The sequence below is a fragment of the Pezoporus occidentalis genome, unplaced genomic scaffold, assembly GCF_034315485.1.
Source record: "Pezoporus occidentalis ecotype Australia unplaced genomic scaffold, CSIRO_AGI_Poc_V1 ctg21, whole genome shotgun sequence".
Taxonomy (NCBI): Eukaryota; Metazoa; Chordata; class Aves; order Psittaciformes; family Psittacidae; genus Pezoporus; species Pezoporus occidentalis.
In genome coordinates this window covers 208,644-1,333,885 of record NW_026913964.1, presented here as the reverse complement: position 1 = coordinate 1,333,885, position 1,125,242 = coordinate 208,644, and the positions used below count along the sequence as shown (strand labels likewise).

The 1,125,242-nt window shown below is 42.9% G+C and overlaps 15 protein-coding genes, 5 long non-coding RNA genes and 1 other non-coding gene across 58 annotated transcripts; 13 read left to right on the top strand and 8 right to left on the bottom strand.

Annotated features, from left to right (window-relative positions):
* The first annotated feature begins 37,943 nt into the window (after positions 1 to 37,943).
* On the top strand, positions 37,944 to 56,127 carry RASSF7 (Ras association domain family member 7). Of its 4 annotated transcripts, none has more exons than XM_062619132.1 (6): positions 37,945 to 38,054; positions 51,439 to 51,592; positions 51,762 to 52,660; positions 53,488 to 53,656; positions 54,344 to 54,454; positions 55,156 to 56,127. In XM_062619132.1, exons 2-6 carry the CDS (start codon positions 51,490 to 51,492, stop codon positions 55,185 to 55,187), a joined length of 1,314 nt encoding a protein of 437 aa, XP_062475116.1. In that variant the 5' UTR covers positions 37,945 to 38,054; positions 51,439 to 51,489; the 3' UTR covers positions 55,188 to 56,127. The 4 variants fall into 4 exon arrangements, with proteins under 4 accessions (XP_062475120.1, XP_062475119.1, XP_062475116.1 ...); XM_062619134.1 differs by lacking the exon at positions 37,945 to 38,054 and adding an exon at positions 49,448 to 49,688; XM_062619136.1 differs by lacking the exon at positions 53,488 to 53,656 and having other exon boundaries at positions 37,944 to 38,054; positions 55,156 to 55,264.
* Positions 56,128 to 65,685: 9,558 nt separating this feature from the next.
* On the top strand, positions 65,686 to 94,887 carry PHRF1 (PHD and ring finger domains 1). The gene is made up of 18 exons (XM_062619131.1): positions 65,686 to 65,705; positions 72,066 to 72,180; positions 72,514 to 72,638; positions 74,075 to 74,302; positions 75,254 to 75,337; positions 76,293 to 76,414; positions 79,611 to 79,708; positions 80,218 to 80,390; positions 81,789 to 82,023; positions 82,387 to 82,526; positions 83,344 to 83,531; positions 84,247 to 84,366; positions 85,984 to 86,144; positions 86,992 to 89,799; positions 90,509 to 90,660; positions 91,189 to 91,449; positions 92,574 to 92,702; positions 93,893 to 94,887. The coding sequence occupies exons 2-18, from the start codon at positions 72,090 to 72,092 to the stop codon at positions 94,058 to 94,060; spliced, it is 5,283 nt and encodes a 1,760-aa protein (XP_062475115.1). The 5' UTR covers positions 65,686 to 65,705; positions 72,066 to 72,089; the 3' UTR covers positions 94,061 to 94,887.
* A 3,531-nt stretch (positions 94,888 to 98,418) lies between these two features.
* On the top strand, positions 98,419 to 105,240 carry LOC134164037 (malignant fibrous histiocytoma-amplified sequence 1 homolog). The gene is given in 11 exon segments (XM_062619396.1): positions 98,419 to 99,308; positions 99,981 to 100,272; positions 100,694 to 100,848; positions 100,850 to 100,878; positions 101,909 to 101,989; positions 101,992 to 102,098; positions 102,202 to 102,677; positions 103,840 to 104,097; positions 104,631 to 104,860; positions 104,975 to 105,065; positions 105,067 to 105,240. Coding segments are annotated over 11 exon segments (2,697 nt in total). The 3' UTR covers positions 105,155 to 105,240.
* A 190-nt stretch (positions 105,241 to 105,430) lies between these two features.
* IRF7 (interferon regulatory factor 7) lies at positions 105,431 to 109,251 on the bottom strand. The gene is made up of 11 exons (XM_062619128.1): positions 109,128 to 109,251; positions 108,883 to 109,045; positions 108,486 to 108,648; positions 108,333 to 108,412; positions 108,111 to 108,156; positions 107,872 to 107,985; positions 107,628 to 107,783; positions 107,357 to 107,476; positions 106,843 to 107,223; positions 106,591 to 106,709; positions 105,431 to 106,076 (listed from the first exon to the last, which is right to left on the bottom strand). The coding sequence occupies exons 1-11, from the start codon at positions 109,139 to 109,141 to the stop codon at positions 105,930 to 105,932; spliced, it is 1,503 nt and encodes a 500-aa protein (XP_062475112.1). The 5' UTR covers positions 109,142 to 109,251; the 3' UTR covers positions 105,431 to 105,929.
* A 5,344-nt stretch (positions 109,252 to 114,595) lies between these two features.
* On the bottom strand, positions 114,596 to 169,714 carry SLC25A22 (solute carrier family 25 member 22). Its single transcript, XM_062619129.1, has 10 exons — positions 169,563 to 169,714; positions 149,688 to 149,788; positions 145,437 to 145,562; positions 142,395 to 142,450; positions 136,566 to 136,656; positions 126,630 to 126,748; positions 124,808 to 124,979; positions 123,539 to 123,693; positions 116,344 to 116,419; positions 114,596 to 115,468 (listed from the first exon to the last, which is right to left on the bottom strand). The coding sequence occupies exons 2-10, from the start codon at positions 149,705 to 149,707 to the stop codon at positions 115,315 to 115,317; spliced, it is 969 nt and encodes a 322-aa protein (XP_062475113.1). The 5' UTR covers positions 149,708 to 149,788; positions 169,563 to 169,714; the 3' UTR covers positions 114,596 to 115,314.
* Positions 169,715 to 176,429: 6,715 nt separating this feature from the next.
* PIDD1 (p53-induced death domain protein 1) lies at positions 176,430 to 198,812 on the bottom strand. 7 transcript variants are annotated; one of them, XM_062619118.1, is made up of 16 exons: positions 198,490 to 198,812; positions 196,406 to 196,777; positions 194,322 to 194,735; positions 193,417 to 193,620; positions 192,506 to 192,560; positions 192,108 to 192,309; positions 191,306 to 191,434; positions 190,814 to 190,993; positions 190,069 to 190,216; positions 188,922 to 189,057; positions 188,532 to 188,682; positions 186,846 to 186,969; positions 182,004 to 182,122; positions 181,470 to 181,577; positions 180,333 to 180,538; positions 176,430 to 179,568 (listed from the first exon to the last, which is right to left on the bottom strand). In XM_062619118.1, the coding sequence occupies exons 2-16, from the start codon at positions 196,668 to 196,670 to the stop codon at positions 179,331 to 179,333; spliced, it is 2,679 nt and encodes an 892-aa protein (XP_062475102.1). In that variant the 5' UTR covers positions 196,671 to 196,777; positions 198,490 to 198,812; the 3' UTR covers positions 176,430 to 179,330. The 7 variants fall into 7 exon arrangements, with proteins under 7 accessions (XP_062475102.1, XP_062475101.1, XP_062475097.1 ...); XM_062619117.1 differs by having other exon boundaries at positions 198,510 to 198,643; XM_062619113.1 differs by having other exon boundaries at positions 198,480 to 198,615.
* A 1,235-nt stretch (positions 198,813 to 200,047) lies between these two features.
* RPLP2 (ribosomal protein lateral stalk subunit P2) lies at positions 200,048 to 205,398 on the top strand. Its single transcript, XM_062619130.1, has 5 exons — positions 200,048 to 200,181; positions 200,730 to 200,853; positions 202,596 to 202,644; positions 204,424 to 204,522; positions 204,945 to 205,398. The coding sequence occupies exons 2-5, from the start codon at positions 200,731 to 200,733 to the stop codon at positions 205,019 to 205,021; spliced, it is 348 nt and encodes a 115-aa protein (XP_062475114.1). The 5' UTR covers positions 200,048 to 200,181; position 200,730; the 3' UTR covers positions 205,022 to 205,398.
* On the top strand, positions 202,804 to 202,936 carry LOC134164040 (small nucleolar RNA SNORA52). Its single transcript, XR_009964976.1, has one exon. It is a non-coding gene; the product is annotated as a small nucleolar RNA SNORA52 (small nucleolar RNA).
* A 5,360-nt stretch (positions 205,399 to 210,758) lies between the features above and the next one.
* Positions 210,759 to 240,982, top strand: PNPLA2 (patatin like phospholipase domain containing 2). Its single transcript, XM_062619127.1, has 9 exons — positions 210,759 to 211,160; positions 226,745 to 226,977; positions 227,176 to 227,241; positions 230,349 to 230,558; positions 231,473 to 231,533; positions 232,446 to 232,613; positions 233,637 to 233,769; positions 234,592 to 234,714; positions 235,530 to 240,982. The coding sequence occupies exons 1-9, from the start codon at positions 210,974 to 210,976 to the stop codon at positions 235,792 to 235,794; spliced, it is 1,446 nt and encodes a 481-aa protein (XP_062475111.1). The 5' UTR covers positions 210,759 to 210,973; the 3' UTR covers positions 235,795 to 240,982.
* A 954-nt stretch (positions 240,983 to 241,936) lies between these two features.
* CRACR2B (calcium release activated channel regulator 2B) lies at positions 241,937 to 288,765 on the top strand. Of its 9 annotated transcripts, none has more exons than XM_062619125.1 (18): positions 241,937 to 242,062; positions 260,669 to 260,924; positions 262,389 to 262,500; positions 264,649 to 264,820; positions 266,960 to 267,106; positions 267,410 to 267,500; positions 267,628 to 267,720; positions 270,599 to 270,786; positions 271,451 to 271,522; positions 271,929 to 271,983; positions 276,006 to 276,085; positions 278,665 to 278,959; positions 279,137 to 279,278; positions 279,506 to 279,587; positions 282,083 to 282,197; positions 284,420 to 284,527; positions 285,252 to 285,374; positions 286,304 to 288,765. In XM_062619125.1, exons 2-18 carry the CDS (start codon positions 260,712 to 260,714, stop codon positions 286,535 to 286,537), a joined length of 2,322 nt encoding a protein of 773 aa, XP_062475109.1. In that variant the 5' UTR covers positions 241,937 to 242,062; positions 260,669 to 260,711; the 3' UTR covers positions 286,538 to 288,765. The 9 variants fall into 9 exon arrangements, 7 of the variants coding, with proteins under 7 accessions (XP_062475109.1, XP_062475108.1, XP_062475106.1 ...); XM_062619122.1 differs by lacking the exon at positions 241,937 to 242,062 and adding an exon at positions 247,722 to 247,745; XM_062619120.1 differs by lacking the exon at positions 241,937 to 242,062 and adding an exon at positions 248,579 to 248,778.
* A 3,627-nt stretch (positions 288,766 to 292,392) lies between these two features.
* Positions 292,393 to 325,684, top strand: CD151 (CD151 molecule (Raph blood group)). Of its 2 annotated transcripts, none has more exons than XM_062619108.1 (9): positions 292,393 to 292,492; positions 307,249 to 307,368; positions 312,388 to 312,491; positions 313,618 to 313,809; positions 318,434 to 318,508; positions 320,937 to 321,041; positions 321,902 to 322,057; positions 322,674 to 322,760; positions 323,546 to 325,684. In XM_062619108.1, exons 3-9 carry the CDS (start codon positions 312,408 to 312,410, stop codon positions 323,603 to 323,605), a joined length of 759 nt encoding a protein of 252 aa, XP_062475092.1. In that variant the 5' UTR covers positions 292,393 to 292,492; positions 307,249 to 307,368; positions 312,388 to 312,407; the 3' UTR covers positions 323,606 to 325,684. The 2 variants fall into 2 exon arrangements, with proteins under 2 accessions (XP_062475092.1, XP_062475093.1); XM_062619109.1 differs by having other exon boundaries at positions 292,408 to 292,467.
* A 3,929-nt stretch (positions 325,685 to 329,613) lies between these two features.
* On the top strand, positions 329,614 to 339,182 carry LOC134163898 (uncharacterized). Its single transcript, XR_009964899.1, has 2 exons — positions 329,614 to 333,067; positions 336,914 to 339,182. It is a non-coding gene; the product is annotated as an uncharacterized LOC134163898 (long non-coding RNA).
* A 2,486-nt stretch (positions 339,183 to 341,668) lies between these two features.
* Positions 341,669 to 346,070, bottom strand: POLR2L (RNA polymerase II, I and III subunit L). The gene is made up of 2 exons (XM_062619110.1): positions 345,740 to 346,070; positions 341,669 to 342,161 (listed from the first exon to the last, which is right to left on the bottom strand). The coding sequence occupies exons 1-2, from the start codon at positions 345,832 to 345,834 to the stop codon at positions 342,053 to 342,055; spliced, it is 204 nt and encodes a 67-aa protein (XP_062475094.1). The 5' UTR covers positions 345,835 to 346,070; the 3' UTR covers positions 341,669 to 342,052.
* Positions 346,071 to 346,621: 551 nt separating this feature from the next.
* TSPAN4 (tetraspanin 4) lies at positions 346,622 to 815,069 on the top strand. 10 transcript variants are annotated; one of them, XM_062619104.1, is made up of 11 exons: positions 346,639 to 346,761; positions 365,848 to 365,966; positions 422,402 to 422,493; positions 508,154 to 508,235; positions 600,097 to 600,176; positions 739,623 to 739,814; positions 756,618 to 756,692; positions 800,183 to 800,284; positions 809,298 to 809,429; positions 811,152 to 811,235; positions 814,072 to 815,069. In XM_062619104.1, the coding sequence occupies exons 5-11, from the start codon at positions 600,114 to 600,116 to the stop codon at positions 814,138 to 814,140; spliced, it is 717 nt and encodes a 238-aa protein (XP_062475088.1). In that variant the 5' UTR covers positions 346,639 to 346,761; positions 365,848 to 365,966; positions 422,402 to 422,493; positions 508,154 to 508,235; positions 600,097 to 600,113; the 3' UTR covers positions 814,141 to 815,069. The 10 variants fall into 10 exon arrangements, with proteins under 10 accessions (XP_062475087.1, XP_062475084.1, XP_062475088.1 ...); XM_062619101.1 differs by lacking the exon at positions 600,097 to 600,176 and adding an exon at positions 422,589 to 423,489; XM_062619103.1 differs by lacking the exon at positions 365,848 to 365,966 and having other exon boundaries at positions 346,622 to 346,761.
* Positions 688,374 to 690,784, top strand: LOC134164038 (uncharacterized). Its single transcript, XR_009964973.1, has 2 exons — positions 688,374 to 688,477; positions 690,643 to 690,784. It is a non-coding gene; the product is annotated as an uncharacterized LOC134164038 (long non-coding RNA).
* Positions 776,789 to 792,695, bottom strand: LOC134163889 (uncharacterized). Its single transcript, XR_009964896.1, has 4 exons — positions 792,507 to 792,695; positions 790,010 to 790,095; positions 777,666 to 777,744; positions 776,789 to 777,166 (listed from the first exon to the last, which is right to left on the bottom strand). It is a non-coding gene; the product is annotated as an uncharacterized LOC134163889 (long non-coding RNA).
* On the bottom strand, positions 814,224 to 828,816 carry LOC134163900 (uncharacterized). Its single transcript, XR_009964904.1, has 2 exons — positions 825,064 to 828,816; positions 814,224 to 818,690 (listed from the first exon to the last, which is right to left on the bottom strand). It is a non-coding gene; the product is annotated as an uncharacterized LOC134163900 (long non-coding RNA).
* Positions 828,817 to 836,014: 7,198 nt separating this feature from the next.
* Positions 836,015 to 961,556, bottom strand: CHID1 (chitinase domain containing 1). 5 transcript variants are annotated; one of them, XM_062619094.1, is made up of 13 exons: positions 961,417 to 961,556; positions 957,925 to 958,067; positions 954,868 to 955,017; positions 953,906 to 954,038; positions 952,852 to 952,896; positions 951,465 to 951,583; positions 949,956 to 950,017; positions 941,866 to 941,958; positions 918,694 to 918,795; positions 916,255 to 916,410; positions 844,454 to 844,534; positions 838,905 to 838,947; positions 836,015 to 836,280 (listed from the first exon to the last, which is right to left on the bottom strand). In XM_062619094.1, the coding sequence occupies exons 2-13, from the start codon at positions 958,048 to 958,050 to the stop codon at positions 836,182 to 836,184; spliced, it is 1,209 nt and encodes a 402-aa protein (XP_062475078.1). In that variant the 5' UTR covers positions 958,051 to 958,067; positions 961,417 to 961,556; the 3' UTR covers positions 836,015 to 836,181. The 5 variants fall into 5 exon arrangements, with proteins under 5 accessions (XP_062475078.1, XP_062475076.1, XP_062475077.1 ...); XM_062619092.1 differs by lacking the exon at positions 961,417 to 961,556 and having other exon boundaries at positions 957,925 to 958,139; XM_062619093.1 differs by lacking the exon at positions 961,417 to 961,556 and having other exon boundaries at positions 951,465 to 951,571; positions 957,925 to 958,135.
* A 5,644-nt stretch (positions 961,557 to 967,200) lies between these two features.
* On the top strand, positions 967,201 to 1,015,976 carry AP2A2 (adaptor related protein complex 2 subunit alpha 2). 4 transcript variants are annotated; one of them, XM_062619089.1, is made up of 23 exons: positions 967,201 to 967,398; positions 983,627 to 983,695; positions 993,401 to 993,543; positions 994,061 to 994,254; positions 996,665 to 996,794; positions 997,663 to 997,764; positions 998,529 to 998,637; positions 999,130 to 999,277; positions 999,715 to 999,883; positions 1,001,004 to 1,001,141; positions 1,002,327 to 1,002,509; positions 1,003,672 to 1,003,769; positions 1,003,944 to 1,004,175; positions 1,004,958 to 1,005,131; positions 1,007,664 to 1,007,827; positions 1,009,553 to 1,009,630; positions 1,010,504 to 1,010,586; positions 1,011,369 to 1,011,448; positions 1,012,206 to 1,012,339; positions 1,013,119 to 1,013,235; positions 1,013,429 to 1,013,498; positions 1,014,120 to 1,014,254; positions 1,015,071 to 1,015,976. In XM_062619089.1, the coding sequence occupies exons 1-23, from the start codon at positions 967,332 to 967,334 to the stop codon at positions 1,015,146 to 1,015,148; spliced, it is 2,895 nt and encodes a 964-aa protein (XP_062475073.1). In that variant the 5' UTR covers positions 967,201 to 967,331; the 3' UTR covers positions 1,015,149 to 1,015,976. The 4 variants fall into 4 exon arrangements, with proteins under 4 accessions (XP_062475073.1, XP_062475072.1, XP_062475075.1 ...); XM_062619088.1 differs by having other exon boundaries at positions 999,127 to 999,277; XM_062619091.1 differs by lacking the exon at positions 1,009,553 to 1,009,630 and having other exon boundaries at positions 967,203 to 967,398.
* A 2,990-nt stretch (positions 1,015,977 to 1,018,966) lies between these two features.
* On the bottom strand, positions 1,018,967 to 1,070,934 carry MUC6 (mucin 6, oligomeric mucus/gel-forming). The gene is given in 43 exon segments (XM_062619111.1): positions 1,018,967 to 1,019,197; positions 1,020,551 to 1,020,653; positions 1,021,851 to 1,022,450; positions 1,022,916 to 1,023,356; positions 1,023,905 to 1,024,342; positions 1,025,244 to 1,025,669; positions 1,026,212 to 1,026,652; positions 1,027,217 to 1,027,654; positions 1,028,325 to 1,028,765; positions 1,029,720 to 1,030,154; positions 1,030,603 to 1,030,650; positions 1,031,378 to 1,031,620; positions 1,032,014 to 1,032,035; positions 1,032,037 to 1,032,062; positions 1,034,193 to 1,034,375; positions 1,036,483 to 1,036,530; positions 1,037,530 to 1,037,592; positions 1,038,102 to 1,038,245; positions 1,038,966 to 1,039,122; positions 1,040,077 to 1,040,316; positions 1,040,774 to 1,040,959; positions 1,042,066 to 1,042,176; positions 1,042,628 to 1,042,769; positions 1,043,517 to 1,043,668; positions 1,044,420 to 1,044,529; positions 1,044,635 to 1,044,687; positions 1,045,804 to 1,046,053; positions 1,046,948 to 1,047,080; positions 1,047,703 to 1,047,797; positions 1,048,733 to 1,048,894; positions 1,049,682 to 1,049,819; positions 1,050,087 to 1,050,159; positions 1,050,506 to 1,050,610; positions 1,050,774 to 1,050,912; positions 1,051,788 to 1,051,908; positions 1,054,265 to 1,054,387; positions 1,055,544 to 1,055,751; positions 1,057,523 to 1,057,632; positions 1,058,746 to 1,058,833; positions 1,060,003 to 1,060,129; positions 1,061,710 to 1,061,950; positions 1,065,041 to 1,065,103; positions 1,070,883 to 1,070,934. Coding segments are annotated over 43 exon segments (8,097 nt in total). The 3' UTR covers positions 1,018,967 to 1,019,019.
* Positions 1,025,912 to 1,067,307, top strand: LOC134163899 (uncharacterized). 4 transcript variants are annotated; one of them, XR_009964901.1, is made up of 4 exons: positions 1,025,912 to 1,026,322; positions 1,031,874 to 1,031,963; positions 1,064,393 to 1,064,520; positions 1,066,874 to 1,067,307. It is a non-coding gene; the product is annotated as an uncharacterized LOC134163899 (long non-coding RNA). The 4 variants fall into 4 exon arrangements; XR_009964900.1 differs by having other exon boundaries at positions 1,064,373 to 1,064,520; XR_009964902.1 differs by lacking the exon at positions 1,025,912 to 1,026,322 and adding an exon at positions 1,026,556 to 1,027,327 and having other exon boundaries at positions 1,064,373 to 1,064,520.
* Positions 1,070,935 to 1,125,242: the final 54,308 nt, after the last annotated feature.

Genomic DNA, 1,125,242 nt, shown 5'->3' with positions numbered 1-1,125,242 from the left:
TGCCTTTAGTGTCAAGCATCCCACTCTAGCTTTGTTAGACCAAATAGACTTTCTAATTTCATATGACTGAATAATTTTAAGTAATGCTGCCACAAAGACAAGGCAGGGAAGTAAGGGGAAAAACCTTTTTTTTTTTTCAATAGGGCATTTGTTTTACATTTGGGTGAGATTCAAACCATTGGTTTGAGTGACGGCAGACTTGAGATGCTGATCCAAATGACTGTGCCTTAAAACTTCATTGATGTTGCAGTCTGAAACCATGCATCATTGCATTTTTCCAGTTTAAATTACTATGTTAGAGATATATTTTTAAATTGGTTGATAAACACTGATTAAATGATAGGTTAATGAATTGGTTTATGTTTTCTTTCTGCTGGTCAGCTTAAAGTAGAGGAGCAGAATAATACAGAAAACACCAAAACTTTGTCTCATCGTGGTTATACTTGTACCACTTTTTCCTACAAAATAGTCTGGAGCTTTAAGCTAATTTGTCCAGTTTTGGCAAGTCCTAGAGGAATTAATCCATCAAAAATCATTAAAACCTATGAGGTATGTGTTTCTGTGCAATACTATGGGCACAGGCAGGATTTCCCATCAGGTGTTGCCCAACACCAGTGCCTGTGTCCCTAAACAGGCTCCTAAAATGCACTTTTTGCCAGTGCTGCTGACCACGACCACCAAAACAAAATTCTGGCATAGGGAATGGGGGAAGACTTACTAGTTCTAAGCACATGAAACCTTAGCAGGTAGCAGAGCCAAGCATTGGTGGACAGCTCTGTTTGAGGCTCGAGTTTTTGCGTACCACCTTTGTTGTGTCCCTTCTGGGTGATCTGGCCTGCTGAGTAGTATGTGCAAGAGTATGTGCTCTGAAGCTAAACGCATAACATGACTCAGCGCCAGGCTGTCAAGCTTAGAGCAGCAGGGAGGCTTGTTAAGAGAGCAAGCTTGTGATCACAGACAGACCTGATGGCTAGAAGGGCTGGTTGCCTCCTCTGCCAGTAGTGGGTGCACCTCAGGGCTGCCGCGCTGTTGTCTGTTGCAGTTTCCAGGACAAGCAAAATAAATAAGGCTGTTGCAGATCAGATCTGCACAGTTGTAACAGATCCACAGAGGAAATTGTTCTCTGGTTTTAGCCTCTGTTCATCCACCTTCCATCTTTGTCATCTAGAAAATGTAAAAGCCAGCCAGGGCTTTATGTGCTTACTACAAAATGTCAGGCATGACGTGCTACCCAGAAATTCTGTTCTTTCATCCCAAAAGGGAAATATATGGGGAGTTTGAGTTTTCTTGTCACTGATTCCTCTGCTAAAATTCTGTGTTGATCTATTGAATATGGACAAAATTCTTTAATGAATGAGCTTATTCCTATCCCTGCCTTTGTAAACTCTATTAATATTTATCTCAGTAGGATCCTTCCTTTCGGTTGGATGCAGCTAGTTTCATATGTACATTACTGGCGTCCATCCCCTCATTCTTGTGAGGAGTTGCTGATGGCTTTAAGTATCTCACTGCCTTAATGGGATTTGCTGCCAGCTGCCAAATTGATATCTAGAGTGTAAGCAGGAGAGAGGGGTGAGAACTACTCCCCCCCCCAAGCTATTAATAAATCAGCACCACAGGGAAGTGCTTTCTGCTGGGAGCTTGAGTCCCATCAGCACATGCTGCTGACAGAGGGGGTGGTTAGCTGGGGCAGCTGCCCTGCAGGGAGTAGGGCTAGCAGCAAAGGGATGTGGTCCAAAGTGACACTGCTGTGGCACAGTCCACCCAGGAGGCCTCTCAGCCTCTCAGCTAGTGTCCTGTGAGCCCCTCTGCTGGAGTGGCTGGTAATGCCCGGCATACTGAAAGGCTCTGCTCAGCCAGAGCTTTAGAAAATAATTGAGAAAGAAGTGTGGACTGCATTCCAGACAGCCAGTTACTGCAGTGTGTAACAGCCCTTCTTCATCCTGAAGGGAGCATGGCTGAGACAGCATCCCACCCAAACAGGCTCTGACCCGTCCACCAAACAAAGCATTCACCACTGACACATCCTCTCCCCATTGCCATCACGAGCCTTGCTGTGCCTGCACATCCCCAGCTAGAGCTCTGCCTGATTGTGCTAAAATTAAGGGAGTAATTGAGATGATTTTTTAAGCATGTCGGGGGGTGATGGCCTTGCAACAGGATCCTCCCGCATGGCACAGTGTAAACCAGAAAATGAAATGTTGGACTCCTGGGTGGAGATCTGCAGTATCATTTATAATGTAAAACCTGTGCCTGTGGAGGAGAATGGCTGCGCGTGCAATCAGGCGAGCAACCGCTTTGCTTGGATTTGAAAAGCGAGAAGAACGTCTTGAAATGGACGCTAGAGGGAATAAGAGAGTCTCACAAGTGTAACTTTCAAAAGACTCGAAAACCAACCACAAACAGCTCCAGAGCGTTTGGGAGGTGTTCGGCACTCCCTGGGCTCAGCGTTTTCTCTCTTACCTTCTCCAGCATCCAGTGTTCTGGCCCTGTATGACGCTCCTGAATGCACCATGCTGTATCACATACGATTTTGATTTATTTGGAAATACTTCCTTAGGAAACCTGCAGTGCCCACAAAATGCAATGGAGAATATCCTGGGCCCTCCCTCGGCATGGAAAAGCCATGGTGCTATAGAGCATTCATGGTGCTACAGGGCGTCCGATGATGCTATGTGCAGCCCTTCATGTCTTAAAGAGATGATTTTTGTCACAGGCCATAGCTGCAAACAGGCTCTAGACTGCATGGTTTGATCTCAAGCTGTATCCCCATGCTGCCTCTTGCCATGCCCAGCTGAACTGAGGTGTTCTGGGGAGGGGAAGGGGGTTATCCACACAAGACCTGGCTGCTCCTACAGTTGCAGCAGAAGCGTTGTTGTACCCGCAGCTCAGCAGCCAGCCTGGCCTGGCCACCTCGGCTCCCAGGCTCTGGTGGACAATGCTCCGGGAACACTACACAGTGTCAGGCTGTGCTGCGCTGTGTCCCCTCCTGGGGAGATGCGTCTGTGTGTCCAGGCTCTGGAGCACGGGGCACATGGGATGCCTGCATGGAATGCTGCCAGGCCTGAGCCGGAGGGGCCGCACTGCCCACACAGATGGGCAGGGATGGAGAGGGGCTGTGGTGTCATGCTGGCATTTGGGATGGTGGCCAAAAGTGCCAGAGGGGGACTTTGTGTATGCGCATGTGTGTGAGGCTGTGTGTGTACGTGCGACTGCTCCCTGCCAGGTATTGAGCCCTGATGAGAACAGCTCTGGCATCACTGCCACCGTGCCCTCAGCCAAGAGCAGAGGGCATGGGAGGTTGAACCAGGGCGGCAGTGGGGTTCAGGCTGCAGTAGGGCTTACCCAGTAGGAGGCTGATTATTCTGAGTCAGCCATTGCCAATCCGGGGCCAACGTGGAAATAGCAAAGAGCTGCAAAAGCGCTTCTCCTCCATTTGCAGGTCTTGGCAGGATTTGTGTCTCCCACTGCATGCTTCAGCCAGCACAGTCCCCCAGGGAGACCCTGGCAGAAGGACTCTGTGAGAATCCTTTCATGTGAGATGCCCCAAGAGGTGTCCTACCCCAGGGCACAGTCCCCGTCTGCCCTGCTTCAGCCCTTCCCTGCCCCTGGGTCACCGTAGATGGAGGAGGTGAGGACCAAGCAGCTCTGCAAGTCCCAGCCTCACTGCTTCCCTCTCTTTTGAGGTGTCAGTCAGTGGGGAGCACCTCCAGGGTCAGTGGTGTAGTTGGGTCATCCCAACATCTTCAGTGGTCAAGCAGCATTTCAGCCTCACAGGAAGGCAGCAGGAGTCCTTTTCTCCTACCCGTGGCCAAGGTAAGTTCTTGAGTTGCACCCTAGGGTGCATGGGGTTGGGGTCAGTCTTTCTGGTTTACAAAGCCTCAGGCCAGATTCCCAGCTGCTGCAAGCTAATGTTGTCTCCCCGATTTTAACCCAGGCCACATTATATGTGCTAGCTGCAGAGCTGGTCCTTCCTTCTCTAAGCACTGTGCCCATCTCAGCAAGGATCCTGGCAGGCTGGCAGGGTTTGACTGGTTTATTTGATGGGCACTGGGGCTGTTGCTGCCACGTGCAATTCATTCCTGTTCTGGATCATGGAGCTTGAACCATCTTTCCTATTTTCAGTGTTCCTGCCATGGCTTCATTTGCAGCATCATCACTGTTCAGCAGCTGCCTGTGCTGCATGTCCAAGTAGGGTACCAGAGCTCAAGGGCAACTCCTGGACTCCCATGGGACCAGCAGGTGCTCAGCAGACACCCACATCTGTGTCCTGCCCACCTCCAGGAAGCATTGCTCAAAGCTTGTAGCTTCAGTCCAGGAGCAGTGTGCTTTGGTCCTGGAATGTTGTTGATCCAGTAGGTCCAGGGACCCCTGTCTGCTCAGGCTTTTCATGGAGGCAACCAGCTTTTTGTGATGGGATCAGGTTGGCTTGGGATGAGAGACCCAGGGACATGCTGGTGCTGATCTAGGTGAGGAGGCAGGTGCCAATTCACCGGTTCTGAGGATATTCATGATGCTGTCAGGGAGGAGGCAGCAGACAGAAAACAAAAACAGGTCAGACGCAGGAGAGAGGTGAATATAAGGAACCACAAGAATACCTCTGCAGAGTAAATCCTAACCCCCTAAGCCCTCACCCCTGGCCCTGTGTCGTCTCCAACTGTAGCAAGTAGCAGATGCCCAGAGAAAAGCCATCAGAGCATTGGAACAGGACAAGTAATTTCTCCTCCTTTTCTTGCCCCATCTCTCAGCTAAATGCCTGTTGCACAGGACAAATGAACACCAAAATGGGCCCAAAATGCTCTCCCAGCCTCCAGCAATCTGTGAATTTAAATCTTTGCATTTAATACATGGCATTGGTTAGATATTGTTAGATTGGGCTGGTTTTGGGGGGGCGCATCCTTCCACAGTTCCTTGTCCCCATGCCACAGCCTGAGGGTGGGATGCAGCTGGCATGACTGCCGGTGGCTCCAGATTTCCAAAGACTTGGTGTCGTTTTGTCTTTTTCTGAATAACAGAAGCCCAGAATAGCAGCCAGGAGGGGATTGATGTGTGTTTGCCAAGAGGAATAGGAATCCAGAGAGGCTGCCATTGCTCCTCATTCTCAGACTGTTAATCACCTCCAAGTCTCCCCACTCCCCTCAGCACTGCCGCATGCCACCTCTCCCCTGCTCCATGACTTCCCTGAGCAGGCTGTCCCGTGTAGGACCCACTTCTGAGGCTTTCCCCTTTTTGCTCTGCTTTGGCTTGCTGGGGCTCATTGGCGCATCCTGCCAGTTTGCTATGGCTCCACGCACCCCTGCCTTGTCTTGCAGGGGCTGGTGTGAGCAGCAATGCTTCATGCTGCCATCACTGTCACCCTGTGCAGCATCCCTAGGTGAGAAATTTGTGTGCTCTCCCTTCAAACTGTGGTGTGCAGGCACTTTGTGCTCCGGCGTTATCACTGGCTGCCTGCAGCCCCACTGCCCAACTCGTGCACAGTAGCTGGTATCTCCTGCCAAACTGCAGAGCAAGCAGCAGAATCATGCATGGGAGAAGGGAAAAGCACGCCAGGCTCCATCCCTCTGTAACATCCCAGCCAGTGTCACGCTCTCCCTGGCATGCCTATGCCCCTGCATGGGCAGCGGGCACCATTTCTGATAGGTGAGTACCTAGGACTGTGGGTGCAAATACATGCATCCAAACTCCTGCCAGTGCTGCAGAGGGGAAGAGCTGTCCCAGCCACATCCCCTGATGACCTTGTCACCCAGCGGGGACCTACCACGGTGCCAAGTGCTGCTCTTCCCCATGGCTCAACCCTGCAGCATCCTGCCTTTTCCTTATTTGTTTTTCTCCCCTTGAGAGCTATTCTTTCCCTCCCATATGCTGTAATAATTACAAGTGATAACTCAGCAGCTGCTCTGCTATTCCAGGCTCAGCAGAGCCACGCGCCTCCGCCTTCCCTCCCTCCCACGGCTCCAGGTCAGTGTCTTGGCTCCAGCAATCAGGGATTCCTGTGATTTCTGCCACCTGGGAGGATCTGCACCCTTCTCTCCTCTGTTGCCATCTGGCTGCTGCCCGCCCACCCCAGCATCACCAAGGGGAATGGGGCTGCAACATCTATCTGTTACCATGGAGAAAGCTAAGCCAGCAAAAGGATGTGCCCCACATCCTGGGTGAAGGCCAGTGGGGGGGGGGTGTCAAAAGGGATTTTCTTGTGTATTTGTTTTATTGTCATGTATTGGGTGTCACTCGTGAGATCTGCTCCAGATGACAATCACCACCATTGCTCATGATGGATAGTACCTCCTAAGACCTTTCGCTGGAAGAAGTAATGGTCTTAGATATGGTGTGGCAGCTGCCACCGTCATAGCTGGTGGACCAGTTCCCCATCCCTCAGACGAATGCAGTGCCTCCCGTGCAGCACTGGCAGTGCAAAAGCGATTACAGGAAAAAACAGCTTCTTGGGTTCAGCTGCTTTGGTAGCAGCCCACCACTGCAGGCTGCAGCCAACTGAGCTAAAAATGGTGCAGAGATGGAGAGCAGAGCAGGGCCAAGAAGGCCAAGCGCAGCTCTTTGGTGGTGAGCAATAGCAGTTGCAAAACTAGACTCATGTAATTAAAGGTTGCATCTTGTGTTGGCCTGGGCTGACCCCAGAGATGCCTTCACTACAGAGATAAGAGAAGATCAAGGAGCCTCCCTATTGCCTGGAGGTCCTCTTCACTGTCCTGTGCCACATGCTGCTCCAGCTGCATTGACACGTGCACACACAGCCCATAGCCCCCCCTGGGCATGCCATGCTATCCTCAGCACTGCACCACATCACATCCCGTCCTGTCAGACTCCCAAGGAGGTGATTGCCCCCAGTGCAGCACCCCTGGGGCCCACCGTAGCATCCAGCCCTCCCACTCAGGGTGTGAAAGGGGTTTTCTTCTCCCTTTACAAGAGACTTCTGCCTATGGTCTACCTGATTGCTGAGAGCTCAGTGTGAAAGCACGGCAGAAAGAGGTATTTCTGCCTGCTCCCCTCCCCAAAGAAAGCTCTGCCTCTCTGACAACCCCAGCCTCCCCCGGTCAGTCAGGCTGCCGAGGCCAGAAGCTCATCTCCAGCACAGATGAAGCTTCCCAGAGATGTGTCAAGACAGCCTGATCTGTGCCAATGGCAGCAAGACTTGAGAGTCTGCTTTGCACTCACCCAGCCCATGGAAGGCTGCGCTCCACTCCCCAGGTGGTGCAAATCCAGTGTCTGCTTGATCCTCTACCTGCTGCTTCCCATCTCCCAAAGGTGGCATTCCCAGCTCAGTTGCAGTGGGCCTGGGACAGTGGCAAAGCCCCATGGCAACGTGAGGAAAACGTCTGCAGCGTGGCCAGCACCTGAATTCACTTTTGGGAAGCTGGGCTGCAGGCAAGCTGCCTGTTCTTCCTTTCTCTTGTGTGCTTCTCTTTACTGAGATAGCAAAATGCTGGGGGTTAAAGACAGTGTTTTACTTAGGCATGGGATTTGCTACAGCCACCAGCTCACAGTGGTCCTGGCTCTTCTCACCTTGATTCCACATGGAGACATATACCACAGCAGTGACATCAGCCAGCCTGTCCCTGCAGGCAGAGGATCTTGCAGGATGCATGGGGCAGGTCTCTCTAAAGGACAGGGGTGGATGCTCTTTCTCACGGTCCTCCTAAAGCTGTAAGTGGGAGTCTGCAAGGAGGAGGGTCTTCCCAGGAGTTTAGCTTCCCAAGTTGGGAACGCTGCTGCTGGCACCACTTCAGTGTGGTGGTGGGCGAGGGCAGGGTCTGTGGCTGAGGATTTTGTGCCACAGAGGTGCAAAGGTAACCATGAAAACTGCATCCCTCTGCTTTTGGGCCAGCAGCTGCAATGCTCTGCCTTGCATTCCTCTCCACCCAGAGGGCACTTGGAAGAGGTGACGTGGTGCTTATCTGAGCTGGCTTTGATGCTTCACACGCTGCGAGACCCAAGCACAGGCTTCAGTGCCGGCTCTGGTGGCACTGGGACGTGCTGGAGGACCACTCACCGGGGAAGCAGCACGTGCCTCGGTTACACCTCCCACACGGGAGTAGGCAGCCCCAGGAAGAGGCAGCTTGAGCAGCCTGTGCCATCTCGTACAGGCGAGCTGGCAGCTCCATCTGGCTCCGCTTCGGTGGAGGGAGCTGCCGAGGGCGGCCAGCGGGGGCTGTGGGTGGCGTGCCGGGAGCGGGCGAGGAGGAGGAGAAAGAGGAGGAGGAGGAGGGGTACACGTGCCCCACACTGCCAGATTCCTCTTGGCGGGCCGTAACCCCCCATGAAATCACCTGTTCTGCCCCATAGGAGGGGTGATGGGTTTAGGGGCCCATTTACGGTGGGTTGCTGGAGCTCAGCTGGACAGGAAGGTGCTATAGAGGCTGCAGCTGGCCCATACACAGTGACCCAGGGCTGGGCTTCTCGCCCAGGAGCTCCAGCTGCTGCGTGCATTGGCCATGCGGGGAAGTCTCTTTGAGGCTCTGCTCACCTTCATGGGTCTCGCACTTTGCTTTTACTCTCCCAAAAGGCTGTGAAGTTTTTGCTTGAAGCTGGAGATGTGAGAGCAGGCGCCTCACTGAAACAGAGGAGCTGGGGCATTGATTAGGATAAAAACACGTGGGTTAGCGCTGCACACCCTGCCTTTCTGAGCCCAGGCTAATTCACAGCAAAACTACAGCCCTTATCTCCATCCAAGCTTTGCAGCAGGGTAACTGCAGCCACTTGGTTATTGGTTTCTTCATTTCAATCTCTTTGATCATGTGCCATGATTAATCTGATCTCCACGAGGCGGGATGAGTAGGAGTCAGAAGAGAAATTGCAATCGTGTGTGCCTTTGGAATGCCAGAATGGAATAATTCCCTAGTCTCATCTCCACACTGGTAGCTCTAGGAAAAGCCCCATCACTTTAATGGCCAGGAACACTGGGCAAGGCTGAGAGACACTGATATAAAAGGAAATACTCAACCCATCTAATTGTGCAGGTCCCTTCAAGGGTTTCTTACCTCTCCTGAAAAGCATCACCAGCGCAGAGCAGAGATGACCATGCCTCTTTTACACCGACCACCATGATGTGATTAACCCATATCACGGATTATGATCCAAAGCTTATTCTGTACAGAAATTCTTTCTCTCATCCTGTATTTATCCAACTGATTATTCCAGCTAGGACAACTCTGTCCACCTTCCATTTGTCCAACCGATTATCCCGTCTCACCTCACCCTCACTTCTGTTGAATTATGTTCTGTGGGGTTTTTTTCCAGCTTCTTTCTCTGATTTCTCAAGACCATTTTGCATCATAATTCCTTTCTCAGGTGTGCTGGCCATTCCTTCTGTTGCTGTTATATCCAAACTGAATACCTGAATGGGTTAAGTATCTTGGGCCCTCTCTGTTTTGACCTGAGCAACCAGTATTCACTCTGTGCACTCCCTGTATAGTATTTTTCACCTCTGTAACCATTCCCCAGTCTTACCTATGAGAATCCATACATACATACATTGTTACATACGTACAATCCATCCATCCACACATACATTGTTATCCATAACAATGCCTAAACTTTTACAGCAAAATACATTGTCTCCTGCTTTTCCTCCCTGCAAAGCTGGTGGGTCCACAGTAGGAGGACATTGGGTAAGTCTGACACATCTCACCTTCAACAAATCCCTGTTGGTGATGGCAGGGGATAGTCTACACTTGCTCAGTTGCTGGAGCAAAAGCAAGAATCAGGTGGAACACATGAGCAATGGGGGCTGCTGTTCATCCAGTGCTTCACTGTATGGTCTTGGTTGCGTTGAAGAGTAGCCCAGCATGTCATGCCTGTTCTGACCAGCCTTGCTAATGGGGCATGATAATAAGGTCTGCTGCGGATTTCATGTCCTCACAGTCTCCCATGCACTTCACTGCCACACCAGCACTCCCCTGCTGGGCAGATGGTGCATGGTCTCAAAACCAAGTGTATCCCAGGGGAAGAGTGAAAATAATGGCTGTCCTGTCCCTCTGAACCTGTCCCCCAGTGTCTCTGTGGTGCCTCTTGCCAGTTGCTGCCTATCATTCCTGGTTACCGATAACCCTCATCTCCCACTCTGCCCCCAGAACCAGCTCTTCTGGGGAACAGCCAGTACATTTCATGTTGGTACATTTTCCTGGAGCAAAACCTGGCTCGGTGTCAGCCCCCTCAGTGTTCCCCACATGGAGCAGACCTTCTTTGCAAAGCAGTTTTAGAAGGAAGCCCACTGAGAAGCAGCTTAGGCTGAGAACCCCAAATGGGCCCTTACGAAAACACCTTCAGAGGACAATTTTCATGAAGACCCTGACTCTCACCTGGGACTTACCTAAGACCAGAAGAAAATAAAGAGGAAGAGGCTGTTAATGCAGGTTTATGGGCAGAGGGGTGGCTCACAAGTCCCTGCAGCCTCTTGTGTGGATCAGGCTGGGCTCAGCCCCCCTCCTGGCTGTTCTCTGCCCTCAGCCTGCCCAAAGACTGATGAACGGGGCTGGCGCTGGCTGCTCCTGCGCCCAGCTCTGCTGTGGGATGATGGGCTGGAGCTGAGCAGAGCCATGCTTCCTCCTCTCTGGCATTGTGGGACACAGATGTCGATTGCTCCCTTCCTGTTTCTGGCTGACCTGGGGTGCCCAAATATCCCAAGCTGATGATGGACAACTACCTAGTGATTGGCAAGGTACAATTTTGGGATCTGTATCTGCTGTGTGCAGTAAACTCCAGCACTGGGCACATGCATAACGTTAATATGCACCCATGCGTTCTGAAAAAGCTTTGAGAACTGATCCCTGTGGTTCTGGGTCCCTGTGGGGATGGAGTGTGGGCTCCCCCCCACACACAGCCTTAGAAGTAAGCAGTTCCCTTCCTAAGCCCTGTCAGAGGACAACAGGGACCAGGGAGGTGGGAAGATGTTGAGACTGGAGGGACCAAAAGGGCCATTTCTCTGCTCAAGCAGTTGCACTTCTGTTTGCAGCACCAGGGCTGAAGAAAAGACTTGGGTATGTCACCACTGCCCCAGGTCCTCCTCACAGAACAGAGGATTTCTTGGCTGCCCGGGGAACTCCCAGGTGATCCTGTTCTGCTGTGGTTATGACAGGCAATATAAAATCAGCTGAGAGTTGTACTGGCAGCGTTATTTGGAACATAATGGACTAATGCTCCCTTTTAGCTTGATTAAGGGTTTGTTTATTTTTTAATGAATTAAAAGTTAACCTGCATTAAGAGTGTTCATTCAGAATTTCAGATGAGAGTCAAAAAAAGACTTACTATGGTTCCACTAACGCAAATTTGCAATCTTATTTATCTTGGATTCATTTTCCAGCATTTTTATTGGTATAAAACACCAGTCACACATGCTACCAGTACTTTGAAAGTGAAACATTTTTTGTCTTTTAAGGGGTGCAAAGCTTGATATAAACCTCTCTTCTAAACATCTTGTACCAGTCCCTCCTTCCCAGGCAAAATAAGCTATGCTAATGTAAAGGGTGCTGGTTTAGTTTTACAGGGAGATAGATACCTATGTGCACAAAGAAATGACTGAGAAAGTTGTTCCACTTTAACTACTCCAGTAGCTGTAAATCAATGCAACTTATGAGCTCTAACAAGGCTTGAAGCAGTGGCCAGAAGACAACGGCAGAAGTATCTGTGGTAGTTTATGATCTGTTTTAACTCCTGTTCCCTTCCCTTTCCCTCTTCTCCAAGCTGCTCGGTACTCTTCTGACTGCTTGGGATCGATGCATCTGAAGCAGAGATGGTGGGAAGGGCTGGGGAACTTTTTCTCATCTCCATTACACGCTTAGCTGGGTTTAGCTTAGACAGCCCTGCTCCCCTCTGAAGCTCGCCCAGTGTCCAGCTGGATCCTGTTAGGAAGCAGGCCCCACAAGTGACTTTTCTACACAGGGAAAGCTGCCTCAAAGCCCCCCATCCAGAGCAGCTGCTGGGTCAGCACTTCACAAGGTGCACGGTAATTGTGTTCATCAAACTCCACTTTGCAAAGAAGAGCTTTATAAGGTACCATGTTCTGCTCTACTGTCCTTAGCACTGATGATGAGACTGGGTGGGTTTGGGTGCAGGCCGGGGCAGTCCACATCCCTCTGCACAGCAGCTCCAGGAGAAGCACTGCACTGGTTGTGTTTGAGCTGCAGTACCGCCCCGGTGATCAAACAGGAACCACTGCTCCGCAGGGGACGTCACCATCTTGGCATGCAGCACCTGGGTGGCGTGGGGATGGGTGGTGACCTTTGCTTTGGAGAAGAGGCACCAGAGCCTGGTACAAGGAAGTGTGCAGGTGGCTGAGTCAGTCCGCAAGCAGCCTGCCAGGCATCATCACCATGGCATCAGCTGCGCGCTCAGGAGCTGCAGTCTGCTCTTCCCAGCACAGCTCAGGTGCCTGCAGACACTTGCAGGCACGTAGGAGTGAGCTCTTCCTGGGAAAGAGACCCATGAACTTCAGATGGGAGAAGAGCCGTGGCTTCCCAGCACTCCCACATCCTGCCAGCCTATGGCAAAGCAGTGTCTTTCAAACCCAAAGCAGCTCATCTGCAGGAAAGGGAAAAGGACAGAAAGAAAGGAGAGCTGCCAGAAAGTGCTGGCTCTGAGTGACCCCCCTGCCTCAGGGTCTTGGGGCTGAAAGGCAGATAAAAAGGGCTTGTTGACCTGATGTTAACCTTCAGCTGTCAGCCATTCAGCTCCCTGGTCCTCACATGCCGCTGCTTAATCCAGGAGGAAAAAAGTACAAAGCCTGCCCAGAGTCTGTGCCATCTCATTAACATTTGGCTTAAGTGTGATTTCTATGCTGCACTGCGAGTGCAGCAGCTCCAGCTTAAGGAGTGTTTTCCTCTGCCTTTGGCTTCCCAGGCTGTCCTAGCAGCATAGAGGTTTGTCACAGCTTCTGCAGCACCACACGTCAGGGATGGGGTCCCTGAGGTGAACAGTGGATAGTGAAATGTAAGCCACGTGGACGCACTGGAATCTTTTGGCTTCATGAAAACTTGCAAAGAGCTCTCCGTGAGGTTGCATCATCCTTCTTTTGGCCAAGATGAGGTGGCTCCCAGCAGCCACAAGACACAGATCAAATGGATTTGGCTGTTGCCTGGTACCTTTTGTTGGGGGTCGTGATTCCACAAAGCCATAAAAGCGAAACCGCAATGTCTGGCTTGCCTTCATGTCCCTCATCGTGTGTATCCAGAGGAAGGGAAGGTCAGAGGGGTGGTCAAGGAAGACATCACACGGGAGAGACAACAAGGACCACATGAGCATGTTGAGCTTCAGTCAGCTGTCTCCTGCCCCCACACCTGTGCAGATTTCATTAAATTTTAAAGTTCTGCAGCTGTCTGAGCTAGCAAGTATTACATGTGGTTCAACGCTCGTGAAGCTGGCAGGGGCACCTGCTGCCCTGCAGGTTGGCATGGGGCTGGCAAAGGTTCCCTTTGCTCAGCTGGGAGCTAGCGCTGCTGAGAGTGCTCCCATCTGAGAAGCAGGTTGGAGGAAGGAGGCTTTATGCTGTCTAACACGAGCAGTGTGCTATTGGTGATGGAGGAACACAGCCACGCGCTGAATAAGGTTGCATGAGCCTGAACATGGAGCTTCAACCCTATAAAGATGGATGGCTTTCTGTAGGCTTGATGGACTTCTTCAGTGGAAGGACCTCTGTTTCTGTTGAGTATAACGCATCTCCTACAGCAATAAGTCTTTTGGGGCTGAAGCTTAGTTTCTTTGGTGTAGGTTAGTCCTACATCAAAGCCTAGCTGAGGATGCATACTACATGGAGAAATCACTTGCTGTCAGGCTGTCCTGGTCATCAGCTGTAAAACAGCTCTGAACCTGGGAAACCTAATGGGACAAGACTGGGATCCACGCTGCTGCTTAGCCATGAGTAAGGAGAAGCCCCTGTACCATGTCAGACCAAGGATCTGAATTGCTGAGTGTCCCAGGGAGCCTTCAGGGAGCAGTAGGTGCTCCCAAGGGCATGTTCCTCAGCACTCCCTTGATTCCACCCTTTGTCACCTCCTCCAGGAGTGAGGCCTGTATGTCCCCTCACCATTATTTACTAACACAGGTCAAGAGCAAAGCCCCCATGCTTCCTAAACAGCATTTGCCTGTGTTTATTAACCCGGGTGATTCTTTATTCCCCACCAATTTGTCCAGTCTCATCTTGAACCCATGTAAATGCTCACAGCTCATGACATCCTTGAGCAAGGAGTTCCCAGGTCTGTCCCTCACTACACGGGGACCTGAGTGCTTTGAAAGCAGCCTCAGTTTTGTGCTGGGGAGAGGCAGCAAGGCCAATCCCTATGAGCCTTCTTTGGGCCATGCATGATTTTGTGGCCCTCTGCCATAACACCTTCAGTCATGTCTTCTTTAGACTGTACAGGTCCTTGCTTGCACGGGAGCTCCTTCAGACCTTTGATCCTCTTTCATCCCCTTCTCCATGTTCCCCTGTTGTATTTTGGGTCTGAGGCAGCAAAGAGGAGCCTTTTGGGGCACAGGTCAATGCAGTGGCTTGGCAAGCATGCCTGCTCTGCAGCACACGCGCCAGGTGCTGCTGTTTCTTGGCTGCAGGCTGTGCCAGCTCCTGTGATCCCATTTGCTGAAGCAATTTGCACCACACACCATGCATAACCTGCTTGTTGTGATATATAGAGAGAAAGTCTCTTTTTTTGGTATCCAGGACTCTTTCTCCTCTGAAGGGTAGAGGTGACATCTCTGAGGTGGTTTTATGTGCATTGGGCTGCCTCCTGACTGCAAAGTCATCCTGCCAGTGCTAAATCTCCTTTGTTTTCCTGCAGAGACCCCATGGTGCGTAAGGACCATAGGTGAGAGCCTGGTGTTGCCCAAGAGCTGAGAGGAGCATGTTTAGTGCTGTACCAGCTTCTTCCCTTTGCTTTTATCCCAGGTAAAACATGTTTACAAGACAACACAGAAAAGAAAAGCAAGCAAACAAACCTCACTGTGGTGAATTATCTCCTGGTTTATTTCATGCTGATAAGTCAACTGGAACTTCAAACTTCTTTGAAGGCATTCAAACTATTATAAAAGCAAGAACACAGTTTAGGTCCTGAGATGAACTTTGCTGCAGGTAAGGCTGTAATGCAATCCTGTCTTAAGGAACGATAACATTTTTCCCCCCAATGATTTTTCCTTCCTCTTGGCCCCACCACAGATTCGCTCTCACCACTCGGCTCTAATCTTTTCTTTGGCAGCTGAAGCTATTATCTTTATTATTTTGGGGCTTGGCTTCTTCCTGTTAGATCTCCTAATTGGATTTTTACTCTCCGGTCCATTTAATCTCCTCTTTGCATTCAGTAAAACCCTTTAACCCTTTGGCTACCCTCCACCTTGTTAACTGGTTACCCTTGAAGGTGCTGTTCTCCTCATGCCACTCTGATTCACCTTATCTCCCTGATTTGCATGGGTTCAGCTTTCCCAAACAACAGCTGCCATCTCCGGTCTCACTGTCAATAGGCAGCGTGCTTCATCACCATCTACTTCACTCTTTGCAGGCTGCAAAGGCTTCTTGGGTTTTAACCAATACAAAGCAAAACAACCCACTTCACCCTTTAAAAGAAGGTTTGAGGTCACTGAAGGGTCAAAATCATTCAGAAACTGCCATTTTAGCAGTGGCTAGCAAAAACTACTGATCCATCTGGTTGCCAAAAAAAAAAGCTGTGGTTGCCCCATCCCTGGCAGTGTTCGAAGCAAGGTTGGATAGGGCTTGGAGCAACATGGTCTAGTGGAAGATGTCCCTGTCCGTGGCAGGGGGTTGGAACTGGATGAGCCCATTTCAACCCTGAAACTGTGATTTGCCTCCCACCTCAGTGGAAAGCCCAGTCCATCAAGACCAGATGTCAGTTCTGTGTCTCTGGCTGTGTCTTAAAGTACCGGCAGCCACAAGAGAGGTGATAGAGCAGGGGGGCTGCAGCTGCTTCTGGCTCTGGCATGGGCATCTGGGCTGACTGTGGGCAGGTTGCCTAACCCTTCCACTTCTCTATGTCCTCTCTGGAAAATGCAGATCATACAACATGCTTTCTTCCACCTCCTATCAATCTTCCTCCTTCAGCTCTCAAGCTCTGCAGGATGGGGTCTTGTCTATGCAGGGCCTCACATAATGGTGTCAGGGTCTTCACTGGAGGATTTGAGCATGCCAAGAATGATCCAATTGGTGCTTTCTGTACAGCTGCAATGATCTCAGTCCTCCATACCAGCAATTTGTTCTCTCCATGGGTAAATTGATGCAAACACAGGAAAATGTGCTCTGATTTATCCAGGCAGAAGGAATGCTCAAAGCTATCCTATGAGCACAGGTGAGATGGTGATGGGGTCTGGCATAGACAGGACTTGGGTACCCCATATCCAAAGAAGGAGATGTTTAATTTCGTAGCCTGAGCTATGCAGTTCAGCTCACAGGAGGAGAATGGAGCTGAGACAATAGCGTCATGCCACTGGTCTGCTTTTAATGTCAGGGCACACGGTGATGTTGTGCTGTGATTTTCAAGCAGCCAGGATATTCACTTGTAACATATCTTGTTTACAACCCAGGGCACAGTGGAGCAAGCTCTACCCCAAGTCATTCAAGCCTAATGATGGAATAAAACCTCTGCTTAGCAAAATGCTGAGATGTAAGTACAAAGAGAGGAAAAGGAGGGAGAAGGGATACCAACGTCCCTACTACCTGGCTGCTTAACCCAGGTCCAGGTGTCTGGCTTCTGACAAGCCTTGAGGGACCTGGTCCATCTCCTCCTTTCATGCTTTTTTTCCAGCTTTTTAACAATCTCAGTGCCTTTGTTTTTGTAATGTTGGTTGCCATGGTTAAAGCTGTTATTCACAGGAGGGTTTGCATCTTACCCATGAGACAGATACAGAGATGGAGATGTGCATGAATACATGTTTATCCTCATCCCAGTTCCCCCTGGACATGTGGAAAAACAAATCTGATGGGGAAGGAAAACTCTTCAGGGGAATGGAGAGAGAGGGAGAGTGTGTCCAATTGGAGGACAAGGAGGAGTGTGTCCAATTAAGACATAGACTAAACCAAAAGTGTAGTAAGAGATATCACCTGAGAGCAGGGGATGTGGGGGGGGCAGAGGTGGGCTTAGTTTTGTTGGAGGTATTATTGGGTAGGGAAAAAACACAACTTCAAGTCTATTCTAAGGGTGCAGCACCCATGTGGAAAAGTGGGGATCATGGTTACCTTCCTGTACACCATTCCCCCATCTGGCAGAGCCAACATGATTTTCCTCCTCATCCCCAGCATTTTCCTGGTTGCTCCAAATGCTAAAGGGGTTCGCAAGGCTTTCTTTGTCTTTTTCTCAAACGTGCTTGTCAAATACATATATTCTTAATTTCACTTTATTATTATTCTTCTTCTATAATATTAACTATCCAAGGAAAGGGGGAGAAGTGGAATTGGGTTTTGGGCGCATTCACGTAGGGTATTCTTCTCCAGAGAAAAGCAATAGCAAAAGCTTGGGCTTTTAGACTTTGAGGGGGTTTGGCTTTGGTGTATCAGGCCGAGATCATCTTATTGTTCTAACTTAGGGATTAATTCAGAAGAATGTATCTGCTAGGAAAGACGGACAAAGTTCCTGAGTTTCATGGCTAATGTTGTTGCACAAGTCTGAATTGATGGGACAGTTCTGAATTGCTTCACTCAAACATGCAGCAAATGAAGAACTGCATCAATAACTGCTGGTCCTTCTTCCGGCCCCTCCAGAAACAGCTGATTTATTTCTCTACTTTCACCAGCCCACCAGCTCTGGTGTTGTCTAGAGATCTAGGGATTTTTGGGTAGCTCCCAAAGGAATAACCGCTTGTAGGGAATTCACACTTCGCTGCTACATCCAGATACAGTCTTATGCCATCATGCCACTGCATCAGTGTGTGTCCCATCCACAGCCATTGATGCTAGTGAGCATCTGCACAGATAACAGGCAGAGAAGATCTGGCTTGGAGAAGCAAGAAGGGCAAAACTGAGCCACTGGACCCTGGAAAAGACTACCTGCTTGCTGGCCTGGATGGTAAACTGGCTGAGTTCTCTCTGCCCTAAGTTAGTTTAGCACATTTCATCGCTATCTTTTAGCTTTGTCATGGTTTCTGCTGGGACCCTTTTCCTTTGTAACCCTTTCAAAGGGACCATGCTCAAATGACCCATCTTTCCTGATGGATGTCTGTTGTCCAGCAGCACAATAGCTATGCTGACAGCTCAGCTGTGGGAGAGCTGTGCAAAAGGGGATTTTACTCTCCCTCCTGCGCTGGCAGCAGCATCAGCATTGTCTTCAGCTCTGGAAGTTGCTGGTGAGTCCTGGAGGAGGGAGCTGAACTCACTCACCCAATTCACCAATGATGCCAGTGCCTGGACAACATAGAATCATAGAATAGTTAGGGTTGGAAAGGACCTTAAGATCATCTAGTTCCAGCTCCCATGCGTGGGGCTGGTCCATGCTAGCTCCTAGGTAAGAAGTGAGCCCAGGTCCTCTGGGGTATTTTGGTATCTCATATCCTTTGACTTTGCCTAGAGGCAGGACTTGTCTCCCATGTAACATGAGGCACTTGACTATGCCTGGTTATCCCTGGCTCCTGCCTACCCAGAGGAGGGAGATGGCATCCTTAGGGGCTGAGTCAGCCACATAACAGACAAGTCACTCTCAAGTGTGTTTTTATCATTGACTAAAAATCTCCCCAGGAGACTGGAACCCAAGATTAGCTGCTGACATTAAAATCTGAGACAAGAGATCCTGAGTTGAGGGCCTGGAAATTCACTCCTGGCTTGGTTGGGGACAGGTGGGTAGAGGATAAAGGGGACCACTTCTAAATCCTATGCAAGAAGTGCAGAAATGGCTCCTCCTCCACCAGAGCAATGCTGGTACAACCCCAGCTCAGCAATTTTGACAGCCTCAGCCTTATGTCCAACTGCTGGCCAGGGCTGGCTTTTGGCTTTTGATTGGGCACAACATTGCAGCTCACTGCCATGTGTTTCTACACCCCAGCAATGCCCAGCCAGGTCTTAGTGCTTTGCAATTTTGTCCAGCCCTCATAACCTGCTGCTGCAAGCACTGACAGCACTGGTGAGGATGCTGTCCAGACTCACCTGGCTCCATGCTGATAGGCACCTGCTGTCTTACCACGCTGTCTGTTCCCTTTGGGAAGGCCCCCAGAAATGTTGTTTCCTCACCCTCCTGCACTGTGCGTGCCAGTGGGGCTGCAGCCCTGTCTGACAGCTGCCACCGTCCCCAAGCTTTGTAATTGGGGTGAGGGAGTGAAATCCGTCCCATCACTTTCTGTGATTGTTTTCTCCCTTCTCCTCCATTAGGGCAATGGAGAAATCTGATATCTGAGCCAAACAAGGGATGTCTGTAACCATGGTCCTACCAGCATGGATGGAACCTGATGCCAAGGAAGAGCAGAGCAACCCCAGAGCTACATGGAAACCTTCCTGTGCTTTTGTCTTCTCCATAAAGTCACCACAAATTAACTGCAGGTATATCCTGAAAATGAATGAGTTGAAGTCCTTTACAGCCTCACATGGGCCATCATCTGCAGAGCATGTCCTTAATTCAATCCTACTTCATTCCTGAGGTGCTGTATTGAGCCTGATGGCAGGAAAGCAGTCTGATTGCCTGGTGCTGTACAAGCAACACGCAGGTCCATTGGGAAAAGCCTGCTACAGCTCTTGTGCATCCTCCTGTGGGGCAGAGCAGGGTGAGGAGCCAGCCTGGATTCATTAATTGTTGTCAGAACTGGGTGACAAACAGACCAGTCCAAGTGCCAACCACAGGATTAGATAGCACCTCAGCAGTGTAGCTAGTTAACAAAGTGAAATGAGTGTTTGGGAGATGGTATAGTGGAGACGTGACTCAGGCACAGCACCACACATAGCTGATCCTGTGGTTCCTTCCTCCAGCATGCTCTTCTCTTGGGAGCTGACAAAACCTCAGTTGTCTTCTTCTGGGGAGAATCAGTGGTAGGCAGCAGGGTTAGCAGAGGCTCAGCATCCCAGAGGCTCAGCATCTGCTTTGGGCATGGAGGATGCTACCCTGCAACTTTCTCCCATGAGCAGGAAGGAGATCCACATAGATTCCTGGGTTGGATGGTTTAAATGGCTCGAGGGGAGGAACTCTATCAGGATACCTGTCTCCCTGTTGTCATCCCTGCTGTCCATCCCCCTACCAGCACCACCAAGGTGATGTGGAGAGCTCTCTTCAGTATCAGCTCAGTCACCTGGACCTACCCTACCTTGGGAAGAAGCCTGGTGGGTCTAACACTCTCCAGCTGTGGGCAACCAAAATGGCACTGAAGGAGCAAAGACAATGCTGCTTCTTTCACCCACTTGTGCACCTTGGCAGCAGCTGAAGAGCAGGGAAGACATCACCAAGGACGGTCTGTCTGCATTATGCACCTGAGTCCCTTGTGTTCATCAGGGGCTTAGGGCTCCTGTTCTGTCCTCTATACAAAATTATCTTGTAGGGCCTGACTGGGAGAAAAAGTGGCCTTACGACTGCATCTGAGCTCGAAAGCAGCCCTGGAGCTGTGAGTCTGTGGGTCCGGGTCCATGCCCATGCTCCGTGGTCTGGAGCAGAGCTACGCAGATGGAAGCGGCTGCACTGGGGGCATAAGGAGCCCCCTGCCAGCGCTGAGGAAGCTCCATTGCTCCTGGCCAGAAATGATGCGGGTGCTGCTTCTCCCGGGTGAGGTGACCGCCAGGGTCTGGGCTGGAGCTGGAGAAAGAGCACATGCAAAGCGCTCTTTTCCCTTCCCTTTGCCGCCGCTCTTTTGTTTTGCACAGCCTGGCAGAAGAGGCTTCCAGCAAGCGGCCGGGGCGGGGGCAGCCCGGCCCGCACAAAGGCAGCTCCCCACGGGCTGTGTGACCGCTGTCACGCTTTTTCGCTCCGATAAACGCCGGTGGCGGATGACGTGGGGCTGGTGCTCCCCAGCCCCGGGGCTGATTGGTCCCAGCTCAGGTTTGAACGCCAAGGTGTCCTGGCAACGAGAAGCAGAGGAGCCACACTTCCCCGTCCCCGCTGCCCGTGCTGGGGAACGGCAGCCTCTGCGGAGCGAGGAGCGGCACACGGGCCACCCCCAGGTACTCCCTGCGCGGTCCCGGCCCATGCCCCATTCCCACTCCTGGAGTCGGGGTGAGTTTCTCCCGGCGTGGGTGCCGCCAGCAGTGACTTTGCAGGTAGCTCAGCCGGCACCTGCACACCCTCACAGCAGAGAAGCTTGTTTTAAGTGGGAGAAGGGCAGGGGACATCACTGGGGCTTTGGGGGTCTTGAAAGTGGGGCATGCGGGAGGGATGCTCTGGGAGAAGCTGTGTGGGCAGAGAGGAGTTGAGGAACCTTCAGACAGTTGTGGGATCAGCTCTCTCGCTCCAAGAAGGCGGCACAAGTGATTTTGGGTAGGTTTGGCTTTGCTTGATTAATCAAACTCAAGAAAGCTCTGCAGGGCACCTAGAGCTAAGAGCTATGCTAGAAGAAGCTGGCTTTAAATTAAACCTAAATTAATGAGGTTTTCCTGCTGATAGAGAGCTGCTCTGCTTTTGCTTCAGTGAGAGATGCCTGCATGTCTGTTCCCTGGAGCCAGGGGGATGAAGGGAGAAGGGGCCCCATGGCTCAGCTGTGTGCAGGGAAGCAAGGGGCATTTTTAGGGGCTGTGCTATAAAGAAAAGGGATTTTCCTCCATTTCAAAGATGGGAACAGAGGTGCAAGGAGCTGGCAGGGGATGGATGCTTGCCTGCATGGGGAGGCAGTGCTCAGCACAGTGCATTTTGCACCCATCGCAACTGCGCCAGCTGTTACTGATGGGGTAGGTCCGAGCTGTCCAAGATGAGAAACCCCCTCCACAGGGTAACATCCATCCTGGAGGAGCCTCCTGGCCCGGTTGCAGGTCATGAGCTTCAGAAGGGCTGGTATCCTGCATGGATGATGCAGCAGCACCTGTTGAAAAGCAGAGCCACAACTCAGAAAAGTCTTGGTGCCACAAGTGGGGGACAGAGAGGTCTGGCAACGCCAAATCCTTCTGGCTTACAGCATATGGTATTTACCAGGGCACAGGGCTGCGGACTGCCTGAACAAGCCTTTCCCATAGACCGGAAGGCACAAGGAGACTTGAAGATCCCTCCTAACGTCATGTTTGTAGCAGAAGAGCAGTTTTTTCGCACCCTGGTGGCAGGGGAAGGCAGAGGCACACCACGAAATGAGCAGAGAGGGTTTTGCTGACAAGTGTGACGAGCAGAGCTGGAATAGGAGGGGAGGATCCTGGGGCTGAGGGGGCAATATTTGATTTGAATCATAGAATCATAGCATACTTAGGGTTGGAAAGGACCTTAAGATCATCTAGTTCCAACTCCCTGCCATGGGCACGACACCTCACACTAAACCATGTCACCCAAGGCTTCATCCAACCTGGCCTTGAACACTGCCAGGGGTGGAGCATTTGCTCGTCCCTGAAACAGCATTTGGAGGCTTTGTCCAGAGATCCCCTGGGACCACACCTGGCACAGAGCACATGCTTTGGCAAAGTGACTGCAGCCATAGATCTGTTTCCCTCCAGCCAGATGACAGCTGTACCTGTCCCTGGAGCGGGGTGATGGAATATAGAAGCCGTCCCAGACCATTTTCCATACAGAGGCACAGGGCTTTGGGAGCAGGAACCAGCAAGGTCTCCTCTGGCAAAGGAATTCCCAAACCAGTGTTGCAATCACCAAGTAGCCTTGTGATGGGGAGCAAACTGCCGATTATCACTGACCTGGATTTGCACTGGTGACCTGGAGGTGTAAGATTGGCACAGCCAGCCCATCCCAGGGCTGTGGGGGGAATTAGAGAGAGGGAAAGTGTTATGCCAGCTACATAGATAATTTTTCACTGTTTCAATGGGAATACGTAGCACAGGTTATCAGTTAAAACATAAATAAATCCTGCAGCATGCAGTGCTCCCAAAGTTTAGTTTTAGGCAGAGCTTTAAAGCAGGATATGCTTTGTCTAGAAGACCCAGTTACTGGATCTGTGAGAATCAATGATGCCTTTTGTATCTCCATGAAATCTAAGGAAAAACACCTGTCCGTGTTAGTTAGAGGAGGTTTGACCTGGGTGAACCTGGACATTCAGAAGCCTAAAGGTGAATGAAATGAGTTGGGTATTTTAATTTATTATTTTTCAACAATCGTGTTTTCAGAGATGAATTTTAGAGTTCAATGACTTCCACTTGGACCAACAGCTCTCCCTGCTCCAGTTACTTCAAACGAGCCTTGTTTCTTTGAAGGGCTAAGATAAGCACATTCTTTAGGCTTTATTAAACCTATGAACAGTAATGTCAGTCTGAAACCCGAGAGAGAGGAAAACATACCCACACCTTGTAGGCCATAAACAGAAGCAAATTCAGCTTTCACTGTATCCCCCCAGCAGTTCTGTTGAGGCAGTTTATGAACTGGGAGCAGTAGCCCCAGCGAAGCAGGACTTTCCCAGATAGTCATTAAATAACTTGTCTTTCCTGGTGTTTTATGGAATAAACACTGCCTGTTGCTTGCTAATAGCATCTGCTACGAGTGTGATCGTATTTTATAACAATCCTTCTGCTCAGTTTGCATGTTTGCAGTGACCCCAGCAAGTAATCACTCCTTGGCTGGTTGTAAACTCACTCCCAGATGTTTAATGATAGTATTTACTGTCAACTGTAGGAGCTACCAGTTTTAGGGCTGTAGTGATGATGTAGCTATTCAGGTGAGTTGATGGGACACAAGGCAGTTGGGTAATTGCTAGCGATGAGCTAGTGAACTCCCAGGTAATTGCACCTTACCTGGAGAGGTGTGTTGTTATGAGTGGTGTTTTAAAGGCAAAGCTGTGAGGTGTATAAAGGACAGTCACTGATTCCATATGACAGCGCTGAATCATTACCAGGAAATTATCCCTTCTCCTTACCAAGAAAAATAACACTTGATCTGTTTTCTTTCCTCTTGCTTTATTGACAAAAGAGACACTCATGGCAAGACTCATGTCCCTGTCAGTCTGTGCCCCTTCCTTTTCATCATACCCTTGAAACGTTGTTGAGAAGTAGAGATGCCTGTGGCTGGAGATCTGAAAGTCCCCCAGAAATGGGTCTTCAGGGGAGAAAACAGAAACACAAACTCACTCACTGCCCCTAGGAAGACCCAGCACAGACCCAACCTGTTTTGGACACCACAAAGTCCTTGTAGCAGAGGGACCCCGGCAAGGCTCACTCATTAGAAGGTTTCAGCATAAGCTCAGATCTTCTCCATAAACACAAGCCCCAAGCAAAACTTGTTCCTAGGAGAGCAGACATCATTAATGAGGTTATTAAGGAGAGACATCTGTTTTACGTTTAATGAATATGGGATCTGCAGGAGTTTGTGCGGTCACTCACTAGAGCCCTGCTGGCCTTGGGCAAGATTTCCCAACTCCCAACCATCCCCGTGCACATTTGAGCTCCTAGGGATATTACTCAGCCTGAGCAAACCCAACGCTGAACTAGTGCTAGTGTCTGGGGCTGCCTCCAGCTCTGCATCACACCAGCACCTGTGGTCTCCAGCCCTGGCACACTGTGTTCGCTCACCTTGTGTAGCCATCAGTGGAGAAGCCAAAATTGCTTTGACCTCCCTGTTTATGGAGGAGAGGGCTGAGATACTCAATTCTTATAATTGCCACCTTCTCCTACCCCAGAAAGGAGTAACCCCCTAAGCAATGGTGACACTGAGGTCCTCTAATGCTTCTGGAGTCTTCATCAGCAAGTCCTGGAGGGCTTTGGGAAAGGCACTGTATGCATTATATATGTTCTACAGCTGAGAGAATGGAAGTGGGGGGCAGAGCCTTGACACACACTGCCAGGAGAAGAGAAAATGGGAGGTTGGGGGGGGGCTCTCACCAGTAGTCATTTTGCCTCATGATTAAGAGACAAAGACAGAGAGTGTGTCTCTTCTCTCCATTTTAGTGAACTTACCCCTCCCTCTGTGGTAACTGAGAAAAATTGCAGCAAAACCAGCAAAACAATCTTCAGTACAAGGTTGTTCCAGTGATGGGGAGAAAATAAGTAGTTTATGAGCCCAGGACCACCCAGGAGAGGCTGCTCTTGGCCCGACAATGATATAATAGGTCAGGAATACCAACAGTAAAGCTGTTGCAGGGTTATCAATATATTACCAGTTTTGGGCAACTGGACCAGATATTTCCAGGTGCAGGCTGATACAAATGACAGTGCTGGTCTGGGTGTCTGGGTAGCTATAGCTCCATTGACATGACTGGAGCTGCTCTACTGCTATGGTTAGCAATGGGAAAAGTGTTTTAAACTGTTCTCATCCCCCAGCCTGGTGCAAGCACTCGCTCCTCTACCTTCTCCTTTGTTGGCATCAGCATTTCCTGACCGCCTGGTGCAGATCAGCATTGTCTGACCAAATAAAAATTAACTATTTTCTCCCCTGGAGTTTTTCTACAGATGGACCAGTCTTTGATTCGGTCCTCTGCGGAGTAGTGCCGGTGTGATGGAGGCGGCAGCGCAGGCTGCCGGGCCACCACCACCTGCTTTAACCAGTCCAAAATATCAGCTGGAATGGGAGGTCACAAATGGATCATTTCCCTTCTCTTTTCTGTGGTGCTGTTAAGGGAAACATTTGCTGATCGTGTTTGCTCTGTCCAATACTAGATTTTTGAAATTATTTAGTCTGATCACCAGTCCAGTGTCTGTGACCACAGGAGTGCTGAGCAGAAGCAAATCCCTTGAGATCTGTTCCTTGGTGCCAAGATGAGCACCAGGCTTCCCAACACTATTTTCAAACCTGAAGATAGTGACGTACAGGCAAAGATAGGAGCATGAGCTTCAAAGGCAGGCTCTTCTGAGTGTTGATCCTGGCTCTACTGATGACTCTTTTTGTCCTGAGGCAAATTATTTAGCTTTCCTTTGCCCTAACCCCCCGCCCCCATCCCCTTTCCAAAAACCTTTGTCACATGGGAGTTAGGGAGAAGTGTGCAAAACATCTTCTGAAGTGCTTTGAAGATGGAAAGCAGTATGCACAAATGGTAAGTTGCACAGGCAACATAAACAAACCTGGTTATATATCTCCTAGGCTAAATGAGGAAGGAGGAGAGATTAACTGGTGGGTGGCATCCACCTCCTAATTACAAGGCTTGTCTCTGGATCCCTTCAGTGTGAAGCATCCTCTTGGCTGAAAAACAGCTGACACGGTCACACATGAGCAGAAGTAGGGGATGAAAAACTTGTCCTACGAGTGAACCGGAGTGGCCGGAAATTTCCTTTGGGAGGAAGTGGGGGAGCAGTGGGTGCTGGCAGTGGGTTGGAGATGGTGTCCTGGACCACCTCCAGACCTACTGGCTCTGTTGTATCTCCTCTTCCTGCTTGTCTGGTGAATTTTTCCAAGTGGTTGCTATATGGTTCTGAGAGTCCCATAGGATTTAGGAAAGACCCTCCTGTAGCTGCCATTAGACTCCTTCTGACACCTGATACGGGGGGGGGGGGGGGGGGGGGGGATGGACGGACGACGACGGGACGGGGACACCCACACCTCCGGTATTTCAGTACTCTGTTGGTCCCACATCAGTCTGGCAACTTAGAAAGCCACCACTGAAGTGTAAGATTTGAGAAGTTATGGGTATGCTTTGCTTTCTGAACTTTGGCAGCGTTTCTAGGTCACACTTCTAATGTGTCTTCACAACAGTGAGTTAAACCTGATGGTGCTTGTATATGTGCTAAGAAAAGTGAGATATCCATGTAATCAGCTACTGTTGGAGTGACAAGAAGCACAGCAGATGCCATGAGGGCTGCTGGATCTTCGGAGATCAGCCCCAGCCAGGTGCTTTGGTCCTCTTCCACAGTGCCTGTGGCGCTCTGCTCACCGCGGCTGCTTGCATTTCACACCTGCTTATGACCTTGCTAAATCCAAGTTATTCTTATAGGCGTAGCACCTTCTGAAGAGCACCTAGGATAGGTTTGCAGGTCTGGCCCTTTTTTTGTCTGAGTGCAGCAGCAGTTTTCTGCACAGGCAGGGAAGTGCAGGTTGAGCAGCCTGGGACCAGGAAAAGCAGTTGCAATTTGTGTCTCTGCCTTTGATGCTTTGTAGCTTAGGCAAAAATCAGCCAGGATTTGTGTGAAGACAGGTAAGTACCTAAAAGTGCAGATTGATGTCTACGTACTGGTTATTTTGTTTCTAAACTGAATCTGAGAATTTTATCCTCTGTTTGGGAAATAGGAAGAAGTATCTTTTCTCTCCCTGTTTATTAGTCTTCTCCAGCCTGGAAGCTTCTGGGCTGGGACATGTCCCAGTAAGTGTGCAAGTGCATGTTGCCAGCCCTGATCTCAGCTGCAGACACAAAACCAGCTCTGGAGCTGAGCAGCCCGAGGTGTACTTTAAGCCTCACAGAACTGCATGCAGTTGAGGGTATTTTTTTCCCTGCTGTTTGATTCCTGAAGCACTATGGGAGGAAGGGGATATCTGCACCACTTGGGTGTTCCTCCATCACTCACTGGGGCAGAGCTTTGCATTCACAATGGCTGCTTCACCTTGGACACCCCTGAGGGGGTGCCAAATCTATCTTCTGCCTAATTTCTCTCTTAGTCTGCATATAATAGCCTGGGAGATTATTGCCCCCACCCATCCTACTTTCCAGACAGATGTTAAGAGACAGTGATGGATCTATTTGTTCTCAGATTAAAAAGCTGTTTAGAATGCATCCCCAGCCAGCTGTGGCCCTCTGCCCTGTTAGCTTTCAAGTGCTCTCTTGAAGAAATCCTCCTTTTTTAACTCAGCCCTACCCTTTCCTACAGTATTCTGCTGCTTTCTGCCTGGCAAAGCCCCAGTAGCAGCCCCCGAGCAACGTGGCACGTGTGGTGGAAATGACTTTGACTGGGATGATTTTGCAGGGAGCCCAGGTGCTGCACACAGTACAGTGGGGAGGAAAAGACGCCTCCAGATGGAAGTTAGAGATCCTCTCCTCCCTTTTTCCTCCTGGATCCAGCAATTCAGTGGTTGTGTCAGCATAACTCAGCAGTGTGGAGATAGGGAGGAGCTGGAGCTTCCATCGCATCAAATAAAAACCTCACTTTGCTCTCAGTTGCCTATTGCAGGCACCTATTTATGCCTCCTGATTATAGTGGGAGAAAAGGAGCCGCATGGGGAGGACACATTAGGACAACTCCTTTATGGGGAAGGTAGACTCTTTCTCCCCTGCATAGAGGGAAAGATATTCCAGCTTGCCCTGCCCCGGTGTGTCTACATAGGCAAGATCTCCCTTGGTATGGATTTTCCTGCCTTTCCCCAGCGACCCTGAGAGCTGGTCATCCCTGGGCTGCCTTTCCAGGGCTTTTCATCCTGTCAGAGACTGTAACAGCATGGGCTGTGGTGCAGGTCTCGTTTCTTCCTTCAATTTGCTCACCCACATCAGCAGCAAGGACTTGCTGGTCCATGCAGTCAAGCCAAGGGCTGGTAGGCTGCCCTTTTGCCGAGGTGGATTTAAAGGTCTAAGAGCAACAATCCTAAAAAAAAAAAAAAAATACCTTCTCCCTTGATAGGAGATCTGGGTAAGAAATTCTGGCTGGGGTTGATGCTGTGTTGGGACAGGGGTGCTGGGATGGCAGCGTTAGTGGGGGGTGACTCATGGGGGGTGAGGGAAAATCCTTAACCTGGAAAAGAAACATGTAAATTAGATGTGTTTTATAGATAGATAAAGTATGATTTCCATCACTACTGTAAATTCAGCCATTTCTCCCTACCTCTTCCCGGATTTTACCAGGCTAAACCGGAATTTTCTGTGCAATATTTATTTTCCCTAGTAACCCTTGAAGGAATTACATTTTCAAGCAGCCAGGGATTTTTTGATTTTTTTATTTTCTAAATCTCGATTTTCCCTCAGAGCACCTGTCTCTTGGAAAACCAGGCCCCTTTAAGATTATTCTATGTCTCAGGCTGCTTTGAATCACTAATTGCTTCTGAATAGGCAGGCCAAATGTTTTATCACTTCAAACTCCCATAGCAATGCAAATCTATACAGCTGAGAAGCCTCTTTCCATGCAAGGGGGTGATGGGTATAGATAAGGATTAAAAATGGAAACAAATTCAGCCCGGGGGTCCTCTTTGTTCCTCCCTGCCTTGAAGGGGTTGCCAGGGCTACATTTGTTCCCCTGCATCTTTTTTGGATGGGATCCAGACACCCTTGAATGCAAAGGCAAGAGGTACAGTGGCTGGAGAGGGTTGGATGAGGTCCTAGGTACATACATATTTCATTGCCTGTGCCAGGCTCTGTATTGACTTCTCTCTCTGGTTTCACAAAGGTGGTGTTTTCTAAAACTCCCCCTTGTTGGGGGTGACTGGGTCCAAGCTTCATCCTGTCTAAAGTTTCTGGCTGTTCAGTTGTTTTCCACCTTCTCTGAATGCCAGCCAGGCATATTTCCCATGCCTGGTGGGAAAAGGGGGGGATGCTTAGTGGGAAAAGCAGGACCTGCCAGAGAGCCATTTGGAGGTGGCAACACCTGCCATGGCAAGTCCTTCTCAGTGTTGTTGCATGTGTTTTGAGGCTATGCTGGTTCGTGCAAGGTATGGGAGATAAGCAACAATTTGCAGAGCCTCGTGGGTGCTGGGTTGCCCTGACCCTGAAGGCAAATCTTGACCATTAAGAGGTGGAAAATATCGGTGAGCAAGGGCAGTCTAAATCCTCCTTTCTGCTTAGATTGCCTGTTATTAGAGCTGCCTGCCATGTGCTGAGTATGGCTGCACTCAAAAATTGTCAAGAGCTCAGCATTATGGAAGCAAAAGCCAATTTACTGACTTTCCGATAGAAAGGAAGATACATGCTGAATATGCATCTGTTGGATGATATTTCTATTTCAGGCATGCTGCTAGCATACAAATGGTAAGGCAACTTTGTTGGCATTATTTATTTATGTAGTTACTAGAAAACCTTGGGTGCAGAATACAGCAATACTTTGTAGGCATTGGGTACTATTTATTTTTAGCATAGTAGGTAATAAATCTGTTTTCTCTTTGGCTTTCCAAATGAATTCCAGTTGACTGAGATACATTACCTAACCTAAATCATGTACACTGGATGTGGAGAGCAAATAAAGTATCCTGAAAAACAGCATCTTCACGTAAAATCCATAGCTAGTAAGAAGTTAGTCCCTTGAAGATAATAACAATTTACTCTTAAAATCAAAAGAAAAAATGCAAAATTTTGACAAAGAGGAAAAAACCCCACTTTGCTCCTCTTTATTTAGGTGTTATTCTTTCTGTGTTTCAGGTGCATATAGGATCCACTTAGGACTTGAAATAACTAAGGGCAACTATTGTTATCTTCAATGTACTTATACAAGAGACAGCTGCTTGGGTGTTTTCCCAGCAGATTGGGATTTCCAGGGAGGCACAGCTGAAGTGAGAGGATGTGCCAATCACCTCTCCCTGGAGCAACTTTAGGCCTCCATTCATCCTTGTTCACTGAAGGGCTTTGACTCAACAGGACTGAAACCCATGCTTCAATCCTGCAGGGGTTTAAGTCTTTGATGTGTTCCAGCCAAGGCATAACTGTCTTGCTGAACTAGGGTCTTCCTACATAACCCTGGGCTTTCTAGCTGGAAAAAAAAAAAACCACAACATAAAATAGCACGAGTATAAAAGTAATACAGGGCAAGTAGAAACTAGAGAACTTGCCTGTCTTTTGCAGGTTTGGTGTCTAGAAGTGGTCTTGGATGTCCAGGTTAGTACCCAAAGCAATTTGGGCTTGGGACTCTCCCCATTTCTGTCCAAGGTCCCCACTTGGGTGCCCCCAAGAGACAGGCCTGATGCAGGACTGTGCTGTGTTTTAATGCCTGGCACCAGCAACCACAGCAGAGTGAGGCTGTGGGAGAGGACCTGGTTTAGGTGGCATGAGAGAGGACTGTGAGGCTGGAGATGTGGGGCTGGCCATGTGTAACATGGAGTTTTCTGAAAACACAGGCTGGCAGGTGACTTCTGAAGCATGGTGGTGGAAAAGCAATCTGGGACCAATGGGAATGGCACAAGTAGAGAGCAGGAAAAGGTGTCCCAAAGGAGGGAAGCCAGGCTCCTCCTAGGCTCGGGTGCCCTCCCAGTGTGAAATTAGGAGCCCAGGCAAGGGAGGAGGGGCAAAGTCTGCAGTGAGAACCAGAAAAACCTGCTCATACCAGCCCGGGATTCACATTACTCACAGTGGTTTAAAACAGGTCAGGCTCTCTGGTTTCAAGGCAGAGATGGCCAAACTGCCTGAAGATTCTTTTCAGCCCAGCTTAGAGCTCCTGCGTGCCTGTTTGCTGTGTCACTGACCCCATGCTCTCCTAACCCATCACCAGTGCAAGGTCTTACAGAGAATTTAAGCCTTTCTAAAAAAAGGCTGGGCTAGGGGCATTCACACGTGCATGTTCACCAGCCCATCTGAGGGGTGGTGACCATGAGCACTGGGATCACATCTGGGCACTCACACCTCCTGACCTGCAGTGGGCTTCGAAGAAGCGCAGCCAGCAAGCTTGCTGTTTGAAGCTGGATAAGAGTCAGCTTCTCGGAATGCTCCCCATTGCAAAAGAAGAGTGGTCTGCCTCCACCAGATGCCATTACAGGTGAGAAGCTCATGGCGGTGGTGAAAGTTGAAGCTGCTCTACTGCAGGTCTCATTTACGCTATCACTGAGGTTGGCTGCATCATCCTTCTTTCCACCAGAAGATGGGAGAGATGGGTCAGACCCGTATGATTTATTGGGTTATTATATTCAACTGGGTGAGAGTAGCAGGATGAAACCACGCTCTTGTGGGGAAGGAGATGAAAAGAAGCTAACAGAATTAGAAATCAGATTGACCAAGGCTAATGTCTGTATCTGCTTATTAAGTAGCAATAACAATAATTTACCTTTGAATCGCAATAATTCATCATAATACTTTGCACCTACCTCATGAATCCTTTCTGCTTATCTCACCTTTCTTATTCACAGATCTGAAAGCACTTCATAAACATTAATTAAACCATCTTCCACACCCCTGCAAGCAAAGTAAACATTATCCCCATTTTGCAGCTAGGGAAGCTGAGCTCACCTAAGGAGATAATAACTGAGCAGGAATTCAGGAGCCCAGAGAGCAGGTCCCTACCCCAGCTTCTACCACAAGCACCTTTCTGCAGAAAGCTCTGCAGCATGGATGCTGGGGACATAAACCAGGGCAACTGAGACCCTCACCCGTGCATGTTTCTGCGCTTACCACCGGTTTCAGATGGCAGGACAGTTGTACAAAGGGTGAGAGCTGCTCCTGCCCTGGAGATGTCTGCAGGAAGGAGCTCATTGCTATCTCACCACCTTCAAGCCTCCACCACAGGGACCAGGCACCTGCTAGCGTGAAGCGCCTGTCATTATTCACAGCAGGACTCTCCCTTTTTTTTTAATTACAGCGTTAATGACCCTCATCTGTTGGTGTGAATGTGGTTAATCCCAAAGCTCTAGGGACTGGCAATTCAGAAACTTTTTCTCTCCCACTTCCTCACACCTCATTTTGCATCCTAACTTAATGCTTTATCACTGGATTCAGCTGGTGGGACTTGTGCAAAGCAGAAGGCACTGACCCCTGTCCTGGCTTTGAAATCAGGCTGCTGTGAGTAAATATGCAGGATCCAACAGTAATGAATCAGGCCTAGCTTCTCAGCTAGGGGATGTGCAATGCGCAGTGTTACCCTGAAACAAGACTCTTCAAGTTAAACCTCTGCTCAAGTGCTTTTCTGATGTTGGTCCTTGAGGAAGAGGAGTCTGGCACCATGGATGCAGTGTGTGACAGAGATATAAATTAAGGGGAGGATGTCCTCTGAAAATAATGAGTCTTGACAGTGGAGGGGAGGATGAGACACCACAGGTCCATGCGAGCCCAGCGGTAGCCTGTTGGAAGGGGGTTTATACATATATTTTTCTTTAGAAACCAACAGTTGGCTTTTGAAAGCCAAATGGATGCCAGCATCGGAGCAGGAGAAGGGTCATGTTTCATAGACAAGTCACGGTGGATTAAATGTAAATGAATCTGCAGCTTGATGGACAAATGGGATCAGTGCCGGGAACCTCAGCTCCTGGTGGGGGATGGATTAGTAACGGGTACCAGTGCGTTTGCATACAGGGAGGGAATGAATGGCAAGGCAGGGAGGTTTCCAGCATTGCACTGCCTATAGCACTGCAAGAAAGAGACATCTCTGGGCTCAGAGAAGAGAGGTCAAGCCTTGATAAACACCAGCTTGGTCCCCCATCAGAGAATCACTGAGGCATGAAGAAAAACTTTAACAGCTGCAATGCTGCTTTTGAACCTCCTAGTAAAAGGGAAGGTCAGAAGGTCAAAACTTTCAATGCCTCTGGGAAGGAGAAGACTTTTTCCGGCAAGCCTTTGAAAAACCTGAACTAAATTAGCATGACCGCACTGCTAAATGCTTGGGAAACCCGGACAGCTCGGGTCACAGGCTCCCCCAGCAGCAGAGCGGCAAAAAGCTGCTGCATTCCCATACTCAACAGCCATAATTAATGGGGCTATTTCCTAGGTGAAAGGCAGATCTTGCGAATCCTACACAGCACATGTACAGGAAACATGTTTTGCGGGATGTGTCCTGGGAATTTTTTCTCCTCCTGACACTGTTGCCCTTTTCGCTTTCTATTTCTCCTCTCTATTTTCATCCATGTTTCTCTTCATTTTCATCCACTGTTGTTTTGGCTGTTTCTTCCTCCCCTGTTGTCACACAGCTGAGCTGCTGTTGAAGTGGGGAACGGCAATGAAGGTGTACTAACCCAGCCATACTCTCCCCTGGGGACCCTGGACAGGAATGCAGGAGCTCCAAACCAATTATATCCTTCCTTTTTTTTCTTTTTCTACTTTTTTGCTCAAAGTTGTAAGTGGGAGCCCGGCTCCACATTTTGAGCTATTCCACTTTAAAGGTAGGTTTTGCTGATTTTTGCTAGAATGGCAAAAGCCATTCTATCAAAGGGGAGGCAATGCCGGTTTCTGGAGGATATAGGTTCCTAAGATTTCTGTGTCTGACCCCATCATGGTTTTTTACAATGCTGCCTTTCTACTTGGCTCTCATTTGTCTGCACTGTGAGTTTCCTGGGGACCACTATTCACAAGACCCTTTACAGGTCATCACTCTTCACAGCTCCCACCACCATCAGTGTGGAAAGCAGACAGACACACACTGCTGTTATTGTTTCCAGAAAACTGCTGTATACCTATGAGGTGCAATCCAAATACATAAGAAAACCAGTGTAGCCAAAAAGTTTGCTGTCTGGGGCTGCAATCCCACAGGATGCTGTTGAACATCGTGGTTCCTACTGCAGCTGCAGGGCACAAGTGCTCAGCAACTTTTGCAGGCTTGCTGCAGAAGCGGAATGAATACTTCATTGAATAAAGGAGGAGGACAGGAAATAACCGTTTCATAGTCCACAAGGCTTGCCCTTGAAGGAGAATGGCTAGCCTTCCCACCAGACCAAGATTTTCCCACCAGACCATGGTTTCTCCTTCCTCCAAGTTCTAACCCAAGCAAGCCTGCAGGTGGGAATGGTGGGGTGCAGACCATGGTACACTGGCAGTCAGCTGCAGTGGCTTTGCAGTGCTGAGCCCAATTCAGCTTTCCTGTGATGCTGCAGCATCCTTTTCTCTTGTGTCTCTTGTTGTCCTAGAAACAGAGGAAAAAATTCTTCCAGACAAGCCCTTTTGTTACACTCAAGGCAGCATCTTCTGTTTCTTGGTAGAGCAGTGTGTGGTTGCATAATAAAACCCTTGCCAGGAAAACAACGGTGGGTTCAAGGCCTTCCAAAGAAACCTGTAAAGACTTCACATCCTCCAAACTTTCCTGAAGTTCTAAGACTGCTGCAAGGGTCAACAGGCACTTCCCAACCCTGTTACAAGTATATGTTGAGCAACAAGAGGAAGTCCTTCCCTGGAAATGCTGGGATTTGCGAGGCAACTGCTTCAATTTGAGAGGGAAGCTCATCTTTTGGAGGAAATGAGAGCCCTTCTGTGTGCTGACTCAGGCAGGGGTTATTTCTCTGTGGCATATGAAACATCATGGATGTGTTGGGAAGGGGTGATGACTGACAAGTTTCCTGAGGTTCACAGGGTCTGGAGGCAGATTCCCAAGGTTTCAAGGAACCCATGGCAAGGGGAGAAGAAAGTACAGTGGGAACCATGCAGCCCTTGTCCCCCAGGAGGAAGGGGACTGCAACTCCTGCCTCCAGCAGTGCCTGGTGGGAGATGGCGAAAGAATAGATGACCTTCAGGCCAGCAGGAAGGTTTGATATCCTGATAGCTGGGTGATGCTGACCACATTCAGCTCCTGTGGACACCAGTGGATGTGGAGCACCTCTGAAAACCTGAATTCTGACTTTCTCCTTTTTGCAAAATTAACTTTCCTCCACTCTCCCGTCCCTGCCTCAGCTCAGGTAGTTTTGGATTTCAGCTCAAAAGCTAAAACCCAGCATCCCTGCAGATTCTGATGCCTCAATTACATGTTTTCACTTTATTGCCGCTGACTATTCAGTGCTACGTTGTGTCAGGGGCTAACACTGCTGCGCTTGAGCTGGCTTGGGTGGCCCTCTCCATGGAGGTATGCTTGGTTAAGAGAGGAGACAGCTGGTCACCGAATGATTACCTGCTGCTAGCACACAGTACGTTTGTACTCATGAGAGGGGTTTTTGTGCAAACAAATTATGCATGTTAAGGAGCATCAGAACAAGGAGTCTTCTTGTTGCACTGCTGAGTACATCAGCAAGACAGCATCACCTTCTTTGGGGAAACTCAGATAGGGTTACTATCTCACCTGCAACAGGGAGGCTGCTGGAGAGACCAAAGGACCTGCTTGGTTATAATTCAACTGCTCAAGATGCTGAGATAGCTCCACTCTCCTCCTGAAAGCAGCTTGGCTGCTCAGTGTACAACAAGGACCTTCAGAAAAGCCAGCGAGGAGCCAGTGAGCACAAGTCAGAAATCAGTTCAGTTGCTACTCCTGGGTCAGTCCCTGAGGATGGCCTTGGCATCACAGGAGCTTCGGGAATAAATCTGGAGGTTGGGCTGAGACACTGCAAGTGCTGGAGAAGGTGGTCCATGAGTAGCTGGCCTGGAATGGCTCACCAGTATGTGAGCCCTGTACCCTGGACACTTTCATCCATCTCAGCCAATGGAAGGTGTAGAGAACTCTTGGTAGGGTTGGGGATCAAGGGTTCATATACACACACAGGTGCAGTTTGAAGTTTATTTTAGAGTAATAGCTTTACTTTTACAAGTGAAAAGAGATTTCAAATCTTTTTACAAGCTGCTAAAGGTAGAAAGATTTAAAACTCAGAATCTTTTTATTAAAGGCAGACAACATACCTCACTAGTGGCAAATGAACCTCTGCTCAATTTGTGTCCGATTAGGATCTCAGAAGAGTATCCAAGCTAATAAATAAGATATGTATCTCCTGAGAACAGCTTTTGTTGTTTTCTTATAGAGATCTTTATTTCTCCTGTGCTGTAAGGTCTCCAGGGCATGGCCCGTGTTACGGAGCGCCAGATGCATTATCTGATTTAGGAGATCATAATTATGAGGAATACATCAGGACAACAGAAAACTTCATTTAAAAACCCAATTAAAGCTGCCGAGTGACAGCTACATACTCGTGTGTTGCATCACCTCTTAATCCCAGAAGCTTGGATGTGGAGAAACAAGTAGCTAAGGATGTCATAAATATGGTGAGAAGTAGCTGAGGATATCATAAATATGGTGAGGTCCACGTGAGATGGGGATTTTTCTGACTATACGTAAAAATTAACACACATTTCATGATGGAGCAGCAGTTTTGAAATCCCTTTTAGAACAGCCACCTCGGGACTAGTGGTCTGATGGATAGGTTATTCTTTCTCATGAGTGGTAGGACATTTCACAAGAGTTTCTGGATAAAGAAATATACAGGTAACTGTGTGTCTGTCCCACTGAAGGAAATGCTTGGCACTGGGGTTGCACCTGCACAGGCAATGACTGAAGCACCTTTGCTGGGGAGACATCACCATCACAGCCACCCTCATTGCTTGGTGGGCCACGGAGGAAGGGCATTGTCATGCAAGGCATGAGGAGCTTTTGGGTGGGTTTCTGGGGAGCTAGGATGGGAAAAGCAGGTGGAGGGAGGAGGTGAGGAGTTTCCAAAGCCTCAGGCAGGGCAGCAGGCACCTGCTTCTTCCTAGACCGGCTGAACCGGTCTCCCTCCCATCTCCTCTCTGCAGTTTTAGGACGTTCAAAGCCCCTGGACAGCTGAAGGGCACTGGGTGCAGGAGCTATGCCCACCTCCTGGATCAGGCCTAGCTCTCCTTCTGTGAAAAGGGGTTGCCTCCTGCTGGGGCAGGTGGAGTCCTGGGCCCTGCCACCGGACAGGCACTGGCTTTTAGGTACAACTGAGCGCTTCCAGAAGGAAATTAGTCCGTCTGCATGGCCCTGCGGGGCTTTGGTTGGTTTTCTTACTAAAAAAAAGAGAATTTGAGACGTCTTTTAAAAATACATAATAATGATTTAAGTCTTTTTATTATTATTTTTAAGAGAATTTATGACCTCTTTTTTAAATGGAAGGAGAATTTAATGCATTATTTTTTTTTAAAAGTGAGGATTTTTAAAAGGAGAATTTAAGCCTTTGGGGGGGGGGGAAGGAGAATTTAAGAGTTCTTTTTGGTAAAAAGATGGGAGCATTCAAGACTTTAAAAAATATAAGAATTTAAGAAGGTTTTTATTAAAAAAATAAGAATTTTATACTTTTTTTGTTACAAGGAAAAGAGAGTCAGCGATTTCCTTTCCCAGCATCCAGGATCCTGCAGGACTTGGGGTGCTGGGAGCGGGGGAGGGGGGGACCGGGCTCACCTGCCTGGGGGGCGTGGCGTGAGGAGGGGGCGTGTCTCACCTGGCGGGGGCGGGGCTGGGGGCCGGGCGCGGGGCGGGAAGGGCTGTGGTGGCGGAGCTGCGGGTTGCTGCGGCTCCGCGCTGCGGAGCGGAGGGGCCAGGCTGGGCCGGAGGGGAGCGGCCGCCTCAGAAGAGCGGAACTGCAAACGCGTAGCCGTAGCTGGACCCGCGGCAGGTGAGTGCGCACCGGTGCGGTGGGGCCTGGTCGGGCCTCCCGGCGAGGGGCCGCCGCCGCTTTGCGGTACCTGGACGCGGCGAGGCCCTGTCCGCAGCCGGGCCGGCACCCCGGGGAGCAGCCCCGGGAAGGGTGGCTGCTGCGGCGGAGGGGCCCCTCGTACCGAGCCACCCCCCCTCCCCCCGCCACGGGGACAGCAGGCGCGTCGCCCGCCTGGTAGGACCCACCGTCGTCGGTGATAGCCCCATCCTGTGGGGGCTGTGAAGCGCCACGATGTGCCCGCGTGTACGGAGCGGGGCAGCGGTGGCGAGGAGGTGACTTCGGGGCAGAGTACCCCTGCAGAAACCCAAAATCCATTAACGAGAGCCCGGGCTGGGATGACTGGGAGCAGCGTTCAGCATTACAAGACCTCGAGTGCTTGTGCTACCTGCCCAGTGCTGTGCTGGTTGTGTCCGAGTCGGTCGAGCACTGAATGGTTTTGCACCGGGAGCTTTGCCACCGATATGGCCCACCCAAGCCCCACTTGAAGGAGCAGCATCACGGTCCCTCTTAGCACTGAAAATGCTTGCCAGAGCCCACGGTGGAAGAGCAGCCGAAGTGGTGTCATGTCTCAGCTACCCGTGCCAGGAGCCTCCTCTTGTAGTCTGCATCCACAGGGTAAAGCTGTTCATCCTCCGCCCATTCAGAGACGTCTCCAGCTCCCTGAGGAGAGGGGTTAAATTCCTCGATAAGAGCCTGGCTCCTCACTGCATACTTCTGATACCTTCTGTGAACTCTGCCAGCAGGTTGTTTCGTAACTCTGCTCGTGGCCTGCTGCTGGTGGGAGAGCAAGCTCCTCTCCCTGTTTTTTTTCCTGCCCTGTAACAGCACTTTGTAATTGCATGTTAAAATCCCAATGGCAGGTTAAAAACCCAAATGTGGGTTTGAGGGTGGCATTACATGGAGAAAGGGGGCATGCACCTTGCACTCAGAGCTGCTGCCTCCAGCAAAGCCCATGGCACTTACCTCTGGATGGCTGATTTCAGGAGAAATGAGGAAAAGGCAGGTGAAAATGGATGAGAAATGATCCAAGGAGGTGAGATGGGAGCTGTGGGTGCTCGTCGCAGTAAGCCGGGGCCGGTTCCCAGGGGTGCCGGTGCTAACGGCGCATTTGCGGGCCCTGGCTTGGTGCTCTGCTGAGACTTGCCGGGCAGGCACTGAGCCCCGGAACATGTGGCAGCATGAATATCAGAGCTCGGCTGTCAAATGGTGGGGCACTGGATCCAGCCAGGATGGGACATGGATGCTACATGCAGTTGTCAGCTCGTCTTGCAGCGTAGCTGTGTGGGGCCGTGCTTCTTGTGCAGCAAGAACTGCAGCTCTTCCTAGGGAGAAGAGAGCAAATGCATGTGTGCACATGCTCGCTCTGTAGTGGTTATGAGCAAGGAGCATATCTCAATGCTGCTTGCCTTCCTTACTGGGCAGTGCTGGCAGTCTCTGCTTGGGAAGGGGTTTCGGGGAAGGGGGGCTTGCTCTTACTTTCTGCTGGTGCGGCTGGAATGCCAGGAATCCTCCCACTTCTTGGTTATGTACCAGTTATCTGTTGGGAAAGCCTGAGAACAGTGCCTGGTCTCCCTCTCACCATAGCTCTGCTGGCTTCTCTATACCCTCTCAAAAGAAATAGCATGGAAATCAAGAAGCACCCCCCACCCACCCCCAGGTGCCTGCACCTTCCTAAAACCTTTCTTCCACCTTTTCACAGGCCAGGGAGCACTACAACTTGCAGAGCCTGCAGGTGCCCAGCACCCCACAGCATTGAGCACTGGGAGTCCAGGGGTTCTGCACTCTTGAAATCTCCTAGCAAGTGTGTGCCAGTTGTTCTCAAAATTAAGACTCTTTGCGAATGAGTGCAAGAGAGATGTGGGAGTTAGCTTTATGCAAGGCTTGAAGGGGGGGGGATCTGTTCAACAGTCTGACCATGAGATAATAGACCAGCTTAAGAATTAAGCCTGATTTATTTTAAATACCTTATCCTTATGCTTAAGAAAAAGTTAGAGCTGTGTTCAGGTGCCCTGCAGCTTTGGGTACCTGCAGGCCCCAGTGAGCATGCTGGGGAGCTCGCCAGGCTTGACCAAACCTTTTGGCAGCAAGTGGTGGCTGGCCAAAGCCATGTGGCAGTGGCTGGTCTGAGTCATCCCAGGGTGCTCCTGTGCCTGCTCTTTGAAACATGACTTGCCCCAAAGAGGTAGTGTGGTGTAATTGCTGAAGATGCACGATTTACTGCACCTAGGCAAATAGAGGAGCATCTGTGATGAAGTATTTTGGGGACTGAAGGTAAAATGGGAGCTGGTGTGCTTTGTCCACCTCTATAGTGGAGACGTGTCGTGGTTGCCTTCACCATTGCCATGCGCTGCAGACAAGTATTGCCCTACTGGTTCATCTCATCCATGTTTTAAAGATCTCTCTGCCCTGTCCTGTGTGTGTTCTGTGCTATGGAATAAACCTCCAGTGGTGGCTTGCAAGTGACCCGAGCCATTCTGCTGTATGCTTTGGGACCAAATTCAGACAAGTGGTTAATCCTCCCTGACTGGGAGGCCATGGTGTGCATGCCAAGGTTTCAGAGCAGAGTCTGTGATGTCGGGTGCTGTGGTGAGCTAGGAAGAAGTCCAGGTGCTGCTTGGAGATGGGTTGCACCGTGCCCGAGTTTAAATAAAGGCGTGAGGGATGTTTTAAGTATTAGCTCTGTTTGTATGCATTGTTTCTAAGAGCATCTTTTTAAGGGATATTCTGTGATCTGTCCCAGCTTGTCTATGCCCTTGTAGTCAAATTAAGGCATAAGCGTGTCTCCATGGAAAGATTTTAACAAAATCCTATTATTGTAAATGATTGCTAACAATTTCATGCCCTTCCATTTTTCAGATGCCAAGCTCATGAGTGTCTAAAAGCAGCTGATTATCTGCCTTTTTGTGGACTGGAGTCAGCACTTTCTTGAGGGCTGAGGTGCTTCCAGATGCCCCAGGCTAGTCATCTACAATAAGACAAAAAAAACAAAAAGGCGGGGGGGGGGGGGGGGAGGAATGCCACAACACTTCTTACCTGAAGACATGGGTGGGTCAGCCCTGAGCTGGGGCAGCTGAGCACTGCTCAGTTTGGGAAGGCTTCCTCTGCTCTGCTTTGTAACCCTGTGCAGCAGAGGACCTGTTAGAGCTCTTGGTCTTAAAAGCCACATGCTCAAACCTTCCTATGTCTCCCAAATGCCTTCTGCATAACTGGCAGGGTATGCCACCATGTATTAGGGTCCCCTTGGAGGTCCCTCATGTTGTTAGACCTAGCACTGTGCTCCTGAGCACAGGGACTTTAGAGGCACCTATAGCATCCTATAGATGAGTAGCTGTGTCAGCAGAGAATCCTGATGAGAGGCAGCCTCCCCTTTGCTCCCTGCTCTTCCTGCCATCATGGGGAAGCCATTGGCAAGGGGTGGAAGCTCTTGCTTGTTTAATGATTCCTGCTGGGAATATTGCCTTCCCTGGGAGGTGTGAGCATGCAGCAGGGAGCTGGTCTCTACCTCTGGATACTTGCCTGAGGCAGTTGGTGGTGTGCAGGGTGTTGAGTGAACACCACAGACATATCTAGATAAGAATAAAAATGGGTTGGGTTGGTTTTGTTGGAGTTGCTGAGGTTGCTGTTTTCACTTGCTGATTTTTACTTTTTTCCTCAAGTTCTGGCAGTTTTGGGAGGTGGCAGTGCTCCTCTCTGCAAAGAGCCAAGCATACCTGCTGTGGGAAAGCTGGGTGGACCAGGCTTTTTCCTCATAGCATGTTGTGATTGGTGCTGGCTGGTTCCTGCAATGTGATGCACCCCTTGCTTCTCTGAGGGAAAACTTGAGCTTAATTGTCAGGAAGTAGCTTTTGGTCTCCTTGACCAGTATGCCCAGGTCTTTGATTAATGGTTTGTGAATGTAGAAAGTCAGGTATTTCCTAGGCTTGCTCCAGGTCCCTTCCTTCTCTCCTCCTTGGCCTCATTCCTCTGGGACAGAGCTTTCCCGGGGCAACTTGTCGTGTCCTCAGGGTCCCATCCCAAAGGGGTGGCTCGGTGAGGCTTTCACAGGGCTAACCCACTCTGGGCACCAAGTTGTGCCACATCCTACCTGGTCCAAGGTATTCCCATCTGCACTACCATTGGTGGGGAAGCTGTGTCTCACAGGGATTTGTACTGTGTAAAGGATTCCTGTAGGGTTTATTTGTTTGGCTTTTTTTGTGGTTGTGGGTTTTTGTTCTTCTCCTGTTGCTCTTTCTAATCTCTTAAGAGTTTTGCAAAATCAGGATCTCACATTGTGAAAGGATGTTTGCTCTCCCACTCTGGCAGGGAAATATCCCTGGGATTCAGAATTAGATGTGCTAGAAACAACATAGCTTTGCATCTTCAAGATGCTTCATGCTGAGGATTAGTTGTCCCTCAAATCTACTCCACCTTAAGTAATTATTGGAGTGTTTTAATGCAGTTTGAGGATTGCCTAGGATGTGACATTGGACTTGGTGTTGTCCTATTTGAATTCATTTGGCTTTTTAATGACCTGCTGGGAGCTTAAAGAAGTTGGGCTAGGAGGTTCAAAAGGCTGAATTTCCCCAAAGCAACCCCAGGTGAGCATGAGTTGCATGAGGATTAAGCTCCTCAATCCTTCTGGAAAACACAAGATATTTTTATAGCATCTCCCTCTCCATGCAGGCAAGAGGGCCAGTGCAGTTCCTGGCACCAGTTTCTATCCCATCTTGGTCTTCCAGGTAACACCAAGTGCCAGTGGAGCCCTTGACCACCAGCATTTGTAAGGAGGACACCTATGTGTGGAGCAGGAGATGGAGACCTTTGCCAGCATCAAAACCCTTTCAGCCAGAGGTTTGCCACCTCCCAGCAAGGTGATTTCAGGGGTTAAAGTTTGTCATGCAGCCATGATATCCATCACTTATTGAAGGACAGTGACTTGTACCACTCTCCCGGATAGATGGCTCCTTGTATTTTAGTGCCAGATAGGGGATTGAGTTGCTTCTCCAGAGATATGCCTCCATTTTAGTGCTTTAAAGGGCTTATTATCTCTGGGTGGGTTCAGGCGGGGATTGATAGCACCTCTGCCTAATTAATCATGTGCCAGGTAGCGTGAAAGCAGAGATCTCTAAAATACCCAAGTGTCTTATCAAAGGTTTCAGCTTGGATTAATTCTGGGTCTCTTCTTTATTTGACTCTGCCTCTGTGTGTGAGAGAAAGGAGTGATTTCAGCTCTTGGCAAAGGGTCATTAAAGGCTTTTTTAATCCTACAAAGTTATAAATAAATATCTGCGGCAGCATGTACCTGCATATTCATCAGTGAATCCTCTTTTCTGGAGACCCAGCAGTGTGTGTGACCACTTTCCAAGGCGGGGTAGGAACCTGAAAGCTATTCTGGAAATGGAAAACAAAATCCGTAAGGTTTATCCCCAGTTTTGCACTTGCTAAATTGTTAATTACCCTCTCCCCTAGGGTGAGAATTGGAGTGGAAAGAGGTTTGCTGCTGGCTGATGACAGCTGTTCTGAAGGAGGCTGGAAAGCAGGTTAAGGAGGAGAATACTTGTGGGCCCTTTGGCTTTTTCTGGTTCTACTCAGAGGAGAGGTGCAGAGCCTGAAATTTCCTGTAATCCTATGGAAATAAAATCCTTGATCGCTTTGAGATGAGACAGGGAGAGCAGCAGGTCAGTGTTTGTCTCTGCTTGGCTTGTAGGTGGCCAAGGTGCACCCCATCCTCTGGGCTGGACCAGGCAAGCATCACAAGCTGCATTTTGAGGGTCATTTCTGGCTTTTTGGAGGCACTGAGAAAAATAGATCATTGTTTGAGTTTTCCCCATTTTGTCCTCACCCTTGGATTGGGGAAGTGGAAATTTGCAGAAAGTTGAAATGATTCCCATCTTTGGCTGGGGAGGAGAAAGCAGGTACTCTGGGTATTTCAGACTGCTTCCGAGGCTTGAACAGGCTCTTGCATCTCCAGATCTGCAGCATTTCTCCTGTGTGATGAGAAAAATAAGCTGTTTTCTGATTTAGGGAATGGGCTGTTTATAATAACGGGAGAATAATCACAAACTGCACCATGCTTTCCCTGATGACTGCTGTGGAAGATGAATGCTACAGAGATGCTGGACCTGCTGGCAGATGTGTGGAGGGGTTGTGTTTGCATGCGGATGGTCTGGCAAATACCCCTCAGAGCCTGGCTTTTAGAAGCTGGATTGTGAGTCTTCCACTGAAGACTATGAGCATTTGGGCATCCCAGCGCTGCTCTGCTGGGGCTCGCAGCTGGGCCGTGGCTGCTCAGTGCAGCAGTGCCTTGAACTATGAGGCGATAGTTTTATGGAAAAATTGTGGGGTGGACTCAACTCTGAAAGGTTTTCAAGTACAAGCCCTAATCCTCAAGCCTAATCTAGGTCAGCCTAGAGCCCAAAGGTACACTCAGCCTGTGTACCTACAGCTTGCCCCTGTGCTGGGAGCTGGGCACCCAAACACTTCCCCAGCCCTTCCTGGGCAGGTTCAGTTGCACAAGAAAAAAGGAGAGTGGTAGTGCAAAAGCCTTTCCTCTTTCCCCTCTAAGATAAACATTGCTAATTTTGCTTCACCCCATTGAGAAGAAACTATGAATTTACTCTCGGCTGTTTCCATGAAGTTGCTCTTCTCTCACGCATCTATGGTTGATGGAAATGATTACAGCAACAGCAGGTGCTGCTGATGTGTCCCTTGCAAACCTTCATCTTTACAGCAGACTGTACTAGCCAGCCTTGCCAGCTCTACTCCCACTGTGGACAGTAGTGCTTCAAGGGAGAAATACAATGCAATAAGGTGAGGAAGATGATCCTTCCCCTTCCAGGCTGGAAAGCTGTAACATGAGTGTGTGCAGTAGGTGAAGGGTTTGTTTTGTTTTGGTTTTTTTTTGCTTCTTTTAATTTATAATGAGCTTTTAGTTGGTTGCTCATTTGTGGAGTGGACTGGCTAGTAAACATCCCTGACATGTCACTGCTGCCCACAATCCTTGATGTTTCAACATGGCTCTCGGTAGTTGCCTGCCATGGTCACCAACTGTGGCTTAAGACAGGGGAAAAAGGTCCCCTAGCTCCTTCCCAGTGCTGTTTCTGAAGCCTTTATATAGGTCTAATGCTGTAGCAGAGCCAAAAGCCTGGGTGGAAAAAATTGTGAGAGAAGTCTCTGCAGGCAGAGCCGGGATGGGGTGAGCTGCTTCTGCATTAGCTGGGTTATGAACCTCCCTGCCCTAAATCCCTGTGAAAGGCCATCACCCCAAGGCCAGTCACCATCCTGCATCATAGTGCAGGGCAGGATTAGGATTTGTCTCTGGCTCTTCCCACCCTGCTCAGCATTGGCCAGGTTTGCCTGTATACCCTGGGCATGTTAACATGGGTCTGTAATTTTGGGGAGGAAGTGGAGCAGAAAATACCTAGCCCTCCAATTTGCTCTTAATGGGGGGTTGCTGGCATAGTGCTTATGGCTCTCCAGAAATCTGCCTCTTCAGGCATTTCCTGCAAGATCCTAATGCATGGGAGATGTCTGCCTTGGGATGCCAGGGGACTTTGACAGTGATCCGTGGCTTCAAGCTCAAGGGATGTTTCTTGGCAATGCAAGTGCCACAGGATGTTGTTTTTCTGGTCTTGGCCATTCAATCTCCTTTGGCTTCAAAAAGCCTTTGAAACATGAATGTAACTTCTGGAGATGCCAAGTGTGTGTTATGCATCGTAAGATGCTTCCAGCAGAAACTGCTTGCTATCAAAGTGCAACAGAGCCTGGGGGTGCATGTGGGTTGGGATCTATCTGCACCTTTCTGGTAAAGCTGCACCTTCAGGGTACATTTGCAGTGGTAATCCCTGTCCCAAGCTGGGGCTTCTCCAGCAGAAGGAGGAGAAAAAAAGTGGAGTTCTCAAAGTCCTTGTGGTTTTAAAATTACCGATTTCAGTACTTGCTGATTTTTAGGACTTGCTGTCAGGCATGCTGTCGCAGATCAGGGAACTGGATGGGACATGATGGGTGGACCACGGATGCAGGGATTATTATGGCTACCCCTAAATAAGACATTTGGGTGTGAATTAGAGCCCTGTGCCTGCTGCTTCCTTGCTCCTGGGTGCTTGTGGCCACCTTGCATAGGCCTGTGGGGTGAGTAACACTTGCACGCCCTCCCTGTGACAGGATGCTGCCTCTCTGGGCTGTGACTGCTCTGGTAGGACTTGTTTGTCACCTCTTGAGCTTGTTTAACCCCTGTCAACTCTTTGCATGTGAATAAAGTAACCCATTTGCTGCCCCAGGCTGGAGCCCTGTGCCTGTGTCCTGTGTGCACCCTCATGGCCTCCACACAGCAGATGATGATGACCTCTTTTTGGCTGCTTTGCACTTAGGCTATTGAGATGGTGTCTGCTTGGGATTCCAGGGCCAGCATCCTCAGGATGAACATGGCACTGTGGAAAGGTCCTGCACCACAATGCTGCAGGCAGGGCTCTGCCAGGTGCTCCCTGCTGCAGTGGCAGCAACCATCAGTGGTAGCCAGATTCTGCTGCACAGAGCTGTGGATGATCGTCTCTACCCAGCGTGGGACCTGCCAGACCAGGAGGAGCCACAGTGTCAAGCTTTGCTGTGGCTGATCTTTGCCCAGCATTGAACCTGCCAGTGGTGTCAACCCTTGGTGATGGCCTCAAGCTTTGACTCTGGTCACCTTCTGGCCTGGAATGGACATGGTCTAGAAAGCTCAGCAGAGCTGCTCTATCCCTGCAACAGCCCAGCCAAGGGCAGGTGATGCCACTCCAAAAGACGGACCTAAGAGGGGAGGACACTGTCAATGGGCTGGAGGAGACCCTGGATGAAGACCCATCACCTCCAACCTGCTGCAGGATGAGCACCATCAGGGGGATCTTCTTGATGTTGGGTCACCTCTCCACACCTGAGTAATGGCAAGGCTCCTGTCCCACTTGAAGGTTTCAGCATGTGGGCAAGTACCATCTCTTCCCTTTGGTGTCTGTGCTTGGGGCAGGGAGAGACCTCAGGAAGCATTAAATAGCTGTTGGATGCATCACCACAGCAGCTGATCCCAGGCGGTGAGTCAGAGCCAGTCTGCAGGATGGTGGCACGAGTGACTCCTCCCCTCATCACTTGCTGTTTACTCATGTATTGGGGTTTTTTCTTTACCTATGTGTCTGCATACAGCTGGGATGAGCATACCCCCAGCACAGGGCAGGAGAGGAGTGAGAGGGTCAGGTTCAAAGCAGGAATGAAATGACCAAGAGTACCCCAGCATCTGCCTGGAGCACATCCAAAGGGATGGACTGCTGCTGGCCCCGTAGACACCTTCGTCCTCTTTGGATGGTGAGCTCATCATAGCCTGCTCTCAAGTACAAATACATCTTTATTTATTAGTTATGAGTCCTTATTACCCCAGCCCAAACCCTGGCATGAAAGGATTCTAGTCTTCTGGATTTTGCAGTTTTAATTAGGCTTGCTGGGAAGCTCTTACTGTGCTTCCTGCCTGCCCAGTGTTGTACCCAGCCCTCTGCCAGGGTGGACATACCAAGTGAACCCCCCAAAATGGGTGAAACCTCAGCACTGGTGGGATGCTTGGCTCAAAACCTGCACGCTGGTACCAGACAGTACTTGTTAGGAGGTCTGTTAGAGATGTTTGGGATGCAGCCGAGAGGCATTTGGGATGCTTTGGGATTTGGGTTGCAGCTGGCTATGCTGTTGCGTGCAAAACTGGTAGGTTTTTTTCCTCCTAAGCAAATATGATTCTTTTTTCTTCTGAGTGTTTGTGAAGTGTTTGCAATCCTTGGCTGGAAGGTGCTCTCTCAGCTTCTCAGAATTCCTGTGTAGGATGTTGGGGGAGTCCCTGCAAACTTGTGGTCCTCACTTGTGTGAGGAGGATGGCTAGTCAGTTTTCTGAGCTGGCCATATATTATTTCAGGTTCTGGGATATCACCAAACCCTTGTGAGTCCTGGCAGCCATTAGGGTGGTGGTTTGCAGGAGCTGTGCACAATGTGCATCCCCCTCCTGCACATGCAGGAATGCTCCTTCAGCTCCTCTTTAGCCCGACAGCTTCAGGGAGATTGGGAGACGGCAGTGCCAGGAAAGAGAATAAAGCTGCAGGATCTGAGATTGTTAATTAAAAAGCACTAACAACAACAAAAAAAAACAGCAAACAAAAAAAAAAACCTTTGCCCCCCCCCCCCCCCGCCAGTGTCAGCATTTGAAATTTCCAATTCCCAGTTAGGAAATTTGGTGTAATTGTGGAATCATCCTTACCCTCAATTTTAGGACCCATTGCATGGGGAAGGGAGCAGAAAGTCACTTTGTTAATCTGTTTCCAATAAAGTTATTTATAAATCTACGGAGGGGGGTTATAAGAATAAAATGAGAGCAGCTTTTGGCATGCTTCCTGATGCCTACAGCCACCTGCTTACTTCCCTGTGCTGTTTCTGGGACAGCCAGCAGGACCCGGCAGCTGCCTGCACTTCTGGTTCATGGTCAAAGTGACCTCCTAGGGCAGCTACAAACAGAGGCAGCTGGAAATTGTCCTCCTGCTGAGAAGTGCTGCTTCCTGCAGAAAAGTGTTTCTTGTACAAAAACCAAGAGCCCATTTTGCTACCTGGTGATGTAACAAAAACACTTGGTAATTAAAGCAGGGGGTCGGCAGTAAAGCTTGGAGAGAGGAGGGTCATATTTGCAAGTGGAGGAACAGTGCCCCCCAGCTGCTTATTATTTTAGAAGTGATGGTAAAGAGCTGAGTGGGGCTACAGCGGAGGTGATGCTGGTGTGGTAGGTTACTGGAGACAAGATGCTGCATGTAGGTTGTGATGTGTTCAGGGCGCATTGCTATCCTCCCAGATGAGGATGAGCTTTCATCCCATCAGCTCCTCCATGAGGGCCAGGCCTTTGAGGGAAGAGGGGCAGCCAGGCTGGGTTTAGGTGGGCTGGGGGGAGCAGATCCTTAAATTTTTCATGACGAGGGTGGTGACAACCTGGCACAGGGTGCCCAGAGAAGCTGTGGCTGCCCCATCCCTGACAGTGTTCAGGGCTAGGTTGGACAGGGCTTTGAGCACTCTGGTCTAGTGGAAGGTGTCCCTGCCTGTGGCAGGGGGGTTGGAACGGGATGATTTTTAAGGTCTCTTCCAACCCAAACCATTCTATGATCCTGCCCTGGAAGGGGTGAGGAGGGCAGGCTGAAGAGGCAGCAGCTCCCAGCCATATTTACCACACCCTTGCAAGGGGGCAGGTAACATCTCCTATCTGGCTATGAGCTGGGGACAGCAACCCCCAAGGAAAACTTGGGTTATGGTGAGCAATTGGTTAACAGGGCTGTCCTGTGCTTGCTAGGATTTAAGGACATAGTAATAAAAACGACTGGATTTTCAGGTGCCCGGGGATGTGTCTGGGAGAGGTGCACCAGCCGCTTTTTGGGTGCTTTCCCCTGTATCAGGACAGAAACTGCTGCTCCCAGCTCTTTGGCAGCGGTGCTGCTGGTAAATGATCGTCAAGGTGGGGCCGGAGGTTGGTGCCGGGTTTGAACCCAGGCAGGTGCCTGGGACTGGTGTGCCAGCAGGCATCCTGCTCCCACACCCGGCAGCGTACAGCAGCCTCTGGAACTTCCAGGCTAGGTAAGGCTGTGCCACACCTGGGTTATTGCTTTCTTATTTCTTTCCAAGCTCCTGGCCTCCCCCTGGGGTCGGGGCAGGAAAAGCTGGGTTTGATGCTGACAGGGTCCCTGACTGGGGTGGGGGTGCTGTTCACCAGTATGCTTTGCCACCCCAGATTTGGCATTAGCATGCTGTGTTGGGAGGAACCAGTGGCTTCAGGGTGAGCTGGGTGGTGCCATGGAGGTGCTTGGACTTTGCTCTGCACCAGGGTCCACTTGTGGCTTTGAATGCGCAGGGTGTGGGGAGTGGTGACAAAGCCCAGCTTTGGGATGAAATTGGGCTGAACCTTGCAAATCTGAGGGGGTTTGGGCTCACAGGGAGAGCAGCTGAGCACACGGTGCCCTTCACCCCCACCGGTTTTCCCCAGCCACCCAGCCAAGGCAAACATGAACTCAGCACCAAGGTATTTGTGGCAGCCACTCCGTGCCCACCTTCCAGAGGTGAGCAGGGGGGGTGGCATCTATGGGCAGTGGCCTCAACAAGTGGCGTCTTCCCTGGTTTCTCCTTGTTTTCTCATGTTATGGCTAAACTCCCTCATCGCTGGGAATGAGACCCTTCAAGCCCTCCCTTCGGTTACTCAAGCAGGCAGCAAGCAAGAAGTGGTGTTTAACCTGAGGCCAAATTTCCTTGCAGCCTGACTACAAACTTGGGAGAGCTGCAGCTGAGGGATGGAGAGGCTGCAACCAGCCGGGATAGGTTGGGAAAGTGGTTTGGGACCCTCCAAACAGAGGGCCTGAGAATCTCCTGTATACAGCCCTCTGCTTATGGCTTTCAGATGAGCCCAATGCTAGAAAAAGAGTTATAGGGGGAGGAAATGTACATCTTTGTTTGCACAGTGTTTGAAAACACCATAAGCTTAAATATCTGAGTCCTTTACAGTTTCTGCTTTTTTTTTTTATTAGGGGCTTTTTGTTTTTTTTTTTTTTTTTTTAAGGCTTTTGCAGTTGTTTTGCTGCTGGAAGAGGCAGGAGTTGGGTGCACCTGGGCTAACACAGGACAAGTAACTGCTGGGTGGCAGTCAGGCTGGGCACCAGCGCTGGTAGAGCATCCCCTGGGATCCCGGGCTTTGCCTGGCTCCCTCTCCCAAACACTACCTCTGGTTTTGTGCAGAAAGAGGCTTTATTTTAATCTCTTAATCAATTAATCTCAATCAATGTCTTAATTAAACTCTCTGATAAATTGAGATGGATATAAATAGTTTAAAATGTGCACTGCCTGCACCTTCTCTCAATATCCCATTGCGAGCGTGTGCAGCCAGTGGTTTCTCTGCCTTTTCTACTATTGTTTGGTGCTGTGCTGTTAAATTGTAAGAGAAATCACAGTGAAAGTCCAACAAACCTGTTAAAGATCTGTGCTTGCAGCTGAAATAACCTGGGCATCTTCTTCTGGGCACCATGCAGGAACACAAACCCCATCATTTTCCACCGCAGGAAGATTTGAACCCCTTGCTTAGGCATGAGAAGAAAAAAATCAAACAACTTTCTCTTTTGTTGCAGGTAAACACCAGTGTTCTAATAAAATCAACAAATGTGCAGTCTGTGTGCAGGGTGAGCTGCAGACTGAAGGAGGGCAGCAGCGAGCAACTGCTTGGTCTAGAATGCACCTTAAGGGATGCTGGTGTTAAAAGATGATCACTGACGTTGCTCGTAAAGCTTCTCATGTTCCTCATTAGCAGCTTGGGATGGAAACCTGGTTTCTTTTTTCCCTACAGACCACCCATCCTGCAATGACCTAGTGCACCTGAGACCCGGCAGCCGTGGGGATGGAGCTGAAGGTCTGGGTGGATGGGATCCAGAGGGTTGTCTGTGGTGTCTCGGAGCAAACCACCTGCCAAGAAGTGGTTATCGCCTTGGCGCGGGCCATAGGTGAGCCATGTCCATCTGCTGGGCGAGGAGGGATGACCTTTTGCAGGTGCTTCCTGGGAAGAGGAGACCTTGGGTGGGTAGGGGTCCTGATCTGGGGGTGTCAGAAGCCTCAGTACATCACTGCTGGCCATGGCTTTCCCAGTCTGACGTGCTCACCTCCTCCCGGCAGGTCAGACGGGCCGCTATGTGCTGGTACAGAAGCTGCGGGAGAAGGAGCGGCAGCTGCTGCCACTGGAGTGCCCCTTGGAGTCGCTGGCCAAATGTGGGCAGTATGCCAACGATGTGCAGTTTGTGCTGCGTCGGACAGGCCCCAGCATGGCTGAGCGGCCCTCCTCAGAGGGTGCTCCCCAAGCCCCCGAGAGGACGTTCATCCGGGCCAGCTTGCCCATCAAGCCCAGGCCTGCCAGCACGGATGCACCCCGTTCCCGGGAGCCAAAAAAATCCATGACCTTCAACTTGGGTCCTGCAGGTGACCCATTTGCCATGAGCCGCTGGAGGCACCAAGCACGGGAAAGGATGGATTTGGAGGGCGGTGGGGTCCTCCAACCCTCCAAGGAGGAGCTGTTTAGGAGGGTGCTGCGGCAGCAGGAGCAGCTGCATTCCTTGGAGGCCCATGGGGACACCCTGGAGATGGACCTACGGCTCTGGGAGCGTGGCCGATTCACGGGTCAGGAGGATGAGATCCTCTACCTAGAGCACCTGGTGCGGAGGAATGAGACAGAGCTGGGTGAGGAGGAGTTTTGGCAAACTGAGCTCCGGCTGGAAAAGGAGTGCGAGCGGGAGCGGCAGGAGCGCGTTAGGAGCCTCCGGGCCAGTCTGGAGGAGTACACCCAGAGGATCTATGAGCTGAGTGCCCGGACTGAAGCCCTGCAGCAGGAGATCCAGTGGGAGATGGCAGAGAGAGCCAAGAGGGGGAAGGAGATCCCTGTGCCCAGCCCCACAGAGCTGGAGGACATGGCTGCCAAGATGAAAAGGGACCTAGAGGCCAAGGTCAAGCAAGGAACCCAGCTGGAGAGCAACCTGGCCAGTGTGGAGAAAGCCCTGGAGGAAGCTGAAAGGAATCTGCAGGTAGATAGGACCAGGTCAAGGAGCCCCATGGGGTGGTATGACCTTTGGGAGGTGATGGGACCAGCCTTCCAGCAGCCTGGGGGCTGATGGGTTGTGTGGGGTTGGTCTTGCCACACCTGGCTGATGAGCGTGGGGCTGGGTGCGTGGAGGTGGCTCAGTGGCAGTAACCACTGTCAGGGGGACACCACTGCTCTTACCCAGCCAGCACAGGGTCCCACACAAATGCAGCTTGACCTTGTGCAAGCTGCATCTGGGCTGGGACTCCTCCTGGCTGGTGCACAGGAAGCACAGCATCACCCCACTACCGCACAGACAATGGTGCCAGAGCAAATGGTCCATGTGCAGGGTCAGTGGCGTTGGCATAAGGGTTAATATCTTGGATAAAGGAGTCGCAGTGGGGAATAGGACAATGTAGGTCCCATGGTGGCTGTGCATGAAACCTTTTGACCATGCAGACTGTGCAAGGGCCTGCGCAGTGTGACGATGGCAGCTGTGGGGCTGAGCTTCCAGTATCTTGTCTTGAGCATTTCATTTGTGTCTGGCACCTCCCAGCACCGCATCGGCCACAGTTTGATGGCTGCTCACACCCTCTTGTGGAGATGCAGCAAAGCAGGGCCCTTCCCAAAACAATGCCTTCCTCATCCCTTCTTTCCACAGGCCCTCAGAGAGGGGTGGCTGAGTCATGCTACCCCCGAGGTCTCTGCTAGCTCTGGCAGGGTAAGCCCCAGCTAGGGGAAGCAGCCCCGGGGTGGGTATGCCAGCTGGTTTTGGGGCATGGGAGGGACATGCAGCTCACCCTGTCCTCCCCCTCGGTGTGTGTTTTGCAGGCCCAGACCCAAGAGCTGGAGGAGTTAAATAAGGAGCTGAGGCAGTGTAATTTGCAGCAGTTTATTCAGCAGACGGGGGCCACGGTGACTGTCCTGCAGGCCAGGTCCGAGGAGGATGCCCAGCCGGAGCCGAGCCAGTGCGAGCTGCCAGCCTACCGGAGAAACGGAGGTCAGCACGCTGCTGCCGGCTCGGCCGTGGGGGCTGCTCCGGGGGACTCCTGCCCGCTCCCAGCCTCCCCCTCCAAAGGGGTCAGCACCCCCTCCAAGGGTTCAGCCCCAAAGCTGGCCAGTTCTGCCCTGGGCACTGCTGTTAGGCAGCAGGAATGGAGTTTTGGTGCTGGCACAGCACTCACTCCCCACCCCAGGGGTCTCTGAGGTTTGCCAGCCCTGGGACTCCTTCCTCCTCCCCACTGAAGCCTTGGGGTTGTTTGTAGCCACGCTCAGTGCTCAGATCCTGCATTGCTGTTTTGGGGGCTGGGGCAGCTGCAGGGATCTTTCCTTCACAGCATTGTTGCATGCTGCTGCCACAGCAGTGGCAAAAAGGTTGCTGAGGGCCAGTGTCATCCCCCATTGGCTGTGGCTGGTGGGGATGGGCTCCAGCCACCGATGACCTCTTTGTGTTGGGGATGGGTGAGCATGGTGCCTGGGGCCACGTCCACATCCTCACAAGGGTGAAAGGAGATGGTGGGGGGGCTCCTGTGGAAAGTGACATGGAAAAACAGGGACCTGGTCACTTCTCCTCTGGAGTACCCAGAGAGGATGATGTGGCTGCCCCATAGCACTGCAGCAGCTGTGCCCAGCAAGCACGGGGGAGGTGCAAGCCCAGCCTGAGCCAGGCATTTTTCCCCATCTGTAGGTTTTCCTCCCACTACCGGCACAGACTCGCCTCCCCAGGCCAGCACCAAACAGCACCTCAGCCATCCCAGGACCCTGCCAGAGCCACTGGTGTCCAGCCTGAGCCCTGAGGGTGCGTATGTCCCAGCGGGTGCCCAGGAGCACAAGCTGGGATGGGGAAGGATGCGTGGGAAGGAGGGGAAAAGGCTTTTGCTGCCCAAAATGGGCTGCAGAGAGCAAGCGTGTGCTGGGAGCAGGAGGCCAGAGCTATTTATAGATGCTATTAGGAAGAGCAAAGCTTACACCCTGGCAGCCTTTGCTCTGCTGCCAGGGGCTCTCATGCTGGAGGTCCAGCTCTCTGCCCTGCCAGGAGCTGCGGAGAATGTTCTGCATCCCCTCTCCTGCCACCCTGCATCCCCCAGGGCTAAGACCTTGCTAGGGTTAGGATGGGGATGATTTGGCGCCCATCTTATACAGGAGTCACTTTTGCTCCATCATGGGGACCAGTTTCCTCCAAAACTCCTCCCACCTACTGTGATCCTAATCCTAGCCCTGTACCACAAAAGAGCAACCTATGATGTTCCTGCCTGCCATGGCAATGGTGGCTGCATGCTGGTATGCCATTCCCACCCACACCACCATCCGCTCAGCAAGACCCTACTGCCGTCCTCCTCACAGCCCAAAACCTCCACCCCTGTCTCAGGAGATGCGCTGGCATCTGCATATCCATCTCCCAGCCTAGGCTTTGCCCTCACGTGCGTCCTGTTTTCCATTCCCCTTTTTGCTTGCCCGCTGTGATGGGGTTGCTCAGGTGGTTTTTGTCTTGTCTTGCAGTTGTATCAACCAGGCAGAGCATCTGGAGGTAGAAGGGCCTGGCCAGTGGAGGATCAATTGCCTTGCAAGTGTAACTGTATAAATAAACCATATTTTATATATATATATTTTATTTTTTTTTTTTACTGCTTTATATTGTGAATGGATGTGGACGGCCAGAGTATTTTTACAGACTGTAAAATAAAACCAGAGACCAACAACACAAAGCAACCCTCCTCCCTGTGGATGGAAACAACCTCATTCTATTTTTATTTTTTAAGAGCTTTCTATTTTCAACAGAAAACAGCAGTGCTCTCTTTCCACACAGCTTCCTCAAAAGACCCATCGTCCATTTGGAAAAGTCCTTGCTCTTTTGACTAGGGGAGCAAAGCTGCAGTGGAGACCTGCCTGGAGACTCACCTGGATGGAGCAAGTTAACAGATTTTACAGCACCTCTCCGCAGGAAATGGGGCCATGACAAACAACCTCTTCATGGGCTACAGGAGATGCACAAGAGCAGCTCTAAGACAAATTTTTGCTCCTCCCTTTTATAAGAAATCTCTAGTAGAAACCCCTTTATCACGGTGCCATGGACCAGGCTTTAGGGGAGCAGGGAGCACACAGCAGGGGCTTGTTTTTCTTAAATCCCCTTAATTTTTCAACTTGTTTCTAAAATACAGTCCTTGAACGAGCCCTTTCCCAGTGGCAGTGCAGGTGGGGAGCAGGACCAAAGTGCACTTGGTCACATTTCACTGATTTATATTTTGGTTTTCTACTTGATGGCCAGTAGTTACTCTCGGGTGTTGTTCATCTGTCCCAGTGGGTCGCCTTGTATTTTAATTGCAAAACCAAAGTGGTCTGGGGAGGGGATGGGTTTGTCGAGAAGGTTTTCAACACAAAAACTGCAAAAACTGTGACTCAGGCACCCCACTTTCCCTTACGAATGTAACCCGGTGTGCCGCGGTTTCCATCTTCAATAAATCTTTGGGAAAGGATTTGAGCAAAGTGAGTGTGCGCGTGCTGTTGTGGGCCTGGGAGAGCCCTCTCTGATGGCTTCTGGTCAGGTGCCCCATGGGCACATCGCAGCCTGTGGCCACCTCTTTCATTTCCAAGCCATCTCTTCCCCTTTGCTGAATTGAAGCTGCAAGTATTTTATGACTGAATGCATCTCATGCACATGCTGCTCTTTTTCTTTGTTCTTATTTATTTCATTTTTATTTTATTTTAAATCACAAAGTGCTTTACAACCAGCAGATGAAGCTTGTCTCTGGTGAGAGGCCAGCCGTCTCTGGGATGAAGCATGGCAGCATTTTAATAATGCACAGCAGCAGCGTGGAGCATTTTAGGACAGGAGGCGAAGGGGATAGCGCTTGGCTGCAGATAAGAGCAGGTAAGGGGGGAACCTCTCATTCACCTTCAAGCCCCTCTGTCTACCCCTGGATAACTGCAAGCAAGAATGTCTGCTCTTGCTCTCCATCAGTGTCTCCCCTGAGACTGCTGGGCTCTGGGCCCTGGGGATGTGCCCCTCTCAAAGCTGATTTTTTGAGGTGCCACTGCAGCCCAGCAGGTTGGCCAAGTGATATTGAAGGATTAAAGTATGCTTTGTTGGGAGAGTGCTGGTACAACCAGTTACGACGGAAGAGCTGCTGCAGTGAGGAGATGCAATTTCAGAGTTGTCTTTTTTGAATCATGGGGTTTGGGGCTTTTGGGTTGGTTGGTTTGTTTGTTAGTTTTTTTTCTTCCTCCTCCTTAAATCACATGTGTCAGGGAAAATGAGGTAAAACTGTTTGCTCTGTGCAGCCGCATCTAGGAGTTTCTCTCCTGTTTGCTTCCTTTTGGGGCTTCTTGCGGTCAGCTTTTTCGACTCTTGCTTTTAAAAGTGAGACTCCATCTTGACAGGAAGAGCAGCAGAGGGTGATGGAGGTTGTAAAGAGCATTTCAGTGCTGCTTGGGGGGAAAACACCCAAAAACCAGGTTCAGAAAATCCACTTGCCTTGGACATGGCCAGATTTGGGATGTTGCGCAAAGTCCTCTGTGTGCCCTGAAATGCTGACCTCCACAGGTTAAAAACTGGATCTTCTGGTTTGGGGGCTAAACCTGTAGCTTTGCCTTCTGCAAAGTAGATGGGAATAAAGACCAAAGGGTCACTGCTTATGGCACCTCCTACTGGGAAAAACAGGGCAGAAAACTAATCTGAACCTCTGATTTTGCATAGGATTTTTGCCCTGCGCTTCTGCTTATATATTTGATGATGTTTTTTTGTGGGTCACTTCCACTCAGCCGTGATCTGACAGGTCAAACCAGCATCAGTCTGCCTTGAGGCGGGGGAATAGTAGGGGAAATACGGGTTTAAAAAATATGCATCACTGCAGATTTTGGCCCTGAGTACTGGGATGCAGGATTCGGAACTGATGGGTGGGATGGGGGACAGCGTGACGTGGCTGTGTCTCTCAGAGGTTTAACACATGGGGTTAGGGTGAGTGCCATGGCTCGGGGGTATCTCTGCTTTTCCAGCGCAAAGCTGTGGCATTTTGTGTCCCATAAACCATCACCCAGCTGCTGCAAAGGGAGCTGTGTTTTCTAAGGTGATAAATTACTTTGATTAACGCTTCTCTCCCTGCTGTGGTGCACGCCAGTGTGGGGAGAGGCATTAATCAAACTCATTTATTACCTTGGGAAACTCCCACCCGCGGGTGACCTATATTCCCCCTGGTACTGGGGGTGTGCAATGGCATGGTGAGCGTGCAGGTCCCCACGTGTTATTTCACCCAGTGAGGTTCAATACCTGCTCTGGCTCCCCTGCCTTTCTCTGCTCCAAAGGCTGTGTCAATAATACATTTCTGCCATTGAATATTTTATTGATGGCTTGACTTTTTTTGCTGCTTGCAATTCCCATTTCAAGGCTGCGTGATTGTTCCTAATTAAAATTTTATGCCCTGGGAGAAGCCTTCTTGCTACAGTGGAGATGATGCTGTCCTTTTCTAGGCCACTACAGAGTGCTAGGAAGGAATTACTCATTGTTATGAGATTAAAACAAAGCAAATGAATTATTGTTTTTTCCCTTAAAAACAAAAACACAAACCAAAAGCCCAGCACACGATGTGTACTGGAGAGGGAACAACCAGCTGCTTGTGGCTGAGGCAGGGATCCAAGCATACCAGGTGCCTCGAGGATGCTGTGCTTGGGTGAATGGAGGACAGCCATGTCCCCATGTCCCTCAGGAGCTGTGGACCAGCTTCTTCTTTCCCTGTGGCAGGCAGGAATGGGCTTCAGGGCTTCTCCCTCCTCGCATGCTTCTCACCATCACCTCCAGTGGTACCCAGCAATCACAATGCAAAGGACATACCTGTTTTTTCACTGGTGAGCAGCCCCAGCATCCTTTTGAGTTTTTATTTTCAATTAGCTCTGCAGCCTCTCAGGCCAAGGCACCACTGAGGAGAGCAGTTCGGCCACCCAGCCCCCTGGGCCTCTTCTCCTTGCTGTGCTACACAATTACTATAATTTTTTTTTGATATTGCATAAGCATATAAAATGGCTCCCAGCTCCTCACCCATCTACCCTGGGCTGTGCCAGCTCTTTGGGTCAGGCATCATCCACAGATGGTGCTGCCCCAGACCAGTACAGTTCCTCAAGGGCAGCACAGCTGCGTACATCTGAAAGACACCCAGTTTGCAGTCATGGGTTTGTACAAGTTCCTCAGTGTCTGAGTTTAGGTTTTCCCCTCCCCTTAAATCTCACCTAGAGTGCTAGAAGCAAGCATTCGTGCTGCCTCCCAGCCCCTGGACTTGGCAAGCAGCTTCTAAAGTACACGCTTCAGCACCAGTTACATAAGGAAAGGTGTGAATGACTGGAGGAGAAAATGCCTGTTGGTTTTGCTCCCCAAGCTGTGTACAGATGCTCTGCTGCTTGCTCCTGGGCATACAGTTCCTATGAGGGTAGTTCACTGCAGAGGGAGAAGAGAAACTCCTTGAACTGGCATGTGTGTTTGTGCAGGGAGCAATGTCTGCTCTCCCTATGATGTTTTCCCTTTCCCTGTCTCAGGGTAAAGACTGAGTGCATTCTACCTTGCCCTGAGAAAAAAACAAGCAAACAAACAAACAAACAAACAAACAAAAAAAAAAATTAAAAAAAACATAAAACACTAGAGGAAGCCGGGAAATTTCCTTGTTTATGGATGAGCAAGTTTGTCTCCCAATGGAACCTTCTGCCAGCAGAAATTTTATTCCTTTTTTTTTTTTTTTAGGATATATTATGTAAGTCCATGCTTGCATCTAATTGACTGACTCCCGCTTAAACAATTCATGTACTCCTTCTATCCCTCACAGGCCAGCTTACTCCTTCAGTGAGGCTCACCACCGACCTGCTACTGGCACACGTTACAGACAGAACAGGGTAGGCACTTCCTAGCACAGTGCTTGAAGCATTAGGCCTGCTCACCTCCCTCTGCAAAGAGCTGAAATAAGAGAACAAAATATGTGAGAACAGAGAAGTTCCTTCAGTGTAATGGGCCTGACAGTCAAGCATCTTCCCCTCCTGCAAAGTACACTCCTGCCTCTCCCCAGAAATCTTACAGCATCAGTTCTGAGCAAGAGCTTTTAGCAACGACTATTCTTGTTGCCAGGCTAAGCATGTCCTTACCAATCTGCTTGTTAGCTACCAAAAACCATGAAGTTAAGGGTATCTTAGCCCTGGTGCTGGGCTTTCTGCTTGAGAGACAACCAGGTAGCACCCCTTCTGCTCTCCTTTTCAAGCCACCTTCACTGGCTGCAGAGGTAAAAGGAGGCACGGGGCATGCAATGCACATCAGACATGTCACTGAGAAGGTACAGCTTTCCTCTTCACCTGGTCTAGCACCCAGTAATACAGTAATAAGCACTCAAACGCTGGTTTTGCACTATTTATTGAAGACTTCAGGTGTCAGCACAGGAGCTTAGTTTTGAATCTTGCCACAAGGATGCTAAAACCAGGAATTAAACTGTATACTTACCACCACTTACTGGAGAGAGACACAAAATAAAAGCAAACCCAAACTTCAATTCAACCCCTTGCCTTCGCTTACTGGAACTGAGCAGGATGGTTCCATAGGTAGTGGGAAATTCATACCACAGTGCTGCTCACAGGAACTGGGACAAGCCTTGCTAGGCAACCCACAGAGTTGCTTCGGCCAGTGGCATTTCCAGCAGTTAGTCATTGGGCAGCACAGTCCCAGACACAGGGATATTTCTTCAAAAAGAAACAAAGCACCTTAATTTTCAGATGCAGGTTTGTTACATGCACAGTTACACATCCCAGTAAAACGGGGTGGTAGGGGACCACCGGGCTTCAGTTTGTGCTCACAGACATGCTCATACACAGGTGCATCTTGCACCAGGTTTCCCTCTCCCTGCTCTCCACGTGGCTACGCTGTGCTCCTGTCTACTCGGCACTAGCAGAGGGGAGATACTGTAAGTGTAGCTAGGGAGGAGGAAAGCCGCCTGCGGCTGTGGAAGCTGTGAACTTATCTGACCCCCCAGTCAAAAAAGGCCCATCTGGCTTCTGAAAAAAGTGAGAAAGCAGCTTTGGTGAATTCAGATGGTTTTCCTCTCTTTTCACCCTGTTTGAGCACCGTGGACTCACCCAGTCTGTGTGGGGCACAGAGGGAGCTGATTTTTTTCTTCCAGAAGAGCAGATGCTCATCCAGGACCCAAAGGGAGACACAACAAACGAGTGCATGCAGGAGAGATGGGGACAGGCAAAATTGCTCCGTGACAGTCTCTATCAGGGCAGAGGACGTTGCTCTGCCTTCTGAGGAATTAACTACTTACTGACCAGAGCACTGCTGACTCTTCCAGATCAAGCCTTTACAACAAGTCCAGGGCTACATGTGAGCAACAAGGAGAAGACCTGAGCCCTTTCAGGAAACCTCAGCAGGCTGTGGTGAATCCTGGCTGGTTATTACGAGTTTAAGCTGCTGGTAAAGCTGCTCTGTGCTTTAAAAAAGGTAAGTTTCAACTACCCAGCTTCTTCACCAGTCTAAAACTGCAAGAGAGAACTTTGTAGAAGAAGCAATTTGCTTCGTCACTTCCTCCGTTTCTAGTGACAGCCACTCTGGGCGGTTGGAGGAGTCCCTGCCTGGCTTGCCTTCCTGCTCCTCAGGTCCATGAAGTCAGAGTCCCTTGCGTGACATCACGGTGTGATGGTGCAAGGCAGCTCTGCCAGAACCCAGCCAAAGGCTGGGGACCCAATAGAGCCCTGGCGCAAGGAGAGGAAAGCTGGGTGCAAGGGTGGGGGGCTGAATGGGAAACAAAACAGCCACAGAAAAGCAAAGTGAAGCTCATTTCTGTTGTTCATTTAACAGACTAGACAGTCTCTCTTTAAAGGTGACTCATCCGGGGCAATACCAGGCAGTTTCTTCTGTTAACACACCCTTGGCAATAGCACTTCAGTTAGTCACTGACTGGGTATCAAGACGTCACTGGCTGGGATGAAGCACCTCTTTAACTTGGTACGGAGTCCACTAGCACTTACTGACTTTGGAGAAGAGCAGGGAAGGAGAGAGGAGGGCACAGCATCCCTCCGGCGCAACTTTACCACGGGCTTCTAGCACCCGCACGCTGCCACGGCCCGTTCCACTCATCTCCGTTGGCGCTGGACACACCGAGCCCGGCTGCACGAAACCTTAAATCTTTTCACACTCCACCACGCCGTGTGGCTAACTGCAAGGCGCTGTCTCTGCATGTCAGGGGTCTGCCGCGCCAAGGATGGGAAGCTGCTGGAGGCAGGACAGTGGCGTTTCACGGGGCGGGGGGACGGACGACGACGACTCCTTCTCACGCCGAAGCCCCTCACTTGGGTGGCACGGAGGGGACGCAGGCGTCGCGGCATGGGTCCGTGGAGGTGAGGCGGCCGCACAGCGGTGTCCGAGGAGCAGGTTAGCCGCTGTCACACGCACAGTGGAGTCGCCGAGAGCACAATGTGCGTTAGTCAGTGGCTCACCTGCTCCTGGAGGATGACGGGGAGCGGCAGAGCCCGCAAGCAGCACAGGAGACAGCGCGAAGGACGGGTCGGGAGCGGAGGGGGGTCGCGCCGTGCCCGGGCTCCGTGGCGCATCCCGGCACGGAGGGTCGCAGCTCATCGCACGCACCCGCAGGACAGGCCCCCCCCCGCACCACCCCGGGGCAGAAGCGCCTTCTCCCGCCCGGCCGCCGCTCACCTGCGCTCCGCGCTCCCCCCTCCGCCGGCAACTTCTCGCTCTGGCCCGGCCCGGCCCACGCCGCGCGCCGCGGCCCCTCGCCCCTCCCACCGCGCCTCGTCTGCCAATAGCGAAGCCGCCCGCCAGCCCGCCGGCCCCGCCTCCGCGCCGCAGGGCCCAATGGCGGCTCCGTCACCGCCCGGCGGCAGCACTTCTCCTCCGTCCCTTTCCCGCCCCCGCCGCAGCCCGGCCCATGGTACGGTCCGCCGGGGCCGTGCCATCAGGGCAGTGTCGGGGCGCACGTACGCGGGGAGGGGGGGTGTTCTGCGGCCGTGTCCCCCCTGCTGCCGCTCTGCACGTCGTGGTGGTGGATTTCACCTCGTTGCATTCATTTGTTATATAGTTGTTCCCGTTGCTCCTCTCTAGGTTGGAAAACCTGGCCGCAGAATGCTGCTCCAGGGGTCCCGCAGCCTGAAGCCCCCACTGAACCCTGGGGTCAGGGACCGGATGACTCGGGCGTCTTCTTCCAGTAGCGTCTTCCCCCCCCCCCCCCCCCCCCAAAAAAAAAAAAAAAAAAAAAAAACAACACTTTTTTGTGAGAACTCACTCTTGGTCATCAACCTACAAGCTGTCAGCCAAACAAACGGCTGAAACGCTGACAACGTTGGGGTGCCCCAGCGAGGGTTTTCTCAGCGCCAAAGGTAGTGCTGGATGGACGTAGCACTGTCCTGCGGAGGTGAAGAGCCTTGGTGCACACACACACGAGAGTCGGGTGTGTGGCTGGCTCCCGTCTGCCCAAAGACACACACCTTCCCCAAACAGACCAGAAACTAGAGCGTGTTTGGGGACCCCCACTTCATTCACACTGCTGGTGTTCAAGAGAAAGGACACTTTGGGTACAAAAATGGTTGCTGACCAAACGGGCCAGACACCATATCCCTGCTGAACTGGTAACACACGCTGTCTAGCAGAAGGCACTGGTTCTGCATCCCTTGAGGAAACTGTCGCGGCTCTGACGGGCGTTCTGCTACCTGGTGCTCTTCCTGCAAGGTGTGGTGCAAGACTTGGAAGCAAAACCTAGTGCGGGCTCCCCGACAGCCGGCGGTGATCACCGACCTCAAAGGATTTCCCTATATGTTTTGCTGGAGCGTGTACCAGCCATCCGTGGCTCTGCTCTCCCGCTGCCGGTGGGCAAGGGGGATGGGGACAGCCCCTCTCCTGCGTGACAGTCCGCACAATGACAGCCTCTGTTGTCATTTCGTGCGCGTGTTGTGTGGGACTTTTTTGTTTTCACCCAGTAGCCGTAAGGGAAAAAGTCACGTATTTTAACGTCTTCCCCAGCACAGGGCTGGCGCTCAGATTGGAGCAAAATCAGCCACGGAGCACACGGGCCCCTGAACCAACACCGTAAGTGAGGCATGACCGTGGAAATTGTCACTTTGTTTAAAACCAGCTATTTTGTGTGGAGCAACGTGGCTGGGTGCTGCCCGGACACCTCCTTGCCGGGCTGCTCCGTGGGGCACGCGTGCCGTGGGCTGCCATCTCTTCTTCCAGGCGATGCCTGACATTTCATGTTTGGTTTTAAAGTAAATAAATAAATACGTTAAATCCTTCCTCCCCCTGCAGCGAGCAGACAGGGAAGGAGTGTGTTTCGCAGCGGTGCTTGCACAGCTGTCTGTCGGCACGTTGCTCGGACCTCCCTGCGCGCCGTATTAAACCGTCCAGCGCGGCGCGGGTCTGGCTGGGGTCCAGCCGAGCACGGCCGGCGCGGCTGTGGCGGGCGAACCGCTCTCCTGCTGCCCGAGCGAAGGGTGAGATGGGCTGTTGTGTGTTCCAGCGAACAGCAAGAACCCGCAGGGCTTGGAGGAGGAGGCCTGCCATTGCCCTGGAGAGGCTCCGGGCTGGGGTGCTTTGCCCCTGCTCCCCCGACAGCTCCGAACGAGCTCGTGGCTCAGCGTTTAATCTCCGGGATGAAATTTCCTGCTGACACGGCCGGTGCTTCCCTGGGAAGAGCCCCCACTTATTCCAGCCCTGCGGCTCTTCCGTTTGTTCCCAACTGTCCGCTGTGAGCGGTGACAGTGAACCGCTCCCGCTGGCTGCGGGAAGCGCCGCGGACCGCCCGGCAGCCCCCGGCCCTCATCGCTTGTGCCGTCGTGCAGCGGGGATTGAGCCCGCGGGCTCGGGGAGGAAGCCAAAAGGGGAAACATGCCCCCGAGGCCCAGCAACCGCTGTGACCATTACCGTGCAATTAAAAAGCTGCCCCCCTGACAGCGCAGGTCTCGTCTTCTCAAACCTAAGGCGGTCTGTGTTCAGTGGCAACGGCTTCGGCAGGATGCTCACCCTCAACCCCGCCACGCCCCACTCCCGAAGCCCTGAGCGGGCAGACAGCAGCACGGCCGGAGCAGGGGTTGCTCCGCTCTGTGCGGTCACGAAAAGGCCCTTGCTTTCAACCCTGGCCCCCATCTGATTCCTGACAATGGCCCGAGTGTCTGCGAGTACGTGCGCGTTAGCGCTGGGTCACGTCCGAGCAGACAGGGCTGCGCTCCCCGCCCGGCGGAGACCGGGGTCTTGGGCAGAACACCACGGCTGGTGGGACACTGCGAGAGGGGGAACAACCCTTCCTCCGGTACGTGCGTGCGATCACCCAGCAGAACGGGAACATTTGGGCTGGGATCAGCCACGCGTACTTAAGAGGGGAAAAAAAAAGAACAGCCGCGATCTGCATCGCCTGACAGAGGTACTTAAGGCTGATGCGCGCCCGCACGGACCACACGCCTTCCTCCTCCGAGAACAGCGTGTCTCGGGCGCAGCCTGCCGGGGTGGCAAAGTGCTCTCCACCGGCCTTCCCTACGGCTTCTCTGGGGACCGTAGCCCCGACCCCGATGCTCAGGTCTGGCTGTCAGGGTGCGGCAAGGGAAGGCAGCACCCGGGCCCGGCCTCACAGCCTCAACACCGCAAGCCTGGGGACACCGACCAAAGGGGCAGCAAGCACCCCGGGGATGGCGGGGGGGTGCCCCTGTCCGCCCGGCTCCTGTAGGGCAGTCCAGCTCCGCAGTCCCGCTGCCCAGTGCTGCCCACGGGGACTCAGCTCCTTCCCCTCAGGGCGCTGCGGTGGTATAGCCCGGTGCACCTCTGCTCCTATGGTTCAGTCCCGCGGCCGTTCTGCTCCCCCCTTCCCTCGAATGGTTCACCCTGTCGCTTCACTTCTTTCCCTCTCCCCCTCCCGCAAGCAGTGGTTCAGTCCCGCTCCTCCAGGCGGCGGCACCGCCGTGGCCCGGATGCGTTCCCGCAACACTTCCGAGGTGGGGGGGGCGGTGTGTTCCTGCGGTGCAGCTCACGGTGGTGACGCGTCCTGGCCCTGGCCGGCCCGGTGACGTGAGCGTTGGAGCCTTCTCCTCGTGTGAGTGCCCGGGCACGGGGCGGTAGCTCTGGGGCTGGCCTGGGCCGAGGGGAGGGCGGCGGGGCCAGGACGGGCCTCGCCGTGGGCCGCAGTTGCGCGAGCCGCCGTCCTCCGCCGCGGGGTGCTGCCAGCTCCTGAGGGGACAGCAGCCGCGCGCCCGGGCTGTTTATGTGTGTTTAATTCAGTCCCTATAGAGGTACTTGCGTAGCGATTTACTCTGAGCAACCGCTGGCGGCCGGCGGAAGATGCGGCTGAGCGGGTCCGCTGCGGGGGGGCTGCCGCGGCCTTCCGCGCGGCTGCTTCCGCTCTGTCCGCAGCCGCCTTTATCCCGGAAACTGTCCCAAGGGGTGGGAAGAGTCGAGCAAGCGGCGGCATCCATCTGCGCGGGGAGGGCCTGCGCGACGGCGGCTCCGTGCTGGGGAGCGATCCGGTGCCGCGCAGCAGCTTTATCTAATGCTGCGAAGACCTACCGCATACAGCCGAGTGTTTCTGGCATCTCTCTCGCTTTCCTTCCCGTTGTTTGTGCTGCACGTGTGAGTGTGCTTGAAAAAGTTGTAAGCTATTTCAGCCCTCTACAAGGAAGTCAGTGCGTCCCTGGCTAAAACGCAGAAATAAGGCTTTATGTGCGAGCGTTTTTTTTTTACAGATTAACTTACTGCAAAGCGTGTTTGGGCTTAAAGGTGTAGCCTAGAGGGATCTGTGCTTACTGACAGGTTTTAAAGCTGTGTAACCGGTGCCCCTCATGGTGCGCCCCTTGTTCAGTAACAGTTAAGTGTGGGACTTTTTGTAGGCTTGGTTGCTGTTCTTCCTGCTGGTTGTAACATAGATGCATTGCTGATGTGTTGCAGAGGTGTTTGCTGTGTTATTTCCTTTCTTGAAGGTCAGTAGGTCTTGAGACCTTTTGTTAATGCGAATGCACAAAAAAACCCCACCCCAGCACATAAAAGTCCAGTGTTTTGTTTTGCCTTTACCCACAGCCCATAAACAGCAGGGAAAGCTGTAGTTAAAGGTGGGAATGGTGCAAAAGACTGATGCTGAAAAAGAACTCGCCAGTAAGGGTGACTCTTTGTAAGAAAAGAAGCCTGCTAAGAAAGAGGAGGATGTGCAGCTTTGGAGAGTGTTTGATTCCCAGCTGGAAATTGAGCCAGTGGCTTCAGGGAGTTGCAGGCTGGGAACTGTGTACATCTTGGCTGCTGCTTTGAATACAGAGGTACAAAACATCCAGCTGCTCCTCTGGGTAAAATGCTGCACTTCAAAAGTGCCTTTGCAAAGCCTGTGCTTTGTTTGCATTACAAACATATGTACATGCCTGAAGAGTGGGGAGCGCATGTCAGCTCCTGGGGGGAGCTTTGATGGACAGTTTCGATCTTGGAATTTGGGGTGGCTAAATTTTAGGGCAGGACCAGGATGGGGGAAAGATAGGTGCTTACTTACCTACCCCAGGATTAATTTTCTGTGCCTTATCTGCTAGGTTCTTAGGTACATCCCTTATTTAAATTGTTGCATGGGCAATTCTAATAGTGGTTTTTAAGAGATAATCCTTTTGTGACTTAAACAGGGGAAAGTCAGCTCTAAATTTAGATTTAGAGGGCTTTTTGAAAGCTCCCAGCACATGAGAGGTTGGCACTGTATGGCTCTAATTGGTAAGAGACTTGTTAGTCTGAATACTTTCCCTGCTGAGTTCCTCTTACCTTTGGAATGTGGTGGTGGCAGATACTAGTCACACCATATCCAGATGTTTTCCAGCCAGGTACAGCTGTGATTTTTACAACATTCTTTCAGTGTAGCCTATGAAGTTGGAAACAAAGCCAGATGCTTTCTGATGTGTGACAGTGGTTTTCCAGAGGGGCCAAACCAACAAATAAAGCAGATGTGTTAACAAGAACTGAAAGCTCAGGTGTCTGAACATTTAGTAGATTTAAATTTAGTTATAGCTGCTCTTTGTAACACGACTGCTCAGTAACTGCACATTAGATCAGTGTTCAAAACTACTCTGGGAGAAAGTCCATCTGGCTTGCTTCTTTGCCTGTGTATAATCCTAAACATTATCAAAGCAGATGAAAGTAAATGTCTTGTCTAGCAGCTCTTCCATTTCTAAAAACTAGACACTACTGTAAGAAGTTGGAAATGGAGGCAAGGAGTTGGTGCTAGAAAGGAAGGTACACGTGACTGGAAGAATCGCTCAGTGTTGTAGGCGGCTCCGTCGGCTTCGTGTCAGAGTGACACAGAACTTGAGTGTGTTTTGCAGGCCATGGCTCCTCTTATGGTTAGAAACCTGCACTTACCTTCTAGCTGGAACATACTCAAAGTATGTTAAAATACTGATTTGTGGTAAAAGGTTTGTAGTTCAAAAACTGAATGTTTCCTCCAGAACAAGCATTTATCAAACAAGCACTTCAGTAAACAATCTTCTTTGTTCTTAAAGCCAACAGAAAACCCTGTTGCTAATACAGCTTGAAGAAGGTATTTGCAATTGCTGTTTGATTGTACAATTAAAATGGCTTAAGACAGCTTGATGTAAAAATGTAATCTGTCTTAATAGCAAAGCCCAAGCTTATGATGTATATGGCTGCAGAGCCCATGCTGCAGGAGGCACACACTGCTCAGTGCACATGCCACAGGCCTGAGAGAGGTTGTGCCTTTGTGAAGGGAACCTAGAGCTGGGGGAAAGCGCTGGTGCATCAGACACCAGCGATCAAACACCTGCCATGCACTCACTGTGTTTTTGCAGTTTAATGTTTGATTAAGATATTGTGAGGCTCTTCTAAATGAGGATCTGAAAACGAGGATGTTAAGGAGGAGTACAGTATCTGCCTTTAGCAGATGTAGTGTGCAACCTGTAATTCAAACACTGGGTGTTCTGTGTGCACACTACACACTTGTGAATGATACACCTGCCCAGAGAATTGAAATAGATTTTGCTGTAAGTGGTGATGTCTTGCGTTAGTAGTATTGAGCCCAAAGACAAGGGATCTCTGGCCAAGTTATCCTGCATCTGTGTTTGCGAGCTGCCTGCTGTGAGTGCATCCTAAATTACCCTGAATAGGGTCTTCAAAGTGGCAACCTCTCAGGTGAGAGGACCAGCGGATGTGAGAGCCTCCGCTGCTGAAGGGCTTCATGCAGAGTACTGCACACTTTGGATTTTCCAAGTGACCAAGCAGCAAGGTGTTGGGTACAGCAGTGAAGGCAGTTCCTTGGTACCCCGCAAACTGAAAGCAGCTATAATTGCCTCTGTCAAATGGCCTTCAGGGATAACCGGCTGCTTTTTAGCAGTCTAGGCTTTTGTGTTACAGAAGTGCATAGTTAAGTTTTGCCTCAGAGGAATGACTACAGTCTCCTCCTTAACCAAACTTCTTGGTTTAAATAATAATAATAAAATGCCTCCTATGTATTTTGTATCTCCTGGTCCCAGCTCTGTGGGGGTTGGAAGAATTCTGATGCGTAAGTGCTGGAACAAAAGCTGGGCTTTTGTACAGGTGGGTGAGCTCTCTGAAGTATATCATGAGTGTGTTTCATAGTGGTAATTTGTCTGAAATGTCTCTCCATAAGAAAAAAAAAAAAAAAACCACAGAAAACAACACTTGGAAGTACTGCTTATAGTCCTTCAAAAATAGGAGAACAAGCTCTCATTTTAGGTGTATAGTCTTGGGTTTCCTTCTTCGTTTTTTTTTCTTTAGAGCAGCTGTCCAGTTTGGAAAAGGTTATTTGTAACATAAGATCTGTGATGTTCTTAAAATCTCAAATTTACTTCATCTCTCTTGGTTTCTTTTTGTCTACTCCCAACTATCCACAAACCAGACTTTTTCTTTACTGACAAGATTTGAAGACTTGATTGCTTACTGCAATACCAGTATTTTCCTTAACTCAGAGTTTTGCCTCCGAGCAAGGTACAAGCTTACATTTGCAGCATAAATATGTCAGCTTAGATTGTCAAGTCACAAGTGCTGATTTGTTTGTCTCTGCGCTTAAAGGATATCTTTCCATGGGGCAGCAGGGCAAAAATAACTTGGGTAGTTGTTTTTTTTATTCCACAGCAGTGAAGAAATGCATGCTGTTTGGCAGTTAAGCGTATGTTGGTCAGAACTGTAGTTTGTGGGAATCACTTTTAAAAATAAAAAGGTCCTTTCCTCACTGTGCTGATTGCTTTGCTTTAAGGAGACCTAGGGAGCTGGGAAATGAAGGTCATTGTGGTAGTGAAGTGAAGGCTCATCCACGGTTTTACCACAGTGGCTTTGGGTTGGTCTGTGTTGTCCTCCATGGCTCAGGCAGTGATGGGTCAGCAGGAACCCGCTCTGATTCCACAGCAGGTCAATGAGAAAGTGGTACAGGCAGAGGTTCTGCATAAAATCCAAATACACAGTGTAAATTCACACATAGCAAACATGCCTGCTGCTGCCCTGCTGTGGAACTGGTGCTGACAGACTGCCCTTGTGGTGGTGTTGCAGCTGGGATTCATGAGTTTTGCGCTGCTGTGGCTAGCTTAGCTTTTCAGAGGGTGTTACATAATCGAGTTTGAATAATTCATATGTATGCATTACTGAAACTTGAAAAATTCACAATGTTTCTGTCAATTTTTTAAATTTATTTATTAAGTTACATCATGGAGTCCCTGGCTTTTGATGAGTCTGCGTGTTTTCAGCCAGCATAAACTGTTTTTAAGCACACTCCTATTAACAGTCACAAATTCAGCTAAAAGTTTAAGCCTCTTAGGCAAGATTTTTCCTGAAGTTACAAGAGATCTTTACCAGGAAGTTTTTTGTGTTGAAGTTCGATCTTTTCTTCTTTTTAGCTTTTTATTTTTTTTTTCTCTGAGCATCAAAGACTCCATTTGCAGTTCAGTCTGATGTAGCAAAGTCTGCATTTTATGGCTCTTAAGTGTAGAGCTGTGCTACGTGGCTCAAAAAGGGAGTATGCAAGTAAAGATACAGATCAAGAGCACTTGAATAAAACATAAGATTTTGTTCCAAAGTTCTCTTAATATGCAAGATGTGTAATGTTGAGTGAGAAGAACACCTGATTGAAACTTCTGTGCTGTGCTTGTTGGAGAATCCAGGCTTGTTTTTTTCTTGTATTGAGATCTGATATCTAACTTTGTAAGTGTCAGCTAGTTATATTTTTTCCATTACTTGCTTATAGAAGCTTGCAGGGATGTGTCTGTTTGAACACTTTGTAGTGTTATGTATTAAAAGCTCTGGTTTAATTGTCATCATGAATTTAGATCATGAAGCATCTCTCAGTATTTGTCAGTTTTATTGCCAGTCTGCTAATGCACAGCAATTAATGTGATTGCATTAATATGCACCAAATCAAGTCTTTTCCTTTCTGTGGGATGATGGTTGTGAGATCTGAGACTTCTCTGTTTCATGACAGCTGTGAAAAGGCCCTTTTAAAAAAAAAGATCTAAAATATGTAATCTTTCATAGAATCACAGAATGTTTTGGGTTGGAAGGGACCTTAAAAATCATCCAGTTCCAACCCCCCTGCCATGGGCAGGGACACCTTCCACTAGACCAGGTTGCTCAAAGCCTCATCCAGTCTGGCCTTGAACACTGCCAGGGATGGAGCAGCCACAGCTTCTCTGGGCAACCTGTGCCAGTGTCTCACCACCCTCACAGGAAAGAACTCCTTCCTAATCTAAGTCTACTCTCTGTCAGTTTAAAACCATTCCCCCTTGTCCTTTTCCTGCAGGCCCATGTCACAAGTCCTTCTCCAGCTTTCTTGTCAGCCCCTTTAGGTACTGTAAGGCTGCTCTGTGGTCTTCCTGGAGAATTCTCCAGGCTGTACAACCCCAGCTTTTTCAGCCTGTCTCCATAGAAGTGGTGCTTCAGCCCCCAAATCATTTTTGTGGCCTCCTCTGGACATGAACCAACAGGTCCAAGTCTTCCTTATGGTGGGGCCCCTGAGCTGAACATAGTTCTTCTTGTTTCTTTTCAATAGGGTAAGAAAGTATTTTGATTTGACGCACATGTTGTCATCTTGTTAGGGCCTCTGATCCTTCTCAGTTCTGTGTTTTGTTGGTAGTCCACAGGATAGATGGTTTTGGTGTTTGCAGGTTTTCTATTCCTATTTCTATTCTATTCCAGGAGCCCAAGATAAAGCTGAATCTTGTACCTGAATTTCATAAGCAGGTGGCTTCTTCTATCTCAGTAGGGGTGTGAAACTTCATGTAATGATAAATGCTTACTGATAGCAACTTGAAACTGGGAAAACTGATCAGTGGTGTGAAGAGCCTTTGCTGTAGAGCAGTGTCCCCTCTACCATTCACGTCTCTGCAGATGCATTGGGTGCTCTTTGCTGGGCTGATGCCTGGTCTGCTTGTGTAGGTGATGCACTGCCTCACTGAAGTCTGCCTTCTTGCAGAGAGCCAGTTTCCAATGTCCTGCCATGGATGATGACAGCCAGGATGAACTGATAAATAAGAATGCTGCACTGGGCAAGAGCAAAAGACAGAGTCTTGCACTCCTCAGTGAAACAGGTAAATGCAGCCTCTCTACACGTGCACATTTCTAGTTTTAGGTTGGAGAACCTATTTGGCTTAAGCTCCAAAGAGAAATAAAGATATATTAGTGACCATTTATTTATTTTTCCCTGAGAATTGTTTTGATTTGCTTCCTAAATTCTGTATCTCAAACTGTTGGCATGCTTCCCTTGAGTTCCTCAGAACAGTCAGCCTTGATACTAGTCAGAAAATTGGGGTTTCACTTCATATATAAAATCCTGAGCAGGAGTTCTGGTGTGACCTTCACTGTTCTGTCTGTCTGTCTGCATCGAATAGGTATTTCCTCTCTTCTTCTCTTTTCTTTTTAAGAAAGCAATGGTGGAAATAGCGATGATTCAGAAGATGATACTGGAAGTGAAGAAGATGACCCTGAGGAAGAGGGAGGTGAGGAGGACAAGGAAGAAAGTGAAGATGAAGAACTAGAAGGTGGGTCTGTTAATGCACATTAACAGCCTTTTTTTTTTAATAACTGGAGGAAGAGTGGTAGGAAAACTTTTCCTCCAGAAATTAACCATTAAATATAAATCCGCAGATGCTGCTGTGTCAGGCTGATGCTTAAAGCCTGCAGTAGTAAACAAGTAATATTCCCCAGTTTCTAAATTCTTAAAGCATTTTTCTATTTGAAGACTATCTTCTAGCCAAAGCGATGTAGTTATAGTCAGTAGGCGTGAACTCTGTCCCAGCAGGAGTAGAAAAAAAAAAAAAGCCAGAATTGCAGCAATGGCTGATGCTGTTTTTTCACTTATGAAAATCTGGTTTGTTTGCTTTGGCATGGGGCTTTAAAGTGAATGTTGTGATGGGGAGTTTTGGAAATAAACTGGTTTTGCTTTAAGCCTAGGGAGGGCGGAAGAAGACTTGACTAAGTTTTTTTTGAAAAAGGGGTGTAGATGTTACCTGGATTTGTTAGTTTTACTGAAAATGTACTTTCTAGATGATGTACTTCTGGGACTGCTGCACTCAAATTATTATTTGAATCGACAAAAATAGTTTTTTATCACGTCTTAAAGCTTGATGGGAAGGCAAGAGCACAGTTTTCCAAGTTCCTAGTTAGACTGATTTGAACACAGACTAAAAACTGGATGCCAGGTGCCAAAAAGCTTTATTAATCCTTCATTTAGAGTATTTTCTGCTATGTCCAAACAGGAGAAGACAAAAGACAAAAAAGATAAAATCTGCACCCCTCAAAAAAGAATGTTTGTTTGTTTGTTTGTTTTTAGGTAACTTCACTGTTTCTTGAAAATGTCGAATAAATTCATAGGTTTTAGGGAACGACTAACAGACATATCTGTATTTTGCACTGCAAGTATGAGCACCTTTCGGCAATGTGTGCTGAGTGCTTAAAATTAACTATATTCAAACCCAGGTTTCTTTAAGCAGTCTCCACCTAGGCCCCCAGATCTCTTGATTTACTGGTGATATCTCAAATCTGTTTTTCTGCAGATGAGTGTATTGCTGCTGCTTCTCCTCTGGAGTGCATTTAAAAAAAAAAAAACCACCAAAAATTGCATATATGATAACTTTATTACTTTTATTTTTTTAGTGTTTAGTGGTAGCCTGACATATCCTACTCTCCTGTTTTTCTGCTGTCTGTCCTTCTAATCTCTTGCAAGACTAGTCATGTTATCAGGCTTTATTTTCCACCAGAGTAATCCATTGTTTTTTAGTGAAGGGATTTAGGAAAAAAGAAAACAGCAAACATTATTGCCTCAAACTTGGGAAGCTGTGCTTTGTCCTTGTAGCCCTATAAAATAAGCTTACTTGGAATTTTCTGTGAACTGGTACCTGCCTACCCCCTCTGCCCTCGCTGCTGAAGCCTGGCAGCAACGAGAGCTGTTTCTCATCTCTAACTTTTTAAGATTGTGAAGTTGAGGATGATGATGATGATGAAGAGGAAGAGGAGGAAGAAACTGCGGCCAGTGGGGAGGGAACGACCGATGCTCTGAAAGCAGAGCCACGCATAAATGGAGCAAGCGTTTCTTCTGATGAGGATGGTGAACACTGCCCCATTTGCCTCAACACATTTAGGGATCAGGTTGTTGGGACTCCTGAGAGCTGTTCCCATTACTTCTGCTTGGACTGTATTGTGGAGTGGTCTAAGGTGAGCTGTTTTGTCCCTGACGTCCTGTGACCTTCCAGTGTGCTCTTCTCTTTCCCCTCTGATCATGCTGTTTTGCTGTAATGAGAACAAAACACTGTAATATTTATATTTGCTTTCTTAAACTTCTTTACACAGACTTGGGTTACTGCTCCATTTGGCAGGTTTCACGTTTGTGAAGTGTGGATCTGTTTTGTACCCATACTGATCTGTTGGCTTTTCTGAAAGCTGTAATGTCATAAGCAAGTGTGTTTCTAGGCCATGTAAAATTATTTTTTCAAGTCAAAACATAAGTAATACTTTTTTTCTGTGTATTTCTCTGTGTATCTCTTGTTGAATTCTATGGTTTGACTCTTGGATTGGGGGGGGTCTGTTGCGACAGTGAATATTTAAACATAGGAAAGACGTAAGAGAATACTAAATCAGCAGTTTGCTCTGAATTCAGTTGTCACCTATAGTTCCTTGCAACCTAACTGTGTAATTCCTGTAATCATAAACCAGTGTGAGATTTACAACAAAATTTCCTGTGCACACACCAGTACCAGTGGAAATTAATTACCTAAATAAACAAAAAAGTCACTGTTAATGAGTATATTTGTAAGCCATTCCCACTTGCTCATTTGTCCAAAAGAAAGAAAATGCCCTAATTACATGAGCAGTATTTCTAGGCAATATCTAGAAGAACTTCAGTGTTACTCTGGCAATTGAATAATAATTAAATGACTTTGGTATTATAAATGCTTTTCTGAAAATGCATGTTTTCTCTGATGCAATGGGTTGATTGTAAAACAGATAAGTTGGATTTAAGTACTTAAAATGTCAAGCCCAGTAGCTGTTAAAATGAGTACTACATTAATGTTTATTGCATTAATAATTGAAGATGTCCTTTTAAAAATTGAATCAAGAGATGTGCTTATTAACTGTATAGGGATTTGTTTTTTTTAATCTTTCTAGAATGCAAACTCCTGTCCAGTGGATCGGATCCTCTTTATGAACATTAACATTCGGGCACATTTTGGTGGTGAAATCTTAAAAAAGGTAAGCTTTCTGCTGTAGCAAACAACAAAGTCAGTTGCTATGAAATATCTATTTAAAGGTTTAAATTTCTAGCATGTTTATCTGATATTTGCTATCTGGATGTATTTTATTTCTTTCCTATTTTGAGATTGCCTTTTAAGGAGCTGTTACAATTTTTCTTCTTCCCTAAACACATTTCCTGCAGTGCTGCTTGTGGATCAAAGTGTGGCATCATGTCTGATGACAGAAAGGGTGGTTTTCATAGCTGCCTCTTTTGCATAATGGGCATTTGACTCTAAGCTGTTACACGTTGATAATCCTGTCTCTGGGGAAAATGCCCTCTATACTGCAAGTGCTGCTGTAATATGAATAGGAATAATTAAGGTTATGCATGATCTTTTTCTTATGTCTTGCTGCCAGCTATACTGTGTATCATTTGGGCTTGTAAGGGGAAAGAGACAGAAGGCAATAGGAGAGCTCTTAAAGGCACAGGTTGAGTGTGCTAATAGTCTCTCACAAATGAATATTGCAGAGCCGTTAATGCTCTTAGTATCGGAAACATGTTGGTTTTCAAGGGACATTTATGAACTTTTTGCTCTGTTTTCATGAAGTGGTGGTTTATTATTGTGTTTTAACAGGGGTGCAAATTAATATTTAAATCATACGTTTAAAGAGGAAAAAAGCTAAGCTTGCTGTCTTTCGTCTTGTTTTTAGTTTGACTACTTTTGATATCAGGAACTTTGTTTTTTGCCTGTTCTTGAAATGCAGTTGGTGTCTGACAGTAAACAAGTTCAGATAGATGTTTTCAAGCATTTGATTGTGTCCTACGTAGGTTGAATGAACTAAATGAAGGTTTGAGTACGTACCAGCCATTTTGGTTCATTCACTTTTAGATTTTGCTGCAGGTACCAATAATGTGACTATGTTTTAAAAAGTTGTACATTCTGCATAAAATGTGAATCCCTCTTTTATTTAGATTCCTGTTGAGAACACAGTTATTCAGGGTAATTATGGAGAGGATGACCCAACCTTCTGTGAGGTGTGTGGCAGAAGTGACCGCGAAGATCGCCTGCTGCTGTGTGATGGCTGTGATGCAGGGTAAGAAAAGTTGAAACGAATGTAGCACCTGCATGATTGCAGATGGCACTGCAGGGCTGGCTGGTGTTTGGTCTGCAGGTACTGTCTGGGATGTAGGCTGTCCCTTGCTGGTTTCTCAAAGCTCTTCATGTGGCCTGACTTGTATCCATATGCTTATAGTGCAAACATCCTCATGATATGATGGATCCTTTTCTGGTCATCTAGCAGCATACGTGTGGAGGAGAGTCCTGCACACATCAGGCCACTGAAACAGGTGACCGTACCTTCAAGTGATGAAGATGTTGCATGGATGAACACAAAAATCTGTGTGCCTGGAGGGTAAAAACATGTATCCTTTATGCCTTTTTGAAAGGGTGCATGATTCATTCCAGCTGATTGGGCTTTAGCACTGTGCAGTAGAAGTGCTTAAGATTCACAGTGTCATGAAATTTTAAGGTCTTTTGTTTATAGCCGTAGTTATTAAATGACATCCTTACTCTTGCTTCCTTCTGTCTCTGACAAACATGTTTTTTTCCCCTCCTTGATAAGTAAAATAAATATTTAAGTAGAAGCATCAAGATACTTGAATGCAACTTCAGGCCTACAGTCTTCTGCTAGAATATCAAGGTCTTATACTGTTTAATCACGATTGCAGCATTGTCAGTTTCATGATGTCAAAAGTTACCCATTGAACAAAGAAAGATACTTGCTTGCAAGGAACACAGAGTAATTTTTAAAAAATACTTCTATCAAACTAACTAGACATTTGGTAAGTCTAGTTCTGTCCTTGTATTCCTTAGAGTCCATATACTCTGCTTCACCTTTGGGAGAAGAGGCAAAATCAGGAATGCTAAATATTGTTAGGCATGTCATGAGAACATTGAATTTAAAATACTTAACCAAAACCAGTGTTTCATAGGTGTTATCTGAAGTCATGTCTTTCTGAACATTCATAAGCCTTATTTCAACCCAAGGTATTGCTTCAGATACAGTAGTTCCCCTGTTCCTTCCTGGAAGCATCTGTTTATGACTTAAAGGTACAAGAAAAGTTTGAAATCCATTGGACTTCATTGCCAGTCACAGAGCCCAAGAGACGTTTTGAGGATTTGATAGCCAGTGTCACTTGCCGCCACAAATAATCCTGGCCAGACCACTTAGTTACACAGTCTTTGTGCTTCCAAATGGTTGAGTGCACGAGCACAAGTAAATGAACCTGAGGGAATGAGTGTGAGTAAAATCAGTTTACTTCGAGTGTTGTTTTTTTTGGTTTTGTTTTTTTTTTTTTAAACCAAACAAAAAAACCCCAAAACTGAACAAAACAACCAACAAACAAGTATCACCTTATCCTTCCATAAGATCTGGCACTGAGTTTTGTTAGGATGATTTTCTGTGTGATGGGGTTCCTTTGCTGTGCACAGAACTCTAGATAGCTGTTGCAATAGGTTCTCCAGTGTCCAGAGTTTTAGGGCTGAAAGTCCTTGCTTGTCAAGTGGGCCATAATGTAACATCAGAACTCCCAGAGGTCATTTGAAAAGTACATGATCAAGTTGTTTCTACAAGCATCTTTATTATGTCTTTGGCCTGAATCTAACAATATTCCTTGTCAAAACACTACTGTGGAGAAATGATGTCATTCCTGGTAGCTGGCAGTTGGAGAATAAACTCTCTTTGCCCAGAGAAGGAAAATACTTTACTACCCTAATTTTAAAGTAATGATCTTTGCAAACATAATTTTTCAACCTCATTTCAAGTCTCTGAAAGAGTATAAAACCTAATCTGCATATCTTCATGTGAGAAGAACATGATACTCCATTTTTTTATATTGACAATCTATTTTAGTATAACATAAACTCAATTTTGTCACAACATGGTTGGGAACAGGTTTGGAAGACAATCTGAAGTTGGGGTGATGGTTGGAAAGTAGGTTAACAGCTGTAGTCTCTGTGTGGGTTTTTCTTTTGTATTGCTGTAAGATTGTATTAGAGTGTCAGATGGATGTTCCTTCCCTTTCTTTACTCTGCGGCCAGCACTGGGATATATTATCAGACAGTGGATTTTGGCATGTGAAATGGAGAGCTTTACTGTTTTTTCCTTATATCGGCGTTAAATACTGTACTACATCAGAAATAACAGTAGGGTTTCCTTTTTTAGAAAAAAAAAGTTGGTCACAGAAAAGGTTGCTAATTTGAAGCTGAAATTCTTACTTAAGGCTGTGGTCTCTGTGTTCCTTGCCTTGGAAACTTGGTCTGAGCACTTGGTTTTCATCTCATTGACTTGAAGAATCTGTTTTAATTCTTTTTAGCAGGAACATGAGTTGTTTTAAAACTTCTGTGCTACTAATACATAATGCTTTGGCTAGGCTTTGATTGCTGAAAACGAATTACAGCACTGAAGTCAGGTAATGTTGAGAGGCTTTTGTAGGTAGCTTCTCTGTAAGTGGTTGGTGAGACTGTTAGTCTAGCTGCTTAGCTTTTTGGGTAGAAAACACTGCAAAGGGCCTGCCTCAGGGAGCATCATACCATCTTCTTTCCCTTTGAGGTGTGATAAGGACAAGCACATATCTCAGGTGGTGTTTGGAAGTCAGTGTGGTTAGTCTTCAGTCCTGCAAGCAGCTGTATGAAGCCAGTGTCTGACTAAAGCTCTACAACCTGGCTTGTGCAGTTACACAGATGTCCTTATCACCAGTTGTCTTCATTATGCCAGGTGTATGTGTGATACAGTGCATTTATTCAATGTAACAAGGCTTTGCACTTGACCTGTGTCTAGTCATGCAAAATAAAATGTTCATAAGTACCAGTGAGGTTAATGCTATGTTGGTTTGCAGGAGCTGATGTTGTTTCCTGATTTTCTGTCTCCCCAGCACCTCAATACATGTCTCCTTTCTCTTTGTCACCATCAGTTTTGTCTCTGCATGTTTCTTGCAGCTTGGGTTCAAATGGCAAGCGATACACCAAACAGCGAGGGGAAATATGCTCACTTTTCTGAGCTTTATTGATCAAAATATCACCCAGAATTGAAGATATTTATATAAATATCGGGTAGCATCGTTTCTCTGGAGGTTGGTAGAAGCAGATAGGTAGACCATAGTTTCAAACTTCAGAAAATATGGCTGCCTTATGCAGTGTGTGGATAGAAGTAAAAGGCTCTCTTCCCTTGGAAAGGAGCACATTCTCTGATTTTTATTTTACTTTTGTGTTGTTTTTTTTCCCCCCTTGAGGTATCACATGGAATGCCTTAATCCACCTCTGAGTGAAATTCCTGTAGATGAATGGTTCTGTCCAGCCTGTGCCCCCATGGGTGTCAGTGCTGCTGCAGGTAAGGGTTTTGTGATATCCGGTCAAAGTAAATATTTTTGTCCCGAGTTAGATGAGTTGAAGCATGTACTGTTTTGAAGACGTGCTTAACCTGTGGGTTTATCTGTTTTAAATAATTGTTTTGATAGGTATTCTCTGTTTAGGTTCAAAAGTTGACTTGAACTCTTGACTGATAAGAGGATCTTGTTTATTGAAATTTTCATTTGCGGTTACAATCTGTGAAGCGTATGCATTCTTTAACCTTCATGAGGCAACCCCAGCACCTTAGTGCAACTGCATTGTATTACATTGGAAAGACTTTGTTAGTATCCTCACCTCAGATTGTCAAGGTAGCAGCAATTTCTGTCACCTAGAAAATTGTCTTTCTCTCTCTGCAACAGTCTTAAGCAGCGGTGTCTGTGCTCGTTTCCCTTTGAGAGGATAATGGCTGCCTTTGGAGGTGACTGGTTTAAGAAAAGGAATACTGCTTGATTCTTGAAAGACAAGTGACATGGCATCTTTTCTTTCAAGACACAGATCATGTCAGTGATGACGAGGTTGCTGCCATCATGGCTGATGTTACTCCTACCACCAGCAGGCTACGCCCCCAGGCCCGAACCCGAGCTATCGCTAGAACTCGGCAGAGTGAACGAGTTAGGGCAACAGTGAACAGAAACCGGATAACAACGGCCCAGCAAATTCAGGTATTCTGGAAGAACCTTGAAATGAGTCCCCTCGTAAGTAGCTCAGCTGTCTGTGTTGTGCAAAGCACAATAGGTAGTAGTTGCAGAGTTCTTTTAAACTGAAATGTAGAACATGTGCAAGTTGAGTGCAGCACATGACCAGAACTCTTTATTTTAAAATCTGCAGTAGCTTCCTCTTAATCTGCATTTTTATCACCTCGGGTGTGAGCAAAATTGTATTTTTATTCCAGTGGCTGTTATGCACAGTTTGTGCACCACTTCTGGGTTTTTTTAGCATGTTTGTTTTTGTGGAGACAGGGCATGTTTATTTGACTTCTGTGCATTGGCTTGTTTGTTGTCCTGCCCCCTTTCCCGTAGCAGTAGAACCTGTTGACCATCACTAGCCAAACTGAAGAAAAAAATGTCAGTGTTTTTAAGGTTTCTGTGTTTGTGAAAATCAGCCTGTTACTGAAGAGAAAAAGCCCAGATGTTAGTGTCCTCAGTGGTGTCACAGTGTGAGTTCAACCACATTAATAGGCTCCAGAGAATATATGCAAGAAATTACCCCAATTACCCAAGGTCCCTCAAATCCTTTACTACTTGATTTCACTGAAAATTTCTGCAGCTGTTTCTGGATGTTTCTTTTGGCAGGGATAATTACAGTCCTTTAGGTAACTAGTATACTACAAGCAGTTTCAAACTTTGGGATCTCCAGCCTGCTGTGCCCTCTGTCTTTAGCCAAAGCACTCTACTCATCACTTGCATAAATATAAAAGGCTTTAAATTGCAGAGGAGCACATGATGATTTAGTGTGGAAGCAGAGCCTGTAAATAACCTTCATGTGACTAGTAGTGTTGATTGGTTCTTTATTCATGCTGCTATTGAATTTGGTAGAAACATGTGAAACTCTACAACTTTTGAAAGGAAGAGTAGGATCTGACTTAAGGAAAATTCTAGAAAATTCCTTCTAGAAAACAGTCACAGTATCCTAGAATGATTCAGGTTGGAGAGGACCTTAAGATCATCTAGTTTCAGCTCCCCTTCCATGGGCAGTGACACCTCCCGCTAGACCAGATTGCTCAAGGCTCTGTTCAACCTGGCCTTGAACACTGCCAGGGATGGAGCATTCACAACCTCCTTGGGCGGTTCCAGTGCCTTACTACTCTCAGAGTAAAGAATTTCTTTCTTATATTTAACCTAAATTGCCCCTGTTTAAATCTGAGCCCATGTTGTCTGTAATATTGTAGTCAATAGGTGAGAAAGGTGACATAATTGCTTAACTGGCAGCTTGGTGGCAAAAGTGCTTCTCATTTGAATCTCAAATCCTTTTTTTATTTTTTTTTCATTGAATGCTTTTATGACTAACTTGTTGCTGACCTTTAAATACCTGTATCATATAACTTCCAATCCCCCACGCAGAATGTGCCAGCGTACCTCATGCCCTCTCTTCTGGATGAAACAATTGAAGCAGTTATTTCAGGCATAAACACAGCCATGTATGAGCGTCCTGTTACACCGCTCCCTCCACCGGTTCCTGATCCACTCCCTGCACCATTCTCTACACTGATTCCTGTACTGGCTCCTGCACCGGCTCCTGCATCAGCTCCTGCACCGGCTCCTACACCAACCTCTACTAGGCAGAAAAGAAAAACAGGTAAGGGCATTGGACACCTTCTGGGATTCCCATCTGCAGTAATAAAATCTTTGGGTAGATGAGCTTGAATCACACAAAATACTCTAGATGAGCTGTATACTGCCAGACCTCTGCAGCTACAGACGTATACCACATGTATTTTCTTCTTTCTCATCCCACGTCTTCCCAGAAGTGTCTTGATGGTTGCTTTTGGGTAAATCGTAATGATTTCACTTTTTCTGGTCTGCTGTTTTAAACTATTGCAACACACTGTAGGACTCTGTGAGCTGCTTTGAATGCCATGGGAAGGTGAAAAGAGGAATACAGGGTAAAAATGCAGTGCCAGCACTTAGCCAGGTACTTGGTTGTCTTTTGTCCCATCAGGTAGGAGGAAGAGAGTAAGAGGCAAAAAAAGAACTCAGACAAAATCTTCTGCTGGGAAGAAGAGTTCAGGGGCACAGCTGAAGAGACGCAAGATTCCCATAAAGAAGAGAAGGGGGAAAAAGATGAGAATAAGATCACGTGTGAGTTTCTGCCAATGTCAGCATCTGCCATTTTTCAACTATCTGTAAAAACACTATAATGGGGGATTCAGTGGAAAAAAATAATTGGTTTGTAATGGTAGCTGCTAACTGGTGGGGAGTATGTGCAGGACGTGTCCAGTGTGCTGGAGAAAGGTGCTGTACATGGAAGTGAATTGCAACTTCAGGCAGGCCTGCTGAGTTTGCTGACAAATCTTGTTACCTGCAAGGATCACACTGTAAAAGCACATCCTGCAGGCTTTGTATTATGCCTTGCCATTCAGCTATAGTGTTTACTTGGTACTGATGCAAGCTAAATTAGCATTGCCACCACCTCTTCTTTTCAATAGGCTGTGGATGTTTGTGTTGTTGCAAACCCAGTTAATCGACTGTAAGGGCTTTCAAAATCTCTTTCAGTTGTGGATAATGTTCTTGCATGAACTATACTGAATGCTCTGCACCAGCTTTGCTTTTGTCCTCCGCTACCTTAATTAGAGTTTACATCCTACAGCCAGAATTGTCCCTCCAGTTTTTAATAAGGAGTTAACAATTTTGAATTACATTATTAAAGATTTTTTTAGAAGCTTACCTGGTCACTTAAACAGAGACGTGCAGTCTCTGTTTGAAGTGACATACAGGCCATAGTTAGAAGTTTCATAAATGCTTTAAAACAAATATAGACAGTAAATGCACACTGCTGCTGCTACCAACGGTAGTAACCTGATGACTGTATTTGCCTTAAGTGAAGAATCTGGGGCTTTAATAACAGGGTACATACCTGCTTGAGCATGCAAATAACCTGATCTTTTTATCTGTGCAGGTGAAAAATGAGGTTACTACTCGCTCCCGTATTGCAAGAACTCTTGGTCTTAGTAAACCTGTGCGTGGGGCCTCACTTCCTTCCATGTCCAAACCAGCAGAGCCCTCACTTGGCCTGATGAGAGCAGATATCGGTGCAGCTTCTCTATCTGTGTTTGGGGATCCATACGAACTGGATCCTTATGAAAGGTAAGATACCTCTGGATTATGGTTGGGGACCTAATATTTCACAAATGTTGGGTTGTTTGTACACATGACTTTCTGCAGAGTGTAGATCTTGCATCTGAAGACAGCTTTGGATACACAGCTCATAGCAACATGTTGTCCTGTTCTTTTCTTCTTGGCTGAGTTTCTGAGCTTTTAAAGAATCAGCTGCCTTTAAAGAGGTTTGCCGAAATAATAATCCTCTTGAAAACCTTTAACAAGATCTGTGGGGTTATTCAAAGGCTAGAATTTAAAGGAGTCAGATCCTAATTGGTCAGTTTCTATTTATTTATTTTAAATGAACATAGCTAGTGTATTTGGTATACAATAAAAAGTGACTTCACATAGAATTAAATGGACCTGTGGAATCCTCCACGTTTCTCCTTTTCTCGTCTTCACTTTTCCAGACGGTTTAAATTCAGGAGGAATCTTACTATACCATAGTTTGTGTCATCCTTAAGCTTTGGGTTTTAGGGGACAGGGGGTAGGGTGGAGGGGAGGGTGCATGGACATCTGAAATTATTGTTGGTGAAATTTAGTTTTCCACAGAAAATAAATATATTGCACAAATATTTTCTAATGATAATAGATGACAATCTCTAACTTCATATCTGAAGTAATAGTATTATCTACTTCATCCATTTGGCATGAAAAACATTCAGACAGTTTCAGAGTTTGTGTGTGTGTATCTTGCCCACAGTAATGAAGAGGCTCCAGCAAATCCAGATTCACCATTGAGTGCCAAAAGGAGAGTTCTCTCCCAGTCAGCACTGAGGTCTCACCGTCCTGTAGCTAGACCTATTTCAGTGGGACTTCCCAGGTAAAAATCCAGCAAGTTACTTATTTTATTTTCCTTAATTAAGTAATTACTCTAACAAAAGGGCAAGCTGTTTGATCATCCTGGTTTAACTCTTTTCTTATTTTGAGTATTTTGAAAAGAGTGTGTGTGCATATGTGCATGCTCATGCATGGATAAATAACCACAGCATTTTTTTTATGTTGAAGGACACATGCTCTGTCTTTCATAATAGCTCTAACTACTGTACTGCAATTTCAAATTGGCATTTCTGCCCTAACCTGACTTTTCTTGCTTTCTGTTTTGGGATTGTTTAGTAATCCCAAAGTAATTGGGATTGTTTAGTAATCCCATTAGTATGCTTTAAACCTCAGTCTCATTAACCTTTAAAAACCTTCTTGCTTATTTAAGAGGGCTACAAATCTAATTGCATATTCAGAGGAGGAGATGTAGGATATACCCACCTCAGCCAATTCCTCTGCCATTTGTTGGAAATGTCAGAAAACTGAGAGAAACAATTTGTTTGATCCTGCAATTTAACAGTTACTTTGCTGTGCTGGGAAGGGAGCATTGCTGGGTGCCTCCCACTGACAGCCACAGTGGGTTTTCAGGAATGGGGTGAAGTATGCAGGGCAGAGGGGTAGGACACAGGGAGCAAGAGCATGATGGGAAGAAGAGAGATGGGGAAAATGGCTGAGGCAGGTACCACTCAAATCAGAAAACTGCAAGGCTGAGGGAATTAAAGACTAGGAGAAATAGGGGGAGCTCATCTTAAATGGTTAAAGATGTGAGAGTTTTACATGACTGCTCTCTAATGCGTCTAATTTATGGCCAAGGTTGGTTTCTCAGGATTAAGATAGTATTATCTGAGTACTACATTGTGTAGAAGGTAGAACTGTTTAGCTGAAATGCAGCTTTTCTATAGGCTTGGTTTGCCTGCTTTACAGTGAGTTTCCTGGCCTGGGCTGGGCAGCCAGTTCTTTTAGCATTCTCATTTGCCTTTCTGTTGTATCTTGTGACAGGTTTTTGGTGTACATTGTTTGGAAATTTGGCTTTGCTGTCATACAGTAATGAAATGCAGCTCCTTCAGAGAGCTGGGGCTCTTGGTCCTTTTTGAAGTTTTGGGGTATTTTTGTTTTTTTTTAAACCCAAACAAACCAACCCCCAAAATCCCAACAAAAAAAAAACAAAACAAAACAGCCACACCCCAACACCATGTGTTTGTGTTGTCCTGTGTGGGAGCATTGCTGTTGTTTTTCAGTGTAACTCCTCCTATGCCATGCTCTTAGCTGGCCTACCAGTAGTCACCTATGTGTATTCTGACTAGTGCTAAACACTGGTTTAAGCTGCATCAGTTGTTTTTAGATAGTGGTGTAAGCCTGAGGAATACACTTGTTATTGTGATTTGGTAGGGGTAAGAGGGGCAGCTGGGACAGAAATATCTCTGAAGTGATGAACAGCGGTTTACGCTTCAGAAATGCATCTTAAATGCACTGGAAAGTTAACCTTGATACACAATGCCATCAGCACCACTCTTATATATGTTTATGCCCTTGATTTTGGTTTCTTTTGAATGTAATGTGTGTGAATAGATCAAGTGCTGTAAGAGTAAAGGAAATATAACCCCTCTGAAACATGCAGAAACAGTGTCCCTGCTGTGAGTCCTGAACAAAGAGAAGAAGAAGCTGCCCCTGTGCCTGATTTGTTGGGAAGTATCCTGTCTGGACAGAGCCTTCTCATGATGAGTAGTTCAGATGTGGTCATCAACAGAGATGGTTCACTGACAGCGAAGAAGGCGGCAGGTAAGGGTTTGGCACCTCGTAGTGCAATTGGCCTCTCTGTTTCATCTGTGTCTGCCCTGGTCCTAGAGGCTGCATAGTTTCAAACATAAGGATGCTTTTATTTGAATATGTAGGATAGATTCAGTGGTTGTCAGCAGTAATCCAGCTAATAAGATTCTAAGGTATGCTCTGAAACAGTGTTACTTGTCCCTTACTTGCAGAGCCGAGATGTTACTGGATGATTTTGGCTTTAATAGATAGTGTAGTTCTTTTGAAAGAAGAAAACTACAGATTTATGCTTTATTATAAAAAATGGAGGACTGGGTAGAACAGAGGTATCTTAGTACCCAATTTTTGTGGTGTTTGTCATGCGTTACTGCCATGCCAGTGAACTGTACTTTGATATGAAAAACAGTCATGAGGACCTTGGCATGAAGTTTCTTTGCAAAATTAGAGCTCTAGAATATGTGCTAGTATCTCCAGCTTCCAAGCTTCCCTTGGCATGCTATTGTTTGGAAAGAATCTCTTCAAATTGAAACTTAGAGCTTTATTCTTAAAATAAATACCTGTAACAGCATCTGTTGCAGTCATTTTTATCAATCAGCGACTACAGGATAATAAACACAAATCTGGTGATAGCTACAGAACAATTTATTTCCAAAATATTAATGTTTACCTCAAAGATGAGGTGGTCTGGCATTAAACCTTGAACATCTGACTGAAAGAACTGTTGGACTGACTTATTACTGTGGTATGTCTGCAAACTAAAATGGAACTTAAAATAGTTAGCTCAGTATTTCTTTTAATGTTGGTGGGAAAATGTTCAGTTACATACTGAAAAGCTTAATTATTTGCTTGTATGTCATAGCTCCACTTCGTAGAAAATCGGCGAATGACTTGAGAGCAGATGATAGTTCAGGACATAGCACCCAACCAAGTACAGTGCATTCAGGGACCACAGCAAGCAGCTCCACTCCTGGACCTTCAGTTTCCTCAGGGCTGAGTACTCAGACCAGACCTTCCTCCTCTTCCTCCTCCTCAAGCTTGTTTTCATTGCCTTCACCCTCACTGAGCAGGATTGAGCCTGCAGCAAACTCGGCACAGGCCACATCAGAAAAGGCAGCTGTAAAATCAGAATATTCAATGACACCCAGATCTGTTCAGACTCAAAACATAGCTGCTCTGAGCAGGCATGGCTCCAGGCTAGATGAAATGCCCAGATGTAATGGAAACTCTAAAAGCTTTGCAGCCAGTAACTCATCATCTTCAGAGCCCCTGAGCTGTAATTTGAATTCTGCCTCAAAAGCTGTAACTGTGAGGCAGCCACTAAAGCCACCTTCCAAGAGAATTGACATCTTTGAGCTTCCCAGGATACCAAAGATTAAAAAGGAAACCAGCAGCAAGCAGGTGGAGGCAGAACCTGCAGGAAGCCAAAGCTGTGACATCCCCAGCTCCTGTATAACCCAGCTGACTGGCAAAGAGAGCACTAATCAGCCAGGAAAGGGTAGCAAGGTGGAAATTCAGAAGTCAACTGCCAAGGAATATCATCAACAAACGCGTACAAGTGGGTTTTCTTTTTGTACCAATACAGGTACTCATACTCATGGTAGTTCATTGCTGCTGGGCACTTCAAGGAGCAAAGGCCCAAGCTCTTTTGAGAGTTTTAAAATCAATATTCCTGGAAACGCAGGGCATCCCAGCAGACTTTCTAACCCAGGATTTTGTAACACATTCCGTCCTGTGGATGACAAAGTGCAACAGAAAGAGAATCCTTTGCATCTTTTCTCAGTTAAGAAAAAGCAGGTCAAAAGTGAGATATATGATCCCTTTGAGCCAACAGGATCAGACTCGAGTTCAGCAAGCAGCAGTCCTGAAAGGCTTGGCTCAGGGATTCCACTAACTAATATTACCAGGACTATTTCTATTGAAAATCCCAAAGTTCAAACGTTTCAAACTGTCCGTCGTTTCACCCCTTACATGGTAGAAAATGTGTTTGGATCCGGGGCTGACTTTGATGTACCATCTAGTAACACAGAGTCTCATGATGACGTGACAGCAGAAAGCAGGATTGTAGAACCGATCTCTGATACAGAGGAGCGGGACAGTATGGATGAGGAAGACTTTCTAAGCAGTCCTTGCACTTCGTCTGCTCTTAAGCAAATTTCTAATGCAGAGTGTTTGAAAGGGGAAAGGAGAGAGGGCCCTAATGTATTCTTTAATGCTGAAGAATTGGTTAGACCTAATATTAATGTGAAAGTAGAACCAGATAGTCCCTCAAAGAATGATGAGCAACAGAATGTCCAAAAGGTAGAACAGACAGAGAGGCGGTCACGTTCCAGATCCTGTTCAAATTCCAGCTCCCAAAGCAAGAAGAAGTTAAAAAGGAAAAAGGCACTTGTCAAAGAGCGTAGGAGATCCCAATCAGGGTCTAGGGATAGGGCACACTCAAGGGACCGAAGCTCCAGATCTGCCTCTTGGTCAGGTGGAGAAGAGTGCAGCAAAACACAAACACCAAAACCCAAGAGCAGGAGGTCTTCTACGGACCGTTCTAGCAGTCACGAACGATCTAAGAAAAAGAAAATGAAGGATAAAACCAAGGATAAAAAGGCAAAAACTTCTTGGTCTAGGGAAAGAAGAAAATCTAGGTCACGTTCAGGTAGTCCTGGAAGTACTTCTGAGTTTCATGAAAATAGGAAAAAGAAAAGACGGTCTCGATCAAGATCAAGACGGAGGGAACGTTCCCGATCGAATAGCATTGAGAGGCCTAAAAGGCGGAAACACAGAAGAGACAAAAGCCATGAGAGGTATGATAAAGATAGTAGCATGAGGTCAAGGGACAGAAAGAGATCAAGATCCAGGTCTCGGGAGAGGAGAAAATGGAGGTCTCGGTCTACATCTCGATCTCGGGAGCACAAAAGCAGCAAATCAAAGGAAAAAAGACCACGATCAAGATCACATTCCAAAGAGAGAAAACACAAATCAAAAGAGACATCACTTCCTCCTCCACCAGAAAAGGATCAAAAACCTCCAGTTGAAAATGTGTCCAGGTGTCTGGAGCAACCCCATTCCTTCAAACAAGAGCCAAAGGAGGAGCTAGTACTGGAAGAGCTTTCCATAACCATCCAACCAAATGTCAAACTTGAGGAAGTACAAGCTGAGACCCCAGTTCAACTCAGAGAGGTCCAAGAAATTATAAAGGTAGAGCCCATCTGTCAGGAAGTGACCCATGAAACTGCATTCCCTGTGCCAGAGATCACAAACATTTGTGTTCCAGTTGGCAATGTGGATTCTTTTGCTGAAACAGAATTAATGAGTAGCAGTGATCCAGGAGTACTTGGTAGCTGTAACAATGCAAACCTTGAGATTACAGTTAAAATAGAAAATACTGCATTATGTCCATCTCTGATGGAACCACCCCCAAAGAAGGAAGTTATCATACATGCTCCAGCTGAGGCTGCACCAATTCAAAGCCCGTCCAAAAGCAAACTAACAGATTGTGTGAGGGAGCTTAAAGATGAGTGCCTTGTGTCAAATGAGAAAACTGGTAATTTCACTAAGCCTGAATTGGAAGTGGTGCCTCAGGGTCCTGCATTGAAATCAAAAGCACCAGTGAAAAGAGTTACCTGGAATCTTCAAGAGGAAGAAGGCAGCACGTTGTCTGCTGGAAAAGCTCCAAGTAAGTCTCTCATTAGGAAAACAAACAGCAGCTGAAGTTGAAGGGTTTCAGTGCCTTAAGTTTCCTAGCTAAACCTGGTTGTAGTGTAACAGCTCTGTCATGTGAGCTTAGGTGTTCCTGTGGTTTCCAGTCTCAAGAGCTAGCATTTTGCACTTGCTGAAATCATGAGGTGAGTTGTGTTAGTGAATTGGAGAGGTCATGCAGTCAGCACATCTCAGTGAGCCAACAGCAGCTTGTTTGGCTATGTGCCTATTGCAGCCAGATCTCTGAAGTGGCAGCCCATGTTCCACCCTTTCTGCAGGTAACTGGAGTGGTGGTTTTGCCTTCAGAATTTATGAAGGTTTCTGGGAACTGAGGAACATGACAGATCTCTGTAGCTTGCTCCTCTGAGCTCTGCTAAACCAAAGCTGCAAGAAACAGCTTGTCTTGGGACCCTCTGCTACATACGCTGACAGAAATGCTTTTGTGTTTCTCATTGGTTACTTATACAGAAACCCAGGAAAAAGCAATTGCCTCAAGAATGACAAGTCCTCTGTTGGAAGCTTTAAAACATTGATGAGTGCTAAACAAAACCCTTCTATAGCTAGCTTTGTTGTTAGATCCTTTTTATTTTAATTGTTTAAAATATAAGTGGCTTTAAATATTTGACCTGTTTATTTTATTCTTAGATGTTCTCAAATGTTTTCCTTTCCTTCTCTTGGGAACCTAGGGATGCCATTTTACAAACTTCAGCGAGCAAAAGAAGGGGCCTGGAAAGCAGAGGACTTGAACCAAACATTAAATCAGGTGCAGTTAAATGAGCCTCCTCCAACCAATTATATGATTCCTGAGCCTATGTTTCCTGATCTAGATTCCTCTCAGGTTGGTTCCTATTCCAGCACCCAAGCGTCATGGAAGGCATCCCACCTCATCTGTGCCCTCGTTGTGCAACACCCTCCTCTCATGGCAGAGTTCGCCTTCCTCTGCATGTGGTACATTTCATATAGCCCATACACCTCAGCCATCATTCAGTCTCTCAGGTGGTCCTTACTGTTGAATAAGCACATTTTATTTAATTCTGCAGTATACATGCAGCTTCTGTTTTCACTGGTAACTTGTGAAAAGGTGGTGCTGTTTGAGAGGCTGTGAGCTTCTCCCTGAATTGTGATCAGGCTGTAAAAATTGGCCTGGTGGCATTGGTCCTTGCCATCAGACTGTGCTGTCCACAAGGTGTAAAAGGTGAGTGGGGCTGGTGTTAGCTCCTGGTGCACAGAGACCTAGGATGTTAGCCTCCCTGATTTAAGCTAGTAATTACTTATCTCAGTGGATAAAAGGTGCTCTGAAAATCATGGTCTCATGATGCTCTGTCTTGTAAGTACAAGCATTTACAGAATTATATCTGTTTCACAGGTGTACTGTCAGAATACACCTTTGACTCCACCTCTGCCCTCCAGCCTTCCCCCTTATGCCCCTGTCAGCCAGCCCACAGTTCAATTTATCATGCAAGGTAGTCTCCCAGCGCTTGTCTGCATGGCGGGACAGAGCCTGACTCCAGAGCCAGGCAGCCTAGCAACTGCATCTGAACCAGGAATCCAAGCTGCTTCTGTTGGAAATGCAGAAGAAGATATCAACGCACCCAAACCTCCAGTGGATAAAACAAAAAATGAGGAAGTGAGTGAATGCTACCAAGTGGCAAATGCATAGCATTAATGAGCTGTTTGTTTGAGCTTTTAAAGTTGGGGGGGGGGGGTGTGTTAGCTTTTTTTTTGTGTTCTGTTTTCCGAGAACCTCTCGTCACCGTTGGTTTTGGTGACTGACTGCTAACCCAGTAGTTGCAGGCAATCCTTTCTTTGATTTCTTTTGGGATTTATTCCATTTGATGATTCCACTTTCTACTGCTTCATCACAATAAGACAGAGAGGGATTAAAGCATCTAAAATTCAGAAAGTTCAGAAACTTTCTTGCATGAATGTTTGGAAGGGACATTTCCAGAAGTCAGAATGTCCAGATTTTTCTCAGACACCTGGTTTTCTCCTTTCCCTTCCAGCTTTGAAATTACTGTGAATTCTCAAAACAGTCCTACAGGGAGGTAGGACTGTATCTTGCTACTTATCAGCACTGAAAGTGTAACTATAGTAAAATACTTTGGAGACTTTGCAGTAGTAGTCACTTGCTGCTAAGTTTTGGGTTTGCTGTAGAGAGCATCTGCTTAAGCATAGTGGATGTTAACACAAAACCAAAAACTTTCTTGGCCAACTACTTTACTTTCTACCAGAAAACAGTAAGATACTTTTCCCACTGAACCTCCATTTATGAGCAGCAGTTTTTATGAACTTCTCTTGGTGGAATATGTTCTGATGTCATCTGTAATCCTTAATTTATAGGCAACTCTGTAGTTTTCAGGATGCTTTTAGAGCTACCTGCATCTTTATATTCTCAGCTATGTCTTGCTGCTTTTAGAATCTGATGCCTCTTGATGGATATATGTTTACTTCACAGCTATTGGAAGGGAAGGAGGAGACCAAAATTAGTAAGTGGGCGCTGTAGTCACTTTAAAGCACATTCTCTAAGGCATGGAATAAATGTTACGTAAAACAAGGGTTCCTTGTAGCATGAATTAATACTTGTTTCAAGACTGCAATTTGCAGGAAGGGAAATCATTTGAGGCTAGCTCTTACTTGGGTCATTGAAACCGTGAAATGAGTATTTCCACTGTTGGAGCATTTCTAAGAAAAATAAGTTCAGAAACCATTCCCAAGGTAGCACAAGTTAATAAACTTCTCTTTACTGTGCAGTATATGAAGAAGCTTCACATGCAGGAAAGGGCTGTGGAGGAAGTGAAACTTGCTATTAAACCTTTTTACCAGAAGAGGGAGATTACAAAGGAGGAGTACAAGAGCATTCTTCGAAAAGCAGTACAAAAGGTAAGGTGACCGTGAAATGGAGAGGAGGAGCTGTGCAGATCGTTCAATAAACGCACTTAAAATTGCATTTGCCAGTTTCAACAATAAAATGCTGTAACTGAGTAGCACATCTTTGGACTCATACTCTGCAGTCTTGTGGTAATGCGATAGTTGCTTTTTAGCGGGGCTGAATAGTGCTATTGATCAGAGCTGTCAGACTCTTCCTTTTTAGAAGATCGTGTTTTCAGTGGTCTGGAATGTTGCTAAGCTTAAACTGGCCGAGCTGAAATGTTAAATGGTACGTTCCTTGGGTGAGAATGGTCAGATCTCTCTCATTAAGAACTTAGGTCAGTATCATCAAGCTGTTTTGATAAAGTGAGAAAATACTATGTGCATTAATTCCTTGAACGTGTGTTGTGTCCCTGAACTTTGGAAGAGGGCCTTGTGATTTGGCTGATGTTGACTTTTGTCTCAAATCTTAGTGCTGACCAGATCGTGGCTAAAAAGAACCTGATCAGCAGGTAAATGTTGTCTTGTGAGAGCAAGTAATGCTGCTGTGGCCAAGGCAGTTAAATGATACGCTGCTGTGCATTTCTGCTATCACTGAGAAATTCCATCATAAATCAAAATTACTGAGATAGTGGCTGCAATTTTGCATCTTCTACATGACCCATATGAGCTTCAAATGTGGTTTGTAGGAGAGCTGTGCAACACCAATTGCTGCTGAAGTCACTGTGAACTTATTTCTGAACACTGGTTAAGTTCTCTGTAGGGTCTGTTCTCTTTCCCCCGTATCTCAAAATGAGCCCTTAAAACTGACAGATTCTTTTAATCTAAGCATCACTTCCTCAAAACCATCAGACAAGTTGAAAATCAACACTTCCTTGGTTTCCATGGATTGTGTAAAACTGGCTGGGCAGAAGAGCTTGTAGTAAAAATAAATCTCCTTTCAGAGATGCTGCTTCATTCATTCAGTTGGTGCTCAGTAGATAAACTGGGCCATATTTTGAATGCTTAAAGTCAAATACTACTCTTACCCTCATCAAGTTTTTTGCTTTGTGTATTCTGCCATGAGACTTGAGGGCCCATGCAGGAATCGATTCCCCTCGGAAGCTTAGGGCTTCTCTATCATTTGTCTGTTGCCTGCCTGAACTGCTGTAATGCTGTATTACTGCCCTAATTGACCTAGTGCCTTTTCTGATCCCTCGTAGATCTGCCACAGCAAAAGTGGAGAGATCAACCCTATGAAGGTGGCTAACCTGGTGAAGGCATATGTGGAAAAATACAAACATATGAGGAAACATAAGAAATCTGATGGTGACGATACACAGGATGTGGAAAACTTAGAGCAAGCCACAGCCAGCACAAGCTTGGACTGAAGTTACTCTGGCTGCGAACACTATGCCAGAGAGCATAATAGCTCTGCAGTTGCATCTCATTGAAAACAAAGTGCAGAGAAGCAAGATCATAATAAGACTTACTTGTGGAACCTTCTTCTGAATTGTTTCCATGTGGGAATGAACTCGGGTTTGGGGTTGGGTTTTTTGTTGTTTTTTTTTTTTCTTGATTACCTACAGTTGTAGAACTAAGTAACAATCAAATGTCTCAGACCAGCAAGAGTAATTCCAGGGGGAACACAGAAGAGATTAATGTTTGGGACTCCTGGATTGCTACAGTTTTCAGGGTTACTTTGATCACATTTTTAGGCTGTGTACCTGTCTTGCTAGAAGTTTGAATCTGGACACCACTTTTCATATACAGTATATTGAGAGCTGTATACTGTTTCCTTGTGTTTATTTATCGAAATACGGATTGTCTTTAGAAACTTCTGATTTAATACTTGAAATGTTGTATTTTTAGCCCTGTTTGATGGTGAGCGAAGCTTTACTCGCTCTGTCACTTGGGGATTGCGGAAATGAGTTAACCTTTATAAACTGACTTCAGAAACACTGCTCAAGCCGTGGTGTTTATTTACGTTCTGTTGGAAGCATCTTGTTAGTGAAAAGTTGAGTTTCGGGGTGGGAGACTGCATTGCACTTCTGTAAATAATGCACTGATGGCTGGTTTTGTGTATGCCTTTCAGGAGAAAAATAAACAGCAAGCATTGTGAATTTTCAGTAGCAGGCTGAAGGGATGAGGTTGAACTGATGTACAAAGCAGAAATGTGAGAGAATTTATAAAGTTATTTTGAATGGTTTTAGTCCTATAGCGGGTGTCATTTTTTTTGTCTTACAGCTGCCTCTTGCCATGGCTACTCTGTATAAACTGCCACACTTGGCTCTTGCATGAGGAGTACCGTGTTTCTAGAAGAGGATTGAACGGGATAAGTAGCTGTTCCTCCTCCCCTGCAGGAGGACTGGTTTTCTTGTCAAGAAGCAAAGGAGTCCAGCAGACACATACTGACCTCATCTTGCTTGCTTTAAAATCACTCCTTGTCTATAGGTACTGCAGAGCAATCAGTCTTTAAGTGATCTGTGTACATGACTGAAATAGCGACACCCCCTGCACCTGACAAAAAGCATCATTCTGTATCTGTGTTAGGGAGAAGACATTTAATGGGGAAGCTGAAGCGAGAAACAGTAACTTACAAATTGGAAACTAGTTCTCTATTCAGTGAGAAATGTATGTGACCTGTTGGACCAGGTGGCAGCAGCATAGGTTATGTGAGTGCACTTGGAAACTGCTCACTTTGAGGATATCTTGCTGCTTCTTTTCAAAGAAAACAGGCTCTCTGGAATAAGTTTTATAAATCAAATAACTGCAGGTTTGGGGGTTTCTTTTTTTTTCCCTGCTGAGTGTAGGAAAACTCACAGATAGCAGGACGTGTAGACCTTTGTTACTGTGACTCAGAACCATGCAGCTGCTCACTGACTTCCCCCCTTCTTGCTCCCCCTACTCCCCAGGGAGGAGAATTGAAAGAATGTAACTCCCACGGGTTGAGATAAGAACAGTCCAGTAACTAAGGTATAACAGAAATCACTGCTGCTGCCACCAATAATAATAATGTTAAGGGAAATAACAAGGGGGGAGAATATGAAGTTGAAAGAGGAAAAGTAAACAATAACCGGCAGTGATGCACAATGTAATTGCTCACCCAGTCTGACCTGAGCAGTGATCTGGCCTTCTGGCAGAGCATGAGAGACTGAAAAGTCCTTGATTGGGGTAAGCACCACTGAGCAACAACTAAAAACATCGGTATGTTATCAGCATTGTTCCCAGGCTGAAAGTGAAAAACACAGCACTGCACCAGCTACCAGGAAGGAGAAAAATGACTGCTACTGCTGGGCCCAGGACAGGCTTTGGTCCCTTGTTGGCACTCCAGACTTTTCAGTGAACTTTTATTTCAATCACAAGATTTTTTGGTCTCATACTGTAATTTTGGTTGTGGTTCCAAGTAGCTGATGACTGTCTTTTGAAACAAACCAAACTCATATGCCAGTACTGTCTGGATTGGCAAAGGACTCCCATCATTCACCATCCTCCAGAAGCATTTATGGATGAGCCCTGAGCATCCTCAGCTCTATTTTGCTTCTTGTATGAAAGTGCAGCCTGTAGGGACTTCAAGGGATTGATAACTTCGGGCTTTCTCAGAAGATTTTGGAGCAAAGGCTCACTAAGACTGCAAAAGAAGTTGGGAGAGAAGCTTTAAAGCTAAACTTGTAGCTGGAGTATATACCTAGTAAATGGGTGGGGGGTTGTGGATACAAACACTGCTGACAGACTCCTTGACAAAATGAAGTTCAGAAACTCTACTGCACTGGTGGCACAAGAATAAGAGAATGTGATCTATCCATGAATGCACGTGATCTGAAGTGGGACACCTTTGCATGCATCAGGGCAGCAGTTCTGGAGTAAGCTGCCTTTGTTGAGTGTAGGTGATGTGACAAAGCTTGACCAAATAATAGAAGCAACTACACTGTTCACCAGGAAGACAGTGTCTGTCTGTTCTGTTCCTAAGGCTGATTCACTGCTTTAAACTCTTGAGTTAGTAATAAACATAAGAGGTAGCTATATTATATATCTGATACATATCTATAATCTGTTGCCAGAAAGAAGTGCATGTACTGTATGGACTGTTCAGTTACCTGGAAAAGCAGTGAAGCTGAAAACTGCCTTCTGCACGTGCTTTTGCCTCAAGTTACAAGAACACTGGTTCTTCCACTCGGCCTACCATTAAAAACAAATCCATCAAATTGCCTTTCCCAAGGGGCAGATTACAATGAGAAACTGCCTAAAATACCTAAGTAAAATACCTAAAATACCTAAAGAGAATACCTAAAAATGCTTCTTTCACTATGTTCTGTAAACCATTTTTTTTCTAGTATACTGTATACTTGCATTCTGGCTTTTGTTTTTTTTCTTTCTGGTTGACCCTCTTGGATCATGTGCTGCCACTGATTGAAGGGAAGAAATCTTACTTATTCAACACATGCAGTAGTTCAGCAGTAGCATAACCTCCTGTCAGTCTCCTTTCCCTCCTCAGCAACAGTGGTAACACCAAAATCTCCTTTAGCAAAAGCAGGGACGCTGCTGTAAGAAGTTAACTTGGGAGCTACTCTGCCACCATCTTTGTCTTGACCTCCAGAGCTGCTTCTGGGACATACCCATGGCCCTGGTATCTGGCCAGAGGTGCTTGGGGTGTTGGAAGCTGCTCTGAGGATGGATGGAGAAAAGAGGGGGTGGGGTTCCTGGGTAGAGCTTGGGGAGGTGGGGAACAAAATGAGATGATGAATGGGGAAGGCTGAGGGACCTGGAAGATCCAGCTGCAGGGCCATGACCCAGCCCAGAGCCTGTAGCTGCCCCAGCTCTTTGCTATTCTGGTTCAGAGCAGTGGTGGGAGCCCTTGGGCTTGGTTTTGGTGGTGCTGGAGGAGAGACGGGGTGTTTGGGAGAGGGTGAAAGCTTAATTCCTGCTGGGCTCATTGCATGAACCAGGTTTGGGTGGTGATGCTGAGAACTAGTGACAAGTGGGTCCTGAGCCAGCTGCCTTGCACAAGGCGATGCCATGATCTGGTGAGGAAGTGAAACTAGTGAGAGGAAAGCAAAGCTGACCATGTTTTGTCCTAGTACCGTCTGATCCACATCCCTCCGTCACTTTTCTCTCTTGCAAACCTCTCTACTCTAAACACCCTCCTTTTTGGGGATGCCCTTAGCCATCACTGGGTCCCTTCTTGTGCACCCCATCCTGTGGGGGCATGCTGTCCTGTGTTACTCCCCTGGTCTCCTGGGGCCGGGAGCATCTCTGTGGGGAATTGCAGCATGCATCTGGAGCAGGAAGAGGATGTGAGAGAGGAAGTGTGTGAAATCACTATCCCTGGCCTCAACTCCTCTCCCTGGCTGTGGTGAAGAGCAGAGGGCAGGCTGGAGGAGTTATCTGGAGAGCAGCTCTCCTCCTGACGTCAGCTCGTCCCGTGCTGGCATCGGAAACCTGCTGGGTTTGGGGTACACGCGTCTGTGGCTGGAGCTCTTGTGCTGCTTTACTGAGAGCAAAGCTGTTAACCTGACACTTTGTTTGGTGGGTGCTGTTTCTCCCTGGGTCTTCAGGCCCAGCCAAGATTCTTGTGCCTTGGCTTTGGATCCCCTCTTGAGAGGACACAGGAGCTGCTCAAGCAGCTCCTCTGTTTTGTCTCTGCTTTTTCTTGCTGGCCAAAACAATCCCAATGTTGCACAGAGCTCAAGGGAAAAATCAGTCTGCAATCCAAAGGGTGAAAGTCTCTCCTAACCACCTTTCCTGTCCCATGCATCCAGCTCAGGAGAAGGAGGATGGTTTGCCTAAAATGACTCTCTCTACCCAGAGGCTGCGTGTGCCACCTCCAGCAGTACTGAGCAATCCCATCCTGGAGAGTCTTTACCTCAGCAGGAACAAGCTCAGGAGCATCACCAGCACTTCTAAGCTTTGCAACCTGAAGAAGCTGATACTGTCCAGCAATGAGACTGTGGACTTTCCCAATGAAATCCAGAGCCTGCTCTGTTTAGGGAAGCTCGAGCTGAATCAGAACCAAACCCGGCTCATCCCAGAGGAGGTTTTCTCCCATCCCCCCAGGCTTAAACACTTGCGGCTCAACAACAGCTGTCTCAGTGCCCTCCCCAGGGACCTGGCAGCTTGTCAAGGCAGCCTCCTGTACCCCAACATCTCCAACAACTTGTCCCGGACCTTCCCCCAGCCTGTCCTGCAGCTGGCACACTTACAGGAGCTCCACGTGCAGGGTAATGCCCTTCACCCGCTCCCCAAGGAGCTCTTCCAGGGGTGATCCCTGAAAACATTCAAGGCCAACGGGAATCCTCCCTGGGAGCTGTCCAGTGAAGTGTGGGCTGGTGGCATACAGCAGATCCAGAACTACTTTAACCAGCTTCAACACTGTTTGGAGCAGGAGGACAAGAGAGTCAAGACCATGTTGCTGAGGGCCTCGCTGGCGGGGAAGTCCACCATCTGCAGAAGCCTGAAGCAGGGGCAAACCAAACTGGTGCCCTGGGAAGAACAAACAGTTGGGACAGAGATCAGCGAGTTCCGGATTGAGGACTTCATGTTTCTCTTCTGGGACCTTGCTGGCCAGCTGGAGTACTACATGGCTCACCACATGTTCATCACCCCACAGGCACTTGTCATCCTTGTCATCAGTCTCCATATGTAAGTGCTGAGCTGGTTTGGATTCAAAGTGGAGCAGGAGAAGAAAAAAGGGGCTGGGGAAGTTTTCCCCTGTATGAGTTCACACCACTTACATTGGACCTCTGTGCTGGTCTTCTCACTGCTGGAGTAGCCAGCTCTCCCTTCCCTTTCTGCAGATCACTCTTTCAATTAAGCCACTAGCTGTGTCATCACCTTACTGAAGTCCTCTGTTTTGAGAAGTTAGATGAGCATTAAGTCCTTATGTGACAATTGATCCTCATCTAAATGGCTTTGCTTTCTGCCTTGGAAATACCTCTACAAGCCATAGAATCACAGAATCACAGAATAGTTAGGGTTGGAAAGGACCTTAAGATCATCTGGTTCCAACCCCCTGCCATCTTATATCTTGTGGTGCTCCCTGAATGTGGAGGGAGTTATCAGGCTTGGGCTTTGTGCTACAGTAGGATGCTCCTATCCATAGCAGGGACAGACTCTGCTGCACCCATAGCTTTAACTGCCTTAGCTTATTGATGGGAAACTTAAGGATGAGCTTGCATACGGCTTAGGAGGTCTGAGCTCTTCTCCAGTAAGCCTTCTGGGGCAGCACAGGGTGCCTGGTCAGGCTTGTGCCTGGTGGATGCTGGTTGGAGGTGCAGAGGGTTAGACGTGAATTGCCTCTCTCTTCCTCCCCAGATACCAAACTAACGACAAGGCTTTCAAGGAGCTTGTTGGTTTCTGGATCAACAACCTGTCCATGCGCATCCCAAACTTGGTGGTGCTTCCTGTGGGAGCCCATGTGGACTGCTGCCGGGAGGAAGAGGTGGAGGAGAAGAGGCGCAACGTCATGGCCAAGATTGCAGCGATGCAGGCAGAGGGAAAAAGCAGCCTCGCTCACTTCATCAAACACCTGGAGGGCAGTGAGGAGCCCGAGTTTTACGTGGAACAGTGGGAGAGGCTGAAGGAGATGGAAAGCTGCATGCTAACCGTAGGGCTGAGATTATGGTGGCTCCTTGCTTTCTGTTGTCTCTGGCAGCCAGTGTGTTACTGGTGATAGTGACCCAGTGCTAATGCATCAGACTGCTACTGCAGCCACTCCCTGGGGCTGGGGTGGACATGGTAACTCTTGGCTGTGACCTGCTGGATGCTTACCCTTACTTGGTGATGGGCATCTTCTCCTGTGGCTTGTAACAAGTGCCTGAGGAGGAGTATGAGGGGTATTTACCACCCCCAGGTGGTTTTCTGGGAACTGCTGCAGAGCAAAGGTGTGAAGGAAGCACCCTCCAAAGCTGAGCCAGCAGTGTGTTCATCCTTGGTGACCTCCTTTGCAATTGGTCCCTCCGTCAGCTCACAGGCTAAAAGACTCCTCTGGATGTGCTTTTGGCAGATACGCGCTTTCTCTCTTCCAGATGTTGAATCTAGTGGCTGTCAACTGCACAGATCACCATGATACCGAAAAGCTCGAGGCCACTGTTCTGGACCATACGAAGAATGAGAAGGTCTTCCCCGAGGTCGTCCGAGTGCTGCTGCCCATCTACGAGCAGGTGGAAGCTGCCATTGTAGATACTGCACTGCGAGGAGATGGCAGACCAAGGTGAGTGGTCCATCAGCACACTGCAACCTTCCTGCACCTGCTGTCCTGCGTCAGGGACAGGGTCCCCAGTGCTTGCTGCACCCTCTGGCCCAGCTCATGTGGGATTGGGTCACTCCTGAAGACCTTGCAGTGTTATTGCTGGGCCATTAATTGCTACTTGTCTCTGTCATTCCAAGCATCTGCCCCCAAGGCAGGGGAAAAGCATAGGAAAAGGCCAAGTGTGTCTTCACCAGGAGGATCTGCCAACATCTACCAGCCTGCAGCTGGAGGCATCCTGAGCTGGACACATTGCCTGGGTTGCCTGTTTCCAGTAACATTCTTTTTCCCCTGTGCCCTGTATAAGCAATTAAAAAAATGGCAGGAAGGAGCTCCATGGCTTTAATGCTTCTGAGTGGTTCCCAAACCTACATCCTGCCAGCTTTATTTAATGGCCCCTGCCTCTTTCTAGCTCCTTCCCCATGTCCCCTGTGGCTTAGCAAGTCTAGCAGACAGCCCCAGCTCCTTGCTTATGTACCTAAAGCGGGTATGAATATCACCAGTGCCTTGTGTCATCTCTGGCTCCCCTGGCCACTGTATGATTAGAGGAAGGGGAGCAAATAGTTTTCTGTTGAGGAGATAAGCCAGGGTTTGTTGCCTGTCTCACTGCATGACTGAATGACAATCTGAGGTTTTTCCAGCTGGAAACAAACCTGCCCTCCCAAATAATGAAACAACCACTACTAGCCTCATTTTTCAGATGCTCTATTGAGGTCCTTGCAGGCTGCTGGCACCACTGAGGTAAGGCAAGACCATGGCAGCTGCAGGGTGGCAGTGACACAGCTGAGGATGCGGCAGTGACACAGCTGAGGATGTGGCAGTGATACAGCTGAGGATAGGCAAAGCATCATAGACTACAGCACTGGTCCCAGATGCTTCCTGGGCTGGCATGTGTGATGCTGGGTACCACGGGTGTTTGTTGGCTCTCTAAAGCATCTGCCTTGGAATGCTGGTACTCAAGAGATGTGTGCTGAGCTGCCACATCTCCCTCTAGGCATGATGGACCTCCAGTACCTGCTCAGCAGACTCTAGCAGTGCGAACACCTGGCCAACCTGGGCAGAGAGCTCCTCTAGGACTCTTGAGGTTCCTCCACTGCATCGGGCTTGTTGTGTGGTTTGAGCAAATCCAGCACCTGGAAAGCACTGTTTTTCTCCAGCCCACCTTCCTAATAACTATGTTCAAAGTGAGTGTGGGGATCAGGCCCATCTTCTTTGCAGGGCCCATGCTCTGCACCTCTGCTGGGCTCCTCTCATTGCTGCCTCTTCTCTCCTTCTCTTCCCACCCAGCTCCTTGTGAGGTACTGCCTTGTCCAGCAGCTCAAGAGCATCTCCACGGACACACTGACTGGGGAACAGGCCACCGTCAGAGACAGGTCCAGCTGGGTGTGGAACTTCAAGTCAAAGGCGATGCTGTGCCACCGGGCCGTGTGTGCTTTGGTGAGGCACCAGCTCTGTTTGGAAGGGATGCAGGACGTCTTTGAGGAAATCATGGGACACAGGCCCCACAGAGGGAGGAGGAAGATCTTCAGCCTCCTGGAGCACTTCGGGCTCTGCCTGGAAGTGAGGCACAGTGAGGTGCTCAACCCACAAGCCAGTGAGTTTGTACCCGGGAAGCCATGGGGCCAAGGCGAGTCCTGGTACTTGTTCCCGACCTATCTGAACCAGACCGAAGAGGTCTCTGAGGTCTGGGGAGGAGATGGCCGCGAGGACCTCCACATCCGTGCCTACTTCTCACCCGAAATACGTGAGGGTTTCTTCCAGAGGTAAGCAGTGGTTTCCAGCCCTCTGCGAGGTTGCATGGGTCAGGGTTTGCTCAGCACAGCGCCAGTAGGATTGTCAGCAAGCCCTTGGCTGTTGAGACTGCATCAGCTGAGGAATGAGGCTGGAACCCAGGAGACCAGGGCAGCTTCTCAGCTCTGCCATGACGTGTGACGCCCTCAGTGAACCATTTCAATATTCACTGCCTGAATGTGAACAAGGACCACGCTCCTTCTGGTTCACCTTTCATCTGGAGTGGGTTTGGCTGGTCTGTGCCCACCCAGCAAGTCAGAGGTCTCCCAGACCCACCCGCTCCAGTTCCTGCATGTGCTGAGACAGTTTCTGGAAGGTCTCCTGTTCTTGTGTGGTTCTTGACTTGTGCCCAGGGTTTTATCTGGTGGGGTCGAGGTTTAACCCCAGCTGGGTATTGAGCACTGCACAGCTGCTCAGTCACTTCCCCCCACAGGGATGGGGGAGATGATCGCAGGGGTGAAAGTAAGTAAACTCGAGGGCTGAGATAAGAACAGTTTAATAATGGAAGTAAAATTTGAAACAACCCAAATGTAACAAAAAGGAAAATAACACAAAGAGAGACAAATGAAACCCAAGTGATGCAAACGATTGATAAACCATATCTCACCACCCACCAACCGATGCCCAGCCTGTTCCCAGGCAGCAGCTCCCCAGCCAGCTTTCCCCCTAGTGTATATGCTGAACATCACTTTCTGTGGTAGAAAATATCCCTTTGGCCAGTCCGGGTCAGCTGTCCTGTCCCTTCCCAGCTTCTTGTGCACCCCCAGCCCCCCCGGTGGCAGGGTGGTGTGAGGAGCGGAAAAGGCCCTGGTTAGGGCAAGCACTGCTCAGCAACAGCTAAAACACTGGTGGTGTATCGACATTATTCTCAGGCTAAAGCCAAAGCATGGCACTGTACTCGCTACCAGGCAGAACTTCAGCTCTGTCCCAGACATAACCATGACAGAAGGAAGCAGCTCGTGGCTTAAGAGGCTGTTCCTGCTGCTCGAGCTTTTGGTGGGGCATTTGGTGTCTGCCCCTGTCTTTGCTGACACTGGGTTTACATTTTCAAGCCCACATTGAAAGCCGCGCTTTCTCCCAGTGTGAGAGAAGCAGGGAGGAGGCTGGTGAAAGCTGTGGGCAATCTCCTTGTAGGTTCCAGGTGAAAGCTTGCTCCTACTCCACACGCTGGGTGGCCAAGGCAACCTGCCTGCTTGTGTGCAATAGCAAACCTCTGCTGATCAAAGAGAAGAACCAGAGAGCCTGCAGCTGCCTGGCACTTCGGTGCAGAAAGCCAGCAGGAAGGGTAGGTAAGGATCCTTATTTCATGACTCCCAAATGCATGCACCCCCGCAGCTCCCCGCTGCCACCTCCATCTCTCTGGACAGAGTGTCCCAGAAAGCCCTGCCACACGTCCTAATCCAGCCAGGGCCCACCAGCAGTTTAAGGAAAGATTTATTTGTTCTCCATGCAACCTGGTCAGATTCCTCTCAAAGTATCACAGGGAAGTGGAAAGTCAAGTTTTCAGTCTTCTTTTGCAGCAAATCAGTCACCCTTCCCCATGAGCTCCCAGCAGTCCCAGGCTGGGTCTGCAAGTGGTCAGCAAAAGGGGCCATCCGAGCTGGGGAGCTCTTACAGCGTGGCTTTGACTTCATGCTGCGTCTTTGACTGGCACACTGTGTCCCACCAAGGGGCCGGGTGGTTGCTACCGCAGTGCTGCTGGGGCTGGTCAGCTTCTAAAAGCCACATTGTGAAATCAGCCGTGAAATCAACTGGGCACGACGGTGCCCTTGTCCTGACCACAGAAGTTCATGTCCAATTTGGTGTGAGCAAACACTTGTGTGGGCAATTTGAGCATGGAAGGGAAGGGGAAAACCTCGAGACTGGGGCTCAGGCGCAACATGACAGCTCTGGCTAGGTGCCCACATGTCTCCTGGCTCATGAAGAACTGAAGGAGCTCAGGTGGCAGCTGTCCCCAAAAATGGTGGGACCACCAGTCAGGGCAGAAAGAGGGAAGCCTCTTCCATTGCCTGGCATTGTCTTCCATGGGCAGTGCTGAGGGCAGCTCCTGCTGCTCCTTCCTCTCAGGGCCTTTTCCTCCATAGGGTGAAGGAAGATGTAAAATCCTGTGGGACATGTGGGAACTGCTTTGGCGCAGAGCTGCCCTTGCCTAAAGGTGAGCCCAATGGCCCTGGCTTTGCATCACAACAGTGCTCAGGACATGGTGGGATGAAGGCTGTGGGTTTGATGGACCTGAGGTGTTGGTCATGTCCCCCCCCCATTCCCACAGTGCCCAGGCAGCTGGAGCAGCCCCCAGTGCAGCCCTCTGCTCACTATTTTGTGACAAGCTACAGGACCACCACCTTCGGGAACAGCAGCATCCAACCATCAGGTAAGAAGGCTGCCACCTCCCCTTGACCAGGCTCCAACACTGATGGCCAGACTCGTCCTCCCTTCCCTCCTGAAATGAGGGCGTGCAGCCGCTTCCAGCCCGGGCAGGGGACACCCCCTCTTTTGGCAGTGCTCTGGTTACCACACTCCTCCTTGAGGTACCACCACCTCTGCGCCTCAGAGCCGAGCTCTGGGTGCTTCACGCTGTAGTTACTGCCTTGTTGTTCCAGAACATCTCAAGTGAGTAGCTCTGGGCCAGCAGGGAGGAACTTGGTCAAGACCTATTCTTGTTTAGCCACGCTGTCGTCAACACACTTCGCCTCCAAGTCAGATTTGCAGCCTTAATGCAGGGAAATAAATGCATCGATAAATGCATCCCTTCATGTGTGGGAAGACACCTCATTTACACAAATGTAAGGGGGAGAAGCTGGTGAGGAGCACTCTGGTACAAGTCCACTGGCAACAGGGGCTTTGCTGGGATAAGGCTGGCCACAGAGCCCATGGTTTTGGGGGTGGGAGTGTGAAGGTCTCAGAGTGACAGTGAGGGCACATGTCCAGGCAACATCAGCAAGCAGGAAGCACTGCTATACATATTTATATTTAAACTTAGAAAAGTTAAGAAAATAAACCTGAAAATGACCACTCTCCACAAACACACGCATTGGCAACTGATGGAGGGGAACAGCAAGGTGTCCTGCAGCTCCAGGACTGGCCACTGAAGCCGCCCTTGGGGTGCGGGATGCAGAGGAGGAAAGGTCCCCACCATAAGCATTCCGCTGTGGTGTTCCAGGGGGGATGCCGGTTTGTGCTGCCCGTGATGCGACAGGCTCCGGCTGGCGCCTGTCCCTGGTGGGTCAGTCCAGCTGCATGTTGTACTGCTCGATGAGCTCAAAGAGGCTGAAGGAGTCGGAGAGCTGCAGGCTGACTGTGCCACTGTCCAGGGAGGACGCACCCTCCCGCAGGACCTGCTCGTACCAGTATTCACAGAACTTGGGCACCAGCTGTGGCAGCAAAACAACCATCAGGGAGAGGGGCAGCTGCCCAACGGTGCTGCAAAGCCCTGCACAGCCTCGGTGCACGGCACTCTGCGTCTCCCCCAGCCCCTGAGGTCCCCATCCCTGCCCAGCTCCCTCCTGACCCATCCTGCTGCCCCCGTCTAGCGTGGCACTCCCTGGTCTACCCCTCCCCAGGCAACTGGCACTCCCGTATGTCCCTTGCTTCCCAAAGGTTCCCCTCCCTGGCATGCAACCACCCCCTCCCCCCAGTCCCGAGTGCCCAAGGGTCCTGCTCCTTGGCGCCCCTGCCCCTGTCACTCAGTTTCCCCATCCCATCTCTCCCAGTCCCCGAGGTACCCCCTCCTTGAGTACCCACATCCCCGCATGTCCCAGACCCCCAGGGTCTCTTTCCTCAAGCACCCAGTCCCCCATCTCCCCTGGCCCCTAGGAAGTCTCCCCCCCTCCCCCTCCCCCTTCCCCCAGGCAGCAGTGGGGCAGTGGTGAGTGTTGGTCCCTGCACCTTGACCAGGATGAGCTTGGACTTCTTGGGCTTGGCCACAGACAAAGACTGCCCAAAGCAGAGGTAGATGGTGAAGTCAGGGGACTGCTTCCTTCTGTCAGTGCGGAACTCCCTCAGCTCTGCAAAGAGAGGCAGGGCTCAGTTTTGGGGTGCACAGAGGGGCTGTGAAGGGTTCAGATGCTTGTGACATCCTGGCGCTGGCTCCCATGAGCCCCAAAGTCAGGACAGACCCACCCGGGCACCCCTGCCCACCTGTGCAAAACTCGGTGAAGTCAAAGATGGGGGTTTCCTGGTTCCGGATGAGGGGGTTGGCCGGGAGGTCCCCAATGCCCTCAAGCTGCCGGGACAGGGCCCAGAAGACCCTGGACTTCTTGAGGCGGGTGGCGAAGAGCTTGTGGCCGCGATGCTCCAGCTGCAGCCCGGCGCCGCGCAGCAGCTCCTCGGTGAACCACAGCTGCTTCCTGTCGGGCAGCGTGGCGGGGCTGGGGAAATGCACCAGGCTGCCGGGGCGCCCGGCCACCGCCGGATCACAGCTCTGGTACACCAGCAGGCACCGGCTGCCTGCCACCTCCTCCTGGTGGACGAGCTTCCCCCGGTAGTAGATGCTGACATCCAGGTCGGGGATGAAGCCGCCTGCACGGGATAACGATCAGCAACCACATTCCCCCAAACCCAAACGCCCCCCGTCCAACATTAACATTATACAATATTTATTATTAATAGATGTAATACTTATTTGCATCTATTAATAATTAACAAGCCTCACCTGTGTTATCCTCCACCAGTGGCACAGGGGCGGTAGCGGTAGCAGTGAGGAGCATCACTTCCTGTGCAGTTGGCACAGGGACAGGGACCTCTGGCTGGTGGCATGGCACTGTCATGGCCCCTGCAGCCGAGACAGACAGCACTGACATTTGGGATGCAGCAGGGTGGAAGGGTTGCTTCAGTGTGGGGTGTACAGGGCAGCTCCCCAGCCCCTTCCCACCCCAATACGGTGTTTCTATGCCTGGGGCTGGATCCTCCCCCCCAGTACCTACCTTGCTGCTCCAGCAGCATAGGGTCTGGAGGGCTGTAGGCACCCAAGGGGGGCTGCTCCACTGGAGGCACCCACTGCTGAGGGGGAGGCTGGAGGCAGTTGTTTTGGCTGAGGTCTGGATGAGGCTGGAGGAGGATGTTCTGCTGGGGCGCATCCCCTGCAGAGAAATCACCAGTGGGAGGCGGCCAGCGTCACCCACCCATTGTATCACCCACCCTGCACCCTGTAAGTGGGGCTGAACTCACCTGCAGGTGCCCAGGATGGGGTTTGGGGGCCAAGGTCGCGGGTGGAGATGCCACACTGCTGCAGCACCAACTGCAGCTCCTCCAGCAGTGATGGCTGTAGAGGGTCAGCACAGCCTGGTAGGGGATGGGGTAGGAATGGGGAGACAGTGGGTGGGAAGTCGCACAATCTCAAAAACACCCCAGCTATATCTACTGGAATGCTCCCCCCCCAAAAAAAATCCTGGGGGACCAGCACATACCTGGGGGAGCAATTTCTGGGGCCACGTCTTGGGGGTCGAACTGCAGCTGTGGAGGGAAGTGGGATGGGGTCTTACTGCTGTGGATGGGGGCACCCAGCCTCCCCCCACCCCATGCTTCAGTCAGGTGCTGGGCTCCAGCTCAGGAGCACCCCAAGGACATGGGGGTGCAACACCTGTCAGCAGCACAGGGGACTCTCCAGCCCGCCATGCCCACCCTGTTACCTGCAACTGCTGGTGCAGCGGCTGCTGGTCCGCCGCAGGGTTGGGGCTGCTGAAATCTCCTGCATTGCCATGCCATAAGTCTGGAAGGAGAACAGCATGAGTGGGGAGGTCTGAAATCGCCCCAGCAAGGCCTCCCCATGGGGCCAGGCTCACCTGGCTTAACGGCAAACACCTTGTGTGGGTCATCACCACACTTGGAGTGGTCCTCCAGCTCCACGAACATTTGGGTGCTCTTCAGGGCGCAACGGAAGTTGGTCTTCCACTTGACCGGGTTCTCAGGGCACTCCTCATACCGTCCGCCCACCTTTGCCCATTCCTGGGGGTGAGGGGAGGTGCACACGGGCACCATGGCTCCATAAGCATAGAGGTTTCAGGGATACCCAGTCACCAATTCCCACATCCTACCCATCCTAAAGACCTTGAGGTAGCTGCAGGCCACTCCTCCCATCCCACCCATTTTGAATACCTTGAGCTTGCTGCTGGTCACCCCCTCACCCGACCCACCCTGAGCACCTGGGGGTTGCTTCTGGTGAGCCCCCATCCCACCCACCTTGAAGATCTCCCAGTCACTGCTAGTGACATCCTTCCTGGAGTTGTGCTTCCAGGGGACGCGGAAGGCGCCGCGGTACGGGTCCGTCCAGCAGAGCCCCTGGTAGATCCCGCTGGTCACGGCGTTCAGCAGCCAGGGCACGAACCGCAGCTTCGCGGCGTCCCTGAGGATGCGGGGCCGTCACCGGCAGGACCGGAGCCACGGGGGCCGGTGACCGGGGCAGGGGGCGCTGGGGCGTTGCTTACCCATCGCTCGCCATGGTGCCGCGGCGCGCCCGCTGCTCGGTCCGAGGAGGGAGCCCTCGGCCGCCTCCCGCCCGGCCCTTTTGTAGGCCGGGTTCCTGGAAAACACGTCACCATCTCGAAAGTGACTCGGGACCTTTTCGAAAGCGAAAGTGTGGCGGCCGCGGGGCTGGGGGAGGGGAGTGTGTGAGTGTGTGAGTGTGTGAGTGCGTGCGTGTGCGTGTCTCTGTGTGTGCGTGTCTCTGTGTGTGCGTGTCTCTGTGTGTGCGTGTCTCTGTGTGTGCGTGTCTGTGTGTGCTTGTCTCTGTGTGTGCGTGTCTCTGTGTGTGCTTGTCTCTGTGTGTGCGTGTCTCTGTGTGTGCTTGTCTCTGTCTCTGTGTCTCTGTGTGTGCTTGTCTCTGTGTGTGCTTGTCTCCGTGTGTGCGTGTCTCTGTGTGTGCGTGTCTCTGTGTGTGCGTGTCTCTGTGTGTGCGTGTCTCTGTGTGTGCGTGTCTCTGTGTGTGCGTGTCTCTGTGTGTGCGTGTCTCTGTGTGTGCGTGTCTCTGTGTGTGCTTGTCTCTGTGTGTGCGTGTCTCTGTGTGTGCTTGTCTCTGTGTGTGCGTGTCTCTGTGTGTGCTCTGTGTGAGCGTGTCTCTGTGTGTGCGTGTCTCTGTGTGCGAGTCTCTGTGTGTGCTTGTCTCTGAGTGTGCGTGTGCTTGTCTCTGTGTGTGCGTGTCTCTGTGTGTGCGTGTCTCTGTGTGTGCTTGTCTCCGTGTGTGCGTGTCTCTGTGTGCGTGTCTCTGTGTGTGCGTGTCTCTGTGTGTGCGTGTCTCTGTGTGTGCGTGTCTCTGTGTGCGCGTGTCTCTGTGTGTGCGTGTCTCTGTGTGTGCGTGTCTCTGTGTGTGCTTGTCTCTGTGTGTGCTTGTCTCTGTGTGTGCGTGTCTCTGTGTGTGCGTGTCTCTGTGTGTGCTTGTCTCTGTGTGTGCGTGTGTCACGTTCCCTTGCCATCCCGGGGGATGCCGCAGGCTCAGCCTGGTCCCACATCCCCCGCGCTCCTGGCTGCATGAACTGTGTTCAGCTGGAGGAGAGGGGGCGCCGGGAGACCCTACGGACACTTCAAGTGCCTAAAGGGGCCGACAGGAAAGCTGGGGCGGGGCTTTAGACGTAGGCCTGTAGGGACAGGACAAGGCGAACGGCTTTAAGCTGAGAGAGGGGAGATTTAGATTAGACACTAGGAAGAAGTTCTTCACTGTGAGGGTGCTGAGGCACTGGCACAGGGTGCCCAGAGAAGCTGTGGCTGCCCCGTCCCTGGCAGCGGTCAAGACCAGGTTGGACGGGGCTTGGAGCAACATTCTCTAGTGGAAGGTGTCCCTGCCCATGGCAGGGGGTTGGAACTGGATGAGCTTTAAGATCCCTTCCAACCCAAACCATCCTGTGTATCCTGTTCACTGCTCGGGTCAGGCTGGGTATCGGTCGACAGGTGGTGAGTGGTTGTATTGTGCATCACTGCTGGTTATTGTATTCTTTTTGCCCTTTTAGTTTTATATTCTCTGCTCCCCAGCAGGACATCCTGCTCCAGCCTTATCCAGCCACACAAAGAACTGTTTAACTCCAGCCGGTAACTCGGAACCATGAAAGCACTTGCTCACTTATCCCCTTCTTCCTGCCCCTGCTCCCAGAGGGATGGGGAAGAGAATCGAAATAATGTAACTCCCATGGGTTGAGATAAGAACAGTCCAGTAACTAAGGTATAACAGAAATCACTGCTGCTGCTACCAATAATAATAATAAGGGAAATAACAAGGGAAGAGAATACAACCGCTCACCACCTGCTGACCAATACCCAGCCCAATCTGAGCAGTGATCAGGACACAAAGAATGGTTTGAGTTGGAAATTCAAAATCCCTGCACAGCCCTGGGACACAGCAGTGGGAGCAGGCCCCAGGCTGAGGGAAGAAGCTCCCAGAGCCCCATGCTGTGGCCCCAAAAGTGCTGCTGCAGGATGGCTGCATCCCAAAACCAAACCACACTGGTTTGCAAGGAGCACAGGGCAGGCAGGCACTGGGGATGTGCTCGGGCTTAGCACGAAGGCAGCTGCGCCCGCCGCCGGGGTTTCCCAGGGTGCATCCAGCAGCACAGCCCGAGGAGCGCAGGGCTGGCCTCTGGCCTGGAAACTCCCACGCCTGCATTAAACGTCATAAATAAGAAACTATTTTAATGTTTCTCTCAGGCTGCCTTGGTTTGCAGTCTCAGGGCATGTGGTAAAACAATGGGAAACGAAAGCAAACCCCAGGAGGGTAGGGCTCCCTGCCCAGGAGCCAGTTTTCCAGGCACTCCCTTTCCCTGTGAAGCTGGGATGCTCCTGGCATCGTGCCTGCTCCCGATGCACCTAGTGCCACAGGCCCAACAGCCATGAAGGCGAAGGTGGCTCCATAGATCTATGCAAACAAAAAGAAAGGGAAAAAAGAAGGAAAATCAACCCTGGGATCCTGCATCAGCCCCACGTGTGTGTGTCGGTGCTGCAAAGGATGCTTTTCACATCCTTGCAAAAGGATGAGAGCCCTATGGGGGTCCCCACCAGCCATGCCAGGCCTCAAAAGCAAGGAAGGGGCAGGCACAGAGGCCTTTGGTTGGGCAGAGAAGAGATTCAGAGCACCCCTGAAGAGGACTTGAGGGTGTTGGTCAATGAGAAAATGAACATGAGCCGGCAGTGTGCACTTGTAGCCCAGAAAGTCAACTGTATCCTGGGCTGCATCAAAAGGAGCATGACCAGCAGGTCGAAGGAGGTGATCCTGCCCCTCTACTCTGCTCTTGTGAGACCTCACCTGGAGTACTGTGTACAGTTCTGGTGTCCTCAACATAAAAAGGACATGGAACTGTTGGAACAAGTCCAGAGGAGGGCCACGAGGATGATCAGGGGACTGGAGCACCTCCTGTATGAAGACAGGCTGAGGAAGTTGGGGCTGTTCAGCCTGGAGAAGAGAAGGCTGCATGGAGACCTCATTGCAGCCTTCCAGTATCTGAAGGGGGCCTATAGGGATGCTGGGGAGGGACTCTTCATTAGAGACTGTAGTGATAGGACAAGGGGTAACAGGTTAAAACTTAAAACAGGGGAAGTTTAGATTGGATATAAGGAAGAAATTCTTTACTGTGAGGGTGGTGAGGCACTGGAATGAGTTGCCCAGGGAAGTTGTGAGTGCTCCATCCCCGGCAGTGTTCAAAGCCAGGCCAGAAGGAGCGTTGGGTGATACGGTTTAGTGTGAGGTGTCCCTGCCCATGGAAGTGGAGTTGGAACTAGATGATCTTAAGGTCTTTCCCAACCCTAACTATTCTGTGATTCTATGATTCTATGATTCTGGGAATTCCCCTACTGGTTGCCAGGAAGTTCCCCTGTGCTTTGTAGGAAATTCCCCTCAGGGATTTAGGAATTCTTCTCATTGTGTTGCAGGTAATTTCACCATCCCCAACTGACCCACCTGCCTAAACCTACGACAGGGTGTACAGCACCTCCACCAAACTGTATTTAAGAGTAGTAAACAGCACAAACCCAAACACAAGATCATGGTCAGGGCAGCAGCAAGGGACAGGGTTGACATGGGACAAGGTATGACTGCAAAGAGCCTGGGCTCAGTGGACTTTTGCCAGAGGGCTGGGGACAGGGTAGGATACACAAGGAGCTGAGCCTATGCTGGTTGTTGTTCCTTGCCCCAGGGAAAAATGGCACCCACAGAGAGTGGAGCAGAGATGAGTTTTTCCACGTGTATTTAGCTACTTTTATTCCTCAGTACTGCAAACAATGCTTAGAGGTTTCTGTTAATCCAGAATTAAGTTCACAGATATTCTCCCAGTTTAAATTAAACTCCTGCCTGCCTGCGGGGCTCCCTTGGGGCACAGTAACTATCCCCTGACACAGCGCCATGTCTTCCGGGATCACAGGCACATCCAAGCTAAAAAATCAGCCCCTTTCAGGTCACCAGCTCCAACGTGGAGGATGAGAGAAGTTTCTAAAAGCATCCAAAAGGACAAGAGCTTTCCCTGGACCTCAGATCTTCACTACATCAAGTTTTCCTCTGAATATAACCCCACAATACAAACCTGCACTCCACACACCCCTCTGCAGTCACATGGCACTCAGCTTCAGGGGAAGTCCTTGCAGGCAGAAGGGCAAGCAGAAACTCCACTACTTTTATGAGCCAGGATTTTGTGTAAATCACCAAGCAGCAAGGATCAGAGCACCTAAAAAACTCCAAACCATCGCCCCCCCCAAATCCCTTTCTCTTCTAATCCACCCAAGGGAAATGCAGAGCAAGAGCAGCATCACAGCACTAAGCACAACACAGGCATTTATCACAGTCTCCGCACAGATACCTTCCCAGATACACAAAGCCATTAAGAAACAAAGAAAGAAAAAGAAAATGATTCACATATGCAAACCAACAACTAACAAATCAGCCACAGAACAACTTATTTGAAGAGAAAAAGGATGCATTAGGGAAGAAGACCTTCAACATGGAGGTCCTGCAAAAACCTAACCCAAGAACATGGAAACACAGGTGGGTTTTTTTTAAACATTAAAAACAGGGATTTCTTTTCTTTTTAATTAATTTAAATATACATTTGAAACACAAATACCAAGCAAGTGCCTGGAGAACAAGGTGAAAAGAAGGAATGAAAAGTTAATTCAACCAGTTTAATTTAAACACCAAAGTCAGGTCAATTGCACCAAATCAAATAAATAATGGAGAAGATCACACTGGGTTGGTAGATCTCACAATATCATTTAAGCTAGAATTAATTACACAGCTCTAGAGTACTGAAACGAGGAAGTCCTCTGGCAAGTGATGCTAGCTGAGGCAGTGTCCCTTTGACACATCGGGTTGTAGGTGTGGATTTGCCCTCAGCCACAAAACAACAATCACCACCCAGAGGCAAACACAATGATAGTTTTTATGATGCAGAGGACTCGACCCAGGAATCACGTACATGCAAACAGCTCCTTGCTTGGGTGCATGAACCCTCTGCCTCTTCAGCACCAGTTGGCTCCAAACACACCCACGTCAAACATCAAAGCACAACCAGACCTTGTGTTTTAACCCTGCAAGGTGCACAGCATTTCTTGCACTGCTCCCTGAGGTCGGGCACCGCAGAAGAGGAGCAGGCACCTCCTTTCACACACCTGGGGCCAGGCTGGAGAAAAAAACAGACCCAAAGTCTGCTAATCTACACTTGCAGCCACGGCTGAAGGAATGTAAGTGGTTTCTTCGTTTGGTTTTGCCACCCCACAACCCCTGCATTAAAAAAAAAAACAAACACCCAACCCACCCCCCTTCCCTGAACAAAAATAACTTGATCCCAAGTTCCTCTCTACCCCCTGCCTGTAGCCAAGCAGGGAAGCACCTTCAGACTTTCGCGTGATCCCACTGATGTGTTCCCTATGGAGCAGACATCTCATCTCTGTACCTCACCTGGATGTGCCTGTGACACTTTGTTAGGAGGAACATCCCTTTGCTTTAAACCAAAATAATTACAAAGTCAATAGTAACGATGCCCTTTACCTTCCTCTGATCTAGAACATTTAAGTCCAACTCATTTTTGAGAAAGGGAGAAATGAGGAGTGAAGGTTTCCAGACAAAGGAACTTGCCAGATCCAGCACCTCACCCCATGGTGCCCCTGGCTGAGGTGAGATGAGCCCCTTCTGCACAGGGCCGGTTCTCCCCTCTGAGGCCAACAGAGCTGAGGAGGGCCTTAGGGGAAAGGACACAGCTGCTCCTCCAGCTCCTCATCAGATAGCTGGCAACTCTAGGAAGAAAGAGGGGAACCAAGTAGATGAGAATTCAGACTATTTCTTTCCCATCCCTCTTCCTCCCCAGGGCTGGGAGGAGAATTCTGGGTCTGCAAGCCCAGCCTGTGCTTACCAGTGCCCTTGAGAATAACAATTAAAAAAAAAAAAAAAAGGAAAGGAGAAGAATAAAAGACAATGCATAATTAGGTATTGTCCGTGGAAGGAGCAGGAGGGGGCAGGTTCCAGACTGAGACAGAAAAGGGACTGTATCTCCCTCACTGCATTTGCTCATCTGGAGAACACATTCCCTCAGCATCCCTGTGCGAACCCTTTGTGCTGTTGCTCTGACATCAGTTGACATGGATGATGAACATGGGGATGAATTCAGCGCTGCAGAGGGCAGGAGGGCACAGAGAGGTGTGCTGGGGCTAGGCCCGGTGCTTGGGGAGCATGTCGAGCAGGAACTCTGCGATGCCGATGAAGTAGACAACTTGTGCAATGCCGAAGAGAGGAGCAATGACCAGGGCTCGGCAGTATGCCCCTTTCAAGAAGGCCATGGGACCTTCCTTCTGCCAGATCTTCCTGGGGAGAAATGGCACACACAGGTCAGTGTCCATCCCACCACACCAGCAGAACTTCTGGCCATGCCCTGGCTTTTTTGCCTCCTTCCAGAGACTAAACCCAGGCAAACACTGTCACCTGGCACTGCCTCCACAGTAGATCATCCACCATCCCCAAGTGCTCTGCAAAAGACTGTGCAAGAACATGCTCCATCCCTACAGCTGGCCAGGAGCAAGAGTGTCTGCCTGGGTCTGGATGTACAGCTAAGACAACCCCATGCTTGCATCAAGAGGTCCCCCTGTTCAAAAGGTGGGGCCAACTCCAATCCTCAGTATGGGGGACAGTCAGATCGCAAGAGATTCTGCCAACAGCAGCAATACACAGAAGCTGTATTGAGCACTTGTGTTTTGAAACTCCCTTCATGTTCTGAAGTAGTCAGACCACAGTTTTGCAAAGGGTCAGAGAAGAGTGCAGCTGGGGACAGTCCACTCAGACAGCCCTCCTGCAGCTGCTGTTCGGAGTCATCCCAGCAGGAATACGGACTTAATGCTGTAGGATTTCCAGGCAACAGGGCCTTAGGAGAGACAATCACTTGCCTCCCTCTGCAAAAATAAAATCTCACTGTTATGACTGCTGGGATTTGGATAGAAGCATTTAAATATAAATGCTGTATTTACCTTGTTCAAAATAGGAAAAAAATACATGAACAGTATATATATGGTCATATATATATATATACATCTATCCATATAGATAGATAAAAGCACGTGTTCAGAGGGAAATCAAAACAGAGAAGCTGCTGCATGGGGGTCTAGAAGCTGCACTGACTGCTTGGCAGCAGGCAGCAGCAGATGCCATACATCTGGTACAGTAGCCGGCTTCACAAGGAGGCTTACTTGGTGCAGTCCAGGATTCCTGAGTAGGTGTCCTCGTTCACTCCCCTCTGCAAGGACTGCAACCGTGTTTTGATCACTGGGAAAAAAAAGAGAAGAGAGACAGGAGTGAGCACTGGGAATGTAGCATGCTCTTCAGCAGGGAAGAGCCACCCTGAGACCAATGTCTTTGAAACACAGTCAAAACCAAATCACCAAAACCACAGACCATTTTCATATATTTATCAGCACAAAAAAGTGAAACCAAAACATTTCTTTACAAACTGATAAAAGAAAAACACAGCCACCCAAACCCCAACCACGTCCTCTCACTGTGACCAAGGTTTCCAAGGCTGACTTAAGCTTTAAACACTTCCAAATTCAGATATCCTTCTGCAAAGTGGGAACTGATCTTCAAATACCCAGTTTCTTCTCAAGAAGTATCTAAAATATATGATGCTGCTCTTACACTTCTTCACACCTTGGAGCGTGTGCAATGCTGCAGAGAGGATTTACTTTCTGATGTTTTTCACATCAGAGAAACCAAGGTGGCAGCTTAAGGCAAATGCTGTGTGTCCTGGGTTCAGCAGTAGCAGTCATTTTTCTTCTTCGTGGTAGCTGGTGCAGTGCTGTGTTTTGACTTCCAGCCTGGGAACAGTGCTGGTGATACCGATGTTTTCGGTTGTTGCTAAGTGATGTTTGCTTGGCCTATGCTTACAGGGCCTTGTTCAACACTATCCAGCACCTTCAAAAGGAAAAGAAGGTAGGCGGATCTGAGGGCAAAGCAACAGTCAGTGCAGCTACTCCAGCTCTAGGCACAGCAGCTACACCACCCCCAGCGACAAGTACAGTCGCTACTCAAACTTTGGCTGCAATGAACAGCGCAGCTACCCCAGTGGCAAGTACAGCAGCTGCTCAGACTTCAACTGCAACAGACAGCGTGGTTACCCCAGCTCCAAGCACAGCAGCTGCACCACCCCCAGCAACAAGTACAGTTGCTACTCAAACCACAGTGATAATTACTGCAGCCAAACCAGAGGACCAATTCGTACCAATATCGGTTGCCCCTGTACGCAAGAGAACAAGCAAAAAAGAGGCAAGAAGGGTGAAGCGAGATGAAGAAACAATGAATTCACCACCCGGTCCAGAATCTGATCAGGAGTCATCATCACATGACGAAGAAGAAGAAGAAGAGGTAACTTCTTGACCTCGGACCTCAACCAAGCTGCGGAATATGCGAAAAGATTTTACCCGTCAACCAGGGGAGCACATCATCACCTGGTTACTCTGATGCTGGGACAATGGGGCCGATGGTCATGAACTAGAAGGTACAGAAGCCAAGCAGCTGGGATCACTTGCTACAGAAGGGGGAATCGACAAAGCAATTGCAAGAGAGAAAAAGTCCCTCAGCCTTTGGAGGCGGCTCTTGGCAGCTGTGAAAGAAAGGTTTCCGTACAAGGACGATGTTACGAGTCGTTTGGCCAAGTGGACTACTATAGACAAAGGCATCCAGTCTCTGAGGGAATCGGCCATCGTAGAGATGCTCTATCACATCAAGCCGAATAACGGGGATACACCTATAGATCCAGATGAAGTTGAATGTACACGACCCACGTGGCGAAAACTTACACGGAATGCACCGTCATCATATGCCCATTCATTGGCAACAGTAACCTGGAATGACATAGTACCACTAACAGTGGATGAAATGGTTCATAAACTCCGAGAGTTTGAAGACAATCTCACCCCTTCCATCATCTCAGCTGTGGAAAAACTGTCCCAGAAACTCAAACAATTGAGGGTCGATCTATCTGATTTATCCAGCTCCTCACGTGTACCAACACACGCCTCAGCTATTAACAAAAGGTGTCCTATTGTTCCAGAGAGAAGATACAGGAGGTATACGCCACGGGGTACCCTATGGTTTTACCTGCTGGATCACGGAGAAGGCATGACAAAGTGGGATGGAAAACCTACTTCAGCTTTGGAGGAACGGGTGAGTGAATTGAAGAGAGGAGCAAGGGCCAAGACTGATCGTCCCATGAGAGCTACGGCTTCAAGTCTCTGGTGAGCAGTTTCCCAGATGGAGTGGAAGAGCTGATTTTACTCCAGCTCCTGTGATAATGAAGAATAATCTCTTTTACCCCGACTTAAGTGTCCAATGCTGTGATGACCATTAGAGGGGCCCTGCCTCCAGCCAGGTGGAGGTAGGGGACAATTGGATTTACTGGACTGGGTGGATCAGGTGGCCTGGCACATCAGTCCCACAGAAGTATAAGGCTCTAGTAGATACCGGTGCACAGTGTACCCTGATGCCATCAAGCTGTCAAGGGGTGGAACCCATCTATATTTCTGGAGTGACAGGAGGATCCCAAGAATTGACTGTGCTGGAGGCTGAAATCAGCCTGACTGGGAGGGAATGGCAAAAGCACCCTATTGTGACTGGTCCAGAGGCTCCATGCATCCTCGGCATAGACTACCTCAAGAGGGTACTTCAAAGACCCAAAAGGGTACCGGTGGGCTTTTGGTATTGCTGCTTTGGAGACTGAGGAAATTGAGCAGCTGTCCACCTTGCCTGGCCTCTCAGAAGATCCTTCTGTTGTGGGGTTGCTGAAAGTTGAAGAACAACAAGTGCCAATTGCGACCACAACAGTGCACCGGCGGCAAGATCGCACCAACCGAGACTCCCTGATTCCCATCCATCAGCTGATCTGTAGACTGGAGAGTCAGGGGGTGATCAGCAGGACCCGCTCGCCCTTTAATAGCCCCATATGGCCAGTGCGAAAGTCTAATGGAGAATGGAGACTAACAGTAGACTATCGTGGCCTGAATGAAGTCACACCACCATTGAGTGCTGCCGTACCGGACATGCTAGAACTTCAGTATGAACTAGAGTCAAAGGCAGCCAAGTGGTATGCCACGATTGATATTGCCAATGCATTTTTCTCAATTCCTTTGGCAGCAGAGTGCAGGCCACAGTTTGCTTTTACTTGGAGGGGTGTCCAGTTCACTTGGAACCGACTGCCCCAGGGGTGGAAACACAGCCCTACCATTTGCCACGGACTGATCCAGACTGCACTGGAACAGGGGCAAGCTCCAGAACACCTGCAATACATTGATGACATTGTTGTGTGGGGCGATACAGCGGAAGAAGTCTTTGAGAAAGGGAGGAAAATAATCCAAATCCTGCTGAAAGCCGGTTTCGCCATAAACTGGAGTAAGGTCAAGGGACCTGCACAGGAGATTCAGTTTTGGGGAATAAAATGGCAAGATGGACGTAGACAGATCCCCACACATGTGATCAACAAGATAACAGCAATGTCTCCACCAACTAATAAGAAAGAAACGCAAGCTTTCTTGGGTGCTGTGGGGTTCTGGAGAATGCACATCCCAAATTACAGTTCCATTGTAAGCCCTCTCTATCATGTGACCCGGAAGAAGAATGATTTTAAATGGGGCCATGAGCAACAACAAGCCTTTGAGCAAATTAAACGCGAGATAGTTCATGCAGTAGCCCTTGGACCAGTCTTGACCGGGCCAGATGTAAAAAATGTGCTGTACACTGCAGCTGGGGAGAACGGTCCTACCTGGAGCCTCTGGCAGAAAGCTCCAGGGGAGACTCCAGGTCGACCCCTCGGCTTTTGGAGTCGGGGATACAAAGGATCTGAGGCCAGCTATACCCCAACTGAGAAGGAGATACTGGCAGCCTATGAAGGGGTTCGAGCTGCTTCGGAAGTGATTGGCACTGAAGCACAGCCCTTCCTGGCACCCCGGTTGCCCACGCTGGGCTGAATGCTCAAAGGCAGGGTCTCCTCTACACATCATGCAACCGATGCTACATGGAGTAAATGGGCTGCACTAATTACACAACAAACTCGAATAGGAAATCTCAGTCGTCCAGGCATTCTAGAAGTCATCATGGACTGGCCAGAGGGCAAAGATTTTGGAATGTCACCAAAGGAGGAGGTGATGCGCGCTGAAGAGGCCCCACCATATAATAAACTGTCAGAAAGTGAAAAGCAGTATGCCTTGTTTACTGATGGGTCTTGCCGTATTGTGGGAAAGCATCGGAGATGGAAGGCAGCTGTATGGAGTCCTGGACGACAAGTTGCAGAAACTGCTGAAGGAGAGGGTGAATCGCGTCAGTTTGCCGAGGTGAAAGCCATCCAGCTGGCCCTGGACACTGCTGAACAAGAAGAGTGGCCAGTACTTTATCTCTATACTGACTCATGGATGGTGGCAAATGCCCTGTGGGGGTGGTTGAAGCAATGGAAGCAGAGCAACTGGCAATGTAGAGGTAAACCCATCTGGGCTGCTGCACTGTGGCAAGATATTGCTGCCCGGGTGCAGAACCTGGTGGTGAAGGTACATCATGTAGATGCCCATGTACCCAAGAGTTGGGCCACTGAGGAACACCGGAACAACCATCAAGTGGATAAAGCGGCTAAGATTGAAGTGGCTCAGATGGACTTAGATTGGCAACATAAAGGTGAGTTATTTTTGGGCCAGTGGGCCCATGACACTTGAGGCCATCAGGGCAGAGATGTAACATGTAGTTGGGCTCGTGATCGAGGGGTGGACTTAACAATGGACACTATTGCCCAGGTTATTCATGAGTGTGAAACATGTGCTGCCATTAAACAAGCCAAGCGGTTAAAGCCTCTTTGGTATGGAGGACGATGGTTGAAGTATAAATATGGGGAGGCCTGGCAGATTGACTATATCACACTGCCACCAACCCGCCAAGGCAAGCGCCATGTGCTTACCATGGTGGAAGCAACCACCGGGTGGCTGGAAACATACACTGTGCCCCATGCCACTGCCCGGAACACCATCCTGGGCCTTGAGAAACAGATTTTGTGGCGACACGGGACCCCAGAGAGAATTGAGTCAGACAATGGGACTCATTTCCAGAATAACCTTATAGATATTTGAGCCAAAGAGCATGGCATTGAGTGGGTATATCACATCCCCTACCATGCACCAGCCTCTGGGAAAATCGAACGGTACAATGGGCTGTTAAAAACTACACTGAGAGCAATGGGTGGGGGAACTTTCAAGCATTGGGATACACACTTACCGAAGGCTACCTGGTTGGTCAACACCAGAGGATCTGCCAACAGGGCTGGCCCGGCCCAGTCAGAACTTTTACATATTGTAGAGGGGGACAAAGTTCCCGTGGTGCATATGAAGAATTTGCTGGGGAAGACAGTCTGGGCTATTTCTGCTTCAGGTAAAGGCAAACCCACTCGTGGGACTGCTTTTGCTCAGGGATCTGGATATACTTGGTGGGTAATGCGGGAAGATGGGGAAGTCCGATGTATACCTCAAGGGGATTTGATTTTAGGGGAAAACGGCCAGTGAACTCAACTGTATGCTGTTGCCTGCTGTGTAATACTTTTATAGCCCATCAACTAGATGTCTCCAGGTCACCAGCGACTGGCCCTGACTTCCCTCCAACCATCATCCCAACAGAGAATGAACTTTGATAGAACCGGATGAGTTCCTCAGTAAAGGAATGACCAGCATCAGCAGGCAACGATCCAATACTGCACACAGCCTCTCCTGCCCTGAAAGATTGTTACAAGAGATGGAACCTGACATTATGGACCGAATGGACTCGGCAGCATTATAGGGATTGGTCCAGGCACTAAGAAAATGACCTTTTTCTCTTGGTCTGTATGTATATAGATGTATACATGTGGGAGAGTGATGGTGTATTGAAAATGTGGGATCTGAGCATGACGTGAATGGTATGGAATAAGGGGTGGATAATGTCCTGGGTTCAGCAGTAGCAGTCATGTTTCTCCTTCGTGGTAGCTGGTGCAGTGCTGTGTTTTGACTTCCAGACTGGGAACAGTGCTGGTGATACCGATGTTTTTGGTTGTTGCTAAGTGATGTTTACCCTGACCAAGGACTTTGTGAGGCTCATGCTCTGCCAGGGAGGAGGGGAAGCCGGGAGGAAGCAGAGACGGGGTGCCTGACCCAGGCTAGCCAAAGAGGTATTCCATATTACAGCACGTCATGCCCGGGGATGGGAGGTAACTGGGAGCTACCCGGAAGACACGGGCTTCGGGGTTGGACTCGTTTCTTGGCCGGTGGTATTGTATTCTCTTCCCTTGTTATTTTCTCTTATCATTGTTGTCATTGGTGGTAGTGGTGGTGATTTGTGCTGTACATTGGTTGCTGGACTGCTCTTGTCTCAACCCGTACGAGTTGCACCCTTTCAATCCTCCTCCCCGTTCCTCCGGGAGCGGGGAAGGGGAGAGCCCCGGTGGGGGGGCTTGATTGTTGTCAGGCCGGCACCACTCACTGGGAGTGAGTGAACAAGTTACCTGACTGGGTTTAAACCATGACACTGTGGAGCAGGAGAAAAGGCCACATATCTGAGGTCTGACCTGGTTGCCCGTGATTCTTATTTGCATATTATCATTGCACGTGGAAATGTGCCTTTTCAGGGGCATGTTCGCAGCCATTCCTGTGAAGAATGTTGGAACAAGTCCAGAGGAGGGCCACAAGGATGACAAGGGAACTGGAGCACCTCCCGTATGAAGACGGGCTGAGAAAGTTAGGGCTGTTCAGCCTGGAGAAGAGAAGGCTGTGTGGAGACCTCATAGCAGCCTTCCAGTTTCTGAAGGGAGCCTACAAGGGTGCTAGAGAGGGACTATTCATTAGGGACTGTAGTGATAGGACAAGGGGTAACAGGTTAAAACTTAAACAGGGGAAGTTTAGATTGGATATAAGGAAGAAGTTCTTTACTGTGAGGGTGGTGAGGCACTGGAATGGGTTGCCCAGGGAAGTTGTGAGTGCTCCATCCCCGGCAGTGTTCAAGGCTAGGCTGGACAGAGCCTTGGGTGGCATGGTTTAGTGGCAGGTGTCCCTGCCCGTGGCAGGGGGGTTGGAACTTGATGATCTTAAGGTCCTTTCCAACCCAAACTATTCTATGATTCTGTGAATAACTGAAATGGATGACACCCTTTTCCTGACTTACCTAGTGAGTACTGCAAATCTCTGTGTAAGCTGTGGCCAAAGGTATAGCTCAGCTGAAGAAACCACCATCTGAGCTGGAGGCAGCTCAGACAGCAGAGGTCTTCATCTGCACCTCCCTGTGTGCTCATGCTGCGAAGAGGCTGGTACAATCACTCTCCTCCTCACCTAGTCTGCTTCTGCCTCCTGGCACCTGGCACCAGATCACCAGCACAGGCTCCTCAGGACTCACCATCACAAGGATTGACAGCCACCGCAGCTGTACTGCCAGCCACACATCCGGAAAGGAAGGACACATAGAATGGAGCCTTGACATTGGGGTCTTTCTGGCCCAGCTTGTTCAGGTTTGCAAACAGTGGGAAGTAAACAATGGAGAACGGGACATCCCTGTGGTGGGGAGTGAAGAAGGAAAAAAAGAGTAAGGATGAGCAAAGTCAGAGTGAGACACCAACAAACTGAACATCAAATGAAGGGCTGCAAGCATCATGCATTGGCAGCACCAGCCACAAGCGCAACACAGACAAAGCAGCTCTTCAATTGCAATGCAAATAGCAGCCAAAACCCAACAGGGGCAAAACTGACTGCAAAAATACAACAGGCCCATGGGAGGGACAGAGTCCTGTTGAGTCAATGGCCTCTCCCTGATTTTCAATACTCAAACCATGGCATATTCAGAATTGTTTGTCCATTTCTGTTATATCAAGAGGATTGCATCCTGCCCCATCCACTGAGCCTTGCTTTAGCTCTGCCTTTAGTAAGAGGAAAGTCACTCTATGAAAGGGTAAAGAGTGTCAGAGCAGATACAGATCCTTGCATTCAACATGCTCCATGGGCCAGAACATGTTTTGCACTCTGGAGACTCAGGCTGACAGTTCTGATTCAATAGCTCACAAGGACTTCTCTACATTGTTAAAATACGGGCCATGTGGGAATAAAATAAAACCTTCCAAAGAAAGAAGCAGAATTAAATCTTCCTGGAACAAAAAGGTAGCCTCCCTCGCTTCCCTGACCTTCCCTTCATTAGTATGCAAAACCTGCACACTGAAACTAAACCAAATCAAACCCACACCCATGAAGCAAAGCCCCTTTGCAGGCTCTTCCCCTGGATGGCTGGTGCTTCAGGTTCAAGACGGGGAACACTGCTGCACTCAAACCCACGCCATCCTTCCAGTATCTGAAGGGGGCCTACAAGGATGTCGGGGAAGGACTCTTCATTAGGGACTGTAGTGACAGTACAAGGGGTAATGGGTTAAAACTTAAACAGGGGAAGTTTAGATTGGATGTAAGGAGTAAGTTCTTTACTGTGAGGGTGGTGAGGCACTGGAATGGGTTGCCCAGGGAAGTTGTGAATGCTACATCCCTGGAGGGGTTCAAGGCTAGGTTGGACAGAGCCTTGGGTGACATGGTTTAGTGTGGGGTATCCCTGCCCATGGCAGGGGGGGTGAAACTGGATGATCTTAAGGTACTTTCCAACCCTAACTATTCTATGATTCTATCCTACCTTAGCAGTGTGGCTCCCAGGCCTTTGTAGAGTCCTGCGATGCCTTTGCTCCGCAGCAGCTCCCTTGTTATCTGTGTTGCTGTGGTGCGTGTTTCCACCACTGGCTCTGCCACCCTCGTCGCAGAGGAAGAAGAGAGTTGGGCCTGCGCTGCCATCAGCTTCTTCTGTGCCGCTGGGGAGGAACAGAGAGAGAAGTGGTCTGCAAGATGCTCAACAACAGTCTCTTGCTGCCCGGTGCCATGGGATGAGGAGGAAGAGGCAGACTGGCACATCAAGCATGCAGACTGAGGCCAGCCAGGTGCCCTGAAAACTTTTGCTCCCACTCAGCCCATCTCCCTCAGCCTGTCCCAGTGTGGGAGCTAGCTGCTGCCACACAACACTGCCCACTGTACTCTGCTACTGGTTGGTTTTACCTAAGCAGGAGCAGCCTGTCACACACGACTTCCACAGTGCAGAGAAAAGGAAATGCCATGAGCAGGCAGAGGATGGTAGCTGCTTCCAACTACGTCCCCGAGCCCCCAGTAGGACAAACTAAAGATATTCATAAACAAGAGAGGTTCAACAGTTTTGCTCTTTGCTTCCTTCTCTTGAAAGCAATCATTAACCCGGGAGCTCCCCAGCCACGTTTATAAACTCAATCTGGTTTCCCCAGCCTTTTCACACTGATGCATTTCTGCCCTTTGGCCAGAAGATGGAGAGCACATCAACCTGCAGGCAAACCGCTGGCTACCACCAGCACACCACAGGCCTCTTGCCGCATAGGGAACAGGCTGTTCACAGCAGCAAAAACCTCTTCTGAACCCTGAAACCACAGCTTAATTCCTTCGAACATTTTAAAATAATACACACAAAGAGGATAAGGTCTGCATTAAAAACAGCAAAGACAGAAAAAATAAATCCGTGATTATTCAGGAATGCCACATCAAAGAGAGATTAAAGGACAAATTCGCCCATTTTCCAGGAAGGGCCACAAACATGGTATCTGATGGTGTCACACAGGGACTCCTGGGGAACAAGGCAATACCCCACCCAGCTGACCTCTGGAAAGGTGACAGCAAACAGCCCTTTGCTCCAGAGACCCCATGTCAGACTCTTGTTTCCATTCTCACCAGAAATGCCCCCCAGCTTCAGACAAAAGGCTCACACTCCCTCCTGTCTCTGGCTGCCAGCTCCTGTCCACAGCCCCCACAGCCTGACCCTAAACGTCTTCCAAATCCAGTGCGCTGGGAGAATTTTATTTACTCTTGTATTTATTTACAAAATCTGCTGCTTTTGTCAGGAAGAGGAAAAAAAAAAGAGTAAGAGGGGAGACAAGTAATTTGGAAAGGACACATCCCATTGGGAAGCTGTTAGGGAGGTGCTACAAGGAGGCACAAGAGAGAACAGACATCAGAAAACATGGAGATGGAGGAACTGCCACAGGAAAAGCACTGGAAGATGCTAATCCCCTCTTGGATGCACAGTAACTAACAAGTTTCAAACACCTGCAAGCTGATCACCCAGTCATCTCTCCTGTCTCTTTCCATCCACCTCAGTATTTACTGTTTCACTTGCCAAAGCTACTGTTTTGACCAAAAAAAAAAAATCATCACCTTTTACAACTATAAGGGCTTCTGCAAAGCCAGATGAACAAAGGGTGGGGGAAAGTAAGGTGGGAAGAGGAGGAGAAACTTCTACTACAGCCTGAGATACCTTTGACTTAGGAGAGCAGGTGCAAGGCAAAGGGTTTTCTCCACTCATTACCTCCCCTTCTGCCTTGAGAGTCCAGTCCCAGCCCTTTTCCCAAAGCTGCTCAGCACCCAGGGAAGAGAAGCCCACGTACCAATTCGCCCTGCATCCTGCAGCTGGATTTTGAGCATCTCCATGGGAGTGGTGACAATCACCTGGCAGGTACCTGCGCCGCAGCCCGCCAGCATCTCCCTCAGCAGTGTCAGCTTCTTCCTGCCCCAAGAAAAGAGAGAAAGAGTCAGTCAGAGGAGGTGGCCTGGAACAACACTGCAGCAGCTCCCCTAGCAGGGGCTCAGGCACATCTCTGACCCTGGGGGTTATAGGAGAGGCAGCTCAGGGGAAAGGAGAACCTTCTAGGCTTGACAGGTCAGCATAGCCCAGACCTGGAATCTCTGCCACCATCACCTGTTCTGGAAGAAGAGATCCATTTTGTCACCAGAAACAGAACACTGAGAAAAAGCCACAAGCCCAGCTGGAACAGCCCCAGAAGGGAACACACAACCCTCTCCATGCCCAGTGAGAGAACTGCAGCTCTCTTCCAGGACAGCATTGCCCCGGTCAGGGCATAGCCTTTAGAAACTGCATCACTTCAAGGGGCTGCAGAGGACCTGAGAATTAGGAGGGATAAGCAGCTTTCCTTCTGCCAGCCTAGTCCTCTAAACATTGTCAACATCCCCCAAAACAAACAAACAAATTAAATGGCAAGAAGGGAAAATACCCGAGTTGCTGCTTTGGAGTTCTTTGACAAAAGCAAAATAAATAAACAGCAAACATGAGAGTCAGGGAGGCAGCTCCCCTGTGTTTAGGACCTTCTTTACCTCATCAGCCTTCCCAAACATGAAAAAGTAGCTTTTGTATTAAACTGGTCCTGCCCGAGGGATGAGGGATGGGATGGACCCCCATCACTGCAGCTTTGTGCATCCTCTGTGCTAGAGAGCAGCGATTATCAGCAACATGTTCTTGCCTAACAAAATGCAGCATTTCATAGCTCCCTCCATATCAAAGCCATGGAACAGCCTGGCTAAGACTACAGAGTGGAATTTAGGATGTAAATGCTCAGAAAGCTTCAATTTTTAGAAACTGATGAGTTTTCACCCTGTTAAAAAAAATCTCACCTCTTGGCACCAGAAAACACAGACTTGATTAAAAAAAGTGCCTCTGACCTGCTCTTTTCTAAAAAGGGAGGAAAAAGCAGCATATATAGATCACACAGGCAGAGGGAAACAGCCTCCTCTTCTTCTGTTTTAAATGCAAGTACTATTTTTACTCCCTCCAGCCCCGCTCCTGCAGCAATACCTCATCTTAACCTACTCAAAGCAAGTCCCATGCTATGGCAGAAACAGTCCCACAATGGTATACTCTGTTCCCTTGCAAAAGGAATAGGGTCAAGTCATACTACCTTACCAGGGGTTTCATATGCACACACAGCACAGCTGTGGCACTGTGGGCCAGCAGAGAAGTTTCAAAGCCAGCCCTATAGGAAAGGGAGGGGAGATGCACTGTAATCCTGCTGACCCAACCACATCAGCCAGACCAATTTCTGCACTTCTCATCTTTTCCAGGGAGGATATTGGAGTAGGGGATTAGAGGCACAGAGCCACATCAGAGATTACCAGGGACTAAATATAGAGCTCTTCTGTGATGCTGAAGGGAGAAACATTTCACAGTCTCCCATTTCCAAATCACCCCATAGATGAGAAGCTGCAAAGAACAACCCCTCCCTTGGAGTTATCCATGGGGCCACTGAAGTGTGTGCAGCAATCTCTCCTGGAGGGTATGCAAGGGTGTGCAAATCCAGACGTCCTGGAGGTGGCCAAGACCAAAGGAGCCAGCTGCCAGTCTCCCTCTACAGCACAGCAGGGCAACTTCCACTTCAGCAAGAGCTGTGGAGCATCCTAGCTTTCATCTGGGGCAACTGCTTTGATACACAGTTCATAAGATCAGGAAGATTTGCCCTATGTGTTCATCTGTGGACCATTATGCCAACCAACAAAAGTCAGCCTGCCTTGACTGAACTCTATTAAGCTATGGCAGTGTGACCCAGAAAAGGATTTATGTGCATGGGTGTATTATAGAGATGTCAAACAGGTACATCAAAAGCATCTAGAACAAGGGCTTGCAGCTTTTGGTTTGCATATCCTGGGAACTGCAAGGAATCCAATTAAAAAAAACAGCCCAAAGTAAGCACATCTTTTCTCACCCATTGCCATACAAGGGTCAAACTCCCTTTGCAAAACACCACCAGTCTGCACATAAAACAAGTTTGAAAATGGTTCATCTCTAGATAACAAAGGGGGTTAAATATTTAAGGCATCGCAGGTCTTGTCCTTAGTAGTTTAAAAATTGGCGCATCTCAACTAACTTCAAAAGCTGCAACAACAGAAGAAGCTGGCCCTACAAATGCAGAAACCATCTTTTACCATAGCAAGAGGGTGTTAAATACAACATACACACAATACCCCCAAATTGCACACTGGCAAAAATCAGTTGTTCCACTTTTTAAACTAACACGTAATAATTAGTGACAAATTAACAATGTCAAGGGGTAGAAGATTCATGCTTGATCTAAATGAGAATTTCAAACTACAGCTGAAAAATAATAAAGTCAAAAAGCAGGAACTACAGGCTTATAAAAGTTTTTCAAGAGCAACACATCACTCCAAAGTCAGGATTTCTGAAATCATTGGAACATTGATGTCACATGGAAATAAATCAGGATTTTTTTTGAGTTTCTGAAAAATGTTGTCTGTGTATGAGTTCACTGGACCATTTCCATAAACCAGCCATTCAAGAATAAGGCTGACAAGATTTCCAAAGACAGGAAATCCCTGACCTAAGGAAACATCCACACAAAGCCATATGTTTTTATCTGCTACCGAAGAGGCTACTGCCCCCAGCTTCCTCACTCACAAAATTGCATCTCCTTCTGGTCTCTTGTGCTGGCTCTGGCTGGGATAGAGTTAATTTTCCCCACAGTAGCTCCTATGGGGTGATGTTTTGGATTTGTGCAGAAAAAAAATGTTGATAATACAGGGAAGTTTTAGTTACTGCTGAGCAGTACTTACACAGAGCTAAGGCTTTTCTGCTCCTCACACCACCCCACCAGTGAGTAGGCTGGGGGTGCACAAGGAGTTGGGAGGGGGCACAGCTGGGACAGCTGACCCCAACTGACCAAAGGGATATGCCTGACTATGTGGTGTCATGATCAGCATCTAAAGCTGTAGGAAGACGAGGGGAAATATCCAGAATGATGGTGTTTGTCTCCTCAGGCAACCATTACGTGTGATGCAGCCCCAATTTCCTGGAGATGGCTGAACACCTGCCTGTTGATGGCAAGCGGTGAACGGATTCCTTGGTTTGTTTTGCTTGTGTGCAGCTCTTACTTTACGTATTAGAAGTAATTATATCTGTCTTATCTCAACCCACGAGTTGTCTCACTTTTCTGATTCTCGCCCCATCCCACTGTGTGGCAGAAGTGGGCGAGGGGCTGCATGAGGCCAAGCTGTCAACTGGGTTAAACCACAACATCTGTCAACCCAACAGATCGTAGAAGCTCCCCAAAAGTTTCAAACCAGAGAGAGCAAGGTGCTTTCAAACAATTTAAACAGTGGGTCTTTGGTATGGATTAGGGGACCAACACACGGGAGGTGTCCTTCAAAGGGAGGGCAATCTGTCAGCAAAACATGCCTCAGACAAACAAAACAAAGCACTGATGTGGGACAGATCCACCTCAAAGTAATGCCACCAGCTCTGGCAGATGTTTCTCCAGGTATGGTACAACCTACCTCTGGCTGCTCTGTGTTGTCATTTGGACTAAGCCAAGAGGAAGGTGACTTTGTGCCTGCACCCGTTAGATCAGGTTTGCTCTGGCAGGAGATCCCAAGTGTTTTGTTCCAATACAAATGTCTGTGGAAGTGAACAATGGACAGGGCAACACAACTGGGGCATGCTGAACATGGATATAACCCGTGTTTTGTCCCAAGACATGCACCTGGAATGGAGACAAGAGCAATGCTCCTTTCATGGGTGTATTCTGCGATCAAACAGCCCATCTCTAGCTCCCTCTAGATTAACAGTTATAAATGCATTTACTTTCTGGCTTTGATGACCTTTGATATCTACAACTTCAACCCACTGCAATTCCCTGAACTTGTACACTAAAGTCCCACACACCCCTAGTAGCTATCCCTGAATAGTCATAATGAGATTATCAGCTCTGAACTGGCTCTTTCTCTAGGGGAAGGGCTGGATTCCCCCACCTAAAGTCCCAGTGGGTTGGATGAAGGTTATCTGCGTTAAGAAATGCCCATACATCCAGTGGGTAACTACAAGAGAGGCTGCCTTAGCTCACAAGGGTTCCTGCCCAGGGAAAGACCTAAGCACAGTGTCTGCAAGGTAACACAGCAGCTCAGCACCAGGACAAGCAGCATGCTCCCTCCTTCCTATAGAGAGCCTCACTTTATAGCCTGAGTATTCAGCAACTCAAGGATCAACCAGGCTGTGCAATGGCTACCTAAATACATGATGGGCTGAATTTTTTTTCAGAGAGGCTGAAAGAGGAGCAGATGAAGGAAGGAGCTCTGGGGAGATGCATCAGCTGTGAAGACAATAGAGAACAAGCTCCAGTCTCCCCATCTGCATGGGAAAAGTGCCTTCATTGTCTCAGGATTACAGTTGGCTATTTCTTATCTCTACAAAAAGCTACAAGGCAGGGGGAAACAGAAAGTAAGAAAATCCGCTGGCATCAGCAAAGACACCATTAACACAACTGTCCTGGTCTTCCTAGGAATCTGAGCTGCTAAGTCAGCAGATTTCCAGCCTTTACTGCAGAACAGCAAACAAAGTGAAGGTCAAAACTGAAGAGGACAGGAGATATAAGGGTATAACAAGCCTTGGAGAAGAGCAGCAGCAAACTTATCCAGGGACACTTGAGAGTTTTTATGAGCAAGAAATTGCTTTTATAAGGAACCATGAGACACTTTTTACCACAGCCAATGCCAAGTACTTAACCGAGAACCTGAAAAATGCCCACAAAACCTGGAACACATGCCAAACACAACAACTGTCTGGCATCCACACTTTGGAAATAAACATGAAATCTTGTAGGACACTTTAAAGGAATTCGTTTTTATCAAGTGTTTAGCACCCAAATTCAAATGAGGACACAGAAAGTAGTCAATACTTACATCGGTCAACGAGGCCTCACAAACTGAGCACCCAAAACTCAACAAATGCACGCTGGTGTACTACTGATTTGAATTGCTTTGTTAGCTTTATACCTAAGTGCTTCACCTACCCCTAGTGACTCCTTACGTCCTCTGCTCTGGACAACAAAGCTGCTGCTATTTTAACAGTAATTGTGAGATTTTGGGTCTCTCAACACATTCAGCTTCAGAAATCTAGAGAAAAGAAAAAAATCCCATCTGTTTCCAGCTGCCTAAAGGTTTGAAGTTTCCTCTTCTCTTATATCCTGCCTTCCCCAGCCATGCGGCCTATCCAGCACAGAGCACCACAAGAACCAGGACTTGGCTGAAGACTTTTCTGTGGGTCACCTCTTCTACTTCTCTTGGGAATCGCAGAGGCCCTCAGGCCAAAGTCATTACAGGATAATATTTGACCTTTATTGCCTTTCTCAATCAGGATCATGGGGTGCCCTTCATGTTTTTCAGTATTTTGTTTTTCCTCCTTTTCTCCAAGGCATAGCAAGGGGGTTTCCTGCACTCATACAACTTGCTCATGCCTCCCTTGTTCCTAAATGATCAGGACAGCTTGGGAGGACCAACACAGTCTTGTTTCCTCATAAAAGAAGAAGCTGTAGAAGTAAGTTGTCATAATGGTCTTGACATCAAAACAGAAACAGGTAAAGAAGCAGAAACCCACTCCCCTAGCCTGTGAGCACATTCTTCCTGCACCAGAAAGAGAGGAAAAGCATTGCATGAGCAGAAATGCTCCCCCAAGCTGGTCCCAGGATAGAGAGAGCTGCAGGAATACACATCTTCAGACTGAGAGATTGGTGCACCAAAAGGGCACGAAGTCCCATGTGAGGTCCTACTGCCCCACTACTCTACCTCTAGCAGCATCCTAGAGCATGGCCAGGGAAAAAAGAATCTAGCACACACCTGTTGTGATAGATAGAATCATCCCCAAGATACTCTTCCAGCAATTTGCAGCCAGGAGCTTCCTACGCCACAGATGTTGTTTTCAGTCTGGCCTTTTGAAAACACACTTTATGCCACTTCTTTTTTTTCCTAACAGTTTAAAAGCAAGTTCATTTCAACTCGTAAGTTTTAAAAAGGATTAAAAAAATGCACACTAGAAGTTGTTGTGTAACTTGAGGCTATTTTGGGTTATGCTGTACTTACCACACTCTCTGGTCCTTCTTCCACTTGCACATGCAGGACATACTCAGCATATTTTAATTAGCAAATACTGATAAAACATGCATGTTTTATCAGACAAGGATCTCCAATCCAGGCAACACATTTCAAGGAAATCAAGTGCTAGAAGCTTAGCTTCAAAGGCATTCAATGTCAGAATGTCTAGAAGCCTTTTGCAGCTCTGAGTCAGAAAAGCACCAGAGCATCCTTTGGGATGCTGGCCTAAGAGCACAGCATACAGTGAATGTATAGCAGATAGTCTGTCTTGTGCAAACAGCACTTTAGTGGAGCTATTTGTGGAGCTACCAAAATCTTGGTAGCTCAGCATGAAAAAAAAAAGACCCCAGCCTTACACTGAGCTTAACTCCGTCAGCTGCACTTTACACCATATAACACCCTCACTGTTGCAATTACACATCCAGAAATTAAACCACATTGACATGCCAGGCAGCTTGAATCTTCACCTTTCTAACCCTGCACTCTTTTGTTATTCATACCTAGGCTTTGACTGGAGTTGCGAAATAGGTGGCCCAGCCTTGTGATGTGCTAGCAGGTATGTACCCAGTTTTGCCCTGGCTAGGAGATGAGTTTGGATTCCAGCACTGCTAATCCTGCCCCGTCTTACAGAGACGACTGAGGAGGAGGGGACAGAAGCATCTCAAGGGAGAAACTGGCAGACTGCAAACAGCTTGGAAAGAGGGTAAAAACAAGGCAAACCCTTAGGGGGGACACAGCTTCGTGTGTCAATTAAATGGCCCCTCGCCATCACTTCTATTTGTCATGTGCAACAATAGAAGATCTTGTGAACTGCCAAAGGCAGCATGCAATGACTGCAGCATGGTCAGGCACAACCCTTCCAGCAGGTTACATTCTCCATCTCCAGGCCTGCGATTTCCCTAGCACAAAGAAAAATGATTCAAAAATAAGCAGCTGCCCTACAGTTTCTAAGGGCACCTATCCTCACTGGTAATGTCATGGCCTTTTCCATCACCCCCTGCTCCCAATGTACTAAGCAAGGTCACAACATGCACCAAAACTTCCAGCTAGATCATAGGTTCACAGCCTATGCCAGCCACAGCCAGCCTGCAAGGCGTTTTCTTTTGCATCACATCTTGGACTGACATTTCTACTCAGAAACACCTCAAACCATCTTTCACAGCAGTACCACAGAGAGGCTCTGCCTCTCTGTCCAGCTCATGCTGTCTACCCTCATAAGCAGAGCTGACAAGATTTCATTCATCTGAGCCCCTCATAGTAGATGAATCAGATGAGTGACTGACTCCACATGCTGTATAGCTTTTGTCATCTAACCGTGGCCCAACCTTTCTTTTCCCTAAAGGAGTAAAGAATGCTTAATGCTTAATGTCCTGACTACCTGAGTGGTATCACGCTCCTGCTCCAGGTCACTGTAGTGCCAGTCCCATCAGTGCATGTTTTAGGAGAACAGCGTGTCTTAGTCTTGCCAAAATTCTTTCTCCCCTTTATTCTGAATCGAGCACAGCACATCATCTACGTCATGTGTGGATCAGCCAGGAACCAAGAAGTCAAACTGGAAGATGCCTGGGTGAAGACCTCAGCTGCTTGAGGCAACAGCTGCATCCCACTTACCCAAACACTTGCTCAAAGCCTGTCTCAGCACTGAGAGGCCAACACACACATTTGTTCCATGAGGAAGTCTGTATGTCTCATGGAGCAGAACATGTCATGTTTTAATGGCTGAAACATCACAGCAGTAATTGTTCTCACATAACACAAATACATTGTCATGGTGGTCTGCTCTCTTTCATGGGCCACTCTCTCAGTGGTGGTACAAGGAGAGGCAGCTTTGTCTTTCCAGTACCATCAACTAAGCTTTGTCTTTCCAGTACCATCTCACCTTATATGTGGTGGCAAAGGGCTAGCTGTGCTCCTGTTTACTGCAGTATGCCAAGGCCCACCATGTTGTCTGCTGCAGGGATCACACCCACCACTTGGTAGAAGTGAGGCGTAATGAGGACATTGTTACCTCCCACTGTCTGAGCAGAGCACAGAACAGACACTATTTGAAGAGACAGAAAAATCACAAGCAGCTGCAAGCTGATGAGTCACACAGACATATGGTAGCTGCTACTTTAAAAGACTCCAGAACAAAAAAAGTTAGGTACATGAAAAAAATAGATCCCCAACCTGTGTCAGTCCACAATCTCCACTGAAGTTGTTCAGCCACTCATCTCCAGCAGTGGAGACTGATGTGGTACGTTATGGGAAGCTGTTAAATCAAGTAATTGCGGCAGAGCTCAGTGTTTTCAGTGAGTCAGGATCATATCCTAAGCAGGCTGTTTTCCAACTACTGTCACTGAGAACTGGAGACAGTGCCATTCACCGGCTGTCTCTGCAGAGAAGTCTCTGTCTGAAGGGAGACACAAGTGTTCTCCAAATTGCAGAGAAAATGTCTTGGTGAAAATAACATTAAACATTCAGGGTCTATCTCCTCTCAGCTGCTCAGTTAGAGTCATTTACTCTGTTGTGGTTTAAACCCAGTCAACAACTAAGCACCACACAGCCACTTGCTCACCCCACAAGTGCAACAGGGAGGAGAATCAGAAGGTGGCAAAACCCCACAGGTTGAGGTAAGAACAATCCAATAATTGAAATAATGTGAAACATAGTAAGAATAGAAATAATAACAATGAGTAACAATAATAATAGGAAAAAAGAAGAAGAGGAATAAAACTTGGGAAACACAAGTGATGCACAAAACAACTAACTGACGCTCAGCCAATCTACCGAGCAGAGATCGGCCCCTCCTGGCTAACTCCCTCCAGTTTATATACCGAGCATGATGTGCTGTGGTATGAATATCTCTTTGGCTAGTTTGGGTCAGGGGTCCTGCCTCTGCTCCCTCCTGGCTTCCTGTGTCCCTCCTCACTGGCAGAGCATGAGAGACTGAAAAGTCCTGGATGTAGGGTAGGCACTACTTAGCAAAAACTAAAACATCAGTGTGATGTCAACATTATTCTCACACTAAAGCACTGTACAAGCTACTAGGTAGACAATTTACTCTATACCAGATGAAACCAGGATATACTCACATTTTCACATTTAATTCATATGAACTAACCACTACTTGCAAGCTAAGCAGATAATTTTATTCCTTCAGCATTTATTTGCAGGTCAGCTGCTGGGCAACACTGCAAGTGCCCTTTATCAATTCAGGTTCACTACTTCTCTAAAATTGTTTTCAAGCTACAAAAGGACAAGAAAGACACTAAGTTTGGGGTCTACAGAACTTGACCTTGCCATCTGTTCAAGCCAGAAAGAGCGTAACAGAATCCAATAGGATGCTGAAAATAAGGGTCCTCCCACCAGCTGTTTCAGTGATCAGTGCCAGTGGGCTCCTCTCAAGTATTTTGCCTACAAATTCTGGACCTGCTAGCCTTGGCTTAGATCTGAGACTATTTTTAGAAGCTTGAATAAAAAGCAGTCATCCAGTGGAATGCTTTTCACTTCCCATTTTAGACATTACATCCTTAGCCCAAATGGAATCACCAGCTGAGCCATTCAAGGTTCACTCGTATTTCAGTTGTCACATCACCCCATTTGACCTTTGCCCTGACACCTTCATCAGACTAGTCTTTTAAGTTGAACATGAAGGGTCTGCACCCCCTACTCACCCGTCCTTGGAGAGGTGGTGCCGGAAGAAGTCATTGGCTGCCAGTTTGATGGCCTTTTCTGGTGTAACCAGAGTCAGGTTCACTGCAGCCCCTGAGCAAGGAAAAGAGGAAAAGGCCATTGGAGAACAAGAATAAAAGAACCATTAACTGGATCTTTCAAGAATGCTTGTAACTCCAGCTCAAAACCAAGGACTTAGGAAGGAGAGCTCCCAAAGCACCAAAGGGGTTAGGAAGCATGAAACACCCCTGGAAATTAATAGCATTTCTGCCTCCCCACACCTTGGGTTTTTCAAAACATCCTCTGATGTGTTTCTACTCCATTTGCAATGCTTTTTGTAATTTCTTTAGCTTCAGTACTACCTCTCCACCATGCAAACATGCATCCTCTTCTCTCATCCAAGTATGCATTCCTAAGAATCCAGAAGGATGCAGATCAGACCTTCAGGAAAGGAGTGTAAGTTGGTTTAATGACCATTCCCAACTCCCTTACAAATATTTTGCGGCCGAGAAGTGAAAGCCCCACAGCCCATGTTTTTGCTAGTGCTCCTGCACCACTACCACCAAAAGCAGATCAATTTGCTTACCGGGTAGCCAAGAAAAGGCAGAGCCACTGAAAGACCTAGAGGCTGGTTAGTCAGCTGGCTCATCTGCATGGAAGTCAGCCAGCTCTAGATCAACCCTTGTATATCACCACTGGGTGTCACCCTCAGAACAGCCACAGCTGAAAAGTGGCTTTTTGTCCACCACAAACTGAAGGGTGCAGAAATTCCCCTCTGAGCACCATGGCAAGGCTTGCTGGGGGACCTGGAGTGTAGACAAGCCTTGGCTTCACCACCAGCTCCCGCTGGGTTGTCCCTTTGTCAGGAGTAAATTCCTGTATTGTGCCTGCCACAATGAAAGGTCTGCGTGGCCTGGCAGGCTGCTGTGGGCCATGGACACCAGTATTAGTGCAACACAGTGGCTGGGAGGCAGCTTTCAAGCTGTCCTCAAAAACACGTGGTGAGGAGAGGGTCAGTCCCTTCTGAACATACTAGGTTTTGCAGCACTGTATTAACACACTCCAGAATCTTCTCCTTCCTTTAGATCTTATAGCGCAAAAGGTCCTCCAGTGGATGACTGCAAGCTCTCTTTGCCTGCACTGAAGCATTCCGAGTTCTAATGCCCCCAAAGCAGCTTTACTGGAGACTTCCTAATGGCCTATGAATATCTTTGCAAGGACAAACAGAAAAGCTAGCATATACCTTTTGCCATTATGCTTATGGTAGAGATTTAAACAACTTGCCCCAAACCTCTGTTTTCCAAAAAGAAGCAGGGAAGCCTGCACTTCCACTAGGCTTTGAACACTTGGGATTAATCTTCAGAAGCTCTGAACCTGAGTTGACAGGAGCTGTGCGGGCTCAACACACCTAAAGAAAGGCAACTCAGTCTTCTGATCCTCAGGATGGACTCCCCTCCCCCCCAAAAAAATGTTAAAGAACTCCTAAATTAGACATGGAAATACAACGGGTTTGGGAGAACTTTCCTCAGATTAGGTAGCAAAACTGCAGCTGGGACTTCTGGGACCAGTACAACTGGGACCAAGACATGAGAAACCTTGGCTCCACATCCTCTCCTCAAAGGACACATCTCCAACATGTGGGAAATAGCACAAGAAAACAGACAACTTTGCCGTGCAGGGCTGTGCAGCCCAACACATCTCCCCCTCTTCCAACTGCCATGTTCAGATTTCACAGAAAACAGAGTAACCCTGCCTCGCAGCAAATCAAATCAGTGCATTCATTCCACACTGGCCATGACACCCAGCAAATGCCATCATCTTCTACAGGAGCCAAATTACCTACCCAGGGAGCAGGGTAGCCCTCTCATACTCCAGAGTTTTTGCAGACTTCAAAGTGTACCAGTGGCTGCACTGCTTCAGTTTGATGTGCTTCCTACACATCATATGCCCCTGCCAAGACTCTTGCATGTGATGAGAAGCCACACAGACATGACCCACATGCTCTATCTCCACTTTTAATGTCAATCACATCAGCATCTACAAAGCAAATCCATGAAGCCCGATTTTTATGTGGAAGTGGCTACCCATGAAGTGTTTCCTGGAAATGCACTTGAAGACAGCTTCAACCCCACTCCTAACGGCTAGGAGGTAAAACACCGGTATATTACTGCCATGCAGCATGAATAACCATTTCCTTGGCAAAACAAGGAGAAAAAGAGAGAAGAATAAACCTGCTAATCTAACACCAGTGCAAACGGTTCACTGAAAGAAAAAACAAACTCCAAAACATCAAGGAAGAAAGGTAAGCAAGAGGTACGCTTCCATGTGCTGACCTCCTCCAGGAGCCAAGAGGCTTTCACAGTAGTTCCTCCTTCAACTGCAAATAATATAGAGGGCAATAACACCCAACATACAGAGGAAAGTTAATGAACCTGGGTTTTCTCCTACATCTTTGATATTTTCAGTAAACTCCTTAGCAGAGAATGGATAATCCCTGTCCTCAATAATCTGTAACAGCTTCAATTCACTGGAGGAGGAGAAATCAGATACTCCGGCTGCTGGCTATATGCTTTCCATGGCATTTTCTACCTTTTTTATAAATCTCCTAGCTCTTCAATTCTCACTATGCCAATGACTATTTCCCTAACTAAAGCTAACCTTGGCCTATAGGCAACATTACAGGTACCAGAAGCAATGACACACAAACAGATCGCAAAAGTAAATTACTACCATTAAAAAACAGAAAATATTTTGCAAAGAAGTACAGAAGTACTACAAAGAATAAAATAAAATACAGTCAAAACCAGCTGTTTGCCAACTGAACTCGTTAAGTGCCCTCTTCTCACCAAGCCTTGGGTTCTGTTATTAACACACATTTCTCATAAAAGGCATATATGCCACCAGCAACCTCCACAACAGCAGGACTGATTCATACCCAGCATGGCACTGGTGCAATATGGAAGGTATTATTAGCAGAGGCTGGGGAAGGCTGCCACACTACGGTAGCTGAACTGTAGCTACCCTCCAAATGTCACCAACAGCAAAGGGCATTTCCCCAGCCTCATTTAGGCCTTTGACTTGCCAGCTAGACTAAACAGCTGGTCTGCAAATAGCAGTGGGACTTCCAGGATGCCTGCTGGGACCTGTAAGTGGCTTCTGCATGGACTGTAGCAGGAAACAGTGGACCTCTCCAACGTACCCTTCCACTGATGTCCACATGGTCCAGGAGCCCACAGGCACCATGGATTCACTTGCTTGGCATCATGCCTGAAGGCAGCATGCTGTTGTCCCCTGAGCACAGACAGGGCTAGACAGCACCACTCAGCTTTGCGGCACTGTTGCTACCTAAATGTTATGGAAAAAAAAAACACGAGAAAAACACTATTTTTCCTCCACCAAGCAAATGTAAGAATTCCTGTAGCTTGGGAGAAATATTGGGACTGCCTTACGCATCACACAATTCACTACGGCTACTCATAGAGAGCAAGGACTGTCTGCCTACATACCCCCACTTAAGAAATGATTTGCAAAAAAGTATCCTACTAGCTCAAGCCTCTCCTCTATACTGAGGAGCTTTGATTGACAGGTGAGGGAGACCGGGAATCACACAGTGGGAATGGCTGCACCCAAGCAGACCCTTTCTGTCCTCCAACAGAGGCCAAGCACCCTGTGGGGAAGACTGACGCAGTTGTGACTCCTCCATGGGGCATGGCAGGTGGCACTTCAGCACATTAACATATAATCCTCCCAGTTTCAGCTTAAAGGCTGCAAATAAGAGCTTATGAGTCACCCCTAGCTTCTGCTGGGGAAATGGGACAGACTGAGGGAGCAGGAATCAATCCACAGTCTTGATTTTCATCTTCCCCTGCCTGCAAGTCTGAGCTGTCTCTTTACCTTCTTCCAAGAAGATTACTCACACATTCTTCATGAATATTGGATGTATTTTATTCACCTATCCTCTCCCCAGGAGGGAGGGAAGGGCTGCTAATGTCAGCTCACAGAACTGAGGCATAGAACTGGGACTGCTGTACTTGGAGGACTCACCTTTGCACCCTGGCCACTGTGAGACATCTATGAATTTCTGGAGGTATTGACAGAAGCCCTTTCCAAAAACCAGCTCCCCATTTAATCCTAGAAGGTGACAGGTAAATCCAAGCCACTCTCAGCTCCCTGAACAGAGAGGTACAAAGTTAGTGGGACATGGACCAAGCTGACCAGACTCATTATGGCTTGGAAAAGCAATAGCTATGCAAAACCCACTGCACCCTTTGAGACTTCCGCTTGGGAGTGAAAAGTGGCCTGGAGATACACATTTCCTCCAGCACCCTACACCTTACAGGACTGATCTGTCTCTCCCAAGTACCCTGTACCCAAGTACCTACAGTCTCATCTGTGAGTTTCCAAGACCCGCTTTTTCCTTCTGCTCCCCGCCAATCAGCCTGCCACTGCATATTTACACCCAAAGTTAATGTAGGCTCTGTTCCCAGCTAGGAACAGAGGCAGCCAGCTTCTGGGAAAAATCAAAGGGGAGCATGTCACTGCTAGCACTGAAGAAAGACCTTGCCAGGGTTCCTCGGGGTTATTTGTCTTGTTTCCTGCTCCCACGAAAGCTGGAATGAAGCAGCCAATCCATCCCCAGCATCCACTGCACTCCCCCAAAACGCCCACCAGCAAGTTGGGCAAGAAACACTGCCTCAACAGCCAGCACCAGCTCCCAGGCTGGCTGGCTGCAGCGGCTGTGGCTCCTGAGGAGCTATGGAAGAAGTGGCAAGAGATGCCAACAGCAAGGTACCAGCATCTCTGGACTCCCACTTGAAATAACAAAGAGCAGGGACTCGGTTAATCGAAGCACTACTTTAATCAGGCTTTACAAGCGAATGGGTGCCACAAAGAATGCTATCAGAATGCCTCAGAGGAAAAGAAAAAAAGGCATATGCAGGCAATTGAATAAGAGTATATAAAATGAACCAGAGCTCAGTGCTGATTAAGCCAGTTGGACTGTGCCAAAAGCCAAGAAAATATTCCACATTTTCCTGTCCTATGAGTAAAGTCAGAATTTGGCCTGCTGTTCCCCTCTCCTCAAAATCTTCAAAAACTTTCAATGACTTTGTGTTTAAACTCGAAAAGGTACAATGTCAGCTGAGGAACTCACTCCTGCAACAGACAGTCTAAGCCACAGAGCCAGGAGATTGGTTGTTGTATGCTAACCTGCTAGCAAACACCTGAAGCTCTACCATGAGCAAACCTCTGATTTTCTTATCACCCCAAGGGAGTTTCTTTCTGGGGAAAGGTTAACTTTTTTTAATTGCATCTTATCTATCTTAATACTTGAACAAAGCACTCAGGCGTGCTTGAGAGACAGCTAGTTTTGGAGATACCTTGTCAATGAGATGGGACAGCAGGCCTGACCATGTTAGTGGTGGGCTTTGACATAAATTGAATCACCAACCACAAACAAAGACACTTCAAAAGGGTTGCTACTGCCCCTCTGACAAAAGTTACTATGCCCAAACTGGAAAACACACACACACACAGAGTCCTGAAACAAAGCCCAGCAGCTTCACTTAAACTGCTCGTAAAGATTAACTTCAGTAAATGGTAAGGTTTAACACCAAAACAGCCATGGGGAGGACTCAAGTACTCAATGGTGGAGAGCTCAGCAGACAGCTAGCATGAAGGAGTTTATTTTCAGAAACAGATGCACCTTTCAACATCTTCTGATATTGCTAGGTTATTGCTTTGTAAGCCTGAGAACATGCGCTTTTCCTCCCACTTATGCACAAGTGCTTCAACCACAAAATATGCGCCATGCCTGACTCAGCTTTACTTACCTCTGTACATGCCAAAGTAGCCTTCCGACCTAATTGTTTTAATGAGGCAGTCAGACCTGCGGACAAAACAGAGATAGATAAACTACAGGGGCTCAAAGGTGGTTGACAGCAGAGAAAAACAAAACAAATCTCTTGGAGTGATTTTCATTTCTGACCTGTCAGCAAAACCCTGAGCTGAGAAAAGAACGACGTCAGCCTCTGAATGCACTATTGTTCAGGCCCCAGTCAAACTTTAGCCCCTAATTCACTGGGGCTTTGAAACCCCCGCCTCACCCTGCATGCGCTGTCTGCTTTCTAGAAACACAAAGGGAAAACTGTCACTGCAAGGGCTGTCTATCCAGGGTCCCCTGTGGCAAATGTGCACGAGATGCTTCAACAAGCAGATCCCCATGCACATGATTTTAAAGCCAGTTCTGGAAGGGAAAAAAGGGGAGGAGGGGGGCAAAACCCCCAGTGCCCAGTGCTGACTTTCTTGATTTACTCTGTGAAATTTGACACAAGCACTAGATGACCCAAACACTCAGTCATCTGTGATCTCCCATGAAGATTAAAGCACTTACTTTTAATACATCAGGTCCCACAGCAGGCAGAGAGCACTCAAGCTCTTGTCCTGGGGAGAGTGAGGCAGAGTGCCGTGGAGGTGCATTCCAAGGGGAAAACTGTTGCTTTGTTTCAACTACATTTGCTGCAACTGGGAAAACTGAAGACTTTTCAAAATCACAGACACACACCTAACAAGTCTAGAGGCACAGTTCAGGAAGGCAGTGGAGACCCCCTGGCAGTGTTTCCCTCTCTAGACCACAGCTGCAGAGGTTTGGGAACACAAGGAGTAAACTTTATCTCTGCTTTGTAATAGTGCTGACATGAGGGAGAAAGAAATAAGAGTTCCATTGAGGGCATTATGGCCTACTTGGGTCAAGGCTGTTCTAGGGTACCGCAAGTTATCTGGGCTACAGAACTGACGGATATGGGCAGAGCATGGTCTACCTGGACTTGTGCAAAGTGTCTGACACTGTCCTCCTGCATGCCATCCTTGTGTCTACATTGGAGAGACATGGATTTAATGGACAGACCACTCGATGGATAAAGAAGTGGCTGGATGGCTGCAGGCAGAGAGTTGCAGTCAATGGCTCAATTGCCAAATGGAGTAATGAGTGGTGTCCCTCAGGGTTGGTGTTGAGACTGATCCTGTTCAACATCTTTGTGAGCAACAAGGACAGCAGGATTGAGCGCACCCTCAGCAAGTTTGCTGGTGACACCAAGCTGTGTGGTTCGGCTGATAGGCTGGAGGGAAGGAATGCCATCCAGAGGGACCTTGACACGCTTGAAAGGTGGCCAATGCCAACCTCATGAAGTTCAACCAACCCAAGTGCAAGGTCCTACATCTGGGTCAGGGGAATGCCAGGCACAGCTACAGGTTGGCAGAGAAGAGATTTAGAGCAGCCCTGAAGAAGACTTGGGGGTGCTGGTCGATGAGAAAATGAACATGAACTGGCCTCAGTGTGCACTCACAGCCCAGAAACCAACCGTATCCTGGGCTGCATCTAAAGGAGCATGACCAGCAGGTCGAAGGAGGTGATCCTGTCCCTCTACTCTGCTCTCGTGAGACCCCATTTGGAGCACTGTGTGTAGTTCTGGTGTCCTCAACATAAGAAGAACATGGAACTGTTGCAGCAAGTCCAGAGGAGAGCCATGAGGTTGATAAGGGGGCTAGAGCATTCATATCCAAGCTTTGTTGCAGATTCTCAGGAGGAGCCAGCTCAAATATACAAGTTAAATCCTGTGTATTCCTTAATGGCACCTCATACCACAACAACTCCTGGCTAGGGACCAGATCTGCACTTGACTCCTGGAGGTTAAAAGCCTCTCCCCTACTGAGTCCCCCTCCAGAGAGAAGGATCCTGGCATGCCCTCCTAAGGAGACCCCACATCCTGCCCAAACTCCTGTTGCTGTTGCCAGTGAGAGAAGTGATCCTCAGGGAGGAGAGGCAATCTGCAGCTGCAGCAGGCACAGGACAAAACAAAAAGGAGAGGCAAGGCAAGACAGGGGGCTGCATTCTGCCAGCATGCCTGTACACAGTGCAGGGAGCAGAGAGGGCTGTAACTGTCAAGGGAAACAACAGTCACCGTGACATGCCAGAGCCTACAGCCTAAGATCATGCATAATTGCATGTTGTCAGCCACAGCAAGGAGGCACGGAGACTCAAACCATCAACATACAGAGCATTTCCTTCCTATTCCCAGCCTGCCTAAAATTCTTCTGGGCAGGAAAGAGGAAAATACTGGTAACACTACTTTCAAACACAGTGGCAGGAGGACGAGACAAAACTTGTCAGGCCCAGTCCCTTCTCCCCCCCTCAGTGATACCAGTACTTTTGGAAAACTAAGGCCTGACTCTGGTTCCTATAATAAAGCATCTTGTGCTGAGTGTGGTTCACATTCCCACAGCAGACACAAAGCCCTAGGCATCCCACACAAATCCCAGGTGAATTTGGCAGGCTGTATATATTTATGCCTTCTTCTCCCACTGCACTTGATCATTTTGGACTCAGGACTGCTGGATAACTACAGCATGTGTCAACCTTTGAGCCTTCAAAAGCTCTGTATGCAGTGCTCTAAACTGGGAACAAGTGACTGCTTCCTCTTTTTAAAACTGACACAGCAAATGAAGGACCTGCAATAAGAAAGTGATGGAAACAGAAGAGAGGTAGAAATTCCCTCATGCACTCAACTATGGCCCAGCAGAGAAACAAATCGTCTCCTTGTGTTTTGGTCCTGTGCCCTGACAGCAATGATCATGCCATCCCTAAAGCAAGGGATAGAGATGTGCCCACTGCAGAGATCTCACCTGATGGGGTCTACAGCTTGAACAACTGCTTTATTTGCTTTATCTGCCCTAGCAGAGCTTGGTTCAAGATTGTCCCGTCTTTTCTGAGGAGAGCCCAGTTCCTAGAAATGCTGAACTCACTTGAAAGAGGTAACAAAGTGGAAAGCCTCCCTGCTGGAAGCCCCAAGGGATGCTGCCCGTGCAGGGGTACTCACATGCTGGTGTACAGACGCTGGCCATTCTGCTGGTTCTGCAGGCGAGTTTTTGCCAGGTCAATGGGAAATACACAGGTGACCCCGATCAGCCCAGCTATCCCTCCATTGATCAGCTTGGCAGGTAAACTGTAAGGGGATGAGACATAGAGAAACAGATTTCTTAGCACTGGGATAATGTCAGAGGAGGGAAAGAGGAAAGAATGGAGCTCTTCTGGATGACAAGAGTTAACACATCTCTGTGTGACAAGGCTATCCTCCTCCCATAGCACGAAGGGAGCTCTCAAGGCAAAGCTTGGCTCCTGCTGTACACAGGTGGGAAGATGGGAAAGCAGCATTTAGCATCAGGACAAACCACTGAGTAGTGGAGTGGAGGCAAACAGCTAAGCTACACATCACTAAAAACATGAAAAAACCCTGTTCGCCAGGACCCAAGGGTTTCTGTTGTTCCTAGAGGAGAAAAGAAGACTGCTGAACCATCTTACAACATAAACCGACTTGAGTTAGGGCCTGACGGCACCCAACACAGAAGGTTTACTTGCAAATGCTTTTTAGCACCACAATCAGATATGCATCTAATGAGAGGTTCATGACATATCAGCTGCTACCATCATGTGGGAGTGAGCCCAGAAGCGCCCAGCTGGCAGCTGAGGAGCAGACGGCTGCAGCTCCAGGAAACCGTTTCCAGACCCACCGCCCAAGGCCAGGGGAACACACACAAACCAACAGCACAACAAAACCACCAGACCAGCAGCCTGCATGGCTGCAGACACAGAGACATGAGCTCATACCTCTCAGGGAAGTCAAAACCTGGCTGGCTCCCTGTGCTTCCAAAATGGGGGGTCTTTTCTGCTCGCCTTTGTGTTCCCACAGGGAATTCCTGCAAGTGGTGCTGACTGAAAGCCAGATCACCTAAATATGGGTTTCCAGCAAATTCTATTACAAAGAGTGTCCAGCACTTTTATGCTTGACAAACCACTACACACAGACAGAGGAAGCCTGTTTTGACTCAGCTCCCTCCAATAAAGCAGAGGATATGGCTCCTTGAACACAGGACGTGTCGGATATTAAACTGATGGCAGTCCTAGATTGCAGCTGGGAGTCAGCAAGGCTGAGGCCCCCCATGGCAGGAAGTGGCATGCTGCCTTTCATGACAGTGACATGATGCTTTGGATGGGGACACAGACTGCATTACCCATCGGAAGCAGCAGTGGCAAGGCCGGCCATGGCATAGTGGGGTGAAGCTCTGCAAACACATTCCAGCCAGCAGCACTGCCGAAAGGATCAATAAGCAGCCATACTGAAAGAGCTGCCCCTCAGCTCCAGGCAAGGGGGGTTGGAACTTGATGATCTTAAGGTCCTGTCCAACCCTAACTATTCTATGATTCTGTGACTCAGGGTTTCAACTTGAGGTCTCCCTGCAGAAAGCAAACAAAAGAGGGGTAGGAAAAGAAAAAAAAGTCTTAGGCCACAAGTGCATGACCTTGACACCCCAGGAAACTCTGTTCAGCCTCTGCTCTCTGCAGCCAGAGCTCTTTCCTCCTCAACACCTGCACCAATATAGCATGCACACATGGCCCCAGGGCTGGCACAGCTGGAAGAAGAGGTGCCAAAGACAGACAGACAAACCTGAGCTCAGCCCACACCCCCAAACAAGACTGTGCTGAGATTAAATCAAGCACAGTACATTAGGAAGGCAGGCCCAAATCAGTGCATGAGCTCAACACAGGGCCAGACTGCAAGATCTCACCAGCTCGAGACTCTGTTGCCTCAGGGATCTCTGCACCACAGTCTGAGAAAGGAACAGATTTGCCTGCAAACTCCTATGCTCAGCTTCTCAGGACATGGGAAAATTCCAAACAGTGAGCTTCATATCATGGCAGTCTCCTTACTTAACCCACAGTCATACTGAAAGAGGAGGTTAGAGACCAGATAAAAGCATGTCAAGATGGAGACACCTCTGGGAAGGAGGGTGTCTCAAGACAGGATCACATCAGCATCCCCAAATTCAGCTCTCAAGTCACTGCTGGCAGGTCACAGACTTCAAAGCACAGTCAGTGCCCCATTCCAGCCTCAGCACTGTCTTCTCTTCTCTAAGTGTCCCTGAAACACCTGGGCCCACAGACACCTGCCTCTTTCAAACCTGTTCCAACAGTGAAATCATCACAGGGTTTGTATCAGGTGGGAACAAGGCAGAGACACTTGGCAAACATCTTGTCTGCTGGCACCATAAGTGCCAAAGATTCCTCAATTTCAGCACAGACCCCAGAAAATGACGAAATAACCTGGTGTGCCCAGGCAAACCAAACATTTGGGCAATGGGAGCTGCAGAAAGCCTTTCACTCTGCAGGTGAGAAACCCTTGCTCAACACCCATATCACACCTAAAACCAACTATCCAGGCTCCCCCAAGCACACTGTAGAGGGAGACCATCATAAACGGACTGTGCAGCAGTGTCTGGTGAGACGCTGAGATCAAGTTCCACATGCACTGCTGCTGAAATGCAGTGCCCTTGATCTTACCTTGCAGCAAACTGCTGCTGTGGATTTTAGTCTTTTGGTATCAGTCTCATCTTGCTAAGGGGTGACAGATGCATGCTGCAAGGGAACAGGGGTTCAGTAGATCCTCCAACCTTAAACACATCTCCTTGGCTCAGCTGCCTGTGACCACTGTAGACTTGTAGTCACCTAGATGGAAGAGATAACCTAAGCGGGAGAACTACAGGATTTTGGGCACAAAGAATCTGCAATAGAGGGCACTGTACCTGAATCAAAAGCTTCTTCCCTTGTGACTAAGTCATCCCACTTTTCATGTCAGTGTTCCCTGCTCTCTCATGAGGCAAGAATCCACTGTGCTTTGTCTCTCTGTCCTATTTAGCTTCTGCACAGCTGTTGCCTCTCGCTACCAAGGTGCACAGGGCTTAGTGTAGCAGGGACAACACAGGCGAGCATACAAATAAAGCTGTTTTCTCAGTTTAATACAAGAAGGCATCCCAGTTCTAGTGCTCCTCCTCAGCCCGTTTACCTAGTCCCTGTAGCCAGCAAGCTCCTGTTTACACTGCTGAGAGCATATTGGAGGGGATGGGGGAGATCTTGGAGGACGTGTCTTCCCTTCCTTCAAAATACTAAGCTTCAAATGGCCATGGACAGGTGGTCCTTTTAGTCTTCCAGGGCTGTCGGGGACATACACTCATCAGGCTCCATGGAGGTGAATCTCAGCATGCCCTTCATGGGTGTATGAGAAGTGTGTCAAGTACTCTCTAGACTGGGCAGCATGATGAGCAAATAAACACTCCACAATGCTGTCTTGTTATCAGCACAGCTCAGGATTGCTTTCATTTGCAGAAGGCAGGCATGCAGAAAGATATCCTTATCATAGTAAGCACTAAGAAGGGGCAGCCCTCTTGCCTGCAGGATTCAGGCATTGCCAAGTCCTGGCCATCTGTCACCAGATTTCATTCACCCACTGACCACTTTCTGTCCTGAGCTGGTAACCTGGAAAAGTAGATATTAGAAGAGGACCACAAAAAACCCCCACAAGAATCCCACAGCATGTAAGAGTCATTTAACTAAAGCAGCTACTCAAGCAGCAGAAAGCTAAACCACATGCAGGACTGTGCAGATCAACCTAACACAGCTCTTAAGAACCTAAGGGTACAACTCTGTCTTTCCAGAAAATGCATCCCAATTCATCTCCAGGAAGGACTTATATCCTGCCTTTGCATATGCAAGGACCAATGCTCTTAAGTTCCTGCTGCACACTTAAGTGTTGATAATTATTGTTGGTACTTCATGATCCTGCGATCACTCAAGCATTGACTGGCTTTAGAAGAGGGGCAAAAGGCTGCACCTATGTGGACTTTGTCATTACAAGCACTGCATCCTCGCTGGTCAGGGAGCTGGCTTTGCTCCCCTGACATCAGCAAACTGAAGTCAGCAGGTCAAACTGACCTTTGAAAGAGGAAGCAAAACCGAACAGACTTGTGCAGGGTAAAGGGAGAGGGTAGAAAGAAAAAGGCAGTGAGAAAAGAGACCTGAATAAAGCAGAGATGTGACAACATGGCAAAGACAGAAAAATAAGAGAAGGTTACAAAAAAGCAGGTACGAAAGGAGCAGAGAAGAAATCAGAACTGTTTAAGGTCAGAAGAAATGAACAGGTGATCTCCTCCAACCTCCTGTATCACAAAGGCGATTGAAAGATTTTAAAAGAAAAATGCAAATCACAACCACCAACCCAAACATTTTTTAAAATTACCTGATCTGTTTATCAGCCATTTAATTCAAACTTGATCTTGTTAAGAAATGAATCTGTTCCTTCAAATCGTTCCTCAACTTCTTTTTCACTTCAGTTTCTTCCTGGGAAAGGAGAGAAAGACACCAAGGAGACGAAGTTGAGACACTTACTCTTCCAGAAGCTCAGGTCCTACTGGGCAGCTGCAGGATGAAGCCAGCTGAGGAACAAGTGACTTAAGGAAGCACCTGCTCTCTTGGAGAGGAGACATAGCTTCCCAGCAAGCCTTATAAATATGTGTGTGTGTATAAATATAGAAGCACATAGGAAGGAAAGAGTTGCCGGAGTCATCAGGCTCCACCAGCACATGAGGAAGGGCAGCAGCCAGGCAGTGCACGAGCTCTGTCCAGCATCCAGCACAGCAGTACCCATCTCTCCAACTCCAGGGAGCATTTCAAACTGCACTGCACGGATCAACAGCCTTCTGTAGGTCCACCCAGCCATCCCAAGATAATTACATGCTATTGCAAGGCCTGTTCACAACTTCCCTCCAACACATGTGCTGGCACCAGAGAACAATCTTCAAAAACCTGCTCCTCCAGTGGTTACAATCCTTCCTTTACTTTCCAGCCCGAAACGACAGCCCATCCTCAGTCTTGTGCCAACACTGTCTTTAAGCAGAGCCTCACCCTCCCGAGGCTATTGAACTTTGACCTTTGGACCATTCCTTTCAGCTCAGTGCCTACTGGCACAGCACTGAAGTTCCAAGTCAGCAAAAAACCATCCTAAGACTCCTATTTGCTACTGTTTATCAAGAGCTGGTAGAAGTCACCATACAAAGAAATCCGGATGCTGGAGAAAATTTCAGAAGCAGACACAACCTTCAGATTTGTGGAGGCATCTTTGTCTCCTCTTCACCTCCAACCTGGGAATCAGCTGCCCCATGCTTTCTTCAGGCATCTCAGCAGCACCCAGCCACTCTCCTCCTTCTCCCCTTCCAGATGACATCTGGGTGGTGAGCCAGAAGCAGGAGATACATTTGCCCTTTCCCTCTGGAATGCAATTTGCCCCTTAGTTGCAGATTTCCTAAGCCACACAGGATCTCACATCCAGCAGTGCGGCTCCCAGGCTGACACTTCTGCTCTGGAGATGCAACCTGGGGCCAGAGGCATTCCTGAGAATGTAAGTGTAAAAAGCTGGTGATGGTACAAACAGGTATGGGAAGGAGAGCAGATGAATTTACACACAGTCCAGCAACGGCCTGCTCCCCTCCCTGTTACGTTAAGTGCCAAGAACAGGGCAGCATGAAAGCATTTGTGCAGTCCAACACTTGGACAATGCGAGACTAAAACTGCCTTTTCTGGAGTCCTATGTTTAGCTAAAGCTATGAGAGACCAGAACATGAAGCTTACTAAGGAAAGGAGCTTCTCTCCAAAACACTGCACACAAACCTCATCCACTGCACTACTACACCTTCCATCCCTTCTGTGACCACCAGGGAAGGGATGCTCCTGCTGCAGCTGCACAGCAGGAAGGGGAAAAAACAGTCTTCCTGGGTTTAAAATCAAACAGGCTGCCTGTGTGGCCAGCAAATGCCATCTCCCCAAACACAAGTGACTCAACTCATGGACAAGTGAGGGGAAGTGAATGATGTGATCATTTTACAGCAGACACCAGCAATTGATAACTGTTTATACAGCATCTGGCACAGCAAAGGCCTGAATGTGTCCATGACCAGGGGATTTTAATGCACTAAGGGATTTTAATGCACTGAAGTGGAAAGTTTATTTGAACTGTTTGTTTAAACAGAGCTCCAGCAAATGACCAAAATTTGTTTTGCTCCAGCAAAACAAATTCAAGTCACTGCAAACTCCATCTGAACACTTTGCTGCGATCTACAGAACTCCCCAAGTCCCTTAAAAGATGGTGAATGCTGAAGCCTCCAGCACCCTGGGAAGAGCTGGACCCCAGAGTCTCCCAGGGCAGGAAAACAGCTGCTGCAATCCTGTAGCCTTGAAAGGAGGAAAAACACATGCCGGGAAGAGCATGGCATTAATTTTGTAGGATATTCAAAAAGCAAATCAAGAACAAATCCATTTAACCTAGAAAGGAAAGAGATTAAGTAAAGAACTGAGTATATCTCCCAAGGAACACGATGCTCTTGGGAGCCAGAAAATGCAAGCAAAATCAAGAGTTTCTCCAGCCAAGCAGCAGTGTTGTCCAGGGCTTCCCATCTGAGCAGGGTCAGGGAGCAGGGCTTGCATCTTCCCAGGAAACCTCCCATCAGCATATGCACTTGTCTGCACAAGCCAGCAGTACCAGAAAGGTGCTGATGCCTCTTCATATGGTTAAACTTCACAGCCAGGCAGACAACAGCACTGCTGGAACTGGGAACCTGAATGGCACAAGGAGCAGAGGAACTGGGAGGAAACTGGTAGTAGCTGGGCAAGGGGAAACAAGAGCTGCCAGAGATCCACCTCAAAGCTGAAGAGGCTGAGCAGCCTGCACAGAAGGAGGGTCTTGAATCGAACATGTAGTAATTAAGAGAGTGACAGCTGCACAGGCAATGAATTATGTGGCATTAATTCCTTCCTAGAGGGCTGTTAACACAGCTAGGCACAGATTAATGCCCCATTACTTGCGCACCAGGATATCCCTTCTACACTTATTAAAATGATCAAGCAAATTTAGTTTCAGAGTGATGCACACGCTGCAGCACGGGGAATTGCCTTCGTGCAAGGCAGAGAAGCAGTATAAACACCCCAAAGCTCACTCTGCTGCACACTGGTACCCCAGGACTCCTCTATTCAGCCTCTCCCTTTTCACAGCTCACAAAATCCAGCTCCAGAGAGTAACAGAGCAGCCAGACTGGATGTACCACAATGCAACCCAAGCCAGCTTTGGATGGTCCTTCAAAGCCTCTGCCACTGCCAAAATGGTGCTGTTTTGCTTCCCTGCCTTGCCAGGCACCACACACACTCATCCACCTACGCTACCCAGATAGCAAGATCTTCTTCAGGATGACCAACCTTTGCAGACTGCAGACCTGCTGCACTCCTGATCAGCCCAGGGCACAGGGATGGACTTCTAAACTTCAGTTCTCACCTTATCACCTGAAGGAAAAGTGCTTACTGGAGAATCACAGACAGCCTGGGGCACGGAGGAGACAACATGTGGAGGAGACTTGATACGTGTGCTGATGGCAAGCTTGGATGGAGATAGATGCACACATCTCCACAAGCACAGACATCACAGGAGAAGGAACAGATTAAGCTTACCCACACTTCTTTGACCACACTGATCGCATCTATAGTAACTGCACAGTTCTGTGGCTGTAGGTTGCCACCTCTACCTCCAGATACCATTGCTCTGCCCACAGTCTGACCCTAGGGCCCCCACAGCTCAGAACCTTCCTTCTTGTCCCACTTTCCCTCTACCAGGCTGCCAAAGCCACCACCAGCATCCTCTAAGTGAAGCCAGCCCACCATCTCCCCCAGTCCTGCCAATAGCCCCCACAAAAAGGCCAGCTCTATGCTTCTGCCCTCTGCCCACCCTCCCATTTCCAGACTTCCCCCTCCCAGCAGCCCAACGCTGCAGCTGAGCACAGCCTCTCAGGCACATGCTGTCAGACATGCCGATTTATCTGGGTGCACACAGGCTGACATTTTGACAGACCTTTAGCCAACTGGTGCTGCGGCCGAAGGAAGCAATCCCGTCCTCTCCCTACACCCAACCATGTGTTCCCATCCTGGCTGTCATGCCAGCACAAACATTTGTGCAGAGCGGTCAGGCAGGGATGAGACGGAGCTGGAAGCCAGCACATGCTGGAGCCATCACTGAAAGCAAACATTCAAACCACAACCTTGACTTGAAAATAAACAGCAGAAGGGGAAGACAGGACTCCCTTCCACATATTTCCATTTGCTTTGAGAAAAGACAAACTCAGTGCCCAGCCAGAGAAGCAGACATCAAGATGCCAGGCTCAAAGGGTGAGAAGGAGGGAGAAAAGCTGTGCCAGCATTCACTATGTCGAGAGGACACAGCCATGCAACCGCTCACAATGCAGGGGGCCAACAATCAGCAACTAGTACCTGCTGGGAGAGGGAAAACCCTCTGGGACCAGCACACTGTTTTCCTTCACAGACAAAGGCATGTGAAGGTGCAGACAGCCTGCCAAGTTTTCCGAATGACTGAAGCAAAGCAGCCGTTGCAACAGTAATGTTTAAGGAGTACAAAGTATTTCTTGAGAGAAGCTACTTCATTTACCTTCGCATAACAGCAGTCAAAAAAACCAAAACTGGCCTTGGAAATGCAGCTACCTCCACCAGTCATCAATAAGGGAGAGGGCTCAGCACTCAACAGCTTCTTTTGAGCTGGGCCAACCAATCCTCCCATCTCAGGGACATCAAAAGCTGCATCATGTACTGGAGACAGCTCACTCTTTCACTCCAGATTTGCCTGCTGGCCTCAGTCACTGCAAAAGAGTTATCAAAGACATCAGACAGGACACTTTACTACACCTAGCAACAGTCCCTCTGCCCGCCTCAGCCACACTGGGAAAAGCCAGCCCACCTGCTGCCTCCAAAGTAAGGATCAGAGTGAGTGGAGGAGCAGGTATTACTTGAAAGGAAGGGCACAAAAGAGCAGAGAAGGAAGTGGGGATCCTCCTGCCTCTGAGCAGTAGAAGCAGGAGGAACACATCCAGTTCTCTCAGTCTTCCTGTGAGCTCTCCATACTGCTGGAAGCTATAGCTTGGCCCCTGCTCCCAGTACAGTACTTCCCCTACTTTGCTGAGAAACCTTAAGCAGTAAGTCAAGACAATAAGCATCTCCTGTTACTTCCATGAGAGCTAAGGCTTGGAGGAAGGCCTCTAAAAGGCACTGTGAGCAGCAAGAAAAGCACCTTCCTGACCTAGAAAGCTTCTCAAGGCAAAACAACGAGCAACTAATCTCTCAGATTAGTGCAGAAGCTGTCTGCCCTATTGCTTAACAGGAGGAGTCCCGTAGAGGCCTCTCCTTGCATCAACATGATACTTCTCCCAGACAAGTCTTCTACCCCTCAGTTCTACTCCAGCACAGCTCAGGAAACAGAGACCAGTTCATAGGTCATAACACCAGATCACGCTTCAGTTACTAGAGCACATCCTACTTTGGCTGGGCAGAAAGGTTTGCAAAGGGCAATTGCTCAATGCCAAGCCATCTGCATTCAAGTCAGATAGAAAGACTTGAGCGAGCCTGTGCCAAACTACAACAAATGCCAGATAATGCCCTTTGACTCTGCATGTCTTGGGAAACTGTCCTGGATCAAGAGCCAGAAAGCTGATGTTCACCTTGAAGCTGGGCTCGGGTATCAGCACTGCAGCACTGCAAGAGACCCCAGTGCAGATCTGGGACCCATTTCTTTAAGGGCTGGTCTTTCAGTCAAGAACAATCCCCATCCTGGAGGTTTTGCAGCTGAGCTGCACGATGGGATGAGTGAAGACAGACGTTAAAAGTGACTCACACAGGGCTCACGCAGCAAGTTTTGCTGTCAAAGACATCAGGGCTGCCAAGTGGAAAGAATCAGAGAGATTTCAGAAGGACAAATGAGTGTGCAATCACCTCACTGAGAACACATAGCAGAGTCCTGTTCCATAGGAGGGCACATGTTAAAACACTCTCATAAAGCAGTAACTGTGGTATCTTCCCTCATAGGAGAGAGCAGGACAATGGGTCTAAGAGTGCTCACAGCACCCCTGGCAAGACTGAGGGGAGCAAAGGGAAACCATGGGAGCTGTTGGCACTCTTCCCATCTGAACCTGCCTCCTCTCCAAGTTCTCAAAAAAGCAACGGTCTAGTGAATGAGACCTCAAGAGACCTGGCTCTTCGGCTCTCCACAAATGCCACATAAAGCATGCTACAGCCCTGCTCTCCTCATTCGTCTGAAACACTTGTAACACAAGTAACAAGCCTCTAAACTATGGACAACTATTCATGCTCAAAGACAAACTCAGTCTTGCCTCTCTATGGCTTCTACAGAAATATGGACCAAGAGGCACAGGAGCCAGAGGGCCAAAAACCCTTTACCATGCATCTCTTATCATAAAATCTTCAGGGATGTGGTGATACGAGGTCAGAGCATGGCCACAGCAGAAATTCAGGCCCAGCATTTTACTTGAAAATAGTGTTGTGCTCCAGCCTATGGTCTGTTGGGACCTGCAAATCCCTGCACTATTTCAAAGGGATCTGTAAGAAGTAGCTACAGAACAACTAATCCATATGCAGACAAAATGAACTACATATATGTGGCAAGTTCTAAGGAAAAATTATTGTTTAAATTAAGTTGATAGTGGTCTATGTTGTTTTACAGCTGAAGATCCAACAGTGGAAGAACAAGCTAACTGACAGATAGTAAAACTGCCTGCACATGATCATGCTGGTGTTCAAGCTGCAAACTCGCTTGTACATCTTTGGATGACATAAGTGGGTGCTTATTGCCAGTGATGCCCCTTTCCAAGTGCCACTTGAGAAATCATGTAGTCACACATCGACCTGGTGTGATTCAAACTATTTTTAAACCCACCTTCCTCTGGATCAATTCTCCATACTAATTTTCATGAAACTACAGATTCAGAGATATGCAGCATTAGCTGGACAAAGAAGACAGCTTTGCTGAGAAGCTGGAGTCTAGCAGATGGGAGACAGAGCTGGGAAAGCAAACAAGAACTTATATACAGCATTTCCTCTTAATAATCAGTAGTGGTCAAGAAAAGGCAGAGCCAACCGAAGGTAACAGACAGACAGACCTGTCTTTGAGCTAAAAGGACCGACCAACCCTTTGATCCAGAAGGACTAATCACAGAGAAACTAAATGGTGCAAACCGCTCACAAGACGGGCAGAGTAGAAAAAAAGGTTTCCCCCTCCCAGTTTAAAATAATTACCATGTAAACAGCAGTAATTAAAAACAACCAACCAGGAAGCCCAAGGGAAAGTGAGGGTTGGATTTTGGATGACTCTCTAGAAATGAGGCAGAGCTCTGAGCTGAGATCCTGGGGTGCAAGACTATTCATTCCCCATCAGCAACCAAACCAGCGATCCTGGCTCTCAGCAGAACCCTTTCTTCTGAATGAAAGGGGCACCAGTGGCCTTGCTGGGCATCTTTTTTTGGCCGAATTGCAGCACTACTTCATTAGAGCAACACTCAAACACCCACAGAGCTGTTCCCGTTAGATGCATCCTCCTGGGTTAGTGCTGGCTCATTGCAGTCAAACCCAAGGCTGCAGAGGGGAAGGGCTGACAGTGCAGGTCAGTGCTGTGGCCACTGAAGAGCTCCTGCTGAGAGCTAAGAGCTGGTGCTTCTGCCTTGGGGCTAGTACAGGGCATACAGAATGGATAGGATGCAATTCAAAGCCTCTGGGAGCATAGCACATGCAGGATGGACATGATGCAGATCAAGGCCTCTGGAACCCTGATGATGGCCCTCAAGTCAAACAGCTTGGCAGCAGCTATGTCAACTAAATGTTAAGGATGACCACCATCTTCATGACACAAGATGAGTATGGTTTTTCTCAGAACACTGCATGCAAACCCGGAAAAGGCTTTTTCTTCTTGAAGGGGGGTGGGGGTGTTGGAATAAAAAAATTCTTCCTCATTTGGGAAGAAGGAAAACCAACCAAAAAAATCCAAGTTTGCTTCCCCTGCACTGTATTCCTGCAGGCAGATATTGAACAAGACACAAGCCAAAAATAGGCCCAGCTTCAGCTACTCCAGGGCCATAAATTAACCTCCATCCCTTCCAGCCCAGCAGCCAGCAAGGGGCCTGCTAAGCCGACCCTGACATATGGCTGCTCCCACAGTGCAGTGAGAGGGACGGCCAATGAAGTCACTGGGTTAAATTTCAGGGCAAGGCTTCTCTCCTTCCTTCTCCAAACTCATCCAAGTCAGTGAGCAGACAGAGTAAAGAGAGAGGGGAACACAACTCCTCACTGGCTGAAAACGCTGCCCTGGAAAATGCCCTCTGCCTTGGTGTGCGCCAAGCAGCCCACAGATCTGAGCCAGTGGGCTGCTGTGATCCTGCACAGAAAGCCTCTACCCACCAAGCCAAGCAGTGTCCCTACCTGCCCCTGAAAAAAAAGGCAGGGGGAAAGGAAGCACCACCTCCAACCAGCATCTGAGTTACCCACCAACCACTTCTCCTCTTGCAGACTTTCAGTTTTTTTCATCTTTTATTATCTCCCCCCAAGCCCCACAATGCACCCTGTAGGAGCTGCACATGGAGGACACCTCTGTACCACCAGTACAATGTAGACTATCACAGCTCCTCATCCCACTAACCACTGACAGTACCTTCATCTAAGCATTGGGATGATGTGGGAACAGGCTCTGAGGAAGAAGAAATAAATGTATCTGCTTCAACCTACTGCAGACAGATTTGGGTGCAACCCTTATCACCCCACTGAGACTTTTATTTTCCTACTATCCCTCCCAGGAGGGCCAGGTCTTCAGCAGATGGAAGCCAGAAGAGCAAGTTGTCTCTGCTGGAGTCTAGGAGCTTGATCCTCCATCAGCTGCAGTGAAGAGGGCACATTATTACATACACCATTCTGTCCAGTTTCATGGGATTTCCTTGCCTGTGTGTAACAGCCTCATCTTCTCAATGATGCTCCTGCACAAGCTCACAACGACCTGGAACAGTTCAGAGCTTTACAGCACAAGATTACTCGGCAAGGGGGTGAAACAGCAAATGAGGAAAGTAAAAAAAGGGAGCAGGAACAGGCAGGATACCTGCATCTCACCCCAACAGGTACTTGCAGAAAACCTGACCACAGCTGTGCAAGCACATCAGCTGCTTTTCAGCAGATTCTTCCTACACACAATCACCATGAAGAGCATGACCTGTGACTGTTGCAGGGAGGAGGAGAAGAAATGCAGGAAGCCTCCTTTGTACGCATAGTGATCTTGGCTGAAAAGAGCCCCCAAAATGCTTAACTCACTAGTTTTAGAAGCAGTACAGGACCTCATTATCCCACATGTGGGGCTACAAGAACATTAGACACATGTCACCATCCTGGACTTGTAGGCTGCATGATTCCACGGTGGTGGAGCACAAACTGTCATTCACCCCCATAACTTGCATCTTCTGAGAGGAAAAAACCCAAACAACAAAAGACACACACACACAAAATAAACAAAAAAACCCCTAACTAACAAAACAAGCAAACAAAACTACCTGGTGGCAAGCATCCCATGGGACCTGGCTAAGCTCTGTATGTGGCAAGACCCAGAGCAGCAAAAGGGACAGAGCACTGCAGAGAATGAAATTGCTTACAACTACTTTTGTTTTTCAAAGAACTTTGCCCTTTCACAGTCTCACTTATGAGTAGCACCAGAATACACCAGCTACCTCCCCTGCGCCAGGATTCATCGAGGGGAAAGAGGTTAGACAATGTAGCAAAATTACTATCAGTACCTAATTCATAAATTGATTGGAGCAGAGTTCAAGCACAGTTTGCCAAAGTTTATTTCTGTACATTTCCACCTCGCAGCTTGTGTCATATCATGCTGATTCATTATATAGACCCTTTTCTACAGGCACTGTAGAGCACAGGAAATATTCAGGGCCGGCTGGCTGGCAAACCTCACTGAAGGCTTCCTTCCGTCTACTGTGTCTCCTGCTAATTCCCTTCACAGCTCTGCTCATTAATAAAAATACAACACAATAAAAGAGAACCACACACACATACAACTTGTCCAAATTCCCTCCATACTGGCTGATCCTGAGTCACCACCAGCGATGAACTGTTGCCATGTGCTGAGGAGGACACGGTTATTAAATTAATAGGGGCTGCTTAACCTGGCTACAAATATACATGAGCTCTTTGTGCCTTAGTGAGCTAATAAGGCATGTGCTAATTACATTAATTCAAACAAGCCCAGTGTGCCCTTAGGGCAAAGTGAGAGAAGGGCACAGCAAACCCAAGCTCTTCTATAATAGCTGTTGGAGAGTGGAAAGTACTTGCCTTGACAGAGCTTTCAGAAGAGAAGCATTGGAGCACTGCAGCTTGCACCCTACAGTTCACTCAGCCCAGCTGCCTGGCTCATGTGAAAAAGCCTTGCTCATTCACCCCTCTCCAAAGTGCCAGCCAGCTTGTTCCCTCCTACCTCTGTGGCCCAGAGCACATCACAAGGCTTGGGATGAGAACCCGCTGCTTTGGGACTGTGAGCCTGGCACCCTGCAGGCAGCCCCTTTCCCACAGGCACCATGTGGCATGAGCAGTCTCCTGCCATGGAGCAGCACCAGGGGCTGCAAGCCACCCAGCATCCTGCCACGTGCCACTCCTCACACTGACCCATCTCCTCCATGACCCTAGAGTCAGCCATGGGCAGCTTGGTGGGACAGGCTGCAGTGCAAGCTCAACCAAGTTAGGTGATCACAGTCTGGCTTCCTAAACTCATCTGCACTGGGGACTGGTTGGACCATGTGCACCTCCCATGCCAAAACAGGAACAAAGACTTCAGAAACAGGAGGGAGAAGGAACAGACTGTGGCAGGAAGGAGCAAAAGGACAGCAAGAAAGACACACGCTGCTCCAGCAAGGTTCAGACATGCTCAGAGAGGAGCCTCCAGTCCCAAGGGTACCCAGTTCCCTCACCTCTGCCACCCCTGGCAATGAGCCTGCCTCAGCATCAGCTGTGCTAACAGTAGGGGTGCCCGCTAGGCACTGCCACCACTGCACGCAAGGGAGGGAGAGGAAGAGGAGAGGAAGTCGGTCGTATTTCTTTGCATCTCCAAGAACATGCGCTAAGCACTTTTTAAAGCATGCACTTGTTTCTGTGAACACTAGGGGACTGTGCCACAGCAAAGCAAAGACGGTTTTTTCCCCTCTCTGCTCCCACTTCCTCCACGCACCTGGCGGTACACGGGGCCATCCCCAGGAGGCCTGGAAAAAGCAACCACCTTTCTCTGCAAGAACTACGCCATGCAAATTGCAGTGTTTTAAAGACACAATGCTGACTCTTCCCCTCAAAGAGAGAATCTACAATCAGGCACCAGGCAAGACCCAGGGCTGTGAAGGGGTAATACAACACGGTTTGTCCTGCACAGACACTGGTTCAGACTCGATGCAGTCTTGACAGCGTAGTGGCAGAGAAGATGCAAATATTTGCATGAAGGAAATCCTACTAGGGATTTTTAGCCCCTGGAAAGTGGATCTCTCTCAAACCATGTGATGCTTTCTTCCCAGCAAAGACTGTGCTTACTCAACCACTAGTCCAGCATAACTTCAGGCTACTTCCAAAGAGTAGGGTACTCTTCCTTCCCCCAGCAACCAGAGGAACTCATTTCAGACCAGGCCTATTCCCAGGTCAGTGCATAGCTGTGAACACACAAATGCTTGTGCCAGCACAAGAAGAGAGAGGCAGGAGTGAGCAGCAGGGCTGCCCCTCCAGCAGCAGCCTCCAGCCTGACTGTTGTGCGTACTGGAAAAACTAAAATTAAACCAATAAACAACAACAAAATAGAACAAGAACCCCTCCAAGGAAGCCTGGGATATAAGGGCTTCGGGAGGACCGAACAGAATTCAGAGCCCTGCGAGGCTGTATGTCAACCGATAGCTGTCCCTTGGAGTCTTGAAGAGGGACTGCACGAGCCTGGCTGGAACAGCAATGAATCCAGCAAACCTTCCACCCTGCCCCTGCAGCAAAGCCACAGTGCACTGACAGCACCAGCCACCAAGGTGGGCGCCAATGCCAAAATACTGTAGATTAATGAAACAGGACCCCAGGGTCTGGAAGGACATAAACCCTCCTGTGTCACCTCCAACTCTGGAGTTAGGAGCTGGGCTACACCTAAGGCAATGTGACAGAAAAGCATCAAGTAAGAACTACCATGTAAGCATACAACCACTGCTGTACAGGTTGCAAGCTCAGCTGCTTGCTAGAGCCAAGTCTGTATTTCAGGTGCCTTTTGTACAAACGACCGGAAATGGAGAGTAGACAGGATAACAAAAAGACATCTCCCAGCCTCCCAAACACTGCAACAGTAGGTAGACACCTTCCAGAGGAAGGAAGCTTATCTCATTACTAACCACTGAAGGCAGAATTCGACTAATGCTCCCAGTATACTAGAAGAATGTCAGTTAAATGTCATGTTAATCAATATTCCTTGCCTCTCAGCCACATGAAGAGCAATACAGGACACTGCTGCTGCCAGTTCCTTTGCTGCAGGGATACACATGAGTGTACCTGCTCTGCTCCTGCATCACAAACAGCAATTCTCTCCTCCCACCTGAGTTTGCTTACGCCAAAGCTGTTCAGATCACAGCAAAATGGTTCCTTGCTAAATGCACGTCAGCAGCCCCACACTGATGTTTTTGTTGCTCCTAAAGAGGTTAGCAGCTCTTCCAGGGAAAGTCATACATGCTCTGTGACAAGCACAGGAATTGTCTGCAAGGGGACTGCAGCCACCACCTGACAGCTCAGGAGTCATGATGCATTTACCAGCTCTCTGTTCACCCAGACTGCTGTGAACCAGCAGGAAGGCACGCAAGGAAAAGAAAGAGAATGACAGGTAAAAAGTGAAATAAGTCAAACCTTGACAGTCATTCTCTGGACATTAAATGTCTTACTTGGCTACCCTGCATGTGTTGTGCAATGCTGTTACCTGCCAGATGTACCCACAAGAATTTACCTGACACAGTAAGCATCGTCAGTAAAGCAATTCATTTTGCACTGCTCAAGAATTAGACCTATTTTCAGAAAGTTTCCAAAAACCTTACCTGACAGCCTTGCTCTACCTACCAACCAACAGCGTCTAACCAAAGAGTGCACAGCAGGAACAGCAAATAGCATTAGACATAACAAAATTGTGCCAGCGAGCAATGCAACAAGCACATTGTGTGGGGAGACTAACAATGGTTTGGCAATGCAGGAACCAGACACACTGCTCTGCTCCAGAGGTCCTTGGACAAGGATTTCTAAGCTCTAATCCATGACCCACACCAGAGACAGCTGTGGCTACTGGCATGGGAACCCGACTACCCCATAGCAGAGCCTACAGAAGAGGTGGCACAACCCACTGCTGCTGCCAAAGTCAGGTCTGCTACTAGCTGAGGAAATCATGTTCTCCTTCCCCTGCATGATCAGAACCTCATCAGGAGAGAGGAGGTTACCCACAGCAGCCAGCTCTGCTGTTGTTCTTTAGAGTCCCTGGCCATGACCATGTAAAGCCTCTCTCATTTCATGCCCTCTCAGGCTAACAGCAAGTTTGTCAGCTCATATACATGCATAGGTGTGTCCAAATAGCCCTTTGCCACAGCTGATCCGTTTGCTTCCACCTCCAGATCACCTCAATTTACACTGTCACAGGTGATGAGGTAGAGGTGTCAGCGCAAGAGACCACCTGATTGCCTGAAGACCACAGTGTGATCTGAAACCTTACCCAGTGTCTCTGCAAAAGTAACCACAGCTCACCTCCACAAGAGCAGCCCAGTAAGCCAAACCTCCCCACAGCAGAAACAGGAGCTTGCTCAACACCAGGGACCTGGCAGGAGCCACAGAGACTGAGTCAGCCTCCTGAGCAGGCAGGGGCTGCAGGAGCAGCCTGCTCAGCCTCCCCAGGAGCATGCAGGCAAGCAACACACTGCACAGTGCACACAGGCATGCACCCACACACAGTGCAGCAGCGGCCTGGCATTTCTTCCCTCCTTTCCAGAGCCAAATTCAGACCATCTGTTGAGGTATTTCTGCAAATCATCCCTCTTTCAGGAAGGGCTGGAGGCTGAGTTTAGTTGTTTATATAGTGTCTGGCATTTCTGTAGCGCTTATCACTTCAGTATCCAAGCTATTTTCTTCAGGCTCTCCATTAGTTTTGAAGAACCAGAGCAGGGCACCAATGTATCTGGATTGTAAGTTTCTGGAAAGGAAAAAACAAACAAAAGCAGGACAGTTCAGCGAAAGGGTCAGGCCAACACAAGGTAGTTTATGTCCTTTAAAAGAACTACCACCCTTAGAAAATAGCTATAAGAAATAATTCATAAACAACAGCTGCTCCCAAAGGATGAGATGAACCAACAAGTGTTCTTGTTGCTTTACAGAGAAGGGCTCAGATTACCCAGGTCATGGAAAATGAAGCTACCCCCTTCTTCGAGAAGCCAACACAAAATGAAAAAGGAAAACGAAGCACCCAGAAGAGACCACTTACGACATCAGATCGTATCTTCTGCAACAGCTTGCACTGCTTTTGCTTACAAGCAGCAAAACCCTGGAAGTGCTGCTGTCCCTATTCAATTGTAGGGGTAGGTCAGAGACAGACATTTTACCGCTTATTCAAGGTCATGCCCTGGATCTGTGGCAAAGGTGAACACTGTACCCAAATTCACAGTTAGCCCTGACATATCCTGTCCCTAAAATATGCTTCCTTCTTTTTTCTTTTATAAATCCCTGCCTATGACAGATCACAGCACTGAACAGGACACCAAACACACCCCCAGTCTGCATGTAGCCTTGGCGAAGGTGTTTCCATCCCACTCTACCCTGCAGGCAACAGGGAACTGCCCTCATCTCCCCGGCCAAGGTATGCAGACAGCACACTCATTAAAGGAAGGAAGGGGTCAGACACCACAGTCGAAAGGACCGAGTAATCAGCAGCAACAGAAACAACAGACTAAGCACACCACATGCTACCACTTCCTTCCACACATTTATCCATGCAAAGCCAGCACTTGCTGGGCACAGCACAGACCCTCGATGGAACAAAAAGGTTTCACTATAAACTGCAACTGAATGCAGAAATGAAGGATCACGGCCACTGGATTGCCTTCTGGGTTGATGTGAACGAAGAGCTCACTTGCACAGCATCTCTCTCCCACTAAAGTGACTTGCTGAAAGTCCTGTATCTCCATGTTCTAACCAAAAAAGAAAAGCACATATCTCTCTTGCCAAAGGCCTCTTCCAAGCCAGTTAGTCACTCAGTGCAGCAGCACTGCTGCTCTGTATATGAGAGGAAGTTTTCCTTCTGCTTCCCTCCCCCCACTTTGTCCATGAAGCTGGGACAGCCTTTCAATCAAGAGTGTGAGCCCCAATCATGGAGTCAAACTCCAGGTGGGGCAGGCAGCATCTCTGGTGGGACTTCAGTCATCTACAGCTGCTTGAATTCATGCCATTCTGTGAAACACAGCTGAATCAAAGGAAAAATAATAAATCCAGACAGCTCTCCTGATACACCACACACCAGCATCAGCGCTAAAAGGAAAGAGCGGGGCACAGGGTGGTTTGACAAGGCATAGCCACCCACCCACAACAGCACCACCAAACCGAGAGCAAGAACCAGTTATCAAAAAATTTAACAAAAGAAGTGTACGAGTCCATTGCTGTGAGCAGCTCACCACAGGCTGCATTAAATCAACAGAGACCCCACAAATTAAATAAATGGTATCCCATCACATTTATCCTGACACAGAATAAGCATTGCAGGCCAGGTGCCTTTCCCTTCTCCAGGCACATAATCTCCATGTAGGCGGCACTCCTAAAACAGCAAATACTCAAAGCTTTTATATTTGCATACGTGTAAGAGGAAACTGCCAAACAGAAATCCAAACCGCCCAGAGTGACAAGGTCTTTTCATGGGGCTGTCTGGGATTTTGCCTTGTTTTCCACAGCTTTTGTACTCCCTGTTACTTTATCTTCACAATTGGAACTACCAATCAAAACTGCGAGGTTAAAGCAACATCCAGTTTCGCATTGGACAGCTCAATCCACCTCCTCCTTCCTGCTATGTTTGCGCTGGAAGGCAAACAGAAGAGGACAGGAAAGTTATTTATCTGCTGTTGGGATTAACTTGAGCAACACAGCATTAGCTCCAGCAACCCGCCATGCTATTAGCTGGATATGGCCAAATGATGGTCCTCACTCCAATCAGGCACAGGCCAGAAGACTCAACCTTGCAGCAGAAAGGCAGCTTCATCAAATCACAGCACTAGGGAACAACACCACACTGTCCTGTTAAACTGCAGGCACCTCTTCAGCAGGGGAAGGGATGCACTTGCAGTCATGTCCCGCTGTCCCACTGCACATAGACAAGCTAAAGTCCACAAGAGAAACTGTGCATTTATGAGAAATGCATCATGAAACACACACACTGTGTATGACATGTTCAATAGTAAGAAATGAAAACAATGCACTGTCTCACACAGGCAGTATCCATAGCTCATTGGCCATGAAAGCAATTGGTAATTCCAACTGTCCAAAATTCCTAGTAGTGCAGGAAAATGTGCAAACATAGGCATTAAAGCAGTCTTTTGCATTTCCAAAAGACATGGTTAAGAATTTAGGTGAACATATATATGGACGTAAAAGGAAAAATAACTAATCTTTATGTACCTGCAGCAGCAGAAGGCAGGATGCTGGGACCAGGCAGATTCTTCCCCATCCTGCACTGTCGCTGTTGAAGGAGCAGCACAGGTACTTGTCCTTACGCAGTACTGCAGATTTAAACAGGGGAGCAGAAGCAGCTGGAAGAGAAGTGTGTCCAACTGGAAGCCTAATGGGACATTTAGCAAACCTGTAAATGACAGGTTAAACAGGCTGAGTGCCCAGGCACTTCCTGTAGCTCGAGGGCATCTCATGACACCCCAACCTCAGCGGCTGCAAACCAGATTTACTCTGCTGCCTCTACCAGAGCAACATCAACTTACTCCAATCACAGGTGAAAGTGCACAGCTCTGGGACACTGCTGAACTACCAGCAGCTGTGTAGAACAACGAAAAAAATCCAAAGCAAACACTCTGAAAAAGGATAACCAAGAAGGCATTAGGCAGAAATACCTCTCTGTTCTGAAACAGCCTAGAAAAGGGGAGATTGCAGAAACTCCCTTGTAGGACATGAGCATCCTATCATAATGTACATGAACTACAGTACTCTCGATCATAATGAAACTCATTTGTCCCAGCCATTCCAAACCCAGTTTGGTTACATGTCATCTCCTCTGCACAGGATCTCCTAACAACTGAACAAAAATATTTTCCATTTTTCCACCTCTTTTCCTTCTCCCTTGGTGTCTAGTTCAATGACTTTTTGTGTCATTCTGGCAGGAGAATTTGATTTGACACAGGTAGGAACAGCCCATTAAGAGACAGGGCATCTTACTGGCACTGGAAAATTGGCAGTGCAAAAGATTTGCCATTCCCTGCCCCCAAGTGAGCCCAAGGATCAAGTGACAAAAGAAAGCATCACACTGGAACAGCCATCACCAAGGGATACAACTCAGCCACATTCAACACTGCTAACCTTTTTTGGCCACAAACTTCACAAGGACATACCACCTTCCAGCAGCTACTGTGAATATGGCAACAGCCCTCTCAAGAGTGTTTTATTTCCACAGTGGGCTGAAAGAGACTCCAGAGGCTATAAAACAACTAAACCCCCGTCAAGCAACAAACCAAAAGCCTGGCCCTTTGGAGGACCAGAGACAGATCACACAGCCTACACCACACCTATGCTTCTTGCTGTGGGACAAGGAGCAACTCACAGCTCCTGCCTCTTAAAGCCTCCTGGCTGCAGATTATTCAGATAAAACCCTAAGTGCCAGAGATAATTAACTACTTTTACAGCACTGCATGGTCATCACACATCCTGTAACAAGAGTGTTCCTTAAATCAGTCTTTACACCTCATGGAAAAGCTGTTCTTAGGGGAATCTGCAAAACTGCTACCCCTGACTGGGACGTTGACTCCAAGTGTCTTTAGCTAAACACAGCACAACATTTTCTCACCTAAAAATGCTGCTGCCCTACTCCAGGAAATGTCTCCCTCTTACTATTTCACAATTCTCAGCATGACAACAGTTACACAAGAACAACTGTATAAGCACACGAAATGCTTACAGCTCCTAAGCAAGACTTTCCCCATTATAACACCCTCATCAGAGAACAGCTCCAAATCCTCACAGCTCCCAGACTTTGAGGCACACCAAGTTCCAGCCACTGTGTCTCAGTACCTCACACCTCTGCCCTGCCAGAGACCAGAAACACAAAACACAACACAGAAACGAGCAGGGGGGCTGCTTCCACATGAACATGCTACCGTCACTCTGGCCAGCCAGGCAGGTATTTTCCCTGGTCTTGCCCACCAATTTAAATCTTAGCAGGCAAGAGGGAGCAAATGGCCCTGTCAGGCTGTCAGCGATTTCTACCTTCTAGTAACTTAATACAGCACATTCCTACTTCTTAAAATGACATCAGGAGGATCTGCTAGGGCCCTGGCAACTTAGTAAGACATTAACAAGATTCCTGGGCATCAAACAAGGCTGAAGACTTTCCTTTAGAGCAGTGCCAGGCTCAAATTTATGACACAGATTTGCTCCTTACTCCTACTTGGCTCTGCCACAGATCACCCTTGCCCTCAAAACATCACGTTCCTTACTATGATGGCACGGTGAACAAATGAGCCCAAGGGCACAGCACCAGGAGAAAAACTTTATCTGTGTGAATGACAAGAAGCAGTAGTAGTGCAGTTAAAAATCTTACATGTAAGACATTCAAAAGGGTAAATCCTCATTAAGTACTGGTGTTTATTTTCTGGTGAAGAGGTAAGAGAAACTCCTCCTGTTAGACCTCATCTATACTGTTTATAACAGCCTAAAAAGCATAACGCAAGCCGAGGACAAGAAGATGACCACCAGCCAAGCTCCACATGATACACCGTTATCAGCCAAGCACCACTCTAGTTCAATTGCATTTTGCTTGCCATTGCCAAGAAGCAAGTTCTTGAGAAGCAAAGCCACAGTGACTTGCAGTGATTAAAATCACTGCAGATACCATCCCAACAGCAGCAGCCACACCACAAGAGGTCAGATCCTAACAGCAGTGAGACTAACGGAGATGAACGCACTGTGGTAAGAACAACCAACCTTTAACTGTGAACACCTAATACATATTAGGCTAAATAAATACAGCTGAGATTGTGCCCTGATGTTTGTTACTCTGACAACCTGGCGAGGTGAGAAAAACAAAACCTGAGAAGACCTGCAGGACAGAGGCCCTCAGCATTGGAAAATCCCATTTCCACAACTGCACCCTCACCCACCAGCAGCCTAGCTCTTTGGGGGGTGCAGAGAGGAGAGGATGCTTGGGGTCCAGTTTCCAGGGTGACCTTGAGGAAATCCCACAGCCTATCCACATTTTCACATTCCCCATCCACAGGAGGAAGAGCACATTAACCTTGACCTACCTCAGAAAATCACAGATCTGCCTTAGGAGGGCCTGGATGGAGCTCAGAGGGGCTTAGATGCAGGATCCCGACCTGTGACCAGGGTAGCCATAGGCTCTGAAACCCCGCAGAAACGTGCAAATCGCTTACAATATAAAAAGCGGGAGCTCCGAGGCACTAAAGGGCACGGCTGGGACCACACACGTGTCACCCGCAGTCTCCCCGGCGCGGCAAGGGGGAGGACGGGCAACGCCGCTACAGCCCCCCAACACCAGGCAAGGACAGTCACGGGAAGCACGGAGCAGTCTCCCCCGGGCTCGGCGCTGACACACGCGGACCTGCGCCCCAAATCCAGGCAGACGGACCCCCACCCGCTGGGACCGTCGGGGGGGGAGATCGGCACTTCCCAGGGTGAGGGGAGCAAGTGGAGGGCTTACAACCCTCGGGATAAGGGAGGGGAAGTGGGATCCAGGGGAGCCTGCATCCCCCCGGAGTGGGGAGGGTACACGGGGGCCAGGGAGCCCGCAGCCCCCGGGGCGAAGGGCCGGTCCCCCCAGGGACCAGGGATGCAGGAAGGGGGCTCGGCACAGCCCCGAGGCGAGGGGCGGTGCAGCAGGATCCAGGCCGGGGGAAGCGAGCTGCAGCCCGGTGGCAGGAGAGGTGCCGGGACACCCAGCGGCACCACCCGAGGGCCGGGGAAAGGCCGCGCCCGCACTTACCGGTCCGGGGCGGCGGCGGCGGCGGGCTCCCGCCGGGGCCGGAGACCGGTGCGGCGCGGGGTGCGGAGCGGCTCGGCGCGGCGCGGCCCTGCCCGGCTCAGCTCTGCCCCCTCTGGCAGCACTTGGCGCAGGAAAAGCCGCCGCCGCCGGGCCCTCCCCGCCGGGGCGGCCGCCGCGTCGCCACGGCAACGCGGGCCGGGGCGGCCGGGCCTGGCCGCGGCCTCCCTCGGGGCAGGCTCTTCCCGGGGTGCCGCGTCCGCAGGCTTCGGCAGCCGCGGGGTGCCCCGCCGTGCCTGTCGCCTTCCCCCCCGGCAGCAGACACCCCTCGCCCCACCGCAGGGCGAGGTGCGCTCCCTCAGCTCACCCGTCAGCCATCTTGCAGCCACCTGGAGAGGCGGCCCGCGGGTGGAACAACGGGACAAGCGAAAATGGGGGTGGTGCGGGTGGCGGTGGTGGTAATAAATGTCACTACCTTCACAATAAAGACCCTTCAAAATAAAGACCAAGTTGGCTGTGGTCAGTTGGGTCACAGTGCTTACTGCGTGCTGTCCCGCTGGACAGCCTCCAGGCCACAGGTGGCCATGGCTTTCGGGTTTAATAGGCTCTGTCATGGTTTTGGGAGCATAATGGGTCTTTGCACAAAAACATCCACAGAGACCATTTTAGTGGCTTTGGAAACTAAGCAAGAAGGTGAGGAGCACAGCAGCAGCCAGCCAGTTCTCTGTGCCTCTCGGGATGATGTCCCCGTGTGTGACAGCCCCAAGGAAAGAGGGGAAGATGTCCAGGGGAAGGCTTCTGAAGAACATCCCTCACTGTTCACATGCATCAGGCACAGCGAGCCTGGGGTTACCAGCTCTCTAGCAAAGGCTCACAGTAGCCAGCAGGGCGCTAACACAGGGTTAGCCTGTGCAACAAATTGGAGATGATCAGAGAAGACGGTGGACAGGGAGCAGGGATGGAGGACTGCATCAGGCTAATGAGGACATCGTGTACATAGGAAAAGCCACAAGTATAGGAAGTCACAATGAACAGCCCAGAAACATCAGAGATGTGCATACACCTGAAAAAGAGAGGAGCTTGTTATTCACACTTAGGGACCTGTAACCCAAGGGGTGAAGATGTTCACCAGGCATTGGCAAAGCATCAGGGACCAGTGCTAATGAGTTGGATGTAGGTGAGAAAGGGAGCAGCATATGCACTTTTCAACCTGGACTGGGCAAAGCATGAGAAGATAGAGCATAGGAGGTGGAAAGCTCACTCCAGAAAGGTGGTGCCTGACCAAGTAAGAAGACCTGTGCACCATGGCCATTGTTTTGGCATGTACTGGATGAGCACCCATCATAGGATGAAAATTTAAGTGCTGTGGGCAGGGAGCCACTGGCACAGTCTGCCCAACCCCACAGCCTTGTCTCCACCATGTCCTTGGGGAAGCAGGCAGCAAGGCACGGGTTGCAAGCAGGCTGCTGCGGCAAGCACTGACATAGGGCTCCCCCAGTTTGAGGAACAGTGAAACAGTGCATGGGAGCTGCAGTCACCCCTTCTCATTCCCCAGCTGTAACAATCCTTCCCAGCCCCTTCTTTGGTGGTGGCAGGTCCCCACTGCCCTGTTTTGCAAAGGCATCAGCGGGTTTCAGTGTGCTGTACCAACTTGGACAAAAGCTGAACTGAACTCAGGGTGAATTGAGGTGCATAGATGTTACCATTTATCATAATGTGCCATCCCATAGATGTGCAGGTAGGACAGCACTTTCCCCTGGCAAAGAAGAGGTTATCACTGTCCAGCTTTCTGCTGAGTTTTAAGAGGACTGCAATCACCGGTCTTTATTTTTGGTTCTGCAAAAAAAGCAACTGCTCTTTATAACCTTCGTGGCACAAAGGAGCCGTTTCTTCCTGCAGCCTTTAAGAGATGGGTTAGAAAAAAGCAGAAGAAAGTTCTCATTCAGCGAGTGCCAGGTTGTCAAGGTTTCCTCTGCTCTCAAACACACATTTTTTTTCATCTGGCAGACACAAGAGATATTTAAAACTGTTTAGTACAAAATAGAGCTTCAAAAGCAGCAATGTCTGTGGCAGACACAAGATGAAGAACAGAGCTCAGGACCTTCTGTATGAGGCAATGTTATCGTCATCATGGCTCACACAGGAGCATGATACCAAGTTTGTGCTCGGCTTGCCACAAAGCTCCCCTTGCACGAGTCTCCAAATCCTGTGCTGCATTCAGCCCAGCTGCCGGAGAGGCTGTGGGCTGGTTTAGCCCTGCCAAGGACATGGGTCAAGTTCAGTCTGCTGGCAAAGAAAGAGGCTTTCACGAAGTTGCATTTTCCAGCTTCCTTCCCCATTTACATTGCTTTCTATTTTAATAAACTGTGGCGTGATAGTGAAATCCCCTCGTGCCTGATGAGTGTGGATATTAAACCAACAATTAACAAAGCCAAACTGGGCGAGATTGGTCACTGCTTTCTTGTCCCAGTGGCCATCCTGCAGGGGATTACCAGTGCACTGATAGACAATTCAACTGATAAAGATTGAAGAGGCAGTAACATATAATTAGCATCGTCAACATTGTTTTCTGGAAAAATCAATCTCAGCCAAGCCTGATCTTGTTCTCCATTGGGAGCACAGGATGGGTTACCAAAGGTAACAGCACAGAGGTGAAAGGGGAGGCATCCAGCATGCAACTGCTGAGAATACAGCCAAACAGGATTAATAAAACGAGCAGATTCACATTTTAAAAGCTGAGAATCACCCAGACACCACTGACCCAGTAGGTCTGGTTTCATTTTCTGTGCAGACACTTGACCTTACAGAAGTGAGAGGGGATGTGGATGCAGCTGGAGAGTGAAGGGGGTGCACGAAGCGGATAGCTCCACTTCAAGCTTGGCTCTGCTGTCTCTGAGGGCTCAAGGCTGGAAGACCATGCATGGGGAACCAGCATACGTGGTTTGGCTGTCCCCTCTGGCCATCTTTCCTTGGAAGGAGGCTGTGGATGTGTTCTTAGTAGCTATGTGATTTAAATGCCTAACAACTAGTTGGGGGGAAGTCTCTGATGCTCAAGGCACACCAGTGTTTACCGCATTGCAAACCACCAGTCACATCCCTCTGAGACTGGTCATTCAGCCAGTTCTCAATCCACATCACTGTCCACTCACGCAGCCCACACCTGCCTGATGTTGTATGAGACAGTGTCAAAAACCTCACTGAAGTCCATGTAGACAACTGGTAGAGAGCAAATGAAAGCTCAGCAATATTAGTCTCTGAAAAAAAAAAAAAACAAAACAAGAAAAAAGCTTTCAGGCTTCCATCATTAACCATAAACAAGCTAAAAAGGCAACATGTCCCGCAGGGCTGGCAACCTCCAGTAAGCACCAGCATCTCACCGTGCCTAGCATCCATAGGGCTTCAGCCTCAGGGCTGCCTGACACCCAGCAGCCCTGGTTCCTGTGAGCCCTGGCTTCTTTGGCACCCAGCGCAGGCTCCCACACTCAGCACAGAGAACACAAGGGAAAGCAGTTCTATGCCCTGCATGCTTATCTCCTGGGTAAACCAGCAAGGCACTTTTGTTTATTGAGTGCCGATGAATGGCCACTGTCTTGGCTGTGAGATCGGTGTCCAGATCCCACTCTGGGCACAGCTGCTGGCAGGGAGCCCACAGCTGAGGCCACCTATTGCCGCAGGAGCCCTGCAGCAGAGTTTACCCCTTCATTCCAGGGAGAAATAGCTTCACAGCATCCCACCATCTGCATCTGCCCCTGTGCAGAGGTTGCACCAGGTTTATAGGGCACTGCAAGACAGGGAACATCACTGTCTTTCCTTGGGGTGTGTGGCCAAGCGACACCAAATGGTGCCATTTGCTCCAGGATTTTATGGTGCTCCCCACTCTCCACAGCGTATTTGTTCATCTGCTCTTCCAGCACTGGCAAACAACTAAGGGAAACCTGTGGCTGCACTAAGCTGCTTTTGGGGCCAGAAAGTTGAGATGGCTCCATGCCACCAGGCTGGAGGGTGAAGTGGACACTGAGGACGCTGTCATCTGCCTTGGGTCAAAATGAAATGGCCTGACCTGCAGGGAGAGTCATGGCATCTTGGGCTCACAGCCTTACAAAAAGCTGCCACAGGCTTCCTTCAGGGCCATGTTATTTTGGGCCCCCAAGAAACTGATGGATCCATTTGTGACTGCCTCTGCCCTCCAGCCATCACTGATGCACAACAGTTGTCACAAATAGCATGTTTCATCAGGAAAAAAAAAAGTTTTCTGCATTGGGAACAGAGAGAACTCAACATTTTCTGAAGCTATTTGTGTTTTTATTAGATATACCAAGGTTTACCCTTGGTTCAAGCAGAGAGCTGACAGGGTGGTGAAAGCCTGGAAATTTACAGCAGCTCAAGGAACTAAAAGATGAGGAATTAGCTTCCTGTTTTCCCAAGTCACTCACTCAATGTCTGCAGACAGCATCCCTCAAGTTCTCATGTCCCATGAGCTGAATCAGACCTACTCAACTCCTCCATGTGAGGCTGTCCTGTATCCCTTGTCATCAACCTGTAATCCCTTGTGGCCTCCTGTGACCCAGCATTTGATGGCCACGTAGGACCTGTGTGGTTCCACCTGGTGACCCAGTGCATGGGAGCAGAGACAAAGTGCTTGGGACTTGGTGTGCCCACAGGCCTCTGATGAGAGGCAGTGAAAACAAGGCAGAGTAGTTGTTTTCAAACTTACCATGTGTAGGGTCTATCTCTCCCTTTGGGCAGTGATGTCTGGTTTGTTATGGGTCACCACTGAAATTGTCAATCCAGGAGCAAAGCTCAGCCACATGGGGTCTTAGGCAACAGCCACCTCTGACCCATGCAGGCCTGGTCTCCCCTTACCCATAGGGCAGCTTCAGCTTCAATGGAAGCAAGTTTGTTTTGCTTTCCTAGAGAAAGCAAGTAGAGATGTCTGATCTGCCTCCTCTGCCTGCTTTGTTTCTCCACATACTCTGTTGCTGCTGTCTTACTTATCTCCTTCCTGAGAAAGGCAGCCCCACTCTCTTGTTCTCTCCATGTAGGAATGCATTCAGCTTTCTGTAGTCATTTGCTTTTTAGAGGATCCTTTTCCCACCAATTTAACCAATTTCTTTCTGAACACAACATTTATATTTTGCTCTCAAACATGTCACAGCAATGAGTCAGCACTACAAATATGCACAGTGGGGGAAAGATGTATCTCCTCTTGCTTATTTGCAGGTGATGTTGAAGTATTTCATTCAGTGCCACCTAGTCGAGAAACGGTGGACAGCAAACAGTCTATTCACAGTCTTCATCCTTTCCCAGGAGATGTAACACTGCTGTAAAAGTTCCAAAAACTCTGTAGTACTTGTGTCTTGGCATCCTTCCTGCCCCTTGCACACTTTCCAGTTCCACTATTTCCTATCTGGGAAGGACAAGAACTGCACTGGTGTTCAATGAGCAAACCAAGCAAAAGGATCTTTGTCCCAGCCTCCTAAAGCAGCCTTCTGCGCGGGTTCAAGCTACAGACCTCCAGTGAGGCAGGAAGAGTAGAGCCTAAATTTTCCATCATCATGAAGCCAACCTGGTTTCTGCATTACCCAGTCACCAAGTTCCTTCAAGGCAGCTGAGCAGTGAAATGAGCATCAGACTTTCCCTGTGAATTTTCAAATCACACCAGTTTACAGAAGAATCATGCTTTAAGGACATACAGTTTATTTCTGTGAAGTTCAGGAAATAGACACATGCTTAATTGTAGCAAAGGCTATTTTCTTCATTTAACAACATCAAACTGATAAGCATGGTGGGTTCACTTCAAGACAGCCCTTTGCTGGGGCTCTGATGCACCAGTAGCTGAAAACCAGCCCCACACCTTTCCCAGTGAAAGCAATTCTTGTCTTTAAAGGTTCAAAACATGCTGTGATCCTCCTTTTGAGGGAAAGAAGTGAATTTAAGGACCATCAGATTTTCCTTTCAATAGCAACAGCAGCATGATACTGTCAAGTATGGACACTGTAGGGTTCCAAACAGCAGGAAATCTTATACATTGGCAGGTTATCTCATAACGCTCCCTCAGGTTTGTCTCAAGCTTAGTAGGGTCATGGCTGAAGCATCCAGCCCTCATTACACCACACGTATCTCCTTCTCCTTATCAGAGCAATCCTATGGATGTGCTGAATTTTACAGTATTGTCTGGCCACAGCAAGCAGACAAACTGAACACAGCCCCTGTGGGTTCCCTCCCACTTTCGTATTTCCTTCAGGTCACTTAGTGGGAATTGTACATGTTTTACTGCTGGGATCATGTAAACAGTGTAACCTCCTGCAGGATACCATCAGGCTTTGCCTTCCTCTTTTTGTTTTATAGGATTAACACACTGATTTGAGCTTTGCCTGGCCTTTAATTTTTCAGCAATTTCTTTTACTGGTCTGTGCAGGGCCTGGAAGACCCTTACCTGAATCTGTCTCCGGGCAGCTAGAGGACTGTCATGGTTAGCAGAACCTGGAAGTGGAGAGTGGTGTGGGGGAAACACACTATGCACCTCCCAGGGCTACCTGGTCATTCTACCAGACATCTGCAAGTTTATGAAGTAGTAAAGGGCTTAACTATGAGAGTTAGAGTGGTACAGATGTTACAGTCAAAAAAGGAGGAGGGAAAAATGTTCCCACTCCCAAACAATTTCTCCTTTTTTTTTTTTTAATTTATTTTGTAAGGAGGCTTTTCCTGTTTGAAATTTAGTTGGGGAAAATTCAAATGCATCAGGATCATGCACAGTAAAAAACACAAAATCTACCAGATCATCAGGTAGGACAGTGCAAGGTGCTTAAAAGGCACCAGTAAAAGCCAGGTAGCTGGCTGGTATGTGATGAATTCATGAAAGAAGCCAGGAAGGAAATCAATCTTTTGATTCCAAAGAATATATGACACATCCAAGGGGAGGGACGGTTTGCTGCTTCAACCATCTACTGCAACTGTAATCAGTATTTCCTGGCCATAGCAACTACAGGCTTATGAAGGAGTCACTGTGCCTCAAAGAGATTATTGACAAAGATAACATCTGAAAATAACATGCTTTCCTTTGACTTTCATCCAGCTCAAATATTTGCTGCCAAGTCAGCTGAAGGAAAGAGCAGTTGTGCGGTTGCTCTGATTTCCCTCTAGCACCTCTGTATCCTCAGCTGGGTGCTTGCTTCAGTGTTACTGCAAGAAGAAACCCAGATGACAGCAAGGTCGCCCAGCCCAAGGGGTGCCACTCAGCAGTGAAAGACTGGAGATAACAATACTTGTCTGGGGTAGTTACTTACCTTTCCTTAAGTTACTGGCCCAAAACCTGACTACTGATGATACTGCCCAGGGTTTCGTAGCCCCTGTCACTTGGCCTGGTTGCAGCAGATACTCAAAGCAACCTAAACACCTAGCAGTAACCTCCCTCTCTCCCAGCCTGATCTGTTACCTGAAGAGGGGTAGCTCTGCCGATTCAGAGAGTCCAGGCTATACATCCCTTATTTTGGCACTGGCTAACTCAGCTGTTGCCTGGCCATCACAAATGGAAATCTAAGTGCAGCCTAGCTTCATCCATGTGGATGCTACCTTATGCTACCTGTAGAATTCCTCAGCCTAGCTTTGCCTAGCCAGAAGCCTCCCACACCTTCACCGGAGGCCAGGCTAAGCCTGTGCACCATCCCCTCTAGGCTAGCCTTGTTGCTCCCTACACTTGCACCACCTGAGCCCTAGTCATACACCCAGCTAGCCAAACCCATGCCCTGAATGTTCTGTTTCCTGTCTTATCCCTACTGCAGCAAGGCCTAGCTACAAGGATACCATTAATTCAGCTGCAGTCTGTCCTGCGTTTTTCAAGCAACAGTACCTCAGAGCTCTTCTCCCATTTCTGTGCAGCACAGCCAAGCTCACCCATGTCTTTCTGTCAACAGGTTTGTCTAATACCTCAAGGCATTTATGGGTTAGCAGACCACGCTGTGAAACAGTTAAGTCCTTGTTTTATTCCCAGTGAAAGCAACATGCCCAAATGCATCTCTCCAAAACTGGAGGAAAGAACAAATACCTATTGGTATACACCAAAATTACAGACAAGAACACATAACACAGACTACCAGAGAAAACAGACATACAAATGAGACCGGCTGACTTGAACCCAACATGAGACTTGAAGGGCAGCATGACCTAAGAAATCAGATCTGAGGGAGTCCTTACACCCGAGACGACAACTCAAGTCTGCACGTCCAGTGCTCCAGACTGGACTGTAAACACTCCATGGGCTAAGACATTAGAATGGCCTAAAAAACCCCAAACAAACCCAAACCCAAATCAAAACAATCAACCAACCAAAGAAAACCCTAACCCCAAAAGCAGAACAATTTTATGCCTCTCAACTTTCCTGATGGTAGGTCTGAAATACAGCATCAGGGAATTCACCAGTGATTCTTCATAGGGATAAGAAAACACCAAGACTTCTCAGACCTGCAGCTCTGGGTGTTGCAACCTGGTATTTTTATGCAGTCTTCTGTTATTCAGACTGAGAACAGCCCTTTAAACATTGCTTAGAGAGCTACGCTGCATCCAAATCTACCTTGAAAGAGCTGAGGTTACTTAGATTACAGTAGTCTTTCAAAAAGCTTGCATGACATTTCCCATTAGTCATTAGTTGAGGTTCATTACGATATGGGAAACAGGAACAGACAGGCATGTTAGTAGTCAATGACTGAGCAGTTAAAAAGCAATAAATACTTCCAGCCTCATACAGATTGTTCAGACTGCAGAACTGCGAGATTAGCTCCGCACTGTTAAAGCCAACCCAACAACAGTGCCTATTCCCAGCTGGCCAGTTTATGAAATGCAAACTTAAGTCATGCTTTCCACCAATCTTCACTACTACACCGGCGTAGTTCACTGGGAGGATGTGAGGAATATCCCTTTGAAGCTGCAAGAGAAATTTTTCTTTCACCTTAATTAGAGTCTGTCTCAGAACAGCAGAGTGATGGATTTTTACTTATTTGTAGAATAAAACTGGAACTCTCTCACAGACCAGCAGCATGTAGGTCTCATCTAAAAAGCCTGGCAGGTGCAGCAACCTAGAGACATTGAGAAGTTTTATTTGTTCCAAAATATCTTTTGGAAAAAGAGAAAAAAAACAAAAGCGATTCTGCTAGAAATTTGTTTCTTCTCTTTTCCCCACTAATACTTTGGGCTTGGTTGAGGATTGAGGGAACTGGAAGAGATTTGGCAGAAAACAGAAAACGGGTTCATGATGAATACAGTTCATTTTCATGTGAGCAAAACATATCATTAACAGAAATAGATGAACAGTCTCCACTGCACCACAACCTACATCAGGACTGCACCTCCAGTTTCCCACAAAGTACTGGTGCACAAACAGACCCCAATGCTCCCATGCAGTGTTTCTGGCAGAACGGAGTTTCAGGAATAAGTTACACATAGATATATATAACATGAGTATTAATTCATTAATGGCTACTTCAGCCACTACTCAGCTGACAGACACTTCAGTCTCTGAATTTCTCCATGTTTCTGAGATCTAAAACTCGGTGTCAAGAAATGGAATTGAAGTCTCATAAATGCCCTGTAAACTGCCTGGGACTGGCCAAAGTGGCATGTGAGTATAGACTCAAGAAAGCTCAGTAGTCTGTTCACAAGTAAATCCATGTCCAGCTCCCCAGGAAGACGCTGACCCTTGAGGTGGAAAGAGCCTCAAGACATTGTCTCTTCAGCTACACAGAGGGATATACGACACCCAGTTCCTTGTGCTTGGTGCTACACCATAGCTATTGCAGAGTCCTCAGTGCTGCTGTCCTGCTCCAAGCCCACCCTGCGGATGGACTCCCTGTATTTCTGACGGCCCAGCTCAATGATGGTTTCAACCTCATCGGCAATGTCCTGGCGGCCACTCTCTTTTATGGCTGTAATCAGCTTGCTCACACAGTCAGGATCCTCTGAGTTTTGCTGAGCCCAAGAGAAAAGCATGTCCAGGATCTGCTTGTCAAGGTCCTCTCTGAAGAAATGGAGAAACACAGAAGTAACCAACACACTCTCCTGACTAGCAACCCAAAGAGGCCTTACTTAAGTCCTAACCCATGACTGAAGGCCCAAAGAAGCCATCCAAGCCATCCAGACATACAAAACACTCAGTGGGCCTCCTTTTCCCCCACCTATACAGGAGCTGCAGTTCCTGCACTAAAATCTCTCTATAAAATGTTTTCCTAATGGAAATACCAAATTAAAGCATTCTGCTTTTGAACGTAAATTCCCCACAGGAACAGTACTTTGGTCATAAGTCTAATACTCTCCTACTGCTCTGGCTTTTTGGTCAGACTGCATGTCCCATGACGTACTGCAAGCTCTTTTTGAATAAAGACGATATTCACAATTAATGCCATAGACTGCTGCTCATTGTCAGAGATGGAGTCTGGCCAGGAATCCAGATCACAGAACAAAACAGGAATGTGATTCATCTGAACTACAAAACTCATCAGGTTTGTTATTTCCCAATTTTGTTTTTCAAACATGCAGCTTTGTTTTATAATGGCAAGATAATCAGTTTTCCATTTAAAAAAAAATAAAAGGTAATGTTTTGAGAAGAACCATTAGTCAACCCATCTTTTATCCAGTGAAACAATTCCAGTGGAAAAACTTTGAACCAACCAAGCACTAATTTATACTGATAGATAGATAGATAGATAGATAGATAGATAGATAGATAGATAGATAGATAGATAGATAGAATGGATCACTGTTTGTCTCTGTGTCCTATCTTACCTGTGATTGTATCTTATGCGCTCAATCTGCTGATAGGTCAAGCCCAGGTTCAGGCCGATGGTCTGCCAGTCAGCTCCCACGCGCCTGGCAATGCTCAGCAGGTTGGCTTGTGTCAGGTAGCCAGTCTCAGCATTGCCCAGGTTCAAGGGAGGGAAGGAGAACCCATTCAGGGCACCAGGGTTCTCACCCCAGCGGGGCTTCAATCGCTGTGTCATGGAGAAGAGGGAGAGAGAATATGCTTAAGCAAATTGTTTCTGTAGAGGACAGTGTCTGGCCATTCAGTCTCCTACTAGGGAGGAAGGAAGATTTGGGGCTGAAGAGTCAGGCAGTTAAGAAGCAAGGAGCACTCACACTGGCAATGACCAGCAATGCTTACTGCCTCTGAAAAACATGAGATCATAGTGTTCATGGTCATAGCTTACACTGGAAATTTCCTTTCTTGTCTTGGCAGAGCATTTTTCAATGAACCATCTCCCCAGAGCATATTTGTCTAAGTGGTAAGAAACAGTCTAGATTTGTAGCTGAGGTTGCATGTGTCAGATGTGAGATCATGGCACATGATATGAAGGGAAGCATTCAGCCTACAAAGGTACTTAGTGTTTAAAGCTTCTCAAAAATCAATTAAATTCCATAAGCAAAAGTTGTATTTCTCACTGTAACATACAGCCTAGCCTTTAAAGCCGGATGGCTCACAACAGAATACTTACACTCAACACCTATATTCAAATCCAGCCTACCTACCTCACTCTAGACCTTTCTTTTTCTCCTGTTGCATGAGCTGTGTGACTAAGAAGTTTAGAAACAAAATAGACACTTCCCTTAATTACAGCGAGCTTCCTCCTGTTGTACATCCCTCATTCATTCAAAGGATCCACCCTCTCTGACAACCTACCCAACAAGCCTGTGGCTGACAGGCAAGATGAGCAGGACAGGTGGAGACCACTCCCAACTACTCATGTTTCTCTTTTCAGAAGAGCTCATGGAGACTGGGAAATCACCATGACATGGCTGGGCAGCCATTTCTCACAGTCATTCATTGCATCTCTTCTCATGGTAGAAGACAAAATTAGCTGAGCAGAAAGGCCATGCTCTTACCCCATCTAGATTATTGTTTCTGTAGGAGACAAAACAACTCACAGGCAGTTTGATGGGCAAAGTAACGAGCCAGAGGGAGTCTGGTCCTCTCCTCCTCCTGCTGGCCTCTTCAGGGATGTTCTCAGGAACTGCCCCTCGGTAGAAAGAGACCTTCGCAAAGAGAAAGCATGCAGTTAGGCTCAGATTCAAGCACAGTGGCCAAGCCTGTTTGCACCATGTCTTTTCTGTCTGGGAAAGAATGAATTCAGCATTTCTCACCTATCCTCAGTCCACAGATATGGCCTCCCAATTAAGTACAACTGGGAGGAGCACTGGGGTTCTGCCATAAAGGCTGGATTTACTGCCAACACCCCAAAAGTTAATGGCAGGAATGTAACTCAGAGTTAAGTGATGAGTTCAAGACTACTATTCTTGCTTATTCAGGGTTTAGTTGGTGATACACAAAGCCAAGGGAAAGAGGAGAGGAAAAGAGTAATTCCTGGCACTCAGAGATTGTTATGAGGAGCATTGTAAAAGCAATGATGATGATGATGATGATGATGAAGGAGGAAACAAAGAGTCAATGTAACTGCTCACCTGTCCTTTTACAGCTTGGTCCTTCCTGTCCACAGGGGAAGTCACATAGATTTCCTTCATGTTCTTTAAGTGGGAGTAAAAAGTAAACGAGAGACGTCCATCCACGCAGTCAGGGCGATCTGTGCAGAGGAGCAGCAAACGCTCAAGTTATGCAGAAAAATATGCAGCTTTTCAAGCCTGACCAACGCCCATCATCCACTAACAGCCTCCATACTACTATCTACTGCTTCTACTCATCCCTGAACGAATTGTAAACGCCGACCCCCTTCCTCGCTGGGTAACACCAGAAAGCAGAAAACACGCTGCGGAAAAAGCATGTCCTACAGGTGAAAAAGGAGAATGGCCACAAGGTGGAGATCGAGTTCAGGAATGGAAAGCAAGGCCAAGCAAAACATTCAGATGGGAGTCAAGTCCATCCAACTTCCCTCCCATCCTTGGTCCATTCTGTCCTTTGGAGGGTAGAATCAGCAGCAATAGCATCCTGTAATGCATAGAAATAGGTGGGTGCAGAAATAAGAATAGAGGTAAAGGGAAAAAATATAATCAGGTACAACATTCATGTATGCAATAGAAATAACTTAAGAGTCCAGCCTAAATCAGGGCAGATGGACAGACTCTGGCCTCATGGCCTCATGAACTGAAAGACCAGTGCATTTTATTATTCTTTAAAGAGTTGTGCTTAGTTTACTGCAGTGAAACTTAGCTATACGTTCAGGTTTTGCAGAGAAGGCCACATAGGAAAAGGCGGTCGACTTTGCACCTCAAGACTGCCTCTGATAAGAAAGATAGAAGGGTCACTGTAGTAGGGGATTCCCTTCTGAGAGGAACAGAGGGCCCGATACGCAGAGTTGACCCTCATCATAGGGAAGTATGTAGTCTGCCTGGAGCCCGGATCAGGGATATCACTAGGGCACTCCCCAACCTGGTGCACCCAACAGACTGCTACCCGCTGCTGATCAGACAGGTGAGGGGGAAGCTGCTTCCCGCAGTCTGAGGGGGATGAAGAAAGACTACAGGGCCTTAGGGCGGATGGTGAAAGAGTCTGGGGCTCAAGTGATCTTCTCCTCACTCCTTCCATCTTCCACTGATGATGTGGGAAGGAATGGGAAGATTCAGTCCATAAACGATTGGCTTCGAGACTGGTGCTGCAGGCAGGGCTTTGGATTCTTTGATAACAGCTGGTTTTATAGGGCACCAGTCTGGACAATGACAAGTGGGAAAGGTTTATCTCACAGAGGCAAAAGGATGCTGGGGCACGAATTAGCGGGGCTCATTTGGAGAGCTTTAAACTAGATTCTAAGGGGGATGGGGTTGTAGCTGGGCTTGCCCCAGTGGGGCAGCACTCCAGAATTGATGAAGACTGGGAGGCCTCCTATAATCCTAGGGTGAAATCGGTGTGCTCAGCTCGCTCCCTGGAATGTCTGTTCACCAATGCGCGCAGCATGGGAAATAAACAGGAGTTGGAAACCTATGTTAGGTCAGGAGACTATGATCTGGTGGCAATTACAGAGACGTGGTGGGACAGCTCACATGACTGGAATATAGTCATGGAGGACTATGTCCTTTTCAGGAAAGACAGGCCAGCCAGAAAGGGTGGTGGGGTTGCTCTTTATGTGCGGGAGCAACTACAGTGCACCGAGTTCTGTCCAGGGACAGATGACGAGCGAGTTGAGAGTCTGTGGGTGAGAATTAAGGGGCAGGCTGGCAGGGGGGATACTGTTGTGGGTGTCTGTTACAGACCCCCAGATCAGGGTGAGGAAGTTGACGAGGCCTTCTACAGGCAGCTGAGAGCGGCCTCACAGTCACAGGCTGTGGTCGTCGTGGGGGATTTTAACTTCCCTGATGTTTGCTGGAAGGACCACTCAGCAACCCAGCCACAGTCCAGGAGGTTCCTCCAGTGTATGGATAAGAGGTTCCTCCAGTGTATGGATGATAACTTCCTCCTGCAAATGGTGGATGAGCCAACCAGGAGAGGAGCGCTGCTGGATCTCATCCTCACTAACAAGGAGGGTCTGGTTGAAGCAGTAAGGGTTGAGGGCTGCCTTGGTTGCAGTGACCACGAGATGGTGGAATTCAGGATCTTGTGTGGTAGGACTAGTAGAATAGCAAGTAGAATTGCAACCCTGGACTTTAGCAGGGCAAACTTTGGCCTTTTCAAGCAATTGCTAGGGCAAATCCCATGGGCAAGGCTGTTTGAAGGTAAAGGGGCCCAAGATAGTTGGTTGGCATTCAAGGATTGCTTTTTCTGAGCTCAAGATCGGAGCATCCCGACATGTAGGAAGTCAAGGAAGAGGGCCAGGAGACCTGCGTGGCTAAATAGGGAATTGCTGGGTATGCTCAAGTGGAAGAGGAGAGTTTACAGGTCATGGAAGGAGGGGCTGGCCACTTGGGAGGAATATAAGGCTGCTGCTAGAGGATGTAGGAAGGCAGCTAGGAAGACTAAGGCATCCTTAGAATTAAACCTGGCAAGAAGGGTCAAGGACAGCAAAAAGAGCTTTTTCAAATACATGGCAGACAAAACTAACACCAGAGGCAATGTAGGCCCACTGATGAACGGGATGGGTGCCCTGGTGACAGAAGATACAGAGATGGCAGAGTTACTGAATGCCTTCTTTGTCTCTGTCTACTCTGCTGCAGGCAGTCCTGAAGAGCCCTGTACCCCTGAGACCTTAGATGAAGTCAGGTCGATGGAGCGGTTTGCCTTAGTCGATGAGGAATGGGTTAGAGACCAGTTGAGCAATCTGGACATCCATAAATCCATGGGTCCAGATGGGATGCACCCGCGGGTGCTGAGGGAACTGGTGGAAGTCATTGCTGGACCACTCTCCATCATCTTTACCAAGTCTTGGGAAACGGGAGAGGTGCCTGAGGACTGGAGGAAAGCAAATGTCACTCCAGTCTTCAAAAAGGGCAAGAAGGAGGACCTGGGTAACTATAGACCGGTCAGCCTCACCTCCATCCCTGGGAAAGTGATGGAACACCTTATCCTTGGTGCCATCTTAAGGCATATCAAGGATAAGAGGGTTATGAGGGGCAGTCAACATGGCTTCACCAAGGGGAAATCATGCTTGACCAATCTCTTAGCCTTTTATGAGGAAATAACACGGTGGATGGATGATGGCAGAGCGGTGGATGTGGTCTACCTTGATTTCAGCAAAGTATTTGACACAGTCTCCCACAGCATCCTCACGGCTAAATTGAGGAAGTGTGGTCTGGATGATCAGGTAGTGAGGTGGACTGTGAACTAGCTGAAGGAGAGAAGCCAGAGAGTTGTGGTCTATGGGGCTGAGTCTAGTTGGAGGCCTGTAACTAGTGGAGTGCCTCAAGGGTCAGTACTGGGACCAATATTATTTAATATATTCATCAATGATTTAGATGAGGGAATTGAGTGTACTATCAGCAAGTTTGCTGATGACACTAAGCTGGGAGGAGTGGCTGACATGGCAGAAGGCTGTGCTGCCATCCAGCGAGACCGGGACAGGCTGGAGAGTTGGGCAGGGAATAACTTGATGAAATATAACAAGGGAAAGTGTAGAGTCCTGCATCTGGGCAGGAACAACCCCAGGTTCCAGTATAGGTTGGGGAACGACCTGTTAGAGAGCAGTGTAGGGGAGAGGGACCTGGGGGTCCTAGTGGATGACAGGATGACCATGAGCCAACACTGTGCCCTTGTGGCCAAGAAGGCCAATGGCATCCTGGGGTGTATTAGAAGGGTGGTGGTTAGTAGGTCGAGAGAGGTCCTCCTTCCCCTCTACTCTGGCTTGGTGAGACCCCATCTGGAATATTGTGTCCAGTTCTGGGCCCCTCAGTTCAAGAAGGACAGGGACCTGCTGGAGAGAGTTCAGCGCAGGGCAACGAAGATGATTAAGGGAGTGGAGCATCTCCCTTATGAGGAAAGACTGAGGGAGCTGGGTCTCTATAGTTTGGAGAAGAGGAGACTGAGGGGTGACCTTATTAGTGTATATAAATATATAAAGGGGGAGTGTCACGAGGATGGAGCCAGGCTCTACTCAGTGGCAAACAATGATAGGACAAGGGGTAATGGGTGCAAACTGGAACACAAGAGGTTCCACTTAAACTTGAGAAGAAACTTCTTCTCAGTGAGGGTGACGGAACACTGGAACAGGCTGCCCAGGGAGGTTGTGGAGTCTCCTTCCCTGGAGACATTCAAAACCCGCCTGGACACATTCCTGTGTAACATTATCTAGGTGTTCCTGCTCCGGCAGGGGGACTGGACTAGATGATCTTTTGAGGTCCCTTCCAATCTCTAGCATACTGTGATACTGTGTGATACTGTGAAAATGGTTCAGTTTGCAGCTGTAACAGGTCTAGACACACTGGGGGCATAAAACACCACCTTGAGTTTTGGTCCTGCTCCATCTTCCCTTCTCTTCTAGTGCCTCCATTACAGTGAATTCTTTACTCTGGATTATTTCAGAAGTACCTTCTCAAAAAAAGATAAATCTTAAAGTGCTCTCTCAGAAATGGATGACATTTAATTGGATCACTATGTGCGTTCCATTGTGGTGTCTAAGATGCCAGGAAAAGGGCAAAGCTGGCTGCAGAAGTGGATCTGTCATAAAATAAACACACTTGGCTATTGCCCTCTGCAGGCTACAACATGAGAGGAAATGAAAGCCTGCAAATGGCACTTTCATAGAAAAAAGTAGACACAAAAGCTGGCTGACTAGAGAATATGACAAGTTCAGTGTTTATGGGCTGGCTGCTGTGAGCTGTGGGCAAGCTGGAGACAGAGAGGAATGCTATGGGAGAAAGGAGTACAGCCCCCAACAGAAGCACACACAAAAGGCAGGAGCGGAAAGAAGCCCACTAGTACCATACCCATATCAATGCTGATGCCTCCCTCAAAAGCTGCAAAAAACTGCTCTCCCTCAAACATCTCCACCATGTCGGATGGCTCAGGTCCTCGATAGCGATCCTGCAGCTTCTTCAGCACTGGGTCAACCTGACAAGGATGACAACACAGGACCCTGTGTATGATCTGAGGCATGTCTGTCCGCTGACCAATGTCTCTATGCCCATGATGTTCCCCTCACCTTCAGCAGGGGAGGTCCATTTTACATGGAAAGGATGTGAACAAATGAACAAACACCCACCCCCTCCTATCCCAGGTATATTCACTACACAGACAAGGAAGTGGTGCTCTGAGTTTTGTGGCTTCCATATTTCTCTTCTCAAGCAAAAAGCGGAAAAACTTAGGTGGACAAACAAAGTTAGGCCATACCAAAGCTGCCATTCAAAAAGCATTTTCAGCAATGTCTCTATCTTTTCAACAGGACAGTAACCTTCAAAGACAGGGAGGGATTTACTTGCTACCTTATCCCCCTCACAGTATGCCATTAAAGATATTTTCTCTGCAAAAAGGACCTGCTACAATAGCACAGAGCTGAGAAAACCAGAAAAATAATTTTGGCTTTGCAGCCTGTGATCACACTGGCAGACCTGGGGTCTCAGAGGCAGTGCAAGGGTCAGCCTATAGCCAAGGTGTCTTTTCTTCTTGCTATTTGTATCAATAAATCTTCTTTCTCACCCCATGACCATCCCTGGCAGGAATACAGACACCCCCAAACCCTGATCTCATTGTGAGTGCCATTGCTGCCTTCTCTGGAAACAAGTTTAGCCCAGAACACAACATAAAAAGAATCCTTACAGGTGTCTTTGCCCACAGGTAATTTCAATATAGGAGAACGAAAAAAGAAAGGAAGTAACCAGACCAGAGGATTATGCAGAGTCGGGTACACAGCCAAGTTCCAGCAGTCTGATAAAATAACCCTCATCTCCCTGAGCTGCACTGTTTGCCAAGTTCTACATGCACACATGAACACTTTGGTCAAAGAAGTTGCTAACAGTTGCTAACATCTGAAGCAACACCACTGAGGGCAGATACCGCTAGAGCAGAGGTGGCAAAAGAGAATGCATGAGCACTTCCCATTTCCTTCCCATCTTTCATACAAAATCAGCCAGATTAGCTCAAACTAGTAGCATTAAACTAACCTGGTGTCTCACTGAAGCAGATTAAGGAGGGGTCATATGTTCTGTTCCTCTGCTTGAACTGTAAACAGCAAGGAACGTTGGGAAGAGTACCATTTCTAACCACTCCAGCTGAAACCAAAGCAGTGCTGCTGCCCCCACTACTAGTCCATGACAGACAAGTGATACGTTAACTTTGATCTCTGGCTGAAGTTTAAGCCAACATGTTTTGCCTCATGTTCACTGGATGCTAACAGCACACACATGGCCATTTACTGTGGCTCAGCTGGTTTTAGCAGCCCAGTCCTCAGGGTTTGCATGGGAGGAAATCACTGTGTGCCACGCACAGCTAAGTAGAATGAACTTTCCTTCTTCTCCCAGATCCCAGTGACCCGGTATCGCGCTATCAACACATCGTGGTGACAGCATACCCCAGCCATGACCCTGGGGCAGTGAACAGGACCCACTGCTGCCCTTACATCCTACAAAGGGAGGCCCAAGAAGCTCAGAAGCAAGGCAATGCAACCTAGACCAGACCTTGTGTTTGGGGACACACTGTAGCAGGACTTGCTCGGGGTCCTTCTTCCTCTGCAGAGCAATGAAGTTAACCTGGTACATACGCAGACGCTCATAGACTTTCTTGGCAATGCCTCCAATGTAGGTCTTGGTGGTGTACCACAGCCAATACCTGGCAGAGAAGGAATTAAGAAAAAGGAGGGATCCTGCCTAGGAAGAGAATCCAGTGTCACACCTATGAGACTGTAAAGAATGACGGGCAGAGACAAAGAGCTAACCTAGGCCTGAATTGCAAAGGGAAAAGGGAACAGGTAGGGTAAATAGCATGAACTATGAATTAGAAGTCACGGTATGGAAAAAGCAAGACTGATGAAAATCCCATCTTTTCCTCGGGACTAGTCCTACACTTACCAGGAGAAGTGGGTGACTTCAAACACTGCATAAATATGGGTAAATTCCAGTACCATCTGACTGCTAATGTCATCCCAGGTTTGGCCCTCCAGGTCACCATGAAGAAGATGCAGCCTTGACTGATCCAAATTTATGCCTAAAGACAATGACAATCAAGAGACAGATGCAGCAGAAGCCTTTATTCATGGCTTTACAAACCCAGCCACACTTTTGGGTGACTCACTTTGTAAAAGCACCAAATTAAGGCTCATGGCCTTCTCTTCAGCCATTCAGGGCTGAACTTTGGTCAAAGAAGAGCAGCAATAAAAGGATAAGGTTACTCCAATGCTTCCAAGATATTCTGGCAGAATATGCAGACTTGAACTGACAGTGTGCTGATTTCCACCAACAGATTCATTAGATAATCCGTATCACCAATATCTAGGGCTATTAAGTTTTCTCTTTCTAAACACTCATTTGACAGACTTTTCAATGCTGATGCGCTTCAGGCATAAATACTAGGTAGTGTTACAATCAAGGCCAACCTGTACCCAGAAAAATTTTACATCTTCACAGGAGAGCCAGGAAAGGTCAAATAAAATAGGATTTAGGAGACACAGGGTATTCAGCATGCAAAGAGAGGAATCCCTGGGAAGGGAATGTGTCTGTTTGCTGTTTATAGCAGTATTCAGAGTGGGAAATACACTTCCAACAGCAGTGGCTTGGCAACTGATTCATGAGCAAGAAAGTAAGAGAGAAGGCAGACCCCTGAAGGCAACACCTTCATCACCTTCAAGCTATTCCCAACCATGAATCAAAGCCCTTTAACAAAGCATCTCCTCTGTTGGCAGGAATGCCTCTTCAATGTATCATATCAAACCCAGCAGTCTAAATACACTTGCAGTTCAGCAGAGCAATCCATATGCCAATCCATTCTCCCAGCCTGTGCTGGTGGTTTGTAAAGCCCAGTGCTGATCTTCTGGATCTGAACTACCTTCGGCTGCCACCACCCTGCACCACCACTCACTCAGCAGACACACCTTGCTGTTCTCACAGGAAAAGCGGCAAGCCTTATTATTGACAGGACAGGCAAACAAAATTCCCAGTTTGCCACTCACGGTTTTCCACATGCAGCACTTCTCTTTGCCAATTTTGGGAATAAACTGACCTGTGACCCCTGGTGGGAGGGGCAGCTGAATTCTTACTGGCCTGAGAAAGTCCACGAGGGAGTCCTGGGAGAGGCAGAGCAGGGGACTGGCTCTGCACCCTGCATCACCTGTGATTTCCTCTAGCTCTCCTGCAGACACTGGCAGCACCTGGATGTGGAAGACAGCACACTGAGCTGAGGAGACTGGCACCCAAATTTCCACATCACTTACCCAGGTCCCCATTACCCAGATTGCAAATGCTGCTCTTGGCTCAGGGTGCAGTGAAAAATGGAAACACAGTGAACTCTGGCTGAAGTCTGCTCTGGTGTCAACCAGGCAAGCTGGGACAGATCAAGGAACTACAGTAGCATTTAGCACTATCTAGCAACTCTACAGAAGTTCGCTTTAGTGGGGTAGCTTTAGAATTAGACCCACATGAATAACCCCCCACCCCAGTCTCATTCATTAAGCTGTTCTTCCACTCACAGTATGTTTTGCAAGAGAAGAATAGGCAATATATCCTTGTGTTTCCTTCACAGCAGCTACATGCTTATCTGCCAAAGATCCCTTTCCCACACAGGGCAGCTTGGAGCACAGCCCATTTTGCAGGCAAGGAAGCTAAAGCAGAAGGTGATCTGAGATGGGTCAGCCCATGTCAGACACAAACTACCCTAGGGCAGACATCTCACCTTCAGCCCTGCTACTTCGCATAGGATAACACCTGCACTACAGCTTACCAAAGTTTGTTTTTTAAAGTGTGCATACCTGCATCTTGACAGTGCGAGTTTGTTCAGTGACTCCAGGAGGAAAGGTCACTTTGATGTTTGGATCCACACTAGAAAAGAGCAGTGTCCCCTCTGTTGGCACTTTGCATTCATTTTGCACAAGTCGAGATATAACAAGGAACCAGGAGAAGTGAAGGACACTGCAGTGAGCCACATGCTTCTGTAACAGAAGACAGGGAAGAAAAGAAAACATATAGACATATGAAATAATACAATAAAGGTAAGAAAATAAGTACCAGTAGCAGCTGAGCAGATGAAAGCACTAGAACAGGGATGATGCATGGTGGAGTGCAAATCATCGTCTTCAGGAAACACACCTCCATGAGAGGAATCCTGGAGCTAAAATCCACATTTTATAGCAGTTGGTCAAAACACAGCTCATGAGATGTTTCAAATGGGCTCACTCATGGCTGGGAAAAACCAAAGAGGGGAACAGAAACATGTGTGTCACTGGTTGTTCCAAATTGCTTACCTTTGATTTTCTCTTCTGCTCCACTCTTGTTCTCAGATCACTCCAGCTCTGCCCACTGAAGGTCCGCACTACCACCTCGCGCTGGTGAAGGGTTTGAGGGGAAGCATATGGCATCGAGATCTGCACCTCCTGGCAAAAAAGCATTCCTGTGAGACACCAGGAGAAAAGGATAAAACCAAGCCCAGCTCTGCTGTGTGGCATCCTGTGCAGATGAAAAGGTGGAGGACAAAGCACGTCCTGTATGCAGGGAGTGAAGAAGGAGATAGGAACCTGCTCTGACCTGCAGCTGCCAGGGAGGTGACATGAGAGATCAGGCCCACTATGTAGTGTGATGGGAGGAAAAGTTCTGTAGCTTGTGGACAGTAAGGGCAAAGCAACTTTTGCAGTGAGTTGCTGTCAGCCATGATGGAGCTGGTGGTATAAGTGCTCACCAGCTTGAATGAAAACCACACAATCAGACTTTTAGAGAAGGATGTGAACTGTTCTCCTTGCAGGCTAAGATCAAATGCTGGAAAAGCACTTATCTTCTGGCACAGGAGGTGAGTGAGGAAGATTATAGCTCAGCTCAAGCAGGAACAGTGGGGAAGGCAAAGGAGTCAGACCAGCACAGTGCCAGAGAAGCTGGCTGTGTCATTTCTGAGTTTTTGCAGTGGGGCTTCTTTGAAAGGCAGTCCTGCAGCTACTTAAAAGCAGTAGTGATGGGAACAGTGCTCTCAAAAAGTCCCAAAACACTCTCTCAGAAGATTCTGCCAAGCTACTGCAGAGGCAAATTGATAAGGAGGAGGCCTGGATGCATCCTCACCTGCTGGAATTTGACCCCATGAGGCTGCAGCTCCAGGACTCTACTCAGCAGGACATCATGGTGTCGCAGCCTTACACACTGAGGGTCCGGTGAGAGAGTTCGGAAGTAGATCTGCAGAGGGTCAGAGGCAGCCCCCGGTGGAAAGTAGAAATGGATGCCACAGGCCAGGACCACTTTGCAGCCTTCAGGGGTGACAGTAAAGCTTCCAGAAAAAATGCATGAATGTATGCAATGACTTCAGCCCTCCAAAAATCAACACAAGAATCTCAAACCTTTTATTTGACTGGCCTACTGAGGCCATAAGCTACTACATGTACGTGCAATACCCACCATGCACCAATCATGTCTGGGCTGTTGTTACATGACTGTTATAAAAGTTCTTGGTAGCAGAGTCTTACCTGTCCTCTCCTGATGCAAGGAAGAGTCTTCGTAGTCTTCCAGCACTGGATTCATCTGCAGCAATAAGAAGGTTTGGGTAGAGGGAGGACACAGATGTTACTTAGATCAGGGTAGACAAGAAAGGTTTAACTTGTATTTCAGCTTTGGCTTAACTCTAACCTGACAGAAGTAATTAAAGGAACCTTGTTCACACTGCAGTGGGCTTCAGATCAAGCAGCAGGATATGAACAGGCCTAAGGGTTCCAAGACACACTGGAAATGCTGACTCTCCCCCAGGAAAACTCAGAACCCAGAAGCTGGGGGAATTAGAAAATATTTCAATCCACCACCCCTGCAGCTCTCAGGGCAATGTTTGACTGCCTGGCGCCACCCCTGGGAATCTGTGCTTGCTCTTGTGAATATGAGCACCGTTAGGAAACCCTGCCCAGATTCCTGCTCATTCATTACCTGCATCTTGGACAAGGAGCTGCTCCTCTGCAGCCTTGGAAAGCAGGAGGTAACTACACAGCAGGATGACCTCTTATTGCTCTCTGTGCTTCTAGCATGAGCCACCACCTTAGGGCCATGCAGCAAGTCCAAGAACTGGTGCTTGCCTTCTCTAAAAGGGCTGGACACCTTTAAGGGCCTCCCCTGATCCACCTCCTGTGAATCCCATTTTCACTTCCACTGTAAAAACATTCCGAGCAAGACTAATTCCAGGGACCACTGAGCCCTTCTGGCTAGGCTTGGGCTAGTAAAAAGAGAACTAGTATCGTCTGTATCCTTACAACCTAATTATTATTCCAGACAAATAAATACTGATCTGATTCCCCCCTGCTTGTGTTCTCTAATCCAAACCCATCTACACCATGCTGGGCTGACTGAGGGAACAGCTGGTCAGAACCCAGAGCAACAGAAGGCTTGCAATTACCAGCCTGTGGGGATGGCTCAGTTTCTCCTAAGGGATTGCCACGGAGGTGCACGAATGGCAAGGTCTGGATCTCAGGGGGGACAGCACTGAGGCAATTATTCTGCAGATCAAGTCTGGACAAGTTGGGCAGGCTGGCAAGCGAGGCAGGGACAGTCACCAGGAGATTGCTGTGGAGGTGCAGCCGCCGCAGACACTTCAAATTGGCTGCAGGTTAGAACAAGAAGTGACCCCCCATCCATGCTGCTAATTGCATTGCACATAAGTTCTAACACCCTCCACCCCTATTCTCCTCATGACATGTACACAGACACACAATAAAAACCAAGCACACGAGCCCAAACATCTCTTTAGCTCACAAAATAAAGGGGTGCAGGGAATTAGCTAAGAGGCAAGGCAGCCTCCTCCATCCTCTGCTTTTCAAGTATTGATGTGAGATGCTTCTGTAACAGCACTAATGACAACCCCAGGCACTGAGTAATACAGGACCCAAGAGCCATGAAGCTGGGCAGCAGAAACCAGAGCCCGGTTCTGTGGACTGGTCCACACTAGACAGCATGATTTCAAGCCCAAATTTGCACCCCATGAAACTCCAACTCTTCTGTTTCCAGACTTGTGTGCTACCCAAAACCAGCCTGGCCAGATCCTCAGTTACTGTAAATTGTATTGAAATCTTACCAGTCTTGCTGATGCATAGAAGCAGAAAGCATGGTCCAGAGGGATTTAATGCTCAAAGGGACTGACTGAACCAAGCATGCTTCTTCTGGATATCCTTCCCATTTGGCTCTAACATAACAGATGTTTTGTGCTAATAACTCTGGGGACAGAGACCAAGGGCCTCAGGGGTCCCAGACTGTATCAAAAGCTAGGCAAGCCCATGTCCTTCTTTTCACCTAGAAAATACATACCTAAGGAGTCTGGGATGCTTGATAAGCAATTCCCAGAAAGATCTAGCTCTGTGCAGTTATGCAGATTCCCCACTTCTTCAGGGATGAATTCCAAAGCATTTTCAGAGAGATCCAGGTCCTGCAGCACTGCTAGGTCCCCAATGCTCCGAGGTAAGTCCTTCAGCTGATTTTTCATAGCAGAGAAGAAAGTCAGCTTGCTCAGAGAGCCAAAGTCCTCAGGGAGTTCCACAAGTCTGTTGTGGCTCACCAGGAGCACACGAAGGCTGGAGAGATGAAGGATGCAGCTGGGCAAGGTGGACAGGCTGTTGAAAGTGAGATCCAGGTGGGTGAGACACCTCAGGTTCCCCATGTCTGCTGGTAAGCTTGTCAGAGAGCCATGCTGACATGAACCAAACTCATCCCTGGCATGGCCACCTGGGTGTGGAGGGAAGTGGAGGAAGAGGTCAATATGCTACAGGGATACCTCAACAGCCTCACGTGAGACTCCTTAGCACACAGACATAGAAGATGCGGAGCTACTGATCCCAGTGAGCAGCACTGATTACAAAGTACTCATACAGAAATCGGGTTTCTGCCCCTTGCCTCTGTTTCCTGATCAGTGAAAGGGGTATAATGGTGAAGACCTGTTATGAAATCAAGAGACGCCACAGTCAACAAGTAGAGCTCTGCTAAACACATCTGGAGCCGAAGCTCAGAAAGAGCAAGGCCACTCCACACATCTACCACCCCTCAGCAGGGCGACTCATTCCTCCAAGCCTCCTACTCACCTTCCCCACCTGCATCAGTGCCCTCCATCCCTCACCAATACTGTTGAGCGACAAACAGCCCTGAGGACTGAGAGCTGCCCTTGCAAGACTGGAGACACGAGGAAAGCAGTGAAAATGTGGGGGAAAAAAACAGGTAATTCAGTATTGCATAGGCCAGACAGGGCCGAGAGGAAAGGACATAAGTTCCCACCCCAGCCTGTGACACTCAGGCTGGAGAAGGGCTGCAGCCATGGAAAATAAGTCAAGTGAACAAAAGGAAAATTTCCAAAACATTCCACTTCATCATACCCCCTCCATTGCTGTCTATCTGTATACACATACAGCAGAGGGCACCAAACATTTTTTATGCTGCATCACGGTAAAAATTGAGAACAATATCAAGCTAACGGGCACATTGCACTTTGTACATAAGGAAATCTTAGCAAACTATTTTATTGCCCTTCAGGATGCTCAGGGTGTGTGTACATGTCACAAAACAAGCCTGATAAAAGGTACTGCTGTTACCCTCACCTTACTAAAAGGGGAAAGACAAATGAAATCATTAACATGAAAAATCTGTGACAGATACAGAAACAAACCTCAATCTTTTCAGTTTTCACATAAAACCCTAAAATCTGGCCACAAATTCCCTGCTTTTCTCTCATTTTTATTTTTTTCTTTTTAAAATTCCACCTCCCAAAGAGCAAATGATTCAGTCTGGTACAGAAATTATACCACTTGTATTGACATCCTTCTATAATAAAGAGATGAGAAAGTCAAAGAATGATCTAATATTTATAGTTATTACACCTCGCCAAATTATGTGCACACCCTGAGTCATACTTTTGATAAAATGTTGAGCAGCCTTTTTTGGTCTGTCTTGAACTCTGTTAAACCTACATCCACTGAGACTAAGCAACGATTAAGCTAGGATTGATTCAGATGGAAATGCAGCAAAGACAGCTCGTTATACTCCCAAAATTAAAGAGAGGCTGAACATTTACCAAAATATCCAACACCTTTCAATGCCCCTCTCCTTGCATAACTGTGCAAAAAATGCTCTTCTTCTAGAGGATGACTTAAGAAAATGTTGCAGCATCAACCCAACCAGACTCCAAAACCAGCTTCTCAGGCAGCTGTAGAAACAAAGGAAGGAAATAAGAGTCTAGAAGCTGTACCTTATTGAAATCTGCACACAAATCTGGGCAAGGGTAAGAGCCAAAGCTGTAGTAAGGGGCACTAGAACAAAACAATTCCAAGGGCAGTTTGTCCTGTAGATGTGCAGAGGAGGTTTAAAATAAGAAAAAGCTGAGCCTAGAAAAGTTGGATGGAATTTACCTTTGATCACCAGGGATTTCAGGTGCTTCAGATGAGGGAGGATGTCTAGTGTGGTGCCAAGGAGACGATCATTGCTGCTGAGTCGGAGGAACTCCACCTGGAGCACCTCTCCCTGTCGCCCCTCAAACAGCTGGAGGAACCTGCTGCAGCCGTCAAGATATACATCCAGGTTCAGCTTGTTGTCTGCAAGGCAGGAGGCAGCAAGTGCAGGAGCTCCCAAAGCCCCCTCCCTGCACTCGTCTCTGAGCCCCAGCAGCTCTGCCATCTTCTGCAGCTGGTTCACAGGGTCCGGACATGCTCTGACTTGCCAGGCAGGCAGGCACCAGCGGCACCACAATGCAGCTGGGACAAGGAGGAGGAGGAAAGATGGTTCTGAAAGGAACGTAAGTGCACAATGAAGGCCTCCTGCCCCAATCCAGGGCATCTGAAAACAGCTGATAATTACAGCAAGAGGAGAGGAAGGATTATTGAAAGCTTTGTGGGCACAGAAATGCAGGGTGACAGATGCCACAGAGGTTTCTCCTCCAAGGAGAAACTCTATGAGCTCTCCCACCCAGTATCTCAGCAGGGAATGGAGCAATTACCCACCATCAAAATAAATAGCAATATTAACCTTAAAAGATATAAATGTAAATGCCTATGCCTTATGCAGATTTCAAAGTGCATCAGTGGGAATCTTTATAAGTGTAGGGGGGAAATAGGGACAGGGAGAGCTGAGCCAAGAGGAGAGCCCAGAGGCTGCTCGCAGGCTGTGATGGGTCCTCATTGAACCCGGTTGTGAAACTGGATGTCAATGGGATAAAAGTGAGCATAGATGAAAACGGGCAAAGGGCAGCAGAGCAAATATGGCAGGGCCAAGGAGGGGGTTAGATAAGGCATATCAGTGGCACAGGAGCACTGGACTGTCAGTGGGACTGGGGCTCTTGCAGATTTGCCTCCGCAGGGATACTCTAATGCAGCAAACGGGGCACAACACCATGGCAGGCTAGTTACCAGCTAGTCTTTGTTTCCTCTTCTCACAGCACCCTCCAGGTATAAAGAGAAAGGGGAAAAATAGATAACACATAGTGCATGCTAAGAAGGTTTTGAACCTTAAGGAGCAGAAGTATGGAATTTGAATAAATTAATTATTCCTCTGCCTTCTTAGTGTAAAGAAGCTTTCATCCACCTTGGACTTTCAAAATCAGCCACTACCATCACAGTACACTGTAATGCAAAGATAAGCAGAGGCACCACACTTGTTTTTATACCAGTACTCACAAACTTCCAAGTCCACTGATCTTCACACCTCCTTCATCTTTTGCAGCTCCTCCTGAGCTTGGCAATTAAACTAGCTAATGGTGTGAATATCAGGAGGTCTTGTTAAAGAACTTTGGATCAAATATGCAAATAGCTGTTTCTTTTGAGTGAGTGATTCAGAACTACAAAAACTTCTAATGGCTTTACCATCCAAGGCCAGCAGAAGCAAGCTAATGTCCCTGCAAAACCCTGAGGAGCAGGGCTTTCTACTGGGAACCTGTGGGACATGGCTGCACTGATGCTCCCAGGGCACTTGCCTGGGGGGAGGCATTTCACCTGATTCCCTGAAAGAGCAGAAACCTTATGGACACATAAGGACAGGAAGCACAGCTAAATGGAAACTACTGCTTTAGTAAAAAGCTAAGTATTTCTTACAAAAAGGCTGTACACAACACATACACAGTGCTCCTACAGATATGGGTAAGCAAACAGACCATCTGCTATAGCTTTGTAAAGCCATTGATGGTGAAGGAACCAGACAGCTCTGGTCTGCTCAACTGGCCAGGCTGGAGAGGCCCAGAGTCCACCAATGCAGCCTTAGGCATGCGGACGGGACACGGGCAGTCACCCTTGTGCACACACACACACACACACACACACACGTGCACACGCTCCAACACGCACTCACCCCGACTGTCCTCACCTGCCCCCGTTACCCCGCACCCCGCCGGGCCCCTGAGCCGAGGCTCAGCCCCGGGGACCCCCAGCAGGAGCTACAGCAGAGCCGCCAGGCACACGCCCTGTGCCCCGCGGAGCATGGCCACGCTTGTCTCACCCCTCCGCACCCGGTCCCTGGCACACAAACCCTGAGTCCCGGCAGCCCGGCCGTGCTCGGTTTGGCTCGGCCCGGCTCAGCCCGGGCACTTCCTGCAAAGTTTGCCGTTGATCCGCGCTGCCGGGGCGGGACGAGCCGGAGGAGGTGCCGGATGCAGCGGGACAAGGGGCAGGCGGGTCTGGGCAGCCAGGCACTGGCGTCCCGCTGTCACAGAATGTCACAAAATGAGATGTCTCCAACCCGCCATGGCCTTGGTACCGCGGCTGGTCCCGGTGCAGTCCCCCCGGGCTCAGGCATGAGTTCAGCCTGCAGGAACGGGGGCCACGGGCAGCTCGTGGTGGTGTGCTCCAATTTTCCTGCGCTTGAACAACGATGTTTCCGATAAGCCAGTGTCTGCCAAAGGCAATACGTTGTGCAGGTCACATCTGGCATCTCTTCCTATAGACTGCTGTCATTGTCCTTGGAAGTCCTGAGCTTTTTGCTTCACAAGTTCTCCTTTCGAACAGAGCATTATTTGTTGCCAGCTATGATTAGAGGTGTCTGTTCTACTTGTGTTTCTCTTAACTGTGTTGTATTTATCTTATCAAACGTTTCCTTCTTGTAAGGAAGAAACAACCCAAGTTCTTCCTGAGTTGCATCCATGACTGTCTGTGATTATTTCCCAATTTTTTTTTCTTGCTTTATGTTCACTTCCCACTTTTATTTGTTACCACCTTGGATAAGAGGCAGGATAGCAGGAGCAGGGGCTGTGAGATGCACACCACTGTGTGCTCTTGGCCTGCCCAGAGCCACGAGGCTCTGCCACTGCTAATCTGCTGCCCTGTGCACTCCGATGGGTGTCTGACTCCAGCCTTGGAGTGAGGGACAGCGTTTGGTCTAACACTGCATCCTGGTGAGGCCCTGCAGCATTTGCGCTGCTCTCCATTTCACTGAGAGGGGCAAAGCCCCTTTTCCATAGCAGCGAGTTTCCAGCTGGTGCCTCAGTGCTATGGCACAGTGATCCCCTGGGAAAAGCGCCTCTTGCTCAAAGCTGAACACAAGCTGCAGTGCCCTGAGGGAAATTGCTCTTCCCATGGGGAGAAGACAGTAACTGCTGAAAACTGTTTCTCTGAAGCACCTACTTTTATAACTCTGAAGTATAGAACTGGGAGCATGCTTGTCTTCTAGAGGCACTAGAGAGCACTCTCACCCACACCTGAGCTTTTTGTGCAGCCTACAGGGCCGCAAGGCAGGGGCAGCCAAAGCCTCCTCAGAGCCCTATTGCTGCAGCACTTCTGGTTTATTTGGGTCCAGTGGATTTTGGCACTCACTAACTTTACACTTTCATTCCTTTCCCTAATCCAGAAAGAAATAACTCTTGTCATTGCCCCTCTATCCTGCTCTGGTGAGACCCCCCATGGAGTACTGCATCCTCAGTACATTGAAGAGCAAGCTGCACTAGACGACCTCTGGAGGTCCCTTCCAACCCAAACTGTTCTACGATTAGCTATGACGGCACACAGACACTACTACTGAAGGGATGTGCTTTACACAGTGAAGTCTGTTTGGTCCTCGGCTCTATGGCAGACCTTTGACAGCGTCCGTTGTTGTGGGGTGACGGGAAGAAGTCGTTGCCGAAGCACCGCCCTTTCCTTTTCGCTGCCGTGCTGCCATCCCGAGCGCACGTCCCAGGCCTGTCTCTTGTGCCGCCGCCGCCAACCAAGTAAGTGCGCGGCTGCCACTTCCCCTTCCCACCGCCCCCCCCCCCCCCCAGGAATGGTCGCTCGTGGCCCTCCAGCTCGCGGCCGCCAGTGGAGCTCTGGCGAGACCACTTGGTGCGGGAGGGTGTGCGGCAAATGGCGGCCATGTGCTCTCCCTGGCCGAGCCTGCGGAGGGAGGCAACAGGGCAGGCTCAGGCGGAAGCCGCGGTGAGCCGTGGTGACGGAGAGGTGTTCGGAAGGACGTGGTGCCGCTTTCCTTAGGGAGAGGCATGGGGCACCGGCGGGGTTAGACCGAGCAGGCCGTTGAGGGATCAGTGCCCCGGAGCCCGGCGCGGGGCGGGAGCCACCGCGGCTTTGCGGCGTTAGGTGCTGTTGTGCCCTGGGTGGAGGCTGGTACGCGGCCTCGCGTGCCGTGGGGTTTCCTTTAGAAGCAGAGCAAAGCAGTTGTATGGGGAAAGTGAGGTTTGCTTCCCTGCGGTGAGAAGGTAAACTTCGTCCGAACATGGAACCGGTTCATTGGCACTGAAGATCCAGCTCTGTTGTTTTCCAGGATGCGTTACGTCGCAGCTTACCTTCTAGCAGTCCTCGGTGGCAACGAGTCTCCCACGTCAAAGGACTTGAAAAAGATCCTCGATAGCGTCGGCATTGAGACAGACGATGAACGCATGAACAAGGTGGCGTTGCCTCTTAATTCCAGATGATCATGGCCCAGTCGGCATCAGACATTGGAGCTGTTACTTTGACTTCGGTGTTTCTGTAGTTGGTTTGGTGTTGAACTAGTTTTGTTCAGACGTTCACTAATCATTGCATGTATGATTCCTAAAACACTGCCTAACTAAGAACTATTTTTGCAACGTGTTTGTGGAAGTCTGGCTTTCTTATTTAACACCTGTTCTCTGCAAAGATTCCGTCTGTTGTTGACTTCTGACCATTCAGTCTAATAATTTTCAAGGGTATAGTGGCTAACAGAGATAAATATGTATTGAAAATAAGTTCTGTTCAGTACTTAACATTTAATGTTTTGGCTTTTGGTCGGTACTGAGTAAAAGCTAGTGCTTTTGAAGGGCTGATATTCAGTAATAAGTTTTTACTTAGTGTACTACAAGGAAACATCTGTTTCTTCATCAAGAAACAAGCAAATTATGGACATTTAAGGTAGTAATAGTACGTAGGAAGATTTTGGAAATGAGTGCTGAAATGGTTGTGCTGCAAAACGGGCATTTTAAGAAGAGAATATCTTGATTAGAATGTGTCTTATGATAGAATTGACTTTCAGTCTTGTGGACTTGAAATAAATGGCCATTGGCGGGGGGTGGGGAAAAAACAATAAATGGTCTTCTCAACTGCCCCATACTTGTACAGGGAGTGTTTCCAGAGAGGTGGAGGCAAAACCAGGTTACTTTCCCAGTTGGAGACAGTGTTTTATCGTAAGCCTGACCAAATGATGGATTAACTGAGCTGATAGCGTCCATATTATGGTTTGGGATGTTGGTTTGAACTGGTGGTGCTCATGTTTAATGCCAGGTCTTTTGGCTTTGGCTTGTTTGTGTTTGTCAACAAATTAGTTGTTTTCCCTGATCCTCCAGTATCCAGAAGGCTTCTTTGGAATTTGTTTTGGTCATAATTAATCCTCTCTTGTTTGGGCTGGCTGTATCTTATACCAGTGTAAATCTAATGAAGTCCTAAAACTGCCTTCTTTCTGCATGAAGCAAGCACCCCAGCCAGTTGCTCTGTGTAAGCAGGAGATGCCTGTTAGAAAGTTCTTGGTTAAAGTCTTTTGGCGACCCCGCAGTGTTCAGCACTGACTCATGGTAGCAGGGACTTACCAGTAAGGTCTGTGGCATTTCTTTTTTATTTTTTTTTTAAGTGCTTCTTGCTTTAGCAATTTCTGTTGTGTTTTGCCTTCCTCAACACTGGTTATACAGCAAAGGTAGTAAAATTGAAGTTAGGACCGCCCGTTCCAGTGCAAGGATACAATAGCCAGCTCAGCTGTAACATTTGGTAAGGCTAGGAATAGAACCTTGAGGTTTTTGGTCTAGCACCCCGTGCTTCAGAGCCTCCCTGTGGGAATTAAGCAAGAGATGTTGACAGTCCCTCAGTGATTTACGGACTGTCAGTGGGGTTTCCTGATTGGCTCCCCAACATCTGTGTATCCTTCTTTCTGCAAGGTCCTTGGATTCGTTATAATTTCATGGTAATAGATTTAATGAAAAAGCTTTCACAGAAAGGTATAAAAGACTTAGCTGAAGTTTTAGTTCCAACATACCATTCCTTCCACTGAGAAACAAGGAATGTTGTGGCTGTATCAGCAGCAGGATGGAGGCATTTCACATGATGATTAATCAGTACCTGTTTAAATGTAGCTTATACTCACACTGGTTTGAAACTATTAACATTCTAAACTTAATTTACACAGGTTATTAGTGAGCTGAATGGAAAAAATATCGAGGATGTCATTGCTCAGGGTAAGTACAGTCTCTTGAGTGTCACAGATAGTTACCTCTACTACTTTGGTAACTTAGACCTGAGAACACAAAATTGCTGCCAGGTCCCTGATTATTCATCAGTTTAGCTCTGTGGTTGAGGACTTCCATTCTGGATCTCGGCTGAAATGCCTGAAATCCAGGTCCATTCTAATTCCCTGCAGGTCAGTGCCAGTACCTGCTGGGTTTCGCTTGTGGACCACATTAAACTGGAGAACTTAAGCATGCATGAGCTGACTGGTAGTCTGCTCATGATGTAGTTTTCTGGACATAGAATCATAGAATAGCTTGGGTTGGAAGGGACCTTCAGAGGTCATCTAGTCCAACCCCCTGCAATGAGCAGGGACAACTTCAACTAGGTGTTGATCAAAGAAAGAATTTGCTGTCCTTCAGATTTTCTGGGAGGTTTCTTTGTGTTTACCCATTTCTAGGCATCAGTTATGTAAAACAGGAAGTACAGACTGTTAAGTAAGCGTCAGCTTCCATTAAGGTTACAGTTACACCCTCTGTGGTTAACATAAGCCTCTCCAGTACACATCTCTTCTAGAGCTTTCCCAAATCTGGTGCATCCTTTTTTCTAAAGCAGGACTCTGCTGACTTGTGTAGAAGCTTGTGCTCTTACTTGCTGGCTTTTGCCAAAGCTGGAAATTTTAACATTGAGTATTAGGGCTAAAACAGAGATGAGGTGGTGCAAAGGTTTCTGATTAATGAATTTCTCTCTTTTTTTTTTTTTTTTGTAATGCGAGGGCATAGGCACAAGGGCATGTATTTATGTATTTGCCTAAAGGTGGTCAGGACTTGGCCTGGCCTTGCTGTTATGAGCAGTAACTGGATACTGCTATGCATGTGGTCTCAAGACCTCAGAGAGCCATTATATGTGCTTACAACACACTTAGGCTATCGCTTTCTGTAATACTTTAAATAAATAGTTTTCCTAGAACATACTGACATGCATATGAAATGTGTTTGTTTACTTGGCTAGTTTATTAGAGCTTGAAGTAATGGAATTATTTAGAAACTGATTCTCAGAAATTGGGATACAGGCAAACATACTGCGTACGTGACCTCTGAGTGCCAAGGGACCTTTGGTATGTGAAAGGCAGATGGCTGAGAATTAGCTAGCTTTCCAAAGACAAGCATAAATCAGAAGGCAGTTTGTTAATCTCAAAGGAGATGCAGTAGGGTTCATAGGATGCTGGAGAATTTGGTGAAAATACTGTCCTCTTTGCCATAAATAAATCTTTTCCTCTGTCCCTTCCTCTCCTGTCATGCCCTCACAGTTCTCTATACACTTAAAAAAATTGGGGAAGGAGGGGTGGAGTGGGAAGCCAGTGCTGCCTATATGTTATTTTTGAGGTATATTGAAATTATAAATTTCTGGGCTATTATGCTGTATTCAGAAAACATGCAGCTTTTTCTGTATGCTTAAAATTGGATGTGTTTGACACTATTTTTATACAATAGGTTTGGGGAAAAAAAACTGGGGCCTTTGTACAGCAGTAAGCTCACTAATAATAATAATAAAATAATGGTTTTGGTGTTCTTAGGCTAAACCTTTGTGAATCTTAAATCCTTTTTTTTTCACAGAACAGTTTATATTTTCTTACCATGGGTGCAGTCTCTTGTTCCTTTCAGCTAATAGTGACAGGTTCAGTCCATGAGTCACGGTATCTTTTTTCTACACTCTCGTGTCTCTTGCTTTCCACCTTACCTCTGTGATTGTGATGAGTATTTAAATACTTTCTTCTCTGACCCTCTCAGGTAATGGAAAACTTGCCAGCATGCCGGCTGGGGGAGCTGTGGCAGTGTCTGCTGGAGGGGGCTCTGCTGCTCCTGCTGCAGCTGCTGCCCCTGCTGCCGGTGAGTATTTGTGGAGAGGCATTGTTACATGCAGCTCCAGTTTTCTCTATAAAAATCTTACTGAGTCCAAATTTCAAAGCTTTCCACTTTGGCAGTTAACTATATGATTGAAGTGTAAGCTGAGGAGTTACTTCTCTTTGGGTAGTTGGAAGCATTTGCTCTTTATCCATCCTAAGATTGGTCTGGCTTAGAAGCAAGAATCAGACTTCACTGTGTAAAGTGCATCTCTTCAATAGTAGTGTCCATGTCTCCTTAATGTTTGTATTTGGCTATTGAAAGAGAATGAGATGAGCCATGGAGGCTAAAATACCAATAGTATGGAAGCTGAGAATGCCAAAACCTTTGTTTTTTCTGAAAGAAAAAATCTGTGGTGCAGAAAATTTAAATACTGACCATTGGCTTGGTCTTTTGTTTTCTTTCAGCTGAGGAGAAGAAAGAAGAGAAGAAGGAGGAATCTGAAGAATCTGATGATGACATGGGATTCGGCCTATTTGATTAATTATTTGTTACAGAGAAAATATTAAAATTCTTTGTTAAAAAAGGTGGGGTTTTTTTTAGTTTATATTATAACTATACAAGTGCTATTAGAGTCAGACAGCTGTTTGTAAGATAGCTCTGACACAGCTTTGATTTTTGTCTGAAACAGGTATATGAATTTTATGACAAGCCATGGGAGTCAACTGTTTTGAAAGTCCTTACGAAATGGCTATGCTTGTGTGAACCTGGGTGCTTGTTTTGAGACTGCTATATCTTAAACATTATGTGGAAGCTGAATCTACCTGGTGTTAACTGAAGTTCATCTCCATAGTATTTTGCCATCTTGATTACACAGGAAAGAGTCTCATCTATGGAGCAATAAAAGGACTTTATTTTTCAGGATCTGTTTAATCAATTCAGAAACATGTGAAACTGAATGGACAGCAGGTCTGAATTAGTCTTGTAATGTTATAATTTCAGAACTAGTTATAGTAATTAGTTTTTGTAAATATCTAAAAGTACTGATTCCATTGCTGTGTCAGATTTCCAAGATCTAGGGGCACCACTAATGAAATGCTTGACTATGCTTGCATATCATATTACATCTGCATGCTTACCATAGAATCTGTAACAAGAAAAAGGAAAACCTGCATTCTGCTCTTCATGGGCCACTGAGATGAATGCAGAGGTGCTCTTTATAATGAGTGGCTCTTCTGGGATAGCTGAACTATCAGGACATGAATCACCTTGATCTGAAAAAAACCTGTTTTGAGGAGAACGGTGTTTTGGTTTTTTTTCCAAGAACTGCAGGTGTGCTCAGAGGAGCACCATCAGCTTAAGAGGACAGTAAATTTTGCTTTATTTATGAGGTGTCTTCTGCTAGGAGGTGATGTACTGTGACTTCTACAGCATTTTTTGGCTGTCACCATACATAGGTAGAGTACAGATAGCACATGCGATGAGATTCCCATGCCAAGACTGCACACATGGTGTCAAGAAGAGACATCCTGGAGCAGTCTGTGCTGTGGACCTCTTCTAATATAGTTGTGGGGTTTTACTGGGGGGAAGAAGGAGAAAGCACAGATAGAGCTGGGTTGGTTAAGAGTCACTGGACAAAGCATGACAAGAGCTTCTGAGGGCAGATGGGTGAAATTCAAGTAGGAAAAACTTTCCCTATGGTGTACTGAGAGAAAATGCCTGTTACATCACAGAAGCCAAGGAAGGGAGCAGTTGAAGTATAGCTCCTCGGACCTCAAAAAGCAACTAACCCTTGCTGCCTTTAGGTGCCTGCTGCAAGAAAGAGTTACAGGAGGTAACACTGCCAGTACCTTTGATCTGCTTTGTCTCCTAAGTTCTAGTATGGTGATGTCTGTGGGAGTAAGGAAACTGCTCCTTGTTCACACTAATGCTCTGAGTTGTAGCAGCTGTGGTTTGGCACTGGAAGGGGTGCAGGTATACCTGTGTTTCTTCCTTTGCTGATATATCCATTTCACATCCCTGAAAAAGAGTGGTTCCTGGATGTGGTTTTACTGGGAGGTAACCCTCCCACCTACTCTGATACTGCCTTGTTTAGCTGCTGCAAGAGCAGAGTCAGTGTTTTCACAGGAAAGAACTGCCCTGGTGCACCACTCAGCAGGATTTTTCCATGCACAAAGGGATTTGTTTCAGTAGCATTGAGCTATTTCATGAGCTTTGCTGTGCCCAGGCCTGTGGGATGAGGCTGAAACCTGTGGTGCCAGCTGATGGCTTACTATGATGAGAGGAGGACTACATCCAGATAAACTTCCCCCTGTTCTTCGCTTCTTCCTATGACCTGTTAAGTCTTGAGTTATGGACCTGATACTGTGCTGGGTGTCCTCTTAGCACCTTTAAATTCCTTTCTGAAGTGCATAATTTTAATAAAAATATTACTCAATAAGCTTTGAGAAAGACAGCTCATTTGGTAAACTGTTTAGAGAAGAAACTTTCTGGGGCAGCTCTTTGTGAAAGCACTGAAAATACAGCACTTGTTGCACTGCCATGGGGAGCCAGTGTATTTTACATAAGCATCCTGTAGGTGTTCCTTGTGAAGGTGGTCAGGGGACAGGTCTACTCCAAGATTTCACATGCATTTTACAGAATTTGCCAAAACCTCTGCATGATGAACATTTCTTCTAAATGCAAAATCAAGGTATTTTAAGCTTTTTTTCCCTATATGTACCTCTACATAACAGTTGTCACCTGATAGCTTTGTACATGAGCAGTGATGTGCCTGGAAGTCTGTTGCAGACCTGTTCAGTGCTCTGGATGGAGTTCATCACTCTTCTGATCTTAGTGACCTTCAGCTATGAAAGATTTGGGATTCCTGCTCTGTGGACAATGTTCTGAATTTTTAAGTGTCACTGATGTCTTTTCAGACTTAGCAATAATTTCCAAAGGCAAGGGTAATGGTGGGGTGGATGTGTTGTGTTCAGTGATGCTCTCGGAGAAAGCTAGGGCCTATAAACACTTGGAGTGGTGGCCTAGTCCATCCCCTTGCAGAACCAGTATTAGCTAGGATAGATTTTTCCTGATTTTTATAAAGGCTCAAAGGTACTGAAGACAAAGGAAATGATAGCCTTGTGTCTGCGGGTTATGCTGCTAACTGATGTTAGGGGAGAGAGATTTATTTAGTGACGAGTTTGATGTTGGAACATGTGAGCTTCCCTCACTAGGGCACAAATGCTGTGCCATCTTGAATTGGCTATGACTGAAAATCATTCCTTACAAACAGCATGGGGCAGGGAAAGTGACATGACATCTTCACTACTTGGAAAGCAGGAAGAACACCCTGGACACTACTGGAAAGCAATAAAAAAAGTTCCCTGGGGGCACTGCTAAATTAACTGGTTTCACTCTTACTACTGAGGCCCAATTTTGCAAGCTGCTACATGGAGGCAACCCTGTTGAACTCAGTAGGTTTGACTTACATAGGGCAGAGGTATCTGTAGTAGCTTTCCTAGAAGTAACATTCAGTCCCAAGTGAGCAGGACAAGGGGACTGCTGCATTGCCTCAGAAGATGCTACTATGAAGCAAGTCCCAAGTATTTGCCATGGAATTGTCTGAATATGCAAACATCACAGATAAGAAAAAGATGTCAAAGTCAGGCTTTCCAGTGATGTTAACAGCATTCAAGTTGGGCCTCATGGCCAGTGCCCTGCCTTGCTGACCACAGGCAGCAATAAAGTAACGTACTGACGACAATAGTATAACGGACTGCCTCTCAGCTTCTCTTTAATTCTTGTTGGCCACCAACAACCTAAAAAAGAGATTGTTTGCTTGTACATTATTATTTTGTATGTACTATCCGCTGATCATTCACTAGACTGAAAGACAAGTGCAACCAATGGAGATTGCTTGAGAAACTGTCTCTGGCATCACAACATACAAGGGCATGTGTGAACTTGTAGTGTTCTGTTACATGTGAAAAACTGCCATGTAAATCTTGCTGACCTGGCTTACTGCAGAATTAGAAGCCATTGCAGGATTGTGGCAGCACTTTCTCAATAAGAAGATTAGTTTTTTGGGGTAATTGATTTTTGAGAAAAACCTGTTTGTTCCAGCCTGTTAGTGCCAGTACCGAGGCAGCACTCTGCAAGAGATTATAGTTCATGTGGTTTATTTCATTAACCTGTTTCAATAGGGCAGCATTAACCTCCTCAAATAAGGAACACCGAAGGCCAAGACAGAGCGATGAGGGTGATGTAAACAACACAGGACAAGATCGCTGTTGAGAAATCAAGTGAAACTAACCCCAGCATTGTTGGAGCATTGTTGTTTCTATTTTCCAGACACAGTGGGAGTCTTAAGGTTTGTGAAATGCTGAAAGAAGAGGAAGCAGTGCTGGCTCAAGAATTAATCTGTTATTGCGGTTACAAGTGTTAGGGAGGTATCTGCAAACAAGGTTCAATATTCAGTTTTGCCACAGATTTCTGCTAAAGTCACAGCCCATCAATTAGTTCTTCTGCAGCACAATCCCTGTTCTGGAAAATGAAAGACACAATGTTTTATTTGGTTTTGGCTACATGGAAATACCCTTGTGCGTCACCAGAAGCATGGGGTGAAAGCACTATGATTGTCTCAGTGTCAAGGGTCTTTAAGGGGGTCAAGGCTCAGGTGTGCCAATGCTCACTTCTTCAAGTGGAGGAGATGAGGGCTGACAAGGGTTATGCAATCACATCAAACAAAGGAATGAAGGAAATTATAAAAGCAGAGGTATGACAGGAAGAGAAAGAAGGGTGGGTATAGGGCAAAAACAGAGGACTTGAGGTAAACAGGGTTAATTGGTTAGTTGCTGCAGGACGGGGTGAATATGTATCAAAGGTAGGTGAGGTTGTGGGCTCCAGGGTAGGACCTGGAGGGAAGGTAAGGCTGGACTCCCCTCTGTCTGATGGAGGGAAAGAGCTAATATTTAATTAAAAAGTACTCTGTCTGGAGAGGCTGGAGTACAAGGCCTCAACTGAGCTCAAATATTGGATTTATACAAGGGTTACTTGCTAAATTGGGTTGATTTGATCAGCTGACTGTGAGGCAGTAGAGAGCTATTCTTACAACCTCTATGGAGTGGGTACCAGCCTTTGGGGTGCTGGTCCTTTGAAAGGACACATGGAAAGAACAGGAGATGGGCTACTTGGATGACCTCTGCTGACGTTAAGTCGTGAAATTCCTGAGGGGAGGAAGGCTGAGCTTTGATTAGTCTGAGAGCTGTTAAAGACAAGTGTCCCAAAAGAGAAACTTCTAACCAGTTATAAGAAAACTAATGCAAATAGATTTATGACAAGATGAATTAAGGTTTGTTTGGTTTTGGTTGTCTTTTTTTTTTAACTTTGGTAGAAAGTGCTTTTACCACATGTTGATTCTATTAAAAAAAAAAAAAACAAAACCCTATTGCTTTTTGGTTTGTCCCCCTCCAAACCTCCTTCCTGCTGATCTTGCTTCCTTGCTTTGAGTTGAACAGCTGCTTCTCTTGCTGTGCTGATCCTACTGATGTCCCTGTAAATTTTCACACTTCTGATCGTTTGAATGACTATAGTCTGCACTGTTTATGACAAGGGTATCTTTCCAGCTTCTGCAATCTATTTTGATCTCCTAATAGCACTGGCCTCTCACTCAGTGCTGCTCTGTGGGGAGCTGATATGCTTGTGCAGAAGCACTACTGGAAATTGCAGTTGCCTTGACCGAAGGGTAAGTGTTTTGGTGTGCTCAGAGCATGTGAAGAAAAATAAGAGGTTAGCAAAGATAAGTTTTGGTGAGTTTAGAGACAGAGAAAGCTGTGAAGAGAGAGGGGCCGCCTCTCTCTCTTTCTTGTGCTGTGGCGAGCCATGCCCCCCTCTGGCTCCTCAGCTTTTTATGAAAGAGGAAAGCTTTTACCTTCCCTTCATGTTTCTTCCCCGTCTCCCGAAAAACAAAGGGCTGGGGGAAACTCCAACTTGGAGTAAAAGCTGCCAAGAAACAGTATGTTTTGCGAGGGGAAGACAGCCCCAGTACACAACGAGGTTTGGGGTGCTGCGAGGACCCTTAATCCTCCTTTCCCCTTTCTCCTCCAAGGAGCCTCTGACACTGCAGTGTGGCGCTGGTACGGCTGCTGCGCTTGAACGGCCAGCGAACAGCCGCAATGCCCACGGGGGCCGCGGCTGCGACCGGAGTTCACCGGAGGAAGGGTTGGAAGGAGGAGCCAGCTGCTTCCCGCCCAGGGCCGGGGCCTGCGGAGCTGAGAGGCAGAGCCGCCCCGCCCGCCGCGCCGTCTCATATAAGCTGGGCAGCCGCTGCCGGCAGCCCCGCGGGAAACTTCGCTGTGCCGGTGACCGTCTTGTTTGGCAGCAGCGCTTCCCGGCTCTCGCCCTCCGTCCCGCCCGCCCAGGGGCCGTGCGACTCGAGGAGAGCCCCGCGGCTTTCCGTCGCGGCTGCTTCTTCCCCTTTCGGCCCCCCTCCCGCCTACAGCGGGGCGCGGAGGCCATGTTCCCCCCGGACTCCACCTGGAATATCTCCTTCGCCGGCTGCGGCTTTCTGGGGGTCTACCACGTCGGGGTAGCCAGCTGCCTGCAGGAACATGCCCCCTTCCTCGTCGCCAACGCCAGGAAGATCTACGGCGCATCAGCCGGGGCGCTCACCGCCACCGCCCTCGTCAGCGGCGCTTGCCTCGGTAAGCAGTACACCTTGTTGTTACTAATTTATTAATTACCACAGCGGCGGGGAGGAGTGGGGTGGTGGAAATAGCGCTCCGCCCCCCTCCTCCCCCTTCCGACATGCGAGCGGCGCTTTGTTTGTAAGGCCTTACCTCAGTGTTCCTACTTCTCAGTGTCTCTGCGCGCCTCAGGCTGAGGTCCGAGGGTGATGCAGGAAGGTAAAGTAGAGATACAGGGGTCCTAACCGGGCACCTGGCCTCCCTGAGATGGAGGGAGGGAGCCGCTGCCCTCCTCAGAGCAGGCGTCAGGAGGTCAGCAGTGGTTTTGACCCCCACCGTAATAAAAAGTGGACTTGTGGGGCTTAGTTCGTGAATTTGAGCTGTTGGTGAGGAGGTGACCTGTTACCCTGTAGTAACCTGCTCTTAGTGTCTGTGAGCAAGAGGGAAGCAGCTGAGGATGGAGATGTTGAGCAGTGTGTTGCATGTGTGGATTAGAGTTGAACAGCATCTCCAAGAAGCCAGGAAATCTATCTTTAGCCTTTCTTAGCATCTTTATTTCTAGAAGAGGGTTATGCCTCAGGATGTAGGGCGTTAGGGAATTTTCCTGCCCTCTGCAACAGCTAGATCTCCAGTTTAGCTAGATGTTACTTCTGTTTTCAAGTTACAGAAGAAGCTTTTTAAAAGTTAACCTCTGAAGCAGGCACATGGCATAGTCTGTCCCTGCTTAGGGCATGTCTAGAGAGCAGCTGAAGAGAGTGGTGTGTGGTGTTTTGTGTGCTGGGGGAGAAATCACGAAGCATGCTAGAGGCTGTACTTGGAAGCTTTTGAGAATAATCAATTCAGAAAAGTATCTTGAAAGGGGAATGTGGTGTGAGAGAATCAGGCATATCTGTTTAGTCTCAGAATTAAGAGCTTCTCCTAGAGCTGAGTGAAACCAGAGCTGTTTACTACTTGAACTCCTCTTGCCTTCATCACAGGTGTCTTTCTGCAGCAGTCCCAGCTCTCTGGGGACACGTAGAGTTTTGAGATGTAGCCTTCATGCAGCAGAAGCATTTTCTGTGTAGTTAGGTTTGAAGTTTATCTCTCCTTAGCATTTTGTTTACAGAAATGTCCGATGAAGTGTAACTGCTGCTCCTGGAGCTTGATGGGAAGCTGTTCAAACCCCAGGCTGGGATCTCAAAAGCTGTAGTTATGCCATGGTGGAAGCATGCTTGCTTTTATCATGGACAAGGGAAAAGGCCTCCTCTAGTCCGTTCTCATGCAGGGATCCATTTGTTGGTAGCTGCTGGGGGGTTAGTTGCTTTACTTGCTGTTCCTTATGTTAAAGAGGTGGCTACCAATCAGTTCCTTAACTGGGTGGTCCCTGTGCTAGTCAGGGGTATGGCATGAACATGAGACAGGCTGGCAGTAGTGCCCAAATCCTTTGCCTTGCTCAGAAGCCATTACTGTGCTGACCAAGTCTGTTGTTATGTCTGTGTTCTTGCTGTTGTACGTCCAGAGCACCCATGGTGTGCTGAGCGTTGCCCTTGGGGAGTTAGCCTGATAGAGAGCATTCTGCGAATCCAGGTTAGAACAGGTTTTTCCTACTCCCTGTGAGATACAAGGGGAGGTATGATAAAGAGGACAGAGTTAGGGGTCACCTAGGCAGCATTTGCCTCCTTCCTGAAAGAGAGCAAACCATGCTGTTTAAAGCCAGCCAAATCTTGGATCTTGGGTGTTCAGTTTCTGGTTTAAGTTCGGCTTCTCTGTGATAGTTTTCTTTTGACTCTGCCTGTGTGGTTGGCATATATCTTGGGTAGAGAGCAGCTCTAAGCAACAGAGCTCACTTCTGAAAGTAAAAGCAAATGAGGTGCTTCGTTGTGGCATGGGATCACTGTACCTTGTCCCTGTTGTAAATCCTCCTGACAGGGCAAATTCCAGCCTGAGGTCCAGGGATTAGAGTGAAATCATAGGGAAGAAGAGAATGATTAGGCAGAAGGTACTGCTGCAGCCTGTGCTAGGAGAGCGGTTCATCCTAGTACAGGCTGTTGTAGGATCCTGAGTATGCGTGTTTGCTGTGCAGCTGGTTCTGCCTGAGAGTAAGCATTATAGCCTGTGGGCTTTGAAACTTACGGCAACTGCTACTCCACACTGTCTCTTGCCCTGTCCCTCAAAGTGGAATGCTGAATAGTGTCTCTTGGTGCATGACAAGTAGAGGGGAGTTTTGTGGAAGCATTGCTTATTTGTGTGCATGTAGATGGATTTGGTTGCATCTGTACTTTGCTCTGATTTCAGTGAGACTATACTGTGCAAAGATAAATACTTCCTGGGGAGGTGTCAACAAACATCTTCCTTTGGGTTTTTTCTTTGGTTCTGATCCTTTGAGACCCTGATTAGGGAGAACAGAAATTTTCCTGGACTTCAGTGTGCAAGATCCCACCTAGTGGTTTCGTTTCCAGCTTTTTTTCTTCTTGCTTTTGCATCTCTTCAGCTGGCTTCTGAGCTAATTCTGCCTTCTCTCTGAATTAAGGCCACACTGTCATTTTTTGTATATGGCAGTAAGGCTTTGCTATGGGCTAACACTGAACTGAAAGCCCTGACCAAATGATCTTCAGCCTTGAGAACTCACTATGGGCTTGAAAGGCTGATTTTGGAATACCAAATAAAACATTTTTAGGCATACATGCTAGCTAGGCAGAGGATATTATTTCTAAATTAGAGGCCAGGAGGTATTTATGGTCTGATATGACCACACCTAGCTCTTGTTAAACACTTTACCATTAAGCCGTAGTGATCTTGGATTTATTCTCTGAGGCTGGAACAGTGGTATTGTCCCACATCTGAAGTACTCTCTCCAGCCTTGAGATTCTTCTTTTCACTGGCATGAAAAAGCATTGCTATTTTTCCACTGGAATAATTTCTGTGGCTGTTGAAGTGCACCTGGCAAAGTCTCGTGTGTTTGTATAGGAGTTGCTTGATTTTGCATACTGCAGTGTTGGAGTATGAATCACTTATTGTCCTGAGGGTTTTCTGGAAAATGGCCTTCTGTCATGCCTGTGCGTTCTCTTGTGGCTGTTGGAGTCTAGCACACCAAGAAATGCACCTCTGTATGCTAAGCAAGTGAAAAAGTCCTTTTGTGCTTACTTTGTGTTCTCTTCCTTATGCACGCCTCAAATCCTGCAGCTTCTCACAAACTCTAGGCTTGGAGCTCTGAGGATATTTACCTATATGGAAAAAAAAAACCCTTAAGGCACTGGCCTGGATGAGTAAAACTGGCTTATGTGACATGACAAGACTGTCCATTTTCAGTCATGAGCAATGTTAGTTAAAATGCAGTCACTGTTGGACTTTTAAGTCTTTAATACAGAATAGGGGATGTGTTTTTTTTAAGGATCTTGAATCACCTCACTCTAGTGAGCTGCATGGGATTTGGTGTGCCTGGTTTTGAAGTGCAGCAGCCTGGATGAATGATGGGATATGAACATTTAATCACTGAAAATCTGATTTAGAGTTGATGTGAAGGTCCTGGACTGTGCTTCCTACTCGCAGTTAACCAAGAGCATCTGAATTGTCTGTGTAGCATGTAAATATTGTCCTATACAGCCCTCATCTTGAGGGTGGGTTGGAACTGCTGAAATGCTGCTTTTTGGGGGGAAGAGGTAGGTTCTGCTGTCAGAGGCAGAGCTGGCCATGAAACCTGCATCTGTGGGAGCTAGCTGTTCTCCTTCAGCATGACAGTTTCAGCAGAAAATGATAAAGCAAGATGAGGGAATGTTTCAAGCACTAAGAATACAGAAAGGAGTCTGTCTGCTGGATTGAGCAGTGTTGTGTAGGGTATTCTCTGGAGAGCTCTTCCTGGGTTGCTGACAGGATTTCTTATTTTTTAAACTGGTGTCTTAGCCAGGACTTGTGTTGGGTTCAACCTGGGATGAAGTAATAGTTATTTGACATTCAGGTTTGCTTGTCAGCTGTCACCATGTGACCACCAGGAAATAACGCTGCTGAACTCCAAACTTTTTCCATTAAGTAGCAGGAGGGGGAGAGCTAAAAAAAAAACAAACAAAAACAGCCAAAAAAAAAACCCCAACCACCAAACCCCGTTTTATCTTTTGAAATTGAGACAATGAATGATAGTAGTATCTTAAATGTTGTGCTCCTGAAATTTGATTATGTGCATGCAGATGCTTAAGGACTAGCCATGGAGAGTATTTTCTCAATGTGTGTGGACTCCTAACACCAAATCACAGACTGATAGAGGGAAATAAGTCTCTATGGAGTCCTCAGAGCAATGCCAGTTTATGCTGTCCAAAGTGTGACTCATGAAGCTTGATATGTAGTGCTGTCTCGCATGGCTGCGTGAGGAGATCCATAGGTCTCCCCAGGTACGTGAGGGAAAGCTTTATTGCTCAAATCCTTCCCTGCGCATGAGGTTGCTGCTTGCATCTCTTCCAGAGGCCCTAGCTGGGGCAAAAGTTGTTGAGCTCAGCAGCTCCAGCACTGTCAGTGAAAGTAGAAGCACCTTTATGTACATACATGGAGATGTGGATGTGATTCATGGGAAGCCTTCTGGTGCTCCCTGGAAGCGGTAAAGCTGCTGCTTCTTTCTGTGGTGGAAAATAGAGGTGCATGGATGTTCCATGCTGACATAGTTGGAAATGTCCATTGGCTTGGTGGAGAAGCTGCTGTGCCTGGATGGGTGCCATCAGTGGTCACAGGGCTGCAGGCTCGGGTGTCCAGGTGAGTAAGATGGTATCCAGCGTACTGTGCAGTACCTTTTTCTGGGAGGGAAAGAGCTTGTTCCCACTGCCTCCTGGCTCTTTCCCATGAGGAAAGGTGCTCTTGCAGGTACCTTGTTGGATGAGCGCAAGGGAAGCCAAGCAGCTGCTTTCAGTGAAATGCATATTCATAGCAGTGCATGTGATTATTCTTTTGTCACCCCACACAGAGAGGAGGTGTGCAGAGCAGCTTGGTGCCCAGCCTTGCTCCATCAGCCACAGCAGCAGCTCTGCAAACAGCACAAGCCATCTTTGTGTGGTTGCTCTTCTGACCCATCATTTCAGCATCTCTCGAACCTGTAGCCTCTCCAGGCTATTCCACTTTTTTCTACCTCTTATTTCCCAGACTCTTCAAGGTACCTGCAAGTACTCCCTATAAAATATGAGAAACTTTTGAGTGTACTTCAGAGTCCTATGTCCAGTTTTGATTATGTTTGGAAGATAAGGTTAATCCTGATAAATCAAAAAAACATCCTCAGGTTCCTTACTCTGTCTTAGTTTCAAACTCCCATTGCTGCAGTGGCTACACTTCAGTTGCCCATACTCTGCCTTGTTCTTTCTGCTAAGTGTGTCTGGGACTTGAGGTGAATGTTAGGATGTGCTGTCAAGAATCTAGGGGTGAAGGGAACCCCTGTGTATGTATTTGTCTTGGGCTGTCTTTTCTTGTCAAGCAGGCATAAGGCACTAGAGAGGGTGAGAGCTGGTGAAAAGCAGGGGTAGGGGAAATGACTTCATGTAGAAGGTCCTAAATAAATGTGTCCTTGGGAAAAGGCAAAACGTGTCCTGGAAGTGATAAGGTCTGGGGCAGTAAAACATCCTTTTCAGGGAGCATGTAAAAGGGAGGGAACTGATGAGCCTTGTAGTGTAGGAAAGATGCTAGAGGTTGTTATAGTTGTACCTGTTGTAGCTATAAAGACAAGAGAAAAGGAGGAGAGAGTTTGGCATTTCTGATACAATAGCTACTTGTGACAGGCCTGATCCTGTCCCACGGGTTGTGCTGCTCTGTGTACAGTGTGTCTGGGAGAGCTGCCTTCAGTGTTCCTGGAGTCCACGACTCTCCTCAGCTGAAAGGCTCAGAACAAGCCAAGCTCCATGTGATCCCAAAGGCGACGGGTCCGTGCAGGTGATGTGCACTTTTGTCCTTGGTGCTTGGGATATGTCAGGCGTGGAAGCTGCTAGTTTTAGTAGAACCCAGGGCTTTGTGCTGCCCTCTGGCACCTGCCCAAGCCTGAAGCTGTAGTGCTTTCTCATACAGATAAAGGCCAAATCTACATTGATGGTTTCTGCCTGACAAATCCTCTGGAATCTGCAAGCTTTGTGAAGTGTCTTTATGCAGCTGTTTCCCAGGCTTCTGGCTATGCTATCGCTGCAGAACTTCTGAGAATGAGCCATTCTCTTCTTCATACACTATAGTTTGTTTGGATAGATACTGGTTTTGGAAGCCTTTGGGTTAGGATTTAGTAGGATTTAGTGGACCAAGTACCAGTTGAGCACTGGAGGCTATGCTGGTGTCTGAGCTGCCACTCCGGTGGATTATCTAGTTTAGCATCCTGAAGTACAGGAGATGGCATCTGAGGGTGTAGATGGATCGGGAGCCCTTTACATATGTTAATTACAAGAGCTGCTCTTGCCAGCTTCACTGAATGCTGATGATTCAGGGCTAGGCCTAGAAAAATTATTATTCCAGTGTATCGTGGAGGAAGGGTGTGGATTCAGGATGCTGTGGTTATGCCATGCATGGAGAAAGTTAGAGCCCTGTTTCAGAGTGGACTGGCCACACAAGAAGAAATTGCACTGATTTATTTAGCCCAGTGTTCTTATTCAGTAAGATTGGTAAAAACTCTTTTATAGGAACACAGTAACCATTTAGCTACCAGCCGTACTTCTGCACACAGAAGTGTTAATTCTGTGTGTGTGAACTTCAGCTGGACACTGCTATGTCTGCCTTGCTGCTTTCCTTGCTTGTGTACTGCAGGAAGGGTTGCACAGAGGTTCTTGCCTTGCAGGGGTCTGTGCAACCTCTGTGAGTCCTACTTTTGGTTGTTTTTGGAATCTGAGTCATCTTGATTACCTGGGAGTTGTGGCTGGGGGACCACTGCTGATATCCATAGGAGAAAGGTAACATCAGTTTCCAGATATTCTTGCGTCAAGGCTCCCAAGCAATGCAGCCTGTCTTGCGGTCTGCCAGAAGATGTTTCCCAGTTAAGCTACTTCTAGATTCCTTCTAGAACAAAATACCCGTGCCCCTCTTCTGAGAACTGCTTTGGAACAAAGCTTCTCATTCTCACTTCCTTGCTGAAGCCTGCTCCTCTCATGCTGTGGCTAGTGAGAAGAGTTCAGGCGTGTAAGGTGACGCTTCACATGCCCATGTGAGATGGAAGAAGGGCAAAGCAGGCACGGCAAGCAGCATGCTCACATGTGCCTGGGGAGGTGCATGGCATGGGTTGGAGCAGTTGGCTAGCTGTGCAAGCATGAGGGAGCTGGGCACGGTGCAAGCTAAAGGCCAGTGGAGTGTTTCAGGGCTATTTCCTTTCATTGTGTGCCAGGCCTTTAGCAGCCACACAAGTGTATAGTGGGAAAGGACAGAGAAAAAGGAGACAGGGTGCTCCTCATGAGCGAGCCAGCTGTATTTCTGGTAACATCTCTGATCACACTGCCTGTAAGTGTGCAGTAGAGCGTTCAGCAGGAGTTAGACTGTAAGGCAGTAAAAGCTGTGTGTGGGCCTTGCTTTGGTGTTGGTGAAGGTAGTGATTAGTGTGTGATAAAGCCGAAGGGGTGCTGGAGTGGCAGCTATTTCATTGGGCTCTAGACATACAGATGATGACTGCTCACTCCACTTTTTCCTCTTTGTGGATCTGTAGTGCAGGTGCCTGCCAATGTATCTACTGCCCTGTAGCACTGATCTCTTTTTATCCAAAACATCTTGCCTCTAGTGATACCTCTCCTGTGAAGTGGGACCAGCACACTCTTTCTCTGGGTGCATGGTGCTGTCCTGCAAACTGGCTCTGAGAAGCGAGTATGGAGTGTGTGTATAACATTGTGCTTTGTATTGGTGATTTTCACTTGAATGTATAAAGCAAGAGTTGGATGTGATTCCACTTATGCTGCTGTGCAGTGCAGAGGAGAAGGGCAATTTTGCATTAACTTTTGTTACTCTGTACCTTCTGTAACTGTGAATGCCCTTTTCGTGTCTCCCCATGCTATTTGAGTTGCAATATGGCATTGACAGGATTGATGAGTGAATGAGGACAGGACATGGTTTTCAGTATCGTTTGCCTGGGGTCCTGAACAACTTTTCCTTTTCATGCGCTGTTATACTATTTAATTTCTAACGCAGTGAACAGAAATGCAGCATTAAGCCTCGTATTAAGGAATTACAGTGGAGAAAGATTAGGCTAGTGGGGATTGTTGTGGTTGTGGCAGAGAATGATCCTGGCAGGCTGCCTGAACTGAGCTGCCTCTTGGCCTTCCTACTGATTGTTTTGTAATAGCAGCTGCACTATGTTCTGATTTATGTTGCAAAAATAAATGCTCCTGTCCTGACCACAGAAACAAAGCAGGCCTCAGCCTGCAGACACCAGTCACCAGGTGAGGCTTTGGTGTACCAACACTACGTTAAGTCTGGTGCAGCTTAGAGACGTAATCAAGCATGGCAGCTCTTGTGCCTGTTTTCCTGAAGGCTTTCTGCTTCTGTACAAAACAGCAACCTGCCTTAAGGTGAGATGAGGTACGAATTGTGCATCTGTGCATTTGGCTTGTGTGAGGGTTCTATCCTGTAGGTACCAGTGAGTGGACAGGCAGGCAACTATCACTGTGGGCTCTCTGGTGAGCTGCACTCTGCAAGAGGAAAAAACTTGGGCAACTTGAAAGCTGGTCTTTATGCTCCCCATATCCAGGACATGGCAGTAGTTCTGGTTCATGTATTAACTGGTATCTAGACCACAGAAAATAACCATCTTTTTGTCTCTAAGGGGAAAATTCCTCCTTTTGGTTTGGCTTTATTTAAACAGAGAGTGACCAACAGTGTTTTGGAGTGTTTTACCCAAATTTTACTTGAAACAGAAAAGCAAACATCCTGGGGACAAACACGTTAACCAGAGGGAGTCTTCAGGCTCTGAAGCAGTTGCAGGTGATTGCATTTACTTAACCCTACTGCTGCAGGTTGCATTGTGGCATGGTTTGTGTCTAGACTTTGCGGTGCTGAGCCCTGAGAATCTGAACCAGAAAGAGTTGTGGGCAGAGCCCTTCCTTCCGCATGTGCATCTGGCTGTGAGAGCTGGCCCTACTTGAAAAGCTGTCACTTCCTCTTGGTGTGTCCTACCTGCCCCACCTGTAAGGTGCTTACCACAGTCTGATAGGGTTATTCTTACAGGGTACGTATCAGTGCCCCTCACCCTTGAACAAAAGGTGGGAAAGGCCATTATTTACACTTGGTGGCCAGGCTTCCTGAGGTATCCCCTTGGCAATATCATTTGCTTGATTAGCTCTGGCGTTAAGTCCCTGCATAGAGCCCCTGATGGGAAGGGTTACCTGCCACAGAGAACAAGCAGTAGGGCTGTCTGTAGGCTCAGTGAGTGTATGTTATAAGTTGTGTTTGCTAGATGTGTATTGCCAGAAGAGGTACAGGAAGGAAGCTTTTCTTATTTGAAGCCAAGTCAGCTGGGCTGTTTCTTATCTGATGGCAAAATAGTCAGAGTGAGACTGAGTGAAAACCTCAAAACAAATATACCTCAGAACAACAAAAAATGGGGAAGTCACAGAGGAACAGCTTGTTCTGGTACATGATGTTTCTCAATATTACTGGCTTACATGAATGTAAATGTGCAGATGTAAAAAATATTGGTGCCGTTAAAGTCTCCACTGCTGGCTTCCACCCCTCTGCCTCAAACATTTAAAAATGGTCAGTTTTATTGTGTTAAATAGTAGTGGTTATACTGCTTCTGGAACGTGAGGGGTAAATATCCTTTCTATATCAATGCTTTTAGGCATCCATCCAGGATTTCATGCAGAAATTAAAGAGCTGTCACAAGCTATGGGATACACCTGTCACCTGAAAATGTCTTACTAGGGCAGATCATAAGGCATTACTCTCGCTGTATTTCCTGCTGGTATGAATTTTGCCTTGGACCTCCCTTTGACATCCATCCAGCCTCACTTAGAGGCTGTTGGAGAATATCTTGGGTCAGGTTTCCTTAGGGACGAGTCAGCTTTTGTCTAGCTTAGCTCAGCTGAAGGTCTGTCTGGTTCTTGCTCTCCTGGGACAATGTGTGGAAAGCAGGTTGCTTCAGCATGAGCGTGGGAAGAGGAGCAGAAGGCCAGCCAAGCAGCGGGATCTTTCATAGACTGAAGGCACTGCCCACAAGAACAGGGGCTGTCCTTTGGTCAGTGCTTTGCACTGCTCCTAGGGGTGAGCGAATGGGCCCTTTCTGGTGGTCTGAGCTCCCTGTGAGGAAACATCCAGTGAAGTTCTCTGTTAATTATTGTCTAGATGTTGGCTTGCAAACTTTCGTTTCGGTGGCTCTCGTTTACAGCTTTACATTTTTGGGCTGGTGACAGGACTGTGTTATAATTAGGACTGTATCATCCAGGAGAGGCCAGGCCAGAAAAGCATGCATGTTGCTGACTCTCAGTACTTAGAGAAGGGGCAGGTGCAGGAGCTGCGTGTGCTTAGCTGGAGCAGCTTGGGGATTTGTGCCCAGGAAGAACAAATCTCCTGAAACTTGTGCTCATCATTGGAAACTAACTTTTAGATGAGGTACAGGAATACCTGAAATAGTGAGGGACAGGCAGCCAAGTTAAATTAACCTTGGAGGAGATGATGCTGGTGAATTCCTTCTGACTCAGCCTATTCCTAAATTCACATCTGGACTGAGATTTACCAGTGAGCAACATGAGAGCTCCAGTGATGCTCAGCAACTATCTGAGTTGAAAGTGGAATGTAAAGCTTGTAGCTGTAGACTTTTGCAGGGAACATCTGTGCCGAGTAAGGCAGAAACGTAACCTGAACAAATAGCTAAGCAGAATTTACCAGGGGCCTCATTCTGGGGCTTGCTTATGCTACAGAGGAGCTGTCTCTTGTCCTGAAGATCTTGCAGTCAAAATAGCTTGGTCATGGCATCCCAAGCTAACAGGCATTGAGCGCTCAGAGTGCAGAAGGAATGCCAGAAGCACCTGCACCTCCTACAGCTAGCTGGCTGCTTTTCAAACCTTTTGGTATTGGTGTGTCTGGCCAGTCTGGAGCCATAGCTGAGTAATGGGACTGAGGAGAGAGGAGTGGTGCCACGTTGCTGAGGTGTAGGAAGGAGTCTGTTTGGATTCTTGCTGGCGTTGAATGAGAAACAGGTTTAGTGAGGATCTGCTTGGTTTCCTTCCTGCCCCACTAGTCCAGGTAAGGTATGGCAACTGCAGCTGGGGGTGTGACCTCTCAGACTGTGCTTCCTACCATCAGGGACAGAAGATGCTTTTCCTGCGTTCATCAGCTGTCTGTGCTGTTCTCTTCTCTTCTCTATCCCTTTTGAGAGCCTTTCCTTTAAGCTTGCATCATGTTTACTGCAACGCTAGCCGGGGGCAGGAATGTCCCTGGCACAGAGTATGATCTTTGTGCTGATGTGGAGCTCTCCCAGAGAGAGCTGCAGTGTCATGGCTGAGTTGCAGTCACAGGACCTGCTGGGTGGAATGAATGTCCACAGTGCCCCTCTCTCTCTTCAGCCTGTTCTGCTCCTATTTTTGGTTGTGCCTTAGGCTTTTTTTAAAACTTGTAATGCTTCATGGGTCAGCTGTCCTTTTGCTGGCTGGCAAATGGCAATCAGTGTGGTCTAATGTCAACAGGAGAGCATCATAGTGCCCTTGGTGCGAAAGCCCTGCTGCGGAATATGCAGGTCCGGAGGGGCCCTTCTTTCCCCTCTTGTCACCCCTTCTGCTGTGGGGTGTTTAACCTTTGGAATGGTTCTCATCCTTATGCATTGCACAGGCTTGAAGTTGTTTCATCTCTGAGCTCTTAGCTGCGTATAAGGGTCTTCCCAGCAGCCTGGCTAACATCAGTTTTAGGTGGTTGATCTTCAGTTCTTCTTTGCCAGAGGCAGAGTAGCAACATGCTGCTGAGGCTGGAGGTGTTTGTATGCAGTTATAAATAGTATGTGCTGCTTGAATGCTTTTCAGGTTAGAGAAGGGTAGTTTAAGGAGGACGCAAGGCAGTAGAGACTGAGATACTGGGTTATTTTGGAGCTGAGCATGACTGGTGGTGAAAACCAGTCCTTTAAAGGAATGACCTTGCTCTGTCAATAAGCATAGCATATAATAATATGAAGCTGGCTTCACATAGCTTAAAAATGAAATGCCGGTTAGCACTGCCTTCAGGTGTTTTCCCCATGGGTAATGGTAACTTGCCTCTTGTAGCTGCTGCATAAAAATCACAGGATGAACCAGCAGAGGTGGAGCAGCTGGCTTCCTTTGTCTAGAAAGGGACACATTGGGATGTTTCAGGACATAACTGCCTGATGTTCCTTTGTGTCATCACAACTGAAATTTGGATAAGGACAATGGCAGTATTCAAATTTATATATAACACCACCCCCTGGGGCAGGATAGAAGGGGGGATATGGCTTGACTAATGCAACTGGAATATTCCACATATTAATATGATTTTTAGAGAAACATTGGCTTAGTAAATCTGTATAAGAAAAAGTGTCAAATTAATTGGTTGGTGAGAGAACAAAATGTTTTCCCAGCAAGCAATACCAGCTATTATGTGTTGTCTCTGCCTCTTGGTATGTACTTCAATAAAGGAAGAGAAACTTAATTTAGCTTTTTCACATGTTCCAATGTCCTGAATCACCAGATCCCTCAAAAATCATGGAGGACTTTTCTGTGGGCTGAAACTGGCACTGGACTAGTAGTAATTGACATCTTGTGGATGACCCCTGTAGGACTCTTCTGTTGACCACCTCTCATTCAGCTGCTCTCTCTGGCAGGCTGTGAGTAGAATTTGAGCTGGTATTCCTAGAATAGCATTTCTGGTAGTAATGGGATTAAAAACTCTTACCGCTTCTGTCTCCTCCCAAATGTATTTTCAGGAGGGCTTGTCATCTGTCATGGATCTAGCTACATAAACTTGACTCCTTTGGCTGAACCCTCAGCTAGCCTTATTTCCAGGAAGGCTGGTGGTGCTGCTGCAGATCATCCTGTGCCTGTCTCTTCCTGCAGTTCTGCACTCAGCTTGCATAGAATGGGTTGGGTTGGAAAGGACTTTGAAGATCATCTAGAGATCCAACCCCCCTGCCATTTACAGGGACACCTGCCATGAGACCAGGTCGGTCGAAGCCCTGTCCAACCTGGCCTTGAACACTGCCAGGGATGGGGTATCCACAGGTTCTCTGGGCAACCTGTGCCAGTGCCTCACTACCCTCATCACCTTGCTTTGGTGCAAGTGAAACAGCAAGTCCGACAGAATCACAGGTGCCCTTAAACTGAAATACCTTAGAAGCTCCTGTGTGTGCATGTGTGCAGGCATGTACTAAAAAGAACCTAAACCAATGAACACCCAGAAAGTATTCAAATAATGCAATTGCTAGAATAAGTAATAATTCTTATTTTGTTCTCTTGGCTGTGCAGTGTGATAGAGCAGGTAGCTGCAACTCCAGTCTCCCCTCAAATGCTGTGAGACAGCCTGTTTCCTCACATAGTCAGGACTTTGCTATTTTGTTTTTCTTAAATGAACAAAACCTTCCAGCTCACATTTCAGCTCAAGCAGGCAGTCATAATTTGTAATTGTGATTGTTTCCAGTATTGCTATCAAATCTTCCTGTACAGTGAGATGCCAAGTGTGAAAGCATCATTCCATAAGCATCATCTCCTGAGTGACACACACACCTCCACACTCTCACCACCAGAGCTCTCTGTGCATGCAGGCTGTCTCCCTGCAGCTGTGTGCTCAACACCCAGCCTCCCACTGGGTTTTTCAGCAAAGCCAGCAGCTCCATGCAATGCACTCAGTGCAGTGGAGTTTCTTGGGGTCATGCGGCCAAGGAGCTGGGCTGGGATTCCCTCAGGCTTTCACTCTGTTGCTGCTTCTTCATGTGCATTTCCTCCCCTTGTCAGATGTTAAGGTGTCTTGGGGAGCGTTATGAGTGGTAATGTCATGGTGCTGATAAAATGTAATTCCCGCAAGGCTTGCTCCATATTGGAAAGGGTGTTGAACCATGTGGCTACTATCTGGAACAGGTTGGGCTCAATGGCTTACTGCTAATTGAGTAAGTAAGATCAGAATTAGACTGCTAAACATTGCTCTAGGACAGAGCAAAAGACTGGGATTACAGTGCTAAAAATTGCTGCAGGGGGGAACTTTGGATTTTCTGCTAAGTTGCTTCCTCACAGTGCCTAAAATCCTCATCCAGAGTCTCTGGTCACGTTCAAGATTGAAGTTCTGTGCATGCTTGAGCTGCTGGTGCTGATGGGTTTCCAAAGCACAGAATTGCATTGCCAGGCTGTGTTGTTGGAAAACGTTGCTGGCGCGCATGCATTGTGAAAGGGTGGGATGTGTCAACATAGTATTGAGGCTGTTAACTGCTCCTATCTCCATTTTATTTACTAACCTGCATCTAACTTTGGTTCTTTCATTCTGCTGCCTCCTTTCTGCAATTGCAAGTCTGTGTGGGAGAGCAAGATGGAGGGATTTCCAGCTGGCTTGAACTGGTAGTCTTTCATCTTTCTTCACAAACTGAACTTCAGTGTGATTGAAGTCTTAATGTGTGAAAGCATGTATTTCTTTTTTTCCTGGTTTCTTTTATTCCACACCATCACCATCATCCCCCCCCCCCCCGGATGATATTCTCATATGTATTCCTGATGCCCCTGGGAGTGAAGTGATTGGCTGGTTCTTAGAGGAGCTGTTGTCTTGTATCTCACCATGGCTAGATGTCTGTGGCAGTAACAGTCAGTGTGTGCAAAGGGCAGCATGCTGGCTGCTGGGAGTTTGGCTTGGGTTGATGTTTTTGCTTTGTTTTCTGCCATCCCTCCTTTCCCAGTGGAGAGCTCTGATGCTGTTGCCAGATTGGGCTCCTAGTGACCATGAGATAATGGGCTTAGCAGATGCCTTCCCTTTTGTGCAGATGGGATGTCTCCTCTCCTCCAAACTCAGCTGGGTCACTGTGTGAAAGGATAAAGCAGGCATGGCTTCATGAGTTCTACTTGCTATAAAGGCCTTGTTTAGTGCTGCGGAACTGGATGGGATGGGACCCAAAGACTGCAGGAGGCATTAAGTCACTCATTCCCTAATGGAGCATAGTGTCTATCTTGTTCACCTGAGTGGTGGCTGATATTTGCAGTTGAACTGGGATCATTTAGCTCTAAAGTACAGACATTCCTGTTTACTGGCACTTTTGCTTACAGGCAGATGACTTTTTCATGTCAGAAAAAAGATGCTTACTAGAAAAGTGTTAGCGGAAGATGTTTTGAAGTGGATTTAGCCATAAGCTCAAAGCTCTTAAAGCATCTCACTTGTTTTCTTTGCTAGTCTGTGTTTTCACTAGCCCTGCACTGACCAGTAAGACAGGATCTAAGAAAAAGTGTGAGGCTTTAGCCAGATGCTAAGGTCTTCCTTGACTTTATAAAACGTATGTCAGATGAGGGTAGCTGTCTGCAATGGGGGAGTGTGAGGGCCAAGAGAGCAAACTTCAATGACTCCTGTAACACTGCCAGTAATAGCCTCTTGTCTTGAGTTATATATCAGCCGGTGGGGATAAACCTCTGAGTAAAACTGTGAATGAGGCTTTTTTTTTGTGCCTTATTCTGTAAAGGAGGAGGCTGTATTTTCTAGGATTTCATGGTGCATTTTTCTTTCTCTTGTTGCAGGTGAGGCTGGTGCCAGCATTATTAGAGTGTCAAAAGAAGCCCGGAAGAGGTTCTTGGGACCTCTCCACCCATCTTTCAACTTGGTGAAGATCATTCGGATCTGCCTGTCCAAGACCGTGCCAGAGAATGGGCACGAGGTTGCAGCAGGACGCTTGGGTATTTCCCTGACACGGGTCTCTGATGGAGAAAATGTAATACTGTCAGACTTCCATTCCAAGGAGGAGCTGATCCAGGTAAATGGAAACTTATTGCAGAGGGCTAGGCAGGAACTGCATGCTAGTTTGTTTTCCCTTGGTCTCCAAATGTCCTTAGTATTGGAGTATAATTGCCAGCACATGCCAGTGTGATGTTCTGAGAAGAGTAATCAATCAATCAATGGGTTAAATAGGTTTTGATCTGCTGCTTACATTCTGGATCTCTTTCTCCCTCAGGCCTGTGTCTGCAGTGCCTTTATCCCTGTCTACTGTGGGCTGATACCTCCAACCTTGCGTGGAGTGGTAAGTAAGACTCTAGATGATCCTTCATTAAATCGTGTGCTAATGAGTAAGAAGGCAGAAATGTTAGTACTCTATTTTGCCTGTCTGCTGTCAGCAATTAGCCTGAGGAAGCACAAGAAATTCCCAAATGAACAGCTTCAACAGTGGGTGTGCTTTCTTTCCACTGCTGCCTACTGGCTATAGTGTCCTGAAAACTAGAGGATTTAACATGATAGTAATATATTGTAATCTGGGCAGGTACTGACAGACTTAGCTGCTTGGTACAATGCTGTCCATCACTGAGGCTCCAACCCTCTGCATGTGGAAAGAACTTGGTTCCAGGGTAGAAACCATGAGTGTGGTCCCTCTCCCATGAGCCTGTCACTTTCTGTTGGGTTTTAACTAGTGGTGTTGATACCAGGCCTTTATTCCATGGAGTTCTTCCTGTCCTTTCTCTGAAAATAATGTTCTGCTGCCTGATGGAGCTTCTTCAACGTCCTGTCCAAGGCTGTCCAGTGTCTACCTTCTGTGTTTGCATGTTGGAAATGAAAACATTTGAAAGCTCTGTGGAGCTGGAGCATCTCTGAATATTGCAGTTATGCTTAAGGGCCTCACTTGAGCTTGGACTCCCCTTGTGCTACATAGGTTAATGCAGACATTAAAAGGAAAGTTTGTTTGAAAACTAGGTAGTCAAAAGGGAGAGGGAGAACTGCTATTAATGTATGTGTGCCCTGGTTTCCTGTAAGTGACCTGACCAAGGTGCCTCAGTCTGTCAGAGCATAGCATCAAATCTGATCCCACTGCTACCTGTGTCCAAAAAGTGAGGTCAGTTTTGCTCCTGTCTAATATATAGCTTGGCTGTCTTTGTCCTGTGCAAGCATTTTGGGCAGGAAAATCACCTAGAAATGTCCAATCTGCAGGCAGGTTTTTTGTCCCACAGCTGGTAGCTCTTGCCCGACACTTCTCTGGGGCTAGTCGAGGTCAATGTGGATTAGGCAAAATCTCAAAATTCCAAAACATCAGGGTTTCTGGAATGTGCAGCTGCCCTGGCACACCAAGGGGTGACTTCTCATGTTGAGATTCCCCATGGGGAAAGGTGGGGAGGGAATATATGAGATGAGGAAATTAATTCCTACCTCTTCCCCCAAAAAATCATTGTTCTTTGTGTCTCTCAGGGGGGAGGGTGGTGAGAACAGAGGTTAAATTAGGTTGGGTATGAGCCTGTGAAAAGTTTTTGACATGGGACTGCATGGTTCCTAGCATGCCTGTGATGACTGTGACTGTATTTGCCACAGGACAGACTGACAGGCCTGGCATGAGGACAAGTTTTGAAGGCAGTGTGATCGTGTGAAAAGTGTAAAATCTGTATTCTGCCTTCCTCCTAATTTTTTTCCAGTGTTCGCTCTCTGAGCTCTGGTAGCCCCATGGGGTGGATAATGAAGATAGGTGGAGGGAAGGAAAAACAGTGAATTCTCAAATACTGGGAAATGGAAGGGTCAGTAACTGACTTGTCAACACACACTTTAGCCATGAACAAGTTCATGTACCATGTGGATCAGATGAACACCTAACAAGGATCAGAAAGCCAGGTGTCAGTTCATGTGAGTGAGGGGCCCTGTAAAAAAAAAAAAAAAAAAGAGGACATGATAAGGGAATGGAACTGGGCAGCCCAGAAATTACCCCAGTCTGAGAACCATCCCCCAAAACTGCTGCTGCTCATGCCTGGAGCCAGCTGGTGACTCCAGCCTGTGGCTCCGTGCAATTAGGCTTTGCAAGGGGTTGGAGAGTGGTTAGGCTTGGGTTGCTGGAGGTTCAGGCAAATGCAAAGAACTGGCAGCTGATCTTGAGTCAGGAATGGTAATTGGCACTACTTGGGGAATGGTGGACTGGAGAGCAGGGTCTGCGTGTATATTCCTGGATTTCCATGCAGTGAGAAGGCTTTGCCTGTCGGCTTTTTAGTTAAGCCTTTTTTCTAATGTCATCCGTGCACTCATGCTGCCACCCTGAGGGAAACGTATGTTTCTGCATCCTTACCGCAAAATTAGTGTCGTGTGAGACAAGGCAAAGCATGATGCAGAATGGAGCACCTCCTCTTCTGATCAGCATTTCCGTGCTCTGCTGGATTCAGCCTCAGCCAGCTTAGCTCCTCACCCAGCAGAGAGCTGAACGATGGCACAGCTGCTACTATGGGGCTGTGTAGTTCCTACATGATGGTTTGCATTTGAACCTGTCTGAAGGGACAGGTTCCTGTCTGGCAGGATCAACCTTGACACAAAATCAACAGGACTCTTCTGTAACCAAGGTTCTTAAGAGCTTGAATTGTTGCTCTGCAAAGGTTTCACACTTCCTGCTCCTTTGGCTTGACCAAGGCCCTCTCCCTTTATCTTCTGCATGTTGTTTACACTGCCAAAGGCCTGTGATAGCAGTTGTCTTGCTCAGCTCCTTGTGCAATTATGGTACACCAATGAATACTCTGAATTGAGTACATGCTACTGGGATTGTCTTTCCTGCAAGGGTAACGCAAATGTGTTTATGGTGTGTAAGTACAGAACATTCTCTGACAAGAGAGTGCCTGATAAGTGCAAAACGCTGGTCCCCTGTGCTCTGTTACCACACCACAGAAAGTAGATTCCAAAGGTGTATACATGTGTTGGAATTGCTGCTTGATAAGCCTGCTAGCAATAAATCAGCTCTTAGGTAACGAACCTGCCAGTGGGAAATTGTGTTTGAGCTTATTCATTTTAAACACAAGTGAAAAATGGCACAATGTCACAGTGTGACAGCTTAGATCAGTGCTAATTTGCACTGTAGGTGGTGGTTGTTGTGTCATTTTATTTAATTGGAGAGCTGTCAAAACCCATAGGAGATTTAAGTCAGCAGTCACACAAGTAAATATGCCTTTCTTGTGGAATGCTTGTGTCCAACATGCGTAACCATAGAAAGAGAGGCACATAGCAAAAGGAGATTATAGACAACACAGCTGTGCTATCACTGGTTTTGACTCCTTCTGTGCTGGTGGGTGTACTCCGATCTCTTCCCGAGTTGTTGGCACAAATATGAATACAGTAAAAAAGCTGCTTGATCAGTTATGAGAATTGAGAGTGCTTCATTTGTCTTGATTTTTTTAGAGATACGTTGATGGAGGGATTTCTGACAACTTGCCACGATATGAGCTGAAGAACACCATCACAGTGTCTCCATTCTCAGGAGAAAGTGATATCTGTCCACGAGACGGTTCCACAAACATGCATGAGCTGAGAGTCACCAATACAAGCATCCAGTTCAACCTTCGCAACCTTTACCGCCTCTCAAAGGCCCTGTTTCCTCCGGAGGCGCATGTGAGTTTCCTGGCAATATCAGAACTTGGACAGTAGATAGGCACTGGCTATACTGGGCACTTTAGCAGAGGAGGACTTCAGACACTGTTAGTTTTGTATCTCTTGTTTGTTTTTTAACCTTGACGTTATTAACCCAATGACTTGGCAAACCTTGACCATTTGCACAAGGTTGTATAAGTGGCTTGGTTTTCTTTTGCTTCTGGGAGATCCGGAATTTAGGTTGGAAAGTATTTTCACGTTGCTCTCTGGAGTAGTTTGCCAGGAAGTCAGGCTCACTTGTAAACAAGGGTGTATCAGCCATCAGAACCCATGTGCTTTTGAGTGTTTTATTGTCAGGTTGGACCTAGTAGCCTGCAGCCAGTGACTGTCTCTTAAAAAGTGCCAGTGGAGCAGGTGTCGCTTTGACCAGCTTTGTGTACTGTGAGCAAATGCAGCCTCAGATAGCCTTGGTATTTCAGCATAATAAGTGTGCTTGCATGTGCTGAATTATTTGGACAGGCTTTTTCCTCCCCCTCTCTAGTCTTGCTGACTTTATCTGCAAATGCAGTGGCCCTTCCTGGCATCTGCTGAGAAGTATTCTGGTCTGCTTGTCAGAGTGACTTGCTGAAGGCTGCACACAGTAGCATCAGCTCTAGATGTGGAAATTGAGTTGACACAAGTCTAAGCTCATTCTTGGGTAGGATCCCAGGTGTCCCTTCCAATCTTGAATTATCATGTGATCCCCATGTTCACTGTATTTATGTTACACCCACCATATCTGCTCAAAGGCTGGGAAGAGCTGACAAAGATGAGACTTGTTTTTGGGATAGCGCAGGAATCAGGAAAATTCCTCTAAAGCCAGCATTGAGCTGATGTTTGCTCTGCTCAGCCAGGCAGTCTCCAAATGACTTGCTCTTGCCTTCCTCTGCCCTCAGGTGCTGCGGGATATGTGCAAGCAGGGCTATCAGGATGCACTGCACTTTCTGAAGAAGAACGGTAAGGCTCTGTGTTTGCAGGATACACTGATTTGCTTCGTCTGTGACAGGCTTGGTATCTTGGCTTTGAGAATAGTCAGTGGTGTATATGAAAAGTGGAAGGGCAGAATTGAGCTGTGCTTCAGGAACTGGAATATGGGATTTATATTAAGTCTATTTTAGCACTGCAGGATGCAGAAGTGAACACCTTTCTAGTGCAATGCAGGAGGATTCTAACCATTCTTATACCAGAGTGGTGGTTTTGGCACATCTAAGTTTTGAAATTACTTAGCATGTACTCTGTGCTACACCAGCACAGCTGTTAGGCACCGGTGCCATTTGGACTTTCTGCAGATATCCTGCTGCTCCTTCTTATGTGCAGCTAGGGTATGTCTAATGTAGCACAGCAGTGCAGAGCACAGGCATGCCTTCAGAAGCCCCCCCGCACTTGGCAGTTTGACACTGCTGTTTCACTGTCTTTTATGTGAAAGCCCCGGACTTCGTAGACTCTGTTGTAGCAGGTTAAGCGTGTGTTTGATGCCACCTAGTGTCAATTTACAGCAGATCGAGCACATCGAGCACATCTCGAGCATATGTTGACTCTGTGTTGCATACCTCACTGGGATAAGAGCTGTCAATACAGCCGTGTTTGTGGATTAAGCTGCAGGAGGGAAACCTTGCCTGCAAGATGGGTGACTGGCAGCTTATAGCAACAAAACACTGCCAAACAGCACCCTGCAGTACTTAAAGGGGAAAAGGCAGAATTTCTAGCAGCGATGTTTCTAACTCATTGTGGTAAGAATTACAATAGATGTAAGCTAAAGAGGCTGGGTATGACGCCTGTCTGAGGCGTGTTAGGGTGAAGAATAACACTAAAGGTCAGGGAAGGCAGGGCAGCTAGTTTAAATCAGCCTATGGTATTTCTTTTCCTCAGGTCTCCTTAATCGTCCAAGTCCTGCCCGCCCTCTCCTTGCCATAGAAGCCCCCCCAGGAGAGAAGAAAGAAGAAGAAATGGAAGCTGAGGACCAAATAGAGGACAATACTGAACTTGCTGAAGTTGAAGAGCATATCATGGAACACTTGCCTCCCAGACTGAACCAAGGTATGACCCAAAGGGAGAGATACCAGGCAATCTCCCTGTGCTGCCTGGTCCACTTCAGAGGATTACTGGGGATGGGTTGGGTATTGCTTGTGGATGGGCTTGGCCATACCTAAGGATTTAACTGACACCCACTGATGATGAGATGGAGTCGTGGCCTCTTAGATAAAATTGTGGATTGCCCTTTAGAGGCTATTGGGAGAGGTTGACTCATTTGACATTGCTCTGAATAGTAAGGAGAGGAGGGGATCTTGTTGCTCACTTCTCTGGGAGTCTGATAAAGCTAAAACCTGCTGTTTTCGGCTGCACTGGGACAATTACTACCCTGAGCAAGACTGCCTTAAGAAGTGGAATGTGCAGAGGGGAGTCCTCAGGCTAGATAACTTCTGGGGTATGGCAATGTCGTGATTTAAACCCAGTCAGGTAATTCGTTCGCTCACTTCCCCCCCTTTTCTTGCCCTCCCCCTGCTCTCGGAGGGACGGAGAGGAGAATCAAAAAGAATGCAACTCCCACGGGTTGAGATAAGAACAGTTTAGTAACTAAGGTATAACACAAATCACTACTGCTACCACCAGTAATAATAATGATAAAGGAAATAACAAGGGAAGAGAATACAACACCTCAGCACCAGCCGACCGATAACTTGCCCCCCCTCAGCCCGACCAAGCACCGACCAATACCTCCTCCAACCCTGCCGTCTCCCAGCCCTTCCAGCTAACTCCCAGTTGCATCCTGGGCATGACGGGCTGTGGTATGGAATACCTCTTTGGTCAGTTTGGGTCAGGTGTCCTGTCTCTGCTTCCTCCTGGCTCCCCCTCCTCCCTGGCAGAGCATGAGGCTCACAAAGTCCTTGGCCAAACCAAAACATCCTTGTTATCAGCTCTGTTCCCAAGCTGAAAGTCAAAACACTGCACTGCACCAGCTACCAAGAAGGGGAAAAATGACTGCTACTGCTGAACCCAGGACAGGCAAGGAAAGAGATAGTCCCACTGAGGGGATTCAACCATATTCTCTTCTGCCTCCAGCTCTTCTGGAGGCTTGTGCTGAAAGAAGAAGTTTCTTTACTGGCATTGCCAACATGCTGCCTATACGTGTGGCCACAGCAATGATGGTGCCCTATATGCTGCCTCTGGAGTCTGCAGTTTCCTTCACTGTCAGGTAAGCCATTGGCTGGTTCCCTTAGTGGTGTTCTTCCTAGTTCAGTGAAGTTTTGATGTAGTGAAACATAAACAGCCAGAGACTCTGCATGGCCTCTCTGACTCTGCAGTGACCAAATACTTGGAGAAAGAGTTCCTGCCACTTACCAGCCATATTAAAAAAAAATTAAAATAAAAGTCCTCCCCCCACCACCCCCACCCCCCCCCCCCAAAAAAAAGAGGCAAAAGAAAGCACCCCAACAAACACCTCTTCCAACCTTCATATGTCATTTAGCTACAGCAAATACTTCCAGCTTGAAGGCAGATGGCTGTGGGCTGGAACTTGTCTTAGAAAATGGTGAGAAATTTTGGAGCCTGAGGAGAAACTTGTGAGCTAAGAGCACAGGGATGAAAGTGGGAACCAAATGAGGGGATGTTCCCCTCTGCAGTGAGGAGAAGAGAATTCCCAGCCATTTCCAGTTCTACACTTAATGGGTTAAGAAGACAAGTCTGTCAGACTTGTTCTTTGTACAAAGTACTCTATAAAAAGTTTCTGGAAGGAAATAGCTTGTGGTAGAAAAGCTTAGAGAAAAACACTTTCCAAATCTGAAAATCGATGAAAAAATATGGAAAGTGCAGACACAAAACATAAAGAATAAGTTCCTGGGCTGTTTCCAACCTTCATAGCTTCTCCCTATTAATTCTGTGAATGGTAGTATAAATTGCTCTTTATACATTTGTAATTAAAAATAATGAGTGACCATTGATAGGATGCAAAACTGGTGTCCTTCTCATCCTGCCGTTTGTGTGGCCCAACTAATGGTTGTCTTCTGTCTCCTCCCAGGTTGCTGGAATGGCTCCCAGATATTCCTGAGGATATTAGATGGATGAGGGAGCAGATGACTGAAATCTGCAACTATCTTGTGAAGAAAGCCAAGAAGAAACTTGGCAGCCATCTTTCAGCCAGGTATGGCTGCTTTCCTCCACAGCACTATTCTGGAGCAGCCCTCCATTTCCCCTTTCACCTTTGACTTCTACAGACTCTGCTCCAATGGAGCTGATTAAGAACATCACAAATTGACCAGAAATTGATCTGGTCCATGGTATCTTGGCTTCCTTAACTGTTGGATAGACTCAGCACATGGTCTTCTTCCTTCTTCTCATTACAGGGTAGACCCTGTAGTGAAACTGTTAATACGGTGGTAGGGCAGAAGACATAGGTTTAACTAAAATAGTATGCTAGCTTATTCCATCTTCCCTGTAGAAGACATAGGTGCTGTCTTTGTGGCATTTTCTGGCCCAAAGTCCCATAAAAATTCCTTCCTAGAGGTCCCTTTTCTGCCATGAGATCTTGGCCTGGTTTAGGGTGGGGAAGCACTAGGGTGGCCAAAAACCACCAGAAGGTTTCCAAATGAGGCAGAGTACTTACGTGTGTGTTTGTGCCTGAGCTTCTGAACTGAACTCCCTGCCGCAGTCCATGGCTTGAGGCTGAGGCAAGACTGTGTTGTGTGGATGAGGATAGCTGAGTATTAATAGGCAGAGGGTTCCAGCTGTGATTCGGATCCTAGTATAAAAGGGTGATTCTTACCCACAAGCGCTCATGGTCTTGAATAATCAAGAGATGTGAGGGGGCGAAAATAGGTGCACACTGAGACTTCTAACTCTGCATAAGATTATGCAGTTAGTGGTAGAACAAAATAGCTCTATGGTTCTGGAGCTCTGTTCTGGTGACCTGCTCAAGTCTTCCAGTGTACTAATTCTTTGCATGTGTTTATCTTTCAGGCTTTACTATCACCTCGAGCTTGGACAGCCTCAGAGCCTGCCAATTTCTTCTGCATCAGCTTGTGGTGAAGCATTGCCTGTGTGGATGAGAAGCAACCGTTCTCTCTCTGATGCCATGATGAAGTGGGAGGAGTACCAGCGCCAGCTCATGCTGGGCTTACTCTGCATCAACATGGACATGCAGGCTTCTCTCTTCCCTCGGGAAGGGCTTCAGCTAAAGCTTCCACCCTTAGACTGTGCGAAAGAGTGCCTGCCACTCTTCTGAGCCTGCTGGCCTGAGGGGATGAGGGTGGGTGGAAGGGGAGCGCATGTAGGGTGGGACCAGTCTCATCCTTCAGCAGCAGGCTGCCCTGTGCTCATCAATATGCTGCAAAGGGGATTTCCCCAGGATGGAGACTGGTAGAATTGACTCTAGTCATTTTTTGCCCACTGGGCCAGGCAAGGGATCTCTGTGATCAAAGACACACATAGGCTGATACCTTGCTCTAGGTTTGTGTTGAGGCCTGGCCATTGCTCATGGCCAGGCTGATGCTGACCCAGCTGGGCTTTCCCAGATAGTGCACTTTGAATTGCCTTTGGCTTTTTACTGCCAAATAATCAGGATGTAGATGATGCTCTCAAATTCTTACAATTTTTAGCCTCCTTTGTTTTTAGAGAATGAGTCTTGCTTTTGCTTAAATCATTTGACATCCTTTAGGTCTTTGTGCTACTGAAAGATGAAGTAGCCTCTTGCTAAACCAGTTTTTCTTGTGGCTTCCAAATCTTCTTTTGACTCCTTTGCTGAAATCACATCTTTTCCTCTGTCCCTGAACTGCATCCCCACTGGAAGCCAGAGCTGGCCCTGCTGCAGGCTGCACCGGGACTGCAGAAAGGTAGAAAAATCAGTTATTTACTCAGATTTATGTTGTTGTGGTCTCTCCTTTTTGTTTTTTGTCCTCATGGAACTGAGCTCTGAGTGTTACTAAGTTATTGAGCTTATTTGAAGAAGTAATTTAGACGGAATTTTTTCCAGAGAAACATGTTGAATTAGAGGCCCCATTCCTGTCACTGTGAATGGAATTGGTGTGGGGTTGCTCTGGGAAAGCTCGGCCTGACCATTTCAGGATCAGCTTAACAGCTGAAGCAATACTAAGTGCTTGTAGGAAGGTGAGATTGTGCAGGGCATGTTATTTTTGAGTGGCTGTGGTGGAGTGTCACAGCAAGTGCTGAGGAACGGCTGCCTCTGACAGGGCTTGGGCTTTGTTCCTGAAGGAACTGTACAACTGTTCCTTAAGGGGGGAGGAAATTCCAAGCGGATGATACAGAAGGGATCTCCTGCCAAACTGGATGCTTGGCTTTATCAATTTTTTATTAGTTTTTTTTTCCTCAAAGAGTCCGAATGTTGAGGCTTTAGAGTGAGAAGGATTTAGGCTTGTAGCTATACCAGCCCCGCAGCTTGCCTGTCTCCTGTTTTGGATCATGGGTACAGCTCTGCAGGTAGCAATAAGAGGAGCATGTGAAGTGGAAGTGAAGTTAGGACTGTTGGTGCACGTGCAATCTGCTTGGAATGGACTACTTGTGTTGTCCCTTGAAAGACCGCAGCTAGTAGGTCTGTAGCAGGGCAGGACTGTGCCTTCTTTAACGTATTCCTTTTTCAGTGGTGGTCTGGTTGTTACTTGCTGTGCAGAAACATGAACTCTGTTCTTCACAGGGTGAGACATGGCTTCCCGTGGGGATTTTATGTATTTAAGCTTAAATCCTTGCACTATGACACAAAATCAGCTCCTGGTATCTTTTTTTCCCTCTTTTATTCTGCAGCTCGTCTAGCTACATGAGGCATCTTCTACCTCTCCTAGCACAAACAGTATGCAATTGGCCAAAGCAAACGTATGCTGTCCTTGCTGGGGAGCAGGACAGGGTATCTGAAGCCAACTACATAGCTTATACAATAGAGTAGTGATTTATAATAGACTCTTTTGCACCTTTTGATTTAGAAAGGGAAAATAATCCCAGAAGTTCTACTAACAGCTGGAGAAGGCAGTGAATCTGCTCAATCACATCTGCATGCGCAGTGTGGGTGATATGGGGGGTGCTGTTTCCTACCAGCACAATTGTACTGGTAGGATGTTTGTGGTGGAGACTGTGATAAACATCAGGACTTTTCTGTAGTGGCCATTGCAAGCTGTGAGTCAATAGACTGGGCAGCTGTGGTGCTAACCAACTGTCCAGGAGATGCTGGTGCATGGATGAACTTGTGACCTGGAGTATCACTCCACTGCCCTTCCTGGATGTAACCTACCTATGTAACACAAGGGCCTGCTCCCTTATGAAGTTGGCCTGCACTTGGCAGTCAGATTTAGCCTTAAGCTTTGCATAGTTAAGGCACTTAGGGAACAGAAAAGTCATTACAGGAAAAGAGCAAATTGGAGGATTCTGAATCCAGAGTAGGAATATTGGGTTATAAAACAAGTCAATCTTACGATTGTCTAAAGCTCACAGAAAAAGCTTACTGCTAGATCTATATAACTCCAATTGAAGTGAACTAGCAACAAGCTACTGTCAGTTACGGAGAGCAGGATGAATTTGATGAAAACTGGAAGTAAGAAAAGGTGTTTATTTTGTGGTTTGGTGTGGGATTTCTTTTCTCCCACTTCTCTCTGGGCTACCTTTTCTGAGGGAAAGGCACATGCACAGCTGCTTCATTTGCCAAATGCATTTCTCTTGTCTGTTATGCACACAGAGTAAGTGGCAAGAACCTATAAATGCTTAGTGGCAAGAAATGAAGGCGTTTCATCCAGAAGCAAAACATCTGTGAGGGCCAGAGCTGGAAAAGGAAAGTCTTGTGCTTAGAAGCGGCTGCCCTTTTGACTCTGCCTTGTTTGTGTTAATATATGGGTGGAGAAAATGATGCAACTATTTTTTTTATCCCTTCTTCCTGGACTGGTAAAACCACTGAGTGATTATGTAAACCACTAAACTATGAAACAAAATTCTCCTGGCAACAGAGCATGCTAAGGAATTGCAGCTTGGCACCCTTATCTGCTGGATCTTTTCTGTGCTCCTTTGGCATCAGAACTGAGTGGGCTGGTGCCACTGTCTTCCTGTGCTCTGACTCGGAAGGCTTGCTGGTTTTGGTCCATGCATTTCAAGAGATGAACCCCTGTGCCTGGTAAAAGGCCTGAGTTTCTTTGTTTCGCCTCATTTGTTATTTAGTTAATTGTATTAACCTCTCAAAGAGAAGCTTTTGCACACTTTAAACTGTAACCACAAACTAAAGCCTGGCTTTAAATATAAAGGCCTAACTCTTCAGGGAGGAAACTTCTGTTTTCCCTATGCTGATTTGCAGGGTGTGAACAGATACTGGGAAAGCACCACATTGTATTAACCCTTTCTTTGTGTTTATTCCCCAAGTCATGCAATGGCTATTGTATGATACTTGTTGGCTTTATAGATGCAAGCTCTGATGAAGAAACTGCAGATCTGTTGAAAATACCTCAAACCTACCCTCCTCTTTCTTAAGAAAGATTTCATGCATTTGCTTGAAATCCTTCCTGCTCATTTATCACAGATTGCAAAGGATCTTGCCTGCTGATACAGAAAAAGGATGAGGCTGCTTTGGAGAGCAGCTTTTTGCTATGCAGTTCTGCCTCCTCTAGATCAGGTCTCACTTCTTTGAAATCCCTGGAAACCTCATGATAGGCTCTGGATTGGATATGGAGGGCTTTATTGTGATAACTGGAATTCTTTGAGCCCTTGCTCCACATGTACATCATGACATGTATTATCTTTGGGCAGGAGCTGCTGATTAACCTCCAGTTGTAAAGTTCATAGGAACGAGGTAATCATCTGTAGCAGTTGGCCCCTTCTTCAGCAAAACATGTGGCTGGGCAGCCCAGCGGGTAGTTGCCAGGGCCTGTCTGCTCTCCAGAATATGGTGGTTGAGAGGTAAGGTTCCAGGACCAACGGTTCAGCTTGCAGTCAATGTCCAGTTGTCCTTACAGCATTCACTTGAACTCTGCAAGAGTCCCAACCCTTGCAAGGGTCTTGCATTCAGGAATCCACTTTCTTTTTCTCCTCTCCTTCCTGTGGTACTGCTTGCTGCTTTTAACAAGGCTAACGGTGAACTTAATCATCTAACTAACCCCTGACCTGAACAACACTGTAGAGTTGTTTTATGTTGCTTACAATGGTCCATATCTATGGCATGCTCTGTAAGCCATAGGTGTGTGTGTGGTGTATTGGGTTTGGTTTGCTGCCTGCCCTACTGCTAATATTGTTGCAAGCTGATTTTCAAGGGGTAGGAGAACATGCTTCACTTCTGACCACTATCTATAGGACCTAGGAGGCATTTTCTCGTGGCTTTCTGGAAGCATGTGTACCTGCAACACCCAGCTCAGATGATAAAAGATAATCTGCTGTCTGCCAGCACTGGGGTGTCCCTAGAACTTGCTGTGTATTCACCAGTGGTTTTGTCCACTTTTAAAAATGAATCTAGTAATTAACTCATTTCTCAGAGAGAAGAGCTCTCACTTGCCAGAGTGGTGGTGGGAGAAATACCAGAAGCTCAGTGTGTGTGTTTCCCTTAGGGGTCCGTTTCTGCTAAACACACGCTAAATGTGGTGGGTAGCAGGGCTGAGTGTTGCCAAAGTCAGAGAGGGCCTTGCCAACGGTTTTCTCAAGCTTTGTTGCCATCTTCTCCTTAACTCAATGAGGGAACAGACCACCTCACTTGGCTGCCACATCAGCTGGGTTGCTTGTGCCAAACACCCTGTGCCTTCACAGTGGACTCTGGCCTGCCTGCCCTCTGTGTCCCTGTGGCAGCTGCCCCTCGAACTGCAGCACTGCTTGCTCCTCTCTCTCCTTCCCCTTGCATGTACCAATGGGACATTGCTCTGGTTCCAGTCTGCAGGCAGCTCCACCAGGACAGTCTCTTAACTGCATCCATCTCACTATGTAAATCCACATCAGCCCTTCTGCACAGGGAGGGGAAACCTCTAGTTCCAAACAGAAGACTCATAAAAGTAACTTTGAAATAAATACCTCTTCCTTCTGTGGTTTTTTCTTGCTCTTGAAACCAGCATCTAAAGCAGCTCTTTGAGCTCAGTGTGTCCTGAGGCTCCACTGCTGTCACTGAGCGTGAGAAGACCCTTAAGCACACAATGCATATAGAGATCCTGTGGAGATTACTGATGTCAGAGCAGCAGCTAGACCAGCAATAGCATACACAAGTTTTGTATTTACTCAGCACCATCATTAAGTAGTGTTCACAGTCACTTTAAAAGTTCAGTATTAAATTGATGCTTTTTTTTTTTCCTTTTTTTTCCCTTCTTTTTCTAATGTTTTGCTGAAGAAAATGTACCTATTTATTTTGGCAGAAATATAACTTCTAATAAAAACTTCCTCAATTTATTTACCTGGCTGTGGTAGGTTGCTTGTCTTGCTATTTAAAGGCTTATTAAATATTTTTGAATGCACTTTATGCTGTGGGTTTGTGTTGCTGGGCCCTGCCCCATTCTAAGTCCTTTTAGGGTAAACATGCATCCGCCTGTGATGAATGGGGCATCATCTAGAGGTGAAAAATGGTGCGTTTTGGCTCAGTTCTTAAGCCAAAATGTCTCTGTTTTATTGGAGCTTCTGGGCAGACCCTGGTTTCCAAGAGGAACTGAGCACCATCTTGTGTCAATTGCAGGTGCTTGGCACCTGTTAGTAAGAAGTTAATCACAAAGTTGAAACTTCCCCGATTCCATGGCATCTTCTGGGGGAAGCTGAACCCTGTCACTTATGCCCCTGTTTGTCACTAGGTGAAATGCATCTTACTGGCTGTCATCTGCCTATTTCAGCTGGATGCCAAGGTTGCCCTGATTAATTTCCAGCTGGGCACATGGAAACCACCAGCCCTTGGCTCTGGGATGTCTGGGGGCTTTCCTTGGTGTGAGTCCCTGGCACTGCTGGCCGGGCTGCGGAGCAGGGACACCCAGGCCAGGGACAGTAGCCCCACACAAGCTGGGGTTTGCTGCTGCAGGTGCCCAACAGGCGCCGCAGGACTCGGGCTCTTTTCCCAGTCTGTTGGCAGCAGTGAAGTGTAGAAGCCCACTTTGTTATGTGCCATCACAGGACAGGTGCAAGTGCTGTAAGTACTGTAGCACGCAGCTGCTACCGCAAGCAGCTTTTGCACCTCTGCTACTAGCAAAGGACGAGCATCCCCGCTCGGTGCCGGCAGCCGTTGAAGTTGCTCTTTCTCCCGTCAGTAGGGCTGTGCTCTGCCGGCGGAGCGGCAGCGGGCAGGGCTGGGTGCGCACGCCGCAGCCCGCGGGCTCCCTGCCTTTTGGGGGCAGTTTGAGGCCGGGCCGGGCTCTGTCGGTGTCGCTGCTCGGCCCGGCCCGGTGCACCCGGGCTGTGCGGCGGGTTCTCCTCTCGCTCGCCCGCCCGCCCGCCCGCGGCACCGCTCATTTCCGGGTCGGGGCCGCATCCAGCTCTAGCGGCGGCTCCGCTCGCCCGCTGCCCTGCGCAGGGCGGCCGCAGGTGACCGCTCCGCTCTCCCCTGGCCGGACCAGGTAAGCGGCGCGAGGGACTCCCCGGGGCGGGCGGGCTGAGGGCTCACTGCCCCTGGGCGCGGGTCCCCTCACCGCCCCCTCGCCATTTTGTGCGGCCGCTGGCGTCCGCGCCGCCGGGCAGGATCCCCTCAGGAGCCGGCAGGCGAGGTGTTGGGGAGCGGCCGCCGCAGCGAAGGACCCCGGCCGGGCCTTCACGCGCGCCTTGGCAGCCTCCGCGGTCCCTCCGTGCCCCTGTGGGGTGAGGGGAGTGGAGGGCTGGGGTCCTTGCCTGTCCGGGGTGACATACCTGCCTCGGCACCAGCTGTCGGTGCCCGCTGGCTGCTGGCTGGGGAAGGACCGGTGTGTCCCGCCGCACACTGCTCCTGGGCCGTAGCTGTCACCGTGGCCATGGGATGGAGCGCTCTGCCATGGTGGGGTCTGGGCTTGGGAAGCTGCCGTGACTCTTAAGTCCGCAGGCTCCTTTGTGATGAGGTCTTGTGTGCTGGACCTGAATGGAGAGCTTTTATTTTCCTGTTCATTTTTCAGCATCCTCTGCTCAAGGAATGTTCTTCCTTACCACAATGCAGGTGCAGATGACACTGCACAGTAAAGATGCATCCCTATGGCAGCTGCATTAGTGCTGCTTCTCCTTCTCCTTGGAAGGAAAAAAGAGCAGAGATTTCCTTCTCCTAAGACGGCAGTGTCTTTCTCTTTAACATACCATGCGCATCGGATGCACTTTGGTGAACTTTTGTGTTGAACCTCAGGTCCTTCCTGTAGGACTTCCTGAAAACAGCCAAGGGGAAAAGAGGCCAGCGATCGTCAGCCTCTGATACAGGGAGATGGCCGTGTCTGGAGGAGGCGGGATAATCCCAACATAATGTGTTAAGACATGACCCGCTGAGTCCCTGCTTATTCTGACAGAGATGATGGCTGTTGTGCATCAAGGGGCCCTTGGAAAACTGGCAGCTTGTATGTAACCTTGCTTTACCCAGGTTCGGGGGCAATGGCATCTTATTCTTCATATTCTAGAGCTGTGTTTATTTCTGAGGATTTGTATGTACCTGTATAAGCAGGTACATACAAATGAATATATATATATATACTTACAAATCTGAGGGCCACTGAAATTGCTTGCCTAGATCAAACTGATAACAAGTCTAGTCTGTACTGTCACTGGCCAATTTAGGTGGTTCAGAGGAGATTCCAATATGGGCTGGAGTGGAAGAAACCTCTCTTTGCCAGGGCCTCCTGCTGCACAGAGACTGATACGAGGCCTGAGGCATAAAATGTTAGGATCCTTCATAAGACAGTATAAAATCTCTCTGAAGCTACCTTGCTGAGCGAACAATGTTGTTCTTATTCTCCACAGCGTCACTCTTCTCTTGGTCTCTCTGCTGTGGCAAGCTAATCTGGATAGTATGAACTGTCTGATTGGAAAGCCTGCTTGGCTATTTTGTCACCATCAGATAGGAACATTTCTCCTCCCATGGCAATTTAATGCATCTAATGAATCAAGACCCTACCATCTACTGATCTAAAGATTGTACTGCAAAGGAGGGCTCCATGTGGGGCTGACTTTGGCAGTACACAGGCAGTGCTGAGGGACTGCTGTTAACTTGTGATTTTGCCAGGCAGCATCAGAGAATAAACTAATGGGATGAGGACAGTTGGCAGTAACACAAATCATATGGGCACAGCTCCATGCACAGTGTTTGTCATGGTCAGAGAGCTTGCAGATATTGATCCTTATGTGCGATACACGAGGTTTGGTTTCCATAATATAGCCCACATGCTATTCACTGCCTGAATCTTTTTTGGTTTGATAAGGCTGCTCTGGGGACTGAATCCTCCCACCTCTCCTAGCTGCTTGTAGGAGCTCATCTTGGATTTAAAGACAGTGACAAGAAACTTCAGCTGTGGCAAGTGTGTTGTCTTCCATGAAACAGGGCAGTCTCTTCCCTGTTCCTGCCAGGCTCCTTTGCCTGCTGTCCATATAAAGTCAGAGGTGGAAATACTTGGTTTACTTTGAAGGACTGGATCTTGAACAGTCTGTGTTTTTGTCACAATGAAAGAGCAGAATTGCAACAACTAGTAGGGCTTCTGTCCTTTGCCAGTGTGTATCCTTTGAGGTAGGGATAGGCCAGCTGCTTGAAAGTGAGATGCTATCCATGCTCTGGTCACTTAATATTTTTCTGGCAGTGTTCTCTTTTCCTCATCCTGCATCCTAAAGCTTTAATTTCTTGGCTGATGCTGAGGAGGATTTCCCTGTGCATGGACCTAATAGCACATTTCACTAAGCAAACCTGACCTCTGCTGCTGTGCGTGGACCACTGGAGTGGATCCACTAAGTATTCCCTGCGTGCTCCTGCTGAGGCAGGGAGCACAGTGTGCTCTTCTCAGGCCATATGCTGGAAAGGTTTGCAGCACGTAAGTGTCTTTTCATTAAAAACAAATAAAACCACACAAAAAAATAATGAACTGATGTTATTAATTTGTTTTCTCGTGCTGATTTCTGATTGTCTTGGAGTTTTCTGCATGTCTGTATAAGCTGCCAGGAATGCTTGAACCTCAGTATTTCACTTGGCTGCAGCAACTAGGGCCTCAAGTGGAATAACAAACACTGTGAGCTTTGACCTAAAACCTCAGGTTAATAGCTGGTGTGGGTTGTGTGGAGGTTGTGGCACCATGAACTTCCAAATGAAGTCTGGAGCCATGGTGGGTTTGCCCATGCTTTGTTCAGGTTGTGGTATTGTGACCGGGAAGTCCTGTGGACTTTTCAACCAAGTGTTTTCCTCATAACCATGTGTTGCAGAGCACTGAAACTGGAACAAATACTGTCTTGTGCTCTTAGAGACTGTGACTTTAATCATAGGTTTGTTTGGGAAGACATGGGGTATGGTATGATGCTCTGGAAGGGTACAGTGCTATCATCTGGTTGGCATAACTGGAGGAAAATCTGTGAAGTAATAAGATTGAGAGCAAAGAGGCTTGTAAAATCCTGCTTTCTATCTAATGAAATGTGTGATTGCAGTGAATTTAACAGAGGTGAGGTCTGAAGGAGGAGCTGTTGTTCCTGCTTCTGTAATTCTGATTCTTGTGCTAGTATCACTTTTCTGCACCAGTTAATGGCCCCATCCATGTAGAAGCCACTACCTGGTTTGCAAGGGTAAAAACGTGACTGGCAGCTATGAACGTACTGGTATCTATTGTGGTGGTCCAGCACTGCCTGGGCATGGGGCTGGCTGGTGGTTCTGGTGAGACCCTGGCAGATGCAGAGATGTTGCTATTCACAGCAGACTGTATATCATAGGCTGAGGCAGCCTGTATTTCTAAAGAGGACATGGGAATAGGAATAAGGGGAGAGCTCTAAGACATCTTCTACAGCTTGTTGAAAGAATTAGCCTCTGTCATGTGTGCTGGATGAAGGCTAAAGCAATGCAGTGAAGGCTTGAAAAATGTCAATTGCAGCTGTGCAATCGAGGTAACAGTGTCTGGCTGTTTATTGCTTCCTATCTCAAGCTCTTCAAAAGAATAACAAGCAGGATATCTGCAAACCTTTGGGGGAGTAGCACTGGCAGCTGTGTAGTGTTAAAAATAAGATTGTGGAATGTCTAGGTATGTTATTTAGGCTATGGAAAGCAAACCTCTTGGGAAACATCCAACTGTGTCTGGGCACAGTGAGGTGAGTCCAGCCCCTGGAAAAGGAGGGTTAGAAGCAGACCGCAGGCTAGCTGCAAGCAGTAGAATGGGTGTAGAGGGAGCCTGGGAGAGGTGCAGGTGCAGGGAGGCAGATCTAATGTGTAATACAGGAAAACTCAGTGGCCCTCACTGCTGTAGAAGCCAAACACCTCTCCATCTTATTCACAAAATCATCTCTGTGTAAGAGTAGTGCTTTTATCTGCCTCAGTTTCCACTTTGTAAAATCAAGAGGAGGAAAGCAAGCTCATCTCCAGCTGGGAATTTAAGCTGTAGGTAACCTGTATGTCAAAAGCATGCTTGGTGTTGAAGTTTTCTCTCTGGACAAATGGACTGACCCTCTGTAAAAGAAAACTGACCAGCTTATCTATTGGCAAGGACTAGCATGGCCATGCAGTGGCTAGGGAAGGTGAGCTGTACGCCCATGCAGGCAGCTGAGGTGAAGATGAGTTGTGTAAATATTGCTGAGCCTTATTTTTGCCATAGCTCTTGCTTGTGGCTCCAGTACAAATGCAGAACCCCCTTCGATTTAATGTATTTCCTATGGCACAAGAAGAGTCTTTTGCTTCCCATGCAAATCTGTTTGCTCACTCAAAGCTGCTAAATGCAAATGTACCACTTGTAGCTGTTCTCTATGGGAAGAGTAATGTGGGCTTTATGTAAAGCATGAAGATAAGACCTCAGGAGCGTGGAGAGCAGAGCAATAAGCAGATTTGCACTGGAGAAAGGTCAGCATGGCTGTAGTTCATTCACAGCCTGTTTCCAGACTCGTGAAGGGGGATATTTCAAGCTGTCAGTACCAAATAAATAAGCATTTAATAGAAATGGATTAACATTTACGAATTCCGGGGGCATGGGGGCTGGTCAATTGTTCTCTCCCCACTCTTCTTACCAGCTCCCTGCTGCACCAAAGTGCAGAATTCATGGTGACTGATACTTGGTGACTCAACCTGTTCTGATGCCTGGATCCCTTTCCTCTATTCAGGTTGGGCAAATAATGTTCAGTCTGTAACCATGTTTGAGAGCTCTTGCTGTTGCCCTGGATATTGATACTTAGGTTGGCTTAATCCAATTCGATCTGAAAATCTGCTTCTCTGAACAATGCATGTGAGGGGTGGTATTCAAGTGTCTTTACTAAATCAAAAACCTTTTTGGCATCAGTGGTTGAAGCCTTTTTCTTTGTGTACTGCTAAAGGCGCAGGATGTGTAGTATGGTTGAATTAGCATTACTATGGGAACTGTAACTTTTCATATTTCCTGACCTTTATCCATGTAATTTCATTATTTCATTTCATTAAGATAGCTCCAAAATGCTATTTATTTTGTTCTGGTCAGTACTAAGGGAAGCTTTATAAAGGAGCCCAGGCAGAGATTAGAGACAGGGCAGGCTGAAAGGTGCAGAAGAGAGGTTTGCTCTGGGTTTTGTGCTGTTCTGGTAGCATCCCAGCTGAGACCACGGTTCAGTGTAAGCATTGCCTCTGCAGCAACAGTAAACAAAATGGTGAGTAAACTCTTCTGCTCAGGGACAGGTACCTGGTATGGGTGGGTCTGGGTTTTTTTGTTGTCTCAGCTACACTGTTAGAGCCTCCCCCAAAGGATGTGTGGTCCTGGGGCTGAGGCAAGGCTGAACCCTTGAGGACTGGAGAGGAGCAGAGATGCCGTCCAGCAGCACAGAGCCCTCAGCTGGCCTGGGGAAGCTCACTAGCCTTGTTATACCTGCATTAAAGACAAATGTGACAGTTTGTAGTAGTCTTCATGTGCATGTTTTTAGTCTGGTTTTTGAAATAATTTAAAAATCTTTGAAATTGGGAAGGACCCACCTTCACATTTGCTTTCTGCAGGCCCCATCATTGCTTGCTGCTGGGAGGATGGGGCTATTTGGAGCTCCTCTGTTTGCAGGATGATGAGGTCTCTGCTGTTCAGACACCAGGAATCTCAATGGGAATCAGTGGAAAAGTGGGTTGCTCTCTGTAGAGGCTAGGCTTGCCTGCTCATGAATTGTATGGTATGGCAAAGCTTGTTTGCTGGGCAAATATTATCCTTCAGGGCTGACACAAAGAGGCATTTGGGGCAGGGGTGAGCAGAGGGGACTCTACCCCTGCTAACCATACTGCTCTTCGTACTAGGTGATGAAGAGCCAGCCTGCCAGGGTCTCAACATGCTCTTTTTTCTTTGTCACCATCCAAGAAGTCCTCAGGTTTAACTAGTGGGAGCTGACACAGCTCAGGGGAAGCTTCATGCTGCCTGGAAGCCCTGGAGCTGCCACTGGGTGTAAAATCCCCATCATCATCTCCAACTGTCATCAGGCAGGGGTGGCTTTACTTCCTGTTGATGGTGCTGTGGGATAGAGGGGCGCTCTGGTCAGTGGCAGGATAGAGGGTGACATCTCTGGCTGCTTTAGTGAGGAAGTCCTGGGGTCTGCACCCCATCGCAGGGTATGTTTTACTGTGCATTAGAAAGACGCTCCTTGTGCTGTCATCTTGCACTTTGCCTTTCTTTTTTCCTATGCTCTCTGTGTTTCACTTTGTGAAACAGATTGCCAGCTATGTAGATGTTGAAGCAAACTTGAGACAGGATTCACGGGTAGTTTCCAGCTCTGTCCCTGTTGACATCAGGGAGATAGGCAGCTAGCTACTTACAAGAGAGGGTAGCTGCAGCTACAGCTAGAGTTTCTCAGGGAAGGTAAGGTCAGTGTGAGATGAGGGATTATCTACTTTCTTACCTCTTCTTTCCCTCCTGCCTAAGGCAGCTCAGAAACCAGCCCTTCTCCTTTACAGCTGCATTCAAGACAGGGTTACAAGGAATTTACCTTGGGAGCTTAGTGGCAAATTTTCTTGCGCTGCTTTCTGAACCCATGGCTGCTAGCCTACATTGGAAGGGGGATGAGATGCGCAGGGAGCATTGCAAACCACACCTCCTAGCTTGGACCTGCTCTGATACTCTATTTACAGTGGCAGTGTTTGTTCTCCACCAGTTTTCTGCTGCGGAATATACTGCTGGTTCCAGGGAAGGGAAGCAATACTGTTCTACTGCTCCAGGTACCTGGGGACATCTGCAGAGAGAGCAAATGGGGTGGAGGGGAGGGGAGGGAAGAAAGCCTCTCTGATTTGGGCAAGGAATTACTTGAGAAGGAGGTCTGGACAGCTTTGTAAGTTACTGTGTCTCAGCACAGTTTCTCCCTAGGAACTTTCTGCTCCGACTTCCTGCTTTTGCTTTAAAGCAGCAGAGTAAACCTCAGTGCAGTGTCACTGTACACTACTGCACAGAAAAAAATGGTCATTATTCCCACGATGGAGGAAGGAAAATTTATGGATTGGTTTTCAGGAGCTGGAGGTGCTTAATTAACAGAGGGTTCATGCTTCAGCCCGGATCACCCAAGGTCTTTGCAAAAGTGGAACTGAAGGAACTTGCTCTCAGTTCTGATATGGTTCTGCAGGTGGCTTAACTAATTCTATTGACTCATTGATTTGGGGAACTGCTGTTTTAGAGTAATAGCTGCAATGATTACATTGCAGTGTAAGGATTACTCAAAAGTAGAGGGGGAAAATAAGGGCTTATAATATGTGGGGTTATAATGTTTTCTTATGAAACGGATTTCTTGAGCTGCCTAGAGTGAAAACTAAGGATTTTCTGCTGCATACTTTGTGAAGACTTAGAAAATTTTCTTTTAAAACATTTGTCAGGAATTTCTCCACTGTCTCTCATAAGCACACCTATGTCTCCCCCCCCGCCCCTTAATCCTGTATCAGTGTTTCTGCTGTGATCTTCTGACTCAGTGTAAGCTTTTGTCAAAGAGGGGAATATTCCCAGAACAGTTGCACAAGTTGAACAAAAGCACTTCTCAGACAGTGTCTGCTTCTGAGTTTGCTTCAAATTCTATTCCTTAATTTTGACTGCTCTTTGCCCTAAGCTGTTCCTGGTATGCAGGAAACATGTGCCTTCCAGTTGTTATCCCACTTTGTGGAAGAGCAGCTCAGGGCTTGTGGCTGCTTAGAACATTCTGTAGTTTTCTGTCTTGTAGAAATCTGAGAATTCAGTATTTTGGTGTGATTGTCCCCCCTGAATGGGAGAGGGTGTTTCTGGTATCTTGTATGAGATCTTGGAATTCTTGTACATTAAGACCAATCCCCTATTCTTTTGGGAGAAAGAGTGGGAATGTTGAGTTCACCTGTGGTGCCCTCAGAGGTTTGACAGCCAAGAGGTGTCTCTATTCACGGCATGGATTTCATCCTTTTCCAGTGCACAGATTACACTGGCGTTTCAGGAAAGGCGTTTTGCCTAGCACAGCCAACATCTCCTCAGCTCACAGGAAGGGGCAAATCTTTACCTGTATACCCACTGTTGTCAGGGTAGATCCTTAGCTCAGAGATAACCAAGTGTCGCACACCTATGCTTATGGCTATTTTCATCTCTGTGAGGCAGAGTGGGTTAAGCATCTTCTTGGAAATAGGCTTCACCCAGCTGCCTCTGCTCTGTTTGTTGTTTTAATAGCATTTGCAGAAAGGTCAAACTGTCTATGGATCTCACACATCGCTCCTGGGCAAAACCAATGCAGCACCAGCCATGCAGAGGCTTCTCCAGGGAGTTGAGGTGCCTAGAAATCCTCTCCATAGTCATTCCTACTCGTTAATCTTTGCAAACCACATTTGTCCTTTAAGTGCATCTTGCAGATTCAGAGTAGTGATGTAAAGCTTGTCCTCCTGGTCCCAGTGCTAACATACAGCCTAGAAAAGGTCATGGGGGTGAGATCACTGTGTCCAGTTCTCAAGATATTGGAGGTGAATTTCCTGGGATGAAGAAAAGATGCCTGAACTTCATACTTTATGCATCCCCCTGCAGTTGTGGCCCTCTGGTTAAGGAGGTTTCAAGTGCTGCAGAGAACTTGCCAGCTCCACTGGAGAAGAAATCATTGTCTCTCACTTGTATTCAGTAAGCAGTGTGAGTGGGTGCTTCTCCAAAAAGAAGTTTCTCCTTTGAAAAGGGGCTGGGTGGTCTGGTGTTCTGGTTTGGTATTTCATCTATGCGTGTGTATGATGGGGGAGCTATTTGAGGATAACATAAGGCTATGATTATTTTGTTTGTATGAGGCTGATTTCAAGACCAGGGATCTTGATCAACAAAGGTAAGGCTCTTGCTCAGTTCTGTGGTACTTCAGCTGAGATAGGATTGTCACAGGATTTTTAGCCTTTGCACAAAGAGGACAATAAAGTGGCTGAGGAAAACTTGCAGCTGGCCAGAAGGGGCTTGAGCTCAGGACAGTGGGTGGGTGTTAAAAAATTTAATGAAGAAGTGACAGACAAGACCGGGAGCTAATTAGGGGCAGCAGTCAACCTTTCTTGTTCAGCACCCCCAAGGCTGGGTGGCAGAAAGATCATCCTCCGTGAATCCAACACCACTTGTATCCCTCTCTTACAACAGAGGTGAAAACTAGTGACAAGATGCCTAGAGAGGGCGATTGACTTACATGATTGTGCTGGATGAGTGTGCACAGGTAACAGCAGCCCAGAAGGGTTCCTGTTGAGGTTAGACAAAGTGTCATAAAGAGATTCAGCTTCTTGCTGGAAAGGAAAATCTTTGTTCTAGTATTGCATAGCTAGAATCTGAGAACTCCAAGGGGGGAGTCTGAGTTGAGTTTGGCATCCAAGTTATGGGTTTGATGGCAGTGATAGTTGTGGGAAGAAGCCTGACCTTTGGCTGATGGAGCACCATATCCAGTTCATAGGACTGTCCTTAGTGAAAATGTAGCAAATGCTGTGGTCCTTTTAGTGGAAGACTTTGAGCGTGGCTCCTGCTGATGAGGAAGGAGCTTCTATTCATGCTGGGGAACAGCCAGGCTGAACCAGCACTGTGTCTCCAACAGTAGCCAATGGCAAATACCCTCATCTTCCTAGCATGAATGTATAATGATGCTTTCCCAGTACACTTTTCTGTCTGTTTGTGGCTCGGACCAAACAGTTGCAGTCCTTTATGGACAAACTTGGGGAATAAGAAACCCAGTCACTTCTGCAGCCCATGAACTCCTGTGACAGCCTCAGCATCCCATGTCAGCAAGCCCCATGTTTTAACGGTTTGCAGAGTAGTGCCTCCTCCTGCTTGATGTGCAACTGCCACCACCTATTTTATCTGACGCTCCTGGGTTCTTTTCTTAAAGATGATAATGACTGAGAACAATTCTTCATCATCTCTGCCATTCAGGAACTGGATACATAGGCAACTCACAAAAACCAAGCTTTTGCATTTGAAGTTTTGTGTATCCAACAGAACCTTTTATCTATTTGTTCGACAAAAGGCTGTTTCTGTGTAGTATAATTTTGCCCTTGAAGTGTTTCAAGGACGCTGGCAGAGTGTCTAACTCACCACCAGCACAGGACTGAAGTGTGCTCCTTTCAGCCTGAATTTTCTCTGCAGGACACCAAGTGTGGTTGCATTCTTGAGAGTTGGGGGAGAGCCTCATATACCTGTGCCTCTGCTGCTCTCGGGGTGTGAAAGGAGTCTCCGCAGCAGCATTTCTGCTGATGTGTCCTTGCTGAGCTGTAGCAGCCAAGGTGTTGCTTGTCATGGGTGGAGTTTTCCTGAATGACATCTTAGCTGTTCAATAACTAGTGGCATGAGCCCAGCAGAAGACTCCTGGTTGTTGTCTCTGGTACAACCTGCTCTGCACCCAAGGGCTCCCTTTGCTAAAGGCGCAGGTAAGGCAGGAGGAAGTTGCCAGCAATGTTGAATTAAACAGGCTGAGGAGCTGCTCCAGAATTACGTAATTTCCTGTAAAGACTATTTGAAGAGCTTTGAAATGCCAGCTTAGGTCTGGAGCTTGTCTTCCTTCTGGGGCCTTCCTGCCTGCCACACCATCCCTTGGAAAAGGAGGGTTCCCAGTCCTCAGTTTTCACTTTGATTCAAAAATCATCCAGTGTGTCTGATGTCAAGAGCCAAGCTCTTTGTCTTTTCCCACATCTCGGCTGGCAAAGAAAGTTTGTTTGGCTCCTGCCTGCCTGGCCTGTAGGTATCACCAGCAGAGCAGAGCACTTATTCTGCGGTCAACATGCTTGGTGTTACACAGGTGTAATCTTCCTACTTGCAGCATCTAACTCCAACTTCATAACACTGTTCCGCTGATGTGAATCAAGACTGTATTATCTCTTCACACTAAAATATCTGTCTTTCTCAATTGTGTTCTAGAGCTGATTGTTCTCTAACAACCACATATTTGTGGTAGAACATTAACAGCAGTGGCATCAGCAGGAAACTCAATACTGCTCAGAGGCTTTTCCACTTCACTAAGTGAATGATGTTTACTTACAGCTGGCTAACCGTGTCCTTTGTGGCTGTGCAGCACGATCTCCAGCCTATGAAAATACAATGAATTCTTCTTGATGCCAAAGGTTTTTCCATTCCTCTGCTGCTTTGGTATATTAGATGAATCCTTACATTGTGTTGTATGAGATGTTGCAATGTTCTGTTCTGTCTCTTAAGAAACTTGTAAGCTGTTATAAAGTGAAGGAATTTGCAAAAATTAGTTGTTTTTAACCTAGCTGTTGCTATTTGTCATGTCTGATTGCAGACATGCTCTTTATTTTCTCAAAAATCAGCTGTGTGCTAGTTGTATTGACAGATCCCAGGCCATTAGCTGTTTATGGAAAAAATATGGTTAGGATTTTGCTTTTAATTGCTGAGATTTAACTCTTGGCCCAAATACTGTTAGAGGAAAAACTGATGCTTTCTCTCTCCACCCCCCAAGCAAAACAATCCAACAAAGCCAAAACCCCAATTAGTAGGAGCGGTTCCAGTGCAAACACACACCCTCAAGGTTTGCAAGTGCTGCCACACTGCCAGTGTGAGAGAGCTGACAAGTGTCACTGGCTTGCGATGGGCATAGCTGGAGAACAACATGTGTGTGTGATGGAGGACTTGGGGCAGGTTCTGGGGGAAAGAGTGTTGGTTTGGTATGTTGCAGTTACCTATCTGAGTTGAAGACCTTACATTAATGGTCCTTGGCATGTGTTGGTGCTTTCTGTTGTGCTGTTGAATTGGGAAGTATCAGTAAATGCAGTTTTAAGAAGTTTATTTGTTCATCTCTTGAAATAAGAACAGAATTGTCACCAGTCTCAAGGTGTTTGCAGATAGGAGCATAGTCTGCATCAAACAAGTGCCTCTGTGGCAAGTGTTTTTAGCAAAGATCAAGAAGTTGGTATGATAAGCTCCTCTTTGCTGAACTTCAGTGAGGGAAATGGTGAACTGCAGCAGAGCACCTTTCTTTAAGATGCTAGTTGGAATGACCGAGCTGCTTGCAGCTGCCTATGTTTCTGGGATATACCTCTGTATTGTACTGGCATATCTCATAATGCAGTCATCCATCGATATTGCAGCAGGGGTTAGCTCAGGGCTATCAAGCTGGGCTAAACTCCTGATGAGTAAACAACACAAAGGTTCCTGGATTCATTCCCGTTTCCTTAAAGAGTACAATGAAGTGCAGGCAATTAAAAGAGAAAAAAAGTGAGTGAAGTGTAGCTCTAGATATTACACCTGATTTCAGGCTCTCTGCCCAGGGTGTGCATAGGTTTCTTAGGTTTTTTTAAAAAAAAGAAAAAAAACCACAACCCCATAAAACAATTGATGTTTTTCTTTTTTTTTTTTTTTCACTGTATTTCTTTTCCTGCTGTTCCCTTTGGGAAGGGAGAACCCAACAACCACCCAAACAAATTCCAAACAACGGAAACAAATTTCCTAGAGAAAGGAAAGAAAAAAATAGTTTTGAGCAAAGTACACTGTGGAATAACTCTGCTCTGCTCCCAGCCTTGTAAGGCACTGCGCAGAGCCTGTTAAAACAATTTTCACCTAATGGGTGCCCTGTTTCTTTGAGCAGCTTTTGGAAATTCAGCCTGTGTGGAAGCCAGTGTGACATGGGGGTCAGTGCCATTCCTTGGCAAGACTTCTGCTCCTCAGCTGGTCAGATTTGTATGTCTGTGATTTTGTCAATGCATTTAGAGTATGTACTTTTGCACGCAACTAGGATAGTAATTGTAAATACATGTATTTGATCGCTGAATCTCACAGGACTATAAAATCTGGGATGTGTAGATGTGACTGTGTCCTACAACCAATACTTTTTATAGTAATTATTTGCTTTCAAAACACTGGGAGGGAAAGGAAGGTAGAACAAGCAGAGCAAATGGCGTATGTTTGATATAAAATGGTATAAGGGCCTGTGAAGCTTTTATTGCTCTTTTCTCTTAAAACATACTTGTTACTCAGCTGCTCCTGAGTGACACTCCCATTCCATGATCAAGCAACAGATGCTTTGTAGTACCACGTCTTGGCATGCTTTTGCAGTGCATTTGTAATTTGCTGAAGCAACAGGCTTCTGCTGCAGGGATCCCTTACCCTAGCCCTTCATCTCCTTCTCTTTGTGTCATGTCTTCTCATGCATGGGGTCAAACCTGTCTCCTGCAGCTATGCATCAAGAGCTGGTAAATGCACACATAATCACCTGGTGAATTCCTTCCTTTAAAGTTGTAAGACACTTTTTCTGCACTAGGACTAGAAAGGAAAGGGGGAGGAGGGGGAAGTTCTTCTGATCTGTTTAAATAAATGGCTTAAATATTTAGCTTTAGTATGGGGGTGGTTTTGTTGTTTCTAATAATATTGTCTTGGGCAGAGATACAGGAAGATGTCTTCTGGGAAACTTCCTGGCAAGTATTTGAGCAGTTTAGTTTGTGGTATACCTTAGACACTTACTATATACCTATAATGATTCTTCCTTAATATTCCTTTCTACCAACATGTCACCATAAATTCAGTGGTACAGGAAAGCAAAAACGTGCTTTCCCTTACAGCTCTTCAGGATCCAAATGCTGGAATTGCTCTGTAATCCTGGGTAAGCCACTTAGCCAGTTGTGCTTGGTTTTTTCTGCCTTGGTTAACTGTTGCTTCATTGTCTTGCCCTGGGGCACAACTGCTAGGAATGCTGTGTGTTCAGCGTGTCTACAGTGCCCTGCGGTGACTGGGGTCATCTAAGGACCAACTGTGGAAAATCTGGCAGCACTCCCCACTTTCCTTTCCTTGTCATTGAGTTGCAGAAAAAAACTTCAGACAAATGAAGTTGTCATGTGCACATGGTGGTGACAGTCGTCACCTAGATAAGGGCTTGGCTGTTGATAGCATTTTAGCCATGACTTTTCTGTACCTGTTTGACACTGCTTACTGCTACAAGAAGCAGATTTCTGAGACAGTAAATTGGTACTTTGAAAGTAGAATCTTCACTTTTCAGGAAAAGCACCTTGGGTCAGTTCCTCTGTGTGTTGAAATTTGCAGTTTCTTCAAGCTCTGTGTTCAAGTTTTTAGTTCTTCAGTTTTGAGGCTTTGAAACTATTTTGATGCTTGAGTTTCTTATGTAATTATCAGTCTCCAGGAACTGAGTCTTAAAATAAAGTGCCAGCTGTCACAAGCATCAGAACCAAAGGAGGAGCTGACAATCTATAAGCATAGGCAGGTGATGCGACTTACCCAGGGCCATACGGCAAGCTGAATCAGGATTAGAATTCAGGTCTTATGGTTCCCCAAAGAATACCATTCCCATGGGATCCAGCTGACTTTCTGGCACAGTTTTGCACAGGATACTGCAGTTTATGCCTCAGGTGGTTAAAACACACGTTTAAAACTGGTCTTAGTTACCTCTGTGTAGAAATACAAGACCTGTTGTTAGCTGTCTTTACTGGCAGTTGCATTTCTTATTATGTGCTGTGTCTGAGAAGATCCGCTTTCCAGGCTCTGGGAGAATTGTCTTGCAGGAGCAGGTCAATTGCTGGCCCCAGCACACACTGTGGCAGGAGATACCTGGTGTAATCCACAGGTCCTGAAGACTGGCTTTCTCTCAAGCTCTGTATCAGGTTGTTCAGATGTTGGACACTGCCCATATCTTGCCTGTGCAATGTCAGAGCTGACCTTGAGCACAGGCAACCAAACCTCTGGGTGTGTGGAAAGGGGACTGCAGAAAAACATTACACTCTGAGGCTGACCAGGGCAACTGGAGCCCATTGGCACCCCCATGGCGCTTCCATCTTCCTGGTAGAGGAGTTTTTGGTCTGTGGCATGGTTTTGAGCTGTGAAGGTGGCAAGAAACATTTGTTTGAGTTGAAGCTGGGACTCTCATGGAGTGGGTGCTGGTCAAACCGTGTACCCAAACATTTGGAATAGTCCTATGAATCTTTGTCAGTACCCGCTGATTGCAGCAGGCACCCCATGTCTATCAGTGTGTTCATTTGAACAGTGGATGTTTTCATACAGATTCAAAGGGAGGCTGGGCAAGTGTCTTGGAGGATGACAGAGGAACCCTGTGGCTCTGGAACTGGCCCAGGCTGACAGTGGTTAGAAGCTGGCAGATCTCTTCAGGGAAGCCTCTGAGCCTCTGTGCTTGCCCTGCTGTAATTTTTATCTTATCAGCCATTCATGGCCATTGTTGAAGGCAAAACGCTGGGCTAGATGAGCTCATGACCCATTGTGGATGTTCTTATGATGGAAATTAACAGTCCAAGATACAGAGATTGTCCTGACTCCAGGCTAGTGTAGAAATGAATTCACAGCTGGTGCTGACTCAATGACTACCTTGTCCTGCCACAAGAGACCTTGAAAAATGCATCCTGTCAGGAAGTTTTGTTAACAACCCCTGGCTTTGTCACTGGAGGAGGCTTGGCTGCATCTCACTGGGGAAGCCTTAGCAGGCTTGCCTGACCAAAAGCATTAGCTGTCCATACCTATCTTTGCCTTCTCCACTTGTCCAGCAAGAGTGGCTCTTCCCAAGCTATCTTTTTGCACCCAAGCCAGCTCTGCTGGCCTCACTTTTGGTACCAGTCTACAGTTTTAGCATTCTACTGACCTCAGCCTCTTTCAAAGTTGTCTTTCAGTGATGTCCTGAATCTTGCTGATGAAGCTGCTTCCCCAGTAGTTTGCAGTCATGATCTGTGACTGGGGAAGGTATGACAGTGATTATTAGCCTGAGATCTGCTTTGTGTCATACCTGCATTTATATTCTGCAGTGCCCTTACAAACAGGGATGGAGATGAAGAGCTTCTCAGTAAAAGACCTCTGGGAGAGAAGCCCATCAGAGCTGCAGTCTGTTTTGGTTACTGGGGATCTCTCTTATTTGATGTTTTGTTCCTCTTCTAATGCTGCCTCACCATTGAAAAAGCCACATCTGGCTTGAGGCCACTTAAAGCAGCTTGAACAAGTGACTCTGTCCTCCAACTGTTCAATTAATGGGCTTGATCTTTCCTATGCTAGTGAAATCTTTTCAGACTCTTGTCCTGTCAGGCTCCTAGCTCTTCCAATTCAGAGGCTTTTAGCTTAGCCAACATTTGGGAGCTACAGCTGGGCTTCTGATAAAATGAGGGGATGCTAGAGGCAGGGATGTAATGGGTCTGATTTCAGCTTGCAAATATGTCTTGGAGAGAACAGAACGCCCTCCTTGTACAATCTCTTGTTTGCTGCAGCAGAGCTAGGAGACATCAACTGCATGGGCTGCTCTGGCTTTTGAAATAGAAATGATGAAGCTAATAATAAGAAAGTAAAATTATCTCTACTTCTGTCTCTTGGGCACCCAGAGGGATGTTTCAGAAAACATGTCTTACTTGTGCTTTCTCTTATTCTGGCTGTTTTCTGCAACGCTGTCGTGGCTCTCGCTTTGAACTCCTGTTTCATTTCCTCCTTTGCTGCTGCCTGCACTCACCATCTGGTACAGGAGCTGCTTGTGCTGCAACTGTGGCTTTGCAGAAGGAATGGATCTAGCAAAAAGCTTCATCGAGGTGGCCTGTAGCAGCCAATAATTATCATTCACTGGTGTGGTCATGTGGTTCCTCACTGTAATCACCTGTAAAATCTAAGCAGCAGAAGGTATTTGGGTTTTTATTTTTAATTTCAAGTCCAGTTTTGCAACTTTTACTTGAATGTGAAAAGGAAGCTGGGGTTCTTTTGGACTTACCATGAGAAGCATGCTGACCGTTCATCTAATGGATAGAATCAAGCTTTAGTCTCCAAATTTTGCTTCAGTGGCTCCATAACACATAAAAAAAAAAGCTTGGTAGGAGGGTTTGTTTGAGAAAGAGCAAAAGAGACACCCGCTGCCTTCTTTCTGGTTTTGCTTTCTTCCCTCCTTTCCTCTACAGCATTCCCCAAGACTTGAGCCCAGCTGTGTCCATTTCTTGCCAGGGATGTCTACTTCACTAGGAACACATAATAGTACCCATTTATTGGTAGTCTTCTGCAGAGTTTCACATAAATATCTTCTCAAGTGACAGTAAATGGAGGTGCCCTGAAAAAACACTAATTTGAAAGGGGGAGCAGAGTGTTCTGCTTGTTATCTGAAGCAAAGCCACTCTCTGGCTCACAGACCAGCAGTAATAAATGGAGTCAAATAGCTCAGTACATAATTGCCTTCGCCTTTTGTGTCAGCTTCATATAGTTCTTGCATGTGACATTCTTCCTGGCGGCCATCATGCTCTTTGTCCTCCCATTGTACTAAGAGTGCAAACAGAATTACCTTGTTTGTTATCACAGCATCTGTACGTGGCTTTTAATTTCTTAGAGATTAAAAAAAAACAAGCCCACAACCCTCAAGCCCTCTTTGGCTGTCAGTTTAAATGTGCTCTCAGCCTGCTTGCACAGCTCACTTCTGCCCTGCAATGCAGAACACAGATCTGCAGAAGAAGTCTAAAGCAGTCAGTGCATTGAGGTTTAAGGAATGTGGTGGTGTTCCTGAAGAAAAGCTGTCTGGAGGGTGTTACGTGGCCTCAGTAAATTGGTAGTTGGGTTCGGGCAGGGAAGTGTTCTGTGCATCTTCTCAATGACAGTGCTGTGCTTAAAGGGGTGCTCTTGTTCCTAGGCTTTTTGTTTTAGGTACTTGTAAGAATGGGAATTATTTTATTTGGCCTCTGAAATCTCTCTCCGTAGTTTTGTGGTTTCCTTCCTATAAAGGTGAACATTTCAGATTAAAATTCTATTTGGCAGCTTACAAGCACTCAAAACAGAGGCTGGAAGGCAAGGGGGGGCAGGAGTGCCCAGCTTATTAAATTTTTCCCAGTGGAGACATTGCCTGGCCTTTCTTTGTGCTGTAAAAACATGAAGGGATATGAAGTTTCTATTTGGGGAGTGTTAACAAGAAAATGTCAGAGGGAAAAGGCAAGCCAGGGGATCTGGGTGGGAAAGGGCTGGGAGAGACATTCCTTCTCTTTCCTCCATCACTTGCACAGATCTTTCTCCTATCTGCCTTTGTCCTGCTCTGGGTTCTTGTAGTTGTGAGGAAGATTTGGTCTTCAAAGGTGGTACAGAAAAGCAGCAGGAGGAGGAAAAGCACATGTTATTGCCAGAGGAACCAAGACACGAGAGAACCATCCTGGTCAGGGCATTCAGGGAGCTGTGCAATAGCTGAGAGCAGGCCCTGCTCATGGTGTTCTAGGCCCCTGTCTCATCCCTTCTCCCATGCAGATTTACCTGCGGGCTTTAATATTCCCCTCTTATCCTCTTGTATCAGCTGAAGCCTTCCCTTGGCACCTGGCTTTCACCACCAGAGAACTTGAACTGCCCTGTAGGTCTGAGCCAGAGGAGGAAAGATGGCAAAAGAGCATCCTTGCTCCATGCATGGTCTGGAGGCCATCAGTATGGAGGATAACAGCTGTGTGGTAGGCTTGGTGACATCCATGTTGTGTACAGTGTGTACCTATGTGTGGTATGTACCTCTGACACAAGTTCCACACACCCCCGGTAAACAGACCATAGAATCACAGAACAGTTTGGTTTGGAAGGGACCTTTAAAGATCATCTAGTCCAGATACAGATGCTGAATATCGTTCTTTCAAACTAAAAAGCATGTAACCAAATGATGCATGGGGTGGAAGTGGAAGGTCACGTTTGACTGGGGTTTCTCTGTTTCCTGCCCTGCAGCTCTTCTGTTTGCTCTTGCCCTGGGAAAAAAGACTTTGAGAAGATGGAGAACCAGAGTGGAGCGCTCTTGGGATATGTCCGATGGGAAGGAGAAGAGGAAGGGGATGAGGAGGATGGGGTGGCTCCTGGTGCTTCTCCTTCCAGGCAGATGAGCAAACTGGAAGATGTGCAGGTGGAGATGCTCGAGAAGGCAAGGGAGCTCTTCCAGCTGTGTGACAAGGATGAGAAGGGTTTTATCACCAAGGTGGACATGCAGGTGAGGGAAAAAATCCTTCCTGTATCCTGGGAGGAGCTGTAAAGGCAGGGGTGGCAGAAGCGGGGAGAATGTTGTGTATCTTTACTTTTGACAAGGGTGCAGGTGGGCTGTGTCTCATTCAGGTTTCTGGGAGCAAAACTCTGCCACGGCCAGCTGCTAGGAGCCAAAAATCCCAGTAGGGCCTTGGACCTGCAGGGAATTCCTGGGATAAGTGGGACAGCAATTCCAAATTTTTAAGGAATGCATAAAATTAAAAAAAAATTGCAACAGTTCCTATGAGCATTAAGCAAGCAGTGGATGGGAGTTCTGGGGAGGGGAAAGCTTTGGTTTAATTTGAAAAACCGAAACAACAACCTCCGAAATCCCCCCCACAATCAACAAGGGGAAGAAAACCCACCAACCTCTTAAAAAAAGCTGTATATCTTCTTTGTTTCAATCATATCTAAAGCCTGAGCTCAGAAACTCACTTTAGGCCTGACCTGTAACTTTGCTGTAAAATGATGTTTTGCTGGTTCCTGTTAAGAACAGTATTTGTTAACAGAATCACTGTAGTTCTTTCTTAGTTTTGTTTTAATGGGTTATCAGGAAGGTTACATGTGGATTGTTTTTCTCCTGTCCCATCTTTCCCACCATCTATAATAAATACTTGGCAGGCCCATGCTGGTTTAATTACTGCCTCACTTTGGTTTGGGTTGTGTGATACCTAATTTTGTGTGGTTACATTAATAAATATTTACTAAGCTTTCACCTAAAGCTGCATATTTAACAGACAATAAGGAGGTTTTAGCCTACCCATCTTATTGTCTGGAAGCTTTTTTAGGTGCCACTTCGCATTATGTGTTCTGCACATGTATTATGAAGGGAAATCTCTCTCTGCTCCTTGTCTGTGTTGTGGGAATAATGATATGGTCCTAACAGGCAGAAGATGACAAAAGAAAGCTATTTCTCTGTTATGGACTGAACATTTTGATTATGATTTGCAAGATTTCCTGCAAGAGCTGGGAACTAAATCCAGACACCCACAAGTCTGTTCTTCCTCTATGGCCAAAGAGATGGAGCTGGTACCTGATGTGTCCAAAGAGAGCTCTCTTGGTAGCAGCAGTGGTCACAGGAGGCTGGCAATACCCCAGGGAGCAGCAACCTTTGGGTAGGGGTGGAAGGAGGCAGGCAGTGAGCTACAGGCAGTGGCTGTGAATTGCAGGAGGAAGAGGGTTGAGCTCCCTCCAACGAAAATAACCCAAAGTTCCCTCTCTGCAGTCCTGCTTGGATCACCAGTAATGGAAAGTGTCGCCGTATCAGTGGGTATTTGCGTCATCACTTGGTTTTACTGGCAGACTTACCGCATCCTGCCCAGGATGCAGTGCTGAAAGGGCACATCACTGTGGGCCAGAGCTGAGGATGGCAGGGACAGGAGCTATTCATAGGGATGACTTGAGTCTTTTGTTCGTTCTTTTGTCTTTGCAGCGGCTCCAGAGTGAACTTCCCCTAACCCTTGAGCAACTGGAGACTGTTTTTCACAGCTTGGAACAGAACAATAAGGGATACCTGACACCTGTGGAGTTCAGCTTGGGGCTAGGTAAGGACTGCACAGAGGCAGAGGAAGGAAAATGTACACCTGTGACATGATATTTTATGTTCTGCTGAAGCTGTACTAGCTATGCAGGGCAATGTTCCATGCTTATGTGAATATCATTGGAGAAGATGTGTGTGCAATACTGTTATCCCCCTTTCTGAGGCTTTGTGTTGCCTTCTTCCACAACTGTTACCTGCCTACCTGGTAGAGCCAGCTTCCAAACACCTCCTACTGGAGATGGTACATGCTTCAGCCTGTATCTGGCTGTATGATCTGCAGTTGTTCATCTCAGTAAGGACCTTTGCTGGATGAGAGGACAGAAATATGCCTTTTGGTAACTGTCTCCAGCTGGTAGCAGTGCTGTTCAAGGATAGTAGGAGTCCTATTAGTAGGCTCTCTGTGTTCCCAAATCTCATCATCTGGCACATTTGTCCCATATATAGCCATAGATGGACATCATGAGGGTACCTGCCTCAGTGCCATTGCTGGTAGAGATAGGCAAGATTTCTCTTTGTGTCAGTCCCCAGTTGTCAGGTACCACCTGTGTTGGCATCCTGGCTCCATGGGACTTGCTTCAGTCTAGGTAAAACACTTCATTATTGCATTCATTTGTGGTAATTTTTCTGTGTCTGGCTTCATTGAAGTCCTTTTCAGACTTTGCCCCTAACTCAAGATTTTGGCTTACATATTGCTGTCTTCCTTCTGGAGTGTCTGGGGACAGAAATCAAGGGAAGCTGCAATCAAGTCTATTTCTTGAGAGGGCTTCTTATATGGACTCTGAGAGGTTACAGGGTACATCTGCACTTCTGACAAAAGAGCATGCATTTAAATTGTTCAGTTTAAAGCGATCTGAAATCTTTCTAGGATGTCAAAATAATCTTCAGGCCATTCTCTACCTCAATTTTCTGAACTGTAAAAGAGATAATGAGATGTGACTCTTTCTTTAAAGCAGACACCCAAAATGCCTAATCTAAGCCTATCTCCTTAATTAACTATCTGAGCCTCAGGCTTACTCTGAGCTGAGTAGGGCTTTGTATCTCCACATAGCAGGTTTTTTCTAGCAACACATTTCAAGAGTGGGAGAGAAGCGGCTAAATCCTGGACATACAGAACTAAGAGCCATAGAACTGTAGAATAGTTTGGGTTGGAAGGGACCTTAAAGATCATCTAATTTCAACCCCCTGCCATGGGCAGGGATGAGAGTGCAAGATCACCCTCAGTAAAATATATCTATAAATTACACTTTGAGGTACACAAATAGTGAATATTTTTTTTCCCTTAGAGCAGCTTCCTGTTCTCATCTGTGCTCTGAACATCCTTGGCTCTTCGCCTCGTAGTCAAGATGTCATTTATGCCTTTTGAACCAAGCAGATCTGTTTTGGAAAGGAAAAGTAGCTGCTGATGGAGGTCTGACCTCTGTATGCAGGAAGGGGGCCTGCATTTTGAGTAGGATTGCTTGATTTGTTTCTTTGAGAATTTGTTCCCAGCACCAGTATTTGTCACGTGCCTTGCATAGCATGAAGTTCTCATGCCATTAGTGTCTCAGCATGAAACAGGATCCAGATAGCTGCAAGCCATCCATACATGGGATGGGGCAGGAGGGAGTGCTCAGGGAGGAAGTTCATTTTGCTCAGACACTATACACAATCCTAGCAAGAGGCAGTCCTTGTCCTGCAGCATTTGAATCAGAACAGATGTAGCACATGAGAAGGGAGGGGTAATGATCTCCTCACTTTTTTAAGCTGGGGACCTGAGGCATGGTGTTATTCTGTGCTGGGCTTGCAGCCACAGAAGCAGCTTGTGGGACCATTAACAACTGAACCCTCAGTGCTGCTACATGTCAATGAAGTGACCTAATGCTGCATACTTCATATGCAAGGGTGGTAGATCATCTTCACACAGATGTGAGCAGAGCCCTAACAGCCTGGTTTTGGGTTGGGAGCCAGTTTCAATCCCAGCATTGCAGACTGGACACTGACATCACCCAGGATGTCAGAACAGAGGCTCCTTACTGACCAGGAGCTGTATGCTACACCAGCAGCGCGCAGGCAGCTTCTCATGGAGCTCTGTCGAGCTGCCATATAAATAGCTTATTAAATGACATCCAATTTGACATTCTTTATTCTCCTTCTTCCCTCCTTCTTCCATTAGGAAAGTTAATAGGGATTGAATTGTGTCAAGGGGCAGGGAGAATGGACCGCTCCAGACATGAGGAGACCTTTGAATCAGGCTGGTCAGATGACTTGGACCCGGCAGATGATGATGAAGAGAAACGATTCTGTTCCATGATGGAGCAGCTCGGCACAGTCCAGATGTTTGAAGAGTAAGTAGAGGAGTCACATGGCATGACTTCTAACATGTTTTGATCTTGCAATACTAAAACTTCGAAGTGCCAGCAAAGACCAAAGAGGTGAACTTAGTTGATTGCTCTCTGAAGCACTTCTTGGGATTTCTGTACTGCTATCTTGGGTTTTCATATGCTTGGTAACAAATGCAGTGAAGTCTGGGTTTTCTCATCAGTTATCAATTACTTTTAGTGCAGTGATTTTTGCAGAGTTTCCCAAACTAGAATTCATACCACAGATGTAAAATGTAACAATGGCATGGAAGCCCATCTGCACACAACAAATGAAAAGGATCATGTGAGGGTTAGACGAGGTAAGGAGGATTAAGTGTGCTGTCTGTTCCAAAATGGTGTGTGACTGTTCACATATGTTCAGACAATCTTAGCTCTGAAAGTCTCTGTGAAGGATCTGTGTTCAAAGCACTGCTTGTGACTGGGTTGATCTTGAAGAGTGTGGAAGGCTAAACTGGGCAATGGATGCTCACCTGAGCCCTGAAACTTGATATTAATGCTCTTGCATGTGGCCCCAGTAAAGTCTTCGGGCCCCGGTTTCATCCACCTTTTTTTTAGGGCTTTCCCAAGTGAAGTATAACTGGTTCTTACTGATGCATGTCTGCTGGGGCTGGGGTGCCCAACTGCATCTGTGGGAGCCCTTTGTTTCAGATATCATAGTCTGACAGTGTTGTCAGTTTGCAGGGAGCAGCCCAGGTAGGGCAGGAGACAGACAGGACTGGAGACAGAAGCTGGGAGTGGAGGAGTTCGCTGCTTACAGAGCTGCAGCTGTCATAAAACAAATTTTATTTTTTGTCTCGTTTGCAGTGTGATGCAAAGCATCTACATGTGTCTGTTAATGCTAAACAACTTCTGTCCTGAAGAATTCTGTAAAGCCGCTATGCCTCAGATAATGAGATGACACTGTGAAAAGCCATGTTATTGTTCTGGAGAAAGAGTCTGCTGTTTATGACTGCTTTGAGAAGCATCAGGTCTTAGAGTGGAATTATCCTGTGGTTTTTTTAGACCACTTACTTGCAATTTTATGCAATGAGTTCAGTAGCTACTTCATGTCATGCCTTTGTGCCAAGCCAGCTGTTGTAAAGAAGTAATATAAAACAGAAGCTAATTGGGGTCAGAGCAGGAGTCTAAACTATCTTCACTGGTTTTGCTAGAAATAAATTGTTTTGTTTATTAACAGGATTAAAACTGTTCTTTTATCTAAACCATGAAGTTTTTATGAACTGCTATTTCAATTTGGGACAGAAAAAGAAGGCTATCTTGCAGTGGTGGCAGGGGGCATCAACAGCTTTTTGGTTGGGATTTTTGTTTGCTTTTTCATAGAGAGTATTACAGGAGACACCTAGACAAAGAGAAACATCTCTATGTATAATTATTCTGTGTATTTCAAGATATATTTCAGTTCCTCCAAAGTACTCAATGGATTTAATAAATAAATAAATAAGCTCTTCCCTGAAAAGAAGCATGAAGTGATGTCTGCAGGCTTATAAGACTCTCTAGGAAAGAGTAAGTTTGTAAGTGCTGTGTTTGAGTTGCAATGAATTAATTGCCAAAACAGTGTTGTTACTTCATGTTCAGAAAAGAAGACTTTGGGTTTCCAGGGCTTCCTCTATTGTTATCCTGATGAGACACCTAGGAAAACTTGCTTCTTTTGTTTTTGTGCCCCAGTTTCCATACTTGTAAAATAAAATAATACAGTCCTGAGAAAAAACACCTATGTGATATGTGCTAAAAGTTGAGCTGTAACAGTTTGCTGCTTGACCATAGCTCACAGCAGATTTGCTCAATGTTCTTCTCCAAGTCTTGGTTTAGACACCAAATGCGTTATTGCTGAATACTTAGAAAAATAATAATTCCAGGTTTGCTTCCTAGGTTTCTTTCTTTGTAGTCTTCTTTCAGATGACTTTCTTTATTTTAACCTTACAGTAGATCTCACTTCACATGCATGCTCCATCACTGTCCAACTTCCCTCTTTGCTAGGTGATGTAATGGAGGGTGTCACAGGAGAAGAGCAGTTTGTCCTGAGTGCATGTTGGAGTTGGAATAACAGTCCATAAGAGGACACAAACTCATTTGCTTTCCTTCTCTCCCACATGCTTGCACCAGTCCACGAGAGATTCGGGAGCTCTGGGCTCGGCTACGAAAAGAGCGTCCGGAGCTGTTATCCAATTTTGAAGAGTTTCTGTTGCGTGTTTCATCATACATAAGGGAGGTGAATCATGAGAAGGAATCTATGGAACAGGCACTGAAGCGGTAAGAACATCATGACCATTTGCTGTCAGGAACCAGCTGATGCTTGGATGCTGCGTCAAATGCAAGTTGAGGCTGGGTTAGAGGACACAGAGATTTTTCTTGCTTTAATAAAATGACTCTTTACCTTGATCTGGTTCCCACAGGTTTGTTTTGCATCAGTGTCCACTCATAACATTTGGTCTGGTTGAAATCCTACTCAATGCTACACAGCTGTTAGTGGGAATCTGTTCCCACCCTCCTCTCCTGTTTTCTTTCTGTATTCTTTTTCTCTCTCCTGACCTGTGGGCCCCATACCTTTTGTAGGAAGGAGACAGACCATGACCGAGAAGTCAGGTGCCTTTATGAAGAAATGGAGCAACAGATCAAAGCAGAAAGGGAGAGGCTGATCTGCCAGGTACCTCATCTCTCTTGGCTGAAGTCAAACTTTCTCTGTTCTGAAGCAGACGTGATGGCCTATTTGGCCAAGAACAACTCTTACTGTGCTGGTTGTTGTATGCACAGCTGTATCTTTACGTCTGCAGGAAGCACTGAGACATGACAGGAGTAACCTGCTCCAGAAGGAACTGCACAGCAAAGAGCAGGAGCTGGAGAAAATCCTTTACTGCCAAAAGAAGGTAACAAGACCTAAATCCTTTCTAAAGAAGCACATCCCCTTCTGCTATCTTCCTGCTAAGGTCTCTCCTGACTGAGAATGGTTTTCATCTGCTGAGGGTTTGTACAAGCTAAACTGCTGCTAGCTAGTCTAGTTCTCTCTGTCTCTGAAGGAGGAGTTGAAGTCGTTTGTCAAGTGATTGGTTTGTCCTCTACTGTAATGTCTTAGCGTGAATGTTTTGATCACACGTTTTCTTATCTGCTTTGTTTTCTCTTGACACAATCCTCCTGTCAGTTGTGCAATAACCATTTGGCAAGGAAGACAGGGTTTTTACACATACATTTGGAAGTTATGAGTTTGGAGCCTTTTGTGGTGAGTAAGAAAGTTGTGTATGGATATACAAGAGCCAAATTTCTCTAGTTTGTGTTTTCTGTCTGCTCCAGAATACACCAGAGTGAACAGTTCTGTGATGCTTGAGCTGTATAATACCATATGTTTGCATTGCAGCACCTAATGACTTACTGATTAATCAGTCATGGAGAAGATCAAAGCAGAAACTTCCCTTTATCCATTCCTGGCATGGATACTTGTATGGGATGGTCCATTCTGGAGGTCTTTCTCCTTTTGGTCTGAAGAACTAAGACATGACCCCCACAAAAACAAGTCATGGGAGGTACCTGTAAGATGCTGGTGACTGGGGGTTTCCAAGTTGGATACCTAGCTGTGATGTGGATGAAATGGCACTTCTCTGAAATAATCAACTCACTGTGTAGCAGCTGGAAAAGCCAGCAAAACTTAAGTGCCATCAGGAAAGACAATGAGAATAAGATAGAGGCCAGAATTTTCCTGCTACCTACACCCTTGATGTACCTCATTTGGTATGTGCAGTTCTAGTTTCCTCTGGCTCCATTGTGTCCTTCTTGAGTATGAAGGTACAGAGAACTAATATGAATAAGGAAATGGGCATCTGCATTAGGAAGAGAAAGTAGGAAAGCTTAGACTTGATTTTGAAGAGGAGACTGGGGGAAGATATGAGTGAACTTTATAGACTTGGGAAGGTGGTGGATAAGGTTCATATAGAACTGTTACTTCCTAAATCCTGCAATAGGGGAGGTTAGGGACACTCAGTGAGATTAATACGAATTTGATTTAGAAGAACATATTTCTTTACACAGAGATTGGTGCTGGATTTTTTTTCCACAGGATGCAGGCAATGTCAGCATTTAAAAAAGAATGGACAAAAAATATGGAGAACAGGCTCATAAGTATTCATCAAAAGAAGGAACAGTCATGGATGTGGCCTCTAATGTCCCCAGTCCAGGGACCATAGATGCTGGGGCTGTATCAGGAGGAATGGGTCTTAGGCATGCTCTTCCTAGGTAGCACCTCTTCTTGCTATGGGTCAAGGCAGAGTACTAGGCTACTAGACTACAGTCTTATTAGAATGGTCATTTCTGATTCTCTTAACTCTGAGACTTTCACTAAGCTATGCAGATAATCAGGTTCCTCTTGTGGCGTAAGACCAGTACTGTGATCGTGCTGCTCCACAGTATCGCTTCCAAGTACAGACAACATAAACGGGAGGCTCATGTGTAATAGAGGTTTCTTGGGGAGGAGCAGGTGTGCTTTACTTAAAACCTGTCCCCTGGCTTATTGAAAGATCCAAAGGCTTTGGGCAGGGGTTGCTGTTTCTTAGTCTCAACTTCACTGCCCATCGTTATGTGGTCATGTTGATGTCCAAAGGACTGGAAGTCTTTAGGCAAAGATGGGTGCAACTTATGCTTGTAGCCTCAGTGGGGAGAGATGTGGGGCTTGTGTTTCAAGGAACCTAGGAAATGTCAGCTTGGTTCACTCCTGCTCACAACCATTGTATCTGTGTGCTGGCAGAGAGCAGAAAGCAAGAAAAAAGCACTTTATTTTGTGCTACAGTGTGCTGCTTCACTTTCCCTTTGAGAGGGGGAGAAGGTACACTGAGAGAAAAAGCAAGTTGGAGGTATAAACGTGGAGGCTGACTCTGCCACCTACTACACTGGTCAGAACTGGTGCCTGGTGTTTCTCTCTGTTTGCAAGCATGGGCTGTATAATTTTATTTTGGGAATTTGTAAATTCTTGGATGGGTACCACCATTTCTGCATAGCACCAGCTTCAGCAGATGGCCCTGGTTAGCTGGTGTGGCTGAATTGCCAGTATGATTCTTCTTGTGATGCCCTACTTGTCATATGAGATGGATGGGTTTGGCTGCTGCATGGCTTTGACTCTTTCCCAGACTATGCCAGTCATTTGTGAGGAGTCACATCACTGGTTGAGTACATTACAACAGGCTTTGAACTTCCCAAATCAGGCTTGTTAGTTGTGCTAGGGTCTTGTGCTGCCTAGAGTGTAGCTGTGCCACAGTGGCATTTAAACAATATCTCTAGGCAAAGGGCCTGTGTCCAGCCACCCAATCACTTGACTTTCCAGGTGTAGTGTGAGCTATGCCTGGCACCTCAATGTATCCCCCTTTCAGCTGCGATGGGCTCAGGAAGGCCCCAAACAGTTCAGCAGCTGTGCTTAACAAGTCCTGATGGATACACCCCTTCTTCCACCCAAAATTTCCCAGTCTTCCTTTGACCCTTATTTGTACTCTGATTTCTACAGTGCCTGACAGAAGAAGCTTCTCATACTGCCTGAAGCACTTCCTCTGCTATGCTTAATAATTGCATTGCTTGCTCCCCAGGGCTGGCATGATGAGAAATAATTGCTTCCAATTCACCCTCTCAATGCCACTGGTGGTCCTGTAGACCTAAGTTGTGTTTACCTCCCTTCTGCCTCATTAGTTACATCTGCTTTTTCAGCCAGTTTTTACTGGCATGATGGTAGCACAAAAACCCTGTGTTTAAGCAGCCGTTCTCCCATTGCAGCTGGAACATCAGCTACAGTCGCTGAACTCAGAGCAGCTGGAGACCCGTGTGCAGAATGAAAGGCTCCGGCACCTGAATGAAAACCTGCTGGAAGAGCTGGAGAAAAGCAAATGGGAGCTGGAGGCAGTGAAGGGGCAATTACAGAAGCTCCAGAAAGAGGCTCAGCTTGAGCAAGAGCAGAAGGACAGGTAAGAATGGGCAGGGAAGGGGGTGTCAGGACAGGAACTCAGGGAAAGAACGAAGGGTGTGCAAGTAGTTAAAGAATAAGGATCTCTAATTAGAGGCCTTGGCCTCATCAGAGGATTTCCTGTTTCTTCTTGAGGAAAAGTAGTAACATCCCAGTGGTCTTATGGGCCTCAAGAGGGAGTGATAGTGCTAACTCCCACCTGCCTATAGCGGGAGATGATTATGTTTATTACTATTTGGCTAGTAAAGCAGTGTAAAAAATACAGATGATCATCAACCTAAAGGAGGCTTCTCCTCCATGTATTTTCTAGTTCATTATTGCCTCCATAAAGTTCCTACAGATCCTCTTCTCATCAGTTGTGTTCCTGTTTCTGGGCTTAATCTAACAATGGGTAGCTAAACACTGGGCTGTTTCAGATCCAGATGGTAGTAAGCATCCTTCCCATCTCCAGCAGCTGAGGAAACTGGAGTGTGAAAAGAGAGCAGGAGGGCTAGCATACAACCCAGCCATCCCAGCTTCCACAGCAGTGCTGCTTCCTCTGAACCCTCCTAGCATAGGGCAGGCCCTTATCTTTAAGAATATCCCACCAGTGTCTCCAAGAAAGAGATCTTTGTATTTCCTCTCCCATTATCTTACTTCCCCTTTTATAATCCTCTTTGTCCTAGGGATGTGTTTAGAGTCTCCAAGAACATGCAGAAAGAGAAACAAAGCCTCCTTCGGCAGCTGGAGCTCCTCAGGTAAGAACAGGGCTGGGGGAAAATGCTGAGCCCTTGTGTGTGCAAGGGGCTGAACTTTCAGCACTGTGTTTGTTTCTCCCACAGAAAGCTATGTAAGTGTATTCAAGCAGTGCTCAGACACTGCTTGTTTTTCTAGGTCCAGAGTTGCACAATCTGGCCAGTTCTGGCATACTACAGGCTGTGTAATCCCTCCACTGGAGAAGTTTAGTCTTTCCTGATGGCTAAGGGACTATGTGGAGCCTATTACCTGAGCTGAGATACATGGAAAATCCAGTATGTCAGGCAGTAAATAACATCTGTGTTTGTTTCCCAAGTTTCCTTTCTGTTCTTGCTTTCAAATGTTGGTCTTTACTCCATTGCTGATGAGTGCTTCATTGTGTCTCTCCTGTGTCTTCCTTTGGAGCAGAGAGATGAACAAGAAACTTCGAGATGAGCGAGATGCTTTTGAAGCCAAGAAGCTGGTTAGTCTAAGAACGAAAACCCTAATTCCCAACCACCCTCCTTTCACCTGCTGCTGTTGCTTTCACCACTCAGGGGCCTGTCATTTCCACGGGGGACAATGACCTGAGCTCAACTTTGCAGCACCTCTCTGAGGGTGCTAGGGACAAGCTCTGCAGGTTGCTCTTGCAAACCACCCGGGTTTAACCCAAGGTGTATTAGCTTGTGACTGTCACACAGCCCCGTGCAGGGCTGCAGTGGGTGCTGCCTGCTGCACACAGGGGGTCTGTATGTTGTAACAGCATGGGGCATATGCAAGAAGGGGAGTGAAGCTGGATGCATCCCTGGACCTGAATGGTGAAGAAGATTATGGATTCCCATATGTGCTGCCAGCTGACTAGGGGTAGAGGAGCACGGGAAGGTTTTAGAGTTTCTGTGACCCCTTGAGGTAGTAACAGATGTTTGCAGATGTTTCTCTGGGGCAGCTCCCCATTCCTATGAACTCTGCTGGGGTGGAGGTGCAGCAGTAAGCCTTGTGTCAGAGGGCTAGGAGAAAGTGGGGGGCCTCTAACATCTGGAACAGTCAACTCCATCTCTGGTCTTTCCCAGTCTCCAAGATAAATATGAATATGTCATCTATTTTAATTCTTTTTTTTTATGAAAAAGTCTCTGTGTTCCCAAATGTCTCTGACAAGGCTGCCCTGTGCTCTTTTTGGACCCATTCCTGCCACCATGTGTCTTTTCCTGCTCTGCCACCATGCCCCACTTGAAGATCTGGAAGTGTCTTGCAGTGAGGACAGGCAGTGGTAGGCTGTGAGATACTTTCTGGTTGGTGTGTAAAGAAACATTTAAGGAAGCACAGGGATTGTGCCCAGATAAGGGACAAGATGTCCTGCTGGGGGGGATGCTGGAGTTCTTCTCCAAGTGAAGCAGCAGCTATATAAAATAATTTCAGTAACTGTTTTGGATGGGGGGGGTATGGGGGGGGTGCCTTTGTGTGTGTTTCTGAAATCTGAAAGATTATTTTTTCTTTATTTTTTTTTCTTTATTTTTTAAGCTGCTAAATATGTGTATGTACACCAGGGCTTCCTGCTTCCTCTTGGAGAAGTAATAAACACAGTCACTGTGTAGCAGAATCCAGTGCAAGCAGGCAACGAAAATAGTTTGTTCTCCTCTTCCCATGCATACTGCTTCATCAGCTTCTGGGTTCCTGTGGGTGGGGTGGGCGGCCCATGGAGACCACAGCTGAGGTATGTACCTCTGTGTATGCAAAGCTTGTCTGCTCCTCCTCTGTTCTCCTCTCTTTTTCATCTGCTAGGACCTGCTCAGGCCTGCTCTGAAACATAACAGTTGCAAGGAGACCTAAGAGGGAGCCTAGCAGGGAGAGTCTGGGTACAAAGGAGCTGCTTTCTCCCTGTGCTGATAGTAGGGATGGGCAGCAGGGTGAACTCCTCCTACCACCATTGCTCATCTGGCAAGGCTGTGTTGTGCTGGGCAGATGAAGTCTGTTTTTTTTCTTTATCAGCCAGGACTATCTTGTTGGCCACTCTCGTTTCAGTCCGCAAGAAAACAGGACTCCAAGGGATTACAGAGATGCTGCTATTGCCATACACCTGCAGAAGATCTGCTGTCCAGGCTGTCCCACTGCAAGGGGGCAAGAAAACAGCAGTAGTTCCCTACAGCAGCAAAAAGGAGACTCCAGATTTCTGATGGAGTGTGTGGCACACTCTTTGCCAGAGCCTATTAATGTTTTTACTGGCTAAAAAGAAACCCAAGGCCTTAATTCCCTCTGTTAGTGCTGGGAGGAGTTGTGTTATTTCTGTGAAATGAAGGTGTGATGAACAGCGGTTCATTTATAGAAAAGATTTTGAAGTGGTTGCATGTCTGAGTTGGGCTATATACGAGGCTGACAGTAACCCAGTCACTGCTCCTTTGCACTTCTCAGTGTCCAGCTTAATACCTTGCTCTTCGTAAGAGTTTCTGGCCTTGCCAGGGTAGGCAGACCCTGGCCCCACAGCACCATGGGGCACTGTTTTGCCCCAGTGGCTAGGTCACAGGTAGCAATGTGTGGCTATTTAGGTCTGTGTACAAACCACTGTGGGGTTCAGTTTCACAGCTGTGACCCATCTGGCTATGGAGTTATGCTTGCATGCTCCATGTGACAGAACAAATTTCATGTCTACTCATCATGAAGAGTGTTTTGGGACTTTGACTATATTGGACACATATTTGTATTTCACTGATAAACCAGAATCTTTCCCATACAAATGCTTGTACACGTGCTGTTGTTGGGGAATCCTTGCCCTCGTGTGTTGTACAGCTGTGATGTCATGTCTGTCTCCTTACCATTCTGGCAAAAAGCCACGTGTTACACAAACCTGGCAGGCCAATAAAGCATGGCAGAACCAATGCAAAACATGCCCCATTGTTTCTCCTTTCTTACCCAGGTACGTACTCCGCAGGCTGTTTCCTCTTCAAGTAGTGTCATGCCATAGCAGATTGCCTGGGATCCCCTTTGCTCCACAGGTGACTTGAAGGCTCTGACTTGGCTCCAGGGGGCTGTAACACAAGTTCCTTGTTTCTGTGTGTCTAGAGGATGCCCCTGAGTGAACATGCTCAAACTCTTTCAGGGGTTCCTCCTCCATCCACACTGGTTGGCTGAACCATAGCCTGATACTAGTGTGACTCCCAAGTGCAGTCTCTCTGCACTTGGGAGTCCTCTGTCTTGGAGGATACATATTCCACATTTGTAACTCTCCATGCTGGTTGGTTGTGTAGCTGGAACTTCTCCTGAACATCACTTTTATGTGTAAAAAACATTTGGAACTTTTCCCCTCAAAATTCCTGGTTGGTTGAGGCCCTCTGTGCAGTCCAGAATGTCTCCTTTTGTTGGCCTGCATTGTGGTAAAGGTGTTCTGGGAGTTTTGGCCAGCAGAGCAGCTTCTTAATCTTTTGCTTTTTAAGATAAGCCAGGGGTTATTGAAGAAATAATCTTCGTAGTCCTCCCCCAGGCTGCGAGCAGCCCAAAGTCCTGCCTGTCCAAAGCTGCCTGCAGGTGTTTGGTCAGTTCAAAACTGCTACCAGAGGCAGATCTGGCAGGCTGCAAACTCTTCTTTCACCATTACCCCCAGAAATAACTTGTGAGGACTTGTCAGAAATCTCCAGACTTACAGAGCAAGTACATCTTCCTTTCCCCCAGTGCTGAGGTGATGCCACGCTGTCTCTCACTTTGTGTTCAGTGTGTGTAGCCAGAGCAGTTACCCAGTCTGTTTGGGACTGAACGGGAGGTTAGGCTTTAGCATAGCCTTTGGAGGAGATGGCAGGTCAATCCTCTCTCTGCCACATGCTTTCTGTGTGATCTCAGGCAAGATCTTCATCTTTGACTCTGATGGGGATGACAAATCTGCTGTATAGGGGGAAGATGGTTGCAAGAGGAGCTGTCCTGCTTTCTCCTTCTCTGGGGAGCTGGTAAACACTGGCTGCAGGAAGTGTGTAGTCCTGCAGCCTGGAGAGGAACGTTAGTGTATGGCAGAGTATGTGCATTGCCCTTTACAGAGTGGTCTTCCTTTCCTATGGTGCACGTGCAGCTCTGGGTGAGTACTGATGGAGAAGGGGTACTTAGTGCCTTCTGAGGAAGGGGCAATTGGTGGGTCCCACAAAACATCAGCATAATAGAAAGGCAGGAGGGGAAATAAAAGATTCAGGTGTGAGACAAAGTGGAGAACAAGCCACAGAAACAAAAGCTCTGGCTGGAGTTCGGTTTGGGGCACCATTGTTTTTGATGGATTTTGTTGCAAAGGGGAAAGCAGCGACAGTGTAACGCCTTCTTGCATGAGTTACATGAGCTGAACTGAGAAAGGCAAGCCCTGTGCTCGCCTCTGTTCAAGCCTGCTGGCAGGGCACTACCACTGAATGGTGTAGGGCTACAAGGACTCCAGCTCCACCTCCCTGAAGTGGCCTGCAGAGGTGGCAAGTGGTTAACTGGCGTTTATCAGGTTCTTGGGTCCTAATCACATTCTTCATCCCTTTTCTTTTCACCTTCCAGGCACCTCAGAGCAAAAAGCCCCTGTTGAAGAAAGGGTCAGTGGTAGGCAGTTACCTGCTGGACGACAAGCCGGTCAAACGGTTAGATGGCATTTGTGTTGTGTTTGTGGTGTCAGTCTGTGCCTGCTGGAGTACCCTGTCAGTCAAGCTGTGTCCTGTGTCAAGTTCTCCCACCTTGGTGCTGGCTGGTTTGGGGAGCATGGGGGGGTGCATCTCGACTGTGGCTGTAGCTCCCTCTTGGCATCAGGTGGTGGTGGCTCAGCATGAAGCTGAGGATGCTGTTAACTAATTTCTATGGGGGGTGGGAGGGTGGCCCCCCTCTGGGCTGCTTCTATATGCAGCAATGGGGGAGCAAACCTAAGTGCCATCAGAAGCTATGGGAGTGTGCATGGGATGGAAGTCACAAAGGCTGCCTCTCACTGAATCAGGCTGGATTGTCTCCGAAGTGTGCCAGTTCCTTCCCAGGCAGAAATCCTGTCCACTGGCACCTTATGCCAGAGCCCATATCCCCCGGGGCATGAGAGAGGGCAGGAGTTGCACAAGACTTGTGTTCTCTCTGGCAGCTGAAAGCCTTGAGGAAAGGGCCCAGCTCCAGGTGGGTTCATTCTGCCCATCTCCCTCCACACCTATGCAGATGCTCACCTGGCACACCAGGTCTCTGCAAAAGGTTCCACTGCTTCCCAGTTTCTGTTGGTACAAACCAGAGACATAGGTCTAGGCTGAGTTTCTTCGAGTTTTGACTCACCCTTAATACTTGCAAATCTGGTAATGGCATTTAGGAATTAAGTTTCAGGGTCCTGGGCTTGTGGATTGATGGAAAACCAGGTGCACTGTGGAGCAGGGCTGATTCTTGAGCCCAGCTGGGAAGCTGGATAGCTCTGAGGCAGAGGTCTTCCATGGCTGTGTGACTGGCAGATACGCTGTCCATGGGATCAGATAATCAAGTTCTCCCATCTTCTTCCCCAGCTATTTCTTGCAAAAAATGTTTCTAGCTGCTGCTGGCATAAACCCACCAGAAAGACTTAACAGGTAGAGAAGTCCAACAGTGAGGGTGATGTGAGAGGGGGGAAGCATTTGTTAGTTCCATCTCTGTCCAAGTGCTGTGTCACACCACATCGCTTGAGAAACATGGGTAAAATCCATTAGATCTGGAGTTACTGTTCAGAAAGTTTTGTGTTTGTCACTTTTTTCCCTCCCTGAAGAAGAGGCTTCTGAGTCTCAGCCCCTCATTGTTGTGATTCCTTCCAGCCCTGGGAGATGGGTCTTTTCCCCAGATCCTGAGCCTGGGAGGATGTGTCTATTTGCAACAAGAGCAGTTCCAGTTGGCCTGGCTCTGGGCTGGCATGTGGGACAGATGTAGGGAGGACATCCCAGAGCATGAGCTACCTGTCATGGAAAAAGTGCAGGCATGGCAGCAAGTGAATTTTGCAGTCCTGGTGAGGTGTACTCGTAGCAGTGAGGGAAGAGAGTCATTGCCTTGATTTCTGCACTAGTAGCAAGATAAAAATGTTGCGGAGAGACGGGATGTGCTGCCTCTGAAGAGACTGACTGTAGTAGCCTCTGGTCTCTCTAATTTGCTTCCAAATGCAATCTGTTGGCCCCTTAAGGCAACAGAGGGTGGATAAAGCCCTTCAATTGAGTCCTAAGCCTTCTCACTCCCTTTGTCTTGTTCTTGAACCGTGGAAAGCCAAGGCAGAGCTAAGATGCTGCCTTGCTCCTCAGCAGTGATTCCAGTAGTTTAAATTGGTTATTCCAGCTGCTTTTTTGGAAGATTGTTCACTGGGGGTAGAGCTGATGTGGTAAGTGAAGGAACAAAGTGCATCAGCCTGCTCTTGTGCTGCACAGTCAGTGCACCTGTTTCCTTGCTGCCACAGCTTGGGCAGGGGTCCTGGGAATTTCTTGCTGTTGAGAGCACAGTGGGGCTGGTTCGTGGAAGCATCAAAAGATAATCATCTTTCATGTCCAGGCTCTCTTACCTCGGCCAGGTGTGGATACAGGCCGGAGCAGAGCCAGTGCCAGGCAAAGTGACCCTGGTGTGAGCACGTTTACTGCAATTTGCAAGCCTGTGGCAGGCTTCTGCTGCCTGAACTCAGGACTCCGCTGCCGCAGTGCTTGGGAGTGAAGGGCTGGTTTCCTGAAGCATGGCTGTGTGCGTTCAGCAGAGGGCAGTACCATGTCTGCACACTGCATGCAGCCTCCCAAGGGTGGTCAGCCCTTTTCACTAACCTCAAAACCTTTGTTAGTTCTTTTTGTGTTGTATTGGATACAAAAAATAGAGGAGGTGTTGTTGCTTCTTTAAGAAAGAAAAAAAAAGTTTTTCCTTTTGCCACCTTTGTGTGCTTTGCCTTATTTTTTCAGTACTGGGAGGAGTGGGAGGCAAAGGAAGCTTGAAAAATCCAGAAGGTCGGAATTTTTATTCAAATTAATAAACTATATGAATACAGCACAGCTCAGGTGAGCTGCCTCTCTTTCCCTATGGGGTGCTGTTGATGCCTTAGTCACAGGGAGTATGGGAGTGTACATATTAAGTAGAGTTCCTGCAGCTGCTGCATATGCACTAATTGGATTGCATTGGTTGTTTTGGGAATGTGCAACCTCCTCCTCTTCCCCTCACCCCCTCCCCTCCCACCCTATTGTGGTGCCTGTGGTCTTTAATACAGACAACTGGCCTCTGAGGACCCTCCTTTCACCTTCCCGGTGGATGTGGCAGTGGAAGAACCCAACAGAAAGAACTGTAAATACTTCCCAGGCAACAGGATGTGGTTGAAAACAGGAGAAGGAGGCAGCACAAACTTTGGAGAGAACAGCAGAGACAAGGAGAGATGGTCACTGGCAGCAGATGTTGAGTGGCTCAAGATGACTTTGAAGGGTGATGCTGACTGTCGAAAACACGCAGATGGATTAGATGATGCTCCCTTGCCTCCTAGAGAACAGCCTGTTGGCACCGAAACCAGGGTGAGTAATTACTTGGGTTGTTCCTCAGATACCTGCCATCAGGGACTTCGGGTCTTTCTGACTCTCATCCCATCTAACTTCAGCTCCATGGATTTGTAGTGGAGGGGTCCAATGCCTAAATCAAAGCACAGTCTGTAGCCAGGCTTTTCAAAACTGCATCCCTTTCTTCCATTGTAGCTCCAGGCACGGGAAGCAGCTAGCTGTTCCCCAGACCGCATCTTTAAAGTGGTGTTTGTAGGGAATTCCGGTGTTGGGAAGAGTTCCTTCATCCACCGTTTCTGCTATGACAGGTTTTTGCCTGAACTCAATGCAACCATTGGTAAGTACTAGTGTTCCTGACTCATCTGGCTAAGAAGGGTGGAAAGGTCAGCTGGACACGTGTGTTTTGCCTGTAATTTATCCCACCTAAAGGTAAAGGTGATCCCTTTCCTAATTTCAAATAAATCTTGCAATATCCCTTAACTAAATAGCATTGAGCTTGGACATTGCAATGGCAAGCTGCTCTCTCCCCATCCCATCTTATGATCATTGCTATCTCCTTGACAGGGATCGATTACCAGGTGAAGAGTCTGGTGGTGGATAATACCCAGGTTGCCCTACAGCTGTGGGATACAGCTGGACAAGAAAGGTAAGCAATTTCTGTGAGGCTGCCCTACTGCCAGGCTCAGTGCAGGAAACAGGAGGAAGGAGTGCATGCACTTCTTCTGTTTCTGGGAAAATTGTTAGCTTGAGAAGGACCAGAGAGGTTGCAGCAGATATTCCAGTGATGAACCTGCAGCAAAGGTCTCTTTCAGAGATTTCTAGAAGCTGTAGCTTCTGGGGCCTGGGGAGATTGCCCTAAGGACTGATGGAGAAGTACTTTTCCATAAGTCTGACCTGCATGTTGTGGCTTTGGGCAGTCTATCATAAATCATGGTATGGTGTGAGGTTCAAAGCCCCTCTAGCCCTCAAAGCTCTTCTGCATCAGCCTGCTTTTGGAAAAGCTGTAGGAAAGGGCTGCAGATGAGGACAGAAAAGAAGGCTCTGGATAGACATCCTATTCTCAGATTCAGTTGTACTCCTGCTGTCTCCAGCTGCTCACCACCACTTGCTATTCAGAGGGTGGAAAGAAGTGCATGAAACTTTCCAGGTCTGATTCAGACAAAGCCAGCTTGACCTGTGGGGAAGGTGACTTGAACTACCCTGCTGTACTCTGTCACTGAGGTTACTGGCACCTTCCACTGCCCCTTCTGCTGAAAGACTGGTGGAAGTAATAATCCTTGGTGGAGGGACAGCTTGGCTTTTTGTGACAGTGAATGCAGGTTCCCCATTTGAAGGCCTCTAGTTTCAAAAGCAAAGGCCATCATTAGGTGTTATCAGCACTGTTGGTGAGGGCCAGAGTAGTGAAGAGCAAAGTAGTAAAGGACGCACTTGACCCTTATCTGCTATCAGAGATGAAGGCCCACCACTACCTTCATGTAAATTAGAATTTATTTAGGCTGAAGATGAAAAGCTATTTCAAGGGGGCCATTAACCTCAAGAGCCTGGCAAAAATAAGTACTGGATATTTGGGGCTAAATTTGTTATGTGGGCAGGCCTTCAGGAGCCAGCTAAGGTCATGGGAATATTATAACCTTAAACTGTGCCAACAGAGTAATGATGCTGTCAGCTAGACCATGCAGACCTGGTGGGAATGTACTGAGAATCTGCTGAAAAGCAAACATTTCTTCCAAAATCAAGCTTCATGCTAAAGAAATTATTTTTGAAATAATGTGGTTATTTCAGTGCTGAAGCTGAGCAGTAAGGGGAGTTGTTAAAACTTGAAATGTGACATTTTACTGAGGCCAGACTGTATCAGAGGCCGAATTCAAGATATTGCCCCTGCAGAAGGACCTTTAGTGTAGGCCCCTGCAGCATTAGCAGGTCTTAGACATGTACTTGCAAGACATGGCTCACTGCTGATGCTGAGTAGGAGACCTGAGAAAGAAGCAAAAGGCTTTCTTATTTCTAGAGAAATACCAATTACTTCCAACTGGAAGTGTCCAAATACGAATATCCTGTGGAAGAAACAGAGGAACTCCTTGAAGCATGCAAGGTGAACTCTTTGGTGACTTCCCTAGGACCACTGCATGCTACATTTGATGTTTCTTCTAGAGTACCTAGCCTGTCCTGTAGCTCCAGAGGTGCACCTTGCCTGCCAAAGATAGAGCCTGTGCTTTCTCAGTTGGGTAGTTGTCAGAATGTTATTGTAGTGAGAAAGAACAGGCTTCAGGTAATCATCTGAAGAGTTCAGGAGGGTCACTACTTGCTGTAGGTCTTCTTGGCTCTTAACAGAATAGGACAGCTTGTTATCCCATGCACGGCTGAAATACAGAGCTCTTCAGTGGGATCTCAGTACTTGTGTGGCATTTAATCCCACCAGTTTGCAATCAGTGTGATTATATCGTGGCCCTGTCACAAGCTGCTTACAAATTTTAAGGTTTGAGGGTGGTTTTTGGTAGGCTGTTTCTGGGATTCTTTACATTTATTCCCAAAATACAAGTCTGTGGTTCTCATTGGTACCCATGGGTCAAAGCAGATGTCTGGGAACTTCTCCTGGAAATTGTGTCTAACTGCTGATTTTAAGTATGATGGCATTGCTTTATAGATTCAAAACTGGAAACAGACTGTATTGATATTGAGATCTTAATTGCTGTTTTGGCAGCACCAAGGCAGACATTATGCACATCTAGTTTATACTGTAGTGCAGCTTAGTCTGCAGATTCTTCCAGACTCTAGAGAAAGGTCTTGTTTTTTTTCTCCATCTATTTCCCTTTTCATAGGCAATTACCTCTTCCTGTCCCACCTAAGCAAATTCTTGTTTCTTTCCTTCTGACCTGCAAAGGTCTTCCTTCCTGCTTTCTCAGCACCATACATTTGGAAAGATTCCTGCCTTACCCATGGCTGCCCAGCATGCCTCAGAGGTGCAAGGATCTGGCCTGTCTGTCACCAGTCTGCACACATCAGCCCCAGGGTGTACATCTCACACACAGGGTCTGCCGGGCCTTGCAGAGAGCATGCACTAAATGACAGTCCCATCCTGTTTCTTTTCATTAATTACACAGCCCTGGTTTTGAGGGTGCCTTTGGTTTTGTTTGGGCTCAGGTTTCGGAGCATTACCAAGCAGTATTTCCGGAAGGCGGATGGGATTCTGGTGATGTACGACATTACAGCCGAGTGCTCCTTCATGGCAGTGCGGAACTGGATGAGCAGTGTCCAGGTGAGAGCAGGGCCTTGGCTTTCTAATGCTGGTGGTGCTGCTGCTGTCTTGCTCCAGACCAGCTCCAACAATATGTCTGGTAGTGATGTCCTCTGATGCCCCAAGAGGTCCTGTTAACCTTGAGAAGAATTATCAAAACACATGTGATGGGTACTGCCTGTGGTAGTCAGTCTGGGACCAGGGTTGTCTTGTTGAAGATAACAAAGCCAGTGACAGTCCCTTAAATGAGAGTGGGCTGTATCTATGGCAGAAGGTGGTGGGATTGGCCAAAACAGTAGTGTGTGTTGGTAAGCAGCCCATGTGTATTGGCAGCATCTCCTAAATGTGGTCATGTCAGACCTGTACTCAGGCAAGGAGATCTCCTGGTGTCCAGCTTATTGTCGTGGTTTAAGCCCAGCCGGCAACCCAGAACCACGCAGCCGCTTGCTCACTCGCTCCCTTTCCGGCCCCCACTCCCGGAGGGATGGGGAGGAGAATCAAAAGAATGTAACTCCCATGGGTTAAGAACAGTCCAGTAACTAAGGTATAACACAAAAAAAACTACTGCTACCACCAATAATAATAAAGGAAATAACAAAGGAAGGGAATACAACCGCTCACCACCCACCAACAAACACCCAGCCTGACACAAGCAGTGATCTAGCCCTTCCGGGTAACTGCCCCTAGTTTATATACTGGGCATGACGTGCTGTGTTATGGAATACCTCTTTGGCTAGTTTGGGTCAGGTGTCCTGTCTCTGCTTCCTCCCAGCTTCCCCTCCTCCCTGGCAGAACATGAGACTCACAAAGTCCTTGGTCAGATTAAACATTACTGAGCAACAATAAAAACATCGCTGTTATCAGCATTGTTCCCAGGCTGAAAGTTGAAAACACAGCACTGCACCAAGCTACTAAGAAGAAGACTGCTACTGCTGAACCCAGGACACTTATGCACGGGAAGGGAGAAGGCCCTGATGCGTTTAGGCTCAGACCTGCAGTATGCATGCACAGTGCTTTGCATGATCACATCCTAACTCTGCTTTGAGATGGATTTCTAGATGAGACTGAAATATCAGTGATAGCTTATTTTTCTCCTTCATTTGCTTCAACTTTCAGATTTGATTTATTTTTCCTTTTTTTTTTTAATTTTGTAACTGTGTATTAATACTGCAGTCTTCCCCCCTGCATTTATTTCCAAACTCTTAATAAAAGCATTCATCTGGGGCTTGTATCTGCTTGGGGAGACAAAAATGCCTGTCTGTGTAATTTCAGTAAGTTGTGTGTAGGTGGCTCAGAGCTGAAGGAAAATTGTCAAGGTTGATTTTGTTTTGACTGTGCTGAGTCTCAAAACCCAAGATCTGAGGAAAATGAATAAGCATAAATTGGAGGTTTCTAATATTATTAACATCTGCAGCCCTGCTCAGGAGGTGGGAGGGAATCCCAACAACAATTTAGCAATTTCTTTGGACTCTAAAAGATCAAAGGTTCAGATTTTCAGAACTGCCCAGCCTCTGAAAATCGGGCTCCTTTCAGGAGCACGCAGAAAATCAAGGCACCCCAAATCTGTAACTTTCAGTTATCTCTCTTCCTTTCCCAATCTTAGTAATTATCTTGCTTCAAAGCTGTTCACGTACTGTAAGTCATCCAGGGCAGTCAAGTCTGGACATAACTTCAAGCCCTGTTCTGCAGTCTGATGATGTTCTAGTGAGCCATTGGAGCTAGAGAGTTTTACCAAAGGTAATGGGCTCCAGGAATCCCCTAGGAATAACAGTTCCTGCAGAGACCCTATACAAGACTTGTAGGTTATTCAGCTTACTTGGCCAGTGGATTTTCAGCAAGGGATCCTTGAAATTAGGACAGCACATCAGACAAATAGTACCACATATACCTACAAAAATTACTGGACTTATTAAGAAGCTCTGCCTGAACTTAAAGTCCCAAGAGCCTATGGGAAAAACTGCTTTTCTTTAGGCTTGTTATTTTCCAGAGAGGAACTTATGTCCTATCTCCACTCTCTCAGCATCCCAGCAGTACATAGCAAATATTTGGAATACATTCCCATAGTTTAAGCTTCCTTCCACAAATCCCTGGGGCTATTTGAGGAATGGTCCTTTAATGAGCTAAAGGGCCTTATCCTGCTGCCACTGCAGGTCTTGTTTGCATCAGCTGGAACAGGCACAGATCCAAGACAGTTCCCTCCCTCAGCTGAGTCTGTAGGGTTCTTTAGTCTGTCTCTTTCGCAGGAAGGTATCGAGGATGGAGCTGTGGTCTTTCTGCTTGGAAATAAAACGGATGCTGCGCAGAGAGAGACTTGGAGTGTGCCCAAGATGGAAGGCGAAAGGCTGGCAAAGGTGTGACTGTGTGCTCTGCTGCTCAACATGCTCTGCAGCCTCCCTTCTGCCTGGCTGACAGGAAACCTTTCTTGGAGCCATTTCCCAGTATGGTACCTTACCTCTCCCCTTCCACCCCATTTCTCCAATGTAAACATGTACTGAAGTTCCTCTGGTACCAGGGAGGATGAGGTGGTGCCCACTATGTGGCCCTTGAGGCAGGCTCATGTATCTCTCTTGATGCTTGGTGCCTCCTTACAGTGATGCTCAGTCTTTCTGAGGGGAGTACGCATGGCTGTTTTCCTGTTTGAGGACTCCCCTAATGCATGTTCTGCAAAGTCATCCTCCCTCCTTCCTCACTGCCGGTGTCTGCATGCCCATTGCTACCTTAGCCCCTGGGTGGGAGCAGGCAGGGTTTCAGAGGTGTTCCCCATCTTCTGGACTCCACCACAGAAAGCTAAGGGAACCCAAGACCCTGGGCATATATTTGCTTTCCCCAAATAACCCAGTGTTATTCTCTTCTCCCAGTGTTTCCTTTTGGATACTCTGGCTGGGCCCCCAGTGCTGAAAAAGCATTTCCTTTACCTGGGTTGGTGAGCACTGTGTGTGCCCCAGGAGGGTGGTAATAGCCACCCTCCTGGCCTCAATTGCTCTCAGCCGAGTTCCCGGTGGTGAGCGTGGACCAGCTCCCAGGGCTGGGGGAGAGCTGGTAACCAGCATGGGTGCTTGCTGTGCTCTCTGGCAGGAATACAAGGCTGTCTTCTATGAGTGCAGCGCAATGACTGGCTATAACATCATGGAGCCCATGTTACACATGGCCAGGTCAGTGAACAGCAACGGTCACCCTGTGATATTTCCCCAGCTGTTGGTGAGTGGTGTGGGCTCTCCTGGGGAGTGGGCAAGAAGGTGTTGCCAGACACGTCATAAAAAACACTTGGAGCAATGTGCTCTTCCCCCTGACTTCCATGCCTGGAGAGTGCCAAGTGTAGGCTGGACATCATCACATGCAAAGCTTTGTCTGGCAGAGCTGACTGTTGAAAGATTGGGAATTAAATTTGAGTACTTTATCACAAAACCCATGTGTAGTATCCCAGATTTTAAGTAGGCGTTTTCAGTTTGAAGTCTGCATGCATTTCTGAGGGTTTTTTCTTCCTTATCTTATTAAGCATGTGATATTTTGGTAGCCATATTTTAAAGGGAGATAAGACACTTTGTAAGGCTGAAAGAAGTGTGCTCTAAGATTTTTATTTTTTTTTTTAAAAAGGCAAATAGTTTTGAAAAAGCTCTTTGAAATCTTGCAAGAAATTATCCTTTTGCTTTCTTTTATCCTTTCACCTGCTGCATCATCTCTAAGCTCACAACAGGACTCAGCCGTTCATTAACTGGGATAATTTACTTACAAGCTAGGTAAATCATGTCTCCCACAGTATGTGCCTTCAGCGTGCTTTAGTATGGTACTGCTGCCTGAGATGGCCCACAGAGGTGAAACGAACAGCCAGGGATTCTGTCATTAGCATGGCAGTTTGGGAATAAGGCACAGACCACTCACCCTTGTCTGGTGCTCTGACTACTAAGCCATGCTGTCCCTTCTTGTATGGGTCCAGTTTCTTTCCCTGTTCCCTGGAAATTCATGCTCATTTTCTAGTGTGGTTTATCTAGCCAAACTCCAAGGAAGCCCAGTCTTTGGGCCAGTCACTTTTCACAATCCTAGATGTCCCTGGCTGACTGGGAGCAGTTGCCTTGGCAGGAAGAGCTCAGTAACCAGGTTGTGGTCTTGATCTGTGCTGCTTGTTCCAGATTGCTGACAGCACAAGAAGACAGGCAGAGGGAGAATGCCCTGCAGCTGGAAGATGTCAGCAGGAGGAAAGGGTGCTGCACATAAGGCACATCAGTGTGTCAGCAAGCAACGTGTGCCAACACTGTTTCATGAAGCTGGGGTTCCTTTCAAGCAAGCCAAACCTAATGGTATCAGCTCTGCAGAGACTTGGGGAAGCTGAAACTTTTCCCCATCTGGGAATTTCAAGGCACTAAATGAGACAAAATGTGCAAATGATTTGCACTGTTCCATTTCCCAGCTCTGCATGCAGCCCTGGTCTCTGGAGGCCCCTGCTTCTTTGAGGGAATTTGGCTGGTCTTGGCTAATAGCACAAACTGGGCCTTCTGTCTTGAGAGGCCACTTTCCTGTAAAAGGATGAGGTTTCTTTCCGGCAAAGAAATGACTTAGCAGCAAAGAGTGGAGGACACAGTGGGTGCTGTGTTAAATAGAATTTTAGTGTAAGAGTACAGAAATTACATTAAATTTGGGCTCATTCTAGGTAGTGACCCATCGTCTCAAAGAGCAGCATCTCCTCTTGGTCCTCTTAACAGCAGAGCCCAGCTGAAAGCCTGCTGTGGTAAGCAGGAAAACATCCTCTCCTGTTAAGAGCTGGATCAGCCACTGTACTTACTGCAAAATTTGGTTTGACTGGCCAATATTGTAGTTAACTGAGTCCATATGTGGATATAGTATGAACTGATAAGTGAGTCATCCCAAAGGCTTTCTTCACTTTGTTACCCTAATGGAATGTTACTGCCCCTCTCATACTGTTTACAGAACACACAGCAGTTGCCCTGGGACTCGCAGGCGCTGGCATGTGCTGCTGATTCATAACCTGTTTCAGGAGCTGTGCTGTACATACTGGGGCAGGGTCATATACAGCCTGTTTTAAGGCTTAATGCTGCCGGTTTCCTCCCATTCTCTTACAATTTCCTGAAGAAACCTCCAGCAATTAGGAACTGACTTATCTGAGGTACTGCAAGATCCCACACTTGACCACAGTGCTTTCAAATGTATCGGGGTTGGAAGCACAAGGCAGTTAGATGACTGTGTGAAATGTACCTAGCGAAGCTTTTTCTCTTGCAGTGACTCTGTGCAATAACCTCACTTTCTTGGTGAAGTGCCTGAGAAAGAGCAGAACAAACTGTTCCTGTTGGGAAGGGGCCTTCTAGTCGTTAAGGAGTGGGGCAAAGCAGAGTGAGGGGAGGTGCAGGCTGAGTTAGGAGCTGGCCTCAAGTGTGCACCTCTCAGCATAGCTACCGCATTGCCTGGGCATGAAGCCCCTGGTGTTCTCTGGGGGTGCTGCTTTCTGTTCTGTAGTTCAGTTTCTCTTAAAGCCTTGAGGGATTAAGTGAGCTTTTTTGTAATGCCCTCTTGCCTTCCTTCTTTGAGCCTGTTTCTGATGGTGACTTTGACATTTTAGGTGCAAGATGTGATACTGTAGCTGTCACGCAGCCCCCCCAGCCTTGCAGCATAAGGAAAGCCTATATTTATCCACTGTCTTTCCTCTCTTGGGATAATGTTTGAATGTTCTTCTACTGAACAGATTTCTCTGGGAACATCCCATGCAGGAAAAGTGCTCTGAGTCACCTACAGCTCATCAGTGCTACAAAGAATTTCCATGGTTCCTCCCAGCGCCCATTATTCCTGATAGGAAAGAGGAAGTCCTTCTCCAGAAGAGCAGGACTCCTGACTAAAAGTAATAGCTAAAAGTAATAAGCTCCTGCTCAGCCCCTACTGCCAGCTGGCTGTGTTTCATGCTGTGTTTAACTACAGTAATGCCTTTCAGAGACTGATTATCAGAAAGCTAGAAGAGGTCCAGAAGGAACCAGGGCAGCTGTGCTGCCAGTGGTATTGCTTCTATTTGCAAGAAATTATGTTTGGGAAGGGAAGTCCTCTGTTTTTGGAAAACACCTGTAATCTGAAAATAGACATGACTTTTTGGCTCTACTGTAGCCAATGTGGGTGTACAGGAACACAGCCTTTATCACCTGCTGAATAGGTTAAACCCACTCCCTGAGTTGGGGGATCTCCTGTCAATGATTCCCCCTGCATCATGCTCCAGTTTCAGGTTAATAAGTAGTGGCGCTAACTAAAAAATGGCATCTTTGGTCAGGGCACACCAGTAATGCTAACATTTACCCACCTGCAGCAGAAGGATTTGCGAAGTTGCTGCAGAAGGAAGAGAACAGTACCCAGTCTGTTAACGTGGTCTGAACACACACCTCCCACACTACATAAAGAGCACCTGAAAGACAAAGGTGTGAAATACAGCTGACACACAAATACAGGCCAGGCTGTGTGTTACCTTTGTCATCAGTGCTTTCATATTGCATTGGCAAGAACTACCACATGTTGTGTTTTTTTTCTAATGTACAACCTTAAGGATGTTTTCTTAGTGTGCAAGCAGACTATGGGCAATAAAGAAACGCTGTCTTACAAATAGTTGTGTGGAGAGATTTTTTTCCCAGGCACTGCAGGAGATTCAGCCTCTCTTCAGTTGCTGGTTATGGCATGACCTCCCCTTCTTTCTGCTCAGGAAGTGCTGAGAAGCCTGTCCCTCATGGTGGTACCAGTGGGAGATTTGTAAGCGTTATAAAAACCTAGCCAATCTGTTTTAATTGATTTTTATTATAATTAATATCGAGAGACAATAAGCAAGCAGCACTGGGTGCACCAGGGAGTCTCCACTCTGCCCGAGACGCACACGGGGAACTTCTTGGGATAGTCTCTTATACTTTTTGGCTTCCTGGGCTTCTTCAGCCAATCCTGTTGTTGGGGTCTTGTCTCCGGGTGAAGAAATATGTCTATCACAAGTCTGACTGCCATTTTAGCCCCCATAAATTCCACTCCTTATGTGTTTATTTGTTCAGGACACAGATTTCACAACGTTCTGTAACAGGACATATCTCTAAGTTACCTATCGCCCCCTTTTCTAAGAACATTCATGCAATTTAAACAATGAACAAAACATTTCTTTGCACAATATTGCGGTTGACGCAGGGGAATTATTCCCTTGTTTCTTCTTCCTCCTCACTGTGGTATTGACAGGGACACTTATCATACCCTTTGCGCATAGCACAATGATCACAAGGGATTCCATCTCCACACAAAGTGCAATGATCACTAGGGCCCGAGTTGCTGACACAAATCACTCTGATGTAACTCACATAAGTAGGAAAGAAGAGTGTTGATCAGGAACCCATGTCTTGGAGGCAGCACAGGAGCAATTCTTCTCCAGTCTTATCTTTTTTACCTCTTTCAAGCAGCTAGAATCCAGCTGACCATGGAATACAGAACAGGGAGGAGAAAAAGAGGAGATGTCTATAGTGTTTTCAGAGGGGGCATGCTCTCACCTTGTACTTATTTTTACTGAACTAAACATCTATTTTAATAATGCCCCCTGCAACCTTTTCACTAGAGTTAGGAATCTGGTTGTTTTAAACCCTTGTGTCCTGGAATGGCTCCAGCTGGATGTTTGTGCATTACAGAACTAATTTTTTTTGGTACAGAACAGTTTTTTTTTCTTTTTTTTTTTAGCAGGAATAAGATGGACTCCTGTTTCAACCATGTCAAAGTGACACGGACTTTGAGCAGGTTGCACTTGGGACAACAGTAAGCACCAGGGTGGGTTTCACTGCTAGAGGTTCTGTTGTTATCTCTCTGCACAGTATTTAAATGTCCTGTTGGAAGACTCAGGCACAGCCTAGAGGGGCATGTTGTTAGTTTCTAAACTTGTCTGATACCAGACCCGAACAAGACCAAACTTTCTGTAATACATTCCCCTGTTTTTGCCAGAATCTCTCCTGCCTCTGAATGGAAGCCCTGGGAGCAGCACCCTTTGCTGCTGGAAACTGCAGCATAAACACAAAGCAAACAATGGGGATATCCTGAGGTCGCCTGAGATAAGGGAGGACACAAAATAGACTCTGCTTGGGGGGCTTATTCCTGTGCCTGTTGGCTGCAGTATCTTAATGGACAGGTGACTTTTTGCACACAATTTGTAAGGTATTTTGGTATCACAAGAAAGTTTTCTTCCTATAGCCTGGGAAGCCTTAACTTGGCACATGCAACAGTACAGCTGCGTATACAATCAGATCTAGGGGCAAAGGCAAGCAAACCAGCTGCTCTGATAAGCAGCCACAGTCCCACAAAGCTCTGCAGGCAGGCAAAGGGACCCCACTCTGCCTTGTGTTTCACTTACCTCTTTCATGTTAATGTGCTAAGGATAAGCATAAGAGGATTAGCCTGACAGCACCTCTTTTAAAAGCCAAAAGAGGGCTGAAGAGAGATCATTAAGCCATAGTGTTAAGTTTAAAGCTTTCCCACAGAATAAATGCAGGAATTGCAGAAGTTTGCAATATTGTCATCTTCTGCCGTTTTTATTCCAGCAGCCTGAACTCCAAGGGACAGTTTGCATTTACACACATTCAATCAGTTCCTGCTATGGGGATCATGCAGTCTCTCACACATCGTTTTCAGTCCTGTCACCTTCTTCTGTTTGTATCTATTCATGCTTTTCATTTGTTAATTGCTTAGGGCATATATATATATATATATATATAGACCAAGTACTTTAACTCACAAGTACAAAATGTATCTCATAGCTCATACTATACACCTTTAATTGCTCTGTTTGGAGATCTCCTCAGCACCAACAGACCCACAGTTCCACGGCTGAGAGCTTCACTAGCTCTCTGAGCCTCGTCAGTCTGCTCATTACTTACCTGGCTGCTTATGAGTCACTCAGAAATTTCAGTTGGCGCAGCTACAGCAATCTGGCTCCAGTCTCTTCAGGCCTGCAAGGCATGTTTTATATGCATATCAAGCCATGTGGTTTAATAAGGCCCTGATCCTGCAAACACAAGTGTAGCTGTGCACTTCTCAAATGACAAGTCCATGGGAGACCTGACCAGGTAAAATTATTTTTTTCAAGGTAAACACAGACATCCAGTAAATATGTATTACTCCAGCTGAGGATTGGAAGGTGGGGGGACCTGTGGTGCAGCTCACCTTTACCTGCAGGCTTTCCCAAGCACATGGCTGCCACACAGGCAGCAGTTGTGCCTAACCATGCCCACCTGCTGACCCAAATCTGACAAAGCAGGGAGGTTACGTTCTTTCCTGTTTGTATGTGAAACCTCTGGACACAAGAAGGCAGCAGCTCAGTGTGGCTGGCTACCCAGGATTCTGCCAAGGAGGCCTGAGGCCTGGGGTTGGCATGTTTTTGCCTCCTAGCTCTGCCACAAACTCCCTGCAGGAAAACTCTCAGTGTCCAAGCGTGAGCTGGTCCCCTAAGGCTCTATTTAACCATTTGGCTCTCCAGGTGGTCTAAGCTACAGCAGAGGTAGGATCCCCATGGGCTGAGTGAGGAGGAAGGTATTGGTTTCTTAAGTTGGAAGGGTGATTTGTGAGTTGGGCACAAGGGCAGGAGAGATTAAGTGTCCCCGTTGAGGTGAACACCCAGGAGGGCCTTTTCCCTCCCTCCATGCTCACATCTCCTCTCTTCCCACCCATCCCTAAAAAAACATTCCGCCAACGGGAGCAGAGTCGAGTCCTCTGAGACCAGCCCCTGTGCAGGGCTGTTGCTTTGCACGGATGTATTTGGGCTGAAGTTGAAATGAGGTAATGGAAAGATGAGGCAATGTGCCAGTCGGGGCTTGATCTTGATTTACTGGAAAACTCTTTTAACAAGCAGGTCTGACGCCTAAAAAAACAGCCAGAAAGAAGCTGCAGCTCGAGTTCGCAGTTATGTGTTGCCCGCAGCAATGGAAACGCCAGTGTGAGGCCTAGGTTAGCGGGGGCTGCCCCACCAGAGGCACGTTTGGCTGCCTCACACAGCATGAGCAACGCCAAGCGCTGAGCCGCAGGCCGCGGAACCCTCCACATTTCGGGGCGCTCTGTTTTTCGGGGAGCAAAAAGAAGCGCAACGGCCCCGACCGAGCTGCGCGGGAGGGTTACGCTGCTGCAGGGAGGTGCCCCCGGCGAGGCACCGCCCCGCGACGTCTGGGGGTGGTCCCCGCTGGGTTTCCCGGGCTGGGCTGGGCGGGGCTCTCCGCTCCGCTCCGCCTTCCCTCTGCCGGTACCTTCCCTCCTTCCCTCCCAGCGAGGCAGGTCGGGGCGTGAGGCGGCGCGGAGCGCTCTGGTGTGGCGGAGCTCGCCGCGGAGGGGTGAGGCGTGAGCCCCGAAATGGCGGCCTCCCGGGGGGGCGGGTGGCCAGGCGGGTAGCCCTTGGTGAGGCAGCGGGTCCCGCCGTGGGGAAGCGGGGTGGGAGAAGGGGCTGGGTGGCGGCAGCCGTTCCCGGCCTGGGAGGAAGAGGGGAGGCGAAGCGCTGCCCGTGGGCCCCGTTGATAGCAGCGGGCTCTGGCGCTCTCCTGCCCGCCTCTCGCTCCTGGCTGCGCCGCCGTGGCCCGCCTGTACCTGGCCGCGCTCACCAGAGGCCAGCTCTGATGTAGCACTGCTTTGCTTCCCTGTCGGCGCCCAGTGGCATTGTACAACTTCACAGGGGCTTGGCATTGGCTTCTTTCATTTTTCTTTTTACCCTTCAGAAGTTTGTTAACCTGTTGCGGGAGGGGAGGTGTTTGCTGGTGTCAGAAGCTTTACACAGACCAAGCATTAGGAAAGCTGTTCTGAATGTTGCCTTCGTCTTGTGAAACGGTATTTATCTCCCCCTGCCTTTTGTTTAGTTGAGTCTCACTGCTGTAAGAGTTGTCATTTATGTTGGGCTCATAGGACTGTTGGAGGTGGAGGAGGGGGTGAACGAGCCCTTGTTTACCACGCAGTCTAGGCGATGTTCCATTGCTTTTATTTTGTGGAAGCTGAGTCAGATAGGAAGCTGTTGGCGATGGATTATTGTTGCTTGCCATGAGGGCTTTCCCAGTAGTCTTTGCCCAATGTCATGTCATGAAGAATGTAAACTACTGTTAATTCGGAAACATCCTGGCTCTTCCTGAGGGCTTTTTTTAATTAACCTGCTGCAGTATCCTGTTGAATTCTAGCAATGACATATTTTTATTTCAGGCTATTCTACAGCGTTCCTTAAGTTGTGCTGTTTCACTTCGTCTCCCTGCAGCACTTTCTGGCTTGCTCTGAGAATTCTCCTGGTGTCTGCGAGAACAAGGGTTGATTAAAATGGCATCACCCATCAGAGGTAATGCCCAGTGGTGGCCATTTTGTTGAAACAGTTTTGAAACGAGTCTCTTTTGCCAGAATGTGTTTCGTTTGCGATCTGCGAGGCCATTCGTTGCCTAGCTTCCTAGGGAAGCTTTTGATATGATGGCATATCCACCACCTGGTATTGTTGAGGCTGGAGAGCCTCTTGGCATGTCACCAGTCAGACAAAGGTCCATCCCAGTCCTCCTGCTACCAAAGATGACTGCCTGTGTTGGAGAGAACAGAGCATCTGTCTCTTCAGAGCTGCTGCTGAGCTCAACAGAAACTAGAAAAGCTGATGCAAAAATTTCGGTTTATTTAGATCCTCTGAAGGAGTTTGTGTGCCTAGGACAGGCAGTTCCCAATCAGCAAACTGTTGGAAACTGGGCACTGTTTGGGGCAGCATCACTTACGCTTTACCTGAAGTATCTGCTGGCAGGTCCCTGTCAAAGGTGTAATGTTGGTTTGCATATTTGAGTCTAGGCTCTGTTTTGCTACAGCTGCTCTTGGGTGCCAGTATGTTGACTCAGATGTCCTTGCGGAAAGCTTGGGCTGTGAGTCGGAGGAGTTGGCAGCTTTTGAGCTCTTCCATGTAACTGTTCTGAGATCACATCCTTGCTCTGTAGTTTGCTGATGATGGCCACGTACCTGACCCAGATGTATTTCTGTCCATCTGCTGTATTTCTGCAAAAAAAATGTTGTATTCCAAACTGCCACGTATATTGGATGGCCTGTGGCTTATTTAAATAATGGTTTACCTTTGCGTGGAGTCTTTCTGTAGTGGGGGAGAATGACACCCCGAGTTGCCTGGTAAAAGTCCTTGGCAGTCCCTGCTGTATTTTGATTGCAGTAAACAATAAGAACATGCCTTTTCTGTGTGCTTGAGATGATGTCCCATCTCTGACATCTCGTTTTACTTGGGAGCTGAGGTGGTTATATTTTGTGGGAGCTTAACACTGAAGTCTTCTTTCTGCTGTCTCAAGGCAGGTGTAGAGCAGAGCACTAACAGGAACTTCAACAGCCCAGATGGGGCTGTGCCTTTCCTTTTGGATCTAATATGAAAGTCATCTTCTGAATAAGCAAGGATACCAGCCCAAGAAGGTTTTTTTCTCAAATGATTTAGCTTCCCAGGCCTCTTGTGCAGTCTTATGCCTGTCTGGGAGCAGGCAGGACTTGGAGGCTTCTCTTCAAGCTCAGTAAGGCACACACAGCCGAAATCTTGGCTCTGTGGAGGATGTTTTTCAGTGCAGCCTCTGAAAGTTTGTGTTGATGGGTGTGAAAGATTCTTCAGCAAGGGGGTGGAAGAAATCTGCTTGTATTCCCTTGTCAAGCAAAATTGCTAGGTGGGAGTGGCTGATGGAGTGCTATTTATCCCTGTTAGGAAGTTTCCAGCAGGCGTATTGTGTTATTCCCAGCTAGTAAAAGTTGTAGCACAACTCTAGCTGTTCCAATTGCGCATACACAGACCAGGCAATGACTCCTTTGCTCTTGAGACAGCCCTGAAGGGGTTGACTGATGAGCTGTGTCTCCTCTAGTTGGGTCATCCCACAGGTAAATTCCCTTGTTGCTTCTATGAAGTTTGGCTTCTACTCTAAGGAATGTGGTGGGCTACTTGTTATGCAGAAGAGAAAATATGTATTTACATAGAATCATAGAATACATAGGGTTGGAAGGGACCTTAAAATCCTTACGATCATGTAGTTCCAACCCCTCTGCCATGGGCAGGGACGCCTCGCATTAGACCATGTTGCCAAGCCTCTGTCCAGCCTGGCCTTGAACACTGCCGGGAGTGGATCATTCATTACTTTGGGCAACCTGTTTCTGTGCCTCACCATCCTCACGGCATTTGTACATGTAACATCTTTGTCACCATGTGTACCTGTATGTGGCAAACTATCCTGCCTGATGTTTCCAGGTGATTTGGTCACTTATCAAGTAATCATGCTGTCTGTCTGCTTTTCTTGTACCTTCTGTTTAAGGCAGAAGTTTAGAAAGATAAAAGTGGATGGACTGACTCTGAAAGACAAAGGAGCAGCTTTGCTTTTTCATTTCTTAGTCTACTACTGCTATCCTCAGAGGCATTATCAGTCTTGCTCTTGAAACGTCCTGAGAAAATGCTCTCCTACTCCCCATCTCTACTCTCTGCTTCTGGGCTCAACAATGGGCTATCTCCCGCTGTCCTTGAGCATGAGAAACCGACAGCTGAAGTCATAGAAAGCCTGAGGGAGGGTGACTCCTGGAAGTTAAAGCTTGTGTCAATTTCCCTGGCTGTGAGGGACAGACAAAAACCTTTCACATCCTGAAGGTGAAGACCAGGTCTCCTTCTGTCTCAGTTGTTCATCCTGCCTTTCAGATACTGGACATGATTTTCCTTTTGCCACAGTAAAGCCGAAATGAACAGTGTCACTGTAAAGTCGCCCCATTTCCCCATTCTTTTTTTGCATGTGCCTTTTGGCAGTGTTCACGTAGGACAGTGACCATCTTCCCAATCTATAAGATAGGTGCTTTTCTTTGCCACCCCATGCCTGAAGACAGGGTGTGGAAGAAGTGGGGAACGTCAGAGCTGCGGGATGGAGTTGAGGTGTTTTGTCAGTTCTGCCGGGGAGCACTTCGTAATAGCCCTCCCCATGGCACAAATCCCATTCACTGCCAGGCCTTCTTGGCAAGGATCAGCACTGTAATAGCAGCACTGCTGAGGGGCATCTCTCTTGCCAGTGCTCTGCTCTGTCCTGCCTGCCAGACTCTTCTGCTTGTGATCTCAGCAGCCTGGCATCCTGGGGAATGAATTCAGTGAGTCCTATTAGTCCTGCATCCTGGCTGCTGCGCAGTAATAAAACTCTTGACAGAATGATCAGGATAATGACTATTTTGCACTCCTGGCCTTGCATGGCAGAGCAAGAGGTGTGGTTTGGGGTCTGGGCCACATTTTGATATAATCAGCATGGTCTGTGTCTCTAAGTTAAGTTCTCTTGCTGGTTGGGTGGTCAGGGCTCTCCGGTCTGAGGCTGGAGAAGTGCTGTACAGCTCTGTAAGTGCATTTCAGGCAGTAGTGCAATAGGCTCAACACGGGCCTCAAAGTGTAGCCAACTCCTTAGAGGGATGCAGTCATGAGTAGCTGCTATGACATGCCAGCTGAGGTCTTCATGGAGTTATTGAGATATATATATATTATTTATGTGTGTGGTTTATGCATGGTTTTGATGCCAGCAGTGCTGGGCACTGTTGGAGGCAGGATACCGGTCTAGTGGGATAAGAAAGGACATCGGGAATTATGTTCTGTGGAGGTTAAGTGAGGTACTTGGCAACTGTTTAAATTCATTTGAGTTTTGACCCACAGTCAGCAGGGTACAGCCAAGCAAATGCAGTTTTAATCATGCAGGGAGTTGCACAGTGTGTATTGCCTGAATCCATGTAGGCTGCCATGTAGTCACTTTTTCTGCCTGCTAAGCATGGGTGTAATAGGTGAATGCATCTGAGTGAGGGAGCATGGAGGATGTTGGATGTGGCAGGGCCTCTTAAGAGAAGTGGAAATGAGACATTTGGGAGGTGCAAGAGGGAATGTTGCTCAGAGCCACAGGTTGTTCGTGACAGTAGTAATGAGGTTTCATAAGCTAAAACTGCCGGAAATGGGTGACATAAAATGTTTAGCACTTACTGTTGTTTCTTATCTATTTCTAGCACCAGATCTGAATGCAAAAGGAGCAAAGTTCACTTTTCCAGCACAGGTTCTCTTTCCTTTTATAGGAAAGAGAACAGAGCAGCAGGGAGCTGTTTTTATATAGAGCAATAGAGAGCTCTGGCAGTGGAAAGTTATGTGGCTCTAAGTGCCTGTGCTTCAGTGGAGTTTGTCCCTGAACTGCAGAGCGGAAGATGCATGCTTCTAAGAAGCTGTGGAGTTGGGCTGATATCTGCAGCATGTTTCCCCATGTCTTTGCCCCTGTAGGAGAGGGACAGGTTGAGAGGAAGAAACCCATTCAGGAGATGCTGTGAGAGAAAAATCTGGCTGTGGCCAACTGCACAAATGGGTAAGGTGAAAGCATGTCTGATACCTTGCTCTGGAGCACAGCTGCCCCAGCTGGGGAGAAGCAGACATGGGAAAGACTAAGCACATAATGACTGTTATGTACTCCCGGCATTGCATGGCAGAGCAAGAGATGTAGTTTTGGGTCTGGGCCACATTTGGGTATGACCAGCTTGGTCCATGTCTCTAAGCTAAGTTCTCTTGCTGATTGGGTGGTCAGGGCTCTCCAGCCTGAGCTGGAAAAGTGCTGTACAGCTCTGCAGGTGTATTTCAGGCAGTAGTGCAATAAGCTCAACATGGGTGTGAAAGTGTAGCCAGCCTCTCTGTAAAAGGTTGTAAGCATGAGTAGCTGCTACTGGGGGCAAGGTACTAGTCTAGTGGGGGAAGGAGGGGCAATTGGGAGTTAGCTCTGTAGAGGTTAATGGAGGTTTCATTGGCAACTCTTTAAATTCAAGGGTGTGATTTACCAGTATGGCTGGAGTACGAACAACAAATTTTGTGGCTCCTTCACGAATGAAATCCAGTTAAAATTAGGAGCAGGAGTGGTTTGAGGTAGGAGCTTCTGGGGGAGAGGTTTTGTTTTATGTGAAGTGGCTCATGTTTGAGCATTGCTGACCTGTTATCTGCCAGAGCAGCAGTCATCATGCCTGCATGGTTTTCAGCGAGCACTCTGATCATCAGTGATCACCACACTGTAACAGTAAAGGAGATAAAAAGGAAGGATGATTTTGGTCAAATTTATACACTAACAAAGCCACCTGGCAGATGCCAGCTATGCTGGCATTTCTGGCATGACAACTAGTGAGCTGGACTTCTAGAGCCCTGGATCAAGGCAGTTATGACTCACGGCTTGTGAATGTCAGTATTTCTTCCTAGCTTTGGTAGAATCCAGAAGGGAGGAATTCATATCCCATATATCCCCCAGCCATTGCCCTGGAAACAAAGGTGACTTGTTATATTCCTCCATGGCTCCACACAGAGCAGGGATGTGATGAGGACCAGTGTGTGCAGTCCAGAAGCATACGGCAAGCATAGAAGCTGGGTACACAGACGTGTGTGGCAAGCACTGTCCTGGAGCTGCCATCTCTGGAGCAGGAATGGATCTTGTGGTTTATGTGTCAAGTGCTGTGCACAAGGAACATGTGTATGGGAAAGTGTTGGTCTTCAAGGTTGTGGGTTTGGCTATTGTAGCATAGAAGGGATGAGTCCAGTCCCGTGTGGAAGTACAACTTGCTGAGTTAAGCTCCCAGCAAGCTGGAAGCTCTGATTAGTTGCAGGTCCCCAGTGGCTATATAGACTAGCACTCTTCCATCTTTGTTGGGAGACTTTGCATAGATGAGAGGTCTGCTGGAGGTGAGAGAAGAAATTTGATGTGGTCTCTGATTTACCTTTCCCACTGCGAGGGGTTCTGGAAGAACAGATTTCCAGTTACTGGGAGGACTTGTTTCTATATTTGGGGAGGAGGAGCTGTCAGTCTGGTTTCTGTGCCTTGGAGTCCCAATTTGCTGTTTTTTCTCTCCTCCCAAGCAGGGAAAGAGTACAAGCATCCTATCAAGCTCCTCTGCTGTAAGTTGGGAATGAAGCTGTGCTCAGCCTCAGGAATGGGCTCTGGAGAGCCTAACAAAAGCCTGCTCTGTCTGTTGTGTGCTCATATGCCACTGCAGTGAGGAGTTTTCCAAGTGGCAGGAAGGTAGCCCTGAGTGGTTAGGGCTACCTTCATTTGAGGTCCGTAATAGGAAGATTATTTTCTGTGCCTGAATTACCCTGGTTACTTCCAGCATGCATTTTAGAGTTTTATCTAAATTTCTCAAAGCATGAAGTGACTTCTATTTTCTGGGTTCCTGTATCCCTTGATATACTACAGGGACCTAATTTTCACAGAGGGAATGTAGTACTGGCCAAAACTCAGGTCAAAGTGAAGGTAGTTACCCACTTTCTCCAGAATTTTTGCTGTGTTGCTCCTAGATTTTCTCTGAGTATATTTTGCTTTTAATGTTTAAGGACTTACTTAAGTGTCTTTAAAAACCTACAATTGAGCCATGCTGTGGACTGCTTTTCTCCTCCTGCTTACTAATGGCATGGGCTGCATTGAGAGGTGGATAATAAGTCTGCCCAATGTCGGATGTTTTCCATGTTGCTGCCTCTACAGTCAGGAGGAAAATGCTCTGCTGCTTTCTGCTGAGCTCAAAGAAGTACTCTGAATGCTGAGTATGTGCCAGTAACATTTGGGGAGGCTCTAAGGGAACAAAGTATGTAGTTTCTCCCATTTCCTGAAGTCTTCCTGAGTATTCCTGGTATTTGAAGGTTAATCCAGGGTGTCCCAGAGTTGTAGAATGGAGTACTTTTAGCCTTGAAAATTTTAACCTTTAAAATAACAGGCCATCAGATGAATTGATACGGTCTTGGCTTGCAAACTGACCTGTAAATCAGGTGGAGGGGGAATTAAGTTTCAAACTCCTTTTAAGCTTTCCTTTAATGAAGCTTCTTCATATAGGGTTATGGTAACCTGAGGGTGGGTTGGTAGAGAAATCCCCTGCAGGATTTCCTGGCTTTGTTTGAAGTCCAGATGGTTTGTGGTGGCATCTGTTAGAGGAACCCTTTTCCAATTACTTGTGCCTGCCAGCTCTGAACGAAGTGAATGATATGCTGAGGCAGCCTTGCCAAAGTTCCTGTGCTGATTATAGCCCTGTACCCTTCATGGAGAGCTGCCCTTTGCCTGTGTGTTCATTTGAAGTCATGGGGACGAGCCAAGCAAGCCCCGCTCCTGGTGCAGGTCTGTGTACAAACCAGCAGGGCGAGGTGTCTCAGAGAAGTGGTTGATGGCTTGGGGCTGGGGGATTTCTTCAGAGCTTGTTGGCATGTACTCTGGGGTCAGGGGCTTCTTTTTGTCTGCCTGCCCCCTGTCTTGGAGAAGGGCCAGGAAGTAATTGCCTGGAGGACAGCCCTGGCCTCCTCCTTGTTTATTCACATGCTGGTGCCCCCCTGTCAAGTTTGCAGCCTGGTCTAAAACCAGCCGCATAAATGGTTTTGGTGAAGTCATTAAAACCTGCTGCACAAGAGTGGGGCGGAAGGGGGAAGAATGTTTTATTTTTGGCTGGGGGTTAACTTTTACTGGAAGAATGGGCTTTTTCAAGGCATCCTTAATCAGCATGGATTGAGCATTGTCTGCAGTGTTGCGCCTATCACAGAATCACAGAATCCTAAGGGTTGGAAGGGACCTCAAAAGATCATCTAGTCCAACCCTCCTGCAAGAGCAGGGTAACCTAGAGTACATCACACAGGAACTTGTCCAGGTGGGCCTTGAATATCTCCAATGTAGAAGACTCCACAACCCCCCTGGGCAGCCTGTTCCAGTGATCTGTCACTCTCACAGTAAAGAAATTTTTCCTGGTGTTCACATGGAACCTCCTGTGCTCCAGTTTACACCCATTGCCCCTTGTCCTGTCGCTGGACATCACTGAAAAAAACCTAGCTCCATCATCCTGACACTCACCCTTCACATATTTGTAAACGTTGATGAGGTCACCCCTCAGTCTCCTCTTCTCCAAGCTAAGGAGTCCCAGCTCCCTCAGCCTCTCCTCATAAGGGAGATGTTCCACTCCCTTAATCATCTTTGTGGCTCTGCGCTGGGCTCTTTCAAGCAATTCCCTGTCCTTCTTGAACTGTGGGGCCCAGAACTGGACACAATATTCCAGATGCGGCCTCACCAAGGCAGAGTAGAGGGGGAGGAGAACCTCTCTTGACCTACTAACCACACCCTTTCTAATGCACCCTAGGATGCCATTGGCCTTCTTGGCCACAAGGGCACATTGCTGGCTCATGGTCACCCTCCTCTCCACCAGGACCCCCATGGCCCCTTTCCCCTTCACTACTGTCCAGCAGGTCAGCCCCCAACCTGTACTGGTACATGGGGTTGTTCTTCCCCAGATGCAGGACTCTACACTTGCCCTTGTTGAATTTCATCAAGTTCCTCTCCGCCCAACTCTCCAGCCTGTCCAGGTCTCGCTGAATGGCAACACAGCCTTCTGATGTGTCAGCCACTCCTCCCAGTTTAGTATCATCAGCAAACTAGCAACAGGAAAGAGACAGCTCCTATGAACTTGGACTTACAGATCTGGGAAATGAAATGTCATTTAATTTGCCCTTGACTTTGCTTGATATTTGATCTGAGGCTAGTAAAGTGTTTTTAGCTCTGGAGAGAAATATAGCTCCTCAAAGCATTCAGTGATTGCTCCAAAACACCCTAGGAGACATGGATATATGAGGACCAATGGTCAGAAGAGACTTCTTGGCCATTCCTAGCGCTGCTGTTAGCAAAGTGGGTAATTCCAGGTGGGAGAGTGTTTCTGCATGAGATGGCTGTCCTGGATAGGAAGGGAGGCTCTGGAGGATGCTACTGGTATCTCTCTAATTGCCATGCTGGGGTGAGAGCTGCTGTCACCCCATCCTGTGGCTGCATAATGTTCTCTTTTCTTCAGTGCACTGGGGTGCAGCAGAGTATGTTGCCCTGTTCCTATGGCTGCAGGTTCTGACTGACACAGAGAGATTTTCTCTGGCACAGCTGGGACCAGTCCTGAGCTAATCAGCAAGGTACCTGAAGTGATAACACTGTTACCCTTAGTTTCCACTCTTAAATCCCTTCTCAGTTGCTTTAAAATATGATCTTTGTGAAGTTGAAGCAGAAGCAGGCTACCTGAGAGAGATTTGTGGGCTAGCTCTGGGGTCTTTTGCTTTGCTTGTTTACACCACAGAAAGTGTGAACAGGAGCAGACTACTCAAAGTAAAACAAGTTTTGTATGAAAGCTAAAGCTGGTGACAGCTTGCTGGGCACTTCCTGCTTTGTGCTGTCTGCAGTCAAGTGTCTCAGGCACAGCAGGGCAGTGCTAACAAGTAGCTTGAAAATTGCGTTTTACAGCTTTGTGCTCTGCAATGTCTTCCAGAGGACAGAACAGCTTGGCAGATGAAGGATGGATGTTGAGATGTGAGGAGAGCAAATCTACCCCTTTTCTCTGCTGGAAGAGTCATATGGTTTCTCTCTGCTCCTATTATAACATGCCACTTTTTTTTTCTTCCTTGGGATGCTCTGTGGAGGCAAAGGGTCTTTCAGGCAGTGAGATTATAGAGCATTGTGTCTTTGGGAGGCTAGAAATGTACCCTGTGGTGACAAACCAGCTGCCTGCCTTCTCTTCCACTACTGCTGCATGTATTTGTTTGAGAGGGGGATTTCAAGTCCCATGATTCATTTGTGAGCTTGGTGAGGTGAAGGTGATGGCCTGCCATGCGATGTGCATCTGATGCTGTGGATAGGTAGGAAATCTGCCCACTTTCAGCTTGTCACTTTTTCACTGCAGAGACTTGGATGAAACAGAAAGTACCTCTGCAGTGATACTGCAGTGATACTGCAGCCAAATTTTGAGTGACTGTGCACTTAACTACAGCACAGCTTGTGTTCTTAGGTTAGTGTTTGCCCTGAGCTCAAACTACTGTGTAAAAACCCAGCTATTTGTAGAGAGTGAGCAAATGGTTATCATGGCTGTGTTATTTGGGGAGTACTTTAAATTCATGTGACAGAATTGCCTGAATAGGCTTTGGCAGAGCTGGGAGGATTTTTAGTGCTTGTTGGCTTAGTCCTAGTACTGGCGTGGCTATGGGGCAGGGAGGTTTTGTGAGCACTCCCTGAAAACACTGAGGGCCCAGCAGCTTTGCTGAGAATGAATGTAATGATTAGGAAGGGATCAGGCAGGAAGCTGATTCTGCCCAAATTGTTTTGTTTAGAAATATGGATGAATGCTACTGGTAAGTTCTCCAGGGCAGACAAAGCCCTGTGTAAAAAAAAAAAAAAACAAACAAAATCCACAACAAACCAACCCCACACAAAAACACAAATGAAACAAAAATGCCCACAGACCCCATGGTGCCCCTGAACAGAGATGAGAAAATAGAATTTAAACTGCCAATGGAAGGCTGCAGTGAAGTTTGTCTTGTCTGAGGGCTAACCCTGACCTCTCTAAACTATTGTTCCTCTCCATGGCAAACCCTCATTGCTATGAGCTCTCTGCAAACACACACCAGGCACTGATTTCTTGTGGTTTGAGTGAGAGAAAAAGAGACAGTTATTGTTCCTCTCCTCGGTTCAATGACTAGTGAAGTGCCTCCTGTATATAAATACTGTAAAGTGCTTTGGGATCCTTCATGATAAAGGAGGCCTTATGAGATACAAGAGGATGTTGTTTGACACAGAAAGAGTTCCTGTTGGTTGCACAGTGCATGCCCATCTCTGGCCTGCTTTCCACTTCTGATGAAGACTGGGTGCTTGGAAAGGCCGCTTACTTCCCTGTTTATCAACTTCTGGGAGCAGCAGACAGGGGCTTTCTGCTCTCTGGATGTGTATGTTTTGTGTGGACCAGAAAGCCCTATGAAGGGTTTGCTTTGTAGTGGAACAGTGCTGGAGGACAAACACATGCAGTCCCAGGCATGCTTGATAACTCTTTTCTCTCTCATGCTTTCTTTTTCTGAATGGTTGTGAAATTTACACTAAGGTCCCTTTTATCCCCAAGGATCCTGAGGCCAGCCATCACCTTGCCCAGGTTTGCCTAACCTCCTCTGAAAACATCTAGTTCACAGGTAAATGTCCAGTAAATCCTTGCTGAGTTTGAAATGTATATTTGCTGTTATTTATGCTTCAGTAAGTCCCTCCCTTGAGGAGTAAATAGTCTTGAAAAGCATGAGTGGAAGTGCTAAGTGCTCTTCTCCTGAGAGACAGGTTTTATCTTGAAGAGCAGGTGGCTCCTGAGGTGTTAGGCACACAGTGCTGGATACCTGACTCATCAAAATTAGCGGGAGTTAAGGGTCTTCGTGTCTCTTGAGGGGTCTATTCAAAACACAGCAGCTCAAACCAGGGTAGAAGAAAGGAGGGATTTGGCAAGTGTCTTGAGGGGTGACAGCAGGACTGTAATGCTCCTGTGAGGTGATGCCTAGACCAAGAGAATGTTGAGGCAAGATCTTCCCAAATTCCCAGGCTATGATCTTGCTTACCCTGAGTTCTTCAGGAAGGTGCTATCCCAGTTGAGACATAGAGCCAAGTGGGGTCTGCTAAAGATCTTGGAGATCTTACTACTTCTTGAATGTAGCTGGCTTTCCAGGTTGTCTCCACCTCTCCCAGAACCACTGTGCACATTGCTAGTAGGAGCAGGTGATGTTGCTCTAAAGTGTTGCTTTGTATTTCTCACTTCTCAGCAGCCCCTAAAAGGCTCAGGGTGAGATCCTTTTGTGCTAGGCGCTGGGCAGTCAAGGAAGATGACTCCATGCCCTCAGGAGCATGTAATCAGTTTAGACAACAGGCAGGAGATAAAAGCAGTTTCCAAACTGTGGTCTGGGAAATCTCATTCAGCAGTGCCAAATGAGTTCAGCTTCCATGTGGAGGTCAGGGAGAAGGGTTTTGGACAAAAATCTCTTCTGTGTGCCTGCCACAACACAACTATAAATGACAGTTCCTGAGAAGGAGCTTCTTTGCCTCACTGAATGTCTGACTTGTGTTCTGCCTTCTCCCCAGCCCTAGAAGCACAAGTAATTTGACTTTCCAGCACATTCCAGCATGCTGAGATGGAAAGCAAAGTGTTCACCTTTGCATCCTGGGTGGGTTTTCTCTTCTGGAAGGACAGGAGTGTGGGAGCAGCATGAAGCAGATGACTAAATGGGAGGGTACAGGGGCTGCTCAAGAAGAGTCTGGGCCCAGCCTTGGTGCTGAAGGTGCTTCAGACCTATTGTGTGCTTTGCAGGTGACCGCACTGCCTGTGCCTTCCCTCCTCTTCCCAGTTTCTCAGAAACCTCCCTTGTCTGATCTTTAATTAATGATTCCAGGATTGTGTTTAGCCTGTTTCTCAGTGGCTCAGGTGCTGGGATTTCCACTGTTTTCTCTCAAGAGATGTTTTTGTGGAGTGGAGGTTGCATAGTATGTGAATCAACAAGTTTCTAGCTCTTTTCACAGAGAATGGAAGCAGGGGTAATCCAAGCTGATTATAAATGAAGGTGTATCTCCCATACTATGCTCCGTAAAGGCCTGTAGGAACCTCCCTTTGAAAGTAATAGGAAGTTAATGAATTCATGAAGTATGTTAAATTTGATCTGCTAATTAAAAGTAACTTCCTGGTGCAATACCTCATTATCCCACGCAGGCAAGTCAGGAAGTATTACTGCTTCCATACCCTGCTATGGGCAATAGATAAGAAAGTAAGTTAGTGTCAGGATATAGCTCAAAGGATCATTAAATTCTGTATCCAAACAAGTTAGGGAGGAAGAATGCTTTTCTCTTACCCTTTGCATCCTGCTGCCCACAACACCAATGGAAGCATTGCAGGGAAAATTGAACCTGCCTGCTGTGGGATGAGGGTGGGATGGCTGAGGATGTGGTGGTACAAATGATTGCAAAACATTTGGGACCCTCTATTGTAGAAAAGCAGGGGACAGAGGGGATGCTAGAGGCCATTTTCCCATACAGCAGCCTTATGCAGCATAGTTGCCTCCACAGAAATGCCTGGATTGAGATCAGTGATGAATGGTGTCTCAGTGGTCCATACTTGTCCATCAGTGACATGGACAGGGGGATCAAGCACACCCTCAGGAATTTTGCAGATGACACCAAGCTAAGTGGTGTGGCTGACACGTCTGAGGGCCTCTCTGTTCTGCTCTGGTGAGACTACACCTGAAGCACTGCATCCGACTATGAAGTCCTCAGTACAAGAAAGACATGGACCTGTTTGAGCAGGTCCAGAGGAGGGCCATGAAAATGATCAGAGAGAGGGAACACCTCTCTCAGGAGTAATGGCTGAGAGAGTTGGGGTTGTTCAGCCTGGAGAAGAGAAGGGTCCAGAGAGATCTTATTGTGCCCTTTCAATAATTGGAAGGGACTTCTAAGAAAGATGGTGACAGACATTTTAGCAGGGCCTGTAGCGACAGGAAAAAAGGTAATGGATTTAAACTAAAAGAGGGCAGATTCATACTAGATTTAAGGAAGAAGTTTTTACAATGAGGGTGATGAAACATGAACAAGTTGCCCATAGAGGTGGTAGATGCCACATCCCTGGAAACATTCAAGGTCAGGCTAGACAGGACTCTGAGCAACCTGATGTAGTTGAAGATGTCTGTGCTCATTGCAGAGGGTCAGACTGGATAATTTTCAGAGGTCCCCTCCAACCCAAACCATTCTAAGACTCTTGTGATAAATGTAATAAGGCTGTAGAGAAATAACTCCAGTTCCAACTCACTTTGCTGTGGCTTTTTGCTTATCTGAGGGAGGTACTGTGCGTTTACACTGGGAAGTTGAAGCTTGCTCTAGAGGGGGTGGCAGTGGCAGGTGAATTCAGGAAGCTGTTTACCAGCAGTGCCTGCCATGGTGCTTAAGACCTGTGTCTTGATTATGCTTGAGCAGGGATAGAGCCTGAAGAAAACGATGGCTTCCTAGTGTGCTTTTTCTTTGCAGGTGCTCTGTGTTTACAGAATGCAGCAGCGAATATAAACCTGTTCTGATAGCTTCCTACCATCAGAATGACTTCATGCTCCTAGTGCCACGGTTTGGCTCTTCTCCCCACTTATCCAGTGCACACACTGTAGTTTAATCAAATGCTTTCATAAGGTGTATTCTGTACTCATGTACTTCATTAAAAGGAGAAAATTACGGCAAAATGTGTTATCAAATATTGATTCACAAAATAATTTTTTACATAGTTAATGTATTTCTGCATATCTTTTTTTCAGCTTTCTGCTTTCCTGAATCCAGCAGAGGATCAAGGCCAGCAAGAAGAGAGGGGTGGAAGAAGGCACTTACAGAAGATACCACATTTGCACTGGTGCTGTGAGCTGCTTTAGTGGTGAGAGGTCAGTGCAAGACCTTTGACCCATGTCTGCTATTGGCTTGGGGTGGATACTTGCGCTCAGTAGTTGTGTTGGAGCTTTCCAACAGTAAAATTTAGAATTCCTTTCCTGGGAAGGCTTTACTGAATCACATTCTGAGCTGTGTGAGATGAGCTGGCAAGGTGATAAGCAGCTGGAGGCCTTTTCTGAAAATGTTCAGTGGGGTAGGTAAGTGGTGGTCATGGTAATATTTTGCTCTTACAGGAAGGGAACTTAGATCACGTTTTCAAAGGCTGGAAAGGTTGGAGTTGCCTTACTGGGGAATGAGGTCTTCACTCAGTTTGCTGAAGATAATAGGTTATTGGCCCACACCTACATTGCATATACCCAGGGAAGGGTGTCTGCCTTATTTGCAAAGACCTACCTTAGGGCCAGGATTATCCAGCATAGCTGAGCCTTGCCCTCTAGGCCATCAGCATACCCACTGGGTGTGTGAGGTGGCTTTATTAGCAGGGGACTGACAATGTTGGGTTTGCAGCCCTTTGGAACTGTACTTTCATATCTGTGTAGGTGCAGCAAGATTTCCTGCAGCAAGTCTTTCTTGTGTGTGTTGGCAAAGATGTTAGAAGTTACCTGACTTCTGGCATACAAGTTATCTGTGAGGTAGACATCACTGATGCAGTGGATACCAATTTTCTTGCTATCATTCAAAAATCAATGCTTAAAAGCAATGATGCTTTTAATGGCCTGGGAGCTATTTCATTTGTTTTGGCATTGTTTCTTCCCCATCCATCAAATGCTGCCTTAAGGCAGGTTGTACAGAAAAAGCCTGCAGGCCTGACTTTCTTTGCTGTTTAATTAAGTACTGTTACTATGCAAGTTGAGACAAATGTACCAAGCAGTGCCTGTGATGACTAAACGATTGTCTATCCAGCAGGAGCATGCATGTGTACAGGCCATGTGCATTCTGAGCTGGGATGTGGGTATGTGCCTGTAGGCCTGCAAATAAAAATACTGTTTTGGTCAGTGCAAGACTGTGGTCTGATTTGGGACAGTGGTCTGATGTGGGATAACCAGAGCTAGCCTTGGCATTGAGATTTTAGATGGCTCAGCACAACAAAACAGCTGTTAGCACAGTGCTTGTGTTCCCAGGTGCTCAGCATCCAAAACTGAAACTGAATTGCTCAACTTCTGGTGCATTCATGTTGTCTGGTTTGACATAAGGGTTCAGTGCAGTAGGATGAGAGCCCAGGAAAATCAGGCTATAGAATGGTTTAACTTTTGAATTGACCCCTGCCTTGCCTGGCAGTCATGTGTTGTGTGTTCTTACACACCTGCAAGGTTGTGGCTTGCAGTCAGACAGGGCAGAATGAGTGTGAATTTTACTAACCCCAGAAGATGTTGCTCCAGTTGACTGGCTAAAGTAGCCTATACTGACAAGCACTTTTGAGGCAGTTGAAATTGTGTTGCTGGTAGGGCTCTTGCCAATACACCAACAACCTGGAGCTTGTCATGCCTTGCAGCTGGCATTATTCTGTCGCCAGGGGTTCTCTATGCAGATCCTTGTAACATCACTGGGTTTAGGGAAAGTTGAGGGTCCTGCTGGGAAGACAGAGCAGAGGCAAGGGACACACTAAGGGACTTGCCTGAGTTCATGCAGAAAATCAGTGTCAGAGTGGAGATTTGGATTCATGTGCAAGTTCTGTCACACTGAGTTTGTCGTTGTTTTTTTTTTTCCTCTTTGTGCATTTAGAGTATGATTTCTCCTTGTTACTTACATTGCAACTAGGGGGGAATAGTAGTAGCCTGTTGTTAATTACTGGTGAATTAGGTAGGAATACTCTCCATTCTGTAGCACAATTTCACAGCCTGTATCCAATGACCGCTTGCTTAAATATAACTTGCCCATGAGGCTACTGTCTATTGGACTGGACCAAGTGAACTTCATTACAGAAGTACTTTTGGTCTTCTAACTACTTTTTCAGTTAGCAAAGCACTTCCCATTATGAAGCTCATGTATAATTAATATGTTGTTATGCATTTGTAAATACACCCATGTGGCATATCTTGCCATTTTCTGTCTACTGGAGAGATAATTTGTAATTATCAATGTGATTCAGAATAGACCTTTGCCTCAGTGTTTTAAAATAGAGCATAAGCATGTGCGTTACTTAATGTTGCTGCTTCTTGTCTGGTTTCACAAGTGGCTTGTTTCATTTATGGAGGTCTGTTATAAAGATGACTCAAGCCAAGAGAACCTGGTCATGTCACTGAATTCAGGATGAGGCCCCACATATTCATCTTGGTGCTGTGGCACAGATCAACACCTCTGTGCTTTTTGGGACCATGAGGCTCAGAGCCCCAGGTCACCCTTAGCCTGTTGTGGCTCTCCCCTCCACAGCCTGGGCTCTCTGGGAGAGACATTTCACCAGGGTCTCCTGCTCTCACTTGCTTTCCCTGAAGACCGGTGTAGCTCCCTAAAGCCAGAGCCTGTCTTTGCAGGTGAGGGGAGGCAGCCCCACCCTGTGGGAGGCGAGAAGCACAAACACATGACCTCCAAAAAGAGGGTCTAGAGAGAGCTGCCTTTCCCTGAATAGCTCACTGGATGAGTCATTAAGCATGCAGAGGCAGCCAGTGCCACCAGCTCTGCTCGTGGCTAGGAAGGATAGATCAAAGAGGAGACAGCCGTGATTGCTTTCTGATTCATGGCCTGCCATCCCTGTGTGAATCACTGTGCTTTATAAACCTGCAGCTGTTGCCTGCCAGCTTTCTGGAAACAGACATATCCTCTCGTCCTGGCAGTGAAGCCAAGCTGGCCTGAAAGACCAGTATGTGGTGCTCAGTGGAGCAGGACCTGCAGTCTTGACGGGAATCTCAGACTTTTTGCTATCTGAATGCAAGTACAGTCTCAGCTGTGTGTCTGCCCATCCCTCGCCCAGCATAAGATGCAGCTGTCTCGGTCTGGGATTTCTGAGCAGATCAGAAAGGGGGACAAGTTAGCATCCCTCGCTATGGCCTGGCACCTGCTCTGTGCTTATACGTGGAAATAACTGTGGTGGCTTCTTTATTTTTGTTTTGTTTTTTTTTTTGTGTGTGTTTTTTGTTGTTGTTGTTTTTTCTGTTGTTGTTTTTGTTTTGCTTTGTTTTATGGTAGAGGATGTAATTTGAGGGGAAGGAGGAAAAAGGTTCCTGAAATCTTCTGCAGCAAGAGGGTAGCCAGGCCAAGCACAGTGAACATTGTTACTATCCCCTGGCTGTCGGTGATCTGAACCAGGGTCAGTTTCAGCAAACCTGTGGTGCATTTCCCTCTAAATGCAGCCCTGATGTTAGAAGGGGTGGGCAAAAAGCCAAGTACAGTCCTTAAAGGGTGTTACTGGAAGGCATCTCTCTGCTCTGGGCAGATGTACCTCTTCTAGGTTGTGCAGGCATTTGTGGCTGCAGGAGCCTGCCTTGCTGCTGCCGTGCCTGTTCTGTGGCTAAATGAAGCCTCTGGGAGCTGTAAATCTGTCGCCTTCCGTGAGCGCTGCATTCACAGGGTGTCTTCTCATTGAGAATTTACAAGTCTCTTCAGTGCACACAGTACCACCAGCATCCAGCCCTCCCCACTGCCCTGGGCCTTTTTGTGCTGCAGCATGGTAATTCATTTGAGCATTGCTGGAGGTTCTGATCTCTTCTGAAGATAACTTTGAAGGGTTATTCTCCTTGATATATGCCACCATCTCAGAGCTGCCCCTTTGGCAGTGAAATAGCCTTCTGCTGCCAACTGTTGTTGCCAGATGTTCTTCTAGAGAAAATGTTTTCTTGCAGAGTGGTGACTGGGAACGGGCATGGGTGGGACTGAAGCCTGTTCTCAGCCTTGTTTTCCCTGTTAGCTTCATTTATTAATTTCTGAAGCACAGGCATGGCTGAGGTTTTTGAGTGGTCTGGCATGAAGCAAAAGGAAACAGTTCCCTGCAAATAAAATACATCTATGCTGCAGAGTGGGTAGCTGCTGTTCCCAGCCTTATCCACCTGGCTCTAAAGCCAGATGTTAGCACTGTAGCAGCAAAGATAATATTGCCTGACCTAGCCTGATAGCCACTAGATGTACAGCCTGTGACATGGGTTGCACTAGATGTACAGCCTGTGACATAGGGCTGCACTTGTTGCAGCCCTAGTGCTGAGAAACCTGCTCAAGAGTGTAGCAGGTCTGGTATGCTGCATGGGGACTGACCCACAATGAATTACCATTTGTTATGTATGTGCAGGAGAAATAAGCAAAGTGAAAAAGAAAATTAATGACTCCAACACATTGTTGGGGTTCAGAAAGTATAGGGCATTTGAGTGGATAACAAAAACATTCCCAGTTACGGTTGTAAAGATTAAAAATACCCAAAATGTATAGAGGGATCTATTTAAGGCAGTTGTAACTAATGCCAGTGAGGAAAGTGTATTCTTTGGAGACAGATTATTCCATAAATGTTAAGGACAGAGGTTTCTGTTGCTGTCTTCAGAAACAGCAGTTACGGGCTGCAGTTAGGAGCCAGATACTTGGATTTTCTGGATGACAGGTCTGGGATTTCATTTGTTTCAGTTCAAATAGGGAGGGGTCAGCATTAACTATGCTGATGTTTCCTTACCATAACATGGATCATAATTCTTGGTTTTGACTTGACCACTCAAATGACAGTAGGTCTGATTCATTCACTGCAAGTATTGATCTGAAGTGAAATGAGTCTCCAGAAATGACAGCAGGATAGGGAGAGAAAAGGAGGATGAAGGCAGTACAGGAAGGCCACATGCTGGTGCCATCTGTCTTCCTTTCATATGTGTGGGGTCTCGCACTGTGTAGGTCACTCCCATGGATACAAGAGATTTTTATCTAAGCACGCACTGTCTAGCACTCCTGAAGTTAATTGAATGCCTTGCTCACTGTCTTACTTCAGGAAAAGGTCAGAAGTGTTAGTTCTTGCAGGAAGAGAGCAGTAATGCTGACCTTTTGGGAGAAGGGGTGTGATGAGTGATTCAGGCTTTTCTGATTTTTTTTTTTTTTTTTTTTTTCAGGAACTCGCTGATCCAGGAAGATGCGTGAATATACGGAAAAGAAGGAAACATGCGGAACCATCTGTCTCAAATACCTGCTCTTCATCTTCAACTTCTTTTTCTGGGTAAGAAAATTCAGTCTATATTAGACACATGGAGATGGCACTTCAGTTTTGGTGTTGGGGCACAGAAATCTTGGGCTTGATGAAGTCCTTGGCAAAAAGAGGTTTCATCGTGTGGGGTGAAACCCCATCCCTTGGGCTTACCTGCCCAGCCTGCAGAAGTTATGGTGTAACATGGTAGTCTCTGTTGTTTCCAGGTCATGTTGCCAAGTATAGAAAATAACAGGGAACCTAAAAGCATGCTTTGTTTATTCACCTGGATTGCTTTTTTAGGGAGCCTGAGGACTCCACTGACTTGCCATTCCTCCTCACAAAATGGCAGAGGGAGTCCTGGCAGTGGAGTAGAACACCTAGAGCAAGGATAACAAACACCTTCTTGCAGCTGGGTCCACACTAGAACTTCCCAGAGTTGTCCTTTCCACCAGAAAGTTACCAGTAACAGAGAATTGTTTTTTCCTTTGCTTCCTGGGCCAGAGCTTCCAGGTCAGACCTTTAAGGAAAACTAACTGAATTTACTAGAAGCTGCATAAAACTCTCCAGAAACACCAGGCTTGCAAGGAGAGAAGGGACCTCCAGGGGTCTGGTTGGCTTCTTCTCCATGTTCATTTTCTGCAAGGGTTAGAGTTTAACTGGCCAGGATGGCTGCTTGACTGCTTTCTCCCCAGATGTGCACTCTAGGAAGCAGATGTAGGGCATGGCTGTCATTGATCGGTAGCATTGCTCCCTCACATTCAGTACGTTGAAAGCCTGCTGATGTGAAGCTGTTTCCCCTATAGCACCCCAGTAGATTTGATACTTTCTTCATAAGTTGCCCAGATAACAGCGTCACTACATTTGGGAAGGCTCAGGTGTGAATTGCTGTACACAGATAGATGTTTCAGATGACTTGTATCTAAGGCTGCCTGGGGTGCTAAGCTGGCTGCCTTGAAGCCCAGTCCCTCACAGTGTACTGGGGCCTTCTCCCATTCTGGTGAGACCTCTGGGAGTCCTTCCTTCAGTGTAGATAATCTCTGGCTCATTTTACGGAGCTGAAGCACATCGTGGCATCCCAGTCCAGTTGCTCTGGGAGATTAGGAAACTGAAGCATCAGATGTCCTTCATTTGGTTGCTTCTTTCTCTCTCTGCCCAGCTGGCTGGTGGGGCTGTGATGGCAGTAGGTGCCTGGACCCTAGCTGAGAAGAGTGACTACATCAGCCTGCTTTCCTCCAGCACGTATTCTGCAACGGCTTATATTCTGGTGGTGGCTGGGGTGGTTGTGATGGTTACTGGCATCCTTGGTTGCTGTGCCACCTTCAAAGAGCGTCGGAATTTGCTAAGAGTGGTAAGTTTCACTTGGTTGTTTTATTTTGGGGAGAATTCACCCCATTTTCTCTTGAAACATGCTGAGAGGGAGGGAAACATCTTGGTTGTGTTCTGTGCCAACCTTATTTGTCCTAGAGCAAATACCAGTAAGGCCTCCAGCTCCTAACAGCAGTACTGTCTGTGTCCTGGGGGACAGGCAGAGTATTTCCTTTCATCCACATAAAGAATGTGCTTACCACTGCATGGTTCGGAAGCACAAATTATAGTCATAATACTGGTATCTTGTGTAAGAATGTCTGTTTGAAACTATTCAAAACAAAATCTTGTGCCTTTTCTTTCTTCCTTCTTCCCTGTCCATCCCACATTCTCTTTGGGAAGAGCTGTAGCAAAACTGTCTGTTAATGACAGTGCGTTCAAGCCAAATGAACACACTTTTCCACTTGGCTGTCAAAAAGCAGAGTATTTCCCATGAGTATTTTCTTTAGTTGCACAAAAACCCCCAAAACAACTTAGTTTTGCTTCCACAAAAAAGCCACACTGTTTTGCTAATCTGTTGCTGCTTTTATGCCATTCCCTGTGTTACTTCCTGGGCAAACTGCTTGCCCACCTACACTGAAGATTTTGACCAGCCCTAGGATTTCCTTTCTGCTTCCTCCCTCTAAATCTCCCTTTAAATCTCAGTGTAGCAGCAGATATTTTTAGTTTCGGGGCTAAAGTGAGCGCAGTGACTGAAGTAACTATCAGTGGCTCTTTACTTTCACAGTTAGAGAAAAAGGTACTTCAGTAACTCTTGATCAGCTCCTTCCTTTGGAAGTGTTCATTCACCCGAATGTCCCATTTCCCCTCTTTGGTTTGGATAGAGGAGCAGAAATAGGAGTCATGAGCAAGCTTGATGCTTGTACCACTGCTTTGAAAGCCTGGTAATCCATATGAAAGGAACAGTATAGCCAAGAAGGGAAAATAAAACACAGAGGAGGATGCAGTGGGTGTACTGCTGTTGCTTGTTCATTAGACTCCTGGTCTGTAGTGGTCTGTTTTGGCCTTGTTTCACTTACTCTCCATGCCAAAGAGATCTCCCTTTGTCTTTTTGCCTCAGCCAGAAGCTACAGATGAAAATCTGGTGGGGTTTTCTTTGCTACTCTGCCACACAAAATCAATAATTGTCTCTTGGGAAGAAAAGGTCATTTTGTCTCCTTACACCATGCATCCTTTTAGAGTGGCTGGTTGTGACAGGCCTATTGTCTTTTCTTGCTTGTGCTCTGCTTTGGCTGCTGGTGAGTAATCTGCACAAAAGGGCTGTGCTTGCCAGGGCTGGGTGAGACTGGGTGGGGGCCTTTGCCAGCTCTGAGCTCAGACAGTAATGTGACAGTTTCACAGTCAGTGCCTCAGGGTCTGTGTCAGCCTTCTCCAGTTTCAATCTGTACCAGAGGCCGACATAAATATGGGGGGGAACTCTGTAAGCAGCACTCTCTGCTCTCCCCAGTGCCTTTTTGGTGACAGCTTTGGGTGCTGTTTGTAAAATGTATACCTGGTTTTTAGTTTGTTTTTCTGTTGAAGACTTGGGAAGCTGTGAATTTTTTTGCTGCCTTTCTGAGTTTTATAGGCCCACTTCAAGGCTTTTAATAGTATTTAATGGCTCATCACTCACAGCTGTGCTACTTTTTGTGTCATTGCTTATTTGCCTTCCCTGTCCCTCCTTAGCCAGGTCATGTGCTGAGGCTTGGGCAGTGAATGTGGAGTTTCTCTGGCTCTGTGAGCAGGCATGGCAGTGTATCTGCAGCCTGGCTGGCTGTGATGCTGCAGTCCAGTTCTTTACAAACACACAAACTACTATTATATTGCGCTTCAGTCAAGGTTCATGTTTTCATACACAGAAGTATGCAAGCAAGAGTCTTTGGGAAAGGACCCATCAAATAAAGACCTTGCACATAAAGAAAGAAGGTGACTTTCTTCAGGCTTGGCCTTTATGCTGCCACTTCTAGTTAGCTGCTAGCTTAGACAGGGAGAAGGGAACATCCATTGGTTATGATTTCTGTTCTGGCTGCATTTCAGCCTGGAGCCATCTCACTGGAGTGAAATTGCTGACCTATGAGTATAGGTGCTACATGTCTCTTCTTCAGGCAGTAGAAAGAGCACTCCAGAGAGTGATTTGGATAGTAGGTGGGTTGAAGCATTTTTGGGTTAATCACAGAAAACAAAGCTTGGTGCTTTACTCAAACTCTTGAAGGTGGATGGAAGAAACCTGAGCTATGCAGATCTTTAGGAGACATCAGATTGCCCTGACTCTGCCTGGGATCCAGAGTAAGAGTGAATTTTGCTCAGAACCCGCCCAAGCATATGTCTGCTACAGGCCTTTGGGTGATCCCACATTTCTGACTTGTTCCGCAGCCTCTTGGGAAGTGAGTGGAGCATGTCCCTGCAGCTCCATGTCAGAGCAGGCCTACTCCTCCCAGAGCAAACCTCTAAGAAAGCCCTGCAACTCCTGATGAAGAGCAAGGGAAGCAGCCCTGTGCTCTGTGTGTGTCCAGAGTGAAAGCCTCTGCTTCCCAATATCAGCACGATACTTGGAAGTAGCCCTGAGGGAGTGATGAGACAGAGATAAGGTTAATGATGCAGTGTATCAGCAGAGACGGATTAGATTCATGGGTGGCAGAGGCACTAACCTCCCTTAGAAAATTTCACAAGGGCCTTGTGACTCAAATTTGTTAAGGTCTGCTTGGTACGTTTGTTTTCATCCACTGTAAGCCAGCACAATGAGCTGAGCTGTGTCACCACAGCTCAGCTCTACCTGAATGCCCCTGACATGATGACACAGAGCAGGGAAAAATAAAGTTTCCAGTTCATTGGTTGTTGTCAGCAACCTGCCACCCTCCTGCCCCCTCCTTGGCAGAGGAATGATGTCAGAGCAGTTAGGGTATAACTAGGTCCCAACAAAAGAAAGCCAGCCTTTGTGTCAAGGCATGCTGATCATGCCCCCTTTCAACCTCCTGTGAGTGTGAGTGTTGGGACCAGCCTTCAGCTATCCCACACTCCACTGGGTGACTCATTCCCCTGGTATGAATGGGTACCTTGTACAGGCATCTGCAGAGATGGTCAGTGTTTGGCTGCGGGGGAGAGTGTGGGGTTGGGAGTAAATGCCTGAGATTGTGTGCTTAGATTAAAGCCCAGTCTGCAGATAAAACCCAGCTGTCCATCCTTAGCAGCTGCTGAATCCCAGCAGGGTGAAAGAGGAAGCCTGAGTGTTTGTGTCGTTTTACTTCTGCAAAAGGGCTTGGAAACACCTAGTGAAGGAGGATTCATAGTAGGAGCGTTACTGTTGTGCAACAGAAGGCGTCTGTGCTGTGTAGGTCAGCTTGCTGTATCCAGGCCTTTGCTGTCCTTCTTTGTGCCAAGGAGAGACAGTTTGATGTCCACTTACATTTGCAGGGATCTGTTTGCTTCATTCCTTGGGAACAGCTCTTTCGTAAAGTTGAGGTAAAAGAGAAAATGGAACTATTCTGTTTATTCTGTCCTGGGGAGGTCACCTCTTACAGGAACTTAACATGAGGTTCTTGTTACGGCTGGGACTGATGTCTCTTCAGCTTTATCTGCAGAGAGATCAGTTTTACACCAGTCATAAAACAGCCTGGATCTGTAAAGCAACTGTCCATTGCTGATGAAGAGCAAGGCAGGGGCTGTGTTTCAGGACAGCAGTTCTCCCTAAAAATCTCTTTTACCCTAAGGAGGAAGTGCTGCATCACCCTCTGTCTTCAGGCCTGCCCAGTCCTTGAAATCTAGCACCCGTGGTTTGGCTTTCCTCCCTATTTGTGTGTAGGAACAATACTCCCAAACAGTTTTCTGTACTGTCCATTTGATTTTCCTTCTGGTAAGCAGGGTACATGGCTTTTCATTTCACTGCCATTAAGCCCTTTTAAGAATTAGTCATGTTCTCCTCTTAATTCTCTAAGAGTTCTTCTTACATTGCTCTGAGATGCTGAGCTTTTCCCCCTAGATCCTAGTTCAGCAGAACATATAGTCACAGTCCCGAGTGTGTTAAAGTCCATCCACTTTGATAGTGCCCTTCAGCCTGTGGTTGAGCCCCACAGAAGTCTCTGGGAACATAAGTCTATGGCTTATGCTTAGCTATATCCTTGCTATGTCCTTGGTGAAATGGGACCTTTGTTGCTTCAAATCATCATTATAATATACATTGCTTCTTAATAAATAGGTGAAATGCCTAAAAAATATCAAAACAAGCAAAAGTGTAATTTTTTTAAAAACATATTGATGTCAGAGTCAGATGTTTTCTATGATATTGAGTATAGTCATCAGGTTATCCAACAACCACTTTCTTTTGTCCAGTGATCTTATCTCAATTCCCTGCACTTTTCCATTTTCTACATTGCTCTGGCTCTGTGAGTTAAACTTAAGCTTGCTGCTGCTTGTCTTCAGTTATCCTGTGGTTAGTTTGTTTTTTTTTTTTTAACCTGTGGAATTGCTCCTTTCTTAGCTGTTGAGGTCTTAATCCCAGCCCCTGCCTTTGAATACTGCTGCAGAAAAGCATCAATGAGGACAATCATGCATTTTGCCAGTTAAGGAAAAGCTGGTTCTCAGCATCTCCTTATATCCTGTTTTAATGTTCTGATTTTCCCATTATTTTACAGTACTTCATATTGTTGCTGTGCATCTTCCTCCTGGAGATCATTGCTGGAATTCTGGCCTATATCTACTACCAACAGGTGAGTGGACTTAGACTCAAATCAGGGACAGAAGACAGCTGATTATCATCCCATTTCTTGAGCCAGAATTGGGCTTGGAGGCCTGGGACCAAGGGTTTGGTTGTGGTTCACCTTTTCTCCTGTTTGTACTCACTCCCCTCCTCATACAGAAGACCTTGGATTATTTACTGGTTTTGACAAAGTGGTGGTGGTTGCTGTAGAGAGGCTGCTCAGCTCTTTTCTGTGGTTCACCTTTGTGTCTGCTTTTCTGATGCTTTTCTGCAGAGCCTTATACAAGACAATTTTTGACACTGTGTCAATTTAGGAACTCTCCTAAGGCCCTTCAAGGCATACTGCAAGCAGCTGAAATTATGTTAGTGCCACTTAGTATATTCAGGACATAGGAACAGTTCCTGCTGCATCCAGCAAACAAGATACTGTACTTTTGAACTGGCAGAGATAATGAATGGTCCAGCTGAGAGCTCCTTTGAGGTCAAGAAGTTTTCAAGATCTTTATTTAGTAGGCCAGCTGAGGGACTGGAGGACAGCACAGGCTCCCAGCAGCTGCAATTCTAGTTCAGCACTTTTTGCAGTTGCAGAGACTTAAGTCATTGCTTTGTTTTTGAAGGGAATTTAACCACCAAGGCACAGACAACCTGCAGTGTCTGGAAACTGACTGGGAATGGTAATGACTTTGTGAAAAGCAGCTGGACATCCCATCTTGATGGCTTCAGTGCTGGGATTCTTTGCTGTTCCTTTTTCTTTTGGGCCTTCTGTGCTTGGCCTCTCTAAGATGGGCACTGGCAGTTTGTGAGGAGCCAAAGAGCTGTGCTGACTCCTGCCAGAAGGGATCAGTGATAGGGTGTGTGCCTATTTAACAGGGAAAGACCAATCCTGCCAGGCATGGTGAGAAACCAGGGTCTGTCCATCCATCTGTGCAAAGGCAAGAGGTTCATACATGACAGTGGATGAAGATAAGCTGATCCTTAGGTTGAAATAAGGGACAGCATATTTACAGCTGTACCCTTGAGTGCTTTAGATCACTTGGGGGCATCTCTGATCAATAACTGCACTTCCCTTTGCTCTCTTGCTGATGAATCCCCCTTCTGTCTTGGTTGCAGGCTGCTTGCTCTATTTGCCTCCATTTTTATTTCCGTCCTTGCTTTGGCCTCTAAGGCTTATGCATGTGTATCTAAACTATTTTTTATGTTATCTCTGTGCCATGCTGCAGTTCTTCCCTGTGAGCCCGCAGGTAATGGCTTTTCTCCCAAGTAACAATTCTGCTAATGGACTCTCCTCTTTGTTTGCCTGTGCCTTCCAGCTGCTGAACCTTTTCCTTTCTTTTTATTACACTAAGTCATTTGCACTTCTGTAGAGCTTCCCAGTCCAGAATCTCAAAGCACTTTGCAAATATTACTAAATGAAGCCTCATGTCATCTCTGTGAGGTAGGTGTTGTCCCCATTTGACACATGGGGTTGGAAAAAACAGTGTTTTAAAGGGAGAATAAACTGCAGACTGTATTCTGCACAGTTCAGCATAACCAGGTGCTTGACTTCTCTCATTTACTACTTTGTAGAATAAAAGGTAGAGGCTACACGCCTGTTCCAGTCATTGGCCCCGTCTAAAATGCATATTGATGTTACTTACTGGTATAGAAAACTTAGAATTTCACAGGTGTTGGACTAAAGCAGTATTGCTGTATGAACCAGGATGACAAAACAGATGTGGCTCTTTGGCACTTTTTGGCTGTCACCAGGATGGGTGAGAAGAATTCAGCTACGTTAAAAGAGCGTACACAGGAATAAATGTCTGAATCCAGTCACCTGAACATGCCAGTGGTTTATGATGATGTTTTCAGAAATTTTGTACTTGCAAAATCAGACTTTGTCTCTCTTATCAAGAAAGGCCTTGCAGTAGTTTTGCAATTGCACACTTGATTCCCTCCTGTAGCGTCCTTTTTGATGCTGATACAAGAGCTATTCAGACTGTAGAGCTTCAGTCCAGCATGCCCAGGACTTCTTCCTGCTTCTGGACAGAGTCATTTGGTTTTTAGTATTCTGTCACACAGGCTTCAGAGAGTGAAGACTGCACATGGTCTCATAGGCATATTCATATTTAAGCAGGCAGTTTTGTACTCTGTTTTGATGCAGGCATGGTTTGGCAATCTTATATATTCAAGGTTAAGAACCACATGGTGATGTGTAATATAGGCTGAAATTTGTCCTGAGGCACTTCCTTCCAGTTATTAAAATGGAGGCATAATCTGTAATCGCTTGGGAATAAGCCTGTCCAGTACAACCTTGGAGGATGATCTTGTAGGAAGCTGTAGCTTCCACTAGGCTCTGCTTTCCTGTTGGAGCAAAGGCAACAAAATGTATGCAGGGCTCTGGGTTGCTGTGAGGGGCGAGTTTGCCTTGTGATTTTATCCCACTTATCTCTTCCATTCAGCTGAGCATGGAACTGAAGCAAAATTTGAAGAACACCATGACCCAGAAGTACCGGAAGGAGGGAGAAGAAAGTGTTACCAGTGCAGTAGACAAATTGCAGCAGGAAGTAGGTATCTTTAGAAGCAGGGAGAATTAATTGCAGGGCTTAAAATCAAACATGCAAAAGGCATTGTGGACTCTTGACATCCAACATACAAGCATTTCTTCTGTATGCTGCTGCTTCTGACCCAAACAAGATTGGGTGGGTGCAAGGCTTGGGCCATGCAACTGACAGAATTGCATGGTGTGATCTCTGAATTTTGATGCTCAGTAGCACTGAGGAAACAACATCTGAATTGCTCCCAGAGTGAGCTGGAGCTGCCAAGACACTTTGACAGCTGTTTCTCCTTCCCACTTCAAACCTTAGAGAAATTGCTGACATTTTTCATTAAGCTACTCAGTACCCTAGAGACCAAGATGTAATGAAAGAAGAGCATTCCTGCTGTTGCTAATTTGCCTGGTTCACATTAGGGCTGTTGCAGTTCTGACAGGCTTTCCCACAGTAGTGCACAGGCACTTTCAAAGCATGGGGCCTACTATACACATACTGCCATAGCAGGTGCATTTGTACTGGATCTACTCATTAGTTGTAATACTAACTGGTAATTAAAATTGCCCTGTTACCACCATTAACACTCTCCAGTCCAGTGGTTAAAAACTGAGGCAGCTGCAGGTGTGCTCTGATCACAGTTAATCCCAGCAGTAACCAAAAGTCAACAGCTGCTGAAAAATGGATGAAGATGGTATTTAGTGGCCACTTTGGGACTCTTTAAAAGTCACTAATAATTATAGTAGCCTAAAAAAAAAGCCCATGAGATTGCTGGAGTCTCTCTGTGAATGAAGGTGAATACCAGGGCTTGGTGTGGGAGGCTGGAGTGAGGAGGTTGCAGTGCTTGCAGGCTCAGCATTTGCTCTGTTTACCTGCAGTTCAAGTGCTGTGGGAGCAACAATTACACAGACTGGGCTGACAGCCTGTGGATCAGATCTCCAGAGGCCAGTGGACGGAAAGTCCCAGACAGCTGCTGTAAGACGATAACTGACCTGTGTGGCCGAAGAGACCATCCTTCCAACATCTACAAGGAGGTAAGGAGCAAAAGGGCTTCAGAGCTGCCTGTCACAAAGTATGTAAAGGAGGTGGGCAGGGGGTGACGGTGTTAGGTTATTGCTGCAAACTGTCAGTAGGTTTCAGAGTCAGTAGGATTGCCTGGAAAGCAGAGTTCATTTCTCTAGTTGAGCATTCAGCCATCTGGGCTATTAAATGTTGATATAGAGAAAAAGAATAAGTTGTATTTGTTACTCCAGAGTATGCTGGTGATAGGGGGAAACTTAGCTGCATTTCTGTGGCCTTTTGGCCTGATGAGAATAAATACCCTCTCCAGGCATGTGCTGGACAGTGAATGAGGGAACCTTTCTCCACATATCTCAGAGGGGAAAATGACACGCTCTCTGTGTGTGTTGTGACCAGTTCTGCATTTCTCCTGCTCAGCTAGCAGCTGTCTTGGGTTTGTTCAACAGCTCCTGAGCTGTAGGTCCAGAGCAATACAAAACATGATGCAGCTTTTCCAGTGATGTCAGGGGAAGAGCCTGCTCACAGGCGGCTTTTTGCAGCATTGCTTTCAAGGGTTGCAACCATTGGATTAAAGTGAACAAGAGGTTAAAATGAGACTGATTTTTCCATGTCCCTCCTTTCACCCTGCAGAGCGGTTGCATTACCAAGCTGGAAAACTTCATTCAAGAGCATCTGAAAATTATCGGGGCAGTGGGGATCAGCATTGCTTGCGTGCAGGTAAAAAGGCTGAGTGGAGTTTCGGGGGTGCCGGGCAGAAGTTAAAGGAACCCTGAAACTCAGGGATGGAAAAGAAAGAGATTTTAGGCTCTTCCCTGCGTGGCAAGAAAAAGTTGCCAAGAACTTCGGTACCCGAGGACTCACTGGCTTCAAAGCAAAAGCCTCTTCTGCCGGTCTGTAAAATTTGCTTCTGATGACAGAGTGCAGCTGGGCAAGGGGGAGAGACTTCTACTCCAGGGCTGTGGGAAGGGCAGCGCTGCCCATGGCAGGTGGTTTGGCAGCCTGAGGGAGACCTCTTGTGGGGATTTGCCGTGATTGCCCACGCACTGAAAAGCCAGTCTGGAGTTCCCTAACCTGGCCATTAGGATTATTTTAAGCCATCCAGAATTTCTCCCTTGGCTGTGTCATGTTGAAGAATAGCATTGTGCTTCTGCAAAGGATTTGGGAGAGGATGACAAATAAAGAGGTAGGATATGGATGTCTCTCCCTCCCATTTTAGAAGGCAAGGCACAGGATATTCTTTTATTCCAAATGCAGATGTCTCTCTGGGAGTTCCTCATCTTCCCCTTTGTTCTGGCAAGTAGCCACATTACACCCCAGAGAAGCTGCTGGTGATTGATTTTGAGGATTGGCACATACTGTGTTATCTCCAGCTATTTATTGCAAACTGGAATGCGGTATCCCCAGGCAGGAGCTAGTTGCTGGGTCCAGACTGTTAGTTTGCAAGCTCCAGTGCATCCATTCTGTTTTTTCATGCATTTCTCTCTTCTCTTTACACCCCATAGATCTTTGGGATGATTTTCACCTGCTGCTTGTACAAGAGTTTAAAGTCAGAACCATATTAGTAGCTGCGGGAACTCTGTTGCTTCCCCTCTGCCTCTTCCCTTAGTGCCTGCCAACCTGACCACTCTCCTCCACCACCACCACAGAAGTGTCTGTAAACCTGAGGACTGGCTCTGTAATTAAATGCCTTTCAAACCACGCAGCGCCTTACATGCCCCTTTGGGGGAAGGTTACTCTCCTTGTTATGTAGAAGGCAGCTAGGAGTTCAGCTGGTCCTCTTCACTATCAAGAAACAAAAGAGCTGTGGATCTTCTGCTAGAAGCTTTAGCGAAACAGTGCCTTGATACAACTATGAAGCAAGATTTATCCAGGGCCATTTCTCTTGAGGTTTTTTGTGAGTCAGCATGAAGGTATCAGGATGCTATACAACAACCATGGTTTTCTCTCTGAGAAGTGGCTCAGCAGCACCAGCCATTGACTGTGAGGACAGATGATGTTTCTGTGCTGAGCTGGAGCCAGAGCTGAGTGTCTCATACATGGAAGATTTCTCTCCCTCCTCCCAAGCATGCACCAATGTCCTTGGCTGTTCTCCACCTGAGAAGATGCCTGCCTGGTTGCCTGGGGCAGGAGCTACTCTTCCTCCTGACTGGGAGCACAACTTGGTGCAGTTGAAATCTTGTCATGACTGGTGTTGCCAAGATGTGGGTGCCTTAGGACTTCTCAGCAATCCTTCCTCCTCTTCCTTGAAGCTTCCCCCAGCACAGTGCCATTAAGAGCCATGAGAAGTCTTTTGCCTCCTAGTGATTCTGGAGCTAAGATGATGGACTATTGTCTAATTCTTATGGGTCTAGTCTGTTTTACTGAGTGGCTTCCAGTATGAGTGAGAGAACTTCTCTTTCCTCCTACCTATCCCCTGCTGAGGTTTGGTGAAGAACTGGTCTGTTTCGGGAGCTGGCATGTATTGCTACCCTTTGGCCTGTTCAGTTAGTGGAAACGCATTCTCGTATCTCTTAAATGCTGAGAGATGCCCTTGGCTTGATTTTTCTAATTAAAACTTCCAGGCTTGTCTCTCTTGTGCAGGAAATTAATATATACAAATGTTTCATCAGCCTCCAAAGAGCTCATTAATCAGTTGAGGGTCTTCTGGCTTTAATGGGATCTGGAAGCCCACTTGACTGGTCACTGCTGACAAGGTAGGAGAGTTGACATCAGCCACTTGCCCCAGTGCACTTGGTAAATTTGCAGTGCTGGGTTAACTGTCTGTTAATAGATTTTAATTAATTATTCTCTCTGTACTGGGATTCTGGATACCTACAGGACATAGACATCACCACTGCCGTGGACTTTGTGCCATCATGATGCCAACAGGGTCTTAGCATGTCACAGGATCTTGTGTGCCTCTTGTCTTGCCCTCACCTTTGTTTTAGCCCATGAAGCAGAAAGAGCTGTGGGGCTTTGGTGTTTCTAAGCCGTGAAGACAAGCCCTTTTATAAATGGCCTGGCCTTTTAGTGGTGCTGGCTGAGCCCTGACTCTTGGCAGCCGGCAGCTAACATGAGCAAAATCATCCAGAAGCCTAAAGGGTCTTGCAGTATTGTGGGGTTTTTAGTTCACAGAGCAGAGATCTTGAACTAACACTAAAGGGTGACAAGTTAAAATTCAGAGCAGATCAATCTGAAACTCCCCCATCATCAGCCCCATGAAAGAATCCTTAACAAATGCAGAAAGAGAGGGGGAAGAACTGATGCGTATCCTTGGTTCCACAGCAGAAGGAAAGAGGAGAAAGAAATCTAAATTATTGTATAATGATCTAAAGGAGAAAACTCTATTTCTTGTTTTATAATCAAGTTCCTGATAAGTATTGACTACTAACTAAGAGGAAAACATTGAGCATGTTGCTTGAGGCAATATTTCTAGTTTCTTAAGCATATCTTCACAGCTGCCTTTGCCCATTCCCTTCACATACATTGTACAGGGTTGGGAGAGGCCAGAAAGAATGAGATATGAACAGTTAAGCTGGCTTGTGTCCATTGAGTTGTTTTATACTTTTTCTCTGTGTAATAATATTCACTGCTTTTTTTTTTTTTTTAACCAGTTTATGTTGCTGGCCAATAGAAAAATAAAGCTTAAGATTCTGTACTTACTCTGTGTACCAAAAGTGAAGGGGTACTGTGAGCTGGGTGGGTTATATGGATTCCTCAGATCCTGGTCTGAAGGACCAGGCTGAGAAGAAAGTTGGGGAAGAACCTTGTTCTGTGTCACTGATCTTGCCAGCCTGGTTGTGGTGTGCTGCAGGAGGGTGCTGCAGACTGCTCCTGCCTGTGGCACCCTGAGAGCTGAAGTTGCAGAACTTCAGGTTACCAGGTACTGTATGTCAGCTGTGGTCTGTGCGTGGAGGTGTGTGCTCCCAGCACTGCTTCAGGGTCTGTGGTACACCTCGCTGCACCCACTGGGATGATTAGTGACCTTTCTTAGCTTTGCCAGACAGGCTGCACTTTCTCATCACTTGCAAAGTGCTGGGGCAAACAGAGCAAGGCCTTTGCCACCAGGTAACTTGCATTCACCTTGCTCACCCAGCTGCTGCCTCATTACCAGTCAGGCCTGCTTAAGAAGATCAGCTGGAGGTATAAATTGGCTCAGAGCTTTTCTGTGCTCTCCTGTATCTGCTTCCACTTACCCCGAAGGTAGTGGAAATCTTTCCCCTTTCTGCCTTGCCTATAAAGACAGAGGTGGGCTACTGCAGTGGTGTGGGATATTTCTTCCATGTGCTGTAGAGTAGGTTGTGTCTTACATCACAGACATGTCAAAAAGAAAGCACGTGTGTCCCCTTTTTCTTACCCTGTAGGATTTAGGGTTGAAAGTTACACGTTACCAGTTTCAAACACGCCTGTATCTGGCCATGTGAAAACGTTTGCTTGCACCTAAACGTTTGCTTGCCGCTCGGTGGCTCTCAGGGCTCAGCACAGTGCGCTGTGACTTCAACTCTTGTAATTTAAGTGAATCTAATTCAAGCTGCTTGGCTCTGTGGGCAGTGGGGCCATGGAGTCACCAAGCCCCAGGGAAGTGCAGTACAAGACGCTCTGGTGTTCCCTTGCCTAGAAAGGAAGGTCTCTCCTTCCAGCCCCAGCAACATGCCTGATTTTCATGCTGCAGCAAGGCACTGGTTGTGCAAGACTGAAGCTGAGGGCTTGACCTTGGCTCAGAGCAGGGACTTCAGCTAAAAATGCCACAGATATGGGCATATACCAAGGAGATAGGCCTGGGTGGCTCAGTAGCAGTTTGATGAGCCAGTGCCACTGCTAAGGTGGGGAGGGCAGATGCACTCCTGGGATGCACTGGGTAAGACAGGGATGGGGTGGTGCCCATTTATGAGGCCTGGTCCTCAGACCTATGTGTGCCTCTGGCTGCTCTATTTCAGGAGATGTGAGTTGAAGTTGGAACATGAATTAAGCCAGGAGGGCTCATCCTGGAGGGGTATTCAGCAAGGTAGGACTGGAGGCGTGGGGTGGGCTGGGGTTCCGTGCTTGCAGCAAGAGCACAGAAGGTGGCACAGGCGGTTCTGTTAACAGGGTGTTTTAAACAGCTGTTGTGCCACCACAGTTGTTTTGCCACGTCATAAAGAGAAATGCCCACAACTCCTCATGCCTCATCCCATTCCACTTTGTGTCATGAGGGGTGCTGAGTGACTCCAGTCACCCTTTCCCACTCCTAAAAGGAAATTAGTTCCCCTTATGCAAGACTATCATGAGGTGGTGTCTGTGCAGTCTGTAGCACAGTGTCTTTCAGAATGAAGCAATTGCTTAGAAGCTGTTTCTCTTGTTTTAATTTGTTGCTTCTGCAGTGTCTGTGATTAGGGTACAATTACTGCCTTACAGCATCCCCATGGGCCACACAGCCTCAGCCTCTGGGTGGTGCTGCTGCCTTTCTCAGGCAAGAGTGCAGATTTCTTCCACTCTGCGCCTGGAGATGTGGGGTGTGCTAATTGCTCTTTGCAGCAATTAGCTCCGCTGGTGGTCTGCTCTCTTGGAGTGCTTGGGTGGTCAGTGCAATTTGACCAGGAATAAAAGGGAAAACTGATGTAGCAGTAAATAGTATCTTCAAGGGGTGGTCATCTTGTTGCTGCAGTTTCAAACAAGAGACAACACGTCCCCTACACGATGACTTTTAACCCAAACCAGTTCACAAACATGCCCTTTCTGCTCCTCCTGCCGTTTAATTGGGAGGAATTTTCCCCTTATGGAGGGCCTAGTGCCTCTTTCTTTCACCATTTATAAAATCTCCCTTCAGTGGTGGTTGTAATGTCCTGGTTTTCCTGCTGTGCTGGGACTGGGTGGGGCTGCAGCAATGGAGAGAGAAAGACAAGGAGCAGACAGTGATACTCTCCTCCCTGGCAAGATATGACTAATACACTGTGCTTAGGAAATGGCCAAGGTGAACGCTCTCTCCTTTCCTGCCATGAAACCTCTGCAGGGTTCCATGTGTACGTGTGTGTGTGTGTGCACCCCTGGGAGAAGATGCCAGGTGCTCTGTGCTGCTTGTTGCCACTCTGCACCAAGCAGCGACAAGAGATGCCTTGGGGAGTGCTGGTGCTGAACTGAGGCACAGGTGCATGTGAGCTGAGACCAACAGCTTCTCCTGGTGTGGCAGGTTTTGCTGTAGGGTCTCGGGCTGGCTCCTATGCTATTAAAGAGCTGCTCTTAGGGCTGCTGGCCGCATGAGCTGCTACTGCCAGAGGTGCATGTCTGCCTGCTGCTGCTCTGTGCTAAATAAAGCCTTGTCAGGAGGAGAGGTGGTGTTTGTGCCATGGGCACTGCTCAGCTGGCCAAGGAGACAACAGGAAGCGGATTCGTGTGGTGCGTCTAGAAATGGCAAATTCCTTGGTGGGAGAGGGCATGATGCTCTCAAATGAGCTATAATCACAGGAACAGCAGAGATGCTCATGCCCACCAAATTCATACAGTGACTCATTCCATCATAGCAGATCATGAGACACACTGGGGTTTTGAAGTCCTCTTACTCCCTGAGCAGGAAGATGTTCCTATTGCTTTCTTGGCTGCCTGCATTAGCAAAAGGATATTACACACTCTGAGGCCATCAGGATCAGCAGCTTTCTGTCTTCTGATTACTGCTCCTGCCTGCAGAAAAAGAGCTGCTGAGCATCAGGCATTTCCAGGCTTCATTTTTTTAAGTAGCAAACTGACAAGGGGAAAGCAGTTTCTGCCTACGCAGAGTGTAGAGAGAGCCCGGTGTCCCAGAAGGGCCTGGTCCTGCCAATGGCTGCTGTGTCCCCCTGTTGGACAGCAAAATTTAACCCTCCCCCTTGCAGTCCCGGAGGTGGCTCGGATGGCTGTAGCACGTTTACAGCAGCTGCATGGGAGCATGAGGGTCACGCTGAGCTGCTTACACCCCTCTGTGGTTAGAGGCCAGCCCAAACCAGTCATTGACCCTGGGGTGCAGGGGGTGTGGAGTGACTCTTCATGACTTTGGCCATAGGTGTGTGTGTGCATTTAACTGTATCTGTGTTGTGTCTCTTCCTGACATGCTGGAGGGTTTCCACTGCCTGCAGGAACTTTTACAGGTTAAGTTTGTATTTCTTACGGTGCTGAGAAATGATGGAACCCCTTTACTCCAGAAACCTGCCACCACAGAAATGTGCTCTTCCTTCCAGAGTTAAAAGTCCCCTCTCTCTTCCCAGGCAAAGATCGTCCTCTCCCTTTGTAGGGAGTCAGGGGTGCTCCCCCCCCCCCAGAAGTCACAACTTCAGTCTCCCCTCTTCTAAAGGGCTTCTCAGCCCTGGATTAATGAGGAGCCAAGGGGAATTGTTTTACCAAACAGCAAATGGCTTTCTCTTGAACATAGCAGTGCCCCCTTAACATTCAGCTGTGTGTCCTACCTGCCACTGGCTGTAAATAAATAGACTTATGTCTAATGGCACCTCACTGATGCAGGCAGGAAGCAGGTGCCCGCATCAGTGCACAGCATCTCCCTCTGGGGAACGGAGGGCAGTACCAAAAAGCTTAAGCTTAAGCCTCTTGCTTTGTTTTGCAGGAGAAACTGAGGCAACTGTTTCATGGCAAGGATGTGATGAGTGCTGGGGGACTCCTGGTGTGAGGTGTCCTTGCAGAGAGCTGCCTGCACTGCTCATGTGCTCATAGAGCATATTTTAATTACAGTCAAAGCCTCCCCTTTCCTGGAGAATAGGGACGTTCCTGGGACAGCTGCCTGTTTAATCACCTTTTAAGCCTCCCAAGCAGTCCTAACTGACAAGTTGTTTTCCCAGGATGTTTTAGACACCGGTATAAAACAGGTTGGTTGATTTCTTGCTGCCCATTCTGGGATGCAGTGTTAACCAGTGATGGCCTGAGATGTGAGGCACCAGGCTCTGGTTTTGGGATTAGGACTGCAACTGCTATCTCCACTCCCAGAGGATGCCAGCTCAGTTCCCCCCGGCCAAAATAACCGCTAATACCACTACAAAATGATACCTGAAAGCATGTCCCTCCACACCCATCTCTTACAGCTCCTCTTGCATGTTATTCCTCTCTTACATGCTGAGCATTGTCAGGTACCATTTTATATTTATCTAAATTAAATCTTGTCCTGTTTAAATGTGCCCAACTTTCTGAGATATCCCAGGCTAATTCACATTTTGTCCTTCCTTGCATTTTCCATGCCTCCTTCATCGATCCACAGACGTGATTGAGGTTATAATTTATTTCCTTTTCCTTCTTCCTCCCTCTCCTGCTGCTCTCTTCCAGGACTTTAATGAAAGGTTTTAATAGCAGTCAGTTGAAGGATGACCTGTTCTTTCATTCCTTGAGTGCCTTGTGCTCTGCGAATGGGCTCATGAATGATTCAGTTCTTTGGGCTCTAGCTTGGCAGCCTGTGGCAGTTACTCAAAGGAAACATTTCTGAGGTTTGTCCACACTTCCAAATGAAACAGTCCTGAACCCCAAAACAGGAAGTGGAGCCCTAACTCATAGAACAACTGCAAAGGTGGCTGCATACGTATTTTTTCAACCAAAAAAAAACCCCTCAACCCCAAATGTAAAGCATAGTTCACTTACCATAGTGAATGGCACTGGATGGGGCTATTAAAATCAGAGTCTCATCAAATGTGGGCTCTTGGTGTCCTTTTCATCAAAAAACAACGCTACCTTCAACTGGAAGTAAATTGAATTTAAACAAACGTGGGTGAGAAGCAGCAGTATTTCCCAGGCAGAGCCGTGGGTCCCTGGGATGTGGTTAAGGTGCTGACTGGGAATACAGGAGCCTGGTGTTGTGTCCCCAGTTTGCCAGGAGGTTTGAGGACAGCTCTTGCATCAGGGTTTTTGGCAGAGCTCAGTGACCCGTTTAGTGAAGCGATGGGATACTCAGAGATTCCTGGTGCTGGTGCTGGTGCTGGATGTCAGTGGATGAGCACGAAGCACTGCAGAAGTCCATCCTGTGCCTGCCTGAGTGAGAGCGAAGCTTCCCTGCACCTGAGAGCTGCTGCTCAAGGCTGCTAAGCATGGCGACAAATTAATTCCTATCAGTGTTTCTTTCTTCCCTCCAATCATACTTCCTTTTCCTTGTCCCCTTAGATTGAAAACTTCCTTTTAGTGTCTGTACAAGCTGTGCTAAGCTCCATGTGGTCCTGATGGCACCACTTAAATTCTGCCCATAATCTGAATAACAATAAAAATACTGCTTCAAAGGAGTTACGACCTTATAAAATTGCTGAACTCTAGTGCACTCCTCTCCTGAAACCAACAATAGGAAACACAAATCGGTACCAAACTGCAGCCTCTGATTTAGCATCAGCAATTCTTTTTTCTAGCCTGGAGCTTTGGGTAAACTTGGTTCTGCTCTTGCAGCAGAGGTTTCTGGAACATGAATGCAAATAACTTCTGCTCTCCACGCACCACTGGAGAGATGCTCTTGTTTCACTGCTTTAAGATTCAGAGTCCTTCCAGGAGACAGGAACCAAGGATGCCTGTCATCTCCCAAGGGGGGAAAGTGCTGCCAGCCTGTGGGTTAAGTAGAAGCAGGGACTAGCCTAAAGTAGAGAGGGGGTTTGGAGAGAGGGAGGCAATTCCTGAATCACCTGCTTAGAGCCAGCTCAGGGGAACAGGTTCACTTTTCTGGCCTGGATTTTAATGCAACTTTTGTCCAGGAAGGTGTCCTGGAGGGAGGAGACAGGAGCCACAGCACCCTCAGGCACTTCCACCTACCCTGTGCAGGGAGCTTGCAGGCAGGGGCAGCCCCGCTGACACCATCTTCTGGGCAGAAAACCAGGCTATAATTATGGCAATTATGCCTTTATACATAAGTTTTGCCTTTATTTACATAAATGAGCTAATGGATTTTTTTTTCAGACTACATCTCTCCTGGATAACCTATAAGCCAAGCTCTGAGCTCCCTGTCAGGGCTTGTAGGAAGCAAATGTTCACTCCTTGTCTCCTCCAGTTAATTAAATCCTGTCCGTTCCCTCCCCCCCCCCAGTCCACTGGAGGTGGCAGGAGATGCCCCAGTTTGCTCTTAATGAAACCACTTGGTGCCATGAGGGGAGTTATTTGAAGGCCAGAAGCAGCTCCCAGGCGGCTCTTTGCAGGGTTGGGTCTTCCCTCTGCACCTCTAGCCCAGGAAAGGGGATTTGGCACCAGTCAAAACAGAACGGGTTGTGGTCGAGCCCAGTGACACTGTCCTAAGCACAGTGGCTGAGCTGCAGGCAGAGATGTGCTTTGAGACAAAAGCAGTCCAGACCAAGAATAGAGCTGTGTGCTGAAAGAAAGGCTGCAGGGTGGGAGAAATGAAGCTGTTTTGTTCTCATTGTAGCCCATCCTGCACTGCTGCAGTGCTTATAGAAAGCCAGAGATGTCCTTGACATGCTACCACCATCAGCTGGCTTATTTGGCTGAGGGCAGGAGTAGCCCCTGGTGCCCTGCTCTGGTGAGATGCATGTCTGGCCCAGTCTGTCACATCCCAACCCTTGCAGCATCCCTGTCCCTACATGGGGGAAAAGCAGCAACTGCCACAGCCCTTTTTGGGGTGGATTTCGGTTTTGGAGGCTGCAACACTGCAGGTAGCCTGGCTGCTGTAGGAACGAAGCCTTGAGATACGTGGTGAAGGGATTAACAAGGTGTGGTCGTTGCAACATCCTGATGGGGATGATAAGGGTATCAGGTGGAGGCCTGAGCACCCTTACTGCTCCCACCTCAGCCAGGTGGAAGAGGGAGAGATGTGATTCACCCTTCCGTTCTGCCCTTGCACAAGACCCAGGACCCTTGAGCAGCCTGACAGAAGGCAATTGAAACTCTCCCTCATTTACATATTAAAAATGCATCACAGTGAGAAAGTGTCTGCCCCCCCCAACACCTGTGACAGCAGCAGCAGGTAATTTGACTACAGTCTCATCTCCACTTCTCTCAAAATGATAAATTTGGTATTTGAACCCCTCCAGATGGGCAGAGGATGAGAGTATGACTCTACAGACAAGTTGATGGGCTTGCTCCTCTCTCCTCCCCAGAGCAGGGATTCCCCTTTAGTAAGATTTGCATCTCTGACTACGTTGGAAGATACTTGGGTGGAACTAAGCTTAATGAATTACCAATCATTGGCTAGCTTTGGATTTTAGTGCTGCTGCAGTAAGTGAATTTATCAATGGCAGTGTTGTATAGCAGCGGCAATACACACTCTGAATCTGTGTTTCCGTTGCTTCAATGAACCGCACTATTTGCGAATCTGTAATTGTGAAAGTTCTTACTAATTGTGACTGACTAAATGTACAGTGGCAGGTTGGTTGTAATCGGAAGCTAAGCCCAGCTGCACCCTGCCCTCTGATCTCTGAGGACTGCCTGGAACACAAGGGGGTTATTTTCTGCCAAATCTCTATACTCTCAACATGACAGAGCTGTCAGGCTCAACTTGGGCTGCTGTTTGCTGCATTGGTGAAGCTAAAGCTGAGGATTCACCTCTAAGTGAGGTCCACCCTAGATCTGGTGCTCGCAGCTCTGAGCAATTTGCGGTGGCCCTGAGCTTGTGAGGATGCCGGCTTCTTCCCGCTGGTGAGCTGATGGTGGCTTCCCTTTCTTGCAAGCCTACTTGCACCAGTTGCAATGGCAGCTTGTTGGTGGCCTACTGGGAGGTTCCTGCCTAAGGCTGGGGGGTGAGTGGCAGAGCCAACATCAGGCACATGGCATCTGGTCCAGCACCCTGTTGCTGTGCTGTCCCTGTTTGTCACCAAGGAGCACCGTGTCCCTTGCAGGCAGCTTGCAAAAGCATCTCACTGCTTTCTAGGCATCCAGCCCCATTCATCTGGTGGGAGTAAATCCAGCCTGTATCACATCTGCCTAAAAGTTTCCAGGGGACCTGGGGCTCAGCTGCTCCCTGGAGTAGCATCTCACATTTCCTCTGTAACTCAGGCACCAACATGACTTTAATACAACTTTTTAAAGTATGCATTTGTATCTAGTAAGCCCTTGAGTATTGCAGAGTCCCTTTTATATTGAAATTCAGGCTCCTCAATAACATTCTATTATGAGGCTTGCTATTTTTGGAATTGCTGTTACTCTGTTATGAGCAAGGCACCTAACATCCTTCAATATGAAATCATTAAAGGCACAGCAGAGTTCATTACAGGGGCATTTCTCTGGATTAAGAACAAATCAATACCACGTACTAATATCACAGCCTGGTACCTGGCTTCGGTTGCAAATAGCACATCCAAAGGCAGGTACTCTTCTTTTGGCCTCTTGTGCTCTTCTTCCAATATCTTATTTACTGTTTCCCCCCCAAGCTGTTGTGATGGATTTATGAACAGACAAAATCCGGAGGTTGTTTTTTCCTTCAGGTACCTGAATATTGTAGCTTTTAAAATAAAGAAGAAACAAATAACCAGCTTAAGTTTGTGATATTGCAGTAACCTCACATGCAGTGTGACTTCTCCGCTTCTGCTGGAGGAGCCCCCTGGAAGCAGACGTGCAGAAGGGAGCAAAAGCCTGAAGCTCTCTCTAGTTACGTTTAGCTGATCACATTCAGAGTTTAGAGTAAGTTTCAGTTGTTCATTTGGTTCAGTAGCAGCTCGGGTAGCTGATGTGAAAGCCACTAAGGCCAGTAGTGTTTCTCTTTATTTAGTAGAAGTAATTATTCATCAGTGGAATTTAATTATTACTTTTTTGCCTTTTTGAAATATTGCTTAATGGAGGGAAGCAGCCATTTGTCGGGGCTGCATTTAGTGCTGAGTGGATCCAAAGGGGGTTTTCTTCATGCTGTTTTGACAATTATAATTAAAAAAAGCAATCAAGTTGATGACGTGTGGAGCCGTTTCTGTAATGATGTGAAGCACTCAAGCCCTTATTAACTTTATGCTTCCATTTGCTAGTCTGCTCCTGGAAGAAGACCTCCCAGTCAAACTGCTACTGCTTCTTTAAAAAACTGAAGTTAGTAGTTGCTTCGGCTGCACATCTCATTATGAGGAAAGGCCTACAGCTGGGAGCAGCACTCATTTTTGGTTTTATAATTTTTTAGGGGGGAATATAGCAAAATGTCTTGCTATACCTCCAGCCCAACCTTTAGCTATTCCGTTGCTGCATTAGAATTTATTAACTCAATTATGAAAGTTCTACATTTCTACAGAAATGGAAGGCTTGAGGGCTTGGCTTTATCACAAACCATTACTGCATTGATGAAGAGCTGCGCAGAGCCTATCTGCTGGTGGGTAGTGGCTGATCAGTGTAGGTAGGAGCACGTAAGTGCAGCCTTTAACACTGAGTAGTTGACACTGCTCTGATTACTGCTTATTCCTTATTCCATTAAGTGGACATTGTCCCTTCCATCTCCTAGCACTGTCTGGAAAGGAGCACGCTTTCATACATGCTACCATAGGGAAGACTTAGTTAAAAAGAAAAAAGGAGGGGAGAGGAAGCACTTCAAGGCAGCTTTGAGTAGCTGGAGATAATTGGGCTTTAGCTGTGTTCTCATACCTTACAGATTGCCAAGAACAGTGATGCTGCTGATCTCTCAATTGCTGCACAAGCTCAGGGCAGCAGCTTTCCATCAGCAGTTCCTGCACTGGGCTCTGCTCCCTGGCTGGGAGAAGCTGTGTGGAAATGGACCTGGGGGTCCTAGTAGACAAGCAGCTTAATATGAGTGAACAGTGTGCAGCTGCCACAAAGAAAGCTAACAGGATGCTGGCTTTTCATTTTCCCATTCAGTGCTTGTATGGCTACATCTGAAGTAGCATGTTCAGTTTTGGTCCCCACTATACAAAAAAATGTGGACAGGCTGGAGAGGGTCCAGGAAAGGGCAGCAAAGAAAGATGATCCAAGGATTGGGAAGCTGTTTGAGAAAAGGCTGAGAGAACTGCATTTGCTTAGCCTTGAGAAAAGAATCTTATGATCTTACGGGGAGACCTTATCACCATGTTCCAGTATGTAAAGGATGATTGCAAAGAAGAGACACTCTTCAGAAGGAGTCACATGGAAAAGATGAGGGGTAATGAGTACCAGTTACTCCCTGGCGAGTAGGAGAGGAGAGGAGACTTTTTCCCAATGAGAAGAACCAGCCATTGGAATAATCTCCCCAGGAAAGTGGTGGATTTCCCAACAGTGGACACTTTTAAGATTTGGCTGGAGAGGGTGCTGGGTCATCTTGTCTAGACTGTGTTTTTGCCAGGAAGGTTGAACCAGATGATCCTTGAGGTCCATTCCAACCTGTATTCTATGATCCACAGTGAAAAAGTACTTAAAAAAAACTCTATTTAAAGATATTCCATTAGGATTTGAGGGAGTATATGATGGAGGTCCTTGATAAGAGAGAGGCAAGAAAACACCAGGGGTTGGGTGAGGTTAGGCTTTTCCTTGTTGCCCCGATGGTTTCTAAAGAGTGGTATGAGTGCCATCTCATAAGTACCGGCAGGGAAACTGAGGCACCACACTGGTGGCTTGCCCAAGGCTTGTGTAGTGAGTCTATTTGTTCTGTCAAGGCCTGTCTCTAAATACGCACCTTAAGGTGAAGAATTTTTCTGTCTTTGAAAGACATAAGCAATAATGTTACATGGAGATGAGCAAAGGGAGTCTCCTTTGCTCATGTGGCTGGCCTGGAGAAAGCAAAGAGAGGGTGGAATGGAATGGGCCCAAAGTACACCAGAGCAGAAGGAAAGATTCCCATTGAGCTTCATGCCCTTGGATCAGGTGTCTGGAGAGATGTTGGTAAGGACAGTGACATTTATGTTAATCTCTGAAGTAATTCAAAGCTTGTAGATACCACTGTGGTGATCCACTAGAAAATGTGCAAAGCAGCAGCCTAAGAAAAGGTTAGCAGCTGAAGGTGGGTGCTGAGCACAGCTGTCCTACTCGTGGCAGTGATTTGTTTCGTACTTTTATTAAAGCAGTTCATCCCTTGGATTGCTGCAAGTAGACCTGCTTTTAAAAGAAGGAGGTCTGATTCCCAAAGAACAGGTATTCAGTATTCATTCTTCCTAGCTCCAAATCCAGCCTGGGGTGTGTGGGTTAATTCAACATCATCAGTGCCTGTGGAAGGTTTTGACCACAGCCTTTGCTGCTTGCTATGAAGTTTGCTTTAACTGTCAGTTTCTTGTGCTCCCCAAAGCATACAGGCTTTTAGCTTTTTGTCTGCTGTTCCATGCCTGTCTTTGATCACTATTTGTTCAGCTTCTGAAAGCAGGAAATACTGAACCACTTTTATTACCACACTTCCTTTGTATTTGGGAGGGAAAAGTGAAGGACTTTCCTGCATTAATTTTCTAGCTTGGCTGTTACAAGACACAATGTTTGCTATGGGAGCAGATGCATCAGGAAGGAACTTACGGGGAAACCCGTGTGATGCCTGGGAGGTCCGTGTCTTCACCCCAGCCATGTGTTACCTACAAGCACAAGACAAGATGTAGGTCACCAGAACGGGTGACTGACAAAGTCTGAAAGACCTGCTTTTGTGAAGGAGAAATAAGATCAGGGGTTAGGCGAAAGCTAATGCTCTCTGTGAGTCTTGGCTCTATATCACCTACGTTATTTCTGTAAGGGAGTGTCGAGGAGAAAGAGATGGGGGCTTAAATGAGACTAAGTCCCATGTAAATACTGTATTGCTTCCAAGCACTAGCCCAAGGTGAAATCAGTTGCTTTGCAGCTCCCCTCAGCTGGAGTTACTGAAGCCAAAGATAACTTCTTGCCTGTTTTTATGGCCTTATGTGCATGAGGTGCACGCAGCTTATGCTACCAGGCCATTTTAAGTCACATTGAGGTTAATGAAGACTCCCACAGACTTCAGTGGGCAATACATCAAACTGTGCAGCTCAGCAAAGCCGAAGTCTCAGCCACAAGCTTCCTGTCCTTGGTTTTCAAACATCTCTATTGTGCTGTCCCTATTGAACAATCAAAAACGCTTTCCTTTCTGGAGGAATTGAATAAAAATTGGATCTGAAAACAAAGCTACAATGTAAATCATGGCAGAAATGCACTGAAGGGGAAATCAAAGCTGTGCTCATCATCTGGGCAGTAAGGGACAGGTGGAAATAACATTATTTTGGAGATGTCTCAACTGAAAAGTTCCAGGAGTAAGAAAATCTCACTGGCTAACTATGATTAAATGGATGTACATGAATCTGTTCAGAGAGGGGACTAAGTAGAAGTGCTACTTTCTTACTTGGATTGGTATTGAAGTTAGAAACTACTTTGGAATGCTTTTAGAGGCAAATGGGCTATTTGGTTTTGCTGGTGGTGTTGGTTTTTGTTTTTGTTTTTTGCAGGGAAGGCCAAATTGTATTTTCCTTTAGAGCTATTTGCAGGTAAAGAGGTAGCTCATGTTCTGGATCCTCATAGTTCATTACCAGAGAAATCTGGATTTGTAGTCGGAGGGCTAGTTAGGCATTTCAATGGAAACATACAGCTATGGGTTTGTGCACTGGTTGCAATCAGGACTTTCGGAGTTCCGTTTTACTTCATATAGACAAGAAGTCAGAGTTCAGTATCCAGTTGCAGGCTGCATTTAGGTAGAGGATACAGGAAGACAAAAACCCAGCACAGATCTCTCAGTAAATCACCCTGGGGTGCGACGCTCACAAGGGGTGATTTTTTGGAGCTAAGCTTTCGAAATATAAGGCTTGAGGCTCATTACAGATAGGCATGAAAGCACTTCCCTTCCTTCCTGCATATGGACTCAGAATTGTGAGCAAGAGGTTTGTTTCTTATTTTGGTTAAAACTGTCAAGAAATGTAAAGCTTTCCAGACACACACATACCTGGGTGCTGATGCTCCAGGTAGAAGCCCGCCTTTGGACTTCACGAGCAGATTCCTCTCTACTTTCATGACCTCAACTCCCATCACATGCTTCTCAGGCACTACTTCATTATTTTTATATGATAGTGGGGTGTGAAAGTCCTGCCTGATGCTGTCCTGGCCTGGGAGGCTGCAGCCTGGGCACTGGGGGCTCTTCCGTTATACTTCCAGTGGTGCTTGCTTCTCCAGTAGCAGGTGTGAGCCCTGCAACAGTCTTTCAAAACAGACTTGAAAAATTCACAAAATGCTTTATATATGAAGTGACTGAATGACTACGGAGCACTGGTGGGATTTTGTTGGGTTTTTCTTTCAGCAAGCTTCCAGTTGACAGGTTTCCACATGTAATTAAAGGCTGCATATTCAGTACAATTTCTCTCTTTGCCACTTCTGCCTGTCTGTTGATTCTGCTAAGGGCTCCTTTTTATTAGGACTCAGTGAAAACCAAGGCTTTTTCTGTGTGTGTGTGCATGCGTGTATACACGTGTCTTTCACATTGGCTTTAAACAATTTGGTGGTTGTGAGCATATTTAATGGTTCTTCTCTAAGAGATCTGGCAGGTCAAGAAGCAGATCCAATGCACTTACGTTATTAACAGCTGCAGAAGCAAGCACAGGAGAAATGACAGCAGACAGGGAATTACTTTCTTACTTACCAGTGAGCAGGGGTGAAAGCTGGGATTTATAGAAATGCACTGAAAAATTCACTGTCTCTTTACAGAACAGAATTTAAGCTCTGCTGCTGTCCCTAACCCTCCCAAGGACAAAACTCTTGAGACAACCTTTCACATGAACATGATAAACCATTTGCTTCTCCACATTATAGAAATGTTTTTTTTTGGTCAATGCTGCATGTGCAAACTCCCAAGGAAAGGCTGTGATGCAGAGAGGTAGCCATGTACTGCAGGAGGTAGTATTACTGCCTGCTGTGGCTTAGTCTCGCTGCTCAGGTTTTTTTCCTGCTCTTTTTGTAACGTCTGTCTGACAAAGTGATACCAGACTGCCACCGTCTTCTTCTGCACCATGTTTTCTGTCTGAGAAATAGTAATGAGAGCAACCAAGGCAGATTTTATTTTTCCTTCAATTTTTTGAATGAGGCCTGCTGTGTTTTTGCAAATTGCATCTTCATTGTAAGTGTTTAAGAGCCATAGCTTTTCATATTGGACAACGGCATCAGCTTTGAGAAGAAACATGTAATTCTGAAGCAGAAAACTAGATTAGAAAATTGCTTTTGCAGATAGAAGCACAGTCCTGTCAGATCGTCTAATCCAGTTCTTTGGCACCGATGCAGGACAGCTTTCCACACGGCATAACGCGCAGCTGCCTCTGCCAGATGTACCAGCCTGGGCTGCTGCACTTTCTCGGTACAGCTCACGAGTGAGTGCTGGGCCTGGCATTCTGATCTTTCTGTGAGCAACCTGGCACGTATCTCCATGTAACGCTCCACTGGAACACGGACAAATGTCCTACAGGAGTTCAGTTTGGAAAGGTCATCCTATATTTTACAGTGTCCCTTTTATAAAACAGCTTGAAAGAGAAATTTTGTTTAAGTGCATTTAACTAGCTAATACAGCAGGCATGCTGAACATGAGCTATCCAGTCAACTATGAAACGAATACCAGATTTAATTGCTTAATTCTCTTTGCATTAGGATAAAGCATATGGTTTTAAAACATCTTCAGTGAACAACTGCTGAATTTGGGAAACATCTACTATTGCCCTGTACTAAATTGAAAAGCAAGTTCAAGTGTGAAGATTGGTGGGGTGATAGCCAAAGGCAAGCTGACCTGCAACTTATTTTGTGAGACAATCTAGTTTCAAGGTTTGTGTGTACATGTTTGACCTGGAAACCCAGGTTTTGTTCAACTTCTCTGTGGTTCTTCAACTATGGAAAAAAAAAAAAAAAAAAAAAAAAAATCGAGATACTTCTTACCCAGCAGCCAATACGTGAATGCCAAAAGTTTTACTGTACCAAGGAATAACAGGCTGCAAGCTCAGGGATCATCATCTGTTCTAGCCTGTTTTCTAAAGGCTGCTGTAACGATGATTTGTCCTACATTTGCATATGGGCTAATGCTGCATTTGAACAGAATCCTGAGCGTTCACAGATATAGGAATTGGCCTCCTTCATTTTCAGGTAAGGTGCGTGTGTCTACCTCTGCACACCACCTGAATTATGCATTTTCTGGATGTTGGAGAACAGCATGAAACACCCTCAACTTTCAAGTCGACAGCACAACAGGAAGGTGAGACCTTTTGGAAGGGTCAGTGCCTGTCTCCCCATGTAGGTAACTTTCACAAGCCTTGTATGTACAGCTGACCTCTCTGTGTTTGGTTCTACCAGGACAGCCTCCATTTGACCAGGCAGTACTACACCACCTGCACAGCACAACATGAAGCCAGTGAAATGACAAGCAAGTGGAAAGCTTGCATGTGTACCAGCTACAGGGAGGTACAGGTGCTTGGCAAGATCAAAACTTTGCTCCTGTTCACACCACCATGCGTAAATTCTCACATCAAGTGCTTTCCATAGAACACTCATGCATGTTTTACCTAACTGAAGGGCACTGCACCATCTGATGCCCTGCTCTTTATAATACAGCAGCTGCAGTGTTTCGTAAGAACTGGGATAGAGACCACACATTGACTTTAACTGCAGTGAGAAGTACGCTCTGCTAGCTCCAGCAGTAATGCCTCATTCTTACCAAATTTACCCACTTCCCTGTTGCTGGAACACTGAGCTTCAGTCCCATGTTTCTAATCCCTCTGCCTGCCTAGTGCAAAGCACCAGACTTAATAGTACTCCTAACCTCAAAGAAACCAGCACAAGCAAATGGCAAGATCCAAGCACACACTCTGTCCAGAAACTGTAGGAAGTCTACAGGGGAGGACCTCCTTTAACATTTTAATGAAATATAGTAATCTCTCTATATGAATAAACAATTATTTTTGCTGGCAGCTGCATCTAAAAGTTCACAAAACAACTCCAAACACAGATTTAAAAAAAAGAAGCATCCAAACATTTAACTTCATCTCCAAATCTTGGTCAAATGGACTTCATCTTTCCTTTGTTTCCTTGAAAGAGGTTAGTGTGTTGGGGCAGTATTTTCTCCAGAAGGTGAGCATCTCTCAATGGCTACATTACAGGTGGCTTTCATCTTTTACTACCTGAAGTCCACTTTCAAGTTCAGCATTAGCAATCAATTTCATGTAGTTTGCAGTGTGGTGCTTTGTTCATCTATCTCATTTCTCCAGGGGTGCATAATTCAAAAGCTTCTCAATCAGATCCACATGGGCCAGGAGCATTCTGCGGCAGCAGTATCTCTTCAAACCAAGGGCATCCAGGGCATCTCTATTAATGAACAGCAACAAAAAAAACATAATGGATGAAGTGTGTCAGAACCACTTGTAAGTGTTCCTAAGCAACATACTGATTACTTTGAGCTTAGTCATAAAGGGAAACTTGTATGCAGTTCAAACTAAGGAACAGAAATTTAGCATGTGCTGTTAATGTTCAATTTACTGCTGTTGACAGGGTGTTTGCCCATTCTCTGGCCTGCAAGAGCACATGATCTCTGTCGAAGCCAGCATCTAGCTGACACAGCTACCAAACTTCCAGAGGTAAGTCTGCAGAACTCCCATAGGAACAGAACCAGAACAGACTTAACTCTTACAGATTTCTTCTTCTGAGCCATCCCACTCATGAGAGCATATTTGTTCATGAAACAGCAAGGTTAAGTAAGATGCACATACTTTGATTTTTGGAAATAAAATTTTAGTCTTCAGAGCTGGAAAGAGAGTTGAAATACGGTACATTTGTAAACTCAATTATTTAGTTACAGTAACTTAGTCTTCCTTTTACAAACACCAGTCTGCAGAGAAGAGAGGAGCTGATCTGGTTAAAATCAGGATTGATCAAGACATGTGAGGGTTTCAGCACACAGTTCTGAAACATGGGAAGTCATTTCCACTCTTTAACTGTGGTCTGTCTAGGATTTTACCTGCACTGGTTACAGCTCCTGCTAGCTGCATGGTAGAACACAGCACGAAGGCACTAGACAGTATCCTGACACAGGAATAAGGAATAGCATCTCTGAGCATCATTATCCATGCTGTTGTTAGTATCTCTAAGTACTGTTAACACTTTTCTGTAAAGTAAGGATGATACTTGACTACCTCATGAGATAAATTTGTGATCTAAGCCATGTTAAAAGGGTGAGAGATAGAGAACTAAAATAACTCAAAATGCAAACCAGCCCACATATGGATGGGATGTTAACTCTGTGGAAGGCAAAAATCCTTTCCAGTTCCCATATAAGAAGGCATTCTGTGTTACAACCTGTTCCCCACAAATACACAAATAAGGATGTGCAGACTGCTCAATACAGTCTTTCCACTTAATTCCTTCTGAGTTACTGCTTGAGACTCTTATGGTTGGGTAGTGAAAATGAGTCATCCTAGCCTGAACAACTGTATGTGTCTTCAACGGCCATTGCTATCAGACCTCTTAAAGATAAGTGACATTTTCCATGCTCTTTAGCTCCAACCTATTAACCATAAAGCCAGTCTGATACTCCTTCAGAATCTGACATTCACGAAATATGACTCGTCTTTAGATCTGTATGATGCAGTGCAAAAATCCAGCATTTGCTTAAAACCAGTATAACTTCCTGAAGCCTGCAATTCTGCTATAGGAAGAAACTGACAGTTCTAAGTACAAATGACTGAAAAGAAGGCTCTGCATAAGCTGGGCCATGGAAGAGGTTGTTCGGCTTCAAGCAGCTTCTCTGATGACATCAATTAGTTCTTGTACCTTTCAACGGTTCTTCAAGGGCTTAAAGAGCAGGGCTATTCGTTTTAGGACTAGCACGTGCAAAAGTTATTTAAGAAGTATATGAACAGTGTATTTTTAGAAAAGATTTTTTATAAATAATATCTAAATGTTCCAAACCACTTGAGAACGAAAGCATCTGATGTCTGTTGAGATGTAAGTTTTTAAGAGGTATCTGGTAAATACTGAACTTTCAAATGCAGTTATCAGAGATGCAGAATACTGACAGTAATCACATCTTTAGAATTCATACTATATACACATTTCGGCTAAAACAACTTCAGTTGTGTTTCCCGTTCCCTTCTAGCTTCTTTTCTAGCTTTTCCCTTCTAGCTTTTCCTTTTTCTTCTAGAGCTTTTGGAAGAAGAGCAATTTTAAGGGACAAATGGAAAGGTGTGGGTCTTTTTTAACCACAAATTACTTAGACATGGTTATTTTTTCCATTTTGCCTGTCCATTTCTTAGTCACAATTAATAGGGATGCTGACACTGCACTACAAGTTTTTAAACTGTTCAATATCTGTAAACTCTGCTTCTGATCTTACAATCTCATAAATGCATTAGTTTGAACAGGCATCCCAGAATCACACCAGTGACTATAGCAATAGTTCTCAAGTGAGCACTCATCAGTAACAATGTACATCTTCCTGTCCCACACAAAAGCAGAGAAATAATGAAGACAGGAAAAATATTAAAATGTAATACTTGGAAAATAAATCAAAAGTGATGCCAAAATAGTTCTGATCACTTTCAGTATTAGTGAGAAATGATTCGCTTCCCACACTATTTTAATGCTTTTAACTCCATGAATGAAAAGAAAAATAAATTTTTTCAGTAGGACTTTCCAAATACCTTTAGTTTAGCCACTGCAATCTTCTACTCAGCTAGGTTTGACAGGTTCTGGGATGTAAATGCACTCTAAAAAGACACCCATAGAAGTAATGACATTTAGGAGAACTACTGAATGGTATTTCACTGGACAGTTTTTAATGAAACTTCTTTCCGCTGCAAACTCCACATCAAGCAATAAGCACGGAGAATAATCACACCTTCCTACAAGTTTAGATTAGGCTCAAAAAACTACGCTTTGTTCTGTGCTCCCGTGTTTAACATTTGACAAAACAGTATCCTAAACCACAAGAATGTTTTCAGATTTACTTTGGAAAAAAGGCAGTGAAATTTGTATTAGACACTCTTCTGAAAGTTCATAGATATCAGTCTGTTTAAAAACCTATTACTAACCCTAACCATTTGAATGCAAAGCAAATACTCCCTTCTATTTAACAGTTTCAACATCACTTCAGGAGGTTTACTCAAATTTCTAACACTTTCTTTTTCCATTCCTTTGAATTACAAACATCTGTGTTTTCTTTCCTACTTAAACTCAATGACAGTGTAAAGATTTCTCAAGAGTTACTTTGTGAAACCTTTCTGAAGTAGTCCCATCATAGCTAGGCCCTCCTTGAACTATTATGACTTAAAGACATGGTAGACTATGCCACTAGCATGAGCTCTGGCCAGCACAGATTAAAAGTCTGGCTATGCAAAGCCCAGACTACTGAAAACACAGTTGCTGGGAGTATCAGTCAGGCATCTGAAGCAGCTGAACTTCTCCTTCCCCCATCTGCAAACCAGCGCTTTCAAGTAAGGTCTGCAGTTCTGCATAGCAAACACAAAATGCTTTAAAGAAAACCTAAAAGGTGTATATATTTTTAACAGTGCTACTTCTTACACTTGTGACTCCTTTCTCCCACCTTTAAAAAAAAAACCAAAACATACCGGTGTCATAGTTGGCTATACTGCTTGTTACTTTCCTTCCTGTTCCATACAGAGTTAAGTATTTGAGACTGGTTTGAGTGTAAAAGTTATGACTTGGCAAATTCCACCCTACTACAGAGAAAGATTCAGTAGGGAAACAAGTGCTTTCTCACCGATTATAATGTCTATCCATTGGTTAAATCATTAGCTTCAGAACTTACCAGTAGTTTTTAGCCTCTTTACAGCTACTTCATAATGCCATGACCCTGCACTTAGGTATCTTATGCGCTGTGCGATCTCATCTAACACCTGACTCAAAGAACATAGAGAAATAATACCCACCCTTCTGTATACTCTGCTTGCAGAAGGCCAAGATAGGCTTCCCACTTGTTTCCAACTATTTTTCCGCATGTGAAACATCTGACTGGGATGATCATTCTTGCAGTGTAGCTGTAACATTAAAAAAAAAAACGGTTTCACACCTCTGCAAAATGACTACTAGTTAATATTCAAACATAAGAAAAGAAACACGGGACTTGTCGACGCCTCCATCACCAGCTCAAGGCCCTACGTGACAGAGAGAGGACAGCCTGCAGTACGGACGTGCCGAATTACAACGGTGCAACGCCATCAGGCTGCGCTTCACCACCGCGGCCAGGCCCGCATCGCTCCTGCGGCAGGCAGAGCCGGCCAGGGCGGCTTGGGCTAGACAACACGCACCCTGCGACCAGGAGAGCAGCGGCCAGGCCCGAGCCCGGCCGCGCGTTACGCCTGCCCCGCGGCGGCGGAAACAGGCCCGGGGAGGGGTGTACGGGTGTAGGGCCAGGGGAGGCCGGTACTGGTTCGCCACGATCACCACCCCATGGGGGCGAGGAAGCTCCCGTTCTCAAGCACCAACAGAACCGTAGCCCTACGAAGCGGCTCTTACCGTACCCCAACAACTCTTCCGCGCTCCCGTAACGCCTGCCCGGGCAGTACCAGTGCGGCGAGGCGGGGGCAGACGCTCCGCTTCAGGGCTGGCCGACACAGCGGCGGGGCGGGAGGCGGGCCGGCAGGCGGGCCGGTGCACCCCTCTTTCTGCGCAGGGCGGGCAGATGGTAGCGGCCTGGAGTACGGCGTCCCGGGCAGCTCAAGAGAGTTGGCGCGCGGGGCGGGCTTGTTTTCGCGTTTCGCGTGTGGCGCCCTGAGCGGCAGCTGGGGCGCAAGGGGCGCGGAGCGGCGGCACCGGCGGCGAGAGCTACCGAGTGAGGGAGCGCGGCGCCCGCCCCGGCTCCTCCTCTTTCCCGTCCCCGGTCGGGTGGGCACTTGTTGCATTGCGAAACGGCTTTTGCAGCGGCGAGACTTCTCATCCCATCCTGGCTGAGGTACCGGAGCCGTCCGGGGCGGGAAGCGCAACTGGTGGCTGTAGCCCGGCACCCGCCAGCGCTCTCTGACGAAGGGGGAGAGCATGAGGAGAACCCTGGCGGGCAGGGCTGTGGGACTGGGCACCACGCCGGGGTCCGCTCTCTCACGGGCAGGGGCGGCGGTGCCCGCCATGGCTCCGCGGCTGGAGAGCCTGTCCTTCCCCAGGCAGAGCCCGCTGGGGGGGTGGGTGCCGTGATGGGATCCGGTCGGGACGTCCCCAGTGTTCGGCAGGCGGCTGCCTTGTCGCCGCGTCGCGCCTGTGGGAGGGAGCACAGTGCTCCTTTGGGGCTGTTTCTTCTCAGGCGGGAGGAGGCAGGAGCGCCTGTGTGCGACCCGCTCCGCTCTCCCTCCTCCCGTCCCAAGGGCTGTTGGGTGTCCTGCACAGCCCGGACAGCGTTTGCTTCTTTGAAGGCAAACTCGTCCTCGAGTCCCGGTCGAGCTGTGGGCGCTGTCGTGGCTGCTGGTTTGCTGGGAGTTCTTAACTCTGGGGTCAGATTGGGCTCGACGCTGTCCCGTTTAACTTTTGAGTGTTGCTCCGTCTCGCTGTACCCTGTGCACGGCTAAAACTAAAATGAACTGTTCAGCAGAGGTAACTGTGCCCTCGGGGCATCGCTGCTGCTCAGGGCAGTGCCACAGGCGCAGCCTGCGCCAAGAGGAGCGTTTCCCCCCTACCTGAGGAGCAAGGAAGTTCCCCTTGCTCGGGAGGCAACGGCCGGTTGCAGGCAAAGCAACCGGTTTTATTTGGCACCCCAAGCAGGAGAGGTTTGGTAGCAGAGGATAATGCATCTTGAAACTGTTTACTTGTATTTCATTAATCTAAGGATTGGGGAAGCATTAGGCGTCAGGAGGCTGTGTGTGCTTAGCGCACATAGGGAAGCATGCTGCGGTGGCTGGAAACTTCAGGGACAGACGCTGCTGTTCTGGAGGCTCTGGGATAAAGCATTAGCCTGAATGCCATCAGTCCTTATTGCTCTCTCGTTACAGCGTTAGCGTTATGTTAATTTCCTTGGGCAGAGCAGAAATTCTCCAAAAGCGTTTTATTTTCCTGCGAAAGTGTCTGTGAGTTGGTAGAGTGCACAGCGCAGAGCCATTACTGCCAGGCGTATAAATAATTGTGTCTTAATGCACAGCTTATGTTAATACGTCTTTCGTGACTATTTTTTGAATGACTGGATTATTGACCCTCTGCACAGAAATGCCAGACCTAACTTGAACTGTAAAAGAGCACATAGTTTGATTCTAACAAATAAGGGTTCGAAGTTGTTTGAAAGCATTTTTACAGTTGTGATTGCTACTGAAAAGACTAATTTTTGCAGTCCCAGGAACAATTACAAGCAGTTGTGAATGGAGAGAATTTACTTGGCATGGAGGGTAGATGAAACCTCCTGCGATCTCTAGATTATTATAATTATTGTTATTGTAGGCCAGAGGGAGCCAAACTGTCTTTTCTTTTTCTCCTTTGATTTATTTATTTATTTATTTGGGGGGAGGGTGGATTTTGGAGATTGTTCTTTGGTGCATTTTCAGCACTAGGTCTCCAAAGGAATTTTCTTACTGAACTCTGCAGTGAAAGATGTTTGTGTTTGGAGATGGGAATTTGCAAGTGGGAGTGAGAAAGAGGGGCTGTCATGGAGGCTTGGGGGCAGAGCCACATCGTGAGATGTAGAATAGTGTGTTATTGGCCGCCTTGTAGAAATGTGGTTGCTTATTTCTTGAAAACAACTGGATTTTAACTTTCAGACCTAGTTCTTGTATCTGTCTTTGCTTTGCATCCTTTTCAAAGAAAAATTTATTCAGCTTGTTCTCACAGTAATACTATGACTTTGTTACTTCTTTCCCGGATAACCTGCTTTGGCTGGGTAATGGGCTTAATGAACTAATAGGTCTTTTATGGCTGTAGCGTCTTTGATCCCAGAAAATGTAAGGATTTTTATGATGTATGACCTGGAGAGACTGCTAGATACTGAGAATATTCTCTGCTCAACTTCGTGTACCCTCTGCTTAATCTGACCTTTTGCCAAACCACAGAAGTCTGTTTAAAATACTTGCTGGGAGAGGATGTGCATGCATGTGACTATCAGGAATCAGAGTCTTACAGACTGTAGCTAACAGTGATTAGGGTGCCTGCAGAGTGACACTCAGCTGTTGCAGTTTAGTATTTAGTCAAATACTAAATATACAGAAGTATCTAGACTCTTCAGCCATCCTTCTGAAGAGGGATGAGGACTGGAAGAATTGGAGAATTAGGTCTCTTTAAACATTCTTTGAAGAACTGCAGGAATCGGAGTCCTATCTCCTAGAACTGCAGCTACAACTGCATAGGTCTTTCTCAGAGGAAATTTTAGTTCCATTTCTGGTCTCTTGCCATCTTCAATAAGCAACAGTCCCTGAACTGCTGATTCTTTGTGCCTTCAGGCAGCCTGCTGCTCAGGAAACCCATCAGAGTGCTCCTCCGCATTGAGCAGAAAAGGCTTCCTTAGAACTAACCAAATAGAAGTATGTTTGAGAACAATGGACTACTTTTCTGATACACTTCTGGAACAGCTTCTGTCATGTGAAGCTTTGTGGTGGGGCATTGCAGATAATATATCCCACTTATTGGTTAATGCAGTACAGGACTTCTTACTGTGATCTGAACAACTTTTGAAGGCTGATAATGTTTTGTCCCACCGTCACTGTTGGGTTGAGACTTGGCATTTCTTGGTGGATTTAGATCCACAAAAGTCATCGAGGCATGACCACTTTGTGGCATTGTTAGTGATGAGTACTGACATCCTACACTGGTGACTAAGGAGTAGGTCCTGCTTCCTCTCCCATCCATAAAATGTAAGGGAAAATATTGCTACATGTTTAAAACTGAACAAAAAGTCAGTTAAATGACCTGACTTACTGAACTACTCTTAAAATACTTTAATAGCTTGAGTGGCCATATGACCTCCTGCAGCTCATGTTGGCAGATTGTGTCTTTTGTAACTTTGTCTCTGTAATTAGGGCTGTAGGAAGGAGTCGTGGGATCTCTGCACTTGTACTGGTAGCGTGAGAAACCAGTGGCTGAGAAACGTATTTATTTATTTACTTCATGGGTTGCTGTAGGTCAAATTTTGGTGTACATCCCCGTGAGTCTGGAGGCTCTTCACCTTTCACTGCTTTTCACCTTCCGTAGTTGTTCCCCTTCTACTGACTTTGCTTGTTTCTGCATACATGTAGATTATCACAACTTAAGACTTGAGGCTTTTAAGATCTGATTTGCCAGTTAGGTAGCAGTTGTGTTCAGAGGTAGTGAAATGTTATTTAAATTCAGGGCTTTTTAGTAGAGGTTTTCAGTGAAGGATTGTTTTGGTACTATTGATCATGTCTTGCAACCTTCTATAAACCTGTGGATAGCTCTGCTGGCTCTGACTGACACCTCAGAATCCTGTACAGGATGGTAAGTTCCTGGCACCATGTTCAGTGTGATACTCCTCACATCTCAACAAAGCCAGGGAGAAAAACCCTAAGAGGAGGACATGCAATGTGACATGGAAAAACTAACAAATAAATATGTAGCAGCAGAGAGACAGTGAGAGGGGAAGATAAAAAAAGGCAAGACAAAGCTTGGCGGCTCTTTTGTCAGGTACATTCTACACTCCAAGTCTACCAAATCCTGCAGATTTACTGTTGAGCCTTCTCTAGTCCCAGCTAACTACTCAGAAGTGTCATTCATTGCATTCCACAAAACAAAAAGAAAGCTGGCTCCTTCTGGAGCTACCTAGCATGCTAGGCAGCACACATGAATTAGGAAGGACTTCCCTCCTTTCCCTCAAAAGCTTGCAGGCTCAAGGACCAAAGACTAAGCTTGTTTTGTTTCCCCCTTGATGTTTTTGAGTGGGTTGCTCTCTACTTCAGTTATGTGCCCTCCTGGTTGTATATAGCTGCTGGGAGGAAGGTGGAGAACACCAAGAGGGGAGAGGCAGGGATGATGAAAGGAGGAAAGTTGTGTCTACTCTGTAGAGCTGTGTGTTGTTTAGTTGTCCTGCAGGTTGTTTAATAGCTGCCTAGGCCCCTGGATTTAGTGAAATGAATACAGAAGCTGCTAAGCAAGTAGAAATGAAGAGAAACCTCTCTAAGCTGGGGATGTGGCTGCAGCTTCACTGTAATACCAGACAAGCCTGATGCTGCTGATTTCATTAAAAGCAACATTTGGAGCCTCAAAGCAGGTTTTAATACTTGCTGTATATTTTTTTTTTAAATATGCTGACCTTATCTGGTAAGCCTGTAATATTCATTGCAATGAAGAGCAGCTGCTGCATAAATACATATATAATATCAGTTGCCAATTCTGAGAGCTGTGCTGCAACTGTGACTTGTTTGAAGTGGGGTTGCTATTAAAAGGCAGGTGGCAGGATGTTTATTTTACACCTTGTTAATTGCTTGTTTTTCCTGCTGTAATTGGCTTCCTAATGGGGGCAGAATGCACTTGGTTTTGCACACAAAGCTTCATTAGTGACAACTGATGGAAAGGATTCAGAGAGTGAAATTTATATGAAATATATATATTGGAGTAACAGATGTGTCTGCTAAATAGAGTGTATGAAGAAATCCCACAGATGCATCCAAAATTCAAATGTTTTTTCCATAAACCGATTCATAAGGTGTCCTTGTGTCAGATATAAAGATAACTTCTTATTACTTGGAAAGGCAAAGAGACTTTATCTTGCTATTTTTGTGGGACAGAGACTTTGTTCTGCCTCACTAGACAGGAGTTAGGATGCTGGGATGATGCTCTGTACCAGAGACTCTGACAGTGTAAATATATTCATAAAGATATCTTCAATCATCTCTGTGGCATAGAATCCTAGAATGTTTTTGGTTGGAAGGGATGTTAATGATTACTTAGTTCCAATTCCCTGCCATGGGCAGGGACACCTTCCACTAGGCCAGGTTGCTCAAAGCTCTGTCCGACCTGGCCTTGAATGCTGCCGGAGATGGGGCAGCCACAGCTTCTCTGCCAACCTGTGCCAGTGTCTCACCACCCTCACAGTGAATAACTTCTTCCTAATGTATAATCTACATCTACCCTCTTTCAGTTTAAAGCCATTCCCCCTTGTCCTATCCCTGCATGCCTTTGTAAGAAGCCCCTCAACAGCTTTCTTGTAGGCCCCCTTTAAGTACTGGAAGGCATCCATAAGGTCTCCCCAAAGCCTTCCGTTCTCCAGGCTGAACAATTCAGCTCTCTCAGCCTTTCCTCATAGGAGAGGTGGTCCAGCCCTTGGAGCATCTTTATGGGCCCTCTTCTTGATTCAGTCTCACATGTTCACTTCTTTCTTATGTTGGAGGCCCTGGAGCTGAGCGCAGTACTTAGAAACATAGAATAGTTAGGGTTGGAAAGAACCTTAAGATCATCTAGTTCCAACCCCCTGCCATGGGCAAGGACGCCTCACGATAAATCATATCACCCAAGGCCTCGTCCAGCCTGGTCTTGAACACCGCCAGGGATGGAGCATTCACAACCTCCCTGGGCAACCTATTCCAGTGCCTCACCACCCTAACAGGAAAGAATTTCCTTCTTATATCCAACCTAAACTTCCCCTTTTTAAGTTTTAACCCGTTACCCCTTGTCCTATCCCTACAGTCCCTAGTGAAGAGTCCCTCCCCAGCATCCCTATAGGCCCCCTTCAGATACTGGAAGGCTGCAATGAGGTCTCCACGCAGCCTTCTCTTCTCCAGGCTGAACAGCCCCAACTTCCTCAGCCCGTCTTCATACGGGAGGTGCTCCAGTCCCCTGATCATCCTTGTGGCCCTCCTCTGGACTTGTTCCAACAGTTCCATGTCCTTTTTATGTTGAGGACACCAGAACTGCACACAATACTCCAGGTGAGGTTTCCCAAGAGCAGAGTAGAGGGGCAGGATCACCTCCTTTGACCTGCTGGTCACGCTGCTTTTGATGCAGTCCAGGATACGGTTGGCTTTCTGGGCTGCAAGCGCACACTGAAGCCAGCTCCTGTTCATTTTCTCATCAACCAACACCCCCAAGTCCTTCTCCACAGGTTCGCTCTGAATCTTTTCTCTGCCCAACCTGTAGCTGTGCCTGGGATTGCTCCGACCCAGGTGTAGGACCTTGCATTTGGCATGGTTAAAGTCGTGTCTCACAAGAGTAGAGTGGAAGGGGCGAATCCCCTCCCTCAGCCTGCTGGTCACGCTCCTTTTGATGCAGCCCAGAACACAGTTGGCTTTCTGGGCTGCAGGTGCATGCTGCCGGCTCATGTTGAGCTTCTTGTCCACCAACACCTTTAAACCTCTCTCCTCAGGGCTGCTCTTAGTCTAGCATATCTAGTGATTGCTTCTGCTAATGAGCTAGAAGGAGATGCTGAGCAGTGGTGGTGTTTGTGGTGATGTTTAGTAGCTTTCTGAGATTTATGGAGCCTTCCCTGCTTCTTGTGTACGTTAATGCTATTTCAAGTCTCTTCCCATTTGCGCTGGGCCCATGGAGGCAGCGCACTGTTGTGGAGAAGCATAGCTATTCCATTTATATTTTCAGGGTCGTCCCAGTTGTGCTTAGAAGTTAGAGGTGAGGTGTTCTTCTGGCTAGAGATGGGTGTTCCACAAAGGCAGTCCTTATTTTAATAATGACCTTTTTTAATGTGGTGTAAGGTTCCTTAGTGTAAGAGACTAGTCTAAGGACCGTCTGTTGATGTTCATCATAATGATCGTGAGATACGGTTGCATCTGATACCATGTGCTGTCAGGTCTAATATGTTATACCTGTAGAGGCTGCTGCAGGCGGCAGATGAGTGTAGTTGTGATACAGGTAAGCATATATGTACGTGTATATAAAATGAATACTGAAAAGGCAAGAAAGCCCATCATGGAAAAGGTTTATTATGCTTAACTTGCCCTATTGCCTCACTTTTTTCTTTTCTAAAGCACTGATACAGGATTGGAAAAAAAAGGCCCTCTACTCCCTCATTCTCTGCTTCCTCAGATTGGTTTTATCTGTCGTGTTTGTTCTCAGTAAGGTCACTTCAAGGCAAAAGTAAAATGTTTGTCAGTCTTGGATTGACATTTTATAAGAAAAAGCCTTTATTACATGAATGTATCACAGCCTAATTGTCTGTTTCATGTTGGGTGGTGGGGGAGAGTAATATCCTGAGGCAGCAGTTTAATCAGAAAGATCGCAGGAGCTGCCCATCAGCTCTGCTCTTCCATGCAAGTGTCCTCAGGTGACAAAATAATCCCCTTTCTTGGGATAATGTTTTTCATTTCTGCAGAATCTTTCCTTCCATAGTAAAGGATGGATTGTGAAGTTGAGGTGAGACCAGGACACATCAATTATTAATGCTTGAAGGGAGGAGCCCCAAGGTGGTGTTCTTCCATGGTGAAAATACTATGTGCATTCCCATTTTGCTCATGGAGGTACTTCTGTTTTTTGACTGGGAACTTTTTTCTTGGATATATGAGCAAGTCCTCTCCCATCAAGATTTATCTCTATTTAAAAAAGACTGCAGCAAACCAGTCCTCATGTACTTGTTTGTCCTGGCATCTATGAGTCTCTGAGCTTCAATAAAAAGGAATGGGGGAATTTTCTAACTTTTTTTTTTTTTTAAAGTATTATCTTTGAGGCTCTTGTAAGCAATGATGGATGTATTTGGAACAAAGAATTAAAAATCAGGCTCTGCTAAATGCTTTGGTCCTTCAGGGATGCTCATATCTGTATTTAGACTTGATGCTTTGGCTTTTCCTGCTGTCTTCTGACCAGTCTTGTGTCTTGCAAGCCTCCATTAGGGTGGGAATAAGAAACTGTTGTCATAAGTAGGAGCAAAGATCCCTTCTTCTGAGTACCTTGTCTCTGGCAGTGGCTAGTAGTGGCTACTTATGGAAGCAGGTAAGCTTGAAGCAAGTTTGTGATAGCTGTACAGTGTGATGCTTTCATTTTAGGTTTCATGAAAGTCTGTAACTGTAGTTTTTTTTTTCCCAGAACTAACCAGGTAGGGAAGAAAATGAAGCTTTTCTCATTGAAACTGTGTCCAGGTTGAGCTGCTGTATGGAGCCTGGATGTCCTAAGCCAGCTCCAAAGCTGCCCCTGCTACGCGCTACATCATGATGAAAGGTGGCTATTTCTGGAAAAGCCCCTGTTGGTGTGCAGAGCTTGAGACCTCCTAGTGTACAGGGCTTCTTCCAGTGTGGATGTGGGGAGGAGGGCAGAGTTGATGCACAGGGTATCATGTTATCACTCAGATGAGTAGGCTGCTGTGCACCTATCATTGTGCCATCCACAGGGAACGTTCCATTTCTTTGTTTATTGAGCTGCTGTTTTTAAAATTAAAAACAGCCAAATGTTTCATAAAATATTAAGAGGCACTGCTTTAGTGTCTCTCATCAGATTAAGTATGTCACTTTTTGTGTCCTTCGGGTGATGAAGCCAATCAGCTTGGTCGTTCTCTCACCTTAAGGATGCATTAAGGTGACATGCTTCATCTCACAAGGGATGCTGAAGCTATCACGCTGCAGAACTCATGACTGTAGGGGTCCTGCACTTTCACTGTGGATTCTCAAATGAAATTTTGCAGAAGCAATACAGTTTGCTTTGTACAAGTGAATTCTTTTTTGTTAGAGAAGCGTTTCTTGGAAAAAAAATACTGAGGTAATACAGTGGTAGACAGATGCACAGTGACTGCTCTGCAGGAAAGAAATTACAGCAGGTCTTATATGAAAGACCAAGAACAGTTACGTTTCAGTGGGTAAAGGGGGAGCAGCCTCCACAGTCCTCAAACATTCTTTATGAATAGGGATTTAGAAGCTGTTTTGCTTGCAAGTGAATTTCTTTTTCATTCAAGAGCCAGTTCCAGCGTTTTAATCGCAACACACGAGTGCTGGAGTAACAGAGGGCTGGGAAACTGTGGGGTGTGTAATCCCAGGACTAGAAAGATGGGGGAGGGTCTCTAGCCTGCTGCAGAGAAACCCTGAAGCCTGCATGCTGGTGAAACACAGTATTTCAGAGTTGGGACCAAGCTGTGGAGAGCTAGCTTTCACTGAGTTTTCCATTATCTCTTGCCTAGGAGTACTCTAGTACTCTTAAGTATGCATATAATACTTGGGAATGCTGCAACATACAGGTGAAGTTGTTAAGTTTTAACAAGATACAAGACCAACTTGATTCTGAATGTCCTGGTTGTTTTTGACTGTGCTGGCTTTTTAAAATCGGTAAGTAATGGCACATGTAGCACGTTACTCTTGAATTCCTGCTGCACACAGCTAAATGAAACGTGCACATAAGGGAGCAGTTATTCAGGAGCCTGTTCTGAAGGGCAGCAGTTTCTTTGTCCGATCTGATAACGCTGCTGCTGCTTTGCTTGGTGGTATGAGGGAATAATAAAGTAAAGCCTTCAGTCATTTGACCTGATCAGTGAGGGTTGTCTGTCGTGATTGATAAGTCCTCTTAGAACAATAGGCTGCTTGAGCTGTTCCCAGGGACTGATGGGTTTGGGTGGTGTTATGCATTCGTTGTTGGCCTAAGTAACAGTGAGACCAAGGCTGCAGTTTTGTTTGCAGTTTACCTTCAGATCCCTGCCTGATCTAAAATGGTACTTAACTCTATATACCTCTGCTCTCCCCAAGGCTATTTGAAGAGCACTTTTCCCATGTCCTTTAGGATATGCTGAGTATTTTGAGGACCCCAAATTATTTTGATTCCTTAAATTGGCTTTCTTCCTAGTAGGCATAAAACAAAGACATATTTCCTCTCCTAATGAATTGTGCAGTGATTTATCTGTAATGTGGATGAATGTTAGCCATGTGCAGTGTTACACAAAGGATGCCACCTGTCTGCATCTGGGCTGGAGGTGCATTTGGATGTATTTACATTTCTGCAAAGGAGATGCATATTCCTGCTTCTCTGTTAAGCTACATCCCCAGTATGTACGGTAGTTTAAAGCAGAGATGTTCTATCTTGAAATGCATGCTGAACAAATACACTCTCCCTTCTATCCTGAGTCCAAAATGGTTTGTGGGTGAAAGAATGGCTTTTCCCCCAGCACCTATGCAGCTACTTTATGAATCAAAGAACAGTTTGTGGAGCACAGATGAGCTTATTGCTGCTGTAGGGAAGTGCTAGTTCGATGCCCTCTTTCAAGCATTCCTAGCTTCAGCCACAGTGGTAGTGGGCTACAGCTGTGCTGCAATAGCTATACCTGCACTCTGTTGCTGCTTGGGCATTCTGCTTGTGTCAGAGTGAATCAGGACATCTGAAGGGAAGGTGGGATGTCTGTGAGTTTTGTCACACACACAGGAAAATTTCTTGTTTGGAGAATGGATAATAGAATGCCTTCATACCAGAAAGCAAGAACTGCCCAGGAGATCCTGCTCCTCTCCTAGAGGTGAGGACAGAGAGAGCTATGCTCAGAAGAGTTTTCTTCATCTTTATGCAGTGATAGGCTTGAGAAGCATTTGTTTTCTGGAAGTTGTCTTGTTATGTCTTACTGTTCTATTTTGGATTTAAGTTTATTGGCTCTCTCTGTCAGTAAATGACCATTTCATTTTGGCAGTGCCCTATTGGTTAAATTATGGTTACGGCTAGTTTATTGTGGACCTGTTTAGCGTCAGTTTTATTGCTTGCCTTCATTCCTGCTCTGCTGTAGGATTGTCATTGCAGTGCCTTTTGGGCATTTTATTTACTGTCAACTGGCCCAACTCCTGGGGCTTGAGAAGCTGTTTGGGGATTCCTCTGGAAGCCTAAGGGAGTTATTGGAAAGACATAAAATTCTCGTAAGTTCCTAAGAAAGCTGTCATAAGCCTTGTGGCTGCTGGGGTATTGCAAAGTCCTTTGTTCATGGGACCCATGATGAGCCATTGCTAGACAATAACGGTTTCAGGTTCCTTTGTGCTTTACTTTGAAAGGAGAACCAGTTCTGGGCTGTTGTTTTGGCAGGTGTAAGAACACGCAACATACTCTGTATCAAAGCATTTACAACTTTATTGTTTTCTGCCTTCCCCCCCCCCCCCCCCTTTTTCCTCCCAGGGTTCTTTCTCCATGCACCCAGTTCACCTGTTCCAGTTTCAGTCCTGGCAATGATTCATCCAAAGTCAGACTGCTTTTCTACCCTGTGGCTTTTGGCAACTGGAAGCCCCATTTACCATCCACAGCACTGATGCTGAGGCAGGTGCTGCTGTAGGTGAGCCAGCCGTCCTTTACTGCTGCCCAAGATATTTGTTACAGTGAGGAAAAAGGTTTTGATGAACCCTCATGGTAGTTCCTCTGTGTATGTATAACTACATGTGTGCATACAGCATGTATGTGTTCACCCTGCCTTTGCCTGTTGCTGGCTTGTTCTGACCGCGGGCTTTGCTCTGTCCCTGCATATTTGCCCCATATCCTCAAGGCATTTAGCAGTTTGTTCCTTTTATCTGCCTCTGCAGTAAAAGGTTAAACTAGCTTATTTGCCTCAAGGAGATCACCTTTTGCTGCTGGCTCATGGCTTTGTCCTGCTTTGTGGTGTACAGTGTTTGCTACAACTGAATTTTGAGTAGATAGCAATGAAGTTTTCGTTTCCCATGGGAAGGGTGTACTCCACCCAAACAGCTTTCATCCTCTGGATGTCTGTCTTGGAGCAATCTTCTGTTTTTACTTTAGTCCAATTGCCTTACACTCTTACCACTGAGCAAAAAATGGGTGGGTTAAAAAGCTATCCAGAATAGTATTGAAACATCAGGAATGTGCAAAGTCATTTCAAATACTCAAATTTAAAATGAAATGTGTTGGAGCATTGAAATTGTTTGATACATCTCTCTGTTTGGGACTGAGCTGGGATAGAATCCAAACCAAACCATGCGAGATCCCTGGAGGGAAAAGTGCAATGCAAATTGGAGGTAGGAAAGTCAGACTGAGCTTTGGTTTGGCTTTAGCTTTGCAGTCTCTGAGTGTGTGCCAGCTATGGATGAACAGCAGTAGGACAAATATTTAGGCGCTGCTGTACAGCCTATCAAAGCTTTTATTCAGTGGCGTGCATTATGGATTTCATACCAGATCTGAAAAATAGTGTTTATGCAAGAAGCCACACCACTTAATTTCAGCAGAATGGGCTGCCAGCCCTGAAACATGTCTGCATTTGCTTGCAGAGAGCTTGCTCAGATGCAGGGCTTGGTTCCATCTATTTCTCCCTTTTCTTGGCTTGCTTTCTGTAGATATAATAATAGTAATAATAAAAAAAAAAACAGAAAAATCCTCTCCAAAATGTTGCTATTGCAGCTGATGTAGATGACTGCTAAAGTCATCAATATATTTTTTTGTGTGGTGGTGTTTACTACTGTTTGTTTGTGTTATTTAATTCGGAACTCTTCATTTCAATTTCAAATAATTGAAAACTTAACCATGATAGCATTATAATACCTAAGCATTTGGTCAGCTGCATGGATATCGGCAAACAAGTCAGGAGATGTGTTTCAGAGCCAGCCTGGAAGAGCTGGGGTGTAAGGGACTGACTGGGGAAAAAGAAGCTTTTCTGAAATGTGGTATGCCAAGCTGCCTTAGTGTTTATTAAGTCTGAAGAGTCAGAGTGGGCACAACAGAGGGACTGGGAGGGGGAAGAAGTCACAGAGGATGCAAAAAGCCAGCCTGGTATTTAGCACTTGTGAGTGTAAGAGCATGTGTGTGCAGATGAGTGCAGAGTGTGATTTAGTAGTTTCTAGATTCACTGTGAAACAGTTTGTATCACCACTGATGCACAGAAAGTTGCTGCTCACTAGTTTGGCCTTGACTTGCAATAGCTGCCTATGAGCCTTAATGTCATCATGGGTCCCTGGAGTGCGATGGATCTAGTACTGTTTGCCCAGGACTCAGGCTGCAGCTTGTGCTAGGTGGCATGGACTGGACTGGGTGTAGCAAGGAGGAGATGATGTCAACAGGGTGGGAAAATCCTCTTGTGATTTTCATAGGGCAGACTGCTGTTGAAATATGAGGGAATGTGGAGTTGATAGTCATGAAGGAACTCAAAACAGGGTGTTACTTTGATGTAGCAGCATGTGGATGATGGGAAATGAAAGCTGAAGGCTCTGTCGATGCTTCAGTTTATCTTCAGAAGTCAAAGGCCTCTCTTGAAAGGTTTCCTTCTAAGACAGAATGTGCATAATGTGGTATGACTGTGCGATGTACACATGTAAAATTGCCTTTCAGTGTCCTGCTGCTGCAGAGTGAATCTAACGTTCTCTTTTTCTGCTTGTGCCAATGAAAATAAATTGCCCCGTCATAACTTGAGGAAAAGAGTCTTCTGTAATCCTGTGTATAAGGCCACTGGCCAATGGTGTTTAAAACAAAGCCAGCCCTTCCTGTGGTGTTAGATGCTGCTTCTAAGCAGGTTGGAAAGCCAGCTGGGCAGGGAGGCAGCGAAGCTGTCACTTCTGCAACTTTCTCACTCATAGCTGCTGAAAAGGGCTCTTCTCTGAACTCTGGACAATGTGTTCTTGCTCCTTTCCCCTCCCATCTCTCAATTACTATGACAGTCCTTTTGCTCTGTCAGAGAAGGTGCTGTTTTCTTTTGTGGCTCACAGAACAGGAGAAGAGGCATTGCACATGACATTTTGTCCCAAACATTCTTTACACCCTTCCCATTTCATTTCAGATCTGTTTTCTCTTTTTAAAAGCTTTGCAGAGAAAAGATGAGGCTCTAATGATGAAAGAGGAGAGAGAAGGAACCTTCCCTCTTAATTTTTTTGCTACTTACGTGTGTCACTGATGAAGTAGAAAATGGTGTATCAGTGTCTCTGTACGCACAGTGATGTGGAGCAAGTGCCTCAAATTTGACTCGTGGGGAATAGCTGAAAGGGGATTGCATGGGCAGGGCTCAAGAAGAGTGGCAAATACTGGAAGCTGGAGGTCTGAGTCCCTTACCTGTTTCTTTTCTGCCAATTCTGATCAAGCACAAGAGCAGATAGAGTGTGATTTAGGGGGGCTAGCGGGATCCTCTGCTTGTGAGAAGACCTCAAGCCTTTCTACCTTGCTTGTGCTCTCTCGTTTCACACCAGTCATGTGATGTTCTTGGTGATCAGCCTTGCGGGCTGTCTGTTCTCTCAGACAGCTTCTCTGTCTGTTTTTTTCCTGCAATACTCAGGATGTTTTCCTCACTTCCTCTCTGTGTTCATTATGAGTACTAAGCTCAGGGGTGTCAGAACATGCAATCTCAGACTGTCATCAGTGTGCAATGATCAGCTTATATAGGGAACACCTACTGGTTACCAGTAATGTTCATGTGTACATCAAACTTCTGCTAAAAGAGGGCTTATTTTATGGGGTGTGAGAAGTGAGGCAGCAAGTAAGGTGCCCATCAAGTCAGTGAAAGGAGCTATGGCTCAAGTCCAGCTTGTGCTGCCACATTGCATCCCTGAGCATCTGAGTTGATACTTGGTTGAGCATAAGTCACTAAAGTGTTTCTGGGTTACTGGTGCTGCTGCAGTTCTGAGCTTTCTGTCAGGGAATGAAACTATTCTGAATTTTCTTATGGTAGAATAATCACAGTAAGGTCACCTCTGCATGCACTTGACCTATTACTTTTCCCTGATGTTTGGGCCATGCTATGATTTAGTTGCTATTTCCAAAAAGCACTGTTTCTTTAAAAAAATGACAATTCAATTCTAAAACCCCAGAGTTGTCTTTGCTGGAATTTGGCTGAAGGTTGCATTTGCCTTTGCATGCGGTATGGGTTGTAAACAAAGTTTGCCCTGCTGTTTTTCAGAAGGAGCTACAAAGAAGCTTAAAATATGCATTTCTGTGTCTCCCTGGAGATTACTGTGCTTTCACCATTTACTTTCATCTGAATTGAGTATTGCTATTCAGATTTAACAATAGCATAGACCAAGTAAAGGAGCATAATATTAATCCTGTTTAGCTGGTCGTGTGTAATCCAGCTGTTCCTAACACCCTGTCTTGGATTCATGCCACTTGATGCATCTAAAATAAGAAGTGGAGAGGTGCTTATGTCTAGATGATGACTTCTATCTTGGTGGGAAGAGGTGTCCATCTCTCTCCATTGACCTTAGAGGAAGCTGACTGTGATGATCAGCTTAACTTGGGTGCTTTGTGAGTTCCTAAGGGTGGCTCAGGTAGTCAAGCCTCGTGTTGGAGAACCCATGCAACACGTAGGAGACCCATTGCATGTGTCACCTTTTGCAGCTTTACTGCTACTTGGGTTAAAGGAAATTCTGCTTATACTTTTGTAGAGCTGCTAAAAGCTTGTTTCAAGTTGGTTCTGTTTTGTGTTTTTAGTAGAGTCTCGTCCTATGCTGCTAGTAATGGGAAGGGTGATGCCTTTTGATTTGCACATGCATCTGGACTAGTAGTGGTTAGTAGTCAGTTTCCTTTAAGCCAGGAGGCGTAGCTGCTGCTGGCAACTCAGGCTACTGTAGCAGCTCAACAAGGGGCGTTTGGCTGCCGTTTAACCTTCAGTGGTCATAGTGCTTGCCCACTATCTCAGACTGCAGCTTTGGTATCTTTCCCTAACTATTTGGCTTTTTTATTTTTCCCTTAGCTATGACAAGCTTACTTGTGCATACACACTCAAGTAGATAATTAATCTGTCTCTCAACAGGCTCTGCTAGCCATAGTATTTTATTCAATTCCATGAAAGGAGTTACTTTTTCATTATGATGCTGGAAGGGTAAAAGGCAGCTTATTCTCTACTTTAAAAGTGCCATGATAGAACATAAAGCTTTCATTAAACATGCCTGGGTGAATTTATACGCTTAAGAATCTGAGCTGTGTCTAAAATTTTTTTGGAAAGAGAAGGAAATAACACAGCTCTGATAGCCAGTGTTTTGGGTTTGGATGGTTAATCAGTAATATAGAAAAAATGGTTAATTCCTTCATAGTTTTAGGCCAGGAAAAATAAAAAAACAAACAGAATGTCTGTTGCTGTAGGGTAGTTCTCCCCTTCTTGCCATCTTACAGCCTTTTAGGAGTGTTGGCATCTCAGTGGTTCACAGGTGATTGTATCCACATTGCAGTTCTTTTTGCTGGTATTAGCTAACTTGATAGAAGATTTGAAGTGTAATAGCTGGTGAAGGTGAAACAGCCGATTTCTACCAGGAGCTCTTTCATGCCGACTTGGCTTTGAGTGGGTACCTGGTTATGCTGCATAGTGTTTTGTCCTCAAATAGGTGAACTTGCCAGCAACTGGACATGTTTTGTCCCTTCTCTTGCATGTGTGATTGTCACAGACTTCAGTGCTAATGTTCAGCCCATTGTTTGTCACAGACTTCAGTGTACCTTTCAGGTGCATACGTGGACTCAAGCTGAGTATTGAGCCTACCTGAGGTGGTAAGTTTTGGAGGGTGGTCACAATATTACTTAGTGTTTTGCTAAGGGATGTCTGGTGGAACAAGCCCTGCTCCTGGGATTAACTGATTTTATAGATTTCCAGCAGCAATTGCAGTAAGCTGAGCAAAGGCAGGGGTCAAGACTGTGTAATAGTAGTTTTGTTTTTTTTTTGGTTCCTGAATTGGTTTGATGGCAGCACTCATTACTGCAATGGATAGAAAAAGCACACTGCAGATCAGCGGCTGGGTAACAACTTGCTATACCACCCAGAGCAGCTTTACAATTGTATGGGAACTGAGAGCTGTCTCACTGTGCAAACATAAAATAATTCTGGTCAGCTGCTTGGTGGCTTGTGTACAGGGCTTAGGCTTGTGTAGACTGGAGCTGCCTTCATAAATTAAGCACTTAGCTATGATGTGTGGAAAAGTGTTGTGCTTATAGCTGGCCCTGCCAAAGATTCATTATAGACTCGGTTGCAAGTTGATCCGTAGAGACAGCCATAGTGCTTGGCTCTCATAAATATCCTAGTTCGGGATATGTGGGAGAAGTGGTCTGTGGTTGGGCAAACTTCTTGGAGGTAAGATAGAGGTTCACAGTCTGTGGCAGAAGACCAGGAGCTGGGAATCACACAATGCTATCATTTCCATACTACAGGATTAGAAGAGGATGTCTGACCAAATAAGACGGGGAACCAAGACTTAGGGTTGAAAGCCATGAATGTGGCAATTGTATTGCAGTTTCAAAAAAGAGGTTTTTAAATATGTCCCTGTCTTGCCTTGGCAACTTTGAACACTCAACCACATGCAGGCACTAATATAAGTTACAAGACTGGTTTCTGTTTATTCCTCCTCCATATTCAGTGTATAAAGGTTATTTCTCTTCCATGGAGGCAGAAGCTTACTGGCACCAGCCCATGTGGCTCTCTGCAGCTGTAATTGGGAAGGAAGTGTTATGCTGCTGCATTTTCTTGTCACCACCACATCTCAACTAAAGGATTGATTTGGCTGCTGGAAGACGCAATGTAAACATTTGTTTAGGTAGTTGAAAATATCACATCATGCCGAAGAATGTTTATTGTAACAACTAAATATTCCTTGTATCATCTGCCAAACCGAGGGAAACTGAGTAGGAGCTGAGCTAAACAGGTCTGCATGGATTTAACACAGATAAATAGCCACTGCTGAGGGGGTGAAAGAAAAGGGAACTGGGAAGGAATTTTCAAGGCACAGAAAATATAGGTCCTGTATCGTTTACTCTCCTGTAACCTGGGTCCCTATTCAACAAATCCCTTTTCAGCTAAGTATTCGCAGATGCGTTTCCAAAGGGTTTCAAGTCTACAAAGACACAGAGAGCAGCACTTAAAAGGGATTTCAAAATCTGTGTTCTAGATGCGTTGTACTTGTTGAGTCTGTGGAGAATTTCTTCCTAGTCCTTGCTAGTTGCTTTCCTTGAACACCTTGGCTGTGAGACCTGTCTTAGCCAAGGCAAAGCAGTGTTTGTCAAAATACTTATCTGAGCTGAGGCCTTTACAATACAACAGATAAAAAAATAATGATGGGAAATGGTGACCAGAACAGGGTTTGTTAGGCCCAGATGGCTGTGTAAGCACGCAGATAAGTAAGGATGCCTAAACCTGCTGTCTAGGGGCAGGATTGCCCATGTGTTTAGCATCTCAGGAGTTTGGACCGGGCTGGTGGAGGCAGACCCATGAGGCTGCTTTACTTTCTGCAGACATTCTGCATGAAATACACTGTAGAGATTTGAAGGTGTTACAGTGATTAACTAAATGGGAACTTGAATGACAAAATGATCCTGTTATGCTGCTTAGGCTTGGCAGAAGGAGAGGTGTTGGGGTGCTGCTGCAGTGCATTTCAGAGCAGTGGGAATTTGTGACAGAGCAGAGCAGGTGTGAACACTCCAGATCATGACTAAGTGATGCCTTGGCTGATGAAGAGTGCTGTTTTATTCCTTTCTCTTCGATGTTTTCTTCCAAATGTAATTTGCAGCAATCACATATCTTTCTCTCTTATTTACTATTACTGGTGGCTTGCAGTTTTGTGTCAGCCTCTTCCTGTTGCAGGCATGAAGAGGAGGGAATTAGCCTTTGCTCTGCTGGTTGTTGGAGACCATGTGGCATCAAGACACTGTACAAGGAAGAGGGCTTCTGTCCTCAAGAACATGTCCTCTGAATGGAGGAAAATGTACAGGGAGTATCTAGCATACCTGGAACTGGGAGCAGAGCCCAAGTCTCCTATGCACTTAGTCCAACCTCCCAGCTACTGGTTGGTACAGAGGCTTTCATGGCGCTCTGGCCTATTGATTTTTCATCTTTTGTGTGTGTGTTTTAGCTGCTGCTTTCTGGAATTCAGCTGAGGAATTTCTGAACTTGGGTGTGCAAATAAATGGAATGAAAATAAGTGAGACCCTGGGTTCCTAGTAGAAGCTGGTATTCTCTTCCTGCTGCTTGAGGATTCCTGTGGGTTGACAGGAAGTCTGGAGGAGGAAGGGTTGCAAATGCCTTGCTTTGATTTCCAAAATTGCCCCAGGCTGCAGATTTGACTGTTTTTGAAAAAACGTATTTCAGTATTGAATTTTCATGCAGAGGGGCCACTAATGCAGCTGACATCTATTTTCCTAGGCCATTTAATAGTCAGGGAAATCAGAAAAGAGTAGGGTGAGGAGGGCCTCATAAAGGATTTTTCTTCCCCTTTTGGCTTACAGCCAGTTCTTCTGAAAAGTACCTTTCTTGTTTCTTTTATCTATAAAGGTTTTCTGAACACTTCTCAAGGCATTGGGTCAAGGCATTTGAAACAGCTAGCTTAAATCATTAAGAATAGATGCTCCTTCATTGTGCTTACAGCTGGGATTTCCCACTGCCTCTCACAGGTATGTACGTATTCACGGAGAGGAGAAAAGCTTGACTTCTGCATAAACAGAACTATACTTGTTAGATGAGGCTTTTCAGTTGTTCTTATTTTCCTCATTTAAAAATACATCCATAAAACCAACCACGTGCTTATTTGAATGTATTGTGTTTGTGTGGCAAGGTTTTGGTAGCAGGGGGTCTACAGGGGTGGCTTCAGTGAGAAGCTGTGGAAGCTTCCCCTGTGTCTGCTAGAGCCAGTGCCAGCCAGCTCTAAAATGGACATGCCGCTGGCTAAGGCCAAGCATGTCACTGATGGTGGTAGTTCCTCTGGGATGACATGTTTAAGAAGTGGTGAAAAACCTGCACTGCTGCAGCCAGAGAAGAGAGAGTAAGTGGCAGAACCAACTCTGCAGATACAAACGTCAGTGAAGGAGGGGAAGAAATACTCTGGGTGCTGAAGCAGATTCCCCTGCAGCCCAACAGTGGTGCAGACTATGGTGAGTGAGGCAGGCTGTCCCACTGCAGCCCATGGAGGTCCATGGTGGAGCAAGTCTCCACCTGCAGCCTGTGGAGGGCCCCATGCTGGAGCTGGTGAATGCCTGATGGAGGCTGTGACCTTCCCTGCGGGCAGCAAGTGCTAGAGGAGGTGTCTGGCAGGACCTTTGGCCTCATGGAGAAAGGAGCCATGCTGGAGCAAGTTCACTGGCAGGACTTGTGACCCAGTGGAAGGGACCCACACTGGAGCAGTTCATGAAGCCTGTGGAAGCATTTGTGTTGGAGAGGTTTGTGGAGAGCTGTCTCCCATGGGAGGGATCCCACACTGGAGCAGGGGAAGAGTATGAAGAGTCCTTACCCTGAGGAAGAAGGAGAGGCAGAAATAATGTGTGATGAATGAACTGCAACTCCCTTTCCCATCCCCCTGTGCTGCTGGTCGGAGGAGATAGAGAAAATGGGTGAGGGAAGGTGTTTTGAAGATTTGGTTTTATTTCCCACTATCCTACTCTGATTTAATTTGTAGTAAATTAATTTTTCCCAAGTCAAGACTGTTTTGCCCATGATGGTAATTGCTGAGTGATCTCCCTGTCCTTATCTCCATCCATGAGCCTTTTGTTACATTTTCTCTCTCCAGTCCAGTTGCGGAGCAGGAGTGGTAGAGTAGCTTTGGTGTCAGCCAGCTCAGCCACAAAGGACCATCATGACCACAAAGGGACCTCTTAGGTGCGGAGATTATATTGTGTCTGCCTGAGATGGAGTTAATTTTACCCACAGCAGCCCTCATAGTGCTGTGCTTTGTACTGGTAGCTAGAAAGGTGCTGAATAACACATCACTGTTTTTGCTAGTGCTGAGCAGTGCTCACACAGCATCAAGGCTGTCTGTCCAACATTCCCCTTCCTGTGTGGGGTCTGTGGGGTGGGCAAGATTTGGGAAGGAACATAGCCAGGACAGCTGACCCAAACTGACCAAAGGGATGTTCTGTACCACATGGCATCTGCCCAGCAATAAAAGCTAAGAGAAAGGAGGAGCGGGGCATTTGTTATTATGTGCTAAGGTCAACCCACCAGATTGAGCCATGTAAGTTTTCAGAGATGGATCTTCTTATTCAAGCGTGTAACTTAAGAAGCACTCTGCATGCTGAATCTAGCTGTTGTACAAAGTGTCCAGTAGATAGAACTCTTGAAGACCTGACCTTTGAGCATGGAAATAGGTACTTGATTTTCAGTTAGCTGTATAACACTGTGTATGTGAACACAAACTGTGCCCCAGATACATATATGAAAATACTTTTCCTACTAACCTTAAGCTTTGCACAGTTAGGAAAGTGTACATTAATGTTAATTTTTGTCTAGTTGGATTGCACACAGAGAACACAGCATTTACCTTAAAGCCCTTTGGCAGAATTTCCTGTAAAGAGCCTAAACAATATATCTGGTTAGAGAACAGGAGACTGTATATTAGCATATACATCTTTATGCTTGCTGAAGTGTTGGCTAATGCTGCAAGTAAAACACTGGACTAGTGGCCAAAGATTTATCTTCATTCAGCCTGATTTCCACTTAATGCACCTGCTTATTTCTAATTTGATTGCCTCCCTTTAATGTGTTTCAAAACCAAGTACTTCTGTGAAAATAATTCAGATGCCATGAGGTGGAACAATTAAAATATACTGCTTGGTATAATTTCTTTCAGTCACTTTTAAGCAAGCATTTTGGAAGAGATGCCAAGCCTTCTGTGTTTTGGGGGCTTTGAAAAAATACTTCTGGGAATTAGGGGAAGATTTCCTTGGGTTCAGGTTGGGCCCACATTGCTTTCTGCAGAGCACCTTGCAGCTTCCAAGTGTGTAGTACTGGCCCTTTGCAGCAAATACAGTGTGAATTAAACTGTGGACTTCTGTTTGTGTACCAATGTTGGACAGTTAACTTGCATTAGGAGTGCATTTTTTTGAAGCTAATTCTCCTGATTGTTCCACCTTACTGCACTTAAATTTGAATAATGGAGTAGCTTAAGAGTGTGTATTTTATTCCTTTTTTGGATAAAAGTAAACTGTAAGCTGTGTTCCAGGAACACACATGATGTTCATAGTCTAGTCCAACGTACCCCATCCCAAAAGGCTGCTGCTGATGGGGGCCCTTGGGAACAACTTACTTTACAGATTTGTTCTTATTGGGCAGCATTTAGACAGCTTGGGAATAACTTGGGTAAGGCTATTGATGCTTAGTCTGAGATGTGCATGTAAGGGGTTAGGTGAGAGGAAAGGAGGTGGGGTGAACCAGCAGTGTGTAGAGCGAAAGGGGAAGACATTCTGCTTGCATACTTAAAAAGAGGGAAGGTTGGGGATATGTTGGCTGGTTACATCCTTGGCTGCAGTGATTATGAGATGGAGCTCAGGATCCTGAGTGGAAGAAACAAGACAAAAAGCAGAATTGCAACCCTGGACTCTAAATGAAGTGCCATCAGCTAAGCTGGGTTGTGGATATATTGAGCACCAAGAGAACATTAGATTAGAAACTAAATTAGCAAACTCTTTAATTTACTGGAATATATTCCTCAATTTTAGTATCTTCATATTTGTGTCATTCGTAATTTTTTTGGGAGCACTGCTCTTTTACAACTTTCTTCAGGAAAATCCTGTTAGAATTTGGGACAAAATATGTACTTTGTTGGGGTCAGATGCATGTGAAAGGGTACAGGCTGTAGCTGTTGCTAGGTTACGCTTATGTTCTTACACAGAAAAAGAAACCTGTGTATGTTGGGAGTGTTGTATGACAGGTCAAAATGTTTCTCTTACTGCATGGTCCCTGCTATTGTGTAATGAGTAGATCCTATGGTTAACTTTTCAGGTGATTGGCATTAGTTGAACTCACCTCTGAGTCAGTCTAATATATGCAAATCTTTCTTGATTCACACACTGGAAGTGTATAAAACATTTTTATTATGGGAATTTGCATCTCTTATGAACTACAATAGGAATAACAAAAAAATATGTTTCAATTTAAAAATTTACATTTTTTTATTGAAATAAATATAAATTGGATGTCTTGTTTGAAAATTTTGAAATGTGCTATGTAGGACATACGTCATTCTTTGTCCTAGCTTAATATGAATCAGCACAGGAATCCTGTGTTTAAATGTCTTGCCTGTATTACTGCTATTTGTGCCTTTAGTCAGGAATTCTGGCTACGGTGAGGGCCAACTTGCATCCTTTACCCTGGCAAGAAGGTGCAACAGTGCATAGATGGCAAAAAGTCTTACGCAGTCTTGTCTCTGAATGTTCTTTCATCACATGCTATTGCCCTTGAAAATCTGTTCTGTTTAATCACTAGAAGACTTGCTAGAGGTTAGTCTTCAACATTTGGGATATTGAGAAGCAACTGAGCAGTCCTGCTCCACAAACTGAAATGACCAGTTTGTGCAAGTCTCTTACTTGCACTGTATGGGGATAACTTGAATATCTTCCAGACATAACCCCTATATTGTCTGTGTGTGTCTTCCAGGTGATGTCCTGGGAAAAGTCTGTGATTTCTCTGTGCAGTCCTGTAGCTATTATTTTTATACTTTGGCTTCAGTTCTGTGACAGTGGCGTTGTACAAGTTATTGCATGTTTAAGCTGAAAGCTGCATTAGGAAATACCTGTAGGTTAAGCTACTGATAAAACAGTAGGTTTTATTTCTGAGACTTCTGGGCTTTTGTTCCATTCATGGGCTTATGTCTGTCTGGAATAACTTGTGGCGCTTGGAGAACAGTAATGCAGCAGGCACAACACTATTAAGTAGCATGGGTTTGTTTTACAAGGGGGTATTTTAACTTTACCATAGGCTGCACCTTTTACTTTCCTGCCAGTTCTGAATCAGGTGCTGTTTTCTTGCTTTCAGTGATATAGTTAGGCTTTGAAATTCACCTCTAAGCCTGAAGCTGTAAGTGAATCTCTTTGGGAACTATCATGCCTCTTCTCATTCCTGCTTAGTGCATCTAGTAAAATAGAAAATAAAACCCTGTCTAGGAAGCTGTGTATGCTGGGGCTCTTGAGTATCAAACTTCTCCTTTTGCTTGTTGGACTCAGCTGGGCCTTGAGGTGACATCTGGAAGATACTTAAAGCTGTTCAGCTGAGAAATACAGTACTGCTATGTTTGCCAATGAAAGCTTTTAGGGAGGTGATGAAGGACTGTTAGATGCCTTAAATGCTTTGTGGCAAAATAACAGTGCCTCATATGCTGGAAGAATACATAATCTAGAAAAGCAAGTCTTTGCTGCCCCTGCATTTTAGGAGAACAGTGAGCCAGAAATCTCATAGAAGTACAACATCATGAAAGAAAAACTTCCGGTTGCTTCCCAGTCTCTTTTAAGGGTGATTGTTTCAGGCTTTTGCTTTTAAAAAGCTAGCGAGAACACTTCAAGTATGTGATCTCTAAACTATAGATATTCTTGGTAAGTAAGGTTTTTAATCTTTAATTCAGTTTTCTCTACTTGCCTCCTTTTGGTATGGATAGAGGGAGAATAAACTGACAGCTGTTGGAATGTGGATAGAAGTGACATTTCAAGTAAATTTTGCCTATGAGGATGGCTAACAGCTTTATCCTCATGCATTGCTTGAGAGATAATGGGACTGTCACAACGTTAATATCTACTGCTGTTTGTTTTCATTGTTTAATGTGCATGGTCACTGGAGCTCATAATTAGAAAATAAGTTCCTTTTAGGAATATGCCTTGTAAAGCAGAACTCAAAATTAGTATTCATTATGAAAGCCGCTGTGTATATGACTCAAACAAATATGAACACCTAGCCATTGTTTGTTTTTTTTTTTCCTTGGCAATCACTGCATTATTCCCCCTGTGGCCCTGAAATGTTGGCCTGATTTTTGACATCTGTAGATAATTGTCTAATATAATTCTTTGGGTAGGGAAGCTAACCACCAAGTTAATTTTGCTCTCTGAAGTGTTCAGCTTCTAAGGCAGATCTTTAAAGGCTTCTTGCTGTAATGACTAAACCATTGGGGAATATTGCACACACAGAAGTGAAAATGTTCCTTCACTTACTCATTCTGATTAACTTTCTGTGTAAAGTTGGATTTCAGAATGCAGCCTTTTGGTGGCTTTTGTCCATCCACTTCTGTTTAGCGTGTTGCAGAACTGAATTTGTGCTTTGGTTTATGTTTGTGTAGGCTAGACCAGTTGGTAGTCTGGTATGTGTTCGTATATCTGTATGTCAGCCCCTGGTTTTGTGTGTGGATTTTGACTGCAGGAAATTCTCTTGGTACATGCGTTCAAATCCACTGTCTGTCTTGCAGTTACTATGTTGGCTCTTTTGATAAGAGCCAACAGTGTCCTGTGGGACAAGTGTTGGCAGAGGAAGACTTTGGATGCCTGTAGCAGAGCTGTTTGTAGCGTGATTCCCCTCATTTCTATTTGATGGCACAGTACTAGACATGTTCTAAGACTCTGATGGTCAATTAATTTGTTCTCTTCTGTTCTTGAATTGGAAACCAATTGAGTACTTGTGGAGGGTGCCAGGTTAAACTGTTTTTTCTTGGAGTGCCAGTGAAAATGTCTGTCTCTCTCATGCTTCCTTAGGAAAATACACTTGAAAAAAAGAGCTTACATGATTATGCTGTGTGTGAGGTTGTCAGGCACCTGTAGACAGTCACCCCATGCTGATGATGTTTGACTCTGTCAGCCAATTGTAATCAATTTTGTCAGAAGGTGGAGGTTCTGCCTTCCAACCCAAGTACTCTTCTTGCGTCCTTTAGCTTTGTGAAAAAACTGACTTCAGTACACTGGTGCTAGCAGGGGAAACCTAATAGGTATGAGTGTCATTGTCTGGTTTGGACAAAGGTGACTCAAAGCTTGGCCTCTCCTTCAGACCATGTTCTGTGAATGTGTGGTGTGACTTCCCCCCCCTTTTGAAAATACAGTCCTGGCTTTAAGGAATAGGTCTGAGGCTGCAGTTACTTGAAGCTCTCAAACAGCATCTTTGTCAGCATTTTAACTTTGTTTTGTTTCTGCTGTGGTAATGATAAGTGATTTTAGACTGTGGTTTTGCACAGAAGGGGGGGGAACATTTTCTCATTCAAAACTCTCACCACGATCAGACTGTGTGCTTTAATCAATGAAGTTTATAAGCTGTTTTGGTGAGTGATGGTTCTCTTGCACTGCCTTAAGTAAAGTTCTCCCTCTTTCCTTGAGATAAAGAATGTTTTCTGATTTTCATGGATATCAACCACCACTTTCCTTTCTTCTAGACTATTGACTGTCATGGCCACAGAACAACAGGCAACATGTGTACAGCACACCAGACCAGTGAAACAGTTCAGGAATTGCAGGATCCACGTTTCCTAACCTAGACAGGTCTGCTCCCTTGCAAGCTTTATGTGACATGCAGGGGTACAGACTCTAAGATATAGGAATCTTTGTTATTCTTGGCTTTGGTAAAGTGTGGGATTTTGCTTTGGTTTTGGATAGGAAGAGCCTAATAAACTACAGGGCATATTATTTCAGAATGGGGATACAGTCCCTCTGGAAAAGGAATACAGCCTTACTAGATGGAGGGGTGTTGTAGGGTGCCGTCTTCCCCTTTGCATCACAGCAGGGAATGATTAGGAAAGGAGGAAAGCAGGAGGATGGTTAGACTTTCAGAATTTTATGGGTTTACATATAAAAATCTCATGCTGTATTAAATATGTAATAGTGTTAATTTGCAGTATGGGACATCCCATTTCTTGCTCTGCCCTCGCCCCCTTACTTTCATACTTAAGTCTTTTTGCTAGGAAGTCCAGGCTGTTTATTGTGTTTTTTTTTTTATTTAATGTAAAACAGCTTCCTTACTAGGTATGTTATTACTTTATGAAATGCTTGAAAAATGTCTGAAGCTCCTGTTTGCCTAAGATTAAATGAACAAGCTGAAATAAAGAGGATAAGTGCTGTCTTCCTGCTTTCTGAAGAGCACTGATATATTTTGGTTCCTTGTTATTCCATCACTAATACATGAATTCTGCATCAGTTTTTCAACAAAACCCATTGCATTTATTTATTTATTCACTAATATGTTCCTTCAATTTCTAGATTCTTCTTCCTTTCCCTTGTGGGAAGACACTGCACAATTTTGTAACAGGAAAATATAGAGGAACCTGAGAACTATGAGTAGAGGCAGATATTTGTTGGCTTTGGGATATCTGTGTTGCTGCTTGACTGGTGAACTTGAAGTTTGGCTTTAGAAGATTCTCCATGGGTGAGATGTATTTCTCCAGCCCATCAGGTTGTCCCATGCTAGTAGCTGACTATTTCTTTACCAAGGCCCCTTTTTTGTGGAGTTTTGTTCTGGGGAAGATGTTAATTTCAATAAAACAGGAATGCAAACAGCCATGTAAAGGAGAGTTTCTGGGAGCGGGAGTGAGGTGCAGTGAAGGAAAGAAGGGTCTCTGCTTTGGAGAGCCAAAAGCAGAGCTTTGTGGTGGCTAGCACTGGTACCTAGAATCTGCCACTCTCATATCTGACTGGGATGTCTCTTGTGAAGATCTGGTAAAAGGGATCTGAGCTCTAGTAGTAGTAGCGTCTATCTAGTGTTAGCTATGGTCCCTTTCCTATAGGATTGACTACAGGAAGCTCAAAGTGAGGCTGTGTCTTGCTTCTCTTGAGCTGTGAGATTGTTTATTTCCTTGACACCCCCAGGCAGAGGTAATGCTTGTTTTTTGGTTTTGCTTTTTAAAGAAGGAGAGCGAGAAGCTGGTGTGGAGGTGTTGCAATATGAGTTTGAGAAAGAAGGTGTCAGGGGAGTTTGTAGGATTTCCTCCCTGCCCCTACTTCTCTCCTTTCTGTTTCAGAGGTGATGTTTCCTGGCCTGCCTGCTGGTTAACTGGTGTGGGATGGATCAAGAGTACAAGAGAGCAGAGTGTGTGGAAGTACTGACAGCCAGTATCAAACACAGCAAAGAAGCAGGAACAACCCTTCTGTCTTATTGTGCATTTCTCTTGAGTTCTTGAATGTTGCATTGCTAATGCCATTTCTTCCTAATTCATGTGATCTTCAGTCACAATACAAGACATGACGAAGCAGTAGGAATTTCCTTGAGCAGTGTTTATTTTAGTGACTAACATGTTCTTGTAAACCCATTAAGTTTCTTGCAGATCTTGCTCTCTAGCTGCATTGGATAGGTCTGTGGTCATATGAAGTTGCATGCTGTTCTGATTTGAAAGTGCACATACCAGTGAAGTGAGTAGGATTGCTGCCATCTAACTTGAGGAGAGCCTGCTCCTGACTTACCTGATGGTAGGTCTGCTTTGGGCAATCATGACTTTACTGAGGACAGAGAGCAGCCGCAGACTGGCTGTTTTTATAAAGTGGTGTAGTGCTAGATTTCTGGTTATCCCTGAGGCAGACAGGATGTTGCTTGTGCACTGTGACAGCTTGCTCTTCAGAGGCAACTGGCCCAGTGTCAATTGTTAACAGCTGTGGCAAAAGTTTAGAGGAAGAAGAATCTGATAGTTGATGTATGAGAAGCTACCCCTAGGAAGATAGAACTGGAATCCCAAGTTGGTGTTATGTGCTCTGTGCCTGACTTACTATTATTACAACAGACATAATAATGAAACTGGAAGAGTATTTCAGCAGAGAAATTATGGTATAAAGTAGGAGCTGATGAACTCAAATAAAGCATTTTGATCCATTACAGCCTTTGCCTTCACTGGAAATATTCCTATTCTTAAATACTTTGTTGTTTTGGGGTAATATCCTCTACATAACCTGGGTGATAGTTATGAGAAACCAGAACTAGAGAGAAGAGAACTATAGGGAAGTATAAGCAATCAGCAGAAACAGTTTTGGTGGTGTTTTTTTTTTTGTTTTGTTTTGGGTGGGTTTTTTGGGGGGGAGGTGTTAGTTTTCTGGGTTTTTTTTTTGTCTTTCAAGTTTGCTTCTGAAGTTAAAATAACAGGAACCAGATGTAAAATAGCTGATACATTTAGGACTTGAATTCACTTTGTGTGAATTACCATGTCATTGTAATGTCTCTCCCCTCAGAGAGAGGGAGACAGAAAGAGCCCTGCAGTCTGCCAAATGGGCAGGAATTTTAATTTGCATTTCTCACTTCTGAGAAACTGAATCAAAAATCCCTGTTGCTTGTGTAAATTTATCTGGCTCATCTACTTGAAAATACTTTCGCAAAGGAAGGGTAGTGTTTGTAGCGATCTTGGAGCTGTTGGAATAAGGGAGGGCCATGAGGATGATCAGGGGACTGGAGCACCTTCCGTATGAAGACAGGCTGAGGAAATTGGGGCTGTTCAGCCTGGAGAAGGGAAGGCTGCATGGAAACCTCATAGCAGCCTTCCAGTATCTGAAGGGGGCCTACAAGGATGCTGGGGAGGGACTCTTCACTAGGGACTGTAGTGATAGGACAAGGAGTAGTAGTTTTAAATTTGAACAGGGGAAGTTTAGATTGGATATGAGGAATGTTCTTTACTGTGAGCGTGGTGCGACACAGGAACAGATTGCCTAAAGAAGTGGTGAATGCTCTGTCCCTGGCAGTGTTCAAGGCCAGGTTGGACAGAGCCTTGGGTGACATGGTTTCGTGTGAGGTGTCCCTGCCCATTGCAGGGGGGTTGGAACTGGATGGTCCTTTCCAACCCAAACCGTTCTCTGATTCTCTGATTAGATAATGCACTGTTTTCATCTACAAGCAATTCTATAAATGTTAAGCAGAACAACTTTAGAAATTAATAGGCAAACAGCCATTATATTCAACAGAAGCCTTAAATAAAAGCTGTAAGAACTTCTAGGCTACTCTCATTTTAATTATACTATAATTAATTTGCTATTTCCTGCCTCTTTTCTAGAATTTATAAGCTCAGCCAAAATATGTTTGGAAGATGAACAGAAGGGCTTGATTTGCTAAGGGATATAACCTCTTTTGGGGCAAAGAATGAATCATTGCTTCCTGGTCTTTCTCATGAAAAACACTTCCTTCTCGTTGTTACAGGTCTCACTCAAACTACTTTCCTGCCTCTTTCTGTCTTGCTAAAGTCTGAGTTTGCAAATTATGAAACCATAATGAATTACAGTGGGCTGGAAAGTAGGGACACTAATGGAATTGCATCTGTCAGTGGGATGTTGTGAAAGTGCCTCTTCTACAGCTGTTTATCTGAATTTTAAGGGATTTTCCATGAAAAGGTTGATAAATATTCCTTGTGCAAAGAGATCTTTTTGCATTAAAAATCTGTGATGCCTGTCTCAGTGTGTACCTCACAGCAAGCTAGAGGTCAGAAAGATACTCATAATGTAAGTAAGGTGTTTTAAAATCAACTCCCTTTCTTGGGGATCTCGGAGTTCTTTTTAGACCAAGTCCACATGAAATGTGTTTGCTAGCAGGTGGAAATGAGAAGGACACCCATGTGTGTGGCAGTAAGCAGTGCAGTGATGTGGTGGAACAGCAAGTGCTGCCTCATTGCTTGCAGTCTAGTCGTTACCACTTCATCTTCTCAAGCTGATGAAGTAGGAGAGATGTGTTTCATTCCCTTGCTCCTGAATCAGTGTGCGCTGTGGGAGCATGATGTTGTGTCATCCTGCAGCAGCTTAGACTGCCCACTTAGGAAAAGACCGTAAGTGAGAGAGCTGAAACTGAGATGAGGCATGCCATTGGAAAACAGGGGTTTAATGAGAGATGAGTGCTTTCAGGAGTGTTGGAGCCATCTGTATGGCAAAGAAAGGAGGGGCGAGGACTTTTCCTGGGCTGCAGAACACACAACATAGTGTTTCTCTAGAGCAGCTAGATCTCCAGTTGACTGAAAAATGTGCAGCTTTCTTCCTTGGCTTCCCTGGGCTTCCACCAACCTAACTATAAAAATTACAAAGCAGGGTCTTGCTGAGGAACAAAAAGTTGCTAGTGAAATGATGCAAGTATGTGTGTAACAGGCTGTATTAGAATAGTAGCAGTGTAAGAGTGTAGCAAGGGTTAGTTCCTAAAAAGAAGTGCATGTTCTAGTCTTGGAGATTACATGAGAGCTGAATTCCATTCCTAAGGGGAAGAAATGGTGTATTTCTAAATCCTGTTAGCCGAAAGGAGGGTACTATTGTGGAGAGTCTCCCTGCATTGAATCAAGTTTGTGTTCTGTCTTTTCAACTGCAAAGCTACGGACGCATCCCTTCCAATCTTTGTGTATGAGATGGCTCTCTGGGGACTTTAATGTTGTGGTTACCACGGGAGCCAATTCAAGGTGGATTGTCATGCCATCATAACCAGAAGATATGTGCAAACTCTGTTGTTACATTTTGCAGAGGTTTGGGATTTTGAATATTTCTTGCAAAAAAAAAAAATCTGTTATTTATATGTGGGTATAACTTCTTTTGTGTTAAGCATTTCTGAAATCAGACTGGCTCTGTGGCAGAGAGGACAGCTTGGCAAAACAAGTCAGCTTGAAGTGGGTACAGGTACAAGAATTTTAACTCTGGGTACAAGTGCCCCCTGGGAATTGTTCTGTTTGGTTGTAGTGTTTGTGAGTTACCTTGATCCCAGTCATATAATGCACTCATCAAAATCCAAGAGGAATCTCATATTTATATCTCTATCCTTTCCATTGCTTTCATTTCAGTGTCACTTGGCTGACACTGTTACCTGCTGTAGTGCTCAAGGAAAGTCCTCAGCTGAGACTTGGAGGTGCTCATCGGAGAGAAGAGCACTGTGATAAGAACAATGTGCTCTTGGACCCATTTTTTCATCCATCAAAATGGGATGGTTATTCATGCAGGACCCCTACGGTTTAAAATATCTGCTTATCACCAGAACCTATTCCGTGACTTTGGACTTAACAGCATGGAGGCTGAGCTCTAGACCTTTAGGATCTCTAGGTTCTTGTGCTGACAGTGCTTCTAGCACTCGCAGTATCTCAGTCCACCAGCACAGCAGAGATGGCAGATGTGCTGCTTTGGAAAATTTCTTTGTGTGAAGTTAAATCAAATCTCTAAATTTTAATTGCTAATTTCTTTTAGGAAGAACTGTTTGTCTCTGACCTACATATGGGACTTAAATGTGACTTTCTAGCTCTCAGAAGACTTTTTATTGTTGAAAACCTGAAATAGTGTTAAGACTGCAGGGATACTGTTGCCTCTTTTCTTGTGACTTTTGTTTTTTGTCTTTTCTGCTGGTAGTGTGGACTTGAACTCTTCATGGAGAAGAAAACTACTTCAACAAGTGGAAAGTTAGGAACTGCTTTATTGGTTGCTGTTTGTAGGTCTGCTAGGGGATTATAGGAAATATATTTTGTGCAGAGCAGATTAGTTTTTTCTTATCTTACAGTCCTATCTGTAGGAATATTGTTTAAATAGCTCTTTTTTGTTTGTTTTTTTTTTTTTTCCTCATTACAGAAAAGATTCTGGTGTGTGAATGAGAATTTCTTAGTATTAAAGCCTGTAGATTTTGATGACTTGTCAAAAAACAATAACAAAACCCTCAAACAACTCTGGAAAACAATCTTTTTCTATGCAAAAGTTCTGCAATAAATAATTCTTTGTTCCAGTGTTATTGGAATTGTTTAATCTGTTTTGCTCATTTCTAAGGAGGAAGTGCTTTCTGTCTATTGAGTTCACAAGCTATTAAGAAAATTTAACTGTATCATTCTGTAGAGATATGGCATTTTCAAAATAACATTATTAAGGTAATTTCATTCGGATTTTATAAAATATTCTAGGCAGGTCTGTTTCGGGAACCAGATGTAAGGATAAAGGTACGCACAGCTGAGGAAGTTAAATGGGAGCAAGAAGTAGAATATTGCTAAGGAACTCAAAAAGAGATGCTCTAGTTCAAGAAGAGTATAAGCATTTGGTGAGGTGACCTGAAGACGAGTCTACAAAACAGAGGGGAAACAAAGGCTGATATCCTGTATCAGATAATAAACTGATATTTCTCTTATTCAGGGATTCCAAAATAATATTTCACAAGCAACAGTGAATGATTTAGTTGTACAGTTATGGTGTTGTTCAGCACTAGTATGTTTAATAAAATCTTCCATAGATATTTATGGTAGGACAGTGGGTAATGATTTGGCTTTTGGTTCAGTAGAACGTTGTTCCAAAAGAATAGAGCCATTCTATTCAGAAGAGACTTTTAATGGGAGAGGAGGATATTGGCACTAGTCTGTGAAATGAACTTCTATTGCGCATGATGTGCCTGAGTGCGCCTTTCATTCAGGGCATATGCTTTCAGCTTCAAAAAGAAGCTGTTTGTACCTGTTTAAAACCCATACTCTCTCAAAACAATTCATACAGTGGTGAATATGATTCTCCCCCAGGGAAGAGAGAGAATAAACTGAACATCAGATATTAGCTGCAGCACTTAGTGCACTGCTGGGAGGTGCTTGGATATGACAGTGATACAGGCAGTGTCAGAAGCAGTGCAGTGCAGAAGAGAAAGTGTCTGTGCCAGCAAGTTATGTTCAGTGTTCACTACAGTATTTTTCTAGAGCACAGCTATGTTTAAATGTACAAGCCAAAAGCATTTTTGCTCCACATCTCCCAACTCCTCTGCAAATACAACACCTTGTGGTTCCAGCAAAAGCGAGAAAGTAAGGACTTAGCTCTTTTTTAAGATTGAGGCAAGCCATCTCTGCCGGGAAAACTCGCCTCAGCAAAGCTGGTAAACTCCTGCCATCATTGTGCTGTTTGCTGAACAAAGCATGAATCCATGAACTAATAAAATACAATTTCTCAACTGATTTTTATGGACAGGATTTTTTCAAAACTCTCTCTGGGATTTAGGAACCTACTTGTCATTGACTTTCCTTGGGGCATAAGCATTGATTCTCTGAGGCTATCTGGAGAGCATCTGGATGCTGTTGCATCATCCTTCTGAAGATGCTGGCAATGCAGCATAAGCAGTTCATGAGGCCTTACAATCAAGGAAGACAAATGGTTTACTTATCAACTGTGTATGTATTGGGAAGAAAAAAGCTGCTTCCACAATGCCTGCAGGGTAGACCAACACAAGGGTTAGGGACTTGCAATGAAAATTGCTGCCAAATGAAGAAAGTATGTTGCTGCTGCATGAAGTGCTGGTATATATGCCTTATATACCAGGTTCTTGGTGACTGTTTTTGTCTAAAATTCCCATGCTTACTCTGGAATCAAATGTAGAGTTTTTTGGTTTCGTTTTTGGTTTGTTTTTGTTTGTTTTTGTTTTTCTGGACAGCAGGAAAGATGTTACGAGTCTGTGGCTTTCCCATCTCTCTTTTATTTTGCCATAACAAAGCTGCCCTGTTCAATCTATTGTTTTGATTTTTGAATTAATTTCTGAAAGGATTCCTGATAGAGAATTTGATATTCCTAGCAATGAAAGACTGAGCTGTAAAAGCACTGTTTTAATTTAAGAAACTTGATCTTTAGAAATGCTATGTCTGCATGGGCACTGTATGTTAGTAATTTGGGTGCATTCTCGTGCTGATTTCTTGTCAAAGATAGGCTTCTATGCCTCGTTCAAAGAGACTTTTATTTCTTTCTGAGGCCTGAAGCCAGTACTGTCATAAAATATGATAATGTCTTCAAAATGACAATTACCTGGAGATATTTTTTTCTTGGATAAATCCCTTTGCCTTCATTTTCCTGTCCTGTGTGCAGAAACAAGGCAGCGTTATAATTCTCATCTACTTTCTGTTTTGTTTGACCCTGTTCTATGGAAACCCTTCTTCAAGTTTCACAGTCGTGCATTTGAATTGTGACCCTGTACAATCATCTCTGCTATGCTGGAAGGGCAACATAAAAATGACAGAAGCAACGAGACAAAATGCAGTGTGAACCAGCTCCAGTAGCTTAGTTTTGAAAAGCTTTGTTCAAGGCATCCCATAAATATGATAGAAGATAGTTTTAAGGTTTAAAAAATGAAGAGAGAATTATGTAGGTAATCTTTGCAACCTAGTAAAAATATCATAGTACACAGAAATTGAAGTGTTACAGCTTCCTGTGATCTAAATTGGCATCTAATCTTAGTAGGTGAAGCCACACTTGAGGATGTTGTTTATAGTGATTGCTTTTTTATCACTTAAGAACAAAGTGGTGTTTTGAAAACCTTCATTATATGAATCAGGCAAATGAGGCAATTCAGGTAATAAGTAAAATCTCTGAAGATGAAGGAATCTCTGTGCTTTAATTCGTATTTATAATTGGCCAAGACCTTTATTTTTACATTCTGAATCTCAGTCTGAAAACTACATTGGAGGAGGAGGGGAGTAGTCTGGTTATTAAGAGTAAAATGTCTTTCTGCTTAGAGCCTAAATGGTATTTTGCCTATTATCTCTCTACCACCTCCCCCATACCCTAACATCCCCCCACCCAAATCAACAAGTTGCTTTTCCAGCCAAGGAAGTGCTTTGGTGCTACAGGGCCTGCCTCAGCTGTGGAGCAATTTTTTTATGGTTAAGAGGAAAACCTTCAACTTATGTTAATTCTGTGCAACTAAAGCTGCCTAAGAATTAAGCATTTAGGCAGTCATTTAGGGCTTCCTTCTGCAGATGACAGGGGAAAAAGAAGGAGAAATGGAACTTGGAGAGGAATATTCACCTCACCTCAAACGGGGCTTTCCTCAAGATGGATTTTGGATTTGCTGTTTCTTTCCTTTGGTTATACAAGGACCTAAGACTTGCCTTGAAGAGTGCATCTGGCAGTTAATGGTTGTATACAGGTATATGTGTTTGCAACTTGAATCCCAAGCATAGTCCTTAGAGCCACAGCTGTCTCTGTTACAGAGGGTGTACCTGGAGATGATGCAGCATTTGCAACCAGAGACATTTTACTTTGGAGGCTGACGCTGAGTTAGAAGGGTTCTCATGCTGGTAGCTTACATGTATTTAGCTGAGTGTGGTGATAGTTGTCTGGAGGAAACTCAGCTTCAGGATCTTCTGCTGGTCAGACAGATTCTATTTGCTAAGACTTCACAATGTGCTTGGAAGAAGCTCCTGTTTGCTTAGACAGTTAACTGCTTACTGTAGTAGTAATGAAGGGTGGGTTTTGTCAGCATGTTGCAACAAAATTTTTGTAAAATCTTAGAAGAAAGAAGGGCTTTTTGAAATAGGAGTTCATGTTATATAAAATAAAAAGTTGGGAGCTGGGGGCCAATTATTTGGGGTTTGTGGTGTATTTCCCTCACTTGAATTCACTGATTAATTCCCCTGTTGTCCAAGTCTTACAGAGCTTTCAATGTCCAGCTAGCATTCCTCCTGGTAGCTTGTTATTAATTTGGAAGATCGGCTATAGGAGTGGTTACCTAGCTGTTTTACCAGTTCTTGCCAATGCAGGTAAATTCTCATGTCCTGGAGCTGGTTAAAAGAAGAATGCATGAGGAGCCCTGCTGTAAAGATTTCAGCAAGTTATAGAATCATAGAATCATAGAATAGTTAGGGTTGGAAAGGACCTTAAGATCATCTAGTTCCACCCCCCCTGCCATGGGCAGGGACACCTTATGCTAAATCATATCACCCAAGGCCTCATCCAACCTGGTCTTGAACACCGCCAGGGATGGAGCATTCACAGCTTCCCTCGGCAACCTATTCCAGTGCCTCACCACCCTAACAGGAAAGAATTTCCTCCTTATATCCAATCTAAACTTCCCCTTTTTAAGTTTTAACCCGTTACCCCTTGTCCTATCACTACAGTCTCTAATGAAGAGTCCCTCCCCAGCATCCCTATAGGCCCCCTTCAGATACTGGAAGATTGCTATGAGGTCTCCATGCAGCCTTCTCTTCTGCAGGCTGAACAGCCCCAACTTTCTCAGGCTGTCTTCATACGGGGGGTGTTCCAGCCCCCTGATCATCCTCGTGGCCCTCCGCTGGACTTGTTCCAACAGTTCCATGTCCTTTTTATGTTGAGGACACCAGAACTGCACACAATACTCCAGGTGAGGTTTCCCAAGAGCAGAGTAGAGGGGCAGGATCACCTCCTTTGACCTGCTGGTCACACTCCTTTTGATGCAGCCCAGGATACGGTGGCTTTCTGGGCTGCGAGTGTACACTGAAGATGGCTCCTGTTCATTTTCTCATCAAACAGCACCCCCAAGTCCTCCTCCGCAGGGCTGCTCTGAATCTTTTCTCTGCCCAACCTGTAGCTGTGCCTGGGATTGCTCCGACCCAGGTGTAGGACCTTGCACTTGCCATGGTTAAACTTCATGAGGTTGGCATCAGCCCACCTCACAATTGTGTCAAGGTCCCTCTGGATGGCATTCCTTCCCTCCAGCGTATTAACCAAACCACACAGCTTGGTGTCATTGGCAAACTTGCTGAGGGCGCACTCAATCCCACTGTCCATGTCAGCGACAAAGATGTTGAACAAGACCCGTCCCAACACCGATCCCTGAGGGACACCACTCGTTACTGGTCTCCAACTGAACATTGAGCCATTGACCACAACTCTTTGTGTGCGGCCATCCAGCCAGTTCTTTGTCCACCGAGTGGTCCACCCATCAAATTGATGTCTCTCCAATTTAGAGACAATGATGTCGTGTGGGACAGTGTCGAACGCTTTGCACAAGTCCAGGTAGATGACATCAACTGCTCTACCCCTGTCCATCAGTTCTGTAGCCCCATCATAGAAGGCCACCAAATTGGTCAGGCAGGATTTCCCCTTAGTGAAGCCATGCTGGCTGTCACCAAGCACCTTGTTGTTTTTCATGTGCCTTAGCATGCCTTCCAGGAGAATCTGCTCCAAGATTTTGCCAGGCACAGAGGTGAGACTGACTGGTCTGTAATTCCCCGGGTCATCCATTTTCCCCTTCTTGAAAATGGGGGTTATATTTCCCCTTTCCTGTCATCAGGAACTTCACCTGACTGAAAACCACCTGGTTTTTCAAATATGATGGCCAGTGGCTTCGCAAGTTCATTTGCCAGCTCCTTCAGGACCCGCGGATGGATTTCATCAGGTCCCATGGACTTGTGCACGTTCAGGTTTTTAAGATGGTCTCGAACCAGTTCGTCTCCTACAGTGGGCCCAAGGTCTTCATTCTCACAGTCCCTGCATCTGCCTTCCAAGTTCAGAGGGTTTATTTTAGCATCTCATATGTGGGCTTTTTCTTCCATAATGTAGTGGTTTTACTTTCTTCTTATCCAGGTGGTTTTTTTTTTCCCTCAAATGAATTAAAAAATGCTAAAACTGGTAGATAAATTATAGCAAACCTCAGTTTTGTGCAGCTTAATGCTGAGCTTCAGACTCAGTGTTTGATTGAACCAATTTGTCTCTCAGACCTCTTACCTATGAAATGAAGACAAGAGGCTTCTGAAGGTAATAAGTACAGTTAGGATTTGGAGTTCATATATTGAGTGTCTGTAGGATGGAGAAAGGGAAGGTGTCGCATGTTCCTGTGCAACCAGGACATCTAGTGAAAAGTTGCACACAACTGGTCTTGCTTTCTTTTTTCCTCTCCCTCTTCAGTGTTTTAGCTTGACAGTTCTGAAAACACTTCACTGACAAATTATAACTTTGAATAGCGATGAGAATTTTGTTTTGCTTTTTTTCTGATAAATTTCAAAGAGCATCACAGCATTGTAGGCTACTAAACTGACAAAAGGAAGATCAGTAGGAGAGTGAATTTCTCCAGGCAAATTTCCTGACCCAAGACAAAGGCAGCAAAGGACTGTCAGGTTATGTTTTTGTCATAGGAACAGAAGAAGAAAACTGGACACCTATCAGTTGGTCTTCACAAGTGAGTTGCTCTGAAGAAACGTGGCTAATTCCAGCTGGAGCCTGGGATCGTGTGCTAGGCTTGGAGTAATAGTGGAGAAAGGATTGATTTCAGTGACTGTTATATCATGCTTCCCATGCTGGGTGCTGGCAGTGCAGTGTCTTGATGGCAGATAAAGAAACCTGATCTTTGCACTGAAACAGACAGCAAATGTGATCTCTTTTCTGAGAGAGGAATGTCTTTCTCTTCTCCTGAGTTTTTGATGGATGAATTGCATTTCTACAGAGCCTTTCTACCCTGGCCTAAGACTGTCCAGGCCAATCACTTGCTCATTCATGTTGCTACAGAGCTAATTCTGCTTCAGCAATGGATAAAGAGTTCTGCTAAATCTGTGCTTGATTACCATCTCTGTTTACCACAAGGGAGCAGTTATTAATGTGCTCTCATTTTTAAGCCTATTATAACTCCTTCACTTTGATTAATCTTATTGTAGAGCTCTTTACTCTTTTAGCCTATTTAAGATGTAAGTCTGATTGTAGAAGTGCTTCTGCTGTTTCCCTCCTAGCTGAGGGAGGAGGTAAAGAGCTATTGATTTTTATATAAAAATGAGTTTAGTGAGACTTGAAGTTGGGTTTGATCCAAGTCTTACTGGAGTTGATGGTGATCAGTCATTAGGTTTCAGTGGATTTCAGGCTCTGGTGTCTGACTTACTGCCATGGTGTTCAGTTGTCTGTGTAGCAGGGGTTTTGTGGGTCTTCATCGATTGCTCAAAAGCAGCAAACCATCATGGTGAGGGAGAGCAAGTGGAGCATGCTGACCAGATATTTATCAACTGATTATTTTATTCTTGTGATCCTATTGTCTCATCTTTCTGCACATTTCAACCTCGAATGTGTGGTCATGGTGCATGTGATAGCAGTTCATAATGAATCACACAATGACAGATAATACAGCAGGGCTTTAGCAGCAAACTTTCAGAGAGAAAAGAGCAATACCTTTGAAATAAGTTGTAATTTAGCATGCATTAATACATATATTTTTTAAAAAAATATTACAATGTGGAGATCAGGGAATCGGATAAAGATAGGAAGGGCATAACAGGCATAGACGTGAGCTAGTGATGTAATTCAGAGGTTCGCCTATGTCAGCAATTGGGATACACCTGACCTGTGGGCCAGTCCTGTTCCTTTCTTCTTGCACACTTGTTGACGCTTTGCCTACAAGCTGCTGCCTTTTAAGAAGGAAGGTTTCTGTGGCACAGAACAGAGAATGGTCCAGTGTGATGCCCAGCTTGTGGAAGGCATCCCCAAAAGATGGGACCATCTTCTCAGACATAATTCTTTCTGCAGATGACTGCTGCAGCTCACGCTTCATTTCTCCCTCTCTCCCTCTGCTTTTTCTCTACTGGCTTTTGATTGACTGGTACTCTAGGTCAACAAAATGCCATCAATTTCCCCTGATAGAAAAGTGTGTGAATAGTGCATCACTTTCACCTCTTCAACCCCCAGGAGCTTGTTCTGTACAGAATCAGGCTTTTTCTGTGCTTTGTTCTTGCAGATGCCATTTTTCAGGCTTCTTCACTATACGATGTTAGGTAATGCATTTTCAGCTGGAACAAGTTGGTGTGGCTGTCCATTAAAGTTAAGAATAAATATATCACCACAAGGTGCCATTCATAGAAGTGGGGAGAGGAGAAATTTATCCATGCATCTGCCTTTGAAGAAATGCAGCTATTTCTAAGGTCTTTGTAAAGACAGATTTAATCTGTACATTTGAAATGTAGTATAACTTAAAACAGCAAAATAGAGTATCGCTTCTTTGGGCTTACTCTTTTCTGTCAAGTGCATAGAAGGAAGATGTGGGTTTTTTATGTGAGAGAAGGATCATGAAGTATTGTTTATCTGCAGTGTGTACTAGTAACAATGGAACTGTACAAATGGAGGGAACAAAGTTCATGTACCCTGTGAATGCTAAATGGAAGTAGGTTCTATATAATAGCTATTATAAAATTCATCTATTAGCTTTGCCGAAAAAGCTGCTGGTCGCCCACTCAGATACATCATTCAGTTTAGTGATAATAATTTACACGAATAGCTTTAAAACTCAGGACAGAACTAGTGCTTTGTCCTTGACTGTCTTGCCTACTGCTGTTACACCCAGTGCCTGGGCTCTTCTTGTCATCAGGCACCACCTGCAACGGCATCAAAGGACAGTGTAGCCAGCAGGTTTCTCCAAGGCTGTCTGCCTTTCTGAAGAGGCTGTTGTTACTCTGTACCTCAGTTTAGTTCAACCTGAAGCATTGGTTGAACACTACCTGTTCAGGCTTGTAGTCACAGACTTGTGTTCAGGTGAAACCACAATGCAAAGTGCTTTTTCTGTTGAGAGTAAACTTACTGAGGGGGGAATTTCAAAACGTCACACCTGAGCTTTTCAGTTTTGTTATGCTGGATTTCAGTGAGGTGCTGTGTGCCTCATAACTTTGTCTTACCGCTTGTTCCCAGTTTACAGGTGCAGTAACTCAGACTAGAGGTCAGCCTGGAGGAGAGGAGTGAAGCAAGTGGCCTACCAAGGCCTGCTTGTGAAATAAACTTCACGCACAGATGGTGAAAGTGAGATGAGCAAGGCAACTCTGAACCTTTGGCACACTTTTGCTTGTCATTTTAGAGTCATTCATTTTTGTGTAGAGACTGTATGCACCCTACCTCATCCCCACTGAAGACAGCAAAAAGGTTCTGTAACTGAAGAACAGAGAAAAGGGAGGGGGAGAAGGCTGGGTCCATATTTTTTTCCTCTGTGTAGAAGACCGTGACTTGGAGAAGCAGAGGACACCTGTGGGAACAGAGATTTTGTACATATGCATGAGGATATGTGCAACGGTTTAACATGCTAAAGGCCACAGCAGCCAGCAGAAGTAGAGATAGTTGTGTGGTGGTCATGTGTATGAGGGATGACTCTGCACAGAGCTGTATGAGTGCTGTTGTCAAGACAGTATACATTTTCCTGTGAGTGTAAAAGGCAACAAACCTGGATGTTGATTTGCTCTGGCTACATTGAGAACTCAAGCTGCAATTGTTCTGTGAGTAAGGGAGGAGGTGGCTATAAATACAGTTGTGGTCTTGAACTGGAGAATGGGGAAGGGAGGACAGAGAAGAGGTCTGGGTGATTCCCAGTCTACTCATAGGTTCCACATGCTCTGAGGATGCATGTGGTTGCATGTGACCTACAGGAAGACTTGCTTTTCCATGCCATACAGTGCTGAAAGCCTTCAAGGAGAAGGGTCCGTGGCTGCTCCTTCTGCCTGAGCTGCCCACACCTGCAGAAAGTTGTTAGAAGTACCTGGCAGTGTGGAGAGTGCTGCTGAAGATCACTTTGCTTCCAGCCTTGTGACTTTTTACAGTGAAGGTATTGGAGAATAGGTTCATCTCACTTTAGGGATTCCCCTTACTTCCCTCATACATGACTCCTGCTGGCTTTTGCTCCCCTCTAGCCCCCCAGTACAAAAACAGTGGCAGAGGTCCTTTGGTAGTACTCAGTTCTGTTTGTGTAGAGTGATGCTTTTTGTCCTGCGGTAGCCTTGAGTTATAGTGAGTGCGGAAAGTAGGATGTACTGTCCAGGCAAAATAACTTGCTGCCTGTTTAACCTGTAGGAAGGAAGGCAGATGGGGTTTGCCAGCCAGCCACTGCATAACTGAGTTCCTGGTAGCTTGCTGCAGGTAGAGTACTGCAGATCTGTGGGGCACCCAGTCACTTGTGTGGGGTGTCATCTGCCCTCTTGCATGAGAGATTAAGCTCAGCTGCCTATACCCATCTCTGTGGTGTTCTAGAGGTGCCTTCTTTTGAAGGTGGTGAGGCTGCTCTATGCCTGTTCCTGGTAGCATAGCTCACCAAGGAGCGCCTGTGAACACGGATCTGGAAGTACAAAGTATTATGTTTAAGAGGCTCTCTGCTGATTTAAGTAGATCTTGGTGGTGCTTTCTTGGAAGGACAAGGCTGTTGTAGGGAGAGGACCCAAGGACAAAGTGTATATGAGAGGCATGAGTTAATTTATGTCTTGATCCAGGTAAGCGCTGGTAGGATTGCAAGATATGTACAGTGCCAGTGACCTGACCTGATCTGGTCATAGGAGCACTGTGCTGTCTGGTAGCTAGTTTTTCTTCAGAGTATGTTCTGGATGTCTGATTGAGAGCATCCATCCATAACATCCCTACTTTCACTGCAAAGCTCTTACAGTGCCTGCTGAAAGCTTGCACAACTGTATATACTTTACTATGTTCCAGAAGTGCTGTGTGGGTGGTGGAAAAATGTTGTTGTGAGGAGAGGCCCTTTGAAACAGCAGAGGTGCATCTGGGTTTTCCTGGGACTTGTACTTTTAGTAACTGTGTAATTAATAATGACCTTCCAGGTTTTATATCTCTCTGGGTTTATTTATTAAATCCATTTATGTTTAGGTGACAAGATGCCTCTGACCCTTCATGCTTTTGATATCTTTTTACTTAGTCAACAGAAGTAGAGAGAAACTGACATCTGGGTACATGGGAGATGGCAGCATAGAAGAGCTGAAACCCTTTCTAATGGACTTGTGCATTTTCTGCAATAAGAATTGACATGTGGGAGTTGCTTTGATAGGTTGCTTTTTCAGGGAGTGGATCACTTGGTATTTTGGATATGTTGAGAAGACTTTCACCTGTGGCTTGCAGTACAAACAAGTAGATTTTTTTAGTATGAGAATGATAGATGGGAGGAGCACACATAATTGCAGTAGGTGGGATATTTTTTGGGGGGTTATTTTCCTATCCTTTGCCCAAATATTATTGACCATATGCTTCTTTTTAAGAACAGTATTATGCTTTCAAAGGCTTACATACATTAAAATACACAATGTTAGAAAATTTCTCTCCTTCCTCTCCAGCCATTCACGACATAAATCTTTTCCCTTGCCAGTGAAACATCAGCATTAAACACTGTGGCGTGTATCAAGACTATTATTGTAATCTGCTGTTTGAAATCAATGGCATTGAGAAGATGAACTATATAAATGTGGTGGTGTATTTTCTGGACTATCCTTAATTTGAGAACAAGACACATGCTTTGTTAGTTTACTTCCATGTTCAGAGCAAGATATTAACCAGCTCTGATATTAACCAAATGAGAATATTGATGAAACCATGCTGAAGTTGTTGTACTTACATTAAAAGAAAAATAAATTCTAAAATAACATTGCTAAATGTCAGGTGCTGTTTCATAGTGAAGTTTGCAGTGGAAGTTAAAAGCTTTGAAACCATACTTTAGCAGGCAATATGTCAGGCTATGAGTTTAACAAGGTACTATCAAAATTAAAGGCAGTGTATTGGGAGTCTGTCCCCAGTGACTCATCTTTTGAAGTATTTAAACTCATTAGTGCTTAAAGGCTCTCTTTTTAGAACTGTTCTGTTATTTACCGCTATTTTTTTTCCTCTTCAGACAGGAAGAGTTCCATGTTTCCTATGTTCTCTCTGTTCCCCATGTCCCTCTCTTCTACCCCTGTTATTTCGTAGCTTTTCTGCACTTTACAAAGATGTTCACTTTTCCTATAACGGTGTAACTCTTATAACTGCATTTTAAAAGAAACAAAAACCTTGCTGAAAACCCCACCAACTTATCTAAAACCCCACAAGAATTCATTTCATCTGTGTAAAAGTAATTAAGTGTATGTTTAAAGGGAGAGCTAAGTGTCTTTTACTGATTTGGAGCTCTAAGCTATTGAGTTTTACTGATGTCTTCAGTATGCGATAAAGAAAAGGTTGCCTTTCATATTAAGGCAGATGTATTTGAAGAGAAGGTGCTGCATGAAATGGTAGCACTCCTGAAGTTCTTGGGTTGTTTGCTTGTGGGGTTTTGGTTTTGGTTTTGTTTTTTTTTGAGGGGATTTCCCCTATAACTGTACATTTCAAAGTAATCACGTTATTGTTTGGTATTTCTTCCTTGTTAGTATAGTACCTGAGCAGCCACTAACATGTTAAATAACATGAGTTAACATGTAGCTTGGTGCAGCTTGTTCCCTTTTTCCTTTGTGTGTGTTTTTAGTTAACAACAAACAAGCAAATTGATCTTATGCCAAATGACAGCAGTTGGAAATCTCTCTAAAATCAAATTGTCATCTTACAACTCATTGGGAAGCATTTGCTACTAGCAAAGCAGGGCTCTCAGGGGAGTAATATTAGGACTCACAATAAGGAGCAGAAATATTGGAGTGTATCTTATAAACATCTTAGGACATGTAGATAGATAGCAGACATCAGAGATGATATTGTGTTCTCTTCTGTGTCTAAGGCTAATGTGGCTTTATTCCAGATGACATATTGAAGAAGTATTTTTGACCCTAGAAGAAAATGAGGGTCGGGTGCTTAAGTGGTGTAAACGCCCAGAGCTCCAGGGAGGGCAGGAGTGCTCTTGGTTTAGCCAAGCAGATAACTACAAAATTTGTGTTAAGTGTTTTTATTGCCATATTGGCTTAAATGAGCGTGCTTTTGGTTTTGGTATGTGAGGATCTGGTAATGCAAATAAATCTAAATTCTAATGGGAACATGACTAGAGCTGCATAAATGACATCTGCCTCCACATCCAAGTAATCATCTCTGGCAAAGAGTGCAGCATGGATTCTTACCTTGCAAGAGAACATCCTGGTGGCTGGCCATGCTCGCATGTTCTTCCTTCTCTCCTATTTCCTCTACCCACCAAGTATACAGTTTTTTTTTATGCCAAATAGCACAATTTCTCTGAGAACAATTGTGGGGCTTGCTCCAAACTGGCCAGTTGTTATTGTACTCCTAAACTGTGGGAGACTGGATCAAGTTCCTGTTCTGCGTGGATATGATGTTAACATTTAGGTCAACAACTGTCTTGTTTGTCGGAAAAGCATCAGCTTGAACTTTGAGATGCTGGAGAATTGAACAAGGCACAGCAGGGACAGAAAGGGAGCTTTGCTGCTGTCGTGGGTTCAGCAGTAGCAGTCATTTTTTCTCCTTCTTAGTAACTGGTGCAGTTCTGTGTTTTTGACTTTTGGCCTGGGAACAGAGCTGATAACACTGATGTTTTTAGTTACTGCTCAAATATTTAGTCTGACCAAGGACTTTGTGAGTCTCATGCTCTGCCAGGGAGGAGGAGAAGCTGGGAGGAAGCAGAGACAGGACACCTGACCCAAGCAAGCCAAAGAGGTATTCCATACCACAGCACGTCATGCCTGGGGATGTAACTGGGAGTTACCTGGAAGGGCTCTCTCTGCTCAGTTGAGCTCGTTTCAGCGGGTGGTATCGTATTCTCTTCCCTTGTTATTTCTCTTATCATTATTATTATTGGTGGTAGCAGCAGTGATTTGTGTTATACCTTAGTTACTGGACTGTTCTTATCTCAGCCCATGGGAGTTACATTCTTTCGATTCTCCTCCGCCTCCATTGGGGGGGGGGGGGGGGGAAGGGAAGAAAGAGGGGGGTGGGTAGTAGAAACTGCGTGGCTGACTTGCCAACAGGGCTTAAACCACGACAGCTGTCCAGAGATTGATTGATTATTTGTTTGTTTTTCCAAGCCAAAAAAGCCTGACAAATTTTACTTAAAAGCATCAATGGTTTTGGGTTAGTCAGGTATTCTTTTTACCACCTTATTTTGGAGGAAACATTGTTTGCCTAAAACTACAGAGATTGTGCTGTCTCTGTACTTTTCTGGAGAGAACTTCCAAGAAGACAAGCACCAGGAAAATTAATAGGAATAACAAGGATTCTTATCCTTAGCTTCTGACAAAGATCCTTCAAAATAATTTTATTTCTTCAGGAGAGAAAAGTCTGAAGTTAACTTTTCCAGGCAAGTGAAGAAGCTGACAAATGTGCACAGGGATGTGAAAGGTAATACAAATGTGAACTTATGAATGTGTGTATTGTATTTTATTACAGACATATGTATCTGAAAATACTAGGGGAGGATTTCTACTTCTAAATAATCTTGGTTCTTATCGTATAAAACTAAACCTTTATTATAGTGTATATGCAGCCTGATCTAATGTAGTAATCCAACTTCTTCTTAAAGGTGACTATATTTTCACTGTGGATCATAGAATACCAGGTTGGAACGGACCTCAAGGATCATCTGGTTCAACTTTCCTGGCAAAAGCACGTTCACCTTTTATAAATTGTGGGAAATATACTTTAAGGAATCAGTGCCTGATAATGAAGTTATATAGTTTTGTCAGCCTTACTGACCCATAGCTGAAGGCTTTGAGCTGGGCAGAGCTCAAAGACACTATCTCTGTGTGTCATGTTCCTCTCTCTACCTGATCTGACCAACTAGCGTAATGAATCATCTTCCACTCGTTGCAAATCACAAGGTATTTTTGAAGATTTATATGTGTGCATGTGGTATGTTGGGAGATACACAGATTATTTCTGATCCTCCCCCTACCCTGCCTCTCATTTGCAAAGAATCTGTCATGTGCCAGAAAGCTCTCTGATAGAGCACACCAGGCTGAAAAGAGCATTGCAGCATTGGAGGAAGGGCAGGTCCTAGAGAACACGTTTTCGAGCTGACTATTGTCCCTCGTTGAGAACAGGAGCAGACGTTGGTGTCTTGGCTGCATATAGTTGCAGTGAATTCATTCACCACACTGAGGGATCTAATTAAATATGTAGAGCTACTGGGAGGACAGAAATGTTCACAGCAACATGGGAAATGCAAGGCTTCTCTGGCTGTCATTTTGGTAGAAATTGGCAGTTTCCCAAAGAAATCAGTAACCTCCCAGTAATCATACAATAGGATCGGGCCTACACTGGATCGATGTGCAGAGGGTGGTATGACTCCAAGCGATGATGTAGTTCTTTGCAGGAACAAAATTTTTAATTGCTTTAATTGGTCTGGAAGGTAGATACCTGATTCTACTGGTATGTCTGCTGCTAATGAAATCTGGTAGGGAATTGTTACTTATAAGTAGTCTATTTTTAACAGTGCTGCTGTAACAATTTAAATTATTTGAGCTCTATGTAAAGAGCATAGACTCTTACGGGCTTTTTGCCTGTTTATTAGGTGGGAAAAGCTGTGTATCTGTGAACACAATTTCTTACCAGTGTTTCTCTATGTGGTTAAAGGCAGTGGCTCTTCCCCTGACTCCTCCGATGTTTCTCATTAAACCAGACCCTGATGTGTGCTATTCATAAGCAAATCTGAAGAGGGGAACATTGTTTCCCTGGCTCACCAGCCATCTCAGCCATTGCTTCTCTACAGATTGACCCGGCACTGTGAGATGGAGAAGCTACCCTGAAGCAGGAGGCTGCTTATTGCTCTTTCTTTTTCTTGTAGGTTATCTGTCAGGTTTGTCCAGAGCAGGAACCTTTGAAACATTATTTCCTGCAGAATGATGAGTTCTCTGTTTTGCGCTGGGCTGTCACCTTTCTTTCATTCTGTTTCTGTGAACAACATGTTTAAACAGCAGGGTTGAAAAGCCACGTTTGTAGATTCTCTTCTTGTCCTGATGTCAGTGCAAGGCACTGTCTCCTTGTGTGGTTTTGCAGATCTCATGATAGCAAGCAGATCAGAATTAGTTCTGTGTAACAAAGCTTGACTAAACATTATAGCTGTCTGGTGTTAACTTGTAGCATGTGATTTATAGGACATGGGGGAAGTGGTAGTGTTTTGTAACCTTTTCAGCTGGGAACTGTGTAACCATTTGTCTTTACTACCACAACGGGTAATCCTCCTGCTTCTGCTGGCTGGTGGAAGCAGATCCCACCGCAGGGCTTTCCCCAGTTTTTCTTGGCTCTCTTCTTCATGTTAGTTCACAGGAATAACAACGGTCTCTGCAGAGTCAGCGACAACCCTGGGACCTAAACAGACATGTACAGGATAGAGTATCATAATGCAGCTGGAATGCTTGTGTTATGCATTGTCCTGAATTAAGGAGAGCGATAAGCTCCCACATGCTTCCCCCTGTGTCTATTTTGTTGCGTGCTCACAGCAAGCACTCAGAAATGTAATGGTTGAAATTACTTTGGCCTTTGACAGGATTTTGGCTGGCTTATTACTACAGGATTTCTTCTGCTAGGTTTGTGCTATCATACATCAGCACAAAGGTCCTGACTAAAGGTTGTCATTGCCATCTGAAGGCCTGTATAGGCTAAACTGTGAACAGTTATTGTCACACGCAAGACTTGGAATAATAAAAGCAGAAGCTCAGAAGCAGTAAAATACTCCTGTCATTTTTCTTTTTCATTATTATTAAAAAAACCCAAGCAACTGAACCAAACAAAACTCGTGACAAACTTTTCTAAGAGAATTGAGAAATTACACAATCATAGAATGGTTAGGGCTGGAAAGGACCTTAACATCATCTAGTTCTAACTAGAAGTGCCATGGGCAGGGACACTTCACACTACACCATCTTGCCCAAGGCTCAGTCCCTGATGAAGAGTCCGTCTTCAGCATCCTTGTAGGCCCCCTTCAGATATTGCAGTTACTTTTCTCTGTCTCGCTCCAAGATCAGGTCCTCAAAGTTATTTTGAAAATGCTGGCTGTTGTTTAAGGATATTATTAAAGTCCTTGCTTTGGAGAATTTGGATAAAAGTAGTATTTAATTTAATTAGCCTTTACTAGTCTGTCTTTCTGTGTGAAAAGGTGACCTTTATAAAATGCCGATTACATACCCAAAAGCCTGCTGCTTGCATTCTTCTAGTCTCTATATCTTAAATATATATATATATATATATAATCTGTATATGTAAATAAAGGGATGTGAAAACATGTTTAAACTTGTGTGAGGTGTTTAAGGACTCTTTACTTTGAAAAATGGTGTTTGTACACAGACATAAACGGAAAAACCATAGACAGTGGTTGACTCAGGGTTGTTCTAAATATTATGTGGTTAACCAGATTCCTGACAGACAATGGGTCTAGAGCTGAGTGTGTGTGGGTGTGTGTGTGTTTGAGAGCCATAGTCTAGAAATCAGGTTGTGTGTATGTGAATTAAAACAGTGCTTAGAGGTATTGGTAGAAGTCACGATGGCTATGGACTAGCCTCTGCGTGGGTATATAGTGAGAGAGATTCTCTGTCCCAAAAAGCATGTGAACTCACTATGCTGAAAAATGTTGGGAAGACTGTGGCTCAGCGTGGGAAAATGGCCAAGTCATGTTGCATGATTGCATTTCATCTAAGCCCCTGCTAAGCATGGTGTCCCCTAGACCGACCTGTCCTTTCTTGTTCTTCGATTCATCCCTCATTCACATGCACAATTTTTCCTGTTTTCTCATGCCAAGCAGTCTAGAAGAGACATCTAAAAAGCTTTCGTCAACTAAGACAAGTGTGAATAAACACCGTTTTTGGAGAACATGAGGTCTAGTATGCTTGTTAAATTCCCCAGATTGAATTTGCCTTTAATATGCTCTTGGGGTTGGATTTCAAATGTGTTTAAGTTTCTAAAGATGTGAACAGATGCGTAGTAAAATTTTCAAAGGCTTTTAACTTGCTTAGGTGCTTTTGAAAATCCATTTAGGTGTCAGTGTGTCTTTAATCTCCTCAGTAAATTTGCAAATCCTTGGAGCCTGTTGTTCAGCATTCAGGACTTGAACAAGATCTGGAGTCTCTGCCTTCTGTCCATGTTTCTGTAGGTATATTTATTGCAGCTATGGAATGCTGACTGTAATTGTGTAAATGCAAATGGGTCCCAGTTTTAAATCTGACTCTCAGTTGCGTAGATGTATGATAGTCTCAGAATAATTGTTTTGGACACAGAGGGCTTGTAGTATTTTGTAATCCTGTTGCAAAGATGCGATTCTGCCCTCCATTCTTTGAGAAAATCTCTTTTTCAAACAAAGCTTGTATAAATGAGAGGTTACTTAAATGTTAAAATATACTTACACTCATCTATAACACCATACAGCTTGCACACAATTACAACCTCACTTTCTTCTGCCAATGGAAACATGATTGTAAATAGATGTGTATTTTAGGGGAAGGGATTCGCCTTAGTGTTTGTATCTCTCTGTTTCTTGGCTGCTAACTGAATAACAGTGGAGATGGAGGGCAGAGCTAGTGCAAAAAAGTGCACTAATTTATCCTTGAAATCCAGCACGCACACTGAGATTACTCAGAAATGTTCCTTCGTGGTTCAGAGCTGAAATCAGTCCTGTTGTGATGATAGCTCAGTGGTAGAGGGAAAGAGCTCTTAAGTTTCAAGCAGAATAAAAAGCTGATGCATTTCTTTCCCACTGTGTGTTTTCTTTGAATAACTTGCTTATGGGCTGCTCATTTTAGGACCTGACTCCATTTTAGAGCCTGATTTTTGAAGCCCATTAGCTCCAGCAAGCTTTGAAAGAGGTTGCTGGAATAAATATGCAAAAAATACTGCATGGCAAGCAGTGAGTGTAACAAGGTTTGGTGTGGTAGCTGGGAACTGGTCCATTGCTCTAGGGAAGCTGCATCTCATGTTAGAGGCTGTCTCCAGTGTTTCTTATTGCCAAATTACTTTTTTATCCTTTGGTGAATTATGAGCATGATGTCACTTAACATCATGGAGGAAATTTTAGCAAACTTACTAATTTAGTATATAGGGTGAAGGATCTCCACTTGCAGCCTACAGTGTGAACTTTTATTTCTGAGTGGAAATGCTAAGGACCTCGGTGTCAAGTGGAAGCAGTGCATGTGATAAATCTCCTTGAGAAAGCTAATCTACCAATTAAATTTTGTTTTGAGAACCAGTTAGGTTGTTACTTTTTCCCAGTGTTTATTTCTTCTTTTTTGCATTTTTCAGGGCTCTGTTTGCATAATAAAAAAGGCTATTGACCCAATGCAGTAAAACCCTGCAAATGATGAAATGATTGCTGGAGAAGAATTGTCTCCGAATTTTGTACCATACACTTATTTTGTTCCTGACATTTGCTCCATCATGTTTTATGGGTGCTCTGTATAGAAAATGAAATTGCCCTCAGCCAGCCAGCAGTAAAAAATAATGCATTCCTTGTCTAAAGTATACACCAGATAATTAAAGGAGGGACCTTTGGAGGCTGTATTTAGTGATGTTGTAGCCTATTTCTGAAGTTCTTGGTCTCTCTCTTGAGATAATGCAGTGTATTCATTTCCCCACTGCTGTTATTGCAGAACGGTTCTTATCTCTAGTATCCAAAACTGGGACTTTTTTAGAGTTGGTGACAGTTTATTTCTACAGCTTTGGGGAAAAAAAAAGAAAATATAAAAGTGCCCGAATCAACTGGAACTTTCCATTGACCTGTGTCTCTGCTGAGCTTTGCATTAGGCCCTGGAAGGAGCCTATAGTGGGACCACTGCACTTGTACCCAAGTTGTTGTGAAAGGTAGGATTAAATTCTGGCACTGAAAGGACGCTATGCCACTTAGACTTGCACTGTATCAATGAGGTCTTGGGAGCTCTGTTACTCAATTGTGAAAGCAAGCAATTCTACAGTATGGTGAGGAGCGAGGCTGGAATAATGTCTGGGATTGCAAGGGGGCTGTAAATGTGGGTCAGTGGAGGAAACGGGGTTATGGGAATGCTGAGCAAGGTCAGTCAGATCCGCTGATTTTTGAGTAGATATTTGTATTTTAAGGGTGATGTGGTATTCCAATAAATTCTCAGCCGATTTCTGCATAATGTCAGGTATTTGTAGCTATTGCTGTTCCTGAGACATAGATCAACAAGTTGGTTTGATACATGTGCAGCGATACTGCTTTCTCCGATAGCACACCACTGCATAGGAGGAGAGCTGTTCAGATCCTGCTGCCCAATAATTCCCGTGTTTGCTGTAGCCTTTCTGGTTGAAAAAGGTCAATTCAACTTTTTTTTTTCTTTCCCCCTGCCTCCCACCTGCCCCCCAGTTGAATCTGCTTCCTTCTGTCTTGAACTATTCTGCAGAAGCATCTTGATTTCAGATCCTGGTATATTGGGCTTGTGTAGCAAGGTTTTGGTAGTGGGGGGTGGCGTCTATGAGAAGCTGCTAGAAGCTTCCACTATGTCTGGTAAAAGCCAATGGCAAGCAGCTCCAAGAAGGGCCACTGCTGGCCAAGGCTGAGCCCATCAGTGAAGGTCATAGCACCTCTGGGATAACATATTTAAGAAGGGGAAAGGGTTACTGTGCAGCAGCAACTGCAGTCGAAGAGAGAAGAAAGAATACCTGGGAGAAACAGCTCTGCAGACACCAAGGTCAGTGAAGGAGAAGGGGAGGAGGTGCTCAAGGTGCTGGAGCAGCAATTCCCCTGCAGCCCATGATGCAGCCCATGGTGCGGCAGGCTGTGCCCTGCAGCCCATGGAGATCCATGGTGAAGCAGATCTCCACCTGCAGCCTGTGGAGGACCCCATGCTGGAGCAGGGGGATGTCCAAAGGAGGCTGTGACCCTGTGGAAAGCCTGTGCTGGAGGAGGCTCCTGGCAAGACCAATGGAAAGAGGAGCCCATGCTGGAGCAGATTTGCTGCAGAACTTGTGACCCTGTGGGGGACCTATGCTGGAGCAGTCTGTTGCTGATGAACTGCACCCCATGAAGGGTCCCATGCTGGAACAGTCTGTTCCTGAAGGACTGCAGCCCTTGAAGGGACCCTGCTGGAGTAGTCTGTCCCTGAAGGACTGCACCCCATGAAGGGACCCATGCTTGAGCAATACATGAAGAACTGCAGCCCTGTGGGAAGGATTCACATTGGAGAAGTTTGTGGAGAACTGTCTCCCATTGGAGGTACCCCACACTGGAGCAGCAGAAGAGTGTGAAGAGTCCTTGCCCCGAGGAGGAAGGAGTGACAGAAACAATGTGTGATGAATAGACTGCAACCCTTGTTCCCCTGCCCCTCTGCTGCTGATCAGGGGGAGGTAAAGAAAATGGGTGTGGGAGAGTGGGAAGTTGTTTTTAAGATTTGGTTTTATTTCTCGTTATCCTACTCTGATGGTAATAAATTAGATAACTTTTCCCTATGTTGAGTGTTTTGGCCATGATGGTAATTGCTGAGTGATCCCCTTTCCTTATCTCGATCCACGAGCTTTTTGTTATATTTCTCTCCTCTGTTTGGTTGAGGAGGAGTCATAGAGCAGCTTTATTGGGTACCTGGCATCCAGCCAGGGTCAACCCAGAAGTGTGCTGCTGGGATACTGCAGGCTGTTTCTAGTACCTCATCTCTACCACATCAGAACCTTACTGAAAAGACTGGTCTTGCTGATCAGAGCTGCTGTTCTGGTTCATCTGCCTGCCAGTGCAGCATCCCTTCATCCAGGGTCTTTTTCTTGGCTGCCTGCAGCAATAACTCAAGATCTTTCTGCCATCTGGATGACACTTCCCACAATATAACCTAGCATTGGTTTTTATGTTGGTTTATTGTGTAATGCTGTAAATACATATGGCTGTGTATATCTTTTGCATAACTGCAGCTGTAGCAGTGAGAATGGTGGCTTGTGGGGCTGAGGAGACTTTGAGCTCTGCTGCTAACTTTCTCTGTGAACTAATGTGTAGGATGCTTGCTTTCCTTGAATGTTAAATTTATTTTAAAGTCTGATTTGAAAACTCTTAAATTGGGGTTCATTTTTCAGTCCCTAAATACATTTTGAAAATGCCCCCCCCTCCCCCCCACCCCCCTCATCCTTTTATGGTACCTGTCTTCATGTTGATGATGTTTTTAGACACAACTGCATAATATGTTCACAATATGCTCCAAAATCCTATGGCCTGCAAGACCAGAGATTTGTATATCTTAATCCAGCTGCAGATCAGGGCTCCAGCTGTAAAGATGGGAGTGTTTCGTCCCAGCTGGGGTGATAGATTTACTGTTGGCAAGGCTATCAGTCACATTCATGGCAGAAGATCTCCAAAGCTGGCAGAGAGCATGGGTCACTGCATGGTTTACTGCAAGACACATAAAACCAAAATGCTTGTACTGCCATTTTATTAAGCTGTCTCTGTAGCTCTTGTTTTTCTGTTGTGCTAGGTTACATCCCAGCGGACTTGGGGAACATGTGGTGCTCATTAAGTACTTCTCAATAGGTCAGCAAAAATCCCGAACTAGTGAAGGTCTGTGCTAACAAACAGCGGTTGCCAAATCACTGGTGTCTGACAAAGCCAACCTCCTTGCAGGGTGTGAGCCAGCTCACCTACCATAGTCCTCTGTATTTCCAGTCTTGGAGACTTACAGATTACACTTCATCCTTATTATTTTGAGATGTTGCATTTGTTTCCTCATCTCTTGGTGTCCAGCTTGGGAATGCTGTCAGATGTTAGCAGCAGCTAACAGCAGGGATATTTCAAAGAAGCAGAGGTCCATTTGTACCTAGTTATGCAACCATGGTATGAGTGCATGATTTGAAAAAGATAACTGTGTCTGATCCTTCAAGTACCCTTGGTTGTCCTTAGTTTTAATGTGAAACGCATGGGTGTAGTGTGGAGCTGGGGCTAATGATTCGAACTAGAGAGACAGATCCCTGATGGTGACTATCATCTGTGTTGGCAAATAAAAAGCTTCAACATCCCTTTTAAATCTTATGGTGTGTGTGGGTGTGTGTGTGTTAATTAGCTTTGTCATTGGTTGCTATAGCCAAATTGATTACTGGGAATTTAAATATATGTGAATAGAAACTGAAATGACACCCATATAGTACTTTAATTTTAATTTCACTGTAACCTGTTTTCCTTGTGCCCTTCTTCTTTCAGATTTTGAATGCAGGTTAGGAAAAGGGGTCTGGGAGGAAGATTGAATGTCTTCTGCGTATAGCATTAAATTTTTAAACAGAGCCATTGCAAGGTGATTGTTTCTGGTCACTGGGAGCTTGACTTACAAAAAATATTTTGACATTAAAGGATGCAGCTAGGCACTAATTTAAATAAAAGACAGGTCCTATGACATTTAGGCTTCTAGAAGAAGTAAATTTCTGACTTTTCCACCTTGTTTGTAGCTGTAGAGCAGGACAGAGAAACAAACTGTCCTGGTTTTTCAACTCTATTTTTCATGTGAAGTATTGACATTTGGGGAAAATGCAAATAAGAGCATTCGCTCTTTGGTACTTACTGAAAGCAGTATTTGACACTGTGCTATATTTATAAAGCTTCAGTTAACCTCAAAAGTCAAAGCTCTATTATGAGTGCAACTTTAAAAAGAACCTTCTAACACTAAAATTTGGGGCAGGCATCATTCTCTGCAGTACTTGAAAGGTTATTGAATGTCGTAAGTAAAGTATGGAAAAATCAGGCTGTAACATAAATTCCTTTAAAAACAAAAATCTTCTTAAATTTAAAACCAGGTTTGCATTTTAAAAATAAGAATTGAGTAAAGATACTTCATGTTGGTTTAAGGTGATAAACTAACTGCTTTTTACTGATCTTACAGAGGAGACCTTGTTTGTTTGTGTTTTGGTACAAGCTAGGAGGAGAAGGAATAATAAATGCCTCTGTCATGGCTGTACTCAACAAGATACATGAAAACAACATTAAAAGCCAGTGCATCAGTGCCTGTCACTGCCACACTGTTCTGCTGTTTCATGGCCATGCTGGGAAGATGAATTAAGCTGAGCTAGGAAATGGGTTTCTAGGATATTTTTCCGCAGTCAGCAAAGTTAAGTGAGATGACAGCACTCAACTCATTTTGCTGTATTTAAAGTGTGAGGTATCTAGAGCTTGAAATACTCAACACACAAATAAGCTTGTGAGAAGCTGATTTGTATTCTTCAGGCTCTATTAAGATGTGGGGGAGAAAATCAAAGCCACATGTAAAAGGTCATCAACAGGGACAAGTATTTCCTTGTGATATACTTGGAGCACTTCATGCACAATGGCTGTAGCAGGATGTAATCTGAAAAAGTATCTTGTACTGTTCCAGTTCTCTAGGTCCCCTAAAATCTTGTTTGCTTGAATCACAAATTCTTGCCCTTAACATGCCAGAGGTGTAGTTTGGGGTTGTCTGTAATTCTGAGCTGAGACGTTGGACCTGGTTAAAGAAGAAAAAGGTCTCTATCGGAAGTATCTCATTTGCTCTTTTGCACAACTGATGTCAGCTTAGTAAAAATGATTTCTCTTTTTCTTTTCTGCATATGTTAACTGGAGAGTCTGAACCCACCTTTTGGCATCAGCAGTCTATAGCAATAGAAAGGAAGATATAGTGAAGCTTTAGAAAAAGAACAATCCCTTCCTCTTGTACCAGCACAAAAAGCAGCAGAATTCATTTTCAAGACTTACTATCCAAACTGCATTTGAAAGAAAATTTCATTCACCAGCTGCATAAAATTGTACCAAATGAATTTAATTTGCTGTTTCCAGTTATCAGAGTCTTTGATCTGGTGTGTCAAAATCTAACCTCTTCACCCCTCTTCTCAGAAATTTTCCTGTGTTACGGAAGAAGTGGTAGGCAGAGCTGAAGAAAGACTGATGATTTTCTGTGTCGGTCAGACACAGCTAGCACAGTCTGTCTCAGTCAGACACAGCAAGGCCCAGATCTACCTGCAAGGTGCTACGTATCCTCAGCTGACCTTGTAGTAAGCAATTTCTCTTGGCATGGAATGGATTTGATGAGTTAAGTTTAACAGTATGTGTCCTACCTTTAAGAGTAAGTCACTTCCATGTTTTAACCTAAGAAATGAGATGCAGGTATCAGCTGGAGGAGTGGACTCCTGCCAGAAGGATTGCTTGGGCACTGGATGGACCATGGTTGTGCTGTGTTTGCTCTGGAGTTATTAGTGTTTTGGATTTAATTGATGAATTGTCCCTTCTGGGAACACTTGTGAGCCTAGCAATAAGCTCCATCAGCCATGTAGAGCTGATAAACTGTCTGTTAGACTTCTCATTCTTTTTTTTTTTTTGGCCTTTAAGTTCTCATCGTTTGAATTGCAAGAGTGCTTAGCAGGTCTGAACTGCCACAGGTAGAAGGGCCAGTCCCTTCCCCAAAACAATGTACAGTTTAAGCAGAAAAAAGATGGGGAAAAGGAGGCATAACTTATCCACGCTATATGAGTACACTGTGAAGAAAGTAACTAAGGAATTAGTGGTGTGATTTGTGAAGGGCCTGGGTTGGTGGGGTTCTTGGCTTTGTGGTGCCAGAAGGAGTTAGACAGCAAAGAGATCACAGAGAGTATAATTTCCATGTATGGATACAGATTTCAGTTTTCCTTCTGGCAGCTCATGTGTAGGATCCTGGAAGCCACGCAGCACATCTGTGCACCGCATACAATGATTGAATTATTAATGGAAGTGAAGACCGCAAAAGTTGAACCCAGGTTACATATCCTATTCAGAGCCTTCCAAGGGCTTCCTCATTTTGGGGATTAATTGAAGAATTGAAGACATGCACTTTTCTCCCATTTTACTTCAGCTTGCCTTTTTTTTTCTTTCCTTTTTTTTGGTGTTTTGTTGGTTTTGTTTTTTTTTTTTTTCCCCTCCTTATTCTGTGTGGTATTTTAAGGCTCAGGTGAAACAAAATTTTCGTGTTATTCCCTTTCTTTACCAGAAAGTCCATTTTCTTACAGTTCTGTTGTAAGATTTCGTGTAGGTCAGTAATATTTCAAGATTTTAATTTTCAATTAGTATGTTTAAGTTGCAAAGGGAAATTTGTAGCTGAATTAATGACCAGTGGCACTATTAATGCTAAATGAGTCCATCAAGATCATGTTATTATCATAAATGCCAGGAATTAAACATGATTAGGCCATTAATTTGCAGGTGCTCTGTGTTTAATGTTTATTGCTGTTGATTGAAAGGGATGCTGCTAGGGCTGGCAGGTGAAAAGCTTGATCTCTAATTTTTGTTAATCTGTTCACAGATGTTTGACAAATTCCTGAAGACAGAGTTTGAGTGCACACGTGATTTTTTTCTTTTTTTGAGATCTCAAGTAGTCGCAATGACAACACCAAAACACAGTCTAGCATCAACTTTGAACTAATGCTTTGACTTACAGTTCAGTTAGTAAGTTAGTTGTTTTCATGGTTTTGGCTGTGGTAAGAGTTAACTTCTTTCCTAGTATCTGGCTTACTGCCATGTTTTGGTTTAGGATGAGAATGATGTTGATCACATTGTTATGAGCAGTGCTTACACTAAGTCAGAGACTTTCAGCTTCATGCACTGCTCTGCTAGTGAGTAGGCTGGGAGTGCAGAAGATGGGAGGGGGCACAGCTGAGACAGCTGACCCCAACTGACCAAAGGGATATCCCATACCACAGAACAGCATGCTGAACAAAACAACCTGGGAGGTGGAACTGGTCAGGGTAGGGTGGCAGCCCACTGCCTGGGGACTAGCTGGGCATCGGTCAGTGGGTGGTGAGCAACTGCATTGTACAACACTTATTCTGTGTACTCTTTTATTATTATTATTTTTCCTTCCTTTTCTGTCCCGTTAAACTGTCTTTATCTAAATCTATGAGTTTTATCTTCCCCCCTCCCTGCCCTGATTCTCTCCCCCATCCCACTGCAGGGGAGTGAGCGGACAGCTTGTGTGGTGTTTAGCTGCCTGCTGGTTAAACCAAAACAGTTCTCTTCACTGAATACTTGTATAACAGTCTTATGTTTGCATGTTTGGGTTGTGACCTTTATATATTGGGGATTGTGATTATTTTCCTTTGTTATATAAAGTGTAGGAGTGTTAAACCAGGCATAAAGCCTATTTGAAGTTTCATATATACTCTGTCTAGGACTCATTGAGTGACACTTGAAAATTTAGCTTGCATTGTAGCTCCAGGGATTACTTTTTGTAATGAACTTAAAATGCTTTTGCAATATATGTCTAGGGTACTGCAGAAAGGAATTGTCCTGATTTCCTCTTGCCTGCGGCTGTTTCTCACTGTATTCCTTATGCCAGATTTAGTTTTTTTTTCCCAGAGTTTTAAACTTTGCAGTTGATTCTGAATGCTGGTGTCAATGTGAGAGAGGAGACAGGTAGAAGAAGAGAAGAAGAGCAGGTAGGTGGAGGAGAGTGTGAGCCAGGTTGCCTTTCAGCAGCAACCTATATGTTGGTTAAAGTGACCATGTAACAGCCTCAGACCCAGCCTCTTCTGGTTGTGTCTCTGCACTCTTAGCTGTACCCAAGAACAACTGAGCTTGCTGGAGTATGTGGTATGTTGGTTGCTTAGATGATTGAGTTTGTACCAGCAAAACTAGTGTGACAAACCAGCATTGGAGGCAGAGTAAGTATATTACTCTGTGTGGTTGTCTACTCTGAAGCTGAACCTTGAGCCAATATGAATGTATCAATATATCTATATTATCTGGTCTTCGTAAGGATAAGAACCCATGCCTCACAGGTAAGAAAATCTGCAGTAAAGACTAGGATGTACAAATATCATAGCTTGTGGCTGAGGGAGATATAAACTAACCCACACATATTAAAGGTGAACAGGTACGGTGCCTTGTGCGAAGGAGTCATATTTTTTCCTGATGCTGATCTTCTGTGTAGTACCTGTAATAAAAAAGAGATTTTAATAATGTGTGTGTATACACAGGAGCACGCACAGTAGCAGTTCACATTTCCACACTGTGGTGCCTGCTTGCTTCACTGCTTCACATAGAATAACTGAAGTACTGTGGACATAGGACTGGTCTGTGTCAGAAGGTGGTCTCCCTGGACCATGTTGCACACATGTACAGAACAGATACCCTGTAATCCAGTGAATGTCTTTAATTGCTGGACATCCAGAACTTCTCCTGAGGTGAATGTTTTGTTCACTTGAAAACCTTTCTAGTATTTCTGAGCAGGGTTAGCTCTGCTTGGAAGAAGGTGCTGACAGCTAATGTAACAGGCTTGGAAAATATGCTATAATGCATCTAAAGGGGGAGCAAAGCTGAAGCTGCATGTCACAGAATTGGCCAAGCCACCTTATGAGCTGGTCCAAAGTCTCCTTTGCTTTGATAGGTGTAGAGGGTAGATGTTATCTTAGGCATGTGCTCCTTTAATCTATGGGTATTCAACAGAAAAATGTCACTTGGTGGCTATACTGTATAATGTGTGCCTGATGCTGTCTGCAGGGCTTGCAGATACACTTACAATGCAAGGGGAATCAAGACGAGCCACCCACAGAACTGAAATGTTTTCAGGAGATAAAGGCTATTAAACTGCTTGAAAAGACCAGTTCAGTCTCTAGAGGGTGAAAAGCCAATTTTGACCTTATGGAAACTTTACTTGCTGATCTTACAAAGGAAGTGTTAGCAGAAGAGAGAGATAAATCTATAATGAAGTTACTTTCTGCCTTACAAAATGTGCCCAGTAGCAAGATCCACAAAAGTTGCATGTTCCTTGAAAAGAAAATGAGAACTAGAGGGTAAAACGCACTTTATTCTCTTCCCCAGTGGCTGTTCCCTTTGTGGAATCCAGCTCTTCACATCCACACTGTTCAGCATTCCCTTGCCTTGAAATGGGACTATCCCACAGTAGGTGACAGTGATTGCATCTGTGATGAAGGGGGAGGGCAAATACTTTGCTAAATTGATTATAACATTTGCTATCCCTGTTGGAGTAGTATAAATGTACTATTCTAACTTCTTGTAGAAGTACAAACGATACCAGCATCAGGCATTCTTATTCTGGGATAATAACTGTGGTGACTATGAAACTGGAAAGCTTTTTATGTGAAATGTTATTTTTCAGTAATTGAAATGCCACCAGGGCAAACTGACTACCTGATTAAACACTGCTTATTTCTTATCTGAGGAGAAGTACTGTAATATATTTGCTCTTGTTAAACTAGTATCTTTATTTAAACATATTGATGCTCTTCTGAAAGGACTATTTCTGACACCATTGCAACCCTTTGTTTCATTCCTCTGACTCTCCTTATTGAAGAAAATATTTTTGTGCATCTTTACTGGCACAGTGGTTAGATGGATGTGACTAATGGGGTAGGGGAAGTGTTTGCTCATAAAATATCCTTGTTATTCAATAAATTGGCCAAAACAATGCTCACTTTTGTATTAATTCCCTGACAGATGCAGCTGACCAGTGTAAATATTGTTCCATTTGGCATGTAAGAGATGAGAGGAACTTTATGAATTTGGTTTTTATGTTCTCTCTGCCTTTGCTCTGGCTTTTAAACTGGAGTTGTTGACATAAGGGTAGAACTGAGGCATATGAAGTGTCTCCAGTTGGTGACTCAGGGTGCGTATATGTGTACTGGTACTCTTAACAAAGCCTCTAACCGAGGAAAAGACTGAAGAAGCACATTATGTTTTTTTTAACATGATGCAGTAAATGCCAACTGGGAGGTTATAAAAGTTGTCCTCAAAGTTTTTAATTTGGTAACTTCATTCCCAGTTTAAAAGTGTGTCATAGTCTCTGTAGAAGTTTATATGTAAATTATGGCCAGGTAGAGCTACTGAGAGGCTCCTGGGTAGGGAGATGAAGAATATACTACAGTGCCTGGCTAGTTCAGAGTACAAAGTGGGGTGGCTTTTGCATACAATGGCAAAAGCTTGACTGGTGAAGCAGATTCCTTAAACTTTACTTTCTTGCAGGTGCAGGAGTAAAGGGATCAGAGCTGTAATTAGAATCAATTTCTCTTCCTTGTAGCATGCTGTCTTGCAATCGTAGCTTTATAGCACAGGATTTATGCCTTTACAGTATCTGTTGCTACCACAGTGGGGATTAGGGAGCAGAGGCATGAGCGTTGCGCTAGTCTTGTGAAGTTGTTTTAGTGCTATCAGAGCACAAAATGGGAAGAGCTGTCCTGAGTCCTCCTGCTGTGTTCCATCAGTGCTATAACAAAGTGGCAATGGGCTTCAGTCTCCTTTTTTTTCTTGCTTGTTTGATTCTTCTACTCAAAAAGGCATCAGGCCTGGGGTTTGTCCAGATAGCTTCCACGAGGGGATAAATGCAGAGCTTTTTCAGCTTGTTTTGCTGTATTCTTTTTCCACTCACGCATCTCCCTTCCATGGTTGGTTGTTTTTTTAATTCTTCTTCCCCACAGCCTGTAGACTGTTAGTTTATTTTATCTTGCAGACACAGTTGAAGGCATTTCTAAGAGGAATTATTGGGTTTGTAGGAATTATTTTCACTAGTTGTCTTTCTTGTATGTGCCTAAGGTTCCATATATTGATATACATTCAAGTCCATTAATTCAAAAGGCAAAGAGTCAGGCAAACAAGTCTGGGACACCACTGGGGTGTTTTTGTGAGGGAATTTCTTATGTTACTCCAGAGAGCTGTTACCACCAGTATGAACAGGACATACCTCATTTGTTGTAGGTAGAGCTGTAATTGTTTATGTGTGTGACATTTTACTTGTGAATTCAAGTCATGAAGTCCAGGCAAATATCATCACTTCTCAGGTGAGGGAGGAGGAGGGAAAAATGCCTGTCAGTAGCCAAAGTCCTTCCTGACCTCTAATGGTAAGAAGTGACTGGAGACACTGGTCTGAAAACCTGTAAATGAGATAAATTGTTTCTCTTTTCTCCCAGCCTCCTCTGTTTAAATCTCCCCCCAGCCTCTCGGCCCAGAGGCAGGGACAGTACATGTTGTACAAATGTACCGGAGGTGAAAGAGCCCAAGCTGTCCTGTCCTGTCTGCTCTCTTGTGCCAACCCTTTTGCAGTAAGTACAGCAGCAAGGGCATGGTACATTAGGTACATTAGATGCAAAGGTGGAGTGACGCTTTGAGGACTGTAAAGAGGTATTTGTGTAGAGGGGCATAAGGGGGTATCTTTAAATATTTAGAGTTTGAGACATTTCAGAAGGTTTAGGGAAATTGTTTTTTGTTCTGTCCTTATGAATTCAGGCTATGCCTTTGTGTGCCTTTTAAAAGTGAGAGAAATGCAACACTATAAAGTCAGAAAAGAGAACTGGGTGGTTAACGGAGGAGGGAGGGAGGATGTCAAGCTTGGCTTTGTCAATGAGGAGATGAAGGTGGTTTTGAGTTTACTTTCACTGAAATCAGTACATGTGAATTTGTCTTAGCAAAACCTTTATGCTGTGTGTTGCTGCTTTGTAAATGCTGGCAAGTAACACTTAGGCTGTACAGGGTGCTGAACTATAGATGTTTTTTTTCCTAGTAAAGGACATGTCCAATGCTGGCTGTATTTGAAGGCATAGGATAGAATTTTAAAAAGCTATGCACAGCAGCTGTCACAAATTACTGTAATATCCTGCTGTTTAGGATAACCGATGAGTGTGTCAGTTCCTTGGATATGTTGAGCCAGATCATCAATCAGTATAAACTGGCCATTCTTCATGGATCTGGGTAGAGTGTCATGCGTTTCACCCCATCTGAGAACCTGTGTCCTAGACAAGCATGGCAGGGCTGTGAAGAGCTGAGGGGAAACCTGAGGACCCTGGTAGCTTTGTTAATGCATTGAACTTGCACAGATGCATCTTTTAGGGTAATCTGTGCTTTCTTTGCTGGGAAGGAGTTTCCAAATTGTTGGAGTCTCATCCTCCTCTCTTTCCACACTCACTCAGTGGTTGGATTTCCTTCCAGGTGGAGGGCTGCAGGGCAGACACAGCTATGCGTATGTTTGTGTGGTTAAGAAATATCACCAGTTCCTTGTATTAGGATTTCTTAATAATATTTGCAGAAAAGTGGAAGTGAAGTGGAAGAGGTAATGGTTGATATGAGTCATCTACATTGTGAGATTAAGGTGTAGAAAGGAGATAGTGTGGAACTGCTGGCTACATGTGCATTGACAGGAGATGAAATTGGCTTACTGTTTAGAATATTCTGGTATTGGCATATGGAAAGCACAGGCCACATACAATAAACTTTTATTTCTCAGTTTACATGGTGTTTCTTAAGCCTCTCTCATGCTCTGTAGAACATGAGCAAATTTTATCAGCTTATACTTCACAGCCTGCCCATAAAGAGGAATTATTTTCTTCTAGCCAGCTCTAGACTTTGCTTGACTTCCTGTGGCTGACTTTCGGCTCTTGTTCCCATCCAGCTGTGAGGTATCATCCCTCTGCCTTATTCTCCCGTGGACTACCTAAAGTTAAAGCAGACCAGAAGCAAGAGGATGTTACCTTCACAGCAGGAGTTTACTTATACCTTAAGTGTTTCAAAGTTTTGATACAGCTGCAGCATATTTCTTAAGTATAGTCTTACTCTAGGTAGCAGCAGCAGCAGTTCTCATAGTTGAAAATCAAATGCGTGCTTTGGTTGGCCACCTGCTCAAGGCAGGGAACAGCTAACTCACGGATTTCAGACAACCCTGGTGCATCAGTGATGCTTACAGCGCTGTATGAGCAGGCATTACTGGAAGCAGCCTGCCTTCTTTTGGGTTCTGGATTGGGGGTGTTTTGTCTTTATTAGAGTAGTGCATGCTAGTTATAATAGATGGGTGTCTGCCAAGCACTGTGTTTGCAAGAGAGTAGAGCACTAGCTGTACAAAGTGAATAACAGCGTGCATATGAAGAGTTAGCTAGAGAGTGGTTTTAGACTGTGCCAGGCTGAAGATGAGACAGCAGAGCAAAGGCAGATGGCAGAAACTGCTGGGGAGAGGTAAAGATAGACATTACAGTTGTTATTGACTTGGGTCCCTAGCGTGGTTCTAACAAGAAATATGCTGGTTAGCCATAATGTTGTTAGACTAGTAGTGGCCAGTAAAAGGCTGTTATCCCTGCAAGTTTAGTCTCCACATGTAGCATTTCATCTACTTGACTAACTCTTGTGTGACAGCAGAAAACTACTATCAATCAAAGTGAAATCGTTTAAATTTGGATTTTCCTGGAGATGAATGATTTTTGTCTTCTATACATTTTTAAAGCTCAAAGCTGGACTTTCTAATTTGTCGTAGACTTCTGTGGAGCTTTGCTTTTTTTTTTTTTTTTCATGATTTCATGTATATCTATCTATATATATATCTATCTTTTTCCTGTTTCCCCCCATTTTTTTTAAGTGTAAGCAGGTAATCAGTTATATGCTGTACTGCTCAGTTTTCCCCAAGCAACACCAGAAATTTCCTGAGCTAGATGTAGCAAATAGGTATTGAAGGATGATTTCTGCTATCAAAGGGCAGATTTTGGTCTCAAAACATATCAGTTGGCATGTCCTCTGTATTGTGTGTGATAACTGAGGGGCAGAGAAGTGAAGGCTCAAGTCCTTCTGGTAACTTCTTTGCCTGTGGAAGAGGAATCAGGAGAGGAGGTAATAAACTGCATCTGCTGTTGAGTTGCTTTAACCAGTATGGTGTGATGTGGCTTTACTGTAACTGACTCAGCATAAAACTTCCAAAAAACTTCTAAATAATTGAAAGGTGTTGATGCTGAAGCCATTTGGGGTCTCTCAGCTGATTGTAAAATACTAAAAAATATTTGCAGTGGTTTAAGACAACCTTCATTTCTACACAAGCAAGTGCAGTAGGCTATATCGATTCTTCATGAGATTCATTGGGTTATCCTGAGGCCTCGTGGTGCTAGGTGGTCCCATTAAATATGTTTCTTAAAACTTTCGCTGGAGTGAAGGTGTTTGAAGTACCAGCAATGTGTATAGTTGTTTAGTATCTTTGGTATCGATACCTAGTATCTAGGTACTGGTTTAGATGATACTTTCTGAACTTTGCAAAGAAGTGTGAGTTGGAAACTGTTACTGATTCTGTCTGAAAGGTGATAATTCGACTCCTGTTTAGACTCCAAATGCATTTTCAATGTATTCTGTGCAGTTATCCTGTAATGGGCTTCTCGCCTTATCACTGGGACTGTATGCTTGAGAGAGCTACCCAGGGCATCCAAATTTTTGCAGAGCTTAAGAAGATTAGGGCAGCAGGTTGTGAAGTCCTGGGGGATGCTCTGTGGCAAGAATGGCCGGGGGTGGGGGGGTGGGATGTCTGAAAGGGTTTGGCTGGAAGCAAACTGAATGCAAGTGCTCACCCCAGGTAGAAGGGGACTTGGGCCTATGAGTCTGTGGAGAAACCCAGTGGTTAAGACTGTCAGAAAGTTCCTTAGAGCAACACTTGTCAAAGTGAAGAACTCTTTGGACAATGTGAATGCTGCTATCCTGGCCCCTGAGTTGTGCTCTACTTCACCCACTTAGTGCTCACACTATATTGACAAACATTAGTGCTCTTAAATTACTGCACAGCAGCTCTTCAGCTGCCACGAAGTGCCTGCCATGGCTGCACTAATTCTGGGCCAGCAACAGTGTTACTTTCTAATAGCTGGCCGAAGTGCTCACAGCCAATGCTACAGTGCCCTGCCAGCGTGGGGGCTTGTGGCCAGATGGAAGATCAGAGCAGAGTGATTTGCTACAACTTGACACGAAAAACTTACTTGATTTAAGAGAGCCAAAAATCTAGTCTTTCCTCAAAATTGGGAATGTGTTGTTTTAACTCTGTGAAGTTACCGCAAAGGGCAAAGATAAGATAGGTGTGTCTTCTCCCTAGAAATACTGTGTATTACATAAAACTTGTATGAGGTAGTTTACTGCCTCAGAGATTTTCTGTGATCAAAACAAATGCCTTCGTGTATTGACAGCAACAAAACTAAGATAACAGTAATTTTGAGTTTCTAGCTTAAAAGGAAAAGCTGGAAAGATTTAACAGAGGAGGGGGGTGTGTGGACTGACTGTTTTTCAGACATTGCAGCATTAGAGAACTCAGCGCTGTGTCCTGAAGTGCTTCACCTGGCTAATTCAGTAGAAATAAAAGACATGTAAACTGTTGTTACCACCAAAATTTCCTTTGCCTACACTGGCTGCTTTTCCTGTCTACCTTGCTCCTATACAGGTGCTCCTGAGTGTTTGCTCAGGGCATGCTTATGGGATGGCAGTTACCTGGCTGTTGCTCCCCGTGGAGCTGGGTGCTCCCTGGAGCATGGGGGTACTTGGTTCATCTCCCAGCTCAGCAGCAGACTCCTTGGGAAGGTAACTTCCATCTTGCTGCATGATGTCGAGTGTTGTGGATGATCCCAGGGCAACTTAAAGTGTTGCTATGATTCAATGTCATGCCGTGATATTAGGTGGGCCTCTGAAAGAGTATGGTGTGACTCTGGACCTAGCTAGTAAACTACCAGTTAGTCCAGGCAGTGCTGCATTACACTTGCCAGAGAGAGCTTGGAGAGCAGGGAATAGTCTGCTGGTGTTGCCTTCATCATAATGTCTTGGGTCCATACCCATTACAGAGTGGGAAGGATAGTGCTCATAAAGATGGCAGAGGGACAAATGTATGCAATATTGTGATATATAGGAGATGTGTCAGCTCTTTGGGAAATGGAATAACTCCTTTAGAAAATACCTACGATCTCTGCTTCAAGGCTTACAGTGAGAGACAATTGGCTATGTCCATTGAGAATATATTTCAGAAGCAAGGTACCTGTCATATTTTAAACGCACTCTATGTTTCCCAAAGCCCTGGAATGGCTTCATGTTCAGAATCACTGGAGAAGCATTGAAATCAATGCATGCAACCAGTGCTATGTCTAAATCAAATTTGTGTGTGTATAATTGTAAATATGAAATTAAATATATTCTCTGAAAAGAAACCTCTTTAATGGTAAGTTTGAAATAATGACAAATCTGATTAAAATTTAAACTTTCCCTGACAATTTAATAGCACTTAAATGAAAAAGTATTTATCAGTGGAGGTTTGGCTAGGGCTTTAAAGGAAAATGAAAGTGCTCTAACCACAGGAAATCAATGGCTTAATTGTTTGGAAAAAAGAGTTCACTGCTGTGCCAGGATAACCAGTGAGAGCAGTAGCCTATTCTGCAGGTGTAGGGAGAATATTTGTCATTTAAGTTTTACAACAATATCAGTTCCATGACAGGTAACTTGTGAAGTTGTGAGACTGATGGAGAGTTGAGAATTCCCTGTAGCTTGGGCTGGGGAGGGACTGAAGAAAGACTAAATGAAGGATGGCGAGTTGTTCTCTTCACTCTGGTAGAACCAGTCAACTTTCTTTCTTGCAGTACAGACTATACTATTTCACAAACTTTTAAATGTGAGGTTTGTTAAATCCACTTTCTTCTCTCAGTAAGCCATCAAGTTTAGGGCACTTTAGGTAGCAAATAAATACTGATTCTGCAGATTTTAACTGGCTTTCCGTTTTCCTTCAAGGACAGCTTGACATAAAGTAAAAGTTAAACAGAAAAAAACACAACAAAAGAAAAGAAACAAGCAAACAAAACCCACCCCAACTTCAGTAAAAAGGAAAACCATCGTTCATTCATCTAAAAATGGCAAAAATTGAAGATTGAATAAATGTGTAATTTATTACGTAAGTACTTAGTTGAATGAATGGTGATGTATCTTTGGCAACTTTGCATGCTGAACTTTAGTGTATCATTGGTAGCTTTTCATAGTTCCTAAGCAGGGAGAGTCAGTCCTTTTTCAGGCATGACAGCTAAAAATAGAAACCAAGTTTAAAGCTGTTGACCTTAATTAAGGTTTCATATTTCAGACTTCTAATCACTTTGATTCAATTACAACTGTTGAAACCATTAAAATATTTGTGCAGTTTGTAATAGTGTCTGAATTATGACAGGCACAGAAGGGTGTTGTGGGAGCTGCTCCTGTGCCCTCTGGTAGCATGTCCCACATAGCACCTCTGCTTGTTTCTGTGATGTCTGAAGTTTTGGTGGCTCTGTGCCGCAAGCGACTGTTTGAGCTGGTGCTGTTGTCTCTAGTTGCATGTTCAGTGCTGGGTACTGGCAGAGCTCCTTAGCCTGACTTCTGCAAGTTAACTAATGTTGCAGGAATATGGTTGTCAGGGTTAACTCTGATGTAACGAAGATGAGATCAGTGTAGAGTTCAGGAAAACCTAAAAAGGAGAGTGGGAAGGGAGTAACTATTGATATTGTCCAATGGTTGTTTTGTTTTGTTTTGTTTTGTTTTTTTTTAAAATATATATGTATAAAAACATAGCAGAATCCCCAAGGGTAATTCAAGAATTGAAGCTTGTGCAGATATTAGCTGGAGGTAGCTTATCTGGTAGATTTGCTAGGTGTTGGGTACATGGTGATGGATATGGGCATGGCAGAGTTGTAGCCTTTTCTGTGGGTAAGGAGACATCATGTATCAAGCAATAAGAACTGAAAGGAGAGATTTCAAATAAATAGAATGATTGCAAGTGGATTTTTGCAAATGGATTGTCAAGTGGAATTTTGTTTGAAGAGAGAGCATGTGGGCAAGAAATACAATGTAACCTTAATTTAACCCCCCCCCAAAATATAGGGGTAGGTGGTAGTACAGAGATGAAACTTCCTGACATTTCTTTTGTTATTTTTTTTTTTTTTTGCCTTAAAAGCAAGAATAAGCAGTGTTCATATCTGCTTTAAAATATATTTTCAACAGCCTCTTGTGTTTAGTAGGACTTCACAGAATAACTTTTTATTTGTTACAGGCACTGTCCGCTAATGCAAGAGTAGAGGCAGCAGTTGAAAGCAAAGACGAGACGAAAAAATGCCTCTTGCCACTGGTGGAGGTGGCTGTGCCTGATCTGTGTGCATCAGGAATTTCTGTGTGTTCCCTTCAATATGGGGAGTTGTGAGTAGTTCTACATGTGTATGTCCTGCATGCCCTTGTAACATCAGGCACGATCTGTCTGTGATCTATCAGGACACCTGGGTCGGAGCAATCCCAGGCACAGCTACAGGTTGGGCAGAGAAAAGATTCAGAGCAGCCCTGCGCAGAAGGACTTGGGGGTGCTGGTTGATGAGAAAATGAACATGAGCCGGCAGTGTGCGCTTGCAGACCAGAAAGCCAACCGTATCCTGGGCTGCATCAAAAGGAGCATGACCAGCAGGTCGAAGGAAGTGATCCTGCCCCTCTACTCTGCTCTTGTGAGACCTCACCTGGAGTATTGTGTGCAGTTCTGGTGTCCTCAACATAAAAAGGACATGGAACTGTTGGAACAAGTCCAGAGGAGGGCCACAAGGATGATCAGGGGGCTGGAACACCCCCCGTATGAAGACAGGCTGAGAAAGTTGGGGCTGTTCAGCCTGCAGAAGAGAAGGCTGCATGGAGACCTCATAGCAGCCTTCCAGTATCTGAAGGGGGCCTGTAGGGATGCTGGGGAGGGACTCTTCATTAGAGATTGTAGGGATAGGACAATGGGTAATGGGTTCAAACTTAAAAAGGGGAAGTTTAGATTGGATATAAGGAGGAAATTCTTTCCTGTTAGGGTGGTGAGGCACTGGAATAGGTTGCCCAGGGAGGTTGTGAATGCTCCATCCCTGACAGTGTTCAAGACCAGGTTGGACGAGGCCTTGGGTGATATGATTTAGCATAAGGTGTCCCTGCCCATGGCAGGGGGGTTGGAACTTGATGATCTTAAGGTCCTTTCCAACCCTAATTATTCTATGATTCTATTCTCTGCTTCCTGCTGTCCCTGGTAATATCTGGCCCTGTGTAGCTATGTGGGCACTAGCAAACAGAGGTCACTTTGTAATGCCTCATGGGAAGACTCACGCAGTGAAGTCTTTCCTCCTTTCAAGAGTTACCGTCAAATGCCTTTGATCATGTCTCTGTTGATAATGGTTTCGTTTCTTAGAACTACTGCCCAAATGGGTGCAGCTTAGTGTCCTTACCACATTATGGCTCTTGCCTCAAAATAGGAGGGGGTGAAGCTATTTTTCTGGCTTAAGGGGAAGGAAAAAAAAAACCTGACTGGGCTCAGAAGAATGAAAACTCAGGCAATATTAGCACATCATGGTCCTATCTCCTAACTTCCAAATTCACTCTTTGCCTTTAAACAGTCCTGTAAGTCTCACCTCAGTGCCCATCACAATCATGGAGCAGATCCTCTCTAAAGAAAAAGAGGTGATTTGTGACAGCCAACATGGCTTCATCAAGGGCAAATTGTGCCTGACAAATCTGTTGGCCTTTTACAGGACAGTGGGATTGAGTGTACCCTCAGCAAGTTTGCTGATGAAGTCAAGCTGAGTGGTGTGAGGGCTTACAGGAGAGATAAGGAGAAACTCTTTATCAGGGACTGATGAGATAGGTAATGGTTTTAAACTGGCAGAGGGTAGATTTAGATTTTAGATACTAGGAAGAAATTACACTGGTGCAGGTTGCCCTGAGAAGCTGTGGCTGCCCCATGCATGGAAGTGCTCAAATCCAAGCAGGATGGGGCTTTGAGCAACCTTGTCTAGGGGAAGGGGTTGGAACTAGATGATCTTTGAGGTCTCTTCCAACCCAAACCACTCTGTGATTCTATGAAGCAGCAGTAAGCTCTGGGCAGTGGTAGGGCACTGAGATGTCCTGCACCTGGAAACCAGATTCCTCTATCAATTTGCAGAATAATATAATCCCCAAGAAACAGCCATCCTGGGTCACAGAGAAAGTCACCTGGATCTGTCTCTGACAGCAGTGCCCAGGGAAGAACGCAAGAGTGGGGGAAGCAAGTACATGTGTTTCAAAGCAAGAAAATAAGAAAGCAGGACTCCCGTCTAGCCCATGGTGTCCAAGCTGAGCTTTGACAGATCTTTAATCAGACAGTTTGAATTTGGGCGTTAGGATCAATCGGTCATTTGCCGAGCTGAGGAGCTCAGCCGAGGACGCCTCCAGCACCGGAGCGTGGGGAAGTGGCAGCGTCCAGGTGCCCCGCTCCGGAAGGACCGGCGCCGCGAAGCAGCCCCGGGTCACACCGGGCCTTGCCCAGGGCCGCAGTGACCCACAGGGGGCGTTCAAACACCACCCAGGGAGCGCGAGCGGCCCAGGCCGCTCCGAGATCGGAGGCCCTGGTGTTTGAGGATCAGGAAAATGAGGAAAATGATGAAGTGGGCAAGGGATCGTCCAGGTTAGAAGAGTCGCCATGGAAGAGTCAGAGAGTTGCCTTGCATTGCGACCAACTCTACTAGGAAGAAAGAAGAGTGGCTGTGATTAGTGACTCCATGCTGAGGGGAGCAAAGGGCCCCATGTGTCCACTCGACCTGGCTCACAGGGCAGTCTGCTGCCTCCCTGGGGCCAGGGTGAGGGATGTTACTAGAAAACTCACTTCTCTGGTACGGTCCTGCGAGTGCTATCTTTTTTTTTAGTCCTCCAGGTGGGCAATGAGAAAATCTCTTCAGCAGGAAGCCTGAGGAGACTCAAGAAGGACTTAAGGGCTTTGGGATGACTGGTCCAGGGTTTGGGAGCCCAAGCAGATTTCTCGTCCCTCCTGCCAGTCACAAGCAATGGCAATGATAGTGTCAGAAAAATCTTGCAGATTAATTTCTGGCTTTGGGACTGGTGTCAGCATCAGAACCATGGGTCAGTCTTCATGGCACCAGGCCTGCTGGTGACCCACAGGGTATGCTTGTTCCAAAGAGGGAAAAGAATTCTAGCCCAGGAGCTAGCAGAGCTCATAGACAGGGCTTTAAAACTAGATTCCAAAAGGGAAGGGGATAAAATCAGGCCCACTAGAAATGAGTCAGGGGATAGCACACCACTGTTAAAGGCCAGATCCACAGGGCAAGTTAAATGCATCTATGCCAGTGCTCACGATATGGCCAACAAACAGGAGTTGCTTGAAGCCATTGTGCAGCAGGAAAATCATGACATAGTCACAATCACAGAAACATGGTGGAACAATTGGCATGATTGGAATGCTGCAATGGATGGCTACAGGCTCTTCAGAAGGGATAGGCAAGGAAAAAGAGGTATTGAGGTTATGTTGTGTGTCAGGGAGTGCATTGACTGCCTTGAACTCAATGTTGTGAGTGAGAGGGCTGAATGTGGGTGAAGAACAGGGGGAAAGCCAACCAAGCAGTTAGGAGTCTGTTACAGACCACCTACCCAGGATGAAGCTACAGATGAAGGAGGATGGAGAGGGGAGGTGGCTGGTCTCTTTTCCCAAGTAACCAGTGATAGGACAAGAGAAAACGGCCTCATGCTGTGCATGGGGAGGTTTAGATTGGATATTAGGAAGAATTTCTTCACTGCGAGGGTGATCAGGTGTTGCAGTAGGCTGCCCAGGGAAGTGGTGGCATCACCACACTATTTGAAAAATGTGTAGATGAGGCCCTTGGTGATATGGTTTAGTGGTGGTCTTGGCAGTCCTGGGGTAAAGGTTGGACTTGATCTTAAAGGTCTTTTCGAATCTAGTTGATTCTATGATTCCAGTTCACCCTCTCTTGCTAAGTTGTAGTTTGCCCCCTTAAGAACCTTTGAAGTTAGCCTGAAAAAATATCTAAACAGTTGGAATGTGTCAGAGACTTCTCTTGAGATGGACTCCAGGTCATTGCATGCCAGAGAGCCAGTAAGTATTTGACACAAGCCAGGACAGAAAGATGCTTCTGGTCTCTGGAGCATGATGTCTTCTGTAGCTGGGTTTGAGGGGAGCCTTGTAGCACTAATTGGAGTTACACTGCAGCTGATGGTCCTGTTGTTATTCAAGTTAATGTTTAGAGGCCCTGTTGTGCTCAGCAACACATGAAAAATAAACATCAACATCTTGTAAAAGATGGTCCCTGGTCAAAAGAAGAGAAAAAAAAAAAAAAAGTCAACCTGACAACAAAAGCGGGGCACAAGTAGACAAAATGTTTTGCCTGGGGTTATAGTTCATTTGCAGTTCATTTGTGGAGAGGGAGATGGAGCTTTGGTCTCTGCTGGTGGTGCCGGTGCCTTCTTTGCTTAAACTGTACTTTCCTGAGCTCCCATGTTAGACAAGTCAAGGGAAATCTGTGCAATGGCCACAGTACTCAAAGAGGAGGATTTTTGATGTCTTCTAGACTTGAAGAGTAGACTTAGATGCAGCCTACTGAGATCACATCCTCTCACCAGTGTAATGTTGCCACTTCCGATGGCAGTGACAACCTTTGTTTCAGGGGGCAGGATTGCAGTCTGAATAGCCGTATATGACTTAAGTATCGTTGATGTTGTTTAACAGGCCTGATGAAGATATGGTGGCATTGGGTTATACACCTCTGCGCAGGCTCACTGGGGGCAGTGTTGTGTGTATGCTTCTGCATCTACTCTGATTTGTCTCTTGCTCTGGTTGTCAACTGTGCTGAAAGCATGTTTGACTGCAGTGTAGATACGACTTCAGATACATGCTTCCCCCTGCATTCCTGCATAATTAAGAGATGAATTGCATTCCTGTGCATCTGTGCTTGTGTTTGTAGTACTGCACTCTCTAGGGATGCAAATGAATGGTAAGACTGGGTCAGTCCAGTAGTCTGTCTAGCTTGTTTTCTTTTCTGCAATAGCTAAGAACACCTGCTGAACCAGCCAACACCAATCCACAAAAGTCAAGGGAAAAGAAGGATTCATTTGCATTGTTATTACTAAGGCTTCTAGCTTGGTCTTGCTTTGTGATTGAATTTGTTTTCCTAGGAAGAATCTTTGCTGTTATGAGTCACTCTGGCTTAAAAGAAAGAAGGATTTCACTTTCAGCTGCCTTTTGCCTTAAAAGGTGATGTGGCTTCTGGTATTTGTCAAGTTAGGAGGAAAAAAAGAAATCTAAAAATCATCAGGCAGCTCTCTTCTCAACAAACACTTGATATCTACCTCCTTAGTTCTTTGTTTTAGAAAAAACAAAATAAAGCTATGTTTAGGGAATGCATTGCCAATTCTCCTTTGGGGCCTGCTTGATTTGTGCGACAGTACAATCTCGGACAGCAACACTCCTGCGCGTAACAGGGATGTAGCCTGCTTTCTGTTGTGCTAGATTTCTAGAGCAACTGGAAATTAGTGTCATTAAGCACCTAAGCAAAAGCTACGAGGTGCTCTTTGACAAACCATGCACAGTGGTTTGCACATGGAAAAAGGACTGTTTTTTCAAAAGGGCTTGTCTACAGTGCAGACTTTACTGTTGCTTCTGTAGGTAGAACTGAACTGTTAGTTGATTATGCATTTGAGTATGGTTATAACCTTACTTTTCCCTATGCAGCATCACTTCATGCAATTTTACCATTCCCAGCAGAAGGTGCTTTTCATTTGCATGTATTTGTTGGGTAAACTGCTCCCACCAGCGGAGCTTGCTGCTTTGGCATTTGTCAGTCGTAGAAACTTGAATGATTAGAAGTATTTATTAATTTTACTCTCCTTTTCCAAGACCTTCTCCCTGTACAGGAAACAATCCTGTTCTCTCTTCTGAATGCTTTCTGTGTATTGTTCCCTGGGAGCAGCAGTGCTTGTTCCTTGGGATGCTGGTGGAGCATAAATTACAGGGTACTGTTCTGTAGGCACTCTTTACCCGGGCTTTCCTCTGCATGCTGAACATGCCTTAGTCTCCTTCCATTTCGTGTTCATTCTCACTTCATTAGTTTGTGTGTGGATTCAATGAGAAGAAGTCACCTCTTTTAAATGTTATTTTTCCAATCTTCATTTGTTGACCTGAGTTTCATTTTAGTAATAAATTTCATTGAGGTTGAAAAGTGTGTGCGGTAGTACAGAGAGGAGAGCATTGTGAAGTAGGGAGCTGTAATCTTGCATTGAAAAATCTGAACCTGAAGTGACTTCTGATCACTAGCTGCCTGTTTTACTCATGAATCTGTTGGTTTCTGTCTTGCAGTGGTATTGCTGAAGCTGGCTGTTACTGCTGTGGAGGATCAAAAGCTACTTCCAACTGCATCTTGTGTGTCAACTGCAAAACCACCAGTCAGAGTGAGTTTCTCCTACATGCGCTCTGTTTTTGCCAGTGAGGATTTGTTAGCTGTTGTCTGTGATAAGAATCTTTTTTTCTATTTATACTTTGTCAGTTCATGTACTACTGCAGAAAGATTTGATTTTCCAGTCCCAAGCTAAATGCATACATACCTTTCCCCACCCACCCCAAAAGCTCATACAGGAAGTTCAACATTGCAAGCTCCTTTTTCTTGGCCACCTGTACACCTTGTGGAGGAATGATGACTGAAGACTGAGTGCTTTGATTGTGTATTCTAGATATTCATCCAATGACCAAGATGAGAATTTGTGAGAACAGCTTCAGAAAGAAAAATTATATAAATAAAAGGAGGGAAGAAAATTATTGCTTGGGTACAGAAGATCAGGCTTCCCTGCAGAAGCAAGGAAGCAAACACATCATACATGTGTGGCATCTAGTCACAGGCTGTGCATGTGAAAGGGGAGGAAGTCTTGGTGCTGGAGTGTTCATAAGTCTGTTCCTGAGTATCCTCTTAAAATGAACAGTGGGAATTCTCTCAGCAGTGTGCCAGAGCTAGCTAATTCAGAGCTATTTGGATACCAAACAGAAACTCTGGAAAATCTTCATTCCCACAAACTCTTTTGTTTTCTACTTGAAAGAAATACAGTGAAGAAAATGCTTCCCTACCCCTACCAGCTGTCTGTGAATGTCCACATAACTTGCTTGTGATTCTTCTGTCAATAATTCTCTTCTGGCAATAACTCAGTAAAATACACTCAAGTGATTTTAATATTTCTCACCCTTCAAAATGATGGCATAAGAATTTCTTGCAAAGCTGTCTCTGGTTTTCAGACAGTTATTTACCTGTCTTGTCTTGGTTGGGAGAGCTGAGTATATCAGTCATGTATCTCCTGTGAGAAATCCCTCTGTAAGTCTAGAAGGGCAGGAACAAAGCTATGCATGTGCAAGTGTTTGCTTGGAGGAAAACTTGAAGACTCAATAAACAAAAAATATTGGTAAGTGCTTAAGGGAGCATAGGACACTTGTACAATTAAATGGCATCTAATGTTGACGTTGTATAGGTTTTGGGTTATGGGTCTGGGCATAAGGGAAGTAATTGTGCTAAGGTAAATGATTCTGCTAAGAACTAGTAACAACAGCAGGAGGAAGCGATGCTTTAAAAGGAAAAGATCCCAAAATCACTGTCGAAAGGTTATAGAAAGAGAATTGGACACAACGTGTATTTCTAGCCCTTGTCAATATTGCAGATGCACAAATTGTATATGGCTTGTAAAATAGGAGAGGTTGTTTCTAGTGTGCTGGTATGTTTTGCCTGGAAGGGTAAAGTCAGGTTGCAGCATACATAGAGAATAATACTTGTCAGAAACTGAATATTGAATGAAAGTAATAATTTTAATCAAAAGTAGTTAAAAGTGAGGCTAAGTTGAAGGAAAAAACAACTGCTTAGCTGGAAGACTACTTCCAGTGCGACAGACATGGCCTGAGACATGTTTTATGTATTAGGAATATAGATCAAGGCCATGGTTTTACCGTGCATTACAACTGTTCTTCCTGATGACTGTGATCAAAATTTCTTGACTCTTAGAATTCCACTCCATTCTCTGTGGCCCAGGTACAAAGCACTTGGTGCTGGTGTAATGGGGAACTCCACAGCGTATGAAGTGGTTAGCTTGTCCCTTCTTTCCTTCTGATTTGGTATTGTGCAGAAGTGACTCTTATAATTGCAAAAAAAGCTAAAAAGCTGTGGGGAGCTCAGTCTCTGTACTCTCCTCTGAGAGAGAGTAAGCCTGCAAGTGAGCTTTGCTGCTAAAGACCATGATTTTGTAACAGAGGTTGCCTGTGAATTCCCCTCCCTCTCCTTTCACCTGTTCATCACTTAGATTCTTGATCCTGTCTACATACACTTTTTCTGATGTATGGATCTTACTGTGGACCATGAATTTTGGTTGGGTGAAGTGCAGGAAGGATAAAGGGTTTAAGTGAGATGGGTCTTGTGTCAGCTGACAGAGAACACTGCTCAAAGGAGACCCTTCTTGGTGCATGGGCAGATACTTGGCTGAATCTACTAGCTGTGACAAAGACATGCTGATTTATATCAATTAGCATTCCTGACAAATCATCTCAAATGATTGTGGTTGTCTTAAGAGAGTCACTGTAAGGGGTGTCACTGCGATCAGTGACTGTGCGCACAATCTCAGATACATTAAATGCTGTAAAGGAGCTCTAGACATTGTGTTTTCTGCAAAGAAACAGCCTAGGCTGCTTTTTGAAGATTTTGCCTTTCAGATCAAATGCAGGGTTGCTTCCACACACTTCCACTGCTTTCTCTTGAGTCAGTGTCTATTCCCTTGTGATTCTTTTCAGTCCCCTGAGAAAGTTGAATCCCTGTTCAACCCACAGAAGCCACCTCTACTTGCATCTGTTAAAATTAGCTGGCAGCAAACGGTGAGGTTACAGAAAAATTGCGTCAAAGGCTTTTCCTGCGCTGTAACATTTGGCTCCTGCACCCTTGAGAAGGCAGGAGTCTGCAGCTGTACCTGCTTGAGCAAAGCTTGCTGTGGAGCAGCCCTGATATGATGCTGGATGCATAGTAGATGCTGCACTGTCAGTCCTGCTGGTGCAGTTACTTCTAACCTTGACCCACACCATCCTTGACTTTTATCTCTGACTTGCTTTTTCTTTTGTTTAGCCACCAGACTTTTCAGTCAGCTGCATAAGTGAATGTTGGCTGGTATGCCTGTTGAAAGGTCTGGCAACTAATTTAGAACTCTGCAAGTCCAGTTGCAGCTCCCTGGTCTGCTTGCAGATTCCCTCTGAGATTCCTTCTTGGATTCCCTCTGAGAATTCAGTAGCATAACTTAGTCTTTGTGCCAGTGTCCTTTCTGTTAAAGGACACTTTCCACCTTGGAAAGGAATGGAGGGTAAACATGGAGCCAGTGAATGCTCCAGTAAAATGGTTGAAGAAGTAATGTAAGTATTAACCAGGATGTCTTTCTTTAATATTTCTCTACAGCCCAAATAGTATCCCTGAAGTCTTTCTAGCAGTCAAAATGAGATGATGAGCACTGTGTATAGGTGGGAAATGCAGCCGTGCCAGGGATACAGAGGTGTGAGCATGAGATCCTAGCATCCCCTGTCCCAGTGGTCACCAAGTGTGTCTCATTTCTGAGTGAAAGTGCTTGCCTGGACCTGGGACACCAGAGGTTGCAAACAACTTGGTTGCATGTTCCTTACCTGGGGTTCCAGTAGCAGGTACTGCTTTGTTCTTCATGTGGCTTTGCCTTGTGTAGTCAAATCTGCTTAACTCGGTTGGCCTGCCTGTGGTGTGTTGGCTTTCAGCATTTACTTCAGGATCACCTTGTTTTCCAGATGTCACCAGGTGATGTCCTTTTCTGACCCTGGCTATTTCATGTCTGCACAGCCTACCTCAAAGTAATTGCTGTCCCAGTTGTGTCAATGAGTAGGATCTTGATAGGATTGACAGCTATAAAACATTCCCTCTGAACTCTGAGATGAAAGTGAGGCATCTCCTTTCTCTTTCCAGAGGGCTCATCTTCTGTAAGAGGAGGGAGGTGGTTTTCTGTTTTAAAATGTAACTCATACCAGGTATCATAGCAGTGTCTATAGCACCCCACAGCAGCATGCTGTGATGCTTCATGCTATGGGAAACTGGGAATACGGGAATGAAACGCAACTCTGCCAAGAGGCTTCTGTCTGCATTGATAGGGTAGTACATGTGACTCTTATGGCATTACCTGAATCTCACTGGAGGTGCAGTGGAAAAGAAATAGGGTAAAATCAAGTTAGGGTTCAAATATTCAGATTGCAAGGACACTCCCTGGGGTTTGATGTGCTTGTTTGCTATGTCGGTATAGTGTGGGGAACAGAGTAGATTAAAGAAGTTTGGCTCTGCACTGCAAATATATGAGCCAACCTTGCTTTGGCTCCCAGCTCAGGGTGAAAAGGATGGCTGATCACCGTGCTCTTTCAGTGTTGACAGCTATTGCTGTCAGGCACAGATGTGACTTGGGTCTAAAACAGGGATAACAGCATGAGTGCTTTTTAGTGAGACGGTAGATCTTAGGAGATAATCTGTTCCACAGTAAAGGAAAACAATAGAAATGTGTTTGTGTTCTCTTGATGCATTTTTCTTAATTCTTTTTTTCATACTTGTTCCTAGGATGCAAGGACATTGCTCAAATATGCCACTATTTAACAATCTTGTACTCTATCTTTGTTTAACAGTCTCATAACATGTTCCTCCTTATGCCAAAGCCAGTTTACCTTACTGCAAGGAAGCAGGCAGTTCTGGGATACCACTGGCTCTGCAGAAGCAAGTCTGCATGTTTGATCCTTATGAAAATATTTTGAAGAACTGAACAAGAAAGCAATGTAGGAATTTAGTGAGCAGATTAATTGCATTCCTGTTTCAGGCTGTTTATTCATAGCTTTAACTTTTTTAAGGCAAAAAGGAGGCTATTTTTAGCTTGCTTTTTTTTTCCCTCCATATTAACCTAAACAACCTCTCCTCTTGGAGGAGAGGGTGGAGTTGGAAGGAAGGAAGGGTGGAATTGAAACTGCTTCATTAAATAGTTTCAAGATCATCAACACACAATTTTGTTTTCACATTACAGTTCTGAGCACACAAGGGTCTCTTTATGCTTTCCAAAGAGGGAAAGCTTTGTGTACAGAAGGGGAGAGTGAGGGCATCTACGACAATGAAGTGGTAATGGAAAGCTTATGACTTTTGCTTCCTGAATACTTTTTTCCTAGTTACTTCTATTAGGGTTAGTCTTACTTCCAAGGAATGGTGGAGCTTAGTGATATTTCGTTCTTGCGTTTTCCGACTCCCAGCAAATGCTTTGTATTGCAAGACGAAGAGAAAGATTCTGCTATAAGCTTGGAAGGTCATTCAGATGTTGCTAAGCTACTAATGAAAAATGTTCTCCTTGAGATCCCCATGTATGTGTGTTAAGAGATGGAACCTGACCTAAAGATATGAGACTAAGGATAGGAGGTGAGCTGTCAGAAGGGTAACCAAGCTCTCTTGAGTCCTAGTATGTGTCTTTTGATAATTTTATTGTAGGCTGCTTCTGAAGTAGAGAGAGCAAGAGCAACTCCAACAGCTTCCTTACTAGGCTGATGTGACTTTGGCTTTAACTGTCATATGATTACTGACTTCAGTGTGCTGCAGAAAGGGTTGCTGAATCCAGGGCCTGTGGATCTAGTCTCTAGAAAGAAGGATACATGCTTTGAGACTGGCCACTGCAGAGCACAACTGCTTTGTTATTTATCTGAATCTCTTAGACCTTAATGTTGGTTCTTTGGCACCTACTGGTTTTCTGTCCCTCTGTTTTTAAGAGCTGAAAGATCTTTACAGTCAAGAGGAGGCCATGAAGATCAGAGGGCTGGAGCACCTTTCCTGTGAAGATAGACTGAGAGAGTTGGGCTTGTTCCGCCTGGAGCAGACTCAGGGAGACCTTAGATCAGCCTTCCAATACCTAAAGGGAGTCTAGAAGAAATCTGGAGAGAGACCTTTTAGGAGGGCATATATTGTTAGGACAAGGCAGAACAGCTTTAAACTGAAAAAGGAGAGATTTAAATTAACAATATTACGAAGAAGTTCTTTACTATGGGGGTAGTGAGGCACTGCAACAGGTTGCCACAAGAAGTTGTGGCTGCCCCTTCCCTGGCAGTGTTCAAGGCGAGGTTGGACAGGGGCTTTGAGCAGCATGGTTCAGTGGAAGGTATCCCTGCCCATGGCAGGGGAGTTGGAACTGGATGATCTTTCAGGTCCCTTCCAACCCAAACCATTCTTGGATTCTATGAACTGTGAAGTCCACCTCTCTTGGTGGTAGAGTGAAGAGCTTCTTGTGCTGTCCTGTCTGACTGCACAGGCTACTCAAGGTTGGATCCTAAATTAGCTCTTCTTACCATGTGTTCCTCTTATTGCATGTTCTTCTGAGATGTCAGAGAACTGATGAAAAATAGATGTTCCATTTGTAAAGAAAAAAAAATTTCTGTTTAGAAATAAGCAACAAAAAAATAAAACACATATAAATCCTAGTTTTCCAGTACTAACTGGTTACCAAGTTATTGAACTCTGTGTATGAGCTCAGAGGTGGAAGGGACAACCTGACTTTCCAAGTCTCAGTCCTAGGGAAGACTGCCTGCTGCCCCCCTGCCTGGGGCCTAAGCCCTTTCTGTGCACTCTTAGATTCTCTCTTTATCTGCTTTCTTCTTCTCTTAGCACTGGAAGGCTGCTCCAGATCACGAGTGCTCCATACTAAGATTTTTCTAGAAGCATTCATGGTTGGTATATCTCACTTCTCCACCAAGATAATTCTATGGTTTAAATGGCTCTTTTCTTGCTGCTCCGTTCCTCTTGTATTTGCAGGCAGTGATCCTGTCCCTTATAAGGCTGTGGTTTACCAGCTTAAACAACCTATAGTCTCTTGTGGTAGAGCTCTTATTCTTGCCAACATTTTAGTGTGCCTATTCTTGATTCAGTTAATCATGATTGAATTTTGGTGTGACCAGAACTGCTCACAATACGAGTGTTTGGGAAGGGCTGCTTTCATTAACACTGGTTTACATTTAACCATTAACTATGGCTTAAGCTAGATCATATATTTGAGAAGGATTTTCTGGTCTTGCTTTGAAGACATCAAATGTCTTCAAATGAATGGTGACTCTCTGCTCAAGGGGAGTTCTGTTACTGGTTGTTTACTTTGATGTTTAAAGAGGTACTGATGCACGGAATCAGACTCTACAACTCGAGAGTTATAAAGCAGGTATGTTTATTACGGCGCCGTGTGCAAGGGGGGATCACTCCTCCTAACTTGCACACTGAGGGGTAAAGCAAACAGACATTTATTACACACAAACATACATATTCATTAGATTTCTGTGAAAAGGCAAGGAATATTACAGCTAGTTCCAGGAACTCATTATCGTAAGTCTCCTCCTCTTGGTGCTTGTGCACTTGCCCTCCAGTGGTCGTGGGCAGGGGTCTTGAGGATGAAGTAAGCAGTCTTCCTCACAATGTGCTTTTCACCTTTGGCACAGTTGGGTGCCTCAGTAACCACAAAACTAGCTGAAACCAGCCATATCAGGGATTTCTGAAGGTATCTGTAACTTTCTGAAGAGCAGCTCCTGTAATTGTTTCACAATAATTATCTAGGACTAAACTAGTGATAGCTGACATAGTTTTAGAACCTTATGACCTTCGTATAAAATTTATTGCAAGCAAAATGGAACGTGTAGACAAAGAGTATCCAAAGCTAGCAGATGTTCAGGATGCACTGTATCCAAACCAACTGATAAGTAGAAGAATGGGAAGAAATAATTCACTTACGCTAGTAGTGTTACTAAACTCTGTTATCTTATCACAGACTTACAACACAGACATTGTTCTCTACCTTAGACCTCAGTTAAGCTAAAAGTACTTCAACCCTATGTTTTCTAGGCACTAGCTTTCCTCATATCAGTACCTTAAAATGAATAGGCTGCCTTTAACCACTGCATCTTGAAATAACTGACTTTTTTAGCTTACAGAGGCTTTTATTACCAGAAATGTTTTTTTCTTAAAAGTGCTCTTATACTTGAAGAGTGTGTAAAGCAATTAGTAATTTACGAGGAGTCTGAATTCCAGAAACTGACCATTCCTATTCCAAGAAAAGGTCCCTTTTAAGGTATCTTTGAGTATTCAAAAATGGCTTACTATCAGCTTCCATCTCCGGATGACACTGGGCACTGCACCAGCGACCATATATGCAAAGAATGAAAATAAAGTCCATTATTTATGACCCCTCTCTGAGCTTCCCTGGCTTGTGCAAGGAGAGTGGAACTACTTGGAAATACTTTGCTTCCCCCTAGATTTCTGGCTTCTTTGAAGGTTGTCTTGATCCTTATGAATAATTTTTGGTTTATATGTTTGATTTCTTGCCAGCAAACTAAATCCTTCTATAATGTGCACTCCTTCAGGCTTTGTATATCATGAAGATTTGAGGGATTTCTCCCACTGTTCGGTGTAGTGCTGTTTTCCTTCTATTATCACTGAAGTATAGCAGAATGTGGTTTTGAGCAAGACTTAGCCTGCCATGCACAAAGTCAGGGTTTGTCACTAGGCTGTGCTGCAAGCGCTCTGTCTGTAAATGAACTGCACAATTGTTCCCTCTATCTGCCCTTAAACTGGGGGCAATGACACTTTGCTTGGCCCAGCAGAGCTCTTGTGCTTTCGTAAACCCTTCTGATGATACACTCTCTCTGACTGCTTAGCCGTTGGGCTTACGGTGATGGTAGCACAGGGCTGCTAGTGAAGGTCAGCTCATGGTCCCCAAAACCCACCTGAAGTGATGATCTGGCTGACATTAACAGTCTCACAGTTAGGAGTGCTCACATTAGGATGCTGGTCAAGCTGGCTGTGGTTTTCTTTTTCATTCCTTGTCTTTATTTTTTGTTCCACACTGTCTCTTGTAATATACTCAAATTCAATGACGTCTAACCTTTTTGGAATAATGGACTGCAGCCAAACATGAAGTTTCTGGCAGACTGAACTCCTCACTTACCATACATTACTGTTCTCCTATTCAGGATGGCTTAATTTTGTTTATTGCAGGGGCTACAAACATTTATTATGGCCATTTATATGTGAACCAACGTCTTACTCTTAGCATAGCTAAGATTGACTTTAGAAGGTCTATTTTTCTTCCGCTTCACAGTGCCTTACGCTAAAGTCTTGATTAAAGGTATAATAATACAAATACATTTGTCCTAAAATCAATTGAGTGAATGCCCCATACTTCTTAAAAACTTAAATGCCAATGGAGACAAGCTGCCTTCTGGATTTTAACTGAAATCCTATGAGAAAATTAATTGCTCTTTCCTTACTCTTCTCTTGGTGATTTAGTTCAAAGCTAGATGATTTTGGCAAAATACTTCCAGGTGTTTAATTTCCATGATCATAATTTTATTTATAATAATTAAGAAATCTTTTCACAATGGCAAGCTTTTGCTTTTAGAAAACGCCTGTAAGCCCCTCCTGCTAGATTAGACTGCCAGTACATGTATATGATTTATCAGATATGTATGTTAAGAAAGCACGTATCTTTAAGTGCATTCATCTTCACTAAGATGGAAGCTACCTTTGTGCTCCAGGCATCCTTTGCATCATTTGAAGTATATCAGATATGTAGCATTTAAAATAACTTGCCATACATCCATTGACCATGAATGATTTTTTACATGTGCAATTATAGTGCCGTATACCTTCTCTTTCCAAGATTTTTTTTAGGAGAAAATGCTCTCTGCTTTTGAAAGTATTGTTTCTGTGCTCTGTCACATGTAGTGTTAGTTCACTGTGCAGTTCTCTCCTAGTCATTTGCTATAAACCTTTGAAAGTGCAATTACATCATTTATATACATTTGGAAAAGGAAAGATGAAGATCTCTGTACCAGTCTATTTTTGTTATCCTTCATGGAAGCTAGGAAAAAATCAGGTGAGTATACTGGAAAGTAATTAGCGTTTGAAATGGAGGTTGAGATTGGACACTTTCTCATGTGTGCTGAAGTCCCCTTGCCTTTCATTGGTAGGAGTAATCTCTCAGTTTTAATAAATTACTGCTTCTGAGTCCTAAAGCGGCTTCACCATAGCCATTTATCCTTGCCAGAGGAGGTCAGTATCTGGTTTACTTTGTGTGGAGAGGTTAGCCCAGCCCTCTGTATTTAATCTTGAATGTGGGCAAGCAAACAGCCTCTTCTTTGGCATTTGGTCTGAATAAGGCTTATTTTATTTGTTTGTACCACAGCAGTGTTCAAGAGCCCCAACTGGCAACTCATGCTATGTAAACACTGTACTTCAGGACAAGCAAATGATCCCTAATCAGACTTCAGGCCGTGTGGAATAAATGACCCCTGCATTAGTAAATGCTCCTGCTTGAATAGAGACTTTATTCTAGCTGTGCCCAACCCTTCCAGATGGAGGGAAGACACAGTTTATACTACAGGCTGGTGAGAGCTGCATTATTTGTGTACACAGTACAGTTGGTCTATCTATAGTAGTTGTCTAACATTTCCTGGCTGTAGACAATGCACATAGGATGCTTCTTTTCCTGAGTAGGACATGGGGAAAGATGGTGACCAGCTGTGGCCTGCTGGCATCCTGGTGAAGGTGGCCCAATCCTGCCTGTGCTTTTCCCAGAGAACCCTTTGCAAATGAACAGGGAGAGGAGCTGTGGTCTGTGTGGACTGATCTTCAACCTGTTCACAACCACCTGTATCATGGGACAAAACTTGACAGGAGAAGGGTAAGGGAACAATTCTAGGGTTCCCCTTCTGTCAGGGGCTGGTAAGTTAGGGCTATATGAGCTCTTCTGCCAGGCCATGGATTTGGACACCTGCAGTCTTCATCATTAGTACTATTTTAGGACTCATTTGCCTTGTTTACCAATAAGAAAATATGTTGTTCTAACAGAAATCTGGGGTTTATAATCTTTCTCTCTGCTCTTTAAGCTGCATTTAAACATAGGATTAGGAGTTGAGGGACAGCTCTGTTGACATTAATCCAATGGAGAATTATTTTGTAAAAGCAAAACTGACTTGTGAATTTTGCTCTGATGACTGTTCGTGCTCTTAATCATTGCTGAAGTCCTGTTTGCAGCAACGTGCAGGCTCAGGAAAACAGTGTTGCTCCACCTTGCATTTTGCTTGTCCTTTAAAGTCTATCTGGAACTGTAAGGTCTGCATGTTGATTCATTCTAATTGGTGTCATAGATTGTATAGAAGCTTGAGACATGTATTTGCATTCTCCAGAGTAAAATTTCCAGTTGTCATAGTGAGAAGTGGATTAATTTTTGCAAACCTCGTGTCCGTACTCGAGTCTTAAGTGAGGTACTGCAATCATTTTGATGCTTCAAGAAGCAAACCCACCACTAGGTTCAGATGCCTACAAACTAGCTGTATGCATCTGAGTTATATGGACTCTCCTTCCAGTCAGGAAAGAGAAATAGATATTTTAGGACACAGTTCATCTGACCCTGGTTTAGACCACTGCTTTAAAAACAGATGAACCTTCCCCTGCAGGTGCCTATTTCTCTCTATTGACTGTAGCAGCAGTCTAGGCAGCTAGCACAGATGTTGATTTCAACATTTGCTCAAGTGAATCACATATGAAGTATTTCCAGTTTTCAATTTAAATGATTAAGCATTTCAGTAAAGTGTAGTCCCCAACAAGCAAATACATCCCGAGACCCAGGGAGCTGGTTGTATGATTTAACTTTTTCTACTTTTAATCTCCAGCTCTTTATCTAGAGAATGAAAATTATTCCATCATGACAGGAGCACTGGCCTTTAGAAAGCTTCTTTTATCTACACAAGTACTTTCTGGTGTTTTTCCACTTTTGATTATCCATCGTAGAGCTGGATTGACTTCAGAAAGGCCTTGTATGGAACTCTGAGGCACATTTATTTCTTTGACCAGTAAATCAGTATTATAGTTTCCTGGGGACTGGAAAAGATGGTATTATTATGGAGTTATACTAAGTCCACTTTCCTGAATGCTGAATTTCCAAGGGAAAGATATAAATCTCCTTTGTGAAGGCAAAGCAGCTATGTGAAACAGACTTTAGGGGCCTCATTCTCTTTGTGCTTATGCTTGCTTGTCTCTCTTTTCTACTTTCCTCCATTTCCTCAGGTGCTATGTTATATTACTTAATCTCCTTTGAGGTAAGTTGAGCTTCTTTGTCACTTTATGGAACACATTGGTATTCAGAAGAGCTTTTTCTTGTGTCAGAGCCGATATTTTGTTTCTTTGTCACACAAATCTTCTTTGAACTCTTCGGCTAATATTGTTCTTTTTGAATGTCTTTTATGGCCTGTGATACATTGAGTGTTGCTTCCCTCCCCAGTAATTTGGGGGGGTTTACTCATGACTTGTACATCCATTTTATGAAGCAATAAAGCCTCTTTACAAAGGAAAGTGAAGCTGGTTACAGGGGCTTGATGGAAGCAACAGTAGGAAGCACACATTCTCGAGTCATGTTTTTTGTATAGATGAGGTCTGGAATGGAGCAGAGAGCCACAAATTCTGTGGCTCTTCAGGATCCTTCTGGTTGTGCTTAGATGTTCTCTTCTACAGTCTGTCTGGGAAGAGTTGTGCTGAGGATAGCTGGAAAGGGTTTAGCTGAGCGGGGCTGGGGAGGAAGGGGCGGCAATGAACTGTGGTCCTGTTCTCCTTCCTGGTGCTACAGGACTGGAAATCCCTGCAGCTTTGTCACATTTGTGTCTTTTTTCCCTCCACCATTCTTTGCCTGCTTTCACAGCAGACTATTTCAAGAAGAAATTTTATTCCTGCAATGACAGTACAAATGATTCTCCCCAACCCGTGTTTTTTGGAAGGAGCTTCCCTCTGCATTCTACAGTCATTTTAAGAGACAGGTGGAGTTTTAGTGACTGGATCTAGTTTTCTTTCCTTCCCTTTCCTTTCCTCATCACCTTAGTCATATGTTTTTGACACGGTCTTATTGTCTGCATGTTTTAGAAGGCTAGGAATTCATTTGTCATGTAAGGGAGGAAGGATGACTTACCTGCATTTCAAGTATTTATCAGTGTATTCACATGTGGAAGCTCTCGTTCCATTTCTGCCAGTATCTTATCCACAGGAGATTTTGACTGCGAAACTGGCATTTATGGGGCATAATACACTGAGCACCAGGGTAGTTTGGTGGTGCAAAGAGGGGATCTGAGCTGCTGCTTTGATTCTGGTCTGTACCACTTGAAGTTCTAGGGAGAAAATATGCTGGTTTGCATAGGTATTATGGTAGGGAAGGATTAAGAAAAGTGGACAGCTCACTGTGGCTGTCAGAAGAAATGTTCAATTTTGTTTGTCTAGGAATATCATTCTGGAGCCCCCTTGCTTTTGTCATAGATTAAATGTGACTTGACATAGTTCTGTGATTTTGACATAGATTAAAATGTAGTCTCTCTGGGTTTCATCTCACATGCACAGGGCCTGGGTAAGATGTTGACCTGTGATTCAGGGCTGGTGGTATGAGTGAGTCAAGGCATCTTGTTAGCAGAGTTGTCTTGCTCACAGATGTTCTCTTAAAGGATACATCTAACTTGTCACATCTGGGCCAGTGGGTCACTGATTCAAGAGCTTCACTCAGTGTTGTTATTTGCAGTGCAGTGCAAAGCACACCTTTAAAATAACATCTGTGTCACAGCAATCCACATTTTGATATCTCCCAGCCTTGTATTTAATCTGGTCTTAGTTTTGCACCTCCCTGTTGGTGCTCTCCTGGCCTTACAAGAATGCTGTCCAACCAAAACTCGTCGTGATCAGTGAGCTGTTCAGCAAGTTTTGATTCTCTGCTTTGAAAGTGATAGAAATCTAGTACATAGGTGGCAAATCCAGCCACTTAAGCAAACAAAACCACTCAACACAGCAGATTTTTCAAGACGAAGTAAAGCACTGACAGGAAGGCAGCAGAAGGAGAGAGTTGGTGGTGGTAAAATCTGACAAGTTAATTTATTTTTGATGTTTTAATTGGATAGGTTGGGAGACCGGGAAAAAAAAGATGGTGCTGGAGACAAGCGGTCCAAAAGAGTCGTGGAGTCCTGGGAAAGGGGGAGGGAAAGTGATTGTAAACATGACCAGCAAAATAATCTACTTCACGTGAAAGGTTTATTTAAATGTAAATTACCCAAAGTGATTTTTTTTTTTTTTTTTGTGTGTGTGTGTGGAATTTTTAGCAGCACAATGTAGACAGACAGAAGTACTTTTCTGCTTATTTAAGTATGTGATGCAGATAGCTGTAGAGAGATACAAACATCCCCATCTACCTCCTCACACCCACTTCTTTCCTTTAGGCTCCTTGGAGCTGTTCCCTGCAGCAATGCTTCCAGGTAGTGACAGTTTGGATATTCACTTCAGTCACCAGAGCCCTGTCAGGGCCAATTAGCATCCTAATGACTGGCATGTACCATCTTGATAGGAGTGTGTGCTCTGTACCAGGGGACCTCCCCTCTTAAGAACCGATCTTGTCTCCGCTGGCCCATACTGGCCGTATAAACCTGGTTTTAAAAAGAAAATTTCCATTTCATCTTGTCTTCTGAGACCCAGGGGCTTCAGCACAGAACAAATATACTGTCCTTTCCTTTCACTGGAGATGATGAATCTTGGCTTGGGGGAGGGGACTTAAACGAAACTGTTGCTCCTACAGTATTGCGGACTTTGGCAGCAAGTTTCAAGTGAAGTTAAGCAATGCAGTACTCATTCTTCAGAGCTGTGCTAAATAAGAGCAGTCAAAGCCCCAGCTACATAGTCTTTTAAATATTTGGTACCTGGCCAGGATGATGACTAGATTGGTACTTCCCTGAAACGATTGTTCCTTGTTGCTGTTTGGAGGTCTGCTGCAAAATCCACTTCATGGTACACTAGCACCTGTGGTCAGAACTGTGCCTTTGTCACTGAAACAAGGGCTGAATGCTGTGCAGAGGTCCTTTCTGTAGCACTGACCAGGGCATGCAGGTGAGGAGTTTGAGGGGAGGTTTCACAGCTCCTCAGCAAGGTCACAGTGTAGTGGAGTGTCCAGGGTGTAAACCTGCCACTCAGGCACCCTTTATCAGCATGGAGATTCTTGAGGCTTTGTGATATGCTGTGCCAGGTTGGAGCAGGAACATACCCTCTGGTAGCTGCAGAGTTAAATGCTGCAGCATTGAAATTACCCCATTTCTATGCCATGTTTTATTGTTTAGTGACAACAAACTTTCAATTTATCCTGATTTCCAGCCCTGAAAGACACTATTCCTTCTCGTTAGCATGGCATTGCTGTCTAATCCTGCCATGTCCTAGCTCTTCAGTGGCTTTAATGAAATGCTGTGGTGCCAGGGCCAGCTGGTTGGCACATTGTGTTACAGCTGGCACAGCCACACTGGATTATCTGGAGGGAGAGGTCAACAGTTTAATGGTCCTTAGGAGAAGCCAAATTACCTGCAATGCTAAATCAGGCCAAAGAGTAGCTGAAGGGCAATGTATCATGGAGTGAAGGTGCAGTAGGGAGGATTTCAGTTTATGGGGCTGTGGAGATAGCACCTTTCACAGGGAGCATTACAAACTGTATTATTTGAAATGACATTTCTAAGAGTCTGAGGACAAAAAGTTTTCTCCCCCGTTAGAGATGGAAATCCTAAGTGTGAACTCTGGAGAGCGAGTGAGCAAGAATTACTATTAAGGTCATAACTATTCTTGAAACATACACACAAAAAAATACTTCTGCCATCCCCCAGCCCAGCCTGCGAGGCTGAAAGACAGCACATTAACATAGCCACATGGTGCATATGTTATTTTTAACGTTGCCATGAGAACTTTATCTTTTTCTGAAATTTTTGAATGGCGTTTGCATTTACTATCAGAATGCTGTCATAGTGCTATCATGACTATTTAAATTCTGATCTGATTTTTTTTTTTGTGATCTTCTGAGATGTCACAAGAACTTGATGGCTGAGAAGGCTGCAGGTACACAGGCAGGAGCACTGGTATTTGAGTATTTGCATTTACCTCTTGTCTCTTCTGGATGTGTCACCAGCAGACCTAAGCCTGTGTTCTACAGCCCTTTTTCAGAACTGGCACTTCAAATGCCATGGTATCTGTTACAATCTGGTTTGTATGCACTGAGACTGCTCTCATGGTGCACAAGGTGTAGTAAACTGGCAAGGCATCAGCATGCACACAAAGAGCCTAGGACTAGAAGAAGCTCTACTAAAATGGCTCAATGATTTGAACTCTGCTTCTTGCCTTCTTTTATGTGCATGACTTTGTAGATACCTCTTAGGCTGAAGACCTCTGTCCCACTTTTGTGGTCCCTGAGCATCCCCAAATCTGACATTATAGGCCTTGCAAGATCACAGTGTGCTGCTTTTTCTGGATCATCATGTGTTGAACCCTACTCAAGGTCACTTAGTTTTTCTTTACAAATGTGAAGGTCAAAATCTTAATGTAAGACATAACCTCCAATGAAAGAGTGATTATAGTGATCTATCTGGAGAAGCTTAGGTGCTTAGTTAAGTGTAGATGACATGGGGAGAGCTGGCAAAACTGATGTAGCAGGTGGATGATAACATGGCAGTTTTCCCCCACATTAGTCTGCCTGTATGCCTAATCCTGACCAAGATCTGTTCTAAAACCCCCTTCAGAGCAAGGACGTGGCTAGGTTTCTGTGGGCAGTTTAACAAGTGGATAGTGCCCTGCAGCTTTTTAAAATATGTAGGAGAAGAGAGTGTATAAGATCCTAGGTAAGGGTTCAGGGGCTCTGACACAGATTTTGTCAGCTATGTACATATATCACCTGAAAGCCATGGACTGGTTAGTTGGCCATGCTTCAGAGAGGGGCAGAGTTGCAGCATGAGCCAGTCCTTCTGTACTGATGGAGCTTCCCAGCCTTCAGAGCCACCTTGTTTCTTAGAGGTGAGAGTTAGGGATACAGGGCTCAGGCTTGAAGGTGATCCCCAACTGCCCAGAAAAACACAAATCTCATTGGTGTGACTGTAGACATGTCTATTATGGCCAGATCTGCAGAAATCATTTAGATCTCTAACTCTCGCCAATCTCAAGAGTACTGGGTGTCTACATGACTTTTTATAGCAAAGCTCTATTTGCTTCAGTTATCCTTTTGCAAAATCCATAAACCACTATTTCCTCTTTTCACCTCCCAGCCTGGCTGTGTAAAGATGCCACGTGTTTATCCTGAGGATTTGTTCTTAAAACAGTGGGGACATGCTCTCAGTTGGGTAATGATTGCATTATGTCAGAATGCAGAGCTGTCACTCAAAGGTTTCTGTTGAAGCACATAGTCAAAAGACAAAGTCTGCAGCTCAAAGTACTGTGTGGTCAAATCAATAATCTGAACACTGTGGTTTCCTGTAGTGTAGGACAATTCCCAGAGATTAATGTAAATGTAAAAGCCTTTCTAGTGGAAGCAAACCACAGGACTGTGTGATTGCATTAGACATTTCAAATGGCTGTGTAAAGACTTGGCAAATGCATATTTTTGAAACACGTTTATTCTGGGTGCAGCTCAAATCTATTTCAGTGATGAATTACTTTAACCTTGAAAATGAACTCCTTGTCCTGGTGTCAGGATGGATTGTAATCTTAAAGGTGACCTGTAACAGAAAACAAATATTTATTTGACTTGTGACTATTTTCATTATGTAACGTGTAAAGACAGCATGAAAAGCAGATACTTATTTGAAAGAGTCAGTGATGGCTGAAGGGCTACTAAAATAGTAATTCTTCCCCATCGTTTCCAAATATCAGATCAACGCAGTTCTTTGAGACTTGTAAAATTTGCTTCTGAGTCAAGTTCTTTTTCTTTCATGTCCATTTCAATTAATCATCCTGGAAAAAGCCTTTATTTGTTTCAGAGTTTCACTGTCCTTTCCAGGTAATGTGCAGGAGCCTGCAATGTCTATTCCTGTGATACTTGTGGAGGAGACTTGCTGTTGGCATTGCCAGTTACTGAAGCTGGCTGCTAAAGAGGTAGGAAGTGGAGAGCTTAGGGTTAAATTTAAAATTTCTCCAAATATATAGAGGGAAGAAACCTGCCATCACCTCACTGCACACAAAACTCATCTATTTCAATTGCTGAGACCGATTTTAATCCCAGTTGTTGTCTGTATTTTTTGTTCTGTACATCTTGTTTTGTACACAGTGACTGATAAGGTCTTGTCCTAACATTGTTAATGTAAATTGAACTTAAGAACCACATGGCCTGATGATGGCTAATTTTTGTCCTGAAGTAAAATGTCCACCTAAGCATTTACACTTTCTGAGGTCCAGAGTAGGATGTTTTGCATATTTTCCCCTCCACCCCCATGCTTATTGCTTTTTTTTTTTTTCCACTCCATGTATGTATTTGAAATATTTGAGGGGTTTTCATAATTCATTGTGGAGTTAACAGGTGTAGCTTGTGGTTATTAGGATAAATGTTTTGTCATCAATAATCTTGAATATCAATAGTGAATTAATAACCTACACTCAAGTCTTTTATTGAATTTGTGGTCCACATAATTCCTGCTGTGGTGTTGGTGAATGTTATTCAGATAAAATCTTTTGAGGACTGAAATGCAGTCTCTGACTTTGATCTTTGGCATGCTGTGGGCAGAGCTGTGGTAACAGTTCTTGGTCTGCTCAGCTGAAAGTCTACAGCTACATAGCTTAAATTTCCTGTGGTTGCAGCAGGTTAAGAGGACACGTGAAATACTACCATCACATACCATGACTCGGCGAGCACAGTCTAACCTGCTTGGTTTGGTGTAATTTGCTGATGGATCTGACACCCTGACATATATCCCTTGGGCAGTCACATCTGCCTTGTGATGGAAGTTCTGGGACTACTGTGGAAACTAGCAGTTCTGCAGTGGTTTTGCATGAAGTAAAAAAGAAGTGTGTTTTGGTTAGGTACAGAATAGGCAACAAGTTCCAGTGGGTAGAATTACTTTCCTATTAAAACATAGTCATGCTCTGGTTTGAGTATTTTTAACTGCCTGCAGATTTGTTGTGAAACAGTATGATTCACTTGTAGCCAGCAAGGAGAGCACTTCTGAGCTTGGTACTGGGATCTACTGGGATCAGCTGGAGGTCTCTGTGCCAGGGTTCTGGAACAGGATTGGTAGCAGGACTGCCATGCAACCTGTGGTCTGCTGATCTCTTGGTGAAGAGCTGCCAAGATACGGTGATCATGTTGGTGATGAACAGCAGGAAAGACTATACTTTTTTCCTGCTGTTCTTATGCTGCTTGAGCCGTGTCTCATCCTGAACAAGGATTCTTGAGTTTAGAGTCAGATGGACTAGTTCCTAAGCCTCACTCTGTGCAGCTCTGGGTGGCCTGGGAAACAAATGGGAGCATGGGGGAATGGTGGCCAGAACATGAGCTTTGAGGACCAAGCTCTATTGTTGCAAATTAGATGAAAGTAGGTGGGTTTCTTTTCTGTGTCTGGGAGGGACAACAAAGAACTTAAATGCTGTCACTGGCTGCCTGGAAGGCAACTGTGCCCTTCTGCTCCATTGTGGCTGGCTGGCTGGCTGGCTGCAAGCTCAGACATAACTTAAAATGCAGTCATCCTAGGTTTCCCAAAGTAAAGGCTCCAGGGCACAGTTCTGTAATAGTGATCCACAAATTTTCTAGCTGTGCAGTTCATTCTAGTTTGTGTGGCTCCTGAGACCATTCATTGTCTGTCAGAGCTGCATGTTTTTTCTCTGTTCCAAGAATATGGTTACAAATACTGTATTTCTGGCTTCTTGCCTTGAACATTTTTACTGATGCCTCACAGGGCTTCCCTTTCCACCACCCAAGTGCAAGGCACTCATCTTCATTGTCATATCCTATCCCTGCTCTGCGTATCTTGTCCAGTGCAGCACTGAGCCATCACCCCCATCTGCTCTGTCAGTCTTGAATGCTCATTTGTCACGCACTTCCACAAAGCCTTCTTCATGTTTTCTTCCATGTCACAGCAGGCATCCAAGAGGAGTGCTGGTTAAAGGTCAACAAAGCCAACAACTTTTCTTATTTTCAGTCTGTGCCAGCAACAAGCTAGGGGATCATGAGACAGCTGCTGCATCGGGTCAGAAGCTATCCGTATCCCTCTTTCTTTGCCTATGGCAGTACCCTGTTGCTGCCCAGGGAGGAGGGGGGGTGGGGGTGGGGTATGAGAGCACTGCCTGCCTGGACTTGAATGGTCCCTGCTGAGCCATGCCGCTCCGTTTCCTCCAGCAGCAGCAAGGCTGCCTCTGTTCAGCTCTCCTCAGTGCTCAAGTAAGGACTGCCCTGCTAAGATGCTTTGAGTTGGCAAGTGACGCTGTCATGACAGTCTCCTTCATGAGCCTTCCTCACAGCTGTCTGCATCTCTTCCACTCCTGGGGACTTAGATGACAAGCCCTTTTGGGTCAGGGACATCCTCCGCATAACTGTGTGCCCACTGTTTGGTAGGGTGCGTAGTAAGATATGCAGGAACTCTGGGGTACAGCTGTGGTTTAAGTGCTCAACAATTCCTTCAGTACTTCTACTGCTGGTCACTATATGTTTGATTCAGCTCTTTGTCCTCTTCTCTTGCCCTCCAAAATCATGGTGAAATTTAAATTTAGCATAAGAGGGAGTGCATGTTTCCTTATCAATGAGGGAAACAGTGCCAGCTGTGGTTTCAGTACTAATAGCAAACAAAACCTCCCTAAAAGAGAATTTTTCTCCCTTCCTCTCCCTTGGCAGACAATTTTATGGACTTATTTTTATCTCATTATGTTTTCTATGCCTCAGTTGTTTGTATACTTTATAAAGCCTCTAAAGTAGAATTATTGAATAAACACCCTAATGTTGGACCCATGTGTTTCTCATGGCTGGCTTCACATGGATTTTGTTTTTTTTAATCTTTGTTTACAGGACACAGTGTATTATACCCTTTCCCACTGCCTGCGCTCCCCCAGAAGAGCCAGAATCTGCTTCTAATGCTATTTGTTTGGCTGACTGCTGTTCTGCTCTAACCTGGGAATTATTTCCTTTTAGTCTGGCAAAATTATATATTAGCTCTGTTATTGATATATGTGCATCAGAACTAAGGGTCTGATTGAGAATCCGCACGGGACTGTGAATCTTTCAATCGATTTTTCGATGGGTTTTGGCTGTACCTCTAATTGCCTATCGTTCTCAGTTAATCTGTGCTGCTCTGTTTACTTTGCTTGATGAGATAAGGATCATTCTGTTCCTTGGTGAGATGTATTCCCAGGAGTCTTCCTTTTTTTTCACCTGTACAATGATCACTTTAGATTTTAGCAACCTGATGCTAGGAAGTGCTGCATCATTCGTTGAGCCTTGGAGACAAAGCTGATGTAGTGCAGAACCTTTGTGCCCATAGGTATTGAGTGTTCCTCTTGGGCAGGGTGTAAATGGGTAACTGTGGCTGCCCTCAATCTACATCAAAGCTCTCACAGTATTACTTTTGTGAAGGGGTAACCTGTCACTCTACCTTTTGCTTATCTTGCCTCTCTTTTATAGTCCATCCTTGTCAATTGCTAGCTAGTATTGTGAGTTTTCTCTGTGCTCCTCTGTCTTATGTTTCATTGATATTTTTGCAATTTCATTTTGTGTATGTCCTTTCTGTCCCCATTATGGCTTGTTTTTTATCCTATGTAGCACTGGACAGGCAGCCGGCCCTCCTCTGTGGAACCGAGTGGGTGCTTTGGGTATGCATCCAACTAGACAAAGATCAGTGTTCCCTGACAGCCAGAAGAAAATTGCAGGAGTAGGATTTGTATCACAGGGTGGTTTACTGATGTAGCACAATTGAAGCACTTGCTTAGGTAAGAGTTCACAGGAATAGATTACAACCTGATGAGCCTGAGAAGCCAAGCAGCTACACCAAAAGCAATGGTGCAGAACCAAGATCCAGTGACATGTGCTTTGTGGCCTTGTTGCAAGGCTCTTGTTTCTGTCTCAGAACGCTAGGTACTCACTCACGTAACTCTCTGCTTCTAGTAAACAGTTTAGGTTACAAAATGTTAGGTGTTGAAAACAGCTACCTACGTGCTGACCTAGGCTGCGTGACTCTTGCTGGAGCTCTGCAAACTTTCTGTCCTGATCCCTGAACAAATGCCTCTACTTGAACAAACCAACCATCTTCAGATACCCTAGTGTGCTGCTCACGGTGGAAGAGCAGAGGCTGTGGTAATTGTATCTTCCAAATCTGCCTTTGTGATTCTCCTGTGCTGGAAAATCTGCCCATCAGTGTGTGAGTGGCTGCCCCAAATGTCAAACCTAGGCTTGGTGGTACCTGATCCTTATTATCTCCACTGAGACTTTGTTGTGACATCCAGACCTTCTGGAAGGGCTGAGCACTTGCCTGGGTGCCCATCTTCTGTGATTTTGTCCAGAGGAACAGTGCTGCATTGTTTGATGCTTGGAATCATAGCCAGCAAATATTTGTGGGTGTTTTGGGGAGCAGCAGCTAGGAAGTCTCTATTATTTCTCGAGAAACTTGAGCTTCTGCAGAATCTGAATCTTGTCTGCAGCCCACATGAATTTATTGCGTTTATGCATTGAGCAGGCTGCATTCAGTATGTCGATTGAATGGAGAGATGATTTAAAAACATAAAGTGTTCTGGAGAGAGATTAAACTGTTTTCTTGTTCAGAATTTTGTGTATCTCTGCCTGCCATGAAAATTGAAAGTGCAAATATTAATAAATTTGTTAGTCTCACTGTAATGAGACAGAATTGTAATGACATAAGCAGTCAAAGGATGAGTCATACATTCAAAAGCAGGAGATATTTTTTAAGTCATAAGGTTATTTCACAGTGTTGGGATTTGTTTTTAATTAAAGTCCTATAAGGACAGGCTGAGAGAGCTGGGTTGTTCAGTCTGGAGAACAGAAGACTTCAGGGAGACCTCGGAGCACCTTCCAGTACCTAAAGGGGGTCTACAAGAAACCTGGAGAGGGACTTCTGACAAATGCATGTAGTGGTAGGACAAGAGTGAATGGCATAAAACTGACAGAGGGGAGATTTAGATTAGACATTAGGAAGAAATTCTTCACTTTGAGGGTGGTGAGACACTGGCACAGGTTGCCTAGCGAAGCTGTGGCTGCCCCATCTCTGGCAGTGTTCAAGTCCAGGCTGGATGGGACTTTGAGCAACCTCGTCTAGTGGAAGGTGTCCCTGCCCATGGCAGGGGGGTTGGAACTGGATGATCTTTAAGGTCCCTTCCAACCCAAACCACTGTAATTATGCTTTATGAACATATAGGGCTAGTATTGTTAGGCTTTCTTCTGTCTTCTGCAATTAGGAGGAGCAGAAAGTTTAGTAGTATTTGTTTTTTAAGGAGAGGGCACCCATTACAAGTCTCCTCTTGAACCTAGTAGTTAAAGTTGACAGATCTACAGCTTCTACTGTATCCTTTCAGTTGTGATTTAAAACATCTTAAACAGTTCCCTGTGACAAACAATGACTCATAGTAATTGAGGATTCTTGAAGCAGGTGTATAGTATAGTTGGCACTTTTTCTCCTTTCTTTCACTTTTTGCCTTTTGCCAAATTCAGAAGTTGTTATAATAGCATTAGTCACTGCTTTCTCAGTGTCCACCTAACAGGTAAGTAGGAGAGTACCAGGAAAGCACTATAGTGCTTTGGACAGGAAACCTGAGCAGGGTAAATTCCAAAAACTTCCTCAAAGGCCTTGTTGACATTTCTTGTCTGTGTTTTATTCTAGCCATTTGTGTTGCAGAATTGTTTTCCCAATATTTTGATAGCTGTGTTAGAGCTGTGGTACTGGACTAAGGTCTGATACTAATAAAACATGATGATGTTATAAAAATAATCAGGATAGCCAGATTTAAAAATGTTTGCAGTGTTGCAGAGGTTCTCTCAATACTCAGAGACCAGGTGATGAAGTGACAGTTAAAACGCATCATTAGTAAATGCAGAATATCGCATGTAAAAAGACAGTAACTTCCCTTCCCTACCAAAGACTCCACAAAGTACTTGAGGATAGTGACAATGAGTCAAACCTCAACTAATGCTACTTTGAGAAAGTTGCTCCTAATAAGTCTTTGGAAGCATTAGCTGTGTTCAGAGATGATTACAGAAGCAAATAAAATGAAAGATTTTTTTTTTTTCTACTGTGCATGATTTCATCAATTTCTGGACTCATTGGCCTGGAAAAGAGGTCAGAGGTCTTGGAGAAGGCTAATGAATTCATGAAGAAGGGAGAGAAGATAAATTAATGAATGATTGTTCACTACATAAATCGGGCATTAGAAATAATCCAATGAAGTAGTAGTAGTTTTTAAATAAATGAAAATATGTTTTCCTGCATGAACAGAGCTGTGGAACTCATTGCTACATTGTGTTGTTGAGGCTAAAAGCATATACAGACTGGAGAAGTTCATGGAGGAGAGGTTTAATAACCCACAAACAGAACAGTATCAGCCTCTGACTGAGGAGCCATAAGCTTCTAATAGCCAGTTGGAATATTCTAAGGATAGTGATGCACTAGAAGGAAGGTCATGCTACCTTCTCCTAGCTTCTGTCTCCTTTCTTCACTCCCACCATGTCATTATTTGGGAGTGGGCGGTGAGCTGGTTACACTTGTTTTCCTTTGGCCTGTTTTCTATTTTTAGCTACTTGGTTTGTGTAAGTCCTGAGCAGCTTTACCAGATTGGTAAGAAACAGCTTTGAGTCAGGTGAGCATATTCACATTCCCCATGTCTTCATATATGTGTACACACTCTTTCTGGAAAGCTTTTCTACATAACTGGATTTCAGTGAAGGAGGATCTTGACGCAGATCACATCGTACAGAAGTCCAGAGATGCATTTATGAAAACCTCCACTAGTTGTCACTCGATCCCTATTTTAAAGCTGATTTAAAGACCAGCTGATTTAAAGGGGTACTGTAGAGGCGTTATATAGCTTATTCCCAGGATGGTCTCCTTTCTCTGTTTTCTTTCAGTTAGAAGTCCAGGTGCTTGTTCATTGTGAACTGTTTTACAGGTGCATGTTTTGCCTGCTCTTATTTCTTTGGTACTTGTATTCAGAGCCAGTGTGCGTTTGAGAAAATGCTAGTAGAATTTCGTAAACTTGATAAGCATCCTATCTCTTTTTCCCTCTTTAGGTCTGCCTGTCACAGATTCATATTTAGAGCACATGGGTTTTATTGTTTATGTTAGAGGTAGTGCTGTGTTGAAAAAATCATGTTTTGTGCCAGCTGGTGCTTGACACTGTGAAGTAAGGAAGGCAGAGATGCCGACTGTCTTGAAGAGATTATAGTCTGCCTAAATCAGAGGAAAATGCAAACATTTCACAATTGAGGTGTTTAATTTATCCTTGTTTTATCAAAATTCTTTTGTCCTTTGTTGAGATGGCTGGCAAGCCTGTCTTGTGATTTGTCTCTTCTGCCGGACTTGTGCTTGGTCTGCGCCAGTCCACAAAGAGTAAAGCTGGCTGAAGATACTTGGGGAAGACACAGATCATCACTGTAAGGAGAGCTTTATTATCAGTGCAGGCAGAATTGGCACCCTTTGCTCTATGGAAGGAGAAGATTGACAAGGAGCTCAACTCTTGGCAGGCTTATAAAGAAAAAGCATTACATGCTTTGGCTTCAGTGAACATACATTATTTGAGGTAGTAGTCAATGATGGAGTCAGTGAGCATGAGCAATTGAGATGTCGTCTACCCTCCTCTTGCATTCTCACTTTGTAAGTACTGTTACATACTACCATGTGCGCTCCAGGAGCAAGGATGGAATACAGAGCAAACCAGCCTGGGCTGTGTGGCTGGCATATACTTGTTCCTACAAATCAATTACTGTTTCCAGTCTCTCAGTGCTTAAACAGTGTGCAAGGCCGTGTTTATAAGGAAAAAAGAAAAAACCCAACACACCACCATAAAAAAAACCAAACAACTAAAAACCCCAAAGAAACCCAAATCAAAACTTAAAACACACACACACACACACACACACACACACACAAAAACCAAAACAAAACCCAACCAACCCCCCCCCCCAAAACAAAATCAGCACCCTCCCATTTTTCAAGATTTAAAGGAATTTAGTTTCATCAAAATTCACTTTTTAATGTAATGAAATGGAAAGGATTTGTTTTTCAATGACTTGTTTGTTCACTGTAACTGTAAAATTGTTGTGCTGAGTTATTGCTATAAAATTTAATAGGAGATATTGTTCAGCCCCTTCTCTTTTCTGAAAAAGAGAAAGGAAAATCGGCAGAAACAGCATTGCTCTGAAGGTGTTTCTTCAAGGTTAGAGAATGTTTCCTCCTCCAGCTACCCATTTGCTTTGAAATAATTATGTTTTGGAAATGCCATGAGCCCAGGCCATCAAAATAAGTGTCAAGGGCACAAGGGATTGTTTGAAGCTAATGAGCAAGGTGTTTACACATTTATATCCCAGGACTTACTATGTTTCATTTATATACTGAGATAAATCAGATAGAGATTTTTATTTACATAAGAAATGTGTGACTTAATTTCTATTATCATTTGATTGCTTTGCTGAAACCTTTATTACACATCTTGGTCTAATATTTTCTTTTTCATTTTCTAAAAGCAGGTTGAAAACCATGGAGATTGGGCAATCCCTTCCCCCATTTCTTACATTTAATTGTAGGGGAAAATGATCAGAAACATCTTATTGCTCTTGATTGCCTTTTAATTATTTTATACTTTAATTAAATCTCACTATTATTTGTTAAGGGTATTGGTTGGAAAGCGTTTTAGTAATCCTACACAAGCAGCATCTGTGGAAGCTTTTGGTGGCTGTTTCCTTGGCAAGGAGGATCTTCACTAATGTAAGCAAATAGCACATGATGGGGTTTGCTGCTGCACTCGGCCAGCTTTGGGGAAGTTGTGGGGCAAAAGAACCCCCAATTTATACAACACCTAGGAAACAAGTTCCTGAGGCTGGAGCAGCCTTGCCTAGAGATACCCATTGCACTCATGAAGATACAATTTTCCTGGTTTGTGCTGCACAGCTCAGAAACTTTATTAACTAATTTGATGGCTTCCTTGGTCTGAGCTATTCTGCAATAAAATCAGAGGTGCCAGACAGTGACTTCTTGGGTGCTTACATCATGTCTCCTGTGGTGGTAAAAAGTCAGAGGCAGGGGTCAATGCATTATAATCCATGAGACAGTTTACATCAGCCTGCATACATGCGTATGAGAGGAGGGTGTTGCTGCCATGACCGGAACTTCAGGAGCTGAGTTAGTACTCTGTGTGACACAGATGTAATTTGACCTGGTGGGGGTCCTTCAGCTCAGTCACTGGTTCTTCATTTTAACAGTTGCACAAAATTTGTTTCTACCCCAACCATACCTTGAACTCAAGTGAAAAATTTGTGTCACTGTAACATGAACAATGAAGTATGGGCTAAACTGAACAACTACAGATGAGAAGTCTGAAGTGAAGCTGCTTAACAAAACTTAAAGCTTAAGGATAATTTTTGAGAGAGTTTGGAGGAGCAATTAAGTTTTCCAAGCAAGGTCTGTGTGGAGACAGTATCTAGATTACTTGGTAGCCTGGGAAGATGTAATAGTATTGAGAGAAGTTTTAACAGCTTGTTAAGTGTGCTGAATGTTTGTTTAGTTTGATAGAGCACTGTTGCAGGATTAGTCAAATGAAAGTGCATCTTCATATACTGTAGTTAAACTCTCGGTAGAATGAGCTTCCGTATTCTTGTTTGACACACTTAAAGCATTCTGCTTTTGCAAAGGGTAGCATTAGCCATAAGACCTACCCATATAAATAGCTTAGCTCAAGGCATTGCTACAAGCATGCTATAATTTGGTTGAGTACCTCATGGTGATCCGTCTCCCGTGGGTTCACTCTCCTCTATCTTGCACAGAGAAGCAGAGATGATCTTCAGTCTTTGTACACATGCCTGCAAAAAAAATTAAAACCAAATAGAGTAGGGTTGAAGTTGTGTACGACACTGTCTCAACCCTAGATGACATTTTGGGTATTCAGCTGTGAATAAATGAGTCTGCCTATCAGTTCATCAGGGAATCTAGCAAATGAGGAACTGCAGTAATTAAAACCTTGCTGGTGTGAAATCCTACTGAAAATACTTAGCGTCTGCCATCCAGCAATTTTTAAGTACTTAACAAGCTTTCCACTTTCTTATGAGGAGGTAAACATCAGTGTCTCCCATTTTACAGAGACTGGTATTCAGAAGAGTCAAATGACTTCCCATGTCATATGCAGTGAACCAAAGCAGAGTTCTTTGATTTGGATTTTAGCATTAATATCAGAGGTCTTGCCGTATATACATTCATAGTTATTATAACTAGTAGAGCAAATATATGAGTTTTAGGAACTTGTTAATTGAGGAGAGATCATGTGGCTTTCTTTGGTAGACTGAAGAATTATGCTGTTGTGAAAGAGAAGGAGCTATGGCTGTAAATGCACTTCTTGCTCACACACATTTTTGTTTTTTTCATCAGGGGAAGTGTAGAACTGATTGTTGATTCTTCAGGAAAAAGATTTTTCCTTAATAAATAGTGTAAGGACACTTTAAAAATACAGGTTAGAGGCTTGCTTACTTACTATATAAACCATATCAACATGCTGTATGCAATGGCTTATTGCAGAAGCATAATACTTGAAAGCAGTCAGATCAGTAATAAAGTATAGCTTGACCAAGAAGTGGTTGAAAAGAATTGAATAATTGCTGCACATTGTAAAGTATTTCAAGCGGAACATAAGAGTCCTTCACCTTCATGGAAATGTAATTGCATTTCACCTGGAAACCTGTAGCCAGAACCTGCCTTTGAGCTTAGGTTGGATACTGGTGGAGGCATTAGAAAGAGATTTTCAGGTCATATATTGATATAGGCTCTGAAAGGTTGTAGGCAGGAGAGAAGGCAAAAATCATGAAAGAACTGAAAGAAATTTAAATTTAATGTTAACAGAAGTCCCTGCTACTTCAGTGTATTTTGGTATGCTTTTTTGTTACAACCTGCTTACAAAGCTGTACCTGGAAAACCAAGTCTGTTATAAGCGTATCTCTAATTCTGACTAAAACATATAGCCAAAGTGGCTGACAGATACATGTATGGTTTTCCTTATTCTGACCTCTAGGTTTGCAAAACCATTCTGTGATTCTATGAAAACTCCATTGTACCACCATTACAAGAATCTTAGAATTGCCTTATTTTAAACTCTGAGTTGACTTCACAAGGAAGTTCATAATGAAGCCACTGAAATATAGTTTATTTCTAAGATGGTATGTTTTATGTTCCTAATCCTGCAGATGAAATCACTGTTCACATACTGGAAGTCTTAACTGAATCTGAAACAAAATAAATATAAGCCAATAGGATTAATTTATCTTCCAGCTGAAACATAGCTGAGAAGGGGGACTGTGATAACATTTTGGATGATACAATACAAGCCTGGAGGGTGGGAAAAGGAAGTGATAAGACAGTCCTGTGAAACTTCAGGAAAACTGTAAACACAGTGGTTCTAGTGCCATGACAAAGAATTTGTCCAAGATACCTGTATGAAGACCCATTTGTTGCAATTTACAGACTTTTATTTAGATGTCTAGGTGGCTGAGTTCCAAGACTTCTGTTATCCTTAAAGAGTTCAGTCTGGCAGTCAAAAAGTGTGTGGTGATGATTCATCAGGTGTAGTGAGCACGAACACGTTTTTGACAGATGCAATTAAGTTGTGTGCCTTAGCAACATTTTTCTTAGCCACAGGTCAATGTACTCTCCATTTATTCAGGGTTTCTCTTAAGTGACAAATGGTGCAAGACAGCTGTTTTAGAAACAGGACTCGTTTCAGTGTCAGAGGTGAGGAAACACTTTTTGTTGCATGTAATGGAAAGGCCACTATCAGAGTCCTCTCAGAGGGAGCTTTAGAAAATGCTGCAGCTTTATACTACGTGGAAGAACTTTTCATTTGTGCAAGCAAGGGGTAGAGAGCACTCCTGTTCCTTCTACAGGTGCTGGATATTGCAGCTGCCCACTACCTTGCTACCTTCCATGCAAATGCAGGAGTCTGACTGTTCCACTCACCCACGGGCACAGTGCCAATGTCATATACCTCCTAACCTCTCTGAGACACTGTCTACTGTTTGTTCTAACAGCTCACAGCGCTGCCTTCTCTCTCATTGTCCTCCTGTTGCTATACTTGCTTTCTGCTTGCTTAGTGAGCCACTGTTATGCCAGACTATCTTTGGGTTGAAGTCCCTATGGTAGCCCTGACAATCTCAGTCCGATTTGAAACGTGGAGCTCTTTTTTTTGTAGCCTTTTGGATACCAGACTCAGCATTTCTGTTCCTCAGCATTTCTCAAGTCCAGTTGCCTTTCTTGCTTTGCACCTTGAACTGGAAAAAAGTGGTGGATTAGCCCCACTAAGGGTCTGAGGTCTACTTGAAACACTGGACTGGAAATGTATAGAGAGATAGGCACTAGATTCTGTTGTGAACCATGGTAGCAGTTACAGACCTATATGGAATCTTGTCTTATAGGGGGTGGGGAAAGTTCAGCCTTTTCCCTTAGCCTTCTGGTAATAGAGGATAAAATAAACCAGACATTGTTATAGCATGTGATACCTTTCTTAGGAGTTTATTTCTTGACAAGGGTAAGAAGATTCTTCTTGCTTAGTCTATATGCATGCTGCCCACTGAGCTGTATGAAGCAGATGACTTTATCTCTCACCTTGGCTTTCAAGCAGTCTGCTCTTTTGTACCAGTCCTGCGGACCAGTGTGAGTATGCAGAAAATGGCAAGGAACAGAGAAATGCACATCCTCTCTGAGCCTCTGTGTCTCAATGTTCAGGAGTTAATAATGGATGGGTTGTCTCTAGTAATTATATTTGTAACCATCTGAAGCCACAAAACATGACTTGGTGTTGACAATTTGGGTTATTTAAAATAACTGTGTTTAAAATGCCAAGCCTATGGGAACTGAGTTGTTTAAGAAAGAAAAATGCCAGATGTTTCAGGTACAGTAGATGTCAAGAAGGGTTTAATTAATAATTTGTATAAATATGCATTTTCTGTGACTAAAGCTCATATACTGAGAAAAAAAGTGTTTAGTTCTGTGTGCTAAGGGTTAGTGAGGAAAAGTTGTTGAAAAAGCAATTAATGATTTTTCACAGCACTGTTTATGAATTACACAGTGATAAGCACAGTGAATTCCAGCTTTCAAGGTCTCAGGTTAGATGATTCCCATGATGCCTTTCCTGTACACTTTTAAGTATTTCCCTAAGAGTATATATATATGTCTATATAAAAAATAAAATAGAGATGTGGGTTTGTAGGACAAAACAGTGCTGAAGGACTCAACACCTAGGTTTGTATATGTTTCAGGGATGTTTACTTCATACTGGCTCTAGCTGTAGCTCTGCTGACTGCCAACATGGTGTGCCACCTAGCATTGTCTGCTGAGACTACTTGTCAATCTGTGTGGCTATAATCCTTGTGTGAATGGGAGCAGTAACTGCGGAGGTGTGGTGTTTGCAGACAGGCAGCTTGTGATAACACTGCTGTCTTTCTCTATGGGCATTTATGCAACATATATCTGGACAAAGTTGCAGCTGCTCAGATGCTCGTTCCAAGCTGCAGGCCGAATTACTCAACAGCTGACATACAAAGTCATCTGTGAGACTGACCAATTGCAGTGTAACACAAAACTTTACATTTAGTTGATTAATTTTACTTTTTTTTTTTTAAATGTAAATTTTTCTTCCTTAATGTGAATCATTCTCATTTCACAGTTGCCAGCTCTATTTATTTTGTTAAATGTGGCATTTCCCTTTGGAGCCTTCACAGGCTGCTCAACTCAAAGAAACTGCACACTCTGCCTTCTGAGCCTTGGGTGCTACACTTGAGTATAAAGTGTCTTTGTAGTGTTGTCTGTGTGAGTTCAGTTATACTATTAGTTTAAAAAAAAACAAACAAAAAACCAACAACCCACCTTTAAATTTTGAGTGTCTGAAATTTCTTCTTAATTACCTTTAGAAACCAGCCCACCTTTCTTTCTCCTGATCCTCATGTAAAACCAGTTGATGCAGAAGCATGGGGAAATAGCAGTGTGGAGGGTGGAAGGCCAGTTTCCTCTGGCATTTGGAAATTGTTAAGGATTCTCTTTTCTACTGGCTTGGAAGAAAACCTAAAAATGTTGAAAGACTCCACAAAGGAATACTTTGTAGCCTCACCTGTGTGTGTAGGTTGATATTTGACTTGCAGTCTGTACTTTTTGTTTCAAATTTCAAACCCAAAATACTTCATTTGGATTCTGATATCTCAAGTGCAGATGTAATATGCAGAAAAAAAAGTGTGAAATTTAAAATAAGGGCAAGTAATTTAAAAATGAAAAGTGAGCAAAAACCTCTTTCCTTAGGAAAGGTTGTGGGATGGAATGACTTGTATCCTGTAGTTTTAGTTTTTAATACTGTCAACATTGTTTTGATTTTGTTAAACACTAACATTTCAGCATAAATGCTTTTTTTTTTCAGATGAATTGTGGATCTTTTGAAATGCTGTGGTTTTCTGTTGTTGCTGTTGCTACCACTGAATTATTCTGATGCACAGAGGCAGAATTTAGATTAGGTTTTCATAGTGCTCTGCTGGAATCTTTACAATGAACAGCATCCCAATAAGGTTAGTGTATTTCAACATGTAGAAAAGCTAATCCTGACTCTGTTGATGTCATTGGCAAAACCACAGTGAACTTCACTCAGTTGAGGATTTCATTTGAATGATTCAAGATTTTGCTTTCTCTGCTAAGCTGGAGCCCTTTGGTTTTGAGGCACTTGATGAAGCAGTTTTATATGGGTTTGTTTAGGGTTTGGTTTAAATGCCAGTTTCTCACATGTGTTACATCTTTTTTTTTTCTCTTTCCAATTTTGTTAGCTTTGCTCCTTCACCATGGAGCCCAGATGCAATGTGTGTGAGTTGGGAGGAGACAGGAATGACACCTGCTTTGGAAGTAAATTAAAATTAACACCACCACCTCCTGCCCTCCTTATTCCACCAGTTTCATTCACTTCCTTATTATCATGGCAGAGTTATGACTCTGAAGCAAAGAGGCTCTCCTTTACAGTGGCAGTTTTTGGCCCCACTAAACTATACTTAAAAATAATTAAATAGTAAAATCTGAGTATTCTGTATAGTCAAACACTCTGGAGCATCCCTTTCACACAAAGTTAACCATTTCAATGCCTATAGTCCCTAAATGAAATAAATATCTTTTCTTATAGCTTGTGTTGCTTTTGGACTTCAGTCATTTTAGCCTTGTAGTACCAGCTGAGGCTCTCTGGAAGAGAGAAGGCTCTTTTCTATCCCAGAGTTCATTTTACACATGGATTTTGTGATGAAGGGGAACTCTGTTTTATGCTTGAGCTCCTTTTCCTTTTCCAGGATGTTCATTGTGTTCAAAGAAAGGACAGAATTACACACAGTTTCGTTAAGGCCAAAATGTGAGTTCTGTGTCCAAAACTGCCATAAAACTGGCTGAAGGTAGAGCAGTATTTGGAGGTCACATCATGATATCAGTGTAGCTGTGCTTTTACTGACATTGCTTAACGTGCCCAGCAGAAAGCTGGTGGTTCTTTATTATGTGAGCTTGTCCGCACTCTGCTGCTGTGTGGCACAGGCATTTCTCAGGTAACCTGTGGAAATTTCTCTGGTGAGTGTTATACTCTGGAGAGGATTCAGGACCTTTGTCATTTTTGCAGCTGTTTCTTTTGTAAGTGTATGTATCCTGTGCTAGCAATGGGGTTACACTGTGTCTTACATATATACCAGGTAGTTGAGGTTGCCTGTCATGTGGTCATGTAGAATTATAAATTTTTGCATAAATATTTATGATTCCTAATTTTTAACTCTGCTCTGTGAGGAGCCTGATTGTAATTAATGACTTGGCTGTGTTTCCTGAGATTTAGTTAGAAAACTTCTGTTAGAAGCCTATTGCTGAACAGCATTCTGCCCACGGCAGGGGGGTTGGAACTAGATGATCTTATGGTCCTTTCCAACCCTAACTATTCTATGATTCTATGATTCAGCAAGTTAAATGCGGTTGCTGGCTTTTATTATCAGAGGCATAGTTACCTAGGAGCAGTTACAAAATGCCTGATTATAACAACATGTTGCATATTATCCATGCTTGTTTTCTGCAAATGTCAGTTTTTTCTTGAAAAGCACCCTAGAATTTCATAGCACTCATACATGGTCTTAATGGGAGTGCAGGTGAGGCTGTCTTAATGCAGTGCTTATAAGTAATCCTAAGATGTGTGGACAAACACCTGGGCTGTACAAATACACTGTAAACTGTAATTATGCACCTATGTAGCTGCAAGAACTGAATGATTCTATTGTCACTTTCACTTGAAGGCATTCTAATGCTTGTCTTGGCATGGTGGCCTCATTCCTGGTCAGGATGTCATTGCATTGTGCTCCCTACAAACACACTGTATGTGATGTTGAAGAATTTAGCATCTAGAATGGACAACACAGAAAAGAAATACCATCGTACTCCTTTCAGAAACAGGACTCAAAATGGTAGGCTTGGGTCAGGTCTACGGGGAAGTTCAGCTTGACTCAGTTGTAGGTCTTAGGCAAAGGGCTGAGGCTCAAGGCTGCCTATCCTTTGTAGATTGCTCCTGTTCTGAGTTAGGCATTTCCCCGATATGTTGTTTCAGTGGTTATTTGCTTTTTTGTCTTGCTACATAGTTTCAAAAAATACTCATCCAGATGGGGTGTTTGATGTTCTGGATGTTTCACTCTTTTATGTTTAGTTAAGTCAATATATGTCAATTTTTCATCTGTAAAGCAGAGCTAAAACTTTCATATTTAATACTGTGCTGTGAGGATAAATTAAGAGGTTCATTTCTTTTTTTTTGCTGTGTCAGGAAGAGAGTTAATATGGCTTAAAGATGAAAATAAATATTTTGGATCCAGTCTTTCCTTCCTCCCTCTCTCCTGGCATTACATGTGTACTCTGTATCTGAAGCTTTTGCTCACACCTGCCCGTTTATGATTTAAGTAAAACACATTTTAAAGGCATTATCCTATTTGGATTGCACAGGGTAACACCTGATTATTCAACTTTCTTTGACCTTGTTTCATAAGTATAAGAAGGGATGTTGCTCTTTGGAAGCAGCTTGTTCATACTACATCTTAATTATTAGGAGAGTGTATTAATCATGATGTTGGGTGACTAGAGCTCAGGAGTCAGGCTCTAGTTCTCAAAGAGAGAAAAGATAATCTTGTGGTTAAGATCAAAGGCTGAAGATCTTGCATTCAGTCCGTTTCTTTGTGCATCCTTCAGTATCCCAAAGTTATTAAGTTCAGGAGCTTAAATTTCCCTGTCCAGCCTAGGTGGTGTAAGAATAAATTAATTGGTGTAGATGAGTCACTTGAATGCTCTGGGGTTGTGGTTTATTTAAAAACCTAAATTTATTACTGAGGCCAGAATTTTCTAAAGGGCACATCTTGGCTTTTAAGCTTATGCCAGTAGTTTTCTTACCGTTGTCATTTAGGATTTGTATCACAGTTTTGCCTAGAAGCCCACATGCACATCAATAATGTATAACACAGAGTCTTATTATTGAGGTGCTCTTGCCCTGAAGAACTTTCAGTCAAGTCAGAGGCAATAAATGGATATGAAGAACACGGGAGAAAACATGGCAACGGATTACACTATATATATGCGTGTGTGTGTGTGTGTGTGTGTGTCTGCCCAACCACTCACAGGTTGCTATTTGTGGTTATTTTTTGGCTTTTCTATTTAATGAGATTTGATGCTAGGAGGAGGCCATGAGTATTTTTAACAGGTACTCATATGTACAGGCAATTCCAGGGGAGAGGAGAAGACAAAACTGGCTACTGAAAAGCTTTGCAGGTGAACGACACAGACTCATTTTGATATAGTGGAACTGGGAGTCAGTGTATGGTAAAAGATGAGTGTAGTGAGAAGCCAGGAAAGACTATCTGCTGTAAAACGAGCAATGGAGAGCAGGTGGAGAGTATCGTAGGAGTTATTGTAGCTTTATGTTGGGGAGAGATCTCTCCAGCAGTTATTTTTAAACAAATGTAAGTAGCACAAGATTACATTATTGAGATTGGAGGGGAAGAGGTTTCAGTAGCAAATTTCCTAGCAAGATCGTTGCCAGATTAGTGTGCAGACACCAGTCTGTCTTTGCACTGCAAGGTGTATTTCTGCCCTAAACTGAATTATTTTAGCTGTCAGCAAATGCTTGATAATATAGTGGTCTGTGCTTGGGAGATTTGCTCTTTATATTAGTGTTATATTGCATTTGGTGTTGAAGCTAGACAGAGCCACTCATCTTTACCTCATGGTACCACGTGGCCCCACTTAACTTAGTCATGAGTGGGCAATTAAATAAGAAGAGAGACCTTGTCAGCTCCAGGCATTAATATAAATCTCGGTGCTTGTAATACATTTACATAGCTCCCCCGGGCCTATCTGGACTTATAATCATCTCTCTCATTCACTGATCTTCTGGGGTATTGACTACTCACTTTTGGTTTATAGTTCTCTGAAACAGAGTTTGGCCCAGGAGGAAACCATCAATGAGTTTTTCTGACAAGCATTCAGAAAGCAGACATTTGCCCATGTGGGTGTGCATAGGCGTTGCCTCAAGTAACACTAAATACTCTGCTGGGGAAACAGAAGTTTTCTTCAAGTTGGTGTATTCAAGTATTCATGTTGGTGAACAACTGCCTCTAAACAACATTGAATTGTTTATGCAAAATCACACAGAAGCAGGAAGGGGGCATGGCTGGAGTCTGGTGTGTGTTTCATTTTTTTTTTTTATTTTTTTTTTCTCCTGGTACATTAGAAGACATTCTTTTTTTTGCTGTCAAAGTTAGGCAGAACTCTTCCATTCATTTCTGTTCCAGCAATCCCATGTTACTACAAATAAATAAATGTGGCATAATTTTGTAAGTAATCTGCACTTGAGCATTCTTCCAAGAAGGTGCATGTTGTACTGGCTTTTATCAGGCAGACTCTCGATGCTGCAGAGCCTTAAAGCAAATGTAGTCTCAGACTTCCTCCCTTCCTCCGTTCCCATAGAAAGCACCAAGGCTGTGTCCACCAGAACAGTGCTAGTTATTTCCATTTCTAGTATAGATGCTGGTGCTAGTTATTTCCATTTCTAGTATAGATGTGTTGTGAAATCCAAAATAAGCTTAAGAACTAACATGAGCAGAATCTAATATTGTCAGAGGCTCTGTAGCTATATAAAGGGCATTCAGACTGTCAGTGTTTACTTTCGACAGTGAGAGACATGGATGCTGTGACCAAGCTTTGTTAAGGCGACTCTTTCTATTATACCGAATGATTGGTGTGCATTTTCTTCTTTCAGCTGATAAATGTTGATGCAGAGGAAGAAGCTGCCCACTCTGTGTCTTCATTGATCTGTTTTTCATGTGCGTTTTGAGAACCAACTTGTAGCAGGCAGCAGCCAGTTACAGCCCAGCTGGTCACAACAGTAAGGAACTGGATGGATGATGGCAACTGGGTCTGGATGGCTGAGACAATTTTCAAATGTAGCTTTCAGCTCTGTGTAACCAGGCATTTTCTTGCAGTAGCTGGTGCAGCCATTCTGTATCACTTTGGGCTCAATTTTGTCCTCATGCATGTGAACCATTCACAGTGAAGATCGAGTTGTGTACGTATGACTGTGAAGGCAGGATTTAGTTCAGTCTTATGTTAAAGCTGAGTGGCAGCAATTGGTGAGAGTTGAATGGCCTCGGTTGCTTTCTATTTTATTACCTAAACCACTGTAAGCTTTCCATGCTTCTTGCTGTTTTTCTCTCACCACCTTCCCCTTCTGCTCATTCCAGGTGCATGCTAATGCAGGTGCCACACAGTCTGTTAGAGCTTTGGAGTAACTCTGAGAGAGAAACTGCAATGTTGATTTGTTTTAATGTTTAATTACGAAGGACCCAGCATTAAAGGCTGGAAATGTTCCCAATTGATGGAAGATTTATGTGTGTGTGTGTATGTATATAGCCTGACTGGTTGATATTTGTTTGTTGGCTTTTTTGTTTTTAAATTTCATTTGGACAATGAACACAAAACATTGTCTGTTTCTGCTACTGCAGACACAATATTTGCAGCTGAAACTTTTATGGTGACAGTTCCTCAGCAGCATACATTTCAGAGCATTGCTGTGGTGCTGACGAAAACCTTTCAAGTCTCTGTGGTAAGAACCACAGTAATATTTTCCTTTTCTTTACTTAGGTCTATCATGCTGGAGGTCAGTTACAGCCTTGTCAGCAGGTCAGAAATACTCTGCCTTTTTTGTGCTGTCAAATGGGAGGGAGGCTCCCAGCATAGCGCCATCAGCCTGCCATTCGTAAATGGGTACAAATTAATTAAGCCTTTGCTCTTTTTTTGCTCGTTTTGTCATTTCCTAAAGGAAGATTTATTGTCTATATGCTGAATAACCAGGCGCAGAGCTCCTTTTCAAATACTGTTTTGCTACTGAGCAGTTCTGAATCCTGGACATGAACTTCTGCTGCGGTGCAATGCAGGCCAGAAAATCACAGCAGGAGTTCAGAGTGAAGGCCTGCTGACCCACAGCTCCTTGCTCCATTTCTGGACATGAGGTTGTAGCCAGCTGTCTCTCCCTGGAGGCGGATGTTTCAATATTCACACTGCAGATGCAAGTCTGTACAAGACTGATCTTCAAGATTATACTGCTGAATTTGTTTTATCATGCAATTGCTTGGCCCCAGCTCCCCAGGACTGATCCTTTTTTTCCCCTTAGCTAACCTTTGGTATGATCCATGCCCATGGGTCTGGTTTCCTCTCATGAGCAGTCCTGTTAGAGTCCATAGAGGGCCTTGGCATTAAGCAAGTATAGGAATGTGTAGAGAGCAGGGACTTGCTGTGTGCTGAAGCCCGGTGTTAATGTGCCACACCTTCTAATAAGGGATGATCTAGAGTGAAGGTGCTGTCATGTCCATGCTGGGTAAATGGGACTTTTGTGCTTGACCCATAAGTGAGTTGTCACCTAGTTCATCAGAGATGCAAATAAGTGATGTAAGTTATAGCTAAAATGTGCAGGGAGTATCTAATGTAATAAATGTGTAATGTAATTTGAAGAGTTAAACATAGTTTGCTGCCTTCTTATTCTTTCTGTAGACTTAGAGCAAAAGAGGCTTTGTTACCTGCTGTCCTCTGAGTACTGGGATTTGAATATTCATCCAGCCAATCTTCCTGATTGACTAACAATCCCAGGTGGCTGCATATACACTAACACCAGTTGCTGGAGTAGGTTTCCTAAAGGCTGATGCTGCCTGCCTTTATCTGCAGCTGAGTAGCCACTTGTCCTCTAGTGGAGGTGGAGGCCCATATGAGTGATTTCACATTGGCAAAAATATAAGACATAAATTCTGTCATTTCTTCATCTTTATGTAACTGAGTGCTCTTTTTGAGATGTTTTGCTAGCAGGTTGCATGTGAGTTTGTTGACAGAAAAGAAGCAGTAAGACTCAGGAAGCATTCACTCTGGTCAGGAAGTGGATATTTACTGGAGCACAGGATTTATGTGTGTGCCTGTTTTCCCAAGAGCAATCTCTTTTGCCTCTTTTTCTAGATTATTCTTGTTCCAAGCCTGTCTTTGCAGCGTGGCCCTGCAGTCAGGTCCCTTCCCTATAGCTCTCTTCAGTCCCTGTGGCCTTGATCACTCAGCAACTTTTGAGTATCTTCAACCTACAGTTTCTCTTCTGACCCTATCAAATACAGTGTGTTCTTATCAGTTTCCCTGCCTTTGCCCAGCCAGTTGCAATTTTATGGGCCCCTCTTTATTCTTAAGTCTCGGTTTGCTTTTCACTCAATCTTTGCTGCCCTGTACAAGCTTTTAAAAATGCGTGTCTCTACATTCATCTGCCTGTCCCTCTCCATGTCTGGTGCTTGACTCTTTTCTCTGGTTCATGTGCTGCTTTCTTTACCATAGTAACAGCAGGGATTGCTTGGAGTACTCCCATATGCTTCTCAACTTTCCAGCTTTGAGACCCAGGCATTGCTCAACCTGGAGCTGCTGTTGCAGAGCATGCTGCCCAGGGCCCCAGCAGGCTCACTGCGGCTGGACTCTTCATAGAGAACCTGTCTGGGGGTAAAGATCTGGAGCACCTCTCCTATGAAGACTGGATGGGCTGGGCTTGTTCAGTCTGGAGAAGAGAAAGCTCTGAGGAGACCTTATAGATGCCTTCCAGTACCTAAAATGGGCCTACATGGAAGCTGTAGAGGGGCTTTTTACAAGGGCATGTAGGGATAAGACAAGGCGGAATAGTTTTAAGCTGAAAGAGGGTAGATTCAGATTAGACACTAGGAAGTAGTTCTTTACTATGAGGGTGGTGAGACACTGGCACAGGTTGCCCAGAGAAGCTGTGGCTGCCCCATCTCTGGCAGTGTTCAAGGCCAGGTTGGACGGGGCTTTGAGCAACCTGGTTTAGAGGAAGGTGTCCCTGCCGGTGGCAGGGGGGCTGGAACTGGATGAGCTTTAAGGTTCCTTCCAACACAAACCATTCTGTGATAGACGTGAGATACCCTAAAGCCTAATGAGTGCTTGCAGAGCCTGTGCAGACTGCATCATGCAGTCGCAGGTGTGAAGGTGTAATATAGCAGCTGGATTAGTCCAAAGTGTGTAAATTAGTCATATTTGTGTGGTTTCTGGCTGCACACTGTTCCTTTTTAAAAAGAAAGGGGAAAAAAATAAAGCTAAAATGCTGCATGTATTTCATGTGCTGCTGCTTTCTGAGGGTAATGCAGCACTCTGGTGTGTGCTTTTAGCACATTGTCTCCTTAACATTGAAGTTCTGTCTTCAAATGCCAGGGAGAAAGAGGGCCTGAGGTACAGTAAATTGGTGCTTAAAGTTATCTTTTCCTCCTTTGTTAAATAAGATAATGACATGATAGCAATTCTTTGAACATGAAGGAGGATAATGTGAGGTTGATCAGTGTGAAATCAGCTGGTGTCAGCCCAGTGGATAGAACTTAAAAAACTGTCCTAAAAGAAGAAAGAAGTCAGAAACCAACAAGAAGGCTATTTCTGTGGAATTGTCCTTATTTCTTATTTATGGCAACAGAGAGGAGGATCCTGTGACCCCTCTTTATCCTATTCAAAGTAAGATGAGAGTTTAGAGATTCCAGGCAGAGATTTGCTAATGGTTAATATATGTCTTGGGGATGTGAGGTCAGATGTCCCAGTCGGTGGTGCCCATAGGTGTGTATAAGTTAAGGGTTTTGCTAGCACACTTTGTTTCTGTAGTGAGACATAAAGAATTGAGGAGAAATTTGTAATTGAAGGGCAGCTGCAACCAGCCTGCATCCTGCCTTTAGTGGCTGTGCTCTGCAGTCAGGAGTGCTATTGCCATGGGAAATATCCTAGGAGAGCATCATCAAGCCTTGACGGGCTTCTTGGGGATTAGAGTGCCTTCTCAAAGGAAGTCGTTATAATCAAAAGCGCTCTCCCCACTGTTTCCTCATCGGAGTGGATCAACAGTGACCCTTGGTGGTTAGAAAGAGTGCCTGCGGGTCTGTCATGCATAGGCTTGCCTAACTCAATTTGTGTATCTGTCTCCTGAGACCTTGAATGTGGGCATTGACTTAAGCCTTGGGCATCTTATTTCACACCTGATCAAGCTGATGTTTTAAGACAAAAATCTCCTCAAGCCAGTCCGGTTTGCATGGATTCTTAGTCTAAATCCTTAGGAGGGTTTTGGCAGGACACTTCAATTGTGCTTTTGGTCATCACTTCAACATATAAATTCCTCCACTGCTGCTCTGACCATAGATACATAGCATCGTCCTGTTCAAAGAAAAGCACAGGCATTGATCCCCCATTCCTCACTCCATACAAAGAGTTTTTGAAAGACATATACTTTCAGGGCTCATATGAATTCATAGGAACTGGCTTGGTGAAATTTAGCATCAGGCCACAACCTGTCTGTGAATTTCTTTATAGACATCTCTCTGATGCAACAGACTCCCTTGTATCACTGTGTCTTGGTGTAACTAGGTTACTGTGAAAGACTCACAGTGAGCTGTTATGCTGATGGGTATAAGTGATGACGATGATGCTATGTTTTTACAGCTCAGCAATCATTTCTATTTGTTCTTGAACCTGGGCTGTGCTTCAAAACAGAATTTAAGTGAAGTCACCACCTGTTCATTTTTCAGCCAGACAATCTGCTTTTTTAATCTTGTAATAATAAAAATCCCCTTTCAATTTGTTTCTCTGGCTGGCATTGATTCCTGACTTGTTTTCCAGCCAAGTGGCATCTCCTCCTCCTCTTTACATCTTTGCTTCTGGCTGCTCAGTGTAACAGTTAACACATCACGTGGCATCACTAGAAGCTGTAGTAGAGAATCCAACTGTAGTAGAGTGAGAGTAGAAATATGGACTCATGAAGAAACTGGATGCATAGGGAAAAGTCATTTCTATGACATTTTCAACTTGTTCCTGCTCCTTAAAAATAAGTTGCTGTTAATTAATGCATATAATACATCTGTATGTTGGTAGAGATTATACTAAATGTATAGATAAAAGGCACTGACGTAGTGAACGTGTATAATGGTGATTTCTGGGGCCCAATTTCATACACTTAAAAGGAGATACAAAGGGGGCTTGAAGTTCCCTGATGGTGTTACAGGATAATCATTTGCTGTTGCTGCTATTATTTGAGGATACAGTTCTTGTGTTTTATCTCCTGTATGTACTGGTATTTACATTGTCAGGGAGCTGGACAGAAAAATTCATGAGACCTTTTCAACTCTTAGCCAAGTAGTGCTTTGGGTGTGAACACATGTATGCCAACTGTATAAAATTGTATATAATTGTATAAAAACTGTGGAGAGGTTTGAATGAAAATCCATGGTTTTCCCTGACTTTATTTAGCCACTGCTAGATAATTTTAGATGTGTAATACAGCTTAGACAGCCACGGAGCTGGCCTGCATGTATCTACTCTAGCTAAGTTGCATTTAGAGAGGGCTTTGAGGCAGGTGAATGGTTAACTACTTCACCCCCCATCCCTGGTAGCCATGTGAGTAATTAGGAAAAGCTTCCAAAGAGGCTTGAAGAGCAAGGGCCTCACCACCTTAAAATTTGGTGCTGGTTTTCATTATTTCTTTTGCTATGTTTTTTTGCACTTGAATCTAAACTCTTTCTGCTGGAGCTGGCTATAGCTGTTGGATCATGGAAGAAAATTAGGAGTTTTGGGACTTTGCTGTCTGAGATTTGTATTGTAAGCTGCTGTTTGCATTGTTCTATAAAGTGCATGTGTATTTGCTGTGGCTGCAATGCAGGGGTCTACAAAGACCTGTGAGGGTGACCTGTATCCTGTTTTGAACAGTGATTTCCAACTGTGCCATTTGGAATTTATAGTTTTGCTGGGTTTATTTTTTACATGAATTAAGCTGTTGTATGGTAGGGAGCCACTTAACTTTCAAATCTACTACATCTTAGAATAGCACTTGACCACAACTAAAATTAAACAGAGAATGGGTATTCGAGGAGCGCTTTCACTGAAAATTAAACAAGATAAAATTTTAGGACCCTACAGTGATGTAAAAATAATTGTCCAGGTGTGCTCTTTAGGCTTTTAGTGGTGTGAAGTGCTTTTATAGGACAGTGTGTATGTTAATTATAGAATGAATCCTTCATATTTATGTAATGCCTGTTGTCTAAGGCCATAAAAACACAACAAAAGGTGATCAAGTCTTTTTCGCTAATTTTACAGAGAGATATCTTGCTCTAGATTACAGAGTGTGTCAACAGGGGCGGCTCTTTCTCTGGGGACACATGGTCCATCCCCACTGCAATTTCTAACCTTGGGCCTTATCTCCCAGGTGTGCTAAGGACAGATGACACATGCCAGCTTGGCTCCTGGCACCTCAGCACACTGGAACAGTGATCACTGCACCTGTGTGGTAGCTCTCAGTGGCAATCCTTGCCGGCTAAAAAACATTAGAGCTCCCTAATCTCCAGCAGCACCCTGCACTATGTGGGCATTAGTGAAAAAATTTTTGTGGAGGAATACTCTCAAGAGCTTGTAAACCATAAACCTGGTCAGTTTGGGAGCTCAGGTCAGATATGAGCTGGTGATGTGACATTTGTCAAATGGGATGGTTCACTTTCAGCCATTTTTGCACTTGAAATCACCCTGTGAATCTTAGCTTTCAAAGAAATAGGTAAATGATAAGATACAATGTAGCCTTGCAAGTCCTCTTTCTGGAAGAACTCATCATTTGGCCCCACATGAACAAAGTGATGTGTGGGCTTTCATAAAATCGATAGGATGCCTCTGTAGGTCTGTTGTCCTTAAGGGAGTTCCTGCAGTTTCTCACCATCTTCAAACAGAAGTGACTGGAAGAAATGTCGATTAAACTGAAGGCCCTCCAGGGCAATGCTTTTGTTTATTACAAAGTGCTGATGTATGAAATAACAGTGCTATAATCATCTGTAAATGAACCACAAACCAGGAGAACATCCACGAGCATTTTATGAGATGTGTTCTCTAAAGTTGCAGTTGACCAGAATAAATCAATAGCCCATGGAGTGCACTTTAATTTTAGTCCTAAATGTAAAAAGGCAGTTTTAAGTATCTCTGCTTTTGAGAGCACAGGCTTTAAAACTTCCTGACTCTAGCCATTTTCAATGTCTTAAGTTGTGCACTAAGTAAGCAGTGATAAATTTCCTGAAAATGTAGTAGGCCTTTCATCTTTATCTGCTGTGACTTACTCAGAGGAAAATAATTGCATCTTCTTGTTTCAAGGGGCATTGTTCAGTGTACCAATGTTTAATGACTCCTTGGTTAAATACCATTCTCAGCTCATCACTTTTGGGCCATTTATTGTTTATACAAGGTGCTAAAGAAGGAAAAAAAGAGAACAAGAAAAATTAGAGGTATCTCTAAAGTGTATGTTGGTGATTTCAGCACAAAGATTGAACAGTAGAGGAATTACTAGTTTTTTTTTGCTTTAGACATCTGCAAAGAAGTTGTCATAGCGTCAAGACTAGAAGCAAAGTATCTCCCGTACTCTCTTGTGGGTAGTGCTGTCTTACCAGCTTTCTGTCTCTGCAGGATGAGTATCTTTTGCAAGCTTTCACACTGCTCTGCTTATTGTGATCTTCGACTGCTCCTTTCCCACATCCTGTACCTTCATACCACAAATTGCTTCCCGCAGCTACATTGGTCTCTGATTCATCTGTCTCTTTTTCCATCTACCTTTGCTTAGGTCTAGTGAATCCTTTCCTTTTGATTGAAAGTACATAATAGTCTCGGAATACCCCACCCCAAATTAATTCCTTCTCCCATACTTTGTGATTGATTCCTGCTTTGACCAGTAGCCCTGCCCCCTGCTAACAGCTCTCTGTTCAGGGGGAAGCTTCTTTTACACCATCTTTTCAGCAGGAAATTTTACCGTGGTCCCCTGAGAGAAGTAAAGCAAGAGAGGTTGATTTATAAAGCACATCTGCATAGTGCTTTCCTAGGACTTAGTCTTACATAAGCCTTCAAACTTCTTCTGGTGGCTACAGCTGAATTCACTGCTTAAATCATTTCTACTACAGGCTATCTGAGAGGGTAGGGAAACAGTCTACTCTGGGTGTCTGGGATGGTCAGTAGTGTTGTATGTGTTAGATTTCAATTGGTTAAGGGAGGCTGTTCCCCTTCATGTTGTTTGAACCAGGTCAGATGGACTTGCTTGCACCCATGTTACATCCTGCCATGGTCTCTTTTTTGTGCCATGCAAAGGAAACTCCTGTTTCTCCTCAGAGCTGTGTTGAAGGTTGTCTCAACTTACCTTATGCTGGCAGGGCACCTGGTGCGTGAAAGGCAGTCCTACAGTGGTGCTGGGTAACTGCACTGGTTTAATGTCTCCTAACCTTAGAACAGGCGTTGTGCTGGACTGACGTGTGTGCTGACAAGGGTGCAGAAGTGCACTTAAAAAAACTGAGGCTGCAGCAGGTTCTAGTTGTATCCTTGGTATTGCTACATATCAGGATATTAAAGGTTTTAGATTATGATGAACATTGCTTCATTACAATGTTGCTTTGCTGTGTTTATTGAAACTGTAAGGGGCTCTTTTCATTAGCCTACCTAGGATCTGCCTTTAACCAGTAGTGGTTCCCCCTTGGTTGCTGAGGTCTTATTAAGTTTAAAGGTGCATGATATTTATGGTAGAGATGGTGGCAAGTTGCTTCTCATCCAAACAAGTTAATTCCCTATATGGCACAGATTTGCTACTGCTGGGTCACCGCTGGGGGAATGTAAATCAGAGCAAGGTTGCTGACAATAAATAAACCAATTGATGACACAGAAATTTATGGTCCATCGCAGAAATAGAATGGGAGCTGTGATTTATGTATTTACTTTAATAAATATGAAAAAATAAATTGTGACATTATTCATAGGAGCCCTGGTGGTGAGTGCAATCTGTATGTATCTGCCCAGTAGATGAGTTTTTCCTTGTGGACAATTGGCAGCATTTTAAACATACAGGTGATTTTTTAAAGTGTGTGTATGGGGGATGGTGTTTGTATGACAATATACCATGACAGTAAGTATAAGCACATAAGAGTAGGAGACTGGTCACCTCTTTCTCTCTCAGACTTTTTAGGTGATCCTACTTTTGTTTGTTGCTTGGCCATTGGTGTAAGCCAGTGTGATGTTTCCAGTCCATGGTAGTTCCATCTTTCCTATGACACAGATTTTCATCAGTGATATAGCATACCTGGGCACTTAACCATTGGCCAGAAAGGAGAGGAGGTGGAAAATTCCCCCCCACCCCACCCCTTGCCATAAGAAAATTAAGTAGCTCCGATGTCTAGTACATCGTATGGGAAACATGCCAGCTCATGGACACAGATGACATCTGGACTGGAGGGACTTGTTTGATAAGGGGTTGTGGGAAGGCTTGTCATCCTTTGGGGGCTGGTGTGTGCAGTCTAAAGTGTTGGCTTTGTGGAACATTCTGGGGCAAAGTGTTCCTCTTCGGGGAGAGGGGCAGAGCCATTTTCTGTATCCTTGGTTTCTGTACTGGTGTGGGGAGTGAAGGGGATAGGATTTGCATGAGAAACACTCTGGGAACAAGCTCTGAGGCCTTGATGCTGAACAAGCCTTGGGGCGGTAAGTTGGAATGTTGAAAGACAGGAAATGTAAACGAGCAAGCCTTGGGGGGATAAGCCAGGATGTTGTTGTAACAAGGGATCTCAGTTGGAGGCCAGAGGATGTGGGGGTCCTGAGAAGAACTGAAGCAAGAAGGTGAAACTGTTGCCCTGTGAACAACGGGTGATCAGCATTGTGATTGGACTATTTACCTGGGGATTTTTACAGGGGTAAAAGGGCTTGATTGTAAAAAAGTTGGGTCTCAGTCTCAGTATCCATACCGACCTGAGTCCGTGTCTGAATATGCCACATACTGGTACACGGGCAACATGGCAGCTGCAGAGCAAGGGTTTTGGGGTGGGAAAGAGTAGGAGAGTGCTACTTTCTCCTAGAAGCCTGTCAACCCCAGTCTGTTGCCTAGCTTTGCATTTTTACACTGTTGATGAACTATAAATGGGGACATATCTGTGGTATTGTATCATACCAAGAATGGAAGATACGAATTCACATCTCCAGCTGCATGCTGTGATTGGTTTAAGTTCCCATACCCAGTTTTCTTGTTAAAAATCTATTTAACCTGAATTTTCTGAAGTCTGAGAGAATTTGATATTTTTTGGCTCAACTGTGTGTATGTCCACATAACCTGAAGTGGAAGAGAAGGTTGGGAAAATTTTAAGATATGGATAGTGGAAATCACAGAAAAATCATATGCTGGGAGTCGCTCTAGAAGTGCTACAAAAATTTAGGGCTTATTTCCTCTGTGCTTAGCTGGGATAAACCAGCTTGGGTTCACTGATACCAGCTGTAGTAGCAGTCAGTAATGATCTGGTCTTTTATTTGGGAGAGGCAGAAGAGAAAACAACCTTTATTGAAAGGAAAAGGGGATGCATTTGTTAAAAGGCAATGATCTCAAATGATAAGGCAACATTTCAGTTGATGTATTGGTTTATTTTTGGGTTGCCTTCGATACCTGTTTTCAGTCAATGATCACAGCAAGTTCCCTCTGAGCTGATTCTGCAGTTTCTTGGGAGCTGCCCATCACAGATATTTCTTCTTGGACTATCTTTAGCAGAGACATTAAACAGGGTAACACACGTAGAGACTTTGCAATTCGCTAGATGCTAATGCTCTGATGGTGTGGTTAAGCAGCAGGACTAATATATTACCCCACCTTGTCTCTCACTGTATGTGTAACCACTGAAATACTTTTATTCAATAGCAAACAAAAGGCAGGGACTGGTACTTGGAGAACAAATCAGGCCATGGGACCAGTATCTTTCTGTTGTGACAAGCACTCAGCACTGTCTGCTGCAGCAGCCAGAGCTTTACACTCGTGTGAGACCACCTCATCTGGACCCTCCCCATTTGTTTTTCCTGTGATGCCTTCCAATATTCTTTATCTTTATACCCAGCATCATTTACTAGCTTGCTGTCTCCTGGCCTTAGGTAGAGAAAACATGCTGTTCCTCTGGCATGAAATGGGACATTGATGGTTTCTGGTGCTGATGCATAGTTTAATCATCAGCAGTGCAACTAAAATTAGGGAGAGTGAGTGTTGTTTTTAATTCTTGATTTGCAACCGTTTTGAAGGCTTAGGGCTTGTATCACAGCTTTAACCTGTGGCTTTTTGTTATAAAAATAGTGAAGACATGTGTCCAAAATGTGGGCAGAGTACATATACTCTTTCATGGAGAACTTATTTCCTGGGGAATAATTTCTTATGTTAATAACTGCTAATGAGGGATCAGTCCAACAAGCGCCATGTGTATGCTGCATGGAGAAAATACGGGTGTTAGCTTGGAGTTTTGAAAGGCTAACTCTGAGGTGACCCAGAAAAGCTGATAACGTCAGCTTCGAGGTGTAGCAGATGGGTGAAGTGCCTGAAAAGTCTCTTAGGCGCTAAAAATCAACACAAACCTTATTTATATTTTTTTTCCTCTTTTTTTTTTTGTGAAATTCAATCTAATCTTACACCCACTAGAGCACACCTTACACTTGACTTGTTTGAGATGTCCCTGGACCACTCCAGTAAGAACAGAAATGGGTGAACTTGTGAATGGGCAAGCGAGGGACTATGTGTTCCATACTGTGCTTTATGGAGGGATGCTCCCCTGCTTGCTATATGAAAGTTTTAAAACAGTGCAGTGGGTTCTTTTACCTTCTGTACTAATTGAAAAGAGGCTGCCTCTGAATTGCATTACCTATTGCCAATAATGTTTGTAAAGTACTTAAACGACACTACAATCACTTCTTTAAATGTAAATCTTCCCCATTCAAATAGTCACAGCTCAAAAGTTCTGCTCAAGGCAAAAACATGCAATAAAAACCCTAATGTGAGATAAATGGGCCCTGCTGGCTGCTGAGCCATGAGGGTTGGATCTATTTGCATAGTTCACACAGACTGCATTTTTCATTGTCTTTAGGCACCTCTTACAGATTTTTTTTTTTTTTTTAATGTTGCTCCTTATCATGATTATTATAGCCCTAAAGAGTTAACCAATGCTTATCTAAGGTGCAGAAACTACTGTAGACAATGATTTGTTGACTTTCCCTAGCTGCTTTGACCAGGGTTATTGTGTACCTACATGTGTGTTTTGGTAGCTGGTTTTGCAGTTGACTCCAGTTAGTCCAAGCTAGCTCCTCAGCATAGGAGATACCAGCAATATAAAAATAGGTGTTGCAAGTGTACCACTCCTTATACTGAGAGTTGGAGATGGTTAATGCTAGTAGGCTGACTGCCCAAGTTCAGGTAGCTCCTCAAATCCACTGGGATGGGAAGGTGGAGAAAGTTAATGTTGGGAGGATTCAGTTAATCAGTGCTTTCCAAGCAGTGGAGACCTTTGTGTGCACTTAATCTCTTTCTCCCCTTTAATCTTGTTTCATGCCAGTATTATGGGGGAAAGGTTTTTGGAATTTAACATGAGTGGTTCTTTATGGTTCTGTGAAAACTCTGAAGTTTCTAGTTGTTAATAACTAGTGAAAACTGTGACCAGTAATTTAAAACCCTGAAATCGTGCTTTCCCCAGTCTCCTGTGTGCACAAAGTAACTTGGTACAAAATGATGCGGTACCCTTGACAGTGATTTTGCATGCATTTCTCTTCTGTACATACATGGCCTTTCACACCCTTAGTGCACACGCGGGTGCTTTTGATGAAGCAGGCAGCTGTCTTGGAACTATTTGAAATAACTGAACAGATGCATGACTCTGCCACACATCAGCTCAGTGCAGGGCATCCCTCCTGTGCATCATAAATCTTCAGACTTCAGGAGCAAACATACAGTGCTAGACTTATCATTTCCTCATTTATCTTTGCTGCATTGTAGCCCCTTGGGGGGGATAATATTTTGATGGGTGAATAAAGTACCATTAACTTTAACATTATTATCAATCATCATGACACCAGGAGGACAAGTAGTCTTTGTACCTGGACTTGCTACTTGTTTAGTCATCAAACCCTTTGCAAAATGAGTGCAAAACACTACTTTATTAAGGCTGTGGTTCTGTGATAGTTTTTTTTTGACAGAAATACCTGTTTTAGCTACTGCCACTGCTACCTTGCATCCGTAAGGCATAGCAGCATCTCCATCCATCGCTCTGCAGCTACACATGCTGCCACCCTGCTCAGAGTGCCAACCTGGCTCACCTTCTTAGAGAAAAAACCATCAGAAAACATATTTTAGGAAGGGAGATGGTGGAAGGGTAGTTTTTCTAAAGCTGCCTCACTTCCCTGGTGCTGATTGCTACCTGGGCTGGCACTCCTTGAGAGGGGTGGGCTGGGGACAGGCACACTTCTGGGGTGGGAGAAGAGGTGGAATGGTTTTCAGCTAGAATTTCCAAAAAGAACCGGGAAACTAAAGTCTGATTTAGTAACCTATTTAAGCGTTGGTAGTGCTTCCACACCAAGGATGTAGAGTGGTCAGGATCCTTTGTTGACAGCTTTTATAATAGTCCTTTGTTTTTTCCTCCTTGAGACTTCTTGAGGGGATAAAAATCATCACAAGCAGCTGGGTGCATAGCACAGCAGCAGGGCAGAGGAAGGGTAAGGGCCAGCACCCTCAAGGGAGTGTGAAGTTCAGGGGCTCACTCCAGGTCTGCTGCCCAGGTGAGAATTGAGGCAGCACCAACTAATTATTATCAAGTGTCATTTTCAGCAGTAGCCTGTCATGATGATGTAGTATAAAATATTATTCAAATATCTTTTCTTCACTTTTTCAGAAAGTCGCTGCAGATGTTTCAGATTATGGCTCTGGTTTTCAAAGGGATTACTGTGCCTCAGAGAGATAATTATTCACTTTCTGTCAGCCTTGGGGTTTTCGGTGGTGTTTTGTTGTTTGGGTGTTTTTTATCTGTTTTGTTCACTTGAACTGTCATCTTCCACAAGCATAGCTTTTATTGCCATGAAAGTGGGGCAAATAATGAGTAGATTCTACTGCATTGGTGTTTAATAAGTTACTGCTTAGATACAATTTTCTTTTCTTGCTTGCTCCTTGGGTGAATGTGGTGTGCTGGCAATCTTTAATCTGTTACACAAACACAATGTCATGTTTCCCCAGACTTCTTCCTGGAGAGTATTATTTTTTGTTCACTTAAGTTCTCAATGTGCACAAACACTTAAAGAGCTCACGCAGCAGAAAATTTTTCCAAAATAATGCCCTTTTATAATACGTAAGGTCAGGATTTGACAACTGATTTCCAGGAGGCCCCAGTGAAGAAGCACTGTTTACCTTGCCATATAATTTGCTTATGCTGCTCACAAAGCTCATGCTTATGCTAAAAAAACAACCAAGGAGAGAAAACCTTCTGTGGTAGGTTTGGAAATTTTATGGACTATTCTAAGAGGACTGTCATGGTTTAAACCCAGCCACACAACTCATTCACTCACTCCCCGCCCCCCGCCTCTTGCCCTCCCCCGGAGGGATGGAGAGGAGAATCAAAAAGAATATAACTTCCACAGGTTGAGACAAGAACAGTTTAGTAACTAAGGTATAACACAAATCACTGCTGCTACCACCAATAATAATAATGGTAAGAGAAATAACAAGGGAAGAGAATACAACACCTCAGCACCAGCTGACCAATAACTCGCCCCACCTCACCCGACTGAGCACCAACCAATACCTCCTCCAACCCCACAGTCTCCCAGCCCTTCCGGCTAACTCTCAGTTACATCCTGGGCATGACGTGCTGTGGTATGGAATACCTCTTTGGTCAGTTTGGGTCAGGTGTCCTGTCTCTGCTTCCTCCCGGCTTCCCCTCCTCCCTGGCAGAGCATGAGGCTCACAAAGTCCTTGGCCAAACCAAAACATCACTGTTATCAGCTCTGTTCCCAGGCCGAAAGTCAAAACACAGCACTGCACCAGCTACTAAGAAGGAGAAAAATGACTGCTACTGCTGAACCCAGGACAAGGACAAATAAAATGGGATCTGGCCAAAAGAGAAAAGAGTAATTAATGGTATAAAGAAGGTAAATAGGATGAATACAGGTGCCTGATCACCTGATATAAGGGATGGTCAGTGAAAATAAAAAACTGGAAAATAATGTCAAGAAATTCATTGCTTTGTGAAGCAGCTGGCCTCTGAAACCCCTCACCACCACCAGACAAGGAGGCCAAATAGCTGAGGCTCAGAAAGTTACTAAACCATGCTGGATAACATGCATGTCAGGATATAGCGGGGAATACTATACTTCACCAGGACTGTTGGAAGGGATACAGTCTCCTAGTTGTCAGAAGCTGAGTTAAAGCCTTGCTGCTGTGGCTTCAGAGGACCCTCCCTGAGAGCAGGTTATGCTCTAATCGAAGAGCTCTGGGATCTGCTTGTGGTAAGCTGCTGGTGGAGGCAGAGTGGGAAGAGGACTTCCCAGGATCACCTGTAAGTAGGCAGTGGGTAAGGATGAAAAAGCCTGGAACCTACCTCTTCTTTCACCACTGCCTTAGACACAGTCAAGGAAAGTGAGTTTTCCCTTAAGTGGAGGTAGAGTCAAGCAAGAAAGTCAAGGAGGAAAGAGGCTTGGTAAAAAAAATCAGTAAACTGACTTGATCTAGCTGGTTCTGCTTTGAGCAAGGAGTAGAGCTAGGTAACTTCCAGGGCTCCTTTCCAACCTAAATTATTTCACACATCTGAGCCTGTGAGTTCCCACAATACCTTGGAAATGCTATAGCTGTGACTACTAGCTTGTGACTAGGTTTGAGTGTTGCTTTTTGTTTCTTTTCTCTTTGTTGTTCTTTTGAGGAATACCCAACTTGGGTCTCTCAGATAAGCCAGGTAAGTCAGTCACCACATCTCCCTTGCCTTCCTTTACTATTGAGTGAAAAGGGTTCTTCTATTCAGAGTGTGAGGTATTCAAACTCCTGCAGCTCCCTTCTCTGTGCTGATTATAGAGGGTGTCTAAGAAAGGAAGACAGCCAGCTGAGAGGCCTAGTCCTTTCTTCCCCCTTCCCCTCCATCAATTTCTTTGCTTTTGAGGCACATTTTTTCTGAATGCTTTCTCTGGAACAGGAACATTTATCAGCTGAGCCATGTCTGACTTGCCATACTCTTGCTTTCTCCATACTTTTTTTTCTCTCCCCTTTCTCCTTCTCTTTCCCTTCTAAGCATACAATCAACTAAGTTAATATCAATTCTTAAATTGGAAGTGTTGAAATCTGTGGGTTTGTCTTATGCTGCTTTGTGTGCCTGGACAGTGCATTACACCAGCTGACCAGGTTTTGTAATCTTGAGCACTGGGAGTTAATAGAGCAACCTGGCTGAATGGAGTGGCATTAATCTTCCAAGGATGAGCATAGGCTGTAACCTGATGGCTTGGAGCAGCGTTTTCCCTCTTGGTTGATTAAGTCTTTAAGAATTTACTGCTAAGAGAGGAATGGATCCATGACACTTCTTTAAAAAAAAAAAAAACAAAACAACCCATAGAGAGATTTCCATGCCCAAATGTCAGTGTTTTAGGCACCTGAATTTCCATGGTGAAGTTTCTGAATCAGCCTGCAGAAGGCTCTAGCCATTTTCTGTCTGGCCGTAAAATCCAGACTTTGAAGCAAATCATGCAGCACAAGATCCATCATATACTCTCAGCATATGGCATGACAGCATTTTGCTGTTGCAAATCAGTATAACCAGCCCTACAACACCCAGCTTCCTTCCTGAACACTGCAGTTTAATATGTAGCAGAGGGGAGTTAGCTTCTCAGTGAAGATCTGGAAGAAAAGCACTGGCCTTTCTGGAGGTGCATGGGCAGTGATCACAAATGTGCCTGAGCCTGGATATTTCTCTACTCCTTTCTGCACGTGCACCACGGCAATGCTTGGCACGTGTTTGTTTACCTGCATTGAGATTCTGAACCAGACTCAAAGCCATTGCGAATGGATGATCCCAGTCTCTGGCTGAGCTGGCAGTGATGAATTGAAGCCCTTGAGATACAAGACTGAGCAAGTGACCTTAACTGACACAGAAATGAAGCCTTATCTGCATGAAAGAGGGGTTCAGCTCATCATTGTCTGCTGTTATAAATAATAGAAAAGGAGAGAGGCACAGAAACTAGCCCAAGCAAAGTTCACCAAAAGAAGGCAGTTAGGAAGAAGCCTGGCCATTTTTATTTTTATTATTTTTTTTCTTTAATTAAATCCAACAACCAGAATGCCAACAGGCATTAAAGATGTCATGCTACTCAGGTGGGGTTTTTCAGCTACTCTTCCTTTAAGTACTCCTTCCCCAGGATAGTCTTTGCTCTGTGCCTGTTTGGGTTTTGTGCTTTTTATGGTTTCTTACCACCCCTTTTCAATGTTTCAGCTTCTGTCTTTACCTTCTCTTTTGTCCTGATATGTTTAGGGCCTAGTTCTGCTTATAGATGGAGAAGTGGGTTTTTACCCAGGTTAGTGGGTTGGTCAGTCAGCACTGGGCCCCGCAGGCTACCCTATATTCACAGGCAAGAAAAGAAAAACTTACTTTTCCATCCCGATCATGCTGAGACCTTAACCTCACAGAAACTAGGGAGATTCTCACAAGTTTCCAGCTACAGAAATTGTTTCTTACTGCATGTGCCTGGATTGTGCAGAGTAGAACAAGATGTTGAACTTGATTGGAGTTGTTTAGTATAATCATGCTAGAAAGTACTTTTCAGGCCAGAAGTATGTTTGGGATTTCTACATGTTGGTGGAAGCTGTTCTTGAGTTTGCAGAGGGTGAAGTATGGAGACTGGTGGGAAAGCCTGGTTTGTGTCTTGTTTTCTCTGTACGTATGTGAAGGAACCAGCCTGAAATACTGGAATGCAGGAAATTACACATGTGGTAACTTTAAATTTCTGAGTAGTCTCATTACCTTCTAGAATCTTCCCACAGGCATAAAGTTTGGCTCAGACATAAAGATTTGCAGGAATGTTCTTTTTCAAGTGTGCAGTGGAAACTGCAGTTTAATTTGTTAGTGTGGCTATCCATCCTGTGGTCGTTGGAGAATGGTGCTTAATTCCCACAAACAATGCTTTCCTGTGTTTTCTTGGATTATTGGCTTGCTGGCAATGGCTCTCAGGGATAGTAGGTCCCTGTGAAATGCAGACTCTTTCTATGGTCTCATCAGAAAAAGGCTGTACCTAGGTGCTTGGTTACAACATTAAGTGAGGGAAAGCAGAGGACAGAAATGAAATGGGAACAAGACTGTATTCAAAGTGGAAAATGTTAAAGGACAGCAGTGTCAGGAAAGTGCCACTGCTTTCAACGATTGATTGCTTTTTAGCACATGGTCATTCAAGAGCATGTCTCCTGTAGCGCTGTGTGCTTTCCAGCAATGTGAACTAAGATGAGTTAAATCTGTGGCAATTCTGTGACAGAGATGCAGTTGCCTCTGTTCGACAGATGAAACTGAGGAAGTGAAGTTCAGGTGCCTACCCAGAATCAGTAAGTCAGTGACAAAGGCAGGAACTGAATGAGAGCTCAGACTCCCAGTGAAGTACACAGAAGTGAGCCACAATGAAGCTATTAAGCTTATGTAGTTGAATAAATGAAACTGTATTTTTCCTGAAGCATTGAGCACATGCTAGTTCCTGTGAAAACCTCCTGGAGTTGTGGCAGTTCTGCAAATCAGACTTCTGAAAAGCAAGAGATGTTGTACAATTGGTTCTGTTAGACCTATTGATTTTTCTTTAAATAAATGTTGCATTATGCACGATATTACACAGGAGAAGCAGCCTCAAAAGGGTGGAGTATTGGCAAGTTTTCTGAAGCCATTTGGAGTGCATGGAGCAGAATAGAATCAATATTGATCAGAAGAAATAGAAAATAGGGAAATGACTGGGGAGAAGGTGAGAAAGGCAAATGAGAAATAGTGGAGAATAGTGGCACAAGAGGTCAAGTTTGGTCTCAGTGCAGAAGATAGTGGGAAAGTGTGTGCATGATAGCCTGGAAAAAAAGGCCAAACTCCTGTCTTTAAGGAGTTGCATGACTTACATAGTAGAATAAAGGAGAGTTTTGGTGAGGCAGCACAGCCCTGAAGATAGGAAGCCTGCTGATTGGCACAGGACCTTGTATTGCCTCTTCTCACAGTGATTTACCAGCAGTGTACCCTGTCTGTACACTGAGATGGTACTGTGGCCTTGGCTGAGTCCTCCAGGTACTGCTCTAATAAAGTAAGATCACTCATTTCCCTCAATCAGCAGTCAGTGGATTGAAAAAGGAGGAGAAAGATTAAGAGGCTGGTGAGAACTGTGAAGCTTTGGTTGTGTTCTTTGTTCCTATAACCAAATTTTGCCCTGAAAGTATTCCAGGAATAGATCCTTGTCAGCTGACGTAAGTCAAAAACGTCATGTTCCCCACCATTCTTCCCCCCCCCCCCCCCCCCAATGCTAATGTGTAGCAGAAGTTTAAAGAAGATGGAATCATAGTTCTTCATGTTATACAAGGCAAATCATTTGTTAGCTGTTTTCAGACTGTATTTTGCCATAACCTGGGAAGAGATACATTACTGTCCTCTGTGAAGACTGTTGGAAAACTCTGGCTGTTTGGTTTTGGTTTTGTATTTGTTGAAAACAAAGAAATGTATGTCTGTGAGAGAGAGACAGACTGGATGAGTGCATGTGTCAGGTGGAGGGGAAACTGAAACCTGTATTGTATGTTCCTGCTGCTGTATCAGGGTTAAACTCCTGGGCTGTGATGGGAACCCTGAAGGAACCTCCTTTGAGGACTTCCTGTTGGTGAATGCTCAGCATCATCCTGTCACTGGTGATTTTTCACTTGGATGGAAGTCTTGTGTTTTTGCCAAACTTCAAATAGACTCTCTTTCTCACAGCAGAGCTTTACCAGGAAGTCCTGTAGTGGGAGTTACTTAATAGACAAGACAGCCTCAGGAGAACAGTTGCAGTGTTGGTGGTGCAAGAACCCTAGTCAAACATTTTTATGTTGTCTTGGGTTTTCTCATGTGGCCTTGAATATGTCAAATGGACTCTCTCTGTCTCAGGTTGCCAGGAACGAGATGAGGAAAGTGGTACTACTTGGCATGGTGGGGATAGGATGGTAAAGGTATTGAAACTAATGAGGTATCCAAATATAAAAGCTTTTATCTGAACCAGTAAGTATGTCTGCCCACTCCCACAGTGTTTATGTTGTATTCCTTATTTAAGCTGGGCATGGAGGCTTTTGTAAACCAGTCCCTTGCAACCTGTGGCAAACCCCAGCAAGAAAATGGAAAGCTGCTGTCTGGCTCCCCACCGTTCAGTCCTGATGAAAAAAATCCAAGGGGATTTCCCGCATCAGATTTATTGTCTTGTCTCTTCACATGTGGCAGACATGCAGTTTACTATTCTGGCTAGTCCTGCATCTCGGAAAATACTTGCCAGCATCAAGGATGGCTTACAAGAGAGCAGACAGATCTACTGGTCATTGAGGTTGAAGATCAGACTTCAAAAGGCAGTGCACAGATCTATGTTTATCTGTGGATCAGTACTGAGGGTGAATCCCTCAGTATTCTAAATGCATAAGAATGTAATTGTAGGTGATGTTAGTAAGTCCACAGTGAAATGCATGTGCAGCACTGCCTGAGTAACCCACAGTAAGTGGTGTTCCCCATGGCTCAGCCTTGGGGCCAGTTCAGTTTAGTGTCTTTATCGATGATCTGGGTGAGGGGATCAAATGCACCCTCAGTAACTTTGCAGACAACACCAAGCTGGGTGGGAGTGTTCATCTGCTGGAGGATAGAAAGTTTCTGTTGAGGAATCTGGACAGGCCTGATCAATGGGCTGTGGCCAGTGGTACGAGTTTCAACAAGGCAAAGTACTGGGTCTTGCATTTCGGCCACAACAACCCCAAGCAACGCTACAGGCTTGGGAAGAGTGGCTGGAAAGCTGCCTGGCAGGAAAGGACCTCGGGGTGCTGATTGGCAGCTGTGTGAATATGACCTGGCAGGGTATATGAGTGGCCAAGAAGGCCAGCAGCATCCTGGCCTGTATCAGAAATAGCGTAGCCAGCAGGATTAGGGCAGTGATGGTTTCTTTGTACTTGGTGCTGGTGACCTCACACATTGAGTATTGTGTTTAGTTCTGGGCTTCTCACTACAAGAAAGGCATTGAGGTGCTGAAGCATGTCTAAAGAACAACAGAGCCGGGGAAGCGTCTAGAGCACAAGTTTAGGAGGCTCAGGGGAGGGCCTTGTTGCTCACTACAACTGCCTGAAAGGAGGTTGTAGTCAGTGTCTTCTCCCAAGTAACAGATGATAGGACAAGAGGAAATGGCTTCACATTGTGCCGAGGGGGGAGGGGGGTTGGGATGCCTGTGTTAGATTAGATATTAGGAAAGATTTCTTCACCAAAAGGGTTGTCAAACACTGGAACAGGCTGCCCAAGGAGGTGGTGGAGTTGCCATCCCTGGAGGTATTCAAAAGGTGTGTAGATGTGACATTTAGGAACAGGGTTTAGTGGTGGACTTGGCACTGTTTGATTTATGGTTGCACTTAATCTTAAGGGTCTTCTCCAACCCACATGATTCTATGGACATATTTCCCCCTGAAAATGCTTGGTGGCCAGTCAGCACCGAGGAAGAGGGCTCATGGCTCTTGTAGATGATAGTTGAGCTTGCCCAGTCATTTTGTTTTACAGGTGAATTGGGGAATGTACCCAGACCTCATAATGACATTGACTGTATCCCAGTCCCTCACCATGACTTGCATGTTTGCTCTCTCTGTACTGTTATCAGGAGCTTGGGCAGCCTTTACGAGGAGAAGATCAGGCAGCTGATGGAGGTACTGCAGAAAAGCAGAAGCATCTCACAGCTAAAACATCAAGGCATATGTAGGAAATTTGGATTTCCTGTGGCTAGGATCTCTGGCTCTGCTGCAGATTTGTCATTTCCCCCTTGGGCAGATCTCTTTATCCCCCTGGATGTTTCTTTTCCATCTTGTTTGTTCATGTCTTATTGCTGGGGGAAATGCATTGTGCCTTCTGTTTGTACAGCACCAGGCTGTATGAGCAGCTGGGGTCTCCTAGCACATCCATCACGCTAATAAAAATAGGAAGGAGAGCAGCCATCAGAAATTTCTCCTTACCTTTTAGTTATTAATACATCCACCCCCTCTCTCTTCTTGCTTCAAGGGAAAAAATAAGTCAGCTATCTTTTATTCCTTCTAAAAGAAATGAGTCTTGACAGGTCTGGAAATGTGTTTCCTGCAGTTACTCCATGCACACGGGGCCTTGCTGCCTCATTTATACACCCACATGCCATAGCTCAGACATTTCATTAGCTTGGCATATATGTTTTGTTTTGCAGTGATAGGCACATGAAAGTACATCAGGAACAGGGCCAGAAGAAAGAAGAGGGGAGGAAAGGGAACACGTTGCTCTCTGAAAATCGCTGTCTCAATGTTTTATTCCTTGTATAAGGAGGACAGTATCTTTTTTTTTTTTATTCTTACTGTTTACTAGCAGTGCTTTCTGTGTACAAGATCTGACATGGACCCAGATGAATTCACTATGGCCTGGATGGCTGCTCATGCCACTTAAACAAAGTTGATTTGTGATCATGGCTGGCAGAGGAAGGGAGAAGGGCATATAGGGGATTTTCCTGTTGGCCAGGAGTGAGGATGTACCCTGGAGAAAGGAGTATGAGGCAAATACTTGGCCAGCCCTCTTCTCCTTCTCAGCCTTGCCTCTGGTTACTCTTGCTTCTGGGCATCTCCTCCAGCAGGAGCTGCTGTGTGTTTGGCTCTGCACAGGGACTGATGGCTGCATGGTGACAGGCAGGAGGAGAGGTGAGGGCAGTACTGCTGTCTGATTTACGTGCCCACAGCAGGGGTTGTCCTTGGCCAAGTGCATCCAGGGTGTTTGTGTGAGAACTGAAATGCACTCAGGGCTGGTTAGATCAACATAAGACTAATTTTAAATCCCAGATACACTGCCAGTCTTGTGCTGCATAACATCAGCCATTCTGCTCCCTTTCGTCTTGCCGCAGCTTCATCGTTCCCTTTCAGAGTTGTCCCTCTATTGCTCAGTGGAATTCCTGGGTGACTGGTTTTTGTCCCTAAGCCCATTCGTGTGCTTGCAGTTAGTGTCCTGGAAATGTTTTCCCTTGTCAGATCTGTCCCTCTCATTCAGCCAGCTACAGAGCTTGGCAGATCTAGGCCTCCTGCCAATGCTTTTGTGGTGCTGTGGTCTCTCAAGCGAAAAGCCACTCTTTCCTGTAGGTAGCACAGGCTGACAGATGTTCTGAATTCTGCTTTTGTCCCTGCCTGGCTGTCTTGGAGACAGAAAAGGCACACTGAATCCAGTGCTGATGGAAGAAATGTCTGCTGGGATCTGGCAAAGGTCACACAAAAACTGTGGAAGGAGGATATTATGCCATGTTTATTTCATCCCTACCTCCACCCCCAGCTTGAGATGATACAGGGAGGAACCACTCTTGGTATTTCAGATCTTCAGAATGTAAACTAACTTTGTTCTGTCCTGGCTCCTCTGTCTCTTGAAGGCTGTGTCAGCACTTGTGTTCTCCATGCCTGAGTTTAAACAAAAAATCTGTGGGTTTCAGGGTTAGCAAGATGCTCTGAGGAGCTGCAACTGTTCATTCTTCTCATTGCTGGGGGAATGACTGTCCACTTGGCTAACACCAGAGCTGGAACTCTGGTGATGAGTGAGAGCCTCTGGTTTGAGCTGAAAAGACTCCGTTTTGCAGAAAATTTTTGCTGGGGTAAAAAACCCAAACCCCAAACATCCACAGACTAGAAGAGCTGTAATGACCTTGTGTCTCCTGTGAGTACAAGGGGACCTACAGCACAGTCTAAAGAGCAGGTGTTACTCCAGAATCATTGCCACAGCTTGAGCTGGTTAAACAATTTAGAGCCAATTTGCAACCCCATCCCTTTTGTTTGCTGAATGCAGATGAGATATTGGGATTCTTCTCCTGGTGCCATGCTGTGGAGCACCACTTTTATGCTGTTGTCTTTGATCAAAAAATTACTGACCATAAAACCAGCTTTATGGTGTGGTGCTGTTTGCTTGTGGAGTTGTTTTTTTCTGTTGTTTGGTTTGCTTTGTTTTGGTTTTGTTGGTTGGGTTTGTTTTAGTGTTTTTTTGGAAGCTTGCACCATAGTACAGCAAATGAAACAGGGGTGTTCTGTGTGCAGGGGATTATTTAAGGTGCTAATGCCTATTGAAAGCTGTTGGTTAATTGAACATCACAGAGTTTGGCCTGATCTGCCAAATGCAAACAGGGTAATAGTTTTTATTTGTTTCACAGGATTAAATTCTGACCCTTGGTCTTATTTATTGACTGCATGCCTTGGGGCTCAGGGGTTTTAACATTTGATAGTAAATTCTTAACATCATGCTGAGAAAAAGAGGGAAAGGTAGGAGTTTTAAAATACTTCTCTGTGCATCCTCATCATCCTTCTGCACTGACAGTGTTTGCTTCTTCACCAAATTGTTGTCATTCTTGCACAAGAAGTCTGTTTCCAGCAGATGTCTAGGCATGCTAAATTGTAGCAGGTCCATTGCCCTTTAGTAGTGTTTCCTCTTTAAAGTGCTAGACAATGAGTGCTTAAACCTTCAAATCAAGGAAGTTCAGAAGTGCTTAAATGATTTAGTAGTGTGGTTCCTTTTGGCTTCTAGTCAGACTTTGTGGTCTTTAATCTTTTTAGGTGCTTAAAAGACATGATTTCTTTCCCTCCCCCAAGGGTTTGCTGAATCTGTCTCTCCTAAGTACTAACATGGCCCCATTAACTGTGGTTTTGAAGTACTGTCCAGCCTCCAATATGTTATCACAAGAGGCTAGTACAGAGGAGATCAGTGTCTGCATCTTACAGGTGGGCTGTTAAGACATGAGGGAGTCAGAGTGATTTGCCCGTGACTATACACTGTGGGTTTTGAAGCATAGATACCCAGGTCCAACACTACATTCCAGAGCAGGAGATTGCTTGGCTTCTTTACAGGGAGGTTCTAAGTGTTCTGTGACATGCTTTGCTGAGTCAGGGCATTGGGCTTTTCCTTATGTGGTCTGTTTTTCCCGACATACAGATACTTGCCAAAATTGCTAAGGTTTTGCTATAAGCTAAAATGTTGGCATCAAAACCTCTCAGGATTGCAGTCTGATAAATTATTATGTGTGCTGAGAAAAGGAAGATGAGGAACAGGCAGAGGAAGAGGCATTTGAGTATTCTGCGTATATCATTTGTAGTTTTACTCATGATGATGCTTCACTGCTCTGACAGCGGAAAAGCATACAATGTACAAACTTACTGGTGTTAAGCTTTTTCTCTAGAGAGCCCTTTCATTAATGGTGGCTCTGTCATAATAAGATCATGTTGGGTGAGGTTTAGATCAGCTCTGAAGGGCTCACCTATACAACTTGGGATCTTTGAGTGTGGATGGGGATTATAATGAATTTAATCAAGCAAAGATGGAGTGAGTTTGGAAAGATTCTTGCTTCGAGTTTTCTTGAGATGTTGCTACTTTGGGATGCAGGGATGGCTTGTAATTGTTTGAAAGAGCTGTAGCCTTGCTCTTAGGAGAGTGGTGGGGTTTCTGAGGAGAATTTCATTTTGGGGCAGAGGGAAAGCCTCAGCACGAGCTTAGATTTTATGCCTAGTGTTTGCTTTTTGTAAAAGATTGTCTTTCTGCAGCTTGTGCTGTGAACAGTCTTCACATGGGGAGAAGGACTGGGTGGAGCATAGGAACAGTTTTTCAAATAAGAACTTAATTAAAAATATTTAGAAAAAAAATAATCCAGAGTTAATTATTTCTTGGCAGTTTTTCACAACAGAATCAGTGTTCAGTATTTTGCCTTTTGTATGCTTTTTACCTTGGCGTGTTTTGTTTTGTTTTTTTTTTTTTGAGGTTTTGGTTGGTGCTACTGCTGCTGTTTCTTTTTGTTTGCGCTGATGGGTCCTTGGTTAGCGAAGATGTTTTGTGTTGGCTTCACAATGGTGTGTTTCAGTTATCTGGTCTGGGCCAATTGAACAGCTGTAGTCCTCTGGCAGGATGTGTTTCTGAAATGAAAAATATGGTTCTAATTTATTTTTGTTTATTTTAAATCCTGTTTGGCAGTCACCGTTTTATACTTACTACAGTCTGATTATAGATAGTGGCAAAACGAATTTGCTTGAAGTTTAAAAAACCTGCAGTATGGCTTTTTTTTTTGTAAAGGAAAATATTCTTACTATTTTGAAATATTTTAGAATGCTTTTTGATTGTCTACTGTATGTTGCTTTATTTGAGATTATTGAGTTTATTCCCCAGAGTTGTTCAGAGGAGCACTTGCATACCAAAGCTGAGCCCCTTGGCCATGTTAGTAGTGCCTCTGTAAAACATATTTAAGAAAGGGTAAAAAACACCACACGGGCAGAGGAGGTGGTGGTGGTGGTGGTGAGACAGTGAGAAACAGCAGAGGAGGCACCAAGGTAAGGGTGGAAGAAGAGGAGAAGGTGCTCCATGGTGAAGCACATATTACTTGCAGCCTGTGGAAAATGCACATGGCAGCAGATGAATATTGCCAAAGGAACTGCTGGCTGTGGAGTACCCATGCTGGAGCAGAGGAGAAGTATGAGAAGGAACAGTAGAAAGGAGCTGTTGTGTACTGACCATATATTTTCATCAATGGCAGAGACAGTGGGATCGAGTGCATTGTCAGCAGCTTTGTGGATGACACCAAGCTGAGTGGTGTGGTTGACACACCTGAGGGATAGGATGCATTCAGAGGGACCTGAACAAGCTCAAGAAGTGGGCCCATGTGAACCTCATAAGGTTCAACAAAGCCAAGTGGAGGGTCCTGCACCTAGGTTGTGGCAACCCTCATTATCAGTAGAGTCTGGGGGGTGAAGGAATGAGAGCAGCCCTGAGGAAAAGGACTTGGAGTTACTGGTGAATGAAAAGACGGACATGAGCTGACAATGTGTGCTTGCAGCCCGTAAAGCCAACCATATCCTGGGATGCATCAAAGCAAGTGAGACCAGCAGGTCAAGGGAGTGATTCTGCCCCTCTGCTCTGTTGAGAACCCACCTGGAGTACTGTATCCAGCTGTGGAATCTTTAGTACAGGAAAAACAGGGGCCTGTTGGAGCAGGTCCAGATGAGGCAACAAAAATGATTAGAGAGAGGGAACACCTCTCCTATGAGGAAAGGCTGAGAGAGTTGGGGTTGTTCTGCCTGGAGAAGAGAAGCTCTGGAGCAACCTTATTGTGGCCTTTCAGTACTTGAAGGGGCCTTATAACAAAGATGGGGACAGACTTTTTAGTAGGGCCTGTAGTGATAGAACAAGGGGTAATGGATTTAATCTGAAAGAACATAGGTTCAAACTAGATATAAGGAAGAAGGGTTTTTATGATGAGGGTGGTGAAACACTGAAAGATGTTTCCCAGAGAGGTGATGGATGCCTCATCCCCAGAAACAGTCATGGTCAGGTTGAATGAGACTCTAAGAAACCTGATCTAGTTGCAAGGAGGGTTGGACTAGATGACCTTTAAAGGTCCATTCCAGCCCAAACCATTCTATGATTCTATGACCATAGTCCTCATCCCCCTGTGCTGCTTGCGGTGGGGCATGGAGTCTGGAGAAAAAGGGTGAAGTTGACCGTGGAAGACAGGAGAGGAAAGGTGGTGTTTTAATGAATGTCTTTTTGTTGCTTACTACCTGAATCTATTTTACTTGGCAATAAGTAATTTTTTTCATGTCACATTTGTTACTGCCTGCAAGAGGAATTAAAAAGCAATCTCTCTGTCTGTATCTCGACCCACAAGCTTTCTCGTTCCTTTTCTTATTCTTTTGTCCACGTCCTTCTGAGTGAGTGCTTGCCTGGGTGGGTTGTTTGGCTCTTACCCACAGCTAACCCACCACAGTGGGCAAGAGGCTTACTATCAAACTACACTGGTCTCACACTTGAGCACTGTTCTCCACTGCAGCTGGGCTGGCTCATTTAAGTGAACCTCTGTAGCAACATGATGCTCAGTGCTGCCTCCATGACTTCACTTATTTGGTTGTCCAGTGTCCTAATAGGGTTTGCAATGAAAGCAGCCTGCCCCTTCACCCTTTTTTGCTCTCCTCACAGCTAACTCAATGTATTTCCAACAATGTCTGTATCTACTGAGCTTTACTTATGGTATTCTACCATGTATGTGCTAACATTGTATTTCTTGCAAAGGTCTTATATTGGATGCAAATGGGAGACTTGCAGTCTTTTGCGCTTGCAAATAGGTGAGAGGAACTTGCTGACTTAGCTGCAATCAGAGAGTTGCATCTCTCAGCCAAATAATTTGGTAAGATGCTCTCTTTGTTATGAAGGAGGGTAAAAGCTGTCCTTGGCTACTTGGAGATGGAAGTTGGGCTCCATACAGCATTGCTGATCTCATGAGATCAAATCAAATGAAATCATGAGATTCTCTACCAAGCAAACTTGATTCAAATATAATTTCCTTTTTGTTTTTCCCCTCTTCTGCTGTATTTGCAGAAGAGGAATGTTGACAATGCTGACAGCGAGTGCACATACAAATTTATTCACTTTCATAGACTTCCCTGCATGCTGAGACTCCTCCATTATTCTTTCTTCACCACTAAAGTAAGTGCCACCCACCTTCCTTATGATCTTGAGTTTTGACTCTCCTGACTTGGCACTTTTTCTCCTCTATAGCCCTTTGGTATGTGGAATAAAAAACCTGAGAAGAGTACAGAAGGTGCAGGACAAAAACGACAGAGCTTGAATGTGTTGGACACAGGTGTGTCTTAAGACAGAAGAAAAGATCTTTGTCAGTCCCTCATGGAGAAAGAAGATGCCCAAATCAGATAATTAAGGTATATTTTGCTTCAGGGTTCTATACAGAACTCTACTTGAATTAGCAGGCCTAAAAATAGTAGAGCTGGAGAAGCTACTCACTTCACTTCAAGGACTCTTGCAGTGTCCTGCAAGTGCTAAATGCTGTGATCCATGATTTATTTCTGAGAGCTGGCAATGCTGTTACGTGGTTATATCAGTCATGGTCTCTGTACTCCCTACCATGCCTTCCAGCTGTGACTCTCCTGTTAGGAGAAAGTAACCATGTACCCGGTCCACATCCAAATACAGCAGGGATTTTTTCCTCGTGAGTTATATTGATTTTGCAAATATGCACTCAATTAGCACAGTCTACTAATTCTAAAAACGTGTTTATTTAGCTGTCTGTGCCCTTGTTGCTAATGCATACTGTATGGCATTGTGCTAGGAATTGGGTGACCTTTGATTTTCTTTGTAGACTCTAAATCAGGGCCATTGTAGGCTGGTTCCTTGTTTTCCCATATATTAAGACAGCTCTGTTGTCCTCATAATAACATACTGATTTATTCAGCAATAATTGCTTCTCTTAGTAAAGTAGACTGTCTCTATCATCTCATAAATACAAGCAGGCTTAATAGATTTCCAGGAGGAAGTGTACATTCACCTAAGCTTACTGGTTAACTTGGTCTGAAGACCCTCATTCACCAGTTCCTGGGCCTAGCCCTTAATTTTTGACTTCTGCTGGAGTACATTGCCAGAAATTATAATGCTTCTGTTGAGGGTCGGAAGTGACAAAGTACCATGTGTTTTATTAATTTGTGGCAGCGATGAATTAGTCTTTGTAATAAATTATGCAGCTTTTCTTCAGTTTGCATTTTTTCCCATCTTTAGCCTCAATGTGCCCTTTCTGCTATTTTAGCAGTTTCTTTCCATTAATGGAAAGCATATTCCTATATACAGTGATTATATCTGGTAAATTAGGCAGTTTAAAATTTGCAGTATTAAGGTTCGTATGCAGGAGAACATGTTCCATAGGCTTCCAATAGGACTAATGGTCATCAGATTTTTTTTTTTTTGTATGATTTCTTTTTTAAAGATATTTTAAAATACTTTGACATTGGAGAATGTGCCTTTTGAATTTCCTTCTAGTAGATTGCAACTCTTGGGTGGTTGACCATGACTGCAAGACCTAAGAAGACTTGGATGGCTTAAAACCTCCTTGGCAGCCAAGCACTACAGATCTGTTTTAGAGTTGTTTGTGAGACAAAAATTAAAATTAAATGGAACTTAATTTTCAAATGATTTATTTATTTATTTTTTAATTTGAAAACAGTTGGTTTGAGGTGGGAATAAAGTAAATCTCTTTGGGCTTACATCCTCATTTTCTATTCTGTAGCTACCTTTGTTCTTTAAGGACATAAAAGTCAGGCAGCTTGTTATGTAATGTAGCCTTACCGTATGTGTATGTATGAAAATATAAGATTTTGCCTTGAAACGCTTTGTAAGCATTGCCTTTGCTGTAGACCAAGTAAATGGTGTTAGTTTCCTTGATGTTTTCTATTAGTGGCCAATGCTGTATATCTCATAGAGAGTTAGTAGTCTGTTGCAGTGGGAGTATCAAGGACTTTTGGTTTAACAACTTTACTTTCCTTTTGTAACAAACCCCAAACAAACGGAGATGTGCGTATTTTGTCAAACTACTCCAAAAGAGTCAAGGATGTGGGTGCCGTAACATTGTGTACTGGGGCACAAAACCTGCTGTGGTGAGACCGCTGGCAACTAGCCACTCTGTGCTGTAAATTCAGTACAGCTGGAGGCACATTTGAGGAGAAATAGAGTCCCTCCACACCATGCAGCTGGACAGGGGTGCTTACGAGTGAGAAGACTTTCAATTAGACATCAGGTCTTGGCTAGTTCTGGTGTAAGGTGGCGCAACTACAGGGCTGACTACAGTGCTGCTGTGGTTCTTACACACTTGGCAGCACCATCTCTCATTGTTTAACATGTGCCCCCTTACAGGTAGATGTCTGGTGCTGCAAGCAGCATTGCCTCATGCAAGGTATACAGTTCTTCCCAGACCCAGTTGTTATGTCTCACCCCAAAACAGCAACTCAATGATTCAGACTCTTGACTTGCTGCTAAATTTGCGTGCCACAGGCTTGGATGCCCATGTCTGGCAGCATCACGTGTCTGGTTGCTCCTTAGTTGTTAGGGGTTTGGTAGATGCTAAACTCTGAGTAATGCGCTTGAAGTGAGCAGACAGTTGCAAGCATCCCAAGCATGTGAAAATCTGCTTGCCAAGTGTTGCAAGTGCTTTTGTAAGCCCCAAACATCTTGCATTTATATTCTTTCTGAGAATACAGAAATAAAAAAATATCCTAAGATTTGGAGCTGATTAAAAGAGAGAAGGAATATAGTTGTTTAGATAACCAGTTGTATTCAGCAAACCCATTTACTAGAGTTAATTTTGCCCATAGCCATATTTGTACTATTGGCAAAGTGACAGTCCTATTACGGGAAAGAGTTTTTACTCAGTTCTCACCTGGGCACAGAAGCTGTATGAGAGCAGGAAGGGCAGGAGACAGTTTTTGAAAACAGAAAGTTGTGGTCATTTGTGTGTTTGTGGTTCTTTATTTTGCTTGGAATTTTAAAATTCTTTAATATTTTCAAAATATAAAGAGATGTGCAAGTTGTTCAGTTGCGTTGAAATTTAATGTCATGATATATTTTAAAACAGTTTTGGGAAGGAAACCTAAAGTCACTCAGTGGATGTAAGTATTTTGTTGCAGCCCTCAGTGGTGAATCCCATCATAGCAGGGCTCAGTTCACCAAAGTGGAATTCATCTGATCAGTCTCTAGCTGTCTAAACTTAAAGCATCTGGGCCAGAAAGTGCTTCAGTCCAGCTATTTCGGGTGCCTGTTTTAGGTGTGGTTAAGTCATGCTCTGATGATGTCTGTCTCCACTGGCAGCAGGGTACATAGGGAACTAGTTTGGATGCTTTGCCTGAGTTCAGCCTTGGGGCAGCCCCACAGTCCAAGAGAGCTTGCACCCTCATGGTGTCATTTAAGACAGCATTGGTGTGTTGCTGGTTGATAAAATTTCCACTCAGAACAGTGCTTGGGCACCTCCTTCTACCCAAACAGGCATGTGTTACTGGAATAAGGCCTTCAGCTCTTACCAGATGTCCCCTCTGGCTCCAGCTGTGTCAGCTAGGATGTCAGTACCTGTCATTGCTTCTCAGGGCCAGTGATGGTCCCACAGGGATCTGACAGTAGGGCAGTCTGTCGTAAGCTGGATTGATTGGTTTAATGTAAACAGTTTGCAGCTTTTAGTTTAATCTGTCCTGATGGATTTTACCCAAAGCGGATCCAGCAGCACTTGCACGAAAGCTTCCACCAGCAGAGAGAAAGCAGCAACCACTGGACAGTAACTTCAGTGGCACGACAGCATGTAAAAGGAATGTCTTTCCGCAGTCTGAACAAAGAAGATGAGGAGTCTCAGCCTGGTTTCCATTCACTGGACTGTGCTGTTCTCTAGCTCCTGTCTCATCTGAAGCCTTCAGTGCTGTTAAAACACGGCTGCCCATCAGCTGTGGATGCGTGATAGAGTGTTGACCTCTCTTGCTCTGCCAAGCTGAGTAAGATGAACCATCAGGATACAGGGGCAGGTGTAATAGATACCAAGGGGGACTTCAGACAGGAAAGCACTGAGGAGGACTACCTCTCTCAGATGTAGCAGGCACATATAGATAACAAAGTTGGTTTTACCAGGGGGATTTGTGAGAACAAACGACAAGTTTGCTATAGATGTTAGCAGATGATTTCTGTGCTTGTACATATTCCTGCAGAGTCATTTTGATTTCTTGGGCTTTACAGTCACAGATGTAGTGAAGCTATAAACACTCTAATCTCTCTCCTTCTTAATTCAGAATTTGGGCTCCTCCGTGCTCCATTAAATCCCACATTTAACTTTATTTTGAAGAGTTTTAGTCATAGGAACAGTGTTGGGGACAGAAATGGTACATTTAGTTCTGCTGAATGGATATGGTATTAGATTGACAGTCCCTGTCAGTGTGTAATTGCAGATTAATGGGATGTAGTATGTCATTATGGCAGCTCAATAATGCAAGTTTCAGAGCTGCGCACAAGTCCAGGTTTTCATTTCTTGTTAGAGTGTGCTACTCTGACCTGCTGTGCACCATTTTCTCCCAGATCTCATGTGGCAGAGAATAAGGATGTTTACACCTGGGGGAATATGATGCAAGACTAGCAGTGTAATTTAAAGTGTATGAGGAGATGGGGAAGAACTGATACAATATGAGAATGGCGGAATCCAGCAATATGCTATAAGGAATGAGATATGTATGAAAAACTTTATATTGTGAAATGAGCAGCCTTCTGCACAACATCTGCCAGTGGATGCGAAAGTATTATTTGTGTCCAAAATGAACAGAGTTGCTGACCTTTACTAACCAGACCATGAAGTCAAGGGAGGGGCCATGTTAATGGACTAGAAAACAAGGACATTGCATGAATCAATTATTGAAGTAACTTTCCCAGTTATTGCCAAGTTGAGCCTCTATCAGCTGGTACTTTAATACTTCATGTCTTGCAGCAGACACCTTGTGCTGAGCTGGTTGATTTGAAGGTATTCTGAGAACCACCTTGAGACATTTACCTACCTAAAAAATATGTTACACTACGAGCAGCCTCCCTGTGTCTGCAGATGAAAATATTGCTGTTTGAGAATTGAATAGATTGTAGTTTGACCCTGACTAAGGAACCAAACAGGTGTTAGAAAGGGCTTCATCTCTTTAAGATGTAGTCGACCTTCAATTTGTCTTTGCTCATAAAGTAGCCTGTGCAAACAGTGCAGTGCGGACTGTCATAAGATAGAATGGATTTTTTTTTTCCTTTGTGGGAGTGGGCAGAGGGGAGGTATTTATCCCCCCTGTCTGACTGAAGTCACATGGAGAAAACATTAGCTATGTCAGACTGAAAGAAATGGCTTGGAAACCTCTGTGGCAAGAACAGAAATGCTTCCTCCTTGATAGATTTCAAGGCAGCAGTTATAGTGCTGGTTAAAGGACACTGAGGAGAAGAGAGAGCCCACAGCTGGGGAGTTGCAGATGCGTTTGATAGATCTGCTGAGAAGTTTTCCTCATGCTATAAAAAGTATGGCTTCCACTACATTTGCTTGTGATGCACCATTTTTAATGTTTCCCATGCTAGGGTATTTTACATGTCCGTTCTTTTTTTCTGTCGTAGTGAAAGTGGAAACTGGCAGGGCTTACCAAGTCATTACTCAGAGGATACCGAGTCTGTTGTTAAAGCTGCTGACCCAGAGGGGCTGGGGATGCTTCTAGGCAGAAGGAGCATGTCTCTTAATAATTTGATCTAGTATGACCTTGACTGTGCTTCTATGTGAGAGAGTGTTGACATGTGAAGGGCTCCATTGCTCCTGTGCAAAGAACAGGTGTACTAGTACCATGCCCAAGCCTCCATGTCAGAGTAGCAGCCTAGGGAGAGTGTCATCTATTGCTTCCTATTCCCTACAAGTAGGTGAAGATGAAGCATCAAAGTGTGGAAAGTGGGGTAAGCAAGCTCTTCCTCCTCTCTCTATTGGCCTGCATACCTAAATCGCATCTGGGAAAGGATAGGGAGCAACCAACTCATCTGGACTAGATGTAATGCCACCCATCAGGTAACAGGGATACAGTCTGTGATTCCTACAGGGCCCAGGGCCCAAAGGTGTTCCTTTGGACACAGCCATGACAAGAAGGAGGTGACTGTCCACAGCCACCTGCCAGAATTTATTGCCTTACTGGTCTGTGTGTATGAATACTCCCTTATCTGCTCCAGGCATGATCAGGTTGCCTAGGTCAGGTCAAAAATTTGTGCTGTTTTATACTATCACTGATAATATATTTTTCCTAAATGTAAGTAAGCAATTTTGACAAAAAACAGCTTTTCAGGGAAAAAAAAAACAAATCTGGGAAAGAAATCTGTGATGGCCTCAGATTCAGAACTCCCTGCTCTCTGCTCAGGGCTTGTTTGACAGCAATGGGTGAAATAAATATTTGTGCATTTACTGTTTGCAGAAAAATAGTAAATTTTTAGAGATAATGAATATATGTGGATATATATATATTTACGTATTTATGTATTTACACAGAACCACCAGCCTACTTCAAAAGAGTGGTACAATCCTAATAACGCCTTTTTTTAAAAGGACCTCAACACTAAATCACCCCTACAACTGAGGAAAGTATTTATCATTTAGTACCATGCTGCCGGATTTAGTAGTATGACAATAAGCCATTCATCTGTAATGCAAATGTTGATGTCTGATTAATAGAGAAAATAACATGAGCAATTAATCTGCAAGGGAATAGATCATTATAAATGTAAATTAGATCATCAAAGGGTAAGCCACACAGAAATAAAAGTACCCCAAAACATGATTAATTATTGAAGTTCCAGTAAAAAAGTAATCTGTAACAATAGAGTCCTTGGAAGACGTGTCATATGATTCATCAAAATTCTGGACAGGGTTATTTTTACAATCCCAAAATTGATTAGCTTCATTATAAATATAATGGGGGCATTTATTCCATCCAAGATAGCTTGCTATTTTAGGGACAGAGCACAGCCTTAGCACTAAACTGACTCAGTTCTGATTTACACATGTCTGATTTGGTATAATATATATATATATATGTATATATATATAGTTTCCTTGGGTAAATCAGGAAATACCTGCTTGCATTTTTCAGGGAGGAATGTAGGTTTAACATTAATACATATTTCTACCTGCATATGTTCTTAATCACCCCAAGATACAGTGTTGGAGGAAAGACTGTCTTTCTGGTCAGGGCATAGAGTTTTGTCAAAAATTAGTTTCTCTTTTTGCCTCTCAGAAAAATTTTCAGGGGACCTTGGGCAGATCACTTTATCTCTCAAGGCTTTGTTCTGCACCTTGGTTTTGAATGCTTCAGCTTGCTGGTGTATAGCATGAAATTACTTAAAAGGTCTTCATTTCAAGTAGTGCTAGAAACCTACCCTTGTAAAATCCTGGTCACTTTTTAAAAGCTCCATTCAAGATGTTATTACTTTCCAACAAAACACGGCTTACTGCCCATCAAGTGCTGTTAAATACTTGAGTGACTTCATACTTTGAAGATACACAATATTTTATCACTCTTTGTAAATTAAAGGCCAGGATCATAATCTGCATCTTTCCTGAGGTTCAGTTTTACATCTTGCTATTATTAGAGACCAACTTGGGAACTTGTCGGTTTTCCCCCTTTCTATTAAAACTAGACTCGATGTGCTTTACTGCAGTAGTTTAAGTGCATTTTGTATGGCATCGTGGTGGTGTGCTGAACATTGCAGAACTGGCCTTGTGCAGCACCCTGCAAGGTCAGTTGGAGTCTGAGATCTGTTGCTGGAATGAGTACTTGAAAAAGTGTTGGAGGAATAATACTAGAAACATTTCTGAAGCTGGTACTGGCAAGGTGGCCCATGGGCAGCCTAGGAATTCCTTATAGCAAGGTCCAGAAAAACCTAACAAGAAACTTTTGTAGACAGGGCAGGTTGACAAGAGCATTGAAAGTGAGAAAGAACCCAAACAACCGTCTCTTGCTGTTCAGTTTTTTTATTTGAGGAAACAAAATTTTCTAAGTATTATTTTGTGAATAAGTATTATCCAGGAAATGCCATATCTGTCCTTACTTTCATCTTCTTAATAGAAACGAGTCGTGTAACCCCAGTCTAGGTTAGCCTCTGGGTTAGAAAGTGTCTTGAAACAAATTCTGCATACTGCTCAACTTATTAGGCTTATATGCTGCTTTATCTGCCGCATCTTTATGTGTATGACAGCTAGCAGAGTGTCCCAAGATCTGGTTATGTTAGGAAGTCACACGGTCACCTCTCTTGAGCTTCAGTTTTCTTCTGGTTTAGCACCTTAGTGTTCAGTTTTGATAATTTTTCCTCCTTTGAAGGACAGCAAGATTGAAATCTCTGTAAAAGATGGGTCTCCTGGCTGTCAACAACCACTGAATATTGACTGGTTCCATACAGGAATTGGCACTTCAACCATGGCTTGAGATGTTCTCCAAAAAGTGTGTCTTCATTGTGAGCCACAGTCAGTAGTTTTTATTCATCCTGAATATTATTTTGAGCCCTGGAAGACTTACCTTTTGCAAATAGCACTGGAGTGTAGCTGCTTATGGTGCAAATTTCTGTAGCTGAGAAGGCCACCTGATGGTAAATGTTTCTGCTTCTTCATTCAGTGAAATGGCTTTGAGGAGTTTCTCACAGGAATTTAGTTAGAATATTGTATTAGGTACCTTTGTGCTCTTGAGGCTCCAACAGCTAGATTTAAATGCTGTAGAACAAATACAGAAAACCCAGGAAACGAGGAACAGTAGCCCGCCAGGAAAAAACACTTTTGCATCTTTATACTGTCATTATCTCTTAAAAACCAACCCTTCAGGCATGATTCTTGTGTACAGCACTCCTATATAGGAAAAAAAACATTGGCTTTGACTAACCCTTCATTTTGAGCTTCTGAGCCTTTGTGGTTCTAGCTAGTCGCTTCTATTACTGTAAGCATCTAAGTTTAAATAGTAGTCTTTTTTAGCCTCATTCTGAGGGAGGATGAGTGCAGTGCCCTATTCTAAGGACCTGGCAATATAAACATAAATTGTTGAATATGTATTTTCCTGAGTTCCCTTGGCGCTATAGAGAGAACCCTGAAGGGAGAAGGGCAGCTGAGAAGAAATGAATGTTGGTAACTGGTATTAAAAACTAGCAGACAGGGAGAGATACATGAATGCAAGATACATAGGGCTGTTAAGTGAGGGAGCAGACTGTGAACCCAATTTATGCCAGTGGCATGAGGAATGAAATGAGAAAGGTGGCACTCAGTAGTTTCCCTTGGCTCTTCATAAATTTCAAAGTGTCTGCCTTGCCTTTTTTAGTAGCCTGTAAAATGCAACCCTGGGATTTTTAGAAGATGAGCTGGTGAAAGTGATGGGGAATGAGAGAAGAAATTTCCTCATTCTGGCCTTCATTTCCCAGATCTTCAATGATCTGTTAGTCAATTAACTGGAGGTCAGATATATCAGTAGGCTTTTAAAGTGTTACACTCCAGGAGAGTATATTATTCAGCTTATCTTGTCTGCATCTTTTGAACCACACTTGGAGTGACAATATTTCAGGTTTGCACTGATGAAGGAAGGGGTTTAATTTTTCAGTGCCCTCTGTGCAGAATGACATTTATGCTTTTTACGTTTCTGTATTTTTGGTAGGAATGTAAGTTGCTCTTTAAAACAAGCACTTGGGAGATGAGTTGATTTCTAGAAATCATTTTAAATAAGGGGAAGAGGAGAAAAGGAAGGAGAGAGCCTTTTGGTGTTCCTACTGTGGATTAGTTGGCTTAAGTCTGGAGGGCTAGTGACTGGTACTTGTGATGCTCCTCGTCAGCATCCTCATCCTCTCCCACATTATCCAATGCTTCCTCAATCTGGGGACTTCCACCAGTGTTGTCATCTCATCAGGCTGCAGACCACTGGGGGCTGAGACTTTTACAGTTTTGTGCTCAGCACATATGTAATGCAAAACAAGCATGTGCTCCCAGAGAGCAAACATTAAGTGCTAAAGAGAAGTTACCAGTGAGGCCTAAGGAGTTGCTTTGCAAAGCAAATAGTATGAATTGTTTTTCAAATGTGGGCAGTCCTTTTCCACTTCATCCTCAAGGTGATATGCAGCCCTCTAAAAACTGAAGCCTGGATTCATTTATCATTGATTTCTCAAGTCACCCAAGAGGCCTGTTGCAGCTCTGTATATTGTATGTTTTGATCCATCCTTGTAGGAGGGTGACGGGAGCACCAGCATCATGTATGGATTTGCTTTGCTTTTAAATAGCTGAAGGTTGTGTGTTGTGATCTGGTTATAAATTGTCTGGAACTTAGTGGAGGGGTTTGACAAACATCTTGGCCTTTCCATGGGGATTTCTACATGGCCAATAGCTCATTTGCAGTGTACAGTTTTGACCAGTTCTACGAGTGTCCATTCTTCTTCCTGACAATCTGAATTCCAGGCAGATAAGGTCTTAGCTTTTCACTGTTGTCTCTGTACCTAGTATGAAGTAGCTATTTTTCAAGATGGTGTTTTTAAACAGTGTAGTCAACCTATACAAACCTCTCAGGCATAGTTATCTACACGAGGTAGGAGAAATCTCTTTTTAAAAGCATTAATGAAATTCATTGACTTCAGTAAACTGTCCTCTATGTTTGTATAGGTAAGAAGTCATTACCCTCAGGACTGCTCAGTAAATGATTCTCAGGCCAACGTTAACATTCCCATTTCAGTGACCTGCTGGACTGGCTATGTACGGATTACCAATGCTCCTGTTTCTTCCATGCCCACTGGAGACCTTTTATTTCCCAGGTGCTATCTATTTCTGCTTGCTCTGAGGCAGTGAGCTCTGCCAGCCTTGCTCTAGCCTTTGCTCCTGTACAGGCCTTGGTGTATCTCTGTGTTCCTCATTGCCCCCGGAAATTCAAGATTTTTGTAGCCCCTTTTCATGGAAAACAGTGCAACCCTGACTCTAGCTTTCAGGGACCATATGCTGGAGGCTTCCCAAACCTCCATGTGTGGAACCCTGGCTTCCTCCCTGGCTGGCAGTGCAGCATCTCCACTCTCTGTCTAATTACGGATAACAGTATCTCAAGTTGAGCTCTCTCTGTTTATTAGGAAAACAGTCCAACACTCTCCCAGTGGTGTCTGGTGATTGACCCAGGCCATCTGATTGTCTTTGGCTGGACAGGAGAACTTTGGTGGGGGTGTTGTGCTTAAAGGTGAGAGAATGTGCTGTCATGGGAGCTGCTGAGCTGCTTCTCCAGGAAGAGTTGCTTGCGACTGGCCAGATGATTCTGTGGGGAAGGCAGAAAGCTAGGAGTCGATGACCAGAGTCGCACTGCAGCACAAGCTTGAATGAGTTACTTAGGTCCACACTAATGCTATGGAGGTTTCGGTGAGTATCTGAAATATCTTCAATTCAATGCTTAGGTTGAGAGACAGCTAGGCTAGCCTTCTCCCTCCTGTCTTGCGTATCCCATCTAGTCGTCTACTTGTTAGTGAAAGTGCTGCTTCTGAATGTATGTGCATGTGTGAGGGTAGTCAGCACTCACTAAAGTGGAAATGTCATCCTGTCCAGCCCTATACCCATATTAGTAGTAGTCATGCTAAAGGGGGAGGCAGGAACTATTTTATTGATTTCTAAAACAGTTAAACTCTTTTAATATAAGGGCAGCTGCTTAAAAGCTGTATGTGTCAGCCCTCTCAGTTTCACTCCGTTGGCATCACAGCTTTTGAAAAACAAAAGCCTTGTGCAGTCTAGGGACTTTTCTGCTGAACTTTTAATAACTCTGTGATGAAGTGCTGTTCAAGACAGCAGGTAATTGGCTGGTGTGTAACCTAAAATGTTTCTACAGGAGCATGTGGGTGAAAAGCAGTTCGTACTAATTAAATAATTGCTTCTATTAAGCTGAACATAATTAATGCAACTTTGATAATAGAGGAAGGTATGTTGGTAATTTAACTGCTGTGGGTTTGGGGTAGAATTTTCAGTGATTTACTTTGTGGCTAAGAAGAAAGCATCAGGAAATACTGCTACGAAACAACTGAACTGAGAGATCACCTTGCAGTATGCATGGCTGCCGATTAAACTGGTGCTGAAAGCTTTTTATACTTCCACAAGGTTGTATGGCAGATTATAGTTAGAGGTGGGAGGGAGTATGTTTATTGGGAGGGGTTGTTTTGTTTTGCTTTTCTATTATGTTTGATTATTTATTGTCTCAAGAAGCTTTTAAGACTTAGAAAACTTGAATGTACTTACAAGGTTGTGTCATTGCCCAAAGCGTCCCGGTAGTTCAAAGACTCTCACCTACTCTCTCCTAAGAGTTTTAACTGCCTGGGGCCAAGGGCAGTTCTGATTTCGGGGCAGGTTCAGGGCCAGGTGCTTAGCTTCAGGCTTGAGTGCAGATTGCTTTGCAGTGGAAGGGGAGGAGCCAAAGGTCACAGCAAGGCAGGCAGGGGACTGCCCTCATTGCAGATGTGGCAAGTCCCTCTGCACGTGAGTAAGAGGAGCAGGCAAGTTCAGTGATGGTAACCCGGGCTGGCCAGGAGTGCAGCAATTGGATGCATAGAGATGAGGCAGGTCCAAGATGAAGCTAGGGTGTTGCAGTCAGGGTCAGCAAGGTGGAGGGCCAGGCACAAGCTTGTGTGAACTCAAGCAAGGTCTATAGAAAAGGGGGGAAGGCCCTGCTGGAGGTGTCCACAGCGCTTTCTCACACATAGCTGTTTCACAGCAGTCTAGTCTCAGCTTGTGTTTATGTTGTTCTAGGGTTGAGCTTGAACATGGGCAGCCAGACCCTCAGGAAAGGGGAGAAAGGTTGCAGAGCCTTTTCTGCACCCAGTTAAAAAAGCCAAACAAACAAACAACTTTCTAAGATCTTCCCACACAGAAAAAGAGAGCTGCATCCTTTTCACCTAATGTAGCCAGTGCTGGGCTGGCCAGGGCATTCTCTAGGAGTGGAATAACCACATTCAATATTCTGCTTGTCAGACTCAGAGATCTCAGCTTGAACCTGTCATCTACTCCCAAAACTCTATCTTGCTATTCCTGAGATCAATATCTTGCATGTGAGGGCTCTGGTGGTTCTTGGCTGGGGTTTGATTTTTTCCTATTCCTTTTTTATTATACCTAAAATTCCAGCCTGGAGCTGGAAAAACTTTATGAATGCCAGGCACATGACAAAACTCTCTTTAATTTAGCTCAATGTTTGTGAGTGTTGTGTGTCATCGTGGGAAAGAATGTGTTCATCTCCTGTGTGGTACTGTAATGACAGTGAAAAGTGTGCATTCAACCTTAGGTTGAAATCTTCTGTGTTTTAAATGCTTGTATCTAGTGAAAAAAGTCCAACTGAAGCAGGCATGGCTGGAGTGGCTGGGGCAGGATGAACTCTTTATCACTAATGAGGACAAACAAAAGGGTGTCCCTCAGGCACAAGCAGAAAGCATCCAAACTCCTTCATTTCACAGTGCCTTGTTCTTGAGAGATTCCCAAAAAACTCCTGTTGCTGGCAGCAGTGCTGGGTATTGTGGGACTGATGCTCAGTGAATTCCTTGTAATTCTGTCTTTGCCATTGCTGCTGTTGGGGCTGAATCACAATAGTTTGGTTGTCAGTGGAAGCTGGAGAGGAGGACAGGTGTGGTCCTATGCTAATTTCCTCCTTGTTCTCACCTGTGTATCTGTCCCCCTCTCAGAGGTTTGGAAACCTCTGAGACAACTCAGCTGGAGTGAAGGGTTTACCTGCCTTGTCTTGTTATTTTGAATGTCTTCTGGGTATCAGCTAAGATCAAAACCCCTCAAGTGTTTTTTTAGATAAATGGCTTGCGGTTTGTAAGCAAAAAATTAAATTGTCTTGACATTTTATAATCTTTGTGTTTTCACATGTTGAAGCTTAAATGTATTGCAAAAGGCCCCTGTCATTTCTCTGAAGTCTGACGGGTCTCAGTGGACAGGAATAATATTCTCACTGCCTTGCAGTCCCATTTCTGTATCTGGTCTTGCAACCTTCAGGAGCCTCATATAAAGCTTTGTTTTCCTGAGGACTGTGCTGGCTTCTGGACAGTTTAGGCATACCTGTTACTAAATTGTATCTGATGAGAAAATATGAACAGACCAAATATGGCTTTATTCTCTGGAGTATCTCAGCTACGAGAGTTGCTTGAGAGTGGAGTTGGGTGACTTCTCAATCAATACTGTCCTATTTTCCCATGGTACTGCATCTCTGAGCTGCTGGAATTTATTATTTGTGTAATAAGTTTCTCAGCCTTAGCTTTAATCTTATTTGCTTGTGAACTGTACACAGCATTGACACAAATAATTTCTACGCCAAGCTAATATGCAGTGCAAGGGAAAACATATTTAGATGGCTCTATTGGATTTTGGAGCCTGTGAAGCTCATCATTCCTGCCTTTTCTTATCAAATAGGAGGCTGCAGTATTCTGGTACCATGCAGCCCATCAGGAGTAGATGTATTTCTGTCAAGGGAAAGAAAGAAAATTCAGTTCCTTTCTCTTTCTGCTCTGCTGCTCCAGGAGATGCAGAGAAGAGAAATGTGATCCCTGAGGATCTCTGCAGAGAGAGAAAAGAATATATAGAGAAGGTGAAAATCAGCTACAGGATGCCATACCTTGAGGAATTCCAGATTCAATTGACTTTTGATACCTCAGGCTTTCTGTCTTTTGGTAGTAGGCATTGCAGATGATGCTCTCTTCAGGCAGCAGACAGTGCCACATGGGCATTTCCAATAGCTTGTGGGTGTGGTGTGTTGCCAATGATCAGTCAAGTTCTTATACCAAAATTACTTTTTTTTTTATATTCTCTTTTTCCATATTAATGTCAGAATTGTTGATTCTTTATTGATGGTAGAAGCATTTTGTCAATCTCCTCCCCTCCCCCCCCCCCCCCCCCCCCCCCCCCCCCCCCCCCCCCCGAAAAAAATCCAATTAATAATGCTGAAAGGAAATGTTTCACAAAGGACTGGAAAAAGTACCTGTTTTGAATCCTGGTGGACAGATAGACCCTTCAGTGTGCCAGTATATTGTTTTTTTTAAATTGGCTTTTGACAAGCCTTGTATTGATAAGGACTCTCACACATTAGGGGAGATGAAGAGGCAATGACTATCTAGCTATGTGAGATTGTGTGAGATATGCCTGTGTATATGAGAGACTGGTGGTAGTGGTACATAATCCTTGTTATTTAAAAACACTCTGAGGTGGGAGCTACCTTCAAAAGGCTGCTAGTTAGAGCTTCTCTCCAGCTGCAAGTGCAATGACTGTGGCATATGTTGCTGGTGTTCAGATATTTCATAACCCAGGTTTGCAGTGTTCCCTACTCATTTCGGTTGCCTGGCTGAACCTGTCAGCTTGCTCAGACCTGCTCTTAATCCTGAATTTCAGCTGAGGATGAACCCTGGGTACCAGATCAGGGAAGTCTTGAGCTAGAGATGTCTTCTCTCACAGGAGAGACAGTGTCCTGTTAATTGCCTTTAGGGCATAATGGAAATGATTTGTTTAATCTGATCTGTTTAACCTTGGCTATACTGCCACTGCCCTTCAGTTTTTCGGTTTACATTTGTGACACTTTTTCTTCTGCCTGGAAACTGAGCTTGCTTCATCAGCTGGAGTGGCTGCTGAAGAGCAATGAATTCTGCCTTTGTACCAGGCTTTTAAAGAAATTATTTATGATTCTAAGATGATTGGATATGTTTCAGTGTCAGCACTGGGTATGCATTTTTAAGAATGCTGTTGAGACTCTTATGTAAGATATCAGCTAAGCATGTTCCTAGGATGTTAATTTATAGTATTAAAGAAAGTATTGAGTTCTCTGATATTAAATAAAACCTTTCAATTAATTTTTCAAAACCTTTTCGGCACTTTCTTCCTTCCAGAATAGGCAGAATTTAATAAAAACACCAAGCAAAGGAACAGAAACATGTTTTGGACCTTACATCTTGCATCTCTTTTGTTTCAACTGGGACTGGTTAGGCAGAATACATAATCATAAGCTCACAGGCTTAATTTTTGCTGAAGGGAGGCTCTGTAGCAGAGTTTAGAAAGTCACAGTGTGACTGATGTCAGTAAGCCTGAAGTTGCATAGGCTTTGGGCTTTTTATCTGCAATAATGTGAATTAACTTCAGTTAACAATGAACAGCCATAGTAATAGGCTAACAGAGAATCCAGCTTTAAAAAAAAAATGTAGATGATGATAACAGAGATATTGTTTTTTTTGTTTGTTTTTTTTTTTACCCTTTCAAGGTAAATGAGAAGTTTACTGACCACCTCTGTGATTAACATTGTGGTGGAGCCAGTAGGGTTTAAAAGTTTTTCAACAGAATGTATGCTGACATTCCTTCCTAGTCCAGTTTTCTGGCAGACATAAAAAAAAAAAGAAGTTCATAAACCAAAAAGATTAAAAACTGTGAAAAGGGAAGAAGCCATTTCATTAATGTTGCCTGTAGGCATGTTCCGTTAGGTGGGCAGTAGAGCTGCTCCTCTGCTTCAGGCAAGAGTCTGGAGTTTATTTCTGGGCTACGTGTCTGGTCAGTTTTATCTTTGTTTTTTCAATCTCTGTGCTAAAATGCAACAGGATTTACAGCAGAGGAGTTGAAGTTGTGATCTTTAAGAATATAAGTCAAGCAAATTCTGTCTCTAAGAATGTAAGTCAAGCTACATCAAGCGATACACAGGACTTTCTTGGACTGGAAACAAGGCTGAAATTTTGGGTACATTGTAGAAACAATTCCTTAAAGTTTAATTTTACTCAAATTTTTTTGCTTTGCTTCTTTGGCATTTGAAACTGGAACAAGCATGGAATTCTCTTTGTTCTAATAAGATGAAAATACACATTTGTCCCACTGAGGTCCTTTATAGTATATAGAGTTCTCTCAAGATGTCCTCATGTTCATTCCTCACTTCTATAAAAGCCTCTGTTGAGAGCTGCTGGGAAATGAGCTTGGACATATTCTTCCCATTGTGAATAACCTGTTCCTGTACTGTGGGTGCACTTTGCGTTGAAGACACTGGGGGGGAAAGCAGATTTTGTACCTTGCATGACACTTTGAGTTCATGCCTGATGCAGTAGTACTGTTCTAAACAGCAGAAGTTTTCAAAAGTGGGTAAAGACCCATCAGTGCAATCAGTGTTTCACAGTCTCCATTCTCTTATAGGATTACATCTTACTTGAAAAGTCTGCTAATGCTGTACTTGAATTGTTTAATTTATGAAATAGATTTTTTTTTTTCATTCTCCATACTTCTCCTGAACTGAGTATGCTTAAATAGGAAGGAATGGCCCTATTTCTTCTGCATGTCTAACCTAATTAATCTATTTAATTTATTCAGTATTTGGAACATACAGATTTATTTTATTTTACTCACAAAGTAGAAGATGGGAATGCTAAACATCCATGTTTGGTCTTCTAGAGTCTGTCTGGTTGAATAAAGCACATCCAACCGGTGCCATCCTCTTCACTTGAAGCAGGTGTTTGAAATTCACCATTTTGGATGACTTCGAACTGAAGGCAAGGAAAGCATACTTGGAAAATAAGTGCCGAAAGCCTTGTAGGCCTGTTGGAAGAGTTAAATCACTCTCTGATCTCAGTGGTTTCAATCAGGCTATAAGGTCTGTAAACATCTTGTCTTTGAAGATTAGTCTGAGCTCTTAATTGTCCATTCCTGATGGTTTCTATTGCTGCAAGTTCACTAATTCTGCCTTAGTAACTACAGCATTCATTGCAGTGGCATAAAACCTCTTGTTATTCTGCTTGTAACATTCTCCCCTTTAGAAGCTTTCCCTTCAAAGCCTTTCAGACAGTTCAGAATTGGGGTGATGGGGGTGAGTCCACTGGACAAAGCTAAGCAGAGCCATAGCACTTGGTTCTGTGGGCTCTTGGAGAAAAGGAAGTGTCACAAGCCACTTTTTCACTATAACCTGCTGGTAGCAGGCTGGTGGAGTGTCGATTTCCAGCTGGTTTGCTTTAGAACGGGATCTAACACATGCTCCTGCAAAGTACCCTGTGGGCTTTGAAAAGACTTCTTGTGTAGTTTGGAAACACCACGCATTTGTGTCCGAGTCTTACTGTGACACCTCCGAGGTCTTGTCCAGGAGCCTCGCTCTGGAAGGACCGGCGCCAAGAAGCAGCCCCGGGCCCTGCCGGGCCTTACCCAGAGCCGCAGTGACCGACAGGGGGTGGTAAAGCGCCACCTGGGCAGAGCGAGCGGCAGAGCGCGGGAAGCTGGTCTGGGCGTGAGGCGGCCGCGGGCACCTCCGCAGGTGAGGGGGTCAGCTCCATCGTGGTTATCACCCTCACAGGAGGAGCCGGGCCATGGTACCTACCCGGCGCCAAGTTACCTCCTCTGTTCGCGCCAGGAAGGATGTAGCAACCCAGACGGAGCTGTCATGAAAACGTGCAGCCACCCGAATCTCAGGCTGCAAGGAGTGCCAGAACTTCCCGCGGGTATCAGGTGATGGTAGGGACAGCAGCTGTGTCATATGTGACCAAGTGGACAATCTGCTCAGCCTGGTGGCGGAGATGAAAGAGGAAGAAGAAACATTAAGAAGCATCAGGGAGTTAGAGAAGGAGATAGACTGGTGGGGCCAGGCTCTGGCCTCCCTGCGACAGCCAGCAGAAAGAAAAGATACGGGGGCACCAGAATCCTCCCCCTGCCAGACTGAAGGCAGTATCTCAAGGGATAGGAGTGAATGGATGCAAGTCCATTCTAGGGGTGGCAAGTGAAACCCCTTCTTCCTCACCTCCCCCTCCCCAGGGGTCTCTGCACAACAGGTATGAGGCTCTGGATGTGGATGGCCAGTCAGTGGATGAGAAGGATGAAGGTCCATCCACACCAGAGGTGGTGACAAGGTAAGGAAGGTATATGCCCCGTATTATAACCACCTCCATGAAGAAGAAAAGAAGGGTTATAGTTGTAGGCGACTCCCTCCTGAGAGGACCAGAGGGTCCAATATGCCAAGCCCCTCTCACAGGGCAGTCTGCTGTCTCTTTGGGCCTAGGTTAAGGACATTGCTAGGAGAATCCCTAGCCTGGTACTGTCCTCAGACTATGACCCATTACTGGTCTTCCATGAGGGTAGTGATGAAACTGCAACCAAAAGTCCAAGGGATCTCAAAAGACACTTGATGCCCTTACTAGCCAGGGATGGCTGGTAAGGCCATCTGAGGTACAGGTTATCATCTCTCTTTCCAGTTGTGTGCAGCAACATTAGAAGAAATAGACAGACTGCTTCTTGCAGTCATCTCATTGTTTTGTGCAGTATGGTCTCACTAATGACACCTTTTGATGTTCTATTGTTTGGTTTTTTTTAATTATTTTTAATTTTTTAGTTTATTAAACCCCTTCAAATTTCTGTATGCATGAGATTTTGGGGAGATCTCAGTTTTCATTTACAAATATAAATAGAAAACTAGTCTTTGTGGTTATAAAGAAAATGATCAAAAGCATAACATTCTGGAAGTATATTAGGTAATGAGATTCTAATGCTCAGTGTTTTATTAAAAAAACAATGTTAGGAAGCTGATTTTTTTTTATTTTTCTTTAGATTAACTTGGCAGTGTTAGTTTCTTTTATTTTCTGTTCTTCCAACAAACTTTTTTCCCCCCAAAATAATGGATTTGTACATTACATATTCTGAATGTGTGGAATTTACATCTGCATCTTTTTTGAGTCTCAAGTCCATGAAGTGCTCCTATCTGATCCAGTGTTTTATGTGATTCAAATTATGCAAAGAAGCTGATAATGCTACCCTGTTCTAATTAAGTGCTTGAACATGGGCCTAAGCAGAAGCATGCTGTGTGGGTTGCTTGGAAGTGCTCGTGGGAGAAAGGAGCTTAAGTCCCATTGAGAGTGAAGAGCTTGATAATGTGATGTTTCCCCTATGCTCTGCTTCTGCCATCAGCAGGTGTTGTCATTCCTATGACTTCATGAGCCAGCCTGTGGTCTTTGTGCACCATCCCTTTACAGTCACACGAATGAATACTCTTATATCTCACTGAGTTTTTCTCTATTATGTTTCAATCCAGTGATTTTAGTCCAGTTATGAGAGGGTCTCTTTCGTACTTCCTGAAAGACACCGTTAGAGAAAGCTGTTTTCCCTATATTATGCAAAGGACACATGACTTCTGACACACAGGTTCCTGTTTTGCAGGTCCACAGTTTACTGGTTGCGAAGAGGCCACCTTGTCAACTGGGATCACATCAAGTGTACTGAACTCCTGTTCCTGCATCAGGTACATGTATTCCTGTGATCAGTTTATTGATCTAAAATAAAGTTCTGAATGAGTAATTGCATTTGAACTTAAGGCCTCAGTGAGTGGCTTTTTAAAGGGTAGAAAATACATTCTGCAGGAGCTATTATAATTAATAAAATGGGTCAGGCTGCTAACAAAGGTGTTGCTTACTGATGGTGTGGACTGTGTTTCCTTGTCTCCCTCAGAGTGTTGTGGCCTGGAAAGACATTGTGTTGAGCCCTTTAGGTGAGGAAACTTGAAGTGGTATTAAATTATTATCCCAGGATCCTCTTTTCTTCCTTAGGATTATTGGCAAACTAATCTAATTTCAGTAATTTTGGTACTGCTTATGTGAGTACTGAGAGCAACTCTGTTCTTTCCAAGCCAGCTCAATTATTTCCATTTATGAAGAAGGCTGGTATATCATGAATCTTCACTGTTTAAGAAAGAAAATAAATCCTGTCTAACAAAGTCATGTGTGAAATCTGTCCATTTATTCTTTTCCCCTTGAACCTGCTTTTTTGTTTTGTTTTTGTGCACAGTCTATGTATTTTGAATAGGGGAAAAAACCCAGCCCAGTCCTCCTAATCATGTTATAAAAATGGTAGCAGTGTTGAAGAACATGCTGCAGGTAAATGAAGGACAGATAAACAGAGTAAAAAAGAGGTGCTGCAGCATCTGGCACAGTTGCTGCAAGCATGTATTTGAACACCCAGCAACAAATGACTAAGACACTGAGACGTATTTAGGACAATCTCACAGAGTGCAGCCCCTGAACAAGGGAGAAAGGAAGAAGGTGAGACATTGGAGTCTGGTCCCCTGTAAAGCCTTTTTCTGAATCTTCTGCAAGATTAAAGCTGCAAGTATAAAACACTGTAATAACTTTGAAGCAGATGGATCTGAAATGTTTAAATGGAGGGTTAGTCTTCCCCCTTTCTTTTATTTATCTTAAGTACTTTCTAGTTTGGTCTCTTTTAAACAGTTGCAGTGGGCACAGTGGCCAGTCTCAACCTGAGTTGAAAGTCAGATTTTGTCAGAAATCTGGAAAGAAAAATAATTTCTGAAACAAAAGTCTGTGTCATAGCAAATAGCAAGCACTCATCATGGACAAGCTATTGGAGACACTCAGAAACACAATCACTACCGCATGGCGTGCCTTTAACTGGGAGTTGCAGGTTAATATTTAAATCTGTGTAGGTCTGTGGACTTCTGTGGCTTATGCAAACTGAGGATTTGACCAAGGCCTGTGATATGAAGCAGGATTGAAGTCTGATATTGATGGGTACTAATTTTTGACTGCTTTTCTCATACCCTTTAAAAGCTAAGTGTCTATCAGGAATTTTTATGTTGCTTCATTTTCAGTGACACTTCTCCTCCAGCTCCTAGCTCTCTGCTTCTTTGCAGGAAGAGGTATTTTCTTTGCTTTTTATATGTGTCTGTGACTTCCACCTTAGTTACAAGTGGAAGATCTGTGCTAAATAGTTAACATTACCCTGGGTCAATTGAATTGAATCAGTCAGAGCTTGGTCATTTTTGCTAGAAAATTACTCTTTTGGTCACTTTTCTTGCCTTTGCGTTGTCTGTGAAGACTAAAATATCTGTTGTTCTTTCAGGCCCCTCAGAAGGGCTATTCCATCTATGCTGGTTTTAGTTAGATGGAGCAGGTTAATTTGGTAGAGAGGCCATAACTTACCACCTAATAGAGTCTGTAATTGGGCTAGGGGTTTGTTTTGTTTTCTGAATTACTATGTCAAAACTTGAGCAACTTTGCTTTTAATTCTCAAACTGAATTATAGGTTTAGGACAAGGAGTTGCAGCAAACACATGCTTTCAGCAGCTGGACTGATCCAATTTTTTGCATTGCTAGTGACAGTCTTGTTGGTTTTGCGTGATTTTATATTTAATTCAAGCAGAGCTTCCAATAGGCAAAGATCAGAGAAGAGTAGAAGGCTTCTTTCTTTGCTTTGTAACTGTAAATAATCACACAGCATTACTGTATAGTTTAGAGGCTACAGCTCTTAGGGGCATGTTTACTCCCTCATCCTTACAGCCCTGTGCACGGCACTGCTGTATAAACTCTGCAGGGGAAAAAAAAAAACAAACCAAACAAAATCCATTTCTCTGGATTGATATTGAATCTTTAAGATTGTCTTTACAGACTAAGGACAACCCATTTTTTCCTGTGGTATAAGGGTTTCTGGTGAAACATGGTTAATGAGTGCTGGGGCATCTGTTTGGGCTGATAGTGAATATATTTGATTATAGATGGACTGCTTGTACTTTAAATTATAAAGAAGAAGCATGAGTTTCCTAAGTAGTATTTCACCATTGAAACCAGGTGGTATGAATTGTGAGCTCAAGTGCAGTGTCACTGGAAGGTGAGATTTAGCCAAAATGGTCACTTCTACTATAGAGATGAGGAAATGGAGTGGTAGAAAAATGGCACACCATCATGTTCCTTTCACTTGCAAAAAGGGAGGGGAAATAACTACCTGTGTCTGTGCAGTATTTACACACAGACAAGGAGTCTAGACCAGAAGCTGTCAGGTTGTAGATTTTGGGGGATTTAAAATGACCTTCATGCCATGAAAAGGCTCTTTGCCTACGTGCCTGATCGTAGGAGTGGGGTCATTGTGGAAGCAAATAATGCTTTGCTTTCCCCACAAGTTTTTGTTTTTCTTTAGTTCTTCCTGCTTCTTGCCTCACAACTGACAGGGAGCCTATTTTGCCATGCTAAACACCTTGAGGCTGACAGGATGGAGAAAACCTACAGGTTCCTTTGACAGCTGTAATCAATAAGAAATGGAAAATCTCACTTTGAGAAGCCCTTTTCCAACTATAAATGACAGCAAGAGTCACGAAGGTGAAACACTGATTTTAGACCAGACTGTGAAAGCAGAGGACCAGGAATCTGAGCCTAAGAAAAAGGTTTGCAAACCAAGAGTTTCTCTCTGCTACTTGGTGTGCACCCAAGTCAAAGAAAGAACCACACTGTTCCAGTCAGTCCTCAGAAATACCTTCCTCAGGCAGCTCATAAGCTGGAGCTTCGCTTAGTACCTCCCTGTGCGTTCAGGGCAGACACAGGGCTTGCTGCTGCAGGAACTTTCATTATCAGATTGCAATCTTCTCTGAAGGTCCCACTCACCTTCAGAGAGATGCTGAATTTCTCAAGCTGTCATGAGGGTCACTGGGAGATGAGGAAATTTCATTAATAGCATCTAGTCAGGAGAAGGGATCAGATGAGCTTTTTAACCTAACAGGTCTAGTTTTTGTTGTTTTTTTTTTTTTAAAGTAAATTATTTCTGTGGAAGAAGAAAAGTTGTTTATTTCCAAATAGATTTAATTGCCAGCAAGCCACACTGAAAATGGGAATAACAACTTTTAATTATGATTAGGGGTAGACAGAAATTCCCAGAGCACCTGGTTAATCACAAATAGAAGCTGAGGAGTGCAGTGTTTTTCATGCCGTGTTACCGTGGCAATGGCAAGTTATTCAGAAAGCATAATAGGACAAGTTAAGTCTAACTGATATGTTCTTGTTTTGTGATGTTGAGTAACTATTAGTATGGGCTCTTTCATCTTTGTTTTGCAGTAAGCAATGGAAGTGAATAAGTATGCCTGTGTCCCATATTGCTGTTTTACAATTTAGCTGCTCATTTGGTTGATACGGAGTTTTTATTCCCTTTATGTTATGGGTGCGGCTGGGGAATTCAGTAGTAATAAAAATACAGAGCTCTTTACCACAAGCTTTGTGCTGATAGTTCTCAGTGTTCTGTGAAGTATGATTAATCACACATTGCAGATACATAACCGAGAATCAAGTTTGCCTGTGGTCACTTGGCTGGTAAGAGGACTGGGATGAGGATCCCTGCCCTGGAGTCTCAACACAGAGCTCCCTCTGTGCAGAATTCCTCTTTGGTTTGTTAGTAGAACTGTGAGTGGTATCATTTCTCCTAAGGATCTGGGACAGTTTTTATGTTCCCCAGATATTAATCAGTATCTTTTTGTCAGCACTAGATTCATTTTCAGGAAGAGATACAAAAATATCACTTCCTTTTGAATTAGCTATCATATGTCCTCTGGAAGCATCTTTGCCAAATGCATTAAAAAATGCAATTAATGGCTACCCAAGAGATTTATTCTATTATCTTGACTAGCTTATTTCTAAAGTAGTTTGACTTTTTATTTGTCTGACTTACCTGTTGTTGTAGGGAGATTTTGTTTTATTACCCTTGAGAAGGCTGAAATGTTAAACAGGAAGTATGGGAGTTCCTTTCATTTCACATTCATAGTAAAAAAGTACTTTCAGACTGGAGTGTCAGGTCTGCAGTATAGGATAAATCTGGGCTTGTGGTTGGGACAAAATGGTGCTCAGGAGACTTAGATTGTATTACAAACAATATCCCAGACCTCTGTGGTAAACTGCTTATACTTCAGTCCTACAAAGTAGTTTTAAGCCCTGCACACTGTACCTCTCAAATGGGAAATTCAGGTTGAGCTTTGTCTTCCTCTGGCACTGTCAACATCCCAGTGTCTGCAGTCAGTGTGAATGGGCACTGTAGGGAAGGAGTGCACTGGAATGAAGTCACGTTGCTGCTCGCAGAGCAGACTTAGCTGTAAACAGTAGGACAGATGTAATTTGAAGTAGCCACTGGTGTTGCTGCTGGATGTGTACTGTTGGTAGTGTGAACTGTAATGGTAACTGTAACACATTAACGAAGATTTCATTTATCTGGAGGAGTTAAGAGCCGTTTTTATATGTCCATCTTTTAAACTGAACTTGTTTCTTCTTCAGCCAGTCCAGACATGCTTGACATCAGCTGAAATCTTTTAAATATATTAGTTTTGGGGTAGTTTTGTAATCATACTCTGGTGTCCAGTTCTCTCAGCTATGCTTCATGATTTCCTGATTTCAACTTGATGCATGCATGCGCACACACACACGCTCCATTTGGGAACAGAAGTTAAATATTGATTTTATTGTGATCTTTGGGAGGCATTATAGTTAGGAGGGTTTTTTTTTGAGGGGCCAAGAGGAAGCTCAGAGAGTCAGACCAGAAGCAAAGAAAACCAATTGAAACTGGATTTGCAACTTTCTATATGTGAGCACTCTATTTTACGTTGCATTGCCATTCTGAGTCAAAGATGATGAAAAGCATCTGATTAATAGAAGCCTGGATGAATAGAGATGCTGTTATAGTGGTTTTGGAGTCCTGTAGATCTTGGGCTTGGCAGCCAAAAAACTAGTCCCTTTTAATCTTCATTTTAGAGAAAACTGTAAGGTAAATGAAACAAGCAAGTAGAGCAGGCATATATTATTAAGCATGTTTTGTGTGAGTAAATGAATATCCGCACTTCTAAAAGTGTAAAACTGAGCTCTGCAAAGATAAATTGCTTTATCTTAATAATATACAGCATCCAAGAAAGCCTCTGCTTTTTGAGAAAAAAAATAAATAGGAAACTTTAGACCTTCTTGGAGAAAAGATAATTACACACTGGCTTATTTTAATTACATTGTCTTAAGTAGGTCACTCACATGCTTAAAACTGACAATTTAGGAAAGCTTAGGTTATCTGGCATAAGCACAAAACCAAGGGACCTTGGTTCCAATCTCATTTTACAGATCAGTCCCAGTATTGCTCCAGCATTTTACCATGGACTGCCTACGGTCAGAGAGAGCATTACTGGTATTTGTTTTTCAGTTCAGACCAGTGTTTTCACTTATTTTCTGGGTCAACTGATTTAATTACAGACATGTTCATTGCAGTCAAGCTGTCTTGCAGCAACAGTGATAAAAAGATAAAATCAGGCTTCTGAAAGCAATGGTGACAAGATTGGCTCAGAGCAGGTACAGAGACTGAAAACAGGAACAACTTCATATGGTCAGAGATGGTACTGAATGTTTGCTTTCTGTCTTATGGCTCTAGGAGAATAAGGCAAAACTTACCAGCTCAGTTAGCTCCTAATTCCTGAAAAGCATGGTTCTGTCTTGCAGGTGCTTCAGATGCTGCAAAAAAAAAACCTTTTTCCTTTAAACAAAGGGGCTGAGAGACTGCTTTAGACCATTGTGTGTTTGCGAGCTGGAGCTCTGCTGGTGTAACCTGGGGACGTTATGATGGTGGGGTGTTCAGGAAAAGACAGGGGAAGAAAAAGAGCTCTCTGCTGTGAGCAGAGGAGTGTGCGTAAAGAACACGCTGGTGGAAACAAATCAAGTGGAAATAAGACATGCAGGTTGGTTGGCAGTTTAACTATTTCTTCCTCTCTTCACTATGAAGCCCAGCCTGCACCCCTCTTTGAAAGAAAAAGGTAGTTATTGGTAGCCTGAACTTCTCAATGGGGTTCAGGGTAATAGGGATAAAGTTAAAACCAAATGAGCAAAGCTGTGGAGAAGGTGAATTTGATTGGAGTCTTCTTTGTGTGATCAGCCAAATCCTGATATCTGTCTACTGGACTTTTCCTAGGATAAACTATTTTAGGTTAATTATATAGATATAATTATCAAATGAGCACATTTGTTCTAGAGTAAGAGTGTCTGTGTAGAAATTGAACTCTTGAAACCACTTGAAAGTACTTATTCTGCAGTAGTTACTTTGATTAATTTCTAAGCATACTGTGACCTACACTGATTACAGTTGGCATTGCTTCTGTGCCTCACTGCCTACTTAAAGCAGTTCAGTGTGCCCCCAGTAATGAGTCAGGTTCAGAATTGTGCCCTTTCATTTTATTTAGCCTAGACAGAAGCAAACAATCTTCCCAACTCTTCATCTAAAAATGTGTACCACAGATTGAAACACTGCACTGTGTATCCATGTGCTGGCTCCACAAACTCCTATCTTTTGCTTCCATCTCTTTCATAACAGTAGAGTTTAAATGTGGCAACATGTCTTAAGTCAGTCATGGATATTTGGTTCAGAAAATTAGGAGGTCAGTGCATCACATGAAGCAAGATGTGGGGGGATGAGACATGTCTAATGGAAAAAAAATAGAAAAAGACAAAGAAAGAGTACTGAGGGAGGGAAAAATAGAAATAAAGAGAGTGGAAACGCAGTAGAAAATGCAGGGAGGGGCTGCAAGATCCTCATGCAATTCAAGTGAGTAGTTGTTAAAACACAGGAATTGCTCAGTGACTTCGGATAGGCTGGGCTCCCTGCTCTGCAGAGCTGGAACTCCACTGGCTTGCCTGTCATGTTGTCCGGGGTTGCTTCTACAGAGAACTGGGCCTTCATCACTCAGAGGCTGCCATCTGTCATAGTCACATCCACTGGTCTGTGAATTATTTGTGCTTGTCTAAAGGCACTAACTGCTGAATGTGTGAGCTCTGCTGTTGCTCCAGGATTGATGCTGTAGCTCAACTGGGGGCAAATGGCAGAGTCTCAGCCCTGCAAAAGCCCAAAAGCAGATCACACAGTGCTCTCCAAGGTGCCCAGAGGAAGGGGGCAGCCCTCAGCTGCACTGCAGCCAAGGCTGTGTGTGGGCAGAGTAGCAGTCTTTAAAAGTGAAAAAGTTAAATTCTGTTCACCTCTGTGGTATCGTTCATTGAAGGACCTTACAGTTTTATTGTTGTCTGGGTGAAGCTTCACAGAAATTTGGTGAGATAACTCAGGCATTTCCAGTAGGAATGAGAAAAGATACCAAAGGCAAATATCTACTGAATAACTAAGATCTGGGGATAACCTTCACCTTGCCTGAGCAGATGGCCCAGCCCCCAGGCAGCGTGCACAGTTGTTTCGTCATCAGAAAAGTCTTTCCTCCATTCATGGAGCTCATGAACAGCCCTGTGTTCTTTGAGGTATTGTACAACCGCATGTTCTTGACATTCTGCTTGCTTTCAGTTCATTGCCTGCAGTTCTGGTGTAACAGCATCTTCTACTTGGCCAAGAACTGTCCTGACTTGGCTGTGTGCAAATGCCTGTGGTCATTTCTCAGAGGATTTGTTTTGACTCCAGGTGGAAAATGGAGCACTTGGTCTCTCGCTGAAGGTCTTGCCTTCAGGTCAGCCCCAGGAGCTTGATATTGCTCCTTTTTCTGGGGACAGCAGAAATTAGTTAATCCTTATGTGCTCCTGCTTGCTTCAAAATATCTCCCTAGTCCAGGACTGTTTGGCTGGACAGGAGATGGTTAAAATTAACTGCCTGCAAACATGTATGTTCACCTTCACCTTTTATTTATGCTAAGGGGGAAATATGATACATATATTTGACTATAGCACTGACCAAAATAACTTCAACACTTTGCACCCAGTGAGCAGCTAATGAAGGTTAGATGTCACTGTCTCCCTGCTGTCACTGTTTGGACCCAAATGACAGAAACACAAATTGCTGAAATCAAGAAGTAATTACAGTTCATGAACAACGCAGAGTCAGATTGAAAACTGGTGGAAGTTAGCATAGCTTCATTAAAGTTTCATTTATTTATGTTTGCATTATTTTAGCTGCCTAATTTTACAGCTCTAATTTAGAGCGTAGCAATGCATGTAACTGAATCAGCTTAAGTAAGGTGGCAGTGGACTCTGCTGTGAGGAGAGCAGAGTTGCGCTGGCAGTGGGAGAGTTAGCCCTCTTAAATCAGATGTGCTGTCAGTAAAAATAATCATGTGGAGCTACAGCCTTAATAGATGGATGTAATTTTATACCAGCTCCTGACATGACTGGTAAATTGTAGCTAAACTTTAATTTACCCACCACTCCCTGCTCTTCATGTTGAGTATCATAATCATGAAAACTCCTCTCATCTGAAAATGGTGTAAGAGTTATCAGTATGAGGGCACCAAAGGTAGGCCAAAGTCATATACTCATTATCTTTCTTTCGCAAGCTGTCAGTGGAATTAGGAAATGACGTTAGCATTCCGGAAGTCCTTTCCATGGTGCAAGTGCCTATTGCCTTTCTATTAATTTAATTATTTAAGCCTAACTTGTAAGGTTAACCTTTAATAACTAAAGCCTAACTTTTCTGAAAGTGCAGAGATGCTGTTTATGCAAGGTCTGTTTATAGAATCATAGAATCATAGAATCGTTAGGGTTGAAAAGGACCTTAAGATCATCTAGTTCCAACCCCCCTGCCGTGGGCAAGGACACCTTATGCTAAATCATATCACCCAAGGCCTCGTCCAACCTGGCCTTGAACACTGCCAGGGATGGAGCATTCACAACCTCCCTGGGCAACCTATTCCAGTGCCTCACCACCCTAACAGGAAAGAATTTCTTTCTTATATCCAACCTAAACTTCCCCTGTTTAAGTTTTAACCCGTTACCCCTTGTCCTATCACTACAGTCTCTAATGAAGAGTCCCTCCCCAGCATCCCTATAGGCCCCCTTCAGATACTGGAAGGCTGCTATGAGGTCTCCACGCAGCCTTCTCTTCTCCAGGCTGAACAGCCCCAACTTCCTCAGCCTGTCTTCGTACGGGAGGTGCTCCAGTCCCCTGATCATCCTCGTGGCCCTCCCCTGGACTTGTTCCAACAGTTCCATGTCCTTTTTATGTTGAGGACACCAGAACTGCACACAATACTCCAGGTGAGGAATCCCAAGAGCAGAGTAGAGGGGCAGGATCACCTCCTTCAACCTGCTGGTCACACTCCTTTTGATGCAGCCTGGGATACGGTTGGCTTTCTGGGCTGCAAGTGCACACTGAAGCTGGCTCATGTTCATTTTCTCATCAACCAACACCCCCAAGTCCTCCTCTGCAGGGCTGCTCTGAATCTTTTCTCTGCCCAACCTGTAGCTGTGCCTGGGATTGCTCCGACCCAGGTGTAGGACCGTGCACTTGGCATAGTTAAACTTCATGAGGTTGGCATCAGCCCACCTCACAAGTATGTCAAGGTCCCTCTGGATGGCATTCCTTCCCTCCAGCGTATCAACTGAACCACACAGCTTGGTGTCATCGGCAAACTTGCTGAGGGCGCACTCAATCCCACTGTCCATGACACCGACAAAGATGTTAAACAAGACCGGTCCCAGCACCGATCCCTGAGGGACACCACTCGTTACTGGTCTCCAGCCGAACATTGAGCCATTGACCCCAGCTCTTTGTGTGCAGCCATCCAGCCAGTTCTTTGTCCACCTAGTGGTCCATCCATCAAATTGATGTCTCTCCAATTTAGAGACAAGGATGTCGTGTGGGACAGTGTCGAACGCTTTGCACAAGTCCAGGTAGATGACATCAACTGCTCTACCCCTGTCCATCAGTTCTGTAGCCCCATCATAGAAGGCCACCAAATTGGTCAGGCAGGATTTGCCCTTAGTGAAGCCATGCTGGATGTCACCAAGCACCTTGTTTTTCATGTGCCTTAGCATGCCTTCCAGGAGAATCTGCTCCAAGATTTTGCCAGGCACAGAGGTGAGACTGACTGGTCTGTAATTCCCCAGGTCATCCATTTTCCCCTTCTTGAAAATGGGGGTTATATTTCCCTTTTTCCAGTCATCGGGAACTTCACCTGACTGCCATGATTTCTCAAATATGATGGCCAGTGGCTTCGCAACTTCATTTGCCAGCTCCTTCAGGACCCACGGATGGATCTCATCAGGTCCCATGGACTTGTGCACATTCAGATTTTTAAGACAGTCTTGAACCAGTTCCTCTCCTACAGTGGGCGCAAGGTCTTCATTCTCACAGTCCCTGCATCTGCCTTCCAAGACTTGGGTGGTGTGGTCAGAGCCTTTGCCAGTGAAGACCGAGGCAAATAAATCATTAAGAACCTCAGCCTTTTCCAAATCCTGTGTAGCCAGTTCTCCTGATAGCTTCCTGAGGGGGCCTGCATTCTCCCTAGTCTGTTTTTTATTTGCTATGTACCTATAGAATCCCTTCCTGTTATCCATAATACCCCTAGCTAAGTTTAATTCTAACTGGGCCTTAGCTTTCCTAACCTGGTCCCTAGCTTCTTGGACAACATCCCCGTACTCTTCCCATGCCACCTGTCCTTGCTTCCCCTTATTATAAGCCTCTTTTTTCAATTGAATTTTCCTCAGGAGCTCCTTATCCATCCAAGGAGGTCTCATGGCCCTCCTGCTGCACTTCCTTCTGGTTGGGATGCAACACTCCTGAGCTTGCAGCAGGTGATCCTTGAATATCAACCAACAGTCTTGGGCCCCTCTGCCCTCTAGGGATGTATCCCATGGAACTTTCCGAAGCAGGTTCCTGAAGAGGCCAAAGTCTGCTCTTTTGAAGTCCAGGGCAGTGAGGTTGCTGCACACTCTTCTCACTGTCCTGAGGATCTCAAACTCGACCATCTCATGATCGCTGCAACCAAGGCTGCCCTGGAGCGTCACATTTCCAATGAGCCCTTCCCTGTTGGTGAGCACGAGGTCAAGCATGGCATCTCTCCTTGTAGGCTCCTCTATTACTTGCAGAAGTAAGTTGTCTTCTACACAATCGAGGAACCTCCTGGATTGCTTGTGCCGGGCCATACCGTCCTTCCAACACATGTCAGGGTGGTTGAAGTCACCCATGACAACAAGGGCCTATGAGCGTGAGGCTTTTCCTATCTGTCTATAGAGTGCTTCATCCGCAGGCTCTCCTTGATCAGGCGGTCTGTAACAGATCCCCACAGTAATGTCTCCCATAGCTATATTCCCTTTAACCCTGACCCACAAACTCTCTGTTGACTGCTCACCTGTCCCCAGACAGAGTTCCATACTCTCCAGCCTATCCCTAACATAAAGGGCAACTCCCCCTCCCCACCTGCCAGGCCTGTCCTTCCTAAAGAGCCTGTAACCTTCCATTCCAACACTCCAGTCATAGGAGCCATCCCACCATGTTTCTGTGATGCCTATTATATCATACCCCCGTAGATGTGCACACATCTCCAATTCCTCTTGTTTGTTCCCCATGCTATGGGCATTTGTATAGAGGCATCTGAGCCGAGCTCCAGCTGAAGCCGGCTCATTGGCTGGAGTGGCTGGGATATCTCTAAATTGCTCCAAGCATTTATTATAGGTTCTGGCAACTGACTGGGTGTGTTGGAATGGAATGCTGCCCCCCTCCCTTAACACATCTAGTTTAAAGCCTCCTTGACCAGTCTGGCAAGCCTCCTACCAAAACTGCTCTTTCCCTTCTTTATCAGACCAGCTCCACCAGCCCGCACTAGATCTGGCCTACAAGCTTGGGTCCCGTGTTCAAGACACCCAAACCCCTGACTATGACACCACCCTTTTAACTAGTTATTAACCTGGCCAATCCTCCTAGCTTTTTTTAGGTCCTCCCCTGTACCCTGGAGAATTGATGAAAAGACCACCTGAGCTCCAGAGCCCCTCACCACCTCCCCCAGGGCTCTGTAGTCCTTCTTTATGTTCCCCAGGCTACTACTGTCTATATCCCTAGCTCCCACGTGTATCACCAGGAGTGGGTAATAGTCCGTGGGACTTACTAGAGTTGGTCTCAACATGTCTTTCTGTTGTTATGTTGTTCATATTTGAATTGGGGTTAAAACTATGCAATTCCTTCATATCAGCTGAATAACACTTAGTCTGAGCTTGGGTATTTTTGGTAAATTTTGCCATTTTTTTCCTATTGCTTTATAGTTTAGTACAAACTTCCTGAAGGAGTGAAGAGAACTTCAGGTAACAGTATTTAAAAAAAAGAAAATAATCATAGTGTGCTGGTGAAAGATACTTGACCTGAGATGAAGGGTTGTCCTGGCTTAAGGTGTTTAGTCAGCCCTTAGTTAGGATTTCTGGACATTTGTGTGTCAGAGATTTTTAGTTCTTCTTTGCCATTTTGAATTTCTTTAAGTTTCATTTGACTTCAGCATGTATGACATCTAATAAGGCCAGGCATGTCGCTATAAAATTGAAGCAGAGACAGGAAATAGGCATTTGTCATACGGATGAACTTCAACAAGCTTGAGTTCATATTGCTTTTTGAAAAGCAGCCTGATGTGATAAATGACAGCAAGTGAAAATCTGCTTAACAGTTGCTGACCTCTTATTTATTTTATTTTACTTTTTATTATCAGTATTATTCCTGCAGAAGCTGCAACACTCAAACCTAAATACAGAAAACAGACTGCAAGCATGTTATGAAGCTTTCCACATGTATAAAGAGTGTTCTCCAAAGGACTTTGAGTAACAAGGTCTTGCTAAGTACAGGCAGTTTTGCCATTGTATAGTTCTGTCACAAATGTGAAAGGGTAGAAAAATGGAGATTCTTATGACAGATTTTAGCCATGTCCCTAAATGTATATCTGGAAAGTCCCTGGACTTTCACACATGTTGGTTGGTCAGTGATTCTTTGACCCCTCTCTTGACAAATACATAAATAATAATCTTTATCTCCTGACTGCAATAGATCATCACTGTAATTTTAAAAGTATTTATTGTGGTTAAAATGAAGTGGTCTGCCATCAAAGGTGAAGCAAGGGAATAGCTCTTCTTTGAAAAGAGAGAAAAGTATGGCCAGTTTATTTAGCAGAGAGTGTTTAATGTTGGCTGGTTTCATAACATGCCTTCATTCTGTGATACAGAAAAGGTCATGGTAGGGAAGACTTTCACTGCTAGTAAGTCTTTCCAGCCATGGGAAAGCTCTCTTGCACTGTCTGGGTTACAGAGGGTACAGCATGTATAGGAAAGTGCAGGTTGTCTCATCTAGTGCGTGTGAACAATGAAATCAGCAAAAGTAACATGTAATCTAGGGAGAGCAGCCCGTGGAGCTGTTACTCCCAGCTGAACCACCTCCTTTAAAATCTTTTGGGGGCACATTGTTAGATGCACATTGGCAGAAATACATTAATTAGTACAAGGACAAAGAAAAAATTTTGACTGTTCTCATGAAGGTCATACTGAACAAGTCCAAGTTCACAAGTCACAATCAATAGCTACATTAGAAAAATCTCATTAATTAATCCTGCCTCCGTGGTTGGTGTCAGCATCAGAACTTTGGGGTTTTTGACCATGGGTCAGTCTACACTGCACCAGGCCTGCTGGTGGCAGATGGGGCACTCCTGTCCCAAAGGGGGAAAAGAATTCTAGTCCAGGAGCTAGCAGGACTCATAGAGATGCCTTTAAACTAGATTTGAAGGGAGAAGGGGACACCACCAGGCTTGCTAGAAATAAGCCAGGGGGTAGATTGCTTGGGGGTAGATTAACTTGCCCAGATCCACAGGGCAAGTTAAATGAATCTATGCCAGTGTCCACAGCGTGGCCAACAAACAGGAGTTGCTTGAAGCCATTGTGCAGCAGGAAAATCATGACATAGTCACCATCACAGAAACATGGTGGAACGATTGGCATGATTGGAGTGCTGCAACAGATGGCTACAGGCTTTTCAGAAGGGATAGGTAAGGAAAAAGAGGTGGTGGGGTTGTGTTGTGTGTCAGGGAGTGCATCACAGAATCAGAGAATCCCAAGGGTTGGAAGGGACCTCAAAAGATCATCTAGTCCAACCCCCCTGCAAAAGCAGGGTAACCTAGAGTACATCACACAGGAACTTGTCCAGGCAGGCCTTGAATATCTCCAACGAAGGAGACTCCACAACCCCCTTGGGCAACCTGTTCCAGTGATCTGTCACTCTCACAGTAAAGAAATTTTTCCTGATATTCACATGGAACCTCCTATGCTCCAGTTTACACCCATTGCCCCTTGTCCTATCACTGGACATCACTGAAAAAAACCTAGCTCCATCATCCTGACAGTCACCCTTTACATATTTGTAAACACTGATGAGGTCACCCCTCAGTCTCCTCCAAGCTAAAGAGACCCAGCTCCCTCAGCCTCTCCTCATAAGGGAGATGTTCCACTCCCTTAATCATCTTTGTGGCTCTGCGCTGGACTCTTTCAAGCAATTCCCTGTCCTTCTTGAACTGTGGGGCCCAGAACTGGACACGATATTCCAGATGCGGCCTCACCAAGGCAGAGTAGAGGGGGAGGAGAACCTCTCTTGACCTACTAACCACACCCTTTCTAATGCACCCTAGGATGCCATCGGCCTTCTTGGCCACAAGGGCACATTGCTGGCTCGTGGTCATCCTCCTATCCACCAGGACCCCCAGGTCCCTTTCCCCTTCATTATTGTCAGCAGGTCAGCCCCCAACCTGTACTGGTACATGGGGTTGTTCTTCCCCAGATGCAAGACTCTACACTTGCCCTCGTTGAATTTCATCAAGTTTCTCCCCGCCCAACTCTCCAGCCTGTCCAGGCCTCGCTGAATGGCAACACAGCCTTCTGATGTGTCAGCCACTCCTCCCAGTTTAGTATCATCAGCAGACTTGCTGAGGGTACACTCAGTTCCCTCATCCAGGTTGTTGATGAGAATATTAAACAGCGCTGGTCCCAGCACTGACTCCTGAGGGACTCCACTAGTCACAGACTGCCTTGAACTCAATGTTGTTCGTGAGAGGGCTGAATGTTTGTGGGTGAAGAACAGGGAGAAAGCCAATCAAGCAGATATCTTGTTAGGAGTCTCTTACAGACCATCTACCTAGGGTCAAGCTACAGATGAAGTGTTCTTCAAACAATTGTGAGAAGTTTCATGATTGATTGCCCTTGTTCTACTTGGGGACTTCAATCTACGAGGTGTCTGCTGGAATTACAGCACAGCAGAGAAGAAACAATCCAGGAGGTTCTTGGAGGGTGTGGAAGATAACTTCCTAACCCAGCTGGTAAGTGAGCCAACAAGAGGAGATGTCTGGCTAGGTTCATATACTGAGGACTGGTGGGTGATGTGATAGTTGGAGGCCGTCTTGGGCAAAGTGATTGCAAAATGATGGAATTATCTTTGAAGCAGTCAGGAAGGTCAGCAAAACCTCCACCTTAGACTTCTGGAGGGCTGACTTTGGCCTGTTTAGGATGCTGGTTGACAGAATTTCTTTGGAAACATTACTGAAGGATAGAGGGGTCCAGGAAAGCTGGACACATTTTAAGAATGAAATCTTTAAGGTACAGGAACAGGCAGTCCCTGTCTGCTGAAAATCAAACCAGCGGGGAAGAGACCAGCCTGACTGAACAGGGAAATATTGCTTGAACTCAGGGAAAAAAGCGAATTTATTATCTATGGAAGAAGGGACTGTCACCCCATGAAAAGTACAGGGATGTTGTTAGGTTATGTAAAGAGAAAGTTAGAAAGGCAAAGGCACAGATGGAACTAAATCTGGCCACTGCCATAAAAGATAATTAAAAGTGTGTTTACAAATATATTAGCAATAAAAGGAGGGCCAAGGAGAACCTCCATCCTCTGCTGGGTACTATGGAAAACCTAGTGACTGAGGATGAGGAAAAGGCTGAGGTCTCTTTTCCCAAGTGATAGGACAAGAGGTAATGGCTGTAAGCTGCACTAGGGGAGGTTTCAACTGGATATTAGGAAAAATTTCTTCACAAAGAGGGTGATCAGACATTGGAACCGGCTTCCTCCCAGGGAAGTGGTGGAATCACTGTCCCTGCAGGTGTTCAAAAGTCATGTAGATGAGGCCCTCAGTGACATGGTTTATTGATGGACTTAGCAATCCTTGGATAGAGGTTAGACTTGAAAGGTCTTTTCCAACCTAGCTGATTCTATGATTCTGTGTGTTCTCTCTGTCTCCTTGTTCTGTGGCAAGTCAGAAGCTAATTGTGACAAAACCAAGTTTTTAACCAATTCAATATCACATCCAGGTAAAAAAAAGCTTTACAGGTTTATTTGTAGTGAAGCAAGCATTGGTGCAAAAGCTTGTATAGGATGGCATACTTTCTTCTTAATATATTTGTATTTATGCGTGTGCATGGATACGTATCTTTATTCGATAGAAAATCAAACTCTGTTCATCTCTTGGAAACCTTGACTACAGTGGTCCCTCATGCCCCTTATGGTTTCCAGATGTATTATTTCTTTTATTTTCCTCTACTCTTTTGTGCCTCTAACGAAGAGGAGCAAAGGTCAACTTTGGCAGCAACCACCTTCCTTTTGAGAACCTCTGTTCTTTTCTGCATGTGAAATGGTGTTATGGGATAGTTTCTAAACCACATTAATTGAGTTTAAAGAAAGTTGCCAAGCTTTGCAGAAACTGTCAATTTGCATTTCTTTTCCTCTTTTTGACACAATCTGGTGTCAAAAACAGCTCAGCTTCCACTATGACAGCATGATGGGAAGGTGTTTTCCTTCTTTCCAATTTAGAATTGCTTTCCAAGTGGGAAGAACTTCAGCATCTTCTAGTGCTGTGAAGAATACAGCAAGTGCAAAGATGCTTTGCAGTATCTATCTCCAGGAGACCTGGTGAAGCGTGAGCTTGAACATGGCTAAGCAAGTTGAGACCTTCCATATGAAATGTCTCTCAATGTGGGACTACAAAGACCATGTAATCTACTGTTATATCTAATTTGCAAACAAGAAAACTACATTTGGTAATGGTTAATGTCTTGTTGCATTATGTTTCCTTGCAAATATTGGTCTCCTGTCTAATATTGGCTTCCTCTTGGGAAAGCCCCAAGTATGAAGGGAAATGCAGTTGCACACAGCACATTGTGGCTGGTGAGTTCTTTCCCTTGGGCACAGCTGCAGAACTGTGCTCTCTATGTATAGTATTAGTTCCTATCTCTTCCTTCGAGTGGGGTTTAGATCCCTCCCAGGGTGCACCTCGTGTTCATCTCTGTCCACCTACAATTGTTACTGTGATGAGGCATTTGGGCATAGTTAGGCCCACTGAAGGAATAAGTAAAGCTTTCTATAGGTTTTGTCTGTCCCTCATGTATGCTCAGCAAGATAACTGCTAACTTGACTTACTGTTAGTCAGTCTACAGACAATTTTGAACACTCTATGGCTTTAGATACGGGTTTCAGTGAAGCTGTATGTGCAGTTTCTTAACCTTGAACTGTTGTTTAAACTTGCACTTCCCTAACAAAGCACAAAACCAGGCACTTAACTTTATAAACATGGTTGTAGGCCTGAGTGTCTGTCAAATCAGAGTGAACGCAGTGTCAGTTTTGGGACGAAATGAAGGACAGATTTTTAAGTACTTTTTTCCCCTCAAAAAAAATCAGTATCTTGAAAATATAAGACTAGACTTTAGGAAAGGTTATAGTTTTCTAAGAGTTTATGTTTCTGAGAAACTCATGATGGGGGTAAGGAGGGGGAAGTGTTGGGGTGGTTGCTTTTAATTTTGCTTTTCATCTTACATCTTCCACTACAGGCTTCAGACTATAATGACAGAATCCATCAGGTGTAATGAAGTACCAGCAGGTCCCAGTTATTGCATTTGCCTCATGTCCCCTTGTGCTCAGTGTTCTGAATCCTTAGCTTGGCAACAGAAATGCACTGTTATCTCACTGACTGGTCTTTACTGCGCTTCATCTAGTTTTCTGATTTCATTTCAGATTTGCTAACACCTGGTCTGCAAGTGGCAAAGGCAGCCATAGGTGTTTATAGGCATGTAGCCGTATATATATATATATATATATATATGTTTAAATGCATGTATGTATACATACTGAATGCTTACCAATTCTATTGCGTTGTGAGTTACCATCATCTGTAGGAGTGAGCTACCAGTGTTTTCCTCCGTTGCATTGATTCTCAAGGTGCCCTAAATGTATGAATGGAAATGCATTGACTCAGAAGGCGCACAGTCTAGAGATTGTTCAGAAGTGAACCGGTTGACTTGACAAGTTCAATTTTGAAAGCAATCTTTTTCGGTGCACTGAAAGATAACAAGCGAGAAATCCTGCCCAGGAAACAAGAGAGACTCAATTTACCAACTGTCAGACACGTGGCATTAACTTTGAACAAAATGAACAGCAGATTCTCTGAGGCTTGAGGCTTCAGTGGAGCCCAAAAGTCAGGTGGACATATTTGAATGATACAGAGGAGCAGCCTTTGTGTGGTAAGGTTGTTTTTACCTCCTAAAGTAAAATAATGGCATCCATAAAGGTGACTTTGCTACAGAGAGGGCTTACAACCTAGATGTTGAAACAAGTATGTGGAAAGTAATGAATTTGAACTGATAACATTCCTCTTTTCCCTGTGAAAACCTCCTCCTACATTTCATAGCATGTTTCAGTGCAAATGCTGATCCTATTTGAGTGTTTCCAATTTAGTTTGAGGAAATAAAAAGTGTTGAGATACAATATTCTCTCTTGTAGGCTTCCTGTAGTGCTTTGAGTATTAGAATTAAAACCCCACAAGTTTGGAAAGGTTCATTAAATTGTTGAGCCAGAACAAGTAGGAACAGTGGTCAAAGCTTGTGAGCACGATACCAGTTTTGCATTTTTTCTTGCTTGTTTTGGGGGGGTGAGGGTTTTATTTTCTTGTTTGTTTGCAAATTTTTTTTCTTTTTCTTTTTTTTTTTTTTTTTTTTTAAAGCCTCAGCTGTCTGGCTGCTGTGTTGGATCTGCATTAAAAGCATTTTGGGTAAGCTGACACATTTATACCTCCCAGCTTGGAAGCTGGGTCTGTACTGTTGCCATCAGGGGATTTTGAAGAAACTGTCAGGCAGGTAGGCAGGTACTTTGCTGAGGTACAGGAGATGATGGCTGTAGGGGATAGCACACTGCAGGTAACAACAGATGCAGAATAGTCCTTATCTCTTCCTGCCCTCTGTGTCTGGTGGACATGTTGCTCTTGCTTTCACCCCATGGTGCTACTTCCAGTATGTGCCAGGCCTCGGCGTGAGCTGTGTGTTAAGCAAAAACCTGAGTAGGAGCTGAGTAAACAGTCACAATCTGCCTCAAAAAATCATGCAAGCATGTTAATTCTGCCAATTGCATTCTTTGAAGTATTGACTTATATGATGAAATGAGAGGTTTACCAATAAAAAGCCAGATTGACCACTACATAGCTGCACTGAGGACAATGATTTTGCACCAGCGTGTGCTTCCTGGGGGTCTTGTCCCCAGTGATATCCCCATCTATAAATAAGGAATAATTACTTGCAATGCAGGTGGTTCCATTTCAAATTCCAATGCTTTAAAAATGACATTTTACAAGATTAGATTTTAATTAATGGCTCAAACCAAAGTAGACAAAAAAAGTGATGCTCAGTGGAAGTTAAGAGTATGTTTTGATTTTGATACATTCCTCTGTTTTCAGCAGGAAAAACTCCTACTCACTATGGGGGAAGGTGTTTTTCAAGCCCTGTCTTGCAAGATGGAAATTTAAATGCAGCAACATTGTGGGTGCAGGTGACACTGAAAAAGTAAAACAGGACTTAAAATACGGATATAAGAGACTCTTCTTGAAGTAGAGTTATGTAAAAAGTAAGACTCCAATCCTGTACGCTGCCACTTTGATCTTCTTTCTGATGGAAGGAAGCAATTTTAGCAAATTAACATAAGGATCAGATTGTAAACTATAGGGCTTAATTTACTTTGCTGCTTAGCATGTTGTGCATCTTGTTGAGCTTAGCATCTCGTTTCAGTTTCAATGTTCAGTTTTAGAGCTACAAACTGGGCTTGTTGTTAATAGGTTAGCAGTACAGGATGAGTTAAAGAGGGAAAGAGCTATTAGTTAGTGATACATGGGATTATGCTATAAAGATTGTGTGATGTGATTTAAAAAGTGGTTGTGTATTCCTCTACTAGTTTCCTGTGAGGACTGGTAAATGTTTACAAGGTATGGAATAGTTACTGCAAATCAACAGTAGATTAAAAAGGTAAAAATATTTGGTGCTTCTACTCATTTCTCTGAGAATGAGTTTGAATTTGGGTAGAAAGTTTCTGATAAAAGGCTGCATTGGCTTATGGTGTTAGGGATTCTCACTGGTGGCTTTCATTGTGCCATGTTGAAGAACCTTTCCTGTTGTGTAGGGATTAAAATCTGGGATGCAGCTGCAGGGAATGACCTGTGTTGGTAGGTAGAGTGGAAGTGAGGGAGGTGGCTAATTAAGTAGATGTTTCTTCTGCTAACACAGTTTAACCAGCCAGTCAAAAGAGGTGATTATCCCACTGTATTCAGTATTGATGCAGCCTCACGTTGAGTGCAGTTCTGGGTCCCACTATTTAAGAAGGATGTGAAGGCCCTTGAGTGTTCTCAGAGGGCAACAAAGCTGGAAGGAATGTCCTGTGAGGAGCAGCTAAAGACTTTGGGTTTGTCTAGTTTAGAGAAAAGGAGGGTGAGGGGCAACCTCATAGTTCTCTACATCTTCCTTGGAGAGGAGACTGTGGAGGAGGAGGTTTCTGTGGTAGGATGCATGGGAATGGTTCAAAGCTGTGTCAGGAGGAGTTTACACCTGACATTAGGAAGCATTTCTTTCCCAAGAGGGTAGTCAAACACTGGAACAGGCTTCCTAGAGAGGTGGTCAGTGCCCTTGGCCTGTTAGTGTTTAAGAGGCATTTGGACACTGCCCTTAACAACATGCTTTAACTTTTGGTCAGCCGTGAACTGGCCAGGCAGTTAGACTAGATGATCATTGTAGATCACTTCCAACTGAAATAGTTTATTGTATTCTATACCACTTGGACATTATCTCTCTCCTCGTCTGAACAGTATCAAGATCAGATCAGATGAATTGTCTGAAAGGTATTCATTTCTCAGTACTAACAAGAGGAAGGGGAGTGGGCTGGGTAAAGCTTAGGCTGGACACAAGAAGTTAGATGACAGGAGACACCCTGTCTATTTATTTAAACACTTAAGATGGTCAAAAATGGGAAAAGAAGACAAAAGCAATGAGGCAATGTGCATAGTCACCAAACGAGCAAAGGTTTGAGATAACAGAGCCTAGTACTTTACTCCTTGAAGCATGCTGTTTTCCTGGAGTTAACCAAATTGCTTACAGCAGCTGAGCAGTCTTCTTCAAACCATAAGTACACATGAAGGCTATGCCAGGGGAAACTGAAACGAATTGTCCAGACCTGTGTCCTGACTGAGCATAATACTGTCATGAAAGCTCAAGGTTTTTTGAAAGAAAGTATCTTTTCAGCAACTTTAATCCTGTATGTTCAGCAAATATTTCTGAGAAAACTGTCCTCTCCCCTTTCCTCCTCCATCAATGTTTATTTTAATATCCATTTTCTAGAGAGAGATGCTGTGTGCCTTGGCATGGGCTAAAAATCCAGTGACTTCAGGGCAATGACAAAAGTAAAGGAAGATCTATGGAAAGATCTGCCAGAATTGGACAGAAATATGAAAACACCTCCGTGCCTTGTAAACCTGAGCTTGCTGATACACAGAGGAGTCTAACAGAGATGGTGTCAGCTGGGAACTGAAGAGTCATTGCATTGTTTGCTGGCTTTGGGGGAAAGAAACTGTTCCTCAACTGGTTATCGGTTTTGTTTAACAATTTGTTTTAAAGAAAAACAAACAAACCAGAAACAAAGAGAAAACAAGGTTTTCCAGGATTATTCAGATGTTTATTGGTTTGGGTATTTGCTGTTTTGGGTGTTTGTTGGTTTGGATATTCTAGAAGTAAAAAGTAACCCAGCATAGAAAAAGAGGCAAATAAGCACAGATCTGTTATTGAGGGAGAAGCTGCATGTGGCTCATGATCAGCTTTTCGCTTATGGACCAAAGAATCTTCTCTTTTTTTGTTAAATGAATGTGGTTAGTATGTGACAGCTATGGCATTGTTTTGTGAAATATAGCTCTTCAGCTTCTTTTTGAAGGGAGGAAAAATAGCATCCTGCCTGATTTATTGAGAAAAAAAGCCTTAAGCTGTAGGTGACATTAGCAATGAAAATGTCAAGCTCTGTACTGTTTAATACATGACTGTGCTGTGATTTCACTCTATTTAATGTTACGGGACAATAACTGGACTTCTGCTCTCTGATTACTCATTTTATATGCAGCTTTTCTGGAGAGTGACAGTTTCATATTGCTAGGGAACAAAGTGCAGCTATCTTAGGCAAACTTCAGCCTTCCTACACAGAAGTCGTCAGGATTTACTCGTCTCCTACAGGAGAATGAGAAAACCTTAAGAATATGTGTAAAGAGGGAATTTTCAGAGAAAACTTATTTTATTTGAGCTATCTGCTAGAAAGCTCTTCTCCCTTCCTGATTACAAGGGTTGTCTTTCATTTTCATCCAAAATCTGTTTATGTCCTGCACAAATATTTTGTCCTACTCTTAAAAAAAACAACCAAACCAAAGCCCAAGCAACCAAACAACCCCACCCTCCCAAACATATTTTTTATATATATCAAGAAAGAAAGCTTTCAACACAGGGCAACAGCAAGAATGCTTTACACTGAGAAAGGATGACCATGGCACTCATAAGTGCATTGCGTGATATACTTTTTTGCATTACATGTTTTCACTTCTCAGCTCCTTCTTAAATTATGGCTCAGATGCTGCTGAATATCATTGTTATTATTCACTCATACACCAATGAATGATGAACAAACCCACATTTGTTTTCCCTGGAAAGACATCTCCTTGTTCTTTAGCAAGGATTGAAGTGGCTGGTGCAGATCAAGTCATTATATGACCTCACATTAGGTTAATAGGAGACTGTGAAAGTGGCTTAACACTTCAGATGTTTTATTACTGAAATTGCACAGCTGAACGTTCAACAGCAGGACAAGATCATCTCAGTCTTACTCTGCCTTTGCATCCACTCAGAGGTGGTAGAGCATTGGCAAGAACAGGGGAAGCTGCAAAAAGATGTGCCAGAATTTCATCATAAGCAAGAGAACATGCTTACATAGGAACAGGCAAGTGACAAAAATAACACCAGTAAGTAATACTCGTGACTTTTTGGAGTCACTTCTGACTGTCACCTGCTGACTTTCATGGATGTTAAACGGATGTAATGGACGGCAAGTTATATCCAGCTGACTGCTCTCCTAACTGGCCTTGCTGCTTTAATTTTTAGCTTTCCCCAGTGTCTTACATGGCTATATAATTCCAGTAGGAGTCTGGTCCAGTGGTTTAATAATTTTGTATAAGGTAGTGCACAGAGTTACCATTAAATCTGGTTTTATTCCTGTTTTTTATTTTGTTATTAAGCCACTGAAACACTGGTTCAGTTCTGCTTGTTCGTTAAACCCTGATATGAAACAGGAGCTAGGCTGTAATGAGCAGCTTGGCCAAGAGATTTGCAGGTATCTTTTATGGGAGGAACAATGTGAGTGGGAAATATAATTTCAGTCTCAGGCTGCTGCCGTGGGCCAATCATTATAAAGGCAGTTTAAAAATAATGAAAACATTCCCACTGAATTAAAGTTTTGAATGAGCTATGTGAATTGTAAGTGGTAATGCTGGGTTTCCAAAGTCACTTAGGATCAGTTTTATGAAGATACTGCAGTATGTAAAGTTGTATGTAGGCATTTTGTAGAATTAACAAACTTAAATGTCATTGAGGACCTTGAAGGTAAGAGATTTTTCTTTCTTTTTTTTTTTAATCTAGCTATCTTGGCACTTGGCCTTATTTTTTTTTAATGAGACCTGATTTTCTATGGGAAAGGAAGCAGCACTTTCAAAAGCTGAAGTCTGCAAACTGTTTGAAACTGTACATGAAGAACAGAGAGACATATCGCAGCTGTACTTGTTTCTGAAAGTCCTACATTTAAGGCACTTATGAAAAACAAAACAGGAAAATTATATCTGGTTAGAATAGTAGCAGTAAGTTTAAGACGGTTGGGAAAACTCCCTTTGATGTAATGAGGAGTAGTTATATGGCCTGTGAAACTGGGATGAGATTTCCTTATTCCTTTGCCTAAAACAAATGTTTGGATTTCTTCTTATTGGTTGAGCTGAAAAAATGGAAACCTCTCTTTTTGCATTCCAACTCAAACTATGTAGCACAGCCTCTGAATAGAAAGTAGAATAATACAAATGAAAGAGGGCTAAAAATAAAAGTAATTTCCAGCTAGGTCTATATAAGCACTAAAAACAGAAATAAAGGAGATTTCATGCCTTCACTATAGCATCCAAGCCATGAAAATCAATCAATTTGAGCCAGGTTCTTAGTATTAAAACAAACCATTGACTCATAGTAGGAAGTAAAACAAGAGGTGCAACGTTCACAGTAAAGCAGATGGAAAGAGTGAGTAGATTAATGGGTCTATTTTGAATACAATTTTGTGTGTGTATCCATGATGTCTTATTACAAGTGAAAATCCAGTCAATTAAGCTTACATTGTTCACTGATGTCCAATTACATGTACTACACAGTGGGAATGTGGGATGGATTGACCCCAGCCACCAACTAAACATCTGCTAGCCAATTGCTCACTGCCCACTGTCTGCCCTCCTCCCCCCTAGGAGGATGGGGGAGAAAACTGGAAAAGCAAAAGTGGGAAAAAAATCAGTTTAATCAGTGCAGCAAAGCTCTGTGTGCAAGCAAAGCAAAATAAGGAATTTATTCACTACTTCCCATTGGCAAGCAGATGTTAGCCACTTCCTGTAGGCCTTAGCAAGTATAATGCTTACTTGGGAAGATGAATGCCATAACAGTAAATGATCCTCCTTTATCCTTCTTTCCCTGAGCTTTTATTGCTGAGCATGACATCATGGGTATGGAATGATACCCCTTTGGTCATTTGGAGTCAGTTGTTGTGGCTGTGTCCCCTCCTGACTTCTTGCCCAACACTCAATGAGAACATTGCCATTCAAGCCTACTTTTGTCTGGTTCTACTTCAGAGTGTCTAGTTGCTGCTGGAGTTACTATGCCTAGTACTGGCTGTTCATGCTGGTCAGAAGAAGGTGCTGCTGTGACTGCAGCTACTAGAGAGTTCTGCTGTACCCTGTCATTCTCAAGACATCCCTGGGTTTCACTTGGCCATTTTGTTAGACTTCAGTTTCCCCATTTTCTCAGATCAAGTGAGTTCCGTAATAAATCTATCAAGAAATATATCTCTCTGGTCACAACTGGAGGGAGGTGCTTTGTCTTTTTTACTGCTGGAGAGGCTTGATTTTTGATGCCTATTTATTTGTACCAGATGAAGTTTTGGAGTCTTGTTAGAAATTAGTTCCCAGTGTGTATATTGCTAGTATGGGGTGGTCTATTCATCCCTTTGGCCCTCATGAGGCAGTCTGGCTGGACTCAAAGTTAGTTTAACCTGTTTTGATTGCAGCAAAGGACTCTAAATCCTCAGCACTGTTGTTGCCTTAATTTGGGCATGCTGAAATTCTCATGCATGTGAATCTCATGTTTTGGAATAGCTTAAGTCTGGGAGTTATAAAGATACCCTGTCTTTTCAGTGGTGGTTGCCACTTAAGATAAAACAAAACTGGGCGCTCAGTGTGGTTGAGTACTTTTGTTTCCAGTGTGTAGGATGTGGCTGTATTCAAAGTGCAGGAGTTCAGACTTTTGATCAGTATTGGAAATCCACAGGAGGCAGCTCTGTGAGCTGCACATTGATGTTGCATTTAAATGAAGCATTTGATATTTTTTCCATTACTGCTGAAAAAGCCCAACTCTAATGGTAGCTTTGGTTTTAAGTGTTTGGATTTTTCCCTGTAATTATATACTTCTGGGTTTATATATATGCATATATATATATATTTAACTTCAGTGAATGTATGTGCCTATCTTTAGCTTATTTCTTCCTGAAAATTCTTGTTGTAGAATGATAAAAGCATAAAATAAGCAGATTATTCGGAACTGGTACAGAAAATATCTCAGAATACCAGAAATACTGAGCTCTTTAGACTTTATTAATATTTTACCCCGCCCACTCTGTTAATGGAGAAGATATGTTTTTAAAGTTTTAATGATGATTAATGTTGCTATTTAAGTATGCATTTTTGTATTTTCCTTTTCCTGAAGCAGCTGATGTGCCCCTGAATTTTGAACAGGATATTTGTGATATTGAAGAAGCCTTATAGCTCTGCCTGTGTAAATATAGTTCCAGTTGCTTCTGAATGCCCTAGTAGTGTGTCAGCATTAGGTAAATAAACTACCTGCATTAATTGCTCTTATATCCCTTGAGTGCATCCACTTTTGGGGTTTTACAGTAATGTTAATGTATTGTAATCCATTATTATCTGCAAAATTAAAATTTTCTTTCTTTGCCTGCATCTGCCACTGTTAATTCAGAAGCTCTAATAAATGCATTAAAAGAGGGAAGTAATAAGCAAAACAAAGTATCATTTCATTCTTTGTGCTGGCTTGGAAGAAAATAAATAGTGAAAACATGCAAAGTTAGCACACCATTAAAGTAAGACTACAAAGCAAAGTCATAAACCCCTTTTGTAGCTGTTGCACTTGCATTTATTATTAGAAATGGGAAGAATGAGACCAAGTGCAGTGATGTACTGAAAGTAGGACTTGGATTCATATTGAAGGACTGGGAATCATGTGGAAGCTGAGAGCAGTGTCATGCACTGGAATGGGAAAATACCCAGATGGGCACACTGAGACAGTAATTTTTATCAGTAAAAAAAGGTAAACCATGAGAAAGCTGAGATTCATCATGAAAAGAAGCAAATCCCCAGAGGGACCTTTGTGTGGGTACAGTGTATCAGCAAGGAAAAAGGTGGCTGAATGAGCAGATGAAGCTTCATCAGATGCAATAGTTTTGATTTGAACATAATTGCTTTACCACAATTTGGGAGCTGGATGATACTAAACATGCATTTCTCCTGCTAATTTTAACTGACAGAGAGCATTAGGAGATGTCAGACACAGTTTCTTAGTTTAGCTATTCTCTGAGTAGGTGAGCATGAGCCAGCCATGTTGAACAACTGGGATCAGTCAGAGAGTTTCAGAGTGATCCAGATGAGCAAAGGAAGAAATCAGGGTGGAATCAAGATGGTGAAAAAGAAGGAAAGAAAGTGGAGGGGGAGTGGATGTTTTGGGAAAGGTTTATGAAATGTGTTTTGCAAGGCTGAGCTCCGGCAGAAATAGATGCTGAACTGCCAGGAGCAGGAGAAACATCTGAAAGCAGCATGGTGACCCAGGAGGAGCCAGGAAAATAGCTATATATAGGGAATGTACACAGAAGTGTGTGGCAGAAGAAGCAAATATGCTTAATTCCTTCTGCCAGCGTTGTACTGTATCCTGTTGGGACTTCAGTGGCTCTTCTGTGGAGTTTTAGAGTGGATGCTGGTTCTACACCTTACCATGGATGGCACATCTGGCAATTGCTCTTAGCTTAACAGATTGTCTCGCAGGACTCTGGCCTTGCAACGGTGGTTCTGTCTTCTCTGCCAAGGAAGCAGCTGCAGCAGCACTTGCAGGCAGAAGTGCCAGGGCACAAGCTGTTTAGGGCAGGTAAACAGCAGCCCAGGGGATAGGAAGTGGGCTTTCTATGTGGGTAGGATGTGACAAATGTCCTGTTGTTTCAATGAGACAATCTTGTGCTGTTAGTCTAATCACTGTAATTAGTCATGCTGTGCTCAGTGGTGATGTCCCCTGGGACATGTTTCAGACATTTCCTCCTGTTTTGTGCTTGGAGGGTGCTGGATTTGAGAGTAAAGAACAGTGATGTTATCCACCATAACAGGAGAAATCTGGGCAAAGGAGGCAGTTGCAAAGCATGACTTTCAGCAGTCACAAACAGATATGCATGGGGGAGTGTGGGTGAAAGGAAAGGAATAAGCTCATTGTGCTGAATGGGGTATATATATTTATACAGGGGCAAGTTAGCCCCTGTTGGTTTATTGGTCTCTGGAGGTTTTTGCCTTTAGTACATTTTAGAGGAAGAGAGTCAGTCTAGAGCTGTAGGGTACTTACAAATCCAGGAACAGGCATGTAAAATTCAGTGATACGATTTTTATACAGACATAAAGCAATTGCAGTGAAATAAAAGAGGGTCTTTAATTTCATGAGGCTTAAAAATGAGTATGGCCCACAAGGCTGTACAAATCTCTCTTGGTTTTCTAATGCGCGGCAGCATTGGGCTTCACAGAATAAATGGAGCTAATCGTTTCTAGGAGTTTGTCTGATTCATTGCTTGAGAAGCTGAGAGCTAGGACTTGTTCCCTTGAGTCAGTTGTAACTCCTTTCTTCTGTCTTAAAATGTTAATAAACAGAGCTGTGGAACTTCATGGGTGTTTGTAGAGCTTTGTGAATTGCTGCAATGAAAGATTGTTCTCTCTAAAGTATGTGGTGTTATTTCTAGACTCCTGTGGGGTAGAGTATCCTCCTTTTGTGTGTATTTGACTTCAGGGCTGAATAGTAATTGTCGAGGCATTGAATATTTACGATTAAGTTGTGGTAGAAGAATGGAAGAATAGATTAACATAGGTAAGAAAGATATGCATTTAGTGAACATAAATGTTTATTTGCCAGTCTTTCAAGAATGTTCAAAAATACTATTAAAGTAGAACAAAGAAACTAACACTGCATAGAGCTTCTCTGTAGGAATAAGATAAATATCAGGAAATAACTAACTGCAAAGCCCCTCAGAAAAGCAGTGCTATAGAAATACACACACAGTTTGCCACTCATATCCCACATTCATTAAAAAGCATCAAATGCTCTGAATTAGCAACAACTGTTTCCTGAGTTCTTATTTATTAGGAGATGTTGATCTACATTTAGCTATATTATTGTCTCACTTCCAGAAACCTCACGTTTCTGCTCCTTTGAAGAGTGTACCAGCAATGCTTTTGATTTCAGAACACTATTTCATCATTCTGTAGTTTCTCTGCCTCTCCAGCTGCCATGTACAGATGATGCAGGATGTTTTTTGCAAGTTCAGTGACTATGGTGGTTTATGTGCAGACCGAAGATTTTAGTGGGCAGAGGAAGTGCCTCTAACGAGGAGCTCTGATTTTTAAAAATAGCTGCAAAAGTGACAGCAAGGTTATATTTATTGTCCGTATCTATTTTCTCCCAATGGTGTCTTATTTTATCCAGGAAAAAAAGATATTCTTATCCTTTTAGTACATTATAGAAGTTTTATACTAACATAATTCTAATGAAAACAGTAACTATGCAGTGCTCTAAAGTGAATATAACATAATGGAAACATGCATAGTGGTCTTACTTATTAACTCGGAGCTAAACTTTTAGTGTAAGCATGAAGTTTGTTATTTTAGGTCCATCAATGACAAGATTGTTTATTTAAAATTTCTAACATTAGAGTGCTATAAACCCACTGTAGCTTCTTTTCGTATCCTTGGCATTGTGGAGATCTGATGCTGGTGTCTAAGTGACAAATTAGACACTTCTATATCATCATTAATTATATACTATTACTGGTGCTTTATCTGTAAGAGTAATTCTGGCAATAAGGATTAAGTGATATCATCACTCTTCTAGATAGTCTCAAGAGAAGCCGGAGGATGATGTCATGTCTAAGCAGCGCTTTAATCCTAGATGTGTATTTTAGTATCCTGATTTACATGTGGTTTTGCTATAGTGAGAAGAATCACAGTCTATGCTGAGACTATATGGGGTTTTTTTTGGAGGCTGTCAATTTCTCAACTTCAGCAGTACAAATAAATATTTTCAAGAAAAAATATGTCTTTCGTAGATTGTATCTGCCTATATATATATATGTATTTTACACATGTATGTTTGGTTTAGCTTTCATAATTAGGCTGTTTTTTTCATACCCATGTCAGAAAAAGCTTAGATGAGATCATGTCAGAAAGGTTATTGGATTGAGTGATTTTTATTGTGATTTGTTTATTTGCTTGTTTATTCGAAGTTTTTTGTACTAATAGCAGCTTTAGCCAGCTGCATTTCTACTGCTAGAAATGCCTTTGCTGAAAGAATTGTTTGACTTCTATTTAATTCTACACATTAATATAAATTATGTTGACAAAAGATAATGTCATTGCTATAGGCTGTCCCTGTGAGACCATTAGCTGCTCCAGTTGTGCCAAGATGGGTTGTACTTGCACAATGATACCAGCAATCCATTTCTGATGTAGACCTTGCCTGAGGCATATGCTTAACTTTGCATACTGCAAGTAATTTTACTGATTTCAGAAATTATTTATAGGACAAAGTCTTGGCCTCCACATTCCACAGATTCCAGTGGAGCTAGAAGCCACCTGTGGGGTATAAAGCATTTTCAGACTCTGGACTAGAGCTGATAGAATCCCAGGGGGTACAACAGAGGTAGAAATTGATGTTTTGATACTGAAGAAGTGAGACTTATGGGTAAACTGTGGATAACTTAACAATGATATGTAACTTATTATTGACATGAAAGAGAGAAGGGAATGAGCAGAGGCTTGCATAGAAAGTAATAACATTGTCAAAGGGATGGTGTAAGAACATGGTCTTTAAAGCAACATAAGTAGTTGTGGAATAAGATTGCATTTGTCAAGAGAGTTTTATCTTTGCAGGTGAGAGGAATGCTATGGATGGCCTATTAGTGACACTATGTGGAAACCATCTGCCACAAGTCATAAAAAAAGATGATAATGAGCAGGAGATTCTTGGGAAGAAAATGAAGATATCCTCTTTAGCCATGATGAGTTTGTGGTAATTGCTAAGCACACACATAAACATACAAGAAACAAGCTGAGATTCCCATTTGAACAGAAGGTGTGTCATGTTGTAATTCATCAGGATAGCTGAATTTGTGTTTGCAAATGAGAGGAAGGGTGGAAGGGAAAGGGAAGAGAAAGGACAGAGACCAGTGTGACTAAAGAAGAAGACTGAAAGTTGTGGAGCATGAGGAGAATTTGGTAGAGGCTGCACTAAGGGAGCTCTTGGAGAACCAAGAGGATTCAGGGAATGGTATCTACAAAGCTGTGAAAAGAATCAGTACAACAGCAGGAGCATGGCCAAAACTACTGAAGGGCCTGATTAAGAAGTTGTAAAGGTATTGCTAGAAGTTGTTCCCATTGACTGTAAGAGCATAACCAAGGTGTTTCTAGACTATATTTGTTTGGAAGGAATGCCAGGTAATTATTGTAGTGATCTCAGAATGGGTCATGTGTTTTGACATGGATTTTTCAAGATGGGACGATTAAAGCATATTTGAAGTTTATTTGTATTATGAAGGGAAGAGCTATAAAGAGAGCAGGTTGGTTGCAGTGGAGGTCTGAGAACAAGAAGAGGTCACCCTCATAAACAGAGTTGGTTAGAGGAAGAGACTCTTTCCGTGCAATCATCAATGAATGATACCTTGAACAAGAAAATTAATGGCTTGGACTGTAAATGAGACAGTTACATTGGACTACTCATGTAACCCTATGGTCTACAATGTATGTTTAATATTATTTAATTATTAATATTAATGAGAATTTGGCCCTATAAGTTTGACTACTTCTTATGATCTGTTTGGGTGATTGTATGCCTTAACCCTGAGTGCATTTAAAAGACCTTTATTCTGGCATTTGGAAGGCATGATGGACATGTATGTGAGATCCTGAGGGCTAAAGCAGGGTGAGAGCAGTGCCTTCCTGATGTCATGCATCAAATATTGCATGGGACAGGCTGAGCTGCCACAAATTCCACATGAAGCTCTTAACCACCCAGGAATTATTCCATGCCTTTCTGGGATACTAGGCATGCATTCATACCTCAGCTGAGAATGCTTGTCCTGTGCTACAGGAGACACTTGCTCCTAGTTCTTTTCAGTCAGTTTTGCACTCTCTTTGCAGTGTCACTGGTGCAAGTTAGACCACTTATTTTGCTGCTGTTGTCCTTTTAAAGTATGTGTTGCAGAGATTTAACCAAAATTTTTATCACCTCTTAATATAGTCAGCTTGCTGTATTCATATCCAACTGAGGCATTGCATTAGTACTAGTACAGATGGGGACTTGTTGAATGATGGTATAGTGTGAGTGGTTTCAGCTAATTAACACCTGTGTTTCTGTTCCATTTTATTTTCTTTACATGAATGGCAGCAATTGTCCCTGAAGTTGCTGGAGATAAGCAGATAGCAAGTGTTTCCTGTTATGAACACTGCTGTGAAAATGCAGTGACTGTTCTGCTCTTGCTGAGCATGCTCAATGCCTGTTAGCATGAATGGGACCCCATAGCCTCTGGGTAATAGAAACCCTTATCTTGCATTTCCATATTGCTTTGTGGAACAAAAGTTATTGTGAAAACGAATCCACCCCATTCCTCCATGAGTATTTTGTCTTGCTTCTCTCTTCATGAGAGCTGCTTTCCAGTGAGACAACCCAAGGCTGACAAAAGAGAGATTTGTTACTTTCTGCTAGCTTACAGAGAGATAAGGGGATTCTTCTTGATGCACTGCTGTCATTGTCCAGAGCTTTTCTAAGCTTTATCTTCTCCAGCTGCAGAGTTTGTGAGCTGAAAATCGCCCCTACTGAAAATGCTGTGCAGTTTCTATAGGAAAAATCACTGTCTGCAGGTTAAACTACAGATGAGTGTTGCTGTATCCAGGTAGCTTCAGACAACTCTGAAGTCTAAAAGCTATGATACATAGCAGTATCTGTAAAGAAGCCAATCTGAGCACTTACTTGCCCTACACCGCTGTTTGCTGTCTCACAGTTGCATCAATGTGACTGTAAATGTGGCTGCATCATGAAACTGGAACGTCAAAATGATGGAGAGTCAGAAACATGGCAGAAAGGGAGAAGGCTCTTTTGATCTTCAAATAACCCAGTGTGTCGCATGGCAAGATAGACATTTGTATGTGCATAATTAAGGTGTTAAGCACAGGAAAATTAATGAAGGAGCAGGGACTTAAAACAGCCTCGTAGTGTCCTTAGACAAATAACAGAACAACTAACAGATGAATTTCCTATAATACTATTTAATTCCTTTAAGGGAATTCCTGCCATCATCCTAAGCCTTGTGAATTATCGAATTCAGGAGTCAGTTTAGTCTGAGTACTGAAGCATGTTTTTAAAACCATCATCCCTGCACCTCTTGTATTGTGGCTTGAAACCCAAACTATTTTTGCAGTACTGTAAGGTGTGTCAGTAAATGTCATCTGTTAAAAAAAATCCAAACCACCCCACAAAATCCCCTGCAACAAAAATTCTGTACTTTGTGGGTGAGGCTGCAGAAGTTGCCGGTGTGTGTGTAAGTTCTTTGAGAGAGTTGTTTTGGAGAAAGTCTCGTGTCTTTTACATAGGACATTCAGTCCCCCAGTAATTATGTATTTGGTATAGCTGTGACTCCTCCTCTTTATTCTGTACGCTGACAATCTCTTGGGACTGAAACATTCCACTTGTTCACCCTTTTAGTATCAAGATGTGCATCACACTGCTGGCTTTCAGAATGAAGGAAGAGATGGCTGGGCAAAGCAAATGTTTTCCTTGTAGGTATCCCTATGGGGAAGAGCCATTATGAATGTCTTTAGTCTTCTGGTACTTTCCACAGGCATCTTAGTTATCCTGTACTTCTCAAAGCACTTCTAGGTCGAATCAGTCTTTTTTTTTGTAATAGCTTTGACTTTATTCTTATTTATATGTATAACCTGCTGTTCTCCAAATAAGTGGTACAAAAGAGATAAGGAAAGGAGAAAAAGAACAAAGGGAGCAGTAACTACTTATCTGTCTCTTCTACCATTGTGAAAGAAGGAGAGAAAAAAACGTGAGACAAGGATGACATGGCTGTAGTTGCTTTCCCCTCCCATTACTCCATTGAGCAGCAAATTACCTGAAGCATTGTTTGTACTTCCCCCACTAACTAAGCTGCTACTGGCAATGATGACAGTTGACAAGAATAGTCAGTCATGACTGCTAGTGGTATTTCTCTCCTTCACATTGCAGGGAGTGGAATGGTCCATAGCTGTCAGGGTCCTGAGGGTGCTGTCTGGGTTGGGGGCAGGCAAGTGATAACTACCCTTTCCAGCCATTATATTCTTGCAGCTGTACAGATTATCTCACTGCTTTTCAAATGTTCCTCATATCATACTCTCATCAGACACATACGTCATGCTTCCAAGTTTAAGAAAGATGCTTGTAGTGCATGGTCTTTAATCCATATTATGTTCCTCCTTCTTGTACCCTTGGAGAATCTACCATGGCAGAAAGGTCCACCGTTTCCTCCTACAGAAGTTTCATGCAACTTTAAAATATTTACACTGATATTTACACTGATATTTCCTAACATTAGAGCCATCCATTCATGATGCTCATCTTAGTAAGTATCACAGTATCACAGTATGCTAGAGATTGGAAGGAACCTCAAAAGATCATCTAGTCCAATCCCCCTGCCGGAGCAGGAACACCTAGATAATGTTACACAGGAATGTGTCCAGGCGAGTTTTGAATGTCTCCAGGGAAGAAGATTCCACAACCTCCCTGGGCAGCCTGTTCCAGTGTTCCGTCACCCTCACTGAGAAGAAGTTTCTTCTCAAGTTTAAGTGGAACCTCTTGTGTTCCAGTTTGTACCCATTACCCCTTGTCCTGTCATTGTTTGCCACTGAGTAGAGCCTGGCTCCATCCTCATGACACTCCCCCTTTATATATTTATAGACACTAATAAGGTCACCCCTCAGTCTCCTCTTCTCCAAACTATAGAGACCCAGCTCCCTCAGTCTTTCCTCATAAGGGAGATGCTCCACTCCCTTAATCATCTTTGTTGCCCTGCGCTATACTCTCTCCAGCAGGTCCCTGTCCTTCTTGAACTGAGGGGCCCAGAACTGGACACAATATTCCAGATGGGGTCTCACCAGGGCAGAGTAGAGGGGAAGGAGAACCTCCCTCGACCTACTAACCGCCCCCCTTCTAATACACCCCAGGATGCCATTGGCCTTCTTGGCCACAAGGGCACAGTGTTGGCTCATGGTCATCCTGTCATCCACTAGGACCCCCAGGTCCCTCTCCCCTACACTGCTCCCTAACAGGTCGTTTCCGAACCTATACTGGAACCTGGGGTTGTTTCTGCCCAGATGCAGGACTCTACACTTTCCCTTGTTATATTTCATCAAGTTATTCCCTGCCCAACTCTCCAGCCTGTCCAGGTCTCACTGGATGGCAGCACAGCCTTCTGGCGTGTCAGCCACTCCTCCCAGCTTAGTGTCATCAGCAAACTTGCTGATAGTACACTCAATTCCCTCATCTAAGGTAAGAAGAAAGGGGCATCACTAGAAGTCCACAAAAGAGCAGGAAGCTTCAAAAACTGTCTGTTACTCTGTGGATGGTGAAATTAGCCTCCAGAGAGCTATGTGCCGCCCAAGATCTCACCTCTGTGCCTGGCAAAGTCTTCAAGCAGATTTTCCTGGAAGGCATACTAAGGCACATGAAAAACAACAAGGTGCTTGGTGACAGCCGGCGTGGCTTCACTAAGGGCAAATCCTGCCTGACCAATTTGGTGGCCTTCTATGATGGGGCTACAGAACTGATGGACAGGGGTAGAGCAGTTGATGTCATCTACCTGGACTTGTGCAAAGCATTCAACGCTGTCCCACACAACATCCTTGTCTCTAAATTGGAGAGACATCAATTTGATGGATGGACCACTCAGTGGATAAAGAACTGGCTGGATGGCTGCACACAAAAAGTTATGGTCAATGGCTCAATGTTCAGCTGGAGACCAGTAACGAGTGGTGTCCCTCAGGGATCGGTGTTGGGACTGACCGGTCTTGTTTAACATCTTTGTCGGTGTCATGGACAGTGGGATTGAGTGCGCCCTCAGCAAGTTTGCCGATGATGCCAAGCTGTGTGGTTCGGTTGATACGCTGGAGGGAAGGAATGCCATCCAGAGGGACCTCGACACACTTGTGAGGGGGGCTGATGCCAACCTCATGAAGTTTAACCATGCCAAGTGCAAGGTCCTACACCTGGGTCGGAGCAATCCCAGGCACAGCTACAGGTTGGGCAGAGAAAAGATTCAGAGCAGCCCTGCGCAGAAGGACTTGGGGGTGTCGGTCGATAATAAAATGAACATGAATCAGCTTCAGTGTGTGCTCACAGCCCAGAAAGCCAACCGTATCCTGGGCTGCATCAAAAGGAGCATGACCAGCGGGTCAAAGGAGGTGATCCTGGCCCTCTACTCTGCTCTTATGAGACCTCACTTGGAGTATTGTGTGCAGTTCTGGTGTTCTCAACATAAAAAGGACATGGAACTGTTGGAACAAGTCCAGAGGAGGACCTCGAGGATGATCAGAGGACTGGAGCACCTCCCGTATGAAGATGGGCTGTTCAGCCTGGAGAAGAGAAGGCTGCGTGGAGACCTCATAGCAGCTTTCCAGTATCTGAAGGGGGGCTATAAGGATGCTGGGGAAGTACTGTAATGATAGGACAAGGGGTAACAGATTAAAAGTTAAACAGGGGAAGTTTAGATTGGATATAAGGAAGAGATTCTTTCCTGTTACGGTGGTGAGGCACTGGAATGGATTGCCCAGGGAAGCTATGAATACTCCATCCCTGGCAGTGTTCAAGGCCAGGTTGGACAGAGCCTTGGGTGACATGGTTTAGTGTGAGGTGTCCCTGCCCGTGGCAGGGGGGTTGGAACTAGATGATCTTAAGGTACTTTCCAACCCTAACTATTCTATGATTTTATAAGATAATGTCTTGTATCCAAGCTATTTTACATTATTCCCTTAGTGTAAGAAAAGGCAATAGGATTATCCTGACTCTACAGATTAGATTGGGAGTAGAGTAAGTGTCAATTAAATGATTTACCCAAAGTTAGAGAAGTTGGTGTCAGAGCCAGGGTTTGAATCATAATCATCTGAATTATGATTAGCCTCCAAAGTAGACTGTTGTTCTGGAAAAGAAAAGCCTTCAGTCAGTCACAGTTGCAGCTTTGGGGAAGTGACTGGCCAGAAAAGTGAGTGTTAGCCAAATGTTTTTCATTTTTGTGTTTGTGTGAGATAAACTGTGCATGCTCTAATTTGGTAAAAATTCAACGTCATCTCTTAATTAGAAGTTGTTGTTATCTAAAAGCTTTACAGCCCTCCCACATTTTCCCTGACAGCTTGGGCTGTGTGGCACAGAGAAGCTGGTGTGGCTTTAAATGTCAAAATATGCTTTTCATTCTTATATGTGTGTGTATATATATCAGCGCATTATCAAGTAAAATAAAATCCTGCCGTGTGACAGATTACATTTCTTTAATTGTCATCACTTTTTAAATGAATTTATGGCTGTCGAGAATTTTTTTCTTCTAGAAACACTAGAAACCTTGGATCATCTAGGCTGAAAAGAAGTCTGGGACTTGCTCTGCATATCTCTTGCTGGAACATTGCTGGAGATGACTGAGCTGATTTGGATTTATTTGGTTTTGAATGCTTTCTCTCATTTTGCTAATTACATACCAGTATCTATTTCCTGGAGAACTCTGACCATTTGCCTCTGCTTTATCAGTGACTTACGTTGTTTGTGGGGAGAAAGAAGCTAGAAGCTCATCTCCTGAGAAACCTGGTTCTTCATGTTTTCCTGCTGGGTGGCCCCTGCTGCTAAGATGTTTGTGGAGAAAGAAGCCTGTGCACCCTTATGAATTAGAGAAGGTTTATGGTCCTTGTTCAGAGGCGGACGTGAAAGAGCAGTGGGCTGAAGCTGGGAATCTATTAGCTAAATTGTGATAAACCTGGACAACCTGGACTAGCTTAGCAGAAGTTGAAGGTAAACTGGCTTCTTCTGGAGGCTGCTCCCAGGTGATTTTCCACATGGCAGCGTTCCAGCCACTCTTGCCCAGGCCTGTGGCATTACATGGAGTTGTTGTGACAAAAGTGCAGGACCAAGCACTTTGCCTTGTTGAATCTCATACAGTTGGCCTCAGCCTGTCCAGAGCCCTCTGCAGAGCCTTCCTACCCTCCAGCAGATCGACACTCCTGCCCAACTTGGTGTCGTCTGCAAACTAACTGAGGGTGTACTTGATCCTGTCATCCAGATAGATGAGAAAAGAACTGGTCCCAGCACTGATCCTTGTGCTGCCAACTGGATTTAACTCCATTCGCCACACTCCTTGGGCCTGGCCATCCTGTCGGTTTTTTACCCAGCAAAGTGTACACCTGTCCAAGCCATGAGCAGTCAGTTTCTCCAGGAGAATGCCATGGAAATGGTGTCAGAGGCTTTACTAAAGTCCAGGTAAACAAAATCCACAGCCTTTCCCTCATCCACTAAGTGGGTCAGATGACACAGTTAATTTAAAATGTCACTTTTTTTTTGCCAACAAAAATGGGTCTGTGATTCAGCTCATGGAGAAAGAAGGGGTTTTACCAAAAAAGCTTTCAGGTCAAGTTTTTGGTACCCAAAATAAAGGCACTTCATAAAAGGTGATGGCCTTTAGTATCTCTCACCCTCGCACTAGGCAGGAAAGTATTGACTGCTCCACTCTACACTGAGGTGTAAGCTATAGCTGTTTACAGCTATAGGACATGGCAAAGGATGTCATTGCAGTTATTCTCAAGCTGAGATGTAAATAAAGTATTTGATACACAAGTTCAATCTGAGGATTGAGACCAAACGGCAATAACTTTTAGGTATTTTTCACATTAGTGTAGATACTCAGGTGAACAAAACTTAAGCCTGTATTCAGACCTGTCTGAAATTTTCTAATGTGACATATTGTTTATTTTGGTGTTCTTATTTCCCTCCCTGTCCTTCTACAGAGGTTTGCACAGAATGTGTTGCAAGGCATAAGCAAGCAGCAGAAACGGAGGTGAATATTTTCCTTTCTCTTTGACAATGTATTCCTTTCTAGCTCTGTCTTGATCTTGATACTTCCTTTTCCTCACTGTTGCATGTTTGGAATAATGCATAGTTATCAGACCTCTCTGTACTGTGGTATGCCAGGATGATGGAAAGGCATCTCCTTGAAAACATTTACAAAGGCAAACTAGCATCTGAAAATTGATGTGTTGCACATACTAAAAGCTGCAGATTACGTGAAATCTTGTCCTACCAAAGCATGCCTGTGTTAGCTAGGAGTTTGTAAATATTTCAGATTAATTTATGGGGAAAGATTGGATTTTCATGTACTGTAGGTTAATCAGATGTTGCCAATTCTGAGAATGTAGTGGGATAATGATAGTTATAAGGCTCTATGTCTCTCACTATAGAATGAAGAGAATATTCTGAGGCTTAATACAGTGTTGTGGAGGATCTTTGCAAGTTAGGAATATTTAAACTGGTTGTATTATTAGGCTTTGTAGTATTGCATTTCATGTGTGTTCGGCAGGCTAGAGAGATGCATGCACACCGGCATTACATTACTAGGAAGCTGCTACTAGGAGCCTCTGAAGATTGTGAGAATGGGAAGAAGGGAATAAATAGATGCAAATGGAAACAAAAATGACTCATTTGATGCCTTAAACATGAATGTCACCAATAATTTCTAGCTATGCAGAAATCAACAACTGCTGTTGCAGTTAGCTGTCTGCTTTCCTCTAAAATTATTTGATTTTGAGTTTTGTTTACTATATCTTTTTGTGTGCTGCATAGATTTAAAATCATATGTTGTCATTTACGGGTCCCTGTCAGGGATACTGGAAGTGCCAACTTTGACACTAAGATTTTTGCCGTGGTTAACAAAGATCAGACTCTGGAAACCTTAAAACCTGTGGCCAGTTTGTCAGCTGGATCCCTGGGTTGAGATGCATTCTTCAAATGGCAGTTTCAGGTAGGAAATTATGGACAGACAGGAACAGAGGCTTCAGGATCACACTGAGTTCCACTTAAATGCGTGGTCTGCTTTGCAGCAGATGTATCACATTAGTCAGGGATTGTTGTATTTTTTGCCTTTTGGTTTCCCCAGATTCATTTACCTGGTTAGATACTCTGTTGCCTTGAGTGAAAAACTGTGAATTAAATGCCATAGATAGAATTGCCTTTTTTTTGGTGTGCTGTCCTTCTGGATGCAAATGGGTACTCTGTATACCTGTAGCAGCAGCAGCCAGACAAACTGGTAGGTCACAGCACTTCTCTTCTGCCTAAAATGAAGGAGAAGAGACTAGTTCTGATTAAAATGCAGCCAGAGTCTCTAATACTGCAGTATTAATAGTGATGTTGGCCTTGACAAAAATAGCTGTTAAATGGGGAATAAAAAGCTTTCCATGTTTGCCAAAGTTGTAATGAAAATGGTGGAGCTGTCATAAATATGATGTTCTTACCTAAAATGATTATGCCTTAACAGTTTTCCAGTGCATTGCATTGGATTATTTCCAGCACATTCAGATCTTAGCGTTATAAAGGTTTAATAGAAAGTCTTGACAGTGAGACTCTGTGCCAGAGGAAAAGATAGGCAGTGTTTATGAAATCCACTCACATTCTTTACTCACCAGTGTGATGTTGCTCTCAAGCTTACTTGTTGTCATTTTTATATGTGTCTAACTCTCCCAAAAAACACTTGATCCAGTGTGTGGCTGTGGATTGCAAAGTTTGGTTGCTGTTGTGATGCAAGCTACATGAGCCCAACTATCCTCATAGCCTTTAAAAACACAGGCTGACTCCCCAGGAGAGATAAAATCCATGGTGTTCCGCAGAAGTTGCTGGAGGTGTGCCAGACTACAGTGCCTGAAGACTGAGCACAATGATGCATCTTTAATTCAAATAACTGTTTCTCAGAAAAGCTAGTGTTTTCAAGAAAACAAGCATGCATGGGTTAATGCTGAACTATGAGTCAGGGCCAGAAGTTACATTTGACATATCTCTGTTAGATGCCAAGGAATTCAGGGAATATTTAAATACCAGCCTCTGTGATAGTGATAGAACAATAGTACTTGAGAAAATGCACAGAAGTATTTTATTCCAGATAGCAAAATTACTAATGTTGTTCATTTATGATCCACACAGTGGGAAAGTGTTTGCCCCTGTGTAGCTCTGATTTCAGTTTGTAGCAGAAACTTGGCTCAGTAGAAGAAACCTTGGATGGCTCCAGCTTTTGTTATTTTTTGATTGCTTCTTATTTCTTCAGAACAGCAGCTGAAACCTCCTTAGCATGTTTTCACTGATCCCTAATGGGCTTTGTAAGTGGAGGGAGAAACATGCATGTTTGGAAGTTCTGTTGGCCTGCAGACGTATATATTACTTTCTTTTCATTTTTGTGTATTCTGGACTAAAAGGAGAAGAACAATTAATTTTTTCTGAGGCCAAAACCTGCACAGAACCTAAGGTGACATTATGATCTTTGTAACTGCAAAGAGCATGTTGTTGAGCGTGCAGGACACCCCAGGAACTGGGTTGCTTGTTTATCTCATGCTAAAGAGAGAAATTTGGTCTAGAAAAGCATTCCCATTTACAGTCAGTGTAGCTGGAAATATCCTGCTTTTTTTCTTTGGGTAACTCAGTTGAGTCAAAAATGCAGCATAGCCTTGGCTAGCCTTGTCAGAGAGCAAAGAGAGCCCCCTGATTCTCATCTCCTGTTTTGCTGGGCTGTGTATGAGATGGGGCTATTCAGTTGCTTAGTTAAGTATATGCTGAAGTGTCTTTCTGAATCCATAGCCTTCTGTGTAGATTACTTTAATAAAGAAATCATAGTAATAGTCATAATAAAGTATTTTCTGCACTGCTGTGAAAATTATGTTTTTTGCAGAGAAGGTGTATGACTGCACAAGCTAAGAAATTGGATGTGTATTTTATTGCCTTCAATGGCTTTTCCAAAGCTTATGAGTAATTACATAAATAAAGGCTTTGGAATCCCTATGTTAGTAGTGGTGTTTATTGCTAACACCTTAATTATTGTGTGTTGGTGCCTTTGGTGGTCTAAAGACATATGTGAGGGAAGATTTACAGGGTGGAGTGTTATGTTTTAGTAAATCAGCTGATACACTTAGAGAGAGAACAGGCAGTAAACCAGTAAACTTCAGGAAAAAAACAGTAAGTTGGTGGAGAGTAATTGTGATATGAGCACTTACAGAAATTGCCTCCTAAGAACACCTTGATGCAGATGGCAAACACTTAGAAGACAAGAACATGTACATACATATGTGCGAGAATAAAGTCTGTAAGCTGACATTTTGCTGGTAGGTACAGTGTACGACTAGGTAAAGCTGGCATGCCCTGTAAACATGTGGGTCATGGTGACATTAACCTTTAGGTACTCATTCCAATATCTGTGTCTCCCACTAGCTCTGCTCTTCTCCAGGGACATGATGTCTTTAGGTGATAGCTGCCTATCTGATCACCTAAACTGACTGCTATTGGATCTGTCTTGAATCCCACCTTCAGGTGATCAGACTTTTGCAGAGTCCTGCTGAATGTTGAGTATGTGTCTCAGATTTCTTTCTTGGGTAGTCAGTGTTACATTGTGTGCTGCTGAGAAACTGGTGGGATCTAGCCTATCACGTTGGATAGATACCCTTTCCAGATTTGATCTATCAGATAAAAGATGTCTCACTGTGATTAATCAAGGTTCAGCTGTTTCCTTCAGTTATTGGTCCCTATGTCTACACTGTACATAAACCATTTATCTTTCCCAGATAAGGGCATCTTGACCAGCTACCATTCTGGTACCCTTCAGACAGCCATTAGCTATCTTATTTTAGAACCAGAACTAATAACCCACAAAAAAGTGGCAGCTTTGAGCTAATACTGTAACACCTTTCTACCTTGTACTCTGAAAAACACTGGGCTTATCACAAGCTACTGAATTTACTGTGTATGCTGGATATGGTTAGGACTCCCAGATGTGTGGCAGCCTAGGTAAATATTAAATATTCTACTGGATTTACCTGCAGAACAGTTGAAGTATGGAAATGCTACACTGAATCAATGGCTGAGTCTCACAAATATAAGAAAGTTTATTGCTTTCTTAGTCTTCCTCTCTGGAAAGCCTGGAGGTGCTGAAAAATGTTTTCTCATAGGCACTGCTACTGATAAAAGGAGACTTTATGGTAAGGGAGGCACTTGCTACAAGTCATTCAAGCAAAATAGCATTTTTTACATGCACTTCAGAATCCAATTACCTGAGGAAAAAGAGTTGTTTTTTTTTTTTTGTCTGTTTTCTGTAGAATGTGCATGTGTGATTCTACTTAGAAAAGTTAAAATGCCGAACATTTATGTTACTGTCTTGTTATGATTGTATTTGGTAGTCCATTTCCTCCCAGTTTGCATTCTGAGGAACCAGACTAGAAGCAGTTACATGAATGTAGTAGCACAAGAGATTATTCTTTTCAGAGGGTGCTATGACATTCTTTATTTGTATATATTTTTAAAGAGGTTGCTGACGTTTTAGCACTTGATTTAGGAGAGTGCAATAAAGAGAGGGGGGCAAGGAAAGAAATGAAGAAGGAAACCCCAGTCTGTGATCTAAGAAAGAGTTAAGGGAGAGTGTATAAATGAATTTCTGAACACCCCCGCCCCCCGATTTGATGCATTTTGCATTGTCAGACAAGTAACATGTAACAATAAAATAAGCCAAAATTCAAGCTAAACACATGGGAGGTGGGCTTCAGCACTGAATTTAAAATGTAACATTTTCTGTTGCTGATTGGACATTTTATTGCAGGGAATTTCATATTTCTGTTGCGAGTAGAATTAAGCTTTTCTGCTGACATATGCGACCCTACCACATGCACACCCTCAGATTTCATTGATGAACAGTGTTTTGTGCACAAAGTGAGTGCCCTTAATATTATAGGCACATTCAGTTTCAATAGTTGCACCTCTTTTTGGCAACATGGTCAGATAATTTGTGTATTAAATAGCTATGTTGCAAGGTCTTGAGTTCATGAAGGAAGGCAGTTCTGAGTTAGAGCAACATCAGTACAATATATTTTTTAAACTGTAGTTCAGAGCAAATGCTTAGGACATGTAGTGATAATTCTTGTATGTCTTGAGTGTACTTAGAAGTCATTGAGCAATATAGCTGCATCAATGCAAGCCCTAAGCAGAGGCTGAGAGACACTATTTCCAGTTATGCTCTTTGAAACAGGAGTAAGTGCAGATGCAACTTGAGTTTTTCCTTGTTTATAGTCTGGATTTACATCTTATCCAGGTGAAGTGACTAAGACTTCTTAAGGCATTGGACATAATGTTTCAATGGTATGAACACAGGTTAAGTCTGAAGTTAGCAACTGTCCTGCACTGTGAATGCAAACCTGGCTCTTAGTACAGATCTTTGTCTCTCCTGCATGTGCATATTGAATGGAAAGTCTTGATAACTGTTTATGATTACTAGCACTTGAGGCTGCTGAAGAAGAGAAAAAGACATACATGTTTGCAGGTGTCTTTTCCTGTTTGGCTTCTGTCTGCATGCAAATGCAAAAGGTTTATCAGGCAGTTAGCTTGGGACCTAAGCTAGAAATACACCTTTTTAAGAAGCTCTTCCTTTCCCCTCCTGCCTGTGCAATATCCCCAGAGTGGTGATAGGAAGTGGCAGCAAATACATCAGGTGTCAGATCAGTCCCCTCGCTCTCTGTTTAAGCAGGATCCACAGCCTGGCTGTGTTTCTCGAAGAGTAACAGAAAGACCTGGAGATGCTTCTGAGTTTCTGTATTATAACTGCTATTCAGAGTAATTTGATATTCTCTCTGAAAACTGAAGCTATAAAATTGATTAATTAGTTTCACATTCATTTTTCTGTTGGTCTTCAGTTGCATGGACTGCTTAACACCAATGATTGATAGTTTCATTATAACTCTTCTCCTATAAACACATAGAATCTTTATGAAAAATTGATTTGGGATTTCTTCATTATGCCTAAAAATGGCTTAAAAGATGCCTTGCATGGTGCTAATTCTCAAAAGTCAGATGATTAGTGTGGATTTTCTGAGACAACAAAAATGTTAACATTTGACACCCTGAATTGCTACTGTTTTCATTTGTTTCCCTTCCTTCCTCTTGTCTTATGTATTAAAGCCTCTTCAGTAATTGTCATGGCGACGGCTGCATTACTTTTGGTGATTTCTTCTTTTGATACCAAAAAGCCATTTGTGCACCTTGTGTAGGGTTTGTGGTTTTTTTTTCTGGTGTTTTCTTGTTGTCGTTGTAGTTGTTGCTGGTTGTTTTTTTTTACTATTGATCCCAAGCTGTTGCTGCATAAAATCAAGGTCAGAGGGGACTGGCTTAAAATAAATATTTTAAGCTGTTAATTTAGAAGAGAATCAGCAAATATTGAGGTCTCACAGATGGCCTGGTATTGCTATTCCTAAACACTTCTCTGACCATGCCTCAAATCACTATATAAACCAATGAGTTTAGCTGGGAGAATGGTGAAGATTTCTTGTCTGGTATTGGCAATCTCCAAGGGAGCCTGGTTAAAAGTTCAGGGAGGTTATCTTGGCTCTTAACCGTCTGGTTTTCAAACAGCTTGCTGAATAAGGTATTAAAAGCAGAAGGTATTATCAGAGAGCCTCAGGCTTGTATTACTGTAGGTTTTTGTTTTTTTTTTCCCCTTTTGAATTCTATTTGATAGTATGCAAGGAGAACTTGAAATATTCTGCTGGAAAGGAATGTGTTTTATAACAGTCTTTTACACTTTCTCTTATTTGTAAGAGCCAGTAATTTGAGGTATTGTCTGTTCTTGAGCTGATAATAATTTAGCAGGTTGGAAACACGTACTTCCTAATTCTTCAGTGAAAAATGATAGAAATTGTGAAACTACTTACATAGGGTTTTTGTTAGCCAGGCTTACTCTCACTTGGCTTTTGTAGTTGATGGGGTATCTGGTGTCTCACTGCAAATAAAAGGGACTTCTGGAGAGTCAGCTCATTGCAGAAATAGCAGGATGTTCGCTGAGTATAATCTCTCATAGAGAGAGAAATTCACAGCAACAGCATTTCTTCTGCTTTATTTCCACAGCACTAGGCTAAAGAGGCTCAGCCTTCTGGACATTACAAACATGTATTGCTCCTTTATTTGTTTAACACCTTTTCTGAGCTTTAATCACTGATATCAGATCTGGCCCACTCAAGGTATGTTTCATATTCTTCTACACACTCTAATTGTAGCTTTCTTATTCCCCAGAGGGTTTCCTTCATTGCTGTTATCCTCATACTGCCCTTACACTTTCTTTTTTGACTCTTGGTGAGTATGAAACAACAAAGGATAGAATCCCACTACAATGTCTTGCTTGAAAGCACCAGACCCTTTAGAGCTGCAGAATCAGTTTGTGCGATGCCAGAGGTTCTCAGCTGTGAGTGATCTGAGAAATATTCCTGTAATTATTCCATTACTTTTCCATAAATGGAGTATCTCCAGAATGTCAATTGCCACAGCTTTAGGTATATCTGGTAAATAATTTGTCTTTAAATTACATGTAGCATTAAGATTACTCCAGGTATATGTGGGTACTATAGGTTCCATTGCAGGTGCTCTTTGAAGGGACCTTACAGGCATTGCTGCCCCTAAAACTCACTAGGAAACTTAGTAGGTTTTGGCATCTGCTGCTTAATGGTTATCGTAACTGTCTTCCTATGAACTTGGCAGTCTCTGCATGCTATTTCTTTCCTTATCTTGAAAACTCTAGATGGCAGGGACCATTTTTAAATATAAGATGTGATACTGTTGAGGTGTTTATTCTTACCTAAGCATCTGCAGCTTAAGAACTAGTAGTTCACTGCTGGTGGTAGTTCTGTCAGATTTGTATTGTGCCTCCTGTGTTTTAACCACATATTTCTGAGAAACGCCTACAGTTAATTTTCATTGCCTAAAGCAGACCTACCAGTTTAGGTATTTGAACCCCTTATGTATGTCCAGTTACAGGCTTGCTTGTGGACCGTTCTCTGCCAGAGTGCTTGTATATAGATTATGCAAAAAACCCAGTTAGTTCTTTCTTATTGTTATTTATTCCTCCACAGAAGGCTAGATTGCATTTTTTACTTCTAGGGTATACTTGTAGTATCCTGTAGGTTCAAAACAGCACAGCTGTAAAAGTTTCAAGTGGTCAGTATTCTCTGTATAGTCTTGAAAATTTAGTTCAGGTGTCCAGCTCTGATTTGTTGCAAAATTATTTATTGAAGGCAGTTCTGTATTTCAGGATGTTCTCTGTAAAAAGCCATTGTTGTCTGTATTGTGAATTATTTTTTTTTTGGGGGTTGCCTTGGCTTTGTGGTTTTCCAGTGATTTTGTTCAATATATAGTGATTTTTATTTGTGTGTGTAGTCTGTCAGTTAGCTGAAGATGTTATTACATATTTGTTAAATGCAGGCTGGGGTTGGTGGTGTACAAGGCAAACCGTATAGATAGATATTGCTTAGAGCTAATCTTCTCTCCTGGGGCAAAGCATTTCTGAGGAATTTCTAATTCTGACAACTGGGATCAAATGTCTGACTTCTGGGGGATGACAATAACACCAGGGGCTGAGCTGCTTTGTCCTGTTGATGGCAACTGCTGAGCTTAAAAACCACAGTAAATGCAGGCAACCACGCATCTTAGCTAGTTAGGTTCAGGGTGGGTGTGTGTTTAGGGTAAGGCATTAGCTTTAGAAGTCTCTACAGGGCAGAAATGCTGTGGCTGCTCGGGTAAAAATAGTTCTGGGTTTTCAGTGACTGCATTCCATGACTGGAGCCTGAAATCATGAATCAGGGCTCAGCTCTCAGTCTGTGCGAGACCAACTGTGAGAGCTCTGCAGGCAGATGCAAGAGGGGAGCAGCTAGCTGAGATGAGTCTGAGCCCAGCACCACTGATACTCTGGGAGGGACCTGTGTTGCTTGTACACTCTCAGCAAGGTATTGTACATTAATATTTTGATTTGCAGTGGGAGTGTAGTTACTTGAGTGTGAATAATTAAAAATCCACTGAACCATGCGAAAGTTCCCATTAGACCAAAGATGACTTTTAAAAAGTGTCCGTTCTGTGCAAATTCAACTTCACAGAGGCTAACAGCTTCATACCTTACAAGCTTCCAGAAACCTGGGATGATATATTGTGATTGGAAAGGCATGCTACTTGTTTCCCCTCTTTTGTGTGTTTGTCCTTGTTTTTTGCTTGGCAAGTTTTTCCCAGAAATTTTCTAGCCTGGAAATTCCTGGGAATTCAAATCCATGAATAGTTAGTGGTCTTTCAAAGCCTTCCTGCAATAGTGCTTTTCAAAAATGGTACCTAAAACATGGTTGCTTAACTCAAAGTTCTCTTTAAAGCTTTAAACTCTGTCAGTGTTGTGGCATGAGGTCTGTGAAAATTTAAATCCCATTTTGGCAGAGTTCACATTGTTATCCTCAGTGGTTTAAAACGTGGCACAGTTTAATGAAAGAGTTGTATTTACAGTCTTTTTGCTTACAACATTTTGTTGAAAGTGTTCCTAGGATGCTGCCGAAGTCTTTGTGATTAACTTTACCTTTGGAAGCAGTAAACAAAAAACTTTCTGGTTGGGTTGGGGGTGGTTTGGGTTTTTTTATGTATTTGTCTCTGAGACATTTCAAATATGTATCCTCCAGGCCACTACTAGTAGCACCTTGATGTTCCTGGGCATGCCCAGTGAGTTGAATAACTCTATGATCCTCCTTCCAGAATAAGCTGCTAGATTCCGTGTTGCTAGAAGTACCCATGCCAGCTGCCTGTGCAGATTGTCTGTTCCATTAGTGCTGATGACAAAATTGTGCAAAACCACATGCAGTAACTTCGCAGCCAGGCCCAGCATTCAAGTACATTCATCTGTTTTCTTTCCAGGCCCTGGGATGCAGCCACACGCGCTTGTCGAACACTCTCAGTGTATCTGCTTGTGCTGATCCGCTCTGTGCTACCCCGATGTGCCTGGCGCAGCTGCAGGCACATGTCTTTTGCTTTCCTGGCACTTTACACGTAACACAGGCACCTACAGCTGTGCTGTCCCCAGGTACTGCTGAATGGGCTTGTGTTAGAAGAGCTTGATATCTCAGCATGGTGCTGTGTATCAGTGATCTTTAGCAAACCAGTTGCCAAAGGCATTTGCACCTAGTTTTTTTCTCTTCTAGTGTGCTGGCACAACTTGCTTCCCTGAACGTTGCTGTTATTCAGAGTAGAGGATACTGTTCTTTCATGCAGCTCCCACATTTTGAGGCTTATCTGTAACAGATAACTGAAGTGAATTTGGGAAATCTCACATGGAAAAATAACTTTGTAAAGTGAGAAGCATATTGCTCTAACACAAGGAGTAAAACTGTAGGAGTCAAAATAGTTACGTGCAGTAAGCTAGGTCAGTGGGATGTTAGGTACAGGTACAGAATGATTAGTAAACATCAGGAATTTTTAAATCTATATTGTTTTATTTTATTTGAGACTTCTTAGTGTGTAAGGCACTGGGCTGTTGTGCAGGACCTGAATTCTATTTCAGCCTTGCTGATAGAATTGACTCAGCTAATTTTCTTGCTTTTCAGTTCCCAGACTGTATAATGAGAACTATTTTACAACAGAGGTGTTATGGGAATAAAATTTCTTTATTACAAATGTAAGTGCTAATGCCATCTTTAATGTTTCAGAGCTGCCAAATTAACTGCCAGTGCACCACTTCTGAGAGACCTGTCCCACTTCTGAAACAGGAGTTTTGTGTTCTTGCTAGTGCCATTTTGCAGAGGGTGAACATGGACTGCAGATAGCTCAGGATATTCCAAGAGTTATATGAAGTCCGAGGACATGAACAGATGCTGTAATCCTGCCTATCCGTGTCCTGTGTGCTGGCCTCACTGTATGTTCCCCTTTTGGGAGGTTCAGTAAGAGTTAGAAATATACTGCAGGACCTTAAGTTCGTCATCAGCACTGCACAAAAATAGTTGTATGGGTATTTTAAAGAAGTGACATGACAAAACTGTTGGTATAATTGTACCAATAGTAGAGCTGCCTAAAGTAACAGGAACATGAGAAAGTCCTTTCTAACAGCAGCAGTTTATCTAATGCCATTTTCACTTATTATGGATAAAGAAATGAGAGGTATCTCAAATATTCGGTCAGTGGTCCCAGATATTATGTGCCCTTTGTGTTAGGAATTACAACACTTCAAACTATGTGCCAGAGTTGTCAGCTAAGGTGAATAGCTGAAGATCTGGCTGTTTGCCCAAGCTGTCCACATTTAATTACCCTGTGAAACCTCATTAGAGATGAGCTGCACCTGTGATAATAAAAGGGAATTATTTTGAAGGTAGTTCAGATCCCAATTCATAGCTCAATTTTAAAAATGCTCTTTTAGAATCTGAAAGTTCTTGCATCCCTATGTGCTTTGTTACAAGTAGTGCTCAGACCTGATCTGATTTTCTGAGGGGGCAGGAAATAAAGAAGTTAAAATTATAGCTAAAATTATATTAACAAATTTGAAAGCCTGAAAAAAAAGGATAAATGCAATGTATTTCACTCAAGGACTATTCAACTACATAAGTACAAATAGGCCTGTAAGAGAAGATCTGGGGGTTATTGTGGTTCACAAGGTGAATTTAAGTAAGAATACTGTGTTGTTTAAAAAAGCAAAGCCATCTTGCAATGCAAAACCAGAATATATCACCCTTTGGCACTTAGTACATTCTCATCTGGGATATAGTTCCGATTTTGGGAGCTGCAGTTGAAAGATACGGATCAACCGTACAATTTGATGCAAGTGGAGTGAGAATGAACCAGATTAAAAGAAAATTTAAAGGGAAGACTGCATGCATTCAATTTTTTTTTGGTAAAGAAGAGGTTGCTAAGGGTATTTAACAATATTTTGCAAGCATGTAAATGGCTACTGGAAAGAGGAAGGGAAGAGCTCTTCTTTGTAGGAATGGGGTAAGAAGTAATAGGGTTCAAGCACAGATTAGAAGATTCAGGCTTGTTAATAGATGAAGTAAATGTTTGTCTCAGGTGACACAGATATGACCTGTTCTGCTGTCATCCAGAGCCTTGTCAAGTCTCTTCCAATTCTGTGATTCTACTGTCCTGCATGATTATGTGCTTTGAGTTGGAAACTAATGTCATTAATCCTCTGCAGCAATGTGCTCTCTCAGAGAACCTGCTCCTGCAGCCGGGCTGATGCTATTATAGATAATAGGAGCTGGGCAGAGGGAAGGGATTGGGTTTATATGTAACCTTTTAGCAGTTGTAAACAACATGGAGACACGAGTCAGGACTGATTGCTTATTCCCAGTTTCTCATAGTACAAAAACCGTAGGACAGGCACTTGAATTGTCAGGTGGCATTTGCAAAACAGGGAAGGACTTTCTGCACACCATGTTTAGTTAACCTGAGGAATTTATTGCTGTTAGATGTGCTGGGTGCTGAAACCAACAGGGCAGTATTGTGCCAACAGATCTTTCAAAAGTATTTAAACATAAATATACCAGTTCTAGTTTGAGAATTTCCTGAGACGCATGTTGCTGGAGGCTGGGATTATATACCATGGAGGATATTGCTATGTTTGTGCCCTGCTCTTATACTCTTGGCATTTCCAAGTGGTGTCTGTCAGAGTTTGAAGGGAGAGCTGGGTCCAAAATTTATTGAAGGAGGGTTTTTTTTTCTTTCTCCAGGCTGCAGTGCACAGCCTGTAGAGGAATCTACATGCCTGATAATCAGCACATTTAAAATAGCCTTTTGCCTGAGAAGAGCCGTGACTGGGACAAATTCTGTTCCCATCTGAGAAGTATTCTGTCAGCACTCCCACTTCAATCTGAGAAGTGCAGTGGAACAGCTGAGGTGGAGAGGGAAGAGGCAGCAGAGATTCAGTCCTGGGCATTGGGCATTCCCATGTCTTTGCTGGGAATTTCAAGGCATGTACTTCTTAGATTATTTCTAGCCAGAACTTGCTGTTAAGTATCAAATCTTTGCTGTTAAGGATAATTTAGGAAGTGCCATCATGAGAGACATTTCTGAGTACAAAGCTTGGCATGGGTTATAGGAAGAATCTCAAATAGCCAAGAGGTATGTGAGCAAGGTCAGATAAAAACTGCATAAATGCTATGTGTCAATTTTTTCTTTCACAAAATTGCCATTTCTTTAGCAGGATGATATTATGAATGATCCTAAAATAATTTCTGTAGCTGACATGCTGCCGTTCTGTTAGGATTATGTGTTGTGAGGACATGACTGTGTGGGATTGATATGCCAGGAGGTGCCATGCAAACAGCAGACTCTTGGTGCTTTTTTGCCTGTCAGCTTTCCTCTGCCAACACTAAAACCACTGTGTTGACAAGAGTAAGCTATGAATTTTACCTGTGGGGCAAACAATTCAAAGTGTTGACAGAAGAGGATTGAGTACAATGGCAGAGGCTGTCTGCTAAAAGAACACAAGGCCAGGAAAGGCCATGAGAGCTAAGTGCTTCTGGTCATGTTCAGCTTGTTACAGAATAGGGTCTGATGGGTCAGCCTGCTGGAGCAGTGTCACTCCCACTACTGTCAGAGGGAATATTCCTTGAGCCAGTGTACAGCTTGATAACAAAATGGAAATCAGGCAGAATAATATCTACATGAGAAGCCCTTAGACAAACAAAATGCAAGCCATTTTGTACCCAATAAGGCATACATTGATATGGAAGAGTATCTTCTAGTTCTAGAGCACAATGCCTTGAGCAGTGAGCAAAAAGACTTGTGTTTATATTTGGAAAGGTATTGTGGTATCTAGTTCTTATTAGGAAGCCAAAAATAATTTTACAAGCCTGGACCAAAGGTATAGGAGGCAAGAGTCCTTTGAGGGTTGACTGCATTGTAGGGGCAGTTGTACTTGACCTAGAGTAATGCTTGGATATCATTTCAAGTTGAAAATTGCATACTTGTGAAATCCTCCTCAAAACTTTGTTAATATATTTCTAGGAGTTGTCTCAAGATCCCCTGTTCTATTTTTTCTAACGTCATCTAACCTTTTAAAACAAAGCAAAAGCATCCCATAATCTACAGGCCTTGAAAAAAGATTCCTCAAATTAAAATTGAAAAAAAAAAAAAAAGAAAACATCACTTTCACATTTCTTCAGCAGATTTCATTGCAGATGATTCCCAAATCATTTTACAAGTCTCCTGAATTAAAAAGCAGCAACACTTTCAAAAGAGGCTGTACTTTCTAGGTATGACAGAAAATTATCACACCATGCCAAAGCACTGACCCAGCTAATATGGATGTTGGCCAATGTTGCATGGCTTAGAAGCCCCTCATTTAGTGGTTGGCTTCTCTCATCTTTTTAGAAGTGAATTTTAAATCCTGTTTAACATAAGCACAAAATGTTCTTACAAGCCGTACAGAAATCCAAACCCAGTGCACATCCTGCAGAGGTCTCGGAAAGGAGGGCCTGTGTTGTGGTCAGGTGGAGTAACTGTAGCCAGAACTGACGTTGCACGAGAGGGATTTTCATCCTTTGCAGACCTTTGAGCAGCCTGTGAACTAATTTAAATTACTGCTTTCTTAATTAGTACCTGTAATGGGATCTCATCATGGACTACTTGGCTCAACACACCTTAACAGCACACCCTCCTATGACCAACCTGATCCTCCTTGCCTATCCCTGCCCTTAGCAGCCTCTATATCCGTTTTGGACCATCTATACCACAATGCTATCTGGAACAGCACACAGATATGCTTTTCTGATAGCAGCTTTGGAGTTGCTTTGTGTATTCTGAACAACCAAAGCAGTCAGGTGAGGAACTGAATAACTGACCTTTTACATTACTGTCATGTGCCTACCTAAACAAAAAAATTGACCCTGAAGGTGGATAAAATGAAATAAATTTTAAAAGAAATAATAGAAAAGGCATTTTTATGCAGCACTTTTAACTCCCTTGATAGTCCTTGTGGAAGTGATAGATACGCCCTCAGGGTTTGCAGTATATATTTGGTGTTGCATATACCTTATAATGAACATTCTAGTGGCTATTGTACTGTAGTTATTTCTGAAGTCCCAACTGAAATGTGGGATTTTTCTGAAGGATGTCATACTTGGTGCACACTAATTCCTTCTGAACTTTTGATCCGCTTTGCTGAAATGGAATTTCCCTGCAGAATAATTTGCCTTCCTGATATTGAACTAATAATATGAATGTGTATGTGTTTCCATTTGAAAGGGTTGGTAGCCACAGAGCACAATTTGGTTGTAATAATACTCAAGTTATTATTGTGAAGTACATGTCAGATTGTTTGTTTCTTTTTTTCCTGAAGCTGTATTTAATGATGTTTTAAATACAGCAAATTTCCACTCAAAATGAGTAACAGCTTCTCTCAGTAAAACATAAGGAAATTGTTCCTATTATTCTCTGCTTCATTACTAGATTTTCTGCAAAGTTTATTTGGATTTTTTTGTCCCCCAAAGCTGTTTTATTGATACCTATGCCAAACCAAAACTCACTGGGCAGGTAAGAAGAAAAATACATATTTGTACAGTGACATATCTGCAGTGATGTAATCTTCTTTATGGAGAAATGTCTTTTAATTCATCTTGTACATGTGTATCCTTAGCAGCAGGTGCCACAGCCAGACAATTCATCAAAGTTAATGTGAATCCTGGGAAATGCTAAGGCCTTTCTTTTTTATTGCTGTGGGAGGTGGTGTAAAGAACTGATTTCTGTGGGAGAGGAAAGAGACTAAGCTGATAAGCCAGAAAGGTGGACTTTTTAATTCTATTTTGTTAAATATTAAGTGTAAAAAAACAAGAGTGTCCTCTGTGAGGCTTGTGGTGGGGAGTGAATGTGGAACACCTTGTCTGAGCAGGAGGTGGGAGCACAAGTTCAGCGCAAAGGCAGCCATCTCATAGCAGGGTGGAATACACTTGCAGGATGGACAGGGATGAGAAGTGAATAGGGAAATGCTGCCAGCTTAGCCATGCTGTTAGCAGAGGCTGGACATTGTACATTCTTCCCTTGGCAAGCAGCTTTAAAAGCAGCACGTGCTGCTTCACAGATTGTATGGGGCAACTGTACCAGCCTACCCTACCAAGGTTTTGGCTTTACTACCTCTAGCTGCTGCTGCCTACTAATGGGTGAGCGGCAAGATTTGCTGACATTTAATGCCTGTCTGAACTTTTGCCCTGCTTTGACCTGGCTGGTCTGGAGACCAGTGGGAATAGTAAGTTTGCATATGTGTAGCTGCATAGGAAGTAGCCAGGTTTGGGAGGAGTAACCTGGAGCTGTAGTAAACAAATGCCAGGACCATAAAATGACAAACGGCTAATAAAGGATGCTCTGTGGCATAAGAGAGTGGAAACATTAGAAGAGAGCTTATCTACAGGAAAAGAAAACAGCACAAAGCAGATAGAATCATAGAATAGTTAGGGTTGGAAAGTACCTTAGATCATCTAGTTCCAACCCCTCTGCCATAGGCAGGGATGCCTCACACTAAACCATGTCACCCAAGGCTCTGTCCAGCCTGGCTTTGAGCACTGCCAGGGATGGAGCATTTACCACTTCTTTGGGCAACCTGTTCCAGTGCCTCACCACCCTTACAGTAAAGAACTTGCTTGTATATAGCCTGAGCTTCCCCTGTTTAAGTTTTAACCCATTACCTCTTGTCCTGTCACTAGAGTCACTAGTGAAAAGATAATGATAGAATTAACAACAAATTGCTAGTAATAGATATTACTATCAGCAGCCATGGAAATGAGGAAGGATTGTGTAAATAGGAATGGAGGCTTGCACATACACAGACAGTCCCTTTGGTTAGAAGTATACAATGCTCAAAACCAGGACAGATCCTAATGCTAAGATGGATGCAAGTTTAGGAGATGAGCTACATACTGCAGAAGCATCTGTTATGGAAAGGACAGATGAGGTGCCTTTTTCTTACATCAGCAATTTCAGGTACAGAAAACAGCAGCAGTGAAACATCTGAAAAGTTGAGCATGAGCTAATCATAGTGGGAGAACAGTGATGTGCAAGGCTCTAGCTGAATTAGGAATCAGCTTAGTCTAAAGGCACTGGGTTTAAATTATATAACTTAGTTTAGTTGCTGTTCATAGCTAAACTTTTTCTGAATCCTACAGTGATGCCAGTGCAATGTTCTTTTCCTTGTCCTTTGTATAAACTTTCCTTGTCCTATTTGAAATTGGGAAGTCTGGGTAATACCTATGGAAATAGTTTGGTTTACTGATTGATTATTTTTGTTTATGCCCTAAAGTGAAAGGGCTATCAGCAGAATAACTTGGATTTATGAAACAAAGATTTTAATTCTAATTTGTTCAATATTTTAGAAAAGTTGTATTTTCATCTTTGTGGTCAAGTTCTGTCTGTGTTTAAAGCACAGGATCCCCCACAGAATAAACTTTGACTTCCTCATTTCTTTGTGCTTTTAAGTAGTGAGGTGGTCTGATGCTTACCTAGGTGATAATAGTCTTTGTTGTTTTTTCAGGAGCAAGTTTTCTTTCCTGAAATGGCTTGCAGCAGGGATTTTGGACCCAGGAGTCTCAGAATGTTTCCTCTAAGAACATATGTTAGAGAGTGCCTTCTTTTGTCAGAGGAGCAAGAAGTGGCTATCACCTTTTGCTGAAAGTGGAGCATTATTTATGAAAGCTGATTAAAGCTTCAAGCATGTTGGTCTTGTGTTGAGTTGTATTTGTTTGTGCTTGTATATACCATTCTTTCCCCAAGTTCTATTAATGACTAGATTGAACTCAAAAAACATCCTAATGTTTTTTCACCTAGCATCAAGTACTAGGGCTATCTTGTTAAGGCAAGTAACAGCATTCTTAATGGTAAATTCATCCGCAAGGTAGGACAGATTTTTTATCCATCTACTAGTAAAATCTGACCTTTATAGAAGTTCATCTTTTCAAGTGTTGCATGTGTTACAAATTCTTCTTGAGATTCTCAATTGAGTTTCATTTTTTTCCTATGTTAGATTGCATGTGAATACTGACAGTTTGGGGAGCTTTTTCTTTCTAAATGGAATCTTATGGCCAAATAAAGTAGCGTAAACAATTTGAAATGCAGGAAGCAAAGTAGGGTTTGGAGATGTAAATTCAGTTCCCTGGTATAATTTAAATAAACAACTCAACCAACTGGAAAGTCCCATATTCTGGTTCACATGGGCAGATGTTTGGCAGGATTCAGCATGGTGGGTTTGCAGTCTTTGCTTATCACAGAACCAGTAATGCATGCATCACTGCCACATGCTTCTTTCTTCCCTTCATCCCAGGGAAACTAATTTTGTCAAGAAAATAAAGTGGGAGGAGGAAATGTATCATTCGAACAGAAGCTGTATACAATTCCTGTGCTCAACGTTTGTTAGTGGAGGCTGCACTGGGGGATGTGTTATATGTTTCAGACAGCCTATTGCAGATACAAATCTCAATGTCTGCTCTTACTTTTAATGGAGGTCCTTTTTTTTTTTAAACGTGTATGAATTATAAAGCTATTTTCTGCAGCAGACTCAGACACTAAAATGTTTGGCACTGTAGCATCTCTCCTTTGTGTAGTATATATAAGTGGCTCATGAAGTGTCCAGTAATTTCTGTTTTCTCATAACTGAAGAATGGGAAAGACATGTTGGCACTAGAATCTTCTTATAAAATGGAAAATTTACTTGAGGATGCCTAAAAGTATCATTAGATTTAGAAGCATTTCCCTTTTCCCCTAAGTGGAGAAAATCTTTCATTAAAGTTTCAGCCATGATAGTAACACGGTGAGTGTTGGTATAAATAGTTTGTTAATCATTATACAATGGTCTATCCTGTTAACCTTCTTGAACAAAATGTCCAATTCTTACTACCCGAGCTGTAGAAACCAGGAATTCACATGAAGTATTGTAGCAGCTTTTGATGGAGAAATTTCCCTCTTAAGACAACCTACAAAGAGTCTCTGGCCTGAGCAATGCAGAGAATGGTGAGGCGCTGTGAATACAGAGTGGACAAGCAGGATTTTAATTTGTGAAGGAAACTTAAATGAGCTCATCTTCTTCTGGGTGTATAAGGAAATCAACAAAATTTAGTGGGAGACCTTACAGAGGAGAAAACTAGTATTTATTAAAAAAAAACCCCAACCTTTAAATAAGGTTGGTGATGCTCATTTTGTCATAGATTTCATTCATCTGCATACTTTTACCCATGTGCCCACACGCACCAAGCGTATGTCCAAATGGTCCGGCAAGGACCATATGTGTGATGTAGAGGACAAAGGATGCCAGATGTTAAGTCTCTGGGGTTCTTTCTGCTGTGACAAGCATGGTTTTGGACAGATCTTTTATGCCTTTTATGATTCAGCAGTGGTTCCAGGGTGGTGCTGTGCTGCAGAGCCTTGCTCACTCCTTCTTTCTTGAATCGTAGGCCAGGTTGCCACCCATTGCCTGTTTTCCTCATAGGCTAAGGAGGATAGGAGTGGTGGATGTGGCAATTCCACAACCTTTGTGTGGTCTTTGGTAGCAATACAGACCCTTAACTCTTTGTTCTGGTGCTTGCACCTATGTATTTCTGTTCAGACTGCATTTATGCAGTCTTCATATTTCTGTAGGAAATCTCTCCAGGTGGAATTTTTAAGTGCACCCTTTGTTGTCCAAACTCTTTTGAACTGAAGCTAGCAGTAAAATCCTTGTGGACATTAAAGAGGGATAGCTGTGTCACTGCTCAGTACTATTACTTTGGAAAACTAACTTCTTAAAATCCAGTTGTATACCACCTCTCCCCAAATGGGGAAGGCATCCCCAGCATGAAGTTTAGATTAGATAAAATAATGTTATGACCCTGCTGTAGTTCTAGAAACATAGTGTTGCATGAGCGCAGAGTAGTTACATGAGCACAGAGAAGCAGTTCAGCTTTTGCCTGAAACTGAAAATGCTTTTTTTTTGTATGACAGTGTTTCCATGTAACACCCATATATTTGTCACATGAGAACAACTTTGTTTCTACATGCTTAGCAGAAAGAAAAAAAGTGAACTTAGCTCTGGTGTTCCTGTGCTGTCAGGGCTCAGCACCAGATTGCTTTTTCACCCAAACTGTTTTGCATGGTTGCAACCTTTTGCTCACCTTTAGCTTTTGAATCTTTTGGCTAACAGCAGGGGGATGACCTCACTTCTCTGAAGATCCAGGGAATAGCTGGAAGAGAGACTGCTTTGGTGCTGGACACCAATGCTAAGAAGTGCTACTCACATAGCTCAAGAATGTAGTTCCAAGAACCAGTTCAGTGAGATTCACTCCCGCATATGGAAAAGAGGGATTGACCCTGGGCTTTTGGGAAACTTTCTGTACCACCCTCCCTTTTTCTCCCCCATTTAGTGTCTCCTGTGGTGCACAATATAGTTGGTGGTCTTCTGTGGAGAGTCCCTGGTGACTGTGTTGCACTAGTATTTCAGCTTTTCCATAGCATATGTGAGTTTTGTCACAAGAGTGCTTGGTTATTGAAGCTGTTGAATGAGCCTACCTGCAGTGATGTGAATGCTTGAGTAAAACTTTGATTCCTCTGTCTGTGCTGAATATCCAGTAAAGAGTCTAAAACACCCCGGTGAGGTGTTTGGGGGTATGGGAAGGGAGAAGTGCAGAATGAGGGTAGGGGCAGAAAGCAGCTGCCCAAATGTTCTGCACCCACTTAGAACTACAATTTAAATTCAGTATCATTTCCAGGTTAAAAACAATCTTTTGCAAAATTCTCAACTTACGCTACATGTTGTGGGTGGCTATGAAGAATACTGCCTTTTAAAGAGTTGGCAGTGGGCTTTGGCAGAGGGAATGATATAGAAAGCAATTTGTTTTTGCATGCAATCCAAGTGTTGATGAGGTCTCTGTAACACAGCTACTGTAGAGAGGATTAAATAAGTATTTGTGATACCAACTTTGAGGTGGGATGCTGCCCTAGGCTACCTGATTTGGGAGAACGTGTGCATGATTCCCTTTTCTCCACAAGCTGAAGAAGAAGCCAGAGGCTATGGGAACAGAACTAAAAAAGTTATGAGTGTTAGAAAGAAACATACTGCTCCTTAGTGCAGTATCTTGAAAATGTAACCCAGTCTGGAAACAAATTTAGTTGGTACTCAGGTGTCAACTGTCTGGAAAGCAGCAAGTTTCCTAAGTACTGAGGAATAGTTTTTGCCTTAGCCTGTGGCAGGATGGGTGTGAGGACTCTGGCAAGCTCTAGTGAGTCCTACTAACATCAGCATGGAAAATCCCAAAGCCCACAGAACACGTATCAGTGAGCTCCTCTGTGAAATTTCACACATGGTTTATTATGTGCTTTCAGCTGTTTGGCTTTTTCATACTACTGCACTATCTGCAGATGTTTTCCTGTGACTCACAGTGCATCACCAAAGGAAAACACCACTAGGTTATCACACAGCTGTATCTGAATAAACCATGTCTGGGGCATGGGTGGGCAGCAATGTAATCTTATTGACACAGTTGTTAGTGAGCCTGGAGCATACTGGCCAAGCCACTGCAATGTCAGCTCTTCAGGGATCCTGGTAGCAATTCTGGCAGTTGGTTGTGCTTCATCAGATCTCTTACAGAGTCTGACTTGGTCTACCCTCTTTGCATGAACTGGAAAATCTCTCTCAGCAGTACCAAGGAGCTCTAGTTTCCTTGGGAATTTAGTGCTAAGTCTTATTTACAATGTGGAAGGGATGCTTGGAGCGGCAAGGTAGGGGAGAGCATGTTATCAGACCAGCCTTGGATCTTGAAGTGTGGGAGTGTGTCAGTGAGTGCTGATGGCAGGGACAAGCCAAAAGGCTATTTTCTTAACTCCTGCTGTTCCCCTCCTGCATCCCCCTCTGTGTTCATCATGTGGTGAAGATAGCAGATGGGCTGCCCCTGAGGTGACACATGCTTACCTGCAGGGAAGAGGAGCTCTTGTACCAAGTCCCCAATGAAAGCATTGCTGCTGGCAGGCAGGAAGTGCTGTCACTTGGCAGCAGGCCTCAGAGAGAAGAGTACTTTGTCCTTGTTCTTAGTTCTGTTTGCCAGGTTCCCTTCTGATTGCCAGGCTGGTAGTGCATGGGGGAGATAACCCTGGTTCAGTGAGCAGCAGATCAGTCTGTCATCAAACAGAAAATACTTGGGCAGATTTAACAGAGCCATGTGCTAAACTAATTTGGTATCAGGCTTGTGGGTGTGGTTCTTTGGTACAAGTGTGTTTTTGTTTGTCTTTCTGCAGAGAGGACTGAAATCTTCCATCACAATCTCCCTCTGTCTCTTACAGAGACATAGACCTGTGAACAGGTCTCTTACAAGCCTCTTAACAACGTTTGTGGTCTTCCTCCTTGCTCTGTACCTCCAAGCTAAGTTGCTGTCTCTCACCTCTCTCCAGGCTTCCCACCAGCAGTGGGTTTGTTCCCTTTTCCCCAGTTCTCCCATCACCAGCTCTGGAGGCTGGGAGACTTGTTCGTGTTCTATTCTTCATGGTTTGCTGAGTTTCCCTGCCACTTCAGGTAGTTCTGCCAGTCCACTCCCATCGCTCCCAGCTCCTGAGCCCCCAGCCTAAAAGAAATATAAACATCGTTGCTTTAGAGTGATGTTTCTTTGTGCAATTTGGCTGCTTTCTCTGTTGAAAGACACAATGTATCTTTCCTATTTTGATGTTTGTCTTGTAATTTTTCTTACCTTCCTAGCTGCTGCTAATGGCTTTGACTGTGTCTGAGTGTGACTCCTAATCCCAGAGGGCATAATTGGTTGAGATCCAGGTCACAAATAATGCTTGTGTTTACAGGATTGCTTAGTAAGGAAGAAAATGTATTACTATGCCCTGAACATGTATTAAGACTTCATTATATCTGGGAACCAAGATGCCTGTGGATTTTATTCAGTAATACAGCTGCAAAGGATATCTTGATGCACTTTACCGTGCAGGGATACTCTTGCAAGCTTTGTACACACTTGCAAGCATTGCATACCACCAAATTGTTTTAATATGACAGAGCACACCTAATGTCTCTGTTACTTCTTGAATTACTTTCTTGTCTACCTTCTGTAGCAAATATAGCAGGTGATGCACACACATGTGGGTATATCCACCTAAAGCATCTATTCTCTCTGCCCAGAGTATCTATCTATCTATCTGTGAAGTCACTGTATTCATTGTTCGGTGCAAGGGTCATTAAGAAGAATTTACCATAATATTAATGTGTTTGGGAATTTTTAATCAGTAAGTGCAGCAGAAAACAACTTACTGTTTATTGGCCATCTGAAGTGAGCTTGGGAAAGCAATGTTTTCCACAGTGTTTCAATTTAAGGTACAAGTTAGCTGGTCTGATGTTATGAAGAAGCCACTCTTCCCTCACCATCTGTTGTAGGTATCAAGCAGCAAGTGAAGGGATAAAACTGAATGCAGAGGAATGTGAGGTGGTTATGATGGCTGCATGAGGCATGATAGACAGCAGTAGGGTTCAACAAGGAGAGAGGTTGATAGCATCACAGCTGCTGGCTGCATCTTTCCAATGCCCAAACCTGGGTGGAAATCTCTCTGTGCACTCTGAAGTCTTGCTGGTGCTGAACTTCAGGAAGGCATTGTGTTCATAAATGCTTTATTTATATGCACATACCAGGCATACAGAGGGGATGAAATTGCTAATTGAGTGTGCTGTGCCAAAGCTGATCTTGCTTCTGTACCTTTTCATGCTTTGGCGACCTAATACTGGGTTTTGTTTTGTTACTACTGTGTTTTTCTGTAGCCATTTGTTGCTGAATGGTAATTTCCATGTGTCTGTCACAGCAGAATCCTGTGCAACCACAGTAAATGCACAAGGGCCAGATTATTTACACAAAAATGTCACATAGGAGACAGTAACCCAAGCAAAGAGCAAGGGTCAAAGGCAGTCACAATCTCCCTTGTTATAATCTGTTCTGGCCAGTAACTTTCTATTTTGGCACAAAAACAAATACAGAAAATCAGGCAGATCCTTTTATAAGGCACTGGCTCTCTTCGGCATGCTTTAATATATAGCAGTATTGGTGACGGCTCTGAGCTGTGCTGGCTGGCTTTGCAGCGTGCTATTGTGTTTCACTGAAGCAGACACTGAGGAAGTTTTAATGCTATCTGTTTGGTTAGTGTCTAACCAAATATCCAAATATTTGTCAAATCACATCCCAGACCACTTGGGTTCTTAGCATAAAGAAATGAAGCATTTTCACCCTTGTGAAAAATAGTTTGCTTTCTCCTTTAGTAACTTGCTGCTGTCTGCTCTCCCACACAGCTACTGCTTACTTGGAGTCACTGTTGAGCTTATCCAGGGTGACATTGTCCTATTGTTTTGACAATAGCCTTAATCTATTTGTGGAGTTGAATGTAAAGGCTGTGTAGCTAGAGATGGAAATGCATGGGTTTAGGCAGCTTATAATGAAATAGAGTCTTTTACTTCAGCAGCTTTGAAGCCACTGCAAATCAGATGTTGGATTTGATGTGTCTTCGAGGATGTGAAATGAATTTAGTGGCTTCTAGCTGGTCGTAGTGAATCAGGTGTTCATCTCACGAAATGCTCCAATATAATCAAGCTTTGTGGGTGGCAGGCTTAGCAGGTATGCCAGCGGCTGTATCAGACTGGATGTAGCTTACTGTACTGACACAGATTTTGATAAACCAAGTTAAAGGCAATTTAACAGACAGATCATCAAGTAGGAGCCATGGTAGTACATGATTGCCTGTACTTGTATGGGTTGTAAACACAAAGGATAGTTGGACTTTGAATGGAAGTCACTACAGAGCTGAGTTAGGTGGTAGGACCAATAGTTTCTTCTTAGCTGGTGTCTCTTAGTGCTGCTGGGGTGAGGGAACTGCCTTGGTACAATGATAGCACTGTGAAATATCCAAGTCTGGGCTGTCAGTCTGGTGCCTTTATAGTGATAGAGTCAAAGTAGCTTCACAGGAAAGGAGAGAGAAAGTTATCTAGGAGAAAGCAAACTATTTCTGATGAATTTGAAAACACTTGATTTGTCCTTGCTCAGGAACGGGAGCATGTTGTCTAGCTGAAGCACCCTCGCAGAAAACTTTGTCCCTTGTGGGAGTACTGGTGGGGGGTAAATGGCTGCAAACCCTCCCATCACAAATGTCTGCTGCAAGGGTGAGACTGGAACAAGGCATGTTGCGTATGTTACTTGGTTATTTAGATCAGTAGTGTCTCTAAATTGGAGCCAGTCGCATTATACTTTGGAACATGCTTTTGTGGAGATCCTAGGACTGTGGCTTCTCAAATGGAAGGAGCACCAAGTATTAACAGGCAGCAAATGCACAGTATTTAGCCTATGCCTGGCAAATTTGCTTCCTTACTTAATGCCAAAAGTCAGAAACAGTACCAAATTCCTTTCTTTTTGCCTTTTTGGGCTTGAATTCTCTGGACTCTGTAAACTGATACTTAGCTCAGCATCTGCTTCCGAAAGACATACATTTCCCTTGATTTACACTGTTTAATCAGTGAAGATGCAGTGGATGCATATACAGTGAACAAGACAATCCTTATTGCAATCACTTTTCTGACTACAAGCCTCAGCTTTCACGGCAATTAAAAGATAAGCTCACAGGTATGTAAAACTGCCTCCTGCTTGTTACAATGATAGTGTTTGCTTAAGCTATTTTCTGTTATTCTCTGCTGCCATCAAAGCATTTCCTGCTAGTAATTCCTGCTAGTCACCAGTAACTTAACTATATACATTTTCCTCCTCTTCCTTTCATTGATGGGAGTCTAAACCAAATCAGGAGAGATATTCAAGTTCTGTCTATGGATTATGTTTCCTGTTGGTGGAAGCAGCTCCTGTGTTACAGGAAAAATACTAAAAATAAGGAGTTTATCTGCTATGAAGCTTTTCAATGTTGGTGCAGCAGTAGAGGGAAGAGCCTAGTCATGTGGGATATATCAGTATGCACTGGATGAAATATGAATGCAAGCCAAAAAGATAAGCTGTTGTTGAACTGTGTTCAGTCTGTGTTCATTGTGGCTCTAGACTCATGACAAAGTGATGAACAAACAAAATGTCTGTTGACCTTATTCATGAGAAATGCTGCTGAGATACATTCCTATCTTTCTCACTGCTCTGATGACTAATCTTTCCTTATTTGTGCTTCAGTGCCTTTATCTGTCAGATAACAGTAATGATAATAATCTCCATTTTAAAGCTTATTGGGTTATACCAGTGAAGAACATACATAGGATCTGGACACAAGTGTTTTTATCTTCCAGAGTCTAGGAGTGAGACAAAGGAAGACATAGTTTCTACTTGAAGGATGAGCATCAGGGACCTTAAATGCCTTCTAAAGTATTTTAGAGACTGCCTGGTCCATAGTACTTTTTGAGGACTCGAGATCAAATAATACACCAATCTGTATTGCGCTACTGTGATATTTCCCCAGAAGATTTCAGTGCTTTGTAAGCAATTGTCATTGTGAATTTTAGGCCCCCAGTCATTTGCATCTAATAGCCTTCCCTTACGTTTTGATTCACTTTATTCTCATCAAGTAAAAGAGAAGAGTTTGTGATGAAACATTCTCTCCTTTCCATTTCTTATGGTCACTGTGTCTGGTCTTTTAGAGATGCTTCAGGAGTGGAAATGACTGAAAAATCCTGTGATACTTGTACGCTATTCTTCTCTACAGCTCTCTCTGATCTATGGTGGTATTACTTCTCTGCTATTTATAGGTCATACTTTTGCAGAGTTATCAGCTCACAATGCTTCTAACTTTGACAGTTTGTACTTCATATATATCTCAGGTCAACTAAAGTACATCCATTTGTAATGTGATTGATAGTCCTTTGGGCCTGACCCCTCATCCTGCATTCTGGGACTTCAGCTTTTCCACCATATATCTTCTTTTTAATGTAACTGTGTAAATAGCCTGTGCCTGTGTGGCCATACTTAAACTCTCTATGTCCCTTCTGTGACATGCCACCTATAATTTGTAACCACATTTCCATGAATTTTTGTAAAATGTCTCCGTGTACTTTTCCCCTTCTGCTTAGGTCTGCCAGAGCATCTCTTGTTGTCTGTCAGGTGACTTCTCTCTGTAAAAATACATTCCTCATTTCATGTTTGGAATGCAGTCTGAGACACAATAGGTCAGTCTTCTGTCTCTTAGGGGAGACTGTTGTCTTTTACATTCTTCTTTCAGAACACTCTGATTCTTGTAGTGTTTCACATCCTGCCTTGTCCTCAATATATAGCCTGTTTGAGTTCTATCACTCTGTTACACAGCCCTAACTTTCCTGTACATCATGGAAACAGGGAATAATTCATGTTGGAAATGACATCTTGAGGTCATCTGGACTGATCCCTTGTGCCAAGCAGTACTAGCTTTGAAGTTATATTGGGCTGGTAACTCACGGCCTTTCTGAATCTTAAGATTTGTCTTCAGTTCCAAAGACAGAGATTCCCCATGCCTCAGAGCCTCTGTTTCAATTCCTCCTTTCCCCCTCCCTCCAGTATCCATTTGCTCTCCTCCTAATACTATGCAGCTCTGGAGAGACTTTGGTTTCATCTTCTGTATACCTCCTCTTTATGTAGTTGAAGCCTGCTATTATCTCCTAACCCTCTGTTAAGACTGCTCAAGCCCAGTTCCCAGCCTTTCATTTAGCACTTGCTTCAGCTTCTTAATCATCCTGATGTCTGTCCCTCCATTACTCTTGCTCCAGTGTATCAGTGTCCATTTTGTACTGGGGACCCTTGAACTGGCCCCACTACACAGTTTGCAAGTGTTGAGTGGAGCAAGCTAATCACTTCTATTGATCTTCTGGCTTCCTTTCTTTTAAGACAACCTAGTACACAGCTCATCTTCATCCTTGAGAGCAACTGCTGAGTTATATTTAATTTGTTGGCCACTGGAACCCCCAGGTCCTTCTCCACAAAGCCATTTTCCAGCCAATTGGCTGAAACATAAATTACTGTGGTAAATTATACAGGATATAACAAGATGGTGTTATATGTTTAAATTGTCTTACCCATATTTTTGGTCTTTGAACTTTGTTTTCAAGAGATTCTCTGATGCTTCTTTTCTCAGAATTTTCTGTATCTCTTTATTTTTGACCCCAGGCTTAGTAAATACATGTAATATCCAGAGTAATTGTTGTCCTCTTATAAAGTATTTTAGCATCTTTATTTTCCAGGCACGACTAATCATTCTGTGAAGGTCAGTATCAGGAAATACCTGAGAAGCGCCTCACTATTTTGACCCTGATGTGAGACAGCTGACCAGGGCCTGTTTTTCAGAGTATGTAAAAATGTCCTGAAGATACATTTTTGAACCTTAGTGTCAGGTTTTATTGGAGTTCCGCCCCCCCCCCCCCCCTTTTGTTTTCACTGCCGAAGAAATGGAACTAGAGGAGTGAGCTGTATGTTGGTAGAACTTGTATCTAGTTCTTACATTCTGATCTACTATTTCTGTGTAAGTCCCTTGAAATCTCTTATCAAGAAGGGAAGAACCCAGCTGGATTTTTGGGACTGCCACATATGACAGCATTGTCATTGACATCAATAATAATGACACCACAGTGAATTTACAGGATTTGGGGAATAAGATATTCTGGTTTTGCAAATGCAGGTTATTTGATTTGAAATTCCATGAAAAGCATAAGCAAGAGAATAACATGGTGCTGCTTTAGAAGGAGGTTTTGAATGAGGTGTCTTTATGCAAATGTTTTCTGAAGTATTTGGTTTGAAATCTTCTTTTGAAATTAGTTTTTGATGCTCCAGTTCTTGATTCAGTCTTTTTTCTAGAGCCTCTGCTTCTGTTGCTTTCAGAGATGTAAAGCTTGGAAAGCTCCAGGTATCACCATGGTGGGAGGAAGACCTGACAATGCAGCAACCTTGTCTTTGAGTAGAAAACACTATTTTGCAGGCTTTTTAAGAGGGTATTGTTATTCTGCTTTACCACTGGCATATTTACTGAACTGGAATGTATTTTGTGTCAAAACAAAGGCATGTTGCTGTATTATGTTTAAGTGCCAGCTCTTCTCCCATCCCTTGCATCCTGTCATTTTCTATTCCAAAAAAGACAAACGTCTTTCTAGTGTTGTGCTAATGATTATGGGTCTCATTTGACCAGAATGTGATGGTCAAGTTGATTTCCCCTCTGGAAGCAGGTACCCTGCAGATTTCTAGATCAGATTTCCCTATCCAGTCCAAAAAAAGCACTTATATGTAAATATGGCAAAGGATGATAAAATTAAAATGTCATCCATACAGATGCCAAACTAGTGCAAATCAAAAAGGTAGCCCAGTAGTCACTGTATCTATTCCACACCAGTAACAATAAACACTAGGCTGAAACAGCTTTTCATGGATAGCCTGAGGTGGTTTTTTGTTTGGTTTTGGTTCTGAGTTTTTTTTGGTGTGGTTTTTATGTTTGTTTGTTTGTTTTTTTTGTTTTGTTTTGTTTTGTTTTTAGTTTGAACAGCATTCCATGGGGCCACCAACTGCAATAACAGAAATCAGAGTCTGTAAAGATACAGTCAGTTCCTGGTCCTGAAGCAGTAGCAGGTTGAGGTGATCTGTCATCAGGAGACTCACTCCTGTCACGATACGTTACGCAAGTAGGGATTTTAAGGTTGTATCCATGTTGCTAACCATGGGACCAACCTTTACTTTAGAATCTTCTTTTCTGGTTTAACTGAAGCTGGATTTTTTTATAGGTTCATCAAAGATTTCTTAAACATAATAAATGCTGTAACGTTAAACTTCAAATGTACAACACCAAGGAAGTGCCTGTTTTCCTGTCTAAGTAGTAGATGGCAGAAATGTCATTAACTGAAGTTCACTGTTGGATAGGAGAGAGCTGGAGCTCTGCCCCTATTCTGTGCCCCTATTCTCTACCCCTATTTGCCTGCAAGGAGTAGAGGAAGCAAGGTGAAGCTAATGGACAGAGACTGATTAAAATTTATACTTGCCTGAAAGCAAAAATGTATCCCTAGTAAAACGTTGTCCTGAAGTCCTTTGGTGTGTCAATGAAGGGAGCTCAGAGGAGCACACTGCCAACAAAAGGACCCTGAACCACAGGATGTAGTTGCTTATTCTTTGTCCTAAACCAGAGCAGTGCCATGTCTGTCCTCTTTAGTTCATGAGTGCAATGACCATTTCTTCATGAAGGAGGTTTTGACATTTTTAGCCAGTGGTGTTTTATTACCTGGTCTTTTTTTGTGAACACTGTGAGAGGCAGGAGTGTTCCTTCCCCCAGTAGCCCTTGTTATCAACCATGCTTGAAATGCTTTCCTCCCTTAGAGTGCTCCATGGAAAATAGGTTGCTTTGTCAGGCCTGTGTCTTCAACAGCTATACCTTTGAGAAAGCTCTGCCATGCAAAACCATAATCATCTCTTTCAAGAAGTCAGTGGTCGCTCCAGGATATGTATTCCTGACCTGTATTATTGTTGATCTCTTTTGGTACAGCTGTGTAGTTGTTAACATGGAATTGAAACATAACTGAAGTATCATCAGACACAACATCCTCATGTAACTGTGTCCTGGGTTCAGCAGTAGCAGTCATGTTTCTCCTTCTTGGTAGCTGGTGCAGTGCAGTGTTTTGACTTTCGGCCTGGGAACAGAACTGATAGCGATGTTTTGGTTTGGCCAAGGACTTTGTGAGCCTCATGCTCTGCCAGGGAGGAGGGGAAGCCAGGAGGAAGCAGAGACAGGACACCTGACCCAAACTGACCAAAGAGGTATTCCATACCACAGCACGTCATGCCCAGGAGGTAACTGGGAGTTAGCCGGAAGGGCTGGGAGACTGCAGGGTTGGAGGAGGTATTGGTCAGAGCTTGGTCAGGCTGGGGGGGGTGAGTTCTCAGTCGGCTGGTGGTGAGATGATGTATTCTCTTCCCTTGTTATTTCCTTTATCATTATTATCATTGGTGGTAGCAGTAGTGATTTGTGTTATACCTTAGTTACTAAACTGTTCTTATCTCAACCCATGGGAGTTGCATTCTTTTCGATTCTCCTCTACGTCCCTCCGGGAGCAGGGGGAGGGCAAGAAAGGGGGGGAAGTGAGTGAACGAATTACCTGACTGGGTTTAAACCACGACAAACTGAAAGGTTATGGTAAAGGAATAGTAATTCACAGAATATCAAGGAACTGTAACATGGCTTTCTTCCCTACCAGTTCCTAATGACTTTTCCTAGTGGATGGTTAAGGGCAATGTTGGAAATAAGATGGTCATTCCATCATGCTTGGAAATCTACTAGATGCAGATTATTTTGGGCAAAATGGAGAAAACAATTCAAAAAATGTCTAGTATTTTGTGCAACTGTTACAGCTGTATCCCTGTGCTGCATCTGTTGTTGGAGGTCTGGTGCACCTGGGGAGGGGCAGCCTTGGTTGCTGTGGCTGTGTGGTCGTGACTGTGCTATAGCACTCATTGTGACGGCTGTCGCTGTGATGGCTGTGCTGGGTGTTGTGAGCCAGCACATCGCTGGGGATAAAAACCCAGCCAAGCAGTTCTTTCCTGGATCCTGCAGCAGGAAGATGGCTGGGTTCCTGCAGCCCTTGTACCCAGTGGGAAGGTAAGAAAAACGTCACAGCAGCTTCCTGAAAAGCAGCTGGTCAAAATAATGAAGGTGATGAGCCCTAGAAGTGGATTTGGTATTTTTTTCTGACATATTTTCCATCTAAATGGCAAACCTACCCATGTTGTTTACAAGGAGAACTACAGCACTTCAATTTCTATTGTTGGTTGAAACTAAGCAAACTTGGCCATTAAAGCAAGGCTGGAAGAAGGTAAAATTATGAGGGTGAATGTAATAAACACAGGGTATCATTAAAATTAGGTTTCTGAAAGGCTCGTTAGGAACAGGGTGAAACTCTCAGTAATACTGACAGGTGCCAGCAGAGGGCATTCGGAAATTTGGCCTTTCTGCTCATTTATCTTCCAGCAGATCACAGCCCCTGCGGAATTTCTGTGTGAGGCTGATGTTCTGCAGTGCCGGTGGCTTCTGTGTTGGTACAGGCTTATGGTGAAGGCAAATTTTCTGGGTTTGATATTTGGTTGTTGATTTGTTGTACTTTTTTTTTGTTTGTTTGTTTTGGTGGTGCTTGGTTTTTCTTTTTTTTTTTTTTTGTTTGTTTTTTGGGTGTTTTTGTTCTTTTGTTTTTTTAGTTGACATATGGAATATCATCAATAAAATATGTATCTGAGTTATTTCCAGATTAGGATAAGTATTGAGCCAGAAAGCTCTGGCTTCTATCAGGGTGCAGTATTTGGGTGTGAGCGGGTAAAAGGGCAGAAGAAAAAAAGTGAAGAAACAGTGAATTCTCTGTTTTCTTTCCAGTGTTTGTTATTTGTAAATCAGCAATCTAAAGTAAAGTCTGATTACTGCATAAGAATTACCCTGTTTAGATATTAATTACACCTCCTCTATCCTAATATCGTTGGCACAAGGTTCTCAGCAGTGACCATTTTAGCTCAGTGCTCTGTCTTGAGTACTGAGAAAATTGTACATGTAGGAACAATAAAAAAGAACAACTACTGACTCTTTGTATTCATGACCAAAAATCCAGTTGCATTTTCTGTTGATCAGTGGTTTTGTTATTTGCATAGGGTATGTAACATGGTGCAGTACAGAACAGGTCTCTCTCCAGCAATGTATTTGGAGAGAGCTGTTGTTAAATCATTGAGTAAATGTGCAAAAATATTAAATCATAACAGCATTTAATAATAATGCTTTTCTGTTCTGGGGCTTTGGATCAAGTGATTCCTATCCATCAGCTTTGATTCAGGCTCTGGCAGCAGAGACTTTCTTGAAAATACTTTCACCAGACTTTCTTAATTAAAAGAGAGTCTCAAGGCATCTAATAAATGAGGACGGGATTGAACCTTGAGACTGGCTTGGCCTTTTCTGTTTCAGATATACAGACTGAGGTCTGAAGAGATGGAAACAGATCTAGTGTAGGTCTTAAACCCATATACACACAGGAAAATTTCAATGCATTTTGCATAAAGCCTTTAGTAGAGCATGTAGCAGAAGTGGCTGTAGGACTTAGACCTCTGAACTCTACATGCTGTGCTTCATCCCACATGCAGAAATTAGCCTTTGTTAGTTTTTTTCTGAGTATACAGAATATACTGCTAAACATGGGGTGTGCTTGTGAAACCAACTGAAGTGCATTTCACACCCTTGCAGTACGATATACGGCTTCAGCACTGTGAGGATATTAATGCTTTCAGATTTTTTAGCTCTTTGGAAAAATGTTAATGAAAATTAAGGAAACTTTTTTTTAAGCTATGTAAAGATGCATTAAGTGGACCTGTTTGTGGTTTCCTTGTTTGCTACCATGCATACTGAAATATTACAGATGTGAATTTTAGTATAAGGGGTGGCTTTATTGCATATACTAAGAAGCTACGTTTGGAGATTAGTTCCTCTAAATCTCATTTGTGGAAAGATATGAGTTATGCTGCCAAATATGATTTATTTAGTATGGCTTGATAAAGTGGCTGGAACAAGATCTTTCTGGGAGCCAGAAAGATATTGATTTATAAGTGTCAGTAGCAAAGAGAGAGTAAAAAAGGAGGAGCTGAAGGGTACATTTATTGATATATATTTCATATGTTCTTCACTTCTTATAACATCTACTAACAAAATGTACCTGACATGTCCTTCTATTTTGTTGTACCCATATGTCAGAGCTTTCCTTTACCTTTTGAAAGCACTAGCTTGTTAGTGAGTTAGTTTGTACTGCAGTACCTTCCTACATTGCTTTGTGCTTCCACATGCACATGTTATAAAAGAACTCATTGACTTCACCTGAAGTACCTTGCAGAACCCCTAAACTTGATTATTAATGTTGGATGGTTGGTTTTAAAGGTGTTTGGTTGCATCTTTTAAGTATAGATATCTATTAGCTGTAAAAAGTGTACTCTTCCTTTGTGGAGGCTTGTCATTGTGGCTGAAAAGTAACTTGTTCCCTTCTTGCAAACATGCTTGAATAATTTGAGAGAGGGCCTGTGGGGAGAGGGAAGGCAGAGCAGGACATGGGTTCTTCGCTGTGAAAGGAGCACAGAAGAAGGGAGCAATTTACTCAGACCTTGGACAAGTGGGTCCAATGCTGTCGTTTTGCATCAGCATGATGGGAATGCAGTGGTTACCACTATAGAAAAACTGTATGTTTTGGAAATGCAAAGCTGTTCAGTACTGCATGCCCAAATCTGACAAAATTCTTGGCTCTGACTGAGTGGCTAGCAGCTTCTTTTGGTATGTGAGAAACGATTTCTGTAAGCAAAGCTTAAATACTCCCTATGTGATGACAGTGTGTCTCACTCCTTTTCATTACCACCACCTGTCCATATTGTATTTCCCCATTTCTGTGTTGTCTTCCCTTGCTTGTACTGAGTGGTAGCTGTTAGCAAAGTACTTTAGAACAATGTCAAGGTTACTGGAAATGTGGCAGACCTCCATTTCCATTTGCAGATGTGTCTTGAAGGAATCAAGTCAATACATAGGTTTTAATACGTGTTCTGGTTGAAGTGAGTTTTCACCCAGCCAATGTAATTTTTCAGCACAGAGTGGATAACACTGGAATCACTGGCCACATGTAAATGCTCTTCTACTAAACACAAAAAACATTTTAGTAAAGGCTAGTTGTCGTTATACTGATAATTAACAGTAAAGTTAACCTTTTGCTGAGAAAAGCTCTTTCTTGGTATCTGCTAGGTACCAGGAAAAAAAAAGTATCTTAGCGTATGTTATGCATTGATGAGTTCATGTTCATGTTCCTTGTGTGAACAGTCAGATTTCAGGTTTGTGTTGGGTACCTTGTCCTTATCATTATGCTGTTATTATGACTACCATAGAGCATGTCTGTCACCAGCAGTGTTGCACAGACACCTAGAAACCTCAGTAAGCTGGTGAGAGATGGTATAAAAAAAAGGGCTGGAGAGCAAAATTGAAGCACAGGGATTGAATCAGTGACTCAACATGGAGGTCTGTGTCAGAGGTGCACCAGAAACTGTCTGAAAGCCTACTTAATTTTCAGGGACAAAGTCTTAGTCCTTCTCGTCAGTTTATCTGTGAAGTATACTGACTCCTGTCTTTCCTTCCATTCTTCTAGGAAAAGGATGGATCTAATCCTCTCATTCAGCACATCAAGAGGCATATCAAGTTTTTTGAACTGTACAGGCTCAGTGTAGAAGGGCAGCTGTCAGTAAAGTAGCTGCAGATGTCTCATTTAGCTATTTCACTCTACAGGGTCATGGCTTTAAATAGTTCTCTAAATTAAAAAGTTTCTCAGAAGTTTGCCTCTGTGCTCTTCAGACCCGTAGGTAGATCTCCCACTGACTTCTGTGGGAGCTGGATCGGCCCACACAGGAAGAAGGAAGAGAACATTTGAATCCTTTAATAAATACTAGCTGAGCTGATAAATCCCAAGAGCTTTCTCATTGCCACAGCTGCGTGGGTCCCTACCCCAGGGAGCCACTCTGCCTCTGAGTATCTTTTAATCTGCTTTAGGGAAATTTCCATGCGGTACTGCACGGTGCATTCAGACCATGCATCTTCCAAAAACACATTGAAAAACAAAACCAGGGCTATGATGAACAACCTGATATAGAATAAACTATGGCATTCAGCAGCAATGGGAGGCTATAACAAAACATGTATTCAGCAGCAGTGTCCTGGTACTCCTTTGCCTGGAAGGAAAAATAAATCTAAAAGCCAGATTCTTAAATTAAGCTAGCTTGTGTATGTGGATTGGCAGGTAGCAAATAACAGTGTGAAGTGACTTCTGGCCCTTACTGGATGCTTGCCTTGAAAGAGAAAGGAGCCAGCCAGTGCTCCCAGATGGAGGAGCCAGAGGGAGTTTAACATTGTGACGTGAGGTTCCTCCATAGACGCTGAGGCCCAGCTGGCAGCTGATTCTCCAGCAAGGCTGGTGACAGCTTGAGGGAAGGGCACCTCACCTGTGCCATAGCAGGATAAATCATATAGTCAAGCCTTGGCATGCATAGCTCAACTGAATCAAGAAAACAGAGCCCCTACTCAAAGAAAGGGGGAAAATTAAACAAACCCCAGGGCACAGTTCAGAAATGCTGCTGCAGATATTTTCTAGCAGAAATGAAAAAGGCAGCACATACATGGAGAGAAATACTTCAGTGGTGACACTATGCCTGAGCAGAAGCCTCTGCAGTTTGAAGATTGTTGTCTGGGTTCTCAATTGGTATAAACCCTTCCAGTGCTTTTGATTTCCTTATAGTTATTTTGCAGGCTGAGAATCTTGCTCACATATCTGATTCATGATTGAGGAGCATGAGCCTCTGAGGGATTTGTGTCAAAACCCAATGGTTAATTAGCATGTAATGTTAAAAGCAGATCTAGTTTAAGTGAACAGTGCTTCAGTGCACCTATCTAGGTAGAGATTTGATCCTTGATTCTAAAGAAGAAAGTTGAGCTGGCAGGGATGAGAGGGCAGGGATGCCTCACACCAGACCATGTCACCCAAGACTCTGTCCAACCTGGTCTTGAACACTGCCAGGGATGGAGCATTCACAACTTCTTTGGGCAACCTGTTCCAGTGCCTCACCACCCTTACAGTAAAGAAATTCTTCCTTGTATGTAACCTAAACTTCCCCTGTTTAAGTTTGAACCCATTACCCCTTGTCTATCATAAAATGCTTTGGGTTGGAATTGACCTTAAAATTCACCTAGTTCCAACCACCCTGCCACGGGCATAGACACCTTCCGCTAGACCAGGTTGCTCCAAGCCCCATCCAGCCTGGTCTTGAGCATTGCCAGGGATGGGGCAGACAACTTTTCTGGACAACCTGTTCCAGTGTCTCACCACCCTCAAAAAAAAGAACTTCTTGTAACTAATCTACTCTGTTTAAAGTTATTTGCCTTTGTCCTATTACTACATGCCCTTGTAAAAAGTCCCTCTCCAGTTTTCTTATAGGCACCTTTAGGCACTGGAAGGCTATAAGGTCTTCCCTGAAGTTTTCTCCAGGCTGAACAACCCAACTCTCTCAGCTGGTCTCCATACAGAAGGTGCTCCAGCCATTGGAGCATGTTCATGGCCTTCTCTGGACTCACTCCAACAGGCCCACATCCCTCTTGTGTTGTGGGCCCTAGAGCTGAACGCAAAAGTGCAGGTGCGGGCTCATGAAAGCAGAGTAGAGGAGGGGAATCGCCTCCCTCAACCTCATGGTCACTCTCCTTTTGAGGAAGCATGAAGAGGCATAAGATTTTCACACATATAGGAGGGAAGCAGGCTCCCATCTACTACTGAAACCCATCTTCCCTATTTAAAACGTTCCTTGATCCTTTTTCATAAAAAAGGATATACTGATAAAACCCAGTCATCTCATAGGTGATCTGTAAGTGGTAACATAAGACTTTTAGTCACCATTACATATACAGTAATTGGCTGCATTGAAAGTCTGCCTTGTAAATGCAAGATCATAGTTTATTTGTTGTGTAATGAATTGTTTCTTCTCCTGCGATGCCAGAAACTGTTGCTATGAACACTACAAAGTGCTGATTTACTTGCTGTCAAGTCACTGTGGTTATTTACTCTCCTGAAATCCTTGCTGCTTCATCCATTCCCTTTTCATGCAAAGGGAGAAAACTGCAAAAGTGGGAGTGTTGTTTTTTTTACCCAAAAGAGGCAAGAGCTGTGTAACACTGATTTTCAAGAGCAGCCATCAGAGAAGTCTGTACAATGGTGTATGGCAGCAAAAGCCCTTTGCCAAAATTCCCCTTTGCCAAAATTCCCCTTCAGTGATGAGGTGCGGGAGCAGCAGCCTTCAGAGTAAATATGCAGGGGATTCTGGAGGCAGTGCATTTTTGGGTCTAGCCAGTGTTGAGGCTGCTGGGCCTGCTGTCACACTGGACAGGACTGGTTTTGTTTACATGCTTGTGACCACTGCCTGACGTGGTGTGACAGACTGCCTCTTCCAGCCCCAGTGAGAGCAGACGCTGGTGCTGGCTTCCCCTGCTGCTTCATGAGGGCCAACTGTAGTCTGGAGAAGACTCAAGTCTTCCTCTGTTCCAGTCCCCTTGCAAGGGGGGGATAGCCTGATGATGAATGTGAGGTACAGGTGTAGTTAAGTAGGTCCTTTTTCCCCAGGATCTTTTCTTCCCTTTGCAGCTGCAGTTGTGAAGCCTGTAGGGCTGTCTCATTGGTGCTATGCTTTCGTGACAGCTCAGGCTGCTATGACAGTTGCACTGCCTGTTGCAGAGTTTCTCCCTTGAAAGATCCTTATTTAAAATCCTAGCCATCAAACAGTCTCATTATCTAATTGTCAGACCTTGTCATGCCATGTAATTAATTTCTGGACAGCATTCAGATGTCTCTTCAGGAGTGTGTAAGGGTATGTGGAACTGCATCTCTTCTGCCCTGTTACTGCAAGAATTGACTTGCACTTCTTGCTGGTTCAAAGAGAGCTACAGACATCATCACAGTAGGCTTGGTGGAGGATTTAACATAAGGAGCTTCTGTAACCTGCTCCTACAGAAAAATCTATCTAACCTTGCTGCTAGTGCAGGGATTTGTTCACAACTGGCTGGGGATGACCAAGGGGATTCCTTTAGTCTCATCATCTTGCTGTTAGGAGCTTGCTTATTGTAGCCTAATAATTCTGTCCTGGAAGAACTGAGACGAGACAAGCAGCCCTCAAGCTAAGGTCTCTGTCTTGGATAGGAAGGATAAGGCTTCAGCATCCTAGTAGTGCTAACTACTTCTGGTGCACACTCACGGTTGGTCAGGTAAACAAGCTGCTTCTCATGCCTGAGGTTTCATGCACTGCAAATACCAGCCTGTCCCTGCCTCTGGCTGAGTGAGGTGGGAATAACCCCCAGAGCTGCATTGATCTTGTGAAAAATAAAAAGTGCCTGTACATATACATAGAAGTATATATTTCTTTTTCTGGGAAAAATGCCAACATGCTGCTTCTAATTTTGAGCCATTGCCATCCTGGGTGCAGTCTATTGAATTTTAGGGTTGTTTTGTATTGAAAGCTGTGTTATAGAAATTAATGTCAACATGGAAAGTGTTTTTCTGTTTAGAGCATAATAACAAAAAAAAAAAAAATCATCTTTGAGGTGCCCTAAATGCTCAAACATTATTGCAGCAGAATGTTTTGCTTTTAAACTCAGTGTGCAGCACCTGTGCTGTCTTGATTCATCCCAAGATTTTCAATAGCATCCTAGTGGAGGCAGAATAAAGCATGGCTCTCACTGGAGCCTCTCTTCTGTCAGAGCTCAGCATGGTCAAAAAATAAGCTTAAATCACAGCAAAGCTGTTGAAGCCAATTCTTTAAGCTGCTCTCAAACTGAGAGGAAATAGTCCTATACACACAAAAAATATTCATCTGCTTTTATGGTATTTCAAGAAGTGTAGATAAGCAGGGATTCCAGACCAAAATGTTTCTGATACAGGAATGCAGACTGTCAACAGAGTTGTTGTGTGGATGAATAAAACAAGATTAAAACATGCCAGAATTAAACTAGTAAAGCCTTGTAGTGTCTTCTACTCAGCCATTTCTGTTTGTCATGCACATCTCTTACTAAATATTGGCTGCTGTGCCCACAGCTGTGTGCCTTTCTTTGCAGCCCCTTTCATAGCTCAGGAGGCCCAGGTGAGATGAGTGCGGAGTTATACACTCTGCTCAGTGCTTCAAGTGACAAGAGCTGCTTGTCTTGAAATTTCATTGTCTTCATCTAAAGGAAGTGACCCCCTTTCTCTTGATTGCTCTCCAGCAACCTCTGATTTACAACATTTCAGACATCCTGGTGACCCTTGGAGCTTCCTTTTTTGCTTTTGATTTAAGAGAGCTCCTGGAAGTGCAGTTCGTCTTCCTAAGTGATAAGTAAAAAAAGACTTGGAAGCAGGCTCTGCCCTGAGAAGTGCAAAATGTGGATATGAAAGGTAGAGGAAAAAAATGCTTTTCTGTGTGCTAAGAAATAGGGCCACAGAGAGACTGATAGCTATGCCACTGATTACAGGTAGAGCCAGGCAGAGGTCTGGCTAAACATCTACAGTAGCTCCCAGTCTACCAGCAATGGCCTGTTCTTATTCCCAGGAGGCAATGTTCTTCCCCTGTCCCTCAATGCTTAATGGCTTTCAGTGGCTCCAGTCCCATGTAGATCACTTCCCAGACAGCTTTCCTACGATTTTTGTTTCTCCACCACTTCTCAGGAGCATGGGACATTATGGTTTCACATACTCACTACTGAGAACCTTACCATTTTGCAAACTTGGATGCAAGAGGCTCTGCACATTGATCTGATGAGGGTATCAGATGATCTTGACATAATCTTTTTGACAATGTGGGTAAATCCTGCTGTTTGGCAGCAGCAGAGGAAAACCTGCAGGTTGGTATTTCCCTGCTGGGCAAAGCAGCCATAGGGGAACATTGCCAGGTTGAGTTCAAACCAGTTATCTTATTATTGAGAACCACTGGGACTGTAGGAGGAAAAGAGGATGCTTTTGAAGTCATGTCTGTCTGTTTATGAGCTTCAATAAGCAGCAGAGACCAGGCTGTCCCAGGGGTCAAGAAAGGGGAACCTCTTGTGTAATTACTCTGATCTGCAGGTTTTGCTATATGGATTTTGTGATTTGTAGTTTAGGATTAAAAAGACCAAAGACCTTTTAAGTATGGATTTTATTCCACTGATTGTGTCACCGTCCAACAGATGCGAAGCCAGCCAGTGTGCATCAGACCCTTCATCAACTAATTAACTCAAGTTGTCAAGCTGCAATCAGTGAGCTGCTCTCATACTAAAATAATAATGATAAATTCCTCTCATTTGAAGCTGTCAGCTTCCAGCTGCATGAGTTTGCAGGATCTGTAATTTACTCCATGAAGGAAAATCAGATTTGCACCTCTGTCTTGCCAAAGCCAACTTTGGCTTCCTTTCCTTTCTAGGAGAGTTTGCTGTTGGAGGAGCAGCTAAGGCCAGGCCAGGATTGTCAGGACTGGTAGTGGAGCTACTACCTGCTGTCAGACTGGCAGATGCGGTGCACTGCAGCAGCGTGAGTCCTGCTCTTTTCACAAGGGACAGAGGAGCAGAGAATGTGCGCCCTCTCTGGGCCACGCCAGGGGACTTTCACACTGCTAGCGCTTCAGTTTTTCCAGTTGCTTGATAAGCTTATCTTTGTTTCTTTTTGGTTGCATTTTAAAAATTTCTCTGAAAGGGGTATGTGTCTTTTGAAATTCTTCCCATGGCTATTTTGTGAGGCAAGAAAGGTACTGCACATTTTACTATAGGACAGGTTCTAAAACTTGGCTGAAAGTGTAAGCGTGGAAGAATGCCTTTGGGATCACTTGTCGGACCCACAGAGCTGGCAGGCCAGCAGGGAACCCTCACAGGCTCTGGTGAGGATGTCAGGCCTTCTTCCCTCCCAGTTCTTGGAGTTTTAATACCCTGTTACATCTGTCCTGCCATACCTACCCTGTCTTAAATGCAATGAAGAAATCCCATTTCACAGTGGTAAAGGGAGTCCTGGATTCAGCCCTCCTGCCTTTCTGTCTTGCATAAAAAAAAAATGAATGCCATTTCATGTGAGTATGACCAATTTACAGCAGTCCTGCTCACAATGATGTCCATGCATCAGTGAGGAGAGAAGCTTGCTCTGAGATTTGCCTGGACTAAGAACAGCTAGACTTTTGAGGCGTTGAGATTGGAAGAGCACCTTGCAATGATTTCAGCATGTTTTGGATCAGGCTCCAAAGACTTTATGTTGTTTGAGCTAGGCAGTGAGTATAATTGTCTTCTGGGTATTTTAACTTTTTGCTCTTGCAAATACATTGAGCATCTTGAGTCTTGACATGTGGAAAGCAGCAGAGGTATGGTTTTAGCTTTGTAGTGTTTGATCCCTGTAGGAATTTTTACAGTTGTGTTACAGTTTGTTTAGCTTTTCTGCTTCCAAACAAAATGGAAGCAAACATAAATAATTATTTGTTTGCTTTATGCAGACTTCTAACAGGAGATTTGTGTAGTCTTCTAAGAAATAATAACTAGCTGTTACTGTAATGAATCTGTTTGCACAGTGTAAACATAACAAGTAGAAATTAAAAGTACACTTTAGCTTACAGCATAGATTTTGGTGACAATTATAAAAGGCTATAAAGCATCTTAATTAAAGTTTTATAGGCTCATAATTATGCATTATTTGAGAGAAATATCATTAGCAATATCAGAACTATGCAGAAACTGAATATGGTCATCAGATAGGTGGAAGTATGTGCAAAATATGTTCCTAAGGAGGTGGTCTTCCCCATCAACTAAGAAATCCTGTCTGAAGGCAGAAATGCAGAACACAGAAATCAGGAGGGCTGGCTCTTCTTTCTACTTTCCCTGCCATTCTGAAAACTGTAATGCAATAGATATCCTAATCACTTTTCAGTTGGCTTCTTGGTGATCTGATGCAGAAATCATTTTTAGTATATAAATCTGCCTTCATAAAAATACCTGTAAATATAACACAGTAAACAAATTGCTTGGAGGTTGGACTGCAGAAGAGGTTGACCTTGTATTTTTAGCAGTTTAATTCATGATAGGGCTTAGATTTAGCAGGATTAAATTTTGCAAAGGTCCTGTGCCAGGTATTTCTTAGAGAGTAGAAATATCTGAAAGCCAAGTGTAAATCAATAGGAAACACTGCTCAGGTGAAATTTAGGCATGAATTTGGTTTTATTAAATCCAGATTCTTACCCAGTGTGCAAAATGGGTGATGACTTTAAAGACTAAACAGATGCTTTGGAAGTACTTTTTCAATGAGGACATCTAGATTTTGGCCACTCTTTCATTTTATGTCATTAAAGCTCTAAGTTATGTCCTTATTTCTGTCCAAACAAAACCCCATGATTAGACAACTCTCATTAGGGCCTCTGTATTATCTTTGGTAACAGAGTTTAGGTATGTTTTGCAAAAACGGAATCATACCTGTGCTGCCTTAAAATACGGATGCCTCTTCTTTCTGTGTAGATGTACCCTTCCTTAGGGAAATGAGCTTATTTAGCGATTTTGACAATGAAATATAAAAAGAACCAGATTGTAGTGATGTGAACAAGCAAATACACATACATGGTTTCCAGAGCAGGTAACACTTTTTCTCCCAAAAGAGCATTTTTATTTCAAGTATTATGACTATTATACTCACTAATATGTTTTTTAGGAGTGTAAATCCTAGGCTGTTGTTTTAAATTGTTTACCTGTATGTGTTATCTGTTCAAAAAATATAGTTGAAAGCATGTCTGCTGGTAGCACTCCTGAAGTTATTGTTGACTGTTCATTGGTATGAATGCTCAGAATGGCAAAACAGAAAGGCAAAGCTTTTGCTCCTGCCCAGAATTTCTTTCTTTATTTTTTGATAGCAGAAGCTCCTCTCTTTTTGCCTGAATGGTTACAGAGATGTCAGGAATAAGAGATCTGCTGCTGCTTACTTTTATTATGTGAAATGATATAAGCCCTGTGATTCTTTACAATGTCAGGAAAAGGGGTAATAGCTGATAACATAATACATAAAAATATATGTGGGCAGTTGCATTTTCTTTGTACAGGTCCATTGCATTTTAATATCAATATTTAATCATTACTTAGTGGTTTTGTTTGTTATTCCTTTCAAATACTCTTTTAATTTGTTGCACGTTCTTTAATTTTAAGCTCTCTTCAGCACAGCTTGCATTGTAAGAAATGCACTGTGTTGTAAAAAATAACGTCTGTTTGCTTACACCAAAAAGTTGTTATCTTTTGAGATGAAAAGGACATCTAGTGCTCCCTTAGGGAAGTTATTTTCAGTCCTTTTCTGGAAAAAGAAGCATATTTGTCTTTAAGCTAGGATTTTGGAAGGAGCCTAAGGGAGCTACAAGCAAATTGAGGTCTTTCAGCTATGAAGGGAAATGTGCTGCAGGGGAGAACACTTCTCCATCCTGCCCTGGGGTCTTTGTGTGCTTGCTCACATCTGTTGACCGAGCTGCTGGAAGGAGAGCTCATTGCCCCATTTCAAACCACCTGAACTATCTTTGCTTGTTTCGGCTGGAGGCACCTCCCAGCCAGCTCTGCAGGCAGCTCTGCAAAGCAGTAGCCTCAAAGATATGTGCTCAGGGAGTAATTCCTTCCGCTACAGTAGCAGTATACAGAGTCCAGCTCAATCTGCAGCCTTTTAAACACTGCATTTCTCATGTTTATGTACAATCCCACTCACGAGAGCATTTAAGGGTGTGCTTACATGAGTATCTCAATGCAGTGAAAACTATGGTTGAGTACTTTGCTGAAATGGGCTCTCCGTGACCTGATTCTCAAAAGTGCTGAGCACATGTATCCCTGTGAGGTCAGGGAATGCTGCTGGGCCTTCACTGCTTTGGAAATGGGAATGAAATACGGTTATATGAACTTTGTTTCCTGCATATGGTTCTAAAACCTGAGCCCTGCTTTTAAGGATGCAAGAAAAGAAGAGAATCCATTTTGAATATTCAAGGAAAAAAATCCTTGAAGATGCCCAAGAAAGTTGTGAATGCTCCATCCCTGGAGGTGTTCAAGGCCAGGTAGGACAAAGACTTGGGTGAGATGGTTTAGTGTGAGGTGTCCCTGCCCATGGCAGAGGGGTTGGAACTAGATGATCTTAAGGTCCTTTCCAACCCTAACTGTTCTATGATTCTGATTCTGTGTTAAAAGGCAGACACAAGTTAGGGAACATTAATGAATCTTTGAATTTTTCTAAGTCATTGTTTTGTTTTGTTTGCTTCTGCTTTAAAATACTTGCTTGTGTAGTTTAACGATTTTTGTATCTGATTGATTGCTTCGTACTTGACAGAGATCTTGAGTATCATGTGTGTGTTTGAAGTGGTATTTCTTTGAACGTCAGCTTTTCTCCGGTTAAAGAAAGTAACCTGGTCTTAAGAAAACTAGCACATAAATCGCACTCGTGCTGCTAAGACCTGCTGACACTGCAAAGATGGGTCTTGACAAAGATTTTCTTTGGGCTACAAGTCATCTTGTATGGGGTGTCAGATGGATTCTTTATTTCTGTTCTTTCACTCTATTACTGACGGCATTGGCAGGAACAGGGCTTGTGCTTCTGCAGGAGTTCAGTGGCTGACACTACTTGTCTTTCATCTGCAGCACTAATCCTCTCTATCCAGGACTTAAATATGCAGGGGAAACAGGGAAGATCTTTACCTAAAATTTTTATTATTGGAAAAAAGAAAACCTGAGTAAAGAACAGGATGACAAAAGCCCAGAAAGCACAAGTGCCAAGGGAGCTCTCTGGTGCACAGGGGTTTGGGGCCCATCCCAAGTAATTTTTTAAAGAGTTTGTTGAGGTTTTTTAACCCTGACTTGACACTAGCTGTTCTGCATGCATTTATGCTCTCATCACTGTTTGAACATGTAGGTGCTCAAATACGGGTGAAGGAAATGCCTCCAATACAAGTATTGCATGTGCCAATACCAGCATGTCTGAATGCATGGGCAGAGGTGATGAGAACCATTATGCAGATGAGAGCACATAAAAAGCAGTGAGGTTTTCTGCACAAGTAACTTGTGCACAGTCTTAAATAAAGAGCATTGCAAATCATACCCAAAGTATTTTCTCTGCATCTCTGATTACGTTCTTTCCATAGCAACTAATTATGCCATAAACCAAAGATCATGACTTCAGGTGGCATGTGAGCAGAAGGAGATGAGCTATTAAGTATTGAAGGTCCTTTTTTTTCCATGCAAATTTCCTTATTTATAAAGAAAAAAAAAAAGAAAAAGAAAGAAAGAAAATGAAAAAATAAACCAAACCCTAACCTTGAAGTCTGCTGTATGAGTGAAATTTCTTCTGCCTGGGATATTTTTTTGAAGTTGTGTCGGAAGCATCAGGAAATCTTTAAAGGAGTTGCAAGGGAAGACATGATCTTATGTATGTGGTAAGTTTGAGGTTTCAGTTAAACATGCTCCTTTCTGTTTGACCTGTTAAAAAATATTCATAATTGTTTCTACAATAAGAGGTTCTTGAGAGATCCGTAGCTTAGAACTCCATGGTGTAATACTCCTTGAGCTGGAGGATCTGCTACCTGACTAGGGCTGATGCTTATTTGATTTACTTGTTTCTTTGACATGTCTTGCTTTTGGTTCAGGAACTGGCTTTGTGACTCCAGGTCTTGACCCACTGACTCTCTGAAAGCCTTTGGCCACACGTGACAGCACAGGCTCTTTACACTACAGAATTTTTTAGCACAGAGCAGTATTTAGAAAAGAAGTCCTTGGGTTGCTGCTGCCTTGTTCTGTGTGGGCTGTCAGAAAGGGGGTTGACATGCAGGAACACTGTAACCAGATTTGTGCATTGCTTAGCCTGTAGATGGAGATATAGAGGGTGATTGTACAGTCCTGGCTCAACCCCTAGGTCCTTCAGTAATGTTCATAGAATCATAGAATGGTTTAGGTTAGAAGGGACCTTTAAAAGTCATCTAGTCCAACCTTGAATGTTTCCAGGGAGGGGGCATCCACCACCTCTCTGGGCAACCTGTGCCAGTGTTTTATCACCTTCATCATAAAAAATTTCTTCCTTATGTCTAGTCTGAATCTCCCGTTTTAGTTTAAAACCATTACCCCTTGTCCTATCGCTACATGCCCTGTTAAGAAGTCTGTTCCTATCTGTTCAAGTACTGAAAGCGCACAATAAGGTGTCTGTGGAACCTTCTCTTTTCCAGGCTGAACAATCCCGACTTTCTCAGCCTTTCCTCATAGGAGAGGTGTTCCCTCTCTCTGATCATTTTTGTGGCCCTCTGCTCCAACAGGTCCATGTCTTTCTTACACTGAGAGCTCCAGCGCTGGATGCAATGCTCTAGGTGGGGTCTTCTGGGAGCAGGATCACTTCCCTTGACTTGCTGGCCACACTTGCTTTAATGCATCCCAGGATATGGTTGGCTTTCTGGGCTGCAAGCTTACAATGTCAGCTCACATCCAGTTTTGCATCCACCAGTACCCTAAAGTTCTCCTCAGGACTGTTCTCAATCCCTTCCCCCCCCCCCCAGCCTGTATTGATACTGGGGATTGCCCTGACCCAGGTGCAGGACCTTGCACTTGGCACTGATTAACCTCATGAGGTTCACATGGGCCCACTTCTTGAGCTTGTTCACATCCATCTGACTACATCCTATCCCTCTGAATACATCCTATCCCTCAGGCGTTTCAACCCGACTACTCAGCTTGGTGTCATCTGCAAAGCTGCTGACAGTACACTCGATCCCACTGTCTCTGCCCTTGATGAAGATACTAAACAGAACTGGCCAGGACTGAGCAGAGACTGCAGACCTACAGCAGAGCAAGGCTGTCAGGTTAAAAATATCATGTTCTCACTCTCTTTTGCCTTGCGCTTTTAGTTGTTTATATTCATGCAATGAATATACAGAAGCAAACAAATCAAAGACTCCATCATGAGTTTGCCTTTTTTTTTTAACTCCGAGTCAGAACAGCCAGCCTGGCCCTGGACTTCAGTTCACTCTCCAGTCAAAAGGGGCAATGTTTCTCTTAGTCTGTGGAAGAGGTACATTTTTTACAATGCCTGCATCACTGAATCAAATGTAAACCAAACAGTAGCTTGCAGAGTGCGCTAGGGAGGAGAGAAGGAATTGCTCAGTAGGCATGTTGCAGAAGAAGGGGACAGGCAGTGCCAAACAGTTTTGACTAATGCTATTATGTGGTGATCTCTGTATGTACGTGAAATTAAAAAGTAAACCATTTAGAGTGTGTTTATCAATTGATCACCCTTAGCTGGAGTGTGGAGCAAAGTTAATAACCACAAAAAGCTCCCAGTCTTTAATAATACTTGATCTTAGACATTTTGTTGCCTGAAACTGCTGGGAATGACTTATCACCTCTCATGGGCATGCCTTTGCACACACTCCTGTTGCAGAACAGGAGCAGTTGTCACATACATGCCCTGTTTTTATATAGTATATTTCAGTAATAGCATAGTTTTTTAGAGTTTATTTTATTTCATGGATCACTTAACAGTTTTTATGAGATGCTCGCAGGCTACTGAAGTTAATGCAAAGTGGGTTATTTCATTAGGAGGATGGAGGTATGCAGAGTTTTGAAGGCAGTGACAAGAGGCATTAGTAGAGGAAAAGCCAGTGCAACCATTAAAGGAGTAATGAGACTAATTAATGAGGTTAGCAGCTGCATTTTGTGTGTTCTGAAGGGGCTGGTATTTCATGATCATGAGAGTTAAATCATGGAGCAGGAAGAGAAAGCAGTGTTCAAAATGGATAAAAGGAAGGCCTGATACCCGTTGCTTTCAGTTGATGGTTCCTTTGGGTCTAGAGGTGTCACACAATGCAGGGCATGAGGAGGAGAAGCCCTGGGCATGGAACAAGGAAAGCAGCAGCTGGGTCTGGAAAAATATGGTGCCCTGTAAAAGGAGCCAGAGGTGAGCAGCTGGCTGAAGAGTCCTGTAAAGCAGCTCTCAGTGAAACCATGGGGAGAGGCACACACTTTAGGGATCCTCAGTATATGGATAATATGGGTAATATGTTTTGTCATGTTATCACCACTTGAGCTCAGAGTACACAGACAAAGCTCACTCCAGCCTTGGCTGCCCTGCAAGGTGGTGTGTGTGTGAGGAGCACTGGTCAGTGCAGTGAGAACAGACAAGGGAATTGGGAGTAGATTTTCCTATGAGAGGTAGGAGCAAGGTGCAGAACCCGTGGTGACTGCATGTGCAAGGTGATGTGGGAAGTGTAGGTGTGGTGTAGGTATGTGTCTTCAAGTGGTAGTTAAAGCTTTGATGAGGTTGTTCTGAGAGTGTATGAGGGGTAAAGCAGTTTAACAGTTCTTCTGCTGATCCCTGACCGTTTTACAGTTTACTGCCTGGAGTTCATCTGATATGGTTGTAGTGCTGCCTCTTCTCTTTTAGGGACAGGGCTCTGTTTGGAGTTTTCGAAGTGTTATGAGCCCTCAAATCAGAGCGGCAGGGACAGAGTTGTTACAACGTAAATGGTACATGCCACCAGAATCATTACAAATTGAACCACTGCTGGCAACACTGCACAGTGCTTTCTTTCTTGTGTGCAGTGATCAATATGAATTGGCCACAGCATGGGAATGCACATGGGAATATAGATGTAGTTGGGGAGAGTTAAAGCAGATGGAAAGCTGAAGTGAACAAAGGTCACTAGGTCCAGGCTGTGTTTTTGGGTTCAGTCATTAGCAAACAGTTTTGTGAAAGCTGTAATTCACCTGCCCCTTGAGTCACCATTGTGGACATAATGGCCCAGTGCCATAATGCTTCTGATGTTTGTTCTTCTTAGTTCATGTATTACTTTATCGTAATGGCTTAAATGTTGATAGGGGTCCCAGCATGTCCCTGCCCCTTTCATCCACTTTCCACCAGGGATGAACAAAAGTAGACTACATCAGCTCTTCTCTTTTTGTTACTGCTTTTCCCCAGATTCCCCGCAGGGTTTTATCCATCATATAAGAATGTTATCCAAGCCTGCTGGTGTAGTGTTGCTATCTCAAGGATTTCCCATTTAGGGGAGTGACTGGGTTTCCTAGTGTGGAAGATTTCACAAAATAATGATTCTGAAGATGTGTAATGTCTGTATCCCAAATGACACTGTTTCTAATTAGCTGGTGATATTGGTGTGACAAAGAACAGCAGCAATGACTTGAGAGCTAAATTTTACACTAACATGCATTTGAAAAGTTTTCATTTCAATGAGAGGTGCTAAGGGACAGTGGTGAAAAGAGGCTGGGGTAGAAGTACCCTTTATTGTAAGGGTTGTGTGGGACCTCAGCCATCCCCATGTTTTTTTTCTGTATTTGCCTGAAATATACCCATTGTGATGTTTATTATTTTTTATTTAAAAGCAGCACCTAGAAACTGCCTCCCACCTCAGACCTTGGCTTTATAAATTATTCCACTCATGTTTAGGACTGCATTCTCTTGGGAATTCATGATTTCTTGCCTTAAGGAAAGGTGAAATCAAGTGATTTCTACCCCTTTTCTTCTCCAGATAGCAGTAAGTGAGCTGCTTGTGAGCCTTCAGATGTCTAGCTTACAGAAAATATGCCAAATTGGCCTCTGTTACATGCTTGCAATACCATTGGCACCCCTATTAAATATCAATTATCTGACCTGTGTTTCAACATGAGTTTACAGAGCTGTACCCAGGTTTTCTTTTTACCATTTAATATGGAGCTTTGAACATGGGTATTTCTGTATATAGACAGGGGACATACATAGAAAATATTTGAATCGCCTTTGGGTTTCCATTGCCAAACTGGTCTAGTTGCTATAAAGATCAGGATGATTGGAGGCAGAACTATTTAATGCAATAGGAGAAATAAGTGATGTCTTGGAAATTCAGGCTGAGTGGCCTGGTACCATCTTTTATGTTGTAGGAAAAGACTCCTTTCTGGGGACAGAGTTTTATACCATGCAGGAAAGCAGGGAGGAAGAGCAGGAGAGTGAGCTCCATCATGGCTATGAAGTATCTCTGTTCTTAGAAGCAGGGAGATTAAAAAGTGGAAAAGCTTTAAGTCATCCAAAGTTGTTGAAACAGATGGTGCAGGAGTTATTACTCTTGTGTTTTGTGCTCAAGTTATTTCTCTCTAAAGCTTGCACCAGGTATACCCAGTATATTTATAGTCTGTGGAGGAAATGAAGGGAAATAATTAGACTCCAGCTTCGCAGTTTGTAAATTAACAGAATTAAAGGGTGGTTTGTGAGGAAGACCTGCTCAGCCTACATGCAAAACCAGCCCATTTTACTTTTACTAAATTGTTCTTTAAATAATTGGTGCCTACATCTTTTGATTTGCGCTGAGACTGGCAAGATGCTTAATGCAAGAAAACTGTTTTCATCTTGATTAATTCTCTGCTGGGGCAAGACTTTTAAGAAATATTAGCCAGGCATCTCTTTGTTTAGCTCTGTGAGCTTACAGTCAAAATTGTAAGGCTGGCGGCAGAGGATGAGAGAAGGAAAGCAGAGACAGGCTGGCCTGTTGCACAGGTAAGGATCACACACAGAGATCAAGCGCACAGGGAATTTAGGGCAAAGATGGTAAATGGATCTTGTTTTACTGAGTGTTAATACTGTCATTACTGCAGGTTCAGTCAGATTTTTCCTTTCTGAAAAAGTTGTGTGTGGCAGACTTTCAACTCTTTGCTGCCTCTGGGAGTAGCTGGATTTTAGGGAAGTGCTCCCCAGTTTACAGAGTAAATCAGTGGGTTATCTGAGAGGGGGCATAGGCTGCTAGAGAAGAAAATGAACTGGCTGTACATTTTGCTAAGTGATGATTCCGCGGGACTCTGTTAGGAATATTCTGGTGATAAATCTGCAGCAGGACAAGGAAGCCTTCCGGCAGGGAAACCATGGCCTCTCCTGAGCCCCACACCCCCAGAGCATCCCGAACGCTTATGCGTAGGACATTTTTACAGTAGTTTCTTATTCCCGTTTCTTTCGGCAGCACTGCCCGTGTACCCGGCAGCCCTTTTAAAGCCAAGTCAGGCTCCATCTCCGCGCGGCTCCTTGCAGAGAGTTTCGGAGCGGGGGGAGGGACACGGCCGGGGGCGCCCTACGCAGTCCCCGCCTGCGCCGAGGCAGCGCCCGCCACATCCCGGAGCCGAGGGGCGGTTTCTTATCGCCAAGGTGGAAATGGGGGGAGCCGGTGGGGCTGCGGCGGGCGGGGGAGGGTGCGCGGGGCCGGACCGGGGCGCGGCGCTGCGGAGGGCGGGGAGAGCGATTGGCGCGGGGCTGGGGGGGAGTGGCGGCCGCGCTGTGAATGGAGCTGCGGGGCTGGCTGGCCACAGGCTTCCTCCGCGGAAAGGTGGCACGGGCGGCCTCAAAGTGAGCCGAGCGTCTCGGGGCAGAGCGATGTGGCGAAGAGGAAAGGGCCACGGGGGCTGCTGGCCTTTGGGATAATTGCTGCCCTTGCCCGCGAGTCTTGTGCAGCGGCACTCTCTTGTCTGTGTGTGGCATATGGAGCTGGGGTTTTATATGGCATTTACAACCCAAGCGAGGTCACACTTCCTTTTTTTTAAAATTCTTTGCTTTGGGTACAGTATATCTCTCTCTCTTTTTTTTCTTCTCTGGTAGTGGGGTGGGCCGGGAGGGACGACTGTGACACCAGAGGGAATGTTTACTTGTGCAGAAGTCTTTCTCATGTGGAGGCACGCTGCTCCCTAACTCCTGGCTAAGCAGACTTCAGTTCACCAACTTTGCTGCTGCACAGCGCATGTAACTCCTTGACAGGATGGCAGACAAAAGAACAGCTGGTGCAAAGCAATAGGGGATTCATAGCAAGGAGGAGGAAAGAAAATCACAAACCTCTCACCCACACCGTTGACATCCAGCGATTGTCAGAGCAGCCGTTGAGAGAGGACAAGCTGAAGCCACCATGCGCAGGTCTAGCACCGATGAGTCGACCTACCATAGGAGCCCGTCCCTGGACAGCAAGGATTACAGTTTCCCAAATGGCACCTTTCGTCGCTACAGCAGCATGTATGGTGGCCAGTTTGGGGCTGCCAGCAACTCTTTCTTTGGATTCCACACCAACCCAGGCCCTAAGGCCACCAAGGCTAAGTACACGACCCCCAAGGGAAACAAGTACGTTGTCTTTTACCTGGATCTCTCATTTATTTTTCTCCTAGAACTGAAGAGGTGCAGCATGGCTCACAACTGCCTGCAGTGTATCAAGTACCTAATGTTTGTCTTCAACCTTCTCTTTTGGGTGAGTACATGTTTGAAGCTGTGAGGTGATTGCATTTGTATCTGCTTACTAAGATGGAAGGCAAACTTGTTTCTGCTTTTGAACTTAGATGTTCAAACTTGGAAGTTGAACAAGGTGGTGCCTAGGCTGCACTTTCTGTGGCCTTGTAACTTGTGTGGACAACGTACTGAGTGTTTCCTTCACCTTTTCCTGGCCTTCAGCTGTATTTTAAAACTGTGATACAAGGCAAAAGAATGTGTTTTAGAGACCAGTTACATTAATATCTTTATCACTTTGCTCCAACAACAGCCTTACACGCCTTCTGTTGTGCTGATCTTTCATTTTTGCATGTGCTTGCCTCAAAAGTCATGCATAGTCTTAGAGAAATCACTGAGACCATTCATGGTTTCAAAGTTGAGCACGTGCTTACATCCATTGCTCATCACTACGAGGCTTGTGTGTGTGTCAGTAGGACACCATGACGGGACATATAGGTGTGCATCTCTGCATCACCTTTTTAATAAATGAGGTGGCTGTTGACAGCAGGGTGGTTGGACATTTTACTGCTGTGAAACAGAGCATTGGCTGTAGACAGAGACTAAAGAAGCTCGGTGGGTGTTTTATATATAAATGCTGCTTGTCCTGTAAAAAAGGGAGGAGTATGATTGCTGGGGGGGGGGGGGGGGGGGGGGGTGAGGGACAAGGAAGTGATTTCTAATTTAAAGTCTCCCATCCAGATTTGTATGTGAGGGCTCTGTTGCGAGGTCCTCAGGAGGTGCCTTTAAATGCCTCGTTCTTCTGGAATGGTTTAATAGCATGCTGAGGGAAACAGAGAGTATTGGGAAGAATACGGTTTCTGGCCTGGTGCTTAAGGAGAGGAGAGGTGTTTGCAGTTGAATGTTGCCATTTCTGTATTACTGATCATCCTGTCATGAATTGTTTGAGGTACGTGGAGGGCTGAGTGAGATGGAAAGAGCTGTTCTCTAGTGTGCACTGCTGTACAGCTGTTTAAAACCAGGCATGCTGCAGTGCTGGTGCACCAGAAAGCACAAAGTGCAGGCAACTTCTGCTGACCTGAGTCATACCAAACAGTCAGGATGTGATAAACTAGTGCGTAAACTGGCATGGTACTAACAAGACCTATGAAGCACAAGAAAGGTGTTGTCTTTATACCCTTAGCTGGTATAAAGAGTGTTGGTAAGGCTGCAGTTCTGTCTTTCAACTCTGACTCTGGTTGCTTCTGCATTCCTAAATATTGTCTGATATTTGTTACAGCTTGCTCCAGATCCTTCTGAAAAAGACAAACACTGTCTTTCTTGCTCACTTAAGCCTTGCGCCTCTGCTGGCTGTCCCTAGTTGAGATTATAACACTGACAGCTAGTTGAAGTGTGTGCTAGAGAAATGCAATAGGATGCTGGTGTTAATAGCTCTTTTCAGGGCTATGCGTGACACTGTCATAAAGGATACTCATGGCATTCTGATTCCTTTTACAATATTAATCTTCCACTGAAGTGTATGCATATGATAAGAAGAAGTACTGCTTCAAGTAATGTGTGTATTTACAAAGGCAAGATGCCACATAGTAATAATCTTTGGCATGCTTTTCAGTAGGAAAGTCTTAATCCTTTCAGAAAGAAGGAAAGGTCTTTATCTTTCCCCTGAATCCATCAGCTATTCTCAAAGGCTTGGAGGGAGAGAAAAGAAGGGGTCCCAAAAAGAGAAAATAACCATATGCTAACTGGACTCTTTGTGAACTAAAGCATCCAAGCAGGGGAGTGGGTGTTGTCAAATACTGCAGCACAATTTCTGTTTTGTTTCCCTTTCACATGGTACCTGCACAGCAGGAGTGATTGATGATGATCATGTCAAAATGAGGTTTGCACAGCATGTAGTTATAATAGACACAGCTCTTCACTGTCCCAGAGTGGAGAAAGTAACTAAAAAGAGATGATTTTTTAAGAGTACTGGCTTAAGCTGACCATCTTTAATAAAGGCAGGAAAAATTCATTTCTAATGATTAAAAATCTTAGAGTGATTATAGGTTGATGGTGCTGCTGGTATTTTGTTTTTTTTTCAAGTTGTTGTCAGCTATCTGTCATGTTTTACTTTGTGAAATTAAAGGAGAGGCATATCTGTAAGAATATGGGATTTCTCTTTGCATGCATGTTAGCAAGTTTTGCTGTCTCCACCTTCCCCTCCACCACTTTTCTACATAGTTGATTAGTGACAGACAGTAGTCTGGAAAAAAGAATTGTTTCTTTCATGCTTTGACTTCCACATAATAACTGCAGTTATTTCCATGTATCTAGAGCAGTCATTGCATTAAATGAATTAAATGCCTGTTATAAGTTGTTCCTGCTTTTTACTCTATTTTGAGCAAATGCTTTGATTTCCTTCAGATATCATATTTTCATTTTCTTTTTCCTGTTTCTATTCATTAACTTCAGTCCATATGAGTATCCTTACAGCCTATTCCCAGTACTTTCAGCTATCTTTCCCGCAGAGTGACAGAAAAAGTCCTCAGCTTTGTGCAGCTCTGGTGGGATTGGTGCTGCATTTCTGAGGAAAAGATCTTTTTCTTATAAGTCTAGTTAGTGAATTTATAAGAAACAAAATCTCAGAGGTTTTGGTTTTAAATGTTCCTGGAAAGCTTTATTGGATTAGATGCTGCACTCATGCTGTAAAATCTTTAAAAGTTGTCATATAACTGTGAAAACAGAGCAAATTTCTCCTCCCCTTTCTGATGTTTCAAGGGAACAGAAAGTTCCTTCACTAGTGACAGAGGCTGAGGTGCCTTGTCAGAGTTGATGCTGAATCAGTCCATTGATACAGTAGACCAGAAGCTATTAATGTAGAAAAAAAAACATCTGATAGTCCTAGAACAACTCTTTTCTCCATGAAGGGTCCTGCACAAATTGCTCTTGGTGCATTTGCAACTACTCTGGTGTATTAATGTACTGAAATGTGGGCAAAACATTATCAGCCAGTAGTACTGCCATTCTAATGGGAATTGCCATTCAGAGGACATTTCTTGGAATACTGCCAGATGCAGAGGAGCCATCGCTGTATCACTGCACTGGTTTGTAAGCTCCCAGAATAACTTTTGTCACCTGATATATACTACTTGCCTGACTTCATTAATTTTTATGGACTTTGAATTGCTGGACCCTTGAGATTAAAGATCACCTCAGGTGATTGAAAAGCAGAATATTTTCATTTCATAATGAAATATCTGTATTTCACTGTGAAATACCCAGGGAAGAACATTTGTTTTCCGCATTCTGCCCTCCAAACATCCAGAGTTTCTTTCTGTCGGTCAGTAAAGTGAACTATTCTCTTTCTGTGCTTGTAATCTTGTAATCCAAGGCTCTGCTTGCCTTGCTGAGAGAGTGCCATAGAAAGGAAAAAGGCATTTCCTTAATTCCCCTTGGTTTATGCCAGCATTCCCACTTTCTCTGACTTCTAACTCCCAAACTCCAAGACTCATAAGAGGAAATGCGCAGAACTGTACTTGTATTTCCAGTGTTTCTTGCTTTCCTTCAGAGATTCTAGATTGGTAGTGATTTGCTCATCAAAGAACTGGATACCTATATCTGACTCTTTGGGTAATGCTTTCACCAGTAAATAAATTCAGTAAAGCACAGCATTTGCAAAATGCTGTTGTTAGAAGGTGAGTTACAGAGAAGAGGGAGCAACAAAAAGAGACAAAGAGGTTTATTATTTGTCAAATTTAGTAATTTCTATGCATGTCTCCTTTCCCTTGTTAAAAGATACTAAATTAATATGCTGTATGAAGAATTCAGAGTCTTCAAAATTGTATGTGAAGACTCTAATTCCAGTGGATAGGCTCCCAAAGACCCAGGGGGAATATTCTCTTAGAGCTTGAAAACCTGGGAGTTGCTGCCTACCAGACACACTAGAGCTGGGATGAGCAGCTGGAGCTCTCTTTCTACCTTCCTGGGCAAAGACAAAGACAAAGGCAAAGCACTTTCCTTTGTTTCGCCAATTGGTTCTTATAAAATTCCAGACTGATACAGCCCTGAGAATGATGTATCTTGGCTCTGAGACACAAACTGCAAATCTAAATGTATGGAAACACAGAGCCAAATAAGTGGCAGGTAGTACTAGAAAATGCACTAAGGTCTGTGTGGAAAAAAACAAGAACCTATTTAATCCAATTCCAGGACCACCTGTGCATTGCTTGCTCTGTTTTGCTGCTATTGATAGTTTGTGGGCCACAGTTTGGGAATCTCTCCTTGAATTAGTACCGCTGGTCTGGCATACTAGTAATACTGCCAGCAGTCAATCTTCATTATTTGGATGTAATTAGAAAGAAGGAGGGGAAATAATGAAAATGATAAATGCCTCATTACTGCATAATTTCCCTTCCTGGCACTTCAAATTCAGTGGCACAGGTATGTCTTGTAAGAACTATGCAAATGTTCAAAATATCTGGAAAACTGAGTGTGCAGGGCAGCTAGAAAAAGGGACAGCTTGATCTGAAATGCACCATGGGGCATTGGATGGTCTTTGAGTGATCCTGGCCAAATTTGGTCAGAGGGTGGAGGCAGAGGGGTGCCTCTTCATTTCTTTCTATGTAAATCAGCTGACATTATTAGCTTGAGGAGAGCTGTAACTGAGCTTACTCCCAAAGCTGGGGAATTTTGTGAAAGAAGTAGCTGATTTTGTTGGATTTAATTCCTTGTTGTTTCATCTGCATCCTCCATCAGTCAGCTGAATGAGATTGATGGCTAAAACAGCGGGAAACTGTAGATTGTTAGTGGCTGAGGACAGCAATCATTTTATAGTTGTACTTGTCTGCAGTCTTAAATTGGTGGGAAAAAATACCAATAGAGCAGTAAGCCATTTTAAAGGCAGGCCCACTATCTCGTTATTATTTGTGCATGTTCTCCTCTGATGGGCAAGGGCTGCCACACATCCTATGGAGCTGAGCTTGTGAGATGGAGCTGAGCTTGTGAGATGGAGCTGCTGCCTACTGTTCTGCAGGGGGAAGACAGTCACATGCCTACCAGTTGGGTGGCGCTCCGAGAAGATAGTTTGATTGGAAATAAGACAGGCTGCGTATTTTCATGTCTAACAGGCGGATAATTATGACAAACAAATATGTAATTAAACAGCAATATGGATTTTGCTTCTGTTTAATTAAAACATGGGAAATTTAGCCCAGACTGTATTTTTTTCTAACTCCCTCCATGTCTGTGATTCTCTTTTGTTACTTACCTCCTCAAGAAGCTGATCAGTCTGACTGACATCTTATCTCTGCTTCCGAGTTTGTGAGGGCTCTCCAAGGATGTATTTTTAAGCAGTATTGCTTTTAAAGAAAGGAGAGTCATTTGATATGGGAATTACAGACTTCAAAAAATGGCATTTCTGTGAGAAGCAGAACTATTGAGCTGATAGCAAGTGTGAGAGATATGATTGTATTACCTGATGTCTGATTTATATGGGCACGAATTAGAGCTTTTCCCATAGCAGAATCATTCGTACAGTCTCTTTCCTGTGTGGATTCTGATGTCTAATAGGGGTTGGGGATCATGCTGGAGTCTTATCTCCCTCTGAAGGCATTGCTAAGGGCTGCATTTGCTACCTAAATGCATTCCTTCTGAAAACCTTTAGGAAGGTAATGACTTTGAAAGGGTGTGTATCTGTCAAATCAGGCTAACAGTGACAAATGGACTCAGGAGTTATTTGTGGGATACTCAACCAACACAATTTCATGATCTTCTTTTCCTTGGGAAACCAGGCTTAGAAGGCTCTTAATACAGGAGAGAAAATATTGCTTTAAAGTTGATTATATAATAGATAACATCTTCAAATTGTTTGCTGTGGGCCAGTTTCTGCTTCCATTTCTCATGAGTAGCTTCATTGCTTTAGGTAGATTTGCTAACATTGATATGCTTTTAGGCCATGAGTATTGGCAAGGGCTAAGCATCTTGCCTTATAAGGTGTGCTGTCAAGTATATCCACTGTACCAAATTCAGACTTACCGGGAGAAGAGAAAACCTGAGGAAACCCATCAGTGGATAAACCCACAGAGCGTGGCATGTTGGAGTTTTGGAGAAAGTGTCCAGTACTTAAAGGGGGCCTACAAGAAATCTGGAGAAGGAGTTTTTGCAAGGGCATGCAGGGAAAGGACAGGGGAAAATGGCTTTAAACTGACAGAGGGTAGATTTAGATGAGATATTAGGAAGAAGTTCTTTCTTGTTAGGGTGGTGAGGCCCTGGAACAGGTTGCCAGAGAAGCTGTGGCTGCTCCATCCCTGTCAGTGTTCAAGGTCAGTTTGGATGCGCCTTGAGCAAACTAATCTGGGGTAGGTGGCAGGGGGTTGGAACTGGATGATCTTAAGGTCCCTTCCAACGCAGACCATTCTTGATTCTAGGAAACTGGCCTTTTTAAAGCAATGACTGAAATTTGCTGCAAGCATTATTCCCTCTTCTGGACAATGACAGATACTAAATCTGTTGCAGCCAATACTTTGAACTATACAGAGGAAGGCAAAAGGCAGATGAGATAATTTCCATCATTATTCTTCCTTCTCTATTTCTGGGCTTGAAGACTAGCCAGTGCTTCTTTCTTATACATGATTTCTCATCAAGGGGACTATGATCAAAGTCAGAGTAACTGCCACAAAATATGCTGTCACCTCACTGTTCACTCTGCCTGTTTCACCCTCTTGGTACCTTTATTGTAGAATATGAACCTTTTGGCCAGGGGATCATCTGCAAGTCTGTACCTATATAGTATCTAGAAGAATAAAATCGCAGTCTCAGTTTGTCTCCAGACACTACTGCTTCAAACGTGATAGCTAGTAATACTGCCATGTGATTTATTTATTTAGAGCATAACTTCTAGATAACGTAGCAAATCTGTACAAGTTACTATGTGACTAATATACAGTATCTGTATACAATATAGAAAGACACTGCTCTCTGGTATTTATAGTGTAAAGTGAGCACTACCAGGTCAAAAATGAAATGTGGAGTCTGATGGAATGACTTCTGCATACTCATGCAGATTGGAGACAGTAAATTGTATTTCTTAGTACCCTCCTGTAATTGTTTCTCCAGGAAATCTTAAACCATCACAAGATGCAACAGGAGTAAATGAAATTGAAATTGTGGTCTGTAATTAGACTGTCATACTGTAATGCATCTTAAATCTGTCTTCAGCAGAAAAACTAACACCCTTCAGAAAACCCTCCCAACCTGCCTCAAGTGTGAATGCATGCCGAGCCTTATAATTTAACATGATTCAACTGAGGTTTGTTCTAAAGAGGCCATGCATTTGAAATAGTAGTTTGGATGAGATGGTTGATGTACAAGGGCAGAGGAGCAGAATGACTAGGTCTTGTAAGGTTTTATATACAGACTTTCAAGACTTTTGGATGTTTTGTTGTTTTGTTTTGTTCTTTTTTTCTGGTTGTTTTTTCTGCTCTTCTGGATTGCTCATATAGCCCTTTTTATTCTTTCCTTGGCTAGGATACCTTTGTCTGTTCTCAAGTACTTTCAAAATAGTGCAGCAGCAGCTATTCGTCTGTCTTCTTATTCTTGGAGTTCCTCTGAGCTGTATGCTTTAGGGGTGGCTCTGAATCCAGATCAGCTTGATCCATACTGGCTTATTATATTATTACTTTGTCTACTCTTTTTTTCTGCTCTGCACGTTATGCCAGACTTGATTATCTGCTCTTCCTGCAAGCATCTTCATGTTCTCATCCCTGTCCATCCTGTACAGGAAAATCCTGGTTACTGAAGCTTCCCTTTCCCCTGCAGCTATATTTTGTAAACTTCTTCTTGAGAAATCATCTGCTGTCATGCCTGTAAACACTGCGTATGATGACCGTAAAATGATAGTGATTTATTAGTGCTGATTTTATTTAGTACACATGTTCATTGCCTATCGTGATTAATCTGTGCTGGCTCTTATTTAATGCTTTTCCTCCTCCAGCACACCATGCTAACACATTTCTTTATATGACGTGTTCAGGGAGGAACTTTTTTCTGCATATCACTCCTGGTTCTGCTGGTGGGAACTTTGATAATATAGAGGCCTCTGGATATAACGTACAGTGAGCTATCTTGCCTTCCACTTGTAGCCATTACTAGGTGCTTTGTAGGTAAAACTACCAAGTGTCTTCTCCCACTCCATTCAAATAGACAGATGTCTCCTCCCTGCACCTAACAGGATTTAGTTTCAGGCTTTGAGAACAAGGAAAGCTGCTGTGAGGAAGGGAAACCCAACCAACCACCTCGTTTTCGTGCAAATGTCTGTTGGTGCTTTATATGCCCGTGTGAAGTTCACTTTCTTTTTCCCTCTGTTACTTTTCTTTGTCACAGCACAATGACCAACTTTAATGATCAAACAGCCAGCATGGGTTACAATACTTGGAATTAAACAACTTCAGTCTCTTATTTAAAACAAGCTTAGCGTTTCGGAGCAAAAATCTCATAGACTTAAAAAAAATGCCTGTGTGGCAGGCCTATGGTGGGATTACAAAGCTGTCATGTAAATTGCAGTTACACCAGCAAAACTGTGCTCTTGCCAAGAAAGCTTGTTTTGTTCAGAGGACTGATGTAGACTGTAATGGCTAAACATGCTTTTTTGCTACTATTAGTTGTTGCTCCAGTAAGGGCTTTGCTGGTATAACATGCTGACAGCTTTTTATCACTGCTCCTGCAAGACTTAGGAGCACTGATGCTCTCTCTGTGCTGCTGGCAGATGGCATTGGACGCAAAGCGGCAGAATGGAGCTGGGTAAAGCTGGAAGGCAAATGTTGTCTGTAGGAAATGAAATTTTATTGTTGCTCAGTGGCTGTAGGCTTAAGCTAAGCAATAACGTGAGGAAGCACTGCCATCTGAGTTGCGAGCAAGGTGCATCCTCCAGGAGCAGAATGGAGGGGTGAAAGCTTAATCTAAGGAAAGATAGCAGCCATCAGCCGCTGGGCAAAATTAGATAGCTCCAGCTTGTTTTATACCCCCTCCTTCATTCTTTAATTGCCAGTTGTTTTGCCTTCGCTCTCTATGCATTAGTTAGAAGGGAGAGCAGAGAGAAGGAGCTAGGTTCTCAGTAAATCTGTTCATTCACTTTTTTATGGTCATCAAGACTGGGTACCTCTTTGTGCTGCTATGCTTGGAAAGGTTCATCTGCTAGCTTCCTCTATAAGAAACAATCTCTTGGGCTTTAAACCTTTTTTCCCTCCCATGCTGTGGTCTCCCACTAGTGGTACCTGAAATCTCTGGTCTTGTCACAGTTTCTGTGACAACCTGGGAGTCACCTGTAGTAGCAGCGAAGGTACAAGTCTCCTTGGGAAGCATCATACAAGAGCATGTTTGGTTCTGTTGAGCATCTGGATTTTTCTGTAGGTCATCTTACTATAAAGTATTTCTGTGACATTGCTGATGTTCTTTATTCCCTCAGTATTCACCATTGGCTATTATGAAGGTGAGATGGACTTATGTCTCTTCTGTAAAACATAAAACAGAGCTCCAGTTTGTCCTGAACCTCATTTAAGGATTCAAAAAAAACATCTCTGTTGTATTTCAGTAACAATTTTTAGTATATACACACACATACACACACACACACTGTCAGGTGTAGTTATTCATGGATATCTTTTTACATTACTTCCTTCTAAACTCCCTCTACAAATTGACCTTAAGTTATATCCTATATGCCACATTGCTCCTGTCAAGTTTGTAAATGTTTGTAAATGAACTGCCTTCATATTGGCCAGTTGAACATTTGTACTCTTGTTTTATAAGCGACATTTACCCAGGGTTGTAGAACAAATCGTTTACTCATGTCTGAATAAATCTTTTCACTAATCTGTTTGTGGCAGCGTAAGAAGGAGATGAGGTGACACATTTGGTACCATTTTCTTCAACAAAGAACTCTAGATGAGAATTCTGTTGCACAGCTACTTGCAATCTGTTACGAGCTCCCATCCTTGAAGGCCAGAGTTTTTAACACATCCACCATCTGCTCTGTACTTGCTTTATCCATGCAGAATACTTGGTTGTTTTAGAATGACTTTACAAACTAAAGAACCCAAAAATGGTCTAATGCAGCTCATATACACATGCTGCCATTACTAAAGGATACACTGAGGCATCTTTTGGCAGAAAAAAGCAGACGCTGTTTTGTCATGGGTCTCTCCATGAACACCAGCCACAAGACTCTTCCACTTGCATAGTGAACTAGCACTTTTCTGATATTTGCAAGCCCCAAACTGTGTAGCAAGAACAGTCTAGCACAAAAGAAGGGTGCAAACTTGAAAACAAAAGGCCTTGAAGGCAAAGAAGAAGTATAGCAAGTTAGGATCTATTTTAGTGAAATAATCATTGTTGAAATCCTTTGTGTAATTTATGACAACTTCCAGGTATTCTTCAGGTAAATTCACTCAGGACCTGAAATATTTTTACCATACTCCTATCAGTCTGCGATCTTGAATATGCTCTTGTGTGTTAGTTGCAACATTTACCCCTTCTCATTCTCCAATTTCAACTTGTAAATAGGTTTTAGGTAGATAATTCTTTGAGAAAAATCTGCTAACAGTCACTGAGAAAAATGTCCTGTTCCTGAGGAAACTTACTATACTGATTAGATTGTAATCCTGAAAAAACACAGACTGGACAATCCCATTTTTTTTTCCACTCTGACACTAAAGGGATGTTTCATTACCCTAGTAAAACCTTAGATAAAATTCTGGCATTTTCTCGGTGCTGAATTTCTCTCTACCTTCATTTCTCAGGAAATGTTCCATAGGCTTTTCAAAATGAAGGAACTGGTCCTCCTTCAAGCACAGGTTTTGTTTACCTTTGCCTTCTTATCTGCTGGTATCTTCCTTGAAGATCCTACTTGCTGTGCCCTGAAGTTGCAGTCAGTTATTGTTTTCAGCCTGGAGCTTGGAAATACTTCATGCTTTTGTCACTGCAGTTGAAATTTCTCTCGCCAGAATAATAGCCAACCTATTCAATTCCCAGCTTAGTATTTTTAGCACAAGCTGCTTACAGTTACATGTAATAGTAACTTTCTGCATCAGCAGTGTGGATTTTCCTCTGCATATGTTAGGAGCACTCCCTTTTCAACCTAATCCATTTTAGTAACTTGATAATTCTGATGTGAAATTATGAAAGCAGTAGAATGCCCTTCATTTTAAGTCTCACCCCTACCAGCTGGAGCATTGTGTATGTATAATACTTTGTTGTCCCCTGTGCTGAGCACTTGGAGGCAATAATAGGGTCCTCCCTACTCTCCATGGACTTCAAGTGAAACTGTCCAACTAAGAAGTCGGAAGTACTGAGGCATGTTCTTCAAACTGATTTTACTTTTTCATGTCACTTTCTGTTTCTGGAAGAACATGGTTTTCTTTTTCTTTCATGAGGGTTTTATGATATCTATAAACCACCATTTTTCACAGTCCCTACAAGAGTTGTCTTTGACCTAGAGCTCATTTATTAAATTGTTTGTGACACTACAAACACACCCTCATATCATTTTCTCCCTGGCATGCTTTTGTTCAGTAAGCATGCATGTGAGGGAGGGCATATTTCGGCAATGATACCACAACTCCCTGGCATGTATGTAGGATGAAAAGTTACTAGGGAGAAGAAAGAAAATGAAAGTTGAAAGCAATAAGGGGTGTTGTACTGTATATCACTTGGTGCAGCATGTGCATTTGCCCTCCATCACGTGGCCAAGTTGCTGGACAAATGATCCATCCTGATGGTGAGAGCTAAGCCAGACATTGATGCTTTAGAGTCAAATTCGATCCCATTAATACCTGGTTTTGGATTGCTTCCCTTTGCTTACTGCTTGTGAGTTAATCCTCTTTGTGCATCATCTCATTTTGTCCTAACTGGCAATATTCTGTTGTTTTGTTTTTTTTTTCATTCCAGCCACATGTTGAGGTTTGAGGTCCCCCTGGACCCCCCTTTAATCATATCTGTGAAAGTGAAAATGGTCTGTGGTCACACAGTGTCTGTGGTCTGGAGACTCTGTAGGATTCACACAGTCTTGGCACATGGTTCACTGTCTGCTGGTGTAATAGGAGCTGTTAGGTTGCACAGCAAGTTATAGGCTTTAGTCTCCATTATGCTCAGTGAAACAGCCATCTTTTTCTCATCACAGATATCATTAGCTATTATGTACTGTTTCAGTCACTCAATGGAGGTATCAAATCTTCCACTGAATTACCAAACAGGTCCATTTTCCTCAAACATCAGTCCAATTTAACCCTTTTTCTGACTACATGGGAGGTTGCTCACAGATCCAGTGCTGCACACAGTAATTTCAGTTTGATTTTGGTTTTGTCTCTGTAGCTGCATCCTGCTTTGTTCTGTTCCCAAATTAGGCCTTTTCCTCAACTGCCAGATGCTTTGTCTGTTCTTTCTAAAGAGCACTCATAAAGTGGGCAAGCTGCAAGGGCACAGTTGGTTTCTCAATAGCTGTGGTGTGTTAATTAGATGCAAACCTTTTAAGCCTCAGCTACCCATGGACTCTGTTGCAAAGTTACGTGGCTTCTGCTGGAGAAGACAGGGCAGACAGTGCCAGAGGGCTCAGATGGTGCTTAAAAGCCAGTCACTGCTGCACTGGGCTAGTCTAGCCCGTAGCTCCTGAGCCACGGGTGCAGATGCTTTATAGTTTCTACTGCAGGAGTTGTCATGGGGCAGCAGGGATGCATTTAGCAAGCATTGCTAAAGTGTCTCTGGGACACCTATATAGCCTCAGCTCTGCCCCAGCCTCCAGGAAAGCAGTGGGACCAGTGTGCCGTTGCTGTGGAAGGTGGTGTATGTGTTGTGGCTTTCAGGATGGTGCTAATTGATGCTGGTATGTCTGCACAGGCAATGGCAGGCAGGAGAGAAACCAGCCTCCCTGTGGTATTGCAAGTGCAGGACCAAGTACAGCCCCACCCATCGTGGCGCTAATATTACTGTTGGCATTTGCGCTGAAAGGTTTTCATGGGAATATAGTGATGTGGGTTAATATCTTTCTGTATCATGGAATGATGCTGTTTTCTAGTCTACTAGGAAGTAGGATTCATGAACTAAAGCTGGACTTTATAAAAAGACACTGTTAAGAAGCTTTTACAAGGTTGCCAGAGTCTTAGATGCATGTTCCAAGATCTCCAGAGCCTTCCAAAAAGTTTACAAGAACTTCTTTGTGACAATTTAGTGCTGCTGTTTTGTCCTCAGCTAGAAAAGCAGATGCTTAACAAAAATCAAAGAGCTAAAAGAAGCAGAGGTTGGATATTTACCCCAGACACACTCTTGTTTTGTGTGGAATGTAGAAATGTTTTACCTGAATGGTTTCATCGTTGTGTGTGTGCATGTGTATCAGAGAGGAAGATAACTGAGTTTTTGTGAGTGGGTGTTCAGTTTTGGGTAACAGGATCCCATTTCACTTAGAATTTGGAAAAACAAGTGACAACTGCAGGACTTAAAGATCTATCAGGTTTGAATGTTATAATGATTGCACCAGAGCAATAGGTGTATATATTGGTCAGACTTTTTTTTTTTGGGGGGGGGGGAGGGATATACATTAAGTTATATGAATATTTAGGGATATTAGAGGCAAATAACATCAATTTCCTTGAAATAAATAGTACAAGATAAGTTGGAAGAGGCACTGTCTGTGTAAGAGGGACACAATACAAAATAATTACTTTATCAAGATCATGGAATAGTTGCAGCAGACATTTTTAGCAGTAGACCTGTCTATTTACTTACTGTGGAACTGTATTTCATATTCTTTTTGATAAAATAGAAGATTATCTCTAACATTACTGGGGAAGCCTGAAAAGATTAGAAATGCCACTCTTCTAGCCAATTAAAAACAATACCCAAGACATGGAAATAAAATACTTTTGTTCTCAGAAGCCACTTGAGCAATTTCATCAAAAATCCTTGTTTCTATTATAGCTGCTTTAAAATCAATATAGTGAGCTCAATTGACGGCTTTGCACAGCCACCACCACATTTGCTTGTGTTGCAGAACCTGATGCTCATCTCCCTTGCTGGAGAGGCATTTAGCTTGCGGCAGACAGCTTAACTGCATGTTATAATGTATGAAACTAACATTGTGTTGTTTAGTACAGTCATTGCTTTTAAAAAAGTTGAAGGGGGATTAAATAGAAAGGAAATATGGTAATATTTGAGAATGATTTTACTAGTAAGATTTCTTAATTTGCTTAAAATCAAAGACATGATTCTTAACATTTTCTCATATATAAAATGTGAAATATTCAGCAGAGCAGAAGTTTTAGTCTTTTGGAAAGCAACATCTCTTTACAATCCCCATTATCTAATAGCAGCTGTTCCAGGCCATTAGGTGGTTAATAGGTGTGCCAGAAGAGAAAAAACATTGTCAGGTGTTATAGCTGGAAGTGAAGGGATTCCGAATTTCAGCCTGCTGTGTTCAAAAGGACTAATATGACTTAAATATCCATGTCCTGTTGAATCTCTGTTACAGCTGAACATATTTTAGGTCCTTTGAAGTTTTATTCCAATTCTCTCACATCAGACACTTCAGTCAGTTACAATTGCTTCCAGTCTGTGCCTGCTGCTTCTGCCTGTGGAAGACAGCAGGCACTTTGCTCTTGAACAAAAACATTTGTGACGTGAATCATAGAATCGTAGAATAGTTAGGATTGGAAAGGACCTTAAGATCATCTAGTTTCAACCCCCCTGCCGTGGGCAGGGACACCTTACACTAAATCATATCACCCTCACCTCTCACACCAGACTCATGTGATTCTCTTAGCAAATGCCAAGACTGAGTAGAAGTGTTAACTCTGTCGTGCTTGGTGTCATATAATCCAGGATTTATGTGAAAGGCAGAAGGCTGAAGTAATTTCAGTAGTCTTAGATGCTCTGCTTCTAGCTGTCCAATCAAGTCCCATTTTCCAAGTGATTTTCCAAGTGAGCAAAGCCCTGAGAATGGCATAGCAAGGCTGAGGGCTGAGTTTTTTTGCAATACTGGGAAAACCTTCTAGCAGATTGCGTTGATAGTTTTCCGCTCCTAGCTCTGTGCCTAGTGCTGCACCACATATTTGGATTGGTTTTCGAAAACTGGAGAATAGGCTTTGCTTAAAAAAAAACCTAAAACAACCCAGTTTCAGATGGTCTGGGCTTCCTTTGTCTCAAATAATCTGAGTAATTTTTATAATCTGAGAGAATAGACCTGCAATTTTACAAAATGACCTAAAATGGAGAAATGCCACTTTTGGACTGCATCTGCAGGTGTTGCTGGGCTGGCAGGCATCCATATACCCTTCCACAAATGCCTACTGTGGGACTTTCCCGTTTTCAGGTTCAATTTTTGCTCTTCTGCCTCTGTTGGCAATTTACTCTGTCTCTGAAGCTAGCCACACACATACACACTGGTGGGCTTGTTCTTTAGATGAATGTTGCAATGTGTAGATAGTGTTGACAGAGATTTTCTGGTTTTCTTTTTTTCTTACTTCATTTGCATAGGTGTTCCTGTCTTCAGAAGAGGTGCCTGGGGCCATTGAACCAGAGGACCTGTATATCCCCAAGAGGTTTTATCACTAAGGAAATGTTATTAATGAGCTGTCTCTTAAGTCTTCCACTCTGTCCTGGTTGTTTTTCTCCGTAATTGCTAGGTGTACTCTTCCAGGGAGCCCTAAGCTTGCTGTCTGCTTTTTCTGAAAACATTATTAATTAAGCAGGAAGTTGGATTACTGGCTTGAATGCGTAGGTGCCCTTGACACTCCAGAGGGTTTGCGCAGTGATCTAGGTATTGTTTATACATGGCAGTCTTTTTTAATTACCTTTGATCCTAAGTTTTCAACAGTTCTTTCTTGTCTGCTACCTGTAAGCCTGACGTGATCATACAACTGGGAAAATGTAAATTTGCTCTCAGGCAGAGCTGGATAAGCTATTAAAGACATTTACTTATGAGTTGTTTGACCAAAGTCATAAAATGTGAAAGCAGCTTTACAGAAACCATGTGAAAATGTAGCATAAGTTTGGAAACCTCTGCTCTTGTTGACCCCACTTCAAATTGAGTGTTTCAAAGGAGCACATGCCTGTTAAATAGTGTACCAGAGTGAGAGAGGCAGCAGCATTGTTATATTTGCTTAATTTTGATTTCAAGATTCTTTTTTTTTCTTTCCTGAAAGTCAAATGGTTGGTGATGTGCCTGGGGCTGCTTCCATCTCTCCTCCTATGTGGTTTGTGTAATTTTTAGAAGGTAGGGGTGACTCAATTGTGAAAGGCCTCTGTCTTGTCTTCAAAGGGTTAAACACGCCAGTTCCTGTAGAGCGTTATTCCTGCTGCTTTTAGTGATGTCATGTCTGGGTGGAAGTGCCATGGAAGGGACTGTGATACCAAACCATGCTCTTCTAGTTGCACATATGGTGCAACTGTTGATTACAGAGAAGTTATGTCACTAGTTAGGGCTGCTGGAACCAGACCCTTTTGCCATCACTCACTGCCTCAAGAAACTCATGCCTGGACAAACACATGTGTTAAGTTAGTGAGGGAGGACAAGAGCACTGAGGATGTGTCTGGGGATTTGCATGTATCATTCGCAATCAGAAAGTGTGACTTTCATTTATATGTCTTACAAAACATCATTCTTATTTATGGTGTCCAAACCTTTCATCAACAGTACTTATCACAGCTCTTGCCTGCACAGTGATTTCCTTTCATCAGATCTTTGAGCAGAGCAAATGCTACTTCTACAGTCTGCTTGGATGCCTGCTCACTGCTCCAAATTACCTTGGTTCTGTGTCGTTTACCCAGCATTTTCCCTACTGACTTCAGTTTCTCCTTATCTTCTTTAGGGAAAAGATCCTAAGGAAGTTTTGCTACTGACTTTGCCTTTGCAGTAGAGATTGCCCACCTGAACGTCTCTCTTTCTTTGCAGGAGTAAATTTAAATATTTCCTTCGAATGGGTTTATTGCAAGAACTTAGGATGATGAATCCATATAAGCTATTCCCTCAGCTTTTTATGTTTTATTTATTTGGCATTCATTTTTCATCACACAAGCATTACTGCACTTGATTGCACAAGCATTATTTAATCCTAAGCCTGTGTTAGACACTTCAGGAAAAGGTGCAGAAAACCTAAACTGGGCAATTACTCTGAATCATTTACAGTTGTCTTATCTGGGGATGTTAAGGCCATATGCATAAAGCAGAGAGCAGTGTTTCAGTTCTGTTGAAACCAGTGTGGGAAGCTCTGCGGACTCCAGTAAGATTGGTATTTTGTTGGCAATTTGTGCCAACTCTGGAGGTTAAGATAGTAATTTTTCTAGAAGACATGTATTCCTATAGCTTGGAGACTTTGTAGCTCTGTAGTTTTAAAGATACAGTTCCCTCTGTTCAGTCCCTAATGTTATCTTAATAGGTTACAGGGATCTTTCAGTAGTGTAACCTTCCCAGTGGTTATGACCTAATTTGTCCTTCCTGAATGTCATCCCATTGATTTCTGTGGCTCTCCCATGCTCAGGAAGTGCTGCGTTTGTCAAAGCCTTCTTTTACTGGCAGGTATTCCAACTCATCTGTTTTAGCACTTGAGGTTCTCTTATTGGTATATAGGCCCTTATTGCTTCTATTTCTGGGTGTGTGCCTCTTCCCTCTTTTCCCCCCATTCACTCTCCATACTCTCTCCCCCCCCCCCCCCCCCCCCCCCCCCCCCCCCCCCCATTTGTTTTGTTTTTGTTTTTTTTTAATTCAAGACCTCTAAATACCCAAAAATAACTAAAATTTACCTCTTCCATTTTGGTCTGTTTTCCTTGTAGTTCACTTCTGCGTATTCAGTTATCTCTTGGTTAGTGGCTCAGAATTTTAGAAATAATCTTTTCTTTAGCACTGTGCAGTAGGGAATGTGTTAGTAAACAGGAGACTCTACCCATAAACCTATTCAAATATCTTACCAACTCAGCCCTTAAAAGTGAACGCTTGCCATGCTAGGAAGAGTTCTATCAAGCCTTCAATGAAAGCCTGTTTTGCTGGAATACACAGGAACTTGTGATGGAGTTATCTGGCAGATACCTTCAGTTGGTATAATCAATTGCAGCATTCCTCACCTTCAAACTAATCAGACCTGATTTGATGTAAACCCCATGTATCTGGAGTGCACATGAGAATCAGGTCAGGAAAGATTGTCCACAGTGGGTCTGATTAGCACATGCAATTTAGCTTGGTCAGTGCTTCTGGATTTGCAGTGGAGGTTGTGATTGATATACTGTTCCTTGTATGTAGGAGAGCTTGTCTATGCAGGCACTTGTCTGTGAAGGCTTTTATTTTCAGGCTTTTGCTGCTATCATCAGATATGGTTTCACTAAATGTGCTCAGTTATAGTGAAAGATGCATTAAAATGCATTTAAGCAATAGTTATGTTTGACTCTGCAAAATCTAAAAACAGTTCCTTATGTTTGCCACTTCCTTTCCCACATGTCCACCTTCATTAAATATCACTGTTCTGCACCTATTCAGGAAATAGCAATTAGGCACATTTATTTGGTAAGGCAAGGAGCCCCTGATCAAGCAAAGCACTGCATGTCGGTGAAATTCCAGGTCATGCAAGGGCAGTGAGTCCTGTGCAGCAGCCGATGTTGTCATGATGCTACTGTGGTGCTGTTTGCTGCCTGGTTGCACAGGTGGGGTGCGAGGGCCATTTTCCTGTGGCAGCTGCCAGTCCATATCACATCTCAGTGTGTAATGAAACTGCATGTCAGAATGCACAGGAACGTTGCAAAGGGTCTTCAAAATTTTGCAGTACAGACACCCACAGGTGGCAAAGCTGCCTGTAGCCACAACAGGCTGAATAAAAGGGAAGCCCCATACTCCTTCTTTGCTCTTCCACAAATGTGATTCCAGAAAAGAAACTGGTGTTCTGATTTTGTCTTCAGCCGTTTCTTTTATGTGTTCCCATTACAGTGAGACACTGTGTCACACAACAGACAAGTTGAATCTGATATAGGTGGAGAAAAAATGAACAAGCCTTTTTTTCATGTAAGTCCCCAGTGAAGAAATTGCATAGTCAAAAAGTAATCTGTGGAGGTTTTGATTATTTTTTTCAGCCAACTTTATCAATGGCTCTAATAAAGGCTGTGTTTTTTTTTCTTACACCGTTAGACTATTATGGCTGTGTTAGCCACTTTATTATAGTAATACCTTCTACTTCTGCATACATAGGTAAACTGGTGCAGAAGTTGTCTTGCAACATATTTTTTCTAAGCTGAAGTCCCCGCTCCCTGGGGACTTATCGAGGTTTGCTAGAAACATGTTTGGCCGGGTCCTGGACAAGGACTCCCCTTCTTTTCCCTAGATTACTGCCTGAAAGAAGATAGAAGAAAAACCTCACAGATGCTTACTGCATTAAATAGAGAGCTTTCCCTGTGAATTGAAATCTCCTATAGCTTACTTTTTTGATTCAGTAGTCAGTTATATTTGGTTTGTATTTTGGAATTAGAGGGCAGAACAGATGGCAAACCCTCTGTTTAAGCTGAAGTGTACCAAGTAACCCACAGTGCCTGGTGCCTTGTGTCTTGCTAACCAGAATTAAGAGAAAAGTTGTGCTCACTTTTCTCATCCTCACTCCCAGAACTTTATGTGGAAATGGCGTTAGCAGAAACATTCATCAAATCTCACTTAATAGCAGCACCATTCTGCTGCTGCTCAGGCCAGCAAACTAAACCTGGTTTAGAGTAGCTAACATCAGGAAACATCAAATATCATGAGGAGGACATCACGAAATGTTAGATATCATGAGCAGAAGCATCCTTATGAGACAGACACTAGAAAGTATCCATTTCAGCAGCCTAGGCATACATATGTCATTAGAAGTGAAGGCTTTGGCCAAAATGTAAGTCCAGCTTGGAACACTTCAGTGATTCTTAAGCGACAGTCTTAGTAAAAGCATAATCTTGCTCCTTGATGAATTTCAGTATGCAATACAGCTTGACCACTTTAGTATCCTTGTATCTTTCAATGACATATGGAGGTTTTCATTCCTTTTGTGTTGCTGTTTTGGTTTGTTCCATGGATGAGGTGCAGGCAAGCCTCCATTTCAGCTGTAGGCAAGTTTTCAATTTTCCCTGCTTCAGCAAATTATTAGGAAGCTTCTATTAATAAAATATTTGCTTTTACTATAATATATGCTTTTATTTCTACAGAGAAAGTATAACAGAGCTGGTAGGGTATCAGATGATGCAGTACCTTGCCTTTGCTTTTTTAGAAGAGATGACAGATGGACAGTCATTCCAGAGATGTAGGCACATTCCCTTTCAGAGTAAGCAGAAGCAATGAAGTGGGAGAAGGCAGTAGAAAATGTGTGATGTAAAGTTCCCTGATGTTGACTTTCTGAGATTCCTTTCCCTTATTACCCATTTAGAAGAGAGTTTATCTGATGTCAGCTGTAGGTTTAGATATGTGTGGGCACTAGCTGGCAAGTAGGAATTATTACCAGAGATGCTCCTGCATTCAGAGTTTACCTATGGGATAAAATAAAGGCTGGTTCAAACCTCTTCTTTCTCTGCCTCTTTGAATTCTTCTATTTTTTTCCTTTTTCTTTACTGTCCTAACATTAATCTGGCTGTTTCACCACCATCCATCTATTCTCCTGCCTACGCTCTGTATCTTTTTAACAGCAGTTGTGATCTGTGAAGTCTTTATGGTATCATGATGAGAATTCAGAATGACACAGTACTATTCAGTACTCCTTCCCCCTCACCCCCTTCATTAATTTCTCATTCCTTTTCTTCTTTCCTTCTGCCAGTCTTTCTTTTGCATCCAGTTTTACATTTTGAATCTGAGCTGGTCCTGCTTTGAGCAGTGAGTTGGACATGGTGACAATCTGTATCATTCTGTTCACTGAAAAGCATTCTTTAAACTGCAGAGTCCACCACCAGCTTTACTAATCATAATCATCTTATGTGGAAATACCCACATTTTCATGTCACTGTATAATGGTCCTGTGAAAAGACAAAACCCCCAAACCTGGAATTTATTTTGTACCAAAGTGGCATCTTGGATTAACAACAACAATGTTAGTTTAATGCTATACATGCCTTGATATCATAGAGTATTTTGTATGTCTCTAGTTAAAATTTAGGCCTTTGCATGATCAAATTATCATGTCAGCTGAGTGCTGATGATAGTCTATGTATACTTTTATAATCCATGATATATTTGAGGTAACCCTGCTTAGCTTCACTCGTAATAAAAAAAAAAATTGTATTTCCTGGAGTTACTGTCGCTGAAAGCACAGAGTCAGTGTCACAGCAAATGAATTGACAAGCGGTAACCATTTGAACCAAGGTGGATTGAGACCTTAGTTCAAAGGTACTGTGTTATGTATTCTGAATTGATCAGGGCCAGGCTTTCAGTGGCTGAATTTCTGTGGACAGATACTATTTTTTAAAAAATCTTCACTGAATACTGCTGTGTTCAATTGGTGGCCCTGTTGATATTTGTGATCTTTTTTTTTCTAGTGTGGTTTAGTAATCTGTGTGAAAAGGCATCAGAATCTGGTCTGACAAACAGAAGACAGCAGTAGAGGCTCCCCTGCCCCTCTGCTCTTGAGTTCAAGACTGATGCCACTTTCCTCTGAAAGTAAAGTATTTGCTGTGTTTAAAATTTCTGTTCTTCCAGAGACATCTCACGCAAACTGGTGGGTTGTGACCTTAAAGCCCTAAATCACTTACTTAATACACACTCTTTTTGCAAAATCTGCCTCTAAACACACTTAGCCTTGGACAGAAAAGATCAAGAAACTCATACTGGTAAGCAAACATGGCTTGGAAGCTAGGTGACGTACTCCATGATCCCATCACTTACAAAGCTTCAATAGAAATGTCCCAGTTGTATTATTGTGTTCACAAATTAGACTGCCACTGCCAGGCAGATACACTTCCCCCAGCAGCCCTTTGCTTTTTATCCTCTTTTTTTCTTTCTGTTTTTTAATTTCCCTTTTTTTTTGGGGGGGGGGGGGGGTGTGGGTAGGGGGAAAGGGGCAGCAAGGCGAAAATGTTGTAGCAGCACTTCAGTCTGACATTCATGCAGCTATAAGAACTGTATTTTGTCAATTGCTCTCTGAGCTTCACTTTTTACATAGCACATTCTCAGGTTAAGAGAAGCTGGGGGAGCAGAAGATTGTTTCAATGATTAATATCACTGCTGGGCACCAGGATGCCAGAGTGCTGCTGCAAAAGAGATTAAAAAAAAAGAGGAGATTGAGGCCAGTTTTCTGCTGGATACCCAAAGGAGAGAAATCCAATTTTTTTAAAGGTGTTGAGGAACGAAAATATAAAGTAGGTATCTTCGTATCTGCACGAAGGCCCATAATTATTTTCAGATTGCAGCCCCTTTTTACTCTTGAAAGATGCTATTATCCTGTGGTGATTACAGAGTTAAGTAATACTTCTGACTTCAAAGAAATCTGGTCCTTTTTTATGGTGAGGAATCAGCACAAAACAAACTGTTATTGTAGAATTAGGCAAAAAATCCTTAGATCTGGACGAAGAGAATAAGGAGCACAGTATGCACAGCTGTAGTGACCTTAAAAGCAGTGATGCTCTGCTCTGAATTAGTTGTGAAGATTCTTGTGCACCATGCAAGGCAAATGCTGAGGCCCATTTAAAATGTTATCTTGCAGGAGTATCTCCCCTGTGTTTTCCATGTTTATCTGTGACAGTGCAGATAACAGAGATGGAAATGGACTTGCATGCTCAAACCTTCTTCATGTAACTGCACATTTTCTGCTGTATGAAGCGGTTAAAGAAGTTGGAAGTGACTTATTGATGTCTTCTATTTTTAGCAAGTAATCAGAACCGATTTATTCTCCTTGATAGGGTAGTGTATAAGAAAGCAGAGGAGAGGCAGCCTGGAGGGGTTTGTGAAGCATCTTACTAAGGATGTTTCCCCTGATATCCTAAATGTATTTAACTGTTTGTAATAGTGTTTCTGTTTCCCTTCCTTCATTTTGTTACAGCTATGCTATTAAATATTTCTACTGATCTGAATACTGTTAGGATCAAAAGTGTTGTAAGCTACAAGAATGTGGTTATGACTGTAGCCCGTAAGCAGTTTTTCTGTGACACCATTCTTTACAGACTGGGAAGCTGATCTAACTTCCAGGACAGGGAATCTTCTATGAAGGTGACAAACTCTTAAATGACTCTTCATGTTGCTTATGTAGGAGTATGGTGTTTTTCAATTAATTAACCAGTGAACGCCTGCAGACACCCTAGTGCTTTCTGCCAGTTGGAAACTGTTCATGGATGGGAGAAAGAAAATTGCTTGTGCTGCAATTTTGCATGGACTTCGAAGGCGTGGGGCTGCTCTGCTCTCTAGAGGAAAGGCACTGTTCTCTGCTTCATTACATTCATTAAACTTCATTACAGCCCTTAAGTGTCTGCAGCAATGCTAGGGAATCAATACTGCTCTGCGTTTCCTCTGCAAGAGTTGTTTTCTGAGCTCTAGTGCACTCTGTGGTACTACTGACCTAATCCAAAAAGGGTAAGAGATACTTAAGCCAACAGCTTCTTTGTCTTTGTTTCTCCCCACTAATCATGAAGGCCAAGTTCACTCTCAGGTTAAAGATTGAGCTTACAGACAATTTCTCTGGCAATCCAGCCATTGCAAAGAATTGATTTCACCTGCCCTTCCAGAACCCTGGTATTTGCCTGGGCATGGGCATTCTTCAGTCCTGGTAATCCTCCTCCTCCTCTCCAGCCTTACCTCTCGTTGCAGAGCTCTTAGTTTCTGTGATGAATAATGCTGCCCACATGCTTGAGTTTTCCCCTGTCTGTCTAATAAGCAATCACTTAGTGCTGATGAGAGGGAACTGCCTACAGAAATCAATAGCTGACGTGTGGCAGCCCTCTTCAGGTGAAGGCAGTAGTGAATACAGATGAGAAGAGCAAGTCGCTTGATATGAAGACGATTTACAGACTACATTCATGTGGCTAGAAAGGAAAAGGTTTAGGAAAGGGTGCTATTTGAGGTGAAGAGGTGAGATTGTGCATTTCAGTGTCAGCAGGTGTAAGGGCTAAAAATAAGGCAGTGTAGATTTGAATATGTACCTACCTAGCATGTGAGACTCAGGTTTTATTGAAGAAACTGTTGCAGAAGAGTTGGCATCAGCCTTCTTGGTTACGGGTGTATGTGAGAGTATGGATTGGTTAAGGGTTCTGGGACAAGCACTTGAAAAAATTCCAGAGGCACTTTCTTAGCACAGCTGGCATGGTGTCTGTGGATGTGAACCTTGGAGAGTGCCATGTTGCTTGTTCTTGGCATTATACAAGTTCAGGTTCTATGTAGTTGTAATGATCCCTCCCAACCTTTAAAAATAAATCTGTGTGTTCACTGAAATAACTGTTTATGATACTGATCAGCTAGTGTAGAAGGGGAGAGGAGCTAGAAAACAGTGTTCCCCTCTTGTAGAATTGTTTCTGTTGATGCCATTGGATTATTTCCATCAGGTTGAATGCTTGTTATTGTTGTGAAGGAAAAAAACTTTCAATTTCCACACAAAGTTGCATTCAAGCCCACTGTTTTTTTTAGCTCACACAAGGAATAATTCCCTTATTCGTCCAAACTGACCCTGTCATGTTTGACATTGTTGGATTTTCTTTTACCAATGCTTTTTCTCTCTCTCCTCCTCTCTTAAGCCATTTCCTCTCTACTTATCGTGCTGTAAAACTTTATCATTCCCTTAAGTTGTGATTGACTCCTTTGCAGCGAGGTGATTTACAACACTCTGCAATGAGCATGTTACATGAAAATTAATTGTATTCTGCTCTACAGTCTGGGTTGGGTGCTTTGTTTGGGTTTACTTCCAACTTGCAATTCTTCCTTCACCTTCTAACCTATTCTGTTGTACAAAAATAAATACTAGTATGAGTGCATATCATCCACTCCAGATAAGATCTTGTGGACTTTCCAGAGGACCCCAGTGAACTATTTCTTTGTTTTGTGCAGTGCAGATTGAATTTATTCTTGTCTCCTAGATTTTTTTCCTTGACTTAGGGACCAATCTAATCTTCTCTAGCTTTTCAGTGACTCTGGTCAGGTTTTCTCCAGTTCTCTGATTAGATCTGACTGGGGCATTGTTTGTTCTACAGTGACACACTGTAATTTCATACTCCTTTTTTTGTATTTTTTCCCCTCCTGAGATACAGCATGATTTCCTCTGAGGTCTTTACATGTGGCTGCCATGCTGTGAACCAATAATTCAGCTGGAAATAAGAATGCCCTGGGGCTTCTTTAATGCATATTTATGCATATTTTAACCAACACAAGGTCTCATGACATATCAAGAATTTCACTAAAGTTTCATCAGCTTTATCTTAGATTTTGATTTGCTCATTTCTTTGTTTTGATGTGTTGGATAGAGAGATTGGCATGTAAATATTTTGAAGTCCCTTGAAAGCACTTCTCCTCTGTGATATTACCAAAGAATGTACTTCATATTACCTTGCAGTAACACGAAGCAGTTGGGACAGCTCTGTCAGATTACACAGGCTATTTTAAAGACTCTATTGCATACTGTAGGTGCACAGGGTCTTATCCTTTACCTGGCTGTGCAGTTTCAGGGAATGGGGAAAGTCACAGTGACTCTATTTTACTTTATACCCTGCACCATTCGGTGCAGAGCTTTTTTCAGGCAGCTTTTTGATAGCATAAGGCAGCTATAGCAAAAATACGTTTTCCTTTCCTTTGGCCATGCCTGGCGTTCAGGTGGCAAAACAGCAGATATGGTACCGATCACTGTAAATTATCCTCCAGTCTTTTTCCTTGTTTAATTACATACAAGGCTTTGACAAGAATATTGTTGGTTTTGTTTGTGTTGTGCCTAAAGCAGTGGAATTCCATTCTTGGTTAATCTTCAAGCACTACTGTAATGATGCTGGCTATTAGGAATACTAAGATCTAGAAGTGAAGCCTCATCAAAAGCCAGTTAAAGCAATTGGAGAGATGCTGGCTTAATTAGCTTTACTGTAGGCCCTTCTTCAAGTCTCCTGTCTATTAAATAAGAAATGATAGGGAAAAGCACTTACAGATTATTTTGTTCTTTTCTCTCTTTTATTTTGGCCACCATTTGCAAATGCTTACCTGTCCCAACTGTCTGTGCTCTCATTGCCACCTCCTTTCAGTCGGAAAACCACACACAAACTTGCAGATGTTTTGCTGTACTTTTTTACCCCGCTGGAACCCTGCAGGTAAAGGCATTGTAAACCACTATATTCTTCTTCCTTTACATGGCTCTTCCCAAGTGCACAGTGAATATTTTAAAGGCAATTGGTTTACTTCATTTAATGGGTTTTTCATATATTGTAGAAATTCTGGAACGAGTACATTAAAAGTTTGATCCTGCAAGTCAATAAAGCTAGTTGTGTGCTTGCACACTTCTATAGAACCCAGAAAGAGCAGGGCGGGTGAGAGAGCATCTTCTCTGCCAGTGGAAGGAAGGGTTCCATTTCTGGCATTGAAGTCTCAAGAAAGTTATTTTGAGACCTAGTGTTGTACCACTGGTTTCAAGGATCTTTTTTCAAATGCTTCAGTGGATGCATAATTACACATAGTCTTTAGATTCCCTTTTCCTGCACTTCAGAAATCACTTAAGCCTTTTAGTGCCTCCCATTACAACAGTACATTTCTAAATACTGAAAAAGGGCATAAGTGGGATCTTTACCAACTCTTGAAGACCTTATGATAAATGAGGCAGATTACATTTTAATACCAGGCATTTTTAAAGAAGAATTATTACAGGAGTAGGCTTATTTGGTGGAGGTATACATTTTGATGGTTCCAGTGGGATGGCATTTTTGTCTGCTGTGACAATTTTGCTTACAGAATTGTATTCCTAATGTCTTCGTCATCAGAATTCAGCTAAGGAGATGTCAGAAATTTGAAAGGCAGAAAGACGATCCAGTTGCTCTGAGAGTGCTATATTTAGCTGTGCATTAATGCATGTGATGAATGAAGACTTGTTTGCATCTGTGAAGTAAGCAGAGATGCTTCTAAGATGTGCATGGAGCAAGTATATGAAATTGCTTGTCAAGAGTTAAGTCCTGTTATTTTCAATGAGGCTCATGCAACAAATTACCTGTCAGTGTAAAGAAGATTTTTTGATCCTCCCAAGGCATGCTTTGGTCTTTCTAGAGAGAGTGGAAAACCAGGATTCCATGTGAACATCCTCCACACAAAGAGGCTGCCAGTTTTTTATTGTTGATAGCAAATTGACTCTTCTCATCAATATTCTGCCTTTATCAGAGGAAAAACGTGTTTCCAGTATTTCATATACTGACTTTGTAGTGAATTTATATGCAGTCTTTGTATGGTGTTTGAATTGTTGTGACTGACTCTATCCTGAGAAAAAAGTGTATGAGAGAGTGTGGTTGGTTGATGTCAGTAAGAGAGAGAGTGTACTTCACAGTCCTATAGTGTTGTCTCTTGTGGTGCCTTTGGCTGCATGGAAGTAGGAATCATGCTATAATCATGAAAGAAGAGCTTTGTATTCACAGCTCTCAACATTTACAACACTCAAAATTAATCATGCTGGATAATACATTGGTTTTGATGCTTGGGAAACAGCTGAATGAAACCAGAACTTTCTAGAAATGCACTGATTAGGTCACCCAATATCTACTACACCTTAGTGACTGCAGAAGGAGCATCCCTAACAGAAATGGGAAAAAAAGGCTTTTGAGTTTTTGGACTAGCAGGCTCAAAAGCATTGACTTGTAGGAGGTAATGGTGATATGCCACCCTGGAAAGTACTGAGCAAGAAGGCGGCTGTGCCAGGGCAGTGTGAACCACTGTCTAGTACTTCCCCAGGAGGTAGGATGGCAATGACCATTTTAACATAAAGAGAGCAAGCCTCATCTGACTGCTTTGAGATTAGAAATTATGTTGCTTTCAGAGACTTATTGGTGGAATCTAATTAAACTACTGCAGAAAAGGAAGTTAAAAAGTGCCCTTAAGTGGATTTGTTTGCTGGCAATTTGATATGAAATCAGGGGACTAGGAACAGATGATGAGCTTTTTCTTTTTTCTATTTATCTTATTTAATATTTTTTTATAGTTTTTAAAGAGTAGGAACTACAAAATGCATAATACAGACTTCTGGCATCATTATCAGTTCCTCCAGCTTTATTTTCTCTGTCACTCTGTAATGAATAATGAACTAAGCTGGTATTAAAGCAAGCTTAACAAGCTATTGCTTTTTAAACTGCAAGTCTCCCAATATGTCCCTCTCCCTGTTATTAATTTTAAATAACTCTCATTTTTGTTGCTGCCTTTCTGTTCCTTGTGAATTTTGCATAATGTTTGTATTTACATACCTTCAGTCCTCCCAGCAAAAATGTGGTGATTAGGCTTTCTCTGTTACCAGCTTCCAGGACAGAACAACAAAACACATTCATAGGCAATGAGAACTCAGAAAAAAACACAGTCAATGTCAGAAATCTACTTTAGAGGCAAGCTAGTCTGTGAAATTCACTACTGCATTGAAGTTGCAGAAATTCCTGAAAGGCAGTCAGAATTTCACATCTATTACCAGCCTTTGTAATTAAGTTGCTGAAAATATTGGTGAGAGTAAGCCTGAAGTTTCTCTCTCTTGAAAGCTATCTCTGGCCTGTAAGGAGGCAGGGGTTGAATCTCTGGAACTGGTCAACTGGCATTTCCATGCAGTTCCAAAAGGGTTTTATTGATGAATAATTCAGGTTGAGGTCAGAAGACATTTTGTGTGCGAAGAGCTCAACATAGTTTGGTAAGCGTAGGACAGAATGATGAATGCAATCTCATGTGCTCATATTTTCCATTTCCCATAAAATAAGAACAGATGATGACCAGCAAGGGTGGAAGGTAACATTTTCAGTGATGAATACTTGGAAGTTAACCTACTTTCACTTGTTATCTCAATGAAGTTAGAAAAGCAGTGTCTAAGTGTGAAATGTGGGATCATGTATTTCTCTTTTTTTCCAAAGACTTTGCATTGAGGATACTTAGGTTTTTTGGGTCTCTTTAATTTCTGAGTTTCCTGCACATAATAGAAATTTAAATCTTAATGTGCAAAGAATTAAAACACCTATGGGGCTTAGAAATTTTTTTTTTTGTATGGAATATATTATTTCACACTAGAATTTACTTTGCCTTCTCTGAAGCATTTGTCTCTGTTGGAGATAAGTTATAAGAAAAGGTGAATTGCAGCTCTAATTTGAAATTTCTCTACCTAAAAAGATAGTAAACTTAGCAGTGTGGAAAAAAAAGTGTCTTTCTAAAAATACAAGTGAATTAAAGGGCAAAACTTTTCAGAACATATTTAGATACTTCTGTTGTGCTTAACATGTGAGCCTCCTTTGAAGGGCATTGATGTCTCAAAAATGAGATGCTTATATCTTGAATGTTGTGTAAAGTTCTGGTGCCTCTCATCTCAGAAAGCCTCAAACAACTGTAAAACATACAGAGAAGGGAGATGGGAAGATCAGAGATGGGAATGGCTTCTATTTGAGAGGTAGTTAAATAGAATAGATCTAGTCAGTCTAGGAAACAGGTGGCTGAAGAAGAACTTAACAGATTTTGTAAGGATAAAATGAGGGGTTGCATAGAAAATGGTGAATAAGGAATGCTTTCTTGAGGAACATGTGGCTAAGTGTGTGGATGTTGTTGCCACAGGGCATACTGTCGGCAGCATGAGTTAAAAAATAAAAAAATTTGAATAAAGCCTATTAAAGGCTATGAAATATGAAGACACTTCAGACTGTAACTCCCCAAGAGCCGGATCCTGAAGCAGATACGGAAGTGTTCCTGTGTGTCACCTTTGTCCTTGCACTTTTTCTTTCCTCCGATGTAGGATGTGGTTAGAGATTCACCACTGTTCTGATGAATGGAAGCTTGTTCTGACTAGGTGCAGCCATTTCTGAGTAAAATATAGGGCTCTCACCTCCTGAGAAAAAGGCTGTGTAAAACTATCTCCAATTAGGCACAAAAGAATGGATGGGTTCAAATCTGTCTTTGCACTCTCGGCCAAAAAAATGCTATAGATTTCAGAGCATTAATTGTAAAGAATGTAAAGAATGTCACCTTGCACTGTGCCTAACCCCAGGAATATTGGGTAGATTGTAGATTAAGGTATTATTTGCTGCAGGCATAAGGACTGGAATTTAGCCATTATTTGAGCCAAAGAGAATACTTTATGCCAAGTGACAGTGTTAGGTCAGTGATGCCATCTTATTTCTTGATGTAAGTGTAATCCCATCTAAAAATGGTTCTGTGTGTTTACTTGACAATCAAGTAAATAGAACGTATTTAGATAGAAAAAGGCCCACCAGCTTGAATACTTACTTACCCAATGGCTTAGTGTATGTAGATAGAGGAGTGGTTATCCTGTCAGGTTTTCTATGTACCTGTCAGAGTGTTTTGTTTCACAGTATACATATTTATACATTCAGATTGAAGACTTAAATGCAAAGGAGCTAATGCCAGCTGTGATATGTATGTACTCTCTGATGACAAGAATGTCTTTTGAAATAGAAAAACAATTCCCTTAAAACATGCAAAGAACAACCGTGTTTTGTCTTCACACCTTTAGGCAAATGTATAAAAGGAGAGGTGGGAAGAGGGGAGGGAGGGTTGCTCTTATTCTTGGGAGAGTTTTCACGTGTTCCTGGGCATTTTGTCTTGGGGCTCTTGTTGGCTTTTCACTCTGCAGGAGAATTATGCCTGTGCACTACAGCACCTGCTTGTGTTAGATGTAGACTCCATGCATGGAACAGATTATTTTAGAGTTGGGTTTTTTTTGCAGCATCACTGGTGTCTTGGCCAAAAATGGGCAGTGTTGTGAAACTTACAGCACAAACACTTAGGAAGAGAATTTCTGCCCAGAAAAATGTAAAAGGCAAGAAAAATTAGAAAAGGGGGTTCCCTCATGAGGGAACAGACCCTTCTGAGGTTAAATACCTTGCTAAGTATTAAATAGGGAGCATGTTCCAAAGAAAGCTTCAATGCAAGATTTAAATGCAATGAAAACGCAAGTGCTTGTTTCAGGTTTGCTGTTGGGTGTAGGCAAAGTAACCTTGCTACAGCTGAACCGCTTGCATTAGACATCTAGCACCAGCATAGATCTCAAAGGCTCTAGGGAGTGCTTGGCCTGGCACCTTCCCTTGCATCATTTTTCTGTTAGGTCATTTGGGAGGTTGATATGACTCTCAGTCTCTGCTCAGAAGAACCTGAAGTGGTCGCAAAAGTTGTGAATCTGCACTAAGGGTTTTCAGCAGGGTTATATTTAAATCCCTGCACGAATGCTTCTCCATGTTCTGCCTGGGTACAGCCACTCTGTTTGGCCTCAGATTTTGCAAAAGCACTTAAATTTATTCCCATAGAGAAAAATACGCAAATGAGGAAAAAGTAGGTATCTACTTATTCATAAATAATGGGGATCATCATTAGTAGCAATTTAGCTTCGAAGTTGCTGTGATGCTGGCAGAGGCAACCTCAGTCTCCAACCTGGATCAGAGTGGATTCAAAGGCATGGGGCTGCACTGTGGGTTGGCAGTGACAGCAATCTGTTGTGTCACTGCCTGGGCAGCGTGGCTGAAAAGCAGCCTCATAGTTACAACACATGCTGGGTCCAAACTGGCTTCTGCCAGTTTTCCCACCTGCCACTTTTTCCTGTTTTTGCAAGGGATGTTGATATTTGTGTTTATGGACTTTCTGCCCAGATATTTAGAGTTATCGGTACAGTCTCCTTTCAGTGCTGCTCTCTCTGATGAATTCCCTGCTATATTTCAAAGATTTTTAAAATCAAATAATATATATTTTAAAGTGTGGTTTTGATCAAGGAAGTGGCTAAGTAAAAATAACTCCATCCTTATTCCAGAATGGTTCCCTAGTGTATTTTCAAAACATTTCGTTATTTTGACAAATGCAAGTGTTTATGCTACTTCTCCCTGCAGACCTTACAAAACTAAGGGAGAGTGCCCTGCAGTCTTTTCTGCCTAGAGCATCTGCTGCTTAACTCGTAGGCACAGTCCTGAATATGCAGTTCAGAGTCTTTATTACCTGTGCTGCTGTTGGAGGCAGGAGAAATGTAGCATGATTTTTGCAATCTCAAAATGAGATTTCTGAACTGTCAGGGGAGAAACAGCCCATCACTGAGTTGTAAACTGAGCAACAACAGAATGAATTCAGGCTTTCTGCTGTTGCTTCTTTATAAACTGTTTGCTCTGGTGGTGGGCCTGTTGGTGTTCACAGAGCTGAGTGTGGGCCCACATCAGAAGATAAGGGTAAAAGGTGTGTATTATCAGAGCAAAGCAGTGCATAAAAACATATATATCTGTGGTGAAGAATTTGCTTCTTCCTCTGTGTTATCTTCTTGCTCCTGCCACAGAGGCTGGTATTTCTGCGCCTTTCAAAGTCTTGTACTTCTGGAGAATGAACATCCGTGTTCATGGTTATATTGGCAGTAAGCAGAGCCGGAGAGAGTATACTGTGCTTTTTTTTCACTCCTACCGCAAAGTGTGCAGGCACGCTGAGGCTTAGAGGCTGCATTGCTGATTTGAGATGGAGCTGAAATGTAAAATCTCAATTTCAGCCTGGATTTTCAAGCCCCAGGAATTGGAGACTTTCTTGATGAAGGCTTTTGTTGCAGATCCTTGTGCAGGTGTGATACAGCTGTAATGTCCGAATGGCTTCTGGGTTTGAGTCTTGGCATGACCCTTCTGCCTATGTGTGAGCAGTGAGGCAGTTGTCTTCTGTTGGTAGCAAACTTGGATACAAAACTTCCCGAAACTAATAATAAATGCTCATTTAATGTGTCTCTGGTAACAGAAGTTTGGTTTTTTTTTTTTTTGCCTCTACTGATTTAGCAAGCTGCTTCTGAAGTTTTTTCAGAGCTGGGGAAAGGCAGAGCTGTCAATTCTAGTGTGGATCAGCCAACTAAACACTGTAACTTAAAGTACAAGCTAGGGCAAGATGCTGTGAAGTGGGTTTGTAGAGGAGCTGTTTGTTTTAATTTTACCTTCTGTGTTATCCCTAGATTCTGAACTCTGAAGCTGATTGGCAGCTTTGTTCATCAGCATTTGGAGATAATATGGAGAGGATCCATGCCTCTTGCACTATCCGAACTCCTTCCTAAGAAGCATTTGTTAGAGCTGGTCAGGAAGGGCTTTTGTTCTCATGAACAGTCTCAATATAGACCAAACACGTTTTCATTTACATTTACTTTCCTGTGCTTTTCTGTTGGAAAAGTGGGGGTAAAGGGTTTTGCTTTTCTTTTTTTTTTTTTTTTCCTTTGGAAAGGAACTTTTTAGGTTTTGTTTAGACTATGGCTTAGGGCTTTGATGTGTTAAGATACAGTCTAATACTGAAATCTCTACAGTCCTGCTATCTTCCTCGTATAGATGGACATTACTGTCCTGGTACTCCTGCATCTACATGTTTGTGAACATAAATCCACTTCAGGCAATTACAGAAACAGAAGTTGCATCAAGCTGAGATGCACACTCATTATTTAACAGATATCTAGTCCTTTAGGGACTCTGACTGCATCATGATGCAGGGATTTGGGAATCTTTTTTCTGGGAGAAGGTTTCCAGGTCTCAGCATTTGGATGACAATTACTCCCCTGTAGTCATTAGTGCTACCTGAGGGAGATGACCTTACCGATTTAAACTATATTCAAGGAACAAAATTCTGAAAGAGGAAAGACCAGAATAGAAGCCAGTGTTTTCTCAAGAAGCCTCTGATCTGGGGTGTTAATGATTGTGGCAAAATAAACTGCCTATACATCTGCTGCTCACAGGTTCTTTGGTTGTTAAGAAGTGTTAGATTTTCAGAGAAATCAAACAGAAGACAGAGTTTCACTCATGCCGTTCAATAACTATTAAAAAGCACAGGGAGAGAAAGAGTTACAAGAAAGGGAAATTATGTTACAGATGTGATTCTGTCACCATTAGCTGGTGTATTTTTACAGGTAGTTATAAAGTCCTTTCCAGTTTAGCACCATTTGTTTTAAGGTGAAAGTTGATTTAATGGCAAAACAAAAATAACTTGAGTTATGTTTGATGCCAACTAATTTGTGACTGTTTTGACAGTTTTTGAAAACCCCAGTCAGAGACCTCCTCAGGCCAGGCTTTCTACATCTTTAATAGAAAATCAGTCCTTAGCTCAAAAGTGTTTGCAGATGAAGTGTCAGAGAGACAACAAAAATGACAAACAGATGGGAGGGTGTGCAAAGAAACAGCAAGCCAAGTAAGATTAGCATAATAAGCATCACAGTGAGGTTATTGTAATGCTCAGTAATTACACCCAAGTAAGAAACTGATGGGTGGTGAATTTCTTATTTTCTGCTTGAAAGTGACTGAGTTGTTTCCTGCTGTTCTTTGCTGTCTGTGTGCTGGGGTGTGGGTATTTTCAAATACCCTTCCTACTTTTTAGGTGAGGGAACTTCAATGCTCAGGCATGTTTCCTTGGGCTGCCAGATACCCGGCTTGATGGAAGTTCTATCCAGAACTGTGGGTGCTCTCAGCTTGTGGAAAGCACTTCCCAAGATGATTTCAGACATTCTTTTGAGGCTTATGTTTCAATCTCTGCATATTTTGCCTACTTACAAGTCAGTGTTAATGAACATATGAAAAATCTGTTGCCATTGGGAGAGGAATGAAATGCCTAGAGTGATACAGAGATAAATGCTATCTACTCAAAATGCAGCCCTCCTTTTGTGGTCACATTTGATGGTGTGATATGCCAGAGTGATGTTCTGCTCAGAAGGCAGCAGGTCCAAGAAAGGAAGTCTGTCCAGTAAATGAGGCCAGGCATGTGAGTGACTGCAATCAAAATGTGCTTTTTACTCCACAGACATCAGGACAGATGGCACTGAAGTTTATGAAATCAGGTAATAGGCTCTGGTGGAGAGAAGCATGTTAAACATGTCAATTAACCACAACTTGGAAAGCCCCCATTTGACTACTTGAATAATTAGATCAGGTTGTCCCAGTACTGACAAGTTGAAGGTCTGTCATAATTGCCTCTCAGAGTATAAAATACGTAGTAGTGACAAAATAAGAGGGCAGGTTTTTCGGAATAAGATGGAAGTACATTGATAGTTCTTTTGATAGGTATGGCTGTGGGATGAGTTGCCTTCTGTCTATATGCTCTGCTGTGGATCCAGCAAAGCCTGACCCCAAAAATCCCAAGTTTCCTGCATGCATGTTTTAAGTTGACCTTAGTTCCTTTGAAGTAAGGTTGACCTGCACTCTTAGAGTCTCTGCTCCTCAGTTTCCTTGGCTATGCAAAATGTGCAGCTTGTAGCTGTGTTCTGGGAGAGCATTTTTTGAAAGAGGGAAGGCTGTCATCCTCTCTGGTTTTGGTTGTATTTTTGTACAGCTGGCTAATGAGTCCCAGCTTGTGCGGTTGTTATAACAGAGACCTGCAGAGTTGGAACCTCTGTCAGCTGCTAAGCTACTGCTCTTCACAAAAAGGAACATTTTCTGAAGTTCAGCAAATTCTTAGAGACAACAGGAGTTCTCTAAGGAAGTTCCATTGTCTCCAAGGCATGAAGTTTTCTCTTCTTGGCGGTAGACTCTCTTGGCTTCAGGTAGCTGATTGCCAACTCCCTGCAAGCCAAAGAGGAGGGAGTGTTACAGAAAAGGTACAGCACAGAAACTTCATAGAACAAGTCATTTGAGAATTTCCCTCTAGTGCAAAAATAATATCTGAAGCATACCAGAGGTTTTCTTTCTCACCTTCTGGCATGTGAATGTCTTATTTCACCCAGTTCTTTCTTAGCACACAGCTTGGGCTTGTCTTGTTCATGTAGTAGATAAATTCAGGGTATGTCAACTCTGACATAAATGTTGGGGTGCAATGAAGAGATGAGTACAATAAAAGAGTGGGCAGGGGTCTGACTGGCCAGGATGCACCTCCACTTTACCCCAACTGAAGCAAGCAGGGTCAGGCTGGGGATAGTAGTCAGGGTCAGCTGAGAGTCCAGGTCATTAGACATGTCCATTGTAATGAGGCTGGTCCAAGGGCAAGCTGAGAGTGCACGTCAGGGTCAGGACCATATCCTGTGACATCAGGCAGGCTCACAGTGGTGAGTGAGGCAGGTCTGAGGTGAAGCTGAGAAGTTAGTGCACAAAGCAAGGTCCACATAACAATGTCCATTGCCAGGCATGGGTGGGGCTGGAGACAGACAAGAGTGGAGGCAGGGACTGAAGGCTTCTGGCTGTGCTTAGAGTGAGGCCTTGGGCAGAGGAGGTGGAGAGATGCCCTAGGGGAGCCCAGGAGCCTTACACCTTGGCCTTGAACTTGCAGCATTTTGTATTAGAAAATCTGAGTTTCGCACCCTCTTTGCATCATTATCAGGTGATGACGAAAGGTTCAAAGCAAATTGTGGGGCCTTTGTAGTTGGTACAAACTCCACAGTAGTGTAGGTGAGAGGCAGATGCTACTGTCAGACTGGTGAGGGGATCATTCTCTTATATTGAGTATGGGCTGGCTACATGAGGGAATTGGAATAGCTCTGCTGGCTCAGATGGACCTTGCATCTGGTCAACTGGAAATTAACAGAATTTGCTGCTTCTTTCATAGGAAAAAAACTCAAAACAAACCACCCCAGTCTCTTTTCTTGATGTATTTGAGATAGCAGACTGACAGAGCTCTTTTCCAGCCAGCTGGAGTTTGAGAGCAGCTTTGGAGTGTCTTCACATGCTGCTGCAGCAAGAGTTTAACTTGGTCCTCCATTTCCATTCATCCGTCCCTCAAATGCAGGAGTAGTTGAGGCTTGTTGCTAGCAGCCAAAGCAGCTTTTCTGTGGTTTGCTCCAGGGGAAGTTGGTAGGCTAAATGGAACTGTGTGTGTGCTGCCTGGTTGGGGATCTCCAGTAGTTTCATGCTGCTTTAGATACTGATGACTATTTTGGCTGGCTCTAAAGGCTGATGTCTTTAGCTTGAATTCCTGTTCAATCTCTCAGGAAAGGGAAAATAGGCACTCCAGGTAAGTGTTGTGTGGCAGAAATAAATCAGCCATAAATTGCATGACTTCCTTTCAGAGAGCAGCTGCTTTTGCATGATTTTCTCAAAGAATCTTGAAGGGGCATGAGGCAGGGACAATACCACACTGTTTCTGTAGCATGGAGACATATTGCCATTTTTCAAGACTAAAATGCAGACTTGCATTTTGTTCTGTATTGCTCAGGAGCTGTCTGCACATGTTTTACATGGCCCAGATAAAGGGAAGCAAACTACAGTCTGATGGATGACCTTGAAAGAGTCAGCAGCAGCTTCCTTGCCTGTGCAGCCTACAAGCCCATGGCTGGACTATATTCACTACTCTTCATTCTTAAAGTTAATCTTCCAGGGCTCCCCAGCAAATCTCATTTGCCTTCAGTGTTTTTTTGGGTAGGATTTAAGGAGCAATGGGCAAATAGAGGAGCTTAGGGAAAAGTAGTAGCCCATTGCCTGTGAGCCTCTGCTCTTCAGAGACTTGTCAGCTAGAAATGTGACCTGAACCAATAGTCCATTTCACACAATAGGTGCTGCATAGCAGTAAGTAAGGTAACTATCTGAGCCTGGTGGTGGTAGCCAAAAGCAGAGAGTAACACTCCATCTGCCAAGAATTCAAGAAGGCGAGAGTGAGCCCAAAGATGAGCATCTGCACAACACAAGTCTATCTTGCGTTAACTCTAACCTTGCGTTAGCTCTAACCTGATAATGAGTAATGTTTGGCAGTGCAAGTCATGTTACAGGTACAGTCGCAGGTTAGGTTTCATTAGCTGTAAGAATCTCCATTCCAAGTCTACGTTAGCTCTTCATTGGGAATAAAGAGCTAAAACCCCTTCCCTTTCCATAGCTGCAATTTAAAATGAAATGTCTGTTGAAGAGAGATGATGTTGTTGAGTAAGAACTATACTTGCACCGTCCCTAATTCCTCAGGATCTTGAAATCATTTTGGTTTTCTGGTCCAGTGCTTTTATTATCAGTTAGTGCTTTTAAATGGTTAACCATTACAAGCTCTGTGTCTTTACAGACTAATGGAAAAAGTATGTCTATGAACCAAAGTGGGATCAGTACTTTTTTGTGTTGTTGGTGACCTCAGAAGAAAACCCCAAAGGAAGTACCTTTTACTTTACCTGGTTAGTAAGGTAATAAAAGTTCGTGGGATATTACTGGGTTTTCAAAAATGCAAAGGGTTGGATAATAACGTACTTTCTACATTTCTAAAACATAAGATTATGTTATTTTTTTTTTTTCTTTTCACAAAACACAGTTTGAGTGGTTTCAGAAGGAGGTGCTACTTAGTTTTGCAAAGTGCAAGATGCCCTGTACTAGTGGAAAGCTGTAGTGGTACAGAGTCTGATAGGCAGATCTCTGGGTTTTTTGGGTAGGAAAGCTAGAGCTTATCAGCAGTAATACAGTATATTTTGGGAGAGGTTCTTTAATGCTTCAGAGGCATCCCAAACCACATTTTAGACACCAGCTGCTGTGTGTGTCTTTTTCTACTTTATAGCATGTGTCATTTGAATTTAATGCTGTATCTTCAACTAGATGTATGGGAATGTTTTTCTGCCTTTTACACAGCAGCAGTACTGTTATCCCTGGGGAAAATAACTTCCCTTCAAACATTTGCTCCTGAGAAAGATGCTTTAGGTATTTAACTGACATTCCCAAATATGAAGTGTTATACTTCTGGAGCTCTGTAATTTTTTGTTGGTTTTTTTTTTTTTTTTTTTTTTGAGTGTGAAACCATTTGAGAAGGAAAATAAAAGGAAAAGTTACAGCTGTGACCAATTCTGGTTTCAAAAGCTGAGCAATGAAGACTATGTGCTTCTGTTGATGGTATGCCAGAGGGAAGAGCTTCAGCCCAGAGGCATCTTGAGAAGCCTGAAGATGGTCCAAGAGAGACCCCTTAAAAGGAAGAGCAAAATTCTGCTCTTGCAGCTGAGTAACCCTGTGCATCTGTCCAGGTTGGGAACCAAGTGGCTGAGTCCAATCCTGCTGTGAGGGCCTTGCAGTTAGAGGTCAAGCTGAACATGGACCAACAGCGCACTCTATACGTGAATAAGGTGAACTACACGCTGGGCTACGTTCAAAGGAGTGTGGCTAGCCGGTTGAAGGAAATTATTATCCCTACCTGCTTGAGACCGACGAGGATTTGCCTGATATGCTGAGTCTAGTTTTGGGTTTCCCACTTCATGAAGGACATCAAGAAACTGAAGCAGGACCCTCAAAGAACTGCTGGGATGGCTAGGGCCTGAGCACATGTGTTATGGGCAGAGTTTGAGAGAAATGGGTTTGTGTACTCTGGTGAGGGGAAGCAAAGGGGTTATCAACTAACAACCTACAGCTACTTGAAGGGAGTAACAAAAATGAAAGAGGCAAACCCTTCCCAGTAATTGCAGGTGGTGTGACAAGGGTGCTGTGGCCAGAAGTTGTAGCATGGAAGCTTCAAACTACTTAAGAGCTTTTTTATTTGTTTGGTATTGCAGCTCTGTAATAAGGCACCTGGAGATGATGTGTCTCCATCCTTGGACATTTTCAAGACTAGGATAGACTAAACCATGGCTGAGCTGATCTAGTGTTGGCAGTAGTCTCTCTTGGAGAACAACATTGGGCTAGAGACCTGCAAATTGCCCACCAACACTTCTGCAGGTCTAGGTAAACCCTGAATCCTGGTCAGTCCCCTAATCTAGAGAACTCCAGTGAAGTGGGGTGTAACATCGCTGCAGTCATGCTCAACTTGGTCTTGGAGCACTGAATTGTTCAAGGTGATGGATGAGACATTATTAAAAACCACTAATCTAAAACTAGACAGTACTGAACCAGACTCCCTTGCTTCATCTGACAGTGTGCCCTGCTTCCACCTCTTGCCATCAGCTGTCTATTTTTTTCATTAAATCTGGTGTGTTGTCCTATACCACAGGGCTCTGTGTCTTCTGGGCTTTTAAAAGCATGGAGTTATTAACTGATAGGTAGCATTTTCAAGTGGCCATGACAAACTGTGGTTTCTGTGATTCAGTCTCTAAAGTTTCCTGTATTTTTAGTGCTGCTTGAAACTTCCAGGAGACTGTATAATTCAAGGATAAAGTTGACAAAATGCCTTGCCTTGCTTTAGTGTGGTCATGCTGAAGTATTTAATGGTGCTTGTGACCAGCAGCTTCATCTGAAGCAAGATATGTAATGTCAGTTGGTTAGACTCCTAATGTACTGTAAGAAAAAGTGTATCTTTAACAAAATAAGTAGGAACATAATCTCAGCTTGGCTAAACTGCCGTAGCTTGGTTGATTTCAGTGAGGTTATAATGGTAGAAATGGTAAATTGTATCTTCCTTTTAGATCTCTTTAACACTGTATTGCATGTTGACTGGCACTGATGGAGAAAAAAAGAACAGATAAATGTATCTTTATTATAGTGGAACTGTTGGTAAGAGACTTCAGACAAGACAACTTGCTACACTGTTATTAGTTGGATTAAAAATTGTTTAAAGAGAAATGTAGACTCATAGAATCATAGAGTAGTTCGGGGTGGAAAAGACTTTCAAAGGTCATCTAGTCCAAACCCTGAGGCACTGAGCAGGGACAGCTTCAACTCCATCAGGTCGCCCAGTACCACATCCAGCCTGTCCTTGAATGTCTCCAGGGATGGCATAGGTAAGTGCTAATAAGCAGAAGCTCGGTACGACTTAGATCTCTTCTCTTCCGCGAAGTTTTTCTATGAATACATAATTTGTGTGATTTAATAGCTGAAATGGTATTATTTGGAAGTTCCACTAACTATCTGGAAGAAGTGATAAGGAAGATAGAAGTTGTGAGGTCCCCTGAATAGTAAGGAAGATAAAGAACTGTTTCTGAGAAACTTGGAAGGCTGAATGAGGTACGAATGAGAATGAAATTCTTCATGGTAGAGGTCAAGCACATATGTCTGATAATTTGCACTGATATTTGAAGGAAACAAGTAATTTCTGTGTCTGCATCATTGTATGGCAATAGAAAGCACAGGGAGTGCTTTATCTTTTATATGTCCAGCCAATTTTTGGAAATGGTTTTGTCATGTTCAGTACCAGCAGATTTCATAGTCTCCTATTCAGAGAATTGGAGCTGGGCCCAACCGAATTCCGTGTGAGGCACTGAATGCGTTCTGCTAAAATCTGAATTAAATAATGCGGGAAACTTCAGAGTCTCCCCCTCTATCAGAGGAACACAAATGACAGCCGTGTTCCCCTGCTGCAGTAGTTGCACTACCACTCTGAAGCTGATTGCTTGAGGAAGAAGTGCTTTCAGCTGCCTTGGACTGTAGAAGAGCAATGTAAGATAATCAATTGCAGAATCAGAATAATTTGGATTCCTAAGAATCTCTGCTGATTATGTAGACCAGCTGAAAGCAGTTCTCACTAGATCAGGTTGTTCATGTTCTTGGCAAAATTTCTGAGTATCTTCAAGGATGGAGACTCCTTACGGTCTCTCTGTGGACCTCTTCCAGTGGCTGACCAGTTTCCAACACATTAATTTCTGTTTCTATTCAGAAAATACACAACAACAAAAAGACTGATGCAACAGAAAAGCTTGGTCTGAGACATCTGAAAAAGTAATGAGAACAGAATGATTTTTCTTCCTCTCATTATTGTAAACAAGTACTAAGAAGCTGGCTATGAGGCAGTGGGAAATGTCACAATATTCACAATATCTTCACTAATTCATTTCTATGAAATGGTCTTTTTCTTCCATCACTATTTAATTGGATGGAAGAGTTGAGAAATGGCTTGGATGATTTTTACAGTCAATTTATTACTTTTCCATCCATTCTACAGAATCTCATATGTGGCTAAAAGAGGGGAGAAAGCTGTTACAGCTTATACCAATAAGACAGGATCAGCAGAAGCAGAATATTCTCTTCACAATAAGAGGACCTTCCCCATGACTATGGGCAAATCTCTTAAATTTTGATGTCTTTTTTACGTTGCTGGGAGTTCTTTGAAGTAATTGTTGATGGCTTAATATCTACCAAAGTAAAAAATTATCTATCATCTGATCTCCTGTATATCCCACCTTGAAGACTTTCACCAAGGGAGTCTGCTTTGAGCTTGTGTTTCTGTAAATAAGCTGTGAAGTGCCTCAGGCAACTTGGTGGTAAGCCTTCTCGGAAGGAAAGGTGGGAAGCCTTGCATTTTCAGTTCCTCAGTGGTCCATAGAAACAGGGGGTGCCTGATCTAATGTTCTCATTCACTATCTTTTTTTTTTTTTAATTGTTCTCGTTTAGCTATTTCAGCAATTCGCTTTCCTCTTCCTTTGCAAAATGTTGAGCAAATCCCAAAGCCTCTGGCTCTCCCTTACATCTCCACTTCACATAAGATAACCTTCCTTTTTCACATAACTTGAAATCTATCTGCTTGCAAACCTGTTTAATTATATTAGCTGTTAAGCCTGATTAACAGTTTCTTTAGCTTGTGGAATTATCAGGTTTTTGGGCTCATGTACAGTGACTATTCAGACGCAACTTTGTGTCTGAACTGACTATAAGCCTGTGTTATCAAGGAGAAGGATCCAGCATTAATTTTATGAGTGATCCTACACATTATAGTCAAGGTAGGCAGTTAAGATGGAGGCTAGAAACCCACTACCAGAACAGAAAGATGAAAGCTATGAAGACTATGAACCATATCAATACGGAAAAATAACCTTTAGGAGCCAGGTTTCTTTCTGGCTGATGGAAGAGGAAAAATGAGCCATGTGCATATAAAAAATAAAGACTCCTTAATTAAAACCTATAACAAAAACAAACAAGAAAAAATCCTTGAGCTATTTTTTGATTTTACATATGATTTCTCTTTATTTTGTTTCTAGGATTTCCCTACTGCCTTTACTCTTGTACAAGATTTTTCTTTCCTGATATTTGCATTTAGAATTAAATTTTGCTTCCTTCTCCCATGTGGATGCAGGAGAGAAAGCAGTTTTATTGCTCTAGCTGGTGATGCCTGCTCATCAGTCAGATGCAGATGCGAAAGGCCCTGCATATTTGGCTTGCTATTTTTTGTTTCCCCTGGTGCCTTTTTTCTGTGAATGTCAGACTTTCAGCTGTAGAGCAGGCTGGTGGAAGAGAGGCTGCTAGAGGGAATTGTGGAATGGAGTAGGAGTGAATTCTGCATGCTAAAAAGCAACTATCCTGCAACCCCAGAAACTGAAACCCCAGGTGATTTCCAGTTCTGGAATCCGTTCCCTTCTCTACTGACAAGATTAGCACTTGGAGGAGACACAAAGCTGAGAAAAGCAAATGTGTTCTCCAGCTCATACAAGGTTTTGAAATGGTGTTTCTGTTCTGGAAAATAGCTGTGTAAAAGATGCATGGCTGTACTTTTTGGACTGTATTGCTCGCAATGTCAGAATTTGAGGTGCTGGATATAAAGAGACATTCTTTTTATCCTTGTTGTTTTTACAAGATCAATGTAGCAAAATGACAGCATTGTCCTCATGGAATTTTCCTGTGGTACTTACAATATTCACTATTTTTCCTAAAATCCAAACCTTTATATTCATGTTAATACTTCAGAATATTAGCTTGCATTTTTCTCTGAGGATTTAGGAGGTTGAGTCCTGATTTCTGTATTCATAAGATTAGCAGTATTAAACTGAGCTGGACTTTATTCCTCTTATATCTACAATGCTTTTAAGAATACAGTGAGCTGCCTCAACTTCAGTCACCTGTAAATCAGAAGAAACTCGGAGATAATAAGGTTGCCCAAATATCATTTTGGGCATCATGGGAAGTTGTCAGATCTCTGTTGTTGTTTCTTTGGGTCACCTACATGACTAATAATGTGAAGAATGATTGAAGATGCTATTCCTTCTTAAACTTTCAAGGAGCAAATGTCCCACCTTCTGGGATAAACTGCAAACTGTTCTCTCAAGCGAAGTTGAAACAAAGAGGGGGGACAATGTGTCAGGTTTGCAACATCATAATTCGTGATGCTAACTGGCTAAGAAATCCACATAGTCAGTTTGGTGATCAATTCCTTCTTCAACTGACCTTTTGCAGATGTGGTGGACGTTGGAGTCAGGAGACAAGAATTCAAGGAAGCACTTACTTGACACTGAATTTAAGCATACATTAGTGTTTTAAATAGAGGACTGTATTGCACCTGGGTCTGAGGTCAACAGATCAGGTGTTGTGCTGGCTAGGTACTTTACACCTGGCTTTATCTCTCTAGCCACCTTACATAATACAGTAATTCTTGGCCTGCATCTTTTCTTCCACCATGTGATCCCTAGCTTAGACTAAACTGTGTTCAGAGATGTGTTTGATCTCCACGACAATGGTTAGGATCCCTGAAAGTCATACAAAAAATTAATCTCTTGGATTATCCACGTGCCTTGTTGCTTTTGTCCTGCCTTGACTAACAAGTTTTGACAAGTAAATTATCAGGTCAATAGCCCTTGTCAGATGAGGCTGATTGAGAAAATGGGAAGCAGCTTCAAAGCACGAATGGTTTATTGTCACAAGAAACATAGCAGATTCTTTAGGGACGTTGAACCCAATTATCCATATCCTCCTTGGATAATGCCAAGCTGTTTCAAACTAATTAACCAGAGTTTAGACCAATCTGGATATGAATTTCATCTAGTTCTAATGAACTTCTATTCTTTGGCTTTGCTCATCTCAACCACAGTGAATTTTGCTTTTGGGTTAATGTTGGTTTTGTTTTAATTACATTGCAGCAGACTAATTGGATGACTCGGGACTAGATGCTTAATAGCTTGATATTGCATATTATTAGTGCTGTCTTTTAATATTAGAGGATGAAAGAAAGTTATTACCAAGTACAGAGGTTTTGGAAATTATTCTTCCAGGAAAAGCAGCTTGAATTTTTCCACTTCTTGGTTCAGTCTCCTTTGACTTAGTGACTGCTAAAGCTTTTAGTAAGGCTTACAAAAAGATTCCCATTGATTTAATGAAGCTTTTATAGACACTGATTTATGTCTCAATTTTGAAAAGTGAATAAATAGATTTAGCTGGTGAATAAATAGATTTCCCTATCAACAGAACTTATGCACATGTTCAAAAACAGTACTGAAGCATGAACTGAGACTTTGAAAAGGTAATTTGTTCAGAAATACTTACCTTCCAACTCACCAGAGAAAAATACTAAATCACTTTAAGGGAGGCCTCACCTTCTAGCGTTTGCTTTTCTCTTTGAATTTTGACCTTATAGTCATGACTGATTTACCTTTCCCATTTGTGTTTTAGCTAATTAGGGAGAAACCTGAAAAGCTCATTTCCATTTTGTCTGCTACCTCATTCACCAACAGGTTATATTTTTCAATTCTGCTACTATTCTCCTCTACGTTTTTACTTCAGTTGAATGGCATTTGATCTATCTAAACTGAATGGGAATATTTGTATGTAACTCACAGGGATTCAGATTTGTACCTGCTAACTTCAGAGCAACATCTTCTATTACACAGTTTGCTGTGAGGATCAGGTCTTTGTGGTGCTGTGCCTCCTTTCGAGACTCAGTCTTGCATTCAGCAAGGCACTGGGAGTGAAGCAGGTTTTTAGGAAGCATCAAGGAAGTCAGTGGGACTGTTCACCTTCATTAAATTTAACATGCAAAAATGTTTTTGAAGATGATATTGTCTTTACAGAATGAGGCTGTATTCAGTGCCTGTTTTTTGCATCTCCCAGATTATTTTGTGTCTTCTCATAATAATCCAGCATTTACTGCAACTGATAAGGCACATAGTTATGTACTGAACTGTTCCACTTGCTACTTCAGCATCTCTGTGGAAAGTGCAGGTGGTCCCAGGGAAGGAAGCAAGTGAGAAGAACAGGTGCACATCACTATGCTCTCATTTTTGTTTCTTTACATTTTAGGTGTAACTTTTGTAATTTAAGTAGAAGTTCTTGCATTAAAACCTATTTAGTCTGGTTATTATATTAAAATTTATTTAGGTTTTAGAATGACTGCATGCATTATTAGCAGTCATTAAGATGTTGGGAAAAACAGACTTTTAGGAAAAAATGCTCAGCTGCTTTGCTTTCTGCACTTTTCTTATTCTAAGAAATTGCAATTTCTTAGAAATTGCTTAGTCTTCTAGACTTAGTCTTCTAGACTAAGACTTTTTAGTCTAAGAATTTTCTTCAATTTTCTTAGTCTAAGGTAATAAAGCCTAGTGGGTCAGTTACAATTCTTGTATCTCACTAGATTGTCACAGTGCAATTTATTTGGAGTTTTGGATGTAGGAAAATTACGTATTTTGAAGAAACACTTCTTGTCTGGAGGAAATAAGTTAATGTTTCTGGTCATATAAACTTTAATAGCATTTCTCTTAAATTCAATCTGCAGCTTAAAACTTGCCGTGTGTGTTAAGACCTGAAGATACACAGCAAGTGGAACTTTAAGTCCTTTCATACTTTTCTGCTTGTTGGAATTTATATTTTGACAAAGCTGGTCAAAAGATTGTATTGTGGTTTCTTTAACTTATGGCAATGTGCAAAGGCTCAACTTATTTGTGGAGTCAAACATTCTAATCTCTACCTAAAAAATGATGAGACTTTAAACAGACATCTGAATGCTTTTGTTCCCATCTTATTTTGTTAAGTCTAAAAAGTCTTGTATTTTCTAGAGATTCTTTGAAACCATGACTGTGAGTAACTTTTGATGTTAGCTGAGACTCTGCTGTTATCCAGGGTTCCAGGAGCTAGAACTGTAAGGAAACACTAAACAGGTAGCAGATATTAATAATGCTGATAAGCTGCAAGTACTTGTTTTATAAGTTACTAGAAGCAGGAGGAATCTGTATTTTCATACATAGAGCTATGTTGTCTGTGGATCCCTTTACATTGGGGTGACTTTATTATAACTGCCACTGTTGCCATTACACTCTTTTCTGCAAGCGCTGTCATTTGCACCTAAGAGAGAATTTGAATTTATATTTCTAGACCTAATTGAAATTATTGTTGTTTGAATTCAGTAACATAATTAGCGTTAGGAAAATGTGAACAAGGCTTGCAGTCAGTCCCCTGCCTTTCCATGCTCTGGTGCTGTTAGAGTAAGAAAGGTTTGCAGAGCTGTGACTGTATAGCAGAGGTGGCTGTTTAACTGTCCTCTTACAAAATAAAAATAATAAAAATCTCACAGGCATAAACAAACCAGTATAAATGAGATAAAATGCTGCCCTGCAGAGTTACTTCAAATAGGAGGAAATGTGAAAGACTGAAATGTAATAATACATTGCCAGAATGGTTTCTCTTAGAGGTTCTTGGCAGGTATTGCACTGAATAGGGTGCAAATAAATCTATTTTAAATACTAATCAATAGATTCATGTATTGGTGTAGAACAAATTTACTGTTTGCATCATGCGTGGTGATTCTACACTGTGTACCTGTTACTCTTCAGATAAACTTCTGCAAATGCCTCCTTCAGTGGGAAACCATGAGAGGTTTGCATGCAAATGCATATTGCAGTCACACCCAACATGCAGCTAGAAATATGGACATTTTGTAAACAGTGTCTTTTATCAGTGTGTTCTCAACTGTAGCTAATGTTGGAAAATCCTCGCTTTTTGAAGCTATCCCTGTTACTTAACATTTATGCTAACCCCTTCGTGAAAGCAGCATTGAAGAGGCAATTTCAGAAGGGTTAAGAGCTGTAAACTCTTGTGCCAAACAGGTTACCAGACAGTGGCCATGTACCAGCTGGATTTTCAGGAAGGCCAAGAGGCCATGCATATGCTGTTTGACACAAGTGAGGCAATGCTGGGAACATCCATTTGGCAGAAACATGGGGACATGTGGACATATTTCCTTGCATTTTGACTCTGTAGACGAGGTATTTTGTAGAGGTTGGGAGAGAGTGTAATCCAAGGGGTAATTTGGTTAGCATTCATATATATATATATATATATACACACACTATATGGCTGTTCAGTGAGGATGAAAGAGGAATTAGGTAGAAGATAACTAATTAGAGTGATGGGTGAAATTCTATACCCAGCAAAGCACAGGAAATCCGTAACAGTCAAATACTGAGCCCTAGCTTCAATTTTCTGAGTGCTCAGGCCAGTTCTCTAAAAAGAAAATATTGTAAATGTCACCACAACTACTTTTATACCAGATAGACAATATTAGAAATTATTCTTGTGTAGCACGTGATATCAAGAGTAAGAGTGAAGCCTCTAAATAAGACTTTTTTAAATATGCCTTTGAAAGCATAATGGGAGCAAGAATAATTTTCCAACGAAGTGTAAATTCACTGCTGTTACTTTACATATTTTTCAACTCATTGCTATTGAATTGAAGGGGGAGAGGGGTAGGAGAGAACTCAAACCTTTTCTCTACTTTTTAATAGCAGTAGCTATTAAATATGGGCACTAGTATGAAAAAAACCCTCAATGTTTTAAACAGCCAGCAAGGAATCGTAAACTGGACTGGAAGTTTTGTATTTCTGAGAAAGCAATTACTGTAAATTAAGTCAGGTTTATTTATGAGACTTATTAATGTGAAATATAGAATCAGTGTTGTATGGTTTTCACAGACAGCTAATCTCTTAAGAGAGAGACTAATTATGGTCATAAATATTGTGTGTAATCCTGATGTGTGAACGGATTTTGAGGGGGTGTACTGTTGCCAGCAGGGGTTAGCAGTCTGACTGGAAACCTGATTAGAAGTACTAATGCAAACGAATCTGCATCACCAGCAATTGATTATTACAGATTTCTTCTCAGTAAGTATTTTGGGGAGAAAAAGATGCTTGAAATGGGTCTGCTTCAAATGAAGGCAGAGCGAAAATTGGAGTGATCGTCACGAGCACTCTTCCTGAGTCTGATGCCCAGTGAAGGCTCGTGGAGCATCCCTTGGGGATTACCTGGCTGGAAGCTGAGGTGCAGTGCAGGTTCCTTTCAGGGTGGCACAGCAAATGGTGGCCAAAGCCTGGTGCCCTGCAAATGTAATACAACTTTCAGAAAAGCAGACAAGTTTATTCTGACATGGCTAAAGGCAATAAGGAGAGTTACTGAGCCACTAATCCAGTAACTTCAGTTCTGGTCTCACTGCTGCACTTGTTGCCTGCTCTAAACGGAAAGAGCCAAATCATAACACACCTCTCAGTGTGTGCGCAAAACTTGGAGGGAGGCACTCTAAAATAACTCTGCCATCATATTTTGAGACCAAAGCTGCTACAGTTGTGCACGAGGTTTATTTGTGTGGGTGCAGAAGGTCACCAGGAGGTTCTGCTGGCCCTGTCCAGCCACCCAGCCCCATTTTGGCTGGAGCCACCACACTGGTTCCAGACTAGTGCCCAGACTGACAGACTGATTTTTCATATCTGGGAACTGGTTTTCCAGTATGGGTGGTGTTGGTAGTGGTTCTCAAATCCTAGCTTCAGCGTAGCCCGATGGAGTGCCCCTGTCTTCAACCCACCACCTGTAGGTCCTGACTGGACTCCGTAAGCTGACTCCAAGCTTCTTTCATTGACTGACATCATTGGGAATGTCCAATGGCACCCACTTGGTGTCCCCACCCTGCTCTGCCCACCCCACTGGGATGTGGTGGGATGGCACTGAGGGCAGTGTGTTGCTCCAGCCAATTGCCCAGGTCCCCTGGCCAGTGCCAGCTCATTTTGCGCAGCACCCTGCTGCAGTGAGCGTAGCACAAGCCACCTTTGTTGTGCTCAGGACATGTCATACTCGAGAAACAGGTGAGAATTAAGTCTGGCAGTGGTTCCTCTCCATAAGCGCATATGTATATTTGTATCCCTGAGGCTTTGAGCTCCCAATGATCTTCAAGTATGGGAGATAGCTTTTGTGTTTAGGTGTTGCCCAAAGTGCCTGTCAGTAATTAGTGTTGCTCTTACAGCATCAAAAGTGCTTATTGCTGAAAGCATACCGTTGTGGCTGTCATGTTGTTCTACCCATCTGCCAGAAAAGTCCAATGGCCATGTACTGAGGAGGAGTTCAGGCTCCAAATATGTCAGGGTAAAGCTATACAGGAAAAAGGGTGTTATAAAAACGTGTTTCAGTGAGAAGGTAGCCTAACAGAAGCTGCTGTAAGTCAGGCTTGTAAAGAGAAAAAAAAAGGGAATTTCTAGCAGCCCTTCAAGTTTCTTACAGTAATGCCACCTCCTTCAGAAGGAGTTTGGGTTTTTTTCCATGTTCTGCTAGTGAGATTGCTTTGGTATAGCTTGACCATGATGATGTGGTGGTCTCATGTGCTTTCTTTAGTGCTGATTTTGGATGGGCATTTAGTTGGCCATAAATAAATGCTCCATACAGCATGACTTATTTCTAGCAAGTTTCTTATACATTATTAAATAACCTTCAGGGGATAACAGGCTGTCTTTTGTTTTAGACTCAAGATTTAGTTTGAACTTGTAACCCAAAGGTAAGTGGGTCCTGTTTTTATCAGCCTGGTTCATACCTTTCCCCCAGGCTTTCCAAAAAGGTAGGGAAAGAGTAAGAGCTGCTATTGGCTCTCGCTAATTGGCTGCCTGCAATTTCAGATTGCTGCTTCTCCAGTCCTCTTGTGGCTCATGCAATACCATTTAGTGTTGGATGATTTTTTGCAAGAGATAAATGTGGTGCGTGCCACAGAACTAGGTTATAATATATGGGTAAACGGAGATAGGGGAGCAGTACTCTTTCTTGTGGTGCTTTCTGAGCACAGCCTGTCAGCAGAAATGTGCAATGAGGAACTTGCCACACAGCCATTAAAATGCCAGAAGGGAAACTTCCTTCAGCCAGAAGAAAAATTTTCCCTAAGCTGCTGAGTGTGTGACAGGCTATTAGTGGCACTGTCTTCTGATGATGCAAAAGGGCAGGAAAGTGCAAACCTTAGCACAATAAATACTTCACGGCATAATCTGATTAACAGCTAGGGTCAAACTGAGCTTTCCCACACAAGTTTGTATTACACAGGACATTTCACAGTATCACAGTATCACAGTATGCTAGAGATTGGAAGGGACCTCGAAAGATCATCTAGTTCAATCCCCCTGCCAGAGCAGGAGCACCTAGATAATGTTACACAGGAATGTGTCCAGGCGAGTTTTGAATGTCTCCAGGGAAGGAGACTCCACAACCTCCCTGGGCAGCCTGTTCCAGTGTTCCGTCACCCTCACTGAGAAGAAGTTTCTTCTCAAGTTTAAGTGGAACCTCTTGTGTTCCAGTTTGTACCCATTACCCCTTGTCCTGTCATTGTTTGCCACTGAGTAGAGCCTGGCTCCATCCTCATGACACTCCCCCTTTATATATTTATATACACTAATAAGGTCACCCCTCAGTCTCCTCCAAACTGTAGAGACCCAGCTCCCTCAGTCTTTCCTCATAAGGGAGATGCTCCACTCCCTTAATCATCTTAGTTGCCCTGCGCTGGACTCTCTCCAGCAGGTCCCTGTCCTTCTTGAACTGAGGGGCCCAGAACTGGACACAATATTCCAGATGCGGTCTCACCAGGGCAGAGTAGAGGGGAAGGAGGACCTCTCTCGACCTACTAACCACTGCCCTTCTAATACACCCCAGGATGCCATTGGCCTTCTTGGCCACAAGGGCACAGTGTTGGCTTATGGTCATCCTGTCATCCACTAGGACCCCCAGGTCCCTCTCCCCTTCACTGCTCTCTAACAGGTCGTTTCCCAACCTATACTGGAACCTGGGGTTGTTCCTGCCCACATGCAGGACTCTACACTTTCCCTTGTTATATTTCATCAAGTTATTCCCTGCCCAACTCTCCAGCCTGTCCAGGTCTCGCTGGATGGCAGCACAGCCTTCTGGCGTGTCAGCCACTCCTCCCAGCTTAGTGTCATCAGCAAACTTGCTGATAGTACACTCAATTCCCTCATCTAAATCACTGATGAATATATTAAATAATACTGGTCCCAGTACTGACCCTTGAGGCACTCCACTAGTTACAGGCCTCCAACTAGACTCAGCCCCATAGACTACAACTCTCTGGCTTCTCTCCTTCAGCCAGTTCACAGTCCACCTCACTACCTGATCATCCAGTTCACACTTCCTCAATTTAGCCGTGAGGATGCTGTGCGAGACTGTGTCAAATGCTTTGCTGAAGTCAAGGTAGACCACATCCACCGCTCTGCCATCATCCATCCACCGTGTTATTTCCTCATAAAAGGCTAAGAGATTGGTCAAGCATGATTTCCCCTTGGTGAAGCCATGTTGACTGCCCCTCATAACCCTCTTATCCTTGATATGCCTTAAGATGGCACCAAGGATAAGGTGTTCCATCACTTTCCCAGGGATGGAGGTGAGGCTGACCGGTCTATAGTTACCCGGGTCCTCCTTCTTGCCCTTTTTGAAGACTGGAGTGACATTTGCTTTCCTCCAGTCCTCAGGCACCTCTCCCATTTCCCTTATTTGACATAAGGTAGTACAATAGTGGTTGACTCTGAATGCTGATGCTAATGTGGGCAGAGAGAAGGATGAAGGAATAAGGGTAACTAGAGCTCATACACCTCATAGACAGAGAAAGGTTGGTGGTTGTGGTGATCATAATGGGGTGATCTTTTTGGCTTTTTGCTCTGGCAGTTATTATAGATGTTTAGCAAGGGAACTGTTGGTGGATGGGGAACAGATGCAGGGTGTGATTCATTAGCATGATCTTGCCTAGTGCTCTGCCAAATACAGATTAAAAAAAAAGGTCAAATTCTGTTCAACATGTCAAATTTACCTATACATTATATAGGAAGTATAACCATGCAGAACTGAAAAGGCCTAGGTTGCCCCTGTGGTGATATCTGTGGAATGGGCCATGATGCCAACCATCATCTTTCATCCTTTTTATATCCCTTTTCTATACCTACCAAGAGGGGGTTAAAATGCATAATCACCTCTAAATCCACCCTGGGTAGCAATTTCACATAAGCCATGACTTTCTGAGGATAGAAAGCTTTATAGAACATGGGAGTAAATACCACACAACTGAAACATTTATGTTTTTTCTCTGTGATATGGAAATTACAACTTTGTGTTTTAGCCTGTGCAGCATCAAGCTTATCACCTTTAAACACTTGTTAGAACTAAATTGTGTGAAGAAAGAGGGTTTTACCAGGATGTTTAGCAGCAGCATTGTGAAAGAGACTAGCACAAGCTCTCTGGTCTCTATAGAAACTGCCTCTGGACATAGTAGGGTCTGGTTAGCTCTTAGGAATTTCTATTTAATGCTGACAGATACTGTGCTATCACAGTGTGGGGAATGGAAGAGACGTGTTGCTAGCTTAGGGAGCTGGCTTCTCTCTCTGCTTGCCCATCAGGAAAAAAAACGGTGTTATTTTCCTTCCTGAAATCAGCACTTCAATGTTAGGAACACCCCAAATTGTCAGACGTGTGGTAGCTGCCTACACCTGTTGCTGGCTCCCTAGCTGTGCATACTTCACTGCATGTCACTATCACAAGTCTGTATGTCCCAAGTCACTTGATACCTGAGAGAAATTCATGTATGTGCATGGGACAAAAAGGAAAGGATCTACCTAATGCACACAGAAAAGCATGTCACAGTGAGTGGTAATGCATTGACAAGTCAGAAGAGGAGGATATGAGTGTCACAGTTTCACTGAGATTTGTCTTCGTGGTCTTCTGCAGTCCAGGGGAGCTATATAATCATATTTTTTCCTAGTGTTAGTATTTGGTTACATGGATCAGTGTTGATGTGACTCATTAATGTGGCTTGATCTTCTTACAGGTGACCTGCTGTCTTCTGTCTGAGCTTAGTGTCTTAATGTGTTCATATATATTTGGTTAGCATCTAAACAGTGGTTCTCCAAACTTCAATGGAGGCATTCCTATTTCAGAAAATTGAGACTTTTTTTAAGGAAAAAAAAAAAAACATAGGAAAAGGGCAAATTACTTTTCTTATACATGATCTCAGGGTTGTCTTTGAAATTAAGGAAGGGAATTAACTGTGATTATAGCTGGGAAAAAATTTGAAGTTTCCATCACGGTAGGAATGCCTGCATTTGAATATTTGATTTTTTTCCAGGTTGGTACTAAAATGTGAAATAGGACACTTTAACACTTCATTTGACTTTAATTAAAATGAAATATGTGAACACTTTTTAGGTTTAAAATAGCTAATTTTTATTATTGATTGGCTTTGCAGCATTTAATTTTGAGCCTTTTTAGTATTTAAGCTATGTACAGGATGGGGATTGCAGTTAAGACGTATGATGTGTTTTCCATTCTCCCTTTTGGGTCGCCCTGCTTTTCTGGACTACATCTCCAGGGATTATTCAGAATATTACAGTTTCAATAATATATCATACAGATACCTCAGAGGAAGATCTGCATTGCATTACAGGAAATTTAATCTTCTGGGCCATTCCGTTTATGTTAGAAAATGTAGGCTTATACTTCAATTTACAAATACCATCATGCTGTAGGGGAAACGTAGTTTAGTGATTTGTTAATCCAAGTTCAAGGAGACATTTTGGGTTAATTCACACTAAAAAAAAACCACCCTACAAACGCCTTTTAAGCAAGGATCTCTGTAATGAGGTATTTCAGCTAATTTCCTTGGGTAATGATAGTAATAGTATTTAGTATTTTTCAGCAAATCAGTTTTCCAGTGGGAAATACTTGTTTGGTGAGGTTGCATATTTGATTAACAGGCTTTAGTATTCCTAAAATTCGTATTTCTGCAGGTTTTATTCAGTGGCTGAGGTCTTTCCTCTGCTGACGACTCTACAATACACCAGGAAGACCCCATAAAATTTTGCTATATTGCTTCTGTGTTATCCGATTTCCTATTGCCTGCTGAGATTTACTGAGACTCAATAATGGTTTGGTTTACAGCTGTCAAATCAAGAAAGAAGAAATCTAAAAAACCTGCTGAACAGGGTGCTGGGATAGTGAGGGTAGTCCTAACCTTCCATCCCTGCATCAGATCGGGTTTTAAAGTAATAAGAGCTCAGAGTCAGATGGGTTAGGGAGAAGGCTGGAGGAAACAATCTGGTGTTATCTAGTTCGTGTTAGCCTTGTTAAGTAGCTTAGCTTAGGTAGTAGTATGGTCAATTCTATGAATGTATCAGTATAGAAAAGACTTGGACCGGTTGGAGCAGGTCCAGACGAGAGCAAGAAAATTGATCAGAGGGATGGAACACCTCTCCCATGAGGAACAGCTGAGAGAGTTGGGGTTGTTCAGCCTGGAGAAGAGAAGACTTTGGGGAGACCTTATTGTGGCCTTTCAGTTCTTAAAGGGTGCCTGGAAGAAAGATGGGAAGAGACTGTTTAGCAGTGCTTGTTAAGATAGGACAAGGGGCAGTGGTTTTAAACTAAAAGAGGAGAGATTCGGTCTGGATGTGAGGAACAGATTCTTTACAATGAGGGTGGTAAAACACAGGAAGAGGTTGCCCAGAGAGGTGGCTGATACACCATCCCTGCAGACATTCAAGGGCAGGCTGGATGTGGTTCTGAGCAACCTGATCTAGTTGAAGATGTCCCTGCTCATTGCAGAGGAGTTGGATTGGATGACCTTTGAAAGTCCCTCCCAACCCAGACCATTCTGTGATTTCTTTAAAAATTTTTGTGCTTTTTTTGTAGATGCTGCTTTTTAGTTCTCTCTTTAAACAAGGCACTGGCCAACACACACACAGGAGATTGTGGATAAAAAAATCCTAACAGCTTTTCAGCGTGCCGTAAGAAATTGGGATGAGATTTCCCTTAGCTAGCTGCAGTCTGGTGTTTTCTTTTTAAAGTTGTCTTTGAGTGCTGTGCTGACACCAGTTTTCGGATGAAATTAAAAGAGGGCTTTAATTTGAAATGAAATGTGGTTTTCACTGCCTGTGTTGGCAGAGGATTTCCTTCATGTTCAGTTTTTCTGTCTTCTCAAAGCAAAAGTCTGAGGAATTTCTTTTCCATGTCTCAGGTATGCTTGTACTTGTACACAGTTACTTTTTCTGAAGGTTGCCCAAGGTCATTGCTGTCACAAGGCAAACAAAAACTGTTTCCCTCTGTATGTTGTGGAAAGGATGAGGGGTGCTTTGCAAGCTTCCTTATGTTAGGAACATAACAGGAAACAATACTCTGTTAATGCAGACTTTGCCATATTGAATTAGCTCATTACCTCCTGTGGCGTATCAGCACACTGCCTGTAACAGCGATGGAGCCACATCAAGGTGACCTCCAGCTCCTTTCAGTAATTTATCTAATCAACTGTGCAGTAATTTACTTAAGGTTGAAAAGGCAGAACAGTTACTTCATGACCTTTGTATCTGTCAGTTAATACACCAGTGTGATTTTTTTACTGCCCATTTTATGTGAGGTTGCATAATGATAACACTGGATCCTTCTTAAAATTCATTACCCGCACCTGTCTTTAATGAATTCTAGCAATTATGTATTCCATGAACTCCCTCTCTGTTGCTTTAAGAAGTCTGCCTTGTATTGATTTTTAGTTCACTGCCCTTTAGCTTCATTGATGAACATAAATATTTCAAAATATAGAAATGCAGATTGTACCACCCAAGCATACATAAACCTTCTGGCACTGCCTGGGAGCACTTTTGTGTCAAATTTATTCAGACACAATAAACAAATGTAACTCGTAGCGACTACAAAGGCTGGGCCTGACAGTTGCATTAAAGTCATCTTAATGCCTGGAAATATGTAGTCCCCCCAAAAAAAGACTTATTCAACTAATTCTTCACCTTAGAATTAGTAAAATAATAACTACATTAAGATCCCACAAGCCATCAGTTTTACCAGTCTCATTCATCAGTAAGCTAGTGTATCTAGGTGGACAAATTTTTGAGGCTCCATTTGTTAAATTAAGGGCAGTTCACAAAGGGAAAAAAAGGTTAGTGTAATGATGAAATGTGTACTAGAAATACTGAGATGAAAGCAATATTTTATACTTCATGAAGTATTTTATACTTCACAGCCTACTTCATAGCCTATATTTATCAAAATCTATAGTCTGGGCATATCTCAAATCGCATAACGCAAGCGTTCCAGGAACACACCCATCAGAGAATTCCACCACAGCCTGCTGCTGGTAGTGCCTCTGCAGCCCTTTCACCCAGGAGCTCAGTGGCCAGAGCTGCTGCCCAGGGTGCCAAAGTTCACTTTTCTTCCAAACCACAAGGGCTTTGTATGTGCCACAGACAGCACATCTTGAGTGATGGCATGCTGTGTTTTATGAGAAACAGTTGTTAGAAACTCATCTATAGGGTGCTAGTGTGCTGGTTACCTCACTATAACTTAAAGCTTCATATTCCTAATGAGGAGTAATGGTTCAGCTGTAATTAACATTTCTCACTGATCATGTTGTGTCCTTTCTGCTTGGCATCTAGTACCATTGTGAGGTGGTTAGGTATCGTGGTAAGCAGGTGAGCAAAAACTGGCATGGGAACTCTACACGCGAACATGTGCCGAAGAGCTAGTGTCCCTTGTGACTGTATGTTAGGTAATGGGGGATAATGCCACATATACACACTTGAGAAAATGTATTCCTCACAGTGTAAAGTATTAAACCTGTATGTTTATCTACTGTATCCCACCAAGTACAAAAACCTGGTAATAAGACAAAATAGCCTCATGTTGATACAACGCATAGTCCTTCAGAAGAAGTTATGGCTACCATCTAAGTATGCTGTATTATCTGAGTAAAGAAAGACTGGGCTCCTGACAATAGTGTATGATCTTGTAAGGAGTCATATGCACTCACTGGAGAGGACAAAGTAAAACTGCATAGATTCAGAGATTTTGTGTTCAATCGGAAGCACAACTGTTACACAGTATTGGTCAAAGTTCTCCAAAAGCATGGAGGGACTCAGTCTAGTGCAGATCTGTCAGGTCAGATCCTCTACTGCCTAGCAGACAGGACACTCCCCTTAATCAGTTCAGTATAATGAAAATGATAGACTAGTTTAAACAGAAATAAAAGCTACGCAGTGAAGAATAATCACTGGCCAAGCTTTTCTGAAACAGTCATTTTACTTAACTTGGAATGTTTTAAGAATGTTATTGTGCCTCTTTAATCTCTCTTCACCCCTGCCCTGGTACAAAGGGGAGTGGCTGTGGACCTATGCGTAGATAGGGGTGACAGGGTGTTTGAAAACACATGGTGGGAGAGAGGAGAGTATACATCTTGGTTCTGTATTGCTGAAGAGGGCCAAGTCATTTGAGGCCAGGGAAATGCTGTGTTAACCAGCATTTTGTCCGAACCTTCTCATTAGCTCCATTTCCTCCAGTTAGAATATATTAAGTGAAAATGGGAAAAAATTTGCTAAGCGAAGTGCATCTCTGTCTTCCGACTGTACTTTCCACAACCTTGCCACACGATTGTCTCACTAATTTGAAAGTTTGTGCTTTATAAGTTTTAAGAGGGTGCAGATAGCCACCATAACCTCAGAGAGCCATGCATGGGCAGTTGTGCCACATTTCTATTTCTGACTTGCTCAGAGGCATCAGGCAGTCTCTGACATTGATGTAGCATGGTACAATGTTTAACGCCTTCATTTTCACTTCGGACACGCTCCCACTGTCCCATTATTGCTGGCTCCAGTGGTTTTTGTTATGATCAGCATTAGCACCTCATTTCCTCTGCCCTCTCAACCTCCCTTTAAAGCTCCATAAAATCCATCTCGTCTCTCGTATCTGACAAATATTTCTGGACACCTTGAAGCACTATCTTCTGAGGCAGGAAGCAAAGCTCAGGTACAGCTGCCTCTGTAAGCCAGCTAAGGGCAGCATTAACTCAATATAAAACCCGTGAATGTGATATCCATCTCTCCCTGCCTCCTCCATTTGTTGTATCATTCGGTCCTTCCCTTTCTCTTGTTGCTGATGTTCGGGGTTTTTGTTTTTTCCTTGTTAACAGAGCCTAAGATGCAAACTGAGCTGGGCCTCTGTACATCTGCAGAAGCAAAGTAGCTCTTCTCTAATCTGCTTGGCTTTGATTTGTCTGTGACAGTGATGGGGACTGTTGTCCTTAGCAGTAGGGAAGCTGTTAGTTGGATGCGACTATCACTGCTGTCATGAAGAGGAACTGCTCAGGCTATTTCAAGGTCTGAACATATGTTCCTATTAGATTTTATGCACTGTCTCTTGCAAATGCTTGTGAATTAAAGGATTCCTGCCTGTTGTGTGTAGGCAGTGGTTAGGATAGTAATGAAAGCAATATTTACAGGTCTGTAGAAGGCAGGAAAACTTCACTGTATCTGAACTTCTGCTTACTGGCTTTCTGATTGTATTTGCCTCTTAAGAGGTTTCTCTGTTATGCAGTCAGCAGGTGGCTGAGTCTTTGCTGCAGAACTTTGTAACGCTTTGCCTGCACATCTATCTCAGCTTATTCCCTCCCTGCTGGTCCAAACCCCTCTGTATTATTACTGTAATTACTTATTTTTATGGTGTCAGTGGCTGGAGATCTGCAGATAGTGTCACATCAGATGATTAATGTTAGGCAGATGAGGGTTTTTGGAGTTGGTTTCTACCGAAAAAGGTTTGCAAACTGATGCATCTTAAGACTCGTAGTATCTTAGCCTATGAAGCTGCACTGTACTTAAGATGTGCTTCCTTCTGTTCACTCTAAGACCTATCAGGAGCAATAAGGATCTTATATTTATAGTGACCTGATTTTGTCTTTCCATCACATTACTAATGTTTGATGACAACTAAAATTTCCATCAGTTTCTTCATCCTCTTGTGTCACATGCTACCAATAGAATTAATTTTCTGCTGAGACCGAAAATATGGATGATTTGGAGATGGGACAGGGTTGAAAGCAAAGCGGTAGTTAATGATCATAGATTATTTTAATGGTGTATATACTATGTATGGGAAAAGAGGCAGGAATAGCGAGCAAGGACCAAAGGAACAGAGAGAAGGAAACAAGGGGGTGCCATAGAGATTAAATTACAGAAGAAAATGTTGTTTAGGCTTTTACTTGTAACATTAGCCTGTTGACTTCACTAGTATTCAGGGTAGTGGCAGACAGCTCATACACTGCTCAGTATGTGCTCTTGGCTAATTCTGCAGAAACCTCAGCTGTTTTGGAGTAAGTACGCTATTCCATTACTCTGAGGGGACAAGAAGGGCTACTGCAGGCCCAGCCTCTGGTGAAAAAGAATGTTGTGCTTTCAGATGTCTACTGGATTCTGACATGAGGGGAAAGGAGATCTTTCTTGCTCCAGCTTCTTTTCATCTGAAAGTACAGTAAACTCTTCAAATCCCTTTCAGATCCTCTTCAAATGCAAACTGGGTTGTTACCCATTTTGTTGAACTGTTTTAGCAAGCCGATAGATGTGCATTCAACTTTTAAGTTGCAAATGATGAAGTGTAATTTTCTGTATATGAAGTGTTGGCTCTGTGTTAAATCTTTGAATAAGTTGCTGTGTGTGGGTACCCTCTTGATTTAGTGCTGGGAAGAGGTTGAAGGGGTTCTGTGATGTGGTAGATCTGAAAATGTGTAAATGCTGTTTAATGTAGGGTAAGACTGACTGGATTCCTTCAATACTCTGGATTGCTCAAGGTGGGGACCCTCCAGCACCCAATTTAGAATAGTAATTCAAAGTATGATTGGAGGTTTGAAATTTGCTATTGTCTGCTGTGTTGTATGTCTGGGAAAGAGTAAAGCATGTCCATGGTCAAGAATCATGGTGTAGTGTAAGGGTGAGAAAATTTCCACCCTTCAGTTTTCTTAGTATCTTAACTATCTTGCATGTGAAAAAAACATGGCCATCTCCTATGCTATTATTTTAAATTCAGCTTTGTTGACTGATCTCAAGAAAATGGGAAGTCTGCAGCTCCTAGAGAATGTCAGTAACATTTGGACACTTGGTTCTTTTCATCCACTTTGGAAATCTCAGCTGAATGCAAAGACGTTGTGCCATGCCCTCAGTGCTATGCTTTGAAGGATGTTCTGACAATTAATCCTCTTTGTGGATTTTGTTTGGTGATTTTATTCCTAAGGGTTCAGGTAACTGCACTGTGTGAGCCATATCTGCTGTAAACTCAACAGCTTTAAACTCAACTTCAGAATTAAGATAGCTTATAAGGTAGATTAGGTGCATGCCCTTCTCTGTGTGACCTTTTAAAAAGCAACCAAGCATCTAACCCACCTTCCTAGTGCTGTGCATGAATTATGAAAAAGTGGGGTTTCACTTTTTTAATGCTGAAGACACATCTGTGTCCTTAATCAGACCTACAGAAAACCAGCTATAACTGTGCAATTTACTTTGCAGAATGAGGTATTAGCAATTTACTTGATTAACGATATAGACTAGCATTTGCTCTGAATTTGAAATACCATAAAAATCATTTGACCTCTTTTTACAATTAGCTCTGTAGTGACATAGGAAGCCAAGCCAGAGAAATGTGTGTGGTGTTCCTGAGAGTGCCCAGGGCTCCAGGGAAGCTTCCTTGGTATAGCCGACGAGTCCTATTGAGCTGGGCATATTTCTGCTCAGTGGTTACCTTTTGTATTATGTTTTCTCCTAAGATCATTATTGTCTTAGCCATTTAAAAACCCAAGTTTAGCTGTTGCTTGGATTTGTCTTCATTAATTAGGTCTGCGACAAAGTAGTGCCTGAAAGAGTGATATTTTATCTGTTACTAAGCTCATGTCTGAGCATGCTGTTTTGTGGCAGAAACTATATAATCTAATGAATTGAATAGAAACAAAGCAAAAGTAATATTTTAAATTAATTAACAGGAGACTAAAAATAAAGAAGAATGAAAAATATTCCAGGATATTCCAGTAAAGTGAGGTTTTGCTCTGTAGAGGTTTTTCAGGACTCCTGATTAACAGTTTGGACGAGCAGTTTGGCTGGTGGGCTGATACACAGTACAGGACTGAAGGTATCATGCTGTGTCCTTCTGTTGTTTTCTTCAGTTAAGGAACATGCCGGCCCTGAATTGAAGGAGGCTGTTGTAAAAGAAAATAGATTGATTTTATGGAAACTGAGATCATGAAGACAAAAATGCTACCTCTGTTTTTCAGAGGGAACTTTGTTAGTCAATTGTATGTCTGAGCCAGAGGGGAAGATATATAATGCCAGTGCTTCTGGATTTTTTTGCCTTTTCTTCCTCCAATTCTGACTGACTTGTCAATATCTGCCCCAAAGCTACCTCTGATTGTTTCTAACGTACATGTTTCGCCATACATATTTGTTTATTTCAAAATATGGGCTCTAACTTCAGTAATTCAATACATGGGCTTACCTTTCATATTCATTATCCCATAACCTGCCCCCCAGTTGGGGCAGGTCAGGAATTAAGATGCCAGTACAACAGTCTTAGGACTTTATTTGGTTTAGTTGTCTTTGAAGTGCTAGAGTACTTTCTAGATTAGAAGTCACAGTCCTTGTTCTCTGCCAAATTTTTCTATATCAATAAAAACAAAATTGCTAAGGAATGCCTTTTAAAAGCAGTAGTCAATAAGGGGGGAGTTTTAATACCAGATAACTATGTATCCCCCAAAACTTCAGCTGTGCCTGAAACTTGTGGGAGCGGATTTTTTGTGTCATTTGTTTTAATGACAAAATGTCGTTTCAGTAAAGTAAGGAGGACTAAGTGCCTCCACTTGGACAATCAATAGCAAATCTCAAATCCCATCAGCAAGCACATAAGAGGCTGGTGTTGCTCAAATCCCTTTATTTTTACCTTTAATGAAGTAGAAAGTTGTTCAATTGATATATTGTGCCCTGGCCTTTTCTGAGTAATTGACCTGGACTGCTGGGCTGTGCCTTAATAGATCTGCTGTTTGAAGAGAGGGAGGGAAGAGGAGAGGACCAGTGAGTTTGGTCTAGACTTGTCCTATAGCTCTAGCTTTCCTCATTAGTAATTTCAAGGATTCTTCTTGTCTGAACAAGTTTGTTATCATAGAATAAAACTCACCAAAGTACAATCTGATTTGACATCTAGAATATAGTTTTGCTTCTACTGAAATTGCTGTATATGCAGGGTAGCAGTTAAGGTCTTCTTGATAGCACAGTGAAGACCCTTGTCCTTTAGATGATAGCTATTCTTGGCAGAGGACTGTTGCCTGTCTTCTCTTTAAACTCTTTCTCTCTCTATATATATACAGGGGGAGAAAGAGTCACAAGGCTTTTTCCATGCTTATAGGTATCTATATTTCAGCATAGACAACTATTTACAGAGAAGGTGGGTTTTGTTCATACATTTTCAACCAACTACCTAACTGGATTGGCAGTGGATATGCTGCTTTACTGCCTTCCTCCCTAGTGTGTCTGAAGTTCCAGTTGTAATTTCAAATTCTCTGGATCAAACCATAATTGGCTCAGTTTACAAATTTGCCCTTCTTAACGTTGTTCATGGTGAGGGACAGATGTATGACCCAAAAACCAGGGGAATGTCTTTTGTCCTTCAATAGTAAGTAATGTTTCTTCTCAGCAACTTGGCTGTTAGTCAACTGTAGGTGTCTTTCCATAGTAAATGAACTGTTGTAAACCCAGAGGTTTTAATGTGAGCTTTTGGATATTGATTCCATTTGAAAACCAAGCCAGCTGTATTTATATACCAATGCAGAGACTAAAAGGGCATAAACTGTTTTCAAAAACTGAACCACTTTAATAATTTACGTTCCTTTGAATATTATGTACTCTAGTTTGAAGATCTTCGTTAAAACATGCTTGATGGAATACATAAGATAGGAACAACATTGAATCTACCCTCTCTGTTTCAGAATAAGCAGTGTCTACATTATAAAATATTAGTCAGTAGCTGCACAGTGACATTCAAGCACTGAACTGTCAGTGTACTTGCATGTGTTCATATAGACACATGGAACCATAAAAGTACTTAGAACTGCTAAGAGTTTCTTTAAGATTGGAAGCATGTTAGAGGGAACTTGCACTTCAAGTTTCTCTAAAAGTTAGTGAATTTATTAGATAGATAGATATTTAAAAAAACCCAAACAAACCAAAACTAATGCATAAATGGCAATTTCAGAATGTGACATTGTTATTGTTTCACACCTCCTGCTCTTAAAAGCTTTCAGCAGTTGCATCTTTCCCATTAGCTCTAGGTGTAAAAGTTGTAAATGCTTGGGTACATGTGGCTGGCACGCTTGAGGAATTGGGTGCCAGACACCAGCAGATAAGCTGCAGATAACTCAGAGGTAGCCAATTTTCCCATTTCATAAATACTTGAGAAAAACCACTAAGATCTCCTGGGTCCCATAGTTTTGGTCTGACTTCTGGGTTATGCTTCAGTCCTTTAGTTTCTTCATTTCTTGCCCTTTTAATTGGAATGACATAATTTTATTTTATTTTTTTGGTGAATATTCTCTGTCTCAGAATAAAAGCAAACAGGATGCTTTCATTACAGTCATAAAATTGTGCATAAATACCAGCAATGTCCATGTGTATTTATATGCCAAAGAAAGAATCCCAAAAGACTTTTAATAGAACTGCAAAGTGCTTTAAAATTAGGAAATACAAGAATTGGAGTAACCTATGTTACTCCAATTAGTTTGGAGTCATTAGTTTGGCATTTCTGTGTTTAATGACTCATGGTAAAGATTTGGTACTTGCATCCTATAAGCCTATCATATGTTAGTGAGGAAGATGCTTCACATTCACCCATCAGTTGAAAACTAATTTTGTTAATGTAGTAACTGAAATAATAGTAGGTTGGGTTTTTAGTGGAAATGAGAATAAGACATACATTCTCATACATGTTACATAGCTATTTACTATCAGGAAGGGTATTTCTGAAATGTTGAAATTCAAATTTTACATTCCATTCCAGGCTTTGGAGGTCCAGGGCTCTTTTTAGCATGTAAAAATGTTTCCTTATCCTTATAATTAAAATTATTTCTGAATATTTATGACTTCTCTGTTTTCCATGCTAACCACCTTCTTAGCCCACTGTTTATGCCTTTACACCTTACAGTTTTTTCTTCACCCTGCCAGAGCCTGGAGAGAAACAAGACACTGTTTATGTGCTTTTGGATGCTGAGACTGAGTGAGGAATCGGCATTTGTAGAAAAACTTGGCTGGCCTCCTGCAACCCTGGTCAGGGTGAATGGAGATTTCAGCAAAGTCAGCTGCAACAAACTTCAGTATCTTTGCTAAGGAAGAGTTGGCTTCAGTTTTTCTAATGGCTTGTGAGTTGTTGTTCTTGGAAAGCTATTTCCTTGCCAAGTTGCACTTCCACACTGCAAATCTAAAGCTGCTTAAAGAATTTTTTTTTTTTATTTTTACTTCTTAAACATGAGCAAAACAATGTGTTTTTCTCTGACCTCCTTCTGGGAAATGTCTCAACTGCTGAGACAGAAGTTTTCCAAAACAGCACAGCTAGAGGCACGCTCCCAGTATGTTAAAGTCTCTGGGATTTGAATGTTGTTAGCTTTGGTGCTAGAAACAGTTGTGTCCTGTGCATTCTAGACTTTTAAAACCTTTCAGCATCAGTTCCTCTGAGCTTGCTGCTGCGGACATTGTCTGTCAGAAGTGCACTTGGTAGGGCAGACATAGATTAATAAAACAAATTTCATTTAAAGTTGCTACTCATGCTTCTGTGTACCTTTCTAAATATTTATGGCTAAATATCACATTGGCCTTTTACAGAAAACTATCCTTTTGGCCTTTATCAGCGCTCTGTTGCGCAAGACATTTATTGTTTGCCTGACAGGCCAGAGGTCTTGCAGAGGGTGTCAACAGTCATTCTGGAATTAAAAAGTAACTTCCTGGCCAGAGAATGCAGTGAAATCAACAGAAAGTTATTAGGTAAAGAAAGCTCTAAGTTAGAAAAGGACAGTCATAAATATTCAGAAATAATTTCTTGCTTCCATCATCCTTATCTGTGTTTGTTTTACTTTCTTTTTTCTGCATTGCATTCTTTATTTTGTAAATGTTCTCCTCTGTCTTTTCTGCTTGAATTCTCCAGCTTTACTGTTCATTTGGAGTCTGAAAATTCTTCCAGCTTACAAGTGACAATGCTTATTTTTAGCTTAGGATTGTTAGGATTGGGTTTTTTTATCATGTGAGTACTGATTCTCATATGTGAGATAGAAAATACATTTTTTCTTATAAAATACTCTAAGGTTTTTCCTTAGAAGGAGATACTGGACTTTAAGTGAGGACTTGGCTTGTGGGAGCATTCAGAAGAAGAAAGTTTTAGTAATGAGTATACTCTAGGAAAACAGACCATTTTGATTTCTGCGTTCCCAACAGAATCTGTGTATCTCTCTGTGTGGCATCATTACCCAAGAGTAAAGAGTGACATTCAAGTTTTCTTCTGCCCATCTCTGATTATATAGTTGTATTTTTAAGATTTTGTGGAATGCGTCAAAAAGGTAAATAACAATATGGGTGTCATCCTGCCAGTCTTAATCCACTCAATGAAACAAATTGTAATGTCAATAAATCATTTTCAATAGAAACTCCTTTAAATACACCTGAGTAAAATATACTTGTTCATAGTAGTTACAGATTTGTCCCAAACTTTATCTGTTCAATGATAACCTGCATAAGGAAAGAATGTGCATGAACAAATACAAAGATACTTAATGTGTTCCATGAATGCATTTTGAAATGGATTCTCTGAAGTTTCAATGGGTCACTGTCAAGGAAAATCAAATTTAATTCTGTTCCGGAGACATGAATGAATGTATAGGGCAGATTGCTCAGAGGCTGTGCCTGCTGTGGTGGCCTTAGTATTTACTCTGTTACATGTTTTTCTCAGCTCTGCCTCTCTGAGCTTTCTTTAGAGGTCAGGCATCAATTCTGTGCAGGACTAGTTTTTAATCTTTTCAGGAGAGGGTGCTGTACTCGATCAGCAGGTACAGACATGCTGAAAAGTGGTGTGCAAATGTGTATAGGGATAACAACAAAAATCTCTGTGCATTAAAAAGGGAAGTAGATTAATAAATTGGGAATAACTTACTAAATTTTGTTAAGCCCAACTTAGGTATTTGGTTATTGGACTATGTTGGTAGTTATTAGATAAGTTTTGATCCAGTGGTCTCTACTGCTGGTGTGGCAATGTGGTAAAGCATTAAAGAACTCTTGCTTCCTCCAAAAGTGTCTAAAATTGAAAGTTGCCTTCATAGTTTTTCTGAATCCAGTCTGGTGAGGTTAATTGTCGCCATTGGGTGGAAGGCCAAATTAAGGTTGGTGTTTGCCTTGCATGCTGAAAAAAAAGTATAATTTGGGCCTTTGGTGGCTTGTAAATTTTGTGGTGATTCTTCTGAATTCATTTAAAAGTGAATTGTTAGTGTTGAAGCAGAAAGAGTGTGTTAATCACATGGGTAAGCATCTTGTATTCAGAGTTTATTCTACCTGTTACCATTGGTTCCTGCTTGTGGGAATTGATATTGTAAGAAACATCAATATGCTGTTGTAAATGACAGCCTGCTGGTCTTCAGGCATGTTCCACCTATGATCAGGAAACCTGTAAATCTCCATTATCAATTTATTCCATACTCAAGATTAATTTTAGCAGCATCTTTTTAATGTAAGGATTACTTTGTGGGTTTGTTACTTCCTTGTTTAACTTTACAGCCCAAAAATTCAAGATAATACAAGGTAGTGAGCTGGATTCTCAGTGTGCCACATTGCATCCAGACAGTTGGAAAAATGTTCGTTAATTATTTGCTGAATAATGGCATTAAGACTGTTTTGTTGCAATAGAGACAGTTTTATGTTACAAACTCCTATGAAGGCTGTGTTCCTATATGTCACATAAGTCACCTGCATACTCACATTTGGGGTTTGGCCATTCTAGAATCAATATGATGAGAATATTTTCATACAAATTAATGGACTGGGGGTGAGAGAGAGTATGGTGGCTTAACTTTGCCTAAGAGCCAGGCTCCTGCACAACCACACCTCCTCCTCAGTGGGAAAGAAAGCAGGAAGAATACAAACAAGACAGCTTGTGGGTTGAGGTAAAGTCAGGGATATTGCTTAACAGTTACTGTTGTGGGCGAAACAGGCTCGACTTGTGGAAAATTAAATTATTGCCAACTATAATAGATTTGGGTACTGAGAAACAGAAAGACCTTAAAACACCTTTCCTGCCCCCTCTCCCAGGCTTCATTCCCTTCCCTCCAGACTCCACCCCTCCCTGCCAAGCAGCACAGGGGGGCAATGGGGAGAGGATGGTCAGTGGTTTCTCTCTGCCACTTCTTCCTTCTCACACTTTTCCTCTGCTCCAGTATGGGCTTTCCACAGGCTGCCAATCCTGACAGGAAAATCTCCAGCACAGGTCCTCCACAAGCTGCTGGGAATGTCTGCACTGCCATGGAGCTCCTTCCCCTACTTTGGTGCTCCTACTGCTGTTTCCCGTCTCCTTTTGTCCCCCACTCCTGTGCCCATGTGCCTTTTTTCTGCCCTTTCTCAAATGTATGTTCCCAGAGGTGCTACCACCTTGGCTGATGGCTCAGCTGTGCCCTTCAGTGCATCCAGTGTGGAGCCTGCTGGAACCAACTGTGTCCAGCACCAAGCAGTGCCAGCCTCCCGTCACAGCGGCTGCCAGGCATATACAGGGCACATGCAGGTGACTTTGTAAAAATGGATCTAAATGCTTAAAATATTCAGGACCCCAGTCATTTATTCTTACAACCAATAGTTCATGTTTTATACCATCCACATTTATATGATTTCTGAGAGTTACTGCTATAGCAAATAAAACTTTGGAGTGATTTTTTATGTATGCCAAGTAAATCTCCATGTAGCACCTGCCTGCCTATTGAGTGGGTGAGTTGTGCCCAGGCTGTGAGAACCAGGCTCTAGGGTAGCAGAAGTCTCTGCCCTGTCTCAAGAGGCCATATCTGATGAAATTCAGAGCTAAATGCATAGTTTTTGGCTACCCAGTGTGCACATTATATGCACATACTGATTTAGCTGCTGCCAAAAAGATTGACTAATGGCTGTTTTCCCTTCCTTTCCATCAGTGCCACCACAGGTATGACTTTCTCTCCTCTTTAGAACTGTGGATATTTACAAAACTAATAGGAACTTTTTATGTTATAGAAACTTCTACACTTGGTGTCTGAATTTGACAGGTGGAAAGCTTGGAAGGTGAATGGATTTAATAATTGCTGGGGATGAGGAGCAAAGATACATGGATGGACAGGTAGACAGTGTGGTCACCACATAAGCCTCATCTTCTTAGGAAACCAAGCTGACTAAACTGTGGTAATGTAATTACAAACTGTTTTGTAAAAAATGTTTTTCATCTCCTGACATTAGAGGAGTTTCACCTGGCAGTTTAGACATCTTCTTAAGTGTACATAACCTGTACTTTGGTCTGGCCATAGATTACACTGTGCTGTTGTGACAAGCCTCCTTTCAGGTATGTAGCCTGTTTATATCAAAATAGGATTTTACATCCAGTTTTGCTTTCCTATAGAAGATCTTACAACCCTGTTTCTACCAGTATATTTTAAACCACAAAGAGCTGATTTAACTTCTTGAGCTTTTTTGTTTTTTTTTTGTTTTTTTTTGGTTTGTTTGTTTGTTTTCCCTAGATATCCTTTGCTTTTTTTTTTTTTTTAGTACAGAACTTGCTTAGAATATATGAAGTCTTTAGAGGTGACCACCTCAGTGTGTCCAGTTTACTTAATGGCACTTTCTAGAAGCGATTTATTTAGATTAACCCTCATGTTTATTTGATTAATAAAATAGCTTTTGTTTGCAAATACATACATCTAGAGTTCACAAGTATACCATTAAACAGAACTAGGATGTTGACAGTTGCATTTGGCTTTGACATCACCTTTCAAGGTCTTTGGAAATGGAAACAGTGAATTGCCTATTTCATCCTTCAGTCTTCAAATGGAGAGCTTTAGTCTTTAGAAAAGCTGATCAGGTTTACAACCAGCCATTCTTCCCCCACATCATGTCATCACAACAGGGAGTACAATGTCCTTCTGGGACATTATGTTACACAATTTTCCTAATGTGTAATTCCTAATATCTGTGAAACTATATAAAGGCCATCTTGTAAGAGCTGTTTGTAGTTCAGCATCTTGTGCCTGGCTCTGGATCCCCACTGGTGGTTAAAACAGTGGTCTACATTATATAAGGAACTTCTGTTCCCAAATCTATGCAACTTTTGAGACAAAGGAGAGCAATGGGTGGGCCAGTTTGTGTCACACCAGTTTGAGTTAGCAGTAGTACTTAACCATCTTCCCTAAAACACCAAGTACTTCCTGACACACCTGGGGATTTCCTTATTTCTAAATCTGTAGGACCTATGACATGACAAAGCAGAAGAATTTTTTTCTATCCTGTAACATAGTTACCTCAACATTTGTCCCTTCTCTCCTTCATCTGCCAGGGTAATTTTTTTCCTGTTTCTCTCACCCTGCCTCTTTGGCAGTTAAGTGCATCATAATTTCTGAATCACCATAACCTTGTTTGACTGATGAGGACAGAACCACTTAATATTTTTTCCTCCTTGGGATGTTCCAGCCTAACATCTTCTGAAAGCATAGCTCACAGGGAAGAAAACCAGGATGCTTCTGTAGTGAGGAAATCTTACTCTAATGGGACTGCATCAGCACTTCTGCTGCATTAATATTTTTATTGGACCATATTGTGAAGGACTGAGAAGTAAGTGCATTAGCGTGCATCAGCATTTCTGAGCTATGGTTGTGTTTTATGAAGGTTATCAACAAGACAGCGCATCTGAAAGCTTTCTTGATCTGGATCAGCAGTTCAGTGCATTAGTGATTCATGCAAATGCTTAGGCCCTGGGACCCAGGGAGAACAGTGATGTCCTGCTGTGTGTCACTAATCCAAATATTATTATTAGCCTTTGGCTTGAAGTTGAAGTGCAGAATTTGATGGATATTGATTATCAGAAGAAAACTTTTTTGTTTCATTTCTTTTATAGTGAAAATAACAGAATATACATGGCAGTAATTATTTTTGCCTTTGAAATTTACTTTATTGAATAGGGAATCATTTTGGAGGAAGGTAAGAGTCAGTTCTAATAGCAGCTATAAAAATCCACTCAGCTTTTAATGACTGTATATGGCATGCTGTCAAGGGGAAGCAGAACCAAAAATTCAAGAAGTAATATTTCCATTAAACAGCAGTATAGACCTGATGTAATCTCTTGCCTTCTATGTCTTGTCCCTGTCCCCACTTTTTGGCTGTTCTTGTTGTCTATCCTTAAACACTTGAAGCATCTCAGTCCTTTTTTCCTAGTTGGCTGCTTTCTTATGTCTTGGCTCCTCCAGGCCTGATGGGTTTCTGTATCTCCCTGTTCATTCTTCCCTTTGGATTGTAACTACATTGGAGCTAGAAGAGGGATAAGCATCATGAATGGAGACCAGGGGGAGTTGGGCTTTGGTCTTGAACAAGGGAAGAAAAGTGATAAAGGAGCACCACAGCTAAAGTGTGTGGAAGTAGATAGCTGAAGTAAGAGAGACAAGTAATTGTTAAGGTCTGAAACTGAGGGGACAGAGTGAACTGGGTCTTAAGTCTTATTTGTCTACAATTAAAGAGAAGATGCAGAAAGGAGCAAAATCTCATTAAACAGATTATAGGGGAGGAGGCAGAGATAATCCCTATCCAAAAAGAATCTTGTTTTAATTCACACATAGAGTGTGATTGTTTGCATCCAGTAATAAATATAAAGTTATACTCTTTTTTTTTAATTTTTTTTTTCTTTCAGCTGTTACAAAAAAAATGTGGTCATACAGGAGTGTGTATTTCAGACCAAAAGAAACTCAGGTCATTTTTGTTTTCTGATGGAAGAGATGCAGTGCACTGTTAGGGATTCAGGGTTGCATAGCACTGAATTCTGTCCCCAGGTATGGACATGAAGGTCCCATTAACGAGAATTGTTTTGTTCATATCTTAAAGTTGTTTACAGATTTTTAAAAGGTGCAGCTTTTGTTCTGCTTTTGCTAATGGCTTTGACATATTGAGTGCTGGTGAGCATCACATTGGCAGAATGTGATGTGCAAAAGAATAAAGTCCACTGAGGGTGAGTGCTAAAGATCCTTTACTCTTTGCCTACCTAAATGAGAGGATGCACTTGCAACTTCAGTACAGATTTTCAACACAGGAGAAAAACAGAGGAAATATTTTTATTTTTTTTCCCCCTTTTTCAGTCAACTCTAAAGGTAACATTGCTGTATTCTGTCATTTCTTCAGAACTGCAGTACAGTTTCACCTACACCCTGGTTCAGCTTCTTTTAAAGTCCCAGTAATGTCACAGGACTTCAGTACAAATTTTAGTTCAAATGTGCTCACAGTTTTTGCTGTGGTTCCCTTTACCAACACTTCTTTAATAACTGCCAATTATATTATTGCCATCCTTCCTTTCAACACCCTGGCAAAAAAAAAAACCTCAGAGTATGTTGACTTGTACTTTGTCCATATTCTGATACTGTAAACTGGTGCACAGCCGATTTTGTTGTTTTTAAACTTCCAAGTTTGTGACGGGGGAAATGAAAATGTGTAGGCTATGCACAGAAGGCATACATATAGGCTGTCATATAGGCTGGATCTTGAAGTGGTTGCATTAATACTGCTAATTTCACTTGCAGTCTGATCCTACTAGAAACAAATTAACTTTTTGGGTCAAGACTTAAAGAGGTACCTATGAATTCGTAAGTTACTAGTAGAAGTTTTAGAAAGTGCTTTCTCAGGTGCCTATTCTGGAGCACTGAAATTTAGATGTATTGCTTCTTTGTTGTAAACAGTGAGTTGATCTGATGGTCTGGTCTCTAAAGCAGCTGTCATCTGTGTGTGCTTTTTCTTTGCCTTCATGTGTCTGTATCAGCATGTTGCCTGCCTCTGTGTTGTCAAGCCGTGAACAAAATAAGGAGTGTTCTGGGATTCTTTGCAGTGTCTGGTTGTGATGCTTGTCATTTTAATGTGCTAGCAAATTACTTCTGTAGACTGAGTCTCTGTAACCCTGCCTCTAGTGGGTCACTTCTGTTTGGGCATCTCTCACTGTGTGCAGAGACTGTGAAAGGAGAATACATGCAATTTAAGAGTACACAGTTATAATTTATCAACTAATACATGTAGTAGTCAGCTAAGACAAAAGTGCTACTGGACTAGCAGAATATTAATGTGTTCTCCATTGCAGATGCAGAGACCTATTGGGTGGTAGGTTAATTGCTGGGTAGTCATGAGACAGGTGGGAGAGGGCTGGCCTCTACTGCTCCTTCAGTCAAGCTGATCCTTGACCATTTGTGTTGACTTGCTGTCTCTGAATTTCCATTTTTCTTCTTAGGGCTTTATAGCTTCTCATGTCAGTGTTTCGAGTCACTGGCTGGTACTATCTCAACAGTTTCATTTCTGTATTGCTTGGATTTAGCTTACTGAGTCTCACAACTCAATAGTCATTTTTTGCAATAAAGCTGAGCCAGATTCTCATGTCCTGCAGCAGGCCAGGTATTGGGTCTCAGACAACTGAACCCCAGGGGACGTGGTTGACCTTTGGGGATGTGCTGATAGTCATCTGTGGTGGTGCTCCCTTCCTCTGGGAAGGGAAGACACAAGTGGGCTAGGACAAGTTTTCTCCCTAACTTAATTTTAATGTTTTGGTAAAATGGAGATAAAACTCTTTTCTGAAACCAGAGGTGTGGGTGAACTGAGCTATTGGGGGTGTGCAAAACACACCTTCTGTTCTGCCGTTTGACTAACAAAACCATTGTGTGCTTACTGCTGCTGTCTCTTAGCGCTGGATTTTAAAAATGTCCTTTTTTCTATTTGGTTGAGTTTGGGTTTTTGGTTTTGGGTTTGTTTGTTGGTCTTTTTTTTTGGGGGGGGGGTGTGTTTGGTTTTTGTTTGGTTGGTTGTTTTTTGTTTGGTTGGTTGTATTTCCCCCCCCCGCGTCTTGTGTTTGGCAGTATTTGGGGATTAGAGTATCTTTCTGCATTTTTTACTGAAGCATCTTTTGAGCCAGGGTTCCCTGGAAAGCTGTTTGTCTTTTCTTTTGGGTCCTGATATTGTGCCAGTGACGAGCACAGCCTGCTCTTCCACACTGGAAATGTCAGCGTTGCAAAGGCAGCTGTCTGAGGTCTTTGCAGGCAAGAGTGTTCCTGAGACTGCCACACTTCTTAAGGGAAACATTGCTAGTCAGTCACAGGGGAAACGATGATACAGAACAATCGCATGATAAGAACTCATACCAGGAATGTTTGGCAGCTCTAGAAAGTGTATACAGAAGAGCCACTGGGATCTTGAATGAAAAATAAAATTGAACTCTTGAGTTTGTACAGTGTGGTTTTGGCTGCACTTCACCTGTTTGTGATAGGTCTGAGCTTATCATTTGGCTTGGTGTGAACTGTAATGCTGTTGCCAAGAGTCTGAAGCTCATGTAAATACTTGTAGGTACAGGTACTAATATACACATGTGCTCACACACACTAATTAATGTGAGATGATTTTATATGGGCAGACTGGAGTTAATTGTGGTATATATACATGATTACAAGACTAAACTTCAGCGCTTATGTGCATAAAGCCAGGCACTGTGAACCCTGCAGGTAGACCAGAGAGATCACTGTGTTTCAGTCTGTAGGCCATGAGTATGACTTATGAGAAAGGGACTGCCATCCCACAGAAGCATATACACCTTCCAGACTTGTGTGGTTGCCACATCAGATCTGCTCCTTGCTCATCTTGCATGCTTTGTTAATACAGAGAACAAATAAAGTACCCAAAAGGAGGTGGGTAAATTGAATTGTGAAGCAGTGATTCTACTCAGCCCAGTCTGTTGTCTGTTTTCTGGTTTTCATGCTGTTTGTGTAGTAAATTAAGTTTTATTTATGTGCTCAAGAGCACTGAAGGAAAAAAGAGGCAATAAAAATCATGGTAAATAATTTTGTACTCAGATGCTCAGTCAGGGTTCTCACCCTATAGTAAGGCAAAAGACCATGTAGTCCGAGGAGCTGCTTTTCTCAGGACGTTAAACTATGCTCCCAGCAGATAGCAGCAGAGATGAGAAATTTATTAATTAAAGTATTTGATTCTAGGAGGCAAGCTGGTCACTGTGTGAGGGAGAGAGGCAAACAAAAAAAATCCTCCAACGCCCTTGGAAAATTCCTTCTTAAATCACATTAAGTGGTCTGCATGATCCAACACTTACCAGCTAGCCCACAGGAAAAAGGACTCTCCTGTATAGCACAGCAGTAGCTCTCCGTCCAGTGCCTGTGACTCTAGCTGCAGCTGCTCTGATGCCTTGGAGAAAGAAGTATTCAGATGAGTGAAAGACAGTGTGCCTGATCAAGCATGCATCAGTGGAAAAATCCTGTCTGGTTCCAGCCACAGAGCACCTAAGGCTGTACAGTGAGATTTGATTTTGATTTACCCATGCTGCAATGCAGAACTGCAAGATGAGGACAGTGGAAGTAAACTTAGTCCACTTCTGGGAGAGGATTCATGGAGGTCAGGGTCAGGAGGGTTTTCCTGGAGCCTTTAGGCCAACTTCCTTCTCTTCCTTCCCAGCTGTTTAGGGCATAAAATTTATCCCAGAAGCAACATTAAAATATATATATTTAAAGTCTCCATATCTGGCCAAGTCTATCACCTCTCCTGGTAACCAGTTTTAATACTTAATTATAATATCCCTAGAAAGTTTGCCTTATTTCAAGGTTAAATTGCCTCACTTTAGTTTCCAGTCAATGGATTTTGCTATGCCATTATCAGCAGGATCAGGAAAGCTAACCTGATCTCTTTTGTATGAAAACAGTGTTTCACATTGTTCACATCACCTAAAATGTCCTAATATTCAATATCCTAAAATTCAATATCCTAAATACATCAAATGTTTCTTCGTCCTTACGTTGTCAGGGTGAATTTGTCAGTTTCTGGGACATTTCTGTGGTCTTCTTTTACACTTGTTTTGAGATGCCCACAGCCACCTTAGTATGTATAGACCAGAACTGCAGACACCAGTCTAATAGTGTTTTTTCCAGTGCTGCACACACAGACCAAGGGATTGTTTCCATGGGTATTACCTTCTTTACGGTTGAAGTTGCCCTTTCTCTAAGTTTGTTGTTCTCACACGTTGTTGTCTAATAATTGTCTTTTAAAACCACCAGCTTCTTTGCTTAATTACTATTTCTGCAAACAGTCTCTCATGATAAAGGAATAGTTGTATTTGTTGTTTGCATATGCACAATCTTCTTGGAGGGTTCTCTTTAGACATGTTGAACAGTGACCCATTTATTTAGCTAAGGGCCAGCTCAGGACTCTGTAGTCTGGACAAAATTGCTGCCCCAAGAAGAAGGCCTGTGCTGAACTTGAAAGTAAGGCTGGAAGAGCTGTCTGTGTTTCTCTATGCCTGGAACAGGGCTTGCTGGCAGCTGTCTTAGGTGAGGCCTTAACTGTTTAATCTGTGTTTCTTCCAGGTCAAACGTAGGGAATATAGTATAGTAAGGATAGAAATACAAAGCAACACATTAGAAGTCCATAAACATAAAGAATAACTGCACTTGCATGATGCTTGGCTGTCTTCCAGAATATATGTATAATATATTAAAAAACAAGTGAAATAATGGGGAGGAGAGTTAGGATGAGAAGACATACCCAGTTGCAAATCAAATATTTAAAGGTTCAGGAGATAGGAAAACTAATCACTGCTCACATTGTCTTACCCAAACCTGTAAGAATCATTTATGCAATGATAACACATGGATGGAATCCGCTATGAAACAGAGATGTAGTTTGCCAGATTTAATGCAAACGTTGAACATCAAATTTCTGTGCTGAGAATTTTTTGATCTCTTCATCATATGATAGTGGGAGAGAATGGTGACAGGTCTGGAATAAAGTGCTGGCTGAGCTATTTCATACTACTCTTTGAATTTTTAAGTAAGGAACAGAAGGCACTATACGGTTATTGCTAAAACCACACATTCTCATGTGTTTACCATGCCATATGATTGCAGTCTTAAACTCACTCTCTTTGTGCTCATGAACTATGATACTGTCTTTAATTAGGTGCTCACATACTCTTTTGTTACACAGAATGCCTTCCATCATACGGGACTGTCCTGGGTTTAGCAGTAGCAGTCATTTTTTTCTCCTTCTTAGTAGCTGGTGCAGCTCTGTGTTTTTGACTTTCGGCCTGGGAACAGAGCTGATAACACTGATATTTTTAGTTACTGCTCAAATATTTAGTCTGAGCAAGGACTTTGTGAGTCTCATGCTCTGCCAGGGAGGAGGAGAAGCTGGGAGGAAGCAGAGACATGACACCTGACCCAAACTGACCAAAGAGGTATTCCATACCACAGCACGTCATGCCTGGGATGTAACTGGGAGTTACCCGGAAGGGCTCTCTCTGCTTGGTCGGGCTCGTTTTGGCAGGTGGTATTGTATTCTCTCCCCTTGTTATTTCCCTTATCATTATTATTATTGGTGGCAGCAGCAGTGATTTCTGTTATACCTTAGTTACTGGACTGTTCTTATCTCAACCCATGGGAGTTACATTCTTTCGATTCTCCTCCCTGTCCCTCTGGGAGCCCAGGGAGGGGAGGGGGGGCTAGACTACGTGGCTGACTTGCCGACAGAGTTTAAACCACGACAAGGACACATGGAAAAGTTGCAAGCTTGTACAGGGCATGAGTTTGATCTTTGTATAGTACTTACCTTGGAAGGTTTGGAAAGGTTTGGAAACTATACAGCAAATATGGCCAGGGATTGCTGACAAGCAATGGATGAGCCTGTGCAATGTCAAAATAACTCCACCCTGCAGTTTCACATTCTTAATTATGCAGGTACTTGGTATGATGTATGTTAGGCCAGATTTGCATAAATGCTGAGCATTCCCAGCTGCAAGCATGACCAGTGGATCTATGCTCTGCATGTATGGGTGCCATAAAAATGATAAGTACTTTGGAAAACATGTATTCTGAGGATCTTAAGTTTTTTTTCCTTAAATGTAAAGTTTTAGCTGCTTCAGCTTTGCCCATGGGTAGCTTTAGTTTCATGTCTGCCAAAAAAAAAAAAGAGATTGCAATAATGCCAAATATTATAAGAATATTGAGGCAGAATGAGATATTTGCTAGTGCTAGCTAGTGTAACAAGGAAAGGCCTGAAGTGTGATGCAATCAGGGTTTATAAGCGTCCAGATAAAAGATGTGGTGCAGTGTATGGAATGTGGAGGTTGAAAGGAAATAGCTGTTAATGAGCCATAATCCTATCGAACCATGGGGTTTGGCAGTGCCTCCCAATGCATGTTCACTGGTGAGAGACCTGAAGTACAAGCTACTATTGTCTGGCTTTGTGATCCTAGCTTTCATGGAGGGGTTTCTGGTTTGTTTTAATTTAATAAAAATATGTCACTGCAATTCACTGGCTACTTAGAATCATAGAATAGTTAGGGTTGGAAAGGACATCTAGTTCCGACCCCGTTGCCATGGGCACGAATATCTCACACTAAACCATGCCACCCAAGGTTTCATCTGAAGGCTGGCCTTGAACACTGCCAGGGATGGAGCATTCACAACCTGCCTGGGCAACCCATTCTAGTGCCTCACCACCCTAACAGGAAAGAATTTCTTCCTTATATCCAATCTAAACTTCCCCTGTTTAAGTTTTAACCTATTACCCCTTTTCCTATCACTACAGTCCCTAATGAAGAGTCCATCCCCAGCATCCCTATAGGCCCCCTTCAGATGCTGGAAGGCTGCTATGAGGTCTCCACACAGCCTTCTCTTCTCCAGGCTGAACAGCCCTAACTTCCTCAGCCTGTCTTCATACAGGAGGTGCTCCAGCCCTGCCATCATACTCATGGCCCTCCTCTGGACTTGTTCCAACAGTTCCACGTCCTTTTTATGTTGGGGACGCCAGAACTGCACACAATACTCCAAGTGAGGTCTTACAAGAGCAGAGTAGAAGGGCAGGATCACCTCCTTTGACCTGCTGGTCATGCTCCTTTTGATGCAGCCCAGGATACAGTTGGCTTTCTGGGCTGCAAGTGCACACTGAACCTGGCTCATGTTCGTTTTCTCATCAACCAACACCCCCAAGTCCTGTGCAGGGCTGCTCTGAATCTCATCTTTGCCCAACCTGTAGCTGTGCCTGGGATTGCTCCGACCGCGGTGTAGAACCTTGCAGCTGGCATGGTTAAACTTCATAAGGTTGGCATCAGCCCCCCTCACAAGTGTGTCAAGGTCCCTCTGGATGGCATTCCTTCCCTCCAGCGTATCAACCGAACCACACAGCTTGGTGTCATCGGCAAACTTGCTGAGGGCGCACTCAGTCCCACTGTCCGTGTCACCTTTTTAGGTGCCGAACAAGACTGGTCCCAACACCGATCCCTGAGGGACACCACTCGTTACTGGTCTCCAGCCAGACATTGAGCCATTGACCACGACTCTTTGCATGCGGCCATCCAGCCAGTTCTTTATCCACCGAGTGGTCCATCCATCAAATTGATGTCTCTCCAATTTAGAGACAAGGATGTCGTGTGGGACAGTGTCAAACGCTTTGCACAAGTCCAGGTAGATGACATCAACTGCTCTACCCCTGTCCATCAGTTCTGTAGCCCCATCATAGAAGGCCACCAAATTGGTCAGGCAGGATTTCCCCTTAGTGAAGCCATGCTGGCTGTCACCAAGCACCTTGTTGTTTTTCATGTGCCTTAGCATGCCTTCCAGGAGAATCTGCTCCAAGATTTTGCCAGGCACGCAGGTGAGACTGACTTGTCTGTAATTCCCCAAGTCATCCATTTTCCCCTTCTTGAAAATGGGGGTTGTATTTCCCTTTTCCCAGTCATCGGGAACTTCACCTGACTGCCATGATTTTTCAAATATGGTGGACATACTTGTTTGACAGCAATGAAGACATCTGAGCCATTAATGCCTCAGGTGTGCCTATAAGGTCGTATTTCTCTGTGAGCCTAATGAGTCATTCAGGGAGATCACTGTACACAGTGTTATTCAACATCACCAGTGACTCCTGGTAGAATTAATAATGCTATTTATATCAACAAAATTAGCAGCAGATAGGTTCAATGTTATTAATAGTATAATTAGCAACTATGAATATGAGTTGATGTTGTGTAGTACCTTTTACATTAGCACATCATAAAAGATATCACTGTTAGGAAGTAGGAGGCAGGTGCTGAGTCAATGAAGCACCTGTTTACAGATAACTGTAATTTAAGCAGTCACATTTAGTTTAGTGATACAGCCTTTTCTCTGCCTAGGGCTTACCCTAATGTGATGGACAGCAAACGTAGCACCAGAAAAGACACCTTAGAAACATCTAGTCTATCTCCAGGGATTTTGTAGGTCTGCTCAAGGCGTCTTTGCCCCTAGTATCTGATTTTACCTATTCTTGAATATTTACAGTAATAGTTCCTAGGCAACTTCTGTGGAGATGCTGTTCACTTACCATTTATTCTTTTCCTTAACTTACATGGCCATCTTATCTACCAACTTCTGAGACTGAGTAATTACCATCTTTTATTTATACATTTAAGTTATTGCCTTGAATATATTTATAGATGGTGATAGCATTCCCTGTGAGTCATCCATCTGTTTTCGAAGCTATTAGTTCTTCCAGTATTGCCATATGCGTGACCTGTTTGTCTAATTTTACGGGTGGAGAAGTGGAGCTGTCTACAGTACTGAAGTAGAGTATGGGTCAAAGGAGTAGGGACAATATCAGAATTATCGTAAGTGTGAGATAACTGAACTTCCTATCTAAAACCTTTTGTTCCAGTCCCTGCTGAAACTGATGTAAATTGAACTCGGTAACTGCTGGTTCACGCTCTTGGTTCTCAGTATAGCAAAGTTAAACATTAAATGGCTTTCAGCTATCTCAGTTCATCTGTGTTGGGATAGGTGTCCACAAACACACTGAGCTCGGTGAAATGGTGTACTGAAAAAACCCACACAAAATTAGCTTATCACATTCTCAGGACTCTAATTCAAGACTTAACATTGAATACATGCCTGTTTTGCTAAGGCTGTTTTTACACTATAGAAACAATGTAGTATAGTAGGTGCCTGAACAAGCTTCTTATTAGTTAGGTTGGGTGCCTACTGCAGTCGATCTCAACTTAACTGAATTATTCTAGAGTGAACTATGCTACACACATATATATCTAGTTACACACTGTACTCTGCCTAACTTTATGTTAGCACAGTGTTTTGATGAGAATAAATCTTATGTAAATAAAATGTACAGAGGGGAGAGCAAGATGTATTTGCCTTGTAAAAATCAGATTTTAAGGGCACATATTTTAATATTTCAAGGTGTACTAATTTACTCTGGCATCCCTTCATTGCGTCTACACTTTATGCATTCACTATGTTCCAAATAAGATCAAAGCAAAGCAAATCTCTATCATCCTTCAGTTAAATATTTCAAAAGAATGGGACAAACACTGCACTAAGCATGTCATTTAGTCTGATTCTGATGAGCTGACCTAGTTTGTTATTTGCACAAAGTTACACTTATGGGGCATCCTAAATTACAAATATTTTTTACTTTGGAAAACTCTTAAGTGGCAGTATCCTGTTGAGTACAATAAGATAATATGACAGCTCATATGAGATGATACTGTCTTCAGGGGACTCATAGGAGAATGTATGCCATAGCATATACACTGCCTGTTCTTCCTTTAGTTCCAGTCTGCTCTTGTGATAGCCTGCTGGGAGATCAAGTGGTTGTGTACTAGCCAGATAAGTCACAACTTCTACTTACAGATGGCTCTTTCGAAATGGCTGCTTCAGCTCACGCAAATTCATCTTAGAAGATTCTCCAAGTGATATTTTTTCATATTTATAGCAGAATATAAAGTAACTTTTCTAGCTGTGGCTGTATAAAACATTTCATGCATGGTGAAAAATCTGTCTCACTTGTGCAATAATCATCATTGGGCATTACAATGTGCCATAATCCTGGTACTTGTGGTGTCCCTCAGGCAGAAACAGCCATTGCCGTCAAAACCATTCTGAATCTACAATATGTAGATAGAAAACTAAATGGCTGGAAACTGCCCCAGTAAATTTGATGGTGATTGTCTTTATGGTTGCAATTTGCCATAAAGGCAAAAGCTCAAAATACTGGAATCAACAGATTTGTATTTTATCAGTTACTTATCTTAGCATGTGTTATATCCTCAATACTGTTTCTAGACAAGCTTTTGCTTCAGTCTGGTGTACTGGAGAAGTTGGACCTAGCCTGAATTCTAGCTTGCATATGGACTTTATAATTAGCATTTCTTACTAACTGGTGGAAGGGAGAGAAAAGAGTCCTGTGAGGGCAGTGTCAGCACTTTGTGATTTATTGAGGGGACCTTTGGGGATTATCAGTACAGAATAAAGAGAAGTGCTTAGTGGAAAAGCAGTGTAACAAGAGACACTTTAAAATTCATTCATCAATGTACTAGCAATCTCTGCTTCCAGACAGGTGAGATATTAATGTATGGAGCCAAGAAAATCAATCTGCATCACGAGAACACTTTCATAAATAAAATGTTGCAAAGAACAACAGCTTTAGACTATTCTAACAAATCTTGTAATAGAGCTTACTTTTAACTGGTAATGGAGTTTACTTTTAACTGAAGCATTGATCTTCATTTCTTTAGGGATGAATTGTCACAGCTCAAAAGTATATGTAAGCATAAATGCCATTATTGTCAGGAGTGTGTATAATGAGTAGATGCAAAACGTATGTCAAAACCAAATGTTGTGTACACCCTTCGAGTTTTACCTATTGTGTATTAACTTTTTTTGCAAATTAATGCTCTCTGTGTTCTGATTACGAGTTGTCGTGGTCTAAACCCAGTCAGGTAACTTGTTCACTCACTCCCAGTGAGTGGTGCCGAGCTGACAACAATCGAGGTCCATGTCCCGTCCCCCCCCCCCACCGGGGTTCTCCCCCACTCCCGGAGGAACGGGGAGGAGGATCGAAAAAGTGCAACTCCCACGGGTTGAGACAAGAACAGTCCAGCAACCAATGTACAACACAAATCACCACCACTACCACCAACGACAACAATGATAAGGGAAAATAACAAGGGAAGAGAATACGATACCACCGGCCAAGAAAACGAGTTCCACCCGGAAGCCCGTGTCCTTCCGGGTAACTCCCAGTCACCCCCCACCCCGGCCATGACGTGCTGTGGTATGGAATACCTCCCTGGCTAGCCCGGGTCAGGCGCCCCGTCTCTGCTTCCTCCCGGCTTCCCCTCCTCCCTGGCAGAGCATGAGCCTCACAAAGTCCTTGGTCAGGGTAAACATCACTTAGCAACAACTGAAAACGTCGACTTCACCAACACTGTTCCCAGGCTGGAAGTCAAAACACAGCACTGCACCAGCTAACACAAAGAAAAAAAAAAACATGACTGCTACTGCTGAACCCAGGACACGAGTGCAGCCTCATAGTGTTTCTTACATAGGTTAGGATCAGTGACTGAAAAAACTCTACAGAGAAACTGCTCACACAACCACACAAAATGATAACAAGCTTCCCCACCCTCAGAGCAAGAGTAACATAAATCATAGCCTGCTTCGAAAAATATCACAACTCTTCACACTGTGTTATTTTCTCTGCATTGAAACAGATCTAATTTAATTTAATTCTGTCTTCCTCTTTCCATCAAAGGAAAACCTAGATTTTTTGAGAGTCTTTTCTTTTTACCTACTTTTTAAAATGCATTAGCAAACTTTAACACTGTTATAAACAAACACATTTAAGTCTGTCTTCCCCTGAAAAGGATTAACACATACCAGACATTCTTTCTCTGTCTACAGCTGCCTGAGAAAATGGTCTTTGTAGCAAATCTGTAAAAAAGTGATTCAGGCTACAATGTGCTATACCTCCCATTGCATTATGTAGAAGCCTAGCCTGTAAACCCATTTCTGCTTCTGCAGAACTACAGCAGGGGAGAATCATCTTTAAAGTTCTCATGGACAAGGTGGATATATCAGTAGCCCAAGCCAACAGAAGAATTATTGAGAAAATTAAGCTAAACAGAGCACAGTTATCTGAAAGGCAGTGCACATCTTGGGATCTGAAGGTGTAGCAGAGACACTGCAGAAACATTGACATGTGCCTTCCCTCTGAAAGGGCTCAAGTTGTTGAATGGCCTTCGTATGCAGCACATTACAATAATTATTGCAGTCAATCAGTGACCTTGTCAGTGCTGCAAACAGTGTCAAGCATGGGTGTCGTGGTTTAAACCCAGTCAGGTAACTTGTTCACTCACTCCCAGTGAGTGGTGCCGAGCTGACAACAATCAAGGTCCGTGGTCCCCCCCCTCCCCGGGGCTCTCCCCTTCCCTGCTCCCGGAGGAACGGGGAGGAGGATCGAAAGAGTGCAACTCCCACGGGTTGAGACAAGAACAGTCCAGCAACCAATGTACAACACAAATCACCACCGCTACTATCAACTACAACACTGATACGGGAAAATAACAAGGGAAGAGAATACGATACCACCGGCCAAGAAAACGAGTTCCACCCAGAAGCCCGTGTCCTTCCGGGTAACTCCCAGTTACCCCCCACCCCGGGCATGACATGCTGTGGTATGGAATACCTCCCTGGCTAGCCCGGGTCAGGCGCCCCATCTCTGCTTCCTCACAGCTTCCCCTCCTCCCTGGCAGAGCATGAGCCTCACAAAGTCCTTGGTCAGGGTAAACATCACTTAGCAACAACCGAAAACATCGTCTTCACCAGCACTGTTCCCAGGCTGGAAGTCAAAACACAGCACTGCACCAGCTACCACGAAGGAAAAACATGACTGCTGCTGCTGAACCCAGGACAATGGGGTACAGCAAGGGGTGACAGGGCTGCTAGGGAACTAGATGGTCTTTAAAGTCCTTACCAACCCAATCCATTCTATGATTCTGTGATCCCTCAGCACCAGCAGAGAGGCAAAGCATCAGAGGAGTCTGGAGACACTGTGGGCATTCTCTGTTGAGGTAGAAAACAGTGAGGTGAGCTGAGTCATCTTTGTAGCATCAGTGATGTAGCAGATTGACCACCCCAGGGAGCCAGAGCTCCTCCCTCACTGTTGCTATGCTCATTTTGGAAAACAGTCCTGGTCAAGAAAAAGATGGAAAAGGGGAAGGTGAGGAAATAGCTGGAAAATTTTACCAAGTGCAGTTCAATCTGTTGCTTGTTGTTAACAGGGTAGTAACCTGAAACTCCCACTCTGATGTTAGTTGTAAGCAGCAACTGCAGCTCTATGGTGATGGAGACGTTAATGGATCCACACACATCTTAACTACCAACCATAACTTTTTTTTATATTAAGTAATAAGGTCACTAGGGGCTTTTCTAAGGTGCTTTATGGTGCTTTTCAATATTTTGGAGCCTCTAATGGGCTATTTAAGCCAAATAGTCTGGAGATGCATCAGTGAAAGTAGAAAAACAGTAAAAAAAGGGGGAAAAAGTTGCTTGTAATTACAAGTTGTAGTGAGAAGGTAAAAGGCTTATATTGCTTTCTGAACATCGTTGCTTTTATATTGACCAGACAAGGGCCTCTCAGGACAAGGAGAATCCAGCGGTGACTTAGATGTGCGGGACAGACTGAAGCAAAGGTTTCTTTACCATTTTACACTTTTTACAAGTGTGTGACATGTTGATGGTTTGAGAAGAGTTCAATTATCAGCACCGAACTCCTAAAACCTAGTTCATTTCTTCAGACTGTTGGTTTCTTTTGGCTTAGCAGAAGGCTGCTTGTATTCCATGTCTTTTCTGGGGAACTTGCAAATGGGCTAGGACTAGCCAAAACAGCCTAAAACCTTCATGCACAAACTGAGAGACAAGGAGCATGGAGGCCACCCAAGGGAAGCATTGCTAACAGCGTTCAGTAACATGGCTCCTAGGAATACAAGGAGGATTCCTTGCTCACTGTGACAGCAGCTCACAGCAGAAGGCAGAAATAGAGGCATGAAAGTCTCTTTGTTCACTGAGCAGATGGAAATGTTTGGCCACTTTGTGGATTTCTTCTTGCCATCTGGACTGGAATTGCCCTTGTTTTCATACCATCCGGCATTAATGTTTCCCAAAGTTGTGCCTTAAATGGAGCAAAAATACTCTACAGCATATTAACATGAGCATATCACAGTAAATGGCTTTATACATAATACAACATGGTCATTAGCCAGCTGTGCCCATAAAGCACCAAGAGGAGGCAGCAGGATGTAAACCAGGTTCTTCAGCTCTGAAGGCATTAGACTCAGGGCTTAGCGGAGCTCTCCTGGCCTTCATGTTGCAATGGAGAGTGCTTTTCCATCAGCAGTTGTCATACCTCTCTAGGGTCTTCTATGACATTTCAAAAAGCCTGTAAGCCATTGGCTAGCTAATTACATAGCAGGCATCAACTCCTGAGTGATAATCATAGATCTGTTGGCCATGATAATTTTTAAACCTTCCTTCCTTACTGCCAGTCAGGTTTGGACAGGTTTATATCTTGTGGTTTACCAAAGTAGGAGCATCTCATACTGGCCTAATGTCTGTACCTACCTGTTCATCATACTACTGTATTTCTAGATAATTAGAGGAAGAAAAAATATTTGATTATATAGTATTGAAGATTTTTATTAGCAAAAGTTTATGGCCACAAGTTTTATTGGCCGAAGTTTTATATCCACACCAAGTTATGTATGTCATCCTTAACAAGTGCCAGTAAAACTTTTCTGTTGTGCCACATATGCTATCACATATTCAGAACCACCATTTCTGTTTTAATATCTGCATTGCCTCTTCGAGACAAGAAATGGGCCTGATGGTCCTAAAAGCTTCCCCCGTGGGCTCTCCTACAGAGCTGACACACTTCTACTGGTGAAAACCAGAAACAAGCACTGTTGTGGGTTCTCTTTGCCCTGTTCTCTTTGGCACCTAAGATCCTGGAAGGTCTCGGAGGTAAATGGTAAGGATTAGTATATTCTAAGTATATAACTAAGAGTGAGGTTGAATGCTGAAGGTGTGGTTGGCTGGTTTCTGAAAAGTGAAGTTGTATTTTCTGTTACCCAGTAGGGGGATTGAACTAGGCAGGTAGAAAGGGCACAAATTATGATATTTGATAGACTGATTTTTCAGCAATGTTTTGGCTTAGTTGGTTGTTGCTTAAAGTTGACTTGCAGGGAGTCAAGGAGAGAGAATTTTTGAAAGCTCAGTGTAAAATCAGTGAACAGATAAATCATAGAATCATAGAATGGTTAGGGTTGGAAAGGACCTTGAGATCATCTAGCTCCAGCCCCCCTGCCATGGGCACAGACACCTCACACTACACCATGCCACCCAAGGCTCTGTCCAACCTGGCCTTTGAACACTGCCAAGGATGGAGCATTCACAACCTCCCTGGGCAACCCATTCCAGTGCCTCACCACCCTTACAGTAGAGAATTTCTTCCTTATATCCAATCTAAACTTCCCCTGTTTAAGTTTTAACTCGTTACCCCTTGTCCTATCACTACAGTCCCTAATAAAGAGTCCATCCCCAGCATCCCTATAGGCCCCCTTCAGATACTGGAAGGCTGCTATGAGGTCAGGAGCAGATAAATATCTTTAAAGGGGAAAGAATGTTTCCTGATAAATACCTGTAAGCAGTAAGTGTGGAAACAACCACACCTGCTGTAAAGAAAATGAAGCAAAAGCTTTTGTGGTTGTTTCATTTTAAGAAGACAAATGATTTGCCCTTCTCACATTAAAGCATCAGAGCTCATGCAGCACAAGTTAGAGAGGTGACAGGATCAGATTCTGGAGCATTGGAAACCTGGAATTTGCTTTAGTCTGAAACAAAGATATTCTCAACCCTCTGATACGGAGATGCACTTGCTTTCACACCTGAACTGCAGTGGAGTTAAGTTAGATGGAGTATTCATCTCAAACAGAGACCTTTCTTTACCCTGGGGGAAAAAAAAACCTTGGAACTGCAGTTCCATACTACAGTCTCTGAGATAGTCACACTGTATGAGATCATTGTAAGAGGGAGAAGAAAATAAAACAGGATCTGGCTCAGACTGGCAAACAACAACAAGCTGCCAAGTGATCATTTTAGTGCTGCAGTAGTTTGCCTCTGCAAAATTCAAGGACACCTATCAGAAAAGCTTGTTGGGGAAAATCTTTTTAAACGGGGCACTTTGTGGTGGCAGGTTCAGTTTAGAAGAGCTGTGTTTTGAGACAGTGCAGTATTTCTTTACCAGGGATAAAAAAAAAAAATGCAGATTTTGTAATAAGCAATTCTATTTAGTGTGCTACTATTGTATTGCATTTTTTAAAGTACTTCTGTTTAGGGTTAGCACATATCACTATGTGCCTAGTAGCTCTATATGAGCCTGAGATAAAATTTACTGTGTATTCACTGTATTTTTTGTATCAATTCTCTCTTCCCTTGAAAAGATGCAGACAGTGAGTGGCTTTGCAATAGGCAAGCTGTTGTGCTTTCTCATTGTAATGACAGCAGAGGAAAAGCAATCAAGAAAGGTAAAACAAAATGCCTTTTTTATTTAAAGGATAGTGAATACATTCCCCTCTATCAGTGGTAACAGGCATTGCTTAGAGAAAAAGTTGCCAAGTTGAATGGTATGTTTCCAAAGGACATGAATATGACTTTGTTATAAGCGGGTGTTCTCTGAAAACTACTTTCAGCCCCTGGGGTCTGTATTATTTTTCTTGCTGGTTTGTCCTATAATACCTCCCCTTTTCCCAAAATCAACTGACTGTTGTGTTCTTATGTACTAACACCATCTCAAAGTCTGAAATCAACTGACCAAATACTTGTGGCAGAGCCATTTAATTTGAAGGAATTTGAACCCAGTGTCATAATTCGGTCCTGGTTCACTGCTTTGGCTGAGACACCAAGTCTTGAAGTGAACTTCGTTTACTTCAGTCCTGTTGTTTTCAGGTATTTGTTCTGATGCTGTCATCTTTGCATTAGTTATTGAATGATGAAAAAGAGCAGAATTAATGTGTTGTTTTACAGTGGCAACTTTACATATAAATAACAAACAACTGGAGAGGTCATTACCTGACATTATACTTCAGTTGTATGATAAGTATATGCTCTTGGAGACCTTTTCACAGCAGTCCTGATGGGAAAGAGCATAGGGATGGGGCGGGGGGTATTATTATTGCTTTGTTTTTCCTTTAGCTGTGGAATGTCTATTATAAGATAGCGTAGTTTTTCAGGTACCAAGAATACACATTCTTGATTTTGATTGTGTTATGAGATGGGAATTGCAGCTTCTGGGGCCAAGGACGACAAAAGATTTGGTTTGTGTTGTGAAGAGTGCAGTCTTTGCTATTGATCTTGGTGCAATGTTCTTGTTGGCAAACTAGGAGACTATAATACCCCTGCTCTCTTAAATAAGATACTGCATTGAGTTAGCTCTGCTTAGTACTGTTAGATGAAAACTCACTATCAGTTGTCTTGTACATCCATCATTGCAAAGTATAGGCATCAGCTTCCAGAGGACACTACCTGTTTTATACAGCTATGGACTTCTGATGCTGGAGAAGGAACAATGACTCCTTACAGAGCACCAGAAAAACTAGCTGCTTTATCTAAAAATTCTGAGGCTTTTGCTATTCAGAGCATGTTTGTACCCCATCACAGTACTCCCATTTTTCTGTATCACAAGGCTGGTTTTTGCCTGGGCATCTACTTCATCCTGCAGTAGCTGTCTCAATTCTACTGTGTTACCGGTCAGCGTAACCAAACTTCTCCTCATACCTAATTCTGCCTTTCAGGGGTCAGGAGCTGCTGCTGAAATATTCTTTCATAATCTTTGATGTCCTCTTATTGCATACCACTGTACTAACAGTATAGCCTGGGGTTTTTGCATACGGAGCTTGCTGAGATACCAAAAGCAGATTATGGGGTACCATGTGGCAGTGGCAGCAGTAGTAGCTGCAAATAGCTTTTGAGTCCATATCAGGCTATATGCAGAGGCAGATGGCTGGTTGTTCCGGCAATACCTGATTTTCCCAAGAGAAAAAGATGGTCATCCTGATTCCTGTTTGTGTGCCATAGCCTGGGAGCCTTTCATGTAGCCATAAGCACAAACTCATCACAGATCCTAGAGACTTGGATTGGCAGTGGCTGGAGTTTGCAAAAGCAGTATTGTGATTTGTCTCTGAAAATCTTCCCTTGGTAAGTCAGCAGTGATGGTCAGTTACATTTTACAGAACTTTTCCTAGCTGCTGGAATACTGTATTATTGAAAATACCCCAGAACAACTATATTTTATGTCTCTACACCCCACCTCTCAGCTCCACTTTGGTATAGACATAATCTGCTAATTCATTAACATTATTGCTAGATCTGTGCAAGCCCAGAGTCATCAGCAATGAGAGTGTAAAACAAAGCAGCCAAGCAAATTTCAAATTCTGTTTTGTGGAAGGAATATAAAAGTGAAGCATGTGGTTTTTTTCTTTCCTCCATTACAGTATTTTGCATAAACTTTAATTACTCTCTTTGCTTTTTTGCCACGCCAAGTTCAGTAATGTACTAGAGATGAGTACTAGGCCCAGTATGTCACACTGAAAGGGTAAGGTTGTTAGCAAATTAAATTAAGTGAAATTTCTGGTCATTGTAACCACTGTTATTATAACCAAACTGAAAACTCTGAATTAATAGCTTTTTAAAGAACTGAAAACCATCTTGAAGTGCTCAAAAATGTCCTGTGCATGGGACAAAGCTCTTTGTACTTGATGAAAGATTGAATCAAGTTGGACAGTGCTGATACCTTGTTTCTTTTGTTTGCTCTAAGAGTAAACTAATCTCATTTATGCAGACCATTTATAGTTTGCTCAGGAGTGTGCTTGGCTGACCTTTGGCAGGCCCTTGTTTTGAAGCAGCACTTATTAAATCAAGTGTGTTTCTATTAGAAGCAGAATATTTGGACAGAACGACCCTTGTCATTATTGTTCCTGTTTATAGGGAACCTACTTATTAATTTTGATTGAATGCATAAACGTTCATTTTTTAAAACGACTATCATGACTTGTTTTCTCTATTCTTCTCCCAGTATGGGGCTAGTGAGGAGAGGAAGGGTATTATTTTCTATGCTTCTACAGGAGAATTATTTTCATAGATGCAGAGAAAACTGCACTGTTACTGTTTTTAAGTTAGTCTGTTTGAAATAGGAGGCATTATCCACATACTTTCAAAGATTCAGAAAAATTGTGGATCCTTTTCCTCAACAATGAATTAAACACAGTTAATATCTGTCTCAAGAGAGATTTTCCTCTGCAGATGGGACCTCAAAGAGCAGTTAATACCAAATGCACTTTTAAATCTTATTATGCAAGACTGAGAAGGACAGGGAAATAGAGGCTGAGAGCAAAAAGAGGTAGTTAGCCCTCTCTGAAGTCTTCTTGCTGGTAGCTGTTTCTCTCAATTTTAAATGTTTCTTTTTCTGAATGCTTATTTTTCTGATAAGTTAGTGGTTTTGTTAGGTAATTGTCCTGGGTTCAGCAGTAGCAGTCATGTTTTTCCTTTGTGTTAGCTGGTGCAGTGCTGTGTTTTGACTTCCAGCCTGGGAACAGTGCTGGTGAAGCCGATGTTTTCGGTTGTTGCTAAGTGATGTTTACCCTGACCAAGGACTTTGTGAGGCTCATGCTCTGCAGGGAGGAGGGGAAGCCGGGAGGAAGCAGAGACAGGGCGCCTGACCCAGGCTAGCCAGGGAGGTATTCCATACCACAGCATGTCATGCCCGGGGTGGGGGGTAACCGGGAGTTACCCAGAAGGACACAGGCTTCTGGGTGGGACTCGTTTCTTGGATGGTGGTATCGTATTCTCTTCCCTTGTTATTTTTCCCTTTTCATTGTTGTAGTTGGTGGTAGCGATGGTGATTTGTGTTGTACATTGGTTGCTGGACTGTTCTTGTCTCAACCCGTGGGAGTTGCACTCTTTCGATCCTCCTCCCTGTTCCTCTGGGAGCGGGGAAGGGGAGAGCCCCGGTGTTGGGGGGGGGTCCCTCGATTGCTGTCAGCCCAGCACCATTCACTGGGAGTGAGTGAACAAGTTACCTGACTGGGTTTAAACCACAACAGTTCTTTTTGGCGCCCAGCGTAGGGCACGAGGGGTTGAGGTAACGACAGATATGACTGGATTAATAGTCACTCGTCACAATGCTGATTTATTGGCTCTCAAGGTTGTTCTTCTTGATCTCACAGTTTCAGTATATCGTATCTTACTTCCATCCGGTATTTGCTGTATTAGTGTTTTTCAAGTGTGGGGCTTGGGCTAAGGTTTTTGTCCCATTGTACTTTATGGTAATGACTTGTAATACAATAGAATCATTGATCATGAAACTGATCTGGCTTATGTTCCCGGTGTGGTCACCACCTTTATACTTTGGGAGGTATATGATGGAGGTGCTTAGCAATTACACATCTTTTTTCTCCTTCTCAGGTGCTCAACCTGTGAAGGAGACATTCTTTTACCCTCCCAGTCGTCCCCCCAGACCATTTACGTTTGAGAGTTTTGAATTTTTTGAATGGCATTTTAATGCTGTTGAGACTTGTTTGCTGATCGTGATGGGAATCACCATGGTAGCACGCATACAGAGTGTGTTTTGCCCACTACTGATTTCAAGAGTTAAGCAGAGTCAGGTTTGGGTCTTGTCTGGGGTCAAATGACGATGTAGGAGGACCGAGAGATTTTCCCTGAGGCTGGACAGCCATGAGTGGCAGGGTGTGTGGGATAGTATGGGCAGGTATCTAGGTCAGTGGGCCCCTCCAGTACTTTGGAATTTCACTACCAAACAACTGCAAAATCCAGAAGAATTAGTAAAACACTTAAATGAGGTGTGTGGTCATTCTGGCCATACCAGAGATGGACAAATCATGGCAACGTGCTGGGGCTTGGCCTATGCTTACAGGGCCTTGTTCAACACTATCCAGCACCTTCAAAAGGAAAAGAATGTCGGCGGATCTGAGGGCAAAGCAACAGTCGCTACTCAAACTTTGGCTGCAATGAACTGCGCAGCTACCCCAGCGGCAAGTACAGCAGCTGCGCAAACTTCAACTGCAACAGACAGCGCGGTTACCCGAGCTCCAAGCACAGCAGCTGCATCACCCCCAGCGACAAGTACAGTTGCTACTCAAACCACAGTGATAATTACTGCAGCCAAACCAGACGACCAATTCGTACCAATATCGGTTGCCCCTGTACGCAAGAGAACAAGCAAAAAGGAGGCAAGAAGGGTGAAGCGAGATGAAGAAACAATGAATTCACCACCCGGTCCAGAATCTGATCAGGAGTCACCATCACATGACGAAGAAGAAGAAGAAGAGGTAACTTCTTGACCTCGGACCTCAACCAAGCTGCGGAATATGCGAAAAGATTTTACCCGTCAACCAGGGGAGCACATCATCACCTGGTTACTCCAATGCTGGGACAATGGGGCCGATGGTCACGAACTAGAAGGTACAGAAGCCAAGCAGCTGGGATCACTTGCTACAGAAGGGGGAATCGACAAAGCAATTGCAAGAGAGAAAAAGTCCCTCAGCCTTTGGAGGCGGCTCTTGGCAGCTGTGAAAGAAAGGTTTCCGTACAAGGACGATGTTACGAGTCGTTCGGCCAAGTGGACTACTATAGACAAAGGCACCCAGTCTCTGAGGGAATCGGCCATCGTAGAGATGCTCTATCACATCAAGCCGAATAACGGGGATACACCCATAGATCCAGATGAAGTTGAATGTACACGACCCATGTGGCGAAAACTGACACGGAATGCACCGTCATCACATGCACGTTCATTGGCAACAGTAACCTGGAATGACATAGTACCACTAACAGTGGATGAAATGGTTCATAAACTCCGAGAGTTTGAAAACAATCTCACCCCTTCCATCATCTCAGCTGTGAAAAAACTGTCCCAGGACCTCGAACAATTGAGGGATGATCTATCTGATTTATCCAGCTCCTCACGTGTACCAACACACGTCTCAGCTATTAACAAAAGGCGTCCTATTGTTCCAGAGAGGAGATACAGGAGGTATACGCCACGGGGTACCCTATGGTTTTACCTGCTGGATCACGGAGAAGACATGACAAAGTGGGATGGAAAACCTACTTCAGCTTTGGAGGAACGGGTGAGTGAACTGAAGAGGGGAGCAAGGGCCAAGACTGATCGTCCCATGAGAGCTACGGCTTCAGTCTCTGGTGAGCAGTTTCCCAGGTGGAATGGAAGAGCTGATTTTACTCCAGCTCCTGTGATAATGAAGAATAATCCCTTTTACCCCGACTTAAGTGTCCAACGCTGTGATGACCATTAGAGGGGCCCTGCCTCCAGCCAGGTGGAGGTAGGGGACAATCGGATTTACTGGACTGTGTGGATCAGGTGGCCTGGCACATCAGTCCCACAGAAGTGTAAGGCTCTAGTAGATACCGGTGCACAGTGTACCCTGATGCCATCAAGCTGTCAAGGGGTGGAACCCATCTATATTTCTGGAGTGACAGGAGGATCCCAAGAGTTGACTGTGCTGGAGGCTGAAATCAGCCTGACTGGGAGGGAATGGCAAAAGCACCCTATTGTGACTGGTCCAGAGGCTCCATGCATCCTCGGCGTAGACTACCTCAAGAGAGGGTACTTCAAAGACCCAAAAGGGTACCGGTGGGCTTTTGGTATTGCTGCTTTGAAGACTGAGGAAATTGAGCAGCTGTCCACCTTGCCTGGCCTCTCAGAAGATCCTTCTGCTGTGGGTTTGCTGAAAGTTGAAGAACAACAAGTGCCAATTGCGACCACAACAGCGCACCGGCGGCAATATCGCACCAACCGAGACTCCCTGATTCCCATCCATCAGCTGATCCGTAGACTGGAGAGTCAGGGGGTGATCAGCAGGACCCGCTCGCCCTTTAATAGCCCCATATGGCCAGTGCGAAAGTCTAATGGAGAATGGAGACTAACAGTAGACTATCGTGGCCTGAATGAAGTCACACCACCATTGAGTGCTGCCGTACCGGACATGCTAGAACTTCAGTATGAACTGGAGTCAAAGCCAGCCAAGTGGTATGCCACGATTGATATTGCCAATGCATTTTTCTCAATTCCTTTGGCAGCAGAGTGCAGGCCACAGTTTGTTTTTACTTGGAGGGGTGTCCAGTTCTATTGGAACCGACTGCCCCAGGGGTGGAAACACAGCCCTACCATTTGCCATGGACTGATCCAGACTGCACTGGAACAGGCACAAGCTCCAGAACACCTGCAATACATTGATGACATTATTGTGTGGGGCGATACAGCGGAAGAAGTCTTTGAGAAAGGGAGGAAAATAATCCAAATCCTGCTGAAAGCCGGTTTTGCCATAAAACGGAGTAAGGTCAAGGGACCTGCACAGGAGATTCAATTTTTGTGAATAAAATGGCAAGATGGACATAGACAGATCCCCACAGATCTGATCAACAAGATAACAGCAATGTCTGCCCCAACTAATAAGAAAGAAACACAAGCTTTCTTGGGTGCTGTGGGGTTCTGGAGAATGCACATCCCAAATTACAGTTCGATTGTAAGCCCTCTCTATCATGTGACCCAGAAGAAGAATGATTTTAAATGGGGCCCTGAGCAGCAACAAGCCTTTGAGCAAATTAAAGGAGAGATAGTTCATGCAGTGGCCCTTGGACCAGTTACCGGACCGGGCCAGATGTAAAAAATGTACTGTACACTGCAGCTGGGGAGAACGGTCCTACCTGGAGCCTCTGGCAGAAAGCTCCAGGGGAGGCTCGAGGTCGACCCCTCGGCTTTTGGAGTCGGGGATATAAAGGATCTGAGGCCAGCTATACCCCAACTGAGAAAGAGATACTGGCAGCCTATGAAGGGGTTCGAGCTGCTTTGGAAATGATTGGCACTGAAGCACAGCTCCTCCTGGCACCCCGGTTGCCCATGCTGGGCTGGATGTTCAAAGGCAGGGTCTCCTCTACACATCATGCAACTGACGCTACATGGAGTAAATGGGCTGCGCTAATTACACAACGAACTCGAATAGGAAATCTCAGTCATCCAGGCATTCTAGAAGTCATCATGGACTGGCCAGAGGGCAAAGATTTTGGAATGTCACCAAAGGAGGAGGTGGTGCGCGCTGAAGAGGTCCCACCATATAATAAACTGTCAGAAAGTGAAAAGCAGTATGCCTTGTTTACTGATGGGTCTTGCCGTATTGTGGGAAAGCATCGGAGATGGAAGGCAGCTGTATGGAGTCCTGGACAACAAGTTGCAGAAACTGCTGAGGGAGAGGGTGAATCGAGTCAGTTTGCCAAGGTGAAAGCCATCCAGCTGGCCCTGGACATTGCTGAACGAGAAAAGTGGCCAGTACTTTATCTCTATACTGACTCATGGATGGTGGCAAATGCCCTGTGGGGGTGGTTGAAGCAATGGAAGCAGAGCAACTGGCAACGCAGAGGTAAACCCATCTGGGCTGCTGCACTGTGGCAAGATATTGCTGCCCGGGTGCAGAACCTGGTGGTGAAGGTACGTCATGTAGATGCCCATGTACCCAAGAGTCGGGCCACTGAGGAACACCAGAACAACCAACAAGTGGATAAAGCGGCTAAGATTGAAGTGGCTCAGATGGACTTAGATTGGCAACATAAAGGTGAATTATTTTTGGCCCGGTGGGCCCATGACACTTCAGGCCATCAGGGCAGAGGTGCAACATACAGATGGGCCCGTGATCGAGGGGTGGACTTAACAATGGACACTATTGCCCAGGTTATTCATGAGTGTGCTGCCATTAAACAAGCCAAGCGGTTAAAGCCTCTTTGGTATGGAGGACGATGGTTGAAGTATAAATATGGGGAGGCCTGGCAGATTGACTATATCACACTGCCACCAACCCGCCAAGGCAAGCGCCATGTGCTTACCATGGTGGAAGCAACCACCGGGTGGCTGGAAACATACGCTGTGCCCCATGCCACTGCCCGGAACACTATCCTGGGCCTTGAGAAACAGATTTTGTGGCGACACGGCACCCCAGAGAGAATTGAGTCAGACAATGGGACTCATTTCCGGAATAACCTTATAGACACTTGGGCCAAAGAGCATGGCATTGAGTGGGTATATCACATCCCCTACCATGCACCAGCCTCTGGGAAAATCGAACGGTACAATGGGCTGTTAAAAACTACACTGAGAGCAATGGGTGGGGGAACTTTCAAGCATTGGGATACACACTTACCAAAGGCTACCTGGTTGGTCAACACCAGAGGATCTGCCAACAGGGCTGGCCCAGCCCAGTCAGAACTTTTACATATTGTAGAGGGGAACAAAGTTCCCGTGGTGCATATGAAGAGTTTGCTGGGGAAGACAGGCTGGGTAATTCCTGCTTCAGGTAAAGGCAAACCCACTCGTGGGATTGCTTTTGCTCAGGGACCTGGATATACTTGGTGGGTAATGCGGGAAGATGGGGAAGTCCGATGTATACCTCAAGGGGATTTGATTTTAGGGGAAAACAGCCGGTGAACTCAATTGTATGCTGTTGCCTGCTGTGTAATACTTTTATAGCCCATCAACTAGATGTCTTCAGGTCACCAGCGACTGGCCCTGACTTCCCTCCAGCCATCATCCCAACAGAGAATGAACTTTGAACATCATGGACCGAATGGACTCGGCAGCATTATAGGGATTGGTCCATGCACTAAGAAAATGATCTTTTCCTCTTGGTCTGTATGTATATGGATGTATATATGTGGGAGAGTGATGGTATATTGAAAATGTGGGATCTGAGCATGACGTGAATGGTATGGAATAAGGGGTGGATAATGTCCTGGGTTCAGCAGTAGCAGTCATGTTTTTCCTTTGTGTTAGCTGGTGCAGTGCTGTGTTTTGACTTCCAGCCTGGGAACAGTGCTGGTGAAGCCGATGTTTTCGGTTGTTGCTAAGTGATGTTTACCCTGACCAAGGACTTTGTGAGGCTCATGCTCTGCCAGGGAGGAGGGGAAGCTGTGAGGAAGCAGAGACAGGGCACCTGACCCGGGCTAGCCAGGGAGGTATTCCATACCACAGCACGTCATGGCCGGGGTGGGGGGTGACTGGGAGTTACCCGGAAGGACACGGGCTTCTGGGTGGGACTCGTTTCTTGGAGGGTGGTATCGTATTCTCTTCCCTTGTTATTTTTCCCTTTTCATTGTTGTAGTTGGTAGTAGCGGTGGTGATTTGTGTTGTATATTGGTTGCTGGACTGTTCTTGTCTCAACCCGTGGGAGTTGCACCCTTTCAATCCTCCTCCCCGTTCCTCCGGGAGCGGGGAAGGGGAGAGCCCCGGGGGGGGGGGGGGCCTCGATTGTTGTCAGCTTGGCACCACTCACTGGGAGTGAGTGAATAGGTTACCTGACTGGGTTTAAACCACGACAGTAATCTTTATAAATAATATAGTAGTTACCTGATACTAAAAATAGAAGTTGAGAAGAATTAATTTTTGTATTGTTGAAGAGGGTAAAGTATATGAAACAGGCTGCTAGATTTTTTGTTTTTCATTTTGTGGAAAGACAGTTCAGTAAAATGTATTACATTACATGGGCTGTTTTCTCCCATTGAGTCACAGTCTTCTAATATCATCCGACAGACTTAAGTGGGCTTCATATTGGGCCACAGAGAGTGACCAGACCTGCTGGAAAAGAAATGAGCAACAAAATAGTAAAGACATGTCAAAATAAAGTGAAAATTAAAACCACCAAAAAGATAAGCCTGTGAACTCTTTGGGCTGAAATAATTTTTCAATAGCTACTATTTAGTAACAGCTCCTATGCAAAGCAGAAGATCAAAGTTGCAGTTTCTAGTTGGTGCTCTGTTGTTGCTGTCTCTGTTGCTCTCTCTCATTTAAAGTAATTTTCTGTTCCTTTTTGGTATGTTCACACTGTCATGTAAGGAAAATAGTTTTTGAAAACCCCCCACAAAACAACCTAAAGATGTGGCTGCCTTTCTTCATATTTCGAGATCTAGCCCTTGTCTAGTTCAAGTTGCTATAATTTACCTCATGCAGTACACTGATATCTGTCACTGTCAGGCTGAGAATGTGTAATTCTGCTTATACTTTTCTCTCTGCAGCGAGACAGTTGAGATGCAGGACAATGTTGGCATCTCCAGCTGTCAGCAAAATATGAAGACTTGAAAAACAAAGTCTTGTTAGGAGTCAAGGAAAGTCTTTGCAGGGTATCCTTTGGATGGGATGAGCAAAAGGGGCGCATGTTGTTAGAATGATGCTGTTTGGCAGGATACTTTAGGAAAAGGGATAACAGAGCTCTGTATTCCACTTGGCTCTAGCAGAAGGGATAAGGTATTTCGCAGTATGTTTGCTGTTGTGTTAATATCATGAACATTATTCATTTGAATAGCGTTTAATGTTGCAAGCAGCAGCATATGCTGTCAGTGAGCCACAGGCAAACGTTTGCATGCAAGAGTACTATTTTTAAAGAGGAATTGCCTAGAAAGCCTAAGGTTGTCCTTGTAGATTTACTGGGACACATGGTTGGTGAACACTGCATGAATATTTAAAATTACTTATACGGAATCCTTTACAAGCTCCACTGAATTTGCAGATGGGGAGAAAAGTGGCTTTGGATTATATATGCTAACCCATTCAAGAGTATTACATACTGGTCTACCACTGAGAAAATGTCATACCTAAAGTCAACAGATTTTCTCACCTGGTCAGGAAATAGAGCTTCTTTGTACTACTGAACCTAGAACTGTGCTTGACAGTCATCCTTTTCCCTCCCTGCCAAGTCAGAATTAAGATACTGCTGTGATTTAAGCATTCTCATCTGTGTTTCTCTTATTGCTTCTGTTCAGACCCTTGCCCCTGCTTAAATGCCTTGTACCTTTCAAAACCAATACCATTACAGCAGTGTCATTATGTTCACAGGAAAGGCTTCTCAGCTTTTTCATTGCCCCATGTAAAGGCTTCTTGCATGCTGGGACACGCAACAAAGGCAGTTTACTTGTCCCCTCCTCAGCCTCATGGGAAGAGGAAGCTTTCAATGTGAAGTTGTGTTTTAAGTCCCATGAAATTGCATCTGGCTTCTGGCTGTGACTGTCACACTCTGTGTGGTGGCCTCCATGTGCTAGATACAGCTAGTCAGCAGAGCCCAGAAGTTATGAGGCTTTTCAAGCCTGGAAGAAACATGCTCATACTAAACAGGCCTGGTATCACAGCTGGGGGCCTCAGAAGTGCAGTCTGTCATTGTGTTGGTCTTTTGGTACTGCGGCTTCAATTTTGTTGTATTCATACAAGCTCTGCAGATATTAGTTACAAGTTTCCATGTCAGTTGCCTTCAGTACAATGTTACTGATGTAAATTGAAATGCTACAAGACCAGTGGAGAAGGTCATGATGATGAGGCCCAAGCAGTGCTCATTGGGGAATAAAGTTGTCATAGGCTATACCACATCATTAAAAATGAAGACATCAGATGATAACATATTCAGATACCATGGGCCATATTTATTTGAATTTTCACTGTATTTCTACTTGCAAAAAACAAAACCCCACCCAGAATGCTGTCTGCTGCACAGCAGACTTTTGACAGTTGTTTGAAAGAAGTAGTCAAGACTTTCCATTAATTTCCCAGCATAACAGCCCAGAGATTATACTTTGTGACAGGCTGTGAGTTTGACCTGTGCAATGTCAGCTGTTTTACTCATGTTCCTGTAAATGGGGTGGTTGAGTCAGGGGAACCTCTTGGCTGTGGGAGGGAAATCACACCTTCCCTGGACACAAGCTGAGAAGGAGCAAGGGAAGGGACTTTCAGAGGTATTGAGTATGGGAGGTGGGAGAGTCACTGCATGGAGCTGAGAGCGGCCACTCGGGACACAGAGGAAACTTTTTAAAGGATCATATCCTTTAAGGGCTTTTTTAAAACTGGGCATTTTGCTGCAGAGACTGATGCTTGGAATAAAGCTTGGGAACAAGAACCTTCTTGCAAGGAGACCATGGGTGAAGCGAGTATTTTTATTTCTCTTTTTTCTGCATTAGAGATTCTTTCTTTTTTTTTTTCTCTTTAAATTAAATGCTAACAATTCCGTTTTCTACTTTAACAAAGCCTGACTTTTTTGTTTAAAAACCTTTCGGTATTTTTTGCAGAACTGTCTACAGAGAAAAGGCTTGAATCTTTTTGCATGTTAAGTAAAAGTTAATCCTTATCTCCATCCGTGCTTTCTGCCACATGGAAGTACTAAAGAGAAAGGTGCAAAGGGATAAAGGTCCTTATGCTGCAAAATGCGAAACAGCTTTGACCTTATGCTTAGTAGCTCCCCTGAGCATGTGGACTGCAACTCAAACCACAAAACTCAAGGCTATTAGGAGTTTGCGGTGTTAAGTATCAAGGAGATCATCTGAGGATATAGAGAAACTCAAAATTGCGTTCAGTGCCCAAGGACCAGTTAAGCCGTGCCTCTGCTACTGGAAGTGATGCTGCTCAGCCATCTCCTGCAGTGGCCATTGCAGGAGGGCTACTGCTGGGCATGAGATTTAAATGGCATCTCATTTGCTCCATGACAAATCAGCACCCTACACACAGCACCAGGTACACAAGTTTGCATATGGATGTATCTATAACTGCAAATACATTACCTGTTAAATCCTTTCAATTAGTTTCTGCAGTTCTTCGGAAGTGTTAAGAGAGAGTTTAAGAAAAGGCAAGATCAGAATTACCAAAGCATTATGTTTTCCTTCTCTCTTATCCTTGTCACCTTAAAAAATGGCAGGCCTCAAGTTTCTCTGTTCTGTTAGATCCTGGAAAGGTGTAAGTGTTTTCAAGAGATCCCTAGAGACAGGGTGTCGTGGTTTAAGCCCAGCCGGCAGCCCAGAACCACGCAGCCGCTTGCTCACTCCAACCCCTTCCTCCCCCCACTCCCGGAGGGGTGGGGTGGAGAATCGAAAGAATGTAACTCCCATGGGTTGAGATAAGAACAGTCCAGTAACTAAGGTACAACACAAATCACTGCTGCTACCACCAATAATGATAATGATAAAGGAAATAACAAGGGAAGAGAATACAACACAACTGCTCTAGCTCTTCTGGGTAAGTGCCCCCAGTTTATATAGTGGGCATGATGTGCTGTGGTATGGAATACCCCTTTGGTTAGTTTGGGTCAGGTGTCCTGTCTCTGATTCCTCCTGGCTTCCCCTCCTCCCTGGTCTGCCATAGGCAGCCATAGGAGCACATAGGCAAAGCACCGAGGTTGTAAAGTTGTGCTGTTTTAATTTGAGGAGGCAAAAAGCCAAGTTAGATTGACAATTTAAGTACTGAAAAAATAATAAACTAAATTCAGATTCTGTGTCCAAGCCTCTTCTGCTTTCATTTCCCACTGGGATACTCAGTTCCAGTGCCCTTGTTCCGTTTAACTTTCTTGAAGAGGAATTGGAGAGTATCCAACTTTCAAAATTACCTCGGCTTTAATTTATTCTGCTTTTGATGTTCAAAGCCCCATGTATCTAATGGTTCCCAAATCTTTTCCCTAGTCTCAGGCTGTAATTTACCTGGCCAATGTCTCAAAGGCAGATACCACTTACTTTAGAAGTTACGGATAATTTTAATATCTGTATGTTTACATAATAGATGAAGTTTGTGCGGTGAGTGAGGAAGGGGAATGATTTAATCCTTCATGAACATTTCCAGCCATTTAAGAGACAAATGAATTTCAGTTTTACAGAGGCATCTTAGCAGAAACCTGCACAGGTCCAGTGTATTTAATGTCACTTGGCAAAAAAAAAAAAAAAAAAAAAGAACTAAGTATTCTCCCTTAGGACTTACTACCAACCTCACAGAACTAGGTGTGATCCCTGAAGTCTGAAGACTTGCCACCTAAGGGCACAGAATGGCTGAGGAAACAGAGTCTGAGCAAGATGTCCCATGATTGCTGCTGGTGAAAGTAAGGTTTGGTCCAAGATGGGCACTGATTCCAGAGCTGTGTGAACACTCACCTGCTGACTGCCACATCACCCCTTGTGGCTCCTCATGGCTGCCCAGGGCAGAGCATGGATATTGATTTCCTCCTGTGTCTAAGCCTGGTGTGATCTCTGTGCACTTTTGCTGCTCTCTTGGCATTACAGAGATCAGACATGATGGAAGAGGAGATTAGCCAATTTGCTGCAAAGCATGTTAATACATCTTCTGTCACACATCTAGTTTCTAATGTATCATCTTTTATTTTTCAGTTGTGTGTATATGCTCAGGCAGAGCTAAATGCTCGTGTGGTTCATGTTGGTGTAACTTAAAGCCTGGTTCTTAAGGCAAAAAAGAACCATAGAGATCTAGAACTTTATCTGATCTTACGAATTCTGATTTAAACAGAGGCAATGAGTAAAACTTAGTATCCATTAGTAGTAGAAACATAACCCCTCTTAATAATCCAACACATATCTCTATTTCAGCCTATGCTTGAAGCAGCTGGTGGGGCTTGTAGAACAGGTAACTTTTTGTACTGTCCAAAATTGACTGTGTTTTAGGGGAAAGAGGGGATGCAAAGATGCTGCTTGTGCCATGCCCGCAGTACCCAATAGGTCATCCAAAACAATGTGAAATGTCTTGCGTCTAACAAGCTGTTTGTTCCTTTCTCTTTCTCGTCTTCCTTTTTCCTCTGCAAGTGATGAAATACATTGGCTCCAGCTCTCCCCTCCTGGTGTGCCATATGTGCTGCATGATGCCCTTTGCTAGATTGTTCCAGCCTTTGGGGAGGTGGGAATTTATTCCTGGAATCATTCCAGTGTCCAGATCACTTTCATTGTCTTTATTAGTATGGACTGCAACCCGTCATCACTGGGGAGAGCAGTTGGTAGGGAGCATATAAGATAATTGCCTAAAATGAACCCTGCCTCCACAGGGTACAAAATTACTCAGTGGCATTGCAGGTTTCTTATTCCGGTTTAAATCACCTTCCTCCCTCTAGGCAGTAGCTGGTTCTTACATATGTTACAGGGACCATATGCTCAGCCTGTACCCAGTCACAGGCTTAGTCTGCCTCTAAAGCTTTATACGTTATCTCTTGCAGACCTTTCTAGGTGGCATCCCATCCTTCAGGTGCAGAATGGCTGGCAGCAAAAGAAATCAGCTTTTCTGTGTGGTCACTAACTGAGCAAAGCTCCATGGGTCCAAAGAGTCAGATTCTTCCTGTTTGCTCATTTCAGAGCCTGGCGCGGCTCTTTGTAGTAAGGCCAGCCTCTTCAATATTCCTGCATTTCATGCAAGGGTATACGACTTTCATAGAATAATAGAAAGGTTGGAAAAAACCTTTTAGACCATTGAGTCCAACCGTAAACCCAACAATACCAAGTCTACCACTAACCCAGGACCCTAAGTGCCACATCTACATATCTTTCAAATACCCCCAGGGATGGTGACTCCGCCACTTCCCTGGGCAGCCTGTTCTAGTGCTTGACAAACCTTTTGGTGATGAAATTTTTCTAATATCCAGTCTAACGCTCCCCTGGTGCTACTTGAGGCCACTTCCTCATGTCCCATCACTTTCTCTTTTTTTTTTTTTGAGGGAGGAAAAGAGACAGACACCCACCTCGCTGCAGCCTCCTTTCACATAGTTGTTGAGAATAATAAGGTCTCCCCTGAGCCTCCTTTTCTCCACTCTTTTTTTTTTTTAGCTGCTCCCCATAAGACTTATGCTCTAGACCCTTCTTGTCACCTTAAAACAGACTGCCTCACTATTTCATGTGGGCTTTAGGATGGTGAGGGGTCATGACTGTGAAAGCATGGTCCAAGTCTCTAAAGGTTCCCTTTCCTATATTTGTAATAAGATGAACCAAATCCATGTTGTTTTCTCTGCTGGCTTATCGAATGGATAGTGTGGTGTACTAAAAAAAGGTCAAGGAGGGGCCTAGCTGGGACCAGTTACCTGTTGAGAACTAGGGGCTGCAAACTGCAGAGGAGGAAGAGGTGAGTGCCAGAATGTCCTGGGTTCAGCAGTAGCAGTCATGTTTCTCCTTCTTGGTAGCTGGTGCAGTGCAGTGTTTTGACTTTCGGCCTGGGAACAGAGCTGATAGTGATGTTTTGGTTTGGCCAAGGACTTTGTGAGCCTCATGCTCTGCCAGGGAGGAGGGGAAGCCAGGAGGAAGCAGAGACAGGACACCTGACCCAAACTGACCAAAGAGGTATTCCATACCACAGCATGTCATGCCCAGGATGTAACTGGGAGTTACCCGGAAGGGCTGGGAGACTGCAGGGTTGGAGGAGGTATGGGTCGGTGCTTGGTTGGGCCTGGCGGGTGAGTTATCGGTTGGCTGGTGGTGAGGTGTTGTATTCTCTTCCCTTGTTATTTCCTTTATCATTATTATTATTGGTGGTAGCAGTAGTGATCTGTGTTATACCTTAGTTACTAAACTGTTCTTATCTCAACCTGTGGGAGTTGCATTCTTTTTGACTCTCCTCTCTGTCCCTCCAGGAGCAGGGGGAGGGCAAGAAGGGGGGGGGGGAAGTGGGTGAACAAGCTGTCTGACTGGGTTTAAACCACAACACAGGAGAAAGCTGGAGGTACAGGCTTTGGAGCTACAAACTGAGAGGAACTGTGCAAGGAAAAATATAAAAAGGGGAAGAGTAAAACCAGGTAGAAAGATTCAAGATGAATGGGTAGGACTGTTGGTGGTTAATACGCGGTTGCTGGGCAGAAGGGCAGAGGAGGGGCTGGGCTTCCTATTCCCTGCAGAAGGGCAAGAAGCAGCCGTGGAGGCAAATAAGCCACACAAAAGTGGAATGTCCAGTGCTTGTTTAGATGGTATGAGATTTTGTTGTTTGGAAAACAAAGAGACCCTGCTGTAGCCAGGGAGAAAGGTTCACATCTGCCGAGTATAATGCTTAGAATTCTCCAGGACTGGGAAACATTGAGTAGTATGGTTGTGGTAGTAAAATACTTCCTGTGGGTAACTTTAGTTTCCTGATAAGCTGTTTATGTTAACCTGAGTGAGATGCTGTAGCAGTGTTTAGCAGGCTTTCTGTGCCTGTATTGACTTACTGAAAATTAGCTTTGCTGAATTGCACCATGTAACTGCATACAGGGTGTTGAAGGGGGTATGTTGTATTAATGGACACAATGAGCACTCTGTATCACCTGTCTTGTGGTGACTTACACCACATTAATGCTTTTGAAATCTCTTGTTGAGTGGAGTTTTCAGTTGAGGTTCCATCTTGGTACCAGTATGGTTTATGGTTTATAGTTTAAGCAAAGATAAGTAGCAAAAAACTTTTTTCTCAGAAGTAGCACAGTCCTGCAGCTCTTTTCTGTCTTGAGTCAGCTGTGTCACACTTCTGGACATAAAACTAACCATGGCCTGGACTAGAAGTATCAGGACAAGAGCAAAACCTCACAGTCCAGTGAACAATTTTACAACCTGCTGTAAGCATTATTTTTACCCTTCTAAAGGGAAATAGCCACCCATCTCTGCCATTTCAGCAAGCTGGAAACTTTACTAGAAAGTGGTTCCTTGTGTTGTCTTGCTTGGTTTGTTTTGTTCTTATGAGTTAGTAATTGTTTCATTACTGTAGAAATAGATGTCATGTTACTTTTTCATGTTTGTGTTGGGTTTTTTTCCACTCTGTTGTGTGAACATTCCCTACAGTTATTTGCTGCAGGGAAAATTTGAAAAGGGCTATATAACAGTAGGTAGAAACTGAGAAATTGGCTTAGCTTTGTAAGAACCTTGCTTCTTGCCCTCAGCTGACACCAACAAACCCATCAATATTAGGTGTGAGCCAAAATGACCCAGCTTTACAATTACAAAGGAAGGGGGATTGGGAGGTTGAACCATGGCATGTCAAGATACAGCAGAAGAGTAGTTTGGAGGTTTGTGCAGCTGAAAGTGCATCACTTTCTAGTCATTACTCATTGAATGAGGGAAGAATTGAAGCCCTGGTGTGTTTTATAGGGTCCTTTATGCCATTTAGACCTTTACTCTCTCAATTGCTAATGGATCTGTAGCTCATCTTTGACTGCTGGCCCTGCCCCTGCAACAGAGTGGCATGAGGAGGCAGCATCAATGGGTGAATGTGAGTGTAATGTTGCTCAGAGTCGTGCTGGCATTTCTAGGTCTTAGAGACTGAAAGAGACTCGTATTAGCAGCAACTCTGGCTATGTACCAGAGACTGTAGATCCCAGCCAGGATTGGCTTTCTGCCAGCAGCCGCAACTGCAGTGCTGGTAAGACACTTGCAGTATTCTTTATGGTGCATAATAGAATACTAAATAGTTTATTGTATGCTGATACTGGAGTTAGGAAATTTAAACATGTGGGATAGGGGTTAGAGAGGACTTACAAAACTGTCCCTCATCACTTCACAACCTCAAAAATCGTCTGCAGCAACTGAGAGACAGAATATTTAGGGCTTTTGGAGGGAATGTATTTGAAAGATAGATGTGGAAGAGATGTTGGATGAAGAATGTGAGGAAGCTCCAGACTCTTGCAGTTCAAGGGAATGGGAAGACTGTGCCTGTGAGGGTAGATGTGAGGATTGTGTGCGGTTTGGCTGGTGGGGTGGAGCAGGCAACTAGAATGAAGCAGCCAGAAATTGTCAGTTGGGTGCACAGGTGGTTAGCAAGTGTCCTAAAGCAATCTGAGGCTATACCAGAGGCTAAAAATAGTTAAAATTTCACAGCGGTCTTTATGTGAGCAGAAAATGTTGTTCTGTTGGAGCCTTTGGGAAAACACAGAGAATGCTGCTAGGAGTGCTTTGCTCTCTCCTTTGCCCTGTGTATCTTGACAGTAAAGGCTTTCAGGCTTAAGATTTCTATGAAGGATTATTTTTTAACACAGTTAAGTGCCTGGCAGTACAGCCACAGCTGTATTTCCTATAGCAGAGCTCAGTATTATATCCCTGTGACCTCCTGTGACACTTCAAAATTCAGGTGTCCTCTTAGTATTTCAAGCAGGGGCTGGACAGACACTTTTTTTCCCCCAGATAACTTAAATACAGAGAAAAGAGCTGCAGAGTAGAGCTTTGTACATTAAGGAACCTGATGAATTATGCATGAAGTACAGCAGTCTGGTATTGGCAATGCCTGCTTTATGAGAGGAAGGGAGTGATAGCAACAATTTACACCATACACCAGCTGTAGTTTTTCATACTGAAGGTTTAATGTGGGCTGCTGAGCTGAGAATGAACTCCTTTGAGCCCCTGGGGGCTGAGAAAGGTTATTTGGCAGCAGGAGCAGAAGACCTGTTTTGAGCAAAGCATGGAGAAAGGGAAGGCAAGGCAGGAAGGACACACCAGCTCTGTAGTGGAGTCGCTGTCAGGTTGACAGGCCCAGCGTGTGCACATTACACTCTGCCATGTAGTGGGACAGTAAGACTGACACTGAAAGCATCATATCAGATGATCTGTGCTGCTTGGGCTTGCTGTCCTGTGAAGTAAAGGTAGAAAGAGGAAGCAGTGGTTAAAAAAAAATCTTGTTAATGGTAAAGGTTGACTGCAGAAAAATAAAGAGCTGCTTTAATGTGAAGTCTGTTGTTATGCTTGACAGCAGACTTACAGAGTTATTGCGTGTCAGAAGACCCAGAGGTAATGCTCTGTAGGTAACTGGTTCAGTTGATCTGCCTGGAAATGTAGTACAAAAGAACTTCTCCAAGCCTTTTTGATTCAGCAGCAATATGCTTGCCACCACATATTTATGAGGCAGCTACTTCCTTGGTATTAGCAGTAGCAGGAGCTTGGATTTCCTTGTAATTGTTTGTTGTTCTCTCTCAACCAGATCTGCATGTTTCATTGCTCTCTTTAGTGTGTTTATTTTTTATTTTTTTATTTTTTTTTTGTGGGGGAGCATTCATGAGTTTGAGCGCTTTTTTTAGGAAGAGTCACTCCCTAGAGTGATGAAAGTGGGCTGTATTGATATGAGGCATCTGGATAGTAACATTGATTTTTTTTTTTTTTTATGGTGTTAGTTATTTCCGCCTTTCAAAAGAGCTTTGCAAACGGCAAGGAAGCTGTACGCTGCTCCTTCATGATGGGAGAGTATTTTCATGCTCAGCTTGCAGATGGAGAGACATACAAGGAAGTACGGTCCAGCATTTTCAAAAGTGTCTTGTATTAGGGGGCAGGCATTTCCCAGGGGATCATGTGGGGCCTCACTGAGCATCAACTGCGGTGCTTGGCATTTAAGAAACTGAAAACATTTCATACTGGGCAAAATCTGAGGCTGCTCTGAAAAACATTGGCCTAAGAGACTTCCCTGGGCTAAAGGGGTCAATAGGAATCCTGGACATTGCTGTGATTCCTGCTTCTGTGCTGCTTTACCATAGATTCTTCTTTATACTTTTTATTCTTTAGATGGTGACTATGTTTGTCTTGGCCCTGTCTTACCAGTCTCTCTCAGAGTCCTTTCTGTGATGAAGTTGTATATTTGAGTCTCATTTTGGAGTTGTTCTGACTTACCTCAACCATGAGCAGCACAAACAGATTTTGGTTTACTTCAGGCTCTCATAGGCCACACAGATGCAGAAGAGAGGAGAAACCCCAGCACTCTGAGAGGGCTGTTGCCCTTGCTCAGGTTCCTAAAGAATTTTAATTCACAGCTGTCCTCAAGGTTAAAAATGTTAGTTTAACCATTTTACAAAATGGTTAAAGAACACTGATCAAATGAGAACTTTCTTGCCAATGAATTGTCAAAGCTTTGGTTCTGACTATGTAACGTTTCTGGTACACACATAACATTGCAGTATCTCATTACTGTATTTCCAGGCAGGGTTTCATTGAGTTGTTCTGTTTTTACTGGTGTGGGTATGCATGAGCAATGAAACCACCATTCTTAACTGTAAGCAGTAAAATATGTATTGTGCTTGAATTGTTTCATTTTTGGCAGAGGAACTTTATAATACAATTATGTTTGTGCCCAGGGGCATATGGGATTGAATTACTGGGTATCTGCCTTCCAGCACTCACTATCTTTCAGACACCCCATATTTAAATTATGCAAATCCTTTGGGAACCAGGTAATTATATAAATGTTAGTTAGCAAAAATCATCTGAAGTTGCATATAAACATAATTGTCTCCAGAGCCATTTTGTAGATAACTTTTATTTTTATTAATCTAAGTGCTTTTAGTTTGAGCTTTAGATTTCCACTCAAGCAACTTCTTATGAAGATGTTGTTCTCTGTACTAGGACAAGAAATATCTGGGGAAATTGTGAATCACCTACTCTAGCCAAGCATGAAAAAAGGAAAAAGGAAAAACAAGTCTTTTGGGAAAAATAAGGAGCTGAAGTGCAAATCTGGTAATCCTGAGTCAGACAAGTTTGTGGTTTTTTTTTTTCCTAAAAAAAGTATTCATAATTAAGCGGAAGCAAATTTTGCGTGGCCATTCTTATTCTTGCTTTATTTCAAGTAAGTGCATGCACAAAGGTGTTTACAATAAGTTAAAGAGAATAACTTTGAGCCAGCTTCAGTATAGATTTACTACACAAATTACACTACATTATCAAAAAATAGCAGTAACTTGTAAATGAGAGCAATACAAAAAGATTTGATAAAAGTTCTGACATCTCTATAACCTCAGCTAAGTTGACTGATGCAGACATTTTACCATGCAGACTTGATCTGAAATCTGATCCAAACCATGGTGGTATGTTCTACCTCCTTTACTGCTGAAAATGGCCACAGAATGTGTAAGGGAACAGTGAATGCATATCCAGATTTCTACAAGGTAGAATATATATATATATATATATATATATATATATATATATAGACACATATATCTGTATCTATAGAAATCCCTTGTCCTCTAACTGGAGGGTGTTGGTACTGCTTCTGTACTGGACCTTCAGGCCTTGAGCAACCTGGTCTAGTGAAAGGTGTCCTTGCCCATGGCAGGGGGGTTGGAATTAGATGCTGTTAAGGTCCTTTCCAACCCAACCCATTCTATGATTCTGTGTAACTGTTTAGCTGGTTACTCCTTCATTGTTTCTTACTAACTTTCAAAGGTCGTAACTCCTCTGTTAAATATAAAATTCCCTTACTCCATGTATGTTCAGAGTATGCTCCCGCTTACTAAAATGTTTCTATTTCCTTATAAAACAGACTAATGATTCAATCTCAAGATTTGTTCATATCTTGGACAGAATTTTTCCCTCCTGGTGCTGGTCCAAGCTGAGTTTCTGTTGCTGGATCTTTTCTTATACACGGAGGTGTGCTTGTGATTGCTGAAATTACACATTGGTATTTACCGAAGGATAGTAACATGCACTGTGTACAGCCTCTTCTTTTGGCTTTTATTTAAATACTAAGAGGAGAGAAATGATGTGCCTAAAGAGGTTTCCTTTGTGTTCCCCCTCTCACTCTCCTCTTTCCTTCAGAGGAGAAGGAAAAGAACAACAAACCAACTGCCGTGTTCTCTAGCTAAAACCCATTCAAACAAAAGAAGTCTTAAATCCATATAAATCACCGTCACCTTTAATTTTTCACTCACTGCTTGATTAAATTGCTGCCTAGTTTCATCCTTTCAGTGATAGGGCTTGGTGAGTACTCTGCAGTGAACTCAAACAGAGAAGTAATAAAGTGCTTTCTGTCATAGGCACTCCCCAAAGCGCCAGACACAGCACAAGTTATTAAAAAAATATCAAAGACTGAGCTCCTATAAACTGAGTGGAGAGGAAAAAAAATGATTGTCCAGAGAAGGGGAAGAAGATTTTAATTTCACATCTGCAATTACAAAGGCAAATACATCTGTAGAGAGGGTATTTCAAAGTCAAAAAGAAATGAGCAAACTCAAATGCTGGGGCCCGTGTCAAAAGCTAGGTTTATAATGGTTTTACCGGTCAAAAGGTAAGTGTCCTTCTTTTTCTTTCATTATAATTGTTGTCATAGGGCATGTCCATCACTTAAACTCAAATTGATCCACAACCACCTGCCTTTAAATCTTCCCACCAGGAGTGCAGATGTTTCATCTCCAGATATGTCCTGGTTCCAGTGAAAGTGGGGTTCTGCTTAAGCCAGCTTACATTGATGAGCAACACTCTTCTGATGCTCCACAACCATTATAGAAATGGCTTATGTTGCTATAGGACTCAGTGGTAGACCTATGGCTTTTGTGCAACCTTCCATTAATGAGCAGTCAAAGTGCCATTCCCATGCTGGGCTGTTTGTTGTTTGGAGTCCGAGGAGCTAGCTTCGGTGTTGTGTAGCCTGACGTGAGGCAACAGGTCTTTCCTGGCCATTGTCCTTACTCTGCAAGTGAGTAAAGTGAGTTGCAAAGTTGGGTTTAGTGCTATGTTATGATACAAGTGGGCTTCCATGTGTTACAGGATGACTACTGTTCAAAGCACTTTAAGTCAGTATAAACATCTACTGGTGGCTTAGCACTTAGACGTAGTCACAGAATAGAATCATAGGATCATAGAATAGTTAAGGTTGGAAAGGTCCTTAAGATCATCTAGTTCCAGCTCCCCTGCCATGGACACGGACACCTCACACTAAACCATGTCACCCAAGGCTCTGTCCAGCCTGGCCTTGACCACTGCCAGGGATGGAGCATTCGCAGCTTCCCTGGGCAACCCATTCCAGTGCCTCACCACCCTTACAGTAAAGAATTTTTTCCTTACATCCAATCTAAACTTCCCCTGTTTAAGTTTTAACCCGTTACCCCTTGCCCTATCACTACAGTCCCTAATGAATAGTCCCTCCCCAGCATCCTTATAGCCCCTCTTCAGATACTGGAAGGTTGCTATGAGGTCTCCACGCAGCCTTCTCTTCTCCAGGCTGAACAGCCCCAACTTTCTCAGCCTGTCTTCATACGGGAGGTGCTCCAGTCCCCTGATCATCCTTGTGGCCCTCCTCTGGACTTGTTCCAACAGTTCCACGTCCTTTTTATGTTGGGGACACCAGAACTGCACACAATACTCCAGGTGAGGTCTCACAAGAGCAGAGCAGAGGGGCAGGATCACCTCCTTCGACCTGCTGGTCATGCCCCTTTTGATGCAGCCCAGGATACGGTTGGCTTTCTGGGCTGCAAGCGCACACTGTCAGCTCATGTTCATTTTCTCATTGACCAACACCCCCAAGTCTTTCTCCGCAGGGCTGCTCTGAATCTCTTCTCTGCCCACCCTGTAGTTGGGCCTGGGCTTGCTCCGACCCAGGTGTAGGACCTTGCACTTGTCATGGTTAAACTGCATGAGGGTGGCATCAGCCCACCTCACAAGCATGTCGAGGTCCCTCTGGATGGCATTCCTTCCCTCCAGCGTATCAACCAAATACACTGAGTAGTTAGAGTAGGGTACTTCAGTAAGTGCCTGTCCTTCATTTCAGTGTGACACCTATCAGCGCAAACGCTGATTATCCAGTAAATACAGATTAAAATGGACAAACCGAAGCAAACAGCAGGGGCTGAGAGTGCACGCATTTGGTTCAACTGGCTTCAGTTGAGAAGTAACTTCCAGATTAAATGGGTTATTTTCTTTAAAATAGAGACTATGAATCATTTGCAGTTATGTGGACATCCCCTCAGTTTTATGTCTTGTCTTTGATAAACCTGTAAACCATCATGTTGATGAGAGCACGTATTGTGCAACCTTGTTCTTCTCATTAGGATGTTTCATAGGACACATTGCTGCATTCTGACACAAAGAACACTTTTTCTTTTTCTTTGTGGTTTTTTTTTCCTTACTATGGCCACAACCTGAGTCAATAGAGAGTCAACATAAGCTAAATCATTATAAGTCAATTTTAAACCAATTCAGGAATGTCCACACTGGGGTTTGCGTGGACAACAATTTAGTGAAATCAATTGAAAAATCAATGTTAGGCATCATCTCTGTCAGTTTAGCTAGCTTTCTTCCCATTCAGTTCCCAGGCAGCTAATAGCTGGCAAAAAAAATGCAACATAATGTTATTTTAGGTTTACACAATCTTCATTGGCAAAAGGATTTTTGAGATTGAGCTTACTTCCTGAAGTTTGTATTGTGCATATCTTTACCCAGCTAAGGGAGTAATGGAGACTTCATCTTTCTTTTCTTACTATGTTTTTCTGTCTTTTCTCTCCCCAAGTGGCTGCAATGTTATAAACTTGCATGTGAGGTATGGAGCTTACTTTCATTCGTTTATTCTTGGGAAGCTTTTAAGAGTTGGTGATTACAAAGGTAATAGAAATACACTGATAATTGTAGTCACTGGATGTTTGGAGTGGTGCTGGAATGTTAGTAATATGCTGCCATCATGCCTGCTTGTATTGGCATGCTCCGATGAAAACCAGGGGCTGCTGTTTCAGTGATGAAGTTGGTCTCCTGATGAAATCTCTCATCACACAAAACTTCAACTAAGTATTTAGCAAATGCCTTTGAAACTTCAAAGCTGAACATGGTTTCTTCTCATTAAGGTTATAAATTCTGTGGAAGATAGATTTCTTTCCTTAGTTTTCATGTACTGTAGAAGGTATCCTGCTATTGCAATTGTTTTGGTGCAGTGCTGAGTGTGATTACAAAAGCAGCATTGCCTCCATGAGAGTTACAAACTCTAAGCAGGTTCACAACATCAAAATTCTTCTCTGTTCCTTACCTGTTGAAAGATTCAGGGTGAGGTGTGTTTCTATACTGTGGTACCCATACACATTCATTGGTTACCCTACACTGGGCTTCGTGGCCCTCAGCTAAAGTTACTACAAATGTCTATAGGGTAGAGTCAAGGAGTTAGGGTGGGTAATTGCTGTATCTTGCTGCATATCGATGCATGTACTGTGGGCCTCTACAGAATAAACACGTCTCGTACTGCTGTGCAGGAAAATGCAATCATTCCACAATGAGCAATAACAATTCAAAAACATTTCATAAACATTCTGGGTTTGTTTTGGTTTTGTTTTTAAAAAAAAACACAACCCACAAGACAGCAGTGGTATTTCATTTTCACAAAATGACTTGGAGAGCACTTTGTGGACTGCAGTAGAAATATTATTGGAGCAGTGGACCTGAGACTTTCCCTCCCTTGCTATCTTTCCATTTAGCGTCAAAATACATTTGGGCTTCCTTCTCTGCTATAATACTGTTCTTCACAACCCTTGCTTCTTGTTTACATTCTGAAACTCTTACTGAGACAGCTTTTGCTGTTAGTTGCTTGCTTGAGAAAAGGATCCAGGGTTGAACCCTTCCAAAAAAGTAATAGGTTGGATGTTGAAAATGTCAGCCCACAGGTATCTGTGTGCTCACCTCTGTTTTTCAGAAAGCACCATCAGAGTTTTTAATTTCTGCAAGTCCCTGAGGGTATCCTACTAGGAAAACCTGATAAGGGAATTTGCTTCTAAATCTGCAGCATTCTCTGTCCTTTTATTTGTCTAGTTATCACTGTGTTGTGCCAACAGCCTTGATGATGCGCTCATTGCTCCCTTGTCCCATCATGGACTGCAATTACTTCAGGCATTTCACTAGAATAACAACCATAATTGTCATTTCCTGGAGATGTAATGTCTTGGGATACAGAGGTCTTTAGGCAGGCATAGGGTTAACTTTTGCATCCTACTGAAATGATGTCAGCTAGTGGAAATTATTAGAAGGCCTGAGATACAAGCTTCAGAATAGACAAGCACCTGTAGCCAGCATTTTTTAACCTCTTGGGCTTATCCCAAGCAGTCAAGTATCCTGTAGCCAAGTGGCAATGTCTACTCTGTCAGTGAGTCATTAGTTTAGCAGGGAGGTGATTTCTTTATGAGCAGTGTATTTTCTAATTTAGACAAGTGAAGGATTAATAGAAAATGAGCTTTAATAGAAGCAAGGTCGTATTTTTTTTCTATCACAAAAGCTGGAGTTACAAAATGGATCAAGAAGGGGCACAGCATGCAGAAAGGTATGGATGTGTTGATCCTTTGGGCTTAAATTGATTTACGTCTTTGCTGTCCTGACCTTTCTGGTGAAGTTTTCTTGCAGATAAATTCAGACAGATGAAACTGTTAGAAATACAGAAACTTGCAGAGCAAGAAAAGAGGGATATGAGGATTTTCATCATGAGCACACTCACCCATCAAATGCCAAAACAGCAAGTTATATAGCATGACCAGAGTGTCAGTAGAACATCTCTACTGTGATATGTCAAGTTATGCAGCTATCTGCAAATGGCGTTTTGGGCAGAGCAAGGGAATCTGTAGGGAAGTGCTTTATCACAATATAGCATTGGCCAGCTACAGGCTGATTGCTCTGACTTTCCAGAAGTGACTGTTTCAGGGATACTGTGCCCTTGCATCATATGTGATCCCTGTGAAAAGCAGCAGTTTCACCTTTTGCATTTGCTTTACAACCTTTCAGCTTTCCAATTTGGTTGTTAACAAATGCTGGAGTTTTTTATGAGAACATATGCTGTCAGCTTCGATTGGCTTCCTTTGTAATTTTGACAATGTTCCCTGAATGTATGACACAGATGATCACTCTGTGAAGACTCTGTCATGTACCAGGACAAAGGGATTTTAATAATAATGACATGTAAACATTCATCTTTGGTGGACTGTTGTTACAATCCTTTGAGAAGACGATTCATATGAAGAGTATAATCAGAGTTTTAAGAACTGCTGATTTCCAGAATGAGGAAGGGTAAATATGATTTTAAGTGAGTAAGGTAATTAAATATGATACTTTTTGGCGCTTTCCCCCCCCCTCCCCCCACCTTTTTTTCTCCTTTTCTAACGGAGGGAGAGCTGAGCAGCACTGTAAGGAAGATGTGTGTAGGATGAAAGAATTTGACAGGATGCAGAACAACCGAGAGGTGACAGCTGTATTTGCAGAGGGTAGGGAAACAGTCAAGTGATGGCATGGTGTCGTGGTTTAAACCCAGTCAGGTAATTCGTTCACTCACTTCCCCCCCTTTTCTTGCCCTCCCCCTGCTCTCGGAGGGACGGAGAGGAGAATCGAAAAGAATGCAACTCCCACGGGTTGAGATAAGAACAGTTTAGTAACTAAGATATAACACAAATCACTACTGCTACCACCAATGATAATAATGATAAAGGAAATAACAAGGGAAGAGAATACATCATCTCACCACCAGCCGACCGATAACTCGCCCCCCCAGCCCGACCAAGCTCTGACCGATACCTCCTCCAACCCTGCAGTCTCCCGGCCCTTCCGGCTAACTCCCAGTTACATCCTGGGCATGACGTGCTGTGGTATGGAATACCTCTTTGGTCAGTTTGGGTCAGGTGTCCTGTCTCTACTTCCTCCTGGCTTCCCCTCCTCCCTGGCAGAGCATGAGGCTCACAAAGTCCTTGGCCAAACCTAAACATCACTATCAGCTCTGTTCCCAAGCTGAAAGTCAAAACACTGCACTGCACCAGCTACCAAGAAGGGGAAAAATGAGTGCTACTGCTGAACCCAGGACACATGGAAAGCTCATCTGTACAGATGAGAACTGTTCACCTAGATGGACAAAGGAAGAAGTATGGGCCTGGAATGGAAATCTTTAGTGAAGGGAAGCTGATGAACAGCAGTGCCAGACCTAAATTTGATGAAGTCCGTGGAGCTGCATGATTTATGCCTGTGGAAGATCTCACCTGTTATATGTAAATCTTTATATATCTTTTTTCTTTATCCAGTTCAGGTTTGTGGTTTTGATGTCATACAGATTTTCTCTTGCTTGTTGTTCCCCTTCAGCTGATTTGTTTCCCTGTACTTGTATTGTTGTTAAATGTTGAAGGATATCACAGTTATTTCAGGCTTGCTGGTTTTCATAGTATGCCATCAGAGTTTTTTGAGAGCATGGCATTTACTGAATGGCTGAGAGCATTTCTAAGGCTGTGAAAGGACCTTTGACACACTCAGCTGTTACACTTTTGTTCATGTAAAGCCACATACTTTGGAGTTCACACCTCAGTGACATTGGTGTCTGTCTAGAAACACAAGGTTACAAAACTTGGGTGTGCAGAAAAAAAGCTGAACCTCAGCTCTAAATTTGGCCAATTCTGTTTTATTTTCATGTAACATTCTGTGAGCTGCCAGTTTTGTCAGGGTTTTTTATTTTTTTAAATGCCATTGTTGTGGCAACAAAATGAAGAGCCCTTCTGTCCTTCCGTCCTGACCTGTGCTTTTTGCAGAAGGGAAGTAGAGTAAATATTAAAAGCAGAATCAACAATAGCAAAAATATGAGATAGGAATAAAATCACAAATGGTTGTTTACTTCTTTTTCTCCCTCGACAAAAAGAGAAGGTGAGCCAAGGCTGAACAGACTCTGCGCTGCTGTGGGGAGGCATGGCAGCCTTCTGGGCCCATCAGCTTTTATAGCAAGCACTAAATAGTCATAAAGCACTTGAACATGGCATATTTATCTGTAAGTAGTTTATGTATTCAAAAATGACAAGAATTTGTATGATGTAAAAAACTTCAGAGGAGCCTGACTGTTCAGTTATCTGGAGACATTTTTATATGTGAAAAACAGCCCTACCACCTGAAAATGTCTGCAATGTCAGGGGGAAGGAAAGCAGGTGTTCAAGTAGACTTCTTCAGCACTAAGGAATTTCTTCACAATTAAAGAATTTGTCACCCTTTTATTAAAAGGTTGCTTTGAAAATACTATGTAATGGCGTTAGGACCGTAAAGGATTGCTAAGATTAAACGACTGGGAACCTGAACCAGAACTCTTAGAAATCAGAAGAAGCTTGGGGAATGACTCATGACCATAAAGAGGGCGGGGAGTATTTCGTTGGGTAAGAAGGACACACACACATGCACAAAAAAGTGAGCTCTTATCATCCCTCATTAAAAATCATGTGTTTAATCTCAGTAATAAAATTTTACAGTCAGAGTTTCTGTACATTTGTCACTATTGTCATGCCAGTCAAAGCTAAAGCCTCTGCTACAACGTTTTGCGGCATGATACACAAGGGTCCTGAAAGTGGCAATGTTGCCTTTTCTTCCCTTCTTTCCATTGTAATTTGGTCATTCAGTTAGAGACATACTTGGTGGAAAGCACCAGAAAGGGGTTTTCATACTTCCTCTCTCTGGTCAGCTGAGATATACTATTCATATGTGTCAGTTTTTCACACCTGCTTTGAAACAGCAAGGGAGGATAATGTGAGAAAAGCCAGAGAACAGCTGTATGCTTCATATTCATACAAAACTTTATCAAGAGCCAGCCTTGCTGTTGCTTTTACACCCAGCATTATAAATTGGGCCCCTGTTTTGGATTGATATCATTCATGAACAAACTCTGAAAGTGGAATTTAAAAACAAAAAAAGGGATTCAATTATTTTAGCTTCATTACACTTCATGCTGCTGCTGCTCCTCCCCCTGGAGAGCATTGAAGAGACTCTCTTGCTGTTCCAGGCTCTTCTCATTTACAGAGTGCGATTGTACGAGTTGACCAAATTTTCTAAACCAGTGATCTCAATGCAAATGCTCTGCTGACTTGTTTCTGGCTTATGTGCAGAAAGTTAGTGAGTTGTATAGAATTGTCAATACTTCTTTTAATTGGAGACAGTTAAGGTATCTGTATTTTGCTTTTCTGCATTACTGGCCACTGTTTCTTACACATTGGGTGAAAGGGGAAGATACAGCATATGGGAAAAGATTCTGCTTGTTTGCATAGCTTCTTACAAGTGTGTGGGTCTGTGCTGTTTTGGAGGAGCTGGATTTGGCTGTCATGCTTTTAGACAATTAAAATACTTTACATCAGAGACTTGGCTGTGAGTAGCCCATTGGAAGTATGCATTATGTATCATGTGCATGTGAGTAAGCATGTATGAGAGGAGGCAGCTTGTTCTGTTTTTTTCTACTTTAGCAAGTTCCTCATCTGCAGTTGGTCCAGAGAAGAAGGCATGAGCAACATATGTGGAATTTAGCTGTGAATAGAATGCTTGTAAAAAAAGCTCTGCCTTCACAAAGGAAGATGGCATGTCTTGGTGTAGAGCGTTATGAGTGAACGGTTCTTCTCTCTCGCTGTGCCCATCCAGCAACGCACAGAAATCACCTCCTCGGAGATGAACCTGTTGAAGTGTCTCAGATGAGCCAGATGAGACTGAAATTACTACAGACTCCCTCTATGTGCTGCCTGGCTGATATTTTTGTCCCAGTCTATGCCAGAAGGACTTTGGCTGCCCTTGCATCAATCTGTTTGATGTGGGACAGGTGGTGGTAGGCCACTGTGGCCCCCAAGCATGAGCTTTCCTCTAGCCAGTGCCATCAGGAACAGACTGTAGTGAGCATTTGTGGATACACAAGTTAATGTTTGGGCTGGATATTGCACAGGATGCAGCAGAGAACAGTATTGTAAAGCAGCTCAGGGATAATAACCTTAAGGCCAAGGGGCAGGCAACGAGCACTCTCAGATCAGCACTCCAGCTGCAGAGCTGGGACTGCTTCCTGGTTCCCTGTGACCATGCTTTGCAAAAGGTGATGCCTGGGGTTTGCAAAAGGGTTTGGCAACTGTTTAACCCCAGATCAAAATGCTTCTGCCTTAACTTCCGTGCAGAGCTGTTGTATATGTCAGTACTTTGAGAGGCACCTGGAGAAATGTTGGACTCTTTTCCTGATAGAGACTCAGAGGGTTCATTTTACAAAGGAGAGCAATAAGGGAGTGATGTAAAGAGAGAAGAACCATTTCGCATTGGCAATGCTGAACATTTCTCCTTTTCATGCAAATATTGCCACTATTTAATTCTGCAGTTTGAGTTGGCAACAGCAACAAAGTCAGCAAGCAGATGCTTTGCAGAGAGGAATTATTTCTCTGCCATTGGTTTTCTTGCCCTATAGCAAAGTTTTATTGAGTTGATTGTGTCTGTAATAAGCCTGGCTTTCTGAGAGCCACTCTTGGGTAGGAGACGTAGAAGTCTTGCTGTAAGCCTCGTGTCCCCTTTGTCAGAGTTAATTTCCTATTTCTAGCTGGCTTTAAGGTAATGGTATGCTTGTTTTGTCAATTTAGCAGGAAGCTGAAAGTATTACCTGTTAAAAGCCCTTTTAGGGGAAAGCCCTGAAGTGTGTTCAGGATGCTAAGTGCCAAGCATCACTGGAGTTTGGGGATGTTGCAGGCTCACTGTTCTTTGCCTTGGGTTGTATTGGTTTAAAAAGGAAGGACCTGACATTGAACATATTTAGAGTAAAAAAGACAGTAGGATTCCTGCCTGAGCCAGGGGGTTTCCTCTTCAGTCTGAAAAATGTTATATTGCCTGCAAGCCTTTGCTTGGACTTCTGTACTGAGTGAAATCAGGCATGGCAAAAACAGACCTCTGCCAAACAAGGACTTCTTTCAATGGGAACAATGACTGGGGAGTCACTTCTGAAAAGGGTCTCACTCAGAGCAAGCTGTTTCTGCTTTCTCTCAAAAATCTCTTCTACTCTGCCTGTTCTAATGCGTGAGTTTGTGCAAGCATGTCAAACATGCATAACTGTACTTACAAAGCTGTCGGCTAAGCTTGATTCTGCTCTTCTTGGGCTTGAGAGAGCAGGATGTTATTTTATATTAGAAAGTCTGAAGAGAGTTGGCTGATGCAGGATTAAGCTTCCTGAAAATGGTGTTATTCTCTGATCACAGCTTCTGGGAGGTCCTGATGGGAATATTTATTTATTTCAGAAACTAGCTCTAGTTGCTTGTGCCAGCCATAGCTATTAAACATTACAAGTAGAGATAATTATTCCTTATAAAAAGTAGTTTTTGTTAGAGGGGACTAATACACAGCCCTGGTAGTGCCATGTATGTCTTGGTGGTGCTTTAGCACTTCCTCATAATCATTCAGACTAATGCTCCCCAACTGAGCAAATCCCATGGCCATTTCATCCAGATAAAATTGATAAAACAGATGAGATTTTCACTGCTCCTGGAAGGCTGACAACAAATCTCAGATTCATCAGACCAAGAAGGAAGCAATTACCCAGACAGCAGTTTGCCAATAGCAACTTTTCTCTTAAAACAAAGGGGCACAGTGACATCATCTTTTCATCAGCTCTTGCTGTACTGCTGCAGTGAAGAGAAAGCAGAGAAAGCTGCCTCTTCCTAAAGAGCTTTCTTCTGACTCTTCTCCTTCTAAACCCCTGATTTCTTTGTTACTGTATGTCCTTCTGCCTTGAGCACATTTTATTCCCTTACACCAGAACAACAGAAAGACAAGCATCCACTTAAATTTCATGTTTTTGGCGAATTGATCTGCACTGGCACATAGACTTTGTTTCCTTTTCCATCATCTGTTGAGATCCAGCATAGGACAGCTCAAACAGTATAGATTATGCAAATGGCATTTGAGGGAAGTGTTTTCTGATGGGAAGAGAGGTAATTACTGAAAAATGAGGTCATGGTCACACAGAGTTAACGTACCTGAACCAGAAGAAAGAGAGCAGCATGTCAACAGCTGTGTAGAGAATGTATTTCACCAACAGTTGTGATGTGGACAAGATAGATAAGAAGGCTGTTAGCAGGTGTGTTTGTCTTGGAGACTGTGCAAGTAAAGTGGAAAGATGATTTCCAGATCTATTCATAGCATATAATTGGATGTGTAGTATCCAATAGCTTGGGTGGCAAAAGCCCACAGTGTGTAAGTGGGAAATGCCTTCTAGTCTCATGTTCATTTACCTAGTCTGGAAATGTTGAAGCTTTCTGGTTTGGGGGGAGGGAGATTGTTTTTTTCTGGTGTTTTTTTCTGTGGTCTTTTTTTTTTCTGTTTTTCTTTTGTTTTTCTCTGCCAAGCATGCAAATAGTTTTTCTCAGTTAAGAACAGACTACTTCAGTTGGAAGGGACTGAGGTTAGACTAACAGATCTGTAGTTCCCTATATCTTCCCTCACGCCCTTTTTGTAGATTGGAATAATACTGGATAGCTTCCAGTCAGAAAGGACCTGCCCAGACTCCCAACACCTTTCACAGATGGTCAGGAGGTGTTCTGCTATAACATCTGCTAGCTACTTCAGAACTCTGGGATGAATCCTATCATACCCCATGGACCTGTGAACATGAAGCTGATACAGCTGGTCCCTTACCATTTCAGTGTCTACAAATGGAAAGTCTATGCTTATGGTTTCTGACTCAGAGGACCAAACAGGCCAAGATTGATCAGCGTTATTAAAGATTGAGGCAAAAAATTAATTGAATGCTTCCATTTTTAATTCACCTCTATTAGTCAGATGATCATCTTCAACAAGTATTGGTCAAATCTTTTCTTTAGACCTCCTCTTGCTATTAACATATTTGAAAAAGGCCTTCTTGTTATCTGAATCAAAACTGGCCAGTTTCAACTCTCATTGAGCTTTGGCCTTTTGTGCCTTCTCCCTGCATACATGAACTTCAGGTCTGCACTCTTCCTGCAAAGCTTGACATTGCCTTCTGCACATCATACAATTTCTTTTTCCTCTTGAGCTCCACAAGGAGTTCCTTGTTCAGCCAAGCTGTTCTTCTGCCTCACTTGCTTGTTTTACAACATAGTGGAATTGCCTGCTCCTGAACTTCTAAAAAGTGGTCATTAAAGACTAACCAGCAGTCATGAGTTCCTAAGCCCTCAAAAGCAGATTCCCAGGGTACTCTGCTAAATACCCCCCTAAATAGCTTAAAGTTTGCTTTTCTGAAGTCCAGGACAGCTATTCTTTTTTTTCATTACACTGAAAAATTTAAACTCAACCATTTCATGATCACTGTGGCCAAGAAAGCCACCTACCATCATGTCCCCCAGGAGTCCTCTGTTCACAAACATCAGGTCAAGGAGGGCATCTTTCCTAGTTGGTTCACTGAATAGCTGTGACAAGAACTTAACTCTTATGAACGTCAAGAATTTCCAAGGCCTGCTCGTCACAACAGTATGATGTTCCCAGTTGATGTCTGGGAAGTTGAAATCTCCCATAAGGACTAGGGCTACCAATCCAGAAATTTCTCATAATTGCCTATAGAATAACTCAGTGCTTACATCCTGGCTAGGCAATGAGTAGCAAACAGCCATTATAACATCTCCTTTGTTTTCCATCCCCTTAGTCCTTACCCAGAGGCTTTCAGCCACATCATCACTAACTGTAAGGGCTGTCTTATTAAGTATCTCCCTTTCTTAGAGTGGGACACATCACCCTCACCTGTTGTGCCTATCCTTTCTGAGCAGCCTGTAGTCCTTCATCCCTGTCCTCTAACCATGGGACTCATTCCAGCGAGTCTCACTAATACCAATGATATTGTAGCTCTGGGAGCTGACCAAAGCTTCCAATTGCTCTTGTTTGTTTCTTAGAGTTTGTGTGTTTGTGTACAAATATTTCATATATGCTCCTGAGCCCTCTGTGCTCCCAGGAGCAGCACAAATGTTCCCACTAAGATTTCCACCCTCTGGAGATACTGTGCCAACCCTTGCCTTACTTAACGCAATCCCATTGGTATCCCCTTCCCCCATCAATTCTTTCGTTCACCCTCCATAAGCAAATTGGTAGACCACAGTCATTGAGCGGAAAGGAGTTTTGGTCCAGTAAACACAGAAAGTCTTCAAATTAGGAATGAATGCAGAGCTCCTGTAGGATAACAAAAAATTGCGGAGATAGCATATCTCAGAATGAAGGTCAGGGATGGAAAGGGAACGTTCATCCAAATTGCTGAGTCTGGAGGGAACTAGTTAAGTAGAATAGGCTATTTACACAAAGGATTTTCCTTCATCTTTCTCTGCTTTACCTTTCCGCTTTCATTTGAGGAATCTCATTCATCCTGCTATGCTTTCCTCCCTTGCAATATTTCAGCTGTACAGTTTTGATACCTGTCTTTCCCTCTTGTGAGGGAGCATCTACTAATGGCTGGTCATGCCCTTAGAGAGCCATGGGAAAGAGAGGAGGTGGACTGAAAATTAGATTCTTTTTTTGTCGTTGTTTTTGTCTTGGCAAAAGCCCACTGTATTAGAATAGTTCTTGGGAAGTGCCACATGCCAAGTCAGATCTTATCATTCTAGGCTAACCACTAAGCGTTGCTGTTACTGGATAGGCAAAGCTCACTTGCCCTTGGAAGAGCAAGACACCATTCTGGGACTGAAATGCCAGAAAAAAATACTGAAGTGAATGCCTCCTGGGGATTCACTTCATCATCTGAAGATAAGCTGTTAAAGACAGGCTCCAAAAATGAGGCCTTTCTGCCCTTTGATTATGTTTTGCCTGTTAAATGGTTAATGGAAGGGGAATGAGACAGCTGAAATCATCTTGAGACACTTTTTTGTTACTGAGCTGTTCATTTATAATTTGAAATCAGTAATTTAGCTTTAAGTGGCTCAGGTCATTAACTATAAGCAGGTTCTCTACAGTACAGCTGCAGACGGTGAGAGGCCTCATATAAGTTATTAAATAAAAGTTTTCCCTTGTTTCACAAATATGAAAATATGATTTTTGGCCTGACCTGAACCTGGGAGATTTCTTGCTGAGAGTCCTGTTGCCACCTTTCACTTTGCTATATATAGAAGTTAAGTCTGTAGTTAACCCAAGACTATGGTTCACTGTCCGAAATACCCTCTTTTTCTTGTTTGGATAAAGTTATGCTTCTCAGAGTTTTACTTCTTTTTCTATCCCACTCCCGTGTCTGTCTCTGATTCTATTCTCTAGTCAGACCTGTCCCACCCAGCACAAACACATAGCAACAGCCTGCCCTAAAGCTTATTTATTCTCTTGCCTGTTAAATTTGCATTAAATGCCACCATTTTGGTTTGGGGGACATCCTGGAATTAGTAGGCAGCTTGATGTCACAAGGCTATTCTCTACATTTCCTTTCTTTGCTGAAGGCTGTACCATTTATATTTGAAAGCTTTTTATTTTTCCACCTGTGGCATTTGAATTGCAATACACCCTGTGGACATTTTAGCTTTGTCAGCTTGACTGTTATTAAGCTGTAATAATTTATCATCATTGGCAATGATTTTATGTCTGGGATTTTTTTAGCAGGTATTGCAGAACATTTATTGGTAAACTGCTGTGAGCATGGAAAGACTTAAGATATATAATTTATAAAGCCATATTTATGTAGCAGTGCTTTATGATGGAAGGTTGTGCTGAGAAAGCGTTTGAGCTGACAGTTTATTTTTAGATGTGCCAGAAGTCTTTGTTTCCATCTCATTTTAGGCCTCAGCACAGAATGATTGAGGATCTCCAGAAACCCAAAAGCTTTTTCCCCTCTTATAGCAAGAGAGAGTGCATAAATAAAACTGACAAACCCAAAAATGCAATAAAATACAACCATTTCATGAATTTATAACATAAGGGGCAAAGTAATAAAGAAAACTATAAATTCGTGTCAGTCATACTCCTTTATTAAGAGCTACTAAGCAATACATGCACTGGGCAGTGCAAGAAACATCAGTGTAGCTGAATGCTTTCCATGAGCATTGACTGGAAGGGACTGGCTAAACTGAGATAATTTGATTCTTCATGCTTTCTGTGTGTATTTCTACTCACAGGTGGGTTTAATATGTATGCAACAGTATGCTTGTATCATGAGGAAGAAAAAAAACCAGTATGTAATTTTAATTAGTTAAGGGGAGATGAGTTAATTTCCAAATTACCTCAGGATGTTTTAGAAAGTTTCATGACCTGACATTAGGAGAGAGAATCATCTTTTCTGTCTTTTAGGTAACAGGGTGAGGGAGGGATTTAATTTTTAAGTCTATGCTCTTTGCTCCGGCTAACCTGCAGTTGGTGCATAGAGTAGGTTTACCAAAGGGTGATTTCTCCTGTACCCATATGCTAGATGGGACCTTTGAAGATGTCTGTTTCTTTCCAGTGACAAAGGAAGGAGAGTTTGGCCAAATGGACTTGATCTGGGATCTGGGTTGCCCAAACTCCAGGCATCTGGGCTACTGTTGTGGTCAGGGAAATTCTGGTCAATGCCATTAATGATGTTTAGGGAGTTATTCAGCCAACCAAATGCAAGCTTGGACTATGATGAGACACACTGATTTCTAGACATCACTAATAGCATTGACATCTATAGGTAGGTGACCTGAACCCCATCTTAGATGTTTAAAAGCTAGTCATATAGACCTGAAATCAGAATATTTGCAATCCTTCTGTGTTGTATCCTGCAGCATTTGACAAAAGCACATGGAGTTTAGTCCCAAAATCTTCTGTGGTTCACAACCGGAGCGGTACTTATAGGTAGCCCTTAGGGTAAGCATGTTCTTTGTACAGTCCCAATGGGAATGTTTCTACTCATTTTTACTTCATAGTCTTTGCACTCATGTCAATAGATCTAGGAAACAGAAAAAGCAAAGTAAAATGTAAAAGCAAGGGATTCTGTGGGCTCTCCCATCTGTACATTGCAATGAAGCTGCTGATCACAGGTCTGTTTAACTAAATGTGTTTATTCCAAAGCGTCTGAAATGCTTCCAAAGCAGATATTTGGTTGGTGATAAGAAAAGACTGTAGTGTTTCCTTTGGGGATAGCTAGCGCAGAAAAAAAAAGATTATTTGAGGTGGCATTCATTACTGATGGCACACTGCCCATGCTTGGAAGTAGCTTGGGATACAGCCAATCATATAGAAATAGAACAAGTAAGAGTGCCGAAAAGCCTCAGATGTGCTATTGCATAGAAAAGCCTAATATAAATAAACAATCATTAAAAATTGCTAACATAAAACAAGGGAATAATCTTTGCTTTCTTTTGTACTCCCACCCAATTAGTACAGGGTTTTTGGAAAGGCATTTGAACTACTGAAGTGAGAGATGCTATTCCAGTCATAACACTGTGTTACGGACTGCTTGCATGGTATTTTAGGCAGTTGAGATGGTAGTAAATACTTTGCTTGCCTGTACAAATATTATTAACAATCCATTAAAAAGAATCCGTAAAAGATTCAGGAAGCATTTTCCTCAGCTTTCTGATGGTGTTCAGTGAAAGAAGATGAGCTTTGTGATGGGAGGCTGCTTGTTATTAGGGTGCAATTATTGCTCACAAGTCCTGTTATTGATCAGGGGATCGATACTGAATGTGGTAGGAACCCTTCCTACGACTATGTGAGCCACTTATTGATGGGACTATTTAGAAAGGACTTTTCATTAAAAACCAGTTGTGGTGTACAAGTTCGGTCATTCTTCCCATCTCTGTGGGAACCTAAACCTCAGAAAAGGAAGGTCTCTCTGCATTTTAATCACATTTTTTCATTAGTATAGCTGTTGCTGGTATGCTTAGCTGTACCCCGTGGAGCTATGTTTGCATTTGCATCTCAAGTACCCCAGTTGGTTTTGGTGTTTGTTGGTTTGATTTAATTCAGGAAAGAATACTAAGACTGTTCATTTTGCATGTGAGCTCTTCTGAAAGTCAAGGGGGTTAAGTTGCATCCTGGAGGGTAACAGATGAAATGTGCCAAAAAGGCTGATGGTGGTGAAGGAAAATAAAGAGAAAACGTGGGAAATTGTGTGGACCGATCTGAACCAGTCTTCCATTGCACAATTTTCTTTCATCTGTGAGGACTCAGCACTCCCACCTTGTACTCCAGTTGTTTCCCAGTTTGATTTATTCCCAACGCTAACCTCATACCTTATGTTACTTCCACTGATTGATGCTGTAGTGTTGTTATGATATGAATTGGAATGTGTTTTTAGCTTTACTCGAAGCATGAATATGAAGAAGCCTCTTAATAGCAATTAGAAGGTTTTCATGCCTGTGACTCATTCAGGTAGGTGGCTTGTGTTGGGAGTCATGCCCTACAGCTTTCTGGGAGCCGAGGTGTTGCGTAAAAGTCTTGCTGCTTCCAAAAACCTTCCTGTACCTGCTGGGGATGGGCTTAATTCCTGAGCAGGGCTTGGGCTCCTCAAGGAGAGCTGGGCATGCCAGGAATAAGCCCGAGAATCCTGTGCTTTTTCAGGTGGGACTTGGAGAACAGTGGGAAGGCACTTCCTGTGATATGGAAGGTTTGTCTGTCCTTAGGTATTGCCAGCATCTGGTCAGAAAGAGCAGGTCGCAGGCACAGATTCTGTGTGGGACTGAAGGAAGGGAGTGCTGCTGTATTACAGATGTTCCCACGGACACCCACCTCCAGGCCTCTGCTGTCAGCTGATCAGTGTAAGAGCAGTATTTGATGGTGACCATAGATGTTCTTGTCAACACTGTTAATCATTACTGGCTGCTGAGTGAACTTCAGAAAGGTGAATGGAAGGCAGAATGTGCCATAGTGGCATTGCTACTGGAGGAATTGGGGAAGACTTATTATATCATGTAGACCATGCATTTGCAAAGAAAACCAATTTCTCTTTGAAAAGGTCTCCATAAGGAAAATCAACTGTAATCACAGTGGAATACATCAGCACAATTTGGGTTGTGTGGGAAGGATGCTCTTAAAGTCAACCCCAGGATGTAAAAAGCCGAACACATTGGTAAAAGCCACCTGCCCTCAATTCCAGGAATGTAATCAGAGACTCTTTGTGATCTGACTCAACTTCCAGAATTAAGTTCAGCTTCTGTAGGGTACGTTGCAGGCGATTCTTTGTTCAGAGTATTGAATGAAATATTTGTTTATAGTCAAGACCATTTTTTGAAAGCTTTTGTGAGGGAAGATAAAACGGTTTTTGCTGTTGCCATTTTTTTTTCACAGTATCAGCAATTTTCTCTTTTAGATACACAACTAATTTTGCATTTCAACTATAGTATCTATGTTCACTATGGATGTTTCTATGGCAACCCGCTTTGTGCTATCTACATAGCTCTATGGATGGATTAAATATGCAATATAGAAATGTTTTTCATTATATTTTTCCTGCAGACTGTGCCTGTTAGCACATTTCAAAAACTTTCTGAGTAGTATGAAATAGAAAAAACCTCTTCTGTCATTGTACATCCTTGAAAACCCTGATTATTTTTCTTTGTTTCTTATATGACCCCTGTTATCTTATTATTTCATTACCTCTTATCTAAACCCACTAGTGTCTCTAGCAGAAGTGGAAGATATCTGGGGTAAACTAGGGAACTGAGCCATGGCATCTGGAGTCATTATTTGATGCTCGTTATCCTCGGCTTCTCTCAGCATATCACCAAATGGTTTAGGTAAAATTCTTCATCAACAATCTCCTTTATGGAAATCACAGGTTTTGTGTTGTGTCAAAGACCAAACTTTACCATTTTATTTGCTCCTGTTGTTTTCAGTATTTAGTGCTATATATGTGACAAGTGACTAAAATTGCATCTAGAGCTCCAGACCTGGTCTCTTCCCAGTTTATGCTACAAAGTCATTTAAAAAGTTGCGCAGTATTTTATGGGTGGAACAGAACAGGGACTCCAGAGCACACCCAGCTTTCTTTCATTTCTGCTTCTTCGTTAAAAGATGTAACTTCATTTGATGGGTTCTGATTCTGGACCTCATGCGTGTGTTCCTCTTTGCAACTCTATCGATTTCATTACATTCATCCCAGGTGGTTTTAGAGATTACATTTGAGGAGCAGATGAAAAAGCTTTAACACTTTCAATTTGGCAGCAGTTAGAACTAGAACCTAAAAAGAGACATACTCTTTTCATTGTCATGTATTCATCCCTTGCCCACTTCTAACTCAGCTCATGCATTTGCTCTGTATTTCAGTGAGTTGTCATTAACTCAGTACTTTACTCATAATCCTTAATTTGAATAGGAGTTTAGGCAAGTGTCCAAATTAGATGCTTGTGAAACTGATAATAACAATTTTTTAGCATTCGATGATCATGTTTAATCTTTTATCAGCAATGCTGCCATAATAGGTCATTTCACCTGTTCTATTTCTGCAAGTTTTTGCATCCTCAGCGATATGACTTTGCAGTATGGGACAATTAAGTGCACTGCAGAAGTGGCTAATTAAAGTTGGCAGCAGTTAAGCACATGCTTTAAATGCTTTGCTAGATAAGGATGCAATTGAGCACTGGTTTAAGTGTTTCAATGAATTTCTGGCCTGTGAAAGGAAAACATCACTTTTAGATTGGGTGTATTAACTCATAAAGTAGTTCTGTTCTTTTGTAACTGTAGTTGATAGATAACTATGATTTAGAGGAGCAAGTGCATAGGAGAATGCTACTCATAAACCAGCAGGAATTAACTGAATGACTTTTTATTCTCTTTTCCATTAGCAGGGTGTCAGCATGGTACTCTCGTTTTTTGACATCTTCAATTGTCCTCAAATTTACTTGAGTTGTATGAGACTGCAGTGTAGTGGTGGAGCTCAACTGGCAAAGAATAATGTATTTCTTAAGGCTTAAGCTCTTGAGGCTCAATCCTCACCAGGGTAACTGAAATAGCAGCACTTTATGTTTCTCTTATTGACACTATGGAAAATAATGCCCTTCTTGTGATATTTCTTTGCCCACATGCAGCTCCGAAGTCCCGTTTGTAGACTTTCCTGGCTTGATAAAAATGCTCTTGGTATTTGTCAGGCTCATGCACTGGGTGAAATATCCTAAACCAGCGTATGTATAGGAGAGAAGCATCTAAAAGGAAGGAAAGCAACAACATGAGCTATTGAAGTGTGTTTCTGTCAACCTATGACAAGACTACAGTGCAGTTACAGGGCGGTGAGGGTATGAATCCCAAGATGTCATGCTGGCAGGCAGAACATGGGTTAGGGTTGTAACTCGCAGCTACCTGTGCGCGTGTAACTGCTGTTTGCCTGTCATGCAGGATATCAAGTTCAGGCTTGTGGAAGGTGGCACGTCATGTCTCCTTTGAAATCATGTTGAGTACTGTACACTGTGTTGAAACTCTGACAAAACAGTGCTTGTAAAGGAGAGACAGCATGTTAATCAAGTCGTAAGTTTAATATTGTTGCCTGCTTGAAAATAAACTCTCAAAATTCTCTGTGCCTGTGCAGGACATTGTGATGAGCAACCAAAAGTCTTCTGCATGGATACGGGGATCTCAGAGGGTCTCCAGGGGTCATCTGGGGAAGAATACCGCTACTGGTTTTGTCCTTTCATAGCCATGCATCATCTGAGGACAACAGTCTTCCTTTATTTTGCCAGCTTCTCGCTAATTAGATGTGTGTCCTTGGTCAGAGGATGTTATCCTCCTCCTCTGGGGCCCTTTAGCCTTAATTCAGTCACCAAATACAAGACAATAGTTCTTCTAAACCCTGACAGGTATTTACATAGTTCTGGGGTAAATTTTTACCTTACTGCTGCAAATTCAGCAGCAGGATGATGCTCAGGCTAGATCCTTGGCTGTTGATGAGGATGGTGACTGATCAGTCGTGCTGGCTGACATGGAGGGGAATGTAGGCCTGCAACTCTTGGAGGTGGTTGCTGCTCATGTACATAACAGCCCATATTGCAAAATGAGATTTTTGTCTTCAAAACTAATTTTTAAGCAAAATGAAAAGAATATGGAATAGCAAGGTCAAACAACTAGTTTCATAGAGCTTTTAATTTTTAACTGCTTATTTGCAAAGCTGAGGATACTGGCATTTGGAATGCTTTGTGCTTTACTCAGTTGCACTCTTTTAAAGCAGTTTCCTCTAAGTCCTGGAGATATTAGTGAAAGAGTTCAAAAGTGGAATTAAATGACTTCAGAACAAAATAAAATTTTGTCTTGAGAGAACATAGCAGAGTGAGTAAATGTTGTTCGAAAGAAAAGCATTGAGTCTGGGAATAGAGCAGCATCTGATACGTGGGATAATGTCTGTCTACTGGGGGGAGCTAGCACTTATTAGGAGTTGAGAGCAGACTTGTGTGCTTGAGAAGCAATGCTACTGAGCCAATCTGAATTAGATAAGAAAGGGATTTCCTGAGTTGTTCTGTTTTACAGAGAGGTTTTGCAGACTGCAAGCTTGTTTGGGTTTCTTTTCTCCACCCTCCTGCCTTTCCCCACCCCCCGTCTCCTTTTGTTCATACTTCGTGATGTGCCTTACTGTTGAAATCCTGAGCCTCAATAGATTTTAGAGGTCTATCCCAAGATGGGATAGATTGGAGACTTTTCTGCTCTTATTTGTACTTCTCTGAAAAGACTTCTTCAGGGGACTGTGTTGAGTCGGCCAGGCTGACCGTCAGAGTACTAAAGATGTATCGATGGACTATGGGGTGGAAAGGGCATGAGTCAGCCAATTTTTAAAGGCTGCTTAGTCTCTAGAGTGGAAAATCTGGGAGACTTTACAATAATCTGAAGATATGTAAACCTAACTCTCATTGATTTTTCTATGCAAATTATGAGACAGCTCAAGTGCTCTGGAGTGATGGCAGCTGAGAATTTGCTGGCAGCTGCCGACTTTTCATAAACAATACTGACATCCTGGGCCATAACTGCAAGAACAGAAGGCAGCAGTACAAAGAAAAAGGAAATGCATGTGTGCGAAGAGCTGCAGGGGAGATATCCTCATAAGTAACACAAGAGTCTGTTAGATGTGAGCATAAGTTTTAGGATTTTCCTGCAACTAGCCTATATCAAAATGCAGAAGAACTACTGGACTGAGTGTGTAAAGGTTAGCAAGTCTTACTCCAGATTTCCTAAGGCTGAGAGAGGAGTCTGGGTAGGATCCATATTCCCATTGGAAAAGAAATACAGCTTTTATAGATCCAGTGGATGTGAGGGAGAGAAAAACACTTTGATTTTTTTTCTAAATTTGATGAATGAACAGATTTCTAAATTTGGGTTGCAATAAGTTATGCATTCATTGATACAAAACCAAGAGTATGATACATAGGTAAGGAGAAACCAGAAGCTTAACCCTGACTGTTATCTGTCTCTATAACCCTGTCTTCTGAAAATAGGCTGATGCCAAGCAAAGCAAGCAAGCAAAAAATAAAAATAAAAAAAAGAAAATTCAAACTGTATGTGAACAGTAAAAGGGGGGGGGGGGGGGGGGGGGAAGAGGATGAAGTAAGGAGAACATAGAAATGTTCATAATATTGAAAAAGTTTCATCTAGCTTAGTGTCCTGGTTTTGGTCGTGTTTGCTCGGGGGTGCTTAGAGACAATGTAAGAAAAAAGGAGAGATTTTTGCCAGGTGCAAATGGTTTAAGGTCTTCCCCTGCAAGGTCTACATGCAAAATATCATTTTTCATAAATGCTGGATACCTTTGATTTCTGTAATTTTTTTCCTTTTTTTTTTTTTTTGAACCTGCTTGTATTTTGAAATCCACAAAACTCGTGGCAATGAATTCCAGAACTTAATTAAATGCTTTGTGAAAAAGTACTTGCTTTTATTGGTTTTCAGCCTGCAGACCAAATAACCTCTAGCTTTTTTTTATCTTAAGAAACATGAATAATAATCCTTTATTCACCTTTTCCATCTCACTCTGGCATATCTGGACTGTTGCTAGTTTCTTCTAGGAATTTAGTCCCTACTAATTGTTCTGTTTTCAAGTATTTTTTCCTATTTCTTTTAAATTGTTGCTAGAAGGACACAGCTCAGATCATGGCCACTTTGGATGAGATGGATGAGACTGTGCATATCCTGTAGCTCTGCACTGCAGAGCTCTAGAGCCTCCATACACTAAGGGTAGAAATATGCTTCAGTTACCCATTTACTACTCCATTGAACTTGCAAAATCAGAGGCACACAAGGATTAAATTTTATATCATCCTGTATTTGCTAGATTTCCATATACCATCCCATGTTTGTTAAATTTCAGACCTCTGACTAACAGGAGAAATGCAGCTTGTGCTGTCCTGAGGTAATACCACTAGTATATGTCACATGAGCTCTGCTAAATTGGCCATCCATGTGGTGGGACACCGTCTGCATATTCAGTCATCCTGTGTGTTGGTAGTTCCTAGTGGTTGTGTGGTACAGCTGGATGTCTACAGGGTCTTTGGTGGTCTAACGGCCATGAGCTGCTGGCTTGAAAGCGTGTTCCACAAGTAGCCAGTGTCTTTGAAGGTGTTTTCCAGAAGTGGCTGCTCCTTCCTCCAAGATAGGCAACAGCTACACCAACAGGTTGTTTGCATTTGTTTGCATATGCTTGCATAGAGTGCTGCAGTCTCTGCATTAGCACACATCTCTGCTTTTTCTGTGTAAGTTCCTTGATTCATTTGATCCTGTCAATGCATGTATGCATTCCATTTTCACCTCTTCTGTATGTCTAGCTTAAAGGAACAGCAATTTAAGTATGCCTTACGTTACAAGAACATCTGCTGGATGATGTTCACATCGTTATTATTAATGCTTGGATGTTGATTTTCCATTGTATACTCTTACCCCATAGAGGAAGAAGCATATTCATACAGGAGTAACTGAACAGCAAGTGCGATTGAGAAAGCCCTCTTAGTTTAAATATGTGGAGGCTGGTGAGAAAAAAACCTCAAGTGAGTTAATTTAACTACAAAACAACTGGTCATACTTTCTACTTGGATTCTTTTATCAGTGTATTTTTTTTTATCTAAAAGAGGAAGTATGATGGGTAGATCCTAATCAGATACAATCTGGGAAGCCTCAATTAGATGCATTTTCTGTGTAATAAAACCAATAAAAACCCACTTAAAGACACTAATACCATTGTCATGAACAATGAGGCAATTTCTCCTGCAGTATTTTAAGTGCATAGATGTAACTTCAGAATAATTTTCTCCAACAACATGCATATATCTAGGGCTGTTTGGGATTACTTTTTTTACCATACTGTAAGATCAATTCTAACTGTATGCACTGAAGTTTGAATAATTTATTTTCTAGCCCATTAAAACAATTTGGAGGATCTAATTCCATAGGCAGCTTTTGTGCCAAGAGAGGGAGTGCACACCTGTCTGTGTATCCCTTGGGGAAGGAGATACAGACTGAATCTATGCTTTTAGGGTAAATCACCTGCTTTACTGCTTGGCTCTGCTCTATAAGTACCTATGAGAAATTTGTCTTGAGCAGAATAAAATACTCCTTCAACAACCAATTGCAAAGTCCAGGGTTTGCAAAGAACCCACTACTTGTGCGTCTGTACTCACTATTTCACAACTCAGGCATATTTGAGATTTACACTGAGTCTGTCCTGGAACAGACACTTAAATCTCTTAAGTCTTAGGGCTATGATAACTATCCTTTCTGATGTCCCCCTACTTTGACCTTAGAATGAAAGATTTTACCAAAAATGCAACATTTATTATTAAAAAAAAAAAAAAAGTTAGAAGCCACATTTTGTTTCAAATTGTGACAAGAGCTGCCTTGCTTGCAAGAGAGGGGATTATTATGAGCAGTTAGGCGAATAATATGTTAAACAATTCCCAAGGGAATTAAAAAAATGCTGTTGTCAGTAGCCTGACATTGTTGAGAAGGATTTTTTACTTTTAAAAAGTCAACCCTGCACTCATCACATGGAGTCAATACAGACTCATATTTTACTGCCAATAGATGAGGTTCAAGCTGCAGACTTCTTGCTCTTGTTTTTCATTTCATGTTTTCTCTTTTAACCATGACAGCCTCACTGTTTGTACGTAAGCCCCCAAATTGTCAAGAGTAGCCCTGTTAATGGTTTTTATTTTGTTTAATTTCACATCTCAGCGAGCCCTGAAAGCTGTCAAGACTTGTCATCTCATCACTCTGCTTCTGACTGTTTGGCACAAACAGGGACTTGAGGGTTGGGGATGGAGTAGGGAGAGAAAAAGTAGGGGAAAGGGAACAGCATAAATAACTAAGTAAAATTATCTGTAACTTAACAGCGCCTTATATAGCAAGATGAAGAAATCAAAACAGACAGGCAGCATAGAACCGACTGCAATAGTTTTCTTTTGCTCTGATCCAAAATAAATAAATGTAATCCCTCTGATCCCTGCACCTTAGGCTGGGAATTACTCTGCTGTTCAGTTCTGCGGGGGTGGGAGGAGGACCGAGCATTTTGAATGTTTGGGAACACAAAATCTTCTGCTGTAGTTGGAAATGCTCCTATGGCTCTCTTGGTCGGTCTTGGTTCCTCTAAGCTTTTCCTTAGCCAGGTGCTTGAGTATTGTAACGGTCATTGGACAGAGACTTAGAGGTGTGCTTCACCCCTTGGCACAAAGGGGGCCTTAAGGAGCAGTTTAGGCTAGAGTTAAGGATAGCCTCTGTTTCCCAGGGCCTGGTGTGACTGTTCAGTGACTTTAATCAAGAACCATGAAGGGACCTTCTGCTGTTGGAAAAGAAACAGGGCTGTAGTAAGGTGGAACAGCCCTCAGTAGTGTGTGCTGACGTTTCCTAAGCAGCATTTTGTGAAATCCAGTTTCAGTTGTATGATTTAATGCTCAAAGAATCCCTTTGTGTATTTCAGGATTTGGTTAATCAATCTACAGAAGAGCTGTGCACTAGCTCTTCAAAAACAGGAAGATAATGAGCTGCCGGAGAGCCTGATGTACATTAGATTATTTCTGAATTAAGGGCATTGTAGTGAGATACTCCTGCTGACCAGCTGCCCTGAAATATTCAGCCTGATCTAAATGGGTACGGCCACAGTCACAGCATTTTGAATGAACCATCTCCTGGTTTTGTGATGTTTTGTGCCACTCGTGAGCTCCCAGTTTCAGCAGACAAGAATGACTTTGGAGGGAGAAGATGCTGGAATCAAATGTCCTAAGGGCAATGATGTCTCAAGCATTATGCATTGTACATCATAAAGAATTTAATGGGCAATGGAGGAGCAGGCAAGCAGGTTTTGCCTTTATTGAACACAGCAGTGTCCTTGGCAAGACCCACCTTCCATAATAGGAATGATAGTTGTAGGTGTCACTATCATTCAAAGCAGTGTAGCAACACGGGAAGCACAAAAGTTGATTAAATAAGCTGCCTTTTATTGGTGCTGTTGAATTGCTTCAGAACAAAGAACTAAAGATAATAGCTAAACATATTGCAAGGTGATCTCTGCTGCCACTGGGCACATGCCCTCATTAGGCTTAACTGGCCCATTTGTGCGGCCTCACTGCCTGTGGCTTTGAGGCAGAACATCCACCAGGCTGCAGTGGCGGAAGTGTAGTTGTGCTGTCCAATCCCATTCTGCCAGTTTAATGCTATGTATGTCTATTGTGGGATTGTATGTCTATGTATGTCTAAATGTGCAATTTAGTGCTGACTGTATGTTAGCACTTCGACCGGTTTGGTTTTAACTTGAGTGTCTTGCACCTCTCCTTTGATGCTATTCTGTAGTCCAATGGATCGTCAGAGTTTTATTCCATTTTAAGGAATTTGTTCACCCTTGGTTTTTTTTTTCCAGCATTTTTCCCTTGGGCCATCTTGATAACTTTTGTTTATACCTCCTCAGTTACCCTAAATGATTTTCTGTGGATTATCTGCTCTAAGTATTCTTCCTCCTTCTCTCCCCTGCTTATTCTTCAGTCATGTTTCAGATCATGGTCCATAAGTGGGCATAGAGGGGAGCTATTTCCAGTGTATACGGCCAGGGAATAGACTGTCCCTCTGTAGTGTTTATGGGGTACTATGCTAAAGGGTGAATATGGTGGTATGGGATGCCTATATTATGAAAAGGCTGCTGAATGAGATGATTTGAGTCCCTGTGTGCTGGAATCTGCCTTCTCTCAGTGGAGACACATAGATTGTTGCAGCTGAGGTACATTTCAGTGAGGCATTGTTGCATTCTTTAGTTCTGAACTAATAGACTGGTTTGCAGCTGGGGTGAGGAGTCCTGCCTTGAGACACAGCTGCCTTTATTGTCCTTATTGAGGGGGAATTCAGTGGCATGCAGAGGCAACCTTAGCAATTAGTACAAGAAATTGCTTTGGCTTTTGTGTTTCTCTTCTGTTTCATTTCTGAGGCTTAGCTCTGCCCCAGGATTAGCTCTATCTTTTTCCTTCCCTGGTTCATGAGCTGCCTTAATGTTCATCCACTTTATGCAGACATTTAATTGATATGCTCCTATGTCTAGCTTACTACTCTATGAACACAATTTCTTTCCTAGCCTTTAATTGATTTGGATAATAAAGTCCAATTATAAAACTCAATAAAAAATGGTTATTTTAAAGGGAGAGCAAGAAAGAAAGAAACCTAAGTGATGCTCTGCTGTGACTGTATAATAATGCAAAATCCCCTTTGGTTTAATTCTATCTAATTGCCCAGCTTTACTCAGATTGTTACAGTTCTGCAGGCTTTCTTGCAATTATAAGCAGCATGCTCATAAATGTTTGTGTTTTTTAAAAGTTCTTTGTGTATATAATAATTGCAAATTTTATGGGTTACCGGTGGCTGCTGCCTCACTGGCATCCTCCTTTCTACTTGCTTTGTGTCTGGGGAGCCTGCTCTCAAACCTTTCCTAAACCAGCCAAGTCTCCTTCTGAGGACTGAATTGCCAAACTAGTGGCCACATTAGGAGTAAACATCATCTTTGGGTTTTTTTGCTACAGGAGGATACTCCTTCCTTCTCTGCCCCTTTACACTTAAATGCTCTTTTGCTTCCGAGGGAGGATAGACCTTGGACAGGAACTAAGAAGAGGTGTGAGGTGTCCTACCAGGGGATGCTCTGACAAGATTTATTTATGGCATGTGCCAAGGATGGGAGAAAATGTATTAGATGGGAAGAGCAGGGCATCAAAAGAGCTTCATTGAGCATCTCTCTGAGGTACCAATATAGAATATGGATTTTTTTTTTCAATCCCTTTGGGATCTGACTCTGGGAATTTCTCATTTTGGGGAATTTCTGCTTTTTCACTAGAGAGAAAGACCTGATATTTAAAGGTGTGTCTTCGATTTGGGAAATTTGGGTCTTGAGTGTTACTGATGAGTTCCCCCTCTATGACTCTTTTTTTTTTTTTTTCTCCTTTGTGTGTTTTCCCTACTGAATGTGCTATAGGGAGAGATTATTTTCTATTAAGTGTGACTGCTGCCATATTGATATGGATGAATATCTGGGGTTGCTTGGATACAATGACTTAATTTCTTTGTTTCTTTTTATTTTCCCAGTTAGGAGGCTGTGGAATCCTTGGAGTAGGCATCTGGCTGGCTGTTACCCAAGGGAATTTTGCCACCCTCTCTTCTTCTTTCCCATCCCTGTCAGCTGCCAACCTGCTGATTGTCACAGGGACATTTGTCATGATCATTGGCTTCGTGGGTTGCATAGGCGCCATCAAAGAAAACAAGTGCCTCCTGCTGAGTGTGAGTATTAAGCCACTATGCCATTGCAGCGTTTGCTGTCTTAAAGTTCTGGTGCTATTCACAGTGCATGTCACAGTGTCCTGTATTTCAATAGAAGTTGCCCACTTGACATGGATGAGATGTCAGTTATGTTTGAATAGGTCTTTAATAGCTCTAAGGAGCTGCTAGATTATTCCTAACCATGCTTTCAACTTGCCCTTGGAGGATGAGACCTGCAAGAATGGAATGGTTAGTGGTAGTGTGGGTTTCCATGAACTCCTCAGGGAAGAGGGAGGGGTCTATGTAGACATCTTTTGCAGTGTACCCTTGAATTATTTTTTACTCAGCTTTGGTAGCTATCTACTCCAAATGTCTGGCCTGAAGGTACTGATGATCTGAAGTCTTGAGTTGATTTGGGTTTAAATTGGAAATAAAGTCCTTCAGATTTGGCAATGCTTGTTTTGCCAGTCATTAACTCTCAGAAGACAGATGTCAGGAAGTAAAGGTTCCAGTAGAAGGAGACTGCTGTGAAACCAAAGATTAATAAGGTTCCTGCTATTCAAGATTTAACAGAAGCTTGAGCGATATCCCTGGTGTACTTTATTGAAATGTCATTTTATGCCACTCAGAGCTGACTTTGAGTAGTGGATGCCTTCTGTAGTTGGTGTTTGTATATTTTGGGTTCTGTTCAGCTGAAGACCAGGAAGTGAGGTGATCTTGCTGCTCAAGTCCGGGATTTCACCTTGAGGTTCAGCAAACCTCAGGGTGAAGTGAAGCTGTAGCTTAGTTTGGTGGGCTGGTGATTGCTTTGTAAAAGGCTGTTCCTCACTGTGCTTCACATATTCATTTTGCTCCCCCTGGGAACTACAGAATGAGTTGAGGCACACAGCCCCCAGGAAAAATTCACCCTGTAAAAAAGAGGACTCTCTGCAGACCCCTGCAGTTGTTTCTGCTGATTTTTAACCAGTAAAAGGACTAGTCTGTGTATGCTAATAAGGGCTATTTATGTGCCAGGTAGGTGGTTTGAAACTAAAATGAACAACATAATTCGAAATTAAGGCAATTTTGTGAATAGAAATTTACACTGGGAAGGCTGAAGGTAAAAGCCCTTGACAATTTTAAGTCTTATAAATCCCCACTTTGTGTAGGAAATGTCTGGTTGACCAGATGTAATTACTGTATTACAGCTTCAATGCCAGTGCAGCAAGAGTCCACAAGGTGCTGAGTCTAATGGTGTAGCTTACACATGAAAAATTAATCACCTGTTTTGTGCTTTTCTGATTGAAGTCTAGCTCAGGTGTGGCCAGCAGTGAATGGCGTCTTCTTATATGTCAGGGTCAGGTCAGGACCTGGCAGTCAGTCCTTGGTACTGGAAGAGTTTCAGCCTTTTATATTGTATGGTTTGTTGGCCCTCATCACTCATTTGGGCAAGGGCAAAGTGTCCCTTGATCAGCTGTCATTGCTGCAGCTAGGGTAAATATATTCAGCCAACCTCAAGATACCCGGGCCATCCTTTATGCAATGCAAATGTTTGTGTTTACTGCTCCACGTAACACATACTGCACAATACTAGAATTTAATGCCCTTCAATGCACAGTGTAAGGACTAATCTCATGCCCTTCAGTTAATGATTTAAAGACTGTGATTGATGGTTCGAGTTAAATGATGCAAAGGAATCCAAATTCATGCTCTGCTTATAATGCCCTTAAGGTCTCCTTGAAGACACTTATGGCATTATAAGCATACGGACCACATGAACATGCCTGGTTTAACTAAGGACAATTTGGACCTCCACTTGCTGTTACCTCCTGTAGTGCATGACATTGTAATGATGGGTTGGCAGTAGTCTTTAGACCTGCAAGACCTGGAAAGACAAATTTCCCATGCATTAGGAGCATCTCTTGTTCTGCTTCCTAAAAGCAGAAGAAAGAGGAAAGGATATGGCAGTTACATGTTGGGGAAGGGTGTAGTTGAGAGGATGTGCTGCTGTTACTGGGATAGATGGTTTGGAGGAAGACATTGGAGATATTGCAGTAGGCATGCAGCACCACTGGAATCCTAAAATGGACTGTGAGGGAGCAGAACAGGAAGAACTCCTAGCTCAATCCACCTGCATTAGAGGATGTTTTCGATGGTCTTGCCATACGAATAGTGCTACTGTTCAATGATGTGATAAGAGATGAGATGTCCTAAGGGATCTGCTTGAATGAATGAGAAATGGGCAGTATCAGAGACATTTTAATTTATTTATATTTCATACACTAGGTTGCAGAGCAGATAAGGCTCTGATCCTGTAACTTTGTGTTCTCCGCATATGATATTAGTAATTGTGTTTTGTAAGCTGTGCATTAGGCTGCTGTAATGTTAGGTGTCAATGATAATAATTGCTTATCTCAGGCATTTGCCAAAAACTTGTGAAAGAAAAGAGGATGGATGAAGTGTTTTAAGTAGCAGAGGACAGATGGAGAAAGGAGGTCAAAAGCAGAAGTAAAGTTTAATTTGTAAATGAGGTGTTTGCACAGCCGTGTGCAATAGTCAGGAGTGATCGACGTTAACTCTCTAAATAGAGAGCTTAGCTTAAAGCTTCCGAGTTTTACTGACTTGAAAGAACTTACCTGGTGTCCACGGGCTAAGGAGCTGGTAGATATTCTTTACTCAATGGCAATGTATAATCAGGGACAATGCTTCATTAATCTCTCAAGAAACAGGCCCATTCCTATTTGTCTTTATTCAGAGGAACAGAATACTATAAAAACCTAAAATATGGTGGAAAAAAATGTAAAAGGAAACCTCACCCATCCTGTGCATTCTGCAAAAATATGCAGATGGGGTGCGTTGTGCAACTGTCGTTCGAAGATCACAGTGAGCAGAGAATAGATGTTTGCAATGATTCTTATTTGTTACAGCATGAAAGTAGATAAACTTTTCCATCATTAGATTTCCCTAGGTAAATCAGAGCAATTAGGATTTCTTGAAATGTACAATCTGGAATATATAACCTTGCATCTGAATGTGGATGCAAATTGATGAGTGAAGTGGGCAAACAATTCTTTCTTGCTTCAGTAAGATTCCTTTGACATTTCTGCTATTCTTGTTGATCAAGATTGTTTATCAGAAGCTGTAATTAGAAAATGGCAGCTTTGTTCTGGTGGGTTGGGTCACTGTCCTTAACAGGTGACAGAGGTTGTAATCTAAGACTCTGACTTGAGAAAGTTAGTTTATGGACTTTCATTGATTTTTTTTTTTCATAGGTGTTTGATCCTGCATTGCAGGATTGTCTAGCTGTACTGCGTATCTCTATAGGCTGTCTTGAAAGAAAATTATTAATCTATTTTTGTCCTATTCCTCATTGCAAATGTGTTATAGTTCTAATGTCCATCAAAGCCGTTAGCTGTATCAATCATCTTTGTGAATTTTAGCAAAACATATAGCTTGAGTGCTCTTAACCCCATTGTAATGCATATGCTTTTCAGCTGAGGGCAGCTCCTTGCAGAAGATGAGGCACCAGCTTGCTTTACCACTCAAGCACAACCAGTTACGCCAACTTGATCATAGTACTGACTTTAGGCAGGTGCTGTAGGTACATGTGCACGACCCATTGCTCTATGCTAAAGAAATTTATGCCTGATTAAGTACTTTTTTCTCTTTCATGCTCAAATGTTGACCATAAGCTGATCTGAAGTGTCTGTGTAAACATTGTCTTTTAGGTTAGTTGCTTAACATCTGTGTTTGAGGAGCTAAATTGTCTGAATTATCTGCCTTTTGTGCATATTTAGCAGAGATCTGTATTTGTCTGATTTCACTGAAAAAGTTTATTATTCCATGGATAGTGCAGGTTAAAGATCTTGGTTCTTGATGTTAAATCACAAGGGACTATGTTATTTATTATCTATATTACAGTATCTCCTGCCGGCAGCCCATGAGATCAGAATGCTTGTTCTGTATAAAATTCCTGGTAGAGGAGGTCCCTGACCAGTAGAGCTTGTCATCTAAATAGATAAGACAAATGGAAAGTATTATTATCCTCATTAGGCAGATGGGGAGCTGCAGCAATGTGAAACTAAGTGCCTTGCATAGGTTGCCTGGGAGATTGTGGGAGAGCTATGAAGCAAGCCCAAATTGTCTAAATCTCTACTCAGTGCCTTTATCATCTTTCTCTCATTGCAGCAGGACATGCCTAGGTCTCCTGTCCTTTAAGAAGTATTTAATCCATGTTTCTATAATAGGAATGATAATTTTTATTTCTCTAATAATATGTATTATGTCCAAATGATAAGTATCTCAAATGATAAATATCCCAAAGCAAAGCTAGTTCTCAAGTTTTTATTTTGTCAAAAGTTCCTAATTGGCACAATTAGCTGATTTCCATCAACTCCACTGCAGCTTGTCCCAGCTGAGCAGATCAGCCTAACTGCAACATTACCTTCAGTTAAGTGGGAAACAGGACATTGAGAGAGGATGCCAGAAAGGGCATGAGAACATGGTCAAATGCAGATTTTTTACAATATGAACTTACTTCTGGTTCAGGAAATCATAGTCACTGGTAAAAACCAGTATTTGGGCTCTTTGTGAAAGAAGGATTTTTATGTCTATTTGGTTGTTATAGCATGTATGTATAGATAACATGCTTCCAAACAGTTGCAACTTAATAACCCATTTTCTAGAATCAAATAAGATCCATAGGCAGTTATTTATTTCACCCTCTGATTTTGTGACACTTTTTCTTCAATGAGTCAGTATGAAGAGCATGTTTTTCTCCTGGTTGGAATGTGCAACATAGCCAATAATCCAGTCAAAAGAGGCAGAGGATGTTTTGCCTAAAAAGGCCTGAAGTTGACATAGGGGATTCCTTGCCACTTGTTGCCCATACAGGAATATATTAGAAAGGTTAAGGGGCTTGAAGCTGACAAAATGCTGATTCCTCTGTGATTATGATTCTGCCTTCTTATAAAGCACCAAGGTTGGGTGTGTTCCATCAGATCAAGGATTAGACAAAAAGATGGCTTAGATACATGCTTTTTCCCCCATTTCCTGATTTGTAGATAAGCCTGAGTTTTGGTGGGTTTTGGTGTGGTTTGGTTTTTTGTTTTCTGTTTTTTGGTTGGTTTGGGTTTTATTGTGTTTCTTTTGTTTCTTTTTTGTTGGTTTTTTTGTTTGTTGTTTGGTTTTTTTTTTGTAGCAAAGCTGAAATTATTAATGAGAAGGGGAAAAAAAAAACAATCATCAACAGATCTGTGTGTTCAGCTTAATTTAAATGAGAACCTCATGTTGATAAGCGAGGAGCTCATCACAGTTGCTGGAATTAATAAGATCAGAATTAAACCTTGATACTAGGTCAAGACCAGCTATGGAAAGAGCTGTTACTATATATGTATATGAGTTACTATCCTTACATCAGAAGGCTCTCATCTATGAAATAGTCCAAGGGGAAAGCGAGTGCCCGTGATGTTTTGTACTGTGCTGTTTGGAGTTTTCTGAACTTCAGCCCACTCATCTGTAAGTGAAATAGCAATAAAAAAAATGAGTGAAAAGTTAATGACTGGGAAGAAAAGGAGAATAAAAAACCCTACTTTGTTCTATAGTGTCACTGGATCCAATCAGAGAGCTGACATCTGAAACTCCATTGGTGACAGGGAATTTATTTCAAAGCAACTAAATGGGAAATAGCCAGTGAATGACTTCATCTCAGTGATTTAATGCTACAGACCAAACAGTAGATTCTCATTCCAGGTTTGCACATGAATTTGTGTTCTTTTAGCAATCCAAGTAGCAAAATCAGGGAAATGATGGCTGCAGCCACAGCAGCAAGCAAGTGTAACAATTCTCTGTGTAATGCTGTGTAGCATATGGGAGCCCTAACTTGCTACCTGATTGGACTGTAAGTACTGAGCACCAAACTCCCCTTGTTCTGTTGCCTCTCCTTTATTATTAAGAATCTGCTCCTCATTGCCTTTAGCTCCTTCTGCTTGGCTGACAGTGAAAGTCCGGAGTGGATGGGACCCAAGTCTTCCCCTTCTTCTCTTTACTTCAGCTCTGGTAGCAGTTAATCAAAGGGCTACCAGAGGAGATAACAGAGGACAGAAAGGACAAAGCTGTTTTCATTCCATCTTCGTTTTAGACTTGAATCTAGAATCCATTTGTAGGAAGAGCTTACCTTATAGGGTAGTATTTATTTTTCTAATATAAACTGATGCAGTACCACTAGCGATATGCTGTCAATCATCAAGTTGGAAGGGACCCATAAGTGCCATTGAGTCCAACTCCCTGCTCCTTGCATGACTACCTAAACTAAACCATATGACTAAGAGCATCATCCAGATGCAACCTGGAACTCTGACAGGCTTGGTGCTTGGACCACTTCTCTGGGGAGCCTGTTCCACCCTCTCAGTGAAGAACCTTTTCTTAATGTCCCCATATTTTTTTGTGTTGCCAAGATGCTGCTTTATGGCAGTCAGTGTTACAGTGCCATGTGCAGGAGTCAGTGGAACTATACTAATTAATATCAGTTGAAAAATTAATCTCATGATCACTCTACCTTGTCCTTTTTTCTCTTCTTGACCACCTGCTTCTCACCATTTCCTTCACTTACACATACAAGGTATTTCTAGAGGCTGTTTTGAGACTCCTAGAAGTATTTCTGTGATTATAATTAGCAGGTGAGGTCCCACTGCAAGCTTAGCTCAGGGTTCGCAAATAAATGTAAAGCGAGGGCTGAAGAATTTCAGAGTAGTCTTTTTTCCCCTTCAGCTCATTGTAGGTCAGCTGAACAGCACGGTCATGTTGTTTGCCGTTATTGTCTTGGGGGAGCTTCTGTCATTTTGCTCAGAACTTGGGGTCAGCCAGATGTTTAGTGTGAATATGAGTGTGAAGCCAGCCCTTCCAACTCACTTGCTCCCCAAGCAGGCTGTGTGGGGACCACTTGCTATTCTCTCCTCCTCCTCCCCGGGAACTGAACTGTCTGATCACATTTCATGCTGGAGCTCCACATGACAAGAAATATCCTGGGGATAGTAGATTCAGGAAGAAGCTTCATTTACTAAGTACACAGATGATGTTAAGGTCTGAATAAAAGGTTTAAGTTTAGCCATTAATTAACTTTGCATTTCTTTGCCATAGATGGAAAATACTTTAACCTGAAGCCAGAGCCTTTTAGCTGTATTTGTATTTCCATTAGCTATGTTAGATGGGGTCAGTAATTTGTTATTAATGGAGTGAGTGGCACAGGGACATGTAAGAACCAGTCTAATATTTTAGTTCTTTTTCAGGATCTTACTTCACAAGTAGGATGAGTTTCTGTCTTGACTAGGATAAAGACTGACACCAGATCATGTCACACCTTTGCATTCTGTTTGCGGAAGAGATAAAGCAACCCTTAAAGAGAGTCAAAGGCCAGTGAGACCTTTATTTGTGCTAAGAGATAATAATCTAAGATCTGTTAAATAGGCCTATAGCCACCTACTGTTGTGACGCAAGAGTGATACCTAGCTAATATTTCATGACACTTCATTGATTTTGAGTCAGTTTATGAAGAAGATGATTAGAAATGATACACAATGCCAGTAAAAATCCTATGATGTAGTACAGGAATGTCAAGTCCCTCAGCTCTTACTTACTAACACAGTAAGACTGAATGATTCCAACTGAAAGGAGTAGTAAGACTAAAATACACTGTTATGTGTTAAAATTGCACATGTTGTATATATTCCCAGAAATAATTCCTGCAGATTTCTTTGAGCCTTACTGATCAGCAGGAGTTTTCACACATTCATAAAAAATATAGTCCAAACATAAGCAAAGCTGTACTATATATCCCTCAGGAATAAAAACATGCTCAACTTTGTCACAATCCCAATGAACTAACTATTAAGGCTTTTAGAAAATAATAGCTGATGAACCAAGTTTTCTGTTCATAGTTTGCTTGCATACATTACTGCCTTTTTACAGTTTATGGGCAAACTTACATTTTTCCTGCTGAAAATTAAAAATAAAAAAGATGGGGAGGCTAAAGAGATTTACTTCCAAGGAAATAGTAAAAGAGTTAATATGCACAGTGTGGCAGAAAGAAGGCTCAGATGGGACATAAGTCTACAGGTATTCAAGGAATCTAAATACTATAGGCAGAAAGGAAGCATGCATAGTACTACAAAGGGTGGTTTGTATGGAACTAACAAGAGAAAAATTCAAACCAAGTATCAGCAAAAACTTTTCTGAGATGTAGAATCAGAATCTACTATGATGGAAGAAAGCTGTCCTTTCCCTTTTGTTGTGACGTTCATGTGGTAGATCAATAAACTGGGATTTTATTGACTGAAATTCAGTTGTGTGGCTGGGCATTGTCTTGTCATTTCTCATTCGTTGCTATGTCTTTTCCTGTGTAAGTCTTTCAGACTACAGAAGAAGTCATTTCTAAGATCCAAGTACAATTCTCATTGCACTTTTTCTTCTGTTCTCCTCTCCTTGCTCAGTTCCTTGGAAAAGAAAATTTAAAAATATTTAAAAAAACCTAAGTGAGGCTTTCATAATATTCCTACTCCCTATTAATATATCAGATCAAAATGCCTTTGCAGAATTATATTAAATCAAACTGCTTGTGAGAACTGGTGATACATTAAACACTTCTGCTTTCAAAAGTGGTTGGTTTTTTTTTTCTTTTTTTTTGAATGCTGTTAAAATCTGTATTGTATCAGTTTTTAGTCTGTGGAAGTAATGTACCAGTATGTAATAAAAACCCTATTCTGGGAAATGTTTTTAGCTGCTTGGGAATGATCTTTGTATTGCTGTGCTTAAAAAGCCAGAGCCAACACTGGCAAGCATTGATGCCTGAAAGCAAGTACAGGACCCCTATAAAGAGCAGGTGTTTCGCCAGTACCTGGAGTTCTGTTTTCCAGTACCTCAGTAGGAATTCTTGCATTGATTTTGACTTTTCATAAGTGGCTTGGATTTTTTCCTGAGTGTACAATATGCAGTAAATTTTACAATAGTTTATAGCATTCAGACCTATGATGCTGTTACTCACCCGTTTTCGTGCTCAACTTCATCTATCTAAGTTTGTTGTTGTATCTATTTTAATTTGGTTACGCATGGGGATGCTGTGCTTTGGCAGGGTAGAGAGAAGGTTTTGACAATGCCAACCATAGTAATGAGACATCTCCACTCCTCTAGTACATGTTATTTCAATATAAAAGATATCATCTATAATGAGAGAACGGGAAAATTAAAAAGCATATTAAATTAAAGGGAAATTCTTCATTTTCCAGCAACTTGGTGTGGCTACTATAAAATCCATTAAGTTCTTTTGACTTTAATGAAGTTCTGCGCATTTGTAGGTAAAGGTTTGACTTCATTTATTAAATGTGTTTTCACTGTTAGTATTAAAGCTAAGATGCTATCCCTGTAGAGGGTATGAGCAGAATGTGATGTGAATTTTGATAGTATTTCTGTTTATATCAAAAAATCTAAAAATCAATTAAAAATCATTTTGAACAGATAGTTTAGGCCTACAGCACAGTAACACAATCGGATAATCCTCATTTTAACACAAAAATGAAGGACCTTCTCCGTTTGATTAGAACAAACGGCGATCTTTAAAATTTGTGAAGAGCCTGCATCTTAATATGTGCCTTTGTCTCAAATCAGAATAAAAAAGATAAATTTAATAATTGGGTAGTTGTGGGCCATACCAAGGCCCATATTCCTGTGTATGTCTTGACACAGAAGAATATCACCTTCTTCCAGAATAAGATACAGCTACATCTGGAGTGATTAGCTTAATTTGGGGCTCCACAGTAGAAGAAACATTTACATATCAGAAGTGAAGGAATCCAGTGGAGGGGCACCATTATGATTATGGGGCATATAGTGTGCAAGGCCAGACTGAGCAAGCTGGAATTGTTCTATCATAAGAAATTAAGGCAAGGAGGAGATCTTATTTCTGTCTTCAACTACCTTAGAGTAGACTCTAAAGAAAATACAACTTTTGGAAGGATTCACGGGAATCAGACAAGAGGTAAGAGACAGAAATTACAAAGGAAATTCCAATTATGTTGTCATGAAAATGGTCAAGTATTGGGAAAAGGTGTCTCGTGAGGTTGTGGGTGGCTATCCATCTTTATCCTTGGAGATGCTCAGAAGGTGACTAAGCACTGCTCTGCACTGCTTCATGTAGCTGACTGTGCTTTTAGCCAAGTGGTTGAACCAGGTGATCCCCAGAAATAATTCCCAACTTCTAGAGTCACAACCTCTGTGACTCTAAGGGCCTCTGTCATCTAGCAGCCAGAACTGGACTATTCTTGAAGACCAAAGTTATATATGTACACATTACAACCCAGCAGGCAAATTAAAATCCCTCCCAGGCTATGAAGTTGAAGTTCTCTTGGAAGACCAACAATTTTATCCCAACAAATTCTCTGTGACTTCTTCTACTTGATGTGCTTATTAATTAGGAAGTGAAATGTAGTACTGAAATTAAAACTGACCAGTGAGGATTTGGTATTCCAGCCTAACTAAAAGGCAAAATGCGTGACTCTATCAAACTTGCAGTTTATGTGACAGAGGAAAGATTGCCTGTAACTCTTCTCTGTTTTTTTTTCTCTTCATTCTGGGAGCTACTGCAGACTAAGAGCAGTTAATTTGCTGGAACACTTTCACAGGGGCAACGTACCTGCTTATTCATATTTTTTCTGTCAGAAGCTAACTGTCCCCCTTGCACACAGATTAACAGTGTAGGCATAACACAGAGCACATGTGATGCAGCACAGGGTGACTGTTGAAGTTATTGTCCAGTTTCTTGGGTAGATCATGCTAATCTATTTATCTGTTACAAATTATTTGTCAAGCCTTGAACTTTAAAACTCTTTTGGAATGTGTCACTATTCTAAAGAGACTGCTTGATTTTTTGTCTTCCTACTACTTTCTTGTTGCTTGTTGAAGAGGATTTGAATAATACTTTTCAAGAAACTTCTGTTGCTTATCATTAGCTAAGTTGAGAAGAGGGTTTGGCACACTGAGGTCTTACTGACTCCTGAGACAGACTCCCATCAGAATAAAAGAATTACTGCAGCAAATAGTCTAAACACAGCATTCTCGATTTTGCCATTAGTTATATCATGTTTACTCTCATAGCAAAATGTTAGGAGATTGACATGACAGTTACAGCTTGGGTTTCCCTGTAACTGGTCACTTTTGCCTTTAGGACACTGTGAGAAGATTGGCTACTCCTGACATGGAGAGATAGGCAATTTGAGCAACATGATAGAACTTCTGAGAAGACTTGGGAAGGAGAGACAGTGGGGAAGCAAAAGACTCAACCCCATGTATTAGTGTGTGAAGCTCAGTCATCAGGCAGAAAGGCAAGTGTGTAACATCTGAGAAAACAGAAAATCTGTTTGGGAAGAAAATAAAATTAATTTGTTGCTCTGTGCCTTTGTGAGCATGATGGACACATGATGATATACATAGGTAAAAGTTATTAAGATATTAAGATGTTAAGAGGCTGGATGAAGGCTACTGGAGCTAGTGGTTCAAAAGCCTAATACAGCTCCAGTGGAGGTGGAGATGCAAGTTAGGACTTCTTCTTCTCCAATAGATATTTCTCTCTCTGACATTGGGAGGGAGATGGGTTAGCTATAAGGTAGGCTTGATAGCAATTGCATACTTCATTTTCTCTGCTCCTTTAATGGGAACCTGTGGGAAAGTCATGGGCTTTATAGAATATAAAGGTAACTGCTGAGAGACTGACCTTCTAAAGGGATGGAAATCAGTGGCAGTAGCTAGACCTCCCTTCTCATCAAAACTTCTGTGGGGTTATTTCAGGTACAATTTATGAAAATTTGTGCAGTAGGTACCTCTCAGTGAACAGCTACTAGGTTGCATCCCATTATTTGACAAGTAGTATGGTAAAAATCTCTCTATACAAGGTCAGATTAATCTTTTTTATGGGGTTTTACATGAATGCTTTGCTTTGGGATTGTTTTTTTCTCCATGCATAAATCTTGATTATACCAACAGCCTGCAGCCCCATTGAACCAAAGCAAAACTCATTTTTATTTTTTTCTGTACTTATCACCACAGTGAGAAAACTCATTTAAAAAGGAGCTGTGAGAGTTTCCAGCAGGTGGGGGGGGGGGGGGGCATATGCTGTGAGCCTTCAGTGGGCTGGTGTTTCTCCCTTTTATATTTGAATGGGATATGCCAAGCTGGTTCTGGCTCCAGATCAGCTATCATTTCCTTTGGGATGATACTGAGGATGGAACTGAAAGTGAATTTTCGTTGGAAGGTGCTATGGGAATAGAGGAGCAGGTTGTGCATGCGTTCATGCATGCTCTTTAGTCTGGCTGATCAGAAGACATGCTGCAGCATGCAAGCTCAGCCAGCTCAGTCTGAAGCCTCAATTTTTACTTTCCCACTTGTTGATTTGGGTTCAGGTAGGGTTCTTTAGAGGGGGATGATAAATGTGCTGACCTGTAAGTGCTTGTAGCTTTTACTAGGTGGTGAATTTGAACTCTCCACCTTGAGGTTGACCTCACCTAATTTACCTTTGCAATAAAAGACACAGTGTGTGTCTCTACTGTCTGCAAACATTGGAATTACTAATACGTGTTTGTTACCTGTGATATAACAGTGTACATTTTGTCGATGAATGCAAATAGTAAGAAAAAGAAAACTAGAGTTTTTATTTAAACCAAAAAATATTTATCTATGAAGAAAAAGCATAATCCTGCTTATCTAGGTTTTGAGTTTCTAAACAGCGTACATTAATTTTGGTTCACTCTATGACTTCCAAAATCTACAGTGCATGAAACCAAATTCCCACTAGTAATAGTTTCAAGGAACCTCTGAGCCTGTGCAGGGAAAGACTTAAACATGGTACGTAACAATCACTGAGAGGATTTCTATTCTGAGACTAACTAAATTTTGCTTGCTTGTCTTCACAGTTTTAGCATCTTTTATGATGGCAATGTCATACTTACTTCTCTAGTATGAACTGGAGGAAGGTAGAAGCACCATTATGGTCTGGCTGGAAGATCCACCTGTATAAACTCTTAATTACAGAGTCTGGTGGTGAGAAATAATAGCACACACTTGAAAAACCACCTTTCTTTCCTCCTTGCCAGTCTCCAGTCCACTCCCTGCGCACTAGACTCAGTCACGGGGGTCAGTGCAGGGTGATTTCCTTTTTCAGCCACTCTTTGTTTCTTGCTCTTTTTTTTTTTTCTGCAGCTCCAGCATAGGATCCCCCAAAACCTACCTTTCTCTCAAAGACGCAACTCTTCCTTGGTGCCTATATCCACAGGCATCCTCTGCTGCTGTGCAGACCTTCCCTTACTCTCTGGAGTCTCCTGCCCCGGTTGGCTGCCAGGAGGTCCAGTTTGTCTAAAACTGGTAGCCAGATTGTATCCTAAACCAAACTATTGCCCAGATGCTGTTAAAAATGTTCTTCCTTATGTTCTTCATATTTGAAAAATCATGGCAGTCAGGTGAAGTTCCCAGTGACTGGAAAAAGGGAAATATAACCCCCATTTTCAAGAAGGGGAAAATGGATGACTTGGGGAACTACAGACCAGTCAGTCTCACCTCTGTGCCTGGCAAAGTCTTGGGGCAGATTCTCCTGGAAGGCATGCTAAGGCACATGAAAAACAACAAGGTGCTTGGTGACAGCCAGCATGGCTTCACTAAGGGGAAATTCGGCCTGACCAATTTGGTGGCCTTCTATGATGGGGCTACAGAACTGATGGACAGGGGTAGAGCAGCTGATGTCATCTACTTGGACTTGTGCAAAGCGTTTGACGCTGTCCCACACGACATCCTTGTCTCTAAATTGGAGAGACATCAATTTGATGGATGGACCACTCAGTGGATAAAGAACTGGCTGGATGGCCGCATGCAAAGAGTTGTGGTCAGTGGCTCAATGTCCGGCTGGAGACCAGTAACAAGTGGTGTCCCACAGGGATCAGTGTTGGGACCAGTCTTGTTTAACATCTTTGTTGCTGACATGGACGGTGGGATTGAGTGCGCCCTCAGCAAGTTTGCCGATGACACCAAGCTGTGTGGTTTGGTTGATAGGCTGGAGGGAAGGAATGCCATCCAGAGGGACCAAACACACTTGTCCCAAACACAGTTGTGAGGTGGGCTGATGGCAGCCTATGAAGTTTAACCTTATACAGCTGGGTCGGAGCAATCCCAGGCCCAGCTACAGATTGGGCAGAGAAGAGATTCAGAGCAGCCCTGCGGAAAAGGACTTGATGAGAAAATGAACATGAGCCGGCTTCAGTGTGTGCTCGCAGCCCAGAAAGCCCACCATATCCTGGGCTGCATCAAAAGGAACGTGACCAGCAAGTCAAAGGAGGTGATCCTGCCCCTCTACTCTGCTCTTGTGAGACCTCACTTGGAGTACTGTGTGCAGTTCTGGTGTCATCGACATAAAAGGACATGGGACTGTTAGAACAAGTCCAGAGGAGGGCCACGAGGATGTGGTCCATGAATTTTACACTGGTTCCTGGCCATACTCTCTGTTCCTGGTCATGTCCTGTGAAGCAGGACTGGAGGACGTCAGCTCTGAGGGGATGGCAGTAAGGCATTACAGGGGTGTGTGGGCACCACAGGAGCAGGGGAGATGCTCTGTGGGATGGTATGTAAGCTGTCTTTTCATGTATGAGCTGCAGGAAGGATATGAGTAGGCTTTTTGTGGTTGTAGACTTTGAAGGTTTCAGCTGTTGAGCCCTCTCATCTGTACTAGATGTGTGAAATGCAGTCTTTTGAAGGCTAATAACTTTCGCACAAAATCCACTCATAGTTGGGTAAGACAAAAAGCACGTGCCTGGAATAGAGCCATACTTTGTTTCAGGTCCCTGCTCTGAACACCAGAGTGTGAGAGGATTTCAAATTAAGCCACCAGATTTTTAACTTGGGCAGAATAACATCCTTTGCCCTGCTTCATTCTTAGAAGTAATTGAGTGCTATTTTTGAAGTTCTTCCAAAAGCTTTTATGCTTTAGACAGAAACAAGCTCAGAATGTATAAGTATAGATAATTAAAGTTTGGCAATATTATAAGCTGATGAAATTGGGATCTTGTGGTAGGAAATAATGCTGATCACAGTTAGTAAAGGGTACAAGTCCTTCCTTTGTTCTAGGAATTGCCTGATGTAATCTAGACTATGCCAGTAAATTTCACAGGGAGACAGAGGAGTTCGTATGCAGATTTTGGAATAGCCGTGCTTTAAGGATGAACAAAAAAGTACCTCACAGCCAAATAAAATATAGCAAGGTGTTTGGGCATCTTTGCAATGAGTGATATGCTTTGTCCTGTTTAAATTAATGCTAGGCAGCAGGCTAAAATTGTAAATGTAAAAAATAAGCAAGCTGCATCAAGGATGGTTTGCAAAGCCATACAGAAGGTCAGTGTTTGATGGTAATGATATGGAAATAAGCTTGGATCAGTAGTATGAATGAGTTCTGTGATTCAAAACTGGGCAGTAATAGGATCCAGTATTAGGATCAGGCAGGTGTGAAGATACTAGTGCTGAAGATTTGAAAATAAACTTTAATTTAAGATGTGCAGGGCAAAATGCAATGAGTTCTGTAGCGGTGTAATTGTACTAGTGGAGAAAGGTATTTTCCCCTTCTTGACCTTTTGCCTTCCATTCAATTGCAGAAATCCATAGGTTCAAAGGTTTGGGTTTGACCTACCAGACACTGAAGAAGCTTTGACAAGGCTTTGTAGCTATTAAACTTTCATAGGTTTGCAGCTTTGTGGTTGAAGTTAACAAGACTGTAACTGTTTTTTTTCTCTTGGGGATAGGATTTCAATTAAATCAGTGTTGCGCAGTATTAGAATTCCAGCCTTACAGGTTAAGCGTATGGAGTTTTTGTTATAGGGAGCGGGACCTTCGCCTGAGCCTAAAAAGTGCTCTCCTTCACTCATCTTTTCAAAACTCAGTTTCATTTAATGCTCTGATAGTGCTTGTTCTAAAGTCTGTGCAAGTGCTGTGCTGATGCTGCTGCAGAGCTGTGCCGCAGATCCATTTAACATCTTAACAAAAGGCAGGTTTTTCAGACGTGTTTGGTGTTGCCAGGCGTTCTCTTGCTGAAGTTGATTAGAGCTGAGAGCTTTAGAGAATCTATGTGAAATTATTGTGTTAAAAGTTTATATCCACTCCTTTGAGCTTTTGATTACTGGGGTTTAGCTGGTTCCATAGCTTATGAGGAGAAAGAGATGGACTGGCTTTGATGTCTTCACTACAAATCAGCCTCTTTCAATTGAAACCCATGCTGATTTGTGTAGCTACCTAAAACTACCTGGTGTACTACCTTGGTGTGCCTTTCACTTCTTCCACAATTCCCCTTGAAAGGAGCTATGACTACGGTTTATGGATCAGGCTACCTTCTCTTGCAATGGGAAGTCTAAACTGTGGATTTTGCTGATATTGGTAATTGGAACAATCTGATGGGGAAAAAGATAAAGAAAACCTAGCCTGGGAAGAGTCCTCAAGGGTTCCTGTGTAATAGAGCACTGGCTTGCTGGGGGAACAGATCTTTGTGGTGTTTTATGCTGTTCTACTGAAGTCAATTATATAAATGACCCATATGTATGCCCACATACTGTTGTGTTTCCTGACTAGTCCTTTACCTGCTTTTTCAGTTGCTGCATGTTGCGTGCCTTCTGCTCTGCTGTAACACTACAGCTTTGCATTTTGCTGCCTGTATGACTCCCACTCCCCATTCTGCATGGTCTGCTAAATGTACTTATTGTGCATCCAGAAAAAGCTGAAATAGTTGTTGATGGGTTTTGATTTTTGTTTTATCCCTGTCCCTTTTTCTCTTGACAGTTTTTTATCATGCTGTTAATTATATTTCTGTTGGAGCTCACTGTTGTGATTCTGTTCTTCGTCTACACTGACAAGGTAAGTCAGATTCTTAATTTTTCTTTTCCCTTCAGCAAATTTTTATGCCCCTTTTCCCTATAAATAAATCATGAAGTACATGACTTGGTATGCACATCATGCTTCTGTCTTCCTTGAGACACCCCTCTCAGAAGGAGCTCTCTCAGAATACATAAACAGCTTTGCAGGACTAGGATCTCTTGCTTGCTCATGTATACAGCTCAAGGTCACAGATATTGCCAAGTGCATCTATCATTAAAAAAAACAAAAACCAAAACAACTCCCCCCCCCAAAAAAAACCCCACAAAAACAAACAAACAAAAAACCAGAACAAAACCCAACAAAAAAACCCTAACCAAATAAGAAAAAATAAATGACAGAAAAGCAAAGCAGTCAATGAGCCTGACTAGGAGCATGGAGGAAAAGACACCCACCAGACTGAATAGGGCTTTTTTTAAAGTATGTTGTTTATAATGTAAGAGCCACATTAATGTTGTGTCCTTAGCACAGGCAAAGGCACACAATTCATTATCTTTCCAAGTTGCTTCTTTCAGCACATGTGTATTTAGATTCTAGTGGAAAGCCAAGGTAAGTGCATAAAAGTTTAATTAACAAAGGTTTTGTTTGTGGTTTACTTAAGTTTTGACCTTTGTTCCTGTGCTTTGTATTCTGTTGTAAGTGCAAGATTGCCTCTCTGAATTATCTTTATTTTTAATTTATCTTTATTTTAAAACAATTTTTCTTAAAAAAAAAACCAATCAGGCAAAACCAAAACCTACACGAATAAACCCAAAACAAGGGCATAACCTGCCAATTCAATTGAAATTGTCAAAGTACATTACAACTGAAGACTAAGGGAGCTTGAAAATCACAAAAATTTTGCCATGAATTAAGTCATCAGGTATGTGACCGATAAGCAGCTGCTTCTGGAATGGAAAGGCAAAATACCAAAAACCAAATACAAATTAAAAATAACTACACAAGATATCAGAGTAAAATGAATATTAGCAGTAGACCTAGTCATATTCAGTATGTTTAGCAATAACCTGAAGAGTGGATAAGATGTCAGCACTACTTTCTAGAAAGGCTCTGAATTAATGAATGAACACTGTGAGTGATCGTCAGGCGCACTTCTGAAGGACTGAAAAGAGCTAGATTGCCACACAGCATGTTGTAGCTAGAACATGAAATTAACTTGCAAAGTAATTAAAGTAGAAAGGACAATTTAAAATTACTTGTATGCATTATTGGGCTCTGAATTACCAGTAACCTCTTGGGAGAATGATCTACACGTCATACGTGACAGCTTAATAAAGGCATCTACTTAATATGCAATGGGCCTCCAAAACCCTAATACACTTGGCTATATTTAGAAATGGAAGCAGTTAGAAAAATTACCACATCATTATATAAATTGCCTCATTGTAAATTAAATATTGAGTTTTGTTTAAGCAAAAGGTAGTACTAGAAAGGTGGGAGAGGAGCAGTATGAAGAGGTATTATGTAGACTACCCTGATTCAGTTTGGGAAAGGAAAGACATACTCAAATTATCTTAAGAAGATAAATGATAGCAGTTTCTAGAATAATGACATACTAAAAACTTGTCCCAAACACAGAATACTTGAAAATATTAAAGAGTGGATTTAAAAGGGAAATGTTTTTTATGTTCTGCATCATCATCATGTAGGATTCCCTGTTGCTGGCTGCTGTTGAGTCTGATAGTTTGATAAATGTATGGGTATGGAGGAAAGAAAATGTTACATTGATTGGTAAGTGTCTGTCTGAGAATGTTGGTCCTCCCTTTTCAGAGGTGAAAAAGTGTCAGGGAGGATTCCCTCCCTCCTTCAGCCTATTGGTTTACAGTGGTTTTTATTTGTTCTTAATAAAGAGATCAGGGGTTTTAACTTTCCTCTGGGTCATGCACTATAAGTTGATGCAGGAGATACAGTATAGTTGTCTGTAAGATCTAAACATAGTCTAAAATACAGGCTTCAGTTCAAGTGCAGTTTTACTGAGTTAAGAAATAGCTGTAGTCTGTGTATTGCGGATGATCAGATTTGAGGCTCTTAATGTTTCTGTATGGCTCCATATGCATGGTTTATACTGAGGAAATCAATAGTTTGTCTCCTTATTACACTTACAGTCCTGCCAACAGAATAAATAAAACATCAGCAACCTAAAACAAGTATTTTCATACAGCATGCTTTGAATCTGTGTGCTGGCTTTTCTGATGTGAAGAACAGTATTGCCATGTGCGCTGGTATGGGGAAATAGCTAACCTAGACAAGTCCACCACATAATTCAGTTAACGCAAGTCCCTGAAAAATGAGCAAAGGAGCAGTCTACACTAACTCTTGCACATCAGAAGAAAGTAACATTAGTTTTGTGTGCAAAAGCAGAAAAGGACTCTGAAGATTAAGACTTGGAGGACTCCTGTATCATTTATATATATATATAAAAATATATAAAGTCAGCAGTTTTTTTTCAAGTACCTGGTAGCTTTCTGTTAATTAGGAGTGTATATACATATAAAGTTATTTCCAGGATAAAATGGGGGCTAATTGTTATTTTCTGTTCCTAGCTTGAGAAGAGGTCAACAATGGATCCCCTTGCAGTTTTCATTTACTCCTGCTTTGTCAAGTGGAAGGACTTTGGAGTGGATACTTCATCCCTTTGTCACAAAGTTGAATTAATACTCTCCTCTTTTCATGAAGCAGGACAGTGTTATCACCCTACTTAGGTGGAGAGGCAGGAGCCAAGAGATTTCCCTAAGACTCTGCAGGCATCTGGAGCCGATTCTAATTTTAGAGCTCTTGGTGCTTTGTCTGATGGCAGGGGATCTGAGAGATTGAGCTGTGCTGGCAGCAGAGCTGTGTAATGCAGCTGACTTAATAGTACTTTTGCAGTGAATGATATGCATTTTGTGCCTTCTGCTGTAGAATGGTCACAGTAGCAAGCTGCTGCCTACACCGCAGGGTGCAGGTATCAGCCACAGGGTGGGTGTGCATCCAGGTGCATGTGGACATGACCCATGGACTCCTGAGCTTGTAATAGGGGTAATGTGCTGCAGCTTTGAGCTGCACTGTGCATCTCTTTGGCAGGGCCTGAGCTCATACCTTGTTCGCATTTCCTCCAACTGTCCTGGCTGTCCTTACATTGCAAAATATGAATCTCTGGAATTCTGCAGAAGTGAAATGTGGCCTGTGTGGGAATAGGATGAGGAAATACATTCCTGTGGGGTGGCTGTCAGAAAAAATATATAGCACTTCTATTTTGTCCTGGCTGTTCTCAAGGCAGCAGGGTGACTGATTCATAGGCTGTCTTCAGCTCAAAATGGCAAAATGGAAGCTTATTTTTGTTTGTGCATGTTCAAATGCAAAGTCCTAAAGCATGGCTTTACATCTTTTTGAGGGCAGGAATATCAGCCTAAGAGATGTGGGCATTGAACAGAGTTTGTGTGATTATGAGAACTAAGGCAGGTTGTTGTTACACTGAGAGTGCTATTTATTCAGGCTGAACTGATGTCCCTATTTGAAGCAGTCTAAATTCCAGTGATAGTGCTAGAGTCATATGAATGGTTGGTTATGTGAATGGCCAACCATCTGTAGCTTGAATATTCTATTTAATGTGTTTTATTTTGATTCCATTAATACAGAGCAACATCTGACATTTTCTTAAGTTGGTTATTTCTATGTGAGGCTCTATATGCATTTATGAGGGTTCCATGGAGTACTGATAGGGTTAACCTTAATTATATTGTGACAAAGAGAAAGCAGCAGGGTCCTGTGCTGTCAGAGGCTGGATATTCCTTATATTTCTCAATACCAGATTGGACCCTGTTAGAATGTAAATTATGCTAATAAAATGCATGGTCTTGTACCAGTTCTAACTTGCATAATCCTTCTGGTATTAGCATCTGTATTTATTTATACTGTGATGATACTTCTGGAGGCAAAAAAAAAAAAAAAAAAGTCCATATTTACTCTTTTGCAGCTGTAATACATTTTTTTTTCGGTAGGTTTGTTGTTCAGATGTCTGCATTTTTTCTGATTTATGGCAGAGCTATGGAGTCACCATTTAATGCCCACAAATGGAAGAACATAACCACCAAAATGTGCTTGTTTTCCCTTTTCTTTTTGAAACATCAAACTGAGTAACGTAAGCCAGTTTAAGGAATAGAACCACTGAAGTCTCACTGACTATGATATTTGATTATGGGAGCAGTTACTGCTATTTGCAACTCAAAGTTAAGACCAGAAATTTCAATGAAGATTAGGCCGTTAACTCACTTGGGGTCCCTGTGACAATTACAGCCTGAATTCCATGCCTGCTTAGCTGTTTTGAAAATGGCCCACAGAATAGTAGAGCGTTGAAAAATAATGGCTACTTCTGTTTTTCATGAGATGTGTGAAAATGCTCTTGCTTTCTATGTCGCAGTAAATTGTAATGAGTTCTGCTATAGCTTTTACCGCTAGCTGATAAAAAATACGGTTTGTAGATTGATGAATTTTTTGTTTCTCAAAACATTTTGCAAATTATTGTAATTCCTGATTGATATTTTGCCTGGTTCCATACAGATTAGGCACCACAAAGTGGAATGTAGTGTGTATGGTTTTAAGTATAGCACAGTCCTCACAACCTCTTTCACGTTTGGCTTTATCAACAAAGTGGAAAAACTGAATCCACTTTCTGCATTTATGAGCAGCTGTTCACAGAAATGATCTGATGCTGCTGAGCCACTTGACAATATGAGTACGAAGTTCACAATCAAACTGAGGACAAATTTTTCATGCAGAAAGTTTAGTTCAAGCCTACTGCAGAAACTGTTGCTCTCATTGAGCTTCTGTCCAGAGGGCTTTAAAGTTTTCAGTGTTTGTCTTTGACAGAGCTTCGGCAGAGCAGGATATCTTCTCCGATAACAAAATGCTTCATGTTCCTAGTCAGCCTAGCACACAGGGCTGTCCAAGGTGCACACAAAGAAGATGGAAAACAGCAGCCTTTGGAAAGTTCTGCAAAACTGGCAGGGTGGTCACTCTGCACCACTCTTCAGTCAGATAGCCTGCCTTTTTTAACGGTTTCTTCATCAGCATTTGACTGTCCTGTTGTCATACATTTTAAAACTTATTACTGTTGAAAGGTTTGGGTGGTGGTAGAAATACCACCCTATATCCTCCTTTGCCACAGTGAACACAGCTGTTCCTGCTGCCGTGCAAGGCTGGGAGAATTTCAGAACATTATCTGTGTGGGTAGTGTCTGTGTTTGTTGGCATGCAGGAAGGCTCTCAAGAGGACAAGGCTATTTTTGACTCTGTGGTATTACTGTGGGGATGAGCTGCATTTTAACATGCTTCAGAGTGTGCAAGTCCCGGTATGTGTATGCAATGCTTTCTGAGCAGCCTGTGTGTAAATGCTTTATTTTTCAGTTAGAGTTCCATTTGTTTTGTTTTTAAAAGAGCTCTCCACACATTGAGATCTTCCTGGCATGTAGTATCTCTCTGGCAGTGTTCTTGAGTTGGGTTTTGCATAAGTGCTGACATTGCTAAAAGCTATTTCTCAGGTAGACAGGAGTAGCATTGCATGGGAATGTGAAGGTAGATTGTCTCTTAGATTGCAATGCACTGCCATTATTTCTATGTGAGTCTGATGTGTTCACCCTGGTCAAGTATTTTATTTCTCTAATGCAAATAATGTTATATAAATGGTGATATAGAATTATAAAAGACAGAAGTATCTGTGTGGTTTATTTTACTTGGTAATAAGCTTAATTTTAACTAGTTTATTAGCATTTCAGTAGTGGTGTCACATAATAGGGAGTTGCAGAAATTTCATCAAAAGAATTTAATTATAACCAATTTGTTGTGGCCTCTTTTCAGCAAAGCATTCAGGCATAGGTTTAAATTTGTCTCTGTTCAGCAGCTAACAAGTGCATGCTTTAATCTATGTGACTGACTTAATAATACACTGAAGTCTTGTCAAAGTTGATATGCACCTTTTGTGTCTTTCCCTTAAAGGAAAGGGAAATGCTAATGACAGTGAAAAATTCTGGAGATGGTAAAGATCCATCATATCTTTCACTCCATAGGGAATTCAGTGAAAAATAATGAATGTTTGCTTTACAGCATTATTGGTTATCTTTTTGTATTTGTTCTTAACAGCTTTCTGTTTAGTATCCTGAACTGCAACGCATCATTTTGATGGTTTTTTTAGGCAGGAGGAGGTGAGGGAGATGGAATTTATTTGCCAGTGTGGCTGAAAAAAGCACAGGAAATCCCAGTAGCTTCATTAATTCATTTGTCAAAAGAGGATTTCATTGAAAGTGCACCTCCAAAATGCTATTAAAAGGCTTGTTAAAGAATAGCACAGTATTGATGAAAAGAGTTAAGTGCATGTTCAGAAATACGTGTTATTTAGGAATGGTAACTGCAGATAAAATGCATTAGGGCTCCCCACTGAGAACTCTTGATCAATGGTTGATCAAGGCCTAATTGATTCCTCGAATAAATTGTTAGCAGGGGAATGGGTGTGGGGAAAGTAAAATCAAAGTCTGCTAAATTAGCTGCATGCCTAACACAAATACTATTACTGAAGATCCAGTGATGCAGTAGCCTCTCGGATCCTCATGCTGCATATCTTCCTGTTTTGGCTGAGTTCAGAAATGAAGATGAATGTAAGTATTGCATCCTAGTCGGTATGGATTTATTTATTTTATTTTTTTTTTTATATTGTGCTGCTGAACAGTTTGGAATAGTGCCTTTTCTCAGGAGAAATACAGTTCTGACCTCTAACCCAGCTGACTGGGAGATCAATTCATCTATGCAGATCTGGGAATTAAACACAGCTACTGCTTCCATTATGCCTGTCTTAAAGCCAGCCAGATGTGTCTCTTATTACTTGACATGATTAAATTCATCAGAGTGTCTCCTGATAAATAATAGGCAATGTACCAGCCTACAAAAGAAAGAGATGTATCTGGGCTTCCTTCTTGCTGGCTGTAATCCCTAATTAGAGATTAACTCACAATCTCAGGAACACATTAGACTGTATCTTTGTTCTGGGAGCATTTTTACAATGAGATTATTTGTTTCCCATGCTCCTATCGTAAATTTCTGGTTTTGTAGTAGGTGAAATATGTGTAGTGCAGGTCTTCAGTCAGCTTCTCTGAGGGAACACTCTAGAATACACTAATTGGTGGTTATTAAATACATGCACAACATGCTTTTTGTTCAGGTGTCTTAGAGCATGTTGCAAGTGTTGAGTATGTAGTTCAGCTCTGCTTTTGCTGAGTGGGAGAAGTGATGTTGAAGGCTAAATCCTGAAGGTGCAGTGTCTCCTGGGAAATACTCAGTGCTCTCACATCTGGATGAATGCAAGGACCTTACTATTCCAAAGGACAAGTTTTTACATGACTCTCATGTGATCAAATGAGAAGTTATTTCAACATCTGGGTGGATCAGGAACTGAATGAATGTTGGTGTTCATTGCTGCTAGAACTCAAGTGACTGGCACTGCTTTGCATACATCTGATCAACACTAGTTTTGGCTGGTGACTGACCCTCAGTTTTGTATCTGTTTTAACTGCTGGTACACTTTTTATACAATTGCTGGTACACTTTTTATACAATTCTATTTGGAAAAGGGAAGAATAGCAGAAAGGGAAAAGAATGTTTTAGAATTTTGCTAAGATAAATAAGGCAGCTTCAGACATTCAAATACAAGCAACATCAAATGCAGAGGAATGATTGAGGTAATATGTTGAAGCAGACAGCACATTTTTTATTCATGCTACACACATTTTTGATGTGTCACAATGTATTTCAGACAGCATTAGAAAATGGCAGTAAACTAAATGTTTAACATTTTTTACATATACAAAAAGAGAAGGGAAGATTACTTTTTGTGTTACCAGACTGCATGCAGGCCAGTAGCATACAGTTCTTGTCTTGGATTTGTCAGATGGAGTTGAAGAATAATGTGGTGGGTGCACCACTTTATTAAGTATAATTTACAGCTGGAGTTCTTTCAACTCCTTCCTTTTATTTAACTCAGCAACAGTATACATAGAATGACTCCTAGCTGAAATGAGGAAAGACAGATCTGTTGATGAGCAGCTCTAAACCATTACTAGTGCTAGGTTTTCTTAGCGTGGGGTGGGTTGACTTTAAGGCCACAAATGTTGAGGTGCTTTGTATTACCCAAACTCCATAGTACGTATAAGGCATCCAGTTTATAGCATAGCTTCTCATTGGAAATATTGATGCACTGCAAAATGGTGCTGTCTTTGCAGCTGGTAATTGTGGGTTGAATCCTTGCTGTGAAATTCAGGTGTAGGAAGGAGGTGCAAGTGTTCTAGACACAAATATTTTTTTGAAATATAGTCCCAAACTTAAAAAAAAACCAACATAATCAATGGCAAATACCAATCAATGGTAAACTATATCTGCTTCCTATTTTGCTGTCCGTGCCAGTAAACCAGCAACCAGGTATAAATAATAATCTCTAATATAGACTAATTATCTTAGTTATTTGGGATCTTGAACTCTGAATCTTTTTTACAAATGAGCACCAAAATCAGTGATTGACTTGACAATAGAAAATGACTGATCTGGAAGAGAGAAGCAGATTTTTTGTAAATGGATATATCTTAATAGGAAGCAGAGAGAGAACTTTATGTTACAATTTCTGAGTGCACACATTTCCTACTTGATGCTTTCAGTGCCTCTGATAATTTGGATGGTGCTGGTTTAACACTATTTTGCTGCAGTGTCCTGGCATTAGCAGTGAATGAGGCACGTACAAAATTTGTTTTAAGCATGACACAATCTTAATTCGCTTTGTTGTACTGCAGTTATTCTCTGTACCCTCTCTATGCAGGAGAGGCATCCTTAAGAACAGAGAATTCTTGTATAGGTTCAGTTCTTTCTTGTTGAAACCCATTCATCAACTTGCACTCCCCTTCCTGCTATTAATTGTTTTTAATACAATTTCTTAACTAGTTTTTTCTGTGATAATTATTGAATTATTATATGACAATATATGTTTTGATTTCCTTGTTTGCTCCATTTTGCACTTTACTGCTGTAAGCCAACAATACTGTTGCTCTGCCAGACGTTTTTGCCATCTGCCCCTTACCACTCTGAACCACAGGAAAATAGAAAAATACATGTCATCATCTTCAGCTGTGCTGATGTTGCCTCTCCTGACAAAGTCCTAACCTCACCATTTAAGAAACCTTTTCAGAGGTCACCTCGAAGGGGATATTGAAGTGCAAACTGAGCTGAATGCTAAAAATTGGTAAATTATGTAAGTGAAGCAAAATTGAAAAGATTCAAAGGATAATTTGAAGATATTTAAAACAACTAAAAGGTCTTTCTCTAGAGAATAATGGAAGTGGAAAATCACAAAGCATGTAAGAGAAGAAGACTTTGATCCTAAATCAGATGTATGTTAGATTTATCTCGCAAGGCATTTGGTTATTCTTACGAAAATTCAGGACCGAAGAAGTTCAAATAAGATTTGAATCAATCAGAATTAGAGAACATATATTTAAAAGCTATGAAGAGAATCAACGTTACTCTCTATACAACACACGCACAAGAAAACATCCTGCAGATTTCTTTCAGGTCCACTTTTTTTTTTTCAGTGAATAGGGAATGCATTGTAGTTGGCAGAAAAGTAGCTGAAAGCGTTCAGGCAAAGAGAAGCAATGTGGCTTTTTTCAAAGTCAGGTAGCTTGGGGAAAAAAAAAACAAATTATTTTGAGGACTATGAAGAAAGCAGGAGGGGAATGTGTTACATACCTTGAAGTGTGTTGAGTTTGGACTAGTATTGAAGTAAATGTCAGTGGAATGCCCTTGCTGCTACTACCACCACTGGTGACCATTCAGTGGCCAAGTGTGGCTTCCCAGATGGAATTTCTCTGCTGGATTTTCTCAATGGAAAGCTGGTTCATGCTCACTTTGACTCTGATTCATGTACAAATGGCAGGGGCAACTCTTTCATAATGCCTGTTATTAACACAGGAGAGCAATGAGCAATGGGGATTGCTTTTCCGACTGACTATAGTAACTTCTCTCTCTTTCAACTCTATTCATTCTAAGTGTCAGTTTTCATGTAAGAGAGTCACTGAGAGACAATAAGGTGAGACTAGGGCACTGGAATGGCTGGATATCACAGTTTTGCCATATCTGTTTTAAGCCTTTTAGGGGTTTGATTGCATGACACCGTATCAGGTGTCAGTACATAATGAATACACAAGTTATCACTTTCTCTATGATAAAATCCTGTCCCCAGTGAAGGCTGTGTGTTGTCTTCCATGGAGCCAAGCTATAATCCTTAATTTCAGGATATTTGAAATCTCCTTCCCACTTACCTACATGATGATTCAAATAATGTTTGCTGGAGTGTATGAGGTGGTGTATTCCAGTGCTATAGGAGAATCCACTGCATAGCAAGTAAATCCATCCTTTGTAAATCCATTCTGACTACTCCCAATGATTTTGTCCTCTACGTGTTTGGAAATGGTTTCCAGGATTAGTTGCTCCATCACCTTCCCAGGTATTGACGTGAGAATGACAGGCCTGTAGTTCCTGGATCTTCCTTATTGCCCATGTTGAAGACAGGAGTGGTATTTGTTCTTTTCCAGTGTTTGAGATCTTCTCACCATCCTCTGACGGGACAGAGGGTTTCTGTCTTGGCTTGTATGGTATTGCCATTTTTTGTCCACTACTTCCAACCACTGTGCTAACAGAAAACCAGACCAAGTGCTGAGTCTGTATATTTCAGAGCAGACAAAATATGTATTTAAACTCCCATTTCAACTTTCTTTTCCTTCTTCTGGGTACTAATTTTGGGTATCTGCTGCAGCTAGTCACCAGTTCTCACAAAAATTATGGAAATGGAGTGTATCTGAATGGTCTACCAACCATTTGACTTGATTTTTTTGCTTTATAATTATTTTAAAACATTTATTGGCAAAAATTTTCCAATGACAAAATGCTCCCACTGGTGCATGCCATAGGTTTGCAGTGATTTAACAAGAGGAGAATATTTGAGTTAAAGGCGCATATACAAGTTAAAGCTTTCTGTCAATGGTAATTACTGGAATGAGTGCTTTTTGAAGTAGCCTTTCACTGTCATTTATTTGAAATTACTTTTTTTTTAATACTTACTCTGAATTCCTGGAATGTGATATCAAACTGCTAAGGGGGCAGCAGGGGGAGACTTCATTACACATTGAGCTGGACTTCTTGAAGACTTAGTGTTCCTTTTCCACATGCTTATTTATTAGACTTTGTGACTGGGTATGGTTGGGTTTTTTGTATTCATCTCATAGGATCAGCTAATGCTGTGTAAGGTAAAATGGAGAATGTAGGGTTTTCTTCCACATCTTTGGTGAGGCCATGCAGAATCCATAGGAGTCAGATTATGGTTTCCTTGAGCTTCTCGCTCTGGATCCAGGGGTACCTGCTAGCATGCTCCTTATACACTGTGGAACTGTCAACATTACTGTATAGCTCTTTGAGGAGATCCAGCTCTGAGATGAAAAACTACTCTCCTTCTTAATCTAGGAATACAAAGGCACTTTCATAATTTAAAGCCCATTCCAGATATGTTTTGAGCAATGTTCCACTCGAGTAGCTGGCCATTTGGAATAGACATGTGTGCTGTGTGCCTGGAAGAACTATAGTCTTCCCTGCGAGGCTGAGGTGACACTGTAGAGAGGCTTGTGGCACGTCTTGGTGTGAATTTTCCTGTTTGTGGTCCCTGCTATGTCCTGTTTAGCAAAAAACTGCTAAACAGGTTTAGAGATGAACAAATGAACCCTTTCCATAGGTCTTTATGAAACGTTTTTGTTACAAATGAGCAACATGATATTTTAAATCACTGTTTCACTGACTGTGTTTATTTCTAGTCTCAGTAGGATGCCATGCAGTGTTACAGCCTGTAAGGGTCACTCAGTAAGTCCTTATTTATTCCACAGCTTTTATACTTAGAGGTTGTACATCTCATTAATTTCCCCTCCCCCCTTTTTAATAGCATATTAAATTTGAGGATTCCAATATCATTCGTTCTCTCAATCCATGTGAACCTTTCTAGAGGTTAGTTTATTAGAGAAGGGTTAAGGAGTCTGTTCTATAGAGATTTCTGTGAAAATCGGCATGTTTGGAGACTAAAACAAAGCTGATGAGGGTGTAAAATGCACTACTAGAAGCATGTTTCCTCAGTCACAGAATTATTCTCTTTCTCCTCAAAGACCCTTTGCCTCATTCAGCTTAACATCATGACTCCACAATTTAAATAGCGTGAATTAAGAGGATCAAGTTTCTGGTCTCTGAAAGCTTGTAATACCCTGATTACTCTCACCTTCCAAGAGAAGAGGACATTGAGATGTCCCTGTATCAATTCTGACTTGCCAATCACTTCACCTTCTATCCTTGAAATAATTATCCAGTGGGAATTCGAGGTTGCACGCAGACAACTTGTGTTCTGATTGAACAGAGCTAAATGAAGTTGGGAAGAATTTGACCCTTGTTAAAGAGGTTGTTCTTATGCAACTTCTAAGTGCTCTTTTAAGTGGTGGTGGTGGAATCTGATAAAGAAAAAAATTAATGCTAAAGGAAAATGAGATTTAACAGACAGTTAACTACATCCTGCATAACAAAAATGAGGTTTTAAGAGAGGGATTTGGATGTCTCTCCCTTGTTGACCCACTTTGAGATAATTTAGAGAGGCTTGAATTTTGACACTTGATGAGAATTAGATCTGCCAGGATCTGAAGTGGGGTGCCCTGAATCCCCTTTCACCTCTGCAAGTCATCTCTGAGATAAAGTGACACTACAAGTGGTGACACATGGTTCAGCGCCTAACATAGCAACTCCATTTACAAGGGAAGAATTCCTTGGGTAAGAATGAATCTTAACATTCCCTTTTTTGTATCCTGTAACCTCAGTGCTGAGCCTTTCTTATTCTCTTTTGGAATATGGTGCTGCATGGATGGTCAAGATACATTTGTATTAACAAGCATATAGGTTTAGATCACTTCCTTTTGGTTTATCAGGAACTAGCAGCTCACCTGGTCCTCCATTTCAGGCTGAAATAGAAGAATAAATTAAACAAGTCTTTTGTCTGAGCAGATTTTTATGAAAGTGAGTGGGGAGTAAAAGATGAATTGCATTTTATAGAGTAGGAAATTAAATTGTTCTTCCACCTTCTATTTCAAAAATCCAGAAAAAAAGTCAGGAAATGTTCCTTGCTTTCTGAAAGTACCAAGATCCCTCCCCATGTTTGGGCTGTCTCAGAATGTTCAGGAAAGGCTTTAGGATTAGAGAATTGTGGCTGAGTGTGTCTTTTCCTGCATATAAAGCTATTTCTTGTAAGAAGTATGTATGGCACCTGAAAGTGAATTGGTTGATTTGCAGCAAGAGAAAAAACACCTAGACTGATCCTGCAGTGTTCTGCTGCTTCACCTCACCAACAGGGTCTTCCCTTAGGGTTCTTATCAGGGATGAGTTCCTGTTTCAAATCTCTAGTCAGCAAATCTGGGCAGCAGGATTAGGTAGGGGGAAAGCAAAGGTTTTAGGCTGCCGTTTTTTTTCTGGGGGGAGCACAGGCTGCTCCACCTTCCCACATCATGCCTGAATTGAAGATTGGTGTTGCAGATGAAGGAATGGAGTGAGGGGCTATAGATACTCTTTGCCAGAGATTAATATGAAACTGATTGGTCCCCAAGCTGTGAGTAATGTTTATTAGTAAACATTTTGCCAATTGTGGCAGAAATGGTTGTTCAGGATTCTCTTGGCAGCATTTGTTCTCTGCTGTCCCTCTATTGTAAGGAATGCAGCCTGACAGCACAAGTAATTTAATGCAGTTAAAAGCTAGCCCCAGTGAAAGGAGTGATGAGGAAGATTCTTTACTTATTCCTCATTAGTCCTGAGCAGGCTTGCTCATGAATCCTGTAACCTTGGCAGCAAGAGAACCTCCTTTTGCTTTGCTATCTGCAAGGAAATGAATTACACAAGCATAGAAATTCATGAATGCTGAATACTGCAATTAATTTTGTTAAAGCCTCTTTATATATTTAGTTTTGGAAGAGGAAGGAAGGAGAAGCTTATCGCTAGCTGTGAGTCTGAAGCCACAAATCTTGCATAGCTTTCAGTTTAAGATAAAAATGAATCTATAAGGAATCCAAAAATCCTTTGTTTATTTTATTTATTGTAAGAATGAGAAATGATGAAGGCAGTAATATAATGTTAACATCACAATCCCCACAGTGAATTCATTAACATGGAGAAAACACATTAATAGCTTTTTTTATTGCTAGTCTGAAAACTTTATAATGGCATTTATTGCAAGGGAACTGAAATGTGAATGGCAGAACTTTATAAATCTCAGCTCATATGTGGTGGCTTAAACAGTGTATGAAAATGTGAGTGGGGTTTTTGTTGGATTTTTGTTTTGGTTTTTTTTTTAAAAGAAGTCTGGACTTTGAACTTTGCCAGTTTTTCCCACTTAATCTTGCTTTTGCACATATTAAGGAAGCAGTCATATTGCAAAGAAGCTGCATGTAAAGCTGGATGTATTGGATGTTGAAATTTTCTCTCCTTATAGCCAATACAGGTGCAAGTAAATGTTTCATCAGCACACCCATTAAGTTCCTAGTGGTAAATTTAGCCACAAGCATTCAAGAGATGCTTACTTTGCATTTAATTTAGATCTAAAAAAAGGACATAGCAGCTTGCTTTAAAATGCATTACATTCAGTTTATTTAATATTCTTATTCTCATATATTCTTATTTATTATGTGTATAGAAAAAATAAATGAAAAAGTTACAGCAATACCCACACAGCTCAAAGTGATGAGGGTAGCTATCTTAAAATAGATACAATCTGGCTTAGCCACCAGCCAGTCATTTCATGAACTCTGTTGGAGTGAACTTAGAAATAACCTCACTGAAGTCAGAGCTTCTCCCAGACAGAGCAATCCCTTTATCTTCTCTCTTTAAGTTGTGCCAAATTTTCCCTTTTTTCATGCTACTGCATAGTGCTAGCACTGTAGGGAGTTGTGGTTCTTTTTTATCTTTTTTCTCATTCTTTCTTGTGGGCAGCGTCAATCAACTTGCAAATTACAGCATGCTCACATATGATTGCAGTGGAGGTTTCTTTACCAATGTTGTGGTTTAAACCCAGCCATGCAGCTCATTCACTCACTCCCCCCCTTCTTGCCCTCCCCCTAGTCCTGGAGGGACGGAGAGGAGAATAAAAAAAAATGCAACTCCCACAGGTTGAGATAAGAACAGTTTAGTAACTAAAGTATAACGCAAATCACTACTGATACCACCAATAATAACAATGATAAAGGAAATAACAAGGGAAGAGAATACAACACCTCAGCACCCGCCAACCGATAACTTACCCCCCCCCAGCCCAACCAAGCACCGACTGATACCTCCTCCAACCCTGCAGACACCCAGCCCTTCCAGGTAACTCTCAGTTACATCCTGGGCATGACATGCTGTGTTATGGAATACCTCTTTGGCTTGCTTGGGTCAGGTGTCCTGTCTTTGCTTCCTCCCGGCTTCCCCTCCTCCCTAGCAGAGCATGAGGCTCACAAAGTCCTTGGCCAGACCAAACGTTTGAGCAGTAACTAAAAACATTGGTGCCATCAGCACCATTCCCAGGCCGAAAGTCAAAAACACAGTGCTGCACCAGCTACCAAGAAGGAGAAAAAACGACTGCTACTCCTAAACCCAGGACAACCAAGTACTGACAGACTATATAGTGTTAACTCTTGCTGTGGCACAGCCTCACTCTGCCTTTAGGTAAGAAAATGTGGGACTTCTGCTTGTGCATCACCTACCTTTCCATGACAGCAGTGTTTTGCACTGCATGGGGAGTTGTGTTTCGTTAGGGAGTTGCACTAAAAACATCTAATATGTGCAATGTATTTTTTATCACATTTGTTCAAAATGGCTAGCCAGAAATCATACTTGCTGGACAAAAAAAATGATGATATGATAAATAAAGTACTGTAAATAAAACTGTTATCTGGAACATGTCAGTTGCTGAGGTGAGTAGCTTGAGAGAGGATGCCTTCAACACCGGAGCGGGGGGGAAGCTCAGCATCCAGGAGCCTCAACTCAGAGCAGGGAGAGCCACTGAGGAGCCTCAGGTCCTCCACAGGACTTGCCCAGGAGCTGGCAGCTCAGCTGACGTGAGCAGGGACTCACAGGGGCGGAGCCAGGAGGAGCGACACCAGCCCTGAATGGTTAAAAACAAAAAAAGGAGGAAGAGGACAATTAAAAGCAAGGGGCTTCCTCACAAATCTGTTGTCCCCACCCAGAACCGCTTTGCTGTCCTGCAGGGGGCTAATGAGGAAACACACTCGCACTACAACTGGCTGATGCACTGGTAAAGAAGATCACTACTGGTGCTGCCAGGAAAAAGCGGCAGACCGTAGTGATAGGGGACTCTGAAAGGCACAGAGGCACCCATCTGTCGGCCTGACCCAGTCTCAAGGGAGGTGTGCTGCCTACCAGGGGCACAGACCAGGGATGTTGTAGAGAGGCTGCCTGGTCTAGTAAGTCCCACATACTATTACCCACTTCTAGTGATCCATGTGGGTGCTAGTGATATAGACAGCAATAGCCCAGGGAACATCACGAAGGACTACAGAGCCCTGGGAGAGGTGGTTAGGGGCTCTGGAGCTCAGATAGTCTTTTCATCAGTTCTCCAGGATAAAGGGGAGGACCTTAAAAAGGCTAGGAGGATTGGCCAGGTTAATAAATGGTTGGAATGGTGGTGCCATAATCAGGGGTTTGGGTATTTAGAACATCAGACTCAATTTGGGAGGCCAGGTCTACTGGAGGCTGGTGGAGCTGGTCTTGCTGTTTTGGTAGGAGGCTTGCCAGACTGGTCAAGGAAGCTTTAAGCTAGATGTGTTAAGGGAGGGGAGCATCATTCCATTCCAACACACCCAGTTGGTTGCCAGCACCTATAGTAAAGGCTCGGAGCAATGTAGAAATATTCCAGCCGCTCCAGCCAATGAGCTGGCTTCAGTTGGAGCTCGGCTCAGATGCCTCTATACAAACGCCCGTAGCATGGGGAACAAACAAGAGGATTAGAGATGTGTGCACGTCTGTGAGGGTATGATAAAATGGGCTTCACAGAAACATGGTGGGATGGCTCCTATGACTGGAGTGTTGGAATGGAAGGTTACAGGCTCTTTAGAAAAGACAGGCCCGGTGAACGGGGAGGGAGAGTTGCCCTTTATGTTAGGTATAGGCTGGAGAGTATGGAACTCTGTCTGGGGAGAGTCAACAGAGTTTGTGGGTCAGGGTTAAAGGGAGAACAGCTATGGGAGACATTACTGTGGGGATTTGTTACAGACCGCCTGATCAAGAGGAATCTGGGGATGAAGCACTCTATAGACAGATAGGAGCAGCCTCACGCTCACAGGCCCTTGTTCTCATGGGTGACTTCAACCACCCTGACATCTGTTGGAAGGACGGTATGGCCCGGCACAAGCAATCCAGGAGGTTCCTCGATTGCGTGGAAGACAACTTCCTTCTGCAAGTAATAGAGGAGCTGACAAGGAGAGATGCCATGCTTGACCTCATGCTCACCAACAGGGAAGGGCTCGTTGGAAATGTGACGCTCCAGGGCAGCCTTGGTTGCAGCGATCATGAGATGGTCGAGTTTGAGATCCTCAGGACAGTGAGAAGAGCATGCAGCAGCCTCACTGCCCTGGACTTCAAGAGAGCAGACTTTGGCCTCTTCAGGAACCTGCTTCGGAAGGTTCCATGGGATATAGCGCTAGAAGGCAGGGGGGCCCCAAGGCTGTTGATTGATATTCAAGGATCACCTGCTACAAGCTCAGGTGTGTTGCATCGCAACTAGAAGGAAGTGCAGCAGGAGGGCCAGGAGACCTCCATAGATAGATAAGATGCTGCTGAGAAGACTTAGATGGCAAAAAGAGGCTTATAAAAAGTGGAAGCAAGCACAGGTGGCCTGGGAAGAATACAGGGATGTTGTCCAGAGAGCTAGGGACCAGGTTAGGAAAGCTAAGGCCCAGTTAGAATTAAACTTGGCTAGGGTTGTGAAAGATAACAGGAAGGGATTCTCATAGGTACATTGCAAATAAAAGACAGACTAGGGGCAACATGGGCCTTCTCCGGAAGCTATCAGGAGAACTGACTACCCTGGATTTGGAGAAGGCTGAGGTTCTTAATGACTTCTTTGCCCCAGTCTTCACTGGCAAAGGCTCTGACCACACCACCCAAGTCTTGGAAGGCAGATGCAGGGACTGTGAGAATGAAGACCTTGGGCCCACTGTAGGAGAGGATCTGGTTCGAGACCATCTCAGTAACCTGAACGTGCACAAGTCCATGGGACCTGATGAAATCCATCCATGGGTCCTGAAGGAGCTGGTGAATGAAGTTGCTAAGCCACTGTCCATCATATTTGAAAAATCATGGCAGTCAGATAAAGTTCCTGATGACTGGGAAAAGGGAAATATAACCCCCATTTTCAAGAAGGGGAAAACGGATGATGCAGGAAACTACAGACCAGTCAGTCTCACCTCTGTGCCTGGCAAAATCTTAGAGGATATTCTCCTGGAAGGCATGCTAAGGCACATGAAAAACAAGGTGTTTGGTGACATCCAGCATGGCTTCACTAAGGGGAAATCCTGCCTGACCAATTTGATGGCCTGCCGTAGAATATATGGACCCAGTCAGAGATCAATATGATCAGACAAAAGCCGTTTATTACAAAGCCTTAACTCCTTATGTACTATTTCTTACATGCACTTACAGTGATTTGGCATATTATGATTGGATACGTGTCTTGAAGACCCTTAGTGACTAACATATAATTGGTTAAGCACAGGTGTGAGAACTTGACCTCGAAAGCTTGCCAACAGTCCACAGTTCTCATTAACTCAGTGAATTCGAGCTTCTTCGTATCTTGCTTGCTTAAGCTTCCTTGGGCCTCTCATGGCCTTGCTGTATCTTTCAGGATTATTCAGAGTTTATGTACCAATTATCCATTCTCCTGTGAGAACACTGCCTCCACAGTGGCCTTCTATGATGGGGCTACAGAACTGGTGGACAGGGGTAGAGCAGTTGATGTCATCTACCTGGACTTGTGCAAAGCATTCGACACCGTCCCGCATGACATCCTTGTCTCTAAATTGGAGAGACATCAATTTGATAGGTGGAGCACTCGATGGATAAAGAACTGGCTGAATGGCTGCACGCAAAGAGTTGTGGTCAATGGCTCAATGTCCAGCTGGAGACCAGTAACGAGTAGTGTCCCTCAGGGATCTACAGCTGCGTTAGAGCAATCCCAGGCACAGCTACAGGTTGGGCAGAGAAGAGATTCAGAGCAGCCCTGCGGAGAAGGACTTGGGGGTGTTGGTCGATGAGAAAATCAACATGAGCCAGCTTCAGTGTGCGCTCACAGCCCAGAAAGCCAACTGTATCCTGGAGTGCATCAAAAGGAGTGCAACCAGCAGGTCAAAGGAGGTGATCCTGCCCCTCTACTCTGCTCCTGTGCTCCTGTGAGACCTCACTTGGAGTATTGTATGCAGTTCTGGTGTCCTCAACATAAAAGGACATGGAACTGTTGGAACAAGTCCAGAGGAGGGGCACGAGGATGATCAAGGGACTGGAGCACCTCCCGTATGAAGACAGGCTGAGAAAGTTGGGGCTGTTCAGCCTGGAGAAGAGAAGGCTGTGTGGAGACCTCATAGCAATCTTCTAGTATCTGAAGGAGGCCTGTAAGGATGCTGGGGAGGGACTGTAGTGATAGGACAAGGGGTAACGGGTTGCAACTTAAACAGGGGAAGTTTAGATTGGATATGAGGAGGAAATTCTTTCCTGTTAGGGTGGTGAGGCACTGGAATGGGTTGCCCAGGAAAGTCATGAATGATGATCTTAAGCTCCTTTCCTACCGTAACTATTCTATTCTATGATTCAAGGCTAGGATGGACAGAACCTTGGGTGACATGGTTTAGTGTGATGTGCCCTGCCCATGGCAGGGGGGTTTGAACTAAATGTTCTTAAGGTCCTTTCCAACTCTAACTATTCTATGATTCTATAACATAGAAAGAAATATATTCCTGAATGCCTGACAAGTTGAGCTGAAGGGAGATGCCTACAAAGCATGAAGGGCATTTTTCTTGGTAGGATCAGACCTGTATAGGCTTCTGTATATTTGATGAGACTCTGAGAAGTGTACTTAATGCCGTTTGGTTGAAAACTGCTTGGTAAAGTTTGGATTAACTATCTATTGATTCCTTAAATATCAATCAAAATATAATCATCATCTTTCTACTGTTTCAATGTGTCCTCAGCCAGAATCATAGGATTCAGCATGATGAAGGATTAAATTGATAATATCTGCACTTCTTTGTTGTATTTTGTTTGCTTTGTCATGCTTTTGTTTATTCCCCTGTAGAGGATGAAGTTTTACTGCAGTCCATCCTTACAGTATCTCTGTCAATAAGAAGAAAACAAAAACCTGGTTTGAATTTAGCCTGTATCTTCTTACCCAGTTTTTAGAAGATAATTATAGCAACTCCAAAACTCTTCTTAAATTGCCCATTAGGGAGTAGTGGGGGAAAGAAAAACTTTTTTTTTCCCTGTTTTTTTTTTTTTTCCCCTGACACAGAATGATCTCTTGTGGCAGAAGGGATCAGATTTTTCTACCCTCATCCCTTCCTATCTTGTGTCATCACAAGTCACACTCTATTAGAGTACTAATGTTTCTATCAATAAGTGATGAATTTGCCAGTGGTGATTTAAGTTTAAAATTACGTGTAAAAATGTAATGAAGCCTCCAAATCATGAATTAGATTTCAAAGAAATTATTTCTGACAGTAAAAACTACAGGGCCAAACTAATTTCGAGGGTGGAATTTTTTACCCACTATAAATTAGGTCATTAGGTTTTGACCTGCATCAGGTCAAAACAGAGGTGATTCTGTAGGAATTACCTTTTAAGGCAAATCACAATTTGTCTCTTGCTGCGGCAGCCTTCTCATATTGGTGTGTAACAGGGTGAGTATCGTGCTCCTGCAAAATAAAAATAGTCTCTGCTGCAACGAGCTGTTGTGAGCACCAGTCTGCTTCTGATTATATTTTCCATTGGTCTGAATGACAGTTTCTAATCCTGTTTCCCAGCCTTCTGCCCTTGTTACCAGACTTCTTGTCTACTATAGACAAAAAATGATACCCTGAGGCTCTCTCAGCCTTTGTTTTTCTAAACAGGGTTATATTTTTATAACCCAAAATGTTCTTTCCAGGTTTAAACTGTCCCATTTTGCAACCACTTTGCTTGTGTAGGAGCACATGCCTGATGCTGGTTTGCAGTTTCACAAGGAAGAGAATCCCTTTACTCAAAAGTGCACATGGGGAATTTGCTGTTGCTTGGAGCATGTTCATTTAGTTAATTAGATTTGTGAAAGATAATGAGAAGGTTCCTGTCCTAAATTCAGAATATTTAATACAATTTGGAAATGTTTGTAAGTTTGTTTTAAATAATCAGAAGAACCAAAGCTGTCCTGTTGATTCTCTCCTGTCTTTCTTTTCCCCCAAATACAAGGAGATAAGACTAGTCAAAGCTATTTCACTGCATCAAGAAAAAAAGGGAGGGAGGGGAGCAGAGAGTTCTTCTAATGCTGTAATAATTGTGCCTATAGACTTTATTGAGGTTTGGTGATTTTCTCTGAGCTGCATGGTAACAGAGTGGTAGCCAGCATGTTTCTGAGTGCTCTCAGGTCTCCCATTTGGTGATGGGAGCAACAATTTTTCAGATTTACACTAAAAAGCTTTCTAAGAAACAAACAGGAGTGAAATGCATTGCTTAGATGTGGCATAAATAGATAATAGAAATTCTTCTCGTCTCTGTTAATTTTGTTTGAATTGACCCTGCAAATGAGCCCTTTTTCCATCAGACTTCTGGTTCACCTTTTTCATTATTAACATTTACATTGGTGGTTTCAGAAATTGTGGGGTGTTTTAAGTCCTCACATAGTTTTGATGAAGCAGTCATCCACTGAATACCCAGCTTTTGCAGTTTCTCACTATTTTTGTTACATTGTTTTTAATTTTTTCCCTTGTGTCTGCATAAGGTTTCTTGGGAGGAAATTCAGCCCAGGCTGATTAGTGTTGGTATTTCTGTTGTCCCGTTTATGTTGTAGAAAGAGGTGAGTGCAATGGGATTAGTGGTTGAAACTTGTTTCAGTCCTCTCAGTTAAGGGTGCCAGGACTCATTTACTGCATGTATGCTGGGTGTAATTTTTCAAAGCTCTTTATGAAAAACCTCTTTGGGCAAAACCTAAATATCCGTTGCTTTTGATTTGCATATTTCAAATCTGTTTCCAAGATTAGATTGTCTGTAACACATTTATCTATCAACAAATTGTTTGTTTACATGATGAGGCATTCCCTTTTGCAAGCTGGGTACTGTTCTTCATAGCTCAGCCCCCAGTTTACAGCACTTGTGATTCTTGGCTGAATGCGTTTCTTACAACCTTCTGTGTGGATTTGTCTGTAAGTTCAGTTGTTACCACTAATGTGAGGTTAGCAAAGAAATCATTATTTCTTTGCATTACTTGGGGAAATCTGTTCACAGGGATGTGACCTTTGCAATTTCAAAACAACTGGAATCCAGTCCTGGGTTCAAGACTTTCTGTAGTGCTGTTATGGTCCTGGTCATTTTAATCATGCAGATGTCTTAGTGGTGCTGATGGGCCTTGTCTGTGTTGACAGCAGAGAGCACTGTCACATTTCTGCTTCAGCTGGAGCATTTTGCACTTGCATATTTGCATGTCGTGTTCACATAGCCAGTTTCTCGAAGCCTTTCATCCTTCAAGTACACTCTGACTGCTATGGTGTTTATGCCCCAGATTCTGTCCCACTGATTTCTGAGGTTTTCCTACTGTCAGAGTTGTTGTCACCTTGCTCTTCTGACACAGTTTGAGAGTTTCTTCTTGTTCGTATGCTGCAGCACTTCCAGTGACACTGACTGTGTTTCACTCTTGTTAGTTATCTTGAGGAATTCCAAATCTTCCAAGATCTGGAGATGCAGACTCTGGCTACTGACCTGAGTAGCATTCAGAAAAGTATTTAATTTATTTCTGTCCCAAAGCAGCACTAGGTTGGATGGTATCTTCTGAAATAGGAGTCAACACATTTTCTGTATTAATTATAAAGGTAAGTGGAGCCACTGGCTTTTCTTTTTGCTATATTTGTCTTCACACGTGATGGCAAAAATTTCAGCAGCGTTATGTCAAAAGGTTTAGTAGTAGGGAGAAAATGATGCTGTAACTTCGTGTTCTGTTTTGGGAAAGATACCATAGATAAAGTTTCCAATAATTTTTTAGTATTGCATTTTGCCAGCAGTCAAACCCAAGAAAGGTGAAAGTTGGCATGACAAAGACTTACCCAACTGTTGTTGTCAGGCTGTTTTGCATAGTGTCTGGGTTTCGGCTGGGATGGAGTTAATTTTTTTCCTGGGAGCTGTTTGGATTTAGTCTCAGAATGATGTTGATGACGCACCTATGTTTTAGGTGTTGCTAAATAGTGCCTTCCCTAAGTCAAGGACTTAGTTTCCCATGCTCTGTCAGTGAGGAGGGGCACAAGAAGCTGGGAGGGAGCAGAGACAGGACACCTGACCCAAACTAGCCAAAGGGGTATTCCATACCACAGCATGCCATGCCCAGTGTGTAAACCGGGGAAGCTGGCCATGAGCCACAGACCACTGCTCAGGGCCTGGCTGGGCATCGGTTGGCGGGAAGTGAGCAATTATATACGGCATCACTTGTGTTTCCTGAGTCTTATTCCTCTTCATCATTATGATTATTGCTGTTGTTGTTATTGGTTTAATTATTGTTATATTTTACTTAATTTCAATTATTAAACTGTTCTTATCTCAACCCATTCCAATTCTCCTCCCAGTCCTATCTGAGGGAGAGGAGGGTGGTGAGTGGCTGTGGTGATATTTAGTTGCCAGCTGGGGTTAAACCATGACACGTAGTCATGCAGTTCTCATGTGACCACTGGAGAGCTGGCTTCTGCTGGTCACAGAGGTACACAGCTGAGTGGATATGGTCAAGCTTTGTAGAAAAATGAGATTTAAATACGGTCTGATTGGGAAAAAAATATCATAGGTGTATCATAGAAAGGAAATGGTCTTTAGTAATTATTAGAAGTGCCTTTTTATGCTCAGGTGGAGGCACTGTATGTCCAGTACTGCTTATTTTGTTAGAGTCTGAACTAATATAAGTAGTCTAAGTAGCTATAGAAGCTCTTTAATAGTCATATCATCAGCCTGTGGAGCTATGCCAGAGCTTTACCAGAGTTGAGTGTCTGCCAGCATTCAGCGTATGAAATCATGCAAAAGGACATTGGTGGTGAGGCAGAATGACAAACACAACTCTTTCTTCGTACTAAGCTGGGAGGTAAGGAAGTTGCCTTTTGATTTTTAATACTTTCAAACTTTTAGCATAAACCATGAGTTCTCAACATTTTATAACCCCTTTTTTAATAAAAGTCAAAATTCTCAACTATGGCTGCTGGATTTAGTAGCTGGAATATTATACAAACCCCCATGCAACTACTATGTGACTTCTCAAGTATCCCAAACTTCTACTGGCAATATCAGTAGAAGTACAAGGTGGTTCCTTTGGATTACGAACTCATGTGCAGACTGATCCCAGCCTGCAATTTCTTTAATGCTGCTGGTTTAATTTGGGGTTTCAAGTTTGGGGTTTTGGGGGATTTTTTTGGTTGGTTGTTGTTTTTTTTTGCTACCTACAGGTTTTTCAAAAACCATTTTCTTCACTCTTTGCTATTTAATACTTAGGTTCTGCAGTTTGTCCTCCTGGCCAAATTGGGTATTTTGAATTCCCCTGACAAAACGGAGACAAAGTATTACAGGAAAATGATCAATGGTGAATAATGAATAAACAGCAGAGCAAGTCTCAGATTTTCATTCGCATTAAAAATACCTTTTCCAGAATTCATAAACTCCTCACAGCCTTTCAGTACCTCAGAAAAATCTTCACAAAGCACAAACCCCCTGCACTTTGCACTTCTGTGTGTATGCGTTTTATTTTCACTACAGCAACACCTGGGAGCCTGTACTGTTTGTTTTAGGCCAATAGGATCATGTAAGGTAAATTGTGATTCCAGCTCCAAACATCTTTGAATCCCATAGGAGATTTATTGCTATTGATCCAAGTCTATCTATATTAAGTTTTGAAATAAGTATGAAAGCATGTCACAGTCACAGCTGAGTGAATGTGAGCTTTTACTGTGTTTTGGGTCATGAACGGCAGGTCGTGTCACTGCAACTAATCACAGTGCAATGTTTCTGAAATGGTTACAGTTTAGATGATGGAAGTTTTTCAAATAAAAGTTAATGGGATTCTGAATAGCAGGTCTGCACACAGGGTCCTTCTTTATAAGAAAGGTGCTGCAAAACTGCAGCACTGGTAGTGAGTGACTGCAGCAAACAGCGCAGAATCTATGGCTGGAATTGGCCTTTGCTGCTGCGCTGTGTTCAACACAGCCTGTGAATACCTACTGTCTGCATAGATTGCGATTCAAGGATGCTCTGACTTTATGAGTATTATTTGGTTATATACTGGTGATACCTCACCCTGCCAAGCCAGTGCTGTGATATCTCAGGGAAGTACTTGGGAGGACAGATAAGGGACAGGGGCAGTGTTAGTATTAAATGAAATTAAAGGAACCAAAAGGACTCAACTGTTTGGACTAACAAAATCATGTGCCATTGACTACTGAAAGTTATACTGAAGGCATTTTTTGCTGTTTATCTAGGGGTCCTGACTTGCCTGTACCAAGGGAGTTAAGGCAGCACAGCTTAGAGCTGCTCACCTGTGACTACTTAGGCTCAGTCTTTCCTGTACAGCCAAAGTACTGGGTGATGGCTGCGTGCAAGCTCTCACACCGCACCATGAGAAGCCAGGTAAAAGCAGCTTCTAAGATGAACACCATGAACGTGCTGCAGGGCAGATTAGCCTGTGTGTGGATGGTGACTGTGGAGCAGCTAGCCTCAGTAACTTAGAGGACACGTTTCCCAAAGGAACACCTGCACTGTCACACAGTCAGCAGCAGCACATTCAGTACTTGAACCAGCACTTCTGTATGTTGACATGGGCTGAGAGATGTGGATTTGGCAGATAGGGAGCTCATACAGAAAACTTGGGCTGTGATCTAGGAGAATTTGTGCTCCAAAATCACCAGTGCCAGTTTGAAAGGAGCAATGCCTGTGTCTCCAAGATTGGATGTGCTAAATAGAGTGGTATGTTTTATGTCAGCTTTTCTTTGAGGATGGACTTGAAGTAAAGTTCAAGGTGCAGGGCATAGGTGATGAATAGGTCATGATAGGTGTCATATCCTTGTAGTCTTCTGGAAAGATTTATAAATTTTAAGACCAGATGAAATGGTTAAGGTCATCCTTGGTCCATAGCATTTCAGTCAGTATTCTTGTCATCAGACTAATGACATCTGAGTTATAACTTCTAAAAATTCTTGAGTCTTGGTTTTAATACATTATTGACCACATATCATTCCTCATTATTTGTTCCAAGGATTGTTTTTCCTTCACAGCTCAAATTATGCCTTATTTCAATCTTGTATTTGTCTAGCTTAAACTTTGAATAGCCCTAGGGAGCGCTTAGATGGTCCTAGAGGTGTGAGAAGGGCTGTGCATCCTGGAAGTCATCCAGGATGCATCCTGTGCATCCAGGGAAGTGCTCTAGATCTCTGCCATAATGGTGATGGGCACTCACCTCAATTAAAACCAGTGTTTCTACAGAGAAAGCTCCTGAGATGTCTGACACTTTCACCCAGAGTGTTGAGGATCTGTTTTCTCAATGTTGTGGGTGACTAATTCACCTCCCTTGCTGCAGTGATCACAATATTGTGGAGTTTGGGATCCAACTGAGTATGCTGAATGTTAGTATTAAGACTAAGGTTTTAGATTTTAGAAGAGGAAACTGCAGCTTCTCAGAGCTCAACTGGGAGGGATTCCATGGAGGGTTCCATGGAGGATAAAGGAGCTAGCGAGTGTGTGAGTTTTTAAAGAATGCTCTCCAGGAAGCACAAAAACAGTTCATCCCCTTTAAAGGTAAGGGAAATAGGGGAACAGGAGATCCCATGGCTTACCTGTGAGCTTCTCAGTCTTCTCAAAACCAAAACAGAAGCATACAAAGTGATGGAAAAGCAGACAGATACCCTTTGAGAACTGCAGGGGCATTGCCATGGTGTGCAGAGATGCAGTTAGAAAAACAAAACCTCAGCTCGAAACAAAATTGTCCAGAGACATCAAAAAACACAAGAAATGGTTTTTCAGGTATGTAAACAACAAGCAGAAATAGAAAGAAAATATGGGCCTGCCGTTAAGCAAGAGAGGTGAGTTAGTTATCCACAACACTGAAAAGACAGATCCTCAACACTTTCTTTACCTTTGTCTTTACCAGCACTGTTGAACCCTAGGCGTTAGGAACAAAAATACAGAATCTTATGGGGCGACCTTATCACCATGTTCCAGTATTTAAAGGGTGACTACAAAGAAGATGAAGACTCCCTTTTTACAATGACTCACGTGGAAAAGATGAGGGATAACAGGTGCAAATCACTCTCTCCATGGAGATTCCATTTGGACACTAGAGGAGACTTCTTCCCAGTGAGAACCAGCCATTGGAATAATCTCCCCAGGGAAGTGGTGGTTTCCCCAACATTGGACACTTAAGATTTGGCTGAAGAGAGTGCTGGGTCATCTTGCCCAGACCATGCTTTTGCCAGGAAAGGTAGGACCAGATGGTTCTTAAGGTCCCTTCCAACCTGGTATTCTGTGATTCTGTCCATTAACTCTCATTATGTTGTTTTCTGGTAGATTAAAGTGCTGTCTGCTGTTGGAAATCGCTTCTCCATGTAGGTACCCGAAAACTCCAATTAGGTTGCTTTTTAACCTTGTCCTTTTATTTAGTTTATCCAGGAGTGTTAGTCATGTGAAGTAAAGCATGATTCTCAGTGATTGGCTTTTTCTTGTAGGACTTCTCTAAAATCTTTTCATATTTTCAGTAGATTTCTGAAAACATCAATATCAGTTCTTATTATACAGATAATGATACAACTCAGCCTTTATAAAGATTATGTTGAATATACCCATGACTCTTTTCTCTGTAAGTTGGAAGAGTTGCCCTCAGAGACTTTCCATCTCCATTTCTTCAGTCCTTACACAGATCTCCTGCTTTCTATAATATGATTTCCAGTCTTGTAGTGTGACCTCTTGTCTTCGTTCTTAAATGTCTGTTCTGATATTTGGCTATATAAGCCCCGAGGCTCTGTAACCAAGCAGGCCAAATGAGATTAGCAGATTATTTAATGCACAGCAAGTTTTGTGTGTTATCTGTAAAATTTCATTAGCAGTGATTTTTATACTTCCTTTGCTAGCAAGCAGAAAAATACCAAATAACTGTGGGTAGAGAACTCACTAAAAACCCCACTGAATGAATCCTTTATTTTTAATAATGTTCCATGTTCATAAATTTTACTTTTTCCAGTACATTCAGTGTGGCTGCCCTGACCTTTCTCTTGAACCACATAAACCTAGAACCTGGTGGCTGATTTGAGCTCTTTAGAGATGTCAAAAGCAGTAGGCTTACATAGGTGGAGAGACCTAGATGAATGCCACATGCAGAAAAGAGTTTCAGACCACTTGTACTATTACATACCGGAGAATCCAAGGGGAATGAGAGAAAGGAGATAGTTTCCAGTTTTAAGAAGAGACTTGGGATCAATGCTTCTCTTTGGCAAAAAGCCGATCTCTCAATTAGGAAAGAGGGGCTCATTTTGAATAGATAGAAGTGTAAGCAATAAATACAAAGCAAGTCAGAGGCAGCTGAACAGCATCCTCAGAGGTGTTCTTGAGACCATTGTCCTATGTGGCAGATTTAACTTTTCATTTTGTTTTCTGCTCCTCTCCAAGGGATAACTCACCCTTCTGATAGAGATTTGTTTCTGATTCATCATTGGTGGTTGCTTAGTCTGACTGGATTATTTCCAGGACCTTGATGCCATTTCTAAAAGGGGCACTTCCATATGTCAGAAACAACTTCTAGAAGGCTTCTGTCCTGAGTGAAGTCAGTTGCATGAAAGCAGAGTAGGTGTAAACTACAAAAAAAAAAATTAAAATAATAAGAATAAGAAAGCACAATGGTTTTGTTACTGACAGAATGCTTTTAAGACTCGAGGTTTTATGGAAGAGAGAGAAAGGGGATGTTTTAGCATAGAAGGTTGGTAACAGGATACAGCTCATACTTTATGCTTGTACTGACTACAAGGGGCAGGTTGAGCTGTAGTTGATTAACAATAAGCTTCAGATGATTTGCACATTTTTAAAGGCAATTCCAGAGACTAGCTACTGTAGTATGTAGTATGTTTGAGCCAAACTACTGTAGTTTAATCCCAGAGGCAAAACAGAGGTGTTTGGAGATTAAAACTGGTTAGAAGTGATTGCCATCTGAAGAAGAGGGTGATTTGACCAGCAGTTATCTGATTGAGTCTCTATAGTTCTCTATAGACGTGACCTTGACCTATATAGATATAGTTCTCTCTTAGACATGACCTTGTTCAGTTCTTATGAGGGAGGCAGGCTGAGAGACACCAATTTTGCAAATTCCCTTCCTTTTTTCCAAATGGTGGCTCCTTTGTATTTGGGCTGGGACTCATCTCTGACATAACATGGGTGTTCCATTTCACTGGGGAGTCTGCTCTAGTTCAGCTACATGTGGTATGTGATCTTCAAATACTTACTAGCATTCTGGGTTTTGTGGGGTTATGTGAGGATGGCTCAAATCATAATCTCTGTTGTGTCCCTTGCTGCTCACATGAACAGTATGTGCATTTTTTATGCTGGCTTTTGTTGACTTTTCCAGTTGCAGCTCTGAGTATCCTTTCCCTTCATTCAGGATCACCAGGTAGTTGAGGAACTGAGACTTCTTGGTGTCTCCTGACTCCACTATCAGGAGTGGATGGCCACTGATACCAAGATACACAGGCTGTGTGTCGCCATTTACATGATGATGCAGTTCCAAAAGAAATTGGCATGTGCCCTGGGTGGTTTGAAACACTGCCTCTGCCACAGAGTGGTGGTGCTGATGCTGTCTTCCACTGCTCACCCCATGGGGTCTGGGAGGAAAGACAAATTTCTTGCCAATTTGCAGCTGGGTTTGGCACCTGGCATGTGCATGTATCATGTTCTGGGATATAGGATGGCTCCTCAAGTAGCAGCAGTTTGAGGTGAACCTTTCTTCAAGATTTTTGTTTCTCCTTTTATCCAGCTTGGCTGCCATTTAGCAGGATGTCTGCTGTTCATTTGGTAAATGCTACTTTTCATGTAAAAAACTTAGCATCCCAGCATATGTAATTCTGTTCTATATGGAAATACCATAGTCCTCCAGCACCTTACTCAGTTGAAGGTACTGTCACTTAGCTCTATTTAACACGTGGGGAAACAACCATGTTTCCCTTTCCATTCAACCAGTGTGACTTCCAATGAGAAATGTGGCTTTTTTTTTTCTGGCTTCATTAGAAATAGAGAGGGTGTTGGAAACTTGCATTTTGTGCTGTATAAGTGTGACTGGCAGTTTGTTTACTTGCTTGTTTTCTGTTATTGTGGAAAGCAATCTCCATGTAGTTTATTCATTTGCAATGACTTGAGTCCCAAATCATTCCATTCACAGTAAAATCTGTTTTCAATGAAGTGCAGTGAAGAGCTGCAATTGTTTGTTTCATTAAAACAAGGGAGGCATTTAACAGCAGTAATTCACTTAAGTTGCTTTTGTTGTCTACTAGCTTTCCAAGACATTTTATTCCAAGACATCCACTTTACAATATCTCCACTGGAATGCTTACCTGAGGATTAAAAACAGTAATTCCAGTTGCTGAAAGTCAGAACTCCCAGGGTGTCAGAGATGTTGTTTCGCAGAGGGGATCATTTATGACCTTGAATGAATGTACCCTAATGAAAACATGGTTTCGAGCCACTGGAGACACCATGTGACAAATCCAAGTTGCTAGAAATGTGAGCAACTACATTGATGTTAGTGGAGCCAGGCAGATTTCTACTAGATGAGGAGATGGCATTTAGCATAATGTGCGATTCTTATAAGTACACGTCTATGTGATTGGAAAAAGTGAACATGTTTTCAAGGTAGAAAATATAGGTAAGGAGATGATCCCTTGTCTGGTCTTCAGCCAGGAGGATATTGAGATTCTGTTCATTTTTTTCAAAATAAAGCCAGGCAACTTTTCCGACGGTCTTACTGAGTTTCTGTGAAGTAGCTGAAGTTACTCCAAAGCCCTTGGTTTCATCCCTGGATCTACAACTTGTGCTGTCCTCTCTCTGGGGGTGTGTTCTGCACTTCTCCCACTTTCACGCTGAGTGGAGATCACCCCACAGTAGGCATAAAACTTGTTGTAGTGAACCTGACTTCATCTTCTGGTCTGCTCCCTCCAAGGACAATGGTAGTTATCCTCACAGCATTATTTATTTAAAATGAGTTAATTTCAGATAAAGTATATCTTAAGAAAAAGAAAGCAAGCTGTGTGTGAAATCTCTCTTTCCCCTAAGAATTAACATTCCCTGGATCTAGGAAGACACAGCTTCTTTAATTTGTTTCCACAGAATTACTCTTTCCAGGCAAGTTTCTCCAAGCAGTAAGAGATTTTAACCCTTCAGTGGACTGTTTTGGTTTGGGTTTTAATGGGTCTTTTAGTTACAAAAATGTGGCTTATCAGTAGACATTTGTTCCCCTTGTTCTAAGAAATCAGGAAAATGTCTTCCCCTGAGGACATGATTTAACCAGCCTTCTCCTCTGCTTGCTTTGCTGCTTACCTTCGTTGTTAGTAGTTGCCAGTGGACCCGACAATGACAAAGCCGTGTTCAGCGGAGCAGCTCTGCCACCAAGAGGTGGCAATACCAATGCCTGTAATCGGCCATGGGGAGTTTGTGTGCCGTTCCCATAGCCCCCGGCAAAGTTTAGGTCCCATCAGAGGCCTGATCTAGCTGGGGTTTAATAGTTTGATTTTTGCAGAGATGTATTCTTACAGCAGTGGACAAATTCTGTATTTTGGCTTATATTTTCCTACCAAAGTCATGAATTTAGGAGGAAATGAACTTCAGTTACTCAGATAAATGGATTTTCAGATAGCCCACACTTATGTAGTTTGTGGGACTCATTCATCTTCTCATACCACAGTGGGAGCATAGGGTATGTTTTGCCTTAGCTATCCCTTCTCCCCCTGATATTTTAGTGGTGCTCTCTCCTATTTGAAAGCTCTCTCATTCACCTTTAAACTAACTAAATGAGTATTGTAAATTATTGAAGCAAAGGTTGATCCCATGGGATGGCTGCAGCAAATAGATTAGTGGGCAGATTGCCAAGTCCTTCATCTCTGTGAGTAAACTGCTGGCTTCCCCTTTCCCAGATCACAGCATCTGCAGAGGAGACTGTGTCCAATGTCACTGTTTCGCCTAATAAATAATCACACAATGGTCATTAGTTCCTACACGGGAAACAGCTTGTCTCACTGCTTTGATTTACCTCTGCACGTCCTCAAGTCTTCGTGACAGCTAATTGGAGCTCAGGCTCTATTGACGTGCATCCCTAGGTGGTTGAGAGGGGGGTTGTGCTTTTTTTTTTTTTTTGGTCTGAATATATGGAGATAACAGGTTGTTAGCATTTGAAACACAAATGCAACCCACTTTTCATGTCTATTGGCAAAAAAAAGCTCAACAGCAAGTATCATATTAATTAGCATCCTTCTCAATTTGCTTATCTGAGGTTATATTGATGGTCGTTGAGGACAAATGAAAGTGATTATCCTTTTTTTTTAAATAATGGGGAAGAAGGCAGAGAGGCTGAATACAGATACCCTGGGAATATCCTAAACCTAAGCATGGGGTTTGAAAGAACAAGCATTTCCCTTTTCTGCTGGCCTGGATTCAGTGTACATGAAATTTCAATACATAAGCATAGCTCAGACAAGTCTTTACACCTGGTAAAAGTGTGGTCCTGTAGCCACTAGAGATCAAGGCAAAATTACTGTTTACTGGGACACGCAAGGAACAAATAACTATTACAGGATCCTGTCTGGGAAAGGATTATTTGAATTAATTGGAGGGGCGGCACAGGAAGGAGATGGTGGCTCTGAGGGATAGTTTGTGCGATCTGTGGGACACAAGACTAATGTATGAAGACAGAGGAGCATTGCTGAGAGCAGCAGTTGGTGGGATACATACCTGGAGACAGGGGGTAGAAGCTTTCTTGTGTCAGTCATCTTTGGGGTAAGAATATGAAGAAAACCTTCTACAAAGGGAGTTTTGTACTGGAAATAAAATGATGATGTTAGGTCGTGATGGCATCCAACTTTGCTGGTGTCACTGCTATTGAGGACATCAGTATAATTTTTTTCCCAACTAGTTTAATACTCTGAAGAGGGGTTTGTTTATATGTAAATAAAAGGTTTCTTCTACAAAATCAGCATAAGAAGTATCCTGAATGCTATATAAATAATTAGGTCTGTCATAAAACACATGCACTTCAGTGTTCACTCACCTGCAATTCCTCCAAAGTGCTTGTAAGGCTTTTGACTAAACATCCAGGTAGTTAATTTGCAGTGTCAGCCTTTTGTGTATATAATTGATTTTATTTGCCTGCCTAGTTTTACTCAGCCCTTTCCCCACATTTGCTGCAGCATACCTTTGAAATAAGAAGCAGCAAGCCAATAATTCATGTTTAAAGTTTTTATTCCTAGGTTCACTAAAAAAACAAGCCTTGTTTTTAACGAGGTCTAGGACTATCTCATTGGGAAGTGCCCATGCATAGGGTGCCATACAAGACAGAGAGCTGGATGTGCACATGCTCTTGAATAAGCAGTCAGCTGTGCTATTGACTTCATTCTGTATGGAAGCAAAGAATCTGCATAGCTGCATCTTCACCTTTTTAGCCCATATCTCTGAGCTGGTTATGATGTACTTTACTTAAACAAGCTTGGGGACTTGATGCACAAGTTATCCAGTTGTTGCTGTACATAAGAACAGATGAGATGGCATTGGCTTCTCTGGCTACAGGAAAGAACACTTTCCGCTTATTCCAGCCATGATCGGAGGCTAAACATTCACTTTATATGTAGCAATGATAAAATGCCTGTTTCTCCCTTGGACTTTAAGAGAATCATTTGGACAAAATGAGGTGCAGTTGGCTCTTGCATAAACATTTTGTAGTTGCAGGGTTTAGTGTCTTGTCACACTTGTGATCTCTTGTTTAAAACAAAGCAGCATTAAAGCTGCTGTTGGGATTTATTAGCATTTTAAGAGTATGAATAGTACTGGAACGTTTCAGTGTCTCCTTCCTTGCAGCCTCAGCTGTCTGCCACATCAGGTGCCTTGACACCTCCTTTTGAGCAGAAACAGGTGCTTGTAGACTGAAGGCTGACTGAAAGTGCAATTAACTGTATACACAAACCATGGACCCAGGAAAAACTGATTTGGAAATTCTTTGACTTTCTTATTAGCTTTTTCTAGGTTCTTCTCAGAGTATGGTGGGAAACACTTCCTCTTACTGCTTCACCAGTTGCCTGCTCCAGGCCAATGCAAAATGTACTTGTCCTTCCTTTTGCTTCCTGATGAGCCTTAGTTTTACCCTTTCATTGCCAGGAATGTTACTGACACTCTCATGTTAGTAACTCCATTTCTTGTCTCAGATTCTGTACAGGGCTTCATGTCCCAGATTGGTTTTGGTATTCAGATACCTAACCCTAATTATGTTATTAATTTTATGGCATGAGTGGAGTCAAATCATTCCTGTTTTACAAATAGAGAACTGAAACAAAGAGGAACTATGTAGGAAGGCTGTGGCACAGCTGAAAGGTCTCACCTCAGCTAAGTCAAACCATCATGTTCCAGAAATGTTCATTCTTCTTCCAGCTCTCAGACGATTTCCTACAGTCTTCTGTTCCTTGAGTCTCCAGGAACTTTTTCCTCTGAAGATACACACCCAGTGCACCTCTCTTGGTATCAAACACTGCTAGAGCCAATAAGCATTTCAACTAACCTACTGAACTTTGGAAGATCTGTAAAATGTTTGACTTCTGACATAGGCTTTTGCAGTCAAACTAGGAAAAAAGAACTCACTAAGCAATTGTTTTGCTGTGTTTAAAGAAGCAGTCATAAAAAAATGTTAAGTCCTGGAGTTGTTTCACATTTGGGGAGGAAGTGAGGAAGAGGGAATCCCACAGGGCTAAGCAAAGTGTCCTGGCAATGCCATTTTATACTGATGACACAGAGAAGAAATGACCATATTGTCTCTTAAGCAGCAAACATCAGCAAAACTTACACGATTTCTCTTACTAAAATCTTTTAAAATTTCTATCTATAGGCACATGGCATAAGGAGGATTTCTGCTGTGAGGAGAGCATGTACTGCTCTCAGCTTCTTATAGACAGGCTTGGGGACATCTCATTTAAAACAAGCCTTACCTGTGGTACAATCACTCTCATCTCTTAGCAGGCAAGAGGGCTTCTATAAATGACCTTATAGATTAGGCACTTTCTGTTTACATTTGATTTCCTACTCCCTGCTATTTGTAGAGAATGATTATCAAGGCATTAAATTAAAAGTTTTGCGCAGTGGGAAGTTCTTGGACATTTTGTCATTTCATTAAAGCCCCTTCTGTTCTGGTGGAGAAGCAGAGAGGTAGGGGAAACAATCACCAGAAAAGTCAGGAATATTTACTTACCTATATTGAAACCCTGCTGAGAGGCTTTGTCCAGTTTAGGGTGTTGGTGGGGTAGAATTTTTGTTCATGATATGGTAGGAAAGCATTGAGGCTTGAAATTAAAAGTCTCCATTTACCTGCAAGTAAGAAACCTGGGGATGCTGCTGGCATCCTCTGACCTTTGCCTAAAGGTTATAGAATCATAGAACAGTTAGGGTTGGAAAGGACCTTAAGATCATCTAGTTCCACCCCCCCTGCCATGGGCAGGGACACCTCACACTAAACCATGTCACCCAAGGCTCTGTCCAACCTGGCCTTGAACACTGCCAGGGATGGAGCATTCACAGCTTCCTTGGGCAACCCATTCCAGTGCCTCACCGCCCTAACAGGAAAGAATTTTTTCCTTATATCCAATCTAAACTTCCCCTGTTTAAGTTTTAACCTGTTACCCCTTCTCCTATCACTACAGTCCCTAATGAAGAGTCCCTCCCCAGCATCCTTATAAGCCCCCTTCAGATGCTGGAAGGCTGCTATGAGGTCTCCACGCAGCCTTCTCTTCTCCAGGCTGAAAAGCTCCAACTTTCTCAGCCTGTCTTTGTACGGGAGGTGCTCCAGTCCCCTGATCATCCTCGTGGCCCTCCTCTGGACTTGTTCCAACAGTTCCATGTCCTTTTTATGTTGAGGACACCAGCACTGCACACAATACTCCAGGTGAGGTCTCACAAGAGCAGAGTAGAGGGGCAGGATCACCTCCTTCGACCTGCTGGTCACGCTCCTTTTGATGCAGCCCAGGATACGGTTGGCTTTCTGGGCTGCCAGCGCACACTGCCTGCTCATGTTCATTTTCTCATTGACCAACACCCCCAAGTCCTTCTGCGCAGGGCTGCTCTGAATCTCTTCTCTGCCCAACCTGTAGCTGTGCCTGGGATTGCTCAGACCCCGGTGTAGGACCTTGCACTTGTCATGGTTAAACTGCATGAGGTTGGCATCAGCCCACCTCACAAGCGTGTCGAGCTTCCTCTGAATGGCATTCCTTCCCTCCAGCCTATCAACTGAACCACACAGCTTGGTGTTATTGGCAAACTTGCTGAGGGTGCACTCAATCCCACTGTCCGTGTCACCAAAAAGGTGCCAAACAAGACCAGTCCCAACACCGATCCCTGAGGGACACCACTCGTTACTGGTCTCCAGCCAGACATTGAGCCATTGACCACAATTCTTTGCATGTGGCCATCCAGGAAGTTCTTTATCCACCCAGTGGTGGACGTCTCCAATTTAGAGACAAGGATGTTCTGTGGGACCATGTCAAACACTTTATTTGAGAATCTAAGTGACATCTCAAACTGTCAGCAAGCTGAAAAGGAGTTATTGAGGATTTCCTGAAAAGTCTTCTTTTGGCCATTCTTCCAGGGAGGATTGCAGCAATGCTGGCTTCCTTCTCTGTGTTCTGGGACAGTGGAAGGTATTGGTATCGCTTCAATTCCATCAATGTTTGCGTCATGTTAGCTATAAATACTGATAATGCACATTCTGCACAGATACAGCTTTCTTGTTTGCCCAAGAACTTTTGCTCCAAAGCATTTTCTCCTCCTCCTCAGCAGCAGAATTACAGAATTTGGCTTCTCAAGGCACAGTGCTTGTCTTCTGTTTCATGCCTTAACAGTAAGTAGATAAACTCCAATGCCTGTCATTTAGACAGAGTGAGATCTGTCAAATCATCCCCAGGAAATGAGAAGGCTACTACAATCTCCCATCTGTAATACAGATGTATATGTAGTGCTTTCAGCATATCTGTGTCTGTGCTAAGCAGAGGGTTTGTTGTTGCTGCTGTTAAACAGTTTTTATCTCAGCCTCAATTATGCCTAAATTGTCTTATTCAAGGAGGCAAGGTGGAGTCTGACAGCTCATGGTCCTCTTGAAGGATGGTGGCTTCTGTAGCTGGGCTTGACAGCCAGCCAGACACAATTCTGCTTGGAGGGTCTGGACTTCCTAAACAATGAGGGGACAAAGCTGACAGAAAAACAGATTTTACATGTAAATTGCTACAGCATAAATAGCTGTCTTGAGGGAATATAGATTAAGAAGGAACCAGTTTTTAATTTGGCCTAGATTTATTTGCAGACTTCAGTAAGATTTTTTATTTTTTATTTTTTTTTAAGGAGTGTTTTGTAACAGCTGTAGTTCAGATGAGGCTCAGATCTCTGCCCATTCTCACTGCGTCAGCTGCTTTCAGCCTTCCAGCCACTTTTCCTGACCCCTTGTGGTAGTTTCCCTCCAGTTCTGGTGCATCTCATGTAGCTTTCCGTTCAGTAGTTCAAATACTGAGCTTTCTTCATTGCCTGAAACTCTCTGTACATGACTTGTCTGTCTTAGAGTGGTATATGTTTTTAGAGAGACTTTTTAATATGATAATGAGAGGTTTAAGAGCCAAATTAGTGCCTTCTGGAAGTCAGTGAGAAAGTGTACTCATTGCAGTGGGAACAGGATCTCATTTTAGATAAAGTGTTAGTGATATGCATGCCCCACTCTTAAGAAGTGGCTCTTTTCCACTTGTGAATTGTAAACGGATTACCACATTAAGCAACAGGACACATTTAACTTATGTTAATAGAAACACCACTGAAATCTGATGGTGCTGATAAGCATGAGCAAGCCTCCAATGTGTCTGAAGTCAGAAGTCATAGAAATGGACATGGATTAGGTGCCAGCTTGAAGCTTGCACTTCTCTCATCTGTTGACTAATGAATCCCAAGGAGGAAAGGAATTTTCCTCTGCTTCACTTTCAGATTGATAAAAGGTTCTTAATTGCCTAACCTTTCAGAAACTCTTTCTTCTAAGGAAATCTCTGGTATTCGACATGACTTAAAATAGGCATCTCATTTAGAATAATGGTTTGCCTACTGAGAGTTTTTATTATGCTTCATTGTGCTCCTTCACTAGATAGAGTTGTGCTTTGTGAAAGGCCTGGCTTGTGTATGGGTGAACACAGCAAATTCAAATTACAGAATATTTAATGTAGTTGCTGTGGTTTAACCCCAGCTGGTGAATAAGTACCACAGAGTTGCTTGCTCACTGCCTGCACCCCTGGTGGGATAGGGAGGAGAATCAGAAAAATAGGTAAAACTCATGGATTGAGATAAAAACAGTTTAATAATTGAGATAAAATAATAGTAACAGTAGTTATTATTATTAATAATAATTATTATTATTTTAATTATAATGAAGAGAGAGAGGAATAAAACCCAAGGAAAAAAAAACAAAATTATGCACGATACAATTTCTTACCATCTGCTGACCAATGCCCAGCCTGACCCAAGCAGTGATCTGTGGCTTATGGGCAACTCCCCAGTTTATATACTGGGCATGACGTGCTAGTGTGGGCTAGTTCGGCCAGTGTGGGTCAGCTGTCCTGTCTCTGCTCCCTTAGGGCTTTTTGTACCCCTCCTCACTGTCACAGCCTGAGAGACTGAAAAGTCCTTGATCAGGGTAGGCACTACTTAGCAACAACTAAAAACATTGGTGTGTTATCAGCCAAAATACAGCACTGTGCCAGTTACTAGGAAGAAAATTAACTACATCCCAGCCAAAACCAGGATAGTGGTACTTACAGTCTGTTTTGCGATAGACACTTTGCCTGGCTAAGGACTTGTAGCACAGAGACAAACAAGAGGAGCTGACAGATGGGTGAATGCTGGGTGGGATCATTTATCAAGAGCTTTGATGAATCACTGTGGTGCAGCATTTCATTTTCAGGAAGATCATTTTCTGAAAAACTCAAAAGGCAGAAGAGCCAGCTGGGGGTTTTTTTTTGAGTTTTCATTTAAATCAAATATGCAATTAGAATAAAGGCATATTGAAAAGTTTCTGAAAACATTTTGAGGAAGAAACAAAATTGAATTTAGGAGGAAACGGAATGAACTGGAGGAGCATTTGCTAGCTATGCTCCACATGCACCTTACTTACCCTTCTCTGGTCAAAGCCAGTAGGAAGCATATGTCTACAGCTTCCAACAGTGCTTCAATTAGGGAGAAAATATCCATCTTATAACCTTGTACACAGGTTATTTGAAGTACAGGTCAATGTGCGTTTAATGGAATTGTTTGTAGACAACTTCCCGCAGCATGAATGAGAGATGAGGTCTTGCTTAATATCATCTGTGTTCTTAGAAGTCTAAGGCTACTTCTGCAACAAGACTGATTAATTCATGCAAGATAACACATCAGTAAAAAAGGCCTTACGTAATTGACTAAAAACAGGGAAGACAGACAGAAGGGGACTTCATGCTGGTACCACAGCTGCAGACACAAGTGACAGGAGACCGAAGACTGATGCTGCTTCCCCTTTCTTCTGGTGACAAAGGGCTGCAGACTCAGCTGTGCTGTACAAGGTTATTTCTAGGTGGTGATGAAGATCTTCCTGTTCCTAGAGTAAGCAAACAGCAGTGTGAATGCTTTAAGGAGCAGCTCTGTGAAAAAGAGGTTTTAAATCAGCTTCTCTTCAGAGAATAGCACTCTTTGGTGCATTTACAGCACACCTGGTTAGAAGATCAGTTAGAAACTTTAGTAAAGGAGAATTATGTAAAATCCTACATTTACAATCACTCAAATAAATATAAAGCTCTGTGTGTGTGTATGAATAAAACTGTGTGAGATTTCCAGATACCTTCCTATGTCAGTGAACATGAAACAAAAAAGAAATCTGGAGAGAGTTTCACAGCAAGTGTATGCCTCTTTCAAGGTTACAGCCTGTGTAGAGATGAGAGAGAGAAGGAAATGAGACACACACATGGTGTGGGATTCTAAAAAGCTTATATGCTCTTCCAAGCATGATTCAAACAGGCACTTTACTTTTTAAAACAACAAATAAAAATGGTTCATACAGTGTGCATGGCTTGATGTTGAGGGGCTTGATGTTGAAGCTTTTTGAAACAGCAGTGAAAGAACTGGGTGCATATTGCCTGTTTTCTTGAGTTTCTGAAATATGGAAATCTGTTACCAGTTGTGTTCCCAGTATAAAGGTCTTGCACTCATGAGGAAGAAAGGACTTACTTTCAATTTTGCCTCAGCAAGTTGCTTGGTAGTGTGTCCGCGTAAAAAGAAGAGCAGGAATGCTCGGTGAGACAGTCTCTTGGGACCATGTTAAAGCACACATGGACTAACAAAACTGCTCCAGATCTTGAAGTACTTTATAAATGTTGATTGCAAGTTATTGAATGTATTATTGTTGTTGTTACTCTCAAACAGGCTGTGAAAATTTCATTTATAAGGGCAGCTTGTGAGCCTTGGTAAAGGGGGTTATCACGCTGAGCCACTGCAGTGGTTTGCAAAGCAAAATTTGAGTGAGGAAATGCAAACTTTGCTTTTTGCATCCTTTTGGTAGCATGGCATTTGCCTCTCAGATAAGCATCACTCTTTCATTTGACCTTCTCCCTTGTTCCAGATTAGTGGTGATGTGAACTGTAGGCTGATGCATAATTCTCTCACTTGGCAGATCTTCTCAAGTGTGATAAATTAATATTCTAAATAAGCTTTTCTCTTTTGTCTTCAAGGCAACAAATCTGCCTGATAGATTTCTGTCCCCACCTGTCCTCAGCTAGGCTGTTTCTCTTCAATGTCCCTTTCCAAGTAAGAATTAGTTTTTCAACCATTAATTTACCTCACTACCTCTGTAGGACACTATATTTCAAAGCCTCTCTCAGACTAGCAACACAACTGTGCCTTTCCATCCTAATTGATGGCTCTGCTCCAGACCACAGTAGGTCTAGCTGAGACAAAGGGAGCTGAAGGAAAATGACAAACCAAACCCCAGTTCATTCTAATTCTTAAATGAATGCCAAGAATCCCATACACATACAAATTTATCATTATTGCCTGTAATTTTCACAACTAATTTAACAGTTAATGATAGCTTTTCAGCTTTGGTTTTCTCTTCTAATTAATGTACCAGTGACTATGTATAATCTCTGTGTAAAGTCAAAAGCCACTTACATGTTAATTACAGTGGGAGCACAGCGCCTACTGTTCAAGATAGTCATCCACAATAAAGTGCTTGCATGATAGTTAAGGTGCTGAGATTAAGTTGTACATCTTTCTGGTACTGTCTCAAAGTTATTAGTGGATCAGCTTGATGGTGGTTAACTTCTGTGAAGGAAACACACTGGAAAGACCAAGCACAACCTTCTGCATGTACAGCAGAAAATTCTTGGACATGATGAACTTCTGAGGTCATGTTTTTTTCTGGAATCATATTGTTGAGTAACGTTACATCTACCCCATAATAACTGTGATGTAGTGGGTTGAAAATTCCACTTTCATACTGTGGAAGATGCTTTGCACCCACTTTTTTTTCCAGGAGCAAATAAAACCCAATTTTGACTCAACAAAGCAGCGGGAAAATCCAAGTGTGGGGTAGAAGCAGAATACTTATGTTAACTCAGAATTAGTATTGGTTACTTCATTTTAGATCTCCCCCTTAGCTGGCACAACTGGTGTCAGAGGGGCAATCACTAAAGAATTTGCCATGTCTGTCTATTTTCCAGTATGAAAGACAATACATTTTAACTTAGCTTGTCCCCATGAAGCAAGTTGTGAATTTAATTTGGGTGGTTTTTTGACTGTTACAGCAGAAATATCTCAGAGTGGCACTGTATTTTGCAGTCAGATTTCTAGCAGATTGATGGAAAAGAAAATGGGACAGGTCTGCTCACCCTTCTTGACATACCTTTGATGTCAAATGGATGATGAAGCACCTGGGCGGGGGGGATGGGACATAGGGTGTATTTGAGCAGCACTATTCAGTGCTTTTCATTTGCAACAGAAAAATCAGGTTAAACCATGAATATACATTTATTATTTACTTCCTTTTTTGTATTGGCTTGATTCTGTAGAAATGTGTGTGTATGGTTAGACTGAAAGACAGACACTTGCAATCATGTTGGATACTACCTGGTGGTGACCAGTGGATCCAACAATAGACCACTTTACTAGCAGAGACTCAACAAGAAAGCCATCTTCAACCATCTCCAATTGCAGAAGCCTCTAAAGAGAACTTTGTACTTTCATTAAATCAACAAAAAAGAATTTATTTAAGAGCAGCTCAATTAAGAGAGATATAAACAATCCTGTTTGTCCTGAATGTTGGCTATCTCATTGCCTGATGCTGTAATATAACTCTGTCCATCCTGCTGTAAAAACTGGGGTACCCTGACTGATATAATGAACACAATTCTGAGCATCAGTACAATGTTAATGCTGATCTCCCAGGAAGCATATGGAAGATGCTGAGATGTACCTGGTCAAAGTTAAAGATATTAAGCTAAAAGGAAATCTGTGGGTAGGTGAATATCTTCTTCATAGGCCTCATTTGCAAAAAAAAAAACAACCAACTGTGATTAAGCACAATCCAGTCTCTCTGTAGTACCTTGGTGGTCAAATGAGAAGGGAAAAGATGTTCTGGAGGTCTGTAATGGAAAACATTAACATTAACTCAGAACAAGAACTCTTCATTTTCTTTACAAAATGCACATAACCTGCAACGGATACCAGCTCTACTGGAGAAAAGCTTTAGGAAGTGTCAGTTAACTTCGATTCACTTCAGTGTAGGAATGTTGTCCAATATCTCCCCGCTCTGCACACTTTGATTCTGAAATGTGGTACTTGGCAAATTTTGAGTTTTGTGTCTTTTGTTGTTGGTTGTAGATTGACAAGTATGCTCAGCGGGATCTGAAGAAAGGGCTTCATTTGTATGGGACAGATGGAAATATTGGCCTAACTAATGCATGGAGCATCATTCAAACAGATGTAAGTGAGCTTTTTGGTTTTGTTTTTTTTTTTTCTCTCTCTTCTTCTTTACCCTCTGTTCTGTAACAGCATATTCTGGATGTGAACCTGATCGAACCTCCAGACCCCAAGCCAATCTCTTCCTCCTAACCAGGTGGGACATGAGCAACTAAACTCTGCTCTTTGTAACAAATGGTAATTTTTATTTATTTTTCCTTTGGCCATGGTAGCTTATTTCTTTTAAAAAATGTGATTGTGTTGAAGCCTAAATACCATATAGTTCTGTGCTGTATGGATGGTGGAGAGGATGGCCAGACAGGAAACAAGCAGTACCTTCTCTTTAAAGTCAAAGCGACAACTTATGTTGGAATGAAGAGTGTAGTAACAAAGAACCATTTCAACAAGTTTTCATTTCTGTCCTGCCTCCTTTCATGGCAATTGTTGGTTTCTACTATGTAGTCAAAATGGAAACCAGCCATGGCATTTAAAATATTCTCCTACAGTCAGTACGTTTCTCCCAGCAGAATTCAATCATCTTCTATCACAGATGGAATGCTTTTTGCTATGTTACAATCACTGATGCACCCTTCTGATCCTCTGACAGTACTCTGCCAGTGTTTGTCTCATAAGGGCTGGTGAACACTGTTGCTGGCTTCCTGCTCTTGTCCTTGTCTGGCTTGCTGAGGAAACACCATCACTTACAGTTCAGGTTTATTAGCTCTGTCCTTTTCATACTCAGTTCAATCAGTTCTCGAGGGTGATCTTTCTGATTTGATTTCCTCTGCTTCTTGAATGAAGAAAAGTGCTTCAACTTTGAGTTCTGCTTTAGGAAGAAGCACTCATACTGCCTTGGCATCACTCAAAATATCTTGTATAGCTTTCTCAGATGCTCCTCCAGAGGTACTAGTGTGGTACAGACAGGAAGGGCTTTAGACTTACCTCTGATGTCCTAAATCAGCCAAAAATGAGTTCTTCAAGTGCATCCAAAGCTATGCAGACTATTCAAGAAGATGGATGGGCTACCTACCGCATTCTGATAAACCTGCTAATTTACCCTTTACTTTCTCTATTGCCATTTGGGCTGAAATCCTGGACATCTTTCAGTCTGGTAGTGTCAAGATTCACATATATTCTTCTATACGATACAAGGTAACAGGAGCAGTAGGCTGCTAAGGACAGGTCTGAGAAATTAACAATTGGGGGTCACTAACAGAACAAAAGAACTGGTTGGCCAGACTCCCTCTGTGCATCTTTGAGGCCATGGGAGCTGTCTGAATTGAGAGTAGTTGGCTTGGCTTGGCGAGCGAAGATTTGGGAAGGGCTTTAACCACGCTTACTACAAGCACAATGACCAAGGGCATGTGGGATATGCAAATCTGGTTGGAAAAAAGGGTGCTTAGGCAATCAGGAAGTGTCCGACCAGGACTGTCATCTCCTGAACTATCTTGAGCTACCCATGCGCTGGCCCCCCCACATGCAAGGTTGGATCTGCAGCTACCCATACACCTTGTCACCTGCTGTTTCGACCCTCGCCCATCCATACAGACAAGTGAAAGTGAGCCCTTCCAGCCTGCGCAGTGGATTTTTTAGGTGAAGCGCACCTTGTGCAGAACTGGACCCACCCTTTACACCTGAGGTTTAACTGCCACGGCCCAGCTAGCTAGGACAGTGACAGCAATGTCCTCAGGTCGTAGGTTTTGTAAGAGTGTCCTTCTCTTTGATGGAAGACCATACAAGACTAGATGAGCTCCATCAGCCGGGTTTGAAGATAGGAGTTTTCCTTCTCCTATGAGGAAGGCCTGTCTTCTCTAACGAAGATTCAGGAAGACCTTTACCCATGCATTCTGAACAAGACTGTCATCTCCTGGGTCAATCACAAGCAACCGGTGATGCAACAGCACAACAACAAGCATCTAGGTGGGATTCTTAGAGGTGTTCAGTCATAAGCCCGCAGATGGTAGCCTCACGCCACTGGCTCCTTAGCCAAGCACACACACCAGGGGTCTGAACCTGCGGTTCCTCTTGTATTGAGCAGGATGCTAACAGCAACAGTACTGTGTGTGAAAGGCAAACAGCTCAGGTCCAGCAAACAAGATAGTAAGTTTTCCAGTCCTAAATCCTAAGAACTGCATGTGGAAGGTCCTTCTCATTACCTTTAAAAGCCCTAAGCATCTTGCAATATTGTTAATATTTCTCTTCCAATACTATGTTCGAATATGCAAAGTTATCAGTTACTGACAAGAGAAGTGCATTTTGTGTTGCTAGCCCAAGAGTAAGCCATGTGAAATACACATATATTTTTAATAACATTGCTTATATCAAACAGTGTTAGAAGTTTTACTCTGTTACACTAACTTAATTTTGCTTAGTAAAAATGTAGTAAAAATTACTAATATTAAAATGTTTGCAGTAAATATTAATCTAGTTTCAGTTATACTGCAAGAACTGTTAAAAGCATATAGCAAAGGTGGGGGGGGAATGCTATTTGGAGGACTTATGGGATATAACCCCCATACTTCTGCTCCCCTTTCTGTAAAATAGGGGTAACAATATGTAGTACGTGTAGTTCACATTTTTTCAAGATGTTTACAAGTTGGACTGGATTCCAAAAAAAAATGTAGAAGAATAATGAGAATTTGGGAAATTTTCATTGTAGTGAGAAATTTTAAAAGCTTTCTATAGCCATGAAGAGTAGCGATGTGACTGCAGTCCTTAAAAAAGGAGCAGGAAGGGGAAAGAATTTAGAAAGAAAAAAGCTCTGTAATTGATCCAACAGCCTAAACCTCAGGATACAGACATCTGCTGGTAGGATGCCATTGTACAGCAGGATGGTGGATTCTTTTTCTCTGAAGTTAAAACAGGGTTGTTTTGGTATTTTTGTCTAAAAGATATGGTCTTGTTCAGTGACAAGCTGGGTTAGAGACAGCCCTCTATGGTCTGTTCTCTCTGTAGTGCCACAGATCAGGCTCAGTTGTCTTAATGATTCCTTTGTCCTTGAAGCTTATGACAGTTTAGAGAGTGTCTTATAAGTTTCAGATGAAAGTAATGTTAGCTAGGTCTTAGAACCTCAAAAGATAATAGGAAAGCGCCATCTTGCAAGCCATGTACAGTCATGTTACACCACTCTCTTTTCTAACATGGCAACCACGAAAATTATCAAGCACTGTCTTGACAGTACCAGAATGTTAAAGTCTCTGTGCTCCTGCTCCCTGTGCTGGGCACTGAGGAGAAAAGCAAAGAGCTCCCACAGATCCATTTTTACTGCTCTGCATAACTGGTTTTCACATGAATCTTTCAAAACTATTTAGGAATAGACTCTTGCAGTGGCGCAGTGAATGCAATCCCAGCATGCTTTATTATGTAAAACACTTTGCAGTTGAATAGCACTATGTAAATGACAAGTATTATTTGTTGTGTTCAGTAATGATCATTATCCCTTACATTCCTAATCAGTAGAGTGCAATCACTGATAGGAAGATTAGAGCAATGCAGAGGACTTTCTGAAAGGCAAGTCACAGCCCAGGCTTGCTGATTGCATTCTGGCTTCTAAGAGACAGCTCTCAAAACCCCCCACATTAGCGCTGACCACGTTGCCATACAGGACAATGTCTCAGCACTGACTTTTCTAATGAGCCAGTAGACATCAGTCACTGGTTGAGCTATGGGCCGTGTCTATATATGGGTGGAAAACAACAGCCTTGGAAAAAAGCATGACATGTAAAAAACATGACAGTAACAGAAATCATGAGTGCTTTTCCCTTGACTTCTCCACATTCACATTCCTCTCTTTGCAAAAGTATTTCTCAGAGTTTGAGCAGAAGGATGGCACCATGGCATAGTTCTTAATTTCTCCTACTATTAGCTTAGATATAGACCATACCCACCCTGTGTGACTGTGTATTACAACTTTTTCTTGAGGAGAGGAGGAGGAGGGGGAAGTTTTTCCAGAAACACAACCACATTTAGATGGCATTTGATTTCTGTGGGACTGGTTGATCACAAAGCAGAGAGGAGCTTTGACTGGGAGTATGGATACCCAATGTGCACACAGTGACTTTCCAGTAGTGATTATTGTGTTTCTTCAAAGGTGAAAGGCCTGAGCACCTCTTCTGGGGGGGGCTTTCTTCTCTGAGAAATTGTTTTCCTCTTTTTAATAGAAGCATACAATTCCTACAAGGGAAAAACAGGGTCCATCAGGCCTGTCCTTAGGGAGGAAGTCGCAGGTTTGGGGCAGGACTGATCTGTTCATGTTACTACTAAAGGAGTTGGTTTCAGCTGCATACATGCAATGCGTGTTAGACGCAAGAACCAAGCTCATTTTGCAGTCGGATTAAGTCTCTAGGTTAGGGAGCTGCTTCACATTAGAACATTTTATTGATTTCTTTTAATACCTTCAGCTAACCAAACTGACAGCCTCTCTCCTCAACAGCATTTCAAACCTTAAAAGGATCAGAAACACAAGCAAGTGACTGTGCATCGTGACTGAAGACTACGAAAGCTTGCAAAGTGATTTTAAACATGACTAAAATTCCAATAGATTAGGATGTAGGTTACTCTGAACTGTATCACACTCCCTACCAGTCAGGACTGGTGGAAGGTACAGGTGAAGATCGTTCGGAAATGAGAAACAGGCATTAATATTTAAAACGTTGCTTCAGCCCCATCTCTTTGTGATCAATATTTGAACACTTCTCATTTTAACTAACCAGGCAGTAATTCAAGAGGCATGCAGAAAACACGTTAGCTTCACCAAAGTGAGCAAATTCAGCTCACTTTTACTGCTGTGTAATGCCTTTCATGACTACTTAGACCATGGTAACTGAGAAGAAAATTTGACCCATGTCCTCTACCCCAGTCATTGATTCTGTTAGATCAAACCATACTTCAGGATTACTACTGAAGTAATCCAAACCACCAAGTAAAAACATGCTTTTAGAATAAAACTGTTTTATTCACCACTTTTTACAGTGATGGAGGAAAAAGGAATATAAAAGGCACCCTCCCCTTGTCCCTAGTTCTCTGTCACATTCACAAAACTGGAAAGCCAGGACTTGCTAAAACCTGTCTGCAACAAGGATTGGGTGTCTGTTTATTTTCATGAACCTTATTCCAGCCTGGCTGATTCTGAAGGAATTTGACAATGAAAATAAGGCCTACTTAGCCTTCAGTACTGGGGTTGCCTGTAAAATACAGAGAAGAATCTAACTCCTTAACATTTCCATTGCACCAAGATAGAAACTTTGACTTGAACATTAATTACCAGCCCTAGATACCCATGCTAGAGCAGCAATTACTTGTTAACACAAAAATCAAGCTATTTAGAAGAAGCGCTGTGTTCCATAAAAACAGCACAGAGACTTCAGTGCTGTTTGGTGCTGCTTGGCTGGGAAAAGCTCTCCTCAGCAGCACAACCTTTGACTCCATTGTTGAGTTGAGCAGCCCCTGCGTGTCCTGAGTTCTTGGGAACCAACAAGCAGCTTCAGAACACCACAGAAACCAATAGGGAAGCCACATATCTCTCTCTAACAAAGGAGGGAAAAAATGTGTTTGCCATCTTGGGAGGCAGAGCCTCCCACATGAAACATGTGAAACAAACAACAGCATATTGTCAGTATTCCTGGAAATGTTCAGCAGCAGGAGCTTAGATACTTGGGGACATTTGCCAAGCTTTTGCTTGTCTGAGCAACTCCGCCAAATACTTTACAAGTGTCCCCAGAATTACTGCCTGATTGTCACCTTATGCCATACATCACATGGGCAGGCACAACTGCACCTAATCACACGTGCTCTTTCACAGCAGCAAGCATAGGATCAAGACACCTCAGGTATTCAAGTCAAGGTGTCTTGAAGTTACAGCTATTCAAGGCAGTAGCTGACATTTTTCAACTGATTGCTCCTTTTTAAATTGGTCAGGGTCCCCCAGAATAAGCACTGTTAGTTTGTAGTTGTTTCTATAAGAACATAAGTGTATTGTGCCCTGTTGAAACTAGGAACGGGAATAGCTAGGCAATCTTATCTAATTTTATCACTTAACTAGCACATGGAACAAGACAGGACTGTAAATGTGACCAAAAATGAATATGGCTGTAGCAAGCATCAAGTCTGCAGTTGCTTCTTGAAGTCAGGCAGTTTAACTTTCTGGGATTGGCAGAACATCAACCTTTGGGGAAGGATGTGAAGTAACTGGCTACAACAAAGTGTTGGTGACAGAAATTATCCTTCATGTGAGCTGAGCTTTCTCCATCCTCCAAGTGCAGGACTGTCTCCAACTATCCTTACTCCAAACCTTGTTCTCAAACAGAACATTGCTCTCGAATCTAAGAGGACTCTCAAAAATCCTTTTGTTTTGGTTTGTCCTCAATATTTTCCTTTTCTTCTAATAGCCCCTCATCTCCCTCAACAATTTGGCTACGTGTTGTTCAGCTTCATGCACAAGAGATAGATCAGTCAGCTGTCACATGATCCAAAGTCACTCCCACCCTCTCTTCTCTGCTTGGGCCTCCATAATGAAGTCTCTGACTTTACTGAGCTTATCTGTGGTTTTGGCTTCTACGTGGACCCCTTTGCTGAATCTATACTGCTGACTCATTCAGACCCACTGCTGCTTGTTTCCTTATTCTTGCCTCTGACCTACTGCCATGGGTCAGTGCCTTGCTCCCCAGTGGACTTGGTCTTCATTGAACTGCCCCTCACATGTGCCGTCTCTGGTCTCTGTGGTGTTAGAACACACTGTTCAATATTTGTCACCTCCTTTTTTTTTAGGATCTGCTGCTTAATTCCATTGCTCATCCTTCGTCTTCCAAATACATGACATTTCCCCCAGTTACAGTTCTAGGCATTATTTCTTCCAGTCCCAAGACTACTGATCTTCGTGTTACTTCACTGGTTTTCACCCTTGATTTTTTCTTAGCCCTTTTTCCCAGTGCTGGGACTGCCTTGTCTGCCAGCAGTAGCAGACAAGTATCAATATTTAATCCTCTGCTCTTGTACAATATACAGAGCAGACAATGTGTGTCCAACTGCAGCTTGCCTTTGCAGCTGTATCCCCTCCTATTTCCACCTTCTGGCTTACCAGCAAGTTTTCCTCTTTGGAGTCCCAGCCCTAGATCATGGTCTAGCCACCTTCTGCTTCACAGGCTTCATAGGAACAGCTGTCCTCAGCCTGTCAGTGAGCCCTTAACTACAAAACCTGTACTTCATCTCCTTAGTCTGTCAGACTTTGACACCCTCAGCCAAGCAATATTACGGGGAGAAGGGATCTGGTCCCGATTTATGCAAACTCATGTCACTTGTTTTTGGCCAGAACATCACTCAAATGTCTCAGTCCTTACTGCTGCACTCTTTGCATCACAGATGAGCCACATTTCCAAGGCTTGCTATTTACAAGTTGTCACTTCTCACTGTCTATCAAAGAGCTGCCTCCTGACTCTAATGATGACAGCCTGCAAGACCTTCATGTTAGATTTCCAGATAAACCAGCCTTCCTCAAATACATACCATGTGTTCCATGCTGCTCCTATCCACTTTTGGGACCTGTTACGCACGAAGCTCCTGTCTTTTGTGCAATAACATAGAGGGGAAAAGAAAGTCACAAACTATTTTTACTTTTAAGTTGGTTTGCAGAAAATGAAGCCTGTGAACTCACAAATCAAACAGTTGCAAGCTAAGGATTGATTCCTGCCATGGAGCAAATCAGAATTCTGAGCAGAATCTTGGGGGACAGATGTTGGCCCGGGAAAGATTTCTGACTTTTGCTTGGCAGAAGAAAACCAGTGAGTGCTGTGAGCACTGCAATGTCTCTATCGCAGACTTCTTTCTGCAAGTGCTTGAAGCATCGTATAATGCATGTGGCAACGTGTGACACCTCTGCCCTCTGTTGGTCCGAACACTCAAAACACCTGCCCCTCTGTGCCCAGAGACTGCAACTATTTTATACATATTTATATACATATATGTAGAAAAAATCTCCCTCGGGACAGTGTAGACATCCGGATCTGAATTAGGTCCCTGGTCCCAGCGATGCAGACATCTGCATGATTACAAGTCTGTCAGAAACAAGAGGAACAGTCTCTATAGGAATGCAAAAAATACTGTACAGGCTTATATAAAATCACATTTAAAATGACTTGGCAAGTCATTCTGAGGCTAAGTAGGTGGCTAGTATAGCCTTGAAAAAGTGTGAAGTATAGAGAGCAGTTCTGCACCCCAGTGTTGTCTTCTTTTACTCATTTGTGGTAAAGCGTCTGAATACCCACAAATTCGTACTTTGGAGTTAGCACAGGAGTGACAGATGGTGTATACATCTATATGGTAACGAATCTTAGCTTATTTTGTATCACAGGAATATACCAGTTCCCTGAGGGGGAAGATGGTTGCAGAGCCATTCCCCAGATCTTGCATCCCGCTACCAAAGTCAAACAAACCTGATTTAGCACTAAGATAGTCATTGCACACTGTCATCATATGCAGACACTTAAAGGAGACCCTTAAAGCACCACTATTTAGTAGCATCAGATGGTGGCATTAAGGAACTGCACCAAAAAGAGGAGGAAATGCGTCTTCTACTGACTGAGTCTTTCCAAGGTGATCAGTAATTAACAGTTTAAAGAATTTGTTTTGTTAACTTCAATCATGATTTCAGAACTGTGTGCTATAGAGATCCCAGTATCTTCATCTCCTGAGTGCTGTATCTGTATCTTAATTTTTTTGCTGACAACAAGTTGCAAACCATCATTAGAATCCCGCTCAGCCACATCAACTCTTAACCTCAGTACTTGGCTGGGGTTGTCCCGTTCCAGCTCCTGCAGTGTCCTGCCATTGCAAATAGGCACCTTTGCTTCTTGTATCAATGTTAGCTATATGGAAGACCATATTTGAACATAATAAAAGAGTGGGGGGGAAAGGGTCTATTTGGGTAAAGCTGAGGAAATAAATACTTTATAAAATTTCAAGCCTCTGCTGGTGCAATCAAAATACACTGAACATCCAACTCCAGATCATATTTACAATATCATCTTGGTTCTTCTTTTTCCAGTTCAGATGCTGTGGTGTCTCCAACTACACTGACTGGTTTGAAGTGTACAACACAACCCGGGTGCCGGACTCCTGCTGCTTAGAATTCAGTGAGAACTGTGGGCTCCACTCCCCAGGGACCTGGTGGAAAGCGGTGAGTAACTCTCCAGCAGCAGCTCAGCAGCTGCCTTACAACCCAGGTAAAGGGCAGGCACCTGGGCATTTGCAGGGCTAAACAGATGGTAAGGTATGATGTACCCTTCCTCATCTTTAATCAAGTGCTTTCAGAAGGCTTATGTTGAGCTGCGGCTTTTGACCTCCAATGAAACTGATTTAATTACTTCCACAGGCTTTCCTTTCAGTAGGCTCTAAGCTGTTGTTTCACATCACAGACTTGCACCTTCCAACACTGATCACAAGCACAGTCTAGCAGATCTAGCTAGTAAATTACAGGATTGTCCTTTTTAATGTCCCATCTACTGGAATCAGGCAGAGATAAAGGCAAATGGCTCATCCACACATGCAGAGCACAAGCCCTGGAGCTGCAGCCACAGCTTATCATGGCCCAGGCAGTAGGGAGGCAAAAGGACTCTGTGACCCTGCAGTGCTCTGCTCCTGCCAGGAACCCCAGTTCAGGGGCTTCCACTGCACAGCAGGCAGGTGGGAATTGTGTCACTGAATTGCCAGCAGCACTCTTTTTTACAGTGAGTTTCTGCACTTGCCTGTAATCAAATTCAATACTCCATGGGACAATTTCTGTACAATGTCTTCAGCAAAATTCTTCCATAGCAGATAGAGCCTAAATTCTTCTCTGAAATTAGCTCAGCAATTCTTTGTGCCAATTACCCAGGAGGGGTGTGGAGTAAGGCCATCTGATGAAGTGGAATTATAAGGAAGTTTTGCTGGTTCTAAAGGTTTGTGAAGAAGATGAGTAAAGCTTTCTTGGCCACTTTCTAGAGATTTCATATATATGGATTTTCACTGGCACAGGCTTACTTCCAACCAAACGGGGCTCCCTTCTACCTCTTAAATAGCTCCAGGTTATATTTTTAATTTAAGAACTTAAAAAATTCTTCTATTTTATTTGGGGTATGAAGGTATGAAGATGATCACTGCAGGTCAACACCATGTCTTCTGGGGAGCATTAATAAGTTTTCCTTTAGCATATACGTATGTTAAAGCCACTAACTTAAGGCTGAATGATTCTTGGCCATGTACATTTACAAGACAGAGGGCACAATTCTTGTACAAGGTTGTCTTACAGATATTATTTGTTCTTTACACATTATTTAAAGAAAGGTTTCACTTGGATCAAGTCAACCCTCCCCAAAACTGGGCCACGAACATGAGGTTACAGTTACTGCAGAATTTAAAGCAGGAAGAAATACTCGAGGAGAGCCCATACTGCAATTTGAAATTATAGGAAATTGTACAAAATGGGCCTGTGTGCAGCAGCAGTATCAAGCTCTCACTTGATTACACACATATCTATAGAAAATTCTGTTTTTCTGAAACATGGAGAAACTGAAAGGCTCATTCTGAAGTTCTACTGCTTCTGGTTGGTTTTTAGAGGGCAAAGTGGGCTCAAATCCACTGCTTGGTTGGGTGTTTGTTTTTTTTAATTACTGGCCTAATTTATACAGAGCAGTGCTCATGCGGCATTTTAGAGGTGCACTTTTTTATGTCATTAGAATGAGTACTCCATATCCAAACCTCAGCCCAGAAATACATGGTAGTTGCTCCAGCACCAAAATGATAACCCAGACCTACCTAGCAGCTTAGTCTGATCTGGCTCTTTCCTGGCTGTATTCCCAGGAGAGCAGAACTGTGCATTTATGGCTAATACAATATTCTTTTGTGTTTTGTTTTTTTCCAGCCATGCTACGAAACAGTGAAAATATGGCTCCAGGAAAACTTACTAGCAGTGGGTATCTTTGGATTGTGCACAGCTATGGTGCAGGTACAGTTTAATATCAGTCAGATTTCAAATCCTAGTTAACTGTAACTAAAGATTCAGGTATACTCTGCCCAAGCCTGATTTAGTAATTCCAAATTTTGCATAATACTACTGTAAAACTCTGCAAGATTTAGGTCTTTTATGTTTTAATTTAGTTAAAATACTGTGTGCAAAGTACAGAAGTAGGAATACTGCACACATTTTCTGCTTTATGAGAAACTTACAAAAAGCAGACACTTTACCAAGTGGTTTATCTAAGGCTTAGGCTAGATTCAGTGGAGAGATAGTCCCTGCCTTCCAAAGACAGAAGTGTAGTCAGAGTAGGGTGAATTGCCTTTTAGGGTACCTGTATTTGTCCAGTAATTCTCCAGAGGGGACCATCCACTTAGGCTAAATATCTACCTTTAAGAGAGCCTGAAAATAGACTTAAGTCTTCAACCCCATTCTCAGTCTTCGGGTGAGTTACAAGCTGCAATGCTGGTACTATTACTCAATCTTGCCAATAGAAACAGCTTCCTTTTCTATTAATTGCAGGGAAATGGGGTAGGTAAGATGGGCATAGCCTTGCCCATCAGATTTTTGACCTGCAGTTATTTCCAGCATAACTTTGATCAGAGAAGAATCAGTTATGAGTCAGTGTAGTACCTTGTCTCGTACTCTTACATACCTGTGTCTTCATACCAGCTTGCCATGGTTGCGGACATTGTGCAGCCCCAGTGGCACAAACCTTAGCCTGAGGGTACACAGGTGAAAGCTGCGCCGGAGCTCAAGCTGTACATCAGCCTTGGATTTATGTGCCCAAGGTCCCATTCCTGAATGCAGTGAAGACGGGGCTTTAGTTTCTAGCTCCGCCTCCCTCACACTCAATGCATAAGCAGAAAGGAAGGATGGCATTGCTAAGCTAATTAATATCCTGTAATTCCAGGTGAACATGGGGGTTTTGTGCGTGTGTAATTTTGTGTGGTATATCACTAGCAGCAACAAGGGAGAGCCTGGGATCAAAATGCCACTTGTTCCCAATAATGTCAGATGAGGCAAAATGGCATATATCTTAACTCTTTCATGTGTCATATATTGGCTACAACTTATTAATGCAAACACCTGACTCCTCATAGGCTCAAATTCAGTAGTTTTGAGTTTTGTTTTCCAGTATAGTAAGCAGGTATGCTTACAAAAACAGATAAGCACAACAAGATCATGTGGCAGAGAGACAATGTAAGACTGTTGTTAATATATTACCATACTTTAAGAAACAGCTGTTGAGCAGCTATCCAGCATTTAGGGAGTCTTTAAAAGATATATTAAAGGCCCAGCAGCCTATGTCAGCCTTCTCATTGACTTTGATTATATTTAGGTTAATTTAAGAGAATACAGAATTTTGACAGAAAGCCATCACTAGTTTGCACAGGAGAAAACACTTCAAATAATTTTAAAATGCTAATTAATATTCCTAGTAAATGCTGGGAAGTACAGAGAAAACACCTTAGAACACTATAGATTTTTAGCCTTTTAACTATGTGATCAAATCTAACTGATGACAAAAGTTTTGATGCACTGTCATCTAAAATGAATTGGGCTCCCTCTGTTGTTGATGTTACACTGATGTTCTGGCCCCAAGCATGTGACAGCTTTGGTTTTTCATGTTAACAGTTAGAATTATACCCAGTGACAACTTGGAGGACATACAGCACACATGACAGAAGAATCTTCTTTAGTCATGCATGCTTGAACCCGTAAAACAAATTCAGCCACCAAGGTTTTATTACGCATCTGTCATTAAAGGTGTTCCTTTGCTAGGAAGTAGAAGGCAATACTCAGGGAATATCCTCAAAAGGCATGTGGTTACTATAAAACAGCACTCTAAAGCCCAGCAGTCTCATTTCACTGTGGAAGAAAGGGAAGTGAAGGTAACAGCTTTATTACCGTTTTTTTATTTATAAAGTAGTATGTGTGTTATTCATGTACTCTTTCAAAATACTCATTAAGAGGTACTACAATTTATACAAAGACTAAATCTGAAGTGGTCAAATTAAATGCTTAAAATACAATTCATAGAAAAAACATCCCCTGGCAAACCTTTATTTCAATGACAATTTTTTGTAGTGGGGTTGCAAAAGAATAGTAAAAACTACTTAGTACATTCACATAAATGCTTCAACTGAAAGGAATATATGACACTATTCCACATCCCTTTCTGATGAAGTAATCTACCAGAGGTGGCACAGCGGGTCAGCATTTGGGCTCGGAGAAGAACTACTACCTCCCTGCTGCTTCTCTTGAATAGGCTTAATAGAAAAAGACACATACATTGTTGATGAGGCATTGATGGTTATGGTTATCACTGGACAGTCTCCAGTGATTTCCCCATAGAGACCTATGCACACATACACTTGGAAAAGTACAGTAAACCACAGCATCCTTTGGGTCAGGAATGAATCTCATTGTCTTTCAAAGCAATAGCTACAGAGATAACCACACAGCCCCACAGCTGTGGGTTGCTATTATAAAATAATTTTGAGGGAAAGTCATCCAAACAGTTCTTTGCAATATACCTCTCTTCCCAGTAACTGGAGGCTGGTGTTCATGGAGAAAACAGCTCTCCCATGCTTTCATTGTTCATTCCGTAAACCAGCAATACAGGTAAGGACAAAAGGCAGACAGAAACTAGGAATAGAACAAAGGACATGAACTGGTAGGAAAAGCAGTATGTGATGTGTCTGCCTGTGTGTGAACAAAGCCAGTGTAGGCACATTTGCCTCTCCCTTTTTTTTCCATTTCAATAAATAGTGGTGGGGTTTTTGCTTACTGAAAAACAAATGTGGTTTTTTTTTTCTCTTAGATTCTTGGACTCACCTTTGCAATGACCATGTATTGTCAGGTGGTCAAGGCAGACACCTACTGTGCATAGATGCCGTTTCCACCCTTTCTGCTCCTCCTCCAAAGGACACAGGAGAAATCTCCTTCATGCTCATCTATCTGACCTTTTCCCCCCCCCCCCTCTTTGTACTATAAACTGTGTATAATGCTATCTTTCTGAAGATTTTGTGAATCATCCCACTTTACTGAAGGAGGAAGAAAAGAAAAAGTCAGTACTTGAACTGGTGCAGGTAAGAAGGAGCCTTGTCTTTAAACAGAAGAAAACTCCCAGGAGCAATGGTTTCTTTTCCATGGCCTGTGGCAAGGCAAAGGAGGCTTCTTATGAGGGGCTGATCTGCAAACCCATGGTAGGAAGATTTCAGTAAGGCAACCTCTGTGAAACCTTCCAGGTTGTTTTCCCACATCCCATGGTCTGGAAGAAAGGGCATAGAAAATGAGTGTTCTTCAGCAAGAAGGTACAAGTAGCTAGCACAGAATGCAATTGTAATTTTACTACAGATTGCATACAGCTAAAACGTCAAGATCAAGCAGCCCTGCCTCCAAGTTTCTCAAGATGATTTTGTAGCCAGGAGAGGATCATCTTCAGAAATATGTTATTTTAAAGGAGTATTTTTAATCTTTTGTGCTGCAAAGTTGGGCTTTTAATCAGAATCTGTACAGTGAGATCTGGCTGTTAAGGGAAAACAATATTGGACATTATCTCACTTATTAATCGCCAGTGGCATATAGATGGTTGACTGTATATGTAATATATATTACATTCATATATATATGTTCTGAAAGGAGGTAAAAATACCCAGCATCTAACCTCAGAAAGAGGAAACCTTTCTATCCCATTTTACATTCCAACTGAAATAACTGACTATTATTTCTTGTAGGAGGCACTATCACTTATACCTCTGGGAAACAAGTAATTACTTTCAGCTGTATCTTCATTTCAGTAAACAACTTGTGAGTGGGCTCTGTCATTCTACTATGGTTTTATTTTTTATCATCCCTGTTGCAAGTTAGTCTGACAGAAAATATCACTCATTTCCACACTTGAAGATCCATACAAAGCTGTCAGCTGTTCCTTCCCTGAACGTCACCATTTCATTAATTTATTTTGGGATATCATCATCTGCAGGTATGACAGAGTTTGCCTTGCTGAAGAAAAATCTTTTTGCACATTGCTCATTTTTGAGAGTTATTAAAACTTCAGATGTTTTTATGCTGAGGACTTTTTTTCCCCCTCAGCTGCATGCTTGCAACAGCCAAGACACATCAGTCTCTGTTGGAACTGGGGTCACCTCTCAGTTCTGTTTTTCAGACCCATCTCCCTCTGCCTGACTGTTGGCTAGAATTTACCCCACACTTTCTGGAACTTGCAGAAATTGAAATCATAACTTTCCTTAGCCAGGAAACAGCCACCAATTGTCCAATTTCCCCACCCATTGGTAACTGAAGTAATTTATGTAGTACCCTTATGTGCACACCTTGTAGTGATGAGGTTAAGAATCAGATGTTTCCTGTTGTTCAAACACATAACTCCCCATCAGCAAGCAACCCCAGATAATACACAGGGAGATGCTAAGCACTCAGGGAAGGAACACAGCAGGGAACAGGCAAACAGAGGAATGCAACTGGCCCACTCCTTGCAGCCAGCCTCCAAGGACCATTTGGCCATTGACAACAGACCAGAGAGACAATCATGGTGCCCTGTCTTCCCAGGAAGCTCAGTACAGCCATTCCTACTGTGACAGACTAGAAGCATCCATCAAATTTAGGAAAAACAAAGTTACCCTGTACCTTTAGTGCTTACAACTGCAGGTCTCAGCGGTGAGTGCCATTTTGCTTCCTTTGATTTAAAGGCAATTTCCAGCAGTAAGCTGAACTTGCAAAGGCCCAGACTATTCTCCATGACACCTGTAACTAAATCTTTCCTGGACCTGCAACATTGACAAATACTACTCTCACTGCTTAGGTTTTGGGATATTTTTTTCCTCTTTGCTGATTTCCTGCAGTGTTTTCACCCTCAGGCATGAAATACTCAATGTTTTGTGGGAAAGTGCTTTGGAGAGTCTGGTGTGTGAAACAGCAAGTATCTTCCAAGATCATTACCCTCCACCTTTATGCATGGTGCCTATCTGTAGCATCAGGCATTTAGCTGTGCAGGCTGACCTGAAAGTAATGCATTACTTGTGTGTGTTTTATGTGGCTTAACAATCACTCACTATCACAGCTACCTCACCACCACTAAAGGATTTTACTGACATGTTCATAAGCCTTGAGAAATATTAATGCACCTCAATCCAAGACAAAGGTTAAACTGAGTAGGCCACACACAGGCACCCTGTACGCCAACACAGGAGACCTACTCTTGGCATTACAGCCACCACAGTCTATGCTCTCTGCTTTCTGAGCCCAGGCTGACCTGTGAACAGGCCTGCTCTTTGAAAGATGCTGTAAGTTCGATCCTTCCCTCTCTCCCACTCTGTTCCTTTCTTACCTGCATGGACACGATTCCAGGTTAGATGCATCATTAGTTCTTGCCATAGTTTAAAGCTGATACACACAGGTGCTCCTGCTGGCAGCTCAGTTTTCCCCACTGAAAAACAGCACAACAGAGTGATAAATGTGTTAATAAAACATTGGTTTTTAAGAAAGATAAAAGGTAGAAAAGTCTATTTGTAGTGATCCCTGCCATTAAAAATTAAGAGACAGGAGGCTGATGATGGCTCAGTTGAGAAGAGCAAACCATTGTGCAGCAGAGCTGCCACAGAGGGTAACTCTTGTCAATTTGCCTGATGGTGGTGTAGGGAAGAGAGAGATCATAACGCCTCATCCTGTGAGTCTCCCAGTAATTTGTGCTGAGGCCTTAGACTGGCAGGCTTCAGGTAAACCTACGGAAGAAACGAGAACCAGAGACTGAAGACAAGTCACTCTTTGTGGTTCCCTCTAATAATTTTCCACAGTTCAGGCGTCTTTATAAAATATACTACCTTGGTTTTCAAAAACACGTATCTATAGGCAGTAAAAGCAACACTCACTTTGTAAATTGCAGTCACTGCAGCAGAAACATGGCACTAACTGTTGAAAAGAAAGAAAAAAAACCCAGATCACACATTGCTGCTAACAATTCATTTTTTAAACACTACCAACTGACACTGCCAACTGAGATGCTACTGCAAATTGTTTATAATTTGAACTGGCCTATTTTCTATATTTGATGTTATTATCTCTCTTCACCCAGGCCAAACAAATGTTATGGTGCTTACAGCACAATCCAACTTCAAACCTGGGAACATACTGCACATAACAAGCTTCAGATTTACCATATTTTGATTTTTAAAAGCATTGTAGCTTTGCTTTGCTGACGAGGTCAGAACATTTTGGAATATGTAACAGCAACAATCTTTTTTTTAAAACCAAACAAGATAGTTCCATATTATGCATAAAACTTCATGTTGAACTGGTTCATTATAACTAAATACCCTGTAATACATAATACCCATTCAAAAGGCTGCTTATACTGTATGTAATGCACAGCAACACCAAGTCATTCCAATTGCTTCCATTAGTGTCTTGTCACTTTTAGTAAAGTGTTTTATGTTATTTTCACTTCTTATCTTTAAACATGAAGGAGGACTCAGTACATTTAAATGAAAGAACCAAAGGCAACAAAGGCATTGAAGGAGAGCACTCCTAAGTAATACTCCTTGCTCTTTCTGCTTAATAACAAGATGTGAAGACACAGTGTGCATGGCTGGACCTACTGAATTGAGCAACATCAGAATTTAGCTTTTAGATTCAGTCCAATATATTTTTGGCTTATTGCCTTCACAATTATGGTAATACATATACATATATACATTTAGTAGAATATGCTTTAATTTCCTTTATGGTAACTGTTGGTAGCAGCCAAATCTTATCGCTTGTACAAATGAATTATTTAGCTCCAGATCTTACAGTGCACAATCACTGAAATTCACTCCATTTTCTGTTCTATGAATACTTCTTTGTTCCTCTCCCTCAAATAATCTAAACTTATGAAGTTTTATTCTACCATTTAATAATTACCATTTAAATGCAGCATTGTATGATTTATAATTCAGAGTGGAAGAAACTGCACAGAAGCTGCAAAAAAATGTTTATCTTGCACCAGCAGTACGACTGCTACGTGAATCCATGCAAAGCCCTCACTTCTCACAATACCTATGAATCTGTCACATCTTTTACATCTTTTGGTATATGTGGCTCCTGGCTGCAACTTCCCATTCATAGATAGGGAAGGAGGTGGTTGGCATGGAGAAAGTTGAAGCCTTTCAATTTCCCCTTAGCTTCATTCTTGTGCTATAAATGTGGCACCAAAGGTAAGCAACAGAAACCAGCAGTTGATTGTGGCATTTATTAACTTTATTAACTTTGTCTGCAAGGATTCTTGCGAAACATGAATGTCATACATACTGAGTTAGACAATTCACAGAAGGAAACAAGTCAGGACTTGCCATGGGAAATTTTGTTTGGATTCTGTTGTGAATTCTCCTAGATTGTCACCACAGCGGGCAGGGCTCCTCAGTTCTTTGAATTTTGTCGCTGCAACTACAATGATACAGTTTTGTGCATTCATATTAAGAACAACATTTAAAATATACATTTTATTTTTTAAAAGTTATTAAATATTATTTAAAGTTTACAACAGAACGTCTTTTGTATTCTTTATAATCAACTATACTACAAGCTATACAGTGAGTATATACATACCCAAAGATGTGTGTGCAAGTGCACACACACACAGTGAACACAATTAAACAAAAATAAACACAGCATATTGCTTTTTTCTAATTTCTCATTACCTCCCTTTGATTTGGCCAACCCATCCTTAAATAATAATAACAAAAAATAAGTATTTAAGTGGCTTACCCATTCCCAGGTAAATTTACACTCCTTTCTGTTTCCTCTTTAGGGAAACCCGAAATGATGTGGTAGTTGGTAACAGTTTAGAAAATACTGGGAGATCAGGTTTACAGTGAAACTAATAATCTTCAGTTTAAAACTTGACACTAATTTTGTGTCGTGGTTTAAGCTCTGAACTTCAGACTTCTCTCTTCCTGAGGTAGCTGCTTAGAATCAGAAAATGCATAGAAACAGCTGAGAAAATTAACACCAGACTGCGTTCAAATGGAACCGCTAGGTTCCTACTATGTCAGATCAGGTCTGATTTGTCAGGTGTCTTGTGTGATGTCATGTCTAATGCTACCTTTTTCAATACAATTTATTGCTCCCTCCTGGTCAAACAGCTTTGCAAGTGAATTTGCCTGTAAACTGGGCACATTCTGACCACCACCACAGGCATATTACTGAAAGTGTGAGGGTAGAAGCAGCCTGAAAGTGAAGACCCAGAAATTTTAGAGGTTGTTGCAGGAAACCTAATAAAGGATAACCCCAACCTTTGGTGGAAGTTTCTTACACCTCCCTCAATTCACTAGGCACATTTATATTACTTGATTTTTCTTCATCCCATTGTGTACCATTAGATGCTCTCATTAACCCTATCTATCTTTAATCCCTTTCTGATTCTGTGAACCTTTCCATTTCAGTCTTACACTGTAGCAGTGGACTTTACAATTTCATCATGAAGCATTTCTAATATGGATTTTAACATGTTGCTTTTCAATTTGATGTATTCACCATTGGTTCTTATACTTCAGGAATGCTAGCTTAATGATTCTTGCAGAAATATACCGGCATAGAGCAGCTGTATTACCTTTACAGCCTAATTTTGTCTTTCTACTAAAGCTTAAGCCTGGGCAGTAGAGTATGCTATTGATTTTAAAGATCCCATTGTTTCCAAGCCCCGAGCCCAGCGTACCTTCCCCCAGCATCTATCCTAGTTCAGTTGTCTTTGCTTTTTGGTCTACATGTTGGCACAGACAGAGGTGTTTCTATTTTAATTAACAACTAGGCTAGTATTTCATCTGACATCCTGCTATTTTTCCTCAGACGTACTTAACACAACCTGGGTATATCAGGCTTAGCTGATTATACTGGCTGAGTAATACAAAGCACTTTCTGTCTGCATGACGATAATTTTTAAAAAGACTCAAGGGTAACCTAAGAAACCTCACCCAAATTTCTGTCTTAATGCATCAGAGCGCAAAATGCAGAACCCTGTGTTTCTTACCTTCCCGTGTGTTAAAAATCACAAATAATGACTCTATCATGATTAACTCACCCAGTGAGTGCAATTTGAAAAGGCTGTTTTTCTGAAATTCCATCAGCTGCCTATGTAGGTCATTTTACCCTAGGCCTTGCTTCCCTTTCCCTCCTCCCAGTAAAAACATTTCCCCGTAGAAATACTGTATGTTACTCTGTTCACTAGGAGTAATGGGGTTTGTTGACCTGGAAGAACAGGTTAGTTTACACTCTTCCCTCCATCGGCCAGACAGAAAGCATTCACTACCAAATCTCCACCAGTGCATGTCAGACAGCTACACAGAGGGCCTGGAAGTCATCTTGTAGTGCATGGATTTTTAATGAAGAAATGGCTGAGGGGTTAAGCTGGTTTCTCAAACAACTCCCTAGTATCTTCTATGAAGAAATTGTTTAGGCAGAACGTTTTGTTGCTACAGAGTTGTTTCACAGAGACTTCCCTGTACTTCTGGGAATAACTTAAAAGGATGGGGTCCTTACCCACTATAAGCCTCCCCTAACACTCCCCTGGCACTGCTGTTACAGAATATGATTCAAACAAAATAAAATATAACTATATAAATCTATATAAAACGAAGTACAGCATCAAAAAACAAAACCCAACCCGTTAATGGGTATTGTTTATGTGTTTATTTTCCATATGAACACAGTGATGAGTTTCAGGTGTGAGGCATTCATCCTGAAGATACTAAGACTTACTATAGAAATAAAGGTATTTCAGGAACTGGTTTGTGAAAGTCTATTCAGATGCACCTCATCATTTCCCTTCTCCATAAATTCCTTTCCATGGATATGAAGCTTAAGCTCATTGCTGCTCCATCCCTTCCACCTCTACTGTACCATTTAAATCTGCTGTTCTGCATTCAAGGGTATGTGGTTAATCAAGGACCCTTCTGCCAAATGCGGAGGGGATTATGTTATTTGTATTTTCTAACTTCAAGTGCCCAAAGATAGATACGTCACATGTCTTTATAAAGTTCAAGTTTGATTCTGAGTTAAGGAGACTACTGTCCCTACATAGCAGAGATAAGTGATACAACCAAGTAATTCATGTCAGCCTAGTTATGGACCTAACTAGTACCTAAATCTGAACTGTTTTTGCAGTCCCCAGAGGCAAGCCTGCGGATGGCTAGATGAGCTCTGCTCTCAAGCAGGACTGTCACTAGTTCAGCATTCTCCAGCAACTAATGCTGCAGGGATGATTTTTTTTTTCCTTTAACCCAATTTACCTTTGAAACTTGTTCAGTGTTATTGCGTCATCCGCAGATGCAATTAACTGATTCTGATATCTCAGCTTGGATAATAAGCACATAGAATATTGAGCTAAAAATGCCTCAGCCTAGAAATTTTGTCCTGTGACAGCCTGACTGAGAAAACATCCACAAAAAAAAAACACAAACAAAAAAAAACACACCCCAAAAAACAGCTTAGGGGGGAGGGCAGGAAGGGTTGTCAGTTCTTAGTTTTCTCATTCTCAGGCTCTTATTTCTCAAGGAATTAGACCCTCCCCCCCAAGGGAGTTACAGCTGTTTACAGACTCAATTATGATGAAGTATTTGCAAGTACTCCAGGAAAAGAGCACTTCACCAGGATGCTGCTTCTAGTGCTTTCTTAGAACCCCTCCTCTCACTCTGTGAGCCTTTACCAGATCGCTTATGAAAGTCACAGTCACTAAAAGCTTCTTTCTGATCCTCAGAGCACCACACAGCCCTCATCCCTCCCCACCAACAGCCACTCTCTTTGCACCTGTATTAATTTCATTTGAAAGTCACCTTGGTATGAGGCTGCATGGAGCTACAAACGCAGGTACTTGAGAAAATTCTTCACGCTGCAAGCTCAGCTGCAGGAACCTGACACACAGATATGTTGGAAAGAGAAACAGGAATATTTCCCCTAGAAGCCAGAGGTGCTTTGACTATTCCCCCTGGTCAGCAGCTAAGCAATGCTACTTGTTCTTAACAACAGAGATGTCTCAAAAGCTCATGGTTGGAAATACTCCTACTTTAGAGGGAAGAACAGAAATTGTGAACTCAGACCTGTGCACAACTGAAGGAATTATGGATTTGCAAATGCTAACACAAGAGAATACATGGAATGAATTGATGTGTCATATAATTACCAACTCACTTCCCCTAAACAAAATAACTCACCAGCTTGGAAGTACAGCTTGTTGTCATGGAACTTGCTTTATATGTGGTGCTAATAAAAATTGAAGTTTTAAATCTCCTTCCTGTGAAGTCCGTGCATGAAAGTTCTTCCCTATTAAACACCTTCTTGTATCCAGCTCTGCACCACAGCTGGTTGCCCTGACACAGTACAGTCTTCATTTTCAAAAGGTCCTTTGAAATAAGTGTTCACAGGTTTAAAAGAAGAATTATCACTTGAGAAACTGGCACAATTAAAAGCTTGCTGAAAATCACACTCTCTTGTTCCTGATGGAATCAAGAATTGACGTACATTCAAAAATCTATGTACGTATGTTCTTCTCAGAACTAGTATATTCCAATGCAAGCAATCTTTCTATGGATGACAAAGGACTCCAGTTTATCCAGAATTCTGCAGTAGGAAAGTGGTTAAGAAAAGCAAAACTAAAAAAGACAGGTATAAAAAAACATAGATGAAAAATATGGGAGAATGCTGGAAATGGACAAGAGACCTGGGCAAACAGCACCTGAGCAGACTTTTTCCCCACTGTAAAGTACAAAAATACAGCAGTAGCATACCATGAAATATGTGTCAGCTCATTCACAACAGACACAGTGTTCTTTTAGGAAGACACTCCCTGAAATGAATCAAGGCTTCAGTGTGCATAAATTTTCTCTATAAACTGTCCCTGTGTTTTAATAGCATGGGAGAGGGGTGGGGAGTGAGTCCTGTGTAGATGGTGGTTCCCTCACTTCTAGCACTACAGCAGCCCTTCCCTGTAGCATGCTGTGATTCAGATCTGTATGATAAAAGCTGTGACGCCCACAGCCAGGGCAGTCAGTCCAGCCCTTCAAAATAGTCTTCATCTTACTACCCTCAGCAGCCATACAGGTAACTTCCTACCAGAGAAACTGCAGCGGATACTGTCACCAGGAGAAGGGGGTGAGGGGATATCACCAACCCCATCTAGTGTATACAAGATTAAAGATAGGCATATACATGTTCAGTGCAATCTGTTTACCTCTTTTTCCTTGACCCTGCTTTCATCCTGCCCTCTCCAGACTGCAATCCCATCTACTCCCCTTCTAAGTGCTGCAGGTTCACAGAGATACTGAAGGACACTGGAATACTCAGAAAACAGTTACAAGCGGTACACAAACGATTTCTCTTACATCCTCCAACCTTCCGTACTTTCACCCTCACAGGAGACAGAGAGCAGTGGGGGTGAATTTATGTGTAATTTAAAAGTTACTGAAAATTCTGTGACATTTGAGAGAACTCGGCATGTTGCAGCTAATGCGTCACTGGTCATATGGAGCACCTCCTGCAAGTGAAAAACTTCATCAGTTTTTCACTGAGGTGCAGAACATCAATGCAATTACACAGAACATAAAGGTGTTCAGCTACACTACCAAATCTAGTACCCAACAACTGGTGCCTTATTTGCACAAGCAGCTCTGATGAAATATAAACAGAAATTCATGAAAACACTGCCATTCTCAGTGCTGACAATGAAAGCTTATTTCATTTTCATTTTAATTTAGTGGGTTTTCACTGAAAATTAAAGATTCCCTGGGAGCTTCCTAGTATAAAGTGGCAAATTAAACTGAAATTGAGATAATCCCCAGAAATGTGTACACACATTCGAGTAAAACAACTCGAAGTCCAGACACCTTTCATACTTCTAAGTTCTTATATAAATAAAAAAAGCAATCTCCAATAATGAAAACATTTTCAAGCCTTTCCATTTGCCTGAAGACACCCCAGAATGTATCACATGATGTCTACACTATCATTGCACTAGGACTACTCAGATCTCTATCATCCTGAACCAGAAGCACCACAGAATTTCAGAAAGGAGTCTCAAAAAAGCCAGTCTTTTTCAAATTTCCTCTGTCTGCCTTGTGGAGAGCGCACATCAGAAGCCTCAATTTTCACTTCAGTATTTTCAAATCGACACATTTGCTTGCTTGAAAGCCTAAGCAAGATCTCTGTTCAGGCAGGAAAGTTGCTCAGCTCTGCAACTCTTGTTTTTCAGGTCTGTGTAAAATTGTTCCTGTGGCTACAATATAATAAGAAATGAAAACCCACCAGGAATGAGTGTACAGATGTACACACAAGGAATTTTAGCCCCAGGAATGAAAGTAGATTTGCAGTAGGCAAGAATGCACTATAGTTTCAGTTATGTCTTCAGTGCAATTTTTGAAGCAGACAGTATGATTCCCCAGGGAAATTGCACAACCACAATGCCTAGCATATTTAAAGATTGTCATTCTGGGCTTTTAAGTCCAGCTCTATGTTTTCATTAATCCACTCAGCTGCCAGCCAATCTCACACTGGCAGGCTCACTTGCTCTCTAACAATAGAAGCTTATTAAATATTAAGGACTTACTTAATCTTAAGTACTTCTGTTTGACTGAGAAATCCTAAACAGCACACAGAGATAAACATTTTTCCACTAAAAATATATACATACATATACACAGTGGTATTAGATAAAGGCAAATGTCCCCACACTAGCAAATTGTGTAATAAATCCATTCATTTTAAAGCAGCCCATGTGTCCCCACAGCTACATTCTTTCCAATTTGTCTAGACCCAGGATTCACAGGCTTACCTCTGAAGGACAAAAGCTCACTTTTCTCCTGCTTTGAAATGTCAGCTTAGCAATTAGAAAGATGCACACAGCAGGATTCATGCTATTCGGGTAATACCGATGGGACACACCACAGGTACAGACCCTTGCTTAAAGGTAACAGGACGAACAGCATGTCTGATATTTCATCTCTGCTACTTCCATTGCATCATTGAAAAAAATTCCGCCAACATAGCTTTTGATTAAAAATTAGGCTAACTAAAATGCAAAAATGCATAGGATGGATGTATATCCAGTACAAGATTTTCTGAAAAATCATTTTTCACCTAACAGGAAAGGGGGAGGCATCTAGTCAGCTGGATTACTTCCTCTTGTCTTTCAGTGGGTTCACTTCAGATGTAGCACAACTCAAGGTGAAGAGGAAAGCTTTTAGCTAAGATTTTTAAGCTTTTCAAACTCTTAAGGTGTTCCACTGGACCCCACAGGAAGGCAGGGAACACCGTGAGCAGCAAGCGAGAGTCCTCTTTGGAATCTCTCCTGTGGAAAGGGGCCAGGAGTACCCACAAAGGATGCTGAAACACCACTTGCCTCTTAGAAGATCTGTAGTGCAAGCAGTCCTCCTGCCCCTTAAAGCAGTCCTGTAAGCTCGTAGGGTGTGTGGCTTGCTATGCTGCCTGAGGAACTAAGACCTTCCCAGATTAGATAATTCTTTTATCTATCTTCTTTCTCTGTGCCTCTCTCTCCAACCCAAATTTGCTACTACAGCCAGACCCACTCTGCTCTGCACAGCATCACCGTTCCTCTGTGGACTGGCTCGCTGAAACCCTTCTGCCAGGAATCAGAGGCACAGCAGCTTCTCTGCAAACAAACAGAAATACAAACTTGAATTTACATTTCTTGACAGGCTCAGATATCAAACGATGGTATACGACAGGCACACACTCACAGGAGCAAAACTTGGATGTTGCCAAAAAAATGAAAGAAGAAAGCTTAGAGTATTTGTGCACACATGCAAACCTAGAGATGAATAAAAACTGTAATACTGGATTTAGTGCTGAGGTAAAACATGATAAAGCAAAACACCAAGCAGTGGTCTGAGGTTATTCCAGCATGCCTATGCCGGGAACCTTGGCACAGCCTGGTGGAGACACTGCCCTGGTCTGTGCTAGGAGAGAGACAACTTTGACACAGGTAGCACATGGGCATTCAATTTTCCGTTACAATATATGTATGTGGGCCCAAGAGAGTAGTTGCAAAACTAATATACTCACAAAAATTTTGCATGATTTTGTCAGACCTCAAAAACACAAAGTTACCATTTGGATGTATTTGGCTAGAGGTTTAGCTGAGGCTGAGCCTCACATTTCCCTGATGCATGTCATCTACAGGCCCATCAGTACAGGACAACATAATTCATTATTCGTGTTTGAGTACCACAATTCACACTTCATAAAAACAAGTACTGCAGGTACTGCAGTCAAGTAAGGAAGCACTGAGGGCTAGAAAACACTGAAGGCTTTAAACCCCTTGGAAGGATTAACACTATAGCATGCAGAATTATGCAAGTCATTTTGAACTGCAAGTCAATCCCTTTATTAACAGGAGATTACAACAATCACAGCATTTGGTAGCATTTGCACATACACAAACCGTGTATTAACTCCTACATGTGCAAAATTCAATTCACTGATATTCTGCAGTGTACTTTTCCCACCGTGCCCAAGCTTTTTACCTGTAAGAATGTACCTCAGACTTAAATTTCCACACCTGTCCTGAATTACTGCAGAGCATGGCCCTGCACAAGAGCCCAGAGGAATGCAGTTTCTGCATTTACCCAGAACCCTATGAATCTTTGTCCTTCTTCCACTAGTGGCCCACATGACCACCCCAGGAAAATGGTGAGGTCTGCAAAGTGACTAGTTTAAAACAAGCCAACGATACTCAAATTCTGTTGTAAGACCTACAGGCCAGTCCCTGAAACTAGTGCAGATTTGGTAATAAAATAATCTTCCACTTATCAGTTCTTTCGTATGTACATGAGCTTAGTTCATGCTTTGTTCCATACTGAACAGCTATTTTGTAAGAATGGTCTTTAGAAATGCTCACTATACGTGCTTACAAATGCTTCTTTATGCAGAATTAACAAAAACCAAAACACATAATAATTTTAAGGACAAAACAACTAAGGTGCAAAATAGTTTAACAAAAGCCAAATGTGTTATTGTGGTAAGCACAGGAAGAAATTATTCCAAAAATGTGCAGAACTATTCACGAGTTGTTAAATAAAAAAAAGTGGTTCAGCTTCTTTTGAAATAAACTCTTTTATAATCTCCTCTCTTGATAGGTAAGACAAGTTTGCCTTGCCATAAATTCTATTCCAATAGTAATGGCAAAAGGATTAGACTTATCAGGACACAGATAATTCTGAAACTAAACCAAATATCCTTCCTCAGGGTGATGCACATTTGAGGGGCTACTTACAAAATACTGCCTTTCAGCTGAGCATCACAAGTTTTACTGTCTGACAGAAAGCAAAGCTTTACAGTGAAAGAAAAGCACTGCACAGAGAGATGCCATTAGAGAACACAGAGGGCTTACCGGGTGCTGCTTACTTTCAGCGCTGTGTTGCCAGGCCACTCCAATACAATCCAATACAAATTCAAAAACATTTTCATGTGCCATTATCTTCCTGCTTTGTTACCAGCTGCAGTCAGTCTGGGTGACATCTCCCCATCATCATCATGAAGAAAATGCCCAAATGTAAGTGCCTAACACCTGCACTGTAGAATGTGTCTCGTTAAGCAAAGCTTTCATTATTTGGAGTTTGCTCTGAAATTAGAAGTAAATTCTTTCAGATACAACCACTTCCACACAAGCCCCAAGTAAGTTATTTGATGCCGCCAGTGGAAATACCTTAAAAAGCAAAAGGGTAGTATTACAAAAGTAGCATTATCAATAAAAACTGGCTGAGCTATACACCTTCACAGCATAGTTCTGTCCTCAGAATTGTGCTCCTTTTCATCGTTCAGAACTACCATCTACTCTGCCCTTCCAAACAATGGTTTTGTAGGCAGAACAGGTGAAAGGCACTATTACTTCTTTTGATTCCTCCCCTTCTCACTGAGTCAACACAACTACAGGAGATGAGGCAGGATTATGTTTTTGTTTGAGATCATTAAGAGAGCTGCAATCAGGCTGCAGCTGCACTGCTAAATTCTGTTTTAATTATAAACAACAAAAATCCTAGAAAACAAATGGGCTGCCAGACATGCAAATCAGTGGCAGAATAGGGCCTGTGGAGTCTTTAAGCAAGGATGATGCCTGAACACCAACAGCTCTTGAACTCGGGGCGGGGGGGGGGAGAAACTGAAAAAACAAAGCTTTAACTTACAAAGAAAATGACTTGGAAATGAAAGCTGAGCAGCAGCTTGACTCAGACATCACACAGACACAGAGACTACACAGTTACTATCAAAGGAGAGAAGTATATCCTATATTCCCTGGAGTGTGCATGGAAGCAGGATTAAAAACCACAAGGTTAGCCATGAAAACATGATCCACATCACATGGGTGGAGGGAAGATGCCCCACAGGAGTACACAAGTTAGTTAGCCAATGGCAAGAGAACTAGAACACCATTACTTTTCCTTTAAAACGTATAATCAGTGATTTCATGACTAGGAAAATATTCAGGCCTTTTAGGGATCCAGCTACTTTCTGTACCTTGCTGACTTACTGCTGTAGTTAATTCCTCCACCTGACTGCACACTGTGCTAATTACTAGTTCCATTTATCCTTTTGTAGAGTTACTTGTCTTCATACCTGGGAAGGCAGGTAAATATTGTAAATGAGTATTTATAATATTCATGTTGTCATTTGCAAAAATCACTCAATAACTTAATTCTCTGCTAAAAGCACCAGGAGAAACCATCAGAACAGTAACCTTAGTTTTACAAACATGTATGCCAAAGATACAGCATTGACTCTGCCAAAGTATTTCATACTCCTTGGCACTAAGCCAGCCAACTGCACAGGGATGATCTTAGGAACAGAGGGGTTCAGGTTTTGTTCTGCTAAGCTTAGCTGTCTGCTACTTCTACAGGAGGGAGAAAAGGAGAAAGTGCATTTTTTCCTGAAAGCAATTGCTTTGCCCTGTTCCCTCTCTCCCATCTCCTTCAAGAAGCCACCAGCACTGTTTCCCTTTCCTGCCCTGCCCACCGCCATAAAGAGAGGCAGATAAGCTTAATAGCTACTGCCAAGGTGAGAACATGAAATCTGAACACAAACCTGGGACCTTACTCACATCAAAGTTTTAAGCACTTGTCTGGGTTTAGCAGTAGCAGTCATTTTTCTCCTTAGTAGCTGGTGCAGCTCTGTGTTTTTGACTTTCAGCCTGGGAACAGCACTGATAGCACTGATGTTTTTAGTTACTGCTCAAATGTTTAGTCTGACCAAGGACCTTGTGAATCTCATGCGCTGCCAGGGAGGAGGGGAAGCCAGGAGGAAGCAGAGACAGGACACCTGACCCAAACTAGCCAAAGAGGTATTCCATAACACAGCATGTCATGCCCACTATATAAACTGGGGGCAGTTACCTGGAAGGGCTGGCTCACTGCTCTGTCGGGCTGGGTATCGGTCAGCAGGTGGTGAGCAGTTGTATTCTCTTCCCTTGTTATTTCTCTTATCATTATTATTATTGGTGGCAGCAGTAGTGATCTGTGTTATACCTTAGTTACTGGACTGTTCTTATGTCAACCTGTGGGAGTTACATTCTTTCGATTCTCCTCTCCATCCCTCCAGGAGCTGAGGGAGAAGGGGGGGGGGGGGGGCGAGTGAGCTGTGTGCCTGAGTGGGCTTAAACCACAAAAGCACTCTACATTACAGAGAATAGGAAAGTCTTCATTCCAGAGATGATGAATTTTCTCCCTGAAACTTTATTTATGTATTTTTTAAACTCTCTTATTAAAACAACTGAAAAAAATCTGGTTCAGTTAAAACTTAAAAGCTTATTGCCTGTTTCGTCTTGTAGCAAAGGCAGTAATCACAAATCCTAAAATGAATACTAAAGATATAATTTAACCCGCAGTGCTTCAAAGTAATTAGTAAGCTTCTAAACCAGTCTTTCAAGGGATGAGCTCAGCCAGTCTCCTGCATGCAACTGCATCCTTGCAGCAACCACAATTTTAGGGTTGATGTGAATGAAGAAAGGAGGAATTAGATGGAATTTAAAATCCTGGCTCACTGTTTGACACTGAAAATCCACCTAAAACAAGAACACTTCGATTTTAACAGTTCTGAGTTAAAAAGCAGAAGTGGTACGTAAGGCCTGATAATAACAGCCAGCCATTTAGTGCTAAAGGCATCATTGAATAAAACATTTCTAAAGGCATTTTTAAATAAAACACTTTCCAATGTTCATTCCAGCTAACGATACCAGCAAGCTAGCCAGACTCAAAAAAGACAAATTGATTTTAAGTTGCATTTACAGTTGCAACACACAAGACAATGTATTTGCAAAGAGGGGTGCTTGCCATTTATGCAGAACCAGTTTGCATTAGTTATTCCAAACACCTCTCCCTGGTTCACCACTAAGGCCAACTCTCGTGCAAAACAAAGGTACTTTGGCTTTCACTTCTCCAGATTTAATCACGTGGTTTTAATGAGAGAAAAAAGTTAAAAAAATTTTTTTTTTAAAAAGGAACAAAGGTTTTTCACATTAGGACATGAAATAGCAGAGCAAAAATAACATGACTGCTTGTTTTACACAAAAGCTCAGGAACTGAAACAGCACCTATATACAAGGGGGAAATCAGCCCAGAGGTAGCTGTATGAACAGAGCTGAGCTTTGTGACCCTACTGCAATATCACTGTAGTAACTCTAGGGACTAGGGAACCAGCTTTACAAATGATATAAATTACTCCCTCCTTCACTCTCACAGTGTGGTCACACAACACCCCCAGGCATCTCTTCCTTAACTTCCACAGCACAAGAATGCTGATGCTGCTACTGCTGCGCTTTTATCTACTCATGATATACAAACATGTCTGCTCAACACCATTTGTGTTGTTCAGCCCCCAAAAGAAGCAAAGGAAAACACAAAAGGGTTGCAAGCATGGTTATATAATATTAAATAGTCAAATTATCTATGGCAGCTTAATTTTTCTGTCCCACATGAGTTCACCTAAAAAAACAGAGAAGAAACATTAAAGATTAGGTGAAAATGGATATACACAGTCCTAAATAACTTCCTACATTGGACTGCTATTTTCAGTTACAGTCCTGTCCTCCACAACTGCAAGCAAAGACAGCACAGGGCAGAGAAATGCTCTCTGCTGGTGCACTGGAAGAAAACTCACTGAAAATAATAAAAGGTGTATGTATGCCATTCCTAAATGCAGATCATAAGCAAGAACAGAAAAGTACTGTTTAGTGAAAACTGGCAATGTCTGCAAGTGTTTTTTGTTGTTTCTTTTTTTTTAGTTACTTCAAAGCTTGAAAATGCATGCAGTAAACACAAGAAAACAAAATTCAATCTTACCTTTTTGAGTAGGATGAGCAGCAGAGGTAACCATAACCTACTGACATTACATACTGGAGGAAAATAGTGAAACACCATAATCTTCTGACTTCTATTCCATATGTAGTGACCTTTGAGGAAGGTGAGGTTTATCACTCAGGTAATCCCTGCTGCAGCCTTACACGCAACAGGAACTTCACAGAAAAAGATGTCAGAGCTGGAACACCAGATAGCCCTGCTCCAGAAACTGTGACAGGATTCGAAGAAAAATGCAACAATCCAGCAAGCCTTACAGCAAATCACACAAACCCCACATGGCATGCAATCTAGAAACTGGAGGGTCTGTGCTCTTCTGCCATTAAGTGGACATCTGCTGCAACTAGTAAACGAAGTCAGGAGAGTTAGGAAGTCTCTAGAAAGTCAATATACCCTTTATATACACTGAACATGAAATATGGTAATTATGTGCCACATGAAGTTAATTCAAAAGTGCTGCTCTGCTTTGCTCTCAGCAGCTGAGTGGAGAATTGGTTCTAATGTGTTGGAAGTCAGAGTAAGAGCCTATTTCATTAAGAGCTTGTAATAAACATTGATTTTGTTTCTATGAAAATGCCATACAGGTTTTCTACAGTAATTTTGAAATACATTTTTAAGTTACATTGTAACCAAATAAACATCAAAATGTATTCAGAAAAGGTAACTGATATAAGTAGGAATGTAAAATTTCTAACTGTTTTCAATTTTGAGTCTTAGATTTCATTCCTCCACCTTTTTGCAAAATAACATTTTAAAGGTACATTTCAGCTTGTAAGCTCAAATGCTAACAAGATAAGTGGTTTTATTTATTTTGCAACTTTCTGAATAAGTGGTTTTCATCAAATTCTATTTCAATTATTTTTCATATAAAAGATTTTATTTTTCCAAAGAGAAGATAACAATTTCCACACACAGAGTATCAAAGGTTTTTCCTGGTAGACTGCAAAACACCAATTCAGGCTTAGTTAATTTGCACTTACTACATAAAAAAGAGATCACTGAGGGAGTAGTATTTTCAGAAAATAGCAACATATGACCTCGTCAAGCTGCAGAGGCAGAATCCATCTGCTTTTTGCTGCCATTTGTTTAACTGAAGTAAACAGCTGCAATGTGTATTAATCAAAATAGTAAATGTCAAAAGACATGTCCCAAATTTAGGAGAGTCTGTAATTACAGTTCCTATGAACATCCATTAACTTTGCAGTCTCCACAGTGAAGTATGCAAAAAATACCATCCCACCATCCCCACTCATAAAAATAATTACTACTAGTAGCTCTTAGTAGAAATAGAAAAGATATTTTCACCCAAGCACATAAACAACACTAAATTTTTACAACTTGTTCAGCAATACTTTATAACTAAGAAGTTGTTAAAGAAGCTGTTTTACTATTGTCATCCTTCAGTCTACCCTACCTCTACTCTTTACTCCTAACCTTCTTACCTGCAAGCTACGGTTGATTCTGGAGTTTGGCACCTACCTATGATAGCAAAAAAGAATTATAAAACAAGGTACTGAAGCAATTTTCCTTAAAGAAGTAGCATCTCACAATGAGACAAGCTAAACAATTTATTTTCCACAATTCTCTTTCAAAACTGTTTCTGATTACAAGGACTCTATGACAGCTCCAGTTTTCAAGACAGATACACTTACCACAAGATACATCATTCCTGGGATAAGATGCAATACTGTTGTCCTGGAGATGGTCCATGCAAGTAGTCTCTTTTTCTGTCTCAGTAAGATACTTGGTTGTATACAGATACAAGAAACACTTTGCTACCCATTAAAATCATGTGTGTGATAATTGATGATAAAAACACTAGCTTCATATTGAAGTCAGCTGCAACAAAATCAGCTATTTCTTTTTCTCAGTGAATGCAATAAAATTTCTGCAGAAAAATGCATTTATCTTAATGCTGCGTAAGTCTAACCCAAAACAGTAAAACATGGGGAAACACAAGAGCAAAGGTCAGTTGGAAGATGGCTCTGCTTGGCATCAGGTAGCTAAAAGACACCTTTACATTCACAGCACTGAAATCTTACCCTAATATACAGAAACTTTTATTGCAACTGAACAAGATTATAGAGCACAGCTCTTTTTTTGTTTGTTTTCTTGAATATCTTAAAAAACTGAATGATTAAATATTCTGTTGAAATAAACACACTTCATTTTCACTGCTTCCTATGCTAGATGTAAACTGTTTTAATATGAACACTAGATAATTCTCCCAACCCATACCCTCAATTTTTTAAGTGCAATATCTTTGGTCTTGCCCTGTCACGTACCTGGCAGTACATTTAAAAAGTACTTGCTTCTATGGGAGAACACACATACTTTTTTTTTTGCTTTACAGAAAAATGTTTCTTTGCATTGTAAACCAGTGCTTTCTACTCTTTTTGAACTGAGGGAATGAAAGCCAACTGCCATGGTCCTTACAGAAGTCGTATTCTTGCTCTCCTACCCATCTTCTGCCCTTTGCTCAGTCTTCCCCACTTGTCTGAGGAAAAGCCATAAAAACAGATGCTCTGCAGAACCTACTTTCACACCAGCATCTCTGTCCCATGTCATTTCTTACATGCAAGTGAGGTGCAAATTTCAAAAGAAACATTTCTTCATGATGGCTCGCTGGTGAGGTCAACATCACTTACCTCAAGCACCTATATATTATGGTTGGCTCAAAATCACAACGTACTTCTCATCTGATTTTTCGTGATACAGCAAGGATGAGTATGATCTTTTTGACACACAGGTATTCACTCTATCTCTAAGGATGGAAACAACACTTCTTTCTAACATAGCTGTACTCACAAACAAACAAGAATCTTCAACATCAAAGAGAACCATCACAAAATATATAAAAGTCATGAAAACTGTGATAAATGACACGTATTTCTAGAGAGGAAACAAGAAGCTAAAATGAAATATTCTTTTCTTCCTCCATATCCTGTTTGAAAGCTAATATAAAAATGGATGCCATTTCAGATCACAACCCATTCCATTCCTTACAGACATTTCCTGAGGCATTCTGGTTCAGTAGTGCCACTGAAAGTACAAAAAGCAGTGTAATAGAATGTAATTCTTGCGCTATTCTAGATACCATTGCCAGAGTGACTTTAAAATGCTTTTGAACAAACTAAAAAACGCAAGTTAACTGAACACAAGGATTCATGTAGCAAATTATCTTCCTATTAATGGTATGGAAGAAAGAAGCCTGATTAGTAAACCCTGCTGGATATTTGCAATGTGAGAGGTTGAGAGATGCCAGAACTAAATCAGAGAGGTGAAGATCAATAGTTCTTTAATCAATGGTGGATTACAGTGGGATTTATTCTGCTGAAAACAGCAGGGGCAGATAAATTGCCCACTGAGATTAATTACTGGGAAGGGTGGATGCAAACAGAGGAGTGCAGTTATCTTTGTGACAACTGTAAGTGGCAAGAAGAACATCAGTGGGAATACAGAGCTACTGCCTGAGTCTCTGCTGGTGACCAATGACATCCTCATCAAATTCCCAGCACCCCTTAGATCCTTAGAAGAAACTGCCTTGAAGCCTGTGTATTTCTACATACATAAATATTGTTAACCAAAAAGCAGGAACACATTTTTTGCTTTGTTTTTAAACTGATGTGCTGTTACAGCCTTTGGGTTCATAAAAATTCTGTATTATGGAGACAAAGGCATCAATGTGTACAGCTGAAGAATGAAGGCTTCATGCACACAGATGCTGATCACAGTCACAGTACCTACTTAAGCAAAGGACCGTCAAAGCAGCTCTAGGGTGCTGTATACTGGGTCTATCCATGTAATTCAGCATTACCATCATAGCCTTTGGTAAACGTTACAGTTCCCATATTGCCCACTAATGCATCACGCGCTAGCACTAAACAGTGTAAATGGAGACACTAAGCAGGTTAAACAGAAGAAAGAAATCACAGAGCATCTCTTGTAACAAAACTGATTTAGAAACAAATCATAAATAAAAATTACTGTGACTTTGAAGTACATAAGGAATTAACTAACATGAAAAACCCAAAAAGAGCTAACAGCTTCATTTGTCAGTGCTTGATTTTCTACCAGCTAACTAGTTTCCTCCTCAACATTTAACACTGACTTACCTTATCAGAAGACAGCAGAGGGTCCAGCAGATATTAAATTTGCTGGACATAATCTGATGGACTTATTTGTTCACTTACTTTGGTTATTACCCGCAATCGTTTGACAGGTCTGTTTCTTAAACTATAATCAGATGGCAACAACTAGTCCATTTTATTTCTTGTAGAAAACATTTTGGAAAATACTTTCAACTCAGATGCCATCCCAGCTCTGTTGGTTTTAATGACTGAATTCAGGAACTTTGAAAAAAAATGTCTGTTTTGGTTTGGTTTGCCTTTCATTTTATAAGATACCAATAATCACGTCTGTGTGGCAAATCATAAAAGGTTCTTTATTGGGAAAAATGCAAGTTTAATACAGATGCAATATAAATTACAAAAAATGTTTTAAAAATTACCTCTCCAGGCTATCCAAATTAATTGACGTGGAGTCTCAGTAAAGCAAATAAAGTCTTTCCCAGATCATCTCTTATTTTAAAGCAGGTCATAAAAATAGTCCAGGCCTTGTCCCATTTCCCAGATGGATATTCCAGTGCCCAATTCCTTTGCAAGTTCTAAGCGCAACTGGATGGACTAAGACAAAGACACATAAAGCAATTACCTTTTAGTCAGAGACATTAGACACTGTGCTGCCATCTCTTCATGCCATAAAAAACATCTATCCTAGATAGATAACCTAGTTGGTATTTCAAATACTCTCTGGTTAGCAAGCAATCATTCAGTAAGAGGCAGTTAACTGCACCAGTTAATTCAATGACCTAATAAAAGATAACCAACTAAACAGACAAAATGCCACAGAAATAAATCAGATTTATGAACTATGCAATGCACTATTTTAATTTAAGCTATCATTTCACAAGGTACAGAAATTCTAACTCTTCCCAGAAAGGTCTCAGGGGTAAAATAAAACTTTATCACTGAAAACAATTAGAACAACTTGTCAAATACCATCAAGATCTCTTACCTACCCTTGCCTTCACCCATGACCTAGTCATGATTTTCACTAACACAATTCTATTTTAAAGAGATTCTCGGAGATTAATATCTATAAGTATCCCTATTTGAGCTCCAGCCATTTAGTTTAGCCACTGGTTTCCAAGGGAAGAAATACCACAACTCATGTTCTGCACTTCCTCCAGTTCATATACAAGAAAAATATTTTTCCATCTTTTACTTTCACGTTTCCTTACTTTGAAGTGCAACACTTCAATGTTTAAACTGATCATGCCAGGGATATGTTTAAAACTCATTTCCACAGAAAACAGAATAAAGCAATCAAGGCATCATCAACAGAGCTATTGAGCCTGGTGTTCATGACTACTTTTAACTAATCCTGAACAAAGCAATTCTGCGCAACCTGCCAGTGATTATAACATTAAAAAGGGCAAGAAACACACTTGTCCTGGGCAATAAAACTAAGTGTTCCCTGATCATCTTGCTCGTTATTACATAAACAATTCTTTGATTTGTCCCAGCATACAAATCTCAAAATATTTCATTACAAGCTACTGAAATCAGAAAGAAAACCAGTTTCCATAAATTCACCAGCCTCCACAGTTGAGTATCTGCTAGAGAAGAAGCAGTGAAAAAAATGTACAGGAATGAGTGGTTCTTAACCTGGTTCACACTGACAATAGCAGACTGAAATCTTTCCACAAGGCCAAAAAGCATGTAGCACAACAACATGCAGCACTATCTCTTCTCTCTGACAGGTTTACAATAAAATTTTCTAACACTGTAAGACAGCTCCTACTAGCAAGAACATAGTTAAATATGGTAATTAATATCCCATATGTGCTAGTACTTCCACCAATATTAGATTAATGAAGGGAAATATCCTTGTACTAGATAATAATCCTGTTCAGAAAAACAGAGTTTTGGACCATTTCACACTAGTTTAGCCATACAAAATGTGTCTGTTCTCTGTAAATATGATATACTTTCACTAACAGAAGCAATTCCCTTCCAGCATTAAAAGCCAGCAGAGACTTAACATACTGCCTTTAGCTTATTTGAGAAAATTTAAAGATCTCTTCTAGGAACTAAGTCTGTAAGTGACCAATTTATCCTGTATTGTGGTATATTGTAGATATTGGATAGACAGAAATGATACGTCCTGCCAAAGTACTTTAGTAAGGCCAAATGCTTAAGTTTTCAAAACACTAAAATACATTCCAAAGAATCACGGTGATGCAGGCTGACAGGAAGAATTAGGACTTGTCCTGGGTTCTGCAGTAGCAGTCATTTTTCTCTTAGTAGCTGGTGCAGTGCTGTGCTTTTGACTTTCATCCTGGGAACAACGCTGATAACACCGATGTTTTTAGTTGCTGCTCAGTAATGTTTACTCTGACCAAGGACTTTGTGAGTCTCATGCTCTTCCAGGGAGGAGGGGAAGCCGGGAGGAAGCAGAGACAGGACACCTGACCCAAACTAGCCAAAGAGGTATTCCATAACACAGCACATCATGCCCAGGATGTAAAACTGGGGGCAGTTACCTGGAAGGGATAGGTCACTGCTCGGTCGGGCTGGGTATCGGTCAGTGGCTGGTGAGTGGTTATATTCTCTTCTCTTGTTATTGCCCTTATCATGGTTCTTATTGGTGGTTGCAGCAGTAGTCATTTTGTGTTACACCTTAGTTACTGGTCTGTTCTTATCTCAACCTGTGGGAATTACATTCTTTCAATTCCCCTCCCCATCCCTCTGGCAGTGGGGGGAGGAAGGTGGAGGAGGAGTGAGAGAGCGGCTGCGTGGTTGTGGGTTGCCAGCTGGGCTTAAACCACAACTGGACTCCATTACAGAGGAAGGCAAAAGTTCCCCAGTCTTCGATCCAACATGATCAGGAGGAGAATTTCTTCAGTCTCTTGTCTGACAATGAGTATGTCTGTTAGCACTTGAACTGTGCACTTGAACAGATGCTCTTGAACAGATGCACTTGAACAGCACTAGTTTGTCCTGCTGTGTCTTCTCTCTAGACATGGCTTATCTTTAAAGACCCCAAACCCCCACTATGTGTGAGATGATAGAAAAAAAGAAAATCTTCTTGTACAGGCAGCTGAATCTTTGAATCACAACAACTACATGAGGGTAAACTTCTTTCACATAAGTTCAACATTTTCTGGAATTTCTCAATAATGCAACAAGTCAAGTAAACATTTCTTTCTTCTTAGAGCCCTCTAACATGAAAAAGTGGCACTTACTTTCAGTGTTGGGTAGAAGACAGCATGTTTTCCTCCTTTATTCCTGAAAAACAGGAAAACCAAATAGTCACAAAACTTTGATTGATTCCTGCAGGATTTTCAGCTGAGGTTAGAATTCAAAACCAGCTTTATTCCTTTCCTCTAAGAGGCAACACAGATGGAGCTGAAGAAATCTGCCAATTTTATTTTGCAGAAGTTACTGCTACTAAAAATAAGATATGCTAGTATGCTCAGCATATGAGCATGAATATGCCCATATCAAAGATAGAGATTACTTGCCATTTAGTAGCTCATCTCTTTGAGATTTCTTACCCAGTGCTCATTTTGCTCTAAAAGCTGAGGCACTCTGTCTCTGAAATCATTGTTTCCATTAACCTCTATCTACTGAGGGCAGGGTAGGCCCAAAATCTTCTTTACTTCCCTTCCTTTTCTACTGTAGATATGAACTTCTACTCCTGCCATTTTTCTACTCTAGATACAAACATATCACAGCACATAAAGCCAAAGTGATGGACAGATAGTAAGACAGTTGTGCCTATTAAATGTGTATCTGAAAAAAATGAAGATATTTGGTTGTCAGATGTGAGAATGTACACAACATATTTAAAGGTCAAGTATGCAACTGTGCCACTGTGCTGCGAGTATCAGTTACAGGAGTATTTGTCAGAAAGGTCAACCTGAGAAAATCATCCTATTTAAATGGGCTTTGACAATTCTAGGAGCTGGAAAGTTAGAAGTTCAAAGCATGACTGTATTGAGTCAAAGATCTGCTAGAGGAGTCTTTGGATAGCAACTGCATGATGCCACACCTAAAACAAGAAAAATCTCTGGTTATCTAAAGAACTCCTTAAAAGGCTTAAGGCCTTTCAAAACATCAAAAGAACAGAGCACAGTTTCCTAATAACTAACACAAAGTTTAGGAAGAAATCAGGTAAGATTAACGTCCCAAACTTCTTTGGGCATAACACTTTATCCAAGAACTGGTCACAACAACATACAACATAGGCAGAGTCAGACAAGTTAATTGTCTACCCCATACTATTGGCCTTTAAGAAGGGCAACTCTTAAAAGAGGTGAAAAGGCTGATACTGAAAATAGAGGATGCAAGAAGAGATTTCACAACAGAGATGGTTTGATACTAGATATAAGTAAACACACTGCAATACCTTGTTGCTACTGGGATTCTTAGAGAGGTGGCAGATATCCCACTCCTAGAAACATTCCAGGTCAGGTTGGATGGGGCTCTGAACAACCTGCTGTAGTTGAAGATGTCCCTGCTTGTTGCAGGGGGGGGTTGGACCTTTAAAGATCCCTTCCAACCCAAACTATTCTGTCACTGTGTGATTATAAAACTGTCAGACAGTGAAAGACAGTTGCGTCTAATAAATGTGCATCTAAAAAGGATGAAGACATTTGGTTGTCAGAACTGTGGAAGATTTTCCCCAATTCCCAAATTACTATCTTTCAGGTTAAATTAAATGCTGGCAGTATAAAATATACAGACAGGGGAAGCTATATTGGGCACAAATACCAAGACTGGATTTTAAATCCCTAATAATGAGGAGGATGAGTTACAAGTGATCTTACAGCACCACTTAACCAGTTAAGATCAGAGGAAATGAAGAGTACATAGACAGACCAAGTAGGAATTGCTCCTAAATTTGAGCAATTCAGTGACTCTGGCCTCTTCAGGAACCTGCTTAGTAAGGTTCCATGGGATATAGCCATAGAAGGCAGGGCGGCTCAAGACTGTTGGCTGATATTCAAAGATCACCTGCTACAAGCTCAGGAGTGTTGTACCTCAACTAGAATGAAGTGCAGCAGGAGGGCCAGGAGACCTCCTTGGATGGATAAGGAGATGCTGAGAAAACTTCGAAGGAAAAAAGAGGCTTATAAAACGTGGAAGCAAGGACAGGCTGCCTGGGAAGAGTACAGGGATGTTGTCTGGAAAGCTAGGGACCAGGTTAGGAAAGCTAAGGCTCAGTTAGAATTAAACTCGGCTAGGAATGTGAAAGATAAGAGGAAAAGATTCTATAATTACATTGCAAATAAAAGACAGACTAGGGATGACGCGGGCATTCTCCGGATGCTATCAGGAGAACTGGCTACCCTGGATTTGGAGAAGGCTGAGGTTCTGAATGACTTCTTTGCCTCAAGACTTCACTGGCAAAGGCTCTGACCACACCACCCAGGTCTTGGAAGGAAGACACAGGGACTGTGAGAATGAAGACCTTGGGCCCACTGTAGGAGAGGATCTGGTTCGAGACCATCTCAATAACCTGAACATGCACAAGTCCATGGGACCTGATGAGATCCATCCGCGGGTCCTGAAGGAGCTGGCAAATGAAGTTGCTAAGCCACTGTCCATCATATTTGAAAAATTGTGGCAGTCAGGTGAAGTTCCCGATGACTGGAGAAAGGGAAATATAACCCCCATTTTCAAGAAGGGGAAAATGGATGACACAGGCAATTACAGACCAGTCAGTCTCACCTCTGCGCCTGGCAAAATTTTTGAGCAGATTCTCCTGGAAGGCATGCTAAGGCACATGAAAAACAACAAGGTGCTTAGTGACAGCCAGCATGGCTTCACTAAGGGGAAATTCTGCCTGACCAGTTTGGTGGCCTTCTACGATGGGGCTACAGAACTGATGGACAGGGGTAGAGCAGTTGATGTCATCTACCTGGACTTGTGCAAAGCGTTCGACACTGTCCCACACAACATCCTTGTCTCTAAATTGGAGAGACATCAATTTGATGGATGGACCACTTGGTGGATAAAGAACTGGCTGGATGGCTGCACACAAAGTGCTGTGGTCAATGGCTCAATGTCCAGCTGGAGACCAGTAACGAGTGGTGTCCCTCAGGGATTGGTGTTGGGACCGGTCTTGTTCAACATCTTTGTCAGTGACATGGACAGTGGGATTGACACGCTTGTGAGGTGGGCTGATGCCAACCTTATGAAGTTTAACTATGCCAACTGCAAGGTCCTACACCTGGGTCAGAGCAATCCCAGACACAGCTACAGGTTGGGCAGAGAAGAGATTCAGAGCAGCCCTGCACAGAAGGACTTGGGGGTGTTGGTCAATAAGAAAATGAACATGAACTGGCTTCAGTGTGCGCTCACAGCCCAGAAAGCCAACTGTATCCTGGACTGCATCAAAAGGAGCGTGACCAGCAGGTTGAAGGAGGTGATCCTGCCCCTCTGCTCTTGTGAGACCTCACTTGGAGTACTGTGTGCAGTTCTGGTGTCCTCAACATAAAAAGGACATGGAACTGTTGGAACAAGTCCAGAGGAGGGCCACAAGGATGATCAGGGGACTGGAGCACCTCCCGTACAAAGACAGGCTGAGAAAGTTGGGGCTGTTCAGCCTGGAGAAGAGAAGGCTGCGTGGAGACCTCATAGCAGCCTTCCAGCATCTGAAGGGGCTTATAAGGATGCTGGGGAGGGACTCTTCATTAGGGACTGTAGTGATAGGACAAGGGGTAACGGGTTAAAAGTTAAACAGGGGAAGTTTAGATTGGATATAAGGAAGAAGTTCTTTACTGTGAGGGTGGTGAGGCACTGGAATGGGTTGCCCAGGGAAGTTGTGAATGCTTCATCCCTGGTGGTGTTCAAGGCCAGGCTGGACAGAGCCTTAGGTGACATTGTTTAGTGTGAGGTGTCCGTGTCCATGGCAGGGGGGTTGGAACTAGATGATCTTAAGGTCCTTTCCACCCTAACTATTCTATGATTCTATGATTCTAAAATCTTTCAACTTACATAAATGCATACTTACCTGTAATGTACACTGAGACAAGCATCAGAGACAAGAGATTTCTGTAACTCTTGGTAATGGTCTCTCCCTGCTATATAAAAATAATCAGCTGTGCTTTTCTGAAAGATTCACGTTTTGATTTCTTAGCAACGATTTTCATGTGAGATACTTGTCCAGTGAAACGTATTTCAGGCCTGACTGCCATCCCCATCCAATGTAACTGAACCTTTGCAAACTAAAGTGGCAACTGAAAAGAGTTCCCTTAAATAACCCTCCCGTGCAGCCAACTGAACCACTGCAGACATGCTGAGCCACATGGCTGCCTGCCAAGCACAGCACAGCAACTGAAGTTGAGAGTGATTTTCAGACCCAGTGTGCTTTATACATCAAAATTCCTCCATGATGTCCAAAACCAAGAATCTCTAAAGACTAGCTTTCAAAGCCAAACAATGTAGTACTACCGACAAGCTGTCCACTTCCCACATGTTCAGTTGCAAGGAGATGTTTAGGAAACGTGTTTCAGAAATGAATCCGAGAAATATGCCAGTCATACAGAGCCCTCATGTTTACTATTTTGAGAGCAAGTTTTCATTTGGTGGTCACTGTGTCTCCAACTGGACAGTGCATTGAAGACCAATAAAACAAACCTTATAATTTACTCCTCTTCAGTTAACTCAAAAAACTTTGGAACTGCTTGGCACAAAGTGATTTTTCAAGAGGATACCAAAGAATTAAATATGAAGGAATACAGATCCCAGTCCTTTCATACAAACACAGAAAAGAAACTAAAACACCACTGACAAGCAGGTAATCTATTTTTTTTTCCCTGAGAAATGATGAAATGAGTGTTGCTCAGAAGGCAGGAGAAGATTATAGACTGAGAGAAACCTTGAAAACTAAAATAAGAATATAGAAGTAGGACATCTTAGGTTTGGTAGTTTTTTTTTTGTGTATGTTTATTTTTTCATATTTAAAAATATTTAAACCAAAAGGTATATTGAGAATAATTCTTTAATTTTTTCTTAAAGCACCCTAAAATGTGTTCTACTCCTGTTTTCAGTGGTGTGTCTTCACATTACTCATGCACCGAGTAATATGAAAGTTTTGTAGAAGTAGTAGGATTACCTTATTTTTGTATATCTGCATAAGAAAATTGGAAATTACCAGAGGCTAAGAGGTTGCTGGGTTTTTTTTTAAATATTTTTTAAATGGAAACCTCCTAGTATCAGGAATCCTCTTGTCATTTCATGATGAAAAAGGGAGGACAAAAAGTAATTTTCTTTTCCTTCGTGACCTCAGCACTTTTAAAACTTTATCTGGAAGTCACTTGATAGCATTTGCATTATGCTTCTCTACAGTCCATTCCATTTAGTTGAAGTCTGTTGCTTGACCAATCTTACCACTAGCACTTGTAAAACCAGGCTCCTATATCACAGATTTTTCTCAAAACTATTTTTGTCTAGTTTTGGTAATCACCCAACAGCTCACAATAGTAATTTCAGAGCCTCTGATTAACTGACACTCAGCAGATAACTTTGATGGATAATTTCTAAAGATATGACTCAGACTTCTCTTCTAAAGGCTGCTTTAGCTTATGTTATTTCATTAATTCTTTTCTGATGTACTTCTCTCCCCTGAAGCACTATTTTCTGCTGTAGTTCAGTGTTAATGTACAGATTAAAAACATCAGAATTTCTATTTGCTGAATTTAGTTGCACATTATATTTACTTTACTGTGTACTGGGCCATGCCCAAAAATATTTGCAGAATAGTAAGTTAATAAATGTAACTCACTTTTTGTATTCAAAGTAGTGTTCAGCAATTTGTTCATCCCAGACAATTTTTGGTTTGTGCTCCTTCAAGGTTTCAATGTACCTACAAATTAAAAACACAGATATGACATTAACTTTTCTGAAAAGTAGTTACGAAATTACACTGCAGAAATTTCTGGGAAACAAACAAAAAACCCCAGTTTTACAATGTTCAGATGTTGGATACTGCATCAAAAGTATCTTCTTGCTGACAACTTCCTCAGTCACTCTATACAATTTGCCATGTTCATATTTGTAGGTTGATGTGCTTTTTTAAAAAAAGGAATGAATTAATTGATGTCCATCAACCGACAAATCTATAAAGGCACACGAAAGCAGTGCTTCGATATTTCTACACTCTGATTCCTATATGCCAAAAGCACAGGAACTGTAGTCATCCCTAGGCTGTAACTAATTATGTCCTCCAGGGCTAATCAATGCAATTCTTGATCATAAATAACTATAATGTGATCAGAAAAGTTCTTCCATAAAAAGGGCTTAGTTACTCTTCTAAAACAAAATTAAAAAAGAGCTCATTTTCACGGAAAAGTTACTGCTAACTTTTACTTAGCAGTAACTAAGCAGTAACCAAGTTATTACTAAGGACTGCATATGAATATTCTCCACCATTAGTTTATTCGCATTACTCTCTTGCAATGACATTTTGAATATGGAATTAACTACTTCATACCTACTTGACACAAAATGAGGACAGAATAATATTTGTACCAAAAAAACTGTACAGGGAACTGCTGTGAAATAGTTAGTATGCTGTAAATTCATGTTCTTGGTTAGCTCACAGTATTGTCTCAGTGTAGAGACAGCGTCTCCTTGTGCTTGCATTTATGACAGCACAATGGAAACCAGCTGCTAGCTGCCTCATGTAAGAAGACCATAAAACAGCAAGCTACTGCCAGTGGTAGTGGTCACACAGATGTCACAGGAAGTCTCTATCACATATTCCTCTGTCTCCTCTGCATCTTTTTAATGTGCATCTTTGGCCACCAAGAAGGCTGAACTTAAATCTGCTGACAACTTTCCTGACTAAACATTAGGGGGGTTATCTGGCCACAGGCCAAGCACATTCAGTTTCTTTTTTCCTTGGGGATTGTATCAGGAACTTGAATTCCAAGTCCCACTATCAGTACTTTATCATGATTATATAAAGCTATCACAGGCAAACACAGTGATCATAAGTTACTAATAATTTTTTTATTATTTTTGCAAAAATATCAAAACCACCATTTCCACAATACAGAATCATAGAATAAACTAGGTTAGAAAAGACCTTATCAAGTTCTTTTCATCAAAAGATGAAAAGATCATCAAGTTCAACCATTCCCCAGCATTGTCAAGGCCACAAATGGAAAGGTACTGTCGTATCTTTCAAACACAATGCTGTACATGAATATGTCTTATTCTTGCAGTAATTTCTTTCCTCAGGACAGGATTTGCATGGAAAAATTTGCCTTCAAATTATCTTACTCTTAAATAAGAAATTTCCATCTCCTATGTAAAATGTTTTAACTGATTTACACTAACCATTACCCTGACTCCATCAGTGCTGAAATTCCACCCCACTATATGCTTCAAAAAACAGCAAAAAAGTTTGCATTTCTCAGTTTGAAAAGATTTAGTCTCTCCTTTGGTATTAATCTAAACATAATTATAATATTCAGGATTGCAGGGAATATCTTTTCTCTTCTGCTGTGGCTTGCTCATTCATATATTGGTAAATTGCTGCCTACTGCCAGCAGTTTCAGAAAAGATTTTCATTTTGCATTTAAGTCAAATGAACCCAAGCCAGGCATGCTATTTAAGTATCTACATGGTAGCAGCTATTGCACTCTTCCTCAATATGCACATGCCCTGGGAAAATGCACCTTTTCAAATAATGCAGTTAAAACCTTGGGACCCGCCCATCCCTTTTTAAGGTATAAAAAATTTTCAGTTGCCCCACTAGTGAAATATGCAAAGAGACCTAGTTTTGTATATTTAAAATTTAAGGATAGCTTTTAACACCTTTGTCTCATTCCAAAATGGTGACTTCAGTAATGACAGGAGACAACACTCAAGTAGAATACAGGATCAAGATGTTATAAAAATTACCAGCCAAGACATCCTGGCATGCAGTTTTCATAGAAGCACTGAATCAGCTGGGTTGGAAAAGACCTTTAAGATCGTCAAGTCAACTGTTCCCCCAGGGCTGACAAGTCCACCAATAAACCATGTCACTGACGGCATCTACATGATTTTTGAACACTTCAAGGGATGGTGATTCCACCATTTCCCTGGGAGGAAGCCTGTTCCAGTACCTGATCACCCTGTCTGTGAAGAAATTTTTCCTAATATCCAATCTTAATCTCCCTTGGTGCAGCTTGAGGCTGTTACCTCTTGTCCTATTACCTGTTACTTGGGAGAAGAGATGTATGGCTTTAGATGGGAAATCATGTGCTAAAAGTCCCAATACAACTAAAGAGTCTTCAACATACATATGAGCAAGCTTTAAAATTAGAAATGCAACCTGAAGCAATTATAGCCTATTACATATAAGGTATATTATTGTTTTAAAAAGCTGTTCAGGAATGTGCTGTGCTTAATGAAAACCCATCCTGACCGGGCATAGAGAATTTATTTCCCTTTTTCCTTCCTCCTCTAGGCATTTATCACAATGGTATGTAAGACCAATATGAACAAGTTAGTTTAGTCTTCAAATCACATCTATTTTCCATCACACTGAAGCAGACAAGCATGGAATATCAGTATGGCTATGGAACGAGAGATCTAGATTCATTTCCAGGCTCTCAGAGAGGGAAAAAGGATTGGCACAGACTCCCAGTGCTGTTTCAGTATGATTATACCAGAAGATGCTATAATGCAATGCCAGAATTTGCTTTGAGCAGGGAAATGATTGCTTACTCTTACCATATTAAGGTAGTTTTCACCATAACGCAGGATAAGAATCATCTCAACACTAAAGATTTTGGCATATGAATTCCCACTAGAGGCTAGAAGTAGTAAATGAAAGCTTGATAAATTGTATTAGATAATAAAGAAACAACTGTCCTGTCAAAATTAAAAATATATAACGTGTAAGTTGTGTAACAAGCACATACATACTAAGTGGAAGAGAAGCAGCTTAGTCACAGAAAAGTTATCGTTACAGAATTCTGAAATATGTGAAAGTGCAGCCAGGCTTCTACAAGAATGACTATGTCTGAAGGAGAATTCAATGTATGCGTTGTTGAGAAGCTAATAGATGATTCTTTCTGCAGTCAGGTTCAAGCCACCACACTGACATTACTGCAGCTTAATGTATATCTTTCACAGAAGAAACACAGGTCCTAGTAAATTTTTATAAGGCAATGTATTATGTAATGGCAGTGATATTAGTCCTTCCTAGACCATACAGCATAAAGGGTTAAATTCTGCTCCAGCTCACTCAACAATCTGGCCTCCTGCAGAATCAGAGACAAGACACAGTTTCTCTGTTTAAAACTACTTCTCAAGATGATGAAAAGTAATGCTTGTTTACCCCTACCGGCTTCTTTTAAGAATCAGCAGGTTCATCCTCCTAAAACAAAAAACGGACCAAACAAAAAAAAAAACAACAAAAAAATCTTTGAAAGTAAAACTGCTAGTTTTTAAGGGTACATTTTCTGAAATGCTTAATTAATCTTCAGCTGAGGTGGAAGCATTTTCAAATACATTAAGTACAATACTGTGCTCCATTATTGCAAGAATTGACATAAAAGGCTATACATATGAAAAAATGAGGCTGTGTATCTTTGGATGTGAGGCTGAACAAAGTTCAGATACACTAATAAATCTCCACTTCCAAGTAGCCCCAGCAGAGTGCTCATATTACTTAGATGACAATCACATCAGGCCTAAAATTTCCACTAAAATTATTGCTGCCTACTCTTCCTTGGCCTCATGACTAGTGGCTTTTCAGTAAAACATGACCTGTGAAAGCAAAGTTGATAAAAAATACTAAACTATAAAAGTGATCCAGTTGTTGAACAGCCCTCTCCCTTCAAAGCAGTGGGAATATCCATATTCTTGAACTCTCTTGAAAGCAGCCTCCACTACCCTTGCCCTACACTTCAGTATGTAAGACATGCTGCATTTTCAAACGACTGGAAGAACAGTCCAAGAAGCAAGAAAGCAGTATTCACCACTGCCTTGTGCAGCTCTGCTGCAGATCCTTGAGACCCAAGCATCCTGTTGAATACAATAAATCAAGGGCCTTTGAGAATGGTCTTAATGTCAGCCCAACAAACAAATTAATGATATTATTTCTTCCATCAAGACCACTCCTATACTCCCAGCTATTAGAGTGCTAAGACTATAATTTTCAATGCTGCTATGACAAACATGGACAAAATACCCACTAATTACTTGTACCTATTTCTGTTCACTCAAAAAGTATATATTAAACGCTTTCAAAATGCAAGAATACTTACTAAAATAATGGTATCTAAGTAATTCCTTACAAAAAATATTCGATTTTGTAAGAGCAATTGTGATAAGCTATCTAAAAGAAGCTATGAAAGTACAGTTGCTCAAGCTTTATGTATTTTACTGTGGTGCTCTGGTTTGCTGATAAATGGTCTCTTAAAACTAATGCACTCAAAACCTATTTCAGGTTACATTCCTAAGTGGAAGCACATTGCATTATTCCTACAAAGAAAAACACACAGCCTCTCCCCACAATAATTCCAAACTAAAATCTACAGAATTCAGAATAAAAATGGAACAGGAGAAATTGTAAGTCATGACTTTTAGAGGCAGCAAAGACCAAAATCCAGGAAGGTTTGGTCTTAGATCTGAGCTTAATCTGCCAAATTCTCATTGCTGATAAATCTGACTAAGACTTCTGAGTTATCACACACATAATTTTTGAAAATAGCTGTCAATTAAACTTTGTTATTTCAACCTAGCACTCACAAAGCAGAAAAAATGTTTCAAAGCTACTCTGAGTCTTTATCACCTGTCCTGTCAGAAGTTCAATCTCTGAAGACCTGGTGTTCAACCTCTGAACACCAAACACTTCCTACGAGATAAAAGAAACACAGTTCAGGGATAGTTTTTTAGCATGTAGTAGTCATAGCTGCACATAATAAATTTAAATGATCACAATACAGCAGATAGTTTCACCTTCATATGAACAAAATCATAAATTCAATCCCTGATAGAGGACTGTAACTAAAGAAAACAACTACATTAAAGGAAAATCTATGGCGGAGCAAAACCTCCAGTGTCCTATGAAGCTATGAATACTCTTTTGGAATCAAGTGAAGAACAAAGAACATTTCTGATGATAATTTTAAGTTCATTTTTCATACCTAGCAAAGGGATTTTTCACCTCTCAAATGATCATGCTTTAGTCATAGTTATATATATTTATTCTGGATTTACACCAATAGAACTAATACAAGACTTTCAGCCTTTTTTTTTAAAAGATAGAATGATGACAAATTCATGCATATGACTACTAATCTCTCATAAAAAATGCAGATCTCAAAGGGTTAGTACATTTTTAACATGCCTTAGAATAACCCGGATGGCATATAATTTCTCCATTTTTGGTATGACTTGAATTGAAGATGGGCTATGCAGTAATAAACTATATCCTATCCAATGAGAGTGGAGATTTATGCCCTTTTAAGAAACTTGCCTTCAATTGGGCAGTAAATACTTGAGGACATGGATTTTAAATCTCTTGATATTTAGTTAAACTAATACATATTCATGTGGCAGCCTTCAGTTTTAAAGAAAAGCCTGGTACTTTTCATCATGAAGGAATAGCTGAAAGTCTTCCATATCTTTGCTGTAACTCCAACAAATATTTGCATATTTTTATCTGTTTAGTTTTCACTGAACAAACGTATCTGTGCCAGCTGCTAAAATTTGATAAAGTGAAGACTAAATTTTAAAGCAAAAACCGGTATGCATATATTTATTCGAAATGACTTCCAGAAGAGCTGTTACTTAAATCAAATTGCAACACTTGGAATGCAAATCCAGGGACAAATTGATGGCCCCCACATTTTTTTCCCTTTGAATTAACCAGAAATTTCAAAATGCAACACTATTTCACTTCTAAACAGGTATGTATATAATTATATTTTAAAAGTCTTTAATTTAAACAGCACTACTTTTCACATTAACCATAACTACAGCTCTCTGTCAGGTGTACAGCACTTCATGCACAAAGAATCTTTGGTTTGGTGAAGAAATTGTTTTACTAAGGGGAATTATACTCACAGCATATGTGGAATCTGATGACATTCTAAAATTTTGCTAAAAACTGGTAAGTTAGAAAATAAACCATTTTGCTGGGTTTAAATGACAGAAGTTTGCTTTTTGCAATTATTTGAGCAAATTTAGACAGCAAGTGTTCACAATTTATCCTAGTACACTGCTAAAGATAAAAGAGTAGGACATGCATGTATCTGAAGTAGTTCCATATGCAAATATCTTAAATTGTAGGAACACTTGCAAAATACCATCACTTTGCATTCCCTACACAAGTCATCCAACACAGAGTAATCACCAGTATAGCTGCGTAATTAATAAAAGAAAAATGTCCAAAATGTCCTTTGAACACTTACTAACTGTAAATCTAAACAAGTTAATGAACACTATGATATGCATGTAACAGAAGATGAACCCAGAAAGCCCAAAGCAAAATTAGAGAGCAAAAATCCAGCAAGGCGCCAATCACTAAAAGCACCGAAGAGACGAGACTGATACAACATGGAATGAAGAAATATCTTTGTTTTTTTTTTTTAATGTATATACAAAAGCATAATTTAGCAACAACTTTTGGGGAAAAAAGTTATAGTTTTCCTTTTTTTCTTTCAATTTCATCACTGCTTGTTTCAAAGGTTCAAGAAAAGCATTTGTTCATTTTAATTTTAAAAACCGGTTCCACTGAATTAAGTCTGGCAAGATACTGAATAGGTCAACTTTTCTACCTTAAGGCAGGCCTGAGGGGAGAAGCAAAGCTTTACTTTCCATTGCAAAGAGCCATTTCAAAACCATATGGCAAAGGTGTCACCTGGGAATAACCCCCTGTGCCCCACCTATCTAATTATCACAAGCTCCTGCTACAGTTGTATTCGCAGAGATGAGCTATTAATCACCTTGTTAAGTAAAGAAAACATAAAAAGAGGATGATAGCAAAGCTAGAAGATGAAGAGAAACAGATGGAACTGTCAACTGCAAAATTTCACAATGCAAAAGCAGGAATAACATGGAGAACAGTATTTGGAATAGAGAAAAAAGTTCCAACTGCAGTCACTGAAAGACTTAATGGCCAATGTTTGGGATTAATAAGGCTTTTGCTGGGTATTATTTTAATTGTGTTTACTTTTACATAAGGTGGAGGGCTATAATCTGTTCCTCTTTAATTTGCCATTCTAGCTATTGCAATAAACCTCTGTACTGTTTTACACACATTGTATCATACAATGTAGCTATTGCACCACTTCAGAAGCTTTTTTATTTCAATCCCATGATTGAAATAACAGGTCAGGATGTGCTCAGGATGGCATTGTTTTCTCTTAAGCAAAGATCTATTACTGCCAGATGATGGATTCTGTACTCAGCATCAAAAAATAGTTGGTGAATCAAATCCAGAAGTCCTGAAGAAAAATATAAATTACTTCCTCAGGCCATTAAAAAAAAAGGGAGGTTCTTGGCTTTTCAGTAAGCTCTGACTCCATAACTGGGATCAGTTCAACTAGTTTTTCTGATTGATTTTGGCACTTGCTGACTTGAAATCCCAAATACTATGTTGTGTGTAATCTTTTGCCCACAAAGCTCTACGTTTGTGGATTGTGATGACTACTGCCTTTGCTCAAACGCTCAGAAAGCTTCCACACAAAGGACCAGGCTAGGAGGAAAAAACAAAAGAACCTGCAGTAACATACGACTGACAGCCAAAAATACAGAGAAACGCACTGAAAAGGCCGAAACATATTTTATTGGGCCACTGGTCTATGTGGGTATCACATCAGGGATGGTCTAAATACATCATACATGTTCTAGGTTTCTTAAGCTGACAAGAAGAGACAAAGGAAAAAAAAAAAAGAATGGGGCCAAGAACTAATTTTTTATCCGTTAATATTTCTGAGCAAGCAACAGCAATTCAACTATACTGCATATTTTTTTGGATCCAGGGAAATGAAAAGACAGATTAATAGACCTGTAAATTTATATTCACAAAATATATTCCAATTACAAGTAGTTTCTGACCCTCTCTGGCCCCACAGCCATTGCAAGAACCTCTTTAATTACTTGCCTCTTTTGCAATAAAATACAATTAAGCACTACTAATTATTTGACACAATATATTTTAAGTATGGAAGAGATTAACCAGTTGCTATAACAACATAATCTAATAAACTTGACTGGCAGCTATTACAGATTCTCTTCCCATAGCAGAAGAGTTTTGAACTACACTCCCTCTTTCAAACTTACCATCTTTGTTACATTTTCTATCTACAATAAAATAAGAAGATTGTGTAAGAACACAAATCCTTGCATTTAGTTCAACAAATATTTCCAAAAGAGAACTTAGCTAAATCATAAATAAGAAAGTAACAAAAACATTAAGATATCTTAGTAACATTTAAGGAAATCCAGAAATAATGGAAATAAACCATTATGATGTTTATTTATTAGTCAAAATTACTTGTCTTTCATTGCCTAAACAACAACAGGTTTTTTTTCTGTTTGATTTTCAGATGCATCTCAGAGAATTTACAAGTAAAATTGTGTGTCTACTATTAAGCATAGCATTCTGATTCTATAACAAAAAATATCAAGGCTTTGCTTTGTTTTCGAAATATTTTAGATTTTAGATAAACTCAAGCTTATTTTAGGCTTAAAAATGTGCATAGAGTTTTAAAGGTTTGTATCTGGAAATCTATGAAATATTTCAGTGTAATATACTTGAATGTTTTCATATGAAACCTCTTAGAAGGACATACTGTATGAACTTCTAGGCGCAAAATTCAGGGCAATATTACCATCTTTACCACCCCATCATTAATATGGAAGAACAGCTGACAGAACAAGTGCATCAGATTTAACTAGAGGATTAACAGAATTAATCACAGGATTCATATTCATACATCATATTTAAATAAAGGAAAATAAATGAAAAGGATCAAAGAAGTGTTTTTAAAGGACAGAAATACATTAGGTTTAAAAGTAATTCATAGACATAAAACAGATGTCGACAGAATGAGATGCATATGGGACATTACCTTTTACCTCCAATGTTACTGCTATTCTACAAAAGGAGTACTGGAGTCTACTGGCTTTGGAGTTCCACAATTATTTAAACAAGCATCAACTATTACCTGACTTGTCTGTTGAAGTGTTTTCAAAGGGGGATAGAGGACTACATGTTCTGCTGTTTAGTTTGATTTTCACAGCTACTAAGAAAACAATACAGTCATTAGTCAAGAATGAAAGTCATATTGCAGAGGTAAGATCTGTTCGACTGTAGGATACTGTTAGTGATAGTACTTCACATCCACATGCACTGAAGAATATAGTCCTAATGAGTAGAAAGAACCTTTCTGCATGGGCCAGTACTGAAAAACTGAAACTGGAGCGTTACACCTTTTTCTGAAAATAGCCAAGATGATGATTTTCATTAACACAAGCAAACACGGAATAATCTGAGTACCTCTAATACTTGACTAATTGAATGCTTAACTTTGACTGCACTGAAAGTGTATTTGAATAGAATTATGCATGCAAAACATAGCAATAACTTCCGTAATTTATGTATTCCAAAGCATTACAAAGGCTAATGAACCTAGCTGTTTTGATTTATCATGAAAAATAACCTGGTTAGACAGTCATTAAGAAGCTGTTTTCTCAAAACATAAAATGGAAGTTCTTTCTAATAGAGAAAATACTATAAAATAAATCTTACAGGTAGATAAAGACTACTTTACCCATTCTAGAATTTCCTATAAAATGATGAAAAATTCAGAATTGTGAATAATTTTTTGGCAAAGGTCTCCTCAGATTTTTTCAAGGACAGGTGGAAAAACCCTTCTTTTCATAATGCTCTGGCGTCTTCTAAATGCCTCACTGGCATTACCAATTAACCTCCTGAGCACCTCATCTTTAACATGGAGGAAAAATCAGGGACACTAACTTCTGTCACAAGAGTCATGTATTCAAAATCATCACAGGAACAGAAGTCTGTCATTGTAAAAAATGCTGGGGCTGTACTGGTAAATGACTGATTACTATCAAACAGTTTCCTGAAGCAGATTTTAATACAATTATTAAAAAAAAAAGTAACTACCCACTTGATTAGCATTTTTCTTCCTCAATATTTACAAGAAGAACAACTTGATTAATCCCCAGTTTGAGTATCACATCAGAAGCCAAGGCTGCAACTAGATTCTAGCTTACTGAACAAGCTTATTTCTTTCTGTTGAAACTGAAGAAGGTGCTATGGAAATTTCAAGAGTCTGTAATGAGGTTGGCATGTTCTGTAGATAGGTGGGTTTCAATTTAAACAACAAAGTTGCTTAGTCTTTGGATAAGTTTGAGGGCTCTGATAACTTGTAAATAACAGTAAAAATAAACAGATACAATAAATAAACCAAATAAACCAAATTTGCTGCAGAACATAAAGCTAGAAAGTATTTTAAGGTTTTGCTTCATAAGTAAAAATGGCTGAAGTCAGTTTTTTGAGCCATACTTTTATCTGGAATCTGCATCAAGGGAGGTGAGGGGAAGGACATACAAATCTTTAAGTTACTTTGACTCTGTGAACCTCAAAGGCCTATCTTGCTTTGATACATGCAGAAGATGACTGCAAAGTAATTTAGAATTTTATCCTCCATGTTCCAGATGTGAGAGATGCCAAGTGCCTTATGACCTTGTTCTTTTCACGAGTTCAGAGGCAAAAAGCTCTTGCCTTTCTTAGGTCTCCACACACACTTCCAGAAAAAGATTTATTAGGCTTGTCACCAACACATCAACATCCTGCACAGTTGCTTCAATGAAAAAATAGGCCCTTCCTTCCTCTGCACAGTGAAACAATTGGTGTTGAGCATATTCACACTGTGTGTTTCAGGAGCTGTTACTCTGGACTAACCCTAATCAGGTTTTGTGGACTCAAGGTTCATGGCAATGAACTAAATGTACTCGTGCACCTCAGCTTCCATTTCAGTCTTGCCCAAAAGGAATTAGTTTTGTATATTCCAAGACTGCTCTGCAATGTGAATTAAAGCAACAGAAATGAGAGATCAGGTGGAAGACTAATTTAAAAAGTGCATTCCAGAACCAAACTGAAATACACCACACTGTATTAAAATATTTCTCACTGAAAGAATGATCAGTGGGTTTTTTTTTAATTGATTTTTTTTTTTTACAGTACCTCCAAAACAATGCTAAAAAGTCAGATTTATCTGCTTTACAGGAAAGTGAAAAAAATTCTCAAGTTTGGAAATACGATACACATAACAATCATGATGCAATAGTACATCTGAAATACTTGGGTTTGGCACTCCAGTAGACTGTAGTTTATAAATAACAGTGACATTTTCAGTAGCTCATAACACTTCCATATTTTACAAAGTTCAGAAATTGTATAGAAAACACATAGGCTGACATATATGCAAAAATACATATTTCACTTTTTTTTCACATAAGTATGCCCTAAGCACATTTACTTGTTTTGTTTATTTCATAAAGATACAAACTTTCTAATTCAGAAAAAAAGCTTCACAGAAAGGGTCAAAGAGTAATTTCGAAAAGTAGTTTTGTACTTACAAGAAGCCAACCTGATTCCTATGGAACTAAAACCATCCAGGGCAATGGTGGCAGTATATATTTTAGATATACTCTATTGTAAAATAAATGAGCGCATATCCCACTGATTTCAAATTTAAATTTATCCACTTGCTGACAGAAATAATGTGGCCTAAATGTATTAGTTACTAACTTAATTCTGCAAATTAACTTCGTTTGACAAAAGCCTTAATACATGCTTCCTTTCATGAATCTTTCTGAATTTATCCCGAGTTCTTCAGATTCCTGCAGTTTTCACTCACCCAGTCGTACGTCTCAATGCTTAAGTATTTATATTTTTTTGTTTGTTTGTTTGTTTCTGCAAATCAAATGGGTAGTTATATTAATCACTATTTGCTGGTGCAAAACAACCAACCCAAAACCAGTAAAATATGGCAGGGTACAGATGTCCTTGTAACAGTACACTCCTTTATCTCTCCTGTTCCTTCAGATTGTTTTTAAACAAAACCAACTTTGATTCTCACAACTCCAGATACGTTCCAAAGTATTCTGTAAAATTTCAGCTTCTTTTCTCATGAGAATTTTGCTAATTCTCTTATCGATTTTTCTCATAGTGTTTTTTTAGGTTTAAAGAAAAAACATTTTCTAGTTCTAAAATGTATGCATGACACTGAACCTTAAGTTTAAAATGATTCTATTTATTAATGCTAAAAACCATAAATCACTAAGCATGTCTTGGGAGAACTCTAGAAGAACTTAAGTATTGAGATCATTAGGAAAGCATGTATTAGAAAACAGATAATGTGCCTGCATTATTCTGAGTTAAATTTTGCACGTAGTTAATTTTGAGAAAAAAAAAAAAAAGTGTTCTCCTAAAAATAAACACAGAGAAAAGCATAGTAGCAAACCAAGGTCATTACATTTGTAGCAATCTAGCAGGTGTTACTAGCCTGTAATCAAGGAGAGAGGAAACTCATGGAGACAGATTATATGGCATCATCCTGTAGATCAGGAAAGGACAGAACTGAGAAACTGAAAATTGCAAGAATCTTCAGAATTCAGAATAGATTATGGAATGATGAACTGTACATAAGACTTAAGGACCAACACAGACACATTAGGACTGAAAAAAATAATTAAAATACCAATAAGCATGGTGATTAAAATAGTAGAACTAAGTCAATATACACACTCACGTATTAGAAATGGGATAGAAAACAAATTCACCATTAGCCAAATTCTGTTTCATAGCAGATGTGAAGATAAAATATCTTTTTCCCTATACTACTCATAAGAAACATTAATACCTAGTTTGCCTGCTGAAACTTGATCATTTTACAAAGCTGAATTAAATGTCTGAGTTTAGCTTGAGTCAGTTCAGTAAATCTTGAGGGAGCAGGACCAAGGAATTAGCACATAAGACAGCTATCAGAGTTGAACACTCTGTTTTTGGTTTGCCACTCCTACCTTTTAAGGTTACAGGCAACTCATTCATGAACATGGAATATCTCCATCATCAAGCAAGGTTTTTACCTGCCTTTGCCAGATACGTGGAAACTTTTATTACCTTATTGCAGACATACACTGATGTTTACACTTCTATAAATCTGTGACTTAGTATCTTGAAACACCAACTACCTCCTTGAAACTTGGGAAAAGTTCCAAAGGTAAAATAAGACACTGGAAAAATCAAGTCAGGAAAGTCATGCTGTCTAATGAACACCAGCACTTCCTTCCATCTCCCGTTAGAAAGGACTCAGCAAACAAACATTTGGAAGACAAAGATCAAGAATAACACTGGACACAACAGTACTAAGTTCAGTCTTCTCAGTTATGAGCCCACTACCATGTAACTCTAAAGGCCAGTTGAGCCAATAACTGAGACATGAGAATTAGTTTTGGTTAAAATTCTGAAACAGAATCCCAGTATAGAAGGTTTAACAGAAAATAAAGATAAAATCTAGCAATTTATCCACTTGCATTGTGCTACCTTCTATCTTAATTTCAAATTCATTAGGAATAGATTAAATTCCCCACAAAAAAAGACAAAAATCATGAGGCACCTCATGTAATGCTTGATGGTAAGATACTTGTTTGTTATAAAGCTTTTCAGTTTTTCTTTGGCCACAAACAGCCAAATAGACAATCTTTCAAATGAGCATTCCAAGAAAAAGCTACCAGTTGCTGATGAAGCTTTTCACAGCTGGAGTCAAACAGTAACGGGGTCTGGTTAAGTGCACTTTCACAGCAGAAGGAAAGATGTCTGATTCTCAGCAAGTCTTCCAGATGATGTAAAACAGAACTAGACAGCAAAAGCCTTGTTACAGTACCTCAAAGTAGCCCCTAAGACATTCATTATGCACGGAATGTGAAATTCAGCTTTAATTCACTAAGAGAACACTAAATACATGAAAGAAAATGCTGATGAGTGACACTTTGGCATTGGCCATCCCGGTGAGGCACGTGAGCAAAGAGAATTAAGTAATTTGTGGAACGCCTCCCTAGCTGAACCAGGTCAAATGCAGAAGAGGACCTTGTAAAAGTAAATATGTGGTCTGCTAAGACTGATATGTCAAACAGGACAATGGTTGAATTTAAATATGATTTCAGGGGAATCAAAAAATTACTTGAGTGGGCACACTGTAATCTAGTGTTTATACTGTTTTAAACACTTGTTCTGTGACAGCATTAGTTGTTGCATTTGAATAATATATACATGAAAATACTAGGCAACTCCCCTTCTACAGTTCCAGTGCATTGAGTGAAAGGGGCATGGCCAAAATTTTTGAGAAAAAAAAGTTGTATCATACACTCATATGTACAGGAGTAAGTGAACAAAGAAATCTACAACTATATAGGTTATCAAAGACCAGAAAGCAGTCCAAAGTAGGTGAGAGAAGAACACAAGGCCACTGGAAGAATCTTGCTGACTGAAGGAGTGCACAGTTCACTACTTTGTCTCAGAAACTTAAAACCAGTAAGTACAAAGTTAAGAACAGTTACACCCGCATATCCAGCAAAATATCTTGCTAAGTTATTTCAGGCAAAACAACTCTAATCATCATGGATAAGTTTTAAATGTGGTTGCTGAAGTGTGCACGTGGTCAATTTTGGGAAAAAATGAGCAATGGCAGGCTGCTAATGACAGATCAGCAAGGTGAAAAAACCTTATCCTGTGTTTTGCAATCGACTGTTTCAAAAAATTGACTGTTTCAGTGTGCACAGCCTCCAAAGAACTGTCAAAAATATCAAGTCTTCTAAATTGAAACATCCAAAAGAGTCTGAAAGATATGCTTGAGGATTTTTCTCAGAGAAAAACCTGAAGACCTATAAATATCAAACATACATGCCTTCATCTCACTTTTTGATTACTCAAAATGGTAGTCAGTTCAATTTTCTCCAAGTGTCCTGTTTAGAATGTAACTATAAAACACGTAACTTGTAAAGCATATGAATGGCACAAAACACAGATATAGGACTAGAGCTGTGCTCATACAGGAGATCTGAAAGAAAGAAGCAGTGCTTCTTCTTTATTATTTGGATGCAACAATCCAGTTTGATAAATTATTACTGTTTTTTTCTTAAATCTAAATTTCCACTCCTTCATGTCAGTTACCAAGATAAAGGTCCATTTAAAAAAATCAAAAAACATAAATAAAATACTGACTATAAAGGTATATATATATGTAAAGCTGAGAAACACAAAATGAATGCTTTATCTCCAATTTGCACATGGCACAGTAACACAAAATTTGCATGCTAGGTCTAATCCTCTAACACACCAGCACTGTGTTCCAGGTGGTTAGGCATGGGTCAAACATTTTCACAGGTTTCACTTCTATTAAGATCCTTCATTACAAAAGACTTCAGTAAGCCCTAAGTGCCTAAATGCTTTGGGCAACTTGGCTTGCCTACTCTAGAGTGACTGGGAAAAGAGAAGGCTCAGGCCTTAATTGGTCCAAATCTATCATATTTTATTTCAAGGGTGGGTAAGGGACTGGGTGGTCATCTATCATGTCATTTAAATAGACCTACAGTCTTAAAAAAAGCATTGAATAATTAAGATGATCATAAATTTTGCAATACCTACAAAATGAATGTACTTTACATTTTCCAAATATAAAAGAAATGCATATTTCATTACCGAACAACACAGATTGTTGGTGACAGTAAGAGCTGGGTTTATGCATTATTTATTCATGAAAAAAATCATTAATTCAAAGCTTGACTGATGGTGTTCATGCCTTTTGCAATACTAAACCTGAAGAGGAGTGAAGGTGTTTCAAACTGCAAACTTGTGGGTCACATGCTTTAGCTGGCAGTGGAACACTGGGAAATGCCTGCACACCATCCAGTCACTTCCATTAAAAGGTTGATCTGCAGTCCACAGAGGGCGCACAAGAAAGAATACGGCAGAGCTACAACTGATGGGCAGTGTTTCTCCAAGGTTCTCAGCCCAGCCCATACACAAACACAGGAAAGAGCTGCATAAGCATTATGCAAGATCTGAGCATTCCCAGGTTCAGCACTCAAGTGGGTACGCAGTGTTACTTATAAAGAACTATAACGCGTGATACCGTCAGCCTACAATTTTCTGCTATTCATTTTCTGTCAGCAGGTAAATGGGAGCAGAGTTTCCTTACAGATTAAATTGTAAGCAAGTGAAATGACAGAATTGGAAGGGAGCAACTGCTTTAGCATAAGGAGACTAACCAGTGTGACAAAAGGACGCTAGCACAGGCCTCCTACTAAGGGCAGTGCAAAGGCAGATCGCAAGTAATATTTGCTTTAGTGGGTCATCAGTGAAAGAGAGAAAAACTGTTGTATGAACTTTTGCCATAGTTTGATATTTCTGACTTCTCAGAAGCCTGGCGTTTTCTGACTTCAAACCCTCTAAAGATGGAAAGAAGACACCAGTAGGAATCCAGAGTTCCGCACTGAATAAGGCTTTTTTCATGAAATCAGTAGACATATGGGCTTTTTTATCTGGCAATAGCAAGTAGGTTGTTTTACAACAGAAAGAAGCTACACCATTTCACAAATATCTGTGTTGTAACCTTTGCTGTTCAATCTATATACATAAAAATCTGAAAAGGAAGCAATTAGCAAGGGTGCAAAATCTGCTGATGATATGAAAACATTCAGAGCCAATTAAAAGCAAACTTGACTGAAATGAGTTGCAGACGTTCACAGTGATGACTTATTTGGCAGTAAAATGGCAACCAAAATCTGATGCCAGTAAACACAAAATAATAACTACAAGTACAGTACTGTTTCTGAATAAGCAGTTATCACCCAGAAAAAGACCTCGGTGTTTCTGTAAGTTGTTCTCTGTTATCATCAGTCTAGCACTCAAAAGTTGTCAAGAAGCCAAACAGAATATTAGAAGTCAGTAAGAAAGGACCACAGAAACATGAACTACAAGTAAGAAACTGTTTCCCTCCCTTTATGAAGTGTTCTGAATGCAGTGCCCAGTTCTGGTGCCTGGAAGCCTATGGTATGTATCAAGTGCATTTTAACAAATCATACAGCAACATTTAGCTAAGAGTCACATTTAACCAGACTGACCAACTCCAGCCAATGCCTCTGTGTGACAAACATCCCTTGAATCAAGAAATAACCAACCAACCAGAAATCATTTGTGTTACTTTGTCCATAAATACTGCAATCAGTTAGGTGAATGTAAAAATTATCTTGATCTGAGCACCTATTTAATTCTGTTTTCCCACAGGACCAGTAGGTGCCATTGCAGTAGATGAGACAGACATCCAGGAAATCGAAAAGTCTGGGGCACAATTCCCTTAGTCATGGTTTAATCTCCATATGTGAGCAAGCACTAATAGAACCTGTCAATCACCAAAAAGGTGTGTGGGCTGGGTAGGGATTAGAAAAAAGCAGGTGAGATACTGAATCATGTTGAGGCACTGGAATAGGTTGCCCAGGGAGGTTGTGAATGCTCCATCCCTGGCAGTGGTCAAGGCCAGGCTGGACGAGGCCTTGGGTGATATGATTTAGCGTTAGGTGTCCCTGCCCATGGCAGGGGGGTTGGAACTAGATGATCTTAAGGTCCTTTCCAACCCTAACGATTCTATGATTCTGTAAGTACTGATATAGTGCATAAACCTTGCTAGGAGACATGCTGATCTCCAAAGTAAATTTAAGTAAGCATGTTAATTTTACAGTACTTAGAAAAGCATTAGAAACAGAACTAATTTTAATTGCAGCAAACCTGGCATCTTGATGATATAATTTGCCAACTTGATTGCACAATAAAGGATCAGGGGTTTTGAAATCTGGTAGAACATTTGCATTTTAGAAACATACACCATGCAAATACGCTGAGAAACACCTACAAAAAGATTAAGCTCATTTATATACAGGCTCTGTAACACTAACTAGTGTTAATATTAAATATCTTAAACATGGTATTGTATTTATGGAAATGGTATTTTATTTATGGAATTTTTTTTTTCCAAATTATTATGAAAACCTTAACCTTTGGAATTTAAGATCACTGATTAAATGGCCGTTATTTTTAATCACTGTTATGGTATTTCAGCAAGTCAACTGCAGATAGAGATGAGCTACATTTTCTGTCTTCAAGTGCATAACAGGATGTACATACATGCACACGTATGGACTGGGGCAATTTTCCTGAAAAACAATCTGAAGCAATAGTGCTAGACTTAACTACAAGAAAATGTGACATCAGAAATTAAAAAATGCAAACTATTAACATTGACACGGTCTGGAAATTTGGCAAGAACCTCCCAAGAACTCACAAGTTTCATCTTTTAACAGTCTCCCACTTGATATACTAGGAGTCCCAGCAAACTTAGCCTAGAACAGCAAGATGGATTAAATACTTTACTACATATGGTATTTTTAAATTTAAGCAATACCTCACCTTTCAACATTTTACTTTCTACAACTTTTCAATCCTTAAATATCACCCTATTGTCCTTCTATTTATTTATCCTGAAAAATACTAAAATGACAGTGTGTAACATTAAATAACCATTTTGTTTGAGAAAAATAACAGTCAGCGATTCAGATAAATATATCATACCAGGCAAGTAGTTATCTGAAGTTACATAAGCCCTGTGAATAGTGTTTACCCTAAAGATGGTTTTGAGTCACATGGAACTGTAGAAAATACCTCCCCATTCCTACTCAACCTGTCCGGTGTCGTGGTTTAAACCCTAGCCAGACAGCTTGTTCACTCACTCCCAGTGAGTGGTGCTGGGCTGAGAGCAATCAAGGGCCCTCTCCCCGGGGGCTCTTCCCTTCCCCGCTCCCAGAGAGAGTCCAGCGAAGGGCAACAAAGATGATTAAGGGAGTGGAGCATCTCCCTTATGAGGAAAGACTGAGGGAGCTGGGTCTCTAGAGGAGAGGAGACTGAGGGGTGACCTTATTAGTGTCTATAAATATATAAAGGGGGAGTGTCACGAGGATGGAGCCAGGCTCTACTCAGTGGCAAACAATGATAGGACAAGGGGTAATGGGTGCAAACTGGAACACAAGAGGTTCCACTTAAACTTGAGAAGAAACTTCTTCTCAGTGAGGGTGACGGAACACTGGAACAGGCTGCCCAGGGAGGTTGTGGAGTCTCCTTCCCTGGAGACATTCAAAACCCGCCTGGACACATTCCTGTGTAACATTATCTAGGTGCTCCTGCTCCGGCAGGGGGATTGAACTAGATGATCTTTCGAGGTCCCTTCCAATCTCTAGCATACTGTGATACTGTGATACTGTGATACATCTGGTTTTATCAGCTTTTCTGTAATTGTGCTGTAACTCCATGACTGGAAGTCTCATACTTCGCTTAATGACACGGAAAGCAGAAAAAATGCCGCCTTCCACCTTTCCCCTCCCCCCCCACCCCCATCCCCCAACCCACACACTTTTCAAAGAGATTGCTTTAATCTACTTAAATTAGTTATAAATGTTCCTTAAACTACCAGAATTTATTTGCAATGATGTCTCCACTCGTACATTTGACATACAGTCCACTTCTGTTTTCAAACAATAATGTTAGTTAGAATTAAAAAGTACTGGTTATGATCCAACCTGTTAATAGCAAGATTGATCCATGGGGTGCTTTATAGCTTGTTAAAAGTTTATTAGCTATCACAGATCACCAATAAAACCTGTTTAACTGGCTATTGCTACAGCTGCTGCTGTCAGTGATGCTTCTGATTCTACCCATGCATACAGCAGGATCTACTCCTGTACACCACCTGGCTGATAATCCTTTTACAGGGGACTCTTATTGCAGTTTTGTACTCTGTAATAACGCAACAGATTTTACCTCTTAACAGTTCCTATGAGAAACAGTGAGATTAGGTTACAGCTGCAGCCAGAAAAATCTTTTTAAAATGTGTGGAAAATTAAAAGCCTTTCATGTGTTTGGTTTGGTAAGTAGTGATCTGTGTTGGCCTTAAATTGATGAGGAGACTCAAATCCCAACCAAGACTCAAATCTAACTTTATTACAACCAAGCCCTTTCTATCCCCTGGTTCAGTACTTTCCCAGCCTGCACATACATACAAGGTTTCATCTCATTGGCCCCTGTAAAACTCTCCAGGTAAATAGTCCAATCACTGTGCCACAGACCCTCTCACAACCTCCACATCATCAACTGAGACTCGCGCCACAACTACATCCTGGCCCATCCCCCCAAGGCTTGTTTCTCCACCTTTCCTGTCCAACAGTACAACTTATCCCTCTAGGGCTTGTCAAGCACCAAGGCCTCAGAGCTCATTCCCAAACTGTTTTTCACGCACATCTTATTGCCTTCACTCCCCACAGTGACCTCAGAAAGTGAGCGCTCTGCTGGGCTGACTAGGGATTACTACAGCATCTTTGTTCAAGTCTTTACTACAGCTGTTTCTCAGCCTCACATGGCTAGGTACGTATTTGCACTGAAAAACATCTAGCAACCAAAACATTTGGCCAGCTGGAATTGTAAGAATGATGATATTTAACAATTATTAACAGATATGATATTGTTTTATTTGAATTCTGTTTCAAGAGACAAAATCATCATGTTTGATGTGCATGACTTTTCATATTCTCCATAACTTATTCTAATTGCTTGCAATATGAAAATTGTGTTTAAATAATCCAAGAATGTTTTTTTTCCTCAGTAAACCAGCTTTTAACTATTGCTCATGAACAGGTGACTGCCATGCTCTACTGCAGATGTCCATATGAGATTATCAACTTCTCTGAAGTTCTCAGAGCAACTCTGAAAGACAATATCACATAAGAAATATCACAAAGATTTTCCTTGTTAGAATCTGTTATATATATTTCAGGGTTTCAAACATACACTAATCAAGTACATCTATTTTATCAATATGCATTCTGGCAGCAGTGCCCAGGCTTTCACTAGTGAAGGGCACAGACCAAGTAGTCTTCTGAAATAGGGTTATACCTGGAGAAGTTCCTAAGAACTAAATTCATATAATGTTCATTCATTCATTCATTCATTCATTCATTCATTCATTCATTCATTCATTCATTCATCTATTCCTTCAATAGATATTCAAACCCTATATGCTTGAATAGACGAAGCCCTCAAGTACTGCTCTAAACCAGGTATTTCTACAGTACTCCTCCTTAAAGGTTCTGAGTGAAGAGCAGTAGTACAACATCTGCGAATTTCTTTCTTTGTAAGTATGCCAGATGAATAGAGTGTGTGTGTGTGTGTGTGTGTGTGTGTATTTCTAGCCATAAGTACCTCTAGACCTTCTAATTTTCCTGCTGCAAAGGCTATTGTAAGACAGTGAAATACACACACACACACACATATGAAGGATCTAATTTCAGTTACTTGTATAGATCATCTAAGTAATTTTAAAACTGTATGCCCCTTATGCAGCAAAACTAACTGTTCCTGACTTCAAATTCTAAAGACAGTGTTATACATAGGATATTGCATTTTACTTTGCCTTCCAGTGCTAACTTGGTATTAATACAAGGAATAAATATTACACTTTAAAATCCAGAAACACATTATCTTTGCTTGTTGAACAACAGCAGTGCACTTAAGACAATCTTTCTCTTGTGGCCTCTCTCTCTGCCCTGGATTTTGTGAGATATGAACAGAATAGTTATGTCTCATCCTAGCAGACTGCTAAATCTGCTTGCTAATTATACATTAAGCATTGATGAATGCTGAAAGTGAATTAATGCATAATAAATATATGACATGCATCTTAAGCTACTATTAAGGCTACAGTCTTCTGAATAATGAAGTAACCAAGAATTTTAACCACAGTTCAACAGCATAATCACATTTCAGAATAATACTTTATGGTATGAATGCGTTGAGTGCTTTCAAAGCCAATGTGAGCTTACCAAGTCATAAAAAACTAGGTTAACTGCAATTCATATTACTGCTTTAGAGTCCTACATATATTATTTTAGATCATCTTTACCAAAGAATGTAAGTATTAATTTTTTAATAGTGTTCCAATATTTCTTAGCCTTCAAAAAGGCATCACTTAAGCCTACTTACATAGCAGGGCAAGGAAAGAAGATGCAATAATTAGATATAGGATTAGCATTGCCGCCTATAAACTGCAGATAAAAAAACAGATTCATTTCTTGGTGTGAAGCTCCTGCTTCTGCTTCAACCCTCTTATACTCTCACCTGTTTTCTGATTGTTTTCTAGAATTCCATCAGTGCAGTGCACAAATTTCCAAAGATCCTTATGGTACTAATTCTGCATAGGCAGAATATATCATCACCTCAGAAGAGAATATTGCCTACAGTTCTGCTTCTCTGAGAGACAATTCACATTCCTGGACCTCAGTTCCCTGTGTGAGATAAACAAAAAACTCTTGAAGCTCTTAGGAGCTGTGATGGTGGCTTGATTTAATTAATCTATGCATGGTACCAATGTCATGAGGCAGTTTTTAACAGCTTTTGGGATATTCCAGCCAATCAACATCCTCTGTTCCATCCAACTAAAACAAAACATACCCTGAAGTTCCCTTTCCCCTTGTGCTTTGTTTCCAAGCCTAGTAAGTCTTCTGAATATTCAGAGATGTAAAACTTGGGGAAAAAAAAAAAAAAAAAGAGGAAAAAATAGTGTCAATTCCTGATTATAGCATATCAACAATGGAATGCTAAATAATAAATTCTGAATCAATATGATGGTCAACAGAGCTTTCAGATACAGAACAAGGTTGAATCATAAAATATCTGATTTCTTTGTGGGGAAATTTGAAGGAGAACAAAAATTGAGAAAAAGACACAATTTCCAGTGAAAGTTTTTCTTCTAAGACAGAGTCAAGAGGACATGTCTGCTACGAATCAAAGGCTACAGATAACCTCAGAGCAGAGCACGCAGTCACTGACTGCGTGGGCTACACTGCAGTCTGTCACCTGCCCTTTTAGGGCAAAAATTCCCAGAGCTTTGTGATTTTGAAAATCTTCTACCAGGGAAGTGAAACCTGAAAACAAGGATCCTACCAGATGGTATATTGAGATCAAACAGCCAGCCTTATGGTATGCGTCAGAACCATGGTTTTGTCAAAACTTCAACTTTTAAGTCAAATTTCTTCAGAGCAAGTTTCGCCAAATAGGAAACTAAGCAGAGAAAATTTTCTAAAGTAGCAGTCAGCAAGTCTTATGAAAGACCATACTGAGCCTCTTCTACCACCATCTGTTAATACCAGATGAAGATGTGAATATTGGGTTTACTCTAGCAATCATTAGTATGTTTTCAATTGTACCTTGATAAACCCTACATGTTGGTTAATGACACTATTTGAAATACTGAGTAGGACCAGCTGGGCTGATTAAGAAAACCCAGATGGAGAAGCAACTTTCATACTACTGTACATTTCAAAAGGCTACTGTTTAGTTTAAATGCAAAGAACTAAAAGACCTAACAAAATTTGTTGGAGCAATCCCAGGCACAGCTATAGGTTGGGCAGAGAAGAGATTCAGATCAGCCCTGCGCAGAAGGACTTGGGGATGTTGGCTGATGAGAAAATGAACATGAGCTGGCAGTGTGCACTCGCAGCCCAGAAAGCCAACCGTATCCTGGGCTGCATCAAAAGGAGCATGACCAGCAGGTCAAAGGATGTGATCCTGCCCCTCTACTCTGCTCTTGTGAGACCTCATTCAGGGTACTGTGTACAGTTCTGGTGTCCTCAACATAAAAAGGACATGGAACTGTTGGAACAAGCCCAGAGAAGGGCCACGAGGATGATCAGGGGACTGGAGCACCTCCCGTATGAAGACGGGCTGAGGAAGTTGGGGCTGTTCAGCCTGGAGAAGAGAAGGCTGTGTGGAGACCTCATTGCAGCCTTCCAGCATCTGAAGGGGGCCTACAGGGATGCTGGGGAGGGACTCTTCATTAGGGACTGTAGTGATAGGACAAGGGGTAACGGGTTAAAACTTAAACAGGGGAAGTTTAGACTGGATATAAGGAAGAAGTTCTTTCCTGTTAGGGTGGTGAGGCACTGCAATGGGTTGCCCAGGGAAGTTGTGAATGCTCCATCCCTGGCAGTGTTCAAGGCCAGGCTGGACAGAGCGTTGGGTGACATGGTTTAGTGGGAGGTGTCCCTGCCCATGGCAGGGGGGTTGGAACTAGATGATCTTAAGGTCCTTTCCAACCCTAATGATTCTATGATTCTATGAAAATTGGAAATGTGAGCAAAACCACAAGCCAGTATGTAACAAAGATGCAACCAATTCCATCAAGGCTTTGTTGCGATTGATAGTTCTCAACTAAAACAATATATAGCTGTTTAATGCACCGGTTGGCTGTTCATGCAGTCTTTTACAAAGAACCTGACCCATTGTAAGGTAAACAGCAGCTCTTACTGATCACTATTTGAAACTATTTGATCTTTCTCTATAATTTAATGAGTATAGTACTGTCAACTGGGACTAAAAGTAACATTACATTCAATAGGACCAGAGAGGAGTAAGAATCCAAGTTTCGTAATAACATTTTTAGCTATTAACTCCTGATACAAGAACTTATCTACTAATACCAACCTTGGTCTAGTGGAAGAGAATAAATTGTTACCCACTGTGAGATTGTTAGTGTTCTTCCTGTAATATACTTATTTTGCTACTGAAGATAAACATTAACCTCACTGGCACCTTTACAATTTCTCAACATCATGACAAACAGAGCTGAGATAATATAATTCATTCAACCCCTCATGAATAATCCTTTTGACAATGACAGTAGATTCAATATCAACTACTTCATTAGGAACACAAATGCAGTATGAAAACTGAATATAGATACAATTCACAGTGAGCATGTTACAGAAAATTCTCCAGGTACCAGTCTAGTAACATTTAGAATGAAAGTTTAAGGTACGTTATTTGGGTATACTAACTAATCTTAAAAGATTACAGTGTGAGAAAGATCACTGCTGTCCTTGGCTATCAACATAAAATATGTACATGCTTCAAAAAGTTAATTCGAGCATCTTATAAATATCCAAATTACCCAGAAGTTTGTTATGCAGCCTCAGGACAAAAATCAGCATAAATCATTTAATCATCTTGACCTAAACCACAGATGAAAGTGCATGATCTGTTCATAAAACCAACCAACCTCATATGAATCAACAAGTTTGAATAAGTATTTGTTTTTCAGTCTGTAGCACTGCAACAGGTTTTGGTAGAATGCAAAATTAAATTTTCACTTAACCAAAACCAGTCAAGCTGGTATTTTTCAGTTCATCAATCAAAGAGGCTTAGTATACTGGGTAAGAGATGAAATTACACACCAACCATTGTCTGTGCCCCAAATGTTTTTATTTGGCACGCTCTAACTTCAACATTACTGAAACCCCTTTCCATCTTAGAAATTCTTGATGTTCTACATAATTGGGCAGTACCATCACCAGTAAATGACCATTGTGCAACAGTGCTGCCATCAGCTTTGTAATACCCTCGCATGCTAGAATGTCGAAGTCTTCATATTCAAACATTTCAGGGCCTTGTGGGGTTTTACTGTCTTTTTGTTTGCACTGAGGAAGGAATGGGGAACCTAACTTCATACTCAGATGTCAAGTTCATAGCTGGAGCATGAATTTCACAAATTAAAGTGATCTGAGTTGGTTATAATTCCCTGTGCAAGCATATAATTAATAAAATGGGAATAAAGCTTGCTGTACAATTTGTGCCAGCACTCACTCTAATTTCCCAGACAGCCACAGCCTCATTACCTCCAGATTTGTGCATCTCATTATGATGCTGACTCTCACACTTGTGTGATTAGTGCCGAAATTACAGATTCATCCTGATTTAGTGTGGCCTTTATTGCTGTTAATTAGGCTATGAAATGTGAACACTGTTACAGCATTTTAATTATCTGAAGGCAATGAGATGTGTATACTTAAAAAAAAAACAAACAAACCAACCCAAAAAATAGAACCAAAAAACCCAAAACAAACACCAAAACTCCAAAACCTAGAGAATGCAATCTTTTCTTTGAAAGGGTTGCTGGGTTTCATGGGAACAGCTGATTGAAAGAAATTTGACAATTTATTTTGCTGCTAGTTGAGGTGACCCCTCCTGTCTGCATCTGCCACAGTTATGTGGCACAGTGTATTTGTACAGTTCTATTTTTTGCAAAAAGACAGATAAAAAATGCCTGCTTAATAAAGGGCATCAAAATGTGCAGCAGCAAAACCATGAATGAAAAACTGACAGATGAATTGCTTAACCTAGGTAAAATTTTTCTATTATTTGGGCCAAGATCCTTCCAAAAACCTGGAGGAACAGCCATCAGTAAGCACAACTTACATGCAGAAACACAGCCTCAAGGGAGACAGCCTCAAACCTGCATGAAAAGAAGCACTGAGTCTCACCTTGTTGCTGGACCTAGGTTGAAGTAATTTTATATGCTGAGTGGTCAGCATGACCGCATCCACATCAGTTATCTCAGCCAACATGGGTGCCCTCCCGCAGTGCATGGAAACAACTTCTCTGGTGGAGCCATGGCATGGGCTATATGCATCACGTAACTGTGAATAAGTTATGTGTCTGAGTGTCTCTTACTATTTGATTTTTCTCACTGTTTAAATAAATGCTTAATCACTTATTAAGTGATTAATCAGAATTAGTGAATAATCAGAATTAAGTGATTAATCAGAAATAGTGAAGCAAAGTGATGCTTTGCTTCACTAGTTTTACTTACTACTGGTTTATCAATTTTTGCTAACATATGGTACATATCAATTGTCATAGCACATTGTGAAGGAACCCATTGGTTCATGGGCAGAAGGAGCCTTTAAAGAGATGGAGAGCCACATATCCTTGCATGCTGGCACTATGGCTGCCCTGTGACAGCTTGCAGGAGAAGGAGGCTGCCCCTCAGGCAGAGGACTACTAATCTCACTACCAGCCCTGCAGTGGCTGTGTATCTCTAGGCTTCACTTACTAAAATGATATTTTAGGCAGATATATCACATATGGGCACTTACATGTAGACACAAACATAGAAGTCTGAATCCTGAACTTGTGTTTGCATTTCTGTAAATACTTAGCTACATCAGAGCCTGTCTTTACAAGCATCTCATAAGGCAGAGCCTGGCAATCCTGCAGATAGCTGCTCATAACACACATGGAATTTGTCAAGAAGCACTGTCATTCCACTTGGGTTATTTTTATACTCAAATTTGTAGGACATTGTTTTCACTATACCCATTTAAATCTTTCTTCAACAGTGTAACTTCAACTACTACTACTACAGCCCCACTAACCTTCACAATGTAAAAACATTACATGCCTCTACCTTTACCTTATTTGATCATAAACAATTTTCTGTACCCAATACATTCAGTAATTCTGATTAAGCACTCTTAAACCTGTCAACTCCTTTTATTACACACAGGATAGAATTTTGTTGCTTTTCTTTTACAAGATCACACACAGAAAAAGAATAGCGTGTTTATTTGCAAAAAGGAAATTGAACTGGTGTCATAGTTTGCAAAAGGAATGAGATTTCAGACAGATTTTAAACAGACAAGCATCAGGAAATTTGAAAAGGAAAGCCCCTCAAGGAAATGTCAAGTTTAATAGATTTTATGTATATATAGGTATCTCATGCATATGCATCCATCAGGAGTCCGTAACACTAAATCATTAACTGGCATGGTACTGCACTGGGAACTTCTCTGATCTCTCATTTACATTCTCAGTTTAATTTATGTACATTATACATTTTTGGATCGGTAACTTTTTACTGAAATAGCCATGGAAAATATTCCCAAGTAAGACTATTTTTAACTGTTTTGCATATCTTCAGTGAAACTAAACTCAAAACATTGTGGTGAAAATACTGAAATACTTGCTTTACTGCTACTACAGCTCCACTAACTTTTGTGACGTAAAAACACGCCTTTATCCAGATACATAGTGTCCAAGAAGCACAGAAAACAGAGTTTCATAGACACTTCATCTATTGTTCCTCTCTTGTAGATAAAATTATTAGCATCTTCTCTAAGAAAGGAGTCAGCTGCTTTCCAGGAATGCTGATTAGGCATGAGGACCAAATTTTACTGCAATTAAAAATCAAAGGCCACTACTTTAATATGTGCTTTAAAATCCTCCTTGAAAAATTATATCCTCTTACTTTCAAGCCAGTATACTTCCTAGTGTGTTTCTGGAGTAATAACACACCACCTTTTCCTTCCATTGCCATATGCCTGTTCGGACATTCTGCAATAAAAGGAGAGCACAGCAGGAGGGCCAGGAGACCTCCTTGGATGGATAAGGAGCTCCTGAGGAAAATTCAATTGAAAAAAGAGGCTTATAATAAGTGGAAGCAAGGACAGGTGGCATGGGAAGAGTACAGGGATGTTGTCTGAGAAGCTAGGGACCAGGTTAGGAAAGCTAAGGCTCAGTTAGAATTAAACTTAGCTAGGGGTATTAAGGATAACAGGAAGGGATTCTACAGGTACATAGCAAATAAAAAACAGACTAGGGAAAATGTAGGCCCCCTCAGGAAGCTCTCAGAACTGGCTACACAGGATTTGGAGAAGGCTGAGGTTCTGAATGACTTCTTCGCTTCAGTCTTCACTGACAAAAGCTCTGACCAAACCACCCAAGTCTTGGAAGGCAGATGCAGGGACTGTGAGAATGAAGACCTTGGGCCCACTGTAGGAGAGGATCTGGTTCGAGTCCATCTTAAAAATCTGAATGTGCACAGGTCCATGGGACCTGATGAGATCCATCCGCGGGTCCTGAAGGAGCTGGCGAATGAAGTTGCAAAGCCACTGGCCATCATATTTGAGAAATCATGGCACTCAGGTGAAGTTCCCGATGACTGGAAAAAGGGAAATATAACCCCCATTTTCAAGAAGGGGAAAATGGATGACCCGGGGAATTACAGACCAGTCAGTCTCACCTGCGTGCCTGGCAAAATCTTGGAGCAGATGCTCCTGGAAGGCATGCTAAGGCACATGAAAATCAACAAGGTGCTTGGTGACAGCCAGCATGGCTTCACTAAGGGGAAATCCTGCCTGACCAATTTGGTGGCCTTCTATGATGGGGCTACAGAACTGATGGACAGGGGTAGAGCAGTTGATGTCATCTACCTGGACTTGTGCAAAGTGTTCGACACTGTCCCACACGACATCCTTGTCTCTAAATTGGAGAGACATCAATTTGATGGATGGACCACTTGGTAGATAAAGAACTGGCTGGATGGCCACACGCAAAGAGTTGTGGTCAATGGCTCAATGTCTGGCTGGAGACCAGTAACGAGTGGTGTCCCTCAGGGATCGGTGCTGGGACCGGTCTTGTTTAACATCTTTGTTGCTGACATGGACAGTGGGATTGAGTGCGCCCTCAGCAACTTTGCCGATGACACCAAGCTGTGTGGTTCGGTTGATATGCTGGAGGGAAGGAATGCCATCCAGAGGGACCTTGACACACTTGTGAGGTGGGTTGATGCCAACCTCATGAGGTTTAACCATGCCAAGTGCAAGGTCCTACAGCTGGGCAGGAGCAATCCCAGGCACAGCTACAGGTTGGGCAGAGAAGAGATTCAGAGCAGCCCTGCACAGAAGGACTTGGGGGTGCTGGTTGATGAGAAAATGAACATGAGCCAGCTTCAGTGTGCACTTGCAGCCCAGAAAGCCAACCGTAATCCTGGGCTGCATCAAAAGGAGCATGACCAGCAGGTCGAAGGAGGTGATCCTGGCTCTCTACTCTGCTCTTGTGAGACCTCACCTGGAGTATTGTGTGCAGTTCTGGTGTCCTCAACATAAAAAGGACATGGAACTGTTGGAACAAGTCCAGAGGAGGGCCAGGAGGATGATCAGGGGACTGGAGCACCTCCCGTATGAAGACAGGCTGAGGAAGTTGGAGCTGTTCAGCCTGGAGAAGAGAAGGCTGCGTGGAGACTTCATAGAAGCCTTCCAGTATCTGAAGGGGGCCTATAGGGATGCTGGGGAGGGACTCTTCATTAGGGACTGTAGTGACAGGACAAGGGGTAACGGGTTAAAACTTAAACAAGGGAAGTTTAGATTGGATATAAGGAGGAAATTCTTTCCTGTTAGGGTGGTGAGGCACTGGAATGGGTTGCCCAGGGAGGTTGTGAATGCTCCATCCCTGGCAGTGTTCAAGGCCAGGTTGGACGAGGCCTTGGGTGATATGATTTAGCGTAAGGTGTCCTTGTCCATGGCAGGGGGGTTGGAAGTAGATGATCTTAAGGTCCTTTCCAACCCTAACGATTCTATGATTCTATGATTCTATGATTCTAAAACAGAAGTACCACTGCATTTGGAGACAAGTTCTGCTCTACTGGAGGAGGACAAAGTGTAAGTGAAAAAAAAACATAAATTTTCCTGCCTTCTACCTCCTCTCTACTTTCAATACCACAATCAGTCCCCTGAAAATAATTCTGGGAACTGTACCAGAAAGAAGGTATTACTGAATGGAGCACCTGTCTGAGGAACTAAATATGGACAAAAAGCTAGACTGATGGGTTTAATATATAGAAATAAACATGAATTTATTTAGCAATTCTTCACTCCAAAGCTAGCTTCCCCCAGAAGCATTATACAAGAATAAGTACTGTCATTTTTCAAATACTAGGAATGCAAATATTAGGCAATTTGCCAAAGGCTACACAAGTCAATAAGAGAATTATGAGCAGAGTCCAGTTCCTCGCTGAATTCATTAAACTGCTAATCAGTAAAGTCCTTAAAGTCAGGGTAAGCAACACATCTTTCTGATATAAGCAAAGTAATGGTGTTGACAGATTATATATAAATATATGCAGACACTCAGAGTGACATTACTGCAGGCCCTTCAGACTCTTGAAAAAGCAGACATCAAAATCTATAAAAATTGACTCATCTTTATCTTATTTTCTACTCAACAATACTGCACGGTTGCCTGTTCATTTAAAGTGCTCAAGTTCACTCCTTTATGCATTGTTCCATGGGATTTACCTTCTAAATCCCAAAAGTAGATGAGCTTGGTGCATATATTCTTAATAAAAATCCTTTTTCCCTTGTCCCTTTAGTATTACTACCTTGGAATCATTTTACTTGCCAGCCAACTCTTTTTGTGAGCATTCAATTGCACACAAATAACAAAAATTCTCCAGATGGATACATACTTCAGGGAAAATTTTACAGCTGTCACAGAACAGTAGAAAGGATGGTACTGGCTGTACTATGCCACCCGACTGTCCGAGCTCAGTGCACATGATCCCAGTGAAAAATATACATCTTCCTAAGAATATGACCTTTTTGGCATACAAGGAGGAGAGCAGCCAATTAATGTAAAACAGCAAGACAGACTCTCAAATTTGAAGCCGAACGTAGTGAAAGGTCCACCCAGATAAGTTTCATTAAACCAGCTCAAAATAATGGGTATCTTTAAACCGAAAGCTGAATTAATCCTAAATAAAGTATATTTTACCTATAACTTCATTTTCAGTGACAACTACGGAGAAAAGCAATGGAAGTTATTCCTGTCCATCCCCTTATCTTTTGGCTCTGTATGGAGAATGAGACAGTGAACTGTTACTTCCCTGGTTAAAAACTTGACGTGTTATATATTTAAGTCTGTAAGATGCTTCCTTCAATAAATTTGCAAGTTAATGGCTTACATTTTCATAATCTAGCAGATGCTACACAAGCATATTTTCCATACAATCCTACCTAATTGGTAGTGGGCCATGTCATTAAATATTTTTAAGTGACACAAGAATGAAGACACTTACATGAATTCTAAAACAAGCACACTGAAATATGATAAAGCAGTTGGAAAAAACCTACTGTACTACCTGGCAAAATTATACATATTATCATTAAAATGCATTCAGCACCTTAAATGTCCCAGTCACATCTGAAATATTCATTTCCTATTACAACATTCAACTTACCTCTTCTACAAATTCTGGTTACAAATTCTAGCATGCAGTATTTCAGGTATGAATATAAACAAAGTTCTCATCTCATCCATACATAATAAACAATTCAATTCCATTTGCCAAGATAATGAGTCATTTTGTGAAATTATTTTCCATTAATAGAAAGACAACTAAACTTTGCCACCAGCAGCATGTGCTGGAAAAACACTCAATTATAGAGTAATATAATACATAAGGCCATTAAGAAACAACTTTTTAAAAAGAAACGAAACCAGAAAAACCCACATACACACAAAAAACCACAAGCCAGCATGGGTTAATATTCTAACAGTAGTTTGTCACTCTTGAAACATTTCATCCCTGAGCTTGTATTTCTTGTATTACCAGACGTGAGGTCTCCTTCTCCATATTCTTTTCTTGTTGAGTATCACTGATTATGCCATTATTTGGTACAAAGGAAGATGGACAAGAAAGTACAGGAAACTTGTATGATCGAAAAAGTCAAATTTACTGAAGAAAGATCATCCAAGAATTTAAATACAGTCTTCTGCCTAATAAGAGGGACTGTCTGTTGTCTTACAATGGCTCACAGATCTAGTCACTGGAACGCTAACTTGACCCTGAGATTCCAAGAAGTTCTGCACATAGCTGAAATACAGCAATGTCATAGCACTCCAACATAAGTATTAAAAAAAAAAAAAAAAAAAATTCCATGCACTACCCTGCGCCAATATTGCAACTGAACACTGAAACAGCTCAAATTAAGTGTAGAGAGGTCCACTTTTAAGAATGGCTGTAAATGATGATGTGCACCTCTGCCCCTTTCCTCAGCCCTTCAACGTTATGCTTCGGCATCATCACAGAGCACTCTCATGCGTAATTAACAGAGTGCTTATCATTCCATCAACCAGCATCCTTGCAACCAGCTTATATTTCTTCAGAGGAAGGCTGCTTAAGAGTCTATTTTAAATCTTAGGCATACAAGTTCTGCCACTTGTCCTCAGCCCCAAGATGGCTGCTACACCTTTCACTGTATCTATGAAATTAAAAAAAAAAAAAAAAAAGGAAAAAAGGCATTTAAAGGTCATAATTTAAAAAGAAATCACTCACGAGTAGAAGAGATGGGGACGCTGCTAAAAAGCAGCCAAGCGTCAGTGCATTGCGCAATCGTTGCCAAGGCAGCCAAGAGAGCACTGAGAATACTGATGGACCACAGCAACTACAGGGATTTAGTACACATAACTTCTTCATAGGTAATAAGCATCATGCTTAGATCATAAAGCAGTGGGTAATTGTCACCTGAATCCTTTTATGAACACACTGTTTCAAAGGTTGACTTACAAAAACCACTGTGTGATCATGTAAAACACTCTGAATACCTAACAAGCATCTCAGACACCTGAATGATGCAAGCCAAAATATCCTAACACATAGGAAGTTTAGATAAATTTTTGTGGCCAGTGTTATTCAAAATGGTGATTCAGATGCAAGAACCTGCTGTCTCTTGTAAACCACTCATTACCTGAGGCAAGCTAATTCTCATTTTACAAATGTCAAAATATTATGCCCTCATACAATCTCTTGTACCTTAAAATACTCTCTTGATGTCAGATACTTATGCTTCTGTTGGTACACCACTAGGATTATGCCTTTCTGTCTAGTACTGACTCTTTGACACCACTCAAGGATCATCTGCTTAACTCCACTTAAGAAATGTTGATCCACCTTTCCCTGGATAATACTTCCAAAATTGCATAATCTTGAAAGAATACAAAAAATGCCAAATATACTCTCTGCTAATAGCCACTGTTGAAGGAAGTGTATGCACTACCCAGTGTAATTAGCTACAAGCTTCTGAATGTCAAATCATCATGCAGAGCTGAACAGTCAGTTTGACCACTGAGGTCTTTGCAAATTGCAGACATTAGCAAATCTCAGTAAGAAAATGCCCTGAAATGTGTATCTGAAATTTCACTGCTATTAGAGAGCATTAAAAGTTATTCATACGCCACAGCTAGAGTGAGACAAAAATAGAAAGCTTACGTAAGCTTCTATTATGAAGACTGAGTACTGAATTCAAAAGTAACTGAAAATGAGATCGTAAGCAGCCTTGCCTTAGCTCTAAAAAATACACAATAATGTATTTGCTGGTTAGTGGTTGTAAAGGACACACAGCTGATCCACATACATTTATAAATTTATAAACACTGCATATGACCTGATTACTAAGGTAGTTACTTTATGCATATATGAATTTGCCTCAGCATAAGAGCTGTTCAGAAACTGTACAGAACTACTGGATTAGCAATTGCCAAGTTATGCATCAATCACCCACTAAACATCACTGACTGAAATACTGGACATCTTAAAGCTTCAAAATTGAAAGAATTGTTTTGCCAAAGTTGGAAAGAAAAGACCTAAAGGATAGTAAACAGGTAGGAGTTTTCAGCTTTCAGCTAGGTAAAAACATTGCACAGGCCTGCTAAACAATCACAGTTTGTACACAATTAAGATTACTCAGCACTTGCTTTAAAAGCAAGTTCTCCTGCAGATGAAGGAATCCAGCTTAAGTTTAGCAGAATCACTCAGTAAGACCAGAAATGGAAACAGAAAAGCATCTAACACACAAGTCCTGACAAAGATATGAGAAAGTGCTTACTGCTATTTCAGAATGTCAAGTATCCTAAAGTTTTCCTTAGGAAACCTCTTTTCACTAGCATTAAGGGTTTCAAATGTTCAGTAACATATATGGATTCCCTAGCATGGATTAACCATAGAGGACTTTAAGTGTTCTCTGCAACTAATTAAATTACATGCCTGTTGACATCACTATGTTCTTGGCTTGCTTAATACTTAAGAGAGTACGTATGTAACGAAAACATCGATCTGACAATTGCTTAAACTGAAAAGATATTTTGAGATGACAACTCTTCTTTCTCAAGCCTCTTAAAATAATTGTTACATAAGGGGCCATGATGCCCACCCGCATTCTATGTAAAGTGGATAGCGCTCTCATGGAAATTAATAACAGCAGATACAATGTCTGATCAGCAACCTATATTTTCACCAAATTACACTGTTCATTGTTTCACTATTGTCAGTTATAGAACCTTCCCAGCTGCAACAAAGTGCTAGAAGAAGAAAGAAAATTACATGGCCCTGTTATATTCAGAGGTTATGGCAAATTTAATCAGCATGTGTCACCATTAGTGCTGTATCAGGAGTTCAAGGCACCTGGAGTTGAAAGAATGTAAAATTAAAGCTGAACAGTGACTCTGCAGAGAGGTCAGGAAATACACTGTGTGTAATGGAGACCTTACCCATGGAAGATGATGCAGTAGGAAACTGGACAGTATTTTTTTTTACGGAATGCATTAAGGAATCCAGATATTTACTGCATTTTAAGTGTATCACTAGTAGGCACTGCACCTTGTGAGAATACTCCATGCATTTTAAAAACCAAGTTAAAAAACAGTGTTCATCAGTGGTACATTGATTTGTTTTGTATGAAAATGGAAAAAAAACCTAAACCTCTAAAACCCAACAGAGAATCCCATCAACCTCAGAAGTATCTCTTGAGTGCCAAAAATAAAGAGGTAGAGCACCAGCAGGTGTTTACAGTTAAAGACTTTTGAGATTTAAGGTCTCAAAAAAGTGTAAAAAAAAACCCTGTATTAATGATAACATCATTCAACATCAAATCTCAATGAGCTTTTTCATTTTCAGTCTGAAATACAGCGCATATCTGCAAATGAAAACATTCAAAATAATATACATGATGATGTCAACCCTGGTGGAAAAAGCCACTGCCCACATAAATGCGACAGGATACTCTGTAAGCGGAAAGCAGCTTCGCTTTTCAGGTCTGATGACACATCCTGCTAAACTGCATTTTCTAGAAAGTTACAAAGTGAAACAAAGTTTCTATTTGTACATTAAAATAGACAAGTATTATTATAGTGTGGATAAGTATGATTTTTGTATGTGAGTACTTTTAAGCAATATGCTATATTACCTCTGGAATTAATCTCTTGAACTAAAACAAATCAAAACCTTATGGCAGTTCCACTTAGGCATACAAAGACACGTCTCACAGATGACTTTCAAATCATGCAGATAAGGAATGACACATACTGAAAAGCACACACACAACTAAGAACCACCAGCAGACAGAAGAGAGCTGATCATTTATAGCTATTCTACTGAAGAGCTGCTCTTCAGTTCAATATGCTAGGAAAAAATTTCTTGGCTTTTTGTAAAGAATACTACTAAAGTTACCCTTAGAACAAAAACACCAAAGAAACAAACAAAAAAAAACACAAATAAAAACAAACCCACCCCCCAAAAAAAAACCACTACAAACCTCAAACTACTGAACAAAGAATTCTCTTGGTTGTGCACAATAGCACCCAAACGTCTCCCAACAGTCATGGCAATTGAAACGTATTTTCAACCTTCGCTTTATTAAGACAGGTGCAACTTTCTGTTGCAGAAATTGACACAATGTTGCTTGATCTGTAAAAAAGCTCTGAATTCCTGCCCTGCATTTTCTTTGCAGACAGCTTCTCTAAACTCCAAACACAGCACAAATTTCTAATATTCTAACAGCTACCTCTTCAAAGTAAAATGTTAAAATTAACAACAAAAACTTAAAATTATACTGACAACAGTTTGTAACTGGAAGACATATTTAAAACATTTCTTCCCTACTAAGTGAGATTCTGGAACCATTCAAGCATTTTTTGAAAAAGTATTTTAAAAAAACCACCCTGCTGATAGTGTTTTATTCTATACATGATTGTTTTGTTCCTATTACCTCAATGACTGACATTCCACTTAACAGTTTGGCTTCCTTACCACTATTTTTTTGATACCTCTTTCAAACAAGTCCAGCAAGAGAAAGGTCACAGTTCACTCTTACACAATCCATTGTGGCTATCCTTTCATATTTAAGAAACCTATTTTTTTCATGTGGAAAACACTTCAGTAAACCCACTACTTTTATGCTTGCTATTCAGGTAGTGCATTCAGTCTTGCTCTTCCAAACAAACCCGACTCAATAATATCACCAAAATATACATTTCACATCTTTCCAGTGACTGAAGATAAAATTTCTTCAGAGCTTACTGCAGTCGCCTTGTTCTGACATGACTAACATACACTATCGCAAAACTGACATCCTGAAGGAGACCAACATAACCTCTGGGACCAAGCACCAGCGGCCAAAAGACTTACTGAAATACAATAAGACAATACATTGCAGAGTGCCAAATGTGGCATCAGTTGTACGAATACTTGGTAAACTGCACTCCATAAACTCTATTAATGGATACCAAAGTACTGATATAATCTTGTATTGTTTCCTTTTGTTGTCCTTACTTCATCCTCTTCTACAGTCAGTGTCTGTTGATTTGCTCCCATGTACTCCATTACATCAAGAAGACATGGCAAGACTCTCAGTTGTCTCAGAACTGTTACAAGGAAGTTAAGCATTGCCAGCATACAAGACATGCAAATTCAAATATCACCTGGTTCTCCTAACAGTATTCACAGTTCTGATGAATACAAGGCACTCAAAGCCATGAAGAGATCTTTATACGAATATGAACACAAAAAAAAAAAAAGGCCATCTTGAGACATGCTGAAGATAACACATTTCCCTAGAAAAACAGGGAAGAACACAGTGCTCACAGACAAGTCAAAATATGTCTGTTTATCAAAAGGTGGGAATGAAAATAATTACAAATCAGTGTTTAATCACCTCAGTCAAAACTTTGAAAGTCTACATTGTCCTACGTTTCTTTGCCCTTGTTCAAAGATAAAAAAGTGAAACTTCTAACAGATGTTAACTGGACATGTCAGAAATACTTCTTGGCATAGTGAAATCCTGGTGAGTAACGCTGAAATCTCTAAGGTAGTCTGATGAGCTTAGTACAGGCAGAAAACATCCCAAAACTCCATTACTTTTAAAAGATTGCTCTGCCATCTCATCCATGTTCTAAATCAACAAGTTACAGATTCTGAGTCAAAACATGTATGTCTACCTCCATACCTAACACCTAATTAAATGCATCAATCATGTAGACATGGCACTTAGGGACATGGTTTATTACTGGACTTGGAAGGGTTAGGTTTATGGTTTGACTGGTCAATGATCTAAAAAATGATTCTATGTTTACATATACCTGCACACCAGTTACTTGGAAGAAGCCAAGAACCCCAACGATCTGAGCATGTCTGTGGATCTAAAAATTTCACTTCACTTCGCAAGCTAAGAAGAGAGGCCCTAATTGATTAAAAAATTGTCTGGTTTTGATTCTTATCAGGGGCTTGGTGTTTCTTATTTTATCTCTTAGCAACCCTGAAAAATCCCATGAATCACAAATATGAAAATCAGTCTTAACACCTAAACTTAGCATCTCAGAAATCTGCTTATTTTATAAAATAGGCTTCAAAAGTGACATAAGCCAATAAATGCAAATTCAAGCTTCCCCAACAATTTTATAAATGACTTACCAACCAAGTTTTATATGTGGATTTTTAAGGTTTGGACTAGAAAAACAAGAATATATTTCTAGTTTGATATACTGTGTCTTTTGCTCTCTGCTCCTCTGCAGTAATGTAAGTTTGTTAACAGAAAACATAAAATGGTATTTAAGGTTGTTTAGCAACTTCAGGGGAAACAAAACATCCTGGGATGCCACTTTCATTTGCCTTTGTTTCGCACTGGAAGTGAAAAAGCTACATAACTAGTCAAATATAACCTTACCTGCCCTAAGTTGAAAGGTTGAAATTATCTAAAGTGCTGGAGGATTAATCCCAGCAACAATGGAAAATAATGTGAATTTACAGAATTGATTTGCCCTATGTCTTCTGGAATCAACTTACATACTTAGGATTCCCTTTTTTTTTTTTTTTTAAATACAGGTGATAAGAACAGAATCATAGAATCATAGAATAGTTAGGGTTGGAAAGGACCTTAAGATCATCTAGTTCCAACCCCCTGCCATGGGCAGGGACACCTCACACTAAATCATATCACCCAAGGCCTCGTCCAACCTGGTCTTGAACACTGCCAGGGATGGAGCATTCACAGCTTTTCTGGGCAACCCATTCCAGTGCCTCACCACCCTAACGGAAAAGAATTTCCTCCTTATATCCAACCTAAACTTCTCCTTTTTAAGTTTTAACCCGTTACCCCTTGTCCTGTCACTACAGCCCCTAATGAAGAGTCCCTCCCCAGCATCCCTATATCCCTTCAGATACTGGAAGGCTGCTATGAAGTCTCCATGCAGCCTTCTCTTCTCCAGGCTGAACAGACCCAACTTTCTCAGCCTGTCTTCATACGGGAAGTGCTCCAGTCCCCGATCATCCTCATGGCCCTTCTCTGGACTTGTTCCAACAGTTCCATGTACTTTTTATGTTGAGGACACCAGAACTGCACACAATACTCCAAGTGAGGTCTTACGAAAGCAGAGTAGAGAGCCAGGATCACCTCCTTCAACCTGCTGGTCACGCTCCTTTTGATGCAGGCCAGGATACGGTTGGCTTTCTGGGCTGCAAGCGCACACTGAAGCCGGATCATGTTCATTTTCTCATCAACCAGCACCCCCAAGTCCTTCTCTGCAGGGCTGCTCTGAATCTCTTCTCTGCCCAACCTGTAGCTGTGCCTGGGATTGCTCCGGCCCAGGTGTAGGACCTTGCACTTGGCATGGTTAAACTTCATGAGGTTGGCATCAGCCCACCTCACAAGTGTGTCAAGGTCCCTCTGGATGGCATTCCTTCCCTCCAGCGTATCAACCGAACCACACAGTTTGGTGTCATCGGCAAACTTGCGGAGGGCACACTCAATCCCACTGTCCATGTCACCGACAAAGATGTTAAACAAGACCAGTCCCAACACCGATCCCTGTGGGACACCACTCGTTACTGGTCTCCAGCCAGACATTGAGCCATTGACCACAACTCTTTGTGTGCGGCCATCCAGCCAGTTCTTTGTCCACCGAGTGGTCCATCCATCAAATTGATGTCTCTCCAATTTAGAGGATGTCATGTGGGGCAGTGTCGAAGACTTTGCAAAAGTCCAGGTAGATGACATCAACTGCTCTACCCCTGTCCATCAGTTCTGTAGCCCCATCATAGAAGGCCACCAAATTGGTCAGGCAGGATTTCCCCTTAGTGAAGCCATGCTGGCTGTCACCAAGTAGTAATTGTTCTCTTAAAAGTAGCAATACTAAGTACATTTAGGCACTCAATTCCTGAGCTATGGAAACAAAACGTTCATTTAATGATATATATGGATTATGCATAGCAGCATACTTCACAAAAAAACTGAGTTTGCATAGACAAAGGTATGTGTGTACAAATGAATGACATTTGCATTTTAACACTTTGGTCCAGTAAAACCCTATCAGCCGCTACTGACTTTTAAATATATTTCTTTTAAGGCATTTCATAGAATCATAGAATGGTTTGGGCTGGAATGACCTTTAAAGGTCATCTAGTCCAACCCCAGTACAATGATCAGGGACATCTGCAACTAGGTCAGGTTGCCCCATCCAATCTGATTTTAAATGTTTCCAGGGATGGGGCACTGACCATGTCTCTGCACAACCTCTTTCAGTTTTTCACCACCCTTACCATAAAAAATTTCTTCCCCCTATCTAGTCTGAATCTACCCTCTTTTAGGGATAAAAGCATTGCCCTTGTCCTGTCACTACAGGCCCTACTAAGAAGTCTGCCCCCATTTTTCTTGTAAGCCATTGTCAGCCACAGTCCTATCATAGATTTGTCCTACCAAGTAACGGCAAGTAGTTTGTAGCTACCAAGTAGCAGCATGGTGGCTTCCATCTCTTCCTGTTTGTTGCCCACACTACCTGCATTGGTGTGGAGGCAATTCAACTGGGCTGTTGACCATGTAATTTTTTTTAGTGTCATGGTTTAACACCAGCTGGCAACTAAGTACCATGCTGTCCTGGGTTCAGCAGTAGCAGTCATGTTTTTTTTTTCCTTTGCGTTAGCTGGTGCAGTGCTGTGTTTTGACTTCCAGCCCGGGAACAGTGTTGGTGAAGTCAATGTTTTCAGCTGTTGCTAAGTGATGTTTACCCTGACCAAGGACTTTGTGAGGCTCATGCTCTGCCAGGGAGGAGGGGAAGCCGGGAGGAAGCAGAGACGGGGCGCCTGACCCGGGCTAGCCAGGGAGGTATTCCATACCACAGCACGTCATGGCCGGGGTGGGGGGTGACTGGGAGTTACCCGGAAGGACACGGGCTTCCGGGTGGAACTCGTTTTCTTGGCCGGTGGTATCGCATTCTCTTCCCTTGTTATTTTCCCTTATCATTGTTGTCAGTGGTGGTAGCGGTGGTGATTCGTGTACATTGGTTGCTGGACTGCTCTTGTCTCAACCCGTGGGAGTTGCACTTTTTTCGATCCTCCTCCCCGTTCCTCCGGGAGCGGGGAAGGGAAGAACCCCGGTGGGGGGGGACGACACGGACCTCGATTGTTGTCAGCTCGGCACCACTCACTGGGAGTGAGTGAACAAGTTACCTGACTGGGTTTAAACCACGACAGTTCTTTTTGGTGCCCAACGTGGGGCACGAGGGGTTGAGAAAAGAACAGATCTGACTGGATTGATAGTCACTCGTCACAATGCTGATTTATTGGCTCTCAAGGTTGTTCCTCTTGATCTCACAGTTTCAGTATATAGTATCTTACGTCCATCCGGTATTTGCTGTATTAGTGTTTTTCAAGTGTGGGCTTGGGCTAAGGTTTTTGTCCCATTGTACTTTATGGTAATGACTTGTAATACAATAGAATCATTGATCATGAAACTGATCTGGCTTATGTTCCCGGTGTGGTCACCACCTTTATACTTTGGGAGGTATATGATGGAGGTGCTTAGCAATTACACATCTTTTATCTCCTTCTCAGGTGCTCAACCTGTGAAGGAGACATCCTTTTACCCTCCCAGTCGTCCCCCCAGACCATTTACATTTGAGAGTTTTGAATTTTTTGAATGGCATTTTAATGCTGTTGAGACTTGTTTGCTGATCGTGATGGGAATCACCATGGTAGCACGCATACAGAGTGTGTTTTGCCCACTACTGATTTCAAGAGTTAAGCAGAGTCAGGTTTGGGTCTTGTCTGGGGTCAAACGACGATGTAGGAGGACCAAGAGATTTTCCCTGAGGCTGGACAGCCATGAGTGGCAGGGTGTGTGGGATAGTATGGGCAAGTATCCAGGTCAGTGGGCCCCTCCAGTACTTTGGAATTTCACTACCGAACAACTGCAAAATCCAGAAGAATTAGTAAAACACTTAAATGAGGTGTGTGGTCATTCTGGCCATACCAGAGATGGACAAATCATGGCAACGTGCTGGGGCTTGGCCTATGCTTACAGGGCCTTGTTCAACACTATCCAGCACCTTCAAAAGGAAAAGAATGTCGGCGGATCTGAGGGCAAAGCAACAGTCGCTACTCAAACTTTGGCTGCAATGAACTGCGCAGCTACCCCAGCGGCAAGTACAGCAGCTGCTCAAACTTCAACTGCAACAGACAGCGCGGTTACCCCAGCTCCAAGCACAGCAGCTGCACCAACCCCAGCGACAAGTACAGTCGCTTCTCAAACTTTGGCTGCAATGAACAGCGCAGCTACCCCAGTGGCAAGTACAGCAGCTGCTCAAACTTCCACTGCAACAGACAGCGCGGTTACCCCAGCTCCAAGCACAGCAGCTACACCACCCCCAGCAACAAGTACAGTCGCTACTCAAACCACAGTGATAATCACTGCAGCCAAACCAGAGGACCAATTCGTACCAATATCGGTTGCCCCTGTACGCAAGAGAACAAGCAAAAAAGAGGCAAGAAGGGTGAAGCGAGATGAAGAAACAATGAATTCACCACCCGGTCCAGAATCTGATCAGGAGTCACCATCACATGACGAAGAAGAAGAAGAAGAGGTAACTTCTTGACCTCGGACCTCAACCGAGCTGTGGAATATGCGAAAAGATTTTACCCGTCAACCAGGGGAGCACATCATCACCTGGTTACTCCGATGCTGGCACAATGGGGCCGATGGTCACGAACTAGAAGGTACAGAAGCCAAGCAGCTGGGATCACTTGCTAGAGAAGGGGGAATTGACAAAGCAATTGCAAGAGAGAAAAAGTCCCTCAGCCTTTGGAGGCGGCTCTTGGCAGCTGTGAAAGAAAGGTTTCCGTACAAGGACGATGTTACGAGTCGTTCGGCCAAGTGGACTACTATAGACAAAGGCACCCAGTCTCTGAGGGAATCGGCCATCGTAGAGATGCTCTATCACATCAAGCCGAATAACGGGGATACACCCATAGATCCAGATGAAGTTGAATGTACACGACCCACGTGGCGAAAACTTACACGGAATGCACCGTCATCATATGCCCATTCATTGGCAACAGTAACCTGGAATGACATAGTACCACTAACAGTGGATGAAATGGTTCATAAACTCCGAGAGTTTGAAGACAACCTCACCCCTTCCATCATCTCAGCTGTGAAAAAACTGTCCCAGGACCTCGAACAATTGAGGGACGATCTATCTGATTTATCCAGCTCCTCACGTGTACCAACACACGCCTCAGCTATTAACAAAAGGCGTCCTATTGTTCAAGAGAGGAGATACAGGAGGTATACGCCACGGGGTACCCTATGGTTTTACCTGCTGGATCACGGAGAAGACATGACAAAGTGGGATGGAAAGCCTACTTCAGCTTTGGAGGAACGGGTGAGTGAACTGAAGAGGGGAGCAAGGGCCAAGACTGATCGTCCCATGAGAGCTATGGCTTCAGTCTCTGGTGAGCAGTTTCCCAGATGGAATGGAAGAGCTGATTTTACTCCAGCTCCTGTGATAACGAAGAATAATCTCTTTTACCCCGACTTAAGTGTCCAATGCTGTGATGACCGTTAGAGGGGCCCTGCCTCCAGCCAGGTGGAGGTAGGGGACAATTGGATTTACTGGACTGTGTGGATCAGGTGGCCTGGCACATCAGTCCCACAGAAGTATAAGGCTCTAGTAGATACCGGTGCACAGTGTACCCTGATGCCATCAAGCTGTCAAGGGGTGGAACCCATCTATATTTCTGGAGTAACAGGAGGATCCCAAGAGTTGACTGTGCTGGAGGCTGAAATCAGCCTGACTGGGAGGGAATGGCAAAAGCACCCTATTGTGACTGGTCCAGAGGCTCCATGCATCCTCGGCATAGACTACCTCAAGAGAGGGTACTTCAAAGACCCAAAAGGGTACCGGTGGGCTTTTGGTATTGCTGCTTTGGAGACTGAGGAAATTGAGCAGTTGTCCACCTTGCCTGGTCTCTCAGAAGATCCCTCTGCTATGGGGTTGCTGAAAGTTGAAGAACAACAAGTGCCGATTGCGACCACAACAGTGCACCGGCGGCAAGATCGCACCAACCGAGACTCCCTGATTCCCATCCATCAGCTGATCCGTAGACTGGAGAGTCAGGGGGTGATCAGCAGGACCCGCTCACCCTTTAATAGCCCCATATGGCCAGTGTGAAAGTCTAATGGAGAATGGAGACTAATAGTAGACTATCGTGGCCTGAATGAAGTCACACCACCCTTGAGTGCTGCTGTACCGGACATGCTAGAACTTCAGTATGAAGTAGAGTCAAAGGCAGCCAAGTGGTATGCCACGATTGATATTGCCAATGCATTTTTCTCAATTCCTTTGGCAGCAGAGTGCAGGCCACAGTTTGCTTTTACTTGGAGGGGTGTCCAGTTCACTTGGAACCGACTGCCCCAGGGGTGGAAACACAGCCCTACCATTTGCCATGGACTGATCCAGACTGCACTGGAACAGGGGCAAGCTCCAGAACACCTGCAATACATTGATGACATTATTGTGTGGGGTGATACAGCGGAAGAAGTCTTTGAGAAAGGGAGGAAAATAATCCAAATCCTGCTGAAAGCTGGTTTTGCCATAAAACAGAGTAAGGTCAAGGGACCTGCACAGGAGATTCAATTTTTGGGAATAAAATGGCAAGATGGACGTAGACAGATCCCCACAGATGTGATCAACAAGGTAACAGCAATGTCTCCACCAACTAATAAGAAAGAAACACAATCTTACTTGGGTGCAGTGGGGTTCTGGAGAATGCACATCCCGAATTACAGTTCGATTGTAAGCCCTCTCTATCATGTGACCCGGAAGAAGAATGATTTTAAATGGGGCCCTGAGCAGTAACAAGCCTTTGAGCAAATTAAACGCGAGATAGTTCATGCAGTGGCCCTTGGACCAGTCCGGACCAGGCCAGATGTAAAAAATGTACTGTACACTGCAGCTGGGGAGAACGGTCCTACCTGGAGCCTCTGGCAGAAAGCTCCAGGGGAGACTCCAGGTCGACCCCTCGGCTTTTGGAGTCGGGGATACAAAGGATCTGAGGCCAGCTATACCCCAACTGAGAAAGAGATACTGGCAGCCTATGAAGGGGTTTGGGCTGCTTCGGAAGTGATTGGCACTGAAGCACAGCTCCTCCTGGCACCCCGGTTGCCCGTGCTGGGCTGGATGTTCAAAGGCAGGGTCTCCTCTACACATCATGCAACTGATGCTACATGGAGTAAATGGGCTGCACTAATTACACAACGAACTCGAATAGGAAATCTCAGTCGTCCAGGCATTCTAGAAGTCATCATGGACTGGCCAGAGGGCAAAGATTTTGGAATGTCACCAAAGGAGGAGGTGGTGCGCGCTGAAGAGGCCCCACCATATAATAAACTGTCAGAAAGTGAAAAGCAGTATGCCTTGTTTACTGATGGGTCTTGCCGTATTGTGGGAAAGCATCGGAGATGGAAGGCAGCTGTATGGAGTCCTGGACGACAAGTTGCAGAAACTGCTGACGGAGAGGGTGAATCGAGTCAGTTTGCCGAGGTGAAAGCCATCCAACTGGCCCTGGACACTGCTGAACGAGAAAAGTGGCCAGTACTTTATCTCTATACTGACTCATGGATGGTGGCAAATGCCCTGTGGGGGTGGTTGAAGCAATGGAAGCAGAGCAACTGGCAACGCAGAGGTAAACCCATCTGGGCTGCTGCACTGTGGCAAGATATTGCTGCCAGGATGCAGAACCTGGCGGTGAAGGTACGTCATGTAGATGCCCATGTACCCAAGAGTCGGGCCACTGAGGAACACCAGAACAACCAACAAGTGGATAAAGCGGCTAAGATTGAAGTGGCTCAGATGGACTTAGATTGGCAACATAAAGGTGAATTATTTTTGGCCCGGTGGGCCCATGACACTTCAGGCCATCAGGGCAGAGGTGCAACATACAGATGGGCCCGTGATCGAGGGGTGGACTTAACAATGGACACTATTGCCCAGGTTATTCATGAGTGTGCTGCCATTAAACAAGCCAAGCGGTTAAAGCCTCTTTGGTATGGAGGACGATGGTTGAAGTATAAATATGGGGAGGCCTGGCAGATTGACTATATCACACTGCCACCAACCCGCCAAGGCAAGCGCCATGTGCTTACCATGGTGGAAGCAACCACCGGGTGGCTGGAAACATACGCTGTGCCCCATGCCACTGCCCGGAACACTATCCTGGGCCTTGAGAAACAGATTTTGTGGCGACACGGCACCCCAGAGAGAATTGAGTCAGACAATGGGACTCATTTCCAGAATAACCTTATAGATATTTGGGCCAAAGAGCATGGCATTGAGTGGGTATATCACATCCCCTACCATGCACCAGCCTCTGGGAAAATCGAACAGTACAATGGGCTGTTAAAAACTACACTGAGAGCAATGTGTGGGGGAACTTTCAAGCATTGGGATACACACTTACCAAAGGCTACCTGGTTGGTCAACACCAGAGGATCTGCCAACAGGGCTGGCCCAGCCCAGTCAGAACTTTTACATATTGTAGAGGGGGACAAAGTTCCCGTGGTGCATATGAAGAATTTGCTGGGGAAGACAGTCTGGGTAATTCCTGCTTCAGGTAAAGGCAAACCCACTCGTGGGATTGCTTTTGCTCAGGGACCTGGATATACTTGGTGGGTAATGCGGGAAGATGGGGAAGTCCGATGTATACCTCAAGGGGATTTGATTTTAGGGAAAAACAGCCAGTGAACATAATTGTATGCTGTTGCCTGCTGTGTAATACTTTTATAGCCCATCAACTAGATGTCTCCAGGTCACCAGCGACTGGCCCTGACTTCCCTCCAACCATCATCCCAACAGAGAATGAACTTTGAACATCATGGGCCGAATGGACTCGGCAGCATTATAGGGATTGGTCCATGCACTAAGAAAATGATCTTTTCCTCTTGGTCTGTATGTATATGGATGTATATATATGGGAGAGCGATGGTGTATTGAAAATGTGGGATCTGAGCACGACGTGAATGGTATGGAATAAGGGGTGGATAATGTCCTGGGTTCAGCAGTAGCAGTCATGTTTTTTTTTTTTCCTTTGTGGTAGCTGGTGCAGTGCTGTGTTTTGACTTCCAGCCTGGGAACAGTGTTGGTGAAGTCGATGTTTTCAGTTGTTGCTAAGTGATGTTTACCCTGACCAAGGACTTTGTGAGGCTCATGCTCTGCCAGGGAGGAGGGGAAGCTGGGAGGAAGCAGAGACGGGGCGCCTGACCCGGGCTAGCCAGGGAGGTATTCCATACCACAGCACGTCATGGCCGGGGTGGGGGGTGACTGGGAGTTACCCGGAAGGACACGGGCTTCCGGGTGGAACTCGTTTTCTTGGCCGGTGGTATCGTATTCTTTTCCCTTGTTATTTTCCCTTATCATTGTTGTAGTTGATACTAGTGGTGGTGATTTGTGTACATTGGTTGCTGGACTGCTCTTGTCTCAACCCGTGGGAGTTGCACTTTTTTCGATCCTCCTCCCCGTTCCTCCGGGAGCGGGGAAGGGGAGAACCCCGGTGGGGGGGGGGACACGGACCTCGATTGTTGTCAGCTCGGCACCACTCACTGGGAGTGAGTGAACAAGTTACCTGACTGGGTTTAAACCACGACACATGCATCCACTGTACCGGGCTAGGAAGATTCCTAGTGAAAGTCCCTAGCGCGGTCCTTAGCTCAGACCCCAGGGACGCAATGCATTTCCTTAAAAGGAGGGTCTGTCGGGCATATCAGACCCTTTGTTCCCCTCAAGAAGGGAGCTACCTACCACTATAATCTGCCTTTTCTTCCTCATGGAGATAGTCGTGATACAGAAGCTAGTCCTTTCTGACCTTGGCAACACCTCTTGAGTAGACAGACCATCATCCACATCACCCACTCACTGCCCTTCCACATATAGAACCTCATACCTGTTGTACAGAAGCACTCGGGAGGGTGAGGTGGGCAAGCAACAGGTTCACCTGCTGCCTCTAGTGGAAACTTGCTCCCACTCACTCTTCTCCTTTAAGCTATTGCCTTCTGCGTGGTGGGAGAAGAATACAGGATCCCCTTGATAATTTGTGTTTTTTCTGGTGTCTGTTCCTGTTTCTGCCTCAGGGAGAGCAGGGCATGGTTCCACCAGTATAACTCTTTCTCATTTCCCTATTAATGACCCTGTGGTCAACTCATATTTTGAAATAGCAGCCAGCTGTCCTAATAATGGTGGCTGATAAGTGTAGCCCTGCATAACAAATTGCAATGTCTTTGAAAATACTGTTTTCCATTTCAAGCAATGACATTACGTGATTGAAAAGCATTATTTCATGGTTCTTATTAATAACCACACATAATGGAAATTTCTTTTTTTGCTCTCAGTAGCAGATGAATACACATAAAAATGCATTGCTAGTAAAGGGACATTTGCACTTGTGTTATGGATTTTAACTGGCATTTGCACCAAGCTTGAACAGAACTTATGTAATGTGACTGATGCAAAATGAATTCCATCTTACTCAAATTATTTTGTCATGCTTATTCTCATTAAAAGAAAAAGCTCCTTAGGTCAAAAGGCAATGGAAAAGATGTTTAATTCCACCTCATACTCAGAACTCTGCCTGGAATTAAACACAGTGCTTTAATATCTGGATGCATTTAGATCTGCTCAAATAGGATTTAATATCCTTATATAAATAGTAGGCTCCGCCTACGGTAAGATATCACTGGTACAGAGAACTCTTGCAAGTGTTACTATTTTTATAGGTAAAATATATACCATACTCAATACACGCAATACTTTCTATACACATGTAGAAAATTTAATAATGAAATAAACATATTTTTACTGCAAGTGCTTGTATTTCCACTATGATAAAAGCTTTCTTATCAAAAAATTCTACCTGGATTCATAAAATTTCTGCTAATTCTAAAGAAAAAACTCACCTAACAAGTTACAGTATCAATTAAATGGAATTGAGCCAAATGAGTAATCTGCTATTAACTTCTGGAATAAAAAATGTTAAGTCTTTTATGTTAACTGGCCTTTTGGGATTTCTAATAGGCTGAATCTAGGATACTGTGGGATTTTGCACTGACATGTTTCTGCTGAGAGGTTAATGAATCTAATCTCTCATGCCATGATAAAACACAAGAATGGGATTCAGGGAGCCAGTTCTGATAGTGTTTGGCTGTGTTCCAGTTGAGTCCACATATTCATGAAGAAGTTTCCATCAGATGCTCCACTTCTTGCTAAAACATGAAGTGACTTGGAAAAGAAAGGTCCCTGTGGTGTAGAAGAAACTGTCTGCAACCCAAAGAAAAGGCCAAATTAAAACTAATATTCATTAACCTTAGCATCTGTCAAACAGTTTTGACAGAAAGAAAGAAAAGAGGAAAAAAAAAAAAGGTAAATACAGTAGTCTAAGACAAACAGAATTACCACGTTTTAACTGTTTCTCGGAATACTACCTACCGTATCAATAGTTTTCCAAGAACAATATATCTTTGATAAATAGAAATTATGTAACCTAACTAAGTGCCATTCTTCGCTGACAACTTGCTTCATGTACCTGGCATTTGAATGTGACTGGAATAGCTTTTCCAGTCTTTTTTTTTTGTTTTTCTCCCTGTTTTGGTTTTGTTCTTTTTTTTGGGGGGGGGGGGGGTGGTTGTTTTTTTGTTTGTCTCTCTTCCTCAGCCATTGAAAGATGAAGTCTGTATATGATAAGGCAGCTAATAAAGGAGGCTTCTGAGGTCATGTCGTGCTTAGCTGCACTACGCCAGCCACTAAGAAGGAGAAAAATAACTGTTACAGCTGAACCCAGGACAGGTCATCTTAATTGCGATTACTGACACTAGTTACCATTTAGACAGGCTTGCAGATTTGGGTATCACTTCTGTCAGTTTAAATAGTATTAAAAAAATAAAAACTTACGTACCTTGTTTCCAACAGAACATTCCTTGCTATGCAAATTTACAGCAAATATACTTCTATCATCTTTTGATAAAAAAGTCATGATCTTTTTGAGTATCAAATCAGTGTAAAGCAAATAATGTTCTTTTCCCCAAATTTATGTACAGTCAAGCAGAAAGCGTCACATCAACCAAGTCTACCCATCAAAAAGCTGCTGCAATATTCCATGCAACTCACATCCAAAGAATCACAGCGAGAAATGCACAGACATAATCTACTCTAGCCCAACTAAGGACACAGTTCACAACAGACAGAAGGAGACCCTAAGTACTGAAAACAGTGAAGGCTCCTACAGTTCTTCTCCCCCCAAAACACCAAGGTTTACAGTTACAGCAAGCAATTCTATGCACAGCACGACTCATGAAATCTGATTTCCTATCTCTAGCTGGATTTCCCCCTACCTAATCAAATGCAAGCTTTTCCAAGTTGAGCTTTATATGGATTCTCTGGCAAGCAATTATGGTAGCGAGCCTTACTCTCTTCACAACCATAACTTCTAATTTGCAGCTCTGCTAAGCTACCTATATTCAGAAAAATCTTTGACTACTTCAGTCTTGATCAAATTTGGTTTAAAGTAGTTGATATATCCAAAATGCACTGCAAAGAAAAGCTGCACGGAAAAGTTGACCAGCAGAGACAATGTGAGCAATTCTTCTTAAGAAATTAAGAAAAACAGTAATAACCTGGATGAGGAAATGTAGAATATTCAAGATAGTTAATTTATCAAAGTAAACCCAAACACTGTATTTGGCACTAATATATATGAAATATGAATAAGCACCTCAAAAGTAAATAGAACACAGTGGAACTTCAAGCTGTTCATAAAGAGATACTAATTTTCATTGCTAGTTCAAAAATCACTCCTTCGCATCTCAATACATAATTTAGTTTAGACCTGTACTCAAACCAGCCATTTTTTTGCAGACTAATGAATACTTGGAATTTGTTTTTAAACATTTTACATTTCCCAGCAATTGGAAGCACAATTCTGCAAATTAATAGTGCAATAACATGGGTAAATAAATCAATATATTTATGCAAGTTATTCAGCCAGGCTTACTGCTTTTCAAATGTTGTTATATTTCTACTATGCAACTTGAATGATTAGAATCCCTCCATCTCTGCCTACCTTCCTTTTAAGTTTGTTCTTCCCTAAAATAAAGCTTTTTTTCCATACAAGCAGGTCAAGGTGATATGTAATACTTCAAGTATTTGATTTATATTTCCAATTTAATCTAAGATTAACATGCTTTTCTGCTTCCATCAAAACATTTTCAGTTGAATTTCAGATGTTCCTCTAACTCACTTTCTCTAGCAACTCTGTTTCCTTATTTAGGTTACAAAACTTCTGGCAACAGGAATGTCCCTTTTTGGCGCTGCAGTACTGAGAGAAGGCTTAACCTGCTCTAAAAGCAACATGTAATACCAGCTTGGATATTCTTGAGAACTTTTTTATTTCAATATGTCAAAGTTTGTAAAACATGCAGAATTTGGAATTATGAATGGAATCATTCTTTAAAAATATGCTTTAGCACAGTGTAGGATAAAAGATCATGCATGGGTACGGTGAACTTTCCATGAGGTGGACATATAAATTAAAAATATGTAGTAGAAGTAGTGAAGATTTTGAATAAATAGCTGAAAAATCAGGCATCAAATAAAAGCCTAAATAGAACTACATGGCAAGTATAAAGAGATCTACAGCCCTGGGAAAGTTAATTGGACTGCTGTTTCTGGCACAGAAGAAACCTATTACAATGCTGATACAAGACAGAATGGACAACATTCAGAACTTTTATTATATACACTAACATGGGGGGGGGGATGGAGGAAGAGACAAATAACTTGGAATCTCCTCAAAGTAATTTCAAATTAGGCGAAAATATTGTAACATACCCAGCCCATCCTTGAACATACAGTTTTGAGACAATCTTCTACTACAAAGAGGATGCTATAAAATGGCCTGCCTTGTTTGGCAATTATGGAGAAAAATGCTGTCATTTAATATTGTGAAGTATAAAATGTGAACATTTTCAAAAAACACATTTTCAGAATCCAAACCAAGATCCCTTGTTGCACAGTATTCGATGACTGTTTTTAATAAAGGCCAAACCTCCCCCTCCAACAAAACAATTTCATTCCTGTAAAAAATGCTGGGGCTTGTTTTTTGTTTTTTGGGTTTTTGGGTTTTTTTGGTTTTGTTTTGTTTTTTTTTAAGATAAAGGCTCCCCTTCAGCAAGAAGCTTGAATAGTCTATGACTTCCCTTTATTCTGTCTCAGTACTCTGGTGACCACGAAGAGAAGTGAACAGAGGGCAGAATTGTTACTCACTGGAGGGCTGGAGAAAGGCTGAGTTCTTTGGCTCATTTTGCAAGATAATCCTTGTACTGTCACTTGAATGATAAAAATTATTTACCTGAACCACATGTTTAGGAACAAAAAGTTTGGTTTATTTGTCATGAATTATTTTTTTCTTTGACTTTACAACAATCATGGTAGATGTTTTCTTTCCTTATTACATTCTACATTTCCCTGTCAAAAATCTATTCTCCAGACAAATTGTCTGGGACTGTGAGAATGAAGATGATAGGCCCACTGTAGGAGAGGATCTGGTTCGAGAGCAATTTAAGAACCTGAATGTGCAAAAGTCCATGGGACCTGATGAAATCCATCCATGGGTCCTGAAGGAACTGAATGAGTGGTGTCCCTCAGGAGTCGGTGTTGGGACCGGTCTTGTTCAACATCTTTGTCGCTGACATGGACAGTGGGATTCAGTGCGACCTCAGCAAGTTTGCCAATGACACCAAGCTGTGTGGTTCGGTTGATACGCTGGAGGGAAGGAATGCCATCCAGAGGGACCTTGACACGCTTGTGAGGTGGGCTGATGCCAACTTCATGAAGTGTTACCATGCCAAGTGCAAGGTCCTACACTTGGGTCAGAGCAATCGCAGGCACAGCTACAGGCTGAGCAGAGAAGAGATTCAGAGCAGCCCTGCACAGAAGGACTTGGGGGTGTTGGTCGATAAGAAAATGAACATGAACCGGCAGTGTGCGCTCGCAGCCCAGAAAGCCAACTGTATCCTGGGCTGCATCAAAAGAAGCGTGACCAGCAGGTCAAAGGAGGCGATCCTGCCCCTCTACTCTGCTCTTGTGAGACCTCACTTGGAGTGTTGTGTACAGTTCTGGTGTCCTCAACACAAAAAGGACATTGAGCTGTTGGAACAAGTCCAGAGGAGGGCCACAAGGATGATCAGGGGACTGGAGCACCTCCCGTACAAAGACAGGCTGAGGAAGTTGGGGCTGTTCAGCCTGGAGAAGAGAAGGCTGCGTGGAGACCTCATAGCAGCCTTCCAGTATCTGAAGGGGGGCCTATAGGGATGCTGGGGAGGGACTCTTCATTAGTAACTGTGGTGATAGGACAAGGGGTAACAGGTTAAAACTTAAACAGGGGAAGTTTACATTGGCTATAAGGAAGAAATTCTTTCCTGTTAGGGTGGTGAGGCACTGGAATGGGTTGCCCAGGGAAGTTGTGAATGCTCCATCCCCGGCGGTGTTCAAGGCCAGGTTGGACAGAGCCTTGGGTGACATGGTTTAGTGTCAGGTGTCCCTGCCCATGGGAGGGGGGTTGGAACTAGATGATCTTAAGGTCCTTTCCAACCCTAACGATTCTATGATTCTATGAGAAAACAAAGGAACTCCATTCATGAATATTATATTTAGCAACAAACGAATACTAATAACCACCAAGAGTATGAAAGTGAAGGACACAAGGCAGTAAGTGAGGTTAATACCAAGAGCTTTAAAGAGAAATCGGACAAATTAAGAAGAAAAGATAATGCCATGGACTCGTTAAATAACTTATTAAATGTATATGAATAAAGTAATTCAAGAAACTGGAAAATATGAAAAGCTATTATAGAGTAAGGCAAAAGAGATCTTTGTCTTGAATGAAAAGATCAGATATTCCTCCTAACACCCAAAAAAACCTCAAACCAAACACAAGTAAAGACTAGTTAAATTCTCTAGCTGACACTCAAATATTTATTATGGTATTACTGCCCAGTGTCCTTGAATTGTTGCATTACCTATATTCACCACTGCTCTGAAAAACATACCAGTCTTTTTATATAAATTTGTATCTTCCCAATTTTACATACAGAATCACTACAAAAGCACAAACTGCATACTGAAATTAATTCCAAGATGTTTCATCTGTACCAAAAATTTCAACATCTGCCAAAGTTCAAATGCATATCTCTTACTTGCAATACTCCTAGAACAAATACAAACATGCTTACTTTTCTGATAGTTCAAATAAAGGGGATGTGGTTATATAAACTGCTAAGGTTTCACAGCAAAGTCAACAGCAGAACTGAGAAAGGAAATGAAAAAGAGCAGTTTTAGTTCAACTAAAAATTCTGCTTTTTCACCATCATATTGTTTCCTTTCCCTTCATAAGCATAACCTTGAATCCTTATCTTGCTCAGCTAAAGAACATGGGTCTCTCTTCACAGATGCCTGACTGTTTTGAATACATTTTCCTATCATTTGCTTTCAAACTGCATAACAGTTCTAGTTTTATATTACAGTTTGCTTCGAAGCGGACAGGGAGCTTTGCTCCCCCGGCATAGCACCCTTAGTTATCAGGCATATTGACTGATTTAGCAAATTACAGGCAAAGGAAAGAAAAAAATTTACACAACACTTATCCTCAGATACTACATTAGGAGCAACAAGTAATGAAACACAGGGGCCTCAGTCTCACAATCCCAGAGGGGAAATAAAAAAAAAGCAAAAAAAAACCCACAAACAAAAATAACCAAAACCCAACCAAAAAACACACCACAAAAAACCCCAAACATTCTGAAGGTAAAAAGTCCTGTGTTACCAAGTCAGATTATTTAAAGGATGGCTTCAAGTAGAACAATAAAAGCTGTATTTAAACATAAACAGAAACTGCTCAATGAAGCTGCAAAAGGCAAGGCAGCTTACCTAGTTAAGATGTTCATTTTTGTTAAAATATTGGAACAAGATTCCATTGATGAATGATTGCTTTATTATTCTACTAAATGTGGAAATACGACTATAGAAACGTAGTCAGTACATTACAATGATTAAAATGGCAAAACACTAAAGGAAAAAGGGAAACTACAGACATTTTGCACCACTGCACTAGAGCATTACATCATGGTCATCAACACTGTGTGTTACACTTAATATCCTAATAATAAAACTACTTGGGTTTTATGCATCCTTAAAAAGACAATCATATTAAATGTCCATAAAATGCTCCAAACTTTAACAGTTATGAAAATTGAATACAGAAAACCATTGCTTCACATACTGAAATTAGCAGCTTTATGAATAAGTTAAATTCAGAATTTGGCCATTTTGCAGTAAATAAGAGAGCAGACTTTGGCCTCTTCAGGAGCCTGCTTAGTAAGGTTCCATGGGATATAGCCCTAGAGGGCAGGGGGGCCCAAGAATCTTGGTTGATATTCAAGGATCACCCACTACAAGCACAGGAGTGTTGCATCTGCACTAGAAGGAAGTGCAGCAGGAGGGCCAGGAGACCTCCTTGGATGGATAAGGAGCTGCTGAGGAAAATTCAAATGAAAAAAGAGGCTTATAATAAGTGGAAGCAAGGACAGGTGGCATAGGTGGCATGGGAAGAGTACAGGGATGTTGTCTGGGAAGCTAGAGATCAGGTTAGGAAAGCTAAGGCCCAGTTAGAATTAAACTTGGCTAGGGATGTGAAAGATAACAGGAAGGGATTCTATAGGTATGTAGGAAACAAAAAAAAGACAACGTAGCCCCCCCCCCCCCCCCCCCCCAGGAGACCTCACTTGGGAGTATTGTATACAGTTCTGGTGTCCTCAACACAAAAAGGACAAGGAACTGTAGGAACAAGTCCAGAGGCCCACAAGGATGATCAGGGGACTGGAGCACCTCCTCTATGAAGACAGGCTGAGAAAGTTGGAGCTGTTCAGCCTGGAGAAGAGAAGGCTGCGTGGAGACCTCATAGCAGCCTTCCAGTATCTGAAGGGGGGCCTATAGGGATGCTGGAGAGGGACTCTTCATTATGAATTGTAGTGACAGGACAAGGGGTAACGGGTTAAAACTTAAACAGGGGAAGTTTACATTGGCTATAAGGAAGAAATTCTTTCCTGTTAGGGTGGTGAGGCACTGGAATGGGTTGCCCAGGGAAGCTGTGAATGCTCCATCCCCGGCGGTGTTCAAGGCCAGGTTGGACGAAGCCTTGGGTGACATGGTTTAGTGTGAGGTGTCCCTGCCCATGGGAGGGGAGTTGGAACTAGATGATCTCAAGGTCCTTTCCAACCCTAACTACTCTATGATTTTATCACTAATGCCACAATTTTATGATTTTTAATTCTTTCTTCAAGGTCCAACACCTGTGTTGAAACAGGTGACCTATGTTGTTGTTTTTTTTTTTAATATGACCCAGACTTACTCCTGCAAGGATCTCCACCCCCCTCCCATATTTCTATAAATACTGCTAGTTCAACTTACCTTCTACTCCTACCAGAGAATATGGACTGGGGAAAGTAAAATCAGCTTTAAAACTGACATAATAGTAATGCATAAATAAATATGCCACCATTGTTCACATTATGCATTTACATAAATGAAGGAAAGTTAGCATCAAAAGATTATTCTCTTCCATTACTCTTCTTGCCTTTATGTCTGATTATGTGTTGGCTGAAGACCCACTTTCACGAACCAGTAGTTTTTCAGTGGACATGGATTATCTGAGCTGCAGGCTTTATGTGTAAAATATGATAAAACAGATAAATGTTAAAATGTACTTCTCATTGCTAATAACAATCAAAACAAAGGTTTTCAAGCAGAAAAATTTAATGTGAAAATAAGCTCTGAAAACAAACGTAGTATCCTGCGAACAAAAAGGTTTTATTGTATAAATCAGCAGCTCTTTAAAGTTTTACAGCTCAAGAAACATCCTATTACTAGAATCCAGATACCGAATCTGCCAAAACATTTTAATTACAGAGATTTTTCAACTCACGCAAGGAGGAACAAAGACATTTAAACAGCAGATAAATAAATGTCAGAATCCAAGGAAGATTCAGCACAGTGTACAAAATATAAACAGCTAAGTAGAAAACATGATCTAAATTAGCTAATGCTACTCTAGTAGCCTGTGAGGACATTTTGTTATTCGGATTCTACAAAGGTGCAAAAATATCTTTTTTTTTTTTTTTTAAATAACCCATTCCTAAAATTTTAAACCCTCTATAAGTACCACAGTGAATCACATTAGACTGCTTCAATGCTTTTTCTGCATAGAATGTACAGAAATAAAAGCTCTGGAACTCCAAAGATAACTTCCCATCAGATCCATGTGAACAGAAATATTCCAGTTTCAAATGAAAAGCTGTCAACATGTAGCAGAGCAGAAAGGATGATCTTAAACTGCGTCCACTGCTTAGAAGGAAATTCTAGTAAGTAACTGCAGTGAACACTGAGAAACTGAATGGAAAAGAAATAATTTGGACTGTAATTCTGAACAGCACATGTGAAAGTATGCACATTAATGTCATTTGAAACCAATAGCTCCATGTCAGCTCCGTATTTTTTTTTCCATGCTCCAAACTGTTATATTTGAAGACATTTACTTTTCCTTACTGCACCTAAAAGATCACTTGTTTTCCTATTCAAGTACAAAATTATTGAGGAGTCCTTTACAACAAATTGTTTCATCTGTTGCCACAGAGTCCCAATTGCTTAAATCTATCAACTACTACACTTGAAGATTTTAAATTTATGTTCCCAATACACACTTTTTTATACATCTCTTTCTCATGGTACTATAAACAGATTCTAACAAAATGTTACTCAGATATATAGGAAGATCTTACTGCACATAGCAATACATGTCATCACTCCTTTATTATGCTGTTTGATAATGACCATTTCATGAAAGACTAATGACAAATGGTTTCTTTGCAAATTATCAGTATGTTACTTCAGGTAAGCTCATGATCCCATTACAAATTTTTGCTTTAAAAACATGCAGATTTTCAATTATTCTTAACACAGTTGCCAAGTAAATGCTGCCAGACAACAACACGGCTCCCAACATATCTTATGCTTAATACTCCCTTCATGGATTTTCTCAAGGAAGACTCTAAAGGTATGGAGCAGGAAGAAAACTCTTCACTTATGAACAGATTTTTTAGATCCAATCCAAATTTATAGGTAGGACACTCTGTAACCTTGACATATTACCATCAATGGTATGGGACTTCTTTTTTTCTTTTTTAAGCTGGAGAGAGACTAAATTTACTTCACACTTATTAAGCACCTTAGTTAAATTTTAATTTCTTAATAGAAAGCTGGCTTTCACTGACAGTTTCCATCACCAGACTGATTAGTTTTCTTTTGTGATTAGATTTGCATGGAAGAATAAAAAGAACAGCTGAAATATTCTTGAGTATATTTGTTTCTAAATCATAAACAAGAATCACACAGACTACTATACTTGACTATGCTTTTAAATGGAAGCACTGTGTCTACTACCCTCATCAACCCTTAGTTCTAAAATTCTTATAACCAGCATCCTCAAGAAAGGCTTACAGAGACACAGACACTTAAGATACAAGCATCTGCAACATGATACCCACTTTACACATACAGATTCTTATAATATTGGTCTCTAGGGTCAAACATAAAAAACAATTAAAAATTACATACAATTTACCATTCATCTTTAACTGTTCTACCCATTCCTCTGTCTTCAAATTCACTTTCCCAAAGATACATCCATCAGGAAAAAGAGAACTGTTCAGTTGGCCTTCAATATGCAAACTCAAGTACAGAATGAAAACCAGGATAAACTAAACAGTTCAGAATGCCTGGGACAAGGTAAGACAGTGTCAAAAAAAAACCCAAATCCCAAACCCACAATCCCAAAACAAACTAAACAAAACAACAATATGCACCCCAGTGAAAACCCAATACAGAGAAAACAGATTTTAGATTTTTAAGTAAGCAGCAGTCAAGATGATATGATACACCACATTACAACTCCAAGTTTCAGTGTTAACTGCAGAGACACTATTATCCCCATAGTTAACATCATGTATTCACTGGGTAACAAGGGTTCTGCAATGCCAGTTTCCAACAAACAATTTAGTTTCCCAGATTTGGTACATAAAGGTGTTCCTAAGGATGCATCTCTCTTTGATTTCTCTCTGTGTGCTTATAATCCACAAATGCTAAAATCTAGGACCAATTCTACAGATTATTATTCCCTAGAGCAATCAGAACTTCACTCATGCTGTCAATACAAAGATATATTCCACTTCTATGTTGAATTTTTTTCACACTGTAGTGTGAAAATGTACTATAAAAAACAGTGAAAATGACTATAAAATGTAGAATCAAATGAAATGTAACTATATCTAAATCCATTAAAAACAACTCAAAGCAGTGCAAGAATATAGAAAGTGACAGCTTCATTGACTTTAACCTTCCCAGGTTTGTGGCTCAAAATGTTCAGCATATTAAGTACAGACCTTTAACCCACAACTTCTCCTCAGCTGGAAACAACGTAAGAAAGTAAGTCAGAGGGAGTCACTTAACTTTCACTCAAACAGGACAAAAAAAAAAAAAAAAAAAATCAATCTTGTAAAACACAGATGTCTCTAAATTTTGTCAAATACAAGGAAACACTAATGATAAGATTACCTCTTCTGGCCTTTAACAATTGCAGTAGATAATTTTACATCCAAGACTGCAAGCACTACCTGCCATCTATACCCCTAACCTGTATGTGAGGTTGGCAGTATGACTATCCCCAATCTTACAGAAACTAAGTCACAGAACGTACAGACTCCATTTCAACCCTCTTGCCTGATCAATGTCCTCACTCACAAACAGGTAAGTGCACGTACCTGCTCTAAGAAGTGTGGCAATGCAGCAACCTTGAACTTTACATGAAATACCATTCTAGTGGATTTTTTTTCCCCTCCCCAACCTTAAGGGCAGGTAAATGACAAAAGGCAGAAGCTATTTGCAAAAGGTTTACAAAGATGTGGTTTATGAAGATATTTTCAGTTTTCTCAAAGACAATTTCTTTCTAAAATAGGGCAACAAAACAAACATTTGATATAAACATGGAAACGACATACATAAAACTGTCAGAAATAAAGAACTATTTAGGATACATATCTATATTTTGGGCATAATCTTGTAAATTTCATTGAGTTTACAAATGATTTATTTGAAATAATTTTCATAATACTGTAATTCCTAAATGTAGATTAAGTATCTCAGTCTGACATGATTTCTATTTTAGACAAGAACAACAGTATGTTCCAGAAACATTCTGAAATGCAGCTCTCCTATTTTTAGAGCACAAAATCCAAGAACTACTTTAGCTAAAATTTATTGCTAACATTTCTTGATCCATTTTCCTAAAATAGGCATGAAATAATTTAGGGAGGGAAGACCCCTCCTCCCTCTACTTCCTGCTGTTAATAATAAACTGAGATATCCCACAAAATTGTAAAAAGAAATAATTTATTGGACCTTATGCTGCTGTTGCATGTTTTCACCAGAAATCTCATTCAAATCACCTGCTGCATAACACCAAGTGTAAACAAGCTGTTTGCACAAATCAGAAGCTGTTAATGTTGCGGAACACACTTGCAATTCCATTACTTCAAAAACTGCATAGCTATACGCTCCATTACTGTTTTCTGTAAGTATTACTTCAAGGCTTCAAGCTTCAACCCTGCTCCTGAGTTACATATTTCCATGCCGGTTCATGACTTGGTTAGCAAGTTCTTCCATCAGAAATGAGATCAATGCATACTTTCATGCTGCAATTACTACTTTTCTCTAGAATTGTAATAAATATGCACACTTACTGTGAACCTTAAACAACCGTGCACAAAAACCAGCCTTGAGAAATGTTGAAATAATTTTACAGAATTATTTCCTGTTCCCTTATCTTATGCTTTGTAACTTCACTTTATTTTCCCCTTTTTCCAGTGTACTGTTTAAAGGCACTGTGTCAAAAAGAAAGGAGGCATTTAGATTGTATCACTGTGCCTACAGACCTTTTGGTCACATCAGGATGGAGATTCTACAAGAAAAGCTAACACCATACTTTGGCCTGCATCATGGAGCAGTCTCAGAGCGCATGAAATGAATCGGGTTTGGGGTTTTTTTGGATAAGACAGCAGAAAAGGCATACTAACAGCTGATGAGTTTCAGTCCACAGGACCAAGTTATAGTCATGCCAAAGAAAAAAGCCCCAAAGTACTGGGTGCACAGGACTTCTTCTGTGCCAGTCTGCTTGATAGCATTGACATAGCCAAGTAACAGAGATATGACTTTAGCAGACCTGGGGGGGAGGAAGGGAAGACAAGGAACTGTGCTTTATCAAGATTTACCCTAGAGCTTGCTAAATAAAGCTTTGAAAGTGGTGCTCTTTAGCAATAGCAAACTGTAATTGTCTTCCTATAAACTCAACCAACTGAAATGATATTGAGTTACCAAGAAAGTTCATTCAACTTCTATACTGATGATATTCAGATTACCTTCACTAGGCCTAAAAATAAAAAAAAAACAAAAAACACACAAAACACTCCCAAGTCCTTCCTCAGGCTGCTCTGAATCTCTTCTCTGCCAAACCTGTAGCTGTGCCTAGGACTGCCCTGACCCAGGTGCAGGACCTTGCACTTGGCATGGTTAAACTTCATGAGGTTGGCATTGGCCCACCTCTCAACTATGTCAATGTCCCTCTGGATAGCATTCCTTCCCTCCAGCGTACCAACCGAACCACACAACTTGGTGTCATAGGCAAACTTGCTGAGGGCACACTCAATCCCACTGTCCATGTCACCGACAAAGATGCTGAACAAGACTGGACCCAACACTGACCCCTGAGGGACACCCCTCATTACCTGTCTCCAACTGGACATTGAGCCATTGACTATAACTCTGCATGCATCCATCCAGCCAATTCTTTATCCACTGAGTGGTCCCTCCAGTTTAGAGACAAGGATGTCATGTGGGACAGTGTCGAACGTTTGCACAAGTCCAGGCAGACGATGTCAACTGTTTTGCCCATATCTATCAGGTCTGTAGCCCCATCACAGAAGGCCACCAAATTGGTCAGGCAGGATTTCCCCTTAGTGAAGCCATGCTGGCTGTCACCAAGCACCTTGTTGTTTTTCATGTGCCTTAGCATGCCTTCCGGGAGAATCTGCTCAAAAATTTTGCCAGGCACAGAGGTGAGACTGACTGGTCTGCAGTTCCCTGGGTCATCCATTTTCCCCTTCTTGAAAATGGGGGTTACATTACCCTTTTTTCCAGTTGTCAGGAACTTTACCTGACTGCCATGATTTTTCAAATATGATGGACAGTGGTTAAAGCAACTTGATCTGCCAGCTCCTTCAGACCCTGCAAATGGATTTCATCAGGTCCCATGGACTTGTGCACATTCAGGCTCCTAAGACAACCTTGAAACTGATCCTCTCCTACAGTGGCCTACAGTGGCCTTAAGGTCTTCATTCTCACAGTCCCTGCATCTTCCTTCCAAGACATGGGCGGCATGGTCAGACCACTTGCCAGTGAAGACTGAAGCAAAAATTCATTGGATTTGGAGACCAAATCCAGGGTAGCCAGTTCTGCTAGCATCCGGACAGGGCTCACATTATCCCTTGTCTGTCTTTTGCTTGCTACATACCTACAGAAGCCCTGTTTTCTTTCACATCCCTTGCCAGACTCAATTCTAACTGGGCCTTAGCTTTCCTGACCTGGTCCCTAGCTTCCCAGACAACATCAACAACTCTTCCCAGGTCACCTGTCCTTGCTCTCACCTTTTATAAGCTTCTTTTTTGCCCTCTAAGTTTTCTCAGCAGCATCTTATCTATCCATGGAGGTCTCCTGGCCCTCCTGCTGCATTTCCTTCTAGTCAGGACACAACACTCCTGAGCTTGTAGCAGGTGATCTTTGAATATCGTTCAACAGTCTTGGGCCCCCCTACCCTCTAGGGGTATATCCCATGGAACCTTCCGAAGCAGGTTCCTGAAAAGGCCAAAGTCTGCTGTTTTGAACTCCAGGGTAGTGAGCTTGCTGCATGCCCTTCTCACTGCCCTGAGGATCTCAAATTCAACCATCTCATGATCACTACAGCCAAAGCCACCTTGGACTGTCACATTCCCAACCAGCCCCTCCCTGTTGGTGAGCATGAAGTCAAGCATGGCACCTCTCCTTGTCAGCTCCTCTATTACTTGCAGAAGGAAGTTGTCTTCCACACAATCGAGGAACCTCCTGGATTACTTGTGCTGGGCCATACCGTCATTCCAACAGATGTCAGGGTGGTTGAAGTCCCCCATGAGGATAACAGCCTGCAAGTGTGAGGCTGCTTCTATCTGTCTATAGAGAGCTTCATCCAGAGTCCTCTTAATTGGGTGGCCTGTAACAGATCCCCACAGTAATGTCTCCCATCGCTATTCTCCCTTTGACCCTCACCCACAAGCTCTCTGTTGACTCATCACCTGTCCCCAGAAAGAGTTCCATACTTTCCAGCCTATCACTGACATAAATAGCTTCTACCCCTCCCCATCTGCCTAGCCTGTCTTTCCTAAAGAGCCTACAACCTTCCATTACACCACTTTGGTCATAGGAGCCATCCCACCATACTTCTATGATACCAATAGTGTCATATCCCCAAAGCAATGGACACATCTCTAATTCCTCTCATTTACTGCCCATACTACAGGCATTTGTTTAGAGGCATCTGAGCTGAGCTCCAAATAAAGCTGACTCATTAGCTGGAGTGGCTGCAATATCTCTGCATTACTCCACACATTTAACAAAGGTGCTGGCAACTGACTGGGAGTGTTGGGATGGATAGGTACCCCTCTCCCCCAGCACATCTAGTTTAAAGCTCCCTTGACCAGCCTGGCACGTCTCTTACCAAAGCAGCTCTTCCCCTTCATCAGACCAGCTCCACCAGCCTCCAGCAGACCTGGTCCAAAATCGAGTCCTGTGTTCTAAATAACCAAACTATATCACCACTGTTCTAACCATTTATTAACCTGCCAAATCTGCCTGGTCTTTCCAAGGTCTTCCCCTTTGACCTGGAGGATCAATAAAAAAGCTGTCTGAGCCCCAGATCCCCTAAGCACCTCTCCCAGGGCTCTGTAGTCCTCCTTAATGATTCACAGGCTACTGCTGTCAATATCACTAGCACGCACATGGACAAGAAGTGGGCAACAGTCAGTGGGACTTACTGGACCAGGCAGCCTCTCTGCAACATCCCTGATCCGAGCCCCTGCTAGGCAACACATCACCCTTGAGATCGGGTCAGGCCCTTTCATAGCAGAGTCTACTTTGACCTGCCTACTATTACTAGAGTCTACTACTATGACACGCCACTTTCTCCTGGAGGCACTAGTAGTGATCCTCTTTACTGGTGCATCAGCTGGTTGTTCATTTGGTGAGGTCTGCATTTCCTCATTAGCCCCCCGCAGAACTGCAAAGTGGTTCTGGGTGGGGATGCTGGATTTTGGAGGAAGCTCCTTGCTTTTAACTGTTCTCTTCTTCCTCTTTTTTTTTTTTTTTTTATATATTAGCTCCCAGCTTCCTGGATGAATGCCATCATTTTCTGTATGTGCTATCGTGGGCACTTGTGGGCCCTGAACAGTTTGGGCCTGGAGCAAGCAGTCCAGCTTCCTATCAGCTTCCCTGGTATATCTTAGCCTACTGACAGTCTCCCGCACCTCCTCCACTTGCTGCAGGAGGACCTCCATCAGGGCACACAGAGTGCAGCCCTGCCCACTGTGCACCCATGCCTCAAGAAATAAGTCAAGGCACCTTTTACACTTTGAGGTCTGTGCTGCAGCCTCCCCTCTCGTCAGCTCTGTCTGGGTGCCTGGGAGAGATTGATCTGAAATCAGTCTCCACTGTCCACTGTCCCAAAGATTGGTATGAGAAGTTGAGATGGGATTCCACAGTCCATTGTCTCAAAGACTGGTATGACAAGCTGAGATGGGATTCACCTATCTTTTGTCTCAGAGATGGCTGGAGGGAGTTAAGACTCCAATGTCCATTGCTTGGGAAAAGGGTGTGAGGAGGTGAACTGGGACTCCACCAACCATTGCCTGAGAGACGAGTGGGAAAGATCTGAGGTAAGACTCTTCTGTCCATCATCCCAAGAATTGCTGCAGACACATGCAGTTGAAGAGCTGGCTGCAAGACCAGGGAAACTGGTCCACCAGGAACACACAATACATGACATGAAGAACAGAGGTACTTTCCCTCCCCCTCCTCCCCCGTGGTAAAAGGTAATCATGAAGAGGAGGCATTGCCATGAGGATGACTCCAGAAGGAAACCTCCATGAGGACACTCTCCACCAATGACTACTACAGACCCTGAGGGACACCCTCCATGAGACATTGCCATGAAGACAACTCCACGAGACAGACTCCACAGGGTACCTTCAAGGAGGCGACTCCAGACAGACACCTCCACAAGGACACCTACCTCTGATGACTACTATGGACTCTTGGGAACACTCTGACACTGACTATGAACCCTGGAGAACTCCCACCACTGACGATGATGGATCCCCAGGACACCTCTGGAGAGAGTCCACAGGGGTGACTCAATCTCTCTCTCTGCACCCCGAATTCTTGCTTTTCTACTTTTTTTTCCAATCTGTCCTATCACTATCCCCTTTATTACAAAAAAAAAAAAAAATCCCATTTTTATATTTTTTTTTCATAATAAATAAACTAATCAATTATGGTGCTTGATCTTATTCGCGTCTTAATTTCACTCTTGGGATCACGAACGAAACGGTCTGACACTGGGGCCTTCTCCAATCGTGCCCTGATATTGCCGACGCTGCCACCTCCGGGTCAGCCGAAGCAGAGCTCCCTGCCCGGGTCCTGGCGCTGGCCCCTGGCCTCAGGCGAGGGCTCACCGTCCCGCCCGCCTGTCCGCGCCAACTGCCGGCGCCAACTGCCGCGCCACGCCCTGTTCGTCGCGCTCCGCCCTCTGTGAGTCCCTGCTCGCCTCAGGAGAGCTGCGCCTCCTGGGCAAGGCCTGGCGAGGGCTTGAGGCTGCCTGAGGGGCTCCAGCCGCACAGAACTGAGGCCCTGGACGCGGTGTTTCCCCTCGCTCCGGTGCTGAAGGCGTGAACTTCATCCACGCTGCTGTCTTTTGGCTCAAAAAGACGAGGAAGTCATGCCTTCAGAAGCTTCCCAGAGGAATCTATACTGCATATGATCCAGCAAGTCAGCACACTGCACTTAGCCAGCCATTTTCACACTCCTCCCCAGTTGATTTCCAGTGTAACTGAACACAGTGAGTGTCTCAGAGGTGGTGGTCAACAAGGCAAACATAATCACTGCTCTCAGCACGGAACAGGAGAAAGGATAGTGCAATGGGAGCCTAGGAATTGATAGTGGATAAATCCGGATACATACATAGTGGTATCTATGTTCTTTGAAGAGAATCAGGGCTAGTAGTGGGTTTAGGTCTGCCACTGGTGAGTGATCTCACCAGCCCAAATAAGGCTTCCAAGCAATGAGTGTATTTCACTTTATACTGGCTGCATACACCCACATGCAGATTTATGAAAGTAAGTAAACTTAGCTTACAATGAAGGTTTCTGGCTCTTCCCTTTGTTTTAAGCTAAAGAAGTAGTCTCTTCCAATTCCATCATGCTATCTTCTAATGTTTAGAATACAACAAGGCAGTGAAGGACTAAATAATTATTATTTTGTCAGCATTTGACTGCCTAAATGTTGCCTGTACTAAATTTATCATTAAAAAAGATCCTGAGACAAAGAGCACATTTCACAGCAATATGCTCACCATTTAAAATGTACATTGTAACTGACTACATTTTTTTTATGAACAGATGCACTGAGATATACATACCCACAGCCAATACAAAATTGTACAACTGAACTTCAGGACCAGTCATGTGCCTTATAAACCTTTTTCTCAGTTCTAAAGATATAAGGAATGCGTTTTATGTAAAACCCAAATATAGCAGCTTTTGTATTTAACATCATATTTACAACCTGAACAAGCTGAAATATATGATTAAGACAGATTTTGAAGAGCAGATAGCTAAAAGCAAAGAAAGTACATCAGAAGAAGCTCATGAGATTGAGAAGCTTGCTGAAAAAGAACTCAAAACTGAAGATTCTGCAGAAAGGCTGAATGACTCTTAAACTTTAGTGTATACTACTGAGGAATTATTTACCCAAGACATATACTTTGAGGTGAAGAAGAAATACTGTCAGATTGCAGTATCAATAGAGGACATGCTGGAACAAATTGATCATTAGAGCAGCAAGTCAGCAACACCAGATAGTTGTGTTCTAACAGGATTTTAATACAGTGGTAAAATTTAATGACTACATCTTAGCAGTACAGATACTCGATTCTTGACAGCCAGAGGGCAGAAAACATTGCCAGAAGCACCAGAGGCAATCTGGGGAATCACAAGCATACCACCTTTATTTACTGCTTAGGTTTTCATACAGATTATGTCAGAACAAAATATAGACAGGTATGTACCTTCCCTGCAGCTAAACAATAGTACTTGGTTCATTAAAGCACCAGGATGTACTATAATCTCTGAGAGTGACAAGTAATACTTGTAACTAAACTGCAAGAAAATGTCGTGGTTTAAACCCAGTCAGGTAACTTGTTCACTCACTCCCAGTGAGTGGTGCCGAGCTGACAACAATCGAGGTCCATGTCCCCCCCCCACCGGGGCTCTCCCCTCCCCCGCTCCCAGAGGAACGGGGAGGAGGATCGAAAGAGTGCAACTCCTACGGGTTGAGACAAGAACAGTCCAGCAACCAATGTACAACACAAATCACCACCGCTACCACCAACGACAACAATGATAAGGGAAAATAACAAGGGAAGAGAATACGATACCACCGGCCAAGAAACGAGTCCCACCCAGAAGCCCGTGTCCTTCCGAGTAACTCCCAGTTACCCCCCACCCCGGCCATGACGTGCTGTGGTATGGAATACCTCCCTGCCTAGCCTGGGTCAGGCGCCCCATCTCTGCTTCCTCACAGCTTCCCCTCCTCCCTGGCAGAGCATGAGCCTCACAAAGTCCTTGGTCAGGGTAAACATCACTTAGCAACAACCGAAAACATTGGCTTCACCAACACTGTTCCCAGGCTGGAAGTCAAACACAGCACTGCACCAGCTAACACAAAGGAAAAACATGACTGCTACTGCTGAACCCAGGACAGAGAAACACATTGTTACTGCAAATATAAGCTGTAGTTCCTACTGTAACAACACCCAAAAGACAAACTACATTTTGTCATAAAAGAAAAATTCATTTCATTTAATCCTGATATTTACATATATATACAGGCACACAATCACATAGAATCATACACATATACATGCAACTTTTTATGGCATGTATGAAGGAAAAAGGATATTACATGTAAAGGTTGTATATCTTTTCAGCAAAATGGTAACCAATCACTTCTACCTTTAGATTGCATTCTGAATTAAAAAAGAAAACACTGCCAGAGGAATCCTATTGAAAGTTATTTTATGCACTTCCTGACAGCAAAAATATTCAGTGAATGCAATCTTATGTTTCAAGCCTCTTTCCATCACTTAATTTCTATCATGAAAGAAAAAACAAACATGAGACCAGCAAAAGTTTCTGCACTCCTCATGTAATCCTATGCATAAACTATACTAATAATCAATTTAAGTGCATGCTACCTTCACATCAAAGAACTTGGGAATATAGTTTGCTACTAAAGCTTACAATTCTCCACCTCTCTTATTAAAGATGATCAGATTCTGATGCATATATTTCAGCAAGACAGTGTGCACCTTACAGTGTGCCAAGGAGCACTGGCATGTTGCCCATGGAATATATATCAGATGCAGTAACCTGAACGGAAATCTACAACAAAAAAATTGTCACACCATACCACACTTAAAATTCATTCAAGATCTATTTAGTTAATACCAGTACTTTCTTTTAACATCACAATCACTACAACATATGGAGGGTGCCTTAAGGGAGCCATGACTCAATCCTTGAACATTTTTTACAGGTCCTACCTAACACTGCATTACAATCTCCAAGGAACTGGAAGCTCAAACTCACCAAGGATTCAAGGTGAGAAAAATAAATAATCAAGCCACCCACTTTACACTGTACATAGCTTCTGAGCAGCCTTTTATGTAGTATGAAGCAGATATAAAAATGAGAAGGAATAGATCACCCTCAGCCATTTGTCTTATTATAGAACAAAAAAACCCCTGACACAGCCAGAGTATTAATAGTGGAATATGAGGGAAGCTTTTTTGGAGGAAGGGCAGAAAAGCATCTCTGAACAAGCTGTACCCACTGTTTTCTTTAAGTCAGAAGCTTGGCCTATTTTGAAGCTGTTGTACCTATTTTGAACCTGTTTTACTATTACGTTACTACACAACACATATAGTGAAGGCATACATAACAGTATATGCTCAAAAATGTACTTCTGGAAAAAATCAACTTAAACCATTGACCAATGTTTAATAGGTAAGGCAGCAAAGTGAAAATTAATGTGTTTTATGTATAAACTCAAAGTCTCTTAAAGATCCTGTCCACAACCTTGCTTCTGGCAGATATATGAAAGATTACAGTATCATGGTCTATCAATGAAGAATATCTTAACAGGACCATTCTCTGTATAAAACATTGTCTTGTACTCTGCACCAGTGGCCAACATCCATGTAAACATAGCCTCTTTCATTAGAAGTTAATCATAGATTAGTCTTAGCTCAACTATTTGTCATTAATTAAAAAGCATCATGAATTAACACTATCCTATAGTCAGAAGAATCTATGAAACATAAAAGTAGATGCTATCTCAGTATGCAGTATGTTATCAAGTAGAAACTTCACTGCAAAAGTTGCAGTTCAGAAAAAAGCAATATACTTTTATTCTGCTAGATAGTGCTATACTCCTACCTGCTAAAGGAACTGTAAATATTACAGTGAAGCTACATTAATTGTGCTGAGCTTGTATAATTAGGCTTGTAAATCAACAATACTTTGACTATTATTTTTCCTGCCTAACCACTACAACTAACTTTACAGAAGCCATCTGATATACTCACTATATACCTTTCACTGAACACAGTGGCTTTATTTATCCCCACTCATTTTCTGTTTTTCAGCCAGATTCAAACACAATTCAGCATTGGGATAAAACTGTCTACAGTATTACCCCTGCAAACAGCCATGGCGAAGGTGGAAGACAGCAGAGGCAAGTGCAATGATGACAATGTGTTTGCTAAACTGAAGGAATGGACATAAAAGATTCAGGCCTTTACCTTATACAGTCCACCTCAGATAATATTTCAATGCCTAACATGCGATCTGTTACTATATTGAAATATTCTGGTGCAATGAATTTATTAACCTGTGAAAGTGAGAACACTCACCTCTTATGCTTTAGGTTTGTTTCCATTTGGCTTGGTTCTACTTGATAAATTAATGACAAGCTTCTGAATAAATTTGATTTTCCTGCCAAATTAAAACTGTTTTTTTTGCTTTAATTCTGGCTTGATATACTATACCCTGACTTTGTATTTGTACAAAGCTCTCTGTCATTATAGGTGGTTGTTACCCAAAATTAAAGAAACCATTTTCCTCTGAGAATCAATATGAAATTTCAGGCTGGCTTTGGAGTATTTCCCTTGACCTTGTTACAGATTTTTGTCTCCAGGTGAGCTTATTGCAGCTTTTTCTATTCAAAAAAACTTGGTGGCATATTGCTGTTTGAAACCAGTATCAAGTTTCAGAGTAACAGGTAACAACTTCAGGAACCAAGAGAAACAATCTTTGGTCAACTGCCTGAATCTCCAAAATGATACACAGAGTAAGAGAATACTGAAGAATATTTTAACACACAGATGGCAAACTGCATGTACAACCACAGACAGAGAAAAGAGAGAACACAGATCATTTTCTCATAGAAGTTCTGAGAGGATAACTGTGCTATCTGGACTTTTCTACAGGGAGGAGAAGCTACAGATCTTACTCTACCAAGCTACTATTTTCAAGTGCAGATTTATCACTTTTGCCATTTCTTTGTTACACATCCATATTTCTAAACAAGAATACATGTAAATTTCTGAGTTTTGTGAGAATATATCATACATAAGTACTTACTATTCAGAGAAGTCTTACCTGCTACCAAGGATTGGCTCCCCAGAGGCTCCCAAAGCAGAATAGTCCATGCCATAGAAATTCAGCCCTAAAAGTATTTTATTCCTCCATTTTGAATCAGGATCCAGTACTTGAACACAGGCTCGTACCCAGGAAAGAGGGGAATTTGGACCAGGCCTGTCAAGTTAGCGAGAAACAAACAGGTTGTCAGAAAAGGTGCACATTCATTCTTGGCCTTCTCTTTTTGCCTAGTATAAATTGTAAAAAGCAAACTATGGCACACAAAAATCATTGAAGGTTAGCCTACAGTATATAAAGGTTAAATGTACATTCTCTAGTGGCTTGAAGTGCTGAAGTACAAAACATGCTTGCCCCACTCTTGACTTTGTGATTCCCTTCCAAGGTGAAGGGACACAAAACGTCTTAAGAGTGGGTAAGAAAAGGTTTCCACCTAGCACATTTTCTTTGTCACTGGGCCTGGCACAATGCCTACACAGTAATTCACAACTCTTTATGACTTTAGCTTTTTTCAGTAACATCCTCAATGTTTTTACTGTAAACTGGCACAACATACTGGGACAAAATCCGCCATTTATTTACAGAAAGAACTAGAAAATCAGTGATTGGTTTCAATAATTGTTTTAAGGCTTATTTATGGACAAAATCCTAAACAGGCAACTACTCAACAAAAAGCTAAATTAAGAACAAGGGCAGAGCCTTAATTCACAGAGTAAATGAATTGTCATACATACAGCATCAGGACATGGTGCTCTTTCCACTCCTCTCTCATCAGAGAGGAGAGCAGACTTTATCACAAACACTCGCTAACATGGTAAAAGGAAAAGCATATTTTAGTTTTACAAATATCAACATCTACTCCCTTCTAAGTACCTGCCTCAGAGCCTTCTGGATATCTGTGCCATTAAAACTCAATCTGCTAATACAGTACAGGAATGTTGCTGGAAATTGTGTCCATATTTAAAGGCAAAAGAATTGTGACAAAACAGTATGTACTATCCTGCATTTCACATACTTGGACCAATCAAGGCAAATTCAGGCAAAAAAAAGATTTTATTTCTATCAAATCCCTTCTCAGACTAAAAGCATTACATGTTATAAACTATATTTATTTCAAATACAGCGGGTATGAACTGAAGAATGCTTCCCTCCTCCTTTCAAGTAAAAAAGATTAGGAACTCCAAGTCAGGTCTAAGTAATTTAAAGCACCAGTGAAAGTATAAAGATGTGACTGTACTACAAGCTGTGATTTTAACATGGCACAAAGCATGGTGCAGCTTTGCCACACAGGAAAGACATAGCCTACAGAACAGAATTCTGAAATGCATTCAGGGTTCCAGATGGGTTTGTATAGCATGAACAAAAGCCCTTATCACTTCATAGATCTCAGATTTACCTAGAGGAAACCTAAGCTGGATACATCTATGCTGCATATTCCAGCAGGAGAGTAACAAAAAATTGTTTTAACTTCAGTACATATTACTGTCTATGTTTGTTCTCCTCTAGGTCGCTTGGCTTGAAGATGCAGAGACAGGCCTGGGGAAGCAGGTATACAAATTCTTTTCAGAAGAGACAAAAGTTCCTTTCTGCTAAACCTGTCTAGACATTATCAAAATGCTAACATACTACAAGTGACAAAGATTTTAGCGATATAATAAAAAACAAAAATTATGGCATTTCTAAATCTGTCAGTTTACCACAAATATTAACTCTGGACAGTCACCTTGAAGCAAGACACACAGAATCTAACAGGAATTCCAAAAGCATGTCCTTTCCCTACGATTTGAGGTGAACCATGCTTTTGGAGAACAGTAACATTAAAGAGTCCCTGCAAAATTTAAGGACCTCAGCTACACTGCTGTTTCGCTTTCATTCGGTTAAAAGTATTAACTAGTACTCCTGAAAATTAGTATTCATGTACAAGAGTGAGGTTCTGTATTATTTTCCAGTCAGATCAGTTCCCTGATCTGGTTTGATGAACTGCCACATAAGAAGCTGTATCAGGGAGGCACTCTGCTGCCTAGGATAAGGCAAATGAGTTGTCATTGTCGAAAAAATTAGCTTTGAAGCACAACTGACATGTATTAGATTATTCATGTACCTATCCTGCAGAACTGTGCTAAAAAGTAATAACAAAAGAACCTGCCCTGGAAAAGAGTAAATATCGTGGAACTAGTAAAAAAGTATTTTTTTACCTTGAGTACAAAGCCTTTCACAATATCTGGGTGCCAAATGTATTTTCCTGTTAAACAATGTCCTGAGCTCTTGGTTTGTTCAAAATTCACCTATCCTAATTACTAATCCAAAACCTCATTAACTAATACAGTTACAACACACTATCAACTTTACTAAAAAAATGACCTCATACTGTAGATTTAATAGTGACTGAACTGGGAGTCAGTTCCTTCAGCAATCTTTTTGTAATGTTAGATGGAGTCTTACCGTTGTGGTGTTGAATAGTCGTATGTCATGAGACTGAAGCTGTCTATTGCTGAGGCCAACTGATCAAATTCTTTCTTTGTGAACATTCCTGGCTGGTTAGTCCTTTTAAAACAAACCAAAACAAAAACAGGAAGAGATAAATTACTACAATAACCTGGCTTATTCTTTCCTTCAGGTTTCATACCATTTGATCAGGTAAGAAAAATCTTTCATTCCAAAGGTGGCAAAACAAAGATGCTGCAATGTCATTCTTATAATAAACGTCAAAGAAAAGAAAAATCTCATCCATTTCTTCCACCGGGGGGGGAGGGAGGGGAGGGGGGAGGAGGGGGTGAAAGAGGGAAGGGGAAGAGAAGAAATCTATTCAATGACTTTCTCTAGACAGAAGTCTAGTTATGCCTTCTGCACGTCTTTGCATGAAATATGGAACACGATTTTTTTACTTCCCTCTTTTTTGCTTATTCTTGATTTACAAAATCTAGCATTGGGTCAACATCTACTTTAGCTTCATGGTTGAGGGGTTGTATTTTTGACAGCTGACTTCCTTCAACCATTCAACTCGGAAACAATGCACGCAAGTTGCCTGAAAATGCTGAATCTGTTTCGAAGAGAATTCATTAACCTTGAACTAGCAGCACACATAGCACAGCAGGGAACGTAAGGCACCCTTAATCACATTGCAAAGATGGGACTGAACAAAAAAGGAGAAGCTGTTGTCAGGCTGAGGGCTCTAAGGCACATTAAGCATATTAAGATGAGAAAGAGAAATTACATATTGTCCTAAACAGCCTGGGAGAGCAGGGTCCCTAGGGGAACGTAAGGAAAGGAGAGGGAAAGGATAGAGGAAGAGACAGAAGAGATTAAAAAAACCCATGGTTTAACAGCTACAAACCCTGTGGTGCCACTCTGCCATTTAAGGACAGAGGATTATACAAGATTCCTCTAGAAAGTAGACCAGACACTTAAGAATCCAGACCTTCCCAGTAGTATAAGCTGCTACTTGACGCAGAAGTTAGTAGGCAATCTCTGTCTAGACAAGGTACCCATTCAAACTACTTATGTTCCATTTTAAATGTTGAAACCAAAAAAGATGCTCAGTGACAGATGCAAGTAATAAACTGGAAAAAAAAAATTGCTTTTTTTTTGACCTTATCACTTTTGGATCAGTGTGCAAATTCTTCATCCAACAATATGAATAGATCATCAGAGCATAGCAGTGTTCATTTATCAGTTTACTTTCTGTTCTACCATTCTATCACATTAGAAGAGAGGATAACAGAATACAGGTTACACAGTGGAGCAGACTAAATTATATAACGTGCCTGTCATGTTATAAGGGAGCAAAGCATGAACGATATTTGCAAGTCAGGTCAATAAACCTGATGAAGCATACACTGGATTATGTAGCTGTAATCATGAAGCATAGTGGAGTACTGTTAAGTCTCAAATTTTCAGAACCACTGATCTACTTGTCATATTACAGAGAAACCCATCCTTTTCCTTCCGTGGTTTTAACAAATTAAAACAGACCTTCACTCCTGATCCTACTGGTGGACCTCATTTTTTTTATAGTTATCTGCTTGTCATTTACTGCAACTGCAAACTACAGTTGTTCTACAAGAATAAGGAAAATGAAAGACATCTTTGAAACAATGTCATGGCAACTGTAGGCAAAGTAATTCCCCAATGCAAACTAGCAAACCACATTTTCAGTAAATTGATTGTGATTACTCATGAAGGGAAAAGTATAAAAAGTAATTGTTATGTGTTTTAGATATTAGGGCAAGTTGGATTGCTTTGTAGATTAAGCTGGGTAGTACTTTAATGAAATTTGTATGTGTAACTTGCCCTCTATATCCATTTTTCATATACAGTGCCAAGGACTAAGAGAGGGGGAAAGAATAAAATTAAAGCAAAAACAAAACCAGGTTGAAATCAATTATTGCTATAGTTTTCTCCATTTTCTCCAAAGCAAGCATGTAACTGAACTACTTCCACTACACAGGAATGCCATCTGAGGAGCAAGGTCATAAATTTTCAACTTGGAACAAACCCAGCAGCAAGGAATATGCTTCATCCATTCATGGATAGTGTTAAAACACCAATGCTATTCACAGAAAGCAAGTACCACTCACCAGCTCAAGCAGCACCACCAGTCAACTCTGCTCTAGCCAAGCACCTTGGGAAACTGTTCACTGGAGCAAAACTGCAAGTCTTTGATTCATGCCTTGAGAATCATTCTTAGTCAAGAAAATTGGCATTCAAGGATAAAACCTAAATATTTTTCAACAGCTGTTATGCTTCTTATCTGAAGTTTTCCAAACATTTTGATATTTAATCATAAACTCAACTCAAGGGCAGGTATGCAATCAGGAGAACTGGGTACCCTGGATTTTGAGAAGGCTGAGGTTCTTAATGGCTTCTTTGCCTCTGTCTTCACTGGCAAATGCTCTGACCACACGACCAAAGTCTTGGAAGGCAGATGCAGGGACTGTGAGAATGAAGACCTTGGGACTACTGCAGGAGAGGATCTGGTTTGAGACCATCTTAATAACCTGAATGTACATACGCAAGTCCATGGGGCCTAATGAAATCCACCCACGGGTCCTGAAGGAGCTGGCGAATGAAGTTGCCATCTGGCCATCATATCTGAAAAATCATGGCAGTCAGGTGAAGTTCCCTATGACTGAAAAAAGGAAATATAACCCCCATTTTCAAGAAGGGGAAAATGGATGATGCAGGAAACTACAGACCAGTCAGTCTCACCTCTGTGCCTGGCAAAATCTTGGAGCAGATTCTCCTGGAAGGCATGCTAAGGCACATGAAAAACAACAAGGTGCTTAGTGACAGCCAGCATGGCTTCCCTAAGGGGAACTTCTGCCTGACCAATTTGGTGGCCTTCTATGATGGGGCTACAGAACTGATGGACAGGGGTAGAGCAGCTGACATCACCTACCTGGACTTGTGCAAAGCATTCGACACTGTCCCACACGACATCCTTGTCTCTAAATTGGAGAGACATCAATTTGATGGATGGACCACTCGGTGGATAAAGAACTGGCTGGATGGTCGCACACAAAGAATTGTGGTTAATGGCTCAATGTCCGGCTGGAGTCTAGGAAGGAGTGGTGTCCCTCAGGAGTCAGTATTGGGACTGGTCTTGTTTAACATCTTTGTTGGTGGGGACAGTGGGATTGAGTGCGCCCTCAGCAAGTTTGCCAATGACACCAAGCTGTGTGGTTCGGTTGATACGCTGGAGGGAAGGAATGCCATCCAGAGGGACCTTGACACACTTGTGAGGTGGGCTGATGCCAACCTCATGAAGTTTAACCATGACAACTGCAAGATCCTGCACCTCGATTGGAGCAATCCCAGGCACAGCTACAGACTGGGCAAAGAAGAGATTCAGAGCATCCCTGCACAGAAGGACTTGGGGGTGTTGGTCGATAAGAAAATTAACATGAACCGGCAGTGTGCGCTTGCAGCCCAGAAAGCCAACTGTATCCTGGGCTGCATCAAAAGCGTGACCAGCAGGTCGAAGGAGGCGATCCTGCCCCTCTACTCTGCTCTTGTGAGACCTCACTTGGAGCGTTGTGTACAGTTCTGATGTCCTCAACACAAAAAGGACATTGAGCTGATGGCACAAGTCCAGAGGAGGGCCACAAGGATGATCAGGGGACTGGAGCACCTCCCGTATGAAGACAGGCTGAGGAAGTTGGGGCTGTTCAGCCTGGAGAAGAGAAGGCTGCGTGGAGACCTCATAGCAGCCTTCCAGTATCTGAAGGGGGGCCTATAGGGATGCTGGGGAGGGACTCTTCATTAGTAACTGTGGTGATAGGACAAGGGGTAACGGGTTAAAACTTAAACAGGGGAAGTTTAGATTGGATATAAGGAGGAAGTTCTTTACTGTTAGGGTGGTGAGGCACTGGAATGGGTTGGCCAGTGAAACTGTGAATGCTCCATCCCTGGCGGTGTTCAAGGCCCAGTTGGACAGAGGCTTGGGTGACATGGTCTAGTGTGAGGTGTTCCTGCCCATGGCACAAGGGAGAAATGATCTTAAGGTCCTTTCCAATCTTAACTATTCTATGATTCTATCTTTCCTGTCTCTTTGTAGGGAACCACTGATTTACTGATTTAAAAAAAAAAAAAAAAGCCGTCTACTTTTTGAGCATAATGTTTAAGATACAGAAATATTTCCCATTGTTAGCTATGTCACTTTTGACTTGACCAAGAAGTTTCTATACATTTTTGAGAGATTTTACATTTCCATTTGTAGGCTCCTGACCCAAATTTCTGCTAGACAACCCAGGAAGACAGGAACAAATATTCCCTTGAAAGCTAAGTCTTATATGCACATATTCCTGACAATTTGTATTTTCCTATGGGACGTTTCTACGTTTGTATACAGAAACTATTATAGGGACAACATCACAGACTTGAAGAAATCACCTGCTTACCTTGGTATTTCCATATAAACAGCTTAAGAGTTTCACAGTCCCTTTCTACCATTCTATTCTTTCACATCTAAAATAACTGCAGAGGAGTTTGCTTCATAGCCTAGAATATCTATTACCTGAATCTTCCAAATAGTATGTGGTCATATGTATCAGAATTCCCATTAGTGATTTACTGGTAAGTATTTCTGTAAGGTTTTGACTTTGTAGTCTTTCATATTGAAAGACTGGAAAAAACACTTCAAGCATGCAAGCTGCATTCATTTACTTTCAAATGAATCTACATTCTCAATTACTTCTTGTCTCACTATGATTGCACTCAAAACGAAATAAAAATTAAAAAAAAAAAAAAGTCTTGTAACTGACTTCTGTTCCCTGTAAGTTTGAACTGCATTCTTGTTCAGTTATCTCACACTCCCCTTATAAAAGAGAAATTTTCTGTATCCTCATGTTGTTCAACAGTCCTTCATAATGGAAAGCTGATTGAATTTCTGTTTCCTGTATATATCTATTTCAGAAGTCATCTTCTCGGTAATGACCTAATTTTCTTGTGGTGTATAATTCTCCATTTTTGCTGTAAAGCAACTGTTTGTAAATCTTCCCTTCTCCCATATTTTCTTCAACATCATGTATTATTGGTTTTCATAGCTCCTTCCAGTAAGGAGCATTAAGGTATAATGCTATCGCATTTTTTGAACACAGACCAGTGAATTCAGTTAAAGCACAATCACTGAATATCACTGTTTCATCCTGCATGCAGTCTGTTCTACAGCAAACAGGAGAAAGAACTAAAATCTCTACCCTGTGCATCACACAGTTATAGGAATTGATAATGAGGTAGCCAAATGCATAAACAAACCAGATCTGAAACCATTTTCTTTCCAGGAAAAACCCTCTTGGCAGTTTTGTACCTACACTCTTTTTATGTCCTCAAAAACTCTAAGGATGACAGCTCACTGAAGTAATGCTCCACTATCAGTATTCAATAAACAGCTCTATGTGGATCCTGGTTCCAGTGGATGTTTTGCAACTAGATTCTCTGGTGTCTTACATATGTTCCATTTACAAGTCCTGCTCACTGCTGGATCTTGGGAAAAAAAAGATGGGTCATCTTCATCTGTCCAGCTGCCTATTTTCATGAAGTAGCAAGGACCTGACTATTAAAACTCTATGCCTATGTCAATTTGTTTGAAACTGGTGAAGTGCTAAAAAAGCTTTTGCAGAGAGATGAAGAACAGAAGAGAGAAAGCTTACAGACAGTTTGTTACCTCAGGAATTGTGCTAAAAATTTAGTAAGACCTGTCTGCAACAGTATTGGAAGAAGCAGGCAAGTCAACAACAGGACCTTGACACAAGACTGATGTTCAAAGCCATAAACAATAATTACAGATTTAATCCCTGCTGTTAAAAAAAGAATGTGACCATATCAAATGATTAACCAAAAAAAAAAAAACAAACCCAAAAAGGGAAGATTCTAGGGCAGATGAAAATAAATATCATACACAGTGAGGGGCTGAATTCCATGCAGCTGACTGGAGATATTACAAAGCACAGCATGATCTCCATCTCTGACCTGTCTCCCTCAGTGAGCACATCCTTGCAGACAACAACATACCAAGGCTTTTGCAGAGATGCATATCACTCATTAAGCATTTCAGAAAATATGAAAATATGGATGCTTAGTATTCCAATACATTCACAAGCATTTCTAATCCAGCATTCTTTTTTCCATTTCGTTTGTAAGGACAACAAGTTGCAAGAGCTGAAGAACTGGATGCAATTATATTATCCAAATGTCAGTTAAATCAACGTTTAAATACAGTGTCGTGGTTTAAGCCCAGTTGGCAACTCAGCCACACAACCACTTGCTCACTCCCTCCCCCTTCCTCCCCCCAGCTCCTGGAGGGATGGGGAGGAGAATCAAAAGAATTGACAAAACCCAGCCAGCCTGACAAGCAAGGAAATTATAACTGACTGCTACAGATTCACAATACAAAAGAGATGGGAGTGGTTACTTCACACAATGTGCTTCATATCACTAGGGGGCTGTAAATGATCTGACAAGTAAAAACTTGCTGTATTTTCTTCAGGAAACAAAATGGTATTTATGTACCAAATGAAATTTTTCCAAAGCATTGAGGGTTGTCACTCTTCCTTAATATACATATTCCATCCCAGCTGTTGCCTTTGCAGTACTTGCTCTCCAAATAGGGAGGAACACTGGATCTGTTCTTGTCATGGAATAGCCTACACAGTTTTCATGAAGCCAAACTAATTACCCGTGGTCCATCTGGTTTAGACCAGTAACAGAAGTCAAGAAGGAGGAACATGCCAAAAATTATATGTCCTGAAAAGAAAGTATGAAATCCCAGCAGACACCTAGGGACAGATGAGCCTGAAAACTGCTGTCCTCAGACCTGAGGACACTTACACCGTATTTTTCAAGTAACTTAAGAATTTCTGTCTGAAACTGTTAAGCAAGCATCAGAAATTCACCTGTCTGACAAAATCAGACAATCTGAATACCAAGGAAGAAAAAGTTTCTTTCAATAACTTGTCATTGTATTTGAAGTTTCCATTTTTGAGAGGTTAACTGCTCTCTTTAATGCCTAGTTCCTTTAGGTTGCTTCATCTTCTTTAGGGGAATCATTTAAGCAAGATTCTGCATAGATGAACATCCACTGTGTCACCATTTTGCTATCCTAATTTCCAAGCTATTCTAGCGTCTTTCATGCCAAGGCTTAATGCCCAGGCAAATCATGCTCCAATAGCAGAACATCATGCAAAACAAGCCTGTCCCGTGGAGCATGTAAGTCTAATTTAAAAACTCCATAACCTACCAAATGCAGGTTTAATTCCTCCTTGCAAAGATTAAAATGAACTTCGCCCACTCCCCCTGCCCGAAACTTACACAGTAATTGCTCTACAGGAGCTGGCTCAGAATTGGTAGAGCTACAAATGCCACAGTGAGGAATACATACCACTCCTTCTTCTCTTTGGATGTTATTAGTTGACCAACAGATTATTCTAATGACTTTCCCTAACAAGAATTTAAAAACTGATGTGCACATCTGATTCAGCACATATATGTACAGTCAGACCTTGGCTGCATTAATTTTATATAGTAAGGCATAAATTTGTTCTTCACGAGTCCTTTATGAATCTAAAAAAAAGTACACTGAACCTTTCTCACGGCTGCAGTCAGAGGCTTCCTGTAGCGAGCTGGCAGCCCACCAAGCAGCAGCAAAAACAGGGAAGTCATTCGGAAAAGAAACAGAAGTAATTTAAAGTCACATTTACTGCAGCTACCAGAATTCAGTTTCAAGAGAGATGTGACTGACAGACCTATACTTTAAGCATTTATACAGGAAAGAAACAAAACCCATGAGCCCAACAGCATGACTGAGTATTATTCAATGAGATTACTATAATTTGAAGAGATTATTAAACTTTCTCTAATAACTGTTACTCAGTAGTCAGTAGTCATTTCCTACCCAGTTTTCTGCTCCTCTCAATATAAACTCGTATCTCAAGCTGTACGTTGTGATCCAAGTCACACATATTTTACAGGTTCTCTAACATGCAATAAAAACTATTATGCCAGCCAGCTAGCCTAGACAGCTCACTTGAGAGCTCTGGAAAGAAGGAGATGAAGCTACTTTAAGACAGTCCTTCACAACCTCAATGTTTTTTGCAGCAAGAATAAACTGAGTAGCTAAAATCTTAATTTTGAAGAAGTCAGGTTTAGAGGTAGAAAATACTGACAGCACATACCTACAGAAGCTTTAACAGGGGAAGAGGCTGTAGATTTACTTTTTTACTCTTACATGTACAAATATGAACATCTGGAGTTGGGGATGCTTGCTGTATTTTGAATGAGGAGCATGGATTATGTTCAAATATTTGAAGAGAGAACAATGGTCTGGATTCCTACAGCTTTCAAATGAAAGCAACTGCACTCTACTGCTGTGCATTTCAAGAAGCCAACAAAGACAAATTTGATATGGAGTATCTGCCAAGACTTTAGTAGCTTTACTATGCTCTTTTCCACGCTCAGAATCTACAAAAGTGAAAAACAAATGCCATGCTCAACTATAGATTTAACTGGACATTTCAGGAGCCAGGAACAACTTGTGAGCAAGAGTGCTGCACACCAGAGAAGTATTTTGCAAACTTCCTGAACAACAAACAGATATTAAAACAGCATTACACTGGAGCCAGCCAGAACCCGAGAATCAAAACTTCTGGTTTGCAGGATGTTTTTGCACAAACTGAAAATCCTGCTTTTCAGCCATTTTTGGTTCCAGATCTTAACAACTGACTTAATTCAGTTGTCTGGCTTTCTTCTAAATCACAGAAAGCAAATATATGTTGTTTTGACCATTTCCTTCTTGTATTTATCTTCAGAGATTATACTAAGTTTAGCATAACAAAGGTAGTAGTAACTTTAAATCTTTAGCAAGAACGTTTTAAGAAAATACATCACTTCAAAATGCTGGGTGTTTCTGTCCTCCAAATCCATTGTTACATATCTTGCTGACAGCATACAGAACAGTTCTAGGATTCCCCCTAATACAAAGCTGGATCTTTATCAATAAAACCTGTAGTAAGGTCTAAAAGGCAGCTGATTCTCAGAACAGAAGAAAACCACAAAGAAACGTCCACTTATTCGGAACAATCAACTAGTGGTTTAAAGGAGGAAAACCCTGTTACATAAATATATCTTCATAAATAGCAGAGACACTAGGAAAAGCTTCCCAATTTCTCCAGAAAAGTTTTCACTTTCTACTCCACTAAAAGGATGGTGAGGTACTGGTACAGGGAGCCCAGAGAAGTTGTGGATGCCCCATCCCTGAAAGTGTTCCAGGCCAGGCTGGCTGGGGCTTTGAGCAACCTGGTCTAGTGGAACGTGTCCCTTCCGAGGGCAAGATGGTCTTTAAGGTCCCTTCCAACCCAAACCATTTTGTGATTCTATGAAAAGAACTGTTTTCAACAAGATAACATCTTGTTTTCTTGGAAACATAATTTCTTACTTCCCAAATAAAGTATTAGTATATTTTAACCTTTATAGCCCCCGTAAAGTCCTGGAAGGGCTTCAGCTAAATTCAGACTAAATATTTGTCCAGATTGTTGACAATATTGGAATAATTCCTGCCTAAACAACATGACATGAATATGTAATAGGAATATGTTTTAACTGCCTCTTCCCCCCCCAGTAATTTCCTAAAAGAAGCTAGGTTAACTCCATTTATTCACATCTCACCACAGCAATCTTTACTGTTCAATGAATGAAGAATGCAGTTTAAAGCCATCAAATAAGATAGCTAGTCTCTTCATGACAAAAATGCAGGAATTCAGAATTAGTCTTGTCTACCCTCTGCCCCCACTGCTACAAAACTAAAGCAAAACCAGTACAGAACACTGCTCCTGACCTTGTTCAGGAATGTCAACAGGTCCAGATTCTAGAACAATGAGAATAATATAATGGCAATTTTCAAAATAGTACTAAGTGCCATTTGAATATAAAATGCATTATCTTAAATGGCTTAAACCAAAACCACTTCAAGGCTGAGAAGCGGAAAGTTGCTGAATCACAGTACAACATTGTCAAGGCTTTACAGTCTGCCTACTCTAAAACCAGCAATACAGTAATAGCTTGAGATAGTTTCAGTTTTTCTCAAAGTCCCTTGTCTCATAATGCATACGTAAACCAAAAATATTATCTGCCAGAAACTTCTCATTGCTTTTAAAAATATGTAGCGTCAAGAACACTTAACTTCAACATAACCCAAATAATTTACCGGATCTTAAGAATGCAGACTGTTTGAAATGTAAGAAGTGCTTACATTTGTGATTTTCAATTTCTTTTTCTCTCCAATCAAACAAGAGATCAGCCAGAGCAAGAAGCAGCAGTTCAAAATAACAGTTGGCATATAACTTCACTTAGCTGTAAGGTGTATTCCCTGTACAAGGAGCTGTCCATGGCTCCAGAGAAACAGGCAGGAGGTGTATTTGCAAATGTTTGAGTTGTTCCTGGGACAATGGAAGAAAAGTTTCACAACGGAGTGTACTCTTTTTCTTCTTTTTCCCACTAGCTCAGCTCTGCTTCCTTCCACTTTTCTGCTGAAACAGCCTTTATAGTGCATTAATGGTGATGCTCTTTTCTCCTCGCAGAGCTGTGCATCACCTGCTACCTAGATATGTACCATCAAGTTCAAAATGTATATGAAGATGCCAAAATTTTCTTCTGTGTTTCTACAGCATTTTGCCTCCTGACATTATTCTTTTTCTAGTGTTCAACCTAAGAACTCTTTATCATGAACTAAGAGACTTTTTTTTTTTTTACAACCAATAATAACAATGATAAAGGAAATAACAAGGGAAAAGAATACAATATCTCAGCACCAGCCGACCGACAACTCGCCCCACCCCACTTGACCGAGCACTGACCGATACCTCGTCCAACCCTGCAGTCCTCTAGCTCTTCCAGGTAACTCTCAGTTACATCCTGGCCATGATGTGCTGTGGTATGGAACACTTCTTTGGTTAGTTTGGGTCAGGTGTCCTGTCTCTGCTTCCTCCCGGCTTCCCCTCCTCCCTGGCAGAGCATGAGGCTCAGAAAGTCCTTGGCCAGAACAAACATTTGAGCAGTAACTAAAAACAGCAGTGCTATCAGCACCGTTCCCAGGCCAAAAGTCAAAAACACAGCACTGCACCAGCTACCAAGAAGGACAAAAAAAAAAGACTGCTACTGCTGAACCCAGGACACATACTATTACCTAAACCAAGGATCAAGGCCTGATAGACATCTAGTACTATCATGCTAAACTTGATTAACATTACTGAAGTACAAAGCTGCCTTGCATTACCTGGGGATTGTTAAACAACAGTTGAAACAATCTGTTTTAAAAGTGTCTTCCATGCATATTAATTGTGATTTAAACATACAAAATTCTAATGTTTTGGCGGTTTTAACCAGATCCCCCCCCCCCCCCCCCCCCGGAAATGCAGCAACCACTACTTCAACAGGTTTTTCATCTGTAATTTTAAAACTGGTAACTAATAAAACAACTGGTACTCTTTGTAATTTCATCATATATTCAGGGTATGATAAAACAAGCTCTTAGCATCTTAAATGTGATCTTACTTAAAGATGACCCCCAAAAAGTTCTCAATGGCATGTCAAATGAGTCAAGATACTTCATAGAATCACAGAATCATGTAGGTTGGAAAAAAGGACTTGAAGATCAGTGAGTCCAACCATAAACAGAACACTGCCAAGCCCACCACAAAATACCTCCAGAGATGGTGACTCAACCACTTACCTGGGCAGCCTGTTCCAATACTTGACAATGCTTTCAGTGAAGAAATTTTTCCTAATATCCAATCTAAATCTCTCGTGGCACAACTTAAGGCCATTTCCACTTCTCCTATTGCTTGTTACTTGGGAGAAGAGACCAACAGCCGTCTCGCTAGAACCTCCTTTCAGGTAGTTGCAAAGAATGACAAAATCTCCCTCAAGCCTCCTTTTCTCCAGACTAAGCAATCCCAGTTCCCTCAGCTGCTCCTCCTAACACTTGTTCTCCAGACCCTTCACCAGCTTCATTGCTCTTGTTTGGACATGCTCCAGCACCTCAATGTCTTTCTTGTAGTGAGGGGCCCAAAACTTAACACAGTATTCAAGGTGTGGCCTCATCAGTGCCCAGTCCAGGGGGATGATCACTTCCCTGGCCCTGCTGGCCATGTTATTTCTCATATAGGCCAAAATGCTATTCACCGCCTTGGCCACCTGGGCAAGCTGCTGGCTCATGTTCAGGTGACTGTCGACCAACACCCCCATGTCCTTTTTGACCTGGCAGCTTTCCAGCCAGTCTTCACCAGGCCTGCAGTGTTGCATGGGGTGGTTGTGAAAGAAGTGCAGGGCCCAGCGCTGAGCCTTGTTGAGTCTTGTACAATTGACCTCAGCCCATGGATCCAGCCTGTCCAGATCCCTCTGTAAAGCCTTTCTACCCTCCGATGATATCAGTATAAATACATCCACAGCAGCATAATTTCTGCAGTAATCACTGAAGAGCACATATTAAGCTAGGAATTTAGTCAAGCCCAGGATTAGTCAGCACAAATGGAGCTACCCACCATTGCCAATGGGCAGAATATGCCCAGCTATGCACTGCCATTTTAGAAATAGTACTTATGTAGTTTATACATACATCCGTATCCATGCATGTTAAAAGCAGCAATGCTGTAACATTATTAGACAATCTGTTGAAAGACAGGGTGGAAGTCTTCAGGAAACCTGAAAGAACCATCTGCTCTAGCAAGCATTTACATAACCCAGCAATTCTAGCACCTCTCTTCAAACATATGCAATCACAAGTCTCCCATCCCAAAATACAATCACAGTAGAATACACACACTTTCTAGATCATAGCTTTGGCTCCTGTTGCTCCTCTATCTTGCAGATCACTTATGTTTGCAGGGAAATCACGCAATTCCTGGACACCAGGTAGTTGGAAATACTAACCATCGCAATCTTGCACTTGATCTCATGTACAATGCTGCATTTTCAGTCTTTTTTTTACTAAGCAAACCAGTATTTTTAGCTCCTAAAAGCATCTCCTTTCAGACAGCATTTGCTGCTAGATTGCTTTGATCTTAATGCATATCAAAGGAGTCTAAATTATAAATTCCTAAATAAGCTGTTTATATTTAACTATGCTCTAAGTTTTAATCAGGGTAGAACACAAAAGGAGCAATGCTTCAGCTCCTAGTATCCCAGCTCATTAGGGTACTACACATACAGCTCATGTCTCCTTTATCAGTCTTCTACCAGCTGCTGAACTGTAAAATATTATTTGATTCTTGATGGTACTTATTTCCATGCCTTTTGCTGTATTTTTGATTAAAAGTGTACAGTGATTCCAATAAATAAAGAATATAAGACTCATTAAAGCACACTTTCAACCATGTCTAAGTGTTGAAACCCAAAGTGAGTTTCAAGACATGAGACATGTAATGCACAATGGGAAGCACTTTTCAGTTGAAGTCTTGTTATCCTATAAGTCAAGAATATTCTTACTATCTAAAAAGTCAAGTAAGGCAAAAAATGTCAGGATTTTGCTTATTGATGCCATTAAATCCAATGTACTTCTAAGCTCTAAAGCATGCATGGATATTATGAACATTTTAGGATGTTTCTGTAGCTTATAAATGTACTTTCAGCTACCTACTTACTCAGGAAGTGAAAATGTTTTTTCCACTTAATGCAATAGGAAGACATAAATGCAAGACAGACAGGTGGCATATATAATAGAATTAATTGAAAAAAATGTGACTAATGAATTCTCCTAGGCAATAAAGGTTTATGAATAAATCCCAGAAACTTTAGGAATGCATAAAGAAACAAAATAATTGGTTTACAGGAATGAGACATTGGGATTCTTCCATACAAACTATAGGTGTTATTTCCCACCGCTAGAAAACAGGAATACTTCACTACTACTCTAGAAATAAGGCCATTTAGGGAGAGGCATATAACACATTTCAGATTAAAAATTACACTTTAGCTAGCCAGCTCTTCCCAGCTGTAACAGGGCATCTCTATATCCCAGTTCAGAAAGGTTTTCGAATTATGAATCCACTGTCCTGTCAATATAAAGGACAGCAGCAGGAGGGGCAATCACAACACAGGTCCAAACATCAATGTGGTGTTCAACTGCAAAACAGTCCTGAAAAATACAGCTGCCTTAACAAACAAATTCTGTTCAAGACAAAATATGTTTATGAATCCAGAGAGCTTATAGTGACTTTAACTCCTAATTTGGGATTTAGAAAAATTAGTTTGTAAAGCCCCATGTGACTGTACATAAACACAACAGAGGCAGGTCCTTCCGGCTATGAGACTGAATCTAGTAACGTCAATAGGCACCATGATGAAAAGGAATCTTAAGGTTTGTACTATCCTCTACTTTCTCCCTACAAGCAAAAGGAGTAAATGCACTTTAATGTGAACACTGTTTACAGTAATTACTTAAATTCTGCCAGAGCATGCATTAGCATTTTAAAAAGCATCTGTGTGAAGTGATAAAGCATTTTAGAAAAATGTTTTAAAGTGTTCTCCTTTGCTTTATCTGTAATAGACTACAATTAATAGCAACAGAAAATTATTTTAAAAAGGAATTATCAATTGGGATGAAATGTAGATCATAAAAGGACATGAAAGACTGAAATAAATGACAGACAGGAGAGAAGGCATAGTAATTTCTCATTATTTTTGACTTAACCAAAGCACAAGAATCTCAAAGTATCCGTTATCACCATACCAGCAAAGGCATACCAACCCACAACTTTCCAGAGAAATCTGCAAGAAATGAGAGTATTAATGTCTGGTTAATGTTGCAAAGGTTATTCCATTAGACAATAATAGATTTTTAAGGACTTAGTTTCCATGTCTTTGTTTTTAAAGAAGTATTGCAGTTACTACTCTGTGGTGCAATGAATTAATACAACAAAGCATGTAACACTTCGGCTTACTAGGGGCCACACTAGCATTTCAGAGGGCAATAGCCAATAGCATGGTTTAGTTCGTGGGACCTTCCCTGTAAGCAGAAAGTTCTACCAGCAAAGCCATCCATGCATCAGAAGCAGCTCCTAAGCATTTATATTCTGAAGCAAATCTGAATGACTCTCAACCTTCTCTTGATGGAGAAAGCTGGCTTCTTAAGACTAAACAGCCACAAATAAGAATAAATTCTTGACCCCATTTACACATTGCATTCCGTTTTGTACATTTTAAGATTTGGAGTGTAGCAGAGCACCAAGCTGTCTCAGAATTATAGGGTGTGCCTTCTGAAATGGAAAGAACATGGAAAATACAGAACATAGGGAGGAAAAAGGAACAAGACATACCCTGCCTACAGAAAAAGAAACAACAGCGAAAGTCTAGTGTTATCCCAAGACTTGGATCTACACTCTTAATACCATAATGCAGTAGAAATTAGTACTGCTCTACGAACAAAGTGTCTCACAAAACATGATGCAAAACCCACCAGAACTGAGGTAGAAACAAAAGGGGTTGGAGTGATAAGAAGGAATCTCCTCAAAATGCAGCTTGGCTGTCAGATACCTTCAGTCCCTACAAAAAAAGGCTCTACACAGGTATTTTACAGGACTGTCTACCAATTTACATGGAATTTGTTTGCTTTTGCTATACTCTTCAACACATTGCTCTGCCTATCAGGTGGTGGCCAGCTGCTTATGGAAGCAAAGAAATTATTGCATTAAACTAGCTATTTCATTTTAAGGACATAAAACAGTTATACTGTGCAACAGAGAAAAATATAAAGCAACAAAAACCATCCTGAAGTACAGAGTTTTACAGAAAACAAACTTCAATCAGATTTACGCAGCTACTGAAGAATCACATTACAGGTAGATGTTGTTCTGAGCTTACACTCTTAAGATGGTAAAAAGTACACAACCTGTATTCAGAATTGGTTTGGACAGGGTTACATTACTAACCTAAAGAAGAGGTGACATCACAGTTACAGTGCTAACTCATAGTTACAGACACTAAAAATCATCTCAGCAGAAGGGCAGCTTTTCAGTCACCTGCTACATGGTCCCTGCACCTTTTTAACAGGCAGCATTTAAGCTCTGCACATATACCTGTAAGCGGAAATGCTTTGTCTTCCCTATAAAACTTGACAAAAACTTGAGATCATTGCAGAGAAATGTCTTTTCTGTGGCTACACTTTTACAAGCCTACTCAGGCACTCCATTTTTTCAGCCTTTTTAGTAACATGAAAATGAATGTACACTGAAAGATTGTGACAGCCTACAAGAAATTTACGAGGTTGCACACCACCATCCTGAAACTGTGTTGTTAAACTGTCATAAACTGTAGCAGCTTTGAGCCTGTCCACACTGTTATACAGTCCAAGGTGAGAAAAATAAGACACTGTCGTATCTTTGTTCAGCTATCTACTCTCATCTGAAAAATAAAATCATAGAATAGGAATGGAAAGGACCTTAAGATCATCTAGTTCCAACCCCTCTGCCAGGGGCAGGGACATCTCACACTAAACCAGGTCACCCAAGGCTTCAGCCAACTTGGCCTTGAACACCTCCAGGGATGGAGCATTCACAACCTCCCTGGGCAACCCGTTCCAGTGCCTCACCACCCTAACAGGAAAGAAATTCTTCCTTATAGCCAATCTAAACTCCCCGTTTAAGTTTTAACCTGTTACCCCTTGTCCTGTCACTACAGTCCCTAGTGAAGAGTCCCTCCCCAGCATCCTTATAGCTCCCCTTCAGATACTGGAAGGCTGCTATAAGGTCTCCACACAGCCTTCTCTTTCCAGGCTGAAAAGCCCCAACTTTCTCAGGCTATCTTTGTACAGGAGGTGCTCCAGTCCCCTGATCATCCTCGTGGCCCTCCTCTGGACTTGTTCCAACAGTTCCATGGTCTTTTTATGTTGAGGACACCAGAACTGCACACAATACTCCAAGTGAGGTCTCACGAGAGCAGAGTAGAAGGGCAGGATCACCTCCTTCGACCTGCTGGTCACGCTCCTTTTGATGCAGCCCAGGATATGATTGGCTTTCTGGGCTGCAAGTGCACACAGAAGCCGGCTCATGTCCATGTTCTCATCAACCAACACCCCCAAGTCTTTCTCCGCAGGGCTGCTCTGAATCTCTTCTCTGCCCAACCTGTAGCTGTGCCTGGGATTGCTCCGACCCAGGTGTAGGACCTTGCACTTGGCATGGTTAAACTTCATGAGGTTGGCATGAGCCCACCTCACAAGCATGTCAAGGTCCCTCTGGATGGCATTCCTTCCCTCCAGCGTATCAACTGAACCGCACAGCTTGGTGTCATCGGCAAACCTGCTGAGGGCGCACTCAATCCCACTGTCCATGTCAGCGACAAAGATGTTGAACTGTTGCAGAATGGCTCCAAGAGCAAGGCCATGGATCCTTAGAGGCCTTGTGTGAGGAAAGCAAAGTGTAGGTCTCACATGTAACCGGAAACCGGATATGGGAGGAGAATGTAAATGTAAACTGTTTAGAACTAACCAATGCTGTTGTGACTAGTAGGCGTAATTAACACCACGAGGATATAAGCGATGTGCGACACGAATAAAACAGAAGCTTGCTTATCACCCATATTGGGTTGGCGCGTCTTGCTTCTCCTCACTGTTGGCAAATGGCGCCCAAACAGGGACCCCGATAATTGGGACCCCGATAATTGGGACCCCGATAATTGGGACTAAAAGCCGGGAATGGCGAGTGTGAGTGGCACTGGTGGCAGCGGCCGGGGAGCGCGGGCAGTGCTACTGCGGTGGTGTGTCTGACCCGGGTGCTTGGACTGACCAAAAGGAGTCCGCTACTGGGGCAAGCCAGATACAGCTGCATCGGGGGGATGATCTGGTAACGGATGATCCGGAGACCGAGGTTACAGGACGATCCAGAAGAGGACAATCCGGAACAAGGAACAGGTCGGCTGAAGAAAATGGACTGAGAGGTAGCCCTTGATTTATTACAGCGCTTTTTAGAAAAGCGGGGAATTAAGCCTGAGACTCTAAAGCAGCTAGCGGGTCTAGTGGCTGTAGGGAAGGCTAAGGCATTCGTTGTAGATCCTAATACAGTTTTTGAGGAGAGTGAGTGGCGAAAGTTTGGTGATGAACTATTTGACTCAATGCTTAATGAGGATAAAATGGCAAAGAAACTCGGTAAGCCATGGAGAGAAGTAATAAATTGTATAAAAAGATACAAGGCAGAGAAGAAAATTGCCGCTGTAGCAATGGAGAAACTAGGAACAGACGTCCCCAGTTGGTTGAAGCCGGGGGAAGATTACAACTCGTTTCCCCCAACTCTCGGGGCGCTCCCTGTGCTTGGAGCACAGGGTTTTTCCCCCCCTCCTTCTTCATCAGAAGGTGCAGCGGAGGAGGTGCAACTCTCTGCTCCCCCGCCACCGCAGTTGAGTTCCGAAAAGCAGAGGGATTCCGAAAGTAGGGATTTTGAAAAGGACAGAGAAAGTCTAATAGAAGGGATAGATGCGATGAATGTCGGGGAAGGTGAAAGGAAGAGGGCGCTGCCTCGGCACTGGATTGATCGGGGAGCCGATAAAAGCAAGAGCCAGGTCCACAGATGGCCACATACCAAACGAGAGACACCTGACAAGAAAGACATAGCTGCAAACAATGGAGACCCTGAGTTCGACCCAGGATCAGACTCCGAGTCCCCTGAATCCGAGCCAGATTTATATCCTCTGCTTCCAGACTCTGACTCTTCATCTCCCAGGTCGGTCTGCTCAGCTTATCAGCAACTACTCACTGGCCCTGGAGACGCTCAGCTGCAACAATTGATTGAAAAAGCTTGAAGCCCTCAAGACTGGGATTGAGACATCTCCATCGGCGCCTCCACCTTATCCTCCGTAAAACCCCTTCCTTAAAGAAGGCAAACAGGGGGAGGGGGTGGGAGAGGTATCGGGGGGCACAAATCCTGCGCACTGTTGGCATGGGTTAATCAAAGATGAGATTATTACTGGTGAATTTTCTGCAATGGGCCTCTCTGCATATCCTGTGTTTACTACACAGCAGGGGGCTAAAGAGTGGGAAGCTTCTGATCTCAAAATAGTTAAGGAGGCCTGACAAGCAGTGACCACGTATGGGTTAAAATCCTCTTATACTCAAGCTGTATATGTTGGTAAATATAAGTATGTTCAGATTTCTATCGACCTTTGGAGACCTTTATAGATATTGCTGGCCACCTGTGTTGGAATGAGTGTGCATTTTGGTCAGTATAAAAGACCAAGCTTCATACGATGTGGGGGAGGCAGAGCCTCTGCAGGGACGCCTGCTAAGGATGAGCCTGCCACCTCACACTGCAATGATGCTTCTCGGAGCTGTTTTTCTGTTAGTCTCCACAGGGTCCTTATGCCACGTTCTGTAAGTGGGACTGTGTAGTGGGAGTAATAATTGTCTTTTTGTGTTTCAAATACTGTACTTGTGTGGAGTGTGCTTGTGGGATCCCACACGTGTGTGTGTGTGTTGAGGACAATCGGTGTTTTGTGTATTGTTGGGTTCATGTAAAAGTTTTAACGGGTAGCTGTTTAACATTTCGGGCATGAAAGGGTTCATGCAAAAGTGCGGCTGCCGGCAGGTATTTATAGTTGCTGCTGAAGCAGGCTGGCGGCTGTAGCTGCTGCCAAGCGGGCAGGCTTTTGCAGGGAAAAAAAAAAAAAAAAGAAGGGGGGGGAGAGAGAGTAATGATGCTGCATTTAACCTGTTTAACCTGTCTACTTCTCAAGAACTGATAACCTGGGGGAGGGGGCATATTTGTGTCCTCCTGCCTACAGGTCCATGGCAACTGCTTGCAAAGTTTGTCAAGCCTTGCCATGAGCTGGACAGACAAATGGAAAAACCTGATGCCTCAGCTACAGGAGCTGACCGTGAATACCCCAAGCAGAATGAGATAGAGGAAGAGAAAAACGAATGATTGCAAAACATCACTTGGGGGCAACTGAAAAGTAACATCCTGAATATGTGTGCTTGTAAAGTAGCTATTATTAGAGGCTGTAATTTTGTGTATAAACCCACCTGTATTTACTAGCTAGTTGCTAATAAGAAACTACACCTTGTATTGTATAGATTTGTCACTTGTAAAAGAGATGTTAAGAGTATGGATATTTGCAGTAGCTGCTAGAAAATGCTAAGGCAAAAGCTAGAAAGATTTTAATACAATGGTAGTGTTATAAAGCAGGTGATGGAACAAATTAAGAGGGTGGGAGAATTCCAGTGGTAAGAAATTTCTTTGGCTAGTCCCTCGCTGCCACCAGCATCTTCAACATGCTGCTGTACCCTGTAATAGTTACTCTGCTAACGTAAATTTGTGTGTGCCTTGCTGTAGTAGCGACTTGTTACTGGATATAAAACAAAAGGGGGGAGATGTGGAGACAGTGTTCTCACAGGAGAATGGATAATTGGTACATAAACTCTGAATAATCCTGAAAGATACAGCAAGGCCATAAGAGGCCCGAAGAAGCTTAAGCAAGCAAGATACGAAGAAGCTGGAATTCACCGAGTTAGTGAGAACTGTGGACTGTTGGGAAGCTTTCAAGGTTGAGTTCTCACACCTGTGTTTAACCAATTATATGCTAGTCACTAAGGGTCTTCAAGACATGCATCCAATCATAATATGCCAAATCACTGTAAGTGCTTCGGCCGGGGCCTTGGCTCAGTTAAACAAGCTAGGCTGCTGGCTTGCTAAGCAAACAAATGCTACATCGAAGGCAATTTCTGATTTGTTGTTTGATGTTGACTCTGTGAGACATGCAACATTACAGAACAGAGCCACTATAGACTTTTTGTTGTTGGCACAGGGACATGGATGTGAAGAGTTTGATGGAATGTGTTGTATGAATCTTTCTGATCATTCTAATTCGATACACGCACAGCTGAAAACCCTGACTCAGCTTACCCAGCAATTGCAAGTGAGCAATGACCTAGGGATAACTAAATGGCTGTCCTCATGGGGCATTACAGGTTGGCTTAAAACACTGCTATTTGAAGGACTGCGCTTACGTATCATTGTTATTTTAATCATTAGAGTTGTTAGACTTACGGTTGTTTAATGAAACAAGTGAACAGAATGAGCAACAATGTTTTGCTCGCACAAAAGAAAAAAGGGGGAATTGTTGCAGAATGGCTCCAAGAGCAAGGCCATGGATCCTTAGAGGCCTTGTGCGAGCAAAGCAAAGTGTAGGCCTCACATGTAACCGGAAACCGGATGTGGGAGGAGAATGTAAATGTAAACTGCTTAGAACTAACCAATGCTGTTGTGACTAGTAGGCGTAATTAACACCACGAGGATATAAGCGATGTGCAACACAAAAAAAGTAGAAGCTTGCTTATCACCCATATTGGGTTGGCGTGTCTTGCTTCTCCTCACCGTCAGCATTGAACAAGACCGGTCCCAATACTGACTCCTGAGGGACACCACTCGTTCCTAGACTCCAGCCGGACATTGAACCATTGACCACAACTCTTTGTGTGCGGCCATCCAGCCAGTTCTTTATCCACCGAGTGGTCCATCTATCAAATTGACATCTCTCCAATTCAGAAACAAGGATGTCGGGCGGGACAGTGTTGAACGTTTTGCACAAGTCCAGGTAGATGACGTCAACTGCTCTGCCCCCTCGTGAAGACTGTTTTGTCTATGTAATCCTCTACAACAGGTTATGTTTCAATTATTCTGCAGCCCCACATGACAACAGCCCCCACCAAAGCTCTTAAAAAAAATGACAGGGATTTGGAGCTTCAAACTAGAAGTAAAAGTCAATCCTCCATGACGTATGCATAACTAACATTTGGCCTATCCACAGTGTAACAGGGACACTCACTAGCTTTGAGAAGCAAGTAAAGGGGAGAGTGGAATACAGAGATTCAAAACCTAGTAGTTTTGGGAATAAGATAAGCCCTTATTACCACAATTTTCTGAAAGACATGATGTATTCCTTGTCTATCTTTGTAGCACTATTGTATACCATAAACACTTCTCCATAAGGCAACACAACAGGTAGCTATGATTACAGTGCAAGAATACCATGCATCTTTTGACCTGGAAGGGCATCCAAATATGACCATATGTTATCTAAATGGCAGATAGATACTGGTGACACTCTTGCTAATAAAGCTGTAAAGCACTGGCATCATCAACATTTCCATAATGAAGTCACACCACTGTGCTGGAATACTGAAACACCTTCCATTCTTGTAGTTAGTTGTATCTGCTCACTCTTACACAGATGTACTTGCTGACTGATCATACAAAACCCTGAAGTACTAGACACTATCTCCCTGAAATAGAAAAATATTGGAGTGTGATTTTTTTTTTCATTCCAGAGAAAAACTAGAGAAAAACTGTGATTTTTCAGTTTTACAATACATCACTTAAAGACAAAATACAATCTTTTCCTAAAAATGTAGGAGTTTAAAGAGGATTCACATTCCTTCCACATCTAATGAAATTACACACTAATTTTCCACATGGGTTTTACTTTTTAGACAAATACAATCTTAGGAAGTAAATATTTCTCTGTTACAAACACTGAAAGGTAAGAACTGCCTACTGCTGTTGAGCCAGAAGAGCATATAAACCAGTACATCCATCAGATTCAAATCACTGCACAAATAACAGCAACCGTAACAATTCTAAACATTCTTTTCTTACTAAATGCATTTTCTGAACATACAATTATATATAAAATATGTAGAGATATACAGATAGATAAATTCCTTCCTATAGCTCTGTTTTTCTTACTTAAAGAGTAACTATTACCTGTCATAACTGAAATTGTGCCCAGAGACTCAGAAAGTTCTTTTATATGCTACCTTTATGACACCCTTTTCACACCTTGGCAACAAGTCATTAAGCTCCACTACTGCTGCTCCTTCTCCTGAAAGTTCTAAGCAGACATTTTGGGTTAACACCACAATAGGAGGTCCCTCTGCAAGTTATCTTGACATCAAAAGTTTTCAGGTATGAATTAATGCATGTAGTTAATAAGACTATTCAGTGCAACACGCATGAAGATCAAACTAAAGTAATTTCTTACTCATTTAAGCTGCACAGCTATAAACAAAGCTTTGAATTTATTATATATGAGACAAGAAAGTATTCCTCACCTGGCACCTGACATCTTAATAGAAATACTCACCCTGCTGCAACTGCAGGAGGGATGACCAGTATGAGTTTAAGATGAGCTTCATGCAGAGCCTCGGAAAGGTGAATGAGCAAGTGTATCAACTCCCTGAAATAGAATATATTAGTAAGAAGGAAAGGCAGTCGAACTAGTGCTATATATTGGCAAGGGCAAGGTAGCAAGTAACAGTAGAAATAATTGAAAAGATGCAGCTGGCAAGAGAAACAATTTGTAATGAATGATCACAGCAGAAAAAAATTTAGGAAGACTGATCAGACGCTTACTCTCTTTAAGGACTAAGAACACTGAACTGCTGGACACAAAGTTTTACTGCAACTTGTGATTAGCTTGGGGCTAAAAAGTTTTCTAGTTTTATTCTAATCTAAGTACGCAGTGTTAGCAAGTAAAATCAGCATACCTTATCAGAGCGGGTCACCTCTTGAGATCATATTCAGTAAAAAGAATTAGATCGATAGAAGAATAAAACACTGGTCTGAAACAAGCGGCTATGGAATAGATTCAAGTTGCCAACGTGTTACTGCACATGAGCTCTGAGAATCTGTAAAGACACTTTCACAGCAATATATGCTATCTTCAAGGGGTATTTCCAAGCACTGTGTATAGAAACATTTCTGCTGCTGGCTTTTGCCTGTATAAATAATACATTACTGGATAGCTACAAAATAGATGTTTGACAATGTCCTATCATAGAATCACAGAATCATAGAATAGTTAGGGTTGGAAAGTACCTTAAGATCATCTAGTTCCAAACCCCCTGCCATGGGCAGGGACACCTCACACTAAATCATATCACCCAAGGCCTCGTTCAGCCTGGTCTTGAACACTGCCAGGGATGGAGCATTCACAACCTCCCTGGGCAACCCATTTCAGTGCCTCACCACCCTAACAGGAAAGAATTTCCTTCTTATATCCAATCTAAACTTCCCCTGTTTAAGTTTTAACCCATTACCCCTTGTCCTGTCACTACAGTCCCTAGTGAAGAGTCCCTCCCCAGCATCCTTATAGCTCCCCTTCAGATACTGGAAGGTTGCTATGAGGTCTCCACGCAGCCTTCTCTTCTCCAGGCTGAACAGCCCCAACTTCCTCAGCCTGTCTTCATACGGGAGGTGCTCCAGTCCCCTGATCATCCTTGTGGCCCTTCTCTGGACTTGTTCCCACAGTTCCATGTCCTTTTTATGTTGAGGACACCAGAACTGCACACAATACTCCAGGTGAGGTCTCCCAAGAGCAGAGTAGAGGGGCAGGATCACCTCTTTTGACCTCCTGGTCACACTCCTTTTGATGCAGCCCAGGATACAGTTGGCTTTCTGGGCTGCAAGCGCACACTGCCAGCCCATGTTCGCATGTGAGACTATCTGGAAGTCTCACCTTCCATATGCCTAATTTTAAGATTTTCAGCAAAGCTGATTTTCATATCCAAATTCTAAACACTTCAATAGGGAAATAACCTCCAAAATTCTCACATAAACTGTTTTCAGTCTTCCTCATTTGAATGGTGATGTTAATAGAAAATCCTCCAGAGACAGACTGCAGGAAAAAAAAGGTTTAATAGCTACTGTTATCTTAAGAGGAGTCCAACATCACCTTAAATTTGCACTATAAATATGGCCCTGCTGTATGCCTGCCTTAAGTCACTTGATTCTTCAGAGCAAAGTCAGCTTTCATATTTACCCACTGGCAGGGTGGATCCATGAAGGCAGTCAGACAGATGATATTAGCACAGAACTCTAGATATGTTCAGGACTATACTTAAACCTGAACTGAGTAGAAAGTAACTTCACGACCCATTCCAGTAGTTTAAAAATGTTAAAGCAGGAAAGGCAGGATACAGACCTGAGCTCTCAGAAAAAACTTCTGGTACTGTCATGCCTTTCAAAGTACTACCATCCTATTCCTCTGAAATCATCTTTGCACTTCCTGGGATGGGGCAGCCACAGCTTCTCTGGGCCACCTGCTTCTAGCGTAAAGAACCTCTCCTTACATCTAATCTAAATCTACACTCTTTCGTTTAAAGTCAGTACTGCTTCTCCTATCATTACACGGCCTTGTAGAAAGTCCCTCTCCAGCTTTTGTGTAGGCCCCTTTCAGGTACTGGAGGGCTGCTATAAAGTCTCCCTGGAACCTTCTCTTCTCTAGGCTGAACAACCCTGACCTCCCTCAGCCTGTCTTCATAGGAGAGGTGCTCCAGCCCTCTGATCAATTTTGTGGTGCTCCTCTGGACTTGCTCCAAGAGGTCCATGTCCTTCTCCATGTCACCTTCACATGGTGACCCCAGAGCTGGATGCAGTACTCAAGCTGGAGTCTCATAAGAGCAGAACAGAAGAGGAGAATCACCTAAATCACTTATTTTTGGCTCTTTTCCATTTGTCAGCCAAGACAGCTTATATAAATAAAATGTGCACCCTTCGCCTCACCCCCAAATGGCAATAGCAGAATGCTCATTTATTGTGCTATAAAACTTTACTATGTCCAGTGTTTTCCAGTATTTTAAACACAATATGCTGCTGTATTACCACTAGTAATTTTGAAAGAAAAGTTACTGACATTTTAAACATTATAACGAGGTGCAGGAAAGTGGGAATAGAATCAATCTTCCTGAAAAGGCTTCATTAAATATTTACCAGAGACTTCACTGTTGTCAAATTTAACTTCAGAGTAGCTACTAAAACACTGGCACCTTTAAGACTCTATCTTGAGCTAATTAAGGTCTATTTCATTCTTACTATTTTAGGCCTTCTATCATAACTACCATTTGGTAGGTCAGTTTTCCAAGTCTTCATGATTTCAAAGTATGCTGTGAAGTATGCAGACCTCCAAATTTTCATCACCCAAAGATTGCAGGAAGCTTTTTTTCAGAACTCCCCTTTTCTGGCATTGCTGGTCTATTGTGTTGGGGACACTTTGTAGTACAGTTTACTTCAGTGCGTAAGACTGGACTGGACTGTATTTGAAAAGCCTTGCAGAAGATACATAGGACTGTTATAACCTTGCCTTCAGTTGTGTGACCCTTCAGAATTCTGCAACTTTCCAACTTCAGCCACATTTTCTGCACAAGCTAGTAGTCAGTACTCCCTAAAATTTATGTCTTATCAAGAAAATTGGACAGAATAAAGCTGTCTGCTTCAAGAAGAAATTGCCCTCTGGCACCATTTCACTGCCTAGTTAATACCAAGAAACTAGAGTGAATTATGGCAAAACTTTGATTAATAGATTAATTTTTCAAGGACTAAAATGAAGGATAGAACTGCCAGAAGAGCATTTTGTGCCTATACTCCTATCAATGATAAGATGTCTGAAGGTCACCTTCTGCATGATACCAAGAGCCTACATGATGACCAAAAAAAAAAAAAACCCACAAAACCAACAGGTTTTCAGACTGGTTCTGTGTAATGGCAGTGCCATCTGTCAGCTGATGCTAGACTGGTGAGAACAATGTGTGCACTTTTATGCATGCTGTGAGATTCTGATGGGTGCATTCACGCCTTTTTCACATGACTCAGGACTCAGAGGGAAAAACTCAGGCAAAATAAACTCACAAGCAAGATCAGAAAGAGACACCATCCTGTCTAGTTGTTAACTAAACAATCAGGATAATAAAGCTGACTCAGTTTTCTCTATTTCTGCCATGTACATCTCTGGAGACCTGACAGCTATATTTAGGGATATAGTTTTCTTATATAGAATTTACACTGTTGGTAAAACCATCATTTAAATGAATAGGAAAAAAATAAAATAAAGACAGCATAAAGGATTGATATAATCTAAGACTTTACCATGCATTATAGAGCAAATCTAATCCCAAAACAGAATGATTAGGATTTTTTTTTGTTTCTGAAAACAAACGAAGTTTATTTTCCACACACAGATTAAGTTAGTTCTGCTTAAAAAGATGTAAACCAGAAGATACATAGTGAGCCTGAAACCACAGAACTGAACGTCTCGGTGGATGCCAGCAACATAACTTCTTAGCAACATTTCATCTCACCTGTAATTCCAGCTAGGATAAACAGGAAACTGAAGGCTCTTTAGATAACTCCTTAGACCTTGCATGAAGACTTTTCATTAATTTCTAATGTTGGAGTAGCCCCCCAAAAAATCAAGATTTTCCCAGAAATACATAAACGGCTAGCAGAAGTACTTAAATTTGCCCCATCTTAAAAATGTTCTGTTATGACAGGTTCTTAAAGCAGTTAGTTACAGGATTTGTGGGTTTAAAGAAGCCTTGCACAGAGCTAACACTGTTATCCTGTTATGTGGAGATTCTTACAAAATTTGTTACAACGCCTTTAGGCTATGCAGTGTTTCAAGCCCCAACATCAAGACAATGGGGAGAGTATGTGTTACGAAAATGTCATCATGCCTCCTCAGTCCAACCAAAATCCGTGGTGAGCTATTCAAAAAGGTATCTCATGGGGACACTTGCTCAGCTGAGGTCTACTGAGACGGGAGCTTCAGCTGCAGTTAATCCATCTTTCTGATATATGAAGTGGTATTTAAATCATAACCCAATTTCTTAGTGAGTTCAGACACTAATTTGCAGCTTTTCAGACTCCTCTGCAAACTCACCTGACTCAAGAAATACTGATGCACTCTGCTATGAAGTATCACTACACATTGTCTTTAGAGAGTGGATGCTGATTTCCTAGTTGAAATGTTATATCAAACATAAATGTTCTTTACGCAAATGCCTCTCTCTAGCCATTGTACGTCTGATAAAGAAAATTGTGCTGTATTAAGTGTTGCTGCGCCACTAAGGTAATGCACTGAATGGGATCATGGATCTTTTCCATAACATCATTAAAAAATTAACAGGAATCATCTCCACAGCTGTCTCCTCAACACAGATACAAAGAATAATTCAAATAATAGAATACCATTTTATTATTTATTAATTTAACAGCTAGGCATCCACTTACATTTTGGAAAGCCTTAATGATTTTAAGTAAAATATTTTTTTACTTAAGATCTACACCACAGCTCTATCATTTCCTAAGGCAAGCTGCCAGCTGTAGCATAGCCCCAGACGTTTTTACGCACCCACACTGAATGTCATTAAATGCTGCTAACTGCTATGTGAAATGACTACTTGTATTTCAGAAAATAATAATAAAAAAAAAAAACAACTGATTTTTAATTTTCTTTTTAAACTAAGACATATTCATACTAAAAGACGGGAATCAATTGTGTTAGCTAGGCTGGCCTCCTTGTATTGCCAGACAGCTCTGAAAGTAATTTGCATGTGTTCCTAGGAGCATCATTATATCTTCTGTTCCTTTATCTAGGAGTACATTAAGCTACTTTCAGCTGTTTGACCTTCAAGGATCTGAGTCAGGAAAGCCTATACTATGTACCTAATAGTTGATACAGATGCTTTAGATGGAGCATACACGATGGCTGTTCTACAAAAACTTCACATCTCCAAAGAATCAGGGGTCATCTCTGTCTTGACACCTACGCGTCAACCAATCCCCACCCTTCCAAAGTTAAAAACATGCTTTACTACTGATGTTTGTCACCTTCGAAATAATCTGACAAGGAAGATGAGGCATGTTACAATACTGCCACTCTGTGGGCTGAAGAGGTCATGAGCTGCTCCACTTTTCTGGGAGGAGCAAGGGAAGCAAAGGACCATCTATGCTTATCCATTTAACAGGAATAACTGCTCTGCTATTCAAAAGGAAATCAGCAGCTCCCAAAGTAACATCACTCAGTGGGCAATAAAAATACAGGCTTGACAACGTTCCCAGTTCACTTTATTCTATCTGTCAAGATCTGTTCAAAGCACATGTTCACTCAAAACAATATTGATAGGGAAAACCTCTGGGGCACTGGATACCCAAGCCATCCAGTTTTTGAGCAAGTGATAGACAAAATGACAATCTCATTATGAAGACACTGGTCTCATACCTTACAAGCATCACAAAGCAAAATTTTAAAATAATGATGCGCTTCTACATTAACAGAACTGTTGTTCCACACACTAGCTAGCTTCAGCTTGCTTCCGAAATAAGCCTTAGTCAGAATCTTTGTCTCTGAGGAGGTAAGCCCAACACAAAGTATTTTTCAATTTAAGCACCTTAACCATTTCTAGGGAAGTGGCAATAAAGGAAGGGAAAAAACCACAGATGAGTTTACAATAAAGCACTTAAATCCAATCTGGTCTTGAAGAGGAAGAAAATCTGCAGTTCATATCTTTTGTTTCTATTCATGTTTTTATGTCAAATACCATCTTCCACTTTTTTTGTTGGGGTGACCCTAAATCATTATTCACAGGTGAACACATATGATCAAACACTGCTGACTTGTAGCAAAGAAGGCAGTTAGCATTCTACTCTACAAGTATGACCCTTCTCTGAAGAAAAATACTTTCCACTCCTGCTTATCACTAACAGATAGCGAGTATGTAAGCAGTGATTCTATACTTCACCTAAATAACAATTGGCTACTAAAGGCTAGAGCAACTACAAAGCAGTACCTCCCCTAAGACAAACAGTTATTAGGACACTAAATAGGACAAGCAATGCTGTTTTGAACCAGCATTACTTCTGGCAAAGAGTAGCATTTTTACCATGTCACAAGTAAACTTACCCAAGGAGCTAATAAAAAAAAGTATGTTTTGTTCATGTGTGTCATTCGCAATACAGAACTTTGATGCCAGTATGCTTAAGTTGGTCTTCAGTGAATCTTAAAATTACAGTAATATAGTCTGTCTTACATTCATGTAAGCTAACTAATAAGAAAAGCATCTATTTTACTGAAATACAGGAAACACAATACATAAACTGACCACTACACCCAACTTCTGACTGGCAGCTACTAATTGCTTAAATCACCTTGTTGGCTGTCTTATTGCAATAGATTCAGAGCTCAGTATAGAGATTAATTCTTAAGAACAACCTGGCAAATTACATAATTGTGAGCAAGAACATCTAGTTTAAGAATTATCTGTTCCAGTACAAATGGTAGATCCCCTGTCAAAGCTACAAAGATGCTGCAGTTTCAATTCTTTGCTCCCAAGTGTTGATTTTCTAGGGAAATGGCAGGACTCTCTTAATAGCACACTCAGTTCCAGTAGTAACTATTATGTGCCAGTCAGTAGCATTTGCTTTGAAGAGAATAACCTGAAGTAACCATTTTTAAAAGATTAAAGTCTTCAATAATAAAGTCTGCATTCTGCGAAGCTTTCTTCTAATCTGGTCTTCCCCAGACATTTTAGGCAATAGAGAGCTGGTAGGAGCGCGTACTTTAGGGAATGGATGCCTGAATTTCCTGAGGGAAATAACACAAAACTGCCAGATTACTGCACTGAATCATTCATTTCCACACGCATTCTGCCTTTTCCTCCTGAAGCAGCAGTTTGGAGATTGCCTTATCTTGAATCTTGTCCCAGGTGTTAAGACAGCCAAGGGGCTTTTGCTCAAGGAAACCAGTATGTCAGGCAACAGCTTAATATGGATATGCCCTTTAGTTTTAGCAGCTACAATAAATGCAGACTCACTGAAACTTCTTAGCATAGCTACTAAAAGGTAGATTAAGTACTCTAAAATACAGACCTTATATATACCGTGTCTGCAAAAAACCAAAGCCAGTTTCTCCCTAGATTTACTTCTTGTTGGGGATTTTGGTTTTAGTTTCAGTATGTCTAAAAGATCTCTATAAAAAGGCTTGGAAAGTTTCCTAATCAGCTCAAATTTGGTGGTCTTGAAAGCATCCCCCATTTGCAAGCTTCATGAAGCAACCGAAACCAGTCAATGTCATAATACAGGCTTGCGTCAACATCTGAGTAAGCATACAGTGAGGTACCCTCTTCACCCTTGCACAACAGTAACACCTTGCAGAACTCAAGCATGAAAGGCTAATGTGGTCTGCTAGGTCTGCTGTGAAGATTATTGTGTAATCTTTGCATTCATGTAGAGTGAAGTAGAATCTTCTACTTCATTCTAAGATAAATGGAACAAACTTTAGTTGTCCTAGAATGAAGTATATTTATTTATAATGAAAAATTCAAACCAATATGGACAAATTAAAAAGATACTTTAAAAGAGCCAATTTTTAGGGATTGCATCCTACAGACTGATACTCACGTCTGTTTTTGATTTCCCAGCTGACTCCAAACTTCAACTACAAAACCATCAAAATTTTCATTCTAAGTAAAGGGAATCAACAACAACAACATAAATTAATCACCATGCTTATTCATTATGCTTTTATCAGAGATTATAATACGGTATCAAAGCACACAATTACTGTAGTACTTCTCATACTGTTACAGATTGAACATGCTTTGTATTCCTACACCAGCTTTGTCTTTAATGCATGTCATGAAAAAGTCAAAAAGAAGCATAAATTATTTAACAAACATGCAAAAGTTGAAGACCTCTATTAGTTAACCCATGACTTCCACTCTTACAGGATAAACCAATATCAGATTGGGAAAATTCAGTCATTAATGAGCGATGGTTGTTAAGCAAATCATTTAACACACATTTACATGTATATTGGCAAAAAACTCATGAGCTCTTGTGTCTAAAAATGTAAATGCTAACTTGGCATAGGTATGATTCCAAACATTTCCCACAATTAATCTCACTTGTGATTATTTATGTTTGGCATGATCAAGGATATTGCCAACTTAAGTACGCTTTCCTTAAGGGGCCAACCCTTACCAAGGACCTAGAACTGATGTATCAGTTACAAGTTTTAACAAACTATTCAATTACCTCTACATCCATCTTCCTCTGGAGTACAGTAAGATTTCTTTACATCGTGTAGCAAGTGGGAAAACTTACTCTGACAGTAATGAAGCAAACTGTCATGAATAAACCAATAAAGGTGAATGTCTTTTGGCGCAACTTCAGTCCCACACATGCATAGCTCTAAAGCTATGAGGTAAGGGGCTGCACAGAAAAATCTTAGTAACCATTCCTCAAAGGAAATTCTCTTCTCCTCTCTCCAACCTCTTAATATTTTAAGCAAACTGGTTTATCAGACCTTAGCAAAATCGTACAGTAACAGACATCCAGTGAGTTATTGTTGCTAGTAAAACTGGCTCATCAGCTCTGTCACACTGAGCCCAAATGTACTCCCATCACACAGAAAATAGCACTCATTACACTCATGACCCTATTTCTGCTTATCAAAAAATGCTACTAACTAGTTTTAACCCCTGTGTAATATGATTTATTTTTAATAGAAACCTAAAAGAAAGCAGTCTGCTCACTACGCAACCTCCATGAGATGCTTATCAGGTATCCACTACTACCCCAGTAACGCTCAGTCTGACAGCTGTTTGGAACAAGTTTTATCAATCATCATTCACAGCAGGTAAAAGTCACCTGTGCAGTTGCCAACGATAACATAACAAGGTTATGTTGATCAGACTTGCACAATCTCACTTTAGACTTGTAGTTAGCTGCACTTAAGTGTATAAATACTTCGTATCTATAGGAACTGGGTACATACTAGGACACATCACTAAGAATCCTCCTGCATTATTGTTTTGAGCAGATTTTCTAAAAATGAGAAAACACCCACTCGAAAGGCATCAAATAATCTCGCACTGTTTTATAAGCATTTTCGAAAAGTCTTTTTACCTTGGCTAGCAGAACCATACTCTTGGAAAGCTCCTCGATCTCATCCTCACTGCCAAAAACACTTTCGAAGTCCTGGTAAGTCCAGTCATCAAACAAAATGCGAGGCACTATCAAGTAAAGTTGTCAATCAGTAGTGAAAATGAATAATTTATTATCTACGCTGGAATATTTCTGCAGAAACCGAAGACAGCAGATACAAGCAGAGATGCCACTAAACACCACATTCCATAATTAAGATCATTGCTCTTTGACCAACTTCAGCAGCACAGATAAATTGACACTGTAGAACATTCTTCTTCATTTTACGTTTAGTTAAAAGGTCAGCAGTGATGCAAGTTTTAAGAAAAGATACCTTCACTTGATTGAACTATTTGATTCTACTACTTGAGTTCATGATCTTAACTGAGCCCCACGTAAAGTCTTAAAATACCACCAACACGAAGCAGCAGTCTTTCTGCAAGTTGTGCATCTATTCTATCACGAGAACAAGAAAAGTTCACCTCAAATTCTAATTTATTCTTTTGTACGCAACCTTGTACATTCTTCTACTAAAGACCCTGTGACAAATTTTTATTTTGGAAAACACAGGGACTTGAGCTCATGTAATTTCTTTTTCTAGCAAACCAAAACATTCAAAACAGTCAGACAAGAGTCAGGGAAACTGCTGTCGAAACATATGATAATCATGCACGCTAGAAAAGCCAACAACTCACAGAGAGTTATGTTTAAGCCCTCTGTAACTACCAAGGATGCAGAAGTGTATTTTAGAAGAGATTTAAAGGTTTATCATTTGGCAGCTGATTTCAAATATCTGACTGAGCATTCAGTTTTTCTAATGCATTTCAGTTTCATACTCCATTCTGAATTAAGAAGGGGTTTGCAATTCCACAGAATTCTCTCTACAGAAATATTTGATATTTTCCCTAAAGACACGCACCATGGCACATCCCTCGAGTTCCCAGCTTCAAGGGGAGAAGAGGTAAAGGAGGACTTTTCAACTATCATGCAAGAAAGTCTAACTGACTCAGAGTTGGATTTTTTTTTTAACTGAGCAACAAGTTTGTAGACTGCCCTCCCAGTACTATTGTATACACATAGTGTTAAATACAAACTGCCCCTACAAGGAGGCCCTGTGACCCAGGGTTTGTCCAGAAACAAGCAGTTACGGCAAAACATTAGGGCACCAACAGGATTAACACTTCAGTTACTTAACTATCTATTTTTAACTGCTTTTATTTTTCTTCTCATACATTTTCCTTCATACAGCTATGCTAAGGTAACCTCCCTTTCTCCCATACACATCCGCAGCAAAGCCTTCTTTTGCTCAGCTAGCAGTTAAAGATGGTAAAAAAAAAACAACAAAAACCAAAATAATGCAAAGGCTCACCAATTTTGATGTTTTTGGAGTTTTTTCTGACATCTTTCATCCAACCTGTCAAACAGTATCAAGAGAACAACTGTTAAAATATGAATGATGTTGACAATGACAACATATTTTCAAGCATTCTTCAAATAATGTAGCCTAGTTCATTATATCTTTGTGCCAGACTACTAGCTCATAACCAACACAAACGAAACATCCTCTGACACACAGAATTTAAAGGTATTCGCCTCCACCACAGCACAACTAGCATTTACGGCAATTTTACAGTAGTGCCTACCCAAGCCCTCTCATGCTGCTCATAGTTCTGCCTCATGATGGAAACTATCTTACTGCCTACTTAGTTAGAACAACACTTACATAGTCACTGAGCATCACCTGGGAGGAATTTGGAATTTTCTTTTTTTTTTTTTTTTTAGATTGTACTTATAAGTGTCCCATCCACTCCTCTTGGCAATCACTGCACTACAAAGAATTTGTTAGTAGACACCAACACAGTAGCTGTTTCAAATGAGATTCCCTATTCAGTTGAGTTCAAAACCATAAACTATTTAGTTATTATTTTAAGAACATACTAGCTGAAATGTGAACTTGCCACCAGTTTCTTGAAAGGAAAAAAAAACAAAAACTCTTCAGATTAAAATTATCTTCCATTCCCAAAACAAACTCACCCAAAGGTTTTTGCAAAGGTGGGGGGGAACCACACAACAGGTAAACAACTGCACAGTGCAAATACCAGACTATTTCTGCCTCTACAGATTCTTTGTCCCTTCCTTTTATTTTTTTTTTTAGGAGGGGCTCTGTAGACAGCCTGGTGGAAAAGCCAATCTTCCTGTTCATTCTTTGAACTGATAAGCTATGTATGCATGTGGAAGCCAATGGAGACTGAAAGAAGTTCACTCTAAAGAAAACTCCCTCAAATAATTGAATGGATGGAAGTACTTCACTATGAGGCAGAACCAGAAAACCCCACATTAACATATTGCCAAAGCTACCTACTCTGCAACAAGACCAGTAACCTTACTTGCAATGCATATTCAAAGAAAAATAAAGTTAACACCTTTATCAGCATCATGGAGTCCAGTGAACTGGAACCTTTCCTTCCCTCTCCTTTTCACTTGTAACCAGACTGGTGAGATTAGTGTAAATTTGTTTCCAAATATTTTAGCAATGTCATAGCCATGACTGTTCCACTTGCAAAAGAAAGGAGGGAAAAAAAAAAACAAACAAGTGAGAGGCTCAAAAGCAAGATATACAGTTCACTTTACTATTGACCAATACAAAGTCTTTCATACAAATGTAATCATTTCCTAGGTCCCCATTTGTTAGTTTGAATAAACCTTCCGGGATATTCTTTTTACTTAAATAAGAAAGTACTCTGGAAACTGATAGCTACATGAAAGGCAATCTTCCGATTGTGAAAATTCCCCTGCACTACAGAAATCTGAATGTAAATTCCAACACAGTTTCAAATTTACAGACTACATTTATGCTCAAGAGAACTTGACAAAGGTGAAAATTTATAAGGCACCTACTTCTTTTTTGAGCTGTGTAAGACTGATACAATGAAATGCATCCTCTAAACAAAAGAAAGCAGCATTAATTATTCAAGAAAAGCTCATTTGAATAACAGCAAGACTGGACAGCAAAAGAGATCTGTCTGACAGCAACATAAATTTTTTACTGTTTATTTAGAAGGTTCAAATTGGTAGCTATGTGTTATGAGGACACTTAGTAGTCCTCTTGTTCTGACTTTACTGCAACTTCACACGCCTCATTGAGGACATAAGAATACTATCATCTCTGTTGTACCAGCGAAGAAAAAAAAACAGTATGACTTAAGACATCCTCCAAGAGATGGGGAGGAGAACAAGCACCTGAATAATGCTCTATTTGACTGCATTTGACCAGAAGTTTCCATTATTGTAAAAATGCTTTTAAAGCAGAGATGCAAGACTGCAAATTAGCACAGTGTCCTGCATATTCATTCAAAGCACAGTTTTATTCATTTTGCTAACTTACAGGAGTAATATAACCCAGAACATCTCCCGAGAAATGTCTTTCTCTCATCTTCTTGAAGCAATAGCTCCTGTGTTCCAGTATAATATCCTTTGCCTTTAGATCCACAACTACCAGTCCCCTGTCCTGCACATTTTTATCAGAATGCAGTATCTGGGGGGAGAAGACAGCGTTTACAATCAGCTACACATAAGCGCAACATTCAATAGCAACAAACTTAAAGAAAAAATAAAATAAGAAAATCACATCATTAAACCCTACACTCCTTTTAAACAATGTAGAGCAGTTTGACTTAAAACTGAAACAGTGCTCAGACATGATCTGTCATCAGCAGTAAACTTTGTCTGCAAAGCAAAAAGTACACAAATTAAAAAGTAATAGTCAAGAATTGTCGTGGTTTCAGCAGTAGCAGTCATTTTTCTCCTTCTTGGTAGCTGGTGCAGTGCTGTGTTTTGACTTTCAGACTGGGAACAGAGCTGATAACACTGATGTTTTGGTCTGGCCAAGGATTCATGCTCTTCCAGGGAGGAGGGGAAACTAGGAGGAAGCAGAGACAGGACACCTGACCCAAACTAACCAAAGAGGTATTCCATACCACAGCATGTCATGCCCAGGATGTAACTGAGAGTTACCTGGAAGGGCTAGGAGACTGCGGGGTTGGACAAGGTATTGGTCAGTGCTTAGTTAGGCTGGGGTGGGGCGAGTTATCGGTTGGCGGGTGCTGAGGTGTTGTATTCTCTTCCCTTATTTCCTTTATCATTATTATTATTGGTGGTAGCAGTAGTGATTCATGTTATACCTTTAGTTACTAAACTGTTCTTATCTCAACCCGTGGGAGTTGCATTCTTTTCGATTCTCCTCTCTGTCCCTCTGGGAGTAGGGGGAGGGCAAGAAGGTGGGGGCAGTGAGTGAATGAGCTGTCTGGCTGGGTTTGAACCACAAGAATTTATAAGATTAAAGAACATCATTCACCACAGCTGATGGCATTCTGCTCCCTAGCCAATGCTTTCTGACATGTTACCCCCAAAGCAACAAAAAGGGGTCAGGAGTTCTTAACCAATAATTTGAATACTAAAACTGGATCTATTTAGACTGATTATGCTGTACTGTGGTCACTGAAGGCCAATGTTCTTAACACCTTTATTTAAGGAAAATTTGCTTTAACTGAAACAGCACAAATAGTTTTAGTAGACAGAAAGAGAAAAGGCCTAAGTGTGCATGGTGAGTACACAGAAACTATCTATTGGTTTAGCATACGGGCTTTAGGCATAAGACTTAACACTTTGCACTACCCTCACTATCTGCAGACTAGAATTTCTTTTGTTCCAACATATTTGTCAGTGACATGGACAGTGGGATTGAGTGCGCCCTCAGCAAGTTTGCCGATGACACCAAGCTGTGTGGTTTGGCTGATATGCTGGAGGGAAGGAATGCCATCGAGAGGGACCTCAACACACTTGTGAGGTGGGCTGATGCCAACCTCATGAAGTTTAACCATGCCAAGTGCAAGGTCCTACACCTGGGTCGGAGCAATCCCAGGCACAGCTACAGGTTGGGCGGAGAAGAGATTCGGAGCAGCCCTGCGGAGAAGGACTAGGGGGTGTTGGTCGATGAGAAACATAACATGAGCCAGCTTCGGTGTGCGCTTGCAGCCCAGAAAGCCAATCATATCCTGGGCTGCATAAAAAGAAGCGTGACCAGCAGGTCAAAGGAGGTGATCCTGCCTTTCTACCCTGCTCCTGTGAGACCTCACTTGGAGTACTGTGTGTAGTTCTGCTGTCCTCAACATAAAAAGGACATGGAACTGTTGGAACAAGTGCAGAGGAGGGCCACAAGGATGATCAGGGGACTGGAGCACCTCCCGTACAAAGACAGGCTGAGAAAGTTGGGGCTGTTCAGCCTGGAGAAGAGAAGGCTGCGTGGAGACCTCATAGCAGCCTTCCAGTATCTGAAGGGGAGCTATAAGGATGCTGGGGAGGGACTCTTCATTTGGGACTGTAGTTATAGGACAAGTGGTAGCAAGTTAAAAGTTAAACAGGGGAAGTTTAGATTGGATATAAGGAGGAAGTTCTTTACTGTGAGGGTGGTGAGGCACTGGAATGGGTTGCCCAGGGAAGTTGTGAATGCTCCATCCCTGGCGGTGTTCAAGGCCCGGCTGGACAGAGCCTTGGGTGACATGGTTTAGTGTGAATTGTTCCTGCCCTTGGCAGGGGGGTTGGAACTAGATGATCTTAAGGTACTTTCTAACCCTAACTATTCTATGATTCTTCCTGGTAGATACTGAGCAAACAAGTAATACAAGCAATGAGAGATGCATTTGTATATTGAACGATTAACTATATTTATAATTTAAGAGAGAGAATTTTTAACATGTCTACTTTTTTTTCCCCAAACATGTTTGGCAACAGTAAGTACACATAGTTGGTATATGATCTGGTAAATGTACTTCCTCTCCATACACACACATTCTCTTGCACTGCTGTGCTTTCTTGCAGTTTTGAAAGGGAGGAAACAGGAAACAAGAACATGCTCAGCAAGTTAAGAGAGACTTCAGCATGTTGGCTCCACTTGCTCAAATTGCTGCGAGACTCTGAATAATTTCTATCTGCAAAGGAACTGCTGGTTAGGAGGCTCTTCAAAATTTCCTGTCAGAATGCAGCCTTCCCATTAGCAAGGCTGAGATCACCTTCTCTTTCACCAGTAAATGATCTAGAGCTCTTGGCCCAAACTAGTACTCCCTGCTCTTCTTTCTAAAGGGATGGAAATATGTTTCCTTTAGCTAAGCGAGAGGGGACAAAAAACTTCCTGCTTCTGAAGCTTGCATGGGGGATAAAGTTCCAGAAGTCTGCACCAAGGAGCTGGTTCATGGAGTGAACAATCTGAGACACTCATAAAAGCTGAAGGAAAGGACAGTTTCAAGAAGTCTTATTTGTGATCATAAGCTTCAATAGAAATGCATGATTGCTTTTAACACCATTTTGACAGAATGCGAATGCATTTACCAAAGTTCAATTAGTTCACTGCACATGCCAAATAAAATTAGCATTTCAGTTGTCTTACCTTTTCTTCTAGTTTTTTTGTAGCACCTTTCTTTGCATCTGTCTTTGACAGAGTACCTTCAGCTAGCCAGCAAATCACAGTAAGAGAAACTGAAGTACAGAGGAGCCTCATTATGTTTTTCCCCATGTCAAGCTTCTCCTGCCCTGAAAACATAAAGGTTCAAATCTCTATGAAAAGACGAATATAACAGTTTAATTCAGTTTTCTTGCCTAAGAAAAATCAAGCTATTGTCTTCTGTCCTGTAGAATTAAGGCAGTGCCATTTTAATAGAGCTTTTCCTCTGACAGCAAAATAGAGTATTTTACAAGATCCCTAGGCTTGAACATCTTTTTTTGTCCCTTGCTTTAGTAGACTGATCACAGACAGAGTGGGTTGGGCACTTACAGCTTCCCTTTTAAAGAGTCTCTATAGCGTAATGGTTTACAGCTGAAACTGAGATAAATGTCTGCTGCCCAGAACAATTATACTATCACTTTACCTTCCCTACAGCAAATAAGAGATACCATTTGCTTCTGCTCCTGCACAACCCAGTCAGGAAGTCACAAATTAATTAAGAGACAGAATGAATTATAGCCATATGCTGATAGTTATATGCCTTTAACAGGTGAGAGCACTGTTTTCAGTTCCTTGCCAAATTGGTGACACACACAGAATTAAAAAACAAACAAAAAAAACCAAAAGACACCACACACAAAAACACACACACACACACAAAAAAATCAACAAAACCAAAACACACAACACACACACACACAACCAAACCAAAAAAACAAAAACACAAAACCAAAATCACACACACACAAAACAGGGATCCTTTCCCTTTGGTCTAAAAGAACGACTGACAGTTTGACCCTATTCCAGATTTCTGAGCACTTCCCGTTTCAGTTTTACATCAAACTGCTCTGCATTATTTAAAAGGAGTGCTCAGTTTAATTATGTGATTTTCTTGAATTAAGAATTAATAGAGAACATTTCTGTTCAGCACTATTTATTTAGTTCTGTCAGAGGAAAGAACAAAAAAAATCCAAAACAAAACAAAAAACAAACCACAGAACACAGAGTAAAAATATTAAGCACTAGGAAGACCAGGGCAAAAGGATGTAAAATACCAGAATGAACAAAAGCAACCTGCTACTAATTCTGGAAGTCTTAAGTATCAAACTGGGACTAGCTTTCATGTGTAATAAACTAGTAGCTTTCAATATGTATTAGGCTGTTTCTCATCATTATGAGGTCCTAATGGAGAAAGAAAAAAAGGTTACATTTCCCAGAATCTTCTGAGGTTTTGTTAAACTTAAAAAAATCTCCTGCTTCCTGTATTACTCTGAAGAATTAACATTTCTACCACTCATTTTGAAGACTTACGATCTCATTTCTCCAAGTCATATTTACAAGACTTGTTCTGTTGGCACTGATAACAAGTGCTGCTCAAAGACTGAATATTTTGTTCCCCTACAAAACATAAGGTGATACATACCACAAAAGCAGATTCAGCACTCTAAAGGAACACTGTGGCAGAAGGAACCTTAAAGGTTAAATGGAAATATAGTCAATGGAAGAGCAGCTATTTGAGACCAAGAGTTGTAATGTAGAGATGAGATCAACAACCCATTAAACTGAAGCACTTCTGGATGTGGTTGGCTTTGCAGTTACGTTTTAAAAAGCAGAAATATTTACTGCAGGAGTTAGGGATTCTGTAGTAAACCAGAGAGGAGCACATCATTAGGGAACAAAGAAGGATGACGGCAGTAGAAGTGCTTGGAAAGAAGAAAGCTACTAGCACCCAAGAAAACAGAGCAGCAAAACCCTCATGTACAGAATTATTTCAAGGCTTTAGTCAAGTCTTATAAACACTGAAAATTAAAAGCAGAAAGCTTCCTTGGATCCAGAGAGTGGAATAAAAGCTAAATTGCTATACCATTTGAAATATTCAATATTATTCATAGTTAAGGCGATACGCTTCTTCTTTGACTTCAAGGTCACTGGTAACCCTTTGTTTTCCACATCCTAAAACATCAGACCAAGCAGGCTGCTCTTGATAGCATCTACTCTGTTCCATCTAGCTTGACAAAATCTATAAACAACTGCAGAGATGAAGAGTTCAGATCCTGAATAGTCAATACAAGTCTTAATTATCTGGACAGAATATCAGTTCTTCCAGAAGCTCGTATATATTGATTTGGAGGTGTTTAATTTCACTTTCAGAAATAATTAGCAAGAGCATCCAGTTCCCTAAGGAGACGTGAACATTTAACAGCTGAAGAACACAAGTTTAAAAAAAGCCATCACTGAACTCTAATTAGACATCAAAATGTGCTCATTTCCTTGACACAATCATATTCATCTTCCCATTACTGTTAAGTCAACATCCACCTAGATCTATAGGAAGCACTGAGCCTGTGGGAAAATGGTTTCTGCCGGTGACAGTCCAATATCGACTCCTGGCTAGAACCTTGTTTTAATAATTTGTTCTTTAACACCATCAGTTTAGTGAAAACTGAGTAGATAGCATTGCTCTACTACATACAGATTATCTAGGCAAACTTTAAATGCTCTTTATGGTAACTATAAGCATGAATTTTTCAAACTTTACAAAATTAGACCTCCATCAAGTTTTAGTTCTGCTCATTTTCCTTCATATCTTTTTAATTCTCCTCAGACTAATTAAACCAAGTAGAACTACATGAGCTCGGCATCCATTTCCTGTATCACTGCAAAATGCAAGCAAAACTGAAGACTCTGCTCAACTGACACTACAACTTAAAGTTTAATGCATTTTTTGATAAACTGATCTGCAGCCCACATTTGTCTCTAACCCAGGTTAAAAATGCTGTTTAAGTCTCCATAGGAGGAAACACAGTCAGTGGTTTTAAATGAATCTTGGAGAGAAGCTGGCATAGATTCAGGCTGCCCAAAAGAGGCAACCAAAGAAACTAAACACTTTTGGAGGATGATACAGTAGCTATTTGGAAACCAGAATTAATGTTTATTTCTAAAGAAACATGATTCCAACTACTGCTGCAGGAGTCTGCATCACTTAACAAAAGTCGAAGAAGCATACCGTCGATGTGCTTTCAAGTTAAAACAAAAACTAGATTCAGGTGTGAGAAGAGTGAAACCCGCTTATAGCTTTTGTTAAGTATCACTCCTTTTCCTCTTGTTAGGTGTTCTACTTTGACAATAAGAGTTGCCTCCGAGACTCGTCTGACTCTCAGGAGACCAAAGCTTTCCACCCAGTCCTGTGACGGCCAGCAGCCTGCAAGCCTGCCAAGCCCAGGCTCCCTCAAGTGCCAGCCCCCGCTGCGGCCTAATTCCGAGCTCGTACCCCGTGCAGCCACCGAGGGCAACCTCAACTGCCGTGTCACCCCGTCACTCCAGCCGCGGCGCGAGCCGAGGGCCCCCACACCACCGCTGCACAGCCCCACCGCCCGCCCCCTTCTATTCCCTTCCCTCCCCACAGGCAGCTCTCAGCCGCCCGCTGCCACCACCTACCGCCTGCCGCCGCTTCGGAAGTAGAGGCGGCCGGCACCGCCCCGCCTGCTGACGGGGCAGGGCTGAGGCGGCGAAAAGGAGAGCGCTGGGTGGCAGCTAAGCGCTGGCTGCGCCAACATGGCGGAGAGGCAAGGCCGGCAGTTGCGAGCTTGAGGGAGTGGCTGTTGCTTGGTGACGGCCCGGCGGGACGGGGCGGGGCGTGGTGGTCGCGGCGGGCTGCTGCTGCCGGGCGCCGGTGGAGGGCCGCTAATGGCGCTATCTCTTGACGGCGAGTGGTATCGGCGCTCATCAGTACCCGGAGAAAGCAAGTGTTAGTCACGGTCTAACCATAAATTGCCTAGAGGAACCTCTTGATTTATTACAAGCTGTGGCAAATAGTGTAGGGAACGTGGGAGTTTGGGCTAAAATACGTGCACAAACCAGGAGACAGCCAAGTAACAGCCAAGGCTGCTGAGAGTCAGCAAAAAATATTGCTAACTCCAGGTATGCAAAAAGGAGGAGTCAAGTGTTAGATGGCCGTTAACAGGATTTAAAATAAATGTTTATGGTTTAAATTGAGATTTTTATTATCTTCAGTTTTGTGTTTTCACATACAATGTGACTACTACTATTTTTACTGCAGTGGAAGTTTTGATGTAACCTTGTTAATTTTATGGGCTGCTTGCATTGGTATGCATACCATACCAAAAGACTTCGTAAAAACAGATGTGTTATGTCATGATGTAGTGGCAAGCCTAGCATATCCGGCAGCCCACTTCCCAACAGCAGCCTTTCCTCCCAGAAGCTTAACTGGAAGGTTATCTTGTTTTCTCCTATCTGTTCTCTTTTGTTCACTCTTGTGTAAGAAAGATCTTCATGAATGTTCTTTGGCACTGAAAAGAAAAATAGCAATGTTTTTCCTCTGAATGAGTCTTGACAGTGAACTGCATAAATGGTCTCTCTGGCAAATGCTATGGATGTGAACTAAATCACCCAGATTTAAATTCTAGCAAGGACTTCAGAAAGGAAACTGGTACTCTCACTAGAACATTTAGACCCACTTACAGACTAAAGGGCAGGAAAAAGGAATGTCTCGTCCCACTTCTTTAGTGTTACCCAAACACCTCTGAATCCTTCACCTTTCACTCAGAAGTTGTAATTTTTTTTTTAATCTCATAGGACTGTTTGACAGGCATCTTTGAAATGCAGTACATTTTCATATATTAATTACCCAAGTTTAAAAGGTGCGTAACTTCAGTACCAAAAGTAATTTAGAATTAATGTGGTACCAGATTTTCTGTTGTTTCATAATATGCAGTTCATCTCCCACAAACTTTAAATGTTTCCATGTTACACTTCTAAACAGGAGGAACAACAGAGATAAGGCACAAGGGCATGAAAAATCAGATTTGTTTCCAATCTCTCTGTAACGAAATCGATGATGTCCTGTGTTGCATTTCCATTATATTGTCCTATTGACACTCTTACTTGCAGTCTTAGTGGGAAAGCAACTAGTTGACAGTTGTCATTGAGGAGACCTGTAGCTACCTATAAGGGAATCACAGACCTTTTATGTAAGCATACATCCAGATTTTTAACATGTCTACAGTAGGTTGGTAGTAGGTAGGTATTGGGCAGTCCCTACCAGAGACTGACATTCCAGTATGCAAGACTAAAAGATAATGTGATCTTTATGCTTCCACATTTTCAATGTTCTCCAAAGATACTGGAATCTGTATCTGTTCTGGGAATCATGAATGTATCTTGTTTAACTCCCACTGTCTACCCCATGCACTGAATAACAAATTCAGTAACTGAACTTGGCACTATGAATTTCTTTTCTTGAGCCAGGTACTTGAAGGCTGGGTGCAAGAGTGCTGGACATCTCAGCACCAAAGTTCCCTATGTGCAACTAATTTTAACTCATTAAATACCACTTTACTTTTCCTGGAATTATCTCATGCTTCTTAACTTCTTTTTTTTTACCTAAAAATGCAAAGTCTTTTGAGGCTTTGAGGGTATTTTACATAAAATGCTGATCAGTTTTCTGTTTATTCCTCATACTCTAGCAGTTACTGATTTTGATTATTACTACTGACAATAAGTCTTTTGGTTTAATTATATGCATTTGTGGCCAGCTCAAAGAAGCATAAATAAGTTTAAAAATAGGTTATGGTTGCCTGTGATAGACCATACCAGTTTTATTTCTGTGTCTTCTGTCTGTACACTAGTATTCCTTTAAAAAAGCTGTAAGATAGGACACCTGGGGGAGGGTTTGTGTGTTGCTTTACCGTCGAGTAACTGTGCATACTCAGAAAGTAAGAATGGTGTGGCAGCAAGAAATGAGTGGAAGCCTGTAGTCAGGAAGAAAGCAAGCTAAAAGAAACAGCAGAAGGACCTCAGAGGTTAAATGGATAAAAATCCTATGAACTAGAAGGAATTATATAGAGTTTATTGCAACTCACAAAGACACCCAGCTGGCTGACATTACTCTGCCAGCATGCAGGTAGCAAAGCCTTTGTTCCTAAAGCCTTTATTTACCAATATTTTATCTCATCTACCTTCTTGAAATTTATTTTAAAGCTTTCTATTCTATGTTTTAATATAAGCAGGTTGTTTTGAGTATAAAACCCTTCTGGTCATTGAGCTCACTGGAAAGAAAAGATCTAAGCAGATGCATCCCAAATCTCTGGAAGTTTAGGGTTTCATGATAGTGATATTATCCTAACTTTGTGTTTCTTAATCTTGAAAGCAGCACATCTGGTACTCTGACATTGCAGAAGGCATTGCTGATAAATCTGTGCTCTCTGATAATAGATAATGAATGTTAGATGTCAGGTAGAGAAACATGATTGTGTGTACTTGTGGAGGAGCCACTGATTCTGTTTTCTCTCAAGCTCTCTTTGCTTCTAGTAATGGTTAGAATGACTATGAGGAGCAGAAGAAAGCAATAACTGATGGGATGAGGCACAAATCTGACAGAAGTAACAAAGGGAAAGGAACAATTTCCTTTTTGTAGTTCCCACAAACGGATACTCACCAGCTGAATCCATCCAGTTTAATGGTAATAGGTTTATGAATGTCAGTGTAATTATTCAAGTCTTTGTACCAAATTGCAATGAAATTCTGAAAAGTATTAAAGCAACTCATATATGACATGGAAAAGATGGGACAAACTGTGGATTTATTTGCAAACAAATGTGCTGCAAAACATCTTCTGTAATAGTAAAGCATTTCTTGAGACCTTAATGCTTACTTTACAGTAATTAAATATCTTTAAAAATCACATCTTGGGATGGAACTAATGAAATCTATTTTTTCAGACTAGTGTTTTATAGGTGTTAAGCTCAAACCAAAATGTTTTCCAGATTTATTAACTCGGTGGTTTTGTAAAGGGCTGTGCCTAGTGTGAACTCTGTGCTGTGTAACAGCTGAGTTCACATTACAATGGTTCTTTCAGTAAGGATGCGTATAGAGACCATTATAGTCTCTCTTTCCTTTCTTTGCATCTTCCCTTTAGCAAAACTGTCTGAAACGGGCTAATAAGCTCTAAACTATGAGGCAGTAAGTGCAGACACGTACCTACGCATTTGCCATAATTGCATAAGCAGTTGTTGAGGCAAAAAAGAAGACAGAGAGGAAAGATGAGTATAGTAAGGCCTCAGAAGTCAGTCAAAGGAGGTTGACATAAAATAACCAGAATATGTGTACTGCGTACTGAGCTACTTCAAATTAAATATTTCACAGTATAGTTACAAAACTAGAGAGCTCCACGTGGGTTAACTACTTGAATTTACCCCAGTTCTCAAGCAGAATTTGCAGCCCAAACTTAGCTTGGTACTGTTACAGCTCTTCTGGTAGCAGTACTTAAGCCACCACTTAAAAGGTAGCTAAAGTGTACCTGCATGACTTGCAGTATTGTCTAGAATACAGCCAGACAAGGACACTTAGCCTTTAGGTGTCACTGTGCTTTTAAGAGTAGAAATCAGTTCAACCTTTTGGTTAGCTCAAAAATATTATTTTTTTTCTGAAACAAAAACTCTTATGTCGTGACATCTTAAGTTTTCAACTTCAAAGGTAAATGAAAATTATTGTTAAGCATCAAAGTTTGTAAAGCTATGAAAAGAGTTTTCTTTATGGAAACCTACAAATGCAGAGAATCTGAGCTGAATGTTAGACTAGTTGTACATGACTGCCTGTAGTTGCACTTGAATTAAAGAATGGATCCAGGGAGAAATTGATATATGTGTGACTACCACATGCTGTCATCTTGTCTTTCTAATACTTACATAAATAAAAAGTACTCATGCAATAATGTATCCTGAAAACACGCACAACAGACCCCTGAGAGGTGAGCTGAGGTGTACAGACACTACCAGAGAGATAGTATCAACATTTATGTGGTTCTTTATCTATGAGAGAAAAATGTATCAACTTAAAGGCATTGGAGCTTGATAAATAAGAAGCAAGCTCTCTCTGAGAAGGATTAACCACGGGAACAAGCTCCCCAGGGAAACAGTGAATTTGATGGTGTCAGGTGAAGACTGAGTGCCTTTCTTGGAAAACAGGTTGTAACTAAAAGCTAGATACTGGGGTCAATTCGAGGAGGGACAGTGGAGAACAGGGGAAATGAAATGGCTTTAAGTACACTGGAAAACAGATGAAATGACTGATCACTAGTAACCCTAAACCCCACAATTCTCCTGGTTGTTATAATCCACTAAGTATACTAATCATTTGCATTATGACTGAAACTCTCAGTATACTTTTGTTTAGGCAGACTAATAGTTTTGACAGCATTTGAATCTATTTTCAGCGATGAGATTAAATGCTCTGCACAGTCCTACCTCTTTGGCATGTTCAGGATGGTTTAAACTTGAAATGTTTGTAATCTTTGGAGTAGATGTGGCATGGGAGTGTGTTGCTCTGCATGGTCACAGCCTTCATGAGAAAGATGCAGCCCTGGGTTTGTGTGCCTGCATGCCTACAGAGAGTAAGGATTGTGAATGACCACGCATAGCAACTGCATCTCTTACGCAGCTGAGGGCAGATTCATAAGGATGTGACAAAAGATGGCTCTGCTCTTGGGCTGGCAAATGTTCAGAGTAACTCCACGAGGTACCTGGTAGATTCCATGCACTGTTTTGGGGCCCCTTTTGAGCTGCAGGACTGAGGCACGGCTTCCATCACTTCACCCTGTGGAAAGCAAGATCATAGCCTGTACGCTTCTCTCCACATTTTAGAAATAAGATCCTAGACTATCAGACTGCCCAAAGCTTACCGCAGAACTGTAATTTTCTTGTCTCCTGATCGGCTGTCCCTTTCTTCCCTCAGAAATGACATCCTCGGAAGGCACCTGCGAATCTTGATATTTCTCCTTCAGAAATCATAAAGCTTCTCGAGCAGTAGGAGCACAGGGAGAGGAAGGGATTAGGCCGCTCATAAGCAGGGAACGTGCAATGGATTCACGCGTGGATCCAGCGGTTGAAGCCACTCTTCCGACTCCTCACGGGGAAGGGCTGCCCCTGCCTGCCTAGCACCCCTCACGTCGGCCTGTGCCTGTTTGCCCTGATGGCGGTGACCGGTAATGGCGTCCCAGTAACAGCACCGCCAACCTTCAGGCCCCAGCGTCTAAGCAGCCACCCCTCCCGCGACGCAGGATGGCCCGGGCTCCTGCAGAGATAGCCAGGGCGCGGCGCAAGGAGCCGGGGGACATGGCGATCTCGCCGCCGCGGCCCGCAACACGCCCGCCTCGGCGCGGCAGGTGGCGCCAGAGCCTCGCGCGCCAGTCGCCCGCGGGGGCGCGGGAGCCATCCCGGCGCCTGCGCGCTGCTGAGGCGGTGGCAGCGGCCTGAAGAATCCCGCGGGGAGAGTGGGTGGCGGTGGTGGTTGTGGCGGTTTGGCGTGTCGCTGGGCGGCCGTGATCGCGCGCCACGATGCCTGCGGTGTCGAAGGGCGATGGGATGCGGGGCCTGGCGGTCTTCATCTCTGATATCCGTAACTGTGAGTGGCAGCCGAGGCGCGGTGGGGCTGGGGCCTGGGCCGGGCCGGCCCTTGCTGCGGGTCGTTGCCCCATTGGGCCGGGGCTTCTTTCCCTGAATCCCCTCACCAGAGCTTTTCTCTTCCCCTTATCCCTTATAGCGGGCAGCTCGGAGCGCTTTTGCCTCACGAAATGGCGACGCGCTCTGGGGTGGGGGGGGGGGAGGCGGCGCTGCGGGAGGGGGAGCAGTCTGAGGCTTTGGGCTGCGGGTTTGGGTTGATTTGTGCGTTTGGGTGGGTTGGTTGGGGTATTTTTCTCCCATCTGTCCCTGTTAGCTTCCCTCCCACGCGTCTGCGGAGGGGCGCTGGGTATTGCAGTCGCTGTCCCGGCGGAAGGGGATGCCAAGAGGCTGGCGTCCGTCGTCGTTGTTATTTATAAGGAGCTGAAGCTAAGCTGGCGTGTATTCGGGGTGCGGGAGTGTTTGTGGCGGACGAGAGAGAGGCGGCTCTGGTCTCCATCCAAGTCCGTGAACGCCTCTCAATTCGAAACGTCACTGATAGAAAGCAGGCCTCTGTAAGGGTGCCTGCGAGCAGGGCCTTCTGTGGGTATGGCTAGGCTTGGCTTAAATTGGCTTTAAAATTCTGCTTTAGCACAAATCAGCTCTTAGGATCCATGTGATTAAAAATGGAATGGAGAGGGCTGCGAGTTAGTTGTCCCCCTGAGGGAGGAGGGGGGAGCATGCCCGTGAGTGCGCAATGCAGAGAGGAGTACAGCTGCTGTTACTTGGGTTGGGAGGGAGAGAGTAGGCAAAGACGATGTATGTCTGGGGGTACATTCAGTGCTCAACTTACCTTTTTGACTGAGAATTGCATGTGATAGCAGCTTAATATTAATCTGAGTAACTGATCTAAGTGTATGATGTGGCAGGACTTGCTTGGGGAAGGGCTAAGGTCGCTGTGGTTGGTGTGATGAAACAGTTCTGTTTTGTCCACCTTTTTGTCTCTGTAGATTACCTGAGGCTACTTTAAAAACAGCAGCAGTAGTAAGGTTTCCTCACTAACCGATGAATGTGGATTTGGAGAATTTTTAAATGCAAAGTATGATGATCTAATGATGATGGCTTTTATTGAAATAACCTCACCTGCTTAGGAAAATCTTCATGTTGATGACTTTTAATATAAAAGGCTAGGGAGAAAATCATGCTGATAAAATTACTGTTAAAACACAGAGTTTACTTAAACTAAATTCAGATGATTTAGACTTCCAGCCATGTAAACAAGGGCTTTGTATGTAAAATTTAAGGTTGATCTTCCTTACAGTATAAGCTGTCTTGTTTTGTTTTCAGAATAGACCTGCAGATCCTTAGGTTTCTTCTGACTTCGTTCTTGTGTGTGTAGAAGAAGGCTTATCAAATGTGTTGTATATTAGTTCAAGGTTACATGAATGCTTTTGTGCTTTGTCTGGTTGGCCCAACAATTTTACTGGAAATTTTCCAGTGCCATGGTATTCTATGCATGTGTAACATGGCACAGAATCACAGAATAGTTTGGGTTAGAAAGTACCTTAATATCATCTAATTCCAACCCTGTGCAATGGGCCGGGATGCCTCACACAAGACCATGTCACCCAAGTCTCTGTCTAGCCTGGCATTGCATACTGCCAGGGGTGGAGCATTTATCACTTTTTTGCAACCCATTCCAGTGCCTCACCACCCTCACAGTAAAGAACTTCCTTATATCTAACCTGAACTTCCCCCTGTTTAAACCCATTGGCCATTGTCCTATCGCTACAGTCCCTGATGAAGAGTCCCTCTCTGGCATCCAAATACTTGGTGTCATAGCATCTAAGACTTGCTGTTGTATCTACCCACTATTTTTTTTAATGATTGTTTTCATTCATTTTGATAGAAGTAGTATGAGTTGTTCTTTAGTGTCTGTTGCATCTTGCAGTTGGTCAACACATTTGTCTACCCTTACTTTCACTGAAATTCAGTAGAGAAACTTCAGTAGAGAAGTTTCAGTAGGGAAACGAGAAACATTCAAGCTCTTAGGTTCCTAACCTATGTTTAGAGATGTGGAATAACAAAATTTGAGGTAGTAGGATTGGACAAATTAACTACTGATTTCCCCACAAGCTTGTCAGTGCATAGGCAGTGTGGGAACTCTCATGAAACAACCATCTCTCTGTCCAGATTGGACAACAAACCTCTCATCCTCTCAGTGTCTTCAAGTGACAGGCATGTAACTTGCATGTGAAATAAAATATTAATGTTTTCACTGTTTAAGTAAATACTGATACTTCTGAAATGTTTTGTCCCTGTCCAGACAGCTATTTGAGAGCTGTAATTGTGTATCTTCATAATGAAGAATATAACTGTATCTTGCAAATAGCTGCAAAGGAGTTAATAGTTCCCACTAATAGGTGATTTATGCAGTTTCCAACTGGCTGGCTAGTGGCATTTGAGCCTTTTTCCTTTAAGGGAGTTCCTAGTGTTGCCAGCTAACCGTGGGCTGCTTTATGCTAAGATTCCCCAAAATACTTGAGAGCACTCTCAAGAGACTGTGTTTTGCAGGCACTGATATTGGCTTCATTTTCATCTTTCTCTCACCAGAATGGGGAGCTAGATACTTGTCAAGAACAAAAAGTAATATCTATTTAGACGAATAAAGTCTTTTGAAATGTAAATCTAAGATACTGTTCTTCCTCTTCTGAGATGGGAGGGGGGGAAGCTAGACACCAAGTGCAGTGCTTAACCTCTGTTTCTGGCCTGAAAGCTGGACTAAATATCTTGACAGTTGCACTAATGTGCAAAATGCCTCCTGGCATTCTGAATTTCAGTTTTAATTTTGACTTTGTTGGACTTGTTTATCTCCTTATAATACTGATATAAGGACCTGACATTTTTAGTTTGCCTACAATTCTTCCAGATTGAGTAATGTTGAAACAGGGGTGTGTGTGGTTTCTGAAAGACCTGAGGAGCAATTTCCCCCTAACCCCCCCCCCCCCCCCCCGCTATACTTAGGGGATTGCTGAAAAAATAAAATGCAGTTGTGTGCCAGCTGTGCCTAGGTGAATGCAGTAATAAGATAAAAGGATATAAATATGTAAATTTAGAACGTCTACCTTTGGAAATGCTTAATCTTCTTACACAAAATCTTCTTTCTTGGGCATTTGTACCTACAAGGTCTGCAGCACTAAATAATGTGTTCTTCCCTTTTGAGTTTAATTATATTACTGGTTTGGGAGTGATGCTGGTCTTGCCTGGTTTTACTAGTCTTTTACAGGCTTCAGAAAAGTCTGATAAAGTGCTAGCAGTTTTCAATGCTTAAAACTCTAGTTGTTTGTGGGTGAACAAACAGCTTGCACTACCGGTCTGCCTTTAGTAGCTAAAAGGTTGATTTTTGACTTCTGTGTTGGTTAGCCATGGTTTTGGCACTTTGGTTGTCTATTAAGCTTCTTGATCTGAAGCTTCTGTGTCACATGGTGTTGAATGTAAGAATTGCTTTCTATGTGACTTTAAAAAAATGCTTAAAATATACTGATTTCTTGAAAGTCTGTAAAGCTATTAAAAAAAGTTTGCATACTACTTGTAGCAGCAGTGTAAACTATTTTAAAGGCCAAAAGTGCTGCTTAGTGCTTTGACTTTTCTCTGGTGTCTGTGAAACTGTACCACTGAGTCTGTTTTTCAAAGGAAAATGTTCTTTATCCATCTAAATACCAACCGAATTTTCAAACTCAGATATTATAAGAAAGTTAATCATCCTGCAGTTCTGATATCTCTCCACAGTTTTGTTTCAGGGCAGCTTCTTGTTGCAGGCTCTGTATTTTGTACATAGAGATCCTGGTGCAGAAGGCAGAAAGAGTTAAAAAAAAAAAAAAAACAACAAACACAAACTCATTTAGGTGCCTGACAACCTGCCAGTAGATGTATGAGCTCTTCTAGAAACTTGCATAATTGGATTGTTTTAACCATATATGAAATAGTACTTTCATAGACATCAGAGAAGAGACAAGAAAACTGTAGATTGGAAGCTGAAGTACTTGGCTAAGATAGTCCAGTTAATTAGCACTTTGGTTAATGAGGCCCACTGAGAAAACAGCAAGGTGTGGCTATGCTGTAAAAGAGATTTGGTGATAGTGGAGCCGGAAAGCTCTGAATCCTGTGGCTTGGTGAAGGGCCATCCAGACCTGGGAGTTCAGGTGAGGAAGAGTCCTTGTCACTGCTTGGGTGAAGTACCTCATGAACTAAGACCCAACAAGATTTGCCTGTATTACAAGCATATGGAATCCTACAAGGAACACTTATTCTATATTGAGTATGCTAAGTCTTTTTTGTGTGTATATGTACTGCAGAGCTGCTGAAGTGATTTGGCTTATGCAAGATGGTACTTTATAAACTCTCCAGCTGTCTTAGCTGACAGATACATCATCAGGAGTCTTTGAGTCTTTTGTCTTTTTTTTTTTTTTTTTTTTTTGAGAATAGCTTTATTCTTATCTGGTGATAAAGTACTTTAAAGGCATTTGTCACTCAACCTATTTTGTTGCAACAACATTATTATCTGCTATTCACCCTGAAAACTAAAAGAGCTTACTTTTTTCCTTTCTTTTGGATGTGGTAGTATAGAAATAGTTTCTATTACAATATATTAAGTGTACTGCTGGTAACCCCTTCCTCCACTGTAAAATCAGGAAGTTATCTACTCTTGGGTTGATGGAATGGATCTGCACAGAGGCAAAAGCTGCTTTTGCCACAGGCTTTAAGGACAAGACAGTTGTTAATTTCCCTCACTAATTTAGGTAACTGCCTTATGTTTTCAATGTCATCTTAGAAGTTGGACAGGAGGAGGAATGACTCCTTCATTCTCCAAATGTTTCTTTGTATGTTCTCCTCGGGCTATTTTTTTTTCTTTAAATAAACCCCAACAGATACAATAAATAAAGGTCTATATCTTCTCTTTGAACTTAATGCATTAATAATTCTTTGCACTGAACAGGGAGGATGTCCAGTTGCTGAAGGCTCGTGAAGCCTGACTTCAGTAGCTTTGTTTCACTGAACTGGAACTGGTGCAGGTTATAAATAAGCAAGTGGGAATTAAAAAAGGCTGTTTCATGCAATTAGTCGTGTGAATGGATTGTAGATAACGGTGTGCATTACCTGTGTATGAGGGAGGGACATGCACATGAATTAACTGACCACATGGGTATGTATAGTTATTTGTTCTTTGTGAGAACACCCCCACAGTGGAAAAAAAATCTCACGCATAACGAGTTGGGCATATAGAGCTTGTTTTAGTGCTTTATGTCAGTAATACTGCTTTAGTGTGTAGGGAGGCAGCCACTGTGTTGCTTCTTTGAGATGCAGGTTCTTGCTTGCATTGGATATGGTTTTAAAATATGACTTGAGTTACTTCCATATACAGTCAATGACTTTTTTCATTTGTATTCTTAGATTACTTATCTCTTCAAAGGAATTTCAAGGCAGGGTGTCTTGATTTGCTGTCCTTTGCAAGGTTATGGTCACTCATCTAACATGAACAGTTTCTGGCCTGAAAAACCCTAAGAGCATGCTGCTAAGAGCTGTTATAAGCACTAAGTCTTGCATCACTTGCTCCTGTTTGCAGGAGAGCAATTTAAGGAAAACACTATTAGTATGAGATTAATCTGAGGAGAATGTGTAAAACAAAACTAGCGTTCCTCTGATTGCTCCTCAGTCTTAGCTTTCTTCTGGTCAGTTCGTAGAACGTTGAGGAGTTGTTTTTTGTTGTGGGTTTTTTTTTGTTTTTTTTTTTTTGTACAGTTTGGTGGTTTTTGGTGTTTTTTTTTGTTTTTTTTTTTTGTTTTCATTTTTTAATTTCTGCATGTTTGGTCAAGAAAAGAGGAGAGTAGACTAGTATGATGGTTAGCAGATGAGAAGTTATAAAGAGCTAGAATTTCTCATGTGACAGCCACGTTCTCCATTGAAGACATTGGAAAATCTAACATCTGCTGAATTTGAAATCCTTTTGATAAAGGGTGCCCATCAGTCTGGCAAGAGGAAACTTAGGACTGTTGTAGAGACTGTTACCTGCATCAATTAGTGAGCTCATACATGATTTCTTAAGGCCCCTGAAACAGTAGTTTAGAAGTGATAGTAAAACTTGATTTTGGATAAGCCTCAAACTGTTCGTCTGTTATTTGGATGTGACCTAAGGTAGAAGAGAGGCCACAGTGACTTCTAAATCAGTGCAAATACTGCCTTACCCTGTTGAAGGGAGTGTAACTGTTCAGTATGAAAATACTGTTCTAGGAAATGGCTACTCAGTCAAGGAAGGAGGAAGAGCTGCATTATGTAGTAACCTAACCTTGCAGTTCTGGTTTTGCATATCTCCTTAGCTTAAAGCTTCTCTTTTGGTGGGAGTCAGTGTCATTTTTTTAACTAAACTGTCAGGTAGATGTCATAAAGTCACTTGGGTCTGAGCTTCCAGTAAGCTTTCAGCTGATACAGGGAAAGATCTGGTCTTAAGCTAGACCCTCTGACATAGTTACTCTTCAGACTCTTTCAAAATTTGAGCTGTAGTGTTTTTCTTAACTTGTAGTGCCTAGTTAGAAAAAACACTCATGGTACGCACCTAATATTATTAAACTTCTATTAAGTTGCTGCAATTAAACTCTATTGTGGTATGATTCAGAAGCTGCAGTATACTCTTCTGCATTTATTTCCCTTCCCTTATGTGACTAAGGAGTTAATGGATTACTGTATTACAGTAAAGCCTACCACTGTCTACTGTTTCATGGGAAGTGTTGTTACAAGGGCAAATCTTTAGCAGTGTACCAGAGGAAGAAGTGAGTTCTGTGGATAGAACTATCTGCTGTGCAGGATATTAGCAAGTTCTTAAATAGGATCAGTAGATCACTGATTGCTTTGTATAAATGGGTACCTAATCACAACACGATGTCCCAAGGCACAAGAATCTTCAACTGTTTTTGTGCTAGTCATGATCTCCAACATAATAGACAGGTATTTCTTTCCTCTGATCAAACACATCTTGTGAAAGGACAGTATGCACCCATGTTGTTCATAACAGGATGTTAATACATCATTGAGCAAAAAGCTGCTTCTTCTGCAGCCTTGAACTGGCCAGTTTCTGTACAAAACTGAAGCCATACTAATATCTTATGAAGGTACAGTATTTTATAGTAGTCTCTTTGGATTAGTTGCAGAGTGAGTTTGTAAGCAGTAGCACCATCATTCTCCTTCGAATGTAGCCAGGTGGACTTGCATCTTGTGTTGCAGTGCTCTAGGTAGTTTAGTCAAAAGAAGGCTAAAAACTCATATAATGTGAGGGCAGGCATACAGCAAACAGACCGCTCTGATGTATTACTATGTAACCTGCCTCCCCTGTGACCCTTTCCCGCTGTGCTAAATAACCAGCTGAGAGATGGAGAAGCAGAGGATGGATTTGGTGGTTTACTTTATGAAGCTAATGATTTGCATAGCAAAAGGCTAATCTATAGAGCTGTAGCATGAGTATGCATCCTGCTGGCAGGTAAGAGTAGTGGTTTAATTTACTGATAGGAGTTTTAAGTTCTATAAAAGCTCTTTCCAAAGGCAGGAAGGGATATGCTGATTACTTTTATGTGACTATTTTCCCATGAGTGTTTGCACCACTCTCAGTGTAGAGATGCTACTGTTTGTTTTGATTCGGTCCATCTCTTAAACATTTTTTTTTCTCTGTTCCCTGACAACAGGTTTAAGAATGCAGTGCACTTTTACCATCATGCTGTTTTACTTTATACATGCACTTTTACCGTAAGCTGTTTTAGCAATAGGAAAGGGGAATGGGTAATTTGATTCCTTTTTGCCACTAGGAGTGTGTTTGGATGGTGAATGTGGTGAGCTTGCTCTTTACCTGGTCATGTATTCTGCTGGCATTATCACTGTAGTAAAGCTGATATGATTTACTCTTCGGATATTAAATAACCCAATCTTGCTTTTGGCTGTTTGGCTCTCTAAATGATCTGCAGCAGTACAAAGTAGTAGTAGGAATACGTGTATTAGGAGGAGAGCAGTGCTGAGGAGCAGTCTGGAGTCATCTTTTAAGAAGTACAGCCTTAAACTAATTATGAAACTTACAAATGAATTTTGATTAAAGGAAGCTAGTAGCAGTTTGACTGTGATGTCTCTTCCACCCAACTTAGTCAATCAGCTTGGATGCTCCTAGAGGCTAATGAAAACATAACAATTGAAAAAAATCTTCTGTTTGGGAAACAATGGTTTACAGCTCTGCAAGAAAACATCTGGCAATGTCTTTGAGAATTTATCTTTTGTGTAATAAACTGTGTTCTTAAGTAGATGTTCCTAGCTACTACACAGTTCAGAGGAGAAGCTGCTGCTCTTAACCTAGGCAGTATTTGTATTACTGCTGTCCTAAACAGAAAACTAGAATTGTCCTCTCTTCGAGGCCTGTTAGATAATTGAATGTGAACAGAGGTATGTTCTGTTATACGAATGGTAGCATCACAAATAGGAGCTGACACTACTACTTGCCTTCAAGAAGCATGAGAGAATGGCAAGCTTTTCCTTACGCTAATAGAGCCAACATGCTTTGCAGTTCTTAACACTACTAATGGCCACATCTGTACATCTGCCTCTATAGAAATGCCCATAGCATGGGGAACAAACAAGAGGAATTAGAGATGTGTGCATGTCTGCGGGGGTATGATATAATAGGCATCACAGAAACATGGGATGGCTCCTATGACTGGAGTGTTGGAATGGAAGGTTACAGACTCTTTAGAAAAGACAGGCCCGGCGAACGGGGAAGGAGAGTTGCCCTTTATGTTAGGTATAGGCTGGAGAGTATGGAACTCTGTCTGGGGACAGGTCATCAGTTAACAGAGAGTTTGTGGATCAGGGTTAAAGGGAGAACAGCTATGGGAGACGTTACTGTGGGGATCTGTTACAGACCACCTGATCAAAAGGAACCTGCAGATGAAGCACTCTATAGATAGGTAGGAAAAGCCTCATGCTCACAGGCCCTTGTTCTCATGGGTGACTTCAACCACCCTGACATCTGCTGGATCCCAACTAGAAGGAAGTGCAGCAGGAGGGCCAGGAGACCTCCTTAGATGGATAAGGAGATGCTGAGGAAAATTCAAATGAAAAAAGAGGCTTATAAAAGGTGGAAGCAAGGACACGTGGCCTCGGAAGAGTACAGGGATGTTGTCTGGGAAGCTAGGGACCAGGTTAGGAAAGCTAAGGCCCAGTTAGAATTAAACTTGGCTAGGGATGTTAAGGATAACAGGAAGGGATTCTACAGGTATCTAGCGAATCAAAAACAGACTAGGGACAGCGTAGGCCCCCTCTGGAAGCTATCAGGAGAACTAACTACACAGGATTTGGAGAAGGCTGAGATTCTGAATGACTTCTTTGCCTTGGTCTTCACTGGCAAAGGCTCTGACCGCACCACCCAAGTCTTGGAAGGTAAACACAGGGAATGTGAGAATGAAGACCTTTGGCCCGCTGTAGGAGAGGATCTGGTTCAAGACCATCTTAAAAACCTGAATGTACGTGCACAAGTCCATGGGACCTGACGAAATCCATCCGTGGGTCCTGACTGGCGAATGAAGTTGCTAAACCACTGGCCATCATATTTGAGAAATCATGGCAGTCAGGTGATGTTCCCAACAATTGGAAAAAGGGAAATATAACCCCCATTTTCAAGAAGGGGAAAATGGATGACCCAGGGAGCTACAGACCAGTCAGTCTTACCTCTGTTCCTGGCAGAATCATGGAGCAGGTTCTCCTGGAAGGCATGCTAAGATACATGAAAATCAACAAAGTGCTTGGTGACAGCCAGCATGGCTTCACTAAGGGGAAATCATGCCTGACCAATTTGGTGGCCTTCATTGATGGGGCTACAGAACTGATGAACAGGGGTAGAGCAGCTGACATCATCTACCTGGACTTGTGCAAAGCGCTCGACACTGTCCCACACAATATCCTTGTCTCTAAATTGGAGAGACATCAGTTTGATAGGTGGACCACTCGGTGGATAAAGACCTGGCTGGATGGCCGCACGCAAAGAGTTGTGGTTAATGGCTCAATGTCCAGCTGGAGACCAGTAACGAGTGGTGTCCCTCAGGGATCGGTGTTGGGACCAGTCTTGTTCAACATCTTTGTCGGTGACGTGGACAGTGGGATTGAGTGCGCCCTCAGCAAGTTTGCCGATGACACCAAGCTGTGCGGTTCGGTTGATACGCTGGAGGGAAGGAATGCTATTGAGAGGGACCTTGACATGCTTGTGAGGTGGGCTGATGCCAACTTTATGAAGTTTAACCATGCCAAGTACAAGGTCCTACACCTGGGTCAGAGCAATCCCAGGCATGGCTACAGGTTGGGCAGGGAAGAGATTCAGAGCAGCCCTGCTGGACTTGCAGGACTTGGGGGTGTTGGTTGATGAGAAACTGAACATAAGCTGGCAGTGTGTGCTCACAGCCCAGAAAGCCAACTATATCCTGGGCTGCATCAAAAGGAGCATGACCAGCAGGTCAAAGGAGGTGGTCCTGCCCCTCTGCTCTGTTCTTGTGAGACCTCGCTTGGAGTATTGTGTACAGTTCTGGTGTCCTCAACATAAAAAGGACAAGGAACTGTTGGAACAAGTCCAGAGGAGGGCCACAAGGATGATCAGGGGACTGGAGCACCTCCTGTATGAAGATAGGCTGAGCAAGTTGGGGCTGTTCAGCCTGGAGAAGAGAAGGCTGTGTGGAGACCTCCTAGCAGCCTTCCAGTATCTGAAGGGAGCTTATAAGGATGCTGGGGAGGGACTCTTCATTAGGGACTGTAGTGATAGGACAAGGGGTAACGGGTTAAAACTTAAACAGGGGAAGTTTAGATTGGATATAAGGAGGAAGTTCTTTCCTGTTAGGGTGGTGAGGCACTGGAATAGGTTGCCCAGGGAGGTTGTGAATGCTTCATCCCTGGCAGTGTTCAAGGCCCAGTTGGACGAAGCCTTGGGTTGTATGGTTTGGTGTGAGGTGTCCGTGCCCTTGGCAGGGGGTTTGGAACTAGATGATCTTAAGGTCCTTTCCAACCCGAACTATTCTATGATTGTATAATTGTAGGATTGTCAGATGGCTACAATTCAAGTAAGGCTAAGAGGTGACATAAATAACAGTTCTAACCTGTGCATAAATTCAAAACAAGTAAGTTGACTGGGTTCCATAAGCAGGTTTGAGCCAGTTGAGTAATGGCAACACTTGCTTTTGTGAAGGTTTTTTTGCTTTAAGTGTTGTCTCTATACCTGTCTCAAGAACTTCCCTGCAGAAGTCTATGGTGCTCAGTATTTGTGCAGATGCTGGCGTAGAAAAATACTTCTTTGTTCCTTTGGGAAATAAATGTATAGCCCTGATCAGAAATACACCAGACTCTAAGCAGTTTGTATGAAGGCTAAGAGTTCTTAGCAGTTCTCGTTAATCGGCATGGAGGTGCTTTGTGCCTCAAACTTGGCTTTGACGGTCTATAGTTAGTATAGCAGCAAGTTAATCCTGATGGAGCAGGTCACTGAGCCACAAGCAGCCCATTAATTCTAACTTTGAAGGACTTGCTTAGTCTCTTGCAACCCTGTTACCAAGTTAGTATTAAGATATGTCAAATGTGTTCTTCAAATGGATGGAATCAAAATCCTTTCTGTAACTTCTGTTTTCTCATTCTTCTGTAGTTTGTAATGCAGAAGCCCAAACTGACATATGGAGGTGTTATTCTTGCAGTACTGAAGCTCTGACTATAGTCTGGATTACTAGGAGATGTAAGAATAGTAATTGGTTCTCTGAAAAGCTGCATGATTCTTGTTTTTTCCCAGTCTGTCTTTGTTAAACAAGATGGTAATTAATGATAATAGTGCACTGCAGACTAAATTTACCTTGCCTAATGAAGGCAGTAAGCAGCATAGTGAAGTCTGAAGCCTGGCAAACTGCCAAATATGAAGTAATTGTTCATAAGCACTTTGGATAATGTTGTGGCTGAAGATCTGTTTGCTCAGGTTCTCATCTTGGAGACTAAGAGCAATTGTGTACAAGGGCTGTAAAGCTACAAACAGTGTATATCTGTTGTGCAGAATAGCTAGCCAAAACTTACTGACTTGCAATCAACTCTTTTAATAACTTTTTATGAATATTTAATCTTATTTCCTAAACTGGAAAAAGCCTGAGTAAGTGAAAGTGAGAAGGATGTGGTCTGAACTGATGTGGAACGTAATCTTCTTGTGCACTGGCTTGAATATTGTCCTGCCCATCAGTTTATATATGTGGCATGACCTTTATTAAGGATATCCAAGTTGAATGGCTTGGCTACATACAGCCTATGTTTTTGGACTACAGCTTGAAATTGGGAGCTGTGTGATAGCTTGGAAGTGAGGCAGAGCAATTGCCTTTGCAAGCACAATGTTCTGAAGCACAGTGCTCCTTCAACTGTCATCAATCTTATATTCCTTTTGAACAATTTTTAAGGTTACGTAAATGTTTATAGTGATGGTAAAAATCAAATATGCATTTAGAAATTCTAAAGTGAGTGTAGCATGGCTGAGTAATGTGGTTAACAGTTCATTGAACAGATTTTCTTCAATAGTCCCTGCTTCCCCCGCCACCCTTAGTGGGACAGAAGATTCAGCTGGAAGTTGGTCCTTGGTTTTTGATACTTACTTCTTTTTTCCTGTACATGAAACAAACTGAAGCTACTTGCCACGGGTTTTGCTTTGCCATCCTCTAATGTAAGAATAAATTAATTTGAATAAGGTTACCATGCAGTATAACTTCTGGAGTTCAGGAAACTTAGTTTTAGGTGCTTCAGCCTTGTTTTAACTCATGAGTTGCCCTAAGCATTCTTAGGTGACTGTCCTTGGTGACACTTCACACCCAGTGTGCTAGTGCTGCTCTCTAAAACTGAAATTTCAGGCACATATAGACTGTAATCACTAATAAGGAGACAAGGTGTAATCATTTGACTTGATTTCCAGTGTATGGACTTAAAATTGTATCCAGCTGCTTGCTATGCTATTTAAGTTTGGTCAGGGTCTAGGTGTATATTGCATTCCAAATATGGAAGGAATTATGCAGAACAAGCTTTTATTCACATGCTGTGCAAGTTTTTAACTTTGAGAGAATAAACCTACTGATGCAAATTTCCTGTTTAATATGGATGTTCCTGTCAACTCATTGCTACATCTGTGTGCCTGGGGGAGGGGGAGTTTTTTTGAGTTTTGGAGTTTTGTGTTGCTGAGTCTGCAGTCCATTTCTACCAAAGGTGCTGACTTCACAAATTCCTGAAGTGTTTTAGTCAGGCTACCCTTAATGCTCTGTTGCTTCCTTAGGACACAAAGAAGCCAGTTTCTAGCAATAACTGGTCATCTGTGAGCATAAGTTCTTTACTGTGAGAGTGGTGAGGGACTGGAACAGGTCATCCAAAGAAGCAATAAATGCTCCATCCCTGTCAGTGTTCAAGACCAGGTTGAATGGAGTCTAAGGAGAAAAAAAGAATTGTCTTGATTTTATTTATTTTTTTTTAAATATCTTTGGTTAAGAAAAACTGTCTTACATGTTCGTGTTTCTCTTTCCTGTCCCCATTTTTAATATCTGTGATTATTGCCATGCTTGTTGAGGTTAGAGAAACAATGGCTAATAAAGTAAATCCTGCAGTGTGTTTTCCTTACAAACAGGACCCAAAGATACAGAGCAAGAACCTAGCTTCCAAATTTAGGTAACTAAATATCTTACTCAGGTTAGCAGTTTACCTGACTGAGGTTAGTTCTCTGCCCTGTTTATCTCAATGAAGTACAAAATCTCCAGACTCAGTGGTAATGTTTTAATGAGATGTGCTCTTCACTTGATAAAAGGGGAAAGAAACTGATTTTATAATTTTTTTTTTTTTTTTTCTAAAGCAGGTGAATTGTTGCAGATAAGGGAAACGTTTTAAGCCTTTAAAAAGAGAGCTAATGTGAGAGCTTACAAAACTGGAGTGTTGTCTGTTAATGTAAATGCTTTCACCCTTCAGGCATATGTTACTGTGGCCCTCTGTTTCATAGAGTATGGACTGAGGAGCAAAAGACTTGCTTAAGTCCAGTAGTGAATATCTTAATGCTGGGAAGTATCTTAGACATGATCAGTTGAGTATGTCTGGCCTGTCCACCGGATAAATAATCTAATGCAATTAAGACAAATCTAAAATCTGTAGTAGATGACGCTTCAAGCCTTGGATTGTACAAGCTTCTGCTTATTTATACTGTAGTGTTACTGCTTTAAAACCAGCTTACTTTACACTGGCAAGTTAAATTAGAAGAAACCCAATAACATCTTCATGATACATTAGTAAAAACTGGTTAAACTTTTGTGTTCCCAACAGATGCATTTTATAAGCTGAGTGAGGTGTATATACTATGATCTCTGGCCTTGTCATTGTAGACGTAAATTGGAGTTTGTAGGTCAGATAAAAACTCTGGGCACATCTCCTGCTTTATCTGAAAACCAAGATGTGTGCAGATAGCAACTACAATTTATGTTTCAGAATAGGTTTATGAATTACCGTGGTCTGAAAATGCTTAATTTAAAAGCAGTAAGTGGATGAGTTGGTACATGTAAGTAGTTTTTCAGGGTTGGGTATGGGTTGAGCAGTGCCCCTTATGAAACAGTGTTGTAGAATGGGAAAAATTCCATTTTAAGCAAATCTGTAGGTATTTTGTTAAAATGACAAAGCAAACAAATGTAGTTGCTTCTCATTTGGGCCAAACTTGTTTCTGTTTGCACAGTGTGCTCATCTTGCTGCATGTCTGTACTCTTGAGGCCATTGTTACAGCCATATTAATATAAACAATTTTTCTGCATTTTAAGTAAGAATTTGTTTTGGAAGTATAGAACTTCAGTTTCTTTTTGCATCTAAATCACAAAATTACAAAATCTGGTTTAATTTGGCTTAAGCATGGGTTCCCTTATACTTTGGGTACTTTGTTATTAATCTGCCCTGAGGCACTTGTTTCCTTGAGTGACTTCATCTTTCATCTGTCCTGCTGTCAGTTATCTTTTGGAATATGGTGAAGGGGTGATCAGCAGTCACTGGATGATACAGGAGTTTGGACATGCAAATGTAGTAGGAGGATGTTTAAATGCTGAGAGTTGTTGCTTTGCTCATGTGCAAAGGGTGAGATTGGAAGTGCTTTGGAATGCTGGTCCTGATCTGACTTTGGCTTTTCTCATAGCCAAATATATGCCATTAAGAGTAAAGGAAGCTGTCTTTTTCTGCTGGTAGTTGATGTTTTGGAAACTGCTTGAAAGTTTGAGAAGGTACAGGACTGAATTTGCAACATGACTAGGTGGCCAGTTCTGCACTGCTGAAGTGGACTTTATTTGCTTCAAGCAATTGAGTACAATGCCTGAATTGGTTGTTTTACCCCACCATGCTCATTTATGTACGAAATAATGGACCCAGATCTCTAGAGTGTCTATCACCATAAACTAAAGTGGTGAAGAATAATAAGATGCTTTGGTTTTGAACAATGCAAATATTACTTGAATAAGCTTGCACTATCAAAATTTTAATTGCAGCTTATTTCTCCAAATACCTAATTTGAATTGGCATGAGAAATCTTAATACCTGTTCTTGGAATCAAAAGTTGATATGAAATATAGACTGTGCTGGGAAGTGTAAGGTGGTAATGTTGTCTAATAAAATGTGAATTTAAAATATTTGGGGGTTTTTTTGAATGACTTTCATGGGGCATATTGAAAGTCTGAACTTTTGCATGTATCCTGTCTGAGGTTTTTCCAAGTCTTTGAGCTACTTTAAGTTTACTGTTTTTCATCTTCTGTGTCTGATAAGGATTCTTTTAGAGCCATTGAACTGAATAAGCATTCAGTAGAGAAACAGTACATTGGCTTGTCATTAAGGTGAGGAATAGAACAAGCTGTTGTAGAAAAATGGAAGTTTTTGTGAAAGCTAGTAATAAAGGGATCTTGGTTTAATTGTATGCAGCTTGTACTGTCTAAAGTGTGCAAAGCTTCTCGAAACAGGGAGGTCCTTCTAGCTTCTCAAATTTCTCTGTGAAGTGGTGCTGAAGTTACCTCTGTGATGTTTGCCTCCATCCAGTCCTAATACTGTAATGGGGGAGTAGTAATTCGTCCTGATGTTTGCATGTTTTAACACAGCGTGGTTGGGCATAAAGAAGCTTAAGGTGTCCAGGGGTTGTCCAGAGCACTGTATTTTGACATGTGTTGTTTTGATTTCAGGTAAAAGTAAAGAAGCAGAGATAAAGAGAATAAATAAAGAACTAGCAAACATTCGGTCAAAATTTAAAGGTAAGTGACTTGATGGTACTAACCTATACATGTTTCTTTGCATGACATTCTTCTGTGTTTTTTTTCTTTTGTTCTTAAATGTTTAGCTGATTTTTCTTTTTTTTTTTTTTTGTCAATTGCTGATGCAGGCAAAATGCTAGAGCAGGCTGTTAGAATAACTATTGAAAATATTCTCTTAACTACAGAACTTCCTGATAGTCCTGTGATTCTTGGCCATAACAGGCAACTCCCTCATATATAAAAGAATTGAGCTACTGTTCATAAACTTTCTAATGCTTTGCTTCCTAACCATGTGACCATTCAGCCTGTTTTCTTCCAGAAGGCCATGAACTAGTTTGAAGAAACATGGGTGGATGTCATTATTTCCAGTAAATGAGAATCTTTTTTAAACTTCTCCCCCACCTGTGTGCCTTTAGGGAAGTAATGGGTTAGGCTGTCTTCTATCAGAATTAAGATAAAAACATGTGGTTGCTGAAGCCATACATCTTGACTGCTCCCATAAGTAACAGTAATACAAATTACTCAAATGAAACAAGGGATGTGCAGTGTCTAATTCCATCCTCATGCATTCTGAGAGACAGCAATTCACTTTTAAACAACACTTGAGAAAACTCATGCTGTAACTGTATTCAAATTGTGTATGTGGCCTCAAATTTTAAAGATTCTGAGGGGCAATTGAAATGCTTTTGAATGGAGTTCTACCAATAGTGGCTGTGGCAAACATGGTGTTTAAATAGATATGGGGCTGTGTGTGTAGCTAGATAAGTGTGGAGGCTGTATATGTGACTTCCAGATTGCTGTATTTGGATTAAACCTGTTTACCTTAGTTATCTGTCCTATCTATTTGGAATACTCAATGTGCTACAAAGCAAGCGGTATATCTCTTAAAGGCATATGAAGACCTGCAAGAACTTGAGTGTCAGCAGCAGCTTGAAAGAGAAAACATGACCATGGTGCAAGACGCTCACAAGTATAAAAATTTCTTACAAATTGGAAGCTATCACATGCCTCTGCTAATGTTTTTCTCTTAGAAATTTCAGTGTACTTTATCCGGACTGGTAACTTAAGTTGCAGGGCAACTGAGGAAACTTTAGTGACTATTTTTCTACAGTAAATAGGAAAAGGAACTTTCATTTAGTCACCTCCCTATGCTGTCACATTGTTTTCCAGTTCCTTTTAATTCTAAAGCTTCTGTCTAATACTGATGGTGATCTGATTTTTGCCAAAAGTAGCAGGCTTTGCATAGTCGTTCTACAGACTCTTCGCAGTCACCTAATTGAAGTCTAAAACTCTAGTCCCTTTTCTAGACAGTGACTTGCAGATACTGCCTTCATTTACTAAGTATGAGCAGCTAGCACATAGTTCAAGGCACTAGAAACCTGTGTCCAAGAGTGATAACCATTTTTCTGTATGTTCAAAGTGGATCATTACATCACCTAGTAAATTTAAGCATAAAATTACACCTCTTTAAATAAAGCGGTTTAATCTCCAAGCAAGAGCTATACCAGGCAACTGAACCATATCCTTCAGATAAAGAGGCTGAGTTTATTTGAAAACTGTTTAAGAAGATTTTGTACACTTAAAGTTATTCAAAGTTTTATGTTACTCTGCCTTTTAACTAATTTCATTAAGTTGATTTAATCTGAATGATACAGCCACAAAGACTGCTTGTTTTCTCTTGGTGATAGTAAAACTGCTTGCTGTCAGATAGCAACATTATTGGTTATCAGATGCTGCTGAAATTTGTCTCTGCACCTAAATTCTCAGTTATTTAGTCAAGACTGCATTTTCCAGAAAGCCGCATATCGCTTTCCCTTTAAATATATTAAGTATTCCACCTATGCCATTTTGTCATCAAAAACTAGAACTAGCTGGAAACCTTGCTACAGTCATACTAACACAGAAATGTAGTTCTTTCAGCAGCTAACTTCAGGCTACACCATTGTTTTATGTTGTTAGTGTGGTTTTTTGTTGTTTTTTGGGGGGGTGGGTGTTTGGTTTGGGGTTTGTTTTTTTTGTTTTTTTTTTTTTAATCTTGATTTAGTTGATGGGCAAGCTTTAATTTGTTTGCAAAACGTAATCAGTTTTTCACTAATGAAACTGGAAGCTTTCATCAGGCTAAGTCTTCAGATTGCAGTGAAGGTCTGAAAACTTCTAAAGGCATATCAAATGAAAGTTATTGAGGCTTCTGCAGAGCCTCTCTACCTACTGCATATTCCAGTATGCTTGAAGCATGAAGGAGGTTCTGTCAGACCCGCTCACCTCACTGCTAAACATGTTGTAAAGGAACACAATAAGGAATGGCAGAAAAGTTCATAATGGTTAATGCTGTTTCAGTACTGACTTGTAGGGATACAGTCCAGTTCTTACTGTTTGGCTGTGATCAAATCTGATTAAGTAATCCTCTTTAGATACTAGCCCAACTCCTTATGTTTGCATCATATAAGAGAAGCTATAATCTGCAAGCTCAAACAGGGAAGCTTGATTCAAACTTCTCTTCCATATGAAACCTAAGCATTCTACTAAAAATCATAGCCTACATGTTTTGAGTAACACAAACTCCATTTGGTTCCATCCACATGCACTGACCTGCATACTTCTGAAAACCTGTGAGTGTGAAAGAAGTGAATCTGAATTGTTTTGGTACCACAGCAATCAATTCAGACTTTAATGCTAATAATAGTAATGACTTCTGAGTGCACTTCCTGGTGAAGTGCAGCAAATCCTATGTGGGGAGATCACAGAATGAATACTGACACAATTCATTGTTTTGTCAACATCTGCTATCATGAGTCTTGTGCTGTGAAGTCTATGAAGGTGAGTTCAGAAGGCTGTGAATATCAACTCTAGTGAAAGGCTGACTGATGCAATAAGAGCTAGTCTTCACTGTTGTTTTCTGTGAATGTCTATAAAAGCATCAGTATAAGCCGCTGTATTAATAAACTTCTAGAAAACTTGGCAGTAATTAAGCTGTAAGCAAACTGAATTCTGTCAGAAAAGCGTCCTCTGGTTAACAGAGGTAGTTTGTGTTTAATTTAACCTGTGTTTAATCTTGTGTGGTACAAGAGCTGCTGATAGTACAGTTCATAAACTTACTCAGTTCTGTTCTTTGGGTTTGTAAGGTATTTTGTGGCTCTAGTACAAAGACGGTTAAAAGTATGTACACAGTAAACCCTATGTACATCACAGTTAGTTGTGATGTGGGGGACAGCTGACTATTAAAGTTGGCTGAGTAGAATCATGAATTGGCAATGATCAGAGAGTAGAGGTGCTTTCAGCAAAGTAGTGCAGTAACTTGACTCTGCATACCTTGTGTAGCGTCCTTTAAGCGGAGTTTAAATAGCATTGAATAAATACTGGTGTCTGCTCATACAGTGGCTTGATTGAAAGATGACTAAAGTTTCCTGTAAGCTGATTTTCACTATGGCTACATCATTACTGAATTTGTATGGTTTTTAAGTGAAAAATGTTGCTTAACTGAAGACATTAACTTGGTGTAGCCTAAATGAAAACTGGACATAAGTGTTACAATTTAGAAGAAGCTGAGTTTGGAAAACTTGTTATGTATCTGGTTGAGGCCTTGAGAGTGCAAGGAGAAGATAGCTGTGTATCTTTCTGCTGGAGTTCTGCATGGGCTTTGTGCTGTGTGGTTCTCTGTTGCAGGAGTGCCTTGTAAAAACAAACACACCTTCATAATGCATTTTATTCTTGGTTTAAGTGGGCATCATTTGGTTGAATCCAGTTTCTTTTCATGTAGCTCTGACTTCTAAAAATATTTTGGATTAAAATAGCTTTAAAATAGTTTGGATTAAGACAAATGTATGCCTGTGAACTTAAGATGGAGTCCCTTGCCAAATAATTAGGGGGAGAACTGTTGCCGTGAGTTAATCACCTGACCGGAGATGTGGCTGTTGGACTGGCTGCATTGCTATAACCAAAGGAAAGTCTGACTGTAAGAAGCAATGCTGGCAGTACTGCTTCTTGACACAGATGTGTTCCTGTTTAAGACTAGCATAAGAGACTGGTATACCACAGGTATCCTTTACAGTCTTCATCATACTCCTGTTGCAGTATCCAGACCCTGACCCTGTGTGGCTTACAGGATGTATTCTTGCACTGTTACAGAGAGAGGCTAAGTATATTTCTACTTTTGTTCTATCATGCAAGTAGCTGGCAAGCCTGTTACCCAACTTATGTGTGGGTAACCTGCTATCTAAATACCCTTGTACTTAACAGGCTTTGATGAGGCTGCACATCCCTGGAAAAGTCATACTTCTCCTGAACTAATGGAATGTACACCATGGCTTTGGGTTCTGATCTGTCTTCTGTGCTCCAAGCTCAGAAGGAATCTAGAATCTCTGTACTTAAGGTGACTTTGTCTCTTGTTTCAGCATGAGGAAGCACTGTTGCTGAGGTCAGTGTGTCCTTGACGGTTGCTTTAAATGCTTCTGCATTAACTGAGATAAGATGCATGTAGTAGAGAGAAACTACACCAGTGTGATAAAGCAGAAGCTGTAGGAATCGTTTGGAGAAATACTGTTGCTTTTGTTTTACATGTTCATGCTGTAAGCTGATTTTGCTCCCATGCTTGAGCTAAACTGAAAATCTGGCTGCCAGAGTAGTAATTGCTTTGTGAATGAGTGGAAAAAGTACCTGGTTTGTTTAGTTGTCCCATCATTTTGATTTCTCAGTCCACAAATTCAGCTCTAAAGAAACTGACCACAAATCTACAAGCTGTTTTTGCAGTCAAAAGAACTGTTCTCTGCTTGATTGAAGCTTGTTCGTTTTTTTCCATCTGGCATTAGATTTTAGTTTTGTTCTGATTGCTTAATAAGGTTTCTGTTGCAAGAGTGGCTGCTAGATTTCAGACGTGCTGGTGTATCTTAGCTTTGGCTTGTTGTGCAGAAGTGCTCCAATATCAGTTGATAATTTCTGCTCCCTCCCCCCCCCCCTTTTTTTTTTGTTTGTGGGATTTGGGTTTTGTGGGGGGGTGGGGTGTTCTTGTTTATTGTTGGTGTGGGTTTGTTTTTGTTTTTTTTTGTTCTTTTGGGGGGGGGTAGGGGGTTGTTTTGCTTTTTGGTTTGGCTTTTTTGGTTTTGTACTTCAGCTCACTTGTTCTCTGAAATTCAAGCAAGTCTTCTCTGTTGTCCCAAACTGCATAGTATCCCTTTGCAGGAAGTTCAAGGTGAGCCTCTGAATTTTTAAGCAGAAGCTGTGCTTCAGTACATAGGTTTCCTGGCAGGCAGTGAAAGTGTAGCTTTGGATCTGTTTAATCACACTGTCCTCTGATCCTTTAAGAGACTTGACAGCAATTGGAGAGTAAAATAATAAAGTGTCTTCACTAACAAAGTGAATTGTTGGAGGTAAAAACCAGGCTTCAGGTATCACCTGAGTTGTGGGTCTGCTTTAGTAATACTCTGTTCTGGTGGTAGTAGTATGGTAACGAAACACTAGCTTATGTATTTGTATTGGTTGTCTGCCACAGATATTCAGCCCTTTATTTAGAGAGCTTGGACTGTCACTCTTATGGAAAGACAAGTCTTGTCTTGAAGTGTAGATACATTAATAAAAAGCAACTTTGTTTTTCTAATCCTCTAAGCTAATAGTAGACCTTCTGATTACACTATAGCACTGGATTGCTGTCAACTGCATGAATGTAAGACAGTGTCACCTAGGAAGGAGGCAAGGACACTGAATGCAAAGAAACACTTAAGGGTGTTGTCCACTCTGCCTTGCATAAGCCATTACTGAAGTTTTAAAAGCTAAGATTGTCTTGTCTCTTAAGTTAGTAATCAATCACCTGGGTGCTAGTGAGATGAGACTTGTCAGGCTTCCTTACCCTTTATGCCCTCCTGCCTGCTGAACTTCCTCCAGGACTAGCCGTCTTCTTTCCCTGTCTGGCTAGTGACAGGCTCTATAACTGCAGCAGGATAGTTTTTAGGTATACTGAATTAGATTCAAAGCAGGTTCTATTTTTTAACCAGTGGTCCAAATTAGAGATAGAAAGTGCTTCCTGGGAATGAGAGGGTCTCGTAAGGCATTTGTGCCTTATTTCTTTCATTTTGGAGAGCTGCATAAAAGAGATCCATGAGCAAGGAAAAATAAAACTTTCCTGTTGAAATAGTAAAGTGATGCACAAAAATATGGAAATGGTAATTCTTAATACTATTTGATGATTGGCTGTTACTAATTTCTTTCTTAGAAAAAAGATTAATAAACTTTCCAGGGAAAACAAGTAACCTTTGAAATGCCCACTGGGCTCAAAACCTGCTGACGTGTTCTGAACCCTTCCTGTTTCTGCTGACTTGATTTGCAGTACTTGCAAATGTTCCTGAGAGCATTTAAAAATGAGCTGAGTTAAAAGAAATTATTGTTTGTTGGAAGTAAAGATAACAGGACATTTGAATTTTCCTTCTGCTCCTGTTCGGATGTTTGCTTGAGGCTCAGGGAAGCTGTCCTGTTTTAACACTTACGCAATGAGACTTGTTACTAATGTTAAAAATAGAACCTTTATAGCTCTTTGTAAATGCTACAAGGGAGGGAGAGGAATTGAATAGTTAAATTTGAAATTTCATTAAGAATCTGAATCAAAGAATCCTTCAAAACACAGCTGGAATTAGACAAGTATACTGAGACCTTTGACTGCAGTGTTTTGTTTTTTTTTTTTTTCTCCTCAAATTGCTCAGCTAATTAAATAATACAGCATTGTGGGTTTGTAAGTTTTTTCTTTTTGTAGTTCTAGTAACTGTTACTTTGCTTAGTTTGTAAGTTTGCCTGTTACTGAGAACCTTCACATTGCCTTAAATTCTGCATACAAGGGACAGAAGCTTCTAGAAGCAGTTGGTGAACTTACCCATCTTAATAGCAAGTGTTTCAGGTCCTGATTTTACAGTATTGTTCTCTGATAGGACATGATGAAGAAAGAAGTTCAAGATCAAAAATGCTTCAAATACCCCAAGATCCAAGGACCTTGCTAATCTGAGCTCTTAAAATACTAGTGTCTTGGAAGGATGTAATCCTTTAAATAGCTGGGTCATAAACCTGAAAAAAGGAATTGCCAAACCATGACAAATACTTAGTTGTGAAAGTTAAAGTGCTTCAGAGTATACATACTTTCATCTGCTTATGATCTTCATTAAGCTATTGTGTTGCAGTATTCTATATTCCTCTCTTCCCTTCTGGTGTCACAAAGTCAACACCTGATTCATTTGAAAAGATGAGAAAATAGGGTTTATACTTGTGACTTGTGTGTTGCTGATGGATTGTACCCTAACAGGCAATTCAGATGCCTAGTAAAGGAAATGGCCCTTGATTTGTTTGCTGGCTCAGCAGGAAAATACCTTATGGCAGTGAAACGTAAATGTGACTAGGAAAGAACATGTCTGTGGGCAGCTTTCTGCAGAGCTGGCTGTTGTCAGAGGATCTTGACAGGACCTAATATAGCAGGGTTTTGCTGTCAGGAGTAGCTTCCATAACGCTGCTTCATGTGTCTAAGTAAAATGTGACATGTATTGGCTTCCGTGGTACTGGAAGACCTGAAGGCAGCTTTTCTTTGTGTGTGGTTTTTTTTTTTTTTTTTTTGATTTGGTGTGTCTCCATCCTGTTCTGTGTGTCCACCCCAGTCTCATCTGTCCCCCCCGCATAAATACAGCTTTAAGATAAAGTTTCTTTTTGTTGCCAACTGATGTCTTGTGTGTGCTAGTTAAAAAGAAACAAACCAAACCAAACGAAAAACCACAACATGTATCTAAAGACTCAGAGATTTCAAAGGTGGTGTTGTCCATATTAAAATGGTAGTTGTGTGCCTAAATTAATTTTCTCAGTTGGAATAAAACTAAATAAAAGAAATTTCTAGAGTCAAAATAATAAAGCAACCCCCCCCCCCAAAAAAAAATAAAGCATAGTTGCAGCCTGTAGGCATAACCTTCTGTCGTCTACTTCAGTGTGCCAGTATGCTTTCTCTTGGTTCACTAACATAACATGGCTTCACATGTTGATGGTAGTGTTCATTCCTTCACAAACTGTAAGTTATTTTTTTTCTTTTTGTTGGTTTGGTTTGGTTTGGTTTTGTGTGTGTGTGTTTTGATTTTGTTTTGTTTTTAATACAATCAGTGAATGTCCTATAAAGTTCATGGGAGCTGCGGACAGGTGCATGAGGCATGGGAAATATAACTTCTATACCAGAGGACGAGAACGAAGAAACTTGTATACTATTAAGACTCTTTATTACGTATTTATCTGCCTACTGTATAAATCTGAAGTGCAGCTTGGAGTTTTTTTGTAAGGACAGTGAGTTAGGGATATCTTATTTAAGCTTTACTTTATACAGGTCTAGTCTGGCAGAACTTGCCCATCACTGAGGAATACACACTGATGTGATAGGCTAGTTATTCTGGGCCCAGCATGCACAGGCTTAAGGAGCTTATATATCCTTTTGGGCAGTAACATCTATCAAGGTCGTTTTACCCTGACTGAACTCTAGCATTCAGGCTTGCCTGATTTAGTGGATACTCCTTCATCTCCTGATCTGGTGTAGAAAGAGAATGTTCTGCAAAAAGTGTATGTTTACATGTACTACTGTCCTTTGGGAAAAGGAGTAGTCTGTGTGATGAGGTATAAGCTGTCATACAGATACTGTTCCATATACTGTTCCATGTAGCTTTTACAAGCTTCTAAAATGCAGCAAAACTGCAGCATAAGGCAAAACCTGTTTAGGGTGCATTTTTCTTCTAAAACTTAAACAGTTATGAACGCTTTCATTTTATAAATGCTTCAAAGCTCTCATGGTAATCTCATTTCACGTATTCTTTTTCAAGGGTTTGGAATTTGCCTCTATCATTCCGTCCTTCTAAAAAAACTTGCTGTTTTTATTCTGTGGTGTTACTGAGTTCTCTACTGTGATGTACTTCAGGAAGTGTGTTAAGACCTTTTACTGTGATAAGGATTTGATAACTGGTTTAACAAGAGATCACGTATGGAAGACCTATAGCTGATCTACACAAACAGGATAATCAAATATGTATATACTGTCTCAGCAAGAAAATACTTTAAGGACATAGCAGGATAATTCGGGGACTAGATAATATTATTTCTTGACTGTCCTTTAGAGTATAGATAATAGTAAATGCAATTGACATGAAAATCTTCAGATTTTGTTTTTCCCTCTAAATGAATTTCACATTTAGATAAACACTTAAAGTAGTATCATGTGAATGTCTTGTTTGTTCAGTGACAGCTCAGTGTTGAGTTATGCATGCATGTTCCTGTCCTGGACCACTAGGAAGAGCCACAAGCTGCCTGACTTCCATGACTGGGAATAATTTTTTAAAACCCAGTTGTTTGATTGTCTAACATGTGTTGGTTTATGATAACTTTTTTATGTGTTTAGCACAAAATGATGTAGAGGCTTATAGTCCCTTAAGTCAGAAATGAGTGGATATATTTAGCATTTTGCTCACTGTTGAGTGAATAATGATTGAAATAATATATTTAAAATTTGTGGAATTCAAGTACTGCAGTAGCTGAACCCTCAGTTTGTCCCTCTTCTGAATGGTGATAAATGGTGAATCAAATCTCAGTCTTAATTATTAGGTAGCAACCGTAAGTCTTGTTACTGTAAGATACGATGAGTTACCTCAGTGGAACTAGAGGGGTGGATATAGGAACAACATAGGTTCAATTGTTCTTTGTTTCCTTGCTTTCCAGGTGACAAGGCTCTAGATGGTTACAGTAAGAAAAAATATGTCTGCAAACTACTTTTCATCTTTCTCCTGGGGCATGACATTGACTTTGGTCACATGGAGGCTGTAAACCTGCTCAGTTCTAATAGATACACAGAGAAACAAATTGTGAGTAACTTGGTCTCCATAAAAGATCAGCTGTTCTAATATCCTGCCTCAGCTGTATAGTCAGCAAATGATTTGGCTTCATTCCCTCTCACCCTTCCTTAAAGCCTTCATTTGGATCTAGCAGTGATTCTGAAATGTAAATGCCTTTGTGTGCACAGGGAATCTTGTAGTAATTGTGAAAGCTACAATGTGTACTCTGCTTAAAATTATTACTCTTGTTAAGAAACTGCCTTGGGCTTTGCATTAAGAGGTAAGCAGCCTTCTCTTCAAATCTTACTCAGTAAGGTTGAAATGCTGAAATAGATTGATGAAACACTTAAAAACTAATAAATTAGGGTAACACTAAACTTTTTTTTTTGTTTACCTCATTTGATCTCTTTAGCTTTTTGTCTGCTATCCATTTCAGCCCATGTGGTTAGTATTGAAGCAGAACTGTATGTCTCAAAAAATAACTTGTGGCCTTCATGGAAAACATAATTTGTCAGCTAAAGTATTTTCACTTTCTACTGAATCACAGGGCTATCTCTTCATCTCCGTGCTGGTGAACTCTAACAGTGAGCTGATTCGCTTAATAAACAACGCGATCAAGAATGATCTGGCCAGCCGCAACCCCACCTTCATGGGGCTTGCTCTGCACTGTATTGCTAATGTGGGTAGCCGGGAGATGGCGGAAGCTTTTGCTGGAGAAATTCCAAAAATACTTGTAGCTGGGTAGGTATGACTAATACAACAGCAGTAAACCTTAGCAGCAGCATTGCAGCAGCTTGCTGTATGCTTAGACCTATACAGCCCTGGGTTTGCAGTGTAAATACAGTTTCCAGTAACTCAGATACTTTGATATATTTGAGCATGGAGTTACTTCTATAAATGTACAACAGGGACATTAAGACTGTGTTGGTATCTTGAATAGGGTTTTACCAGCTTTGTTGTGATCCGTTTTTTGTTCTGTATAAATGTGTGTGGTGAACACCCTGAAATGTGTATGTTTTAATTTCCTTATCTCTCCTGTTGGAAAAAAGAAACAAATGAACCTAAATACATGTTTACACTACAGATTGTTCTAAACTGAATCTCTTATTTAAATGGTCCTGACTTCATAAATAATTTGAGAATGTTCTCTAGTGTGAGGTTTCTTGCTTCCTCTACTGGCCATGTAAACAGCAATTCCTGTAAATGGCAGATAGTCACCACCAGCTTTTTAACTTTACCTTCGTGTGCCTAGAAGTCTCTTAGAGATTTGGCAAATATCTGGAACTGTAGTTAAGTAAATCTAAAATGAAACTTGTGATTGATTGCAGGGCTAATTTATTTTGAAGTGTAAAATATCCAAGTGAAAACATTGCATTTAAACTCACTTATGGATATGAAATGTTCTGGAATATGCATGGATCTTGTTTTATAACTAATGACTTATGCAGCATATTATGTTTTTATATTAATATAAGAACTCAGTGCTCTAAATGTCAAGTACTGGAGCTTACAGGTGTTGGAAATGTGTTTGCTTGTGCCACACCATTTCTTACTCTGTGATGTGCACTGTCCGAGTTGGTGACAAGAAGAAGGATATAACTTGTTATATACTTGTGGCAAAAGTCTTAAGAAATCTGTTGGAACTCTTGAAGTAGTATCTTTATAATGTCACACTTGAACGCTGCTACTGTTTTGCAGAGCTGAAATGTAGTATGGGCCAGAAGGAGGAGTTAGCACCTGATGCTCAGTGAGTCTGGTCTGACAGAAGAAATAGGTGAATTACAGGATAGATTCTCCCTCTTCGCAGATATGTAATTCTGTGTGTAAGGGTGCAAGTTCAGAGATTTTATGTTCTAAGGCCCTGACAGGGTTGCTGCTGTCCTGTCCTGCCCTTGCCAGGTGCTGTTCTCTATGTAGCATAGGGAAGAAGACACTGTGATGATGGGTTTTGATCAGATTACCTTTAAAAGGTTATGAAAACTTCACTTAGAGTCATCAGTCGCAGAAAGAGCACAGCACCTTCAGTTCAGACTTGTTTGAACTTTGAGATGTGTTTATGTTCTGAGATGAGTTTTCAGGGCCTCATTTCTTCCGTATTTCTCAGAGAATATAAGTAAAATGTGTATGTGTACATGTCATGTCTAAGTGACCTGGGCATAATGAGCACTGTCCTTACATTTGTAACTTTAGTGTTGCTCTCTTAGCTTGCTTATAAGTTGGAGGGAGGGAGTAGGCAGGGAGAGGAGGAATAGATTTGTATTTTGGTTTGGTTGTTGGTTTGGGTTTTTTTCTATGTGAGGTTTTTTGTTGTGTGTGGTTGGTTGGTTGGTTGGTTTTTGTTTGGTGGTTGTTTTTTTTTAAACTAAGGTACAATTTCATTTTGTGGAAAATTGGTAAATTCATAAAGACTAAGTGGACTGAACCCCTGCTGTGGATGTAGAGGTTTCTGAACATTCAACCAAGATTGTACAGTATAAACTCTCAATGCTAATGCTCTGTAGCCATTGCTTGTACAACATACAAAATGCTTAATTGACTCCCTTTGTGAAAGGGAGTTCATTGAACTAGAATAGTAGCTCTTACAGAAGTCCATTTTTGTGCTAGCAGCATGGATGGCAAGGTGAACAGATTTGTGGGTTGCATGCTTGGTGGTAGCTGGCTGATTTGCTTGCTAGTTGTAGATACTGAAGCTGTTGAGTAGTTAATGATTTCTATCTGATATGCAGGACCTGTTAGGAGATCTAGGTTTTGTTGCATGCATGATGGAGTGTACCTTAACTGTTTGAGTCCATTTGGAAGAAGCTTGATCTTGTGGTTAGATGAACTTGTGTGCATATAATATATTGCATAAATAATAGATTCATAAATGACTTTCAAATCTGATAAAAAGATGTGAAACATCACTCTAAGTTGCAGAGAATCATTATAGGGGCTACTAGACAAGTAATGGTTGAAAACTTGGCTAGTTAAACTTACTGGACAAAATTAAGAACATCATAGTAAGAATTTAGTGATCTTCTGTCTCAGTTTCTGTTGAAAAGATTCTCTACCTGGCTAGAATGTAGTCAGTGCAAAGACTAGCATAATACTAGCCTACAAGTATTGCTGTGGTTTCATCACTGTCTTTTAAATCCACATTCATGTTGTGCAGAGATACTATGGACAGCGTAAAGCAGAGTGCTGCCTTATGCTTGCTGCGTTTGTATAGAACTTCTCCTGACCTTGTTCCCATGGGAGACTGGACGTCTAGAGTGGTACATCTCCTCAATGACCAGCACTTGGTAAATCAGCTTCCTTATGCTGCTTGGGCCTACTATATAGAGAATGATGTTACTTCTGCTGTGAAATACACTGTTAATTTATTTCTTCTTGAATCTTTCAAGCAAGTGGGTTGCTGTTTTCTTCAGGCTCAGGGAAGGAAATGGGAGCTGTTGTCCTTTTTTAGTTGCTGTGTATATTAATTTTTAGTAAAGTCTTTTAACTTTTTTTTTCTTGGAAGTGTAAGAATGATATACACAAGTCATTTTACTCTGTAAACAAATTAATCTTGTGCCTCACAATCCTAAATCATATTGCATAGATGTAACACTAACCTGTTGTTCTAGATTAGAGATTTATTTTGTTTTTCCCCACTGTTTAGTTACTTTATGAAGTAAGGCTGTTAAGACCTGTGCTTCATCAGTAATAAATGTGCCTTAGCCTGCAGTAATATATGATGTTTGTGTTATGAAAAACCATCTCTATTTGGATTGTCAGAATTTTCCTGGATTATCTGCTGCATCCTATTTCCTCTAATCATCCTTTGCTTGTGTAATAAAAGTTTGCATCCAGGCTTTATTTTAATGCAGCTCTGTTATTTTAGATGTACTATCCAAACATGAGACAAAGCTAATAGAAATATAACATTAAATGTTCTGCAAGCATGGCAGTTATGTTGAAAATCCTGTTGGATTTTGAAGATGTGTAATTAGTTTAATTGCTAGCCAGATAAAGGGCTTTTTAATGTGGGGCTTTGCTGTGGGTACTTACTTTGTTTTGTTGTATATTAAAAAATACTTGAAGTGAAAGGTGTTAATGGGCAGTATATTAAACTGTTACAAAATTGAAGGTATTACATTGTTGTTCGTTGTTTTTTTTTTTTTTTTCTAGGGTGTGGTTACTGCAGCTACAAGTTTGATCACCACTTTGGCACAGAAGAACCCAGAAGAGTTTAAAACTTCAGTCTCCTTGGCAGTATCTAGATTAAGCAGAGTGAGTCCAATGATAGCCCTGATAATACTTCACGGTTGCTTAATTTACTTGGCTTTCTAGGTCAGGTTAGTTTAGTGTACCATTAAAAGTGAAGATGATTCAGTTTCACTTCATACAGCTGGTTCAGCTAACCTTTTTAACACTTTTTGCTTACCAGGGCAGAAAACTGTATTAGCTTGCCCAAACTTTGTTGATAGAAAAGGAGGATAAAAAGTCCATGAAGGGGGGTACCCCAACTGAAACCTAGTCCAATCTTACGATATGTCACTACACATATAAACTGCTTCTGTGAAAACTACCTGTTCTTTGTTCTGCAGTATAAATATTACTAAAGGTGTTGGCCCTTCTGCTTTAGTTCACTTTGTCATGGTCTTGTGCTAGAATTCCAAGTTCACCAACAGCAGTCAACTATAACACTTTATTTAGGGCTTCTGCTGGCTGCATCTATGAATTGCTGGACCAAAGAAAATCAAGCTTCCAATTAAATGTTCTGGTATTACGAGATGGTCATCCCCATTCTTAAGAAAAGCAAGTATGCTTTCAGGAAGACACTTCTTAGACTGTATCTGTAAAACTGAATTTCTGTTGCTAGGGAACCCGATGGTTTAATCATAGTATGACAACTTGCGCCTAATTAAATGAATTTAACATTGCTATTGGGACAGATCTGTAGGCTTCTGTCAAAGGTAACCTAGTGTTCTTTAGGTTCTTTTCATGATTGAGCATTGCTTCAGTAGCTGATGTCCTGTCTGCTTATTTTACAGATTGTAACTTCTGCATCTACAGATCTTCAGGACTATACATACTACTTTGTTCCTGCTCCTTGGTTATCTGTGAAACTTCTGAGGCTGTTACAGTGCTACCCACCTCCAGGTAATGGAGTGGTCATAATGGTGGTCATCTGTCTTTATGCAGTACACTATCTCCAAGGAGCTGCTGTTCTAGAGTTACCATAACTTGGAGTGCAAGCACATTATGTTAAGACAAGGATACTGAAGTCTGTGCTCTTGAGTGTTTCAGATTGTTTAAATTCAACAACAGAATTCAAAAGGCCACATAACTTAGAGCAAAGTGTCAAACCAGCATGCATCTTACAAACCAGTTGCAACCGCCATTTTAAATATTCTTTAATATTATCAACTATGTTAAAGCGTTGAAATGTATTACAGTGCAGATCATGTTTGGCTTTTATTTTCAACTGTGGCTTAGAATTCTTTTGCCAACTGTTCATTGGTGGAGGGTGAACTGTTTTTAATGTATCAGAACACTTCAGTTTACTCAGATTTAGGAAGGTGGAAGGCCTAAGGTAGCAATTAGGGTGCTGAGCAAAATGAAGTTGTCCAACGGCTTGTTCTTCTCCAGAAGACCCTGCAGTACGTGGTCGTCTAACAGAATGCCTGGAAACTATTCTTAACAAAGCACAGGAGCCACCGAAGTCAAAAAAAGTACAACACTCAAATGCAAAGAATGCTGTGCTGTTTGAGGCAATAAGCTTAATTATACATCATGACAGGTGAGCTATGAGAACACTTTTGAGAGAGTTTTTTTAAGTGAAAAGCTGTGCCTTTGTCTTGAACATTAAATGGAATTTTACTGGGGGAGAAGGGAGGGAGAGCAGAAAGTGGAGTTGCTTGCTAGACTGGAACACAACCACAGCAGTGGAGTTGAGCAGTATTAATGGACAGTGTTGCTGACACCATATATTTTTATCACTTTGTTTCTTGCTGCCTTTTTTTTTTGTTTTTGTTTTGTTTTGTATTGACCCCACCACTCTGATCCAACAGAGATTATTTGCTCACAGTGTCTGATTTTTCATTTCACTAGCAGGGCATTCTAGCAGACACTTTGAGGCATTTTAAGAAATTTCCACTGCAGAAATCATATTCTGTATTTGGATGTTCTCAAACCTATTGCTTTTAACCCTTTCACTTTCTCTCCTGTTCTGTGCAGTGAGCCAAATCTACTAGTCCGTGCCTGTAACCAGCTAGGTCAATTCTTGCAGCACCGAGAAACTAATTTGCGTTACCTAGCACTGGAAAGCATGTGCACGCTTGCCAGCTCTGAATTCTCACATGAGGCTGTGAAAACACACATAGAAACAGTTATCAATGCATTGAAGGTAAATATTTAAGTGTGCAGTCTGTTTTGAGTGTTGTCTTCCCCCTCTCTCCTACTTCCTCCATATCCCCAATTAGTATAATAATACTTGTGGGCCAAATGAGTTATTCTCAGAAGTCTGCTCTAGGGTTTTATCCCTTAATCCTGCAAAATCTTGCTGTGCTGGTAATGACAGAGGTCAGCTTCAGTTTATTTCTGCAGCTTGCTGGTAAATCTAATACCTGTGGCTGTTGTAACACTTTGATATGTCCTGAAGCTGTAGACTGAAGTGGAATAAGTCTTTCAAAATGTGGAATTTCAAAGTGGAGAATGCTGGGAAGACTATTATATTACTGTCTTCCTGGTATCAGAAACTATTCCTTCACTGCAGTAGCTTCTGAAAAGAGGCAGAGCATATCAACTTCCGCTGCAGAATCAGGAAGTCAAGAAAACAGATGCATTCTCTGGTCATGTTTCTATAAATAAGCAAAAGTCAAAAGAGGAAAATTGATTTGTGTGTAAACTTATTTGCACACTTCAGTGTTCATGTGTTTTCTTCCAAGCACATTCTGTAGCATGTTATATTTGTCTGACTTCAAGAGTCAAAGCAATCTAGCTGAGCTTCTGTTGATACAAGGCAAGCACAACACTAAACATGCAGGTAGCTGGTTGCTCATTGGCTTGTTGACAGTTTGACAATTTTGGCCATTTATTAGTGCAGTTGTGGCAGGTGGTCCCAGTTATCCAATGCACAGTGGACCAAAAACTCATTCACCCTAGTTAGTGTTATAGTGGAGTCATCTGTACAAACTCCCCCATCCCTTCAGCACTTGCACAGATTTGAATATGTGTACTACAGAAACAAAACCTGATTATTTAAATTTTGTAATATTATTTAAAAGTGGGAAGCTGTCTGAGTCTCCAGTGACCTCTTTCTAGGTGACTGAAAGTGAGAATACCGTAAGAAACTCACAGCTTATGTGAAGGGTATATCCAAAGTTCATTCTGTGTCTGAAAGATTATGAAAATGCATTTGTCTTAAATTTAACTGTGGATTATAGTATGTTTCATTTCTTCAGTAAGATGCATGAGTTTTCCAAATAAAGATGGAATAATCTTGACTTGCTGTATGTCTTTTTCAGACTGAAAGAGATGTAAGTGTACGACAAAGAGCTGTAGATCTACTGTATGCAATGTGTGACCGAAGCAATGCCCAACAGATTGTGGCTGAAATGCTGAATTACTTGGAGACTGCTGATTATTCCATTAGAGAAGAAATTGTGAGATATTTATGTTTCCTTATTTTTTCATATCTGTCTTTGGCATCCCAAGTATCATTTATTGATTGGGATGCTGGAGAGCCTGTGATAGAGGTTCTTTTTCATGGTGGTTTAAAAAAAATAACCAAAACCGAACAAAACCCCAACCCCATAAGTTTGTAGTCAACAACAAAGTATATTCTTCATACAGGTCAAACTAATGTCATGGGGGAACCCTTGAAAACTAGGAATTTAAAAAAAACTAATCTTTGTTTCAGAGCATTGTATATAAAAGTAATCTTATCAGCACTTGAGTAAATATAATCTCTAGATCTGAGGGTTATGTGCTACTCTACTCAACTGCTTGATATCTTCAAATATTAGTATGATAAATACTTACTTGTAGATAGAACTTCATACTGTGTATGCTGTGAGAGCATTCTCTCAGTCTAATGATTCCCTAACACAATAAGCTATCATGCCTGTCTCAGCGGATTATATCTCCTTCCTTCCAGCAGGGGGGGAAAAAAAAAAAGCAAAACTTGAAATACTTAACAAACTTCCTAGAATGGTAGCCAAAACCTGTACTTATGGTAATACTTAGCATAGGTGCTAAAGTTTGTTTATTGTAGAAGTTAACATAGGATGCAGTGTTAGTTGATTTATCTGTTGGTTTACTGTCTTGCTGATGTTGGCAATCTGCCCTGACTTGGCAGGTAATGTGAATTTTGTTCTGTTAATTTACTACTGTTACGGAAATAGGTCTTTGTAAATACAGCTGATAAATTACGTGGAGGTTTCTTCCTATGCTGATTGTTTGCTTTAGAGTACAGCAATCTTAGTATGACCTGAAAGCCAGCTGTATTTTTGGTGACTGTTGTTTGTGTCTGCTAGCTTGTGTTTCCATTTTTTGTGGATTTTTTTGTTGGGGAAGGGGGGGAGGGGCAGGGAGGGAGGAGGGTTGGTGCTTTTCTAGAAAACAAAAGATGTTCAATAAATTGTTTAGATGCAACATGCTCAAATGCATTATAGGGAAAGCATTATGTACCTGGCAACTGGTATGTTCTAGCACAGAACCTCAATGTTTTCTTTCACCTTCGCTATGGGAGCAATTGAGGTGTATTATGGTGTATATGAAAGTTGATTTTGATACACAGCTTATAGTAGAAGCTAGTCCACCTTCTTTATTCTCTTACATATGCCCAGGTTTTGAAAGTTGCAATTCTAGCTGAGAAATATGCAGTGGATTATACCTGGTATGTGGATACAATCTTGAATCTGATTCGCATTGCTGGTGACTATGTCAGTGAAGAAGTGTGGTATCGAGTTATTCAGATTGTCATCAATAGGGATGATGTTCAAGGGTATGCAGCAAAGACTGTTTTTGAGGTGAGAACAACTATTTTCAATTCACTTTCAAAATGAGGTAGGAATTAAATAAACAGAGTGTGATCTAGGAGGTGTGTGTGCTTCCCTGTGCTGGGGAGGAGTAAAAATGTGATCCTGAATATTGCAACAAAGTACTGCTGAAGCATCCGTAAAACTAGCATCATTGATTTTTCAGACTGAGAGGCCACATTAAGTTGATGAGAAGCTTCTCTGGCTTAAGTGATATCAATACACCTAAGTACTGTTCTGGTCTTGGTGAGGGAGGGCAGGGTGGGTTATGCTGGAGTTTTTGCTATTTTGGTGGATGGCACTGAATGAAAGGCTTAGTAAGGAAATTGCTATACCTGGAAAATTACTGAAATGTAGTAAAAATAGAAGCATTTTATAGGGCAGCTTTTTATTTTTCTTTTTTTTATTTTTCTTTTGTGGGTTTTTCTTATTTTGCTGTTTTTTTTATGTTTTTTTTCTTTTTTTGTGTTGGTGTTTTTTTGTTGTTTTTTTTTTTGTGTGTGTGTGTGTTTTGGTTGTTTTGTTTTTTTTTTTCCCCTTTGCATTTTCTGCATGCAGGAGTCCAAAACACTCAAAATAACTAACTCGGTCTTTCTGGAAGCATATACTTATTCCTTCTGTTCAGGATCTGATAAAACTGGAATTTGAACTATTAAAGGAGAACACTTTCAAATGTCTGACCTTGTTGCTCTGACTTCATTTGGAGTCTTTATATGAGCTTTCCACTTGTATTTCCCTTCCTGAATGTTTAAGCTGACTTTCAGAACTCATTCTTGCTATGTGTTTCTTCAGACTCGATAAAGACAGTATTTTTATCTTGGACAAGTTCAGCACATTCTTGCAAGGTTTATATGAAGTATGTTAACGTCCTTCTGACATCTCTGAAGATGTGAAGGAAACAAGCAGCTGTATTTATCCTCAGAAGTCCACAATCTTGCTAGATGGGCTTAAGAGCCCATTACTTGAGTAAGTTATGTTAGAGAGTCTTTATAAAGTTGTGCCACCTATTGTGCTTTTCTCTTAAGTGCTCCATAGTGCCTAGACCTGTGGTCTGCTCTTACAGGTAAGTAGAGTAGGCAACTGGACATGGAAGTGACAGAAAAGATATTTTTTGATACATTACAGGTCAATGACTATTAATATGTTCTTACAGGCTCTTCAAGCTCCAGCATGCCATGAGAATCTTGTAAAAGTAGGTGGCTACATATTGGGAGAATTTGGAAATCTGATAGCAGGTGATCCAAGATCAAGGTAAAACACCTAAAATACTGACTTGAAGTAATAACACTTTTGGTAAACAATCTTGATGTCTATTTAATGTTCATAAAGGCTAGTTAATAAATGATTCAACTCTTGCTAGTAATGTATTAAGAATTATCATGTCTACATAAACTGAACAAATAATTTTTCTTCCCATCTTTTAAGTCCTCTCATCCAGTTCAACCTGCTACATTCCAAGTTTCATCTGTGTAGTGTTCCTACCCGAGCTCTGCTTCTGTCTACCTACATCAAGTTTGTGAACCTGTTTCCAGAAATCAAAACTACAATTCAAGATGTATTGCGCAGTGACAGTCAGCTGAAGAATGCTGATGTTGAGCTGCAGCAGAGAGCTGTTGAGTATTTAAGGCTCAGTACTATTGCCAGTACTGACATATTGGTAGGTATAAAGATTTTTATTTTTTTTTCCTATTCAGACCTCTGTAGCTATGTCTTCTGAAACAAGTAAACTTCAGTAAACCTCACCTGATTGTTCAGAAATCTTAACACAGGATGCTTCTAGTCTACTAATTCAGCTGCAGTCATCCATTAATTTACAGCTAAAATGAAAGTTGTTAGTGCTTTAGTAGGACAAATGACTGTTAAAGCACGCCAATCTTGAGTGTGGAAGCCAGTGAAAGCCAGCATGGTGCAGGGGCCTGCAGTCTGCAGATAGCAGACAGGTTCGTACTTTGTTTTGAGGACTTGATGGTGGGCAGGAAACTTATCTCTAGAAGTTCAGTAGTTTAACCCAATGCTCTTGGATCTGGGCAGAGCATGGCATGCTTAGTCTTGATAACTAGTAGAAGTGTAGGTCTGGCTAGATCCTTGGATTATCTGTGGTTTCAGTCCAGGTCTGCTTGACTTAAGAACTGTTAGGTCTGGTATAATCTAATTTTTTATTTTGTATTTTTTGTATAATAGCACTGTAACAGGGAAGTAATATGCTCCTGCTCTCATAAGCAACTGCTCTGGGAGGACTTCAGAAAGTTTTAATATTTATTTATGTATTAAAAACAAGTCTAATCTGTCATTGTAAATAAACTGCATAGGCCTTTTACGTGTGGGTAATTACTGCTGCTTTTGCCTCATGCAGCCTATAAGGGCGTATCTCTTCAAAGATGGAGAAGCTGGTTTGGCTTTTTCTTTAAGTTCAACTAACATGCTTTTTTCTGTGATAAGGCTACAGTGCTGGAAGAAATGCCTCCTTTTCCAGAGAGGGAATCTTCTATTTTGGCTAAACTCAAGAAGAAGAAAGGCCCAGGCACAGTTACTGACCTGGAAGAGATCAAAAAGGAGAGGAGCTCTGATATGAATGGAAGCGCTGAACCTGCTTCTGTCAATGCCAGTGCTGTTGTGAGTTTAAAAGCTGTTCTTTCATGAATTTAGACACTGTGCAAATAAGGAAAGAATGGTTTCCTTAAAGTGGCTTTTTTGGGGTTTAAAACTTCTCACCTCAAATTTAAGACTATAGGAGTTTGCTGTAAAGTAGCAGGGGAACATACAACTGCTTTTCCCCCCACTGCTTCCTTCTTTAATACAGTTTTCCTTTGAGAGTCTTCTCTAAATGGGGACAAACTGCAGCCAAAAAAAAAAATACCTTTTATGTTGTTACTTTGAAAAAATATTGCTGTAAGCTGAGAAATGGGAATTTCCTTGCTGATGAAATTGCAGATAGGGTGAGATGATAAAATTAACATATTTAAAAGGAGTAAGTTGAATTTCAAGCTATCAGCTTTGTCAAACATGGTAGATATCTTGCATCTTGTTTTGGGTTGTTTTTGCTAGAAGCAGACAACGCTTGACAATGCGGATGTCGTAAACCCAGTGTAGTGTTGTTAGTGTTTATTTGACAGTACTGTTTGAGTTCAGTTGTGGTAGGTAAGGCCAGTTTTGTTTCTTCTTAGTTAAAGTTTTTAATCTTATTGTCAATTAAAGCTGGTAGAGTGAGTTGTTCCCATAACATAATACTTGTTTTTCAAGACTAGCATAACTTGTAATTACATTTGAGATGTAGTAGCAGATAACCTAAGAGGAGGAAATACTGTAGCACACTCCCTGCCCAGTTTGTTAAAGCATAATCCTTTAGTCATTGCAGTATGTAAGAGTAGATGTTCGATGTGCAACATCTTTGAATAGACAGAAATACTTTTCCAGCAGGAAAGATGCCAAACTTCCTTTACATGCCAAATTGACTGAGGTGCCTGGCAGTTAAAATTGTGTTATGCTTTGAGCTTCATTTCGTGGGTTGCAGCCACTTAAGAGACTGTTGTTGCCTTCACCATTGGCTTTGGTGTGACCCATCTTAAGTGCCAAAAATATCTTCCAAATTGGAGCTCCAGTTGTTTGTTCTCAATAGTTCTTACCAATTGGCTTCTGATTTTTTTTTTTTGGATTTTTTTTTTTTTTCTGGGGAATTTTTTGTTATACTGCATGTTAAATTCAGTCTTTGGAGTATATAAGAACTTTGTGTTGACTGACAAAACCAAAATTTCAGACTCAATCCAAGTGCATCTCATGTCTCAACTTCAGCTCATCTTGTAGGCTCCAGATGTCTAATACATGGGTATATTTTTTTTAACAGTATGTGCTTTGTTCTTGCACAGAATTGATATGTTGTGTGGTCTCCGTTGCATGATTCCATGTCCTGGCTACGCAACTTTCTTTTTCTGTCTGAGGGGATAAAAAAACTTGAAGGTATTAAGCTCTCTACCTCTAGTGTTTGCAGCTTGAACTAGTTACAGGCTCGGCTTTTTTTGCTGGTGTCGTGGTTTAAACCCAGTCAGGTAATTCGTTCGCTCACTTCCCCCCCCTTTTCTTGCCCTCCCCCTGCTCTCGGAGGGACGGAGAGGAGAATCGAAAAGAATGCAACTCCCACGGGTTGAGATAAGAACAGTTTAGTAACTAAGGTATAACACAAATCACTACTGCTACCACCAGTGATAATAATGATAAAGGAAATAACAAGGGAAGAGAATACATCATCTCACCACCAGCCGACCGAGAACTCGCCCCCCCAGCCCGACCAAGCTCTGACCGATACCTCCTCCAACCCTGCAGTCTCCCAGCCCTTCCGGCTAACTCCCAGTTGCATCCTGGGCATGACGTGCTGTGGTATGGAATACCTCTTTGGTCAGTTTGGGTCAGGTGTCCTGTCTCTGCTTCCTCCTGGCTTCCCCTCCTCCCTGGCAGAGCATGAGGCTCACAAAGTCCTTGGCCAAACCAAAACATCCTTGTTATCAGCTCTGTTCCCGAGCTGAAAGTCAAAACACTGCACTGCACCAGCTACCAAGAAGGAGAAAAATGACTGCTACTGCTGAACCCAGGACAGCTGGTTAGGTTTTATGTTGTTTCTAAGGTTTGCCAAGCTTCAAAAACCCAGGTCTAAACTGACTGTCAGTTTCACAGGTGCTGTGATGTTTTCATTCAGGTTTGTGTAAAAGCCACTGCCTTTCTTGCTGGATTCTTCATGGAAGAATAGCAACACTTCCTGAATTTTATTCTCTACAGTCATTAATCTCCCTTGAAATTCAGAGGGGAGAAAAGAGGGGGTGAGAAAAATTGTTGTGTTTCTCCTGCAGAATCTGATTCTAGACAGATGAATATTTTTTTATTACTATTATTCAATGTTATTATTCAGTGGTTAGGTGGACATAACTCTTAAAAGTGAGGAAAAAAGGAAAATCCCATCTGTAAATTACCTTAAATTGAAATTGACCTTAAATTGAAATGCAAGGTGGTAACTGCATTCATGAAGCCTCCTACAACCATCGAAAGCTTAATTTGGGGTGGGGAGAGGCACTTTGCCATAGCTTAGTTGTCTGTGCAAGAGAGCTTTGTTTTAGTTTTTCCTCTAATGTTAACACCAAAGTGTATTGTCTTCCTTAGTCTACTCCTTCTCCATCTGCGGATCTGCTGGGTCTGGGTGCTGCCCCTCTCGCCAATTCAGCTCCCCCACCGTCCTCTAGTGGTAGCCTGCTGGTGGATGTATTTTCAGATTCAGCTTCTGCAGTTGCACCTCTTGCTCCTGGTTCTGATGACAACTTTGCGAGGTAATTAAGTCACCCTGTAAGGAACCTGAAGAAGAATCTAAAACAGGATTAGAGACAAAATACATGCAATAACTTTTGGTTTTGTTTCAGCTTATTGGATGCATTCCAGGGTGGTAGTTGTGCAGCAAGAGAGGTGTTCTTGAACTCTGTGGTGGTTGTGCTATCTTTATTGAATACCTTTGCTCATGAAAAAACTGAGTCTGTAGTAATCTGAGGATACTGGGCGCACAGTATTGTCTAGTTTTCATGCTGATTTATTTACTTTTTTTCTATGTAAAAGAAAGTTGCTTGTGCATTTCAGGATGTCTTGGACTGGGTGGTTAGCTGGCCTGATAAGAATATGTTTATTCTTATCTTATTTCCATAAAGTATTCTTGTGTCTTTTGTGTCTTGTGGAACAGCAAAATGGATTATATCCAGAGATAACTGGTTCTCAGAATTACAAGGTCTGTTTAAATTGGCTTGCTACTGTCTGACACACAGACAGCATGAAAAGGGGACAAAAACACAAGCCCTTTTTTAAAGAGGTTTTGATACAAGTATCTAATTACATTACTAAGTATAATGTAGGTTCAGTGTGTTAATATTAAAAGCCACCGTGGCTACACTCGAATTTTATTTGGCTAAAATTTCGGAAATAATACAAGATTGAAATATGTCTTTAAAAATCTTTTAAAATCTTTGAAAACCTTAGAGGCCAAAGAATTTCTGTTGTCCACGATCAGATTTTGAATGATGGCATGATAAAATTGCAATGAATCTTAATAGTAAAGGCATAATTAGTGCCTGGATCATTGAGACTTTCATGAAAAATCTATAATAGGCAATGTATTGTTGTAAGTTTGCAGGGATAAAGACTTGATCCTGAGTTTCTCTTGAAATAATCGTGGTATCTAAGACAAAGACTTTAAGGAGCTACAGAGGCTTGTTAAAGCTTTTTTTTTTTTTTTTTTTTTTTAAAGAGCTAAAAAAAAAAAAAAAAAAATCACCAGACCCCAAACCCAATGCTAGTAGCTTCATAAGGAAAAGTCCAAAGTTACCTAAAAAGAGTTTTCTCTTTCTGCAGAAGAAAGTATAGCATTGCCCAACCCCTTGGTCTGTCTGTAGATGTTGAAATGCTTCTCTAATGATACTGAGAAGTTGCCTTTTACAGTTTCCTGCCTCTTTTTAGTGCTGTTGTCACTTTTGTTTCTAATCTGTTACTTGGGTAAGTCATTCTCTGTGTGCCTGTATATTCTTGCCTACTCTTGTGTGTTTTTGAGAACTGATTGCGCAGCTGTAGTTAAAGTGCCATTAAGGTTGATGAGGCCTCTGCTTCAAAGCACACACTTTGTAGTAGCTAGTATACATATACATTTATGGATTTGAACTAATTTTTTTTTGCTGTCGCAATTAAATTCCTAAAAGGATTTGGTTCTTTAAGAGGTATAAATTAAGCTGTTGAACATTTACAGGTGTTTCTTGTCTTTGGGAAGAATTGCTGGTTCCTAGCACAATCAGGGAGGGGTGGGGTGGGGGAAAGAAGTTGGGGGAAACATTACCTAATGCCTAAAACCTTTCTAGGTGAACTGAGCTAGGGCAGCTAATAAATTTTTCGTGCATTAAGCTCAGCAGTGCCATTTTTGAGGAAGGAGGTAAAAGAAATAACTAAGCACTAAGCTGTCTTTACTAACTCCTGCTGTCTCTGTCGCTACTGCCTTTCTTCCTTTGTGCTGCCTGAACTAGCCCTGACCTGGCTTCATCTGAGGTAGTTTCTGAGGAACCAGCTGATACTGTGCATGATGCTGATGAGCTTTTTCACAAGTAAGCAATACTAAAACCTTGCAAGGCTGGGCAACTTCAAGAATATAGTTATAAAGCAAAACTATATTGTGCATTAACTTAATACCAGCAAAACTAGAGAAACATGTACTGTCAGACTTGTAACTGGAACACCTCTGTAGGTGCTGTGGATTTTATAGCAAGCTCATGAATACACTGCCTTTATGATTCAGTGCTGTCACACACTGCTCTAAAATAAGGCAGTGCCAGTTGTGTATTAAGTTTTGCAACTCTTCACAAAGAAAAACATAGAAGAGTAAATTGTCAAAAGTACTGATATTTGTGAGTATGTTTTAAGTGCCTTGTATGCAATGGCCTGATGTTTGCTGATCACCTCTTTCAAGTGAAGGGTGACAGAAAGGACAGAAACCACTGCAAAATGGGCTTCCTCTCAGAATGGAAAAAATGCAGCTCTCAGTTGACTTACATTATACAGAACTGGTGGAACGAGATTCTTTTTTCTTTCAGGTTTAAACAGTCAAAGCTTCAAACTTTTCAATTCAGCACCGACCTAATGAGTTTCGGAAGTTGTCAAGAATAAGAAAAACCCTAGTCTGTTGCCTGGTCCTTTAGATTCTGTGTGTGTGTGAATAGAGCATACTGTGGCTTCCTTCATAGTTTCTTAGATATCTTATCAAATAAGAATTTCAGTTCTTTTAGTGTCTTGCAAGCGGTGGTTTTGGTTGTAAAATTATCTTTTCTAACTCTGCAGTTTTCTGCAAAGGCCTCTCTCACAGACTGGTGTATTCTAGGTTAACCACAATCTTCATCCTCTATGTAAACCCTGAATTTTGTGGTTCTAAATATTGCTTAATATGGTTCAATTTAAAACAAGTTTTCCCTCTCTTCCCCTAGGTTTGTGTGTAAAAATAATGGAGTCTTATTTGAAAATCAGTTGCTACAGATTGGATTGAAATCTGAATTTCGACAGAACCTGGGTGAGATCTTTCAGGCCAACTGGTTAGCTGTCTTGCATTATCAACCCCAGTGCCAGCATGATATTGCAAATAGGACTTAACTTTTCAGCTACTGGAGAGGGAAATATGATCTCAGGCCTAGCCTGTTGTAGGATCTTCACTGTTTGCATGTCCCTGGCTCCTTTGTGGGGTTTTGGCTTGTTAAACTTTTTGGTTGTTTTGGAAGCTGAGGTGAAGTGGGAGTGATAAGTGGTGCTGCAAGCCCCAGCTCTTGCTGCCTTGTTGTAAGGTTGTGGTACAGCCAGGGTTAAAGAACTATTCTCCTCAATTTTTGTATCTTACAGTGTAGCTTGTTGTAATAGTATGATACACAGTATGTCTCATACATGTCTATCATAATATATTAATCCACAAAATATTAAAAATACTTAGGAAAGAGCTGGGAATCAAACAGAGGTCAGCACTAGGATTGCTTGCTTCTCCCCTTTTGCTTCGCTTTTGGTGCCATAAAAACTTCTTTATATAAAAAGTAATGTTCTCTGGCAACTGAAAGAATTCCTCTGATTATTTACCTGCCTGTATAACAGCTGCTGTGGGAGAGGTCTCATGGCTTCTTTTAATCTGTTACTGCATTTTTAACTGAATGTCATGGTAAGGTTAAACCATGTTAAACTATGCTTTGTCTTTAAAAGTTGTTTTGAAAAAAATATTGAAAGATAATGTATTAGGTGTTTAGAGCACAGGTAGTTCAACATGATTACATGTGACATACCAAAAATTTTGGTGTCTTTTATTCTTTCTAGGACGTATGTTCATATTCTATGGTAATAAGACATCAACACAGTTCTTGAATTTTACTCCAACAGTAATCTGCTCAGATGACCTACAGTCAAATATCCTTAAATATAAGACCATGTGTTTGTTCTTATTTGGGTTTTGTGTTTTATGCTGCGTGACATTGTAATGAAAGCTGCTGGATGAAGGCATGGTGTCCTTGAACATGGGGAAATGAGAAACTTACTGATAACTTCCTAAAATTTTTGAGCAGAGATGGAAGATTTTCTCCTTAAAGCTCTGGTTACAAACACAAATTTAACTGTTGAAATAAGGATAAGTATGTAATGTAACCCAGTAGCTTTCTCCGCTGTCATCAAGTGGCAGGAGTATAGATGTGGAGTCCTTTAAAATCCTGCATTAGCAGATAACTTCAGACTTAAGACAGAACATATGTACACAAAGATGATCATACTTTAAAATAAGCTCTCAATTTACAAGTCATCCTTAATGCTTGGTATTGCAGATTTAGATTTTCTGGGAGACTGTGTAATCAAGCTTGTTAGACACAAAGCATCACTGTAATGTTCACATCAAAATGAGATAGTCCGGTGTTTTTTCCTGTGAAGTCTGTGCCTTCATACCTTTTTGAAGTCATCTTTCTTTGAGAATATCCAAATAACTGAGAATTGTGGGGGTTACTGCTTCTAGGTGTGTCAGTATGAAAACAAAACAAACACACCAGAACTTTTTGCTACAAAAATTGAATATTCAGTTACATATAGAGAAACTAATTCCTCATATAGCTTATTGAGGATTTTGGGGGTTTTTCTTAAGTTATCAGTTCATTGCTGAGTTTCCTTAACCACTTCTTATGCCTGAATCTTCAGACAAAGCCTGTTGACCCCACAGTGGATGGAGGTGCACAGGTTCAACAGGTTGTGAACATCGAGTGTGTGTCAGACTTCATGGAAGCTCCAATCCTGAACATTCAATTCAGGTAAAACACAGGATTCTAATGCTAGTGAACTGAATTAGATGGAAGAGGTTAAATTGGTCCTGGTCCTCTGGCTGAAGTGTGGAATATGGCCACCTAAAGTTGTCTTGGGTAGATGATGTACTTGAAAAATTGATTTAACTAAGCTTTAAGCTACAAGGGAAATTAGGGAATCCATTTGGAACAATGAGGTTTAAAAAAAAAAAACAAGTAGCAATTGATAACATGTCTCTATGACTTCTCCTTCCGCTATCTGTATAAGACAGCAGTCTTCCTGTTTGCTTAAGAAATCTTGACAGGAATATATGCACTAACTTTTCCCTTCTGGAAACCAAGAACGTTTCCGCAAACAACTTGGACTGGAAATGCATGCAGCCAAAATTAGAATCTTATGTCCACTAAACATCAGTCTTTGGGAAATCCTGATTTCTGGACTACGTTCTGCTATTCTACTCTAAACTAGTTCTTACTGCTATGTTTTCACAGGGATATATTTTCAGTCCTTTAGATGCTACCTAGAAGGATAACAACCTATGCTGAGACAGAGATCCTTATTAGAAGTTCTGCCAATTCACTTTCACATGCCGTCTAAGCAGAGAATATTTATTCAGCAGTGGATTAAAACTGTATCTGAGAAATAACGTTATCTGTAGCTGATGGATTTTAATGATAAACAGTTGCACCTTCACCTTAGTGTTCATCCTCAATTGCTTGGTTCATTTAGGCTGAGAGACTGCTGGCACTGTGCTGCATACACCATGTTCTTTCTATTCCCAATTCAGGTATGGTGGAACATTTCAAAATCTTTCAGTAAAATTACCCATCACTCTGAATAAATTTTTCCAGCCGACAGAGATGTCATCTCAAGACTTTTTTCAGCGTTGGAAGCAACTGAGCAAGTAAGATACTGTCTGTACTTGGGTTTGGGGCTCTTGTGAGCCAAGGGGAAAAAAAGGGTATACTGGAACTGCAGCTCATACACTGCCCCATCCCATACGTAATCCTGTGAGTTATAAACTCTCCCATTAGTTGCTATTGAACAGTGCTCTGTGTAATACATGTATCATGTATTTATTTTGACTTGTCTTGCAGTCCAAAACAGGAAGTACAGAATATCTTTAAAGCAAAACACCCGATGGATGCAGAGATCACAAAAGCTAAGGTGGGTGGCAGAGTGGTATTTTCAGTTTGTAGTGTAAGGGTAGTGGTATAAGCAAATTTAGTTAATCTTGGTTTGTACAGCAGTTGGATTATCCTGTTCAAGTTTAAGTCCATGTTGTGTTAAAGACGCTTGGCAGTGCTAGGTTGAATGGACTGTTTCTTGGTGGGGCTTGAATTACATATATAGTTTGACTTGAAAGCTATTTAGGAAAACGCCAATTCATAAACAATTGGAAAATACTTCAAGCTTTAATTTGTACTACAATTAGTAGTTAGAAAATAAAACAAGTCACATCTTACAGAACTGGCTGCTTTAGTCAAAACAGAAGTGATTAAGATTGGAATGGCTTTATCAAAAAAAAGGAGAGACTTATGTTGAATTTAAATTATTTCTCAGTTTTTCCAAGAACCCTGTTTTGGGAACAGTTCATTATCAGGGTCACTTTGTCACTTCAAAAACTTGTAAAAGAAATGTTACTGGAAAATTCTTTAGTGTCTCAAACACTTCAAGTAAAAATTAGCCACCTACTTGTTTTGCTAGTTGGTGGTGGCTGTGCTTGGGTAGATTCGAAATTGGTGTCCCACTGTTCCATCCTCTAAATCTTCTGTGTTTCTTTCATAGATTATTGGCTTTGGATCAGCCCTACTTGAGGAGGTAGATCCAAATCCTGCAAATTTTGTGGGTGCTGGTATCATACACACAAAAACTACTCAGATTGGATGCTTGCTGCGCCTTGAACCCAACCTCCAGGCACAGGTATGTTTAAGTATCTACAGTTAAATACAAGGTCTTGTTTGAACTACATATCTGCATTATCTAGAACTCTAGTGTTTACTTAAATCACCATTGCAATAGCTAATGGGGACTGCAGACTCCAGCAAGAAATGAAATTATAGCAGCTTGTCCTGGCCCAGTTTGGTAACCTGCTTATTCATAGCAGTTCTCTTCCCTATTGGAAGAGATCACTGTGTTATTCCAGACTTATTTGTGGAGTCTTACCTTCTCTTGAAGGCTGGAAACATTTTATGTTTCTGTATTGTGCACCTTGGACAATTAAGTAGAATTCCCTTTGCCATTTTAAATTAATAGAAGAATGATTGTTAAAAGATTAAACATAAATGAATGCAATGTTAAGAATACTTTTCATCAAGCATTTTGGTAGAGGTTTTATTGAAGTTAACTGAGGGCTGAAAAGTTTTGGGTTGTAAGTCTTGGGTGATGAGTCTCCTGTTTTCTTGAGAAGTGGTGGTAGATTATTCAGGCTTTCCCTACGACATTTATTCCTCTTAAAGAACAATTTTGGATAGCATCTTGCTGTTAAAGCCTAAAAATGCTAGAACAGTGGTGCAGACCCTCTCAACAAGGGTTTGGAGATGTATTCCATCCTATGATTTGAGAAAGCAGTACTACTCAGTGGCTGGCTGCTTTTGAATGTTTTAACTTGAGGTCTTTTTCCTACCAAATCTAAAAAAACCACAGAAGATACAGCTGATAGCTTTTGCTAGTTGACTGTGCATTCATTTAATGCCAAACTGTGTTTAAAAACTAAATAATATTGCATGTTTTTTTCAGATGTACAGGCTCACACTACGAACAAGTAAAGAAGCTGTATCTCAGAGATTATGTGAATTGCTGTCAGAACAGTTTTAATATTAACCATGTCAGTTTGGTTTTCTTCCATTTATATCACTGTCATCATACTGCAAATAAATGTCTTGTACATCACTGTCTTGAGTACTGCACTGTTAACCATTATCAGCTCCCTGCCTTATTAGGACTTGACCCTTGTTTGAAATTAAGCCTATAAAATGTACAGTACAGGGAAGTGACTTTCCACATTAGAAATGGCTTTTAGTGCGTTACACAAAGATGTGTAGGCTCTCTTGTGCTCCTTTTTTCTTTGCAGAGGACCAGTTTTTAAACTCAGTAAAGGGAAATTTATTTAGGTGTAGTAACCAAGGATTTCAACTGGAAAGGGCTAGTAACGTTCTGCCTTAAGGAGCACCTGCTAAAGCACTCAGCTCTGAACTGAAAGAAACCAATGTAATGCTGCTCAGTAAAGTTAATTCGGATGTTAGAGTCAAACTTTATAAAGTGGAACATTGCCACAAGTCTTGTACTGGTTGGAAGGGCATGTACGTTTGAATCTGATTCAAGTGAACATTTATGTTGAGTGTCACCAATCTTTGTGTTTGAAAAAAGCCACAGGACCAGAGTCTTAAAGTATTAATCTTGTAATCCTTCACATCTAAATGTTTTCTGATCTCTGGAAAGTGGACTGAACACAAAAGCTATTCTTAATCCTGCTTGTCTCAGTGAGGTGAACCGCTCTGGTAGGTGGTGAATGGGTACACACTTATTCATGGTTAGTCAAAGTAAGGTTAAATATTCTCTTCTGTGGTTTTTGTTTCCCATCAGACTTAGCAAGTAGTAGTCCTAATGATATGATATAACTAACTCTACAGGGTCTGGTATTGTTGGGAAGAAGTGGGCCCCTGAAAGGCTGTGAGGCATGTGCTGTTTTAGATGAAAATGTAATTTTAAACAATGTTTTTCTCCAATATACAGTAATGATAAAACTCAAGAGATTGAATAACTGGTATTTGAATGGTTTCCTGTGTTTCAGTGGTGGTAAAAATACCCAGCATGGTGTAGAAGACTGAGAGCATGCTGAAGGCCCAAAATGGTCAGCTTGTATAGTGTTTTTTACAACCAAAGCCTTCGTAATGTGTTCCACATCAGCAAACTCTGCAGCCTCTCTGCAGAACTAATTGGGCACAACTTTGACTCAGCCCCAAAGGCTGCTCAAACTGAGCAGGCAAGGTAGCACAGCTAGAAACTGGGGGTGACTTGGCAGTGAGTGCTTCAAGTCGCAATGAATGAAGTCAGCTGCTGCTGACTACAGGAGACTTGAACCTCAGATCAAGATTTCCTCGTGGTTATTTCAGAGAAATTTGGGACTGATGTCTTAGCACATATAGCCAAGTATGTCCATGAAATTAAGAGTTAGAGTGGTAGCAGTGAGGCTCCTGTCATGCTGCTCAGTGCACAGCAGGCGACAGGATTCTGCTTGTTTGGGTGTGCCTTTTTTCTTCAGTGGTTTCAGCTGAATGATGGAAGTGGGTGATTACAGTTTGGTTTGGTTGAAGGCTAGTGGTGGTACTTGAGTGCAAGTGAAAAAAGAGGAGCAAAGGTTTGGATGTGGGGTGTGGATTTTGGGAGATATTTTGGGTTTTTTTTTCCAGAAGTTACTGGTAGCTGTGGCTGTTGTGACTAGAAATCTGGCTAGAGACCTGGTCTCTCTGCAGAAGTTCTCTTGAGGCACTTTTGTGGCCTTTCAGTGGCTAATCAAGACTCTTGGATTGCAAACATTCCTTGAAAATCTTCATGAGCAGTTCCTGCAGTAAGGTCAGGAAGTTGGCAAAATATCAGTGGACTATCTTATGTTCTGTCTTGTTGCTACCATATGTCTCTTCCTTAGTCTTGTTACCTTAACCATGCTGTTGACTGCTGCATTAAACATCTGATGTGCTGAACTAAAGGGAGTCGTGTCAAAGACAGGGGAGCAGCTTCTGTTTCATTTTTACCACATCCTGTTGTGTATCTGTCCCCCTGAAAACTGTATGCCCTCATTAAAGGATATCTTGAGACACTGCGCTACTTCAGTTCACTGTGCTTTGGTTCAAGCTGTGCTAAAATGTGCATTTAAAACATGGGAAGGAGGGGGGTAAGGGAAAGTGTATTTTTCAGTGGTGACTGTGTTAAGCTTACAGTTGTTCACACATTGTATTAAATGTCAGCTCAATGAAGCCATGAGCAGAAAAGTGAACAAATTAAAGACAAATACTTGATTTCTTTTTTTTTGTGAATGATGGTTAACTTACCAAAGTGATGTATCCTGTCAAGCAGACAAAGTAATTTCTGCAGTAAACAGTGTTATTGTTTTTAAGTACAGTATTTTCAGGCATTGACATATGAAAATAACTGAATAGCAAAACAGGTAGCATATGTTCATTCTTGACCTACACTCCAGTATGTAACATTAATGGTGATTGTCTTATTTGTATAAAACAAAGTTCTGTCAAATTAAGTGGAGAATTTTCATATAGAATACTATATATTAGACTATATTCATCAGAAGAACGTATTAAGATTAAATAAATGATTAGAACAGTAATCAGACTGGCCTTTTTTTTTGTCTGGGGGCATGGAAGTGTAAAGAATACTTGTATTGAATGGTTGTTGGGGAACAGCGATTGATACATAATGGTAAATTACTTTCTGCAAACTACTGGTGCGTTGTGTTCAGTTGAGTCTTACCCAGCCTACAGATCTCTGCCCCCCCAGGGAGGTTGTTTATGGTTTTTTGTGTGTGTAGGGTGTGAACAGCCCACAGCAAAACCAAACAACAAAGTAACCTTGATGTGAAATGATTTACAGTGTTTAACAACAGTAAGTATATTAAGAATAGAAGCTGTAATAAACTGGTGTAGCAGTGGGGTATGGTTGAGGCTAAGAAGCGCACACCTGTATTAGGCAGGACACAGGCGGGACTTGTAAAAAATGTTGATGCTGTAAAAGGTAATCTGAGGTGTTAAATAACCTCACTCAAGCTTTAAATGTATGCTGCAGATTTCCTAGTAGTTCTCCAAAACTTGCTAAAAGAAGAAAAACTACCTGGGTACTACGAGATTTTGTGCATTCATATAACTTCATCTTAACTGAATTGCAAACAAAGTAGTAAAGAGTACTAGCAGCAAGTAGAAACCGCTTCTGAGTGAACTACCTGTGTCCTATTAAGGCACATGGTCTTTGATTCCTTGGAGGGAAACGCCCTGCAGATCTCTGCTTTGTCCAAAATCCACTATGTCTGTTAATGATGTTTCTAAAAATGTCCCACCACACTAAGAGTACATTTAGAAACCTCAGAGTTACATTTTCATTAAAGTAGCACCTTGCCTTCTGATAGCAGCTGGGTAGGGATTACAAGCACAAGTGCTGTGTCCACTCAAAGGACAGGGAACATACCACCTCAGTGGTCTCCCAGTGATGAAGTGGGCCATTACACAGGCCCTCATTCAACTGTAGTGAACCTAGTAGACTATTTTCTATTAAAATAATTGGTCAAACAATGAGGTAAGTTTGCAAATTCAATTCCTTCTACTTTATTTGAAAGTCAAATTTCTGTTACTGCACTATGCATAGGCCAGTTTTTAGCCTCTGGTTAAATAGTGCCCTCAGCAAGGCCAAACTGTCCCTGCCATGGTATTCTCTCCCAATACCCACCCTGCCCATGCTTTTTTCCCTCCCCTTCACACCCCCTGAATCGCTTCCTGATAAGGAATAGTTTATCAGTTAAGTTCATTGATGCTCCACTGCAAGGCTGTCCTGTATAATCAATACAAGGGAACTCCAGCAGTGAGCAGTCACCGTGGAAGTAGTAAATCGTGATTGGTGTTTAAAACAAAAAAAAGAAAAAAACCCAACCAAAAACGGTGTCTGAAGCCATCTGGAGCTCTGGCTAGTGTATGCAACTGTCAAAGTCACAAACACAGCCACTAAATACAATTACTTCTCTCATGAGCCTTTTTCCAGGGTTATCTGGGTCTTGGCATGGCAGTTGAAGTTCCTTCTTAAGAAGCTGAAGTGGCCTACAGCAGCCACATGCCATGTTGACCACCATCTCCTCAACATTCAACCTGTTTGGAAGAGAACATCAGGATTTGTATGCAGCATTGTAGGCTTACAGCTTTTCAAGTATTTGAATGTGATTTTTCTCATGGTGGAATGTTTAGAGGAAAGAGCACAACCTTAAGAGTCTAAGGTTCTATCAACTACAAAACTAAAACACTGCAGCAACTGACTGGTCTTGGTTCTCATGATGAATGCTGTAAGAGTTCAGGTCTGCTGAGCTTCTGCCTTCCTGCCTGCCTTTTTGAGAATGAACTTCCAAAGGCTTTAGAGCTATTAGTCCTCAGACCTCACTGGATAACTCGTAGTGTTTGATTTCCCCACTCTTCTTTTGCACTTCAGAAAATCATGAAGTATATTGGAATTCTTTTAAGAGCTGTGCACTTGGAGCTTGTGAAAGGCCTCTGGAATATGATTTGTTAACAAAGATGCTAAATGGCAAAATATTTTTGTTAAAATCTCTGTAAAGGAGAGAAGTCTCCTTGGTTTCAATTAAAACAGTTTTTTAATCATAGCTTTCTTAGTGATTATGATGAACCTTTACTGCTAAAAATACTTCCTCCAGGCTCCCCAGCCCTCTTAAACTCTCAGGATCCAAAATCAGTCATTTGGTTTTCAAAATGCTGGGGAACACCTGAACTCACTTTGAAGGGGACAGCTCATAGCTTCAGCATAGATTTAAAGTAGTTACTGCAAAAGCAAAACCCTTCATTGCCTCCCTATTCTTGAACATAGTGTTTGCTTGGATTGTTAGGACTATTAGCTGTTTATTTCCCACATAACTGAGCTCTGTAGTAGTGCTGCAGTGGCTTTAGTTTCATTGAAACCTCAATTCTCTACCTGCAGAGTCTCCTGATGAGCAGGCAGAACTGCAGAGACTGTGACAACACATTTTAACTATAAAATATGCCTGGATTACACTGTTAGGACCACATTATGAGACAGTGGAAGTGACACTACATATTAAGGTGAGAAATTCCTTATTTTGCTGCCTTGGCTGCTTTTGAAAACAGCTAGTTGCAGCCTAACTGACCCTTTCTATCTTCTTAAAAGCAAAACAACAAAACCACCACCAACAAAGCAGCCCTCAAAACCTGCAGCACTTATGTCTGGGGTTTATAAAAATTACTAAGGAAGTGAGACAACATTCCTTGCCTAAATTGTAAATCCCTATTACTAAATGACTTTATTAGCATTGTTTGTAGTTAGCTGACATACTGCAACATTTAATTACTAGGTAGATGCCAACCATATTTTCCTCCCTGAATTATAAAGGAGTGGTAGTTAACAAATACCACTATTTACAGATGGCCAAATAACACAAGGGAACAACTTCAGTATCTCATAATCTCTCAACTTACTTTGTTGAGGATGGACATGATCCTTCACAGCGGCTTAAAGTGACATTTGTAGAACAGCCTTTGTAAGTTACTTTTTCTTCATACTTGATTTCTCTGCAGTGCTCTGTCAAATGTAAGAGAAAAATTATAGCAGAAATTTATCTTAGTGGTCATGAATGACATTTGCCTTCGTACTCAGTTTCATGGAAAACCATTCCTACTGCATGAGCCAATTAACAAGTTGCAAGTGAGTAACACAGCAAGAGAAGGTTTTAAACTAGGCACTGAAGATGCATGAGAGGATTGCCCTGGAGAACAAGCAAGAAAATGCAAGTCACTAGAATTGCAAATGAGAAAAAAAACGAAGAACACCCTATTAAGAGTAGAGTGCAAATTCAGACCAGCAGGAAAAAACAATTCACTGATGAGAAAACAAATATGCAAATAAAACAACCAGCTGGCTAATTGTGGTGGAATTATTTCTGGTTCAGTCTTTATAATAGATCTTACCTGAAAGATGCTGAATGTAAACATTTCAATGATTGATTTGTTTATAGGCAGCCAGAAGTACACACCTTAGATGCCTGCCTGAAGTCTGTCTTTCATTACTAGATAGAATCTGTAATACGACATAGCGGGTAATGACTAGATGTATTGAGCTGACATTTTCTCCTGACTTGAAGCAAAACACTAAGCCCTTGATGAAGCAAAGAGCTGATGAAAACAAAGGTTTTCCAAAGAGTTTAAAGGTAGTATTTCACGTTTAGATTAAGAGAAACAAGGATATTGTGTACTACGAAGGCAACTTATGCACCTCTTGCCCTGCTCCTATACAGTGCTCTGTATTCCTCCCAAGTTGCCTATCCTTGCTTCACCCTCAAGGTACATCACTGTACCTTGAAAACTGAGAAAAGAGTATCCTGCAAAAGAGAAACCAAAAAAAGCTGAAGTGGGCAGAAGGAGTTTATGACAGCTAAAGGGAAGACTGACAGGTAAGTCAGAAGATAACCTGGCCTAATAAAAGGTATTTTTTCTTACAGTGCTTAACTGGGATTTTAAGATTAAAACCTAAATGATTCTGTAACTCTCCTGAGCATCCTTTTGGCCTCTTTAACTCAGACTTTTTCATGTTTACATCAGTATATAGTAGGGAACCTGTTGTTACAAAATTAAAGTAACTGGAGAAATGACAAAAAGATGGAACCACTTCATACACAGTATCATACCAAAGGATAAGTAATGTAAGAATTCATACCTTCATGAATGAAAATATGTGCTAAACCAAAAATATGACATAGGAGATGATATGGCTATGCTTTACCTTGTGGCACTGTTAATGGTACAGCAGAAGACAAGGATGTTGACAGCCTAGTGGTGAAAGGAACTGATGTAGTGCGGGTAGTGGTTAGTGGTGTTGTTCGCAGAGAAGTCCTTTCTACTGACTCTGTAGAAGCAGTAGTAACAACACTGGGTGCAAAAGAAATCGTTGTAGACAAAACAGTTGGGCTCAAAACTGGAGTGGATGCGGGAAAGACACTGGTAGGCACTATTAATGAAGATGTTTTGCCATGTGGAATAAATGTGGTGTTTGGGGAGGAAAAATATGTACTGCTCTTAGCAGACCTAAAGGTGGAAGTAGTGAGGGGTGTAGGCTTAGGGCTGGTGGTTGGGGCTGATGTGGAGGAGATTGTGGAAGGAGTGGCAGACGGCAGCTGGGTACTGATAGGGCTGCTGGGGACAGGCACGGGGCTGGAACTTGGAGATGCCCTTGTAGGGGGGACCTTTGTGCTGCTTGTGGTGATGGCCTCTCTGGAGGCAGAGATCTTGGAGGTGCTGCTGGCGGAGGTGGTGGCGGCAGTGGTCTTGTGCGTGGTCAGAGGTGGCACGATGTGTGGCATGGTTGTCTCTGTGTGGGTGAAGGCTGCTGGGAAGAAAGCACACAGTGACACACACTAGTAGACCAAGACAGGAAAGGAAAGGAAGTAGGCAAAAGGACTGGGCTGGGAGCATGTGCAAGAAAAGCAACCCTGTAAAGTGTGGAGTTTTGTATGGAAAGAGGAAGAGTTGAGTTTCTGTTTTCTTCCCTAAGGAGGTGGGCCTCCTGCTTAGACCCATTCAGCACACAATGTGTGTTCCATTCAGCAGTGGGCTGGTCCTGGCTTCATGCCAAGTGCTCAACAGCTGCACCCTCACTTCCAGATCAGCAGGAATGGGGATAGAATCAGGAGCGCAACTGAAGTGAGAGCACCTACGAAAACAAGTGCCCAAGCAGTCTGTGCTGCTATGAAGAAAAGGTGGGAGGAAGGAAGGCTGGAAGGAGGGAAGATAAAAATGTGAAGGCTGGGAAAATGAGCAGGACAGGGGAAAGGCCAGGAGCAAGCCTTACCAGGCTGAGAGGAGATCCGCCAGGTTGAGGACACAGTTGGTAAGGAGGAATATACAGCTGAAGACATTGGGCTGGTTTTGGCAGTGGAGGGTGCAGAGGACTCTGTTGCAGGTGACTCTCTCGGAGCACTTGTTGTCCAGGAAGAAGGCTTGGGCCATAGAGTTGTAGGTGTTGGCTTGGGACTGGTGGTTGTGGCTGATGTGGAGGAGACCGTGGAAGCAGGAGTAGGTGACAGCCAGGTGCTGAGTGAGCTGCTGGGGACAGGCGCAGAGCTGGGACTTGGAGACATACTTGTGTGGGAGACTTCTGTGCTGCTTGTGGTGATGGCCTCTCTGGAGACAGAGGTCTTGGAGGTGCTGCTGGCAGAGGTGGTGGCAGTGGTCTTGTGCGTGGTCAGAGCTGGCATGATGTGTGGCATGGTTGTCTCTATGTAAGTGAAGGCTGTTGGGAGGAAAGCACAGGTCTACTGAGGGTGACCAGGTAAGAGGGGAAGGCAAAGGCAGTAGGCAAAAGTCCCAGGCTATGGGCATGTGCAAGAAAGGCAGAGACTGGCTGTACAGAGTCTTGCCAGGCAAAAGGGAGGAGTAGGTCGCTGCCTTCTGCCTTCATCCTCCAACCCAGCTTGTCCCTCAAAACTGGGGAAAAATACCCCAGCTGAAGAGTTCCTTCCAACAAGTAAGCACCGTCTGCCCATCCAAAGATAGAAACCTTTCCAAACGTGTGCGTTTTCCTTGAAGGAGCAGGCACACTGTAACCACTGCCCCTTCCACACAGTAGCCTAGGCTCTGTGGGAGAGACTTGTGCCTCATGGCCTTTTCCAAGGCAGGTCATGGCATAGTACTGATGCCAAAGGAAGAGGGAACAGGGAGAAAAGACAAAACAAATTCCCAAGCAGTCTGTGATACTTGGAAGAAATAAGGCAGGAATGACAGAAGCGTGATCTCTGGGAACAGAAGGCAGAACAGTGCGAAGAGAAGAGGGACCCTTACCAGGCTGAGAGGAGATCCGCCATGCTGAGGACGTGGCTGAGGAAGGGGAAGAGGCAGGTGAAGGAGTTGGGCTGGTTTTGGCTGTGGAGGGTGCAGAGGACTCTGTTGCAGGTGGCTCTCTCAGAGCACTTGTCTGGGAAGACAGCTTGGGCCATAGAGTTGTAGGTGTTGGCTTGGGACTGGTGGTTGTGGCTGATGTGGAGGAGACTGTGGAAGTAGCAGTAGGTGGCAGCCAGGTGCTGAGGGAGCTGCTGGGGACAGGCATAGAGCTGGGACTTGGAGATGTCCTTGAGTGTGGGACTTCTGTGCTGCTTGTGGTGATGGCCTCTCTGGAGACAGAGGTCTTGGAGGTGCTGCTGGCAGAGGTGGTGGCAGTGGTCTTGTGCGTATTCAGATGTGGCACGATGTGTGGCATGGTTGTCTCTGTGTGGGTGAGGGCTGTTGGGAGGAAAGCACAGGTCAAACGAGCGTGACCAAGTAAGAGGGGAAAGCAAAGGTGGTGGGCAAATTTCCCAGGGTGGAGCTCCTGTGCAGGAAAATCAGCCTCATTACATACACATGGTGTCTTGTGGGGCAATAGGAAGGCTGGGCTTCTGTTTCCTTCCCTAAACCTCCCCATCCTGCTTAGACCCACTCAGGACCAATGTGTGTACCAGTCAGCAGTGGGTTGGTCCTAGCTGTATGCTAACTGCTCAACATCTGCTCTCTCACTTCCCCATCAGCAGGAATGCGAAGAGAATCAGAAGTGCAGAAGGAAGAAAAAACCCACATGCATCCAGGTACACTCAGTTTTCAGAATATACCAAAGAAAAATCAACTGAAACCCCCACAAGGTGCAAAAGGAATCACCACATTCCCCAAAAGACCAAAGCCCAGTCAGTCTCCCAGCAATGGGGATGGCATTCTTGGTATGGAGAATCAACTTTGTCCTTCACTTTACCTCAGGATCCTGGTTATGTCAATGACCAACACTTGGCCCATCTTTACCCACATTGTAATAGGCAGGAGAAGAAATGGAGAAAACCTGGATGCTGTGCATACACTCCACAGCAACACCTAAAGCATAACTGGTATCAACACTGACAAGGACATGCACCTACAACAGGACCAGACAACCTGCTGGAAATGAAAATCACATCCATCCCAACCACAGTCAGTCTAGCAGGTTCCAAGGTAACCAAAGGCAGAGGGAACAGATGGCCAACAGACAAAACAAATGCGCAACTCCCATATGGCTCTGGAGGGCATGGATGGATGGATAGAACAAAGGAAAAAAGGAAGCAAGCATGACAGCTGGGAACAGAAGGCAGAGCAGTGGAAAAGGCAGGAGGGGGCTTACCAGGCTGAGAGGAGATCTGCCATGTTGAGGACACAGTTGGTAAGGAGGAATATACAGCTGAAGACATTGGGCTGGTTTTGGCTGTGGAAGGTGCAGAGGACTCTGTTGCAGGTGACTCTCTCAGAGCACTTGTCTGGGAAGACAGCTTGGGCCATAGAGTTGTAGGTGTTGGCTTGGGACTGGTAGTTGGGGCTGATGTGGAAGTAACAGTAGGGGGCAGCCAGCTGCTGAGCGGGCTGCTGGGAACAGACACAGAGCTGGGACTTGGAGATGTCCTTTTGTGGGGGACTTCTGTGCTGCTTATGGTGATGGCCTCTCTGGAGACAGAGGTCTTGGAGGTGCTGCTGGCAGAGGTGGTGGTGGTGGTCTTGTGCGTGGTCAGAGGTGGCACGATGTGTGGCACGGTTGTCTCTGTGTGAGTGAAGGCTGTTGGGAGGAAACATGGGTCAGTTGAGGATGACTGGGAAAGAGGGGAAGGCAAAGGCAGTAGGCAAAAGTCCCAGGCTGTGGGCATGTACAAGAAAAGCAGAGTCTTGCTGTAGAGAGTCCTGACAGGCAAAAGGGAGGAGTGGGTCGCTGCCTTCTCCCCCTGCTCTATCCCAGTATGTGCCCCAAAAGAAGGGAACAAAGCACCTGAAGGTCCCTTCTAATATGCAAGCACACTCTGCCTCTCCAAGGAGAGAAGCCTCTCAAACTATGTGTGTTTTCCATAAAGGAACAGGCACACAGTAACCACTGCCCCTTCCACACAGTAGCCCAGGCTCTGTGGGAGAGACCTGTGCCTCATGTCCTTTTCCAAGGCAGGCCATGCCATGGTGTTGATGCCAAAGGAAGAGGGAATAGGGAGCAACTACCAAAAGAAATGCCCAAGCAGTCTGTGATACTTGGAAGAAACAAGGCAGGAATGACAGAAGCGTGATCTCTGGGAACAGAAGGCAGAACTATGCGAAGGGAAGAGGGACCCTTACCAGGCTGAGAGGAGATCCGCCATGTTGAGGATGTGGCTGAGGAAGGGGAAGAGGCAGGTGAAGGAGTTGGGCTGGTTTTGGCTGTGGAGGGTGCAGAGGACTCTGTTGCAGGTGACTCTCTCAGAGCACTTGTTGTCTGGGAAGACGGCTTGAGCCATAGAGTTGTAGGTGTTGGCTTGGGACTGGTGGTTGTGGCTGATGTGGAGGAGACTGTGGAAGTAGCAGTAGGTGGTAGCCAGGTGCTGAGTGAGATGCTGGGGACAGGCATAGAGCTGGGACTTGGAGATGTCCTTGTGTGTTGGACTTCTGTGCTGCTTGTGGTGATGGCCTCTCTGGAGACAGAGGTCTTGGAGGTGCTGCTGGCAGAGGTGGTGGCGGTGGTCTTGTGCGTGGTTAGATGTGGCACGATGTGTGGCACGGTTGTCTCTGTGTGGGTGAGGGCTGTTGGGAGGAAAGCACAGGTCAAATGAGCGTGACCAAGTAAGAGGGGAAGGCAAAGGCAGTGGGCAGAAATCCTTAGCTGGGGCCACATGACACAAAGGCAGTGTCTTGAGTCCTCCCAGGAAAGAGTGAGGCATGGGCCTCCACCTCCTATATCTAAACTGCTAACCAAGAATGTCCCCCCAAATAGGGGAAAAAGGACAGCACTTGAAGGGTTCCTTCCAACATGCAAGCACCCTCTGCCTCTCAAGGGAGAGAAGCCTATCCAAATGTGTGTTTCTCCCTCAAAGGAACAGGCACAGTGAAACAACTGTCCCTTCCCAGAAAAGAGGGAAGTCTCTGTGGGAGAGACCTGTGCCACACGGCCTTTTCCAAGGCAGGCCATGCCATAGTACTGATGTCAAAGCAGGCAGGAACAGAGAGTAACTACCAAAACAAATGCCCTAGCAGCCTGTGCTGCTAGGAAAGAAGGAAGAAAGGAAGAAAGAAGAAATGTGGAAGGAAGGAATTGTGGTAGCTGTGAAGAAAAGGTAGGACAGTGGGAAAGGCTGGAGGCAGCTTTACCAGGTTGAGAGGAGATCTGCCATGTTGAGGACATGGTTGAGGAGGGAGAAGATGCAGGTGAAGACATTGGTCTGGTTTTGGCTGTGGAAGGTGCAGAGGACTCTATTGCAGGTGACTCTCTCAGAGCACTTGTCTGGGAAGACAGCTTGGGCCATAGAGTTGTAGGTGTTGGCTTGGGACTGGTGGTTGCGGCTGATGTGGAGGAGACTGTGGAAGTAGCAGTAGGTGGCAGCCAGGTGCTGAGCAAGCTGCTGGGGACAGGCATAGAGCTGGGACTTGGAGACGTCCTCGTGTGTTGGACTTCTGTGCTGCTTGTGGTGATGGCCTCTCTGGAGACAGAGGTCTTGGAGGTGCTGCTGGCAGAGGTGGTGGCAGTGGTCTTGTGCGTGGTTAGACGTGGCACGATGTGTGGCACGGTTGTCTCTGTGTAAGTGAAGGCTGCAGGGAGGAAAGCGCAGGTCTACTGAGGGTGACCGGACAAGAGGGGAAGGCAAACACAGTGGGCAAAAGTCCAGGGCTCTGGGCATGTGCAAGAAAAGCAGAGTCTTGCTGTACGGCATCTTGTCAGGCAAGAGGGGAGGAGTGGGTCTCTGCCTTCTGCTCTCCTCCGCCAACCCAGCATGTGCCCCAAAACAGGGGGACAAAGCACCTGAAGGGTGCCTTCCATTAAGCAAACATCCCATGCCTCTCCAGAGAGAGACGTGCCTCCAAATGTGTGTATTTCCCTTGAAGGAACAGGCACAGTGTTAACTACTGCCCCCTCCAGACCAGAGGCCAGGCTGTGTGAGAGAAACCTGTGCCCAGTGGCAGATACCGAAGCTGGCCATAGCAAAGTACTGATGCCAATGAAAGCAGGAATGGAGGGCAACCACAGAAAAAAAAAAAAAATGCAGTAGCCTGTCCTACTATGATGGATGGCAGGTAGGAAGAATGGAAGTGTGGGTGGGAGGAAGAAAGGGGGCCTAGTAGAATTGAAGGTTGGGTGGGAGAAAGGAAAAACAGAGGGAAGAATTGAGAGAGAGATGGAATAAAAGATAGAAGGAAGGATGGAAACATAACAGATTGGAAGATAAATCAGACAAGTGCTAAGGGCAGGACTGAGCCTTACCTGGCTGAGAGGAAATCCGCCATGTTGAGGACAAAGTTGAGGAGGGGGAAGATGCAGGTGAAAATACTGGGCTAGTTTTAGCTGTGGAGGGTGCAGAGGATTCTGTTGCAGGTGACTCTCTCAGAGCACTTGTCATTGGGGAAGATGGCTTGAGCCATAGGGTTGTAGGTGTTGGCTTGGGACTGGTGGTTGTGGCTGATGTGGAGGACAATGTGGAAGTAGCAGTAGGTGGCAGCCAGGTGCTGAGCGAGCTGCTGGGGACAGGTGCGGAGCTGGGACTTGGAGACATACTTGTGTGGGAGACTTCTGTGCTGCTTGTGGTGATGGCCTCTCTGGAGACAGAGGTCTTGGAGGTGCTGCTGGCAGAGGTGGTGGCGGTCGTCTTGTGAGTGGTTAGACGTGGCACGATGTGTGGCACGGTTGTCTCTGAGTGAGTGAAGGCTGTTGGGAGGAAAGCAGAGGTCAACTTAGGGTGACCAGGTACAAGTGGAAGGCAAGGCAAACGCAGTGGGCAAATATCCCGGGGTAGGAATGTACAAGAAAGTCAGCCTCATTACACATTGTGTCTTGCGGGGCAATAGGAAGGCTGGGCTTCTGTTTCTTCCCTAAGCCTCCCCATCCTGCTTAGACCCATCCAGGACCAATGTGTGTGCCAGTCAGTAGTGGGTTGGTCCTAACTGCATGCTAAGTGTTCAACATCTGCTCTTTCACTTCCCCATCAGCAGGAATAGGGAGAGAATCGGAAGTGCAGAAGCCATAAAGCCCACATGCATCCCGATACACTCAGATTTCAGGACTGAAGATACTAAAGAGAAACAGACTAAACCCCCTATAAGGTGCAAAAGGAATCGCCACATTCCCCAAGAGACCAAAGCCCAGTCAGTCTCCCAGCAAATGGGTATGGCGTTCTTGGTATGGAGAATCAACTTGGTCCTTCACTTTGCCTCTGGATCCTGGCTGCGTCAACGACCAACATTTTGCCCACCCTTTAACCACATTGTAACAGACAGGAGAAGAAACAGAGAAAACCTGGATGCTGTGCAAGCACTCAGCCACATCTAAATCACTTGTGTGCTATCTATGCTGATGTGGACACATCTTTAACACAGCACCAGACAACCTGCTGTAAAAAACATTAGTTCCACCCCAAAGTCAGTCCACCAGGTCCCAGGTTGACCAAAGGCAGAGGGAATAGATGGCTAATAGCCAAAACAAATGTGCAAGTGCCTTACAGCTCATATGGGGAAGGAAGGAAGGATGGAGGGATAGATGGATGGATGTAAGCACGCATGCATGCATGCATGGATGGAAGCAAGACAAAAAGAAAGCAAGAAAGTAAACATGAATGTTGGGAACAGAAGTCAGGGTAGTTGGAAGAGTAGGAAGGAGCCATACCAGGCTGAGAGGAGACCTGCCATGTTGAAGACACAGTTGATAAGGGAGAATATGCAGATGACGACATTGGGCTGGTTTTAGCTGTGGAGGGTGCAGAGGACTCTGTTGCAGGTGACTCTCTCAGAGCACTTGTTGTCTGGGAAGACAGCTTGAGCCATAGAGTTGTAGGTGTTGGCTGGGGGCTGGTGGTTGGGGCCGATGTGGAGGAGACTGTGGAAGTAGCAGTAGGTGGCAACTGGGTGCTGAGGGAGCTGCTGGGGACCGGAGACAACCTTGGAGACATCCTTGTGTGTGGGACTTCTGTGCTGCTTGTGGTGAGGGCTTCTCTGGAGACAGAGGTCCTGGAGGTGCTGCTGGCGGAGGTGGTGGCAGTGGTCTTGTGCGTGGTCAGAGGTGGCACGATGTGTGGCAGGGTTGTCTCTGTGTGTGTGACAGCTGCTGGGAGAAAAGCACAGATCAATTTAAAGTGACAAGGTAAGAGGGGAAGGACAATAATACAGCCACTTTTGTGGTAGAATCTTCATGCTAGATTATGGGCAAGTAGGTCAGAAGCAAGTTTTGCACTTTCTTTTTTTTTCTTCCTTGGATGAATGAATATGGCCATGACCCCCAATATGTCTCATCCAATCCTGCTGCTTCTGAGATTTGCAGGCTGGTGATGATTTTTATATTTGCCATATATCAATTTGTCTGATTCTTCACAGAGGTCTTGATACAGGAAGAGGTATCTCTACTTTCACGTGCGATCCACTGGTTTATAGGTAGTTTACAATGTGCCTGCTTCAGACTGTGTTGGAAAGGATGCATGGGAGAGCCAAGGCTAGTGAAGGTACAGGCATTGGCCATGGATGTCTCTTAGCTCTCTCCTGACCAGAGCACTCACCTGTTACTACTTTACTAGTTGGAGTCCTAGCTCTTGTTGGCTCCCTTGCTACAAAGAAAGGGACGAGAGAAAAGAATGGTTGAGTCTTGGGAAAGAGTCTAGGCAAAGCATTTTGTGGCATCTCTTCAAAGGAGACTGTTCTAGTCAACACCAAGGCAACCCAGGCATGTGAAGCCCTATCAGTCTAAGTGGGATGACTTTAGTCTGGCATTGAGTGTACACCTTCTTGCCCACCCTCCACTGTTGAATCTTTTGCACACAGGAACAGCACTTGCCAAGGGGTTGGCATTTGTTGACCTGCATTTTCATGGCTGTGTCAGGGCCTGGACATCCTTTGGATGGAGAACTTGCCTTGTGTTCTGTCTCTCACCCAAAACTGTCCTGAGGTGTAAACTGGATATATGTTTCCAGTTTCACTGCCTTCTACTTCCCCCATTGTGCATTATCAGGGCATCACTGTAACTGGAGAGAGTGTATGTTAGCTTGTCTCTGTTTGCTAGTTGTAGGGTAGGAACCCATGCATGATTGTACCCTGACACCTCTGTGCCCCAGAAACAAATCCCTGAAGTGGTAAGGGAAGAAGATGCAGTCGGGGTCATGTGTGGGCCAGTCCCAACACCTGCCTGGAACCCAGGAGTCCCACGGCAAAAGCAGTGGGAATTAAGAATGAATACCAGAAGCGAAGCCTGTGTGGGATATGCTGCTTAGGAGAGCATGAATGGGTGGGAGCTGGAAGGAGCAGCTAGGCAGCATAAAGGACAGAAGGGAGCCTTACCGGGATATGATGGTCTCAATCGTGTTGAGGGCACAGTAGAGGAGGTGGAAGAAGCAGATGAGGCTGAGGTGGCAGTTAAAGAGCTGGGACTTGGAGACATCTTTGTCAGTGGGACTTCTGGGCTGCTGGCACGGACAGTCATTCTTGGGACAGAGGTGCTGCTGGTGGATGTGGCAGGGGTGGTCTTCTGCGTGATGTGATGCTGCACAAGTTGTGCCTTTGTTGGTCTTCTGTGGGTGACAGCTACAGAGAGAAAAGCACAGGTTGATTGAGGGTGGCACGGCAAGAAGGGAAGGCAAAGAAGTTGGGCAATCCCCAAGTAGAAGCTCCAGAGTATGAGTGAAGGTAAGAAAGGCAAGACCAGACCACACTGAGTCTTACTGGGCAAGAGGGATGAATGGACCAATGGCTGGCTTCCACTCCAAAAAATATATGGCAAGAACTGGGCCTGAAGGGTACCTTTACACAATTCAACACCCCCTGCCTCTTTCTGGAGGTCCTGAGGAAGTAAAAGTCTCTCTGGATGTGCATGTCTCCCCTCCAAGGAGTTTCAGACTGAGCAAGAACATCATCTGGAAAAGCTGGGGTAAGTGAAGCAGAATCTTAGGTCAAGGGCATCTCTCAGCTCCCTCTTACCCACTGGGACATGGTAGTGCATGAGTGGTTGCTTGGGTTCCCTCACTCTCTGTAAAGTAAGGAAGAATGGATATAAGTAATGGTTGGGAACTCATAAGGCTCCTAAAGTGGGTTGTGATATTTCCTCAGAGGATGCTGTAATTGCTGGCACAAGAAGATCCAGATGTGTGCACCTCAACAGTACTTTGTGGGAAACACTGGGACTGGGAGAGAGTGTACATTTGCCCTCTCACTAGAGTAGACTCCTCTACTGCACACTGTCCCAGCCTCTTGTGTCAGTTGCTAAATTAGTAAATGACTAGTTTAGCAATTCACGTTGTCATACAGCCACAGAGACTGTCCTTTTTGGCATATAGAGTACCTGACATCCCAAAGTAAAATTTCTTTCTTTATATATTTTTGGGGGGGGAGAATTTGTTAAAATAGCTAGGGAAACACATATTTTGCCAAGTTTTTGAGAACTTGATTTGAAGCATAGAGAGATTTTGCCTAAATTTGGAGGAAGTGTAGGGTATGGCCTCAAAAAGAAATGTTAGGTTTAAATGATATTTGGATGTCAGATGTTTGCTCCATTGGCAATACATAGAAATTTTCATTTTTATCACACGTCTTCAGTTATCCATGTACTTTCCAATTTATTTGCCATTTTGAGACAACTAGTAAGAATACTTGGGTTTTGGTTTAGTTTTTTTTAAATCCATTGATGTGCATCATGTAAATGGTGGCTTCACTTGGCAGATACCAAAAAGTCATATTTACCTTCTGTTGTTAGTTCAGGTTTGCTGAAAGTTGTGATCCAAGATGTGGTTTGAGTAGGTATTGAGGTGGTTGTAATTTCCTTTTTGATAGTGGTCTTGAAGGGTGATGAGGTGAACCTTACTTGTTCCGTCTCCGTTGAAGCAGTGGTTGATGAGGCAACAGATGTAGGCTTTGTTTTAGGCAGCATAGCTCTTTTTGTTGAGGTAGTTATGGAAGGGGTACTGATAGATGTAGTCATGTTTGGTGTGGTAAAAATTGATGTAGTATGTTCTTTTGGAGTAAAGGTAAATAATGTAACATGAGTAATCAGTTAATTGAATTTTTATAAATAGACAATTTATGAAGCTACCCATATTCCAGAAACCCAGTCTTCACCCTCAATCTTGTGAATATTTTCTGTGTAATTCTTTATATTCATGTTCTCACAAGCTTGCCAAATCTCTCCCTACTTGTATTTGTTTTCTGTTGTCTCATATCTTTCTTTCTTCTAATTTGCTGTATTTTTCCTGGGTTTTATATATTTTTTCTAAGAAGTCAGATTTTTTTTTTGCTAAAGTCTGTATGGGCTTTGCACAAATGACAATTTATTGGATATTCTTATGTTCCAAATCAGCCACAGATTTAGCTTTCCATAATTTGTACATACAAATTACAAAGCTACATACTATAGTATCTTCCTTGACCCAGTGTACAAATCATCTGTCACAATGGCAGCGTTTGAAATTGTGTTTTGTCTGCTATGGGACCATTTTTAAACTCTGCTTTCTTTGTTAGCTTGGGTCCAGGGTGGCTTATTAGTTGAAGAGCATGTTAGTGCGAAGCCACACATTATTATGAGTCTCCACAGTCATAGAATCAAAAAGTAATTTATGGTGGAGGAATCATCCTCCTGGGAGTAGGACTCTAGAGTCCTAAACAAAGCTGCTGCACTTGATACCTGTGTGATTCTGCTTTGGAGCCTGATTACATTATTCAGAGTTAATAGGTAGGGTACTCCTTGAATATGACTGCATAACTGAACCAGTTGTGGAAAAGAGGCTGAAGTTGAGCTAATAAATCCAGTTGAGCTGGTGCTTTGCTTGTAGAGCTTCTAATGTGCTTCTGGGATGAGGCACACAAGTGATTTTTGGTTGTGTTTTTAACCTAATGTCTATATCCTTCCTATTTCCATGCACTTTTGATCTACACTTCTGAACATTACTGGTTTACAGACTCCTTGATGGAACCCTAGTAGGCTTTGCCTGCTTCATTATTTGTAGTCTTACATTTGGATATTGAGACAGCTTGCAATGCTTTCTTAGTAGGGTGGTATCTCAACTATGTATAGAGTGAGCTTATTGTAATTTAGTTTAGACAGTAACACTAAAACCTTACTAGTTGTTGACATTATTTATTTTAGACAGTAGCACTAAAAACCTACCAGTTGTTGACATTATTGTGCCAAGAGGTGATGTTGGTGAAGTTACTGGAACCGTGATTTTTGAGGTTACTGTGGGATTTGTAGTCTCAGTTGATACAGTAGCTGCAGAAGAAGAAATACTAGGTACTACTGGTAGGGTACTTGCAATAGAGCTTCTTGATACTTTAGGCTGCGCTGTTGTTACTAAGAGACAAAAAAAATGTGATAATCTGTTTATAATACAACTATACAAATTGAAAATTGTTTTCTGAAGTAAAAACACTCTTAGTAACTATTAGTAGTAACTACTATTAAAAAACATTACCTTTTACATGAAACATTTTAGAGAAGTTATCCATCTATTCCTTTGCTACTATGTGCTGTGAATACATTAAACAGTAAAATAAAGAAAAATGCATAAAGCTTCTGCAGGAATGCAAGTGAATTTGCCATAAATATTTGTGCATAGCAGCAGAGATGGAATTGTATTTTATTATTCAGTCAGCTGATAGCATACATTTTCCTAATACCATCTGACTTTGGAGAAATTAATGGAATTTATGAAGACAGGCTAAGCAAGTTGGGGCTGTTCAGCCTGGAGAAGAGAAGGCTGCGTGGAGACCTCATAGCAGCCTTCCAGTATCTGAAGGGGGCCTATAAGGATGATGGAGAGGGACTCTTCAATAGGGACTGTAGTGACAGGACAAGGGGCAACGGGTTAAAACTTAAACAGGGGAAGTTCAGTTTAGATACAGGGAAGAAGGTCTTTCATGTTAGGGTGGTGAGGCACTGGAATGGGTTGCCCAGAAAAACTGTGAATGCTCCATCCCTGGCAATGTTCAAGGCCAGGCTGGACGAGGCCTTGGCTGACATGGTTTAGTGTGAGGTATTCCTGCCCATGGCAGGGGGGTTGGAACTAGATGATCTTAAGGTCCTTTCCAACCCTAACCCTTCTAATTTCTAGCAAACTTAAGATCAGTATATATAGATTCCTTTCCTGGATGAGGCTATAGGGATTTGGTATGGTTGGTCATGCATTTCCACTAAGACCTTCCTAAAATTGTTGAAGTGTAATACAGACAATCATCACTAGGAATGGTGATGAATTTTTTGTAGAATCATAGAATGGTTTGGGTTGGAATGGACCTTCAGACGTCATTTAGTGCAACCACCCTTGCAACCAGCAGGGACATCTTCAACTAGATCAGGTTGCTCAAAGTCCCATACAGCCCAACATGGAATGTGTCATCCACAAGCTCTCTGACATCCTATTCCAGTGTTTCATCATAGAAAATGTCTACCTAGTCTGAATCTACCCTCTTTTAAGGGTAAAACCACTACCTCTTGTATTATTGCTACAGGCCCTGCTAAAATACCTGCTTCATCTTTCTTATAAGCTCCTTTCAAGTACTGAAAGGCCACAATAAGATCTCTGTGGAGCCTTCTCTTCTCCAGGCTGAACACAACTCCAACTCTCTCAACCATTCCTCATAGCAGAGGTGTTCGCTCCCCCTGATCATTTTTGTGACCCTCCTCTGCACCTGCTCCACCAGGTCCATGTTCTTCCCATACTAATAAGGGCTCTACAGCTGGATGCAGTCTTTAGGTGGTGTCTCACCAGAGAAGAGGAGAGGGGCAGAATCACCTCCCTTGACTCACTGGCCTATGCTTATTTTGATGCACCCCAGGATATGGTTCATTTTCTGGGCTGTGAGTGTACACTGTTGGCTCACATACAGTTTTTCATTCACCAGTAACCCCAAGTCCTCTTCAGGGCTGCTCTCAATCCCTTCACCCCCCAGCCTGTACTGATACAGGGAGTTGCCCTGACCCAGGTGCAGGACCTTAAACTTGGCCTTGTTGAACCTCATGAGGTTCACAAGGGCCTACTTCTTGAGCTTGTTCAGGTCCCTCTGAATGCATCCTACCCCCTGTCATCCACACCACTCAGCTTGCTATAATCTACAAACTTGGTGAGACTGAGCTCAATGCCTCTGTCTATCAGAGACAACACAGAAGTCCTTATTCACTAACAGAGATATTTTATTACTGGGTATCTGGAAGTGCCTAAGTATACTCAGGAAACATCATTGTCTCATAATTTTTTTTTCTTCAGACATCTAGCAAGTATTTCTGGGTAAATATTTATGATAATTATGAAACCAAGTTATTTTTCATTATTGCATCTCCTGAATGTGAAACTGGCGATGCTACTATGTCATGCAAAAAAAGGACATTGCTTACCTTATATACACATATGAGGACATATATCAATGTATATGTACTAGTTTGGTCAACTACGTAAACTAACCTGTTGAAGGTGGAGATGTTTCAGGTGTGGTACTACTGATTGCATGTCCTGTTGTGTAAAGGTAAAACAGGTTAAGTATGTGAATGAAAGCATATTAAAAAATTCCAAATAAGGCAAATTTTAGATTGGATTCAAAGGATTGTGTTAATTAGTGAGATATTTCTGAAAATGCTTAATATTACATGTTTCAGTGGTAAACTTCACGTTGAAGGACTAAAATGACGAAGTCAATATATCTTATAATAAAAATGACTAAGTTCTTGCTAGCTTTCTTATGATTTTTATGCTTAAGGGAGTCTCACTTTTCAGGGATAATGGAGATACGCTTTTTATTTAGAAATAAGATTAATCACTGGCTAAGATTCTGATTACACAAGTTAGAATTCTGTAATGTGAGAAAAATTGTCCTTGGGTGTGTTTTATATCCGTATGAAAAAACAAACTGTGCAGCTAGAAACTATGCAAAACATTATTTAATATGATAGGTTTTCATAGAAGTAAACCTCATGGGAATAAACCATAAGTTAATATATATATTAAAAAAAATCTTTAAAAAGATTAAAAAAACATTTGCTATGTAAATCCCATTAGCTAGGTCTGATCCTCTTCTGTATGTTCCCTTTTTTTATGAAAGCGTTTGAATATATCTGAGAGTAACAGCTGTACTGGGGCAGGCCCTCATGCAGATCAGAACACTAATTCACTTTCAGGAAGACCTCTATTTTTAAAAGTACTCACATTTACAATGAATGTAACTCTTCATCTTGTTAACTAAAATCAGCCAGGATTATCCAACTGTGTATTATAGCATTCCTCACCCTAAATCTTCTTCTAATTAGTTCTTTTCTTTTCTTTACTTACGACATGAAGTTTTATATACTAGCAATACAGTAATGGGGTTATTTTGAAGGAAACTTATGTTTGGATGAACATGGATTAATTGAGAGGTACTAGGAAAACTACCTTCTTTGAGAATACAGAATGTGTTAGTATTTTTTTCCAGTTACTGTACAGGAAGAGAATAAGGATGTATGGGTTGCTGCTTACCACATGGCATACATATTTTCTTCTCATAGTCAAAGTATTCATCATGAGAGCAGTTGTAACAGCCTGAAGAAAGGGGAAGAGAAGTTTGGTTTACATTTCTCAGGGAGCACCATTTAATTTGTACCACTTATTATCTAGTATCTTAGATTTCTGTTACTAAAAAATGGTATTGATTGAATGAGATAAGCATTTCCACTGTCATCCTCAGAAGAAGGATCTGTTCACATAGTAATTCTTTTGCTTTCTCCAACTATATCCATTTGTCTAATAAAAATATTAATTGCTCTCTCCATGTTTTCTTACGAAAGTACACATATTCTTTTGATCTGATGCAAGCCAGAGAATTTCTCTTCATAATAGGCTGAGCTCAATGTAAAGCTAGATGTAGTACAGGTACTGAATTGATTATGTATTTAAAGCAGAAGTTGTAAGGTAAAGGTCAGCAAAACTGCTTTAAAGGTAGCATCAATTATAGTATCACTACTTAACTGTGGTATGTCTGTTTTAAAAAACAGCATTGAAAACAATTATTATTTTATTGCTCCCTTGTTTTCACTAGTATAGCTTATTACCTTCAATGTTGACATATTTGTAATTTTGATTTGGACAATTACAAGGTCTGTAATGCCAGGTGCAGTTGTCATTGTTGTAGCCATAGGAATAAGCATCGCCATTTCTTTTTTTTTTATGAGAGTTGTAATACTCACAATAAACAGCTGAAAAAGGTAAAAGCAACAGAGAAATGAGAATTTTTCTAATTAACAACATGTTATTTTCAAAGAACTAAAGGGAGGATAAAATTCTGTCATTTAAATGATTAGCTTCAGATGTAAATCAAAATTTATGCTGAAGTAAAGTAAGTTTTGTTTTTTTTAAATGCACTATGAAAATATTTCCACTATTTTTAATGCATAATATAGTGGAATGTTGAAAAGAAATCATCAAAGATAACTCCGGCATTGATTTATAACACTCGTCCTCTTTTTCCCTCCATATATGGTGTTCTGGAACGCCTCGATACCTTTTACCTGTTTTACAGTGTTCCAGCCAACACAGCTGTCTTTATTTCCTTTCTGTCCACACAGGTGATTTTATCATAGCTAAAATGCAACATAATCTTTTTCAATTTCATACTCCTTCTGCTGAGAAACAGACAGTTCACTATGCAGTGGTAGCAAAGGAAACAGCCTGCCTTCTAGAACCACATTATTTTCTCTTTCATCCATGGTAAAAAGAAATACAATATTTTGGTTAATTTAGCATACCTGAAAACTACAGGTTTCAAAACCTAGTTGACTGAAGTCAGCTATTTGCCCATAGAGAAAATGCAAATTTGGAGGTGCTTATTAAGCAATTACCTATATTGCCATATTAATATACTCACAGTTAGAATAATAATCTCTTCAACTTTTTTAAAGAGAGCTTGAAGAACTTACGACAGAACTCAGGGGTCCTCCAGTCAATGCAGATACCTTTATCTAAGCATGCCATGGCATATACTGCAATAGCATCACACATGCATTCACAGTCCCCTCCAATGTCACAACCACAGGAATCTCGAACACAGGCCTCATAATAAGGCATACGATTCACCTGCATTGGAACAACAAAGTAACTAATTTCTTAGGATTCTTCTGTGCCTATTTGTTAAGAAAGTGTTTTTCCCTGAGCTAAACAATACATGTTCTATTAAATGAGAGTAACTAGTACTTCCTCTGAACACTTGTCAAAACAATTACAGTCCCACTTCATACAAATCATTTTAGCAAAAACATAGGTGTCTCCACATTAACAATAAAAACTGATCATGCTTTGCTAGATATGTATTTCTAAATTCTAGTCCTGAACAATGTATTTCTAAATTCTAGTCCTGAACATATTATGCATAGTCAGCTTAAAAAACACCCAGAATCCTCACATCCACTCAGACACAAGTATCTGTCAGCTGTACACCCTTTGTGGATATGCACGAGCATTGCAGCATTATCGGCATTTCTCACTTGTTTTCACCTTCTGAAAATGAAGCTTTTCCTTCAGAAGGCCTGTTTATAATGAACTATGCCATACTTTTATTTCCACAAAGTGGGTAACTTAAATAGGAGGGATGATGGTATCTTGCTCTTGGGTTGATCTGCATCTTTTAAGTGATGCTGTTGATTTAGTGATAACAAAGGTTTTCAGACTTTTCTTAAATTCTATTTTCTAACAGAGGTTAAATTGTTTCAAAAGAGTAAACTGCATTAATCAGTATCAGGCATCATCAACAGACTGACTAATTTCTCATACTTAAGTCTTCCTTCTTTTTTCACTCTGATATTTTTGACTTCAGAGTTAATGCCATACTTAGATTTTGTGCTTACAAAAGGGCTGGCGAAGTGCAAACAAAAGGATGAAAGGATTAATGTAAATGAGGGCCATAATACACTTTATATATATATATTGTATTAAAATATTTTGGGGAAGAGAAAACAAAGTGTTGGAGTGTGAGCTTTCTGGAAGAATACAGATTATGCCTATAAATAAAAAGAAGGCCAAATCAATTCTTACCTTATTGTGACAGGCAGAAAAGACTTGGCTGTTGATGATGGAGCATGTCTTTTCTGCCCATGCTTTACGATAAGGGTTCTTGCTACAGGGGTCCACTACAAAGTATACATCCCCACAGAGAGGATTCTCTTTCCAAGAATTGACAAATTCCAATTCATTTGATGCTACATACTTGCTTCGAGTTTCAAAATCATCCTTCATATTGCCATTGTAGTTCCCACACAAACCGCATATAGTTTCCTACATTAAATGAAATCAGCAACATCAGTTCAGCAAGTTATAATTACTTGCTTTCCCTTTTGATTACTAATAATTTCCTATGCTTTAGTAGTGAATGTGATCTATACATACTCTCTCATACATTCTTAGCATCTTGTGCATGAGGTTTTGTTCATCATTGGATGAATGTGTTTCTCCATTAAACTGTAAACTGTCCTCATTTAGAGATGAGATTCAACTATGCAGTTGTATAAAACACAAGCATTTAGCTCAAGAATTTCCTGAATGTACTAGGGTAATCACTTTAAAAACAATCTTTAGTGAGAAATCTCTGCTGTTTTGGAAATAAGGATGAAAATAAACTTCTAGTAGCATCTCTGAAAAACTTTTGTCATCACAGAGTCAAGGCAACCTTCATCAAATGTGCAGTTCAATCTGAATTGAAGGACGGTCTACTGGCCATGTTATTCTGCAATACCTGTGTTTCTCTGGAGATTTTGATGAAGAAGTTCATGTGCTTATTCCAGATAAGAGTCATGTTGTATTTTCCTGGGATAATGACATCAAACATCAGATGAAGAGCATTGTTTTTGACATTATATTGTACTCCAGGATTTTCTCCAGATACAGTGAAGGTTTCATCTCGCAGTACGAATGTCAAATTCTGAAATAAAATTTACCTATTTATCTGGACGTTATAACTTATTCAGTTTCAGTATTACCCTCATTCTGTGTCATACTGCCAAAGATCAGATGCTATGGCACTACAAACTGTCTTGACATTCCCACTGTCAAAAAGTCATGGCAGCCAGGTGAAGTCCCCGAATAACTGGGAAAAGGAAAACATTGCACCCATTTTTAAAAAGGGTAGAAAGCAGGACCCTGGGAACAACCAGCCTGTCAACCTCACCTCTGTGCCCGAGAGGATCATGGAACAGATCCTCCTAGAAGTCTATGTTAAGGCACATGGAGGACAGGGAGGTGATTTGAGACAGCCAGCACGGCTTCACCAGGGGCAAGTCCTGCCTTCTATGATGGAGAGACTACATCAAGAGGACAAGGGAAGTACTATGGATGTCATTGATCTGGACTTCTGTACGGTCTTTGATACGGTCCCCCACTACATTCATCTCTCTAAATTGGGGAGATATGGATTTGGTGGATAGGAATTGGCTGGCTGGTCACATCCAGAGAGTAGTGGTCAACAGCTCAAAGTCCAGATGGAGATCAGTGATGAGTGACATCCCTCAGACATCTGTACTGGGACCAGTAGATTGTAATATCTTCATCAGTGACATACACAGTGGAATTGAGTGCACCCTCAGCAAGTTTGCTGATGACACCAAGCTTAATGGTGCAGTTGACACACCTGAGGGATAGGATGCCATTCAGAGGGACCTTGACAAGCTCAAGAAGGGGGCCCATATGAACCTCATGAGATTCAGCAAGGCCAAGTGTAAGATCCTACACCTGGGTCAGGGCAACACCCAGTATCAGTACAGGCTTGGCAGGGGGAATCAGTATCTTTGTACTAGCTTTTTGAATGGCTCCACATACACAGGAAGTTTGGGGACTCAAACATTGACATGAGAATTGAAGAAAAAAAAAAAAAGTGATGGCAATTCCTACTAAACCTGAAGTTCTAGGCATAGCACATTGTTTTACTTCCAAGACATCACTTCAAAGATACAGCTAAAGCTTCCAAAAGGGCAGCAAACATGGGCTTAAAATAACTATTCAGGTGGATAAACAGCAGAATTAAGTTCTTACCCCAAGGTAAATGCTGATGGATCTGGAGCATGTAACCCCTGATTTCCCACAGATGACATTCTCAGTAACAATTTTGAAAGAGGAAATGGGTCTATTAACACTGCAGCCATCCTAAAAAACCCAACAAAACAAATAACAAAAAGCAGAAAACCCCAAAATTCTTCCAACTCAAAACAGAAATAAAAGTAAAGAAAGCTTAAAGTATCCTGAAGGATTCTGCCTGTTTTGGGCGGTGATGACCTCTGATTTTTTATTAAAACTGGTATCACTTCCCTAAAAGATATAATTAGCTGGTACAGAATAGGTATATATCAATGACTTTTTAAACATGTTATTAAATCTAAAATCTGTTGTAATTGCATGAGAAAAAAACTGTGTTTTGAGAAGTAGTCTCTTCATCTAAAGTATTCAAATAAGCAGAAAATATAAAAACAGTGTTTATAAAGATTCAAGGTGCACTATTGAATATAGGTGCATCCTCAGATATTTTCATTAGCCATTTAGATCAAGCTATTTCTTGGTGCTGAGATATTGCCAAAATAAGCAGTAACAGGCAGATTACCATAGCTAATATGTATTCACAGTTGCCATCAAACACAAAACGCTGTCCATCAAAAGTGGTGATGTGGCCTTCTCCATATAGATTACATGTTGAGGAACACACTGATTTCTGAACACATTTCCATTTGCCTTTTTTGCAAGTGCTGGGAGTAAGAAGAGAAACCATGCTCAGATTTCAAAGAAATGCCACCTTAACCTGCTTCTTTTTATATACATGTACTTTACAGATAAGATGATCATTTAATTAACTTGTGTACACTGTGACCAAGTTACAATTAATATAAGAACCATACGTTATGGATTTTCTAGAAAATAAATTCATGATGAAGAAATCTTAAGTCATTTTTGCTTTCTTTTTTCACAAAAGAAAGAATATAAAAAGAAAGAATATAAAACTCATTTATTTTTGCTCTTACTGAGAACAGATGTCCCTGTCCTGTGTAGCTTGTATAGCAGTGTTTTTTTTAATACTAGATTAGTAACTGGAAAGGAGAATAAAATACATTGAGAATGCTGCTAAAGAGATGGAAACAAACTTTTGGGGGGATTTCTTTTCATCTATGGAAAAGAAGGATGATTGTGCTCTCATCTTTATTTAGGTGGAGCTGTTAATCTTTGACTTTACGTAGTTTACAGTTACAGGCCCTAATGGATGCCCTTATTCCTGGATATGCATATGGCAGAAATTATCCCTGAAGCACATACCACATTTTATCTATGCATATAGACTGTAAGACACTAAGATTCTCTTCATCACCTTTGTGCTTCATTATTGTATTCCTTCCATTCAGCTGTTGCCATTTCCTGCTCTCCTGTAGTTGTACAGGAGACACTGTAGTTGTACAATTTAACAAAGCAGAGATTCCACAATGGAAAACTCTGTTTCTTACCAGATGTCGCATTCAGTTTGGATCTGTTCACCTTTTCCATAAGCAAGACCACCATATTCACATGGGCACTCCTCAGCCGGAACACACCTGCCATCAAGATTTTCATATAGCCCATCAGCACAGACACAGCCGGATTCACATTTAGTGGGTATCTGGTGAAGATCAACAGATTGCAACATGAAATGTGAGATGCATTTTATCTTGTGATATCTATGTGAATGGTGTCAAGAGTGAACCTGTGCTAAGTTCTAATTTTGACTTGATTTCAGTTTTGTGATTTTCTTCATACTAATATAATAGTCAATTGAACTAGTTTCACTGAAGTTCTATTGTGTAAGGTATTAAACATACTTGAAGAGACTCCTTCATTTTTACCAATCTTTCAGATAGAGTACAACAGAAGTTCTTTTATACCAAGGAAGCTTATTATAGTTCTTCCAATTACTCTGTTTCCTTAATGAAAACCCTATCAGAAGTCCACCTAGCCTAAATCTCCTGCATCCTGTGACCATCAGCAACACATAGTTGAGAAAGAATAGAACAGGAAGCATAAACTTCATGTTCTATCAGTTTCCAGTGACATGCAGCTTATGTAGTACCTGAGCCAGAGATGACAGCCATGTAGCTAAGAACCCTTAATGGATTTTTATTCTATTCAATTAATCAAATTTAATTTGTTAATTTATGTAATTTAATTCCTTTAACCACTTCTTGACTATATGTAAATTTTTAGTGTCTAGTCTGTGAAAAAAAGTCTGGTGTTTAACTGTATCACGTTAGAAGAAATATCTCCTTTCACTTCATTTGAAGGAACATTAGAAGGAACATAGTAAAGTTCTAAATAACAACTAGAACATTCTTTCTCTCTCAGGAGGTTAAATATCGCAGAGCTGTGAAACTCACACATTCAATTCCAGTAGCAAGCATCTGACAGGTAGGGGCACATGCAGCTCCATACTTGTTTTCTGAACTGTCAGAACATGATATATATTTCTTAGGAGCTTTGCAGCTTTCTAGGGAAAAGGAAGAGAAACAAACATGGCAGAGATTGTGAAGTAGCAATTTTACAACATGGGGAAAAAGAATATGTTTCTAAGTAAACCATATCAGACCCATACCTGCAGGATTTTGAGGTCTGCCTGTGCAACTTAACCTTCCATTAACGCAGTAGCTGGGGAGGGGGGAAAAAAAGGCATTTCAATGCAATTCGCTCCTAAGAAAGACATTTTAGTTTTTTGTGAAGTGGCTTCATGTTTCTTACCATTGGAAGTGTTTCATTTATGTTACTAGCTCCTCTGCATCCCTCAAAATGGAATGAGTCAACTTGTCTTTTTACATTTTGTAGTATACAGTAACATCAGTTTTGAAAGTGAATAGTAAGCCATTCACTATTATGATGGCCTATCAAATAATTCTTGAGGCTTGTATATAGCTGTCCATATGCTGCTGTTTGCTGTTGACAACATCTCCTACCAGGAATAATCAGATCTTGCTCTTTATCTTCTACTTTTTTCCTTAACATTTCCAAGGTTAAGGTAAGTTAAATGCTTTTTGTTCATTTAAGAATCTTTGTATTTTAGGAAAGGGCAAATATGATTTCTTAAAAAATGGACCTTTAGTATTAAAAGTAAGGGAGAATGTACTGGAAATGAGTTAATTTTCTCTGTAGAAGCTTGATGGTGCTATGTTTTGGATTTGTGACCAAAACACTGTTGATAACATGATGTTGTTTTAGTTATTGCTGAACAGGGTCAAGGCCTTCTCTGCTTCTCACACTGCCCCAAGAGTGAGTAAGCTGAGAGAGGACATAGTCAGGACAGCTGACCCAAACTGGCCAAAGAGAGATTCCATACTATACAACATCATGCTCAGCAATTAAAGCACAGGTAAAGGAGAAAGAAGGGATGTTCAGAGTTATGGTGCTTGTCTTCTCAAGTAACCATTATGCATGACAAATTCAAGTTTCCTGGAAATGTCTAAACATCTGGCTGCTGAGGGAAAGTAATGACTTAATTCCTTACTTAGCTTTAATTGTGCATGCTGCCTTGCTTATTAAATAAGCTTATTTTTGCTTATTAATAATAAAGAAAGTTACTGAACTGTCTATCTCAACCCACAAATTTTCTTGCTTTTGCCCTTTTAATTCTCTCCTGCATCTGGCTGAAGTGGAGTGAGCAAGCAGCTATGTGGTACTTAGCTACTTACTGACATAAACCCTCAACAGAGACACATGAAGACCCCTTGTCTCAATTTTCAGTGCGTTAATCTTCAAATTTGACACACTTACCAGGTAATCCCACCAGTTATTATTGACTGGTCAGGCAAGATGTACTTTCTATCTTCTAAATAGCAAGGACAGTAAGATTTACGAACACACTCATTCTTGTGGTTCAAGTACAGTCCTTGAGGACACTGGCAGCCTTCAATAGGGATGTCAGTTGGATGACACTCCAGGGCTCGGTTTGAGAGTGACAAGCATGTCCTGTCACATGCCTGAGTGTGGTAGCTGAATGTTTGATTGCCAGTACAAGTAATAGCTGTTAAACAAGACAAGGGTGTATGTTAAACTTCATTTACTTATCCTCTTCCTTGTGAAAGATAACTATGCTCATAATATGTTGCTTATATTGTGTCAACAGCTTCAATGCTTAATGCTTCCTATTGATTCTCTTCCCATGGATGTGGAGCTCTAGCAAAAAATATTTCAGACCAGGTCTTAACCCCAGCCATGTAGCTATTTTGAAGTTTTATGAAGGTTAAATACTTTATTGCTCCTTTGTGCATCTTAGAATAAAATAATGCAAAGAGAAGCTTTGCAGAAATACCAATGTATTTTTGAGTAACTGTGAAACCTTTGCCTATGTCTAAGTTGCATAATAGCAAATCTCATCTGCAGAATTTTTCCTAGTTCTTTCTTATCTTAACGTACGGTATAGCTTTGTTAATCTCTCTATTCCATCACTTAATTTTTAAGTGGTGGGAGCATCCACATGCTCACCTTAGAGCACATGAGTTACCTCATATAATCCTTTTTTGAAAGAGACTATAGGGTATTCAGTAATTGGACATCTGTTATCCCATTTCTGCTTTTTCTCTCTGTTTTTTCTGTTCACTACTTTCCCCATTACTATTAAGATGATTTGGACACTGTTTAGAATACTGCTCTACCATTTATGGTTTTTGCTGTGTTACAACACATTGGTGAAACCAGCAGCTCCTGGGAATATGACTTTTATACCTGCTGGTTGGCCGACTTGAGCAATAAGTAGTTATTTTCTAATGACTGGCAAGTAGTTTCAAAATACATTCTTGCTCTTACTCAGTTTCGTTTAGGTGAATCAAACATGGGAATATTCTAAGTGGAAACAGATAGACCTGTATGCATGCATTCATCTGATGGCAGACTATAAAGAATTGGTTCAGTGGCTTACTACAGTTGTCCATACTGTTTCTCCAGTTCTCAAGGATTAAACCCATTGAACTGCATGTTCGTGCATATGATCCCAGAGCAGAACAAATGTAAGGAAAGGTCTCTTCATAATTACAGGCTTGGTAGACACATCTCTGAAACCAAATACATGGAGAAAAACTCAGTTACTAGGGAGCAGACATTTAGAAGTGCTAAACCCTGGAGGTATTTAAAAGCTGTGTAGATCTCTTGTTTAGCGACATGGTTTAGCAGTAGGCAGTGTCAGGTTTACAGTTGGACTCTATGATCTTAAAGGTCTTTTCCAACGTAAGTGATCCTACGCTGACTTGCAAAGGAAAGTTAGGCAAAATACATATTATTGCATAATAACTGATGAAAAATATTGACATGAATAAAACATACTTAGCACCTAAAAAATGCCTTTGTTTATGCACTGCTTTTCATTTTTAATTTTCAAAATGTTGTGTGGAGATTCGCAAGTAAAATGAGCTCAATTACGCACATGGGAAAATCAATACTTTGCATATTTAAAGTTGTCGACAAGGAGAAGTGAAGCATGAGCAAAAATACCTTCTGATTCATATGGATGTTACTGGTGCCTATTGCCGAATTTTAGTGTGGTGGAGGCATGACTTTCAAAAACACAGTTCCTTAGCTTCTATGCACTGTTGATCCAAATGAGTGGGATACTTTATATTAGGACGTTTTGGTCCATATTTGGACTCCCTCTGTACAACGTCTATCATAATTTCCTACCTTGTAGAAAGGAATAGGGTTCACCACAGCATGGCATTTCTCGAACACTGTACCCTTCTTGGTAAGAATGGAGCAATGAGTCTCAGCAGATATTTCTAATGAAAGTAAAATGTGGACATTAAACAGAAAAAAATAGGAAAAAGGAAAAAAATAAAAAGAATTTGGAAAAAAAAAGTCTGGACACACCACTGTAGTTGAGCTTTTGGCAATGATGAACAAAAGGGCAGCTTCTTAGCTTGTTAGCTTGCAGACTATACTTTAGACTATACTTTTGCTCAAACAGCTCAGTAGAGCTTTTTGTTTTGTTAAACCAATAGCAATAGAGACTTGAGAAGGCAAAAATTTAATTCACAGCACTTCTGAGCAAGATATCCATGGACACTGCAATTTCACTGGAATATCACCAAATGCCTCTCATTTATAATCTCAATCCCAGATCTCTAGATCTATGCTATATAAGCATATATACTAGACAGGCTGAGAAAGTTCGGGCTGTTCAGCCTGGAGATGAGAAGGCTGCGTGGAGACCTCATAGCAGCCTTCCAGTATCTGAAGGGGGCCTATAAGGATGATGGAGAGGGACTTCAATAGGGACTGCAGTGACAGGACAAGGGATAACGGGTTAAAACTTAAACAGGGGAAGTTCAGATTAGATATAGGGAAGAAGTTCTTTACTGTGAGGGTGGTGAGGCACTGCAATAGGTTGCCCAAGAAAGCTGTGAATGCTCCATCCCTGGCAGTATTCAAGGCCAGGCTGGACAGAGCCTTGGGTGACATGGTTTAGTGTAAGGTGTTCCTGCCCATGGCAGGGGGGTTGGAACGAGATGATCTTAAAGTCCTTTCCAACCCTAACTATTCTATGATTCTATGTATCCTAGACATCAGAAATATCTTGTCAGTGACAGAATTTGTGATGTTCAATTGTCTCAGTCTTTGCTCCTCTCAAACTCTCATTCACTTGGTATGGGCTTATGGAAGAGTCAGACAAGGATGGCTGGAGAGATCAGTTACAACAGGGTCATCTACTTACTGTTCAGTTGACTCAAAGCACAAGGGTCAGTATCTCTCTCTAAAGCAGGATGGCAATTTCCTGCCCTCCAGGAATCTACAAACAAGGAGGCTGTCCCTTCAGTGATATCCATGCTAGTCATGAAATCATCTGTAGTGTCTCCATTGTAATTGCCACACAAACCTAGTAACATTAGAAATGCAAGGGATGGGGGGAAATTAAATAATGTACACAATGGTCTATGTTTCATTCTATAATAGTGAGAAAATGGATTCAAAAGTTCTATATGGACTGTCAATGAATACTATCGGTCAAGCAGCCAGAAAGAGAATCTTGATTATGTACACATTCAGTCACTGAGCCTCTGCCTCTTCAAGATAAGACTGCCCACTTCAATGACAAATTCATAGAGAAGTTTTTGTCTTGTTTTTAGAAGAAAAGGCTTTTTTGGTGTTTTTAAATCATATGAAAGAGAAAGGCCATGAAATACTTTTGCAGTTATACGTTTTCTTATGTATATAATATCTGTAAAGACAAAGAATATACATTTAGACTCTTTTTAATGCCAAAGCCTCTCTGTAATTTCCTACAGACAATTATAATGCGGGATATGCCTTTGCGGCTAATATTGCTATGGAATAAAAATAAACACCTCCATCAGGTGCTGAGAAGCTTTTAAATTCTTAGGCTCATTGTCTTTACAGTGATCATGTACTCTGTTCAAAGAACCGCATGCTCCAAGATGTAGAGACCACACAGACCAGTTTGTTGCCTGTTCTTGTGAAGTAAAGCACATATTGAAAAAGGCACACATAAAACATATGAAGCATTATACTATATGAAAAATGTCAACTATCTAATTTTTTGATTTCAAAGTTACTAGCAAAAGAAATATATTAATTTCTTAAAATTACTTTCAAATTCGCACTCCCTACATTTTTCTCCTTCACATGGGGACCAGATTTCTTACCTAGGGTTCTGTCTTTGAATTGTGGTCCAACTTTAACATAGGCCTGGAACACAGGTGATGTCTGAACTACAAGTTCAAGCCCGAAGGTTGTATACATTTGAATGTACATTGAGGACTGTCTGAAAATAGTGATGTCTCCTAAAAGAACAAGGAAATTTAGAAACAGAAATTTTGATGCATAGAATATTGCAAAGTAATTATTTCAATGCATATGTAAGTATTCTAGAATTCTATGAGTCACCTTCTTCCACACACAACTCTCCATAGAGGGACAGATGCAATGGGAAAGATTTTAAGCTTCCTCTAAAAACTCTGCTACTGGCAATTGTGAGAGAAGAGATGCTGGGCTGTGTAAACCAGACATTTAATATAATTTGGATTTTACATATATTCCCATTTCTTTACCTGATCTGTAAGGTAGCCGCTTAAGTTCATCATCATCAGTAAGGAGTTCATTCTGAGAAATCACAATTTTATCCTGTAAGAAAAGGACATGGAATAAGAAGTAATTATCTGTGCTGATGGTATTCATATGTTCTTTAACTTAAGCAACTGTATTGTCAATAACATATAATAGGAAAACACTGACTCAAGCTTTTTCTCATGATATCCCACATTGCTTTCAGTTTTCACTTTGAAAATACTCTAACTTCCTGAGCTGATGTGTCAGCTGAGATCTTTATTGTGTACGTATGAACTGGAACATATCTTTAGTACCTGTCCCCTATATTTTTTCAGTTCTGGCTACCAGCAATGATTTTAAGTATTATTTTGCTAATCTGGTTACTGAAATGCTGGATAGAACCTGTGGAGGGAATACTTACCTTTGTAGACAGGTAAATTACAGCAGTAAGTGATGTCTCAGAATGAGAATAACCAGACTTTTCATATACAGCCATTAGAGTTCCATTGTGTGGCAGGCTGGGACTCTGGAGGAAAATAGTGAAAAGGGAAGTCTGTGTCAGCATAACAATGATTTGTAGAATAAATCTATGTCATAGGATGACCTCAGTTTGTGTTCCAATAGGAAACCAAAGACAGATTCAAATATGTCCATTTGACATTGTGTATTTCTAGACTGCAGGAAATTACCTTCATAAGAACATAAGTGCAAACCCCATGGAACCTGTATGATCTAGAATCAAATGTGGTAACGAAGGAGCCTCCTTCCAGTGAACACCTTCCAGGGCAGGGCAAGTCTTTGCAGTTCCATTGACCCATTGTACATTTACTAAGGAAAACAAGAAATTCTGTGTGAGCTTATTCTCATACTAAGGCACTATTACCATCAGAGGATTTGATCCTTATGTCTGGAATTTTTGCTGTAGCTGATCAATATGCAAAATGCGTTAGTGAACACAGTGTAACATACATGTACATTCTGAAATTTTATTTCCACCTTTTTGAAATTTCTTTTTTTTTACCCTCCAAAAACTCAAGCTACTTGCTAGTAATAGGAGATGTCATTTGTTTCACTTTTCCCCTTATGCTTTCAGTGCTTTTCTTTCTGTACGATTATCAGCTGAAGTCATTTGTCTTAATTGAAAGTTGCTGAACTCTCATATGTATTGTCAGTAAACTTTCCTGAATAGACTAATCATGAGAAGTGTTCATTGTTACAATTCTGATGATCAAATTGCATTATTTATTCTTCTACTTATTAGAATTATGGTAGCAAGAGACGTAAAACACAAAAAATTATTCCAATTTAAAAAATAATTCAAAATAAAAAAAAATTGTTATAATTATTTACCACTGCAAAACAGAAATTTTGTTTTTTGATTTGGTATCAGAAACGCTGAGATTGCAAGGAAGAAACTGAAAACACTGGGTATTCATTTTGTATTAATTTTACTTCCACTTTCATAAGGGAGATAAAACTGCTACTGTTTTGTGTGGCCTAAAGGAGCATTTATATTTGTACAGATTAATCTGGAATGAGACATGTACATCTTCAATTACAGATAATACGATTTGTGGCATTCCAAGAAGGTTGCCTTGGAGACGGTATGAAATCTTTGCAGCTCTGAAAAGTTAAGCTAAAACTTTCAATTGCTTGGTGAGGATGCTCTTTATCCTCTCATGAAAGTACCTGTTGCTACTCACCAGGTCCTACATGCTGCTATCATTGTCTCACCGGGAGCATATGTTTTCCCATTCAGTGTACATGGACACTGCTTAATGTGAACACATGTTCGATTCTTTGAGATGTCATCAAGAACTGTTCCTGCCAAAGACAGTAAACAAAATAATAAATACTTTTCCATATCCTCACTTAGCACTAAAGATAATATAGCTTGAATGCCTTCCTAACTTAGCTTGAGAATGCTATTCTTGCACAGTCAGTGCCCATACTTAGAGACGTAATGTACAGGGCATTTTCTCTTAATTAAAATAAAACTGACTCTTTACAAGTGATAACAGCATTTGGCTACTTTGTTATATGAAAGTGCAGGCAATTGTCTTTATTTGAAATTTTAATTTAACTTGAAATAAGAGTGAGCTTGAATGTAATTTTTTCAAATTTTATACTTTGCTATAAGACTAATTAAATTGGAAATTTTGAAGAATGGACACCTTCTTTTTCCTAGAGTACTAAGTCTAGTTTTAAATATGTAGCTCAGAACAAATTACTTTTGACTACTACTGTGATACTCTAAAATGGTTATGACATTGATGTAAATACCCACAGCACAATAACCTTGGAAGATCACACACACACACACACACACACACACACACAGTATGCTAGAGATTGGAAGGGACCTCGAAAGATCATCTAGTCCAATCCCCCTGCTGGAGCAGGAACACCTAGATAATGTTACACAGGAATGTGTCCAGGCGGGTTTTGAATGTCTCCAGGGAAGGAGACTCCACAACCTCCCTGGGCAGCCTGTTCCAGTGTTCCGTCACCCTCACTGAGAAGAAGTTCCTTCTCAAGTTTAAGTGGAACCTCTTGTGTTCCAGTTTGTACCCATTACCCTTTGTCCTATCATTGCTTGCCACTGAGTAGAGCCTGGCTCCATCCTCGTGACACTCCCCCTTTATATATTTATAGACACTAATAAGGTCACCCCTCAGTCTCCTCTTCTCTAAACTATAGAGACTCAGCTCCCTCAGTCTTTCCTCATAAGGGAGATGCTCCACTCCCTTAATCATCTTGGTTGCCCTGCGCTGGACTCTCTCCAGCAGCTCCCTGTCCTTCTTGAACTGAGGGGCCCAGAACTGGACACAATATTCCAGATGGGGTCTCACCAGGGCAGAGTAGAGGGGAAGGAGGACCTCTCTCGACCTACTAACCACTCCCCTTCTAATACACCCCAGGATGCCATTGGCCTTCTTGGCCACAAGGGCACAGTGTTGGCTCATAGTCATACTGTTGTCCACTAGGACCCCCAGGTCCTTCTCCCCTACACTGCTCTCTAACAGGTCGTTTCCCAACCTATATTAGAACCTGGGGTTGTTCCTGCCCAGATGCAGGACTCTACACTTTCCCTTGTTATAGTTCATCAAGTTATTCCCTGCCCAACTCTCCAGCCTGTCCCGGTCTCGCTGGATGGCAGCACAGCCTTCTGGCGTGTCAGCCACTCCTCCCAGCTTAGTGTCATCAGCAAACTTGCTGATAGTACACTCAATTCCCTCATCTAAATCATTGATGAATATATTAAATAATACTGGTCCCAGTACTGACCCTTGAGGCACTCCACTAGTTACAGGCCTCCAACTAGACTCTGCCCCATAGACTGCAACTCTCTGGCTTCTCTCCTTCAGCCAGTTCGCAGTCCACCTCACTACCTGATCATCCAGACCACACTTCCTCAATTGAGCTGTGAGGATGCTGTGGGAGACTGTGTCAAATGCTTTGCTGAAGTCAAGGTAGACCACATCCACCGCTCTGCCATCATCCATCCACCGTGTTATTTCCTCATAAAAGGCTAAGAGATTGGTCAAACATGATTTCCCCTTGGTGAAGCCATGTTGACTGCCCCTCATAACCCTCTTATCCTTGATATGCCTTAAGATGGCACCAAGGATAAGGTGTTCCATCACTTTCCCAGGGATGGAGGTGAGGCTGACCGGCCTATAAGATAGTTGTGAAATTTCAAGAAACATTGCAAACAATAATCAGTACTTTTTTTTTTCAGGAAATTAATTTTAAACTACTTTAAAGGGTTTTACTAAATGCCCAAACTATTGCAAAAATTCTCTGAAGTATGCTACCTCTTGCTTGTGCCCTGAAATGCTGGATACCTCTTTAGGGGAAGAAATTAATTAAAGCTTACTCAATGTATATTACAGCACAGAATTTCAAAAAGGCAGCATATAATAATCCCATCACATATTGAGGTTTTGTAAGGAAAATGCTTTCCCAGTCTGTTCTTGTAAATAGTGATCAAGGACCTTTAAGGACCATGACTACTCAAGACTTCAGTTATATTATGTTACATGAAAAATGGCAGTTCTAGCAACACAGTGCCCTGAAATGCACTGCTAGTTCATTATTAAGAAGTCTATTACACTTGACTGGATATATGCCAGAAACATTTGTATGTGCCATTTAAGATACGATAAATACAGAATACCTTCTGGACAAAAGCAACCATAGGTACAGTGACTGGAACAGCTGTACTCTGGGTTGGAACAGGTTTTAATACATGGTGAGCCACATTCCTCATAGATTTGGTTAGCAGAACATTTTCCCACAGCTGCAACAAACAGTGAAAGTGTTAAGATTTTAAAGTGTAAACACGTATCTACCACCTAGGATGGAGAAGATCTTGTGATTTCTGGCACTGATGTTCTCTTATCCTGCTTTAATACTCAGTTCAACATTTGAATATTCATCATTACCACCATATTTACTCTAGCTTTTATTCATTCTTCATCCTTATTTATTAGAAACTCCTTTCAGAAGCTTCAAGAATGGCAAACAGGCTGTATTGCAGTCTAGTAAACTACCACAAACCAGATTTTCCGTAGTGCTTGAAGAATTTAAAGAATGCAACTCTTTGTCTTCTGTATAGCTCCTGCTTCTCAGACATTATCTGCTTTTCAGAATGCAGCTACCTAGAAATCTTAATATATGGAACATAGAACATATATAAATGTGATAAATTCAATCTTACCTGAAAGAGTAAAAATAAGTGAGGTAGGGAAACAGAGCCAGTTAGAGATGAGACTGACAAAGAAGTAATAAGGACTAAAAAATTAATTACCTTTGCTTATTTTGCATTGATTTACAAATTCTTAAATTCTAAAATTTTGATATGAGCTTCATCTCTGGTAATTTAATGTGTGAGTTGGTTTAGAAGTAACCTAAACTTAAGTCACTTTTGACTTTCTTTTTGTGATAAGCATATTCTCTTATAAAACAATGAATCCTGCTACATAGCACTGACTATAGATTGAAGTTTCATGTTGATTTAGAAGGACTGCAAGAAAATCAATCAGAACTTTGATAGTAAATAGGCACTTGAAAGAAAAGTGTGTCTAATCATGTACAGCTTGGAGAGTAATAGAAGATTTGCTTCTTATTTTTTTCCAGTCATTAGCTGTAAGTAAAAAGGTCAAGCATCTGAAAATGGACTACTGAAAATCTCCTGTGAATAAAAGGGGCTATGGCAATTGTTAGCAAAATAGGTTCAAAGACTTCAGAGGCCCTTTAAAAGTTTTTTCCTTTGAAATTTCCATGCTCTTCTTCTTAAGACTTTACCAAAAGACAGTGTTACTCTTAAGAAAATAATACGATTCAAGACATTAGAGACAGTTTATTTCATTATCACTTAATCCTCATTCGTACACAGTGTTGAAGATACAGCAAGGTTAAGTAAACTCTCCTATGAATAAAATGATTGAACTTACAGCAGAAGTTTTCAGTTCTCCAGTTGAATACCATTTGATGGGACATAGCACACTGCCTTGAATACTCTGACAGTGTAGGGCAAGTGCAATTCTTTTGTCCTGGTTCACTGCAGTCCTGCATATCAAGCTGGCAACGAACGACAAACCCATCCTTTGGCACACTGCAGGTTGGCGATACCAAGTTAAGTAGCTGAGAGCAGATCATGGCCTAAATAAAAAGAAAATTGTTCTTAGTAGTGTTTTCACCATGTGAAAACCACAGTATAACATCATTGCTAGTTATGATTTTCTTGTTGGTTTCTTTTCTGTTTTCCCTTACAGTTTAGTAATATGTATCTGACTTAAAATGCATGAGAAATTCATTAATAGAAGGGAATATAAATCCGTTGTATAATTGAAGGACTTGATGCGCTGAATTAGTTCCACATCTCATTAAGCTGAAAAGGAATTAATTCCTTCTGTACTATCAGTCCCCCTAAAAGTGGCTGAGAACGCTACAGGCAGGGAGGATGTCATCTCATAGAGATTCAGCTTCAGGACAAAGATCCCCGATGTGACAACAACAACGTTCATTCCTCTGTGAGCAAACTTTTGATATGTTTGTGTTGCCTATCACATTGCCCACTGCAGTATAAGGCCTCAAAGAGAAAAAATGTAAAAAGATTAAACCTCCCAGGCAATAGAAGCTCTTCACCCGATCAAAGTAATTTTTCAATGTGAACACAAGTAATATTTACAACCCGCTTCTTCAATAAAGAATCTTCCTCACACGACCCACAGAAATTCCTGTCCTTTTTTCTTGCTCTTCTTGCGGAAGGGATGTCACAAAACTAATGTTTCTGTTTTCCTGTTCTGGGAAAAGGAGAATCTCAGACTGGATAGGGCTTCGAGCAACCTCATCTAGTGGAGGGTGTCCCTGCCCACAGCAGGGGGTTGGAACTAAATGATCTTTAAGGTCCCTTTCAACACAAACCATTCGATGAATCTCTGAATTCCAGCTGGCTCTTCCTCTGTAGTATGAAACCGTAACTTTTTAGCAAGAGGAATGGTTTCTATGTTCTAACTAAGAGATTCTTGGGTTGCTAGAAAAATAAGATGAAACTGTTAAGGCAAAAAGAAGAAAGTCTCCTATTTTAAGAGAGAAATTTTTAAGAATTCTGTAATTACTAGTAACCTGTATACTATATACAAGTATATGAGAATTGCAAAGTAAGATCATATTCTTGTGAAGAAACACAAACAGAACCAAAGAACATGATCACTCTATGTAAAATTACAGAGGATAGCAATGAGTACTTGCCATTAGATATATGGTGACTTTATGACCTCCTAGGTAGAAAAAATAGTAAGTGAGAGAAATTGTGCAGTTTCCATTTCCTCAGCCTGGTAGATCTATGCAGGAGATACTCCAAACCAACTAGGACATTGGCTTGGACAACCTGCTCTAGCTGACCCTACTTGAGCAGAGGGGTCTGACTAGGTGATCCGAAGAGATCCTTTCTAAGCTAAACCACTCCATGATTCTGTAAAATGTGTGCGGGAATGCAAAATCTGTGTGGGAATGTCTGGTAAAACAACAGGATCATCCTAATTAGGATTATCAATATGTTATAGGTATTCTTGAACATCTCAAGTCTGTACAGCTTACAATGTCAGGTCTCTTGTTATTTAATTAAAAGTTCTTTGACTGGTTCCAAAAATTTCCTGTGATGACTTGCATGAAATTTCAGAAAGCTGTGGGCTAAGCGCTCTTAGGTTTAGATGAATGATATGAATGCAGCCTCAAAAATGCCCAAGGGCTTTTTTTTCAAAATGTATTTTAATGCAAAGAACTCCTTTTCTTTCTTATGTCATTCCATACAAATTTTGACATTATCCATTTTCACGGAAGTCAGTTTTATGCCTCTCCATTATTGGTTTCTATCTTTCTACCTCTGTTAAGAATCATGCTGCAGAAAAGCAAAGAAGATCTTTCTTACATATTTTTTGTGAGGAATGGGGGAAATTGATATCTCCTCAGACAGGCAGATCTCCGATGGATCATCCATTTTTTGTAATGCAGCAAATTTATATGTATCCAGCAATTTACCTGTAAATTGAACATTTGTATTTTGTCAGGCAAAAGCCCACATGGACATTGTTTATTGCTGTGAGGGAGAAAACTCAGATTCTACTCTTTGACTGTGCAATATCCTACTAATTAGTCTACCTGATAAATAACTACCTGTTTCACCCTTTACCTGGAGTCTATTCAGTAAAGCATACTTTTATCACCTTGATGGTTTCTCTGAGCCATTTCCTAATATATCATACCTACTATCTTACATGATGCCAGCTGCTACTGTTTTCCTGACAGCTGTGTTATCTTTCACCAGCTATTAATGTGTCTTCTCCTCATCCCCATTCTAATATTTTCCCTTACATGTAGTGCTAAACTCATCTCAACCCCAAAAATACTGTATACTTTTTAGAATTCTCTTCTGTGATGTGTCTAGATAACTGCATCTGGCAGTGTTGATCCGAGATTAGTCTACTGTGAAATTTAATGCCCCCACACTGGCACTGGAGTTCAGAGTAGCAGTGTGCTTTTAAAGCTAATCTTCTGAACATCCCCACTCCGTGTAATTTTATTTCCACTGTGGAGCTCCTTTAAGATGAAAAATAAAGCAGAAGATGTGCTCCAAGAGCATGTGTAACGATCTCCCAGTGATAATGGGCATTAGTTCAACAGATTAGAGTGACTCTGAAGTGAACCCCCCAAACTACATAGAGTGCTGATGTCAAGTACTTGCACCAACTATTTTGTTCTGAAGATCCATCCTTACTGGAAACATTACTTGTTAATGTTCTTGTTCACTATGTTCTTTTTATTGTAGCCTCATTCTTACTTCTGCCTAATGTAATTATTTCACTTACTGTGCCTTGCTATACAACTAGACTGCTCTGAAAGTTAGGTAAGAGAGTAGACCTTATCACAGTTTTCTGAAATATAAGATTCCTTACCACTTGTCTGAGGACCCCATACCAAATTATACTGTGTAGCATAATCAAATGACAAGTATGTTGGTGACATATAGGTGTGCTTTACTCAATTCTGAAAAACTTGAGTGAGCAGTTAGAGCAAAGTTAGTACAGTATTCAGTTTCCACCTTGACTCAGTTTAACTAACTGTCCTTCCACGCAGTATGTCCTTAGAGCTTACCTTCACTCACAAATTCATTCAATTCATAACCATCATAATTTCCACACATTCCACAGGTTTTCCCCATATATTTTTTTTCAGTCAAAACCTAAAACAAAGCAAAGCAATATATTTAAAAGGATCACCCTAAGTAAAATTATCTATAAAGCATTACTTTTCTCAAACACATTCAGTTCAAGGATCCAATTAAAGGTGATCCTCCTCATTACTTTCAGTGACTTGGCTAGAAGAAACATTTTGGAAGCAGTAACTTCTTTTACCAAATAGGCAAGTAGTGATTGTTGTGATTTTTTTAATTTAGGAAAAGAATAAAAGGCATTTGCAGAGATTTGAAGGGAATGATATTCTAAGGAACCAGAAAAATAGAAAAGGAAACAATGCTGTTGCCTTGCTCATATCTTTGTTGATAGAGCATGAATTTCAGGTTCATTGTCTTAAGAAGTTGAAAGTTACAGAAAGAATAACTGGTTTCAGAAGGTTATTCAATTATTTACTGCTCTGGAGAATAAAGTGGTTATACTACTACTACTGACTACAGTCAATGCATTTTTATGAAAACCTTAGATCAGAGGAAATAATTTGATTGTAGGTAGGATACAGGGCATACCAATTGCAGTAGCATTTCCTGTTATATGTGTGATAGCAATGTTGATAAATCTCCAATACAACCTCTCACATAACAATCTCTCTGTTTTAGCATAGAATTCAGTGTCTTTTGTGGCAAGGAGACTATGTGATTTCTCACACTGAGGAAATGTATCCCCTTCTCTAAAATATATCAGTCATTTTGGAGGGAAAACATGACAAGATTCAGAAGAAGAAAAAAAAAGAGCTGGTAAAAGCACCACATGTTTGAAAAAGAAAAAAAAAGATGTGGGGGGAAGCATAGTAGAAATGACAAGACTAAGGCATATACTATGCATAAAGAAATTCTAAACAACTTTAAATAACTTCAACAGCTCTTTAGCAAAACTTTTTAGCTGCTGGAATAGCTTGAGGAAAGTTTAAAATTTGTGAAAGCACCCACAAATCTCAACATTGGTGGCTTTAGTTACATACCAAAGCTGGAAGTTAAAGGAACACGCAGATATAAAAAGCCAAGATGTTTTTTTCAAGGTAAATGGATGAAGCAGGAAAAGAATAAATATCCAAATAGTAAACACATGCAAAAAGCACCCATTAAGTTTAAAGACATCTTCTCATTACAGTAAATCAGTGAGCATTTTCTCTTCTGCTTTATGAGAAGATTTTACTAACCATGAGATAGTCATCATTGTTCCACATGACAATTAGCTCCATCTCCATCAGTTTGGCCACCAGACGAATGTTGCGTCCATAAGGTGCTATTTGAATTCCATTGCTGGTGTAAGGCAACTTAATGACACTGTAATAAGGCAAGAAGAGAAACTGACCATCTCATACCATTATTAAGCAGGTACTAGTTATCTTTTCTGGATCTAATACATATATGATCTGAGTACTTGCAGCAACACAGATTTTTTTTCTTTGTAACTGTAGCATTTCAAGATACATTAAAATTTCTCTTGACTGAAAAATCAGTGTCAACAGTTTGATAGAAGAATCTCAAGGAGACAGTTGCATAGTCAGTATACTAGTGAAAATGTTTGCACAGCACTTGGCATCTTCACTTGGTTTATTAGGGTATAGGTAAGGTATATGTTTCAACAGTTTGTGTGGTAGTATTATTTTGATTACCCTGAAAAGCTTACAGTCTGTTAATATAGCAATTATTGCTATAACTGAAACCTGACAAGGTTAGAGAAACCCGTTATGGGAATGTTGTAGCAAAATTAGGTTTTCATCCTTGCAGCTGAATTCTAGTGCTACAAACTAACAACATTAAAGACAAAATATATTTTGCTAAATAGTCAGTAAGCATGTGATATAATCATAGAAAAGCTGGTTGGAAAGGACCTTCTGAAGTTGCCCAGGCCAGACTTCTACCTGAAGAAGGGCTATGTGCAGCACTAGACCAGGTCAGCCAAAGCCTTTGGTTCTTGTGAATGTAGGATAAAAATTTAAAATGCAGATCATTTGGTTAGGTCCACAGTTTTATATAGTTTTCCTGAGACATTAACTGGTAAAGAAAGTTTTTCTTAATAAATACAATTTGCTAAAATAAGGTATAGCTTCAAGATCTCTTTTTGTCATGATGGTTATTATACCCAGGTAAGTGTAAGAAGATACAGACAATCCACACTCAAGTTTATTTCCTGTACCCACATATACTCACAGACAAAAATTCAAGCCTGTCTATCTCATAAAAATGCTGAAAACTTCCAATGAAACATTTCCTTCTATGGGAGCATTTTGTTTAGAAGAATGAATGATGCAGAACCCAAAGTTTCCCATCAGTGTAATTCCTCAGTAAAACAGCTGTTTTCTGGACATAGTAATCCTTGGAATAATGTATACTGACAGCGGTCTCATCCACAAGGACCTTTTTCTGAGCCCTTCTGATATTTCTCTATTGGTTGTACAGTTCAAAGTTTCTCTTATAACCTATATATCATCTTTAGCATAGAGGGTTCAGAGTTATCTATGTCTCAAAAAAAAAAAAATGAGCTCTAAGCAAAACACAGGAATTTCAACTAGTATCTACTAAAAGGTATAAGCTGTTCTTGTAGTAGAGGCATATGCATATGAAAACTGGCAGTACATAGGAGACTAGTTTCAATGTGAGAACTGTTTTGGTTTGGGAAGGTTATTAGTTTATCCCTTTACAGAAAATAAGCCTGATTAAAATAGCTGCAAATGAAATACTCATCTATAGAGTGTGAATGCTTGAAAGGAAGAAATGGGAGTAGAGTCATCAGGTGTACTAACTTCTGTAATTTGTTGATTCATTTTTGATACAAAGTAGTCTTCTTTAGTGTGAATGCTATATATATAACCCTCTGCTGTCTTTAAACATGTTTTTTCTCATTAATTGCAGAATCTTACCCAACATTCCTGACAGAAATGCTGCCTTTCTCAACAATGACAACAGAAGGTCCCAGCTCAATAATGATCCTTGCAATTTTTTTGTCCAGCCCACGGCGGAACTGTATATTGAAGTCAGGGCTGGCTTCATCACATACAGTTGCAAAGATATAGTTGCAAGTGCCAGTGAAGTCATACTGGTATTTATCAAAGGTGGAAAAATGCCCTCCGCCCCAGGTAGAACAGGAATCCTTGCTCAGAACTATAAAAGTGAAAGAGAAAAGTGGATTTAGGTCTCCTAACATTTTGATTGCTGTTTCAGTTATAAATAGCAAGAAAAGCTATTTATACTCAGATTAATTATCTAAGATTATACTCGGATTAATTATCTAAGCAAAATCCTAGACAATTTTTTTTTTTTTTTACAACCTCAAAATTTTAAATCAGGAAGTGAAACAGTAGTGGGAATCAGAGCAATATTCTTATTTACTGTAATTGGAGAAGACCCTCTAGCTTGGGAAACACACCTCCATCTCCTTCATGGAATATATAAATGTTTATCTTCTTACTTCAGTCTGCACAATCTGTTTGCAGAGGTGAAAGCTTGCTACTGGAAAAAACTTTAACATTTCAGGCACAGTTGCAAAGCTATATATGGCATTACTGTATCATGATTCATTGTACAGTCAGATCACTAGATGTCAGAAAACAGTCTTCAAAGCCCAGCTTGTAAGTCTCCACTATTTTGGGTCTGTTTCTGTGAAAAAGTTCCAGCCAGCTTTGTAAATACATGGAATGTTTTGATCAGTTTTCATTTTTAAAAAGTAATCACTTTTCATCTAAATGGACAGATTTTAGGAGGTTGAAATAAATCATTGGAAAAAAAAATAACTCTAGCACTTAATGTTAGATATTTCTATACCTACTTAAAGCATTTGAACTGTCCCTCTGAAAATGACAGAATTACTGAAGTCAGTAAAATCATGTCCAGACTCAGTTACTTTTCATTTTTTAATTATTTTTGCTTTTAGAGTTATATGAAGCTCAGGTATCTTCGAATATATCTTAGAAGCATAAAGTATCAGGAAAATTTTGCAAAGTTTACCTGCAATTTTTATTCTCTGCTCTCTTAAAGAGTGGTATTGGTTTTATTCAGATCAAGTAGAAAATACTGTTTCCCAGTGAACTGTTACCTGTTGGCAAAAAGTACTCCTCTTCCATACTTCTGTGCTGTCCAGAACGTCTGACTGGAAAATAGGAATTGGCTAATTGTTACTGATTCTTCATGCCCAACTCTAGCTAGTGTAATATACTGTGCTGTACTAACCAGCAAATCCCAGCTTTTTCAGAGTGTGTCAAGAAATGATTAGCTGGGGCTGCACAATGGTCAGAGTGCAATAGGAGCCCCTTTCGATAAATGTAGGTGTATTTGTTTTTATTTAAATATTATTACAAAAAATATTAAATATTATGACAGGAATGTCAATAACTCAAGATATTTAACACTAGATTCTATACTTGTCTTTTGAGTTCAGTTTTATTAAGTGATACCTAGATTTTCCTTTACTTTGTGTATATCCATGCCCTACTGTTCCTCTTGTTGTAAAAACAGAAAGAAGACAGAGATGACTTGCTGAATTTTATTATTTTTCTGTCTGGCCACAAATTCAACTATTTTTACCTATAGGATGAACTTCATGTAGCTTTTCTATGCATATGCTGAATGAGAATTCACTTAATTCAAGCCACACTCTGCTTCTCATTATAATAAATTTGCATTTTATAGAATTCTTTTGTTCTAGATCTCTGCATTTTCCCTAAACTAGATTAACAGTTTCACTATCAACCACTGAAATGCAGCAACTCTTGCAGTACAGAGTTGCTTTTTACCAGTAGGCAACAGTAAAGCACAGTATTTTAATATAAAATATTAAGATTATGGAATCCTAGGAAGAATGTCTGTAAATAGAATATGATAATGCGCAGAATACTAGGACTGATACACACATTTATTTTAGAAAAGATCTAGTAGGGGAACAGCACACCCTGTACGTATGTTATCATGATGACATTTGTTCATTCTTGTCATGGATGTGGAAAACTAAATGTTTAATGAACAAAATTTAAATTGAAAAGTCAGTGCCTCACGTTTCTTCAGAAAAGAACATGTGAAAAGTTGTATTAGTTCTGACCAAGTGTTGATGTAGCTTGCTTATTTTATTTCCAGCAGTGATCATCAGGAGACTGCCGAAGAGAAGAGTACCATCAGGTCAGGCATGCATGCTTCTGCAGATACTCTGCAATCTACAATTATTTTCAGTTCAGGGTATTTTGTGAGGCTGGGATTTGTCTGCTTAACCTGCTTGTGCTCTGACTCCCAAGTACTTGTCCAGCCTCCTTTTGAATCAAAGCAAAATTTCTTTGTAACAGAAAATACCACAATCACTACTGTCAAATGTTACCACTTTAATTGTGAGTTGACATTTTAGTGATACCTACTTTCCTAACAGTATTTCTGATAGCTATAATTTTTACTACTTTAAAGCTAATACATTAATTATGCCTTGGCATGGTACACATTTTTATTTGATAGTGGTATCTTACTATATTTTGTATTTCTTAGATTCAGAAGGACTAGCACAAACCTGCAGTAAGTAGGTGGCTGGAGTTAATTTTCCTTACAGATATGGATTCATGCACACAGGCCATTCTTAGGAGCTAAAGGAAAACTGGGAAACTACCAGAACTGCAGCAAAAATAGCTTCAGCTGGCACAGCTGGATGTTGAAGACCTGTCCAAACCCTGACTCCACACTGGCTGCTGGCTATAAAGGTGAGGAAGAACTATCCTGTATTTTGATCTTTCACTTACACATAAATTTGTTTTAACCTGCAATCTTTAAAATAATCTCATAGCCTCTAATCAGCTTTATTTCATTTCCTGGATTTTGCAGCATCAAAAGAATCCATTTCCTGAATTCTTAGAGAATGTTAACCTAAGTGCAGGAATGAAAACCAAGCAGATCACACCAATTACCTCAGTAGCAAATTTCTAAATGTGGAAGGCTACTAAACTGCTTCACAGTTTCTATCCTGAGGCATCAAAACCTCAGCATGGCACACTAAAGCACTTTCCATTCAGCATAAAACTTACCAGAGCGAGACAACTTATTTTACTGTGCTTTATAAGCAAACTCTTCATTTGGGATTTCTAAAACTAATGCTTTAAAACACATGCTCCTTGAGGCAAGGACTTATTTTTATTATGCGCTTTCTACAGCATCTTCTGCAATACAGAACTGATGCTGAACTGAATTGCAATATGAACGTTAAACACCAGGTCAGGCACTTACTTCTTTGCAGAGATTCTTTCTGGTTTTGGAGAAAAAAGTGAGGCCAATAATTTCCTTCAAAAGCTGTGAAAGGAAAAACAAAACAGGAAGAATATATCCTCTGAGCACAAGGAAGTTAAAAATAAATAAACAAATATTCAAACATGGCACAAGTCAAAGCAGTGTCAGCAGATATAAATGGTGTCCTGCCACACAAAACTGAGCAGAAATTATAGCGGAAAACCACATAATTCATCTTGTAATAAAAAAATGACTCTACAACTGATAAAACTACCAAACAAAAGCTTTTACAACCAAAAGCTGCCAGAAATCCTGTACAATATGGGGTTTCCTGCACTTTGTCCTTGAATCCTCTGTTCCTTATTAGAAATCTGTGGAATAAAACTTTCCTCCTGTTTTGGAATTCTTATTCCACCGTATGGGTAGAAGTAGTGGAGGGAACAGCCAAAACGGGGAAAACATGGGAGAAGCAATATCCCATGTGTTCTTCACAAGAATCGCGGGGTCTGTAGCTGAACAGTGGGAAATCCCCAGGCCTTAGTTTTCACTTTTGCTGCTCATGGTAAGGCAGTATGATGAAAACTTTTATCTGCTTCCTTCCACACACCTCTTATTCACAAAGACTGTCCTGGTTATGAGAAGCCAGGGACTGTTTAGCAAATATGGAGTACAGTATGATCCCTCTTCCACCACAAACCCAGACCTACTGCATGCATGTAACTGCACCGTGTCCTCATACATACCCAAAGATTCTTTCACCTAGCAGCTTGCTTCCTGTCCAAAGTGCAAAGAGAGTAAAACAGGTGGCAAAACAGGCTGCCACAGCCAGTCTACAAGCAGTGAGCCCTGTGCAGGAACAGAGGTAGTGCATGCATGGAATGAGCTCCCATAGAGTAACTAACTGGATAGCAGCAACCAAAGCAAGCTGTAAGAAAAAGTATCCAGTAGGCTTCAGAAATGGGCTACTCTTTTTTAAAGTTTGTCAGGTCCAGTATTTCTTACTTAACAGGAGCAAATATCCTGTAGAAACCATATAATTCTCTGCTATATGTTTAGGATCTTTTTCAACAATGTTACGGCAGAAGGTTTCTTTAATTACATAAATCAGGCCAAGTCTGCATACATATGCAGGCCAAGCTCTGCGGGCTTCTGTTGGTTCTTTATATACTGAAGACACTAAAAGCCTCTAGGGAGCTCACTAACTGTAAGGGACTCTCAAGCCAGTTTTACACTGTGCTGCTGATGTGATGTAGTATTTATCATGTAATATTTCAAGGACTGTAGGAAAACGGATGAAGTTCTGTCTTGCATGTGAGGCTACGTTAAGGAACAAGAGGGCAATTTGGAGTTCCAGCACATGCCTTTGCTATGGATCTGAGATCCAGACATCTCCAACTTCTCTGTCAGTCTCTGCCTCTGTTCTTCTCTGAAAGAACACATTTTAAAGGATGTTATCTGCATAAACTACTCTAAGCTTTTAAGAAACAAAATACTACACTGGTGGAATTATATACAATGAATATCTAGACAGAAGGGAAATAAATCAAGGATGTAAGTTCAGTGACAGAAGTATTCCCACCCCAATTGTTCCAATAGCTTTAAATGACATATATCTCAGCCAGTTTTCTATATTCTCTTCACAGGCTGTGAAGGTAAATACAGATTTGCTGAGTACAATCTGACTTGCAAAATATGTATCTTAACACAGAACAAATGGATTAGACACAAAAATTGTATTTCCCTCCATTGGTGTAAAGGAAACCTTAGGTAACTGCAGTGTAAATGCCAAGGCAGAAGTCCAGCGAGATGTATTCCTTCTATCCTTCTTCCTAGATACTGTGTCCATTTCAGTGGGACAGTGCTCTATAAACAAAAAGTGAAACTCAAGAGTACAACATAACATATTTTTTCTAAGTTGGAATAAGGTACCAGCATAATAACTTCTTGATAAATTAAACAAGAACATTTCTACAAGAAAGAAATAGCACAAAACAATCTCATTAGCTGTTGAGTTGCGATACAGACTCACTGCATGGCCAGCACTTCTGCTTCCACAATTGCCTGTCATGCTCCTCAAAATCATAGTAGATCCTACTCACTCTGGCTTGTCCTCTATAATGAGTTAGCAATGGCAAATAACTGTTTGAAATTTTGCCAGTGTTTCAGTACAGCCTCTTCGATCAGCCTGCACTCGGCAAGCATCTCCAGAACACAGAATGCTTCTTCCTCTGTCCTTCCAAGTTCCCAGTGAACCATGCATCACAAGAAGTACACCACAAAAAGTGATAGGTTGCGTGGGTATCAAGCTAACAGTCTTCACACCTAGAGTTGCTGCTGCCTTGTTTGAACCCCTTTATTTTGGTACGTCCATTTCTTCAATAATCTATTATTGTTGGTTTAACAGTTTTGCAATTGCTACAGTTTAATCCCAAACTACAAACACAATATTAATGCAATTTGAGAGCCTGTAACAGCTGCCTCCAGAGGATATCTGACTTGCAGAAATTGAAGGTATGTCTAAAACATTATTTCAAGTGAGATCTATCCAGAGAACTTCATGTAAAACAGAAGTCTAATACTTTATGAACAAATATTTTAGACCAGAACAGTTTGGTTTACAAAGCTTTTCAAATTCAAAATTTGTAAGTCTAAGCTTGCCAAACAGTTACAAAATGTTACAAATACTCCAGGTTTGCTACTCAGATTCAAACATTGAATGTAATAATCATCCTGAATTATACTGGAGGCATGCAACAATTATACTGAAAATAATTGAGGATATGAAATCCATTATAAAGTTTTGCTCAAACAATAGCTGGTAAAACAAATACAGGGCCATTCGCTGAATATCTGTCAATCAGTCTGTATCCTGTCAGATCAAACTATTAAACTCATTACAGTATGGTAATTATTCTCAGCATTTACATTCTTTTTCTGACAATTCTGAAGAGATGATTAAATTTTCATGGCAATGTTATTAACCATTCACAACCACATGAAATGACAGATTGCATAGATGCAGCAAGTGCTATTGCCCCATGCAGAAGTTGTATCTAGCAACCATTTAGGAATTCCCTACTGAAAATGCTGTCCTAGTGGTAAATGATTTTTAAACTACTGAATTCTTTCTGACTGACATTTTTCTATTACTGCAAGTATTCTGTATTCCTTTGGGAAATGGGATGATTTTGAATTGACATGAAATATTTGACTTTGAATTGCTCAATAGAATTTTAAACAGACTTTCACTTTTCTTAGGTAAAGGAAGTTTAACTTTCAATTCCTACTCTGCTCCAGCTGGCCTCATTTCCTTGAGAATTATACCTGTCAAGGTGCAGATTCTGTATGGTCAGTCTGACAGCAATACAATCCAGACAGGGAACTTGATTTACTGTGAAGAAATAATTTCCTTTCTATGCCACGTTTACTATGAGATATCCCAATGGGAAAATACAATTTTATGTTGTAATGACTTCAATCAATGTATTTCACATCAGCTAAATGAATGAAAACAAAATATTTTCCTTTGATGTAAAACATTGAAATTAAAACCTTTTATACTTCCAAACAGAAACAATTAAGGATTCCTTTTCTGTAAAGGGTTCAGTTTTTCTTCTCATGTGGGACAAAAAGAAATGTTGAAATAAGAAGTTATTTTAAAGCTCTTGTCTTTTCCAGAAACTACATAAGCCTAAAAGGAAATTTAACAGCAAGGATAGTGCTAGAGTCATGACCATAATACTCAGTCAGTTGCACATATTCATGATGATTTCTCTACTGCATGAAATTATTAAATTCCTTTGTCTTTAGCAAAAAAAAAAAAATGGCTGAACAGCATAAATCAAGGTAACTTCCTAGTTACATACTTAGTAAGAAGAACTATCATGACTACATAAATATTTCATAAGGATTCATGCAGTTTTGAATATTATTGAAATAGCTAAAGTGCTGAAGCCTCTAATCAATGTACCATCATCTCTTAAGTAAAATCTACAATTAACAGTTTTTAAATGGTTTTAAATTTCTGCCGGTTTTTAAATCAGGCTAATTCATGTTTACTGCTTTTCTTTAGTTAAGGAAAATAGGAAGTGTGTCTTCTAGTTTACATCTGATGTGAAATCTGGTAGATGTCCTTACAAAGAACATATACATTTCTAGTTAGAGACAGACTCAATGTATGGAATTTGGATGCAAATCCATGAAAAGGAGAACTGGAGTACTTGCATTGATTTAACTCATTCTAAAGAGACAAGATTTGGATCTAGAGTTTGAAACAACTAGCATCTTGCATGTTGGCATCCACATCAACCTCTTACAGTTATGCCTCCAAAAATTGTCTGATTGCAAAATCTTACTTGACAGAATGAAACTTCTATTTGTTTTCATAGTCTCCAACCTCAAACAGCATTTCAAGGCTCCAGAATGCTGATACATACCAAAGCAAGAAGACTGCACTGAATTTTCTAGATCTTTTAGGCTTTTGTGTTTAAAATCAGCTGAATCTCTATCCTAGACAACAGAGTCCCTTATAGATGAGGCTCTATTTGTAGTTGCCAAGAAAGCCTACGGCTGAGTAGGAGTTGAGAGTAATTTTCTACTTATCTATCATATGAAGTCATGTAGATTAAGAATTTACAGGCATCTGCATTTGGGATTAGGACCCACGGTCAGGTACTTTACTTGATCTTGGTTGCAATGGTGCTAATACAGTGAGTGCAGTTACACCTGTTCTGTGAGTCTACTAAAGGGCCGAGTTATTTATGTTTTAATTTTTTCAGTGGTACAGTTTAAGTAAGTCAATGATTTAAGAGTAATACGTGTCCTCACGCAATCTGAACTATATGGTTCATTAAGCGTAGTAAAAGCAATGAATAAGAAATAATTTTAACTTTGTTCAAACTAAAGCAAGTGAATTATGCTATTTAGCAGCTCACAACCTGTTCTTGAAATCAGAACTGTAATGATTTATAGTTACGGAGACTATATAGAAGAGATGAAATGAAATCATTGCCAAACCATGGCAAATCAGGTTCACTCTCAAAGAATTCATTAAAAACACTATTGCAAAAGGAATGAGTAAGAAGGCAGAGTAGCTACAGAGTCAGTTAATTTACCTGTCAAGTCTTTTCAAAAAATTACTCAGTCATCTGATATTTTGTTTGGACCAAAAAAAGACAGACCTCTTTAAAATACTCAAGAATTTCATTGCATAAAATATATGAATTGAATATATATTAATTGAATAATATATATGCAGGAATACCTTAAGAGTCATGTAAAATTTTTAGACTGGAATAATTTGCCTGTTTTCCAGCATAGGATTCTTTCTATCACATCATTTTTCAAAAATGTAGTGCAATCACATAGCTCATGCTTACTACTTCTTGCAGTTTGCATAACAAAGGAAAAAGGTTTTGACCATCACTATACATAGAAGATACACAGCTTCCACAGTGACATTACTAGAGCACTTTGAAAATCTGAAAAATGAAGGCACTTGGCAGCTAAGAAACACAATGTAAATACATTAAAAATATATTTTTTGTATCTAGGAAACCAGTTTTAGGGAATGATCCAACAAATCAGTAACCACACTTATAAAAAAAAGTTAAGAACAAATAGTTCCATTTCAGTCATGTACTACTAAATGTGCAGCTGTGTTCTAAGATGCAGTAAGAGAGAGGAAAATGTGTAAACTTAATTCTGATGATTGTGGGAAAGGAGAGCAAGACCTGAACCTCACGTTTTATAATATTACAATGGAGTCACCCACTTTGTATCAATACATGGGTATTTTCTTTCAGATTGTATACCAAGACAAAGCCAAGCATCTTAAACTTACCAGCAGATTGCAGAAAACTGCAGAAGATGAGCAGTACTACTGTTGGAAACATGATGCATGCCCTAACTGCAGAGGTTTTCTCAGCACTACCTTGCGTTCCAAATGAGCAGTACCACTGCTACCACTTGCTAGGCTTACCTCTTCAAGCTTGGATGCTTTATATATAGAATTGCAATGCCCTCCCTTATTCCCATGGCTTGCAGAAATTGCAACAGCAGAGTACCCGCCAAACAGGATCTCCTCTTTATCAAGTTCAACACACCTAAATGCCATTTAGAAAGAAAAGAAAAAAGAAAACACAAACCTCCTCCAGCACATTATCATTCTTACAAGGTTTTTAGACTGGTTTCTATTCGTACCAGCTCAAACACTTATAAACTTCATTTACTGAACAAATTTAGTATTATACCCAAAAGCAAGATACGAAGAGACAATACACCAATTATGATCATTATCTGATAAGGAGAGGAATAAAATTGGACCAGTTCACAAGTGCAGGAGTTCTGAAACTGCTGTAAAGAATGTGTGTACAGAAGATGGTAAGGCACTTAAGAACAGAGATACAGATCTCAGATTTTTTTGTTAACTCTCAATAACTTTAATTTGCTCTCCTGAGCGTGTTCATCTCTCCCTTGTGTAACATTTTAGGCAAAATGATAAATTTTGTCTTAGTAAAAAGGGCTTTCCACGGTACAGATTCTTTCCTGAGTTTGCAAAGGGAGCTCTTGCCCACTTACCACTACCAAGGGCAGAAGGCAATCTGTGTTACAAAATGGAAATGGCTATTGCACTGTGGTACTTTGGCAGTTCTGAGAAGTTAATTTCCACCTTCCTACCAACATCACAAAAGACCATTTCCAATTCTTTTACAACACTCAGGTCTCTCCACATCACAGGTGAAACACTGAATATACTGGATACGTTCACTGTGTCACTGCCATCACTCAACAGGCACAATATAAGAACTTGCTTCAGAAAAAACAGTCTAAGTGGAAGACAACTTTTCCCTTAAAATATACAAGGTATGGATTACATCTCCATATGAACTCTTCAGCATTTCCTGTTTCACCTATGTAATTCTTATTTTATGTAATCCATTACTTTCCTGGATTCTGATTGTTTTGCCTTTCCTCTGGTATCATTTCTTTGCTTAAAAACTGGCTCCTCACCATGTTTTCAGAGTTATTGCTTCTGAGTGGTGGAAAAAAGCAGACTGACCACTCTTTAATTAAAGCCAAGGCTCAACCTGGCTGTAATTGAAACAAAAACATTAAATTTTAATTGAAATGAAGGTCTGCCTTTTTTCTTTTTTAAGTTTTTTATTTTTATTTTCCCCTCCAGCAACTGAAGGACGAAGTATATGGTTATTGGTAACAGAATTGTGACCCTAAATTCCAAAATTTCTGTTGAAAATTTTCTGCATCTTCTTAATAACAAAAGAAAGTAAATGAACAAAAGCAAGAAAAAAACCCCTTATCTGTTTAGTTAAACCATAGACCCTTAAAAAAGAATTCTACACCAGGTATTTGACCACATCTACAAACTGATCATTATCACATCCCATGCTTTCAGTGGAATTGTGAACATTTACTATTAAAAGTCCTCCACAAGATAAGACAAGAACAATCTCATTACCTTTGACTGTGTAGCACTTGATGCATCTTTGTTTTGTTTACAGATCCTTTTCACAGAATTAATCTTAATGTAGTTAAAATAACTGAACTTCTAAAATTAAATGTAATAATGTGAGAACTGTCTTTTGACTCCAATATTTACGCCTCATATGTGACTTCTACATAGCTGCCTTTTGGGATGCAGGAGTTCATATACTTTAGAAGTGCATAACTGCTCAGGACTTTCTGACTGAACAGGACTGTTTTCAAAAGGCATTGCATAAATACCCTGTACCACTTGTCACTTCTGAAAATCTTGATCAAAATTCAAAAATATTAAGTCCTCAAAACAGTCTGAATAATTAGACAGATACTACAATATATAATTATTATGATATCCCAAGTGTACTTATCACATTCATTTCTGGCAAATCTGCTCTAAGTTTTTATTAATGAAATGCAAATCAGAATTTAATTTTTCATACGTTTAAGAAGTAACTACTCTGTGATTATCAGGACCTGTAGTGTTGCTACCAACTCAAACTTCATCACTGAGAGTATCATACAGAAATTTACCTTTGACAGAAAAAAATGAAAAAAACCCTCATCACTGTTGTCAAATAGATATTTCTTTCAATTGGTTACATATTTACATAATCTTTCTGTCAAGCAGTAATAAATTAAAACAGCTGATTTTAATGAGCATTCTGTGATTTGCTCATTTCCAGAGCTGGGCAAATTTTTTCTATTAAAGGTATGAGATTAACACCACTTAGAACTAAGATCACTGGTAACATCTGAGAAGGTACCAAAGCCTTTATATACCACCTAACAGCTAATTTTCTTCTTCCATTACCATGCAGTCAAGCTTTTCTCTGTAGTATTTATGTTTACCAAAACCTTCTATGCCTTTATTATATGAAGCTTAAGAAATCATGAAATGCAAATGCTGGCAAGAGTTATTACAAATACTTATCCAAAATGTTGTTTTCAGCCCCCCATACTTGTAGCAATGTTCATAGCTGACACTCGTTCTGAGCAGTCAGGCTAAAGATTTACCTTCAGCTTTCCTGGAAGGAATTTCACTGAATGAGCCTAAATACTTATGATTCGGCAAGTAACTTGTTATTTCATGAGGACGTCCAATGATGCCATAAATACAATTTATCAAAAGCACCCATCTACAACTACTTTTATGTCAGGATTCCAGACCAAGAAAAAAGCATTTGCTGCAGGAATATAAATTACTATGTCTGCAGTACTTTCAGTAGGGAAGTCTGCCATTTCAAGGAAACATGGTTTGTTTTTTTTTTTTTTATAGACTGTCTCAAGGTAACATTACTTATTTTCTATTAGCGTACATTTTTTAGCATATTTGAACATATCTGGTATGAATACAGACTTGGAAAGAAGTTTGAAATCCTAAGAACATGAAACTGGAAAATAAAATTGCTACATGAAGGAGATTTCACGCCAATTTTATCCTGCCCAAAAGAGCACTGCAGATTTGTCCTAGGAATGTAAACAGTACTATGCTGTAACACATACTGGATATTTTATGTCTTGGTCTTCTGTTCTCATAAAAAAAAAATAGCTTAAGTGAAAAATTGAGGAAAGAAAGGTAAGTATCAATATTAGGTATTTCACATAAAACTCTTAAAAAACATGAGAAAATTCAGTATTGTGAACATATGGAAGGAAGAAAAAGAGGGGTGCAATGACTAGTCAAGTCAGAATGAAAGGTAGAAGTATTAGTGCTTCACCTTACACAAGGTAATTTCATGAGTATTCCTCTATTTCAAAATAAATCAAAAGATCAGCATAACTGATATTACTATTCCAGAGATAACAAAACAAACTCCCATTTTGTCTGCCTGTTTCTCTTTGTTCTCTTTCAGGTAATTTAGCTTGGAAGCAAAAGGATTGCATACATGGCTGTTTCTCTAGGATAAGCTTACTGCACAGACCAGGGGTTCCTGTCTAGTTGTCTGAATAGCTGGCAGGCAGTCAGGCAGGCAGGAACCTCATAGCCAGCTGGTTGCCTCTGCTGCCGAGATGCTTTCAAAAAAAAACCTGGCAGTAAAATAGATACATATTCTGAGAATGTTCCAATTGTCATAAATAAGAGATTTTAGGCTGAGAACTATTCACAAAAACAAAACAAAACAAAAAAAATCATAACCAGCTATGCACTTACCTGCAGCCTATGTCTCACTTTTAGGACCCCCTTATACTTAGGTTCATTTGTGTGTGCCTTTCTACATGCCTCTCTTCATTTTTTTTGTACACTTAAAACTCCTTCTTCAAATGGTGGCTAGAAGCCCAGTTTGATCATGCTATCACACACTAAATAATCCACCTTACGCTTTTAGTAGAAATCCATACTTCTTGTTTTTCTTTCTGCTCACCATCAAATCTCCTTCATGACACCTAGAAAATGGCCCATAATTCTGGAGTTTATCAGACACGGTCACACACAAACAGGAAAAAGAATGCTATTAATAGACTGTTAGGGCTGCCACTCACTTGGAGTCAGTTCTGCTGTCCTTGGGTATCTGACTATAGATATTTAAATGTAAAATTTCATTAAACATTGCAGATTATGTTTTTGCTGCAATGGACAGAGACACAGTAGGTACAGATGTTATGGAGGATTTTAAGACGAAAAGTAGATACAAACTAAGAAACAACTAACAGCACTCTTTCACTGTTCCAAAAGTAGCACTTCTACATTTTTCAAAATGACTTTTGTACTTGCATGACTGTAAAGTCAAGTCTTTCCCATATACTTGTTAGGAAAAAACTCTAGAAAATAATGTAAAACACAGGCTTCTCAAAGTGGCAAAGACTTCATCAACTGGTACTTATCTTTCAATTATAATTTGTTTGGGACAATGGCCTGAGACCTCCCCGTGTTGGCTTTATGCCTCTGGCATTCTCTTTGATGAATATGTCCGATACTAAAGCCGTGGGGATCTCGGCTGGTGTCATTCAGTCTTTGTACCCTGCCAGCACTAGAGGCTGAGAAAGCCTGCCACTCCCACAATTCTCTGAAGCATATCCACTGCCCTGAAGACAAACTTAGACAAAATATCGGAAGGGTTTCTGGAGTAAAGCAGAGAGAGTGTGCGTGTGTGGTGTGTGTTACTGTGAGAGTGTGCTCTTACATGATACCATGTAATCCTTCCTGTGCATAGGGACACAGGGAAGGCAAGCTGTTTGATTTCATCCCCCACACTCTCTTCTCCTGCTCCTGAATTCTGTGTTGTTGATGCTGGACTCAACTGGTTTGCATTCTGATCTCTTGAGCAGTCTGGGCTGCACAGGTTTGTTCTCTAACACTTATTCCTACATTCTGGTCATTTTAGGTACAGTGCTGAGAGGAGAGAACAGAACAATACAGAGAGAGAAACCACAGAGGGCCGTTTGTCCTCTATCTCTTGATACTTGTGTATGGTTTTTTAATTTAAATATCCCTCAAACACTGTAATTGTGAACACAATCTGTGCAGTATCTCTTAAGGCCAAATTTATCTTCTAGTGTTTAAGTAGAAGACATTGATACACTGTCACTTGCTTCTAGAAGTGAGATTAAAGGTACTCCTTTTTGCTACTTCACGTCTTTCAGAATGACCTCATAGCAAAGTCCAGAGACAGATTAGACTTTATGCTGAATTAACTCCAAACTTGGTGTCCTCCTTTTTTGCCCAAACAGAAAATGTTGATAATTTTTTTTTCTTTTTAATTTTCGAACTTTTTTTTTTTTTTTCTCCAAGTTGTATTAACATGGAGAACTTTTATCCTACCAGCAAAAATCTGGGATAGCAGAGGTCCATTTTTTCTTTTTTTTTTTTCACAGCTTTTAGGCTTTACCAATTCAGCGGTACTCCTTTTCAAAAGGAAATTCAGGAGTTAACCTGAATTATATGTTAGTAATTCTCCTGTGCAGCATGCATTTTGACTCCATATAATAGAGCAAAGGAATGGAAAGCATTACACATGAAAGCAACTTGGTTCAAATGTTTCTAGCTTAGTTGGAACCCAGTTTGCTAAATCACTTGAACAGGAAACAGCCTAAGTTCTCCTAATTGCTATACTCGTAACTGCCTTGCATCTGACCTAAACCTATAGTTTGCAATTAATGTTCAAACCAGACTTAGCAAAAATAATTTTATTAACAGATATGGAAAGAAAAGCAAATATGTTGTGTGAACTAGGAATCCATTAAATACAAGCTTTGACCTCTGCTGGTTAGGAAGTAAAATAAAACCTGTATTTGCACAAATATTAAGATCTGGGAACAGGAAGTCAGTGGCAATCACATGTTTAAAACTTGCCACTTAATGTGTGTGCATTTTAGAACAAATAGTCTGTAATTGATGCTAATACAATGTATCTGCTAAGATAATACGGTCAAGCATATACTTGTGTTTACCCCTTTACGTGATACATTCTGATTCTTTTTCTTCTTTATGAATTTTGGTTGACTTGGATAAAAAAAACAAAAAAACAAACAAAACAAACAAAAAAAAACACCAAAAAAAAGGTAACCGATATTTCCAAGTTCTGAATCATGATAGAACAGATTTGTAAAACATGACTTGTACCTTATTCTGGAATTTGGAATCCTCTTTCCAGTTCTAAAGAAATGAAGTTATTGGGAGAATTAAAGTTAATGGTGTAAAAAACATTAAGGGATTAATGAGGGTGGTTTCCATGCATAAATTTTCAAGAACAAAGGAAAGCATAGCTATTTTTCCCATCGTCAGAGAGCACTATGCACGGAGAATCGTAAAGAAGAATACAGTCAGAGAAGTCATTCATCCTCCTGCAGCAAGAATGAACAACTCGCATCACTTTTGTGTATCTCTTCTTTTGACTAGTACAGATAACACGATGGAACTGCAGCTGCAACTTGCAACTCTTATTTACAGCTGCTTGACTTCTTAGCCCAGACAGCTACATTTCTGTCATGTGTCTGTCAGCTCACTATTTAACATATTAAGACTTCACTGTTTGCAGACCACTTTCTGTTTTTCATGTAGAATAAAGATGTCAGTGCTGTTTTCTCACAAAGATTTGACATTTTTGTCCTCATTTTTCACTCCAATACATGCTACAGATTCAGACCTGAAGGCTTTTTGCTTTTGTGTGTGACTATAACTGAATCTATATGCTATTATCAGTCATGCTGCCACAATAAGAATAGTTTTTTTTTCACAGGAAAATGCTGTTTAATTAAGTGCACATGCACTTTTAATACTCTGAGATTCCTAAGAAAGATTAAATGTAACAAAGTATGAAGAATAAGTTTGCAAATGAGAACCAAACATTAAATTGCCTCTATTTGGCAATTTCTATTTGCAGCTTCACTTTTCAGTTTCTAAACTGAGTACAATATAGCACTGAATTGCTGCACTGTACTATGTAGTTTAACATCTCAAGCTCGGATTTTCTCCCCTTGGGTCAGGCGGTGAGTATCTCACATGCAAATGTATAGGACACATATAAAGACTATTTCACAGAGCTTAGGTAGGATCCAGACTTTTTTTTAGTCCTTACACTTGTGAGCATGACTACTTCCTTGTCCTCTTTGCTAAAGTAATTGCTAAATTAGTAGCAGGTACTGTCAATGAGCTGTTAATCTTTTTTATTCTAGACCTTCTTTCCTTTCAGGTACATATTCTACTAGTTTAATTACTGACTTGAAATATCTAGATTCTCAGTGCTCAATTTAAGAACAAGCAGTGGGAGGAATAACAAAAATATGCATCTATGTTAGGTATCTATAATACAATATAAATATAAGATAATCACCAAATGTATTTTCCTAAGAAAATATCCAAATAAGCTAGATGATTTAACTATTATAACAGGACTCAACATATGTTCCATCTTCTAACACTTACTGTATATACATACTGTATCGATATACACAAATATGTGCACACAAATACACATACATATATATTTGTATATATATGTATACATAAATATGTATATACATACATATTTGTATATATATGTGTATGAATATATATATTGTGTGCATATTCATACTGTTCTTGTGAGTTGAGAGAACTGTACTGCTGTCAGGGTGACAGCTCTATACAGAACTAAATACTCTGACCAATCAAGGTGCTTAATGTGTCCCAAAGCAGTGAAAAAAATGCAAGGCCAGGTTTTTGTTTCACTGATGTAATTCTGGCATGAGGTAGGTAATTCTGTTTGAGTTAACATCACAGTTGTTCCAAGGCCTGTGAGTGCCAAGCTGTCTATAGTATACTTAGTTTCTCTGCAGAGTATGAGCAAAGTACTTGCTTGTTGAAAATATGAGGTATATGAGATCTTGAAATTGCCTGTGGGAAATCTGGCAAACTGAACTGCTCCTGTGTTTATGTATTTTAAACAAACAAAACTAATACACCCATGAATGCTGGCAGTTGCTGAAGTCTCATGTACTTAAAAGTACAAGTCTCAAAAGCAGAGAAAAATTGGTATCTGATAAGTACCAGACTGTAAAACAATTAAAAAAAAAACAAACAAACAAACAACACCCAAACAAAACCAAAACCACACAAAACCACAAACAAAAAACCAAACAAACAAAAATTGGAACTTTAGCTTTTTCTTTTTGGACAGTCTTGGGTGACATGGTCTAGGGTTTGGTGTCCCTGCCCATGGCAGGGGCTGGAACTTAATGATCTTAAGATCTAGAAGACCTTAAGGTCCTTTCCAAACCTAACTGTTCTGTGATTCTATGATTCATCATCTTTATCTATCTTCCACACATTACCAGGCAGAACTCAATTTATTTTTTTCACTGATCTTACCCAAAAAGCTAGAGCTTATGATGTTTACACACTCTCAGCAATTGTTACAACCTCTTACTTGGTGGAGCAGTGCCTATGTAAATGTACAGATTCAAGGAAATGCCATGTATCCCGTGCCGCCACTGAGGAAGTGTATGTTTCTTGTTACTCTCAGGTTTGGCAGCCTCTGGATTTTCAACAAGAATCATAGAATCATTAGGGTTGGAAAGGACCTTAAGATCATCTAGTTCCAACCCCCCTGCCGTGGGCAGGGACACCTTACACTAAATCATATCACCCAAGGCCTCATCCAACCTGGTCTTGAACACTGCCAGGGATGGAGCATTCACAACCTCCCTGGGCAACCTATTCCAGTGACTCACCACCCTAACAGGAAAGAAGCAGACACTGTAATGTCTGATGTTTCAAACTGAGTCAGAAAAAAATAGGAGGACCTTCTGTGTATTTAGGAGGACCTTCTGTGTATTTAGGAGGACCTTCTGTGTATTTAGGAGGACCTTCTGTGTATTTAGGAGGACCTTTGTATTATCCTTTCTTCTCCTGCAAGAACAGCAAGTACAAGTGTGAGGGATCCTTAATTTGTTCTGCAACGCTTCACGTAGAAAGGTGGGTATCTCATGAAGCTTGATTTTGAGAACACAGTGAAATTCATTTTCAAGCAGCATACTGCATTCCTACTCATTAGTACTGCTGTATCTATCTTCAACGTTGACTACATCTATCACAGTTATGATCTTGCTTGAGTTTCTTCCAGTAATGCATTGAGAAACAAGACTACATACCATTAAATGTAATAGAAATGTTGAGGTCAATGTCGTGCACATGATGCATGGCAAGTAGTGAGCATTATGGGAGTCCTCCCTGGCTCTCAGGTAAGCTTGTTCTTATAGGTCAGCTTATTGAAAAGACTACCAGTTTGCTAGAACAGCATTGCTGATGACTACAGCCTTTTTCCAGACCTTTCATCAAACTTTCAAGAATCCTGAATTCAGACAAAGGAGTCTGCTGAAGATAAGCACTGTGGCTGGATTTGAAATTGTATGGGAAGGCAGCATAGATAACAAAGGACACGTATGATACACTTGCAACGGACTGCTAAGAATGTGCTCTGCAGATTTTTTCACTGACTGCCATTTCCCATACAGTGAAAACTTCATGTCCAGATATACCCTGTTTCTTCCAGTCAAGCAATGAAAAGGCCATGTCATTGTTTGGAAAGCTGTTTAGTAACCTTTTATCTTTATATCCAATAGGAAACAATAGGAAGAGTTCTCTGTAGCCAGTAGTTGCTATCTAATACTTACATATTATAGCCAATACTGACAAATGGAGATAGTTTTTCTGCAGAAAGGAAAACATCACAAGGGCTGCAACCTACGAACTGTTATATTAAAATGGCAGTAAGCTAAAGTACATTAGTAATTGTTGAAACACTTCTGCTGGTTTTGCTAGTATTAACTGCATCTTCTGGTATTTTGTTATGCTTGCAATGATGATGATGATGGTGAGAGAGGAAAAGGTATTTTCCAGCAGTTTTTACAGTTTTTCCCCTAAAGACCCTTCTCCTCTCATCCTACTTACCAAGGGTAAGCCGTAAGAACAGTGAAGTACCTGCTGCTAGGAGATGGAGACTCTACTGTTTTCCACAACCTAATCTGGCAATGCCAGAATACATTAAGGCAGCCTGTATCATGGGATTCTTACTTGGAAAGCACTTTTTCTTGGAGCAAACAAAATAAACAGTCTTGGCAATTCTTTTGACAATCTGTGCTGAGGACATACACCATTTATCTGATCATTCATACACAATTGCTTTTGTAACGCTAAGTCGGATAGAGAAACCACTGGATTGCTGAAGGCACATTTACTGCCTATAAAGCCTGTCCCTGCATGAAAATTCTTCCCAATTTCACAGATAAAAACTGCACAATGCTCAGGACACTGCTGTCTGTACTGCTACACTGAACTGCATCACTGATATTGTACTTCTGAAGATTATTTACTTAGCAATGTGGGAAAAATCATATTGTGTGTCATGTCCAAGATTTAGCACTTTAATGCTCTCTGCTGAACCAAATCTTGAAGAGACCAGCAGAAGGTAGCTAAATGACCACGTTTAAAAATCTTATGATCAAGCATCAAACTCAACAGATATCTCAACAGTAACATAAACATGATTCACCATGTAAGGATACTCTCAAGCGTTTGAGGCTTTGAAATATTTACTGCAGTGTTCTCTAACGGATACAAGTACAAGAATATACAGATAGAAGTTGACTCTGGGTTTTTGATTTCTTATTGTCATTGAAGATGCAGCCTATCTGTTCTTTTCACATGGCCTTTCCAAATATTCAGCACATTTTGGGGCATCTGGATTTAATGCAGTCACACTACTGGTTCTGCCAAAGGAAATGTTCACTCACAGCTGGCAAGGAGGAAAGTAGGAGAAATGTCCATCTTTACTGAAGTATGTACTGTTAAGTATTAACATCTAAAATGTCACATTATTCAAGAAGTAGGATTAAAAAAAAGACATACTGGTTTCCCCACCTGCCTTCTGCAGACTTGCCAGACTTTATGAATTAAGATCATCAAGGTAACCCTTGCTGGATCTGACAATAATGATACGATCACACGCGATTCACAAAAAGACCAGTAACGTATCTTGAGACTGGTGGCTAAAGACTGCTACTGAGTGGAATACCTCTTTGAACCAGGGAACTTTTGTCTGATTGCCCATCCAAAATGGTACTGTGCTTGCTGTACCCAATGTAGCAATACAAAAGCAGAACAGCATAAGAATTTGTGGAAATGCTCTATTAACAAGGCTGTTACAAAGCATCTGTGACTTGTGATCTAAGAAATCAACTGCCTGTTGCTTTTGCCAGGATAAATTGTACAAACGTGCCTACAACTTGCCATCAGTAAAGACACTGAAGATACTCATGCAAACATGTATCTGTGACAGACACTTCCAAATCAAAATTCTCATTTTAGCTGGGATTCTGTTTTCCAAAATTCCATATGGTACCATGCTTTGTTGATATCCTTACTTTGGGACCAAGGAAACTTCTGACTAGCTTTAAAAAGTTTGGAGCATTCACCTAAGAGTAGATCAGATCAGCTTAACTCATAATGTCCTGGAATCAAAATCCAAACATTCAGCTTATACATTTTTTGACTCCTCATTTATCAGGTTTCTATTTCAAATTAAAAAAAAATGCTTAAGTTCTCCCCAGTTCTCTGACACTGAAATTCCATGGACATCAATGCAAAAATAGGCATAAGCATTCAGAAATAGGAAGAAGTTGCTAAGACATGATTCTATCCTTTCTAATATGACAACCAAGACTTTTGGTGATTATCTGTGACATTCTGACTTGTGACTTTGCAGCTGTTGTTAGTCTGGATGAACTTAGATGGGCCTGAAGCACTGAAAGCCTACTATCCAGTAACACTGATGCTAACTGAACAAAAATATACAGAAGCAGACACGGAAACATTCATCAATGGAATAAAAAAAAGTAACTTTAAAAAAAAAAAACAACAAACCCAACCCTGTAATTACAGCTATAGTAGCTTGCTTGTGGTTTCTGTGGACTGAAATGCAGTGCTAAAGAGTATCTCTCACTCTCCAAAGACTAGTTAACTCTTCCATTTGTACTAACCCCCATGCTATCAAATATTACACCAAATACTGATTTCCAAGCCAAGAAAATCAATCATGAATGTGCTGTGCTGGCTGCTGGGGCATATTCTGACAGACTCAAGTCTTGAAAAGGACTCTCGACCTTCTAACAGCAATATAGGGTCCTACAGGTGTACAGGATGCCTAATCAAGAAAATCATCTGGTGAGCTTAAACCATTTTAACCCATGAACTCATAATGAAATGCCTTTATGGCAGGTTATCCTTAAAGAGGTTAACTGATTACTTCAGCTACATTAAAAACAGCACATCAAACTATCATGCAAATTGAAACCACTAGCCAAAAGTTACATCTAGCTACTCAGTACTGCAAACACAGAGAAAATTACAACCAACCAAATTACTCCTACAAATAGAGTTGCTGTATTTTTCAGTATTTCTCTGGAAGATTATCCAAGCCCTGTGATTCAAGATCTCTATAGATTGCATACTACTTATATGCTCCAGAGCGTGGGGGGGGAGGAGACACACCCCCAACTACCTGCTAGTGTTGTCTTACTTGAAATGACTTATGAATTTATTGCCACTGCAAACATCTGCTGTAACATTCTGCATCCTTCAGTAATTGTGACTCACAGGGTGGTGTATTTGGTAACTACAGTGCTTTCACCTCTTGGACTCAGAATTTGACCAAAACCAGCTGCATGTGAGCCTCAAACAGTACAAAGTACAGTACATAGTTTGACTACAAACTGTAGTACAGTACATAGTTTGACTACAAACTGCAGTCAAACTATGTGGAAGCATTTCAGTGGTCTTCTCAATAAAACTGAGTTTTCCTTAAAAACAGACTAGAACAGTTAACAATTTAAATGATGAGGCTTCAAGGGGGGGGGGGGGAGAAAAAACGGGAGAAGACTGTAAACACAACTCCCCACCTATAGCATCCTCACAGCTCAGCCTTCTAACGTGGCACGTTTTCCCCTCAGCAAACCTGCAGAGCCTCAGGCACTCTGTGCACGCTCCCCTGCGCGTTCTCAGGACTCACCTCTGAGAAGGCACACCTGCTCCTGACCCTTCTCCACAATACCATGCTGCAGACCCCTCCTCACATCACTTTCCTCTCTCGCCGGCTACAGCCCTTCTTCCCTCCGTCCCCCATTCTCGACCCTTTCCTTCCCGCGCATGCACAGGCGCCCTCAGGAAAAGCCCGCCCTCTCCTTGGAACTGTACTTCACCGAGGAGGAGGTCGCCACGAGAAGAGAGGTAGTTTTCCCCTGTACGGCTCACTTGTCTTCTTTGAAAGCAAAATGCTATACAGTACGCATTAAATTCGAGGCAAGTGGGCAGAATGTGTACTGTCCTTTGTATCCTATTTGAAGAAATTAGTGGGGAGCAGCCTGACATGGCTTGTCAGGTTTTGAACTGTATGTTCATGTCACTTGTGCAAATGCCAGAGCTTGGATGGCGAGCTTAGTGGGGGAATGAGCAGAATTTTTGTTAGTGTTAAAATCTATCTCATGTTCCTATACATGAGGAGTATTTATGTTTTATTAGAAGATAGGGAACTGCCTGATACGAATTTCCTTTATCAGTCACTGAAGGAAGTTCCTGACTGCCGAAGGGCAAATGGAGCTCTCCCCTATCAACAGGGCTAAGGAAACCATGCTTTGAAACTTCCTGCAACCACAGCCCTCTGGTGTATTCCTCAGATGCCTTTTGGAGTCAGGGGTCACTTTGTGGTCTGAAATGTCTGTGGTCAGTCTGTCAGAGCCCTCTGAAGCCATCACTTGGAGGGGGAACTTGCTGTAAGTGGTTCAAGGAGTTTGTGGTAGGACTGGGTGTACCCTGGCTGGCTGGGTTTCATGTGTAGCAAAGTGGGAATGGTGTATTCCTGAATTTTTTTATCCTAAGGTATAATGTCTGTCACTGATGCTGGCCTGTGTGAACCCGATGGAGTTTGTTTCTGGCCTGAGTTTCTTTTCTGTTTCAGGGTTATGTATGTTGCCACAGCCTGCAGCAATTCCATTTGTTCTCCTCTATGAACCTGATTTTTTTTAACACCATATTTTACTGTGGTTTTAAAATCTATTGTGAATAATGAGAATATTGAGATGTCTCAAAAAAAAAAAAAAAAGGTAAACATTGCATACCTGCTGGTAGAAAACGAATTATACCGCTGTCAAAGATTATATCATCTTTACAACTGCCCATTTTTTGAAGGAAATAGCATCCTTGCATGTGAGTGAAAACCTCCCCCAGCCCTGTTTCCCTAGTTTAGTTTGAACCTAAATTTTCTTTATTTGTAGCATACACTTTTGAGATGCTCTGTTGAAGTGCTTCACAATAATTGAAAAAAATAATAAAACACAAAGGTAATTTATGTAGATACAGTGTATTGAACTAAATTCAACTGTGGGATTGATGTAGTCTGTTTTGATTACTCAACATTTAGCCTTCATTTTCCTTAAATTCTTTTCTGTAATATATTCAAAAGTATATATGCTCCACTTTAAAGTCCAGTTACCAGTGAGGTGTCAAAGAGCATAATCTTTTGGATGTAATTTAGATCTGGCATGCTAAGAAGATATATTCTAAGCCAAGAGCAGGAAATAAAGAAGTTTTTTTTTATGTTTTTCATTTTGTAGATCAGTAATAATTTTGTGGTGCTAGGAGGGTGGATGTTGTTTGGTTTTCAATTTTTGTTGGCTGTAGGTATTACTGTTTTAAATCTTAAAGGGTCAATATGCACTTTGCTATCTCTGGAATCCAGGATTCTGCGTAGTCTAATAATCTCCAGCATCACTTTTATATCAAAGAATCCAATAAAATTTGAAGTGTTTACTCTTAGCTGAGTTTCCAGGGCTTTAACTATGCAATCAATAGATAGAGTATGTTTACATATTTCTGGCAATCAGTGAGTTGGTATTTACTATTTGCATTCAGTGATGGTGTTGTTAATAACAGGTTGTGATATCTCTGCAAGTTCCATACAGGTTTTTTTACACTCTTGATCAAACAGCCAAGTTTATCACATCTTGTACCTATGATATCTAAAGAAATTTTCAGGGTATTTGTATAGATTTTGTTCAAAGAACCAAATGGAATCCTCTGAAGCAGAGCAAATGCAGAGAAATGGCTGCTTGACATCTTTTGGCAGTATTTCTTTGGGGCAATTGCTGAACTTACAGGATAGCTTTCAGAGTAAAGTGTTGCCTGCCTGAAATAAGAACTTGTGATAGGTTGACCCTGGCTGGATGCTGGGTGCCCACCAAAGCCAGTCTGTCACTCCTCCTCCTCAACTGGACAGGGGAGAAAAAATACAGTGTAAGGCTCATGGGCTGAGATAAGGACAGGGAGATCACTCAGCAGTTACTGTCATGGACAAAAATCAAATCCAAGCAGGACAATGAAAAATAAACCCAAACCTTAAAACACCTTCCCCCCCCACCCCTCCCTTCTTCCCAGGCACAACTTCACTCCTGATTTTCTCTACCCCGTCCTTGGCCAGCAGCGGGTCCGTCTTGGAGCTGGCTGGCATTGGCTCTATTTGACACAGGGGAAGCTTCTAGCAGCTTCTCACAGAAACCACCTCTGTAGCCCCACTACTACCAAAACCTTGCCACATAAATACAATACAGAATTAGTTAAAAGGAAATGTGGTTTTGGTACTTTTAATAGGTCTTGCTAGTTAATATAGGCTCTTTGGGTCTAACCAAGTCCTCTACTTCCATTTAAGAATAAGTGGGGAAAAAAAGAATGCTATTGCATTACTATATCTCATTAATTATCAGGCATTATGTAGTAATTGATGTGAGATTTGTAAGGATGGAAACTTTGTTTACTTCTGCAGCACAACAGAAAGTTTATATTCTGAGCCCATTCTCTATGAGTAGGGCTAAAAAAAAAAGAAAACAAACAAGAACACCCCCCCCAAAAAAAAACCAAGCCAAACACTTTATTTTTGCTGTGAGAATGATCTTTTATTTTCTTTATAAAGTGCTACCTAAACTGAATAGTCTTAACCAGTGTGTCAGATTTTTTTTCCGAATTTCAATTCGGCATGTCTCTTATTCTTTCACATTTTCATATTTTTCACTTTTATTTCCTTCCTATTAATCCTTATGTTTATAACTGGTCCAAATCCCATGCTCAGGCAAGGCCTTTTAGAGCTGGTTGCCCAGGACCATGTCCAGATGACTTCTGAATATGTCTAAAGATGGAGTCTTTCACTTTTCTAGGCAACCTGTTCCAGTGCTTCCTCACTGTCATAGCAAGAAAAGTGTTTCCTTATGTTTAAATGGATCCTCCTGTACTTCAGTTTGTGCATATTGCCTCTTGTCCTGTCACTGGGCACCGCTGAAAGCCTGTCTCAAATCTTAACACCCTGCAGTCAGCTATTTATATACATTGATAGGATCTTCCTTCAGCCTTCTCTTCTCTAGGCTGAACAGTCCCAGCTTTCTCAGCCTTTCTTCAAATGTGAGATGTTCCAGCCTCTTCATTATCTTTGTGGCTCATTGTGAGACATGTCAGTGCCTCTTTTGTACTGTGGAGCCCAAAACTGAACACAAAATTCCAGGTGTGCCCTCACCAGTGCTGAACAGAGGACAACAGTCACCTTCCTTGAGCTGTTAATACTCCTAATGCATCCCGGGATATAATTAGCCTTCTTTGCTGTAACAGTGCATTGCTGGCTCATGTTCAGCTTGGTGTCCATGATGATTTCCACATCTTTTACAAAACTTCTTTCCAGGTGGGTGGTGCCCAACACATACTGATGCCTGGGGTTGTTCCTCCCTAGATGCAGGACTTTGCACTTTACTTTGTTGAACTGCATGATGTGCCTGTCAGCCTGCTTCTACAGCCTGTCCAGGTCCCTCTGGACGGCAACACAGCCCTCTGGCACACCAGCCATTCCTTGCAGTTTTGTGTCACCTACCCTATCCAGATTATTAACGAAGATGCTAAACAGGACTGCCCCCAGTACTGACCCATGGGGTACACTGCTAGTTTCTGGTCTCCAACTACATTTGTGCCAGCTTCACAGCTTGTCTATGAGGATCTTGTGTGGAGATACTGTGATGAGTAAATTCCTGTTTGTTAATCAAATCTTGCTTGCTTAAGAGTTACTGGAAAATTATGACTGTGATGAGTAAATTGCTTATCTCCCACAATAAGAGGAAACAGTTTAGCAGACACGGAAGCAAAACGGGCAGCGCTCTTAACAGTATCTATAATCCATCAGAGAAAAGGTCTACAAGATCAGCAGCCCAAGAATAGGGAACCTCGAGCGGTAGCGTTCACCACACAAGGACGAGAAAAACTTAGATGGGAGTAAAAGAAAGTCAGGGAGAGTGGAAATTACCGGATGGCAGAGTAGTACTACCGAAAACTTTGGCTTGGAAAGTTATGAAAGAATTCCATAGGGCCACACACTGGGGAGCCCAAGCCTTAATAGATCAGTTCGCCCTAAAATATATGTGTGTTGGAGTTCATAACGTTGCAAAACAGGTGATAGGAGATTGCTTGATTTGCCAACGTGTGAATAAACAACACCTCTGAAGGCAGATACCTGGAGGGCGGGAATTGGCGACCCGTCCTTTCACTAGAATACAGGTAGATTTTACTGAACTGCCTAAGGTAGGGAGATATAGGTATTTATTAGTAATAGTAGACCATTTGACACACTATGTAGAAGCATTCCCTACTGCTAGAGCCACAGCCAACAGTGTAGTGAAAATATTACTGGAGAATATAGTTCCAAGGTGTGGGATTATAGAAGTCATTGACTCTGATAGGGGTCCTCATTTCATTTCCAAAATAGTTAGGGAAGTGTTAGCTCCTATTTGGACAAAGTGGGAGTATCATACCCCGTGGCATCTGCAAAGCTCTGGATGAGTGGAAAGAATGAATGGGGAAATTAAGAAACAGTTAACAAAAATTATGTTAGAAACTAAAACTTCCTGGGTAAAGAGTTTACCTCTAGCATTGTTGAACGTGAGAACTCAGCCAAGAACTGATGTAGGGATATCACCCTTTGAAATGTTGTATGGAATGTCATATGATATGGAATTCCCAGCCGAACACCCGAAGGTAGAGGATGAATATCTTAAAACTTACATCGTACATTTAATGCAGAGAAGGGAAGAATTGCGCAAACGGGGTATGATAGCCCAGAGACCACCTCTAAATATGTTCATACACTCCATTAAATCAGGAGATAAAGTATTAGTTAAAACATAGAAAGAGGCATCTTTAACTCCTCGATGGGAGGGACCATTTCTTGTTTTACTTACCACAGAAACAGCGATTCGTACAGCCGAATGTGGATGGACCCATGCGACACGCGTCAAGGGACTGATTCAAGATATACAGTGGAAAGTGACCAGCCAACCTGGGGACCTTAAGATCACATTGAAGAAAGGGACATAAAGTATAATTAAAATGTGGCTGCGGGAAAGTCCAGAAACATTATATACTTAGATTTGACAGACGGGTCCTCTTAGAAGGAATACATAGAACTTCTGCAGGAAGGGTTGTAACTTTGGATTGGGATCAAACAATTGAAATTTGCAAAATTCGATTTGGGTGGAAACAAAGGAAAACCAGGAATAGAAACTGATTATTGAGGATCAGAAAATTGGTGGGCTCATAGGTGCCTTTAAGGGCGGCTACCTATATCCAAAAAGGGAGATGACTGGAACAAGGGGAATATATACCCGAGAGCCCTAAACTCTGCCCTCAAGAATATTAGGATTCAACTATGGCCAAGTCCCTGAAGACTGCGACTGCTGCCGAGAAGAAAAATGACCTCGCTGCTCCAGGCAATGGAGTAGGCGATGGAGGCAGAGGCGTACTAAGGTGGGGATATAGAGGGACCATAGCCACCAAAAGTTTAGGGTGGAAGGAGGTGCAAATTAAGTGGATGGGCCAGGTGGGTAGTAAAACCCCTACCAAATTTCAAGGGAAGGATTGGAAATCCGGATTTATGAGAGGAGGTAACTCACCAATTTTCTGGATCATCTATTGGATATGGGGATGGACATTAATCCCGGTAAAAGGATATGTCCATCAACCTTTCAGGTGGACCTTGTTCAGATGGGAAGATCAATGAATAGTCCGAAGTGTAATCACATCAGGAAGGCCCACTTTTACTGCTAGCCTCTGTCAACTAGTGCCTAGAAGCCCGTGTTTAGATCGTGTGGGATTTTACTTCTGCCCAAGCTCGAATCCAGGAAAAGGATATTGCAATTACCCCAGGGAGTATTATTGTGCCTACTGGGGATGCGAAACAATAGCCTCAGATTGGGTCCCTGGAACTCCAGACAGGTTTTTAAGGGTACAATGGGGGCCTTATGGATGTACCCCTCCGGAACGAAATTGGAATGGAGGAATAGTATTGGCTCCCCGTGGGAGAATCAAACTGGGAAACTGTCAGCATCTTATGATTAATGTAACGAACCCTTTCAACCAAGGGTGGATAACCGGGAAAACTTGGGGGGTTCGATAAAAGGAACCAGGAGCCGATAGTGGAGGCCTCATTTTAATAAAGAAGGAACCAATCCCACAAGATCCTAAACCCGTAGGACCTAACGAAGTATTAGCAGAAAAACCATCAGAAGAAATTCCTGAAATAGATGAAGTGGGGGTTAAAAATGACACAATAATTTCCAACAACTCAATGATTCTCGTATTAAATGACACTCAAAATCCTAAGGACAAAAATCCTAAGGACAGTAATGGAGACAACTTTCTTTGGAAATTAGTGGAAGCTAGTTACGAGTTGTTAAATGCCACCAGTCCCAACCTAACCGAACATTGCTGGCTGTGTTATGGGATAAAGCCTCCTTTTTATGAAGCAGTGGGAGTTACTACAAAGGCTAGGCATGTAAATGGTTCTAACCCAGCAGAATGTATATGGGGAAAGGAAAATCAAGGGATAACATTGACTCAGGTCATTGGAAAGGGCAGATGTGTAGGAAAAATTCCAAGACGTCAAAAACATCTATGTGACGTTAATACAAATGCTACTAAACAGAAAAAAACAACTAAGTGGTTATTACCAGCCAAAAACGCCAAGTGGGTTTGCTCAAAAATAGGTGTAACACCTTGCCTGTTGCTAGAATTGTTTAATGATTCCTCAGATTTTTGAATCCAAGTAATGATAATACCAAGAATTCTTTACCATCCTGAAAATTTTATGTATAACCACCAGACTGCCCAAGACCATCACCTGTTTAAACGAGAACCTTTCACTGCATTAACGATGGCCGCTTTGATGATCTTGGGAGGTGCAGGAGTAGGTACAGGAGTAGCCTCATTAGTAAAAGAAAGTAAAGAATTTCACTCCTTAAGAATGGCTGTAGATGAAGACTTAGTCAGAATTGAACAATCCATAAGTGCCCTAGAAAAATCTGTACAGTCGTTATCTGAAGTAGCGTTACAAAATCGAAGAGGATTAGACCTAATGTTCCTACAAGGAGGGCTTTGCGCCGCACTTAAGGAAGAATGTTGTGTGTATGCTGATCATACTGGGATTGTAAGGGATACCATGACCAAGTTACGAGAAGGACTAGAAAAAAGAAAAAGGGAGCGAGAAGCCCAATGAAGTTGGTATGAGTCATGGTTTAATTACTCTCCATGGTTGACTACACTACTGTCTACCATTGCAGGGCCCTTAATATTGTTAATTCTGGGACTAACTTTTGGCCCCTGTGTGTTTAATAAAGTGATTGCAATTGTGAAAAACAGGATAGAGGCCGCCCACTTGATGCTCATTAGGGCTCAGTGTGAGCCACTAGATAAGGAACTTGCAGTAGAAGATGCCTTAATTTTAAGCCGTGTGGAACTCCAAAGATTTAATGAACAAAATGGTAAACAGAAAAAGGGGGGATTGTGATGAGTAAATTCCTGTTTGTTAATCAAATCTTGCTTGCTTAAGAGTTACTGGAAAATTATGACTGTGATGAGTAAATTGCTTGCTTAAGAGTTACAGGAAAATTATGGCACTTTGACATTTTGCTTATAGACCACAGGCATCTATTAAAGTAAGCGATGTATGGGGAAGGAGATAAGGAGCCTTCCTCCCCACACCCACAGGAAGGCAGAATGAGACCCCTTATCAACAGGCCACACAGACGCAGAGTACGTCAAGAAGTGACACGTATATCAGATGAAGAAGAGTATAAAACCAGTGACTTTGGGGGAGTGGGTTGCATGCCGTTTGCAGAGCAGAGACTCCCCGGCCGCCCAGCACTGTTTTGCTTTCTGTTGCTTGCTCAATAAACCAATTCGATTCATTGGTCTGGTTCTCGTCAATTTATTTGAGCCACATTTATATCAATGGCACCAAAAGCCATAGTGAAGTCTAGGTAGGCAGTATCCACTGCTCTCACCTCAGGCCAGTAGTTCAATCATAGATAGCTATCGAGTTGGTCAAGTGGTGGTGAATCTGTGCTGAGTACTCCCAATGACTTCCTTGTCCTTCATGTGCCTGGAAATGGCTTCCAGGGTTAGTTACTCCATCACCTTCCCAGGTACTGAGGTGAGGCTAGCCAACCTCTAGTTTCCTGGGAGCTTCCCTTAGAGGAAGTACTGAGATCTCATGTTGTATATGAAGTGTTTCCATTAGTTTGAAACAGTTACTTTCAAACAAATATTGCTAACCTTCAGTTTACTACTGGAAAAGCCTAAGTGCTAAAAATCTCTTTCTATGGCTTTGTAGAGTATTTTGATTCCTTAAGTATTGCTTAAAATACTGGTATCTCAAACATTAAAATAAATGGTATCTCAAACATTCAAAAAACTTCAGCAATTATATGAAGTTGCTCTGATTCCTTTGCATGCCTCACATCAATGATCTCTCTATTCTTCAGTAAGTATAACAAAAGTCTTTCCTAAAAAAGAATCGTTGCTATTTGTTAGTAACCATTAGTTATTCAAATAGCTAAAACCAATTGATTTTATTATAGTGATCTTTCCTTCCTCCTGTTTGAGGCCATGACTTCTGGCCAAGATCCCAGCAATCCTCCCTCAGCTCTCTACTCTCCTTTTCTCATCCCTTTCATGTGCCAGGGCCTCCCTTGGTTCTGGACCATGCAAAAATATTACACGCTCTGCTCAGTGCTACCACCTACTGTGCAAATGCTTTACTCAAAATGCTAGGCAGGACTGGATCACTGGGTAGCAGAAAAGTTTATGTCTCTAGTCCAAGGCAGAGAAACTTTCAGGGCAGTCAGAGCTGGTAAACAGCATTCTTTAGGAGGTTCTGACTTAGAGGGCTCTTACAGAGCTTAAATTGGATTCCTAGCCCCTATTCCCTGAAATCATGGCATGCAGATGCTGTTTCTGGTTTAAGGTGAGCTTTTCCTGCAAGGCCTAAAATACCATGACTCATTTGTAAGATCTTGTTTCTCTGCCTTCCCCTAAGTTACACAGCAAGGCAGCTATTTAATGTAGGGAGCTCTAGCGCAATCTCTTCTATTCACCACTTTCTTTATTAACTCCCACTACCACTGACAGCGTTCCCTTGTATGTCCTAAGCAGCACACGGTTTAACACTCTTCTGCTAGGCAGGAAGAAACTGATTTGTGTCTATCCAAAGATGAGGATACAAGGAGAGGAAGAGATAGCACTCTGGAACTGGATCTGGTTTTGCCAGTTGTTCAACTGACAAGAGTTTATGGCAGGACCTGTGTCTCTCAAGGTACCCCAACAACCGTGGACCAGCACAAAGTTACTATTTCGTCTGCACCAGCCTGTACTGTAGAAAACTAGATACGGATCTATGGTTGTTTTCATCACCCTTTAAGATCTGATACTCTGAGTGACTGGTTGCCTTATCAATGCCAAAAGCAAACTCTGGTCAAGCACCCATCTTCGTCAGTGCTCTGCTTCTGTCACCTACTCCATGTAGCTTTGCACTTTCTCTGCTGTGTAGGCCTTTGTGTAGACCAAGTAGGCACCATACAGCTTCAGCCATTTCTCCCAAGAACAACTTGATGTTGCTAGAAAATAATTCCCACACCTTATTGTGGTAGCAACTTTGAGATGTTGATCATTTTCAGGTTTGGCCCCTTTAAAGAGTAGGAGGATGGCAGCCATTCTGAATAGCAACATTCATAAATGGCGGCCTGTTACCCTGTTTCTTTAGGTTAGTTAGCAGCATTAGAGCACTGCACAGTTTATAAACCTGCCCAGTATGTGAAGACTAGGATGGAAAGAAACTAATTTGATGGGCACTTTCCCCTCTGAAAAGTATCTCTTCTGAAGAGTATATAATACTGCAGAGCCGCTTCGTCTCTGTGAAAGGAAACCCTTAATACTGCAGGAGTAGGAGGTCTGATAAGCCAGACAAGTAGGTAATTTGGAAAATAAATCCTTTCATTAAGCCTAGCAAGTGCATACAATGTAAAGGGGCAAGATATGTTTTTACTCTTCTGGTCTATTTGGTACAGGATAAATAGGTAATTAATATGGTACTTAGGGACCCTTCACATTCGCATTAGCTCATGTGTTTGGGGATCTTAATTTCTACTCAAAATAATTGGACAGGACTTTCCCTTACCGAGTAGCCTAGGAGTGTCACTCTGTGTCATGGTAATTAACATGAAAATCACATCTTCAGAAATTTGGAGTGGAAATAGGTAGATGACTCCCAAATAGCCAATTTTCACCACATATTTCCGTGAGCAGAAGTAAATAGGTTTGGTAAATGTTATGATAGCATATTATGGATAAGTGGTATAATAGCAAAATTTTCTGTTGTCTGGCTATAGGCAACAGTTTCTTGCTTTCCCTCAGTGTGGATCAGGAAATCCGTTTTATCTGACAGAGAATCCGTGTGCCTTGGCAGTTCTGCAGTTTAAACTTGACTGCTCACCCAGAAATCCCGATTGTAAACGTCAGGTAGACTTGGCTGCTTCTACATGCACTCCACTGTCCCTTAATTGATTAATATTGCTTCATTTATAAAGTTCTGCAGGCAGAAGTGACATTTGTATGGTTGCATTTGGATGGTGTTTGAAATATTGCTGAGTACAGAATGGCTGTCACATTTAACAGCACAGTAACAGCACTACCCATATTTTATATGCAATTGTGCAAAGTGATTTGAGCATTTCTGAACTTGAAAGCCAAAAATTTCTTCTTCAATCTACATTAAAATTAATTATTTAGGAAAAGAAGGTTCATGAGTTTTCACTTTTGACTTCACATTTAACAGGAAAAAATTGGACCTGGCATAAATAGGCAAGATATACTGCTTCATAGAAGTCATTCCCTGGATTTACACAGGTGCAGCACTACAACATTATCTACTTGTAGATGAATATTTATGCATATTGCTTTAATAATTTTTAAGAAAAACAAATACACAATTTCAGTGAGAGTTATCTTTTCCTGTTTCTTAAGATTTTGCATTTTATTATGATCTGTAATTATTTTACCGAAGTGTTTCTTAATATTCCATATTAATATTCCAAATAAAGAAACATGCTTCTTTATTTGGCATTTTTAAACAAAAACTTAAGAGCAATGAATAAAGTCCTGTTTAACATCCATATTCGAGTTTTAGGGTCATTTTCCCTTCACTACTGGATTCTTAGACCCAGACAGAGCTTCCAAAGGAGGATGCAGCTTCTGAACTCAGCCCTTATCTGAGTGCAGTTACAGGGCTGTCGTATCACTGGGATAATGAAGACAGGTTAAGGTAGCTCACATGGCTGGGAAGCATTGGTGGAGTAATCCATCAAGGCAATATCCAGCTGCTGATGCACATAATTTGCTCTCATATATACCTTATCAAAATGAATATCATCCAGTGTTATTTCCCACTGCTGTAAAAGCACGACATAAGGTTATAGCAAAGATGAGACAAATGGTGATGAAAAAGGTGTAAGTGGTAAATTTAAGAAATAAAGGATGAGAATTTGCCAAAGGTAGTATTAAGTGAATGACCTTACTTAACAAAAACAGGAGAGGGATGCTTACTTCTTTACTGGCATCTGATTGAATTTAAATAAACATCTTAATATAAGTATAGAATCATAGAATAGTTAGGGTTGCAAAGGACCTTAAAGTCATCTAGTTCCAGCCCCCGTGCCATGGGCAGGGACACCTCACACTAAACTACGTCACCCAAGGCTCTGTGCAAACTGGCCTTGAACACCGTCAGGGGTGGAGCATTCACAACTTTCTTGGGCAACCCATTCTGGTGCCTCACCAGCCTCACAGTAAAGAACTTCTTCCTTGCATCTTCACAAGCATGTCAAGGTCCCTCTCAATGGCATTCCTTCCCTCCAGCGTATCAACTGAACCACACAGCTTGGTGTCATTGGCAAACTTGCTGAGGGTGTGAACAATCATAAACAATAGTAGTGCTTTAATAGTGTAGTATTAATTATGGAACTGCCTTGTCACTGAGTGCTCTAAATGGATCATCATGAATTGCTGATTTGTTTTTTTCTTTGATGTGCATTGATGGCAAGGTGTTAGCTTTTCTTTCTTAAAAAATTGCACCTTCTCCATTGCCTTCCTGAGCTAAATACATATGAAAAATAAAATTAATATTTAATTTAAAGGATTGCTTCAAAAAGAACCCCCATATTTATAACCATGAGACCTAAAACAAGTCTTAGAAATATGGTATGCTTAAATACCTGAATGCAAAAGTTGAGTTCACAATATGCTTTTGGGAAACTAGTAACAGAAGGAATATAAATCCTTTTTTTCATGGTCAGTGAAAATGTGAAAAAAATATTTAAGGAATTACTTGTTTACTGGCAGAGTATCTTGGTATTCTTTTTTTCTCTATAATGGTCAGTCAGCCCAAAGGAAAGGGAGGCAAGATACAATTTATTGACTTTGTCTACTAGTGAATTAAAATAGCATGGGGTTTATAGGATGACAGTTAATCCTGTTTGGGATGAGATGGGAAATCACAGTCATCCAAATAGAATGGCAGCTATATTCTGGAAATCCCTTTGCAATTTGTGTTTCAGAGGAAGCATCCCTATTTCAGGAAGGATGTGTGTATGACTAGTTGTAGAACACATATGTATATACCCCCCTATTTAGTATGGGGTCAGGAAGTGTGCTGAGAAGCTGATACATACTTCTAGACTCTCTTTGTTAGATAGAAAAAGTACTACTTGAATTGCAGATGCAATGATGCTATGTAAGAAAATCATATTGACGAACTGAGTTTAATGTCTTTTTTTCAGTGCCGGAAAAGTTTCTGTTAGGGGGCACCAAAATGATTTTTACTGAACTCAACTAAAACCTGCTTTTGAACCACCATAGTAGTTGTTGAAGCCCACACATACTTTAAAAAGAAATCCCAAAGGACTTTTACCTTTCTTTCTTACTTCTCACAAACTGGACTATAGAGCTATCACAATTAATTTGTTAGTTTCTTAGCTAAAAAAATCAAAGGGAACATTAGTGTAATATTGTCTAGACAGAATGAAGTATGTTGGACAGTTGGATAGTACTGTGTAATGATGACCTGTATGTTTATAATATGACTCACCTACCATCGTGCAGGAGATAAGAAGTTTCTGTGTTGGGATTTTTCACAGTTTGAACACATCTTTCATGATACCTAGCTAGATTCCAAACAGCTGCTCTTAATTTTTTTTAATATCTGATCTTAGGTATCTTTGTAACTTTTCATAAATTAAGGCTTTTGTTACAAGATGTAGACAGCATTGTGACTGTAATCTAGAAATAAGGCTTGGCTTTTAAAAAAAACGCTGACAGTTTCATGGGTGACTCATTTCTTTGTGTCATCTCAAGAGTTTATAAACAACACGAGGTATCTGGAGCTGATACTGGGTGAGAGTTTTAAGCTCTTCCCCATGTGTTTATTTCTGTTGCTTTAACAGATAGCAACCGTTCTGTAATCTTGGACTCCAACATGATGATTTTCCCCTACCAGCCTGGCCATCTTCCCTGAAAAGTCTGGTTTAATGTATGGAAAAAAATGAAAAAGGAAAATATAAGAACTGTTCTTGGTTTTGTACTGATAAAGTTTTATGGATAAACTCTTGCTGTGTCTAGATTTTGAGTGAGCACACTTTAAGTGGCCCAATTTTGCAGAAAAAGGGAATGGGCTGTCCCATGCCAAGCAATAGAGCAGATCAACAAATACCATGCTCATTTATTAGAGCTGGAAATACATGTGAAGGAATTTACAGCAAGAAACTCCCAAACACAGGCCAATGACCACCTAGAACAGATAGTCACAGATGTGTGCTAACACTTTTCTCAGTACCATGTATGCAGAATAAATGGGGAAAGCTTAGTTTGAATCAAGGAAGATGCTCTGTGTTGTTACTTAGCAGTTTACACCTGAAAAATGTTGACTGAAGATTTCTGTTAACTGGTAAGAATTGTGCTACTGACTATTGACTAGAAACCATTTTCATGTTAACTTCATGTTGTGGCTTAACCCCAGCAGGCAACTAAGCACCATGCAGTTGCTTGCTCACCCTCACAACAGTCTGCAGCGGGATGGGGAGGAGAATCAGAAAATATGACATATGTAAAAACCCGTGGGTTGAGGTAAGAATAGTTTAATAATAGAAATTAAAGTAAAATACAACACTACTACTCCTACTACTAGGAAAGGAATAAACCCCACCCTCAAGAAAAAAAACAAACACAAGTGATGCACAGTACCATTGCTCACCACCTGCTGCCTGATGCCCAGCTAGTCCCTGGGCAGTGATCAGCCCCTTCTGGCTAACTCCTGCCAGTTTATGTACTGAGCATGACGTGCTGTGGTATGGAATATCTCTTTGGCTGGTTTGGGCCAGCTGTCTTGTCTCTACTCCTTCCTGGCTTGTGCACTATCTCACTGGCAGAGCATGAGCGACTGAAAAGTCCTTGATTTAAAGTATGCAGTACTCAGCAACAACTAAAACATCAGTGTGTTTATCAGCATTGTTCTCAGACTAAAGCAGCACTGCACCAGCTGCTAGGGAGAAAATTAACTCTAGCCAAGCCCAAACCAGGACACTTCAGCTCATTTGTACATAGTATTTCTAGATAATAAAAGTAACAACATTCTGCTATTCCCATTTGGGGACTACTATTGTACACTAGTATCTGATTTTCTATGTGATGGCAATTTGGGAATAATGAAATGAAAGAAGGAAAAGACAGAAAAGATGATTTTATAGAATTTATATAATTGCCTCTAATAGCGGAGCAGAATGACTGCTTGTAGTGTCAAGCAATGCCAGGCAATCTGTTCTGGGACTTGGAATAACTCTTTGTTGTTTTTTACTGATGAGAACATTTGTCATTTGCAATTGCCAGGCTGTACGTGTGTTGCCATTAGATAAATTCTCAGTATGCATCTTGAATATTTTCTTCCTACGGAACGATTTGTGGCCAAAAGCAAATCTGAGTAACTAATGTCTTCTCTAAGAATTTGCTCAGAAGAAGATTTCTGTTTTCCACTCAGTCTGTGGGAACACAAATCCACGTATCTTACATTTTACCAGGGTGCAGCAATACTGCTTTTTCCTATCTTATTGATACTGTGCAACTGTGCAGCAAGATTCAAGGGAACAGGAATAAAGCAAATAAAAAGCAGCACAGTCCTGTAGCTTCCTGGGATAGGGCACTCATCTAAGAGGTGGAAAGACCTACATATTCAGCCTGCAAAATTCTAGTTCAGTAACTTTGTAATAAGCTGTCATTTAAACCCACGAGTAATTCTGGAATTTATACCTGTATTACATTGTCACCACCATCATTATAATTTCGTGCTTGGATGCATTTTAAAACTGATTAAGTTGTATGTTCTAGTGGACTTCACATAACACCAGACTAGGGAGATTCGTCATCAGGGTTCGTGGGAGGTTCATGGCCATGCTCCCATGTTTCTTGCAGTCCTCTGCAAAATCAGAAGTACTAAATGCTTACAGATCACAATGCATAAAACCTGAAACCAGTAACTTGAAAGATGTGTTTACAGGCATTTTTTTCATTGTGGAAAACTCTGAATGGAGTCAGTGTTTACTTCTATGTGCATATCTCTTGTCTACCAGTCCTTATGTCAGGAAATTGAAACTTTAGATTTCTGAGGGCTACGCTGTAAGAGACAACTTGTGTCATTAAATCAGAGTGATTATCTTGGTGTTTTTTTTCTGTCATGGCAGATTTTATTGACTAACAAAAAGAAAGAGAAACTTATCCTGATAGTTTTGTGTAATGCATCATCTTGTTCTGTGTTACTTAAATAGTCCCACCGTAATGTCTATGACTTCCACCTGTAACATGCTAGGGCAAGCAGTACGTGCAAAAGTGTGGTAGAAAATTGTCTTTGTGTAATTTTCGTTCCGTATTCATTCAAGGTCAGCTCTGTTGCTGCGTTGTATAGTTCATTCTCTGAGCTAGTTCTGCATGTCCACATTGCTTCTAATTTTCTCATGGGTTTTAATTATAACTTCATTGGATAGCAGTAGAGTTCCTGCCCTTTTGGTAGTATCACTGTGTTGCTTCTAGAGGCATGTCATAATTCTAGCAAGTAAACACCATGCTCTCTTCCCTCTGGGAGTAGCAGTTCTTTCCTGTTGGAACAAAGTCAATCTCCCCTTTAGCCAGTACAGTAGCATCCCATACAGTAGCATTGCGTGATTTTCACAACTAGGATTATTTGCTTTTGCGTCTGATGGCTCCTTTTATTCCCCTGAGACACCTCTCCTGGGAAACAGCTACCCTTTATTTCTGCCTGCTATGTCAGGTAGAAAGAGAAATTTAAAGCCTTCCAGTCATCATTCTTCTTCCATGTATCTGGATTAACCTAAATATTATTATTCTAACAGATTCTCAATGAACATTCATTAGGTGTCTCATGGCATGGAATGTAAAGGGAAAGTGTCTGCAAAGCTTAATTCTGGATCCTTAATAGGCAATATTTAAGCCATCCTGTTACTATTATTTTAATGAAACCTGTGTAAACCAGCTTTTCCTACTGGTAGTGCCCTAGAGTAACTTCCTGAGACAGACTGGTTGTCAGTGATTGCAACAGGCTCCCAGCAGTTCTGTGGCTGTAGAACTGTGAACAATGCTAGGAGAGAAAGTTGGTTAATAAATTACAGTGTTCTCTGGTTAGTTTATTGTGAGTGACCTGGATCATGGTGCATGCTTTACAATGCAGTAGTTTGCAGTGTCTTGTTTTGAGGGCCCACTTTGAAGTATGTTGGAATATATGCAGTGAAAAGTCAATAGGAAGCCAGCAGCTCGTGTACATTACTGCAGAAAAGTAAATAGCAAACTTTCAGAGGTCACAGACTGTTTTATTGTTTTTTTTTCAGTATTCTAGAATTTGAACAGCACAATTGGCTGACAGAGGAGCTAATCAGAGGTCAAGTTAGAGGGCATGAGACTGCCAACTGTCACCCTCTTATGGGAACAAGCTTGGGTCTGTATTCTTTGGGCTTGCCTGGGAATAAAGGGAGCAAACATGACAATAAAGACTGGTATTACTGTTTACAGACTTCCTGCCCTTTCCGCCTTTCTTTGGTCCATGAATTCCCACCAGGGGTAGGTCCTTCCTATTATTTTCCATTTCCTGTGCAATGTGTCTGTTTTTTCAGCCCCACCATATGATGCCAGTGAATTCTGACAAGGTAATACTTCTTAATGTTTATTCAAATAGTTTCATCTTTGGAACAGAGTATAAAGGCTGTCTGCTGCTTGTACTTTCTCACAGGGCTGGGAGACACATAGTGTTATTTTTACTGTAAGCAATGGTGAAGTGTCTCATCCGAAGAGTGCAAAGCTTTTCGGCATTACTGCTAGAGAGAGAGCTCTGTACAAAACTGTCTCTGAAAATGGTACCCATATGAAAGAAATTTACCTTTTTATTAGGAAAGTAGCAGTGTTATGATCAGAGTCACTTAGTATAACCCTTTCAAGCTCCCTCTTTCCCCACTGATCAGCTCCACCCCCAAAGAGCAGACACAGCTAGTCCTCTGCTGAAACTGAATCTTCTAGCTACAGTGATGCTTTTGGTATTCTTCTTCTGGCAACCTTTTTATTCATCTTCACTTGCTCCACGTGCTCACTTTCTTCATATATATTAAGATGAGACATGTGCGCTGCAGAGTAGGTAGTTGCTAGATGTAAGTGCTGGAGTGTATAATGTGACACTGCTGCTTCACCTGGGTTCTTGGAGATAGGGTGCCAAGTTCGGAAGAACTTCTTTCTTAGAGTTTAAAAATGAGGTTATAATTTCAGCATTTCAGTGTATTTCAAAGATCAGCTGATCTTTGAAAATTATGTTGCTAGTTTGAGGCAATACAAAGTAAACCAGATTAGCTTAAACTACTGCATAAATTGTAGAATTTACTGTATAAATTATAATACTGTATAAATTACTGTGGTTTACCTGCCCTTTCAATCAGCCAGTTACTGTGGGTTAACTATAATTTATCATGTCACCTAGCATCTGTCTGTACTCTGCTGGTGCTGTGTGGAGGAGAGATGAAAGAGCATAGCGGAGAAGTGGTGACTGAAAAACTGCCTATGAATACTGTCTCAGTGAGAAGCTGGAAGCAGCTGCTGCAGCAAACAGTGCTGCAGTGCATCAGTGCAGTGAGCACAGCTAATTACAGTGTGTGACTGTGTTTATGGGCTACACATGAAGATCCCTTAAACTCTGCCACCATTGTTGAGGGACTTCTAATTCTTACTTAGCAGAACTGGAAGCTGCAGATCTTGCCTCCACCTGTGCAGTGAGTCCTCTCTGCAGAGAGAAACCAGAGTGGTTGCAGGAGAGTTCCATTTGCGAGTCAGGAGTCCGTGTGGGTTTTGAGAACAGTTCCTTTAAGTGGATCAGTGCTGGAGCCAGGAAGTCTGTGAAGGAGCTGCAGATACTCCCTTTCTGGTATGCGGAGACAGATGGAACTGATTGCTCAAGCACCTTTGGCCTGGAATGATCTTAAGCATCCCAAATAGCATGTTTTCTCTCAGACTAGTGAATTAGTGTCCCAGCGTAGTGAAAAATAGGCCTGATAGGGTTCTGTTTTCTGGAAATTATATTCTTCTGTTTAACTAGGTGATACTATGTTTTCATATTACTGCCAGAACTGTTTTGTATTATTGCTCCTTAGGCTTAAATAGCTTGTACACATCATACCAATCATACCAATAATCATTTTAGAATTGGAATTACTCTTAGCATGAAGAATACTTTTAAAATGTTTTCTGTCTTCCTTCTTGATAGTTATCCTAAGATTTCTAAGCAAAAGTAGTGGCTGTAATACTCCTGGAAGATTTCCAGAGATCTGGATAAAAGTGTATAAATGGATTTCGTTGAATATCGCAGGAACATGTGTATGTATACACATGTACATCCACGCTTGTAAAGCAAAAAAGTAATCAAGGAGAGAATCTAAAAAAGACTATGATTCCTCTTGTATTAGCTTAATTTGTTAGCTCCACCCAACATCACATTGAATTGGCAGTAGTGCAAAAAATACGGTTTTATGTACAGTCTATTATAATATTGTAATGTACAGGACAAGACCTACAACATATTGAAGAATCAGTATCAGGTATAAGGAACCTTAGAGTTTCAGATAGAGTGGAAAATACCTTTATCTTAAGGTACTGTATCTTCTGTAAAGTAGCAGAAAAAACATTTTAAGCCAAAAATTACAAGCCAATGAGCCAATGGAGTACTTTATACACTACAGCTTATTTTTATCCAGCTGCTTCTAAGGTCCTATTTTATTTCACTGATATGTATGTATAAACTATTCCTATTGAAATGTTATTTCTGTTTCCAAAAATAGTTTTCTAGTGTGCATTTCTTTAAAAAATATTCTTTCATACAGAGCCAAACCTAGACATTTCCAATTAAAAAACCTATACTAGAAGATCACTGCAATGTTCTTTAGCTATAAAGAGCAGTGGTTATTTAATATGTAGTATTACATATTAAATAGCTATTAATACATATCATAGAATCATAGAATACCTTGAGTTGCAAAGGACCAGTAAGAATCATTGAGAGCAATTCCATGTTCCTTGCAGGACTACCTAAAACCGAGCCAAATGGCTTAATGGTGTAATCCAGATGATCCTTGAACTCAAACAGGCTTGATGCCATGACCACTTCCCTGGAGAGGCCTGTTCCAGTGACTGACTACCCACTCAGTGAAGAACCTTTTCCTTATGTCCAATCTGAACTTCCCCTGGCACAGCTTCATGCTGTTATGTATTATGTAGGGGCTGTAGTTCAGTTTAATAGGATTATTCATGAATTATTGCATCACACACCACCTATTTGTAGATAATAGAAGAGTGGTTTAAAAATAATTGTGATTCAGGGCCTGCACCCATCTGCACAGAATGATTAAAAGAAAAAAGTGAACAAATTTTTTTTATATGAAAACGTCATGCCTAATTATTCAGTATCAGAAATTTTCACTTGTTTTGGATTGGTGCAGGACTTTCTGTAAATTCTCTCCACTCCTCTTTTTCACAGGCACCAGAAACCAGATCTTTACTGCACCATTACTGTGAGATTCAGTATTTTCTGTGTCTCTGTCTCTCAGCCCCCTCGTGTGGTCAGATTGTGTATGGTCTTTCTTTTGTCTGTTAACTGGCCACTGGAATACAAAACCAGCACCTAAGGCGAAGAATTCTGTTTTATGTTAAAATTGAAGAGCAAAAATATCTACATAGCGGCCACAGCTTTCGCTTTTAGCACTTTTTCCGTTGATCCCTTTTCATAAAGAGAAACGATGCCATCTACTGGCAGAGGACAGTCCGCTTCTGGGAACTAGTTCTTAATCGAGCTTGTGCCTTCTTCCAATGAGGTACTAATCCTCCCCCTCCCCCCCCCCCATGTTTAATTCATGTTTATCAGTTATATATACTACATATATACCACACCGAGCCAATTATTTCTGTGTGAGGTCCGTGAGTTGTGAAGAGTTGAATCAGTAAACTATATATACACAGAAACTTTTTCAGCAAGTATTCGTTGGCCTTGTCTTAATTTTGCCTATGAAAAACTGAAGAAATTTGCTGTAAAACTAGGATATCTTTTTTTTGTTACCGTTTAGACAGCAAACTCAATTTCCAGACTTCATTAGAAGACAGAGGTTACTCAATCAGATGTCTCACCAGTAGAGTCAACAGGAAAAGACAACAGGTGCCTCCAACCCGGGTGTTCTTTTTTTTGATGCCTAGTTCATGAATTGGATGTAATAACATACTCTCTAGGAAGGTGTGACTATGTTGCTGCTTTGCAAGGATGGGGATGCCAGAACAAGATAACTGTCAGTGGCAATTGTCTAGATTTCTCCTTCTCTGAAATATATTTTGCTTTATTACAGTCCCATTTGGCTTCTTTGCTTTCTCCTTGCTAAACACAAAGTAAATGACAGTGTTCTTCCTCTTTTCGGAAAACTGCTGATCCTGAGGAGACAGATGGAAGAAGTTTCTTGTTTTGACAGTGCTTAATTTTACAGATTTTATGTAGGTCACAGGATGCTGGTGGTTGAAAGCCCAGGCCTTTTGAAGACTATGGGAATGCTTTTTCTTGAGTAACCACAAAGGGCTCTGAATGTGATACCATTCTCTCTGCAAAAGAACAGTATTTGTGTTGTTTGTAATATTCACCAACTGCAGGATGAATCAAGATGCATTTTGATTGGAAATAGAATGTTATTAATTTCTTCTCTGTGTAAACAAATGCTATGTCTCATGCTGAGGCTATTATGAAGTGCTTCATTTGTTGCTGGATATCAAATGCTGTGGACTAGAGGAAGAAGTTGCTTTCCATAAGATAGAAATAATATCTTTTGTATGATAAGATTGTCTTACAGGATGCTGAATGAGAATAGCACAGGTATCTAGCGAGAAAAAATTCTGACTTCCTGGGATTTTGGCAATTAAAGGTCAAGTTGTGGTAAACTCCACTTAAATTCAAGGAAGGAGGAGGAAGGAAACATGGTAAGAATTTGCAAAGAACCCTCTTTAGTCTGGCCTATAATCTTGAGTTCTCTGCCTTTATGTGACTTTGAAGCATTGTTTGAATTGAAAGCTTTCCTCCAACTGGTTAAGGTTGCTGCAGAGAATAGAATCTATCTGCCATGGTTTAACCCCAGCCAGCAACTAAATACCAAGTGGTATGAGCAGGAGGATAGGCAGAAGGTAAAACCCATGGGTTGATATAAGAACAGTTTAATAACTGAAATTAACAAACCCAACAAAACCACCACCACCAATAATATTAATAGGGAAAAAAGAAAACAAACAAACAAAAAACAAGAAGGTGGAATAAAATTCAGGAAAAGCAAGTGATGCACAATACAATTGCTCACTACCTGCTGACCAATGCCCAGCATGTCCCTAAGCTCTGGTTGGTTGCCCCTGACCAGTCCATGGGACCTGATGAAATCCATCCGTGGGTCCTGAAGGAGCTGGCAAATGAAGTTGCTAAGCCACTGTCCATCATATTTGAAAAATCATGGCAGTCAGGTGAAGTTCCCGATGACTGGAAAAAGGGAAATATAACCCCCATTTTCAAGAAGGGGAAAATGGATGACACGGAGAACTACAGACCAGTCAGTCTCAACTCTGTGCCTATCAAAATCTTGGAGCATATTCTCCTGGGAGGCATGCTAAGGCACATGAAAAACAACAAGGTGCTTGGTGACAGCCAGCATGGCTTCACTCAGTGGAAATCCTGCCTGACCCATCTGGTGGCCTTCTATGATGGGGCTATGGAACTGATGGACAGGGGTAGAGCAGTTGATGTCATCCACCTGGACTTTTGCAAAGTGTTCAACACTATCCCACATGACATCCTTGTCTTTATATTGGAGAGACATCAGTTTGCTAGATGCACCACTCGGTGGACAAAGACCTGGCTGGATGGCCGCACGCAAAGAGCTCTGGACAATGGCTCGATGTCCAGCTGGAGACCAGTAACGAGTGGTGTCCCTCAGGGATCGGTGTTGGGACCAGTCTTGTTCAACATCTTTGTCGCTGACATGGACAGTGGGACTGAGTGCACCCTCAACAAGTTTGCCGATGACACCAAGATGTGTGGTTCGGTTGACATGCTGGAGGGAAGGAATGCCATCAAGAGGGACCTCGACATGCTTGTGACGTGGGCCAATGCCAACCTTACGAAGTTTAACCATGCCAAGTGCAAGGTCCGACACCTGGATCGGAGCAATCGCAGGCAAAGCAATCGCAGGCACAGCTACAGGCTGGGCAAAGAAGAGATTCGGAGCAGCCCTGCGGAGGAGAACTTGGGGGTGCTGGTTGATGAGAAAATGAACATGAGCTGGCTGCAGTGTGTGCTTGCAGACAGGAAAGCCAACCATATCCTGGGCTGCATCAAAAGGAGTGTGACCAGCAGGTCAAAGGAGGTGATCCTGCCCCTCTGCTCTGCTCTTGCGACACCTCACTTGGAGTATTGTGTTCAGTTCCGGTGTCCTCAACGTAAAATGAACATGGAACTGTTGGAATAATTCCAGAGGAGGGCCACAAGGATGATCAGGGGACTGGAGCACCTCCCGTATGAGGACAGGCTGGGAAAGTTGGGGCTGTTCAGCCTGGAGAAGAGAAGGCTGTGTGGAGACCTCATAGCAGCCTTCTTCATTATCTGAAGGGGCCTATAAGGATGCTGGGGAGGGACTGTTCATTAGCGACTGTAGTGATAGGACAACGTGTAACAGGTTCAGACTTAAACAGGGGATGGTCAGGTTAGATATAAGGAAGAAGTTCTTTCCTGTGAGGGCGGTGAGGCACTGGAATGTATTGCCCAAGAAAGTTGTGAATGCTCCATCCCTGGTGGTGTTTAAAGCCAGCTTGTACAGAGCCTTGGGTGACATGGTGTAGTGTGAGGTGTCCCTGCCCATGGCAGGGGGGTTGAAACTAGATGATCTTAAGGTCCTTTGCAACCCTAACTATTCTATGATTCTATACTTATATTAAGATGTTTATTAACATTAACATAATACTGCCAAATATACCATTAAACCAAATCCCTAAGCATATCTGCATGTCTTTTAAATACTTCCAGACATGGTGACTCAACCACTTCCCTGGGCAGCCTGTTCCAGTGGTTGACAACCCTTCACTGAATGGAGAAATTTTTCTTTGTATCCAGTTTTTCCCCTTGTGCAACTTGAGGACATTTTGTCTTATCCTATCACTTGTTACTTGGGAGAAGAGACTGACTCAGAGAAAATTCGTAACTGACAACAGCAGATGTCATCCACTTTGCTAAAACAGTGTGGAAACTGGTTATCACTCAAGTAAAACATTTTAAATGTTTCTTTCTTGGCAGGCTAGCAAATAGGCTTATTTTCTTCATAGGAATTACTGTACCAGTTGGAGTATATTGCCTTCAGAGTTTGCATTGCGAGCAGCAGCGCGCAGTTACACTCTATTGAGGCTTGTTGTGATATAAAAAAGTGGTATTAGAAAGCGAAAGACAAACTCTAAAATAGCACCAAGGCCTCTAAATGAGATCGGTCCAAAAAGTGCTACTGAAATACTGTGTTGTGTGTACCTGAGGTTTCCAGCAGAAAATTCCTGAGGTGCCTAAAGATATGTTAATGTACATGCTTTATAATCAACGAATTTGCTTTAAGCTGTCTACATGTCCTGTGTCCTTCCTTGGCACTAGAAATTCAGGAATGAAGTGACCTTGCATTTAAACTCCCTGAAGAAACTGGTATGTTTGATATTTTCTGAGCATATTTAATTCCATCTGATAGTGCTGAGTCAGACTTAGTCCAACACTGACTCCAAAAATGTTGCTGCAACATGAGAAGATTTAAACATGAATTTTGAGAGTGTCTTCACCAAAACTGTGGGAATGTACTGGTGGATATCCCTCCACTCTTGTTGAGGCAAGATAACTGTGAGAATATCAGCTAGTAAATCAGAGGGAGCCCTGGCAGGAAAGAGGAAGCCCAGTTAGCTGGGAAGTGCAGAGACACTGAACACAAACACAGTGGATCTAATGCCTTCTGGTGATTGTAATGTAATGTGTAATAACTGCAAGTGTCTAGGTTATTCTGTGAACATGTCAACATTGTGATTTATGAAAAATAATCTGAAACAGCTTTCTTAGTTTCTGTATCAACTGGAATGCATTTCTTGATCATATTAAAACTCTGTGTTTACCATTACAATTCTTAGATGGTTAAAAACTGTTGTTTTCCACCTGAGTGGAACTTCGGTGGAAGTATAGGTGAAACAATAAGATTTACTTTACTGTGGCCCTTTTTCATGAGCATTTAATTATATTGCATGCAAAACTTCAGAATTTTAATTCTCTATTATGATATCTCAAGCCAAATTCTATAGAAGAGTGGTTTGAAATTGGTGCTAACAGCTTTGTTTATAAAGTGGTGAAACAAAGAGGTAGAATCACTGTATGGCTTGTCAAGAGAACTTTTTGCTGCCAAAATTGTTACTCCTTCAATGACAAATGCTCTTTTTATGTAAGATGTGAAAAGGTCCAAAATATGCCAGGTTGAACAGAGCCTGGGGTGACAAGGTCTAGTGTGAGGTATCCCAGTCCATGACAGAGGGGTTGGAAGGAGACGATTTTAAGGTCTATCCAACCCAAACCATTCTGTGATTCTATGCTGTATTTTTGTTAGGGAGATTTCTACCGCAGCTCCTTACATGGCCTTAGATTTCTAGTTTTCTTTTGCTGTATGCATCCTGTATCTGTTATGAAGTTTCTTAGCTGTCAGTCTTGGTGACCACAGCTAAACTGCCTATGATAGATCTAATCAAAACACAGCACTCATTCCTACTTAGAAAAATTGTTTGTTATGAAAAGATAAGATTTTTGCTGGATTATTTGGAGTGTACAAAAGCCACTTTTTACTCAGTGGTGACAGTTGATCTAAGATTAATGAATTCACATCTAAAATGTTACCTCTGTGTGAATGCCATTAACTGCATTAAAAGATCTTTGAGTTGAGGAATGTTATATGAATGAGAGGTTATGTAGTGTTTAGCACAACAGGTTCATGTCTGGGTATATAGATCTATGCTACTGCTACAAAATAGGAGAGCTAGATCTTTAAAAGCTCTTTGTCTTGGTCTAAGTTTGCCTCCAACAGATGTAATAACAAAACATTCATCAAAAAATTGTGCAAATCACCCATAAAGTTAAGAATATAAATTATTTTAAATTTATAGCAAAAAAGCCACATAGATTAAAATGCTGGAAAACAAAGTATACTTGTGCACTTAAGTATATTAAGTAAATTGTATTTAAGTGGACAATATCTTGTACTATTGAGCCTAAATGTAGAAACATAAACAATATTGTTTGTTTTTTTTGTTTTTTTTTCACATTTTGAAGTTCTGTTTATAGCCCTGTTTTCAATCCAGATGCTTTAACAGTCACTGGATTTTAGAATGATAATCATAACAAAATACACTGTGCAACAGAGTATGTGGCATTCTAGCCTACGATCACAGTCAAAACTAACATGTGACATGATATCACTATATTATCATGTATGAGAACGGTCTCTTTTTATGTTACATGAAGAGGATAATTTTCTTAGGAAATGGTTAGTAGAGTCTTATATTCATACCGTTGTAAGAAGGGCATTTGTCTACAAAACAGGAACTCCTTTTCCTTGCACCAGGAACTTGCCACAAGCCAAGACACAAACGTGAAGATGGGTGCAAATTCCACATATATGCAATCTCATAATCATTCTTTTTTATCAGCTGTGGCAAGCAGCTGTTGTTAATTCTTCAGCTCCTCCCAGAGCGTTTATTATTTGTTCTCTTCAGAAACTGCACAGAGATTAAATAATGACTATCCTTACTGAGTGTTTATCTTGGCCAGGCAGCTTTAAAGAGAGTACTGTTCTTTCTCTGTTGTAAGAAGAGTTTTCATTTTCAGTATCTCAGTATTACTGCAGTATTTCAAGAATTTAAAACTACTTCTTCATAACCATCAGCTTCTCCTCAGTTATTCCCCAGAGCCAGTCTGAGTTTTCTCTGTACTAAAGTGATCCAGTTTCAGAGGTGCTTTCCTCCACAAAAGGCAATCACTGATTACTAATGGCCTAATCTTTTTATTGAGAATCTGTGTGTTATGTCGAATAAACTAAAAGTACATGTCTGTATTCTGATAAATGAAATATCATTCACCTGTTGAGCTGCATATTAGTGCAGCTTCTTACAATACAATGCTGGAAGGCAAAAATCCTCTGTTGAGGATAAAGTTACGGCATTTAGTAAGATACTTGTACAAGCAGTGGGCTGTATTTGTATGTTGGAAGGACAAGCAGTGCACAGAGCTGGTAATTATTTTCTAATTTTCACTGTTCTGAAGATGAATGTGTGCAATAAAACATGTTGTGAGGTGTGTATTTTTAAATGAAAAAATACTTCAGTACTTAAGGAATAGAATAGATGTCTATACCAGAGGGCATAAAGCATTTAATATAACTGCAGACTTGATATAACACAGTTGGTACCACTTTGTGTACTACTAGAGCTATAGTGACTTAACCTCACTACCATTATCTAAGTTGGTTTTCAATTTCTTGCCAAAACATAAGAAAGCTCTAAAAATTAATAATCGACAGTGTACAGTACTATGCAATGATGATACCTGTTTCAGGCTTCATGCTTTTGTTTCTTATATGCAATTTTTCACAGTATTTATCTTTTAACCTTTTTTCCAATCATGCTTTCTTGTATATGTGATCACTAGAAAAGTTGCCAGACTTGTGGAGATTTATTTTCAGATTAGATATGCAGTGACTTTACTGTGATTTTAAGGTGGCATATAAAAAGAAAAGGCTGAGCTGTAATGACATGATCTTATTTATTACCCCTTAAACTCTGCTTACCACTTAAAAAACTGAGGTCAGTACAATGCGCTAGAAGTCATTGTGGTACTAATGGTATCAAATATGAAGAGACTGGTCAATCTGCATGTCATATATATGCATATAAATGCATATGCAGTCATTGCAGGGCTTTTTTCTGATAATGACTACCCTGTTGTAATTCAGTCCTCAAAGACTTTCCTTTTCTTTTTGATGAAGAATATTAGATGGTCCCAGACAATCTATTACAATGCATTACAATTAATAACATACATTAGTTTTGCTGCTGTCAAAGTATGTATGTTTATTACACACTAAAGGTGGCCATACATTTAAGAAGGGCATAACTTCAGTGTACCACCATGATTAACTCACAAATAAAGAAAAATTAGCAGTGTAGATAGCTATCAAGGGAAACTTAGCCCTTGCTCAGACTTACTCAAAGCCCAAAGATGCCAAGAAGTGGCATATAAATTATTTCTGGAATTCAAAAATAAGAGAAGGAAACTATACTGTGGAAGGTCCTGGAAATGTCATCATTTGAGTAATTTAAGATGGATTTAAAAAAATAAGAAGTACATGCCAGAAAGCAAGCATGCCTGCAAAGAGCAGAGGTAATAAAAAGAAGTCTGTGTCTCTGCATTCAAATAAATTAGGCAATATTTTTCAATTGCATTTGCCTGTATTCTTTGCCAGGAAAAAACAATGCGTGCATGGTTGATCAAATATAGTTTTATATTCACTTTTTCTTAATGTGGCATTTGTTTGTCAGCCTTTTTTTGCAATAGCTTGAAATAACTTTTATGACGCAAGAAGGAACTAGCACTAGCATCTATAAAACGATTGTGTACATAAGCGGTTAGGGTTGTAAAAAGGATATATTTAAATAAAATAGGTAAATAGAGGTGAAAAGGAAAGTCTTGTCTAAGAAATGAGCCCTGTAAAAGAAGACTGCCAAGTACCCACATATTACATAACTTCTTTCTGCAAAACTAATAGGAACAGACAGTAATAAGCAGTAAAGCCCTCAGAGTGAGAGGGTTAGTTAGTGGTTCTAATTGTAGGCCAAATGGGGCTTTTATTTCACAAGTCCAATTTTGGCAGAAAGTGCTGAATATTGCTGTATTTTTCCCTTCCAACATATTACATTTATTTTTTGATAATCCCAAAGAAGAATTCAGAACTTTCCTGCACTAAATGGCATCTAAAACTGAGCAGAAATCACAGTACTAGATCCAGACACAGAATCCTATCCTACTTCAGGGAAGATGCTTGTTAGGCATGTTAATGTTAGGCGTGTTACATGTTAGGACTATGTTAATGCACTATTGATTATATATGCAACATAGGAAGAGGCAGAAGTGTAGGAAGGAATCAGAATAGGGAAATAAAGCAAGTAAGACTGACAGAGCAGAGTGTGTGTCTGCTTAGTAATGCACTGCAGTTTTATATTTAAAAGAACTGGCACTGTTTTTCTCGCACTTTTTTTTTTTTTAATAAGATGGTGAAATGGACTCTTAAAATATACACCTGGGGAAAAAACCTCACCAGCGCCCAAAAAAATCAAAGCCCTTTTAAATTACTGTGAAATAAAATTAATTACTGACTGAAAATGCTTTCTGGAGGGTGTTCATCTACTCTGTTATTTCTCAAGCCAGTCAGACTGTGGGAGTGTAGTACAAACACTGCAATGCTGTATTCTGTCTTGCTGAGGAAAAGACTTGGTGAAAGGAATACTGATCAAACATCCCATTGCTACATGAGATAGGACTGTCCTGGTATTTTGTTACCCTGTTAGGTGTCTGTATTCATCACCACCTTTATTGAGAGGCTGTGGAGGTTGCATAAATAGAAATGGACAGGATAGGGTACTTAGAGTGTGTTGAATTACCTCGATTCTTGCAACGTATTATTCTTTATGTGCCAGTGACTATACCTCATTCTGGAGTCTTCTTTCAGGAGAGTACTGACAAAACACTAGCAGCATGTGCTTAATGTAGGTTCTTAAAACCTTTGATTGTAGCATGTTGTGGAATTGTTTAAGTCAAATAAACTTTACCATTTCACTTAAGTGGGTATTTTGGCCCTACACCTCCCCTCTTGCAGTAAAAGCAAGTAATAAAACCGTTTGCCTGAGCTGTGTTTTATTTTCAGGACCATGGCCAGGGCACACGGTAGGGATTACAGAGCAGTGATTACAAGAATGTATAAATCCTTTGTAATTGAAAATAATTTTACCATGGATAAATTGCTGGCTGCACTTTCAGTGGATGATCAGTAGCATATGGTCACTTAGATTTGCCAGGCAAGAAACTGCTTGATTTCCTCCTCCTTGTGATAGTTATCATTAACAGTATGTTTGTTTCTCCAGTAAATCAGAGCTGCCAGCAAGTAAGGTAAATTGCAGCATTATTTTTAATCTCTTAATCTGAAGTGAAAGTAGTGATTGATTTTTTTTCAGATTTTACATCGGGCCCAAGGGAACTGCAGTCATATCATCCTCAGTGGTGTCTTATTTGTCTTCTTCCTTAGCACCACAAGTCAGGAGTTAAAATGTGTGTTTTAGGAAACATATTCCAAACATGAGAAAAACATAGTAAGCACGAGAAACTCAAAACTGAAGGTGTAGTTTAGTTTCAGGGAATGAATAAAAAATATGAAGGATGTGCACAATTGTGCTTCTCTTACTGACCTTGACTTGCAAGTGCAAAAGTGACTTTTGTTCTCATTTCTATTCCTTTTAGGTCTGTTTTAACTGATGGTATTCATTTGTTCTGGACTTCTCGGATGCTGTCTTCAATGACCAGGTCATTCCTTATTTTGACTGTTTCACTTCTTCATGGGCATTTCCTATTTTTGAAATACTATCCTTTACATAGTTGGTAGCAAATAAAAATCTCCTGTATCCTCAGTCAGTTCAGACGGAGGTTTTGCTTGGGTCTGAATGAGCCAATATGAAAAGATTCCTGTGATGACAAAGTGAAAACAGAGTTTTTGTAGGACAGTAGGACAAGAGATGAAAGAGTTGCAAATATTTTGTTCTTTGACATATCTGTTTTCCCATAAATTTCTTCCAAAGAAAGGCAAAACTTTACTCTCAAATACATTTAACATTAAAAGAAAACAATAATTTTTCAGGTGATGGCCAGAAGTAAGATTTACATTTTGGCATATTGTAAGTCTTCAAGAGCTTACATACCTATCTCGGTCTTTCCATTTACATATAACCTAAGTTACCTTGAGCACAGTTCTAAGCTGGAGACTTTACTCTGGTCTATCTTGGGAAACTAGAAAAGATACTATCACTTATCTCTTGGACCTGTTTTTTAAGCTATTTGTTTACAGCAAACATATCTTACAGAGTTGCTATGAAATCCTTTTTCTCTATAATGTTTATAACATATGGAAATATTGCTGGAAAAATAACTATTCTTCAGACCGGGCAGAGGATTATTATACTGTTATCTGTATTTCATGTTTTTACACATCAGCAACATTCTGCTGTAGTATGTTCAACTAAGTTTTTCTGTGGAGGTCTCTTTGCAGAAAGTGAGAAACATCTTTCTAAATTACCTTAAAAAGATTGGGCTTGTATCCATACCAACGTTTCTATTCCCAAGAAGTGACCTATATTTTATATCAAACATATGAATTAGAATCATAGAATCATAGAATAGTTAGGGTTGGAAAGGACCTTAAGATCATCTAGTTCTAACCCCCCTGTCAGGGGCAGGGACACCTCACACTAAACCATACAACCTAAGGCTTCAACCAGCCTGGCCTTGAACACTGCCAGGGATGCAGCATTCACAGCCTCCCTGGGCAACCCATTCCAGTGCCTCACCACCCTCACAGGAAAGAACTTCCTCCTTATATCCAATCTAAACTTCCCCTGTTTAAGTCTGAACCTGTTACCCCTTGTCCTATCACTACAGTCCCTAATGAAGAGTCCCTCCCCAGCATCCTTATAGGCCCCCTTCAGATACTGGAAGGCTGCTATGAGGTCTCCACACAGCCTTCTGTTGTGGGGCTGAACAGCCCCAATTTTCTCAGCCTATCTTCATATGGGAGGTGCTCCAGTCCCCTGATCATCCTCGTGGCCCTCCTCTGGACTTATTCCAACAGTTCCATGTTCATTTTACGTTGAGGACACCGGAACTGAACACAATACTCCAAGTGAGGTGTCGCAAGAGCAGAGCAGAGGGGCAGGATCACCTCCTTTGACCTGCTGGTCACACTCCTTTTGATGCAGCCCAGGATATGGTTGGCTTTCCTGTCTGCAAGCGCACACTGCAGCCAGCTCATGTTCATTTTCTCATCAACCAGCACCCCGAAGTTCTCCTCCGCAGGGCTGCTCCGAATCTCTTCTTTGCCCAGCCTGTAGCTGTGCCTGGGATTGCTCCGATCCAGGTGTCGGACCTTGCACTTGGCATGGTTAAACTTCGTAAGGTTGGCATTGGCCCACGTCACAAGCATGTCGAGGTCCCTCTTGATGGCATTCCTTCCCTCCAGCATGTCAACCGAACCACACATCTTGGTGTCATCGGCAAACTTGTTGAGGGTGCACTCAGTCCCACTGTCCATGTCAGCGACAAAGATGTTGAACAAGACTGGTCCCAACACCGATCCCTGAGGGACACCACTCGTTACTGGTCTCCAGCTGGACATCGAGCCATTGTCCAGAGCTCTTTGCGTGCGGCCATCCAGCCAGGTCTTTGTCCACCGAGTGGTGCATCTAGCAAACTGATGTCTCTCCAATATAAAGACAAGGATGTCATGTGGGATAGTGTTGAACACTTTGTAAAAGTCCAGGTGGATGACATCAACTGCTCTACCCCTGTCCATCAGTTCCATAGCCCCATCATAGAAGGCCACCAGATGGGTCAGGCAGGATTTCCACTGAGTGAAGCCATGCTGGCTGTCACCAAGCACCTTGTTGTTTTTCATGTGCCTTAGCATGCCTTCCAGGAGAATCTGCTCCAAGATTTTGCCAGGCACAGAGGTGAGACTGACTGGTCTGTAGTTCTCTGTGTCATCCATTTTCCCCTTCTTGAAAATGGGGGTTATATTTCCCTTTTTCCAGTCATCGGGAACTTCACCTGACTGCCATGATTTTCCAAATATGATGGACAGTGGCTTAGCAACTTCATTTGCCAGCTCCTTCAGGACCCACAGATGGATCTCATCAGGTCCCATGGACTGGTCCTGTTCAGGTTCTTAAGATGGTCTTGAACCAGATCCTTTCCTACAGTGGGCCCAAGGTCTTCATTCTCACAGTCCCTGCATCTATCTTCCAAGACTTGGGTGGTGCGGTCAGAGCCTTTGCCAGTGAAGACCAAGGCAAAGAAGTCATTCAGAACCTCAGCCTTCTCCAAATCCTGTGTAGTTAGTTCTCCTGAGAGCTTCCAGAGGGGGCCTGCATTGTCCCTAGTCTGTTTTTTATTTGCTACGTATCTTTAGAATCCCTTCCTGTTATCCTTAACATTCCTAGCCAAGTTTAATTCTAACTGGGCTTTAGCTTTCCTAACCTGGTCCCTAGCTTCCCAGACAATACCCCTGTACTCTTCCCAGGCCACCTGTCCTTGCTTCCACTTATTATAAGCCTCTTTTTTCATTTGAGTTTTCCTCAGCATCTCCTTGTCCATCCAAGGAAGTCTCCTGGCCCTGTTGCTGCACTTCCTTCTAGTTGGGATGCAACACTCCTGTGCTTGTAGCAAGTGATCCTTGAATAACAACCAACAGTCTTGGGCCCCCCTGCCCTCTAGGTCTATATCCCATGGAACCTTACTAAGCAGGTTCCTGAAGAGGCCGAAGTCTGCTCCTTTGAAGTCCAGGGCAGTGAGTTTGCTACACGTTCTTCTCACTGTCCTGAGGATCTCGAATTTGACCATCTCGTGATCGCTGCAATCAAGGCTGCCCTGGAGCATCCCATTTCCAATGAGTCCTTCCCTGTTGGTGAGCACGAGGTCAAGCATAGCACCTCTCCTTGTTGGCTCCTCTATTACTTGCAGAAGAAGTTGTCTCCCACAGAATCGAGGAACCTCCTGGATTGCTTGGGCCGGGCCATACTGCCTCTACAACAGATGTCAGGGTGTTGAAGTCCCCCATGAGAGCAAGGGCCTGTGAGTGTGAGGCTTTTCCTACCTATCTATAGAGTGCTTCATCCACAGGTTCTTCTGAGACCACGCCCCTCCTCCCTCTTCTCATCAGCAAGTCTCTCTAATTTCTGCTTGGTAAAGTCTTGCTCGGTCCTGCTTTTCTTGTCTTTGGAACAACAAAACTCTTAAGTATTCTCTGCAAAGTTGCAGGGTTTCAAAAGGAGGCGAGTGCGTTAGAGCCCAGGGATTCAGGTATTAGAACTGAATTGTTCAGTTGGAAGGGACCCATAGCAGTCATCCAGCTGTGTTCTCACATTCTCGCAGGAGATGTGGATGTGAGTCCCCAAGACAGATTTAGGTATGTCAGCCCTCACTCTGTTCAGTGAACTGTAGAATGAAGCCTCCTCTGGCATCATTTTGAGAAAAGGATCTATTTTTGAAAGCTGTGAAGCACCCATATTCATTATGCACAGAAAAGTTAAAATTCAGAAATATTTTTTTTTTTTTTTTTTTTAAGATTTTTCTCTTTCCTGGTCCAGGCCGCTCCTTGTTCATGATATGTATATCTCATTTGGAGTCCTTTTGAGTCCATATATTGCCTAAGTACTTTAGTGGTTCTGTATCTCTGGCTGTGTGTTTAATTCTGTAGTTTTAAATACTGGGACAGAAGTTTTGTGGAGGCACATACATCAAAACTATGAGATATCCTGATTGATATTCTGGAAAACAGTTTTTCTGGACATGGAGTACCTGTAATTTGAAGTTACAATCAGATTTTTTTTCCCAAATTTTTTTTATGAGCCCTTCCAAAATTTGAATATAGGTAGTCCTAGTAGGTTCAATACATCACCGCATGGCATGGACTGTAAATCTTACTGCTGGTATTTTATAGTGCAGATGATCTGCTTCTGAGAATTGTCATTTTAAAAAGCAGTAACTGAAAAGGAAATGCATTAAAGAGTGCTCAAAAGTATTTTCTAGTTTGTGTCCTTGTTTTGTTCAATATTTTTTTCCTTTCAAAAGGCACCTTAATGACTGATCAGATTCAAATTTTGAAAATGCATGGAAAATAAACACAAACTGTGCAAAACATGAAAGTGTGTGAAGGAAAATATTTCTCAGATTATCTAATTCATCCTTCTCTCTCTTTCCTGTGTCAGAGGTAGCAGCTCTCCAAGTTCACACTGTTGCTGTGATACAGCACTTTGTATTGACAATGTTGTCTTTTTGGTGATTCAGAAGTTAATTACAAAGTACTGTTAGAAAATGTTCGTGGCAGCTGGAAGACATGGATATGAATCAGCTATATTCTAGCATTTGACGTAGTTTTTCCCTCTCACACACAACAGAAGGCACTATTAATTCTGTAACTGCTTATTTACATAACAGAAGAAAACCTAAAGTTTGCCATAACTATGGCAAGTAGACAATTTTACCAGTAGGACTGTAATATTTGATGGTAGGAGGAAGAAGACTAAAGACTTTTAGCTAAATGTTCATATAAGTGAACTCAAATTTCTGTAATGTTCTGTGGAACTATCACCATAGTTATGCCATGGCTCAGAAAATTGTTTAGCTCAGCTATTTGATATGAAATCTTAAATGTATGAAATTGTCAGGTCAGTAGAAGTGTTGACTACATGTCATTAATTAAGCCATTCCATCAAGAGTTCGGCAAAATGGAAAAAGTTTAATCTATCAGCCAAATGACTAGACAGTTTTTTTGTTAAAATATTTTGTAAGATAGGAGAATATGCTGTGTAAAGCAGAGTTTCAGTGTAATATTTGGAGGGTTGTTTAAAAATCCCGATTTGGAAAGCTAAAAAATAACTCATAGCAAATATCCATACATTGCTGCAGAAAAAGGAAGGGAAGAGCAAAGGGTGGTTTGCTCTCTAGTTTTGTTTGTGACGGTAAGGTGAGTCTGATTTCCCATCTGGAACCTGAAAATTGTTCCACTGTCAGTGGCAATAGGAATTTTGAGACAAGGAGATGGTAGAGAATATAAATAGTAGAGAAAAATTGCAATTAAAGCAAGTATGCTCACCTTGTTTACCATATTTTTTTTCTCAGTGTTTCCCAGAAAGAAAATAAAAGATTTGGAAAATACCACTCCACTGAGGTAAAACTGCCAGAAAGGAATGTGGAGTGTTAACTCCCTTGATGTCTTTTCTATGCCTTCTCTTCTTGGCTCTGTCCATTTCCCTGTAGTAAATCCCACAGATGCTTGAGCAAAGGACAACTGTTCTAATCTTTTTTTAAATTCTCAAATGTTTTTCCATACATATTGATATAAAAGGTGTCATGCTGAGGCTTTTCACAGACATACCTTTTCTGGAAGGTAAGTGTTAGTAGGAAAGCTTACTAGTTGAAGTTATTGTTTACTACATCCATTCCTAATTTCCAGTAATTGTGTCACATGTTTATCCGTATTTGTACTTAACTGGAAGAAACGTTTTGCAACCTTAGTCTCAGAGTATGAGCTACTGACAAAGAGAAGGAAGTATTATGAGTGGAAAATGGATGCTGATTGTAAAATTTCTATGCCAAAACATTTAAGGAAGGGCATGTGAGACTGTTATAGCGAGGTAGCATCATCAGATACCTTATACCATTGTATTTGTTTGAATAAAAAAGAATGCCAATTACCCAAAGAGTTGCTCAATCAATGAAATTAGTAGTTCAAGCAGAAATTGAATACCTTAGGTTAAAATGATAGTATAATTAATTATATATTAGTCCATTTTCAGAAGTGTCTTAGGATCAATCAAAACTATGTGAGTTTTTGTAACATTTCCTTAAATAAAAGCTTGACTGCTGAATACATTACAGATAGAAACAGATGCAAATTATTTTTAAAATTATTTATTCTTCCTAAAAGAATAAGCCTAGCCAGGTCTCTGCTTAATTTTATCTTAAAGTAATACAAATTTTCTATATAGGTAATTTTCTTCTGCAATAGGAGTCAGAATGAATATAACCTTCTGTGTAGGTTGTCTTTTTAACAGAAAATATACTGTAAGATAAACTTACACTGCAATTAATATGAACATTAAAAGTTAGCTATGCTGATGGAAAGATTTAATAGTCTCATAAAAGTTTAAGGGTAGGGAAACATTCAAGGCATTGACACAGCTATGACTCAAACCACATTTTTTATCTCTCCTTCTACATCTGCTGCTGTAACAAGCAGACTTGCCATGCAATCAACTTTTTTTTAGACTTTGAGTTTTAGCATAGGCTGTCATAGTAATAGTGTCTGGGTTCCTAGGTCAGACATACAGTGAAAGATTATGGGAATTATATTTCTACTCATGGACTTCTGGAACTTTTAAGAAACTACCACTGTTAGACTCAGCAGTGGGACCTAAATTTGAAAACAGTCCTTCTCATCACTTGTTCTGGTGTTGCCACTTGCTCTGGTGATGCCACTTGCACAGTGATAGCTTTTACCCAGTTAGAATTCACATTTTCAGTTGTAGTGTCCCTGCTGGGAAAGGACTGAAGTGCATTCAAAATTATAAGTATCATTTGTATTAATGGCAAGTTAACACCTGGTATTGGAAAGAGGAGGATGACTTCCGATTAAGATGACCAGAAGCAATGAATGGCATGAAGTTCCACAGACAGGTCAACTAATGTGTTGAGAATTGATGTAAGCTTAAAGCAAAGATGCTAATGATAAAGAATTATCTTTTTTCCAAAATGGATTGATTGCTTCAGATTGTCAAACAATTTATAGTAAATAAATTAATGCATACAAATGTATGCAGAGCTATCTGTGCATTGTCAGTTAAGATTCTTCTGGATTAAAATGTGTAATCCAATAAACTGTAAGGTAGCTGAGCATGAAATAAAACAGGCTATGATGTCTACCTAAAAGACTGATTATTTCAGAAAGGAATATAAAGCAGCTGGTAGGCAGGATCGTTAGCCTTCTGGCAATAAGGAAACAGAGGTGGTATAGCTTAGGACAGTTTCTAATGCTAGCAAAAGTACAAATACTTATGAATTATGAAGATAAGGATCTGTACTCACTTCTCTTCAGATCAACACAGCCATGTAAGCTTGAGTGCAAATTCTGTAAGAGCAGTCTCGGTGTTCAAAGGCATGTTGCTTTTCCTTATTGGGATGCATCCTGGTTTCAGCCGGGCTAGATTTAAGATTTTTTCTAGTAGCTGGTGCAGTGCTGCATTTTGGCTTTAGTGTAAGAATAATGCTGATAACACACTGATGTTTTAGTTGTTGCGGGGCACTACTTACCCTAAATCAAGGACTTTTCAGTCTCATGCTCTGCCACTGAGGAGGGACATAAGCCAGGGGGGAGCACAGCCAGGACAGCTGACCCAAAGTAGCCAAAGGGATGTTCCATACCACAGAACGTCATAAATAAACATAAACTGGGGGGAGCAGGCTGAAATGGGCTGATCACTGCTCAGGGATTGTCAGATGGTGGTGAGCAATTTTATTGTCTATCACTTGGTTTTGGTTTTGACCGTTTATGTTCTTGGGCGGGGGGTGGGGTGGGGTGTTGTTCTGTTATATTTTACTTCTATTTCAGTTATTAAACTGTTCTTATCTCATGGCTCTTTACCTTTTCTCCCATTTTCCTCCCCATCCTACCTGGTGAAGGATGAGTGAGCAAAAGCTGCATGATATTTAATTGCCAGCTGAGCTTAAACCACAACAGGATGTCACAGTTAGTCACAGTTTCCTATGTTTCAGATGAAGGGACAATAAGAAGTTTCTGATCACTCTGGGAAGAGAAGACTGGAGATGAAAATAGTCCTGTTTTAACCTTATAGCCCGAGAAGGAATCGTGCTTCATGTACAGGCAGGCCAGAGCTGGAGCAGAGAAAATCAGTCAGTAAAATTTAGTGGTACTTTTCAAAGTACCTTTTCAAAGGGTTAGACTGATGCATATTGCCTAAAGAAAGGTGCATTGCTCACCTGCATAGGAGAAAACCACCAGCATATGAAAACAGGTGAGAAAATTTGGGCTGTTCAGCCTGGAGAAGAGAAGGCTGCGTGTAGACCTCATAGCAGCCTTCCAATATCTGAAGGGGGCCTACAAAGATGCCAGAGAGTGACTCTTCATCAGAGACTGTAGTGATAGGACAAGAGGTAATGGGTTTAAACTTAAACAGGGGAAGTTGAGGTTAGATATAAGGAAGAAGTTCTTTACTGTAAGGGTGGTGAGGCACTGGAACAGGTTGCCCAAAGAAGTGGTAAATGCTTCATCGTCTCTGGCGGTGTTCAAGGCCGGGTTGGACAGAGCCTTGATGAACATAGTCTAGTGTGAGGCGTCGCTACCCATGGTGGGGGAGTTGGAACTAGATGATCTTAAGGTCCTTTCCAACCCTAACTATTCTATGATTCTGTATTGAATTGAGGGATGATACATCTTTATATGAAGGATGATTACCTTTCTCAGTCCCAGAAAATGTATGAAGCTGGTTCCAGATCTAGAAGTTTCATGTCAAAAAAAACGTGAATGGAAAACATGCAAGTTTCCGACTTACACCTGTGAGCATACACATCCAATTTAAACTAAAAAGTGATCAGATCTGTTGTGTACATGGAGTTGCTGTTGCAGTTTGCAAAGAATGTATATGAATTAAGTCATGGGGGCTCTTTTTCTGGAGCAATAGTAGTTCCAAACAGGAGACTGCCTGGAAAACACATAGAGGAAAAGAAAAGCTCAAAATAAAGTCATTCAGGAGTCTTCTAAATATTTCTAGTAAGCATTTCTGAACTAAAAATTCTAGTGGCCTAAAAGAAATTTCAAAGATGGGAGATGTCTCTGAGGTTTCATAAGAAGGTAGATCTGCTAAAGTAACCATCAGGGAAAGGTCTCTGTAGACAGTTTCTTCTTTTTTTTTCCTCTAAATGGTTTGTTCTTAGTGGTCATTACTGAATTTATTTTCCAAGAAGGAATATAAATTGTATATTCTTCTAGTGATAAAATCCCAAAGGAATAAAGGGCGACTACTTCATTTCTATCATGAGTGTTAAGTGAATGATACCCTATGTAAGGGTGAGACAAGTGCACATATTCTTTCCTGTATCCCTAACAGGAAAAGCAGAAGGTCTAAAACCTTTTGAGATGTATTGAGGGAAAAGAGGAAGATGTTCAGGTTAAGACAAGGCTGTACTGGAGAAAAAATAGCAAATAAAAGAAAACCACTGCTGAAGACCATGCCTTTATGATAAAAGGGTGTTTCTAATTGACTAGAGCAGCCAAAGGGGCCAAGTGAAGAGTTTTCCTGGTGTTTTACAAAATATTAATGGTCTACTTTTAATTTGAGCAATTGAAGTGAGGAACACTCTGAACAGGTAAGAGTATTGGAGATTTCTGGACACTGCACTAAGAAACTTTTCATGAGAAAATATAGAGCCTGGCCTGGGTGCTTTAAAATGTAAACCATGTTAGTGCTAGGAAGCAGCCATGTTAAAAGATCTGTTGAAATAAATGTAATTTACTTCAAGGAGCCTGCGTTTTGTCTTCTGAAGAGAATTGCAGAAATACCTCAAAAGAATTTTTCAGAGTAAAATACAGTTTATGTGGAGACATATTTCTGAAGCTGCATTCTGATCTGGTTTCTGGTTCTGTTTTCTGCTTTCTTCTTCTCCCAAGAACCCTCTGCACAAAGCAAAGCTAACCCTATAGCTTTAGTAGCTTCTGATGACAGGCAGTAGTATGTAAATTTATCATTCATGTAGAAGGTAAGAATGAACAAGCTGTTTAGAGGGATTCTGTCTGTAAACATTTGTTATTCAGTCTGGACAGTAATGTTTTTACCTTTACTTTTCCCTCCCTTCCTCCCCCCCAAGTTTAACATGGTGTCATCTCTTACAACCTTTTTGATGGACTTTCTGTTGCACCATGGCAATGTTCAGTAGAGCATCTCTTTTGCTGTGAATTCCTTGAACTTACATTGTCACCCCATCTCAATTATGTTTTGGGCACAATATGCAGTACGTGCTGTATACCTTGTTTTAGATGCTCCCTGGAGCTTTACAAATGAAGGGAATCTAACCGTTGCCTGCAAAGTAATTTTATAAGACATGATGTATCATTTTTATTTGTAGCTGTTACTATGGTCTACAAGGAGCTTCACAAGCATCAGTTAATTTTTACAGAAATCATTCTTCATGATAGGCAAAAATGAAAAATCCTTTGGGTCTGAAGCCTTTATTTGAGGGTACATCATCCTAAACTTCCTTCAAGGAATTTCTTTGTTAAGCCAATTCAAAATTTACTATTTGTTATAGGAGTTACTGAGGTTAAACTTGGC

Coding starts and splice junctions, on each gene's coding strand:
- RASSF7 (XM_062619132.1), top strand. CDS start 51,490: ATGGAGCTGAAGGTCTGGGTGGATGGGATCCAGAGGGTTGTCTGTGGT. Junction 51,593..51,761: donor CGCCTTGGCGCGGGCCATAG/GTGAGCCATGTC, acceptor TCCTCCCGGCAG/GTCAGACGGGCCGCTATGTG. Junction 54,455..55,155: donor GTCCAGCCTGAGCCCTGAGG/GTGCGTATGTCC, acceptor CTTGTCTTGCAG/TTGTATCAACCAGGCAGAGC.
- PHRF1 (XM_062619131.1), top strand. CDS start 72,090: ATGGATGATGACAGCCAGGATGAACTGATAAATAAGAATGCTGCACTG. Junction 79,709..80,217: donor GGGTGTCAGTGCTGCTGCAG/GTAAGGGTTTTG, acceptor TTTTCTTTCAAG/ACACAGATCATGTCAGTGAT. Junction 89,800..90,508: donor GTCTGCTGGAAAAGCTCCAA/GTAAGTCTCTCA, acceptor TTGGGAACCTAG/GGATGCCATTTTACAAACTT.
- IRF7 (XM_062619128.1), bottom strand. Junction 106,710..106,842: donor CTTCACCGAGTTTTGCACAG/GTGGGCAGGGGT, acceptor CTCTCTTTGCAG/AGCTGAGGGAGTTCCGCACT. Junction 106,077..106,590: donor CCAAGCTCATCCTGGTCAAG/GTGCAGGGACCA, acceptor TTGCTGCCACAG/CTGGTGCCCAAGTTCTGTGA.
- SLC25A22 (XM_062619129.1), bottom strand. CDS start 149,707: ATGGCTGATAAACAGATCAG. Junction 142,451..145,436: donor CAGCGTCTGTACACCAGCAT/GTGAGTACCCCT, acceptor TTTTGTCCGCAG/GTCTGACTGCCTCATTAAAA. Junction 124,980..126,629: donor GCAGGATGCAGGGCGAATTG/GTACGTGGGCTT, acceptor GTTCCTCCCCAG/CGGCACAGAAGAAGCTGATG.
- PIDD1 (XM_062619112.1), bottom strand. CDS start 197,471: ATGTGTTATCTATTTTTCCCCTTTCTCTTTATACCTGGAGGGTGCTGT. Junction 191,435..192,107: donor ATGGGGTCAAATTCCAGCAG/GTGAGGATGCAT, acceptor CTTTTTTGCCAG/GAGGTGCAGATCTCGATGCC. Junction 188,683..188,921: donor GAAGTCACCCACTTCTCCTG/GTAAGTGTAGGA, acceptor CTTCTCTGCCAG/GTATTGGCTGTGGTACACCA.
- RPLP2 (XM_062619130.1), top strand. CDS start 200,731: ATGCGTTACGTCGCAGCTTACCTTCTAGCAGTCCTCGGTGGCAACGAG. Junction 200,854..202,595: donor ACGATGAACGCATGAACAAG/GTGGCGTTGCCT, acceptor TAATTTACACAG/GTTATTAGTGAGCTGAATGG. Junction 202,645..204,423: donor CGAGGATGTCATTGCTCAGG/GTAAGTACAGTC, acceptor TGACCCTCTCAG/GTAATGGAAAACTTGCCAGC.
- PNPLA2 (XM_062619127.1), top strand. CDS start 210,974: ATGTTCCCCCCGGACTCCACCTGGAATATCTCCTTCGCCGGCTGCGGC. Junction 227,242..230,348: donor CTCCAACCTTGCGTGGAGTG/GTAAGTAAGACT, acceptor TGATTTTTTTAG/AGATACGTTGATGGAGGGAT. Junction 233,770..234,591: donor GCAGTTTCCTTCACTGTCAG/GTAAGCCATTGG, acceptor GTCTCCTCCCAG/GTTGCTGGAATGGCTCCCAG.
- CRACR2B (XM_062619125.1), top strand. CDS start 260,712: ATGGAGAACCAGAGTGGAGCGCTCTTGGGATATGTCCGATGGGAAGGA. Junction 262,501..264,648: donor GGAGTTCAGCTTGGGGCTAG/GTAAGGACTGCA, acceptor TTCTTCCATTAG/GAAAGTTAATAGGGATTGAA. Junction 284,528..285,251: donor AAGGCGAAAGGCTGGCAAAG/GTGTGACTGTGT, acceptor GCTCTCTGGCAG/GAATACAAGGCTGTCTTCTA.
- CD151 (XM_062619108.1), top strand. CDS start 312,408: ATGCGTGAATATACGGAAAAGAAGGAAACATGCGGAACCATCTGTCTC. Junction 321,042..321,901: donor TAGACAAATTGCAGCAGGAA/GTAGGTATCTTT, acceptor GTTTACCTGCAG/TTCAAGTGCTGTGGGAGCAA. Junction 322,761..323,545: donor TCAGCATTGCTTGCGTGCAG/GTAAAAAGGCTG, acceptor TACACCCCATAG/ATCTTTGGGATGATTTTCAC.
- POLR2L (XM_062619110.1), bottom strand. CDS start 345,834: ATGATCATCCCAGTCAGATGTTTCACATGCGGAAAAATAGTTGGAAAC. Junction 342,162..345,739: donor CAAGCAGAGTATACAGAAGG/GTGGGTATTATT, acceptor GTTCATTAATAG/AGATGCCCTGGATGCCCTTG.
- TSPAN4 (XM_062619097.1), top strand. CDS start 599,844: ATGCGCAGGTCTAGCACCGATGAGTCGACCTACCATAGGAGCCCGTCC. Junction 800,285..809,297: donor GGAGCATCATTCAAACAGAT/GTAAGTGAGCTT, acceptor TTCTTTTTCCAG/TTCAGATGCTGTGGTGTCTC. Junction 811,236..814,071: donor TGTGCACAGCTATGGTGCAG/GTACAGTTTAAT, acceptor TTTTTCTCTTAG/ATTCTTGGACTCACCTTTGC.
- CHID1 (XM_062619092.1), bottom strand. CDS start 958,077: ATGTTTTCAGGGCAGGAGAAGCTTGACATGGGGAAAAACATAATGAGG. Junction 952,897..953,905: donor ACTCCATGATGCTGATAAAG/GTGTTAACTTTA, acceptor ACTGTTTGACAG/GTTGGATGAAAGATGTCAGA. Junction 941,959..949,955: donor CTGGGAAATCAAAAACAGAC/GTGAGTATCAGT, acceptor ATTCTATTTCAG/GGAGTTGATACACTTGCTCA.
- AP2A2 (XM_062619088.1), top strand. CDS start 967,332: ATGCCTGCGGTGTCGAAGGGCGATGGGATGCGGGGCCTGGCGGTCTTC. Junction 996,795..997,662: donor TCCTCAATGACCAGCACTTG/GTAAATCAGCTT, acceptor TTTTTTTTCTAG/GGTGTGGTTACTGCAGCTAC. Junction 1,007,828..1,009,552: donor TCTGATGACAACTTTGCGAG/GTAATTAAGTCA, acceptor TGCCTGAACTAG/CCCTGACCTGGCTTCATCTG.